The following is a 1,020,153-nucleotide window of genomic DNA, read 5'->3' on the forward strand; positions in this document are numbered from 1 at the left end:
ATCACTATTGAGTGGCATTGTAGGAAAATGTGTATGCATGGACATGATAAAATAGTCGTCTCCATTTAGTGTCTGGGCTCATACATAAAGAATGGTCACTTATAGTACCAGAGAGCTGTCTTTGCCCTTAGTACTATTCCCCAGCATGAGCCACTGCCTCAGGAAAGGAGGGTAGAAAATTGGAGAAAAAATGAGGCTGGGGAAATGATTGGGAAGAAGTAAGTACACATAAGGTCAGACCCTCTGAGAATAGTAGATGTAGTATTTAGCAGTGCAAATTTATGGAAAATAACATTGACAGAAGCCGTATGACAGAAACTGTACTTTTTTATTCTGTTAAGCTATTGATGGTGCAGTGGTGCAAGTGTCCTTATGTTATACCATGAATTAGTCGGATACAGGACACATCTGTCATTCACCATATGGAAAGTCTTCCCATCACTGGTGGACCATCTGGACGATGAGCCAGAGCTGAATTGCTTCTTTACAGGGAAGAAGGGAGGAACAAGTTGTAGGATGGTTCACCCTGTGCAATTTTTTCATATTTCTAAGCAGTGGGGTACACCCATCCTGATCACTTTCAAGTGACATTGTTGGAAAGTGTGTATGCCCATCTGGATTACTGCGTTCAGTATTGGGCACCAATAAATTATGAGGACAGGTTGCATAAACTTGGCTTGTATTCCCTTGACTTTGGAAGGTTGAGGGGTGATCTAATCGAGGTATATAAAAAGATTAAGAGATTCGATATGGTAGACTCAGCGAAACTACTTCCTCTGATGTAGGAATTCAGAACAAGAGGGCATCATTTTAAAATTAGAGATAGGCCATTTGGGAGTGAAATCAGGAAGCTCTTTTTCCACAGAGTAATGGAAATCTGGAACTAGCTCCCACAAAAGGCTGTGGATACTGGGTCAATTGAAATTTTCAAGACTGAGATCGATAGATTTTTGTCAGGAAATGGTATCAAGGGATATGGAGCAAAGGTGGGTAAAGTTGAGGTACAGATCTAATTCAATGGCAGAACAGGCTCGAGGGGCTCTATGTCCTATTCTTGTTCCAATGTTAGAGAGTGGCATAGCCTGGGAGTAGGTTGCTTACATGTTTTCTAGATGAGGGTGTGGGGGAAAAGGAGGATATCTAAAGAAGAACAACACAAATGACAGAAATACACATTCAGTACTCGGCATGATAACATAGTAATATATGGTATGTTATCGCTATGTTGCATGCTGTAAAATAAGTCTATTTCTTGCAGTATGTATTATGTATGCATCAACTTGGCTCAGTTGGTAATACTCTTGCCTCTGGGTCAGAAGATTGTGGGCTTTAGTGCCACACCAGGATTTGAGAGAATAATCTGGACTGACCAAGTGCTGCATTGTCAGAAGTGTGTCTTTCACTGAAGCAAAGTCTCATCTGGCTGCTCTGATAATTCAGGTGGACCTTAACGATACCACTGCATGGTTCGAAGAAGAGCTGAGGGTTCGCTCAGTTTTCTGGCCAACATTCCCCCTTCAACCAACATCACAACAACACATTAATTGGTCGTCCACCCCATTGCTTAATGCGGGACATTGCTGGAACAGAATGATTGCCACATTTGCCTGCATAATAAGGTGACTGTATTACATGTGAAGTGTATTGAGATGCTTAAACATTATAAGGTGCTATATAAATGAAAGTCGTGTTAGTATTCAATGTCACTTCAATTTCAGTCCTAGGAACGGGACTATTATTTTGCTACAGATTTGATTTAAAATGCTGATTCCACATTGATAAAGCTGTATACTTTAGGTATTGGTACAATTTTGTTTTTAATACAGTAACACAGCTTGGATTCAGGCAATGGTGATAAACCAAACTTATCTCCTTGGAGTTTGTAACATTATCTGAACCCCTCAAATGTGATTTCCCTTGTAACCCACATCAGCCTGTAAGTGGATAGTGATAACTGTGTAACAGCTACCTTCTCTGGATGTTTTCTAATAGGGTTTGAGGCTATTGACATTGGAGGTATTAGAAATGTTTTCTCAAGTGCTACTTGTGGGTATGAATTATGTCATTTAGTCTGTTCTTGCCCTGAAAATGGTTATAGAAATGGGGTCAGGTTGCAGTGATGCTGAATCCTACAATAGGTTTTATTTCTATGTTTGTGCAGTTTCAATTAAATTACAGAAGACCTGAGGTAATTCACAACTGTTCATTAAACTAACACATCTAGTCATAAGCAATCCAACTGACTTTTTTTGTGACTGAATGAACCTTGATAACAGACAATGATTTGATATTCATTTTTATTCTATGGGTGTATTTTGAAACTGGTTCTGGAATGTGTTTTGTAATATAGACCATGAAAAATAATCAACTTCAGTTGACTGTTTTAATCTTCATTACATTTATTGACTCTATGCCTGTGCAATGAGACAAAAAATCAATGTAACTAATTGATTACAAATAAGTATTTCCACTGTGTTGTTTTGGCAAGCAAACCCTGTAAGTAACAAAATCAAAAAGTATCTGAATCATGACAGCCACAGAAGTCATTGAATACTTTTCATGATATGAAATTCTTTTTCGTACATTTAACTTCCACATACCTTAAGGTAGGCGCATCATCAGCGCCATTGGTTTTCAAGTTTTATAGGGAAATAGACAGAATTAGAGTGCAATTGGCTATCTGGAATTTTTTGTTCAATGCCTGAATCACAGGGGAGTCTTGCAGGAGCAAGAGTGCGAGATGCTTTCTGTATATGTGCATTACTTACCCATCGCTCCCACTCTGTTGGGTGCCACCAATCCTGCTTTTGCTGTTGGCTGCCTGGTTATTGCTGCTGATGACTAGCATTTTGTTACTGACTGATGCTGGCACTGAATGGCTGGCTACTCCAGGTCTCCGTTCCAAATCTTGCTTTGGTTTCTTCAGCTCCTCTGATGATCAGGGGCTGTTAATATTTCTGTTAATCTGAAAAAATATAAAAATCTTGTAACCATTCCTACTGACCTTGTGCCACTTATTATTTTTATAGTTCCATATCAACTCATCATGGTTATGGTGGCTAGAAAGTAGCTTTTAAAAAATGCTGTTTCCAATTACTATGGTCCTTGTGGTACTTGGCAGTGTGTTATGGGTATTGCAATGCTAAACAAAGTCCGCAAGGGATATGGTCAGTAGGAACAACTAAAAAGCTGCAAAAAGTTTAAGGTGCAAGATTAATTTTCAACGTAATGGTAGAAGTCAGAACATTATTCCTAAAACACTGGGAGAATTCCTGGAATCCGATATAACAAAAACTGAATTTGATTTATTCAGTCACTGTAAACCCATGGCCCTGCTGGAGGTTTAACAATAGAACAGTTCTCCCCTCAGGAGTTTAATACTCTGATGTCATGTGATCTTCCCCTATTCCCAAACTGCATGAAAGCCTTGCCCGCTGACCAATCTTCAATTTATTTACACCTGGATTGGCAGGATTATCACATCTATTGTTGTCCCGGTAGAAAAATTATTAACCTTTGTGCTCTGGAATTGATGGATTCTCATTTATAAAGATTTGTTATCACATTATCTCATGGGTCCTGGAAAAACCATTGGAATTTTCAATGTTTGGACAATTAAAAATCATATTTATATTTGTTGTGAATATTTCTGTTTATCATGCATGTTACTTTGAGCATCCATTGTCAGCAACAAGCACTGCTAGATCAGGTATTGCACTGACCTATATTCCCTCAGCTCTGCCTCTTTTTACACTCTCAGTAAAATATCCACTACTGCACTGGTGTGAATTTTTCCAGTTTCCAGATCCAAGTTGTTATTATGGACTCTCTGAGATTGGCAGTCTGTCCACTTTGAACAGGGTTGAAACTGCTCAAACTCATTTCATAAAAATAATCGAAAGAAAGCACTTTCATCCCATTAATCTGAGTTGAATGATAGGACAGTGTGCTTAATTCCGGTATCATCAAGTCTTAAACATTACTATTTAACTTTGATAAGTCATTTCCTTTTCCCTGCAACCATAATCTACACTGTAGGTTTCCTTCATCAAACAAACTGAGGACTAATTTGTGGGAGGGGCTATACATGGTATTATAGATCACATGACTTTACAGAACATAACCTCCTGAGGGGAGTGATTATTTTTCCCCTCAGGTGGATGATGGGCTTATCCCAAGGAATAAGTTTCAAACTGGGGTCCTTGAGGTCATCAGATTCTGACCATCTGCCATGTAATGTGTCATGAGCACGCTGTCTTGAGAATTCTATATTTCTTACTATGTGTATTAACTTACGGGTCCATGATTTATAATTCTGTATATAAACTAATGAAAAAATATGTTTTTGCAATAACGCCATTTTCCTTTAGGTAGCTGATTCTCTCTTTTGGAAGTTGGGACTGGGATACCCCAAGAATGTGCCAATATTTGCAGCAAGGCTCTGGGAATGTGTCCATATTTGTACGGAAATCCCCCCATACGGAGAGGTTTGAAAACCTAAGTGGAGGAAGACTTCTACAAAAGGCAGGTCTTCTGTAGCCGGTAAATAATAGTTCTGCAAGCAGCAGTAATTTCAAGGAATATTACAACTCTCAATTGCCTGTGCACATGCTAACAGAAATGCAAGTTTTAGGAACTGAATTTCCAGAAAACATTTTTTAGAAATACGGTTTCTCCAAAATTCTTGAATGTTTCAATTTAAAAATGTAATCCAGATATCTTCAATCTTCCAGATGTTGTTTGCTCCAAAAGGAATTCCTAGCCATAAAGGAGAGTTTTAAAGTTTGGACAGTGAGAAACATATATCCTGTGATGGTTATAGTAAATCATATGGCTTTTAGATTGAAGATTAATAATGTTATGAGAATTTTACTGAGAGTATATAATACATTAAAACCCCCAGATCATTGAGGTGCATTGAAGTTTGGGGGAAAAAGTCCTTATTTATGAGCACTTAAAGTAAAAGAACACTGCAGGTATTATTCTGATAGCACTAAAGTATGTTAAAGACTTGGCCTCATAAAAGCGACAACAAAAAAATTACTTGGTTGTTTTGGAATTACCTGGAATTTTATAACACAGCAATAAATTGCTTAAAGGGAATTATTTCACTAGACAGAAAATAATGAAGAATAACATGAAGATATGGCTGAGGTAACTGAATGCTCTGCCACTAAAGAAGTGTAATGCACAAATTTTGAGTTGGAGGAATGATGGGTACGGGAAGGGATATAAGGCGAGAGGAAGTTGCAGGGCTGAGATTGTGGGGGGAGTGGAAGACAAAGATTGTAAATTTTGTTTTGGGGGAACTGGGAGCCAGTGTAGGTCAGCAAGGATTGGATAATGTGCAAGAAAAGTGCAGCTGAGTTTTGGATGAGTTTGTGTTAATAGAGGGTGAAAGATGGGAGGACATTGGGGAAATGGAGTCTAGGGGTGACAAAAACATGAATAATGGTTTTGGTGGAGGTGGGCAATGTTGTGGAGGTGGAAATAAGTGGTCATGTTGATGGATAAGAGATAGGGTTTGCAACTCAGCTCTGGGTCAAAGAGTGGCAAGGTTTCACAAAGTCTGGTTTAGCTTGAGAGTGCGCCCAGGGAGTGAATGGCTTGGTGGTAAAGAATGGAGTTTATAACTTACTGCTAATTATGAGAATTGTGCTGAATACTCATGTCCTTTGAGGTCTAGATTGATGCGTCCCAAAATCATCTGATGTAGGACAGCCATCAGAGAGAGGAAATGTTTACCCTATCTATATGGGAAGGTTTTGAACCAAGGTCCCTGAAGTCAAAGGTCAATGTTCTGTAGCTCTTCTGATAGATTAGTGTGCAAATGCATACATAAAAACAGTCTTTGTACCTTAAGGTAATACATTGCACTTTGAGGCATTTCTGAGAGATGTGATGAGGCACTATATAAATATAAATCTATTTACTTTATGCACAGTGTGGTTTCAAGTCGTACAGACCAAGATGACCCCAGTTCAATCTCTAGTATGTGCTGAGGTACCTGATCTCAAAAGGGATGGCAGTACAGGTGTGCCTTCATGCCTCTGCATTCCTGCGTTAAGCAGGTGGTGAAATTAACTCCTCCACACAATCCAGGTACTCCTGCTGGAAAGTGCACATGTGGGCTTTGGAGTTAGGATGGGATTTGGCTGTGCTCTGATGCCCTCCATTGTCACTGGGGAGCGTCATAATTGCTCGATTTATAAACGAGAAGCTTATAGCTGAGTTAGAAATTCGAAACCATTGTAGCGGTTCTGTTATAAATGAAGGGCAGTGGGTCTTCGTAAATGGGCGGTAACAATTGCTGTATTTATACATGAGGGAAATTAAAAATGATGCTGTTATAAATGAGGGACAGTAACAATTGCTGTTTACAAATGAGAAGCAGTAACAAGTCTTCCGTTCATAAATTAGAGGCAGTAGTAGTGGTTGCCCAGCATTCTGTCTGCAAGGTCCATTATTCCAGCCATTATCCTGGTTACACATGAGACCAGTAAACCAGACCAGCTCTTCCTGCAGCTTTGAGTTCATCGATCTACTCAGTGTTTATGCTGAGCTTGTAGTGTTTGGCCCTTCTGACTTCTACTCTAATTAGCATCAGGGCCCCACTGCTCACCATTTTAGCTCCAAAGCTGTATATATTATCCTGAATTGAGCACACAAACTTAAATACCAGCTTGTGCACAATTGGCTTTCCAGTGAGATTTGGTGCAGCGGTGCTGAAACATTCACATTAACTGCTGCTGGGTTTTCTTGCCCTTGAAATCTTCCTCTGGCAACACCAGTGGCTCTCCCAATGGAGGTTGGACCTTTATCATTGATCTGATCATTTTGTGTGCACAGCTGGCAGCATGCATGGAGTGACAGGTATAGGTTGAAACAGTCAAGATATTTAGGCTATTCCTTTGAAATCAGGACATTGCCTAAATAAGCTTGTTTCAGTTAAAACTTATCAATTTCTTTCCAAGTTGTCACAGGTGATATGAACAGGTACAATTGCTGAGTTAGAAATTAATTACTTGCCATGTAAAATTGCACTGTACAAGAAGACATTTACTGTACACCTCCACATGCCTGGATGGGTGCAGCTGCAATAACACTTCAGCTAGCCTAAACATCCACGCCTCCACCACTGGTGTACCGTGGCTGTAGTGTACACTATCTGCAGGATACACTGCAGCCACTTACCCAGCCGCCTTCAGCAGAAACACCCAAGCCTGCAAACTCCACCATGCAGCTGGTGCACTATCACTAACACCTCCAAACCCCTCTCCAATACCGTCCTGACTTGGAAATATATCACCATTCCTTCATCGTCACTGGGTCAAAATCCTGGAACTCCCTACCTAACAGCACTGTGTGAGTACCTTCACCACATGGACTGCAACAGTTCAAGAAGAAGGTTCCCATCACCTTCTCGATAGCGACCTGGGATGAACAATAAATGCCAGCCTTGCCAGCGATGCCCACATCGCAAGAATGAATAAAAAAATATTGTGTTTTCCCCCTCCCCGCCCCTTTGATATTCCCTCTGCTGAACAATAGGTGGAATTGCCTGCAGGCACTGTGGTCTTGCATCTGCAATTCTTTTTCTAAACACCTCCTGCACCTTGCTACATGTCCTTCTACCTTCAAAAGCTTCCTCAAAACCTGTCATCATATCTCCAGTCAGCTCCTCTAATTCTTCTCTTAATTCTTGCTCGGTCTTCATTCTCTCTTTCCTCCCCCCATGAAGCAACTTGGGACATTTCATTATGTTAAAAGCACTTCTTAAATGCAACTTCTTGTAGAAAAAGCAACAAGAGAGGATCCTATCTCTTGAGTCATAAATAAATAGCAATGAAGTATTATGGGGATCAGCACATTACATTCAGACAGGATTTTTATCATAAAGGGTAATTTTTAACTCGTCTGAGGAAAAAAAGTGTTTTGAAAGAACTCTCTCTTTTGCAGCACAGTAAGTGTAAAACCATTGAAAAACATTCAAAGAGATGGAAGTGAAACATGTTTTGGGTTTTTGAGTATTTTGCTATGCAAGGATCTTTTTAATAATGTTTCAATATAAATTATAACAAGTTAAATTTATCTCTCAAGGGGTTAAATTCACTGAGCAACCTAGTGTTGGGGGATCCATATTAGAACCAGATGAACCAGTTTGTAAAATAGTGCTTCTCACATAATATTTCAGTTTGAGACAATGGAAGTAGCTTCTATTTTCTGAGGGGGCTTGACAGGGTAGATGCTGATAGGCTGTTTCCCCTGGCTGGAGTCTAGAACTAGTGGGCATAATCTCAGGATAAGGGGTCAGCCATTTGAGATTGAGATGAGGAATTTCTTCACTCAAAGGGTTGTGAATCTTTGGAACACTCTACCCCTGAGGGCTGTGGATACTAAGTCGTCGAATATATTCAAGACTGGGATTGATAGATTTCTGGACTCTAAGGGGATAGGGCGGGAAAGTGGCGTTGAGGTCGAAGATCAGCCATGATCGTATTGAGTGGCGGAGCAGGCCCGAGGGGGGCGTATGGCCTACTCCTCCTATTTCTTATTTTCCTGTGGACTTATTGGGGGTGAAATTCGACTTGGGCGGTACCACAAAGGGCACCCCATCTTACTCTCCACCCAAATTTCTTTTCCATTGGTCCTATTGGCCAATCCCTGGGCATGGAGAGGTGGGAGAGGGTCATAGGTCAAGCTGCTGGCTTCCTGTCCAGCTAGGTAACAAAAGGACGGGCAAGCACATAGTCAGGGGCAGCTGAGAAGATCTGTTGAGGGAGATAGACAGGGAGTGAACTAATCCTTCTTAAGATAGAGTTGACCAGAGTCAGAGAAAGCACCGGTCAGAAAAGATATATTTAGCCCGCCAATAGGGACAGTGAAGCTAGGGTTTGTTACTTTTCTGTTACGAGAAGTGTTACTGAATTAGGTTGAAGCAAGGTGAGTTTTACTATCATTGTTATTTTGCTCATTCACTTACCAGCTGTAAAATAACCAATTTGTTGATTTATATTTGGCCTCATCTCATTAAAGTGTTAATCAATCTGCCTTTCAGAAGGTTGGAAAAGTGCATGTAATAACACATGTGAGATTATAGTATACAGTTCATATAACAAAGGGTTTAATTGTTATAACCCCCTGGGTCAGGCCATCGTATGACTAGATAAACTCCTGATTGTAAGGGACGCCAAACCTACTATGGGAGAGACTGGTGACACTGAACATGAGAAAATATCTACAACAGACCCAAAATTTGTAACAGTATTATTCAGGGAGCAATTTTTTTAACCCCCTAACAACACCTCAAAAGATTTAAGATGAATATGAACAAGTATCATTTTCTCATGCTCTCTCATCACAGAAAAAACACACAGGCATTATGAACTGTTAACACAGGCACTCTTAATATAACCAGTAAGTAATGTGGTCATTCTGGTCACTTAAAACAATGCCTTTTTCCCCCCAGATTAAAAATGACCCATTATGACAAAAATCCTTTCTGAATACATTCTGCCTGTATGAACAGTGGCAGTACTGAACTCAGATGTTTCTCTTTATGCCTCCTCCTCCTAAGTTCTCCATCTCGTTTCTTTAGGTTTTGAATTCATTATATTTGAATAACTTTTGGAACTTCAATGTTGAATCCTCTTAACCTGAACCATTGGTTCTAACAGCAAGCACCATGCTGTAAGTGGAGTCCTGCAGTTTGGATTGAAACTAAAGAACTTTAGTTAGTGTTGGTGGTAGATGCAGTGCTGGCATAGCTGGAGCTGAGGGACTCTAGACTAGCGCTCATATCGAATTCTTACCCGGGCTGATGGGAGAGTTCTTAGTAGAAGATTATAAGAAATGTTGCACTAGCTCCACTAAATTAGTGGATGAATATAATACATGGTGTGGTACTAAGCCATGTAGATCAGAAGCTCCGAGGTTCGATCCCTGATCAGTGCTGGGACAACAGTTGGGTGCCACAATTGGCTTGAGTGCCACTGAGCTAGCGAAAGGCAAAGTCAGACAGATCGCCCACCTTAGTGACCACTAAATAATGGAAATTGGACGTGCAAATTTTTGGTGAGGTCAGAATTGTGATTCCTGCGATAGATGAATAGACTGTTGGAACTGGCTACGTTCGCACATGAAGCATAGCCACTAGGTGAGGTACTGGGAAGGGGTGGGGCAGGGGGAGGGGCTACCGGCACCTATGGAACAATAGACCAGTTGTATGGGAGAAAGGGGAAGAAAATTGATTATGCTGAATCTGGTCGTCATGAAGGATAAGCCTGTAGAATTTGAGGTACGAATTTTCTGCTTTTTTGGTTTACATGCTCTGTCCAGATATTGGAAATACATCTGATTATCAACATATATACATATTTTATCCATAACCTAAGCAAGCCATGAAAAAAGGGGATTGTGCTGTTGCAATTAAAATAAAAACATTTTGAGAAATGTAACCTGGACACTGACGAAGGATTACAGCCAAAATGCTAACTTGTCCTTTCTCGTTACAGGTGCTGACTGATCTGCTGTGTATTTCTAGCATTTTCTATTTTTGTTTCACAATTACTTTATTTTGCTCAACTCAACATTTAATGTTGTCCAGAGGTGCTGTCTAAGTGTTTCTCACATTGATATTTCCACAGACTTGGGTAGAGGGGTGGGAATAGCATGCTATTTGTTCTTTTGAAATAGTTAACTCAGTATCTGTAATGAAATCAAAAGCACAGAAGCCCCCCAGGCAGCCTAACTCCCCTATTGTAGAGAACGCACAACATCTTTCCTCACCTGAGTAACGTTCGAATGAGGGCTAGCTAGCTGTTGTGATGCTGAAAAGGGCAACAACTTTCATTGCATTTTAGGCAAAAGGCAATTTTTCTTCTTAGAACCCCAGTACAAAGAAAAAGACAAAATGTACACACATCACAGTCCCTGCAATTCTGTTTGAACAGTTGTATTGATCATCTTGAGCCAACTGATGTGTAGTTTCTATTAAAATTTCTTAAGATGTTACTCCGAGTTCAAAGCTTCTGATTTTTAAAGGGCATTTTTAATTTGGGGCCGGATGGTGTATTATGTTGCAAAACGTGGTGTTAACAAAGTCATAATGTATAGATGCGTAGGTACATTTGCAAGGGATCTGAGAGCTGGCTACGCTGTGTACAAGCTGTTTTTGTTTTAGTTGCGTGTGCTGCCAAATGGTAGAGATGCTAAGATGAGGCAATTGGGGGAAGGGTATAAGCCTTCAAAGAATCGCCACCTGCTTCCTCTTTCACCTCTTAGTCTGGAGTTCGGCCAGGAACATTATTTTGAACTAGTTCTGAGTCTACAGCCTGCTAGAAGCTGGGTTTGCTGCCAGATTCAGAAACAACTTCAATGCACTGTTTTTGACGGGCAGCCTGTTCGCTTTCAAGCCTCTTCCTTGATACCTTTGATTGTATCATGACTGTTAATGGCAGAAAAACTCAAAGGTCTACACGGCACAGGTAACAAATGGATCATGGTCTCAATCAGATCTGCCACTACGTTTTTTTTAAATGACCTTTAAAGTTTCAATAGAGTTCAATACATGGCAACGTTTACTGTGCTGCATTTCTTGCTCCCTATTACACCATCTTGTATTTTTATGGTGTCCTTTTTAAGGTTGAGAAATGTCCCAAGGTGCTTCACAGAGACATAAGGAAAATGGATGCTGAGTCAAAGACAGACAGATTAGGAAGGGTGAAGGGAAAAAGCTTGGTCAAAGAGATGGCCTTTAAGGAGGAAAGGCAAAGAGGTTTAGGGAGTGAAATTCAGTGCATGAGCCTTATGCAGCTGAAAGCAGCCTCCAATGGTGAGGCAAAGGAAGGGGTGGTCACATGAGGCTGGAGTCAGAGGAATGGAGAGTTGCGGGGCTGGGAGAGATAAGGGGCTTGAGGAGGTTACGGAGATAGGGAGGGGCAAGGCCATGGAGAGATTTAAACACAGGATGAGCATTTTTAATCTGGGGTATTGGGGAGTAGGTTAGTTACAGACTAGCTGTGTATCTCTACCATTTTTTGTTTTAACCCAGGCATTGTCTTGCTGCAACTCAGCCTTTCAATTAGTGACCAAGCTGGCAAATGAGCAAATTCCCTATTGGTGTAGCTGAGTTTGAGTGCCAGGTAGCCTTGACTGCAAGGTCACCACTTTCTGGTGGACATCTACATTCTGATACACTCTGATTTAATGATTATCTCATATTAAATTCAATGACAATAAAGGCTTATTTCACCCATGACAACCAATTTGTCCGCATTTCATTGCTGAACTGAAAGGTAAGCCCATTTTAAATGAGTTGTACAGTCTTCCATAAAATGGCTTTAAAATGAAAATGGCAAAGGTCAGATTTGAGTCATTCAACATTCAGAGGCCAGAGAATTTACCCTAAATTGTGTAAAAATATTTTTGGTGCAAATTTTATCCTGTGAAAGTTTCTACCATGTAATAATGAAATGAACAGAAAGTCAATCCAATGCTTACCAAATATCTAATTGAAGAAACAGCTCCAGTTATTTTTAGAAACATGCTTAATTTTTTAACATCCAGATGACACTTTTTCTGAACTTAATACCGATAGAATAATTTTCTCAAGTTTCCATCAGTTGACAATGTTAAGTGATTCTGCATTTAATACTAGGTCACAAGGGGTCAATTGTACTGAATAGTGGTTTACCAGAAAATATACCATGTCTGGATATCAGGTCTACATTATACATAAGCCTTTGGACATTGGCAAGAGGTGCTTTTTCCAATAACTACTCACAACTTGTCCCAGTTTATACCACAACTTCTAATTAGTAAGTATTAGACTTCCCACAATGGCTGAAAGGGGGAATAATCCATTATTTAACCACTATCACGTGTTAGAAATATTTATTGTTAATCCTCAATCTACATCTCAACTGGATTGCATTAAACCTTTCAATTTTCCACTCTTGGACCTTTTGAATACCAAGATTGACAGCATCTGTATCGGGGCTTTACTATAGAATAGACTTTTGCAGCTCTTAGTATGATTAGATTCGATCATAGACCACAAAGAGAGGCAGTGTGTAACAGATTCGGAGGTGATACCAATTGGTAATCAATGTCTCACTTATTAATAGTCAAATCAAACATGTAAAGGTTTAAAATATTTAGACAGCAAAGGTCAAATAATATTTACCCCCGTTTGATCTCTGGGCAGAGGCCATAATTAAGTTGGCGATGTGGTCGTTTCAAGTTTTCCCACGGTGAGGTAGTCTTCTGATAGTTAGGTTTTCTTCAGACTGCGGTGTCCTCTTCGGACTGCGGTGCCCTCTTCGGACTGCGGTGCCCTCTTCGGACAGTTAAGTGTTCTTTCGACAGCTGGTGGTCTTCGCTGATTCCTCTGTCCTGAGCTCAAAAGAGGTTGGGTTTTTATGCCCCTCCCCCCCCCCCCCCCCCCCGGCCGGGGCAGGAAACTCACACCTTATATTGTAAATTGGAATCAAAGATTAGCAGGCAAAACTGCAATTGAACGTTGGGCGGCCTTTAAAGATTCGGGTACAGTCTAGGCACATTCCCACGAGGCAGAAAGGCAGGGCAAGTAAAGCCAAAGCTCCCTGGATGACAAAAGAGATAGAGAATAAGATGAAATGGAAAAAAGAGGTGTATTTCAGATGTCAGGTTGATGACATGAATGAGAACTAGGCAGAATATATAAAGTTCAGATGGGAAGTGAAAAAGGAAATAAGAGGGGCAAAGAGAGAGTATGAGAATAGACTGGCAGCCAACATAAAAGGGAATCCAAAAATCTTCTACAGGCATGTAAACAGTAAATGGGTAGTAAGAGGAGGGGTGGGGCCGATTAGGGACCATAAAGGAGATCTACTCATGGAGGCAGAGGGCATAGCCGAGGTACTAAATGAGTACTCTGTCTTTACCAAGGAAGAAGATGCTGCCAGAGTCTCAGTAAAGGAAGATATAGTTGAGATACTGGATAGGCTAAAAATTGATAAAGACGAGGTACTTGAAAGGCTAGCTGTACTTAAAGTAGATAAGTCACCCAGCATGGATGGGATGCATCCTAGATTGCTGAGGGAAGTAAAGGTGGAAATTGCGCAGGTACTGGCCATAATCTTCCAAATATCCGTAGATACGGGGGTGGTGCCAGAGGACTGGAGAATTGCAAAAGTTACACCCTTGTTCAAAAAAGGGTGTAAGGATAAACCCAGCAAATATAGGCCAGAGAGTTTAACCTCAGTGGTGGGGAAACTTTTAGAAACGATAATCCAGGACAGAATTAACAGTCACTTGGACAAGTGTGGATTGATTAGGGAAAGCCAGCACGGATTTGTTAAAGGCAAATCGTGTTTAACTAACTTGATTGAGTTTTTTGATGAGGTAACAGAGAAAGTAGATGAGGGCAATACAGTTGATGTGGTGTATATGGACTTCCAAAAGGCGTTTGATAAAGTGCCGCATGGGAGCCTTATCAAGATTGCGGCCCATGGAATAAAGGGGCAGTAGCAACATGGATACAGAATTGGCTAAGGGACAGGAAGCAGAGAGTAGTGGTGAACGGTTGTTTTTCGGACTGGAGGGAGGTGTACAGTGGTGTTCCCCAGGGGTCAGTGCTAGGACCACTGCTTTTCTTGATAGATATTAATAACTTGGGTGTACAGAGCACAATTTCAAAATTTGCAGATAACACAAAACTTGGAAGGGTGGTAAACAGTGAGGAGGATAGTGATAGACTTCAATAGGATAATGATAGGCTGGTGGCATGGCGTGGCAGATAAAATTTAACGCAGAAAAATGCGAAGTGATGCATTTCAGTAGGAAGAATGAGAAGAGGCAATATAAACCAGAGGGCACAACTCTAAAAGGGGTACAGGAACAGAGCGATCTGGGGGTATCTGTGCTCAAATCATTGAAGGTGGCAGGGCAGGTTGAGAAAGCGGTTCAAAAAAGCATACAGGATCCTGGGCTTTATAAATAGAGGCATAAGAGTACAAAAATATGGAAGTCATGATGAACCTTTATAAAATACTGGTTCATCCACAACTGGAGCATTGTGTCCAGTTCTGGGCACCGCACTTTAGGAAAGATGTGAAGGCCTTGGAGAGGGTGCAGAAGATATTTACTAGAATGATTCCAGGGATGAGATAGACTGGAGACGGGTTGTTCTCCTTGGAACAGGTCCGGTTGCGAGGAGATTTGATGGAGGTATTCAAAATCATGAAGGGACTAGACAGAGTAGATAGAGAGAAACTGTTCCCATTGGTTGAAGGGTCAAGGACCAGAGGACATAGATTTAAGGTGATTGGCAAAAGAACCAAAGATGACATGAGGAAAAACTTTTTTACACAGTGAATGGTTAGGATCTGGAATGCACTGCCCGAGGGTATGGTGGAGGCGGATTCAATCATGGCCTTCAAAAGGGAACTGGATAAGTACTTGAAAGCTAAAAATTTGCAGTGCTACGGGGGTAGGACGGGGGAGTGGGACTGGCTGGACTGCTCTTGCACAGAGCTGTCACTGACTCAATGGGCCAAATGGCCTCCTTCCGTGCTGTAACCTTTCTGATTCTATATATGGAACAACACTCATAAGACCCTTATAGATTAACAAAGTTGTTTTTCAAAGAATTCAAGATGGTCAGTTTGTTTAAACATTACTCATTTGACCAGAAGACCCTTTCAATGTAGCATTGTCTAGCTATCTAGCCATGGTCATGGTCTTATTGCTATCTTTGGATTATTATTCTGCTTTTTTGGGTCTTTGTTCCTCTTTTATTGTGTAGCTGTCATGTCTGGCAAGGAGGGTGACATGGGTCAGTCACTAGTCAAAGGTTAACAGTTTAAAATTCAGCAAAATAAGCCGCACACACAGCAAAATACGTAGCAGCCTGCAGAGCATGATAGTTCGTAGCTTTAAGAAAAAGATGTTACTTTTTCCCTATTTCCAATTTACAGATTCCACACCTTGAGGGGGAGAATCTAGTTCAATGGGGGAATGGTTTGGAATGACGCACATTCTGTTTTAACTCGGAGACCCACCTGCGGACCCAGCAGGTAGACACTATGAGGGTTATGGTAACAAGGACTTGTATGATCAGGAACTTTTAAGTTGCCCTGTCAGTTCTATGTAGCCCTGCCTCCATCTAATGTTCCTGATAGCACGTTTAAGTACTCTTTTGCGGCCAAGATTTACAACCACTCGTATGCTTTCTGTCTGGAGGGTAATGTTTACTTGCATTTTGTATAATTGTGGCCATAACAGACACCAATTTCTTGACCCCAATTTAGTAGTTCTGGTTCGTGTAAAGCAAGATATAAACCGCCAAACTGGACATATGGTGTTGCCTTATATGTAGTGCATCTTGTTAGTTGTAACGCAATACCTTCCTCTTTCCGAATAAACAACATTGGCCCTTTTCAAATTCAATTGTACAATTGGGGGATTCTTCATTCAGAGTGAAACCACAAGCTGGCAGTGCACTTTGTAAAATGTCGCATCTGCACAACCAGGATCCACTTTATTTTTGGAATAGCATGAAGTGTTTGATGTAATCCAGAACACTTCCCCTTTATTGATATCTTCAATCTTCAGATTATTTACAATTCCTTATGTATATCATTCTCCAACAGGCCCATCAATTCCACTTAAAATACTTTCATCGGTTTTACATCAGCAGATAGCAATGGTATTGCCACTATCACAGGGATCAGTTGTGAAATGTCACTCTGCTTGTAAAGCTTCCAGGCATAATACGCCAATCCAAGTCTTCACACCTCACACCAATCCATTTTTCCATCTGATTTCCAGATTTTCATTTGTTTGCCCAATATAAAATTTGGGATCCAATTGTTTTGTTTTTTTATAGCATTTTGAATCTGAACATTGTAAAAACCCTCCATGCATAATTGCTTTTTAGGTCGGTTGTTCCTTAGTCTTTGTTATTCTGAATGATTGCCAATATCCCTAACCTGTGTCTCTGCCAGTTGTTCTATTAAAACCAGGGACACTCCTTGTTCTGATATATCATCCCCCGTCTGCCTATTCATTCCTTTAGCTAATCCCTCTATTTTCTTGTGCATTGTTTTATTATGTTCCTATTATCTCCGTGAATTCACCTAAACCTCTTCCTGATTGTGCTTAGTAAAACTGTGTACCATTTCTCTTAGCATGATAAAAATCTACATACATTCAATTACATAAATCAGAAGACAAAAGATACAGAAGGAAAAATTTAACAGAGCAGGAATAATCTCTAACTGCAAATTGTAATAAGCTTCTTGTGTTTGCGTCACCATAAGTTCGTTCACACATCTTCTCCTGTGTCTCCCATTTTAAAGTTTTAGCCTCAATTTTAGATCATGTCTACACCGTCTGTACCCAGGCATGCAGCAGGGAAACATTCACATTGGTCTAGGTATCGGTTCCCCTGCTTGACGCAACAATCCCAATTGGGCACCTTCTATGACGCAGTTTTTCTGTCATACGCCATTAACTTAAGCGCGTTTACCCTTTATTATACACTTCTCCCTCTAAATATCCCACAGAATGTGGTTCTGTCAATTTGGTAAATTCTTGGGCCATAACATCCATGCTAGGTAAGGATAGGATAAAAAAATCAGGTTTATTCTTATCCCTAAGTTGGCCCATTGGGTGAATAGGAGCGTACCCCAGATTGCGGATTGTTGATATAGGTGGAACTTCAACCCTCACATTTGTTTTACCATTTCTCTTAGAATACTAACGGACAAAGTTGTAGTCCCTTAATGTATCCGGGACTTCAGATCACATCAAAAATCCCAGTGTTTGATCAATAAACAAAAGCACGTACAAACGGTTGCCCATCCTATTCCCTATGCTCACTCATTTCCCTTTTATATCATTCATTTATTTTATCCTGTGTCTGAGTGAAAAACTTGGCAATGTTATGCATGATTGATTGGTGCATTACCAGTTTGGTCCACGCATGTTCATAATGACACACATGCTTCTTTATAGTCTCAACATCTACCCGATTCCAAATTGACATTCCTGTTCAGAATAGCCCCGGTATCACACCTCTCCATCCCACAGCATCCGACTGTAATTGTCCTGTCCTGAAGATGCTCTCCTCTGTTCTAATTTCTACCCCCGTAATGTTATCTATCGCTGTCTACCTCTCATTCCCATTTTATCTGCATGTCTCTTGTGGACATTTACTACAGTACCATATATCAGATGTTATTCACTTATGGCACATTTTACAGTTTCTAAGTCCCCTATCATATTCTCCCCAATAATAAATGTAATTAATATCATATTGTCCATTTCACTTCATCTGTGGAGAAAGTAAAAAGAGTTATTTCTTCCACTCCAAGTCTCCAAAGATACTGGAGGTGGAACATTCTACACAATGTTGACCTGCTGTCTCAACTGTGGTCTTGGATGCTCTGTACTTTGCTATCGACTAACTTACCCCATTGGACGGCTGTAGACCCACAGCATCAAAGTTGTCCCAAATGTGGAACTCGCCCTGTGTGAGGCAACATGATTTTTAAACATTTTTTCCTTTAGTTGGGTTTGGTTTTTAGTCAACATAAAACATTGATTAATCACATTCTGGCTGGCTCAGATTTGTAACAGATTCGGAGGTGACACCAGTCGGTAATCACTGTCTCACTTATTGATAGTCAAATCAAACATGTAAAGATATAAAATATTTAGACAACAAAGGTCAAACAATATTACCCCATTTGATTTCTGGGCAGAGGTCGTAATCAAGTTGGCGATATGGTCGTTTCAAGTTTTCGCACAGTGAGGTAGTCTTCTGATAGTTTTAATGTTCTTCAGATTGCGGTGTCGTCTTCAGACAGCTAAGTGTTCTTTTGACAGCTGGTGGTCTTCACTGATTCCTCTGCCCTGAGCTCAAAAGACATTGGGTTTTTATGGTCCTTCTTGGACAGGAAACTCGCACCATATATGGAACAACACTCATAAGACCCTTATAGATTAACAAAGTTGTTTTTCAAAGAATTCAAGATGGTCAGCTTGTTTAAACATTACTCATTTAACCACTAGACCCTTTTCAGTGTAGCATTGTCTAGCTATATAGCCATGGTCCTGGTCTTATTGCTATCTTTGGATTATTGTTCCGCTTTTTTGGGTCTATTGTTCCTCTTTTATCACGTAGCTGCCATGTCTAGCAAGGAGGATAACACGGGTCAGTCACTAGTCAAAGGTTAACTAACAGTTTACAATTCAGCAAAATATGCATCACAGCCTGCAGAGCATGATGGTTAGTAGCTTTAAGAAAAAGATGTCAATTTTTCTCTATTTCCAATATTCTTACAAGTGCATACCATTTCCCCGACTTGCAGTAAGTATATATGTGTAATTGTGCTTTTTTTAAATGAGATTCACCATTAGTATCTTTTAAAAAAAAATAAAATGGTTACATCCTTGTTATATTCTTGGGTCTTTTCAACCCCTCTTTTTTTACTCTAGATCTGCAGCTCTCATATCTTGGATCACTCCCCAGGCTTTTTAAAGTGTCTTCACTAGCCTTATCGTCTAGGTAAACATTTGATAATACACCTAGGATAACAAACTGAAAACCATGCTGTTAATTATTTATAAGCTACTGGAATCATTCCTGTGCTTCTAGAGGATCTTGCTCCAGTCCTCAATAAGTGATAGAACATAATTTCAGAACTCATTCTAGTTTTAAACTTTTAAGAAAATGTATTCAACTAACAATAAACAAGCAAATGTGTAACAAAAGTAATATATATATATTTATAATAGAAATTCTATCTTCTATTCATTGAAAGGGAAACAATTAAAGGTCACAATCAATATGCTAAACTTTTTATTTTACAATTTTTCTTTTTACATTAGCAGCTTCCCTCCTAATCTTTATGAGCAGTGGGAACTAGCTAAATCTACCTTTGAATATTTCAATTTGTTCAATAGCTTAGCCCAATTCAATGAACTGTTCTCAGTTCACTGCTTTTTATACCCCTCGACCAGTTGCCAGTTGTTAGAAATTTAAAACTGCCAGCCTTATTCAAAAAAACAGGGTTATCTCCATAGCTCAACCTGTCAATGAAGTCTGTATATATTTGAAATTGTTTGTCAGACACCTTCTCACCCTCTCAAGCCTGTTCCCAGGGAAACAATAATGACGAACTTCACAACGCATCTAATGATGTATGTTAGAGCAGAACAGGTGTCTTTTAAACCCTCTTGTTTTTTGCCTAATGTAAAGGAACAGCTACCAGATAAAACAAGACAGACTGTTTTATATTTGTCACAAATCTCTTGTTTTTCTTCTGTTTTACCATTTTGTATGTGCCAGTTTAGGCAGTGAGCGTTGGCAGGCTAATCCAACAAATGAGCCCAAACCTGTCCTCACTTGACAGCCATGTGTGCATTTTCCATGAGCTGTTACTGGATAGTGATCAGGAATAGGAACCCTGGCTTATTTATTTTCCTTATTCTTAGCTCAGGGACACTGTGACAGATTATAGCAAGCATAGACTTTGCTGCGGGATAAATGTAATGCATAGGGGAATTTCTAATCACCGATGAGAAACCAATTAATAATCCGCATACAATTCAGTTATTGAAGAGTTCATCTGACATACACGGAGAGAGCAAACTTCACTGGTTGATGACCGTCACGTCATCCAAATAGCAAGTTGATGTTACTGCTTACTTCTTGCTATTTGTTATTGTATACAAAACTAATATGGTTATAATGAAAAAAAGACCATTTGGGCCGTCAAGTCCATTCCTTCCAGTAGTTCATGTATATATTGAGTTGTCGTGGATTCTCCCCAATTTAATCTCATGGAGAAAATGAATTGCAGTACTTCTCCTAAACCTTAGTAGTTATGAAATTAAAACTCAAAATATACAATACACTGCCTTTTTAATGGACTTGATCAACAGAGCACTGACTTGCTACTACTCCAAGGGGTGAAGGAGAATAAATTCTTCGAATCTTGTTTGAGGGTTGCAAATTTTATGCACATGTCCCAATAAATTTCTGTTCTGTGATCAGAGTTTAAGTTAAATAAAGTGCTTATTATCTATGCTGGCAATAGCTTTCAGCATTCGAAAGAACGGATCACGTACTCTCTTTTCTTTTCTCCAATATAAATTTGTTTCTGTGGACCTCTTTTCGTAGCAACTGACTAGTGTGTAAATCTCTTAATTCTCTTTCTCACATCCCTGTCCCACACTCTGCCCATTCTGTTTTGTTACATTTTAATTGAATGTCTATGCAGATATACACAACATAAGCATGTACAGAATCCATACTGCAGCTGAGCAGCTAACCAATGAGATTTAGAATAAAAAGAAAACCGTCTCTGGAAATCTGAAATCAAAATAAAAAAATGCTAAAAATGCATAGCAGACTAATCAGCATTTGAAAGAGAAAGATGCTTCACAAATAATGCTTTATTCGGGTTCTAGTGAAGGTTTTACACCCGAACTGACTCCTTAAATCCTACAACTTTGTCACCTGTTCTAATATCTCCTCATGTGGCTCGGTGTCAAATTTTGTCTGATAACGGTCCTGTGAAGTGCCTTGGGATGTTTTACTATGTTAAAGGTGCTATATAAATGCAAGTAGTTGTTGTTGATGATGTGGACTTTCTCCCAAAACATTAACCTATCATTCCTTTTCAGTGCTAATTGATTTGTGCTCTTATAGCATTTTCTATTTTCATCACTGATTTTTATGTGTATTAAGTTTTATCATTTTTTATTTTACTTTCCCTAGTGCTAATTTTGCTGGTAAATTCTAGAAGTTGAAAATTGGATGTGAAAAGAGTTTAAATTTGTAACAGCAGTTTCAATGAGTGACGTGAAATTTTTTTTTTATTCGTTCATGGGATGTGGGCATTGCTGGCAAGGCCGGCATTTATTGCCCATTCCAAATTGCCCTTAAGAAGGTGGTGGTGGTGAGCCGCCTTCTTGAACTGCTGCAGTCCGTGTGGTGACGGTTCTCCCACAGTGCTGTTAGGAAGGGAGTTCCAGGATTGTGACCCAGCAACGATGAAGGAACGGCGATATATTTCCAAGTCGGGATGGTGTGTGACTTGGAGGGGAACGTGCAGGTGGTGTTGTTCCCATGTGTCTGCTGCTCTTGTCCTTCTAGGTGGTAGAGGTCGCGGGTTTGGGAGATGCTGTCGAAGAAGCCTTGGCGGGTTGCTGCAGTGCATCCTGTGGATGGTACACACTGCAGCCACTGTGCGCCAGTGGTGAAGGGAGTGAATGTTTAGGGTGGTGGATGGGGTGCCAATCAAGCGGGCTGCTTTAGCTTGGATGGTGTCGAGCTTCTTGAGTGTTGTTGGAGCTGCACTCATCCAAGCAAGTGGAGAGTATTCCATCACACTCCTGACTTGTGCCTTGTAGATGGTGGAAAGGCTTTGGGGAGTCAGGAGGTGAGTCACTCTCCACAGAATACCCAGCCTCTGACCTGCTCTCATAGCCCAGTATTTATATGGCTGGTCCAGTTAAGTTTCTGGTCAATGGTGACCCCCAGGATGTTGATGGTGGGGGATTCAGCGATGGTAATGCCGTTGACTGTCAAGGGGAGGTTGTTAGACTCTCTCTTGTTGGCGATGGTCATTGCCTGGCACCTATCTGGCGTGGATGTTACTTGCCACTTATGAGCCCAAGCCTGGATGTTGTCCAGGTCTTGCTGCATGCGGGCTCGGACTGCTTCATTATTTGAGGGGTTGCGAATGGAACTGAACATTGTGCAATCATCAGCGAACATCCCCATTTCTGGCCTTATGATGGAGGGAAGGTCTTTGATGAAGCAGCTGAAGATGGTTGGGCCGAGGACACTGCCCTGAGGAACTCCTGCAGCAATGTCCTGGGGCTGAGATGATTGGTCTCCAACAACCACTACCATCTTCCTTTGTGCTAGGTATGACTCCAGCCACTGGAGAGTTTTCCCCCTGATTCCCATTGACTTCAATTTTCGAAGGGCTCCTTGGTGCCACACTCGGTCACATGCTGCCTTGATGTCAAGGGCAGTCACTCTCACCTCACCTCTGGAATTCAGCTCTTTTGTCCATGTTTGGACCAAGGCTGTAATGAGGTCACATTACAAAGTACTGTAGAATGTCATGTTTTTTTTCAACTAATTACTGGGAAATGGATATATACTTAAATATTTGTTTTAAAAAAAAGAAAAAAAGCTAAATCGCTGGACTCCTGCAATAAAAATTGAAATTAATAACAATACACAGCAACTCAGCCATCACTTGTGAAGAGAGAAAAACAAGTTAACATTACAGGTGTAATCCTTGGTGAGAACTAAAAACCAATAGATTAGCAGACATTTTAGTATGGTTTGGGGGGTGAAACAACAGATACTCTGATCACGGAGAGGAAGTTAATAAGTTGAATAACTTGTAAACTGCTCAATAGAAAACTGATAGTTGACATAAGTGAGGCGATGGAGAGGCATTAAAGGAACAAAACAATGGGCATATAACTAAGATGGTTAAAGATGGTGCACACAAAGGAAATTGGAGAAAGAAAGAAAACCTGCAGATTTGGAAGGTCTGAAATGAAAATAGAAAAAAGAGCAAGTACAGACATCGAGCTCCTCACTGTTGTCGCATTTGCTTTGATGATTCCACTTTCTGCACCAGAGCTTTTGAAATGTGCTCATTTTTCATCAGCTGAGGTTTATCTCAACAATGGTCAACAGGACTTGTAGAACTGTAGAAGTTTAAAGCACAGGAGGCCATTGCCTTTATTTTTTTTTTTACAGATGCTGACTGATCTGTGTATTTCTAGCACTTTTTGTTTTTGTTAGTTTATCTGTGCAACATTTCATTCAACTATATAAGAAATAACAGCAACTATTCAAATTATACTCCAAACTCTGCAAGAATGGAGCTACAAATGAGTTTCGTTCTCCATCATCACTTTTTTGATAGCACTGTAAAGACTAATCATAGAATTGTAGAAAGGTAAGGAATCTTACAACACCAGGTTATAGTCCAACAAATTTATTTTAAAATCACAAGCTTTCGGAGATTATCCCCTTCGTCAGATGAAGGGGATAATCTCCGAAAGCTTGTGATTTTAAAATAAATTTGTTGGACTATAACCTGGTGTTGTAAGATTCCTTACATTTGTCCACCCCAGTCCATCACCGGCATCTCCACATCATGTAGAAAGGTTACAGCATGGAAGCAGGCCATTTAGCCCATCGAGTCCACACTGGCTCTATGCAAGAGCAATCCAACTAGTCCCACTCCCCTGCCCGATCCACATAGTCCTGCAAATTTTTTCCTTTCAAGTACTTATCCAGTTCCCTTTTGAAGGCCATGATTGAACCTGCCTCCACCAGCCCCTCGGGCAGTGCATTCCAGATCCTAACCACTCGCTGTGTAAAGAAGCTTTTCCTCATTTCACGTTTGGTTCTTTTGCCAATCACCTTAAATCTATGTCCTCTGGGTACCCAAGAAGTACTCAATCTCCCCAAATGTATATAGGTGCTTGTTCAGCAATTAAAAGGCCAATAATATGGTGTATCCTTAGGTTAATAACTTCCAGCTTTTTTTAAAAAATGGTTTAAAATTGTACATGGGGTCATTCTGAATTTCTGCTTTGCCCAGAATTTTTTTAATTACTTATAATTAATTTGTATTTATATTTAGTAAGTTATTCAAATTTCTATCACACATGATCTAATGTGCATCAGATTAGTTGTGATTGTTTAGTTTGTGACATTTTGCATATCGGGAAGCAAGCTGTATTCAAATTAAAATAGATTTCACGAGAGCGTTACGAAAATGTCTACTAATTTATGTATATTGTTGCTCGTAAGTTCCTCTGTTCGAGTGTTGGATATCAGTGCTGGAGAACAGAACACCTTTCCAATTCAGGTACACATGGGCCTGCATTGAGCACTCACAAGTCTAATTAGCAAAGCCAGGAGGAAAGTAAAGCTCTTTCTGCTCTGTCTTAGTATCAACCTAAAAAAAACCTCAGAGTGGTAAGAATGTGGAACCTGCTACCACAAGGAGTAGATGAGGCAAGTAGCATAGGGGAAGCTCGATAAGCACATGAGGGAGAAAGGAATAGAAGGATATGCTGATAGGGTTAGATGAAGTAGGGAGGGAGGAGGCTTGTGTAGAGCATAAACGCCGACATAGACTAGTTGGGCCGAATGGCCTGTTTCTGTGCTGTAGTTTCAATGTAACTCGATGTAACTTATATTGCATTCAAGAAGGAAGATTGAAAACTATATAAAAGCTAAGAGATGCAAAAAAAAATCTGTTAGGGAAAATTAGCAAAGCAAATTTCAACTGACATTATTAGAAAATAGCCTATGGTTAACTTAAAAAGGAAATGTATAATAAAGTTAGGGCTAATTCTAGAGAAAACCGTGAGGAAATATATGAAGTATATGTGATGAAAAGGGAGATTATAAGGGCAAAATGGAAATATGAAAAAAGATGAGCAAATGATATAAAAGGAAATAATAAGGGCTTTTTAATCGGAAAGGCAGCAATAATTAGGGAAGGCTGGAGTGCTCAGTAGTGGTGGAATTCAGATTGTGGAGATTGAATGAATGGGAAAGGTATTAAATATTTTGCACTGGTTTTTACAAATAATAGTTAAAGTGAGAACATAGATGTACTAAAGGATGATGTGGAACAATTGATAGAGATTACTGTAGAAAAGGAATTGGTTTGAAAAAAATTAGCATAGCTCAAAATGGATTATTCACTGTCCTGATGACCACCCTAAGCTGTTGAAAAGTCAGGGAGGAGATAGTAGAGGCTTTGGTCAATTTTTCAATATGCAAGTTGTGGTATAAGACTGGAGTAAAGCTAATGTAACACCTTTGTTCAAGAAGGGAGAGAAAGATAAACTGAGTAACTATAGACCAGTTAGTCTAACATCAGTTGTGAGCAAACTCTTAGAATCCATAATTCAAGATAACATAAGTGATCATTTAGAAATGGAAGGGTTAATCAAGGACAACCAGCATGGATTTATTAAGGGCAAGTCATATTTGATTAATTGAGTTTTTTGAAGAATTGACCAGTGGGATAAAAGCAATGCAGTAGATGTAATGTATATAGATTATCAGAATGTGTTTGATAAGGTGTCTCCCAAGAGCTTTGTTAGAAAAATTCAGGCATATGGTATAAGAGGAAATGTAGTAGCATGAATAAAGTTGGGTAAAGGAGTTTTGCTGGGATTGGAGAAGGGTTGCCATATTCCAGAGGCCAATGCTGGGTTCATTTGTTTTTGGTATATAGATGATTTGGACTTAAGCACAGGGCGCACAATCTTGAAACACGCTGGCAACACAAGAGTAGGGGATTTGGCAACCATGGGAAGGGCTGTAAAAGACTTCAGGATAACATAGGCTGGTTAGCAGAATGGGCAGCCAGGAGACAGAAGCTGTTTAATGTGGATAAGTCTGAAGTAATATTTTGGGAATAAAAGTGAGGAGTGGGAGTATACACTCGGTGGAATGACGTTGAAGGGTATGGATCAACAAAGAGAGCTGGGGATTCAAATCTATAATTCCCGAAAATGAAATTGCAGATAGATAAAGCCTTAAAAAAAAAGGCCAACTGCATTTTGGGTTTTATACATGGTGGCATACAATAAGGAAGTATTAAATTTGCACAAAACATTGGTTAGGTTAGCTAGAGTACTGTGTGCAGTTTTGGGCATCCTATTATCGAAAGGTCATTAAAGCCATAGAAAGTGTACAAAGTAGATTCACCAGGATGAGACCAGGGATTGGAAAGTATAGTTATGAGAGACACTGGAGATACAGAACTATTTCCACTGGAGAAAGTTAAGAGATTTAATGGAGGTTTTTAAAATTATGAAGGGTTTTGGGGGAGTAAATAGGGAAAGAATATTTGCTTATTGGGGAGTTAGTGATGAGGGGTCTTCAATATAAAATTGTCACTGAGAGTGAAAAGGGAGGTTCGAAGAAATTTGTTTATGCAGAAGATCGTTGGAACATCTTTTAACATTTGAAGCAGAGGAAGAAAGGGAGAGCCCAGATCAATGGGATTAGTACTAGATTGCTCTAGCACACAGCCAGCAGAGCCCTGATGGGCTGAAGTCGTCTTCTGTGCTGTAAATTTCTATAGCTACATTTATAGGTAATTAAGACTTAACGAGAAAGGAACTGAACCCCCATAGTGTGGTTTCAAGCCAATCACATCACCACTTTGTCACTTTCTTTATAAATAAGATTCTAGTGAAGCATATTACATTGCCTTGTCAGGGCAAAATCATGAGTTAAAATCTCACGCATCTTAAACTTAATAATGACCCATCACAATTAGGATTTCAAAATGCAGCCTCCCCAGTTAAGTGGGCCCCTGTAAGAATGAGAGCTGGAAGCTGACTCTGCAACCAAGTTTCCATTGTTTTTCACTATAGATGCCAGTAGTATTCTCCACAAAAATGAAGGGGACTGGTGGTGGTGGTGGTGGTGGTTTACAAGAATTTAAAACAAGAGAACTGGGCCATGTGACTTCTCACTAAATCAATCTTGGACTAAACATAATTTTAAGTATTTTCATTTTGGGAAGATGGAAGAGGAAGGGCAGCATGTGACCCAGGTGTAAATCACCAATTAAGTATATATGGTGGAGGTATATAAAGCCTTTTTGCCTTAGTGAACGTAGAATGCGACACAGGATGCTTAACAGTGCTCCAGAACTGGCTGCGCCTCTTGCCAAACTGTTCCAGTACAGCTACAACACTGGCATCCACCCGACAATGTGGAAAATTGCCCAGGTATGTCCTGTCCACAAAAAGCAGGACAAATCCAATCCGGCCAATTACCGCCCCATCAGTCTACTCTCAATCATCAGCAAAGTGATGGAAGGTGTCGGCGAAAGTACTATCGAGTGCTACTCACCAATAACCTGCTCACCGATGCTCAGTTTGGGTTCCGCCAGGACCACACGGCTCCAGACCTCATTACAGCCTTGGTCCAAACATGGACAAAGGAGCTGAATTCCAGAGGTAAGGTGAGAGTGACTGTCCTTGACATCAAGGCAGCATTTGACCGTGTGTGGCACCAAGGAGCTTAGTAAAATTGAAGTCAATGAGAACCAGGGGGAAAACTCTCCAGTGGCTGGAGTCATACCTAGCACAAAGGAAGATGGTATTGGTTGTTGGAGGCCAATCATCTCAGCCCCAGGACATTGCTGCAGGAGTTCCTCAGGGCAGTGTCCTAGGCCCAACCATCTTCAGCTGCTTCATCAATGACCTTCCCTCCATCATAAGGTCAGAAATGGAGATGTTCGCTGATGATTGCACAGTGTTCAGTTTCATTCGCAACCCCTCAGATAATGAAGCAGTCCATGCCCACATGCAGCAAGACCTGGACAATATCCAGGCTTGGGCTGATAAATGGCAAATAACATTTGCACCAGACAAGTGCCAGGCAATGACCATCTCCAAAAAGAGAGTCTAACCACTTCCCCTTGACAATCAACGGCATTACCATCACCAAATCCCCCACCATCAACATCCTGGGGGTCACCATTGACCAGAAACTTAACTGGACCAGCCATATAAATACTGTGGCTACAAAAGCAGGTCAGAGGCTGGGTATTCTGTGGCGAGTGACTCACCTCCTAACTCCCCAAAGCCTTTCCACCATCTACAAAGCACAAGTCAGGAGTGTGATGGAATACTCTCCCACTTGCCTGGATGAGTGCAGCTCCAACAACACTCAAGAAGTTTGACACCATCCAGGACTAAGCAGCCTACTTGATTGGCACCCCATCTACCACCCTAAACATTCACTCCTTTCACCAGCAGCGCACTGTGGCTGCAGTGTGTACCATCCACAGGATGCACTGCAGCAACTCACCAAGGCTTCTTCGACAGCACCTCCCACACCTCTACCACCTAGAAGGGCAAGGGCCGCAGGCACATGGGAACACCACCACCTGCATGTTCCCCTCCAAGGCACACTCCAGCCCGACTTGGAAATATATCGGCATTCATTCATCATCGCTGGGTTAAAATCCTGGAACTCCCTACCTAACAGCACTGTGGGAGAATCTTCACCACTGCAGCAGTTCAAGGCAGATCACCACCACCTTCTCAAGGGCAATTAAGGATGGCAATAAATTCTGGCTTCGCCAGTGATGCCCACATTTTTTGTGGACCCACCAGTGTATGACTTATTTTGATAGCTCTTTTAAACTAAAATCCCGAGCTTGAAACAGTTAAAAAGAATTACCTTAAAATTAAGACTTCATGATTGGTGAAATGGCAGATGAAGTTTAATGCAGAAAAGTATGAAGTGATGCATTTTGGAAGGAAGAATGAGAGGCACTATAAACTAACTGGTACAATTTTAAACGGGTTCAAGGAACAGAGAGACCTAGGGGTTCGCATACACAAATCTTTGAAGGTGGCAGGATAAGTTGTTACAGCTGTTAAAAAGCACACAGGATCCTAGGCTTTATAAATAGAAGCACAAGAGTACAAAAGCAGAAGATATGCTTAGCCTTTATAAATCACTGGTTGGGCCTCAGCTGGAGTCTTGTCCAATTCTAGCCTCCACATTTTAGGAACTATGTGAAGGCCTTGGAGAGGATACAGAGGAGATTTACTAGAATGGTACCAGGGATGAGGGACTGGAGAAGCTGGGGTTGTTCTCAGAGCAGAGAAGGTTAAGAGATTTGATAAAAGTGTTCAAAATCATGAACAGTTTTGATAAGAGTAAATGAGAAACTGTATCCAGTGGCAGGTAGGTTGATAACCAAGACACAGCTTTAGGATAATTAGCAAAAGAACCAAGGGCGAGATGAGAATTCTCTAAGCAGCACGTTGTTATAATCTGGAATACATTGCCTGAAAGCAGGTTCACTAGTAACTTTCAAAAGGGAATTGGATATATACTTGAAAAGGGAAAAATTTGCAGGGCTATGGGGAAAGAGCAGAGGCATAGGACTAATTGGATAGGTCTGTCAAAGAGCCAGTATATGCACAATGGGCTGAATGGCCTCCTCACATACTGTAAGAGTCTGAGATAATGACTGTGTAAAGGCCAGCAAAAAGCAGTTGAGGCTGAGATCATTAATTTAATAGATAAATATTAGTGGCTTATAGATAGGTGTTGATTGTGATTAAAAATACACCATGTCCTACAACAGTTTCTGGGCTGCGCGAGGGGAACAAATGGAGAATTTTGGCTGTTGAATAATGAAGATGTGATGAATAGATGATTAGTTTGGAGTTTTGCTCAATTACCTTTGAGGTTCAAATATTAGTTTTTTAATGCTGAACTCTACTTCAGGAACTCAAATGAGTAGAGATATTGTCAGTGGAAAAATGGCTTGATGGGCTGAACAAGCTGTTCTCATTTATATAGACTGTAAATTAACTAAAGCATCAAGAAAAAATAGTGGCAGCATTCCAAAAAAGAGGGATACAAGCTTGGCAGGAAAATCAGTTCAAAGATGAAAATAATCTGGGCAGATCCTGTTTTTTTTTTTGTTTCCCCATATCCTATATTCTGATCAGGCAGTAATGGTGTACATCAGCAATATTTGTAAAATTGTCTGCAACTAACAAGCTGTACAGCTGTGAAAATCAACTTCACTGTCAATGTATACAAATGCAAGGTCACTCTGTCCAATAACAATTTTAGAAAACTTCCTGCTTTGATTTTTATACTTGTATTGGTTATTTTTAAATTACAATTTTAAAAAAGTGGTTTACACACATTTACACATTGTTGGTAAAAAATTCAGTTTGAATTAGCTATTTCTATTATTGTAGGGTTTGCAAGTTTAAAAAAACTACTCACTAGAGGATCAACTTAAATCAACTCATGATGTTTCATATGGTTCAACTCATTAAGAGGCAGTTTCAGGAGCCAAATATTCCCAGGCACTATTAACTTGACTGGAAAAAAAGTCTGGAGTGTTTTCATTTTTACCACCAAAAAAAGCCAGAAACTGACTCTGAGGATTTGAATATTGTTGTGGCAGGTTCTTCATGGGTAAAAACAGCAGCCATTTTGTTTTAAAATAAAGAACTTGGGACAAGAACAATAATTGCAGGATACCGTCCAGAGAAGAAAAAACCAGGCTACATATTACCAAGTTGGTCAGTTCTGTATATCCTGTAGATGGAAGGGGTAAACTGAAAAATTTAAATACAAAGTGTGTAAGTTGCACATGTTTGGGTATATTAAATCTGTTATTCAAATATCACCAAATGGGTACAAAGTAATCAATCAGAAAAGTGGATCATTTCTCAACCTGATCATACAAAAGGCCCAATCAATCCTGCTAATGTGTAAGTACAAGAATCACAATGTTCCTGTAACTAAGAGCTGCCCCAGTGTTTAAAGGATATTGTTATCATGATACTGGCTTCCAAGCCACAAGTTCCTGGCTCCAAACAGCAGCCATTTTGGAGGATCAAAGATGGTGCCACAAATAGTAGCATGTTGCAATTTTTCAATTCCAGGATCATCATAGACAACAGGTTTATTTTTCCAGTCAAGATTACAAGTTTTAACAGTTACTTTGTTGAAGGAAAAAAGACTTGTGGTGCATACTGTGGTATTTGATTCTTTAAAACTTGCTGCTTTTGTATTGGAATTTCTGGCTTGTAAACTGAAACCTCCTGACAACAATGATCCAATATCTACTGGATGCCAAGAAATCCTTCCTTTAGAGCAAATGTGATAAAATAGCAAATCTTTAACACAGATTTTTCTTAAGTTTTATTTTATATATACAGTATATGAACAGCTAAAAATTCTTAAGTTGAGTTTCAACTAGCCTTTGCCATCTAAATTTGATTTAAGTTCCTTGTATTGGACATTACTCACTTTTTAAAAAAAAATTGCACAAATGATATGCATTTATAAATTACAAGAGTCATAAGAAGTAACTCATCTTCATTTAGACGTTACACACTTGGAACTCTTTAAAATATGAGCAGGAAACTTTGGAAAACATGTAGCCATAAAAATAAAGTGAAAAAACTCAGCCATTTACACAAAATGAAGAGATTTAAAAAAAACTGAAGAAGTAGGAAATAGAACATGGGGACACAGTATAATGATGTGATAAGGAAGAGTCAGTCGTGTACCACTAAAATTGGAAACTAAACCCAATGCGATCCTGTGTTCAGTAAAATGTATAGTAATTGTACAATCCAGAACAATGAACAGAACAGGAGATTGTGTTAAAGGATTTGAGTTAGTTTGTAGATGACTTTACAAACATCATTTTATAATTGCTTTTCAGGTCCTGCTTTTTAGCATCTGCAACTTCTGACTGATGCTCATCACCGCTGGATTTCACACTGTCTGAAGAATAATCCTTTGATTGACCTTTATTTTGAGAGTCATTCAAGCTATCAGCTGCTGAATCTCCAGAAGCACTGACTTGTTGCACTTCTGGTTCCTCCACCTCTGGCTGCAAAACAGGTAAAATATTTTGAGAGCTTTCTAATCAACAATTTAAAAAAATTATTGACTTGCTGAATATTGATTATCACTGCATGCTTACAGTCCAGGCCCAACCACAACCCAACCTTCATCAAGTATACCCTGCCATAATTGGTCCCTGCTAAGCACATGCACCATCCTGCTCCACATTAATCCTGACCACCCAGATAGCTCTTCAACGTGGATTCCCACCTAATACCTCCCCCCGATGGTGACTTCATGTCCTGGACCACCTCAAGTGCTTCGATCCATGCCCAGCCTGACTGGTCTGGCTCTGGAGCTTTGGTGGTTCTTTGACTTTGTGCTCTGTGAAGACGGCTGGGGCAGATAAAAAGGAACCTGGTTGTGGGGGCAAAGAAGGAAGAAAATGGGAAAAACACCTAGAAAATGTTGCAGAGAAACCACACCAAGAATAGATAAAGAGATGGTACTTAAAAGATTGGGAGTACCTAAAGTAGAAAAATCACCCGGTCCAGGTGAGTTATTGAGGGAAGGGTAGAAATTGCAGAGGCTCTGGCCACAATCTTCCAAAGATATGGGAATGGTGCCAGAGGACTGGAGGTTTGCAAACGTTACAACCCTGTTCAAAAAAGGGGAGAGGGATAAACCCGTCAATTACAGGCCAGTCAGCCTAATGTCAGTGGCGGGAAAACTTTGGGACAAAATTAATTGGCACTTGGAAAAGTATGGGCTTACAAATGAAAGTCAGCACAAATTTGTTAAAGGAAAATAATGTTTGACCAACTTGATTGAGTTCCTTGATGGAGAGGCAGTTGATGTGTATATGGACTTTCAAAAAGCATTTGATAAAGTACCGCATAATAGACTTGTTAGCAAAATTAATGCCCATGGGATTAAAAAGAGTGGCAGCGTGGATGCAAAATTGGATAAGTGACTGAGCGCACAGGAGTGGTGAACGGTTGTTTTTCAGACTGGAGGGAGGTATACAGCGATGTTCCCCAGGGGTCGCTATTAGGACCACTACTCTGATATATATTAAAGACCTGGACTTGGGTATAATTTCAAAGTTTGCAGATGACATCAAACTTGGAAATGTAGTCAACAATGTGGAGGGTATTGACAGACATACTGGTGAAATGGGCAGTCACATGGCAGATGAAATTTAACACAAGTGTTAAGTGATTCATTTTGGTAGGAAGAATGAGGAGAGGCAATGTAAACTAAATGGTACAATTTTAAAGGGGGTGCAGGAACAGAGACCTGAGGGTGTACGTACACACATCTTTGAAGGTGGTAAGATAAGTTGAGAAGGCTGTAAAGATATAGGATACTGGGCTTTATTAATAGAGGCATAGAGTACAAAAGCAAGGAAGTTATGCTAAACTTTATAGAAAACACTGGTTAGGCCTCAGCTAGAGTATCATGTTCAATTCTGGGCACCACACTTTAGGAAAATGTCAGCCTTAGAGGGTGCAAAAGAGATTTACTGGAATGGTACCAGGGATAATGGACTTCAGTTATATGGAGAGACTGGAGAAGCTGGGATTGTTCTCCTTAGAACAGACAGTTAAGGGGAGATTTGATGGAGTAAATAAGGAGAAACTGTTTCCAGTGGCAGAGGGTCAGTAACCAAAGGTCACAGATTTAAAATGATTGGCAAAAGAACCAAAGGCGACATGAGGAAACATTTTTTTTTTAAAAACACTGAGCTATTATGATCTGGAATGCACTGCCTGAAAGGGTGGTGGAAGCAGATTCAATAATAATTTTCAAAAGAGAATTGGATAAATACATGAAGGGAAATTTTTTTTATAGGGCTATGGGGAAAGAGCAGGGGAATGGGACTAATTGGATAGCTCTACTGAAGAGCCTCCTCCTCTGCTGTATGATACTATGATCCTCTGATCTCTAAGGCATCAACAAGTTCCTTCACCTTTCCCCAGGCAGTCATTCATGCAAGGCACCAAGACATTGTGATCTAATGAATCTGACTCCACAGGTCATGTCTCAGTAAGCAGTTCAGATCCTCCTTGGTTCATGAAGATCAGGCACAAGACCTTGAAGTTAGGCCAATAGACACTTGTAGCTGTTACTTATATAACTCCCAAGTATAATCTTAAAATACAAAAAAGGAACTTGCCTGCAAACTGCATAAGAAGTTTTCCTAAAGGACTCTGCTGCTTTTTAAAAAAAAATTCATAAGAATTCTGAAATGTTCATGAGGTGCTTATATCTGCAATAGTTATTGATGCCATTATTTTGCCAGTATAATTCTGTTTTTTGTCAGAGCCCAACCGTTGCATTTCTATATAAGCATAATCAATCCCTTGTGCCATGGTAGGGATAAACTCAGACATACTGTGTGAATGAAAGTAGAATGGAGCAGTTTTCTCTCCGCTCAAGGCACTGATACAGGCTGTTATGCTGTGCCCTTGAGCAGGCAGCTCTTTGGTACCTCATCCAAGAGCATTAGATCATGTAAGACACCAGAGCAAAGATCAGCTAACAGTGAAAACCGAAGGTCTTGATTCTATATGCTTCATAAGAACTTAAATAGGAGCAGAAGTAGGCCAAACGGCCCTTGAGCCTGCTCTGCCATTCAATAAGATAATGGCTGATCTTTGACCTCAACTCCACTTCTCAGCCTTGAATATACTCAACGACTGAGCATCCACTGCCCTCTGGGGTAAAGAATTCCAAAGATTCACAACCCTGAGTAAAGAAATTCCTCCTCATCTCAATCTGAAATGGCCGACCCCTTATCCTGAGACTATGCCCCCTTCAATAACATATCAGGAGCACATTCTACCCACTGAACCACGGAGAAACATTTTCTGTTTTTAAAAAAAGGCACCTTGGGGATACTTTTAACCCCACTACCACCATGTTTTCTCAGCATAAATGGAGTAATAGCGAAACAAAAAAAAGCCAACTGCGATTTTCGAGCAGGCCTCGATTTGGGCACCCAGTGCTCCTGCCAGAAACAGGCAGGAGTCTCATTATGCCACATAAATCGGGGTCCTGTGACAGTTAATATTCCAATGCCATTTTGATAAAGGACAGTGCAATGCCCACTGAGTGCTGGACCCACCCACTATATATAGCAGAAACCAATACAACTTAGAGATCGCTGAAAGCATGTCTGGTAAGGAAGAAAAAACACTTTATATGGCACTTTCTAGGCATCAGGAGTGTAATTGCTTTCCTGTTCCACGCTGACAATCGTCCCCCCCTTCAATAATTCTGTTGCCCCACGCAAATGGCCCAGCCCTCCCCTTTAATGTGGTGCTGCAGGCCCATGCTCTAGCCGGCCTGCCAGATTTCTGCCCCTCAAAATGGCAGCACGTCAATAAATTTAAAATGAGACCTGATCATCAAAACAGTTCAGCCCTCTTGCCAGCAGAATCAAGCAGGCTTTGCAATCACTGTGCCCACTACGCCCAATATATGCTGAAGTCCAACATCAGGGCCCATAAGTTCTGAGTTGAGAATTTCAAAACTGAATATCGCAGTCTGAACCACCATTTCAGATACTTACTGGTACACATACCAACCACTATAGCAGCAAGAGCCCCAGGGGTATACCATGTGCCCATGCATGCTACATCACTGAGGTTCAATGCTGTAATTTCACCAGGGAGCAGCCAACGAGGCCAGCCACTTCCCCACAGCAGAGGCAAACAAAGCTCAACCCAGATGTGGGTTCACCTCTCCTAATGGAAAATTATAGAATTTCACTCAATTATTAAATCATAAGAACAGGAGTAGACCTTTCAGCCTCTCAAGCCTACTCCTCCATTCAGTTAGATCATGGCTGATCTGCACCTCAACTCCATATCCCTTGATACCTTTACCTAACAAAATTCTATCTATCCACCTAAAATTGTCCTAGCATCCACAACCTTTTGGGGAGGGGAGGGAGTTCCAGGTTTCTACTACCCTTTGTGTGAAAAAGTGCTTCCTGATTTCACTTGAATGGCCTAGCTCTAATTTTAAGATTATGTCCCATTGTTTTTGATTTCCCCTGGGGGGGTGGGGGAGGAGCGAGGGAGGAGGAAAGAAAAAAAAAAGGTTTTGAAAACAAGTTAATGCTTCTGGGAACAGGATGCTCATTACCTCACTGAAGCCTAATCCACAGTGTCGTCTGTTCCTTCCCGACAGCTGACTGTCCAAACTCTGATGAAACTGATGCTCCAGCTCCTCATTTATTTTCTTATCTTCATCACCTAAAAAAACAAATACCTTCACTACACGTCTCCATATCAGCCATTCCTTGAACTAGTTTAGGAAGACCATTTTTATGGCAGAAATATTAAGACAGAATTCCAAGTAGTAAAAAAAAATCACTGCATTCTTGGTGTTGGCGCTCTCCCCTTTCTCCCCACCCGCCTCCTTCCAGGTAAGAGTCTTTTAAAACAAAGTACATTTCAATTGCACCTATGCCATTCATACATGCATTGTAAAAACTCATGTCATTAGTTTCAAAATAATTTGTATGATTCTTTAACAAGTCATGAATATCCAATATATAAAGCTCACCACTAAATCACAGACATTTTGAGTCACAATGCTAAGTCAACCTCCCGTCCTCAGTGAAAGCATGCATTTCCCCCACCAAATACAAGTCTGGAAATTTCTTAACTTTCATTTGAGCTGGGAGTAATAAAATATGACAGGTACGGTAGGTAAGGCAATCGAGTAGTGTAGCGATTAGGGTAAAGATAAGCAGAGTGTGACAAGAAGCAACAGTGTTTAACGATAATAGTGCATCAGCGAATAAGGTCAAATCAGGGAAAATGGTAAAAAAGTTAAAATTAAAGGCACTTTATCTGAATGCACAAAGCATTCATAACAAGATAGATGAATTGATGGCACAAATCAGAGCCAGAGTTTTAAAATAAGGGGTCTCTAAGACAGATGAGAATTTTTTTCTCAGACGGTCATGAGTCTGTGGAACTCCCTTCCCCAGAGAGCGGTGGAGGCAGGGTCATTGAATATTTAAGGCTGAGTTAGATAGATTCCTGATTAACAAGGGAGTCAAAGGTTATAGTAGGTAGATGGGAAAGTAGGGTTAAGGTCACAATCAGATCAGCCATGATCTTATCAAATGCCAGAGCAGGCTCGAGGGTTCGAATGGCCTACTCCTGCACTTAATTTGTATGTTCATACGTATGTTCATACATGGAGATAAATGGGTTTGATCTAATAGCCATTAGAGAGACATGGTTGCAAGGTGACCAAGGTTGGAAACTAAATATTCCAGGGTACTTGACGTTTCGAAAAGACAGATAAAATGGAAAAGGAGGGGGTGTAGCCCTGATAATAAAGGATGACATAAGGATAGTAGTCAGGAAGGATGTTGGCTTGGAAGATCAGGAAATAGAATCAGTGTGAGTGGAGATAAGAAATAACAAGGGGCAGAAAACACTGATGGGAGTAGTCTATAGGCCCCCGAACAGTAGTTATACTGTTGGACAGAGTATTAGTCAAGAAATAATAGGAGTTTATAACAAAGGTAAAACAATAATCGGGGTACTTTAATCTTCATATAGACTGAACAAATTAAATTGGCAAACGTAGTTTGGAGGACAAGTTCATGGAATGCATTAGAGAGAGTTTCCTAGAATATGTCATGGAACCAACCAGGGAACAGGCTAATTTAGATCTTGTCTTGTGTAATGAGACAGGGTTAATTAGTAATCTCATAGTAAGGGATCCTCTGGAGAAGAGTGATCACAATATGATAACATTTTGAGTTCAAGAGTGACGTACTTAAGTCTGAAACTTAAATAAAGCCAATTATATAGATATGAGGAGCAAGTTGGTCAAGGTAGATTGGGAAATTAGATTAAAAGGTATGATGATAGATAAGCATTTAAATAAATATTTCATCATTCTCAACAGATATACATTCCATTGAGAAATAAAAACTCCAGGGGAAAAATGATCCATCCGTTGCTAACTAAAGAAGTTAAGGATAGTATTAGATTAAAAGAAAAGGCTTATAATGTTGCCAAGATGATTAGTAAGCCTGAGGATTGGGAGAGTTTTAGAAACCAAAGGATGACCAAAAAATTGATAACGAAGGAGAAAACAGAGTAAATTAGCAAGAAATATAAGAACAGATTTAAGAGCTTCTACAAGTATATAAAAAGGAAAAGAGTAATGAAAGTACATGTGGGTCCCTTACAGGCTGAGACAGAAAAAATTATAATGGGGAATAAGGTAATGGCAAAGACATTAAACAAATATTTTGTATTTGTCTTCACAGTAGAAGACAAAAAAATACCAGAAACAGTGGGGAACCAAGGGTCTAATGAGAGTGAGGAATTTAATATAATTAAGGTCAGTAAAGAAAAAGTACTAGAGAAATTAATGGGACTAAAAGCCGACAAATCCCCTGGACCTGATGGCCTACATCCTGGGGTTCTAAAAGAGGTGGCTGCAGAGATAGTGGATGCATTGGCTGTGATCTTCCAAAATTCCCTAGCTTCTAGAACAGTCCCAGTGGATTGGAAGGTAAGTAAATGTAACACCGCTGAGAGAAAACAGGGAACTACAGGCCAGTTAGCTTGAGATCAGTCGTTGGGAAATGCTGGAACCCATTATTAAGGAAGTGGTAACAGGGCATTTAGAAAATCATAGTATGATTAGGCAGAATCAACATGGTTTTATGAAAGGGAAATAGTGTTTGACAAATTTATTAGAGTATTTTTTGAAGATGTAACTAGCAGTGTAGTATATTTGGATTTTCAAAAGGCATTTGATAAGATGTCACACAAAAGGTTGTTACACAAGTTAACGGCTCATGGGGATAACATATTAGCATGGTTAGAGGATTGGTTAACGGACAGAAGAGAGTAGGAATAAACAAACAAATAAACAGTCAGTCAATTTCAGGTTGGCAGGCTGTAACTAGTTGGGTGCTGCAAGGATCAGTTCTTGGGCCTCAGCTAGCTACAATCTATATTAATGACTTAGGTGAAGGGACCATGTGTAATGTATCCAAGTTTGGTAATGACACAAAGCTAGATGGGAAAGTAAGCTGTGAAGAGGACACAGTCTGCAAAGGGATATGAACAGATTAAGTGAGTGGGCAAGAAGGTAGCAGATGGAGTAGAATGTGGGGAAATGTGAGGTTATTCACTTTGGTAGTAAGAATAGAAAAACAGAATATTTTTAAATGGTGAGAAACTATTAAATGTTGGTGTGGAGAGATTTGGGTGTCCTTGTACACAAAACACAGTTAACATGCAAGTACAGCAATCAATTAGGAAGGCAATTGGTATGTTGGCCTTTATTTCAAGGGGTTGGAGCACAAGAATAAGGCAGTCTTGCTACAATTGTACAAGGCTTTGGTGAGACCACACCTGGAGTAGTGTGTACAGTTTTGGTCTCCTTACCTATGGAAGGATATACTTGCCTTAGAGGCAATGAAACGAAGGTTCAGTAGATTAATTCTTGGGATGAGAGGGTTGTCCTATGAGGAGAGTGAGTAAAATGGGCCTATATTCTAACGAGTTTCGACGATTGAGAGGCGATCTCATTGAAATGTATAAAATTCTTAGAGGGCTTGACAGGGTAGATGCTGAGAGGCTGTTTCCCCTGGCTGGAGAGTCTCAGGATAAGGGGTCTACCATTTAGGACTGAGATGAGAGGGAATTCTTCAGAGGGTTGTGAATGCTCATTGAGTACATTCAAGACCGAGATCGATAGATTTCTGGACTCGAGGAATCAAGGGATATGGGGGAATCGGGCAGGAAAGTGGAGAGATGAGGTCGAAGATCAGCCATGATCTTACTGAATGGCAGAGCAAGCTCGAGGGGCCATATGGCCTACTCCTGCTCATATTTTTTATGTTCTCATATAGCCTCATGATTATGGTACTGGACTAGCAACCTAGAGGTAGTGAGTTCAAATCCCACCATGGCAAGCAGTGAAGCAGAACAAACCAATTTTTAAAAAAAACATTGAAAACATTTAACTATTTCTTCTGAAATGGGTCCTTTAAAATTAAATTACCTGCATCAAGACATATGGGGACAGATCAGATTAGCATCAACACTCCAGTTCCAAACACTGCACAAATCAGAAATGACAAGACCACTGCACGGTGACTCTCACTACCAGACAGAACAGCCAACAACTGCATTGTTCCCCATCACATCATTTCATATATGGGTTATATGCATCCAAAAGTAAGGGTTGCTTTCTTAAGGTTTTTTTTTGCATAACTGTTTATACAAAGGCAGATTCACAGTTCTAAGCGTTTAAACAAATTTTGGGAGACTGGAAGGTCATTTGTCTGGTTCTAGTGTGAAAAGCACCATCAAACTTTTTTTTTTTAATACAGGTGAGGTGCCTGAAGATTGGAGGGTAGCAAATGTTGTGCCTTTGTTTAAGAAGGGCGGCAGGGAAAAGCCTGGGAACTACAGACCGGTGAGCCTGACATCTGAAGTGGGTAAGTTGTTAGAGGGTATTCTGAGAGACAGGATCTACGGGCATTTGGAGAGGCAGGGACTGATTAGAAACAGTCAGCATGGTTTTGAGAGAGGAAAATCATGTCTCACGAATTTGATTGAGTTTTTTGAAGGGGTAACCAAGAAGATAGATGAGGGCTGTGCAGTAAACGTGGTCTACATGGACTTTAGCAAAGCCTTTGACAAGGTAGGTTGTTACATAAGGTTAGATCTCACGGGATCCAAGGTGAGGTAGCCAATTGGATACAAAATTGGATTGACGACAGAAGACAGAGGGTGGTTGTAGAGGGTTGTTTTTCAAACTGGAGGCCTGTGACCAGCGGTGTGCCTCAGGGATCGGTGCTGGGTCCGCTGTTATTTGTTATTTATATTAATGATTTGGATGAGAATTTAGGAGGCATGGTTAGTAAGTTTGCAGATGACACCAAGATTGGTGGCATTGTGGACAGTGAAGAAGGTTATCTAGGATTGCAACAGGATCTTGATAAATTGGGCCAGTGGGCCGACGAATGGCAGATGGAGTTTAATTTAGATAAATGTGAGGTGATGCATTTTGGTAGATCGAATCAGGCCAGGACCTACTCCGTTAATGGTAGGGCGTTGGGGAGAGTTATAGAACAAAGATCTAGGAGTACAGGTTCATAGCTCCTTGAAAGTGGAGTCACAGGTGGATAGGGTGGTGAAGAAGGCATTCGGCATGCTTGCTTTCATTGGTCAGAACATTGAATACAGGAGTTGGGATGTCTTGTTGAAGTTGTACAAGACATTAGTAAGGCCACACTTGGAATACTGTGTACAGTTCTGGTCACCCTATTATAGAAAGGATATTGTTAAACTAGAAAGAGTGCAGAAAAGATTTACTAGGATGCTACCGGGACTTGATGGTTTGACTTATAGGGAGAGGTTGGATAGACTGAGACTTTTTTCCCTGGAGAGTAGGAGGTTTAGGGGTGATCTTATAGAAGTCTATAAAATAATGAGGGGCATAGATAAGGTAGATAGTCAAAATCTTTTCCCAAAGGTAGGGGAGTCTATAACGAGGGGGCATAGATTTAAGGAGAGGGGAGTGATACAAAAGGGTCCAGAGGGGCAATTTTTTCACTCAAAGGGTGGTGAGTGTCTGGAACGAGCTGCCAGAGGCAGTAGTAGAGGCGGGTACAATTTTGTCTTTTAAAAAGCATTTGGACAGTTACATGGGTAAGATGGGTATAGAGGGATATGGGCCAAGTGCAGGAAATTGGGACTAGCTTAGTGGTATAAACTGGGCGACATGGACATGTTGGGCCGAAGGGCCTGTTTCCATGTTGTAAACTTCTATGATTCTATGAATAAAAAAAATGTACTTTAGATTATGCCTTGAGGAATCAAGTGGTGGTGTGTGGAGAAGAAAGGCAGAATCGAGAAAGTAGCCGTAGGAATTGTGTGTGGGAGGGGGTGGAAAGGCAAGACTATGTTAGAACAAGGCAGTAATTCAATAAAATGCCCTTCTTTCGCTCACCTGTCCTGAAGAGCGAGGTTGATTTGTGGTCTCCTGGATGTGGGCGTCCAGTGTGATCTTTCTGAAGAGATAAAATTGACATTGCATTTTATGTCAAAAAGAATTTGGCAAAATAGCTCAGAAAAATTTTAGCATTGTACAGACTAACCTATAAAGCAGGGTCAGATTTTATTATGCAAGTTATGAATGAAACCCATTTCTCAACCACAGAAAACTATGAAACAATCTGTCAGACATCACAAGCCAATTCCTCCTCAGAAAAGTGCACCTAAATTGCTGAACTCGTACTCTATCCTCATGGTAAAATTACCAATTATTGCAATTGAGAACAAATTTGAACTGTATACCAATTCCATTTGGAATGGCAGTGTTTTTTAAAACAAATTGCTATAGGGAAAGTCACTTTATACACAGTCTTAACCTGGTTTCTACTGGGATCAGGAGTGAAAAACTGAGTTTATTAGATGCAATTAAAGCTGTTACTGATAGTTGTGGTCTTGTATATTACTCAGCTAAGACTTCAGAGAAAGATTCCCAGATGAGTTCAAAATATAACTTTTGTAAGCTGAATTCAATGACTACGTGTCTGAAATATTATGGTAATTGATTTTAATGAAAACTTCGCATTAAATATTGTACTAGATTACTATTGCCAGATTGCAAATGAAGGCTACAGGTGACTTAAATCAATTAGTTACAAATGACATTTCAGAAACTACTTACAGCAGCTGTACGATCTGCTTTAATACCAGCAGTTACTTTTTTTAAAAAAAACTTCTGGTCGTTAAGCTTTCCTTTCAACTCTATATTAAAGAGCTTTTCTTTCCCAGTTTATGCCCATCTCCCCTTTGGATTGTTCTGTCTCCTGATGTTCCTTGCACTTAGTGATTGGCTGCATCCAGTCAGATGGTGTGCAGGCAAAGATGGCTACAATCATCAGGGAGTCAAAGCCTCTATAATGACTGGATAAGTTCTCAAGGAAAGTCACTATCAAACTACTGGGGTAGGGAGTAGCTCTAAACTATAACCTTTAAGGAACTGAAGTAACATGAATAAATCTCCTGCCTTAAGGCATTTCCACAATAGCATATCAGCATTAATTTATATATAATTTGTATTCAATATAAACCTTATTTCCCTATGATACACCTTTAATACAACCAAAGAGGCAATATCTCAAGCTTAGGTATTGCATTCTGAAGTGAACATGGTTCTTTGACCCAAGCATTGATTGAGATTTTTCTCCTTAAACTTGGATCTCTCCTGAAATGTTTGTTTGAAACCCATCGAGGAGAACACTGACCAGAAGGCCTTGTTCTCATGAAAAGCATTCTGCTTATGCAGAGCCTCCACTCAGATTTGGTCCTAAAAGCAACTGGAACAGCCCCCAGTTTCCCTGATTGATAAAAAAAAACCTGAAAGAAACCTGACAACCAAGGTTTGGGTTTCTGAGAACAAAAGGGAAACACATAGCTAAGCAAGATAATAGGGAAACTGAATTCCCAAATCACTACTCTCAGCCAGCATCTGCACAAGCCAAGTCTGCTTTGAATTGAGGCTGCTAATAGTTTACCAAATATGCCTTACCAACAATTTGAGCTTGCCTACTACCCTTAAAGGTATATTTTGCATCCGACTGAGCTTTTCTTCACCAAGTATACAGGTTATAAGAGCCCTGAGACTTCCAGATGTGAGACTGTTCTAGGGAGATAGTTTAAAATTTGGGATTTGAATTGATCCCAGATTAGCAAGTACCGAAGGCTACGCCAAGGAGTGCAACAACCACTGGCCATATTTACCAATATCAAGTTAGTGGTCTTAGACTGGTAGAGTAAAATGTGTAGTTGGCAGATCCAGGTTAGCCCCAAAAGAGCCATGAGCATGCATGCTTGGACTTGTCCAGAGCTCTCTCTTCCCCAGTAGGCTCATTTACAATGTTAGAAAATTGCAGGCCAGAGTGTTTGCTTTCTCTGAACATTGAAAAGCTTATCAAGTGCCCAGCACTCCTGTGCCTTTGCTTGAAGTATTCAACACCCAGTGTGAACTCAAACCCATATGGATTGGCTTCCTGGAGGGCATCATAGTATAATTTTGATGTGGAGATTCCGGTGATGGACTGGGGTTGACAATTGTAAACAATTTTACAACACCAAGTTATAGTCCAACAATTTTTATTTGAAATCTACAAGCTTTCGGAGGCTTCCTCCTTCCTCAGGTAAATGTAGATTTCAAATAAAAATTGTTGGACTATAACTTCAAATAAAAATTGTTGGACTATAACTTAGTATAACTTTAGCAGACTCAGGCAATCAGACAGGGAGTGACCAAGTTGTACTGTCACTTCACATTGATATGCAAATTAATTCTCTGCATTGATGTGAAAACAGCATTAAAACACACCAAGCAACTAGGATTCCATGCAAAATCTTGACTGAGCTCAGGGGGCTGAACATTACATTAACTTGCTCCATCAGGGATTGTCACATGTTGACAGAGGCTGCTTCTACCCTGTTCCAGAATGGGATGATTGGCCTGCATCAGAGAAGTAACCTGCTAGTCCTTTACCCAATACAAGAGTCCTTTCTCTAATGAGACCACAATTGTTACCCAACTCTAAGGACTGGAAAGGAGTTGCTTCTATGTGGAGCGACAGCTGGAATCACTGGCACCAAGGTAGTCAGTAGCATGTGCATCAATAATAGGCTCAGATGATCTGACCCTTGTATTGATTGAAACGGATAATTCATATAACCAGTGTATATTTTAAACTGTCCCCTTGACAGGCACTAGGTTTTGGACTTTGATGGAGTGGGTAAGCAGGGCACCAAGTCAGCAGGAACTGATCAACCGTTCAGTGGTCTGGAACAGCAGAGTCAGAACAAGTAGCTCACTTACTTCTGGCAATGTAGGAACTAGCCTTAAAATAATGGTGGATTTTTTGTTCTATTGTCTTTCCAAGCAATTTTTTTTCTCCCCATCTTCAGGTGCCATTGGACCACAGCCCATTCCCCAGCTGAAATAGTCAGGTAAACAGTCTAATTGTAGGTCTCTACTGAACTATATCCATTGGCTGAGACATGAGAAGGTCTTAAGCTGCCTTGGCCATCAAGGTTTCTTCCCAGAAGAAAATGTTTTACAGCTGGCTCAGCCAAGATAAGGAACGTAAAATGTGGTGAATCAAGAATATCCTACCTCTAAGATTCCTTGCTCACCCATCCCCTCTGCTCTGACCTACATTGGGCCTTGGTCCCCCAATGCTTCAAATTTAAAATTCTCACCCCCTGTGTTTAAATCCCCTTATGGCCTCACCCCATCCTATGTATGTAACCTTCTCCAGCCCAACAACTCTGAGAACTCTGTGTTCCTCCAAGTCCAGCCTTCTGTGCATGCCCCAGCACTGGCAGCTGGTGCTTTCAGCCATTGAGGTCCTACAGGCTGGAATCCCTCCCTAAACTTCTGCCTTTCCGCCTCCCACTCGTCCTTTATCACTTATCTTTGACCAAGCTTTTAGTCACCCCTCCTCATATCTTCTCCTTTTGGCTTGGTGTCAACTTTTGTCTGATTGCACTTCTGAGAAAAATGTCCCAAGGCATGTCAATGTTAAAGGTGCTATATAAATGCAAGTTATTGCTGTCAGCAATATTTCACATGATAAACAACCAAACCAAACTCAGTTTTATTTGTATAAATATTGGATGTTAATCCCATCAAGCTGAAGGATGGAAAGTTTTGTAATTTTTGCACATGTTAAACAGCAACACAAGTCACAAGTTAGGTGGAGGGTAAAGAATGGACAAACTTACAGTTATGTAGTACCTCATCACATCCTCAGGATGTTCCAAAGCACTTTACAGTCAATTAATTACTTCTGAGATGCATTCACTGTTATGATGTAGGCAAACATGGCAGCCAATGTGCACACAGCAAGGTCACACAAACGGCAAATTAATGACCAATTAAGCTGCTTTTGGTGGTATTGTTTAATGGAGGAATGTTGGCCAGGACACCAGGAGAACTATCCTCCTCCTCTTCAAGTTGTACCATGGAACCTTTACCTATCACCTGTAAAAGCAGAATGGGCCTTGATTTAACATCTCATCTAAAGAACTGCACCTCTGACAATGCAGCACTTCAATACTTCAAGTGCTGGAATAGGGCTCAAACCCACAACCTTCTGACCCAGAGGCAAATAAGTGCTATCAACTAAGCCAAGCTAACTCCAAAAGCTCTTTACACAACCTCAAACTCACTGCACTTGTGTATTATTTGCACACCAGCCATTCTTATGGTTCCTGAATGTAAATTAGTGTGAATTGATTTATTTTAGTAGGAAGAATGAGGAGAGGCAATATAAACTAAATGGTACAATTTTAAAGGGGTGTAGGAACAGAGACCTGGGGCTATATGTGCACAACACTTTGAAGGTGGCAGGACAGGTTGAGGCCTTTAAAAAAGGCATACAGGATGCTTGGCTTTATAAATAGAGCCATATGGTACAAAAGCAAGGAAGTTATACTAAACCTTTATAAAACACTGGTTAGGCCCCAGCTAGAGTAATGTGGCCAATTCTGGGCACCACACTTTAGGGAAATCCCAAGGCCTTAGAGAGGATGTTTACTAGAATGGTACCAGGAATGAAAGACTTCAGTTACGTGGAGAGACTAGAGAAACTGGGGTTGTTCCTCTTAGAGCAGAGACAGTTAAGGGGAGATTTGATAGGGGTGTTCTAAATCATGAAGGGTTTTGATTGAGTAAATAAGGAGAAACTGTTTCCAGTGGCAGGAGTGTCAGTAACCAGAGGCAACATGAAGGAAAAAAAAATTTACACTGCAAGTTATGATCTGGAATGTGCTGCCTTAAAGGGTGGTAGAAGCAGATTCAATAATAACTTTCAAGGGGAATTGGATAAATACTTGAATGGGAAAAATGTGCAGGGCCAAGAGCAGGGGAGTGGGACTAATTCGATAGCTCTTTCAAAGAGGCGGCACAGACACGATGGGCCGAATGGCCTCAGTCAGTGCTGTATAATTCTATGATTCTAAGAAATGAACAAATTCTGAGCAGTTGCGTGCTGTAGACCTACCCCCATCAAGAATCCAGTTGAACCTACCCAGACTTAGTTCACGTATCATCTAGTTTTGCTTTTATTTTGCACGAAACATCAATCTAACCACAAAGATTCCAGATGGCCAAGTAATTTTATCGCTGCCCACTTTATTGGTAGTCTTTTGAGTCAGGAACAAAATACTGTGATGGCTTTGGAAAGAGTACATTTTAAATGATAATTTCTCTCCTTCCTTTCCCATCCCCCATTAAAATCTAGTACAGAATGCAACTTGCAGTTTACCTTCCCAGCTCCCATTAGCCTTAGGAATTTTAGCTTCCGCTCATCATCACCCAAATCAGCCGATTCCCAGGTAGTACTACATCCTTTATCCTGCAAAGGGAAAGAGGGGGATTATCTTTGGAACAGAAAAAGAAAATGAACTTCTTCACTCAGATATATCAGTAATTCTTATATTTGCTGTTAACAGGTACCAGTCAAAAGATACAATTCTTCTTTGTGCCAAATTATGCATTTTATTTCATTAAAAAAAAATTGATGTCCTACAGTTAGAGCAAGTTTCAGATAAATGAGCTATGTATCCAGCGTGTGGAATCGGCATCTAAAATGGTGACTTATTCCACTTTGCAGCTAGGCAATTCCAAGTCCAGAATACTTCCCCTAGGTGCAGTTGACAAAGGCTTACTGAGGACAACAACAACTTGCTTTTATAGGACACTTTTAACACAGAAAAATGCCCCAAGGCACTTCATTTAAGAAAATCAGTGTGTCTTCATTCATTTCCAGTCTGCATATCACACTTCCTGTGACACTTAATCACAATTTCATTCATCTTCTGGCACCATTTATTCTACCCAATTACCAGACATTATGATACAAAGCAATAATCTCGGGAAAAAAATACATTTTTCTTAATGCTGGTTAATTCTGACCTGGAGCCAAGATTGACTAACATTTTATAAACTGCAAACAGAAGCTTCAGTTACTTAAGAGTTCAACTGTTAGTATTTAAGGGCATGAAGTCTATTTTTAAAATAAGAAATCCAGCTTTCAAGAATTCAGTTATTATAGGTGTAGCCTTAAAGAAACACACCTGTACTTTAGTAGCACTGTGCACTACATTATAGAAATCTCCTGCCCTTATAAACTAGTACCTCTGTGACTTACTAGGAGTAACACCATAGGAAATTCCTTGTATTTAAAACACATGTTGCAAGAATTGATCAGAAAGGTTTCATTGTTGAATTAGTTGATGGCACTGACATCAAACAATATGGCCAAAAGAACACTACAATTTTAGTTGTGTCCCAAGTTGTGGGTGGAGTGGGAGGGAGGAGGGCACAGTGCTTACTTCCAATTGCTACCCAGTGAAGCATGCTCAAAAATGCACAAAAAAGTGTGTATATCAGGGTGAAGTTCAGTTGTGTGGTCAAATAACTTATGAACACCTAATATCAGCAAGTGCTAGCAGGCTATAGGACACAAAAAATTGAGACATGGGGCAAAATAGTGGAGGGTTGCTAGTGTCCATGGAACCTTATCCCAACACTGGTGCAGGTGGCGAGGAGGGCAGTAGGAACACATGGGTTTTAAAATCTCATTGTACCGCTCTTACAAGCATCACTCCCACCACTGACAGCTGAGCCCAAAAAAAAAACACACAACCCTTCCCCCAATCTATAAAAACATTGCAGGGGAAGGGGGAGGAGAGGAGAGGAGGGAAATCAGCACCCACTTAAACCGGAATTGCCACCAGTCCCTTCTCTGGAATGGAAAGTTTAATTTGGTCAAAGTTTGTGAGGAGCCACCGCAGATCGGTGCACGTGGTCTCTGGCGGCCCCGGCCGCAGGTCCTTCCCTCCCTCCCCTTCACCTCACGTTTGTTTCTGGTAAAAAAAAGAGGTGGAAAAACCCTCCCCCAAGATCAGGGGAGGGAGACTCTTGGGCCACAGCCTTAACTCCCGAGGCCGCAGAAAGAGACCGAAGCTTCCCCTCTCCACCCACTGACTGACTGGGAATGGGCCGCCTCCACACAAAGGGACGGTGAGCGTTCCCCCCACTCCCTAAAACAGGAGCACCATGTCTGGAGGAGGGGGGGAAACCCTCTTCCACCCTCCCTCGGCCGGCCGGCCCGGGGAATTTACCCCACGGTCCGAGCTTGAAATCACAGGCCGCTGGCTCCCAGTTGGAGCCCGGCCTCATCTGAAGCTCGCGAGTAAGGTAAAGGGTTGAATTACATTGGGTGAAGCGGGCCTCTTAGCGCCGTGCTCCCTCCGCTCATCTCCCGAGCTCATGGCGGCTCCGTCTCCTCCTCCAGCGGGCTGTTCCCGGACCCCCCGCCGCCGCCGCTGCCGCCGCCTCTCCTCCTCCTCCTCCGCTTTAATCCCCCCGGGGCTCTCGCTCTCGCTCCGCTCGCTCGCGCTCTCTCTCTCCCTGCGTCCTCCGCGCGCCCCTCGCCGTGCACCCTGGGAATTGTAGTTCCGCTCGCCGCCCCGCGCTCCGCCCGCGCCCGCGCCGCGCCGCTCCCGCACTACAACCCCCAGCCTGCACCCGCGGCAGGGTCAGCCGCATGGCAAAGTGGCATCGGCTGCGGTTCAGAGTCCAGCGCGGCTCTGCTGTTGGGGGAAGTCGGTTCCCACGCTGAACCCACGTTCTTTTTTTTCCAAAAAAAATATACATTAGTCATAAAATTTGCAGCAAAAACATATTGTCATGTCACATTCCAAACGTGCGCAATACAGATTATACAATTTGCAGGTTGCATCAAGTGCCAATGAACACATTGTACATGATTACAGTTGGTGACACTCTGGGGTGCCTCATTGCATTATACTCAATACAGATTATTGATTACAGATTCATTACAGGTACATTACAGCAATTTGAATTTTACATTCTGCCTGGGGTGGGGGGGGTTTACTCTGATTGCAGCCCCTTGGTATACAATGGCGGGAAGGCTCTAAATGGTTGCGCACATTGCCTATTTTAATTAAACCAATGGAGGTGACGCTGGATTGCTCCAGTGTCACTAACAAATAGGCAACTGCACAAGTGTCCCCTCAAAGTCAGGAGGCACCACTAATGTAATTAAGCATAAAATCTAACTAAACTACAATAAACTTACAATTTAAATCACGACGTTATTGGTGACACTCTTGTGCCTTGCGGTGCCCGCCGATCGCAGAAGGCCCCGAGCGTACCAGTGGACACCGCGTGTTGTGACCCAGATTGTAAAGCCATTTACCCCTGTGCTTGCTGACCTGCATTTGTTCCCAGTCCAGCAACACCTCAATTTTAAAATTCTCTTACTGGCATTCAGATCCCTCCATGGCCTCGCCCCTCTCTATCTCTGTAACTTCCTCCACCCCTACAACCCTTCAAGATCTCTGCGCTCCTCCAATTCTGGCTTCTTGCGCATCTCCGATTTCCTTCGCTCCACCATTGGTGGCTGAGCCTTCAGCTGCCTAGGCCTTAAGGTCTGTAATTCCCTCCCTAACCGCGCCGCCTCTCTATCTCCTTTAAGTTGTTTCTTAAAACCTACTGCTTTGACCAAGCTTTGACCAATGTGTCTTTATGTGACTTGGTGTCAAATTTTGTCTGATAACACTCCTGTGAAGCACCTTTTGACGTTTTACTACGATAAAGCTGCGATATAAATGCAAGTTGTTCTTGTTTATTTTGTCAAAAATAACACGTAAAACTGATTGAAAGCAAAAAATGCTTATTTTAGAAATCTGAAAGAAAAACAAAAGGTGATGCCTTTAATTCTGAGGATTTTAGCTTAGAAAAACAGGATGTAGAATCAGTATGGGTGGAGCTAAGAAATAACAAGGAACAGAAAACACTTATAGGCTCCCTAACAGTAATTACAGCATTGGACAGAGTATAAATCAGGAAATTAGAGGTGCATGTAACAAGGGTAATGCAATAATTGTGGGGGACTTTAATCTTCATATGGACTGGGCAAACCAAATTGGTAAAAGTAGTTTGGAGGACGATTTCATGGAATGCATTTGTGACAGTTTTCTAGAACAATATGTCAAGGAACCAACTAGGGAACAGACTATTTCAGATCTAGTATTGTGTAATAAGATAGGGTTAATTAGTAATCTTATAGTTAAGGATCCTCAGGGGCAGAATGTTCATGACATGATAGAATTTCATATTGCGTTTGAGAGTGATGTAGTTAAGTCCGATACTAGGGAGTTAAATTTAACCAAAGCCAATTATGTGGGTATGAGGAGTGAGTTGGCGAAGGTAGATTGTGAGATTAGATTAAATGATACGACGGTAGATGAGCAATGGTGAACATTTAAAGAAATCATTCATAATGCTCAACGAATATACATTCCCTTGAGGAATAAACACTCCACAGGAAAAGCAATCCAACCATGGCCTACTAGAAAAGTTAAGGATAGTATTAGATTAAAGGAAGATGCTTACAATGTTGCCAAAAAGAGTAGCCTGAGGATTGGGAGGGTTTTAGAAATTAGCAAAGGATGACCAAGTAAATGATAAAGAGGGAGAAAATTGAATATGATAGTAAACTAGCAAGAAATATAAAAACAGATTGTAAGAGCTTTTACAAGTATGTAAAAAAGAAGAAATTCGTGAAAGTAAACGTGTATCCCTAAGGGGCAGAGACAGGAGAAATTAGAATGGGGAATAAGGAAATGGCAAATGACGTTAAACAAATATTTTGTATCTGTCTTCACAGTAGAAGATGCAATAAACTTAATGGAAATAGTGGAGAACCAAGGGTCTCATGAAAGTGAGGAACTTAAAGTAATTAATATTAGTAAAGAAAAAGTACTGGAGAAATTAATGGGACTAAAAGCCAACAAATTCCCTGGACTTGATGGCCTACATCCTAGGGTTTTAAAAGAGGTGGCTGCAGAGATAATAGATGCATCAGTTTTGATCTTCCAGAATTCCCTAGATTCTAGAACGGTCCCCGTGGATTGGAAGGTAGCAAATGTAACCCCGATATTCAAGAAAGGAGGGAGAGAGAAAACAGGGAACTATAGGCCAGTTAGCCTGATATCAGTAGTAGGGAAAATGCTAGAATCTATTATTAAGGACGTAGTAGCAGGACACTTAGAAAATCATAATATGATTAAGCAGAATCAATACAATTTTATGAAAGGGAAATCGTGTTTAAGAAATCTTTTAGAGTTTTTTGAAGATGTAACTAGCAGGGTAGATAAAGGGGAACCAGTGGATGTAGTATATTTGGATTTTCAAAAGGCATTTGATGACGTGCCACACGAGAGGTTTTTACACAAGATTAGGGCTCATGGGCTTGGGAGCAATATATTAGCATGGATTAAGGATTAGTTAATGGACAGAAAACAGAGAGTAGGAATAAACGGGTCATTTTTGGGTTGGCAGGTTGTAACTAGGGGTGCCACAGGGATCAATGTTTGGGCCTCAGCTATTTACAATCAATATCAATGACTTTGATGAGGGGACCAAGTGTAATGTATCCAAGTTTGCCGATGATACAAAGCTAGGTGGGAAAGTAAGCTGTGAGAAGGATGCAAAGAGGCTGCAAACGGATATGGACAGGTTAAGTGAGTGGGTGAGAAGGTGGCAGATGGGGTATAGTGTGGGGAAATGTGAAATTATCCACTTTGGTCGGAAGAATAGAAAAGCAGAATACTTTTTAAAAGGTGAGAGACTAAGAAAGGTTGGTATTCAGAGGGATTGGGTATACTTGTACACGTATCATAGAAAGTTACCATGCAAGCAATTAGGAAGGCAAATGGTATGAAAGCCTTTATTGTAAGGGGGTTGGAATATAAGAGCAAGGAGGTCATGCTGCAATTATATAGGGCTCTGGTGAGACGACACCTGGAGTACTGAATAAAGTTTTGGTCTCCTTGCCTAAGGAAGGATATACTTGACTTAGATGGGGTGCAACAAAGATTCACTAGATTGATTCCTGGGATGAGAGGGTTGTCCTATGAGGAGAGGTTGAGTATAATATTCTCTGGAGTTTAGAAGAATGAGGGATGATCACATTGAAACGTATAAAATTCTTAGAGGGCTTGAGAGGGTAGATGCTGAGAGGCTGTTTCCCTTGGCTGGAGAGTCTAGAACTAGGGGGCATAGTCTCAAGATAAGAGGTCAGCCATTTAGGACTGAGATCAGGAAAAATTTCTTCACTCGGAAGGTTGTGAATCTTTGGAACTCTTCGAGGTCTGTGGGTGCTCAGTCGTTGAGTATATTCAAAATTGAGATTGATAGATTTTTGGATACTAAGGAAATCAAGGGATAAGGGGATAGGGCAGGAAAGTGGAGTTGAGGTCGAAGATCAACCAGGATCTTTTTGAATGGTGGAGCAGGCCCGAGAGGCCTACTCCTGCTTCTATTTCTTATGTTCTGAGAGTTTCAATCTGAATCATTAACATCTTTTTTTCAACCTGTGTGCACCATTATTTTGTTTTTATTGCACATGGAGCTGTGTGTTATTTTTTAAGAGTAACATATTTCATAGAATTACATAGAATGTACAGCACAGAAACATGCCATTCGGCCCCTCAGGTGCATGTTGGTGTTTATGCTCCACACGAGCCTTCTCCCTCCCTGCTCCATCTAACCCTATCAGCATATTCTTTTATTCCTTTCTCCCTCATATATTTATCCAGTTTCACCTTAAATGCATCTATGCTAGTCACCTCATCTACTCCTTATGGTACCGAGTTCCATATTCTAATCACTCTTTGGATAAAGAAGTTTCTCCTGCGCCGGACACCTTATTAGTGACTATCTTATATTTATGGCCCCTGGTTCTGGTCTCCCCCACAAGTGGAAACATCGTCTCTACGTCTACCCTATCAAACCCTTTCATAATCTTTAAGACCTCTATTAGGTCACTCCTCAGTCTTTTTTGTAGAGAAAAGAGCCCCAGCCTGCTCAATCTTTCCTGATAGGGATAACCTCTTAGCTCTGGTAACATCCTATTAAATCTTTTTTGCACCTTCTCCAGTGCCTCTATATCCTTTTTATAATATGGAGACCAGAACTACTCACAGTACTCCAAGTGTGGTCTAACCAAGGTTCTGTACAAGTTTAACATAACTTCTCTACTTTTCAATTCTATCCCTCTAGAAATGAACCCCAGTGCTTGGTTTGCCTTTTCAATTGCCTTATTAACCTGCGTCGCTACTTTTAGTGATTTGTGTATTGTACCCCCAGATCTCTCTGCTCCTCTACCCCATTTGGATACTTAGGGCGCTAAATTGGGCCGTGTAGCGCCATTGTTTCCAGTGTGACGTGCACCGGACACCATCTTGGTATAGGAGTTAGCGCAGGCACAGATAATGAATGCTGGGATCATGTAAAGTAGGGAGAAAATGGTTTCAATCAGTTTGCAACGCTGATTAAAAGTGATAGACACCATTTTGGGACTTAATGCTCAATTCAATGCACAGTTTTAACCCCAACCATCTGAACGTGTCTTAGAGTGCCTGGAGGACCCCCCCATCAGTGCTATTTAAAGGGACCATGCAGGATTTACAGGTTAATGGCTGGATTATTGCTTCTGGCTGCCGAGACATTTATAACTGCTTTTGGAGGTCTCTTAGACTTGAATACTAGGACATGGGGACATAGCCTAACATTTAGAGCCAGGACGTGCAGGAATGAAGTTAGGAAATGCTTCTACATGCAAAGGGTGGGAGACGGCAGTTGATGCTAGTTCACTTGTGAATGTTTAATCTAAGATAGATAGATTTCTGTGAACCAAGGGTATTAAGGTATATGGGGCTAAGACGGGTATATGGAGTTAGGTCACAGGTCCACCATGATCTCACTGAATGGTGAAACAGGCTCGAGGGGCTAAATGCCACTGTCACTTGCTGCCTCTTGATATGCGCCACCTTCTCCTGCAAGAAAGCGGGACGTGTATCTGGGTGATGTATCTGTCATGGTTGAAAAGCTGCCAGTGTGTGTGGCCTGTGAGTTGTGGGTGGGCGGCTTGCAACAGTGGTAATGTGTAAGGGTGAGAGGAAGCATCTGGTTGGAAGAGTTGAGTACTGATGGAAAGGGTTTATTGGTATGTGGGGGGATGGGGGGTTTAGTGCGTGGAGCAGTTGGTAGGAGACACCACTTGACAGTTGACCTCATTCACCTTGACCACTCATGTTAAAGCATTGAACTTCTTCCTGCACTGTATCCATGATCATGACGCTGTGCGCCTGGCATTGATTTTGTCCCCCGCTGCCTCCCACAGCCTTTTGGATATATGTCTGGAGGGCCTCTTGTTCCCCCCTCCCACCCCCACTGCAGATATAGGATGTCCCTCCTTCTGTCCACCTCTTGCACCCAGGTCTCTAGTGCATCAGCAGAGAACCTTGGTGCATGCACTCTCGCAGACCTGGTGCCAACACAGATCGGCAAAATTGGTGAGGTATGGCATGCAGATTGGAGGATGTGGGATTTAGTAGTGCGCAACCCCTATTCAATGTTTTACCATAACTCATCAGTTTGTAAACATAGGGATGGGACCTGCATCTGTGTTTTACATGTGCGATGTCTGATCTCCGTTCAGACTCCGTGCAGACAGTAGACTGTTATTTTCAGCAAATAAAAGGTACCAGCTACCTTTAAGAGAATTCTCAGAAACATCCTCCCTTTAAGAGATTGAGCCCCCCCCTGGTGGTGGAAAGTACGAATTGCATTGATTCCGGGCGCAAGGCCTGGAATGGAACGCTGATTGCAGGTGAGTCCTTGGGCTGGCTGAAACTTGCATCCTACCTGCGCAGGGGTCATTGGGCGTGGTGTACTAGCACATCACGCTACCTACACCCAAAAATGGCTCCATCCAATTTTCCCCCTTATTATCCAAGCAGTATATGGCCCCCTTATTCTTCCTACCAAAATGTAATACCTCATACTTATCTATATTGAAATTCATTTGCCAATTACATGCCCACTCTGCAAGTTTATTAATGTTTTCCTGTATTCCATCGTAGTCCTTCTTGTTATTAATTATATCCCCCAATTTGGTGTCATCCACAAATTTTGAAATTGTACTTCCGAATCCTGAGTCCAAATTGTTTATGTAAATGGTGAACAACAGTGGTCCCACCACCGATCCTTATGGAATACCACTTCCCACCTTTTGCCAGTCTGAATAACTACCTTTAACCTCTAATCTCTGTTTTCTGTTTTGTAGCCAGCTTACTATCCATTTTGCTACTTGTCCTGAGTCCATATGCTCTGATCATAGTCATGAATCTACTATGCGGTAACCCCTTATCGAAGGCCTTTTGAAAATCCAAATATATTACATCTACTACACTATCCTTGTCTACCCTTTCCGTTACTTCTTCAAAGAATTCAATAAGGTTGGTCAAGTATGATCTTCCCTTTTGAAATCGGTGCTGACTATTCTTTATTATATTTTTGGTTTCTAGATGTTTTTCTATTATATCTTTGAGCAAGGATTCCATTATCTTTCCTACCACTGACATTAAACTAATTGGTCTTTAGTTCCCAGGATTGGTTTGATCTCCCTTTTTAAATATAGGAATCATATTAGCTTTCCGCCAGTCCCCTGGCACTAATCCATTTTCTAATGAATTTTTATATATACGTAATAGTGCCTCTGCTATCTCTTCCCTAACTTCTTTTAATATGCGCAGAAGCAATCCATCCGGACCAGGAGTTTTATCCTCTCTAAGTTTGATTGGTTTATCAATTATCTCCCCCCTTTCTATCTTAAATGTCTTTGTGTTTTTTTTGATCTCTTCTTCTAATGTCATTCCCACCATGTTAGTCTCCCTGGTAAATTCTGTGGCAAAGTAATTATTTAATAATTCTGCCATTTCGCTGTCATTACCCGTAAGTTTATCTTGTGCATCCAGGGATATTGACAGGTTAAGCGAATGTGCAAACATTTGGCAGATGGAATATAATGTGGGAAAATGTGAAGTCATCCACTTTGGGAGGAAAAATAAAAAAGCAAAATATTATTTGAATGGAGAAATACTACAAAATGCTGCGGTACAGAGGGATCTGGGTGTCCTCGTACATGAAACACAAAAAGTCAACATCCAGGTGCTGCAGGTAATCCGGAAGGCAAACAGAATATTTGCCTTTATTTCTAGGGGGATAGAGTATAAAAGCAGGGAAGTCATGCTACAACTGTACAGGGTGCTGGTGAGACCACATCTGGAGTACTGCGTACAGTTCTGGTGCCCTTATTTAAGGAAGGATGTACTTGCATTGGAGGCAGTTCAGAGAAGGTTCACTAGGTTGATTCCGGAATGGAAGGGTTGTCTTATGAGGAAAGATTGAACAGGTTGGGTCTATACTCATTGGAGTTTCGAAGAAGAGAGGAGATCTTATTGAAACATACAAGATCCTGAGGGGACTCGATAGGGTAGATGCTGAGAAGATGTTACCCCTCATGGGGGAATCTAAAACTCGGGGGCATAGTCTCAGAATAAGGGGTCGCCCGTTTAAGACGGAAATGAGGAGGAATTTCTTCTCCCAGAGGGTCGTGAATCTTTGGAATTCTTTACCCCAAAAAGCTGTGGAGGCTGAGTCACTGAATACATTCAAGGCTGAATTAGACAAATTTTTGATCAGCAAGGGAGTCAAAGGATATGGGGAAAGAGCGGGAAAGTGGAGTTGAGGTAAAAATCAGATCAGCCATGATCTCATTAAATGGCGGAGCAGGCTCGAGGGGCCGAATGGCCTACTCCTGCTCCTATCTCTTATGGTCTTATGGTCTTATGCATCCCCTTAGTGACCCTATCCCTATACTGATTGTTCTTTTGTTATTTATGTGTCTGTAGAACACTTTACTATTTCTTTTTATATTTCTTGATAATTTAATTTCATGGTTTCTCTTTGCCCTCCTAATTGTTTTTTTTAACTTCTTTCCTAACCTTTTTATATTCCCTTTTGTAATCCTCTCATTTGTTGTCTATGTACTTAGTGTATGCCTCTTTTTTAGTTTCAATTTTGCCCTTATTTTTTTATTCACCCATAATGTATCATTACTGGCTAATTTGTTATTGCTTTTGAGTGGGATATATTTTTCCTGGACTCTATTGATCACCGTTTTAAATGTTTCCCACTGCTGTTCTATTTCTTTGTTTATTAGTAAATTTTTCCAGTTTATTTTCCCTAATTCCATTCTCATCTGAAAATCAGCTTTTTCCAATTTATTACTTTGGTCTTTGTCTTACTTATCTCCTTCTTAATCTTTACCTTAAACTTTATTATGTTATGATCACTATTGCCCAGATGTTCCCCTATGCTTACTTCTGTTATCTGTTCTGGTTCATATCCCATTACTATATCAGAAATGGGTTGTATTTTTCCTTTGAATTTTTCCCATCCTGAGCCGAAGGTACTAATTCTTGTTGATGTACCGTTTCACAAGCGCCTTGCATTTTTAAACCAAAATTAGTGATGTGTCACTCCCCAGTGATAAATATTTTTGCTTGGAAAAACTTATTTTGAACTGATAGAATTTTCTATGTGTATGAATTACATAACTAGTTGAACAAGACAATTCACGTTAGTTTTAGATTTTGCAACCATGTTTGTTCTTGGTAGGATAGTATTGTCTTTCACAAAAATCTAGTCATAAGATTGCATTTAGATAGAATTTACTAAGAATATCAATAAAGTCAAGGATGAGAAAAGCAATTCATTTAATCAAATCTACTCCCTCAAGTAAATTAACTCTCTTATTGTGATATCTAATTGTATTTGAATAGCTCCAATCTTTTTACCCATATTAATATTACCCAGATTAATAAGCAGGACCTCAAAGGTAATAATCTCTGGATTACTCCCAGTGCCACGTGCTAGTGAGTATCGAAATAGAAGGATACAGCGGACGAATGTGTGGCTGGAGAGATGGTGTAGGAGGGAGGGCTTTAGATTCCTGGGGCACTGGGACCAGTTCTAGGGGAGGTGGAACCTGTACAAGCGGATTGATTGGACCTCAATGGGGCTAGGACCAATGTCCTGTCAGGGAGGTTCGCTGGTGCTGTTGGGGGGGGGCTTTGAACTAATTTGGCAGGGGGGTGGGCTCAAGGATGTAGCATTGGAAAGGAGAAACAAGGTGCACAAAGGATTGGGAGAGAAAGATAGCACCAGAGCAAGAAATAGTACAGTAGTAGATGGGACCAGACTAAGAGAGAGTACAAGAAAGTCTAAGATAGGTTTACAGTGCATGTGTGCAAACGCATAAAGCGTGTTAAACAAGGTTGGAGAGCTGCAGTTGCAATTAGCCACATGGGAGTATGATGTTGTGGCGATAATGGAATCCTGGCTCAAAAAAGGGCAGGATTGGATACTAAATATTCCAGAATACAAGGTGTTTAAGAAAGATAGGGAAGGGAAGAAAGGGGGGGGCAGTATTGATTAAGGAGAATATTGCAGTGCTGGAGATAGAGGATGTCCTGGAGGGGTCAAGGACAGAATCTATTTGGTTAGAGTTAAGAAACAATAGAGGTGCCATTACACTACTGGGTGTATTCTATAGGCCTCCAACTAGTGGGAAGGAGATGGAGGAGCAAATTTGCAGGGAAATTACAGAGAGGTGCAAAAGCCTTAGAGTAGTGATAACGGGGGACTTCAGTTATCCTAATATGGACTGGGATAGTAATAATATAAGGGGCAAAGAGGGGGAGGAATTTTTGAAGTGTGTCCAGGAGAACTTTCTTGACCAATAAGTTTCCAGCTTAATGATGAAGGAGGTATTGCTGGATCTGGTTCTGGGGAATGAGACGGGCCAAGTGGAGCAAGTGTCAGTGGGGGAACATTTAGAGAACAGCGATCATAGTATCATAAGGTTTAAAATAGCTATGGAAATGGACACGGACCACCCTAAAGTGGTCTTTAAAGAGGAGGTGGTCCAGGTACAGTCTAGGTGCATTCCCACGAGGGAGAACGGTACGGCAACTAAAGCCAGAACTCCCTGGATGGCAAAAGAGATAGAGGGTAAGATGAAGCAGAAAAAGGGTCGTATGACAGATGGCAGGTTGATAACACAAGTGTGAACCAGGCTGAATGTAGAAAGTTCAGAGGGGAAGTGAAAAAGGAAGTCAAAAGGGACAAAGAGAGACTACGAGAATAGACTAGTGGCAAACATAAAAAGGAATCCAATAGTCTTCTACAGGCATGTAAACAGTAAATGGGTAGTAAGAGGAGGGGTGGGGCTGATTAGGGGCCATAAAGGAGATCTACTCATGGAGGCAGAGGGCATGGCCGAGGTACTAAATGAGTACTTTGCATCTGTCTTTACCAAGGAAGAAGATGCTGCCAGAGTCTCAGTAAAGGAAGATGTAGTTGAGATACTGGATGGGCTAAAAATTAACGAAGGGGAGGTACTAAAAAACTTAAAGTAGATAAGTCACCCAATCCGGATGGGATGCATCCTAGATTGCTGAGGGAAGTAAGGGTGGAAATTGCGGAGGTGCTGGCCATAATCTTCCAAACATCCTTAGATACGGGGGTGGTGCCAGAGGACTGGAGAATTGCAAATGTTGCACTCTTGTACAAAAAAGGGTGTAAGGATAAACCCAGCAACTACAGGCCAGTCAGTTTAACCTCGGTGATAGGGAAACTTTTCGAAACAACAATCCGAGACAGAATTAGCTGCCACTTGGACAAGTGTGGATTGATTAGGGAAAGCCAACACGAATTTGTTAAACGCAAAGCGTGTTTAACTAACTTGATTTTTGATGAGGTAGCAGGGTTGATGAGGGCAATGCAGTTGATGTTGTGTATATGGACTTTCAAAAGATGTTTGATAAAGTGCATGGATAATAGGCTTGTCATCAAGATTGAAGCCCATGGAATAAAGGTAGCAGTAGCAGCATGGATACAAAATTCCTAAGTAACAGGAAGCAGAGAGTAGTGGTGAACGTTTGTTTTTCGGACTGGAGGGAGGTGTACAGGTGTTCCCCAGGGGCCGGTACTAGGACCACTGCTTTTATTGATATATATTAATGACTTGGACTTGCTTCCCATGACACAAAACTTGGAAGTGTAGTAAACAGTGAGGAGGATAGTGATAGACTTCAAGAGGATATAGACAGGCTGGTGAAATGGGCGGACACGTGGCAGATGAAATTTAACGCAGAAAATGCAAAGTGATACATTTCGGTAGGAAGAACGATGAGAGACAATATAAACTAGAGGGCACAATTCTAAAAGGGGTAAAGGATCAGAGAGATCGGGGGGTATATGTGCACAAATCGTTGAAGGTGGCAGGGCAGATTGAGAAAGTGGTTAAAAAAGCATACGGGATCCTGGGCTTTATAAATAGAGGCATAGAGTACAAAAGCAAGGAAGTCATGATGAAGCTTTATAAAACACTGGTTTGACCACAACTGGAGTATTGTGTCCAGTTCTGGGCACCGCACTTTAGGAAAGATGTGATGGCCTTAGAGAGGGTGCAGAAAAGATTTACTAGAATGATTCCAGGGTTGAAGGACTTTAGTTACGTGGATAGACTGGAGAAACTGGGGTTGTTCTCCTTGGAACAGAGAAGGTTGAGAGGAGATTTGATAGAGGTATTTAAAATCATGAAGGGTCTACACAGAATAGATAGAGAGAAACTGTTCCCATTGGTAGAAAGGTCAAGAACCAGAGGACATAGATTTAAGGTGATTGACAAAAGAACCAAAGGTGACACGAGGAAAAACTTTTTTTACGCAGCGAGTGGTTCAGAACTGTAATGCACTGCCCGAGGGGGTGGTGGAGGCAGATTAAGTCCTGGCTTTCAAAAGGGAACTGGATAAGTACTTGAAAGGAAAAAATTTGCAGGGCTACGGGGATAGGGCGGGGGTGTGGGACTAGCTGGATTGCTCTTGCATTGAGCCGGCACGGACTTGATGGGCTGAATGGCCTCCTTCCGTGCTGTAACCTTTCTATGATTCTATGATTCTATTTTGTCGGCTCGAAAGATTATTCCAAATATTCATCATTATTGGAGTAAAGAACCTTTACCTGATACTTTATTCAAAAATTTACTTTCAAAATTTCTTTTAATAATATCAATGTGACAAATCCTTTATGTCAGTGGGCTAAAAAATGTAGCCAATTGAGGATCCAATTAAATTTAGTGACGTGGTATTTTTGAAATTGTTATATACCAAAATAGCATCTAGAGATATATTGTACTTGGACTAGTACTTAACTTTACATGGATAATGGAAATTGTAAACAATTTTACAACACCAAGTTATAGTCCAGCAATTTTATTTTAAATTCACAAGCTTTCGGAGGCTTCCTCCTTCGTCAGGTGAACGATGTGAAAATGACATCGTTCACATGACGAAGGAGGAAGCCTCCGAAAGCTTGTGAATTTAAAATAAAATTGCTGGACTATAACTTGGTGTTGTAAAATTGTTTACAATTGTCAACCCCAGTCCATCACCGGCATCTCCACATCATGGATAATGGAAGACAGTTCTCACCATTATGCAGAATGTAATGTTGAAAATGATGGACCACACAATACTTAATGTGGAGTCATCATTCATCTATACACATCAGTGTACACTGCATTACAGTGCACGAGCCTTCTTTGTGGTGTATTATTTTGAAAAAGCGCAATAAAAATGGATAAACATGCAATAAGTACTGGGCTTTTATAATTAACACCAGACAGGACACTGTCAATATAATGTCATCAAGGTTCCCAAAGGAAAAGAGCACCAAATCAATCTCAACATTCCCAAAAGAGTTAATTCCACCCAGGGGAGTGAATGGCTATCGAAGTAAAGGGGCCATTCAACATACGAGGTGAGTTGGAAATGTTGCCTTGGAGCACTGTAATAAACATCATTATCTCACAGGTCTTCATTGGAAATTGTTTGCATGTATTTGAGATTGTCTCAACCTTGCTGACTAATGCGTCCATAGTTGATCACGTCATGAGCCTTCCTGTCTCCATTTTCTATTTCATGTTTATGAGATCATGGCATGGAAAACCATTAGTTTTCTGTTTCTGTATTGTTGTGGAATGTGCAGAAGTCAGCAGATTGATGCTTGGCTTGGGAGACAGTGAGATTGATTGATGTCCAGGCCCAAAAGGGAGGAGGAACGGCTCAAGGTCCTGTAAGAACTAATGAGTGGTTATAACGTATATAAATCGAGACTTATAGCGTACTAGTTAGAATATTCTCGGAGCGAAGACTGGGCCGCTCAATATCTTATCACGGGCTTTCGGGACTCATCAACCCGGGAACATTGTCGGTGTAAAACTTTGCCAGATTGTATCCCAGTGTACCTTGTCCTATTGTATTTTAACATCTTTTATGGCTTATCTTTATCTTCTTAATAAAACCTTTATGCTTCGGAACAAAACATACTCCTTGTCTTTTTGATTAAAGACTGAACCGGAAACAAATTACTTACAAGCACAAAAGAAGACACTGAAGATGTCATTGAGAAGAAAAGTATCTTTTACCTCAACAAATATCACAGAAAATAAAATATTGGTATTGAGTCAAAAAGTAATATGCACTTATTTATAATTATATCCATTCTAATCCTTTCCTCACCCTCTTCCTCCTTCCTACTTCTCCTCTCCCTCTGTACAATGTCTATCATAGTAATTCTGTGCAAGGGTATGTTCAAAAAATCACCTGACATCTTTCCCCTCCCCTCCTTCTCTTCCCTCTCCCCTCCACTTTGTTGCCTTCCCTCTAACCCTCTGCCACCCTCCTCCTCCCTCTCCTCCCCATCCTTCTCCTTCCCATTTCTCCTCTTTCCCCTCCTCTCCTCCCCTTTCCTTTCCTCTTCTCCATTCCTCTGCCTCTCACCCTGTCCCCAGTTCCCCTCCTCATTTTCATCCTCTGCCCTCCTCTCCCTCTCTGTCCTCTCCTCACCACTTCACCCTGTCCACACCATCTCTCCCTTTCTGTCCTCCCTTTTCCGCCTCTCTGCACTTTTTCTCTCTGGCTCTTTTCTTCCCCCTCTCCATCTCACTCTATCCCCAGTCTCTCTCCCCTTCTTTCTTCCTCTCTATCCTCTCCTCTGCCCTGCCTCCACCTTTCTTCATCTCCTCCCCTCTCTTTCCCTCTCCCCTTCCTCTCTTTCCTCTCCCATTCCCTCCTCCTCACCTTCTCCCTCTCTGCCTTCCCCTTGTCCTTTCTTCTTTTCCTTCCTCCCTCTCCCATCTGCCTACTTCACCCCCACTTTGTTCAGTAATATCTCTTGATCTTGACTCCCCATGTGCAACACAACAGCAGATAAACAACAGTTTTAAAAAAAACTAGTTGAACATTCCGTCCTTTTTCTCCACAAGTCCAAGAGGGAGTGCAACCTGTTACCCAGATGATGCTGTAAAACAAATCAATGGGGAGCGTATCCCAGAAAATGAGTCACCTTCTCGGAGAGTGTATGGGCTCAGTTTGTCACTCCTTCCCCATAACATGTTACAGATTGGGAAATCAGTGGACTATTTTAGAAATCACTATCCTACCTCTGAGACACAGCATCAACATATTCTAATTTGCTGCAAGTCATTTTTGAATGACAGTTTAAACATTCAGCTGACAGTGTAGCACATATCTATTTGAACAGTGGTGGTTCCTAAATGATAACAGTAATCTTACAATACATGGCAATCCATCAGAGCCACACTTGGGACTGATGATGAATAAGGCTTTCAGTGATGAATGATGATATAATAAGACTTCAGATGGTACAATGTCTCTGCCAGTGGTTTAAATCTGTCCCCATATTTTAAGCACTATGATTGCATTTAGGAACCTCTTCAAATTGAGACATCACTCAACCTCAGGCCATGACCATGGCACCAGTAAAATCGTGCTCTCCCCTGCTCTGAAGGCCTCTGTCAGTGCTTCGACTATGGCAAGGTGTATCTCCATGTCGCTGCTCACTCAACAGCCGGGCCCACTGAGACTCTGCAGCTTGCCGTCGATCTTCTCCCCACTTTTGCAGAACTCCCAGCTCTTGTGGTGGAAGGCCAGTGTGTCCCCAACCACTCACAGCACCATGGCCACCAGATACCGCTGCAGCAAGGCAGGAGCTAACGACTGCACCACTGCCATACTTTCCTCAAGCCAATGATGCAAGTGCCTAGGGTGATTGTTTTTTCAAAAAAAAGGTTCCCTACAGAGCTCTGCTGGTGCTCAGGAAAAGCGAAGCTGATGTATATTAAGAAAAACATTCCCCATGGGTCTCCGAGGCACTCAGAAGCGGGCCCGATATACCTTTATAAATATTTTAAAAAAAATCTTTGCCAAAGAGCTCTGAAGTGTGCTGACATAAAAATAATCGTTCTTTCTGTGACGTATCCAGGTGTCAGTGGTGTTGCGGTCAGTGTACTATTATGTAGAAGACCCGCAAAAGAAAACTCCAAAAGCGCTAAAACAAACCATCCAGTAGAATGACAGGCTACTTTATGTGGATTTAGAAATCTGTTTTAATCACACTTTAATACAAAATTTTATCTTTCAGCCTTAAAAGTTTGAACCTACCAGTTCAATCACACCTACTGTGTGGGACACTAGGCTGGGTGCATCTGTGATAGGCAAAGTTTGACACCGTTAACACCATTGGGCCAAAGGCTCAGAACAAGACAGCAACCTGAGTCTCTCTCATGAATATTTACAAGTATCAGCACAGTTACACATATATAGAAAGAAAGACTTGCATTTATATAGCGCCTTTCATGACCTCAGAACATCCCAAAGCAATTTACATTCTATGAAGTACCTTCTGAAGTGTAGCCACTGTTGTAATGTAGGAAAGGCGGCAGCCAACTTGCACACAGCAAGCTCCCACAAACAGCAATGTAATAATGACCAGATAATCTGTTTTAGTGATGTTAGTCAAGGGACTGATGTTGGCCAGGACACCAGGGATAATTCCCCTGCTCTTCTTTGAAATAGTGCCATGGGATCTTTTATGTCCACCTGAGAGGGCAGACAGGACCTTGGTTTAATGTCTCATCTGAAAGACGGCACCTCTGACAGTGCAGCACTCCCTCAGTACTACATTGGAGTATCAGCCTGGATTTTGAGCTCAAGTCTCCAGAATAGGACTTAAACCCACAACCTTTTGACTCAGAGGCGAGAGTGCTACCAACTGAGGCACCACTGAGCTATCTCAGAAGATGCAAATAACTAGCTTGAGGAGGTAGAATCATTTGAATCCTAGTGCACCTACAAGTGGCAGTTGCAGGAGTGGAGCAGGAGCCTGCCACCTGGATCACCACAAGTTGTGATAAGTGACCCACTGTACTTTCTCAAATGTAGCAGTGTAGTGAATTTGAGCAGTTGTATCATGCTCCAGTTGCGCTTTAAGCGGGAAAGGATATAAATGTCCTGACTGTGCTGATGAATGCATTAGTCACCTGTTTGATATACGTACAGCCAACTGAGTAGTAAGTGCCAGCCTGGAATAAGCCGGAAACAGAAAAGTTGAGGGCGATGGTGACCTTGACTGCCACTGGCAGTGCCGTGCCGATGTTACAGATCGGCTGCAGGTGTCCTGTTAACAAATGGCAAAGCTCTGCAACTGGCCCGCAAGCTCTACTGACCAGAGATACTTGTCCTTGATTATTGACATGCAAGTGTGTCATGTAAGTGTGCCAAGGCCTTCAAACGTGGTTAATGGTATAATTCAAACGTGGCCAGTGTAGCTCAGCTATTTGTTGATTCTCCTGGCATACCTCCTTTCATCTTGTCCCACTTTATTCACGCAACACTGTACTTGGGGCATATCAGAACCTACCTATGAACTTTCACTTGCCACCTGCCACAGCAGCTTTTACCTACATGCCTTGTAGCTCCCTGAGCTCCAATGTAAGTTGGTATTGGAAAGCTCCGCTTCATGTGCCTTTACTTATAGTCTGCATTCTGGCGACTTAGGGGACAATGATTTTATCCAGGACATCTGAAAACAAACTTACCATAATCAAATAAAAAGTAAATAAACATTTCCCTCAAAAGATAGTTCTAAAAATATATATTATTAATAAAAATGTCAGAAATATTGAAAAAGATCTCTTATAAAAACAACACAGTACTAAAAAGACACTGTAAACCTTGCAACAATAAAAAGCATACAGAGCTCCTTTCAGAGTTGCATTGCACGTGAAGCTTCCCCTGCACCCTTTCAAAATAGGCTTTGAAGGTAAAAAGCGCAGCCCCAGTGCAGAAGCTGGGAACTTATGCCAGGTACTTATTTAAATATTTTTTGTATGCATTCTGAGGCCTTAATGAGGTTATAGCATGAACTGTGCGCAAGGACTTTGGCACAGAAAACGCAGCCAGCTGGATAATGGAGAACAGAAGGAATTGGACGCAAAACATGCATACACTGCACCCCAATTTTCTGATCCCCTTGTGCCCATTCTCGACCTGCACAACCAGCACAGCTGATTGGTAAATCTACCCTTATATGTGGTTCAGTGTATATAAAATAGAGGTGGCGAGTGATAAGTAGCGAGTTCCACATAGTGGCTTATGACTGCCCAAGAGGTTGATTCCGCTGAACGGTTTTGCTTTTTACTGTTGTTGCCTGTTGCAGCTGTGTTGGTATATAGTGGATCTTTTTGGCCGCGTTGCCAATTTTGATGCGTAGTTGCTGCCAATATGCACCTCCAAGCAAACATCTCCAGAGCAGCACAGACTGACCTGTGACTGTGATATCTGCCCCTTTTGGCCAAGGAATGGCATAGGGGAACCTAAAGAACAAGTGAAAATAATTTAAAGAGGCAGGTTAGCAAAAAAATAATAGTTTAGTGTAGTCACAATGGTTCTCTGTGAAACGTTAATCCTGTTTCTCTCTCTACAGATGCTGCCTGACCTGCTGAGTGTTTCTAGCGTTTTCTGTTTTTAATATTTGTATTTATTACAAATGTTAATGGTAGTGCAGTAAGTCACTATCTGGCTGTGGTGAGGGGTTATTCTAGTTAGGTAGAATTCAAAACAAAAAGGACTCTGGCCTAATGACACTATTGCACCCAACTTTTCTGATATCATAATTATGCACTATGCAGGCAAATGTTAATTTGTCAATTAAAAATATTCCAGGAGCTCCTGCAGTGGCTTGAGTGGTAAATGTGCTGTGAACTATGGAACAGAACCAATAGGGTCCCAGATTGGATCCTTTGTTAGTATCGAGTTAAGTGATCTCAGCCAGGGTAGCAGTAGAGGCTACAGTTGGCCTCAGTGTCCCTGGGCTGGGGACAAAACAAAACAACCAGGATTCCTAATCCTGATCGCTGCTCAGTGATTCCTGCTAGAAGTTACGAAGACCCTGGTCAAAGTCAGCCGTAGGCTTCACTCTGTAGGATTCCTCTTCTGATCCAACAGCCTGCTGACACAGTATGAGTTAGTTGCATGAATGGCTGAGCAGGCTCAGGGGGCTGAATGGCCTACTCCTGTTCCCAAGTTCCTATGAAGAATGGCCATTTGGCTGAGGTGCTGAAGGGTGGCCATTGCCCGTGGATCTAAACCCCAGCACAGATTGGTGCTTTCAGAAAAGGAGGGGGAGAAAATTGTGGGAGAAGGAGAAACATTGCAGGTATCAAGTAAGGGCCCTTGGCATCTGGCTGTTTCTTTTCCAGGGTATCAGGGCCATTTGATGGATGATAGTGGAGAGGCAGGAAGGAAGGTATATTCCTTGTGCTTTGGTCAACATTCCTTCCCTCTGTTATCCATCAGAATAGGTGGCAGGATGCAGAAGGTGGTGATGCTTACCGCAACATATTTGCAAATTGATTTCTGTGCTCCAAGGCACATGAACATTAATAGCGTGAGGCTGGCATCACCAGAATTTACGATTGTAAAACTGAACATCAAGCATGTTAAGGTTTAAGCTTTTTTCAATTAGTTAACAGATTTTCCCTATAAAATTTTAACCAAATGTAAAAGGTTTTCATAATGACCAATTAAGGATGACTATGCCAGAATATTTCAGTGATTACAACTAAACTTATTAGCTAAATACTTTGTCAGAGCTTGCAAACAGATTTGCAGGTCCCATGCCACCATTCATAATGTACTTTACCCTCATTATAACAAATTGCAGCTGTAATTATCATGGCATTCACAGGAAATGTGGAACGTGCCATGAAAATTTCCCAGCCCCAGTATTCTGAAGTAAACGAATAAAATCAGGAGAGAAGCTCAAACTTCAGTACGAAATACTTCTTCGAAGCCCTCGAATATATAACAAGGAAGTGAGAATAACATTTTTTTTGTGTGACAATCTTATAGTTGCAGCTACCAGTCTGAGACTACAGTAACTGTAGTCCAGGTTTCATCCAGCCAGTTCATCCTACTTACATTGCCTGAATGAAACTTGAATTCCACTGCCCGGGAAACATCTCTGTATCTGCATGTTTACAAGCATATGCAAAGGCCTCTCCCAGTTAAAATTTTAATGTTTAGATTGTACGGCCAGGAGTGTCTGCACCCTCTTTTCATTTAAATTAATTGCAGTTAGGTTTAAAAAGTGATCACCACTTTTTAAATCTGGTTTGACACCTGGATGGATTTCCTCCTCCAGGGAATTTTACTTTGCTTCTCTCCAGAATCAGGTAAGAGCCTGACTTGGAATTTGTATTGCAACGTTAGCGTCAGTGAGAAGCGGAAAGCACTTCATACCAACACTAAAGTTGTAATGTTACTGTACCCAGAAATACAAGAATTACTGGATTACAATACTGTAACTACCATTCCCATTTAAGAATGCAAATGTGAAGATCCTCTGATAGCTCAGTGGACAAATGGATCTTGTTCTGCGGCAGACGCATATCAAACATCTGACATTTAATCCCCAATCTGAGCTGAGTTAACTAATCATAGCCAGGATGCTAGAATTAGCCTTGACAGCCCTGAGTTTAATAGGAGGAAAAAATATATATCAATTAGGGTTCCCATCTTGATTGCTATTCAGTGATCCCCAGATGGAAAGTGTACTTAACAACTGAGCCACCAGGGGAGCCATGCGGAAGAAGATCTTTGAAACAGGTTGGCTTCCTGACCCAGAACGCAAAAACAAGATCGGCAACAACTGCGAGCACTGCGGATTTGCATTTAATTATCCCAATGAGAAACCAATTGACTATTTATGTATTAATCCCACTATACTTCTTCTACATTTCTATTTGGGAGTTCAGGCATTTAAGATTGGCCAACCCATGTATATAGGGTAATGGAGAAGTAGGATTGACAGAAGCTGGCATGATAAGATAGACCATTGACACTCCAACATTGTACCTTGGAGTAGTATTTGGCTTTAGCTTGTTTGAGTTGCAGCAAAACTAATTTGTTTTCAAATTTATCCTTTTGAGAACTGTTGCAGCCAGCAGTCTTTAAAAATATAATCAGTACTAGATACTGATTCACACACGTCACATCATGGTGTGGGGCAGGCTTGATGGACCAGCTGGTCTTTCCCTGCCTATCAATTTTATATGTTTGCATGTCGAATCGTTTCCTATTTGTTCTTGGAAAATTTTCCATCTGGTAGTGCAGAGCATTGTAGGTGATATAAACTGCCTGAAACAATCTCAGAAGTGCCTCTCTGGTTGTCAATCATGGAGCAGGATTGGTGGCAACCATTCATAAATCTCCCATCCAAAATACATACCCTCCCAGCTGAAGGATGCCCTGTGGGATTATGTAGCAAAATTAAGCTTTAACTAGTTTACTACAGCAACTTCATTTATAATAATGAATTCTGAAGCAGGGTCTTACACCTGAAATATTGTGTTGTCCTTTCTTTTCACAGATGCTGACTGACCTGCTGCATACTCTCAGCGTTTTCTATTTTTAATTTCAGATTTCCAATATTTGCAAATATTTTCCTTTTTATTTGTAATGGTGACCTTTGAGAACTGTTGGTGATTTTGATACTTTTGTTTTGAAGTGCAGTCACTGTTGTAATGTCGGGAAATGTCAATTTGTGTACAGCAAGATCCCACAAACAGCAATAAAATAAATGACCAGATCATCTGTTTTAGGTGTTGGTTGAAGGATAAACATTGACCAGGACATCGGGAGAAAGTGAACCCTGGATCCGCTGGGGATCTGCCCATGTTTTGCTCTGTTAAGTTTTCTGAGGTGGCTGGATTAAAATGTGTGCATGCTCAACTGTGTGCATCCATGCAAATAATGGGTTTGGGAGGGAATGTTATCACCCATCCTGAATCCTGTTAGTTCCACCTGTGAGTCCACCCACATAAGGAACCCTGTTATATAACAGGTGTTTCTGCCAAGACCTGATGACATGGCTGGAAGTAACTTCATGAAGGATGTGAAATTGACAGAATTTTTTTGTACGATAATCTTAGGGTATTTTTACACTGTAAAACACCTGTGTGCATTTCCAGCATATTCTGTTTTACTTTCAGATTTCCAGTGTTTTACACTTTGCTTTGGTGTTTCTGGAAACTTTTTCAAGGCTGCACCTTGGAGCTTCAAGCTTCATAATGCAGTATTTTGGGAGACACCATTTCCACAGTGCAGATTTTGGAGGAATATCATCCAATGGGCATTCGTTTGTATATACTCAATACGGTGGAAGAGCAAGAGGCTGTAATGGAAGCAAGGAGAATCAGGCAGCACTGGAGAATAGCCAGACTCTTGTGTTTTGCCCCAAGTCCCTGCAGCTTTGAGCTTAACTAGTAGCCTTCCTTGTGGAACCTTATCAAAGGCCTTTTGGAGGTCTCAGTACCCAACATCACAGGGTTTACCACAGTTGACTTGGATTGTCACTTCCTCAAAGAAATCAAGAAGGTTGATCAGGCAGGATCTTCCCGGTTTAAAGTCACATTGATTGCTGTTTACTAGGTTGTTGTTGTACAGATCATCCTCAAGTTTAATCCTGATAATCAATTCCATTATTTTACATGAAATTGAAGTAAGTCTAATAGGCCATTAGTTGTCTGTGTCTGTTACGTTTATCTGTCTGTTTCGTACAATTGCTGAGTGACCTGTGTGCATTTCCAGCATATTCTGTTTTACTTTCAGATTTCCAGCATTTGTGGTTCTTCTTTTAACCCAACTTCGCAAAGAATTATCCATCTTGAGTGACTCAGAAAACATTAAAATGGGAATAAAACATTATGCCTTTATTTTAAAAGGAAATATTTAAAAATTACTTCGGGGTCAGTACGGTGTACTGACATGCTTTTGGAAAACTAATAATATCTTACCAATAAGACACATTCTATGACATTCCTTAAACTGTCGAAGTATGTATGCGTGGTTATACAGTCATGTAGTAAGTAATAAGACAGTGTTGGCTGCAGTTGACATTGCCTAAACTAGCCCTAAAGGTTGGGTGTGGTATGCTGTTGTCCTATCATCAGCACAGCAAAATCTAACCACATGCCACTTCCCATTTATTTAAATGGGATATTGAGCTATACAAAAAGAATTGTGTCTGTGTTTCCTGTATTTGTATAGACTCCAGAGAGTCTGTGAACCAAAAGCTATGTGAAATAATTAGTGGAAGATAGCAAATGCATTTAGCCATTTGAATGAGGTTTCAACATCAAAATTGCTGTGTAGATACATTAAGAGTTCTATAGTACAACATAGAAGTCCAAGAGGTGACTGCATGTAATTGAAACACTTACTTTTCTGAATTTTTTTCCAGGTACTTCCCTTTACTCCCTTCCTCTCCTTAAGGCAATGAGTCTGCTACAGCTCCATAGGTGCTGGCAGTAGAGTTGCCAACCCTTCAGGATTAGTGATAAAAATATTGGACGAGTAAAAAGGCTGTTTGGGAGGGCGGGGCGGTTGGAGACTGGAGGTCATGTGATGAAACCTCCAGGAATACATCTGACCAGAGTTGGCAGCCCCAGCTGGCAGCCCTCTGGTCTCTTCCCCGAATGCCTGTACTTCATGTGTGAGCCTTGACAGTGAGTGTTGGCAGGCTGTGTGACTCTGTGTGTGTGTGTTGGGGGAAGGATGTGTGGCATCAAAGCCAAGCCCAATGTCCATACATAAGCACTTCCCAGCAGGATCACTAAATAGGGGAGCGCTAGCTGATTTTTTATAAACCAATTCCAGCAACCCTGCCACCTCCCTGGCTGAGATCAGCTAACTCAGCGCAGACCAGGGATTAAACCTAAGAATTCAACAGTTTAGCAATTCAATTTGTGAATTGCTGCACTCATATCTATTACAGGTCTGTCTCTGAACTAAATCCATAGATTAAAAGAAATGTGAAAAGAATTACAAAAATGCAAACTGACATTGTGCAGCACTTCATGGTTGAAAGAAAATATGTGCTTGACTCCTGAATACCAAAATATCTGATTATTAACTCGGCTCTGAACTCACTTTTGGGCTATGTGATTGGTTCAGTCATATTCAATATTCCACCGACATACAGCCCTTTTTGTTTAGTTTTTTAAAAGTGGGTGAAATTTGTCTTTTAATGAAAGATGGGAGAATGCCTAATTTTCTTCATAATTAATGACCCACTAACTAAATCACATTTTCAGAAAGCGCATGTGTTAAAGCTGTAAGTTTCTACAATTTTATTAACAGCTTGTTAATTATGGGAAAAAGATATTCTCCTATTTCTCATTAGAAGGAATTTTGGGCTTATTTATTGTTGTTATATTTTCCTTACATTTCTCCACACTCATCCTCACTGAGAGACAGACATGATTTTCCTCTCTGGGCACCCAATAGGTGTGAGTAGGTAGCTGCACACAATTTTCCTCCCCCTAGTCATGTTAATTTCCTGGGGAACTGCAGGTACAGACTTGCCTCCTGGCTGGGCCTTTTGCCTAATAAAATGGTGGCAATTTCTACAAGTAGTTGTTGGTCACTCAGGCCTATATCTGTATATAAAGCCTCTGAGATCAGCGTTCTTCTGTTGATGGAGGTCAGCAGCTAGAAGGCCCTGAATGGCTCAATTTTTCTTGAGGGTGCGGGCTTATTAAAATTACAAATGAAGACTTACCCGCCTATCTTGGGAGCCACGCAGATCCTCCAGTTAGCAGAGGTCTGTGGGCTGGCCATAGCGCTGGTGGTGCCCCTGTGCAATCTACCCTTCACCCATCAACAGCCACTTGGCCATGCACATGAGCACATAGATTGCATTAATCCCTCTGATTTCTTCCCCTCTTTCTCAAAGGAAATGCCTCATTTCTGCTTGCTGCCTCCGTGGATAGCCTGCCCAGCTGAGGTTATGAATTCACCATGTGAGAATAGAACCCTGTAGTAGTACACTAATGTGTTCTCTCAGTAGGTTCGATTGGCTTCTCTCTCTCTCTGCTGGGATTCTGTAGGACGATTTTGAAATCCTATGACATTTCCAGTAAGAATAATCTTAAATATGACAACAGTGCCGCTGTACTATTCCATCTGAAAGGTTATAAAGACAGTGCAAAACATCTTTAGAAGTTGGGCTCATTTTGTTCCATGCTTCATGAGAAAAGTTCATTCTGCTCCACCAATGACTCTGTTTGAAAGTGCACAGCCTAATGTGGAATTGAGCCATTTGAACAAGTAGGTCCCAGGTTTACTTTGTAGTCTGTGCTGAGCTAGTTGATGTCAGGGCTGCAGGTGGGGTGGGACAATTGGTCTCAATGGCAATGCGCTAAGGAATGGAAAAAATATTAGCCAGGGTTCGCACATGTTCGCGCACGGAGGATGTTCCCAATGGCTGGGGAGTCCAGAACCAGGGGTCACAGTCTCAGGATATGGGGTATGCCATTTAGAACCGAGATGAGGAGAAATTTCTTCACTCAGAGGGTGGTGAACCTGTGGAATTCTCTACTACAGAAGGCAGTGGAGGCTAAGTCATTAGATGCATGCAAGAAGGAGATAGATATATTTCTTAATGCTAAAGGGATCAAGGGATATGGGGAAAAAGCAGGAACAGGGTACTGAGTTCGACGATCAGCCATGGTCATTTTGAATGGCGGAGCAGGCCCCAAGGGCCGAATGGCCTACTTTTGCTCCAATTTCTATGTTTCTATGCTCTCTATCCTGTGACTCCTGCATGACTGTATCAGGTTCAGCCGTGATGCCACCTGCAACCCTACAACTTTCTGAGATCTCTGTGCTCCTCCAATTCTGGCCTCTTGCGCATCCCCCGATTTTAATCGTTCCAACATTGACGACCATGCCTTCAGCTGCCTAGGCCCTAAGCTCTGAAATTCCCTCCCTAAACCTCTCCACCTCTCTATCTCCCTCTCCTCCATTAAGACGCTCCTCAAAACCTACCTTTTGGTCACCTGTCCTAATATCTCCTTATGTGGCTCGGTGTCAAATTTTGTTCCATAACATTCCTGTGAAGTGCCTTGGAATGTTTTACTGCATTAAAGGTGCTATATAATTGCAATTCGTTATTGTTGTTGCAGCCAAATGACTTGCTGATGCTCACTTTGTGGCCATGATAAACAGCTACTTGATGAGGTCCCAGTAGGTAGAACCTTACCTTAGCATGAGTCAGCATATTCAGGAGGGCAGTGGAGTAAAAAGAGTTATTTTTTAATGTTTCTGAACTAAAGATGAGGCAGAACGTGGAAAACGGATATCAGCTTTCATTTTTCTGTACAGTTTTTTTGAATTTGATCTGAAGTCACTGGACCTGAGCAAATTGAACAGGACCTAATTGATTAAAAATTTACAGCCCCCTTAAGCTCTAGTAAGCATTTTCAAGCAGATCTGGCTATAAAAGTACTTTTCAAACCAAATTTATATTCCTGAAATGTGTGCTATAGACACCACACTCTCCACTAACATAAGCACCAAAAGGGAAGGAAAATTGCCTGTGGCATTTACTGCTGTCTGGTAATTTCTTTTATATTCCAAACATCAGAGAAGCTCTGTTTTTTTTTAAATAAAGGAAGGTCTTTAATTCCTACAGAAAATGTTTATTCAACCAGACTCCCCTCGTGCTTGCGTTGCATGCTGCCAGATCTTACTTATTAGAAATAACAGCTATATATCTTGATCCTATCTATTTTAACAATGTGTAAAGTTTGAGGCATTCACTTCACTCTGTGTACATTTGTATATGGAAATATATATATATATATATTTTCCAAAATGTGATACTTATGACAGACCTATTTTACCTGATAGAGTGCAGAGTTGGACTCTTAACATTTTGATAGTGTGTGACAGTTCATTAGGTAAATGAATAACTACTCCTTTGGCCCAGACAATGAGCTGAGTGCACTCACTAAAGTTTATTGCATATAGTAATTTAAATGAGTGATAGATAGAATATTAATTTTTAAAAAAAATTCTCACTGCTCTCCTTGAGGCGTTGACTCTTCTTGGCATACAGTTCCCCAGGAGCTGGCTGCTTTCCGGGACTTCACCCGAGTGGCCATTCTTCATGTTGTGAGCTTGGACAGTGAGACCTTGAAAATCTACCATGGACGATAAGTGTCAGGACTCACCCATCAGGAACCTCCGATGTTCACACTGACAGACTTCCTGGGGCCAGGAGGAGGTTCTTTAATTTTATTGATCCACTGGGTACCGTGCCACTAGGGTGTGCCAGTCAGGGGCAGCTGATAATTCTGGCAGAATGTGCTCATTTTTCGGTGGGGGGTTGCTGGGAACCCTCCCCCCACCGTAACATGCTGGAAGTTTGCCCATATAAAGGGGCCTAAAAAATCATGGGCCCATTTCCACCAGTTGACAGGCTGTCTGCCTCTTCTCAATGGGCATATTGGCCTGCTGAGGGATTCCAGGCTGAGGCCAAGGAAGTTCCTGGCCTGGAAGTCACCTCCCCTTGGCCATGCTCCTCTGGTGTGGGTGATCTTGTTTTGGGAGATGGAGGTTTTGTCTCAAACAAGGCCCCCCAGAAACTGGCAGGGAAGGCCAAGACCTGGTGTATCCAGGTCTTGGATTAATTTTCGGCCCTTCTGCTGCACTTTTACTGGACTTATGGGGGCAAATTTTAACATGCCGGTGGGAACTCAACAGGGGGGTCAATATGCACGTGGGAAACCCGGAAAAAATTAGCGTGCATCCTCTCGAGCAATCGCGATTCAATTGAAGGCCCTTAATGTGACTTCCGGGTTTCGCGTCACCAAACTGCACAGTGGGTGCACTGCGCTACCAAATGACATGCTAGGAGCTGGACTATTTAAAGAGCCATTGCAACCATAGATTTTGAGGGAGAAAGGAGTAATTTACTGAGATGGAGCGACAAAGGACGAGGCCAGCACCTCACCTGTTCAGTGACTCTTCTCTTGAGTTGCTACTAGCAGGTATGAGGAGCAGGAGAGACACACTGGACCCAGCTGATAGGAGGAAGCACCCTGCCTCTGCCACCAAGAAGGCCTGACTTGAGGTGGCAGAAGAGCTGAGCAGCAGGACCACCGTTGCAAGGAAGTGGGTGCAATTTAGGAAGCGCTTTAATGACCGAACCAGGTCAGGAAAAGTGAGTACAGTTACTGATTCACGTACATCCTGTGGTGCACATTACCCCCCCCCCCCCCCACTCTCACTCTGTCCTGCCAAGACTACTCCATCATATCATTCCTCACACCCACCTAAGGCTCATTATCAACTTATCTTCACTTTCTGTGCACTTCCTCACCTCCCCATTTGTGAATGCACCACTCCCATTCACCCGAATCCTGATGGAGTGACATCAATCTGTCTGATACTCACTCTCCGATGTATCACTTTCATGGGGGGACTCACCCAAAGCAATACATCACCTTCAGTCACTCACAGATTTGTTCTTTCTCCCCTTGTAGGAAAAGAGAGCGTAAAATTCACAGGAGAGGGGTAGGACTGGTGAGGGGCCACCACGAATAGTGGCCCTGACAGAGACGGAGGAGGAGGCCTTGGAGCTGAGCCACATCACCATCTGTGGCAAGCATGGCATGCAGTTCTGGGAGTTGCAGGTACACAAGACAGAGATGCACCACAAGGACCTGCAGAAGAGCCGAGAGGAAACCAATGGAGGGGCCGACGTTGCAGGATGTACTACCCACGTGAGAGGGTCTCCAGGCAGAGGCGGAGCTTCCTGGACCTCTGTGAGGAGCAGTGCCTATGCAGGCTCAGATTGAGTTGCCTGGTGGTCGCAGACATCTGCAGACTCAATTCATGCAGAGCTGTTGCCGGCTCAGCCTGGTGGCCACACATTGTCCGACGCAGTTAAAGTCACCACTGCCCTCAATTTCTTCACCTCTGGATCCTTCCAGGGCGCCAGTGGTGACACCACCAGGATCTCTCAGTCATCTGCACATAAGTGTATATGACAGGTCACAGATGGCATGTTTACCAGGGCATCCGACTACGTCAACTTCCCCTGCTGGGCCATCAGACAGACTGAGAAGGCAGTGGGTTTCCACTCTCTGGCTGGCTTCCCACGGGTACAGGACGCACTTGATTGCACACACATGTAGCAATCCAAGGACCTGCACACAAGCCGGGCTGTTCATCAACCGAAAAGGCTATCACTCTCTCAATGCGCAGCTGGTTTGTGACCACTGGAAGAGGTTTCCACAGGTGTTTGCCAAATTCTTTGGCAGCTCCCATGATTCCTTCATTCTGCGTGAATCCAACATCCAGGCTCTCTTCCACATACAAAACAGACTTAAGGGCTGGCTCCTTGGAGACAAGGGATATCCCTACAGATGTGGCTCATGACACCTGTGAGAAATCTCACCAATAAGGCACAGCAGCGGTACAATGACAGTCTCATCACCACCAGGTCTGTCATTGAACCTACCAGTTTGAGGTGGTCCAAAATGTAGGTAAATATGTCTGAACACGAGAATTCTGAATGTGAATCAAGAAATCTCAGTCTAAACACAAAGAACTCCCAGCCAAAGGTTTGTCCGAGAGAACTGCTCGGCATGCTGCAAAAACTCCCCTTTTCTTCAAAAGTGTCAATCACTGGTTTAAAGGTCCAAATGAGGGTCGGCTGCAACTCGCCTTAGTTTCCATGACGTGTTTCAGAGGCCACGGGAGACACATTCAGGAGCAGTTAAAATGCCTCGTGTAGGTCAATACACAAAAAGTTAAACAGATTTAAGTACTTTAAGTACCTCAATTGGCCCTTTAAATATCATCCCGTCTGCTTTAAGTGCCAGCAGGACTTCCGGGTTTCAGAAGCACGCATGCACCCAAACACATCTGGGTCAAAGCCAGAAGTAGGCGTGTTGGAACCGGGATGTGGTCCCGCTCCGTAAACGGAGAATTCTTATTCCCTGCCCACCCCCAACCCACCCGTTCATGTATGCTGTATCAGGCAGGAAGATACAGAACTTTAAAATTTTAATTCATTCTCGGGATGTGGTCATTGCTAGCAAGGCCAGCATTTATTGCCCATGTCTAGTTGCCCTTGAGAAGGTGGTGATGAGCCTTCTTCTTGAACCGTTGCAGTCCATGAAGGTACTCCCACAATGCTGTTAGGTAGGGACTTTCAGGATATTGATTCAGCGACGATGAAGGAATAGCTATATATGTATGGAGGGGATCCTGGAGGTGTTGGTATTCCCATGCACCTTGTCCTTCTAGGTGATGGAGGTCGTGGGTTTGGGAAGTGGCTATGGGCTTCTGTAGAACTGAAATTGATGTCATTCCATGATAAGTCACTGGATGAGAAACAAAAACTGATGAAATTTGTTTCTGCAGGATGCCCAGCTGGTGAGAATTTTTACCTGGTGCCAAGCTGGTAGACCATAGCCTTGGGTCTCAACTACAGGTCAGAAGAAAGCAAAGGAAGAATTAGTATAATCAGCTGAATGCTCGTTCACCGACCAGAAAACAGAAGTACAAGCTCCAGTGTACCTGCCACTCCACGCTGCCTGTTGACAAGGCTCACTGGATATAAAGGATAGAAGAGGAGGATCAATACTATCTACCTTACCTCACTTGAATAGTGCCTCCTGCTGGCTAATCATGGAGCAGCATTGATGGTTGTCATGGGGGGCAGTTAAAGAGAGAACCAGATTGCAGCTGTAAGAGGGTACACCCCAAAAATAGAAGAGAAACAAAGGGGAAGATAATAAAATCCAAGTTAATGTATTAATTTCTCCATAAAAGGTTGTGGAAAATGATTCCACAGCTGGAACACTTTTACTTACCAGACTTGTTGTTTGTTGGTAAGAAGACTTATTTTACAACAGTTTAATTATAGAAAGAAAATAGGTGACATTTTTAGTCCTTTGAAGACTACAGTCACCATTCTGCACCGTAAATTCAGGATTGGGTGGTGCAGTGAATTGGTGTACTGAGAGTGAGTGGTGAGCTATGGCTTTGTTCTATTGGTATTCATATTACAGCCATTTTCCTCCCCTCCATGCTCAGCAGACTTGTTGTACATGTGTCTCTGAGCATCCATTCATGCTCTGCCCAGCTGTGGGAAGTTGACTGAACTAGGATTCAGTGCTGTTCCATCTCCTTTTCTTGCTGACCACCAAAAGAATGCTAGAAATAGGTAGGGCCATTCTAGATTACATAAAGCAAGTGAAAATAGAACTTTTGATCTTATAGTTTTCATTTTTTTTCTTTCTTGTTCTGTGGGAAAGTGTGTGGCCTCTACTCGGAAATAGCCCACAATGGCATGATTGAAATCAGGAACTCATCTTGTGGGGGGGATAGTCACAGATACAGATCTGTTTCCCATTACTCAGTGGCAAAGCATGTTGCAGCATCCCTGAGAGTGGCCCTCGAGATTGGAATTGTGGCTTTCAACAAACTGTTAATGAGTAACACTGGGATTCTTCTTGCAGTGTGCGCCCCAGATCTTAAACAGACTCTCACACATCACCTGGTGGACAATTGTAGCATTGGCAGAGATTTGGGAGCAGGTTGGCTGCCAGCCTTTTGGTGAGGAATCATGTGGTGAAAGAGGTGTGAAAATTAAAACTGAATGGAGAAAAAAATTGGTTACTTTTTAAAAATCTGAATTTTCTTTCACAAACTGTGCCATGAACAAGAGAATTGTTCTACGAGCCTGGGCTTTATTTTTACTGTAGTTATAAGACTTACCCAGGACATGATTTCAGAAAACTCTATGTTACTAAAAATCATTGATTTTCTAGATACAGAAAGTCTTGGAGACCTGAAAGGGTCAATAATATGCTGGGATAACAACACAATATTTATAACAACCAATTTAATTCATGTTCCTAGGTTTAGACCTGTTGACTTTAATCTTATTTCCAAATGTATATTCCTTCCATTTCATACATTCCGCAATATGGATGCAAACCAATGAGCACTTCTATGCCCATTGGAAAATGTGTTTTTAATTTTATTTCTTAAGTTTTCTGTACTTTAATACATTTGCAGTAATTTAACACCAAACATTGACAATTATTAACATTATTTGGAAAAATGTGGTTAAACAAATTTTAATACAGTTGCACCATGGACAATCCAAGAAGCTCCACCCATCCCACCCACCAGCACTAGCACTGAGGGCCAGAATCTGGCTGGGTCAGCTTTTTGATAGATGTGTCACCGTTCGTTTTTTTTCTTTCCTCAATAAACAGAGCAATAAACAGAGCAAGCTCTGACTCTTGGCATGTTGGTATTTTATTATGTTAAGATGATGAATTATAAAAATAGTAGGATGTCTGTTGTATTCCTTTTCACAGGCTAGTCCATTATGAGAGTTGAACCTCGCCTTGTGATAAGCTTCCATTCATATATACTGCCTTTACCACTTGGGCATAAAGCATTGGCTTGGCAGATCACAGATTGGACTGGTTAGACCGCACCTGGAGTACTGTGAGCAGTTCTGGGCACCGCACCTTCGGAAGGACATAATGGCCTTGGAGGGAGTGCAGCGTAGGTTTACTAGAATGATACCCGGACTTCAAGGGTTAAGTTACGAGGAGAGATTACACAAATTGGGGTTGTATTCTCTAGAGTTTCGAAGGTTAAGGGGTGATCTGATCGAAGTTTATAAGATATTAAGGGGAACAGATAAGGTGGATAGAGATAAACTATTTCCGCTGGTTGGGGATTTTAGGAGTAGGGGGCACAGTCTAAAAATTAGAGCCAGACCTTTCAGGAGTGAGATTAGAAAACATTTCTACACACAAAGGGTTGTCGAAGTTTGGAACTCTCTTCCGCAAACGGCAATTGATACTAGCTCAATTGCTAAATTTAAATCTGAGATAGATAGCTTTTTGGCAACCAAAGGTATTAAGGGATATGGGCCAAAGGCAGGTATATGGAGTTAGATCACAGATCAGCCATGATCTTATCAAATGGCGGAGCAGGCACGAGGGGCTGAATGGCCTACTCCTGTTCCTATGTTCCAATGTTCCTAGGACACTCTGGAGGGGAGATTTTTTTTTTATTCGTTCACAGGATGTGGGCATCGCTGGCGAGGCCAGCATTTATTGCCCATCCCTAATTGCCCACGAGAAGGTGGTGGTGAGCCGCCTTCTTGAACCGCTGCAGTCCGTGTGGTGACGGTTCTCCCACAGTGCTGTTAGGAAGGGAGTTCCAGGATTTTGACCCAGCGACGATGAAGGAAATGCGATATATTTCCAAGTCGGGATGGTGTGTGACTTGGAGGGGAACGTGCAGGTGGTGTTGTTCCCATGTGCCTGCTGCTCTTGTCCTTCTAGGTGGTAGAGGTCGCGGGTTTGGGAGGTGCTGTCGAAGAAGCTTTGGCGAGTTGCTGCAGTGCATCCTGTGGATGGTACACACTGCAGCCACAGTGCGTCGGTGGTGAAGGGAGTGAATGTTTAGGGTGGTGGATGGGGTGCCAATCAAGCAGGCTGCTTTATCTTGGATGGTGTCAAGCTTCTTGAGTGTTGTTGGAGCTGCACTCATCCAAGCAAGTGGAGAGTATTCCATCACACTCCTGACTTGTGCCTTGTAGATGGTGGAAAGGCTTTGGGGAGTCAGGAGGTGAGTCACTCGCCGCAGAATACCCAGCCTCTGACCTTCTCTCGTAGCCATAGTATTTATATGGCTGGTCCAGTTAAGTTTCTGGTCAATGGTGACCCCCAGGATGTTGAAGGTGAGGGATTCGGCGATGGTAATGCCGTTGAATGTCAAGGGGAGGTGGTTAGACTCTCTCTTGTTGGAGATGGTCATTGCCTGGCACTTATCTGGCGCGAATGTTACTTGCCACTTATGAGCCCAAGCCTGGATGTTGTCCAGGTCTTGCTGCATGTGGGCTCGGACTGCTTCGTTATTTGAGGGGTTGCGAATGGAATTGAACACTGTGCAGTCATCAGCGAACATCCCCATTTCTGACCTTATGATGGAGGGAAGGTCATTGATGAAGCAGCTGAAGATGGTTGTGCCTAGGACACTGCCCTGAGGAACTCCTGCAGCAATGTCCTGGGGCTGAGATGATTGGCCTCCAACAACCACTACCATCTTCCTTTGTGCTAGGTATGACTCCAGACACTGGAGTGTTTTCCCCCTGATTCCCATTGACTTCAATTTTACTCGGGCTCCTTGGTGCCACACTCGGTCAAATGCTGGCTTGATGTCAAGGGCAGTCACTCTCACCTCACCTCTGGAATTCAGCTCTTTTGACCATGTTTGGACCAAGGCTGTAATGAGTTCTGGAGCCGTTTGCAGAACCTGCTGGATTTTCTATCCATTAGTAACAATGGTAGTGTGCAATCTTCCACATTTGATTTTCCTATCCTTTCTGTGCACAACTGAGATGATGCTTAACATTCAGGTGGTAAAGGCAAAAATCTACCTCCATGTAGTGCCCACTTAGCCTCCATTCTTCTGATATTATGCCTGAATCCAGCGAGTTTTGGAAGATTATAACTAATGCATCCCCAATTTCCTTGTCTGTTTCTTTTAATAGCTCAAGTTAGAAACTATATGGGCCTGCAGCTTTGCCTGGCTTCAACCCTATTAGTTGATCCATTACTGTTTTTCTCTTTGTATTAATCTCTGTAAATGTTTTCCCTTCACTAATCTCTTGTCTTCCCTATACTGCTGGTAGAGTATTCTCCTTTTTTGCTGCAAAGACCGAAGCAAAATATTCATTTAGCATTTCAGGAATGCCCTTATCCTCTACCATCAAATGTAAATCTATTTTTGATGATCCCATCTCCTCTTTTACCACTTTATTTTTTTAACATACTTATAAAAGCCTTGGTATTACTCTTGATACCATCTGCAAGTTTCTTTCATACTCTACCTTTGCCCTCCTTCTTACTTTCTTGGTCTCTTTTTGCTGCTTTCCATAACCTCCCAGTATCATTCTTGCCACTTTTCTTTGCCCTTATAGAATCCTTCTCCTTCTGTTTAACACTGGCCTTAACCACAATTGCATACCCAGAAATTCCTTCTTTGCCCTTCAATTTCTAATTACCTACTTGCATAAACTCATTCTGGATCTGTCAATTTAATAGCTATCAATTTCTCCAGTCCTATTGTAGTTAATCACTTCCTCATCCATTCAGTGGTGGCTTTAAATCCTAAAGCTTGGCCTGTAGCCCTCTTTTCTTCCCATCTTACTGATCTCTGTGACTGCTACCACATCATACCCTTCTAGCGGGATTTGTGCTTAAAGCTCCTTTATATTATTTGTAATATCTCTGGCATTGGTATATAATGGTTGACTGCTTTACCCCTCTCAGTTCACCCATCTATTTGTCTCTTTGCCTCTGTCAATTTACAATCTTGCTTAACTTGTGTGAAACTTTGTGCCTCCCCTAACCCCAACCTTCTCCCTCTCCCATGATATCTATTTTAAAGTCTTGATTCCCTGCTCCCCCCCCTCTCCATTTTACTAGTTTAAAATATTCCCCATTCCATTAGGTACCCTTTTACAATGGTATTAGTACCATTGGATTTAGGTGAAGTCCATCCTATCTGTGCAGCTTTGCCCCTGCATCAGAACTCATCCTAATTCCCTAGGAATCAGAAACTCTTCCATCTCCACCATTTTGATGTGTTTGGTCTGCTTCTTCTGAAAAGCATTTTTATATTGACACTGGTTCATCACCTTCTCAAGGGTAATTAGGGATGGGCAATAAATGCTGGCCTTGAACGAATAAAAAATTATGCCGGCTCCCTACACTTGTATTATTAAAACCAGCTCCCTTATTCCAGTGGCAGAAGCGTCCAGCCATGAAAACCTAGGTCTTCAGTTCTGCTGATGGGATAAGGGAATCAGTTTTAGCAATGTAAATGAAGGGAGCTGCTGTATAGACATTGCACTCCTGTGATCCAAATTAAACAAACAGCCAAACAAGTTGGCTAGTCCTTGAAAGATCTCGATTGCATTTTTAAAATGTGTTTGGTTTCCAAGTTAGGCTGTTCTCCCTCTTTTTCCTGAAGCTTTTCTACTTTTTTACTCTCTTATCCTGGCTCTTGCGAGGCAACACACCATTCAGGATTCCCAGTCAAAATGACAGAAAAGGCTACTTATCCTTCTAGCTACAGACTCACTCTCGGCTATGTTCTTGTGAGTATATTTAATTTTTCCCTCATGGGTAACCACTTGTTTCATGGTGCCGTTGTGTTGCTTGTGATTATCCTTGTTGTGTCATGGTCCTTGTCCACATCACAGACATCCATCTCTGTATTGCCACTGGACAATTTCAGACTTACAGGATCTCTGAACCTGCTCCTTTGGTCTCCTCCCCACTGCTCAATGGATGGTCAACAATTGCCTGTCCTCTGCCTCACTCTTCCTCTCTAATTGTGGGGTGACCATCTTCTGGATCGTACATTTCAGAAACCTTCCCACATTGTTGCTCATGTTCATTGATTTTGAATTCGAGTGAGCCTGCTTGGAGATATATTTCTTGCTTTCGTGGCTATCCAAGATACTCTTGGCTTCCATGAATTCCCACACTATGCAAGTTCTGCACAAAAATGACCTTCCCTTCCCTGTTTTGCCTTAGTGATGAGATAAGGTAGGTGACGACTATCTCTTACCTGACCTGGTGTGATGGATCACCCCTCTCTCAGCATCAACCTCCTGCTCAGATCAATGTTGTTCTTCAGGTCAATCTCACTCTTTGCTCTCATAACCAGTGTAACCTTTCTCTAACTTACATATTTACTTGCTTTTAGGGTTTAGCAAAATAACTCAGCTCTAAGAACCTCACCACAATGTTAGTCAGCAGATATAACACAATACCTAGCATCCAGCCACTCAGTGCCAATTTCAGCACATGCAGTTGCTGGTTCTTGCCAGTCCCTTTCTGTTTCTTAGCAACCTATAAGGTAATTTTTTTTTAATATTCACCCACTGAACTTCGTTAAAATTAATTTTTTCTTTAGATCAATATCACTCTGTTGGTCCTCATTCTGTTGCTCTGGCAGCTCTTTCCCCTTTGTTGTTAATGTAGCATTACTTAGTCTGTGTAGAGCTACATTCAATATCAGTGCCCTGTTTATAAATCTATTGCTTCCTTTAGTTCACAGCTACTGTAAAAGACCATAATATTATTGGAAGAGACGTTGGCCTCTATTTTGTTGCAGTTTCCTTGTACTATGGTGTGACTGACGAAATCACGCCACAATGGTTATTGCGAATAGTTGAACATAGTTACATTTTAATCTGTGTTCATTATTTTGGCTATGTGGTCCGATATTTCTGTGTGATTGCTGAGCCATGGACCAAACAGTAGCTTTTGACACCTGGATATAATTGTCTGCGGTATTCAATGAGAAAGGTGTAATTGGGCAATATATGTCACAACAAGTATGGGGCGGTTTAGTAGAGTTTTCTTTTCCTCACGTTTTGGACTTCCAACGTTTTCAGACTGGTTACTAACCCCTTCTGCAGCTGCTGACAAATTTGGCGTAAGTCCTTAATTGATGGGTGGAGGCTTTAATCTTTCTCCTCATTGTGGTTTGCTTTTATCATGTAATAGTTTTATGTCAGAGATGAGTGAGTATTCCAGCTGTGACTTGGAAAATTGGAATTTAGGAAATCTTGATCTGAATCTGAACCACAAATCATAGATTCATAGAAATTTATGGCACAGATGGAGGCCATTCAGCCCATCGTCTCTGTCCTGGCCGAAAAAGAACTATCCAGCCTAATCATCCCGTTTTCCAGCGCTTGGTCCACAGCCTTGTAGGTTACGGCATTTCAAGTGCCTATCCAAGTACTTTTTAAATCCGATGAGGCTTTCTGCCTCTACCATCCTCTCGGGCAATGAGTTCCAGACCCCCACCACACTCTGGGTGAGAAAACTTATCCTCGGCTCCCCTCTAATTCTTCTACCAATTATTTGAAATCTATGCCCCTGGTTATTGACCTCTGCTATGGGAAATAGGTCCTTCCTATCCACTCTCTCTCGGCCCCTCATAATTTTATATGCCTCAATTAAATGTCCCTTCAGCCTCCTCTGTTCCAAAGAAAACAACACCAGCCTATCCAATCTTTCATCATAGCTAAAATTCTCCAGTCCTGGCAACATCCTTGTAAATCTCCTCCATATCCTCTCTAGTGCAATCACATCTTTCCTGTAATGTGGTGACCAGAACTGTACGCAGTACTCTAGCTGTGGCCTAACTAGTGTTTTATACTGTTTTAGCATATACTCTCTGCTCTTCTATTCTATGCCTCAGCTAATAAAGGAAAGTATCCCGTATGCCTTCTTAATCGCCTTATCTACCTGTCCTGCCATCTTCAGGAATCTGTGGAAATGCACTCCAAGGTCCCTCTGTTCCTCTACATGTCTCAGTATCCTCCCATTTATTGTGTATTCCCATGCCTTGTTTGTCTTCCCCAAATGCATTACCTCACACTTCTCCGGATTGAATTCCATTTGCCAATTTTCTGCCCACCTGACCAGTCCATTGAGATCTTCCTGCAGTCTACAACTTTCCTCCTCACTAGCAACCACATGGCCAATTTTTGTATCATCTGCAAACTTCTTAATCATGCCCCCTACATTTAAGTCTAAATCATTGATATACACCACAAAAAGCAAGGGACCTAGTACTGAGCTCTGCAGAACCCTACTGGAAACAGCCTTCCAGTCACAAAAACACATCTCCACCATTACCCTTTGCTTTCTGCCACTGAGCCAATTTTGGATCCAACTTGCCACTCACCCTTGCATCCCATGGGCTTTCACTTTCCTGACCAGTCTGCCATGTGGGACCTTGCCAAAAGCCTTGCTAAAATCCATGTAGCCTACATCAAACGCACTACCCTCATCAACCCTTCTTGTTACCTGCTCAAAATATTCAATCAAATTAGTTAGTCACAACCTTCCCTTAACAAATCCATGCTAACTGTCCTAGATTAATCCAAGCCTTTCTAAATGACGATTTATACTGTCCCTCAGAATTGTTTCCAATAATTTGCCCACCACTGAGGTTAAGCTGACTGGTCTGTAATTACTCGATCTATCCCTTTCTACCTTTTTAAACAATGGTACGACGTTAGCAGTCCTCCAGTCCTCTTGCACCATGCCTGTAGCCAGAGAGGATTGGAAAATAATGGTCAGAGCCTCCGTTATTTCCTCCCTTGCTTCTGTTAACAGCCTGGGATATATTTCATCTGGGCCTGGTGATTTATCTACTTTCAAAGATGCTAATCCCCTTAATACTTCCTCCCTCACTATGTTTATCCCATCCAATATTTCACACTCCTTCTCTTTAACTACAATGTCTGCATCGTCCCCCTCTTTTGTGAAGACAGATGCAAAGTACTCATAAAGAACTATACCCACGTCTTCCACCTCCACACACAGGTTACCCTTTTGATCTCTAATCGGCCCTACTCGTTCCTTAGTTATCCTCTTACTCTTTATGTATTTATAAAACATTATTGGGTTTTCCTTGATTTTACTTGTCAGTACTTTTTCATGTCCTCTCTTTGCTTTCCTAATTTCCTTTTTAATTTCACCCCTGCACTTTCTATACTCCTCTAGGCTTTCTGCAGTATTGAGTTCTCGATGTTTGACATAGGCTTCACTTTTTTGCCTTATCCTTCCCTTTTTTCCCCCTGACATCCAGGGAGCTCTAGATTTGGGAGTCCCACCTTTTTTCTTTGTGAGAACATATTTGCTCTGAACCCTCACTATCTTCTCCTTGAATGCCTCCCTCTGGTCTGACACTGATTTACCTTCAAGTAGCTTGTTTTCAGTCCACTTTTGTCAAATCACATCTCAGCTTAGTAAAATTGGCCTTTCCCCAATTTGGAACTTTTACTCCTGTTCTATCTTTGTCCTTTTCCATAACTACGCTAAATCTAACTGAATTATGATCACTACCACCAAAATGCTCTCCCACAGATACTCCCACTATGGATACTCCCACTGATACAAAGGGGACACCTTTTTTAAAAATACACTAGTCGATCTCCTGCAGTGTTTATTTATAGTTAAATAGCAAACCTTACGGCAATTTGGGAAGCAGAGAATTAGAGTTGGTTGGAGCCTAGCAGTTTCTGTGCAGAACAGACGAAGGAGCTGGGAAATGTCAAACTGAGGTGTTGCAGTACCACCACTGGTGGGATGGTGTAACTATAATGTGACAGTGAGTCCATTACCTCTATCTCCATTTTTTTTCTCTTGGTCCCTCTTAGGCCCTTCTCTCCTGTAACCTCATCATGCCACCTTTAATTTTTTCACCTCTCAGGTACTTTGCCCCCGAATTCATACCCACCTCATCACTACTCCTTTGTTGTCCTCCTCTCCTTGAACACGTAGTTGCCTCTCAAATCCTTGTCCATCTTTCCCATAATCCGATGTTTGAGTCTCTCCAACCAGGTTTTCGCCCCCGCTAGAGCACTGAAATGGCCCCAATCAAAGTCACAAATGACATCCTCTGTGAGTATGACCATAGTCCATTTTCCCTCTTTGAACTCTCTATAGCCTATGACACAGTCGACCACAATATCCTCCTCCAATGCCATTTCTCCATTGTCCAGATCAGTAGGGTTGCCCTTACTTGCTTCCGTTCTTACCAATTCAATCATAGCCAGATCATCTTCAGCAACGACTTTACTTCTCACCCCAACACCGTTACCTCTGGACTCCTCCAACGATCGATCCATGGCCCTTTTCTTCCTCATCTACATGCTGCCCCTTGTCAACATCATCTGAAGATGAAGGATCAACTTCCACATGTACACCGATGATGCCCAGCTCCACCTCTCCACCACCTGTCTCGACCCCTCCTCTGTCTCTGCTTGTCTGATATCCAGTCTTGGATGAGCTACAATTTTTTTCAGTTAAACATTGTAAAGACTGAAGCCATTTTCTTTGGCCCCCACCACAAACTATATTCCCTTGCTACCGATTCTATCCCTCTCTATGGGCACTGTCTCTCTGCTGGAATCAGACTCTTTGCAACCTCAGTGTTCTATTCAACCCTAAGCTGAGCTTCTGACCTCATTATCCTCCCCATTACAAAGACCGCTTACTTCCATTTCCAGAACATTGGCAGCCTGTGCCCCTGCCTTAGCTCATCTGCTGCTGAAACTCTCATCTATGCCTTTGTCATCTCCAGACTTGATTATTCCAATGTTCTTCTGGCTGGTCCCCCATCCTCCATGCTTTATAAACTTCAGCGCATCCAAAACTCTGCTACCCATTGCTTATTCCGCACCAAGTCCTGCTCACCCTTCACTATTGACCTTGCTAACATATGTTGGTGCCTGGTCGTCCAATGTCTATAACTTTAAATTCTCATCCTCATGTTTAAATTTCTTCATGGCCTTGTCCCTCCCTACCTCTGTAACTACTTCCAGCCTTACAAACCCCCCTCCCCCCCCCAGTGCTCTCTGTTCCTTTGATTCTGGCATCTTGTGCAGCCCCCTTTCTTCACCCTGCCATTGATGACTGTGTCTTCAGCTGTCTAGATCCCACATTCTGGAGATCTCTCCCTAAACTTCTCCACCTCCCTCTCTTCCTTTATGACCCTCCTTAAAACCCATCTCTTTGACCCCTCCTAATAACTCCTTCTTTGGCTTGGGGTCCATTTTTGTCTGATTACATCTTTGTGAGGCGCCTTAGGATGTTTATCTACGTTAAAGGCATTATATAAATGTACGTTGTTGTTGTTGACAAGCTTACATAGGCAGTTTCCATTATAACTGTCAACACAGGAATTTATAATGGAAAAAGGTTGACACAAAAGTGTGGCAAAAATGTGACAACAGGTTGTAAGGTTTTCTTAGACAGGAAATGCATGAAGACACAAGATTTCTAATATAGTATAATTTTCAACCCTGGTGTATATTGGATTATGTGTTTCACATTCATACAAATGCGATCACAGTTGCTCTTTGTAAGGGGGCCAATGTTAGGGTTATTGGGGCCCCTCGAAGGAAGCTTAAATGGGCCCCTCTTCCAATATATCCTGCACATGTGGATGAAAAGGATAAATTGTTCAAAAAAAGCCAGGGTGCACATGAGTATAGAATCATATGTAATTTCCAGCTATGTCTTTTGATTTAACTGTGCAGCTATGTGCTAATGATTTTATCTCTTTCCCTGAGGGGAAACTTGATGCCTCTCTTCACTAATTTTTATTTTTGCCTTAATTCTCGAGACTTTTGGTGCAATACACAGCCTGAAACCACCCTTGCTATTTAGAGATCCTCTGGGCTATTTTCAGCATAAAGATTTTAGTTTCAGCAGCACCTGACATGGAGATTCAAAAATGCAATCAATTGATTCATTTGCAAACTGATAGACTTGTTACTTCCTTCTCACTTTACAAACTTCAAAAATTTCCCTAATAGTTCAGTTGAAAAGAAAAGAAAGACTTGCATTTATATAGCACCTTTCAAGATCTCAGAATGTTCCAAAGCAGCCAGTGATGTACTTTGAAGTGTAGTCACTGTTGTAATGTAGGAAACGGGGCAGCCAATTTGCACATAGCAAGGTCCCACAAATAGCAATCAGATAATGACCAGATCATCGGTTTATTAGTGATTGTTGGTTGATGTTTAGTTGCTGAAAGCCTGAAAAAACTGACCAGAGAAGAGGTAAGTTTTTCTTTTCTCACTTACGTTGATGTGGACCCAGGAGGAGCAGGAGTGCTTCTCCTGGCTCGACAGCAATACAGCAGGCCATTGCTGGCCTGCACTTGCATCCCTCCCATTCACCTCCCTGCCCCCAGGACTTGCCTACGGGCTGGTTCCATCTTTGGTCAAGTGTTCTGGATGCATTGCCAGTTTTGCGCCTGTTCCTGGCGATTACCGAGTTTCTCAGCCAATAATTTTAAATCAACACCAATTTTTCTTCCTAATTTGAAGTGACTGAAACACTGGTATTAATTTTAGGGAATCAACAGAGTTTGATACTTATTTTAATTTTTAAAGATTTTTTTCTCCCTCCACTTTTCCCTGCTCCTATCATGAAAGTGCTGACTCATTCTGGAGTCCTCTGGTACTTTGTCCAAGTGTGCATTCTTAATTTGTGAGCCTACACAATGAGGCCTAGGTTTTCCGCCCTCCTCTCATTTGTTTTCTGGTGGATCTGATGTGCATGGAGCTGGAACTGTGCTCAGAGACATGCTCTTTCACATCCTCACCTCCCCTCTTTTTCCAGAGGGCAGCCTGGTGACATAACACAACTCACATTAAAGTGAGGGAGACACAGGCTCTGTCATCTTTCCCACAATTTGCACTGTTCAAACACTGGGCGGCCTGTTGGGTCCAGACATCCAGTATTCAGTGGGTAGCAGAAGGGAAGCCAAAATGTCTACATGCAGCCACAATCTATGCAAGCTCTCAGGGAGCGCTGCCTTGCATAGACCCAAGGGGGAGGGTGAAAATGTTGTAAGAAAAAAATACCACTTTGTTGATAGTATAGAGACTGCCTGCATCTTGATGCTGCAACAGGCCCAGCATCAAAACTTTGCCGACTGACCATGAAGCCTCACTTCTAATATTATAATGTCCCTGAGGCTAGAAGGTACGACAGATAGAAGTCCAACCCCCCTAAAGGTCTTCCCTTTTTAGGGAGGGGGTGAAAAGTCTAGGCACGAGTGTCGAGTGGGTATCTGGGTATCTTACTAGGGAGGCACTGCAAGTGAGCCTGACAGTCACACACACACATACATGCACGAGGCAGTCACAGGACAATAATCAGGAACAGGAACAGTGGCCAATTCCCCCTCCCCCTCCTCCCCTTCCCCCACTCCTTGATCAAAGAAGTAGGTTTTAAGGAGCATCTATAAGGAGGAGAGGGAGGTAGAGAGGCGGAGAGGTTTAAGGAGGGAATTCCAGAGCTCGGGGCCTAGGCAGCTGAAGGTACGTCCGCCAATGGTGGAGCGATGAAGATCAGGGATGTGGAAGAGGCCAGAATTGGAGGAGCACAGAGATCTCGGAATAATATAGGGCTGAAGGAGGATAGAGATAGATAGGGGCAAGGGATTTGAAAACAAGATGTTTAACAAGAAATGGCATGTGCTACCAAGCTCTGCTATACTGTCTATCTGCGAATGCTAGCTAATTGACATCATTTTAACTTTTCCTATTTAATATTTTCAAGAGAAACTAAGGTGAAAGCCCATGGCCCACCATGGAGGACATGGTGGGCCATGAAGGCTGAAAATAGTAGAAGAGAGGACCAAGTGAGGAACAGCTGCGATAAATTGATTGGAAATGTGACCCACCACCTGAAGGTGGAGAGCATCATGGAGAGGGTGGAATCTTGGTCAATCCAGGTGAGGATCAATAGCATTGCAGTGTAGAGACCATTGTGGTGAATCTACACTGAGAGTGGTGGTGAATCCCAGTGAGCATGGACAGTATTGTGGTGAATCTCCATGAAAATAGACAGCATTGTGGTTGGTCGTCATGAAGCTGGTGTCCATCAAGGTGAATCCTGGTGAGGGTGGAGTGCATTGCGGTGAATTCTGGTAAAAGTGGAGAGAATTGTAGTGAATCCTGGTGAAGGAGAGAATAGCACAGTGAATTATAGTGGGAATGAACAGGGAAAATCCCCTGCTGAGAATGGAGATCATTGGGGTTAATGTTGGAGAGCGTCACATTGAATCTTTGTGAGGGTGGAGACCATTTCAGTGAATCACCTTGATTATGTAATAGCATTTTAGAAAATTTCCAGAGACCTCGATTTTTGCAGGGGGCTGGAAGGGTGCGTGGGAGCCCGGTAGCGGGCGATGAACCCGGCAAGATCGGTGTCGTGGATGCACTGCCGATCTTACCGGCAGAGCCTCATTTGAATAAATATTTCCAGAGTCCTGCCCGACACTCGGCCAGATTGACTACCTGGTTGGCGGGTGGGAATGGGCATCTGGCAGCAGGAGACCGCAGCTGGGGAACCGTGAGAACGGTACGTGCCAGTCAGTAGGTGGAGGGGATTCACGGTGGGAAGGGAATGCTGGGGTTTCCTCTTAATGTGAGATGGGTGAATGCCAATTTTAAAAACCTTGCAGATCTTTCTAAAATCATTCATTCTTGTACCAGATCATTTGAGCATTGCTGGAACTACATTTATCCTCTTTCTGGGCCAAATACATAGTATGTCCCCATTATCCCAGTTCAAACAAACATGCCATTGTCATTTTTAAAAATTAGGCAATATTTCGCTGTTTTAACAATTTTATATTTTTCTGCAGGGCTTTAGTGCAAGTTAATACTGGTGGAAATGGTTGTTCTTGTGAGGCTTTGATCACCATCAGTGTGGATGCTGCTGGAAATGCCCCCTGAAGTATTACAAGTTGCTACAAATAGTGGGGAGATAACATTTAGCTAAAATGTCACGAAACAACAGATTTTTATGTCCCTTCCCCCATTTTCCCTGACAATTTTACAGTGGTTTACATGTCTGTGCAGCTGTTATACATATCTATAATTTTCAGGAACCTAACATTGGTACAATGGGTCTGTTGGCATAACTGTAGCTATTGGTATAGTCATCATAGAATTTGTTTAGATAGCAGAATAGTAGAGCTGGAGTGTGTTAGATACTTGTATAGTTGTTTTAGTGTATTTTGATGCTGATAGATAGTGTCATGGAGTGATTAGATACCAGTAGTAGTGTTAGAGAGTGTTTAGATGCTGGTACATTAGTGTGAGGATGTGTTTGCACTTCAGTTCTGAGAATGTTAACTATAAATTGGTTCCACCTGGGCAGTACTTTGCTTATGCAGCTTTGCCCTGTCTGGCTCTGATTGAAATTTTCACAGGCAGGAGAGAGCTCTGCACATGCACCTGCTTTCTCAAAACATTTAAAATAGCTCTAAGTTTCTGGAGGCCCAATAGACCCCTCTGCACCAGGTTTGACACTACACTGATGTCATACTCCATGCAGCGTCAAACTCAAACAATGAGACTGCCTCCTCCAGGCCTCTCTCACTAATCAATTCCACATTCAGGTCACAGCATGGCTGCGTGGCACTATTGTGTCAATGCAAATGGAAACCACTTCAAATGGCAGAAAAGTGCAATATTGCTGCATCTTCACACACATCTGGATCAGTGTACTTATTTATGGTTGCTGTGTGGGGACGGGGGTAACCTGGGCTGTTATGCACAGGCACTGTCCTACCTTGTCATTGATGCCATCTGTAGAATGTTATCTTATGATGCCTGATATATTGCCACCTTTGCTCTTGTAACAGCCTACACCTCCCTCTGAGAATGATACTGCGAAGATGGTGATTGGGGTCTTATTGTCTGTGCCTCCAATATAGGGGTCCAGACTGTTGATAGTCATCCTCAAAGACTTCTATACATGCATCTCTGCTCCCTGACCCCCTCCCCCACCTTTTTCATATACTTCTTTGTGCCTTATAAAGATCACTACAGTCAATCCCCTGCTGAGATATACCGAGAAGGTTCTGCTTTGTGACTGGATGTGAGGGATTACTGGAGATCAGTGTTGGGTGACTCACAAGCCAATTTCCCATCCTTCGCTACTGCTTTGTATCATAGTTGGTTGCAATGCCAACACATAGTGCTGCCTCCAAACCATTAACAATTTGAAACATAACCTCTTGTTTCAAAAAGTGAAATGTTTTGAACACTTAATAAAAAGTAGAAATGAACTCCAAAATAAATCCGTCAGTACAAAATATTCCTGAAGCTCCACTGAAGGGAAGGTTGCTTGTTGCTCCATTATATTGGATACTATTCCTCTGTAATATTCAGTGAAATGGAACCCAGTATCAAATCAGATTTAGGTTCAAATTGTGTATAGCTCGCTGCGGCCATGCTAATGAGGCCCGTACCTCCAAAATGTCTCGGCTGGCCCAACGGCAGGGTAGCTGTGTACTCCGCCAGCTGACCACCCCAAGGCCAAAATCGGGCCCAAACAGACAAGCTCTTCTGCATTGTGACTTTCTGAGCCTGTCCTTTCTGCTTCAGCAGCTTCTCTGTTGCAAAAGCAAGACTGTCTTTTTTGGTGTCTATATTTCTGCTTTATTCCTCACTGTTCAGTCAGAAAGAGATCAAAAACCCTCCAACACAATAGGTGTGAGATGTTTATCGAAACAAACTACCCATTTTCTTATTTTCAATATATGAGGAAGCAGCATTAAAGTTAGATCATTAGCATCTAACTACCTGCCGTCTCAGACCTCCTTTTTGTTTTATTTGTTGGAATGCCATATACCTTTTAAAACACAATGGGCTGGAAATTGCTTTTAAAATAACAGTGAGCCTAACAGCGCTCACCATTACTAGTGGCGAAATCGAAGACCAAGTTCCGGCAACTGCACCTGCACAGTCAAAAGTGGAAATCTGGAACTTGCTCTTCCTATTTCACCGATGATCTGTCAGTTTCGCGTTAAAGGGATTTCGCGGCTGCAATCAATGGACCAGCGCCAACTTGTTGCACTTCCCAGATGGAAACAAACTAATCTCGCCACAAAACAGCTACACCGTGTCTAGGTCTAAACTAAGTTTTAACAGCATGGTAAGTATTAACGACTGCCAAAACAACCTCTTTGGCACTAAAAATTAACTTTTTAAAATGTGGTGTCTCAATTCTCCTGATTTTAATAGATTTGGACGTTTAAAAAAAATCTAAAATAAAAATTGAAATTTATTTTTTACTTTTTCTTTCTGTCTCTTATCTGAGTCTTTTAATCTTACCCTCTCTTTATTTAGTTTTCTCTGTCATTTTATAATACATTATCAGGCAATCCGGGTTTTTAGTCTGCGCTGTTTGTCTATGAACTGCACTTCCTGGTTCTCACAGCGTGGCTTGTTTCAAGCTGTTTGGTTGAGGGGCCTTAGAGATCCTTTCACCACTCACACAGCCCGGGAAAGAACGCTGATGTTTTTTGAATTCACAGTTCAAGGAAGTTGCCGCCAAAAAGAATGCCGTAACTTAGTGGGTGAATTTTTTTAAAAATTAGTTCACGGGATGTGGGCGTCACTGGTGAGGTCAGCATTTATTGCCCATCCCTAATTGCCCACGAGAAGGTGGTGTTGAGCCGCCTTCTTGAACCGCTGCAGTCCATGTGGTAAAGGTTCTCCCACAGTGCTGTTAGGAAGGGAGTCCAGGATTTTGGCCCACCGACGATGAAGGAATGGCGATATATTTCCAAGTCAGGATGGTGTGTGACTTGGAGGGGAACGTGCAGGTGGTGTTGTTCCCATGTGCCTGCTGGCCTTGTCTTTCTAGATGGTAGAGGTGGCGGGTTTGGGAGGAGCTGTCGAAGAAGCCTTGGCGAGTTGCTGCAGTGCAACCTGTGGATGGTACACACTACAGCCACAGTGCGCCGGTGGTAAAGGGAGTGAATGTTTAGGGTGGTGGATGGGGTGCCAATCAATCGGGCTGCTTTGTCCTGGATGGTGTCGAGCTTCTTGAGTGTTATTGGAGCTGCACTCATCCAGGCAAGCGGAGAGTATTCCATCACACTCCTGACTTGTGCCTTGTAAATGGTGGAAAGACTTTGGGGAGTCAGGAGGTGAGTCACTTGCCACAGAATACCCAGCCTCTGACCTGCTCTTGCAGCCACAGTAGTTACATGACTGGTCCTGTTAAGTTTCTGGTCAATGGTGACCCCGAGGATGTTGATGGTGGGGGATTCGGCGATGGTAATGCCATTGGATGTCACGGGAAGGTGGTCAGACTCTCTTGTTGGAGATGGTCAGACTCTCTCTTGTTGGAGATGGTCATTGCCTGGCACTTGTCTGGCACGAATGTTACTTGCCACTTATCAGCCCAAGCCTGGATGTTGTCCAGGTCTTGCTGCATGCGGGCTCGGACCGCTTCATTATCTGAGGGGTTGCGAATGGAACTGAACACTGTGCAATCATCAGCAAACATCCCCACTTCTGACCTTATGATGGAGGGAAGGTCATTGATGAAGCAGCTGAAGATGGTTGGGCCTAGGACACTGCCCTGAGGAACTCCTGCAGCAATATCCTGGGGCTGAGATGATTGGCCTCCAACAACCACCACCATCTTCCTTTGTGCTTGGTATGACTCCAGCCACTGGAGAGTTTTCTCCCTCATTCCCATCACTCCAATTTTACTAGGGCTCCTTGGTGCCACTCTCGTCAAATGCTGCCTTGATGTCAAGAGCAGTCACTCTCACCTCACCTCCGGAATTCAGCTCTTTTGTCCATATTTGGACCAAGGCTGTAATGAGGTCTGGAGCAGAGTGGTCCTAGCTGAACCCAAACTGAGCATCGGTGAGCAGGTTATTGGTGAGTAAGTGCCACTTGATAGCACTGTCGACGACATTGACGATCCGGATTCTTTCCCCTCAGTCTGGTTCAGTAAAAACTGAAGTCGAGTACATTTTAAAGTTCAACACAACTTTAATAGCAGGGTTCTTAGTCTGCAGCATTGATTTGGACTCCTGCTGGCAGAGCAAGAACAAAAACATACAGAAATCCACACGTTTTTATACAAATCAATAGGGTTGGAACATACTTAACGAGGGTCAACACCAATCATAAGCCGGGCATAGGTTGCCATGCGAGGTTACATTATTTCCGGCCAATCATAGATCGTCCATGTGCTGATCATGCTGCTGTTAGACATCAAAGGGCATACTTCCTCACCTTCCAACTTGAAATGTTCTTCCCTGTTCCTTCTGTTCCTTATCTCCCAACCTGGAATGTCTTTCAACTTTGGCTAAGCTCGTTACCTATATTGATCTGCCATAAACATGGAGACATTCAGACCAGTCCTTGAATCACATCAAAGACTCTCCATTGATAAGACCATGCAAACCTGCTGACTACGCAAACATATGTCCCAGCAGGAGGCCAGGCCACCTGTACCAATCTCAGTTACTAACTAATTAACCCTTTCTATCCATTTTGCATTCTGCTTCTTTGCCACGTAGACATTTTAATATTTTACGGAAAACTGACCACGTAGGGATTCTCAACATCTTCCATCACTTTGCTGATGATTGAGAGTAGACTGATGGGGCGGTAATTGGCCGGATTGGATTTGTCCTGCTTTTTGTGGACAGGACATACCTGGGCAATTATCCACATTGTCCGTCCGGTAGATGCCAGTGTTTTAGCTGCATTGGAACAGTTTGGCTAGAGGCGCGGCTAGTTCTGAAGCACAAGTCTTCAGCACTATAACCGGGATGTTGTCGGGGCCCATAGCCTTTGCTGTATTCAGTGCAATGAGACGTTTCTGGATATCACGTGGAGTGAATCGAATTGGCTGAAGACTGGCTTCTGTGATGGTGGGGATATCGGGAGGAGGCCGAGATGGATCATCCACTCGGCACTTCTGGCTGGAGATGGTTGCAAACGCTTCAGCCATGTCTTTTGCACTCACATGCTGGACTCTGCCATCACTGAGGATGGGGATGTTTACAGAGCCTCCTCCTCCAGTTAGTTGTTTAATTGTCCACCACCATTCCTGTGGAATGTTGACGACTGGATGTGGCAGGACTGCAGAGCTTTGATCTGATCCGTTGGTTGTGGAATCGCTTAGCTCTGTCTATAGCATGTTGTTTCCGCTGTTTAGCATGCATGTAGTCCTGAGTTGTAGCTTCACCAGGTTGGCACCTCATTTTGAGGTACGCCTGGTGCTGCTCCTGGCATGCTCTTCTACACTCCTCATTGAATTTAAATTTAATGAGCGGTGAGCACTGCTGGTTCGCAGCTCGGAGAAATTTCCGGCCCAATATTTAAAGGTGCTCTCTATTGCCCCTCTTTCTGTGGAAAAGTGGTCTAAGGATCCCGGAGTATAACAAGTATCCATGGGTAGTTGAAATTTACAACTAGGAGATAAGACCAGAGATGCTTACATGCAGAACAACACAGCCGAATAGTATAAAGAAGGGAATACTCCCTCCCAAAGGTTAGAGCTCTCGAGAGGACAGTTGGAAGTCCACTCCCTATGGCAGCCATGGAGGTCAGATCTGAACAATCTGAGTCCGCGGGCAAACCGGGTTGTATTGAATGCTTGTCATTTAATGAATTCTGAAGACAGTTGTATTGTAATTATTACACTGTTGTTAGTCAATACATTAAAGCTTGGTAATTAATAACCACTTGGGCCCGAATCACAACAGAAGTTATTGTTGAAGGATTAACAACTCTTTGTTGTAACAGTAAAGGAAATATCCGCTCACATGCTGTTAAGTGATTAAACTAAGATAGATGATTTAACAGGCATTACTATTTTGGTATGTTTCAGTGGCATTGTCAAGCACTATGATGTTTTCCCACTCATCTTAATAGAGCCCTCCAAGATATGTGAAAAACTTTGCTTTGTTGGGCAGGAGGAGCAGGAGTGCTTCTCCAAGCCCCACAAGGAAAATCACAGCCTCCCCTGCCATGGACATGCAAGCTTTATTATAGACACAAGAACTACATTCTAACGCAGCTATACTAAACAACAAGTATTTATATAACAACGTTCTCATACAGTTACATCAAATAAGCAAGTATTGTACAACCTGCTGTCCCTCGGAGACGTCAGGCTAATCAGACCTGGACCTCTGCTGTCATGGGAAGCTTCTAACTTTTAGTGGGACAATGCTCTAGTTCTTATATTTTTCTGCAGCATATTTGCTTCTAGTAGCTTAATGACATTAGCCCCATGATGTCATCTGTCCTGGACATCTGCCCCCCCCCCCCACGCTGCCCATTGTTCCAGATATCTTTCAGATATTGATTCTATGGTAATAACTGTTGTTGGGCACATTTTCTATGGGGTTAACTGTTGTCAATTCTATCTAGTTTATGGGGGAGGAGAATGCTCTTATCTTTCTGTGTAGGCATGCCCATGCACGTCCTGTTTTTGCTCCACTGTCTTAATTTGTAAGGAATCTTACAACACCAGATTATAGTCCAATTGTTTTATTTGAAAATCACAAGCTTTCGGAGGCTTTCTCCTTCGTCAGGTGAGTGTGGGATTGATCCCACACTCACCTGACGAAGGAGAAAGCCTCCGAAAGCTTGTGATTTTCAAATAAAACAGTTGGACTATAACCTGGTGTTGTAAGATTCCATACATTTGTCAACCCCAGTCCATCACCGGCATCTCCACATCATGTCTTAATTTGGATGTTCGGATGCAGACATTTAAGATGTCTCATCCTCTGTGTGCCAATCATGGAGATTACCGAATTATCTGAAGAAAGCCCCTGCAATTAACATAACAGGATTAGTCTGTGTCGAAGTGCTGAGCCTTTGATTATGCCTTGGGACTTCTGTTATCTGTTTCCGACAATTGGTCTTCAATGTATCTGTTTCACGCTTCTATTGTCTCTGCAATCTTCTTAATCACTTTGCTTGATGTCAGACTTAATCTTGTCAGACCTAACTGCCTCAGCAATATCAATGTTACCATTTCCTGTGGCCTGTTGCCTCCCTTTGTCTTACAGACACAGGGTCTGCGCTTCCCACGGCATTGCATTTTAGCCAAGCGGCTGAAGCTTTGCATCATGGGATACCAGTTTGGAGCTTAAAGTTGATTTTGAAGTTACCACTAATTATGTCTTCAACCCAACTGTTTTTATCTTCCACTGCTCCTATTTTCAACAGAGAACTAATACACAGTTCATTTAGAGATACTGCAGGTGAAATTGGTCAATGCCAACAGCACAAAATGGGCTGATAGTGAATCGGCAACCCGTGTACACATTTCAAATTGGGGTGCCATGTAAAATGGGCTGCTGGTTCGCTATCGGCCCGTTGTGCACTACTGGCATTGACCAATTTCAGCTCACTTCCTCTTCATAGAATCATAGAATGGTTACAGCACCGATGGAAGCCATTCAGCCCATCGTGCCTATGCCGGTTCTTTGTAAGAGCAATCCAGTTAGTCCCATTCCCCCGCTCTTTCCCCGTAGCCCTGCAAATTTTTTTCCCTTCAAGTATTTATCCAATTCCTTTTTGATAGCCATGATTGAATCTGCTTCCACCACCCTTTCAGGCAGCAATCATTCATTTTCTAGATCATGCACCGTTTTTTCTTTCTTTTGTTTGAATAGCATACATTTACAAAATATCTATTTTGCCCACACTTGTGACATTTAGCATTTATGGCTGGGCAGGGCAGTTCAGTTCACCTTACTATGCGGAGTGATTTACATCTGTTACACTTGCTGGACTTATTACAATTCTCCTTGCAAGCTTGTCTGTGTGCTTGATTGCATCTACAGATACTGTGGTAATTGCAACACTTCCTTTGAGCAATAACTCATGTTGTTTTCCTGCTTTCTGACTAATCTACATCACTGCCACCTCTAACGCAGATTACTAATTGCGGCCATTCACTCAAAGCCTCATCCAGTATTCCTATTAGTGGTTTGTCCGTCTTCTTTGGACACAACTTTTCTACACTCAAAGCATTCTGCTAGTCTGTAAACTTCATTTATGAATGCTTCTGCAGGATTTCTGTGTGATTTTCTTTTATAGACCGTAACTTTTTCATAAGTGGACATTACTCCAACAAGAAAGATGTCCATCGAACTTTCCCATCACTGTGTCATGCCTTTTATTTTCATCATCTGTCAAGTTGGCTGATGCAAGAATATCCTCTGCTTTATCACCCATACATTAAATCAGTGTATTTACTCTTAATTTCCACTCTATCTGCCAGAACTGATGCAACACGACAGTATTCCCAATGCATTTTCCAGGCTTGGAAAAATTAAATTCCACTGGAGGAGCTATAGCAATATCCATTTTGTCCAAGTTAGTTTTGCTCGACAGTTAACTCACATTTTGAAAGATCTTAACAGTAGCTTATCTGCAAACTACTAATTCCCTGGCTTGATTCTTGCATTGGCTTGTGATTTTTTTTCCTTTTGTTTACTGAGAATACTTCAGCAGCTTAGACTAATGACTTTCTTTTGCTTCCAAAAAGTTATAATCCTACTTCTGACAAGATGTAAGGTTTTCATTTTTGAATGATCCACAGACTCATTCCACATGGCATCATAACAGGAAGTGTCTCACTTTATTTGCAAGGAAAACAAATCAATCACAGAGACAGGTAAAACCAATGGATCATAGACACACCTTCATGCTGATAGATCCATTTCACCTCCCTTCTTTATTCGAGTTTGATTCATTGAGGAGGAACACAAGCAGTAAGATCAAAGGAGCAATGACCATAGTATTATTGATAAAATAAAGGTAAGGGTGGAGAGAGAATGGAGACTAGAGATATGAAATGGATCACCTATTAGTTAAGAAGTGTTTTAATGTATCTTGACCAGGAGGAGAGTGAGTTGTGGGAGGTACCTCCTCACATACAGGAATTGTCTTTCTTTTCACATTCACAGAAAACTAATTGCTGACTGATATCATGAATAGTTTTCTTTCTTGGTATGTCACCTTCTAGTGAGGGCAAGGGTCCTCTATTTTCCCCGTCCCCTCACAAGTTTTACTTGGGCCTTGTTGCACATGGAGGGGACAGAGAGGGTGGTCTGCTGTCATCTTTCTGTGTAGGCATGCCCATGCACGTCCTGTTTTTGCTCCACTGTCTTAATTTGTAAGGAATCTTACAACACCAGATTATAGTCCAATTGTTTTATTTGAAAATCACAAGCTTTCGGAGGCTTTCTCCTTCATCAGGTGAGTCTGCAAAAAAACCCTATACAACATAACTAATTATATTCACTCATGGATAATAGAAATAATTGATATTGGATATATTATGGAAGTGTGTGTGCAGTATTGATCTGATATAAACAGGATTACCTCACTAACTAATGGGAAATAACTGAGCCTCTCATAAGACCTTTGCTTTTCTTTCTCAAGTTGAAACTGAACAGTGCAGCTTTTACATCCTTCTTGCACAGTTCTTCAGAAATGAAAAGCATATGAATTCTTCATGGTCATGTCATTTTAGTTAACAGTAGCATATGAAAATAAGTCTAATTCTTGAATTGAGGCCTATGTTCCTTTAGGAGGAATGCGACAAAATACAAGAGGACATTAATAAACTTGCAGAATGGGTGTGTAATTGGCAAATGAATTTCAATATAGATAAGTGTGAGATGGTGCATTTTGGTAGGAAGAATAGCGAGGCCACATACTGCTTGGATAATAAGAGTCTAAATGGGGTAGAGGAGCAAAGGGATCCAGGGGTACAGATACACAGGTTAATAAGGCCATTAAAAAAAAGGCAAACCAAGCACTCGGGTTCATTTCTGGAGGGATAGAGTTGAAAAGCAAAGAAGTTATGTTAAACTTGTATCGACCTTGGTTAGACCACACTTGGAGTACTGTGCACAGTTCTGGTCTCCATATTATAAAAAGGATATAGAGGCATTGGAGAAGGTATAAAAAGGATTCACAAGGATGATACCAGAACTGAGAGGATATACTTATCAGGAAAGGCTCAGCAGACTCGGGCTCTTTTCTCTCGAAAATAGAAGGCCGATGGGTGACCTGATCGAGGTCTTTAAGATAATGATTGGGTTTGATAGGTAGATGTGGGGAAAATGGGCTCGATTTTGAAACAAAAGTGCGGGTGCGATGGGGGCGGGGGAGCAAAGAAAATTGCGATTTCCAGGAGCGGGCAGATATCCTGGCTCCAACATGCCTAAGAACACGCATGACCCAGAGCTTCAATCGCTGCTTTAAATATCACCCTGCTGGCAACTAAAGCCGGCGGGTCAATATTTAACGCAGCAATTGAAGTATTTAAACTAGTTAAAAAATCCAAAAATGCAATTAGCCATGAAGGCGATTTCAATGCTGCCTCAGCGTGTTTCCCGTGCTGTGTGAAACACGCCATGGGAAACGAGTCATGTTTCAGCAGGCAGCCATTTGGACATTTAAATCCCTGTTTGACAGATGGGGATAAAAGGTGAGTTATTGCAGCAGGGCACTCAGTTCTCTCAGACAAATTTTTGCTGAGAGATCTTTGTGTTTAGACTGAGAATTCTTGGTTTCCACTCAGAATTGTTTGCACATATTTACTAACTTTTTGAACCCCCCTCAAACTGACACCATCAGGATGCGGGCGTGATGGCTGCATTCACCAGTACATCCGAGGATGAGGAACATCACCATCCTGGCCAGGCACAGCGTGCACTCCCGCCACTTGGAGATCCACAACACAGTGCTGCGCCACAGGCACCTGCACAAAAACAGAGAGGGGAACAACAGAGGGAGTGACGGCGCAGGATGCGGGTCAGAGGGTCTACAGACTGAGGCTCAGCTTCCTGGACCTCTCCGAGGAGCAGTGCGTACGGAGGCTGCGAGTGAGTCACCAGGTAGTCGCAGACATCTGCAGCCTCTTTCGTGCCGAGCTGCTCCTGGCGGCATCTCATTACCTGTCGCCGTTAAAGTGACCACTGCCTTCAACTTCTTCACCTCCTGATCATTCCAGGGTGCCACCGGGGACATCGCCGGGGTCTCTCAGTCGTCTGCACACAAGTGCATAAGGCAGGTCACCGACGGTTTGTTTTGCAGAGCCTCATAGTACGTCAACTTCCCCATGGACGACCTCAGCCAGACGGAGAGGGCAGTGGGACTCCACTCTGTGGCTGGCTCCCCACGTGTACAGGGCGCAATCGATTGCACGCATAAAGCAATCCGAGCACCTCCATACGAGCCAGGACTGTTCATCAACAGAAAGGGTTATCACTCTATCAACACTCAGCTCATTTGTGACCACCGCAAAAGATTTCTTCACGTGTGCGCCAGATTCCCTGGCAGCTGTCATGATTCGTTCATTCTGAGGGAATCCAACATCCTGGGCCTCTTCCACGCGCTGAACAGCCTTAAGGGCTGGCTCCGTGGGGACAAGGGATACCCCTTGCACACGTGGCTCATGACACCTCAGAGGAACCCCCATCAGTGAGCAACAGCTTCGATACAATGATAGCCACATTGCCACCAGGTCTATAATTGAACATGCGATAGGACTGCTGAAGATGCAATTTCGGTGCCTTGATCATTCTGGGGGAGCGCTTCAATACGCACCAGCGAGATTGGGTCGCATTATAATAATGTGTTGTGTCCTGCACAACATGGTGCAACAGAGAGGGGTACTGGTTGATGAGGCCCCATGCCCTCATCCAGCATCCACATCTGCGATCAACATTGAGGAGGAGCAGGATGAACCCATGGGCAGAGCAGCGGCTCATCCGGCTGCTCATGAGGCCAGGGAGTCACTCATATGTGAATGGTTCTCGAAACATCAGAAAGTGAGGAAAGTCCAGTCCTCACACCAACTGGAAAGAGCAGCACCACCCCCAGACCCCCTCCCCCACCCTGCCCCTGAACAAAACAGTCCTGCAACTACACATAAACCCATTGTAAAGTCACCCACTGGGTGGCATCAAGTGTCGCCGTTCATGATGAAGCACATGAAAGGGCCCCATCACAAAAGCCAGTCAAGAATGGGCAAGATGTGGCAGTAGCAGTGAGAATGATAACATTTAACGTGACTTTAACAAAAACCAAATTTAAATGAAAAACATGACAGTCTGTCAGACACCCTTATGCATACCCTTCGTGATCACAAATCCTTAGCCTTTCTCTTCCTACCACTTCTACGTGGTGCATTTACTGTGGCTGCAGCAGAGGTAGTGGCAGATTGCTCATGTCCATGGCTGGACTGCTTAGATGCTCTCGGCCTACGCCCTCTGGGTTTTGAAGCCTGTGAGGGCCCCGCCAAAAACTGCTCCACTTGCACCTGTGCAGGGGCAGACTTAGCCGCCTGGAGAGGAGGCAGCGTTACGGGTACTGGTTGAGAGGGGGGCAACGGGTGAGATGTGGGAGTACTTTGAGTGGCGTCCCCACTTCCATATCCCCTTTCGCCGTCATCCCTCTCCTGGATCAGGCTCACATCACTCCTTCCACCCTGCTGGAGAACGGTTTGAAGGACATGTATGATGACTTGTAAAGTTTCTGTCTGCCTGTTTAATGCGGCAGAATGTTATTCACAGTGATTCTGAATGGCCGTTGTCAGGGCCTGAATAGACTCATTTGTGAGCTGTGCTTGAAAAGTCAACGGAGGTTAGCCTTCTCTCCATCGCAGATATTCCCCCGCTTACCTGCGACACTATCTCAGACATTTCCGCAGTTACCTGTGACACTATCGCAGACAATTCCTCATGTCCCTGCGACACTCTTAGAGATTCCCAGTTGAGGATGAGCCTTAAGTGGGTGTGAGGAGTGATGTGATGGAGTAGTCTTGGCAGTGCAGAATGAGTTGGGTCGGTGATGTGGGACACGGAATGCAGGAGAATCAATAAGTGTACTCACTTTTGCTGACCTAGTTAGGTCATTGAAACACTTCCTGCACTGGACCCAAGTGCGGCAGATGTTGATACTGCTGGTGACCTCCTCTGCCACCTCAAGCCGGGCCTTCTTGGTGGCAGAGGCAGGGCGCTTCCTCTTGTCAGCCGGGTAAAATAGTTCCCTCCTCCTCCTCATCCTGGCCAGTAGCTGAACCTTGGAGTGGCCTTGCCCCTGTGCTGCTTCATTGGGTCTTCTGGCTCTTCACTCCAGCAAAATCCACTGGAGCAATGGCCTTTTAAATCTAGATGCTCCAGCTGACAGCCCGTCACGAGGGTGCGCAGTCCGCCCACTGTGCAGCTTTCGGACAGCTAACCCGGAAACAAGGTTAAGGGGCACCAATGAAGTCGCGATTGTGTGGGGAATGGTAAGGTTTCATCATCTGGGTTTGCTGCGCGCCTATTGACCTGCCCCCCACCCCCGCTGCCATCCTGCCGCCCTTTTAAAATCGAGCCCAATGTTTCCACTTGTGGGGGAGTCCAAAACTAGAGGCATAAATATAAAATAGTCACTAATAAATCCAATAGGGAATTCAGGAGAAATTCCTTTACCCAGAGTGGTAAGAATGTGGAAATTGCTACCACAAGGAGTAGTTGAGGGGTCAGAGGAGGCTCGTGTGGAGCATAAACCAGTTGTGCCGAATGGCCTGTTTCTGTGCTGCAGACTCGATGTAACGTGATGGTGATGTTGGCTACAAAATTGGATTGTGTATAATGTACAATTTCTCCTTTAAAATTTTTTTAAAATATGTAAATATAAAATAAGTATATGTACAAAAATCACTTCAATGTGCTTTCTGTAAAAAAAATGAATACTATTTTCTAAGTCTCACACCTGGGTTCAGGCCAATTTTCAGTGCAACAGGATGCATGTTGTGCACAAAGAATTACAGGATATCAATATTAAACTCTTCCCGTAGCACAGACATTGAAACAAATAGCTTGAAATCTATTACATGATGTCAGATCACCAGACATTCTCTCGGCATTAACTTCTGTCTTTGGAAGAGCAGTTTTCACACCGTGAAATGACAAAATTCTGACCTAAAACATTGCAAAATTTATCTTTTCAATTTCTTCCATTCAGGAACCTGATGTTAAAAAAAAAAGTCATTCTCATCCTCCATTATTCAACCAAAGCTGCAGAGATGGCATGAACCCTTGCTGGTGATGTCAAAGGTCAAATGTCAGGTCTGTTTTAAAGAGGCCATTTTAATTATGGGGGTGTGGGGGGGAATTACTAATACACAAAATTCATTTTTACAATTTCAAATTTTTGTTTTCAAGTCGCTTCACGTCGCGACTGTTTGCCAGTGATGTTCCACCTCCGCATGATTTTTCTCCTGAAACAATAGTTTCAAATGATTTTTTCTGAGCTATAACCTTACACGAGGACAATCAACACCTCTGGTATTATATGCCAGCAAGAGTCAGTAGTTTCAGACGAGAAGGGGAGAAAATACGAGCAGATGATTACAGGCAATGTGCTTTTCTGCTAGTTTTCTGGGAGTTTCCTTTTAATGTGATTCTGCGAGTTTGACCTTGTGCAGTTGTGAACCGTCAGGCACTGCAGACACTTAGAAAAGACAAGTTATCAAAAAGTAGTTTACCCTTGCCTTTCTTAGCCATTGTTCCATCACCCGGTATCAACAAGTAATAAATATGTTTTTCCACCAACAGAAGATAAACTTAAAAAAAAAATACAATTTCAGCCACAGGACCATGGCTGAAATGATGAGGTTTTATTATTATCATACTTTGCGTGGAGGTAACTAAGGCCAAACGGCCTACCTAACTTGTCATGTTCCTTGGATTTGAAGAGGAAAAATTAAATTCTGGGCTCAAGAAGCCATTTTCAGACAGCAGTTTAGTGGACAGCTGCTTGGGCTAAAAATAGCCCCTCACCCCCCCTCCCCCCTCCCCACAGAAAAATCTTGAAAATGAAAAGAGAAATAGGATTGTAGAAAGCAACTGAATGACCTCAAAAGTGCAGCAACAATTAAAATGTCCCACGTTAAATGTGCTTTTAAAAAAACTCCATCCTCCTATTTTATGTTTCCAGCTACCCGCCAAGTATATAGCTCAGCCCATCAGCAGCTGAAAAGATGTGGTGATGTCCCTTTGCTGGACAAGAATGTATAATGGACATCAGGTTGCAATCATCTTGGATACCTAGACAAGCCTGCACTGCATCCCACCTCTGACCCTGCCCTTCCTCCTGCAGAATTATCAGATAGAAAAGGATGGCCGGGGAGACTCATAAGTCCTATCTAGGTAAAGCTCAGTTACAATTCTCTCAGTAACTCCCATAGCTGACAAATGGAGTATTGCTTTAAAAAGATATGACTAGGTGCAATAGTAAAACACAAAGACACCATGAATTATACAATGAAATTGTTGGATCAATAAGCAACTACTCATTACAACTATCAAGCAGATTCTCCTTTAAGGAATATGAACCAACATGGTTGGAAGGAGCCAACCACCCAGCACCCATTTTATATGAACACTAAGCTTCAGTAATGCTGTCAAGCACTGAGATCACACAATAGGGCCAGAACCTCATTAACATTTTTTGAGGTCATAATGAGCTTATTACATATCTGGTGCACTAGCTCTTAGTGATATAGACACTTCCCTACCACAGTATACTGCACTGTCTGCTGTCGACACACATCGGGTATCAAGTTTCAGCACCAGATAATGCGGTTCATCTGCATCTAATGTGCAGCAGCACTGTGATGCTGACCAACGCACTATTGGCTTCTGTGCCTTTTCTCTCTCCTCCCTTGGGGAAGTGCTTTCTCTACTTGGCTGCTCATATGGCAAAATGGCCACGGCCAGAGATTCGCCATCGGGGGAATTGAGGAGAACTCAAAATTGTCACGGTCACACTATCCCTGGTGGTTTGTGTAAAAAGTTATTTTTATTTATTTATATTATTCCATCATAGGCCAGGTTGGAGAGAAGAAACTCAATAAGCCAATTCAATTCAGTTTGAGCAATTTTTTAAAAATCCAATTGTGATGGATTTTCATGTTTCTGGGATGTAAATACAGAAATTGCAGTGTAGACGCGGCCTTTTAGTTAAGAAATAGTTGGCAAAGTTTGTTTCCTCTGAGAAAGCTGGCAATTCCTAGTTAAATGCTATGCCTGATGTGGAGAACATTTTGGTTCTGCAACTATTTCTATCCACATTCCTAACCATGGTTTACTGTACGTGCCTAGATTATGCTGTCTGACCTGCTGAGTGTTACTAGCATTTTCTGTTTTTATATTATATAATTACATATGTATTCATCAGAGGTACGTTAGTTTCCAAGGGAATGTTGTCTTTTATTTGGTAAGCTTCTGATTGGAAGATAAGGTATCAACAAGATGGCTGATGCATTAGCCTCCATAAAAACAGTGACTGCACTTCAAAAATAATCCACTGGTTATAAAGCACTTTGGGATGTCCTGAGGTTGTGATAAGGTGCTAAACACATGCAAGTTCTTTCTTTACTGAATAAAGATATAGAGTGATCTTGTAAAGGGAGTGATTTATTTTGAACTGCATTCAAATCCACAATACTTGGCTTCGCACTCAAGGCACTCATTGTCTTAGATCTCATTGTCATAGTGCCTGTCCGCCACTAGTGTCTGGATGAGTACATTATAGTACCCCTGAAATGTTATATATAGCTAGTGGCTCTCCCGTGGCACTGCAAATGGGATGTCAAAGAATACATAAACTTGCTTTGCACAGTAGCGCGAGAAGGCAGTAGCGAATCGGCAGCCCATTTTGCACTCCGCCCAAATTTCTTTACCTTTCCCTATTTTAATAGATGCCAGGTTCTATGATGCTCCCTGTAAAATTCTGAGGTTGTTTACCCACTGGCCAATCAATCAAAAATACACATGCTATATTATTGAAGAAGAAGCCACCTTAAATATGATCAGATTGGAGATAGTGAGAATCAAATTAAGTCATTAACTCTTTGGAATGACGACTTTCAAGTTGCTCTTCCTGATCACTCTCCATACTGGTTACAGTGATGAAGCTGCTGCTCTTTAAATTTGAGCTTCAATGGGTTCGACTGGTGGCTCAGTTGGTTAATGCACAGCCTTGTGTGGTAGCCATACAGACCGGAAAGGACCAAGTTTGAATCCCAATCTCTGATGAGTAAGCTGATTTTCTGGGGGATAGCAGTAGGGGTGCCACAGTGTGCTTCAGTATCTCCAAGCTAAGGGGAAAAAAAACACCTTGGATTTCTGCCGTGATACTTACGTTTAATCCCTGTTGGAAAATGCATTTACGTGGACTTCAAATGAGGACAGAATCAGGTTTGGCTGTGATTGCCTCCCACAGGTAAATGGTCTACCGACACTCACTGCCTAGATTCATGCAAAGCCTATACCCCAGAATGAATTTGCACCTTCAGAACAGAAGAGGAAGGGAGGAAACTGGAGAGAAAAAAGTAAGCTTCTAATATACAATAACACACCATTAGCAGGACTTTGTATCATGACTTCACTGGAGAGCAGTGAGTGAGCTCTGTTGCATTCAATCTTCCCATGTGGCTAACCTCAGTCAGAGACTTCTGCACACTGTAATTATTTATATTGTCCTCCACATGTGTACTTAATACAGAAACATAAACCTGATCCTTCCATACAGGATGATGTCGCAATGCCTGACTTACATTGTGCTGGCAAAAAGAAAGGCTTATCCTGGCTTGGTTTCATATAAATGCAGCTTTAGATCTGTTTCTTATTGCTTTTTGTTCCGATATACAGAATGAATAGGACATTATACATCAGCCACTGGAATTCAGATTCTGTTTCACTAATAAGAGAGTTCCAAAAGATTTTCCCCAGGCATTAACTTGCAAACTGTACTACACAAAACGAAATGTATCCTTGATTCCATCGAGTGTCAATTGCTTTATCACTCTCAGAAAATGGGGTTACATTTTTATTTCAGAGGCCTTCAAAGTAGTCTGGGAAAACCCAAGTTTTGAATTTGGCTCGAAACAAACTTGTACGGTACTTAAAATAATACCAGTGGAATACCACTAACCCTATAATCTACCATAGACAGACCAACATCGGATCCCATATATTTGATGAGTACAAGGATCAGCTATCTGCAGTTAGATCCTTACCCATTATAAAACACCCTCTGTATTAACTTTATAAAATGCGCCCTATTGTAATTTTTCTTAATTCACTGTGTCCACTGAATTAAAAAAATACTTTTTTTGTTATAGAAATGCCTTAGGGTGTTCATGTAGGCAAGACGATAATTTTAAAAGGGTTTTTGTTTTGCAGTTGTGGCTAAATATCATGTTGCTTGCAGCACTACAGTATTTTGATGTGTAACCGGACTGTACCAAGGACTGATTGGGCATATTACTCTTAATTTGCCACTCAGTGAGTTTCTGATCTCAGACAGACCATTGGAGGAGCTGCTGAGAGCATCACAGTGCATTAATTGGAGGACTAGATTTTGGATAAGGCACGCTAGATGTTCTTGAGCACTTCCGAGTGGATGAATCAGGAGAAGCACTGATAGAGTTCCAGGAGAAGGTTGGCCTGCCACCCTCTCAGTTGGAGTAGATGCCTCACATAGATGAGAAAACATAACCAAGTTGTGTTACTATACATAAGTATAAATACCATATATTCCATCAATGATTCACCTTACAGTAATTCTGTAATTTTGTGCATTTGTAACTGTAGGGTGAATCATCGTGAACACCAGTACGAACGATAACATTGCTGCTCTGTTCCTTTCTTGGTATAGTTCCTAACAGGGACGGCAATACTGTGGCAGCTAGACCTTATGAAGTAAAAGCTGTTATGTTCATTGCTCTTGAAGAGATAGCTGAGGAGCTCTCTAGATGCCAGAAAGGTCATAGGTTCAATTGTTGGTCCATGTTCGAGTTAGCTAATCTCAGTGGGGACAGCAGTAGAGGTGCCAAACTACCTGATCAATGAGGAAAGATTTGAAAAGCTTAGGTTCTTCAGCCCTGAAAGAAGAAAAAGAAGATGGCCTCTTATGGAGTTATTTGATAATAAGTGAAATAGAAAAGGTTAATCATGAATCCTTCAGATGAGATGTTAAAGATCGATGGCACTCTTCAAAGAAGAGCAGGGAGTCCTCCCGGTGTGCTGCTCAACATTCCTTCCACAACCAGTATCACCAAATACAGATTCACTTGTTATATCAGGGATTTTGCTGTGCGTAAAATGGCTGTGGACATTTGCTTACATAACAACAACAACTGCACTTCAAAGTACTTCAGCAGTGAAATGGTTGGGACTTCTGAGAGATGTGATAATGCACTTCTTCCTTTCTTATTTCAAATTAAAGAACTACGGCAGGACATATGCACAAATTGGTACAGGCAAGTTCAGAGCTGATGTCAGGAGCACTTCTTCATTCAAAGAGTGATCAATACCTGGAATAGTCTTCCAGGTAGGGAGTGGAGACGAAACCTTGAGTCATTCAAGAGGCAAATAGATGCTGTGATGGGGGAGGGATTTGATTTTCTTTAGAAGGACATCTAGAAAGGTGACACGATCTCCCTTATCTGCATTTATCTATGTGATTTGTTTTCACTTTTTTGCCCACCTCTCCTGAAGCTGCCAACTCTTATTGACATACAGTTCCATAGGTGCCAGTGGCCTTCCAGTACCTCACTCAACGTGCATATTTGTCATTTGTCTCAGGGGGATGGGAGACAGAGGAGGGGGAAACAAGGATAGAAACAAAAGAAGGAAAGGGAAGAAGCAATAGTGGAAGGCAGAGAAAACAAGGGCGAAAAACAAATAGGGCCATAGTGCAAAATAAAACTAAGATGACTAGCAATCTTAAAAATACAAGTCTAAAGGCATTGTGTCTTAATGTGCGGAGCATTCGCAATAAGGTAGATGAATTAACAGCGCAGATAGATATGAACAGTTATGATATAGTTGCGATTACAGAGACATGGCTGCAGGGTGACCAAGGATGGGAACTGAACATCCAGGGGTGTTCAATATTTAGGAAGGACAGGCAAAAAGGGAAAGGAGGTGGGGTAGCGTTGTTAATAAAGGAGGAAATCAATGCAATAGTGAGGAAGGATATTGGCTCGGAAAATCACAATGTGGAATCTGTATGGGTGGAGCTAAGAAACACCAAAGAAAACGTTGGTGGGGGTTGTCCAGAGGCCCCCAAACAGTAGTGGAGATGTAGGGGAGGGCATTAAACAGGAAATTAGAGAAGCATGCAAGAAGGGTACAACTATAATCAGGGGTGACTTTAATTTACATAAAGATTGGTCAAATCAAATTAGCAATAATATTGTGGGGGAGGAATTCCTGGAGTGTGTACGTGATGGATTTCTAGACCAATATGTTGAGGAACCAACTAGAGAACAGGTGATCCTAGACTGGGTATTGTGCAATGAGAAAGGATTAATTAACAATCTTGTTGTGCGGGGTCCCTTAGGGAAGAGCGGCCATAACATGATAGAATCCTCATTAAGATGGAGAGTGAAGTAGTTGAATCCGAAACTAGGGTCCTTAATTTAAGTAAAGGAAATTACGAAAGTATGAGGTGCGAGTTGGCTATGATAGATTGGGGAACTTTACTAAAAGGGATGACGGTGGATGCAGTGGCTAATGTTTAAAGAACGTGTGCAGGAATTACAACAATTATTCATTCCTGTCTGGCGCAAAAAGAAAACAGGAAAGGTGGCTCAACTGTGGCTTAGATCCAAAGAGGAGACATATAAAATTGCCAGAAAAAGCGGCAAGCCTGAGGATTGGGAGCAGTTCAGAATTCAGCAAAGGAGGACAAAGAGATTGATTAAAAAGGAAAAGTAGAGTATGAGAGTAAACTAGCAGGGAACATAAAAACTGACTGTAAAAGCTTCTATAAATATGTCAAGAGAAAAAGATTAGTGAAGACAAATGTAGGTCCCTTACAGTCAGAAACGGGGGAAATTATAATGGGGAACAAAGAAATGGCAGAACAATTAAACACATACTTTGGTTCTGTCTTCACAAAGAAGGACACAAATAACCTCTCAGAAATATTAGGGAACCAAGGGTCTAGTGAGAGGGAGGAACTGAAGGAAACCAGTATTAGTAAAAAAAAATAGTGCTAGGGAAATTAATGGGGCTAAAGGCTGACAAATCCCCAGGGCCTGATAATCTACATCCCAGAGTACTAAAGCAAGTGGCCCTGGAAATAGTGGATGCATTGGTGATCATCTTCCAAAATTCTTTAGACTCTGAAGATTGGAGGGTGGCAAATGTAACCCCACTATTTAAAAAAGGAGGAAGAGAAAAAATGGGGAATTACAGACGAGTTAGCCTAACACCAGTAGTGGGGAAAATGCTAGAGTCTATTATAAATGATAACAGAACACTTGGAGGGCATTAAGGGGATTGGACAAAGTCAGCATAGGTTTATGAAAGTTTTTTGAGGCTGTAACTAGTAGGATAGGGGAGAACCAGTGGATGTGGTGTATTTGGATTTTCAGAAGGCCTTTGATAAGGTCCCACACAAGAGGTTAGTGTGAAAAGTTAAAGCACATGGGATTGGGGGGAATATACTGGCATGGATTGAGAATTGGTTGACAGACAGGAAACAGAGAGTAGGAATAAACGGGTCTTTTTCTGGGTGGCAGGCAGTGACTAGTGGGGTACCGCAGGGATCAGTGCTTGGGCTCCAGCTATTCACAATATATATCAATGATTTGGATGAGGGAACTAAATGTAACATTTCCAAGTTTGCAGACGACACAAAGCTGGGGTGGAATGTGAGCTTTGAGGAGGATGCAAAAAGGCTCCAATGTGATTTAGAAAAGTTGGGTGATGGCAGATGCAGTATAATGTGGATAAATGTGAGGTTATCCACTTTGGTTGTAAAAACAGAAAGGCAGATTATTATCTGATTGGCGATAGATTGGGAAAAGGGGAGTTGCAACGAGACCTGGGTGACCTTGTACACCAGTCGCTGAAAGCGAGCATTCAGGTACAGCAAGCAGTTAGGAAGGCGAATGGTATGTTGGCCTTCATTGCAAGAGGATTTGAGTACAGGGCCTTGGTGAGACCACATTTGGAGTATTGTGTGCAGTTTTGGTCTCCTTATCTGAGGAAGGATGTCCTTGCCATGGAGGGAGTGCAACGAAGGTTTACCAGACTGATTCCTGGGATGGCAGGACTGACGTATGAGGAGAAATTGGGTCGACTAGGCCTATATTCACTAGAGTTTAGAAGAATGAGAGGTGATCTCATCGAAACATATAAAATTCTAACAGGACTAGACAGACTAGATGCAGGGAGGATGTTCCCGATGTCTGGGGAGTCCAGAACCAGGGGTCACAGTCTCAGGATATGGGGTATGCCATTTAGAACCGAGATGAGGAGAAATTTCTTTACTCAGAGGGTGGTGAACCTGTGGAATTCTCTACCACAGAAGGCAGTGAAGGCCAAGTCATTAGATGTATTCAAGAAGGAGATAGATATATTTCTTAATGCTAAAGGGATCAAGGGATATGGGGAAAAAGCGGGAACAGAGTTAGATGATCAGCCATGATCATTTTGAATGGTGGAGTAGGCCCGAAGGACCGAATGGCCTACTTTTGCTCCTATTTGTGTGTTTCTATGTTTCTATGAGCCCAAATAAGGAGTGTTGCTATTAAACCATGAAGTAAATCACTATAGAGTCTGATCCTGTCTGTAGATGCATTCTTTTCAGTCAAGGTCATTGGGTAACAGTTAGAAGTGGGAAATGGGGTAATTTTTTTCCTCCCTCCCTCCCTCGCCCGGAGGTACTGAGGCCAATTTATCACCACCCTGACTAAAGAATGTACTGTGTGTTTTGCCTGTAGACGTTTGTTTCCACAAATACCATTCAGCAGTTATATGGAGACCTGTCAAGTGAAGTGGAGAACGTGTTCTTTGAAAATCCAGACATTAATCTTATAATTTAAGAATTATTGGATGAAACGTGGTACATTCATGTTGCACTACTTGCTACATTGGACTTGTGAAAGAAATTAAAGGAGTAAGCTTCCTAATGCTAAATGTAATAGTCATCCAATTCATCCATAATGAATAGGCAACATACTTAGAACAAGGCATTTATGTAGTCTGAGTGATGCTATTTAATAGTGGCAGATTGTAACAGGCTTGGACACTATTTTCTATATCTAGGAAGAAAAAAGAAAATTAGTTTATTTTCCCCCCCAAACAAAATGGACCATTGCCTGGCTATAGTATAATTCTAGGTAGTATTGCAGACTTCTGCTCCATGGGTAGAGTTTAATTATGTACAGTGTGCATATATTGCTTATGCTGAAGTCTTAACTACAGTGCAGTGACTTATTTAATTGAATGCTGTTGTTTAAAAATATACATAAAAATGTATTTTACTGATGACTGACCTAAAATGCAACAAAGAATTCATTTCTGCATTGGGCAGACAACTCATCAAATTTTGTTCCTGTATCTGAGTTTTATGGTTGTAATCTAGACATGTACAGAAAGGTGACAGGGCAGTGTGGCCAAGTCCTAGCAAACAAAGAACTACATTTCCTATGATTAACATTTCAATAAAGTGTAGCTTATAAAAAGCCACAGCCTGAACAATCATTTGTTAACAATTCAGTCTTAAACAGGAAGTATAGACTATTACATTTCCCGATAATCCCAAGTGTTATAAAGGAAGATATCTGCACATTTAACAATATCTCTCAGTCACCCCTGGTTAGTCTATTTTACACTGTAGAACTGCTGGCTAAAGGCAATTTCGGAGTGAGTATTTTGTGTATTGCCCCTGCTGTGGCATCATAAAGTTTGGCCCCAGTGACATCATGAACAAATAGTGCTGTCCATAATTCCTTGCACCCGCCCCTCCATTCATAATGAGAATGGGAAATGGGAGAGTAAAAGAAATACATAATCTTATCATATCCTTAAGATGTCCCAAAGCAGCTTACATCCAATGAATTAACATATTCAGTATCTAGGGTATGGTAGCATAGTGGTTATGTTACTGGATTAGTAATCCAGAGGCCTGGACTAATAATCTGGAGTCATAAGTTCAAATTCTGCCACGGCAGCTGGGGAAATTAAATTCAATTAATTAAATAAAATTTGGAATTAAAATACTAGTATCAGTAATGGTGGCCATGAAACTACTGGATTGGTTCACTAATGCCCTCTAGGGAAGGAAACTTGCCGTCCTTGCCTGGTCTGGCCCATATATGACTCCAGACCCACAGCAATGTGGTTGATTCTTAATTGCCCTCTGAAATGGCCTAGCAAGCCACTCAGTTGTACAATCTCGCTAAAAAAAGTCACAATAAGAATAAAACCGGACGGACCACTAGGCACCGGACACGACAAAGGCAAACCAAGCCCAGTCGACCCTGCAAAGTCCTCCTCACTAACATCTGGGGACTTGTGCCGAAATTGGGAGAGCTGTCCCACAGACTAGTCAAGCAACAGCCTGACATAGCCAGACTCACAGAATCATACCTTTCAGCCAACGTCCCAGACTCTTCCATCACCATCCCTGGCAGGACAGACCCACCAGAGATAAACTGTAAGTCCTCAACATTGACTCCGCACCCCATGAAATCTCATGGTATCAGCCCAAACATGGGCAAGGAAACCTCCTGCTGATTACCACCTACCTCCCTCCCTCAGCTGATGAATCAGTCCTCCTCCATGTTGAACACCACTTGGAGGAAGCACTGAGGGTAGCAAGGGCACAGAATGTACTCTGGGTGGGGGACTTCAATGTCCATCACCAAGAGTGGCTTGGTAGTACCACTACTGACCGAGCTGGCCGCGGCTTGAAGGACATAGCAGCCAGACTGGGCCTGCAGCAAGTGGTGAGCAAACCGACATGAGGGAGACACTTACTTGACCTCGTCCTCACCAATCTACCTGTCGCAAATGCATCTGTCCATGACAGTATTGGTAGGAGTGACCACCGCACAGTCCTCGTGGAGACAAAGTCCCGTCCTCGCACTTGAGGACACCATCCAACGTGTTGTGTAGTACTACCACCATGCTAACCGGGATGGATACAGAACAGATCTAGCAGCTCAAAACTGGGCATCCATGAGGTGCTGTGGGCCATCAGCAGCAGCAGAATTGTATTCCAGCACAATCTGTAACCTCATGGCCTGGCATATTCCTCACTCTACCATTACCAACAAGCCAGGGGATCAACCCTGGCTCAATTAGGTGTGTAGAAGAGCATGCCAGGAGCAGCACCAGGCGTACCTAAAAATGAAGTGCCAAACTGGTGAAGCTACAACTCAGGACCACATGCATGCTAAACAGCGGAAGCAACATGCTATAGACAGAGCTAAGCGATTCCACAATCAACGGATCAGGTCAAAACTCTGCAGTCCTGCCACATCCAGTCGTGAATGGTGGTGGACAATTAAACAACTAACGGGAGGAGGAGGCTCTGCAAACATCCCCATTCTCAATGATGGCGGAGTCCAGCACGTGAGTGCAAAAGACAAGGCTGAAGCGTTTGCAACCATCTTCAGCCAGAAGTGCCGAGTGGATGATCCATCTTGGCCTCCTCCCGATATCCCCACCATCACAGAAGCCAGTCTTCAGCCAATTCGATTCACTCCACGTGATATCAAGAAATGGCTGAGTGCACTGGATACAGCAAAGGCTATGGGCCCCGACAACATCCTGGCTGTAGTGCTGAAGACTTGTGCTCCAGAACTAGCTGCGCCACGAGCCAAGCTGTTCCAGTACAGCTACAACACTGGCATCGACCCGACAATGTGGAAAATTGCCCAGGAATGTCCTGTCCACAAAAAGCAGGACAAATCCAATCTGACCAATTACCGCCCCATCAGTCTACTCTCAATCATCGGCAAAGTGATGGAAGGTGTCGTCGCCAGTGCTATCAAGCGGCACTTACTCACCAATAACCTGCTCACCGATGCTCAGTTTGGGTTCTGCCAAGACCACTCGGCTCCAGAACTCATTACAGCCTTGGTCCAAACATGGACAAAAGAGCTGAATTCCAGAGGTGAGGTGAGAGTGAGTGCCCTTGACATCAAGGCAGCATTTGACCGAGTGTGGCACCAAGGAGCCCTCGTAAAATTGAAGTCAATGAGAATCATGGTGAAAACTTTCCAGTGGCTGGAGTCATACCTAGCACAAAGGAAGATGGTAGTGGTTGTTGGAGGCCAATCATCTCAGCCCCAGGGCATTGCTGCAGGAGTTCCTCAGGGCAGTGTCCTAGGCCCAACCATCTTCAGCTGCTTCATCAATGACCTTCCCTCCATCAAAAGGTCAGAAATGGGGATGTTTGCTGATGATTGCACAGTGTTCATTTGCATTCGCAACCCCTCAAATAATGAAGCAGTCCGAGCCCGCATGCAGCAAGACCTGGACAACATCCAGGCTTAGGCTGATGAGTGGCAAGTAACATTCGCACCAGACAAGTGACAGGCAAAGACAATCTCCAACAAGAGAGTGTCTAACCACCTCCCCTTGACATTCAACGGCATTACCATCGCCGAATTCCCCACCATCAACATCCTGGGGGTCACCATTGACCAGAAACTTAACTGGACCAGCCATATAAATACTGTAGCTACAAGAGCAGGTCAGAGGCTGGGTATTCTGCGGTGAGTGACTCACCTCCTGACTCCCCAGAGCCTTTCCACCATCTACAAGGTACAAGTCAGGAGTGTGATGGAATACTCTCCACTTGCCTGGATGAGTGCAGCTCCAACAACACTCAAGAAGCTCGACACCATCCAGGACAAAGTAGCCCGATGATTGGCACCCCATCCACCACCCTAAACATTCACTCCCTTCATCACCGGCACACAGTGGCTGCAGTGTGTACCATCCACAGGATACACTGCAGCAACTTGCCAAGGCTTCTTCGACGGCACCTCCCAAACCCGCGACCTCTACCACCTAGAAGGACAAGAGCAGCAGGTACATGGGAACAACACCACCTGCACGTTCCCCTCCAAGTCACACACCATCCCGACCTGGAAATATATCACCGTTCCTTCATCGTCGCTCGGTCAAAATTCTGGTACTCCCTTCCTAACAGCACTGTGGGAGAACCATCACCACATGGATTGCAGCAGTTCAAGAAGGCGGCTCACCACCACCTTCTCAAGGGCAATTAGGGATGGGTAATAAATGCCGGCTTCGCCAGCGACGCCCACATCCCATGAATGATTTAACAAAAAAAGTGCAGTCACTGTTAAGTTTCCAAACTGAAGAGCAACTTCATGATATCACAGCAGGGGGAGTTCTACAAGGGTAGCTGCAGTGTAAATTGTACTGTTTTATGAGAAAAATCATGAAGTGAGATTGCTTGAGGACAAACTACGATGATGAACACTTTTCAATTAATTTCTAGTTTGTCGACTTTCAAAATCTCATAGTCTTACCTATTTGCTCTTAACCAGCCTGTGTTATAAATATATTATCAAACTGTAGTCAGGATGTGATTCTACATTGGTAGTAAAGTTTAATTTGTAACCATGCTTAATCTGTTTTCCTGTCATTCATGCCTGTATCAGTTTTAGAAACCTGTACTGTTTAATTACCTGTGCAATTTAACACCAATATATTCGATCAAAAATGTTTAGATCATTACTTTAATTTTTTTTAAAAACTGAAATGTGAAAGATACTGCTGAATTATCATGTGATGTGAAGTAAGATCACCAGCACAGTCAGAGTTTTAACTGCAAATATCTGGAACTAATCAGATATCTGGCATCTGGTGTCAGCCTGTAGACTGTCTTTGTAAGGATATTTATGGGTGAGCCACACTCCTCCCAGAGGTTATTGGAGGGGGCTAGGATACTCCCACTGTCAGTCTGCAGACCCAAACTTGCAAACTGAGACGATAGAGGTGTGACGCCAATTCTTTTACATATTAGAAGTGTGTTCTTAGGTGAATAATCCTTTGAGGACTGCAGTTGAATTTTTGCACCATGTTCAAAAATAATACAAGATTAAAATTTTCCATTTCATTCAGATTTTCCTATGTACAGATGCATAATCCATGTGTACATTTTTTGTTCTCTGGGGAAAAAACCATATGTTACTCTGAAGAAATGAAGGACCTATTTTTCTAAATTTTCTAATTTTAGTGAAAATGTAGATGAATAAAAAGTGTAAAGTCGTTAGAAAGTGTGAATGAACTACTCATCTGTGTTTAACGCCACTATGAGAATTCCGACTCCCTCTGAAAATGGATCAACAGACATTAGCATAAAGTGATTGAGAAGAAAGCTTTTTTTGCTTGTTACGACCTTGTAAAAGATCATTAATGATGAATTCAGTCAGCATTATGCAACTGCACCATCAAATTGAAAAGCAAGTATTTTACTCCAGGTCAGACCTGGAGTTAGTGAGTTTCACAAATGGGACAATTTCCAAAGCATCACCACTACAGTGAAAGAGGGAAATAGTACACAGAAGTTATTTTCTAAGAGAATGGGTGCAGCAACCATTAGTGGTGCATAGCATTGTAACAGGAAAAGGGGATGGCCCAGAAGCATAGCGGGCATTAGGAGATCCATGACTTGCAGCAGGGAACACACCAGACAGCAGGTGTATGACTCCAGATTCAGCTACCTGAGCATGGTGCAGCATAAGGATGCTCAGCCTCACCAGGATGGCTGGGCCTTGAAGACTTGCAGGGTAGTCAATCATCTGCCATGCTGTTGAGATAGGGTTCCAATTTTGTGGTTACTCAGTCCTTGGTTACTCTTCAATAATTCACTTGATACTCCCAATTGGGTATAGCAAGGCTTTATTATAACATCAGCAGAATCATCAATGCACACGGTATTTAAGCGACAGCAACAGAATACAAGATTGGTATTACCTGGTTCCAAATCCCCTGGACAGCAGCGCAGCATGGTAGATCTTGTTCTGTGCTGTGTTTAGATCTTTTTTTGCTTTTTAATTTATACCTTTCCTTCTACATTTGGCTACGCCTACTTTTCGCATTAGCTGAAACTCATCTAATATGCACAGACTGAGTGTCTTTGCTCGATTTGGCTTGTTTCTTATAAAGATTGCTGTATCTTTGTTTGCCTCAATTAGGTGTGAATTTCCTCCCATCCACTGATCTTCTGCAGATTACTTGTCCTTGTTTGGAGTGAAGTGTGACTTCCCTGTACTTGATTGTCTTTGTTTGTTGTTTATCAAGTAACAAGGTCAAAGGCCCCTGAAGTAGTTTAACAGTTAACGGGATTATCTTTATTTCCTTTGATAAGACAGAGCTGGTCAAACTTCTTATCTCATACTTTTTCCTGGGCAAACATGTGGTCTCAAGTGACACCATTTGCATCTACACAATAGAAAGTCAATTGCTAGGCATGGACATGTTTTGACTTCTTTGATTTGACAATTACCTTGTACAGGATATACATTGCTGACAATTGCTTTGTACAGACTGACCGTCTCGGCGACATCTGTTCCCTGATCAATAGGGATCTCTTATCAGCAGAGCTGCCAGTTCTTGTTTTTTACATTCCATTCTTCTATTTGACCCTTTGTGTGCTGGGCACTTTTTAATATAAGCTAGCTAACTTTTATTCTTTTACATTTTTAACTTACAGTTCCCACTTTGAGGGCGAAAAACGATGTTTTTTAAGCCTTTTAAGCATACGCTTTAAACAGCACATCACAATATAATACACGACATCAACAGTCACTTGCAACACCACTAAGACATGTGATGCGATTCTGACCCTGGTGTGAGTGGCAATATCACTTAAACTATCCCACCATTGAATTTTGGGAGTCAAGTTCCTTATGTCTGTGGATAGCTCCTGATTCCATTGCTGCAACCGGTATAGGGGTTTGACAGAATTATTAAGCATCCTAATTAATTCTATAAAGTTTTCCTGAATTGAAGGCATATCATGTCCAAACTGGGCAACGTAACTGTGAAGTTCAGGTTTTATGGTGTCTGAGACGGTAATATTAACCTGAGTGTGGGTTTTGACATTAAGCAAGGTTTGTCCATTGATAGTGGCAGGGAGGTGCGGGGTAAAGCAAAAGGTGGTCTGGCTGATTCGACAGGTCTGGTCACCCATACTGATATGAGGTAGCTGTAGTGGTGAGGCAATAATCTCCTTTACCCCGATAACTATGAGTAAGAGGATAATGCTAACTGGGTTGTGCTGACATAGTACAATTAATGTCTCTGTAGTCCTAGCCGAACCCACAGAATGGTACATAGTGATCAGTAACATCATAAGGGCAGGGCCATGTATCATCCTTAAAGTTGCACCCTGATAGATCCGGCGTGACCCAGGTATAATTATTGATGACAGTCACTAGGGTGGGTGCATGCTCATATCCCATAAGCATTCCCCTCGGAATGACTCCAATGTTCTCTACTCTGAAAACTGGGCTGGGGTCAGCATGTGGTAAGATAGGGAGTCTTAATATGAGCCCTATATATGCCTCATTATGGATGGCAATATTGGGTCCCGTTGTGTTGTGTTGCCAATCTTTGGTCTGTTAGCAACTGTGCGGTATGACAATCATTTTTGTCAACCTATGAACCTGATATAACTGCCCTGTTACAAGTTGGATAGCCCAGTGGTGAAAGAGAGAATACTAGAGCCTGGCCTTCAGTTGCTTCCAAGCCTTTATTCACAAAGCCCCACATTACACACACCACACCCTAGATAAGCTCTTATATGTGGATACAAGAGAGCCCCAATTGCTACACACCACCTGAATACAATTAACACTAATTCATATAAATCACATTGATACAATTAACATACCCCGTTATATGCCTGGCATTCCATTCTAAAAGCTGGTCATTCATGACCCATCGAGACATGGTTCTGTAAATCAAGCATAGTTCGTGTTACTATCTCAGTTTAAAACATAATTTTTAACACGCTATGTTACGTTGGTTAATATGATACCATCTGCTTCCCAGTACTCTGAATCAGGTATACTGATGGGTTAGCTTTATTGATTTATGGGGAATGGTCCCTTCCACCTAGTTGTAAAGGGGTGTTCCTTTTTTCCTAAATCTATTACCATTCCTGGGTTGCTGTCCTGATGTTCATAAAGTTGTATCTTTTTGTCAAAGTACCTTTTCACCTGTTTTTTTGATTTGCCCAATTGTTTAGCCACGTACATGTTTGTGGTCCTGATTGATTCTTTCATGAACTGCTCCCTGCAACATTGGTGTAATTTTTGGGGTTAACAAGTGACCAGGTGTCCTCTTCAACCTTCCGGTCATAGCCTGGTATGGTAATATGCCAGTTGTAGAATGTGGGGTGGCTGTCATAGCCATTAAACACGTAGGAAACATATTTGCCCATTGCGCAGGGTGATCTGCACAAAATTTTCTGAGCATTGTTTTTAGGGTTCGGTTACCCCTTTCCACTATCCCTGAGAATTGTGGGTGATGGGAAATGTCTAATTTCTGTTTGATTCCTGTTATTGCCTGTAACTCGGCGAAATTTTTTCCTGTGAAAAGTAACCCCTGATCACTGTCCACATGTATTGGTACTCCCCACCTGCAGATCACCTCGTGCAGTAACATGCGAGCTGCGGTCAAAGCTGTGTTGGTGCGAATCGCGAAAGCCTCTATCTATTTAGTAAATTTATCCAAAATGACTCGACAGTGAACAAAACCACCCGGCGCTTGTGGTAGTGGGCCAATAAAACCAATTTGAATGTGGGTCCAAGACCGTCTGGTGGAGGTGCCGGTCTTAAAAATGCTCTATTAACACTAGCACCTGGGTTGTGCTGCAAACAAATTAAACATGGACTAACTCTGTGAACAATATCGGATTCAAGGGAGGGCCATCTTTAATTTTAGAGATGGTAGTTTCCGATGATGCATGACTGCCCATAGGTAATGAGTGAAAGGGTTGAAAGATGTCCTCTGTGTAACTGGGTGCACACACACATCTGGGAATTGACACCTGTGCCCTTCATACATGAGGACCGAATGTGACTAGTGGATCAGGAGAGTCATACTTTGGGCATAAGGCATGGGTCATGGAAGAGGTTTCCCTTGGTCGTGTCACTTGCGAATCTGGCAGTAGGGCTCATACTCATTCTTAAGGTGTGCAGGTCAACGGTGGGGGGGGGGGGCGGGGGGAGGGGGTTGGAGAGTTCACCACTGACACCTGCTGCATGGGAGTAGGTTCCCATGGCACCCCGTGCTGTGCTGCCACATCAGCATGTTGATCAGCCAGCAAGTTTCCGTGGGTATGTGGGGACACCATTTTGCTATGAGCCCTGACTTTCCCGAGGTAAATAGGCGCCTTCCTGTCTTGTAGCGCTACCCAAAGTTGGAAGAGCGGTTTCCGGTCTGCAGTACAGAAGTTATTCCGGTAGTATAGTGGCGACAATAGTATTGTGTTGACTACATAGGCACTGTCTGAATAGGTGTTGGTAGCCACATCAGATGTGATGTGAACGGCCGTTAGGAAAGCTGCCAATTCAGCATACTGTGCAGAGTACGAGTTGCATTTATACTGGTACACCTGCTCAGGGGTAACCACCGCCAATCCAGTACGTGGTTTCCCATTTATGTGGTAGGATGAGCCGTCAATGTAGACACTTTGCACATCGTCTATTGGGGTCTTCAGGACTGGGTGGTGATCAAACTGTAAGATGGGTAAGGGATACTTGTGTGTCTCCCCTTGGTATAATAAAAGATGCAGAATGAGCATTGTCTTTTGAGGTCACGTTCTATCAGCAGCAATATCCAGTGGTTCAGTCGTTGCGATGAGACCAACGTGTTACTAGGCTTCAATAGCAAGTTCAGAGGTGTGTGGAGTGAATGCAACACTAAAGTCTGTAGCCCAGTGATATAAGTAAAATGCCCAGAAGGTTGCTCGAAGGTGTCACTCACATGGGTCGAACGTCTTCTCAACTCCCGTCGGGATGCGGGATGCATAAGTGATTGGTGTCAATCGACTGTGCATCTCCTGGCATAATATGGCTGCTAGGCTTTCGGATGTGGCCTCCATTTTCAGGTGAAATGGCTGATTTGGGTCTGGAGAGATCAAGTATGTAATCTGCACAACCGCTTGCTTCAGCTCAGTTACTACATCGTCCAATCCTGCCGATGGTCCGTCCAATCCTGCTGAATGGAATCATCATTTCCCTTGAGTAAGTTGTTCAATGGCGAGTTCTGCAAATTGTGGAATGAATAATTGTTGGTACCCCACCAGCCCTAAAACTATCGGAGAGCTGTCTTTGACTCTGGCAATGGTAGCCTCTGTATAATCTCCACTTCGTGGGGGTCAGGCATCTTTCTGTTGTGCGATTAAAAAAAGATCCTCAAAAAAGATACTTCTGATTGTAGTAACTGAGCTTTCTTGGGAATAATCTTTAGACCGGCTGTCCTTAGCCTGCCCAGAACATCCCAAAGTACTATCAGATGTTGTTCTTGCATCCTGGTGGCAATCAAAATATCATCCACGTATTGTAGAACCGACTGTGAGTGAGAACATCCCTTCAGTATAGACGCCACCCACTTGTGGAAGATTGTAGGGGAGTTAGGGAACCCCTGTGGCAAACATGTCCAGGTATATTGTTGGTTGTTGAAAGTAAAGGTGAACTTATACTGATCCTTCGGGTGAACTGGAACACTCCAGAATCCATTGGAGATATCAAGGGTCGAAAAGATCTTGGCCGTCCTTGGAATCTGTGCCAGCAACGTGGGTGAATCACTCACAACAGGTGCGCACGAAGGTGTGACTGAGTTCAATTTCCTGTAATCAATTGTTAATCGCCAACTGCCGTCTAGTTTCTTTACTGGCCAAATTGGTAAATTCACCGTGAATGATCCCTGACAGATCACATTTTGCTCTAACAGAGGGTCAATTGCAGCCTGTACATAAGGATAGCTCTCAGTGGGAATCAAATATTGTTTACACTTACCGTGTGGTGGGCTGTTAACCCTTAGTTCCTTGTCTAGCCTACCAAGATCATATTTATGCGTAGCTGTCAGCCCATCCATCTGGTCCAAGATTACTTGAACGCCTGGGTCAGAATGAGCGAGGGGAGGGTACGGTTCAGGTTTCTGAATTGCATACATGGCAAAAACATCAGATATAGTCGCGGAAGACTGCGCTGTTGTCCCGTTACATCTTTTATCCACAAACATTAGTTAGTATATTCAATCAATATCCTGTACCAGGTTAATACATCAGATCCCAATAGTCCCCTATTCATTGGCATAGTCATCGTGACCAGATCAGGTATTCGCATCTGAATGCCGTTCATATTCAGCTCAACATGAGTCAATTGCATGTTCCTGTAAAGAGCTGTTAAAGCCTCGTGGTGAATGAATAGCCCCTGTGGCTCCTGCAAAGTCAGAGGGGTGTAAGGTATGTAAGACAGTGACATTAGAACCAGCATTCACTAATAACGTTTGCTGTGGGCCCACTTTCATCACAGCAGTAACGAAAGGCCGATTGTCCTGTGTCCTCCAGAAGCTTACTACCGGATAATTATGGGGGCCAGAATCCCGTCATTGTGAGTCCGGATGAGTTGGCTTCCCCTCCAACGCTGGCGCTGAGACCTGGACTGAACGGACCTGAGGGAGGCCGCTCCCAGTTAATTGCTGAGTAGCTAATAATGCAATTAATTTGTCCAATCTTTGATCTGTGGGGGATGGATGTGGGGGATCATAGGGAGGAGGGCGGTTGGACCTCGGTCCTGGATCTCCGCTACTCCCGGATCGAGCTGGTGCGCTTCGGCAATCTCTCGCCCAGTGTCCCAGTTTACCACAATTAAAACATCCTTCCTCACCAGGGCGATTTCTGTTCCCTGGTCCAGCACCAGAGCCCTATTGTCTACTCTGACCCATGCCACGCCAACTAGCCCCTTTAGGGTACGAACCCTCAACCATATGGACCTCAGACTTCGCCCTGGGCTTTGCTAGAATATTATTATTATCCCCTAGCCCAAAGGCACATACATTCTGATATGCCTGAAGTACAGGGGCCATGATTGGGGCCCAAGTATTGTTTCCATTCATTACTTCCCCCAGGGCTATTTTAACTTTCGGAGTCAACTTTAAGAGAAACAGCTTCTTATATCCCTCCTGATTGCGATGATTGGTCCCTGTGGGGGCCAGCAGCTGGGACATAACATATAGCTCATGCAGTCTTTGCTCGAACACCTGTGGGTCCCTGATTACATTTACTGATCGCATCATAAACATCGATCTGATTTCTAACGCTGTAAGAATAGAAATTTTGACAGCTTGAGAATTAGTAGCGGCGGTAAAGACCACTGAGTCCAACTGTGCCTTGAGGTCCGTATTCAAGCCATACAACAATATACGCTTAAGATCCGGATCGCCAAGTTCAGGATGACCCTGGATGAAGACCCCAAACATCTGAGCAAGCTCTAATGGGCCCCTTCCTTCTTTAATTGGACCTATCCCTTGCACCATTGCCTGCTGCTATACGTAGGTGATTGGGCAATCCTCCTCATAATTACTTGTTACTCGACCCACTGGATTGTCCGGTACACCACCTCCCTGTGCACCCTTAGGAGGATCACTATAGTAATGATACGCCACATCCTCCAACTCTCCCTCATTAATCTCACCACCGTTATCACTTCCAAAACCACAACGTCCCTGGATCACTGCTTCCACCATTGCTGTTGTCTGCCCTAACTGACTCCTGAGTGCTTGTTTCTGCTTCTGACACTGTCTGTGGTCAGGTTTATCCATCTCCTTATTCCTTTCTGACTCTTCCCTCAGCGCTCCTCTTGCATCCTCTAACTGCTGTTTTAACTTTCCTACTTTTTTTAGCTTCTTTCTCTCACACGCCTGTGCTGCTTGTTCCAACCCTTGCGCAACTTTTAAGTTCACTAGCACTGATTGGTTTCCTAAGAACATAAGAACATAAGAAATAGGAGCAGGAGCAGGCCATCCGGTCCCTCGAGCCAGCTCCACCACCCAACAAGATCGTGGCTGATCTTCTACCTGAATGTCACTTTCCTGCACCATCCCCATATCCCTTGATGCCTTTAATATCTAGAAATCTATCCATGATGTGGAGATGCCGGTGATGGACTGGGGTTGACAATTGTAAACAATTTTACAACACCAAGTTATAGTCCAGCAATTTTATTTTAAATTCACAAGCTTTCATTCACCTGAGGAAGGAGGAAGCCTCCGAAAACTTGTGAATTTCAAATAAAATTGCTGGACTATAACTTGGTGTTGTAAAATTGTTTACAATTAGAAATCTATCGATCTCTGTTTTGAATGCACTCAATGACTGAGCCTCCACAGCCCTCTGGGGTAGAGAATTCCAAAGATTCACCACCCTCTGAGTGAAGAAATTTCTTCTCATCTCAGTCCTAAATGGCCGACCCTTTATTCTGAGACTATGACCCCTGGTTTTAGATTCCCCAGCCAGGGGAAACATCCTCCTTGCATCTACCCTGTCGAGCCCTGTAAGAATTTTGTATGTTTCAATGTAGCACTTAACTCAGTGATTCACAAGCGAAAGCTCTCAATTGACTGCTTAGTTCCCTTTTCTCACAGTCGCTCTGGCACTTCTGCTCCATCATTTCCTCCTTTCCTCCTTTAAACTTTTCACCCTATCTTCATTTTTAATTACGCAGAATCACATAGCATATCTGCAGAAATGCTCTGCTTGCTTGCCTGGCTTCATTTCCTTAGCCCCGACCTGTTCTCGCATCCAGGCACATGCCTCTTTGAACAGTTCATCCCCTTTGGACATAACCAGGATTATTGCCTTAACTAATTTTACTACAACACCTTTTACTTTCTCCTCATATTGGTGGATGCAGTCCCATTCCCCTTCATTACTCATGCTGCCTAATTGTCAGAGGGTAGTGCACCGCCCTCACTTCTAGTCTCTTCAACTAGTTTCCTCCCCCAGCAATTAGGTTATGACCCTTTACAACCTGAAGGGATTCTGCTTCTGTTACATTTGCCTCGTTATGTGCCAAGTCCCACCGGAGTTGCCAATTTGTTGAGATAGGGTTCCTGTTTTGTGGGCACTCAGCCCTAGGTTACCCTTCCAATAATTCACTTGACAGTCCCAATTGGCTATAACAAGGCTTTATTGTAACATCAGCAGAATCATCAATACACACAGTATTTAAGCGGCTACAACAGAGTACAAGGTTGATATTACCCGGTTCCAAGATCCCTGGACAGCAGCGCAGCATGGTAGATCTTGTTCTCTGTTGTGTTTAGATTTTTTTGCTTTTTAATTTATACCTTTCCTTGTTGGATACGCCTACTTTTTGCATTAGCTGAAACTCATATAATATGCACAGACTGAGTGTCTTTGCTCGATTTGGCTTCAAACGTTCTGTTTCTTATGGATACCTGACACTTTCTGACACTTTCTGCACAACTAAAGAATGACAGACGACAACATATGTCTTTGTTGCCTCATTTAGGTGTGAATTTCCTCTCATCCTTATCTTATGCAGATTACTGTGTCCTTGTATAGAGTGAAGTGTGACTTCCCTGTACTTGATTGATCTTTCCCAGACTGATTGTCTTTGTTTGTTGTTTATCAAGTAACAAGGTCAAAGGCCCCTAAAGAAGTTTAACAGTTAACAGGATTATCTTTATTTGATAATCAGAGCTGGTTAAACTTCTTATCTTTTACTTTTTCTTGGGCAAACATGTGGTCTCAAGTGAAATCATTTGCATCTACAGAATAGAAAGTCAATTGCCAGACACAGACATGTTTTGACTTCTTTGATTTGACAATTACCTTGTACAGGACATACATTGCTGACAATTGCTTTGTACAGACTGACCATCTCGGCGACATCTGTTCCCTGATCAATAGGGATCTCTTATCAGCAGAGCTGCCAGTTCTTGTTTTTTACATTCCAGTCTTCTATTTGACCCTTTGTGCGCTGGGCACTTTTTAGTACAAGCTAGCTAACTTTTATTCTTTTACATTTTTATCTTACATTGCAGTGGTGATAATGTGGGCCGCTACAGGCCTCAACTTAAATGTCACGAGGCCCTTCTGGGAATCCTCAGGAGTTGGATATTTGGTTTATTTGTGGCATTTGGATATCTGACACTTTCTGCACAACTACAGAATGACAGACTGCAACATATATTAGAAATTAATATTTTACTTAGTGTTTCTGTGATCTTGGTGATTTGCTGCTAGATTTTCCTTTTATGTGGTATGAACTTCTCTTTAATGGCTTGTGGATGTGCTCTACTATTATGTGCTCCCCTAGATGAGGAAGTAGCACTAGTGGATGGCTGCATAGCCAAGTCATGAGCTGAATGGGTTACAGAAGCCCTGTTACCGGCATCTTGAACTAACTATAATGGACCTGCATCAGTGCCAGGGCTGTCTTGCGCTAACTGTAATGGAGCTGTATAAAGCCAGGTCTCTCCTTTTCTGGAGGCACTGTGGACCAAAGCCTTACAAAGGTGGTGCTTACTTTCACTCATGCAGGGCTACCTGATGGCACTGAATTGCTGCTGACATTTGTACTAACTGACTGCTCCTGTGTTACTCTTTGCATGCTGCTGCTGGAGGGTATCTCCTCACAATAACTATTGGCCTGAATGAATAAAGAACACTGGACATTTATGAAGTCTCAGAATCCCTCCTTCAAGGTTACCTCCAAGCAAGTTAAAGACAACCATAGCTGCATCTTGGAGTGTTGAAGCCATAGCTTCCATTGTAGCAGTAGGGGTATTTATGAGAGATGCTCCTACTGTACATAGAGCCTGAGTAACTAAGATACCCACTGCAGATGCCATTGGTGTTGCCATACACTCAATGGCAGACAATAGTACAGACTATTGTTCCAACCTAACCATACCACCTTCCATTATTGTGTGTATGGAGGCAAGTGACTGTACAACATAGACTTTGTGTTGTAACAGGCTCCATTGAAAAACAGGCATACTATTGACTACATTCTCTGCACTACTGAGAAAGGGTAATCAACATACTATATCATTGCCCTGTAACAGCTGGCCAGTCATCAACCTCTATCACAACGTCCTTTCACCACTCGTATTTGGTGCCATGCCCTGTGCTTCATCCTCCACACTTTCATCTTCTTCCATTGTATATGTATTGGTGCTGGTGCTTGCTTCAAGTTCGGGTGTTGAGAGTTGGTGCTCAGGTGAGTACTGCTGTTTGCATGTGTCTGGTAAACCATTGGATTCTCTTTCGTCTGTGAAGAGAGCAGATGGGAGATTATGAGTAGATTAGCACAGTGTACTTTCATATATTTGGGTACAGTTTTGTTATTTCAGTGTCTATATGATGTACGTATGATGTAATGTATTCTGCAAATCATAGCATATATTATTAATGTGATATGTCCTAGTAGTTCTGTGCACCCCTCCAATATTAGTGATCCCAATAACACCTGGAATCTCCCTTCTGAATAAATCAACCCTTAGTCATATGGTGTCAGCATTAGCTCAGTGGTAGCACTCTTGCCTCTGAATCAGAAGGTTGTGGGTTTACGCCCCACCCTACAAATTTGAGCGAACACTTCAGCGCAATATTGAGGAAGTGTTGGATGAGATATTAGACCAACACCTCTCAGGTGGACATAAAAGATCCCATGGCACTTTTTGAAGAAGAACAGGGGAGTTCTCCTGGTGTCCAGGCCAATATTGATCCCTCAACTAACATGACTGAAACAGATTATCTGATTATTTATCTCATTGCTGCTTGTGGGATCTTGCTGTGTGCAAACTGGCTGCTGCATATTTGTTACATCATTGCTAATATTCCTCAATACAGCATTTGTGTGTGTGTACTTCTAAGTACTGTTACTTTCCTCCATACCCATATTTGTCCTGTGCTACTGCTTTACAGTAATACTTATGCTTAACTTTGGTGCCCTTCTTTAAGTCGCACAGCTTCTTCCAGACCTCCTGTCAGTTCCTTTGAGTTATTCACAATGTTCCGTTGCAGAGAATACCAGTGCAAGGAGGACTTGGTCTGTAATGAGCACTTTTCTCAATAATTATTGAACCGCTATCCACAAATATTATGCAATCACAGCTATATTACCAAACTTTTATATCAAGCTGCTCATTGGCTGCTTGAGCAGCCTTAGAGGATCATTATTGCAGATGCGTTGTATTGATAGCTATTTTTATCATTATATTTTAAAACCGTGTGTTCCAGTCATTTTGTTAACGGGTTGTAAATTACCATGAAAAAGAAGCATTTCTCCTGTTCTTCAAAAAAAAGAAAGGGTTGCTCCTTTGTCTCACCGATTGGTTTCAACTTTTACTTCTAATTGTCAAGAATAGAATAACCAAGCTACGGCAACCCTTGCAGGTTTAGAAAGATTTGCCAAAGAGGTTATCCAATTCAGGAAGCTCATGTTCTTTTAATTACTCTGTTAAATTTTTGGGGTGTTTATCATCATCTTCTCTCTCAATGATCTTTCAGTGGTACGTGTAGCAAAGCTTGTTTTCTAGGATCTGGAAGCCATAGCTTTTCTATACTCTGTCCTCCCAAACTTACACACTGAGTACTTAAAGTTACTGCACTTCCAGCAACCTGCTTACTGGATTGAATATCATCTCATGCCATGGCAGATATTACCATACAATCCAGAGGTTTTCAGACTAAAGCAACTAATATCTCTATTTACAAATTAGCCTGGACTAATGATCCGGAGTCATGAATTCAAATCCCGCCACGGCAGCTGGGGAATTTAAATTCAATTAATTAAAAAAAAACTAGTATCAGTAATGGTGGCCATGAAACTACTGGATTGTCGTAAAAACCCATCTGGTTCACTAATGTCCTTTGGGGAAGGAAACCTGCCGTCCTTACCTGGCCTGGCCTAAATATGACTCCAGACCCACAGCAATGTGGTTGATTCTTAATTGCCATCTGAAATGGCCTAGCAAGCCACTCAGTTGTAAAATTTCGCTAAAAATAGTCATAATAACAATGAAACCAGACGGACCACCCGGCATCGGACCACTAGGCACCGGACACGACAAAGGCAAACCATACCCAGTCGACCCTGCAAAGGCCTCCTCACGAACGTCCGGGGGCTTGCGCCAGACTCACAGAATCATACCTTTCAGCCAACATCCCAGACTCTTCCATCACCATCCCTGGGTGTGTCCCACCGGCAGGACAGACCCACCAGAGATGGCAGTACAGTGATATCAGGAGGGAGTGGCCCTGGGAGTCCTCAACACTGACTCTGGACCCCATGAAATCTCATGGCATCAGGTCAAACAAGGGCAAGGAAACCTCCTGCTGATTAGCACCTACCGTCCTCCCTCAGCTGATGAATCAGTCCTTCTCCATGTTGAGCACCACTTGGAGGAAGCACTGAGGGTAGCAAGGGCACAGAATGTATTCTGGGTGGGGGACTTCAATGTCCATCACTAAGAGTGGCTCGGTAGCACCACTACTGATCGAGCTGGCCGAGTCCTGAAGGACATAGCTGCCAGACTGGGCATACGGCAGGTGGTGAGCGAACCAACACGAGGGAAAAACCTACTTGACCTCATCCTCACCAATCTACCTGTCGTAGATGCATCTGTCCATGACAGTATTGGTAGGAGTGACCACCGCACAGTCCTTGTGGAGATGAAGTCCCGTCTTCACACCAAGGACACCATCCAATGTGTTGTGTGGCACTATCACCGTGCTAAATGGGATAAATTCAGAACAGATTTAGCAGCTCAAAACTGGGCATCCATGAGGCGCTGTGGACCATCAGCAGCAGCAGAATTGTCTTCGAGCACAATCTGTAACCTCATGGCCTGGCATATTTCTCTCTCTACCATTACCAACAAGCCAGGGGATCAACCCTGGTTCAATGAGGAGTGTAGAAGAGCATGCCAGGGGCAGCACCAGGCGTACCTAAAAATGAGGTGCCAACCTGGTGAAGCTACAACTCAGGACTATGTGCATGCTAAACAGCGGAAGCAACATGCTATAGACAGAGCTAAGCGATTCCACAACCAACGGATCAGATCAAAGATCTGCAGTCCTGCCACATCCAGTCATGAATGTTGGTGGACAATTAAACAACTAACGGGAGGAGGAGGCTCTGTAAACATCCCTATTCTCAATGATGGCGGAGTCCAGCACGTGAGTGCAAAAGACAAGGCTGAAGCATTTGCAACCATCTTCAGCCAGAAGTGCAGAGTGGAAGATCCATCTCGGCCTCCTCCTGATATCCCCACCATCACAGAAGCCAGTCTTTAGCCAATTCGATTCACTCCACCGAATATCAAGAACAGCTGAGCACACTGGATACAGCAAAGGCTATGGGCCCGACAACATCCTGGCTGTAGTGCTGAAAACTTGTGCTCCAGAACTAGCTGCGCCTCTAGCCAAGCTGTTCCAGTACAGCTACAACACTGGCATCTACCCGACAATGTGGATAATTGCCCAGGTATGTCCTGTCCACAAAAAGCAGGACAAATCCAATCTGGCCAATTACCGCCCCATCAGGGTACTCCCAATCATCAGCAAAGTGATGGAAGGTGTCGTCGACAGTGCTATCAAGCGGCACTTACTCACCAATAACCTGCTCACTGATGCTCAGTTTGGGTTCCGCCAGTACCACTCAGCTCCAGACCTCATTACAGCCTTGGTCCAAAGAGCTGAATTCCGGAGGTGAGGTGAGAGTGAGTGCCCTTGACATCAAGGCAGCATTTGACCGAGTGTGGCACCAAGGAGCCCTCGTAAAATTGAAGTCAATGAGAATCAGGGGGAAAACTCTCCAGTGGCTGGAGTCATACCTAGCACAAAGGAAGATGGTAATGGTTGTCGAAGGCCAATCATCTCAGCCCCAGGACATTGCTGCAGGAGTTCCTCAGGGCAGTGTCCTAGGCCCAACCATCTTCAGCTGCTTCATCAATGACCTTTCCTCCATCATAAGGTCAGAAATGGGGATGTTCGCTGATAATTGCACAGTGTTCAGTTCCATTTGCAACCCCTCAGATAATGAAGCAGTCCGTGCCCGCATGCAGCAAGACCTGGACAACATCCAGGCTTGGGCTGATAAGTGGCAAGTAACATTCGCGCCAGCCAAATGACAGGCAATGACCATCTCCAACAAGAGAGAGTCTCACCACCTCCCCTTGACATTCAACGGCATTACCATCGCTGAATCCCCCACCATCAATATCCTGGGGGTCACCATTGACCAGAAACGTAACTGGACCAGCTACAAGAGCAGGTCAGAGGCTGGGTAATCTGTGGCGAGTGACTCACCTCCTGACTCCCCAAAGCCTTTCCACCATCTACAAGGCACAAGTCAGGAGTGTGATGGAATACTCTCCACTTGCTCGGATGAGTGCAGCTCCAACAACACTCAAGAAGCTCAACACCATCCAGGACAAAGCAGCGCTTGATTGGCACCCCATCCACCACCCTAAACATTCACTCCCTTCACCACCGGCGCACTGTGGCTGCAGTGTGTACCATCCACAGGATGCACTGCAGCAACTCGCCAAGGCTTCTTCGACAGCACCTCCCAAACCCGCGACCTCTACCACCTAGAAGGACAAGGGCAGCAGACATATGGAAACAACACCACCTGCACGTTCCCCTCCAAGTCACACACCATCCCGACTTGGAAATATATCGCAGTTCCTTCATCGTCGCCTGGAACTCCCTTCCTAATAGCAATGTGGGAGAACCTTCACCACATGGACTGCTGCGGTTCAAGAATGTGGCTCACCACCACCTTCTCAAGGGCAATTAGGGATGGGCAATAAATGCTGGCCTTGCCAGCGACGCCCACGTCCCATGAACGAATAAATAAATAGCAATATGAAGAATAAATTTGGCAAATAGTAAAGATGTAATACATCCAAACACATATACATACAATGGCTGAATGAGTCTTCTAAGACCAGCCTCTGATTGAATTCAACTCCCCATGCCCCAGAGAAGATAGCCAAAATAATGATGGTGTGATGTATGCCCCATAATATCGTAATTGAGAAAAGACATCAGCCAGCAGGATTGCAATGAGCTGCAGCCTACAGGGAATTAGCAGGACAAGAGGGACTCAAGAATGTGACTGATATGGATGAGGCATTACTGCCAGGCAGCCAGCAGCAACTCATTGCCACATTCTTCAGCTGAGCTTCGACACTGTCACTGTGGAACTGCCATGCGGGTATTAATGACTGTTCCTTCCATTTGTTCTTTGCAGTGCCGATGCTGTTCTGCAGCTTACAGGCTGGTCCTTCACTTAGAATCATAGAAATGTTACAGCATGGAAGGAGGCCATTCGGCCCAATTGAGTCCGTGCTGGCTCTACGCAAGATCAATCCAGCTAGTGCCACTCCCCTGGCCTATCCCCGTAGTCCTGCAAATTTTTTCCTTTCAAGTACTTATCCGGTTCCCTTTTGAAAGCCACAATTGAATCTGCCTCCATCACCGCTCAGGCAGTGCATTCCAGATCATAACCACTCACTGCATAAAAAAAGTTTTTCCTCATGTCACCTTTGGTTCTTTTGCCAATCACCCGAAATCTATGCCCTCTGGTTCTTGACCCTTCCGCCAATGGGAACAGTTTCTCTCTATCTATTCTGTGTAGACCCTTCATGATTTTAAATACCTCTATCAAATCTCCTCTCAACATTCTCTGTTCCAAGGAGGACAACCCCAGCTTATCTAGTCTATCCAAGTAACTAAAGTCCCTCATCCTTGGAATCATTCTAGTAAATCTTTTCTGCACCCTCTCTAACGCCTTCACATCTTTCCTAAAGTGCGGTGCCCAGAACTGGACACAATGCTCCAGTTGTGGTCGAACCAGTGTTTTATAAAGCTTCATCATGACTTCCTTGCTTTTGTACTGTATGCCTCTATTTATAAAGCCCAGGATCCCATATGCTTTTTTAACCGTTTTCTCAATCTGCCTTGCCACTTTCAATGATTTGTGCACATATACCCCCAGACCTCCCTGTTCCTGTACCCCTTTTAGAGTTGTGCCCTCTAGCTTTCATTGCCTCTCCTCGTTCTTTCTATCGAAATGTATCACTTCGCATTTTCGTGTGTTAAATTTCATCTGCCACGTGTCTGTCCATTTCACCAGCCTGTCCATATCCTCTTGAAGTTTATCACTATCCTCCTCACTGTTCACTACACTTCCAGGTTTGGAGACTTTTCCACCTTGGTTTGGAGACTTTTAACCATGTGATTGGTTTTTATTCCTGTCAAACACCCAGCTGCCCAAAAAATAAAGGCAGCATGGGAGACTTGGCAGCTGAAGTGACATCCTGTACTGCTCTGCAAATTATTGAACAGGGCACAGACAGTACTTGGATCTTTGTCTGTAGGGACCTTTGCAGTTGCACAAGCTCCTACATTCCTCCCTGAGGCATCCTATTCTTTCCCCCAAAAGTTGAAGCCAGCCTTGACAGCTTCATGCACTTTGATACCAAATACATCCAGAGCACTGGTGTTTGCATGAGCTAGCTTGCATAAGCTGTAAATATGTCATTAGAGATTAAGGATGCAAGTTGCGCCATGTCAATATGCATCTAGGAGAACCCCTGCTCCATGGTTCTAGCTAGTTGCCTTATATTGGTGGACATCTGGATCATGCACTCTTGCATAATACTAGGATTTGCACTCAAACTGTGCTCCATGGAGCCAAGTGTCCATTCTGTTCTGGCAACTTGTTCCAGCTTCCTCCATTCCAAAGGATCTGCACAGTGGTCTACATCATCAGACAGAAGTGATATGAGGTAACATGGACCTCCACAAACAGCTTGCTGCACTTAAGAAAGATTGCTCTGGGTCCACTCTGAGCTTATGCTGTGCTACCATCAGTGTGCTGTTGCTGAGAAAATAAGGTGCTAGTGCTCCTAGGACAATAGGAAATGCTCAATGAAAGTGTGGATGACTGTGGGTGTATGGATATGTCTGCCTGGTCACTTTCAGCCTCCTGTGGCATGCATGGCACTATGTAAGTGCAATCATAGCAATACCACTGATTTAGAGGAGGTGGGGGCTTGCATGCTTCCAAAGACTAGACATACCATCCTCTTATCAGAAACAATTGTGACATAAACACATACCTGTGGTGACTGTGGGCCCACACATCTGGAGGGCCAACTCCAGTAACCGTTGCAAGTTCAATAAAGTCTAACATGCACTATTTGCAGGGGTGCAAAGCTTTCACAAGGAAATAGCCACCACAAGTTCCTAGCTTTGTATACAACCTTGGCCTGCAATAGGCAGTACTATGGTAAGATCACATATTAAGGCACACAGATGACATTTTGCACATATATTTAGTAACATGTCTCCTGCTTTGTCTAACTATCCTGCAATTGTTCATATGGTTTTTTTTTGCCATTTACAATTATGCAAATACCATACAGAATTGAAAAGATTATGCTGACCTTGAGCAATTTTATAATTTCATTGGCTTTCTACATATACAGCGAGCGCTCAGCTCTTTCATTCTGCAGGTTTCCAGAGCTTATTGGCTCATTCATTCTTAAATGCTGTATCTGTCTGTTTATATGGTGACTTCAAGATGATAGTTTCACTCATTTTTCCATTATGACCTACCATATTTGTCAGCTGTGACCATAGCTATAAAATTCTCCAAATTGTGGTCTAATACATATATGAACAAAATATGATATTTTATAGTGTGGAAGTTCCCAGACCAACTTAATATTACTTCATACATACATCCAATTAACAAGAGGGAACAGATATCACAAATACAATGACATATATTCATTTTGATGTATCAAATGTGCAAATCGTCACAATGGAACAAACCAGTTCTTTCAATCAAAGGGATGTTACTGCTAAGTAAATTAAGGAAACAAACCAATTTGATCTTTAACTGAAGGAAACATTTCAAACTCTGCTACATTCTTCTAAAGTCAGATTTTTATATGTTACTTAAAAAACCTATTTTGCCTTCCAGTAGGTCTTCCACTCAAGTTTTTTCTGCCAGTCTATAAGACTAAGTAACACAATCTTTATCTCTTCCTATCATTACCTCAATCCCAGAGAATATATGATTTCTGAAGACTTAGAAAATATAGGTCTATCAGATTAAGAGGCTAGAATAGAGAGAGTATAAGCATTCTGGTTTGCTTTCTATTCTTTCACTTGTGGCCTGCAGTGTCCAGTTATAGATGAAGAACTCTGCCCAATGAACAGGAAGTCATCCAACCTTCATGATAATCTGTTAAATTGATAAAACTAATTTTTATTGGCATGTAGTAATGGAATTTTCACCTTAAAGATCATTGTATGCAAAAGACTTTGTAGCAAATGCCCTCCTTGCAGATGTGTTATTGAGTGACCAGTTCACCATCAGTTCATCCTTCTGCACTGACCTTGGTCTTCCAGGATGCTTATTACCTTATTTGTTATATAGTCTCTCAAGATCTGGATCTCCTCAAAAACATTCTTCCAGCAATGGAAATAACATAAGGGTCACCATTTTTTTTTATTCGTTCATGGGATGTGGGCGTCGCTGGCAAGGCCAGCATTTATTGCCCATCCCTAATTGCCGTTGAGAAGGTGGTGGTGAGCCGTCGCCTTGAAACGCTGCAGTCCATGTGGTGAAGGTTCTCCCACAGTGCTGTTAGGGAGGGAGTTCCAGGATTTTGACCCAGTGACAATGAAGGAACGGCGACATATTTCCAAGTCGGGATGGTGTGTGACTTGGAGGGGAACGTGCAGGTGGTGTTGCTCTCATATGCCTACTGCCCTGTCCTTCTAGGTGGTAGAGGTCGCGGGTTTGGGAAGTGCTGTCGAAGAAGCCTTGGTAAGTTGCTGCAGTGCATCCTGTGGATGGTACACACTGCAGCCACAGTGCGCCGGTGGTGAAGGGAGTGAATGTTTAGGGTGGTGGATGGGGTGCCAATCAAGCGGGCTGCTTTGTCCTGGATGATGTCGAGCTTCGTGAGTGTTGTTGGAGCTGCCCTCATCCAGGCAAGTGGAGAGTATTCCATCACACTCCTGACTTGTGCCTTGTAGATGGTGGAAAGGCTTTGGGGAGTCAGGGGGTGAGTCACTTGCTGCAGAATACCCAGCCTCTGACTGGCTCTTGTAGCCACTGTATTTATGTGGCTGGTCCAGTTAAGTTTCTGGTCAATGGTGACCCCCAGGATGTTGATGGGGGATTCGGCGCTGGTAATGCCGTTGAATGTCAAGGGGAGGTGGTTAGACTCTCTCTTGTTGGAGATGGTCATTGCCTAGCACTTGTCCATTGAACAGAAGCTTAACTGGACCATCAATATCAACACCATGCCTACAAAAGAAAGGCAGAGGCTGGGTACTCTGTGACAAGTGGTTTACCCTCTGACCCTTCAAAGCCTCTCCACCATCTAGAAAGCTCAAGTCAGGAGTATGACGGAATACTCACCACTTGTCTAGATGGGTGCAGTCGCATCAATACTCAAGAAGCTCAACACTATCCAGGAGAGAGTAGTCCATTTGATCGGTGTCCCTGACACAATACTCAATATCTATTTTCTCCACCATTTGCGCACTGTGGCTGTAGTATTTCCTATCTCCTACTATCACCCTAACCCTAATGCACTTTCCAGTTAAGTCTGGGTAAAGTGCTGCTATTGAGACTAATATTGAATGAAACTGTCTTAATCAAAAGCCTACCTATAACCAATGTTATCCAACAGCAACAAGTATTAAGGTGATTATTAATGACTTATTATTGAAATATGGGATATCCTCTATGTCACTTTTTCTGACGATTTAATTGGCTTATAGAGCTTACCAAAGGAAAAGACTGCTTTTATATAATGTCTTATCATGTCTCACAGAAATCTCTCAATGCACTTCGTACACAATTAAGTACTTTGAAGTACAATGACTGACATTACCTAAAAAAGCATCCATTTTATGCACAGCAAGATCCCACAAGATTCCACAATTAATAAAATGAATGACCAGTTAATATGTTTTTGGTCATGACCTTGTTGGTCAGGACACCAGAGGGACTGATTTCTCTTCTTCATGCCAAGCATTAAACTGGCAGGTGGATGCTTTTTATTAGATCTTGCATTACCATCAAGAAAATAAATGGTCTTCCGGGTTTCTAAGACGCACCTTTCGAACGGTACCTATTCGCACTTTGTTGTTTGTTTTCCATTACCAGAAGTCCATGCTCCAACCTCTCATTATTTATTCGATACTTCTACCTCGCCGTTTCGAATTGGAACGCTTTCACCAGCGATGAGAAATTTAGGACGAATTTTACCATTATGAATGGGAAAAGAAATACCTCGCTAAATCCACTTTTAGAATGAATCAACAGCCTCCCCGGTTCTAGGTGGTATAGCTCCACTTAAAATGCAGCTTATCTATAACTATACAGGTTCTACACTACTTCGCGTTTATGCTGATTGTTCCAACATTCAAGTAAGTTTTATTACAGAATAAAAAGAAAAATATAGGAAGGATAGGTAGTAAAAAATGCAATAAAGTGGGTCTATAATTAGAAGTTATTTAGTAGGTGGCGTCAGTGGGGCAGTAAAGGAGGTTGAATATATAATAAAAATATATATTGGACCTTGAAAACAGCTTCTATTGCAATGGAGCCGGGATACTACAGATGTAACTGCTGTGCAATGAGTTGCAGACCTCCCCAGTAGCGTATATTCAGCACTGAGCGCTCACTTTGTATGAATAAATTATAAATACAAACAACCCCCTCGTAACGAGTTTTCATGTGTATAGTACGGGATGGGGGGAGGGGGCGTTTTTTCATAGGCGGTCAGGAACTCCGGAAGGTGAAGTTTACATATATGTTTGTGCAATGTATAATATTTAGACAGAATTTTATGCAATGGGAGTCTCGGGGGTTGTTTACAAGACACTTGTTTTAAACAATAAATTAATGGCAGTAAATACGTTTTCTAAGTAGAAATTGAAATCACCGAGAATGCATAATGTATTTTAGGATCAAAAGAAAATAAAGTTCTAATTAGAGGCTAATGCACATTATCAGAAACCTTTAAAAGATGAGAAGGCGAGATGCAAAGACAACGGAGACGAAGCAGACATTCTTTCAGAGGATTATTACTGAATAACAAAGTAGTACAAAATGTTCTTGTTTCTTTTCATAAATTGGTTTCATGGGTCTTTTTCTTACTAAATAAATATTTTGTGAATTAATAAAATTCACAATTAGCTATGAAGTGGGCTTTCAGCAATAAGAACTAGAACGCTGAGATCGAATATTAACGCCAAATAAAAGCGTAGGAAATGTACCTTAAAATTATCAGCGAGTTTTTAGTAGCTATAGAGAGCCGATGGGTTTGTAAGATGGCACAATGTCTTGTCGTTTATCTTTTTTTTTCTGGCGGCAAAAAGTAAGCTCTGAAGTGAACAAAGTGTTTTGTGTTCATTTTTTATTCCATAATTGCATTTTGGCTACACTTCTGTTTATTGTGGATTATTATTATACATATTTCCAGCAGTAAATATTACTGTATCGATAATATTTTGTATTTTGCACAAGTGCACTTAGCTGTATAACAAAGCAGAGATATTGTTCAAAACAAAACCCGTTGTTTTGAGTCGCTTTTATTTTGTTTTTGCTGCAAGGGGACTATCGATGTCAGAGGAAGAAGTTTGCACTGGGGTGGATAGGTTGCAATACCCAATATGAACAATTGGTGGCGTATGAGGCACATAGACCGGCTTGTCGTTCAATTCTGTTCAATGCAAGCATTGAATACCTGTGTGTACTCTCGTGTGTGTGCGGAGATTCCGACTTAAATATATCCTAGCAGAATCATCCTGCAAACACGTTTTCGAGTTTTAATTTGTTGTCTAAATATCTATTAAGTTCTAAGAATGAAAAAAAATTGCAAAGTGACTGAAAAGTTTTTTTTTAGCTTGGTTAAAGTATAACAGCTATTAAAACTGCAACGTTTAACCTTATATACTTGCTATAGTGGACACAAGAAAATCAGCAATAAGCGACAGTGAGAAACTAAGCAGCTTCCGTTTAAAATGAACAAACCGGTTGCTTCGATGTGGGCTTTGGAGCTTTTATACTTCAGCATTCGGGGAAGCTTTCCGCAAGTCTACTAAAGTTTTTTTTGACATGTAAACTTGTACACGTGTACTATACACATTGCGAGATGGAACGAACTAAATTATTAAGCTATTATTTTTGGGTACCGTGAACGATCTATATTCCTTGAATTATAAAGCTGTTGGGGAATATTAACTTCTATTCCGAAACACAACTTTAAAAAAAATATATAATTTATCTAAATTGAAATAAAATGTGGCCTGCTGAAAGGACACACACTGTTAATTTCCCTAGAAAGGAGATTTGTTAACGCCCCGCTGATTTAAGCGATGTGCATTTTTCCTTTGCTAGGTTTGCCTGTAACTGTCCCTACAAGCTTTCCACAGTCAAAGGGGGCTCAACCTTGTCCAAGGAGTTACGAGCTACGAATAGTTATTGTCTTTTATATAATTGTCGAAATGTTTGTCAGGATCACGACACAGCCATTTCCAGATCCGATAGAAATGCCAGATATATATATATCTGATTTAATATAAACTGCTGCTATTCTTAGTGATATCCAAACACTCTGCCTTCAACGCGTACAATGTAATATATCCCAGCGTTTCACTGACCTGTTACGAGTTTCAGTCACAGATTTGCTACAACTACTGTTCTAGTGCACAGACGAGAGCTGCACATTTAAAAGTTAATTCAAACTCCACAGATGGGCTAATATGCGATTTATTGCGTTGTAATCACCATTTATTACATCTGGAATTCTAGTACATGATAATATTTACAGCGAGTTTCGCAATTCCTAATACAATCTGTAAATATTTTTACACAAATGGTAAATCACTCCTTTTAAACATTTCCTCTGAGGAGACATTAAAGACTGCTGTTTGGTTTCCTTGTGCGCACCAATACTTCTTAGACTTTAGACACTGTTCACTTGCAAAGATCTGCGAGTGCTTTGCTTAATATTTTATCTATGTGAAGATCTTCAATAACTTCCGAAATAATCGTTAATTTCAGATCATTTCCTCTGACAGAAGTTGGAACTAATTGTTCTACTCTGCTTATCAATTGCGTAACAACCAAGCAGCGAATCCCTCCAACACATCTGTCTGCACGATAAGGCAAGCATTGGACCTATCCCGACTTTTTTTTTCAAAATTAACCATATTTTACAGGATGGAATGAATTTACTGTCCGTACTCTCCCAATTGCCTTGCTTTATTTCTCAGGATCACCGTGTGAGATGCTGATGCATTGCTACATTTGTGGATTTGAAGCTATGATCCGACTTGTGGCGTCTTCCCATTCATTCCTTTCATAGAATCTGTAATAACAATTCGGTGAAATCAACAGTCCCAGTGTTCTTATAAACTGCCTGATGATGTATCTGTAGTGCCTTTATCCTGTATTTTGTCGCTAAGTAAACTGGATTTAATTCTCATTTCCTGCATTTTAAACTAGTTAAGAGGATACAGCTATTCCATATGGATACTGGGGGTGAAACTGACAATCAGGCTTTCTTTAAAAAGATAGTTTTAAAAAAGTCTTCCAACAGTAATTGAAACGACTTTATTTGATATTTTCTGGATTTTTTTTTCATTTAGTATTTCCCACTTTATTTCACAGACACATATATTCCAGAAAGCTCTTCAAGTTAGTAACTTTTTTTCTCTCTCCTGTTATTGTTGCAAATCCCGGTGTCTGTTTAATTTCACTTCTAACAGTTCTGTCTTGTCAGTAAAAGTGAACCCGCCTGAGATCACATCTATTTTCCACCTTCAGAAACCATCCTGTGCAACTCCAATTCCGGTGAATTAGTTCAGTGAAAGTAACAATCAGTCTTCCTTTTTCACGACCCGTTTTTTTTGATTCATTCTCCATCAGTTTTTTTTAAAAAAGAACTATTATTGGCCTGGAGTTTGCCGGTAAGTGAAATGGGTTGAATGCCTTGCAGCCGATGCAGAGTTTGATTTAATTATTCATTTTTTGGTGCAGAATGGTGACGCGTGTGTTATAGAACAAAGGGAATGTGAAAATGAAAGGCAGAGGCTGGGGGGGGGGGGGGGGGTCGGTGGGGGGAGGGGGAGCTGACGCTGAAGAATCAGCTGGTAAAGGTAAACCTCCAGCCTGTCAGTGCCACTCCTCTCACACCGGCCTGGATGACTCTTCCATTAGCACAAACTGCTTTTCCAACAGCATCCAGCCCTCATTCCTTGTAAGTACAGCCATCCTATTATTAGCATGCCAATGTTATTTACAGTACTGTGTAGACGTGTGCCTAGTGCCATCGTGCTCACACCAGTACCGAAGAGGGCAACGATGCAACTTTTATTTTCACTTATTGAACCTTGTACCATATATATAAAAGTAAGATTCTTCTAAGTCTGTTTTATGGATAGGTAACGTTTGCATTCCATGGAAAATCTTATATTGCGCGCTGTTTCTAAAAAAAAAATCCTTTGTGTTTCTCTTATTTTGTAATGAGCTTGCGGTCAGAGGCTTACAGAAATAGTTGTGTTTGAACTGTTGAATTGTATATAATTTCAGCATTTTTTTGTCTTGCTGATTAACTTTTGCTTCCCGTTGCACTTGCACTCACTGGGGTTGCATTGGGGTTGTTGTCAAGTTGTAAAAATGCAAATAATGGTTTATAAACAGGACCCTCGCCGTTTAAACTGTTAACCTGAGCGCTCACTTTACCTGAGCGCCCCGCCAATACATCAGAGGCCGAATACATTTAATGAACACTTCTAGGTAAGTTTGTTTAACTTAAATATATACTGCTTCTTAGTTATCCGAATTTTATTTGCTTATTTCAGTTCTTTTAAGATCACCAACAACTCTCCTGGTAACTTTCACTTACAGCTTTCCTCTTCTTGTACATTCCTTCACACGCCCCATCTTCTGACCAGGACTTCCCACCTTTACGCATCCCAGTTGAGCCAAGCAAGCTTTGATCGTTCTTACCGTGGGATTTTTAAAAAAAAAAATGTTTTTAATAAATGTGATGAGGTGGGAGGTCAGATGTTAATGTATAGTTGTGTGCGGAAGGGGGAGGGGGAACCGTATCGATTTCACCCAATTTATCGGTGACAACAGCGCATACTTGCATGGTGAGTAAAAGTTGGTCACAATTTACAAGCCAACCGTAAAAAAAAAGTCAATAACACGGTACCTCTCTACGGACAGGGATCGGATTGTTTTTTCCCCTCGGTCTTGCAGGTAGAATAGGAATACATTAGGTGATCTGTACTGAATCGGACTTACCTTTCCGCAAGTACGTGCAAAGGAGGTATCCGCATGTCTGTCTAAGCACCGAATTTACAACCGATTTAAACTGCCTGCCTGATAGGGAGCTGTTACGGCAGTCATTTACCAAAAGGACATGGTTGTCATTTTGGTAAAGTTTGAACGTCAAACCGAGCAGCCGTTCATTCTCTTGCGCGCACCGGCTCGAAGCTGCACACACACACACACACACTCATATACAAACACAACCACTCGTGTATACAAACACACACTTGCACACTCGCGTACCTGCAAACACACAGCCTGAATCAAATGCCAGGGACACGTGGATGACCCTGGATTTAGTGAAACTGACATCGAGATGTCAGTTTCAAGAGTAATGCCGCGGAGTAAAAGTTTATTTAAAAACGTCCAGACACATCAAACTGCCTTTAGCACGAGCTGAGCAACAGAGTGGGTCGGAGCTGCTCGGGATTGGCGAGTGTCGAGCACACAGTATGTAATTCAGGAAACTTCACTTTACCCAACTAAAACAGTACTTTTGATATGGGAGGGTGGCAATCACTGACTTTTGACTAAATCAATAATCGATCAATAATCTGATCACTCCGGGTTTTTTTGTTTAGAGCATTTTGCTGCGCTCCCTGGTTCTGTTCATTCTTCATCTATTCCTAAATCCTGCACGATAGTGTTAACACATGTACCGCCTTGTAGTGTTCGGGAGACGCCACAAATCGACCATTACTGCGGACTTAGCTGATTTTATCCACTTTCTCAGGTGGTAGCTGGTTGCTTTATTTAAACAAAAAAGTTATGAGATTAATGGTTGAAAGAGAAAGACTGAGACTGTTGCCCCCTCGAACACTCAACCCACACCTCCGTATAATACCGCTTTATTCCACTCCCATTCTGCCCCCAAACAGGGTTATCGTATCGACCTGACCCGAAGTGACAGCCGCTTTATTGGCCCGAATGCTGGGGTTCAATTATTTACAAACTGCACTTCTGACACAGATTGATTGTACATAGTAAAACCTATTGTTTATATTTCCTTTCCTGATAATAAGATGAATTAGTAGGAAAGGAGATTCCTCTCTAACCCACACTGACCAATGTCAGAAAGTCCTTGCATCTCCCGTTACTAGTCTTATATTTTTAAACAAATCAGTAGAATCCCTCCACACGTAAATCAGATCGTTCCGTAATCGTTGCGTTTGATTATAACTCTCCTTCAACACTTTAGACCCAGGGTATTTAATTTAGGAACTTCATGCTAACTGCATCAAAACGTAAAATAACTAGCAGGAAAATTACATATTTTTATAATATTCATCAGGCTCCCAGTTGCGATATTAAATCTAGTTATGTTTTTATATTAAGTTGGATAAATCTTTTTTCCTCTCTGAGCTTGCTTCCAGCTTGTGTGTGTGTTTGATGGTCTGGACGATGCACTCATAGGAGCGGGTTTGAGAGCAATTGCTCTGATCTGATATCGTGGGGATGGGTGGCAGTATGTACGAACAGAATGTCCAAGTCGGAGTTAATTTGATTGACGAGTTTGTACTGAAACTGTACAAATATATAAATCGGAATTAAGAAGGGACCCGTGTGCCCAGGCTTGTCTCCCGAAATGCGTGCGATCCCGTCATATTTCATTACAGGTTGGATCCATGCTCAGCGCTCGAGCTCGATAAATATTAATATGAAAATATTATCGGTCAGGGGAAAAATCAGAACATGTCTGGCTGTCAAAACACTTATTTAATTACTTATTTGAGGTTTAACATTTCAATGAAGCTCCCAGAATAAGTAAAAATGTTGCTCTACAAAGATTCCTTTAAGGTCGAGACAACATTAAACTTTATTATAAAATAAAGCCCTTCCTCGGTATGTAGTGATAAAGCTGGTGTGTATGAGCCCGAGCACAGCAGCCTGCATGCGTCTATGCCTGGTTAAGATTACGATCAAGATACCGATATGTTAAATAGTTATCTTTGATATAGGCAGCCTGCTGAGCGATTCGCGCAGTGTTAGATTTTAATCAATCCAATACTAATACACGTTAATGTGCTATATACAGAAACTTGGATATAAAGATCTAATAATGTCTATTGCATTGTATGTGTGTGTATAATATTTTAATTATTAAATCTGGAATAAGTAGATTACTGATCCGCGCAGTAGTTTTTGTGTCCGTACCTGTTACGCGTTATCTAGTTTCCTTTCAAGTGCAGTTTGCCTGATATTAAAAGCTACTTCAGTGCATACATATAGACAGCGGTAAATAATGAAGGTTTTGCTATTCGGCATCATTCTGACAGAGAGCGAGGAATTTATCTGTATTAATAACAGTTGCCAGAGCAGGGGTAGCCGGGGTCATTTTGTTGCGTTTCACAAGGACCAACACAAATACGGTTTGCCATATGTGTCTGAAATCAACGCATTGTTACTCGCAGTGTGATTTCAAGGTTGGGGGACTGGACGTACATATAACCTGTGCACCCTTTTGGTTGCTGCACTGAAATGTAATCCAGATTTATTACATTACTAGTTAGGTGTCAGTTTCATTGATGTGGTCGTTGTATGCAGGTACAGCGATCTGTTACATTATACATCATCTTGATACCGGCTGACATTAATAGGTTTAACTTCAGTTACATTACCAGAATGGGCACTGAAGTTTCAGATCCTTAAAAAAAAACATAAGGTTTTAGATGTGGTACGTACTGGTGGCCATAAATTCAATAATATCAATAGAATGTGTGTAACCGAGAGTCGTTTTGTAGCACTAAACTGGGAGACTAGAGTATCTGGTGCTAATTGTTTTTCCCCTTAAATGTAATTAATGTTAGTTTCAGTGAGAGAAAGAGAGAGATCATTGACTTCCAATGGACCGATAGAAAATCCCCTAAAGGTGGCAGATATAGGGTTAATGTGTAACTCTATCAGATTTCCGAGTTGCACAGTATCAGTAAAAATGTTATACACCAGATGATCGGCGCGTATTTCTCAGTGTTAGCTTTCTCAGGCGTGCTCCGCGATGCGAATAGCAGCTCGGCAAACGCCGGTTCCGCGATAAGTTAAATCAATATTCTCAGGGCTGTTATCACAGCCGCGGAGATCGACCCCGTGGCTTCATCTCTAATGGTTATCACTATCCGTATAACGATAGGTATCTGGAGATCAGTGCGTATTCCCGAAGGCCGGCGTGTTTATAATGTGTTAGTTTTTTATTTTAAAAAAAGAGCTAATTTTTTTTTCAAAATTCTGGAATATCGACTCGGAAATTGACAGATTTTCTAAACTGAATGCGATCAGTAGACGACAGAGAGGCAGAGATCTGTGTGCGGATCAGAGAGAGAGGAGGGAAGTTGAGTTCTCTTTCAGTTTTGATGCGTTACATTAGTTCGCGTTTGCGAAGTTCAGCAATCTCTCTGGCCAGCGTGTGTATGTTAGTAGCTGGCTGCGTTGTGTGTGTGTGTGTGTGTATGTAGCATGAGTTGGCCCAGTGGCTGGCGGATCTCTTCCCCTCTCGTCTCAATCCCTCTCTCTCTCTCTCTCTTGTATGTGTATCTCTCTTTCTCTCTCTCTCTCTCTCTTGCGCTGGTCCTGGGAGCAGCAAACATCAAGGCTGGTTGCGAGGGGGGAGCCGTAAGATCAATGCCCTGGCCATTCACTTTCTGATGTTGCACGACGGGAAATGCTTTGAATACTTGCGACATGGCCGCTGGAATTGATCGCCAAGATTGACAGCACTAACCATCGCCTTCACTTGTTTCACAGAGAATAGCAATATTTTTTTTTTCGGCAGCCCATCGGCAACTTCTGCCAGCGATCCGGACCCCCACCCCCCCACCAGCCCCTCTCCATGGCCCGGGGAAGCTCCAGCTGACTTTAAGCTCTTCGTTTCAGCTCTTTTGTTTTTTTTTCAATATATAAAAATTGTTTAAAAATTGTAAAAAAAAAAATTGATACACGTCTAACGACACGGGATAGCAAGGAGCTGCTTCTCGCCAGCCTGGCTACTAAGGTAACCGGGCAAAACCCCTTGTGTTTTTGTTTCTCTCTGTGTTGCTTGTTGTGTCTAGCGTCCTTTGCTCGTGTACATTTCTACGGGTTTCTACTTAAGGGTTGTGCTGTGGCTGGAAGCTGATTTTTTTTCTCTCTGTTGTTGTTGCGATCTGGTTAGGGTCAGTTTGTGCGGAAAGGACAGCGCGCCTAGAGGTGGCTCCGCTTTCCCACTCCCTATTTAATCATCTATAATGTTTAAAAAAAAGCCATGGGAGTTATTGCAGATTAGAGTCTTTCTGCTATACATACATGCACGAAAGAAGTCTCCCCCCCCCCCCACCCCTCTCCACCACCCTCTATTCTTTCCGTCCGCGATCTACTCTTCATGCCAAGCCGCACGCTTTAGAAGACGATCATGCCCGTACGCTGGGAATCACAGAGTTTGCCCTGCATTCTGGGGTGGGAGGGAGGAATCCAGACTCGTTTCCAAACACAAGTGGAAAATACGATTTTCGGAAAAGCTGTGATTTTTTCTTCCAAATGATAAAGTACTGTATCACCTTGAATTAATAACATGAAGTTTTAGTTGATGTTCAACTGGCCATCTGTGCTGTCTTTAAACATTTAGCAACAGTTCCATGGTATGGGCGGCAATTTCGACTCTGTCCACACAGCGGTACTAGATGTTAAGTAGCGTCGGTGGAAAGGTTCAGAGTACAGAATTATAAAGTTGCAATCTGGACTTTTAAAACGCTGTCTGATGTTCATATTAAACCAGTAAGATTATTATTTTTTTAAAAAAAAGTTTATAGCGTCGCCACTCTTGCGGTTTTAACCATTCCCGCCTTCGTCTGAGATAATCTCTTTTTTAGTTACTTCTGTCGGGGAGGGTCATGCAAATTGACCTGAGAAGAATGCACAAGCACGTAAATTAAAATAAAACAGGCATCCAGTGACCGACCCATAAGGAGACAATACCCAACCTTTCCATATAGCAGGCTTCCTTGGCGCGATCACCCACTTCTGTCAACTACAGGGGCCAAACGTGAGTCGTAAAATTTACTTTGAAACAACACTGATAAAATTGTTTTCGTACAGCAGATGCAGTACAGGACACCAAGATTTTTGTCAAACCTTAGGGATAGCGATTAGAAGGCAATAATTATGTATTGTTTAGAAAGTTTTATACAGTCTTACACTTTTGAACACACTTTCCTTATTAAAAAAATCAGAATATTTAATTTATTTATATTTTGTTTGGCTTGTATCTTATCTTTAATTCTGGGTTTTAGCTTTAATATTACATGCACTGGCATAAATTTTTAAAACTTTACGCACTTCATTAATACTAATCTGGGCTCTCTCTGTGGGTCCCGTCAGATGACGTCGTTGTTTGTAATGCGATTAAAGTACCTTTTTTCCTTTGAAATATTTAAAATGACCTATTGCAATGACCGTTTCGCGCATTAAGTGAAAGGAGAAGGAAAGCGTTAACTGGTATCTCTAAATGGGACATTGCCTGTTTAACAGTCAGAAGCTCTGATGTTATCGATCTGATAGCTGACCTTCCTTTATTCACACTTTTTTTGGTTGGAGAAAGGGAACGAAAGGGACATTTGAAAAGACAATTAGTGTTGTGTCTGTTTTCTCTTGGTGACCGGGGGGGGGGGGGGGGAGAGTTGGAGAAGAGAGTGAATGTGAAAGTTGTCTGGGGAGAAGAGATTAGCTCTTTCTGACTCTTGGGTCAGGGGTGTTTCCCAAAATACTGAGTCAAAACTTTCACCAGAAATAAAAAAGAGCTTGCACGTTGAGCACAGATAAGCAGCTTGTTTAACCACATCACATCTGTTTATTGTAAGGTTTTAGAAGTCATCGGCAATATTACATCTCTCCCATTAATACAACATAATGCACACACCGCTTTCAGAATTAATGCTAATATACTTAACAATTGTCATCTTCGAGTTATTTTAAAGTATAACAATGGAAACGGCCATAGTGACACAGCTATACAACATTTCTGTACATGTTTTAAATGTACCTTTTTCTCTTTGTGATGTGCATTTGTGATTCATAAATAGAGGTTGTTAAATAGTACACCCAAAAGTAAACATCTCGCTGAGACTATATTGTTGAATTGTTAGATGCATTAAAACTATATATTAGTAATTCCAGCAGTTACAAAAGTTAAGATTAATATATATTATATATAATACTTCAGTATTTGTATCTGCTGAAATCACTATTTGAGAATTTATTCGAAATAAGTAACCCTTGTATTATGAGAGTCTCGCAGGAAAACATTTGCATGGTGCATGTAATAAACAATCCCCTTATGTTTAACAACAGTCTTTAAAAACCATGTTTAGTCATGTTTGTTTTCATGTGATTTCTCTGCACAGCAAACAATTATGAAGATAGATTTTATTGACCGTTTTCCTAAATTGTTTAGGCGCACTTCATTTAATAACCATTCTTCCTTATACATAATGCAAGTAAGTCTGTAAGGCTGTTTGTAAAACAATACCCTAGCTAGTCCCAGTGTTAAGGAAAAGTTGATCTGGTAATGGCATTTTGTTTTGAACAGCTGTCTGACTTGTTGCTTGCTGTTAAAGTAACTTCCCTCATAAGGTATGGTGGCACTGAAGCTGAAAGGAGGTCCAAATGGCACATTTATAATTAGATTGCAAATTCAGCAGATTGTGCCCATACTACAGGGCTAAACTGCAATGTCTGGGATCTCAATAGAGGCGTCTTAAAATGAGACTCCACTCAGTCTTGGGTAATTCTCTTTTCACATTCTTCAACCTCTGCAGCCAAACGCCGTGAACAGCAGGGACACTTGATTAAGGCAGTATATATTTCACATAATAAACACCTACCGAGGAGCTACGAGGCTAAAGTTTGGAGTCAACAGCAGGAGTGTGATATTTAAATTGTTGACTGATATAGACTGTGCAACTGCGATATGCCATTAGTTCAGTCCATATTCTATATAGTATAATACATTGTAATGAGGAGTGCAACTTTAAATTATAGTTTCATTTATTTTGAATTTGAGCAAGTTTTCACAAAGGTTTGGAAATTTGTCTTCATATAGATTAGTTCTTTTGGTGCAATTATATTAGCTTTATATAATCTGAAGTTTTATGGTGCGACAGGCGAGATACATGCTTGATATTAGAATAACTAATAAAAATTGCAGACAAAGTTAGACATTAATAGTAAAGGAAATCCAGAAATAGCTACAAAACTAAAACAAATAGTGAACAATTTTGAAATGATTTTACTTCTCCCAATGGACGGTTCAGTTGTATTGATTACTGCTGGCTACCGTCCTGTTCAATCAAGGCAAATGCATTTTTAAAGCAATAATCTGGTTTCGCATATCATTTAACAGGAGTTTCTTCAGATTTGTTATTTGAACTCTGATCATTTGCAGATCAATCTAGATTTCAAAATCTCTTACATTTCAACCCTCAGCCAAACTACAGTATATAAATATTGTTAAAATGAGCACAGTGCACCCATTTTGAATTAGTTAAACTGCAACAACATCATTACTGTTTGTCCAAGAAACGTATCTAATTTAAAGCACAAATTGAACATAATGAGAATACGAATCAAAGGCAAAATTGGAGAGGGACCATCAGCAAGATGCAGTTTAACATTCTCGTCATATTTTACATGAAATAAAATGCTGAATAATTTAAAGGTAATGGGAATTAAAAGGGCAGTAGCCTTTTGAAGTCTTAAAGTAAAAACAAGATTCTAAAGGCATTTATTATTAACTAGCAGGACATAAACTAAAGCCCCTTTGTTTTTGATTTCTGTAAGTACATCGACTTAATCATGTTCGAAAGTCTATTGCTTATAGATCAGACCAATTGCGCAGAGATCCTGGATTAATTGGGGTTGAAAATGTGCATTTACTATAAACTGCGATTTAAAAACGACTTGCCCTAGCTTTGCGGGGTTGTACCGCTCCAACTAACAATTTGAATAGTTATTACGATTGAAAGTGAATACTTTTACTGACAGTCACTCGGCGAGAGTTGCACTTGGTTAAAATAAGATACGTATAAAATAATTAGTCATCCGATGGGGCCCGGATAGATGTCAAATTTATAAGTTAAAAGATACAAATTACACTTTTATTTTTTTTTGGGTGGGGGGTGGAGAACTATTTGTTCAAAACTGAAGAAAGCTTCGTCCAAGTGTGATTCAAATGTCACTGCTGAGCTAAACATTTAATTTCCCTGATGTACGCCAGCGTTTGTAGGGTTAATCGTCTTTCTGCACCGCTAGAAAATAAACCGGGACGGACATAATCCAAGCTATTGTAGGTTCATTTTACTCCAGTTATTTCAGGTCAGACTGGTAGGTTTGCAAGTTGTTTTTGCGGTGTTTACTTTTAAAATATTTTTATAGTTTGAAATATTTTACCTGAGGTGTACAATCGGAGTCTATAGTTATTTCCCCCCCCCCCCCAACCCCCTCCTCTTCCCAGATTCCATTCAGAGCCGGGATGGATTCCCCCTTGGAAAACGCCTGAAGCTACAGATATCACAGTACTCTGCTTTAGGAATTGCAGGTACTGCACAACCAATTTATTTTCCTTTGACGGGAAATTGGGCCCCACCTCTGTGCATCCTGAAGCGCCTTTATTTGCTGCGTCCATTCAAAGAGCGGTCGCTCCTATCGTTACCTTTATGACTGGACAGTGATGACGGTACAGCGAAGAAGAGGGGTACAGGCTCAGCGATTTATTAGCTCAATAAAGGGTGGGGGGATGGAGAGGAAGAAAAGTGGAAAGCAGCATATTGATGAACAAAAGGAAACATAGGGAGGAAAAATAACCCGAGAACAAATGTACAAGAAAATGTTTAAAAAAGCAGAATTAAGATGAATTTAATTAAAATAACAGAGAGGAACATATAAAATATCAAATGTACCACGGAGAAAGAAAATGGTCCAAAAAGCACATCTACTTGAGAGAAATACAAATGAAATTGTAATAAAAAATGAAAATATGATCAGATTAAAAGGGAATAGAGAGCGAGCGGGGTAATAGAGTGGGCTGTTAGGCGGGGATAGGGTCGGAGCTCCCTGACAGAGGCTCACACTTCCTATCACAGCGGGTACAAGTCAAAGCAGCAGAGCGAGTGGGTCTGAAAGGACAGTGTGGTGCCGGGGCTGTTCAATCCAACCTCACGCAGTTCACTGCAATTTAGCACCGCAACATCCGAAATCTAAACACCCAACACAAATCTTGGGCAATCCATGTGCCCACCACATTTAAACAGTACTTGCAAAAATATATGAAACACTGACGGAATACAAAGTTGCAACCTAAGTTTCCCCCCACTCTAGAGAAATAAATGAAAATACTCTATTTGAGAACCGATTGGTTTTTTTTAACAGGCACTGTTGTGTAGTGCTCTCTTGTGTGTAATTTTGTTCAGGGAGCAGCTCAGAGTTAGTGAATCTTTGGCGATTTCACCACCTGGGCTTGCCGAACGTCCAGGAGGAGGGTGCATGTTACTTTTGCAAGATTCAGTCGTCTGCATACGATAAAAGCCACAGATCCGTTCATTCTGCAGGCTCAGGAGACTGAGGGATCATCAGCAGCAGAAGCAGTGCATCAGTAGCTGGCAGCATAGACGTGGAACGCACTCCAACTGGCCCTGCAGTGTTAGGGAAAGAGTCAAGGGGCAGGCACTGCTGGCTTCTCCAGAACAGGTCATAAAGTTTGGAAAAGTACACTTATACCGTATTGACATGAATTCAAGCTAACCCCATCGAAAATGCATACATTTTGGAGTTTGCAACAATTTATTTCAAAATGTGTACCCAGTAGATACTAATTAAAAACCCCAATGTTATTGGGAAACATACAGAGTAGATTAATTGTCTTTAAAGATATATCGAAATTCATTCAATTTTAAATACAGTATTAGTATATATTGCGGGAAAATAGGAAACAGGCGCAAGTTCTGAGCATTTTCTTAGAATTTCCTATCTTATGGGGCAGAAAGTGTTCTGATGCCTAACGACATGATCAAGCCTACAAGAATTATTCCTAGAATGTAATCAAAAGCAATCATCACTTATATGCAAACCAAGTTGCTTCTATTCTATTTAATGGTTTGACTTTTTTTGTTAAACAGTTGAAATAAAATTGAAGCAACATTGAAGCAACCTTGACTTCATTAACATGTGGAAGGAGTTATTTGCTGACAAATCATATTTCTTATTAAACATGCAAAGCTCAAGTTTGTAACAGAAGACTAATCATAAGCAAAAACATTAGGTATGCAAACGGAATAATGTTTAATTATTTACACTCTAGGGAGAAAGTGCCCATTCCTGAAGATGATTTTATATATCTGTGTGTATTCTTGACATGATGCAAATACGCTTCCATAATCCTCGGAGAGTTCAATAGTAATTAACAGACAGATCCCAAGGCAGCACCTTGTGCACACAGTCATACAGCTGCATTTAAAAAAAAATTCTGCAGTGTTTAGGTAGCACTTAACTCTTATGCCTTATTTAACCTGTAATTCAATAGAATATATTGAGTTCATGGAGAAGCATGATATATATTATCCAGATATTGACTGCATTTGAGGGCTATAGCAGTAAACTATTGACCCAAGGGTTGTAGAGTGATTAAGAGTGTGTTATAATATCCAAAGTCGAAGGCTGAGAGTATTATTGCACACCTGATGTCAATTGTGTGACCCAAGGGGCAAAGGTTCAGTTTATGGACTGAAAGTTGCGGTCACTATTAACTGGACTGAATGTTTATTTGAAGTTGGGAATCCTTTTCATTGGTAAAGGCTCCACCCTATGCCAGTTCTGTGACTTATAGCAATGAGTAGCCACTGTTCTTTAGACCATGGAAGTCACCCACTGCAGACTGATGCCTGCTGATGTTAATTAATAGGCAGTAGTGAAAAAGATTTTATTTCTGAGAAGTAATAAATCTTCCCCAGCCCTTATGAGGGTTTTAATCAAAGGGTCAGTTGAATGAAATGTAGTGACCAGTGCTGTCACTGGAATTTCAGTAAAGTGTAATGGTGGCTATGGAGGATTTTTCACGGTATTTCTGTTTGAACTGTGAAGAACCCTTGGTGGTACAATAATTATCAATTTTGCCCTTCTGAGCACGGGTTACATTTGGAAAGAAAAACAATTAGCTGTATAACTCTAGGGTGAAGTACTGGTGGTTACAGATCTGTTACTGGAGGTGAGGAATTAAGTGCATCATACAAAAAGTGTACTGGCACAACATTAAATTATTTTGGATTAAGTCTGGTTTATCTTCTTGCACATTGGCACCAAATAAACGGGTGACAACACAGTGGTGATGTTATATACAAGGTCCGTTTCGTGCCTGATAACTCTCCTGTCATTGGAGAGCTATTTCTAGGGCAGCCTACCTTGGTATGTCATCCACGGATTGTGATTTGTATCCCGCATATGGCTAGCCTTGATAATGCATAAAGCAACAAAGTCATGGGTGAATTATGGTCACTGCCTTGAGTGAGGTATAGATTGTACCTCATGGCACATTCACTTGTGTTCTGTTTAAAGCTCATCAGTTGAGTGACTACATTTTTGTCCAATATTCTCTCCTCCTCTCCCACAGACCACTCCTGATGGAGTATGATTTTACAGATGATGGCCACTCTCCATCATCTCACCAAATATGTGAGTGGTGGCAGGCAGTTTGATCATGAAGAGCATCACAGCTGAACATGATCCTGTCTTCATACAGTGTCCAGATGTGCATTGTCCATCAGGGGTCACTGGATCAGAAGTGAGTAATGAGAGCTCCTCCCCACCCTTTACGCCCCAGCCCAGGGCACAGAGTCGTTTGTAGCATCTCTCCTACTGCCCCAACTGAGATCAGCTAAATCAGCACAAACCAGGGATTGGACCTGGGACTTACCTTGTCTTGTTTGCCTCAATCGGGCATTAGGTAGTGCATTTACCCTCAGGCATTAGGAAGCTGAAAATTACTTCTTAATAAACTTGTCATAATGATGTCACAATGATTAATCACCCAATGTGAACATCATCATGGATTAATGATATGGAGAGATTGACAGCTAGAAATCTCAGATTGAATAAGAATACTGTTGAACATTACAGTAGATGTAAGTCATGAAAATAACAGGTACACAGGAATGATTTGAAGGCAGCAGTCTGGGTTCTAAATATGGTTATAAACTGCAACACAGATTACAGCATTATCTGAATGCCTAGATTAAATGACTGTCTTGCAATTGGTCACAGGTACTGCACTATTAAGCCATCATGGCTCTGCACTTTGGAATTCTCTTTTTAACCCCCCCCCCCCTACCTTGCTATAACTCTCCCTACTTTCAAAAGTGTCATCAAAACTTATCTCTTCAACCATGCCTTCAAGCACCTTCCTAACCTTTCTCTCAGTTCCTCCTTACTTCCGAATTTCCCCTTTGTGAAACATCTTGGGATATTTCTTTCATTTAAAAGTGCTGAGTTAGGACAAATTATAGTTATGGCGGATAACGTTCCAACTGAAAATAATTGTAACCATGTTTTTTGAGCTCAGCCTGTACAGACTGAGATTATTGGGATCTGTCAAATTTGAATTAACCAATGGACTTGATGTAATCATCCCCACAGTACTGTAAATCAATGGCTTCACATATGTTGATGTATTAAAAAAAAATCCCCTTCTATTTCCAACAGATTGACTGTGCCTGGTAGGTAATAATCATATGGGAAGTTGTTGTGACAAGGCTGACAGGACTTGGTTAAGGCCTTGCCCTTGTCATTCACATTAGCATGTAATAAGTGCCCTATTAATGGGCTATTTATCGTTACTTAAACACTCATGGTGACTTCATGACCAGTGTGATCCCACCCATATAATGTCACATCTTGCGAATCCACAAAAATGCTTGAAACCTTACCATTAATGTGCGTCAAACGACATCATTACAGTGCATCAGATATTGCTCTACTCAGTAAAAGAGAATATCTGGACCAGCATTTAAAAAATTAATCTGTCATTTAAAAATTCTGTTACTTGTAATGATAGGACTGATATTTCTGTGCAATTCCATTGTACAGACAGTACCCCACGTGTGACACAATACTTCTACACATATTCAGGCCATTTTGCAGTCAGGCTCACAGGTTGCGTAAATATCTTGTCCCATCAACAGCTTAGGTTATCCTTTAAAAGAGAATAAACCTCACTGAGCCAGTTAAAATGTGCTTGCAATAAAGTTCCTGGCTTCAGCTGTGCAAAGAGTGCAAAAAGTATTGTAAATAGTGAACATGAATTAATCTGCTCCTGGTCTTCACTTCACCGAAAGGCTTAACACTCTGACCAAACTCTCAGTCATTTCGATGCAAAACTGTAAAGTATTGAAGTATAACGATAAGCCTAAAACTTATGTTGTGTGAGGTTAGCTTGTGAATCCTTTGCGCATTCGTATGAAATTCCTTTTTCTTCTATTTTAATGGAGGCATTAAGCTGCTTTGAACATTACATGAGCACTAATGTACACTAAGATCGCACCATATAATTTCTATGCTATCATTTTATTCACAGTGAGGTAGGGATTTGTTATGATCATCTAAAACCATCATCATTTATAATATAATGTTTAATACAATGTAATTTTTAAAAAAGATATTAATACTTCAAGCCATTTCCTTAAAGCCTTCATCGGAGTCTAGAAAAGAGAAAACTGAGGAGTGACCTGATAGAGGTCTTTAGGATTATGAAAGGGTTTGATAGGGTAGATGTAGAGAAAATGTTTCCACTTGCACGGGGTGGTGGGAACAGAAGTAGGGGCCATAAATATAAGATAGTCACTAATAAATCCAATAGGGAATTCAGGAGAAACTTATTTACCCGAAGAGTGGTAAGAATGTGGAACACACTACCACAAGGAGTAGTTGAGGCAAATAACATAGATGCATTTAAGGGGAAGCTAGACAAGCACATGAGGGAGAAAGGAATGGAAGGATATGCTGATAGGGTTAAATGAAGTAGGGAGGGAGGAGGCTCGTGCAGAGCATAAACACCGGCATGGACCTGTTGGGCCAAAAGGCCTGTTTCTGTACTGTACATTCTATGTAATTCTTTGTAGTCTCGAGAAGGTGCTACCAGGCATTTGAACATTGTTACATGGAATAGCAGTGTGGTCCTTATATTAAACACATCTGGAGCACTACAATAGAATTAGTCGTTTGAATGGTAAAGGGTGCAGTTATATTTTCATTTCTGTAACCGTTTTCACTAAAGTTACAGTATAATTCTGGAGTCAGGCCCTGATCTGTTTCTGCATTACAACACTGAGACCCTTTCAGGAGGTCACCTAGAAACACTTGGGCTTGACATTGAATGGAGCATAACACCAGTGCAGTGACAAGGCAGATTTAAAAAGTGCCCAGGCAGTCAGTCAGACCTCCAGGCACTTGACAAACTTATTGCAGAGTCGTTTTAACATGTATGTTGAGATTGTGGATGTTCCCATCCACAGTATGAAAACATTTAAAATTTAACATTTAGGAGCCGAGCACTGTGCATAAATGTAAGCACACAAAGTACTATCACTTCAGTTAGAATAAAGTGACATTCAACCTATTATCTCTTTAGGCAGTAGCTGATTCTTGCTTGTTCTGCAGTTAGCTCCTACCCAATAACTAACCCCTTAGCCAGCTCTCCATCACTGTGACTTCAACAAATTTTATAGGCCCGCTATATTGTCCTACATCTTTTGTGTTGATGTGAAGCCCATTGGACCACCTGAGGATGTTTTGAAAGTAATGAAGGTGTCTGCCTTGACTCAGTGGTAGCACTCTCGCCCTGAGTTAGAGGATCTGGGCTCAAGCCCCACTCCAGAGACTTGCGCACATAATCCAGACTGACATTTCAGTGCAGTACTAAGGGAGCGCTGTGCTGTTGGAGGTGTTGTCTTTCAGATGAGATATCAAACCGAGGCCTCGTATTTCCTCTCAGGTGGACGTAAAAGATCCCATGGCACTATTCAAAGAAGAGCCGATGAGTTCTCCTAAGTGTCCTGGCCAATATTTATCCCTCAACCAACATGTCTTTAAAAAAAACAGATTATTTGGTAATTATCTCATTGCTATTTGTGGGACCTTACTGTGTACAAATTGGCTGCTGCGTTTCCTACATTACAACAGTGCCTGCACTTCAAAAAAGTACATAATTCTGTAAAGCGCTTTGGGGCGACCTGAGGTCATGAAAGGCCCTATATAAATGCAAGTTCTTTTTCTTTTTAAATTTAACCATTTCAATTTTAGTAGAGCAGACTCTCCCACTGGCTTTCCCTAACATTAAAGTGTGATCAGCTTATGGATGCAGAGGAGTGGAGTTCTCCATGCAGGCAGAGAGCTGTGTTCAGTTTTTTCTGACTAGAGAACAATGTGAAACTGGCAGTATAACTCATGGCTGTTGACCTCTCATTATTCAATGCAGGTATTGGTCTCAAACTGGTAGCTGTAATTTAAAAAAATAATAATCTTGTATATAAAATCTAACACAAAGGGATGTTTTCAAGTATGTAACATTGCAAAAAAAAATCATTTTGTGTGTTGAGTTGACAAACTGACATGTGAACTGAATTGGAGCACAGAATTGTGTAAAGACTTGGAGTGTGTTTTCAGTTCAGGTCTCAATATGGTGTCGCCTACATAATTTGCCTCTGGCAGCACCTAGGTTGTACTCTTGCCACTGCTGACAATGTAAAGAATGTAAACTGCATGCCTCTTTTGGAGTCTGGGAACCAAATTCCCAAGTGCCACCAGAGCTGCCATCAGGGGCAGTGCAAAAGTTGGGGTTCCATCCCTATTGGACCACCAAATAAGTAGCACAGTGAGAGCCCAAACAGGGAGAGCAGTGCTAATTGGTCTCGGGTCTCTTGTTTGAGCACAACTTTCATGTCAACTTTAAGCACGCCATAAAAACAGCATTACTAAGCTGTCCTAGAGTGCAACCACAAGTGTAAACAGAGGGCGAAGGCTAACAGACATTGTTCTAAGTACCAACGCTGAATCTGTCAGTGATTTATTTCACAGCTACATTTTTCTAAAGCTAACACTGTTCCACGGAGGCAGACCTTGCCTTTTTGGCATTACTGGGGCTCAATTTATCAATACACAATTCAGCTGTTAAATAAAGTTTAAATGTTTCCATGTATTACAGCAACGGCCCAGCTTTGGGTCTAGAATTCCACCCAATGGAAACACTATTCTCTTTTTTATTATTTTCACTCTTTCTCCTTTTACCTGTTGTGAGTTGTAATTTTGGGAATCCACTGAAGGTATTTGGCGATAGTTATTACAGCTGAGTTCTGATAAACACAGAGCCAATTTGCTAAGGCATTGTGAGCTGGATTCTAATGTTACTAGAGCAGTGATTTGGTGCCCTGGTATTCTGTGCTTGCATCAGGTATGTGTTTATCTGCAGTTGACTGTGCTATGTATCAGTTTGCATAGTTTTAAAAATTTAATGTTTAGGTCTGGAATGTTAAAAACTGTGCAGAGCAACACTTCACACCTTAAAAAGGCAAAACCTGGCTGCGGTATTTTATCCTGTAGCTGCTTTTTGAAAGGAATAGCATTCAGCATTTGGAGGCATTGGAATGCCATTTGCTTTATCAAATTTAACGTAAGAGCTAGCTCTAATGCTAAAATAATAAAAACAGACCCATTTTTCTCGTAAATCCTATCTAAAAATATAATTGTGCCTGTTGGAGTTTTGTGCCACGTGACTAAGTGATATACTGTATCTAATCTACATATCTCTGTATGTCTGGAAGCTAATAAATTCCTTCAGCAATAAGGTTTTTTTTAATAGTGTAAAATGCACTTTCCTTCTTCATAAGCATTCCACCCAGCATAGTGTTAAATAATTCTATTAGCAGATAGTTTATTACAATAATAGGACTGTGCTGGGAGCCCTGTATTGATAGAGTCCTGCGTTCTAAAAGCTCAAGTATGCTTTGGTACTTTTGATCCGTTCTCAATCCCCCAGCGTCACCATAGGGTCTGCATATTCTTTCCGCAATCCCCCAAGTAAAGGTTCAACATCGCGTCATTGAAACATTTAAATTTTGTTCAATTAAGTATTTATTGATTTAAAAAAAAAATTCTCCCAGCTAATTTTTTTAAAAGAAGTATTCAAACCTGTTTTCAAAGATTTTGCGTGTTTTTTTCATTTGCAGATTTAAAATAAATAAAACTTTGATATATTTCTCATGCGTGTGAGCCATACCGTATATAAATACTGCATGTACTTTTTCAAAGAAAAACAGTTTTACAAAAAAACAAATCCATAGGGTCAGTCCTTGTGTAGACTTTTGTGAAGAGGCAATTGTCTCTGAACATTAGAAAGAGAAGAATGGAGGAAATATATTGTAGCAGTTAACATTTCAGAACATCAAATCAGGCAGAGGCAGACACAAGAGATGATATTACACAGATACGGTATTGAGAGATTATTCGTATCTCATTGGTTTAAGGCTGAGACGGATAATGTGGCTGAGAACCCTGATCTATTTGAACATAACACTCTTAAAACAAAATTAGGCCTTTAACATGTGCACATTTGAGTGATTGAAATGGGGCTGTTACCTGGGCTTTATTTCAGTATTACCAGGAAGAGAATTTCGGCATTTGATGTCAGCATGTCCAGAGCTTCAAATAATTTAGTTTAAAACTACAGTTTAAATGCTACAAAATAATCTGATATGCCTTGCTTTTTAAAAAGTAGCTAAATAAACTAAAAAAAAAATTTCATATCTTCAGCTGAATGCTGGAAGCTTTTTTATGGCATGATAATTTGCATTTATATTGTATTATATATAACCTAATACATATTTGTCTTCATAATTCCATAATGCAGATTTTTGTTTTAAGTTCATCACATAATAAATACATTAAGTGCTAACACTGCTTTATTGAGGCTTTGCAAAGTCTATTTTAAATCCAATCTATTTAGGTTGCAACTAAAGCTGGGCTAAATTTTCACCTTTCATTTTCAGCGATGCTGGTTTCTAATGCAAAAAAAAAGAGCAAATGACTTGGATCTCGCTGGGAAGGAAAATTCTATTTTTGTCCTTGGTGCTAGCCACAGTTTTTCAATTATATTGTGCAGAAGGAGAGCTTTTGATAAATTTGATATATTTCATTTAAAGGTGTTCATCAATGGGATGAGTGATTTTTTTTTCTCTTCTACCACTGAATTAGTTATTTCTACTTTTTGGGATTCTTTTATTTCATCATGGGTTAGAGGTCAGCATTTGTCTTTTTTCCCTCAAATTTTAAAATAATTTACTTTGTGCCAACATTATATCGTCTGTCATCTCCTCCTAACAGGCAGCTTGAAAAAAAGAGAGAGGGGGTAAAAAAAAATCAGATGACTGAAAGAGAAGCCAAGCATCCCACTCCTGACTGACATTCCCCCACCCACACATACCTGCAACACTAACTTCCTAGTGTCTGGACAGGAAGGGTTGAAAATGCCTCCGCCACAGCTGCTGGTGCAGAATCTGCACTTGTGTCAGCAATCGGGTCAAACTGCGTTGGCGCAAACAGTGTTAGTGTTGTTGTGCCAAGTCAAATATTTTGCCCACTGGGTCTTCAAGTGAAATGAGAAGTTTTAGTCGAAACGAAGATTTTTTTTTTCCAAGCCAAATTTTTGTGTGGTGGTTTAATGACTAGTAGATAATTAAGAGCATATATTCTTGGTTAACCCCTCCAAGACTAGTGCAACTGACTTTCCTGAGAACCTAACAAAAGCAAAGGCTTTTTATTTAAGCACAAATGAATGGAAATCGAAACAGCTTCACCCCCTCCCCATTTTCTCCCACCCTTTGTTGTTGGTGGTAACTCACATTTGAGTACAGATCCAAGCACAAGCAGTCTTCTGGTTCCTTGTCCATATTTGATGTATAAGCCCAGACAGTGGGGCCAATTTTAACTTTCAGCGTGGGTGAACCAACAGGTGGCTGTGGATTGGTCGTTTACTATACGCTCCGCTTGGTTTAACTTCAATGGACATCAAAATCTGGCGGGGTGTATAACGGGCAGCCGATCCACAACTGCCCATCTCCACCCCCCACCCCCGCCAAAAATTAAAATGATCCCCAATGAGTGTTAGCAGGCTATTTGATAATAACAGTTTCATAGCTGAACTCAATGCAGTTGTTACCTGAAATCCATAGAGTTCACTTTCCAGCAGGAGTCACTAGATAGCAATCAAGAGTATCTTTAACTTGGAGTTGGGTATGGGAGCCTTATGGTACTGGGCGAGAAACCTAAATGTTATTAGTTAATTTCCCATCCAGGTAAGTTATGAAACTGATTTCAGTAAATCTGGTAATTTGTGGGTTAGCACCAGAACAAACGTCCACGAAAGCTGCTGAAATCACTAATGCCTTCAGGGAAGGGAACCTGCCACCCCTATCTGGTTTGGCCTACACGTGACTCCAGTCGCAAAGATGGTTGACTTTTAATTCCCTCAGAGCAACTTATGGTGTTGCCCACATACCAAGAACAAATTTAAAAAAGGCTCAGAGGCCGATTGTGGAACCTCCACTGCTGCTCTAGTTGACATTAACCACTGTCATGGACCAGGGATCTAAGCTAGGATCTTTCTGTTTTGTACCACATCATGAAGTGCACTAACACACTGAGCCATCAGAACAGCCTCAGTCCAAAATATAACCACCTTAAGTGGCTTTGTTACCATGGTCAAGATCACTATGTTTGAAGGAGGGTCCAATGACGTGATTGCCGACTTGATGACATCATTGCTTTGCTACTTCCATCTGTTGCAAATTGTTTTTTTTTAATCACAGCTTTAAGTTGCAAACAATGCTACAGGTGGGGCAGAGTGGAAGAAGTTTCCCTCAGCATTTGGCTGATTTATACCTGATATGGGAGCATTTTATGCTTACACTGGGTGCCTGAAATGTTTAAAGTGCAAAATGTTCCATTCCCCAGCATTGATATAATCTGAGAGTCGCATTGTAAATGTTTGTGCTGCAGCTGATATAATGTCTGTTACACCTCAGACTTACCCTGCTGTCCAAGAGGACAATAGAGGTTTCAGACTGGGCTCCAATTGTAGATGTTGCAAGAACTGAGGCTCCGTGAATCCCTAAATCAATAACATAGCTCCTCCATCATTCAAAAGTACCAAGCTTCATACACATTTGTATGACGGAACCATGACCGAGGCACCTTGTTGCCGAATCTGCCTGTTTTGATTGCAAGGTGGATTTGGCAACACCAGATCCCTGTGCACACATGGTATTTACACGTGGACAGTTGGTGCAAAAATGCATTTGCACCTTGCACGTTCCAGCTGGTGCCTTCCTTGATGTTGGTAAGTATGAGCCAGTAATTGCTGTTCTGTATGGGGTTACTGCATGTCAGCTAGGCACAAGATGGTGGGCCTGTCATGTGATGTGGCAACAGTTACTTATCTTAGCTGCTGCTAGCGCAAAGCCATTGAATGGGATGCTCCTTCTGAGGTACCTATGATGGCACTTGGGGTTGCTTTATTTCTTGCCATTGGAGGTAACCCTGTAAAAAATGAATTGGTTGTCAAACAGGTTTTCAGTATGTGACCCCAAACCCATTTAAAAACTGATCTCTGTCTGTACTACCAGTTGCACGCACACAGAAGCAAATATTGACCTCTGAGCCAGCACAGAAACTGAATGAAGGGACTCAACTCCTCTGTAGAAACATGTCAAAATAAGAAAAAAAAATCCATCAAAGACCACCAAAGCAAAAGTAATTGTCAGGGAATGAGAGAAAAAAGTAAAACCACCTGGTTTATTGAAAGAAAATACAGATACAGTACTTGTCATGGACATGAAACACTCAACAGGTTTGGCTATTAGCTGGTGGCCTTAATGAGTAAGGACACTTTCTGCACTTCAATAAAGTTCCATGCTTGGTGACCAGGTGTTGAGACACAATTCCGGTTTATCTTTTATGAAGCAGATAAGGATTACTGTACCTAAAGCTGTGTGAGTGGACTGTTCGGGATGGAGAGCATTTCCATATCAAAGGGCTGCATGTGCAAGTCAGTACAGTAATTAAAATGCAGTGGTTTGGGCTCTCTGTACTGGCATTGAGGCAGAGTGTTGTTGAAAGTGAGTGCAGTGTGCAGGCGGTTACCCTGCTGCATTTTTCTCCAAATACACTTATAATTTTCTACAAACATTAATGCCAGTCCACGCTCTCCTGTGGCTGGCTTGCTTACAATCCAAAACCATTCAGAGTTGAAAGTATTTTTTTCTATCAACCCTCTCATTGTGGGTTTGTGCATTGACTATTTTTATTCTGCTTGTTTGTATTTCCTTTAGCTAAAATGAAAATGAGACCGTTTTCTGTTTGTGTTGAAAGAGTTGTTTCTTTTTCACTTGATTAATTCCCCCTCCCCATTTAGAAAGTAGCCAGCGTGTTATCCAATTACTGTTACTGGTGTGATATCATTCCTATTATAAACAGTCTGTGTCAGACACACTGGATGAAGGAAATCAATTCTTGGTTACTTCTTGAAGAGAGGATCTAAATGTTGTGTTTAGTGGCATGAAGTACATCTGTTTGAAGGGCACTAACTGTGCAAGATTTAAAAATAAATAAACACTACATATCTTAATATATAAATATAGTTTTCTGCTTTTATCCAGATACTTTATTTTCATTTAAGTTTTTTTTAAATTTTAAGGCAATGAATGTCTCTTAATACTAAAAAAACGAATTCACTGTGATGAATTCATCAAATTGTATTTAAAACTTACAAAGTGATTTTTTTCTAAATGCCTAATGGAAGCTCATTGTTATAAATTATTACCCTGAGTCTCTTGTTATAACAAAGTGATTCCCAGCTGAATCTCTGTTATAGTCAGCAGGGGAGTTTAGCCTATGACAAAACTGGTCTGTATAGTTCCCGCAGTCTGTGATCATGAGGTCCGGCTGCATTTTCTATGTGGGGGATGTGTTATCAAATTAGTTTTAGGATTCTTGTCTTCACCTTCAAATACTTCCATGGACTTGATCCACCCTACCTCAATGACTTCTCCATCCATAGGTTGAAGTTACTCCTCGTCCTCACTCCCTCTGCTCCATCATTGGCGGCCATTCTTTCAACCATTATGCCCTTTGGCACTCCTTCCTGTAATCCCATCACCTTGCCACCTCCCTGCTTTCAAAACCTCCTAGAACCTCTTTTAGTTTGTGCTTTTATCCCACTCCCCAGTTCAATGTTCCCTCTTTTTTTTCTCCTGCTTGTGTCCATCATTTGTCTTCTGCCCGGTAAAGCTCTCTGAAATGTTTTAACATGAGGAGTGCTAAGAAATGTGAGTTGTTGTTAGTCAGTGTGATTTTCGTTAACTCTAATAATAACTAACTCTAATAAAATTGTAAATAAGTAAGAAATATTTTTTGTTAACTAAAATTATTTTTTTAACTAAACCTAAATAAATAAAATGACATATAAAAAAGATTAATAAGTACAACTAAAATTGTTGTGAGGAGCTATAACTACATCAATGACCGTCACTAAAGTGAACGACATGGAAAATCCAAAAAGAGGTTTAGCATAAACTAGGGAACAAATAAAAGTTACTCAATCCAGCAATGGAATGATATGTGCAGAGGGTATAAACATAGTGCAGTGGTTTATTCTTCATCTATACCTGAACTAAGAGTGCTTGATGCTGGCAGTGGTGCCTTAAATGGAAGAATCATAGAAAATTTAAGGCACAGAAGGAGGCTATTCGGCCCACCATGTCCGTGCTGGCTGAAAATGAGCCACTCAGCCTAATCCCACTTTCCAGCACTTGGTCTATAGCCTTGTAGGTCACGGCACTTCAGAATGTTCTACTCCAGCATTAGCATCCACGTGAGCACAAAATTCAGGAAAACAAATCCAATTAACTCTCCTGTATAGACCTTCCCACTAAATGTGGGAGCACTTTGACTCTGGCCATGGTTGGAGTGTGTAGTGATAATTGTAACATAATGCTCCCTGCAAGAGATAACTCTTTTCCAGAATGTTTTATAAATGTTATTTCTTGAACTCATTCCAACTCCTTGACATAGAATGATTTAATAAAAAGTAACATTTTTATAATATTGTGTCACTGTAACTTGCAATGGTAAATACTGTAGGATCCTCAGTACAATCATATGTCTGCAGCTGAGGTGCTTATTTGCATGACCAATGTGGCCTGTTGAAAGAGGCACATGGACTTTCTTACCTGGGTTTAATGAGCTTTTTGATTCTCTTTAGGGGGGCATTACTCAATTTGACCCTGCCATCTGTGTGTATGACTGTACCCAGTTAATTCTTTGAGCAGTAGTGGTGCCAGAGATGGGGGAGGGAAGGTGTTTGTTAACCTGATATCTCATTTTCTTGTCTGTGAAGAGGAGGCAGAGTTATTTCTAGCACAACAACAATACCTTAAGGTTAAATATCATTTTTAACATAGTAAACACACGCCTTACTGAGGAGAAATGGATGGCAAGTAGTAAAAGAAGAATTAGGAGAGTTAACTGAAAGCATGGTTGAAGAGTTAGGTTTTAATGGTGGAAAGAGTGTAGAGCGGTGAAGGGATATTGGTGGGGGGCGGGGGGTACATAACGTAGGGCAAAGATACTTGAAGGTCCTGCTATCAAAGCTGGAACAGAGGGAGGGAGCATGCACGGGAGGCTGGAGTCAGAAGAATCGCAGGGCACGAGCTGGGATGCAGAAACAGAGGAGGTTGCAAAGATAAAGTACCCTGAGGCCTGGAGGAAATAATAAGTGACAATGAGGTTTTGAATGCCATGCCTTGGGAGACATGGGCTGTCAGTGGAGGCTGACAAGGATGTGGAGATGGGGGAAGCAGGACTTATGCAGAATACAGGTGGCAGAGTTCTTGATGAGTTGGAATTTATGTAAGGTGGAACTCCGTGGGCATTGCATTGGAGAAGTGGAGCCTGAAGGTAATGAAAGGGTGGATAAGGATTTCATTGGTAGTGGGGGTGAGGTAAGATCGGAGGGAATTAATTTTTGGAGGTGGAAGTAAACGGTCTTGGTGATGTATAGGATATGGAGTTTGAAACTCAGTTCAGGGTTGAGCACTGTGATTGTGAACAATTGGGTTCAGTTTGAGCGAGCTTTGAGGAGGAGGATGGGGTCAGTGACAAGGTTACAGAGTTTTTGGAAGAAGCCAAGCTGGATGGCTTCGGGTTTGCCAATGTTAATTTGGAGAAGATGCACAGTGATGGTTGATGTTGGTGGTGGAGAGAAGGAGCTTGGTGTTGTCAGTTTACAAATTGAAGTTGACCACACATCTACAGATAATATCGCCGAGAGGCAACATGTAAATGAGAAAAGGAGAGGCAAAGGTTTGAATCTGAGGGGTACTCCCAAGGTAATTGTCTGGGAGCAGTAGATCCAATTGCTGGAGACATGCTGGCAAAGTTAAGACAGGTAGGAGTGGCTCAAAGTAAGGATGGTCTATGGAGCTGGAAGAGAAGTGATGGATGTCGAAACTTCTAACCTTGGCTGCTTTTTGGACTGAGTGGTCTCACAGAGACATAATATTGTGATAATCGAAGAGTTAACAATTAGAGGAGTTTATCCAATGAAAGTGCTAAGTACACAGCTCATGTGAAACCAAGTGGAGCAGACCAGCAAGATCCCCCATTAAATTCCCTCTGTGGAATTGTACCCAGCAAAAGTCAACACCTTCAAGAGAGGAAGAGAGAAAACTGGCAGAAAAAAAAGTGGCCTAGGCATCTTACCCAACCCAGTGCTTGAACAGGCTGAGAAAGGTGAAGGGTAGCTCCTCACTGCTAAAACTTTAAACTTACACACCGACTGAAGCGGGTACTTAAGCCGCTAAAACCGCATTTCATTCAAGCCCTTTCACTTTGCATTGAAGTTCAGCAGCAACTACTGGTTTAAATAATTTGATATTTAAAAATCCCAGCATCAACCAATACAATTGGGATTAAAATCTTTATTTCTGCTCCCTTGCTCCCAAATCAATTGTAGGGTGTCGACAAAACCATCAGATTTTTGTCTGTCTGGGAATGGGCATACAGCAAGTCTTAAGAATTCTGTATTCTATATTTATGTATTTATTGACTTATTAGCATTTTCTTTCTGTTGCTGTTGACTAATAAAAACATCTTATGCAATGATAGCAATATTTTCCTTCGAGTAGGATGGGGCAGGCATTGTTAGTATTTGTAGGATGTCCGCTAAATGGAAAAGTTTGAAAATACTAGGTTTAAAGCCAGAGTTGCCCAAGCTTAACAGTATTGTACTTACATTATATGGCATAATCCTTACCACAAATATCCATACTCTGAGGGGCCATTTAGCAGTTACTGTGCAGCTGTTACACAACGTTTTAATTAACTCTTGCCCCTTTCCTGTAATATTGTGGTAAAACTGCCTGAAACGATCTGCATGTTACTTATCGCAGACACATCTGAATGACGTGGAGCTGCCCTTCACTAACAGCCTTGCAAATACATGGGGGAAACATTATTAATGGCACACTCTATAACTGGGATTAGGACTAATAATAAAAAAAAAGAAACATTTAAACACTTGTGTTCATGCCTCCTGAGAGTGTTTAAAATAATTAGCTTTTTTCCCCTCTTAAATAAGCATTTTTTTTCTAATGTTCTGTTAGCACTCTCAGCCCAGCTGCACCCACCTCCAGGTCAGATGTGACAGTGCACCTATCATATTTGTCATGGCAAGTTGTACTGTCTTGGAAATGGGGTTAGGCATGAGGTGGGTGGCAATTCACAGCTCTTGTTAGCATTGAAAATGGCCTTAGGAATAGGACTCCAGATAAGTCAAGTACCCGTCACCTTCTTTAAATGATGCATTAATCCTTTGAACACCGAGGCCATGAAATTCCGCTATGCAAATTTTAGTGTACAAAGCTTCTTTGTCTGTTATTTTAACAAAAGTGCTAACTTGTTTAAAATAAATAGCAAGGGTTCTGCACATATCTGCAAGCACGCATAAGTAGAGCTCTGCTTTGCCTGGCCAGAGAAAAATGTGGAGCTGTCAGTATAACTCCACGCTGCAGGCTTGCCATGGCAATGAAGTCAGGTACCTGCAGTATAACAGCACTGTAAGACATTACTGAGCGAGATCCCAATCTGTAGTTTATTGCTAAGTTTAACTGTATTTTCTTTGTGATTTTTAAAAATAATATATATCCTGAGTATTCCATTTATTGTTTAAACAATGTATTGATTATTTGATTGTCTGGGCAACACTTGGAAGAATTGCTCTGGTTGGTCTGAGTGGCAACACCCTAAGTGCGATCATGAACTTGTCCTTGGGTCAATACTTCCAGTGAAATTGCAAACATACTCTTGTTACTAGAAATACTGCCCAGAGGAAAATTTCATGAATGCATTTAAGTTGTCACTACACAAAGTGACCAGAACAATTCTTCCCTGTTTGTGTGTGCCAGTACTGGTTGACATTATAAAATCAAAATGTATTGTCTTTTACTTATTTAGTCTAGTGAGACATCTGACAGACTTTGTGTGGAGCTGTGTTTGGCCACTTTGAATAAGCACCACACTCTGTTTGGTCAAATAGATGAAACTCTTTTCCCTTTCCTGGAATCCTTGTAACTCATGGAAAAAATTTTAATAAGCAAAGAATATTGCTACTAAATTAGGATATTAAAAACAGCAAGATTTATGTCCAGAATCTGCTCAAAGCCAGAATTGCCCAGCTTAATACTATTGGATTTATACTATGTGGCAGCTTTGGTGAATTTCTTTCTTTTTTTGGCTTTACATTAAATATTGCTTTTTCAGTTCTTACACGACCAATGGGCAAAATCCCAGGTCGTTCTTTAACAACCCCCCACCCAGAAAAAAATAGTGTTTGACAGGAAATCATTAGAACAGCAGCTTGGCCCTGTAGAGAGCTGTGCAAAGCCCTGGCCTATTGCTTAAACTGGAGATACATGATGAATAGATCACCCTGCCTGGATATGTTGCTGTGTGTCATCTTAATCTTTTGCTATTTCGATGTTTAAAAATGATGGCCTTGAAATTATGCATGGCACGCTACTGTAGGGGATCTTAACTCGATCGTATGAAAGCCTCTCTCCGCTGTCTTAACAGAGGCGCTAACCCATTTAAAATATATGAATTGATGCCTCCGCTAAAATAGTGGGGGATGGAATTTTGCACGAAAGGGTGAAGCAGTTGTACGCAACTACCCCATGTGGAATTTCAAGGCCCGTGGCTGTGTTGATTGAGTTTTCACATTTAGCCACAAGCTGCATTTTAATAGTCATTGCTGTTTTTGAAAGTTATTAGGAAAATTTGATTGACATCATGACATCGCTCAGATTGGAAATCAGTCAGTAGGAAAGTATTGTCATGTTGCCTATGTCATAATGTACTACCCTTTCAGTCTCTTTCTCTTCTGCTGCAGGGGCAGAATCCTCTTTCACAACAGATGGCACATTGTGGAGTTTAGTCCAGCACCCAAGAAAACAAGTCACCCAAATATATGACCGATGAAGCCAAGAGGGATTGCACTTAGGCGTGTCTAAAATTAGGGTTCATCACCTTTTGCCAATTCCAAAATGGGACACGAGGCAGAATAAGGGAGAGAAGTTGTGAACGTGACTTAGGTTCTGATCCTTGTTTTGTCGCTGCTAAAAATTAATTCAAAATCAAAGAAGCCTTAATAACTTACACCTTCAAAGCATAATGGTAAGACAAAACTGGGGGTAAAAAAAAACCACAATTTCTATTTTAAAAATCAGGTTTTTGGTGCCTGGTTTCCATTTTAGAAATTTCTGGGCACACCACTCAGAAACTGGACTGTCCGGTCTGAAACCCTGATGGGGGCATACTCATCAGACACAGGAGAGCGACTGTGCTTGGATCATTTAGTGTCGTTTGTAATTCAGTGATCTGCAGTTTGTTGTTCTGTGAATTTGAATTTTCATTGATGTTTTCAATTACAGACAGAGCGGGATATATTCCAGTAATCAACAAGGCGCCACATTGTCATTGTGGTGAACAATTACAAGTGAAAGCAATTACATGCACAGTGGAATCCTCTTATGTGCAATAGGTCAGGGCCGACAAGGGGGAAAAAGTTGCAAGAAACCAGACTTGAATATTATGGGTCTGCCTAGATCGGTGCTGATTGTGTGATGAACAAATCTGACTGACATTTATATCAGTCAGGTTAATGCCAGAAATTGTCTTTGGTCAGGATTGTGCGCGTGTGTGTATATATGTATGTATTTGTGAGTCTGCACTTTAGGAAGGTTGAACTGTAATTGGCTTGCTGTAATTTCTCTATCAATATGTGCAAACAAACCAGGGTGAGGGAGGGGCTTTCTTTTCTTATTAAAAGGGGGTGTTGCCTTATTCTGTAGGTTTCTGGTGCTCCATTTCCAGGAACTGCCGACTCTTACACCTCCACAAAAAACATATTTAGTGCTGGCTAAAGCTTGCGTTGCAGTGGTGGGGGGGTTATATTCTGTGCTTAAATTTTGATCCAAATTATAATAAATAATTTGTACTGTGATTGGTAGTGATGTCATTGCACACTTCTCAAATCTTTTTATTTGTTGTTTTAAAATAAAAAGAGTAAAGCAAGCAAAACCCTTGATTTGCCCATCCAGGATCAACACTGATTGGATGTAGGGGATTTAATCAGTGTATACACACAGTGAATAGAAATGAATAGCATTGGGACTAATTTGTAACCTGGAGTTTCCATCTCTGGATGTTCTACAGTTATCTCTGAAGGAATTTCAAAAATGGAAATTAAATTCTCTCAAAGAGGTTAAAGATAGCTCCTATTGGTGAGACTCTTTTAAAAGGATCGCTGACAGTGCAATTCTTTCTTAAAGAAGCCTCCTGACCATGCAAATGCCTCTTTAACAGTGTATTTGAAAAAGTCCTGATGATGCGACTCCCTCTTCTCGAGGGCACTGATATTGCAAATCCCTCTTTGAAAAGCATGAGGAATTAAAAAGCAGAAAAATAATTCTAGGCCAGTCAATTTCATAAGAAATACTTCATTAAGAGTTCCATAGACAGTGACAGGAAGGGATGTGAAGAGTTATACAGTTGTAAGAATAACCTGGCTGTGAAGGATGCCTCATCAGAAACCAACCCCATCAATATTAAAATTAGGGTTTCAATCCAAAATGTTGGTTTGGTATAGGATGCCTCTTAAAGGGCCATATTCTCGGGCAAGCAAAACATTGCCCTTTTCCAATTGTTCCTTTTCTCGAATCGTATTAAAATAATATTCTAATCCTGATTGCTGTTAAGGTGCCCTATAAGTGCCCAGGACCATCAAAGTCAAAACTGAGGAGAAGCTTTGTTACCTGAGATGTTATAGTACATTAAAAGGTGTATGGTCTATAGAAACATAGAAAATAGGAGCAGGAGTAGGCCATTCGGCCCTTCGAGCCTGTTCTGCCATTCAATATGATCATGGCTGATCCTCTATCTCAATACCATATTCTCGCTCTCTCCCCATACCCCTGGATGCCTATCTTCATTATAACAGGATCCATGGGAGCCAAGCATTTTACATATTAGAGCAAGGTATGCACTGTAATGAGTGTCCCATTACACAGCAGCATGTTTAACACATAAAAGTCGGGAATCAAGTTGCAATTGTCTCAGAACAGAAAGAGCATTTCAACTGAAAATGCCTTCTAATGAGAATCTGATTTGTTGCTGACAAGTATGAAAATCCTCAAAGTGAACTAGTACAGTTCCATTTGTCTCTCCAATTTTCTCCCCACCTCTGCTCTCCTAAAGGGGCAGACTCGTGATAAGGTGCAATACCTCACCATTCTTCACGTGTGCATCCCTGTAGTGACTGTCTGCAGGCTATCTGGCAGTGCAGGGCACCAGTCCAAGGCCCGATTTTGATGTCCACACCTACACACTTTCCAGCAGGAGTCGCTGGATAGCAATCAGCAGCAGGAACCCTAGCTCATCTTTTGCCCTCTTAACCATGTTGTGCTGAGGCCAATTGTAACACTTACTGTCACCCCAGGTAAAAACAGCTAACTCAACATAGACCAGAGATCAAACTTGGCACCTTCCTAATCTGTATGGCTGAGTAGCACACTGGGCAGTGCATCAGCAACTGATCCACAACTATTTTTCTGAGTTGAAGACTCTGTAACGCAGCATTATTGCACCAATGCTCTATTTATTCAGTGGGTCAGATTTATTCAGTTGAATGGATTTATCCCAAAAGACGGTGGTAATATAAAAACAGATGTCTTATTGCTTATTTTATCCAGGAAGAAATACTTCTTTTTTTTGTCCACTGCAGATTTGGGAGTAAGTGACTGAGAGCACAACAAAGAACCTGGGAGTGAGTGGCAGAGAGAATAACAGAGCGAACTATGAGCACCTGAGAAGTGAGTGATAAAATGAATAACAGAGAGAATTATGAACACCAGAGAGAGTGACAGATAGAATGACAGAGAGTAAAGCGTACCTGGAGTGAGTGATGGAGAGAAAAACTGATGCCGAGGACTGAGTGACAAATAATAATGGATACGTGGAAGTGACAAAATAATAGACAGAATAGTAGGTACGCACAGTGCATATCAGTGAGTGATGGATTGTGATTCGATTGAGGATACCTGATGACATTATAACACACAAACACAAACCTTAAACCATTTATTGATGGCAGCAGAATCACCCCCTTTAACTCACCCCTAGGTAGTTATATAAGTCAGGCCCTTTTCAATATGGTTATGGGGTAGGTGACTTAGGACAAATGCATTATGACTGACAATGATGTTAGACTTGAAAGTTTACAGTACAACTGACAGCTTACATGGTGTTGTGAGATTTTAATTCTTGCACAGTGTTTATACATTGTTCTACTTCTATTTTATGAAATGGTTAGAATATGCTAAAACACAAGGCATTATTTTTCAGTTTCACAGTTATTTAGTGTTATGTGACAAGACCATACCTTTTACTTTCAGCAAGAAACATTGGTCTAGCGTCACAGTGCTAAAAAAATGTAATCTTTTTCTTCAGCGTAAAACTGTGTGAAAAAATTAAGCAACCACAGCAAAAGCTAGTTGCATGAACAGAAAATGTAACCTCCACCAACGAACCTCAAAGAGTAAAAATGTAGAACTTGTAAATGTCCTCCTACATATTGAATTTTAAAAAAATCAGAAAGATGTATCTCAGAGATTTCAAGGTACACTCAAGGGGTTCAGATAATGGGATAAACAGCACAAGTTTCCCAATCGCACTTGTGCCACCTAGCACCATGATTGTGTTGATAGCTGTGTGACACACTCCAAGCCATCTGTTATTCTCTATGGCCTGGAAATGACACAGTGCGATATTAGCATGTGCGTTTGTATGAAATTACTTTGTCTGCTATTTTGTTGGAGCCATTAACCTGGTTATTTTAAATGGGTTAACACCTCCATTATTATAATGGACAAAGTCATTTCATTTAAATGCATTAAGCATTCAGCAGCTATTATCAAACAGTGTAATTTTAAGCTTATGTGTTGTACAATGGAAAAGTGATGTGATAAAGAACGTATGAGACTAGTGTCTGGTTAATATTTCTGTACAGTGCTGAGAGCTGGACCCTGGTGTAGGCACCTGAGTGGAGGCTGGATACTTTTGGAACATATGATGTGGAGATGCCGGTGATGGACTGGGGTTGACAATTGTAAACAATTTTACAACACCAAGTTATAGTCCAGCAATTTTATTTTAAATTCATACTGTGGAACATACTGTGCGAAGAGGATGCTGGGTATTAGCTGGGAAGATTGAGCAATGAACACGGAAGTATTGAGAAGGAATGGCCTGTGTGCACTAACAGAACATATAGTAAGGAGGGTGCGACAGGCAAGATACATGTGTTGTACGGCTGAGGTGGTGGAATGAGCCCCATTGGGAAGAAACTTGTGTGGAAATCCAGTCCAAAGCTGAGATGGTAGGGACAGCCTATGAGAAGACCTGTTTGGAAGTATGATAATGGACAGATGACCACAGGAGCTGATAGAGGAATGAGCACAGTATCATGGTCTTGTAGCATCTGTGGCTAACATGGTTATTAGCGAATAATATATTGTCAAAACAATAATCATATTTTATTGTGACTTTCCTGACAATACCACATATAGAATCATAGAATCATACAGCACAGGATGAGACCATTTGGCCCATCAGGTTACAGGCGTGGTGCTGTAGGACTGCTAACCGTTGTACCATTGTTTAAAAAGGGAAAAAGGGATAGACCGAGTAATTACAGGCCAGTCAGCCTAACTTCGTTGGTGGGCAAATTATTGGAAAAAATTCTGAGGGACAGTATAAATCATCATTTAGAAAGGCATGGATTAATCAAGGACAGTCAGCATGGATTTGTTCAGGGAAGGTCCTGTCTGTTTAACTTGATTGAATTTTTTGAGCAGGTAACGATGAGGGTAGTGCATTTGATGTAGTCTACATGGATTTTAGCAAGGCTTTTGATAAGATCCCACATGACAGACAAATCAGAAAAGTAAAAGCCCCTGGGATCCAAGGGAAAGTGGCAAGTTGGATCCAAAATTGGCTCAGTGGCAGGAAGCAAAGGGTGATGGTCGACGGGTGTATTTGTGACTGGAAGGCTGTTTCCAGTGGGGTTCTGCAGGGCTCAGTACTAGGTCCCTTGCCTTTTGTGGTGTATATCAATGATTTAGACTTAAATGTAGGGGGCATGATTAAGAAGTTTGCAGACGATACAAAAATTGGCCGTGTGGTTGATAGTGAGGAAGAAAGCTGTAGACTGCAGGAAGATATCAATGGACTGGTCAGGTGGGCAGAAAAGTTGCAAATGGAATTCAATCCGGAGAAGTGTGAGGTAATGCATTTGGGGAGGGCAAACAAGGCAAGGGAATACGCAATAAATGGCAGGATACTGAGAAGAGTAGAGGAACAGAGGGATCTTGGAGTGCATGTCCACAGATCGCTGAAGGTAGCAGGACAGGTAGATAAAGTGTTAAGAAGGCATATGGGATACTTTCCTTTATTAGCCGAGGCAGATAATACAAGAGCAGGGAGGTTATAGAACTGTATAAATCACTAGTTAGGCCACAGCTAGAGTACTGCGTATAGTTCTGGTCACCACTTTACAGGAAAGATGTGATTGCACTAGAGAGGTTACAGAGGAGATTTACAAGGATGTTGCCAGGGCTGGAGAATCTTAGCTATGAGGAAAGATTAGATAGGCTGGGGTTGTTTTCTTTGGAACAGAGGAGGCTGAGGGGAGATTTAATTGAGGTGTATAAAATTATGAGGGGCCTGGATAGAGTGGATAGGAAGGACCTATTGCCCTTATCAGAGAGGTCAATTACCAGGGGGCATAGATTTCAAGTAATTGGTAGAAGGGTTAGAGGGGAGTTGAGGAGAATTTTTTTCCCACAGAAGATGGTGGGGGTCTGGAACTCACTGCCTGAAAGGGTGGTAGAGACAGAAACCCTCATCGCATTTAAAAAGTACTTGGATGTGCACTTGAAGTGCTGTAACCTACAAGGCTATGGACCAAGAGCTGGAAAGTGGGATTAGGCTGGATCGCCCTTTTTCGGCCGGTGCAGACACGATGGACCGAACGGCCTCCTTCTGTGCCATAAATTTCTATGACTCTGTCCCTGTGCTGGCACTTTGAAAGAGCTATCCAATTAGTCCCACTCCCCTGCTCTTTCGTTGTAGCCCTGCAAACTATCCTTTGCAGGGACAATGACCACACGTCCTAGTGGTAGGGTTATCCTAAGTTGTATGTACTTTATTTCCTTGGATGAATAACATTTGATTGCACACCTAGAGGAACTGACGGTCCCAGCACCACACACAGACCAGTGCTATCAGTCAGTGAGGTTGAAGTTTTCTGCACTTTTGTGACACTGATGAAGAAAATAAGAACCAGTTGCACTCATCACGGTGCTGGTTGCTGGAGTAGTGACAGCACCACTGCCCTGCCAGCCCTTGCTCTTGTCAGCTCCAGAGAGCAGCAGAGAAGCAGTTTGCTCCTGACAGCAGACAGCCCCTCTGCTGGGCCCTGGTTTCATGTTACATTAAGTATTAGTGCTGTTCTTTCAGGAGCCATCATGCTTTGACATCAAAGATCGACTTGCAGGGCAGTCCTAGGTTAGTCCTGATTTCTGCTCGAACTTTTCAGGCATGAAATGAAATATATATGATTAACCTAAGGCTGGGAGTGCGACAGAGTTTTATCCTGATTTTTTTTAAGAGTGGGTAATTTCCATTTAATTATATATATTTTAGAGAAATCCCAAGGAATATTTAGCACATAAATTGAGGTATTAGGGAATGAGGTGCTTTGTTTCTGAATCAGGTGGCGATGTCCTTAGAATGGAGTAAACTAAATCTGCATTTACATTACCAGTTTGTTGCTGATGACAGGCCCACCTATAGGTACTGCAAAGCACAAAATAAAGGCCGTTTCTGCAAGTGTGTCTGGTTTTGGCACAATCTCTCAACAAGTGCACAGCGGACTTGCTATTGGAGGCGGAAGTGGACATGTTTTTTTGGCCATGGTGGGCTGATCAGCAGAAGCACTCATGCCTTCCTTGTATTGGCCTGTATTTTTATGATCACAGGCCTGTACAGATTTTCTGCAACCATTGGGGAAGTTACTGAACCAGCAAAGCAGTGACCTTAAACCAACAGTACATATGCACAATCTTTCTAAAGCAGATATGGCACTGAAATAGGGAATCAGTAGTGCAGGACCATTTCCCATAACTGCGCTCCAGTTGGCCTATAGCTGTTGGGCCCTCCACCCTCCCAGGCCATTTCAGTTTCACTTCTACCATTGCTGCATTTTGCAGGTGATGGTAGACTATTGGATCTTTTGCATTATAATCCGGATCTTGGGAGAGCAGCATAAGTTGTTCTGCTGATCTCCCTGTGAGTCGATCACAAAGGACATGCATCTTCACAGGCTGGCTGTGATCCTATGCCCAGCATGTAATGCACAGAGTGTTGATGCTGCATTACAACATCAATATGAAGATAATAAATATGTCTGCGCTTGGTAACGTCATGATACACGTCATAGTGTCATCAAAAGGCAATGCTTCCACCACAGCAGTGCACTTACGAGCACCATTAAGTCCGGCAGCAGCCAGCAAAATCCAATGAAATATGGGTCTTCCTTGCTGCCAGTGTGAAACATTGCAACAGGTTTACCTTGATGTGGTTGGTGGCTGTGGAGGACCCAGGCTACAGTAGTTGGCACCCTGAGAGAAATGTAAAAGCTGATGATATTACTACATCAAAGACAGTATTTCATCACACTCTCTGTTCAGGACTTGTTGCATACATTTTTTTATTAATATTTTTAATGTCTATATCATGGTGATAAAAACGGCGATTATAGGGTGTGGGTTAGTCACAAGAACAATCATTTTGATTACACAGCTGCAGTGAATGAACGGCAAATTGGAGACTCCAGTTAAGGCTTTTATTTGTGAAATGTATAGTGTTGCTTCTGCAAGTATGTGGGACATGTGACATTGTTTCACATCAGTAAAGATGCAAGCACCTATCTTCTAATCTATACCTAGGAAGATGCCAAAAATACCAAATGCGTTTTTTAAAAGACAAGTTTGGAGCCAATGTTTTGATTTGATTCTTCATCAGACTGTGAGAACCTGCTGTTCTTAGAGCTGATTTGACACGCCCACTCCCCCTTCCTCCAATGATAAACTCAGTTGCCTCAGAACCAACTTGGAGTACAGTTTAAGCAGAGAGTCTATGGGTTTTGTTTGTTTTGGGATCATATCTGTAGGAACGAGCCCAATGGCTCAGTGAGTAAATACATTGTATGGTATGACCCTGCAAAGCAGGAAGGCACCAAGCTCAATGTCTGGTCTCTAATGAGTTAGCTGGAGGATAAGAGGTACTATTATTGGTCTCAATCACCCCTCACTAGGTAGGATAAAAATTAGCCTGGGTCTCATGTCCCTAGCTGAATAAAAGATTGTGTTGGGTGAGGATAGAATTGAGTATGGCTTTGGTGCTATATTTAGTTAAATAGCCTAATAACAGCTACGGTCTAGGAGATGAGGGGAGAACATTAAAAAAATATTGTACTTAGTTACTCTACAATTCAGTTTCATTGTTTTGGTACTCAGTTGAAAGGAGCTTGATTTCCAACCATAGACATAAGCTTTGGCAACATTTCCCATCATCATGATTCACCTGGCTCCATAGGGGGAATATTCTGGTCGATCTCAGCTAGACAGTCTCTGGATCACAGGGATCAAAGCAAGATGTTCATTTCAGGTAGTATGGGGGGAAAGAAACAGGGGATTGACATCATCCAGCCTGACAGAATGATAGTTGGTGGTCTTTGAGAAATCCATCGCTTGGGCCTTCCTGACTGGCAAGGTGGAAATCATAAAAATAAATTCCACTGGCATTGAACCTGCTAACCTGTGCACCTGCCTAATGACTAAGAGCTTTAACCTAATCAATATGATCATAAAAAATAAGGCAGTTCTGCAGGAGAGTGTCGGGGGAGAAGATCACACAACTCACATTTACCGTATTATAAAGCAGCACAAAAAAACAGGCACTAACCATAATACGATAAAGTTAGAGGAAATAAGGCACAGGACCTCACCCCCCCCCACCCCCCCCAGAGTGCGCCTGCTGTCCTGTTAATGAGTAGAAATGTATTAAAGTACTTGTCGTGCTAATCGTACGGAGCTCTGGTCCATTCTGCAGGGTTAGGGTCAAGCATTGCTGTAATATGTGTTAATGAGATTTGATTGGATCTCTGTGTTGGCCTATAAAAACAGTTTTAAAAATCAGTAAAAGTCAACCATGTCACATACTTTTTTTTAGTCCACCCCACCTACAAAATGCTTGTTATTTTTTTTCTATTTACAGGTAACAGGAACCTTTCTTGCATTGTTCAGTCCCCACCCCGCACCCCGAGCTTGAGAGAAATAACTCCCAATGGCAAATTTGTGGTGGAAATTTTGAAATTTTTTCTAGCAAGTTTGTTTTTTCAAAAACAGCTGGCGCGGGCTGGGGAATAAAAAAAAAGAAACCAAGTGACGTTTGTTTTAATTCCTTGATGTTGGGAACGTGTTGAATCCCGGAGCTGCATCGTAATCATTACTCGCTGGGAATGAATGGGGTGAAGTTGCTTTTATAGACTCTATCCCCCCTCCTTCCCCCACCCCTCTAAACTGTGGCGTCAGCTTTACCACAAATACTTTCTCAGTGAAATCAGCACCATTACAATAAAATGCTTTATTGTGCTTTTGGAAAGCGTCATGCACAGGAAATCACAAAAATAAATTCAGAATGCACAATTCAAGGCCTGTAGAGTGTATATCACTTAGACAGTCGTTAGTCAGGCCAAAAATGGAATTTGTTGTCTGGACTAGCTCTCTTTTATTTTGGAGCTTGTAACTCTTGGAATAATTGGTAACTGAAATTGTGTATTGGAACATTAATTATATCAGAATGGTGGTACAGTAGCTGTGATACATGCTTTTTTCTTTGTTAAAATCTCCAAAAAGAAAGGCTCTGGTAAGCTTGTATTCAAGGCGTCAGCTTTTTAAGCAAAATTAATATTTTACTAGTGGAGCCTTAAAATCATTAGTAAAACTTACTGACCTGTTAGCGAACTCCCACATTTAGTGTGACGACGCATAGTCCATTTGTGAGGCCATAAAATAATGAGACATTTCTATGTGACTACAGAACACAAGTTATTAAAGTTTAATTTACTTTTTCATGCCAGAGTACACAGCAATGCAACCTCTGCGTGCCATGTGTTTTATCGCTAAGACATTAAAGTAGCATCTCCAGAGCTCTACAAGGTACTGGCTCTAGCTGGTAGGTAATAATTATCGTAAATTTATCCAAAAAATGCGTAAATACTGAAAGAAAAAATTAATACGCAGAGAGGCAGAATGAGAGCGAAAAAGAAACTCAGAGTAATACAGGGATAGATAAATAGACAGCAAATAAGAAATGGGAAGAGATACAGGCAGTAAGACACAGAAAAAGAAACACAGAGAATAAGACAGGCAGAGAAATACAGTAGGACAAATAATGAGATAGATAGCGTAACACACAGAAAGATGGAATCAGACATTAAGAGTAAGACAGAGCTATAAAACAGAAAGAAGCAGAGAGTAATACAGGAAACGGGATTCGGAGAGAGACAAAAAAAATACCGGAAATAGATAATTATATAGACGGAGAGTAAGACTCAAACAGACAGAAAACAGACTAAGCCAGAGATAGTGAGATAGAGATTAGGAACAGAAAGAGACAGTGGTGGTGAGATAGAGAACAGTACATATTGTATTGTTGGCTCTACCTTGATCTTCAGAAATGGAATGTGTTCCATTATCAGCCCATATATGAAGTCAGCATTCATGTTGTTATCAGCACCATCCTCAGAATGTAGGCTCAAAACAAAAGTGTTGAGAATAAGTACTTAGTTCGCAGAGGGGTCATATCTTGGATTTGACTGCTATTGTAAAGTCAAGCTTAAAGTACAAAAGTGAGTCAACAATGATTGTCACATGGGATGTCTGGTTGACCATTATTAGGAGGCACTCAGGTCTGATCCACTATATAAAACTTGAATGTCCTGACTCTCCATTTACTTCAGATCTTCAAACCTTTTATCTCAGAATGTCCAACGGGGAAACACCTAGTTGTCCATTACATTTTTATGTTATTGAACAAATCTCACATGACATGCACGGCTAACCCCTCCTTCAATATATATTAGACCATCCTGAAGAAAGTCTCTTCTCTGTGCTGACTGTAAGTGTCCTCAGTGAAAGATATGGATAGTCTTAACCAAGTTTCCAGTGGACATGCACCTACAGCACTGAAGTATCCACAATTTTGCTCAGAGAGGCTGGCGTGGGAAATGGAAATGTCACACTCGTGCAGTCAAGATTACTTTCCTGAGGTTGGGGTTAAGGTATATTGCTTGGGTAGAGTAAACTTTGTATCTGGTGTGTGCATTCAATGGCAGCATTGAATACCAAAAATAGAAATGTATTCCATTCCTAGCACTGAAAGCCTCATTTTGATAAGCACAAATTCTACCCGAAAGTATCTTATTATGACTTTCCCTTCATTAGTAGTAGTCTTATCACTCAGAGCACTGTTGCCCATGGTAGTTATACTCATTTGTTTGCTTCAAGCAGTAAATTCCTTCCACAGAAAACAAATATACAGAGCATAGCCATGCACTCAGTTCTGCTTGTTGTGAAGTTTATGTTTAGATTTCCTCATCAATGCCAGACAAAACTATTAGATCAACGGGTGCAATTCAGACTTCTTTACAAGGGTATCTTTGAAATAACTGGGCACTCGTACAAAAGAGAGGAGGGGGAAGAGGATGTGTTTGAACCAGGAAATGATCAGGACCCCAAGAGATGGCTGCTCCAGACAACCACATAGGACCTCCAACCTCGGAATTTACAATCTAGTTTTCTTATATCACATTCTTCCATACACGGTGGTATCTATAAAATTTCCAGACTCGGTTTCTAAAAGTATTGAGCTCAGGGATAAGGTTAGGGCGGAAGGGATCCATGGCATAGAATTGCATCACTAAATATTTCTGTGGCAGAGAATTACCAGTGATTATTTTGAAGAGACCTTGAGGGTTTAAAAATGCTTTTGCAGAGTATCATTACTCTAGTGCATTCTCAGAATGGATTTCCCTTGCTCTTATTGCAGCACCAACACATTTCATTTTGTTGGATCCCCATACAGTTGAGTCTAATTGGGGTTAAGTAAACTCTATTAAGGACTTTGACTTGGATCAATCTTAACCTCACATTTGCTGATGCTAGAGTAATTGACTTACATATACTTTTCCATATCTCAACACACAGATCAATAGCAAGGTCCTTAGCCCATACCTGACAAAGTGCCTTTACACATGTGACGTTTCTTTCCCGATGAGAAATTTATAGAGCAGTGAAACAAAGTGCTCACCCTCCTGATTAGCTATGGATAGTTTTTATGATTTCCTCAAAATAGGTGGGCAATTTAAGTAACCCCCACCATACTATTTATATAGCAGCACTCAACCAGAGATATATGAATCTTTGATCATATAATTTAATTTTTGTCAGAAATGATTCAAGAGTGCAAATAAACTCTTCAATTAACCCAATTTCTGCCTATGCCCACTATTTTCAATTGACAGTCTTGCCCTGTGACAAAATTAAGATTGTCAAATTGGTATCTTAGAAACAATACCTCCAGGACTTGAGCACATAATCTAGGCAGATACTCTAGTGCAGTTTTGAGGGAGTGCTGTATTTTTGGAGATGCCTTCCTCTGGATGAAATTTTAAACTGAAGCCCTGTCTGCCTTTTCCAGTGATTCAAGATCCCATGAAACTAATTAAAGATAACAAGGACGTCCCAGTACCCTGGACAACATTCTTTCCTTGATAAGCATCTCCACAAAAAAAATTAACTGGTTAACCATTCATTGCTGTTAATAGCATCTTGGTGTAAGCAAAATGGCTGCCACATTTCCCTTCATGACAACAGTCAGTACTCATCAAAATAATTAATTGTATATAAAGTACATTGAGATATTTCTGAGAGATATATTAAGGTGCTATATAAATACAATGTTCTTTTTCCTTTTAAAAATGCCCACGGCTATAACCAATGATGTGACACGCTGCTCTGTACAGCCAACTGTGGCTTTTACCATTGGGATTGGTCAAGAGATGAATGATGCCATAGCGTAAAGAGGCCAAGCTTGGAACGTACACCAATTCATTTCTGTAAACAGTCAACCCCAATGTTGGGTGGGGGAGGACTTCAAAGAGATGTGATCATAACCAATGTGCAATATAGTGCTTATATATGTAGAGTAACCCCCTAAAATGGAAAGTTCTTTGCGTGCATTCACCACTATCAATTGAACATAGCAGGGAATACAAAAAGTTTAAAAAGCGTTTGAAAATTGAGCGCTGGCAAACCATTTCTATTATTATTTGTTAACATTACAAAACTGTTAAATAGGAACATATCACTTTTTATTACTTTTTTTTACTGTGCTCCTGAGAGCCATTTTCCAATTGCAGTGCAGACAACATGGCGGCCCAGCAGAGTAGATGCTCAGGGTATGCATGGCCATTATCATCACAATATCATTAAATATGGTTGCTGGCATGAGAGAGGAGAAGAGGGGAACACAGATTTTACACCTTATTTTAAAGCAGTTGCATTGCGTTTGCACAGAAAACATCAATAGCGCCATTTAAGGAAAAAAAAAAATTTCTCTGGTTGGAAGCCCAGTGTTCTAGCACTGTAGCTACTGAGCAACCTTGAAGTTTTCATGTTTACATGGAAAGAATCAGTCAAACTCAAATTTGGCCATATATCCTCAACAATGGCAAATACATTGACTTATGCGTGAACTAAGTTAGCAGATTGTCAAATGTGGAATGAAAAACCCTCAAAATGTTAGCCAAACAAAGCTGTGAGGTAGCAGCTGGCTCTTTGTCTAATGTCTAACAGCAAAGTACTGTAGTACATTTCCTTTGCAGCTTTCAAAATATGTACGTTCCCTATCAAATAACCTCTGCAAAAGTAACGCTTTGCAAACTGCTTTCAGTGAATGTTATGAAGTGGAGTTGTAATTTTGAACTGAACAGCAGAGCATCTCTTTATTGGCAGTATTCTGTGGAATAATCTAAAATGCTGTACCTCTGCTTTGAGATAGATTTTATGCCCCCCATAGGATTTTTTTTAAATGATATGTCTCAACAACAATAACAACAACAACTTGCATTTATATAGCGCCTTTAACGTAGTAAAACATAACAAGGCACTTCACATGAGCGTTATCAAACAAGATTTCACACCGAGCCACATAAGGAGGTATTAGGGCAGATGCCCAAAAGCTTGGTCAAAGGGGTAGGTTTTAAGGAGCATCTTAAAGGAGGAAAGAGAGGTAGAGAGGCGGAGAGGTTTAGGGAGGGAATTCCAGAGCTTAGGGGCTGGGCAGCTGAAGGCAGGGCCGCCTCTTCGCACAGTATGTTCCAAAATTGGGGTGCACAAGAGGCAAGAATTGGAGGAGCGCAGAGATCTCGGAGGGTTGTAGGGCTGGAGCATGTTACAGAGATAGGGAAGAGCGAGGCCATGGAGGGATTTGAAAATAAGGATGAGAATTTTAAAATCGAGGCGTTTCCGGACCGGTGCCAATGTAGGTCAGCGAGCACAGAGGTGATGAGAGAACGGGACTTGGTGCGAGTTGGGATACGGGCAGTAGAGTTTTGGATGAGCTCAAGCTTACGGAGGGTGGAAGATGGGAGGCCAGCCAGGAGACCATTGGAATAGCCCAGTCTGGAGGTAACAAAGGCATGGATGAGGATTTCAGCAGCAGATGAGCTGAGGCAGGGGCGGAGACCGGTGATGTTACGGAGGTGGAAGTAGGCGGTCTTGGTGATCGAACGGATATATGGTCGGAAGCTCATCTCAGGGTCAAATAGGACGCCAAGGTTGCGAACAGTCTGGTTCAGGTGCAGACAGTGGCCAGGGAGAGGGATGGAGTTGTTGGCTAGGGAATGGAGTTTGCAGCGGGGACCAAAGACAATGGCTTCAGTCTTTCCAATATTTAGTTGGAGGAAATTTTTTCTGATCCAGTAATGGATGTCGGACAAGCAATGTGACAAATGAGAGACAGTGGAGGGGTCGAGGGAGGTGGTTGTGAGGTAGAGCTGGGTATCATCAGCGTACATGTAGAATATGTCGTTGTGTTTTCGGATGATGTCGTCGAGGGGCGGCATGTCGATGAGAAATAGGAGGGGGCCAAGGATAGATCCTTGAGGGACTCCAGAGGTAATGGTGTGGGAGTGAGAAGAGAAGCCATTGCAGGTCGCATTGAGATTTAGCACTGCACTTTGCTAATATTGAGCATTCAGAATAGTTGAAGCTGAATTCTGACGTCTGAACTTCAGCTCTAGGCAGGCAAGGAGACCTCTCAAGTTTAAATTCAGGTTTGGCCCAGAATAAATTTCACTAAAAGCCAGATTGAAAATGTGTCATCAAAGATAAAGTTACAGCCTAATCCCCAGTACCCTTATTCAGACCTTGCCACAAGAAAAATTAACAGATACCACTCAATGAAAATAGAAGGTGATTAGAGACTTCAATGGAAATAGAAATCGGGAGAGATGTAAAACGGGCTGCCGATTCGCTATCAGCCGTTTTACACTATTGCACAAAGTCAAAATTCCCCTGTGGCACATTATTTGGAATGTACGGGATCAAGCTGATGCAAAATATATGTAAGTGTTCACATTGAGACATCAAGAGGTTTGTCAGACATTCTGCTGGTACCCTCCATGAGTGACAGGTAGAGATAGTTTAACAATTTAATGGCAGTACTGTAGCAATGCTAGAGTAAATGAAAAGACATCATCAGCACAGAAATGCGGCCGACCTTTCCTGCGCCCCCACCCAAATTTCTTAAAGGAACTGATTAAGTGACATGGATTAAATAGAAGAAGTCAATATGTAACATCAGGAGTGGAGTCATGAATTTGAAAAACAACAACAATTTGCATTTATATAGCGCCTATAACACAGTAAAACGTCCCAAGGTGCTTCGCAGGAGCATTATCAAACAAAATTTGACACCGAGCCACATAAGGAGATATTAGGACAGGTGACCAAAAGCTTGGTCAAAGAGGTAGGTTTTAAGGAGCGTCTTAAAGGAGGAGAGAGAGGTAGAGAGGCAGAGAGGTTTAGAGAGGGAATTCCAGAGCTTAGGGCCGAGGTAGCTGAAGGCACAGCCACCAATGGTGGAGCAATTAAAAATGAGGATGCGGAAGAGGCAAGAATTGGAGGAGCGCAGAGATCTTGGAGGGTTGTAGGGCTGGAGGAGGTTACAGAGATAGGAAGGGGCGAGGTCATGGAGGGATTTGAAAACAAGGATGAGAATTTTAAAATTGAGGTGTTCCCAGACTGGGAGCCAATGTAGGTCAACTATTCTTTGTCAAAACTGCTTAACTGCTTAGTCTTTCCTTCCTTATAGAATCTTCAGTCTTTTAAAACCCAAGCTTAGCACCACAAAGAGGGTCATTTGGTCCATCCTGGCTCATCTATCTAGAAAGACCCTGTTTCCCCCCCTCCCCCTGCCCCCCCCTCCCCCCCCATCACAGCATTCAATTCTATTTTAATTGATACTGGGGTTTTTGTCTCCACTAGCCCACCAGGAGGTCCATCCGAATACTGATCACTCTGGGTGAAGAATGTCCTGACGTCAGTCCTAAATTTTCTTTTTGGCACTTTGAACCTGAACCTCCTTGAGCTATTGCCATGGTTTAACTTGTAGCAATGTTCTGGATTTATCTTTTTTTATATTGCCTATTGTACTAATCACTATTTCTTAATTCATCTCAACTATTTACTTTTTTCAACCGTGGCGGTTTACTGCACTATATACATTGATCCTTCACCTAGGTTTTTCAATAAAACGTGGTAGGCCTCATTAGCCCAACTTAGAAACTAAAGACTTTTGGCTTTGTCAAAAGAAACAAGTAGCTTGTGGAGGTCTAGCTGCCTTGTTTAATGCTGCCTAACTGCTTCACACATGGTCATATTCCTGAGAACAGAAAAATAGCTGGAAAACAAGCTTCCCAAATAAAATCACAAAGCTGGGAAATATTAAGCTGAAATTGGAATCTCTACAAATCTATATGGAAAGTTATAACAAAAGGCAGAAAGCAAACATATTATTCATTACACTTTAGGATGTCAAGGCCTAAGAGAGGGTGCAGAAGAGATTTACTAGAATGGTGCCAGGGATGAGGGACTTCAGTGGAGAGACTGGAGAAGCTGGGCTTGTTCTCCTTAGAACAGAGAAGGTTAAGGGGAGATTTGATAGAGTTGTTCAAAATCATGAACGGTTTTGACAGAGTAAATAAGGAGAAACTGTTTCCAGTGGCAGAAAGGTCGGTAACCAAAGGACACAGATTTAAGGTGATCGGCAAAAGAGCCAGAGGCGACATGAGGAAACATTTTTTTACGCAGCGAGTTGTAATGATCTGGAATGCACTGCCTGAAAGGATGGTGGAAGCAGATTCAATAGTAACCTTCAAAAGGGAATTGGATAAATACTTGAAGGGAAAAAAATTACAGGGCCATAGGGAAAGAGCAGAGGAATGGGACTAATTGGATAGCTCTTTCAAATAGCTTTGGCATAGGCATGATGGGCCAAATGGCCTCCACCTGTGCTGTACCTACTATAATACTATGATGTCATCATGCATAACATGCCCAAAGTAATTAGGTAAAATGCTTCTCATTGATTCCGTTCTTGATCTACACACGGGGCAATTTTACCTCCTTTCTTCCCGTAGAGAAGGCCTGTGCTTCCTCCAATGGCAAGACTGCGGGAACTCACTGTATGGGGAGATCACAAGAGACCACAGTACGGCACTTTGGAGCATCAGGTATTTGTGCCACTGTGCCACCAATGGCTAGGACAAAATATTAATGAGCTAAAAAATTTGACTGACTGAGGATCTTTTCTCTAGAAAAGAGAAGGCTGAGGGGTGACCTGATGGAGGTCTTTACGATAATGAAAGAGTTTGATAGAGTAGACGTAGAGAAAATGTTTCCACTTGTGGGGGAATCCAAAACTAGAAATCATAAATATAAAATAGTCGCTAATGAATTCAATAGGGAATTCAGGAGAAACTTCTTTACCCAAAGAGTGGTAAGAACTTGGAACACGCTACCATAAGGAGTAGTTGAGGTAAATAGTATAGATGCATTTAAGGGGAAGCTAGATAAACACATGGGGGAGAAAGGAATATAAGGGTATCTTGATAGGGTTAGATGAAGTAGGGAGGGAGGAGGCTCGTGTGGAGCATAAATGCTGGCATCGACCAGTTGGGCCGAATGGCCTGTTTCTGTGCTGTAGCTTCGATGTAACTTGATGTGACTTGGCTGCCACTGGGGTTTAATGGGCTTGTACAGTTTAAATCCTGCCCAATTTCTTGACCTGTCAGGAAGTCCAAAACTGTACCAGATGGAAATGTTAGAGCCGCAGTAGCTGTATACTATCTATGCTATTGATTTTGGCTCAGAAATAAATCAGTGGTATGAGCCTAGTCACTTGATCAATTAGCTGGTGTCTGTAATGATTGTGAAAACTATTATTTGGGATTTTCAAGAGTTATTGTTGGACAGAAAGTAAAGTATTTTATAGAAAATGCACAGAATCATCGCCATATTATATCACAGAAGAAAATGATGGAGTTATACCACTACATTGTGCTATTGTGGGAGCCTAAGGATATACATACAGGGAATGTTATCTATGGATGGCAAAATGTGAGTGTATTTCTCATTTTAGGAACAGAAAGCTTTCTGCTAAGACACCTGTTGTGCCCAATTGCAGCTGAAACCTAAATGCACACTTTGTCCATCTTCCTTAAATGGCTGGTTACCTCAGGCTGGTGGCTCTTGAAGGGGCAAGTGCCTGATCTTATTAGGAATGGCACTTTCAAGGTCATATTTCTAATTATTGATAGAGAAAAAAACTCTGAATTTGCTTAAAATTGCTCCAGATCATTGTGTGCTAAGGAGCTACTGAGACTCTGCTGCTGCAACACATGGAGCTGCTCCATTAAGTGAATCATTAATGGATCCATGTGCCACAGCACGGTCTTTTTAAGCAGCTGCTTTATGCTTGGAAACATGCTGAATAAATACGTTGAAGTCCCAAATGTGCCCTTGTCAATGGGAGATCTAAATCAGTACAGCTAGAATGCTACTTTGTCGATCATTACATCCCACAAATAGGCAGAAAAAGGACCACAAATATTTACTTCAGATTGCCCAAAGCCCTGGCAATACACCTTGTTAGCACCAGCACAGTGACGCACATCAAAAAATACAGCAAAAATACAATTTGCAAATTATAGTCCTGTGCAGTCAGAGCACTTAAGAAAATGGAACATTTCATAAAATCTACACTTAGCAGTGAGACGATGAGAATAATCACAGTAACAGGACAAACCTTTTCTTGACTCATTTTACCCCCTCCCCCCCGCATGTCGCTAAAGATGGTTGAAGGTCAAAGGTTATGAATTTGGCTCATTCTCTGTAGGTGTTTTATTATCATTTAGTTTAAAATGTATATTCAAATGACCCTACCTGTATTTCTAATTCAGGTTGCTTACACAAAGATTTTTAATGACTTAAATTGACCTGGAACTATCCAGCAGTATGTAATAGGGATTTTATTTTACGGCAAAATTCATTCAAATCAGAGATTGCCAAATTTATTTTGAGAATTTTGGAGGTTTTCGCAATATTCCTCTTATCTGTCACCTTCTGTCCCCTTCTCCCACTCGTCTCGTTTTGCCTCTTCTCTTCACTCCCTTTTGTTTCTTTTCATCTTGCATTTTCTCTTTTTCAAATCATCTCTCTGTATTAAATTATGTAGGACGTCGAAAGCATTGAATGACAGCGACTTCAGAAGGCCCTCTCATCTTGCACCAGGTTGAAGCAATTATACAAGTAAATCTCAGCCCACAAATGTCACAAATTGTAAAATGTTGATCTTTAGCCAAAATGTTGCTTATCAAGAATGGGGGGTTATGTTTTAAAGTAGCGCCAGAAAGTCATAAAAACATCAGAACCTGATCAGGTTAAAACAAAAACTAGAAATAAGCAGATGTTTTAATGGGACTGAGTGGCCTACAGTTTATTGACTCCCTGCTACAGGTAATCTCATAAAGAAATACAAACATTTCAAGCTCCCCTCAACTGCCTGGTTGGTTAAAACAAAAATTGCTTGGTGTAGTACCAAGTTGTACAGACCAGAAGGCTCCAGCCAGGGTCGGTATTTGGCCTCAGTGCTAAATGAAAGATGAAAAAAAATAAAGCGAAGTGAAGGGAAGAGGCAAAATGAGATGAGTGGGAGAAGGGGGCAGAAGGTGACAGATTAGACGAATATTGCGTAAAATAAACTAGGATTCCCATTCCTGATCATTATCTGTCGATGTTTGCTGGAAAATGTGGGCATTGGGTGAGGAAAGTAGGGTCGCGCTCGGCAGCCATGCGTGACATGGCCAAATGGCCTGCTGGCGCTCACTGCCCATGCTCACAGATGAGAAATCAACACTTGGGAGAGGTACCTACTTGGGAAGGGTAATAATGGGCTGAAGCTGCTTATGCTGAAGTTGCTGTACCCCAGCAAAAGTATGTGCCTCCAGGCGTGGTGGGAAGACAAATGTTATACTAGTCTTGAGACTGATTAGCTGGATGTTTGTTAATGATGAATACCTTAGCAGTTAATGATATTGTCCAGTAGCAATCTCCCTGTTCAGTCTGAATAAAGAAGACTTGGCTTCATGCATGGTATTGAAATATTTGGTGAAAGTGCTGATTTCCCCAAAGGATTTCATTAATATTTAATATTGTTCTTTTAAGGATTCATTATTCATACATGATAATGCATATTCATGAAAATTTGCAAAATAATTTCTAATGTACCTCCAAGATTACTTTTAACTAAAACGGATGTTGCGAGCCACTCGCATATATTATATGAAATAGGCTGCATATTTGTAATCCTACATTATAATAATTTAGTACCAACCATATGGAGTTCTGAGTTGTTTGGCAGGATAAAACATAAATGAATTGTGTAGCATTATGATCGTGGGATGGGAAAAACTACTCTTGTCTCCAATGAGTGGTCAATTTGTAAATGTTCTGCCCAGTGTGAAGTTGAGCCATACAGGCCAGGAAGGCCCCAGATCTGATACCTGGTCAATACTGAGTTAGCTGATTTCAATCTGGTTGATGATATGCCTTCCCTACAATTGGCTTCAGTATCCATGGCTAGGGAGGGAATCATAGCCTGGGCTGCTGATCCAGTTTGCTATCCAGTGAAGCCTGCTGAAAAAGCATGCGTGTGAATACTGCATAAGGGAAGGTACCTTGTCCAAGTGGCTATTCATGTTTGAGTGTAAATTATTCGTAGGCTATTTGGCCATTTGAAGCATAGCAGCCAAGCCCAATTTTATCCTCACTCAATGTCTACAAATGCACACTTTCTAGCGTCACTGAATAGTGATCAGAAGTAGTTATCCTGGCTGATTTCTCTCCTCCTCCCTAATACAGAGGCACCCAGGCCAATTCGAGCAGCAAATATTTCAATTTGGCTCAGATTATTAAAGCAAAGATTACTTTTTTTAATATATTATTCATTTATACCTCCTAATAACCTTACACAATGATGGACCTTATTTTAAAAAGATAGAGAATTTATTCCATTCCAGTTTAAAAAGAAACTCATACCTTGTCATACACAGTGTCTGTGAGAGACACAGAAAATGGGCAGAGGCACCGTAAAGTGTTATAAACAAGAGTCAGGTACGTTCAGCCCATTTTACTGCCCCCGCACAATCTGTTTAAACATACTTTCATGTAATAATAGCTGGGATTTAACTGAGTTATTCTGTTATCGGCTTATCTAGAATTCCACAGCCAGTGTTGAGGCTGGAGTTAAAACAGCCTCACTGCCAGGGCCAGATATCATTTCATCTTTCCTTCCAAGTTCTTTATTTTTTTTTCTTTTTGTTACATCCTGGATTCCTGTATCCTCCACTCTACAAAGTCCTGCACTCCCATCATCCCATCCATTGGCTTCCTGTGCCCCAATGAATTGACTTCAAGATCTTTGACCTAATTTTTAAATCTTTCCATAGCCTTATTCTAACCTAGCTGAGCTCTCTTCTCCAGTCTTCCATCCCTATTCTCCTCACGCTGGATCACTGCTCGTTTCCACTCCCTTTATTCCATCAGTGGACGTTCTTTCAGTCATTACGCTGCTGCCCTCTAAAACCCTCTTTCAAAATCTCTTTGCTTTTTCATCCCCCTGACTACCTTCAAAAGACTCCTAGGGTACCCCTCAAATGTTTCTCTAAAAGATTCTAAATAATTTTTCCTCCTTTTTGCTTGCCCACACGTTTCTATCATATAAAGTTCTTTGAGGTGGTTTCTTTACGAGAGGAGTGCAATAGAAACACAAACTGTTGTTGGTTTGCAGTGGTGTTCAGTTGATTGGACATGCATCATCTATCCATGCAGCTGTAGCCAGTGCTTGGTATTTTTCTCTGGTAAAATATGCTATTTATCAAGTTTTAACAGGTCAATCAAAGCCTACACTCAAAGTTAAAAATAGTTTTCTAATACTGTAGCAGTTGATCAGTGTGATCCCCACTAAGGATCATTAAACCGATTCGCAGAACCGATCAAGATTTTTAAGAACAGGAAATGGCTATTAGCCCCAAGATGCATATCCCTTTTTGATTGATATTTCAACTCTGCCTGTGTACCTGCCATCTCACCATATCCCTCAATCCTTTCTCTCTCCAGAAACACATTTAGTTGCCTTTTGAACCTATTTATGTTATCCATTTCAATACCCCTCAGATACACAAAGTTATTACTCTTTGAGTTTAATTTCCTCTGGTAATGCACTGGTTAGCATGTTTGTATAAATTCCCCTGTGCACTATTTTAACACAGTCCTCAACACATTTCTAAATAAGTAGGTTAATGACTGCATTAAAATAGTGCACAAAGGAATTGATGTGAACGGGTTAGCCAGTGTGCTACCAAAGGAAGCTAAATCCCTTTGTGACTTAAAATTTTGTCTGACTTCTCTTCAAATTGCCAAAATCCTAATTTTTAATTTGACCCCTCTGCTATTTGAACTCTTCACCATAATAATTAATTTCCTTGGAATGAATTAGTGTAAATGAACCAATCAGTAGTTGCCATCATATCTGTTAGTGGAGTAATTTGATTGGTGTGATTAGCCATACATTGAGTGTTAAACCATGGTTATTAAGATTGCCATTTGATGTTGAACTGGTTAAGTACTCCACTATTGGACAACTTACATTAAAACAAATATTCTTTATACATGAGAAGTCCAATTAAAATTTATTCCACCTGTTCCATTGCAATTCATTTAATGCACTAGAACCAAGTTTTTTTTTAATGGAGGTTAAATGCAAAATAAATCTATGACTAAAATGCAGTGGACAGCAGCAACAGTAGAAATAAAATCCATCTTGGGTACAAAATGATTGCTCAGGTTTGTAGAATAATTAGGTTAGTGCGATCAGAATAGGACCCCCTGCTCATAGTAAAGAGGCATCTAGTGGAATTGGTAATGCACCTGCAGCGGAGGGAAGTGATTTTATTGCAAACTGTTGCAGAGCATGTGTGTGTGAACACAATGTGGTGGCTATTGACTACCCAAGTTCTCAATGAGTTGAGATCAGCAAAGGGAATGGCCTGATGCTCTGGAGTCAATTACTCAAGCATATCCGTACTTTTGCCTCCATGAAGACATCATTACACACACATGGAGTGGGTGTGTGTCTGGCGATGCAGTGTGAATTGCACACACTATAGAAAGGAATGAGTCATGGCAACAGCTAGGGAAACCAGCCAGTAAAAGTAAAATAACATTCAAAACACTTCCTCTGTCTGAGTCTTTTTCATTAATCGACTGAATAACCAACTATTTTGGTCTGAGGTGAAGTTGAACATTTGTGACAACATTAGACTGCTGAGAGTGGACTGAAGCTGTGAGAGGTCTCTAAAACACTGGCCGATATCAGCAAAGACTTTTATGGAGAATGTAGGCTTGTACACTTCTGGCACCTGGGTTCAAACCCCAGCCCAGATTGATAGGATACAATTTCTCCTAAGAGTCTTACAGGAAATGAGATTGGACAGACTTAGCCTAGTGGTGCAGATCCATAGCATGAAATGTCCCTAACTTGGTGCTGTTTAGCACTAAAATTGCCAATCTCATTCAAAGATGCTACAGAAGATTGAATGAAAAGAAATCGTCACAGTGGTGCTTCTGAGATTGGAGCTTAGGTACATTGTTGAGGGAGATTAGAAAGAGCTGGCTGTGCTGTACCTGATTTCGGAGAGCTTGATGTTGACACTGGATGTAAAAAGTTTCAGTATGGGAGTTCCATCAGTCTTGTGCAAAGACCTGCAGAACTCTGTAGTTCCAAAGATAGGATGGTACATTACAGCAATATGATAGTTTATAGGGTTTAAGTTTTGTTTCCCATAGCATCCTGAAGGATTTGCTCTGAATTTTTTATAAGGGAGCGTCTGAAAAATTCAGCCATCTACTCTAGTTGTGCTGATTTTATATGTCTGAAATCATCATGATAAATATGTACAGTATTGATAATAATACCTAGATTGGGACAAATGAAACAATGACACAATTCTAACAATTTATTATAATCAGCTAAAGCCCTTCCTCTCCTTTCTGTTGTAGCTTCCTTCTACCGTTCGATTTAGTATATCCTCGTCTACACCCCTATTAAACTTTTTTTTAACAAAGTTAATTTTGTTTGGAAAGAAGATGGTGGTGCAATAAAGCTGGGAGTGGTTATCAAACTGATGGTGCTACACATTTTGGCAAATAGTGTGAGATATCTTAAGAAGATAGTGTCACACATTAGGTTTGCACTAGCTTGCAGTAAAACTACTAATTTTAAAAAAAGTTTTTAAAACTTTGAAAAAGCATTGAAAAGTGAAACTGATATTTGGATGCCATTGAGTTAATCTGAGAATACATACAAATAAGCATTCGTAGAACTTTATTTGTCTCATTGGTGAACAATGTGGAGCTGGCAGTGTAGCTCAGTACTATTGGCTTAACATCATGCTGAGCAGGTACCAGTCTCAAGCTGTTACTTGCGGTAAAATAGCACCAGTGGACAACACTGTGGGATTTCTGAGTAGACTAGGGCATTGTGATCAGGGCAGTGACATGCTGACAGTTCAGTGATGGTTATTACTATGTTGTTGAGTCAACAATTTGTATGCACAATTTGGTGACTCTGTAGGTGTATTCCTCAGTACTTGGTATGTGGCATCTATATTCACTTTGAACATTTTTAAATGTCTATTCTGTGAACTTCTTAACAATGACAGCTCTGAAGCACATCTGCAAAGGGTTGCCACCTGAATGAAACTGTGTGTCTAACACATGAATTTTTACAGTAGTTCTTCAGCAATCATATCTTTCCTTTAGCTCTGCCTGTAATCTAATATATAAGAGACAGCATTGAGAGAATTTCCTTACAGGCTATAGCTGCTTGGAATTAGTGAGCTAAGCACAAAGTGTACAGAGCATATCTGTACAGTTAGGACCGGCTCTTAGAATAGGTCCTATTTCTACGTGCCAAGGGCATTAGACTAATGCTTTATCTGGAAAGTTTCTGGCATCAGATATAAACAGGGAATATTGCAGGCTACCAATGTAAATCAAAGCAAAACTAGAGAACTGTTTCCTGACACAAATGCAAGTTTTAAATTCTCGCTTGGCATAGAATGCAAGCAGGGCAAGTGACATAAGTCTCAAGATTTCACTCAGAGTTTCTGTCTTGTTTATTCACTGACTCATTTGACGTCTGTTTTAATCTCCTTCATTTTCTTTCTGCTTTTTCTTCCTGCCTTTCTAAATTATTTTATTTTAATTTTTGTTTCAATTTTCTCTCCTCCTCTCCAGAAGGTGGTGACTCATGCTGAGGTACAGCTCCACTGGCACTAGCAGCCCTCCAATATTTTGCCTGCGTTGCTTTTCTTCATGTGTGAGTTTGGACAGTATTGGTGGACTATTTGACCATGGATCGTGGGGAGGGGGGACTGCAGCATCACTGCCAAACCTGATCTTGTCCTCACCCATCATTATATTTGCCAGTAGGAGCGACTGGATAGCAATCAATAGCAGGAAACCTGGCTGAATTTTCCCCTCCCAGCCCAGGGGAGTTATAAGCCAATTGTAGTGTTCCAAATGCCATATAGCTGAGCTCAGCCTGCTTAGTACTAACAGAGGATTGAACTGCGAACCTTTCCTGATCTGTGTATCTCAATATCACATAGGTATTGAACCATCAGGAGAACTCCTTAACTATGTCTTGTTACATTAATATTAGGACCTGCAAAGCTTTCTCGGCTGAGTGTCTGAAATATTCTGCTGAAGTGAGCCCCGATTTATAATCTTACTGGTAGCTATTACTGAGTAATGTTATTTTCTCAAAACACTGCTCTTGTTTGACTTGAAAATAATGAAAACCTTGTGTCTAGTCCTGTGAGCCAAATTGTAGTGACCTTTCATGTGACCCACCTGTCGTGTTCTCACAAATGATAATAGTTACCTCATGCTACCATGATCTGAAGTGTACCATAGTGCCTGCTACTTAGAAAAGATTATTCTTTCCCATTCCTGTAGCAATCTGCTGTAACAGATAGGCCAATGTAATGCCTACTGTACATACAACTTAAACCCTGCTAATAGTTTTATATGGTGCAGCGTGAAAGCTGTGGATGCTGAGTCATTGAGTATATTCAAGGCTGAGATAGATACATTTTTGGATTCTAGGGGTATCAAGGGATATGGGGATCGGGCAGGAAAGTGGAATTGAGGTTGAAGATCAGCCATGATCTGATTGAATGGCGGATCAGGCTCGAGGGGCCGTATGGCCTACTCCTCCAATTTCTTATGTTCTTATAAGAAATAGGAGCAGGAGTAAGCCATAAGGCTCCTTGAGCCTGATGTGCCATTCAAAAAGATCATGGTTGATCTTTTACCTCAACTCCACGTTCCTGTCCTATCCCCATATCCCTTTATTCCATTAGTGTCCAAATATCCATCTCAGTCTTGAAAATGCTCAATGGTTGAACATCCACAGCCCTCTGGGGTAGAGAATTCCAAAGATTTACAACCCTCTGAATGAAGAAATTTTTCCTCCTCTCGGTCCTAAATGGCCGGCCCCTTATCTTGAGACTACAACCCCCAGTTCTAGATGCTCCAGCTATGGGAACTATGCTGTCAAGCCCTCTAAGAATTTTATACATTTCAAAGAGATCACCTCTCATTCTTCTAAACTCCAGAGAGTATAGGCCATTCTACTCAATCTCTCCTCATAGGACAACCCTCTCATCTCAGGAATCAATCAAGTGAACCTTTGTTGCACCCCCTCTAAGGCAAGTATATCCTTCCTTTGGTAAGGAGACCAAAATTATACACAGTACTCCAGGTGTGATCTCACCAGAGCTCTATATAATTGCAGCAAGACCTTCTTACTCTTATACTCCAACACTCTTGCAATTGGCTAACATACCATTTGCCTTCCTAATTGCTTGCTGTACCTGCATGTTAAAATTCTGTGATTCGCTTACAAGGACACCCAAATCACTCTGACTACCAACATTTCTTAGTCTGTCACCTTTTAAAAAAATATTCTGCTTTTCTATTCTTCCTACCAAAGTGGATAATTCCACATTTCCCCACTTTCTCGTCCACTCACATAATCTGTCTACATCCCTTTGCAGCCTCTTTGCATCCTCCTCACAGCTTACTTTCCCACCTAGCTTGGTATCATCAGCAAACTTGGATACATTACACTCGGTCCCCTCATCTAAATCATTGATATAGATTTTTAAACAGCTGAAGCCCAAGCACTGAAGCCTTGCAGCACCCCACTAGCTACAACCTACCAACCAGAAAATGACCCATTGGGCTTCTGGGTTGCAGCCGGCTGCATGAGACTGCACGTTGCGGGCTGGACACCACAAGCATGGATCTTGTGCAATATAAAAGAAGTTACAGTTGCATAAAACATCTTTATGCCATCTGGACATAGTTGTTGGGATCCAGATGTAGCTATGTGCCATTGAAAAGGTAATAGGGAAGGGAAGTATCCCTTTTTATACACAAATGATTTTGAAGTATCTTAGAAGATTTTGAAGTCAACATGGTAAGAGATACTTGATAAATTAAAGGGGCTGAAGACTAACAAAGACAATCACCTATGCCGGATGGGCTATACCCTGGGATTCTTAAGAAGACAAGAAAGGAAATTTGCAGGACTCTGCCTACTATCATGAAGGGGTCCATGGGCACTGGTGAGGACCTGCAGAATGAGGGGTCACACTCTCAGGATAAGGGGTAGGACATTTAGGACTGAGATGAGGAGAAATTTCTTCACTCAGAGGGTGGTAAACCTGCAGAATTCTCTACCACAGAAGGCTGTGGAGGCCAAGTCACTGAATATATTTAAGAAGGAGCTATATAGATTTCTCAACATAAAAGGCATCAAGGGGTATAGGAAGAGAGCCATGATCATATTGAATGGTGGAGCAGGCTCGAAGGGCCGAATGGCCTACTCCTGCTCCTATTTCTATGTTTCTATGATTGGCAGCAACCAATCTTACTGTACTTTCCTGTAAATGAGGACATTGTCATTGTTATGGTCCCTGCGAATATAAATTTATTGCCTTTTAATCCTGATCAAACTTACTACAGAGAGCTGATTGAATTTCTGGTACAGCAAATTGTAAACTCCTTTTATATCGATTACATCGAGTCTACACCACAGAAACAGGCCATTCAGTCCAACTAGTCTATGTCGGCGTTTATGCTCTACACAAGCCTCCTCCCTCCCTACTTCATCTAACCTTATCCGCAAATCCTTCTATTCCTTTCTCCCTCATGTGCTTATCTAGCTTCCCCTTAAATGCATCTATGCTATTCGCCTCAACTACTCCTTGTGGTAGCGGGTTCCATATTTTTGTTCTTCAGTTCTGTATGAAGTGCAAATTTACCTTATATGGGTTGCGTACCTAGTCTGATCTGCTCCTATTGTGCTGTACGAGGTGGGAAATGCTATAGTGCAGAAACAGTTTTTGCACATGAATCAAATATCTCTTAGAAAGTATCTCTCAAAATGGCTCAGTGAAATTAATTTTGTGTGAAAGTGGTTGCACAAAGTATTCTTCGTCCTAATATTTCCCACTTTACACCATCATTAATAAGGACATCAAATTGGATACAGACAGCTACAGACCCATTAGGCTAACATCAATAACAGGCAAAACAATAGAAACTATTCCAAGGGGTAGGATGGAGTGGTACCTGTATAGCAATAACTTAATAGGAAACTAGTAGTATGGATTTAGAAGGGGAAGATCATGAGGACATTACAGATAAAGTCGACAGTGGAACTCTCTGTGATATGGTTTATTTAGGCATTCAGAAACTTTTGACAAAAGTTACACATGCAAGGCTTCTAATGAAACTAAAAACCTCAGAAATCCAGAGTAGAATGGATAAGATATCTGGATAAAAATTAAGAATTAAGGGAATAGTCATGAGGGGGGTCATTTTGACTTTTGGCGATAATATAAGACGGACGATATCAAATTGGCCACCTCTCCCGATTTTTGTTTCCATTGAAGTCAATAGAAATGAAAACTGGGAGAGGTGTACAATGGATATCACCCATTTTACATTACCCCCGAGAATTGTAATGTCAGACTGGGGGAAGTGTTTGGACCCATGTTGCTTCTAATGCACACTAACAACATGGATATCAAATCCAAATATAAACTTGTCAAATTTGCTGAAGGCACTAACTTAAGGAGAGCATGGAAAAAGATGATGTAGCAAAAGATTTGCAGAAGGATTTAGATCAGTTATGCAATCAGGCAGACAAATGTAAAATGAAATTTAACACTGAGAAATGTAGGGTATTCTACATTGGTTGAGAACATGTGCATCATAAGTATGCAATGAATGAAACTGAATTATCAGAGGAAAACTTAGAAAGGCACCTGGGAGTAAAAGAAGATATGTCACTTTCAATGTCTAGATAATGAAACGACGCAATAAAAAAAAACTAATAGAAGGCTGGGATATAGGAACAGGAGTAGGCCATTCAGCCCTGCAAGCTTGCTTCGCTATTCAGTTAGCTCATGGCCGATCTGTACCTCAGTTCCATTTACTGACTCTGGAGCTCAGCAGTTTGACACCCTCTAGAGCAGGCAGTCTCACATCGCTTGGGTTTGACACCGCATGTTGTCAAAATGGGTCTGTTCTCAGCACGAGAACTGCAGCTGGAGCCAGGCAGTATAAAGGAGGTATTGCCCAGCTGGAACTGACACTAGAACTACCGGCCTCAGTATTGTACTGCTGCAGTATAAATGTACTTTTAATTTATTCATATAGGTAGGTATATAGGGCTAGGTTTTCTGCCTGTTCATTCTCAATGGGCAGATAGTTGAGCCCATAATTTATTGTTAAATCTTTGAAAAACGTCTGTGGATAATATACAGAGTAAGCCTTTAGTGAGCATTTCTGGAGTAAAAATAAGCACAGTTGTTCTTGTTTTTGAGTTTCTAATGATCCCACATGTTCTGGCGTAGACCAGCGGGCTACTGATTCCAAAAAGGAATAAAAATAAAAAACCTCAAGTGGTATAAACAGAAGACAACTTGGGAGGAGTGGTATACAGGAAAATAAATCATGTGACAAGGACTTCATGGTAGCTCACTCATGCCAGCAGCTCTCATGTACTTATTGGCCCCAATGTCATTCAGTGCAGTATTTTTCCAAACACCACTTCTTCTCACTAACTGGGATTTATTTATCTGGATTGTTTCTTATTATGCCTGTAACTAATACTCTTATCGAGGTAATTTATTTACCGGTGGTCCCCAAAGTTAATTCGAGCTAAGTAACACAGAGATTACGCCTCATTCAGAGATCATTGGTTGATTTTTGAATTCCGGAAATTGACCTGTAATTGACACGTTCCTTGTTTGGAAAAACGATAGCCCTGGCTCTAAAAGTCAGGTCACAGGAAGATGCAAGAAGATTTCCTGTGAAGTCAGGCTTGTTGGGTTGCGCTCTTTAACCTGTGGATCACATGTAAAGCATTAAGGGTTGAGCATAACAGCACTGCAGTGGCAAAGCACTCTAAGATTCTGCTGCATGGAAACAAGATTATTAGTCCTGGTCAGCAATCTTTGTTCTTCTAATTATATGGATGGGGATTTTTCATGTTTTAAAGAAAAACAACTCTTGACATTTTTGTTTTGTGGTTGTGAGTCGTAATTTCACTAAGGATCCGATCTATGTGCTGCATTCTGGAACAAATTTACCAGAATTCTGCTCAATAAGGCAAAAACATAAAAACGCATCAACTTCTGGAAGCTGATGCCTAAAAACAGGTTCCCTACATTCCGTTCTTCTTACCTTTCCCCTTCCTATTGAACAGATATAAATGAAGGTCCATTAAGCAACATTCATCTTTTAGGTGTGATGTTCCTTTGTGTAGCATCCTACACATGATGTTATTCTCCCAGATTGCATCACTATTGGTTGAATGTCCCCTTCCTCATTCTGTTGTTTTTTTCTGATTCTACCTTGGAAAAGGACCATAACCCCATAATGATATAATGAAATCATCATTTAAGATCCAACTGCATTACAGTACGGGTACTGGATTTAACCACAAATCGGTGCCTCAGGTTTGGCATAAAAAGTGTGTAGCTAAGTGAATAAATGCACAGCTTGGTGAGATACTGAGCCACATAGACCTAGAAGGTCCCAGGATTTGATCCCTGCTCTGTGCTGAATTAGCTAATCTTGGCTGGAGTGGCGGTAAGGGTGGGATAATTGATCTCGGTGCCCCTGGCCTAGGGAGGGAAAAGGAGAATCAGCCAGGATTCGTACTCCCGATTGTTCCCTGCTGTAAAGTATGCATGTGGGGATATTGGGTGAGGAAAAAGAGTAGGCTCGGTTATGGTGTCCCTGCCCCACCTCATGGTTTAATAGTCTTCCAATGTTCACTGTCTAAGTTTGCACATGAAGAATGGTTACTTGGGTGAGGTACCAGAGAAATGCCAGCACCTACATGAATGAATGCTGTCAGGAGGGGGGTAGAACATTGATTTGAAAAACAGTGTTGCTGTCACATACAAGCTCGAATTTTCAGTGTGTGGTGAAGCTGTACCAGTAATGTATCCCAGGATAGTGAGGAGAGAGCAATCTGTGTTTGGTAATCAGATTTACTTCTAACAGGTCCTGGCAGCTTCTTCTACCTTCTCAACATATTGATTGCCTGATTGGAGAGGTAATTTGACCTCTGCAATTCCAAGAGCACAGTTTTTGGAAGAGAGCGTTAAACTCAATTATGTCAGTGCACAGTGAGCGGACCCTGCATTTGTTTCCTATAAAGAAGCAGCTTGGCAGCAAACAGAACCATTCAGATATAGCAGCTGTTAAACGGTAAAGACAATTGAGTCAAATATTTAACTAAGGGCTTTCAATTGCCATTAAAGCCAAAGGTTGAGAGTTCCCATTTATGTTTTTGCCTCTGATACAAAAGCATGCCGAGAAAATGTAATCTTTGAAGCCCTTGCTGTATCCGTAAGTGCTGCAGTATGTTCGAAGCACCCAAGCATTCTTATCCAAGATTTTGGAGGCCTGGGCATACATGGTGCTATGTTAGTCTTTTATTGTTTGTAAGATAACACAGAGAACTGAAAGCAAAAGACTGCGGATGCTGGAAATCTGAAATAAAAACAGAAAATGCTGGAGAAGTTCAACAAGTCAGGCAGCATCTGTGGAGAAAGAAATCGAGTTAACTTTTCAGAGAAGCTACATTATTTGGCTGTGTGAACTATGCTGGTTCCTGAACTATTGGGACTATAAAGATATCATGCCAAGGAAGGCAACTAGTCTAGGATATGTAATGTAGGAGTTATGTTTAGATGTCTATTATGGAGTTTTGGTTGATTTACCTCTGTGGGATAGTGAGGAACTTTGCAGAACCTTTCCTCAGCAGATAAAATGGCTTGGGTAGTGTCTCTGATAAAGTGCATGGTCTGTGGAAAGAAAATGCTTGATGGGCTGAATGCCGTTTCTTCATCCATGATTTACATAGGAACATAGGAACAGAGGTAGGCCATTCAGCCCCTCAAGCCTATTCCGCCATTCTATTAGATCATGGCTGATCTGTATCTTAACTCCATTTTGTTATGTTTTCATTATTTGATCATGGCTGATGGGTGGTACTTTTGACTTTGGGTGATAATGTAAAACGTGCGATTTCAATTCAGCTGCCCGTTATACATCTCGCCTGATTTTCACTTCCATTGAATTGAATTGATACTGCCCGTTTTACACTATCACCCAAAGTCTAAATTACTCCCATTGTGTTGAGTTAAAGATTCCATCAGTGGGGATGACATTGGGACAAACTTTGATTTTAGAATTCCCAAACTTCAGATGGCTTCAGTCTGAAGTGCAAATAAAATCAGGGCGGTAACATTTAAATGAGAGGAAGCGAGGCAGTTGGGAGACTTTTTAGGGGGGCATGGGATCATAGTGGAGGGGATCATAGTACCCCCTATCCAATATCAGTTGCTTCCAAGATATCCCCAATGGAACTCTTATCTGTACAGTGCATTTAAAATCCATCCTCATGTTATGCGGGCTTAATATGTTTTTTAAAAATCCATTCTTCAAATCAAAACATTTAGCTTAGGCCAATACCAATCCTATGCTATTGATTCCCTGTAATGACCTGTACAGCCTTGACACTGAAGAGCATACTTTATAGGAGTACTTGTGTGAGGTTCTGCTTCCGGTGTGGAATTTTGCTCGATGGAAATGCAGGTCAGAGATAGGTTTAAGATATTATAGGGACAAGTCCCAACCAGCGAGGCGCCAAGCCAGGAGTGAAGTCTTGCAAAATTGCCCATTCATTTCTGCTCCTCTTAAGAGCATGTTTCTGATATTTGTCTTACACTTAACTGGCATTTGAGCCTCGATATCTGTAGAACCTAATGGTGAAACTGGAGCCAATTAAATCCTTTGTTTATAGCCTAGAGGTTTACGTAGGCTGACTAAGATAATTTTCTCACATCAGACTTGAAAATGCTGAATTCCCTGAACTTGCTTTGGTGCACATAATTTCAGTCATTTTTGTTAGAAAAATGCAATATTATTCATGACAAACGAGCTGAAAAGATACTTTGGCCTTCTTAGCAGGAAGGGATCAACCACCTACACAGTCCACACAAACTTGCCATCAAGGCCTTTTTAGTCTAGTGTGTTGGGAAAGAATGACACTGTTGCTCCAGAAATCCTTTGCTGAGGAGTCTATTTATATCTTTTGGATGGTATTTGGACAATTTATGATTTTTTTTGCTGATTTAATTTGCTGTTCTTTCATTTAAAGTCCAAGTAAACTATAAGAATACGACACACTGGGTGATGTTCAAGTGTGTTTGTTTCCAGCTTTACTCCAGTTTCCATCGTGTTGAAACAAAATCACATATTTTCCACAAGCAAAGTGTTCTTGAAGGAACTGCGCAAAATGAAGCATTGTGGGAGAGAGTCCTCATGTTTTAAAGGATGTGAATCCACCGTTTTAAAATGCATTGCTGATGGGTGAGTTTGAAACAGACAGGAAATACTAAACGTTAAGACGGAAATAACTTCACAGAATCTGCACATAATTACGGTGGAACCAGTAGCCCTAGGACAAACAGGAGCAACAGTAGCTGCACATTCATTGAAAGATAACTGTTTGTGTTAGGCTAACTATCTGAGGTGTATGTGCACTCAAGTAGCCTGTCGCTTCCAGGGTATCAGGAAATCCATCTCATGCATGAAACTCCAGATTTATTCCAGATCAGCCATGATCTCATTGAATGGCGGAACAGGCTCAAGGGGCTGAATGGCCTACTACTGTTCCTATGTTCCCATGTTCTTGTCACTAGTTTATAGAACAGCTAATAAGCAGCTTTCCTGACTGGTGCAGAAATTACCTGACTGAAACATTCAGATGCATGTGAAAATGACCAATAGGAATTTAGTTTCTTATCTCCGCCTCTACCACCACCACCACCACCACCACCCATGACAAATACGAAAAAACCCAGACTGAAAATACCACTAGCTGTAAATCATCTCTGCAAGGCATCGTTTATGAGGACAAATGCAGAAGATGTAACCATCTTTGAAGATTTTCAAATCTTTTGTAAATTAGGCCCATACATGTAGTCACTAGAGACTTTCCTTTTTCTCCCCCCACCCCCCAACTCCCTTGAATGTGCTGACTTGAGCTGGGTACAAATTCACAGGCACTGGTTACCCTCTGGTACCTCCCCTAAATGACCATTCTTCATCCGTGGGTTTAGAAAGTGAGTGTTAGCAGGATAATTGATGGAGAGGGGTGGAAGTATATCACAGCTGAATTTCCCGTGTCCTCGCCTGATGTCCATACATGCATGCTTTACAGCAAAAGTCACTGGTGATCAAGAGCAGGAGCCCTAGCTAACTTCCTCAGTGCTTAGATCAGGGTCACTGAGGCCAATTGTTATGTTATGTACCTACTGCTATCCTGGCTGTGATCAGCTAACTCAACATGGATTGGAATAGAACCTGGGAATTTCCTGGTCTGTATGACTCAGTTCCACAACAGGCACCAGGAGAGCTCACCGAGGAGACTTTCAAAATACAGGGAAAGGGGAAAGCTTGCTCTACAAAACCCAAAGATCACTCATTTTTCTTTCCATAGCGTCTTCCACATAAAAAAAAATATAAACCTCCAGTTGCCCAGAAGGGGACAGAAGTTCTTAATGCTTCAGCCTGTGGGTTTCAATTATTCACATTCTAGTTTTCAAACGTTCTACTCAGTTTAGAAAGGCAGTTTGTTGAAGACAAATGAAAGTGTCACCCTTAGCAGAGACTGCCTTTCAAGAATCAATTGAATTCTGATAGTTGGCAGCAGCAGCAAAGATTATGAACAACAGGAGTATAATATTACTGTTTGAATAGAGGACAATAATAATTTTTGTGGAGACTGATGGGGCTCACTCTAACCTGATCATTCATGGATCAATTGGTTCTATTCTAGTTTAATTTACCATATGATTTACTCGCAGTTCTGCATTGTAGGAAAATATCCACACAGCAATTTAGCTGCTGGCTTGAAATAGCAAGCCATCTCATTCAAATACTGAAGCGATGTAATTAGAACCTTTCTAAGATGGGCAAAAGTTTGAACAATTGAGGCCAACTCATGTTCTCTGTTTTATATATGCTATTGGTGCCACAATGTCCTCCGGGTGAAATTCTTATTGTTGTGACGGCACCTTGTTTTTTTTCTTCTCTCCGTTGGCATCACGAACGATAGGAAAGTACAACATAAAGATTTGCAACTTACCACCATCACTGAGATGCAAAACAGTACCCGCCACATCCACAGCTTCTTCTTCACTCCTTAACTTGCACTTCTGCAGCATTTGTGGCATCTTCTCAAATCTCGATTCTATCCATTTCCATTTCCATTGTCAGTCATCCTGCCTTCTTTCGTTTATCATTAAAACCCAAGTTTCATTCCCTTCTGACTCGACTGCTTCTAATTCCCTTCCTTCACCCTCTGATCCAAAGGGGGGTTAATGTTCTTATGTTCACTCTGATGTCCCTGCTGTTTTAGCTCTTAGCTCCTTTCAATCATCTAACGTCTAGCTTCCATAGCTAAAAATATCTCTCCCTCACCTCACTAATTTTATATGTTTCCTCTATCACTCTCCTGATCTTGATAACTCTCTCAAATCTTTCAACTCTTTGTCAAGCAGAATCAAATCTATCAACGCTTAACTCGCCCTCTGTTGAAAACGCCATTCTTTCTGACTTTAGTTTTCACTAGCAGTAATGGCTCTGCATGTCCTCGTCTCTGATCAAGCTGGCACTAATTCTGAGTCCTTTGTCATCCTGAATGACCTTGAGTAACTTATCAATCAGCCTATACCCATACCTCTGATCCACTGAGCTCTTGACCACTTGCCAAATCTACCTCTTGATGGAAACAAATCACACTCTGTAAACCAGTTCCATTTTGTTTGGCACTACAGATCAAGTGACTGTGGCAGTCTTTGAGAATTCCTTGCTGCCTTTTTCTGGTCCAACAGCTGCTTTCACTCTTCTGTCCCTACTATCTGTGCCAGCGAAGTAACTGATGTTATTCTAGCTGGCATGGAAGGTCTCATAGCTCGCTCTTCCCCTTCTGTCATATCTAGTATTGCATTTCAGTTCAGTCATGTCTGTCGTTTTACTGCCTCTTATAAAACAAAAATCTGCATATCTTATCTGGCATCTTGATCAGTCTGAAACATCCTGAGCCAACTTATCTTTGCTAGTAACTTCTGTATTACCACCATCTGAGCTGTTAAACACAACTTTATTGAAAAGTGTCAACTGGTAGTCTTTTGTCCTTTCAGCAGCCGCACCTTCTTGTCCATTATCAAAGCTGTCTCTTGTAACCTTTGTGAATCCTCCATTAAGATTCTTCATATCAATGACCGTCTCCACTGTTATGACCTCTTATCCACTCTTTTGCTGATGATTCTACTCCATTAGCTTCCTTCAGATCACACACTGTCAGTCCTCTCACGGTGCAATTAGCTGACCCTCTTGTCCGTCAGTGGGTCAGTGAAAATCTTGTTTCTTTCAATTCATCAAAGACACATTTTATTCATTTATCTCACAAGTTTGACCAATAGGTACCACCTGTGATGGCTCCACTTAATCTTTCTTCATCTATCATATTCATGGTCTCACTATCTCCTCTGATTTGAAATGGAAGTCCCACATCTCCTCCATTGCTAAAGTTGCCCCCAAGAACCTTGATTTCTGCTGTGATGCCAAATACTTCTTTTCTCTTGAATAATTCTGTATATAAAGCTCTAGTCTGTCTAAATCAGGAAGCTGTTTTAAACTTTTTCACGTTTTGGACAGGATGCAAGAAAAACCTTGGTTGTCTGATAGGCAATATCTCTAGCCTCCAAACTTTCTCTATCCCTGTCACAGACTTTCTTCTATTTTCTTTATTTATTCAAAAATGCTATGGTGTTTCTTTGAACTTTTGTTCCTTCTAAGGTCCGAATACATTGTCCTACATGCTGATCCTTTTTCCTCCATCCCACGGTATTGAAATCAAGATTCACTGAACAGTCTCCTACTTTAACTGATTCTTTCCAAAGATCTCAAAGCTGTGCAGCTCCTTATCTCCCTCAGCCTTTCTCCCCTCCTACATTCTTTAGGCTTTTAAAACCAAAGCTTGGCAATACATAATCAATACTTTCTGCTTTACCTCATCTCTTTCGATCTTTTCAACGTTAGTGGTATCCTGGACTACAGGCCTTGACTCTCCACCTTGGTTTTACTTTTTTTTTAAAAATTAGGTTACGTTGATTGACGATACACTGTTTCCACCATTTTGCTAGGAATGTTGGCGACGAATAACCAATATCATGGTATGTTATAGGATAATTTCTCTCTCTTCTTTAGAGACTCTGTGTTAACTCTTTTATTTTTATTATTTTTAAATTATTCGAATAAGTAGAATATGGGTGACAGGAATCTTGTCCCTTCAGGGATTTTTTTCCCATGCCCCATCTACACCCTGACTCTCCTGGCAGTGCATCAGAAGATATTAGAGATTGATCTAGGCCTTTTCTAAGCTGTATGGCTCAATATCGTACCTGTGACACAGTAGGCTGCCTGAAAAGCCACCAAAATTTTTTTTTTGTATCAGCCTCTGCCTGCTCCTCTCCAAAAAGTTTTAAATCTAGACTGAATAATGTTTTGTGGGTGACAAGATGGGATTTGAGGGCTCTGCAGATTAATTTCTTTTGCCTTTCGACACCAGTAGATCCTGGGATGAGCTTGTATTCACTTAACTGGACTCATTTTTAATATTATACTGCATGCATCACACTTGACAATGCTCCAATTTAGAAAATACAGTTATGCCACTTCCTCCACACTATCGCTGCTGCAAACCATCGACACTTATGAAACATTGTTAAATTAAATAACATGGTGATATGCTTTCTTCCTAATAACACTGCTTATCTTTGTAACATTGTGACTCCTTGCGTGCCCAATAGTCTCTTCAGCTGAAATTCATAATACCCATATAATTAAGTTATGATACAAGCATCGTGAGTCTTTATTATTTCAAAAGCCTCAGAGTGTTGAACACATTTGTGGCTTCCAGCACACACATTGCGTTTTAGCACATGATATCATTAAAACTACACTTGGTAAAATTATTATTGTAGCCAATTCCTGTTCACATCTAATAACCCATTTGCCACAACATTTTATTCAATTTTTTTGAAACATTCAATTAGCTGCACTAAGCCCTGTTAGTGTGTCCTATAATTCTATAGAGCAGTGAGAGGATTCAGACTTAATGAAAGAAAGACTTACATTTATATAGTGTCTTATTTGATCTCTCAGAAACATCTCAAAGTATTTCATATACAATGGATAGCATTGTGTTGCAATCGTTGTTGTTACGTAAGTAATTGCAGCAGCCATTTACGCACAGCACAATCCCACAACTAGCAATGAGATGAATGGTAGTCTGTTCTTCATGTTGTTGACTGATGGAGGAATGTTGACCAGGAGATTGGGAGAACTTCATGGGGCAGATTTTTAACTTGCTCTGCTTGGCATAAACTGGGCGGTAGTGGCCTCAAAATTGCAGCGCTGACCTTACAACCCCAATCATACTCCCGAACCCCCGCTGCCATCGTGTAGGGTTTTGAGAAGGGCCGCCCAGGTGCCTGCTTCTTTCCAGCAGGAGCCTCATTGCAGTATGCAAATTGGCATCCTGTGATGTAAATAGGACCCCAATGCATTTTTAAAGGGACGTTCACCTGAAAATGTTTGGATCAGGGCATCTATGTGTCTTGATTCAGTGTCAGGATTTTCTGTGGAGCAGATCTTTTCTTTACTTGCAACAGTTTAGGAGGCTCATAGATCTCATAATACTCTGAAAAATGGGAGTGGTTTTGGCAACTTGCTGCTGGTTTCAGGAGGAGGAAGATCTGTGGCAGCAGCTGGAGAGACCACAGGCAGCTGCAGTGGAACCACAGAGGAGACCACCAAGGATGGGGATAGCACAAAGGCATCCATACCCAGCATGTGGGGTGTACCGAATGAGGTACCTACAGTTTAATGAGGAGCAGTATTTGAGAAGGCTGCATGTCATCAGAGAGGCTCTGACTGCCATGTTCCAACTGCTCCAGCAGGACCTCCTTCGATGCTTCCTGGGTGCCCTTACATGTGCCATCTCTCACAGAACCTCACCAAAAAAAAAGACACCTTGCTTTGATAGATGCAACCTTGCTTTAAAGAAGGACCGGGCCCACCAGAAACCCGCCCTCCTAATAGGCGAGCTGCCCGTCAACACTGGAAAATGCGTCAACAGCTCGCCATAAAGATTCAAATGAGGCCTGACCATCAAAATAGTTCACCCTCTCACTGAATCCATTGAGAGGAAGGGCTGCCCATCAGACTCCCAAACAGCGCTAGAAAACTGACCTGCCTCCTCCCCCAACTTTCCAGCATGAGACAGCACTTTCAGATGGGGAAGAAAATTAAAGGAAAAATAAACCACATACCAAAATCATTTCAACCCCCATATCCCTTCTATTATTATACATTTTTATAGACATTTTACACCTTTATAAGTATTTATTTTCTTTTTTATGTTAAGCGAAAAACGGAATTCAACACCAAAAAGCATTGGATAGTATTGTTCTTTTTATAATTGTATTCATGATAGATAATGAGTTAAATGGCTGATTGTATCAATTCTAGATTGAGGTAGAAGGTTACTATTGGTAGTTAACCCAGAGAATAAGACAAGGAGTATTTAATTGAATGATGGACGGAGACTGCTAGTCAGATAATAGGCTTAACTATGTAGGGAAAATGTGATGATTAAACAAGTGAGTACATCAGTGATATGGCTGGAGACCTTTGTTTGAAAATAAAATGCTGGAATGCCAATTGTGTTTTCTTGTAAAGAAAGAAAGAATTTGCATGTGTCGAGTGCCTCTCACATCCTCAGGATGTCCCAAACTATTTCACAGCCAATGAAACAGTGTTGTTATTTAGAGAAACATGGCAGCCAATTAAAACACAGCAAGGTCCCACTGACAACAATGATTAGAATGACCAGTTAATCTGTGTTGGTGGTTTTGGTTGAAAGGAATTTTACAACACCAAGTTATAGTCCAACAATTTTATTTTAAAATCCACAAGCTTTCGGAGGCTTCCTCCTTCCTTAGGTGAATGTTCACCTGAGGAAGGAGGAAGCCTCCGAAAGCTTGTGGATTTTAAAATAAAATTGTTGGACTATAACTTGGTGTTGTAAAATTGTTTACAATTGTCAACCCCAGTCCATCACCGGCATCTCCACATCTTGGTTGAAAGGACACTGGGAGAACTCCCTTGCTCTTCTTTGAATAGTGCCATTGGATATTTTATGTCCATCTGAACAAGCAGTCAGGGCCTCAGTTTAACATCTCATCGGAAAAACAGCACCTCTGACAGATCAGCACTCCCTCAATAGTGCACTGGAGTGTCAGCCAAAATTAGGTGCTCCAATCTTGCAATAGGGCTTGAACCCACAACCTTCTCACTCAGAGGATCCTCATCTCGGGATTCTGCCGACATTCCGCCAAAGTTACGGCGGCTGATCAGGAGAAGCTTCAAGGAAATTGGCAGCATTGGCGTTTTACCAAAAACTTTTTCAGCTGGAACAATAGCTCCACTGATTGGAGTTTGGGGTTTGTTTTCTCCAGGAGTGTGATAGGCACCACACGCTACAGCAGACCGAGAATGTACCAGAAGGCAGACAATAGTTCCTCTCCTGATTTTCTTTCTTTTCTGTTACTGGTGTGTTTTGCCATTTCTTCAGTTTGGAGGCCTTGATCCCAGCGGGCAGTGGCATTTCGAGATGGGATTTTACACAAACACATGTTTAACTATTTAACACATAGCGCTGTCTTAAAGGGAAGCCTGTGTTCAATTTATACTACTCCACGGCCAGTAATTAACTTCATAGGGGAGGCTGTGGGAGAGCATTTTCAAATTGCGGGAGCTTAATTTTTTACATCTTGGATTCAAGTTCCTTTACTGGCTTCTTGTTTTTTTGTAAATGTAATTTCTGTACCTCCTGTTTGTTTTAAAACGCTTTTTATTTCTTATGAATTTTCAATATAAAGTGAACATAGCACAACAAAATAACCAACCACAGACTATACAGGGACACACGACCATTATAAATAAAAGAATATTAAATGTATTAAAATGAGCAAACAACAGCAGAAAAATTCAAGCTGGAAAGAGGCCTGAGGACGGGAGAATGGCCCAATAAATGAAGCTCAAAGGAAACCAAGCACGTCATTTTTTTTGAAATAGTATTTCTCTCAGGTTTAATTCCAAGTCACCCCTGCCCCATGCACTGCTCCCTGGGTGAGAGGGCAAGTTGGCAACCCTACACCAGCCTCTGCCAAGGCCAGTAGAGGAGTCACACAGAGGTCAGGGGAGGCAGCCTCTTTATAGACCTCTAAAGTCTATAACTAACTGCTTCTTCTACCCACGACTCCTCCACTGGCTGGAAATAGTGCAACAAGTTATTTATGTTGAAAAAGTGAAAGCTGCATTTGCCTTCTCCTGGCTGCTTCTTGCTGTGTGTATCTGAATGGGGGCGGGTGTTTTGCAAAGATCTGTCATCAAATCGAATTCATGTTGCTAATGTTTATGTGCATTTGGAAGAAAGCACAGAGCATACTGCCTGTGTAATTGGTATTTCAGTTAAGTAATGCTGACTCTGGGAGCTGTGCACCATTCATAAGAGGTTGCTTATAATGATTTTCAAATAATGAAGGAGCCATGCGCAATGGATGTTACCTCAGAGAGGCTGAGGCATCACCGAGTAACAGAGAGAGGGAGGGTGAGAGATTGTTTTGTAACAGAGAGGGTGAGAGATCACTCTGGAGTAGAGAGGGTGAGAGATCACTCTGGAGTAGAGAGGATGGGAGATCACTCTGGAGTAGAGAGGATGGGAGATCACTCTGGAGTAGAGAGGGTGGGAGATCACTCTGGAGTAGAGAGGGTGAGAGATCACTCTGGAGTAGAGAGGGTGGGAGATCACTCTGGAGTAGAGAGGGTGAGAGATCACTCTGGAGTAGAGAGGGTGGGAGATCACTCTGGAGTAGAGAGGGTGAGAGATCACTCTGGAGTAGAGAGGGTGAGAGATCACTCTGGAGTAGAGAGGGTGGGAGATCACTCTGGAGTAGAGAGGGTGGGAGATCACTCTGGAGTAGAGAGGGTGAGAGATCACTCTGGAGTAGAGAGGGTGAGAGATCACTCTGGAGTAGAGAGGGTGAGAGATCACTCTGCAGTAGAGAGGGTGAGAGATCACTCTGCAGTAGAGAGGGTGAGAGATCACTCTGCAGTAGAGAGGGTGAGAGATCACTCTGCAGTAGAGAGGGTGAGAGATCACTCTGCAGTAGAGAGGGTGAGAGATCACTCTGCAGTAGAGAGGGTGAGAGATCACTCTGGAGTAGAGAGGGTGGGAGATCACTCTGGAGTAGAGAGGGTGGGAGATCACTCTGGAGTAGAGAGGGTGGGAGATCACTCTGGAGTAGAGAGGGTGGGAGATCACTCTGGAGTAGAGAGGGTGGGAGATCACTCTGGAGTAGAGAGGGTGGGAGATCACTCTGGGGTAGAGAGGGTGGGAGATCACTCTGGGGTAGAGAGGGTGGGAGATCATTCTGGAGTAGAGAGGGTGGGAGATCACTCTGGAGTAGAGAGAGTGGGAGATCACTCTGGAGTAGAGAGAGTGGGAGATCACTCTGGAGTAGAGAGAGTGGGAGATCACTCTGGAGTAGAGAGAGTGGGAGATCACTCTGGAGTAGAGAGGGTGAGAGATCACTCTGGGGTAGAGAGGGTGGGAGATCACTCTGGAGTAGAGAGGGTGAGAGATCACTCTAGAGTAGAGAGGGTGGGAGATCACTCTGGAGTAGAGAGGGTGGGAGATCACTCGAGTAGAGAGGGTGAGAGATCACTCTGGGGTAGTGAGGGTGGGAGATCACTCTGGAGTAGAGAGGGTGAGAGATCACTCTGGAGTAGAGAGGGTGGGAGATCACTCTGGAGTAGAGAGGGTGGGAGATCACTCTGGAGTAGAGAGGGTGGGAGATCACTCTGGAGTAGAGAGGGTGAGAGATCACTCTGCAGTAGAGAGGGTGAGAGATCACTCTGCAGTAGAGAGGGTGAGAGATCACTCTGCAGTAGAGAGGGTGAGAGATCACTCTGCAGTAGAGAGGGTGAGAGATCACTCTGCAGTAGAGAGGGTGAGAGATCACTCTGCAGTAGAGAGGGTGAGAGATCACTCTGCAGTAGAGAGGGTGAGAGAACACTCTGCAGTAGAGAGGGTGAGAGGTTGTTTTGTAACAGAGAGGGTGAGAGAACACTCTGCAGTAGAGAGGGTGAGAGATTGTTTTGTAACAGAGAGGGTGAGAGATCACTCTGCAGTAGAGAGGGTGAGAGGTTGTTTTGTAACAGAGAGGGTAAGAGATCCCCAGCAAACACATCTGCAGTAAGTGTCTGCAGCTTGAGGAGCTTCAGCTCAGAGTTGTTGAGCTGGAGTCCAGTTGCAGACATTGCGATGCATCTGGAAGGGGGAGAGTTACCTGGACACTTTGATCCAGGAGGCAGTCACACCCCTTAGATTAGGTAGTAGTTTAGATTCGTTCAGTGTTCGGGGAGACAGGTGTGACTGCGAGTCAGGCAGGTAAGGGGCCCCAGGATCTAGTGATGGAGGAGCCTCAGCCCTTGACCTTGTCCAACAGATATGAGGTACTTGCTACCTGTATGGATGAGAGCAAGGACTGCAGGGAGGATGGGCAAACTGACCACAGCACTGTGGTACAGGAGGCCATTCAAGCGGCGGGAGTAAAAAGGAAGGGATAGTATAGTCAAGGGGACAGATACTGTTCTCTGCAGTCACGATCGAGAGTCCCGAAGGATGTGTTGCCTGCCTGGTGCCAGGGTCAAGGACATTTCCTCGCAGCTAGAAAAGAAATTAAAAACACAAAAACATAGAAAATAGGAGCAGGAGTAGGCCCTTCGAGCCTGCTCCGCCATTTAATATGATCATGGCTGATCCTCTATCTCAATACCATATTCCCGCTCTCTCCCCATACCCCTTGATGCCTTTTGTGTCTAGAAATCTATCTAGCTCCTTCTTAAATATATTCAGTGACTTGGCCTCCACAGCCTTCTATGGTAGAGAATTCCACAGGTTCACCACCCTCTGAGTGAAGAAATTTCTCCTCATCTCAGTCCGAAATGTCTTGCCCGGAACCTGAGACTGTGACCCCTTGTTCTGGACCCTCCCAGCTAGGGGAAACATCCTCTAGTCTGTCTAGCCCTGTCAGAATTTTATATGTTTCAATGAGATCCCCTCTCATTCTTCTAAACTCGAGTGAGAACAGGCCAAGTTGACCCAATCTCTCCTCATACGGCAGTCCTGCCATCCCAGGAATCAGTCTGGTGAACCTTCACTGCACTCCCTCCATGGCAAGTATATCCTTTCTTAGGTAAGGAGACCAAAACTGCACACAATACTCCAGGAGTGGTCCCATAAAGGCCCTGCATAACTGCAGTAAGACATCCTTGCTCCTGTACTCAAATCCTCTTGCAATGAAGGCCAACATACCATTTGCCTTCCTAATTGATTGCTGCACCTGCATGTTTGCTTTCAGTGACTGGTGTACAAGGACGCCCAGGTCTCTTTGTACATCAACATTTCCCAATCTATTACCATTAAATAATACACTGCCTTTCTGTTTTTCCTTCCGAAGTGGATACTTCACATTTATCCACATTATACTGCATCTGCCATGTATTTGCCCACTCACTCAACTTGTCTAAATCACCTTGAAGCCTCTTTGCATCCTCCTCACAACTCACAATCCCACCTAGTTTTGTGTCATCAGCAAACTTGGAAATATTACATTTGGTTCCCTCATCCAAATCATTGATATATACTGTGAATAGCTGGGGTCCAAGCACTGATCCCTGTGGTACCCCACTGATCACCGCCTGCCACCCCGAAAAAGACCCATTTATTCCTACTCTCCGTTTCCTGTCTGTTAACCAATTTTTAATCCATGCGAGTATATTGCCACCAATTTTGCACACTAACCTGTTATGTGGGACTTTATCAAAGGCCTTCTGAAAATCCAAATAAACCACATACATTGGTTCTCCCTTATCTGTTCTACCAATTACATCCTCAATAAACTCCAGTAGGTTTGTCAAACACGATTTCCCTTTCATAAATCCATGTTGACTTTGTCTAATCCCGTTGATATTTTCTAAGTGTTCTGTTATCACATCCTTTATAATAGACTCTAGCATTTTCCCTACTACTGATGTTAGGCTAACCGGTCTGTAGTTCCCTGTTTTCTCTCTCCCTTTTTTTAAATAGTGGGGTTACATTTGCCACCCTCCAATCTGCAGGAACTGTTCCATAATCTATAGAATTTTGGAAGATGACAACCAATGCATCCATTATTTCCATCGCTACCTCTTTTAGTACTCTGGGATGCAGATTATCAGGCCCTGGGGATTGATCGGCTTTCAGTCCCATTAATTTCTCCAGCACTATTTTTTTTACTAATACTAATTTCCTTTAATTCCTCCTTCTCACTAGTCCCTTGGTTCCCTAGCATTTCTGGGAAGTTATTTGTGTCCTCTTCTGTGAAGACAGAACCAAAGTATTTGTTTAATTGCTCTGCCATTTCCCTGTTCCTCATTATAAATTTCTCCCGTTTCTGAATGTAAGGGACCTACATTTGTCTTCACTAATCTTTTTCTTTTTACATACTTGTAGAAGCTTTTACAGTCCACTTTTATGTTCCTTGCAAGTTTACTTTTATACTCTATTTTTCCCCTCTTAATCAATCTCTTGGTCCTTTTTTTGCTGAATTCCAAACTGCTCCCAATCCTCAGGTTTGCTACTTTTTCTGGAGCATAAGGAGGAGGATCCAGTTGTTGTGGTCCACGTAGGAACCAACAACATAGGTAGAACTAAGAATGAGCTTCTGCTGAGACAGTTTGTGGAGCTAGGATCTAAATTAATAAGCAGAACCTCAAAGGTAATAATCTCTGGATTACTACCTGAGCCACGTGCAAGTTGGCATAGGGACAAACAGATCAGAGAGATAAATGTGTGGCTCAAAGAGTGGTGTGGGAGGAAGGGGTTTCCATTCATGGGGCACTGACACCAGTACTGGGGAAAGAGGGAGCTGTTCCGTTGGGACGGGCTCCACTTAAACCGGGCTGGGGCCAGTGTCCTGGCGAATCGAATAACTAGGGCTGTGGATAGGGCTTTAAACTAAAAAGGGGGCGGAGGGGTCAGGTGAGGGGAAATTTAGAAATCTAATGAGAAAAGTTAAGACAATAGAGCAGTGTAGTGAATTGGGTAAAGATAAGCAGAGTGCGGCAGGAAGGGACAAGAGAGTTTACCAATAATAGTGCAACAACAAATAAGGGGTCAAAGCAGGAAAAAATGGTAAAAAGTCAAAATTAAAGGCTCTTTATCTGAATGCATGGAGCATTCGTAACAAGGTAGATCAATTAATTGCACAAATAGAGATAAATGGGTTTGACCTAATAGCCATTACAGAGATATGGTTGCAAAATGACCAAGGTTGGGAGCTAAATATTCCGGGGTATTTGACATTTAGAAGAGACAGAATGGAAAAGGAGGGGATGTAGCCCTAATAATAAAGAATGACATAAGGACAGTGGTGAGAAAGGATCTTGGCTTGGAAGATCAGGAAGTAGAATCAATATGGGAGGAAATTAGAAATAACAAGGGGCAGAAAACACTGGTGGGGGTAGTTTATAGGCCCCCTAATAGTGGCAATACCATTGGACAGAGTATTAATCATGAAATAATTCTGGGGAATAGTGATCATAATATGATAGAATTTCACATTGAGTTTGAAAGTAATGTAAGTCAGAAACTAGAGTCTTAAACTTAAATAAAGCCAATTACATAGGTATGAGGGGCGAGTTGTCAAAGGTAGATTGGGAAATTAAATTAAAGGGTTTGACAGTTGAAAAACAATAGCAAACATTTAAAGAAATATTTCAATATTCTCAACAAGTATACATTCCATTGAGAAATAAAAACTCCACGGGAAAAGTGATCCACCTGTGGCTAACCAAGGAAGTTAAGGAGAGTATTAGATTGAAAGAAGAGGCCTATAATGTTGCCAAGAAGAGTAATAAGCCTGGGGATTGGGAGATTTTTAGAAACCAACAAAGGACAACCAAAAAATTGATAAAAAGGGAGAAAATAGAATATGAAAGTAAACTAGCAAGAAATATAAAAACAGCTCGTAAGGGCTTCTACAAGTATGTAAAAATGAAGAAAGTAGCAAAAGTAAACATTGGTCCCTTAGAGGCTGAGACAGGAGAAATTATAATGGGGAATCAGGAAATGGGAAATGCTTTAAACAAATATTTTATATCTGTCTTCACAGTAGAAGACACAAAAAGCATACCAAAAATAATGGCGAACCGTGGGGTAAATGAGAGTGAGGAACTTAAAACCATTAATATCATCATAAAAAAAGTACTGGACAAACTAATGGGACCAAAAGCTGACAAATCCCCTGGACCTGATGGGCTACATCCTAGGGTTCTAAAAGAGGTGGCTGCAGAGATAGTGGAGGCATTGGTTGTGATCTTCCAAAATTCTCTAGATTCTGGAACAGTCCCAGTGGACTGGAAGGTAGCAAATGTTATCCCGCTAGTCAAGAAGGGAGGGAGAGAGAAAACAAGGAATTACAGGCCAGTTACCCTGACATCGGTCATCGGGAAAACGCTGGAATCCATTATTAAAGAAGTGGTAACAGAGCACTTAGAAAATCATAATATGATTAGACAGAATCAACATGGTTTTATGAAAGGGAATCCATGCTTGACAAATTTCTTAGAGTTTTTTGAGGATGTAACTAACAGGGTAGATAAAGTGGATGTAGTATATTTGGATTTTCAAAAGGCATTCGATAAGGTGCCACATAAAAAGTTGCTACACAAGGTAAGGGCTCATGAGGTTGGGGGTGATATATTAGCATGGATAGAGGATTGATTAAAGGACAGAAAACAGAGAGTAGGGTTAAACAGGTCATTCTCAGGTTGGCAGGCTGTAACTAGGGTACCGCAAGGATCGGTGCTTGGGCCTCAGCTATTTACAATCTATATTAATGACTTAGATGAAGGGACTGAGTGTAATGTATCCAAGTTTGCTGATGATACAAAGCTAGGTGGGAAAGTAAGCTGTGAGGAAGACACAAAGCATCTGCAAAGGGATATAGACAGATTATCTGAATGGGCAAGAAGGTGCCTGATGGATATAATGTGGGGAAACGTGAGGTTATTCACTTAGGTAGGAAGAATAGAAAAACAGAATATTTTTTAAATGGTGAGAAACTATTAAATGTTGGTATTCAGAGAGACTTGGGTGTCCTCACACAAGAAACACAAAAAGTTAGAATGCAGGTACAGCAGGCAAAGCAAATGGCATGTTGGCCTTTATTGCAAGGGGGTTGGAATATAAGAGTAAGCAAGTCTTACTACAGTTGTACAGGGCTTTAGTGAGACCTCACCTGGAGTACTGTGTACAGTTTTGTCCTCCTTATCTAAGGAAAGATATACTTGCCTTGGAGGTGGTGCAACGAAGGTTCACTAGATTAATTCCTGGGTTGAGAGGGTTGTCCTATGAAGAGAGATTGAGTAGCATGGGCCTGTACTCTCTGGAGTGTAGAAGAATGAGAGGTGATCTCATTAAAACATATAAGATTATGAGGGGGCTTGACAGGGTAGATGCTGAGAGATTGTTGCCCCTGGCTGGAGAGTCTAGAACTAGGGGTCATAGTTGCAGGATAAGGGGTCGGCCATTCAAGACTCAGATGAGGAAGAATTTCTTCACGTAGAGGGTTGTGAATCTTTGGAATTCTCTACCCTAGAGGGCTGTGGATGCTGCTTCATTGTCAATATTCAAGGCTGAGATGGATAGATTTTTGGACTCTAGGGGAATCAAGGGATATGGGGATTGGGCAGGAAAGTGGAGTTGAGGTTGAGGATCAGCCATGATCTGATTGAATGGCGGAGCAGGCTCGAGGGGCCGTATGGCCTACTCCTGCTCCTATTTCTCATGTTCTTATGTTCTTATTACTGTGTAATAGAGAGGGTGATAGATTGTTTTGTTACAGAAAGGGTGAGAGATCATTGTTTCTCTAACAGAGTAAGAGATTGCTATATGTCAGAGAACCAGAGATTGTTGCATATCACAGCAATGAGGTTGCTGCATATTGGAGATTAAGCGGTCACTGAATCACTGACAACGTGAGTGATCAGTCTGTACTGGACAGAATGAGAGATTGCTATATATCTGAGAGAAAAAGACATCAGACTATATTGGGGAGATCACTATATTAGACAGAATGATAGATCACACTATACATCTGAGAGATTGCTGCATGTGCTATTCCTGTATATCCAACAGAATGAAAGATTGTTGTTATTGGAGAGAAACTTTTATATAAACATATATCAGAAAAATTACTGTACATCACAGAGATTGCTGTCTACCAGAGAGGAAGCTGTAGATAAATATGACTACAGGAGTTCCGCAGGGAAGTATTCTCAGCCCAACCATCTTCAGCTGTTTCATCCATAACCTTCCCTCCATCATAAGACCAGGAATGGGGCTGTTTGTTGATGATTCCAGTGTTCAGCTCCATTCACAGTTCCTCCAATAATGAAGCAGCCCATGTCAACCTACAACAGGACCTGGACAACATCCAGGCTTAGACTGAGAAGTAGCAGGTAACCTTTATTTCATATATGTGCTGGGGAATAACTATCTCCAGCAAGAAGAAACACAACCAGCTCCTCTGACCTTCAATGGCACCGCCTGCACTGTGGTTCCAGTATTTACTATCTACAGCATGCACTGTAGCAACTTACCAAGCTTACTTCGATTGCACCTCCCAGCGTCATGATCTATACCATCAAGAAGGACAAGAGCATCAAGATCGTGAGAACGCTATTACCTCAAAGTTCTCCTCCAATTTACCCACCATCCTGATTTGGACACATAACCACATTCCTTCATTGTTGCTGAGTCAAAATCCTGGAATCCCTTACTTAACACTATTGTGGAAGAACCTTCACCACATAGACTGCAACAGTTTGATAGAAGGCCCACCATCACCTTTTCAAGGCAACTAGGTACAGGTAATAAAGTGGCTTTGCTAGCATCACCCACATCCTACAAATAAATAAAAATAAACATAAGAATATGTATCAAAGAGAGTTCTGGATATCATCAATAGCTATTTATATTTAGCGTAAAAAATGTCCCATGTGCTTCACAAATAGATGTAATAAAAACAGATGCTGAGCTAAGAAGGAAAAGATTGAAAGGGTAACTTAAAGGTTGGTCAAAGAAATGGTTTCTGAAGAGGTTTTAAGGAAGGAGAGAGAAAAGCAGAAATGGAGGTTTAGAGAATAGAACTGAGACAACTGAAGGCTCTGCCACCAATAGTGGATGAAGGAGAGGGGAAAGCATAACAAGCCAGAGTCAGAGGGAGGTAATATTCAGGAGGGGATATAGGGCTGGAGGAGATTGCAGAGATAGGGTGGGCAAGGCCATAAGGACAAAGATTTTGAATTAAATGCATTGGGAGACAAGTAGCCAGTGTAGGTCAGTGAGAATGGGATGATGGGTGAGCAGAACTTAGTGCAGGACAAGATATGGTCAGCAGAGTTTTGGTCAAGTTGGAGTTTATAGAAGGTGGAGAATGACAAGCTGGCATGAGTAGCATAGACTGGAGATGACAAAGATGTACACAAGGGTCTCAGTGGCAGAGCAGCTGAAGTAGGGTGGAGGAAGGTAGTGTTGCAGAGGTGGAAGTAAATGGTCTTGGTGATGGAGAGGATATGGGATTTAAAACTCAGCTGAGGATCAAAAAGGACACCAAGATTACGAATGGCCGATTCACCCTGAGAGTGTGGCTAGGGAGGGAGATGGAGTCTTTAGCAAAGAAGCGAAGTCATGGCGCTGAAGATGATGGCTTCAAATGACCCAATATTGTATTTGTGGAAGTTGGGACTCATCCAAGATTTGATTGTGAGCAAGCAGCCTGACACAACGGTGGCAGTTGAGGGGTCAGGAGAAGTATTGGGTATCATCATGTCAAACCCGAGCCTGTATCTGCAGATGATATTGCTGAGAGGCAGCAAACAGATTAAAAATATGAGGAGGACAAGGTTAGATCCTTGGGAACCTGGAGGTGACACAATCAGGGAGGGAAAAGAAGCCATTGCTGGTAGATATTGAAAAAGGTGTATGTAAGAACATATATTGAAACGATAACTCTAAATTGTAGAGATTGCTGTATATCACAGATTATTGTATATTCAGAGAGAATTGTGTATCACATAAATTGCTGTATGCCAGAGGAAATACTATATATCACAAATATTCTGTATATGAGAGAAAGCTATATATAAAAGAGATTACTGTATATCAGAAGGAAAGAACATAAGAAATAGGAGCAGGAGTAGGCCATACAGTCCCTCGAGCCTGCTCTGCCATTCAATCAGATCATGGCTGATCTTCGACCTAAACTCCACTTTCCTGCCCGATCCCCATATCCCTTGATTCCCTTAGAGTCCAAAAATCTATCTATCTCAGCCTTGAATATATTCAACGACTCAGCATCCACAGCCCTCTGGGGTAGAGAATTCCAAAAATTCACAACCCTCTGTGTGAAGAAATTCCTCCTCGTCTTAAATGTCCGACTCCTTATCCTGAGACTATGCCCCCTAGTTCTAGACTCTCCAGCCAGGGGAAACAACCTTTCAGCATTTACCCTGTCAAGCCGAATGCTGTATATCACAGAGGTAACTATATCATAGAGGTTATTATATATATCAGAGAGCATGCTATATATCACCGAGGTTGTTGTGCATCACAGAGATGCCATATCGTGGAGAGATTGCTATATGTTGTAGAGATTGCTGCATATCAAACAGAATACTGTGTACCAGAGAGGTTGCTGTGTATCAAAGAGAATGATGTGTACCAGAGAAGTTGCTATATATCAGAGAAAATGCTGTATATTGGAGAGCAAATTGTATATCACAGAGATTTCTGTGTATCATGGAGAATGCAATATATCAGTGGGAATGCTGTGTATCAGAGAAATTATTGTATACCACAGAGAATGCTGTGTGTTGCAGATTGGTGTGTTTCACAGAGAATGCTGTATATCAGAGATTGCTGTGTATTTGGCGAATTTTGTATACCACTTAGATTGTTGCATACAACCAAAATTACTGTACATCACAGGTGCCGTATTTCATCTATATTTCTGCATATCACAAAGATTAATATATATTGCAGAGAATCCGGTATACCAGAGAGAATGCAGTATATCAGAATGATTGCTATATATTAGAGAAAGCTGTATATCATACAGACTGCTGTACATCACAGGGTAAACTATATATAAAGAACATATCCTGGAGAAAATTCTGTATATCGGAGGGAACACTGTATATCAAAGAGGTTGTTGTATGTCAGAGAAAATGCTCTATATTGGAGAGATTGCCATATGTGGGAAAGGTCCCTGTATATCAATGAGATTTCAGTACATCATAGGTCTTGGTGTACTCTCACAGTACTTTATACTTTTTGGAAGGTAATATTATTGGGTCAGGGAAGTTGTTTCCTGCAGTTCCACTGGAATTCAAAACAGTGGATCCTGAGACTTTTCTATAGAAAACCCAATGAAAGTGTTTGGAGATGCCTGTTGCAGGAATACTGGAGAGGAGATCCGAATGTTCCTATAGTTGAAGTTCAGGACAGAGTGCAGCTATCAATCCTGGGGGGCAGGGAGGGAGAGGGGGGGAGGGGGGGGAGGGAGGGGGGTGCGGAGCAGGGAGGGTTAGTGAGTGAATGGAGATCTATTCACTGCCTGACACTGAGTGTACCTCAGCAGATTCCAGTGGGGTTTTTCATAACAATGGTTCAAAATGTAAACGGATTCATTTTTGTCGCTGTACACTTTGAAATTGTTTTGAATCACTTCTCCCTGCATGTACTTATGCACACAACAGAGTGCTGAATTTTTTTTAACCAGTCTATTTTGAATTTTTATGCCATGTAAATTTAAAATACAGTTTAAATCGCACTAATGCTGTTGAGAATATTGGTTACCTGTGGTAATGCTGCTTTCAGATGCAGCTCTCAGATGTACATCTTATAACTGAATCAGATCTGAATCAAGGGAAGTTTAGTTCTCCCCTGCCCTGAACTCCTCCAACCACTCTATCGTGATATCACCACCCCCCTCCACCACCTCCTCCGGGAATCCCAGCCCCACAATTATCCGAGTGCCAGCCGGTGGCCAAGGGCTGCCGAATTTCTTTAGGCCGGCAGCTACTGCCCGTCCACTTCCCTCCTTTTCCAGGTGAAAAGTTAGCTAGCAGCATGATAAAGTGGCCTAGTGGTTGAAATGACCGTGGCCTCATTCTGCCATGGGTAGTTCCTGCAAGAAACCCACTGGCTGTTAAAATCGCCCCCCCCCCCCTCCCACCCCCGTCAACTTTCTATTTGGGATTCCTGCATTAGACAAAATGTCACTGATGCAATGTATTTGGAATACTCAATAATCTAGCAATGTATTGTCCTCTCTCTTCAATAAAATGCTGCTTCTGCCAGTCATGTGATGGTGTAACTGGATTTTTTTAACACCATGAAGGATTGCAATACCCTTCTCATTGATGAACAGCACATTGTGAGAATATTAAGTCAAAAAAAATTGCAGTTACCACAAGCTATTGCAAAGAACTGAGCCAGCAGAGGGAGTTGAGGGCTGTCACACATTCTTGGGGGTTCAAGTAATGTTTATAAACCACTCGTGCTGTGAAGTTGTGCCTTAAGGCATCATCTGAACTCTTGATTGTATTCCAGCATTAGATCTCTTTTAGGTGTTTATAGAAATACATGCTGATAACATTATTTGCTGGAAACCAGCTCTTAGTTGATGGCTAATAAACTTCAATGCTCGTGTCTCAAATATTGCAGTCCCATAATGTGCGGTCAGCTCATTATAATATTAAAATGTTTTTTTTCGGTGCATAGAGCATGATGCATTGAGTGTGTGCCAAGTTCACAGGATGATACTTCAGGTGGCAGTGACATCTAAGAAGCTGAAAAACTGGAGTGCTGCTCGAGGTCTCTAGCCTCCTTTGGGGGAACAGCCTTAATTCACTGTTGATGTTCAGGCTCCTGTTGATCACTCACAGATATCTATTGCTCACTCTTTACTGAGATTAGACTGTTACAGTTTGACAAATTTACTATTTCTACTTCGACATCCTATGTGTGTGAATGGTTCATCAGTAAGATGTATTATCGAGGCATGCTGTGCATTGGCCAGCCAGGTATACCTCAGCAGATTCCAGTGGGGTTTTTCATAACAAATAGTTCAAAATGAAAACTGATTCATTTTTGTCACTGTATCGTTTTGAATCACTTCTCCCTGCATCGGGTGTGGATTAGGCCTCAGTCCTGATAATATGGAAGTCCAATACTTGAAGCAGTGGACACCAGGAATTGCATTATGGTCCCTTTATCATTGTCAGCTGCATAGACCATCCTGACCAACATCTGCCATGATAGCTGCTGGCAGCAGATACTAAAACACACCTCACAAATGGAAGGGGTTTTACAGTCATAATCTCATATTGGAGGTCAGGTGACACCTATAAAATGTTTGACATTGAAACTCAGTGAGATTCCTGTCTGTTGATCACTCACAGATATCTATTGCTCACTCTTTACTGAGATTAGACTGTTACAGTTTGACAAATTTACTATTTCTACTTCGACATCCTATGTTTGTGAATGGTTCATCAGTAAGATGTATTATCGAGACATTAAAGCCAGTCCAATGTTTTAAATGTTTCAACTGGGTGCCCAATGTGAAAGAAATTTATCTCAAACTTAACTCCAAGCCTAACCCTAATACTAAGCCCAACCTTACCCTAACTCTCAGCCAAAACTCTAACCCTCAGCCTTAGCCCACACCTTGACCCTCAATCAAGCCCTAACCCTCAGCTCAAAACCTAGCTCAGTACAATTCATAAAACTCAGCCCAAACCTAGTTCCTATCCAAGTCCCCCCACCCTAACCTGGAAAGATTTTATTCAGGGGCAGATTACAAAACTGTTAGGAGCAGCAGCAAAGCAGGAGGCAGCAACAGCAAGATGTCAGATAACAGCAGCAAGGTGCAATGGTTCAACAATTAATTCAAAGATAAATTTACCTGCATTAGTAAAGGGGTTCACCAGAGGTATGCACCAGGAAGTCTGTAGAAACTGGTGTGATAAAGTCTTTTCATAATTTTGTGACATCCATCAGTTAAGGAAAAGCCAGATTTGAAAACCTCATAAGAATGTGAAGAACCAGTACAATAAGCAGCAGCGAGTAAATTACTAGACCATCACGGCCCCTGGTATTAAGGCCAACTATAGCACCACCACCATCTGCTTGGTTGAGATCAGTATAGTCCAGAAACCTGGGATCTTACTGGAGTGTAGGACTCAGTTCCATTCTCAGCTTTGTACTTATGACCCAGTTCCATATTGAGCAGGGTATTTACCAGATGATGCATTGTAGTAAAGATTCTGGAGCTGGCCTGTTCAGGATTGAGGTGAAAATGCCCTTTTAAAAAGAATAGACTGTCATTGAATGCTGTTATTAAACAGTAGTATTCTGCTGAGTAGTCCCTGAAAAGAAACCTCTTTGAGTATTAAGGGTAAAACCGCCTTCTCTCCCAGCAGGAGAGCTGCATTAAATTAGTGCATATTGTATTGTTGCCTCTTTCAATTAACACAATCAGTATTATTTAATTTGCTGTTCTCTCTGTCTTTAAATGTATCCAATTGATTTTGATTTTTCTTGAAAGCAGTAGGGTAATTTGCTTGTACACTTGTGCTTTATTCTTTCCTTTTTTGGTTTGATTTATTTCTATAAGAGGTCACTTCACAGAGACAGTCAGAAAAAGATTTTGTGTCCATACTAGGTTAGAGGCTGCTCTGACACTTGTCCTAGATGAACAAAATGCCAGACTTTGATATAAATGCCACTGGCTTCCATGAAGTTGGGTCAGAGCTGGCTTTGAAGTGCAATCCTTTCACAGAGTCTATGTCTGACTATGATAGACCCTGTCATGTCTACCGAGTGATTTTGTTGGCCTATTTCAGGCTGCTGAAAATGGTTTAAAAATAAAGTTTGGATGTAATGTCTCACTTTCTTTTATCTTAAAATATTTCATGTAGTTCTGTTCAAACATCTAAAATGTGCCCATTTTACAGGGGAAAGAGAAGTTACTGTAAATACAACTATGTTCAACTTTCTGCAATTTTAAAAAGAAATTCTGACCACCGTTTTTAATTAACTTTTGTTTCATACCATGAACCATTTTCCAGCCCAGACAGTAGGTAAGCCGCCTACTCAAATTCATTGGTCATCTTCAAACAGAAGAGTAGGGGGTTAAAAACAGAGAGTAGGGGTTAAAGATCGCTACTCAGACTGGCAAAAGGTGGGAACTGGTGTTCCACAGGAATTGGTACTGGGACTACTGTTGTTCACAATTTACATTAACGATTTGGACTCTGGAATCAGAAGTACAATTTCAACTTTTGCAGACTACACCAAATTGGGGGTATAGTTAATACAGTGGAAGAATGTGTCAAAATAGAAGATGACATTAATAAACTTGCAGAATGGGCGTGTAATTGGCAAATGAATTTCAATATAGATAAGGGTGAGGTGCATTTTGGTAGGAAGAATAAGGAGGCCACATACTACTTGGATAATAAGAGTCGAAATAAGGTAGAGGAGCAAAGGGATCTCGGGATACACAAATTACTAAAAGTAGTGACGCAGGTTAGTAAAGGCCATAAAAAAGGTGAACCATGCATTCTGGTTCATTTCTGGAGGGATAGAATTGAAAAGCAGAGAAGTTATGTTAAACTTGTATAGAACCTTGGTTAGACCTCACTTGGAGAACTGTGCACAGTTCTGGTCTCCATATTATAAAAAGGATATAGAGGCATTGGAGAAGGTGCAAAAAAGATTCACAAGGATGATACCAGATCTGAGAGAATATACTTATCAGGAAAGGCTAAACAGGCTGGGACTCTTTTCTCTAGACAAGAGAAGGCTGAGGGATGACCTGATAGAGGTCTTTAAGATAACGAAAGAATTTGATAGGGTAGACATGGAGAAAATGTTTTCACTTGTGCGGGAGTTCAAAACTAGATGTCATAAATATAAGATAGTCACTAATAAATCCAATAGGGAATTCAGGAGAAACTTCTTTACTCAGAGAGTGGTAAGAATGTGGAACGCGCTACCACAAGAAATAGTTGAGGCATGTGGAATAGATGCATTTAAAATGAAGCTAGTTAAGCACATGAGGGAGAAAGGAATAGTAAGGTGTGTTGATAGGGTAAGATGAAGTAGGGAGGCAGCTCGCATGGAGCATAAACGCAGGTATAGTCCAGTTGGGCTGAATGGCCTGTGTCCGTGCTGTTGACTCAATGTAGCTGGTCACTGATGATCCATGAGAATGAGCCTGTGGTGAATCATCTGCTCACCAACATCCCCCCCGCCGCCCCCTGCTCCTCGCCCCAGCCCTAGGAGAAGAGACTAGCCTTTGCTCAATATCTTTCTCCCAATAGTATTGTAAACAATTTTACAACACCAAGTTATAGTCCAGCAATTTTATTTTAAATTCACAAGCTTTCGGAGGCTTCCTCCTTCCTCAGGTGAACGAAATGAAATCCTCGAAATGAAATCGCATTTATAATTCACAGAACAATGCTTGGTGATTACAGACAGTTTTTTCAACTGCCCGTTGCCAAGGCAATCAGTGTGCAGACAGACAGGTGTTACCTGCAAGGTCTCAGAATATACAAATCACCAAAAAAAAACAACAAACAAAAAAAAACAGAGATAGAGAGGTAGAAACATAGAAAAGACAGCAACTGACCCGTTATATTAAAAACAGATAACATTTGTTCGCTGGTGGGGTAACGTGTAGCGTGACATGAACCCAAGATCCCGGTTGAGGCCGTCCTCATGGGTGCGGAACTTGGCTATCAATTTCTGCTCGACGATTTTGCGTTGTCGTGTGTCTCGAAGGCTGCCTTGGAGTACGCTTACCCGAAGGTCGGTGGATGAATGTCCATGACTGCTGAAGTGTTCCCCGGCTGGGAGGGAACCCTCCTGTTTGGTGATTGTTGCGCGGTGTCCGTTCATCCGTTGTCGCAGCGTCTGCATGGTCTCGCCAATGTACCATGCTCTGGGGCATCCTTTCCTGCAACGTATGAGGTAGACAACGTTGGCCGAGTCACAGGAGTATGAACCATGCACCTGGTGGGTGGTGTCCTCTGTTTTTTTTGTTTCTTGTTTTTTTTTGGTGATTTGTATATTCTGAGACCTTGCAGGTAACACCTGTCTGTCTGCACACTGATTGCCTTGGCAACGGGCAGTTGAAAAAACTGTCTGTAATCACCAAGCATTGTTCTGTGAATTATAAATGCGATTTCATTTCGAGGATTTCATTTCGTTCACCTGAGGAAGGAGGAAGCCTCCGAAAGCTTGTGAATTTAAAATAAAATTGCTGGACTATAACTTGGTGTTGTAAAATTGTTTACAATTGTCAACCCCAGTCCATCACCGGCATCTCCACATCATCCCAATAGTATGATTGGGAGCATGAGTAATCCTGGCTGCAAATGAATGGTCTATCACTCCTTGGCACAATGCACTGGAACACCAGTGTGTTTCCCAATAAAAATTAAAGCTGCATGGACCTGCTTCCCACTCATCTAGCAGGAGGTGGAGTACATATACCGTTTTATAGAGTACACATTTTTGACATCTGACATTTGTCAGGACCATGTTCTTTAAGAAAAGGCTGCTATGCTGCCTTTTGACACATTCTCAATTTAAAGTGTATTGCAGGCAATGGTGAATGCTGGCAGTACTGTGAGGCTGAGTGAGTGTATATGGGTGTGATCAACTTTTACCTGGGCATGTAAGATTTGAGATTAGGGTTAATCTCATCATCGCTAGTTTGTCATTCACTGATATCAACAAACTGACTTCTTTCTGCCTGTGGCAAAAATGATCAATTCATCAGCACTACAGGAAACACAAGGGAGTCAGCTCAACTGTACACCAGGTAACCAGCCAGCACCAATGTTTGCACAACACTGCAGCACATACTTTGCATTGTTATAAAGCACGCTGAGAGCTGGTTACTATCACTAAATGAACTGACCTTTCGATCTGTGAAATACTTACAGTATGTGGAGACGAATGATATGTAACGTGAGGCATTTCTATTTTCTTTGGAGTGAAAAGGAAGATTGTTTCATCGTCTGGGTTAAATGATCTTGTTTTGGTATTTTGAGCCTGTCCTGTGGTGATTAGTCATTCCAAGTCATTACTGAATCGTGTCATTTTTACAAATGCAATTCAGTCTTTCCCTTCCAATCTGGATGCTTTTTAAAAACGAAGCTTAACACCACCTAATCATTACTTTCTTATTGCTGTTGTGCCATTTTCAAACTTGGTGTCCTATACAATGGACAAACATGCTTCGGTTTGATTTCCAAATTTAAAAAATACAGAGTGCTCCTGGATTAGGGTGGGGGTGGGGGGGAGGTTGCAGGGGGAATTGGTCCTGCTGTTGATTGCCATCGAGTGACGCTTACTATTTGTGGACATTCGGTGAGGGCAAGATTGAGCTCAGCCGTGATGTGCCCAAAGTGCCTGACAGCACTCGCTGTCAAAGTTCATAATGTGAATATTGGTCATTTTGGGTGTGGTATCAAGGGCAACTGGTAGCCCAGAAAGGAGTTAATGCCTCATTAGAAGATAACGTCAGGAAAGAGGACACAGTGGGCAAAAACAACAGTACACCCCAACACCACTACCACGCCTTGAAATAAGCTCTATAACCCAAGTCATTGTATACTATAAATGTAATGTAATAAATAATAATACTTTTTTATAAAGCATCTCATTACTTGGCCATCTCAAGGTGCATTCCACCGCAAATTAGTTTTTGAAGTGCAGTGACTATTATATAGGGATACATAAATATAATATATGACAATATATCGTAAGCAAAGAAGAATTGCAATATAAAAGATACTTTCTGGGATTGAACTGTTCAGTGGAATCTGGCCATGGGACTGGGTTTGAAATACCGACCAGGAATCACGTATCTACTGGCATTGAAATAATAGTTGGGAATTACTTTTTGGGAATTGAAGATTCCAGATGTATCTCTACATTTATTTTCCGATTCTAATTCAGAACATTCAGCAATAGAAGTTACAGAGAAGTATTTTATTGCTGAGGTTATACAATGAAAATGCCACAGTTTGGAAAGTCTGCTCGGGCTGTTCCTAAGACCATCGGTTTAAGTGAGCTTGAACACTTCGATCAAAACCCAAACAGAAAGATCCATGGAGCTGCTCCAGTTCACTATCTTCCTTCCTTTAGACTTTCTTTCTGTTTTGTTCCTTTCTCCCCCTTCCCCTCCAACCTTCTGCAGTGCGGCCTGCTGCAGAGCGTCGGATCGAAGGTGTTATCTGTATGACAGCAGGACAGAATTTGTTCAGTCGTTCAGGGTCAGTGGGCGTGGTTATCCCTGTTTGTCTTCTCACTTGTTTTGTCACTTCTGGGCATCAAGGTCACCACAGTGTACTCTCCCTCTCAATCCCTCTCCCCAAGTCAGTTATATCATGAAAGCTTTTTGCTTATTTTTTCTCGTGAACTTTAAACTCAAGCTTTTGTTTTCTCGAGCCTGTTATAATGCCTCCGCCCTCAATTGTTTGCTCAACTTTAATAAGGCTGTTTTGTCAGCTGAGACAGGCTGCTTCTCACTCAGTGTGTACTAAGCAGCATATTTAATGATTCCGATCAATTTGCCATGACCTCAAGAGCCTTGGCCTTTGTTTAATTTGTGGCACGGAAACAGATTAATGGCATAAATCAACTGCTAATGAGATTCAGACTCGTTGCAGAAATATATAATAATTGTCATGTTAATATTGAGAAGAATCACCGATGAATGTGTGTTGTGTATGCACCCATGCACATGCGCAAGAGAGGGTGATTTTCAAAACAAGACTTGACAAATCCCCAGTACATGCTAGCTTTTGCCAGTAAATAATTGCTAGATAATAGCATCCCTTTAAGCTGCTCTGAGTAGACCACATGTCAAAACTATTAAGTCAAAAGCCTCGTTTACAAAGCAGTCATGGAATTTCACTGATCCACCTCTCTCTCTTTCACTACTCGAGATTCTTATCTTTCACACTGAACCTGCTGCTCTGCTGTACCTGAGGTGTGCTAGGCTTTTGAGCTCTGACTTTACACTGGGGAGGGTCCTGATTCTGTCTTGCACCTGAGGTACAAAGCACACAACAGTGCAGTCCTTTGAGACATCTGTACTCCATAATTGGATCTCAACCCTGCTAAGCAGCTAAGCATTATGGGTAGGAGACAGGTCAGGTTACCGGGCCAAACCCAAATTAAGGCCATTGACATGAAAGGAGAGTTTAAATTTCTACTGGTGTAAATCGCCATAGTGTCATCTTTCTACCCAGATAAAAATAAAGTGAAGTACACAATCATATCAAATCTGCATGATCAGTGGAATGGTATTAGCCTCTATTTGGAGAATAGACTTTTGAATTTTTCTTTTCTTTCATTCCACCTTTCTGACCTGCTTTCTTGACCGATGCTGCACTATGGTCCCGTGGTCACCAGCAGTCCTCCAAGAGTCCATCCGATTGACCATTCTTCATGTATGAGTCCAGAGAGTGAATGCTGACAGGTTATTTGCCCACTGAACCAGATCCCATCCTCACTCGATGTTCATACACATGCGCTTTCCAGCATGGATGACTGGAATTATGACTGGAACTCTGCTTCATTTATTTTTCCTCCTCCCTATCTCAGATGAACTGAAGCCAGTTATAGTGACCCTACTACTGCTTTAGCAGAGATCAGCTAACTCATCATAGATGAGGTTACCCAGTGAGTCATCAAGGGTACCTCCTCTTGGTTTTTGTTTTGAGTTTATTGTGCACCTGGAGACAACAGAGCTCAGCAATTAAACATTTGCCAACCTTGTACTCAGTATCTGCATCAGACATTCTCAGTTGAGATACAGTACAAATCCTTTCCAGAGTAGCTCCATATTATTCCTACAATAGAGACTTTAAGACACTCGTTCACAAGGAACAGAAGCGGGGAATGGTTATGTGGGTGTAGCTTGTAGCTAGTGTTCTCCACATTTTGCATCGTAAACATTAGGGAATACCTGCTCATGTGATGTGTTAGGTTGCCACTTGTCTCAATTGAAAACATGCACATGGAACTTATCCTCTCCTTTTCTGTGTTGTAACTGACATTCTTAATTCTAATCTGTCCAAACAAAATCTCTAAAAGACCACTGCCCATTATACTGGTGTAACTATTCTAGTGTCTATCCTAAAAGGCCTCTCTGAATGTGACTGGTCAACCACTGTTAACCTAAGCTATTATCCTCTTCCAAGTCCAAAACCAGACAAGGACAGTACAAGGAGAGGCCGCTGGGTGAGATCATGGCTGGCGTTCTGATACTTGCTTTGCTACTGATGAAAATTCACTAAAAGCCACAATAACCTTAAAAATTAATATTTCCACATCACAAGCCAAAGTAATAAATGGAAAAAATAAACTACACTTTTGAAACTATAGTCTGGTCCAAAAATGGATGGGCAGCATCCCTATGCTAAAAGTGCTGAAATTAACAGTTGTTTGTTGTGGACGTATGTCCACTAGAAAAGCATCTCACATGGGGCTCTTAACAGTCACCAAAGAGGGAGGATGGAAGGGAGGGAGGGAGGGAGAGAGAGAGAGAGAGAGAAAGGCATTTGTCTTATTCATCTTGGACTGGACTGTGTTCTGACAAAGATAAAAAGACAGGAGACTTTCATCCCGTGTCTGATCTGGATTCATAGCCAAACTCCCAAAGATGATGGGACAAGATTCTAACCCACCACTCCAGTATACTGCCAAAAAGAGATAGAGGAGGCTTTTACTTCATCAGTTTGCTCGATTTGAATCTAGACTCCGAAGGTAACTGGGCAGTGTTACAACCATTGCACCACCTATAACAAAACCAGAGCAATAGCAATCGGAGGAGCTTAGGCCATTCCTATATCTTAGTGACGCATATGCAAGAATTTCATCTGTTCTGCACTGTGCTTACACATAACTTTCTTTATGAGTGGCTCCTAGGCGACAGTAGCAAGCATACCTTGGAATAAATTATATCTGAGTCACTTCTTATACCAAGTGTAACTGGGATATAATTTACTGCAGGTACTGGCTTGATGATGTTCAGGTCTTGCAGTGACTTGCATCATGTTTTATGTTCTCTTGGCTTCATTTAATGTTTGAGTACGTTTGGTTTTATAACAAATTATAATCAAGAAGATAATTATTCTATGATTCAACCTCGCAAAGTATTTAAAGTGACTGTCTGGGTCTACCTAAGGCTGCAGGCCAAAACTGTCAAACGTGTTTAACAATGGAGTGGACAAAATGGCTTCTGTCTCTTTAATCGACACAAACTCCACGTTAGTTTACAATGAAGATGCGCACAAAGAGTGATTCAAAAGGTCTTTACTGAGATAAACCTGCTCACTTCAGTTTACCTGCTAATAGAAACATTTTAAAAACAACCACTTGTAGATACCCACAATACTTGAAGAGCTCTTCAGAATTGGGACCTAGTCGAGCTTCAGGGAAACCATTATTATAATTGTTGTATCCGATCACTGAAGGCTTGATGAACCTGCAAAATTCTTCTACGTTGGAAGATAGTTAAAAAAATCCTAATAGTCTATCTCCTGAGAAGCTTTAATCTTCGACTTCTATTTATTTTTTTGTATGCCAAATGAAAGGTAGAGAGTTCAAAGGAAAGAGAGCCTAGTTTTATAGCATAAAGACCTGTACACTTTTTAATAATGTATTAATTTCAAATCATAACAATGTAGCTTGTCAGCCCCGCTACCCAAATTAAAATGTTGAACAACAGACAGCCCACCCTTTTTGAAGTGTAAAATGGGTCTGCACCTGTCTGTCTTTGAACATTCTGCTTGATGCTAGTGTTAAGAGAAAGGCATCCACTGATAGGTGCTTATGTAGCTTCATTGAACCTTGTATTGGCTCTTATAAAGGTGTTAAATGGAGGGGGTAGGTGCTCCTAGATTATGTTGGTCCTAGACCTAAATCATAATGATTTTACTTAATGTGACCTAGTAGAGCAGCAGCTGTCATTTACAGCTTGGATTTAATATTTAAGGTTTGCTGTTACCCCTTAATAATCTGTATTCAAATTTCTGAAAAAAATAGCAAATATTGGCATTTGAATTTGTATCTCTCCATGATCAATTTCCATTTAAACATTTAGTTCAGCTTTATTGTAGTGATGTTTCCACAGTCAACCCCACTTATCAATCACACATAAAAGAAAAAGAAAGACTTGTATTTATATAGCACCTTATCACATCTTTTGGAAATGTCTCAAGGGCCTTTAATAATGTGGGGAGAGCGGCCGAAGAGCAGTGCTCTTCAAATTTAATTTCAAATCGTGCCACTCGTCTCCCTATGAACTGGCAAATGACGTATAGCACATGCATGGAGTTGCCATGACAAATTACACGCACGATGTAATTATGTCATTACATCATCAACTAGTGATAGAATTATGCCAAAATGTACGTGGGACTGAGGCACATATGTGATGACATCACCAAGGGGGAGGTGTGCCACAATCAGACTGCTTCGGGCGCAACAGTTTTAAAAGACAAAGCAACAGGTGCTAAGAGCAGGGAAGATCACAGCTACTTGGCTGCCCACCTAACAAAATCTAATAGTTTTAGTTTAACCTGGCTGCTGACTGTGGGATATCTAGGCTACAGGAGCTGGTGGGTGAAGTACGATATAAAAGCAGCTTCAGAGGACTTCATGTGTAACAAATTGCTTTGAAATGCCGTGGCTGATGTTGTGTAGGTAAAGGCAATGATTGCCTGCTTTCAATAATATGAAACTGATCTGTAGTTAGCATACCTGACCATTTTGTGGCAAATGCTTGGCATGACTGTGTGGTGGGATTAATCTAACGAGTAGATGCAGGATTGTACTGTGACCAAGAAGTTTCAAATGTTGAACCCATTACCTGAATATTCCCTAAATCAGGGGTGGCCGAGCTCTTTGTGTGCATGGGCCACATAGTTGCATATCATGGCATCTCGAGAGACATATATAAAATTTACTGAAAGAACAAACTTGCATTTATAGAGCATCTTTCACATCACTAGGATGCCCCAAATCACTTCACAGCCCATGAAGTACTTTTCAATTCTATTTCCTATTGTAATGTAGGGAAATGTGGCAGCCAATATAAGGTCCCACAAACAGCAAGAGATAAATGACCAGATACAATTCATTCTCTTCAATTCTATAGCCACCCAAAGGTTGTTCAGGTGCTGTGCACTACCAAGCAGCCATCTTTACTCAGATCTATGTTTTCACAAGATGCCAAAATGGTTTGGATGAAGAAGCATCTTAAATTCATTTGATTTAATCTTTCCAGAATACCAGCCCTAATGCCTTCCTGAGATTGACTATATAAAGTGTTATAGCTTTAATAACCAACTAATCAGGCAGCAAGGGCCTTGGTTTAATGTCTCATCCAAATACATCACCTTCAACAATACAACACACTCTCAGGACTGCAATGGAATGTCAGCCTACATCATCTGCTGAAATTCAAGTGTGGGGCTTGAACCTAAAATATTCTGACATAGAAATGAAAGTGCAAGCAAGGGAACTAATCTGATACACATTACAAAAATCTTAGTTCTACATTAAGCACTTTATGAAGCTCCTGATTGTTGAAATTTATTAGGTAGGGAAGTATGTCTTTGAGTAAAAGCAATCATTTAATGCATAAAGTCACAATCCATTAATTGTTCCAATTAGAAGCAGCAACTAGGTAGGAGATGAGTAAAGGCTTCTTGTCCTTGAGAAAAATGATGCTGGGAAGCTCATCAGTGATCATATAATATTACAAATATTATATACTCATTGACCTGTAGTCTCCACCTAGGACTTCTGGCTATGCTTGCCTTAAGACTGCAATATCAATCCTACAATGCAACAATGCTTTGCACCATTAACTGGAGCACTTGTCCCTGTTTGGCCAAGCACTCAGACCTTGCTGATCTGATCAGTTTTGTTGGATTATAGAGTCTGTTGGATCAAAAAGGTTGATAAGTTATTTATGTTAACACTAATTGTACAGGGTTATAGATTCATAGAACTTTGCAACAGGAGGCCATTTGGCCCACTGTGCCTGTTCTGCTCCCTGAAAGAGCTGTCCACTTAGTCCCTTTCCCCAAACCCTTTCATTTTTTCTATTTCAGATGTTTATCCACCTCCCTTTTAAAAGCTATTATTGATTCTGCTTCCATCACTGTTTCTGGTAGGGTATTCCACATCCTAACAACCCTTTATATGAAACATTTTTTCCGAACCTCTCTCTTTGTTCTTTTGGTGATCTTAAATTTTGCCATCTAGTTACCAACTGACCGACCGGTGGAAATAGCTTTTCCTGATTTACTTCATTGAAACCTCATAATTCTGAATACCTCTATTGGAACTTCATTGTTCTAATGATAAGGGTTTAGTTTTTTCTCATCTCTCCTCATAATTAAAGCCGCTTATCTCTGGTATCAACTTTATCCTTCTCCTCTCTACCTCCTCCATGGCCTTGACATCCTTCTTAAAATAGGGAACGTAAGACTGGACTCAATATTCTAACTGCGGCCTAACCACTGATTTGCATGGGTTTAGCACTATCTCTTAGCTTTTGTACTCTATGTACTCTATACCTCTATTTATAAAACCTAGGATGCCATTTGCTTGTGGACACAGTTCTGTTCGACATGGCGATGTCAGAAAAACAGCAGTGAGTAGTCTGCCTTTTACATAAAATATCCAATCAATCAGCTTTCTTTTCAGTGTTACATTGAAACAAACATTTTGGCCCAACAGGTCTATGCTGGTATTTAGGCTACACACGAGCCTCCTCCCACCCCTCTTCTTCTAACTCTACCAGCATATCCTTCTATTCCTTTCTCCCTTATGTGTTTATCTAGTTTCCATTAAAAGCATCTATGCTATTTGCCTCAACTACTCCTTGTGGTAGTAAGTTCCACATTTAACTACTCTCTGGGTAAAGAAGTTTCTCCAGAATTCCCCCATTGGATTTATTAGTGACTACCTTATATTTATGGTCCCTAGTTTTGGTCTCGCCTACAAGTGGAAACATCTTCTCTACATCTACTCCAACAAATTCTTTCCTAATCTTGAGATTAAGTTTGTAAATCTGAATATCCAATGACATGACCAGATTATCATACACCTGCCGCTGGATTAAATTGCTTCAGGATATGTAGACAGTGGAACTTGCTTTCATTGCGAGTCTTGTAGAAGAATGCATAGTAATAAACTTATGGGAGAGGCGCAGAGAGATCAGTTCTGAACATGAAAACATTTAAAGAGATTGTCAGAATGACAGGCTGTGCAGAAAGGTTCGTCAGATACTCTGGTGTTTTGATATATCATCTTTGGGGAATCAAAGAGTATTTTATATAAAACTTTCCCTCAGGAAGTTATGGGGCTGATGTTAAGGTACATGGTCTATGTTTGTCACACCAAATGACTTTTCTTATTCCATGCTTTCTTATGTTCTTGAGGCCTTATATATGCCTATTTAATATATGTTGTTGTAATGCTCTGAAAGAGATACTTTGGGTGTTATCCCATAACTTGTTGTACAATATACATGTACTGTATGTGAAAAAAAACTCAACCTAAATCTGAGCAATAAAAAAAAAGTTGAAAAAATCCCTCCAGGTTAAGACCTTGCCTTTTTAAAGAGTGAAAGGGCTCTCAATTGACCACTGAACCATGCTCTGCGAGCTTGACTGTTTCCTAGAAAAGTCTAATTCATGAATCATTTCATCTTTCTTGAATGGGGCCTGATTATTTGGCTGTTTGCAGGTTTCAAGCCTTTTCAGATTGTAAAAAAAGAAGGATGTTAATGTGAACAGAGTGTTAAAAATAGCCCGGGCTGGCCATTGTACTTCCTGCTTCTCTAAGTATGGCTAATAGGTGCTGTGTGGATTCAGACAATGAAAATAAACAGCATTGTTAGTGCTTGAAGGTTCTGCAGAGATGTAACCATGGATATCGTGAAGTAAAAAAAAATGAGTCAGTGTTTGCATTAGACAAAAAGGAATTTTATCAGGCAAACTTCATGGGTTAGAATTGAGCGTGCCACCTTTTTAAAATGCTTTTTATTTTCACAGTAGAGCAGAAATACAGTTTGCTTTTACCACATGTTGATACATAGATGCACACACATATACACGCAGGCCCTCTAATCTTAACTTTCACTGGGCTTTTATTCCTCATCATTAGAAAGTATATATTTTTTTATTCAGTGATCCTTCTCTGCTTCTTAACCATGAGCGTCTTCTGTCTGCCAGCCCACATGCTCCACTCACAACTTGTAAAGTGAACATTTTTACCTTAATTGACTACTCTTTGCTCAGATTACACAGCTCGCTGGATTTACAACTTAAATTACACACAGGCCCATCCTGCACGATGTTCTACATGCTTGTTGTTATAAGTATCCATTAACTTTCCACCAAAAAATCATCACGTTTAAACATACTTGTTTAGTGGAACTATTTCCTCTTTTGGGCTACATAATGCCTCATGTTGAGTACATAAGCGAGCACTGGTTGCTATGACGTTTTGGAGCAGTTTCTGGTAGTGAGCTGTGAGTTTACAAGTAATAAAACAGAATGTATTTGACAGTGAAATGCTTTCTGGCAAAATAATTCATATTAAATAATAGGGATATACAGACTGATAGTGATCACTTGGACATAACTTAAAATGAGAAGTCCTGATCAGTATTTACCTTTTATTTTTTCATCCTTTTTATCCCCTATTCTTATGAAAAGGTAGAGTAGGTTCCACTAGTGCTAGTGATTGCTAAAATGACCATTCTTGGGCCAAGTGATTTGGCGTGATACAATATCCCACAATAGATCCCCACATTTAGAAAGAAAGAATTTGCATTTATATGGCATCTTATCACGTCTTCAGGACATTGCAAAGCAATTTATAATTGATGAATTACTTTTGAAGTGCCATCACTGTTGTTATGCAGGTAAATGTAGTAGCCAATCTGCACACAGCAAGATCCCACAAACAACAGAAGAGGTGAATGACTAATTAATCTGTTTTTGGTGGTTGAGAGAGGTAAAATCCTTGCTCTTCTTTAAATAATACAATGGGCAGGCAGATGAGGCCTTGGTTTAACATCTCATCTAAAAGGCAGCACCTTCAGCAATAGAGTACTCCCTCAGAAATGAGGATTCCGTGCTCAATTCCTGGACTGAAGCTTGAACTCACAGGCTGATACTTTTCTTTAAAATGAATGGCGGTGGAATTGTGGGCAGGCAAGCGTAGAAGTGAAAAATACCGGCCATGACCTTCTGAATTAGAAGTAAGAGTGCTACCTCTGAGCCAAACTGACATTTGTACACCACAGTTGAATGTCTTTACTTGCCGAGTGTGGCTTGATTTTTTTTCCCCCCAAGTATAAAAATTTTGCATAAAAATACAGGTGAACGGCAAAGCCCCCTGACCTTGGCAGCGTGAGGCCGGGGTGATTTTAACTCCCGGGCCTCATCAAAACTGATGGGAAGCATCAGCTGGCCGGCAGGCAGCAGCGGAATGTCAGGTGACAGGAGGTCATTGGCGGGGACCAAAGGAACAGTCCCAGGCACTCTTGTAAATCACGGGGGGTGGGTTTCGGGAGGACCTTGTGATCGATTGGTGCAGCGGAGGGGAGCCCGGGGCAGGGGTGGCCTGATCCTCCTCGTCCCATGAGGAAAGGAAAAAAAAGTGAAATAATGATACAAAGCACAAAAATTTGACATATTAAAAACACAATGAAAACATACAGTGAGAAAGTCTGTAATGGGTCAATTATCTTTTCATAAGAATGATGTCTGAAGGAATATAACATAATCATGGTTTCTGACATGGTGAATTCAGTAGGTTTTGTCTTCTCGTACCACTGGCATGTTATATCGTAACATAATGTAAAGCCTCCAGCAGAGCATGAAATGGAGTCCTGATCACATACCAAAATTTTAGAAATTATTCTTGTACCAAAGCAAACTTTAGCTTTTAGCTTCTTAGAGCTTAAGCCTCAATACTTCTGCTATTATTGGAGTGAAGTTTTGAGCCAGACCTAAAGATATTGTATTCATATATAAATAAACAATGCTACATATGAATAAATACATTATATAAGAATGGAGTTAGACAGAATCACACTATATAGCGATCTAAACATAATTAACAAGTCCTCATCAATCAATGAATTAAACCACTTTGATCTTTGGATCAAAAAGCTCCGTCTGCTCTTTAATTAAAAATGCAACAAGTAATTCAAAAATTCATGACTAAAAGTGTAAGGGAAGAAACTCAGAGGAAAAAATAATGAAGAAAGAAAAATGTGCTCTTAAATTTTAATATAAGTGAGAGAGTGAGGTACAGAGTAACACTACTCACCTCACTCTCCCACTTTCAGTCATATAGGGTTGATTAGTCATCTTATTTCATGGATCATAGTTTCTGGAAAGATACCAAAACACTGAATGTGACAGAAGAGAGGGCAATCTTTTCTGGTTAGACTTATCTCTGCTATTTTCTAGTGCCTGCATGGAACAAAGGTTTTTACAAAGGAGGTAGAGTGGTAACCTTTTTGTAATAATTTTGGAACAGTGCTTAATATAAAGATACGCTGGAGTTTTTAGACTGTCTTGATCTTATGGGTGTGGTCAGTTCAGTGGTCATACCCAATAATTCACTGCATTTCACTCATGAAACACTTCTTATATGTAACGAAATATGAGCCAATCAACCCTTTCAGTGTGCTACTAATAATGGAGAGTTCTCTGCTACTGTTTGAGCTTGGTCAGTGATAGTTGAACGCCACAAAAGACCAAACGCAGCCCAAACAGTAGCAGGAGCTGAACTCTAACCTTCCTCACTATATGTACGCATAACCGTTGAAAGATAGTAGATGACATAAACTATATTGAACTGGGAAGTGTCATCCAATTAGTGATAGATGCCAGCAGAGCACATGGTCAGTATCAATGTGGACAGGGGATTAGTAGCTGAAGCAGCACTAGTGTCCATGTGGTGCTGTATATGTGCTGATTTGTGCAATACTCTGTGGTGTATTGCACAGTCCTTCTGTGCTATGCTGAACTGTGTGTTGCTAATTTAGGTCTTACACCAGGATATGGAATCACATCAGTTAAAGTAACAAACTGATTTGTGTTACAAATGATTAAGTCCAATGCTATCCCTAAACACAGTGATGCAAACGGCAGACAAAATGGATGTGCCCCATAGATCCCAAATTCATTCCATCTTGATGATATGTAATTCTCCCTCTACTGAGTCAGGAGATACAGAACCTTGGTGTAATTTTTGACTTCAAGCTTAGTTTCCTCCGCCCCCATATTTGCTTAGTTACCAAGACTGCTTTTCTTCTATCTCCGTAACATCGCCTTCTCTGCGCCTATCTTTTGCTGACTGCCGCTGAAACCATCATCCATTCCTTCATCACCTTGAGGCTTGGCTTCTTTAAAGCTCTCTCAGCTGGCCTCCCTGTCTCAACCCTCCACAAATTAAACCTCATTCAGAATGGACAGCCTGCGTCCTGACCTGCACAAAATCCCATACTCCCATCATCCCAGCATTCAAGCCTCACTGACTTCCCCCTGTCCCAGCGAGTCAACTTTAAAATTCTTGTTCTCCCTTTCAAATTCCTACTTGGCCTTGTTCCCAATCAGCTTAGTGAACTCCATCCTTATGTCCCTGCATGCATACCCCACTGCTCTAACACCTGGCTTCCCTTTGTCTCCCTCTGGTCCACCAGTCCTTCAGCCAAAATACTCTTGTCCTCTGGAAGTCACTACCTAGTTCCCTCCACCTTAGATCCCTCCCTTCATACTTTCAGAAACCTATATTGTTATACAGCTCCACAGGTATTGGTGCCTTTTGGTACCCACCCCAGAGATTATTCTTCAGGGTTGAGCCTAGACAGGCAATGGGAGGCAGGGGGTGGGACGAATCATAGGCAATCCTCATCGCATTCTTACCAAATATCCATTCATGCTTATTTTCCAGCAGGGGTCACTGTACAGCAATTAGGAATGGGATTTTTTTCCTCATCCCGGGCTTGAGGACAATTTTTAGCCTCCCCTATTGCTACCCTGGCTGAGATTGGCCGGGTATGGAGCCTGTTCTGTACAGCTCAATAACACGTTAGCTGTGCAATTGTCAACCGAGGGAAAGAGGCTTCATTTTTGAATCTGGTTTCCTTTCGGAGGTACTTGGAATAAATCTTTCTAGATCCCATTGAAGAAGCTGCCATTTTGACAGATCGCCAGGCTATTTTCCCCTTTGGTCAGGACCTTCAATGAAGTGGGAGCCTTTTTCTTGCTGTCAGCGAGAGGAAATGGTTAACAGCAAGTATAATTCTATCAGAACAATCTCAGCCCTCTGCAATTTTCCTCATAAGGGCAGCGTATTATCTACAGTGCTGGATACCATATACTTCAGGTAAAGACAAGTAAATACAGTTGACAAAGTTCAGTTTAAATTCATCTTCATTGGAAAATGTCACAAAGACATCCCTTCATCAAAAAAGGGACATTTTATTTTAATATGGCATAAAAAAAATCCCATTACAGTTTGCATAATCAACGAGCAATGTGATGAAAAGGGGCTTTGCGTCACGGTGGCTCTGATAATTTCACCGTGTGATTTACTCTATAGAGTCAATGTTAAATACTTTTTTCCAGGACAGTGGCACTGGTTCAGTTTTCATTAAAATGAGACCTTTTATTGTTTGTTTAAAAGACAGGAAAGGGCTATATAATAATGTCACATATCACATAGAGGTAGTTTCTATATAACATACACTTAAGCAACTAGTTTTACAGTTTTCATCAATTTAATACATCTATTAACCTTTGTGACGTTCATCTGAAAAGGCCATGTTTATCAGATAACTTTCCATCGCTCTGCAACCCAAAAACCTTTTGGAACTGTTTGCTGGACTCAACTGTATTACAGGAACCATAGAGTATTTCTTTCACTGGTTTTATGGGCAGGGTCCTGAGTTCAGAGAATGCTGTAGCAGAGGTTCTGTGAATGGCAAAACACCAGAAGACAGGCAAATTAAAAGCAAAACACTGCAACTACTGGAAATCTGAAACCAAACCAGAAAATGCTGGAAACGCACAGCAGGCCATTCAGCATCTGTGGAGTGAACAGACAAGTTAACATTTGAGTTGTAGACCTTCATTAGAATTGGGGGGAAAAGCAGGTGGACTTGTTGCCTGACCCATCATAGAACACGTGCATGCATTGCATACGGACACACACACACACAGAATGGCCTCCTGTCATTTCTTTAATCTGGAGTTAAATGCACAGCTTAGTTGGTGAATGCACTGTCCAGAGCGGGAGTGAGCAACTAACCCCTGATCAATGCTGAGTTAGCTGTTCTCCTTTGGAATGGAATTCACCTCAGTGTCTTTGAGTAGGGCGGAGAAAAGTCAATCAAAGTATCTCCCTCCTGATTGCTATTCAGTGATTCTTGCAGGAAGGTGTACGTATGTAGACCACGTTGTTCTTGGCTGTGTTGTCCCCCGCAGGTGAATAGCCTGCTGACATCTCGGGCCCGATATTAGGAGGGCGGCGGGTTCATAGCGGGGGGTCGACTGGGCACGTGGGTAACGCGCCCAGTGAAATCGGGGTGCTCCGCACGGAATCGCAGGCTGATTGGAGCTACTTACCTGTGCTTCCGGGTTTCGTGCTGGAAAGCTGTGCGGCGGGCGGACTGCGCATGTGCAGTAAGGTCTGTCAGCTGGAGGAGCCCTATTTAAAGGGGCAGTCCTCCACTGACTGATGCTGCAGGAAATAGAAAAAATTACAGCATGAAGCAGCCCAGGGGGATGGCTGCTCCCAGGTTTAATGATGCCTCACTCCAGGTATTATTGGATGGGGTGAGGAGGAGTGGGAGGACAGAGATCATCCCCCCGGCGGGCGGGAGAAAGCGGCCTGCCTCTGCCACCGAGAAGGCCTGGCTCGAGGTGGCAGAGGAGGTCACCTGCACCACCAACATATCGCGCTCCTGCATACAGTGCAGGAGGCGCTTCAATGACCTAAGTAGGTCAGCCAAAGTGAGTACACTTACTCATTCCCCTACACTCCGTCTGCCACATCACTGCCCCCACCCCACATCTCCTTCTGCACTGCCAACACTACTCTATCACATCACTCCTCACACCCACTCAAACCTCATCCTCATCTTACCTGCACTTACTCACCTTGCCAGTACTCATCCCACCACTACCACTCAACCCAATCCTCATACAATCTCATGGCTCTATCTCATACTCACCCTCTCATGCATCTCTTTCACGGTCAGCCTCACTCAACCTGCCACTACCTGTGCTGCAGCCACAGGGCATGCATCACACATGTGCAGTAGGAAGCGTAAGGCAAACGTGTCGTGAGCATGAAGGGGATGCACAAGGGTGTTTGAGGGTTTGTCATGGTTTTTACCTATATTTAATTTCTGATCAACTCACATAACATATTGTATTGTCACGACTACTGCCACGTCTTTGCGAATCTTGTCTGGTTTGTGCAATAATGCCCTTTCCTGAGGATCACTATGAAGACCCACACCTGATGCCACCAAATGGTGTAGGTGTATTTGCAGGGCTCTTTTATGCAGTCGACTGAGAGACGTCGGCGATGTCCCCGGTGGCACCCTGGAAGGATGCGGAGGAGAAGTTGTTGAGGGCAGTGCTGACTTTGACAGCGACTGGTAAGAAGATGGTGCTCGGGCCAGCCGGGAGCAGCTCGGCATGAAGGAGGTTGCAGATGTCCACAACTACATGTCGAGTAACTCTGAGCCTCCGTGTGCACTGCTGCTCAGAGAGGTCCAGGAAGCTGAGCCTCGGTCTGTGGACCCTGTGGCGAGGGTAGTGCCTTCTGCGACGCATCTCTTTCTGCGGTTGCCCTCCCTCCTGCTGTGCAGGTGGATGTGTCACAACACTGTGTTGTGGGGCTCCACGTGTCAGAGGTGGACAGCGTGGCCGGCGAGGCTGATGATGCTGTTCGTCCTCCGAGGAGGTCATGACTGCAGCTACAGCAGCCCCCATCCGGAAGATGTACATTTGAGGAGGTCCGCAAGGTAGGTACATGTGTCTGGACACCGGGGTAAGTGTGCATGTTGGTGAATTTTATTGTTCGGAGGAGGGTGGTGGAGGCCAAACTTTGTCCAAAGCGACAGAATGGCCTCCTGCAATGATTGAGGGTCTCCCCCCCCACCACCTGTCAAATGGACCTTTGCAGCTGCCACAAGCTGATGGCTGCAACACGTCCATTTGAACTGGGAGTGTTTCCCCCAGTACGGGAAACAGTCCCAGTTGTTTGCAAAATCCCACCCCTCCTAAAATGTCACGTTAATCGGGTCTCTAAACGACCTGAAATACCTTCATGATTAGTTTAAGTGGCACTCCGCCAGCTTTAATTGCCGGCGGGAGTCCCACATGCGGGGGCTGCGTGCGCATGTCAGTGCATCACTGGGGAACCCGGAAGTGGGCGGGTTGGAGCTGGGCTCCAGACCCGGCCCGGGAATCTCCGATTTTCGCAGCCCCCCGCCACGAACGCATCGGCTCGGGGGTGCAAAAATCGAGCCCCTAGTCTTATACATGAAGAATGAGCACTCAGGCAAGGCATTAGGGAACCATATCCCAGCATGTTTCTGTGATTTCAGGAAAGAAGGGGAGGAAAATATCAAAAAGTAAAGGAATCTAGATTATCATAATTCATGATGGATCACAAAAATCACTATAATTGTCGCAAATCCAGAGGAAATTTATTTCTGATCCCAGATAGCAAGTCTGTAAACAGAAATATCTGTCATTGGAACAGACCAACGTGTACTTTTTTATTGAGAATCCTAGGTGAAGGACAGTAAGGCTGGAAAGCCCAGCATAGATAAGATAGGTACTAACAACAACAACAATATTTATATAGCAAAATTTCAACATAGAAAATGTCTCGTGGCACTTTACAGAGGGAGGAGGAAAAATAAATAAAATTGACAGAGGAAGGGAGAGTGAGCCAAGAAGCGAGAATTAAGAGAGGCGACCAAAAGCTGGTTCGAAAAGATGGGTATTGAGAAAGTTTTTAATTGTGGAGAGAGAAGTGGAGAGATGGAGGGATTTAGTGAGGGAGTTTGAGGGAGTGAAGCCAAGGAAGGTGAAGGCTCCGCCACCAATGGCGGCACCAAAGGAGGATGGGATGCACAAAAGGTCCGTGTCAGAGGACTGAAGAACCTGGGTGGGGTGGGGTGGGGTGGGGGAGGGGTGTACGACTGATGGAGGTTGTGGAGTTTAGGTGGGTTGGGGCTATGGAGGGATTTGAGAACAAAGATGAGGATTTCAAACACAGTAGCCTTGATTTTAACCCCTTTCCATGCTCGATGAGAATGGGGCCTACTGGTGGTTGAAATTGTTCGTGCCATGTTGTACTTGCACTCTGAGTTAAAATCGACATTAATGTGTTGAACAGGGAGCCAATGTAGGTTATTGAGGATTAAGTGATGGGCCAATGGAACTTAGTGCAGCACAGGATACAGGCAGCTAAGCTTTGGACAAGTTGGAGTTCATCATTAAACTGGTCATTTATCTCATTGCTGTTTATGGGGCTTGCTTTGTGCTACTTGGTTGCTGAATTTCACAACATTACAACAGTGACTACACTTCAAAAGGAATTCTTTGGCTGTGAAGTGCTTTGGGATGTCCTGAGGACTTGATAGGCACCATATCAATGCACGTTCTTTTTTCTTTCTTTCTATGGAGGGTGGAGAATTGGAGGTCAGCAAGGAGGACGTTGGAGAAATCGAGTCTAGAGGTGACCAAAACATGGCTAAGCTTCCCAACGGCAGTGGCCTGAGGTAGGGGCAGAGCCAAGCAATGTTGCAGAAGTTTAAGTAAGTGGACCCAATGAAGGATAGATAAAGTAAGAAATGGTAGTTAGATGATGCCAGGCTTGGATTTTTCAAAACCTGTCGATGGTAGAAAGAAGGGAAGATTTAGCAAGGTAAAGTGTCTCACAGTTCTGAGGTCATGAGAAAGAATGCATTGGAGTTGGTGATAGCATGATGACTGTTTATTTGAACAGTGAGGATGCAAGTAAGAGGAAGATGGAGTATGTGGAATTTAGGAGGAAAAATTTAACAAAGTTCAGAATAGCACTAACCAAAGTAGAATTAAAAATAGAGAACAACAAGAATGTTTTTGAATGGAGGGAGAAGCTGGAGGTTAGAGGTGAGAGAAGAATGAGACAAAAGATGAGCAGTATTTTCTAGTATCCTGTCTAGAAGTACAAGAAGCGCTAGGGCAGCTTCTCCAGATATGGGTACAATATTCATGCTTTGGACTGAATTGGGTTTTATAGAGAGGTAACAGTTCTTGAAGAGAATTAAAAGTTATAGCATAACTGTCAGTGTGTCTGTAAGAATATCTTAACTTCCATATTAGAGTCGTCAGGAAAAAGGTTGCTAGGAATCTTCGTTATGCTTTTGGTTGAGCACAATGATGCATTTGGAGAGTCAATATCCTACTTATTTACAATTTCTATTACAATAGGAAGGTCAGACAGTGCTAAATAGAGCTATCCTTCCTTTAGTTATCTTTAGAGAGTTGGTAAAAATGTGAAAAATCCAGGAGGTTTCATCTTTCGCACTAGAGAGGCCAGGAGGAGAAGCCAACGTGCTAAAGACTGCTCCACCATAGAGCTGAAGAGCTGGTGAGTATAGAGAGGTATAAAACAACTTCAGCAAATAAGTAGCAGGACAGAAGTTTGTTCTTTCACATTCTAGGCATGCACATTTATGCTAATGAGGCCTTTTTCAGTCTAGATTAGAGAATGAATGGAGCAACACCTGCCTCTCACAGGGAGGAGAGGGGGAGGGGAGAGGAAGAGCCATTGACTGCCAGTTATAAAGTGTCCCTGGAAGCAGCAGCCTCCCTTTTCGTTCAATAGCTTTTTGCAAATCTTACCAGGAAGTGAGAGACTTTTCTAGTGACAAATGGAATCATATTCACTGTGATGTAAGTTTAATAGAAGCAAATTCTTGATGTAATCAAGCCTTTACTTGTGCACAAAGTGTAGTTGGTCCTGGTATTCAGTCTAGATTAGGGAATGAAGGCAGCAACACTTGCTCCTCACCAGTTCCTTCTTGTCAGTGCAAATTTCCACTTCTTGACAGAGAAAGAGGACCTGCTGTCCAGCCTTTGAACAAGGCGATCACTAGTGGCATCTAAGGAATTGATTGGGGTGACGGCTCAGTAATATTTCCTCCTTCCCCGCAACCCCCCCCCCCCCCCCACTTCCTGGAGAGAAATGACTAACTTCTTCCCACCTCCCATCCCAGCAGCACAGCCAAGATTAGGAACTTGCTTAGAGAATCAAGTTAGTGACCTCTCCCCCAATGGTTCATAACCTTGTAGTATAGAGTACTTCATAATCAATAGATTTTTAATCTAAAAAAGTGACATTTGAATTTTCGATTGACCAATCAAAGCATCATGTTCCCAAAAGCTATCTCAACAGTTATTCTCCTACATCCAACTCCTGTGCTCCGAATTACAGAGACACTCTACCCAGTTCACAATGAAACTCTCTCCTCTCACAACCTTTTTAGTTTATGTTGGGACTCCTCTTCCCCTTCCTCTCCTCAATTCAACATTGCACCTATTTCCCCCTCCAACCCAGTTCAAAGTGGCACAAAGCCCTCCTCCCATTCAACTTAACAGTTTTCTTTCCCCCACCCCATTCAAGCTGGCACTTTCAGCCTTTCCCTGTCCTCTCCCCTTTCCTCGCTCCTTCACTTACCCTTTCCCTGTCCCTTTCACGTTCCCCATCACCATTTCTCTTCCCTCTCCCTTAAACTTCCTTTCCTATCCTTTTCACTTCCTCTCTTCCGTCTTCCATCAACACTGCTCCTACCTAAGTCCAACTGCTTCTTGAAGCTGATTTAGCTGCTACAAATTATTTCGCAAGGACTTGGGTAGAAGTGGTTTTGAGGGGAGAGAATCCTAGTCCGTGCTGATGTCTGTCCACGAACATGGACACATTGACTGGACCTCCAAAATGGATCATTCATGTCAAACTTTGGACAGGTTTTGTTTCTGCATATGGAGTTGGTAAGTCCATTTTCCAATGTTGAACAGAGTTATACGGACCAGGAACCTCAGATTCAATACCCAATCTGTGCTGAGCTAGCTGACCTCAGCCAGGGTAGTGGTAGGGGTACTATTAACCTCAGTGCCTCCGAGATAGGGAAGGAAAATAATCAACTAGTTCCTGATCACTATCCATTGATCCATGGTAGAAAGTGCAAGGGTGTGAGCATTCGGTGAGGACAGGCTAATCGGTGGTGTTACCCCTCATGGTTGAATATGCCAATGGCACTCACTGTCTATGCTTGCATAGGAAGAATGACCCCTTGGGTGAGGTATCGGAGGGCAGCTGGCACCTGTGGGACTGTACCCTTGCATGAATCAGCACCTTCAGGAGTGAAGGAGAGAGAATTGGGAGGAAACAAAAAAACAATCACTCAGAATGTCCATTGTGTGCGCTAGTACTGGACAAATACCAAAATTCAAGCTGATCCGGTTTGAATTCCAAACTGCATTTCTGAAATACAATGGGCAGCTTGTCTGCGGTACAAACACGGGCTTGTTTGGAGTCGCTTTGTGAGCTCCCTCTCAGCGACATCTTACCTGATGGTTATCTCCTTCAGAAAACAGTAACTTGTAGCACAGATACGCTTGATATGTGGTAGTGTTGGATTTTTAAATTCTCAATGTGCATCAGAGAAAATGCCAGTACTATTGCTCTACGGCAGGCGCAACAACCTAATTTGACATTTAAATGCTTATTAAACCACTAAGCTCCTATATCAACTTTGGCCTACATGGTAAATCAAGGCTGGATCTCTCAGCTGGAAAGTGTAAGTGATTCACTGAACCTGGGGATGACTTTTAAGGTCTCTGAGACATAAATTAGAGCGAGTAAGCGTGCTTAACCCTTTGAGAACAAGCTCTCTTTCTTACTCTCAAAGTTAACAGGGACAATGATTTTATGAAACTTTTGTATCGTAGTATGAAACAATGCTGTGAAAATATGTATTACTATGTTCTCCGAATAAACAGAATTGATATTGTTTGTGTAATTGCATGGAAGCATACTATTAAGTTATACCGGGCAATAAAAAAAGATCTTCAGTTATTACTATAATCCAAAATTAGGCCCAGGACATGTAAGATAACATAACATTTGGTTCTTCTGTGAACTGAAATGTAGGTTAGCCAGAGACTGGATATGACAGAAACCATGGGTGCTGAATCCATTGGCTCATCGCACTGGATCGCACTCCACCCCGTCTTACGATTAGGCTTCGATTCAAATAATTTTAAGTATGTGAAAGCTGGGGGGAAATGAGAGGTAATGTAATAATAATATTGGTAAAAATAAACCAATATAATCCCAATATCCAGCTCCTACCGGTTTGAATACCAGACATAATCGACTTAGAATCTGACCTTCACAGCCCACTCGTAACTTTGCCACTTATTAGGTAGGAGCTCTCGGTGCTACTGGAGTACGTTGGGGATTCAAAAAAATAGGAGGAGGATAAATATCAACTGTGTCTTTGAGTTCACATGAAACATTACTTATATCTTCCAGTTAACCAGGAAGGAAAATTCACTGAACCAAACATAATGCATTATAATATGTAGTGGCACCATAATTCTTTATAGATATATAGTGGCTGTATTATTTTATATGAAATCTATTGTGGCTATGTTCTTCCCTGTAGAATACATAATGTTGGTGTAATTCCACATGAAATATATGTGGTTATGGTATTGTGTGGCATATAAAATGTATAATGATGTGTTGTATATAAAATATACAGTGACAGCACTATTCTATATAGAATATATGGTTGGTATGTTATTCTACATAGAATATATTGCATTTGCATTACTCTTTGTGTAATATAGAGTAGCCATGTTATTTTATATGGACTATATAGTGGCCATGTTACCTTTTGTTGAATATATATTGGCAGCATTATTCCCTGTCGACAGTGTTAGATAGGGCTATCCACAGAATTGTTGTTGAATCTCTTCATTCTATTCATACCATAACAATCACCAATGTGGTTGTGAGACTGCTACAGAAGACAATGAAGAAATACAAGAAATAATTCAAGTGTAAGAATAATCCAATAATTAATAATTTAACTACTGAAGTCCTCCCCCCGCCCTGTGAATTCATTTTTATCGTTTAATTGGCTATTAAAGTAGGATAGTGTACAGGCACATATTTGTTGAAGGTACTGCACATATGTTAAAGCAGGATATTGTACAGCAGTTGTGTAACAGGTACTCTATATGTACATGTTTTTTGAATCATAGATATTTTGGTACAGAAGGAGGCCATTTGGCACATTGTCCTGTTACCCATCCCAGCCCTTTAACTACAGATATCTCCTCTAATCTGCCTCAGTAGCCATGTGGTGAAGCATCCCATTATAGGATCTACTATTCCTGTAATAGTGTTTTAATAATCCACTGTTTCGTGTTTGGGCTCAGATTGAGGGGTAATCCAATCGAGATGTTAAAAATGAAAAAAGGATTTGCTGGGGTTGATAAAGACAAACTATTTCCTCTGGTGGGGGAATCCAGAACAAGAGGGCATTATCTTAAAATTAGAGCCAGACCATTCAGGAGTGAAATCAGGAAGCACTTCTTCATACAGAGGGCAGTAGGAATCTAGAACTCTCTCTCCCAAAAGGCTGTGGATGCTGGATCAATTGAAGCTGTAAAGACTGAGATTGATAGATTTTTGTTAGGTAAGGGTATCAAGGGATATGGAGCAAAGATGGGTAAATGGGTTTGAAGCACAGATCAGCCAAGATCTAATAGAATGGTGGATCAGGCTCAAGGGGCTGAATGACTTACTTATGTTCCTATGAACCTACATAACCCTTTTCCATTTTGTCCAGAAACCTTAGTCTTATCCTGGTCCATCTCAGGACAGTTAAAATCCCCCATTATTACAGCTACTGCTCTTTGATTTGTTCCCCATTATTAGATGGTCTATAGCATATTCCCAATGTACTACCAGATTCCTTATTATTTTTAACCCAGTCTGAGCACCACCATCAATAACAACTTTCCTTTCTATGGCTTTGACTGTGTCCTTGATTTTTTTTCCTTCTCTTTGTCAAGGCTACAACATCATGTTCCTCCATTATAATCAATGCTTCTAGTTCTCTGACTTTATTTCTAATGCTTTGTACATTCGCATATAAACACCGCAACCGTGACTCAATCATACTCCTCAGTACCTTTTTCCCTTCTTTTTTTTCTTATTCTTTCCTTCACTATCTCTCTTCTTAACTCCCCAAAGTACATCTTTGAACTTACTATTTTAGACTGGTTTGCCCCTTTACGCTACATATTCTTAACACTTCCCTCGTGGTCTAAGGTAAATTTTTCCTTACCCCCTGAGATTACTAATTCAAACTCACACCCACAGCTCTACCCATTCTTGATGTTGATTCACTTCAGTTCAGGTGGAGTCAGTCCCTTTGCACAGCTATCTCCAGTTCCAAAACTTCCAATATCCCACACATTTGAAATGCTCATACCTACACCACTCTTCTAACAACCATTCAGCCTCCTAATCTTTTTTTCTGCCTGTTTGGCTTAGTGTGTAGCACTGGTAGCATTATTGAGAATACTAGTTGTGATGTCTTGCTTTTTAGATTTCTTTTCCTAGCTCCTCATATTCTTTGCTTAAGATCCCTTCTGCAGTCCTACCAACAATGTTAGTTCCCTCATGAATATGGCAACTGGACACTCACCTAACACTCCCAAAAGTTTGCATGTTCTTTGACATCTTTCACCTTGTTAAACATTTTAACATTTACTTCATTATCTTGGAGTAGATCTTCCACAAACATCTTTGAAAATCCTTACAGCTGCCATATTGCTTTCTCACGCACTTCTTGCTTATAAAACAGTACATTCTCCCAACTCTTTGTTACCCCTTGTGTATGTGTGTATATATATATATATATATATATAAAATATGATTTAGTGCTCATCTAAGGCCATTACCTTAAAAAGTTAGAAAGTTACAAATTGATTTTCTTGCGTTCTCAGTTCTTGAGTGATAGATACTGATGGCTTTTACTCACAAAGTTTTAGAGTTAGTTGCATATGTTATTTGAAAGCTGTCAAACCATGTTAAACATGACTGCACAGCCAAAAGCCCAGGCGGCCCTGATTCAACATGTATCCATGTCTAGAATGCATGTTTATAAAGTTCCAGGGAGCATCCAATTCCCACTTCACTTATATCAGCAAGACTTAACTCACTCATTAATCTAAATTCTTTTGCAACTTTAATCTACATGTTTAATTAATCATAAAATGAGGCGGTAAGTAATTTCAGCAATGTGTGGCTTGTTATCAGATGCATTTAATCACTCCACTGTGAGCTCATTTGGAAACACCTGAAGATGTCTAGAGTGGTTTGAATAAGCATAAATTATTCTTTGTCAGCGTACTTCAGTCCACTAGTAAAGACAGCATCAGCTAGGATTACACTTAATTCCACAAATATTGCTGAATGTCCGCAAACAATAAATGGAATGTCTATACATCTTCTTTTGTTTCTTTTAAATTGTCTTTTATTTCAGCAAGTTATGGGTTCAATCCACTATGGGCTTGAGCACATAATCCAGGCTGACACTTCAGTGCGGTACTGAGGGAGTGCTGCATTGTTGAGGATGCCGTCTTTTAGATGAGATGTTAAATCAAGGCTCTCTCTGAGGCTATACAAATGCAAGTTCTTTAATTGAATGTTTTGTTGCTTTGTTTCTTTGTCCCTCCAATTATCTCTTCTCCTTGCCTGAAGGTGCTGATTCAATGCTGGAGTACAGTTCCATGGACACTGGCTATCCATTGATACTTCACTTAAGTCACCATTCTTGTATAAGCCTACACAGAGGGGCATCACAGCCAAGCCCCATCCTGTTCTTACCTGATTGACATACACACACATTTCAGCAAAATTCACTGCATACTAGACAGAGAACTCCAGCTATTTCTATCCTCCCACATCCTTGTCTAGGGTTCTGTGGGCAATTGCACTGCCACCTTGGCTGAAATCAGCCAACTCAGTTCAGAGTAGGAATTGAACCCTTATCAACTGAACCATTGAAGAGCTTTCTTTTTAATCGTTTTCTATTTTAGTTGAATATTTGTCAGGTTGAAGTTCACGTTTCATACAGTGAACCATTTTCAAGTCGCTATTTGTATCTATAAATAACTTGAATGTTCTGTATTGGTGTTAGGTGAATTTGGGTCAGTGCAGGTTGAGTTGAACTGGTTCCAGTTCCTTTATCAGTTATAAATAAAAAGGTGAATTAATCACAGGCTTACAGGTAGAGTCACAGTAGTTCAATTTTTTTCCATGTTTCACTGTAGATATGAGAGGACCAGAAAATAAAATCCCTACCTGTTCCTTTTAATGATTCTGGGCAATGTTTACATATGCCATGTCCCTGTCCATTACACCACAAACCCTCTGCAATTATAGAATCATAGAAAGGTTACAGCATAGAAGGAGGCCATTTGGCCCATCGAGTCCATGCCGGCTCTATGCAAGAGCAATCCAGCTAGTCGCACTCCCCTGCCCTATCCCTGTAGCCCTGCAAATTTATAGAATTAATGATAAGTATAGAAGACCCAACCTAATAACGCTTAGCTCTAATAATGCCTTTGCACATTCGTACTGTTTGATCTTTGAATAACTGGGAACAAATGGACATTCTTTCCCTTCTGCCTCCCTCATACTTTTTTCTTCCAACTTTCTCTCCTGCCCACCTTCTCTCCTAGGTGCATTTGCCTAGAAATTGGGATTGCCTTCCGAATCGGGGGACAGTCCTAGTGCAGTGCATGCGTCTGATGAGACCGGCAGCAGGATCAGGCCAAATTGATCTGCTGGCCTCATTGGGATAGTACTGGCAAGCCTTGGGTGGTAGACACAGCCCCAGAGCTCACCGGTCGCAGAGGGGGAATGAATTCTGCCGGCTCAGACACCTGCCGATGGCCTCGTGAGTCCGGGAGTGGGCGGAGGCAATCAGGAGAGGGTGTGTGCGAACAGTAACTGGTAATGCTCTACGGTTTTAATGTGGAGCTGGGAGGAGAACTCCTGCCAGAAATGTGCACACGCTTTCTGCCTGCCATGTTGGGGCCTTAGTCGTCCGAGTAGCGCCCGAAGAACGGACCAGTTTCTAGGCCACTATCTGCCATAATCTCCTTATGTGGTGAGTTCTGTATCTCAGTTGTGCTGTCACAAGGAACTGTTGAACAAAGACTAGGCATCGTTAAGGAGGGTTGCCACCAAACTCTCACACACCCCCTAGTGGTAGCACACAGCGAGGCACTAATGGATACTTTGGAACAAGTTGCCCATGGTCATGGCTTGGTGTGAAAACAGGGACAAAATTATTTTTTTTAATGGAAAAAATCATTAGCTTCTGCCCTAATCAGAAAGAGGTTTCTATATTCTGGGACAGGAGCAGACTGTTGCTCAACAGAGTTTGAGCTGCCAGTAGTCAAATTGGTTAATGCTGTTGGGCAGCTTCCTTTGGCTGCATTTCTACTTACCACATTAGCCAACTGACTTTTGTGTCGGTTTAAGCATTAATACATACAGATGTCTGGGGAAGTGGGAGGGGAGTGAGTTGTGGCTCAGAAATTAGAGTTTGCCTAATTTTTTTTCTTGAAAATTAGCCACAATTTACTCTGTCCAGTGACCCAATAATTGCTGCTTTACTAATCCAATAGAGTGGTAGTTCCTCCCCTTTAAAATAATTAATTAAATAAAAATTAATTCCATGTTAATCATTTTGTTTTTATTCCTTCTGAATATTTAATACAACTGACATTTGAAATTTAAAAAAATCTTGTTAACATTTGTAAAAATGGGGCCAATAAGTGATTATGAATCACAATTGAATTGTCTAATTAATTTTTAATTATGTCTTACTTGAGTATGTAAGAGATACCAATCAATTAGTTTCTGAATGGTTTGAGATATATGTGAAAGGTACTTTGTGATTCTTATTGCTGCTGTGCTTAGATTCCATCCCCCAATCCCACCCTCCCCCAATTTTCTCCCCATCTTTCCTGAAGGCACTCACTACTGCTGGATATGATTCTATGGGCAGCTGCAGGCATCTGACTGTTGTATGTGTGGTGCTGAGCAGATACTTTAGAACTCGTAACAATGGTGATGTATCAGACAAAAAATGTGCTTAATTTATCTTCCAATTGGCTTATTCCTGTTACATTACTAAATGTATCACTACAGCGTTGTGAGGGTCAGACTTGATAAACAGCAGTGTAACAAGCCTGAAAGCGGACAAGCTAGACGTCACTGCTGTGTGACACTACTCACTCTCGCATCTAACTGTACCTCTCAGCTGTCCAATGAACACTCCAGAATCCAATTACCAGTGAAAGAATGCTAACTGTCCTAACTGGACACTGTGGTATTATAATATAGGTGGTGAAATTCCTCCCATCAATAATTTGACTGAAAAAGTCGCTGAGAGAACAAAATTAGTAAAATTATCAAAAGAAGAAATTTAATCGCCCCAATTGTTGAGGGGAATTTATTTAAATGTTGGTACCATGCCAATGGAGGAACCTTACCACTACCACTAAGTCACCAGCACCTTCAGTAAATGTAGTTTGGAAACCTATTAAAGACATCTAGGGGATGATCATCATCACTGCATTGACTTTTTCTTGCAATTTGACTTTGAGAATTCGGCATGAGAGTCCAAAATCAGAACACTCACAGTGATCTCCAGAAAGATGGTGAGCAAGTGTACTCAGAGCTAGCTTGATTTTTCACATGGCCCATAAGCGTTGGTTTGAAGGTAATGTTTACAGAAGCAAAGCAGCACAGATTGTATCTCTTCTCAGGAACAGCCCTTTGACAGGATTTCATAGGGTAGTGTCATTCCCTGTTTTATAGCAGCATTTCTGCTATGCTTTTTTACCATTAACACAGTTTAAAGGGCCACTGCCATCAGCAAATTCTAACTTGCAAGCCAAAAAAACCTGTTATAATCTGTACCATCTAGCTTATAAAGTAATAAAACATTGTTGAGATAAACCTCATGATAATTAGGTCATGCTGTATACTTTCAGGTCCTATGTTAGCAATCAGCAGTGATGCACTGGGCATGATGGTGGAAGAGCTCAGAGGGGTGGGGGGACATGGACAACAAGGGAGGACCTTGGAGAAGATCGGCTAGCCCGGCATCACGGGGAGGGAGGGTCCAGCACCAGAGGGGTGTCCAGCATCCGGGGGGATCCATCGTCGGAGGGGGGGTTCCAACATCGGGGGAGAGGGGGTCCAACATCGGGGAGGTGTCCATCATTGGGGTGGGGGGGGTGGGTTGGCCGATCGCAGGGGTCCTGTCACGCCAGGTGATCTTGTTGAGCATGGACGAAGCATTCCTGCTCCTCCTGGCCCACAAGCACTGCAATAAAGGCACTCACCTCATGGATCCAGCCATTCTCACCTGCTTTCACCTGACGTGAATGGGAAGCGATAGGAAACCCGAACAGGTAAGATTAAATTTGATTTACATTCGTAATACACAAAAAATGTAGTGCCTCAACGATTGCAATGAGGTACATTGCCCCTTTGAGTGTTGGCTTGTCGGCTTTAAGTGGGGACGGGACTTATGGGTTTCTGTTGCGCATGCGCATCCTAAACCGCCTGGGTTAAACCCGGAAGTGGATGTGTTGAAGCCAGGATATGGCCCCACTCCAAAAGTCTACTATATTTACTGCCCTCCTGCCCCCAACCCACCCGTTCTTGGGGGTTAAAATTACCCCCTCTGTATCTGATAGGTCCTATGTCAATCTGTGTCAATCCCAAAATTGATGGCTTGGTGCCTCACTTTATAATGACAAAAAAAACCCGGCATATGACAAATTTAAATTGTGCAAACTAATAAGTATCAGAGGGCTGCTGAAGCCTCACTTGGTAAAGCTATTTATTGCCCAGCGTGGTACTGAACAATACAGACCAGTAATCGCTGGTTCAACCACTGGTCTGTGCTGAGGTAGCTGATTTCAGCCAATGTGGCAGCAGCTGTGTTACAATTGCCCCTGGATTAGGGAAGAGGAAAATCAAAATTGCTGGAAGTCCATAGCATAGTTTAGCGTTTTGGGTATCAGCCCTCTGATAGACAAAGGGCCTACACTGAAACATTAGCCTGTTGTTCCTCTTTTCAGATGATGAAAGACCTGCAGTATATTTTCAGCATTCACAGCTTTTTCTTTTTATCTTGAGGGGAGAAATCAGCCAGGACCCCAGTTCCCGATTGCTGTTCAGTGACTCCTATAGGAAAGTATCCATGCGTGGATGTTGAGTAAGGACAGTTTCGAGCTCAGATGTGCTGCCTTCCCTGCTAGAATAGCATGCCAGTGCTCTCTTTAAGCTAACACATTACGAATAACCATTAGATGAGATACTGGAGGGTGGTGGTTACCTGTGGAGTCCTACCTTAGTGTGGGCCAGTGCCCTCAAAATTAAGTTACGAAATGGGGTCCAAAGCAAAGCAGGGGACAAAATGTTTGCAAAAAAAAGGATCCCACAGCAATGGCTCAGTGCAATTTCAGATTCACTTATCTCAACCGTTCACTTAAGCAAAATGTATCGAACAATCTCTGCAGAGATTTCTATCCAGTCTGCTTTTACTTCTGAAAATGAGAAAATATCCTCCCAGCCGTGAATTTAATAATAATAATAGCCGAGAAACTACTAATTACTCTCTGTACCTCCACAGCTGCTTAATGCAATGCATCACTTAAATTAATTAATAATTTCAATCATGAACTTTTTGAAAAATGTTACGATTCCTCTCATGTCTGAGATGCATTGACCTGGGAGTGTGAAATCTGTATTATGTAGCAAGTAACCAATTAATTGATTCGCAAATTATTTAAAGTTTGTTATGCCCAAGGGAGCACTCAGGCTAACGACAGGAGTTTTTTTTCTTCCTCTGATTTTTTTTAAAAAAACCATCAGTTTTTAGTTGGGCACAGACTGTCTCGGCACTTAACAAGCCCTTTTGAATAGTGCCTGTGAGCCGAGCCCAGGTACTGGCAGATCCCAGGGTTGCTGTCAAACGTTTGGTTTAAGTATCGGATAAGTGGCTGTTTCTGTTTCCTGGTATCAGGCAGCCTAATCTCAGCCCCCATTAGCAATTGCTGTCATTCAGACACACAGTGTCTGGCTGATTTAAATAAAATGAAATGAAGATAGTTGTTTCTGGTCCCTTGGCTTCAGTCATTGCCATAAACATATGCTCCGCGTCCTGCTTCTTTCCATCTTATTTATGACTTTAATTTGTTGTGTGGGCTGCGTTAGAAATTAAATTTAATACAATTCTCCGAGGGACCCTGTCATATAATAACATGGTAATTTCTGTGTATCCTTTTGAAAAATGAGGAAATTAATTCTTCTTGACATGTTCTAATTATTCCAGTGTGAATGGCAAACCTACTTTCCAGGCCCCTGAAGTGTTATAGGCAAATGGCTGCGTTGCAGCACTGAGGTGCTAATGCTGACCAGCAGTGCGTTTAATTTGAAACATGAGTAGACACCTTTCAACACACCTTAGTAATATGGGAGTGCTTTACAAAAATTAATTCACAACTTATTTAGCGGCTTAGCCTCGGGGTTAGTTTTTTTTTCTCCCAGTCTGGTGTTGGCTGCTCGAGAGGAATTTTTATTGCTGTATTTTATTTTTTTAACCTACTGTTTTTCATTAATTGCACAAACACAGCTCAAATACTTTAAGATTTTAACAAATAGTGTTATATTTTCTTCAGTCAATTTTAGAAACTAAGCAGTAACCTACCCCGAACTATTCGTTTTCAATTTTTTTCCCTTCCTTATTAGACTTGGAGGGGGGCAGAGAGAAACAAGATAAACCAGCTGACCTCGCCAATCTCAGAAGCAAGCCCCCTATAGGACCAAAACAGAATAACATGTGTAGTGAAAATGTAGTAATCCAATGGCAATTGCATCCAATCCAGTTAAAGAAGGAAATATGCCAATGGGGGAATAGTGGGGTTTGTCAGGGGAGAAGAAGGAAAATTGGACATTGGGAGCCATTTAATAGGAGCTCCAATTTGGTTCGGTGGGCATATACTCCATGTGGTGTTGCACTGAGGACTGGTTTGTGCTAAGTTTGATGATTTCAGCTGGGATAGCGGTGAAGGCTTACAATTGGCTTCAGTGCTGCCAGGCTAGAGAAGGGGGAAAAGAATCAGCTATAGCCAAAAGTCTAACTACACTCACTCTCAAAGCTCACAAATGAATAAAGGACACTTGGGGGAGGCATTGGAGGTTGGCTGTTGCCCACAAAATCATAACTCAGCAAGTTATCACCTGCTTTGAGGAGGGAGGGGGGTGAAAGGGTTTCACAAATGTATAACTGAATTCTTTTTACAAAAAAGAAATGAGGATATATATTAACAATTAGTGTTGATGACAGCAAAGGCATAAAGTTCTTCTGCAAGATACTGGAAATATAAGCAAATAATGCAGCTTCACACGACAGGTATGAGAGAATTACAAGATCGCAGTGTATTACTGGACAAAACCAAATATCAAGTTTGTGTTTCTCTTATCAGTATATAAGAATGTACAAAATATCATCTTAGCAGCACAAGCCTCAATGTGAATTCTCTTTTTTTCTTGGATGCAAGAGAAAAGGTGAAGGTGTCTGGTGCAATTACAGTTCTGTAGATTAATTGGCCTCTGCTTTACAAAGCATTTTAAACTTAAGGATTTACAGGGCGTTGTTATGTTACAACTATTTGGAATTAATCCACTGGAAATAAAGTGCTCTTCTTCTAACTTCTCAACACACAAGCGCTCTAACATGATGCTACTCTTTGACAAGCATTAACACGGGAGTTAAGCTGTATGTTATGAACCAGATCCCTCAGAATTTCATTGATTTTTAACTTGATTGAATGCACAAAAATAATAAAGGGTCCTGCAATTCGAGTAAGTTATTGCTTCCTGTGGGGAGGGAATTGAATCTAAATTTGACTTCAAACTCCTGTATAGACTGATTCTTGGTAACAACACAAAACTTAGCAGGATTAAGTGTTTATCATGTATATTATGTTAAAGGCTGTTTGCCTGAACTCCGTCAATGGTTCAGTGAGTAAATGCAATGCCTGATGCAATACTGAGCCATGCATATCAGGAGGTTCCAGGTTCTTTCTCTGTTAGATGATCCCCACTGAGGCAATGATAGAGGTGTTATAGTTGTCCTTAATGTCCTCAGGTTATAGAAATTTAAAAAATCATTTGGAAATCGGACTCCTGATCTTAATCCAGCCACCCCTGCTTAAAAGTGGTTGTGTATGTGTGCGCGCTTATGCATGCACATTTGCATGTGAGTGTGAATATATGTGTGTATGAATATATGGGGTAGATTTTAACTATTGGCAGGCCAATTGGCAGAGCTTGCCAACTGGCCGTCCAATAGCGCTGGTGGGAGACCTGGTCCATTTCGAGGGTTGGGCCTCATTAAGATATATGTTGCAGGCCATGGGTGCCAATTGGGGATCCTGATGTAGCTCACCAGCCGTTGCAATGTTGGCTGGCCAGGAGTCCGATCCGGCTGGAAAATAGGTAGGTCCAAAAGGGTTACAATTACGGTGGGCAAATGTCGTAGGACCCCGATTTTCATAGATTAATGAGGCTCCTGCCGCATTCAGGCAGGGGCCTCGGCCACCCAGTGGAAGGTCTGGGGAAATATAGCGTCAAAACGGGAACAGGGCGATATTTTAGCTCTGCTACTACCCTGTTTCCACTGAGTGAAGGGAGTTAAAATCTCCCCCTATGTGCACGTCAAAATAAACTGTGACATCAGGACAAAGGATACATACTTAAGATAATAAAGGACTAATATAAGACTCATGCTTCACAGAGTGTGCCTCCTGTCCACCCGATATCACCAGCAAGGGGGCTAATCAATCGTTAATGTTGGACCTCATTACCATTCCATTGGCGAGGTGTTTGTGCATTTTGAGCAGCTGGCCGATTAGAGGGGCCAACGCCATCGCTGATCTGCTAACTCAGAAGAGACTGGGGATTGAACCTGGGATGTGTCCTGGTCTGCACAACTGAATTCCACATTTACTGACTCAGCCATTGTGGCAACCTCTAAATATCTAATGATATTCCAGTGGAGCTCATTGGCCTAGAGGTAGCTGTCTAGCTAAGTATGAACCATACCAGACATGCCTCTGCAAATGAGCATCACATTGCACAGACAAATTCATAATCCCAGCAAAGCACACCACAACCTTTACTCTGAATGTTTCATGATTCTCTGTATCTCAAGGACCCTGCGCCTCCTCAGGCCAGTGCCAGTTACTGCACCCAGCTGGAGATCTACTCTATTTCAATGGCCCAAGGACACTGCGTTCTCTCTGCTCCTCCTTTCTTTCTGTATTTTTAGTAAGTAACATTGATGCAGGAATTAGATCAGGCTACGTGTAATATCATGTTTCCTGTCACATGCATTGTGAAATGTAGAGTCAGGTTTCACTTGTCTCTTTGCACCAGTGAAATCCAAGGAGAAATTGGTTTTAAAGCAGACTCAGGCTGGTGGTGGAGATCATAGAGACAATAACAAACTAATACCATATAGAGCAGAGATCAGTGACAGAATAATACTGTATAGGAGTGGAGATCAGTAATAAATCAATATTGAATGGAGACAAATATCTCTATGTCAGTAACTGGCCAATACTGTATTGGGACAGAGATTACTAACAGACCAATATTATACAGGAGCAGAAATCAGTAACAGATCAATATCATATAGGAGCAGAGATCAGTCACAGACCAGCACTGTACAGAGCAAGGATCAGTAATAGGCTACTAATTTATAGGAGCAGAGTCCAATAACAGACCAGTACCATATAAAATAGAGATCAGTAACAGACCAATAATGTATAGGAGCAGAGATCAGTGAGAAAAATGACAGGTCTATGTACAGTTAATCTCTTAATGGGAGGTTCTCAGCTGGTGTTTGAAAGTTGAGTGTGCAGAGATCAGAGGGTTCATGAGATATACCCACTGTACTCATTTACAATTATTAACCTGTTAACTGCTGCCTCTTGATAGTATGTGGAGAGCTGTAAGAGAAAGTGCCATTTGATCCCTTCTCATTCCTTGAAAGTTTTGCTATTTTTGTTGGCAGTTGAATCAGAAAAGTATTTGTTTGTAACAGAGCATGTGGAGGAGGAAACAAACACTTTCACAATGTCACTTCAGTGGGACTTGGCCAGCTGGCGTATACCAGACTTGCGGGGAAAAGTTTCATTTGGATGCAGTTATCAGTTCCATTACAACTTAGAACAGTTTGTTTCTTAATGAGCTGTATGGCGGGGTGAGACCAGGGAGCATTGACTGCGCTGCCTATGTGCATGTGGATGGAGAGGGAGGGAAGGGAAGAGACCGGCAAGTACTGCCCCTAATCTGCTATATCTGAATGAACTCAGAGGGGTGAGGCTTGTGACCAGAGAGTATACCTATGCACAAGGTGGGATGCCAGGAGGCAGTATTTACCCCACTGCTGCATCTGAATTAACTGGACTAAGAGCAGGGAATGTATATTCTACTCTCATGCAGAAATAGTTTTTCAAATGACTGTTCCTTCTGTTTTTAACATAGTTCCATCATTTTGCTTTGCACGGTGTAACTCTTATGTAGAAAGTAACTCACTGTAGAAAGTTTTAAATGTAATATGATATTGGTATTAAGCTTACAATGATTAGATTTCTATATATTTTAGTGATAAGCACTCAATTGTAATACTAACTTCAAAAAATGTAATTCAAAGCCAACCAACAGAGCATCCTTGAAATCATACCTGTGAGAGAGGTCCAAACAAAATTAACCAATTGCAAAATAACATTCCCACTTTTTGCTCTCCGGTGAAGTAGAAGTAGCATTATCGACAAAGCTAAGTTTCTTATAAGCAAATAACAATGGTACTATCTCTGAATCTGAGTGTTCAGAGGGCAGCCTGAGTCTGCACCTGTTGTTATCTGGGCGATAATAGGAGTTGTGGCAGAGGGCACTGGATGCATTAGTCAGACATTGATGCCAGGCTGCTGAGACATCTGCCCACTTCTGTTGCCTTACCCTGTGCGCAGAGGACTGCGGGAAGTGGAACAGCCATGAGATTTGTTATTGAGTGAATCCAAAGTCCTTGGATTCTTTTGCACTGAAGTCATTTAGAGGCAAGTGCTTCCCAGTGCACAGTACATGAGAGGCTTATATTACCATATGTATAAGTATGCTCATGGACAGGCATCTATTGTCTGCAGTGCACTTTTTAACCAGGAGCATTATTTATTAGGTCAATTACATGCAGTATAATTTGGGATTGAAGTCATGAAGTCATCGTGATTAGTTACTGCAAATAATGTGAGGTTGCCTTGAGGAGATAATTTGGCATCACTTTGGCTTTGATCTGGCTGCGGTACAACTGCAGTTGAAGTGAAGCAAACTTTAAAAAAAAAGATTTTCTTCTGCCCTTTTCTCCTGAAGGTGTTGATTCTTTGTTGGGATATGGTTCCATGGGCACTGGCCACCTTCCTGTTCCTCACTATTATTCGTGTGTGAGCATTGGCAGGGAGGTGTTGGGGGGATTGGGGCATTTCATCTGAGCCCAATTCTATAGTAACCCGACAACCACACATATGCACTTCTAGCAAGGGTTGGCTTTTTTGTGAAAGTGACAACCCATGTGAGCCCTACAATGTGGTGTACCTTGAATTCCAAACAGCAGTTGACAAAATTTCATGCAAAAAGCTACTAGTTAAGCTTAAAGTGAGGATTCGGAGTAAAAGTTGAGAATGGATAAGAAATTCACTGAAGGGTAGGAAGTAGCAGATACTTAATAGAGTAATTATTCTGATGGGGGGTCCCATGTTCGATGTTGAGATTCCAACTGTTTCAAAGGTCTTGGATTTAGAAACTCAATGCAAATTGGTCAGACTTGCAGTTGATACCAAAGTAGGAGAGGCAGCTAAATCTGAGAAGGCAGAGAAATTCAGAGTGAGCTAGACAAAATATGTAAGTGAATGGAACAATGACAGATGAAATTTAATAGAGATTTAAGTATAAAGTACAGCACTTTAGGAAGAAGAAATAGGCAAACTAAATACCCCACGAATTATGTCAAAATAGCTAAGGATGAAGTTGAAAGAGATCTGAGTATTAATAGACATGACACTCAAAATGCCTAAATACTGCAGAGCAGCAATCAGCAAAGCAATTAGAATGCTCCACTGTATAATCACAACAGTGGAGTACAAAATCCAGGAAGTCATGATCAAACATCATAGTGTTCTGGTAAGACCACACCTTGAGTATTGTGTCTAGTACTGGCCACTGAGTCATGAGGGAGGCTTCAAGTTCTGAAGGCGATTCAGAGAAGAGTCACAAGACTGATCCCCAACATAGGAGGACTGAGTTATGTGGAAAGGCTGGAGAAACTTGGCTTTTCAGCCACAAAAGGAAGTGACTGAGAAGTGATCTCTTAGAGATATATAAAATAGAGAAAAATAAGCTGGTAACAGTATATAAAAAAATACAACTGGAGCACCACGTCAAAATAAACTGTGACATCAGGACAAAGGATACATACTTAAGATAATAAAGGACTAATATAAGACTCATGCTTCACATAAAGTGTGATCAACACATGGAATGGACTTCTGAGGGTACAGTGGTGGTGACAAAACCCTTGGAATTATTTAGGAAACTGTGGAATGCCATGGTTGTGGGACTATAGGGTTTTTCTGCATGTGTCAGTTAAGATGGCCAGAATAGCGCTCCTCATCTGTATGTAACTTGTGACTTTGTGATTGCAATCAGGAGCAGGAACCTGACCGATTTTCCCTTCTCTAAGCTGGGGGAGAAGTGAGGCCATTTGTACTACCACTATTACCAACCCAGCTGAGATCAGCTAGCTCAGCAGTGATTGGAGATCAAACCTAGGACTTCCCAGTCCATATACTTCAGCTACTCGGTCAGCCATGAGGGAAGTCTGTGAAGCAAACTTTAGTACTGTATTTCCCGGATTATCCAAGTTAAGAATGTAACCAGCATTTGAACACATCTATGTCTGCTAAACTCTATTTTGTCTGAGCAGAGAGCAATGCATATCTGATCATTTAATTTAGCACTACTGGTTCCACCTGATTCTAAGCAAGTATCAGTCTCAAGCATCGGTATCTGCAGTTTTACAGCACCATAAAAAGCTGATCCATTGCTTTGAAAAAAATGTGAACCCAAAATATGAATTGAAGGCTTCTCAAACCTCAGGCTACCACCAGCATCTGTCACTTGTCTCAACCTTGATGGAAAGTTCAAACTATTTTAAACAAATTAATCAAATCTGATGTCAGCTGGACTTGAGAATTGAGCTGTAGTATTTATTTCAGAGACTGTACAATTCTCATCAAATGCTAGAACATGACACTCTTCAAAGAAACTACAGTTCATGTGGGAGGGCTGGAATATGAAAAGGAAAACAAAACTTGCATTTATTTAGCACCTTATTACGGGGGTTAAATTGGATAAAGCCTGAATCCGGGTGTAGGCATCGCGGTGTACGATTAGCCCGCGCCCAGTGGTTCTGACGCAGGCAGCACGTTAAATTCGTGCTGCCTCCTCATTTACCTTATTGTCACGCGGCATGGAGGCCTAGCTGCAATGTTCTCTCCAGCTTCGGCACTTCTCACCAGCAGGGGGGCCCAAATCTAATGTGAGCTGCTCACACCTCTTAAAGGCAGCCTGCACCATATATATAAGTGCAAAGTATAAGATACAGGTCTGCTCGGAGCCTGAACGGAGATCAGACACTGCACGTGTAAAACACAGATGCAGGTCCCGTCCTTATGTTTACAAACTGTTGAGTATACTGAAAAAAGGTTGCGCACTACTAAATCCCACGTCCTCCAATCTACATGTCAGACCTCACCAATCTGCCGATCTGAGTTTGTACCAAGCCTGCGAGAGAGCATGCACCAAGGTTCTCTGATGATGCACTGGAGACCTTGTTGCAGGAGGTGGACAGAAGGAGGGGGGGCATCCTATATCTGCGGGGGGGGGGGGGGGGGGGGGCAAGAGGCCCTCCAGACATATGTTCAAGAGGCAGTAGGGGACAAAGTCAATGCCAGGCGCATAGCACCACCAACATGGATGCAGTGCAGGAAGAAGTTCAATGTTTTGACACAAGTGGTCAAGGTGAGTGAGATCAACTGTCAAATCATGTCTCCTAACACCTGCACCACTAGCCACATCCACTGCTCCACACACTACATCCCCCCATCACCCACATACCAACAAACTCTTTCAATCGGTACTCAACTCTTCCAATCAGATGCGTCTTCTCACCCTCACATATTACCACTGTTTCAAGCCGCACACCGACAACTCACAGGTCACACACACTGGCAGCTATTCAACCATGACAGGCACATCATCCAAACATCCTGCAGGACATTCACTGACACTCATCTCGCTTTCTCGCAGGAGAAGGTGGCGCATAACAGGAAGCAGCAAGTGGCAGTGGCATTTAGCCCCTTGAGCCTGTTCCGCCATGGTTGATCTGTGACCTAATCCATATACCTGCCTTAGCCCCATATCCCTTAATACCCTTGGTTAACAAAAATCTATCGCTCTCAGACTTAATATTAACAATTGAGCAAGCACTGACTACCGTTTGTGGAAGAGCATTTCAAACTTCTCGCACCCGTTGCGTGTAGAAGCATTTCCTAACTTCACTCCTGCAAGTCCTGGCTCTAAATGTTAGGCTATGTCCCCTAGTCCTGGTAATCAAGTATAGGAGACCTCCAAAAACAGGTACAAATGCATCAGCAGCCAGAAGCAATAATCCAGCAAAAAAACTGTAAATCCTGCATGGCCCCTTTAAATAGCACTGGTGGGGGTCCTCCAGATCGTCTAAGACTTGTTCAGATGGTCGTGGTTAAGACAGCGTGTTAGCTGCAGCATTAAGTGCCAAAATGGTGTCTATCCCTTTAAATCAGCTTTGCACACTGATCTAACGCATAGTCTCCTTAGTTTGCATGCAGCCGGTGTTCGTTGACTGCGCCTGCGTGAGCCCCTTTACCAAGATGGCATCCGGTGCACGTCCCGCTAGAAGCATGTGTGCGCATTCCGGACGCCATTTTGGAATTTCGGGAGACTACATAGCGCCTATACAACAGATGCTACATGGCCAAATTTCTAGCCCTACATCTCTTAGAAACATCTCCAAGTACGTCAGTTACAGTGAAGTAATTTTTAAAAGTGACTGTTGTTATTTGGCCAAATGCAACAGCCATTTTGCACATAGCAAGATTCCATAAACAGCAATGAGATGAATGGCCAGTTAATCTGTTTTTGTTGGTGTTGCTTGAGGGAGGAATGTTGACCAGGACACCAGAAAACTCCCTGCTCGACTTCGAATCCCTTTACCATCCAATGGAACCATCAGAACAGGCAGGTAAGGTCTAGTTTTAGCACCTCATCTGAAAGATGGCACCTCTAACAATACAACACCCTTTGTATTGCACTGCAGTGCCAATAATTTATATTGTACATTGTATAGATCTTTTAAACAAAAATCTAAGCAGACTAAATAGGTACATACCTCTTTAAAGAAAAGCTTGGGAAATGTGAGGCCATGGTGAGATTTCACGTTTTGTGATTGTGTGGCAATTGAAAAGGTTCCATGGGATGAACTGCTATTGACTGAGTGAATTTGCATTGTGGTTTATGGTATTAATAACTGAAGAAGTCACATCGGCCTGCGGTTCCTGTTTGCTGCCATCTCGCCTGTCATTGCCCTTCATTTCAATCCCTTGAATATGACTGCTAAGGAGACTAGGAGACGTTGTCCACCACCGTCAATGCTACCCCCCCCCCCCCCTCACCCCTCTTCCCCTAAAACGAAAGGAGGAAGCTGCACTCTATGTTAATTTTAACCAGCAATAGCTCAAGAGAGAGATGACTAAAACAGATACATGTTGTAATGTTTAAAATTAGAATACTGTGCTAGTAACAAAGTCAGTTGGAACATGTTGACTGAGATTTGATAAATACATTTCCCGCTTCTTCTTTCATTATATTTGTAAATTATTTGCATTAAAAATAAACAGATTAGGGGAAGGGGGAAAGATAGGGTGCACTGCAACACAAAACTTTAGAAAAAAATTCATTGACAAAAAAAAATAGTTTGACGATGTTGCAGAAAAATATTTTTCTGTATGAATCAGTGTTTGCAACAGAAAGGCACCAGGATGATAAGTCCCTGCCAAGAGCTACCATCCAAAGGTTTGAACACTATTACACTCCATTCACTGTTACTGTACATTCTGAACTATTATTTACTGCTATCAGTCTGGTGACAGATAAGCGCGCAATGATCTTGCATGGCTAGCTTGTTTTCTAATCATTTTAAACATTGATTGGGTGTACTCAAAATAGTCTTTTTTTAAACAAACAGGTTTTATATCATGAAGTACAATGTGCTTTAAGTAAACAAAACAAAACAGAAACTTTGCCATGAATTATCATTCTCATAGTTGTGCAAAAAGGAAGGTTGGAGTTCAAAAGGAGAAGTGCGAAGTCTGTGAAGGTTTAGTGTATAGATACTGGTGAGTCTACAGGAATGTTATATTGATTCACTGTTGTATACAAATATAGATTAGGATCATAAGAGCATAGTTTGCTTCGTAGGTATAGGTTAGTCTGTAAGAGCAGGGCTGCCTTATTAGGTAGTGTTTGGTTTATATACAATTTAGTGCTTTATAAGAGTAGGGCTAGATTCATAGGTAGGTGTTGGTGTATCGGAGTAGTTGGCTTCATGGGTAGGGGTTAGTCTATAGGAGTAGGATCAGCTTCATGGGGGAGCTTAAAAAGGATTGTCTTTTAAAAGACATAGAAATAATGTCCGATGCACAAGAAGCTGGCCTGTAGCAATAGGCTCAGCTCAAGTTGAAGGCTTGACCCCTAATCTGTCACTCAGATTTGATTTCCTCCGTCAGTCCTCAGGTGGGCTTCTAGTTTGAGCACCATCAAGAGATGGGGAGATAAAGGGAAAAGCCTAACATCAACCAGCTTCCCACTAGCCCTATTCGAATCTCACTGCTGCCCAATTTATAAATCACAGCAAGTGACAGTCATGGAGACTTCCATAGACCAGATTGTTTCTGCAGCCCAGACCATTCTCGTAGTTCAATCTGTTCCTGCAGCCCAGACCATCCTCATAGTTCAATCAGCTCCTGCAGCCCAGACCATCCTCATAGTACAATCAGCTCCTGCAGCCCAGACCATTCTCATAGTTCAATCCATTCCTGCAGCCCAGACCATCCTCATAGTTCAATCAGCTCCTGCAGCCCAGACCATTCTCATAGTTCAATCCGTTCCTGCTGCCCAGACCATTCTCATAGTTCAATCAGCTCCTGCAGCCCAGACCATCCTCATAGTTCAATCAGCTCCTGCAGCCCAGACCATCCTCATAGTTCAATCCGTTCCTGCTGCCCAGACCATTCTCATAGTTCAATCCGTTCCTGCAGCCCAGACCATTCTCATAGTTCAATCCGTTCCTGCTGCCCAGACCATCCTCATAGTTCAATCAGCTCCTGCAGCCCAGACCATTCTCGTAGTTCAATCAGCTCCTGCAACCCAGACCATCCTCATAGTTCAATCAGCTCCTGCAGCCCAGACCATTCTCGTAGTTCAATCATCTCCTGCAGCCCAGACCATCCTCATAGTTCAATCAGCTCCTGCAGCCCAGACCATTCTCGTAGTTCAATCATCTCCTGCAGCCCAGACCATTCTCGTAGTTCAATCATCTCCTGCAGCCCAGACCATTCTCATAGTTCAATCAGCTCCTGCAACCCAGACCATCCTCATAGTTCAATCAGCTCCTGCAGCCCAGACCATTCTCGTAGTTCAATCATCTCCTGCAGCCCAGACCATTCTCATAGTTCAATCAGCTCCTGCAGCCCAGACCATTCTCATAGTTCAATCAGCTCCTGCTGCCCAGACCATTCTCATAGTTCAATCCATTCCTGCAGCCCAGACCATCCTCATAGTTCAATCCGTTCCTGCAGCCCAGACCATTCTCGTAGTTCAATCCATTCCTGCTGCCCAGACCATTCTCATAGTTCAATCCGTTCCTGCAGCCCAGACCATTCTCGTAGTTCAATCAGCTCCTGCAGCCCAGACCATTCTCATAGTTCAATCCGTTCCTGCAGCCCAGACCATTCTCGTAGTTCAATCAGCTCCTGCAGCCCAGACCATTCTCATAGTTCAATCAGCTCCTGCAGCCCAGACCATTCTCATAGTTCAATCCGTTCCTGCAGCCCAGACCATTCTCATAGTTCAATTAGCTCCTGCAGCCCAGACCATTCTCATAGTTCAATCCGTTCCTGCTGCCCAGACCATTCTCATAGTTCAATCAGCTCCTGCTGCCCAGACCATTCTCGTAGTTCAATCAGCTCCTGCTGCCCAGACCATTCTCATAGTTCAATCCGTTCCTGCAGCCCAGACCATTCTCATAGTTCAATCCGTTCCTGCAGCCCAGACCATTCTCATAGTTCAATCAGCTCCTGCTGCCCAGACCATTCTCATAGTTCAATCAACTCCTGCAGCCCAGACCATTCTCATAGTTCAATCCGTTCCTGCAGCCCAGACCATTCTCATAGTTCAATCCGTTCCTGCAGCCCAGACCATTCTCATAGTTCAATCAGCTCCTGCTGCCCAGACCATTCTCATAGTTCAATCAGCTCCTGCTGCCCAGACCATTCTCATAGTTCAATCAGCTCCTGCTGCCCAGACCATTCTCATAGTTTAGACCGATCCCTCATTCCAGAGTATCCCTGCAGCCCAGACCATTCCCACTTCCCATGTAGAGGAGAATATGTGAAAGCGAGTGGCCTGTGATGAAGGGAAAAAGTGCAGAAAAAAATCTTAAAATGTCAGGGATGTGAAAAATTTAGGGAAAATCTAGATTTGTTTTTAGACAAAATATAATGAGGGAATATATAAATGTAGAGAGAGAGATTTTAATATAATTTCAGTATCATAATTTGACAGAACTGAATGCAGGCTCTGGGGAAAGGTTTCAAGAAAAAACAAAAAATAATCTATGAATTTAGATTATTTTGATTTGAAACAGAAACGTTTGCCTAGTGCTTCATCTCTAGCTGGCATGGGGCGGGAGGTGGGAGGGGGGGGGGGTTTGAGGCTGAGATGAGTGAAAGCTGCCAGGTTGCAGGCACCACAGTATGGAATGAATTCAGCAGCCGAATTTACTGAAAAGTCAAAAATCTGTGCTGTATTAGTGGAACGCGCAGAAGCTGTGTTAATTGCTAGCTTGCATTCCATATGGTTCTATTTTAACAGAGCACATTCAGTGCAGATGGTCGGAAAGTGAGTTGGACAGCTTCTAAACTGCCTCTGACTGATTCATACTGTGAATTTACTAAACTTTAATGTTTAACAGTGCTGTTTGTGAAATTCTTTTATGTGCAGTTCTTTTAGCCCTGAAGTGGGAGCGCAGTGCTGCCTAGTTAGCCTCCTTTGTTTAAACTTGGACTCAGTGAAAAGCAAATATTATGATATATGCGGTCATCCTTCTCCTTCTCTCTCTATTTTTTCTCTCTCCCACTCACTCCCTCGCAAACACACACACACAATACAGATTCAAACCACACCCTTAATCTGAAAGCAAAAGAAAGAGGGGACCTTTCTTTAAACAGTGTTTCAAAGTAATCCCTGTCTTCATAGGGCTTTTGTGAGCTTGTTTAGTTGAGGTAATGAAGCCTAGCCAGGAGCTCTCGAAGGAACTGAAGAGCAGTGCACAAACAGTTCAGGGCTGGTATTGTTCATGCTTCAGTACCTTCACCTCTTCATTTGTGCGCCCCTGAATCGAGCCCATCCAGAGCCTCTGGAATAATTATAAACAAAGATCCTGGAACTATAGAGATCTTGAGCCCACTGCATGGTTTTACAGGGGTTATCAATATGATCGATTCTGCGAGTATTTGATAATGTATCATTCCCAAAGTTATGTCGCATTTGCACCCTGCCACAGTTTGGGTCACGATGAGGAGAGAATGGATACTGGCAGAGAATTACAGTATTGTCGCCAACTATCCAGGTCATTGCCATCGTCTAAAGATTGTCACCACTCAGCTAGCAGCAATATTAAAAAAAAATTTTAAACAGTCTTTTTTTCCCGGTTTTTCCACCTCCTCCTTTGAAAACAATTTTACAACACCAAGTTATAGTCCAGCAATTTTATTTTAAATTCACAAGCTTTCGGAGGCTACCTCCTTCCTCAGGTGAACGATGTGGAAAAAATCCACATCGTTCACCTGAGGAAGGAGGTAGCCTCCGAAAGCTTGTGAATTTAAAATAAAATTGCTGTCCTCCTTTGAAGGCAGGGACTTAAGTTGGGGGACAGTTTCACAGGTGCTGGCAGCTCTCCAATACCTCACCCAAGTGTCCTCTTCTTCTGTGAGTTTGGACAGTGAGAGGGAGTGAATTTCCACTTTGCTGCCTGAGCAGTAATCTGGCAGGGTGAATCGCCCGTCCGTTGTAGAACCCACCCGATTTTTGTTCCGTTGGTTTTATATTACTGGCCAGACAGCGAAGTTGAAAATCACCTTCTGAGTGTCAACATACTATTCTGTTGGAAGCCACCACAACAGAGCCTGATCCTGTCCTCACCCAAAATCTAAATGTCCATTCTTAACAGCACAGGTTGTTGGATGCCTATCAGGAGCAGGAACCCTGGCTGATTGCAATTTCCCCTTCTCAGGCCAGGAGTGCTGAGGCCAATTGGTGACTCCCTACTACTGTCCTCAATGTGAGCAACTATCTCAGAACAGATGAGGGGTTGAATGTAGGACATTCTTGGTCTCTGCAGCTCAGTTTCATGCTGGATGGTGCAGTTATGCATTGAGCCAAGGGGGCAGGGGAGGGAGTAAAGGCCTTTTCTGTGGGCCACTCACTAGCTCAGCTGACAGTAACAGGATGGCCCAAGTTCAAGTTCGGGGGTGTAGCTTGGACTGGCTGTCCCCATCTTGAGGTACCTCATGCAGAAGCAAACAGTTCAGTCAGAAGAACGTCAGGGAAGTCTGACTCACTCCACTTGAATCGTGTCTTCGGCTGTTTGGTCATAAGACCATAAGAGACCATAAGAAATAGGAGCAGGAGCAGGCCATTCGGCCCCTCGAGCCTGCTCGAGGGGCCGAGATCATGGCTGATCTGATTTTTACCTCAACTCCACTTTCCCGCCTTTTCTCCATATCCTTTAACTCCCTTGCTGATCAAAAATTTGTCTAACTCAGCCTTGAATGTATTCAATGACTCAGCTTCCACAGCTTTTTGGGGTAAAGAATTCCAAAGATTCACGACCCTCTGGGAGAAGAAATTCCTCCTCATTTCCATCTTAAACGGGCGACCCCTTATTCTGAGACTATGCCCCCTAGTTTTAGATTCCCCCATGAGGGGTAACATCCTTTCAGCAGCTACCCTATCGAGCCCCCTTGAGTCAGGCAGCAGCTCTCTGGGGTTAATTAAAAAATTAATGCCTGGAGCATTAAAACCACTGTATATAGACAGTATGGAAGATGCTTCAAAAGTGCAAGATGGCTGCAAAGCTCTCCAGTTGTGCAATCCTCAGCAGGAGGTGAGTGCGCTTTCAAACTCCTTGGTGAGGTAGCATTATAATGGAAATTGTATCCAAGGTTATGCATCCATAAGTGTCATAATTTTCACGAGTACTGATGGGGGCTGGATGAGGAGGAGAGACAAATTCATGCCCCAGTGACACATGCCCATAATATAATCACAGTGGACTCTTGGTGCGGAAGATTTTGTTGGACTTTGGATTATACCTGATGGTTTCTGCACACATCAGTAATAAATGATCAATTTTCATTGTTTTGCATTATGCTTTCACTTGGAGGAGGTAAACAGAAGATACAATTTTGCACTCTTGTATAAAAAAATGACAGTTAGCAATAGTCCCTAACTGGATTCCAAGTATTGGGTTTCAACATTTTTAAATCTGCTTTTGAGGAGTGGGATGGAGGAGAGGAGATGAGTGAGAAAAATAAAGCTTTACTCATACAGTTGCAAAATTGAATGTACTGGAAAGCCCTACTAGGAAAGGCTCCGGGCTTTAGCTGTGTTTGTTGAATCAATGTGTTGCTCCCTCTTGTTCCTGCAGTGTCAGGTTCTAGCCTAAACTAGGAGTGAGAGCGATCAAGCCTCCGCCCAGCCTGTGCCCACTTCTCACATCCCAGTCACACAGAAATGGGAAAATTTGACTAAATTTCTTTTGTTCTGCCAAAATTCTACAAAAAAATAGCTAGAGTGAGTGTGACATCATTCTGACTTATGTAATGTATAGTCACTGCAACACGTGTGGAATATTTTCCCTGATCTCTTGAACCCTGTGCCAGAACTTTCAGAGCATTTTGCCAATGGAACATTTTGCCTTATAATAAATGATTACCCATAGTTGTGCTTTTGTCTTCCCTCACTCCATGCTGCCTTGCATGCCCCTCCCCTTCGCCTTCTAATTGTCCGACAGACTCTAAATCCTGACAGCTATTCTGTTGAAAAAAAATCACAGAATCACACTCTTAAGGAAAAGACGGAGTCACATGAATACGAATGAAATTAGTGTTTTGGTAACAACAATGATAAGGGTGGAACAAAAGGATGGAATCACAACAAAATGATGTATCAGATATACATGCATTGGATGAATACATCATTAGCAATACTAGTGATTCTCAAAGGGAGTCCCAGCACTATGTCCAAGCAGAAGTAGTATGGAATTAGAGCTGAAAGATTCATTAAAGCAGCCTTAGAATTCAAGCTCAGCTGGTTAAAAGTGAATCCAGAAAAGATGTCATCACATAAAGGGTTGTGAGAATGTAGAATGCACTGCCTCAGAAGGCAATAGACATGGAATCCATTGGCATTTTTAAAAGGGAGATAGATATTTAATTGGAGAGTAAGGGTATTAAAGGGATATGGGGGCCAATCATGTGGTTTTGGTGCATTGGTGATGGGACCACTGCTCCTCGGGTGCTGCAAGTGCCAGCAGTTAAATGAGCTAACCTCGCACTATAATGCAGGGTTTAGCTCATTAAATGTTAGTGTGGTCCTCTGAGAGCACGGTGCATGGAGAGCACAGGAGGGTCAGGGTTGGTATTTCAGGGCTCCTCTCTCTTAAAGCTGTCCTGCAAATAAAGAAGGGAGAATATGACAAAGGAGAAGCACTGGGCAACACCACTGTGAACGCATCTGTGTCATCCATCAAAATGTGTGATCCCTGATACAGTACTGTGTGCTGATAGCTCTTTTGCATTGAGGCAGATTAGGATAGTTGGTGAGAAATGGTGCTATATGCAGAGATTTTGATGTAAGGCTGAAGGCAATGGAGATGATGCTTCATTTGACAAGGTTATTGGAATTGACTGTTGTTCTTGGGCCGTGTCATACAGTTAACTGAAAGTGTCTTTTTTAACAGACTGATGTATCAAACTGGCTCATTGGCTGGTTGTTTGGGCAGACAAGTATTCTGGCTCTTGGTCGGGGTCATCGTCTGTCACTGGTTGATTCTGCAGGCCTTCTGCAGCCTGCCCACAGGAAGGTCCCTTTGCATGGTTAAGTTGTGTAACACGCAGCATGCTATAATACTTTTGGGCACTTTGTTAGGCAGTATTGCAGCACTTGCTGAATTGATCCAAGTATCTGAAACTTTGCTTCAGGATGCCTTGGAAAAATCATGTGCCTCATTATATCACTCTTCCCCTCTTGTTCTTGGGTTCTTCAGTTGTAATGAGCAGGCATGGCTACAGTGGATAGCCTTGCTCCCCCAACAGCCATTCATCTAGTCTTCCAGGGCCCTTCAAATAATGGCAGAACACGTGGATTACCATAAAATGAATGAATCATGACAACTGCTAGGGTAGCGGGCATAAAAGTGCATGATTCACTATCTGTCGTCACAGACCAGAGTCACTTTGATGGAGTGAAACCCCCTTCATGTTTGTGAAAGGAGTGACTTTATAGCCATGCATTTTGGGGATTCCAATCAGCTGGTAAAAATGGAGGGCCCCCTTGTGTTGCTGCCTGTTTTCCATGGGGAAATTGATGAGTTGAGAAGTCCAGCCAAACAAGGCATTTGTGACCTGCATGTTGCAACTGTGCACTGCAGGTTAGGAGATTTGGCAGCTATCTCCTGCTTTGCTTCAAACTACCTTGTAGCATAAAAGTTCAAGGCCGTGGTCACTGTGACTGTGACTGACAGAGTCAACTCTGTCATTGAAGTGGTTTGGACGTCTGGTTGCAGGAGTATGCAAAGTTCCATTATGGCCTCCTTGGGGAATTGTTTGCAGATCTTGCCTGACATGTCCATGTACGAATGTTTGGGCCTGTAAACATGGCTGACAGTGTAAGGGTGATTCCTCATTGATCTCCTGAGGTGCAATCACACCTGACTGGCAGGCCTCCTGTGATCTTCCTCCTCCAGCACCTGCAAATAGTGAATGCTTGGAGCAATACCCAAGCTCTTCTTAAAACAGCACACAATGACCAGTCCCTGGGGAAATAGACATATACGACAGATGTGGTGCAGCTTTAAGACACTCTTAACAAAGCTCCAAACTATTTCACTAATCTGCTCTCTTCCAAAACAACAATATAGCACAGAAGCAGTGAATGTTGAAGAGCTGCATAGAAAGCATCAAAATAACAATACACCATTAACCTTTACACCCTTAGGTATCAGCTTGGCTCAGTAGGAGCATTCTTGCTTCTGAGTCATAAAATCATGGGTTTAAGTCCCATTCCAGGGCATGAGTGCATAATCTAAGCTCACACTTCAGTGCATTCTTGGGGAGAGCTGTATTGTTGGATGCCGTCTTTTGGATGAGATGTTAAACCAAGGCCTCATCTGCCTGTTTAAGATGAATAGAAAAGATCACATGGTGCTATTCGAAGAAGAGCAGTAGAGGTGTCCTGGCCAACATTCGTCCCACAACCAACACCACTAAAACAGATTAACTGGTCATTATTCATTGTCTTTTGTGGGACCTTGCTGTGCACAAATTGGTTGCCATGTTTGTTTGCACAGCAACAGTGACTACACTTCAAAATAAATCTGTTTTCTGTGAAGCGCTTGGGATGCCCTGAGGTTGTGAAAGGCAGTATATAAATTTTCTTTCTTAACAACAAAGTCCCAGCTTGGTAAAAGAAGCCTTCCATGCAGCAGCTGCTTTATGTGAGTGCTGACTATTTGGAACGCTGTTCAGATGTCTTGACTACATTGTAGGGCCTATTTAAATTTTTTGGGCTTTAATCAGTCTAGTGCACAACAGGTGCAAAGGCTCTGAGTGTCACAGGTGCTTGTGCGATGTATTATTGCACCCTATATGCATGGAGAGCTGAGCAGGTCCCAAGCCTCAGCGATCTGTAATATGAGGAACAGGTACCTGTAGTGCTACAGGTACTAAAGATCACATCATTGGCCCCCATGGAGAAAGGGCATAAGAAGAGGGATTGAAAAGATAGAGTTACCATGGCTAACAAAATGGAATTGGGGTTGAAGAGCCAAATGGCCTATTCCTGTTGCTATGTCTCTATGTTCAGCGATACCTCAAGACTCTCTGTTGGATGCTACTTTGGGGTTCCTTTGAATATTGTGACATTGCGAATAAAGTACCTAGCTAGAGACTGACTGATCACATGCAGTGCTGAAGAAGCCAACATAGCCATCATCCCCCCCAGTACGCTGTACAGGGGAAGATGAAAATTGCTCCCAGCTCTTCGCAAGCCCGTAGCAGAGCCAATCATGGGAAAAAATTGGAGTGCGGGAAAATCATCAACCCTTGGAGAGAAGGACAAAGGTACAGCTCCTCAGTGTCAAAGCTCTTCCGTGCTCCAGTCCTAGTGTTCCCAGAGAGTATCTGTGAGGTGTGACAAAGCTAACAGAGAGCTCCAGCAATCCTCATCTGTTAAAGAGCAGACAGCAGATTATTCATATTGTGATGTTACTTGATAGTGTTCAGTTTTACTTTTAGATAGTAGCAAATGTTGCTTATGTGCGAAACCACAAAAAGTACGAATGCCTCTGTCTTTTGTTTGGTGGTAGCTAAGTGAAGGGGAGATACGGTTCAGTGATTTTCGCTCTTTTTATAAAATCATTTTTCCTGTTATTTTTGCACATTGTTACTGAGGTACACTCTGCTATCTGCACTGGACATCTGCTGTCTGACTTTAGTCTTTTTTTTACCTGATTGTGTGAAAAGTCTTGCTTTAAGCCATCTGGGCCTTAAAGTAAGTCGGCTTAGCGTTGTGCGGCCTGAGAGGTGTGAAAGCCCTGGGTGTTTTTTTTTGCAGGTCTCCTTCTGTTTCTCACCTTTCTTCGCACAGTTTAGCTAAATAGTTAAAATGTCGTTTTAATGTGAAGCAAAATGAAGGCCCACTGGAAAGTAACCAGTTAGACAGCTTTATCTTGTCAAAAAAAAACACACAAGCTTTGCCCAGCTTGTCTAGCAACCCTCTCACTGCACTGTGAGGGACGCTCTTCAATGTAGAACCCTACAGGGAGTTCAAACCTCTCATCAGCCAGATTGGGACAAGGAAATGCGATGTGGAAATCTTAATCCTCTGAAGCCTACAGAAATACTTTCACACCATTTCTGCACTAAATGCAATGCTGCTGACACAACTTTTGATTGGAGAATTCAGTCGATTACTGGTAAGTGTGCAATCTGTTCACCACAGACTTTAGCAAACTCACTTGTCACTCTCAGCCAAGGGGTGTGTGTTGGTTGGGGGTTTTCTAACAGTTGATTCAGCTTGCTATTTTTCCCCAACTTTCCACTTGCCATTTCTGAAGGCTGTGACTCTTGCTGGGCTGCACTGGCAGCAGCTGCCAGGTGGCCATTCTTCATGTGTGAGGTAGTGAGTATCAACATGCTATTTGACTGTTGAGGGCATCACAGCCAAACTTGATCCTGTCCTTGCCCAGTGTCCACATTCATGCATTTCCCAAAACTGGTAATTGGGTAGCAATGAGGGCTGAGAACTCTGGCTGAATTTACCTCTCCCTAGCATTTTAAAAACATATAAAGGAATACATATATATTTTAAGTGTTACAGGAGGGGAAGGAGTGAAGCTGATACATGCTGTAAATGTTACTGGAGGGCAATTGCTGATGTATATTGTAAATATTACTGGGAGGGTACTGTTCTGATGCATCACTCAGTCTTGCTGAACTGCCCCCATTCAGCATTGCTTATGAAAGTATACTGACTGTGGGGGTAATTTTAACCTAAACTGACGGGATTGGATTGGTCGCCTGTTTTACACCGCGCCTGATTTTACTTTCCATCATTGGTGAATTCAGTTAACTTTACCTTGTGATTCTGGTAGGTGGTGCAAGTTGTTCTAAATTGTTTCTCATACAGCAGTACCTCTATCTCCCATGAGTTGGTAGAACGCTTTTTAACAGAAAGCTATGAAACGTATCATAGAATCATACACAGCACAGAAGGAGGCCATTCGGCCCATTGTGCATGTTTCGGCTCTTTGGTAGAGCTATCCAATTAGTCCCACTTCCCTGCTCTTTCCCCGTAGCCCTGTAAATTTTTTCTCTTCAAGTATTTATCCAATTCCCTTTTGAAAGTTACAATTGATTCTGCTTCCACCACCCTTTCAGGCAGTGCATTCCAGATCATAATTACTTGCTGCATAAAAAGTTTTTTCCTCATGCCTCCTCTGGTTCTTTTGCCAATCACCTTAAATCTGTGTCCTCTGGCTACTGGCTCTTCTGCTGCTGGAAATAGTTTCTCCTTAATTACTCCATCAAAACCCTTCATGATTTTGAACACTGCTCCACTTAACCTTCTCCTCTGTTCTAAGGAAAACAATCTCAGCTTCTCCAGTCTCTCCACATAACCAAAGTCCCTCATCCCTGGTAGTATTCTAGTAAATCTCCTCTGCACCCTCTCTAAGGCCTTGACATCCTTCCTAAAGTGTGGTGCCCAGAAATGAACACAGTACTCCAGCTGAGGCCAAACCAGTGTTTTACAAAGGTTTAGCATAACTTCCTTGATTTTGTACTCTATGCCTCTATTAATAAAGCCAAGGCTCCCATATGTTTTTTTAACAGCCATCTCAACTTGTCTTACCTTCTTCAAAGATTTGTGTACATACACCCCCAGGTCTCTCTGTTCCTGCACCTCCTTTAAAATTGTACACTGTGTCTAAACATCCACATTTGCACACTTCCAGAAGCTTCACCAGCTATTGATCAGGAGTGGAGAATCTAGCCGATTTTTCACCCTCCATCCAAGGAGCATTGAGGTCAATTGCAGAACCAAAACCACAGTCCGACTGAGATAAACTCAATTATCACAGACTGTGGATTGAACCTGGTATGATCCTGGTTAACATGAATCAGCTACCTACTGAATAAATCTGATAGACTTGCAGGGTAACTGATATGAAACACGTTAAGCGCTCTTTTCATTTTAACCTCTTGTGTTTCAATGGAAGTGGGGGGGGGGGAAGAAAACAAAATCTGTCCTGCAGGCATGCGGTTTAATATTGTGTGGGGTGTGTGCAGTACTTTGAGTTTAACCCCTTCAGCACAAACCTGTAGATATGAATGGTATGTATAACATTAACCTATAGATTGGAACGTCACAAGCTATGAAACAGTATGTACACTCCAGAATGGGATGCAATCTAGAACTGTAACTACTGCTGTATAGGGTCAAAACTCCAAAACAGTATTGGCAAATACAGATACTTCAGTCAATTTAAATTGATTGAATTATACAATAATTTGGCTGAGGCAATGTAATTAACACAGCAATGTGAAAATTCAATGCTTAAAATGTGAATTCTCAGTTGTTGGAAGAAGGAAAGAAAATATATATATACATATATGTTGTTCCAGAGTAACAGTACAGAATAGCAACTGTACTAACAGAAACTTATCAGGCCTGTGACTTGGTTAAGCATGTAAAACAGGTAATGCAGGAAGAGGATATTGTGGGTGTAATTATTCACAACAGAAATATTTAGTTATCAGATATCTGCTGAAGTGGAATCAATTGTGCTGTTTACACAGCAATATTGTGTTATTTTTAGTTACTTCTATGTTGAGGACAGTGATACAGTCCGGCTTTTATTTTATGAAAGAGTAAAGTAAAAATCATGCACACCAACTCTTCACAATTTTTCTTTTTCCAACTGTGTTTCAATGTGCTCCTTGCCTATATCCTCTCCTTTTCTCCCACTTGCACAGGGAGAGTGCAATGGTGTAGACTGTACCCTTCTCCACACTGTCATCAGTGATCACTGACAGGATGCGCAATCCAAGTAAGCTGAGCCTCGCCAATGCGGCTTCTTCTGTCAAGAAGGAACAAGCTTGCAGAAACAGAAATGTATAGATGGTCTATATATAAACTAGGCTTTCTGTAAGTTCCCTGCCAGTCGTATGTTTTTCCTGGAATGGCAATGCAGGCTGAAGCTCAGTGACTGAGAAGTGAATACCCAGATTTGATTGGATCGATCACGCCTGGGACATAGATGCATTTTAACTGTCTCAGTTGGAACTCATTGCACCAGCATCCAAGACAAGGTGCCCCATGACCCTGGCTGGCAGCTTCGGTATTTTGGGTGCAACTCTGAGTTCAAGGGCAATATGGTCATCTCAGGTCAAACCCAACACAAAATCAGAACCAAGTTCAATTGGGTGAAATTCTATAGAACAGCCTTAAGCTAGGCTTTGGTGGAAGTAGGCAGCTAATGACAGCCAGTGATGCAGGAGTTAAAGTGCAGAGCTGTCTATAATGTGAAACCTCCAACTCACTCTCGACTGGAAGTCAGTCTGGCATGCAGTTCCTTCTGAATATTAATGACAAAGGGTTTTGTATGACTGGAATTTATTAAGGCTGTGGTAACCTATGGTTAAAAATGGTGTGAGGGCCAGTTTGAATGCACTGTTTGCTGGCACTAACACGTATGTTCTGACGGAATATGCATTGTGCACCTGCTGCAAAATGGGAAAGGGTTTAGAGGAAATGCTTGCGAGAAATTACTTTAATTATCCTTCACCTGGTGGGGCATGGGAACCAGCAGCGCAGGATGTTTGAGGGGACACTGGGCAGAACTAGGGTACAATGACACACCAGGAACCTCTGCTACTTTGTTAAGTGCTCTTTGGGTGCAATATAAACATTTCAAACTCAGGTGCCACCATGGTAAAGTGTTCTAAATGTAACATACTGTGTTACATTTGGAAACACAATGTGATCATGTGTCACTGTATAATTTTATACTTTAATAAAATCCATGATAAAAATATGAAAGTTGCACATTGAAAAGGGTTTCCCTGCAGCATATGTAGTGTCTGCTACAAGGTGAATGCATCCACAAAGGTAACAGCATTTTTATAATTGGCTGTTTGAGGAAATGAGTACCCCTGGCCCAAATTTTCTATTATGGCTTCACTGTCCCTTTAAGGTTGAAAACATTTAAAGAAGAATCACTGGTGCCACAGGGATAGGAGCCAAGGGCCATGAGTAAGTGCAAACGAAAGTTTAAATGTGCAGTTTTTTTTGAGGGGGTGAGGGGGTGGATAGGTTAGGAAGAGAGAGATAATGAAGTTGATGCCATCAGATACACCTCCCACAGGGTAACAGGTTGCACGCAATTTGCTTGTGACTTCAGCACTGTTGTATTATATGTTCTGTCTGACCCAAGATTTTTGTAACATGTTCGTGCCCAATATTGCACTTCTGCAGGTATTCTTTAAAATCGGGCCTGTACTTTCAACAACTTATACATAGGTAGTACCTTTCATGCAGTGGAACCCCTCGCCACCCCAGTTATTTCATAGGGGAGGGAGTAATTTGGTATTTGGACAACAAGCAGGAATTGGGAGAAGATGTGGAGGAAGTAACCAATGGTAAGGTTGAAAAGGTAGGTTTCGAGGAACCTTCTGAAGGTTGGGAGAGATGTAGCGAGGCTAAGGGATTAGGAAGAGAATTCTAGAGAATAAAGCTTTGATCACATCATCACAAGATAAATATGGATCAGGAAGGTCATTTGTTCAGAAAGATCCTACAGTCCCACCCACCAAACCCCACCCTCCACCCTCCCTCATTGCAGCATCTGATTTTTTCTTCAATTATTTGTCTCCACTATTCTACCTGGAAATCTATTCCGAGCATTGATTATTCTTGATTATTCTAGAACTTCTTGATACCAGTCCTCAATATACCTTTCACTAATTTGAGCCTGTGCCCCCTTGTCATTTACTGTAAGGTAATAGTCCAGATTTATGGGTGCCACAAACCTGCAGGCCGACGTGTCTGAGTAAGTGCCAGGATGTGCCTGTCAGGAACCTCTGCTGTTGACCCTGACACTAGCGATTAATCTCATGGCTCGTCTCTACAATGCCTCTAGTGTTTGAATGTCTCTATTGTGTCTCAGAGACCAGAATTGGACAGTTTGATCATGACTTTGTTCTGACTTGTGTTCTCTTATTTTGGCTATATAGTTAACAATCTACTGGCATTGTTGCTGCTCTGACGTGATAGGACACGTGAATGTCGAATCTACTAAGACACTTAGATGTTTTTCAACATCATCCTTAGCTACGTCAACTTCATTTATGGAGTACTGGCTGAAAGCTCTGCCACTAGTGGTGGAGTAGAAGAGGATGTGATGCTTAATATTTCAAATGTGGAAGAGTGGGGAGTGATAGCCGGGGTATAGGGGTGGGGGGCCTTGTTTAGAATAAGATAAAACCAATCTGTCAGATTTAAAAGTGCAATCAGTTGTAAAGGTCCTATCATTTTAAATGTGCCCTGGCCTATATTTATCCCTCAAACAGCACCTAAAACAGATTATCTGGTCATTATCACATTGTTGTTTGTGGGACTTAACTGTACGTAAATTGGCTGGCGCCTTTTCTACATTACAACAGTGACTACACTTCAAAAAGTACTTCATTGGCTATAAAACGCTTTGGGGCGTCCTGAGGCTGTGAAAGGTGCTATATAAATATAAGTTATTTCTTTCTTTCTAAATAGAGCCTGTTCAATTATGCTATGGGTTCTGGGAGAACCCTGTGTCCAAATAGTATTCCCGTAGTTTCTTTCATTGGTGAACAAGACAAGGAATGAGAGAAGCCCTATTAGAACCCCAGCACCAGCAACAGGCTAGACCGCCTTTGACCAGAAAGGAAAACAGAATGAAAGGAGAGAAAGTGAGTATCTTAGCCGAGTCTAATCCAGACTTCTTGGTCTGTACGGCTCAGTATCACACCAGACAGTGTATCTATCTCACTAGGCCACTGGAGAGTGTGTTTTGTTTATTTTCATATTAATTTTGGTTTCAGGACCACTAAATTGGAGGGAGTTCAAATTCAACATTAAGTCAAACTTCTGCGATGGTTCTAAGACTCTGGGATGGAAGAACTGTTATTGCTCTCAGTTACACACCAACATACACTCACTCACACATTGTAATGAGTCACTTCAAAGCTCATAAAAGAAAAAATAGAATAATGAACTGCACTGATGAGCTGTGGACTTGTGTGGTACTTGCATTTGATATAGGACCTTATCATGTCACGAAGGACGTCACAAAACACTTCACATGCAATGAATTACTTTTTGAAGCAGTCACTGTTGTTATGTAGGCAAACGGGGGAGCTATTTTGCACATTGCAATATCCTACGAACAGTAATGGGATGAATGACCAGTTAATATATTTTTGATGTTGTTGGTTAAGGACAGAATGTTGGCCAGGACCCCAGGAGAATTCTCTGCTTTTTGAATCGTGCAACTGAACAGGAGGGGAATAAAAACAGAAAATGCTGGAAATACTCAGCAAGTGAGGCAGCATCTGTGGAGAAAGAAACAGAGTTAACGTTTCAGGTCGATGACCTTTCGTCAGAACTGCAAGAAGTGAAGATTTAACGGTTTTTAAGCAAGTACAGAGCCAGGGAAAGGGGATAGGAGGAAAGAACAAGAGGGAAGGTCTGTGATAGGGCGGAGGGCAGGGGTGATTAAATGACAAAAGGGATGATGGTGCAAGGCAAGGAGGGTGGTAATGGGACAAGCAAAGAAACAAAAGATGGGTCTAGAGGAGCTGTAAATGGCAACCCGCTGACTGATAAAATGGGAGCAATGATAAGATCTGAAGTTATTGAAATCAGTGTTGAGTCCGGAAGGGTGTAAAGTGCCTAATCGAAAGATGTGGTGCTGTTCCTCGAGCTTCCATTGAGCTTCATTGGAACAGTGTAGGAGGCCGAGGACAGAGAGGTCAGAGTGGGAGTGGGCCTAGTGGGAATAGTGCAACTGAACATGAGAGGCCTCAGTTTAATATCTCATCTAAAGAATGGCAACTCCAACAATGCAGCACTCCCACAGTACTACACTAGAGTGTTAGCCTAGATTATGTGTTCCAATCCTGGAGTGGGGTTTGAACCCATAATCTTCTGATTCAGAAGCAAGGTTGCTGCTGCCTCAATCAAGCTGACACTCATATAGACCAGAAAGAGCCCATTTTTATGTCCAGCTGATTTAGCTGATAGTAGCTAGGGCAGCAGCCTGGATGCTAAAATTTGGCTTAATGCTTTTGGGCTAGGAAGGAGAGACAGGAGCCAGAGTTGCCATTCCTAATTGCTACCTAGTGACCCCTGCTGGAGAGTGTGCAGGTGGAGCTGTTAAACGAGAATAGGATTGGCTGGGCTGTGATTCCCTTTGTGTAGCCTGCCAATGCTCACGATCCAGATTCATACATGAAGAACGGCCACTAGGCTGGTGACCGGAGGGCATCTGGCACCTGTGAAACCAAACCCCATTAAGCACTTGCACTTTAGGGGTAAGATAGGAGAAAATTAGTAATATGCAACACTACCATTGAAACACAGCAAGACATTTTTGTACTTGAGTACAAAATACAAACTTAATAGAAGAAAATTAATTTCTAACATTAAATCTTCCATGCACCAAAAATAAATGCAGATCTAGGAATCTAGGGGGCAGTGAGCTGAAAGAAGACATCCAATGGCTTTTATGTTGTAATTGTGGTTTGTAAAATTATCATTTATGTTATGAAAAAGCCGGGAGGGAGAAAATAAAAATAATACATGGTACATCATTAATAGTGCCTCCTGTTAAACTGAAAAAAAGTCAGACTAACTGTATAGACTAAATGCAACCATATATCACTTGAGGAGTTGGAGTGCTAATTTATGAAAGACAGGCGCAAAAGATGTGAAAAGTTGCATTCTAACCACATCCTTTTTGTGGGCTTTGAGTTCTCATCTCCACCCCCCACCCCCCCAACCACCCCAGACAGTTTGCAAAGAATGGATTGAGAGCCCTGTGGAAGGTCCCTGGGCACAGCAGACTGACCTGGCTGCACATGTTGCCCAGCTGGACATGCTTCTGCTGTTTAAAGAAACGGGGGGGGGGGGGGGGGGGGGCGGGGGTGGGGGAGGGTGCCTAGCTTAAATGGGAAGAAAAAGGAGGGGGGAAGAAAAAGGCGTTTGTTTTCCTGCACAGCAACACAAATATTTCACTAGACAAGGCCTGACAATGAAGGGCATTATGGAAGTAGGAGCTGCCTCGTGAAAAATGTCATGTTTCAGTTTATGTTTGAAAGGAGTCTTACGCAGGTTTAACTGTTTCAGTGACAAATGCAATATGTGTGTCATGCAGCTACTATGGAGGGCTCATTAAAAAGTTTCAACACCACTATTGATTTTACTCATATACAGGATAGCCCTTACCAAACTATTCTATAGAACTTTGAAAGATCCTTGCTTATATTTTTTACAGCTATTCAACTGGGGATTTTACAATGGTTTGAGAACTCTAACTGATCCGATAGGATAGCCCATGAGTGCTATATCTTTTACTGTCATACGATTACACGGGTAAAAAAATGATTAATCCTTTTTTTTTAGTTTTGGCAAGAGCACGATGCTAATACAAATAATGTGCTGCTTTCTGTGTATACCGAACAGCAGACTCTGGATAGTGGTCATTGCGGTATTGGAGATAAATTTAATGTGATTTGAAATAGCCAATTCTTATATGTGTGCGAATGAATTATGTGAGTGTATGTGCATGCATATGAGGTGTAGTGGACTGTGTGTATATGTTTCTGTGTGTTCCGTACATGTGAGTGTTAATGTGTGTATGTAAGTGAAGATGTAAGTGAATGTACGTGATCTGAGGGTTGTGTGGAAGTGTGTGGTGGGACCACAATTGGTGCAGTGCAAATTTGTGTGTGAAAATGATGTAGATTGTATGTTAATATTAGTAAAGGTGTGAGGTGAATGATTGTGTGGAAAAATGTGATGTCAATGCTTATGTGTAGATTTGTGTGTGGATATTTCTAAGAAATTCAACATTTTAGTTATACCAATACAGAGAGTCTTTTACTTGCACCCTCTCCCTCCACCCCCAAGGAATCACAGACACAATGGTAGATTTTACTGGGGGTATTCTCACATTTGCCACCTGGGCAGTGAACTGGTGGAACAGATCACCCACCCATTACCTGCCAATTTTATTTTCAGTGGAAATGAGAATAAGGCGGGTTCTATAACAGGCGAGTGATCCACTCAGCAAATTTACTGTCCAAGTGGTAAAGGTGAAAATTATCCCCAATACGTCTGTTAGAATGGATCACCCTCTGAGTGTGTGTGTGTGTGTGTGTGTGTGTGCATCTAACAGCCTGCAGCAATAATCATAGGAGATTTCATATAAAGAGAGAGTCCCATGGTTAAATCTTTGCAAAATATGTAACCAGTTTGACACAAAGAGAATGACTAATGATATGATCCTCAATGCAATCACATACTTGCATTGCCAATTACATCTTTCACAGCAAATTTAATATTTTTTAAACATAAAGACTATATTGGGGGTAAAATTTAACTTCAGTGGGGGTGCAAAATAGGCAGTAGTGGGTTGGCCACCCGTTATACTTACACCCTGTTTGTATAATGGGCAGCCAGTCTGCTGCAGCCCATTTTACAACCCAGCTGAAGTTGAATTTTACCCCCATTGTGTCTGTCGCAGTGCCGGCTAGATACAGGCACAATATAGCGCTGGGTGCTGTGGAGTTTTCGGAGCAATGACTGAACTTGCCAGTAGCTCCCCAGTAAGATGACACTGCTTGTCAATACATTGCTCTATATGTTGTGATATCTTTGGCTTAGCAATAAAGATTAGCCTATTGTGACATTGCTGCATTAAACATAGCACCAAAGAATTTCCTATTGTGACATCAATGACTGCAACAAGGAATTGCCTAATGTGATGTCACTGAAACGGTAACAATTAACGGCCTAATGTGATGTCACTGACATGGTAACAAGAAATGGCCTGTTGTGATGTCACTGACATGGTAACAAGAAATGGCCTGTTGTGATGTCACTGACATGGTAAGAAATGGTCTGTTGTGATGTCACTGACATGGTAACAAGAAATGGCCTGTTGTGATGTCACTGACATGGTAACAAGAAATGGCCTGTTGTGATGTCACTGACATGGTAACAAGAAATGGCCTGTTGTGATGTCACTGACATGGTAACAAGAAATGGCCTGTTGTGATGTCACTGACATGGTAAGAAATGGTCTGTTGTGATGTCACTGACATGGTAACAAGAAATGGCCTGTTGTGATGTCACTGACAGGGTAACAAGAAATGGCCTGTTGTGATGTCACTGACATGGTAACAAGAAATGGCCTGTTGTGATGTCACTGACATGGTAACAAGAAATGGCCTGTTGTGATGTCACTGACATGGTAACAAGAAATGGCCTGTTGTGATGTCACTGACATGGTAACAAGAAATGGCCTGTTGTGATGTCACTGACATGGTAACAAGAAATGGCCTGTTGTGATGTCAATGACATGGTAAGAAATGGCCTGTTGTGATGTCACTGACATGGTAACAAGAAATGGCCTGTTGTGATGTCACTGACATGGTAAGAAATGGCCTGTTGTGATGTCACTGACATGGTAACAAGAAATGGCCTGTTGTGATGTCACTGACATGGTAACAAGAAATGGCCTGTTGTGATGTCACTGACATGGTAACAAGAAATGGCCTGTTGTGATGTCACTGACATGGTAAGAAATGGTCTGTTGTGATGTCACTGACATGGTAACAAGAAATGGCCTGTTGTGATGTCACTGACATGGTAACAAGAAATGGCCTGTTGTGATGTCACTGACATGGTAACAAGAAATGGCCTGTTGTGATGTCACTGACATGGTAACAAGAAATGGCCTGTTGTGATGTCACTGACATGGTAAGAAATGGTCTGTTGTGATGTCACTGACATGGTAACAAGAAATGGCCTGTTGTGATGTCACTGACAGGGTAACAAGAAATGGCCTGTTGTGATGTCACTGACATGGTAACAAGAAATGGCCTGTTGTGATGTCACTGACATGGTAACAAGAAATGGCCTGTTGTGATGTCACTGACATGGTAACAAGAAATGGCCTGTTGTGATGTCACTGACATGGTAACAAGAAATGGCCTGTTGTGATGTCACTGACATGGTAACAAGAAATGGCCTGTTGTGATGTCAATGACATGGTAAGAAATGGCCTGTTGTGATGTCACTGACATGGTAACAAGAAATGGCCTGTTGTGATGTCACTGACATGGTAAGAAATGGCCTGTTGTGATGTCACTGACATGGTAACAAGAAATGGCCTGTTGTGATGTCACTGACATGGTAACAAGAAATGGCCTGTTGTGATGTCACTGACATGGTAACAAGAAATGGCCTGTTGTGATGTCACTGACATGGTAAGAAATGGCCTGTTGTGATGTCACTGACATGGTAACAAGAAATGGCCTGTTGTGATGTCACTGACATGGTAAGAAATGGCCTGTTGTGATGTCACTGACATGGTAACAAGAAATGGCCTGTTGTGATGTCACTGACATGGTAACAAGAAATGGCCTGTTGTGATGTCACTGACATGGTAACAAGAAATGGCCTGTTGTGATGTCACTGACATGGTAAGAAATGGCCTGTTGTGATGTCACTGACATGGTAACAAGAAATGGCCTGTTGTGATGTCACTGACATGGTAACAAGAAATGGCCTGTTGTGATGTCACTGACATGGTAACAAGAAATGGCCTGTTGTGATGTCACTGACATGGTAACAAGAAATGGCCTGTTGTGATGTCACTGACATGGTAACAAGAAATGGCCTGTTGTGATGTCACTGACATGGTAACAAGAAATGGCCTGTTGTGATGTCACTGACATGGTAACAAGAAATGGCCTGTTGTGATGTCACTGACATGGTAACAAGAAATGGCCTGTTGTGATGTCACTGACATGGTAACAAGAAATGGCCTGTTGTGATGTCAATGACATGGTAAGAAATGGCCTGTTGTGATGTCACTGACATGGTAAGAAATGGTCTGTTGTGATGTCACTGACATGGTAACAAGAAATGGCCTGTTGTGATGTCACTGACATGGTAAGAAATGGCCTGTTGTGATGTCACTGACATGGTAAGAAATGGCCTGTTGTGATGTCACTGACATGGTAACAAGAAATGGTCTGTTGTGATGTCACTGACATGGTAAGAAATGGCCTGTTGTGATGTCACTGACATGGTAAGAAATGGCCTGTTGTGATGTCACTGACATGGTAAGAAATGGCCTGTTGTGATGTCACTGACATGGTAACAAGAAATGGCCTGTTGTGATGTCACTGACATGGTAACAAGAAATGGTCTGTTGTGATGTCACTGACATGGTAAGAAATGGCCTATTATGACATCACAAACGTAGCGACAAGAAATGGTTTATAGTGACATAGCAACACAAAATAGCTTACAGTGACATCACTGGCTTGGCTTAGCAACAAGGAATGGCCTATTGTGACATGGTTAATTTAGCACATTGATTGGCCTGTTATGGAATTAGTAGCTTAGCAACCACACAGTCCTCACTATGGTCTGGCACTTGACCAGCTTTTATTATGTTCCTTTCTTTAGCCAATGTATAATTGCATTTTCCAAGTGTACCGAGGTTTAACTACCTCTGACTATTGAACAAGTGAGGCTGTGGATTGTTTTAAAAAAAACATGAAGTGAGTCCCTTTTAGACAGAACTGATTTGTACAACACACTGACGTACTTTGAGAGGGAAGGTTTAAATATGTATAACCAATATTTCCACTACTCAAATGTTCAATGTGCACACTTGAATACTTTGAATGGATGATGAGAGAAAATACAAAGCTTCTATTGCAAAGAGTATTGCTTTACATGGCTGAACTGGGTGAGGTTTGTTTCATTATTCCCCCATCGATTGTGTTCTCCCTTGTAATAGTCTTGTTTCCCTTAATGGGACATGTGATATGCTTATGGATCCCTCTTGTCTCTGCCACTATTAGCAAGAATTGTCTTATGGGTACTGACAAAATTTTCCTTTTTTGTTGAACAATAAAGGGGAGCATTGTATTACAAAGGCAGCTTTATGCTGGATTTGCTTTAGGTATAGCTTTCCCCTGCTTTCATTTTAGGGTGTAATTAGATCAATTTTGTGGTACACTACAAACACTCGTAACTACTAGTTTAAATCATCTGCATCCTCTGCAGTAAAACGCTGCTGTATGTAGAGTACACTTGTTTGAAGATCTTGCCTAATTTTATTATTAAAGAGACAGTACTGTCATTCTCTTTTTGGTCTTTATAGTCAGAATACTGTGCATCAGACCTACCCAACATTCTCTTTTGCTTACCTCATACTTGTCACACAGTCCTCTCTGTGTTTCAAGTGGATTCGATTGAAGATGATGACATTGGTACTGCAGAATTCAGCAGCGTTCTTTATTCACAAGTGTATTGGACCTCCCTTGTACAATCCTTCAAACTGAATCTCTATCTCTGTTAACCCATTCAACACCGAAAGATCTTTCTCAGCTTTCAGAACATGCAGTCCTGTCAGTTAACTGCACATCAAGTACCAAAGGACTTTAGTATCCAGACTCAATCTGATCTTCAGAACATGTCCCCGCTCCTCCAACTCAGACAGTGGTTTTAAAGGAAAACTAAGCCTTGTTTTTTAAAAAAATATAAGAATATATTGTACTTTATGTTGTTCCCTTTCAACTTGAAGGTGCTGACTCATGCTGGGATATGGTTCCATGAGGACTGGCAGTCCTCCAGTACCTTGGTCAAGTGGACATTATTCATGTATGATCCAGACAGTGAGTGTTTGCGGCATGTTTGATTGGCAGGATTGCCAACTCTGGCTGGACGTACTCCTGGAGGTTTCATCACATGACCTCACGCCTCCAAACGCCCTGCCCAGTTCAACAGCACATTTTCCCCATCTCCAATATTTGTATAACTCATCAACAAATGTGTTGAAAGAAAATGAAAAAACACACAATTTTTTTAATGCCCCTATGATTTTTCTCCCAGGTTGTTCGCAGTAGTGTCCAGGAGATCAATCTTTAATTCTTGGAGATTCCAGGACAATCCTGGAGGGTTTGCAATCCCATTGATGAGGGGTGGGGGGGGAATTGGTAGCACCACAAACAAGCCTAATCTTATCCTCATGTGACATGCACATATATGAGCTTTCCAGCTTGGGAAGCACTGCATAGTGATCAGAAATAGAACCTAGGCAGCTTTGTCCTCTCCCTAGCACCAGGAGACTTGGGCCAATTATAGTGCCCTTGATGTTACCCTGGTTGAGTCAGCCAACTGAACACAGACCAGGAATTGAACATGAAACTTTCTGATTTGTATGGGTCAGCAATACAATCAATATATTTAACTATTGGGGTCGATTTTCATCCATTAAATAAATTTAAAACAGAAATAGACAGTTTCCTAGAAGTAAAGGGAATTAGGGGTTACGGGGAGCGGGCAGGAAATTGGACATGAATTTAGATTTGAGGTTAGGATCAGATCAGCCATGATCTTATTGAATGGCAGAGCAGGCTCGAGGGGCCGATTGGCCTACTCCTGCTCCTATTTCTTATGTTCTTATGTACTCTCCCGGTGGAAACAGGGCAGGTGGGCAGTTAAAAACGATCAAGTTACTTACCCATTCAGGTCTCAACCATTGTTAACCTGCAGGCGGACGCCTTATAAATTTATGTAAATCGTAGTCTTATTATGTCAATAGAGCCCTGATGCAATTTTAACTGGGGCCTGGGTGGGGAAGCTGCTGTAACTTTCCCACTAGGCAGAAGCAGGTCAGAAGACAGAAGTAGTCCTTCTGGTAAGTCTAAAATTTTCTTTATGGTGCCTGGAGGAGCCCTCCGGGCCCCACAAAGAAAGTCGCAGCCTCCCCTGCCCCGGGCTCTTCCCCCCACTCACCTCGAGACCATCCTGAAACCCCCTCCCCACTACTTACCTGCAAGCTGGTGGGCGGTCATGGCCACCCGATCTTCACTCGCCGGTTACCGCTCTGTGGCCTCTTCATGCCTGTTCCAGGCAGGAGATGGACCGGAGACATTTAAATGAGGCCTGGCAGTTTAAATCGCTTTGGCCTGCTGTGACCTCTGTAGGGTGGAACATCTACTCGCTGGAGCGGTTTTGCGCTGGAAACCCACTCCGAGTTAAAATTCACCCCAATGAGACATTTGTGAAGACTATCTTGTACACTAATCCTTCTGGTACTTCATTTATTTCTATATTTCGCCAAAATACATATTTAAAATACCAAATGTGAAACAATTCAAATTTTAGAAATATTTACATCGAGTTACATCGAGTGTATAGCGCAGAAACAGGCCATTTGGCTCAACTGGTCTATACTGGAGTTTATGCTCCACCTGAGCCCTCCTCCCTCCCTACTTCATCTAACCCTATCAGCATATCCTTCTATTCCTTTCTCCCTCATGTGTTTATCTGGCTTCCCCGTTAATGCATCTATACTATTTGCCTCAACTATTCCTTGTGGTAGCACATTCCAAATTCTTACCACTCTTTGGGTAAAGAAGTTTTTCCTGAATTCCCATTTGGATTTATTAGTGATTATCTTATATTTATGACCTCTAGTTTTGGACTCCCGCAAAAGTGGAAACATTTTCTCTACGTCTATCCTATCAAACCCTTTCATTATCTTTAAGCCCTCTATCAGTCATCCCTCAGCCTTCTCTTTTCTAGAGAAAAGAGCCCGAGCCTGCTCAGCCTTTCCTGATAAATATATTCTCTCAGTTCTGGTGTCATCCTTGTGAATCTTTTTTGCACTTTCTCCAATGCCTCTATATCATTTTTATAATATGGAGACCAGAACTGTGCACAATCCTCCAAGTGTGGTCTAACTGAGGTTCGATACAAGTTTAACATAACTTCTCTATAATAAATCTTAAACCATAATAAAAATATGAAGACATTAAGCAACAGGATTTTTTTCCATTTTTGACTTCCGGTAAGTGAATACCATTTAGTGGCTAACTGGTTACTCATTAACAAGTGTTTATTTGAACTCTGACTCTTGCTGATACCTGTAGGGGTTGAGGGGGGGGGCAGGGTGGGAGAGGGTATGTCTGTGTTACCAGATGATTGATAGAGGCTCTTGCAGCAGGCTGTTAATGGGGTGGTCTTCAGTTTTGTGAGATTATTGGTTTATCAGTGGGTAACATACATGCCAACCTGGAAAATTAACGAAGGCTGACCAACAGCTTTAAAGAAGCTGACACTGCCCACCAATGAAGCTGTCAACTCAAGAATGGCCCTGATGATAAACCGGTGACATGTGAAAACAAGTAGTTACACGGTCTTGTAATGTAAGCTGCAGACACACCCAGCATTCCAGCACTTATATTGGAGGGAAAAGAAAACATAAGTACATGGAAGCCTGAAGGGGAAATACAAATGTTGATGGTGAAAATTGGTTCATTTTTAGGGGTTTCAGAGGCATAAGTCCATTGAATTTTTACATTATAAATTCTTTAACATTAAGCACTTTTATACTACATAGTGGATAGATTTTTAATCTTAATAAAAGAAAAACAAATGACTCCAAAAGGCTGCCAAGTGCGATCCTGGCGGTTAGTCCAATTTTTTTTCTCAAGAAACCCCTAGTTTGACCTGTTTCTCAGGGATCCAATCCACCTCCCTTTGGATTCTGACCCTGGTGGTGCCCAGTTTTGCCCTTTTGGAATCTGGTATGCCTCATCTCTCTTGCCATGGTTTGATCCCTGGTCTGTGCTGAGCTAGCTGATCTCAACCGAGATAGTAGCAGGGGCAGTACAGTTGGCCCCAGATTCTTGGGTTAAGGGAGAGTGAAAAATCAGCCAGGGTTCCCGTTCCTCTATGCTGAGCCTTCAGAGATTTTAGGGACTAAGATTGAAAGTATGTTGAGATGCTGCCAACCAAGGACTAGGCTATGGGTCTCTCCAAACTACAAGCTCTGTAAATTCAAGCACCAAGTGGACAGACATGGTGCAGATTAACAAAGAAGGAAAAAAATGATATTGCCTCTTTAAATGACAAATATCGGACATTTCAAAATCAAACGTGAAGCAGACATGCCCTTTTCATAACAATATTCTGCTAACAGACCCAGCATAAGCCTGACATTGTAATTTTGGCAGTCAATAATATGAATCACGTCTTTTTATCCACAGACTGGAAAATAAGCTTTTTTAAAAAAAAATTCTCATGAAGACTGGTTGCGCTCAGTCTATCTTGACCGTTTCCTTGCTTTTTTTTTTGAAGGTTACGTGTGTGGTAAGTTTTAATTCAATTGGTGTTTGTGCATGAGCTCAGGTGGGGTCTCGTTCTGAGTGGGTAAAGACAACATGCAGAAAATGATGACATTGTTGAGTTTCTCTCGCTATGTAAAGCTTTTTTGGGGGGGTTAATTCCACCTCTTCCTTTTCGCAAATCATAATAAACAATAGTTTCCTTCATCCTTTAAACACTGCCAACCTATTGTAGCTTTTAGGTGCAATGCTGTGCTCCATTTGTCACTGAAAATAGTGCCTATGCAAAATTCTCTTTAACTCTGAATTAGGAACTGAGCAATAATACCAATGCCGATATAAGCAGATGTTTTCCATTATTCTAGGACTGGGTGATCATTGGTCCCTTATTATTTAGGCCTTGTATCGATTGAGGAGTGAATCGGTTTATTATTATTCTCCGATTTTTTTAAATTTCAAAATATACTTTATTTCATAGAATTTAAAGGCACACAGAGTTCAATGTAAATATCACCATTCCAAACCAGTACAATTCAAACCAAAACACTACAGATTGTACACACATTATTACAATTCAAACACAGTATTTCTTATGACTCATGGTGTACAATACAAGGTGGGGTGGCCTTCCTCACCATTCTCCAATAAAATGAGTTCAGCCAACGACTGCAACTGTCCTAGGGTGGCGATGAAAATTGTGGTGGTGGGGGGAAGAGGAGAGCAAAAACTGTCAAACTGATAGCCTGGTGCTTTACCAGAGGAAAAATCTGAGGATCCTTATGGGGCAAATTGATCTCAGTAATATTCGCAATGAACATGTTACTACATAGGTATGAAATTCCTTTGTGTGCTATTTTGATGCATTCATTAACCCATTTAAAGGAGATGGGTTAACACATGCTTTACAATAACATACGAAGGAATTTCCTATGAACACAGTAACATACTTGTTCGAAATATAACAGAATAATTCCATCCCCTTAGGCTGCTCATGCACTGCCGATGGAGTGATAGTAAAATAAATGCCTGGGAATTAGGAGAAACTAGAGGAGGAGAAGAAAAATATCTTAGGAAAAAGGGGTAGAAATCTTGAGAACATAACCGCCAACATATTCCCATTAGCTTCACTTGGTACAGATTGTGCTTTCATCTTTTGTATCGACAGAAGCTCGCTGCTCATTGATACGCCAGAGAATTCATAGGAATTATTTTTTAATATTTTTGTTTTGGTAAGAGCTCTTCCCACCCCCTGTTTTTATGTTCATCAGGACTATAGTGGTATTGGTTCTGTGACTTTTAGAATATTCACAAGCAGTGGAATGGTCACAAAAGTGAAATAAGAGAAACAAACAACATACTGTAACTGCAACAATGTTAAAATATGGTTCATCTACATAATTAGCAGTTTGCTCTCAATGAAAGAAATCTTCTCCCTTCTGTTACCCACTGATAAACTGATTTTAAATACCCCTGTCAAATGTACTCGCAACCTTCTCTGTTCCAAGAAGAACAACCCCAGCTTCTCCAGTTTATCCACGTAACTAAAGGCCCTCATCCCTGGAATCACTCTAGTAAATCTCTTCTGCACCCTCTCTAAGGCCTTCACATCTTTCCTAAAGTGCGGTGCCCAGAACTGGACGCAATACTCCAGTTGTGGCCGAACCAGTGTTTTATAAAGGTTCATCATGACTTCCATACTTTTGTATTCTATGCCTCCATTTATAAAGCCCAGGATCCCGTATGTTTTTTTAACCACTTTCTCAACCTGCCCTGCCACCTTCAATGATTTGTACACATATACCCCCAGATCTCTCTGTTCCTATACCCCTTTTAGAGTTGTGCCCTCTGATTTATATTGCCTCTCCTCGTTCTTCCTATCGAAATGTATCACTTTGTATTTTTCTATGTGTCCGCCCATGCCACCAGCCTGTCTATATCCTCTTTAAGTCTATCACTCTCCTCCTTGCTGTTTACTGCCCTTCCAAGTTTTGTGTTATCTGTGCCCTGTACACCCAAGTCCAAGTCATTAATATATATCAAGAAAAGCAGTGGTCCCAGCACTGACCCCTGGGGAACACCACTGTACCCCTCCCTCCAGTCCGAAAAACAACTGTTCACCACTACTCTCTGTTTCCTGTCACTTAGCCAATTCTGTATCCATGTTGCTACTGCCCCCTTTATTCCATGGGCTGCAATCTTGATGATAAGCCTACCATGCGGCACTTTATCAAACACCTTTTGAAATACCGTTTTATGTTTTATTTTAGATTCAAGGGGGGTAATTTTGACTTTGGGTGAGAGTGTAAAACGGGGGAGATCGAATCAGTCACCCGTTATACATCTCTCCCGATTTTCATTTCAATCGGCTAAAGTCAAAATTACCCCTAGGATATTTTCAGAAATAAGATAATTAACCACAACAAGGCTCCTACAATGTTTAAAATCCAACCCCTCACCAGTTTGGGAATACATTCTTGATCAAAGTCATTAGTTTCCTAAGATGTGGCTGTATTCTCTGACCCAGGGTGGTATTTTCACCATGTTAGATTCACCACAGTGTAACTCGAAAATAACGTGCCATACACACAAAGCAATGCCGTAGCTGCATTGTATCCAGGGCCAAGTGATGGCTTGTTCATTTCAAACCAGCATGGTGCCATGTTTCAAACAGCAGAGAGTCACAAAGTGACACACGGCAAACTCAAACTGACATCATTAGGAGCTGATTGCTGGGGTTAGATCACTCACAAAGACATTGTGCATGATTTCATCACCTGTCAGTTATGGGTGTTTCACACTCGTAAAATAAAAGCACCGTAATTAACCTTTACCGTTGTGTAATTAACCTTTACCAATGTGTAATTAACCTTTACCGTAGAACACTGCCCAATTTCTTTCTTATTTACATTTATTACTAGTGATAGAAGATGAAATAGAATGGTGGCAGTGTGCGGGGCAGGAGGGTTGGGGGGGTGGGGGGAGAATGTGGGCTGCTTGGTGTCCCTTGTGTATATATTGACACAGAACAGAATTTGTTTTAAGCTGCACTGTTACTTTTCTAAGCATGTGCCAATTTTGTATATATCAATTTCAAGTCAGTTTCTTAGATTCAGCTTCCAACTGTTACTTCAGCGTACGTATGCTCATTTTCACTTTAAAAAAAAACAAACAAAACCAATGATTATGGCAGCTCAGTGACTGACAGGATGTGAAGTGGCAGCCATCATTTCTCACAGGTGAGCTCCTGATCTCGGGTGGTGTGGTCGGGTGGTGAGGAAATGTTTGTGTTGAATTAAGAATGACATTTCTAGAGGCCTCAAACTTGGTTGCTTGCCTGCACTCTCAGTCAGGAGGATGACTTGTGACATTGGTCAGAAGGGAAAGGAGCCAAAAGAAGGAAAACAAAAACTGTAAGTGTAACCCTTAAAGGGACAGACCAGCTTAAAACACAGCGGAATACATTGTGTGTGACATGGTATAATACATCTGTCATTCTAAACTGCGTATCATCCAATTTACCATTCCTAATACCACAGGAGATCCACTAGTAATATATTAAAAACAGTATAGCAGTGTGTACCAAGTGTCACACTTTGTTACAGATGCAATCTTAAATCAATCTTAAAAGAAGAGAAAAAACACCAGTTACTAAATGCTGGGCACTTCTGACCTGGGCCGAAAGCTGACAGGCACTTTACAATTTGTAAATTTCCTGACCAAACAACAATTAAACTCTAAGTGATCTGAGCTTGTGTTTACTTAACAACAATAAGACTTTGTTGCCTTAAAGAGACAAGGGCTCTCCTTTAGCAGAATATTACGTTGTGTATTGCAAGGTATAAAACTGTTCTCATAATGTAGCACCTCATCTGCCTTGCTGCGAGCAACACCTTGGGAGACCTGCTAATAATATATTGAAAATGGCACTGCAATATGCATAGACATCATGTGCCAGAGGTCACACTTCAGACATGACACTCCAGACGTCACACTCCAGACATCCTCACACTCCAGACCCCTCATTCACTCCAGACATCATGGTCCAGCTGACACACTCCAGACATCAAACTTCAGATGTCATATATTGTTACAGATGCAAAGTAATCTTAAAAAGCTAGGTACTTCTGATATGTACTTCTCACACAAAGTCTGAAATTGACAAGCACAATATAACTTGCAAAGTTTCCTGGACAAACACAACACCAATTAAAGTCTGAATAACCTGTGTCTCTGTTTACTTAACAATAATTAGTCTCTGTGGCCTTAAAAGGCCTCTGTTGCACCATAACAGAATAATACCTTGTGCATTGCATGGTATAACACTTCTACCCTTGTAAAACAGTTTAGCACTTTATTTGGAAAGCACTGCCTGAAAGGGAGGTGGAAGCAGATTCAATAGTAACTTTCAAAAGGGAATTGGATAAATACTTGAAGGGAAAAAATTACAGGGCTATGGGAAAAGAGCAGGTGGGTGGGACTAATTGGATAGCTCTTTCAAAGAGCCAGCACAGGCACAACGGGCCAAATGGCTTCCCCCTGTGCTGTACCTACTATGATACAATGATTTACTTGAGCAACGTCATGGGAGATCTACTAGTATATTAAAAACAATCCTGATACATTCTTTATGTATATCCATTCACTTCTTTACTCTTAATTCCTCTCATGGAGGTGCTGACTTATGCTGGTGTACAATTTCATGGGCGCTGGCTGGCTGGAAGAATTTTTCATAAATGGGCACTTTCTCTGAATGAGCCCAGAGATTGACTGTCGTCAGGTTATTCAACCATTGGGGCCTATCGTGGGATGGCCTGATCCTGTGGTCATCTGGTGTCCACACTTATGCACTTTACAGTAGTGGACAATGGCCGGGAGTGGGAATCCTGGCAGACTTTTGCTGCCTTAGGAGAGGGGCACTGAAGCCAATTGTAGCACTCGTACAACTGTCCTGACTGAGATCGACTGACTCAGCACAGACCAGGAAACGAACCTGCTCCATATGGTTCAGTACCATGCTGGGTGGTGCACTTCTAAAGGCATCGGCTACCCGAATGGTATTCATATTGAATTGTAGACGTGTGCAGTTTCTTTGCCACAAGTAGTGGAAACAAAGAGAGCAGCCAGCTGCCACAATGCATTTCAGCAGTTGCAGTTTTCACCCTGATGTGATTCAACTTTTAGAAAAAGAAATTCAATATAAAATGGAGTTACATCCTATCATAAATATCTTGCCAGCTTTACTGAGCCAATTGTTCTTCTCTGTGTCCTTTTATTGAGATTCTGCCCAGCCCTTTTCCCCAATTCTACCATGCCTGCTCCCTCTCTTTTCTGTCTTCCCATCACAACTTTGCTTCCTCTCCTACCTTGACCCTGCCTGTCCTCCTGTTTCCCCTCTAAATATAACCTTTCTCCATCCTCCCCCTTATCTTAACCTTGCCCAAATTCCTCTCTTTCCCTCCAGCTAGAACTGCTCCCCTGTCCCCTAACACAACTCCTTCTGCCAACCTGCCCCCCACCCGAGGCCCAGCCCTCTGTCCAGACTCCCCCTGGGCTTCCTCCTTTCTCCCCATTAAGATGATCCTTTGCATCATCTTACTGCTTTCCTGTTCCTTTCCCTCCCCCACCCTTTAATGTACCCATCCTCTAAATCGACTTGGCCTCCCATCCCTCCCCATGAACGTGACCCTTCACCTTTGCCTTGATTCCACCTGGTCTCTTTTCCCCTCCGCCCTCCGTTTTTTTTTTGGACTCTTAAATGTTGGTTAGTATGATTAGGGAGGGAAAATAAAAGGGCAGAAACAAGTGGAAAAAGTGACATCTTTTGAAGTGTTCAGCTTGGTTCAGAGGCTTCCCTTTTTAACACACAGAGCGTAATGGTCACCTGGCAGCAAGTCATTAGCATTTCCCTCAGCCCCTCTCTCCTCACAAAAAAAAACCGCGCCACATGCTAATTAGAGGTTTTGAAACTAAGCAACCTGTGTAAAATCAGACATTTTAATTTGCAGGTTTAATGGCTGTATTATGATAACTGGCTTTGAAATGCGCTTCTCGTGTTCCATCAGTGTAGACCAGATTAACAGTGGCTGACAAAATTAAAAACCTTACAATGTGACCTTTGCCTGGGATAAAAGGCTGTTTCATAACAATTTCCTTTTGTTCTTTGTTTGAGCTATTACTCCAAAAGGAGACTCCGTTTAATCTAAGTAAATGCATCATTACAGGCCTAATCCATGTCCTTCTGTCAATGTCTGCTTTAATTAAATGAGAAATGCCGGCAGAAAGATCTCACACACAAGGCTATGATTGGAGTGGGAAAGGCTGGATGATCAGACCTAGATTAAACCGAGATTTCACTTAATTGTTGTTTTTTTTTGTGTCCTCTCGTTTGGCTGAACTGTTAATTTAGCACGTAAAAGGCTCTCGGGTTCTAGCTACTTCAACTGCGGTCAAAGAATGGCTATTTAATTTATTTTTGTTGCTTTTTTCCCTGCATACACGTGATGAATATAATTGGGTGGGAGTGTGTTATGAGACTGCAACCCAATCAAGAGTTTCAGATTATGTCGTGAACTGCGGTCACTGTCTGAAGACCAATATCTCTGAAGTTCTGCAACAGGCTACAGCCTGAAACACAGCTGCAGTGTTTGTAATAAGATACATGTGGTCCTTGTGGGCAACTGGAAAAGGTGGTTTTATAGAAAAGTAATCCATGATGTTTTACCAGGACGTTGACTGTCCCCTATATATTTAACTTAAAGTCTACAAATGAACACAGTCTGAATATGTTTAATAACGACGATACTTCAGTGGTTTGAAGCCTTAAAGCAGTGGTTTTCAAAACTTTCGCTGTGGATAACTCCTGTTGTTATTGCCACACTGCTGAGGAACCCCTGTAAATATTAACTAGTTCCCAGAGAGGCCCTGAAAACACCAACAAACTACTGGGACTCCCTGCTAATATCGACAGGCTCCTGGGGGCCTTCTGAAAATATCGGGACCAATCCTAGGGACACTCTGTAAATGTTACCGTTTTCCCAGCAATCCTTGAAAAACCTGACACACTCCCAGGGACCCACTGCGAATATCGATACACTCTTGAGCACTTTCTGAAAATATTGGTGCACTTTCAGCGACCCCCCCCCTCCCCCCCCGAGAATATTAGCACACTCTCAAGGACCCTATTAAAAGATTGACACATTCCTAGGCAGGAGTGCCCCCCATCCCCTCCCCCAGGTGTCCAGGTGTTTGAAGAGTCCCCTCTTCTCTGAGCTAATTTAGCCCCCCACTTTCCTATTTTATTTGCCTCTTTCTCAATTAAGTTATGTAAATAAAACAAAAAAATTATCCCCCCCAAAAGGTCATGGAAGAGCTGCTCCTAGTGACTCCACAAATAATGACTCCCTCTGCGGATCCACTCTTCCAGATCTGTGTCCTAATTACCGAAAGTTGTTTCGGGCGATGGGTAACAGTGTGAGTTAAAAACTGCTCCGCAGCTCCAGAAATGAGGCCTGGGGTATTTTAACTCCCACGCCTCACTTAAATCCCGTGGGCCGACTTCCCACCTGGAATAGGCGGGAAGCAAAAGGACGTTGCATGGCCCAGAGGCCGCCCGCTGACAGCAGGTAGGTGGCGGGATAGGCTGTAGGGGTCGTCTCTTGGACATCTCGTCTTTGGGATAGGGGAGTGAGTTTGTGGCAGGGAGGCCTAGGCTTCGATGTCTTTGAAGGTGGCAGGACAAGTTGAGAAGGCTGTTAAAAAAGCACATGGGATCCTAGGCTTTATTAATAGAGGCATAGTGTACAAAAGCAAGGAAGTTATGCTAAACCTTTATAAAACACTGGTTAGGCCTCAGATGGAGTATTGTGTCCAATTCTGGGCACCACACTTTAGGAAGGATGTCACGGCCCCAGAGAGGGTCCAGAAGAGATTTAATAGAATGGTACCAAGGATGAGGGACTTCAGTTGTATGGAGAGACTGGAGAAGCTGGGGTTGTTCGCCTTAGAACAGAGAAGGTTAAGGGGAGATTTGATAGAGGTGTTCAAAATCATGAACGGTTTTGATAGATTGAATAAGGAGGAACTGTTTCCAGTGGCAGAAGGGTCGGTAACCAGAGGACACAGATTTAAAGTGATTGGCAAAAGAACCAGAGACGACATGAGGAAACATTTTTTGACACAGAGATTTGTCATGATCTGGAATGCACTGCCTGAAAGGGTGGTGGAAGCAGATTCAATAGTAACTTTCAAAAAGGAATTGGTTAAATACTTGAAGGGGAAAAAAATTACAGGGCTATGGGGAAAGAATAGGGGAATGGGACTAATTGGATAGCTCTTTCAAAGAGCTGGCACAGGCAAAATGGGCTGAATGGCCTGCTTCTGTGCTGTAACACACTATGATACTATTAAACCCCCCCCCCCCCCCCCAATGATGGGCGTGAGAGTGTGGAGGGGGGGTTGAAAAGTGAAATACGTGCAACGCGGCCCCAACCCACTGCACATGCGCCTATCGCCTTTTTTATGGCGACGGATATCGGGGCGTCTCAGCGTCCCTGCCGCACATTAACATATTTAAATCGGGGCGTCTCAGCGTCCCTGCCGCATATTAACATATTTAAATCGGGGCGTCTCAGCGTCCCTGCCGCATATTAACATATTTAAATCGGGGCGTCTCAGCGTCCCTGCCGCACATTAACATATTTAAATCGGGCTTCTACAGTGCAATTCGGAGCTCGACTAGAAATTTTCTGCTGCTGCACGGGTTTCCCAGGGGTTGGGAGACTCGGCAGTGAAATGGAGGTGGGAGGTGCTGGCTCCCCAAGGTAAGGGGCTCTTTCAGCATTCCTTGTGGGCCAGGAGGATCAGGAGTACTCCCCCCCCCCCCCCCCCCCTCCCCCTCCCCCGGTCCATCAGGCAAGCCTACAGCCTCCCCCTGTTCTGATCGCCAGCCTCCTCCCCAAGTCCCAATCGCCGACCCCTCCCCCTCAGCCCTGATTGCCAACCTCCACCCAGCCCTCCCGATCCCGGGGCTTCCCCCTCCCTCCCAATTGCCGGGGACCATCCCCAAGGGTCTCTGGCTGATGCGGGTGTTCCCTCCCGTCCACCAGCCAGACTGTCCATTTGGCCATCTGCCGGGCGGGAGACGGACATACAAAATGTTACAACGATCCTGCCATTAAGATCAGCAGGACCTCTGCGACCCTGGCCTTGCTGGTTGCTTCGGCCGTCTTCGGCCTCACCATACCCACCCCCGGCCTTCCCGTAAATATTGGGGCCCTGATCTTACCTCCTGGGGCCCTCGGTTTAACGTCTCATTCCGTCTTTTCGATGAAACCTTAAACCGAAGCCCCGTCCGCCCTCTTAGGTGGACGTGAAAGATTCCACGGCACCATTTCGAAGAAGAGCCACTAGAGTTCTCCCTGGCATCCTGGCCAATATTTATCACTCCATCAATATAAAAAAACAGATGATCTACTCATTATCATATCGCTGTTTGTGGGACCTTGCTATGTGCAAATTGGCTGCCACGTTTCCTACATTACAAAGTGACTACATTTCAAAAAAGTACTTCATTGGCTGTAAAGCGCTTTGGGAAGTCCTAAAGTCATGAAAGGCGCTGTATAAATGCAAGTCTTTTCTTGCATTTCTTTCTTTTTCTAAATGTGCATTCACATTGGAGTCAGGAAAATAGCATTGATAAATTCAGCAGTTTGATAGAACTATTTGTCATTGTCAGTCGCTCCTTATTTACCAAATATACACTGAGGGTGAATTGGGCACATGTGTGGAATATCCTTTAACATAGTTGGATATATAAATAAATGCACACGACATTTCCTTTTCTCTGGTAACCCTGGATTTAAATATCACCGTGATAGAGATGCAAGTATGATGGCCTCAGCTGGTGGAGCAGTGGGGATGCTGGAACAATTTTTTGTGTCACCAGATGATGGAAGGAAAAGAATTGGCCAACATTCCCACTTCTGATTGCTAACCATTGACCTTTACTGGAAGCGCATGCAGATGCTGTTCGCGGACAGGATTGAGTTTGGCTGCGATGCTTCTCACAATAGAATAGCCCTCCACTCATTTTTTAGGCGTACATTAGAAAGAATGACCATATGAGCAACTTACTGGAGGGCCACCAGGCCTATGGAACTATACCTTGGCACCGACCTTCAGGAGATGAAGGGTCAGGAGAGCCGAAGGGTGAGGGTGGGGAATCTTTTTAAAACTGAGCATTGTGCTCTTTGTAACCATTGGAGTGATTTTCAAAATGCACAAACCTCATTTCCACCACTTAATAATTAAAACTAAATATAGAGGAGAATGGTAATTAATTTAAGGATACATTTTTTATTAATATGGAAAAATGCAATCCTTGTCATAGGTGTCATATCTTCAGATATGGTATAAAAATACTTAAGACAGGATATCTATTTTGCAGGTAGATGCTGAATAAATCTCGGCAGCAAGAGGTTTTCTTACTTCTCTCATTCCCTTCAAGATATCTGACATTATTTGATGTAGCGAAAAGGGCAAGTGTGTGACAGTCAGATTCTTAATTAATTTTGCTTAACTAGATGAAGATAAATGAAGCACATTGAGGACTTATGACAACAAGGGAGGTCCACTTAATACTTTCTGCCTCTTTATACCTCGTTCCCCCTTTCCCTCTCTGTATCCCTCTACTTCTGCCTCTTTCTTGGCATTTTATATGGTAATTAGTGGTCCTGGAACATAGTCCTCAAACAGAGATCGGTGACATCTGTGCACCGCTCTCTCCTATTTAACTTATTTCCTGCTCTCTCCAGTCAAGGCCTAATGGAAGTTTCAATTCCCATAGCTAAAAGAGAAGGAATCTAGCCTATGTATTTAGTTGTATGAGGAGATCCAACGACAGATCACGAAAGCCACAAAAATCTGCGTCTCAAAATGCTGTGAGTTCTCTGTGGCTCCGGTTCTCTACGTTAAAAAGTGTCATCAACGGTGGGAATATACAGCATATCCCATTGGTAACACTCTGATACAAAAAGCTGTTACCCCCTCCCTCCCCCTCTCACTTTCTCTCTCTCCCTTTCCATCTTTTTTCTTCTCTACTAGCCGTTTCTGAACAATTATAAAAAAAAACAAACAAAGGCTTGTTTTAGCAGCTCCCAGACATTGCTGTTTAAATTACCTTTTCTGACAAAAAAGTGACTGTCTGTGGAGAGATTCTGTAATAGCCCCTGTTGACAGTTCTGGATGGTGCATGTATGGTAGCACAGACTGATCATTATGGCATCCATTCTCCAATCGTTTATTTTTTCAACTGTTAAACAATAGGTTGTTGATTGTGTGGACAAGGCCAGAACAATTAAGTTCTGTGTTTAATGGTAGACCAGCATTTTAATGCCCTCTCTTAATAATGGTCTCATTATTGTTTTTTTTCTCTCTCCTTAGACTGGGCCTCGGGAGGAGGAATATTTTGCGGAGGTACGTCATTATTTTGCAAATTTCGATTAGCCCATCATGTTGTATGTGTTACACACAAAAAAATCACAGCTAATTAAAGCATCCACCAGATAGGCCACCGGTATTCAAGCACATAATTTAAAAGGTAGCGTACTTGATTGGCTGGCTAAAAGGTGGTAAAAAGAGGGGATTAGGCCAGTTGCTGTGGTAACCCCCACTTCCCATCTGCACAGAACAATACACTTGTGTTTCTCTCCCACCTTGGTGCAGAAATTGGTTTTGTTTTGAGAGGAAAGGGCTTTATGAGGAATTGGAATTCAGCCTAGCAGGATGGAGTTTTAGAGCTGTTAGAGGAGACCACTGGGGATAACAGAGATGAAAGGTCACGGCAGACTCCAAGGACACCAAAGGTCACTGCCTCTTACAACAATACTTTGTCTTCTATGATTTTCAGCTAAATGAAAGGTACTGACTCGTCAGGAAACAAATATCTCAGGTTTGCCAGGTGGAGTCATCCAAAGAGACTTTCAATTCACTGTTCAAAGAGGTTAAAGGGGTCTTTTTTAACTTGCTCTTTGTTGACATTTTATTTATCCCCCCCCCCACCTCCCTTCCACTATAAATGCTCACATCAACTTATCCTCTAGTTAAAAAGGCGAATAAGCCTCTTCTTGTGATTCCAGTGTGGATCTCTGCTCTGTGACAGAAAGCAGGCGTTGTGTACAGTCTGCTACCCTTTGCCAAGTCCAAAACTGGATTGAAGAGGCAGGATAGGAGTAAGGTTGTCAACCCTCCGAGATTGCCCGGGAGTCTCCCGGAATTGACGATTGATCTCTCCGGACACTGCTGCTTTGTATACGCAGTTTGCACCTGCGTGCCTTCGTGGCCTGTACTCTCAGTTCTCCCCCCATACCATCCTTGCTGTCTCCTCTGACGCTTTTCAGTTTCAGCAATGCCCCCGCTGGAATTTCCTCGTGGCTGGTTACCGCCCTGCCGCTGGAAATACCTCCGGCGAAGTTACGGCGGTGAGGCACCCGCGGCCACAGGGCTCTGCGGAAGGACAAACGGGTTAAAAAAAGAAAGCAGCTGACTTGTACCCGAATAAAACCCGCAGGAGTCCCTGGAAGGTAGGGCAAAACAACACCATGCACTGCATATAGCCCGAGGGCAAATACCTACCTGTCCTCTGTCTTTCATAATTTCACTCCTGAGCATACCCAGTAATAACTAACAATATGTTAACTGTATATTTGGGCCTATTTTTGAATTGGGCACAAGTGGCATTCACAATGTGTCAACAATGAGGTTCACGCCAGTGCTGAAGGGGAAGGGTGCAGGAAGGGGCACAATAAAGGTTTGAAGCAGGAGTGAGGAATTTTTACCTTAAAAAGTAGAGAAATGACAAAAAAAAAAGCAGTGAACCTACAATGGAAAAAAGGGCTTGCACGTGGATAACAAATTTTTGAAATGAATAAATGATCACACACAGGTGCTGCCAAAACAGTACAAGATGTGTTGAAGGACAGATCATCATTTTTACTAGACTAGAATTCATTGATGTGCTTTTTTAAAACGTTACATAGAAATTTCACTTAGTTCATTTTAAATAGACACAGTAAGAGTGAAAACTCTTTGGTTTGTTGAGGAAAGTTCTGAGATGCTGAAATGGTTCCTGCTTTTATAATAGCCGACTCCTGAGTCTGCTGCTTATACATAACTGTTGCTACAATTCTTTATTCTCCTAGCCAGCTGCAAGCTGCCCTGGAATAAACTGGTGTCTGGTGAAAACACAATGGCTCTCTGTAAAATCCAAATGACTTGTACATTGGCAACATAATAAACAACTGCTGCATGTGACAGTGCCCTACACTAATGTCCTTCACTGGGAGAGAAGACTGAGGACTTTAAATAACTTTATTAACTTTTGTTTCCTGTGTGGTGATGGCATTTCTATGATCTAAATATTAACATGCAGCACTACATTATATAATGGGACTCTATTTGCCTTAAGAGTCAGCCGTTGTTTGGAATATCGTGAAGTATATGGCTTTTTTTCCTCTCTAATTTTCTCCTCATCTCCCTTGAAGGCACTGGATTATGTTGAGGTATGGTGCTATCGCAGTGACTATTGGACCCCATCCAAGTTACTGGAGTTGCCCTTTTTAATTTGTGACTGTTGGCATTGTCACAATTCCTATGCAGTTCACACCTTGCACATTTCAACTGCAGGCAAAGTGTCCTGGATGTAAAATACATGGGAATTAAGGAACTGTGAAGCAGATATTGGATGATTAATGTCACCTGGCATCATTTGGACTCAGAACAGCAGGTACTGATACTGATATTGATCCACCAGGCATTGGCTCTTTTTCTCTCCCTAGACCAGAACATTGAGGTCAATTGTAGTACCCTTGCTCAGAAAAGACCAGGGTTTAAACCTGTGACCATCTGGGTTTGCATGGCTCAATACAGCTCCCGCCCACAAAGCCATCCTTTCAGCTTTTTGAAATAGAACTTAGATTTGTGTTTAGTAACGTTTTGTAAGACAAAAATATAAATTGTCAAAACTATTTGTATATATCTATATCTAAGTCCAGGCAAAGAGAAACTACAAAATTAAATTATCAAGGAATATAAAATGAAATAGTAAAGTATTCTGCAGACACATAAAATACAAAAGAAAAATCAGAATAGGGATAGGACCACTAAAGGAAGCACATGATAAACTCACAGGTAATGACAGCGAAATGACGGTAATATTAAATAATTACTTTGCCTCAGTATTTACCAGGGACACTAATATGGTGGGCATGACATTAGAAGAAGAGATCAAAAAAGATATAAAGATATTTGAGATCGAAAGGGAGGAGATAATTGATAAACTAATCAAACTTAAAGAGGATAAAACCCTTGATCCCGATGGATTGCATCCACGCATATTAAAAGAAGTTAGGGAAGAAATAGCACAGACACTATTACATATATATAAAAATACATTTAAAAAGGCAACAGTGCCAGAGGACTGGTGGACAGCTAGTGTGATTCCTATATTTAAAAAGGGAACTGTTGACTAATTAGCTTAACGTCGGTGGTAGGATAGATAATGGAATCCTTCCTCAAAGATATAATAGAAAAACATCTAGAAAACAAAAATATAATAAAGAATAGTCAGCACGGATTTCAGAAGGTAAGGTCATGCTTGATCAACCTACTGAATTCTTTGAAGAACTAACAGAAAGGGTAGACAAGAATGATATAGTAGATGTAACATATTTGGATTTTCAAAAGGCCTTCGATAAGGTACCGCATAGTAGGCTCATGACTGAGGTCAGAACATGTGGAGTCAGGGGACAGGTAGCAGAATGGATAGCAAGCTGGCTACAAAACAGAAAATAGAGAGTAGGGTCAAAGGTAGTTACTCAGACTGGCAAAAGGTGGGAAATGATGTTCCACAAGGATCGGTGCTGGAACCACTGTTGTTCACCATTTACATAAATGATTTGGACTCGGGAATCGGAAGTACAATTTCAAAATTTGCGGACGACACCAAATTGGGTGGTACAGTTAATACCGAGGAGGACTGTGATAAAATGCAGGAAGACATTAATAAACTTGCAGAATTGGCGTGTAATTGACATATGAATTTCAATATAGATAAGTGTGAGGTATTACATTTTGGTAGGTAGAATAAGGGGGCCACATACTGCTTGGAAAATAAGAGTCCAAATGGGGTGGAGGAGCAGAGGGATCTGGGGGTGCAGATACACAAATCACTAAAAGTAGCACCACAAGTTAATAAGGCCATAAAAAAGGCAAACCAAGCACTGGAGTTCATTTCTAGAGGGATAGAATTGAAAAGCAGAGAAGTTATGTTAAACTTGTATAGAACCTTGGTTAGATCACACTTGGAGTACTGTGATCAGTTCTGGTCTCCATATTATAAAAAGCAAATAGAGGTACTGGAGAAGGTGCAAAAAAGATTTACTAGGATGATACCAGAACTGAGAGGTTATACCTATCAGGAACGATTGAGCAGGCTGGGACTCTTTTCTCTACAAAAGAGAAGACTGAGGGGTGACCTCATGGAGGTCTTTTAGATTATGAAAGGGTTTGATAGGGTAGACGTAGAGAAGATGTTTCCACTTAGAATCATAGAATCATAGAAGAATCATAGAAGTTACAACATGGAAACAGGCCCTTCGGCCCAACATGTCCATGTCGCCCAGTTTATACCACTAAGCTAGTCCCAATTGCCTGCACTTGGCCCATATCCCTCGATACCCATCTTCCCCATGTAACTGTCCAAATGCTTTTTAAAAGACAAAATTATAGAATCATAGAAGTTTGTGGGGGAGACCAGAACTAGGGGCCATAAATATAAGATAGTCACTAATAAATCTAATAGGGAATTCAGGAGTAACTTTTATAACATAGGTAATTCTTAAAGTGTAACGGCAATGCTTGCTTCTATTGCTTTTAATAATTAACTCTGTAATGCCTGCTATTCAGTCCTCCTACAATTGGTGGTGCTGTGGCATGAGTTGTCCAGCTCTGTCCACCATTTTGGCCTATTACAGTAAACACAGCTAAAAAGGCATGCCATTTCCTTCAATTAACCATGAGCAAGGTCACGGGAGATTTACTAGTATTTAAAAAGAAATTCTGGTATACTTGGCTTATGAATATGAACAAACTGGGATGCTACTTTTGTGTATACAGGAGAGACAGAGACAAAAAAAACAGTTTTGCGGAAGCAGCATTGGATGTGTGAGGAGAATGGAGGCTCATGATTGACTCAGCTCAAGGATCTCAACACTAAGGGAATCACATTTTATTAACAAAAAGGCAGCTGTACGTTAGGGATATTACTTATAGGAGTGAAAGTACAATCACTTTATTTTTGGCGGGCTTTCCTTACACCAAATAAACTAGTATTGGAATTACTTTTAATTATGAGGAAACTTGGCTCAGAAGTCATTAAGTTTATTTATTGTGTTACCAAGAAATGCCTAAAATGTCAGGGAAGAGACTCACACAATAGGAACAGAGGGACAGGATTAGGCCATCCAGCCCTTTGGGCCTGTTCTGCCATTCAATTAGAACATGGCTGATCTGTAATTCAACTTCATTTGATCCCTTGGTACCCTTACCCAACAAAAACCTATCAATTTCAGTCTTGAAAATTTCAATTGACACAGCCTTTTGGGGGAGCGAGTTCCTGTTTCTACTATTCCTTGTGTGGAAAAAGTGTTTCCTGATTTCACTCCTGGCCTAGCTCTAATTTTAAGATTGTGCCCTTTTGTTTTGGATCTGCCCACCGCCCCCCCCCCCCCAACCAGAGGAAATTGTTTCTCTGTATCTACTTTATCAAATCCCTTTATCATTTTAAATGCCTCAATCACATTGTCCCTCAACCTTCTAAACGTAAGGGAATAGAAATCAAGTTTATGCACCTTGTCCACATAATTTTACACCCTAGTATCATTCTGGTGAATCCGCACTGTACCACTTATCACCAACATATCTTTCCTGAGGTTCGGTGCCCAAAACTGATTGCAGTACTCCAGATGAGGTCTGAACAAGGCTCTGTTCAACTGAAGCATCACTTCCTCACTTTTGAATTCCAACCCCCTTGAGATAAAGGTCAACATTTTATTAGCATTTTTGTTAACTTTTTGTACCTGTGCACTAGCTTTTAGTGATTTGTGTTCATGGACAGCTAACTCCTTTTGCTCCTCCATAGCTCCTAATCTCTCGCCAATAAGAAAATATTGCGATTTGTTTTTCTCAGATCCAAAGTGGATGACCTCACACTTCCCCACATTGAACTCCATCTGTCATAGTTTTGCCCACTCACTTAGTCATAGAGGCATGTTATTCCATTGGCAGCGTTACAGTGCTCTGGAATAAATGAGGATACCCAATTGGGAATATTGATATATATATAGAATACATGATGGGGAACAATGGGAGATACAGTCGGGGAACAGTAGGACACACAGAGTATGCTCTATGGGGAACAGTGAGACATGTGGAGTATCTCTGGGGGAGCAGCAGAATATGCAGAGGTTACCCAAGTGGGATAGCAGAAAATTTAGAGAATATTCAATAGGGAACAATGGAAAATATAAGGGATACTTGATGTGAAAAAGCTAGACAAGTAGAGGCTACTCGATGGGGAACAACGGGGCATGTGATTCCTAGTGGGGAGCTGTGGAACATGTAGATGATATCCAAAGGGGAACAGCAGGATATATAGGAAATACCTGAGGAGAATAACAGGACCTATAGATGATACTCGACAAGGAACAGCAGGAGATTTAGAGGCTATCCTAGGAAGAAAGGGATCTGTAGAGGCTATCTAATAGGGAACAGCAGGCATGTAGGGGGTAACTGTGATGGGGAACATTTTGAATAGTTTATTCTCTCAGTGAGGAAGAACTAATAAGCATTGGGAAGGACTAGTTAAAAGTTTTCATTTGATGGGTGACATTTGAAAATCCTGTTCATGTCACAAACATCCTTTAAGCTATCATCACACTTAATATTTTTATGAGAGAATTTATAATTGCAGGCACATTAGACCACGTAGGCACTTGTAATGAAAATGCATAACAAACTTTTCCTGGGACGATGTTAATGTGTAATGAGAGTTGACTTATACCAACTGGCCTTTCAGCTGTAAGTGAGAATTTATTTAATATTGATATGGCAGGTAAATCCCAGCATGCTGCAGTGTGCTTGTCACCCTATGCAGGTAATTTCTCCACTCTGATACATGTTGAATCTTATCAAATGTAATCCCAATGCCAGAAACAATTCTAAACATTTTCTTACATCTGTAAAATAAAACCATGACAACTAGATGGTTTTTGCAAATGAACTATATGGAGTTGAACGGAAGGATTTATTTACAATTTATTTGCTGACCTGGGAGTGCTTGATGCTGACAGTGGGTGTCTGAAATGGGAAGAGTTCCATTCCCAGCACTAACAGTCCTTATCTGGATGTGCACAAAGCAAATTTCTGCTCTCCTGAAGCTCGGTGAACTATGATTCCACCACCCTCCAGTTCTTGTATGAGGCTAAGCAGTGACTGACTTCAAGTTCATTTGACAGTGAGGGCACCACACCCAAGCCCGATCCTATCCTTACCTGACATCCATCCACCGCCTTTATCAGCAGAAGTCGCTGGATAATGATCAGGAATGGGAAACATGACTGGTTTCCTCCTTTCTCACCCCAGGGTACCAAGGCCAACTGTAGTGTCCCTACTGCTACTCAAGCTGAGATCAGTTAAATCAATGCAGATCTGGGGGGATCATTTTGAGCGATTGTTTGGAACTTTTCCTTCTGTATGGCTCAGTACAACACCAGGTAATGCATTAACACTTACACCATCATGGGAATTAACTCTCAGCCAATACTTAAATTGTTTTCTTTAAAGCCTGATTGCATTATGATGAGCCTTTTAAACGAATTAAAATTTTCTTCTTTTGACGGATGGGATTATATTGTTAAAATGTAAAAAAATAGATCAAACTTGATAAGGTAAAGCTACTGTGCACGTTTTGCACCTCTTTAGAAATAGCTGCTTCCGGTTCCAATTAGGAGATTATTGAGCTGACTAATTAAGATGTGTTTGCATTATTTTAATAAATGATCTCCTCTCAGGATTCTTCATACAACCTTGAGTGAGATTCAGATTTGTCGCATTGTTTTATGATCATCCTCCTGTTTTGTTATCTGTTAACTGGTGGATTGCAAAAGTCGACCTTTGTTAGCCTCCGGCTATTGTTTGTAGATTGGTTGCACATTCCGCAGGCTGTGAAAGGCACATCTGCCATGGTGTTCTGGAAAACCTTCACAGCAAAGGCTAAAGGGGAGTCTGATCAGGAGATAGAAACAGAATCTCTTTTGCTTTCCAAATATTTGCCCGGCCTTCACAAGCTATTTGCCTTTTACTGTTTACACTAGTTATTTAAGCATGCTTGAGCCAGATAGAGAGAGCAAGAGAAAAGCAGGGAGAGACGGGGGAATAATGCACTCTGCTGACACAACTCATATCACAGCTGATCACAGGTATTCAGGTCTAGAGTTTAAATGAATGCGGTTCAATTGAAAGGTGTTTACAGTGGAAAACAATTTGTGAGCATTTATGGGTATTGTCTCCTTTTTTTGGCCAACTTTAGCTGTAAATCCAAAGTTGATCCTTCTGATGTGGTTGAACATTCCACTCTAGCCCAGTACATGATGCTGAGCTTCCAGTAGCTGCCAGTACTGTTCTGTTCTGCTATTTATGAAGGGCATTAGCACATTGCCATATTGCATTTTTGTTTTGAGCCATAAACAATGGCCAACATCCATTTTTCAAACTTTATCTGCGATTTGCAGGTCTAGTGCCTGGAGAGAACTAGTCTAAAACTGGACAGATAGAGGCAGGATCACTGCTTGGGTTCTGTTGTTTGCTGATGGCAACTAATTTAAAAGCTTATTAACCCTAATAAGTAATACCTCCACGTCATAAGACAAAAAAGTGGAAAATGTATTCGGTTTATGTTTCAAAATTTCCAGAGAGCCACGCAACATCCAGACTATCCAGTTTAATGCCAGACAAGTAGCAATCCGAGAAAGAACATTTTTTTGGTGAGTTGAATGGGTCTACTATGGAAACCTGTGGTATGAAAATGATACAATGCATGGACCCAGTTGGTTGCAATTTGGATTTTCACCTGTTAAAAAGCTCCAAATGTCCACGGGCGTTCTTCTACTCAAAAGAAGGTTTAAATATTGCCATGCAATTTTACAGGGGCCATATATCAAGATGAAATTGACTTCTGCCACATTATTGCTTTTATGTTTCTTTTAAATTTCCTTGACTGTTACAACATGAACAGTATAATTGCAACAATGAACAGTGCACATGGTTTTGATTATTTTATGGTATCGAAGGGTTGTTGGAGCATACTTTAAGAGGCATAGTTTCGATTTGTTGGCTGCCCAGCATGAATTCTCCTTGTCTTTCTGTTCTGTCGAGAACAACCGGGGTCAATTCTGTGAGACATCGTCCCCTGTTATAGTTGTCTCCAATTCTACCCTGTTCTTATGCCACCTAATCATTGAAAAACAAAAATGACGTCGGGAGCAAACCAAGGGTATCCAAGATGGAAAACATTAAGAAAATTGATGTAGGTAAATAGTTTACTGTGGCGGAGGGTTCAAATACTAGGGGACAGAAGTTAAAAATGAGAAAGTTAGGAGAAAGAATTCCAATCGTTTTTATACAATCGTAAACTGGATTATGGAGGGAGATGGAAGAACTTTAAAGCAAACAGTGTAAATGGGTTCACGAGGCAACCAGATGTGCTTTAAAGGGTGAAGGATTTGAAGGATATGATGAAAAAGTTTGAGATTGGTGAAACAAATTGGACCTAATGAGCCTAATGGACTTTTCCGGTTTCAATAAGTTATTCTGAGTATTCTAAATGTAATTTTCCCAATAATTATGTTTTTGAATAGTTAAATTTGAAAAGATTTGATATGTTTGAATGATTTGAATAATATTATGAAAATGACTACAGACTCTGACTAGTATCATGATGGATACCCTCTAATTTGGCCCTGTGGAGTTTTTGTCTTGTAGTTCAACAAATCCCTTTAAATATCTAATCTATCTAAGCCAACAAAAGGAGTGTTTAGTATGGAGCATCAGTTTTATATCGCTCGACAAACATCATTACTGCAGATAATTGAGCATTCTATGTTCTGGCCAAGGGCTTGCTGTATGATATTACTGTGACGGGTAAGGAGATCCGTGCATTTCAAATCATAAGAAAAATCTTGCATTTTTAATATCTATTTCTGAAATGTGGAAGGACACTTTAAATTTGTTTTACTGCAGCCATAGTATCTCAGGGCTGGGATAGAATTCACACATTTTGTGTATGACTCGAAATTGTATTGTGGGAAAACTGTTCCACGGATTCTGGCAATCAAACTAGTCAGCCTTAATATGTTAATACTTTTTAATTGCAAAGCCGTTAGCATTGATCTCACTAGTAGCATTTCCCGCAAAGATCTCAGTCTATTGAATCTGGCAGATCATCAGTTTATCATCTTGTTTGATGGGGACAGCTTCTGGGAGTCCAGCCCTACATCTCTAAACTGTTGAGCGAGGGACAGCTGTACTTGCTTGTGTAAAAAAACACCTTTTTGATCTCCATTGTCTCAATCCGATCATAATATTTTAAAAAAATGGTGAAAGATAAGATTTTTTTTGAAGGGAGAGGTCTAAGATTCTTTCAAATCCATTTGACGGAGGCTATCACAGGAAGCTATCCTGTGTAGTCAGGAGCTGCTGATTCCGAGGATAAATGTGATAGCCTTCTCCGAGTTCATCAGTTCTTCTAAGCCCATCAAGATTGAGGCTAGACATTCCATGTTAGTAGACAAAACCTCACCTATAAGTTATGTTACAGATGTTTGCTAAGGAGTTACTGAAATGTTGCATACTTCCCAATTTTTTGTACCCAAGGAGGTATAAGTCATAAGTTCTATAATCAAGTGAAATTTGCTATATTGATTTTCCACTACTGTCTACTTTTTACTTACTACTGATTTGTAATTTATACCCTAATTCATACAGTCTGATGGAATGTTTTCTTGCTATGCAAAGATTAAGAGAATACAAGAAGGCTTATGTTCAGTAAGCTAATTGCAATAACGTGGGCTTTTGTTTGGTCCTTGGGCAATGCTACATCACCAGATATTGTCCATATGAAGTCATGCTCCAGTTCATAAGGAGGAAGGGCTCATTTACAGGAGTAGACGTTGCTACTGAGCACAACAAAAGTATCTGATGAAGTACCTGAAAATGTAACAACTACATTAGCTAGGTGATAAAGAGACAACACTGCAACTAAAGTAATGGATAATTCACCTGTAATTTTCTAATAAATTTATGCTTTATAGTGAAAACAAATAAAAATTCTTAAACATTCATAGTCAACCAATATAAACATGGGAAAATGCAGCATGAACTATAAAAAGCTTCAGATGCCATACTAATACTTCCACTCTCCATTACCTGTTTTGTTGTAAACTATTCTAGTGCATCCAGAGGCATTTGTTTCCTAAATTGCAAGGGTAAGCATTTTTTCCTTTATCTCCATGTAACAATCTTGATCAGGTTAAGTTGGTTTAAGATATTTAATGCACAGTTTAACTCAAAGCCACAGCCTTTTCGCATTGATATGATATCTGACAGTAGCAAGTAGTTTCTTGGCTCTTCTGCCTATGGTTGACTATAGTTGGCTCCCTATAAGCTATAGTGTTAAACAGTAATCTGTGCACATTCCAACATGGGTTCTTTCAGTATTCCCCTTCTTAAGCCTTTTTCAAATTAAACCTTTTACTCATTCTCAGTGATTAATAGGAGGAATATGGAATATTTTCCACAAAATAAATCAATTTTCTTCACTTTAATTATTTTTCTTAGAGGACGATCTATTAAATAGACCTATCAGTAATAGCTGCCCATGTCTATTATTTTGTTTCATATTGATTAAATTGTACATTACAAGACTTATGTCAACAAAGAATAGTAGTGCATAGGTGTGGTCTGCTTGGCTTTTGGATTCATTTATAAGTAAGGCTGCTTTTAGAGGTAGAGCAGCCAGTTCTATTTGGTTTGAACAAGTGATGTGTCAGTAGACTGTGGCAGTGACATTCCCTCTCCTCCAACCCTCTCTGTACTGCAAAGTGTTGACAGTTAATTCCAGCGATAACAGCGGTAAGGCCAAATGTCCATCCCTTGTTATTTTTAGTCAAATTAGATCAGTTTTCCAGAAGAACACAAGTAGGGGAGGGCCTTGCTGTAACTAATGAACTATTGTCCATTCTGTCATGAGCACAGAGCAGTTTAATCGAAGCAGCGTTCAAGGTAATTTCCTCAATTTGTCTCAGCAGAAATCTAATTAAGATTTGTGTACGAAAAGGGCACAAAAACGCTTTTCTTTGGTCTGCATGCTGAGAGTCCTTTTTTTTCTTCTTAAGCATGTATGCCTGAACCCAGTTCAGTCTCCCATTTTTGTTTTTAGAAAGGGATGCAGGGTTTGTGGAGGAACATTGGCTCACTTTGTCGAAGCATCCCAGATGTTTGAAGGGCAGTGGTACCAGCTCAAGTATCTGGCCTTCTCTTGCCAACAATGACTTCATGGTTAATCGATGAGCTCCAGTCTACAAAATAAGACACAGTGCTCCAAACAATGGCCACGGATGCTTACTTCCTTTTCATATTTCTCCATGCAATGATCTTCTGTGTCCATCTCCTTTCCGGTGGCTGGCTAAATTAGCTCATTTTAATTTGCAATTGTTTGCTTTTTTTTTGGCCCGTCTTTTAGAGTTTTTTCACAGTCCCTTTTCACCCTCTCCACTAATTGTGCCCTCGCTCAAACAGAGCAACTTGTGATTTTTTTTTTCCCCCTGTTCTTGGCATCGTCTGCTCTCTCTCCCTCTTCTTTTTTTTTGCTGGCCATTTTAATGTGGACTGTGGGAGATTTTACACTTGATTTGTTGAATTTGAGCTCTTTGCTGTAAACTCGCACCACACAGAAGAAACTATCTTTATAAATGACAGAATGGACCTGGCCTGAATGGCGCTTTGTTTACTGTTTTCCTAGAAGGGGCCCCTCTATATTTCATCTGTCAAAGTTGCTTTTCTTTCTTTCAACAATGCTTGATTGTTTTCACGAAAATTCAGGTTCCATAGACAGGAGAATTCTGTATTATATTTTCCTGCCAAATTCCGATCTCTGTTTTCCTTCCCCTGCGCTCACAAAGGGCTCATAACTTACTGTCAACTGTGAGGCAAACCACAAAGCTCCACTGTTGCTCAGCAAATAGGCTCTATTGGATGATGGCTCGATTGGCTGTAAAGTTTGCTTAACTAAGGCAGCAGTGGCAGAAGCCACGTTAGGCACTGACTCTTCCGAAAGACTTGCCACTTATTCTCCCTTAGATCAATTGTATCTTTCTTTTTTTTGGTGCAGGAGGAAGGGCTACTTTTTATTGATAAAAGGAGCCTTGAACAACTTTATCCACATTCCTCTTTTTGTCTTCCTTCCTGTGGATGAGCACAAGCAAAGGTTTGGGGTTTTTATTTCAATCAGCGATTCAAGCAGAGTTCGGTAACGGTGACAATGGCTCGCAGTGATTCATAAGGTAGGCGAGACGACCCTGAGGTGTTATGCCGTCAAGTTCTGAAGTTCTGGATGCTGCGATAGGCCAAAGTAGAAAAGGAAAGTGGAAGAACGACGACTCTATGTGAGTGAACCTTAGTTACTCAGTAGGCAGTCTCTCTGTTTGTCAGTCAGTCAGTCAGGCTAATCAGTCAGTCGCTAGTTAAAAGCTTTTTAAAAAAAAAAATTCCAAGTGAATTCTTGTCTTTTGAATACTAAATCTCAAAAATGTTGGCTTAGTTTAAATTGTTGAATAGTTCCAGAATATACTAAGATTGAGGGTTTTTTGATGTGTTGTGGGAAGACGTGACTGGTTCCGAGATGACTGACATTCATGAATGCAATCAGTTCTGAGCTGAACTTAGCCTGAGGTAATTTAATATCACGGTAACATTTACTGCCGCCTCTGTGATAGGCGTGTTGCTATGCTGTGTTTAAAGCTGTAATATGCCTTCCCCAATTATCACCATGTCATTTTGAGGTTTGGTTTTCAACAAAACAACAAAAAAAGTAACATATCAGAAAATCAGTCAACTCTTTTTTCTGACTGACTTCAAAAGAGGACCCTTTGACGAATGGATTATTAGAGAATGGCATGGAAATTTTTTTAAATGGGGACTGGTTACAATGGAATGATTCTTGAAATTCAAATGGAAAAAGAAAGTTTTCTTTTAAATAACGAACAACATCTAATTAGGAATCACTGCATAGTTACAATGGACCAAAAGAATTGGTATAGCAGATTTCAAAAAATTCAAAAAACCTTTTGCCAGCATTTGAACAATGATTTATCTGCGATTTTAACACTAAAAATAGACTATTTTTGTTTCACGTCATTGACGTTAGCCCATAATCTTTCTCTTGTTTAGAAATTCTTGTACCTCTTTAATTTAATAAAAACCGTGCTTCAGTTTTCTTACTTAAGTTATTGATTTTGTGTGAGCATGTTAATTCTTTTTTGGGTTATGTAACAATTACTATCCTTGCTGTATCATTTAAAAAGTTTCTCCAATAGACCATTAGCAAAATTCATCTTATCAGTAATAGGCCCCAGGACGGGGTTACGGCTCGAACTTATCTTTCGACAGGCGAAAAAAAAATTGAAGCGAGCCGTAAATCATGGAAAGTTAAACTATGGCAAGTGACTGTTTTTACACACCGCCTGTAAAAAGACTGTGTCTCAACTGTGTGCGAGCCACAGGTTTTCACTCAGGAAAATTTTGCTCGAAAGGGAACAACCTGTGCTTTCATACGCTGCGCTCAGCCCTCCAACCCCTGTCAATGTAAACATTGTTCCTCTGACAGCACACTATTGTACCCAACATTTTTCCACAGCATGAAAAGAAGTTCAAACCAAGATTATATTTTTAGACCCTACATTAACTTGGCCTTATGAATTCTCAGCTTGTCTCAACTTGTTTGTATTTCTGTTTTTATAATGATGGTTTTAACGGTCTCATTTTATATTGCTTGGCAATACACTGACATACAGTAACTCTTTTTTTCTTTTCTTTTTTTTCAAAAAGAAGTTCCAAAATAGGAAATTCATAAAGCTACTTTTTTCTGGTAATTTTGGGAATGTGTATTCCTGAATCTAGAATCTCAACAGATTGGTCATAAATCATCATTTAAAAATCCATAGAAAATGATCACTGCATTGCCCAAAGTGGGGTAAGTTCCCGAATACACTGGATGTACCAAGGTCAGATTAACAGATAAATGCTGAGGGGGTGGATGTAGAGGAGAGATTCAGTGGAAAAGATGTACTATAAATAGGGTTACATGTTATTAGTCCATTGGATGTGCAACCTCATATCCTGCACAGGTCAAAAGTTGGCAATAGAACTATTTGGTTATGTGGCACAGTCTCCCTTAGTAGAGCTGTTAGTTCAGGAGAAAATAATAGTTTTACAGAGGCTCTTTGTACCTCAAATTCAGTGGCAGTGATACAAGTGTTTTTACTTATTTCACATGAGCAGCCGTTTTATTGCTTCATAGTGTCGCACTTCATTTTCTTTGATGGCAACCTTCAATTAATGCTGATGTACTTTGCCTCATATTCATCCTTTAGTCTCCATCAGCAGATATAACATTACAATCCAGTGAAGAACATTCAAGTCTTGGTGATTATCAGTTTGCTAGGCAATGAACAAAAAAGATTTGCATTGATTAATATGCAAGTATGATTTTCAATGTTTTGTTTTCTTCAATTTCATTTTCAAAATTTCTATTGACCCGAGGGTAGAAAACAAATATTTAAAAGAAAGACTAGCAAGGAAAGAAAGATAAACCAAACAAAACTCAACCAAACAAGCCAAGATGCAGTACTTTGTACTACCAGTGCAGTGTGACATGATGCGGTAGGAATCAAGCCCACCGTGGCCAAAATGCCAAATTCTTGTTAGCGTTTGGGGACGATTCCACACTGTTGCACAAATTGATTACAGAAGGCCATTGGTAGTATTATAGGACTAACTAACATGTCCTTGGAAGAGTCCATAGAGGTGAAGCGCCAACCTAAAAAAGATGAGAATAGTAATTAAAAATAGAATAAAAAAGACAGCTAATGTCAGTTCAAGAGATCTACCGATTCTAAACCCTGTGTTCATGCCTCTTCTTCAAGTTTCTTGGCTTTAATCGAATAACTGTAATCATGAGTTTCCCTGACCCTTGTTTGCTGGGTACTAATTAAATAACTGTAATTATGACTTTACTCTTGAGCGTAAGCCTGGTTTGTCATTTTACTGAATCTTTTTTTGCACAGTGTTGATCAAAGATTGTACACTTTCACTATAGTGGGTGACAATTTGATTGCCCTCAATAGCAGAAACAAGTAATATTACAACAGCAAAGCTGTCAGGTAGCAGTAAATCACAAACCGGGGAGCCATTGGCAACATGGTTTGACACCTAATTCACTCTTTTCCTTCCTGCCTGTGCAACTTCAGTGAGTCAACATTACCTCATTGAGAGAAAGGGTGTAGGAAAACTTGACATCTTGCGTCTATAGTTGTTTCGTTCTGTGGTGGTGGTGGTTGTATATTTTGACCACATTTGCCAAAAGAAAATGCTGATGAATTAACAAGGCTGATGATGGATTCATGAGGCCGCTGATATAGACTAAAGGCTGCTGCATCGCAGAGCAGAGAAGGTGATTTGACAACTCTTGCACTTCCATAGAACAACGGTTCAAAAGCATAATTAATATTTGCCTCTTCTGATAAGTATTTCATCTAAATCACTTTTTGGAGGGGGTTATCAATAACTTCATTCCAATTTTGTTCTAGTTTGCTATTTTTCAGAAAGAAATAAGTTCCTAAATGAGACCAGTTCAATGAAAAGATAAGCTCCAGAATGGGAATTTCAAAGCTGCTGTTCATACTGTAGTCTGAGTCTAATACAAGAGGGGGATTTTAACCCTACCTGCCTGACAGAAACCGGGCGGGTGGGCAGTTAAAATGCCCCGGATGACTCATCCGCCGATTTCCCACCTGATTTGCACCAACTCTTCTCTACAGGCAGCAAAGGCACCCACCTGAAGCCAGCAGGGTCCGTCTTTACATTTTCAGACCGGGGTCCGATGACTTAATCAGGCCTTGACTGCATTTTAACTTGGGTCCGAGTGTGGAAGCTGCTGTGGCTGAAGCCAGTCAGAAAAGGAATGGGATATGAAGAGGCCATGAAAATTAGGTTTTTTACTTTTCTTTGTTGGGCCAGGAGGAGCAGGAGTCTTCTCTTCCCCAGATTTCCCCTCTTCCCTGCTATGAGATCCTCTTGGAACCCCCATCCCCACATCTATCCACACACACGCATAGGCCGCTTCATTTTCCAGAGGCTGGCAGCCACTTCCTGCCCGGTACCGTGGCATTTTAATGAATGAGGCCTGGGAGTTAAAACAGCCTGAGCCTGATTTCCACAGCAGCTGGTGAGTTTCCAACTCCACTCACCACCCACCCATCCAAAACCTGCCCGGAGTTGAAATGAGGGCCAAGGTGTTAAAAGGTCTAAGCTGGCCACAGGCGTTTTCTGAGTCTGCAGATTATGGTGTTCCTTGTTTTAAAACTGCTGGATTGAAAAGATGTTGGCTTGGTTGATAAACTCATTGCCCAGTGAGTTATACAAACTAAGAAGATTGCAGGTTTGATCCCCACTGTGTGCTGAGTGAACTGATCTCAGATAGTGCAGAGAAATTTCAGTCAGCATTCTCACTGCTGGCTGCCATCTGGTGATATCTGCTGGAAAGTGCACATGTGTGGACGATGGGTAAGAGCAGGATTCCCCCCTCCCCCCCCCATGTCCCAATAATCTACAGTCACTCACTGCCTAGGCTCACACCCATAGAATGTACACTGTAGCAGGAGCTACTGCCTCTAGGAGACAAGGGACGAATTGTTTTTTGGGGGGGATCAGCGTTGAGCAGTCCCGAGGATCTGATAGGAGTGATCAGCAAGTCAAATGGTTCATTTGTCAGGATTGGTGTGTAGCCCAAATGAGCCATTTTGGCTTCAACAAGTTATACTTAATTATATGTAAAAATATGTATAACAGGAAATCATTTTTTTACCAACTTTTTGGAATCTTTCCAGCTCAGTTGAGCTGGGAAACGGTTAATAGTATAGGCACAAAATGAAATGTCGTAAAGTCAGATAAAATTATTCTGTAGATTCCTACCTATTACTATAGTAGGTTTGAATGTGTCAAAAGCAATTAATGAGGAAAGGACACACAAAGCCAAATGGAATTCCGCTGCAGCCAGAGTGAAGTATAGAAAGTGGCAGCATTTTTGGAATGAAGGAATAGTGTAGAAACTCTACTATGACTCGTGTAAAGTACATATACTTTACAATATGTTTGAACAAAGCCTTGACAATCTGATTCTAAACGTAAGGAGGGAGGATATAAGTTCTCTAGTGGGGCAGAGTAATGCCAATGTAATACGTGCAGTTTCCACTACTTGTAACTCTTCCTGCCATGCTACTGCCCAGGGAGGGTGGAAGTTATTTTTACAATGGTTGGCACCTTCTAAATGCTAAGCTTCTTAAAGTACTTAACAATGATCAAGGAGGCTGCTGTGGTTATTGATGGCAGCCACTTTGAGATACAAGGCAGGTGTGATGGAATATTTAACATCATGCTTGTCAAACTCAGTGTGAAAGGCAGGAACTATTTAAAAATAATTAATCATCCAAGAGTGACATCATTAATTCAGCTTGGAGCAAGGTTAAGGTTCTTCAGTTTCAGTTTTTAACTGGTAAATCCCTAGATTTTCATTGAATCTTAATTAATTTTTAACCAAATAGTTCTCCTAGCCACATAATTTCTCCAAACCTGGTGAGCTTTGTTAGTCTGATGGGATTTGATTCTGTGGGCCTCTTTCAGCTGTGACGACAATGTTTGGTCTGGTCTTTTCTTTCATCTTTGTTCAGTGCACCGGGAAAAATATAAGCTGATTTGTAATATCAGAATTAATGCTGTGGGTGTGAAGCCAGGAATTACTTTTTTTGCTAAAATTAGTGAACAGAAAGAAATGTAACATTGAAAGAAATGAAATGGTACATTCACATTTTTCTAACACTATAATAGTAAATTTCATTTTGAAGGTGTAACATTCATTCTCTTCCTCCTCCAAGATTTTCACTTGGGCTTAAAGTATTTAAGTAAAATAGTCCTGGAAATTTTAACAACACCCCCCCCCCCACCACCGAAGGTGAAGATTCCTTCATATACCACAAAATAATATTGATCACATACAATATTTTATTTAAAACATGCTATTGTGTTTATTAATATAGAATTTAAGCAAGATTATGGCAATTTGAAATAGTAATGTACTGAAAAAAGTAGCATTTAATAAGTTGGGGTTTATAAAGGACCAAAGGTTTTTTTTTAGATGCAGTTACACTGTATCGCTGACTAGACCTCGAGCAATGGTTCCTGTATGTAGAACTTCATAAAGATATGACTTGTAGGTCTCCAGTCATGGGGAAAGTATAGTTCATCATTAAATTGGTATATGTAAATTGGGACTAACTAGCATAACAACAATAACTTGCATTTATATAGCATAGTTCATCAATATGATATTCTAAAGCCACGGTTATATATTCTTAGCTGTTGTAAAGTTAGGACCTAGGGTTTCTGATTTCTACAGGAATATCTCATTTTGAATTGTAATTTACATATCCAAAATTTGCCTCTTTGTTAGACACAGTAATTACGTGTTGTCTGTAGCAGTATACCAACATCATCTTCTAAGTTTCATGAAAAGTATGTACGTAAAAGATCCCATGGCACTATTTTGGAGACGAGCAGGGGAGTTCTCCTCTGTGTTCTGACCAATATTTATCCTTCAATCATTAAAACAGGTTGTCTGGTCATTATCTCATTGCTGTTTGTGGGACCTCTCTGTGCGCACATTGGCTGTCGCGTTTTCGTCCAGTATAACAGTACACTTCAAAAGTACATAATTGGCTGTAAAGTGCTTTGGTACGCCCTGAGATCGTGAAAGGCGCTATATAAATGCAAGTACTTTTTTTAGAATATGCTAACAATAGTAAATCTATTGGACTTGAATAAATAATGTATCTCGTGCTAGTAAACTTATTGGGGTGTAGATAATACTGGAATGCTACTAGACCGGTATGAGTATAGGTAATGCGCATAACACTGCTAAATGTATATAACACTATAAAAATGTATATAACGCTGCCTCGTCTATATTTATCCAGATTACGTGAAAAATCTTATATCTCCACATGCTTCTTGTCATAGTTTAAAAATTGCTATGTCTAGATTTATAATGGAAATTACCTAAGTAAATTTGTAACACTGAAATGACACTCTCCCACCAAGGAAGTATTGCAGCATCACAAATGGAAAAAATACAAAACTAAGGACAGAGTTTATGACTTTATGAGGTTATGGGGGAAAACTCTCCAGTGGCTAGAGTCATACATAGCACAAAGGAAGATGGTAGTGGTTGTTGGAGACCAATCATCTCAGCCACAGGACATTGCTGCAGGAGTTCCTCAGGGCAGTGTCCTAGGCCCAACCATCTTCAGCTGCTTCATCAATGACCTTCCCTCCATCATAAGGCCAGAAATGGGGAAGTTTGCTGATGATTGCACAGTTTTCAGTTGCGTTCACAACCCCTCAGATAATGAAGCAGTCCGTGCCCGCATGCAGCAAGACCTGGACAACATTCAGGCTTGGGCTGATAAGTGACAAGTAACATTTGCGCCAGACAAATGCCAGGCAATGACCATCTCCAACAAGAGAGAGTCTAACCACCTCCCCTTGACATTCAATGGCATTACCATCGCCGAATCCCCCACCATCAACATCCTGGGGGTCACCATTGACCAGAAACTTAACTGGACCAGCCACATTAATACTGTGGCTACATGAGCAGGTCAGAGGCTGGGTATTCTGTGGCGAGTGACTCACCTCCTGACTTCCTAAAGCCTTTCCACCATCCATAAGGCAGAAGTCAGGAGTGTGATGGAATACTCTCCACTTGCTTGGATGAGTGCAGCTCCAACAACACTCAAGAAGCTTGATACCATCCAGGACAAAGCAGCCCGCTTGATTGGCACCCCATCCACCACCCTAAACATTCACTCCCTTCACCACCGGCGCACTGTGGCTGCAGTGTGTACCATCCACAGGATGCACTGCAGCAACTCGCCAAGGCTTCTTCGACAGCACCTCCCCAACCTGCGACCTCTACCACCTAGAAGGAGAGGGGGAGCAGGCACATGGGAACAACACCACCTGCATGTTCCCCTCCAAGTCACACACCATCCTGACTTGGAGATATATCGCTGTTCCTTCATCATTGCTGGGTCAAAATCCTGGTACTCCCTACCTAACAGCACTGTGGGAGAACCTTCACCACAAGGACTGCAGTGGTTCAAGAATGCAGCTCACCACCACCTTCTCAAGGGCAATTAGGGATGGGCAATAAATGCTGGCCTTGCCAGCGATGCCCACATCCCATGAATGAATAAAAAAAAACTTTAAAGTGGAGACTGAATTATGTCTCAATTATCCTCTGGCCTCTAACCTCACTTTTCCTGAAAACTGCACAAGGGTCTTGACTCCCTCTGTGCAATGCCGGAGGAGATCAACTAATAATATATATTCAAACTCTTACATCTTATATTCAAAATCTTACATCTGCGCATAATTCCTGTATACAAAACCTTACTTCCGGTTGTCACTTCTTTGTCACACCAATCAACTCTACTTCTCTGCTTCCAAATTGCCCTACGTTTTGTTACTTAAATATAAACAAACTATATAGAATCAAAGTATTATTTAAATATAAGAACAGAAAGTATGGCTTTAAAATGGGGACTGAATTATATTTGTGCGCCCTGGTCCAATTAGCCCTATCCTTCTAATCCTGCACCTGAAAACTACACTTGGTCTTGTCCCATGAGAAATTTGCTAGTGGATGTAGAAAGGAAAAGCTTTTTTAATGTAAGCATCTTTTATGTCCTTGATGTCCCAAAGTGCTTCACAGCAAATGAATTACTTTTGAAGTGTAGTCATTGTTATTATGTAGGCAAGCATGGCAGCGAGTTCCTACAAACAGGAAGTGAGCTGAATGACAGTTAATGGTGGTGCTGGTTCTTTTAGTCGTGCCGTGGGATCTTTTACATCCACCTGAATAGGCAAAATGGGCCTCAGTTTAATATCTCATCCGAAAGATGGCACCTCCGAAATTGCCGCCCCCCTCAGTACTGTACTGAAGTGTCAGCCGAGATTATGTACTCATGTCTTGGAGTTGGGCTTGAGCCCACAATCTTCTGACTCAGAGGAGAAAATGCTACCACTGAGCCAAGCTGACACGAAAAAAAAAGGATGGGTGCAAATGATAATGCATATAACACCACTAAACCTGAGTGCATGTAGTTAAGGCATATAGCACTGCTAGACCCATATGGGTATTAAAAATGCATGTTGCATTGCTGGACCTAAATGGGTATAGATAATGCTTAGAGCGTTGCTAGATGCATATGCATTTAGATAAGGCATATAACTTTGCTAGACCTGTAGAGGTATAGATAATGCATGTAACACTGATAGACCTGCAGTGTAAAGATACAGCGTGTAACATTTCTAGCCCTGTTTCAGTATAGGTAATGCACACAACACCAATAGACCCATCTGGAGATAGATAATTTATATTTCTTTTTTACTGTACTATTATAGATAATACTGAAAACTCTATTGCCTGTATCCATAGTGAATCTAAATCAACAGCACAAACCTCCCAAATATGTCATCATCTTAATAGCCATTGTGACGGCAGCCCTACTCCCCCATGGTGTCATTCTTTTTTTGCTTGCTATATATTTTATACTGTTGCTCACTTCTCAGTCATAAACCCATTTGTTAGTCTCCTTTACAATCACATTGATGATTTGACAACACTTGTACAAAAATTGTCTGAGCAGATACTGTAGACAGTTCTTGGTACTGATGTATCAGTATTGAGCAACAATGACAAGCAGCAACAATCATTCAGGCAGATTGCGGAGAAGACCCCTTTTTAGCTGAAAATGGGCTTCTTGTTATGGGAACTGCTGCTTAACTTGAGTCATGCAGCTGAAATAATGGCCATGTATATGGTTTCCACGAAAATTTGACATGGTGCTTGCTTCTTATTGTTGGGTACATTCATTTTTCTATCTCTGAAAAGAGCTCATCCACATAAAATGTGTCAGCATGACATTTGGAGTGTTACAGTTGACTAATAAAGTATGATTGACAGCGTGTGGACAGTCTTTCCACTGGGTGAATGAAGCTACCAAGTAAATACTCTAAAGCCTGGCTGGGTAGGTTGCCAGAAAAATGTTTTACTTTTTACAATACAAAACAGGTGGCAGAGATTCAGTGCGAAATTATTTGATTTTTATGCAAGGAAGAGAGTATTACAAAAACAGCACAGTAATGTTGTGCCTCCTTAATCTCCAGGATCTTGGCAAAGAAAATGCATCTCTTGGTTTGAGCCAGTGGTGCCCCTGACAGTCGCTGCTGAATGGAGACTTTCCATTTTGGATGCTGTTGAACAATGAGGCACAGATGATAAAGAGAATGCTAAATGCATGTTGAGGCGAAAAGCATTTAAGGGGAAGCTAGATAAGTACACGAGGGAGAAAGGAATCGAAGAATATATTGATAGGGTGAAATTAATTAAGGTGGGAGGAAGCTCGTGTTCAGCGTAAACACCGGCACAGACCCGTTGGGCAGAATGGCCTGTTTCTGTGCTGTAAAATTCGATGTAATTCTATGTAAAACTCCTTCCTGCTATTTCAACATTGTTTTATTAAGAGCTTTTATACTGGCTGTCCTGATGGCTCAGTTAATAAACCCACTCCTGAAGGTGGAATTGAGCCACACAGATCGAGGAGGTCCCAGGTTTGATCCCTGGTCTCGCTAACCACAGCCAGGGTGGAGTATAAACTCTGCAGTTGGCTTAAGAGTCTTTGGGCCAGGAAGAGGGAAAAAAAAGTCATCTGGCGTTCCCACTCCTAATCATTATCTGGTCACGATTGCTGGGAAGCACGTGCCTGTAGACGTCAGGTGAGGACAGAATTGGGCTTGGCTGTGATGTCCCCTGTGGTCAAATAGCCAGTCAAAACTCACTGTCTATTTTCAGGCATGAAGAATGACCACTTAGGTGATGAACTGCTGGTACCTGTGGCACTGTACCCCCCGCCCCCAGCCTTTAGGAGAAGAAGGGTTAAAATTGGAAAGGAGAGAAACTGCACCCAATTTAGCGATGTTGTGACACCAATTGTAAACGAGTCATATCACTGGCTACACTAAAGGAACGTCTCCTGGCTCTAACCAGCTCGCAGCCAATTCAAAGCTGAATGTTGCCCCAGGGAGACAGGACGCTCAAATTCATGTTAACAGCAGTTACCCATTTATGTGTTAAAATGTCAGATTGTGTCAATTTTACTGGGTAAATGTTTTAGGCCGAAGTATGCCTGAAAGGAAAAGGACACAATCAAAGTGCAAAAGATACTGGTAATTGCATTTTTACCGTAAGCTACAAATAATTCTTTACTTAAGAAAATAAAAATAAGACTGGTTATATTGATATACATCAGGGCACTCCCTCCCATAAGATAGCCTGCAGTTCCAATCTCCCTGCAGGAATGTGACTTCTCAGCAGCTACTAATAGAGCCGGGAGGTAAGAGCCTCTCAATTCCTGTGACATGACTAATTGTTGTATAATGAATGGCCCAAGTAGGATTATAAGCTTTTACAGTATGTATGTATTAATCAATCACTGCGTGGTGATAAAAGCTTATCCTTTTTTCGTGTCATTGTGCTACGTAGCCTGAATTTCAAAACAATTAAAATTCAAATTAACTCACTGTAACTACTTCCATGCGTTTAGAGTTTTGTCACAAATTAAATTGTATTTATGAAGGAAATTAATGTTTTATCAAAGTACAGAATTTTCACATTATCTGGGAAGAGAACAGCATCTGCTTAACATTACAATTGGTATAAGTGCTGTTGAGAGTTTAAAATGTCAAAAAAGCTGCATGAAACATGCAGGGAATCTGACACTGTGCTTTAGTAAGGTTTCTGGATAAAACAATTTTATTTGTTTGAGTATTATTCCATTAAAGCCTTTCAAAAAGAGGCATCGGGTGGTTCAGTGGGGTAACGCAGTGCCCTTTTGCCTCTCAGAACTGTTTGGACTGTTGGAATGAAAGTTTCCTCTCTGCTGGGTGTACACATCCTATGTGAAATGAGTATTGGCAGTCTGGCTGGAAATATCACACAGTAATAGGGTTGAGGGTTAAGATACATTAACGAGCTGGGGTGGTGAGAGGTTTACTGAAATCTAAATCATGTCCGGGGAGTTCTAAATGCTGACACTAGAGGCACAAAAAACCTAAAATAATATGATGTTAAAAATTCACACTGGGTAAATGAAGTTTGCTAAACATTGAATAAACATTTATATTAGATGTGCTTTAAAAAAAATGGGTATCAAGGCATGAGAGAGACATAGGATGAAATTTCTCCTGCTGATAATTTTGGGAAAGAAATTGGCACAATGACGTTACCCATTTTGTATTAGTGATGGCTTTTTCTCTACAATAGTTGATAGGAGGAATTTTACTTCCCCCAGTGCATTTTCTACAAGTGCTTTTGTATTACAGGAGTGCAACTGATAGAAGATTCTCAGGTCTCCCTCTGTATAAATGCCCATTTACAGTAGATGTTTCAGAAACTGACAGCATCGCAGACCACATCATTGTGGATCTATAAATGTGCCATCTGGTTAAGGGAGATGGTTGCACTAATGTAAACACCAGGAGTCCTTTGCTGCATTTATGCTCTATTATGCAATTGGGTCTCCACATTGCACAACAGAACCCAGCATAACCAGTACCTGACAGAAAAGTGAAAGGTAGAGAGTAGTACACAGAGGATACTCTTGCTGCACTGGAACAGTGGGATATAGGAACTTTAAAAGTGTCTTATGAGTATGAGCTTGGCTGTGTGGATAGTTCCTCACCATTGTATTACTACAAGAACTTTTTATTAATGCTATCTAATGTTCAGATGCGTGAGATTTCCCCTCAATCACTGCAATTTGTTTACCATAGATTCATCAAATCGTATAGCACAGAAGGAGGCTATTTGTTGAAATGTCTTATTGGCGACTTGCTCCCCAACACAACAATACAGAAGGGAGTTGAAGGCTTCTTGAACTTTTTGCTTTTATAATTTGTTGTGACAAATATATATATAAAGTTGTGTTTGAATTTTAGTTATAATTTAGAGGTTCTCCTATTTTTGCTTTAATCAAAGGAGGAATGGAGGCTTGGGATTAAAATGTTAGAGAGCATCTTCTATATCTTGTTTGGAAGAAAGTTTGAATTGTTAATGGTTTTGAATAGACTTTCAGTGGTACAGTATTCTTATTTAAATAGCTTGGCTTTACAAGCAGTGCTTTTTGTTCTAATCAGTCGAGTGCAGTTCTTTGTGCCAGCTCTGTCACCCATGTGCCTGTATTTCATTGACACCTATGCAACTCCAAACGTGCTTTTTGGGAAGTATTTGTTGAATACTTAAAAGAAAAGAAAAGATACTTTACGTTTAAGAAGTAAAGTTCATTTTTGATTGTGATATTTTTGGCATATTCTAATAATTTTATAATTAAACAAAAATACTGTGGCTGACATCTGACCCAACACCATAAAGTATCACAAAGTGGGGTACAAATACTCCAATAACCCTGCAGGCCCTCCTGCCTGTCACCTCTAAAAACAAAGGAAGAAAAAATGTGCTCCCTATTCATATGGTTAACTTTGTTTTTGCACATTCAACTTGAAATAAATAATAAATTTGTAAAAAAAAAACACACACACAGTGGTTGCAGCCAGGCTAATGATTGTGTATGTGGTCAGTAGCCAGCAACATCACAGAGTGCTGTCACAGTGCGCGAGAAATGATATGCTGCTGTTATCATCAAGGAAGGTCTGTGACTTACAAGACGGAGCAGAAAAACCACAACTTAAACTCGGAAGAAATAGGATATCCGTTTTGATATGGAGAGACACTTGGCGCTGTTACTGAACTGTAAAGGCAGACAGCAGTAAGACCATAATGCTAACTAATTATACACAAGTAGTTGTTGAATGTAATGCTATCTGCAGGGACAATTCGCAAGTCAAAACATTCCATCACATCTGAGCTGTAGGCACAGAGTAGTCTTCGGCTGCTGAAACCCAGTGACAGAATCACCCAAGTTTAAATGCACCTCATTAAAAAGCTACCATGTTTGCGGGTTGTATGATAAAATAACCTTTCCAGACTTCATAGCTAGATTGTAGTCCTTCCAGCACATTTAGCTAGTTGTCATCAGCTTCAACATTTCTTTCGATCGTCTACTTTTTTTTATATATTTAGAAACATATCTTTGCAATTTGTTTGTAGCCTATTTTAATGAGTACACAGGCAGACTGTTTTGCCTAGGGACCATCCTATGGATGAGTAACCCTTGTATAAATATGGGGGATACGATGCCAAGACAGGGGCAAACAAAAAGAAAGAAATGTGAGTGACGAAGAGAGATAGAGGGAGAGGGAAGGAGATAAAAAAGAATCAAGAAATGCTGGGGAGAAATTGAGCTGGTAAAAATGACACAAGAGTAGAACCCCAATGGGACATTTAAATAAAGCAGAAGAAATTCAATTAAAGAGTGAGTCTTCTCATCTTCACACTTTTCAAAAGTTAGAAAGTTAAAAAGGAAAAGTTTTTTTTGACTCGTTTGTGTTTTATGGATATTTGTGTTTAAGCAGTGATCATTGAGAATGTTAGAAAGTTAAAAAGGAAAAGTTTTCTTTTGACTCGTTTGTGTTTTATGGATATTTGTGTTTAAGCAGTGATCATTGAGAATGTTAGAAAGTTAAAAAGGAAAAGTTTTCTTTTGACTCGTTTGTGTTTTATGGATATTTGTGTTTAAGCAGTGATCATTGAGAATGTTAGAAAGTTAAAAAGGAAAAGTTTTCTTTTGACTCGTTTGTGTTTTATGGATATTTGTGTTTAAGCAGTGATCATTGAGAATGTTAGTTGGGAACTGACTGGGTGGACCCTAACAGTATAACAGTGATGAATTAACTTACACAGATGCAAAGGAAAGATTGCTGGGTTAATGACAGTATTTGTGAATTTTATCTGCTCAGTAACTTATCCCAACCAATTCACCCTAATAATGTTACCAGCAGTCCTCATTTACCAGAACACTCTTACAATTCAGAAGTTTCAATTTCAGAAGCGATTTTAACAGACATCCTCCAAACTGCTCCACCACCTAGAACCTGCGAAATTTACAGCACTCGGCCCATCGTGTCTGTGCCAATTCGTTGCTGGAGCAATCCAAAACTAATCCCACTTGTCTTCTCTCTCCACATTTACGTTAACAGAGATTGATGGAAAAATCAGGGGCAACAGTCCTTGCTGTATGTCAGATTTTATCAGACATTTTCCGGGAATTTTAGACAGAATAACAGATCAAAAACGATTTGCTGTCTGTTTTGTGGAGTTGATTGGTGTACAGCTGAGCGATTCGGTCGGCAATGGATCCAAACTGCACACAGAACCACCCTGAGTTTTTTTTCGAAGGAAGGGTGTGGTATATTGGCTTCTTCTTCGGTTATGATTGTCCTACAGAGAGACATTTTAGTAGCTGGGACTAGGCAGCTAAGTCTGTCTGTTTTCTTTTCTGCCATAAATAAATTTCAAGATTATCTTTTGGAAAGTTTGGAGTGCAGATTAATTTTTTTTTCAAAATAGAATCTACTTTAGTTGTAAATTTCTTCTCTGTTTTAGCCCCTTACACAGCCAGTTGGAAACATGGAATGAGATAGACCTCCATGTTGATGACTTTGTCAGCATGACGTGTTTCATCCAACACTTTGAGCTGTACACCAGTGAAACTTGCTCATGGAACATAATCAAATTCCAATGTCAGTCGAAGCTGGGATTTGAATGAAAGCCATCTGAATGGGAGATCAGCACCTGAGCCATAAGAATTTGATTTCTGACAGGCTTTTAAACCCCCCAGTTTTCCCCTCTCTTCAGAGTGTGTTGACTCATTATCGCTGCTACCAGCACTAACTGCCATTTATTGCCTCGCTCAAGTGGCCATTCTTCATGTGCAAGCCTAGATATTGAATATAGTGTCCTCACTCCAAGCCTAGTGTTGTCTTCACCTGAAGTCTACACTATCCAGCAAGAGTCACCGGCGAGCAGTCATGGTTGGGAACCATGAATAACTTTTTTCCGAAGGGCACTGAAGTCAATTGTAGGACCATTACAGTGACCTAGCTGAGACCATCTAACTACACGTAGACTGAAGATTGAACATAGATCTGTATGGCTCAGTATTGCACTGGCAATAGTTTTACCAAATGACCCATTTGGTTCACTGTTAATACAGTAGATAAACAGAAAAGAGCTACTGTCTCTAAGAAAGCCTCATACTGATCATAATTCCTGCTACGTAAACTTAATAGTCAGACAGATTTTGCTTATACAACACCATATCACATTTCTTAAGACCACGTCAAACATACAATGAATTATTTAGAAGCGCAGTGAATGCTGTTATGTGAGCAAATGCAACAGCTATTTTGCAGACACCAAGATCCCACAAACCGCAATAAGATGAATTGCCAGTTACTCTGGTGTTGTTTGAGGAAGGAATGTTGGCCAGAACACATGAGAGCTCAATGATCTTCAAATAATTCAAATGATGGAATCTTTAATGTCCACCTTCATCACACTAGAACTTGATTTAACATCTTACCCAAAGCACGGCTCCTCTGACAATGCAGCACTCAGTACTGCATTAGAGCGTTAAAGAAGAAATAATTTGCATTGATATAGCTCCTTATCGTGTCCTCAGAACAGCCCAAAGTGCCTTACTACCAATGGATTACTTTTGAAGTGCAGTCACTGTTGTTATGTAGGAAAATGCGGCAGTCAATTCACACAAAGGCTATGGGCCCCGACAACATCCCAGCTGTAGTGCTGAAGACTTGTGCTCCAGAACTAGCTGCGCCTCTAGCCAAGCTGTTCCAGTACAGCTACAACACTGGCATCCATCCGACAATGTGGAAAATTGCCCAGGTATGTCCTGTCCACAAAAAGCAGGACAAATCCAATCCGGCCAATTACCGCCCCATCAGTCTACTCTCAATCATCAGCAAAGTGATGGAAGGTGTCGTCGACAGTGCTATCAAGCGGCACTTACTCACCAATAACCTGCTCACCGATGCTCAGTTTGGGTTCCGCCAGGACCACTCGGCTCCAGACCTCATTACAGCCTTGGTCCAAACATGGACAAAAGAGCTGAATTCCAGAGGTGAGGTGAGAGTGACTGCCCTTGACATCAAGGCAGCATTTGACCGAGTGTGGCACCAAGGAGCCCTAGTAAAATTGAAGTCAATGGGAATCAGGGGGAAAACTCTCCAGTGGCTGGAGTCATACCTAGCACAAAGGAAGATGGTAGTGGTTGTTGGAGGCCAATCATCTCAGCCCCAGGGCATTGCTGCAGGAGTTCCTCAGGGCAGTGTCCTAGGCCCAACCATCTTCAGCTGCTTCATCAATGACCTTCCCTCCATCATAAGGTCAGAAATGGGGATGTTCGCTGATGACTGCACAGTGTTCAGTTCCATTCGCAACCCCTCAGATAATGAAGCAGTCCGAGCCCGCATGCAGCAAGACCTGGACAACATCCAGGCTTGGGCTGATAAGTGGCAAGTAACATTCGCGCCAGATAAGTGCCAGGCAATGACCATCTCCAACAAGAGAGAGTCTAACCACCTCCCCTTGACATTCAACGGCATTACCATCGCCGAATCCCCCACCATCAACATCCTGGGGGTCACCATTGACCAGAAACTTAACTGGACCAGCCATATAAATACTGTGGCTACGAGAGCAGGTCAGAGGCTGGGTATTCTGCGGCGAGTGACTCACCTCCTGACTCCCCAAAGCCTTTCCACCATCTACAAGGCACAAGTCAGGAGTGTGATGGAATACTCTCCACTTGCCTGGATGCGTGCAGCTCCAACAACACTCAAGAAGCTCGACACCATCCAAGATAAAGCAGCCCGCTTGATTGGCACCCCATCCACCACCCTAAACATTCACTCCCTTCACCACCGGCGCACTGTGGCTGCAGTGTGCACCATCCACAGGATGCACTGCAGCAACTCGCCAAGGCTTCTTCAACAGCACCTCCCAAACCCGCGACCTCTACCACCTAGAAGGACAAGGGCAGCAGGCGCATGGGGACAACACCACCTGCATGTTCCCCTCCAAGTCACACACCATCCCGACTTGGAAATATATCACGGTTCCTTCATTGTCGCTGTGTCAAAATCCTGGAACTCCCTTCCTAACAGCACTGTGGGAGAACCGTCACCACACGGACTGCAGCGGTTCAAGAAGGCGGCTCACCACCACCTTCTCAAGGGCAATTAGGGATGGGCAATAAATGCCGGCCTTGCCAGCGACGCCCACATACCGTGAACGAATAAAAAAAAAACAAAGCAAGGTCTCATAAATAGCAAATGGAGGAATGACCAGCTAATCTGTTTTTGCTGGTGTTGGTTGAGGGACAAACGTTTGTCTATACATTAGTGAACTCCCCTGCTCTTCTTTGCATAGCACCACAGGATCTCAGCAGGCAGACAGGACCTCAGTTTGTTCACTTACCCAAAATACAGAACCTCTGACAATGCAGCATCCCCTCAGTGGTGCACTGATTATGTGCTGAGGGTCTGTTGGAGATTGACCCACCGGCTTCTGACTCAGAGATGACAACGCTGCCCTAGAGTTTAAACCTAGATTATAGAGTGGGGCTCACTGAGCAAAGATGATACACAAACTATCTCAGCCTGGGAATAAACTGTGTGTTTAAGTCTTCAGAAAAATAACATTAAGTGTGTCATTTAAAAAAAAACCTCTTCAGTGCCTGTCTTTGGATTTATTTTAAATTAATTCTTATATAAGTACTTTTCAGTTTAATTTGATTACAGGAAACAACTTTATTGGCTGAGTGAGAATGAGGGGACGTTATTTCTAAAGAAAACACCTCACAGCTCAATTTTTAAAAATTAAGTTATAGTTTTCCAGCAGACTATTTTCACAGCTGTGTTTGAGCATGTCATGCTTTAAGAACTTTAATATTTCTTTTATATACTCTGCGCTGGTAATTTGAAAGTTACTTACGGGAGGTGAAAGGCTTGTGTTATTGTTTCTCAATCTACCATCACTAATATCTGTACCAAATCCAGTCAGGTCCCCGTAAAATGAATAATCAATTCACCACAAAGCGCTGCTCATTTTATGAGTGGTAGTCAGCTAGAAATTCATAGCCGAGAGAATAAAACAACAAAAGTGTGTAGGCTGGGGTGTGAAAATGGAGCGAGTCCTGTCCACCTAGTCAAATCTTATTCAGAGCAAATTACTGATCTAATCTGGTTTCTTTCTCTCCTGTCCCACCCAACCCCCCCTTTTCCAACCTTTTAGTTCCAGTAGAGCTGCTTCTACTATATTCAGATTAAAAAAAGAATATGCTAGAAAATGCACAGTAGGTTGGTTAGTATCTGAAAGGATAAAAAGGTTTAGCATTATTTCAGGTGTGATACTGATGAAAGGTCCCACATGAAATAATAACCCATCTTTCTCTTTCAGATTCCGACTGACTTGCTGTGCATTTGCAGCACTTTCTTTTTTATTTCAGATTTCTCACATTGATGGTTTTCCTTGCCTTTTCCCATCTACTGTGGGTCAGAGAATATACAGAACATGAAGTTTTAACTCTGGGATGGTGAATTCTTGGTGACAACACTTATAGTACAGAGTACATGGATTAGACTGTGGAAAAATGTGTGAGCCCGGTGTATGTAAATTCAGTCTTTGCTGTGGTGGAATGGAATGAAAAATGACACATTATAGATATAAATGGGACTTAGATACAGTATTTCAAAAACAGATGTAGCATTTTAGAAGCTGTTGTTGTTCTGGGACTTGAAATTCTTTAGAGAACTGTGCGTTATCCCTTTGAGTACTGAATGTCCTTTGCAGCTTTCCAAATACACACATGTTTCCTGTAAGACCTACAAAACGAATTGTCTGTGAATCTCTAATGCTGAATATTATAATATAGAATTGGAACAATATGTATAATCGACCTGTCAATTCCATAGAACCTGAAATCTACCGTCTAATGACATCCATGTGTTCAGGATAATTAGAGAATTACATTGTCAGTAAATAGATCGCTGCAATGAAACTGGAGACAGAAAAAAAAGCCAAATGTTGGAAATCTGAAATCAAAACAGAAATGCATAGCAGATCAAATGGCATCTGAAGGGGAAAGACGGGTTAACATTTCAGGTGAGACCCTTCATTAGGGTCACACCTGAAATGTTAACCTAGTTTCCTGTCCCATTTTGGCATCTTTCTGACCATTTTTCCACAGAAAGGATTTTGAAAAAGAGTTACTTTTAACGTTGCATTTTCAAAGCAAAATGTATTCTCACAATTTTTTTAAAAGAACGGCACCTAGAAGAAAGCTGGTTAATGTGCTAATGAAGTTTTTTCTCCCAAAGACTGTAAACAATAAGCAATTCAAGAACTTGTCTCGGTATTCAATAAACACCTTACACCCATTGTGTTGGAAGGTCTTTTATCCCTTTCTGACTGTGAACAGTGAGAGATAAAACACCAAGATAGGGAAATGGGCAGGCAAGTTTTTAAAGAGAAAGCTGTGGGGACTTTCACAGAGACTGGAAATGCTTGTGGGCAGTTAGTAGTCATCTTGTTTTGAGTCAAGTAAAACAACCCAATGATGTGCGGAAGCATGGCGTGTTCCTTATTTTGTAGTTTTGTACAAAGCTAAGCTGTCCTGTTTGAAATAAGTGAATCCTATCATAACTGTTGCTCTGTATTTTCATGTGCTGTGAAATAAAGCAGCTTAACTCTTTGCATCAAACCTTGCCTTACCAAATGTTTGCTCAGTCCACCTTAGAGAGATTGAAGAAGCACATGTGTGAAAGACACAACTATCCAGTTCAGATCACAAAGGGACACTATTGTTAATCTATCATAAAATTAGATAAAGAGCAGTGTGCATCAATCTCCATAAAAGATACTTGGACTCCTTAAGGAAGTGACTAATGTCTCTGAATCCGAGAAGATATCTAAGACAAGACCCACTTTCGCATCACTTCCTCTTTCATATGCTGACTGATCTGTTGTGCATTTCCAGCATTTTCTGTTTTTAAAATTGGATTCAGTTAAAAATTGTATTTAGTTAAAAGAAGAAATAAATTATGTTAATTTAAATAGATTTCAACATGAATACATTGGAATCATATTACAGGTAATTGATATGGGTGGTCAAATTACCATCCAACATTACATTAGTGAATGCACTACTGTCAAACTATTAAAGATCTGTCAGTGGATATAATAAAGTGCAGATAAAGTCAATGTAATTGTTTGACAGGAAATAGTTGTAGTTGGTGATTGAGTGTTATGCTACTGAATATAATCAAATTGCTCATTAGTTTAAGAATTATTTAATTCCTAAGGTTAAAACATGGAGCTTTAGAAAAAATTTGAAATTTCATAAAAATCTCACATATCCTTTCTCTTATTATAGATTTTTTAAGGTGAAAGATTACCATTTTTTTTAGCCTGTTTTAATGAATGGTACATTTTTGGTCTTTGCATCTGTGACAGTGTTCTCTGGTTCACATAAGATGAGCTCAGTGCAGTGTAGACTATTCCATATCCTTTCCAAACAACGTACCTCAAAAAAAAGAATCTTCCATTGTTATTCCCCATACTGTAGCCTCTCTGAATGAGATTGCCTAATTAGTACCAATTGCTGGGGAAGTATGAGCAGTTTATGCTGTGGGCCTGTGCCTGCTAGATTTTGGATCAGACTGGCCACATTCGGTCTCCTTCAGACCCTTGAAATGGAGCTGAACTCAAGTTGGCAGTTGGCCTTTCATTTTTTGCTTCATTTTTTTCCCGTTGATTGGAACACTTGGAACAGGCATATTTAGCACACCAATGTTGCCATGACACCTTTATTTTTCATCTTTTCGACAAACTGAAGGCATAAAGTGTCTATGAGCACTGATATTTCCTGTACAGTCTTCTCTTTATGACATTATTTTCATTACTTGAGTATCAGTGATGTCAAGAGGAACCTCATTAATGCAGGTAAAAGGCTAGGTCTCGATGAGCACTGGGAAACCAAAGTCAACTGAACCTGAAGTTTGTACAATTATGAGAAGCTCAGCTTTGTGCTACTGATCAGCATCAGTTCTTGCTGCTGCACTTATGGAATCATAGAATCTTACAGCACAGAAGGAGGCCATTCGGCCCATTGTACCTGTGCCGGCTCTTTGAAAGAGCTATCCAATTAGCCATGCAATTCGCCTACCATACAGAAGGTGAAGTTGATCAGCAGTGGAGGGTCATGTGAGTGTACGGATCCAATCAGAAGCACTCCAGTGAGGTTGTCACATAGAGGTGTGATGCTTGTGGTCTTCATTCTTGCAGTTGATGACATATTGGAACTGCTGAATTGAAGTACTACTCTAACCCACTGCCAACCATCCACTCTCCAACATGCACTCTTCATCATCTAGAAATGTGAAATCTGTAAATTTTTAATATTAAATAGGAAGGAAAATTGATGAGTATTTCCTCATTATGAAAAACAGTTATCTTATTTGGCTCCAAAATGCTTCCACGGTGATTTCTCAGATGCAATTTTTAAATATTTATGTGATTTTCAAAATATTACATTTATTAAAAAAGTCCATAATAAGATTAGTGAATCTCATATTAATTTCTTAGCCTGTCTTATATTAATTTTTTCCCCTGGAAGACAGAATCACTGCACTGCCTCCATAAATTGTGAGAATTGTACCAATAGCCGTTAAATCCTCTTTGAAACATGGACTGCTTCATAAAACTCCTGTTTAAATTGGAATTAGCTTAATTATTTTATCTTGCACCTGATATATCAAGCACTTCCTTCACTGAAATATTCATGAAAACATGTGACAGATTTGTAAATTTTGTCTTTAACAGTTATACATTGCTTTATGAGCGTTTTAATCAGGATGTATTTGCTTGAAGAAACCATACGAGGAAGTTAATGATTTTGCTAATTTGAAAAATGCTGGTATGATTACCTAAGGTGAACTGATTTGTGCATTTTACAGGATACAGTAAGAAGTAAATTTACTCTGTGCGGCAAGCAATCAAAGAGAAAAATCTCTTATTTTATTATCTCGTTGCTTTTCCTCTTTTCTTCATTCCCCTCTTCCTCTTTCTTATTCCCCTCTTCCTTGTTCCTCTCTTTTTCTTTCTCATTTCTCCTTTTCCATTCCCCGTTCTCTTTTTTTATTCTCCTTTGTCTTTTTCTCATTCCTCCCTTTTTCATTCTCATCCTTCTTTTTCTTCTGGTTCCAGTGTTTTCATTAGCTGTGACAATTTTTTAAAAAGTCTTTCACAATACATCTGATGCCTCAACCCAGCCTAACATTCTTTAGTTAGGAGAACAAACTGTTGACCCTCTGTGTGCTTCAGCCAATAGTTTGTCTCAGAAGCATTATGTGTAATGGAAGAGGTCAGGTAGACTAGACAAGGTATCAGCTCTTCAGCAATGTAACACAACCCCAACTGGGACCTGGCAGAGTTCCTGTGCACATTGGATATTGTGATTCAATCAGTCCCAGCACTTGAAATGAAACCCACTGAGAGTGCGCACCTGGCAAGATTGAAGTGAGAAACAAGGAAGGGCTTTTGAAAATGTTTTCTAACTCATCTTGATGAGATTTGGGTCAATTTGTTACTATCTTAATTGTATCCAGGTCAAATCAAATTGGTCTTAGGACACAATTTCTGCCCATTCTGGACAAATGCAGCACTGTGTACTGTGACAAATAACATGTCAAACCATCTGAATAGATTATTAAACTGTTAAGAAAATTTGAGTCTGCTGCTACTGTGATGGTTCAATTGGTAAGTGCATTATCCCATGTAGTACTGAGCCACCCAAATCAGGCACAGATGCGGCAATTGACCTCACATAAATGCCATCCATCAATGTTTGACATGAACAATCAGTGAGCGTTTGTGGGCAAAAGCAGCTCCTCCCCTTAGCACTGACCCCCCCCCCCCAATAGTTCCCCCATTAGCGCCATGACTGGCTCCTCCCCTTAGCACCATACCTGGCTCGCATCTCAGTGGTACTCCCGGCTCCTCCTCTTAATACTCTTTCTGGTTCCCTCATTAGTGCTACACCTGGTTCCGCTCCTTAGCACTGTTCCTGGCACTCCCCTTGGTGCCACTCCTTGCTCCTCCCTTCAGCAATACTCTCAGATACTGCTCTTGGGGATTGAAAGCCATTGCATGTTGTAAGCAGGAGTTCTGAGAGGAAGGGGGAAGAAAAAGAATGCCAGCACGAAATTGGCATGGGAAAGAAGAGTTCCACCATGAACTGGGGGAAGGAACAGGAGCACAAGAATATCACTGAGCCGAGGGGAGAGAAGGAGAATACTAGCATTAACTGGGAGTCAGGATCTGAACAGCGCCAGCATGAACTGGGGTGGGGGAGAAGTATGGCTTCATGTCACTGAAAACTGTCTAGGCAAGTTAACAATCAGATTTAGCAACAGACAGTACCAATACATAGTCAAAATAGTCAGCAACGTCTGTGCAAGAAATGAGGGAAAATCTCTGCGATTTCGACCATAATTTTCTTCTATATGAACACATTCAGGAGAAGAGGAATGTTTGATTTACTGGCAGGTTAGGTTATTGTAAGCCTGTGTCTGATTGCGCTTTCAATTTAACCACATGTCATAGGACTACAATCAGGATGGTTTTGAGGTCACGTCAGCTGTTTTGAGGTTGCCGGTTAGCTTTTGCTAGTTTTCCAGAATGGAAAATTATGGTGTCAGTACCTATGGACTCATTAGGGTAAAAATCTTCAAAATGTCCTGCTATTGAATGTAGTCCAATGACCACTGCTGGAAAAAAAACATGAGTGTAGACAATGGGGAAGATCAGAATCAGGCTTGTCAGTGATGCACACATGGTCAAACAGCCTGCCAGCACTAAGTGTGATACATGGGCGAGAAAACTAAACCCAGCCTCTGAGGACTGCACAAGAGTCAGCACATTCAGGAGAAGAGGGCAGAAAAACATGAAAGCAAACATTAGGTTTGGGAGACAGAAAATAAAGTTACATTCCTAATCCCAGGTATAATTAAGTCCATAATATAATCCAAGTATATAATTTAATATGATATGCTTCCCCTGATTTATGTGGAAGCTAAGCTGGATCATTTCAATCACGGCATCTGAAACTTTTTCAGTCCGTTTCAAGACCCAAAGGAGCGAATGGTGGAATGGGTGTCGTTACTTAAATAAGTTACCCAGTTTCCCATTTAGATGAATATAATTTTTTGCAAATTGCAGCACACTGGTTGCTGGCCAATATCAGTAGCATTGAAAGATAATGAACATGTTTCAGGAAGTCAGGTTGTCTTATTGTAGATGCCTCTCCTGTATCCAGTGCTGAGACTATATATATATACTGGGGCTCAGGAGTGATTTGCAGAGGTATGTGTGGTTCAGAGCTGTTTTGGGCCCAATCTCTCTTTCTCTCTTTCACACACACACATGTTTGGACCCTGTATGCTGTAGTAATGCATTCTCCAGTTGGCCATTGTAGGTTAATACAGACCTTTAAATGCCTCCTTGCTTCAGTAAACTGCCTGTCAATTGAGTCTGTTGATTTGACTACAATTCCAGAACCACGTAAAGGTGAAAAAATATCAGGTAAATAATATGCATTGTATATTCTCATGTCAGAATGTACAAGGCTATATTTTTCAGAAACTAGAGGGCTATGTAACAGTGTGTGTATTATAACTGGTAATCAAATCCAGCCTTTCCCCATTAGAACTTTAAGTGATTGAGTCTCTGGTTTTCACTTTGCTGGTGCACCCTGCTGTTTTCTACCATTTTGAGGGAGTCATTTAATCCCTGGTGATTATATCACTAAGATCAAACAGCCGTTTGGAATATGACTTTCCATCACAGGCCACTGTATTTGCCCTGTGCACAACAGTAGGGAATGAACTGAGCCAAACACAACAGATCCACTAGTTTGCAGAGACTGACTCCAAAGATTATTGAAGAGCAAGTGCTGATGCATTTTTTGTCGACAGGACTTCTATTTTTTCTATTGGGTTAAAAATCTGGTTCACTTCACTCAGTGACTTTCTGTTTCGAACATTCCTTTGAGGTTGCAATTATATTGTGAAGAAATAATCTTCATTGGTGACATGATGCAATGACACTCTGATGTGTTATGTTATTGAATGGGACAATGTACAGTGCCCCACATAATGAGTTTCTCCCCCACCCCCAATTTCTTCCCATCCCGTCTTGACTTTATAGAATCATTGAACTTTATGCTGACTGAAGTTTTACAGGTGCTTGCGGGTCTTCCGAACTGTGTCTAAGTAGCCATTCTTCATGTGTGAGCCTAGACAGTAAGTGCCTTCAGGCTATTTGGACTATGGCGGAAAATCACAGTTAAGGCTGATCCAAGTCCTCATCTGACATTTATACATATACACTTTCCAAAAGAAGTCACTGGAAAGTGATCAGGAGTGGGAAATCTGACATTTTTTTCCCCTTTTCCCGAATAAAGGTTCATTGAGACCAATTCCAGATCCCCCACTGTTGCCTATACTGAGATGAGCTGACTCAAAGGATTGAACCTGGGACCACCCTGGTCTGTATGGCTCAGTCATACACCAGGTGGTGCATTTACCAACTGATGAGCTGGACAATCTATAGGTTAGCCCATGAGGAGAGACCAGGTCCTTCCTCACAGGGAGGGAGGGAAAGGAATTTGAAGGGTGAATCACTTTAAGCCAGCAAGTACACCTTCTAGCACCTAGCTAACATGAACATTGATAGATGTAGAGAACCACTTTGCCCACCCTCACAGCTGCCAAATGGTGTGTTGGGATGCGGGATGGATATTTGGTCAGCCTGTCATCTTTTGACTGTAATGCTGTACGAGGGCACTTCGATCCCTTGTGGAATTTGCACATGTTGCGCACACCCAAGCTCTTTGGAGTGGCTTTCACTGCGGAGCTGGCAAATTCTGTGGGATCCACAATTTTACCCTCTCTTTATAAGTTCTTCACCAATTTAGGGATGACTAGTATTGCTGCCAGAATCAAAGTGTTGCCAGATGGAAAGTGTAATAAGTTCCATTCTCCAGTAGTGAATTAACCCTCGCCCTGATGAGTGACAGATTATGTTGGCTCGCATACTCCTAACGTTCATTTTTGAACTACAGTTTTTTATCCCCTCAATTTTCTCTTCTGAAGGCATTGACTCATGCTGGGTTCCACAGGGATCAAAAGTGCTCAAGTACCTCACCCAAATGACCATTCTTCATATGTGAGCGTGTCCAGTGAGTGTTGGCAAGCTATTCTACTGTGAAGCCGTTGTGGCTAGGTTCAATCCTATCCTCACCCTATGTCCACACACAGACATTTTCCATTAAAGGTCACAGAATAATAATCAGGAGCAGGAAGCCTAGCTGATTTTTCATTCTCCTCTCTAGCCAGGGGTCCTCAGGCCTATTGTAGTGTTTCAACTGCTGCCCCATTTGAGATCAGCAAGAACGAGATCTTCTGGTTTGTGTTGCTTTTGAACTATACTGAAAGTGTGGATTCACATTAAGAATCCCTCCCCGTACTCCACCTCTGAAAATCTATTTGGGAGGGGCCCATTCTACCATATTGAGAAATAGCACAGTGGAGTGAGAACAGAAAAAGCGTGAAAATAGATCTAAAATTGAAAAAGCCTACATGCATATGATGACATTTATGGAGGGTTGGGGAACAATACATAATGAGTCACAACAGAATAATTATTAGTCCTGGAGCCAACTTGTGAAAACTGGCTAAATAAATGAAATTGTAGTGCCCCTCCCTTTGCAGAAACAAGACCTGTTTCTATAGGTACAGTAAGCCTATAATATTCCTTATGCCTTTCTTTATTACTTCTCAGTCTTAAACCTCTTCTGTATGGGGGATGCTACAAGTTCAAATTGATCCACTCCTGACTCCGGTGCTACATTATCCAGTTTGTTAAAGCCATTTACCTGTTCCTGCTTCAATTATATGTTTACCTGATACTGAAAAACGGATTTTGAATCTTCGTCTGATTGATAATTAGTTTTATTAGCGGATTTCCAATGGTATTGCTTATAGTAGGTTGGATGATAAAATGTTTCAAAATAGCCAGAGAATTATACCTTGTAATGTAGGTATTCTGCCTAAGATGGAATTGCATTTGGGGCCCATAAAGTTTAATTGCTGTAAATCCTGAGGTCAGCTAGAATAATTGCTATTGGTACGTGAAATTAGCAGATTAGGAGGTTCTTGTAAATTAACCAGGTCAAAAGAAACCACCATGAAATAACTAACTTTCTTTCTCTTTATTTATACTTTTGATGCTTGGGATTGTAATGGTTAAAATGTGAGAGATGCATAACACTTGTACATAGATATATATTTATGCCATACATTTGAATGGAAGGAACTTCATGGAAACTGTTTTCGAAAAGTCTTAATTAAGTTGACATAATACTAATTTGGCGATGCTATTTTGTAGTAGGCTGGTTAAAAACAAGGGTCACTTTGGGCAGTATTTGTTTGAAATAACTTGGTCTTTAAACCCACACAAGACAGTGCAGTGTAGGTGTGATTCAGAAGCTTTTTAAAGTGGTCCTGTCTTTGCTTTTAAAAGAGAAACAGCTCTCTAAAGCCCTTTGGGGACGCATTGGAGTCTCTGCATTGAGATCTAAATTGCAAGTGTTATTCTTAACTTCTGTACAGAGCCTGTAGCATGTTAAGAATTGCCTTATACATTGAGTTTTATATTTCTTCAACTCCTGCTCCTCCCGGCCCCACAAAAATAAATTAAAACTTATCAGCAGGGCTCCTCTTCGACCGGACTGCCAGCTGATGCTTGGGAAGTGCACCTGGGACCAGGGACTTGCCAACGCAATGGGTGTGAGGTGTTTTATCGATTACTGAGACAGGGTAACAATATGCTTTGCACATGCACCGCCTAGTACTGCCCTAATATGGCAGTAATGTACATCATAGGACACCAATTTGCATATTAAAAGGAATTACTGCCTGACTCAGGCTGGCACTCCAGGCATCCAAAGGTAGGCCCTGAGGAAAAGAGGGATGGTCACAATGTCAGCGGGAGTAGGGTAGCAAGTGATTTCCCAACATTTCCAGGGTGCTACCAATCCATTTCTGACAGGTAGGAGTCCTCAAAATCACCCATTCCCCCCTGTTGTGTGCGGAATCACAGAGCTGATCACATTTCCTACCTCAGAAATAGTAACTCTGTATTCAAAGTGTCATATATATTAGTAAATGTATGCATTTTGAAAGCTTCAAAGAGGAATAATTTTGTCAAGTTAGTAATATCCTCTTATTATTATCATTGAATCTGTGTCCTTCTTCTTTACCTTCAACAGCAGAATGTCTTCCAAGCAAGCCGCCTCTCCGTATGCTTCTGCTGCTGATGGAGAGGAAGCCATGGTCCAGGAACGATTGGTGCGGGAGAGGGAAAGGGAGGAGCTCAATGACCAGCATGCAGCCTCACACCTGCCCCTGCACACGTTAGTAATCAACAAACCTCACTCTGAGGAGCTACCACCTGTTGTCAGTAGCCTCCAACCTGACAGTGACTGGGAAAACATGGCTGCCACCCAGCATAGAGTGGTAAGTACATGGCCCAAACTGTCCTGAATTTAAGCATCTCTTTCACTTACAAAGATTAAATCATTATGTTTCTTAAGCTTTGACTTTCCACCTAGTCGTACTGTAGGTTCGGTCATGCAACCTATCAGCTAAATGGATATTATACCACGTGTGAGGGATAACACACAGTGGGGTGAATTTTCACTTTTACCGCCAGTGGGAAATGGGCGCTTGCAGATCGGCCTCTCACTTTAGACCCCGCCCAATTTTTACTTCCGTTAACGTCAATGGAAACAAAGATCGAGCGGGGTCGTAAAACGAGCTACCGATCCACTGCCGCCCATTTTCCGCCTAGCACTAAAAGCCAAAATTCATCCCTCTGTGTTGTCAAAATGGATTCTCTGATGCCAATAAGAAGGCTCCCCGCAATTTACTCCCTTCCACTCCTGAACATGCTGATCTGTTCTAGGGTACAGGTTCAAAGGGCGCCAGCAGCCTGGAGATACCTCACCCATGTGGTCATTTGTCACATGTGAGACTAGAAGGTGTTTCGACCACAGAGAAACATCAAACCAATCTTGTCCTCACTCAATATCCGCACACAAACACAGCACAGATCACTGGATAGTGATCAAAAATGGGAATTCTGGCTATGGTTTTCCCAAACTTAGTCCAGGGATGTTGAGGTCAATTGTTGTGCTTCTACTGCTACCTCAGCGAAGATCAGGGTTTGAATCCATGGTCGCCTGGGTTTCTATGAGACTATAGCACGCTCGATGAATTCACCCTCTGAACCATTAGGAAACCCCAAAAGAAGTTTAATCTTTAAAGTGTGTACGTATGCGATTAAAGGTACATTTTATTCTTAAACTGCCAAATAAATGCGGAATAAAAAATGGAACCGATCAGAAATTTTCAATATGATCTAGGGAAAGACCCCAACCTTTTTTCAGATGATGCACTTGAATGAGCTATTGGTGATGAATGTCCAGGAGATTTTGACTTCAGAGCTCTAGAACTTAGCTCTTCATGAAATGCAAATCCAAAGAGCAGGGATATTCCAGGAAACACAATGCTTCCCGGCTACTAGTGTGACAGGCGATGGATATTCCCTTTCTTCTCCACCCCAACCCACATCCCCCAACACCCCTCCCTTGCTGGACTACTAGGGATCAGCTACAAGGTCAGCAGGTAGCAAAATAAAATTTTAAGAAAACAATTTTTTTTTAAATGATCCTTTTTTAAAAATAAAAACCTACAGCTCCCCTGACTGCTCACTGTGGAAACGAGCTGCCCAGTGTGAAATTCAGTCATACGGACTGGCAAGGCCCCAGGTTAGGTCCCTCTGTGCTAGGTTAGCAGATCTCAGCTGGGGTGGCAGTACAGGGTGCTACAATTGGCCCCCCACCACCCCTGAGCTAGGGAAAGAAAAATCAGTAAAGGTTCCTGCTTGCTATTCCAGTGTCTCCATGTTGGAACGTGTGCCGATGTTTTAGTGAAAATGGGGTCAGGCTTGGTTGTGATTCTTTCATGGTTGAATACCCAACACAAGCCGTTAAAGCTCACATGTGAAGAATAATCGCTTGGGCAAAGGATCCCAATGCTTGTGAATCAGATCTGAGTGTGAATTAGTACCTTCAGGAAAGGTGGGGGGTTGGCAGGGGGGAAGAGAAAATTGAAAAAAGAACTCTCTTTGCTCAAGGCACAGATTCTAGGCCCCATGTTAAGACTTTGGTTGTGCAGGGACTATGTGCTTCAAGCAACAATATTTACTGCAATATAAGACAACGCTTATTTCTATTAAGCTGAAGCTGACAGCAAATAGAAGAGTGCCAGCAGTCAAAAATTCAGTGGTAACCGATTCGTGAAACCTGACAGGATAAGAAGACAACTCTAACGCATAATTAAAGAAAATAAAATCAGTGTATTTGCTTCTGTTTGCCGTGCACCAACTGGGACCTCGATTGCCTTTAATGTCTGAATCAAGGGCAGGGAATGAGGGACAGGAACTGAAATGGAAATTTCCAGTTACACTTCACATTCATTTTATCCATACAGAGCTCTTTGCACAGCTCGAAACACATAGCACCTCGATGATTAAATCTGAAAATGGTGCTGTGATTTTATTTACATATCAAAAAAATCATTAAGACTGAGTGTGACAGTTTATGCTTTAGACAGTTATCCAAAACTTGGCTTTCCATAGACATTAGACATACCTAGGTTATATTAAATTACCAAAGTTTGAAGTGTGTAACTCTACACTTTAGAAGAAGCCAAACCCTAGATTTTCTGATATTTATTGACTGCCTCCTTAATACTACAGTGAACAGAAGTCGTTATAAAATGAGTAGCACAGTTAGTTTTATGTATTTCATCACTTAACTCATAAATTAATCTTTCCCCACCTAGTGATTTAGTGAAACTGCTTCTCTGGCTCTGAATATACAGTGAGCTTGGTCCAATTCCTTTTACTAAGATAAAAAAATATAAAATGTATGTTGTATCTGTAAATGTAGCATTACAGTGTCGTAGTGTTCCAAAGTCCTTTCCCTTTCGCCAATCACATATCAGAACGTTAACCAATCAGATCCCAGAAATCTCTGCCCCCTTCAACCTGCCAGTTTAACAAATCAGTTGCCTAGAACCTGGGAGCCATCAGATCTCATGTCACCAGGAACCAATGAGATTCCAGAACCATCTCTGTGGTGTCATTTCTGATTGGTTCAGTCACAATAAGGGTTCACCAGACTGATTCCTGGGATGGTGGGATTGTCGTATGAGGAGAGATTGAGTAGACTAGGCCTGTAGATCTCATTGAAACATACAAAAGGAAAGGAGATCTCATTGACACATACAAAATTCTTACAGGGCTCGACAGGGTAGGTTCAGGGAGGATGTTTCCCCTGGCTGGGGAATCTAGTACCAAGGGTCACAGTCTCAGAATAAAGGGTAGGCCATTTAGGATTGAGATGAGGAGAAATTTCTTCACTCAGAGGGTGGTGAATCTTTGGAATTCTCTACCCCAGAGGGCTGTGGAGGCTTAGTCATTGAGTACATTCAAAACAGAGATTGATAGATTGATAGATATTAAAGGCATCAAGGGATATGGGGATGGGGCAGGAAAATGGTGTTCAGGTAGAAGATCAGTCATGATCTTGTTGAATGGCGGAGCAGGCTCAAAGGGCCGGGTAGCCTACTCCTGCTCCTATTTCTTATGTTCTTATGTTCTTAATAAACATCCATCAGATATTCTAGGCATTAATGAAAAAACATCAGTTTGATATAGTCGTCATCACACTTCCTCACTCACCCTACTGCATTTACCTAAAAATAAGCTTCATCATATAATTAACACATAAGAAGTTCAATTATTCGCAAAAGCATTACCAAATTTGGCCATGAACATCCCATCCCACCTTGAGAATGCTCTGACATCTCTCCAAGTCGTCCCTGAAAAATCAATAATACACACCGCCCTGCAAATGTCAGAGCTGACCACACCAGCTTACTCGAGCCACATCCGATCTTATTGAAACATATAAGATTGTGAAGGGGCTTAATCGGGTGGATGCGGTAAGGATGTTCCCAAGGATGGGTGAAACTAGAACTAGGGGGCATAATCTTAGAATAAGGGGCTGCTCTTTCAAAACTGAGATGAGGAGAAACTTCTTCACTCAGAGGGTAGTAGGTCTGTGGAATTTGCTGCCCCAGGAAGCTGTGGAAGCTACATCATTAAATAAATGTAAAACAGAAATAGACAGTTTCCTAGAAGTAAAGGGAATTAGGGTTTACGGGGAGCGGGCAGGAAATTGGACATGAATTTAGATTTGAGGTTAGGATCAGATCAGCCATGATCTTATTGAATGGCGGAGCAGGCTCGAGGGGCCGATTGGCCTACTCCTGCTCCTATTTCTTATGTTCTTATGTTCTTATCCCCTAATGTCAATTTGAAAAACACATTGCGTCGTTGATCAAAAGCATGCACGTAATCATGATTAAGTTCCTCCCCACCCTCCAGTGCTAGATGTGACTGCTCGTTGCTCTCTTTATCACTCCCTACACTTTCTCATCATGGAGTGTCAAATTTTGTTTGATAATTCCTCCTGTGAAGCGCCTTGGGATGTTTCACTGTGTTAAAGGCACTATATAAATGTAAGTTGTTGTTGTTGTTGCTATGACAATGGTCCTGGCTTCCACAGCTCCACAGCCTATCTCTATTTAACCAAGCTGAGAGAGACCACCTGTCGTGGTCAAAAAGATAGTGGTATTCAGATCCATGGGGATGTTTGGACCTGTTATTCTGCCCCAGACAATGTTAGTGAGAGATGAAACTGCACAAAAAATGTATAGATTGATGTCGATCAGAAAGTGCAAAAAGGGCAGATAATTTTGACATAGATTAGCAACTCCCAGAAATAAGAACAACTTCACTCTATTACAGCATGGTTTTTTTTCCCTCTGCCTTTTCCATTTATTTTATTAAAGGGCACTAAAGTTAGCCTTCGCATTTCTGCGCTGAGGAGTGGAAAATTAGCCAACGTCTTCAGAGATGAGAATGGGGGAAAGTGTATGTGAGCCATACTGAGATAGAGAAAAAGAAGGTGACAGAAAAAGTGGAAGACAAAAACAGAGTGAGGGTGACCGAATTAGTGTGTGTGACAGACAACCACAGAGACAGGGGAAAAGAAACATTTTTAAAAAACTTTTAGCCAAGAGCAGTGCTATGGGAGATGAATTGGTGATTATAAATTCTCCAAACCTTGGGTCTAAATAGCAGGTAGCAAGGTTGCAGTTTAGAATCACACCAAGTTGACATTGCCGAGCAATTAATGAACAAAGTCTTCATTTAAAAATGATACAAGAGTTTTGAGGTTACCCAAAATACTTTTGGTGAATTGCATTCTGCACATTTCAGTGTATCCTAACTAGAAAAGGATTAAATTGAGGACATTGTTCATTGTGGGTCGCACTGATTAGCATAATTATAATTTTTTATTTCAGTTATATTTTGGGAGAGTTTATGCTCATTATGGGAAGGATTTCACTGTTGGGGAATGGAACATTTTTCGAGCCATGTCAGTATTGAGCATTCCAAGGTTATCAGTTATTGCACGGTTAGATGGAGGAAAGAGCTCTTTACTCTACTGCATCAAGTACTCCCAGGTTGATTATAGCATCAACCAGATGCAGGACAAGACTCCATCTATGCTACTCCATTATGTACTTGTAGGCATGGCACAGATTAAATGCAGTGTAAAATCCCTTCATGCAATTGAGCATTCCCAAGTGAGACATTGCTTTGACTAAGTGAAATGAAAAGCTTCCTCTACACTTTGTTCCATCAATTGGATGTAGAGCAGAGCTGCCAATACACTGCCCCAACATTGCTATAATTGTGATTCAAAGGCCCACTGTCAGCAGCAGGTTTTTTTGGGCATTATTGCAGTTTTATCATTGTCACACCTTCCCAGCTTGGTCACATTATAGATGACATTGCTGCTGGGAGCAAACTGTTCCAGATATCACAAACCTAGCAGTTAAGACTGGGCTTTACCACAAAACGCATTAAACAGCAGCCTGAATCTTTTCTGAGCCATCCTGCAGGATTCAAGAAACTATATCCCAGTGACGTCCCTGTCAGCCGACCCTCCTGACATTTTATTCTAACTGATATTTATTTGGTATTGTTATACTGTACACCAATTCTAACAAATAATTGTTTTCTGTGCCAGTCAACAACATATTTGTGAGGAGAAATTTTCAAATAGAAGCTGAATATAACAACAGTATGAAGTTTGAATAGATGTAAATGAAACCAGACTATCAATAGGGACTTAAACCTGGAAATTACAGGGCATATTCAGCCTTACTAGATGGGAGTAAGAGTCAGAGATACGGCTAGAACAGTGCAGCCTTGCTCCTCCGACCCACTCCTAGAGCACAGCCTTGCTAGACAGGAATGCAAGTGGCGACAGGGCTGGAATGTTACAGCCTGATCCTCAGACCCTCTTCTGGAGCACAGCTTTGCTGGATGGGAGCATGTGTCGGGGATAGTGCTATAAACAAGCTTTACTGAATTTACCCTTAGATCACATAATTATTCTCTTTTACTGTCCAGATGATAAAGGATTGATTTTTAAAAAATGATGCATTGTATCCTCATCACTCTGGAATGTATTTTACTTTAAGGAAGGACTTCTTAAAATCTGTTACATTACATTTAAAAAAAACCTTGTCCTTCTTCTCCAAATTTCTTTCCTCCTGCCCATGACTGTCCTGGCATCAAAGCTAAAGCTACACCTGTCCTCACTGCCATTCACACTTTCCAGCAGGGGTCATTCCCCTACCTGGGGAGCTGAGGCCAATTGGAGCGTCCTCCTGTTGACTTGCTAGAGGTCAGCTAACTCAGCACAGACTGGGGAAATCGAACCATGGACCTTCCTTACTGGATGGTTTAGCTACTCCCAGAGTAGTGCTCCTATCAACTGAGCGATGAGGGTAGCTCAAGAATCCCCCCACTCCCACTCCAAATTCTATTTGTTGCAAATGTAATGTTGTTCTAATTGTACTTTTCAACCTAGCTAGTATCCTTGCTCCCCTTTCCATATCAGCAAATGTGGCAAACAGTATGAGGTAAGAATTCCTCTGGTCACTGTAAACTTTGCAAGAAGATTTCCCATATTTGCTATTTCTAGTGAAATTGTAAATGAATTCTAAAAGAATACATTCATGATTTCCCTAAAAATAACAATCGGGAACTTTTCCCCGATGGTGAACCTAACATGTCTGTCTCTGTATGTGGCCTGTGAGGTGGGTGAGGGTGCAGGTAAGTGGCACCCAGTGGGCAGCAAGAGTTCTGGCCCTCGCCTTGTTTTTAATTGACAGACTGTTGTTCTAAGGATTGCAGTATTAGCAATTCTACTAAGAACAACACCAACAAGGGAACAGCACTCCATTAACAGCTTTAAAAATAATCTGCAAAACTGACTTTTTTACGATTGTCAAAGATCTTTTCTGCATTGAATCTAATCAGTTTGGCTGACTTTTGACAGCAATATCTTTGAAACAGAATCATTTTTTAAGGATTGATTTATTGTGGTAAGCCTTGTTAAATTTTATATTATTAAAGCTTTGATTTGTGGAGAGGCGAGGCATCTTGCGACACCACTATCAGTTGAGCATACATGTCAAAGGGATATTGCCTCTTGATATATCCCAGCCTGAGTAACAAGCCCCAGTGTAAATAATTGAAATTTCCTATTTAAATTCTACTAAATATTATTTTATTTTCGTCAAGGCATCTGAAAACAGGATGACTGCTTCAAGAATAACCTCGTCTCCTTTAATTTAGTTTAATTCAAATAACATTCTAGAGGGTGGGGGAGAGAAAGAGAAGATCCTGAACTTCCATAAACATACTCAGCACAAGACATTTTGTGTCAGCGTGGCTTTGATGTATGTAAGTTGGTGCCAATTAGATTTTATGTATGGAACTGAACAAAGAAATGGCTCAGTATTGATGCTTTTAATCATAAATGTTAACTTTTATTTGAATTCATAAAATTCCTATACATTATTAGTATGAAAGATGTAAAGGTTTTACTGGACCTGATATATTTTTGGCAAGCTCTGTATTTCAAGTCACTCTGTGCAATGGGAACGGGTGAGTGCCATTCTATTTTGCTTCATGGTGTTATTTTGTTTCGCATTGAGAACTCCAAACATAGGGCCTATAATCCGGGTCATTGCCGAATTTGAACATTGGGGGAAAAGGCGAGTTGAACCAAGGAGCGGTGGTTAGATGATGCCAAGCTTGAGTTTTAAAAACCTGTAGATTGTAGGAGGAAGGGAAGATGGAGGGAAGTAAGGAGCTCCACGGTTTTGAGATGGGTGTTTTTCTGCGATTGGGGCGAGGGCATGTCATTGGGCTGTGTAGAAGGAATTTTTTCACTTGGGAGTGCTTGTGCTGACCCTAGATGCTCAAAAACAGAAAGCATTCCATTTCACAGCACAATCATCCCTAACATTCATGAGGAGAAAAGAAACACAGAACAAAGTTTAAAAATCTGAGATTTACAGAAGAAAGCTCCCCCTCTAGCCCTTAAACAAAGATGTAAATGTATAACTCATTCAGGAAATGTATTCCTATCTAGTTGCATAATTTCCATGTTCGTCTTCCACCAGTGTGGGTGAAATTGATGATCTGACTTCACGTGCCTCAGTCTCAATTGCATTATTAATGTCATAGAGATAAATAAAGGCAGCGAGGCTCAAGTGGTCCTCAGAGACACCGACTTACTGATCAAAGGCAAAACTGAAAGTCTCCCGCAGGTTCGGAAAACAAATGGCATTCACAGCCTAACAAAGTGTGCATTGTTGATTCTGAGGAGCTGTCATAGCGCAATCATCAATATGCAAGTATTCTCACTCTTGTCACTTACGTCTAAAATATACAACTTCACGGAGAACTTAACCACTTGCATCTTTAGAGCTCCCTCTGAACATGTTACTCCTTGTTTCATTCAGTTGTGCTTGAATTAAGGAAAAGAAAAAGCAAGGGCTGATTTCCTTTCATCCTTTGGATTTCTAACTCCATCCTATTTCCTTTGATATATTGTCGTCCAATCCTTGTGCCTGTGCCAGCGAGGAAGGTTGGAGTTCAGGGAAAGGGGAAAAATGTCTGTGACAAAGCCATCTTGACTGTTCTGCATAAAAATCTTACGTTGTAGGAGTAGTGATGAATTTTGATATTGTTAGATGATTTTAGGTGCATATAGGGGAGTCAGTTAGAAGTCAGTGGGCACATAATTGCTCAAGAAGGTGAGGTAGTCCAGGAAAGGAAAGACGTCTGTAAACAATGAGGGAAGAAAAGGATGTGGAAAAATATTTAACAGTTTAGACCCAGTAGAGCATGCAGATCTATTATACTTACAGCACAGTCCATTTCCTTGTAACCTATACTAGAATAAAACTCAAGAATGTGATTGCGGTTTAGGTTAGATAGTACAGACTACTATGTTTAGGTCAATTGGTATAATGTTAGTCATGTGGTACATTGCTGTAGTTCATTTATGCTATATAGTGTCACTGTAGTTCAGTCATATGGTAATGCTTCACAGTAGTTGAATGGTACAGTATTACAGTAATCCAGTCATTTGGTATAGTATCACAATGATTGTCATGTTGTGCAATATCACTGTAGTTCAGTCACGTGGTATAAAAGCAATGTAGTACAGTCATGCGGTATGATAGCAGTGTAGTACAGTCATGTGGTGCAATATCGCTGCAGTTCAGTCATGCGATATCGCTGTAGTTCAGTCATGTGGTGCGATATCGCTGTAGTTCAGTCATGTGGTATGATAGCAGTGTAGTACAGTCATGTGGTGCGATATCGCTGTAGTTCAGTCATGTGGTATGATAGCAGTGTAGTTCAGTCATGTAGTATGATAGCAGTGTAGTTCAGTCATGTGGTGCAATATCACTGTAGTTCAGTCATGTGGTGCGATATCACTGTAGTTCAGTCATATGGTGCAATATCACTGTAGTTCAGTCATGTGGTGCGATATCACTGTAGTTCAGTCATATGGTGCGATATCACTGTAGTTCAGTCATGTGGTGCGATATCACTGTAGTTCAGTCATGTGGTGCGATATCACTGTAGTTCAGTCATGTGGTGCGATATCACTGTAGTTCAGTCATGTGGTGCGATATCACTGTAGTTCAGTCATGTGGTGCGATATCACTGTAGTTCAGTCATATGGTGCGATATCACTGTAGTTCAGTCATATGGTGCGATATCACTGTAGTTCAGTCATGTGGTGCGATATCACTGTAGTCCAATCATGTGATATGGTATCACTGTAGTCCAATGAAGCAATACAGTATTACAATAGTTCAGTAATGTGGAATCGTCACTGTACTTTGGATCACATTATTGTCTGCCCTGCACTACTAATATTAGTAAATATCTACAGGTCAAGAACCATACAGTGGTAAGTTTTCTAACCAAAAGGGCTCAAAGACCTCAGCACCACTCTGTCGGCATAAGTGTGGTGATATTGGTACCGGTGACCCCTGTTACTGACCCCACTGGAGCATCCATAGTCTCACAATTAGCATTGATTGGGTGGTTGCCTGCATCACCTATGGATCCATCTTTGGCGGATGCCAGAGAAAGGGGGGGTAGGGGGGGTGGGGGGGGGAGTGGCAGGAAAAGCACTGCTGGAAAGCTGCTCATTCCACAGCTGGCGTCACTGGTTAAGAATATCTTTCAACTTCTTCCCAATTGGCCCCTTTCATAAGGGAGTCGAAAAGAACCATGATGTTGGAATTCTCAGATGGTCCTTGAGCAGGTCTGGATCACTTTTTAACACATTATAGTAAAATTCTCCACATACTACAGTGTTCCTTCATAGCATATAATATATCCAGACACTTTAAAAAGTTATATGCAGTTCAGTAAACCCTCTATATAATACCCCAGTTCCAGGCCTAGACTAGTAACCCCGTAATAGTTACTGATTTTAAGTACTGTCTGTCCGGCACAGTGGTGAATTGGTCTGGTTGTTAGCATCATGTTAAGCTGCTCACTAGCTTCTCCAACTCGGCTTTCTCATGGTTCCCTCTCCCGCTTTCTCTGGCTTGTTCTCTATCTCTCTCTGTGCACATGGTTATCGGTCACTCTTGCTGCTCTTGGGACTCTCTAGTTTGTCTCCGAGCACACTTTCTATCTACTCTTCCTTTCTGTTTGTCTGCTCTGGGCTCTTTCTCTCTAGAGTACCCTCTTTCTCTCCCTTTCTCTCTCTGTTCACATGGGTCTCTTTTTTTCTATCCTTTTCTGGTTGCTCTCAGGGCTCACTCTCTGTGGCTTTTAAGACTCTTTCCCACTTTGACTTTTCACAAGTTCTCTCTCTCTTGCTGTTCTCAAGGATCTATGTTGCTTTTGGCTCAGCTGATTTTCTTTTGAAAGTAATTATTGAATCTGCTTCCACCACCCTTTCAGGCAGTGCATTCCAGATCATAACAACATGCTGTGTAAAAAAATGTTTCCTCCTCTCGCCTCTGATTCTTTTGCCAATCACCTTAAATCCTGCAAAGGGCGGTGGAAGTTTGGAACTCTCTTCCGTGAACGACAGTGGATGCTAACTCAATTGTTCATTTTAAATCTGAGATTAATAGTTTTTTGTTAACCAAAGGTATTAAGGGATATGGGTCTAAGGTGGGTATATAGAGTTAGGTCACAGATCAGCCATGATCTCATTGAATGGCGGAACAGCCTCGAGGGGCTAAAAGGCCTACTTATGTTCCTATGTGCTCTGGTTACCAACCCTTCTGCCATTGGAAACAGTTTCTCCTTATTTACTCTGTCAAAACCATTCATGATCTTGAACACCTCTATCAAATTTCCTCTTAACCTTCTCTGCTCTAAAGAGAACAACCCCAGCTTCTCCATTCTCTCCACATAACTGAAGTCCCTTATACCTGGTATTATTCTAGTAAATCTCTTCTGCACCCTCTCTAAGGCCTCGACATCCTTCCTAAAGTGTGGTGCCCAGAATTGAGGCCCCACCAGTGTTTTATAAAGGTTTAGCATAACTTCCTTGCTTTGTACTCTATGCCTCTTAATGAAGCCCAGGATCCCAAATGCTTTTTTAACCGTCTTCTCAACTTGACCTGCCACCTGTCTCTGTTCCTGCACTCCCTTTAAAATTGTACCATTTAGTTTATATTACCTCTCCTCATTCTTCCTACCAAAATGTATCACTTCACACTTCTCTGTGATAAATTTAATTTGCCACAGGTCTGCCCATTTCACCAGACTGTCTATGTCCTCCTGAAGTCTGTTACTATCCTTCACATTGTTTACTACATTCCTGAGTTTCATGTCATCTGCAAGTTTTGAAATGATACCCTGTATACCCAAGTCCATTAATATATATCAAAAAGGACAGTGGTCCCAACACCGACCCCTAGGGAACACCACTATATACTTCCCTCCAGTCTGAAAAACAACCATTCACCACTACTCTCTGCTTAGCCAATTTTGTCCCTTAGCCAATTTCTGTCCCTTTCTGTCCCTTAGCCAATTTTGTATCCATGCTGCCACTGTCCCTTTAATCCCATGGGCTTTAATTTTGTTTGCAAGCTTATTATGTGGTACTTTATCAAATGCTTTTTGAAAATCCATATACACAACATCAACTACACTACCCTTATCAACCTCCTCCATTACTTCATCAAAGAACTCAATCAAGTTAGTCAAACATGATTTTCCTTTAACAAATCCGTGCTGACTTTCATTTATTAACCCATACTTTTCCAAGTGCCAATTAATTTTGTCCCAGATTATTGTCTCTAAAAGTTTCCCCACCACTGACATTAGGCTGACTGGCCTGTAATTGCCGAGTTTATCCCTCTCCCTTTTTTTGAACATCTGTGAAGGTTGTGGTTTCAAACCCCACACACGCACTTTAGAGCAATTGGTGGAGATCTGGATACAAGTTGTACAGGGAAACCCAACACTGGGAAAGGGAGAAGGTGCCTAATAAAGAGGGATCATCATCAAAAACTCAAGAAAAACTGGTGTAAAAAATAACAGAGGCTGAAGCGGATCTTAAGCTGTAACACAGTGCAGAGTTTAGCTGATGTTGATAAACTGCTTGAGTTCCGTTCTTGTGGTTAGTGACATCACCTGATGCTTTTGATGTGGTGGTGCCTTGTAACAGCTTTTGTATTAGGCTATACCTCATTACATGGACTGAGTACAATGTTCTAATCATAGATTAGCTCAACAGGTGAGTATCTTTTGTGTGATGGGGAGGGGTGGGGTGGGGTGAAGCTCGAGCTAAATGTAGTCCAAGCTATAGCCTCATGATTGATTGATTGTTTGGCAAGTTTCAGTGGAATTAACTTTTGGTTTCCCACAGTCAATCTCGCAGCACTGAACTTCAAACTGTTTAGGCTTATATAAGGAAGTTATTTTACATGAAATCAAACACGTTACAGAGAAGAAAATGGAAAATGCTGGAACTGTACTGCAGGTGGGCAGGATCATTCACTGGAATCCAAAACATTATTAACCTGTCTTTCTCTTTCAAATCTTAACTGACCTACCACATATTTCCAATATTTTCCATTATTTTAGATGGTCGGCATTTGTGTGTTTTTTATTTCTATGTGTGGAGTTAGGGTTAGGGTTAGGCTTGTGAAATATAGCACTCTTGCATATAAGGGTCGTGAACTAAGTTTTACGCCTTGAGGTTACACTTAGATAGTAACCCATGAATTTTTAATGTATTTACATAAAATTCCTTTATGTGCTTTTTTAATTGTTTATTTTAAATGGGTTAACACTCTACTCAATTATCAGACACAGGAATTTCTCATGGATGTGATAAGTGTTCAGTCACTAATAACTCACAGTGTAATTTCAAGGCCCTGGAATTTATTCAAAGAAAAAAGTGATGAAAAATTATCCCAGTGCTCACATCTCTTTTATCAAAGACCTTTAACCAATGTTCAGCGGAACAGTTTCAGGAATTGCTTTAGTTGTGTGAATCCATATATTTTGACAAGATACAAAAGGATTTTCAAAAAGGTTTAATTCACAGGTGTAGATGTTTGGGAGATGACATCATTGTGAGTTAGACTGAGGGATTTGACAGCATTTACTTTGAAGCGTTTATTTTTTTTAAAGAAGAGCAGAATGATTTTTCATGATGATGTCATGTGCTTTCTTTGCATTCCCTAACCTAGAATCATTCTGGGGCATCTATTGTTCTCAACACATCCTCATCACAAAATCAGAAGATAGTCACGAAAGAACCACAGCACAGAAAAAGGCCGTTCAGCCCATCATGTCTGTGCAGGCTTTTAGCTCGAGCAATCCAAAACTACTGCCACTGTCTTGCTTTCTCCACATAGTCTAGTAACTTCCTCTGCTTCAAATATTTATCCAATTTTCCCTTAAAAGGTGCAAGATGCCTGTGGCAAAGCATTTCATGGTCCAGTAACCCACTATATAAAGAAATTCCTCCTAATCTCTCTGCTCACTTTCTTAGTGAGAATTTTTAAATTGATGATCCTTCATCACTAAACTTCCTCAAAAAGAGGGAAATATTTTTTCCTTAATCACTGTATCAAAACCCTTAATAATGTCAAAAACATCTTTAAATCTCCTGTAGGCCTTCTCTGCCCCAGTGGAAATCTTCCTAGCATCTCAGATCTCTCCCAGTGACTATAATTTCCCATCCCTCGCATTATTCTGGGGAATCTACACTGTATAATCTCTATAGCTTTCATGTTTTTTTTATAATAGGCTAACCAAAACTGTTCACAGAACTCTTGCTATGGCCAAACCAATGGGGCAGAAATCGCTCCCGAAATAATGGAGAGCTCAACAGCGCTATCCGTTGTCAGTGGCGAAATGAAGGAGCAAGTTACGGCGTTTGCACATGTGCAGTGAAACACGGAAATCCAGAACTTGCTCCTAGTGGTTTGCTGGCGATATGACAGCTTCGAATTAAAGGGACATCGCATGCAGCAATCAAAGAAACTATTGAAAAAGTACAAACTTGCTTATCTGCCCAGGTGGAAAGTAATTAATTGTGCCACCAAACAGGTACACTTAAAAATACAGGTCTAAACTAAGTTTTAAGTCTTAGTGACTGTCAAACAACTAAAAATTAACTTTTAATAACGTGGAGTCACATTACTCCTTATTTTAATAGTTTTTGGTCATTAGAAATTTTTTAAAATTTTTTTTCACTTTTCCCTTCTGTCTCTTTTGTTTAATTCAATTATTTCTTACCCTCTCTTTTTTTGCTGTCTATAACTGTTTTTACATTGATTTAAAATGTTGTACCTTTCACTTTCTGGTTTAACATTCCAAGCCTGCAGAGTCAGTGAACGCAGCTTGTCTAAAATGCTGTGATCTGATTGTTCGAAGGGAGCGATCGATCCTTTCGCTTCTTCCAGGGTCCCAGCTTCGCTTAAACTGACGTTGGGCTCTTCTTTGCCTCCTATTCGAGGAAGCGGCCGCGAAAAGACTGCAGAAAGTTTGTGGGTTAGTATAAATCTATGGAGTGGTGAGCAGTGCTGGTTCGTGCTCCGAGTGATTTCTATCCCAGTGTTGTGTACAAATTTATCAAACTATTTTACTCTGGTACTCCATGTCCCTATTTCTAAGACCAAAATGATGTTGGCCCTTTTTATAGCTTTGTCTATGTACACTTACACTTTCATGGAATTGTGTGTTTGAACCCCAGGGTCTCTCTTGGCATCCACACCCTTTAACATCTTTCAATTGAATCCATTTTATTTTTTGTTTTTCCTTCCAAAATGTATTACCACACATTTATTCACATTAAATTAAATCATCCACCTATTTTCCTATTCTGATAGCCTGTCTATGTCTTCCTGAAGTCTTCTACAGTCCTTCTTTCTGTTTGCCAAACCTGCTTACTTTTGTGTTGTTAGAAAGTTTTGAGATTGTGCTCCCTATACCCAACTATCCTTTGCATTCCAATACAGTGCCAATCTGGCCTCCAGTACATCCTCTGCCTTCTACTCAGCACTTGTCACCAGCACACCCTCTTCCCACCACTCAACATCTGGGGGTCACCATTGACCAGAAACTTAACTGGACCAGACATATAAATACTGTGGCTACGAGAGCAGGTCAGAGGCTGGGAATTCTGCGGCGAGTGACTCACCTCCTGACTCCGCAAAGCATTTCCACCATCTACAGGCACAAGTCAGGAGTTTGATGGAATACTCTCCACTTGCTTTGATGAGTGCAGCTCCAACAACACTCAAGAAGCTCGACACCATCCAAGATAAAGCAGCCCACTTGATTGGCACCCCATCCACCACCCTAAACATTCACTCCCTTCACCACCGACGCACTGTGGCTGCAGTGTGTACCATCCACAGGATGCACTGCAGCAACTCGCCAAGGCTTCTTCAACAGCACCTCCCAAACCCACGACCTCTACCACCTAGAAGGACAAGAGCAGCAGGCACATGGGAATAACACCACCTGCACGTTCCCCTCCAAGTCACACACCATCCCGACTTGGAAATATATCGCCATTCCTTCATCGTCGTTGGGTCAAAATCCTGGAACTCCCTTCCTAACAGCACTGTGGGAGAACCGTCACCACACGGACTGCAGCGGTTCAAGAAGGCGGCTCACCACCACCTTCTCGAGGGCAATTAGGGATGGGCAATAAATGCCGGCCTCACCAGCGACGCCCACATCCCATGAACGAATAAAAAAATACATCTGCTCTATGCACCCTTCATTCCCCCAATTGTCATCTACCCCCAGAATATCCTCTGCCCTCTGTTTAGCATCTGCTCGCAATATCCCCCCTACTCACCAACTACACTCAGTACCTTGTCTCTCCTCCTGCATTTAGCATCTGCCACTGACAGAGATTTGTGCTTCACCATGATCCGGGGAAACTACAGAGGAGATTGCACATCCCAAAATACTCTAATAGCATGATACACAACAATAACCTGCCATGGTGACAGCAACATGAGAAACCACATCAAGCACCCACTCTGTAATATGATCTCTTGATGCACACTTCATAAAGTTCCCAAAAACTGTACTACTGAGAACCTGAGAGCTTCTATATCATTATACTTTTTATTGTTTGAGAAACCTAAACAGTTTTTAAAGGCCAGTAGGCTGTAGGAGGAAGAGTAGGTGAGGAATTCCACAGTTTTAAGGTTTAGATAGAGAATTAAATATATAGAAAGGAAATTGGAAGAATTCCTTTTTAAAGTTGGCTATTGGCTTGTTGGCCCTTTATTGATACTACAGTTCACCATTCTCCAACCATAACAAAATCAAGAACTTAAATTGATAAAGAGTAAAAATTGATTTTCGTTCTGCTTGCTGTCCTTTACCTGTCTCTGAGAGGGCTTTGCGACTAGTTTCCCATCCATTTAACAAAACCTCTGATCTCTGCAGATGCAAACAGTACCCAACTCGATACCAGGATTATAAAGCTTAACATATGTATTGTATCTGCAATGAAAGCTTAAGGTCCTTCAATATCCCATTTAATCTGTGTTAATATCTCCTGATAAGATTATGCAATATTGTGTCTCAGATTTGAATTTAGTCTTATTTGCAGTTGAAGGCTGAGCTTTGCTTGTGTCTGTTTTTCATTTTGCTCTGTGTGAGGGAGCAGCCTGAGCGACATTAATATAAATGCTGCCTGATTGCAGCCGTTTGCAAAAACAAACCACTTCAACATTCAGGATAGGGTAACTCTGCCTGAGAGGGATTGTGTTCCCAGCTAAATCTTAGTTTGAGTTGATGAATATGAGAGATAAATATTAGATTAACAATGCTAATAGCCTTAAAAAGGAAGAGATTTACATTTAAGATCCAACTGCTATTAGCTACTGGGACAATATCCTGGTAATTGAAATAATGTGTTGAGATTAAAAACACATTTTCCTGGGTTTTCCATTGGTTGGGTTGGCAAATGCACTGCCTAGGATGGTACTAAGCCATTCATGCCAGAAAGGTTCCAGGTTCAATCCTTGATCAATGCTTTGTTGGCTGGCCTCAGCTGGAGTGACGATAGGGGCCCTACAATTGACATCAGTGCTCTTAGGTGAGGGAAGTGGGGGGAAAAAGTAATTCCCTAATTACAAGCCAGTGGCATTGGCTGGTTTTGATTTTCCCATCCTTGTTTTCAAATGCCTCAATGGCCTTGCCCCTCCCTATCTCTGTAACCTCCTCCAGCCCTACAACCCTCCGAGATCTCTGTGCTCCTCTAATTCTTGCCTCTTGCGCAGCTCCGATTTTCACCGCTCCACCATTAGCGGCCGTGCCTTCAGCTGATTAGGCCCTAAGGACTGGAATTCCCTCCCTAAACCTTTCTGCCTCTCTACCTCTCTCTCCTCCTTTAAGATGCTCCTTAAAACCTACCTCTTTGACTAAGCTTTTGGTCACCTGTCCAAATATCTCCTTATGTGGCTCGATGTCAAATTTTCTTTGATAATTGCTCCTGTGAAACAGCTTGGGACATTTTACTATGTTAAAGGCGTTATATAAATGCAAGTTGTTGTTGTTGTGGATATTGGATGAGGAGAGTGATCTAGAAGTTACTGTGCGGCAATATTAATGGAAAAATGCTCAATACATTCCTTTGATTGCAGTTTTAGCCGAGGCATCAACTCTACAATAATCTACATTATTTGCAGGCATGGAGCAAGTTTTCATATGCATGCTGTGACACTCAGTTCTACCTTAACCCCACAACCAGCCCTATAACCCTAATTTACACTTCAGTCATCTTTAGGCTTGATTTTACCAATGTCCTCCTTGCTGGCCTCCCATCCTTTGCCCTCCATAAAACCCCAACTTATCCAAAAGTTCCCTATATTCTGTCCTGGACTAAGCTCTGCTTGCACATCATTCTGGTCCTCGATTATTTACTTTACCTCCTTGTCTCCTAATACAGTGAATTTAAAATCCTTGTCCTCATCTTCAAATACTTCCATGGTCTTGCCTCATCATATCTCTGTGACCTCCTCCAGCCTAACATCCTCTTCTATACCCTTTGGTTCTCCATCTCTAGCCTTTGCTGCATTCCCCTCTCCCTTTAGCCACCTTGGCTCTATTTGGCGGACAGTGATGGCTGATGGCCTTTTTGACAGATGAGGTACAACAATACATACCTAACCAAGCTGGTGTTACCATGGCACCAGGCTCTTCCTGTGGAATCCCACCACCAACTGTATAAGCTGTATATTATCTTTTGCTTACTGCAGTGTTCAGAAGTTGCTTTCTTGTAGACTTTTACACACAGGTTTGGACTTAAAAATAGGCAACTAAAACTAAAAACTATCTGGACTATCACCAGACTGTTTTGCAAAATGTTTCTGCTTGGGGTTGTCTAAAGTACAGTGACCAATAAATCCATCCTGGGAACTTTCCCATGGGATATCTTCCCTCACATTGCCTTTTAGTCAGGAAAAAGAAAATCAGGTGGGTCGGCAGGGTTTAAAATGGGCAGCTGATCCGTTACCACCCAATGGCTAAAATTGCATTTCATTTTGAATTTAATAGTGGGGCTGGTAACTTTCCAGTGGAACGTCCTACCTCACATTGCTGCGGGAAATCGGGGAAAGAAAACCAGGCAGGCGATAAATTTAAATATATCTAAATTTAAATACCTGTAACTTTCCGGCGTGAATCCTGTGTAGGGTTCCAGGGGAGGCAGTGCCTCACTTGGCTCACCTGATGAGCTGCCTCTGTTGGTGGAACTTCCTCCCTAAAGACCTCCACCTCTACACTTTTTTATGCACTTAAAATCCTTTTCAAAAGCACATCTTTTCGACCAAGGTTTTGGTCAGTCCCCTTAATCTTTCCTTCTGAGGCTAAGTGTCCATTCCTTTATCTATTTCTATTTATTTTTCCTCCTTTGTGAAGCTCCTTTGGATGTTTTCTACATTAATGGTACCATGTAAATGCAAGTTCTATGTTAAGAGGAAAGTTATACTAATGTGTTAAGCATTCATCTGCTAATATCACCCACAGTAATTTCTGGGCTAGTATCTGCTTTGTCTATAATGCCACATGAGTAAAATAGCCTGCCGTCACTCACTGTCTTGGTTCACACAAAGAGAATAGCCGCTTGGATGAAGTAACGGAGGGAATTTGGTGGTGATGGAGCATTATCCTAGTGCTTTCAGGAGAAGAGAGGAGAAAACTTGGTGGGAAGAAAAAATGAACAGTCTACCTTTAAGGCGCATTGGTTAATAACTAATGGGGCACTATTCTGGAAATTAAAATTAAGGGAAATGCTGAAAATATTTCCTCACATGTGCTTTGTTGTTTTAATGAAAAATAATGATTGTATTGTGAAGTCCCATTCAAGAATGGAAAGTGAAATAATAGACCATAGTCCTAAAGGGAGTTAGTTGAATGCTGTGGCCTGATTTCTACCATGTGTGCTATGTGAGAGATGACAAACATCTGGAGGAGAAGCCATCGGCATCCTCCTGATCAATCTGACATAGCCACAATTATGAAAAAAACTTTACGTGAAATCTTAGAGAAAAAGCCAGAACAAAATATCATATATGACAAATGATGCCCTATTTTAACCTCCTGTGTTAACTCTGTCAGTCTATCCCTCCTGGATTATCAGCTCAGCTCTATCTGTGTGCTGCAGGTCCCATCGTGTATCCTTATATCCCTTGGGCACAGCTATGCTATATAGAAAAAAGGTTCCCGAAATAAATATTAGGAGACTATGATTACAAGGCGTTAAATCACCATTTGCTAGCTCTCTGAATTTGGGCTAAAGCTCTCATTACAGTTCCGAGTTCTGGATGTTGGTAAAAGCCATTTGTTTCTTATTACACTAGGATACATTTTGTGAGGTGCAGAGTTTCATTCAACAGGAGTGTGAATCGGAGAATCAGGAGCAGAGGTCCTATTTTGACCTATTTGTGGCACTCCTGGCTAATGACTGGAAAATCGGGCATGATGTCCTGTGTGTCCAGTTCTTTGATCCCCTCTCCTGTACCCTTGCCTTGCAAAATTTACCCTTTTATTTGTTGTAGTCAAATCATTGTCAATTCTCGATTTATTGTCTTTTTCTCTTGCCACTTTTTCCCTCACCTCTCCTTCCTTGAAAGCGAACTTGCTGGGGTATGGTACCACGGGTGCCAGTCACCCACCAGTACCTCACTCAACTGGCCATTAATCATGCATCAATCTTGACAGCAAGTGTTTGTACACCATTCAAGCACAGGGCTATCGCAGACAAACCCGATCCTGTCCTGATCTGATCTTCTCGCATGTCAGCTTTCCAGCAGGGTTTGCTAGATAGCGATCAGGAGTGGGAAATCTGGCTGATATTCCTTTCTTGTTCCATGGTTTCTTGTGTAGTTATGCTCATTTAGCCACTAGCAATTCCCAGCTTCTAAAAGGCAGAAATTTCTCAATTTTGCATACAAGGTGATCCTGTTTATTGTAACAGGCACAGACCAAATGGTTGTATTTAACCAGAACTGCCTGTGACAGGAATGACTGTTCCATTGCTGACTACACATTGAACAAGACTGGGACTTCTAGACCACTTGCATATCATAGGAGTTTACTTCTATCAGTTTTCCTTATATTGATTTATCTGTGTTCAATAAGTAATAGATGAGAGGAAGTTAAAGGCAGAAATAGTCTTTGGCTTGAGATAAAGTGAGTGAGGCATTACATTTTCTCTTGTGATTCATGACAGTGTCTAAAGCTAAATCTAAAGATTGTGTTGCTACCTTGTAACTGTCTGTCCATTATTCTGTACGTAACGCTGTTAAAGCTTGGATTGAATCACCTTTCATTTGCTGTTCATTGACAGAAAGCATCACCTCAATTACAGTAAGATCTGAGAAATGTAGCTTTACAGTGTGAATCTCGCTTTCACTGAAAAATTTAGGATATTCTGCAGGAGAAGTGGCAGCTTCTTAATTTATCACATTTCTCCCAAAAGACAGATTTGGCAGGAATGGGACAGCATTTTTCAACTGTTTTTCAAATCTTATTGCACAGATGGAGTGGAATGTATTGTATACTCCTAACAATATGAGATGCATTAGGGAAGTCCGTATCTAATCAAAACATATTTAGTGCTTGTTATTTGACCTCTTCATGTTAGCTATGCGAGGAATCCAGTAATAATTTTATTATTGCACCCTTGGGCCAAGATCTTGAATCTGGTTGGCTACAATAAAAGTCAGATTGCAAATAATTGTTTTTTTACTCTTGGCTGGAGCAGAACTTCCAGTTTAGTGACATTGTCAGACAAGGGTCCCCGCGAACTTGAAATGCTAAGTGACTTACTTACACTTTGTAACCTTAGGCACTGTACTTGCATGTGAAGAATGAAGTGCAAGAAAGGAAAGAGAGAGAGACAAACATTCGAAAGAAATAACACAAAGGCTATGTTGCAACACAGAGTGGCAAGCCACGTAGATTGTACCCCAAATTTCCAATGGGAGGTGAAGAATTGCTCTTGTCCCTGTGTGTAACAAAATTGTAAATTCATTCAAAAAGACAACATTTATGATTTCATCACACATTGCAAACAGTGATCAGAGCAATTCTTCCCCTACGATGAGTTCCTGATCTCGGCTCAGTTGTCAAGGGATGAGGTGTCACCACTTGGGAGGGCAAATCAAATGAATCATTTTCTCATCTCTGCAGCCTTTGTCTATCACTATCTTCCTCTTTTTTTTCTATTTTATCAATGCTACTATGATAGCTATTGCTCCATTGGGCCTTTTTTGTTTCTCCTATGCTCTCCTAATTTTATGATCTGCATCAGGGAAATTATATTTTGTCAGTTGTTGATGTTAGCATGTGCAGAAGGCATCAACAAATCCATTATTGTATATACAGCCTATTGGAATATGATTGATTCATATGTTGTATTTTGCTTGGGAGTGAAAGGATCAGTTGGGGCTTTCTTGGCCTTGTTATATACTGCATCATTTCCAGTATCAGTGTGCCAAATGTACCTTGCAAATTTTCTCCCCCATTATGCAAAAGCAAAACTTTCTTTTGCATTTAATTGCTGATATTAAAACTTGCCATGACACATTCAAAGCATTCCACCCATTTCTCCCATCTCAAAGGGACTGAATTAAGGTGATTAAATTGAGGTATATGAAGTAATCCCTAGGCCACATTACCAGTAGAACTGTATTGGCATTCAGATGAAAACAGAAATGTAAAGGATACACTCTTTCCAGCAATACACCAGCCTACAGCTGAGCAAAGCCTGCATATGGAAGTTCATCATATTTGTACCTCCTTAACTCATCCTTAATTCTTTTTAAATTACTCATGAACCTCTCCTTAGTACTTTTGAATTATCTTTGTCAACAAAACATATTTTTTTTATAAACACATTATTTACTTGCGAAGGGATACCTTGGTCATTACAATTAATTCAATCACCGCATTGTCTTTGTTCCAACAGAAATCTCCTAGTTCCCCCTCTAGTGTTTGGATGAATATAATACAGGGCTTTGGCTCTTCACCTGGATTTCTCATAAAAAGAGAAAATCAGTAATTCTCCTACCTCCTAGTTGCCAGTTAGAGAAACACATTGGCAGAAGCTTGGGAGCAGACAGCAATCCAGACGCCACTGGCCTGGATATCTGCGAAAGAAATTTGATGTATTCCAACACCACTTTTAGCAAAATGAAAAATTAATTTGCGGTAATTAACTGTCAGAATCAACATTCAGAGGGAAACTGCCAAAAAGCCAGCGTGATGGCATTCTGTAAGTCTCAAATTGACCAGTGCTGGCTCGTGTTTGAGTTAATGGGGTAGAAATCGCTCGGAGTGGCAAACCAACACTCCTCGCCGCTCCATGGATTTATACTAACCCATTAACTTACCATGGTCTTTTTGTCGACCACTTCCTCTGATAGGAAGCGGAGAAGAGCCCAGCGTCAGTTCAAGCGAAGCTAGGACCTTGGGAGAAGCGAGAGGATCGATCTCTCCCCTTGACCAATCAGATTGCAGCATTTCTGAAAGCTGCGTTCACTGTCTCTGTAGGCTTCTAACGTTAAACCAGGAAGTGAAAGGTACAACATTTTAAACCCATGTAAAAACAATTAGAGACAATAATTGAATTAAATAAAAGAGACAGAAGGAAAAAGTAAAAGAAATTAAATATTTTAACTTTTAAAACTTTTTTTTAATGACCAAAAACTATTAAAATAAGGAGTAATGAGACTCCACATTTTTAAAGTTAATTTTTAGTTGTTTGGCAGTCATTAAGACTTACTAAACTGTTAAAACATAGTTTAGACCTGTACTTTTAAGCGTACCTGTTTGGTGGCATAAATAGTTACTTTCCAGCTGGGCAGATAAGCAAGTTTCACTTTTTCAATGATTTCTCTGATTGCAGTGTGAGATGTCCCTTTAATTCGAAGCTATCATATCGCCGATAAACCACTAGGAACAAGTTCCGGATTTCCGCGTTTCACTGCGCATGTGCGAATGCTGGAACTTGCTCCTCCATTTCGCCACCAACAACGGAGAGCGCTGTTGAGCTCTTTGTTATTTCGGGAGCGCGATTTCTGCCCCAATGTTTGAGAAGGAATAAATTGCACTGGCGGAGGGATGAAATGTTGAGAACATTGTCAGGAATAGAATGTGCACAATTTCACTGTCACTTTGCTTGTGATGTCACGGCAGCTTCCTTTTGACATTGTAACGCAACTCAATTATCCTCAGTGTTTAAAGCACAAATACCTAGAAATTACTGTTGGTGAACAGACTAATGCTCAACATGTTTGATTGACATTCCTTTGTCTGCTATTTTAGCGGAGGTGTTATCCAATTTAAGATGGAAGCGTTAACATCTGCATGCAACAGCAGACAAAGGAATGTTAAGTGAAGCTACTAAGGGCTCGATTTTACAATGGTAGTGGGCTGGCAGCGATGTGGGGGGGGGTGGGTGAAGGTGCGCATGGCAAGCCCGCATGAACAAAACTTACCATTTCCGACGCGATCGCATGTTGACTGCTGATGATTAACGTCCTCTCCAGGTTTCGCGCGTGGCAGCCAGCCTGATTGACATGCTGGCTGCATCAGGAGCTGCAACGGTGGGGGGGCGGAAGGTTGGGCGGGGGGGGGGGGGAGAAAGAGAGGGAGTGAGACGTCATCCGGCGCTGGACTGGAAGATCGGGGGGTGGGGGAGGGTGGAAGATCCGGCACTGGACTGGAAAACCGGGGTGCGGAGGGGGGGGTTGAGGGGAAGATCGGGGGGGAGAGGGGGAGGTGAAGAGGGGGACATCGAGGGGGGCGTGAAGAGGGGCCATCGGAGCAGGAAACATCGGACATCGGAGCAGGGTGTAAAGGTAGGTTCATTTAGTGTTTTCACTTCCGTCTATGGTTTTTTATTTAATTTATTTAGTTTCTTGTTCCCTGATCCAGCCCTTCACGCTGAATCGGAAGCTGTGGGCAAGCCGTCCAAGTAAGTTACAAATCATTACAATTACTTACTCTGTCACAGGTAAAGCGCCTTAAGTACCTCAGTGAGGTACATTTGACTCTTTAACTGTCATCCCGCCGGCTTTAATTGCCGGCAGCTCTTCCATTTTCGGGTCGCCCGCGCGCACACAGGTGGGTCCCTGGGAAACTCAGAAGTCAGCGGGTTGGAGCCGGCTTCCGAACCCAACGGGATTTCCATGAGTTTCGGAGCCCCCCCACCCCCAACGCACCCGCAATTGCCTCCTAAAATCACCCCCTAAATGTTTGTCTGCTTATATCACTAATGTAAGGAATCTTACAACACCAGGTTACAGTCCAACAGTTTTATTTGAAAATCACAAGCTTTCGGAGACTTTCTCCCTCGTCAGGTGTGTGTGGGATTCCATGAAGGTTACCGCACTCACCTGACGAAGGAGAAAGCCTCCGAAAGCTTGTGATTTTCAAATAAAACTGTTGGACTATAACCTGGTGTTGTAAGATTCCTTACATTTGTCAACCCCAGTCCATCACCGGCATCTCCACATTATATCACTTACGGTAGATTCCAACCTAAAATGTTAATATTGAAAAGAGAACGAAAGTTTAGAAGGAATACTTTGTATTCAATGTGCTCCTTTTTGAAAAAAAAATAGGAAGTTATAAATGTGCTGTCTTTAAATAGAAAACTTCAAATTTTCTGCCCAACAGAGACCTGACATTTTGAGGGTGATTTTAAACCCCAAGAACGGGTGTGTTGGGGGCGGGTGAGAGTTGAAAACTGTTGTTTTTTGGGTCGCGACCACAACCCGGCTTTATTTCCGGGTTTAACGTCGGCGCGGAAAAGTACAGGCTTCCCACTGGGAATGCCAAATCCAAAAATTTTGCGGTTGCGACCCAAAAAAACAACAATTTTCATCTTCCACCTGCCCCCAACCCACCCATTCTTGGGGTTTAAAATCACCCCCTTTGAATCTACGTCCCACCAGAGCTGCTCTGTTGCCATCGCTACTATTGACGGTTGCTCCATGCAATGGGGGATTGCAACCTGAGGCGAGCCTGCAATCAGATTTGGACTTGGAGAAAGCTTGTTACCAGCAAAGTATAGCGTTTACATAATTGGAACACAGGTGGTTCCTCTCGATCATTGATATCAACAGAGTGGCTTTTTTTTATTCGTTCATGGGATGTGGGCGTCGCTGGCGAGGCCGGCATTTATTGCCCATCCTTAATTGCCCTTGAGAAGGTGGTGGTGAGCCGCCTTCTTGAACTGCTGCAGTCCGTGTGGTGACGGTTCTCCCACAGTGCTTATTATGACTTTTCGTAGCGAGATTTTACAACTGAGTGGCTTGCTAGGCCATTTCAGAGGGCAATTAAGAATCAACCACATTGCTGTGGGTCTGGAGTCACATATAGGCCAGACCGGGTAAGGACGGCAGGTTTCCTTCCCTAAAGGACATTAGTGAACCAGATGGGTTTTTACGACAATCCGGTAGTTTCATGGCCACCATTACTGATACTAGTATTTTAATTCCACATTTTTTATTTAATTAATTGAATTTAAATTCCCCAGCTGCCATGGCTGGATTTGAACTCATGACTCTGGATTATTAGTCCAGGCCTCTGGATTACTAGTCCAGTAGAAGAACCAAATTAGGGGGCAAGAAATTAGATTTTTTTTTAAAAGGCAGTGCATATTTTTTTTGGTAACAGATAATGGGGAGATACTTTGAATGGATAGTACTTCCCTTGGACTTTCCATCCCTTTAAGAAAATTGCCATTGTAAACATTTGTGATATGGATACACTGTGCTATGTGTAATTATGGAATAGCCAATTCTATTTCACTAGCAAGGATCATCTTACACAATTCACATATGCTTTAGTTGTTTATGAATTATGAGGCCATTTTCAGCATTAAAATATAATTAGGTATTTTAACATTTTACTCTTTTTTAGAACAATGGAATGATTAAGCTGGCATACCTTGATCTAACAACATTGGAATTTTTCCCCTGGCAATGTACTTTCAACACTTGGGTGATTGTATTACCTATCGTGCATACAGTTAAGTAGCTGTAGCCCAATGGTATATTACAACATATAATGGCTTCAATTGTTCTGGCACCAGTGTTAAAATATTTTCCTCAAAGTACCCATCATTTCCATTGTGCCTGAGTGCTCTCATCAGTCATTATATTGACTGAGTTTTAAAATACTGACCTAAGATAATGCTTTGTTAAACACTTTAGATCATTTCTACAATGTAAAGAGCATTATTTCAGTATCTTCCATTGAAGACTATAGCAATGAGAATATGAGCATTTTTCCTCATTTCATGATGTATTACTGTCTGGTGAGTGCACACAGAATGTATTGGAAATCATTGATCATGAATGCTGATTTGAGACATTCTGACGTCAGATCATGATGCAGAATAAAGGAGCTTATTTATACCCCATAGCTTATATGAATATAGCTTACCCCTAAAGGCTAAATTTTCCTCTGTTTGCTAGTAATAGTTTTTAAAAAAGTAAACACAAGTATAAAATTAGTGCACAGAGGAAAGTCATGGATATTCCTACTGAGAGATTTTATCTTTCTTTATATGCATTTTGTGTACAGTCATTTTGCTATATCTCTACCACGATGAGTAAGTTCAGCAAGTGTTGGGACAATCTTTTCCGTGGCATTGGAAGTCAAGGCCATTTTATTGTGACAGCAATCATTGGGCAGGGCAGACATTTGTCATGTGACATTGGAGATCAGGAACATTTAATTGTTGCTGTCCTTGGGGTTATTGGCTTCTGTTCTGTTGATTTTACATGTTACTTCTGGAAAGCTTTGGGGAGTAAGTTTTCTGATGGTTGACTGCATGTTGCCAATTATCTGAACTTCTAGATGCCATTCCTTGTATAAAACATGCCACCAGTCACCACAGAGGCCTTTAGGACAATATGAATACAAGGAATGACTTAGGAGGTGCTGAACTGCACAGGTGCCTCAACTGCCTGGCTTCTTATCTGCATCACTGAGTACAGAAGATGCCTCAACACCTATTGTAAATAACAAAGAATGTAACTGTAGTTCTCTGGGCGAAATCCCAGATGGACTTCTATCCAGTGACTAAAGAGTACCCCGAATGTTAGTATTTGGATGTGTACATCATTTTGTAACTCCTTGCTGTACGGAAGTGATTAAATGATGATAATAGTTGGTAGTTGTGTAATATGTCTCTTCAAAGGCTTGCTGCCTGGACAAACCCATTGTAAACTGTACTTCCTTACTGGGGCAATGAGTCAGGTATACATGTTGATTGACAACTCTTGTCTCTGAACTTATGCGGTGGTGTGGGTTGCTTTTCTGAATGTCTGCCAATAGATTTGAAAAACAGTCCTTGACTATGTGCACACAATGCACAAGTATTTTTTTCCTGTTGGTGTTCACTTCATAATGCAACACAACAATAAAAGCCTCACATGTCACTTGCCTAGAGAAAACAATACCTTAATTCTCTCAATACTGAGACTGAGGGAGGGGCTGTATGGTTTGGGTGAAAGGATCTTCTGATTAGGATATGCACTGTGTGTAATATGAATCGTGCAGCAAATCAGCCAGCATTCACTTTAGGCTTACTGCATTCCTGCATGTTTATAAGGATTATCTGTCCTGGTTTACAGCCAAACCCTCTCCCCCTTTATTTAATTGGTCTTCTCAATGTTCAATTTTTTGTTAAGCCAATTCAAGTTCTTAAAGGCCCAGCAACAACAGGCTGGACATTTGTGGTGTTTGTGGAATCTATGCACCTACCTAATAATGTTACATCGCTTGCAACACATGGCTTTTAGGCACTGGAGTGCTTGGAAGGAACAATGATATTGCTTCATGATGACAACTTGGCGCCAGGCAGTTTATCAGTGGCACTTTTTGCTTTGCATGGGACAAAATCGTACTGAGACTGAGTCTTTAACAAGCCTGCTTAGGGTACGTATTGACACAACATTCTGGATGTTTTGAAGTTGAACTGTATGTTTGAATTGCATCTGTGTGTCATGTGTCCCCCTCTCAGAATGCTATACAGATGTGAAACATGGTTTTTCTTGCAAAAGTAAGCCAGCAGCAGCACAAACTAACATCTAGGTTTATGGTATTCCGGCCTAAATATAGGTTTATGCTGGTGGAGGGACATAAACCCCAGAGATTTTGTCAATGCATCGCAGTCATATAACCGAGCAACAACTATGATAGAACTCATGCTTCATGATGTAATTAATACTCTTTAATTAAAATATTTAAAATAAAGGTAATTAAAAGTTGTGTCTCCCTGTACCCATTGCCTCTGGTTAGAAATTATCCCAAGATGTCTGTACTTGTTTGTACTTTGAGACCCTGTGTAATATCTCTGTGGTTGCAAATGATAGGAGTGCTCAGTAGTAGAAGAGAAACCCACACCAATCTGGGTAGAAATAAGCTCTTTCTAATTAACTAAGTAATATTACACATGTGGAAGTGCGCTGCCTTGAGTTGAAGAAGCACTTGTTTGTACTGAACGAGAGCTAGCGGATCGCAAGTGCAATTAACCCTAGGACAACCGTGCTGCAATTGTCTTTGGGATTATATTGTCAAGTGGAGTAAGATTAGAATTTCCCCTGCTTATGTTACACAGTAATTGGAATAGGTTTGTTTCAAATATGGTGAGATGAGCAGAAAAGATGAGTTTCTCTGTTTAGATGAATGGTTCACTTCAAACTTTTGAGTATGAAGTTTTAACATTTGTTTTCAAAGAAGATTTCCATATTTCTTCATTGTCCTGTAAAAACACTAAAGGGTAATTCTTATGTAAGGGGTGCAAGTAATTTCAAAAAGAAAGACTTGCATTTATATAATGCCTGTCACAACTTCAGGGCACCTCAAAATGCTTTATACTCAATGAAGTACTTTCTGTTGTAATGTAGGAAATGCGGCAGCCAATTTACACACAGCAAGGTCCCACAAACAACAATGTGATAATAACAAGATAATCTGTTGTTTAGAGATGTTGGTTGAGGGATAAATATTGGCCAGGACATCGGGGAGAACTCCCCTGCTCATTCGAAATAGTGCCACGGGATCTTTAAAGCCCACCTGAGAGGGCAGATGGGGCCTTGGTTTAATGTCCCATCCGAAAGATGGTGCCTCCGACGGGGCAGCACTCCCTCAGTACTGCAGTGAAGTGTCAGCCTAGATTTTGTGCTCAGGTCTCTGGAGTGGGAGTTGAACCCACAACCTTCTGCCTCAAAGGCTAGAGTGCTACCCACTGGGCCATGTCTAACACCATAATATCAATTTCAATGGAAATAATTTAGTTTCCTCTTTCATGTCTCTTACAGGCTCATTTTATTCAACCAGCTCCTGGCTATAATGCACAATCTTATGTTAACTGGCTGCTCCACATATGTCAGCAGGCAAACACGCAGTGAGAACAGATGCGTTCTGTCGACATCATCGCCAGGTCTCGTCAAGGAGTGTGCCTACAGGGGAACAATAAAGTTCTGCATAGTTCCTATCTCAATAGGCCTCAAAACAAACAACCAACCAACAAAATGTATTCAAAATCAATAGTTTGGGATTTTATTTTGATGATTAGTAAAGTCTGTTTTGTAATACATCAAATTGCTCTGTAACTTGCTGCCATTCTTAAACATACTTCATATAGTGGAACTGGGTTGCACTTGCTACTTCTTGTGTTACTTCTTTTAACCTCACATGAAAGATGCAACATTTGGCTTGGTCTTAGTGTCAAAGAACACTATTGCTTCAATCTCTGTGTGGGTATACCAGCAGAAACATATGTATAGGGATTGGTTCTCACTTTAGGGGGGTGCTGAAAAAGTTGTTAATCTCAGAGGAAATATCAGAACTGTAGAAATTTAACCTTCCAGTTTTATCTAAAAGAAGATCTTTACTATAACTTGCCACAAAGAAAGCCTGCTCCTGTTGACTACCAATGTTTTTTCTTCTTTCACCTGATGTCCTAAAAATATTATCACAACCTTTTTGTCGTATTAAGGTAGCGAGAATCGCACTAATTTTGTTTGCAAAATCAATTTATTCAAGGCTTTAGGGGTGAAACCATCAGTACTGCATACCCCTGAGAATGTTACTGATATTTGTGTATGTTGTCATTATAAAAGGATCTTGCTGTCAGCATAGCTAGCCGTGATTACAGAGTCATTATGAATGGGGCAGTTTGGGGATGAAAACCTCCACCCAAGCAATATTCGCGTGATAGGTAACATCACTGGTTTTGAACTAACAACAAATTTGCCTGAATTATTGATCTGTTCACCATGCTGAATTTGCTTGAAATCTGTTGGAAGATTTCTTAAGTTATTACATGTGAAGAAAGCCAGAAGGAAAGATTGACTGCAGTATTTCCAACCCAATGTTAGATCTAGAAGTCTGAAACTGGACATCCTTCAGATTCTCATGCAAAATTTTCATGAGTCCAATGTTGGGTTCAATGAGTAAAAGTGGAAAAACATTGCTCCAGTGATGATGATCTGACCCTAGATACCTTTGATGTGATTAGTAAATGTGATAATTGATAGGTTTTACGAGATATGTTTGTTAAATCTATTGCAGATTGTCAATGCTGTACTGATCTTAATTTTTATCATAATAGTTGACAGCATGTCCAATTTGATGTTTCTCTTATGTCTAAATATCTGATAGACATTTATGATTTCATCTTACAGTGCTGCCTTTGTGACAAAACCAATCAAACCAGACACCACAATACCTGACTTGGTAGCTAACATAAGGGTTCAACTCCAGATAAAAAGACCTGTGTTGAATCCCAATCTCAACTGATATCTGGAATCATGTGTTTCCTAGATCTTCTGTTAGTCTTTTGTATGGGAAGGAAGGAAAACTTGCCCGTTGAAATCCCTTTGAACACCACACAAGTAATTAAGGAATGGGACTAATGATGTCCATGGAGGTATCATTTTACTGAACCATTTGGTCCTCTATGCTGAGGATAGCAGCAAGGGAAGGGGAATGAGAAAATAAGGGGGATGAGGGAAATGGAACATTGTAAAATGACATAATGGAAGATCCCCTGACTATTCCATTTCAATACTGATTGCGACTGTGCCAATATATATTTTTCCTCTTTTTAATAGGATGCTGAGAACAACAAAGTCTGCTCCCTATACTCCTTCCGCAATGCAACTACCTCACCACACAAGCCGGACGAAGGGGCCCGCGAACGCAGCGACATGATGACTGGTGCAGCCTTTGGAACACCTGAGCGCCGCAAAGGAAGCTTAGCCGACGTGGTGGACACACTGAAACAGAAGAAGCTCGAAGAAATGACAAAGACTGAACAAGACGGTATGCATGGGCTACGCTTTCCTCTTGAGTTCCACACGTGGTTAACAAAAATGTGTTGGGTAGGCAGCCAAAACAAATTTGTAGAATTGGCAGTGGTTAAAAAAGTTGTCCGATGGTCACTATGGCAACAGCACTTTGAGGCCCATTAGAGAGTTCAGCTAGTATCTCTTTCCTTGGTATCTTAAAATTGTGTAATAAAACCCACTATCTAACTTCCAAAAACAAAACAATTCAATGTTCTTCTTGTCTTGTACCTGAGTTACAAAGCATACTCCTTCTTCTTTATTTTAAGGGGTGGTATCACGATAATAAGACCCTTCTTATCTGTGGTTTGCGTTTTTGTGGCAGGAAAAGAGATGTTACACCACGTCATCCAGCTTTTAAGTATGTCTTTGATATGAGGGCTTCAGTCATTACACTTATTCACACTGACAAACAATAGAAACAACAAAGACTAATTGGGTTAGAAAACGAGAAGTTCAATCAAACCCCTCCCATAAGTCGGTCCCTTATCGTAAATGTACTTTTGGATGTTGGTTATGACATGGTATGCCTGAAATGAGACATTTTGAAAATGATGAGTCACTGTTGAAGGCAGGACAAGCTGAGATATATATATTTACTTAATAGCTGGCCTTTCCAACCTCCACATGAAAGACCTCTTGTTAGATTATAATTCTAGCCTTGTTTTCTTGGAAATTAAAAGAGACTTTTTATTGTTCTTTTCAATGTCTAATTAAAACATCCTACGCATTGGCTAACAACAAGAATATTTTGCTATAAGAATATTTGGTGCGTACTTCTTAGGAGAGGAATTGTGACCATCCAGTCTGGTAAAGAACAATGAATATCTTTAATTAAAAACCTCCATGCATGCTTTTTCTGCTCAGGTATGCAACTTGTTATTTACAAATGTGTGTGTGTAACAAATCAGTCGTTGGGAAAATGTTGGAATCCATTATTAAGGAAGTGGTAAAAGGGCACTTAGAAAATCATTATATGATTAGGCAGAGTCAGCATGGTTTTATGAAAGGGAAATCATATTTGACAAACCTATTAGAGTTTTTTGATGATGTAACCAGCAGGGTCGATAAGAGGGAACCAGTGGATGTCATATATTTGGATTTTCAAAAGGCTTTCAATAAGGTACCACATAAAAGGTTGTTACACATGATAAGGGGTCATGGGGTTGGGGATAACATATTAGCACAGATAGAAGATTGGTTAAAGGACAGAAAACAGAGAGTAGGGTTAAACAGGTCATTGTCAGGTTGGCAGGCTGTAACTAGTGGGGTGCCGCAAGGATCGGTGCTTGGGCCTCAACTGTTTACAATCTATATTAATGACTTAGATGAAGAGACTGAGTGTAATGTATCCAAGATTGCTGACAATACAAAGCTAGGTGGGAAAGTAAGCTGTGAGAAGGACACAAAGAGACTGCAAAGGGATATAGACAGATCAAGTGAGTGGGCAAGAAGATGGCAGATGGAGTATAATGTGGGGAAATGTGAGGTTATTCACTTTGGTAGGAAGAATAGAAAAACAGAATATTTTTTAAATGGTGAGAAACTATTAAATGTTGGTGTTCAGAGAGACTTGGGTGTCCTCGGTACAAGAAACACAAAAAGTTAGCATGCAGGTACAGCAAGCAATTCGGAAAGCAAATGGCATGTTGGTCTTTATGCAAGGGGGTTGGAGTACAAAAGTAAGGAAGTCTTACTACAATTATACAGAGCTTTGGTGAGACTTCACCTGGAGTACTGTGTACAGCTTTGGCCTCCTTATCTAAGGAAGAATATACTTGCCTTAGAGGGCGGTGCAGCGAAGGTTCACTAGATTAATTCCTCGGATGAGAGTATTGTCCTATGAGGCGAGGTTGAGTAGAATGGGCCTATACTCTCTGGAGTTTAGAAGACTGAGAGGTGATCTAATTGAAACATATAAGATTATGAGGGGGCTTGACAGGGTAGACGCTGAGAGGTTGTTTCCCATGGCTGGAGAGTCTAGAACTAGGGGGCATTGTCGCAGGATAACGGGTAAGGGGTCGACCATTTAAGGCTGAGATGAGGAGGAATTTCTTCACTCAGAGGGTTGTGAATCTTTGGAAATCTCTACCCCAGAGGGCTATGGATGCTGAGTCGTTGAATATATTCAAGGCTGAGATAGACAGATTTCTGGACTCTAGAGGAATCAAGGGATGGGGATCGGACAGGAAAGTGGAGTTGAGGTCGAAGATCAGCCATGATCTGATTGAATGGCGGAGCAGGCTCGAGGGGCCATGTGGCCTACTCCTGCTCCTGTTTCTTATATTCTTATGTTATTATCACTGGTGCTTCAGAGCAAGTGAGATACAAGCTATATTTTAATTTTGTTTTTCAATGTTTTGAATGAATTTCATATTCAACAAAGTGAGTGCAGGAGAATGTGCCATTTTGCCCAATATCAGCTGCAAGTACTCCTAGATCACATGCAGAGTAAATGTCCGTCTACACAGCCCAACAATGCACCTCAGCCCCAAACCAAAAATAGCATTTTGTACATCACTGGTGTAACACGTTGCACCATAAAGCTTCTTAGATTGACTCGTTATTAGACCAGAATGTTGTGGACTTGTAACATTAAGAATTTGTTTGAAGCAGTCCAGATTTAATTCACATAGGACCCTTAAAATTGATAAACCTGGCTAGCTCTATAGATAAAAAGGCATCACCAAGTCCCTGTACAAAGTGCTTTAAAATTCATAAAATGTATTAATCGTATGCTATTAATTAAAAATTATATATACACTTATTAAAACATTTGCTGAGTGAGGCATTTTGATGCTCCATACATATTTATCGGCCAGTCACTCCATTTATAATGCTAATGTCTCTTGTGCTCCTCTTCTTCAGTCTAATAATGGCATGCAACTAGTTTGGAGCTAGTCCTGTGATGATGGACTAGCAGTGAAGCAATATGGATGATGTTGCCAGCTTTAATTGTAAACCAGTACATTGGTGGCCCAGGACATTGGAAACTCTGTTGTTGCATTGATAACAATATTTGGTAACACTCTAAATGTCCAAATAGCCCTTTTTAGGAAGGGCTATTTGGACATTTAGAGTGTTACCAAATATTGTTATCAATTTTAGGAATTCACTGCTCATCCTGAGAGAGGTTAGAAAAGATGCCCTCGAAATTTCCCCCAGTTGCTTATCTCCCAAGCAGTTGAAAGAAATGAAAAATGAAGTCACTTTGTATCGTATCATGGAATGTTCAGATCCTGATGATTAGGTTAGCAGGCCTCTGACTACTCAGAGAGGCAGACTGTGATACTGGTTAGAAAACCTGCTTGGTGCAAGATTAACATCACTGTCCAAAGTAAAAACCAGAACCACTGACAAAGGTCACTTCCCCAATGTGAATATGTCTTCCTTGTAAAGGTAAGGCAGCAGAGGATATGTGTGACTTGGCATTGGGATTGCCATTTGTGTTCAACCTTGTTCCAAACTTGGGACTAGATTGGAAACACTGCTCGAGAGAATCATGGCTCATTTCATGGTGATGAAACTTCCCATAATATCCAGGCATCAAATTAAAATTGCTGACACCTAAGTGCCTACCAAGTGCTGCTGACAGTAAGGAGAAATTCTACAAGCTCCTGGATCAGACTATCGTCTTTGTTCTGAAAGAGAACAAACTCGTCCTTCTTGGAGACTTTAATGCCCTCATAGGCCAGGATCACAAATTGCAGAGGGCGGTCATCGGCAAGCAGGGAGTAGGATTAAGTAACAATCTGATCCTGCTGCCCAAATGTGCTGATTATCAGCTGGTGATGGCTTTCACTTTATTATGCCAGGCTGATAAATAGAAAACCATTTGGATGCACCCAATTCAATGCACTAGCATCTCCATAGCAATACAGGACATAGTGACATACAAGATATACACAGTACCCGTGCCAAGTGTGGAGGTGACTGTTGGATACACCGTCACTTAATCAGCCATCATAATTGTCGACAGCCTCAAAGAAAAAAATGAAAAAGCTGGATATGAGTCAGCTAAAATCACCCCTCCCTCCCATCATGATTTCTCAGAGACAGTCAGAGAGGCATTAAGTCAAATCAGGAGTGATCTCTGGAGTGGAAGCTGAATGGGAAAAATTCAAGGAGGCTGTCTACAAAATTTTAACCAAAATTGTAGGCTATACCAATCATCATCACCAGGACTGGTTTGATGAAACGAGGTAAAGATTCAAACTCTTGATGAGAAATGTACTGCCCTCCTTAGCTAGATAAATGACAAAAAAAATCATCCACAAAGAAACAATAGTTTACAAAGATCAAAAACAAACCACAGACTAAACTGACAGAAATGAACAACTTGTGATGGGAAAAGAAAGTGGAAGAAATGCAGTCATAGAAAGACAGTACAACCCAAAAATGTATATAATGCATGGCAGATTGTGTATGTACCAATAATCCTTTCAGGAGTACAATTGATCATATACTGATCAATTGTCATCTACTATGCCAATAAATTAAGCATTTCATCGAGCTCCTCAGTAGACTTCAGGCATATGTCTATAGTCAGAATTCCAGACCAGCGCAAACTGTCTGAAACCCCCCCCCATCTTTTTCAACAAAGTACACAAGACAATAATATCAGCAATAATATCATACTATCAACCAGAATGGCAAGACACAAGACTCAAATGGCTTTACAACTGAAATAAACAAGCTTGCGAGTTCAGCCATTACAAAATACCACTTCAGAATCTTCGAGCTGATTTGTTATGAAGAAGTGGTTCCAGCAGAGTTGAAGGATACATTTGTTGCCACACAGTACAAACCTGAGAAAGACTATTTTAAATGTGGAGACCAGTGTGATATCTTCTTCCTGCCTATTGTTGGAAGGTCCTTGCCTGGATTCTGTGGACCATCACAGACAATATTCTTCTTGAAACCCAGTGCAGAATTTGTTTCAAGAAAAACATTGGGCATGATTTTCATTGCAAGCTAATTTCAGGAGAAATGTAAAGAGCAAAGGAGGGACCTGTCTGTGGTCCTCATCTACCTGACACAAACTTTTGGTAGCATTAGCAGATTGGGACTGCAAAAGCTCCTAGCCAAGTTTGGCTGACAAGCTTATCAATGTGATTGAGTAGCTGTGAGATGGGATAAGTGATTATCATCATCAATGGAATCAAACAAGGCTATGTTTTGTTCCTAATCCCATTTGGCCTCATCATCTCCGCCATGCTTTAGGAAGTCATATCAAACCTCTGGGAGGAAGTCTACATCCAATTGGAGCAGATAGAAAACTGTTCAACTTATTCAGACCAAGTAAAGACCAAAATGAAAGAACCCATTTTTTTAGAACATTTGTTTGCAGATAACGGTGGCCCACAAATGGATTGTTGCTCCTCTCAAGATATATAAATGACCTGGACTTGGATATAGGGGGCACTTTATCAAAATTTGCAGATAGTGCAAAAATAGGGGGCATGGTTAACTGTGAAGAGACTGAAAGCACCTTCAGGAGAACATAGGCAGGTCAGTAGATTGTGCAGACGGATGCTGGATAAAACTTAAGGCTGAGAAACGTGAAGTGTTCCATTTTGGGAGGAAGTGTAAAGGGAGGTTATAAAGACTAAATGGTAAAACCTTTTTTTTAAAGTAGAGAAGCAAAGAGACTATGGGGTTCAGATACATAAAACTACTAAAGTGGGAGGACATGTTGATAAATTTATAAAAAATAAATATGGGATCCTAGGTTTTATAAACAGAATCATAGAATGCAAAATCAAAGAGGAAATACTAAACCTATACAAACCATTGGTTAGGCTGCAGTTAGAATATTGTGTCCAGTTTTGGGCACTCTACTTTACATAGGATATCAAGGCCATGGAGAGGGTACAGGAAATTTACCTGGATCTTACCAGCAATGAGAAGCTTTAATTATGAGGAGGGTCTAGAGAAACTGGGGCTCTTTTCACTAAAAGGAGAAGGCTGAGTAGATTTGTTAGAGGTGTTCAAAGTCATGAGGGGTTTTGATAAGGTAAATTGGGTAAAACTATTTCCATTGGTAGCTAAATCATACATTGAGGTCATACATTTAAGATCACCACTAAAAAAGCAAACAGAGAGGTTAGGAGAATTTTTTTACGCAGAGGGTTGATAGGATGTGAAATGCCCTACCAGAAACAGTGGCAAAAGCAGTATCCTTAATAGAAATAAAAAATAAAAGGGTATGGAGAAAAAGCAGAGCAATGGAACTAAATGGATCGCTCTTTCAGAGAGCCAGCACAAGTGTAACTAGTTAAACGATCGTGTTCTGTGCTGTAAATGTTTTAGACTTTCAGACCAAAATGAATCATTTTGCGCTCGCAGCCAAGAACTACAGTATCCATCAGTCTGAAGAAGATTGAGGCTATATTCCAGTCAGAACCTAGAACACAACCATCATTGTTCATTGAGGAAACACAACTGGGTTCAGTCCAGTAGTTTACCTCCCTGGGCAGATCACCATCATCAGATGAAGAAATGTTTCATCAAGTGAGGACGATCTGCTCTACTTTAGTTGCCTGAAGAAAAATGTGTGGGATGAACATGGACTGAAAATCAAGATCCAAGATTAAAGTGTTTAACGCAATGGCTGGTCACCTCTTCTCTATAGCTATCCAACTTGGACAGCTTATAGACACCACATCAAAGACTTTGAAAACTCTCACCTCCATAGCACTGTGATGAGCAAGCTGGCACAGCAAGACTGCAACATTGAGATCCTGGCTCATGCTGGCTAGCCAGGGATCATGCTGATCAAGGCTCAGCTGAGATGGTTTGATGACAGGCTGCCCAAGATTACCTTCATTTACCAGGTGAAAGAGGGCAAACATTTCCATAGAGGACAGTTTACACATTGTAAGGACACATTGGAAAGGAATCTAAAAAAAACAGTGGAATCATTTGAGCAGCCTTCTACACACCAAGTCAGGTGCCAGAATTCAATTGACGAAGGCTGGTGCCACTTTGAGAGATTGTCGGGTAGATTTTCATCTTCACCGTTTGGCCAGTAATCTGGAATGAAAATAAGGTGGGTTCTATAAAAGGCATGCTATCTGCCCTGCCAGATTACTGCTCGGGCATTGAGGCTGAAAATCTACCCCAGTGTGTTGAAGCTGAACAGGAGAAAAAGAGAAAAAGAATTGAAAGAGAAAGCAAAACTGTCGATCAGACTGCAAAAATCAATTCTGTAGTCACCTGTACTAAGGTGTGGTTGCATCTGTGTCTCGTGTCAGAATAGTGTACGATGCAAAAGCTTATGAGAGGATATACACCACCTCATTGCCCCAAGCAATACCTGATCAAGATGGCTGCAGCATTCCAGCAGACAACCAACCAGTGCTAATGTATGGAGTTCTAATTGATTCAGAAGGGTAAGGGTTAACATTAAATGGACATTTACTGCTTAGTGTCACTCCATTTAATACCACTTCCTGTTTATGCTCACTTGGCTATAAAGTCCTGATTCTTTTTATTAGCTGCTCCAGTTTTTAAAATCCCTCCACTCCATTTCACAATTGTAAGGAATCTTACAACACCAGGTTATAGTCCAACAGTTTTATTTGAAAATCACAAGCTTTCGGAGGCTTTCTCCTTCGTCAGGTGAGTGTGGGATTCCATGAAGGTTACCGCATTTATAGTCAGAGAACAATGCCTGGTGATTACAGATAATCTTTCTGACTGCCTGTTGTCAAGGCAATCAAAGTGTTCAGACAGAGAGACATTACATACAGGACTACTGAATATACAAACAGTCAGGACCCAAAGACAGAGAGAGAGAGAGAGAGAGAAACATCCGAAAGGAAGAGACAGAGAGAGAATGACCAGTTGTATTAAAAACAGATAACTCTTTTTTTGTTGGTGGGGTTACGTGTAGCATGACATGAACCCAAGATCCCGGTTGAGGCTGTCCTCATGGGTGTGGAACTTGGCTATCAATTTCTGCTCGACGATTTTGCGTTGTCGTGTGTCTCGAAGGCCGCCACTCAACCGGGATCTTGGGTTCATGTCACGCTACACGTAACCCCACCAGCGAAAAAATATATCTGTTTTTAATACAACTGGTCATTCTCTCTCTGTCTCTTCCTTTCGGATGTTTCTCTCTCTCTTTATCTCTCTGTCTTTGGGTCCTGACCATTTGTATATTCAGTAGTCCTGTATGTAATGCCTCTCTGTCTGAACACTTTGATTGCCTTGACAACGGGCAGTCGGAAAGATTATCTGTAATCACCAGGCATTGTTCTCTGACTATATGTGCGGTAACCTTCATGGAATCCCACACTCACCTGACGAAGGAGAAAGCCTCCGAAAGCTTGTGATTTTCAAATAAAACTGTTGGACTATAACCTGGTGTTGTAAGATTCCTTACATTTGTCCACCCCAGTCCATCACCGGCATCTCCACTCCATTTCACAATGTTTGGGTTCCCCCATGTCTCAATGATTCTCCAACTTAGAGAGCAGGTCAGAAGTTATGCTTCAAGGTCTCTGCTAATGCCACTCTTGAGCAAGCAGGCCAAGGTGACTTGCTCAGTGTTTTCCCTCTGCTTGGTGCCTCATTTCCGATGGGACAGACAAGACTAGAAACTTACTGTGTAGGAGCCTGCAGAATTGAACTGATGTTCTTGTTGACCAGCCCCATTCATTTTGGACCTTGTAGTATTAATTACCATTGTCACTCTCTTCACACACAATTCCTGTGCACGCGTTATTATGATTGTGTTTTCATGACTGTCAAAAGCAGACGATTGTTGCTCCCTCTGAAGAAGCAATCTAATCTGAGTCTTCTCCAAGCTGTAGGTCTGAAGCAGTAACTGGAAAAAGTGGCTGACTGACTTTATAGTGATTTTATTGTAAAATGGTTCATCTTAAATTATTCTCGGAGGAAAACTATATCATGTTGGAGTAAGACACTGTTATTGTCACTATCATGCTTCCTGTCATTTTTTTGGCTAAAAGAAGGTATATATTGATCCCATGCACTGTGATTAATTGGTTGCCTTGGGTAAGAGCATTTTCACACCAGTAAACATATTTTATAGCCAGAAAATATGCATCATATTGTTAAAGGCACACTGCTGTACAAAATCGTTACTATACAACAACAACTTATACATCACTCCTAAGAAATGTCCCAAAGCACTCCACGAAGGTGTAAGAAAAATAAAAGGGACACTGAGCCAAAGAAGGAGATATTAGGAGGGGTGACCAAAAGCTTGGTCAAAAAAGTGGCTTTTAAGGAGGGTCTTAAGGGTAGAGAGGAAGGAGGAAGGGCTTAGGGGGAGAATTCCAGAGTGTGGAGCCTAGGCGATTGAAGGCACGGCTGCCAATGATGGGCTGAAGGGAGAGGGGGAGTTGTGCAAGAAGCCAGGGGCAGAAGAATGGGGAGTTCAGAGAGGTTGTAACGCCGGAGGATGTTACAGAGATAGGGAGGGGCGAGTCCGTAGAGGGATTTCAACACAGGATGTGAATTTTAGAACATAAGAACATAAGAAATAGGAGCAGGAGTAGGCCAATCGGCCCCTCGAGCCTGCTCCGCCATTCAATAAGATCATGGCTGATCTGATCCTAACCTCAAATCTAAATTCATGTCCAATTTCCTGCCCGCTCCCCGTAACCCCTAATTCCCTTTACTTCTAGGAAACTGTTGATTTCTGTTTTAAATTTATTTAATGATGTAGCTTCCACAGCTTCCTGGGGCAGCAAATTCCACAGACCTACTACCCTCTGAGTGAAGAAGTTTCTCCTCATCTCAGTTTTGAAAGAGCAGCCCCTTATTCTAAGATTATGCCCCCTAGTTCTAGTTTCACCCATCCTTGGGAACATCCTTACCGCATCCACCCGATCAAGCCCCTTCACAATCTTATTTGTTTCAATAAGATCGCCTCTCATTCTTCTGAACTCCAATGAGTAGAGTCCCAATCTACTCAACCTCTCCTCATATGTCCGCCCCCTCATCCCCGGGATTAACCGAGTGAACCTTCTTTGTACTGCCTCGAGAGCAAGTATGTCTTTTCTTAAGTATTTTAAATTGGAGGCATTGGGGGGTTGGGAGCCCAGCGATTCTAACGGTAACAAAGCAGGCAATATGACAGTGTTTTTTCGTCTCCTCTGAATCATGCTAGTGTTGAGCCCACAGGTGGGGACTCTGCTTGATTTTCCCTTCCCCAGCTCAGGAGCTCTGAGCTAATTGTAGCACTTGTACTGCTACCCTGGCTGAGATCCAACTAATTCATCATAAGCTAAGAATTGAACCTGGGACCTTCTGGTCTCTGTGGTTGGCTCAGTCAAATAGTCAAGTAGTGACTTTTACCACTGATGCAACAGGGGAGCCTTGGCAGTTAGAGTTTTTAAAAAAAGAATTGTTTGTTTGCCTGTTTTCCCTACCTCACCAAAAATGCAGTAAGAGGAGTACAAGGCTATGGCTCCTTCAACAAGCTCACCATCTTGATGTTGCAAGTGTGCCTTTCCACTTACTTGCACCTTGCTGTCGTTTTTCTGACAGCACTTGGTACAGTGATGCAAACAGTACTGGATCTGTCATTGTCATTGTGGCTGGTAATTTGATCGTGCACTACTCTAAGAACATTTTATATCCAATTTCTTTCTAAAGGAAAGAAAACCTTGGAAGATAAACCTTGATGCACTTATTTAGTTGCCCTGATGGAGAGCTGGATCAGCTGAATTCAGTCTGTGTAAATGGGAGATGCAGTTCCCATTCGCTGCTGTTTTGGTAACTGGGACCTTTAGTGAGTCTGAAAGAGCCTTAAGTGCTTATGACCACAGTAATGAATGAAAATGGCTCCAGAGCACTCCATTAGTTTGAATTGTCACCTTAGCGATAAAGTGCTACTAGAAAAAGGGGGAGGAAGATCCTGTAAGTAAGGACTGTGTGCAGTATTTACTGTACAGCATTTATGCATTATTTATGAGGAGAGATCTAGCTGGAGCTTGTCCCAATTACAACCAAGAAAATAAGGTTTAAGTTTTAAAGCTACCATATTTTACAGGAAAAACATCAAGATGTTCTCAGTCCTCATTTAGGACATTATTTATTTTCTGCAGGTTGTGGATGTTTTTTCTTCCACGGTTCCCAAAGGCGATATTTCACACCAGTAACAACAAAACCATTTTATACACGTGCGAGGTATCACCTAATGGGCCACAGCATGCTCAGCGTTCCATGGAATCTGATTGTCCCTCTCCAAGATGATACTGGCCATAGAATAAAAGCAATGTTGCACTGCATGATAGTATGTTCCATGGACTGTTATTTTTTTAAATTGAGAAACGCAGGTGAAAATTAAGAAACATAGTGCAGGGCACCATCAAGGTTCCAAAGATTAGGAGACATTAAGAGGTAAGTCAAGAAGTAATGTTTGGGGATGGCAAGATAAGGTAGATTGCAAGAGGAAGTGAAGTAAGAAGTTCCATAGTTTTGAGATCTAGGAAAGAAAGAGTTTAGAGGAGAGGACAGTGCAATTGGTGAGTCTTTATTTCAGCACATTCAGGATGTAGGGAGGAGGAAAAATATATAGCACAGAGCTTAGGAGGAACAAGAGAAGAATGTTTTGAAGAGCAATAACCACTTGAAAGACTGCAATAGAGAGAGGGACTGAAATCTAGAGGTTTAATGCAGGAGATAGGCCTTCATAACTGAAGTAAAAGAACCTCTAGACTCCAATACCTCTCTCCGGTGTAGTCATTCTCAACTTTGTCTATTTTCTCATTAGATAAAATGCTAGCATTTTTTCATTGCTGATGACTCAGCCAAATAGCACCAAGTTTTGAGCGCAACGTAGAATCATCCATTTAGTGTGTAAAATTCATTTTCCATTCAATGAGCACAATGCAACCCCTGTTCCTCACTTAGCCTGGCCACATTGAGGCCAATTATAGCACCTGCACAGACAGCCTGGCTAACTTAGCACAGTTCAAGAATTGAGCCTGAGACCTTACAGTGTCAACACTCGCAGTGCTCTGAGCAATTTGAGAGCTTCCAAGTAGATATTGTGTACTTAAAATAGAGAAAGTGGAGCTTAGGGATAAACGCTTATAATTAGAGAGGCAGAGCAGCACCCAACAAAGTGCTGTAATGTGGCGAGAAAACTGCTTTCAATATTGGGGAGATTATCTGCAGCTCCACAAGATGTCCCACTGCCCTTGGTGAGTCTTTTTCATTGCATAAATTGATATTCCTTGCTCCTGGTTAGTGGTGGTGATGGAGGGGAGGGAAGAACATTTTATAGCTGAAATAATCTGGATTGAATTCTGTTTTGCAGAAACTTCTACTGTGGACAAAGGTTACAATAATACTGCAGGGAAAAGAAAACAATTGGAAACATTAGGCCAGATTTTACTGTGGCAGGGCATTGAACAGCCTCTGCCGTTAGCTAGACTTGTCCCTACACCCTTCAGCTCAAAACATTTGCTAGAATTGCGAGCTGATAATGGGGCAGTGAGGGAAACAGGGCATCTGGGACCTGAGTGAACAGGCAACCAACAAGTTATCTTCTTAACAAATGAGTTTTAAGGATTGGGAAATAAACACAGGAATAAACTGAGTAGAAGGGTGAACTAAAGGGGGTGAATTCAATGTCAAATCAGGTACAGAAAGATAAATAAAGAGAGGGAAAGAAAGATTGAATTAAGAGAAAGGAGACAGAAAGGAAAAGTTAAAACATTTTAAATTTGACATTTTTAAAAACTCCAAGAACAATTAATGCCTGAAGGAATATTTCCTTCATTGTAATAGTTAATTTCAATACCAAAGAGGTTGATTGGAAGCAATTAACAATTATCACGTCGTTAAAGGGTACTTACGCTTGTAATGATGAGACTTAACTTTCTGTGGCGAGTATAGTTTATATCTAGCGCAAAAATACAGCAACTGTATGCCATTCAAGGCATGTCAAATGTGAGGCAGACAGCGAAATGCCGTTTTTGCGAAGCTAATGGCGGAATGGCGCAACTCAGATAGAAATCTTTGGATATTTGCATTTAACTGCGCATCTGCCCCTCGCCTGAAATTGCTGTACCATTTCCGCATAAATAACAGCAAGCGTCATTAGTCTCACCGTTATTTTGACAGAAAATCTGGCCCATTGACTCCGGCACTGCCCTGAGGTACTGTAGTTGAACTGTCCCTATACTTCACCATATGCAGTGCTGTAGCTTGCTCAAGCCTGCAGGAATTGCCAGTCACGTTGGCTTAGGAACTGATGACTCTGAATTCTCTGGCTGATGTTGTAGACAGTTCAGATGCTGTCTTTAAATCCATATGTTGTTATTTTTACAAACTGTTTGCATTTTAACTAGGCTTAATTTGCAGTACTTACATTTTGGATAAACTAAAAAAAGACAACTGTTCTGATTGTAGAGAAATGCCAGGGAAGTGGATGCTTTTGCCTAATTGTGAATCTACTGATGATCAATCAAGTATAAAGGGGGTAATAGGTTTTAACATTCTAATTATTGTTACTCTCTATTGTTCAGTAGATTTCCCACCAAGCTGGAGGATGTCCTAGTTGATTTTTGTTTCATAGCCCATATTTATTGATGTTGATTTTACTCTAGACTCCAATCCCTCCCTCTCCATTGTAGTAGTTATCATCTTTGTCTATTTTATCATTAGGTATTCAATGTGGTAGCATTTTTTCATTGCTGATAACTCAATCAAAAAGCACCAAATGCTGACTGCAATGTTGAATCACCCACTTGTATTCACTGATCCCCATGAGGGGTTCAAATATGGTCCAAGGCCGGTTTTTGGGCGAGTTTGCCAGTCTTAACACTGTCACTGAAAGAGATTTTAGTTCTAGTGAATCCAATACACTATTTCCAATGGAAACAAGGCCAGTTACGGGTGACATTACACGGGGAGTGATGCCATATCCTGCCACATGAACGTCACAATGTGACAATGTGAGGGGAAACCATTGATGGAGGTTCCTGAGTATTGATCGCGCACAATCCTGTTGTGTTGTACTTGGTCCTCGTAATTGAAGGCTCCCTTCATCAAACTGCGCCAGATTTGATTTGGATGCAGATACGATCAAAGTCCACAGCCTGAAGACTGTCTGAAGAGAGTATAATTCAATCAGACCACATATAGTAGCTGGAGGTTTAACTGTAGAGTGAATTTGATGTGTTTCTATAAGGAGATTCTGAAGGGGATGGATTGGATTTTACTGCTGTTTGATGCTCAGGCACATCAACCATCATTTTTTATTGGTAGTCATACAGTTCAGTTGTTAATTGGATAATTGGTTTGACTACAACCTTAGTTTCAAAATTCTTCTTGAACATTTTTGGCCTCTATGTGAGAATTTCCTCTTTGTAGTTGGACGATCTGATCATTGTTAATGAATAATGTGAGACTAGGCTCTCAAAAATAGTACAAGTTTGAAAATAAATCTTTTGGAATTGGGTAGTTTTTTAAAACACAAGTAAAGCAATTGGTAAAATAAATGCTATCAAAAATATGGTGATCATCACTTGGAGCTTTTTGCATAAGCCTTCCTGGGTTAAATTCAGATTCACTCCAAAGTAGAAATTGCCTGAAAAGAAACGACCCCTCCCCCCACCCCTTCCTCCTGATTTATATAATGCTGTATATGATTTTGAACTTTACAATGATGTAGAGCAACATTAAACTGAATCCCTTTTGGATGCGATCTGCACCTTTAAGAGAAAACTTTTAAATTATACAACTTTATTAGACCATGGTTCTAACCCGTGGAACTGTGGTTGAAAAATCATATACCACAGATGAGTCTCTCGACCCACAATAAAAAAAGACTCATGGTATAAATAGAACAGATGGCTGCCAGCTGTGGAACATGACTTCTATAGCACTCGCGAACACGACCAATGTAACCAACAAGCAGTGCTCTGGTTCACGTGGTATAGAATCATATACCACAGCCGGCAGCCATGCATCCCTCGTTGGCCTTCTCAGTTTTTTTCTTCTTTTTAATTACTAGTGATGCTATTTTCAAAGTATGAGGAAAGGAGGGTACATCAAAGGTCTTTCCCTGTTGATTTTAAAGAGGAGGGCAATCCATGGCCTACTCATCCTTTGTCCACAGTTTTAAAAAGATTACAACTGGAAAATCACATCATTTGAGCTGTTCGGAATGGCTTTCTAAGAAACTGCCCAATGTGGAACTGAGTCATTCAGGCTAGGAAGGCCCCAGCTTCAATCCCTGATCTGTGCTGAGTTGTATGAGCTCATCTAGGGCTTGGCAGTAATGCCGTAATTAGCCCCATTGCCCCTGAGCTAGGGTGAAAAAAAGTCAGTCAAAGTTCCCACTTATGATTGCTATGCAGTGTTGGAAAATGCACATGTGAATGTGTGGTGAGGACAGGATTGGGTTTGACAGTGATGTCCTCAGTCAAGTAGCCTGCCAACACTTACCACCTAGGCTCATGCATAAAGAATGGCCATTTGAGAAAGTACCAAAGAGCTGCCAGCACCCATGAAACTATTCCAGAATGAGTCAGTACCTTCAGCAGGGAAGGAGGGAAAAGTGAAGAGAGTAGACTTTCCACATAAGTCTAAAACCAAATTCTAGTGGCATGTTACTATGATACAGCATAGCTTTCTCTACATGCTTATTGCATTTGAAGCAATAAAGTAGAGTTGGTGACACAACAGCTTTAACAAGCATTGCTGATTCACTGTGATACTGTACAATAGAAGGGTTTTCTTTGGTATTGTTTTGCTGTTAGGTTACATCAATTTCATTCTTTTCAATGCACTTCAAAAATTAAGTTGCGTCCTACATATATTATATAATGAAAAGAAATCTTACATCTAGGTAGAATTCCTGTTAACTTTTCCAATTGTAAATTCTAACACCCACATTTGTAATGGAAATATCTATGTAAATTTTTCATGCTGTGATTATACCCTCCGTCTAGTGGAGGCACATGCAATGCTGCCAGTGGGGAGAAGATGCCATTACAGCATGATGAGTTTACATAGACAGTTTTCATTATAAAGGTGGACATAGGAATTTATAATGGAAATATAAATATAAGGAAAGAATTTAGAACCTTAAAATGGGAACTGAGTTATGTCTGTGCACCCTGTTCCAATTATACCCTGATCTCTAACCATGCTTTACTTAACTTCCCGTGTACAATAATGTATATATGTACATAGGTATATATATTACATGTATGTATGTGTGTAAAGCCTGATAATTCTGAATTTAAAAAAAAGACATCAGATGTTCTGACGCCAAACAAATGAAGTACCAAATCACAAAGTTTTATAAATTCATCATCTGTAACTTTTAAACATGTCTGTATTTTAAAGGGAAATGATGTACTTGTAGAGGTGCCACAGTGGCTTAGTTGGTAAATTCGCTCCCCATTGTGTAGCTGAACCAGGAAAGTTCCAGTTTCAATCCCAAGTCTGTGCTGCCTTTAGCCAAGCTTTTTCAGGGGACCTATAGGGGCATTACAATTGGTCTTGGTGTTGGTGGGGTAGGGAGGGAAAATATCAGCCTGGATTCATGTTCTCAATCTGTATTCAATAACTCCTGCCAGAACAGGCAGGTGTAGATAGTACTGAAATAAAAACAGAAAATGCTGGAAACTCTCAGCAGGTCAGGCTTTTCTGTGGAGAAAGGAACAGAGTTAACCTTTCAGGTCGATGACCTTTCATCAGAACTGCCTAGTGCTAGATAGCATCGGCTGTGATCGTCTCAATGGTCGAATAGCCTGTGAACACTCACTGTTTCGATGCAGACATAAATAATGACCATTTAGGCAAGGTATCATAGAGTGGTGAGTCATACTCCAGCATGTGTCAGGGCCTTCACAAGAAGAGGAGGAAACATTGTAGGGGATGGGGGAGGAATTGTGGAAATCAGTGAAATAATACAGCAGTGTGAAGATTTCCATTTGCTGCGCTGTTACAGGCTAACCTATCTCAGCAAAGTACCGTGTACAGGTGCTAGAGTTTTGTCTGCTCCTTAGCTTTTGATAAACCAGCTCTGTCAGTCTAAATTGGCCCCAAAAGAAATGAAATGGCAATAACTTGTGTTTTATTGCAACTTGTTCTTTTCTCTCTGAATTCACACTATAATCGGGTTTTGAAAAGAAAGATCTACCCCAATGATCATATTAACCTCACTTAAAAGATTCGAGACAGTATTGTGTTCAACAAGGGGTTAGACTGTGTTTGCAACAGTGTAAAGTTTCCGTATGCCTTCAATCTCTGTTTGGTGCAGGAAGTATAAAATCTGAAACGGTGCCGCCTCTCAAAAAATCAGAGACATTTTTTCTCGTCCTCCATTTGAAGCGTATTTCACTCCCTTGCTCTCTGCCCTGCTCTGTCGTCATTTCATGCATTGTTCCCTGAAATTTACATTCATTGAAATCATTTTTATTTTAAATAAAATGCAGCAGACTCCTTTGACAACTCTCCAGTGCATTAGTCCTCCCTCCTGATACATTCACTGATAGGGAATCAATTTAAAAGAACCCTTAAAACACATAGGGGGCGAAATTGTGCCATGTAGCAACCGTTTTGTGGGCGCTACGTGGACCCCTAAGCCCTGAAAATGGTGTCTGAGATACGCATGCACACTTCCGACGTGCGGTGCGCAGTGCGCCATCTTGGTAAATGTAGTTACGCGCGCGCACCTAACAAACGCCGGCAGCATGTAGAGTAGGGAGATTATGACGCGAATCAGTGCAACGCTGATTTAAAGGGACCACTATTATTTTGGAACTCCACACTCCATCCAACGCACTGTCTTAACCTCGTGCAGCTGAACATGACTTAAAGGGCATGAAGGACTTCCCACCAGCGCTATTTGAAGGGATCATGCAGGAGCTGCTGGATTATTTATTCTGGCTGCTAGTGCAATTGTATGTGTCTTTGGGGAGTTTCCTATACTTGGATCAAGTTTCAATACTCTACAGGGAGTGGGTGGGCTGGCTGACAGGCAACAACAGGGGCACTGGTGGAGGGGTAGGGGTGGGAGCAGGAATGCTGTCATCCTGAGAGTGGACAGTAGGTTCATGTTCCAAGGAGCCACTGCCACTTGCTGCCTCCGGTTATGCGCCACCTTCTCCTGCAAGAAAGAGGGAAGTGTGTCAGCGAGTGTCCTGCAAGACGTTTGGGTGATATGGCTGTCATGGGTGAATAGCTGCCAGTGTGCATGAGACCTGTGAGTTGTGGGTGTGCAGCTTGCAACAGTGGTAATGTGTGAGGGTGAGATGCAGCATCTTGCGTATTAATTGAAAGAATCGGTTGGTAGGTGGGTGATGGGGGGTATAGTGCATGGAGCAGTGGATGAGGCTATTGGTGCAGTTGGTAGGAGATGCCACTTGACAGTTGAACTCGCTCGCCTTGACCATTCATGTCAAATTATTGAACTTCTTCCTGCACCGCGTCTATGTTCTCGGAACTGTGCTCTTGGCATTGACCTCGTCCGCTACTTCCTCCCACTGCCTCTTGAGCATATGTATGGAGGGTCTCTTGCCTCCCTGCAGGTATAGGATGCCCCTCCTTCTGTCCACCTTTTCCACCAGGGCCCTTAGTGCATCATCGAGAATTTTGGTGCACGCTGTCTCACAGGCGCAGCCATTCTTCAATATATTGCAGCACAGATTCACTTCACAATTGACTTCCACCACTTCCTGCAGCCACAGTGCGCCTCCCCTTTAAGAGGTGCAGGCTGTCTTCAAGTAGTGCTAGCCACTCCCGATATCGGGGTCCCCTGCTGATGCATGCAGCCATACAAGCACAGGTAGTGCTGGCCGCACGCAGCAATAGTTTAAATCATTAGGCAGCACGAATGTTATGTGCTGCTTGCATCTCAACCAAATCGCGCACCGCGATCCCAGCCCTCGTTTTCGGGTCATCCAATATAATCCCCATACTTTTCGAATTACTGCACTTTATGATTGCAAGGCATGTTTTTCCTTAATTCTGCTTCTTTATTATTTCATAGAATCATAGAATGGTTACAGCAAAGAAGAAGGCCATTCAGCCTATCGAGCCCATGCCGGCTCTTTGTAAGAGCAATCCAGTTAGTCCCATTCACCCACTCTTTGCCTGTAGGCCTGCAACTTTTTCCCTTCAAGTATTTATCCAATTACTTTTTGAAAGCCACAATTGAATCTGCTTCCACCACCCTTTCAGGCAGCACAGTCCAGATAATAACTACTCGCTGCGCAAAAAAGTTTTTTCTCATGATGCCTTTGGTTCTTTTGCCAATCACCTTAACTCTGTGCCCTTTGGTTCTTGACCCTTCCGCCAATTTCTCTTTATTTACTTTACCTAAACCCTTCATGATTTTGAACACTTCTATCAAATCTCCTCTTAACCTTCTCTGCTCTAAGGAGAACAACCCAACTTCTCCAGTCTATCCATGAATCTGAAGTTCATCATCCCAAGAACCATTCTAGTAAATCTTTTCTGCACTCTCTCTAAGGCCTTCACATCCTTCCTAAAGTGCGGTGCCCAAAATTGGACTTCAGCTGTTTTATAAAGGTTCAACATAACTTCCTTGCTTTTGTACTCTATGCCTCTATTTATAAAGCCCAGGATCCCGTATGCTTTTTTAACCGCGTTCTCAACCTGTCTTGCCACTGTTGAGTAGATTGGGACTCTACTCATTGGAGTTCAGAAGAATGAGAGGCGATCTTATTGAAACATATAAGATTGTGAAGGGTCTTGATCGGGTGGATGCAGTAAGGATGTTCCCAAAGATGGGTGAAACTAGAACTAGGGGGCATAATCTTAGAATAAGGGGCTACTCTTTCAAAACTGAGATGAGGAGAAACTTCTTCACTCAGAGGGTGGTAGGTCTGTGGAATTTGCTGCCCCAGGAAGCTGTGGAAGCTACATCATTAGATAAATTTAAAACAGAAATAGACAGTTTCCTAGAAGTAAAGGGAATTAGGGGTTATGGGGAGCGGGCAGGAAATTGGACATGAAGCTGAGTTCGGATCGGTCAATGCCCTGTGGGTGGCGGAGAGGGCCCAGGGGCTATGTGGCCGGGTCCTGCTCCGACTTCTTGTGTTCTTTAGATTTGTGGTTGGGATCAGATCAGCCATGATCTTATTGAATGGCGGAGCAGGCTCGAGGGGCCGATTGGCCTACTCCTGCTCCAATTTCTTATGTTCTTATGTTCTTATGTTCTTCAAAGATTTGTGCACATCTACCCCCAGGTCTCTCTGTTCCTGCACCCCCTTTAGAATTGCACCATTTAGTTTATATTGCCTCTCCTCATTCTTCCTGCCAAAATGATCACTTCGCACTTCTCTGCGTTAAATTTCATCTGCCATGTGTCCGCCCATTCCACCAGCTTGTCTATGTCCTCTTGAATTCTATTACTATCCTCTTCACTGTTTACTACATTTCCAAGTTTTGTGTCATCTGCAAATTTTGAAATTGTGCCTGTACACCCAAGTCCAAGTCATTAATGTATAGCAAAAATACATTTATTTTGACATTTACCTGAGGAAGGAGGAAGCCTCCGAAAGCTTGTAAATTTCAAATAAAATCGTTGGACTATAACTTGGTGTTGTAAAATTGTTTACAATATATCAAAAAAAGCAGTGATCCTAGTACCGACCCCTGGGGAACACCACTGTACACCTTCCTCCAGTCCAAAAAATAACCTTTCATCACTACTCTCTGTTTCCTGTCACTTAGCCAATTTTGTATCCATGTTGCCACTGCCCCTTTTATTCCATGGGCTTCAATTTTGCTGACAGGCCTATTCTGTGGCACTTTATCAAACGCCTTTTGAAAGTCCATATACACCACATCAATCGCATTGCTCTCATCAACCCTCTCTGTTACCTCATCAAAAAACTCAATCAAGTTAGTTAAACACAATTTGCCTTTAGCAAATCCATGCTGGCTTTCCTTTATTAATCCACACTTGTCCAAGTGACTGTTAATTTTGTCCCAGATTATCATTTCTAAAAGCTTCCCCACCACCGAGGTTAAACTGACTGGCCTGCAGTTGCCGGGTTTATCCTTACACCCTTTTTTGGAACAAGGATGTAGCATTTGCAATTCTCCAGTTCTCTGGCACCACCCCCATATCTAAGGAGGATTGGATGATTATGGCCAGCATCTCTGCAATTTCCTCCCTTACCTCCCTCAGCAACCTAGGATGCATCCCTTCCGGACCCGGTGACTTATCTACTTTAAGTACAGCCAGTCTTTCTAGTACTTCCTCTTTATCAATTTTTCGTCCATCCAGTATCTCAACTACCTCCTCTTTTACTGTGACTTTGGCAGTATCTTCTTCCTTGGTAAAGACAGATGCAAAGTACTCATTTAGTACCTCAGCCATGCCCTCTACCTCCATGCATAGATCTCCTTTTTGGTCCCTAATTGGCCCCACCCCTCCTCTTACTACCCATTTACTATTTATATGCCTGAGGAAGACTTTTGGATTCCCTTATATGTTCGCCACCAGTCTATTCTCATACTCTCTCTTTGCCCCTCTTATTTCCTTTTTCATTTCACCTCTGTACTTTCTATATTCTGCCTATAGATAGCTTTTTGCCAACCAAAGGTATTAAGGAATATGGGCCAAAGACAGGTATATGGAGTTAGATCACAGATCAGCCATGATCTTATCAAATGGTGGAGCGGGCTCGAGGGGCTGAATGGCCTACTCCTGTTCCTATGTTCCTATATTGCCTTTTGAGGCAAAATTAATTTTAATTTAGTCACAATCACACAAATACAACTGAACAAAAAATCTAAAGTAACAGAAGTTGGGTCAGTATTTGGAATTCATTACCTAACACAATTGTGGGGGTACCATCACCACAAGGATGGCAGTGGTTCAAGAAGGCGGCCCACCACCTTTTTACGATAAAGGGGATAGGCAAAAAATGAGGCCTTGCTAGCATCGCCCACATTCTGAGAACAAATAAAAAGAGGTGTTTGAGTATCAAGTTTATGGGTAGTACATTAGATTTAAAAATGTGAGTGCGATGCTGTTGTGTAATTTAGAAAAGATGTACCTGCCCAGTGTTGTTTGTACAGTCATTGATCTCACTGGCAGGAAGCAGAAAGACTATTGATCTGTCGAAGACTTGAAAACTACTCCCATATCTAGGAAGGCTCTTCTAACACTTCTCTCACACTCCTGGACAGGACACAAGAAAAAACCTGTCCTCTCTTTCTCTTCATTGCAATCTTTCTGATCATTATTTTGTTGATACTACTATGGTCATTACTCCTCTGAGCTTTGCTCCCTTGTTCCTCCTAAACATCCTTCACATTTGTCCTCCTCTGTGCCTCCTCACAATGTTGAAATTTGAAATCTGGACTTATTGCACCATCTTCAACTCTGACTCATTGTTCCTCGGGTCCTCAAAACTATGGAATTCCTCATGTTTCTCAGTGTTTCCTTTCTCTTACAATCCACAGCTTTTTGAAACTCAAACTTGTGTCATTTAATCACTAGTACTTGATTTACCTCATCTTCTCGTCCACTTTTTTCCACCATAGTAGTGTCGTGCACTTATGGGCGTTGGTCCTTCACCTGGATTTCTCAATATGTTAAAAAAGTGTGTTGTTAGTTTTAAATCTTAAACTACATTAGTTTGTGTGTGGAAAATATAATCTTAACTTATTGAATTCCAATAAATATCATATCCTATTTATTTGCTTGAAACATACAGCGTCACTCAGGTACGATATCCCTCAGGTGAAGCATACACTGAGATAATAGAACTTTACCTAGCCTATTTGTAAAAAAAATCACCTTTTACGTCACTAATATAAACGCTTCAGATTTTTATGGCAGATGACAGTCAATATGTGCTTTATGATGGTATATGGGTTCATAGGTCTTCAAAATCAGTATGACGTTGCACATTGCACACTGTATCATAAATACCAACGGTTCAGGGAAAACTTTTGAAACTGATAATAGCCGAGCCACTTCTTAAAAGTTTATTTGTGAATGGATGATCTTAGTATGAAAGATTCTCCAACTTGCTGTAGCAAGAATTGCTTGCATTTATATAATGCCTTATCACGTCTCTCAGAAACATTTCAAAGCATACAATGCACTACTTTGAAATGCAATGATAATAGGTCTGCAATTCATTTGTAGTTTGATACACTTTCACATAAAAGTGGAACACCACTCAAGTATGACACTGAAGTAACAAGTGCTTTGTTTATAGAGAGACTTTCTCTCAGGAGTGGCACAGGAGAAAAATAGATAGACCAATCTAAACAGCATAAGAAAATTTAATGTTGCTTTCAATTGCCAATAAATCTGTGTGTCTAATTTGGCAAAGAATATCCATTAGATTGAGCATCTTTTTCGTGCATAAAATGGGCACAAAGTATACCAATTTAGCAGTGGGACGGCCTGCAAACAATCTGCTAAATTCGTGGAGCCCATTTTTTAGGCATGAAACCCCTTGACTATGCTAATGAGGGCCTAAAGCCTGTTGAAGGACTCCTTTTCAAAATTAGTTCCTGTTGAACAAGGCAGGTGTTGGGCCTGCACTGCCCTGGATTTTTCAGCGGCCCCCAGTTTGAGAATTTTAAAAAAAAAACCTCTTTATGTGGAGCCAGGAGGAGCAGGATTGCTCCCCTTACTTCACATGCATTGTGATCAGCCCTCCCCTTAACAGCCCACTCCAGCACCCCCCTCCCCTCCCCTCCCCCCATCCTGGAACTACCATTACCTTAGGTAAAGAAATATCTGTCATACATGCATGTCTTTTCTCTTCAACAAAACAAAATAAGAATCGCAGCAATAAAACTCTATGCAAGATTTGCCTGAGCTTTCTTGACTGTCAGTCTGCAGCTCCCTAGAGCAATTCAAACTGATTTAATATCACTCAGTTTCATTTTTTTCTCTTGTTTAATAATGTGCAGTTCACTCTGTTCAGCTTTGATTTAGACAACCTGCTTGTCTTGAAAAGACCGATTCATTTGATCAGAAGCTTTCCAGTGTTTTGCCCATTGTGTGAGATGAGAAGCAGAGTAGTGTAGTGGCCGGCCTGTCACTTTTGTCTGAATAGGTAATGTGGACTTGTTCATCTGAAGAGGCAGGAGCACGAATCGCTTGTTAGGCCACACGATCAAAAGTCACTCTCCTGCTTTCTCCCAATCAGTCCTCTCACTGCCCTACTAGGCAGACATGAAATATATTTTTCTTCTTCAATATAGGCACTGAGCCAGCTCAACATATGAAATGTTACAAAATTTACAAGGCACATTCCATTGCCAGGTGATTTGTTTAGCAGTATGCCTACGAGAAGGTGATTTCAAAAGCCCTAAAATATATTATTCAGAACAACCCTAAATAAAACTTTGATTGCCTGCAGCAATTCAGCTGGATTTTCTTGTTGCTGTTGTTATTGGTATTTTAGAGGGGCAGCGATACTTTTAGGTTTGACCCTTTATTTATTACCAATCCCAAAATCTTGTGTGCAGTATCTCGAAGCTGAATAAAGGTTAGTCTAACCCAAGAGTGACTTTACTAATGACCCCTTTGTGCTGTTGGTACCTCCTATAGAGCAGTACCAGTCAGCAGCACTGAGTTATACTGCCAGCTCTGCATCACTATCTGCTTAAGATGCCCAGAGCTCTGCACATTTGCACTTAAGCAATATATAATAGATATTACTAATTTTTAGCATTACAATAGAGGTCTGGGTCATCTTGATATTTTGATTACAAAAGGATTGAGTTTAGAAACTTCTGATAATACGATGTCGTCCCTGTAGTCTTATCTGCTTCCACACAGCCCACTTTAAAATACTGGGGTGCTCACCAGTAGGATTAACACCCCTCTAAAAAAGCATTTGAAAAGGAAACGGTTCATTCTCTTTAAAAACAGAAACAAGGCTGTCACTGTTATTAAACAAATGCCTCTTTCTGATTTATAAATTACTAGTGTGCTCTTCTTGAGTGAGGACACTGTGCCCAGTTTCTTTCTTTGTACTTTGGGTGACATCATTAAGATAGTGTCACTTTTGGAAGTGACCCAGGCTGTTCCAGACGTTGTGTAGCTTCAAATGGGCCTGTGGGACAATGTGAGTCCTTTTAAACATTATGATAAAATGTTTATTTGAAGAGAAAAGAAGATCTCTTAAAAACACAAAGTCTGTAAATTGAATGCAGGAATGCCTTAAAATGGAACAGTTCAGCTTTAAATAACTTTATACAATGGTTTCAAAGTTTGCAGCTGGTCCTTAGATAGGCTGTTCCTTTAGAACATGTCCATGTAAGCCTTCCACTGTCTCAAATTCTGTTTAGTTAACACTGGTGAATACTGCATGCCATTCCATTTTACACCCTCTCCTGCCGCACAGGGTCACCAACGTCTGATTGCCACACAACTTGTGCTCCTTATCCTTATCTATGTTATTGTAGTAGTTCTGCACGTGTGAAAGATTGGGAGTATAACACATTCATTGACCAAATACTTTAATAACAAAGAAAAGCAAACTTTCTTCACCTTCTAACTTGCATCTCTCCTTCGCTGAAAGCACTGGCACAGTTCCATGAGCCTTGGCCAGCCTCTGGTACCTTGCTCAAATGGCCATTCTTCATGCATGTCCCCTCTTCCTTTCCTGATCAGGAGCATTGAAGCCAATGGTAACATCCCAAATACAGTCCCGGGTGGGATTACCTGATTCACTGCAGACCACGGATTAAACCTGGGAAGTTCCTGAAGTGTATGCTTCAGTACCACATTGGGAATGCAGTTATCAATTGAATCCTTTGGAATGCTGGAAAACAAACTTAAAAAATAGAGATAAAAAAACTTGCTGCCAAGTTAAGGCCGACAGTTGCTGGTGGCTGAATGGAATTTCTATGCAATGTTGAATGTTGGGATTTAGAGTAGTGGTCTGACTATACTGTGGTTGTATCTCATCAATGATAGTTGATGTTTGGGACTAAAAAAAATAAAAGTAACTGGACTAAACACTGAGTATTGAGTCACTTCCCCATGTTGATACGGACACACACACACATACGCACACACCAGAATTAGAGGGCACACACTCTGTGGTAAATTTGAGCACAGGATAATAATTACAACATTCTATTTAAGTTGTGTTTAAATGTTGTCCTTTGTGGTGACTGTACAATCACAAACAGCAATTTAACGTCTGCATTTAAAAAAAATGGCAGCATGGTATATCCTGATCCGACTCTAAATATAGAAGTGTCTTATTAAAAAGGCTTATTTAATGCCTTAATATAGCACAAAGAATGCATATGTTTTAAATTCAGATGTAAAATTTCATACGTAATAACTTATTTAGTGACTGATTGTCTGTAAATGGTATAATGAATGATCCTGCATGCCTTGTTCTGATATAGGGGACTGAAAGCTGATTAAAGTATGAGGCAAAAGTGGAACACTTTAATTAGTTTGAAGTCCTTATTGCAACTTAACTCCTTCAATGTCATTTATTACCCGATCAGTAGGTGGGCCCACATGCACATGATAATGGCTTTTAATTCAAAATGCGTTCTGAGGAACCGACTTTAACCGATTGCACTCACACTTGCCAATCAGGTTTTCTGATTACTCTCTCCATTAATGCATTTTAATATGCATTGCTGTAAGTGAATTCTGCAGGACATACAGTAATGTTTGTATTGCTTTGTACTGTGTCAAAGGACTCACCCCCAACTGTCTTATTATTTTACTGGGAGTACAATGAAATCTGTCTCTTGTGACCACCATTGCATTAGAGAACTCCTAATTCTAGTTCACGTCTAAATCCAGCTAAGATCTCACTTAAAACTGTAACCTATCTTTCAGGTGCTGACTAACGTGGTGGGCACTTGCAGTATTTTCTGTTTTATTTCAGATTTCCTTCATTGGCAGTTTTTCTTTCTATCTCATGTCTGAATTACTGAGTTCCTATTGAGAATGGCAATGAGGGTCTCCTGATAAAGGTGGTCCTTATGACAGTTTTCATTGTACTTGCTATATTATTTTCCTAGAAACGGGAAATTATTTCTTAATTCTGACTAATTTTCTTCCACTTCTGAAGTTGTTTGTCCATGTTTCACCAGGCAGGGAAGGGGTGTAATACTCGAATCTCCTGCTTCTCCCTTCACCCTATCCCTCTCAAATTAAAAAGAGCTGTTTTTTTCTCATCTCTAAACATGGCAGACACTGGAACTGGAACTTTTGGCTGTTGTACGATGATGGTGCCAGTCGTGGTGTGTTTAGGGAGAGTCATTATCAGCAGCCATAGCTGTGCCTTCAGTGGAGCCTAGGACCAGTTTGTGCTGGTCAGTTGCTCCATAGATCTGTTCAAAAAACAGGCACACGCTTTTGAACTTCACTGTTCATCTAATGATTGCTGCCTTGTCTGCCCTTGGTAAAATTTCAGACTCCTTGTCTGCTCAAGACTGATTTTATGCTTGGAAAGTGAGCCCTATCTGAGCATGATAATCATCAGTATGGATACTGTATAGAGAGCGCTGACGATAGGAGCCAGTGTTATATTGAAGACCTTAAATCTGTCATTGTGCTATGGAGTCTGGTTCAGAAATAGCTAGGAATTTTTTTTTTGTAAGTGAAAAATCAGTGTGAACAAGAACAGATGTTGACGAGCTTAACTTTATCTGTTGCGATCCCATGTGCAGGGGTCAGGAAGGGCAAATGCTAGGAATTGTGCTTAACATGCCAATGACAAGATAGCCTTTGCAGCATTTCCCAGAGTTAGAGCTAAAAGAAATCTTCCCTTTAAAATACTTTCAGTGCTTAAGGACATTCCAGAGAGCCACAAGGTTTGCATGACAGATGTTTAAATGTCACATAACAGAACGGAAGGAAACAGTGTAGCCTCATGTACAGGATGGAAATTCTGGATGATACAAAATTGATTTTCCTATTTTTCTGCACCTTGATTAAGGGCTAAACCACCTTTCAGTTCTGTGTTGCTGGCTGGTGTTATTTCCTCATTTGTTCCCCTTCTCTCCTGACGGCATTAACTCACGTTGGGATTCAGTTGCATGGGTACTAAACATCCTCTGCATACCTCACCCAAGTGGGCATTCTTCATGCTTGAGCCTAGACATGGAGCATTGGCAGACTATTCAACCATAAGGGCAATCACAGCAGAGCTCAAACCTATTCTCATCTGCTGACCATGCACGCTTACTTTACAGCTGGAAAATAGTCACTGTATTTCGAACGTGATGTTTCTGGTCTCTATGGCGTAGAACAACACCAGATAGTGGCCTAGAAATCCCATGGGGAAGTTCTCTTGATGTAACTTGAGCAGGAGGCTGGTAAAACCCCGAACAGACACCGTAAACGGCTGGATGTTTGCAAAGTTTCTCTGGAAATTCCTTCGGTCTCGCACGGAAGTTACGGCAGGCGATTGGAATAGCGAGCCCCTGCGGAATTTCCAGACCACTGTATTTACCCACTAAGCCAATAGCTTAATGAACTCTTGAGCTGAATTACAGCATAACGTCCCAACGAGGCGCACTCAGACCCAGACTATCTGATGATTAGAAAATTCCCATATTTCAAGGTGGATTTGAATTTGTTTCAAAATTCAATTCATTTTGGATTCTGGCTGTGGCAAATTGACAATGCTGAATTTGTACCCATCAATGCATGCCACAATATACTGTGCCAAATGCTGTGTATAAAATACTCATTGACACATGATAATAAGTCTATAGTGAGTGATCCAGCAGGTTTTATGCTGGAATGGGACACAAAGAGCTAATTCAAGCATGAAGTGAGAGCTGCTGGATTCATTACCAGAGCCATTCATATATGGTGGGGGAGGACCCTCTTTTAACATTTATTTTACATAAACAGTTAAGAATTTTGAGTTTGTTTTTAAACCTTGCTAGTTTGTTCAGTTCCTTTATGCTGATCCCTTTAGGAATTCAGAATTTGTTCGACAAGTCAAATATCTTTTACAGGCATTGGGGACTACCGCCAGATAAATGAGAATATCAGCTTTTGCCCAATATGTAGTAATTAATCATTTACAAAAAGTGAAGCCAACACATTTTTAATTTTGATTCTGGTCTGTTTATAAAAAGAAAGACTATTCCTATGATCAAGTGGCCTGCCAACAGTCACTGCATAGGTTCACACATGAAGAATTACCGCTTGGGCAAAACTTCCATGGAGTTGTATCTCAGCTGTGCCTTCAGAAGATTAGAGCAGAAAAGTGGAAAATAACAAATAAGTCAGACAGCATTTCAAACAGGAAAAAAAAAATTAAACTTCACTCAAAATACAGATTCAGCAAAGGTGGGGAATTTTATGATTTTGATCCTTTTTAATGACCCTTTCATTGATTGTACAGTTCAGGAATTGTGAAGATCCAAACCCAACAATGCATGTAGACATCACTACATTAGGTGGTGATGCTGCTAACCTCTTCAGACCATTGATTGCTGAAAAATGTAGAACTGATTGTACACTCCAAGATGTTGTTTACAAGATGATGATTATCTGCATAAATAGGAAATGTTTTGAGAAAACCCAGGGGTCGATTTTAACCCAGAGTGGGTTTCGGGCGGGCGGAGTGCAAAACGTACTCACTGGCCTAAATTTCAGGCCTGGACTATTTTAACTACCAGGCCTTCTTTTCATGCCACAAGTCCACTTTCCACGAAGAACAGGTGTAAAGAGGGCAGCCCTTGGCCGCCCGATGGCTTTGACGTAATGGTAGGGAGAGGGTTACGGGATGTTCTCGCGGGAGGAAAGGGCAAGGGACTTCCAAGGCAGGGGAAGCTCTTGTGCAGCCCAGAGGAGCAATCCTGCTTCTCCTGGCCCCACAAAGGAAAGTTTTTTGACTTACCGGATGGGCTTCTTCTGTTTTCAGATCAGCTGCTGACCTGCTTCTGCCTAGCGAGAAAGTTACAGCGGCTTCTCCGCCCAGGTCCCGCTTAAAATTACATTGGCGTCCTATTGACATAATAGGACTCTGATTTGCATAAATTCATGTGGCTTTCACCGGCTATAGGCAGGCGCCTCATCCGCCTGTAAAACCCTGCAGGTTAATATTGGAAATTATGCGAATCTGAGCGGGTAAGTAATCCGCTTGTTTTTAACTGGCCACCTGCCTGGTTTCTACCGGGTGGGTAGGGTTAAAATTGACCCCACAATGTGAACCCCTATTTAAAATATAAACAGGAATGGTTCTCTTGATGGCTAAGTTAGTAAATATGGTGCCTTGTGTGGAACCGATCCATGATAACCAGAATGATCCCATGTTCAATCCCTAGTGTTGAATAAAGATTGGGGTGTAACAATTGGGTTCAGCACTCCTGAACAAAGGAGTGAAAAAAATCAGTCAAGGCTCCCACTCTTGATCACTATCCGGTGGCCTCTGCTAGAATGGATGTGAGAAGAGATTAAAGATTGAGCTTGACGGTGATGCCACCCATAGATGAATAGGCTGCCAACATTGACTGCCTGGAGTTATACATGAAGATGGCTACTTGGGTGAGGTGCTGTAAGGCAGTCAGAGCCACTGGAGTTGTACGCCAGTACCTTCACAGGAGAAAAGGAGACAATTAGAGTGGAAAAAAACTTTTAAGTCCATCTTTTAAGATATATGATTACAATTACTGTACAGCATTTCTTTTTCCTTGATGGTACTCTAATTTTTTATATGTATATTGTATTTATGTATAAATGCTGCAGCATAATCAATGGGTATAAATCAGAACATTATCTAGAGTTTGTTACGGTGAGTAGATTTCAAATCTATCGGAACAAGCACATAGAATACGATCTCTTTCAAAGTGGTGGGCTGCCAAATTGATATGTGGTTCCCCAATTGTTGTTGATATTTTGGTAATTCTGACGATTATTACAATACTGATAAATAGGCAAATAAAGGATACAAAATTAGACTGATAATAAACTCAATTTGGCATAACATAGTTCCATCCAAACTTAACTAAATACATCAAACCTAATCCTAACCTGATCTAATTAATGTGCTGCAGGTATTTACTGCTCCAGTGTTTCAGCTGTGAACCTGATCTTATCTAATTTAATGTGCTGCAGATAGTCACTGCTCCAGTGTATCAGTTGTGAACCTGACCTTATCTAAGTAACGTGCTGCAGGCATTTACTGCTCCAGTGTATCAGCTGTTCCCACAAAGAAAAAGGTGGGACACCCAAATCTAGAGCCCCCTGGATGTCAAGGAGCATATAGGATAGGATAAGGCAAAAAAGGGAAGCTTATGTCAGATACCGAGAGCTCAATACTGCAGAAAGCCTAGAGCAGTATAGAAAGTGCAGGGGTGAAATTAAAAAGGAGATTAGGAAAGCAAAAAGAGGGCATGAAAAAATATTGGCAAGTAAAATCAAGGAAATCCCAAAGATGTTTTATAAATACATAAAGAGCAAGAGGATAACAAAGGAAAGAGTAGGGCCTATTAGAGACCAAAAAGGTAACCTATATGTGGAGGCAGAAGATGTTGGTATGGTTCTTAATGAATACTTTGCGTCTGTCTTCACAAAAGAGGGGGAGATGAAGACATTGTAGTTAAGGAGGAGGAGTGTGAAATATTGGATGGGGTAAACATAGTGAGAGAGGAAATATTAAGGGGATTAGCATCTCTGAAAGTAGATAAATCACCAGGCCCAGATGAAATGTATCCCAGGCTGTTAAGAGAAGCAAGAGAAGAAATCGCAGAGGCTCTGACCATCATTTTCCACTCCTCCCTGGCTGCAGACATGGTGCCGGAGGAATGGAGGACTGCTAACATTGTACCGTTGTTTAACAAGGGAGAAAGGGATGGACCAAGTAATTACAGGCCAGTCAGCCAAACCTCGGTGGAACACGAAAATTATTGGAAAAAATTCCGAGTATTAATGGTCATTTAGAAAGGCACGGATTAATCAAGGACAGTCAGCAAGGGAAGGTTGTGACTGACTAACTTGATTGAATTTTTTGAGGAGGTAGCAAGGAGGGTTGATGAGGGTAGTACGTTTGATGTAGTCTACATGGATTTTAGCAAGACTTTTGACAAATTTGCACAAGGCAGACTGGTCAGAAAAGTAAAAGACCATTGGATCCATGGGAAAGTGGCAAGTTGGATCCAAAATTGGCTCAGTGGCAGGAAGCAAAGGATAATGGTCGACAGGTTTTTTTGTGACTGGATGGCTGTTTGCAGTGGGGTTCCGCAGGGCTCGGTACTAGGCCCCTTGCTTTCTGTGGTTTAGACTTAAATGTAGAGGGCACGATTAAGAAGTTTGTTGATAATACAAAAATTGGCCGTGTGGTTGATAGTGAGGAAGAAAGCTGTAGACTGCAAGTAGATATCAGTGGACTGGTCAGGTGGGCAAGTGGCAAATGGAACGGAATCCGGAGAAGTGTATGGTGATGCATTTGAGGAGGGCAAACAAGGCAAGGGAATACATAATAAATGGTAGAATACTGAGAAGTGTAGAGGAACAGAGGGACCTTGGAGTGCATGTCCACAGATCCCTGAAGGTAGAAGGACAGGTGCATAAGGTGGTTAAGAAGGCTTATGGGATATTTTCCTTTATTAGCCGAGGCATAGAATAGAAGAGCAGGGAGGTTATGCTAGAACTGTATAAAACACTAGTTAGGCCATAGCTAGAATACTGCGTACAGTTCTGGTCACCACATTACAGGAAAAATGTGATTGCACTAGAGAGGGTACAGAGGAGATTTACAAGGATGTTGCCAGGACTGGAGAATTTTAGCTATGAGGAAAGATTTGATAGGCTGGGGTTGTTTTCTTTGGAACAGAGGAAGCTGAGGGGAGATTTAATTGAGGTGTAGAAAATTATTTCCCTTAGCAGAGAGGTCAATTACCCGGGGGCATAGATTTCAAGTAATTGGTAGAAGGGTTAGAGGTGAGTTTTTTTTTATTCGTTCATGGGATGTGGGCGTCGCTGGCAAGGCCAGCATTTATTGCCCATCCCTAATTACCCTTGAGAAGGTGGTGGTGAGCCGCTTTCTTGAACCGCTGCAGTCCGTGAGGTGACGGTTCTCCCACAGTGCTGTTAGGAAGGGAGTTCCAGGATTTTGACCCAGCGATGATGAAGGAACGGCGATATATTTCCAAGTCAGGATGGTGTGTGACTTGGAGGGGAACATGCAGATGGTGTTGTTCCCATGTGCCTGCTGCTCTTGTCCTTCTAGGTGGTAGAGGTCACGGGTTTGGGAGGTGCTGTCGAAGAAGCCTTGGCGAGTTGCTGCAGTGCATCCTGTGGATGGTACACACTGCAGCCACAGTGCACCGGTGGTGAAGGGAGTGAATGTTTAGGGAGGTGAATGGGGTGCCAATCAAGTGGGCTGCTTTGTCCAGGCTGGTGTCAAACTTCTTGAGTGTTGTTGGAGCTGCATTCATCCAGGCAAGTGGAGAGTATTCCATCACACTCCTGACTTGTGCCTTGTAGTTGGTGGAAAGGCTTTCAGGAGTCAGGAGGTGAGTCACTCGCTGCAGAATACCCAGCCTCGGACCTGCTTTTGTAGCCACAGTATTTATGCGGTTGGTCCAGTTAAGTTTCTGGTCAATGGTGACCCCCCAGGATATTGATGGTGGAGGATTCGGTGATGGTAATGCCGTTGAATGTCAAGGGGAGGTGGTTAGACTCTCTCTTGTTGGAGATGGTCATTGCCTGGCACTTGTATGGCACGTATGTGACTTGCCACTTATCAGCCCAAGCCTGGATGTTGTCCAGGTTTTGCTGCATGCAGGCACGGACTGCTTCATTATCTGAGGGGTTGCGAATGGAATTGAACACTGTGCATTCATCAGCGAACATTCCCATTTCTGACCTTATGATGGAGGTAAGGTCATTGATGAAGCAGCTGAAGATGGTTGGGCCTAGGACACTGCCCTGAGGAACTCCTGCAGTAATGTCCTGGGGCTGAGATGAGTGTGGCACCAAGGAGCCCTTCAACAACCACTACCATCTTCCTTTGTGCTAGGTATGACTCCAGACACTGGAGAGTTTTCCCCCTGGTTCTCATTGACTTCAATTTTACTAGGGCTCCTTGGTGCCACACTCGGTCAAATGCTGCCTTGATGTCAAGGGCAGTCACTCTCACCTCACCTCTGGAATTCAGCTCTTTTGTCCATGTTTGGACCAAGGCTGTAATGAGGTCTGGAGCCGAGTGGTCCTGGTGGAACCCAAACTGAGCATCGGTGAGCAGGTTATTGGTGAGTAAGTGCCGCTTGATAGCACTGTTGACGACACCTTCCATCACTTTGTTGATGATTGAGAGTAGACTGATGGGGTGGTAATTGGTTGGATTGGATTTGTCCTGCTTTTTGTGGACAGGACATACCTGGGCAATTTTCCACATTGCCGAGTAGATGCCAGTGTTGTAGCTGTACTAGAACAGCTTGGCTAGAGGCGCAGCTAGTTCTGGAGCACAAGTCTTCATCACTACAGCTGGGATGATGTCTGGGCCCATAGCCTTTGCTGTATCCTGTTCGCTCACCACCTGCCGCAGGCCCATTCTGGCAGTTATGTCCTTGAGGACTCGGCCAGCTCGGTCAGTAGTGGTGCTACCGAGCCACTCTAGGCGATGGACGTTGAAGTCCCCCATCCAGAGTACATTCTGTGCCCTTGCTACCCTCAGTACTTCCTCCAAGTGGTGCTCAACCTGGAGGAGGACTGATTCATCAGCTGAGGGAGGGCATTAAGTGGTAATCAGCAGAAGGTTTCTTTGCCCATGTTTGACCTGATGCCATGAAATTTCATGGGGTACAGAGTCAATGTTGAGAACTCCCAGGGCCACTCCTCCTGACTCTATATCACTATACCGCCACCTCTGAGGAGAAATATTTTCAACCAGAGGGTAGTCGGGATCTGGAACTCACTGCCTGAATGGGCGGTAGAGGCAGAAACCCTATTTAAAAAGTACTTGGATATGCATTTTAAGTGCCGTAACCTACAAGGCTATGAACCAAGAGCAGGAAAGTGGGATTGGCTGGATAGCTCTTTTGCAGCTGGCATAGACATAAGAACTAAGAGCAGGAGAATGCTGTATGGCCCCTCGTGCCTGCTCCCCCCTTCAATCGGATCATGGCTGATCTTCAACCTCAACTCTACTTTCCTGCCCGATCCCCATGTCCCTTGATTCCCCTAGAGTCCAAAAATCTATCCATCTCAGCTTTGAATATATTCATTGACTCAGCATCCACAGCTCTCTGGGGTAGAGAATTCCAAAGATTCACAACCCTCTGCATGAAGAAATTCCTCCTCATCTCAGTCTTGAATGGCCGACCCCGTATCCTGTAACTATGCTCCCTGGTTCTAGACTCTCTAGCCAATGGAAACAATCTCTCAGCATCTACCCTGTCAAGCCCCCTCATAATCTTTTATGTTTTAATGAGATCACCTCTCATTTTTCTAAACTCCAGAGAGTATAGGCCCATTCTACTCAACCTCTCTTCATAGGACAACCCTCTCATCCCAGGAATTAATCTAGTGAACCTTCATTGCACCACCTCCAAGGCAAGATAAAGAGACCAAAACTGTATGCAGTACCCCAGGTGAGGTCTCACTAAAGCCCTGTACAACTGTAGCAAGACTTCCTTACTCTCGTATTCCTACCCCCTCGCAATAAAGGCCAACATGCCATTTGCTTTCCTAATTGCCTGCTGTACCTGCATACTAACTTTTTGTGTTTCTTGTACAAGGACACCCAAGTCCCTCTGAACTCCAACATTTAATAGTTTCTCACCATTCAAAAAATATTTTGTTTTCCTATTCTTCCTACCAAAGTGAATAATTTCCCCACATTATACTCCATGTGCCATATTCTTGCCCACTCACTTAATCTGTCTGTATCACTTTGCAGACTCTTTGTGTCCTCCTCACAGCTTACTTTCCCACCTAGCTTTGTATCATCAGCGAACCTGGAGACATTACACTCAGTCCCTTCATCCAAGTCATTAATATAGATTGTAAATAGCTGAGGCCCAAGCACCAATCCTTGCAGTATCCCACTAGTTACAGCCTGCCAACCTGACAATGACCTGTTTAACCCTACTCTCTGTTTTTTGTCCTTTAACCAATCTTCTATCTGTGCTAATATATTAGCCCCAACTCCATAACACCTTACCTTGTGTAACAACCTTTTATGTGGCACCTTATCGAATGCCTTTTGAAAATCCAAATATACAACATCCACTGGTTCCCCTTTTTCTACCATGCTAGTTACATCCTCAAAAAACTCTAATACATTTGTCAAAAACAATTTCCATTTCATAAAACCATGTTGACTCTGCCTAATCATATTATGATTTTCTAAGTGCCCTGTTACCACTTCCTTAATAATGGATTCCAGCATTTTCCTGACGACCGATGTCAGGCTAACTGGCCTGTAGTTCCCTGTTTTCTCTCTCCTTCCTTTCTTGAATAGCGGGGTAACATTTGCTTCCTTCCAGTCCACTGGGACTGTTCCAGAATCTAGAGAATTTTGGAAGATCATAACCAATGCCTCCACTATCTCTGCAGCCATCTCTTTTAGAACCCTAGGATGGGGACCATCAGCTACAGGGGATTTGTTGGCTTTTAGTCCTATTAGTTTGTCCAGTACTTTTTCTCTAGTGATATTAATTGTTTTAAGTTCCTCACTCTCATTTACCCCTTGGTTCCTCACTATTTTTGGTGTGCTTTTTGTGTCTTCTACTTTGAAGACAGATATAAAATACTTGCTTAACGCATCTCCCATTTCCTGATTCCCCATTATAATTTCTCCTGTCTCAGCCTTTAAGGGACCAACGTTTACTTTTGCTACTCTCTTCCTTTTTACATACTTGTAGAAGCTCTTACAATCCATTTTTATATTTCTTGCTAGTTTACTTTCATGTTCTATTTTCTCCCTTTTTATCAATTTTTTGGTTGTCCTTTGTTGGTTTCTAAAACTCTCCCAATCCCCAGGCTTATTACTCTTCTTGGCAACATTATAGGCCTCTTCTTTCAATCTAATACTCTCCTTAACATCCTTGGTTAGCCACGGGTGGATCACTTTTCCCATGGAGTTTTTGTTTCTCAATGGAATGTATACTTGTTGAGAATATTGAAATATTTCTTTAAATGTTTGCCATTGCTTTTCAACTGTCAAACCCTTTAATTTAATTTCCCAATCTACCTTTGACAACTCGCCCCTCATACTTATGTAATTGGCTTTATTTAAGTTTAAGACTCTAGTTTCTGACTTAAGTATGTTACTTTCGAACTCAATGTGAAATTCTATCATATTATGATCACTCTTCCCCAGAGGTTCTTTTACTGTGAGATTACTAATTAACCCTATCTCATTACATAATACAAGATCTAAAATAGCCTGTTCCCTGGTTGGTTCTGACATGATGGGCCGAATGGCCTCCTTCTCTGCCATAAATTTCTATGATTCTATTTGGCTTTATCTAATTAATGTGCTGTAGGTATTCACTGTTCCAGTGTATCAGCTGTGTACCTGGCCTTATCTAATTAACAAGTTGCAAGTATTCACTGTTCCAGTGTATCAGCTGTGTGCCTGACTTTATCTAATTAACGTGCTCCTGGTATTTACTGCTCTAGTATATCAATCCTGTACCTGGCCTTATCTAATTTAAGTGTTACAGTTAGTCGCTTCTCCAGAGTATCAACCCTGAGCCTGAATTGATCTAATTAAAATGCTACAACTATTCACTCCTCCAGTGCATCAATGCTGAACCTGATCTGATCTATTTAATGTACTGATAGTCACTTCTTCAGTCTATCATCCCTAGACTTGAACTTGACCTGGTCCAACTAAAGTGCTACACTTGGCCTGAAAACAATCAATATTCTAAATCTAACTCAATGACAACACTGAAAATTAGGTTCACTGTCAACATAAGTTTGTTTTCAATGTGTTCACGTCAGCACTGGAAAAACTACCCAGAAAACTGAGCATTTCAAAACCATACTGGCCAACTCTTGGGGAGGGAATGGGCAGACCTTCATAATATTCTTACTTTTCTCCTTTTGAACTCTGCCTAAAAACTCTACCAGGACAATAGCCTTCCATTTCCTTGACAACAGAGTGAGTTTTTTTTTCTAACATCTTTCAATGACGCAAAAAGAAAAAGGACAAAGGGCCAGAACTTCTTCAGTGTACTTATTTATGCATAGAATAGCTCAAACTCCTTCAAAGCAACATGCTTGAAAGTCCATTCTGCACAGAAAAAGCCACCTTTGGTTTGATGCGCTTTCTTACAATATGTTTCCTCAGTGCATTGTTAACCCACTCTGCTGTGGGTTGTATTCATCACTAATTGATGTTGGGATGGAAAGTTGGTTGTTTTACTAAACTAGGATGGCTGAAAATGTTTCAAAATTTTATTTTGACTTTTTCACATTGTAGTAGCATTTCTATCCCAAACAATATATATTTTAAATAATATAAATTAGGAAATGTCCTGATTTTATATTTTGCAATATTGAACATTGAAAATGTAGAGAATATTATATTTGTGCAAGTCATTTTAGCAATTCATATTTAATATTTTGAAGATCTTAGCTGTACTTGAAGAATTCTAAAACACTCTATATGAAGCATTTTCATACAAATATGATTACATAAAGAATGAGGGAACACAAGTTCTGGAGCACTGTGCTTCTCCATGGCCTCGCCCCTCCCTATCTCTGTAACCTCCTCCAGCCCTACAACCTTCCGAGAAATCTGCGTACCTCCAATTCTGGCCTCTTGTGCATCCCCGATTTCCTTTGCACCACCATTAGCGGCTGTGCCTTCGGCTGCCTAGGCCCTAAGCTTTGGAATTCCCTCCCTAAACCTCTCCGCCTCTCTACCTCTCTCTCTTCCTTAGGATGCTCCTTAAAACCTACTTCTTTGACCAAGCTTTTGGTCACCTGTCCTAATATCTCCTTATTTGGCTCGGTGTCAACTTTTGTCTGATAACACTCCTGTGAAGTGCCTTGAGACGTTCTACCACATTAAAACTATTATATAAATTCAAGTTGTTGTTCTGTCATGGATTGAGATTCAGGATTACCTGCTATGAGAGTCCTTGTCAGTTCTCAACTGGTCTGCTAGGTGGAGTATAACGCTCTGGCACAACACAACACTCAGGACTGGAGAAGGAGACACAGTCAGTTCAACCTGTCATAAAACTGTACTCCTGCCAGCTAATCACCACACAGTATTGAATGTGGTCATGGAGAAGATCATGAGTCAGACCATTCCATTCTACTAGCTGAAGAAGGAAGTCTGGAAAAAATTGGGGTTGCTTCTTATTAACTTGTAAAGGGTAAAACTATCAGGGAAAGAGTTAAAAAAAAAGCAAGAGTAGGTCACAGAGCCTTGTGCAAGGCAGACATTTACTTTAAGGAAGAAAAAACCTAACTGCTTTGTAAGCACTAAACTTGTTTAGTACTTAGAAGATGACCTTGCGGTGCATTGAAGTATGCCATCTTGGCACTTCACAGCTGCACACATGCCATCCATGAGGGCACAATCACGCAGAGCCCTAGCACTGGAGGCTGATACATATGTTGATTTTTATTTTATTCTTATGACATTAATCCTATTTGCCAGCTGTTCAGCCAGCTGCTATTCTCCAGCTCAGAGGAGATTGGAGTGACTGAGGTGGGGACAGTGAGGGTTAAGCCTTACAGCAATTTTTTCCATTCGACTTGCAGCCAGCTAGTGAAAGTTGAGCTCTGATTGGATTTCAGTTTCAGTTGGTTTGAGACATCCACTGACTACAATCAGTCCCTGCTTGTGATTGAGTTTCAAAATGGAGCATTGATTCATTAACCCCTCCAATGCCGAGGCTTTTCTACAAAAGAGATTCCTGAAAGTAATTATTTAGAGTACCTTTATTGACTTTCAAAATATTGTGCAAATAATGTGAATAACTTTATTTGTCTATTGTACTTTTAAAAAAAAAGTTTGTTAATGGCTCAGATAATTGCAGCATTGAGTTGAAATATTCATGTTGGAGAAATAGCACTTTGTGTGATAGCCTTTTCGTCTTTGCAGTCACTGGCTGGGAAATAGTTAATATAGTCTTAAGGTTTATAATCTTGTCCACTGTTGTAAGTCCAGAAACATGAGTGAAAACGTCATTGTGGTCAAGGGTCATGTAGTCAGCAGCACCAACTGCACCAGGACAGCACAATAGGATTAGCACCTGTGAGTAATGAAAAGGTGACACTAAGTCTGTTTAGTAGAGTACATGGATTTTAATTAACCTTGGTTGAGTTAAAGTATTGTGTCTGAAACCAACCATCTGGTATTAACCCTGACCCTGCTGAATTAATAGGAACTCCAGATGGTTAGCACAGCGAGTTCTGCTACTAATGCTTTAAGAGTTAGTTATTGCCTGCAAACTCTAAATTCCATGCACATATGGCTGAAAGGACAGATTATAAAATGTAAGAAAGATAAAACTTTATGGTACATTTAATATTGGTAAAGTAAATCTTTATGACACAAACTAAAAGTCCAATAAATTCTTAAAATATGTTTCATACAAAAGGACATTAAGGCCCCAGAAAGCATACTATGCCTTGTTCAGATATGATATTTGTACTAACGTTAAGTATAGTACAGATTGCACGGTTAATTCCAAATGCCACAGAATGCATCCCTTTTCATTTGATACCTTAAGTAAGCTCTTTAGTTCAGACTTCGGGTAGGTCGGGGCTTCAATAAGCAGTGGCATCTACTGCAGTTATGTAAAATTTTAAGTGACTCCTTACTTCTTACCAGTACCAGTTTTGGGGACAACATTGTGTTGGAACTGTGGAGGGAAATTTGTAAGTTTATTCATTTAGTCTCCTGTCTGGAGATCTAGGACGGCGACGTGTCAGAGTTATATTCTTAAATGAGAAGATACTAGTGCAAACTTAAGTAAAACCTGACAGTGAATCCTTCTCTTATCTCTAGCCCCAACCACTTTCTCTATAGCGCAATCTTTATTTTACTGCTACAACCCTGGCCATTCCATTCAGGATTTCCTCTCTTGTTTCTCTCAAGTTCCAAATTTGCCATTCTACATGCTCTTCCTCTTTGCATTCTTATTGAATCAAGACTTATTGCACTGTCTCCTACTCTAACTCATTCTTTCCCAGGATCATTAAAACTGTAAAACCTCTTCCATTGCTCATACAATCTACAGGCTTATAAAGCCCCAGCTTACCATTATTTAACCAATACAACTTGATGTATTTTTTCCCTCCTACTCTTTCCAATATTGATGGTGTCTTGCATGACAGGTCTAGGTCCTTCACTTGGATTTCTCTCAATTAAAAAAAAAAGCATAAATTTGACTAATTCCTGGTGGGTAAGTTTTAATTTCACACTTTGGGTCTTGTTCCATGCCCCTCAGAGTTTGATGGTGTGGAAATAGAAGTGCGCTGGAAGACTCTTTAGATACTTACAAATATTGGCCTGGAATTTACTCCATGGTCATAACCCGGAAGTTAGACCCGCGAATGCACCCATTCTGCCGATGTCAAATTATGCTCAAATTTCCTGCCAATCTCATTAGGATACACTTGAATGTAAAAATGAGTATAGATCAGTGGAAATAATCAAGGCCCAAGGAAAGCGTCAAACTTACACCTTAAAGTATGAAAATTAAACTTTCAACTCACACAACTATCATTCATACACATTAGACACACATGTCTAAGTACCTGCAATGGGGGAAGGATAACAATTTTTAATATGACTTTTACTTAAATCATAAAGAAGCATTAAAAGAAACAGAAAATACAGTGCAGGTCTCAATGAGAATAAATTTTAAAAAAACACTCAAAGTTGCAATAAAACACCAGAAAAATTATTTTGTTTCCTGCTGCGCCTGAAAATATGGTCGTAATTTGAAGAGAGCCTCTGAGCAAGCACAATTGCAGGAAACTAGTATTATGAGACTCTGTAACTTGGAGGTGTGACCACTTTTATGGGCGGAGATGCATTCGGGCAGAAGGATTGATAGGCGGCTGTAAAAAAAATAACTCAATTATGCCCAAAATTCCGCGATCTTTTAAGCTACGCAATTGATTTGCGTGCAGGTTACACGTGTCTCTGGGAGCAAACACGGAGGAAATTCAAGACCATTATGTTGTCAAGGAAACCGACTATTGCCTTTAATGTCGTGCAGTGTTGCCTAGACTGCAAGCTTACTTTCCCTAAGTCATGCATTGTAAAGACTAACTAGTTTTGAAAGTATTGTTGAAGCCTAAGGCCAGACTTTAATTTTTAAGCTTTTTTGAGGAAGTGTTTGATCAATGCTTAATTATCATTGGCCAAACACTCAACTGCTTTGCTTGAATAACATCTAATTCTAACCAGATTGATACTAGTATATCCTTAGCAGTTGTTAAAGTTTTGGGTCTTGCCTTTGATAGTCTCACATGTACTGTGGTACTTGTCACCCTCGTACGTGATCTGAATGTCTTATATTTTGGGATGTGCCTGTACTGTCCAATATCTGATGATACAATAGCATAACCAAGGGGTATAACAATAACATCTCCTTATAATCTGAAACAGATATTTGTGTCTTTCACGTGCGTTTCTTCAATAATTTTGTAGCTGGGCTGAAAGAACACTTGGAGAAAAGAGACCAGATATGAAGCAGTTAAGTTGATTTATTTTGAGCAAGTGAGCATACACAGCAACAGTTATGATCAGATTCACTTAGTTCAATCATCTTTGCATAATACTACAAAATAATGAGCACGCTATGCTTCCCCACATCATGAGTAGTCTTATTTGACTTAAACAAAATAACTAATAACTGCAATCTTGCATGCTAAACTTCTGCGCTCGTCTAAGGCTTGCCCTCATGATTTTCTGTTTTAAGACCTGACTGGTTGCTTGTGTCTCTGTCTCTTTTATCTTCGTCAAAGCTAAAAGGGAAGGTCTGCTAGACACCCCCTGCCACACACCCGGGACCAGAGACCTCCCAACACTGTGGGTGTGCAGTGTTTATCAATCACCAAGACTAGCTAACAAATTGTTTATTAGAAACATAGGAACAGGAGTAGACCATTCAGCCCCTCGAGCCTGCTCCGACATTCAATTAGATCATGGCTGATCTGCACCCCCAACTCCATTTACCCGCCTTAGCTCCATATCCCTTGACACTCTTACATAACAAAATTCTATCAATCTTAGTCTCAAAAGCTCCAATTGTCTCAGAATCCACAGCCTTTTGGGGAAGAGAATTCCAATTTTTTACTACCCTTTGTGTGGAAAAATGCTTCCTGATTTCCTTCCTAAATGGCCTAACTCTAATTTTAAGATTATGTCTCCTCATTTTTGATTTACCCATCAAAGGAAATAGTTTCTCTGTATCCACCCTATCAAGTCCTTTTAACATTTTAAACACCTCGATTAGATCACCACTCAATCTTCTCCACATCAAGGGAATACAAGCCAAGTTTAGGCAACCTGTCCTCATAATTTCACTCTCTCAGCCCCGTTTTCATTCTGATTGCTTATAATCTTTGGGAAAAAAAATCTCTATTAGCATATTAACCACTTTTCTGTCTAGACATATTTTCCTAAATTTATGTGACTAAACTTTGCTTTTAAAACACAATGTTTAAAAGTTACCCTTTGTCCAAATTCTTTCCATGGAAAAATGGTCAAAAAATTCCAAACCATTAAAGATCCATGCAGATATCCATGTCAGTGACATTTGATCCAAAAAGCAGATCTGTTTTTTTGGAAATTAACCAATTTATGGAACTTCTGTGCCATCTAAACAAAATGAATTTACACTTCACAAAATTTGATTTAAGATGACTGTATCATTCTGGTGACATTAGCTTGCAGCTCATAACGCAACTTGCAAAGGGTCTATTTCAGTAGAAATGGAATTTCTTTATTTTTCCCATCTGTTTTTGTCAGAATGATTCCAACCAGCACTCTTCACTTTTTTTAGTGTGGAGCATGATACAGGGTAGTTTCTTGGGTAGTATCTCACTATCTTGATCAATTTATCATTATTGATCTGAGTTATTTTTTACTGAGGATTGAGTGCCTAGAAGTCTGGTCTTCACTCCAATAAGAGTGCAATGCCATTTTAGAATGTATCTGGAGCTTTTCAGTTGAAACTCTCTAGCATCTAGACAGTAAAATCTAAGCACTTCTAATATCTAGTTTTTCAAGAGTTGGCAACCTCCCTCCCCAGCTCAAGTACCTGAAAAATGGCAACTAGCCAGCAGAACATCACAACCAGTTTTCAGGCAGTGGTAATTACTAAAACTCAACAATTTTATTGGTATGATGTATGAAATGTTATTATTCCTAACTGTTCAGTAAGGCTTTGTCCAACTCTGAACACTGGACCTCTTTAAGAGCGAACAAATAGCCTCCCATTAAGTTCAAACCAAATCTGAATGCTTAAAAGCTACAATTCCCTTCTCCACTTTAATGACAAGGGACAAACGGAGCTCAATTCCCAGTTTCTATCTCAATATTGAAAGAAAAAATCCACAAGCACATACCTAAGCAAAAGACATTTCTGCTAAAGAGCCCAAGTTCGAATAAGCCTGTATTTGTGCTCTGATCCATGTCTTTACATCTCCTGTCCTAACACTGACATCTTAAGCTGTTCCTGAAAGATCACATCATTATTGCACTCAAAATAAGGGCACCCTTGTGGAAGTGATTTATGCTAAAAAGTTCTTGTTATCATTGAGGATGAAATATATCATGTAAAATTATATGGCAGCCTTTATGAAAACCATCTGGTGTAAGTATAGGGCAGGCAGTATTGGAGCTACAGTCAACTCCACTTAAATGAATACCTGGTAAGTAAATATTTCTCTTAAGTCAATAGAAATTGAAAATTGCAAACTGTTTCTGTCTACATCCATTGTACTTACTCTTGTTAACTTTAACTGTAGGGTCTTTTTAGCTTAATATTACCTTACCTGTTATGTTATTGTTACCATCTATCAAACTACATTAAATGCTTCACATTCTGGAAAATATAGGAAATTGTGTGACAAAAATTCTTAGTAATGTTTCATTGTGAACTGTAGATGGGTTTTTTTTATTGACACTTGAAAAGGACTCAAGAATAGAACAATTTCTAAAGTACAGTTAAGCATTGTGTAGCTCTAAATTTGACTTACATCCTAGTGTCAAATTCACTCTACCATTACATATGATGGGTTTGCTATGTAATCCTTATCTATTTATAGGCAATATGCATAGTTGCTATTGGTGATCTGGGCACCACCTAAACGAAAACCTACAGGTGACTATTAGTTGTATTCATTAAGTGGAATAATGACGGATATTTGGCGTCATTGAAATCAGAATTCCCTGAGGTGCAGGTGCTCCACAAAGTACTGACACATGTCAAATAGTGCAGGCACTTCACCCATGCATATGAACCACATTTGCATATTAAAGAGGCCTGAAATTATTTAACTGAACTAAAGTCTTTTCAGAGATGATGGAGGTTATTAAAACTGTTGACAAGAAAAGGGTAATTGCCTGAAAATGAGAGATCAGATTCTGTTGTACAGAGAGAATTTTGTTTTCCTTGTATTGTGCTAAGCTGGCTGAGTCTAGCCTATTGCATTCAGATTGCTCCCTTGCAATTAGACCTTTTTGTCTTGCATTCAATTAGACTATGATTATGAGGGATTTGAAAACACTTGATGTATGTTCTATTCTCTATTGTGAAGTAACTTCATCATAGATGAGCAAATGTTGATTTTTTTTTCTCCCCCCACAGTGTTCTTTGAAAGTTTGAGACGATTAATGTAATTATTACTATTTTTGTTACAGTGTAGTTCAGCATTGGATAATACTTACAGGAGCTTGCCACTCTTCACAGCAGCTTTTCTAGCTGCTCAACTAATTATTTGAAATGGACAATGAGAGCCTTAAAAAAAAAGTCAATTGCATTTTGTTTGAAACTGTCCATACTGCGGGCCTCCATTTTCAAATTCTCTTATATTTTTACAAGTGAGCAATGGGCAAAGTAGCAATAAGTTTGCAAGGAGTAAAACAGCCAAGGGGTTCAGATGACATTGTAAAGAGCAAAGGCAAAGCTCAAGTGATTTGTATAAGTTACCTCAACCAAAAGATTATGTTACAGTCTTTAACTCTCTCCTATTTCATAGATTCTTTTTCAGTATTGCTTTATGTCTGCTCAATCTGTTTGGAAATTATCAGTAATTTACTGATAGGCTGAAAGGGTTCTTTAGAAAAACACTCTCAGACGCAATGTGTGAGTGTGGGTTACAAGCTATATGCCATAAGCAAATCCATCAGCCATATTATGATGATGTGGAGATGCCAGTGATGGACTGGGGTTGACAAATGTAAGGAATCTTACAACACCAGGTTATAGTCTAACAGTTTTATTTGAAAATCACAAGCTTTCGGAGGCTTTCTCCTTCGTCAGGTGAAAGAGAAGGAGAAAGCCTCCAAAAGCTTGTGATTTTCAAATAAAACTGTTGGACTATAACCTGGTGCTGTAAGATTCCATATTATGATGGAAGGGTATCCGAAGTTTGAAAGTTTTGCAATGAAATATAGGATTGTTTATTGCTTAGTAATTATTATTGTTATTCTTCATTCATAATAGTTTTATTAATTTGCTTGTGTGCCACTAACTGAGATGATATTATGCAGTGCATATTGGGAAACGTGTGTGCAGCTGAAAATGTATTTTGCTGAAATATCCCTCCCCCCACCCCATCTATCACCAGTAGACACTTAGAGGGTGATTTTAAACCCCAAGAACGGGTGGTTTGGGGCCGGATGGGAGTTGAAAATAGTTGTTTTTTTGGGTCGTAACTGCAAAATTTTCGGACTTTGCATTCCCAGTGGGAAGCCTGTACTTTTACGCGCCAAAGTTATACCCGGAAATAAAGCCGGGATGCGGTCGCAACCCAAAAAACAACTATTTTCAACTCCCACCCGCCCCCAACCCACCCGTTCTTGGAGTTTAAAATCACCCCCTTAGAGTTGGGCCTAAACAGGAAGCTTTTATAGTTATAGTCAGCATATGTCCTAAAATGCTATGATAAAAGCAACATGACACCACCCCAGTGAACTCTAAAGATACAAATTCAACTTCATTTCCTAATAACAACAATCAAAGCAAATGAAGTATAATTGGAAATAAGACTGAAAGGCAAGAGACCTTTATACTCGTAAAGAACTAATTCCACGGATGGTCTTATTTCCACTCACGAGAAGGTGCTTTCCTACTTATGATTAAATTTCGCCTATGGCAAAATTAAGCTCACATAATCAGTGTATGGGTACATGAGAGAACAACTGGGCAAAATTAAGGATTTTGTCCAAGATTGTTAGTCAATTGGGAAAAGTAGAAGTTGATTATTAAAATATTTATTCTTTTAAATTATATTTTCAAGAGTTTACGTCCACATTTTATGACACCATTGCACATTTTGATTGCGTGTTGTTTTCCGAAGGAGTGCACTGATACATTAAGGTTTCTTGACATGGTTGTCAAGAAATGGGAGCAATGCAGGTTTAAGGATTGAAGCAATTTGATTGTTCTTGGTCTTTGGAGTTCAACTGGTTTGGAGAACAAGGGGTCCAGTTTACATTTGCAATGTATCCAGATTATATATTGCTGGTTGGTTCACTACAAAAGTAGCAACCAATTAGTAGTCTCCTAGTTGCTCAATTGGTAAATACACTGCCCAATGTAGAACTCAGCCCTGCAGACCAAAAAAATCCAGGTTCAGTTCCCAGTCTATACTAAGCTGATCTCAGCTGGGGCAACAGTGGGAGTTGCTATTCTTGGTCTCAATGCTCCTTAAGGTAGACAAAAAAATAGATCAACCAGGGTTCCAGCTCCTGATGATGAACTGTTTTCTGCTGGATGCCAGGTGAGGACAGGATTAGGCTCAGGTGTGACACCAAGGAGGCCGTCTATGCTCACACATGATGGATAGTTTCTTGGGTGAAGTACTGGAGGGCATTGGTGCCCATGAAACTGTACCCCAACTTGAGTCAGCACCTCAGGCGCGACGGGAGAAAAATTACTCAAGTAGTAAACGCAACAAACATTACTTTGTTGTGTTGCAATACTTCCAAACTTTAGTTCAGGATAGCAATTTGACATTTGGAATCAGCTCATTTAGATTCTATTAGACCTACAATTTCACTGTAAAGTAGATTTATTTCAAGTACATGTTAGTCCTAGTTGTAACTTGTTAATCTGTTCATATTTATTGCAGTCAAATTCTGGTGAATCAAAGAAATAAACAAACAGACAAAAAGAAATGCATATAATGAGTACATTCTGTCAGATTATTGGAAGCTGCTTAAAGAAATTGGACTAAAATGTTGGTGCTGTATTGCAGCTGAGGACTGGACGTTGCTACATAATGTTTATTACAAAGAGACAAAGCTAGTCTGAGGGGAATTAGTTTCCCCTAGAAGGACACATGAAATTGCTAAGTCAAGTTCAGCATCAAACAGGACTTGGATGCTTTATTGCCTATTAAAATTTATGTTCACTGAAAAAATTTTGCTTCTAAAATGATTTGACATAGCTGCATCTGGAAGGTTAAACAAAGCCTTTTTATTTTGTTTATAAAAGTATGATTTTTATTCAGTCGCTGACAGTGACTATTGATTTACCATACTAAATCCTAACTGGATCATTTGATAGCTACCATTAAAATCATAATTTCAATTTTCTTACTTTTATTTCATTTCTTTTTGTTCCTTTTTCTTTCTCAAATTCTCTCTTTCTCTCATTCTCATCTTATCTTTCTCATTATCTGTCTCTTCCTCACATTCTCTCTGTGTCTCTAAAATTTCTCTCTTACATTCTCCTTCCCTTTCCTTTTTCTCTTTCTCACATTTTCTCTTTGCCTCATTCTTTTTCTCTCCCTGTGTATATTTCTTTCTTTTAGTGTTTATCTTTCTCTCTTACATTCTATCTTTTTCTCATTCTCTCTCACTATCTTGCATTCTCTCTTTGCTGGTTTTCTTTTTCTCAATCTTTCTCACATTCACTTCCTATGTTTATCTTTCTTTATCTAATTCTCTCTCTTACATTCTCTTTCTCATACATTCTCTCTTTATCTTTCTATAATTCCTTTTCTCACTCTTTTTTATTCTTTCTCTTTCTTAAATTCATCATCTTTATTTCTTTTTCCCATGTTCTATTTCCTCCCCTATTTCCCTCACTCACTGTCTTTTCATTCTGTACATTTAATTTCTCGTTTTTTTTCCTCATTCTCTTCTCTCATTCACTTTTTCTATTTTAATTCTTCCTCTCATTTATTCTTCCTTTTTCCTTCATGCCCCTTTTCCTTGTTTCTTCCTCTGCCATGTCAGAAAAAGGTCAGCAGCAACCTCACAAATACTGAATGGCTTTTCTTGATTGTAATGCACAAGAGACGTATTTTCATCACACGCTATTAAGATGGTCATTATGTGAATTATAAGAAAGAATATCGCTGTAGAGAAGTAGAATAAAAGTTCAGAATTGATTATTTCTTCACAGTACCCTCAGAACCCTGTCATCATTTTGGAATGTGCAAAATTTGTACCACACTTCAAAGTACCAAATATGTATTGCAGCTTGCGTGGTGGTAATGTCTTTCAGCCAGCTGAAGTACTGTTTAGAAATATGATCATGAATAATTATACTTGGAAGATTGCTTAATTAACAATATTCTAATAATAAACTGAAGATTGCTGACCTTGTCTTTGGATAGAATGGAAATGCTGCTGTATTATCTTACCGAACTACGCAGGTCTTTACTAAGACAGATTAAGAAACCAAAAGGCTCTCCTCACTCTCTTGTTTCTCTTAAAAAAGAAACATATCAGTTGTTTGTAAATTATCAAGCAGCTGCCCTACAGTTTTGTATGTCAAGAGCCTGTAGTCTATAATACATCTTCTGCCTGGGTCTTCAATATAGTATCTGAGTATCTCCAGTGCAGAAAGTCTCTGTTTATTTGATGTTTCATTTAAACCATGTCTTGCAGACAATAACAGGAACTGCAGAAACCTTTTCAGCAGAATTAAATAGCCTACTTATTAAGTGAGGAAGGAAGTGAGAAAACATCTTTTTTATTTGTTTAGCCTAAACTGCAGTTTTGCATAAATGTGCAAATTTGTTTTTTTTAGTTTAATAGAATTACTTTCCTTGGAATTGCAATATTTTATGGTAAAATAATATAAAAGGTCAGTTCTCATTAGTCCCCATTTTTATATAGTTTAATGCAACAAAAAGAGAGTATTTTTCAATTAGGATTGGCTTGTATTCCCTGAAGTGCCTTATCCCGGTTTAGTTTCCTAAGTGGTCAGTAAGAACACTTAAGGGTTGGCTGAGATGCCATTACTGCTGTAGGGTATGTACTCAAGGGCAGATGGTGATTAACGTTTTAGTTATATGCAACAGGAAATGGGATGAAATACCAAAGGAAAATTTTATAAATTTAATTAATATGATAAAACATGTACAGTATTATTCTACTTTTGCCACTAGATAAATAAATGAAGCAAACTTACAACAGCAGCAACAACAAAAAATGAAAGAAGGCTGAAATCTAAGGGATAAAATAGTAATGGGCATAAAGCAAAATTTAGGACATTTAAAGCTCTGTAATGTTAATGTTTGGGTCTGTGATGCTCAATAACCAATATCATTCTGCTGATAATAAAGGAAGATTTATTTAGTCCCCGCAATTACAAATTTAATCTATTTAAAAATCAGAAAATGAAGGGCCTTATTTGGATATTTTTTAGTGCATTCCCTCTTCGAGTAAAAGATGAGCATGCTCAGCCTTTCAAGGGCCATTGTTACGTGGAATTTCTGGCTTGCATGCCAAAAATTTTTGCATGTAAACAGAACTCAATTGACAGTGGCTTCAAAATAGCAGTAGCCATTCTCACAGTTTGGAGTAGTATGTTAACATCTTTAAAGTTATCTTTTCCACAAGTGTCAGTCTGTTGCTATTATTTCTGATTATCTATTCCCCAAAAAAAGATTACTCCAAAGTTTTTAATATAGAAATTAAAAATTTTCTCATCACAATGTTCTTTTGATATTTTTTCATATGTTGCATATAAGTCAGTAATTGGCCTATAGTCAAATTCTAGTAAAATCTTGTCACTGGGTACATATTGATATCCTATTAGGATATGGGAAAGTGATTAGATTCAACACATCACTTTAAGCTGCAAGTCCTTTCATCCGGCTCTGTTTCTTAACTTTATTTTATTTAAACATTTCACTTAATTTTATTCGAATTAAAATAAGTGATACTTTCGTTTTATTTTCTTCCATTTTTTTCTATTTCCACATGTGAGGATTAAAAGAGCAAATCAAACCTCCCATATAACTAAAACATATGGACAACTTGTATAAAAATAGATTAGTAGACCATACAGATGATGATAACATGTACCTAAAATAAGTTACTATAACATATAACCTTGAAATTGTGAGAATCCATGCAGGGAGTCCAAGACACCAACTGTAAGCAACCAATTCCAATACCCTGCCTACTTTGTCTACGCTGTGACATTAGTCACGGCCAGGAATTCGTCCAGCTCCCTTTTGATCACTTGCATTGAATCGCACTCACTCCATGAGCTGGCAACTTGTTCCAAAGGTTGGTGACTTTCTGCGAAAAGGAAAACCTCCTGATGTCTAACCTAGATCTATGCTTATGTAATTATGTCCCCTGGTTCTCCCTAATCTATCTAATTCAAATAATCTATCCACATGGACACAGTTTAGTCCCTTCATTATTTTAAAGACCTCAATCAAATCTCCCTGAAATCTGTTATTCTAGAGTAAAAAGGCCCACTCTCTAAACCTATCACTTGCACAAATCTTTGTATTAATCGTTAACTTATGGACAGTTGCCCCAACGCCTTCAGCCACACCATTAATAAAGATTGTGAAGAGCAATGGTCCTAATGTCAATCCCTGCAGACCCCCCGAGTGAAAATGTAACCTGTTATGAATAAGGGATCGATTCAGTATGCAATGTAACAAAAAGCTGTTGTAGAAAAATATACCCAAAGGGTTTAACAATACAATGTTTTCCCTCCAATGTTATCCCTTCCTTTCCTGCATGAGCACAGTTCCATGGGCATTGGCTGCCCTCTGATATCTTACCCTAATGGCCATACTTTATGTCTGAGCTTAGACTCTGAGCTTTCAGCAGCCAGCACAGCTCAGGTCAATCCTGTCCTTACTCAGCATTCACACATTTGCACTTTTCTGTAGGAATCAATGGATCAGGAGTGAGTTGAGAACATTTGCTGATTTTTTACCCTTGCCTAATTCTCCTCTTCTTAATCCAGGGGCACAACAATAGGGTCATTGTTAGAGTCTGTGTTGTATTTTGTTCGTCCTATATTTTAAAATAAAAAATATAATGAAGTTAATGAAGTCATGTGCAGATAAATATACATCTGATCCAGTGGACGAGAGCACTTCCTGTCAATCCCGTTGTACAGAATTCCTGATCCAAATGTAATATTAAAGAATTCCAGATCCAACCATAAAATGTTATCCAGCTATCCGGTTTGAAATGTCAGTCTCTCTAAATATAGTTAGTCCGCTGTAAACTTCATCAGGAGCCAGCAGCACAGTTTAGAAGTTGAATCAGATTTTTCTGTGTGTAAAATCTGTTTCTGTTGTTTTTGCCTAAATTGAAAAACTGAGTGAATGATTACACTGGGCTTTGGTACAAAGATCTACAAATTGGCCACCTTTATCCAGAGTCTGTAGAAAGCATGTAATTTCTTGGCAAATCACTTAAGGTATTTATCAAAATTCAACTGTATCTTCAGATGATAATGCCCCTGTTTGATTCCTGGGCAGTGGATCCACATTGTAGAGCTTACTGTGTAATGGTACAGGACGGTATAACATTAGAATGTGGGTCGATCTAATGAAGGGATTTATTCAGGCTGCAAACTGCCTGAACTCTGGGTGTAATTGCTTGTTCATTTACTCATATCGGAAGTATCCCAGCACTTTAGAAAATAAAAGGGCCCCATATTTGTTTCTAGGCTGCTGCTTGAATAAGCCATTGTTCCATGTTGGAAAATTTCAACATTGGCTTGTTCCTGTTGCATGGGATTACAATAACATACGGAATCTTATGACTCTGTCTGACAGTTGTGTTGGCGGCTTGCCATGGTGCGATGGGTGAGGCTTGTGAATGGCACATTATGGTTACAGCCACATGATGAGATTTCTAACAAATTTTGAAGTGAAAACCACTTCCTTTCCACAAATTTTTAGCCCTAAAAGTGAAAGTTATTCATCAGGTTAGTGAGGAATATATAACCTTGGAGGACACGGATCACACAGCTCTGAGCAATGGGAGTCTTTTGCACTGTTTGTGATTAAAAGTACTGTTTTTGTTTGTTTTCTCCCCTTTCCTCCCTTTCTCCCTGAAGGCAGTGACTCACGCTGGGGTACAGTTCCAAAGAAGCTGGCAGCCTGCCAATTTGTCACCCAAGTGGCCATTCTTCATGTGTGACCCGAGACAACAAGCACTGACAGGCAACTTAGCTCTGAGGGCCCACACAGCCGTGCCTGTGCCTGTCCTCATTTGATATCCAACCACAGGCACTTTCCAGCAGAAATCACTCTGATCGTCCGGTCAGATGAGAACTTTGATGTGGAGAGAGCCCCCGCAGGCGTCCCAATCAAGGCTCCCTTCAGATTGGCATAGACCTCGAGGTCGACCAAGAAACACTTGGATCCATGCAGTCACGCAGGACCTAAATAAAAAAGCTCAGTTTAGGCTTCCATGCTGCATGGCACTATGCGCAAGATAGAGAAGGCAGGAAATGTCGCACACGCACCTCCACGCTCCCATTGGTGGAGTTGGCGATCTGTAGTAGTGGTGAATCAGGAGCAAGAATCCTGGCTGAGGCCAATTATAGCATCCCCAGAGACACCCTGGATGAGATCAGCCAACTCAGCTTAGATCATGAATTGAGCCTGAGTCATCCTTGGGTTAGAAATTCCTCTGCATGCTACTTATAATGAATTGATTAATGTTTTAGATAAAATTCCTCTGTTTGCTATTTTAACAAAGATATTTAAAATAAAAGGATTAAGAACTATGTTAAAATAGCAAACAGAGACATTTTACCTGTACACATGAACCAATTCATAGCCAGTAGCGTATGGAGGAATTTCTACTCCCTGTTCTGTATGGTTCAGTACTGCTCTGTGTATTTACTCACTAAACTCTTGGGGGAGCTCTGTATTGGGCTCCTGAAACACTAAAAGTAGGTGATGGTTGAGGACATTATACTTGATACGTTATTTGGAAAAGGCGAGTGAATCGCAATAACATGCATATGAAAATGGGGATTTATTGTCTGGTATTGACGATGATTTCTTGATTTCATTAATTTATGCCAGTGAAAATAAAACTTGAAATCTGATTTGTTTAGTCTGTTCTGCTGAAATATGTGTGCAATATGTCATATTATTGGAATCTTTCAGATCTAATCACCCTTTGTAAAGTTATATGGTTCTTTAAAGCTTATCATTTGGAGAAAATTGTATTGTGCTTTCAAATGCAGAAGATTCATTAACTTATGGTAATTTGAAACTTAAAAATCCTTGGCAGGGGGGGCCTACAATATCTTCAGCTTGCCCTGGGGCTCCCAAATAGCCTCAGGTCCATGGGCATCTGGAGACGGACCCTTGTGCCGAGTTTCTTCAGGCGTCTCTGTTAGGGTGCCAAAGGTCGTGGAAGGAAGAAGATGAGAGGGGAGGCTGGGAACATCTCCTCCCGTCAATTTATAACAGCAGTGCTGGGACTGCACCTACTGAAGGCACAGGCCCAATTATTCCAGTGGAATAACATTAGAAAATCCCAGGGCAGTGCAATGGAGGTAGTGATCTGGATCTACGCCCCCTTTTCCTTTTCCTTGTGCCTGGGGAATGCCAATTCCACAGGTGCCGAGAAGAGGAAAATCTACCCTAGTGACTGATTTAATTTCAGATCCTGAAGATGACTGTAGTATATGGTTGAACATTGTCATTCTTTTAAACATAGTAATAAAAGCTTTTTCTAAATGTTTTTTAAAACCATGTAACAATGTAATTCATGATGAAAGATATCATCAATCTCCCCTGAGGCTCAGTGGTACATGTGCCACTTGGTGTAGTACTAATTCATGCAGACCAGAAATATCCCACGTCTCAGTCACCTGATCTCAGCCAGGATTGTGGTGGAACACTACAATTGGCTTCAGCATTGCAGAGTTAAAAAAAAAAATCAGCCACCGTTCCCACTCCTGATTGCCAGCCAATCACCCTCATTGGACAATGCACTGTGTAGGCATCAATTGACTGAGCTTGGCTGTGATATTTCCTATAGTTGAATGGGTTGCTGGCACTGCCTTGGTTCACACATGAAGAATAACTGGCTACTTGGGTGAGGTACTGAAGGGTTGCTGGCAGCCATGGAATCATGCTCCAGCAGGAGTCAGTTCGTTCAGGAGAGGCGGGGTGAACGTTGGTGGCTGGGGGAGGGTGGTGTGGCAGGAATCATCAGATGAATGAAAAATTCATCACGTTGTTTGCACAAAATGAGGTCACCACGATGCTGCAAAAATGGCAACAATTCCGCTTTCAGTTCTTTTTAAGGGCATTTGTTTTCAAACAACATTTAAGCTGCCACCTCTTCATGTCCTTCCTGTATCTAATTTGCACAGTAATTCCACTAATTAGAATAGGTGGACTGGGAATGCTAATAAAACAATAATGTACACATACAAATTATCACACGATAGTTTGTACTGCACAGAGTGTGCTGAAATGACTTCAGTTCGCTATAATAAACAGAACAAGTGCTGGTTTGCTATCAATATCTTTTTTCATTTGATGAAAAAGATCTAGACGCCACACACAAGCCTGTGGTGCTTGTAAGTTCTGGGGCTTTTACTGGCCCGACCCAGTATCCTATATGTTTACTAAGCATGACACTGAAATGTGCTGCAGTAATTCCAGCAAGTCAGGCTTAAGCAGGCAGGGCAGGACTGTGGAGCTGCTTCCAGCTGTGCTCTAGCCGTGCACTTCAGTTCCAATAGGCTTGAGTGGCCAGGAAGGCATTGCAGCATCCAGGCATACATCTTCATACTTTCTCATTGCAATGATTTCATAGCAGACCTGTGCAGATAACTAGCAAGCACCTCAAATAAAACCACAATCTGGAAAATATGGGCCAGAAACATCAATTTTTTTTGTTGCAAAAATGGTGTAATTTTGGCATAGGAGATTGGAATTTGGAGTGTAATTCAGATGCGCCAGATTTACTCCCATTCTAAAATACATATTAAATTCTGGTAGATTTGGCTACAGAAAGAGGATTCATCCACCCTAAATTGGCACAAGGATGCAAATAACAGGATAATGAAGGCCAAAGCTGCTGCTTGCCATTTAGAATCATAGAAAGTTATGGCACAGAAGGAGGCCATTCAGCCCATCGTGTCCATGCCGGAATTTACACCAGAGTTTCACCTGATTTAACTTAAGCCGGTAGAAAAGAGGGGTGAGTTACCTTCATGACTTCTCAAACCAGGATGTGAGTGAGCTGACAGGGTTTGAATATCCACAAACTTTGTTGGAAACATCAGCTTTGACTGAAGTAATAAGACAAACCTTTTCTCAACTGTCCAACTGAGAAAGAATTCTGCACACTGCCCTTTAGCAGTTTCAGTGCGGAAATCTTTTCTTCCCACCCTACTGTCATGGAGCCCGTACCATGGAATTCACTGTGGGTGTTCCTTTACATGTCCTGATGATGGAGGCAAAAAGTAGTAGGAGGAAGAGGAAATGAGAGAGGTACACAGGATAAGGCTATACAAAAGAAGAAGACTAAGTTGGAAGTACCCTTCCAGCAGAGGCGACAGACCATGCTGCTGTCACAGTGATGTCTCAGAAGAGGTCTGCAAGGAGGCAATGGTTCAATAAGAAGACATAGAAGGAACTCCATTTCCAGTTAAAACTGACCTCCAGACATCCGCTTAAACATAAAAATCAAAGAACAGACTTACTTTAGACACACTAGACTTCATATGACAAAGAATCAAATGCTTTTTATTACCACCACCCCTACCCCTGGTGCCTCTCTGTGTTGCGCTTAAACTATCCTGGTGGTACCTGAGGGCCAGGGATGCCAGTGGTGCTTGGCTGCGTTATGGTGTCATGAGCCTCCTGGGACAGAGGTGACTCTCATCTCAAAGATGGGGATGACTCTTCAGTAGCCTGTGTCACCACTGCAGGTACGTGGGCGGCCTGATCCTGTATCCTGATGCCTACATAAGCAGGCATCTGAGGATACTGACTGGAAAGGTCACATGAGCTGTAATTAGGAGAGAGGGTAGCATCATGAAGGTGGATTCTAGCCACGTCACTTGTGCTGGGTCTTGGATCTGACTGCACACTGATCAGTGAAAGGGTAGACCTGATGGTATCAGTTAGCAACAGTTTGGTTTTGCAGACCCTGAGAGATGCCGATCCAAAGTTCATGGAAACCACTTTTCATAGTTCTTTCCAAACGGTTCCTCAAGGCCTGATGGTTAGTGGTCAAAGCATCCGCCCTGGATGCACTGACTGGTCTGGATGCTTCTCTGTCAGGGAGTATGAAGGCAAATGTTCATGATGCTACCACCCACTCCAGGTAGCACTGCAATGCGTCAAATCCTTCTCGTTGGCACTGAGGATGGCAGTGGACTTCGCTGTGACTCGTGCTATCCGTCTCAGGTCCTCTGAATCTCCATGTGAGCATGTTACTCGTCCAGCATCCTTCTATTTAGGGCAAGCTCCAAGAAATCTGATATCACAGGCTTCAGAGCCAGGGGTTGACTTCTGCAAAGCCTCTGCTCCCTGCTGTCAGATCCCACTTTCATCTCTGACACCTCTAGCTCCATGAGGGTAATAAATGAAGGAGTGCCGCCCATATAAGGAGACTGCAAGGAAGGATCAGGGGAGCAGATATCTAACATTGTTTACTCTGCTAAGATTGTTAAACTTCTTCCAGACCCCGTCTCTTCATGACCCTTGCTCTATTTTCTATCCCACACCCCTGCTAGTGTATCTTAGGAGTTGCAGGATGTATTTTGACATAACTTGGGAGGAAATACAGTGATATAAATCTCTGCCCCATTCAATTGACATGGGTTCTATATTAGTAATTGGGAGATATATTTTGATAAGCCTGGATTTTCCAAAGAGTAACCTAATTTATGCCTGTGAATCAGGAGAAGTATCTGCTCCCAAGTTATGCTTCTATATGTTATGCAATTGATACACAGGGTGCAAACTTGTATTTAGGAGAGAAGGTAGTGCTAATTGTCTTTTTGCCACCAGCCCCATTACTGAAACCAGTGGCTCCCCAAAGAAAATTTCTCCTATCTGATCTTTTTGGAAGAAGAAAAGGAGGATCAACAGAAAGATGCCAGGCAGGTCAGGCTGCACCAGAGGTGTTTTTTCTTCACCTGCCTGACCCGCATATCCTTATCTGCAGACAGAGGTGCGTATACTTCATATTAGCAGAGGATTAGTGCATGTGGAGGCTCCTATTCCCAAAGGAAGCTGGGATAGCAGACTGGCTGGCAGAAATAAAACATTTGTGTGCCTGACTAATCTGAATGCTGGATACTTCCTCAGAAGTACCCCATTCACAACATGTCATGTCTGCACTGGTACTATGTGAAAGGAGCCATGCCAACCTCATCAACAGCTGGCATTGCCTGATTGTCCATATCTGCCAAGATACCTGCAACCATATGTGCAGTCACCCATCTGGCGATGACTGTGGGGAACAGTCATCAGATCAGCAGAGAGCAAGATGCAGAGCTGTGCCATCTGCCATTAGCACACCTGCAGTTACCATGCAACAGAGGACTCGCACAGTCAATGGCAGTACCTAGCTCCACCTCCTTGCAGGCATGCTGCAATGCTGACCTACAGGGATAGTGCTGTAGAGTGGCAAGCAGGGTCACTCTCCTCACAACCATCTCATGTAGTGATCAAACAGGTGGTCAAGTACTGAGCTGCTGCATAATTTTCTTGCAGACATTTGCCTGCACCTTGCATTTCCTTCCACTTCACTTTTACTTGTCACTTCTTCACCCTCCCCCTCAGCAGCCTTAGTATATGTTGTCAATGGTTGAGATGCCTTTTGAGTAAGGATGTTTGTACCCCTATTTTGACACTTCCCTTTAATTGTCTGCATCGAATTAGAGTGGCTTTTCCCTCAGTAGAATCCGGGGGTGCTGGTCGGCTGAATGCGCTAGCTGGTCGACTGATAGTCCCGCCGGGAGGCCTGCTCCATTTTGAAGACCGCACCTCATTAGCATTGGACCGGCGGGCTGCGGCTGGAAACCCAGTGTCCCGGGTCAGCCCACCAGTTCCGGATCGGCGGGCTGGAGGGTGATAGGTTCCTGGGGGGGGGGGGGAGCGCTGGAGCGGCAGCGGCCCAGGCTGGCTTTACTGTGGTGCTCCTTCCACCACCATACTGGGATCAGCTGATCAGCACAGATGAGAGATCAAACCTAGGACCTTGTTGGTCTTAGTTACCAACTAGGCCGGCAGGAAAGTCCAGACATTTTCAGTGGCTACAGCGGTGATGGGTTGTGTCAGTGGTTATGGCTGTGTATTTCAAAGTGTGTACTTAGTACCTAAATAGCATTGACTGACAGGTTGCAATTCACTTGATATTGAGTCACACAAAGAATATACAGTCACAAGGACAGTTAAAGTCCCACAGAAATCTCAAATAGCAGGAGTTTAACCTCTTCTGGTCTAGCTGGAAGGCATGTCAAAACACTGTAGCCACTGAACATGATCAGCTGCCCTGGCCCACATTATTGGAGCATATTTAAAAGTAGTAAGCTTGAAAGATACCTTTCCTTCCTTAAATAACACAGAACAGGTTAATATTTGGCATTTGCCATGAGTTCACGTTGTTTTATTTTCCTTTGAAATGTTGGCTGTTGAAAGAAACTTACAGAAATACCAGAAACCTAAAGAAAGAATGAAAACCTCAGAGTGATTTAAGCATGATGTGATTGTGCAGAAGTCCATTGGCATTTTGCTGTTTGTTGCACAGGCATGTGTAGTGGAGCTAATGATGACACTAACATTCAAACCAAACAAAGAGCTGGAATGGTTCATGGACAAACCATTTTTCCATCTGTTCGACAGTTCCTTCGGAAATGAGGGATTTACAGTGAATCATCCAGTCAGTTCCTTACTGTTTTATGAGGGATCACCCACTTCAGTCTGTTGCCAGTGTTGGCAAAGGTTCTCTTAGTACTAATGCTTTAACAAGCTGTAAAATTCACAGTGGTTCCTTTGGGATTCAACTTACCTGCCTATCTTTCAGGTTTGGGCAAGTACCAGTTGATTGGAATACACTATATGCAGAACAATTTAAATATGCAGACAAATTTATTCATTCGTGGAAATGTTTAAAAAAATGTTTGAGGCACCCCCAACCAAGAGATCTGTTAGCATATGCCATATTCTAAACAGCCTCTTCCTTTTAATGAGCCTGGTACAATCTCCTGGTGCACTACATCAAAGTATCTAACTAAGTACAGAAGCTTTTACTGATACTAAACACTTCTATTTAAGTTTACTACCAAAGGACTACTTACTGTTGACTTCTCTTCCACCATCTTGCAGGTACTTGATTTGCAGCTCAGTCAATATCTCATTGGCCAATTTGGCCATTTGACATGCTCTTAATTCTCTCCCAGGACTACTTCAACCTTCTGATGTGATTCTGCTTCCCTTCCAATCATCTTCAACCTATTTCCCAGACTGTTCAGCCTCCTAACTCAGATTGGTACCTCAACTAGCAGCCTTCTTGGGGTAAAGCATATCTTCAGAGCTATTCCATCTATTCTCCTGACCCCAGTTTTCAAATTAGATTTATTATTCTTATTAAATTAATGTTTCACCATTTTCTATAACATTCAAAATGTGTTAAATATCACACAAGGCTTGTAGTAAAGACTATCTCAGTGGTATTGTCCTATAGATGTACACCATTCTATACTTGAGCATTATCTTAGAACAGTAACTTAAAAACTATCAAGACACATCAGGCACATGTGAATTTTTTCAATTTATTTTGTTAAGAGTTCTGATTAAAGGGGCACCTTCTCTTTAAAAAGCATTTGGCAAACTTTTCCCATGTGTTGCCAAATATGCGACTCAAAGATACAAATCATGTCAAAGTGTATAATTGCACCACAAAAGTGTAATCTGGATGAAAATGATGAATGGCTGTTTCAATAAACTCCCTCCCGTGCCACAAAGACGGTGTGCCTTTAAAACTGCAACATTCTAAGAGTATCTTAACCAGTTCACTGCTGGATTCATTCTAACATTGTTATTTCCATGCTACAACTCCCATTAAGTGCACATTTTGATCAGAGTTGCTTTAAATGTGTTTGTTATGTGAAGCTATGAAGCATCACATACTGTTCTAGGTCAGTGAAATGAGAAATTTACACAGTTCACTTTCCCCCTCCCCCATTATGATAACAAGACATATATCATGTGTCCTGGCATCTTTTATAAATATTTACTTTATGTTTTATAATTTGTTGATCTGGGACAGTATGACCTGCTTTGTGCTATCACAAACAATATATTTAAAGGAGAACTGCACTCCAGTAGTGAGGAATTCCTTAAATTACTCTTCTAGCTTGTTAATTACTGTGGTATGGGTCCTAGTTTTTAAAAATTTCTCCTCAAATCTTTCTGTCATTTTTCTTCCCATACCCCACCTATCCTAAAGGTGGGTGACTTGTTTTGGGGTACAGTTTTTCAGCTGACGGTAACCCTCCAGAACCTCACCCAAGTGCTAAACTTATGGAAGTAATTTTAACCTAACCCTGCCTATCAGCAAATGGGCGGGTTTGGTTCAGCCTCCTGTTTTACACCCGCCATCTTTCCCCCCCCCCCCCCCCACCCCGAAGTCAATGGGGAGCCAAATCGAATGGCATGTAAAACTGAACCTGCCTGTTTCCGGTGTTCGGTTAAAATGACCCCCTATATGGTTGGACAATGAGTGATGGTGACATTGCACTCGGCCATGTTGGCACCAAGAGGCACTGGACAGCAAGTAGGGGTGAGAAATTCTTCCTAGCTTGCAGACAATTGGGCCACCCCCCACCAGCCTGCTTGTGACCTATACAGGTCAGGGGTAGAATTTGACACTTTCCTGGTTAGTAGCGCTCAGTGCTTTACCTGTTGAACATTAACTCACTGAGCCATTGAGGGAATCCTCATTTGCTGCTTGCTCAACTTGCCATAGATCTCTGAGGTCACTTATTTAAGGCGCCTGAATTATCATTGTATTTATTCCTGCTCAGTAGTGATAGCAACTGAACTAATCAAGGAATCAGAGACCTGCTGTAAAGCTTACCCTTTGTTATTAGTTTCATTACTTAAAATGAGAATTATATTGCAAAGTGGATATATTTCATGCCCAGTATATTTTGTTTGACCAGGGGCCCATGTAAATGCATGTTTAAGAGTCTCCGAACCAAACTGCTGGGAAATCCATATGAATATGATTTCTATTTGTGCGATATGGAGTGCATGCTCTTTCCCTGTAGCAACGCACCTCACTTATCTAAGTCCAGAGAATCTAGCTACTGATTGACAAGAGCCAAGGCTTAGGGACCCTTAGGGTGCTAGTGCTGAAGCTTAGCCAATTAAAACCATGCAACCTACCAGCACAGTTTCTGTTGCTTGTCCAGCTAGGCCATTGGCTTGCAGGATTACCTGAACTGCGAGGAAAGGATCCCAACTCCCAGTGACACACCTAACCCTCTAGCTCCCATTAATAAGCCGGGCTGGCTGGTTAAACATCATCTGTGCTGTGCAATACCGTGGACCTCAGGTATCAGATTACTGAATTTGCTACGGCGGGTTGACTTGGTTCCAATCTCAGATGTGTCACCTTGATGCCAAAGGCCCCATATAGCTCCTCCCCTCACCCTGTGTAGGATTGTCACTAGGCAACTGACAAGCATGGGTTTGAGCCCCTACTGGATGGGCGGAGATCCTCCCAATTGGCATTCTGAGCAACCCAATTCACCATTGCTACCTGACCACAACATGGGCATTGGCCATACACCCTCACATTAACTATTTGTATTGACAATACAAAAAAGTAAATGGAAGTGATTTGGGTGTTTTATACTGTGTATCTCCATTCTGCGTGTTGGTAAAATAAATAAAACACAGTAAAAAGCTTAGCAAGTATTTCCGCCTAATTGGCAAATAACACTAATGATAAAAAAAAATTTGTGGAACTGAAATGATGCACAAATATAGCAAAAATAACACTTTCTGTGAAAGGAAACAGTTTTATGGTATAATGGAGTAAGCTTTACACAGGGAGTGCAAGGCCCCAGTTACATCAATTGTCAATAATTCATAGCAGGAAAAAGATGTAAATAAGAGTTCTCTGATAGGTGCACTGAAAAACAGAAAAGAATGGTTTCCTCACCAGAATTTTGTTTCCCCATTGAAGAATATACGAATATCATGAATATTTGATTAAAACATTTTTTTTAAAAGAAAAGAATAAATTAAACCTTTAAAGGCTATAGTAGCCAAAAGATTAATTTCAGGTTTGTCATAAATCACAAATCACAGCGTGAAGTCCACAGCCAAGTGTTCACTCTAACCAGAGCAATGTCCTCACTAATAACTGACAGCTCACAGATTCTTGTCCCAAATCCAAATGTTATCCATTTTCCAAATGTACAAATGTTTAAACACACAGCTTTTCCAGTAGGTTACAAAAAAAAAGCATTACTTTATAGCTTCAGACTCTGTGCTAGACAAGTCTATTTTAATTAAAATACACAGGAAAACAGCTGCAATTTTCTGACGTTTCTGTGCAAAGTCTTTAAAAATAAAATCTGGCTAATTTTCTCCCAACAGGCTTTCTCCCCTTTCTCTGTCATCTGAAGGGGTTAACTCCTTGGTGATGTGAAATTCCACATGAGTCAGTTGCCTTCCTCCACCTTGAATATTATTCACATGAGTTTTTGAGAGTGAGCATCGTCATTCTGTTCAACTGTTATGGGCATAACTGTGTGCCCAGCCTTACCCACACCTGGTATCCATAAATATTCACTCTCCAGCAGGAGTCACAGGATAGTATTCAGGAGCAGCAATTTTGGCTATTTTCCCCCTCCCCAACCTAGGAGCACTAAGACCAAATGTAGTGCGTCCCCCCACCCCTCCGCAATTGAACCTGGGATCCTCCTGGTCTGTATGTCTTGGCTGTGCATTGAAAAAATGAGCTGATCCAACAGGGGAGCTCTCGATAAAGTCTTAATGAGTCAGATGAGTTGCTGTTTAGTTCTGGTGTATCATGTTGTGAACGTGGCAATGATGGATTAAAATGGATCATTGTAAATAATTATCTGTAACAGTCTGCTCTCTCTATCCTCTCTAAATACCGGCTAATGATGATTGAGTCCTGGGTATAATGTAGTCACAAAACCATTTGTTTCTTCCTTTTCTTCTGTGCTGCCAGTGGCAGTCTGGTGGGATATTGTAAAGTCTTGAATGCATTCCAAAAGCAGCCTTTTCCTTGGGCTTACCAGCTCCGAGCCAGGCCCTTTGAGGGACTGCATGGTATGCCATGAAGACCTTGGGAAAATGTAAATACTGACAAGGGATGAGCTATTGTTTTCATTCCACTCTTTTGCAGTTTTCAAGTTATTTGAAAGACATTCTTGTCTTCATTCTCCAGTGCACTCCCAGTGTTTGGATATAGTTCAGCTCATAAAGCTGAAGTTTAACCCTTTCAAGATGACAAAAGCAACAAAAATACTAAGACCAGTAGCTCCTTCAATAGCTCAGATAGTAAATACACTGCTTCCACAGAACTGAGCCTCTCAGAGGTTTGATCCCTGGGCTGTGCTGAGTTAGCTGAAATCAGCTAGGTGCTGATAGACATGCTATAGTTGGCCTCAATGTCTATGGATTTGCAAGGGCAGAAAGAACCTGTATTTATATAATTGCTTTCACATCCTCAAAATGTCCTAAAATGCTTCACAACCAATGAATTACTTATTAAAGTGTAGTTACTGTTGTTATGTAGAGATCATGCTCCTGATAGCTGTCCAGTGACTACTGCTGGTAAGTATTCATGTGTGGATTGTGGAAGAGGACAGAATTAACCATCTATTGTCAATCAGCCTCCTAGTTCTCTCTCTCTAGGTTCACACATAAAAACTAATCGCTTAAACAAGATACCAGAGAGTTACAATTTGGCTTTAGTCTCATTCTCGCTAGAAAAGGCAGCTTCCATAAGTGAGCCTGTGCTCTCTATGATCAGCAACTTAATCTTGTATGTTTGGTAAATGAGAAATAGGAGGTAATTTTAACTTTTATCGTCAGGCGAAAAGCCATTGACTTCAAGGGAAAAGAAAATTGGGCGGGGTGTTCAGCTGTATAGGCAGACTCCCACCGTAACTGAAGCAGGGGTCCAGCAGAACAGGCACAGTCTCTGTCAGGACAGGACATGACGGATCATGAACTTGCGATGGAGTTTCCTGTGAACTTCTTTGGTTGGGGGGGGGATGGGGGGAAGCCTCTGTCTGCCCCAAAAGACCACTGACACCCGTGGGGCAGGGCTGAAGGCAGCAACTCCCTACACTAGGAGTTTGTGTTTTCTTGACCTCAAAGGGATCAAGTGTAATTTTGGAGGTGGGTGCTCTGAGTGAGATGAGGCATACCGACCTCCTGATGGGCAGAAATGGGCCCCACCAGAGCGATCCGGGCCATGATCCTGGCCTGGACTCCTGAAGATCGGGGGCGGTGGGGGGGTGGTTTAAGAAAAGTTTTTTTAAAATTAAAGTGGCCTCTTGACACAGGAAGCTGCTGGGGACACAATCTGCAGTTTTCTATGGGAGGGACCCAGCCCCCCAACTCTTTCCGGGCCAGCTGCAGATGCGCCCCACACAACCGAAAATACATGCCCTGACTCCACGAAATTTGGGGTCAGCGGCAGATGCAATCCTATATCCCCGTGGATTTTCTGGGCCAGATGCCTCTTGACTCCCTGCCTTCAGCCTCAACCCCTCGGTGTTCACTGCCATCAAAGCTTCCCCACTTAACCTATTCCTCACGGAGGGATAACTCAGACTATTATAATAGGCAATTTATATTGGTGCCTTTTATTAAAGTTATACTGAACATGTATACTTAAGGAAACAATGAATGCAAAGACAATTTAACCAGAACAAGGGCTAAAAACTTATCTTGTAATAATGATCAGTTGACAGAATTGGTTTTAGACTTGTAGGTGCTAACTAAACAATGCAAAAATGAGAACAGAAGATCAGTTAAATCCAATATCATACCACATAACAATATAACTCCCAACATGATGGATGCCAAAGGGCTGATTTACAGTGCTGCCCATTAAAATTTGCTAGCAAGGCAAAGGTGGTGTCTAATTGACTTCAGGAATCTGCTAAGATTCCTTTTGGCACGAAATCATCAACTGCAGGGGTGAGTTTCTGTACCAGGTTTGAATTCGGAGTTGAACATGATGTGACTTGAACATAAATGTCACTCCACTGCCAATTCCCTACACTCCAAATTTGTGAGGTTTCCCCGATGCCTCAATTTTTAAAGGCACGACTGCGTTGAGCTGAGCCATTCAGTCCAGCAAAATTCTTAGGTTTTATTCCCAGTTTGTGCTGAGTTAGCTAATCTGATCTGGAGTGACAGAGGGGGTACCATTTGCTGCAGTACCCTTGGACTGGGGAGGGGACAATCCGTTAAGGTTCCCATTGATTCCTACTGGAAAGTGCATGAGTGAACATCGGGTGAGGGCAGGATTGGGCTTGGCCGTAATGTCTCCCACAGCTAAATTGCTTGGGATCATATATGAATACTGACCCCTAGGATGAGGTAATGGAGAATTGCCACTACCCATGAAACAGGATCCCAGCTTGAATTAGAGCCCTGTGGAGAAAAGTGGAGGGAAAAAAGTAGATCCGAATGAAAACTGTCTCCAAATACCTCACTGCATCTAGAATAGCCCTGGAGTTTGGAGGGTTAATTGTTTCTGGGCTTTGTTATGTTTGAGAAAAGCCATTCTAGGCATGCATCACTTGGCACACAATGCACTTCTTTTCCTGCAGTCTAAAGTCTTAGGTGTAGGGAGTGAAAAGTGAAAAATGAGGAGCAGGCCTGAAGCCACTCCCCAGGGGGAGTGTGGTGCACAAACTGAGCTGGCACCGGATTATCTTAAGCAGTTGGCGCATTCCTGGATGATCAAGTGCTTGCGAAAGCAGGGCTCCTTCTCATGGAGCATCTGTGTTGATGTTTATGTCAATAGCTTCTTATATGGGAAGAAATAAAATCGTTTATAGGAACCAAGAGGCAGGTCACCATGGCAGCAACCAGCTGCTTTTGGAGACATTTTATCCAAAGCATAAATCCCTATTATTAGAAAAATAAGCCTTAATGTCTAACAATTCAAGAGTTTAAGCCATTTAAAGTTAAATTATGTCTCTCAGGCAGTTCCTCGTATTTATACGTTCCTGTCATTTTTATTTATAAAACTATGAATTTAAATTTAGTAGTATAGCTTTGTTTGAATTAGGTACAGATGTAGACCTGAATTATGGACTGTAATTCTTTTTGACTCGAACCAATAAATCACAGGGGTGATGCCTTTAATGCTAAGAACTTACACTTTGTGTTTAGTTTTAATAGTTGGGATTCATTCAGCCACAACTGTCCACTGTAAATGTAACAGCATTAACCTATTCATCTTCTGTACAACCTAACATTTAAGGATTGTTTAAAAAAACTTGAAATATATAGATGTTTGCAAAGTAAAAGCATTAAGTTTAGTTTTAACCACATTGATCTTTTGAATGGAAAATATGGACTAAAATGCTTTAATATTTACATCCTGGACAGTTTTTTTTCTTCCAGTTTTCTCCCCATCTCCCTTCATTATAAAAGTGCAGATTGCTGTGTTAGGGTTCCCCAGGCATCAGATGCTCTCTTGTCCAAATGGTCATTCTTCATGTGTGAGCCGAGACAGTAAGTGTTGACAGGTTATTTGATTGTGGACAGTGTCCCAGCCAAGCCTAATCCTGTCCTTTCTCACATGCATTTTCCAACAGAGGTCACTGACTAGCAATCAGGAATGGGAACCCCCACCCTCCTCCTCCTCCTCCTCCTGCTCCCCCTCCCACCCAGAAGTGCTGAAGCCAATTATATCAGCCCTACTATCTGTCTCAACTAAAATCAGGTAATTCACAACAGACCAAGAATCAAATCTGGGACAGACCATACTTAGGGTTGCCAACTCTGGTTGGAAGCATTCCTGGAGGTTTGATCATGTGATGTTCTGACCATGTGATGCTTGATCATGTGAAGTCTGATCATGTGATTTTTGATTACATGACTTCAAAAATGTTATTGCATTTACCTTATAAAGGATTATATTAAGTAATACTGGTAACACTCAGATTCCCCGCATAACCAACAGTAATAAAATAACTAACTGATAGTCTATATATAACTGGTAGTAAGTAATAGGTGTAATGCCCCAGTATCCTACCTGTAACTAGCAGTAATTCTATAACCCGCTGATATTCACCCTGAAATCGTAGCCAGAAATCCCCGGCACTGCACAAGATGCGGTCAGGCTCCCTAGTTGATGCCAATTTTAATAGGCCCCATTCTCTCTCCATCTCCTGGGACTTTGGTTTGGACTCTGGTTCCATGTGAAGGCGACAACCCTGAACTGGGAATCTCACTCAGAGCTGATCTGTACTTGGACTTCACACGTCAAAACCGGCCGCTTTAGACTGACCTGAACCAAACCGAGAGACTGCAGTAGCCTCAGTGTTTGTGGGACTTCTCACAGGGCACATCGTCCTAAACTCAGTTCACGCCAACATTTCTAAACCACTCCCTGGGCTTAGTCTCAATAAAGGAGAAATTTCATGGAATTATAGAAATTACAGCACAGGAGGAGCCCATTCGGTCCCCGGTGCTGGTCCTCTCTCCTGTAACCCCATTCCTCCTTTTCAAATATTTATCCTCTTCAGGTTTAAATGAAGTTTTAGTCTCAAACTCAATAGCCACATGTGGCAAAGTATCCCACGGTCTAAAAGCCCTCATTTCAAGACCCATCCTCTTCCCATCTCCTTAGTTCTTCAAGTGAAAATCCTTGGTTTCAATTCCCTAGTTCCCCATTCACCCACCAATGGAAACAATCTTTCACTATTTACCCACAGTAAGGTCTCCAGGTTTCACACACCTCTTTACTGCCTTCTCCTCTCTCAGTGCCACTCCCACTCACCACCTTGCTGCTGCTGCTCCTGGCTCTGCATGAAATGCTGGTCCCCATGCCCATTTCCCCTCCCCCCCCCCCCTTGCTTGAGCCCCAATCCCCTGACCTAGTGTCCCCTTCTCTCCCCCATTCCTCATCTCTCCCCCCAACCTCCCATCCCCCGATCCCCCATCCTGTTTCCCTCCCTCCCCAAGCCCCCATTCCCCAGTCTCCAGCTCTCCCCGAGTCGCATTCTCCAATATCCATCTCTCCTCCTAAGCCCCCATTCCCCAGTCTCCACCTCCTCCCCACACTGAGTCCCCATTCTCCAGTCTCCATCTCTCCCCTCGAGTCCCCATTCCCCAGTCTCCCTTTCTCCCCATCCCCATTCTCCGATCTCCATCTCTCCCCCTGAGTCCCTATTCTCCAGTCTCCATCTCTTCCCCCGAGTCCCCATTCCCCAGTCTCCATCTCTCCCCCCGAGTCCCCATTCCCCAGTCTCCCTCCTTTCAGTCCACCCCACCGAACCCCCATTCCCCAGTTTCCGCTTTGACACCAATAGAGAGGAGACATGACCTACTTCAAAGCTTCTCTTGAGAAGTTAAAGACTCTTAGAAATAAAGAATCTTTATTTCTAAGATAATAGAAGTACATAATTCTTCTACTATCTCAGAAATAAAATAGAAAACGTTAATTATTGGATTTCAAATGCTCCTCGGCTATAATTTAAAGGTATGGGAAGCTCTGAATAGTCCATAATAAGAATTGGAAGAGGCACATGATGATTGCAAAAGCCCCCTGCCTCTGGAGATTTCGTTACCTTAATTGCGCTGGATATTAATTCCTCAGGTGAGAAGAGCCAATTCCCTAGTAACCGCCCCCCCCCACCCCCCCGGGTTCCAGACTCTCCAGCAGCCCCCTCATGACTGTTTCTGGCACACCAGCCAGTCGCAGCTCTCTGCTTTGGTGGTCAGGTGAGGTCATCGAGCCGGAGGCTTCACTAACAGCAGCCGGTGACGTCACGGAGCAGTGGGAGGAGTGGGGGGGGGCGCATTGCAGCCAGAAATGTAAAGAGCTGATCTCCCGGGCTGCTAGAGGCAGCGCTCGGGGGTGGAATCCCCCATATCGGAAACTCCGACCAAAAGCAGGAGGGTTGGAAAATCTAACCATACTGGTCTGTTCAGCTCAGTCCCACAATAAGGGCTTGGACCTAACCATCACTCTGATTAAAGGATAACCAAATTGAATAATGTGGATCTACTTTACAGTGAACTAAAGCTTTCCTTCTTGCCCCTCTCTCTCATCTTGATATGATGGTTGTTTTAAAATTATTCTTCTGGCTGTGTGTACCATATTAATGATTTGGTATCAAAACATAAAATATGGCAATGTAAACGTGAGCTTGGTCTGACACCAGAGTGAGCCTCTCCTTTATTTCCTGTATATCTCCCAGCAACAGGATTGTCCCTTTGGGGACTTGGAAATCAATGCAGTAGTGTCTAACTGAACATCTGCATAACCGGAGTGATACCTGGAGCCAATCGATACAATTCAGTAGTGGGCAGAAAAGCTTCCATGCTGGGTTAAGAATTTTCATTTTTCACAAACCATGGCCCAGGTAATATTATCTGGCAGAGTAACTGAGCTGTCTGAATTTTGTTCTTAACCACATCCTTTTGGGTAGATGAATTCAATCTATAGTTAGAACAGTTTCACTTCTGCTAAGAAACACAAAAGATTGGCTGGCATGGAGAAAGTATGTTCCAGCCTGAGCTTTGAGTCATTCAGGGCCTATCAAGCCTACTATGAGTCTGAGTCATGATGTATATCAGTGTGCTCTGAACATAGTAAGAAAATTGTAAACAATTTTACAACACCAAGTTATAGTCCACATCATAGTAAGAAAAGATAGTGAACCAGGATCCTTATAAGCAAATTCAATTTCAGCACATTTCTATACAGGTGTACTATATTGGTAAAAGTGTGTGTTCTCTGTTTGTTGACAAACACTCAGCAATGAGGTAAATTGTATCAAATTTCTTCATTACGTTACTGAGGAGTGATGTCAATGTGACAAAAATTGCTTCTCTATCTCCAAATAACAAAAGTTCTGGGATAATGCTAGAAACACTCAGCAGGTCAGGCAGCATCTGTGGAGAGAGAGAAATAGAGTTAACATTTCAGGTCATTGGTCTTTTCGTCAGAACGACAAGTACTTTTATCATGGAGATCACGACCCTTTATGTGTATAAGTGATTTTTCCACAAATTCTTTGACCATAATCCAGGGCGTGCAGACTAAAGATGCTTTTGCTTTTGTGACTTAACACTGAGTTCTGGGATTGTGGTTCAGGAGAGTGGTCTCCATGCTCTCCCACTTTGGGAAGGAGGCTCTGTAGGCCTGCTGGGCTCCATTGTTAATATGGAGACCCAGAGGGCAAGATGTGGGCCAGCTCTCCATGTTTTCTCTGTGAGGGAGCAGAATCATTTACCTACATTTTTATCTGCAGTTGGCTGCACTCTTGCAATGTAAAAACACTTTTAAAATAGCAGGTCAGTATAAGGTGCTTTCTGTAAAACAGAGTTATTCAGAAAAACTCTGAATAGCTCAGAAAATCATCAAGAACTCACAGGCATGACATTCAAGTTAGTGAATAATGAGGTGTTAAAGTGACCTGTTTAGAAACACAATTGACAGATTACCATTTACAAGAGGTAACAATAGAGCCATTAATCTACATAGGGCATTGTGTTTATGGCTGCAACTCATAGAGGAAGACGAAAATGACCCTTATTATAATGCACTTTACAGGACTCTCTGAACGGAACGAGGAACAATGGCACCTTTACACAAGCTATACACTTAAAGTGGAGTATACACAAAACAGACTATGCACTTTTCTTTTGTTGCCTTTATATATTTAAGTGGTTCTTTTTGTCCAGGCTGTTGGTATTGTAGGGTTTTGCTGTTTACACTGTAGGGTAGATTTCATAGCACATTGCAGTTGTTCAAAAGCTATGATTGTGACTTTTAATTCTGGCATCTGGACTTTTACCTATATTTGGGGAAGCTTTGTATAGATCAGTGATGTGAAAACTATTGCAGGTAGCAGTAGCTGTCCGTGTTGCTGGGCCAGCTGTGAGGGCTGCCTTTGGTGGTGCAGGTAAAAGTACCTCACAAGATGGTTGTCCAGGCTGCTGGCGGCAGCAGGCCCACCCGTTTATTATGGTGCTGCTGCTAGAGTTGCAGCTTCCGAGTCTAAATCTGGAAACGCTTCAAAGTCCTTTCTATTTCCCCTGTTGCTTTTCTAAAATAACCGATAAGGAGACACTGGGTTGCCCCAGTGTCATCAACTAAAAATCAAATAATAAGAAAACCTTAATTATAAAGGTAAAAGGAAACTTATCAAACTAAATAATAACAAGGTTCTGGACATCCACTATACACTCCAGTCCCTGTTGCAGGCTGGGTCCTTTCTCAATATAATCGTGTTAGTTGATTGCCCTTAGTTTGGTGTTAGCTTTTATAACTGGTGTGAAATAATGTTTAAAGTTTGCCCTTATTTGGTATTGAACAGAATTTTGTTGAAAAAATAAGTTAGTTACAATCTCAATTATAGTGCAGCCGTTTCATGCAGTCTTTCTTCTTTGAATGCTACACAGATGTGAACTGTTATTGATTGATAATGCATTATATCAATGCTGGCATACGATGCAGTTCAAGGCAGCCAGGAGTAAATCACTGGGAGCCAGTCACATGGTGTGCTTTTGTGATCTGGAGGCATCCTCTGATGTTGTGTGAAGTGTTCGATCTGTTGTCCCTTGGTACAAAACAATGGGTGATATTTGTAAAAACTGCCACAAGGTATGAAACAAAAGCAGAAAATGCGAGTAACAGTCAGGCAGCAGCTGTGGAGAGAACAGACAGTTAATGCTTTGGGTGCGGACTCTTCTTCAAAAGTATGGGTTGGCCAGGTGAGATGATGAGAACCGTGACCAGTGCCCAGTTCCCTGTGATGACCACATTTTGCCCAGTCCAACATCAGACAGGGATGGTCTTTAAAATTACTGTTTGCAGGCACATGTTTTGAATTTGAACGTACATGAGTGTGCTCGTTTGCATAAGCTGAAACACCAAGTGAGGCCACGTGTATATGTGGGAAAATGAATCAAACCTTGTTCGTGCATGCCTGCACCACTAGTTAAAGTGCAGCAAATGAAAACAAAACTTTTTCTGTCCAGATTTCAATTATTAAAATTACCAGATGGTCACCCCCTCAAAACTGTTATGCTACATTACAACAGTGACTACACTGGAAAAGTAACTCATTGGCTCATGAAAGGTGCTATATGCATGCAAGTTCTTTCTTGGACTGTCAAGTTCAAAAACAGATGGGTGGTTGCCCTGTATAACCTCCATTTATGTTTAAATTCCTTTAACCTATGGTATTGTTCACTGTTTACATTTCCACACAAAATAGGAGAGGTGTAAGCAGCAGTGTTTAATGGACCCTCTTAGTAGCATCAGCTTTTGGAACTCCTTAAAAAGCATGCTCTAGTATGGGGGTGTTGTAAAGAGAGCGTTATATGAACTCTCTTCAACTAGAAAATGGAAACATAGTGATATTAGAGGTTGCAGGATGTCAGAAAGTATAATAAAGGGAACATATTAGGTTGTCTAATACAAAGGGGACTGTAAATAATGTAAAATATCATTGCGCTATATTGTGATATAAATAGAATGTTTTCACTGATGGAGCTATTATATCATTAGAGAGTGTAGGCTATCAGAGAGTATTATACTATGGGGCTACTGTTGTAATTGCAGTAATAGTTGACACGCCCATGCTACAACACCACAATTAAGGTGGTTTTACGCTGTAAAAGTGCAGGTGACTCAATGTGCGTCATTCTTACACTGCTGGCTGCACTTAGAAACCTGCCGACTCAACTTACCTTGTTCTGGTGACATCAGAGACCCACCTTTTGGTGGGTGTTGGGATCTGCCACAGAATTGCCATCTTCCCCTTCAGATGCTACCTGATGGAGAATGGCACTGAGTGGAAAAGTAAACAAGAGAGCATGGCAGGAAGGCGGCCAGTATAGCTCCTAGTGACAGAAGCTGGTACAACAAAGATGAAAAATCATTTGAGGCATGCCTGTTTATTGTGGGATGGCCTGAAAATTCAAACTGCACATCAACCTCAATTGTGGGTCAAACAATTTGAAACATTTCCTGAAGTTTAGTCCATTGCATTCCTAAACTGATCAATTCAAATGTTGGAATCAGAACCCACTACTGCAGTTTGATAACTGTGTTACTGCTGAGATTCCATGGCTTTCAATACTATCTTCTCTTCAACCAAATAACAAGAGATCAGGAATAAATTGATGGCTGCATTTCCAAGGAGGACTGCAGAGTCCCATCTGTGGTTCCTGTGCCTGTGCCAGATCACATTTACAGCTCAAATTGTACACTGCTTTTCATGCATAATGCTCTGTATAGTTGCTGAAGTCCTGTGCACCTAGGTAAAGGCCACTATGTAATACTAGAATAGTTGCTGACCATTCACTGTCATTAAAAGTCCAGGGTGGCTAAGTCTAGGCATTCACTTGTTCACTCCTCTGCTTGCAGTTCTCTTATAGCTATGGTATACACAGCACTGACTGTTAGCAGTTGAAATGCGATGGATTTCCCTTTACCCAGCATAGATTGACCCCGAAATGACATGTTTGATGTTGGTGACTAATCCTGTAATCCTGTTTGCTGGTGCTTATGTAGTGATTACAAATTTTTGAGGTGCTGCCATGGATTTGACCTGTCCCCTTTACTTTGGGGTGTTTCACCTTCACTTTGGAAGGTCATCACAATCAATTTGAAACTAAAAGGATGGTGGCTGTCAAGGTCCACCTTGTAGAATGTCCTCATATCTGCCCATTATATCGAGGATTACATTTGTATGGGTTTTTGATTAGTGAGGAAGCCATAAACCGTTACACAAGAGGTCACAGGATATTGGAGTGAGGGTGATGTTACAGAGAGAGAGAGGCCTATGCTGAACTAGCGCCTAAAAATGTTTTGAGGTGTTGCCATCAATGTGACCCATTCTCTTTGCTGCCTTAATTCTGCTGCCGTTGGAAGTGCTGACACGCATCTGAAGAGAAACGAAGGAAATTAAAGATTTGCATTTATAAAGCACCTTAACATGTTGTGAAAATGTCTCAAAATGATGATTTGGATCATCTGCAGGCATGGGGTCAGCAATCACACGATAGTTTAGTTTTGGAGGGTAGTGAGAGTTGTTATGTAGCAAAGGTGGCATTTGGCGATGGCAAATGTCAGAATTATGTCATATCTACCCAATCTAGTGAGGGCTATTTTTATATTGGGTTCTTGATGTAAATTGTTACAGCAAAGATCCTCTGAATTTTCTGGTTTACCCCATTTTGTAAATGAAAGATTTTAATTATTTATTTGTGTTTTTGAGAATGGAGATGAAAAGCAAAGATTAGATATCTTTGTTCTCATGGCTGGTTTTGTAAAAGTATAAATTAAATGATCCTAAACAAAAATCCAACCCACTGCCATTACTTTCTCTAATTTCTGGAACAGCCCAATTCCTGCTGCTCAACATGGTTAGTGCTTTGCTTTGAACACTGTAACCTTTCATATCAAAATGTTGCAGGACAAATGCAGAGCGCAATTGTTCTCAGATACCGCTCTTTACAGATTTATAGGCCCAGGCTGCCTACCAGTGCCAGCCCACAGGGATAAAACTCAACGAGTCAATTTATTTATGCAATATTGCATGTATTTTTTAATGGAAGGCACACCAGCTTTGGTAAGTGTCCTTTGATCTTCTATCTTTAGTTTTCAATGTCTGGGTCCCTGCACTGATCTGTGCTGTCAAAAAAAAACACGTGAGACTCCACAAGAAAAAGTTCAACTTGATGAGAACAAGCTGACCCCCAGCTTCGAAGAAGACTTCAGAGCCCAGGGTCTGATAGTTAGCAACATGTTTTTTATCACAGTTCTTGCGACAGAAAGCGGAATTCCAGCAATTCCTGGCCTGATTCATCACAGCGGGAATAGATGTTAATTGTTTTCATTGCTGGGTGCTGATAGTGTGTACTTCATATCATCTTTTACCTAGTGCTTGCTTTTACGTTTACTTTGTAGTGTTGCTTATCAGTGCAGACAGTCTTCTGATCCACCTTTCTAAAGCTGTCAGCCTAAGATAACTCTTCTTCTTTGAATAAACTGCAAACTGCGTCAATAAGGCGGCAGAGACAGAATGTTCCAAACAATACTGTTTTTCTTCTTTCCCAATGATTGTGTTATTCCAGAATTGAAGGGTCAAATATTTTTATTATAAGACTATAATCACTGATATTATTTTTCTGTGAAATGCCTTCTCTGGTCACATGACATAAAAACTGCATAACAAAATCCAATGCCTACAATGATGTGGAAATGGGACTGGTTATGCAAAGACAAACTCATAAAGGAGAAACTGAAACAAGAAAATTTAACAGCATTTTAAAAATAGGTGTACCCAGATAGTTCAGTGGGTAAATGTACTACTTGATATGGTACTGAGTCATATAGACAAGAAGGTCCCAGATTTGATCCCTGGTCTGCAGTATTATCATCTGCAGACATGGGGTCAGCTTTCACATGTATGCTGATGACGCCCAGCTCTACCTCTCCACTACCTCTTATCAACCCCTCAACCATCTCTGTATTGTCAGACTGCTTGTCAGATATTCAGACTTGGATGAGTCGCAACTTCCTCTGGAAGACCAAAGCCATTGTCTTGGCCCCCCCCTCACCATAAACTCTGCTCCCTTGCCACCAATTCCTTCCTCACCTTCCTGGCCATTGCCTCAGGCAGAGCCACACTGTTTGTGTCCTATTTGGCCCTGAACTTAGATTCTGACCCCATATCCCTTCCACCACAAAAAATGTTTACTTCCAGCCCCCTCAACCTCTGCCCATCCATTGGTGACACCCTTTGTCACCCCCAGACTCAACTATTCAAAGTTCTTGTTGCTGGCCTCACAAAATTCAATTTATGCGAATCAATGACACATGCATCTTCCCACTCACCCATCACCCCGTCCTCGCCGACCTGCACTGCCTTCCTGTTCCCCAAAACATTACATTTAAAAACCTCATTTTCAAATCCCTGCATCCTATCTCTGCAACCTCCACCAGCCCTATATTCCCACAAAACTCTGTTCCTCAAATTTTGACCCTCTGCATTCCCTCACTCCCTTCATTCATCCATTGGTGGCACAGCCTTCAGTTGCCTGTGTCCTACTCTCTGGAATTCCCTCTCTAAATCTCTCCACCTTGAGCTTCTTTATCAAAAACCTTCTCAAACCCATCTCTTTGACCAAGCCTATGGTCACCACTCCAAACCTCTCCTTTACTGGCTCAGCATCTATTTTCCTTATGCCCAATTGTGAAGAGCTTTGGAACTTTTTTTTAATGTGAAAGGTGCTCTATAAATGCAAGTTGTTGTTAGCTGATCTCAGCTAGGGTGTAGGTAGGAACATTGCATTTGGCTTTGGTATAACTGGGTAGGGAAAGGAGGAAAAAATCAGTCAGGATTCCAACTCCTGATCACTTTCCAACGATCCTTGCTGGAATGTGCATGTGGATATTGGGTGCGAACAGGATTGGGTTCGACCTCATCACAGGTTGAATAGACTGCTAACACTTACTGTCTAGGTTTGTCTATGGGGAATGGACATTTGGGCAACATACTGCAAGGCTCCCAGCATGGAAGAAACTCGTACCTAGCAAGGATCAATGTTTTCAGGAGAGAAAATTGGGTAGGTTGGGGAGGTGGGTGGGGGGTGGAGAGTGAAGATGATTGTTTATTTGTGAACATTTTAAAAAGATGTATGGCAGTGGATTCCAAGATTCAGTTTTTTATATCATCCATCCTGATATTTGCCAAAGAGGCCACTGATAACCACTGCATCAAAAAATAAAACAAACGTCAAGAAGGAAAAACAAAAGCAAATGCAAACTTTCTCACGCACGAGAAATGCTGATGTTAATATCCGGTTTTCTGCACTTCAGAAAGGTTAAAGACCTAACTTTCTCAACATATTTTCCAAATGCTCCAGGCTTCTGGAACTTTTCTGGTTCCAAAGCATGGATGTCACTCCAGAGTGAATGAGTTACTCCAGAATCTATTCAAATCTGCTACATAATAAACCAGGGTTTTAACTTTCTAGTAATAATTACTATTGTACAAAAATAAATACACTCAAACCTTACATGGAGTAACAACAACCAAACAGAGAAATACAGTACTGGGCCTACAAATTAAGTGCAGCCCTTGAAGAGGTGCAAAGTTACCTTTGATTCGAAGTTCGACAATTCCATGGTGAAAACCCGCTGATCCTCATTAAAATGAGAAAAAAAAACTCATCTGCGACAAATAAATGGTGAGCCAGCAAACTCTTGATTGCGCCTTGCAAACTGTCAAAGAAAAAGAGAAATGGAGTGGATTAAAGAGGAAGTGAAACTAGGAAACAAAATAACAGAAGAAAAATTGATTTTATTTTTGGAAGAGATCCTTAAAAAAAAGTTGAAAGGAAGTATATCCCCTACAAGAAAAATAACAAGGTCAAGATCATTGCAGCTCACTGAGGAAGTCAAGAACAACCTAAAGGCCAATTATTTTAGAAAATATGGGAAACACATAGTTGGGGTGGGAGTTGGGGCATTACAAGTGGGCAGGAGATGGGAGAATCAGCCTAGAGTTCTTGCTGCTAATCTCTATCCTGCAAGGAAGTGTGTGCACCCGTGGATGTTGGGTCAGGATGGGATCAGGATCAGATGTGATGCCCTCGACTGTAGAATAGTCTGCTGGCACTCACCAACTAGGCTCATGCGTGAAGATTGAGATGCTGAAAGGTGACTGATACCTGTGCACCTATACCCCAGCATCAGTTGCTTCAGCAGAAGAGGAGAGGTTGGGACAGCAGAGATTACCAGAACGCAGAGTAGCGGGGAGTGACACAAAGTCATTTGAGGCTAATTAAAATGAATATTGGAGTGGGGAAGTGAACAGTCAGAATGAAAGCTATATGTAATCGGAGTAAGAAAGTGCCGATAGGGCCTTTAAGGGATACATTGGGTAGAAATATTATGGAGGCTCAGGAAATGACAGATGTGTTAAATTAATTCTTCATGTCCACTTTCGCAGATGAAGACTGTGGCCAAATTTCAGATCCAGTTATTTTGGCTCAGCAATTTGTAACATATGTAGATATTAGCAAAGCATGTGTAATAAAGAAACTTGAAGAATTAAATGCATACAAGGCACCTGTAGCAGATGGGATGCGCTCTGGAATCCTTAAGGAAATGAGTGAGGTTCTGGTTAATGTTTTTGCGAGCTCCATACATATATGTATATATAGGAGCTGTAGTTTAGCATGAGGGAATAGTAAATGTTAATTCCAATATTAAGAAAAAGAGCAAGAGATGAATCGGGGAGTTAACATCCATAATGGGGAAAATGCATGAGAGCATTTTATGAGATGCTATCAATGTTCACGTAAAGAATAAAGGAGCCATAAGGAATAGTCACCATGGATTTAGAGGCAATAGTTCATGCCTCACAAATTCACTGGAATTCTTCGAGCAGGTAACTAAATGAGAAGGTGCAGTTTACTTGGATTTTCAGAAGGCATTTTGATGAAGTTCTACACACAAAGCTTTCCAAAATTATCAAGGCTCGTAGAATTAACGGCAAATTAACTTGCTGGATTGAAAACTGACTTGACATAGGAAATAGAAAGTGATGATGAATGGATAAAACTCCTGTGGGATTTAATTTGCAGAATAATTCTGCTCCAACTAACAGCTCATAGGACAGTATTTTGTAATCAAGTATTTTGAATAACATGTCTCACTTTGGACCTTTCCATGATTAAACCATCAAACACTACAGCAAGAAGAGGTAATTTTTTGTGTGCTTGTTAAGGCGAGGGTTGTTAGTGCTGGGGAACGGAACATTTTCTATTTGGACGCCCAATGTCGGGGTCAAGTCCTTCCGGATCAGGTAAAACCCTTTCCACTCTGCCCCAAACAATGTGCTTCATACCAACCTCAGACAGTGTTCTGTTTCCCACACCAACTATTGTGTAACTGTCAATTTAGTGCAAATTAAAGGCTGCGTTGTGGTGTGGGCCCGTGAACCCATGGTTGCACGTGGCCAAATAGAATGAAAGTCTTGGCAATTACTGATGGAATTTGGGGAGTTACTGTTTAGTAACCAAGTGGTAATAAATGTTCATTATGTTAACATAACATGTGTGCTATTCATTAATTCAGATGTCGATCAAATGTCGTGCATATTCCTTAATGGGATCAACATATTTTGACTAGGCAGCAGTACTGTTTCTCCTTCATAATGTATTATGTTTTTTCTCCACAGAATCATCCTGCGTTGAGAAGTTTCTCTCTAAGGACTGGAAGGAGAAGATGGCTGGACTCAATACAGGGGAGATACTTGGTGAAATCAAAGGTACATTGTCATTTTGAATTGTTGCTTGATTCTCAGGAGAAAATAGTATTTTGAGGAAAAAATTCCAACACAAAAAGGGAACATCCAATTAATCTAGATATGATAATCTAATTCCATAGTAAGTAGAGGGGTGAGGCTAGAAATCCCTCAGAGAAATGTGTTGTGTATTGTTTGTAGGGAAGGACTTCACTTCTTTAGTCCAATACTTTAGACCACTCTACACAATGACAAGTGTGTTTTGTATGTAGTTATACCCCTTTCTTCCATCCATTATGATTTTGAATGGGAGAGTTACACAGTGACTCCACCTGAGTACGCAGCGCCATGATCTTTTTACCAGTTGGGTTGTCCCACTCAGAGTGCCTCATGTAGTACTGACTATAAATAACCAGTCTGTTGTATAGGTCAGCCATGCAGTGGAGAGTCAAACTGTATATACCACACAGCCATTATTCTGATAGGGCAAAGGTTTTCTGATTTTGATGCCCTAGACACATTTTGCATTAATTGTCATTTTGTCCAAACGTCTAAAAGCCCAATTTTAACACGGAGCGAGAATTGGACAGGTGGGAGCTGAAGCAAGTGCCAAACCCGCCTAACCTCAGCACAGCGAGGCTTGGGAGATTTTAACTCTTGGGCTTCATCTGCATGCACCCGGTCAGTTGCCCACCTGAAAAAGGCGGAAAGCGGCAGCTGGCTGATGGGCACGAGTGGATTTTCGGGCAACAAGAGGCCGCCAGCCAGGACCGAAGGGATGGTCCCCAGCGTAGGGGACGGGGTTTTGGGAGGGTCTCACGATCGGAAAGGTGGGAGTCCAGAGAAGGGGAGGCCTAAACTTTCCTTGTGGGGCCTAGTGGAGCACTCTTAGCCACACAAAAAAAGTTTTTAAAAAAACTTCCTCTGGTCCCGGCTCCTCTTCCCACTTTCTTTACCTGGAAGGTCACAATGGGCATTCCCACCCAGGCCACCAGTTGGGTCCCGATGACACCATCGGAGCCTGAACTGCATATTTAAAAGAGGACTCCACTGTTTTCAGGTGGAGCCCTTCTTTAAATATGCAAATCGGGTTAAAGAGTAGGTTAAAATTTCAGGATGCGGGAATATAGCAGAATGTTGGCGAGTAAATTTCCCGGCCGATTTTAACTGCCACCCACCCGGATGCTGCCGGCGGGCAGGGTTAAAATCACCCCTCAAGTCTAAGCGGTGAATGTTCTTAACAATGCTGCATAGCATACACAGAACTGCTTATTATGATATATAAAGTGGCTTCACCTGTGTTAAGGATTATTATTAAGAAGACCATTTGGAGTTGCACAAGGCACAGTTCTTAACATAAGTGAAACTACTTTATAAAAAGAGCAGGGGCCAGAAGTCTAAGATCAAGGACAATTTTGTCAAGCACCTTAAGCCTCATTGCAATAAGCAGAAACAAAGCCAGTGAACAGTAAGCGAACAATATCCAAAAAGCATTAGGGGATAACACTGGTGAAGTAGTTCAAAGGTGGAATTATGTCTTGGAATTACAAGTATATGTTTAGTACAAAGCTTTTTCCCAAAGCTTTAATATAGATACTGAGGGAGAATAAAGCCACAACATATCTCGTAGTGAAGTAAATAGAAATAGAACTTCTAATGATTGAAGTTGTCAGCCCTTTGAGGAATAATACCATGCTAAGATTGAACCAATCAGACACAGGATTCCAAAATAGTTTTCCAAGACCAGTGACCTTCCTGAATTCATTTATTTAAAAAAAACAGAATGTTTTTGACATTTTCCTTTATACATTTAGATTTAGTCCAGTGGCACCAGAATGATAATCAACTGGGAGACCAGTCCACAAGATGTGTTTATTAAAAGGTTTTAATTAGACAGGAATATAGTTATAAGCAAAATTGCAGGAGCCCTGAATAGGGGTTTGTCATGATTCCCAGGCCTCTTGGAGCCTTTGTGAGCAATGGCACTTTGCATAGTTGTTAGTGGGAGTTGTTTACTTTTGGAGGAAAGAGGCTGTGCAAGTGGAAGATAACCTGAGCTCGCTCTCCCTCTAGAACTGCCCAAGGTTTGTATTCTGTGGCAGCACCACTGTGGGAAGGAGCATCCCTGGGCAGCATGCCAGCAAGACAGCATTAATACCCTGCTGTCTCAACTGATAGCAGAATTCTTCCTGATGTGCTGTGTGGGGAGAGAGAGAGAGAGAGAGAGAGCTAGGCAACAAACAATAAAACACACTCAGCTTCTGTAAGCGAACAACCTGTTCAGCACAACATTTTATTTGCTTGTCAGGAGTGTTTAACAGGGATCCTCACGTTAAGTGTAGAATGTAACTGTATGTGACGTGGATTGTAAGCAGCATTGGTGGAGTGCAATGAAAAAAAGATAGCTCACCTAACCAGAATCCACAGTTTTGAAAAGTGGATACTAAAAGTGAGTGGGGTAGATTTTGACTTTGTACAAAAGTGTAAAACAGGTAATAGCGATTTCCAATGGAAATAAAAATCGGGAGAAATATAAATCAGGCTGCCGACTTAGTATCACCGTTTTACACTATTGCACAAAGTGAAGATCTACCCCAGTGTCTTCTATATTTATAGGTTTTTAATGTAACTGATTCCTTTAAAAATATAAAAGTAAAAGTCAGTCATTGCACAGACAGGGATTTAAGTGCTTTTTGACTGGAACTACTGTTTCCAAATTAAACAATGGCAAATAAGCGATCAGAATTTCACTATAATTTCACTATAAAAAGACATTATATCATTCAGTCACAAACTGCAAATAGAATTCTACATTTTCTTGAAATGTGTTCCATTGTGCAGGATGTGCATTTAGAGAACAGAGTTTTCAATGTCCTTTTGCTCCTTTGATCTTTGTTGTCTGTAAATGATTCCATTGTGTCTGCAGCTTTCAAAGCACAGGATTTTTCCTTTAATGGGAAACATAGGTTGAAGGGCCAGGACCCATAGGGCAGGATACCACCGAGGTTGAAAAGAATAGGACAGAAGGTGATGTAAATCAAGAAATTGTGGAAAAGTGATATCAAGCTTGGGTTTTAAAACCAGTGGATTGTAGAATGAAGGGAAGACTGAATGGTTTTTCATCACCATTATTTGCAAATATTATCATCCATATATGCCTAGCATTGAATTTTGGAGTGCAGAATGAGAACCATCCAGAGGCCTACACTGTCGTGGTGGGTAATATCTCCTGAAATAAATGTGAGCTGTGCTTTATGACACAGTATTTGGTGGTGGGCCAGGAAGGTCAAGATCAACCTCATGGGTCAGTAGCATGTCAGCACCTCAGATGATGTATCTTTATGGGGTGAGATGCAGATTTCATACTCAGCTTTGTTTTAGTGGTCCCTCAGATAATTTTATTGCCAGCCTCATTTCAGCTGTTTGGGGGGGAGGGGCGAGGAACACTACACAGGCCACAAATACTGTGCCTTGAATTTTAAAAGTTGCAACTTTTTATAAAAATGTTGCCACGATCAGAGAAGTTTAGAACCATCAAATTATGAAGATTACAACACTGAAGGAGGCCACTCGGTCCATCATGTTAGTGCTTGCTCTTTTCTGCAGCAAAGGGTTAATTGATTTTATAAAGTTGGTCTCTTTAGGCCTCTCCCACACTCAACTCTATGAAGACACTATATTCTCAGTTGTGAGATGGATAGTAGTAATTTTGTCTCCTCCAGACACAATTAAGGAGTTATTTTCTCAACTGTTCAGGCCCCCCCTTGTGACCCATTCTCTGACTGAGAGGATGTGTGAGGTATCTGGTCTTGAATCTCTGCCACTATTGAGCTGCTCATGAAAATACATGGAAACAGCTCAGATTGATTCTTCTTCCAGTTGCTCCCTTCCTTTCCCACCCCACCCAGTTCCTAACCTAAGAAAGGATATACTTGTCATAGAGGGAGTGCAACAAAGGTTCACCAGACTGATTCCTGGGATGGCGGGATTATCGTATGAGGAGAGATTGGGTAGACTAGGCCTGTATTCTCTGGAGTTTGGAAGGATGAGAGGTGATCTCATTGAAACATACAAAATTCTTACAGGGCTCGACTGGGTAGATGCAAGGAGGATGTTTCCCTGGCTGGGGAGTCTAGAACCAGGGGTCACAGTCTCAGAATAAGGGATAGGCCATTTAGGACTGAGATGAGGAGAATTTTTTTCATTCAGAGGGTGGTGAATCTTTGGAATTCTCTACCCCAGAGAGCTGTGGAGGCTCAGTCATTGAGAACATTCAAAACAGAGATCGATAGATTTCTAGATATTAAAGGCATCAAGGGATATGGGGATAGTGCAGGAAAATGGCATTGAGGTAGAAGATCAGCCATGATCTCATTGAATGGCAGAGCAGGCTCGAGGGGCCGGATGGCCTACTCCTGCTCCTATTTCTTATGTTCTTATGTTCAGACTCTGATGATCCATCTGAAGTTGAGAAATTGCGGTACCCTAAACCCTACGAGGAAGAATGGTAAACTGTCCCAGGGTACAGTTGCACAATACACCAATGCAATGTATCACCAGGCAACCTTACTCTATAGACAACTTTTTATGCACCCTGGAAGTTTTTTCCATAAGATGTGGACGGAATGTAGTCGTTTTACAAGTTGAAGATCAAGCACAATATGTTTTAGATTGAAAAATAAATTCTTCCTTTCATGTTTACCTTTCCACCAATTATACCCTTTTTCTCCTTTGATGTGAACCAGGTGAACTACCTCACCTGAGTTTGTCGCGCTTGATTTGATACCCGTCACTCAGGAGAATGATACGGGACAGATTTTGTTTTCTTTATTTTGGGTTAGAAATCCAGCAAAATAAGTATCAGTAAAACTACAGCAATATCACCAGACTTTAAGATCTGTGAAGACCTGCCAGGTTAGGGAAAACAAAGGTCTTCCTGATGTCTGTTTTCTTTATTCCTGCTTTTGTTCTTAGGTCGAAAGATCTTAGTGGGAACAAAGCATAAGGGAACCACAAGAGACAAATTGGGAACAGGCTATGATGTAGTACATTTTACTATCACACAGCCATGAGCTGGATGAGATTTTTTTTTAAATAATTTCAATTTATTTTAACCAAAATAGCATTTCCTTAGGAATTTTCTTTAAAATATTTACACAACACCTAGAATGCCAGTGCTTAATATGTATTTAGTTCAAACATCAATGAATCTTTTCTCTTTCTCTTTTTCCCAGTCCGAATAACTAATGTTATCAGTGTTCAAAATTCTACCAGTTGATCTCCTATGGTATTGCTCGCAGACAAGACTATTAAACATAATTTTAAAACATTAAACGGAATGCTTTATTACTACACTATTCCCTAATTATTTGGACTTTGTTTACTCTCTATATCCATTAGTTTTTATAATTTCTTCTTTATTTTCCACTATTTGGCTTTCAATCATCAATTTACTTTTGTATTCTGATGACGTTTGCTGATGACACCCAGCTCTACCTCTCTCGACCTGTCCACTGCCTCTTTGTTGTCAGACTGCTTGACCGACATCCAGTCTTGAATGAGCCGCACGTCCTTCAGTTAAACATTGGGAAGACCAAAACCTCAAGATCTGTCCCCTTACCTCTGATTCCATTCTCCTGCCTGGCCACTGTCTCAGATTCAAACAGATTGTTCCCATCCTCAGTGTCCTATTCAACTGAGTTGAGCTTCTGACCCTGTATCCTCTCCATCACTAAGATCACCTTCTTCCACCTCTGTAACATCACCTTCCTCTGTCCCTGCCTCAACCCTTCTGCTGCTGAAAACCTCACCCAAGCCTTTGTCACCTTCAGACTCGAATAATCCAATGCTTTCCTGGATGGCTTCCCATCATCTATAGCCTGTGACCTATCCCGCACCAAGTGCCAATCCCCTAAAGCCCCTGTCCTCACTGTTCTACATGGGCTCCCCTCCAATTTAAAATTCTCATCCCCATGTTTAAATTCCTTCATGTCCTTGTCCTTCCTTATCTCTGTAACCTCCTCTAGTCCTACCAGAACTCCATGTTCCTCCGACTCTGGCCTTTTGGCCATGTGGGTCCAGCCTTTTCTTTATTTAGGTACAGCACAGGAGGAGGCCATTCAGCCCATCGTTCCTGTGCCAGTTCTTTGAAAGAGCTATCCAATTAGTCCCGTTCCCCTGCTCTTTCCCCATAGCCCTGTATTTTTTTTCCCTTATCTAATTCCCTTTTGAAAGTTACCATTGAATCTGCTTCCACCACCCTTTCAGGCAGTGCATTCCAGATCATTACAACTCGCTGTGTAAAAAATTGTTTCCTCATGTCACCTCTGGCTCTTTTGTCGATCACCTTAAATCTGTGTCCTCTGGTTACCGACCTTTCTGCCACTGGAAACAGTTTCTCCTTATTTACTCAATCAAAACCGTTCATGATTTTGAACACCTTGATCAAATCTCCCCTTAACCTTCTCTGTTCTAAGGAGAACAACTTCAGTTTCTCTTCTCTTCCCACATAACTGAAGTCCCTCATCCCTGGTATCATTCTAGTAAATCTCTTCTGCACCCTCTCTAAGGCCTTGACATCCTTCCTAAAGTGTGGTGCCCAGAATTGAACACAGTACTCCAGCTGAGGCCTAACCAGTGATTTATAAAGGTTTAGCATAACTTCTTTGCTTTTGAACTCTATGCCTCTATTAATAAAGCCCAGGATCCCATTTGCTTTTTTAACAGCCTTCTCAACTTGTCCCACCATCTTCAAAGATTTGTGTATGTGCACCCCCAGGTCTCTGTTCCTGCACCCCCTTTAAAATTGTACCATTTAGTTTATATTGCCTCTCCTCATTCTTCCTACCAAAATGTATCACTTCACACTTCTCTGTGTTAAATTTCATCTGCCATGTGTCTGCCCATTTCACCAGTCTGTCTATATCTTCCTGAAGTCTGTTACTATCCTTCACATTGTTTACTCCATTTCCGAGTTTCGTGTCATCTGCAAACTTTGAAATTATACCCTCTATGCCCAAGTCCAGGTCATTAATATATATCAAAAAGAGCCCTGACCCCTGGGGAACACCACTGAACACTTCCCTCCAGTCTGAAAAACAACCGTTCACCACTACTCTCTGCTTTCTGTCCCTTAGTCAATTTTGTATCCACACTGCCACTGTCCCTTTAATCCACGGGCTTTAATTTTGCTAACAATTCTATTATGTGGTACTTTATCAAATGCCTTTTGAAAATCCATAGACACGACATCAACCGCACTACCCTCATCAACCCTCTCCGTTACTTCGTCAAAGAACTCAATCAAGCTAGTCAAACACAATTTCCTTTAACAAATCCATGCTGACTTTCATTTATTAGCCCATACTTTTCCAAGTGCCAATTAATTTTGACCCGGATTATTGTCTCTAAAAGTTTCTCCACTACCGACATTAGGCTGACTGGCCTGTAGTTGCCCGGTTTATCCCTCTTCCCCTTTTTTGAACAGGAGTGTAACATTCGCAATCCTCCAATACGCTACAGTTATGCTCTTTGCCCATGCAATGTGATGAAAGCTCAGCAATGTGGAGGCCCATGAAAAATTGAGAGCGTGGTTGTTTGGCTCAGGATGTTGGGCCTCAGTTTGGAGGCCTGGGCTGTGAAGTACTGAGAGAATGTAAACCCAAAGTTGAGAATGTTAATGAGGTTGTTGGGTGCCTGGGGCTTGCGTGGAGAAGGAGAGGGAATTGTTGGAGCAATTATGAAGTGGAATGGATAAGCTTATGTTTCGTTTCTCTGAATTGTTGATTTTTTTAATGTGTTTATGGTATTTAATTTTTAGGTTTACAGAGCGGAGGGTGAGTGCTTGTTCATTAGGAATTTTCTTTTGCTGCAGTATGATTTGGCAGAATCTTTTTTTTGCTGAAATATGATTGTGAGAAAGGCTTTGGATAATATGATTGGTGAATAATAAAAGTAGAAAATAACCAATTAGAAAGAAGAAAAATGCAGATATTTAACCAATGAGGGAGAAGAAAATTTACACTAACCAAATTCAATGGTCATGGTGTAAATGACAGACCCAATATAAACAAGACATAAGAAATTGTATTATGAAGATTAAGACTGTTTTTTTCAAATTGGATGTAATTAATTTGTACAGATATTCCTATTTATATATTTCCTTAATACCACTAAATAGTCTAATTGAAATGACCTTATGATTTTTTTTATAATTGTATCTTTCAATTTAATATTTCACTTTGTGGGATGCCTGTGGCAATGAGCAATTAACAGATTAAGTATGATTGATTTAACCTGTTAGTCCTTATACTTTGACTTACTGTTAACCACACCACTACAAATAGAGAAACTGCTGCTAGGGAGTCCAAGTTACTGTGTGAGCAAATTAACTCTACAAATTCAGAACATTTCAGCGTGCACAGTGTTGAAAAGACAATTAGAATTCTCATCATTTTTCCCTCAGATTTTCTCTCCTCTCTCCTGAAGGCACTTACTGTTGCTGGTTCAATGAGATTTGTTACTTTTGCCAAAGTGGCCGTTCTTCATGTGTGAGCCCAGACAATCATTATCAGCAGGCTATTTGACCGTGCAGTTATTTAATCTCAACTGGGGTGGCAGAAGTGGCAGTCTAATTAGGAACATAGGAACAGGAGTAGGCCATTCAGCCCCTCGAGCCTGTTCTACCATTGAGTGAATTGGCTTCAGTGCCCTTGGGTTAAGGAAAGGAAAACAATTAACAACAACAGCTTGCATTTATATAGCATCTTTAACAAAAAGAATGTCCCAAGGTGTTTCAGAGAGGAGGGAGAAAATAATATATAGGAATTGATAAAGGAATGGCTGCTGAACATTTCTGAAAGCATGGTTAAAAAGATGGTTTTGAATAAAGCAGTTAATGGGGTTTAGGCCAGGTGTTCTAGACAGTAGGAGTGAAGCAGCTGAAGGCTTTGTCATCAACGCTGGGGTGAAGGGCAGAGGATTGCACAAAAACTAGAGTTGGGGGATTGAAAGGTGTGGGAGGAGATATAAGGTTAGAGCAAGTTGCAAAGACAGGGTGAGAAGAAGTCATATAAGGAGTTGAAGACATATCTGAGAATTTTAAATTTAATATGTTGGGATAATGAGAGACAATGTAGATGAGTGAACACAGGAATGATGGATGAGCGGGACTTAATGTGGAACAGGATATGGGAGGCTCTGTTTTGGACCAGTTGGAGTTTGTGGTGGATGGGAAGTTGATGAGCAAGCTATTGGGGAAATTGAGCTTAGAGATGATAAGAACATGGATAATGGCTTCAGCAGCAGTGGCATAAAGTAGGAGTGAAGGCAAGTAATGCTGTAGAAGTGGAAATAAATGGTCTTGATGATGGATGCAGGGCTACAGGGAAAGGTCGGGGGAGCGGGACTAGCTGGATTGCTCTTGCATAGAGCTGGCACGGACTCGATGGGCTGAATGGCTTCCTTCCTTGCTGTAACCTTTCTATGATTCTATGGATAAGATAAGGGGTTGTAACTGAGCTTTGAGTCAAACAGGACGCCAAGGTTCACAAGTTCTAGTTCCTATTCACTATCCAATGACTGAGCCCTGCCGTGTGTAGATATTGGGTGCGGATAAGCTCTGGTTAAATATTCTGCCAACATTCATGGTCTATAACCACACATAAATAATAATCACTTGGGCAAGATACTAGAGAGCGAAGGGTCCATTGGAATCATGTCTCGCCAAGAATCAGCACCTTCAAGGGGGGGTGGGGGAAGGGCAGCAGGGAGAAAATTGGAGAAAGAAAGTATCAGAAAAGAAACATTATAGAACAAAAAATATTTGGGGAAAACAAGAAAGGAAACTTTATGGACATATGAAACTTCCAGTCTGTATCGCACCTGTTTGATTTGATCTGTCTCTATCATGTTCTCTCTGCTTTTGTTTCTGTCTGATTCTGCATGTCTCTATCTCTTGTGCTTTTCTGTTATGTTTATCCCTGGCTTTATTTCTCTATCTATTTTGACCCTTCCCTTCCTGAAGGCACTCACTCCTTTACTGGAATATGGTTACGCAAGTCTTCTATAATACCTTAAGCAAGTGGCCAGTATTCATGTGTGGGGTTTGTCAGCAAGTGCGGACAGACTCGGCCTAATGTTAAATCCATAGGATAGCTCCTCTGACATTGCAGTACTCCCTCAGTACTGCACTGCAGTGTCAGCCTGGGTAATGTGCTCAAACTTGGAGTTGGACTGCAACCCACAATCTCTGACTCAGAGGCATGAGTGGCATGTGTTATGAGTTGAGAGAGGCAAAGGAATTTATGGTTCCTTAATTTTACTCTTCCACCCCCCCCCACTCCTAAGTTTTCCCAATTGGTGTCCAAATGAAGAAACAGTGTGGAATTTCTATTTTCATTCGGCTTCACTTTTCATCTTCCACTCCTTTATTGATTACATTGACATGCCGAGGTATGATTCAAAGGGTACCAGCCACCCTCCTATAATTTCCTCACCCACAGGCCATTTCTTATGTGTGAACCTAGACGGTGTGTATTGGCAGACACTGGGCTACTGTACTTACCCAAGTCCATACTTATGCACTTTCCAGTAGAAGTTATTGTATAAAGATCAGGAGCAGAACCCTGGTTGATTTCAAATATCTAGTCCAAGAACACCAAGATCAATTATTGTCACCTGGGGTGAGATCACTCAACACAAGCCAGGGAGTGAACCTGGAACATTCCTGGTCTGTATGAATCAGTTCCACACTGGGTAGTGCACTAACTAGCAGTGCCACCAGAGAACGTTTATACAAAAGAGTTTAGGCGGAGGTTGAAGAAGTGACGGCACCATGGGGACTGTGGGTCCACAGCCATCATCCACCACTCAGTGAGTACCAGAGTATCAGTCATACAGGTATGGACAGGCACTGATTAAAGGCTAAGTGCTTTCCCATGGGGAATCTGGGAAATCCCAAGATGCTCTGCCAGGCCTCCTTACAGCCAATTATTCAACAGCATTATTAGAGACCTAGGAGGTAAGTTACCTGCTCATTTACCTTCTTGGCAGGTGTGTGGTTCAGGGGAGACCCAGGATAGGGGAAGTACCAGAAGAAAAAGGGGGAAAAAAAACAACTGTAAGTACAGCATTATCAGAAAAATTTGCAGCAAACTTGTAATCCCACTGCCAGTTCCGAACCAGCGGCTTGTACTTGCAAGCCAAAAATCCCTGGCAACAATTACAGTCAGAGATCAAGTCAACCCTACATTACATCGGAGCAGCTGCTGGCTCCTGGTTATAGAGCAGCACTGGTGAAGGCCTGGGAGGTGTGCTGCCAATTTGGCTAGGTCGCATGAGGTGGGGAGAGATGGGGGGATCTAATCTCGTCTATAGGATATGTTAAAAAAAAATCCTCTTCCTCTGTCAATTATTCGCCTAAAAGTGAGAGTTAGGATGCAGCAATTAAAGGGTGAAGTGTGTCTCTGTTGGTTGTAGTGTAGCTGAAGGTTTCTTTGCCAGAGACACACAACAGTCAGGTTAACTGTATGTTTTCATATCTGACTCTGTTTGTCAATCAAGAAGGGTGATGAATCAGGAGATAGTATCTCACATACAAAACCACAAAGCAAAAACGACACGATCTGGAAGTGCTCCAAGCCACGAAGCTAGAAGCAAACTAGAGCAAGGTGTGCACTGTTCAACCTCTTATTTTAAACACTGCTATAGCTTCTCTCCCAGGGTAAGACATTGGCTTCTGACATTAAAATCAAAACAAAAAATGCTATCTGAAAAGGACTCAGCACTGGGATAGTTGCCATAGATTTAATTATTAACTAACCCTGGATAGCTGTCTCTTACTTTAACAGGAGGGTCAAACAGAAGAGCAGTCAATGCACATATATTAAAAAAACAGGGCAATGATTTCCTTTGTGTGCTATTTGTAGCAAAATCACTTACAAAAAAATGTTTACACTGTCACCAGAAATAGTGATAGCGACATCCCCCCCCTCCCCGTGTGTGTGTGTGTGTGTGTGTATTGATTCCATGTTATTGCACAAAAAATGATAATTTTAAATAGATCATTAAAAATAATCACTAAACAACAGTGAATATACCCGACAGTTAATGCTAATAGGAATTGGAAATTAATCAATTAATGGTGATTTAATTATGCCAATGAGAAGTGCTGGAGGGCAGGCCATCTCAAATCCCATTGGAGTTCCAAGACGAGGCATTATGGTGGTGATGATGGCAGGGGATTGAGGTACAGAAGAGTATTTAAAAGAGCAGATTTGAGGATCGTTGGAGAACCTGAAGCACTCGGCTGTCAGTGGGGGTTTTAGTGTCTCTAACTGTCCTCCAAATTCAGCACAAGGGCTCTCAGTGGCGTTAGATTACAACCACTTTATTGGTTCATTTAAACGGTCATGTTGCTGGTGTTAAATTTCTGATCCAGTCTTTTAATTTTATTTTGAAGTTTCTGGAACTCCTTTTTCTCCCCCCCCCCCCGATTTTCTCCCCACCTTTCCTGAAGGCCCTGACTCTTGCCCCACGAGCAGCACCAACCTCGTCCAAGTGGCTGTTTTCAGATGTGGATCTTGATGATGAGTGTCAGCAGGCTGCTTGATCATGGAGGGCATTACAGCTGAACCTGATCCTGTCCTCACCTGACATCCTCACTCACACACTTTTCAACAGATGTCACCGGAGAACAATCAGGGGCAGAAAGCCTAGCTGAATATTTTTTTCCCTCTCTCGTCCAGGGGTCCAAAAGATATTACAATGAATGCCTTCAATTGTAACCGGTTGCAAGTATAAATTGTATTACTGTGCTAGACAGCAATCAGTAATTTAGGATGTGTTAGTTTGGAGCCATCCCCCTTCATTTTATTGCTGATAAATACTTGGGGGGGGGTATGATTTTGTCTGGTAATGCACTGGTTAACATGTTTGCATAAATTCCTGTGCATGCTACTTTAATGCAGTTTTTAACCGATTTCAAATAAATTTAATCCACTTCAAATAAATGGGGTAAGAACCGCATTAAAATAGCACATAATGAACATCACACAAATGCATTGACCAATCTGCAGGTGGGATTTGGATTGTTACTGTCCTAGAGAACATTCAGCAACAACAGCTATTACAGTGACCTTGGAAGCGCTGCCATTAAACAAGCTGTTTCTCTTCAATTTGACATTTTCTTTTGCTTGTTAAGCTTTGCCTTCTCAAATAAGGTTCTGGCTGTTTTGTTCAAGTGAAATTGGTTTTATGTTTTTCTCCCCCCCCGCCCCCAGCTCTTTGTTAGATGGCAGGAGGAAGGGGAGAGGAAAGGTTGCCCTCATTTGCAATGATTGTGTATTGTTTGAAGCTTGACAAGCAATTTCGGGGCACACCTTCTCTATACGACCAGCCCGCTTAAGTGGCCAGCCTGAACGCTTTGCACACTAGGCATGCCAGCTATTTCAACGCCTGCCATGCATCGCAATGAAGCACAATTGCAGCATTTATAAAATCTTAATTTACTGGGTATGGGGTAGCAGCGTATGGGAGCCCTGACAATAGCCAACTGATGCTGCAACAAAGGAATTCCAGTGTTCATTTCTTTTTTTAAAAAAGTCAATGAAATTAGTCATAATGGTTCAGCTGTCCCGACTAAAAGGAAGATAAGATAATACAGCTCTTTGTGATGTTTTTACACTCAAATCTTTTATCTTTATTATTCACTTGAGACTCTTCAAAGAGGAACGAAAGCTTTATTTTATAAATGATGTGCGTCCAACTCAGATTGGAACTAGGTGAAAAATAAGAGCAGCGGGAGGGGGGGTTGGGGTTGGGGGTGGGGGGAGGAAATAGGACCCTATTACCACTCGTCACAAAGAGGCTTTTATCTTGGCAGACTTTCGATTTGATCATCCCTTTCTTCAGTGCTTCCTGTTTATTTTTTTGACTTTTGCTGCCCTTCATAGATGCTACTTGTGGCATTTGAAAATAGACTGAATCAAAAACAAAGTAGCAGCAAAGCAAATGCAAAGGCCGACCAGGCTCCCTCTGAAGTGGAGACATCACAACTCATCAGATGTGTCGATCAGACACTGCTGTCTGTCACACTAGTATCACTGGGTCACCTCTGGCCAGCAGAGAGATCAAATGCACCTCTGTCACATCGACATTGTTAGTTCTCTCTTAAATAGAGAACCTCACATGGTGCCAAGAAATGGGCAAAGTGAAAATATGCAGCTGTTTAAAGGAATATTTATATTTACTGATATTTGCCAGCCTCTCTATTTGACAGAAGCTATAATGGTTGTCTTTTATACACAAAGGGGAAAAAAATCCTGAACGCTGTTTATTTGCATGTTTACCTCTAAATGGGGCTTTATCCATCTCTACTCTAAACCTCATATCATTTATCAGGCAAAGTCACTGAAGATGTTTTGTTTAATTTATTTTTTTAAACCGGTGTTAATTGTGATGAAATGTGTCAGTGCTGAGGAATGGCATTTTTTTTTCTATTCTTCACTATTTATATCAGATGTTCCCAGGTCAGGTACAGTACAGTTAGAGTCAAAGGAAAGGTAATTGTAGGCTACCTCAACAATGCACCTTAACCTCCAAGCTTCAAGGAGACCTCCTTTTGCACCATTGTGACATTTCTACTTCCCATTTAAGATAGGCATCGTTTTGGACACTCCCAATAAGTCCACCAATTTAATGCCAGTTAAAACTGAAACTATAATTTATTTTCCCCAAAGGAGCTTTAAAAGCCGAATGATCCTGAATTACTCAACATGGTGAGTTCTCAATGTCAGTTGGTGCTGTTGAGCAGGAAGTGCAGATTGGGAGGGGAGGGAACACTAGTTTCTTTTTCATTGATGGGATGTGGGCGTCGCTGGCGAGGCCAGCATTTATTGTCCATCCCTAATTGCCCTTGAGAAGGTGGTGGTGAGCCGCCTTCTTGAACCGCTGCAGTCCGTGTGGTGAAGGTTCTCCCACAGTGCTGTTAGGTAGGGAGTTCCATGATTTTGACCCAGTGATGAAGGAACGGCGATATATTTCCAAATCAGGATGGTTTGTGACTTGGAGGCGAATGTGCAGGTGGTGTTGTTCCCATGTGCCTGCTGCCCTTGTCCTGCTAGGTGGTAGAGGTCGTGGGTTTGGGAGCTGTTGTCGAAGAAGCCTTGGCGACTTGCTGCAGTGCATCCTGTGGACGGTACACATGGTGCACACCCAAGATGCGCCGTTGGTGAAGGGAGTGAATGTTTAGGGTGGTGGATGGGGTGCCAATCAAGCAGGCTGCTTTGTCCTGGATGGTGTCGAGCTTCTTGTGTGTTGTTGGAGGTGCACCCATCCAGGCAAGTGGAGAGTATTCCATTACACTCCTAACTTGTGCCTTGTAGATGGTGGAAAGGCTTTGGGGAGTTAGGAGGTGAGTCACTTGCCACAGAATACCCAGCCAATGACGTGCTTTTGTAGCCACAGTATTTATGTGGCTGGTCCAGTTAAGTTTCTGGTCAGTGGTGACCCCCAGGATGTTGATGGTGGGGGATTCGGCATTGGTAATGCCGTTGAATGTCAAGGGGAGGTGTTTAGACTCTCTCTTGTTGGAGATGGGCATTGTCTGGCACGAATGTTACTTGCCACTTATCAGTCCAAGCCTGGATGTTGTCCAGGTCTTGCTGCATGTGGGCACATACTGCTTCATTATCTGAGGGGTTGCGAATGGAACTGAACACTGTGCAGTCATCAGCGAACACTCCCAATTCTGACCTTATGTTGGAGGGAAGGTTATTGATGAAGCAGCTGTAGATGGTTGGGCCTAGGACACTGCCCTGAGGAACTCCTGCAGCGATGTCCTGGGGCTGAGATGATTGGCCTCCAACAACAACTACCATCTTCCTTTGTGCTAGGTATGACTCCAGCCACTGGAGAGTTTTCCCCCTTGTTCCCATTGACTTCAGTTTTACTAGGGCTCCTTGGTGCCACACTCGGTCAAATGCTGCCTTGATGTCAAGGGCAGTCACTCTCATCTCACCTCTGGAATTCAGCTCTTTTGTCTATGTTTGGATCAAGGCTGTAATGAGGTCTGGAGCAGAGTGGTCCCAGCGGAACCCACCTGAGCATTGGTGAGCAGGTTATTGGTCAGTAAGTGCCATTTGATAGCACTGTCGACGACACCTTCCATCACTTTGCTGATGATTGAGAGTAGACTGTTGGGGTGGTAATTGGCCAGATTGGATTTGTCCTGCTTTTTATGGACAGGACATACCTGGGCAATTTTCCACTTTGTCGGGTAGATGCCAGTGTTGTAGCTGTACTGGAATAGCTTGGCTAGAGACACGGCTAGTTCTGGAGCACACATCTTCAGCGCTTCAGCCGGGATGTTGTCAGGGCCCATATTCTTTGCTGTATCCAGTGCACTCAGTGATTTCTTGATATCACGTGGAGTGAATCGAATTGGCTGAAGACTGGCTTTTGTGATGGTGGTGATCTCGGGAGGAGGCTGAGATGGATCATCCAGTTGGCACTTCTGGCTGAAGCTGGCTACAAAAGCTTCAGCCTTGTCTTTTGCACTCAAGTTTGCTCCACAAAGGGAGGCAAAATCAGGTGGCAAATCAAATATAGGGAGCAGTGCTAAATTCTAGTTCCAGCAACATCTCATAGTCAAGTGAGATAAAGACCTAGAGACACACGGAGCAGCAAGTCTGCTGAGGGTCATAGGTGACAAGGAAGTGGGCCACAACTTTCCTCAGGATCATAATATGAATATCATTCCCATAGGGGAGCAATACTGAAAAATTTGCAATTTGCTGTAAGTCATAACTTCAGCCTATTGCAATCTTATCAGATTTTCACTATAATAATAATTACCTCTGCCAACAATTACCCTATGTCCGGTCTCACTGCTGCTTCTCACCACTTCAATTCTTACTTCAATTTAGATGGCAGGATTGGACAGTCCAGCCCTGTAATTCTCTTACTAAAGACCGATTCTTTGGGCAACCAACAATGTACTGTGCACGGATGCTGGTTAGTTTATACAGTTGCTATCTCGTAACCTGGCCAAGGCGTGCTGAAACTTGGCAAATTAAAGCAAGTGATTTTCAGTGTCTGTGAAGACTAAGATTTGAACTGTGACCCTTTGATTGAGAATCCTAGAGCTAGTGGACCATTTGCTGCCTTGCTTAGCTACAGCAGGGAAAAAACGCAGATGGATAAAGTTTGTCAGGGACGGAAAAAGAAAAGAGTTGCTTTTATACCAGAATGTTAGCATTAATGCCATATCCCTTGTGGGCACTAACCCAACACCAAAATTGCAGTATAAAACTAACTAATGTGCATCAGTATGACAGTAGTGAGGCCACCAAGAAGTGGGTGGACTCGCATCAGTAAAGTTGCACATTGAATAGAAGCAAAAGCTTTTTGTCTGGTAGCTGCCCCTATCTAGACTCTTACCTCCAATCTCAATCTTCTCTCTTTCTGTCTCTCTCTCTAACTCTCTGCCTCACACATAACCTTTCTTTGCTCACTCTGTTTTATGGATACTACAGTGGTCAATGCTCATCTGAACTTTCCTATCTGTTCCTCTTCAGTTCCATTCTTCCTCCACTTCATCCTTAATGTGCTGAAATCAAAACTCATCACACCATCTCTTTCTCTTAATTCATTCTTTCCCTCAAAACTGTGTAACTTCTTAACCCCTCAGTCTTCCCCTCTTCCTATAATCTATGGGCTATTAAAACCAAAGTTTGGCATCATCTGAGCATCGCTTCTTGATTGGACTTATTTTCTCTCCTACTCTTGAGTGTTGTCCTGTACAATAAAGCGCTAGGCTTTAAAAAAAATTCCTGATATTTGTAACTTTAAAAAAAAAACAAAACCAGAAATGTAGGGTTGAATGTTGCAGCTGTCAAATTGAAGGGGATGTTGGCATATGGGTCTCAAGTGCCCTTAATTGAGGTTATATCTACAGTAGTCAGCCAACCAGAGATTTGCATTTTTAAACATTATTTTTGAATGCTTTCTCATAGATGAGTGTTGGTGAGGATATTTTCAAGAAAGTGTTGTAAGTTGTAGCACAATTCCAATTCAGTTGACCTGTGTCTACATTAAAAAAAAGTAAACAGGGTGGTGGTGGTGGGGGGAAGGGGTGGTGGCAAGGGAGTAAGTACAGCACGAGTTCATTGGAGTAGTACTCAGAAGCATGAGACCTTTCACCCCTGGAATTCCTGCTTCAATTCAGGGCAGCAGGAGACAAAATGCTTAGTCCCAAAGTTAATGAGGAGTGTATTACATGAAAAGGGAATATAATTCACAACACAGAGGAATAAAGTCTGAGCCCAAGTTGCTGGGAATATGATAGTGAGAGGAACACCTTTGGTTATTTTCATGGCTGAGTTTGATAAGTAATTCTGTCTTTATACCGATTGTAAGTAAGTACATTGCAGTGAACTACTTTGCCAGAGTCTTGAATTTATCATGTTAAACTGCCAGGAATTCCCTTAAGTAACTATTAGTGTCAGCTTTAGGACTTTCTAAAACCTCAAACTTTTTTTTTGACTCCTGTTTATAATAATTTAATAAAAGAAAGACAGCAAAGTAATGCATATTATATTAGAGCTTATTGACAGGACATGGATTAATAACCGGGGTCAAGTTGGATGTGAGGACTGAGTGAAAGCGAATTTCCACAGTGGACCCCCGAGGTCTTAACCCCACACTGTCGATAATATATTTAGAACTTGCCCCATATTGTATTAGCACCGCCTCCACTTAACATAAAAAAAATAAATATTTTATCCTCATATTAGCTGTTTTACAAGTAGTGAGTGGACTCACCAGCATAGTCTAGTGACAGCCAGAGAGTGAATAACAGTGTGTAATAAAGTTTGCGACTGCTTAGTGTGTCAACGTGCTTCGAATACCATTGTTACCAATGGGTCAGCATTCCCTCGGTGGTGTTATATAGTGCTGTAAATAAAGTTATGTGCAAATAATTTAGTCCACAATCTGTTAATTTGGAATAAATTAACTATCTGGTTCGAAAAGAAAGATTATGTGTATTCCCACAGCATGACCCTTTCAGGTGCTTCAGTAAGGGTAAGTGCAGCCTTGCTTTCAGCAGCAGAGGCTGCCTGTAAATTGCTGTGAATAGACCCAGCAGCTGACAGGCAGTATTAAGACAAACTGCCCCTTCTCGTCAGACAGATAAAATAAATCAGGTGTTTAGTCAAATTAAAATACTTCTGCTGAACCAGGCTCTTGGGAGCACTGATCCACCTGACAAATCCAAAAGAAACTCAAGACAGATGTGCCGTGATATTTTTTTAAGGACCTGGAAAAAAACTTAACACTTTAAGTGCCATTTAAATCTTTATCTGTCCTCCCCCATAGTTTCCCACAGAGTGTATTTCTAAGAGAAGAGGGGTTTCCCCAGCTCTGCATTGCTTAGCGATGACCAGTCTGTACTGTCTTCATCTGTAGGAAGGTGTAGTTTGGCATTTCACATCTTGTTAATGTATAAAGTCAATTGCAAAAGTAACCAAAGGCTCCATGGATTCGCTGGGGCTGTCTGGTGTGGATCTGAGGCATACAGGGTAGAAGGTCCAGCTTCAATCCCTAGTCTGTGCTCAGTTAGGTGGTTCCAGCTGGTTCAATGATAGCTGAGCTACAATTAGTAGCTATGTACCTATGCCAGAAAGGGTCAAAATCAGCCAGAGGTCCCACACTTGAGGCCTATCCACTGACTTCTTCAAGAAATGTGGATGTCAGGTGAAGACAGGGTATGGTTTGGCTGTGATGCCCCCAAGATAGATTCACCTGCCAATGCTTTCTGGGCTCAAACATGAAGAATGGTAAGATACTGGCACCAATCAAACTGCCTTAGCGTATGTCAGCATCTTCAGGGGTATGGGGTGGAGGGTAAGAAATACAACTAATAATCTATATTGCATTTCTTTTTAACTAGGTGAATTATATTATCCCACCAACACTCAGTGATCTCTGTGCATGCAGCCGTTCCTCCCTCTGAAACACTGATTAGGTATCAAAATATCTTGTTCAGACACATTTGCTCGCTTTACATCTAACTGGGCTGACCGGTAGTACTCTTTGACAACAGCACAACCTGGATGTTGGGCAGCTCCCTACTCTGAGCAATAGTGCCGCCTCCCAGCAGCTTCTTAAGCTCCTTGTTGTTGTGGGGTTGTTCCCATATATTTCACCAACATCTAACACACCACAGCCTGTGGAATGTTCAGATATCACTTGAAGGTGACATAAGGAAATAATGCCCATTCCACCGTGAATCACGAATACTTCACACTCTTTTCATTAACATTCAAACAATTCTGAGCATGAAAAAAAATGCTATGGCAACTTGGGTTGGACCAAATAGGTGCACACAGGCTATGGGGAGTGAACAGCATCTGAGGAAACACATACAGCAGCTTTAAGGAGAGGACATTGAGTGAGCTAGAAGGCAATGACTTCACCAGTGGTGTTTTGTTCTCTTTATATTGACAGCATCTCCACTGTTATGTCAAAACCAGTTTGAAACAAAACAATTCCAGTGGTTTTTGTTTAATATACTTGTAACTTCTTCTGCATCCATGCAGGATGTACAGTACATCAACAAGTGACAGACTCACAGTGTGACTCCTGTGAGGGTTGTATCCTGCAAGAGTCAACAATTGCTGCTTGCAACCTACAATATTGCCTGTTGAGTTATTTATTTCAATCCCTATTTTATGAAGAATCAATGAAATAGATGAATAAAACAGTCTTAGTTTGAATGTTAATGAAAAGAGTGTGAAGTATTCCTGATTCATGGTGGAATAGGTACTATTACCTTGTGTCACCTTCAAGTAATATCTGTACATTCTCCACAGGCTGTGGTGTGTTAGATGATAATCTTCAGATTATATGTTGGTGAAATATATGGAAGCTACCCCTCAAATAATATGAAATGATTTAACTAGTGTGATATCATCACTGAGCAGCTCTTATTTAAAAAGCACCAACGTCAGCTTTAGGACTTTCTAAAACCTCAAATTTTTTTTTGACTCCATGATTATGATAATTTAATAAAAGAAAGACAGCAAAGTAATGTATATTATATTGGAGCTTATTGACAAGAAACAGATTAATAACCAGGGTCAAGTTGGGTGTGAGGACTAAGTAAAAGCGAATTCCCACAGTGCCCCCCTCCGAGGTCATAACCCCACACTGTCGATAATATATTTATAACTTGCCCCATATTGTATTAGTGCCTCCTCCACTTAACATAGGAAATAAATATTTTATCCTCATCTTAGATGTTTTACAAGTAGTAAGTCGACACACCAGCATACTCTGTGACAGCCAGAGAGTTGATTAAAGAGGTGTTTCCCTTAGCATATTTTGGCTTGCAAGACAGCAGTTCTTGGAAATGAGCAATTATCACTTCAGAGCACAGAAGACAGAAGCCCCCTATAATTTTTACAATAGAAATGATTTTTGGTCCTTTTAATGGTACAGTAAGTGTATAAAAACATTTCAGTGGAGGTCCAAGATCCATAGTGGTCTTTTATTTCACCCCTCACCCCCCCACCCCGATTCCAATTTTCTCCCTTTCTCTCTGACTCATACTAGGTTAAGGTTCTGTGGATGCCAGTAGCCCTCTGATACCTTGCCCAAATGCAAGGCTTTCTGTCTGAGCCTAGGCAGTGAGTTTTGGCAAGCTATTCAACCTCACAGCTGAGCCTGATCCTACTCTCAACCATGTACATTTTCCAACAGGAGTACTGGATAGCGATCAGCAGCAGGAACACTGCTTAATATTTGTACCCCTTTCTTTACCCCTGTGGCAGTTAGGCCACCCCAGCTAAAATCTCCTACAGTGCAGACAGAGAATCAAATCTGGGGCCTTCCTGGTTTGTGTGGTTCAGTTCTACACTGGACAGTGGCTTTGCCACTTGAGCCATCAGGGCAGCAGCTTCTAAAGTGTTTTTTAGTGTAAAGTCAGAAAGGTAGAAATTCTAGTGGCATAACAGTGCTGTCGGAAGCCTGGCAGAGCAGAACTTCTGCCTGCCCAACTTGCTTCGATGTGACCCTATCCCAAATCTGTGGATGGGGTCATTTAAAATTAGGGGTGTGCCTCCACATCAGTGCAAGTGCTACTGAGTGCCACAGACATATTGGGAGTTTGAAGTGATCCCTTGCTGCTCCGTCAGTGGGAGGGAGAGGAGGGGTGGGGGCTGAAGGTTTAAATGCTTCACATTGTATCTCCTGATGCTTCCTCGTTGGTGGGCACCATGTTCAAAAGGCATTAGATCTCTTTTGGACACAGATATAAAGTTGCCTTATACGGCAAGTCCACCTTGCTTCATGCAGGCATACTTACCGCTGACTGTATTAGAGGCATAACTGGCAAGATTTCTGTGGGAGCATGAGTTATCACCAGACATGCTCCCAAAAGTGAAGTTAGGATGGATGGGTAGTTGGAAGAAGTGACCATGATCCCCCCCGCCCCCCGCCCCCCCCCAGTCAGAAATTATTGTTGGAGCGAGTAAGAGTCCAAAACTGGACACAAACAAGTTCCACCCCAATTTCCTGCCCCACCAATCACAGTACGGCAGATTTCTGTCCCAAAGGAGTGCAATTTCTAGGCTACGGTTTGCGTTCTCTGATATCTTAAATTGACCACTATTTACACAGAAGCTGATAAATGCAAGTTGGGCAGTTTCTAGTGACAATGCTGCTTTAATAACCAATAAATGATTGTGAGTAATCTTTGTGGAGTTATTATAATTTAATTACACTAATAAAAAATTGATGGTAATTTTGTAAGCAAGCTGACACATCTGAAAGATTATGCAAAGCAGATCTGAATTTTGTAAGCAATGAATCATCAATGTAACAAAGTGGTGGCCCAGATATTGTCATTGATTCGTGTAGAATAATACATGATGTATAGAATACAGTGATTATGTAACATATTGTATATTTTCCTGTATTCAGTTATAAGAACAAAATAGAGCTATGGAATCAGTCACTTGATGCCATATATCCATCATTACTACACCACTGCTGTCCTTTTCACTTATATTGTGCCCTTTCTACCACATACCTGCAGAATAACAGTTAAAAGAAAAAAGCTATCAATATATCACAGGTAATGAAGGGAAAAACTACAAGTGCTGGAAATTTGAAATAAAAGGGAAAAATGTTGGAAACATGCAACGTATCAGTTGGAAAAGAAAGATATGTTCATGTTTTGGGTGGGAACTTTCATCAGATACTATTGAATTGCCCATACTATTGAATTGTCCAAATCTCAGCTAATAGACATTAAATTGCTGGCATTCATTAGCACTGATATCCCTCACCTTAATCAGCATAAAAATCACCCCTGCAAGTGTAAAAATGTGGAAATGCATGTCAAATCTTGGAACTGTCTGATGAAACACAATGTAATAAACAAAACAAAAGGACAAAACTTTAAAGGCTGCAGTGTGTCTTGTTCATTTTAGTACTCAATCTCACAAATTCATTATAGCAATCGTCTTGGGACCGTTGTACGTTTGTATAATTCCTTCCTTCCCTTGATTGCTGAGGGGAAGGAAAGAAGGATTCAGTAAAATACCTGGGGAGAAGTCAGAATTGCTGCATGCAATATGGAAAAAAAGTATTGGGATTATAGAATTACTTGCCTCTCCTCACAAAATGTTTGTCTTTGACAACATCAAAGAAAATAATTTATTTGGGTTTTCCTGGTAGACAAGATATCAGCTCTTTAAAGGGCACAGTAACCCTGATAGCCCCAGATCTCTCACTTTATGCATTCACCAAAAGAAAACCAGCAATAATAGACCACCCCGAGATAGAATAGCCTCTACTCCTTCTGTGCTAATCACAGGTTAATTATATCACAATCCTTTGGTATGTAAATCATTATATACATGTGTGTGTGTGTGTAATGAATAAATAACGGCTACACTGAAGTGGATTCAAGTCTCTCACAGGGATCGATTACTCTCTGCATAATATAAGCAACAAAGTGAAGAACCTTTGCCGTCTCCCTATATCTGTGTTACAACACCAAGTTATAGTCCAGCAATTTTATTTTAAATTCAATAAATTTAAAATAAAATTGCTGGACTATAACTTGGTGTTGTAAAATTGTTTACAATTGTCAACCCCAGTCCATCACCGGCATCTCCACATTATATCTGTGTTAGTCACATTGCCAGCTATTTGCCCTGATTTATACTGAGAAGCACAAACTTGTTCCTGCCTCAATATGATTGTTCCCAATGTGTAATAGTCACTTTTCAAGAGAGATCTGACTTCTGCTTTACCTCATTCCTCTACTACTTCCTACTGCTGAGCTTCTTTTGTCTGGTAGGTTAACATGGTTGAGAGGGATGAGTATTTCTGGAGTTATCACTGTACCTGGTCAGTTTGTATTTGGCGATAAGGGTGACATCCTGAAGATCTTTGGCCAAGAGCTGGATGAAAATCGACCACGGAAGGCAATCTAGAGTGGGACTGAATATTTAACCCCATTGGACAGGAGTCTACCCCTGCACTTCTTGGGCCATTAGACTATCCGAAAACAATCCTTTACCATAATAATTTTTAAAAATACTGTATAAAATATCAAATTGCAGTAACTGTCCTGATGGCCTCATGCTTATAGCCACCTGCAATGCAATACTATACTCTACAGAGCAGAAAATCCCAAGTTGAATTCATGGCCCATGCTGATTTGTGCTGATCTTACCTGGAGTAGGTGTAAGGGTGTTAAAATTGGCCTTAATACCCCCTGGACTAAGAAGGGTAAAGATCAGCGAGGGTTCCCATTCATGATCACTGTCTGGTGTGGAAATTTGTGTGTGTGTGTGTGTGTGTGTGTGTGTGTGTGTGTGTACTTGCATGTCTGCGTGTATATGGACAGGATTAGGCACAGCTACGATGCCTCTTGATTAGAATAGTCTGCCGAGACCCACAATTTAGGCCTACACCAGAATAATAGCTACTTGGATGAGGGCACCAAAGGGCAGCTGGTGCACTTGCATCCATACCTATCAAAAGTCATCACCTACAGGAGAGACAAAAAGAAAATTGTGACGATCACCACAATCTCAGGTTTCAGCCGATGTTGTGGCTTGTCTGCACTTTGATATCTAAGCTTCTGATATCTGAACCCTTTGTAACTGCTGTGCAACTCACCAACATCTATTATTATGCATATAATGTCTTTGTCGGACTAGACGAGTACACTTGCCAAAATTCAGCATCAGCCAAGAACACAATGTGCAAAAACATTTGGTGCAAATCCAGGTTTTCAAGACTGCCTCCAAAGAAAAAGCTAACGTTTGTCGACTGGAACAACTTAAAAATTGTGAAATGCTAATAGTGAGGATGTGTCAGTTTGTTTTGTGTGGAGAAAATGTTTCTACATTTTCTTCATTGTGTCTCATTAATATATCACCTGTGAGGCTTATTTCACTGTTAACAAAATGACGGAGGAATTGGGGAAAGGTGACAATACGTCTTCCAGCTGCTTTGTGCTAATAACTGAGAAATCTTTAGTCAGTCACTCTAATTCATATGAAAGAGCGGCTTCTTACTCATGGACTTTTTATTTTAGTTTTTTAACACACCATATGAATTGTACAAATGTTATAGCCGAACTCAGTTAATAGAATTACTCATATATGGGCCACTTCCTCCAGCTCTATTTGATTACCGTTATTATGAAAGCATTACTAGTGAGCGGAATTCCCTTCCACGAGGTCATGGGAGTTCAGTTCAAGTTGGGGAGATGCTATTATCTTTACTAGATTGCTAGGTTTACTAGGACCGCTTTATCTTTACTAGGTTGTTCCAGTTATCAGATTTTAATTTTTCTTGTGATATTGAGATATTTTCTCTATTTGCTAATGCTTGCATAAAAGTTGGTATGTACCCTACATGCATGCCAGTCATCTGTGTTTTACATAGATAATCAGCATTCTAGATCCAGGGTCCACATATCTAGAAATTTGCGGGATTTGACCATCTCGTTCTCCGCTGATATTGCTCCATGAGCCACCACAGTTCAGCTTTAATTCATTAATCCAATAATTTTCTGAATTGCAGAAGGGGTTCTGTACAAGTGAATAAAGCTGCTTATGCTTCCTGTTGCTCTGCTGTTTACAGGGACACATGTTACCTGTTGAGTCTGTGTTTAGCCTTGTGGAACAAGTGGCACTGCTTCTAGAGGTGCAACCAGAAACCAGCTCTATGTGCTGACCATTGCTTGTAGTTTTCATGGAACTGCGAACCATTATACTGTACACCATTCATGCCATATAGTCTTTTTCATCTAAATCTAATGATGAACAAGGAAATACAATCTACTTATAACTTGCAATTTTTTTTTTTTTTTTTGCTAAAACAGTTTGAATTATCCAATGATTTGAATTAAGCAATTTCAATAAAACACCACAGTAGATTTTTTTTGCATGATTTCAATTCAAATTAACGGATTAACAATAATAAATACAACTTGCATTTATATAACATCTTTAGTATAGAAAAACATCCTAAGGTAGTTTTTAGGAAAGGTGACCAAAAGCGTGGATAAAAAGGTAGGTTTTAAGGAGGGTCTTAAAGGAGCAGAGGGAGGGAGAGAGATGGAGAATTTTAAGGAGGCAATTCCAGAGTGTGGGGCCTAGGTGGCTGAAGGCACAGCTGTCAATGGTGAGGCAGAGGAGTGGAGAGTTTACATTGAGTTACATCGAAACTATAGCACAGAAACAGGCCGTTCGGCTCAACTGGTCTATGCCGGTGTTTATGCTCCAAATGAGCCTCTTCCCTCCCTACTTCATCTAACCCTATCAGGATACCCTCCTATTCCTTTCTCCCTCATGTGCTTATCTAGCTTCCCCTTAAATGCATCTATGCTATTTGTCTCAACTACTCCTCAGTTTATGGGATAAACTGAACGAAGAGGAGTGGACTCTTCATGGTTCAATGGTTCACATTGTGTAGTGGGATTGCCAGGACCTCTCAAGGTGTGGGATGAAGAAGTGCATTAAATAAACTAGTCTCTGTTTCCTGTTGATGTTTGAGGAGAGGAAGTGGAGGAGATATGGTTGAAGAGGCAGGGTTAGGTTCATGATCAAAATAAAAAGGCAAGAGAGAGATCAACACAACTGGGGAGAAAAGGATTCAGCTGGTCAAAGACTCAGTAGGAAGCATGAGGACAGGATTGCACATGAAGTGGGCTAGTTCCAGGAGACTGCATTCAAATAAATGCTAGCTGTGTGCCTTTTATGTGGACATCACTATTTTGGGCCCAGTGTTCACTTGTCCCTGTTGCCAATGAAAATCAGCAGATACTCAAATAAATAAATCTCACCTCTTGAACACTTGCATCTCATACTCTACGCAGGATGCCCCATGAATCATTGCATCAAAATAAACAAGGTTGCCGCATACAAACCTGCTGTCAGCTTCACCTGTTGAGTCAGTGGCAGATTGGTTGTAAATGGATAACTATTTACACTACTGTCGGGAGTTTTAATACAGGTGATCCTGTAGTAGGCTCAGAAATACTGGAAATGCACCAAATGAAATGTCAAAGTTCAATACTTTAGGGGGAAACATGCCCCCAGACACCCTATGGAAAACAAAATTCATGCCTCGAATACTTGAATTCCCTCTTCATGTACTTGAAATTATTTTCTCTCTAAAGTGACTGAAAGTTGGGTATATCTGAAGTTTAAGTTATGAGAATACTTTCAGTGTATCTGTGTGTCAGAGACCTATATTCAGAACTGTTCTGTTTTGAATTGCCAGTATTCTTAAAGCCCTTGGTTAGATTTTGCTCTTTTTTTGAAGTTGATCTTTATGACCCCTGTATATGTGATCTACCAATAGATGTTGAACGACATTATTGGAGCCTGTTGATCACTCGAAGGGGAAATGTAGTCTACTGCAGGTGTGTCCAACCTTTAAAAGTTCAAACATTTGAAAAAGAAATTGTATCCTGCCAAAATGTCACAAGTTTTAAATGCAGTATATGAGCATACTTACTGGTATTCTGAATATAACTACACCTAGTGCAAGAATATCAGGAGTGTCCAACCTGTGGTCCCCAAGCCTTAGTAATCCGACCCTCAAAACGTAAGCAACTCAGTCCTATTTGTGATTATATTTCTCATTTGCTGTTTTGACCTGTTTGAATTTCATGGGCCAGGAGATTTGGAAAGGGTTAATTTTAGCACTGTTGCCTCATTGGCCAATAAGTCAGAACAGCAAGATCTGTCAGCAACTTCAGATCTATGTAAATTAATGGGAACATGGATTTAAACTTTATAAGGGGCTCCCAAAACTCCATCATAACAGCAGAACTATTTCTCATTCACTGAATGGATGGGACACGCCCCCATCTGATATGGCGGGGCATTTGGGATAAAATGAATTAGTTGATATTGTGATGAATTCAAAATACAATTTAAATGGGCCTGAATGGAAAGAAGGCTGCCTGTTTTATTGTGGCTAACACAAATCTCTCACATTGGGATTGAATGGATGGGTAGGGATAAACAGCTGCACTTCAATTACTTAAGAGCACTCACTCAGGTGATGCAACTTGTCCATCCCTACTCTACTGCTTTGCCCTGTTATTTTAAATGTTGCAAAGGGAAATATATGTACACTTGCCAGTGTGCTTTATTCACCCCCTTCTCACCCTATTTTATGCTTTGGAATGACTGCCCAGAGGCAGCCTGGGACAAACATGTTAGGGCCAAAAAAAATGTCACTTGGCAGGGAGCCTCAACTAACGGCTGCACATTATGGAAAATTGTAGATGCGCTGCCCGCAACTGTCTGTCCATTAATTTTAATGGGTGCAAAATTGTGGACAGTGCGCCAGCCGTTTCCCGATATGTGGAGCTAGGGGCTGAGGCTCCATGTCAGTAACGCGCATTCGCAACATCAGCCCTGTTGTGTAGTAGTCCTCTCGCTGTGACATTATGAATGGGGATGGTAGATAATGGACACCATGCCTCATTCATGATGTCACTGGAGCTGAACTTATTGATTCACAGCAGGAAACTTGCTACATAAAATGTCAGTCTCCAACCAGCAGTTCTAGAGTATCAAACAGGGTAACAAGGGGGTGACTGAGAGACAGTAGTAAATTTAGAAATATCCCCTGTTATTTAGATTACAGGACAATTCAGAACTGCATACTTCACTATTAAGCCAAGTTTAGACTCTAGCTACTTAGAAACTTAATGAGCTGGCTTACCCATGTGACTGCATTAAGTTTGATGTTAACCTTGAGGAGCAGATCAGCCATGATCTAATTGAATGGCGGAGCAGGCCTGAGGGACTGAATGGCCCACTCCTGTACCTAATACTCCTATGTAACCTCTCTCTACCCAACCTATTACTATATATTGAGAAGTTCTGCCTCCCATTCTTGGTGTTGACCCTGATTGTCACTGTTCCTGTCCTCCAGGTACGCCAGAAAGCCTTGCAGAAAAGGAACGCCAGCTGTCTGCCATGATCAACCAGTTAATTAGTTTACGGGAGCAGCTCCTGGCAGCGCACGATGAGCAGAAGAAGCTCGCAGCATCGCAAATTGAAAAACAAAGGCAACAAATGGAGCTTGCCCGCCAGCAGCAGGAACAGGTGAGCTTAAGGCATGCCACCCAACTCCACCATATTTTAATTGGGCCTGTTTATTTCTACAGCCAAGTGACAAAAGGGTAACAGTATTTCAATGAAAAATTGGGAATTTGATGACAAAGATGTTTCTTTACGTCTTTCCTTTATTCTAGATGTCCCACCCCAGGTATTGTTACTTGGAGCTGATGGACAGCCAGGTGACGTGCTGATTTCTTCTGTAACCAACTATTCAGAAGTGCCCAGAATGGCTCGTGCTTCCTCTCTCTGGGGCAAAACACCAAGCTTCTGCTTGGCACCTCACTCTAGTGTCTGAGCTGAGATTAGCAACCTGTTTCCTTCCATTTTGTGCAGTCCCACTGCCCCTAAACTGTTCAGCCTGTCTTGGCCTATGTAAGAAAGCATGAAATGAAAATAAGCCATTCAGCCCATTGTGCCCATTCCTTCCAGAGACCACGTTCAACATATCCTATCCTCGACTCCAGAGGGAAAGTTCTGCATCAAAACTCTCTGATTCCTAAAGATAATCAATCAAAATTCCACAATATTCATCCCCAGTGTCCAATGATCAAGCTCAACCAGCTGTCCTCCACAGACATATTCTCCCCTTCCCTCCAGCACAGAAACAGTTGTGTTAATCATCTCATTCTATCAGGAATGTCCAAACGTTTTGTCTTAGTCATTTAGTCGGGTTCCATGTCGTTCCATGATATACATTGCAAAACACCCACCCACTATCACTACTAAATTAAAAATAATTTTTGAATAATTAATTTCACACAAAAGCACTCTCTACAACCTGTTAGAGATGGATTTATAATTTTCCTCCAGTGAGGGAGCAGCACTGAGAACAGACTTTTCTGAACTACCGGGCCTGCGAAATTCATATAAGTAAACCCAACAGAATAAGAAATGTAAGCACAAATTGGGGGTAACTTTAACTTTGGGCTATGGTGTAAATTGGGCGATATCGAATTAACCGCCCGTTATACACCACGTCCGATTTTCCTTACCATTGAAGTCAATGGAAGGGAAGATCATGCGTGGTGTAAATTGGGGAGATAATTCAATATTTTTTTTTATTCATTCAGGGGATGTGGGCGTCGCTGGCAAGGCCAGCATTTATTGCCCATCCGTAATTGCCCTTGAGAAGGTCATGGTGAGCCACCTTCTTGAACAACTGAGTGGCTTGCTAGGCCATTTCAGAGGGCGATTAAGAATCAACCATGTTGCTGTGGGTCTGGAGTCACATATAGACCAGACCAGGTAAGGACGGCAGGTTTCCTTCCCTAAAGGACATTAGTGAACCAGATAGGTTTTTACAACAACCGGTAGTTTCATGGCCACCATTACTGATTTTTTTATTTAATTAATTGAATTTTTAAATTCCCCAGCTGCCATGGTAGGATTTGAACTCATGACTCCGGATTATTAGTCTAGGCCTCCGGATTACTAGTCCAGTAACATAACCACTATGCTACTGTACCCATCGTTCATATCGTTCATTTTACACTATCGCCCAAAGTTAAAATAATCGCAATTGAAACTTTTTCAGCACTGTTTCACAGCCCACATAAACAGAACTCACACACCATAGCTGGAACATTCTGGGTCTACAGCTGTTCTGTTGCTTTGGAAGGAGTTAATTGTTTCAGCCTTAGTTGAAAACCATACTTATTATGTTGTATGAAACAATATGGTAGACTTTACAAATTCGCCCTCTCGATGTGGCGTTTCATGCTCCCAGTGTGACGTTTAGTGGTCCAGAAGTGCAGATCGGGAACATGGGGTGGGGATGGGCGGGGGGAGAGGTGTGGTGAGAGGGGTGGGGAAACCAGTTGGCTCAGCAAGATTTTCCATTCATTCATTATAACGGTTGGAAAATCCTACATGGCTCACTGACCTTCCTACCCAAATTCCCAACATATGCTCCCACAGTGTAAAACTCTTTGCCAGGGGTGAGAGCTTGTAAAATTCCATCTAATAGCTTTGCTGGGTGGAAAGTTTTGGTCAGGTCAACATCAAAATATTTCTCTCAGTGTAGTAAATGCCTCATATTCTTTAAGCTATCTATTTATTCATCTGTTTCTGGTCGAGTTTGATTAATTTGTTCAACTTGTTGATTTGCAAAATTTCAGCATGTAGGCGATATAAATAAACCACAAATCGAAAAATGTGAACTGCTGCAAGGAGGGGTAGTGGCTAGATAACGGGAGTGCTATGTGTGTACTCTTAGAAAGTTGCACCAGAGCCTTCATATTATTCTAATTGTTAAGCAGTAACTATATTAGCCTCCATTAATCCCATTGCTCTCCTGCAGAAGACCAAGTGGTGTTCATATAGATGGGTAAACACTTGGAGATGGAGATTAGTCTCCTGCCTTTAGCCAGTATCATTATCTCTTTGATATCTAGAACAATGCCATGCTGCTAATTTAATCCAGAAAATGTCGATCTTTAGGTCCTAATTATCAATGGGACAGCACCAGAATGTCTTAAAGAATATGAGCTATTTAAAAGGCGGGGGGAGGGAAATTTATTTCTTTTCTCTGTTTTTCTGCTTTCTGTTTTTTTCTATTTACCTTTTAAATTTATATTAAAGGGACTGCTTTTGTAAATTTTCTGTTGCCACTTGAGTTTCTTGATTTTGTGAATCTACTGACAACAAGGTGTGAAAATGTTTTTAAAAATCCATTAAAATGAATTACAAGTTGGGTAGCTGCACTGTCCGCCCCACCAGGACTACCATTGTGCACACCGACGGGTGAGCAGACAGCTGATGTGCATTACAGCCTGCTCGCCCGTTTGCCCCGCCTACTTCCTGGGACCAGCCAAATTAGGTAGTTAATTCCCTAACTTTTATTTTTTTACATTCTAATAATAGGGCTCTCAGCAGAATACTAAGCAATAAGATCTTCAGCTTCTTCAAATGATCTAATGTTTTTTTCTTTCCTTTTGTCATTCTTTAGTTTAATTTCTTCTCTTTCCAGCATTTTCTTCCACCTGTCATTTCACTTTTTGTTTTTCATTTTCCTATTGTTCTACCTGCTGTTTCACTCTTTTTTCCTCATACTTTTAATTAATTTACACTCTACCTCTGCTTTCCTTCCTCAGAATTTTATTTTTCTGACATTTAGGTTGTGCCTGTCTTTCTATTTTATCCCACAATCGGAAGCTCAAGTCTGGTTATGTGTGGTTGATTTGGAAGGCAGACCCGAGAATGACTGTGGTTAGCCAGTTTAGCCAGAATGGGTCTGGAGTTAACCTGCTCTTGGTTCAGGGAGTGTTGGGCCCTGAGTAATGCTCCTGTAGTTATTTTATGACTTGATTTTTCACAGCATTTTTTTTTCTTACCAATTTTCTTCCATTCCCTCCTTGACAGGTCATGGCTCTACAGACGCCTATATCTCACCCACGTGGCCATTATGCAACTGTGAGCCTTGACAGTGACTGTCAGCAAGCTAATTGCTGAAGGGGAGCATTACAACCAAGTCTGACTGTGTCCTCATCTGAAATTCATAGATGTGCACCTCCAGGACAGGGTTGTTAGATAGTTATCAGGAGCAGGAACTCTGTCCATTTTTTCTTTTCCCAGCACAGAGCCAATTGGAGTGTCCCAAACGATAGCCTCAATGAGATCAGCTAATTCATCGCATTCTGGGAGTCAAGCCTGGGGCCTTCCTGGTCTGTGTGGCTCAGCTACTCACTGGATAAACTTGTTGAGTCATCAGGAAGCTTTTTATGGCATTTTAAATGCAACTGTGAGACAGTTATTGTCCCTGACCAAATGTTTTAGCCCTTGTGTCTAGGACAGACAGGAATTGAAAACAATGGGAATAGGAAATATAAGATTGACACTTTCGCCTGCTACTGTTCTCAGAGTATCTGATTTTGTTCATACTAGGAATTCCTGACAGGTGCTGTCAAGCTTCTTAGCCAATTTCACCACTTCTGCCAGTCACCAGTTGTAGTCATTACAGTCCTGTGGTGATGTCAGTTACAGTATATCTGCCTCTCTGTGAAATTGTCCTCAGGGGGCCAGTCTCTGCTAAATGCAGAGGTGAGAATGAACAGCTTCTGGAAGATATAAGGGAACACATTAGTAGTCCAGGAGTCAAAGGGATTAAAAAAGAAAAGTAAGACTTGCATTTATATTGCGCCTTTTACGACCTCAGGACATCCCAAAGCACTTTACAGCCAATGAAGTACTTTTGAAGTGTAGTCACATTACTAGTTGTAACATAGGAAACGCAGCAGCCGATTTGCGCACAGCAAGGTCCCACCCCGCAAACAGTAAGGACTAGTTATAGTGATTTAGTGATGTTGGTTGAAGGATAAATATTGGCCAGGACACCGGGGAGAACTCCCCTGCTCTTCTTCGAATAGTGCCATGGGATCTTTAACAGCCACCTGAGAGGGTAGATGGGGCCTCGCTTTAACTTCTCATCCAAAAGACGGCACCTCAGACAGTACAGCACTCCCTCAGTACTGCACTGGAGTATTAGCCTAGATTTTGTGCTCAAGTCTCTTGAGTGGGGCTTGAACCCACAATCTTATGACTCAGAGGTGAGTGCTACCACTGAGCCACGGCTTTCACCACATCATCTCTCTGACCTGGACAGGGGAGGTGTGTGGGGGGTGGTGAGGTGGTGGAAGAACTGGCAGTCTGAGATGATGAAGAAATGGGTTCAGGACAATGAGAAAATGAATTGACAGCATCAAATGACCAAGTCAGGGAGAAGATATAGGAGAAAACGATCAGGATGAGTGCTCCAGGACGCTGAAAAAGAAGGGTATGGGGTGTCCAGAATATTATGGGAAGAAGTCTGAGGGCTATGAGAGGCTGAGGGAAAAGTGTTCTGGACCGAGGAGCCTGAGGGAAAAGGGTAAGGGGAGGGGATCTGGGAAATGTAGAAAAGATGGCCAGGGAAACAAGAGGCTGCGGATAAAGGAGAGAAGAGGGTTGAGGGGGGGCTGAGGCAGAGGGATGAGATAAGGGAGGGGGGCTCCCATTATTGCCCTCATTATTTCATATCGAAAGAGTGGAATATAATTTTTCCTCACTGCTTACAGTATTTTGAGGTATTCTTTAAAATAGTTATTTCTGTATTATTTTTACTTGGCTACTTGGGGGGAGGGGTATAGAGAGCATCTTGGTGAGGATTCACTGTGTTCACAAAATACACATGAAAAATCTGAACTAAAAAACAACAAAATAATTGTTTTAAAATGGAAGAGCTTTCTCACGAGAGAGTGAATCCACACCAGAGACATTGCAATTTTATTTTTCTACTATCTGTGGGCAAGAGCAACTGTGATGAGTTCTAGTCACCGTGACATAAAAGGGTCCAGGTTCTATGGGCAGTGCAGAGGAGAACAACAAAGCTGATCCTCATTGTTCAAGGGATAAGGAACTTATTGGATTCAAAAAGAGATGTCTCAGACAGGAGCTTGTAGAGGTGTATATATATATAAAAAAAACTTAACAAGACAAAGAAAGTGAACCTGAATCAATACTTTCAGATAAGCCAAGACAGCAGGACCAGAGATTCAGGATTCTGAAGGGAAAGTTTATGATTGACAACGGGCAGTAGTTCTTTACATGAGGGTAATCAGCAGCTGGAATGGTGGCCAGGAAGTGTGGTTGAGATCAAGACATTGGACTCGCTTAAGAACCAGCTCGATGCTTTAATAGGAAGGCGATAGGATGGGGAAGAATAAGATCAAATCTGTTGGGGGGTGGTGGGGGGGGGGCTTCTTTATCCAAAACTATCTTATAATCTTAACCTTTGGAGGAAAATTGCCATATTAGGACCGTAAAATTAGAGGACAGTTTTTTTGAGAATAAGGTCGCAGCCAAAAATGATCCTTATTAATGACTGGAATTAGTAATTACAATCGCAAGCTGATTGCAGCTGTGCTCCATAGTCTGGTCTCGCAATCTAAAGTCAGGCATCCCCAGTCGCATCTCAGTTCTTTAAGACACAATTGTACCCACTCCACAGTCACTCCAGAGTAAAGAATGCCTTTCTAAATGGGGCTTATTAGTGAAATCATATTGACAGTCCCACCATATTATTATAGAGAGCAGTGTATAATAGAGCTTGTACGTTGAGCGTGTTTTAATCAGCCTCAGATCACCAAGTTTTCCGTGTCCAAATATTTGCCCACATGCGAGCGTATACACTCGGCTTATAATGGGAAATAAGATACAAGAATACGTACAAAATAAGAAGTTAGGATGTCATTTAGATATGCAGACACGACACAGTAATTAACTGTTGACACTTGTGAATAAGCTAGCTCAAATTAATCTTGACACATTTGCAGACGAGTGATATCTTACAGTGAACACTTTGTAATTATATTTGAAAATGAAAATTAAATGACACTTAAAACTGGGTTGTCATGCTCAATGAAGCGGGAATGTAGTTAGATGGATGGGCGCAATAAAAACAACTTGTTTCTCCCTTGTTGGCAGCCTATTTGAAACAGCAAAAAAAAAGTTACGTTTTGATTTATTTTGTTTTTTTATAAAATATATATCTTTCCTCTTCTCCAGATTGCAAGACAACAGCAGCAACTATTGCAGCAGCAACACAAAATCAACCTTCTCCAACAGCAAATCCAGGTCAGTCGCTCTCTGCCTCTCCTGGTCCTCTCCATCTTGACTGAAGTGAGGGCTCAGGTTAGATTGATGTCACCCCGGGGTGAAAGTTTCCTGAGCTCAGCGTAGCTTTTCTAAATCTCTTGAAAATGGTGTTGAATGTCGTCAACAACTCGCATTTTGACTGCACTCCTCATATACAGAAAGATGTTTCAGGAGTATTTTACAGGTGGAAGGAAACAGTGGACGCTGAGGAGGAGAGGAAAGGGATGACGGAAAGGTTGTTGGGGGGAGGCTGAAGGCATGAAGGTTTTTTCAGAGGTATTTGAAAGTCAGGAAGGAGGGGACAAGATTTAGGGAGGGAATTCCAGAGGGCAGGGGCATAGTGGCTGAAAGAATGGTTGCTGATGGTGGAACAGAGGGAATAATGAACAAGGAATAATCTGATGCCAGAGAAGCAGAGGGTATGTGCGGAGATATGTGGCTGGAAGAGATTGCTAAGGTAGGATAGAGTGAGGCCATGGAGGAATTTGAAAGTGAGGACATGGATCTTGAAATGTCACATGGTTCAGAATCCTAAACCCAAATTAGGCACACTTAATTCTTGCAACCAATTCTTGCAAGGCCTCTAGCCCTTGTTGTAAAATGTTATGACTTCATCTCAAGTGTGCGTTTAGATCATTTAAAAATGTATATATTTTTAAGTAACATTGAAAAAATGTGACATTTTCAATAGGGTGATCGCAGTTAGATTCAGTATTCTGAGCTTGGAAAGTCACCCAAGTTTCCTGCTCCTGAATTCTATACAGCGACCCCTGATGGAAAATGCACGTCTGGTTGTTGGTTGAAAACAGGATTGGGCTTGGCTGTGCTTTCTATGGTTGAATAGCTTACTTGGGTAGGGTGGCGGAGGACTCGGGCAGCAGTGACACTTTGCACCACCGTGAACCAGTGCTTTTGAGAGTTGGAAAAGGAGCAATGCAAAACAAAAAATTATAATTCAAGCAGGGGAAAATTTCTAATAGCAAATATTCGGCATCTCTTACACCATCAGTTTTCACTAAGCAATCAATGTGCAGAGGTGTGGCAGTCCTCTGTGCCATGATAGAGACTTTGCAAAGGTTCTCCCTGGAATTGAATAAGCCCAAAAGCATCAGATGAAGCTCTGACGCACCCCTTCCAAATGTAACCAGCTACTTTGTAAATATATTCAAGTGGGAAGGATTCAGACATTACAGTCTGAATAATGTTTATGCACATACGTTTGTGAGAAAAAGTGTGGAGGACATTTTAGCCTTGAAATTACTCTGCACGATATCGTACGAATGCTTCGCAAGTTCATATCAACCTCCTCTGTCACTATTTTAACAGAGGTGTTAACTCGTTTAAAATCAATAGGTAAAATGGCGGACATATGAACACATTAAGATAATATCATACAACATAATTTCAAAGCTAATATGCACAGCAGATTGGAGGCTGCTGTTCCAGCACACAGTGTTACACACTCTGTACGTGATTATGTTACTGAACGATATGCCCCTGCTAAGTCTCTGATAGGAGGAGTGGCTGGGTAACTTACCTTTCTCATGTACGTCCTACTACTTTTCCATGCTTGTTGTCCAATAGTTTTATATTGATTCCACACACAACTGCTTATGTATACTACAACTGCTACAGTAAATGAATAAAGCTTGGAGGACTGAATACTGTTTCACTGAAGGTGAGGGGGACGTTGTATGGGTCGAATGATCTGCAGCTAGGGGAAGCATATGGATGGAGCAATGTAGTTTAAGTTCATATTGGCCCCGTGCCACAGACTAATTCATCTATATGCTTTCCCCATGCATCCATCTGAATCAAGCAGGCCATAGAATGGACAAGAATTGTATGATGTGGAGATGCCGGTGATGGACTGGGGTTGACAATTGTAAACAATTTTACAACACCAAGTTATAGTCCAACAAATTTATTTTAAATTTCACAAGCTTTCGGAGGCTTCCTCCTTCCTCAGATGAACCCACAACATTCACCTGAGGAAGGAGGAAGCCTCCGAAAGCTTGTGAAATTTAAAATAAATTTGTTGGACTATAACTTGGTGTTGTAAAATTGTTTACAAGAATTGTATGGAGAGAGCACTTTGCGGCACGGGGGACAGTATAGATGGAGCAATCTGCAGCTCACGGGTGTCTGTATGCGCAGAATTGTCCATGGCACAGAGAGAGGTGAACCATGTGGATGGAGCAGTCACTGCAATGGGGCGAACCAAATGGACAAATGAGTTCATGGAACAGTCATGATGTGGCGATGCCGGTGATGGACTGGGGTTGACAATTGTAAACAATTTTACAACACCAAGTTATAGTCCAGCAATTTTATTTTAAATTCACAAGCTTTCGGAGGCTACCTCCTTCCTCAGGTGAACGAGGCTACCTCCTTCCACGTCGTTCACCTGAGGAAGGAGGTAGCCTCCGAAAGCTTGTGAATTTAAAATAAAATTGCTGGACTATAACTTGGTGTTGTAAAATTGTTTACAATTCATGGAACCGGGGAGACTCTAAGGACAGAGCAGTCTTTGACAGGGGGAAGCATATGGAGGGATCAGTCTGCAGAACAAAGGGAGGTTTAGAATGCGTATTAAGTGAGGAAATCAGTGTATGAGTGAAGATCCTTCTAGATTAAGAACTGAATTAACAATGGACCAAGCAAAAAGTGAGATGAGTATTTCAGTGTTCTGATGGAAGCACTAAAGGTGGTGGTGTAAGGAAACTCAGCAGACATTTTTGCCTGAGCAGAAATGTTAAAATACTTAAAACTCTCTGACTGTGATTTATCTTTTTTTGCACAGCAAGATCTTTTGATTAGATGACTTGAAAAACTTCAGGCAAAGTCCCCAGCAGACAGAAAATTAAAATGCGCCGCTATCTTCTGCTTTGCTTTGCTTACCAGGTCTATGGCACATGTGCTGTTCAAATGACACGTTTTATTTTAAAACAAATTCTGCTCAGGTCCTTTTTAACAAATGAAAGAATCCAAATTTTCTGCAAATTACAACACTAATTATTTGTTCAGTTTTTGCATTACTTTCAGGAATGTGTGAGGCACTTTTCACACATACTGGATCTGTTGGGAGTTAGCAAACTAACACCTGTAAAACACATTTCTTAACAAATTCTTTGTGTATTTCAGTTCACGGTGAGTTACTCTAGTCTTGTTAAATAAAAGGACAGATGGATGTGTTATATGATTATTTTTTTATTTTAATTAGACCACACAAAAAAGTTGTCCTGACTCTTCTCTTGTCATGGGTCTGATTAGAAGTTAATATTGGAGACAAGCCTTGTCCCACCTGCAAAAGTTGACTTCATGAGAACCTGTTACACCACAAAGCTTGTGCTGCATGGAATTCGAAGCTCAGCTGGTAAAGGTTTATTTCTGTGTACAGTTTAGTCATCCATACCAGAAACGTCCCAGGTTTGACTCCCAATCTGTACGTAATTGGCTAATCTCAGCTGGGAGTAGCAGGGTTGCTACAGTTGGCTTCAGTGTTCTAGTGTTCAGGAAAAAAATCAGCCAGGGTTCCTGTTCCTGATCACTATCCAGTGAACATGTTGGTGAGGACAAGATCAGGTTTGATGTGGTGCCCTCTACAGCCAAGTTGACCCTCTACCTCTCACTCATGAAGAATAACCACTTGGGTGAGGTACAGAAGGGAAAAAGCAGCTAGGACATCCTATGTTGCCTGTGGGATCATACTCCGGCATTACCCCGCACTTTCAGGAGAGGTGGGGAGAAAACAACTCTCATAGCTCTCTGAGCATGGAATTCATTGAAGTTCCCACACACTGATGTGTAACATCTACTGGCTCATGAGTTACCAAGTTGTCCATATGTCTCCCTTCACTCGTCATTCCTTTTTTATATTCCGTTCATTGTTTTTGTTATTGATGTGTTGCTTTGTTAACCTGAGAGGTGAGACGCTAGAAAGAATAACATAAGAAAATATGAATGAGAAAAGGCCATTCAGCTCATCAGAGTGGATCCTACCACAGACCATTTAAAACCTATCTTAATTCTATCATGGATTTTAATGTCAAGGGAGAAAGCTCTATATAACTACTTCCGGTTCTCCAAAGGTTATCAAACAAAACAATATTCATCCACCCTCACAACATTCCCCTTCCCCACTGCCAGTAATGCAGGAACATCAAGTACCAGCATGCAAGTTGCATCACTCTTCTGATGGCTCAGCAAGTTTATCCAACGAGTAGCTGAGCCATAAGGACTAAGATAAGGTCCCAGGTTCAATCACTGGTTAATGATAAATTAGCTCCAAGACAGCTTTGGGGGTGTTACCACTGGCCTTAGTGTTTTTGCGTTTTGAAGAGGAAAATTGGCTGGGTTTCACCTTCTGTTTGCTGTCCTTTGGGCAAGGTAGAGAGAGATACTAGAATGGAAGTGAACCCCAGTAAGGAGTGAACGCTTCGAGGACAGAGGAGGAGGGGAAAAATTTAGCACACCTTAGCCTAACTTTAAACCGCAGCTCAACTCTAATCCTAACACTAACCCCCTAATTGTTTTGCGTTACCGATGGCAACAAGATTGGGAGCAGGATTAGAGAAGGTGGCACTAAGGCTGGCAGGAGCTGCAGTGAGGCTGGATGGAACTGCAACAAACCAGCGAAGGCAACAAGGTTGCCAGGGGTAGGACCAGACCAGCAGGAGCAGCGACAATGTTGGCAAGTCCGGCATTCAAGGTGGGAAGGTTCAGCAGCAAAGTCAACAGGAAGAGACAAAAAAACCTGATAAACTGTTAAAAAAGTAAACTTAACTGCACTCAAAACAAGAAATCACCGATCTGAGGGCTTGCGGCGGTGAGTTAGAAGAACTAGGAATGTGGTAGGCATGCAAAAGTCGTTTCTTTATCTGGTGAAATCCAATACCAATAGAAAGAAAGCCAACTTTGGAAATCTTGTGATAAAACCAAGAACAGGTACTTAAAGTAGCCAATGAAACAAGAACTGGACTGAAATTTGGGTTCATCCTGGCCCACTTTTAGCCCCTGTTATGGATGCTTAACAATGGTGGCATGGAGGATGGGGTTGTCAAGTAGAAGCAAGGCATTCTACCACAGAGAGGGCGGCAAAATCAGAAGGCACCTCACCTCAGGCCATTCTCACTCACCCTCTAGTAGCTGGATGAAAAGCAACAGCAGAGGCCTGGATGCAGGAAACCTGCATGGTGGAGGAGAATACTGCATGGTGGAGGAGAATACTGCATGGTGGAGGAGAATCCTGCATGGTAATGAAAGGAAGAGAAAGGAATGTATTAAGGGGAAGTTGAGAATTAAAAATGAATGGAATAATGTTTGCATCATATTTGTGTATCATATTATCAAAGATTCTAATTCCGAATAGATGTTTCTGGGCATCTGAAGGTGAAAAAGCATTTCGTTCAAATACATTGTCGTGCTAGTGAGTGAGGCTCTGGGTTTTACAGCGACTAATCTGATGGCTGCAAAAGAACAGGAATGTGGTTGCACCTCTCTGCAGAGTTCCTGCTTCATCTTACTATGCCTTCCTGGATCCATAGAATCTGCCTGTCTTACGCTATCTGTTGCCTCAGTAATCATTCCCCCCAGTCAATTGAAGTTCAGGTACGGAAATGAGTTATTGCAGGTGGGATGGCAAGACTATGGAGAGTAAGATGTAGGATGGTTTATTTTGTTTTGTGGTGCTTGATCATTAGGAAGCCCAGTTAAATCTCACTGTTGCGTACTTAATATACACTGTTGTGTCATTGAGCAGTGTCTGTGTACTGTGTTTGGCAGGGAAAGGGCAGCGCGAGAGTAATTATAATTATTCTCTTTGACTCTGGAGACCATTCCTTTTTTGTTATTTATCGTGTAAGTGATACCCTCCCTACGAGCTCAGTTAGGGAATGTACACGTTCCAAATCAACTCGGCTAAGGAAATCTGACACTTCTATTGGCACACTACAAGAGTCTGGTGTGTCTTTGAAAGAAGACAGAAGATCTAAACAGAACAAATAGGTTGGGCCCATTACACACCACAGTTGAGGTAAACGTCACAGACAAATTCATAACAGTAATTTAAAAAGAAAAAGACACACAGTTTCTCTTCTTTCACTGGATGTGTTTTTCCTCTCTGCCCTCCTTTGTTAACTCTAGGGAGACGTCCTTTTTAAAAAAAAAAGAAAATCCAATATTTAACTTTTATTTTTAACAGGCTACCCCTCATTAACCTAAAGGCAGCTAATTGAATAGAAGATGGCTTTTTCCCTTTGAAGTGCTGAATGGTCTTTGCAGCTGTCAGACTATGCCCACTGCGTCTGTAATTCAGCCTCTGTAAAATGATTTTCAACGTGTTTCTCCTTGGAATATCAAACTCTAGGTTAGATAAGTATGCCCTTAGGACATTTTGAATTCATTGTAACTAATTTTTCTGTTGTTCTAATAGTGGAAATATGTTCTGTCCTTGGCTCACCTGTGCAGCAGGACGAGTCTGGAGTGTGCTGGATACATTCTCCATCATTGGCATGGACCGATGGCCCTTTAAAGGAGCATCATCAACAGAATTTTGTAATGAGGACAGAAATTCTTTACTAAACAAATAGTGAAAACATTTCCATCTGCAGTGACAGTGGAGATGGAGTAAATGAGGTGCCCATGACAGGGTGGAAGTAGGAGAAATTAGCCAACCATAATAAAGAAAGCACTCACTCCTGATGGCGTGAACATAGGGAAATGTAAAAATAGGATAATGTAGTGGGGGAGAGTAACCATCTACTAGGGTGCTTGATTGTAAGTCTGTCACTATATTGAGTATGAAGATTTGAAAAGACTTCATGTCCTGCAGGTTGATCTCTGGGAGATTGAAATTATCAAGCCTTTATTGGCTATATGAGGGTGACATGGGCACTTATACTAGGGATGCACAAAGATGACCTTTTGGACTTTAGTAATTAATGCACTTGCATCAATCAGTTGGGTTAATATTGCTAATAATTCATGATTTATAATACTGGACATTAATCACTATTAGACACAATGTCAAAACAATTTATTGGCCTTGGTCTGCCAGTTGCTAAGAAATAGATCAGACAGACATGGATATCTATACGCATTACATCAGTCACTGATAATTAGATGGATATTGCAGATCAGCCAGAACTTGAACAATTAGCATTTATCATTAATAATCTTTTTCAAATGAAACGTGGGTTCTTTGGAAAATCTACGGTGTTCATGACATTCCTAGACCCAAGATAACTTGGGTGATGTATTGTTTGGGACTCTGGCCTAGAAAATTACTGTGATGTGGAGATGCCAGTGATGGACTGGGGTTGACAAATGTAAGGAATCTTACAACACCAGGTTATAGTCCAAACTGTTGGACTATAACCTGGTGTTGCAAGATTCCTTACATTAGAAAATTACTGTTGGTGATATTGGTCTACAAAAGCCTAACACATTTGGATAACATTCCTCTGTCCACTGTTTTAACACCTGCATTAACCTATTTATTTTAAATGGGTTAACACCTGTACTTAAAAGCAAACAGAGCAATGTCATATATTAAGCATTTGTCAGTTAATGTCGACAACTGTAATTTCTAGAATAATTTCTTGCATCGTAATATGTTTCATTTTTATATGTCTAGAGGTTAACTTGATAATTAAAAACTGAAGCTTTAATTTGTGGATTAAATCTTCAAATCTATTGCTGTTGAAAAGACCACACAGTACACTCACATCATTGATGCATATTGGTTTAATCATGAGTTTCTAGTTAGAAACCCTGACACCAGTGCAACTTTCACACATTAAAGAAAGAAAGAACTTGCATTTATATAGCATCTGCCACATCCTCGGGATGACCCAAAGCACTTTACAACCAATTGATTACTTTGGAATTGCAATCACTGTTGTTATGTATGCAAATACAGCAGCCAATTTGTTTAAGGGAGGAATGTTGGTCAGGGCACTGAGAGAACTAACTGCTCTTCTTCAAATGATGGCATGGGATCTTTTACATCTGCCTGCTCAGGCCTTGGTTTAACATCTTATCCAATACTACAGCACTGCACTGAAGTGTCAGCCTAGATTATGTGCTCAAGTCCTGTGGCGGGGCTTGAACCTACAACTTTCTGATTCAGAGGTCACTGAAACCTTGTTTCATTGAAATTATAAATTTAAAGCATCGAGAAGATGTATCTTTACATAAAAAGATCAGAGTTGAGTATTTGGGGGGTGGTGGTTGTGGCAGAGTCCAATATATTTGAACATAGGATCAATATAGGAACAATATAGGAACATACTCTATGTTCCTTTGATTTATTTCACTATTAAAATGGTTGCCACCCTAACTACTCAAAGTGCGAAGTGAGAATCTCTCCTAAGTCTCTGTATTCCAAGTACAATTCATCGCAGGGAGCAGATAGAAATGGTGGAAAAAGTATCTGTTGTCTTTACATGCAGGATCTGAATTAATTTGAAAGCATTAAAATCTTTGAGCAAATAAAGTGGAATTTTTTGAGAAGGCTGGAAGGTGTTTGAAAGACCGTTGTGTTAATTTAATTTTTATTGGCTTGAAAGTGCAGCTTACTTAGAGTGAAGAAAGAGTGTCTCTGTATTTAATAAGTTGCCATATGGCAATGGTGTGGTTCATTATAAGATAAAGTGTCACTAGTTTGAGCGTAACCAGTAGGGTGGGGTTAAGGTTCACTTAATCACTTGTACCATATCCTATTATGGTTTTCGAGGCTACATTCCAGATCATTTTAAAGTATTTCAGGGTTTACTTTGAACCACTCATTCATGGGTGGGACCTTTTACAGTGTAGTTTTTTGAAGGCCATCTAAAACAGGACCATGCTGATATTAATTTTTGAAGGCAAGACAATTTGCAGTGATTGATAAAATGCAATTTAAACACTGATGAATCCTGAGATCAAAAGGAAAACTGAAAATGCTAGAAAGCTGAAATAAAAATAGAAAAAATACACAGTCAGTTTGAAAGAGAAAGATGGGTTAACATTTTTTTGGAATGCTTTTTAAGAACTGGGGGAGAACGTCTTTGTAGGACTGACCCAAAACTAAAGTGAGGAGGAAAAAAAACAGAAGAAACTAAGATCTAGATATTACTGTTGGCGATATTAGTAGACGCAGTCCTTTATCTGCTTGTTTAGCAGGGGTGTTAACCCATTTAAAGTAAATAGAGAATTTCAGATAAATATGTTGAGCATTTTTCCGCTAATATGCCCAAAAGTAATTTCTTTCCTTTAAGATTAAAAAGTCAATTATATTTTATATCAAAGGCATTTTGAGAAGGAAAATTAGAGCCAAATTTGGGCGAGCCAGATCAATAGTTTTTTGCTTACCAACTGTACAAAAAGAAGTAGTGAGACACTTTGCCTGTGTGTTGCTGTGAGCAGTCTGAATCTGTCACATCAGCGCATTTCTGCACCCCTTATCCATGAAAAATCGCATTGGAATTGCTCTTTACCAGTTTGGGCAAGTTTTATCTACTTTCTTGTTTTTTGTTACTGGAAATTATAATGTACTTTTTCAGTCTCAGGCAAATAATGCTTCCCCGGCATTCCGAAAATCATGTCACTCCTTCAGATGGCTTTTCTAATTATAGTTCAGTAAATCTCAGAATAGCATGTGTTAGCAACATGAGGAGCAGTCTATGAAACGAGCTGTGAGTTCATAAAACGATCTTGTGGTGGTGTTGACCAAATGTTCATGCATGTGTTTCACAAAGTGATATTTCAGCAGGAGTCAGAAATGCCCATTATATCTGAGACTATTGTGAATTAAGCAATTGTTGGTGTTATTGTTTAAACAAAGTCCTTTTGGATATACAGTGGAACCTGTTCAAGATTATCTCTAATGAATAGCTTCCCTCTTATAGATATATACAAAGCCATTATTTAAATGCAGCCTTAGCTCTGATATAATTGCCTCATTATTAAGATCCAGTGGTTCTCTGTGGGATAAAATTCCCTGCATCCCAAATTTAGTTGTATACATTCAAACTGATCCTACTTATTTGGGTATAATGTACCCTTCTGGTCTCAGTACAGTTAAGGCTAAAAAAAAATGCCCTCCAATTTTCTCACATTGTTTCCTGAAGTCAATCGTACTGCGGTACAATTCCACCCTCCAGTATCTCACTCAAGTGACCATTCTTTGTATGTAATCTTAGACAAATGAGTGTCAGCAGGGCAACGTATCACAGCTGAGGCTGATTGTGTCTTTGACCAGCAGCCACATGTGTCCATTTTCCAAGAGGAGTCACTTGACAGCGATCAGGAGCAGGACCCTGGTTGATATTTTCCCTTCCTAGCTTGGGGCACTGATGCCTCTGTGGTCACTGAGCTGCCCAGATAAAATTTATTAACACAACGGGGTTGAATTTTATTCCCAGGCTTGAGAGCAGCCGGCCCTCCCGGGAACGGTAGCAGGGAGGCTCGGAAATTTTAACAGCTGGGCCTCGTTAGCATGCCACTTGCTGTCTGTCCAACCAAAACGGCCGGGAAGCTGATGGGAAGTGGCTACTGGCTGTTAGAATTGGTCGGCTCAGAGGCTGCCACTAGGGACCCGCGGGAACGTTCTCCGGCATAAAGTAAGTGGGTCAGCAGAGGAATTGCAGTTAGGGGAGGTGAAGGTAGAGCCCGGAGCATGGCAGGTCCAAATTTCTTTGTGGGGCCTGGAGAAGCACTCCTGCTCCTCCTGGCCCACAAGAAAACTTTAAAAACGTACATTACTGGGCCTCTTCTAGCTCTCGATGGATCTCCTGGAAGATTTGGCCTGGAAGGGAAGCCACCACTACTCCCCTACTCAAGCCTCAGGTAAAAATAGCAGTCGGGCCTCAATGACATCATCGGAGCCCAATCTGGATATGTAAAGCAAGTTGGTGTCCTTGCCACCTCCAATTTAAAATTGCAGTCGGCCAGATTAGGGCGGGAACGGATTGGGTAAACTCCCAACTCTTGTTTAACTGCACCCCCCACCGCCCCCCCCACAACTGACTTCCGCCGGGCGGGGTGGGGGGGGATTTAAAATTGACCCCATCAAGCCTACCTTTCCTGACACGTGCCGTAGAGATTTTCTTGTCTTTGCCTATAGGCTTGAAAGGAACAGCTGTTATGTTAAAGATACTCTGACACCAACTAGAAAATCTTGAGCTTCAGTGAAATACGTGTTGAAGAGATTGGATTGTTGTCAGCCTTAGAAAGTGAAATGTTTTACAGAGAGCTTCAGGATAATGGAACCTACTTATTGATGTACTCTGGTCCTCTCATATGAAAAAAGCATCTTAATGGTAAATATGTTGAAAAAAAAACTGACTTGAAAATTAGAATTTTTGAATTGAACATTAAGTGGAACTTCGATTATCTGACATAATACAGGGGACCCAGCTTCCCCCCCTCCTCCTAGTTGCTAATGGAAATTGGTGAGTATTGAGAGTCTACAATTTTGTATGGGATAGCAATGCCCCAAGCACAGGAACGAAGACCAGTGCAATACAAGTAACGGAAGCAACGTCACATAGTTTGGATGGTCATACGCAATTTTTTGTCCTGCAAAAATTCTGACAGATAATTTTTTGAGTAGGTAACTGAAGTTCCACTGCATGCAGAATATCTGGGAAGAGACGTTGGAATACAAGTGAGAATTTTTTTTAAAACTGTTTTTATTTTGGGATTCTGATCCAGGTTTGCTGTATGTTTATTCTGTTGCCACATTTCTGTTTGGCTCCCGTTTTTTCTACACAGCCAGGGAAGCTACTTTTTTCCGAGTCCAAAACCAAACAGGCACAGGAAAGGGAGTGAGATCGTGGCTTGATTTCTCATGTTTTCTTTGCTGCTGATGAATATTCACTGAAAATCTTAATAATTAGACGGCCTTTAACATCACTCAAACATTTGATTTGACATTAATCAGCTTTAATTTTTCCTCTTTCGGTGGATGCAAGCAAGCTGGCTTTAAATATGTGGGCAGGGGGAAATGAGAGTACTCTGCTGATAGTTGGTGGGCTGCGGGAACATGTGTACACCTCATGAGAACATTTTGTTTTCTTTTCTTCCTCACAAGTTGTCATTGAGTGTACTACAAAACAGCTATGATTTCAGATGAGACTCACTGAGTACACACTATTTACCATTAAAATACACTTTATTTTCCTAGTTTCAATTTATTCGGATAAAATGCCTTTTATGGTCATTCATTTTCAATATTTGTGCAAAAAAACAAAGTCCTCTGATCGATCTGTAGGAGTTTGAGAGTAACCTCTTGAAGCATTAATTCAATGTTTGAAATTTTCAACATCCCGCAGGACTGTGTTGTTCCCTTTGCTGTCAGTTATGATGAGCGTAATGGGGAGACTCCATCTTGATTTGATTCTGGTGTTGATTTTGTGTCCTTAATTCTTTATTGTAATGGTCTGTAGTTCAGCTTTTATGGGTTTGAGCCACTTCACCTGTAACAACAGAAAAGAAAATACCAAAAGCAGCCCACTGTGGTTAAACATTTTGTCCTAGCCCAAATGGATCCAATCACCCTGCGATCAGGAACGTAACAGGGTGCCAGAGAAGAGAGAAATCATTCATACCCGAAAGGAATAGATAAAACCAGAGAAACTTCACGGAAATCTGAATGAATCAGAGGGGAGAGAAGTCATGGATACCCATAGAGATTAGAGTGGAAAGAAATCACAGACACCCAGAGAGGTTGGAATGGAACAAACTCTCAGACGCTTGAGTAGATCAGAGTAGAGAGTTTCTGAATACCTAGTTGGGTTAAATTATTTTTTTGGAAACCACCTGTGAGTAAATAACTTTAAAACCGCAAGCTTTGCTACGTGCTTCATCGTGGTCTAAAAAGGCCTCGAAGTGTTAAACATAAACAAGGAAAGACGAATATTTAAAATTCCACCACCTGTTTGTGTCTGGAAGCAATGATTTATTCAGGCGATGGTTTAATTTTTTTTTACCAAGATTATTTTTGATTGACAGTTGCCTGAGTGGCTCTGGCAACAGTTGATGACCACATCAACGAGGTTGTACCAGCAACGCTACGGCAACAGCAAGTATGCTCATTCCTTAAATGAAATTCATAAAAAAGCATGGTCACAAACATTGTAGGAAAATGGAAAAAAAACAGGTGGTGCAAATAAAATCAATGACTTGGTAACAGCAGTAGCCAACACAGAAATAAATCAGCGCCTCATGATCACTGCGTATCCCACTTGTTCTGTAGGTATGCGATCCAATGTCTTGCAGTAGTTAATTTTTCCATTCAGTGCCTGCACTATTTATTCTATCCATTAACTTTTGTTTAATTTAACACACTTGAGGGAGGAAGAGGCCCTCTGCCTGCTGGTGTGACTTTGCTGAGTGATCCCACACTATATGAAAAGACAGGGAAACGGGTAGCATTCATGTGTGTGCGTATCTATCTATCTATCTATCTATCTATCTATATGTGTATATATGTGTGTGTATATATATATATATATATATGAGCCTTCTTTTCTTTCTCTCTCCCTGTGCCATTGATTTTAATGTAACAAGATGTGAAACTGTGGTGGTACCGCTCCTCTGCTAAATGCTTAGACTCTACTGTGTTCTCTGTTAATTGTAAGGGCTTGAACACAGATTCCTTGTGCAGATCTGGTTTTACTTATCAAACCCAGACCTGCTTCTCTTCTGCCTGCTGTGCAGGGAGAACACTGCACTGTACCAGCTTCTTTTTATTCCAGCTCTCCTTGTCGTGAGGATTCCAGCTGTCAGTGCAGGGAAAAAAAGTCTTCTCTTCTTATTCTCTGTGGCTTCTGATAAGAAGATAGAATTAAATACTAGCCGGAGCCATATGCTGATTCAAGTTGCCGCTGAATTAACAAGTAGCTCTGGTTCTACGGCCTTTCACCTCAAATTAAAACTAGTGGTTAAAGGCCTTTCAGGGGTGGGGGTGTTGGTGAATGAACAATTGGAGGAAAGACACAAACCTACAGACGTGCACACACACACACACACACACACACACACACTGGTGCTCACAAACCAGGAATAGAGAAGTACAGATGAAATGATTTATTGAATTTTATATAGAATACGTAAAGGGTAAGCATCGCTAACAGTGTGACTGGCAGCCTCGCCGCACTGAATAGGCCCCTGGGACAAGCCTTTGTTCCTCTGTACTTGACAGGCATGTGTCTCTGCTAAATGAGAGCTTAATTTCTCTCATATGTGTGCAATTTCCAAGCCCAACAAAGCAGCAGAGACTGCAGCTATTTAAAAGCTCCAGATCTGGAGGAAGCATTATTGAGAAGGTGATGCTGAAGGGCTAATTGGTTGCCGTGGTTTAGCAGCTGTTTTCAAGGAGAGTTCCAACACAGAGGGCTACCACACTCGATCTGCAAAGCCATATTCCACAAGGAGGAAAAGGCTTTGATAGTTCAATTTAGTAACAAAATCCAGCAATGCGTAGACTTAACTTCCCAGTGGCCTTTTAAATCAAGGATATCTTACGAGCGTTGTTGCATGAGGCAGGCTGTCTCATCAATGGGAAAGGCCTGCAGTTCACATGCACCAAAGGCCTTAGAGAATTACACTAGGTTTTCCTTTAGTGAGAGCATGGCAGCATTGCATGTCAATGGTATAATTCTCCATTTAGGTTTTGAGCACAGATTTGAAGATGTTCCAGAAAGCGCCTCTGTAGACATTTATGTGTGTTTTTAAGCTCATGGCAAGGAGCTACCAGGACATTGGCTGGTGATACTAGGCTGGCAATTACTGATGGTGATATTTGCACATCAATGTTAAATACATTCACATAACCTCTGCTATTTGAACAAAGGCATTTAAAACAAATGGGCAAACTTGCCCATCAAAATTACAGACAGAGAAAAATCAGACAAACATGTTAAATGTTTATCCGCTAATATCAGCAACAGCAATTTCTAGCCTTTTGTCACTCAAACAGGTGGAATAAAATAGTCTTAATTAAATATTTCAATAATTGCCCTGTTAGGTCTTCAAAAGTGTTTGTAACAGACACTGGGATATACTGAACATAAAATAAATTCTGTCAAATACTACCAAATCCCATTGGGCCAAATAGAATTAGGATGGTTTCAGAATCCAATTGGAACACTTGACTTATATGGTTTGCAGAGCATTTACACCATTCCTTATGAGAGTGCCTTTGGGAAGTTTCTGCACAAGGTTAGAAAACTGCCCTTTATTTTTGGAATCATAGTTTAAAGGGAAAGTGCCTTCATGAAAAAAATTTTGGAAAAGCCTTTTTGGCTGGAGAGAGTTTTTAGGAGAACCAGAACAGCCTGTAGCATTTGTGATCAAATGTTGTAGACTATTTATGAGTTCACAAGATAGATCAAAAATAACCCATAATGTCCAATCTGAGACAGCGTATCTGAGGGAGGTAAAAGGGGGGGGAAAAAAAATCATTGAGCTATTCAAATCTAAGCCACCCAGCAGCTGTTGCAGAATGCCGTTGCTCGGAGAATAGTGCCCAGGGAAAGGAAGTTTAAAAGTGAGAGAAAATCCTTTGCAAAAATGGATCGGAAAAAGTGTAAACAAATTTTTGCAGGAACCTATGCAGCTGTACTTTGTCTGACAGCTGGGATTTTAAAAAAAATTCTGATGTTGAATTACAAAAAAAACATACTGAACTGTAGAACATTTCTTAATACAGAAAATTTATTGGAAGAAATCATGTAGCACTCTATTTTTTCTCTTGAAACATTCATTCCACTTTCAAAATTGTTTTTGCAGTTTGCAAGCTGTTGTGTAGCCCTTCTTAGTGGACCACTGTTCAGGTACTCATACCTGCCCCTGGGTGTGCACAAAGAACTACCGAGGCTCCTGTATGTTTCTCGTTAATTGTAGTTGTTTGAAAAATTGACCAGGAATAAAATTCTGTGAAACAGCAAGTGACGCATTTGGAGGGTAATTTTAACCCCCAGGAATGGGTGGGTTGGATTTGGGCGGGAAGTTAAAATAATAGCTTTTTGGAGCGGGCCCACATCCCGGCTCCAACACTTAAAGCGGCGTGCTGATACTTAAAGGGGCAGTGTACCTCATTGAAATAGTTGAGGTACTTAAATTTTTGTGTATTAGAAAAGTCAAACAACTTTAACTTACCTGTTCGTGTTCCCCATCACTTCCGATTCACGTCAGATAAAAGCAGGTGGGAAGGGCCGAATCCATGAGGTGAGTGTCTTTATTGCACTTCTCGTGGGCCAGGAGGAACAGGTGTGCTTCATCCAGGCCCAACAAGCTCATCTGGCGTGATATGACCCAGCGATTGGCCGACCCCCCCCCACCCCAATACTGGATCCCCCGATCTTACGATGCTGGATTCCACCTCCCCTCCCCCCGATGCTGGACCCCCCGATCTTCCAATGCTGGACCCCCCGATCTTCCAATGCTGGATTCCACCCCCCCCAATGCTGGGCCCCCTGATCTTACGATGCTGGGCCCCCCGACCTTCCGATGCTGGACCCCCCCGACCTTCCGATGCTGGACCCCCCCGACCTTCCGATGCTGGACCCCCCCGACCTTCCGATGCTGGACCCCCCCGACCTTCCGATGCTGGACCCCCCCGACCTTCCGATGCTGGATCCCCCCCCCCCAATGCTGGACCCCCCGATCCCCCAACCTTCCGATGCTGGGCCCCCCGACCTTCCGATGCTGGGCCCCCCGACCTTCCGATGCTGGGCCCCCCGACCTTCCGATGCTGGATCCCCCCCCCCAATGCTGGACCCCCCGACCCCCCGACCTTCCGATGCTGGACCCCCCCGACCTTCCGATGCTGGACCCCCCCGACCTTCCGATGCTGGATCCCCCCCCCAATGCTGGACCCCCCGACCTTCCGATGCTGGGCCCCCCGACCTTCCGATGCTGGGCCCCCCGACCTTCCGATGCTGGATCCCCCCCCACCAATGCTGGACCCCCCGACCCCCCGACCTTCCGACGCTGGGCCCCCCGACCTTCCGACGCTGGGCCCCCCGACCTTCCGACGCTGGGCCCCCCCGACCTTCCGACGTTGGGCCCCCCGACCTTCCGACGCTGGGCCCCCCCGACCTTCCGACGCTGGGCCCCCCCGACCTTCCGACGTTGGGCCCCCCGACCTTCCGACGCTGGACCCCCCCGACCTACCGACGCTGGACCCCCCGACCTTCCGACGCTGGACCCCCCGACCTTCCGACGCTGGACCCCCCGACCTTCCGACGCTGGACCCCCCGACCTTCCGATGCTGGACCCCCCGACCTTCCGATGCTGGACCCCCCGACCTTCCGACGCTGGACCCCCCGACCTTCCGACGCTGGACCCCCCGACCTTCCGATGCTGGACCCCCCGACCTTCCGATGCTGGACCCCCCGACCTTCCGACGCTGGACCCCCCGACCTTCCGACGCTGGACCCCCCGACCTTCCGATGCTGGACCCCCCGACCTTCCGATGCTGGACCCCCCGACCTTCCGATGCTGGACCCCCCGACCTTCCGATGCTGGACCTCCTCCCCCGATGCTGGACAATCCCCGCCCTGATATTCAAGGCCCACCCGATGTCGTCCACGTCCCCTCACCTCCCCACCCCTCCGATTTATTTCAGGGCCCACGATCTATCTCTCCCCCCTCCCCCTCTCCGATTCACAGCTCCTTTCTCTTCCGACAAGCAGCCAGCCTGTCAATCATAGAATCATGGAAAGGTTGCAGCATGGAAGGAGGCCATTCATCCCATCGAGTCCACGCCGGCTCTATGCAAGAGCAATCCAGCTAGTCCCACTCCCCGCCCTATACCCGTACCCCTGCACATTTTTTCGTTTCAAGTACTTATCCAGTTCCCTTTTGAAGGCCATGATTGAATCTGCCTCCACCACTTCCTCAGGCAGTGCATTCCAGACCCCAACCACATGCTGTGTCAAAAAGTATTTCCTCATGTCACCAATCTGGCTGCCTGATGCATGGGAAACCTGGAAGCACTAATACTCACCTTCAATTGAGTTGCGATTGTAGATTGCAACGCAGTCATTTGGCTTCCGGGTTCCCCATGCAAATATCAAGGACGGGCTGGGTTCCCGGCTCCCAGTTAAAATCATGCCCCTGATGTCTGTCTCAGAGTTTAGGTTACACAAAGTGGATTTGGTTTTAAATATCCAGGAGCCTGGTGGTGCAGTGGACTGAATCCTTTGTTCACTACTTTGCAGCGAGATCATAGACACGTGAAATATTGCAAGGAGATGGAAGGGGAGTATGTCTTAAACCAGAGGTAAAATCGGCAGGAAGGTTCCCAGTCTGTAAAAGAGTGCCTCCTGTTGGCCAGTAGCAGCAGTTCACCAAGTACCAGTTGAAGAAGAGAATGAAATGGCAAAGTTGGCAGTGAGCAAGACTGAAGAGCAGAGGGAAGTGAAAGAAAAAATATATAAATTAATGTGCTTTTGAAATAGTTTCCAATTTAAAATATTGGAAAAATATAACAAATTTTAATTAGTTTTAAGTCCATTTTGATGAACCGAACAGATTGTGTACTGTCCCTATCTATTGCAGAGTTAGTCAATGTACTTATGCCTTAGTCTTTACTGAGTCTTATATTTGCATAATGAAGATCTGAGGCCCCAGTCCTTATTTCATTAGGTATCTGCAGAAGTGCCAGTATTTAGGTTCATTGAAATCTAGAGTTCAATACTAAATAGACTCAATTACTTTGTGTGATTGCCCATTGAGTTGGAGGGAGGCATTTGTGGTGAGAGGCAAGTGAGAGCACCTGGCCTCATAACAAAAAAAATAGCATGTTCAGAAAAAGGGGATTAAAGTGAACATTTGCGCCTCTTTCCCTTTTTTAATGGGGAACACCAGCTGTTTGAAAATGCCCACATTCTGTGGCTGGAACATTCTGAATTCTGAACATTTCTACGGCTTATTTCATGCACACATTGATCTCCAGAGTAAATCAAAGAGGATGTAGGCTCTGAGAGTCCATGATCAGTTTGTTCTCGTTATTTCAGTAACTTATTATGTGGGAGAGAAACCTTTCTAATGATGCATTAAAACGGACCTTTGAAAAGGTTTTCAGCTCCAAATCGTTAAAAGCACAAAGCATTGCTATAGTCGGACCCACTTAGAGAAAAAACATCAATTTGCTCACTTAGAACACGAATACCAGCAGAAATCAACATTATTATGAAGGAAGGAAGGTATTAAATTGTAATGGGCCGAGCACTGATTTTTGTTTTAAAAGATGTGATTTGCAAGAGTTGTATTAAACGAGGCTACTATCGGTCTACAAAATGATGTTAGTGAAAGCAGGCCCTGTCATTGCATCTTACACACGAGCATTGAACAAACAGGAATGGTAGTTAGTTAGAGACAGACGGTTAGAGAGGGGACAAGATGGATTGCAAGGCAGATGGATAGCAAGAGAGAGAAGGGGGAGAAAGATAGCAAGAGAAGGGTAGATAAAGAGCAAAAGCTGTATGTCAAAAGGAAGAGAGAGAGAGGGATTGGCCAGCCAATGAATGGAATGATGTACAGTTGGGTGATAAACCTAAATAAAAGCGATAGATAGATAGATAGATAGAGCTACAGAAGAGTGTTTGACAGGTACAAATACCAGACCTGTACTGGAGCCAGCACTGCATTTCCTGATCTTAATGCTGTACCAACAATTCAGAGCTTACTCATACAGCACCACTTTATCCCTTTGAGGACAGCAGTAGCATTTTTGCACCACTTCCAAAAATAATATGAGCTTAAAATGTTCTATTTTTTTTTCCAAATCTACTACTGTTTTACACTTTGCTCTCACAATGTTCTCTGATATTCAGTGTCAAAGTGGGGAGATTTTAATGAGAGAAAAAATGCATCAAGGCTATGCGTCTTCGAAAAAGTCTTATAACCGTTCAAACTAATGTTCCATTGACTGTGAACACAGTGGTCCCCATTTATTAAAACGTCACTATCCCTTTTCCAATTATTTGCTTTTCAATTTCAATTTAAAACCATCCAGCTGGTAATCGCTATCTACTCACTTAGATTTGGAACTGTTAGTAAGCAGATTACAGCAATAACATTTAAATAACTTTTGGGGGAAAATACTGATGAGGGTTTCCTCGTTTCAGAAATTCAGTGGGAATTGTACATTTTCAAGAGGATGCAGCAACTTTAAAAGAAAGAAATTTGCCACGACGTAATTGTTATTGATCATCTTGTGAAATTTTCTTATTTCAGATTAAGTGTTTAACAGAGGTAAATGGCTGAAACCACTGGGACTGGCACAGGAGTGTGCTGGCAGCACTGATCACTGATCGGTCAGCCATTATAGCTAGGCCCATTGTCTGCTTTTTCAGCAGTTAACCCATTTGTCACTCTTCCAATCATGTCTTCCTTTACACGGTCCCATCATTTCTGCTTTGGCTCACCATGTGGTCTTTTTCCAGCTGGAGCCCATTCCAGGACCTTTCAAGCCATTTAGTACTTGTGCCCTAGTTATAATCTCCATGCTGTAACCTGGTCTGTTACTTCATGCACACCACTCCTCATCATTTAGTGTTTTCACTCGGTCTCCCTGTACTTATTGCACAATGCGTAGCGAAAGCATCCAGCCTTTACTTCCACCCCTCTTCAAAGTTCAGCTCTCAGCAGAAGTATTGACTAAACCCTAACTTCATCCAATCTCTTTTTAACATCCAATCCAAATTGTTTCATCTTCCAGAATGGTTTTTATAGCACGTCAAAAATACCTCTACCTAAGCAATATGTGTCTTCAGTGTTTTCCTCACATCCCCCTTTGCCAACCAAGCAACTTCCCAGGTGGATTACATAGTGAGCTCACCATGGTCAACTCGGATGTGAGGTTATGCCTGGCCAGCTATGTAGCTAAATCATTGATCTGAACTTGGACAAAGCTGCTGAACTGAATGACAGTGTCAGCCAATAATTAGCAGGGAAGTGACACCACAGATTTGGACGTAGTTTGTGTGACATTTCACACCTGAAAGCAGCCTGTCTACTTATCTATTTCTGGACTGTCTTGTGCTATCAATTGCCAAATCAGTGACCCATCTCCCTTCCTATGGGCACAAGCCGGCCCATTCAACGTCTCTTGCCAGAACATGTGCCTTCATAAGAGCTAATCCACCCGAAGGGATCAGTGTGGCCAAATTAAGGCTGGCCTGGTTGCAAAACGCTGGTCCTCCCTGTATGACGGTGGCTATCTGCATCCATCAATAGCCGACTATTTTTGGAGTCAGTTGTAAGATGTGGGCAACACCACAGTTTGGGATTTGACCTGCCATTACTAAACAGCAGCAAAAAGGTTGCAGAAGCAGCCTGAATAGAGAAAAAAAAAAGAATTAGCAGCAAAGAATGGGCAGAGGGATGATATGTGCATTTTTTTCCCTATAGCCATCAGATAAAGGAAAGAAACACTGACCTAACTGATTAGCCTTTGATTTAATATATTGACACATGGGCAAAAATAATTCTGTTTAGTGGCTTTTCCCTCAAATGGATCAATTTAATTAGTTATAAAATTTGACTTCTTGTCAGGAGCCAGAAGAAATGCTGACTTAAAAAAAAAGTTGCATGCAATTTGAACAACAAAGCTATCGAGACTCAGTTAAAAGTTAATGATGCACAGAAATTGGCTTAATAGAGACAACTTCAGCAATGAAAGTGATGGTTGGGAAATTAAGCTAAGTGGATGGCTTTGGAATTGTAATGCTGCCTGTACTCTTAAACAAATTCATTAATTATTAATGCATTCGCTGTAAAGGGAAAGAGTAATGCACTGCTTTTTTAAAAACAAATTTTGCTTTTGTTACCTATAATTAGCGTATAGAGTGTCATGAGGATTGGGGAAAAAAAGCGTTCCTGTTTGAATATATCGCCCTGTGTCATGTTGAATCTTTTTCTTTTATAAAGTTCTTGGGTCATGTTTCTTGTTGTTGGTGTTGAGCAAACTGTTTTGTCTTTGCGTTGACTTACGTTGGCCGCAGCCTACACAGAGGGAACCGCAAAGAAAAAGGGGGTTATTAATACTTTCTTTCTGCTGTGCGCGGCCAGCCAGTAGTCAGACTGAGGCCCGTGTTTTCTTAGGGCTCGGGTGGCAAAGCAAAGCTTTCAGCCCTCAGCAGTCCAAAAAAGCGCCTTTTTGTTTTATGCCAGGAGAGTTGGAGTATTCCCCATGGAACACAATGAATGGACCATTTTGTCAGACACCATTTCAGAGACACTGAATTCTTGTTTTTGATAATTATACTTGTCCGTCACTGGGTGTGCACATGACATTTGAGCGTGTTTAAAGTCTTAACACACTCATGTGCCTGCAATAAAGTCACTTAAAACAAGGCGGGCTTTCTGCAGACAACAGAGCTGTGTCTGTTGTTTTCTCAGGCCTAAGCAGCTGGGAGGCAATTGTGAGGACAACAGCTTAGTCTCTGTGAAATATAGGATGAAGAGGAAAACAGACCCAGTCTTTTCCACATCATCTAAAACAATGAAAAATCTGTAATGTTACTGTTGACACATGTGAAGAAAAATTTGCTGGGGGGGGTGTGGAGAGAGGAAGCAGGAGGGAGGGAGAGAAAAAAATTGGATATCCAATATTAAATTTCTAATGCAATGAATGTTACGATATCCCTTTTTTTGCAATAATATTGCTTATCAAATTCAGTTCAGAAAAAAAATACTACTTGTCAATTTCAGGTTAATTTCATATGTTCAAAACTATTCAAGCAGTAATTTCTGTGCATTCAAGCTGATTCAAAGCAGGGTAGTCAGTAAATAAATTACCTTAATACGATTTTAAATAACATTTATGTGAAAATGATTGGGATGAAATATTTACATACATTGAAGGAAGGGGTGATGTACTTTAAGTAGTTATTTTATTATTTATTATTTTAGTTATTGGGCCATAATTTGCTGTAGCAGGGCATCTAACGGCATCTGCCGTTAGTTAGACTTGCCCTTGCATGTTTAGGTTTTTAATTTTTTTGCGTGGCACGTTGCTGAAAGTGTGAGTTGATAATGTCGCAGCAAGGGAAACAGGGTAAGTAACTGTGTATCTCCTTAACCAATCAGATTGAAGGATTGTGAAATTAACAGCGCAGGGACTGAGAAGGAGGGTGAATTAAAGGGGGCGAATTCAATGTCAAATCAGGTACAGAAAGAGAAATAAAGAGAGGGAAAGAAAGATTGGATTAAGAGAGAGAGAAAAGAGACAGAAAGGAAAAGTAAAAAAAGTTAAAATTTTAAATTTTACATTTTTAAATTTTCCAACAATTAATACCTGAAGGAATTAGACTCGACACTTGTAATGTTTTCCTCTTCATCCAATATAGTTAATTTTCAGTGCCAATGAGGTTGATTGGCAGTAATTAACACTTATCACGTTGTTAAAAGGGTACTTAGACTTGAAATGACTTGACTCAACTTTTTGTGGCGAGTTTAGTTTGTGTCTACTGCGCAAATACAGCAACTTCACGCCATTCAATGAATTTCAATGGTGAGGCAGACAACGAGATGCTATCTCCATGAAGTTGGCAGTGGAGTGGCACAACTCGGATAGCAAATTTTGGATTTTTGAGTTTAATCGCGCATCTGCCTCTCGCCGGAAGCTGCTGTATCATTTGCACATAAATAACGGCGAGTGGCATTAGCCTCACCGTTATTGTGACGGCAAAATCTGGGCCATTATGTCTGCCGTGCCTCAGTTGGTTGCACTCTCGCCTCTGAGTCAGAAGGTTGTGGGTTTAAGTCCCACTCCAGAGATTTGATCACAAAATCTAGGCTGACACTCCATTGCAGCACTGAGGCAGTGCTGCACTGTCTGCGATGCTGACTTTCAGATGAGACATTAAACCAAAGACCCATCTGCCTTCTCAGGTGGACATAAAAGATCCCATGGCACTATTTTGAAGAAGAGCAGGGAAGTTCTGCCTGGCCAATATTTATCCCTCAACCAACATCACTAAAACAGATTATCTGGTCATTATCACATTGTTGTTTGTGGGACACTGCTGTGTGCAAATTGACTGCCGCGTTTCCCTACATGCAACTGTGACTACACTTCAAAAAGTACTTCATTGGCTGTGAAGCGCTTTGGGACGTCCCGAGGTTGTGAAAAACGCTATATAAATGCAAGTTTGTTCTTTCTTTCTCTTAGACCATAGGGCAAAGGGGTACTGCAGTTTCAATTAATAGTGGCCAAGAAGCTGAATGCGCCAGTGTTGGGTGAATATATTTTTGATGTGAGCTCACCTGCTTATTCCCATTCATCTCCTGGGTAAATAACAGACACAAGTGCCCAAAGTGTTGTCCAGCCCAATAATATTAAGTGGAGATGATTCTTTCCTGTGTTAATTAGCCAAATTTCAGAGAGCTATTGCTGGTCCATTCAAAGCCCTGCCTAGGCTAGCATTCAGATATTAAAACCAAGCTTTACCACAAATTATTTGCTTGCCTTTTTTCTTCCTTCTTCACCTCCCAAACCCACTACCTCTACCACCTAGAAGGACAAGGGCAGCAGACACATGGGAACAACACCATCTGCACGTTCCCCTCCAAGTCACACACTATCCTGACTTGGAAATATATCGCCGTTCCTTCATCGTCGCAGGGTCAAAATCCTGGAACTCCCTTCCTAACAGCACTATGGGAGAACCTTCACCATACGGACTGCAGCGGTTCAAGAAGGTGGCTCACCACCACCTTCTCAAGGGCAATTAAGGATGGGAAATAAATGCTGGCCTTGCCAGTGATGCCCATATCCCACGAACGAATAAAAAAAAACTTTGGCAGAGGTTTATTGATATAAAAAGAGAGGTCTTAGATAACAGCAACTGGTCCAACCATAACAGGGTTTAGCTAAAGCCTTAGCCTCTCCCCATTTTCCATGCTGTTACAGAATTCCCACAGATTTATTGAAGCATAGTTTACTGTAAATCTTCCTTGTATTTTCTGTCATTACTTCCACTAATTTTTATTTTCCCATTTTTTTTCCCCTGAAATGTCTCATTGCTACAGCACTGCTTCTCAGAAATGATTCAGAAATGACTCCTAAACCTGGAGGTGAAACTTCCTCTTGGAAAAGGAATGAACCCACATCTTGGGCTCAAATCTAGGGGGTGGGGGAACTCCGAAAATCGCGGAAATCCCTTTTGGGTTCGGAAGCCGGCTCCAACCCGACTTCCGAGTTTCCCAGGGACCCACCTGTGTGCGTGCGGGCGACCCAAAAACGGAAGTCCCGCCGGCAATTAAAGCCGTGAGATGACAGTTAAAGAGCCAAATGTGCCTCATTGAGGTACTTAAGGCACTTTACCTGTGACAGAGTAAGTGATTAGAAAGATTTTTAACTTACCTGGGTGGCTTGCCCACCGCTCCTGATTCACGGAAGGGCCAGATCAGGGAAAAAGAAACTAAATAAATTACAGAAAACACCATAGAAGGAAGTTAAAACACAAAATGAACCTACCTTTGCACCCTGCTCCGATGTCCTCCCGATGACCCACGGTTCACCCCCTCGAGGTCCTCCCAATCTTCCCCTCTTCCCCCCCCCCCCGATCTTCCACTCTCCCCCCGGATCTTCCACTCTCCCTCCCAGGTCTTCCGTTCCAGCGCCGGATGACGTCTCGCTCACTCTCTTTCTTGCCTCCCCTCCTCCTCGCGTTGCAGCTCCTGACGGCAGCTCCTGTCAATCAGGCTGGCTGCCGGGTGTGAAACCCGGAGAGGACGTTAATCATCAGCAATCAACGTGCGATCGCGTCAGAAATGGTAAGTTTTGTTCATGCGGGTTTTCCACGCGTACCTTCACCCCCCCCCCCCCTGCTGCCAACCCGCCACCATTGTAAAATCAACCCCCTTTTCATTGATAATGGGATGTACTCGGGTGGTACCATATCACCATGGATATGGTCCCATCCAACATTGTTTTGAATTTTTTTTTACATTGAGAAACAAGGGCCTGAGGACTGGGGATACAGTGAGTTGGATACCAGCTTTTTTACATCTGGGACCTGGGTTCAAATCCAGCCCAGACTGATGGTATGAAAGTCTCTCCTATCTATTGGCTGTAAAGGTTCTTCATGAAAAATAAACATGCAGGGACTCACAGAACAGAACTATTCCTAATTTGGCACTAAGGGGTAGAAATTCATCTGGGCCTGTTTTTGAGCCCAGAATTGGCCAATGTGGTGTCGGACATTTTTCAGGCCTCCTTAGGGCACAGGGCATAGCCCTGTGAATCTGGTCATTTTAGTCCCCATTTTGTGTCTAGAAAAGGGTCACAATGTTAACCAATTTCTACACCTAAGTCGGCAATTTTACTCCGAGAAGCCACAGGATTGCATGTATGAGAAATGGAAAAATGTCACACTGGTACAGTAGAGGTGCTCTTCTGAGATTTGGGCATAGTTGATAGAACTTTACTCAACACCTAATTACATATTTGACCTGGGATTGCTTGATACTGGTATTGGCTGCCTGAAATAGATAGTGTTTCATATCCAAGCATTACCATCCCCTCAACTGATGGCCATATAATTCACAAGAAGAATAATTTTCATAGATGACAAATTTCAACTGAGCTTTTCTAATTCATCTTCATTTGTTTAAACTTATTCCCTGCCCATCCTAGTCTTTGGTCCTCACAGTGGCAATTTGGTGCACTTACCAAATCTGGATCATTGTGGTTTCCTTTGCAAATGACAAAAATTGAGGGGATATCTAATATGAATTTTAGATTGAAAAGCAAACCTTTTCCATTGCATCCTCACATAATTTCATTAACAGAGTGCAGACAGGAATAGCCAGAACAGCATTGCTCTTTTAACTACATTATTGAGTGTTTTCAAATGTGAACTGTTCCCTTCCCATTTGACCCTATCTTGGACGCTCCAAGAAGTGGGTTTCTTAATGGTAGTAAAATGCATTGATGTTTTCAGCTATTTTCAACAAGTCTTTCCTGATAGTGCAGCCTTTAACCCTTTGTGAGACTTGATTCATTTGCATTTCATAGCAGGATTGCTGTTTACACCCCTTTCAAGGGAAATGCACCTGACCTTGAACCAAATGCAGCAAGCACAAGCCGCTCAGATATTTTAAATTTTCTTCTTCAATGGAACCGCAATGATCCACCCTCCCATTATCCACGGTCATGTCTATCTTCCACATTTATCTTAGAGAGACAAAACTCTGTTTAAAGTGAAACAGAGACATTCAGAAAATTGATTTGGGAGGATATTGGAGGACTCTGGATTATCTTCCGGTTTCCATTGTCCTGTTCGGGTGGGGCCCATTATCCAATGGGGTGAAATGGAGGGAATTCCCTCATTTGGGGCAGATAGTTTCACCATGTAGACATTTTTTTCTTTTGCATTTATTAGATTCTATTTTACATTTTGCAACATTATAATTGTATTTTATTGAAGCAAAACGATCATTTAACATTTTCCTTGGCTGGGCGAGCTCCTTTTTAATGAGAATAGTCTGAGTGAAATTATATCTATTTGTTGATGAAGAAAAGTCTCAATCAATGCTAATTTTCCCCATGTGCTCTCATTTTATAGTGCTTACTTATTAGGGATCCTTGTGTCTACATCAAAGTTCCTGGAATATGGTTAATTATTTGAATGTCTGGATGCCCTGTGTCGTACTGTTGTGATAACAATGAGTGCAAGTACAGGAAATGCAAGACATCGATTGTATTATTGATACTACATCAGAGGAATTTAGTCACTTTTTAGGGGATTGAAAGTTGTATGATGCTAAGCTATTCCTCATTTTATTTTGTATTACATACAAAAATCATTTAGAAAAAGTTCTGGATGATTAGGGGTGAATGGGATGAATTCATAAACCGCCAGGGAGCTGCCAGATCAGGTTAGGGGTGTCATCTGAGCTGCCAGCTTGAATTACAGCCTCATACTCACTCCCTACCATTAACACATTTTTAAAATACCTAAAATCATCACAATAAAATGAAAACATTGGTAATAACACTTGAACGTATCACTGAGGTAACACTGATTGAAGTCTGTTAGGCAAATGTGATGTCATGGCTGCAGAATGATACTGTCACATGACACACAGAGGCATTATTAGTGAATTGTTTTTGTTGTTCTAAAGGAGAATTGTGAGGGAATTAATGGCCCAGTTAAATTTCAGGGTTTACATTGTATCTGTTGTAAAGAAAACTTTTTTTAAAAAAATCTCATTTTAAAACTTTTTGACATCAGTAAAATGCTGACGCTCCCTTCGGCTCATTACTAACACCGAAAATAGATGTAACGTCGAAAGATGGTGAGCAAAGCTCTGTACGTGCATGTAAATACCAGTAGCTTCAACACAAGCTGTGCGGAGATGGCAGTATAACTTAGCACTGCTGGTGTAATGGAAAATTTGTGGAGATTCTCCGTAAACGAAAAGCAAAAAAAAAAAAATTTGTCGGATGCTGGGAGTCTGAAGCAAAACCAAAAAATGCTGGAAACGCTCAGCAAGTCTGTCAGCGACTGTGGAGAGAAGAGGTAAGTTAACGTTTCAGGTTCTGATGGAAGGTCCACACCTGAAACATTAAGGCCCCGATTTTAGAATGAAGTAGCGGGTGCGTTGGGGGCAGGGGGGCTCCGAAAATCGGGGAAATCCTGAGCGGGTTCAGAACCCAGCTCCAACCAGCAGACTTCCGCACTGACGCGTCTGGATGCGCGCGCGCCTCATGAATGCGGAATTCCCACCGACAATTAAAGCCGGCGGGATGATACTTAAGAGACTTATTTAGATACTTGAAGTACTTAATTTTGTGCACAATGAGGCAGGGGTCTTATTTTCAAACATCCTCAGTGTGTTTCCCGTGCTGTGGGAAACATTCACTGTTACAAGAGATGTGTTTCAGCCGGCAGCTACTTGGACATTGAAATGCTTGTTTGACAGATGGAGATAAAAGGTGAGTTATTGCAGCAGGGCACTCAGTTCTTTCAGACAAACTTTTGGCTGGGAGACCTTTGTGTTTTCACTGAAAATTCTTAGTTTCCACTCAGAATTTTTCTGTTTACACATATTTACTGACTTTTCGTCCCCCCACAAACTGACACCATCAGGTTGGGGGCGCCATGGCTGCATTCACCACTACATCCGAGGACAAGCAACATCACCAGCCTCGCCAGGGACGGTGTGCACTTCAGCCACTTGGAGCTCCACAGCACAGTGCTGCACCACAGGCAACAGAGCACAGAAGGCAACAACAGAGGGAACGCCGTCGCAGGAGGCACTACCCTCGCCACAGGGTTGACAGGCCAAGGCTCAGCTTCCTGGACCTCTCTGAGGAGCAGTGCATACGGAGGCTCAGAGTGAGTCGCCAGGTGGTCGCAGATATCTGCAGCCTCCTTCATGCCGAGTTGCTCCCGGCTGGACTGAGCGGCATCTCATTACCCGTCACAGTTAAAGTCACCACTACCCTCAACTTCTTCGCCTCTGGATCATTCTAGGGTGCCACCGGGGACATCACCGGTTACCAACGGCTTGTTTCGCAGATCCTTGCAGTACATCAACTTCCCCGTGGACGACCTCAGCCAGACATAGAAGGCAGTGGGATTCCACTCTGTGGCTGGCTTCCCACAGGTGCAGGGTGCAATCGATTGCACACATGTAGCAATCCGAGCACCTCCACATGAGCCAGGACTGTTCATCAACAGAAAGGGATATCACTCCATCAACGCTCAGCTCATTTGTGACCACCGCAAAAGATTTCTTCACGTGAGTGCCAGATTCCCTGGCAGCTGCCACGATTCCTTCATTCTGAGGGAATCCAACATCCCGCCCCTCTTCAACGCACCAAACACCCTAAGGGCTAGCTCCTCGGTGATAAGGGAGACCCCCTGCACATGTGGCTCGTGACACCTCTGTGGAACCCCATCACCGAGCAACAGCGTTGATATAACGATGGCCACATCGCTACCAGGTCTATAATTGAACATGCTATAGGGCTGCTCAAGATGCAATTTAGGTGCCCCGATCATTCTGGGAGAGCGCTTCAATACGCACCAGACAGAGTGGGATGCATTATAGTAGTGTGTTGTGTCCTGCACAACATGGCACAACAGAGGGGGCTGCTGCTTTAGGAGGCCCCATCCACATCTGCCATCCATATTGAGGAGGAGGGGAGGAACCCATGGGCAGAGCAGTGGCTCACCTGGCTGCTTGTGAGGCCAGGTTGTCACTGATATATGAATGGTTTTCCTAACATCAGAAAGTGTGAAGAGTCCAGTCCTCAGACCACCTGGAAAGAGCAGCATCAAAACCAGCCCCTCCATCCCTCCCTGCACAAAACACTCCTGCAACTACACATACACCCACTGTAAAGTGACCCAATGGGTGGCATCAAGTGCGCCGTTCATGATGAAGCACATGAAAGGGCCCTATCACAAAAGCCAATCAAGAATGGGCAAGACGTGGCTCTAGTGGTGAGAATGATAACATTTAATGTGACTTTAACAAAAACCAAATTTAAATGAAAAACATGACCATCTGTCAGACACCCTAGTGCATACTCTTCGTGATCACAAATCCTTAGGCTTCCTCTTCCTACCGCTTCTACGTGGTGCAACCCCTGTGACTTCAGCAGAGGTAGTGGCAGGTTGCTCATGTTCATGCCCTGACTGCTTAGATGCTTTCGGCCTATGCCTTCTCGGTTTTGGAGCCCGTGAGGGCCCCTCCAAAGACTGCTCCACCTGCACCTGTGCAGGGGCAGACTCAGCCACCTGGAGAGGAGGCAACATTGCGGGTACAGGTTGAGAGGGGGGCAACGGGTGAGAGGTGGGAGCGCTTTGAGTGGCATCCCCACTTCCATGACCCCTTTTGCCATCATCCCTCTCCTGGACCAGGCCCACATCACTCCTACCACCCTGCTGGACAACAGTTTGGAGGACCTGTATGAGGCCTTGGAAACCCAGTTGTAAAGTATCTGCCTGCCTGTTTAAGGCGGCGGAATGTTGTTCACCCTGAGTTTGAATGACCGCTGTTAGGGCCTGAATGGATTCATCTGTGAGCCGTGCTTGAAGCTCAACGGAGGCTAGCCTTCTCACCATCGCAGACATACCCGCACTTACCCACGTCACTATCTCAGACACTTGCTCACGTCCCTGTGACACTATCTCAGACATTTCAGAAGTTACCTGAGACACTATCTTAGACAGTTGCTCACGTCCCTGTGACACTATCTCAGAGATTCCCTCCTGTACCTGTGCTACCATTCCACTCATGCAGGAGTTGGACTCCTCCATCCTCTCCACTATTGTGGAGAGTCCGCGTGGCACCTGTTCCAGCACCTCACAAATGTGCTGCTGTCCCTCGATCATTCTCCTTTTAAAGGATGGCCCCTGGGGTTCAGCATCTGCATCCAGCTGAGCAGAGCCTGGAGAGGAGTGCGGCCACCGACACGGACTCTCCAGAGCTGCCCCTGCCACCAGTGTCTGCTCATGCTCACTTGTGTATGGTGACTCACCAGCTGCCAACCCAACTAACTCACTACTAGGACCCACCAAGGTGTGAGTATCTGCGCTGGTGGATGGCTCACTAAGATGTGACGGAGCACCCTCAGATGCCAGCAGGTCCTCTGAGGAATCGCCCTCTGCCGTCACTGTGGTCGTTGAAGGGCCTGTAAGAAAACAGAAGGCAATATTAAGCATCATCACAGGTGTGTCATGTTGCGATGAGCATACTGAGGTGTTGAACATTCCAATCATTGTTAACATCAATTCGTATTGTGTGTGATGAATGTTAAAGTTGTGTCACCAGACATTTGTGGGGTGCCACTTTCACCGTCCCCAGTGGACAGGCACTCGAGGGTGCAGCTGATCTCCAGGGCCTCCTCCCCTGCCTCTGTGAGATCCACTACTTGTTGTGGCCCCTCTCCAGTCCTCGCCCTCTCTCGTGCATTTTGCGCTCTCTTCTCCTAGAGTGAGTGATGGTGAAGTGGCCAGCCGATGAATGCATTGCTTTGGGTGAGGCTGACCGTGAAAGAGGTGCATCAGAGGGTGAGTATGAGACAGCCATCACATTGGATGAGGATTGGGGTGACTAATGGGGAGGTGAGGAAGTGCAGGTAAGTTGAGGATGAGCCTTACGTGGTGTGAGGAGTGATGTGATGGAGTAGTATTTGCAGTGCAGAATGAGGTGGTGGGGGGTGGCGGGCAGTGATGTGGAACACGGAATGTAGGAGAATCAGTAAGTGTACTCACTTTTGCTGACCTAGTTGGGTCATTGAAGCGCTTCCTGCACTGGATCCAGGTGCGGGAGATGTTGCTGCTGCTGGTGACCTCCTCTGCCACCTCAAGCCAGGCTTTCTTGGTGGCAGAGGCAGGGCACTTCCTCCTGTCCGCGGGGTAAAAGACTTCCCTCCTCCTCCTCATCCCGTCCAGTAGCTACTGCAGCGTGGCATCACTGAACCTTGGAGCAGCCTTGCCCCTGTGCTGCTCCATTGTGATTTCTGGTCTTTGCTCCAGCAAAAGCCTTTGGAGCAATGGCCCTTTAAATAGAGCTCCTCCAGCTGACAGCCTGTGATGCGGGTGCGCAGTCCGCCCGCTGTGCAGCTTTCGGACGGCAAACCCGGAAGCCATGTTAAGTGGCCCCAATTCACTTATGATCGCGTGCGAAACGGACATATTTTATTTGTTGGATTACCCACGCGCCCATTCAACCCCACCTCCCCCCCACCAGCTGCCATCCCGCCTCCATTCTAAAATCTGGGCCTAAGTGTCTGTTATCTCTATAGATGCTAACTGGCTTGTTGAGTGTTTGCAGCATTTTCTGTTCTTGTTTGAGATTTCCTGCAAATTTGTCCTGCCACATTGGTTCCAAGTCGCTCTAAGAACGTATTAGTCTTAAACCATAAAACTCGTGTCATTAAAAAAAATCAGTATATTTTCCTGCTCTGTAAATGGAGGGGATGGTTAGTGTGCGACTTCAGAGGGGAAATATCCTGCTTTTTTAACCCTCAAGTTTAAAATCACAATGGCTTTATTCCAGTGGACCTGCACTGAGGGAATAAAGGATTAAAACATAAAAGTCAGCTATTATTCAGTCATTTCCCTCACCCCCTTTAGAAAGCTGGAGCCCTATGGCCTGTCTCAATTCCGCATTCTGAGAGAAGCTTGTGCTGTGTGGCAGAAATAATACAATAAATGGGTTTAACCACATTTGTCTCAGATAGACAGTCTCTTTGACAAAGATTGCTGGTACAACATAAACAAATTATGTGTTTGTGGGACTTTTCAAGTAAGCCTATCTAACAGAGTATAGATTGTGTTTCAGCAGCTGTAGATTTAATCTCCTACCTGTCAGTTAAACAGGCATTTCCTCCAGCAGATAAGCCTTGGCTACAAGGAGGGGGGGGGGGTGATGAGGGGGGGTGGGGGGAGAGAGTCAAAGCTGGACAAAAAGCCTTTGTTACTGGCTGATAATTTCTATGCAGATTTGCCATCTTTTTCCGTCTGAGCACTAAAGCTCTTGGGTATTTTTGTTTTGTGCATTTTTCTGGATTTTGTTTTTTTAAGAGAGTAAACCTGGTCTTTATTGCTGTGCAGTTGAGCAGAAAGCAGGAGGATTGAGCCAAGGCTTTTTTCTTTGACTCTGGATGATTGTCATCTGGAAGAGAATAACAAAGACTTTGGGAACAATGCTACAGTTCACCAGTGGCTAGTTCTCTTTTCTTGTTTTGCTGAAATTGATGTTTTAGCTCAGGCTGGGATGAAAGCTATTTTTAATCCCTTTTTTTTTCCAATTTTGTCTCCTTTTCTCTTCTCCTTTCCTGAAGGTCTGGAACACAGTTCCATTGGTGCTGCACATTCTCTGGCACCTTTCCCAAATGGCCATTCATGTATGCGAACTTAGAGAGTGAGTTTTGGCAGACTACTCCACTGCTAGCCCATTCCCATTAAACATCTACTCTCTCCGCCACTGGCGCACTGTGGCTGCAGTGTGCACCATCCACAGGATGCACTGCAGCAACTCACCAAGACTTCTTTGACAGCACCTCCCAAACCTGCAACCTCTACCACCTAGAAGGACAAGGGCAGCAGGTGCATGGGAATATCATCACTTCCAAGTTCCCCTCCAAGTCACACACCCTCCTGACTTGGGCATATATCACCGTTCCTTCATCATCGCTGGGTCAAAATCCTGGACTTCCCCACTTAACAGCATCGTGGGAGTACGTTCACCACATGGATTGTGGCAGTTCTTCCCTCCCCCTACCAAATATACACATTACACATTTAAAAAATAATAAAAGTATTTATGATGGTTCAGTAGCAATTTATAGATGATTAAACAATTAGCTTGCACTTTTTATTTATATTTGACAACATAGTAATTGTTCTGCAAAGTGCATAGCCTGAGTCATTATCAAATCACACTCTTCTCAAATGATACTGATATTTAATATTACAAATCAAACAATACATTCCATTTGATTGAGTTCTTCAGAACTTATTGCTCAGGGAGGAACATTTAAATCCACCTGGTGCATCATCTAAGAAGTTCAAGTAGTTCAGAGTAACGGGCAGACCAACTGGCTCACAACTGCTTATATTTTCTAGCCATCCACTGAAAGCCGCATCCTATTTTGTTTCTTTTTGTTAAACTTCCAGCTGAAGTCTTGGAGTTTTACTATAATGGTAAAAAGGTCATATTCAAATGTGCATACATTTTGAATGTTCCTGTTTATACATTCAACATTAAACACCTAGTAAATTTATCCATCTTTTCTTATAACTGCAGCATCATTCTCCTTATAACTGCAATATTACTCTCCTTATACGTGTAATATTACTCTCCTAGATATAACATCACTCCCCTTATAACAGTAATATAATAGCAGTACAATTACAATGACCTGTGAGCTTTAAACATTTGATCCATTTGTTGGCAATAAAATAAACCAACCAATAGGTCAAATCTTTTTAAATACATTTCTGTACCTTCTCTCTTATTTAAATTTTATTTCAATGTTCCAATCCTACAAATTAAATATACTTTCTACCCTTTCTTAAGCTACCCTCCCCTGTACACAAACAGAGTGTGTTGATGACCTGTTGTCCGATCGAAGCACTGATGTCCTGTAGATTGCTACAAGGATGTATATAAAAGCGGCCCTGGTGTCCCCTCATGGGATTTTCCCACTCGCTCTCCCTCCCCATCATCTTGCCAAAGTCTTTCCAAATCACAGCCCTTCGTCCCTACCAAAAGAATTAGACCTGCAAAAGCAGGACCCAGGTGCTCTGCGATTTAACAACAATAATAACGACTTGCATCTATATGTAATGTAGAAAAACGTCCCAAGGCATTTCACAGAGGTATAATCAAAAAAATGGATGCTGAGCCAAAGGAGATATTAGGAGGGGTGGCCAAAAGCTTGTTCAAAGAGATGGGTTTTGAGGAGGATCTTAAAAGGGGAAGGGACAGGTGGAGAGGCAAAAGGTTTTAGGGATGGGATTCCAGAGCATGGGGCTCAGTCACATAGATTGATGTCAGCTTCTGGGGAAATCACTACACAAAGGATCAAAGGACAAAGAATTACTGTTAAAGCCACTGAATGATGTTTTAAGGAACAAAACATTATTGCTGGCCGTCATGCGGCTAAGGATGAAAAGTCTTCTTTGGACAATCCCTTTTGAATGTCTTTAATTAAGACCCTGCTACTTACTGTAATTGTGAAGGCAGAAATCTAATGGAAGTTCTGTGAAGTAAAAAGGCCATAGAAAGGGCTACTGCTTAAAGGGACCAGGATATCCTTTCACTAATTCCTATTTATGGGAAAGATTGTTATAATATCTGACTTGTAAAGAGCAGATTTCTTCTGGTTGGTAAACTTATCTGTACAACCATTATAATTATATCTGTCATACCATCATGTTCATAGTACTTTATGCTGTTTTATCCAAAGAAAGTACCAAATGGAATTGTAGAATTGGTTATTGTTTTTAGCACCACAATTGGAGGGAAAGGATTTCCACCCACAGTCCCCCTTCCTTACACAGGATAAGTTCCCTATCACGCAGCGTTGCCACAGGAAGGTACTTTTTGCCACTCGCGGGCACTGCAGAGCATTGTCTGTCTTCTAAACATTGGCCCGAAAATTGCTCAAGCAGTAATGGCGAGGCTAAAAGGACTCATCGTTACTTCAGGGCAAGTGGAAGAGCAAGTTCTGGCGAGCGCACATGCGCAGTCAAACGCAGAAACCCAGAACTTGCTGTTCCTGAATCCCTGCTGATCTGACAGCTTTGCATTAAAGAGATATCAACGGCTGGAGTCAATGGACCAGTGCCAACTTGCTCTCCTGCCCAGCTGGAAACTAACTAATCTTGCCAGAAAAAAAGGTGCACTGAGTTATATCAGGTCTAAACTAACTTTTAACGGCATGGTAATTATTAATGACTGCCAAACAATCTCTCTGGCACTGAAAATTAACGTTAAAAAATGTGAAGCCTCATTACTCCTGATTGTAATAGTTATTGGACATTAAAAAAAGTAATTAAATTTTAAATTTTTCTTTTTTTCTTTTTCTTTCTGCCTCATTTATCTTAGTCATTTAATCTTACCCTTTCTTTATTTTGCTTTCTCTATCTGATTTTATAGCACATTTACTAATCTTATCTGACACTTCCTGGTTCTTAATCTGCGCAGTTTGTGAATAAGCTTCATTCCTGGTTCTCATCACATGGCTTGTATTCAAGCTGATTGGCGGAGGGGACACGGAGATCCTTCCTCCCCTCACAGCTCAGAGAAGCCCGGGAGCGACCGCTGCTCGTCTTGTAGCTCTCAGTTAAAGCAAGTTGGTGCCCAGAAACCCACATAAGGCTTGTGGGTGAGTTAGTTACTTACGAGCAGTGGGCAACATCCATTTGGCGCTCGCATCAATTTCCTGCGCAATGGGAATGAAATGACCATGTAATACTCCTGCGTGCACTATTAGCTGATTGGGCCATTTGTTTTATTTTAGTGTTGCCCTCCTCCTGGGATGGGGGGAAGGGGGCAAGCCCAATCTCACTGAGACAAATATCTCTATGATAGCCTTCCTATGGCCTTTTATAACATATTACACTGATGACACTCCATTGACCCAAACATGATAGACCCATGGGAAGGAACTGAATGAAGGCAAGGTGTTCTGCATAAGGAGGAAAGGAAAAGTAGATGAAGAGTTGTCCTCCCTCACCTTCAGAATGACAATGGCGTAGGCTTGACAGTGGGTTGTCATCTCTGGCAGATGCATGAACATTTGAAAGAAAATAAAATACCTCTAAAGAGGAAGTTTCACTCTTTTAAGAAATAGTGCACAGATGTCCCGTCAAAAGGAAACATTCTGCATTCAAACTGAAAGTAAAGGCACGTACTTTTCTTCTTTTGTGTTTTAATTAGTTTTGACGTTGTGTAAGGTGTCCTATGGCATTTGCGCACCAGTATATGATAACAATACAAATAGTTTAGATACTTCTAGCACAGAAGCTAAGGAAATCATGTCCTCTTTAATTAGGGTTTGAATAGTCATGTTCATGGGTTGTTTCAAATCATATCAACTATGAGAATATTTATACTACCAATTTGCATTAGGAAGAAGCGCTTTGATATATACTGTTTACAAATTAGAAAGGACCATCTCCAAATATGTTTATATGCAGAGAATGAGAAGAATGTATTCATTTGTGGCCATTTTTGTTTTCCTTTCCTGTCCCCTGGATGAGAGGACCAGCAGGTGACTGATTCTCAGGCTTCTACCCCGTACATCTCACTCTTTCATTTTAATCATGATGCCCTTACATTAAATGTGCTAATTCTACACATCGTGGTCATACCCCAATCGCTGGCTCAAATCCTACTCTTTTCAACATGTTGCTGGTTGAGAGGTATGTCTCTCAAAGACTTCTTGTAACTGACCCCTACGAGGTTCAAGGGAGCAGGCTGGATCTCCCTCAGTTTGGGGGAAGCTGTCACCTGCTGACATAACAAAATTAGGAGGGATCTGCTGGTGAGAGGCTATGGCACAGCGCCATCAACGTACCAATGACCATGCCAACACCCCATCATGTCTTTAACAAAAATAAAGCAGAAAGTGGGTGCATACAAAATCTAACTTTCTGAAACACTGCTGAGGTTTAAAGGCAGGCGACACCAACACACAGTGGGCCTGCACTGGTGGTGGGATTTCTATTCTTGCACTCCTATAAATAGTAATGAATTGCATATCCTATTATTACTCTTTGGTGTTAAACATGTTTCTGCAATATGCTGTCAATGATTTGCTTAATGTTGGCTTTGCTTTGCAGTGCCTCATCTGGACTGAATTTAAAAATAAAAGAAGAGAGAGAAAAAAAAAGCCCCACATCTTTCAGCTTTTTCTCATTAACCATAATGGGTCAGTGACTACTGACAGTGACAATTTGCATAATAGTCAACTCTTCACTTTTGTAGTGATGAGTGTTTGTTTCTGATTAAATTTAGGCTCACTTAGTTCTTCAGGCTTTTTTCAGAACTTGCAGATACAGAGCTTTTGCGTCTGGCTTGAACCAAACAAACGCACACTCGGGGATAACAATGTGCTGAGAATATGCATATTTTACTACTGATATCTCTGTAAAACACCTACAAATAGATCCTTCAGGAGTAATAAATACACAGTAATTTTCCTCGCCTGCACTTTATGTGGTTTTAACAAACTATTGCTTCTTAATAATAATATTTAATTGACAAGACTGTGATGGATTCAGCTATGATAATATTAAGTATTAATGTGGTTCTTTGCAATTTAATATTCTTGTAACTGTGTTGACTTTCTTAAAGTAATGATGCTGAGATGCAACTGAGAGGAAGCTCTACACTGTAGAGAATTGCCACCTGCGCCGTCCTGATGGTTTAGTGGGCAAATGTACCAGCTGGTGCAGCACTGAGCCTTACAAAAGAAGGAAGGTCCCTTCTTAGAGTTGCCAGCTCTACTTGGATGTAATCCTGGAGGTTTCATCACATGATCTCCCTCCTCCAACCGCCCCAGCCAGTCGAATAGCCTTTTTTCCGATCTCCAATATCTTTATAACTACTAAACGAAAGTGTTCAAAGAAATTTTTTTTTAAAACACAATTTGTTTTTATTGCCCCTATGACTTTTCTCCTGGCTTACTGACAACAGTGTCCAGGAGATTTCCCTTTATTTCTTGGAGACTTCAGGACAGTCCTGGAGGATTGTCAACCCTATCCCTTCTTCGATTCCTGGTTGTGCTGAGTTAGCGGATCGCACCCGGGGCAGCAGTCGAAGTGCCGCAATTAATCACCCATGGCTGAGGGAGAAGAATGATCAGCTGGAATTCCAGCTCCTGATCTCTATTTACTGATTCCTGCTCGATGATGTGGCTTTCGGGTGAGGACAGGATCAGGTTGGGCTGTGATCCCCCCCTCGATGATGTGGCTTTCGGGTGAGGACAGGATCAGGTTGGGCTGTGATCCCCCCCCTCGATGATGTGGCTTTCGGGTGAGGACAGGATCAGGTTGGGCTGTGATCCCCCTCCTCGATGATGTGGCTTTCGGGTGAGGACAGGATCAGGTTGGGCTGTGATCCCCTCCTCAGTCATAATCTTCTGATGCTCTATGTAGGTTCGTACCTGCAGAATGACCTTGTGGATGAGGTAATGAAGGGCTACCAGTGCCAGTGGGGCCATAGTCCAGCAAGAATCAGTGATGTCAGGAAAAAAGAGGAAACTGATGTTAAGAATTGCTACCTGCCCCACTTGCTATTGAGACCTCCAGACTGAGCAAGTTTTAAGAAACTAACAGTTTGCCTCTCTGTAGCTGGCATCCCTTTGTGTCTCGGTTGTCATTGCTTCTGAATATTCCCAATAAACTATTAATATTATGGGCTGGATTCAAACTCAGATTATGTTAACCACTCTGCCACCCAATCGCTTTCGATAAATTGCTTTAACACTTTTACACTGTTCTCAATATGTTTGTGTGCACGGGACCGCTCGGAACCATAAACCAATAAGGAACGACGAGAAAGATCTTGCATTTATAAAGCATCATCAACGTTCTCAGGACATCCTAAAGCACTTTGCAGCCAATTAATTACTTTTGAATTGCCTATATTGCTAAGTAGGCCAATGCAACAGTCAAATTGCACACAGCAAGGTCCCACAAATAGGAAGTGAGATCAATGACCAGATAATTTGTTTTGATGGCGTTGATTGAGGGATGAATGCTGGCCAGAACACTGGAAAAACTCCCTACCTTCAATCAAATAGTGTCATGTGATCCTTTACATTCACCTGAAGAAGCAGATAAGGCTTCGGTTTAGTATTTCATGTAAAAGACTGCACCTCTGATAAAGCAGCACTCCCTCAATACTGTACTGAAGAGGCAGTTTAGCTTATGTGCACAAATTCTGGGGGTGGGACTTGAACTCACCTGAGGACTCCTCCTCAATTCTGGCTTAGATGCAAGAGTACTACCACTGAGCTAGGCTGACATCCAGTAAATGAACTATTAGCAATAACTGGGTTACTAAACAAGTAAGTCTCACACAGTTTACATAAGAAATGAAACTTTGAGTCAGTGGCAAATATGCAATAAATGTTTGGAAGGGCTGGAGGGAGTGTGGTTGGCCTGTAACATTACCGAATGTTCTCCTCCCAGTGGCAAAGCTTCAGTCCCAAACTGGAGAAGCTAAGGACTGTATGGGTTGTGGGTGACATTGGCAAAGCCTCATTTATTGCCTGTCCTAGCTGCCTTGAGAAGGTAGTGGTGGGCACTCTTCTTGAACTTCTGCAATCCTTGTAGCGATGGTGCTCCCATGATGGTGTTTGGTGGGGAATTCCGGGATATTGACCCGTGTTGGAATATATTTCTAAAATACATGCTGCTTCCTTTTGCTTCCTTTCAGGGGCTCGCACACTACAATCTTGGTGGGAGTCTGTGAGATTCAGTAAAAATCTATTGTCTGAGATGACATCACTGATCTTACGACGGAACAATTTATTAAATCCTTGCAATGCTCTAAAACTCAATAACCAGAAGGAGTAAGTGGCAGAGTTGAAAAAGCAGCAGTATTAATACTGTTTTACTATTAAATCCTTAGACACTGAAGTCAATGGAAAAGAAAATTAGGCGCGGTGTAAAACTTGCTGTCAATTCGCTATGAGCCCGTTTCATGTTACTGGAGTAGACCAATTTCACCCCTTTGGTGTCTTACACAAGTCCCAACACTGTCAGGCTTTCCTTTATTGAAATCCTCACCTCACTTCGCTGACTCTGGGTTTCTCTGAATTCTGTAATAGGATTAGGAATGTGCCAGAAACGATCACTGCTGTTGATGTTGTATCAAATGCTGCAAAGAAAAGTCAGTGCAGTCAATTCCTCCCATTTACAGCTCTTATTGTCACCTCCTGCTTTTTTTTATTCGTTCATGGGATGTGGGCATCGCTGGCAAGGCCAGCATTTATTGCCCATCCCTAATTGCCCTTGAGAAGGTGGTGGTGAGCCGCTTTCTTGAACCGCTGCAGCCCGTGTGGTGAAGGTTCTCCCACAATGCTGTTAGGTAGGGAGTTCCAGGATTTTGACCCAGCGATGATGAAGGAAAGGCGATATATTTCCAAGTCGGGATGGTGTGTGACTTGGAGAGGAACATGCAGGTGGTGTTGTTCCCATGTGCCTGCTGCCCTTGTCCTTTTAGGTGGTAGAGGTATCAGGAAGTACACCTCCTGCTTATTAATCATTTATGGAGAATAAACAATGAGATGTTCCATTCCACTTTGATCGCTCATATCTAGAATTAAAGATTTTTTGAGTCACTCCAATCTCATCATCCTTCATTAAGTTATTGTTCCTGAAATTCCACGTGACCTTTTGTCCTGATGTTGCGTGGCTGGACTGTAAAGAGCAAGGCCACCTCATTTGTATATCTATTGGCATTGGCTGAGCGCAGCTGTCATGTAACATGGGAACACAGTACTGGGGTTGGAAATTTGAAGTGCAGGCTTTAAAAAGCATGCAATGGCCAAAGATATCAGGCTGGGGGAGTAGCAGATAAGTATTAAACTTTTCACAAAACTGAATTGACCGTCAGGTGGCTGTAATGGGTGGCTCATGTGAGATTTTATGGCACTCTTAAAGCACGTCTTCAAGTGGAGGAACAGGCAAGAGCACCCAAAAAAAGTAGGCCATTGGAAGAAGGCAGAAAAGAAGAGCCCACAATTTAAATGAGGCCGACCTTCAGACAGTCCAGGAAAAGATGCAGCAAAGGAGATAGAGACTGCAGGGTGCCCATGGGAGGAAACTTCAGAAAAGTGTTTTGCATGGCCTGTGGAGGGAACTGGCAGAGCTTTATTGCAATGAGTCCAGGCAGCATTGGCAGGGGGGAACACGGAAAGGTCCCAGACCTGATGGGAAATGGCAGTACAGACATTACAGCGCAGAAATGACATCTGCCCAATTTTCAGACCTCAAAGAATGAAATCTTCATTCTGACACCAACGATGCTCTGGAAATGATGTGCAAATTCAGGGCCATTGTTTTCTTTTTCCAATTTTTTCTCCTCCTCACCAAAAGGCACTAACTCATACTGGGCCAGAGTTTAAAAGGCACTGGCTCCGGTATATCATCCAAGTATGTATTTATCATGTGCAAGCCTTGACAGTAAGCCTTGACAGTAAGATTTGACTGACTATTTTACCATAGGGGGAATCATAACCTAGCCTAACTCAGTTCTAACATGCGTACTTGCCAACAGAAGTCATTATATAGCAATCAGGAGCAGAAACTCTGAATTATATTTTTCTCTTCCTTAGTTTAGACCAATTGAGACCAGTTGTAATGCCTCAATTGCTTCTCGAGCCGAGATCAGCTAAAGGTGCTTTAAAATTTCAGTGCCTGTTTGAGGCTGTTAAGGGTCTCCCTGCACCGTTCTCCCCCTATTACACTTCCACCTGACATCGACCTCTATCAGGCACTGGACAGAAATAGAGCTGGCAAATTTGGCAGCAGTTCTTAAAACCTGTGACAAATAGTTTTGCACTGCCAGCAGAACAAGATAAGTGACACTAACTACTGGCAGCAGTGAACAAAACACATATTTGTCATCAGCTGCGGTCTTTAAATGTAAAATTGCCTTAACCCAGCACAAACTGGATATCAATCTCTGGCCCCTTAAGGCTCAGGTCCACAGTAGGTAGTGCATTTACTATCTGAGCTACCTAAGCAGGCTAGAATAGGGAAAGATTTTTAGAGTCACTCAGGCCTGATAACCTTTCGCTCATTCGCACTTTACATGGGGAGGAAAAAACAAAGGGGATGGTCTGTGATAGGAGTAGGCAGGAGTGAATAAATGACAAAAGGGAGGATGGTGCAAGGCGTTCTTTGAGACACTGACATCTGAATAATTTCCTCTGGGAGCAGAATGCTGAACATGTTCACGTTAAATTCCTTCGTTCTCAAGTTTTACGCGGTCATCTATTTTAAATGGGATCTGCTGTTGAAAGTCTCTGACGTCCATATAAAAATGTTTTTTTTCCTCATACAAACTCTTCGCCATAACTTGCTTATGGCATTGTTTTGTAAAGTTGATCATACAAAGAGACGCTTTGGGGTAGATTTTCACCTTCACCTCCTGCGTGAAGTGCAGAAAGGTCGCACACCCCTTTCAGAACCCGCCGCATTCTTCTCCCATTCATTAAAATGGAAGGAAAATCAGGTGGCTGATGTGCAATCCTCCCTGCCAGATTTTCCTTTCTGCACTTCACCCAGGTGAGGTTTAACACCCAAGCAGTAAAGACGAAAATCTACTCCCTTGTGTTTGATCCTCCGTGGTATTCACCAATGTACATAACCCAGAATGCAAGAGAACAGGCATTATTTTACACTGTTTCATAGACAAATGCTAGCACCTAAAATCTAAATTGACTGGACTTTGGGCAGAAGAGACTTTCTGACAAGGATGAAAAAGACAGTTTAGCAGATTTTAGAAGTAAAATCGATTTTTTTTTCTCCCCCCCCTCTTCATAGGATTAACTTATTAGGGTGAGTACTGCTGAATTTCATATTTATTACAGTTCTTGATCTGAGAGAGAAACATGAGCTTTAATCACAAAGTCAGAACAAACCGAAACATCTCATGTAAGGTCATTTTTATTTGAGCTTAATACTCTGATATTAGAGCTTATGAATTGTGCTGTTATTTTCATGTCACGAATCCCCCTAGTCGGCTGCTCGAGAAGAGATGATATAAAGCCCCTTAAGAAAAATTTTAATTACTCTCCCGACCAGTTTATTTGCATTGCAGGCTTGATGACGAGTGTCACACAGAGCAGCACTCTGACTGACTGCTGCAGATGCTGAGTCTCAAGTACTCTGAGTCAGATCTTTACTACAAGTCTACTGGGACAAACAATAGCACCTGTTCCTCACAAGATATCAGACCAGTTAGTCCATTCATGTATCTTTAATGAAGCTCTGGGGCAGATGGCAAAAAAAGGGAGAAAAAAAATTGCATCATACACCACTTACTGCTGCCGAGACAAAGGAAAAAGAGCTGCCTGTGCAACAATGTGCTATTTTTACGAGCAGCGAAGAGACAGCGTAGAAGTGTTCCAATGGCATCTGTTACTCTTCTATCTTTCAGAGGGGTGTTGAAAGCATTTGTTCGAGCAATTAAAAATTTCTGGGCATGTAGCCGATTCCTCGGCTGAAACTGATTTAAGAAAAAAATATATATGCTTGGGAGAATGGATATGGGGGGGGGGGTCACGGGGCAGGGAGCCCCTTTTCTCCATTAGGGAAAGGAAGGGGGCGGGGGGTGAATTAGATCTGTCAAGGGAGACTATAACCCACTTGCTGTGAAGTACTTGTAGGCTTACCTCAGCTAAAAAAAAGGAAGAAACCAAGAAAAAACAGCAAGCAGAAGCTGGCTTATTTCATGCCCCAGTGATGTGGTGGTAATTGCACAAAAACTCTCTTTTTATTGCGTGCTGGTTTAATGGAGAAATTCATTCAGACAGAATTTGGTAAGGTATTTAATTTTTGTGCGCCCTTTATTAACCTCAGTTCCCAGAGCTTCCCTGAGTAGAAAAGGTTCACTGACAAGTTAAAGCCACACAGCCCTTTCTAAACATTTTATTTTATTCCCCCCCCTCCCCCACCACCCCCTCACCATCACCACCACCACCAGCACTACCAGAGGCTCAGGCTCAGGCTTAAGCATTATAGTTTGTCTCATTCATGACTAACCGTACGATCATTGATGCTACAGTGTGTAGACAGTGCAATCAGATATGGAGGGAATTAGACATGTTTCAATGGACCACACGGCAATTCCAATGAGGGCATAAAACACAACAGTAAAATAAAGCAGAGCGTCAAATTGGATCAGTACCTTCAATTAACTTTGAGTTTTGATTTTATTTTTCAGTGGCATTTGAATGTGAGTGTAATGTCATATGATGAATCAATTCTGTAATATAGAACCTAAAAATATAGTGACTCACATGATAGGCTATTTTTAACAATAGATTACAGGGAAATTCCCCATCTTGTAAATGTTATAAGAAGGTTACTTATAACTAAATATGAATAAGAAAAATGGTCACTGGCAGCCCTAGTACTGACTAACTCTTAAAGGGAAATTCCAGGCATCTTATCAAAATGTCCCCTCTAATGAGTTGGTATTTGTTAGCCAGTTCCAAGATAATCACCTCCTGAATTGAAAACTGGGAGAAATATTTAAATAGTTAAAAATTACAGAGCCATAAATGCTTTATGTTTTGTATTTCCCAGTGTGATTAGCAGGTTCATGAGTTGGCCTGCTATTTTAGACTGTGGTGGGAGTGGAGGGGGAGGGGTGGGGGGAAGGGAAAGACACTGAACAAGACAAAAGAATGGTTTTGTGAAACAGTACTGTGTATGTTTGAAGGAAGGATCAAGAGACTTCTGCTTGACCTAGCTATTGCAATTGAAATTGCAGATTAATCCTCTGCCAGTGTGGAGCAGCAGACTATAATATTATGCTGTAATATTATGCTTTTTAAGTTGAATTTTTTGTGCTATTTCTGAATGTCCTGCCTTCCTCACCTGATTCCATTTCAAATTAATTTGGATATTGCATGCCACCTTGGCCATGCAATGACAGGTGTCACAGCAGATGAGGCCGCTGATAAAACAAATTGTAACAATTTCTGATCCTGACTGTGCATCAGAGAATGATAGAAAATACAAAGACCGGTGCTCTGCAAAGCTATGGAGGGGAAATTGGAGGACATGTTTTCTTGGATCTCTTGCATGCAACACTAAAGGCCAGATGAAGAGAGATGTTGGCGGATACTTTGGAGGTCACCTTCCTTTCTTGTCAGCCTGGAGGAAATGATGCACGATTTATGGAGAACTAAAGAGAGGAGAAAAAATATTAGACATTTAAGAATGAGAAATTACAATTTCTCTTTATTAAGTCGTACCATTAAGAATTCTCAATTTCAAGTTTGGAGATCTGTAAGAGTGGAGCTTTAAATCCAAAGTTAAGAATTTGAAACCTAGGGATCTTGAGAGCAATTTTGTTACCCAGTACACCAAAATCTTACATTAAATCTTCTTTTGTATGTACTGTACATATAGGTTTTACTGAACACACTTTCAATCACATATGGCACTATTTATCAATGTGGGTGATGTAACATTAGTGGTAGAATCCAATTAAATGTTCTGAGCTATATTTGTCCTGTGATATCATTGCATTTGTGTGTTTTACATTGGATTGGTGACTTGAAACATGAAAGAAAGAACTTGCATTTATATCACACTTTTCATGTCCTCTGGACGTCTGAAAGCGCTTGACAGCCAATTAACTATTTTAGAGGTGTGGTCAGCATTGTAATGTGGGCAAATATGGCAGCCAATTTGCACAGAGCAGGATCCCAATAATAGCGATGAGATAAATGACCAGTTAATCTGTTTTACTGATGTTGATTGAGGGATAAATGTTGGCCAGGACAATGGGAAAACTCCCCTGTTCTTCAAATAGTGGCGTGGGATCTTTTTTGTCCATCTGAGAGGACTGATGGAGACTTGAACATCTCACCCCGAAAAACAACACCTCTGACAATGCCGCACTCCCTCAATACTGCATTGAATGTGTGCTCATGTCTCTGGAGTGGGGCTTGAACCTACAACCTTCTCACTCAGATGAGAGCACTACCACTAAGCCAAGGCTGACACCTTGTTTTCCTCTGTAATATAAAACTGTTTTCATTTCCCATGATATAAGATAACATGTTACAGTCAATCATATAGAAAGTAGACTACTTTTCCGAACTACAATGACATGATATTTCGTGGGGTTTGTTGAAATAACTGAGTCGGTTTCACTTATTGTATTCTGGAGGGGTGATTTTACTCCCAGTGGGAAATCACACCTTTTTGATTCCTACCATTTACCGTTACAAAATGGGGAGGTGATGCCCCTCTTTTAACACAAAGTAGGTGAATACCTGTTTCCTACGTAATTACTGACCCACTACCAAAATCATATTCTTAGAAATTGCACACTTCAAAACTGCAATTTTATTAGCAGTTCATTTAGTTATGCAGAAAACAGATCCTCTCTGTTTTGTATTAAAAGAGGAATTTCAAATCCATTTAAGAGATCAGTCAGCACGCAGCACTTTGTGACAGCAGAGATCAAAGTTGATTCTGGTGTGACATCACTCAGAGATCAAGGGGGTAATTTTAACCCCCAAGAATGGGTGGGTTGGTGGACGGGTGGGCAGCAAAAATAGTAAATTTTAGATGCAGGACCGTATCCCGGCTCCAACGCGCCCACTTCTGGGTTTGACCCAGGTGCGTTAGGATGTGCTCGCGCAGCAGATACCCAGAAGTCCCGCCGGCACTTAAAGGGCCAATTTAGGTGGTTGAAACACTTACGGTGACTATATTTTTGTGGGTTCTGCAACAGAATCGAATTTAACTTCTACTGAACGTGTCTCTCGTGGCTTCTGAAACACGCCATTGAAATGGAGGCGAGTTGCAGCCAAAGCTAATTTGGCCCTTTAAACCAATGATTGAAACTTCTGAATAAAAGGTGAGGTATTGCAACTGGGCACTCAGTTCACTCAGACAAGCCTTTGGCTGGGAGTTCTTTGTGTTTAGACTGAGATTTCTTTGTTGAGACTAAGTTTTTTTGTTTTCAGACAAATTTAAATACATTTTGGAGCCCCTTAAACTGACAAGATCAGGATTTGGGGGGAGGGCAATGGATGTATTTCACAGTATATCTGAGGAGGAGGCACATCACCATCCGCAGCAGGCACAGCGTGCAGTTCTGGAATCTGCAGGTGCACAAGACAGAGGTGCACAACAAGGATCAGGAGAAGAGCAGAGAGGTGACCAACAGGGGGGCCAAGGTCCCAGGGGGCACTACTCAAGTGAGAGGGTTTTTGGCAGAGGCTGAGCTACCTGGATCTCTCTCAGGAGCAGTGCCTACGTAGGCTCAGATTGAGTCGGCAGGCGGTTGCAGATATCTGCACCCTCCTTCATGCAGAGCTGCTCCCGGCTGGGCCTGGTGGCCACGGATTGCCCGTCACAGTTAAAGTCACCACTGCCCTCAATTTCTTCACCTTCGGATCCTTCCAGGGCACCACCGGTGACACCTCCAAGGAGAGTCTCAGTTTTCTGCGCATAGGTGTATGTGACAAGTCACGGATGGCTTGTTTGCCAGGGCATCTGACTACGTCAACTTCCCCCATGACGACATCTGTCAGACTGAGAGGGCAGTGGGTTTCAACTCTCTGGCTGACTTCCCACGGGTTTAGGGTGCAATTGATTGCACACACGTAGCAATCCAAGGGCTTCCACGTAAGCCAGGACTGTTCATCAACCGAAACGGATATCACCCCATCAATGCACAGCTGGTTTGCGACCAACGGAGGAGGTTTCTGCAGGTGTGTGTCAAATTCCCTGGCATCTGCCATGATTCCTTCATTTTGCGCGAGTCCAATATCCCGGCCCTTTTCCACGCACAAGACAGACTTAAGGGCTGGCTCCTTGGAGACAAGGGATACCCCCTGAAGACGTGGCTCATGACATCTGTGAGAAACCCCACCAACGAGACACAGCAGTGGTACAACCAGAGCCACATCGCCACCAGGTCTGTCAATGAACAAGCCATAGGAATGCTGAAGACGCACTTCAGATGCCTGGGTAGATCTGGAGCAGTCCTTCAGTACTCGTCAGTGAGGGTGTGCAGAATAATTGTTGTGCGTTACATCTTGCACAACATAGCTCAGCAGAGAGGGTTACAGGTGGAGGAGCTCGAATGCGCTCATGAAGCAGCCTCATGTGCTGGCAACATTGAAGAAGAGGATGAGGCATTCATGATGAAGCACATGAAAGGGCGATTTTACAAAAGGGACTCAAGAAAGGGCAAGACATAGCAGTGGTGGTTAGAATTATAACATTTAATGTTGCATGAACAAAAAAAGAATATAAATTAACAACATGACATACCGTCAAACACCTTTGTGCATACCCTTGGCGAATTACAAAACTTTCATCTTCCTCTTCCTAGTGCTTCTAGTGACAAGTTGCTCAGATTCATGCCCTGATTGCTGGGATGTTCTTGGCCTACAACCTCTGGGTTTTGGAGCCCGTTAGGGCCCCGCCAGAGACTGCTCCACCTGCACCTGTGCAGGGGCAGACAAGGCCATCGGGAGAGGAGGCAGCATTGTGGGTACCAGTTGAGGGGGGGAAGGGGGCAACGGGTGAGATGTGGTTGTGCTTTGAGTGGAGTCCCCACTTCCATGTACCCTTTTGCCATCATTCTTCTCCCGGGCCAGCGCAACATCACTTCCACCACTCTGCTGGCCAACAGAGTTCTAAGGCCACGGCTAAAGTATCTGTCTGCCAGTTTAAGGCAGCAGACATGTTGGCATCCAGATTCTGCATGGCCGTTGTCTTGGCCTGCATGGACTCATTTGAGAGCCGTGCTTGAAGCTGAATGGATACTGCCACTCTCTCCATCGAAGACATTCCTGTATTTACCTACGCCACCAATCCACTAGCGATAGAGTTGGACTCCTCCATCCTCTCTGCTTTTGTGGAGAGTGTATGTGACATGTTCTGCATTTCCTCGCAAAGGTGGAGCTGTACCTCTATCATTCTCACTCTCACGAGGGCCCCCTGGATTCAGCATCTGTGTCCAGCTGAGCAGAGCTTGGAGACGAGTGCGACCCCCGACATAGACTCTCCACAGCTGTCCCTGCCATCAGTGTCTGCCCATGCACTCTTGTGAGTGTTGAATCACCAGGTGACAACCCAACTATCTGGCTAACAGGTCCCACTGAAGTGCCAGTATCTGTGCTGGTGCATGGCTGGATGTCATGTGATGGTGCGTCCTCAGAAATATTGAGCTCCTCTGAGGAATCACCTTCTTCCATAATGGCTGACTCTTCATCAATCTGTGAAGGCCCTTGAAGACAACATAAACCAATATTAAGCATTCATCGGAGAAGTTACAATCTTTCCAATGATTATACTGAGGTGTGGAACAGTTCAATCATTGATAACATCAATACATCATGTGTTGTGAAGGATGTTAAAGTTCTGTCACCAGCCGTCTGTGGGTTGCCAGTCTCTCCATCTCTGACAGTCGTTCGACTGATGTCCATCGCCTCCTCCTCTGCATCTGTCAGGGCCACTATTTGTGGTGGCCTCCTCCAGTCCTACTCCTCTCCCGTGCATTTTACACTCTCTTCTCCTACAAGGGGAGAAAGAACAGAGTGACTGTAGGTGACGTGTTCACCCAATGGTTGCATTATTTTGGGTGAGGCTGACAATGAAACAGATGCATCAGAGGGTGACTATCAGACAGACTCATCACATTGCATCAGGATTGGGGTGAGTGGCACTGGTGGGTGCACAAATTGGGAGGTGAGAAAGTGCATAGAAAGTGAAGGTAAGTTGATGATGAGACTTAAGTGGGTGTCAGGAGTGATGTGATGGAGTAGGCTTGGCAAGACAGAGTGAGAGAAGGGGTGGGGGGACCGGGAGGTTCTTTGCACAGGAAATCACCAAATGTACTCACTTTTCCTGACCCGGTTAGGTCATTAAATCGCTTTCTGCATTGAACCCAGGACCTGGGCACCGTGCTTCTGTTGTTGAGCTCCTCTGCCACTTTCAGCCATGCCTTCTTAGTGGCAGAATCAGGTTGCTTCCTGCTGTCAGCTGGGTAGAGGACTTCCCTCCTGCTTCTCACACCGGCCAGTAGCAACTCAAGGGAAGCGTCGCTGAACCGGGGTGCTGTCTTGGCTCTGTGCTGCTGCATTTTCGATGCTCCTCCTTTCTTCTTCAAAATCCATTTTTACACTGGCCCTTTAAATACTCCAGTAAACAGCATGTCATTCGGGTGCGCAGTATACTCTCTGCGCAGCTTGGAGACGCGAAACCCGGAAGTAAAATTAAGGACCTTCAATTCAGTCGCGAATTTTCTGGGTTTCCCACCCGACTAATCGCCCACCTGCTGACTTCCTGCCGTCATTCTAAAATCATGCCCCAATAGTCTGATATTAGACATTAGAAATATAATTGATATAGAATCATAGAAGTCACAGCACACCTGTAATGCTGTTAGCTCTTCAACTCTAATTCCATTTCTTTGCCTTTTCCCTGTATCTCTTTATATTCTTCCTTTTCAAATACTTATCCAATTCCCTTTGAGAGGACTTTATAGTACTGCCTCAATAGCCACTTGTGAAAAGGCATTCCATGTTCTAATAGCCCTCAGTGTGAAATAAATCCTTCTGACATCCCCCTTCGTGCTTCTGGTGATAATCCTGAAACTAAGCTCCCTTGTTACTGATTCGCTGACCAGTGGAATCAACCTTTCACTGTTTACCCTCTTAAAACCTTTCTTAATTTTGAAAACCTCTATTAGATCCCCGTTTATCTTCTGTGTTTAAGTGAAGAGAAACCCAATTTTTTGAGTGTACCTTCTCAACTATAACCTCTCATTCTGATATAATTCTCGTGAATCTTAGCTGTGCCCTTTCTGTGGCTCTAATATCCTTTCCTATAAAGGGGTGTCCAGAATTGTACACAATCCTCCAACTGTGGCCTAATCAATTTCTTGTACAAATTCAACATTGTTTCTTTGCTTTTATATTCAATGCCCCTATATGTAAAACCAAGAATTCCATTTGCATTTTTATTGCCTTTTCTCCCTGCACTCCCACCATTAAAGATCTCTCTGTGCCTCTCTTTACTACTTAGGGTATACTCCCTTTCATTGTTCTTTTCACCAAAATGTACAACTTCACCTCTCTGCATTGAATCCTACAAACCTACCTGTGGCCTCCTGCAATCTTCTGCATTCATCCTCACAGTTTGCCATGCTCCTAATTTTGTATCAAAAACAAGTGTTGATATCGTTCCCCTTATATGTGTGTTGAAATCATTTATATAACAAAAGAGGTCTTTGCACACGTTCCAGAGGCACAGCACTACCCATATTCTGCCAATTCAAAAAAAAAATCTATCCATCCATGCCCCTGATTTCTGTCCCTTTGCCACACTCTGTCCATTTTTTACATGCCCTTGAATACCATGTGCCCTAATTTTCACAAGTCTCTTATGCGGCACCTAATCAAGCACCTTCTGAAAATCTATATATACAACAACATCACTTTTGCTTTGTCTACACACTCTGTTTAATTTTTACAATTAAATTAGTCAAGCATGACCTGCCCTTTACAAACCTATGCTGCCTGTCCCTGATGATTTTGTAAGTGTTCTGAATGCGTAAGTGTTCTATATTTATAAGGAAGGCAATGAGATGGACAGATTCTGTATTATATATTGCTGATGGAATTATATCTTGATCCTGATGATAATTTGATCAGTATGCCATGTGCATACTCCACACTGTAAATAGGATGACATAATTTGGAAGGTTGGGTCTGTTCTTGTTTTGATGATGTGAGGTGTAATGGAAAAGTAAAAATGACATAAAAACCTTCCAAACCTCTCATGTTTTTCCATTTTGAAGACTTCACTTTGAAGACTAAGGAGGGTAATTTTACAATTGCTTTTTGAAACAGACTACTGCTGTTACTCCTGGAATCATAGAATGATGCAACACGGAAGGAGGCCACTCAGACCATCATGCCTGTGCTGGCTCTTTGAAAGAGCTATCTCTTTTATCTATGTCTCTTAATTCAATCTTTCTTACCCTCTCTTTATTTTGCTTATTGTATCTGATTTGATATTGAATTCATTATTCTAACTGACACTTCCTGGTTCTGACTCTGCGCTGTTATTAATAATTTTTTTTTTATTTGTTCATGGGATGTGGGCGTCGCTGGCGAGGCCGGCATTAATTGCCCATCCCTAATTGCCCTTGAGAAGGTGGTGGTGAGCCGCCTTCTTGAACCGCTGTAGTCCGTGTGGTGACGGTTCTCCCACAGTGCTGTTAGGAAGGGAGTTCCAGGATTTTGACCCAGCGACGATGAAGGAACGGCGATATATTTCCAAGTCGGGATGGTGTGTGACTTGGAGGGGAACGTGCAGGTGGTGTTGTTCCCATGTACCTGCTGCTCTTGTCCTTCTAGGTGGTAGAGGTCGTGGGTTTGGGAGGTGCTGTCGAAGACGCCTTGGTGAGTTGCTGCAGTACATCCTGTGGATGGTACACACTGCAGCCACTGTGCGCCGGTGGTGAAGGGAGTGAATGTTTAGGGTGGTGGATGGGGTGCCAATCAAACGGGCTGCTTTATCTTGGATGGTGTCGAGCTTCTTGAGTGTTGTTGGAGCTGCACTCGTCCAAGCAAGTGGAGATTATTCCATCACAGTCCTGACTTGTGCCTGTAGATGGTGGAAAGGCTTTGGGGAGTCAGGAGGTGAGTCACTCGGCGCAGAATACCCAGCCTCTGACCTGCTCTCTTAGCCACAGTATTTATATGGCTGGTCCAGTTAAGTTTCTGGTCAATGGTGACCCCCAGGATGTTGATGGTGGGGGATTCAGCGATGATAATGCCGTTGAATGTCAAGGGGAGGTGGTTAGACTCTCTCTTGTAGGAGATGGTCATTGCCTGGCACTTATCTGTCGCGAATGTTACTTGCCACTTATGAGTCCAAGCCTGGATGTTGTCCAGGTCTTGCTGCATGCGGGCACAGACTGCTTCATTATCTGAGGGGCTGCGAATGGAACTGAACAATAATACTTCAATCTGATTGGTTAAGGAGATGCACCTCTGCTTGCCCTGTTCACACAGGTCCCAGATGCCCTGTAGAGGGAGCCATGCTTTTTTGCTCTCTAATTTCCAGGAACTTGCCGTGCAAAAGCTCATTGAGAGTCTATGGACAAGCACAAGTCTAATGAATGGCTGGAGCCGATTGTTCGCTGCTCACAGCAAAATCCAGCCCGTTATTTAACTTTCCACCACCCCCCTCCCCGCTCCCCCCCCCCCCCCCCCCCCACCGCAAACCCTGTTTATTGGGGTTAAAATACACCCCTATGTGTTTCTGCAGAGACACCATCCTGGAATCCCTTCAATGCTCCTCTGCTCTTCTTTCAGGAAGCTAAGACAAGGGGTATCCCCAATGTGAAACCCGTCATTCCCTGTCTGAAATTGGAAAGTGGATGGGGAGAGGAGTGTCACCTCCAAATAACATAAAGGCATATGACAAAGTAGAATGGAAAAAGCAACAAAAAAATCTACTGACAAACAAGCTTTTAATTGCTCTTGTTAACATTGAATCTAAGCCCTTTAAGTTCTCATTCACCTTTTTCTTGGCTTCTAACAACCCTGGATGTCCGTATAAATTTGATGTGAATATACCAGTTTAAATGTGTTGGAAATGACAGAAAATGGAGTATGTGATATCACCACATAATTACTGCATCATTTGCATCTGTCTGCCCAACACACGATGGGCTCTTCCTCTAGCTTCTAGAAAAAAAGCCAGATAATGGGACGGGCACTAAAGTGCGTTGAGATTCAGCAATACAGATCTCTGTCCCATTTCCCACTGCCATCTACCCGATTACTGTTACAAAACTCTTTTAAAATCAGACAGCTACTAAAAGCTATGAGTAACCTTAAACTCCTTTTGTTTGCATGATGAGTCCTGATTACATTAAAGGAAGTGGTTTGTAGGAGTTACCAAGCCCAGCGGTATGAGACAGCTAGACTAATACGTGTAAAGTCCATATTGAAGTACCTAGGTTAATGATTATAATTGCCCTGTTTTTAATTCAAGTTTCCTCACACTGTTGAGCTTAGTAACTCCAGCCACTTACCTTGATAATGTCAGTTTGAAGAAAAATATTCAAAACATCAGCAGGCACAGGCAAAAATAAACAAAAAGATGATAAAGGTCACTCTGATTCTTTGCAACTATTTGGTTGTTGGAAAAGAAAGTTGTGTGGGTCTGATTAATAGATGCTTGCAATTACATTAGTGCACTAAAAGACAGACAGGAGCTTTTTCCCTTTTCCAGGTAGAAAGACCTACATACGCCTCTTTAATGAAGCTGCCCAGTGGCACAAATGGTAGAAAATCTGCTGACACTGCTACTTAACGTTTAGATGCATACTGGCTCGGGTTCTAGAACAGATCAACACTTGAGTGATATAATTGGATCAATGTTCAGCAATGAATAGATGCAGTCTAGTCTTTGATGTAACTGGGTTGGTACTTGGCAGTACTCAAAATTGGTTGTAGTTGGGCTGATGCTCATTGTTGGTTCAGTTCATGATATCATTGCACTCGTACTCGATAAAATTCTATCTATGACATAATAGGATGAGCACTCAGTGGAGGTCTAGTCCAAGATATAATTGGATCCATACGCTGCAGAACTCCGACAAACTTGCTTGTGATATTGTATTGTTACTTAGCAATAATCTGAGTTGGTTTGATAGAATCAGGTCACTGGTCCATGTTAACATTACAGTTCAAAGTACAGCTATGTTCCATCGTGCACTATAATCATATAATGCAATCAACTCCAAGTTGTTAGACCACTTCTCAATTTGAGGTGAGTTTTGGGAAAGAGGACTCAGAGAAAAGATGCCAGGACACCAGATGCTGTACAGGACACTTCAGTGAATTAACTCCTAGCTTCTCTCTCACCACCCACGGTGTTTGGCTTCTTCAGATAATTACTTTTGGCAAAGGGATGTAGAGGATATGTCACAGCCAGAACTGTGATAGATATGATAAACATCACCAGATAAATTACGAGTGGGGTTGTGGTCAGGCTTGTTGGTGGAAATCTTTATCATGTCATAGTGCTGGCCATGATGTATTCTGTTTATAACATCTGTGGTATGTATTTAACTAACAATAATAACTTTTAATAAGTATTTTTATAGTCCAAGAAAATCAGATAAGACTGCTTTCTAATATTGCTTTGTCATACCTCTGGAAATATGATTTCTGTTCTCCTTGGATTCTACAGAGGAAGTGGCATGGGAAGCCACAAAGCAGTGAGAGAGAAGACCTCTAGGCTGGTCATGTACATGGACGCACCACCTTTAACCTATCTTGTTATTCCTCTGGCATTCATATTCATAAATGCACATTAAACACTGAAATATGTTCCCGTGCAGGATATAAGTGTGAATATTCCAACGGCAGGAACATATTTTGCATGCTTGTATTGGGAATTTGGATGCTATCCACTGAGGTTTGTGAGAGAGATTTGAGACAGGCCAGCAGCAATCTTGTTACCAGTCCATTTCAATGACAATTACTGGATTGACATTCACAGGATATGATGACAGGTATCTGATAACTTTAATTCATTTAAATACATGCACACACTCCGTGCCAACTATTTGCGACAACGTTGTACAGCACCAAATCCAAGTGGGCGTAAATATTTACAGTGATATCGTATTGCAGCTAAACACTGTGATGTATAACAGATATCACTGTATCTAAAGCACATGTATGTGCTGGGAGGCTGGCCAATCCCATTGATTTAATAGAAACATGAAACAGATTCCAGGTATGGATGAATGGAGAAGCTACCTTGATATTGGAGTTGACTTATTCCTGGACATGCCAGTGTACCTAACATACCTTAGTTGCAGTATCAGTCGAGCTCACCATCCATTTTTATTCTCGACATACCCAATCTGGGTGTACTAAAGTTGACATGGTGCCAAATCTAGTGAAGGTCTAAAGCCACACCAGCTGAATCTGCACAGACCAGGGCAACCCCGATAGCTCATTTGTGGGTTTGTCGCTGTGTGTGGCACTAAACTATACAGACTAGGAAGGTCCCTCATTGTCCAGCTATACTGAGTTAGCTGATCACACCCAAAGTTGCAGTAGAAGCCTTACCATTGGTTTCAGCAGCTGGACAGAGGGGAGTGGGGGGCAGAGGAGGGGTGGGGGGACGATGGGAGAAACAATCAGGGATCCTACTCCTGATTGTTATTCAGTGAGTGGATATTGGATAATGACAGAAATTGGGCTTGACCGTGATGCCCCCTATGATAGAATAGGCACTGTCCGTGTGCACCTATGAAGAAAAATGGCACTTCAGTGAGGCACAGGAAGCAGTGGATGTCCATGGAACCACACTCCAGCATTGAGTTTACGCTATCAAGAAAAGAAGTAAGAAAATTCAAATGACTTAAAAAGAACCCTGCACAAACTGAATATATTTGTGACCCTTGGCAGCCATTTGTTTCAAGAAACATCTTTGTCTTTTCCCTGGGCTGACATGTTGAGATCAGTTTGCCTGTTTTTGAGAATCACTACCCTACCAGTGCAAAATCAGTCCATCAAACTGTGAACTGAGTTTCTAAACTCACCAGGAAGAGACAGGCTGTACAAATTCACAATCCCCAGTGAACATGCAGTGTGTTAACAGGAAATTGGATTTAAATGGTTTATGAAACGCTGTCTATTCAGTGTTTGCACAGAGGAGTCCTGACAAATGAAAGTATGGGAAATTTTACCTCAAGAAATGCAAGACAAAACGCTTTCAACAAGAATCCTGCACTCTTGACACAAAAGGGAAAACAATGTAGCCTGAGGGCCTTTGATGTGATGATGTGAAATTGGTAGCGATTAATAGGTTAAGGGAGAGCATAGTGGGACTCTGTGAGCACACGTACACTATCACTGATGTATAATACTTGTCAAGATGCATTTGTTCTGTGTGTGATCAGAGCTCTTGTTGTCTTTAGCAGGTTCAGGGTCACATGCCTCCGCTCATGATCCCAATTTTTCCACACGACCAACGGACATTGGCAGCGGCTGCCGCAGCCCAGCAGGGATTCCTGTTCCCCCCAGGAATAACATACAAACCAGGTAAGCTTTTTAACAATGAATTGCTTAACATTGTGGAAGGGAAAGCAAATTATTAGGCAGTTATTTCTTTAAAAATTGTACAGAAGGCTGACAGCTTATCTGATATAGAAAATTATTTTAACAGCTCTTAAGAACAGTGCATTTTGTTTATTTTTTTTATTTTCTTCCCTTATTCCTTACCCCTTCTCTCTTGAAGGAGGCAAATCATCCTGTTATATCGTGTTACATGGTTCCATTGGGTTCCAGTGGCTTTTCTGTGTTTGTGAGCCTATGTCGGGCTATATGAGTGAGTGAGCTATCACACATATTCCTTTCCGAATGAATCCTTTTGTCAATAAGCTTGGTTCTGAATTTCAGTGGGCTCTTTTGGCTCGCTCTCTGCACAAGTCTGCTAGGAGTGCAGCGGAAGACCTCGGAATTAGGCTGGTACCTGGATATGCTGGGTCCGACATGTGCTTCAAATTTACGGGGGGCCTATTTTGGGCAGAACCTCGGTCATCCCCAAACATGGCCCCCTACATCAGACAGCATGTGAACAGAGGGAGGGAATTCCCAGGCCAGGAATTTCCTTTGCCCCGGCCTGAATTGTGCTGCGCAGCCAATACTCCAAGAGGGGGGAGGAGTACTGGCTTTCCAACACAACGTAATTGGGGGGACTGCTTGGGTCTTAATTTCTGGACTTTCATCTTCTCCCTTGTAAAGGGAGCTGATGAGCCCATCATAACAACATTTCCAGCCAGTGACCCTGGAATGAGAATCCTTCAAGACCTCGTTAGAACCCATCTCTTTGATCAAGCATTTAGTTACCACCCCTAATATCTCCTTCATTGGCTCAGCATCAACTTTTGTCTGATTACACCTCTGTGAAGCGCCTTCAAACTTTATCTACATTAAAGGCACTGTATAAATGCAAGTTGTTGTTATGGTATAATTATCCTTCAAAATTCTTCAATATTGAATATAAATAAACTGACCAGTGATTTTTGCACACCAGTTACTGATATCTTGTTTGCAACGCAACTGGTGTTCAAAGATAACTGGTCAGTTGACTCTGAAATTGAAACTGATTGGAAATTGATGATGTCCCGTTGGGTGTGGTACTACAGTCAGTGTTGACCAGTCCTGTTATAGATTGGTGCTAGCACTGTCCTGGCTGAACTTGAAGTAAGGTTTGGCAAAGCCCAATACTGATTCTATGTCAAAGCAGATTTTATTGCTCTGTGTCTGTTATGCTACTATTTTTTAAGAATGCACTTGAAGGCTCATTTCCCTGAAAATAAACATTATCTCTGCTGATTGCGCAGTTGGTAAAAACACTATCCATTGTGGAACTGAGGGGGTAGTAATAAAATGGGAGAATGGACATAAAAGTGGCAGATGGAATTCAATGTCAGTAAGTGCGAGGTGGTACATTTTGGTTGAAAAAAAAAGCAATGATTATGCTGTGAATGAGGGAATGCTACATGATGTGGAGGAGCAGAGGGATTTGGGGGTTCAGGTTCACAAGATCTGAAAAGCAGCACCCAAGTGGATAAGGCCATAAAAATAGTTAATGGAATACTGAGTTTATGGCAAGAGGTATAGAATATAAAAGTCGAGATGTAATGGTGAATCTATATAAAACCTTAGTAAGACCACATTTGGAGTACTGAGTGCAATTTTGAGATCCACGTTATAGAAAGGATGATGAGGCGATAGAGAGGGTACAGCCCAGTTTCACTAGCATGCTGCCTGGGTATGAAGAAATGCAAATACAAAGAAAGACTTGGAAAATTAGGGCAGTTTTCGTTCAGAGGTGATTATAGGGTGATTTGATAGAGGTGTTTAAAATTATGAAGGGACGGGACAGAGTAGACGGAAACAGCTGTTTTCAGTGATTGAGGAGTCTAGAATGAGAGGACATAGATGTAAGAGATTTAGGACAGAAAGCATAGAGTTAGAGTTATGAGGCTGTGGAATGCACTACCAGAATCAATGATTGAAACAAGGACCATGTGAACATTTAAGAATCTGTTAGATAGATGGTTGAAGGAAAAGGCAATGCAGGGATATTAGGATAGGCTTGGCTCATGGGATTAGGGCTACTACTCATGTGGAGGATAAACACAAACACGAACTGTTTGGGCCAAATGGCCTGTTTCTGTGTTGTAATTTCTATGTAATTCTATGTAATACAGAGCAGGATGATCCAAGGCTAGCTTTGTACTGAGCTAGGCAATGTCAGCTGGTGTACAAGTAGAAGCATTAAAATCGGCCTAAGCACTCCAGGCCAGGGAGGGGAAAAATCAGATGGGATTTTGCCCTCCAGTGACCCTCACTGAAAAGTGGGTGTGCTTAGACTTTGGGGTGAGGACAGTATTACAATTGGCTGTGATAGCCCCATATTTAAATAGCCTGCTGACAGTCAGTGTTTAAGCTCACACGTGAAGAATGGCGACTTGGTTGAAGTACCAGTGTTGTGCAGCCCCAGTGGAGCCATATCATAAGTCATTGGGCAAAAAAAAAGGGAAAAAAAACATACATTGTACACATGCGTACTGTGAAATATGTCTGGGTTTCATTATTTAGGCTCACACCTCTTACTGCATTCTGCTTAACATTGAGTCTTCCATAGTATTGTAGTGCCCCAGCAGACAGAGAATGTGAACACAACCAACCACAGTCATGGGCTGCCAATCTGCACTGTTACAGTGATGCTGCAATCAGTCTTCTGTCATTCCTACAGTATGTTTAGCTCACTGCAACATTTTTTTTCCATGTCTTAATTATTTTCATATCTGGTTTGGCATGTCACTTGATGTTAAACCACTTTGTGTGGCAAACAGTTTAAGGGCGCAGACATGCTATTGACTCAACAACTTTCAGATCTGAATGGTGTGAGTCCCTGTCTTTTTAATTAATTTGTTAATTAGGATGAATATCAAAAGTTGAGAGTAATAACTAACTATGAATGTAACTGGTTTTACTTTATCAAATCTGCTCAGGAGATTACCATTCTGAAGTCCTAGTGGCGGTTAATATTCCAACTCACCTAGTGACGTAGTAGTTAGTTGAACATCTTCTATTGTGATGATATACAAAATGCAGGAGCTTTGGAAGGAGCTGGAGATTGGGAAGATTTAAATCCTCTAAATTGTAAAACAAAAATATTTAAATTTTGTTTGAAAGAACAGACTATTCTGCATGTAGTGCTTTCAATGAAATGCAAATGCAAATGCTTCTCCTCGTTCTTCCTACCAAAATGTATCACTTCGCGCATCTCTGCATTAAATTTCATCTTTTCACGTATCCGCCCATTCCACCATCCTGTCTATGTCCTCTTGAAGTCTATCACTATCCTAGGGTACAATTCCAAATGTACCAGCCTAGACAGTCAATGTTGGCAGGGAGTTACAGTTGGGCCTGCTTTGAACCTCATTACCTAAACAGACCATTTCTTATGTTCTTATCCGGGTACTTGGTATAAAAACTGGATACTGTTTTGGATACTGTTGTGGGAGATGGCTCACCAGGGGAAGGTGGCAGCGGCCAGGTTCATGGCACCATGGCTGGCTCTGCTGCACAGGAGGGCAGGAAAAAGAGTGGCCGAGCTATAGTGATAGGGGACTCGATTGTAAGGGGAATAGACAGGCGTTTCTGCGGACGCAACCGAGACTCCAGGATGGTATGTTGCCTCCCTGGTACAAGGGTCAGGGATGTCTCGGAGCGGCTGCAGGGCATTCTTGAGGGGGAGGGTGAACAGCCAGTTGTCGTGGTGCATATAGGTACCAACGATATAGGTAAAAAACGGGATGAGGTCCTACAAGATGAATTTAGGGAGTTAGGAGTTAAACTAAAAAGTAGGACCTCAAAGGTAGTAATCTCAGGATTGCTACCAGTGCCACGGGCTAGTCAGAGTAGGAATGACAGGATAGCTAGGATGAATACGTGGCTTGAGAGATGGTGCCAGAGGGAGGGATTCAAATTCCTGGGACATTGGAACCGGTTCTGGGGGAGGTGGAACCAGTACAAATTGGACGGTCTGCATCTGGGCAGGACTGGAACCAATGTCCTAGGGGGAGTGTTTGCTAGTGCTGTTGGGGAGGGTTTAAACTAAAGTGGCAGGGGGATGGGAACCGATGCAGGAAGTCAGTGGGAAGTAAAGTGGTGACAGAAACAAAAGGCAGTAAGGGAGAGTGTACAAAACATGACCGGACAGATGGTCTGAGAAAGCAGGGCAAAGACCAAGGGAAGTCTAGATTAAACTGCATTTATTTCAATGCAAGAAGTCTGATGGGGAAGGCAGATGAACTCAGGGCATGGACGGGTACATGGGACTGGGATGTTATAGCTATTACTGAAACATGGCTAAGGGAGGGGCAGGACTGGCAGCTCAATGTTCCAGGGTACAGATGCTATAGGAAAGATAGAGCAGGAGGTAAGAGAGGAGGGGGAGTTGCGTTCTTGATTAGGGAGAACATCACGGCAGTAGTGAGAGAGGATATATCTGAGGGTTCGCCCACTGAGTCTATATGGGTAGAACTGAAAAATAAGAAGGGAGAGATCACTTTGATAGGATTGTACTACAGACCCCCAAATAGTCAACGGGAAATTGAGGAGCAAATATGTAAGGAGATTACAGACAGCTGCAAGAAAAATAGGGTGGTAATAGTAGGGGACTTTAACTTTCCCAACATTGACTGGGACAGCCATAGCATTAGGGGCTTGGATGGAGAGAAATTTGTTGAGTGTATTCAGGAGGAATTTCTCATTCAGTATGTGGATGGCCCGACTAGAGAGGGGGCAAAACTTGACCTCCTCTTGGGAAATAAAGAAGGGCAGGTGACAGAAGTGTTAGTGAGGGATCACTTTGGGACCAGTGATCATAATTCCATTAGTTTTAAGATAGCTATGGAGAATGATAGGTCTGGCCTAAAAGTTAAAATTCTAAATTGGGGAAAGGCCAATTTTGATGGTATCAGACAGGAACTTTCAGAAGTTGATTGGGAGAGTCTGTTGGCAGGCAAAGGGACGTCTGGTAAGTGGGAGGCTTTCAAAAGTGTGTTAACCAGGGTTCAGGGTAAGCACATTCCTTATAAAGTGAAGGGCAAGGCTGGTAGAAGTAGGGAACCTTGGATGACTCGGGAGATTGAGGCCCAAGTCAGAAAGAAGAAGGAGGCATATGACATGCATAGGCAGCTGGGATCAAGTGGATCCCTTGAAGAGTATAGAGATTGCCGGAGTAGAGTTAAGAGAGAAATCAGGAGGGCAAAAAGGGGACATGAGATTGCTTTGGCAGATAAGGCAAAGGAGAATCCAAAGAGCTTCTACAAATACATAAAGGGCAAAAGAGTAACTATGGAGAGAGTAGGGCCTCTTAAGGATCAACAAGGTCATCTATGTGCGGAACCACAAGAGATGGGTGAGATCCTAAATGAATATTTCGCATCGGTATTTACGGTTGAGAAAGGCATGGATGTTAGGGAACTTGGGGAAATAAATAGTGATGTCTTGAGGAGTGTACATATTACAGAGAGGGAGGTGCTGGAAGTCTTAACGCGCATCAAGGTAGATAAATCTCCGGGACCTGATGAAATGTATCCCAGGATGTTATGGGAGGTTAGGGAGGAAATTGCGGGTCCCCTAGCAGAGATATTTGAATCATCGACAGCTACAGGTGAGGTGCCTGAAGATTGGAGGGTAGCAAATGTTGTGCCTTTGTTTAAGAAGGGAGGCAGGGAAAAGCCTGGGAACTACAGACCAGTGAGCCTGACATCTGTAGTGGGTAAGTTGTTAGAGGGTATTCTGAGAGAAAGGATCTACGGGCATTTGGAGAGGCAGGGACTGATTAGGAATAGTCAGCACGGTTTTGTGAGAGGAAAATCATGTCTCACAAATTTGATTGAGTTTTTTGAAGGGGTAACCAAGAAGGTAGATGAGGGCTGTGCCGTAGACGTGGTCTACATGGACTTTAGCAAAGCCTTTGACAAGGTACCGCATGGTAGGTTGTTACATAAGGTTAAATCTCACGGGATCCAAGGTGAGGTAGCCAATTGGATACAAAATTGGATTGACGACAGAAGACAGAGGGTGGTTGTAGAGGGTTGTTTTTCAAACTGGAGGTCTGTGACCAGCGGTGTGCCTCAGGGATCGGTGCTGGGTCCGCTGTTATTTGTTATTTATATTAATGATTTGGATGAGAATTTAGGAGGCATGGTTAGTAAGTTTGCAGATGACACCAAGATTGGTGGCATTGTGGACAGTGAAGAAGGTTATCTAGGATTGCAACGGGATCTTGATAAATTGGGCCAGTGGGCCGATGAATGGCAGATGGAGTTTAATTTAGATAAATGTGAGGTGATGCATTTTGGTAGATCGAATCGGGCCAGGACCTACTCCGTTAATGGTAGGGCGTTGGGGAGAGTTATAGAACAAAGAGATCTAGGAGTACAGGTTCATAGCTCCTTGAAAGTGGAGTCACAGGTGGATAGGGTGGTGAAGAAGGCATTCAGCATGCTTGGTTTCATTGGTCAGAACATTAAATACAGGAGTTGGGATGTCTTGTTGAAGTTGTACAAGACATTAGTAAGGCCACACTTGGAATACTGTGTACAGTTCTGGTCACCCTTTTATCGAAAGGATATTATTAAACTAGAAAGAGTGCAGAAAAGATTTACTAGGATGCTACCGGGACTTGATGGTTTGACTTATAGGGAGAGGTTGGATAGACTGAGACTTTTTTCCCTGGAGAGTAGGAGGTTTAGGGTTGATCTTATACAAGTCTATAAAATAATGAGGGGCATAGATAAGGTCGATAGTCAAAATCTTTTCCCAAAGGTGGGGGAGTCTATGACGAGGGGGCATAGATTTAAGGTGAGAGGGGAGAGATACAAAGGGGTCCAGAGGGGCAATTTTTTCACTCAAAGGGTGGTGAGTGTCTGGAACGAGCTGCCAGAGGCAGTAGTAGAGGCGGGTACAATGTTGTCTTTTAAAAAGCATTTGGACAGTTACATGGGTAAGATGGGTATAGAGGGATATGGGCCAAGTGCAGGCAATTGGGACTAGCTTAGTGGTATAAACTGGGCGACATGGACATGTTGGGCCGAAGGGCCTGTTTCCATGTTGTAAACTTCTATGATTCTATAAGCAATATAAGCTAAAGGGTACAATTCTAAAGGGGTGCAGGAACAGAGAGACCTGGGGTTATATGTGCGCAGGTTGTTGAAGGTGGCAGGACAGGTTGAGAAAGTGGTTAAAAAAGCATACGGGATCCTGGGCTTTATAAATAGCGCATAGAGTACAAAGGCAAGGAGGTTATGATGAACCTTTATAAAACACTGGTTTGGCCACAACTGGAGAATTGGGAGTATTGCATCCAATTCTGGGCATTGCACTTTTGGAAGGATGTGAAGGCCTTAGAGAGGGTGCAGAAATGATTTACCAGAATGGTTCCAGGGATGAGGGACTTTAGTTACGTGGATAGACTAGAGAAGCTGGGGTTGCTCTCCTTAGAGCAGAGAAGGTTGAGCGGAGATTTGATAGAGGTGTTCAAAACCATGAGGGGTCTAGACAGAGTAGATAGATAGAGATTCTTCGCATTGGTAGAAGGGTCAAGAACCAGAGGACACATATTTAAGGTGATTGGCAAAAGAACTAAAGGCGACATAAGGAAAAACTTTTTTTATGCGGTAAGTGGTTATGATCTGGAATGCACTGCCTGAGGGAGTGGTGGAGGCAGATTCAATTGTGGCTTTCAAAAGGGAATTGGATAAGTACTTAAAGGGAAAAAATTTGCAGGACTACGTGGAAAAGGCGGGTGAGAGGGACTAACTGAATTGCTCTTGCAGAGAGCTGGCACGGGCTCGACGGGCCGAATGGCCTCCTTTTGTGCTGTAACCATTCTATGATTCTAGGTTCTAAGAATCCAGCCCTTAGCACGAGTTGTGCAATTTTTACAAACATGTATCCAATCATATATATGTGTATATATATATATACAAAATACTGATAGTGTATCCTAGAAATAGGCAATGCAGCAGGAGTGAGTGATAAAACACTTGAAACTGTGTAACACACTATTGTATGTCTTGGAAATGCTGGCAGTGGTTTCCCACGGTGAGGGAGCAGAAATATGGAAGCTTGTTAGGACATGCTTACTGTTCTTCAAATAAATTAAATAAAAATTGTTCCTCACGCAAGCATTCTTAATCCAAAGAGCAAATTTGAAAAAGATTGCTACAGCATGTCCATTGACTCCATGCCAAGGAGTGTCAGAGTAGAAGGGGATTTAAAAGCAAACAAACAATCTTTAACAATGATTATTAAAGCAGTACAAGCAATGCACTTTGCAGTTTGGTTGATAAATGCATTGACCAGTGCAGAAGCTGAGCCATACAGACCAGGACATTCCTCAGTCTATGCTGAAACAGCTGATCTCAGCCAAAGCTAATAAAAATGACGTAGAAGGCTCGATGGGCCGAATGCCCTAATCTTATTCCTATTTTCCTAAAACAACAGTTGGAATGCCACAGTTGGCCTTAGTGCTCCTGAACTAAGGGGAAAAATCAGCCAGGATTCCCATTCATGAATGTGATTCAGTGATCCCATACTTTAAAGGATGTGTGTGGGAATGTCGGATGAGCAAAGTATCCAGTGTAGCCATACTGACCTCCACTATGTCGTAGCTTGCCTGTAGTCATTGTCTAAGCTTGTAAATGAAGAATGAGCAATTAGGTGGGGTCCCAGAGGACACCCAGAATTCGTGGAACCATACACCAGCATCTTCAGGAGAGGAGGAAAGTAAATCAGAGGCAATGAAAAAGAATAAAGTTCTTTCTTTAAAGCTTTCTTCTGTACTTGAAAATTGAAGGATTTCCATGACCCAGCAAGGTCGCATGCCTCTGTATATTTACTGCTTGGAGTAAATGAAGGGCACACACTGGAGGTTCCATTTCTCCCCCCTCCCCCGACAGTACTGGTGGAAAAGAATTAATTACAAGGCCAAATCATTTGAACACAAAACAGACAAAAATGCTTTTTTAAAAAAAATTAACTTGGCTCCAGGTAACTGCATCTACAATTTGTTTTACAACGAATCTTTTAAAATATGAATAAAAATAACACTTCTGAGCAGCTGAGGGAAATAAATGTTCCAGCCTCAGGTGAGTTTCTAAACACAAAAAGGGTGTGGCATGCAGGAGTGCGCTAGTAAGAGACAGGCCAGGCCAACAACAGCAGGAATTCAGCTGATTCTAAGTGCAGTAGCACAACCGCTGTAAAGTGCTGCTGCAGGGGATTTTCAGATGATGATTTTAATTAGTTTGACATGAAAAAATATTTCACTACATGTAAAGCAGTGTCTGTTGAGTTCCCCCTCCTCTTACCCCCCCCCACCCAAGAAAAACACACACTCCGTATCCTTTCTGCCGATTTAAATGAATATTTGTTAAAAAAAAGTTCAAACAAACAATCCTGGCTGATCATTTTATATTGTTGTTTTATCATTTAAATTGTCCTAAGAGAAAAACAAATCTTCTAAAGTACGAGACCACAGGACACCAAGGCGAGGTAGTATTAGGAAATAGAGCGTAGCAGAGCTTTGAGAGCAGCCAGGAGAGAGATCTTTATGAAGCATGTATGTTCTCACTGTGGTGCATGGATTGATGAGGTACAGATTTTTTTTTGTATGTGTTTGATTCATTGGGTCACGGAGACGATTTAAAATGCATGTGTGAGGAAAGCAGTGTCCAACTTGCAGATGATTTTCTTTTTCCCTTTTGTCCCACTTTAAAATATTTTTGATTCCATTTTTGCCGAGTTACAGACCTTAATATTGCATCTTACTGCATGTCCACAAGTAACAATAATAAGTATTAATACAACTTGATGAAAATTAGTATAAAATATAGAACATGGATAATGATTTGTTCCATGAGATTTTTTTGGTTTCAAATATTCTTCTGAATATTAAGTTTTAACAAAAAGTTCTAATGACAATTGCCCTTTTTAATGGGTGCTCCATTATGGCTACCACTTTGCCCCTATCTTATTAGGCTGGGCAAACAACCTAGATTTTCCTTCCTGATATCCATGATATTCTATCTGGTAAGTCCCCCTTTGCCAGACAAAGTATAGATCCTTTCTCAAAATAAGTGTTTGATGGAATTCATCACTAACTGGCTGGGGTGGGAGTGAGAAATGCCAATCAATGCTTTGCTATTAGATTACTAATGTTAACTAAGTTTCCTTGTATTAAGCTACAGTATCCTTCCATAATACATTGTTTTAAAACCACTGACAACTTGCTGTTTGCACTTAAACAAAACAATTCACTAATTTTCAACAGCTTTAATCTTGTTTTATTTCTTATACCATCTTTTTGTGAGTGTGCTTCTTTCATAGTGGAATAATTTAAAGGAGAACATGCACAGTCACTGCTCTCAGACATCTCCCCCTCCCCTCCCCCAATCCCCATACCCCAGTTAGTTATACCTTATTTGATTGAGTAGATAGGTTGGTCCAGTCCTTAGGACATCTCTATTAGCATTGACAAACATCATGAGACACACGAGTGAAGTCATCAGTTCTTGATCAATTTTGGCTTTGCCAAATGATTCAGCTAAAACTGGCAAAACTCATCCCTCGAGCATCAATTGAGACTGAGATTTCAACTTGGTCTCCTTTCTGAGAATCCAATACTTTGCAGTGGTATCTACAGAGCAATCATACTCCATATAGCCAGATTCTTTGAAGTGTTTGTGAAATCCAACCTAGCATCAAACTTGGGTTGGTGATTTTCAATTTAGCACCACTTTTAAATGGATTATTCGGCTGTCAACCTCAAGCCTGTGTTGCTCATACCTTGGAATCAACTTAATGCCCTCTTTTATTGTCAGTTTTGACCTTTTGTCATTTTTTTCCCCCCGAAGTTTGATTTTGTATCAGTAGATGTTTGTTCATTGTTGATTTGTTGATGTTGTCATTCAGTTGTCAATTCTTATCATTATCACTTCCTATTACTGTCACTTCAAGCTTCCACTTGTAATTTGTATTTTCTTGTTACGGCAACTTAATCAGACAATAGTTTGGAAAGGACGTTGAAGGCACATTCACTTCTCTCCCCCGCAGAATCTTCAGTTCTATTTGTCATTGAATGTTTGTCCTAGTTTGTTGTTTTGAGATGCTCACAAAGAAGCGCAAAAGCAGGAACCAATGGATCACATGACTAAAACAGTAGCCTTGACCTGAGCATGCAATGTACCTTTCCTTGAGGTACCCTAGTAGTTTATTTGTGATGTGCTCACATATAAGTCTGCTTGCCAACTTGAAGAGCTCATTCAAAAGTGACAGACAGACAGAATCTCTGCAGAAGCAACTACGCTAGCAGCTCAACAAATTTATATTTCATAACGATTGTTAGCATTTTGCCTCCCCTTCAATAAAATAACACTGTGTTGGATAGAAGTTCTATTATTGTTCCATTTTGACCTGGAAAATGTCCATAAAAGCATCCCACTATATACACAATGTATTTTAAAAAAGACTAGTGTTTATTAATTTAAAAGTTTGATTGACATCTATTTATTCTGACGTGCCAGAATACTGACTGTCACCCTGAGGTGGGTAATGATTCAGGTTGAAACTGGTCAATATAGTTTAGAGCTGCTTATGAGACTTGTTTCAGTAACTAAGACCTAGTTGTATGAATTGAAACACACTGACAAGAGCCTTTTGATGTAACTAATTTTTGTGTGTGTGTGTATCTTTTTTTTTACTCTGAAAATGAAAAGAACAGACCCTTCCCATTTTTTTTCTTTTTTTTGCCAGTTTGCCTACGAGCCATCTGTTAACAAAAGTTCCGAGTCTGCACTGCATGTTTCTGCCCAGCTGAGGCTTTTGTTTGGGCAGATGTTCGGGCTCAGTGCAGCGCCGTGTTGCAAAGGCAGCGGCAGAGGCTCTGTTGGCACATGTTCGGTGCTATTCTTCGCTCATTGTCTGAACCTGTGTGCATTGTTCTTCATCGACAGGTGATAGCTACCCTGTGCAGCTCATTCCGTCGACAATGGCAGCTGCAGCTGCGTCTGGACTCAGCCCATTACAGCTCCAGGTATGTGCCACAACAAAGAATTCTGGGAGAGGAGCCAAAATATAACGCTGAATGCCAGTCTGAGCACTTGAGATTTTTTTTCTTTCCACAGTCAAGCAAACTTAACACTTTAAGTCCTGAATAAGTAGCAACATAGAAAATAGGTTTTCTGGGTATTACATTGTACAACATGGTAAAATCTCCTTAGCGCAGCCTTATGGGGTTTTACATTGTGGCTCAGTGTAGTCCAGCTCCTGGCGTCACTCCCACAGTTTTACATTTGAGATCTGCTGCTGGTCTCTTGCAGGTTGATTGAATGCATAGAGGAGGTATTTCCAACAGCAGATCCTACGGAACAAAATAAGTTGGGCAGTTTACACAGGGGATTGTCATAGGCTGCACAAAACTGCCGCATTGGGAGATGATGGCAATACAGTAATGTAAAAGTCCCAGCAACACATGCATTTTTGTATGCGTACAGCTGCGTATTAGTTTGTAGCTATGGGTGTGATTGTATCCATATGCAGTACTGAAGGAGTGCTGCATGGTTAGAGGTGCCGTCTTTCAGATGAGATGTTAAAGCAAGTCTTCCTGCTCGGGTGGAAGTAAAAGGTCCCAAGGCACTGTTCTCCTAGTGTGCTGGACAACATTTATCCCTCAACTGACATCACTAAAGCAGATTATTTGATCGTTAATCTGTTTGTGGGACCTTGCTGTGTACAAATTGGCTGCCATGGTTGTTTACAAAGCAACAGTGACTACACTTGAAAAGTACATAATTGACTGTGAAACGGTTCGGGATGCCCTGAGGATGTGAAAAGCACTATATAAATGCAAGTTATTTCTTGCTTCTTTTTATATTTGCGTGTGTACGTGTGCTGAGTGTTTGTTGAACATGTAAGGGGCGATTTTCCGAGTTAGTGCTGTCAGCGGGAAGTCTTGCCCACAAGCTGCACGTTATCGGGATATTGCAGGCACGTTGTCCATGATTTCTCACCCAGTTAGATTGAACACAGGCAATGGCATTATTAAAGCAGCACATTCCCCCCCACAGTTTTTTGCCTCCTCTAATATGGTCGTGATTATATTGGGTACATTCCATGGTTACCGGTTGTTCTCAAATACCTAACCCAAAAGGCCATTCTTCAGGAGTGAGCCTAAGACAGTGAGTGTTTGTAGGCTGTTTGTGTGTGGGAGGCTGTCACAGTCTCTCAGTCACTTGTTTCTGTCTTTACCCAACAGCCACACACACACCTTCCAGCAAGGGTCACTGGTTAACAATAAAGCGAAAGAGTCGTAGTTGATCTTTTTCTTCTCTAGCCCAGGGACCTCAGGCCAACTGTAGATCTGACAGCCTTGCTGAGATCGACTAACACTGCACCAACTGCTTTGATGTTGGGGTTCAGTGGGGCACTACGGTCGTCTAGTCCCAAGACACAGGTCTTGTGCAGGCAACGGTAACCCAAAAGTAAATTTGTCAGATTTGCTGAGACCAACAGCTGGAAATATCCATTTGTACCTGTGACTTCCTGACTTCTATGGCTCAGCACCACAACCCACCGAGTCAATTAGAGCACCAATCAATTGTGTGTTTTTTTTTAACCCAATCTAACTGTAAACTCTTTGGCTGCTTTTATATTGCTGCCGTTTTAATTGGGATTCTGGGAGAATGGCATCCTTGAGCCAGCTAAATCCTGCCCTTGTATCCCAGTGTCAGACTCGCAAGCCCATAAAAAAACTGGGTCTATAAGTCTGCCACGGGGGTAAGTGACCCAGATATAAACAATGGGAGCCAGCTCACAGATGCTGGTCTCCTAGAATCCGAATTATAAATAACGCCAATATAAAAGCAGCTTTTGTGCAGTATTTATGTTCTGAGTCACTATATTCCTAAGAGAGGCTGTTACATCGCAGGCTCTCCTGATAAGCAGTATAGAGTCCACAAGTCCTATTGTCATGCTTGTTAATGAGATTTGACTCTACGATTTTTGCCACAATATTACAAAGAGAGGGGATGAGTGCATTCACTGGCTGCCTTGCCTACCATTGTTAATTAAAAGCTTTCACCTCACATTTAGCCCTTGGGTAGTGAACTGTTAATGTGGGAGTAAGAAGACTGAACGCTGCCTATTTTCAACAAGGCCGATAGCGACAGATAACGTTTAAGCATTAAACTTTAAATGGCTTAGAATTGTTACCAAACAAAGCAAATACTTTATGAAAAATGTGACATGTAACTTTTTTCCAGATACAGTAGTGTAATTTGTCCTTCACTGCTTATCGCTTAGAGCTTTAATGAGCCTTGGCAAGTCCTAACAATGCATGCAGCTGCAATACAAGCACCAACAGTTCCACCATCAGATCGGAATTCATGTACAGTATTCGAACAGAGAGAAACAAATAGGGAAAAAAAAAAAGAATGAAAAAGGAATGCACAGATGCTGGTTAAAGAGTCTTCTTCTTAACTGTAAACAAAGTATACTTTGGATAATGACCTTTTGTGGTAATGTCGGGTGCGGGTCCAAAGCAGTACTGAAGCATTTCTCAACACGCCTCAGGGGCAAAATAATGGTAGAGCGAAGGCCAAAGAATTCTATTTTTAGTGGAACAGCACAGCAGATGGAGTCATGAATAGTCATATATCTGAAGGAAGGCCGAGAGGCTTTAAACATTAATTTGGATAATGTATTTATTTAACCCTGGGAACAATTCAAAAACTATAACTCTGAGGGCATCGAGTGCATTTGACCTTTCAAATGAAGGGGGAGGCGACTGAGAAGAATTTTACAGTATTTTACTTATAGTTGGTTTTAGTGTTTTCTCATTTTTTCAAAAAGTTACAGATGAGTCCAAATACAAATCGCATTTCAGGATCTTATTCCGCCACTTCCTGATTCAGCAACAGCCGTGAAAAGTTAGTGGTGTTGTTCCAGTAGGAGCTTTTTGCTGCATTAGTTTAGTGTAGTCATCGACAGCTGACAGCCCAGAGCAACAGAGGCTGGTCAATGAATCCTAATGGGCAGCAGCAGCAACAAACAACAGCAAAGTTGCTCGATTGGCCAGTTCAAGGTCAAGTGTACAGACACTGCTGTGCGTAAAGAAAGAAAAACAGCAGAGGTGAAGGTAAAACAATTAATTTAAATCCTGAGACCTTTCGGATCATTTATTAAAAAGCCTAAGAGACAGCCAATTCCCTGCCGGACTTTTGATTTTAATGATTTGACATAGCAAGGCAAAGCGATATAAGGTGCTTATAAAACACAAGCAATTGTAACATTTTGGAGTCTTTTACTAAAACATTATTTAATATACTGTGATCTGTGATATACCACACATTTCCTTTTTAGTAGAGAGTGATATAAAATGCCATTTATAAGGATGACTGCTAGTGTTAATATATTTATTATGAGATTGCCAAAAGAGGCTTTTAGAAAGGGTCAGTGTGTATATTAATTCCAAATCTTATAACACCAGTGGCTAATGGAACAAATCATTTTACAATGCAAACTCAAATTGGTACTTTCTTGCTGAAAACCTGTTTGGCCAGGCGTTTTTCGATTTATTTTCGACACATCGATGCAAATTGTTTTGAATATGTTGCGTCACGTTCATGTCATGCCCTCGTGATGAAAATATCACATGGATCTTCTGTCTCTCCTCACTTCCCGAGCAAGATTTCCCAAATACTTTTGATGAAGGCAATTCCCCTTTAAAAAAATGATTTTATCCCCATTCATTCATTGAAATAAGAGAAAAACCTGATCAGATCCCAATTCAATCCTGTCCTGACAGCACAAGGTTCATGTTTTATCATTCACTGCCTAAGTCTTTCAGAAATATTAGCCTAACAAGTTCATGAGCTGAATTAATGTTGTTCTATATTTTTGAAATGTGACCTTGCCCCGACCTAAACCTCCTCCTATCAGCTTACAATTTAAGTACTTCCTGAAGATAGAAATTACGCAACACAAAAAAATTGGTGGTCATTGAGGTCTTATTAACTCGATGACATAACATTAGTAGCCTGTATCTTTAGATTCCTTTCATGATAAACTCTCCAAATGTCCCGGACTATTAGTATGGAATTCAGCTTCCTATTAGTTTAATCCTATTTTTGTGCGTGAGAGGGGAGGGAAGGGAGTTGACTGTATTTTGCTGTCTTCCACTGTTACTTAGGGGAGGGGGCACGTAAGGAATCGACAACTTTTTTTAATGCAGTCAGCATTACATCAATTTTAAATTACTCTGGAGTCACCACCCCATATCGTGCCAACCAAACCTACTAAAACACACCAGGTTTGAACTTTGCTTTGTCAATCCTTCCTGCTGTGAATTTTATTGCAAAATAACATTACTTTTTAAGGTATGTATCATATGTACATTAAGTCTGCAGAGGTACCACAGTTACATCCAACTCACACAAAATATCTCGCTCAAAACGGCTGTCAGTCAATATTCGAGCTACTTGCTGAAATTTGTGTACAACTTACTATTGTCGTGAAGGTATCAGGGAGCGAGCATGGGTGAGATTCTACAGAACTGGAACATACAAATATGCTACTTATTTTTAAAAAGGTTTGACTTAGGCAACTACAGATACATCCGTCTAACATCAATAACAGGTAAAATAATGGAAGCTATTCTAAGGGGTAGGCTGGAGCTGTACCTGTATAGTAGTAATTTGATTAGAAAGAGGCAGAATAAATTTAGAAGGGGAAGATCCCCTGGGGATGTTACAGACCAAATTCCAGACGAAAGACTTCTAATTCAACTTAAAGCCACAGAAATCCTGGGTAGAACATGGAACTGGATAAGAAATTTGTTAAAAAACTGGAAAACAGAGAGCATTCATGAGAGGTATAATGTCAAACTGGGGGAGATGGTGAATGGAGTCCCTTAAGGATGACACTAAAATGGAGACAGCCATAAGGAATGTGGGGATTTAAAAAAAAGTTTTAAATATTTTTGCAGTTGACTGGAGCCTATAACCTTGCCCTACCCTGTCTTTGTGAGTGTTGTTCTTAACACAAAGACCCAGGAACCTTTACACAAGCCTATTTTACAGGTTTCAGATGGCTGCACTCAAGGTCTAGTGTATTTGTCAATCCAAACTATTTCTTTGGAGATCACCATTGCCAAAAAATAATATTTTCCATAAATCGGTTTTGTTGATATTAATTGGTATAAAAAAAATCTTATTGTATATTTTAACCTAGGTATGATAGAATGCTTAGTTTCTGTCTCAATCCAGTTCAGTTCATAGCAAACACAGGTTCATAGCACAAAACTACTCAATTTTAGGCCCACCAACTAAAGCAGGAGACCATGAGCCCTCTCGTGTCCTGCTAATACCCAGCGTTTCTCTTGTTTTTTCACTCTTCATGGTCATAGTGAGAGTCCGATAAGTAAAATTTGCCTTTCCTTCCTCTTCCGCAAGATAAACCACTTGTAAATTCTATATCAAGAATAAAATGAATGTTTTGTTCTGTAGAATCAACATTCCTACCTTGATGAGAACAAATTCTTCCCCCACCCCCACAAAAAAAGAACCTACTCTCTCAAAGGCATCGGGTGTTGTTGGATGTGGGTGTCACATTGTGCAAGTGACCATTCTTCATGTTTAATCCATGGACATTGAGGGGTATGTTTTTAACTTGCGACCTGGGTGCCCATGATAGAAATTGCCTGATTTTTCATTTCCATTAAAATCAATGGGATGAAAATTGAACTATGCCAGGTTAGCGCCCAGTTGGTGAGGTTGAAAATTACCCCCGAGTGTCCGCAGGCTATTTGACCTGGGAGGGGGCATCACAGCTGAGTCCAGCCCCGTCCTCACCTGATGTTCATACAAGTACTTTCCAATAGGGGCCAATGGATAGTCCTAACTCAATCGTATGGAGGCCGATTGTCATGCTTCTACTGCCACCCTGGCTGAGATCACAGACTAAGAACTGAAAACTTTTTACAACAATCCAAGCGAGGAGTGCAAGCTATGTGTGGACTGGACATGATCTGTGTCTGAAAGCACTCGTGGACACTTCCTGGGCAGAATGTTCCAGATCCACACTCACATCACTCCCTCTGATATTATTTTCAACAGATGAAAATCAAATTTGTCAAACGTATATTCTGAGCCAACATTAAATTGGAAATTGATGTAAGCATATTCGGACCAAGCGCACTGGGAATGTTTTATTTTAAATCGCTTATTTTGTTTTAGAAACAGTCTCCTTTGATTGTGAGGCTAAATATACAAATCTTATCAGAATTTTCTTATTTAAGAAATTAATTTCTGAAACAGCATTTCAGTAATTTGTGCGCTCATGCAGTCAGTTGCTGGCAAGGCTGCCAGTCACACTGCCAGACAGATACAATTTGATGATGTTATCTGTCATAACATGCAGGCAGTCATGGCCTAACACTTTCTTATGTGTAAAACCACATTTTAGGAAGTGACAAAAGGGGCTGTGGACCTAACAGTGAAAAACAAGCAGAGCATTTTCAATTCTAGTGGGACACACTGTCATTTGTCTGTCAGGATAAAGGTGGGGTCAATAGTCTGAGTGATTGATTGTCAGTTGCCTTTGCTGCACACGATCATTTTGGTCAGCGTGTAATGAATTGTAGCAAAAATTAAAAAGAAAAGCCGAGAAAAGCAACAGTAGGGACAGCCTCAGAGCAACTAGACTATTTGCTGCTCTGAGGGCAACTGGTTAACTAGATGCGAACAGTGAAAGGGTGAAACATGTAGTGCAATCTCTATATTCTGGTTCTGAATACAGACACTGTTTGGCCATTGTTCATGACCGGGACGATCATGGCTATCTGCCATATTCACTTCAGAGCAACAGGAAGTTAGAGTGCCCTGTGAAGGTCAAAGGTAACGTTAATAGGCCATTTTACATCATATTTTGGGTTGACGTGAAGCGGTTTCAGCTTTGGTTGACATAAAGGCCTGGAATGTTCTCAGATGGAATAACCACCAAATTACCGCAAAATTTCTGTTGGTTTCTATGCTGATCTTGCCAGCTGATGCTTCAGCCGAAATTTCCTGAGATACTCATTAGCATACCCCAGCACCAGTGGAAAACACCGTAAGCAATCAGGTCCTGAGGAAAGCGCGTAACTTATGCCATATTCCTTCTTCAGGTCCCTCTTTATGAAAATTAAATTTAGAGCTATAAAACCATCATTTATGCACATTAGGCACAGCATGTTTAAGAAAATGCAATCGTGGAATTTTTTCAATTTTTAAGGTAACTCATTCTGGTGCCATAAAAATGATATACAACGATACAGAGACTACAGTGCGGGTCATAGTGAGGAGAATTTTTTTAAAAACTGGCATAAAGCTCCAGAAGTATGACTTTGGGTCCTGCCGCAGCTAAAATTTTGGACATAAATTTACAGCCCATTCAGAATTGGCGTAAATGCAGGAAACTCACTTTCTCTGTTCTTTTGCATGGGGAGGCGGGGCTTTGTTAATGAGCAGCAGAGGTTTTGCTGAATTGGCACAAAAGATTGAGGAAACTCGGGCGCGGCAGAAAAAAATGGTGTAAGTCACTTATGCGCGAATTTCCTCGATCCTCTGCACTGAAAATTGGTATTGCGCCGTACTTACCCCGTTGCTTTAGGAAATTCCAGGTCAAAACGTGTAGTACAGACTCCAGTAGGATGGCACCTAAAACACATTCAGGTGAACAATACGAAAAATCACCTCAAGGAGGTGGTATCACACCAGTATGGTTCCCTGCATTACTGCAACCGGTACAAAACTAACGTTAAAATGCTCCCAGAGAGCAAAGCTGACTGCCTGGGAACATTTTCAATTTCAATATTCACCTTTTTAGTTTTAGTTCAGAGCTGTTCCATTACATTAAAATATAACCACTGTTCAGACACCAGTGAGCCGAGCATTGGTTTCCCTGGTTGGAGAGTGGTGAAGGGGTGGCAGTATGGTAAAGTGACAGCAGTAAGAGCTGTGCATGGACTCACCACTAACCCTCACCTATCCCATGAGAAGATCTTCTCCGGAGGGCCAGGCATAAAAAAATAAGAACATGTAAAAAAAAATTACTTCATAAAAATACAACATTCTTTCTTTTTCTTGTTTTCTCTGCATGTCACTCTCAATATTTATTTATGGGTCTTTAATTCCTCACCAACTTTCTCCCTTCTTCTCTTGAATGGGTTGACTCATTGCTGGGGTACTGCTCTCAGACATGCCCGTATGCCATGGTACTTTGCCCAAGAAACCCACCTCTTCAACCAGGTTTTTAATCAACCCTCCTTATCTTTCTCTCCCTGGGTTGGCACTCGTTTTCTTTACTCCTAAGCGGCTTTGGACGTTTCTTTAGGGTCGACTTTAATTCTGCTTGCCCGGCGGAAACCGACAGACGAGCAGTTAAAATGGCGCGTGGGACTTACTTCACCTGACCTTACTGATCCTGCTGTCTTCTTGCTGGTTCACATCTCATTCTGCTCTTTCTGAACAGGTGAGAGGGACATCTGCCGGAAGTCAGTGGGGCCTTTCTTTAAATATGCAGATTCGACTCCAATGACGTCATCGGGACCCGACTGCCATTTTAGCCAGAGGGTGTTGCGGAAGTCATAAAAACTAAAAAGACTCGCCTTATTGGGCATCTTCTGGCCCCGACTCCCCTCTCCGCTAAATTGGTCAGGCGTCATAACGGCTTCCCCGGGCAGGCCTCTGGTTAAAATAGCAGCCGGGCTTCAATGATGTCACATTTAAAGTAGTCATCCCCACCTGTTTCTAAGGGGGGGGGGGCCCTCCTGCCTGCTCAGAAGAGCAGCTTAAGATCGGAACCCGTAGGATCGGTGTGTGGCATCGGTGGGCAAGCCCCTCGGGCGGTTTCAGCTGCTCCAGTGAGCGGGCAGGCTCAAAATCGCCCTGGGTTAAAATTGTCCCTGTGGTTTATTCCCTGGGTGTCCAGCCCCTAGTCGAATGAAATACGATCTTTAATTGAATTCTGAAAGGATGTACCCTGCTGCCAACTGTTAAGTGTTATTTCACACATGTGAGTAATCATTTCTGATTATCACACTGTGAAATATCAGTCCTGTGGGCAGTGAAATTACCATACACGCCCATAGAATAAAATGTACTATAAAACTCGGGCAGTAAAACTTGAGGTGACTGCTGGAGGCCAATCTGTGGGCAGCTTGTTGATATTAACCAAGGTTTTGACCTTGTTACTCTTCGTTTTCGGTGAGATTCACAAAATTGAGAAATTTTGCCTGTCACTCTGTTTTGGTATAAAAACCATTGTAACGGAACTGAGGTGCATTAAAAGAATGAGATTTCATTTTAGTGAAACATTAAGAAAGACATGAGGCGAGCATCCTTTTCAGGGCTTATATTTTATATCCTCTTCAAAAATTCACCTGCTTCGATTTTTCCCCATTTTTTTAGCCCACTTTCCCCCAAACAATGCAATTTTCATTCTGGGCTATAGTTCCGCAGGCACCAGCCGCACTCTGCTACCTCGTCCAAGTGATCATTTTTCATATGTGAACCCAAATAGTGAGTAACAGTCAACTATTCCACCATGGGGGCAGCTCAGCTGAGCTTGATCTTGAACTGACATCAACGCACAAACACTTCATCCAGAGGGAGTTGCTGGATAAAAATCAGGAACAGGAACCCTGGTTGATTCTCCTCTCTCCTAGGATGCAGAGTTGGTTGTGGGATGAGTGTTGACCAGAACACTGGGCAAACTCCTAGCTCTTCTTTGGGTAAAGTGCCATAGGATATTTTACATCCACCTATACGAAGCAGATGGGACCTCGGTTTAACGTCTCCTCCAAAAGACAGCAACTCCAGCAGCGCAGCACTCCCTCAGTGCTGCATTGAAATACCAGCCTAGATTGCGTGCTCAAGTCCTGATGTGAGACTTGTACCCACAACATCTAAATCGGAGGCGAGAGTGCTATTTCAATTGATTTTATAAATCTATTGTACTAGCAACGTTCTTCTAGCCTATCCTGCAAAGAGGGGACTCGGGATTGGATTGTTATAGTGACTGAAAAAGACCTTAACCCAGACCTACCGTAATGAGGGAGAGATTGATGGTAGAAGTGGGATTTTGCTGGCCACAGCATTTATTTCTGAAGTGTCAAGGGTCAATCCAGCAGGTTGCATGCCAGCAGATGAAACAGCTGTCGGAACATACTGGAAAGGATTAGTGCATTGCAGCAGGAGCTGGATTTCCCCCTCCCCCCCATCTGACATCTGGGCAACAGTAGGTCAGAAAGCCTACCACAGGCCCTACAGCTACCATCGTGTGGTGAAGAGCATGGGCCTCTCACTGCTGTTTAAGCGATTAGTGCTCTGAAGCAGCAATAATGCTGAATTAATGCTTGGGTGCTTGCTGCAAAAAATCATGGTGGAAAGTGGACAACAAAAAAAACGCTGAGAAACTACAATTTGTTGTTGCCATTTGAGCTCACCATGTCCAAAAGGGTCGTATTTAATTAATACCAGCTAAAGGCCTGACCTTCGAGGTGACTTGAAGTGATTGGACTGCATTTTCAAATCGACTGGGAGCACAAAACCAAAATTAAAAGGCATCTGGTAACTCGCCTCTCCCTAACTAAGCTGGGCTTCAATGGGCCATTAAATGCTCAGTTGGACAAAGGGTATTAGTCCAGCCATTCAATTGTATCGTGCTTCCTTTTCAAAATATATTACAAAAAAAACACATTTCAGAGTCGTACAAGAGAAAGAGCTTAACATCATAGTCTCAGCAGATTTACCTCAGTCTGTAGGAGAGAGAGAGAGAAAAAAAAGAAAATGAAATCAAGTGAGGCAAAACAGTGGAGTCAGTGTGGATTTGCTGTTCCCCCTCCAGTCAGCCACTTCACCAGGGGAATAGCTGTTTGCAGCTTTGAGCTCTAGTGCACGCACAAGAAAAAGGGCTCTTTTCATCACTGTTGCTTTGTTCCTTGTGGTCAGCCTTTGGCCTTGCCTTTGTTCGGAACTGACATGGTGAAAACAGTGGTATTTCCCAAGGGGAGTGGGGCAGTACCTACAGACTGTCTCAAATTTTAAAAAGAAACAACAGATATAAAAATATCCAGCACAAACATGTGCATGTGTGTAGTTTTCATTTTTCCATCCTGCCTTTTATAATCATTCTCTGCATGTGATTTCAGTTAAGATTCAATTAAGGAATGTGCAAACATTGTTAATCTGGCCAGCAGTACTGGAGAAAACTGTCCAGGATGCTTTAATTCAGTGCACTTACTCATGTTTCGCCCCCCCCACCCCCCACACTTCTTTTCATGCTGGAGACCTGGCCATGCAATAATAATGTTGAAAGGGGGTGTTGTTTCCGTACTGAGGAAGTTCTGGGCAGGTGTGATTCTCAGAACAGCCGCGCTCTGAAAACGTCATTGACTGTCCACCATGTTTTCTGTGGTGGGCGGATCTGTTCTGTACCAGATGCTACATTTCCTGCAGCGTGAATTTCCATTATGTCTTTTTTAAGCACAGTTTGATGTTCGGTTATAAAATTAAAATTGTAGATGGCTGATAAAATATCAGTGGCAGATGTGTCCAATGGTTTGATGATGTCATCACTTTGCTATTCCCACCACATAGTCTTTACTTTACAAAGCTGATGAACTGTCTCACTAGAAACTTTGCCAGACAACAATGCATCTTTATTGTATAATTACAGCCTTAATAGTATACAATGAGGCAAATCAGTGTACTAGATAACATCGGGTCATTTTAATGAGTCTTCCCCCCTCATCCGACAGCACAAGTCAACAAATATTAGGCATGCAAAAATGTCAAAAGGACATCAGCAAATCTGACTGGAAAATTCTATTCTTACGTTATTAGTATTGCTTGTTAATTGAACCGTGCATGGGAAAAAAAATACAACTGCAGTTACCCGCTCTGTGATACTTGGCGGCTGTGTGCGGTCAGGGTTCTTTACAACCATAAGAGTTAATTTGCATCGTGCTAATACTTCCTGAGTGTAGTGTGTCTCCAAAGTGACCGTGCAAAATATTTTCAAAGATCACCTCGTTGTATCACGTACATGCATTTGGTTCAAGTCAAAATTCAGCACCTGCATAGCTACTTTTGATGCCTTGATCTCCGACTCAGGCATCCTAGTATGGCATTTTGTACTGAGTACTTGTACCAATTGTAAAGCTGATCAGCATCACCAGTCAAACATAATTGCATTGGATGTCCATATCACGCATCAAAAAGGCACCAACTCCAGTTGTTGTGCAGCAGTATAGCGAGCTCATAGCGTGTTCTTACATTCCATCCACTGTGAACTTGATTCCACCACAGAAATATTGGAGATGTGTTTTTTTCCCTAAAGGGATAGTGGGGGTGAAATTTGACCTTGGGTGGTAGTGTAAAATAGGCACTAGTGAATTGGCAGCCCTACTTTACACTGCACCCAATGTTCTTTTCCATTGAAGCCAATGGAAAATTTATCGGGCTGCCGATTCGCTATGGGCCATTTCACACTACCGCTGAAGTTCTATATCTCTACCAACACTCTTTCTTACCATGTATTCTTGAATATGCCAGCAATGTTTCAAAACATTTTTATGTTACTGCGGAGACTGCTGGGAGAGCAGCACTCAAGCCATTACACATTCAGCCATTTTCGGTGTTTCTGGAATCAAATGAAACAACAGAAAGTACTGGCTTTTAAGGCTTTAAGTCACCAATTGTAATGCTATATCACTTCCTGAATCCCCGTTTGACTTAACTTGAGTTTTAAAAAAAAAAATTTGGTTGGATTAGGTCCAAAGCAAAGAATAAAAAAGAAACATTTTTCAGGCAAATGTTTTGACACCACATTCATCATATTGAGCTGTGCAGGGGTTTGTGTTTGTTAAAGCAGACACCCGGCCACCATGTATATAACAAGTTACACTGACAAAATAAGTCTCAAGTTGTATTGTGGATAATAAACCTATTTTTCTGTTGGCTTTCAAGATGATTTTTCAAGAAGTTATCTAGTTTGGTATATAAACTTGGTTGGCTCTTGTTGGCTGGAATTTTAAAGGAAATATTCATGCATGGTCCAGTACGGTGGGGCAGTCAGAGCAGGAGATTTTATATTATTCCTCGTTAACTCTTCCCATGTCAATCTTCTCCCAGTTGCTTGCTTGAAGGTGCAACAGTTGATAGATGTTGAATTTACCTTCTCTCTCTTGGCATCTGGTGTCTTCCTCTCGGAAGATCAAATGGTACTGTATGCCTCCAGTAGACCATCTGAAATATTCCAGAAAAATCCAATAGAAGCCTGTTAGCAAAAATCACAAAATGCTGAGCGCCGAGTCTGAAGATTGTAGATTTGAGCCCAAATAGAAGTGAGGCGTTCTCTATTGTAAGAAGGAAAAACATTGCCATCATGACCTCAGGAGATCCCAAAGTGCTTTACAGTCAATTAAGTACTTTTGAAATGTATTCACTTTTGTAATGTAGAAAACATAGCAGCCAGTTTGCACACAGCAAGATCCCACAAACAACAATGTGATAATGACCAGATAAATTGTTTTAGTGATGTTGGTTGAGGGATAAATATTGGCCAGGACAGATGGCATTGACAGTGGCTGTGAAGATATCTGTGGACTTACTACACAGGGCAGAAAAATGGAAAAGGCGGAGGTGGCTGTGAATACACGGTCATTACTGAAAGAAAAGAGACCTGGAGTGACTCCCTCAGTTTGCATTTAGCTGTAGACCACTCTTGAATGTGACAATTCAAAATGCCAGGGTAACAGCACATCAGTATATTGGCATCCAAGCTATGTGGCCTGAAAGGGCCATTTATAAGTCCGCTTATTGTTTACATAGAAGCAAAGTGAAGTTAATGCAGTCATATGAGACAGGCGGAGTTCTCAAGTCCTGCCGGAAACCACTTAGGTGCTGCATGTGTATGGAGGTCTGCCTGATAGGTATGTCATCACAAGTACCAGTATCTCTTCGAACTGCTTAGCTTTATAAATGAAGGCTACCTGCTGGCCAATTCTCAGGGATGAGGATGATAAACAAAAATGCAGAGAAGGTTTTAGTTTGGTTTGTTTTTCTAGAAAATGAGCTGCTAGGAAAAGGGATATGCCCACACATAAAGGGACTTGTGCATTCAAATACATGTTTATTCGATGCAAAAACCTGAATCTATGTGCATGGAATCTAGTTCGTGAGGGACTCCAGAAAGGAAAACTGTCTCTTTAAATGTTAATTTTTATGTCCGTTTCAGTTGAGAACAAAAGTATTTCTTTCCATCACTCCCCATCGAGGTCAAGATCCCTCGCTGTAGTCGATGACTTTTTTAAATAGACCTTAGCCACATCTGTCCAGCAGAGCATGCTGGCTGCTGCGAGGGTAAGGACCTTTAATGGACCCTAAACTCAGTCAGCAGCATTATCTTGCCCAGCTGTGAGTGAGCTGAAATTTTCCAGAATGTGACAATCATTAGCGGATGTCATCTAAAAAGATGCCTTTTGGTGGCTTGGAGGAAAAAAAAGAAAAAAATTACAATGCTGTTTTTACAGTCACAAACAATTAGCAATCTGTTGAAAAGAAGGCAGCTATTAAATTAAAAAGGAAGGACTATTCATATCTGTGTGGGAACTTAATCAGGCTCTCATTTCCAATGCTGATGACTCCACAATTGCCCGAGGTACAGTGGAAGAAAGCCCCTTTTGTGTCTTGATAATGTGGAAGTGATAAAGTTTCCTATAGCAGACATATGTGTTTACATCACAAGATGTGTTGTTTGACAAAATGCTTTGTTCTGTATGTGTGTGTTCCCCCCCCCCTCTCTCTCTCTCTCGCTCTCTTTCTTTCTTCTATAGCGTTCCATGCAGGATTCTTTGCCTGGAAGCACTTTAATCAGCTGCAGGATTTTTTTTCCACCCTCCCGAAAATAGTTGCTTTTGTTAACTGGAATTTGATGCAACTCTTTCAGTGACGGTCTGTGTGCATTAGAGCTATGAAACAGGCGAGATTTATTTAAGGCAGTGCTTTTCACTATTTGTTGAGAGCCACAACCCTAAACAGCATCTTGCTCAAGGGCCATTTTCGAGAATGCTTCAACACATTGCACTATGGTGTGATGAGAAGTGGGTCTGTGTCTGCAGTTCTCCACACAGCGGGCTCCTGATTTCAAATGTGTCATCCTGAACTGTTGTCAAGTGAAAGCCAAGTACTTAACCATAAGAAAGGAGGAGGAGGGGGGCGGGGGTGGTTGGGGGGGAAGTACTGATATTTCCATTAAAACTTATCTATGCATGTTGGCATAGTCCCACATCCAAACCTTTGCTTTCTCTCACTGGGCAGCAAGCGAAGGGGAGGGTAACATCCCACAGTGGTGACTGGAGGCCCTGAGACTTATGAAGCAGCAAGTCTAATGAGGACCGCATGTGAACGGTTGGTAGGATATAAGTTGTCACTGGGCTGTATTATGAGTTCCATTGATTTGGGAATCAGAAAGGTGGCACTGCTAAAACTGATAGGCAGGTAAGTTCTGACAACTTGCCCCAAGAAGTAACCATGAAAAAAACAGAACAAAGACCCTTTAGCTTTTGATTACCTTGATTACGAACAACAACTCTGAGTTCTACCATCTGCAGGGATGATTTTCTTGAAGGCATTACTGAGAAGTGAATAATTTAAGTAATTAGCTTCTGAAGATGAAAAAAATCATGACTTTTGTTTTAGTTCTGACCCCTAACAAACTGCATTGAACAATTTATATTTGATTTAAACTTACCTCAATTTGGATCATTGTTGCTAAGGAAAGCCAACTTGATATTGTTAATACAGAGGCTGCAATTTTTTTTAGTGAAATCCACTAAAATTTCTCGTAGTTTCTCCAAGTTCCAAAAGCTCTGAATTTTGGAAACTCAGTGAAAATGCAAGAACATTCATAAAACTGGACTGTTACTGGAGAAGGTTGGAGTCTCTGCCAAGTTGCCACCTCTACTGCCATAGTAATTGTTTTGGAGAAGAAGGAATGTCTGTGAAGGGGAGGTGCGACAAGGCATTAATGGGTTTAGGATGGATTTTTACCTCTTTGGATCCAGTCAGATAATTGTATGAATTCCTCCAGTACACTGGGGCTGTCCTCTGACTGGAAGCTTAGAGAGGTATTACAAACTGTGCCAGAGTAGCACTCTATGGGTCTGGAGATCGCTGGGGGTCTGCGTTTGGGGTCCAGGAGACCAGCAGGAGTTTATTTGCCAGTATTTTTTTCAGGAATACATATATCTAATTTTTAAAACAGAAAAATGTGAATCTTATGAGGACGTGCTGGGAATTTGATTAGGTAATGCAGATATACCAATCAGAAACCAAAAACTCACTGGCTTGGATGTCAATTTGTGCCCGTTTATGGCCTAAACTGAGGGGACCACGAGCTAATGGTCCTCCTCCGTCATCAAGATCTGACCAATACGTCAGGCATCAGTCGTGCCCCAAGAGGCAGTTCACGTTTACGGGGAGGAGCAAGAGTGGCTGGGGCTGGGATGACAGTTAAAGGCCTATGGGAAGTGTGGCTGAGGGGGAGGGGGGTGGGACTCGGGAGGGAGGTGTGCTTTAATGTGAAGCCAGGAGGAGCACTTAGGTAGGTTTTAAACCTACCTTTGTATTTCTTACACAGTCTCCTGTGGTCGTTTTAAGGACTGCTAAACAAAAGAAACCTGTCAGAGTTGCATATTTAAATTGGGCCAGCAGTGCTTTCAAGTGACTGTCAGGGTGCCTAGATGTGGAGATGCGCGGTGATGGACTGGGGTTGACAAATGTAAACAATCTTACAACACCAGGTTATAGTCCAACAATTTTATTTGAAAATCACAAGCTTTCAGAGGCTTCCTCCTTCGTCAGGTGAATGTCAGGAAATCCTTGAACCTTTCACATTTATATTCAGAGAACAATACCTGGTGATTACAGATAATCATTCCAACTGCCCGTTGTCAAGGCAATCAAAGTGTTCAGACAGAGAGGTGTTACCTACAGGACCACCGAATATACAAACGGCCAGAACACAAAACAGAGAGAGAGAGGGAGAAACATCCGAAAGGAGGCAGTGCTGTCCAATATGGCAGCGGTCACGTCACTGCATATCGGGCACAGGACCTTGTGCCCAGAAACTGATATATGTTGTCATGTTTTATGCCCACCAAAGGGGTGAAACCCATGCCACTTTCTACCCCACTGCGTAAGACTAAGCTCATCCACCTTTTGATGGCATTTCCTCCATTAAGGGTCCCAATACCCTCCTCTAGGCACTCATCCGCCCAAAGCCATTGGCACTTTTCGGCGGTGGCCAGATTACTTAACCGCTGCCCGTCATCCGGCATTGACCAGTCACAGCTAGTACCGTGCACTTTCATTACGGTAACCGGTTTTAACACCTGATCTGACTCTCCGAGTTAATTAGTTTACTATAAGTAGAGTTAATCAGTTATTATAAGTATCTGTGTACAAGCACTCCAGGTACGCTGATCTAGAGTGAACACAGCAAAGTGAACAAGCCCAAAAGTAAACTTGTAAGCTCTTTTCATTTATTTACACCTGCAGTTTCACTGGCTGGCGGTTAGTTATAAAAAAAAACAAGTATTCTGCTGTATTTTCACTACCTACTCCCCGGCTGTCATAGGAACCCAATGCCCCTAAATTTAATAAATTTAGAATGCATTGACAAGAAGGTTTTAAAAAAAAATCCTCCTGAGAAATGTTTACAATCATTAAGTGGAGAAACTAAATTGAGATTTATTTCCCTTATAAGAAAATAGTCTACATTCTACAAATAATTTTATTGCCGGGGTGCTCAAAGTTTTGGTTCAACACGCACAGAATATTTGAGTTTTCTTTCCTTTTTTAGTAAACATTTCCTGGTAAGTGAATACATTTTTTTGGCAATGAGTTGCTCACTTAAAAATGAATTTATTGCACACACAACAAGTTAATAAGTTTATATCAGAAAGAGAAGCAAAAGGAAAAGCAATAACATGAAGCTGAAAATGTGCAAAGTGAACAGGTTTTTGCAGAAAGAGTTAAAGAACGATGACGGGGTTTAGTGGCATGGTTATAATGTGGAATCACAACCTGACACCCTGAACTTCTGCCAATTACATTGTGCATCCTTGTTTTCAAATCCCTCCATGGCCTCGCCCCTCCCTGTCTCTGTAACCTCCTCCAGCACTACAACCTTCCGAGATCTCTGCGCCCCTTCAATTCTGGCCTCTTGCACATCCCCGATTTTCATTGCTCCATCATTTGCGGCCCTGCCTTCAGCCATCTAGGCCCTAAGCTCTGGAATTCCCTCCTTAAACCTCTCTACCTCTCGCGCCTCCCTTAAGAAGCTCCTTAAAACCTACCTCTTTGAACTTTGGCCACCTGTCCTAATATCTCCTTATGTGGCTCGGTGTCAAATATTGTTTGATAGCATTCCTGTGAAGCACTTTGGGATGTTTTACAATGCTAAAGGCGCTATATAAATGCGAGTTGGTGTTGTTTAAAGCACCGGTGGTAATGCACAGGATCGTGCTTACACTGTTGCTCAAACGTTTCTATATTGCCTTCCCAGCGCTGTAAAGTAGACAGCCCTAGGTCCTCTAGAGGCCCACCTCAGTAATATAAACATGACACTAGATGTGCAGTATGTGACTAGGAGCAGCTCGAGATGCTGTTTGTTTAGTAAAGTAGCAAGCCTCAATTACATAAAGTGTAAAGAAGGAAAGCAGAGTGTCCAATTGCATAATAAATGTCTGCACTGTCTGTTGAGGCAAAAAAGAAAGCAATACTGGTGGCTTTGGATGTAGCAAGTTGCTGAAGGAGGCGGAAACTGGCTGAGCTATCTCCTGGTTTTAAATCAATAGCTGCCCAGGTCTAACTAGAACGTCAGAAGTCTACAGGGATCTGCCCTGTCCCCGAGGATCATGCAGTCAGCAGGACACTATTGTAATAGTCCTGAGACAAAGAAACTGAGGTTATTTATGTTGCCGTTAAAGCGTATCATGTGCTGATCGCGAACAATACCCAATTGTGAGTGAAAGGAGATTTTAAAAACGTATTAGATGGCCCATGAATGTTTCTGAGTCTGCAAAATCTTGCTTTTGGCTCAAACGCAGCTAATATATTTAACTTAAAAATGTGAAAACCACTTGTATTTTAAAACATATTTTTGGGCAAAAGGCTCTGTTGGAGCCTCCCTCAAAAAACTATTGAGCCTTTGCATTTCCCTCATGATTTGCTTATTTCTGTTTCCTTATCAACCTTTACATACACTGATCCCATCAGAATAAAGACTCCCAACATGACATCTGGATGTCTGTGGGGCAGAATACTCGGTTGCAGTAGAAATACCGCAGACACTGTATGTTGAGGGTGGCTGAAGTTAATGCTGGCTTATATTAACTAGGTCATATGTGACGGGGAGGAGGATTTGCAGCATCAGAAATTAAAATAGTATTGGTACAATTAAGCAGCCTTTCAAAAATGAATTAAATGAATAACTTAGAAAAACTCAGTATGTTACAGGACAACTGGGAGGAGGGATGACGACTGTACTCTGCATTTCATAAATACCACATTCATAAATCCTACACTGTATTATGACGGTATGCATTTTGAATACATACAGTATTTACTTGCCTGAAAATGTATCCTCCCCCCATTCTCTCCCCTGCTTTTCGAAAGAATGCTGATCCTTTCTGAGGTATTGTTCCATAGGTGCCAAAAGCGTATCGGTACCTCCTCCAAATGGCCATTCTTCACGAATGAACCCACACAGTAATGATTGTCAGGCTATTCCACCATAGAGGGCGTCACAGCAGGAGTCACGAGCTAGCAATCAGGAAAAGGAACTCTGCTGATTTTAAGGGCGGTGAGGCCAGTAACGTTCCTAAAGCCACCTTCATTGGCATAGGTTTGAGATGTCTCCACCTATCTTGATAACGACACCCACAGGGTGTCTTCTGTTTCTTTGTTGTACAGAGTAGGCTTATTTCAAAGAACGAAACTGACGTGGTAGAAATTGATGCACTGCCAACATGATGAGTTGGCAATTACACTTTGGGCAGGAAGTCACCGCATTCTGCTCTTGGACACCTCCCAGCAGCTGAGTCTAAGTGCCTTGGGATGTTTTATCACGTTAAAGGCGCTGTATAAATGCACGCTGTTGTTGAGTCAGAGTGGCGGTGTCAGAATTCACAGAAGGTAATTGCACAAATCCCACCTCCAAGATCAGGGAATGATATCGTGGGGGAGAGATGGGAACCAAAAACAAAATAACAAGGATGGGTGGTAGGGGAACTCATAAAAACGTACAGTTAGGAACGAGAGAGAAGCATCCAATGCATCTGACTTGTCCATGTTTGTCTCATTAGGAGCATTTACACTTTCCCCCTGCCTCAGAGGCAAACCCACATCGCTATGAAAACGAGACATCGTGTGACTGATGACATGTTTTGGTTCGCATTAGCAGCGAAGCAGAGCTACTTGCAGTCATGTCGGTCCATAGAGATTCCTTTTGCTTTTGTTGTTGAAAAGTCCCCTGCATGTGAGAGATTAAATAACAGCAACTGTGGTGAGATAAATCTCAAGAATAAGCTAATACTGCAGCTCACTGGAGCTGTGCAGTTCCCCACTGGATGCAAATCCAGTGCACAAAGCTCTTAATTCAGCTCTAATTGCGCAATGCCACTCAGCACGGCTTTCATGTCCGAGAGGTGGTTCTTTTTGACACTTAGGTTGTAGGGTAAGAGTAGAGCAATGGTTTTCAAACTTTTCTTTGAAGGGGACCCCCTGAAAATATTGACCCGTTCATGGGGCCTCCCAGCAAATATTTAACATATTCTTGGGGAGGCTCTGCAAATATTGACACATGCCTGGAAACCTTCTGCAAATATTGTCACGCTCCCAGAAACCCCCATCCTAACTCCTGAAACACAGCATCAGCTACCCAAAGGAAAACAGCGCTATCATTGCAGAAAACATATTTTTATTAGTATTTATGCAGCAACAGAAATAATGTGCGAGTAAGTCAACACGTGCAGAAATCTGATAACAGACAGAAATCTGATGATCTCAGGAAACCCTTAGGATCCCTTTGTGGATCCCAGGTGAAGGTCTGTGCATTATGGCGTCAGCTGCGGCTCAGTGGGTAGTAAGTATTCTTGACTCTGAGTTCGAAGGTCGTGGGTTCAAGTCCCACTCCAAAGACTTGAGCACAAAATCTAAGCTGACACTTCAGTGTAGTACTGAGGGACTGCTGCAATGTCAGAGATGCCATCTTTTGGATGAGACGTTAAGTCGAGGCCCTGTCTGCCCTCTCAGATGGATGCAAAAGATCCCATGGTACTATTCGAAGAAGTGCAAAGGAGTTCGCCCTGGTGTCCTGACCAATATCGATCCCTCAACATCACTAAAACAGATTATCTGGTCATTATCACATTGCTGTTTGTGAGATCTTGCTGTACACATATTTGGCTCTGGGTTTCCTACATTACAATAGTGACTATATTTCAAAAGTAATTCGTTGGCTGTAAAGTGCTTTGGGACGTCCTGAGGTCATAAAAGGTGCTATATAAATGCAATGCTTTCTTTCGAGACCTGACCTGGAGAAGGTGTGATTTGTCAACAGCAGCGGCTTGCGTTTACATATGCTACTTGCCTTCAGGAAGATGTCTCAGAGCAGTACACAAAAAGGAGAAAAGAGACACAGTGGAATCTGAGGGTGGGGAGTGGAAAGAGAAATGGAGAGACTAGGATGAGCAGTCAAAGAGGCAGATTTTGAGAAGGTTTTCAAAAACAGGGAGGAAGGTATCAATGCAGAGGAGACTGGGTAGAGAATTCCAGAGGACAGGAGCGCAGTGGCTGGACAAGTAGCCAGCAGTGGTGAAGTGGAAGAGTTTCAGTGAGTGCAAAGAGGAAACATAATCTATTCATCGGCACTGCCATCTCTCACCTTGACAACAGAAAATCATTAATGGAAATAAAGCAACAATTCATGGTAAATGAGATAAGGGACGTGAGGCAAATCTCAGAATGCAAATAATGCTGTCAGCTCGTGGAACTATGAGCTTCAGGTTTATGTCATCTGACCCATGGAATAACAAATTGCCTTGTAACTCATCAGCCAACTATATAAGTAAATGCACATACCTTGTATGCACATACCTTGTAGTCAGTATGCAACTTTTAAGCTTCTTTCTAATGTGTAGGGTTTGCTGCTGAGTGTAATCACTCTACAAATGTCCATCTATGAGAGTAAGCTGTCTTTGAATAAACAGCCTGCTACGGTGCCCATTGATTTTAAAGGGACTGTCATTCTGTTCCACTGTCATGTTGCATATGTGTACAAGTTTCTGAGACTCCTTCAGCAGGCTATAGATGAGTAAAGAATGCTGATACTCATGAGGTATGTTCTCTCTCTGTCTCAGCAGCTGTATGCAGCACAGCTGGCCAGTATGCAGGCATCGCCTGGTGCTAAGATCCCATCCACTCAACAACCACCGAACCCGGCAGGCGCACTCTCACCAACAGCTCTGAAAAATGAAAAGCACGGGACCAGCCCTGTAGCTCACAACAAGGTAGGTTTTACATGTCTATACTGTAGTTCTACAGAGTATTTCTATTACACAGCAGAAAATTTACCTGCTTAAATTGGTGTTAATTCATTGTTAGAAACTTTGCTGTGTGAGTTATTAAATATTAATAGCACTAGCTGATCTCCCGTGGCATTGCACACGGGTAGTCTGAGGTGGAGCACGAGTGTGATTTTTAGCTGTTAAGATGGAACTACATTTAACCTGAATTGTCCCGTTACACTGTTCAGGTCCTCCTTGTGAGAAAGTGGTCTAATTAGCCTCATCCTAAACTCAATAGGGGCTAAATGTGAAATAAGTTCCTGTAGATTGACAGCTGCTTGTAAAATCCTGGCTTCTGTCCCTTGATCAGGTTATCAAGAGCAGAAATACTGGAACAAAGTATGATACCCGAAATGTGATGGATGATGATAGATACTTAACTTTGAGAAAGAGAGAGAGAGAGACATGCTTTTATCTATGTATTTGGAAAGCTTGCTCTTTTATTTTACTTAGTGAGGGACCAATAATTTTTCAGTAGTACAGTAATTTATGATCTTGTCACTAGTGTGATTTCCCCCCCCCCATAACCACACCTCCCCTAATTGTTAGTATTTGTTTTTCAAATTCACCAGGCAGGATTCTGAGTTAAGAGGGGGCATTTCACCAAGGTGGATACAAGAGCTCAATGCTCATCTGGTTTCCATAGATGATATTTCCTTGGTCCCAGAAGCATCGAGACCATCACCAATGATTCCCCAGAATGTAGAACTTGCTACCACAAGGAGTAGTTGAGGTGAATAGAATAGATGCATTTAAGAGGAAGCTAGATAAACAGTATAAAGTAGGGAATCATACTCTGCCACCCTCCTCGTTACATAAAATAATAAAAATGCCTCTAGCTTTTTTCTGAATGTAGACTTTCAACAGAAGTTTACTTGTTGTCGCTTCAATGTGGCCGAGTTTCCTTGTTGAAGTGGCACAAACTTAAACACCAAACTCTGGCTGCTGGCTGTGAAGCTGACATTGACTGTAGATTCTCCCCACAGATATGTGATTCAAATCCTTTTGAAGTTATACTGAAACAAAAGATAATATTTGACTGCATCTTTCATTATTAAATTAGATCAACAGCCATTCACAGAAGGCTGCGTTTCTCTTGTCAGTATTGAATGGATATCCAATCTTTGATGATGGCAAAGATGTCTGATTAAATCCGATGGCATGGCCATTTACACAATTCACACCGTAGATATCCGATTGTGTTATCCTTCAAAATTTGCACGTGTGAAGTCACTTGTAGGACATCACTTTGTAGGTTGACAAATCTAGAAATGCAAAATTAAATCCAGTTGGAGGGTTTGGAGTCTGTCGAATGCTCACTTATATTGAGTAGAATGGGCCTATACTCTGGAGTTTAGAAGAATGAGAGGCGATTTCATTGAAACATATAAGATTCTGAGAGAGCTTCACAGGGTAGATGCTGAGAGGCCATTTCCCCTGGCTGGAGGGTCTAGAACTAGGGGCATAGTCTCAGGATAACGGGTCAGCCATTTAGGACTGAGATGAGGAGAAATTTCTTCACTCAGAGGGGGGTTGTGAATCTTTGGAATTCTCTACCCTAGAGGGCTGTGGATGCTCAGTCGTTGAGTATATTCAAGGCTGAGACTCTAAGGGACTCAAGAGATATGGAGATCAGGCGGGAAAGTGGAGTTGAGGTCAAAGATCAGCTATGATCTTATTGAATGGCGGAGCAGGCTCGAGGGGCCGTATGGCCAACTCCTGCTCCTATTTCTTATGTTCTTAAATAAACACATGAGGGAGAAAGGAATAGAAGGATATGCTGATAGGGTTAAATGAAGAGGGGTGGGATGAGGCTCATGTGGAGCATAAACACCAGCATGGACCAGTTGGGCTGAATGGCCTGTTTCTATGTGCTGTGCATTCTATGTATTTCTATGCAATTCAGAGAGAAAGGCAAGGGAAAAATCTGCCATCTGCAGTCAGCTGATTATACAGCTTCTTTAGAAGAAGGTACGGGTTGTCTATGGGCTGAGCCATTGTACCGTCATAGGCAGCGGAAACTGAGGACCTTACGAGGGTAGATACGAAATATTTGGGGAGATATGATGAAAGTGGCGGGTAAGGATAATATTCATATGAGAGCTACAAAAAAGCGTGCATTTAAGACGCCCCAAAGCACTTCACAGCCAGTGAAATACTTTTGAAATGTAGTTTCTGTTGTTGTGTAGGGAAACAAGGCAGTTAATTTGCACACAGCAAGGTCCCACAAACAGCACTGAGATAAATGACCAAATAACCTGTTATTTTAGTGATTTTGGCTGAAGGATAAATGTTGGCCAGGACACCTGGAACATTCCTCTGCTCTTCTTTGAATACTGCCGTGGGATCTTTTATGTCCACCTGAGAGGACAGACAGGACTTCAGTTTAATGTCACATCCAAAAAACAGCAGTGCACTGAAATATCAGCTTAGATTATGTGCTCAAGTAACTTGAGTGGGCTTGAACCTACATCCTTCTGATTCAGAGGTGAGAGGACTACCAATTAGCTGACACCTAAGAACAAAAGAAAGCATGCAACAGAATGAAGCCCATGGAATAAAAGGGGCAATGGCAGCATGGATATGAAATTGGCTAAGTGACAGGAAACAGAGAGTATTGATGAACGGTTGTTTTTCGGACTGCAGGAAGGTATACAGTGGTGTTCCCCAGGGGTCGATACTAGGAATCATAGAATGGTTACAGCACGAAAGGAGGCCATTCGGCCCAACGAGTCTGTGCCGGCTCTCTGCAAGAGCAATCCAGCAAGTCCCACTTCCCTGCCCTATCCCCGTAGCCCTGCAAATTTTTTCCCTTCCAGTACTTATCCCATTCCCTTTTGAAAGCCACAATTGAATCTTCCTCCACCACCCTCTCAGGCAGCACAATCCAGATCATAACCACTCGCTGTGTAAAAAGGTTGTTCCTCATGTCACCTTTGGTTCTTTTGCCATTCACCTTAAATTTATGTCCACTGGTACTTGACCCTTCTGCCAGTGGGAACAGTTTCTTTCTATCTACTCTGTCTAGACACTTCATGATTTTCAATACCTCTATCAAACCTCCTCTCAACCTTCTCTGCTCTAAGGAGAACAACCCAGCTTCTCCAGTCTATCCATGTAACTGAAGTCTCTCATCCCTGGAATCATTCTAGTGAATCTCTTCTGCACCCTCTCTAAGGCCTTGACATCCTTCCTAAAGTTTGGTGCCCAGAACAGGACATAATACTTCAGTTGTGGCTAAACCAGTGTTTTATAAAGGTTCATCATAACCTCCTTGCTTTTGTACTCTATGCCTCTATTTATAAAGCCCAGGATCCTGTAGGCTTTCTTAACCGCTTTCTCAACCTGCCCTGCCACCTTCAACGATTTTTGTATATATACCCCCTGATCTCTCTGTTCCTGTACCCCTTTTAGAATCGTGTCCTCTAGTTTATATTGCCTCTCCTCGTTCTTCCTACCAAAATGCAACACTTCACACTTTTCTGCATTAAATTTCATCTGCTACGTGTCCGCCCATTCCACCAGCCTGTCTATGTCCTCTTGAAGTCTATCACTATCCTCCTCACTGTTCACTACACTTCCAAGTTTTGTGTCATCCACACATTTTGAAGTTGTGCCCTGTACACCCAAGCCTAAGTCATTAATAGATATTAAGAAAAGCAGTGGTCCTAGTATCAACCCTGGGGAACACCACTGTATACCTCCCTCCAGTCCGAAAAACAACCGTTCACCACTACTCTCTGTTTCCTGTAACTTAGCCAATTTCGTATCCATGCTGCCACTGCCCCTTTTATTCCATGGGCTTCAACTTTGATGACAAATTATGTTGCACTTTATCAAACGCCTTTTGGAAGTCCATATACACCACATCAAACGCATTGCCCTCATCAACCCCCTCTGTCACCTCATCAAAAAACTCAATCAAGTTAGTTAAACACGACTTGCCTTTAACAAATCCGTGCTGGCTTTCCTTAATTAATCCACACGTGTACAAGTGACTGCTAATTCTGTCCCAGATTCTCATTTCTAAAAGTTTCCCCACTACCGTGGTTAAACTGACTGGCCTGTAGTTGCTGGGTTTATCCTTACACCCTTTATTGAATAAGGGTGTAACATTTGCAACTCTCCAGTCCTCTGGCACCACCCCCATATCTACGGATGTTTGGAAGATTATGGCCAGCACCTCTGCAATTTCCACCCTTACTTCCCTCAGCAACCTAAGATGCATCCCATCTGGACCGGGTGACTTACCTACTTTAAGTACAGCTAGCCTTTCTAATACCTCCTCTTTATTAATTTTTAGCCCATCTAGTATCTCAACCACTGCTTTTTATGATATATAGTAATGACTTGGGTGTACAGGGCACAATTTCAAAATTTGCAGATGCCACAAAACTTGAAAATGTAGTTGACAGTGAGGAGGATAGTGATAGACTTCAAGAGGACATAGACATGCTGGTGGAATGGGCAGACACATGACAGATTAAATTTAACGCAGAGAAGTGCGAAGAGATACATTTTGGCAGGAAGAATGAGGAGAAGCAATAAAAACTAAACGGTACAATTCTAAAAGGGGTGCAGGAACAGAGATACCTGGGGGTATATGTGCACAAATCTTTGAAGGTGGCAGGACAGGTTGACAAAGCGGTTAAAAAAAGCATATGGGATCCTGGACTTCATAAATAGAGGCATAGAACACAAAAGCAAGGAAGTTCTGTTGAACCTTTATAAAATACTGGTTTGGCCACAACTGGAGTATTGTGTCCAATTCTGAGCACCGCACATTAGGAAGGATGTGAAGGCCTTAGAAAGGGTGCAGAAAAGAATCACTAGAATGGTTCCAGGGATGAGGGACTTCAGTTACGTGGATACACTGGAGAAGCTAGGGTTGTTCTCCTTAGAGCAGAGAAGGTTGAGGGTTGATTTGATAGAAGCGTTCAAAATCATGAAGGGTTTAGATAAATTAAAAAAGAGAAACTGTTCCCATTGATGGATGGGTCGAGAACCAGAGGACATGGATTTAAGGTGATTGGCAAAAGAACCAAAGGCGACACGAGGAACAACTTTTTTACACAGCGAGTATTTATGATCTGGAATGCACTGCCTGAAAGGGTGATGGAAGCAGATTCAATTGTGGCTTTCAAAAAGGAATTGGATAAACACTTGAAGGGAAAAAATTTGCAGGGCTATGGGGAAAGAGCGGGAGAATGGGACTAATTGGATTGCTCTTACAAAGAGCCGGCATGAGCTCGATGGGCCGAATGGCCTCCTTCTTTGCTGTAACCATTCTATGATACTATAATTCATCCCATCAAGCACACATCTTTGACAGATTATGTACAATTTACCAAACATGGTCCCTATCACATTTATTTCGTATCCTGCGGGAACATTTTGCATAATATCAAAAGGGTAATCAAATGAAACTGCAGAACATGTAGCATATCTTTCCTTTTCAACCTTGGCCCATTTCTTTTTGTAATTGACATTTCCTTGAACCCAGAAGTACAGAAACCTTCATGGTTTGCACAGTATCCTTGGTTTATAATAGACCACTAATGCGCAGTTTATTGGCAGAAAGCAGAGATCTCACAATATTAGGTGTGCCTATTGTTAAGGCAATTGAGCACTTAACTGCTGATCAGAATCCCTGGCTGCCGTTTTTGCCAGAATGAGTTCATCACTTCTTAATTGAGCCTCTAGATGGAGTGCTGTGCAATGTTGAAGTAATCAGTGTGAAGGAACAGCAAAAGAAAAGACAGGATCCAAGTGCCTGTTCTTCGTCTACATAACAACAGTGACTGCACTTCAAAATAATTCATTGATCTGAAGCACTTTGGGATGTCCTGAGGACATGAAAGGTAGTATATAAATGCAAGTTCTTAAATGTTGTAACAACATTGACAACTGCCATAGAAAACCCAGAACATGTTGCAATTCCCACTGCACAAAGTATGTGGCATTTGTGGAAATAGGAAAGGAAGGTAGATAGAATTATTTTAAACAAATTTGAAGTGATTTCATTTTACAAATTTCAACAAAGCTCATGTGATTGACTATTATGTAGTTGATGCACAAGTGCATGTTAAATGGATTGATGTACCAGTTCAGAGTAACTTTATGTCCATTCGGTTCTATTGCAATAGCACTATATTGTTTAGACATTTAACAGTTGCTTAAAGTGAATTTAAAACAGCAGCCTCCAAGTACAAGCACAGTCCTGAAATTAACTTAAGTAGAAAAGGCCAACAACGCCCAATATGCTTATAATTGAAGCGGGAAAGACAAACATTTCGAGCGTAAACACTTCTATAGCCAGCTGAAGACTCACACAGAATCTACTCCCCTCGTGAGTTACCAGAGAGAGAAAGAGAGAGAGAGAGAGAAAGAGAGAGAAAAACAAATTCAGATCAGAGCAGAATGGATATAAAGAAGTTAAAGCTAAATGAGACTTTGGAGCTAGCTTATTGATCAGAGTTGGGCTTGTTTGCTTGTTGGGCCAATTGTTTAAGGGGTGTAAAATTCAACTTTGGCATTGGCGTAGAACGGGCGCCCTTTATACACCCATCCAATTTTCTTTTCCATTGAAGTAATTTTACCCCAAACAGTCCAGAATGAGGGTAGGGGATTAGTACAGTGGGAGTAACACACCATTCTATTTTCTCTGAAAACTGAGTTTGAATTCAGCTAATAGTGATAGGATGGTAAAGATCCAATCAATCTGGATAAATGTTTCTCCAGTTCTCAGTGGGCATGGGTCTACAGCACAAAACTGTCCCCAGTTCAGGTCTGAAAATGGAAACAGGAAAAGCTGGCAAAGTGGCTGAAGTTAAGGTGTGAAGTTATTAATGTCAGTATTAAGGTCTTATTCCTCACTTTGTTGAGCATAAAGCTAAAGAATATTGAATATAAAGAAATATTGAAATAATGCCCAAAAGCTTCAGGCATTTAGAGATTTATGATGCAATTATAAAGAGCATTCCACAAGGTGAGCAATTACATTTTGAAGATTTTTGTTAACATTTTTGCAGCAAATAGTTAACTGTTAAGAATACAAATATTTTGTTTATTCAGAAAATGTTGTAAAGGAAATGTAAACTGGGATCCTAAGTGTTGCCCTAAAACTTAGAAGTCTAGATCACTCAGTGATTAACTCCGTTCTGACTGAACTCTTTAATTCTTATCTTGCCCTAAACCCTCCATTTCAACATTCTGCTGTGTTGCAATGACCCTTACTGCAGTACCTAATTTTGAGACCTTTCTTTTCATTGTCCTTCTTGCCCTCCCTTGTCCCACCTTGTTCCCTAAACACATGACTCATGTTGGGATGTGCCAGCATTCCTCCAGTGCCTTGCCCAAGTAAGAATTCTTCATGTATGAACCTTGACAGTGAGTGCTCACTTGATCATGAGGGACATCGGAGTCTTCTTTTTGTCCACATCTACACGGGTACACCTTCCAGCAGAAGCCACTGGGTAGTAATCAGTGTCCAACATTTAGACAGCACCCCTCACATCAAGGAAATTGTCTCAGAACACTTTATAAAGGAGAAAGGTGGAAAAAGAATAAAAGTTTAGATAGGGAGGGGGAAGAGAGACCAAAAGCATAGTCAAAGAGAAGAGCTTTAGGAGCTATTAAAGGCAGGAAAATAAGTAGCAATGTAGAGTTATTTTTGGGAGAGGAATTTTGCAGGAAAGTGGCATAAAAATGGAAAAATCAGCCTCTGATGTGGAAGGAGCAAGGACCAAATGTTAATCAGGTTGGTTGAGGGAGAAATGTTGAATAGGATAATGGGAGAACTCCCTGCTTTTCTTCATATAGTGCTATAGGATATCTATCGTCCATCTGAACCACTGAAACAGATAGCTAGGATCTTGGTTTAATGTCTAATCTGAAGAACGGCACCTCTAACAATGCAGGACTCCCTCATTACTACACTGAGTGTCAACCTAAGTTATGTGCTCAAGCCTTTGAGTTGAACTATGACCCACATCTTCTGACCCAGAGGTGTGAGTCCTATGAGTCCTACAGTAAATGGTTAAATTAGACATATACATGGAAAGATAAATTCAGCTTTGAACACGGGAAAATGCACAGGAATACACAACTGGATATTTAGCTTTCCCTAGTTAGAATACATTTCAGATTTACATTGAGTGGAGAGTTAGAACTGCAAAGTGTATTAGTTCCAAATTACATTTGTCAACATGAGTAAACACTGACATTACAATAATAAAATTACTGTGTTTATGTAAATAAAGGCAAGTACAGAGAGAGACTAATGAGCCTTCCTTTAGTTAAATCTTTTAGGAATTGGCTAATTAGCTTCTTATTTGAATGTTACAGGAGAGAACCATTTCTGTCCCTGAGGTAAAAAGTACCATCCAACCAAGTGATCAGATGTTGTATTCAGTCTTTGTTATTCAGTATTTTCCAATTAACTATGCAATGTGCCATAGTTAATACCTCAGCTTTTTGAAACTATCAAAGGAGCAATTTGCTGTTCTTGTTGCAGATATATAAACACAAAATCTCAAATGAGAGAGTTTAAAATATATATATATATATACACACACACACATCAATTACTGCTCCCTCCCCCGTTTTCTCCTGTCCTCTCCTGAAGGTTCTAACTTATACTGGAGTAGAGTTCCATGGGCACAGGACAACATCTAGTACCTCGCCCAACTGGCCATTCTTCATGTATGAGCCCAGATAGCGAGTGTCAGCAGACTGTTCTACCACGCCAGGACACTGTAGCTGAAACTGATCCTGTTCCCCTCTGCCATTCGCACCCATGTGTTTTCCAGCAGGGAAATAGTGATCAAGAGCAGAAATCTTGATTCATTTCTCCCTCCCTTCTCCCCCCCCCCCCCCCCGCTTCCATAACCCCAGAAGCACTGGAGGAAACCCTGGGGCTTTTCTGGTCTGAATGACTAAGTTCCGCATTTCCCAACTGAGCCAGCGGAGCAGCCATCAATTCAATTATTTATTTTAAATGATACTTTCAGCTGGGAGATTGAGTGGCACCTGGGTGGGACACTGCATTTTCACCTGTAGGATCTTAGGTTTGAATTCAGCATATACTGATGTAATGAAAGTCTCCTCTGGCTGTAAGGGTCCCTGGCGAAATGGGTTTGGGACAGTCTTAACCCAGTTCTCAATGGACCCAGGCCCACAGCATAAAACTGCCAATATTTTTCTTCCAAATTGACTATCTGCCTCAGTAACGAAGGTGTGGGAAATGGAAATGTCACAGTGATGCTGTAGGTGGTGCTCTTGTGAGGCCCTGGGTTAAGGCATGTTCGGACAGAGCAGCCTGAGTTCACTTTGCATTGGACCGTTATTGTACTTGACCTGCGAGAGCTTGACAGTGGGGGTAGATTTTAACTTTCTCCACCTGGCGGAAAACTTGAAGTCAATGGAAAGGAAAGTCATGTGGGATGTATAACGAGAAGCCGATCCGCCACCACCTGTTTTCCGCTCAGCGATGAAAGTTAAAATCTACCTCTTGATGTTTCTATTAAAATAGGCAGTGTTCTGTACCCCAACACTGAAGCCCCTCTGAATATGTACAACATTAAAATATAGGTTGTGTATATCAACGTAAATATACATTGAAATATTTCTAAATTGCTCCAGTGGTAGTTTCTGTCAGTATATCTCTGATAATTTAAAGTTTACATTTTAAAGAAGCAATTAGCTTTACAATGTACGAGAAAGCTCACAGACAGTTCCAGTAAATAACTGCTTACCATTGCTCTCTGTTATATTGCGGTCACTGCTGTAATGTGAGTAATGAATGGCTTTCTCTAGCGGTGTGTGTAGTTAAGTTTCTCTTTCCTACAACACTCCCTTCCCTATAATGCGGTTTGTATGGATCCTGAGGGATGTGTTTTAATAAGAGGTTACTACATCTTACAAACTACCAAGCCATTGTCGACCATTACGTCATTGAGTAACACATGACAAGGAAAGCAGTTCTGCCATTTAACAAAGCTCTTCTTTTTGGTGTCTTATTAAATGATCTAATTTTAAAACCAAGATTATCAAGCCATGTAACTCCTTGGCTGCTTTAATAGACTCAACTGTTTCTCTCCATTTTAGTATCATCTGCAAATCTTACCAACTTGAATTGTATTTCTGAATGCAAGTCCTATATATAAATTAAAAACATTGGCACCCAGCACAAACACCAGGGCACTCCACTGTGTACATCTCCCCAGTCTGAAATCACTCCTCAATTATCCGCTTCTTCCTCTCTTTCAGCTAATTTTCACCTGGTTTCACTTAGGATACACCAGGTGCAGCAACCTTTCTTGTCGAACTTAATGAAACACTTTTTGGAACTCTAGGTACATTACCTGATGGGGCTTTCCAACATCCATTTAGGATGTCAGTTCCTCAAAAAACAGTCTGGGAAGTTGATCAGGCAGGACCTCTTCCTTCTCAAACTGTATTGCTTGCCACTTACCACATTATTTTTGTAATATGAAGTACAACCATTACTTACAGATGAAATGCATGTGTTAAACGTAAATGCCAACTGTTAAGAATCTTTTCTATCTGTAGTAATCACAATGCTGGATTCATTCAATCGGGTTTAAGTTAATCAGATTAAAGTGAATAAGGTTAATGCCAAAAATTATCTCTGTGATTTAAGGAAAAAAAATCCAATGGAATCCCATTTGTGTGCAAATAGACTTAGAAATAACAAGGAATGGTGCAGTTGTACTATTATTGCACAAACCAGAATCAAAATGGCACCTGATTAAAATGGGTCTGCCACCAATTGCCTCAAATGTGCACATGTCAGTTTGGATTAGATTCCAATGATTGGAAGATCACATCATTGTCATGTGATCTTCAATGTGCTAAAGCGTGCTTGTTTATGGTTAATTCGCAGGATGAAGCAGCTCAGCCACTCAATCTGTCAGCCAGACCCAAGACTTCAGAGCCTGTCCGGTCTCCCACATCACCCACCCAGAGCCTCTTCCATACAAATAAATCCAGTCCAGTCAACCTGCCCAACAAAAGCAGCATCCCCAGCCCTGTGAGTGGTACACCAGGAAGAGGATCATCTTTAGGTAAGTGCACAATGAGAATGAAGAAGTATCTTTATACCTTTAACATTATGAGAGAAGAGTTGCTCTGGATGCTACACCTAGTGATATTGTAATTGCATTTATGAGGATTTCATGTGGTTGGTATTTCTATTGAAATTAAACGTGTTCTTTTTGGTATTGCTAGTTGACCATTTTTCTACCGATCAAATGTGAATAACATTGTACAAGTCAGAAGATTCTGCAGTCTAGGGTGAGCTCTTTGGGAAATTTGTTACAAGCTTTGTGCTATGAGAGAGCATACTGGGAATTTGGACCTGCCGGTCATCGGGCCCTGTACAATTTTCCATTAATTAGCCAAGAGTACTAATTCATAAAATCTAGCCATATATTTCTAGATGCTTCAGGCGCTGAAGAAAAAATATCTGGCATTGGAACCAATTGGACCCAATCTTGTTAATATTCTCAAATCACCTTCACTCTTACCGGTGCAGCACAGTATAGATTTTCCTACCACCACCGACTTAGCACACAATTAGATGAGCTGCAAGTCTCACGTGAGGATGTTTATTACATAAAGCATTGGTGAGACTCCTGTTACTTCAATTAAACAGGTTTATTGACAATTCAAGAGCATATGTGAAATCATTCTGTCTCTTCCCCCCCCCCTGCCCCATACACGTTTCCACTTCCTGAGTTCAAAGAGAGGTTCTGATGTTTTCTTAAACTAGCAACTAATATTACATTTATCATATCCTACTGTTGGCGATGACATATCCTTTATATCCATGCTGAAGCAGGGCCAGTTGGATGAGTTCCAGAATACTTTTATCAAAAAACTGTGCATATACTCAAGTTTCTCTAATACAAATGCAAGCTTGGCCATTGATTCCCTTTAGTGTAAGACACAGGTTGTGTAAAACGTGACCATAACCAGCAATGTATTTTAGTAGATAGATTATATCCTGCAGAAGGCCGATGGACATAAAAATGAAAGTGCATTATTGTTTGTTCTTGTCTCTTATTTCCAAAAGCTATGGAAATTTAGAAATCCATAGCCAATCCATGTAACGCTCAATTGTCATATTTTCTGACATGTACATTGGATTCTGATTTGATTGGTGAATAATTATCCAATCACCAAATATCAATTGGCGACTCAGTTTATGCTTCGATTACTCACAATAACACAGTTGCTGATTTTGAACTAATCTATAACCTGGCCTTTAGTGGTGATCCATTCTTCCTGCTACATCAGAGCGTGTGGCTACATTGTGCCCTCCGCAGGGTCAGCCTATATCAGTAAGACAGGGACCGCCTCACACCCAACCTACTCCTCACCTACGAGTCTCAGCAGATCTGCTGCCCCAAGAGTCTCTGGGCCTTGTTACACAGCTCGCTGCTTCTCAGGTGATATTGCAGCCATAATACATGAGCGGATGGGGATAGAGAGAGAGAAAAGAAAAAGGGTTTTAAAAACGTCGAAATGGTGTTGCTTTAGAGGAGGTCTATGAGAGTGGCCTCAATCGAGCCACTTCTCAGGATTGTGGCCCTCCACAAAAAGTTAGGCCTAGTTCCAGAATCTCTGACTCCTGCGACCTGCACTCACTAGGGCTACAGTGTCGAGTGAAGCTTCCCACTGGAAGTACGGGATCAAGGGACTATCCCTAGTGAATACTTCTTGTCTATACTATAGACTGAATAGTTATATTTGCATGAATCACAGTATTGCAAAAAAAGTTGCCTACCCGTAAGTTTTGTTGTTCTGTTTCTAGAATGTACTAAACTTGGAAAGCTTGTAAAGTTTTTTCTCCCCCCTCCAACAAATGACCCACCTTTAGCATTGTGCTTTGCTGTGTGTCAAAAGAGGGCAAGAACTAATGAGCAAAATCTAAATGCTTTCTTTTTTTGGTCCTCATTTGGAATACAGAGTTCAAAATAATTTGTAGCTTTGATTAACGCAGTGGCGCCGAACATAATTGAAAAGTGCTTAGTGGTTTTGGGTGGTGAGCAGCGGAAAGTCTGACTGATGCGACTGAAGAGAGGGTCCAGAGGGAAATATTATTCATTACCAAAAAGTCCCATATCCCCACACAGATCACTGCACTTCAGTAATTCACATCTTTAAAAAAAATGGTTATTTTAAAACCATTTGAAAAGAGGTGATGTACATAAAAAATCAAGAATGAAAAATAACAGCACCAGGGAAAGTAGTTTTAACTGCTCTCTCAGCTTTGCCTACACTACTATTACCTGAATTGGGTCAGTGATACAGGGTCTAATACATCTAGTTAAGAAGTGCGAATCCATTTGCAAGAGTCGGGTTGTAGCAGTGTGGAGCACATTCTTAGGAATCAATGTTCCAGATAATGTACTGAAAGGAATAGCTTCATTAATAATTAACAGCTTTGGAAGATTCTCGTCTGAATCCAAATTTGCTTCAATTTTAATGAGTGTTTTTCTTTCAAAAAATAAATAATGTTGACAGTAGGATAAAGTACACTTTTCATATTGAATATTTTGAATTTGACAACAGATTGGCCAGATGGTTTAGAAAGGAATCTGCTGTAGACAGACTAGTTTATTACACAAGGGGGAAGTTGTATTGGAAAAAGAGGACCTCTATGGGTCAGAATGATATTTATTTTGTTGTAATCTACAGTTTGTTATAAGCCAGCCTGTTTCCTTCTTAGGGAATTTCATGACTACTTATTCTCCCTACCCTAGACATCCTCTCCACTCTGAATTCAACAGCGTTCCTGGGTGATCAGGACGCAGTGATGAAGGCAATCCAGGAAGCACGGAAAATGAGAGAACAGCTGCAACGGGAGCAGCAGTTGCAGCAGTCTGGGCTTGAAGGGAAGATGTCGTCCATGAATAGCCTGGGAATTAACTGCACGGGTAATAAGGTGAGTGTTTGTTGTAACACCCAGAAAGGTGCTTACCAGCAGAAAAAAGTCAGAGTACTCTCGTCTATTGTTTTATTGGCTTCTATAGCAGGGGATGAACATTTAGCTTTGTTCCGTCTTTTAGCTCAGCCTTCAAAGTTAAGGTTTTTTCAATTAGGAGTCTTCGGTCTGAAAACCAAGGCTGGTGTGCAAGTGGGGATGAAAACTCTCTTAGGTAATTGAGGAACTCCCGATTGCCTTACCAGGCCTCCAGGGAACTTGCAACACAATAAATTGCCAATCGCACATGAGACCACTAAATGGACAAAAAGTTCACATTACACCAAGGAACTAGATTTAGACTCCATGTTATCAGTGGAGAATTGGACACAAACTAAATACCAAACTTAGTCAGTAAAGTTGCATCCTTACACTTTGCACCAATGATAGATGAGGACTTGGTTGCAAATCTGCCACTATTCCTCCAAGGGATCAGAAGTTAATCGATCATCAGCGATTGGACATGAAAGCTAGAGCACCGACACTAGCTTAATGAATATATCTCAATATATCTTATATCTTATAAAAGTTAATTCCGCTCCCTCGTACAATTAGACTTGGTGGGTTAGATGTTCATCCTGTAAAAGTGGCATTGCGGGCTGGCTACCCGTTATACAAACCGCCCGATTTTCATTTCCATTCAGTTCAATCAGGCAGTTTCTATAACGAGCAGCCGATCTACAATGCCACTTTTACAACCGGGCGGCAAGTTGCAAATCTACCCCGGTAACTCGAAGCGAGTAGCTCTGATGGTGCAATCAAGGCACCGTTTGAACAAAACTATTCAAAAATAAATAGAAATGGACAGGACAAAGCAAAAGAATGTTAACGATAATCAAAATTCTTTTGTTTGTTTTCTCAGAAGGGTTGTTATGGTGATGATCCCTCTTAATGACTTGCAGTTAATAACTTGTTCAAAGATAACTTGGTATAGACTTATCTGCGCTTCAAAGAGTGAATGTTTCTTGTGAATGTGCTTTTCAATTTTCAATGCTTCGTTGCTAACTGGGTTGCACTATTAAGATCTATACAATTTAAAATGAGTATAAATAAGCAAAGCTCTTTAGTGTGAAACAAGTCTGTACTATGGTTTCTTTGAACTTGTTGTGACCTGTTATTTCAAGGAAAGGAAAAATGAAATTTCCAAGCCTATGGTGAACCCTACCTGGTCCTCCTGTTTCAGTTGAACAATAGATAGAAGAGTATTTGTCAATGATTCTTCAACAGAAATTGTTTGAGGGCAAGAGAAATATTATGGCCTAACCTTGAAGAGCATTCATTACAGCCGATTACATGTTTACAGGGGAATTGTGGGTAACAGTCGAGGATTTCTTGGGGGTCCATCAGTTGACCCATCCATCACATTTCCCGTTACAGTGCACATACTTGTATTTAATAATTTGATCAGATCCGCAAAATGTTTCAGCAACTGATGGCTGAGGTGAATCTGGCATAGTTCTGTATGTTTATAAATAGCACTGGCTTGACCGCACAGGTGGTCTGTCTCTCCAGGGCATGTTCAGTTAAATGAAGGTGTTTTCAGTCAGGTAGGGAAAGAACGGTCAAGCGATAACTCAGAATTTAGGATTGTACACAGGTATGAACGCCTGAGTAATGAGCACATGTTCTGTAATGCTCAGAACTGACTTTCCACTACTTCAGTTTCCATTACCAGAGTAATTCAGAGGATGAAACCCAATAACACTCATCCATTCTATTGCCCCTTCACTCCCAGTGGAATGTGACTCGTGTAAACTCACTTTGTCTTCAATTTCATTCCCACAGGTAGAAATCTCACAGGAAAAGACTATTTATTTTGATATTTGATTTATAACCTGTGAAGCATGTAATATATTTTAATGGAATTTCCTGAGATGTAAATATATTCCTGTTAAGAAATGGCCTGTATAAAATGAGCATTCTGACAAACTCCACTGTCTCAGTTAAACGCAAGGTTTGGGAATGCATTCCTGAAGTATTGTCCACCAATGATGTTAAAAAATGTTGCAGCATGTTTTATACTGCAATAGGAGAACTTGGGATAGAAATTGGTCCTAGCTGCACCCGTTTTACAGGTATAAAATGGGTGCAAAAAAGACCAATTTGGGGACATCCCAAGGACGCCTGAAAAACGACCGACCTGAAATTAGGTCGGGCTATTTGGCCGCCTAGAACAGGTGTTGGCGCCTTAAATGTGCTAATGAGGAGCCTAATGCTTGTTTAAGTAGCCGTACAAGAAATTGGGCCACCCTGAGCAGAGCAGGCCTTGGGCCTGCACTGCTCAGGTTTTTGGGATGTGGATGCAGCCTAGCCAGGGGCCACCGCTGACAAGGTACGAGAATTTTTTCTTTTAAATTTCGGTGGAGCCAGGAGGATCAGGACTGCTACTCCCGGCTCCACAGTATTTCTGCTGGCTGCTATCATCCTCTTTTTTTCCATGGAAGGTTACCGCATTTATATTGTATTGTTCTCTGAATATAAATGCGGTAACCTTCCATGGAATCCCACACTCGCTCACCTGACGAAGGAGAAAGCCTCCGAAAGCTTGTGATTTTTAAATAAAACAGTTGGATTATAACCTGGTGTTGTAAGATTCCTTACATTTATTTTAACAAGATCACAAGATAATTATGGATAAAGAAGGCCATTCAGTCCATCTTTATTTATCCATCCAAAAAGACCCTAGAATTCCCCCGCTGAGGCAGCCAATCGATTCTTAAATGATTCCAGGAATTTCACCTCCACTACTCTATCCAGGTGTCCGTTCCAAGTATTGATCTCTCTTTGTGTGAAGGAGAACTTCCTGACATCAGTCCTAAATTTGCCTTTTACTAGTTTGAGCCTGTAATCCCTTGTCATAGTCACAATTTAGTTTAAAGTAATTTTCTGGATTTATCTTTTCCATACCATTTACTATGTTATATAACCTCTTCTGATCATATTGGTAGAGAGATTTCTGAAAACAAATGAACCAGTTGGCAGAGAGCCATTTATAAAATAATTGATTTCCTCAAACGAGTAGATACAACGTGATCTCGCTTACCGTCCTTTTATTTTAACCCTCCCAATTATTTTATTATTATCCCCTCTCCTATTAGAGCCCATAGAAACCCCTAAAGTTTCAAACAACAGTAAAAAAATAAAATGCCCTTTGGCTGGAATCAAAATCCTTGACTGTATTGTCACTTAGTCAAATTCATGCCATCTCTCCTGCAAATCCCTATTTGATTCTCCATTCAGGTTTCTGCCCCTTCCACCACACTGAAATAGTCCTAATCAAAATGATGAATGGAATTCTCTGTGAGTGTGGCTGTGGTAAATTGTCCCTCTTCATCCTTTTCGACCTCTCCGCAGTCTTTGACACGGTCAACCACACCATCCTCCTCTAATGCCTCTCCTCTGTTGTCCAGTGGGACTGGCCTTGCTTGGTTCCACTCTTATTTACCAATCACAGCGAAAGCATCTCTGCCATTGGCTTTTGTTCCCACCTCCACACTGTCATTTCAGAAGTCCCCCAAAAATCCATCCTTGGTCCCCCTCCTCCTCCTCAAGTACATGCTGCCTCTTGGCAATATCATCCGTAAACATGGGGTCAACTTTCACAAGAACACTGATCACGCTCATCTCCACCACCTCTACTTCTCCACCACTACCCCTCCACAACCTCTCTCAACCCCCCGCCACTGCATTTTTATTGACCGACATCCAGTCTTGCTTGAGCAGCAATTCTCTCCAGCTAAACATTGAGAAGACTGAAGCAATTGTTTTCGGCCCCTGCCACAAACTCCATACCCTCACTGCTGACTCCGCCCCAGCCATTGTCTCAGGCTGTACCGGACTGTTTGCAACCTCGGTGTCCTATTCAACCGGAAGTTGAGCTTTTGACTTTGTATCCTCTCCGTCACAAAGACCACCTACTTCCACCTCCATAACAACACCCACCCCTGCCCCACCTCAAATTCTTAATATCTCCTTCTTTGGCTCAGCGTTCGTCTTCTCCTTACACCAGCGCCCATAGAACCCTATCTCAGTTTAAGTCACTGCCTTCAGCGGAGGAGGGAAGAAAAAGAAAGCAATCTGAGCAGGAAGGTATGAATGTCCATGCACCTTTTAAAATTAAAAATTAATGCAAGTGAAAGACATAAATAGTAATGGAAGAGTTCAAGTACACAGAACTAAAATTTAAAAGATTACAGGGCTGAAATTTCTCAGAAGGTTCCACTGGACTCCCATCATAACTCTGGCGGGATATCAGGGGAGCCCTGTGGAATTTCAGCCCCTACGTGTGTAACTTACTGCTTTGTAACCCACAGAGTGCAATCTGAGCATAAATACTGCAATGTGCTTTGAGCCCATGTAAAACTCAACTGCATTTACCAAATAGATAGTCCATTTTCTAATAGCTCTGCTGGAATTTGCTTTTGTACATTACATTGCTCTCAGAACAACTTAAATGGGATCAAGAACAGGTTAAAATAATCAATAGGGGATTCTTACCAGAGATATTAATTATTGATTTTACTGAGAGTGGTGACATGAGGAGGGAGGGGGCAAACTCCTGGTCTCACAATGCAAACATAAAGAAATCTATCTATCCCTACTAGACAGTCAGCAACTCATTCAATGCAAGGTCTTATTAAGAGGCACATAATCTAAATGATTGATTGAAAACTCAGTCAAATTAAACATTTTTTTTTCTCTGCACAATACTAATTGTCACTTTCATCATTGACTTTTAACTCCTGTGCACATCATTTTGGAATGTCTCATTATTCCATTACCTGCCTTGGACACAAGTGCTGGATCAGTGACAAAGTCAAAGCATTTCCACTTACAGCAACATATCCTACTGGAGTCAAAGGTTAGCTGCAGAGTGCTGAAACTAAATCACACTGGTCATAGCCTCACTTGATCTATTTCCCCTCATTGCATTCACCGAACGATCAGAGTTAGACAGAAACTCAATTAAATATATATTTATTTAAACTAAAATGAGTTGTGAGTAAATATTTCATATACCAGGAACATGCTGTTTTCCCCAGTTGCTGTCAATAGGAATAAGATATTTGTTGAATCCCATCAACTCTCATGACATTGTGTTGTGATGACACTGTGCTGAAATCTTCCTTCTCTGTAACTGTTTCCCTGTTCTCACATAAATCCATTTCACAGCTTGCTCCTGGATCTCGCATGTGGGCTGAAGGAAGAACTTCCATTGCATATCTAGTTGTTCTGAACCATGAAGGAGAACTGTTTAGATATGCCTTGTATTCCATAGTGTTAACCTGCACTGGGACTTTGATATCGTTGAAGAGAGATGAAAAAGACCAGAATGCTCTTAACTCCTTCTGAGCCCAGTCCTGAAGAAGTTAAAGTTGGTATCCATCAAAACCCCATGTACTCATATTTATCAACAATTTGACCAGGCGTCCTTGATTCACTCAGTGCATGTTTTCGAGATTCCCTCTTATACATATGAAAAGAAGGGTGAGGAAATCCCATCAGGCCTATCAATGCTCACCCTATCTGTTAGATAGTGTAACCTCATGTACCACCCTCCCAAATCGTATTTATGCTAACTGGGGAGGAAGTCATCATTTGATTGGCAACTTACTCCCCTCCCTCTATATTACAATGTCCTTAGGAACATAGAACTGTATGGAACTAGAAAAGAGCATTTGTATTCAAGGTTACAAACTTCCTTCTCTGCCTTATCTCTCATAATCTTCTGTAGCCGTATCTGTCAAAGATTTATCAATCTCCGTTTTGAAATTCATAACATCCTCTGCTTCCACTCCCTTCATAGTTGTCTATTCCACAGACCTCTGCACGAAGAAGTTATATCATAACTGTGTAGTCATTCACTTTTTCTCATCTAGACTTGAATCCATGTCCCTTTATCCTAAAGTTTGTATTAATATTGAACATCTCTGTGGGATCTAGTTGATCTATTCCCTTGAAGATGTTAAATACCTCAATAAGCTCACTTATAAGCTGCCTTTTTTCCAATGTAAACGTCCCTGATACTTATAGTCTTTCTTTGCAACACCAATGCTCGATTCCATTTCTCAACTTAGTTAACCTTCTTTGAACTTCCTCTAAGACAAGCATGTCTCTCCGGTGGTAAGGTGCCCAGAACGGCACACAATACTCAATGTGGAGTGAACTGGTATGTTGCGCAAACTAATTCCCTCGAGCAATACAACCTGTGGCTGGTAGAGTCTGTATCTGACAGAGGGGGTTTCTATCATGCAGAAGCCCTGCTTTCCAGCAGGCAGTGTTCACCTAGGTGTTAAGGACACAGACTGCAATGACTTACCACACGCATGCACTGTGCATGGCTGATCTACCGGATCTTCTGGAATTGTCTTTACTTACATATTCATACCGAACCTCTGGCCTGGATTAGGCCTCTTGCTGGGAACTTGCATTGTTGGAGACTGCAGTGACCTAACCTGTCCCACCTTTTAGTGATTTTTAACAGACTGGTCTCTCTGAGCGTAAAAAAAATTTGATTGCGTATCCTTGCCGAGATTTAATTGCTTCTTTTTTGGTGATGCCTGATGTTCAACAGTGATGATTATTACTGAAGATTGCACTGCAGGATTCAATTTAGCCATGTGGCTCCATGCACCAATCCTCAGTAGGAAGAATCAGAGAAACAGTAATGTTCAATACATTTGTTTATGATTAGAAATTAAAGTAGTGGTTAGAGCTGCACACTATTCATAACTACTAGGATGCTGCAGAAAATTATAAATAGCATTCAATCAGCACAAACATATTCATTTGATTATATGCACAAAATGAATGAGGTTTTCATTCTGTTGAGTGTTTTTGGGTATACATGGGGATAGAAATTCCTCTGTGTACTATTTTTAACAAATTGGTTAATGTGTTCGGGTGAAGTTCTTCTGTTCGCTATTTTAATAAAGACGCTAACTCGTTTATTTTTTATTGGGTTAACTACTTTATTAAAATAGTGATCAAAGCAATTACTATCCTAAGATCACAAAGGAAAAAAAATACAGGAAAGAATTTTATTCGGTTTAAAATTCAAAGGCTTCAATAATCTAACGTCAGTTGAGAGCAAACACGTAGACATCATAATTCTAGATTAAATGAGTAAACACGTAGAATGTATGGCTTAGGATCATAGAATCATAGAAAGTTACGACACGGAAGGAGGTAATTTGGCCCGTCATGTCTGTGCCGGCCAAAAAAGAGCTTTCTGGCTTAATCCCACTTTCCAGCACTTGGTCCGTAGCCCAGTAGCTTCCTGCACTTGGACATCCAAGTACCTTTTAAATGAGTTGAGGGTTTCTGCCTCTACCACCCTTTCAGGCAGTGAGTTCCAGACCCCCACTGCCCTCTGGGTGAAAAAATTTCTCCTCAGCTCCTCTCTAATCCTTCTACCAATTACTTTAAATCTATGCCCCCTGGTCACTGACACCTCTACTAAGGGAAATACATCCTCCCTATCCACTCTATCTAGTCCCATGATAATTTTATATACCTCAGTTAAATCTCCCCTCAGCCTCCTTTGTTCCAAAGAAAACAACCCCAGCCGATCCAATCTTTGCTCATAGCTAAAATTCTCCAGTCCTGGCAACATCCTCGTAAATCTCCTTTGCATCCTCTCTAGTCAATCACATCTTTCCTGTAATGTGGTGACCAGAACTTTATGCAGTACTCAAGCTGTGGCCTAACCAATGTTTTATATAGTTCTAGCATAAAATCCCTGCTCTTATATTCTATGCCTCGGCTAATAAAGGCAAGTATCCTGTATGCCTTTTTAACCACCTTATCTACCTGTCCTGCTACCTTCAGGGATGTGTGGACATGTACTCCAAGGTCCCTTTGTTCCTCTACACCCCTCAGTATCCTCCCATTTATTGTGTACTCTCTTGCCTTGTTTGCCCTCCCCAAATGCAGTACCTCACATTTTTCTAGATTGAATTCCATTTGCCACTTTTCTGCCCACCTGACCAGTCCGTTAGTCACAGACAGCTAGCATGGATTTGTTGCAGGCAAGTTGTGTTTGACAAATTTTAATAAGAGTTTTTTGAAGAAGTGATCAATGTATGGATAAAGGGAGTAGATGTGATATATATGGATTTTTAGAAAATGTTCGATAAAATGTCTCTCATGAGACGTATTACAAAATTTCAGGGATATGGTATAAAAGGAAATGTAGCATCATAGATAGAAAGTTAGTTGATGGAAACAAAGAGGGTAAATGGGCGTTTCTCAGACTGGAGAAGGATTTGGAGTAGGGCCCAGGGCTCAGTGCTGGAAGCACTTTTATTCTCAGCATATATAGAAGATTTGGACTTGGGCATAGGGAACACAATTTCAATATTTGCTGACAGCACAAAAGTAACAGGGTGAACAACGAGCGAGCTAGATTGTAGAAGAAGGCAGACTAGTCAGACAAATGGCTGACGCAAATTAATGTCGAGAATTATGAGATAATACATATTGGAAAGAAAAGCAAATTGCAGTGCGAACAATTTCTTTCCCTTTATCTGTGGATACTTCTTTGTTTGTTGCTTTTCTTGTGCTCTAGATCATATTCCAGTGTCCTTTCCAGTGGGTGGAGTGACTGTGATGACAGGCTGTTGATGTTAGTGGGAGCCTCTTGGGATTGAGGTGGCTTTGTAACTCTTTGTGCTTGGTCATGAGATTATCCTGCAACTGCTTCTGCCCACATCCAATGCTATGGTGGCTGTCTAGGCCTGCCCACTTTCCAGCACGTCTTCTGTTACTTGTACAGAGTGGGGTGAGGGTGGGAAATAGGTCAGATATAATGTTGTCCTGAGGGACAGCATCCTCACCTATGCTTATGCCAGTCGTGTCCCTTTTGCCCTCAGCATATCCACTGATTTGTGTGGGATTGACTTGAGGGCAGCAAAGAGGTTTGTGAAGTCCTGCATACTGACTCTCTCAATTTGTTCTCCTGCTGCCCTGCCTCCCCCCCGGACAAAAGAGAGACTCTCCCAATGTGCAATGGACCTCTATCACTAAGCTGGAGATGTCTGTGCAGTTGCCATGTACTCCATGATGCTGTTCTGATAAGGTGCTATGCATGACTGTACACATGCAGCTAGTGGACTCCTCCACACTCACTGTCAGGGCATTTTTCACCATCTAAGAAGACAATCATGGTCTTGCATATATAAGAAAGTTGCTATCTGTGCACGATCCCTGGGATCTGCAGCTGTAGAAGAATATGAACTAGGCCTGTGACCAACAGGTTCCTGCTCCTCCACTATCACCGCCACCACATCCTCCTCCTCACTCCTGCTCTGCAAATCAACTGATGGTTCTTCCTCAAACTGCCTTTCCGGATCTAGCTAGAGTGATTGTACCTCTGCAGATGCTGATGAAAGGTGGAGTGAGTGATACAGGGTGATTTGAAATACTAGCTTCTTTGCTTTCACTGAGAGCTACAGCTGGTTTTTGTGGAAATGGGAACCTATAGAGATACAAGAGCAACATGAGTTAAAAACCACTTCAAGCATACTTACATGGAAATGCACTGTGTGTCATGGTGTTGTGTTGAGTGTATGCCAATGAGGATTGAGTGAAAAGGGGGAGAAAGAATAACAGGATAAGAATGGTACTGACCTGAACTAGAGGCGCACCTCCAACATCACCCTGCCCCACTCTCTCTATGCTCTCAGTCACTTTAACGTCCAGCATTCCCTCTTTGAAGAGGTTAAAGGGCTTGAAATTATTGGGCCCTTCTCTTGCACAGCTTGCCCCTTCCTGTTATGTTCTACCTTTTCTTGCAAGTGGAGAAGTAATGTTGAGATGTTAGAAGGTTGAAAAGCACACACAGTGATACCCAAATGCCCATCCTGCATCCCAACATGTCTGTGAGTAAATAAACATGCAATATGCACTTGGGTTTTCTTGGAAATTTGGTTGCTGAGCATACTATAAGTGTGACAATAGTTCCAGTTTTTGTTGCAGCTAGCAACTATACCATACAACAGTATGGGATTATATGTTACGGTACAAAAGAATAGTAAGGTTATCTGAGCACCGTACATGTGACTGCAGTCAAGGTGTTACAGGTTGAGAGAAAATACTTCATGCCATGCATATTTTGCCTAACTGCTTGGTATAATGAAACTTTGATAGATTTTCTCAGGTTGGCACAATTCTTTCTCATCTGTTCCCAGGTCCTCTGGGTATTAGACAAAGCATTCACCTTTTTTGCTACATCATCCCACTCAGGCTAAATTGTAATCCCATGGTGCTGAACCTTTTGTTTGCCCACTTCCTAGCTCCACAGCCACATTAATGAAATGGATATTCCTGGCTGCTGCTATTTTATAGGTCTAACATAGAAGATTTCCAGGATCAGTAGAATTCCTTATGGGCAAAAACCCAACCCCTTTAAATGGCTACTGCAAAGCCGTAAGAGCTGCAACAGTGCCAGCAATTCTCCACCTCCCCTCTCTCTTCCCCCCCCCCCCCCCCACCCCGACTCCCAACTCCCAACAAGACATCTAATCCAGGCCAGAGGTTTGGTACGATTAAGGCCAATTCGAGAAGATCCAGTGGACCAGCCATGCACAGTGTGTACGTCTGTTAAATCTGTCCACTATCTGGCTGAAAGAATGCAGACATTCAGATATCAGCCCTTATATTTAATCCAGTAAAGAAGTTATTGTGTATCGATTATCTATTACTCCTCAGGCCTCAAACATCTGCAAAGGCAGATTATTGATAAAAACACAGTTTCCAGATTATAGGGACATGGTCCATTTATAGGAACTGCTGTTAATCCATTGAGAAGGAAAATGTTTCTATAAAACTCAAAATGGTAACAGATGTACTCTAACCAGTACAGACTGCAGCATTTTAAAAAAGGGCAATGAATGGTATTCGTCAACTTCAATTTTTCTTAGTTGTGCTTACATCGTAATTAGGTGGAAGAATAAATATAAACGATTGTATGGTTGTACTTTGTAGCTTGAAAAATGGTATTGATGCTTTAAAACTGCAGTTACCGCATAAATCAAGTGGCACTGGTTTAAGGTTAATAATTAAAAGTCTGTATCACCCAAAATGCCTTAAAATAAAATCTGTTCCAGAACTAATCCTTTTTCCTCTGGGTGAGATTGAGCAGTCTATAATGTGCAGTATTTACAAATAATGTGGATATTGATGCTGGAAGTGTAAACATAAGTTGATATAATCTGCACCTTCACAGGGGAAAAAAAAGGCTTTTCTGTGATAAGAGTATAGTGAAATCTTTAACTAAATCAGCGCTGTTATTAATTAACTTTACAGCAATGTTGGTTGCCAGTGAGTGTCGTTGCAGCTTCAGACTAGAAGAATCATTGCAGAAAGATAACTGAGCTTCATGAATAGAAATGTGACATTTACAGCATAAAACTAACTTTCAGTAGATTTTCTAAATTTCTCCAACCTAATACATGAGAATTTTATTTTAATTCCTTTATTTTGTCTCCCATACTTTTGTGACCAAGATGACTGCCCAGTCATCTCCAGAGACACTGCCATTGCTGCTCATTGTCGGGCATTTAGGTAATGCTGTGATGAGGTTTGGCTCACTCCTGTTGGGATACTTTTTTACTTCCATCCACCTTGCTCAGTGCTGTGTTTGTCGACATAGCTGAAATCATTAACTTATTGTATAGGGAAAGCAGAAGACCTAATACAAATGCTAGCTGAAGTAGAAATTCAAATTCACATCTGCCAGCGCATAACCCTGTGTGTTAATGCTTCACAAATCTGCCTTGAAATGGGAATTCCGATGAGTGTCCCACATGAACTGGATATGTGATTTATAATATATTGCAATATGTGCTGGACCTGAAATTTCTCAGTAATCAACTGCAGATTATTCCTTGATAAACCTTCAGTGATGATATTGCAAGTGTTAAACTCTTAGTCTGAAAATCATTGCACATCAGTGACATGGAGTATACTGATGGCTAACAACTGTGCTGACACCAGCATAAAAACAGAGGGGGTCATATTGACTTTGGATGATATCGAAATGGCAGCCCGTTTTACATCTTGAAATCAGGAGAGATGTATAACGGGCATATCGATATCGCTCATTTTACACTATCCACAAAGTCAAAATTACCCCCCTCCCCGGACTTAGAACTAATTGAAACTCTTTGCAGGGGCAGCTATGGGTCCACTACAATTGGCCTCGATGCCCTAGGCTACACAGGGGTAGGGGGGAGGGGGGGGATCAGGCAGGATTTCCACTCCTAATTGTTACTCAATAACTCCTATTTGTGTGTAGGATAGGGTATGGATTGGCTATGATGTCCCTGATGTTAAATAGCTTGCTGAGGTTTATCATCTGGGCCCACATAAGAAGAATAGCTACTTGAGTAAAGAGTGTGGGTGGGGATGCCCCTGGAATCATAAACCAGCACACCACAGTGTTTTCAGGAGAAGAGAAAATTGGAAGGGGGGAAAAAACAAAATAAAACAACCGCGCAAAAGTAAAATGAATTAAATAACAGATGCCAGAAAGTGATTTTCAGGACTGTGATCTAATGTCAAGCTTTGGTTTTACATTTTATGATAACTTGTGAACCTTCTGATTAGATTCTTAGCCTGTAATCAATCTCATTCATCCACTCTCTCTTTAACCCATTCAGGATTGCTCTGACATTTCTACACCAAGATTTAAATCTAAGTGGATCAATACATTCCTATTTATGGGAGGTGTGTTGTGAATTATGGAATGTTCTGTAATCTTGGACTTTGCTCTAATTCTGCTTTTGTGATCATTTGAAATTTAGAAAGCCGTATATTATTCTATTCACATTATTGGAAAACGTGTGATGGTTAGCTCCTAGAGGAATTTCACTCCTTCCTCTAAAATGCCCTCGATGAGAGGGGAAAAAGTTTCACCATCAGTATATTGTTTAAAAATCGGTGACGATGAACGATGATGAACTTTGGCATCGATTTATTATTCTCTCTCATTTATGTTTGATTATTTTTATTTTAACAATGGTGATGACCTCATTGGGGAGCTGTCTTGGAGGGGTTACTGAGCCCTACATGTACAACAGCAGAATCAACGTCAGTCGAGACACTGCCATTCACTCCGAGTGCTTCAGCTATCTTATATCTTAAATCACACTATATGGCTAAGAAATTCTTCTAAATTAGTTCTGCCAATGTTTTTTTTTCTTGGTTTCCCTCCCTTCTTCTCCTGAAAGCATTGGTCCCTTGCTTGTGTATGGTTCCACAGGTTCCAGCAAACCTTTGAAACTTTACACAAGCAGCCACCCTTCATCCTTTGCGGTGAGTATCAGCAGGCCACTTTACATGGAGGGTATCACAGCTGGACCAGATCTTGTCCATACATGCACATAGTTTCAACAGGATTCACTGGGTCGTTTCAGAGAGTGAGAACCCTGGCTGATCTTTCCCCTCCCTAGGCCAAAGGCACTGAAGGAAATTGTAGCACCCTTCAACTGCTACTCTGGCTGAGATCAACTAGCTCAACGTAGACCAGGGATCAGGCCCCGATGTTCTAATCTGTATAGCTTAGTACAATATGGGCAGTATGTTTACCTACTGGGCCTGCAGGGGACCTCTGATTTATTTTTTTGAGATCCAGAAAATGAGACTCCGATTTTAATATTGCCAAAATACTGAAATTATGAGATTTTTAATGATAGCCAATTCTGCATTGTGGTGACCACACTGTAGGCATAGTAGAAATTATCTGTCTTTAGGAAATAGAATTGTGGAGTTTAACCCCCATTCCCCCTCAAACCAATAATATTTCTTTCTTGTGAATGTTCATGTGGCTTCCATTTAACACCTGGTTGTTCTCATCTTCAAAAGACTGCTAATTATTAAAGAGTTTGACAGTATTTGGTGCTCACTCTGTGTGGATCACTAGGCGAGACAGGAGAGGTATCAGCAGGTTTGAGTCATAGTAGCAGTGTGGGGATAAAGTGTGCACCATCCAGATACCATCAAAGTTTGCTGGCCGGAAATATTCACAACATTTTTCCAGTCAGATAACTTGAAAATATCGTGTGAACGTCTATGCGGTTTGCGGAACCCATCCAGTTATTTCCTTTGCATTCTGCTCATACAGAAGAAAGTGCACCATTGTGCCATTAAAATGCTCGGCTCTGTGCCTTTGGTCACTGTTAGTAATAATCTAACAGTCCATCAATCATCACTATTGCTGCTCTTTCATTAACAGCGATAATTCTCAAATATGATTGATGCTGCTGATGCAGTCCTTGGAACATTTAACATTGCCTGGGCTTTAACAAGCCCTTCATCATCTCAGTCTCTTCATCCAATACATAAGCACTATCTTGTTTATCATAATCTAAAGATACTTAAAGCATGCAACCGGCAACTTCCTAACACAGTGGTTCAATTGCTGCAAAAGAAATCTCCATTAGACCCTGACTGGTAATGACTGATGAAGCATGGGAAGATGTATTTATTTACGTTGGTTAAATGATGTATTAACATTTGCCTTTCTTGAAACTCCAGACCAGAAGGTTCATTTTTCTTTATTGCACCTTTTAAATGACGGTGCCCCTTTCCTTATGGTCTGTTTGTCAATTTCAGGTCAATTTCACAATTTCAAAGCCCAACCAGCCAGTGAATCTATTATGTGCTCAGAGTTGACCTGGTAACAGAATTATCAGTAAATGAATTAATGCAATGAAACTTCACTGACTTTAAACAGCAAAAAAAATTTGATTTAAAAATCATGAGCAAAACTGAAGCTGAGCACAAAGTACACATGTTTCAGTAAATTCTAAAGGAGCAGTATTATTTAAAAATGTATTTTTGAAATAAGAAGCATCAACTTGCCCTCATCCCACCATAGGGGCTCTCTTGCTTTTGATTGTGATCCAAGAGTAAGACCTTATGGGGAAAGATTTCCTCTGTGCACTAGGTTCCGCAAAATGAGGTTTATAATTTCGCTACACCTAGCACACAAAGGAAACCTTTTTCTTATGTAGTGTAAAAGAATACAGAGAAAGAGGAAGCTTTCACAGCAATTAATATATCAGGTCGAGACAGTGTATGATGTGTTCACCTGGTATCACAAGATAATTCAAATATCATGCATTGGTACTTGGAGTTTATTGATCAAACTTTCTTCAGTTTACAGTGCAGGAGAAAACCCTAGCCCCTGCATGTACAAGGCGTACATTCTTTCTAATTGTTTTCCCATTATTATGGAGTTAATTTTGCATAATTCTATTGCTTTGAGTTGAAACTACATGAAAATGCACGTGGCACCCACTTTCTATGTCAATAGTTCAGTTCTTTAATTGTCCTTTTTTTTGTTTGCTTTGTAGCCTATCCCAGTTATTTTAATCCGTTTAATAATTTTAAGTTTAGACAGGCTTAGGAAAAGCAGTGCTTGAACAATATTTTTTTAAAGTATGCAAATATTTCAGCCATCTCAACTAAATCATGATGTTCAGGATTTTTTAGATAGATTTACTCAAGTAATAGCACAGTTGTACTTCAGAGCCAACTCATCTTTATGTATGAGATTCTCCTACTGTTAAATTGCAGCATCAGTTAGGCTGAGAGAAAGGGCTTCTGTCTCTTCATCCTTTGTACTGTGCTGTGTGAGAGTGTTACCGTTAGCATGTGCTGTGCAGCAGGTCTTGTTATCAGACAGATTGTGTAAAATGATACTTTTTGTCAGACTGACCTTTCTCCAGTACACAGAAGCTTACAAAACCTCGGAGGCCTCCTCTGCATTTTATAAAGTGGTTGACTTGTTATTGATGTTTTTCAGCACCTCGTGTAAAATAGACTGGAACCTATTCTTCTGATCACTTGTGTTAACCACCTACCCTTACCCCTTAATTACAACAATGAGACTCTCCATCTCCAGTATTAACATTTCATTATGGGTGTTGTGCACGTAAAGCCAATGCAAAGTTCATGTCCAATAGCCTGCATCTTATGATTTGTGTTACAGCCAGAGTTAAAATAATAAAAATCAGAAATTCTAGGCTAGTAAGTAAATGTGCCCCATTTTATGGTACAATTTCTCAGATGCGAATATTTGCCCTGTTTATTTATTTGGAAGCCTGTTTTGTTACGTGTATAGGAAGGGGAATGTGTTTATATGTTTTTAATGTCCATGCACATTTAATCACTTAACAGCTAAGTTTATTGTGTTCATTACCTTTTGCTGTAAAAATATATATTCCTGAAGTGTAAATTTAAAATATGTTGTTTGAAGTATCATACAATGCAACATACTATTCTAGATCAATATGATATTATGAAACTCAACATACAGTTCCAATCGGTGATAAACCACAAAGCAAATCATACTGTTTAAAACCAATGAAGTACCAGGCTGTGTAACCTAGTATTCTAAATCAGTATGTTCACCGTGCAGTGTAACTTATTGTTCTAGATCAGTGCAATACTATACAATGCAAATATATATTTTAGATCAATGTGTTCTCCTTCCTGTGTAACTTACAGTTCAGAATCAGTAAGATACCATGCAGTGCACCTTATAGTATTAGATTAATGTGTTCACTCTACAGTGTAACATAACAGTTCTAGATCAGTGAGATATCAGGTTATGTAACCTATGCTTCCAGATGAATGAATTCATTGTGTAATGTAACTTACTGTTCAAAATGAATGAAATACAATGCAGTGCAATATATGAATATGTTCATCCTGCAATATAATGTACACTTCTAAATCAATGGGACAACATGCAGTGTAACTTGCTGTTCTAGATCAATGTGACACTACAGCATAGCATACACTTCTAGATTAATTGATGCCATTTTGTATAACATACTGTTCTAGATCAATCTGACACCATGCAATATAACATACATTTCTAGATCAATGACATGCCATGCAGTGTGACATACTGTTCTAGACCAGTGAGATACAATGTAGCATACAGTCTTCAAGCAGTTCCAAGCTATCCTATTATTGTAAGTATGATATTACATTTTTCTAAATAAATTTGATACTGCAGTGAGCTTTATGTGTGCTCTTATTAAGTTGTGCCCCTGTTAAATGTGGGAATCAGAAAAAGGAAATCTCCTGGATATCAAAATTTTACACCATTCTAACCCTGCGTCTCTTGCCAACTGAAAGGCTGCTTAGAACTTCATGTAATTGGTGAAATATCCTTTGGAGCGCACAATGGGTCCCAGTAAAATGTTGCGTGAGTTTATAAGTGATTGTGTGGCACTGTACGCTGCTGACAACTGTTGAGAATGAACATCCACTGCAATGAAGGAATAAGACATGGCCTTGTGCTTGTGAGTTCCCATATGGCCCAATGTCAGCTGTGTCACTGGGTGAGCTACAAGCAGAGGCAAGGTGCTTCACCACAGTGGACAAGGAACATTGCTGGACACTCACATGCCTCTTAGCAGCTGGTTCAAGAGCACACTGGCAAAGGCCTGGAAATTTCAATTAAAAGTGTGTGTAAGGGAATAGGAGAAACCATTTGTTGAACTAAATCTGTTGGACATGCACTTCAGAAAGAATGCCATTGATTGTCTGGAGTTAAGGAAGCAGTGCAGACTGAATTGGAGCAGTGTGTCATTCAAGAGCCAGGATGGTCAAAATCCGTTTCATATTGATGAAAGGTTTTGAAATGTCTTTCAGAAAGAGTGAGAGACTGAAAGAAGTTGCTGTGCACTGAGTACAGGGGAGTGAAGTTAAGCTGGAATTGTTATTCTGGTCAAGATATATTATGTAATTATAGGAGGGGGTATTTTCCTCTGTTTCCTATTGTTAACAAAAAAATCATGGTGCACACTAATAAGAAAATTCACACATTGTGTGACACACAGAAGGAAATGGATCAGGTTACAGATACTGTGTGCCATGGTGAGATAGAACTCTTCTTTCATCTCGGGGACCTTGCATGTATCTAGCCTTTGCTCTAGTCCAGGCAGAAGTGACTAGAGTAATTGATAAGAGTTTTAAGTGAACTAGTTAAGGCACTCTCTATTTAGTTCCTTAATGGACAGGCATCAACAACATAATACCTATCCATAACTTGGCACTAATTAGGTACTCTGGCTATGAGAGACCATAAACACTGCATTACCAAATTGGAAAACCATCAGTTATATAGAATTACATTGAGTCCACAGCACAGAAACAGGTCATTTGGCCCAACTGGTCTATGCCAACGTTTATGCTCCACATGAGCCTTCTCCCACCCCTCTTCATCAACCGTATCAACATATCCTTCTATTCCTTGCTCCGTTATCTTTCCTTATAGCTTCCCCTTAAACGCACCAATAGCATGAATGAATAGATGTAAAAAAATAAAAAGAGCTAAGGATTCCTTGTCATCCATTCCAGGTGAAGTTTCTTGACTCTGTCTCGACCAAACCCAATTAGTCTACCTACATTTCTATGTTTCTGATTTGCCTTTAATCTTCCAATTTTTAAAAAATTTAAGGCAGTATCCGCAAATTGTGTTAAGCAGTGCTCCTGTAGTAGGATGGAAATGGCTGGAAAGTTAGTCTGCCTTCAGATTTGACCAATGGTGACTTGATCACAGATGGACTCTGAGCTTGCTCCACAGGCAGTCTGAAGGAAGACTTTCATTGGTCTATATTTGGTTCCAGCTCTCAGTTATAGAGCCGGACAAAATCTTTACAAACTGGAAACTGGCCTTTCAGCCTGCCCTCCAGAACACACTGCCCACCACTCCATAGCCCGATCATAAAGGAGACCATAGTTTAGCCCAGGTATCTCTCCTAGTCTGTATTCTTGTGAAGGAGACAGTATGCATTTTTGCATTTGCATTTTGGCCTTTCAACAATAGTTTGAACAGCAGGCAACATTCTGGCCTTGTATAATACATAACCCACGGAAGAGAGAATCTGTTATCAAATTCTCAGCTACCCTGAGCTGCTACTTTGCTGCTCCAAAAGTAAGCAGATGTGACAGTTAATATTGTTTCATACTTATACAGGGCACATCGACAGGTTTTACTCGTGCTGAAATACTACAAGCTGTTATGTTATCTCATTTGAGTTTGAAACAGCAGGGTAAGAAGTAAAACACAAGTCAGGTTCCTTGGGGATAAAAAAAAAGATGGCTGAATAACTGGTAAAGGTTGGATGTCGATCCAACAGCATTTAACTCTGCCAAGATTAACACAGTGACTGTCGCACAAGAAACTAACAGATTTCTCCATTCTTTCTGTGCAGGAACGGGTGCCCTTTGAGAATCTTGCACAACAGCTGACAGGAAAAACAGGGGAGGACGTGAAGGTTGGTCCAGGGGTCATTGACCTCACGAGGCCAGAGGACGCAGAAGGTGAGTGGGTGACCCTGAGATGTAACAAAAGTTTAACTCGTTCAATCAGTAGTCAAATAAAGTAAGTTAAATGTATGTTTTAATGTTGGCACTTTTACATCAGCTTCACTGTTTTTTCCTTTCTTCTTTTCCTTATTCACTGTGTTTTTTCCTTGAGTATCATCAGCAGCCTACACATTGTAATGCAAATTAACACCATGCTTAATGCTGCCATTCGTTGCTTCACTGTATACATTTTGGAAAATCAAATAATATTGTGGATGGTAATCGCAGAGTCATTTCACATTTACAAATGTAACTTGAAATTATTTGATTCTATTCATGATATTTCCAGATGTGCCCAGATGAGTTCACACATGTGCCAGCTGATCTCAGACCAACACAACTTAAGAAACTTGAATGGGCACTCCTCAAGACATATCCCCAAAGCAGTTCTGAGATCTGGGGGGGACAAGCAGGCGGCAGGTAGAAGACTCTCCTGACACCCGACAGAAACCGGGCAAGTCTGGATTCTGCCCCAAATTATGCCCACCCTCCCCCAGGAGTGATCCACCTGCTTAAATCCTCCCCAGCCACTGGAATTTCATGCCCTGTGCATCCATTAGAATTCCCCAGCAGTTAAGAACCACTATAAGATTTTTAGTAGTTTAATGCTGGTGGAGATTACCGTGTCGGCGTTCCATTGAAGTCTTGTGTTGGGAATTTGTCAGAGAGGTCTAGTGGGGGAGGCAGAGTGTGAACTCCCTTAGGAGTTTTTGGGAATAATGTGTTCCCTCATTGTCTAGTGGATTAATCCTTCTAAATTCCCTGTACACCCCAAACTGCCCCAAAATGGGTGGAAATCTGGGCCCAAGAATAAAATGGCAATAACTTCCACATTTTTCATCAAATCCATCCAATTGAGCATAAATTATCCCAAAGAAAATTGCCAATAAGCCATCAATTGTAATATCGTCTCATTGGTGTATTTATTAATAACAAGTCAATCTCTCATGGTGATGCCAAGTGTAGTCTTCATGGAATCCAATTCCAGAGGGCAGGTATAATTGGACCAGGTTGCTCAGAGGTAATTTAGTCCCTATTTTAAAGACATAGGCCCCGATTTTAACTGGCAGGAATACCACGGGTGAGCAGTTAAAATTGTAACAATTGACCTCCTGCCCTGTTCTCGCCAATTGCCATTTTAACTCTGGAGCTGACTCAGACCAGAAACACACTCACTAGAAACAGGTGAGTGCCTCATGAGTAAGTTTAAATAGGGTCCGATGACCTAATTTGGACCCTGTCACAATTTTAACTGGGCGGGAGCGGCACCCGGCGGCCTCTCAGGATGTCATCACGTCTTCTTCCTCGCCACTTGCTCAACCAACGCCAACCATAGTAACAGAAAGCCAGCTGGACCTGACTGGCTTGACAGCAGCCAAATGCCGCAGGCTGCAGCCGAGCCCTCGGAAGCTCGATCTCCCAGAAGTCGCTGGCCACGAGCATCTCAGTGGTCCCCACGTGAACAACAGAAACAATCCACCAGCTCTGCTGAAGCCGCTGGGGAGAACGCAGTAGGAGTCGTTGAGTTAGTAAACCTTTTTTTAAGAAAAGCACTGGAGGGATCCCTGATTTCTGATGGTCGCAGCTCCAGCTCCGACAGCACCGTGAGATTGGGTGATCCTCCACCAGTGTTACTCTCTCTGGTGTTGTGCAGAGAGAAAGGGGTTTCTGCTTGTTGTGCAGATGCTGAGAGGGGAGAAGAAGCAAGAACTTCCCTCCTTACCCTATCATGGGATACAAATATGTAAAGCAAAATTCACCAAATCTAATGGTGTTACTTGGTAGAGGTAACAGAGGGTATGAACTCTAATGGACAAAAACACAACTATATAATGCAGTAGAAGCCATTTAATTGGGGCACCTCGGCGGAAGCTGCTCCTTTCTAATTAACCAATCATTGCTCCAAACAGAAGTCACAACTGACTAGTATTTCAGTCAGCTGCCATTTCAGTCTGTTTTGTATTCTGTTGGAACGGCTGAGTCTCGCAGCTGACTGCAAAGCCAACAGGGGAAGGAGATTGCTGAGTTGGCGAATTGCACAAAACTGAAAAATCAGCTGTGAGACTTGACTGTTCTACCAGCATGCAAACCAACTGAGTTGAATTTCTCAGCTGACTGAATAGCAATCATCCCACCTAACTGGACGGACTGAATTTGGCTAACCTGCTAAACCAGTGGATTGGACCATTAGAAATCATTGAGGAATATCGGTTTGCAGCAGGTCCTCCCTGAAAAGCGAATGTTCTGTTTATCTGGGCCCTGTTTAAATGGCTTGTTCTGTTTATAAAGCTTCCCAGCTCCACAATCTTCAAATAAAAATATGTTTGGAGTTCTAAGAGCATTGGAAAATTCTAACAACAGCACATTGCTTGAAATTGCCTCTCTGGCCCTCTAGTTTGAAGCTGCTGGCACTGTAAAACCGGTCTCTTTTAATATTATTAAGTGCATTCCACGGCACTGGAGTGGCACACAATCAGCTACACTTGAACTGTTGTTTTAAAGTCACAAATTGTGACTTCATATTCTGGCAGCTGGGCCTTCTGATTGATACAGATCAGTGAACGAGAAATCACATCACTGGTCCACATGGGCAGCCCGAGCGCTCGGCCCATGTGTGGCCAGAGAAGATAGCAGCCTCTCCCTCTGGCGGCAGCATTTATATTTGTGGCTGGAACATCTGCTTCCAGGGGTGCTAGCATAAACCACCTCCTTAGGTGGGTATCAGCACCTCGAGAGACCAAGACGCTACCTCATGTTCTTTACAATACTGACCCCAAAGCTAGGGCAGCCATTGTTGGCAGTGTTGTATAGTAAAGGCGGCATTTGATTGCGTCTATATCTGTGTCCTCATCTTTTTCTGCCTATCTGTTCTTTTTTGTCTGTATGGATGTCTCCCCGCACCTATTTGCATATCACTCTTTGTGTGAATGTACATGTGTTCTTACTTTTTGTGCACGTTTGCATCATTGTCTTGTTTGTGTGACTCTCTTTCCTTATGTATTTGCTTGTCATGCCTTGTACCTCTTTCTGTCTTGCACATGTCTCTCTTACACATCCCTGTCTTTGTGTGTCTCTCCCTCTGTCTCACTCACAAGGGGGTCATTTTGACTTTGGTCAGTAGTGTGAAACAGGTGATATCGTCTCACCCACCCGTTAAACACCTCTCCTGATTTTCATTTCCATTGACTTCGATATTGTGCGTTTTACACTTCCAACCAAAGTCAAAATTATCCCCAGAGTGTGAAGTTTGCAAACGTTTTTGACTAATTTTATACATTGTGCAGGCAATTCTTAAAAATATTCCCTGTAGATACGATCAGTGATGAAGTTTTGTAGAATTCTTAGCTCCTGAATCCATTGGATAGACAACTGAGTAAAAATGCTGCACATTTGGTTAGACTAAAGCAAGGCTGAAAACTATTCAGGGCCAACTCAAACTGTAATGTCACCTATTTAACCTCCTGCAACATTTAGGTGTAAACTGTGGGTAGTGCTTGCATGACAAAGCATCATCTACTTTTATGCTTCCCATCCCTAACTGCAAAAGAAAACAATCCCTCCTGCGCCAATATTTGTCATGCATAAATATTTGTAATAGTTACCATGGTAGTTTAGAAAGAAAAGGCAAGAAACAGTAAATGTTGAAAGTTATACCGGGAACATAGATAAATATTTCTGGAGAAGAATTTAAACTTTAGATAGCATGTAGGTGAAACTGTGGAACAGTTATCGCATGGAGTGACTTTGGTCAAAAGGGAAGGGTAAAATTTTCCTTTATTTTCAGTCAGCCGTGAGTCCCACGCATCAATTCACCCCGCAATCATTAGGTCTTGTTTTTAAATGCTCAGATGTAAAACATTAGCAGATACCACAAAGGCTTCAGTGAGGCCTTTTGTTCTCTCACATGTGGCAGGTTTGCAGTTCCTACGCTGCCCGGGTCGTGTGGTGGTTTTAGCTTACTTTGTCAGGAGGGGGTGGGGGCAAGAACACAAGACATCTAAGCAGGAAATGGACTAATCCGAACTCGGTTTGCAACAATATTAGACAAATTTAAAAAGGGTCTGATTATCCATTACGATAGAATTGACTCCAAATGGACTTGGCAATAATAAGTCTATTTTTTCCTCAGGTTTGAATTGATGGTTCAAATTTCCTGTGTCTAAGATGTCATATGGAGGGAATTCTTTAACATTCTCAATAACCACGGCTGTTGATTCCAGATTAGAAGGCAAACTTGTGAAACCAAAAGGTTTCTTTTTATCCTCTAAATATAACAATGAGGAAATATTATTGCACGGCATTCAACAAGTGCCTAGTTTTTCGAAAACAAAGCGTATTTTCTTTCTTGTCTAGCTATGTGGTATGGATAAAATATTACCTGACTTGCTTCATTACTATCTCATAATTGTTCTTTTTTTAAAAAAAATCCAAATTTAATCTCCTCCTCTCCGGTCCTGAAGGTGCTGACTCACACAGCTTTTACATGTGCAAACCGCCTTCTGGAATCTTTCTCAAGGTGGTGTATTACCATGAGTCTGAGTAATGAATGGTAGCAAGCTGTTCAATTATGAGAGCCATCAAATCCAATCCTGATTCAGCCCTCACCCTATAATTTTTATAAACACGCACACTTTCAAACAGGGGTCACTGGGCAACAATTAAGACTGGGAACTCTGGCTGATTTTGTTTTCTCCTTCTTCCCAATTATGATGACCTGGTACCACCCAGGTGGAGATCAAGTAACTCAGCACAGACCAAGGATCAAAAATGGAACTGTACTGTTCTCTATGGGTCAGTCTGACTTTGGGCAGTTCATTTACCAACTGAGCTTTCAACTCTACAATGTTAATAGGCTATTTAGACAGTGGAGTGACTCACAGGAACAGTGAATGGCAAAAATAGAGCCTAGTTAGCGATAACTTTTACTTAATCTAAAGATACCAAGTTAATTACTTAGGGAGCAATTAGCTACCCCTCAATTGCATGCAGACTGTTTGAGAATGGCACTGTTTATTAATCAATATTTTAATTCCTAATTACTGCTTTCTGTCATCTCTAAATGTTATATTATGATTCAAATTGAAGCTGATTAAGCATGTTTGTGTGGGATTTTTTTGAAGACTCCAATCTGAAAGCTTTTGTAAAATAAATCCTTAAATCAAAATATAAATAAATAACATAAATTGGACTTTGGCTTGAACGTAAAATTATACTGAAGCCTTGTAAATGATATATTGTCACTTAAAAGAAATGCTATTACTTTTATTGGCCCACAACAGCTATAATTTGAGATGGTTACAAATCAAATGTACACAACACATCGTTCAACATGAATCACCCTTAGGAGGAAAAAAAGGCTGTGCGTTGTGCTTTTTTTTAAAAAAGTGTTCAATACTGAAGTGGATGGAGGAGCATTATGCCACAGACATCGGACGATGATTCCGACTTTTACTAGCATTGGGACGTAACTTTAGCACTTGTGCTCTTTTGATGAACGAGATGCACAGCACTAAAAGAAAATCAAGGAATTGAACCTAATGCAGTGTGATGTGGTTTAAATAGACAGGTCATCAACTGCTGCTTTTTAAAAAAAAACGCTCTCCAGTGACTTCACGAGTAAGTGTATGGCTTGGCGTGATACCCAGCAGTAAGCACCAGGAAAGCCCTAGGTTCCATCGTCACTCTGTGCCGAGTTGGCTGATCACTGCTGGAGCAGCAATTTGGGCTCCACAACTAGTCACAGTGCCGTTGGGTTTGAGAAGGGAAAGTTAGGTAGGATTCCCCCTCTTGATTGCTATCCAGTGACTCACCGGCCATCCAAAGCTGTTTTTATACTGGTGACGTTTTAATTTGTATTCTGGGAGTCCAGTGAGCCAGCTCCAGGTGTTAACAGTGCATAACCTGGCTCCTTTATCCCAGCAGTAGACTTTAAGAAACCCAGTTCTTTGTGTGTCTGCAAACCTGTCACAAGGACAAAAGGAGTTGGATTTAGCAGTGCAAACACCAGGAGCCAGCTCATAGACACTGGTCACCCAGAACCCAAACAAACATGAGGCCAATAAATGCAGCTCAAGTCACTGTGGGCTAGATTTTCTAATCTGGCAGGAAGCCTGACAGATTGGTGGCGGGATTAGTCTTAATGCCCACACGATTCCCGGTTCTCTGACCCCGGCTGATTTTCTGGGGTCAGGTTCATTTAAATTTTGCAGTGGGCGCTTGGGGTCATTTTTACTGCTGCCGGGTTGCCCACCTTTGGTGGCAGGATGACCCTCGGGGTGCAGAAAAAGTGACTTCTTTAAAAAGCACACCTTGTCTGAGCAAGGTGGCCCTATAATTTTTAAAGACCCCCACCCCCACCCACCCCAGCTGCCTTAGCAACAGCAGACTGACACCCAGTATTGCACAAGTATTAATGACAGGAAGTACATTGTACCTTTGAATATGCCTGGTGGACTTACTCAACATCCACAGTCACTTCTAGTGGAAAATCCCAGGAATGATAGATGGTGCCGGGGAACGATTGGATTGGCTCCCTGCCACATTTTCTGCACCTGTCTGCCCCTGAAATTGAGCAGACAGGGTGCACAAAATCTAGCTTTGTGCCTCATAGTGCAGTTACAGTGCGGGATAAGTAGTTTAACTGCAGCCAAATTGGCATCGGTTTGGCATTTTGCATCAGGGTGAGCTTGGGTGTTTTTTTAAATTTGTTCTTGGGATGTGGTCAAGACAGTATTTATTGCCTATCTCCAGTTGCTCTAAGAGCATTAAGAGTCAACCACGTTGTCAGGGACTGGAGTCACGTGTAGGCCAGACAGAGTATGGCTGACAGGTTCCCTTCCCTGAAAGACATTAGTGAACTGGTAGGCTTCACCTCCTTCGGGTATGCTGCAGTGCTGACCTATGGCGATGGTGCTGTGGAGTGATATAGCAGGCAATCCTCCTCGCAGGTACCTCATGAGGCACCACCTCCACTACCCCAAAGGGTCAGGTGCTGGGCTGTTCCACCATTTGCCTGCAGTCTCGGGCCTACACCTTGGGTTTCCTTCCCCTTCATTTGTACGTATCACTTCTTAGTCTTGTCCCTCTCCCTCTTTGATAAAGGCTGCTAATGAGTTGAAAAGCCTTCTGAGTCTTTTCAAAGGGTTTCAAAATTTTGCCTCTCGCCCATGCACACCCCCCCCCCCCCTCTGATTTTAGCTCACCTCTTTAATTGTATCCTACTCTTTAAATTTTAATTACATCAGTTTTTGGCTCCCCACCACAAGTGTGCTACCTGTACCCACCCAAGTATGCTATAAAGCTATACATATTAACTAACTTCGGAAAATTAGGAGCCATTCGGGTCTAAATTACATCAATGGCAGATCTAGGCTCAAGCTTGAAAAGAGCCCCGGACCACATTAGATCTCTAATTTTAGAAAAGAAGTGACTGTCCTGTTGGTTCTTTTCTAAATGTTAGGAATTTCACTACTAATCAGAGGTCCAGAGCAAAGCTCTGCATATACATCTAAGTAGATTTATGCAGAACTTTGCTTTCTCCTGACACAGGGCAATGCAATATAATTCAATGCTGATAGCTTAAGCTATTTAAATGCACGTTCCAGTGTGAAACGACAGCAATGAAAAAAGGTCGCTTGTATTCCAAAACTCAGATTAAATAATTTTCTTCGATGTATATTTGTTTATATTCTTTAAATTTCCCTCTTCTCTCATTACATTGTTTCCTGAAGCTGAACAGACAATGTTTGCGTGAGTGCTAATTCTTTGCAGGAGCACATTTCACACAGTGGATTCCTTTGTGACAGCCTGTCTGCAGTGGCACAAAGACATAGTCAAAGATCAAGTGAAGAGGTTTGGTGCTTGGCTGCATATCTCAACTGCTACAAGTGCGGGCCTGCTTTAGACAGGTGTGATTAGGCACTACAGTTTTAAGGGCATTTATATTTATGGCCCCAGTGAGCAATTGTTCAAAAAAAAATTTGAACAGTGTTACCACAGTGTAAACACATGCTGTAAATCAAATTCTAAAGTAAATTATACTCGCAAAGACTTATCAAATGGATAATGTGCCTGTCAAGCATCCTTGTTTACATATATGCTTGAACTAAAAATCCCCATTACCTGACCCTAAGGTACTAGCAATTTGTACCTGTCAATGGATCACTCACTCGCTTGCAATTTATAAAAAGAACAAGAATATTCCTTTTAATCTCATCTATATTCATTCAAAACAAGTAATACAAACAGTTATCCTAAAGGTTATGACCCGATACTGTAAAATACGTGAGAGAGCTACTCTTGCACGATGAAAACTGGATAGGGTTTACGATTAATTTTCTGCAGGTTATTTCTCAATGGATATACAGTGGGTAACATCACAATCATTAATCCTCCTATGCAAATACTGTTGTTCATCAACAACACAGCACTGATCGAATGGAAGCAAATCAGTACACCATCAGAAAACAATTAATTTTAATATAGTAACAGTGATGGATACTTTGTGGTGATTTTAAGGTTGTAATGTAATTTCAGCATTCAAGTGAAAGTTATAAAACATGATGGTTAAAGTGGGTCATGATGCGGTGTAATTGTAATCCTTGAAACCATGCCAGAGTTTTCCGACCTACTTTAACCACCGGTTATAAAGCCATTGGGGTTGAAATTGAGTTGTACAATATTAGTCATGAATGCGTTGATATGTTTGTGTGAAACTCTCCTGTCCACTATTTTAATACTTTCATTAAAACAGAGGCCAAAGGAATTTCATGTAGCTGCATTGTTGTTTTTGTTCCTGCAATTGCACAGTATGATTTCGACTCTTATCGAGTTTTGACACTTATCGCACCATTTGAATCCCTCCATCAGATCACCGTGTTGCAGGTATCTGCTATTCTTGATTATTCAGGCAATATTGGGAAAGCAGTTTTTGAAGCTCTGTACATTTACCTCTCTGCGTTATTCAACATTAAATATTTAACGATAGAATCTCATTTTTGTAAAATGCTGTATTATGATGCTACTAAAGAAATACAGCAATCAAGAGGTTAAAACATTGTTTGAACAACTGGAGTCTGTTGGGCAATCACAAAATGATTGAATAGTTTTAGATATCACAGGCACGCATGTGACTTTAGATAATACAGACATGTCAGTACACACTGCAGGAGTGTGTAAAACCTACTTCATCAAATGTCTTTCTAGTGCTTGTTTAATCAAGGACAATATACCTAAATTCCTATAATAGCATTATCTATTTAAATTCAAATTAATTTTTGGTGAAACCTAAAAGGATCCATGGCCAATCTATCCGTAATTATCTGATGATCATTGTGTCTGCAATAGTCTTGAGTTGCTTGGTTGTTAACTATTACTTCAAAACACATCTCCATTTCCACACAACTATCAGGAAAGACTGATCGGGTTAGAGAAGACTGAGAGGTGACCTGATAAATGTCTTTAAAATTATGAAGGGATTTGATAGGGTAGACGTAAAGAGATGTTTCCACTAGTGGGGGAGTCCAAAACTAGGGGCCATAAATATAAGATAGTCACTAATAAATCCAATAAGTAATTCAGGAGAAACTTCTTTACTCAGAGTGGTGAGAATGTGGAACTCACTGCCACATGGAGTGGTTAAAGCGAACAGCTTGGATGCATTTAAGGGGGAAGCTCGATAAGTTCATGAGAGAGAAAGGAATAGAAGGCCATGGCAATAGGGTGAGATGAAGTACGGTGGGAGGAGGCTCGTGTGGAGCATAAACACCAGCACAGACCAGTTGGGCCATCTGGGCTGTAAATTTTATGTAATTTTGATTCATGATGCAAAATGAAATGTGATATTTCAGAGCCAGTTTAGTGAGTGCATACTCCCAGAGCAGAGCCTCGCTAAATAGGAATGCGAGTTTACATTGAAGTTACAACACAGAAACAGGCCATTTGGCCCAACCGGTCCACGTCAGTGTTTACCTTCCACGTGGTTTGGAGATAGGGCTAAGATACTATAGCCCCTACTCCCCAATATGTGCTCCCATCCAGCAAGGCATTGCTCCAGGATTCCAGTCCTGCTGAATTTGTCCTTTAAAGTACCGTAGAAACAGAAATTCCTGGAAATGCATAGCATCTTAGAAAGAAAGGCAGGTTTTCAGTATGACCCTTCCTCAGAGCTCATGAAATTCTCGTTCTTGCCAAAACTATTAAACCATCTTTTTGTTTCAGATAATAATGGACTTGCTGTGAATTTCTAGAAATTTCTGTTTTTATTTTAGATTTTTCATGCATTTTCATTTTGTCTCTTTTAAGTACGGCATTTTTTGTGGTAGTTCATCATTTGGAACCAGTTGAAATGAGGAGTAAAGTTTGAATGTATTTTTTTTCTGTAGTAGCAGTGGGAATAGCAGTAGGTGTTGAAGTGATAGTGATGGTGACTGAGTCAACACCTGCTGGTTGATGTTGGTAATCTTTGACTACAGACCATGCATATTTGGTGTATAATGGCCACAATTGAAATTGGGAGTTTGAGGAAGTGAAAATGTGGAGCTGCACTCCAATAAAATTAAAGAGAGCATGAGAAAAACGCAGGGAGAGAATGCATGAATGAATAGATCCAACCTAGAGACAGTACTATTAACTTAACCGATTGGATCCCGGAAAAGTGATGCCAAAAGAAGCTCACTGTACCATTCTCCTTTATTTATATTGTCATCTGGCACTGCTCTCCCAGTAAGGCCATTGGAAACTAAGTTGGAAATCAGAAACTAGCTCTGCAGACAATGCATAAAGCATCCCGTCATAACTTGCTACTGCAGACTTAAAAGTGGATTGTAGTGGCTTTGTTTACTAGCTGTCCTGTGCATGCAGAGTGAAAGTGTACATTGAAACGTCTTGCATGATGAAATTTTGTGTCATGGCTCACATAGTGGGTGTGGGAATTGACATGGAACTGCTTGCTTGCAACAGGACACAAGCATACGGATGAACATAACTGGTTCAGCACATTTAGCAGGCCTGAAGAGAAAGCATTTACTATAACGCCACATTGCAAGACCCCCGAAAGACTGGTTGGTTATTCAGGGGTCAGGTGGTTTATGTTTGCACATGCTCGGATGGCAGGAGAAACATGCATCCACCTTCAATGGCAACCTATCAAAGTATAAGTGCCTTGAGAAAGACCTTGGTACAGCCTGGTGCTTTGTAAATTGAAACTACCAGTGAATTTCAAATTCCTGACACTACCAGTGTTTCATATGTAGAATTCCATGTGAAGAATTTATGTGATACGTCACATATGGCTTTGCATGTTATGAGGCACAAGCTTACTCTCGGGGCTTTGTCGATATCATTAAAGTTTATAACCCCACTACCAACCATTTTATTCTTTATACGACATCCGTTCTCCCAATTTGTGCTTTCTTGTTCGAGTTTTGCTGTGGAAATTTATATTTTCCATTATGGTTGCATAATTTGCACTAACAACAGTTGGTATGATCACCAAAGTTTTTCCTTTGAGGTTTGTATCAAGTGTCAGGAAGGGTGGGGTTGACGAGACTGTCAAACACAGTAAGGAGTTTGGCTGGAAAATATATAATGTGGTTCTCCCTCCTGACAAGAAGTGAATGCTTCACTGAGAAAGAAGAGATTGGCTTAACTGAATTATATTACTTGTATCTATACTTATTGGGGTTGAATTTCTGCTGGGGATTCTCCCGATTGTCTGATGTAATTTTAGCAGAAGATCTGCAAATACCCAGAGAAATGGCGTAAATGCAAAATGCGAAAATTGCAAAAATACAGAGCAGGTTCGGAAGCCGGCTCCAACCCGCCGACTTCCGAGTTCCCCACAGAGGCACCTGTGTGCGTGCGCACTTCCCGAATCTGGAAGTCCCGCCATCAATTAAAGCCGGCGGGATGATAGTTGAAGAACCAAATGTACCTCAATGAGGTACTTAAGGTACTTGTGACATATTAGGTAGTTAGAACGATTTTTAACTTACCTGGACGGCTTTCGATTCATGCCTGGTGAAACCTGTGAAACCAGGTGTGAAGGGCTGGATCAGGCATAAATAAACAAAATAAATTAAATAAAAAAACCATTGCACAAAGTTAAAACACAAAATCAATCTACCTTTCCACTCTGCTCCAATGTCCAATGTCTCTCTCCGATCTCCCCCTCTCCCCACCCCCCCCCCCCCGATCTTCCCCACTTCCCCCCCGATCTTCCTCACTCCTCCCCCCTCCCCGATCTTCTGTTCCAGTGCCGGATGACGTCTCGCACTCTCTCTTTCTCTTACCCCCCCCCCTCCACCCCTCGGCGTTGCAGCACCTGTCGGCAGCCAGCCTGTCAATCAGGCTCGCTGCCGGGCGCAAAGCCCGGAAAGGGCTTTAATCACCATCAATTACATCGCAATTGCGTAGGAAAAGGTAAGTTTTTTTTATTCAGGTTTGCCACGCGCACCTTCACCCCCCTCCCTGCTGCCAACCCACCACCATTTCAAAATTGAGCCCACTGTTGTAGTTTGATCAGTTCTAAAATGCATTGTTCTTACTAATTTCTCCTATACACAGCTTTAAGTGTCACTTCCTTCCACATCACATCATCATCATTATGTGTACTGTCGTTCAAAGTAAAATGGGAGCAATGGGCTCAGACAAATTTTTATTGAGTTCTTCTGCAACATACCTGTTGAAGTTATAAGTGCTGCCTTAAAGGGTGATTTTCTGAGTGTGTGCTTCTGGCGTGGAGCTTGACCTGCTGGGAGTGTGTATTGGGACCTCTGGCATGTGCTCCCCATGACTTTCTGTCCATTAAAATTATCGGATGGAAAATTATGGGGACCATGTGTCTGACATTCCTGGTGTGCTCTGCCAGCAGGTGAGGGTCCAAAAGAGGAGCGCAAATTCATAAAACTACCCCTTAAGTGCAGAATTTATTTGGAGATGTGACCATCTTCAGAATTTGTTATGTCCTATCGTCTCCGTGCTGTTTATAGTTTTTTTTATATAGAATTCAGTTAATCTTTTAAACTGAGTGATGAATGAAGACTGAATGATGGATCATAATCGCATATTGAATTATTACATTTAAAAATTATGGATTTGAAAATAGAATAATGGAGGCAATATAATTCTAAGACAGAAACCAGTTGATAGCTGAGAAACTGATTCCCTGTTTAGTGCTTTATAGCACAAGGTTATATAAGGACATTGCAGCAGAACCCTCTTATAGTGAACAGAGATTTAATGAGAATACGCTGGCATTCAAAATATTTAAGTGATACAATTCACTTATCAAGTAAGGTAATAAAAAAAGCCCATATAAAAAGACCCCCTTGCCCTCATTCTGGCAACCCCACAGCGGGAGGGGCAGAATGACTTGAGTGGAAAGTTAGGAGCAGCAAGAATGGTGAGCCAATGCAGTACAGCCCCGAGACAAGATTCATTAACTCATGCTCTTAATCAAACGTATTAAAAATTTTCATTCCAGCTTAGCTTAAGAAAGCTGTCCTAGTATTGCAATCTTTGCTTGTGAAACATGGTTAGGCTTACAAACCTGAAGCAGCGCCTTCATTAGATTAGAGAGCCTTTGAATTAGTGTCAAGAATGCAGCAATTTCACATTGAGCTGAACCTGAACTTACAGCTTTCTCCAGCTCATCAAACTGTCAGTCAGTAATACTCAGTCCTGACACAATGAACAATGTTTTGGTGCCAAATGAGATCTGAGTGCTCACTCTCCCAGGGCCCCACTGCACAAGGAACAGTGTGGTTATCTACCTAAAGGTGGCGGGAACCTGATGACTCAACATATTATGATATGGAAGAATAAAGCTTGCACATTTATGTATGCACACAAGCATATTTATTCTGCTAAAAGAGTGTCAATCAGAAAGCAATGACACTGGGGGCATCATAAATTTCTGAGGAACAGACACTAGCTGTCATGTCTGAACCAGCATTTCACTGCTGGGGTAATGGATGCCTTCATCTGGCCCAGCAGTCAGCAGATTGCCCTGTGTTGATGGATACTGTCAGCTGAATGCTACACTAGATTTTGCCGCACAATAAACACGGCTCTCCGAGCCCATGCAAAGTGAAATCAATTTATCCTGTATGCTCGGTGCATGCTAAATGAAATTAATGTACTGTGTTGCTCTCTTTTCTTCCTGCTCCGGTGTTTCAGGGAGTAAGGCAATGAATGCGTCACCAGCTAAACTACAGCAGTATTATTGTTGGCCAACAGGAAGCACTACGGTGACGGAGGCACGGGTTTACAGAGAGACCAGGGGTCGCAGCAACAACGAGCCACATATCAAACGACCAATGAATGCTTTCATGGTGTGGGCAAAGGACGAACGCAGGAAGATACTGCAGGCATTTCCAGATATGCATAACTCAAACATCAGCAAGATTTTGGGTGAGTAGCTGAAAGAAATGTTTCAACCAACACCATGGATACCGTTTAATACCTTCCCCTGACAGTGTGCTGCCCAACTTATAGAAATCATTATTGTTACGCTGCATAGCTGTATGGAGTCAGGAGTGTGGAGTAAAAGCTGCACCAGAATTGAACCGCAATAGATAACCGTTAGAAAATGACTTCCAAGAGTGCATTAAATTAATTAGTTAACTCACATTTATGAATAGCTATTTAGAATTTTAATATACATTTTGCACTTAGTAATAATGACACCCTATTGCTGTCAATCAAGGCAGGTATTCTGTCAACCCCACAACGATATACTTACACTGGAAACCATGCCAACATTTTCAAAGTGCCAAGATATTGTCTTGCAAGTACTATGGGGTTGGAATTCCACAGGGGTTCTCTCAATCGTCTGCCATAAGAACCACTGAAACCATGGAGAAACATGACAAAACTGACTTCAGTTCTTCATAAAATATATATATATATATATAATATATTTTTTCTGAATTAAGGTAATAAAACAGAAAGAAAAGGATAAGAAGATGGATCAGAAGTGTAAAGGGGGATGAGCTATGTGAAACACAATCTTTACAGTCTGGAAAGAAGGTGCTTAAAGGGAACATCATCAAAGTATATAAAATATTAAATGGTATAGATTAACCAGTTTATTTCTTCAAAGTAAGTCAAGATAGAAGGATCAGTACCAAATAAGTTTTTAGACTAGATAGCAGGAAGAACATTTTAACTTAAGGTGTGAGAAAGGTTTGGAATAATCTACCAAGCAAGATAATTAAAGTGGGCAAGGTGTGTTTTTCTTGACCATTCATATTTCAGTTTGTTGTGGAGTGACATCTGTGAGCCAGTAGGAGGCAGCTGGGGTGTGAATGACTTTATAGGCAGAATGATGTTACTTGCATTATGCTGAGGGAGAAAAGAATGGAATGTACTTGTCTTAGATCTCAGTTTTGCAAAATAAGTCTCAATGTTGATTACATCAGTACACCCTGGTATTGTCCTTTCTCCAGTGTCCTTCTACGTCTCACCCAACAAATCCCAGTGGCAGATAGGAATTGGAACCCTATTTTAACTCAACAGCAGGATTAAAAACATCAACTGGTTATTGCACATTGAACAGTGTCCTCCATTCACTTGCACTTTAAACAGCTGATGAGAGCAAGGATAAGAACATTTTTTTAGTAATTTTGGAGCTATATATTTTCAGTACAGTGATAAAGCCTACATTTTACTTTTTATTTAGAACAGCTTTATTTTTTTACTGCGATCAGCCTCAGTTTCTTGTCCTGCTAAACAAAAAGCCACCAGTTTAGCTCGCTGCCAGTGGCTAGGTGCAACTTCAGGTAAGAGTGCTGTTCAGTTTAACAAGCTGAGAAAAAAGGGAATTAAGGGATTGATATTGTGAATAGCATTTAGATTCAGAAATACAGACTTGCGAATTATCAAGTACACTTACAATGGAGAATGGTTTTCTATGATCACTAATCAATCAGATCTCCAGATGCTGGGGGTCTATCCAGTCTCAGACAAAACTCTTCTCATTCCAAATAGTCTTGTTGCGGAATCAGGTATTGTGGATTGCTGAGACAGGTCCCAACTGAAGCAGAAGGGAGCACTGTGGGGAGCGGGAGCCACATGTTAGTCCAGTGTAGTGTCCAGCTGACAAAGCTGGTAGCATTGCTTGTGATTTTTTTCTTTAATTCCCCATGAGCCCACTGGCAGATCAGCTGCTTATATCAGTGAAGGGGATCAAAAGGCAGAGCTCCGAGGTACAGAAAACATTGAGAAGCGGGCGGATCTGTCTGCCAGGCTGCCGGTTGGACACCACTAGCGTGGAATTTATAATATCTCTCTTTTAATAATTTAACGTACAGTTCTTATATTTTTCCCATTCAGCAGCTTAATTTACTCTGTAATGAAATGAGCTATTCCTCTCAGAGAAGTGCTGATTGGTATTTGTGCAACATTGATACGATTTAATCGAATACTAATTGATCAACACCCTCACCACGCCTCAGTTGACAGCAACAGGGAGTCATGATTACGTAATCCATAAAATGGAGAATTAAATATAACATCATAAATATCAATTTGTACTGTAATTATAAATGTAAAATGAGCTCTATAATTTTTAATAAGGAATCATTTCTAATTTGAAGGAGTGTTTTGTTTATTTATCTTTTGATACATATTTACTGAGAATTATATATTTCCTGCTCTCACTTTTAACGTTGATTGTATGAACCAATTTATATAAAGAATACATTCATTTATATTTTCAAATCCCTCCATATTTCTGGATTGAAGTTGTTTTGAAATATTTATTGGAAATATGTCAATCTATTGAATTCAATTAGTTATTATGTTATCAAATGGTGTATCTCAATATTTTATTTTCTAACATTTTTTAATAATGTAATTTTGCCGCAAAATAGGGGATCATACCACATGGGAAAGTTAACTCTTTCTGCGCCTAAGGTAAATTGTTTTAACATGCAGATTGGCTGCGATATAACTGCCTCAGAAATGAATTCTCTGCCTATTTCTACTGAATAATAGATCTGTGCCATGAAATTATGTTGTGGAATGTTGGAGCATGAATACTCCTATCAAATTCCTTCTTCTGCTATTTTAAAATTAGCATTTAATGTCTCTGTTAAAGTGAATGAGGAAGGAATTCCATAGAAACATGTAAAGCCCTTGTACACTAGGATCCCGTGCTGTCATTTTAAGGTCTGATTTTTATTGCAGTATAGATGTGGGAGAAAGATGAATATGTTCATGGTGAATAACTACAGTAATTGCACAAAAAATATGAAACTGTAATAACTGTGGTTTCTCTGCTAGAAATCTGATAAATATTGTTTGATTACACTCAAACTTACAGGTAACAATTGGTTTCAAATGGTTGCTATGTCCAAGTTTTGTCTTTATTTATTTTTTCCTTTTCAATGGAGGGTTCATCACAAAGTTATCTTTTCAAATAATTTCACAAATTATGAAATTACCAAAAATTATTTTTTATTTTATATAGCTGCTTGAAGACTGGAATCAGATAAACAAATTCTTGATCCATCCCAACAGACCAAACCCACTTCCATTCACTCAAATTGTACAGAACTTCTGATCTATTAAACATGGAAATACAAATTCACAACACAAGTAGAAAATATTCTGCAGCTTCCCAGTGCACGTTAAAAGTCCATTCTGACGTCTAAGTTTATGAAGTATCCACATGGTTCATTGTTTGCTGGTTTTGTTTAGGCTGAGCTGCTGAGTGAATGATGAAGTGGGTTAGGAGACAGAGATTTGCCAGTTTGCTATTTTTATTCACAGTTTATAGAATCCTTAATCCAAGCATAACATTTAATGGCAAAATCAGTTGTGTGTGTTTCTCAGAACTCAATTGGATCACAGGATATTTACTCTTATCACCAGTGATGTGGTGAGGTTTTGGTGCCATCCAGTGCAATAAAATTAGTGAAGAACACTTTATAGGAGCAGGTATTGTTTTTTCCTCATTTTCCCTCACGGAGCTAAAGGTACTGAATGGTCCGGGTTGGGAGTGCTCCTGTCAATGGCAGTACACAAAGAGGCCACAGAAGATTTGCTGAGAGAAGAGTGCAGCATGCGTAGCAGGATGATCAGCATCTGGAAGAAGGTGTGAGTTTAACATTTTCAATCACGGCCCCTTATCAACAGATTTGCTTCTGTGGGAAGTATTGCCAATGTTACTGACACCACCCCAATCCCCAGAATGGTTGGAGCTGGAATCCTTTGATGTTCCAGCTGGTGTGTTTGGGGAAAACTGAGAACAAGTGATACTAAATTGTGATTAAGGCTAGTTTTTAAACCAAGCCATCGCACAACCCAATTAGAAACCATTACACATTCCAACACTATAGAGCTGATAACATTAAATGAGATTTTTACTTTGTTCTTTTTATCGACCTCTTTTATATATTTTATACTCCTCGAGGTGAGGGATGTCGATCCTGGGGAGCAGAACACTTATTGCACCGAATGTTGGCATAAATCACTCAAGTCAGTTAGAACATGGGCTAGATCCAGCATAAAGACCCATGTGCTCTGTCCACTAATGTGCCTTAAACCTAACATACACAATGTAGCATTTCCATTTCCCACACCAGCCATCTTTGTGCTCTCTCTGAGTGAGACTGCCTGTTATATGGAATGATATACACGTTTATGGGACTATACTTCATTATGGCTTTCAAGTGGGAGTGAGAGGAGACTTTTATGCTGTTAAATAAATCTGCGTTTAAAAAAATGAAATAATGTCGTTTTTCTGTTGAATGAACTGGAACTCATAGTAACTGGTGCTTCAAAGGTTCCATTCAAAAGTTAGGTCAAAAATAGTCTGCTGAGCCTTACTTTTCTGAAGCCTTAGCCATACTAACGTCTGATGAGAGTTACACTTGGATGGAAACAATTAATAAAAATATTGCGCACTTTAGCAGCAAAATGCTCGCACCTCTGTGACCAGAGACCCGTGGCATATATATTATGATTCAAGTGGGAGTGTGCACTGGCCCTGTGTGCTCCTTCCCAACAATTAAATCCCCAGTCATCTAAATGGAAAGCTTTTCCTGTTTCAAGTACATCGAATGATGGCATTTGCTTCTGGAATGTTTCTCAGTGATGGGTTTTTAAACTCACACAGGGTTGGCATGATGGCACAACAAACGGGGGCTTCACGGTTTGTGCCAGGGAATGGTAGCACATGAATTTCATTCCACCAGTGCCGTATTCCTACAGCCTAAAAAAAAAACTCTTTTTGAGTGTTGGGTAGCATTCGTAGTTTAAAAATTTAAATTTCCTCTGATATAACATTTTAAATGTTGAGGTGATAGACAGACTTGGGATCATATAAGGGTTTTTATAGCAGCCTTTGTGAATACGTTTAAAGAGTGCAAATTCTTTGAAATCTGACTTGAATTAAAGTAAGCCTACTTTTTCGGTTTATATTCAGGGAAGTTAGAAGTGATACAGAACAGGGTGGGTGGCAGGACGAGTTATGTTTTCAACCCTTCTCCCCTTCCCTGAGGCAAATCTTGCACCACCTAAAGGCTCAAAAAGAACTACTGAAAATGCAATCCAGATGTTTCGGGCAGGTTTGAGTGACGTGCAGCCCAGGACGTTGAACCTACAGCCGGCAATTTAGGAAGCCAGTACAGGACTGAGTTGCCTCATTACCGAACATTTTTTGATTCACACTGGACATAAACAGTGGAGGTTCAAAGCAAGAAAGGTGGATCTTTTCTCGTGTTCTGAATATACAATGTGAAAAGTCAAATCATTTCACATTCTAAGAGGGAGGAATATTTTTGGCAGCAGCCTCGGACCTCATGGACAGACTACTGCAGAAGTTCTTTATGGCGTGAGAGAGCTGTGATGGCGACCGATACATGCCCCAAAATAGCTGTGTAGATATGACACCGAGCAGCTCTGTTTACTAAAAAAAAAGTGCAATGTGGAGAATAGTGGAGAGAGTTAAAAAGTTAGTTACAGTCATTCCCAATTATATCAATTGATAGGCAGGTGGGTGGGGGGGGGGGGGGAGAAAATATACTCATAAGATGACTGAGAGCAAAAATTAAGATCATCCTCTTTGTGTCTCAGTTAACTCTCTTGATTTGCCAGTGTGACCATTGTGATCCTCTGTCCACTTCTCAGATATAAAAGAAGCAACATTCAGTGCACATTCCACAGGGCCAGGCCATTTTTTAAAATGTGAAACTTAACGCCAATGGAAGAGGGCACCTCACAAGCTTGATAAGAATAGATGGGAAGATGAGGTAAGTCATGAAGCAATGATTAGGTGACACTAAACTTGGGTTTTAAAAGCCTACAGTTTTAAGCTCCTGCAAAAGAATGCTGTGAGTCTTCATTTCAACACAGTGAAGATGCAGCAAAGAAGAAGAGTGAGAATGATGTAAGGCCTGGAGGAGATGACAGAGGTTGGATTGGATGACACCAAGAAGGAAGTTAAAGTCAAGGGTGAGGATGTATTCGAGGATGAGCACATAATGTAGGCCAGCAAGGACACATTTGAGGACTTTAGAGAGGAACGGGTGTGTGGTGATGTGGTAACAGTTGGCAATCACCTATTAGGTAAGTTTTTCTCTTGTTTCCTGTCAGAAGAGTCTGAGATTAAAAGGATATATTGTCAAAGCGTCACCGACGTGAGCTGCCATTCCAAAAAGATTTAAAAGCCCCTTTCTACTTGATAGAGCTCTTGCACATAGAGAGGACTATGGCTCCTAGTGTGTGAAATCATAAAAGACCCCAAAGCAAGACCAAAGCACAGTAATCATAAATAATGGAAAAAAAGATCTATGGTCCTTCCGAATGAAGCTGATTCCATCTTTGATATTCATGAAAGGAAAAGAATGTTCTTACCACAACAATTGCTCCACAAAATCTGTTTCTTGTTAAACTATTTGTTGTTGTTCCATTTCCTCCGCAGTGAAATAATCTGTTGGAAATCAATGCCCCTTCATATAATATCTATCCTACCATTTCAAGCAAGAGGCTCTACCTGCTGTACTTTTAAAAGATGGGGGAATTGTTGTGTCACAATTTTAAATTGTATATCTATGGATAGTGTTTGTAAGTTGTATATAAAATCTAGGGCAATTTTACTGTTGGCAGCAGTGGTGTGTCTGTCAGTTCTAAACTGCTGTGTAGATTGAGTGTCAACATCAGGTCTGTCTTTAGCAATGCTCTGACCAAGGCCTTGTCAGAAAGTACCAACTGTTCTTAATTACAATCAGTATGTTTATAATCACTGTAACTACTTTATTGCAGTAATATCCTGAGCAATATAGAAAAAAACAAGATTTGTTACAATGCGTCTCTCCCCAAAACAAGGAAATCTCCATATCAAGCTGTTTCCATTATATGAGATAAGTAGTACTCAGAAGCCTTATTTTACTTTGTACAATGTTCAAAGCCCAAGGAGCAGTAAGTGGCTGCAATAATGAAACCTAACAATGATTGGAGGGCTTGCACGGGAAAGTGTAGACATTGTATTGAAAACCTCATATCACCGCATCGGACCATTGTAAATGTTGAAGAGGAAGGAACTGCAGTCAGAACTGCAACAAAAAATTCCACATCGCTTTTCGTTTTTCTTTCTCTTTTGCTTGCTACTGTGCTCTGCAAGAAGTTGTCCCCAGGAGAATTGTTAGTGTATAGTGGGGTTAAGCCTTTACATCCTTAAATTAATGGTTTCAACATTTTTCCTTGGCAGTCTGCTCAAAAAGGAAGACTTTAATGATAAAATGAAACATACGGTAGCCACTTAACTACATAAGTTTGTGCCTAACTTTTACGCACATTTTCTTTAAAATCGGAAAGTTACAGTGTAAGCATATCATCATGAATGCATTGACTCTGTTTTCAAGAATGGCTTTCAGTGACAAATAAATCATTTAGAACTTGCAGAACAAAAAGAAGCTGCAGTAGTGTTCTGCCTGTTACTAAGGGAATAGAAATATTGTAAATTGTTAACAAGCAGTTTGTATTTAGCAACAAAAGTGATCATGTAGGTTGCATATAGTGAAAATTGGTTGAGCAGTCACAGATCTTACTTACAGCACACTTGCAACTGTAGTATGAGCTTTGCTGGTTGAATATTAATTTCAGCCAAATCAAATGCTTATGCTGGGAACTTTGCAAGAAAGTAAAATTATTCACAGTAACACTATTCAGAACAGGGTGAGTGGGGAGCTAACCAAATAGCTAAACAATGGTTCAGGTGGGTAAATGCACCAGATGGTATGTTACTGAGACATACAACTCAAAGTTCCCTGGCCCGTGGGACAATCTGAGGCCATTGGCTTCAGTGCCCATGGACTAAGGAGGGGAAAAATATCAGCCAAGGCGTCCCCTCCTGATCACTATCCAATGACTCCTGCTGGTATATATGCCTATTTGGACATCCAGTGAGGATAGGGTCAGGCTTAGCTGTGATGTCCCACATGGTCAAATAGTCTGCTATTACTCACATGGAGAGTGGCCATTTGCCTGATCAGAGGACTTGGCACCACTTGTGAACACTCATTATGGACAATGGATCTTTGTGATCCCTTCCTCAATCATTTTTAACAGCAATCTAAATTTAGCGTTAAAACTGAACTAGCACCTTGATTACATCATCACGTAACCCATGTTCTCGGACTTGTTACTCTGATGAGAGCTGCCTTTTAATCGGTGTCTGTTTATCTTGTACAGGATCTCGTTGGAAATCAATGTCCAACCAAGAGAAGCAGCCATATTACGAGGAGCAGGCCAGGCTCAGCAAGATGCATTTAGAGAAATACCCCAACTACAAGTACAAGCCCAGACCAAAGCGCACTTGCATTGTGGATGGCAAGAAGCTGCGTATTGGCGAATACAAGCAGTTGATGAGAAACCGAAGGCAGGAGATGCGGCAGTTCTTCACTGTGGGGTACATGTTACCGATTTATAAATAGAAAAGATTTTCTATCTTATGATTCTGAAAGGCTGTTTTGGAAAGGGCTGTTGTTCGAGAGAAACAACAAACAGTTTATATAACAGACACCACCCGGATCTCTGCAGGCCAGCAGCCACTCCCCACCCATTTTAGGTGGGAAGTTGGCCGGTGGCATGTTAATGAGTCTTGGGGGTTAAAATCTAACAAACCAGTGGGAATCCCACCTGCCGTTATAACTTTTTAAACCTCTTTATTCTGTTTTTTTCAAATAATTCTGCAACCTGTTCTGTAAAGCCTCTTTTTGATGTTTCTCTTCAACAATTTTCTATGTTATGATATGCAAATAAATTAACTGAACCTACAAATACACAACTTATCAATAAGCATTGAAAATCTGCACATCTATGCAGTACTCAAATGTTTATGTATTTGAAGTTCCAATCTAAAGATTCCCAAAGGTGTACTTACATATGTTCATACTGTGCCTCAGCTATTGATCCATCACTATGGAAGTGACTGTTTATAGAGACGGAAACAATGGCCCGGAAATTCCGAAGGATCCTCTCTGCCGGAGTAAATGTGGTGGAGTAGAACTCTCACCTACCCTAGTTCCAGGCTGGAGACCCTGTCCTAAATCTCGGGGGTGGGACTGTTTTCATATCTGGGCCAGAGCAGATGCCTGCAAAGATGCATAATAGCCATCCAGGACAAAGCAGCCCGCTTGATTGGCACCCCATCCACCACCTTAAACATTCACTCCCTTCACCACCGGCGCACCGTGGCTGCAGTGTGTACAAGATGCACTGCAGCAACTCGCCAAGGCTTCTTCAACAGCGCCTCCCAAACCCACACTCTCTATCACCTCGAAGGACAAGGGAGAGGTTAGACAGACTGGGACTTTATTCCCTGGAGAGTAGGAGGTTAAGGGGTGATCTTATAGAAGTCTATAAAATAATGAGGGGCATAGATAAGGTCGATAGTCAAAATCTTTTCCCAAAGGTAGGGGAGTCTATAACGAGGGGGCACAGATTTAAGGTGAGAGGGGAGAGATACAAAAGGATCCAGAGGGGCAATTTTTTCACTCAAAGGGTGGTGAGTGTCTGGAACGAGCTGCCAGAGGCAGTAGTAGAGGCGGGTACAATTTTGTCTTTTAAAAAGCATTTGGACAGTTACATGGGGAAGATGGGTATCGAGGGATATGGGCCAAGTGCAGGCAATTGGGACTAGCTTAGTGGTATAAACTGGGCGACATGGACATGTTGGGCCGAAGGGCCTGTTTCCATGTTGTAACTTCTATGATTCTATGATTCTATCACCCGCATGTCCCCCTTCAAGTCACACATCATCCCGACTTGGAAATATATCACTGTTCCTTCATTGTCGCTGGGTCAAAATCCTGGAACTCCCTACCTAACAGCACTATGGGAGAACCTTCACCACATGGACTGCAGCGGTTCAAGAAGGAGGATCACTACCTCCTTCTCAAGGGCAATTAGGAATGGGCGATAAATGCTGGCCTTGCCGGTGGCACCCACATCCTATGAATGAATTTTTAAAAAGTGACGTCCGCCCTGGCCCAAGCCAATTCTAAAGCAGAAGTTGTTGCTCCACCTGAGGTCCCCCAAGGACCAAATGGGCTGAAGAGAACAATTTTTCTTTAAATTCTTCAGCTTCTACTGAAGCTACTCCGGCGTTAGATTACCTCCGGGATTGATGACTCTTACTCTAGTAAAGGTTTGGGGCTTTCAGATGGCTTCAAAGGAACACCTGCCAAGTCTCAAATGTTGTGAGTTCCTCTGAAGGCTTTCAAGCGTATAAAGTGAGGAATTCCTAGTTAAGCCCATGAACTCCCACTGACAGGCTCCCTTGATGTAGGGGAATGGGTGGAAAATCTATCTACGGCCGCTTCAACTAGAATTTATAGGTTCAGTCTAAAGGGGGCAGAATCCCAGCAAGGCCAGGTTCCATCCCATATTCTGGACCCCCTGGGTGGAAACGGGAGTTATGCCTTCTCTCAACCCAGGGATTTCAGGGCCAGTATTTTTAAAAATGCATTTTTGAATCTATGCCCCAATGTTGTTCCTCATCGTTGCCAATTAGAGATCAAGCATTGGTGGAAAAATGTGTCTGTTAGGGAGGTATGGTGCAAGAGATTAACTGGAGAAATGGGTGGGAGTGTGCAAGATGTGACTGTCTTTTAGTGTGACATCAACACCTATCAACTTCATGGACTGCCTTGGTGTCTATGTTTGCAGCTGTTGCTGACAGAATAAATGAAACGAGAGCATAATAAAACTGCATCTACCAATTTTACAGTAGACCTATAGCTATCTAGCTATACACGGATATATATACACGTGCTAGCAGATCTCCCATGGCCTGGTCATGTTCCATTGGCAAAATGTAATGGGAAAGTGTTGCAAGAAGTCAGTGCAAGACTTGCAGGAAGTACATACTTTTCACAAAATTTTTAATATAGCATATAGATACATATAAAATAAATAAAATGTGCATCTTGCACAAGCCCATCACATTGCAGACTTTACACACCAAAAGTGACGTACAAAGTGTCACAATTTGATACAGATGCAAACCAATCTTAGGGGGAAAAAAGAGAAAGAAAAAGAGTCATTCACATGGAGCCTGAAATTTAGAAACATTTTACTTGCCTCTAATTGACCTCAGCTACAATTAGTTACAATTACCTGGATTCCACCAATATTTATTGAACAATGGTTTTAAAAGAATAGGCCAGGTTAACAGCTAAACATTGTAACTGTGTTCCATAACTCCAGTTGGTTTGTAGGCAACATCATGAGAGATCAACTAGTAATAAAATGGATACCCAGGTGTGATAGCAAGTCAGTAATTACCAACAGGGTTCAGACAATGGTTATAGGCATGAGTTTCGTGAAGAGTGAATGGACCTGTCTATTAATAGTTCCTATGTGCATTACTGCCTGAGAAACTCTGACAAAGTAAGCAATCCTTTAATCTCTTATCACATGCATTTTCGCAGTTCCCTTCCCACTTTTTCACTTTTCATTGTCTGAGGGATGTTAGTGGTGGCAAAAGAGGATTTTCCATTATGAACATCAGGCATTTCCAGATCAGGTACAGTGTGGTTAGAGCTGAGTAAATCTTCTCCTTCTCTTCCTCTACAATATGCCTCAGACCCAATCCCAAAAAGAATGCCTCCAACTGAATCAGTGTGACATTTTTCTACTTTTTACATCATCCATACTTATGGCTTTTCTGAATAAGATTGCCAATTTAGGATAAGACATTGTGCTGTGAACCAATGTCTACGGGGAACTGCGTTGAGGGAGTTGAAACTCATTTCATGTTGGACTCTTGTACCCCAAAGGGAGAATGAGACTTAAATCACATCAGCCTGGGTTGTACTCAGACCCCAGAAGTTAAAGGATACTAGCCCCACTGCAACAAAACCAGAATAACAACCCTATCCAAATTCACAACCCTTCTAGACCGGCTAGGCCCATTGTTCTTTGTATTAAAAAGTTGCTTAACCCAGACCCTGCTGAACAAATGGAAACTGGATAATAGCTTTGATTTAAAGAAGTCAGTCTGATTTTTATTTAATGTTTTATTTTTATGCTGCAACCCAGTGAGGGAATTTGGTCTTGTTATTTGATTTGTGTGTGAGTTTGGTGGAGCACACCATATACTTGACGTCTGCACAAACATTTCACTTACACATACACACACTCTTACCACTGTCTGAAATATTCTTTTGTACTAACAATCTTATTGGACAGTTTCACTGATATAGAACAGAACTGATTTCTGGCTGAAATAGGAATAGAGTTATGATGATAATTATGGCAGACCTCCAATCATACATTTGCCCTTTCCCAAAGATTTTGGCAGAATGATGCATGCTACTTTCAAAGTAACCAAAATTTCCATTTATACTCTTATGGTATTGTCCCATGATGTGTAGGGAAGCTTGGCTTTTGGTAAAGTTCCACACAAAAGACAATTAATTAAACTCAAAGCTCTTGGGATTCAGGATAAATCTAGTGAGTGGAAAAGTTCTGATTAAATAGAAACATAGAAAATAGGAGCAGGAATAGGCCATTCGGCTCTTTGAGCCTGCTCCGCCATTCAGTATGATCATGGCTGATCCTCTATCTCAATACCATATTCCCGCTCTCTCCCCATACCCCTTGATGCCTTCTGTGTCTAGAAATCTATCTATCTCCTTCTTAAATATATTCACAGGCTTCCACAGCCTCCTGTGGTTGGGAATTCCACAGGTTCACCACTCTCTGAGTGAAGAAATTTCTCCTCATCTCAGTCCTATATGTACTACCCTGTATCCTGAGACTGTGACCCCTCGTTCTGGACCCCCCAGCCAGGGGAAACATCCTCCCTGCATCCGATCTGTCTAGCCCTGTCAGAATTTTATATGTTTCAATGAGATCCCCTCTCATTCTTATAAACTCAAGTGAATACAGGCCGAGTCGACCCAATCTCTCCTCATGCGACAGTCCTGCCATCCCAGGAATCAGTCTGGTGAACCTTCGCTGCACTCCCTCTATGGCAAGTATACCCTTTCTTAGCTAAGGAGACCAAAACTGCACACAATACTCCAGGTGTGGTCTCACCAAGGCCCTGTATAACTGCAGTAAGACATCCTTGCTCCTGTACACAAATCCCCTTGCAATGAAGGCCAACATACCATTTGCCTTCCTAACTGCTTGCTGCACCTGCATGTTTGATTTCAGTGACTGGTGTACAAGGACACCCAAGTCCCTTTGTACATCAACATTTCCCAATCTATCACTATTTAAATAATACACTGCCTTTCTGTTTTTCCTTCCGAAGTGGATAACTTCATATTTATCCACATTATACTGCATCTGGCATGTATTTGTCCACTCACTCAACTTGTCTAAATCGCCTTGAAGCCTCTTTGCATCCTCCTCACAATTCATGATCCAACCTAGTATTGTGTTGTCCGCAAACTTGGAAATATTACATTTGGTTCCCTCATCCAAATCATTGATATTTATTGTGAATAGCTGGGGCCTAAGCACCGATCACCCCACTAGTCACTGCCTGCCACCCCAAAAAAGACCCATTTATTCCTACTCTCTGTTTCCTGTCTGTTAACCAATTTTCAATCCATGCCAGTATATTACCACCAATCCCATGTGCTTTAATTTTGCACACTAACCTCTTATGTGGGACTTTATCAAAGGCCTTCTGAAAATCCAAATAAACCACATCCACTGGTTCTCCCTTATCTGTTCTACCAGTTACATCCTCAAGAAACTCCAATAGGTTTGTCAAACATGATTTCCCTTTCAAAAATCCATGCTGACTTTGTCTAATCCCGTTGATATTTTCTAAGTGTCCTGTTATCACATCCTTTATGATAGACTCTAGCATTTTCCCTACTACTGATGTTAGGCTAACCGGTCTGTAGTTCCCTGTTTTCTCTCTCCCTTTTTTTAAATAGTGGGGTTACATTTGCCACCCTCCAATCTGCAGGAACTGTTCCATAATCTATAGAATTTTGGAAGATGACAACCAATGCATCCACTATTTCCATGGCTACCTCTTTTAGTACTCTGGGATGCACATTATCAGGCCCTGGGGATTTATCGGCTTTCAGTCCCATTAATTTCTCCAGCACTATTTTTTTTACTAATACTAATTTCCTTTAATTCCTCCTTCTCACTAGACCCTTGGTTCCCTAGCATTTCTGGGAAGTTATTTGTGTCCTCTTCAGTGAAGACAGAACCAAAGTATTTGTTTAATTGCTCTGCCATTTCCCTGTTCCCCATTATAAATTCTCCTGTTTCTGACTGTAAGGGACTTACATTTGCCTTCACTAATCTTTTTCTTTTTACAAACTTGTTGAAGCTTTTACAGTCCACTTTTATGCTCCTTGCAAGTTTACTCTCATACTCTATTTTTCCCCTCTTAATCAATCTCTTGGTCCTTTTTAGCTGAATTCTAAACTGCTCCCAATCCTCAGGCTTGCTACTTTTTCTGGCAACTTTATATGACTCCTCTTTGGATCTAATAATATCCTTAATTTCTTTTGTTAGCCATGGTTGGGCCACTTTTCCTTTTGTGTTTTTGTGCCAGAAAGGAATGTATAATTGTTGCAATTCATGCTTTCGTTATCATAGAATCATAGGTCACAGCACAGAAGGAGGCCATTCGGCCCATCGAGTCCGTGCTGGCTCTATGCAAGAGCAATCCAGCTAGTCCCACTCCCCCGCCCTATCCCCATAGCCCTGCAAATTTTTTCCTTTCAAGTACCTATCCAGTTCCCTTGTGAAGACTAAAAGAGATTAAAACTAATTAAAACGATGAAGTCTTGTATATAAACAAAACATTCCTTACCAGTGATAGAAAACCAACATCCAGGTCCGGAAAAGCTCATTAGTGGGATATAAATAAGTCATGCCTTATCTGTATCTGTGCAATACCCTTTGTTTGAGAAAGATTCCTTAAACGTTAGCCATTGCCTATCCACTGTCATGCCTTTTAATGAAGCTTCCCAATTTATCATAGCCAACTCACTCCTCATACCTTCGTAGTTTCCTTTGTTTAGATTTAGGACCCTAATTGATGAACTAGAAGTACAAAGTAGGGTGTGTCAGGGTTGGTGTTGGAACCAGTGCTGTTTCTAATTTACATCAATAACCTGGATTCAGAAACTCAATGCAAAGCAGTTAGATTTGGAGACGGTACCAAACTAGGGGTGGCAGTGGAATTGGAGTGGCAGCTCAGAAATTACAGATCGAGTTGAACAAAGTAGATAATTGGGCAGAACAATGGCAGATGATATTTAATGCAGATAAGTGTAAAGTGCTAGACATAGGAAAGAAAAATAGGTGACTCATGTACTCCATGACTGGTGTTGAAATAGCAAAGGATGAAGCTGAAAGAGATGTAAGAGTCCCTTATGTAGATGTACACATGAGGTTCAATATGAGGAGGTTGTGATCAAACTGTACAATGGTCTGGTCAGACCACTCCTTGAATATTGCGCCCAGTTCTGGTATCAGGGATCTGAGTTAAGAGGAAAGACTGGAAAGACTTCAGCCTAGAAGGAAGGTGTATAAGAAATGATCTACTCGAAGTATATAAGATTGTTAAGGGAATGAAAAAAGTAAACCCAGAATATCAATTGAAACTAAATTGCAAGAGTAGAACAAGAGGACACAGGCTAAAACTAGTCATTTTAGGATTCATATCAGGAAATTCGGTGGCACACAAAGAGTCATCAGCTTATGGAATAGACTTCCAGATAGAGTAGTGGAGGTAAAAATCCTGGAATCATTTAAGAAACAATTAGATGTTGCAATGGTGGTGGTTGCGGGGGAGGGGGAGGGAGGGGGGAGTGTAGGATGGAAGGACTAAGATTGGGCCAAGTGACCTTCCTCATCCGTAATTATTTTATGATCTTGTGAAGCTAGTGATGCGGAAAGTACAGTGTCGGTCTGTGTTGGCGGGCTGAATGTTGAGCCCACCAGCAGTCATAAAAGTTGATGGTTGGCAGTGTGGTGAACTGATGTCTGAGTTGGGTTCAAGCTCGTCCACACGCAGTGGTGTTGCTCATTATCGTTACAGCACTGCTGCCAATGGCAATGCTGCTAGGTAGATCCTGCATGAGCCATGTTCTCTAGCATTTTGGTTTCTTAAAAAAAAATGTATTTGTTGATTTCAGTTGCTAACAAACATGTTCATCTGTGCATAGGCAACAGCCTCAGATTCCAATCACCACGGCAGCAGGCGTAGTGTATCCCGGTGCTATCTCCATGGCAACCACAGCAGCATCACCACAGCTGACGTCCGAGTGTTCCAGTGCATCCGGCAGTCCAGAACCAAGCATCCCAGTCATCCAGAGCACTTACAGCATGAAGGGAGAAAGCGGCAACCTGGGCGTGAACGAAATGATGAATGGCGAAGACGAGATAGAAATGTACGAGGACTATGAGGATGATCAGAAATCAGACTATAGCAGTGACAATGAGAATCAGGAGGCCATCAGTGCCAACTGAAGAGCAACTGCAATCAGACTGTTATTTTGAACAAAAAAAAAGTTATTGAGCCTGCATGTGTGGCTCGAACAGATTCATCAGCAATGGTCTTAAATGTTTCTTAATGTGTGAAGCATTCTGATTGTTTTTTTATTTTTACAAAGTATCATGGACATTTTACATTACTGGCTACAGCCTGAAAACAAAAAAAATTAAAACGTCAGGACTTGAAAGCTGTTGCTTAATATAAATTCACAGCTATCTGGCAGTCTTAAAAGTTTTTTTTTCCTTTCTCTTTTTTGAACTTGTTTTAAAATGCTTTAGTTACTGTTTCTTAAGGGTTGGGGGGTTATAATCTCACTCAGGTATGCTGTGCCAACCAGCAACTTGTGAATGTGTTTTTAATCTGAACTATTTAAAATAACTTAAATTTCATAGTTTTAAAAAGAAAGGGGGAATAAACCAAAATAAAAATGGCAGCACGTGCACAAAAAAGCACAGCATAAAGCAGAACAACAAAGAGCTGAGCCCTGACTGGCTTTCCTTTCTTTTCTTTTATTCTTTCCCTTTTTTTGAGTTGCATATTGTACAGTTTGAATTAAGAAAGTGCCAAACTTCTAATAACATTTTAATCTTAACACTCTGAAAAGTCTTATTTGGGAGACGCTGCAAAAGTCTTAGACAATCGTCTGTCATCTTAATGAGGAAAAAAAAATAAATATAACTACACTTACAAAATGGTTCTTTCCAGACAACAGTGAAGTTACTCAGGAATATGGACAAAGGATTTTTTTTGAGATAGAGGAGGAGCTTGCCAGAGTGCATGTGTCCAATTACTTTTTTTAGCCACTTGATGTGCCACAATAGAGTGTTCAACAGTTATTTGTCACTGCAGGCCATACGACTGGCAGCTGCCCCACTTGTCTCCTAAGCATGGTTTCTAGCCCTTTACCTCATTATGTTGGTTTCCGTTGAGAGTATCTTAGTCATTCCAGAGATCCATGGGGCCAATAATCTAGGATTATTGAATTAAATGAAAAACACCAGGGGAAATTTTTTTTAAAAATCTGGGTGTAAAATCAATGACCGTAAGTTTCTGGGCGTTCTGTTCAGATGGGAAACGTTTTATCAAATCAACTTAGTATGTAGAGCTCGAGCAGGAATAACTCCATTAGTTTGAATCTGCCCCTTGCAATTGGCACTAACTCGTTCAGAGACACCACTTTCCTCGACCCCCCCCACCCCCACCAAGTGTTAGGAAGGTTAGACTGGCTATTCTTATTTCAGCCTTGTCAGAACATTGCTGAGGTAATGGAGGGACAGAGAAAAAGAGAGAGAGAGAGAGAGAGAGGCTCTATGTTGCATTTGACTTACATCCCAACTGACCCGAGGAGTCCTACCTGCTGTTCGATGGTGTTAAGCGACTTTACTTAAACAAAAAAATTCCATTACTCTGCACAGTCAGCTATCACCTTGATGAGCACAAATGGGGTAAGGATTCGGAGAGAGGAAATTGAATACTAATGACTTAACCTTCTACTTAATTTCACAATGTCTTAATTCAGCTACTGCATTGCTGTGAAAACTATACATTGTACGGTCTTAAACTTAAATGAGATTTGATGTGCAGGAAGTAGGTGAGGTTTATCAAAGATACAAACAGCACAGATGAATTCAACAATATGCTGTGCATCTCTATCAACTCACCATGCGTACTCAAATTTCCCGTCTTAAATATTTAATTGGTGCTGCAAAATATAAACAGCCACTATTAAGTTAAAAAGGTGCTGTTGATGGCTATTTGCATTTGAGGGGATTTTTTTTAAATTGGGGGGAAAAACCAGACTATTGCTGAGGAGTGAGGCAGAATTCTGCTTCTTATTTAAAACCCCACTGAATAATGAAGCTCCATTATTTAATCTTGGACTAGTTTGGTTTAGACTGTGATGATCTAGTTGGAATGCCTTGCAATGAACATAACTGATGAACACTCTGTTTCTTTCGCAAATTATTCAAGGTACTGAGAAAAATTCTTTCATTCAGAGAAAAAAAGGATTTGACCTTTATATCTGGCTTCGATGGGAGGGAGGGAGGAGTGAGGGGATGGTCCCTATTTCTTGCATAATTATAATTTATTAAAGTTCTTGTAACCTCTTACTAATAATAATCAGCTCCCCTCAACTGTTTTTATTTTTAAATTCAGTTTTACTTAGGACAGTGTATGGCTTGTAGTTTGAGAGTACATTTTGTAGTTTATTTTTCATTGCACACAAACATTTAGTCGTTTTAGATGTTTTGTTGCCATGCCAATATGATATAATGCAGGCTGGTGGGAAAACAAAGGACTGTTTTTTGGGACTGAAACTTGATAATGCTTGTAGAGTGTGTATGTATGTATTTTTTATATATATATATAATATATTTTATACATATATATTATATATATATTTTATCACATACACACATGGACACACACATTACATACACGCTCACTCACACATGTACACACAGGATGTTTTAAAGTGTTATGAGCACTGGATATAAATGATATTTTTTATCACTTCTGACTAATGTGAAACTGTTGTAAGAGATACTACATGAACAAAAAGTCGCCTGTTCCGACTCGTGTGGGCCTGCCTCACAGTTGCCAGATTTGAGTCATTTTATGTCTAGTAATTTTATTTATGCAAAAAAAAGAAAATGTTATGTATGAATACTTTGTTTTAGCTCCACCCCAGCCTCCCTTTCTCCCTCACCTCTGTTATCCTTCCCTATCCCCATTTCTTTCTCTTCCTCCTCTCTTTACCCCCCCCGCCTCCAAAGTTCTTCATTTTCTATATGACCACATGCTCTCCAAGCTGATCGGCTAAACAGACATCACCAAACTCCAAACTCATGATTTTCTTTTTTAAATGGTCATAGTTATTTCTTTGTAAATTGTATTTGAAGGTTGACTAGATCAAATAAATGTTTGTGTAATATTTATTAGCCAAAATCAGGCTCTAAAATATCACTGCAGAATTATTCAACCAAGACAATCAAAAAAGGAAATAGTACAAATTTACTTAAATTGGAGCTTAAAACAAAGTTACAACAAAAAAAATCCACCATCTCATTTTAGATTTTTTTTAAAATTGTAAATATAACATAGGAAATAGAATTCTATTTTTGTTCATGAATACATAGTGAAATATAAGTTATGTATTTACTGTTTTGTTATACATCATTGTATGTTGGTCCACATTTTTAAATGCTGACAAGTCGCTGTACCTCATGTAGATGCTGAACTCACACCCGCAATGATATAGCAGTATTGGACCTGTAGCTGAGGTGTTCAGACACCTCGCGCGTGGTCAATTTCTCATGTTTTTGTATTGTAATTATTATTATTAAGGATATATATAGCGTTACAGTTAGTAATGTGCGGAGTAGGGAAATAATTTTATTTAAAGAGGAAAACACTTTTTGAATCATTTGTACTGTGCCCATTTCATGGTAGGAAAAAAAACAATCAGACAAAATTTGTAATTTCTTTTTATGAATTCACATTTTCCGTCTGTGTAAGACTAAGCCTCTCAACCTGGGGGTGATGAGTGGGAGGGGGGATTTGCAGAAATCAAAATTTTTATAATCGCTCTGGGTTACTTTGCAGAGTGAGTTGTGTTTATGGGAATGGTGTAGCTGGCAGCTCCTGTTTAACTATTTCTCAGTGGCATGACGGTGTCGATGAATTAGCGCGTCCTGGCATGATGACAGGTATGTGCCAACAGAGTCAGGAATATAACAACGAGCACCAGATGATAATGAAATGCAAGGTAAACAGAGAACTTGACAAATAAGAAAGCTTGATGCCACTGGTTCAAATCAGTTAAGTATATTTTACCTTGGTTGTATTTAAATAATCATTGGCCTCAACATTCATAACTTTTGTGACACGAGTAAATTATTATGGATTATTGCAAGTGGCTGCAGCCATGAATCAAATTGCCTTTGCAATTTTAGATGATTGCTTGCAAATATCATGCAAGGATGGGCATGTCAGCAAACCTAGTCTCATTGTTATTCAAAAGGATACTTAAAAAAAAGCTCCCTTAATTAGCTCAGCAGAAGACACAGAAGAGGGATAATGATCATGTGAAAGGGGCAATGCCTTCTTTAAGAGTATTTGACAAACCTTAATTTGGAAAGGGGAAATACAAAGAGCTGTGCGTCATTTTTCAACATGTGCAATTGACATTTTTGATTTTCTTCATTGTGTTATGTGTTACATTAAATGAAAAAAAAGTTTGCCAAACACTTTTTTCATAAATTTGGGTGATTATTAAGTCTGATTATTTTATACAACAGTAAAGCAGATGGGATCTGAATAGAACAGGCAGTTGTGCCTGTAGCAAACTCACCCAAATCTGGCAGAAGTACTTAAGTATAGGTTTAAGATATGTGTATAAGAGACTCAGGAGATTGTCCTGACTCCTAGATAAGTAGCTGCACTTTTTGTGATGCCACATGTAGTAGGGTGGAGTAAGCAATGAGGCAAAGATGTTGTGTATTGGGAGTTACACCCTTCCTGGAGGCTACCCTTTACGATAATTCATGTTGTGATAAAAATGTTTTATTCCCAGGCTGTGGCATAAATTATTATTTTTTAAAATCTTGTGTTGCATTAGCTGTTCTGTTTTACAAAACATACCCAATAACTTGGTCTGCCATATGCATTAACCTCAAATTTGACCCCCTGTGTCAAAATGTATTGAACATTTTTTTCTAAGATTAATGCAGTATTGAAAATTTGTGGTCCTTGCAGCAAACCAACAGTACGGCTAACTTTGGAGCGACAAAGTGCATTTACTTTTTTTTGGTGAATGCAATTAGGGCTCATTCCTAAATTTCACCCTCCCTCCTTCCCCTATTATTGTCACAAGCCAGCAAAGATGCAAGTGAGGTGTTTGCCGCTCTTGGGAGTATGGGGAAACGTGCAAATAACAAATTCGTTTTTGTATCCTGCACACTGCAGCCTTGCTATGTGCATCTGCTGTTGTCTTCCTTTGTCACTTGTGTTTTTGTGCTAGAGCGTGCGATTTTATAAAATAGCCCGTCCTCGGCTTTTGTTGAGAAAAGTAGCAGGAGTTTTATAGCATTTTCGTTCATTCATTAAGTATTTGCCATGTTTTATGTTGTTGTTGAAAAAATACATTAAGACACGCTTATAAGCTGTTACTACATAGCTTCTTACTGTAACTTTATCTTCCACCATTGGAAGTTTTTTTTTTCGTTGTGATGTATATTGTGATGTTGTTCTCCATGTTAATTTAATCAGCACAATTCACTGACTTGCTGGACTGACATGCTAGCTGCTGATAAAAGTGTAAAGGTTTCGTTAGGTTTTATTTGTTTTAGTGCGCGCGTGTGACTGACAACCAGGACTCTTGTTGCCATGGTACTATGCTTTTGTCCCTATAGCAACACTGGGTGTGGCTCTTGAGAAACAAAGGGCTGCTCCACACGTGTCTTGTACAGCAGAATTTAATAATTTTTAAAAATGGGGGAAATAAAAAGTTCAACTTCTCCACATTTTGAATATATAACAATGCAGGTACCTGGGCCCACAGCAGGTAAATGTTTGGGTGTTTAGAGAAATAGTGTCTGCTGCTGCTGCTTTGAAAATGTTAAAGTCTGATAAAATGTAAATAATTTATCAAAAAAAGAAAAAAAAGACTTGTACAGTCTAGTGTAAAGTTTGTAATTGAACATAAAAAATTCTCCATCACATGTTCCTCATATTCTGCTCTTTATACAGTACAAAAGACAACTTGTTTGCTAAGGATGATGTAAAACCTTTTTGATTATGTTGGATGTCCTACTGTCATTTTTTCCCCGCTTGGCATTATTCATAATGTAAACCAGCCTTTTTTTTCTGCAGTATTGACGTGAGGTAAAGAAAAACATTAATTAGGGTTAAATTTATTTTAGCGGTACTAGTAGTCTGACCTCCTCTGCCTCCATTATATTTGAAATAATAAAAAAACAAATGATGAAAACACCAGTCAAAAGACACGAACCTGTTATTTTCTGGCGTTTACAGGCACCTTATCATTGTGTACAATTTCAAAAAAAAAGCCTTTTGCACAAGATGGTATTGCAGACTCTGGGTATTAATGCCATCTTTTTATTGTTACAAATAATGGATATGGTAAGACAGGGATTTGGGGCCTTATGGGGAGTGTCTCTGAGACTGCCTGAGCTCATTTTACCTCAAGACTGTCCTCTGTCTCTCTCTCTCTTTCTCTATATATATACATATATATATATATATGTGTGTATGTGTGTATATATATATATATATATATATTCACCATCACTCCATCTTTTGTACTGCTGTTGACACTTAATTAAAGATAAATTTTGTTTTATGATGCTTGTGTTTCTTCTATGATTTATCAAGTGATTAAAATTTATGTTTGTTCATTTGAATTTAAAAGTAAACTTTAGTAATAGAGTAAGTTAACTTGATAGTTTATTTACTTAGAATTTTCAAATTAGTTTGCAAATTGCTTCAATTTAAATATGAAAATATGTTCATTTGCAAAACAAAAAATCCATGAAATTACAGTCATTTTTGAAGCAATTTTAAACTTGTCGATTGCAGCTTTCTCTAATTTTTCTATCTGAGGTATTAAATGAGAAGGGTATCGTTTCTTGACTCACTGACTGTAAAGGATGAATCTAAGGCCTAGTCCAGTTTTTGAGTGTTTTCTAAAATTTTGAAATAACAGTAACTTGCATTTGTACAGCACGCCTTGTAAAAAAAATAAATGACTTTTAGCACTTAGCAAGGAGGAAAGCGGTTGACATTTAGGAGGCTTTTAAAGAGAGTGAGGGAGGTGGCAAGGCAAAGTGGTTGAGAGAGGATTGTAAAGGGAAGGATCATAGTGACTGAAAGATTGGTTTCCAGTAATGGAGTGGATGGAACAGAGAACAAGCAAGGATACATGGCTTGAGATCATCACTCAAATAGGGCAGACAAGATATAAAATAGACACCACGGGGGTAACTTTAACCTAACCTGCCTGGCGGGAAACTGACAGGATCAGATCGGCCGCCCATTTTACACCCCATCCAATTTTACTTTCCATTAACTTCAATGAAATATAAAGTCAGGCAGTGTGTAAACAGTTGGCCGATCCGATTCTGTTGGTTTCCCGCCAGGCAGGTTAAAGTAAAATTCCCCCCACCACCCCCACACACACACACCACCCGCCAATAGTCTAATTTCTAAATCAGAAGTCCATTTTTATACTTGCTTCTATGTTTTATGTTGTGAAGAGATTAGATGATCAGGTTTTCATTATATTTTATCAGCAGCAAATAAACCCCTTAGAATTCCACCATGGTCCCACCTCCTCCCCTGCTGCTGTTCTGTCCCCTGTATGGTTTTGGACTTGGTGGGTGAAAGGATTCTACAAGTATTACAAATGGGACAATAGAATCATGGAATCTTGCAGCACAGAAGGAGGCCATTTGGCCCGTCGTGCCCGTGCCAGCTCTTTGAAAGAGCTGTCTAGTTTAGTCCCACACCCCAGCTTTTTCCCCATAACCCTGTGAATTAGTCCTCTTCAATTGCATGTCCAATTGCCTTTTGAAAGTTTCTATGGAATCTGCTTCCACCATTTTTTCAGATAGTGTATTCCAGATCTTAACAACCCTCTGTGTGAAAAAATATCTCCTCATTTCCCCTCTAGTTCTTTTGTCAATTATTTTAAATCTATGACCTCTGGTTACTGACCCATTTGCCAGAGGAAACAGTTTCTCTCTATTTGCTCTATCAAAACCCCTCGTTATTTTGAATACCTCTATTAAGTCTCCCCTTAACTTTTGTATAGTAACTGAGTATATTCACAGTGTTTATAACAAAACATTTTGACTATAATACTGTGAAATGGGGACATTTCCAACTCCTGTAAAAGAACAATAGGAGGGTCAAGGGTGACAAAAAGGCCTTTCAGCCCCTGAAGCAAATGCTTTGCTCAGGCTAGCTTTTAGCTGCATTTTGAACAACCCTAAATTTAGTGTTGCCATTGCCCTGCCCAGCAGATAATTCCAGACATTTATCACCCTTTGTGTGAAAATATTCTTCCAGATGTGTCTGATTTAAATTTACTTGTCACTAGTTTTGTGTTTATGACATCCTGTCCTACTACCCTGCTTTATTTTACAGTATTTAACTTATAAAAACCATTTAATAATTCATATACTTTAGTCATCCTATAGAGATTATGCTTTTTTGAAAATAAATCCCTCACAACTCACCTCACTTGGAAACATTGTTGCTTTCTTTAAAAAAGCTACAGTAACACAAATAGAAAGATCTTAGATTCATCACTTACTTTTTCTCTTTTGTATTGAAGAAAACAATGTCTGTGAAGAATAAAAAGGCTTTCAGCAGCCTGGTGTCCATGTGCCTGAATAAAAAAGACAAATAAAATTAGATAAAATTAGATAAGAAAGCACACTGGCCCGCAAATTGCTCCGAGCACTGGTCACCGCTCATTAGATTTAAATTCACCCACTAAGCTGCCGCATTCTTTTTGGCTTGAACTGCGAGTTCAAAAAACATCAGCGTTCTTTCCTGGGCTGTGTGAGTGGTGAAAGGATCTCTAAGGCCCCTCAACCAATCAGCTTGAAACAAGCCACGCTGTGAGAACCAGGAAGTGCAGTTCAGAGACAAACAGCGCAGACTAAAAACTCGGATGTGCCCGATAATGTATTATAAAATGACATAGAGAAAGCGAAATAAATAGAGGGTAAGATTAAAAGACACAGATAAAAGAGACAGAAGGAAAAAGTTAAAATAAAAGTTTTAATTTTTTAAACTTTTTTTTAAATGTCCAAAAGCTATTAAAATCAGGAGTAACGAGACTCCACATTTTTAAAAGTTATTTTTTAGTGCTAGAGAGGTTGTTTTGCAGTCATTAAGACTTACCACACTGTTAAAAACTTAGCCTAGACTTAAAAAAAACTGAGTGTACCTTTTTGATGGCAAGATTAGTTAGTTTCCAGTTGGGCAGGAGAGCAAGTTGGCGCTGGTCCGTTGATTCCATTGATCGCAGCTGGCGTTATCCCTTTAAGGTGAAGCTGTCAGATTGCCGGCAAACGAGGAAGAGCAAGTTCCTGATTTCCGCATTTAACTGCACATGTGCGGTCGCCAAAACTTGCTCTTTGATTTTGCCGCGAATAAAGTTGAGCGCTGTTAAGCTCATTGTTATCTTAAAAGCAATTTCTGCACCAAAGGTCCAAACAGAATATCACAATATATATTTATGTAAGATTGAAAAAATAAAATAGGAACAACTTTTACCTGTTGCAAGTAAACAAGATGTCAAAACTATCCGTATAAATCAGTGGGTTTTTTCTGTCTTACTCTACAATTAATGGACTTTGAGTTTCCTGTACATAGGAGCATAGAAATTTCAGCGTAAAAGGAGGCATTTTGGCTCATTACACCCATACCACTGCTAGTGCTTCTACTGGAGCTATCTACTCCAATCTCATTTCCCTAACATTTTTCTGTATCATGTTACATTCTTCCTTATGAAGCATTTTTCTGACTCTCATTTAAATGATGATTTCATCTCTGCCTTATTGGCCACCAGCTGTAAAGCATTCCACATTTTAATATCTCTCCGTGTGAAAAAAAATTATCCCAGCTTCCCCTTTTGTTTTTGTGGTGATAATTCTGACTCTCTACAGATTTGCCATTAAATGGAAATAATCGTTCACTAGTTACGCTCTCATGTTTGCCAGTCATAGGTGATTCCTCAGCTGGCAGTGAAAACATCAGAACTTTTTTATCTGTTTTGTAATCATCCCCACACATCAGTGACTTGAATTGTACTGTTAACCACTGCGGACCCAAATACAGACATCCCCACACAGAAACAAAACACAAGCCCCTTCCTCCTTGCCCATCACACCGAAACCAACTCTCAGAAAGAGAAAGAAGACCAACACAAATGGGGAACTATGCCAACTAGTGGTTAAAATGGAATTTGCTAAGAAAAAGTACCCAATTCCTCGTGTCACCCATCCCCACCATTTGTGTACTTTTAATTTCCCCCTGCAACCTTTGACTTTGGGGAGTAGCAGTAGCATGACCAGCAATGTGGCAGCAGCAAGGTAGGCAAGGTAGCATCAAGGCCAGTGTCATGCAACATATCAGCCCCCGTAACAGATCTCTTCCCCCCCTCCCCCCGCCCCTGGTCCTGGCAAATCCTGCACGGAACCTTCCCCCTCAAGGAAACACTTTCCTCCAATGAAATAAAGTTGTGCCTTAAAATAAATTCACCCTAATCCTAGGCCCAACCCTAACTCTACACTAATGCCAGCCTTAACTGCAAACCGATGAATAAAAACTTGATATCTCACCGCACAATGAAGAATTGATGCTAGGAGTACTAAGTGAGACAAGTACCAGAAACATATGCCAGACCATCAGAGCCAACTTTAATCCCAGCAGCCAACAACAGAGATCTGCCCAGGTCTCCTTCGATGGATCAGCTGCTAAAGGCAGTCTATAACTGAGCCATACAAACCTAACTTCGACTCCTTGTCTGTGTTGAATTAATGGGTCTCAGCGAGGGCAGTGGTAGGAGGTGCTAAAAGTGGCCTCATAGAAAATAGGAGCAGGAGTAGGCCATTCGGCCCTTCGAGCCTGCTCCACCATTCAATATAATCATGGCTGATCCTCCACCTCAATACCATATTCCTGCTCTCTCCCCATACCCCTTGATGCCTTTTGAGTCTAGAAATCTATCTAGCTCCTTCTTAAATATATTCAGTGACTTGGCCTCCACAGCCTTCTGTGGTAGAGAATTCCACAGGTTCACCACCCTCTGAGTGAAGAAATTTCTCCTCATCTCAGTCCTAAATGGCCTACCCCGTATCCTGAGACTGTGACCCCTCGTTCTGGGCCCCCCAGCCAGGGGAAACATCCTCCCTGCATCTGTCTAGCCTCATTGCTCCTGGGCTTGGAAGGGAAAATTTCTATGGTTTCTGCTCTTGATTGTTATCTACTGACATCTGCTAGAAAGTGTGAATGTGTGGACATCAGACAAGGGGAGGATTGTGCTTGACTGTGCCACCTTCTGAATTGAATCACTTGTGGGGCAACTCACTGTCAAGGATTACAGATGAAGAATGGCCATTTTGGTAAGGTACTGGAAGGTCGCCAATGCAATGGAACTGTACAACGGCAAGGAGTTAATGTGGGTAATGAGTGTTAGGCCCATTGCCCATGCAAATGGAGGGCTTAACAGCATTTCAGGCCCCTCTGGGAAATTGGACCGCAACTGATTGCACCAAGCGCCATGCAAGCTGCAGTCAGTTTGCTCGGACCTAAAGCAGCCAAACCTTAAAGGGACTGCTGGAGGCTGCCATCAAAAAGGTAAGTAAAAAACTGTGGAGCCAGGAGTATCTCTATCACAGTGCCCGTGTTTACTCCTTTAGCAGCCATGTTCTAACTTGTCGATCCTCTACCTCTCAGCCAGAAACTTACCAAGTAAATGGCAGCATTATCTCCAGGACATGGCTCCAATTATATTGTATAGTGAGAAACACCACAGGGTAGCATGACGTGTGCCGGATGGCACTTTAGTAAAAGTGTTTGCGCATGCGCAGATAACGAACACCGGCTTCATGTAAAGTTTGGAGAATATGTGTTGGATGAGTGTGCAACGCTGATTTAAAGGAATAGGCACCAATTTGGCACGCAATGCTCCAGCCAACTAACTTTTTTAACCACGAACAGCTGAATATGTCTTAGATGGCCTGGAGGATCCCCCACCTGTGCTATTTAAAGGGATCATGCAGATGTTGCAGGTTAGTGGCTGGATTACTGCTTCTGGCCGCTGGTACAATTGTACGTGTTTGTTGAAGTTTACTATACTCGGATAGAGTTGCTATAGTATATAAAGAGTATATAAAGTTTGGCAGGTCCTGAATTACTGTTGGTGTCATTTACAACAGTGTGCTGAACAAGATTCCTGGCAACCATGGGTGACCTGCTAGGGCTCCCGCAAGGCATAGAACATGACTGGGAGCATGCAGAGAGGCCACGCAGAGCAGGTCAAGCTGCAAGGGGAGGGAGGAAGAGGAGGAGGAGGCGCAGGGCACTGAGCAGGAGACCATATCCCATGAGGGCCTTCAGGGAAAAATACCATTACCTCAATGCGAGTGAAGATCAGTGTATCCGACAGCTGCGGTTCACCAAAGAGGTTGTGATGGAGATATGTCAACTGCTGTAGCCACGACTGCAGCCTCAGAGTGGGGCAACAACAGTATTGCCTGTGGCTGTCAAGGTAACCATGACGCTGAACTTTTACGGCTCTGGATCCTTTCAGGCCTCTGCTGGCGAGTTGTGCAACATCTCGCAGTTTGCAGTGCGCTACTGCATTAGGGAGGTCAATGGAGGCACTATACGAGCTGCGCAACAGGTTCATCACGTTGCCTCTTGACAGAGAGAAGCAGAATGAGCAAGCACGAGGGTTTGCTTGTATTGCTGGCTTCCCCCATGGTGCAGGGCGCCGTTGACTGCACGCATATTGCCATGCGTGCTCCACATCTCAACTCGACCGTCTTAATGAACAGAAAAGGGTTCCACTCTCTCAATGTGCAGCTGGTGTGCGACCGCGCACAGCGCATCGTGCAGGCCAATGCCCACTACCTTGGCAGCAGTCACGTTGCCTTCATTATGTGGCTGATAAAACGTCCCAACTCTCTTTGCACTGGCCCGGCAAGTCGAAGGGTGGCTATTGGGTGACAAGGGCTATCCCCTCATGAGGTGGCTCACGACTCCGGTCAGGCGCGCACGCACGCGTGCACAGCAGGCATACAACGAGAGCCATATGGCCACACGGAATGTCATTGAGCACACCACAGGCCGCCAAAAGCAGCCCTTCTGCTGCCTGGGCCATTCTGAAGGTGTCCTGCAGTACTCCGCTGAGCAGGTGTCAAGGTTCGTCGTGATATGCTGCATGCTGCACAACCCCGCCCTGATGAGGGAACAGCCCTCGCCACCGCCTATCCACCAATTCACTGAGCCAGAGGTAGAGGAGGAAGAGGAAGAGGAGGAGGAGGAGGAGGAGAAGGAGACAGAGGAGGAAGTGGAGGAAGACGCAGGGAGGCAATAAAATGCACAGGCCCTGTCTGCCAGGGCTCTGCGTGCTCACCTTATTTGTGAGCGATATCACTAACCTCAACGACACCTCCCAAGTCAACAACAGTCCTACACTCCCCACCTGTCCTCTCCCACATGACCATCAAATCGTCCTCCTTTTGATTACACATTGCCTCCTTCTGCAGCTCATTGCATAAATAAAAACCAGCACAACTGCGACTTCAAATCCAAATTTATAACGTAACACATTTGCTGTAGTATCAAACATTAGACTATTCATCCTTGTGCATTCCCTCAGTGCCTGTTGTTTGCGTGCCTTTACCTATCCTAGTGCTCCTATGAGGTGCATTCCCAATGGCTGGAGCATGGATGGTGGAAGGCTGCTGGCCTTCAATGAAGGAGTATGCAGACGGCCGTGGAGTACGACCTCGAGCAGCTCTGGGCCGGGAGGGCCCGGCTTCAGACTGCACCATCTCAGCCTGGGCTGCAGCAGTCTGGTCTGGCTGGCTGATAGGCAACAGCAAGGGCACTGGCGGAGTGGCAGGGTTGGGAGCAGGGATGCTGTTGTCCGGAGAGAGGACAGCAGGTTTGACTGCCACGGCACCACTGCCACTCGCACGGGGTGGGGCCTCAGCACTCCCGGTGATCAGCTGGAGAACGAATTGCTGGAGTGCTGTGACGCCCTGGAAGCCCCGTTCCATGAAGGTACCCAAAGCCACAATAGCAGCAGTCTATGCTTCCAAAGCAGCAGTCTGAGCTTCACCTTAAGCATGCAGACCTTTGATGACATCGGTTTGTGCTGCAATGGGAACCGTCACATCGGTCATCAGATGCTGCATCATGGTGGGTCCCACAGGTGTGCTGATAGAGGTGACCTCCCATTCCATGAGGGTAAGGATGGGCTCCAAGCTCTGCACAATGCCCTGCGCCAAGTTCGAGGTGGACTCCTCCATGCCTCTTGACATTGTGTGCAGGCTTTCTGGCAGGCTTTCCAGTGCAACAAACATCTGGTGGTGCACGCCCATCAGCCGCCTTCTGTAGTCCTTGGCAGCAGAACCATTGTGCGACCTCGCCCTCTGGCGAGCTGGCTCCGGTGCTATTCATTTCCCCCCGCCCCGGCTCCTGCGCACTTGTGCTCGGTGTCTCACCATGTGCAGATCCCTCCTCTATCCTATCCTCTAAAGTACACGCAGTGTCAGTCTCTGAGCTGGTGGATGTGAGTGTCAGATCGAGTGACGGTGCGGCTTCATTATCACTGTCTTCCTCCTCCTCCTCGGACAGTGCTGGCTCCAGTTCTTGGGCACCTGCAATGACAAAGGGAGACGGGTTGAGTTGTGGAGTGGGAATAGGAGTGAGTAAGGCATGCGTGCTGACACCATCTGCAGCACGTGAGTCAGAAAAGATTGTGGGATGAGGGTATTGTGAGAAACGAGAAGGAGGATTAGGTATGCAGAGACCCCCTTCGTCAGGACCTCCAGTCTGTGAGTGTCCTCTAATGTGTTTGGGTGATGTGCCTGCCATGGTCGAATAGCTGCCAGTGTGTTTGACCTGTGAGTGGTAGGTATGTGGATTGCAAGTGTGCTACTATTTAAGGGTGAGATGCAGCATGCCAAGTGCAGGGTTGCATAGAGATGGGCAGTGTTTGTTTGTGGGTGGGTGAGGGAGAGGGGTGTGATGCATGGAGCAGTGCTGCAGTTGGTAGGATGTGCCACTTGACACTTGCATTCACTCACCGTGACCACTCGTGTCAAATCATTGAACTTTTTCTGGCACTGTACCCATGTGCGTGGCGCTTTACTCCTGTCATTCACCTCCACGGCCACTTTCTCCCACTGCCTCTGCAGTTGGTGTCTGGAGGGTCTCCTGCCGCCCTACGGTTACAGGATGGCTCTCCATTCCTGCACTACCTCCACTAAGGCCTCCAGTGCACTGTTGGAGAACCTCGGGGCACGCTCTCTTGCCGCTCCAGCCATTCTGCCCGTTATCCTGCACTGCTTCTATTGACAGTGCACCTCCCCTTTAAGGGTGCAGGCTGCCTTTACCTGGTGCTGGCCACGTCCCATATTCGGTCTCCTGCCGGTGCGTTCAGCCACTCAACGGCCTGGGAAGTGCTGGATGCACATGGGAATCATGATAATGAGGATGCAGCAAGAAGAATTTCACGTGCTGCCTGCATCGCTAACACCCCGCACCCGGTTTCAAGCCTTATCGAATTTAACCCCCTACAACTCTAACTTGGGTCTACTCCAGATTGGCCCAGATCAATTTTTACCCCCAGTACCCAGCTCCAATCGAAAAGTAATTTTGTGTGGAAGTGTGGGTAAATAGCCAACTACTCCATGATACAGTGAAGTAGTGTATCACAAGATAATTACAGATGAGAAAGGACATTCAGCCCATTTTAGTTTATTCATCTAGAAAGAACCTAAAGTCTCACCATTGCAGCATCCACTACTCTATCCTGTAGTTATTCCTTGCATTTCTTGCTCTTATCTGAAGAAGAACTTCCTGATATCAGTCTTAAATTCGCCTTTTATTAGTTTGAACCTGTGTCGTCTTGCCCTTTAGTTGCAATTAAAGTAAATTTACTAGATTCACCTTTTCCACCCCAATTAATATCTTATACGCCTCTATAAGAGCACTTCCATTCAAGGGTGAAAAGCCCAAGTTTCTCCAGTCTTCCCACATAACTCGGATATTTGGCACCAGGGATTTGCTTCATGCCTCTTTCAATGCTTAAATGCCTCCTCTGTGTTTTGATGACCAAAAGGTGTGGCCTTATCAATGTTTCAGCATTCTACTTTGTTGAGTGATGCGCTGTATTGGTTGGACATGTGAATGTCAGGTCAGCTTCATCCTTAGCGATTTCAATCCAATTTATGCTTATTAATTTCTCATTTTCAACTTTAGCACTGAACCCCAAATCTACCTTTGCAAATCCAGAAGACCAGCTCCAGTCCGACACCCATTGTGACAGGTAAAATACATTTCAAACTTACGGAATACATAAATTTCAAACTTGTGGAGCCAACAGAACATCAACTATGTAATTAAATCAGTATCAAGATAAGCTCTCGTCATAGCTATGGTTAGTTTAATGAAGTTTAACTGAAAAAAATATCTTAAGTGAGTGTAATAAGAAATTTTTCTATGGAGTAGTATTTTTTGTTGTGTACATTATACAGATTCTAGTAGAATAAGCATGTGCCATATACAGCCTACAATAACTGTTGAAGCAGATACTTCTACTCTGTACATCCTACAGTATCTATATTTTTCCTCTTATCAGTATCTAGTGCAGCAGATAGTTCTACTGTGTACATCCTACAGTATTGATTGGAGCAGCTAATTCTACCCTATACATCCAACAATATCTATTGGAGCAGTTAGTTCTGCCATGTACATCCTACAGTATCTTTTGGAGCAAGCACCTCTGTCGTGTACATCCCACAATATCTGTTGGAGCGGGTACCTCTACTGTGTACAATCTACAGTGTCTATTTTTTTTTTCTCTCATGCTCTTTTTTCTCCTCTCTCGAAGGCATTGGGGGTAATTTTCAATTTCAGCATGGGCGGAGAACTGGCCGGCCCCTACACATCTCGCCCCATTATCCTTTCCATTGAAGTCAGTGGAATGGAAAATCAGGCAAGGTGTATAATGGGTGGCCGATCTGCTATCGGCAGTTTTACATTATAACACTAAGCCAAAATTACCCCTGTTGAATCTGCAAAGACTCCGCATTCTCTTACAGGTTTATCCTTAGCTATTTCAATACCATCCGTGTATTATGGAAATCACTCATTTTTTCTTCCTATGTGATTAAATTTCATCTCCCATTGTTCAGCCCACACAGATATTTTGTATAACTCATTTTGTAATTTCTGGGTTACCTCCTTCGATTCCAGTGCCCTTCCCAGTTTGCTGTCATCTGCAAATTTGACCACTTTGCATTGAATTCTGAATCCAAGTCATTGATGTAAATTTGAAACAATAGTGGTCCCATCTCTAAGCATTGGGGCACCCCACTCTGTATTACCCCCCCCCCCCCCCCCCATTTTGACATGACTGCTCTAACCAGTACCTCTTGTTTTCCACCCATCAGCCAATTTCATATCCTTTTACAAGTTTTACATTGAGTTGTCACAGCTTTGAACTTAACTAGGAACCTTTCTTGTGGAAATTTATCAAATGCCTTTTGGAAGTCTGAGTGAACAATGTCGTACAGTTTATCACAATCATTTCCTCAAAGAAATCCAAGAGGTTCATTGTGCAGGATCGTCCCCTTCTAAAGTCATGCAGTTGTTCAGGTCATCCTCAATTTTACTCCTGATAATCAGTTCTATTATTTTGCATAGAATTGAATTAAGACTAATAGATCTATAGTTGGCTATATCTGTTTTGTCACCCTTTTTGTCAGCTTGGCTACAGTGGTAGCACTCTTACCTCTGAGTCAGAAAGTTATGGATTCAAGTCCCACTCCAGGATTTGAGCATGCTGACAGTACAATAGTTGAAGGAGTGCTGCATTTTTTCTCTCATGCTCTTTTTTCTTTGGATGTGATGTTAAACCAAGACCTTGCCTGTCTATTCAGGTTGATGTGTAAGATTCCTATTCAACCACTATTCAAATAAGTGTAGGGTGGTTCTTAGAATCGTAGAACCATAGAATGGTTCCAGCACAGAAGGAGGCCATTCGGCCCATTGAGCCCATGCCAGTTCTTAGTAAGAGGAATCCAGTTAGTCACATTCCCCCGCTCTTTCCCCGTAGCCCTGCAATTTTTTTCCCTTCAAGTATTTATCCAATTCCTTTTTGAAAGCCATGATTGAATCTGCTTCCACCGCCCTTTCAGGCAACGTATTCCAGATCATAACTACTCGCTGCATAAAAAAGTTGTTCCTCATGTCACATTTGGTTCTTTTGCCAATCACCTTAAATCTGTGTCCTCTGGTTCTCGACGCATCCATCAATGGGAACAGCTTCTCTTTATTTACTTTATCTAAACCCTTCATGATTTTGAACACTTCTATCAAATCAACTCTGAACCTTCTCTGCTCTAAGGAGAACAACCCCAGCTTCTCCAGTCTATCCACATAACTGAAGCCCCTCATCCCTGGAACCATTCTATTAAATCTTTTCTGCACCCTCTCTAAGGCCTTCACATCCTTCCTAAAGTGCGGTGCCCAGAATTGGACACAATACTCCAGTTGTGGCCTAACCTATGTTTTATAAAGGTTCATCAAAACTTCCTTGCTTTAGTACCCTATGCCTCTAGTTATAAAGCCGAGAATCCTGTATGCTTTTTTAACCGCTTTGTCAACCTGTCCTGCCACTTTCAAGGATTTGTGCAGATATGCCCCCAGGTCTCTTTGTTCCTGCACTCCCTTTAGATTTGTACCATTTAATTTAAATTGCCTCTCCTCATTCTTCCTGCCAAAATGTATCACTTCGCACTTCTCTGCGTTAAATTTCATCTGCCATGTGTCTATCCATTCCACCAGCCTGTTTATGTCCTCTTGAAGTCTATTACTATCCTCCTCACTATTTACTACACTTTCAAGTTTTGTGTCATCTGCAAATTTGGCAATTGTGTCCTGTACACCCAAGTCCAAGTCATTAATATATATCAAAAAAAGCAGTGGTACCTAGTACCGACCCCTGGGGAACACCACTGTACACCTTCCTCCAGTCCAAAAAATAACTGTTCACCATTACTCTTTGTTTCCTGTCACTTAGCCAATTTTGTATCCATGCTGCCACTGCCCCTTTTATTCCATGTGCTTCAATTTTGCTGACAAGCCCATTATGTGGCACCTTATCAAACGCCTTTTGAAAGTCCATATTTACAATATCATTGCCCTCATCAACCCTCTCTGTTACCTCATCAAACACTCAATCAAATTAGTTAAACACAATTTGCCTTTAACAAATCTGTGCTGGGTTTACTTTATTAATCCACAATTGTCCAAGTGGCTATTAATTTTGTCCCGGATTATAATTTCTAAAAGCTTCCCCACCACTGAGGTTAAACTGACTGGCCGATAGTTGCTGGGTTTATCCTTACACCCTTTTTTGAACAAGGGTGTAACGTTTGCAATTCTCCAATTCTCTGGCACCACCCCCATATCTAAGGAGGATTGGAAGATTATGGCCAGTACCTCTGCAATTTCCACCCTTTCTCATTTGTCTCATTTGCTATTTGTTGCAATTTTGTTATGTGCAAATTCGATGCTACACTTACCTACATAACAATAGTGACTACACTTCAAGAATGTTGGGTTGTACTGAAGACATGAAAGGCGATATAGAAATGCAAGTTATTTCGTTTTACCATTATCAGTTCAATTTCTGTTCATCAGTAACAATTTCTTTACAACAAAACATGTCTTCAGTTCAATAATCACGCATTACATAAAAGGACAGATATTTTCAATACCCTATTTCTTTGAACCATTGACAAACTTTTAATGTAATCTGAAGAAATGGTTGGTTTTGGGTGCTTTTGTTCAATAAGAAGTTACAATAAATGGTTGTTCACACATTCAACAACGGATTCTTCACATATCCAAAGAATGAGCTGCATTATTATCTGACCTTGGTAAGTTGACAATACAGCAGAGGCTGACAGCAGGTGCTGAACATGATGTGCAGTGGCAGTCACTCTAATACTTTAATGATTTAAGAGACTCATGCAGACAGAGTGGAGTAACTTGTCTGACCTATTAAATAAATACCCAAGTGGATTGCACCAACCTGCCAGTGTGATGGTCTCCATCCCTGTGTGAGAATTCCCTCTGCTGTGGAGAATGTTGTGGGGGTGGACGGGTCACCAACCTTTGGAGATCCGAAATTCCACGGGCTCATTTACACCACTGTTGCACCCCTGAGTGCCACTGATACCCTAGTACTGACTCCATTTTAAATCCTGTGTTAAAACGAGAGTGGGGGACGTTTGGAAATTAGAGTGCAACCTTTAAAAAGCCAAGAATAGTTAAAGATTGCAACAGCAAGCTGGGGACCAGGTAAGTGGGAGTGCGTTTTGCTCAGTGAGTTGACTGTCAGGTAACTGTAATGCATGGCTCATGTATGATCTTGTGCCACTTTCAAAGCTTGACATCAAGTGAAGGATCTGGCAGAGGAACCCAAAGAAGGGAGTAGGGCATAATAAAGAGGCAGAAAAGGAGAGCACACAATTTTAATGGGACTGACCTATAGACTTTACTGAATGAAATACGGCAAGGAAGAGAAAGACTAATGGGTGCCCATATGGTATCCCTTAACTACAGTACTACCTGAAAGTGAATGTGCATCTATTGTGCATCTAGCGGTTGTAGTCAGAATCCAAGTCAAATAAAGTAAATAAATACATAATTAAAGAGACATCAGTCTAAGCTGGAGGGGGTAACAAGCCAACAATGCCACCCAGCTGTGCCAGGCAAAGTGATCAACCGCAAAAGGCTAGTGTAGACATGACCTCTTGCTTATCTCTAGCCCAACCGTCCCCAAGCATGAAGACTAAACTAATTGCTGCACTCCTTAAGTGTACATTGCACCCAGTGTAAGCACAGCCATGGTAATAAACCTTCTGCAAGCACCGTACAATTAAGATGCACAGTCCTATCAACTGAGAGGATATATTTATCAGGAAAGGCTGAACTGGCTGGGGCTCTTTTCTCTAGAAAAGAGAAGGCTGAGGAGTGACCTGATAGAGGTCTTCAAGATAATGAAAGGGTTTGATAGGGTAGATGTAGAGAAAATGTTTCCACTTGTGGGGGAGTCCAAAAGTAGAGGACATAAATATAAAATAGTCGCTAATAAATCCAATAGGGAATTCAGGAGAAACTTATTTACCCGAAGAGTGGTAAGAATGTGGAACACGCTACCACAAGGAGAGTTGAGGCAAATAGCATAGATGCATTTAAGGGGAAGCTAGACAAGCACATGAGGGAGAAAGGAATGGAAGGGTATCCTGATAGGGTTAAATGAAGTAGGGAGGGAGGAGGCTCGAATGGAACATAAATGGCGACAAAGACCAGTTGGGCCGAATGGCCTGCTTCTGTGCTGTAGTTTTGATGTTACTCAATGTAACAAAGTAGCCTGAAAAATAACTATCTTTATATAAATTCGTAGAGGTTTAATTTCTTCTAGTAGTGCACTAGTTAACACATTTGCATTAAATTCCGTTGCTTGTTATTTTAATCTAGTCGTTAACCTGTTTATTAAAATGGGTTCAAAACCGTGTTCCTATAGTGAATAAAGGAATTTGACATGTACCCATTAATCAGTGCACTACTAGAGCAATTTAAACACTTTCAAGACTTAATTTAAAATTTCATAATTAAAAACTACAGCCAAATTACCTGTGTTGTGGAATTGACTGTGTCCTGATTTTTGTATTCTGTTTTCTTTATAACAAAAGATTTTTCACATGACTCTTCCAAACTCCTCTGCATAACTGCTGTAGATACAGAATCAGTGCGAGTAATGAGAATGAAGGATACACCTACAACAATTTATAAAATGAGGCAAAGGCGTTAGGTCGTTCGTTTTAAGTAGGTTAAAATAGAAAGAAAGACTTGCATTTATATAGTACCTTTCACGACCTCAGGATGTCCCAAAGCGCTTTGCAGCCAATGAAGTACTTTTGAAGCGTATTCAGTGTTGCAATGTAGGAAACGCGGCAGCCAATTTGCGTACAGCAAATTCTCACAAACAGCAATGAGATAATGACCAGATAATCTGCTTTTAGGCGTTGGCTGAGGGATAATATTGGTCAGGACACTGGGGGGAGCACCCTTTGAAATAGTGCCATGGGATCGTTTACATCCACCTGAGAGGTTTACTGTCTCATCAGCAATGAAATAATGACCAGATAATTTTAGTGATGTTGGTTGGGGGACAAATACTGTCCAGGACACCGGGGAGAACTCCCCGGCTCTTCTTTGAAATAATGCCATCGGATCTTTTACATCCACCTGAGAGGGCAGATGGGGCCTCGGTTTAACGTCTGACAGTGCAGCACTCCCTCAGTTCTGCACTGGAGTGTCAGCCTGGATTATGTACTCAAGTCTCTGGAGTGGTACTTGAACCCACAATCTTCTGACTCAGAGGCGAGAGTGCTACCAAATGAGCCATGCTACCAAATAACACCTTGCATCTGCTGGTGTAGTGGAGAGAGGAATTTCATATGTCCGTTAGAATCCCATATTTTCAATAACTGTCTTCACCACTTGTGGTGTTAATTCCTGTAAAACCGTGATGGAGAAATACTTTCTCATTTAGCGTTGCACAATCAGGTTTATTCAGAATGGTCAGCGTTGGAGCAAGTGAAAACAGACCAGGGTAGGAAAAGAAAACACTTGGGGCTATAAATTGGGCCGCGTAGTGTCTGTTTTGTAGGCGCTACGCGGCCTCCTCAGGACCCAAAATGGTGCCCGGAATGCGTGCGCACACCTTTACCGGACGCCGTCTTGGTAAAGGCGTTTGCGTATGTGCAGATAACGGACGCCGGCAGCCTGTAAAGTAGGGAGAATATGAGGTAGATCATTTTGCAACGCTGATTTAAAGGGACAGATGCGATTTTGGAACTCAACGCTCCAGCCAACGTATTGACTTAACCTCGCACAGCTGAACAGGTCATAAACAGCATGGAGGACCCCCCCACCAGCGCTATCTAAAGGGACCATGCAGGAGTTACAGGTTAGTTGCTGGATTATTGCTTCTGGCTGATGCATTTGTATCTGTTTTTGGAGGTTTTCTATACTTGAATACTAGGACTTTTTTTTTATTCGTTCATGGGATGTGGGTGTCGCTGGCGAGGCCAGCATTTATTGCCCATCCCTAATTGCCCTTGAGAAGGTGGTGGTGAGCCGCCTTCTTGAACCGCTGCAGTCTGTGACTAGGGGACATAGCCTAAAATTAGAGCCAGGACTTGCAGGAGTGAAGTTCGGAAAAGCTTCTACTCTCAAGGGGTGGTAGAAGTTTGGATTGCTCTTCTGCAAAAGGCAGTTGATGTTAGCTCAATAGTTAGTTTTAAATCTGTGATTGATAGATTTTTGTTAACCAGAGGTATTAAGGGATATGGGGCTAAGGGCTATGATCTCATTGAATGGCGGAACAGGCTTGAGGGGCTAAGTGGCCTACTCCTGTTCCTATCTTTCTGTGCTCCTATAATAAAGTTTCAATACTCTACAGGGAGTGGGCTGGCTAGCTGACAGGCAACAGCAAGGGCACTGGTGGAGTGGCAGGGGTGGGACAGGAATGCTGTCATCCACAGAGAGGACAGCAGGTTCATGTTCCATGGAGACACTGCCACTTGCTGCCTCCTGTTATGCGCTAACTTCTGCTGCAAGAAAGCGGGACATGTGTCGGTGAGTGTCCTGCAAGGTGTTTGGGTGGTGTGCCTGTCATGGTTGAATAGCTGCCAGCGTGTGTGACCTGTGATTTGTGGGTGTGCAGCTTGCAACAGTGGTCTGAGGGTGAGAGGAAGCATCTGATTGGAAGAGTTGAGTACTGATTGAAAGAGTTTGTTGGTATGTGGGTGATGGGGGTGTAGTGTGTGGTGCAGTGGATGCGGCTAGTGGTGCAGTTGGTGGGATTTGCCACTTGACTATTGACCTCATTCACCTTGACCACTTGTGTCAAAGCTTTGAACTTCTTCCTGCACTGCATCCATGTTTGTGGTGCTATGCTATTGACATTGACTTTGTCCCCTATTGCCTCCCACTGCCTCAGGAGCATATGTCTGGAGGGCCTCTTGCCTCCCTGTGGATGGATATAAGATGCCTCTCCTTCTGTCCACCTCTTGCACCAAGGCCTCTAGTGCATCATCAGAGAACCTTGGTGGATGCTCTCTCGCAGGCCTGGTACAAACTCAGATCGGCAGATTGGTGAGGTCTGGCGTGCAGTTTGGAAGATTAGCACCCCACGCACCACTCTAAACATTCACTCCCTTCACCACCGGTGCACCGTGGCTGCGGTGTGTACCATCCACAGGATGAACTGCAGCAACTCGCCAAGGCTTCTACGACAGCACCTCCCAAACCTGCAACCTCTACCATCTAGAAGGACAAGGGCATCAGGCACATGGGAACAACACCACATGCACATTCCCCTCCAAGTCACACACCATCCCAACTTTGAAATATATCGCCGTTCCTTCATTGTCACTGGGTCAAAATCCTGGAACTCTCTACCTAACAGCACTGTGGGAGAACCTTCACCACACGGACTGCAGCGGTTCAAGAAGGCGACTCACCACCACCTTCTCAAGTGCAATTAGGGATGGGCAATAAATGCTGGCCACAACCCATGAACGAATAAAAAAGATGTGGGATTTAATAGTGCATGACCTTTATTCAATGTTTTAATGTAACTCAACAGTTTGTAAACATAGGGACAGGACCTGTGTTTTAATCGTACGATGTCTGATCACCATTCAGACTCCGTGCGGATCTGTATCTTATATTTTGAAATAAGAGGTGCAGGCTGCCTTCAAGTGGTCTTAGCCACTCGCGATATCAGGGCCCGCTGCTGGTGAGCAGCCACTCAACAGCGCAGGTAGGCCTGGCTGCTCGCAGCAATCATGTAAAACAGCAGGCAGCAGGAATGTTACGTGCTGCCTGCATCTCAACGACTAGCCGCGGGTTAATCGCGCACCGCGCCAAGGAGGAGATGAAAGAGGTTAACCTCTGGGGAGTAAGCGGGGCTGGGCGGATTCTAGGAATTTGAGCTGGGCAGTGGGACTAGTTTTGGATTGCACTAGCAAAGAGCCGACATGTACATGATGGGCCGAATGGTCTTTTTCTGTGCTGTAAACCTCTGTGGTTCTATGGAATAGCATCGAATGGGGTGGGAGACTGAGACAGACATGTTGCCCACAGTGGAGTTCCATCCCCGGAGCAGCAGCAGAATCAAATCAGAGCCAGGAGCGGCGCTGAGGGTTAGAGCTGGGAGCTATGATAATTTTTGCCACCCTAGGATATTAAAAAAGGTATGTGTTTCTATACACTGGGTATACCTAGCTATGGCCCTGCTTAGAATTAATATTTTATATCCGGGAATAATCAGCAACACAAAGATTTACAGCAAAACCTTCTTAAAATTCTCTCCTGCTCTGCACTTCCCAAGGACCTGACTGTTGCTGGGGTAAAGTTCCATGGGACTGATACCTTCTTGGTGGCCATTTTTCATATATGAGCCTGGACAGTGAATGTCAACAGGTTAATTCATCATTGAGGGCATTACACCTGACTCTGGTCCTCTCTCGGATCCATATACACACTGACTTTCCAGAAGGAGTCACTGTATAGCGATCAGTAGTGGGAACCCTGGCAGATTTTTTCCCTCTTCGTTAGGCTAGAGGACCTAAGGCCAGTGTAGCACCCCAAATGCCGTCCTGCCAACGATCCGCTTACTCACCCAGAACAGGAATTGAATCTGAAACCTTCTGGACTGTGTGACTTAGTGTTGCAATGAGTAAAAGCACTTTAATAATTCTATAAGTTACACAGTAATTCTAACCATAAATGAGTAAAGTCTAAGGACTCTTATTGATTATCATTAAAAGAGCTATCTGCATTCATTTGACACCGCTGGTGCTAGAATCACTAACATTGAGATTCTACCATCAACAAGCTGACAGATAAAAGTGACTAACGTAAAAGTGACTTGAAATTACTAAGACCACCATTTTGCAACGGAGCAAACCATGCCCATGTTTCCACTCACATGCAACATTTGGTATTGTAATACAGATGTAATACTAAACCATCCAGTAAACTAAAATATAAAATAAAAACACTTTTAAAAAAGAACTTACGTGAAACTTGGTTGACTGCTTTCTGGGACTCGTACTGGCGACCCCCATGGATCGACCACCTTAAACAGCATCTGTTGTGTGCTGCACATTGTTGCATTTGGGGCACAAAGTGCCAGATGGTGCTGCTTTCATAACCCATCTGTATCCAGATGCCCTGGAAAATAGCCCAGATAGATAAAATCATTTGTAGATGCCAACTTACCCGGGTGAAGTTTTTCCATACTTGGCATCCATTTTTGAAATAATGTTACTGGAGAATTGCCAGACATCCTTGACCATGGAGAAAGCTTTGGTATCTTTCTGCCCTCCCCCTCCCCAAGAGACCCCAGGTAAGCCTCCCTGTATTCTCACCTCCTGTTCCAATTTTTAATAAGTTGTTTTCTAACAACTTGACTGATTCTTCTATCTATTCAAACCAGAAGATGCTTTGTTGCTAATATTCAGTACTGTCCCCTTAGGACCGTGTATACTCAGCCGGTACTCTGCCTAGCACTGACTCTGGAGCCCAGCCAAAACTGTCCTCTCTCTTTGTCATCTACCTCCATTATAGGACTAACACTGTGTTGCTTAGTTCTTGATGAGTTATTGCCATTTTCATTATTATGGCTCATTGGATAAAAGTGCAAACAAAGGAGTCTAACATTCCTTGGTATGTAGAAACAAACACCAAAATTACAGTAATAAAGCTATTGAAATGTCATTAGAGCCTTATAACAGAATTATGCCCAAAATATTAATTTTGAAGTACTTGAATTCTGATCACCCTTTCCCTATTCTTTCAAACTTTAGTTTTCTTATTTACTTCTGAGTCTAACCTAGCCATCTTTTTCTAACATATTTAACTTTTGTTTCAAAAAAACTAATTTTAACATGTTTTACTGTTTTTCTGTTTCTTCTTGGGTATCAACATTCATTTTGAAGAACTGTTTAAAAATCAGTTGGATTTTGATTGACTCCAAAAAACATCTTATTAGCTAATCAAAAGCCAAAAGATGGAAAATTGACATAGTCACAAAAGTCTACTCATTGGCGATGGCCCATAAAGAAAGAAGGCACAAACAAGTAAACTCGTCCATGGTGAGCTGAGGGTTAATTTACATTAACCCTCCTTTGTGTGCTGCAAAGATCTTTGGACCAATGAACAAATTTTTAAACAGTCCAAATATAAAAAGAGGCATAAAAATAATTTTGTAAGAATAGACTGTACCTTGAGGTCAACCAGAAAAGTTAGAACAATAATGTTTGATAAAGTTTAAATTGGACAGGCTATGCATTCAAGCAGGGATTCATAGCTAAGCCCAATTCTGTCCTTACTTCGACTCTCATTCATGTGCTCTTCGAGCAGGTATCACAGAATAGCGATCAAGAACTTAACTCAGGTCTGCAGCTGAAGGTTGTGGGTCACTCTCTATGTTATGTTAACAAATCTCAGGTCGGAAAGGAGTTGAGTTTAGGGGGAGAAAAAAATCAGCCTCGACGCAGATACTCAGAGGTCAAGTTTAACTCTCCCCGATCGGCGGGAAAGGAGCAGGGGACCAGTTAAAATCAAGTGACTCCATTTCCTGCTCCGTTCTCACCAATCCGTGATTTTAATGCTGCTGTTTTTGACGGCTGATGAGGCTCCTAGCAGAATACGGCGTGACCTTCGTTAACAAATGCAAATCGGGTACCATAAAGTACATGGGATCCTGATGGAATTTTAACCCCCCTAGTGAAGCATTTTGGAAGGAAGAATGAGGGGAGGCAATATAAGCTAAAAGATACAATTTCAAAGGGGTGCAGGAACAGAGAGACCTGGGGTTTTACATGCACAAATCTTTGAAGGTGGCAAGATAAGTTGATAAGGCTGTTAAAAAAAAATGCATATGGGATCCTGGGGTTTATAAATAGAGGCAAGAGTACAAAAGCAAGGTAATTATACTAAACCTTTTTAAATCACTGGCCTCAGCTGGAGTATTGTGTCCAATTCTAGGCACTACACTTTATGAAGGATGTCAATGCCTTGGAGAGGGGGCAAGGAGATTTACTAGAATAATAACAGGGATGAGAGACTTCAGTTATGTGGAGAGACAAGAGAAGCTGGGATTGTTCACTTTAGAGCATGTAAACTTACACGGAGATATAATAGAGGTGTTCAAAATTATGAGGAGTTTTGACAAGATAGATAGGGAGAAACTGTCACCACTGGCAGGAAGATTGATAACCAGAGATAAACAGATTCAAGGTAATTGACACAAGAATCAAGGGGGGGATGAGGAGAATTATTTTTAACATAGCAAGTTGTTATGATCTGGAATGCACTGCTTGAAAGGGTGGAGGAAGCAGATTCAATAGTAGCTTTCAAAAGGGAATTGGATGTATACATAAAAAGGGAAAATTTGCAGGTCTATGGGGAAAGAGCAAGGATGTGGGACTAATTGGATAGCTCTTTCAAAGAGCCAGCACAGGCATGATGGGCTGAATAGCCTCCTTCTGTGCTGTAAGATTCTAGGGTTCTATGAGTCACTCTTGAGCGGGGCATCCGCCGCTGCACTACTGCTCCTTTGGGGCCCACAAGGAAAGTCCGAGCCTCCACCCTCCCGGGCATTCCCCCCTACCCCAGCCATGAGACTCTTGCAACACCACCCACCGCTCCCCCCTGCCCCCCGCCATCCTAGACTTAGCTGCCAGCCTTCAGTTGGTGCTGGCGGGCATCCTCCAGGCTGCCTGATCTTTGTCCTCCTTTGCCAGCCAGCTGGCACTTTCTGGTGAAAAGGGCCAAGTGGCTGACTGGCAGCATTCAAATGAGGCTTGGTAGTTAACATCTGCTGGGCTTCCGATTCACACTCCCATGCGGGATTGCCAGCTTCCCGCAGGGAGTTAAAATCGTTCCTTCATTGTTTAGGGTCATACACGAAGAATACCCACTTAGCCAAGTTACTGGGGGGGCTATTAGTGCCGGTCAAACCTTACCAAGGGTCACCTCTTTTAGGAGGAGAGAGGACAAGGGTGATAACTAGCAAAAGAAATTGTCTGTGCCTGGGCCTTGTATTAATAGATGATGTCATTGCCGTGGACACAATGGCTCTGATATTAACGGGGAGTCGGGAGGGCTTGGGAGGGGAGGTTGGCGATCAGGTGGGCTGGGGAAGGAGGCTGGGGGAGGCCGAAGGCGTCCATGAAGGGCCTGGGGGGGAGTACTCCTGCTCCTCCTGGCCCACAAAGAGTGCTAAAAGAGCCAGGTACCTTGTAGAGGCAGCAGCTCCCGTCTCAGATCAGCTGCTGGGAAACCTACAGGTAGGGCAACCCCTCACTTACTATTAAATTTAAGTGGCGTCACCGATTATGTCATCAGGCCGCGACCTTAGTATGTTAATTAGGCCCTTGCCTGCCTTTTGCGAAAGCTTCGTCCGTGGCCTAATTTCTGCACTTTCAAATTTAAAGCGGCGGGAACGGAGTCAAGTTGTGGTCGGGTTGCCCGCTCCTGATATTATGACCCCTATCCGACCCTTTCCTGCCCATTGGGGGTTAAAATCAAGGCCAATAAATGAGTTCAAGCCGTAATTAGTTTGTGTCCAATCCTGTCCTCATCTCATTTGTTGGGTTATTCACTATAACCTGAACATGATTGAGTTCCTCCAGTTGCACAAAGAATTGGGAATCTTTTCCACAACTACAGCAATGCTTTTCCAATATGTTGCATTCATAAAAGAATTTTTGCTGTGACCAAACACAAACCACTTAATTTCAGGACACAATGTTTTCATAGAACCAATGCTATTCATCTTCCCTACCCAAGGAATCCAGTTCTAATCGGATCAGCAACAGAACAGGAATTTCAAATTCTTACAAGCATATTTTAAGCCCTTTTTTTAAAAAAAAAGACCTTACAAACATCAGTAAATGTCCTTCTCATTCTGATTTAATTTTGCATTTTACAAATGCCAGCTGCTATGGCACATTACAAAAGAAACACATACCTGGCTGACTGACTGCCAATAATTTGAAGAAAAAGTCAGTCACTTTACCAAACAAGAACAAAGCCGAGTCTGATGATTTCAAATCCATCTTGAAAAGCAACTTCACAGCATTACTGTATACGAGGACTTCTCTCTTAGCCCCAATCAGTTTAGAAATAAAGGCCTTGGAATAACAACCTTGGGATATTAGTGTATGAATTGCTAACACATTCACAGGAAGTTCTTTTATCTGTTATTTTAGCAGAGGCATTAGCCTGTTTATTTTAAACAGGATAACGCCTCTATTAAAATGGCGGGTAAAGGAATTTCATACGATAGGCTCATCTGCCACAGTTTTACTTCATTATTTCTCATTGGGTAAACCTGGTTAATAGTTAAAGGTTAATATAGATTGATACAGGGTGAAAAGTTACTTTTGCGGCTGTGTCAGCTTTTTTGAAGCTGTTTTGAGGTTTGTAGTTTGGCCTATATGATTAAGACCGGGACAAATTTGTAGTACAGCAAAGAAAATGTTAATTAGACACATGGGGATGAAAGTCCTCGTGGGTTCCACTCGCCTCCTCCCATATCTCCATCAGGAGACCGATGGAACCCTCAGGGAAACTGTGGAAATAGTTATTTTTGCCATTTTATTGGGGGTTCCGCTGGAGTTACATCCAATTTCAGTCCCATCGAGTTTAACCTTCCATGCCGTGACACTTGAATATTTATTTTTTTGTTAAAAGTTTAGTCAGAACCTGATGACAGCACAGAATATAATCGGGATCTGATGGAATCCAACTGGTAAAAGATGAATTGCTATGTTGAAACAGCTAACAACTAGTTTCGCCCTACATTTCAAGAACAGCACCAGGCTGAGCTATGGGGCTGGATTTCCAACCTCCAACCAGAGGAGGGTTGGAGCGGGACGTGTGCCTGCTGCCACAACCCCTCCATGACCCTGACCCACCTTGCTAGGTCAGGGCTTATTACTCATGTAAGGAGACTCCCAACAGGATCTCCATCACCAAAAGTCGGCCTGCTGCTGCCAATGAGGAAAATAGAGGCAGTCCTGTGTTGGGACGACAACTGTAGCTCCAGAAGAGAAGATCATATTTAAAGGAGGCAAAGAGTTCTGAAGATCTGCAGATTACTATTTTCTTAGACCTCGAAGCCAAGGCCTAAAAACAAGTAAGCTTTTGGGCCTGCAGAGAGGGACAGGTGCCAGCTACTGGGCCCGCTCCCCACAAAAGGGACATCAGCTGATCTTTCACCAATTCACCAAAGACTTTGGCCACCCCGATCATGGCAGCCTTTATAATTGGCAGTGTCAGCTGTGAAAGGCAGGGAAGTCAACTGGTGGAGGAGCGATAAATGGATGGCTGGCACCCTTCCCTGCTAGAGCAGGGGGATAAAATCCAGGCCAGGCGGGGATGCAGCGGAGGCTTCCCTGTCTGAGCTTCCTTGATTTTCCTCCACCAGACCACTTGACTTTGTACAGTACAGCGGAGAAAATCCAGCCCATAATCTGTACCTTTGTGTGTATACAGCACAGTCCTTGTGGAGCAAAAAGCAGTAAGACAGCAAGCGGTGATATTGCATATGGAAACACAGTCTTTGACTGGTCCTTAATATAAAGAACCAGAGAGTTAAAACACCCTGCACCCGCAAATGCCATTGGTAGCTTGACAAACTGGGATGCAAGGCATGGAAACCTGCAGGGAAACTTTAGCAATTTAAAAAAAAATCTATTTCTTTCAGTCACTCTTTCTATTGAAAGCACTTTGTCATCTGGAATTGTTAACCTCTCAAACAACAATTAATAATAGGAGAAATCAAGGCCAGAAGTCAAGCCACAACTTGGTCTTCAACACAAAATTCACCAAAAAATAAAAGTTTTTAAAAGTCCAAGGCACTTTAAGGTCCTACATCGTAACACTGGTTCTTTTCAACTGACATTTGCCTGCAATTTGCAGAAAAGCACTGGTTAAAAAAACAGAAGTGACTATCTTACAAACGTATAATAAAAAAAGCTCTCTGTGAATTTAAGGTACTAATGTTATTTTGGGGTTTAGACGATGCTCAATGGAACTTTGATTTTGTGATAACATCCTGCTGTTACCTTAACTGATCTCAATTGGATTAATGCCTAGTAATTTACCAAGGCTGCAATTACACTGTAGCTATCTATCTGAAACCAGTAGCTATAGAATCGACTCCAGTCCCATGGTATCTTGCTTATACTGGCTGGTTCTGAATTGAACTCTAAGGGCCAGGAGAGAACATGCATGCTGATGATACATGCACTGAGCTGCACTCCCGCATGGTACATTTTTAATATTTTAACAGTATGGCCAGAAGTGTCCACACCCTCAAAACATTTAAAACAACAGAGTTTTTAAAGTGCCAGTGAATGTACTCCATGCAGTGTCAACCCTAAGTGGTGTGAAATGGTATTCTCCAGGGTCTCATAGTGCTCTGCTGTGCTCTGGGATTCGATCGGGATCTGACTCCAGAGTTCTGCCGTCACGTTTGCGGAGCACTGAAGGGGAAACAACTGTGCAAAGAAACAAAACTGCGAGTATAACTGTACCGAGGCTTATTTGTTGTCGTCTGTTTATTATAAACACGCAGTATTAGCAGGGAGTTCTCTAAAGGTATAAAACTTTACTAAAGCAGGGTATACAGAAGTTTGGTTAGTGTCTATTATTTGTCACCTTATGATAGATATGAGGGGAGATGGTCTTTCTTTAAAATGCTCCTTATTGTTTAAATTTGTTAAAAGTCTCCGGATGCTGATGAATAATTACTATAGTTTAGAACATTGGTTCTAAGCAGACATTTCAGAACGTTAGTATAACAAAATAGCTCATCTCAACATTTTTTGTATTTTATTTATGGCTGATGCACTAACCTAACTTAACATAAGCATTAAGGCTGTTTGTGCATTTAGGAGACTACAGGAACAGCAGTTACTTCAAAACCTATGCTAGTCTCATCAAACTGAAGTTTTCTACAGTAGATAGAAAAATGAGACATAAAAGCACACAATAAATCTCATTGTGCTCCAGCAAACGGCCATCCCCATTCGCAAGGCTTCAGACATGTGTCTCATACGTGTGACGCGGTCATTTTCCTTTTTTTTACAAACCTCATAAAAGAGTTTAATTTACTTTACATTGCAAAAACTTTAAACTAATGCCAGCTGGAAATGAAATTACCTTGTAAGATCTGAGAATAATGATGTAGTTTTAAGTGTTGTGTTTAGATATACTGCCAGAATGTTTGTACGAACTAGTAGGTGTTTGTGCAGTAGATTATAACTAATGTGCTGGTGGTCAGACTGGGCCATTTTTGTGTTATTATTGTATGGATATTATGACTAAACATTGGGCCCAAGCACCATGGAACAATAATAATATTTTACTGTTCTGGAACACTGTATTGTCACAACTGAGATATGCTGCCAAGATCTAAGGAATCAATCATGGGTGCTGCCTTTGTAAACTACTGTTCTTTTTCTCAATTCTATTAAGCCATAATAAAGTATACCTGAGAGATTGTGTGCTGCTTTCAAACCATCTGCTGGTTCAGTGCAAACAAGGACTGTGGGTCCTGCTTTTACATGCTAACTGCTGGAAGCAATCTTTCAAATGTACTAAGCCAAGTTTTGCTCATTCCTATTACACAGCCTTCAAATGTATTAAACCAAGTTCTGTCCATTTCAAATGTCTTAAACCACATATGACTCACATGCCTATTACATGGAACTTCTATGAACCAAATTGCTGTGCGTTCACTTCAACTATGTAGAATTCCTGATTCAAGCAAAATTTCCTAAAGAATGAATGTTACCATGGTGGCCCTATTTAAAAACTGAACATTTCCAAGGAACTATCATCAACTTCCGTTGTTTTCTTTCCTGTATGAATGGTGAATATTGATGACATCACTAGAGGAACTGGCTTGAAGGTGTTAACTCTTAACGTCAGCAGACGGGATGATGAATTCACTTCCTTACAGATCAGGGTGCTTTCAGCTTGTGTGTGTTAATGCAGCTTGGCCACAGTAACTACAATCTTCAGTGCCAGATATCACAGAGACACACCATCAGCACTCAGTTTAAAAAAATATATTCACACTGCCTGCAGTGGTACTGAGCCATAAAGCCAGGTTCAATTTCTGCTCTGTACTGATTTAGCTGATCTCAGCTGGAGATGGTGGTGAGGCCATTACAACTGACTACAGTGTCCAGACTAAAGAGGAGCAAAATCAGTCAGGGTCCCCATTACTATCCAGTGACTTGTGCTGGAAAGTCTATGTATGTGAATGCTGGGTGAGGACAAAATTAGACTTGGATGTACTACCTCCATAGTGACTCACATTATCTAGGTACACCCATGAAAATGACCAGTTGGCTAAGGTACGGTGGATTGTTAACACTCCTGGAATTATACCCCAGCGTGAGTCACCAACTTTAGGAGAGGAGGAGAAAAAATACATGTTCAAAAAAAAAACACGAATAGAAATGAACAAAAGTAAATGAAAAATGAATCTTTTGGTAGGTATCTCTTTAAATTGTGCTACTCACTCTTACAATACTGGTCCAAGCAGATGATTCCTCCTTTTTGCTTACATAACAATCGTCAGTATGTCCCAATAGAATTTCAGAGTATGCTTTAAAGTAATGCTTTAAGATGCTTTGATATATTTTGTTATATGAATACGTGTACCTTTATCTTTTATCTTTCTGACGGTCAGTATATTGCGTGAATACAGCTCTCTGCCCTACATGGAAGCAGCAGCCTGTTTTAGCAGTCCAATCTATTGGTATAAAATATGTTTCTTATTAAACATTTTCTGCTTTTTTTGTTTAGTTGAATTGCTGAATGAATGACTGAATGGTCTGTGGTACAAAGAGTCACCAATCAGCTATTTTCTCTGCAATTTCTAGAGGTTGCCCTGATCCAAGTACAGTCCTGTTCCAGGCAAAACAATCCTTGGCAGACTGGTTATTCATTTATCAGCAATCAACTGTGAATACACATTTGAATATATATTTAAACCATCAAATCTAATCTGTTGAATCTCATTACCTTCCAACAGAATTTCAGGGGCATATAGCATGTTAAGAAATTAGAAAAGTTTAAGGAACAAAGTCAGGTGGATTTCCCCCTCCCCCCCCCCAAAGAGTAATAGATTTGTGGAATAAATTAACAGTGAAATGTGATTGAAGGAGACAATATAAATGGATTCAATTACATGTGTTACTGGAGGGAGACGGATTGAAGGATACGGTAAATAGGTGGGCTGATCTATGAAAAAAGAACAGGTTTCTTGGGCCGAATGGTCTTTTCCTGAAAGTTCTTATGTTTAGGAAATTATGCATTAAGTTACATAATGCATACACATACAAGCAGTTTTTTTTTAAAAGAAACTTTCAAGTAAATGGGAATGACTTGATTCCATTTCCTGAAATCAAAGAGGAGGTAGTGGTCACCTGTTAGTGCGGTGGTCTCTTGGCAACTCTTGGGTTCGTCTGTCATTGTAATCCACCTGTTTGATTTGCATGGATCATTCATTTTCACTCAGCGAGATACTTATCTTACCTCACTCCTGACTGCAAGTTCTGGAGAAATTGCTGCTTTAACTGTTTCACAATCAATACTGACAGAGGCTGCATGAAAACAACAAGGAAAAGACAAGGATGAAAACAAGGAAGGGACATGAATTTAAAAATGGAAATTTGGACTGCTTCCACACACTGTTTTTCAGTTTACTTTCTGTTCAGAACAACGATTATTTCCTCTCACTAGCATGATCTAATGCATAACCCTTTAAACCATGGTAAATATATTTTCAAATTACTAAATCCTTAGGGGGTGAACTTTGTCTTGGGAGGTAGTGCAAAACAGGCCATAGCGAATCGGCAGCCCAGTTTAATTTCTGCCTAATCTACTTTTCTCTTAACTTCAGTGGAAAAGAAAATTGGGCAGAATGTAAACCGGGCTGCGATTCACTATCGTCCGCTGTGCGCTACCTCGCAAGACAAAGTCCACCCCCCGAATGTTTATAGAAATGATCTAACTAGGCCTTACACATCTCAGCTGTGCATTAAAATAGTCTATTAAAATATGCATTAAGAACCCCTTCAGCTGATGGAATTGCATAAATTCTCCATAATACAAAGCAGAAAATGCTTAACAGATCAAATCAGCATTTGAAAGAGGAAGAGAGATTCATGTTTCAGATGGGGCCCTTCATCAGAACCACTGAAGGATCAATTCTGATGGAGGGTGCCACCGAAACAGTAACTTGTGTTTTTCTGTTAAATCGCTTTAAGTTGACTCTTGTTTACGTTAAATCCGTGAACACCAGACTTGTGAGCCAGCTCCCCGTTTTTATACTACTAAATCCAGTTCTGTTGTCCCAGCAGCAGAATTGTAGACCCAGTTTGTCGAGGAAGGAGGAGTCAGATTTAATAAATGCCGGAATCTGGTGCCCAGACACTGATTTTCTGGAATCCGACCTAAAGAAAACAGTAGCATAACAGCAGCGTTTGATAGTTTGAATATTCTAGTCTGGGAACTTGATCAGTGTAGTCCAGAACATCTTGATTAATTCAGAATATTACAGAATATTAACACTTAATTCTTCACCATTTAAGCATCCTGCACATGTTGTTGGAACTTGTCCAATCTTGATTTGGTTCTAGAGAATTAAGTTTTTTTTGTCTGATCTGATTAGGACTATCACCCTCGTGATCCCCTGCTCCTGCCTTGTACAAAGGCCCTGGACCTGCACAATAGCTCAGTTCTTTTTTAACTCTGTTTTGAGAAGGCTCTTTAAGTTTCCAGTGTCGCTATTATTCGACTTTCAGAGCCAGGCGCTGCAGTTTTTGGTAAGTTTTAGGCAAGTTAAGTGCAGTTTTTTGTTTAGATCTGCTAAGTGTTCAGTTGTTAAACTAATATCTATGTTATCTGTTTCTCTTCCAGTTGACTCCTTCTGTGTGAGCTCACAAAGGGCCATCTCTTCCATGCTTTAACTCCAGGATGCCAGCCTTTATTAACAAAACCAGTAAAATTGCAAATTTTGAACACAAATTTCACTGTTCTCAAAGTTCCTGATACTACAATGTTCTCCTGCCATCAGCAGGACTAATCTGTAGAGCAATAGATAACTGGGATTCTCAAGGAATTCAGAGCAGCTTTTTGTTGCACCAAGTGACAACACCAGTGTAGCTTCTCACTCTTTAAGTAAAAACTGTCTGGCTCGGTAGGGCTTCTTGCCCCCCCCACTCCCCCCCCAACATAAAACTCAGTACCTTGTCTTCTCCCGTGGACCCAGCCCTCAGTGACACAACATTTAGAGCCTGAATCAGGGAGCCCAGTCTCTAGGACAAGAATGCTGTATAATTAGAGCAGGAGACCTTGGATTCTTTCTGTTGTTGGGCTTAAGACATTGGCAAAAGAAAAGCGTTATCTGGGTGAGGTCTTTTTAATAGAATTACAGAACTTTACATCACAGAAGGAAGTTATTCATCCCATCATCTCTCTGCCACCCCTCTGAAAGAGCCATCCACTTAGTCCCGTTTCCCTGCCCTTTCCGCATATGAGTTTAAATTTTTCTTATTCAATATTGATCCATTTCTTTTTTAAAGGCTTTTATAGATCACCACTGCTTCTGGTTAGGCATGAATGCCCCAATAACTGTGTAAAAAATTTGCTCCTAACATCTCCCTTCTTTCATTTGGTGATGATCTTAAAGTTACAACCACTATCAACTCACTGAGCACTGAAAATAGTTTTTCCTGATTTACTTTATCAAGGCCTCTTAGAATTTTGAACACCTCTATCAGATCTCTTCTTCATCTTTGTTCTAATGTAAAGAGTCCCTGTTTCTGTAGTCTCGCCTCATAACTAAAACCTCTCATCCTTGGTATTATCTTAGTAAATCTGTTCTACACCCTCTCCATGACCTTGATATCCTTCCTATAGGAAGGTGCCCAAATCTGGACACAATATTCTAACTGTGACCTAACCAATGATTTGTTTTATTGTTCAGACCTGAACCACTAAACAATGCATTTGAGTAGCCTGCAAAAAATGGGAAGATTGCTTACACCATGCTAATGCAGGAGGATGTACAAGTCCTTTCATTCAGCCACATTCTGAATGTCAGGCAAGTGGTCAAATAAAATAAATTAAATTAAACAAGAATGTATTGCATGTAGATGTAGAGTAACATGAATTAGCAATATTATTACAACAATTTACATTTATATAGCACTTTTAGCATAGTAAACATACCAAGGCACTTCACATGTAGGAGAAACAGTTGGCAAGCAGTAAAAGAAGAAGTGAAAGAGATAACTGGAAGTATAGTTTTGAAGGCACAAGTCAGGAGTGTGATGGAATACTCTCCACTTGCCTGGATGAGTGCAGCTCCAACAACACTCAAGAAGCTCGACACCATCCAGGACAAAGCAGCCCGCTTGATTGGCACCCCATCCACCACCCTAAACATTCACTCCCTTCACCACCGGTGCACTGTGGCTGCAGTGTGTACCATCCACAGGATGCACTGCAGCAACTTGCCAAGGCTTCTTCGACAGCACCTCTCAAACCCGCGACCTCTACCACCTAGAAGCACAAGAGCAGCAGGCACATGGGAGAAACACCACCTGTACGTTCCCCTCCAAGTCACACACCATCCCAACTTGGAAATATATTGCCGTTCCTTCATCGTCGCTGGGTCAAAATCCTGGAACTCCCTTCCTAACAGCACTGTGGGAGAACCGTCACCACACAGACTGCAGCGATTCAAGAAGGCGGCTCACCACCACCTTCTCAAGGGAAATTAGGGATAGGCAATAAATGCCGGCCTCGCCAGCGATGCCGACATCCCATGAACGAATAAAAAAAAAGTCATTTAAAGGTGGGAGAGGCAAAAGTAGTAAGGTGGAAGAATCTGGGGAGAGTTTCAGGCAGTAAGGATGGCGTGCTGACAGCTCTGCCACCACTAGTGGAGTGGAGGGAGGGGGCCTGTGCAGAGTTTTAAGATCCAAGGGAATGGGTTGGGTCCATAGGGCTGCAGGAGGTTGCAGAGGTAGGGTGGGGCGAGGTCATGGGGGGAATTGGAAATGAGAATGAGGATTTTGAATTCAGTATGTTTGGAACAGGGAGAGAAAGGAGGTAGGTAAAGATCGAGCTAATGGGTGAATGGGCTGCACAGTTTTTGATAAATTGGAGTTTGTGCATGGTGGAGATTGTCGGTCGAGCACGGAGATAAAGAGGAGTCGAGTCTGGAGATAACAAGAGTGTAGATAAAAGTTTTAGTGGTGGTATGGGTGAAGTAAGGAGAGAGGCATGTGTTGTGAAATAAATGTTCTTTGTCATGATAGGATATGGGGTTTGTAGCTCAGCTCAGAGTCAAGGCACTGTCTGGTTCAGCCTAAGTGAGCAGTTGGGGAGGTGCGCAGAATTGGGGGCAAAGGTACCAAGTTTTTCTTCGGAGTCAAATGAGATGGTTTTGGTTTTTATGATGATGAATTGGAGGAAGTTTTGACCATTCCATGACTTCATGTCTGACAACACAGATGTGATTTTGGAGTTAAGGGTGGTCTTAGAGAGGTAGAGGTAGGTGTCGTTAGCGTACGTATGAAAAATGATACAATGCCTATGAATAATATTGCTGAAGTGCAATATGTAAACAAGGAAAAAGAGAAGGATAAGGATGGAACTTTGTGGTAACTCTGGAGGTGACTGGGAGCTGAAGAAGAAATTATTGCTGGAGATATGCTGTGACAGGTGGAACTAATGGAGGGCAGTCCTGTTGAGGTGAAACACAGAGAAGAGATATCAAAGGAGGATGGACTTGTTGATTAAATCGAATGATGTACTCAAGGCACGGTGGACAAAGGGGGATAACACATTACTGTTGTGGTCACAAAGAGTGCAATTGGTGACTTTGACGAGGCAGCCTCAGTTCTATGAGCAGGGTGGAAGCCACACTGAAGGGTTTAGAACAGGAAAATGTGGAGAAGTGAGCACAGAGTTGGGTGGTGATGATGTGCTAAAGGACAACCCCTGCCCTCACTGACTTCCATTCGATTCCTCATCTTAATGCACTGAAATCAAGGACATTCAAGAGGAAAGGGGATGGTTACAGATGGTGTGGTAATTGGAGAGTGCAGAGGGTGCAAAGGTGAGTTTTTGAAATCAGCAATGATGGCTGTTTAGAAGGAGAAGAGAATGTGACAATACAAAGGGAATGATTAACTTTGCCAAGGAGCAAAAGGGCAAAGAAAATTAGGTGAGTGGTCAGGAGTTGGGTGGGAAGTAATTACAGGCACAGAGGAGATGAGCCTGGTGAGGGGTGGGCAGAGATGGCGAAGAAATTAGAATGATATGGCATCAGTGCTGAGGTGAAGGAGAAACTGGATTGTAGCGAGGAGTAGAAAGAAAGCAGCAGCTGAAGCAACCATGTAGATAACATTGTTCAAATTGTGTTTCCCCAACTCATGATCTGTCTAATTGCCAAATTTGTATTGTCTTGCTTTGTCAGACTTATCAGCATGTGTTGAACAAAATGGAAGACCTATGACAAAGTTAAAGCTCAAAAAAGCATTGTAATGAACTATGAAGGTTGAGGGTGAAATGTATTATAATGAGGGTGGGGTTCATCTGGATGAAATGGATTAGTTATATGAGTAGATAAAATGCAAACTGGGTTTACATGTAAAATCCCATTTTCATTTCTCTTTGACTCATTGTAGTCTTTTTAAAAATAATCAATTTGCTTTTCATGGCCTCTGAGCCTGGCGAGCTGTGGTGTCTTGAATTCAGAATTAGTCCCTTTCCATTCCTTGCTGTCCAAGAGGCGCAGAGTGCTGGAGAGTTATTGATGATTACCCTCGAGTGAGGCACTGATTGGGCTTGTGATCCTTGAGAAAACATTTGTCTAGACTTACACGTGAAGAATGACTGGTTGGGAGGGTTACTGGAGACCCACCAGGATCCATAGAATTGGGATCCTAGCATGAGAAACTACCTTCAGAAAAGGAGGGGAGAAAATTAGGGAAGAAAAAAAGTGTAATTCTTTTGTATGAGTGTTCTGAGTCCTCGGGGACACTAAGTACTATGATTCTGTGTCCAATACTGACAACCGCTGCTGGCACAGAGACTGACCAAAAACAGAGTAAAACCCCCACATAAAATGAAATCAGTACATATTATAAGTAAGAACAGATACCAGGCAGTGATCTCAAGACTGTAATCTAGTCTTGTGGTTCAGCTGAAGGCTCTAAACTACTCGAGCTACGCACATGCGGTTTACAACGTCATCTGAATGCCTTGATCAGACCAGTGCCTTGTAATCACTCCCAGGTATTCGTTATTCTGTGTGTTATATGTGCTGCTAAGCTTCATTCCTGCTATTTAGTGAGGATTACTTTGCCTGTTAATTAACAGCAGCTTTTCTGCTTATGATATTTTTTAATAAAAACACATTTCTGTGTAAGTCCTGGTTGAAATATCTTTGCTTCTGTCCCAATATATTATTTTCAGCCCCAGACTGTAAATGATCTGGGATGTACAGAAGCCATCAATATAAATTAGTTCAAGGGTCTTCATTACATATAAACAAAGACACACAAGAACCAACTTGTGAACTCCGCATTATACTCCTTCAGCTAATAGCAACTGTGCTTCAACTAATTTCAAAATATTTAAAATATTTTTTCCCCAAAATAGAAACTTTAATCAAAGTATTTCATGTGTCTGGTTTATTTAGGTTTTTTTCGTGTGAATATCAAGATGAGAGCTGCCAGTGTAGGGAAAGGAACACTTTCCCATATCAAGAACTGTACATGAGAATGAACCATTCCTAGGTCAGGTAGAGCACAGTCAACTGCAGAGTAAAACTTTCTGTACTTGGCCCCAACAATGTGCCATTGTCTTTATTGCAATTCAGGATTTTCTCCAGGACTTTGTCTTGTGCTCATGGGAAAAAGTCAGTTTCTATAAGTAGACCAAGTCTTCTGTTAAGCAATACCTTTGACGTAATTAATTGTGTAGGAAATGCATTTGAAAAGGATAGTTTAATTCTGTGAGTGGGATAACATGCCATTCGATTAACAATTACACCCTAATTATGGTATATAGTGCACCAGGGATCATGTGGGTTGGCCACCATGTGCCCCTTTCTTCTCTTAAAAGTGATAAATACCAAATTAATCCAATGCATATAGGTTAAAACTAAAAGATTTATTTACAAGTAAGGTAATATACAGAGCAGTAAACAAGCAAAAAAACAGTAGTATAGTGCTTGAAACAATAAAGATAAAATCAGTCCACAAGGAGTTAAACTATCCTTTTCAAATGCATTTCCTACACAATTAATTATTTGATAAAGCTTTTGAATGAAGCAGTCGTAGCCCTTCAGGATGCGACGTACATGGATGATGTAATCCTGGTGAACTGCAGTGTCCAGATGTCAGCTCAGAACTTAGGAACATAGGAACAGGAGGAGGCCATTCAGCCCCTCGTGCCTGCTCTGCCACTTGATAAGATCATGGCTGATCTGTGATCTAACTCCATATACCTGTCTTTGGCCCATATCCCTTAATACCTTTGGTTGCCAAAAAGCTATCTATCTCAGATTTAAATTTAGCAATTGAGCTTGTATCAATTGCCGTTTGCGGAAGTGAGTTCCAAACTTCTACCACCCTTTGTGTGTAGAAATGTTTTCTAATCTCACTCCTGAAAGGTCTGGCTCTAATTTTTAGACTGTGCCCCCAACTCCTAGAATCCCCAACCAGCGGAAATAGTTTCTCTCTATCCACCCTATCTGTTCCCCTTAATGTCTTAAACTTTGATCAGATCACCCCTTAACCTACGAAACTCTAGAGAATACAACCCCAATTTGTGTAATCTCTCCTCGTAACTTAACCCTTGAAGTCTGGGTATCATTCTAGTAAACCTACGCTGCACTCCCTCCAAGGCCAATATGTCCTTCCGAAGGTGCGGTGCCCAGAACTGCTCACAGTACTCCAGGTGCGGTTTAACCAGGGTTTTGTATAGCTACAGCATAACTTCTGCCCCCTTGTACTCTAGTCCTCTAGATATAAAGGCCAGCATTCCATTAGCCTTCTTGATTATTTTCTGCACCTGTTCATGACACTTCAATGATCTATGTACCTGAACCCTTAAGTCCCTTTGAACATCCACTGTTTTTAACTTTTTACCATTTAGAAAGTACCCTGTTCTATCCTTTTTTGATCCAAAGTGGATGACCTCACATTTGTCTACATTGAATTCCATTTGCCACAGTTTTGCCCATTCACCTAATCTATCAATAGCACTTTGTAATTTTATGTTTTCATCTACACTGCTTACAATGCCACCAATCTTTGTGTCATCGGCAAACTTAGATATGAGACTTTCTATGCCTTCATCTAAGTCGTGAATAAATATTGTGAATAATTGAGGCCCCAAGACAGATCCCTGCGGGACTCCACCAGTCACATCCTGCCAATGTGAGTAAACTAAACTAAACTATATTAAGAGAAGTCTCAGGAATATATTTCAGACTGAAGGTAACAATTTAAAAGGAATAGAAGGGCAAAGAGACTTAGGGGATCAGTCACAAAAAATTACATAGAATTTTACACACCGAAACAGGCCATTCGGCCCAACAGGTCTATGCTGGTGTTAATGCTCCAAATAAGTCTCCTGCCACCATAATTCATCTCACTCTATCAACATAACCTTCTTTTCCTTTCTCCCTCATACACTTAAGGAAGAACAAGTAAGAAAAAGCATGTGGTAACCCAAGTTTTATAAATAAGAGCATAGATTACAAAAGGAATGATGTAGGGTGTAACTTTCAACTTCAGCAGTGTATAAAATGGGTGACATTGGATTGGTCGCCCCTTATACACTCTGCTCGATTTTGCTTTCCAGTGACCTGGATGGGAAGGAAAATTGGATGGGTCATGTAACGGGCGGCCAATCCAATACCACCTGGCTTATACCCGCACTGAAGCTGAAAGTTCCAGAGGTAATGTTAAACCTAGACAAATGATTGGTTCAAGTGCAGTTTAAATATCGTATCCAATTTCAATTTTCCTTCTTTAGGAAGGATGTCAAGGCCATGAAGGTATAGAATAGATTTTCTAAGCTGATACCAGAGATGAAAGGTTTTAGTTATGAGCTGAGACTAGAAGAAACTGGGTTTTTTTTCACTAGAAGAGAGAAAATTAAGAGAGCTGATAGATGTATTAAAACATTAAGAGAGGCTTTGAATTATTAGAGATAACTGTAGAGAAGGCATTAGTTTCAAAAAAATTAGCAGAACTCACGCTAGACATGTCTCTGGGCCCTGATGGCATGTACCCCAGGTTGTTAAAGAGAAGATAGCAGAGGTTCTGCTAGATATATAAATTGGACCAGGGGACTGGAGAGTAGCAAATGTAACACATCTGTTCAAGAAGGAGGGAAGATAAATCGGGTAACTATAGACCAGTTAGTCTAAGATCAACTGTGGACAAACTCTTAGAATTTATAAAACAAGATCAAATTAATAAGCATTTAGAAATGCATGAGATAATCAAGGATGCCAGCACGGACTTGTTGATGGTCAGTCATGCTGGACAAATTTAATAGAGTTTTTGAAGAAGTGACCAATTTAATAAATAAAGAGAATCCAGTAGATGTGACATATATGGATTTTCAGAAAGTTTTTATTAGGTGCCTTGTTACAAAAATCCCGGCATATGGTATGAGAAAAAATATAGTAACGTGGATAGAAAGACATGGATATGAAACGAAGGGTTAGCATTAATGGGTTAATTTAAGTGGATGGAAAATGGGATGTTTAATCGCTGCCCCAACCATTGCCAAAAACAACTAAAGTTACTTCCTGAAGGATACTTTGTATCTTAAAGTAATTTGTCCCCCACAGGAGTCAGCCTCACAGTAGATCCCCTGAAGCAGGAAGTCTACTCTTCCTCCTTTCATCTCCTGCAATCTCTTACCCCAGTCTGTACCTGGTCAATCACTGTTAGCACACACCCTTAAGCAAACAACCCAAAGAGTCATGGATTTAAAACAAAACAAAAAATCATTCATTGGTGATGCTATAGATTCCACCAACCAACTATGCTGCTCCACCTCCTGCCTTCACCTTTGCTGCTGACAATATCCTTTCTCTATGATAACTGACCAGCAAGTGCTAGTTTCTCATGTCAGACATTATGGGGTAGATTTTCAACTCAAATCAATAGAAATGAAAATCAGGCGGTTTCCATAATGGGCGGCAGATCCACAATGCCATTTTTAGCGCCCAGGTGGCAAGTTGAAATTTTACCACTATACATCACCTAGTATAGCTTCAATTACTCTACCCTCCCTAGGGATTAATCCTTCAGCAACTGCAGGCTAAAAATCATTTAAAGAAAAGATCATTCTTTTTTTAAAAGTTTACAAATAAAGGATACTGCTCACTGGTTACTGGTTTTATTTCACCTATAAGGCCGATTGTAATGACTGCACCTTATAAGTTACATACTGAATGAAAGAAGTTTTAATTTGCTACACGTTCACTATCTGCTAATTATTGGACAATGGACCCTAAGGATTGAGTTTAACGATATGTTTAGATTTCATACAGTAACATTTTATATTGGGATAAGAACATTTCAACAAACCCAAAGCCTCATGAACCAGATTAGAAAAATTGAGAAATTGGGCTGTACATTTCCCCATTTTTAAGATTACACATTCTAAGCCAGATAAGAAATGCTGCTGTACACTTTGTGCATGGATAATTATATGTGCTTAACTTTTTTTACTTAAGCTGTTTGTAAAGGCTTTTCAATCAATAGGGGTATAACCACACAAGACACATACACACAAACACATACAAGCATCTCAGCTGAGCCTTGGTGGGCAAGCTGCAAATTCCAGAGGACATTTCATTTTGCATTTGGAAAATTTTGAGATGTCTTAAAGCTCCATTTTGTTACAATGTTTATCATGTCATATTCTGCATTCACAATCTAATCTAACTGGGACATTGTAACATTTTTAATGATTCTATTCTTTGCCGCACTTTGTTTCCTGTAAGTCTGTGGCAGTGGGCACCGAATAATAGTGTATGCTAGATGTATAACAGATAGCCAGCAAAATCCCAATAGGGGTTCTAACCTGTTTTTAATGTATTATAGATTATTATACTTATCATAGATTATCACACTGCGCTGCGTATGGTACAGTACAGTACAATTAATGGCACATTCATTTAAAGGGTACACTTGTGCAACTACGAGTTCTTTCACCAAACATTCAGCATTGTCTGTTTAAAGGGGAGCCTTACTTTATGTGCAAATACAAGGAATGATACCTAATTACCCTTACGAGTAAGGATTTATATAGAAGTAAGTAGAGATTATGCCTAATAGGGGCATGAAGTAGGTACTGACATAATAATGTCATTCTTTACCCCCACACTTAAAAATTTCCCTTAAATGAGGGAACTGCGACTCAGTGAGTAAATGTACGTTTAGCAGTGTGGTACTGAACCTTAAAGACCAGAAAAACCCTAGGTTTGATTCCGTGATCTGTACTTAATTAGTTCATCTTAGCAGGGGCGCCACAACTGGCTCCAGCACAGAATGAGGGGATGTACCTCTGAGTACATTGAGGAGCTCTTGATATCAAATGTGCCACTCTGGGCAACTGCCTAGTTGAGGCCAAGCGCAGAAAGAGAAAAAATAAACGCACAACTGATATTTCTACTAAAGTTATAGGACCTACCATTTTAATGGAGCCCTTTCATTTGCTTTATGACTGTGATTGCACTATGTTATTCCTTCTTGTTGTGCTTGTTCTCTCCATAGTGTTTGATGTTGTTGACCACGCATTCTTCCTCCATCACCTTTTCTACATTGTCTCGATCTGTGGGACTGCCTTTGTGTGATTCTACTCCCACTTGGCCAAGCGCAGCCAGCTCATCTTCTGCCGTGGCTCCTTCCCCTTCCCCTACCCCACACCATCACCCCAGAGTCTCCCAAAGATCTATCCTTGGGCCCCTTGTTCTTCCTCAAATAAATGCTTCCTCTTGGTGACATCATCCAGTGGCAGAGGGCGAGCTTCATACCTTTCCACCACTTCCCTTTTTTGAACTGGGAATGGGTTGTCCATAAATTTCTAAAGATCTCAGCCTTGGCTTTAGTGGTGGCCTTTATTGGCTCTGAGTCAAAAGGTTGTGGGTTCAGGCCCCACTCTAGCGACTTGAGCACATAATGTGGCTGACACTGCAGTGCAGTACAGTGTTGAGGGAATGCTCCAATATCACAGGTGTCATCTTTCAGGTGAGACATTAAACCGAGGCCCCCGTCTGTCCTCTCAGGTGGCTGTGGAAGTTTCAATGGCATTTTTCAAAGAAAAGCAAGAGAGTTCTCCTGGTCTCTTGGCCAAAATTTATTCCTCAACCAACATCACTAAAACAGATTACCCAGTTATTTATCTCAGTGCTATACAAATGCAAATTATTATTTTTCTTCGCCCTCATGACATCTCTGTGCTGTCAAACAACATGACTGACATTGTGGATGAATCAAAGTTTCCCCAACTTAACATTGGGAACTAACACCTCAGGCATGATTTTAACATGGTGGCGGAAAGTCAGCGGGCGGGTGTGTAGTGGCATGGGAAGCCCAGAAAAATTTTCTGCGTGTCAGTTTAAGCAATCGCGACTGAATTGGAGGCCCTTAATTTTACTTCCGGATTTCGAGTCTCCAAGCTGCACAGCGGACATTCTGCACACCCGGATGACATGCTGTGAACTGGAGTATATAAAGGGCCTGTGCAAAAATGGATTTTGAAGGAGAGAGGAGCATCCAAAATGCAGCATCACTTTCTTTGCACTTGCTCACCTCCCCATTTGTGAACCCATCACTCCCACTCACCCCAATCCTGATACAATGTGATGAGTCTGTCTGATAGTCACCCTCTGATCTATCTGCTTCTTTGTCAGCCTCACCCAAAGCAATGCATTCAATGGGTGAACATGTCACCTTCACTCACTCACACATCTGTTCTTTCTCCCCTTGTAGGAGACGAGAGCGCAAAATGCACGGTAGAGGAGTCGGACTGGAGGGGGTCACCACAAATAGTGCCCTTGACAGATGCGGAGAAGGAAGCGATGGACGTAAATCGCACGGTTGAATGCCTGGCCGTCAGCGTTGACGAGACTGGCAATCCACAGACGACTGGTGACAGAACTTTAAAATCCTTCACACACAGCTGCAGCTACTGGCTAACCGGCTTTCGGAGCTGGAGCTGCGGGTGGACTCACTGTGGAGCATCCGCGATGCTGAGACTATCGTGGATAGCACGTTCAGTGAGGTGGTCACGCCGCAGGTAAGGATTACGCAGGCAGAAAGGAAATGGGTGACCGCCAGGCAGAGTAAAAGGACTAGGCAGGTAGGGCAGGAGTCCCCTGGGGCTATCTCCCTCTCAAACAGATATTCTGCTTTAGATACTGTTGGGGGAGATGGCTTATCAGGGGAATGCAGCAAGAGCCAGGTTCGGGGCACCACGGGTGGCTCTGCTGCACAGGAGGGGAGGAAGAAGAGTGGCAGGGCTATAGTGATAGGGGAACAGATAGGCGTTTCTGTGGCCGCAAACGTGACTCCAGGATGGTATGTTGCCTCCCTGGTGCTAGGGTCAAGGATTTCACGGAGCGGCTGCAGGGCATTCTGGAGGGAGAGGGTGAACAGCCAGTAGTTGTGGTCCATATTGGTACCAACAACATAGGTTTTTAAAAAAAGGGATGAGGTCCTGCAAGGCAAATTTAAGGAGTTAGGAGATAAATTAAACAGCAGGACTTCAAAGGTAGTGATCTCAGGATTACTACCGGTGCCACGTGCTAGTGAGTATAGGAACAGGAGAATAGACAGGATGAATGCGTGGCTGCAGGGATGGTGTAGGAGGGAGGGATTTAGATTCCTGGGACATTGGGACCGGTTCTGGGGAAGGTGGGACCTATACAAGCGTGACGGGTTACACCCGAGCAGAACCGGGACCAATGTCCTCGCGGGGGTGTTTGCTAGTGCTGTTGGGGAAGGTTTAAACTAGAGTGGCAGGGGGATGGGAACCTGAGCGGGGAGTCAGAAGGGAATAAAATTGAGAGCAGCAAGAGAGGGCAAGACCCAGGGGAAATCTATAATACAAATAGTACAAACAGTTGTTCAAGAACAAGTGAAAGGGAAAAGCGTAGAGCAGCGGAAAGAAAATGTACTTTAGGCACGACAGAAAAAATAAAAACTAGAAGGCGTAAGGCGATTAACCCAGCATCAAAGCTGTGGCAGGGGGTTGGGAACCTGAGCAGGGAGACAGAGGAAAGCGTGTCAGGAAGGGACAGAAGGTATGGAGTAAAAGGTAAAGTGTTAAAAAAGGAAAAAGCAGGAACTAAGTGTCACAAAACATATTTGAAAGTTCTTTATCTGAATGCACGTAGCATTCGTAACAAAATGGACGAGTTAACGGCACAAATAACTACGTATGGGTATGATCTTGTGGCCATTACAGAAACATGGCTACAGGATGACAACGACTGGGAATTAAATATGCCAGGGTATTTAACAATCAGGAAGGACAGGCAGGAAGGAAGGGGAGGTGGGGTGGCTATGTTAATAAACGAAGGAATCACTGTAATACAGAGAAATGATATTGGGACAAAGGATCAGGATAATGAAACAGTTTGGGTAGAGATAAGGAATAATAAGGGGAAAAAAACATTAGTGGGTGTAGTATATAGGCCTCCTAATAGTTGCAACTCTGCTGGAAGAAGTATTAATCAGGAAATAGTCAGGGCATGTAATAAGGGAACAGCTATAATTATGGGGGATTTTAACTATCATTTTGACTGGACAAATCAAATTGGGCAGGGCAGCCTTGAGGACGAGTTTATTGAGTGCATTAGGGATGGATTTCTTGAGCAGTATGTAACTGATCCTACAAGGGGGCAAGCAACCTTTGACCTGGTCCTGTGTAATGAGCCAGGATTAATTAATAATGTCCTAGTTAAGGATCCCCTTGGAATGAGTGACCATAACATGGTTACATTCCATATCCATAAGAAGGTTGGTTCTCAAACAAGCGTACTGAGCTTGAATAAAGGAGACTATGCTGGTATGAGAGCAGAATTGATTAAAGTGGACTGGGAAAATAGATTAAAGGATAAGACGGTACATGAGCAGTGGTGTTCATTCAAGGAGTTATTTTACAACTTTCAAAAAATATATATTCCACTGAGCAAAAAAGGGTGTAAAATAAATGACAGCCATCCGTGGCTAAGTAAAGAAATTAAGGACAGTATCCCACTAAAAACAAGGACATATAAGGTAGCCAAACTTAGTGGGAGGATAGAAGATTGGGAAGTCTTCAAAAGACAGCAAAAAGTAACTAAAGGATTGATTAAGAAAGGGAAGATAGATTATGAAAATAAATTAGCAAAAAATATAAAAACAGATAGCAAGAGTTTCTATAGTTATATAAAAAGAAAAAGGGTGACTAAGGCAAACATAGGTCCCTTAGAGGATGAGACCGGGAAATTAATGGTGGGAAACATGGAAATGGCAAAAATGCTGAACAAATATTTTGTTTCAGTCTTTACGGTAGAGTATATCCCAACACTGGACAAACAGTGGGCTGCAGGGGGGAGGAGCTAAATACGATTAAAATCACTAAGGAATTGGTACTCAGTAAAATAATGGGACTCAAGGCAGATAAATCCCCTGGACCTGATGGCTTACATCCAAGGGTCTTGAGGGAAGTGGCAGTCGGGATTGTGGATGCTTTGGTAATAATTTTCGGAAATTCTCTGGATTCGGCAAAGGTCCCGGCAGATTGGAAAACTGCTAATGTAACACCCTTATTTAAAAAGGGTAGTAGGCAGAAGGCGGGAAATTATAGACCAGTTAGCCTAACATCTGTGGTGGGTAAAATTTTGGAATCTATTATTAAGGAGACAGTAGCGGAACATTTGGATAAACATAATTTAATAGGACAAAGTCAGCATGGCTTTACGAAGGGGAAGTAATGTCTGACAAATTTGCTTGATTTCTTTGAGGACATAACGTGCAGGGTGGATAAAGGGGAACCAGTGGACGTAGTGTATTTAGACTTCCAGAAGGCATTCGACAAGGTGCCACATAAAAGATTATTGCTCAAGATAAAGAATCACTGGACTGGGGGTAATATTCTGGCATGGGTGGAGGATTGGTTATCTAACAGGAAGCAGAGAGTTGGGATAAATGGTTCATTCTCGAACTGGCAACCAGTAGCCAGTGATGTTCCGCAGGGGTCGGTGCTGGGTCCCCAACTCTTTACAATCTATATTAACGATTTGGAGGAGGGGACCAAGTGTAACATATCAAAGTTTGCAGATGATACAAAGATGGGAGGGAAAGTGGAGAGTGAGGAGGACATAAAAAACCTGCAGGGGGATATAGACAGGCTGGGTGAGTGGGCGGAGATTTGGCAGATGCAATACAATATTGGAAAATGTGAGGTTATGCACTTTGGCAGGAAAAATCAGAGAGCAAGTTATTATCTTAAAGGCGAGAAACTGGAAAGTACTGCAGTACAAAGGGATCTGGGGGTCCTCGTGCAAGAAGATCAAAAAGTTAGTATGCAGGTGCAGCAGGTGATCAAGAAGGCCAACGGAATGTTGGCTTTTATTGCTCGGGGGATAGGATATAAAAACAGGGAGGTATTGCTGCAGTTATATAAGGTATTGGTGAGACCGCACCTGGAATACTGCATACAGTTTTGGTGTCCATACTTAAGAAAAGACATACTTGCTCTCGAGGCAGTACAAAGAAGGTTCACTCGGTTAATCCCGGGGATGAGGGGGTGGACATTTGAGGAGAGGTTGAGTAGATTGGGACTCTACTCATTGGAGTTCAGAAGAATGAGAGGCGATCTTATTGAAACATATAAGATTGTGAAGGGGCTTGATCGGGTGGATGCGGTAAGGATGTTCCCAAGGATGGGTGAAACTAGAACTAGGGGGCATAATCTTAGAATAAGGGGCTGCTCTTTCAAAACTGAGATGAGGAGAAACTTCTTCACTCAGAGGGTAGTAGGGCTGTGGAATTTGCTGCCCCAGGAAGCTGTGGAAGCTACATCATTAAATAAATTTAAAACAGAAATCGACAGTTTCCTAGAAGTAAAGGGAATTAGGGGTTACGGGGAGCGGGCAGGAAATTGGACATGAATTTAGATTTGAGATCAGGATCAGATCAGCCATGATCTTATTGAATGGCGGAGCAGGCTCGAGGGGCCGATTGGCCTACTCCTGCTCCTATTTCTTATGTTCTTATCATGAATTGATGTTATCAATGATTGACCTGTTCCACACCTCAGTATGCTCATTGGAAAGATTGTAACTTCTCCGATGATTTTTTAATGTGTTCTCTTCCAGGACTTCATGGATTGATGAGGAGGCAGGCGCCATGAAAGAAGGCAATTCCTCGGAGGAGCTCAATTCCTCTGACGGCGCACCATTACATCACATCCAGCCATCCACCAGTGCAGATACTCGCACTGCGGTGGGTCTTGTTAGCCAGATAGTTAGATTGTCATCTGGTGATTCAACACTCACAAGTGAGCATGAGCAGACACTGGTGGCAGAGGCAGCTGTGCAGAGTCTGCATTGACGGGGGGCGCACACTTCTCCAAGCTCTGCTCAGCAGGACACAGATGCTGAACCCTGGGGGACGTCATTGAGAGTGAGAATGTTTGAGGTACAGCTCCACCTTTGTGAGGGAATGGAAAAGGTGTCATGCACACTCTCCGCAATAGTGGATAGGATGGAGGAGTCCAACTCCATTGCTAATGGATTGGTGGTGCAGGTAAGTGCGGGAATGTCTTCGATGGAGAGAGTAGCAGCCTCCATTGAGCTTCAAGCACAGCTCTCAAACGAGTCTATGCAGGCCATGAAAACGGCCGTTTGGACTCTGGATGCCAACATGTCTGCCGCCTTAAACGGGCAGGCAGAAATTTCATCCATGGCCTTAGAAAACACCACATCTCCTTATCAGTCTGCTGTCCAGCAGAGTGGTGGGAGTGATGTTGCACTGGCCCGGGAGAGGGATGATGGCAAAAGGGGACATGGAAATGGGGGCTCCACTCAAAGCACTCCCACAACTCACCCATTGTCCCTTCCTCAATGCTGCCTCCTCCCATGACATTCGAGTCAGGCCCTGCACAGGTGCAGATGGAGCAGTCTTTGGCGGGGCCCTCATGGGCTCCAAAAACCAGAGGCCATAGGCTGAAAACATCTCAGCAGTCAGGGTATGGATCTGAGCAATCTGCCACTACCTCTGCTGAAGCCACAGGCAATGCACCACGTGGAAGCGCTGGGAAGAGAAAGGCTAAGGTTTTGTTATCACCAAGGGTATGCGCAAGGGTGTCTGATGGAATGTCATGTTTTTCATTTATATTTGGTTTTTGTTAACTGTACATTAAATGTTATAATTCTCAACACCACCGCCATGCCCTGCCACCTTCGCCTCGCCATTGGTCACCTCTCTGCTCTTCTCCAGGTCTTTGTGGCGCACCTCTGTCTTGAGCCACCTGCAGATCCCAGAACTGCACGCTGTGCCTGCCATGGATGGTGATGTGCCTTCTCCTCAGATGTACTGTGGAATCATAGAAAAATTTCCGACACGGAAGGTGGCCATTCAGCCCATTGTGTCCGTGCCGGCCGAAAATGAGCCACCCAACCTAATCCCACTTTCCAGCGCTTGGTCCGTAGCCTTGTAGGTCACAGCACTTCCGGTCCACATCCAGATACTTTTTAAATGAGTTGAGGGTTTCTACCTCTACCAACCTTTCAGGCAATGAGTTCCAAACCCCTACCACCCTCGCGGTGAAAAAATTTTTCCTCAGCTCCTCTCTAATCCTTCTACCAATCACTTTAAATCTATGCCCCCTGGTTATTGACCTCTCTGCAAAGGGAAATAGGTACTTCCTATCCACTCTATCGAGGCCCCTCATAATTTTGTACACCTCAATTAAATCACTCCTCAGCCTCCTCTGTTCCAAGGAGAACAACCCCAGCCTATCCAATCTTTCCGCATAGCTAAAATTCTCCAGTCCTGGCAACATCCTTGTAAATCTCCTCTGTACCCCCTTTAGTTCAATTACATCCTTCCTGTAATGTGGTGACCAGAACTGTACACAGTACTCAAACTGTGGCCTAACCAGTGTTTTATACAGTTCCAGCATAACCTCCCTGCTCTTATATTCTATGCCTCGGCTAATAAAGGAGAGTATTCTATGTGCCTTCTTAACCACCTTATCTACCTGTCTGCTACCTTCAGGGATCTCTGGACATGCACTCCAAGGTCCCTCACTTCCTCTACACCTTTCAGTATCCTCCCATTTATTGTGTACTCCCTTGCCTTGTTTGCCCTCCCCAAATGCATTACATCACACTTCTCCGGATTGAATTCCATTTGCCACTTATCTGCCCATCTGACCAGTCCATTGATATCTTCCTGCAGTCTACAGCTTTCCTCCTCACTATCAACCACACAGCCAATTTTTGTATCATCTGCAAACTTCTTAAATGTAGGGGGCATGATTAAGTCCAAATCATTAATATATATCACAAAAAGCAAGGGACCTAGTACTGAGCCCTGCAGAACCCCACTGGAAACAGTTTTCCAGTCACAAAAACACCTATCGACCATTTCCTTTGCTTCCTGCCACTGAGCCAATTTTGGATCCAACTTGCCACTTTCCCTTGGATCCTGGGCTTTTACTTTTTTGACCAGTCTGCCATGTTGAAAACCTTGCTAAAATCCATGTACACTACATCAAATGCGTTACCCTCATCGACCCTCCTTGTTACTTCCTCAAAACATTAAATCAACTTAGTCAGACATGACCTTCCCTTAACAAATCTATGCTGACTGTCCTTGATTACTCTGTGCCTTTCTAAATGACAGTTTATCCTGTCCCTCAGAATTGATTCCAATAATTTGCCCACCACCGAGGTTAGACTGTAATTACTCGGTCTATCCCTTGCTCCCTTTTTAAACAACAGTACAATGTTAGCAGTCCTCCAATCCTCCGACACCACACCTGTATCCAGTGAGGATTGAAAAATGATGGCCAGAGCCTCCGTTATTTCCTTCCTTGCTTCTTTTAACAGCCTGGGATACATTTTATTCAGCCCTGGTGATTTATCTACTTTCAAAGATGCTAATCCCCTCAATACTTCCTCTCTCACTAAGTTTATCCCATCCAATTCACACACCTCCTCCTTAACTACAATATCTGCATCTTCCCTCTGTTTTTTGAAGACAGATGCAAAGTATTCATTAAGAACCATACCTACATCTTCCGCCTCCACACACAGGTTACCTTTTTGGTCTCTAATCGGCCCTACCCTTTCCTTAGGAATAGATCCATTGTGCCCACCATCCTGAAGTTGTCAGTTTGAGAATAAATGTAGGTAAATTTGTCTGAACACAAGAATTCTCAGCCTCAACAAAGAAATCTCAGTCAAAACACAAAGAACTCCCAGCCAAAGGTTTGTCTGAGAGAACGGGGTACCCTGCTGGAAAAACTCACCTTTTCTTTCCGTGTGTCAATCACTGGTTTAAAGGTCCAAATGAAGGTCCATTGCAACTTGCATCCATTTCAATGGCATGTTTCAGAGGCTCAGTATAAGTTGAAATCATTTGTTTGGCTGAAAAAAATTTAATCCTCTTAAGTGCTTTAACAGTGTTAATTGGACCTTTAAATATTGGCCCACTGGCTTTCAGTGTGGGCAGGACTCCCGGGTGTCTGTTGCGTGTGCGCATCCAAACCTGCCTGGGTTAAACCCAGAAGTGGGCGCGTTGGAGCCGGGATGCGGTCCCGCTCCAAAAAGCTGTTATTTTCACCTCCCAGCCGACCCCAACCCATCCGTTCTTGGGGGTTAAAATTACCCCCCTCTAAAACAGATGAACTGGCCATTTATCTCATTGCTGTTTGCGGGACCCTGCTATGCACAAATTGGCTGACACATTTGACTACAAAACAACAGTGACTACGATTCAATATTCATTCATTGGGCTGTAAAGTATTTGGGACATCCTGAAGTCATGGCAGGCAAAATATAAATGTACGGTCTTTCTTTCTTTGGAATCCAATCCTGGTGTCTTATTGCTGCAGAAATCTCCTGGACTGCCACTTACACCAAATGTTTTGCATGCCTTGACAATGTGGACATTGTGTTGTAGATGCAAGATGTGGACTCCTCCAACTTATCTGCAATTCATGAAAGGAGACCGTCTCCCTTGCCTGCACATGAGATCTATGCTCCTGAATCATACATCTTTTAAGATCTGGGCTCCTCAGTTGAGGCCAATCATTTCTACCTCCCCTGGGAAGAGATGGCTAGTTCCTCATCATCCCCTCCCAGCTCCTCCGCACTGGTGTTTTGTGTTTCACCCTGTGATATACCCTCTGTCTTACTAGCTACATCCTCTCGAGTGGGTGTATCTGGTATGATGATTGAATAAATAATGTGCCATGACTGAATCTGGTGCAGGAATGTGTTCTCTGGAGCTGCCCGGCTGCTTATCAGGTCTTTCGTTCTGTAAAAACCCAGCACTTGTTAGAGATACAAAGGTCATTCACTTTAGGAGGGCACACTCTCATTTGTGATTCAGTACCATTGCCTGAGCAATGATAGGAGGCCTTTCAATTGCTCAGAATGTTTGAAGAATGCAATCACTCACAGTACTGCAAGCGAGCCAACCCATTACGAACCTGAACCTCACAGTTCTCCTCCAACTTCTCCATCTCCCCCTGCCTCCCTGATGTGTCTGCCCAGGAGTTGCAGAGATTCCTCCTCATTTCTACTTAAGGGTCTGATGGTTTCCCTTCCTCCACATGTGGCACTTCATTGCTGCTGACTATGGGTGACCTTTTCCTTTGCAAAAAACATGAAGATATACAAAGGCTAGGGATTAATTCAAAATTGAATGTCACCAAACAATTCCATTGTGATCATGCTTTCAGGTGCAGGCTATGCAGCAATCTCTTCATTTTTCACTCAAACACTACCGCCTTTGCTCTCAAAGTGGGATAAAGAACAGTGAAATAACAGTAGGGGAATGTGTGGCTGTGAGGGGGGATGTTGGTGAGGTATCTGATGCAGATCAACTGTCTCGTTCATGTTAAAATTGGGTAGCCATGTGGTGAAGGATAGAATACTAGAGCCTGGACTTTAGTTGCTTCCAAGCCTTTATTCACAAAGATTCCCCTTACACACACCCCACACCCGAGATAAGCTCGCCTATAAAAAGGATACAAGAGAGTCCCCAATTGATACCCACCACCTGAATACTATTAACACTTCATCTCTTTATTTACACTGTTGGACATGGGTGGTGTGAAGGTGAAGCATGTGGGGAATTTTAACCCCTCCCCCCACCCCACAGCCCAGCAGAAACTTGGGGCAAGGATACCTGCTCGAAGCTGATGGGGTCCTTCTTTAATAATGCAGATTGGGCTCCGATGACATCAATATTAACCTGATGACATCCGACTGCAATATTAACCTGAGGCCCGAGTGGGAGAGTAGTGGTGGCCTCCCCACCAGGCCAAAGCTGTTGAGAAGCAGATGTTCGGCCAGAAGAGGCCGAGAAAGATAAGTTTTTATAAAAATATTTAAGTTTCCTTGTTGGCCAGGAGGAGCAGGAGCACAAGGAAACCGTGGACCTCCCTTGCCCCAGGTTCCCTTCCGTCTCCCCTGACCATGATCCTTGGCGGACACCCCTCCTCACCAATTACTTTAGTGTCAGGGATTGTTCTCCCTAGTCCCTAGTGGCAGCATTTTGCTGCCTGATTTTAATGCTTCTGGTCGGACGGCCAGCCAGCGGCATACTATTCAAGCCCGTTAAAATCAACTGGCCCACCCTGCATGGTTGATGTGGTACTGACTGCCCATACTGCTTGCACCAACATCTTTTGGGGTTTCCTGTCTTGGGTTCCAAATAGTATTACCTTCCTTGCCCTTATCTCTACCACTTGACACTTTGACCGCAGCAGACACCGCCGATGCTGGTGTACCTTCTGCCATTTTCCACTCACTGTGCTTATGCTTGGTCTCTTCCCCCTTAATACTTGGATTGCCCTTTAGGTTGCCGCAGCCTTTTATCTGCTGCAGTTAAACTGGAATTCCCTCCTTCCAACAGTCAAGAATCACTCAACAGTAGAATTCCACCTTTAACCCATCCTGCATAACAAATTGGGGTGCCCCAGAAAAATGTAGTTGGATGCTGGTGGGATCACAAGGGAAGGTGGAAGTCCCACCCTGCCGTCTTTCCAACAGGCCCATCTCTGCAACCTCTTCCACTCTGATATCCCTGCCCACATTCTTCCAGCACTGGGCTCTTGTCCATTCCCTTCCCTTAGTTCCACCACTCGTGTCAAAACCATTAGCCGCTTTGATTCTTTCCTTTGGAAGTCCCTCTCGAGACCTCCCCATCTCTTCACTTTCTCTTCACCTTTAAAAACCTTGTCAAAACCCAGCTTTTCAACCAAGCTTTTGGATCACATCCCCTAACTCAAATAGCATAGCTTGATATCCACTCCCTTATTCCGTTTATCTATCTTCCCCCCCTCCCCCCCACCCCCCAATCCCCTGTAAAGCAGCTTTGGACGTTTTCTATGTTAAAGATGCTAGATAAACGCAAGTTATTGTAATTTCTCTCAATGGACAAGAGAGGAAGAAGAAAAAAACACTGAATCCCACAGCAAAGCAGGCTGTGAATGGAGACACATGGGGCAGTAGGTCTGCTGAGGGTTACAAAAGACCCTCTACATAATTAAAATGACCTTCTTGAATCAGAAAGAAGATCTCTTTAATGAAATGAAAAAAAAATGGTATTAATTTAAGAAAGTGTTGAGGAGGGAAGGACCAGAGACCTAAAGCAATGGAGTTTGACTGTTTAATTTGAACTCAGCCAAGCCCATTGAACCCAAACACGGCCCAACCCAACAGATTGTAGTTTCCTCAACCAAGCCAGGTCTAATTCAAACTTCTTTTCACATTGTCACTGGAGGCAAAAAAAGTTTTATCCATTTTAAAACTCAAGATATGCCTTTTGCTTAGTTCAACCATACCAGACCAGTTTGGTGTATGGTGGACAGAGAGGTTTGATATTCCATTATAGATCTTGCTCTACCCTCAGGCCTAATCTTATGGTCTCTGGTGAACCAAACACTAAGGGGGTAATTTCAATCTAACCTGCCTGGTGGGAAACTGACGGGTTCAGATCGGCTTCCTGTTTTCCACCCCTCCCCCAATTTCTGTTGAAGTCAATGGGGTGTAAAATGGGCGGGTTAGGTTAAAATTACCCTCTAAGACAAAACCAAGTAAGATATAACTGATCTGATTTATCATTAAACCCTTTGTAATTAAAACCTTGTCACACATGCTACGAATGCTTCTCAGTGAACAGACAGGGGTTCTTTAAAAATGACGACCAGTTCATAACTGCAAACCCCTCATTATTAAGCTTATCTTACCAGTGGTCCTGGATGGGAATGGAAAAATGGTTCACCTTTACAGTGTACATATATGAATACATGTTTAGCATCACTAAACTAAAACCAAATATACAACTTTTAAAGCTCAGGTAAAGGTTCGGCATAGCTCCCCTGTTGGCTTTGTGGGTTAATGTACTGAGAATATGATGCTTAGTCATTCTGATCAAAAAGGTTCCAGGTATGAATCCTGGTTTATGCTGAGTTAGCTGATACACGAAGCATTACAATTACCCTCATAATGCCTGGGCTCGGGAGGGGAAGGAATTTGGGCGGGGTTCCTAATTCGATTTCTGTCTGCTGACAACCCTACTGGAAAGTACATGTGTATGTATATCATGTTAGGGCAGGAATGGGCAGGGCTGTAATGCCCTCAATGCTTGACTAGCCTGTCGACACTCATTGTCTCGGTTCACACATGGAAGAATGCCCATTTGTGCAAGGTATCAGAGGGCCATGGAATTGTATGTCGGCCTGCACTTTCAAGAGAGGAGGGGGGAAAACTGGAGGTGAAAAATGCAATTCATCAGTGATCCTGGATGTGAACAGACTATTTACTTTTGCCGAATTTATTAGAACACCTGTTTAGCATCTGTACTCCAGAAACATGTATCTATTTTTCCAGAGCTCAACTAAAAAGATTGACATTTCAATGAACTGATGATAATTACCAACACTTTGATATGCAGAGTTCTACAATGGCTGTTGCTACACACCAGCTGGTGGCTTTTTAAAAAAAAATAATTTGCTGCTTCTGGGTGATCTTTGTTCTAAAGAAGCTGATCCTCCGGGCACAATTTACTTTTATTTCAAATATGATTTTTTAGCAGCAAATTTTCCTTAAGTTCAAGGGAATTGGAAATCATTTTTACACAGCAAGACACTTCAAACATTTTGTAAAGCTTTCAGCGCACTCAGCATCAGAGGCAATCCTGCAATTCATGATTGTAACACTGGCATCCATCCATTCATTAGTACTTTAAAGATTTCTGCCTTCGTATTATTAACATGCCTCTTAACTTACAAGAAGGTTTCTACTTAATTAAAATATTTTTCTTGAACCAGTAAGGAGGTATATTTAACACAGTAAATAAAATAACTGATATTAGTTTATGAAAGACACACGCCAGTACTCCTTTTAGAACATTTAGAGCGCTTTAATCATTAAGACAAAGATTGGAATTTCAGCTTTTGCTTTATGTGCTACAGTACCTTGTACCTTATGTACTGCAGTACTTGTGTTGTACCAAATGCCTCTCTATAATGGCATCCTCACCCCCTGCTATCAATTCATTAGAATGGATTCCTTCCCATCTCATTTGCCTTGTTACACCATAGCCCAATCTATGAAACCAATGACCCAATCTATTTATCTTCCATTATCACATTATAACACAACTGTCAACGCTCAGCAATATTTTGCATGTTTGTTCCGTCATTCATAATGGCTGCAGTGTCGAAAGTAGCAACAGCAGTAAGGCAGATTGGGTCTGCTGCAGTAGGAGGGGGTGGGGTGAATGTCCATAAAGTGCCGATAATGTTGCACGTACACATTAAGTACTTCAGCACCTGGAGAGTGGAAAAAAAAAGCAGAACTTTTTCAGAATTTTCTATTTTTATTTCAGCATTTGCGTTTTTTCCTTTTTTTTCTCTTCTTCGCATCGTCCTTGTTAAAGCACAAATATGATGGATTCCCGGTGAACACTGTATAATCTGCAAGGGAAATGGGCAAATTTTAAACAAGTGTTCCAATAAAATATTGATATATATTAATGACTTGGACTTGGGTTTACAATTTCAAAATTTACAGACACAAAACTTGGAAAGTGTAGTAAACAGTAAGGAGGATAGTAATAGATGTCAAGAGGACATAGACAGGCTGGTGGAATGGGCGGACACATGGCAGATGAAATTTAACACAGAGAAGTGCAAAGTGATACATTTTGGCAGGAAGAATGAGGAGAGGCAATATAAACTAAATGGTACAATTCTTAAGGGGGTGTAGGAATAGAGACACCTGGGGGTAGGTGTGCACAAATCTTTGAAGGTGGCAGGACAGGTTGAGAAAGTGGTTAAAAAAGCATATGGGATCCTGGGCTTTATAAATAGAGGTATAGAGTACAAAAGCAAGGAAGTTATGCTGAACCTTTATAAAGCACAGGTTTGTCCACAGCTGGAGTTTTGTTTCCGGTTTTGGGCACCGCACTTTAGGAAGAATGTGAAGGCCTTAGAAAGGGTGCAGAAAAGATTTACGAGAATGGTTCCAGAGAGGAGGGGCTTCAGTTATGTGAATAGACTGGATAAATACTTGAAGGGAAAAAATTTGCAGGGTTATGAGGAAAGAGCGGGGTAATGGGACTAACTGGATTGCTCTTACAAAGAGCTGACATGGGCTCAATGGGCCGAATGGCTCCCTTCTGTGCTGTAACCATTCTATGATTTTATGATATTCAATAAGGGTAAATATTACAAATTTGCACTCTGGCACAGATCTTTGCCTGCCAAGATCACTTATTAGGAGTTCAGGTGTGGACGTCAACAAGCTCCACAGGATTTTCCATTAATTAATCCTGCTGACCTCTGCACCCAAATTCCTATGGAGCTATGTGCTCCTGACTGGCAAAGCATTGTGCCAGGAGTCCCAATTCATCAAATTATCCCTATAAGTATATCTATGATATAAGCATATCTATGACGCTTTTTCTTTTTAACATATGTAAATGAATGCTAAATACATTTATACAAACAAGATAGCATCATAATGTCCCCCATAGTGTCTTGGGCTCACATTCAGAGTCATTTGAACTCAATTATCCATTGTCAACTGGTTTCATTGATTTCTTCAATGTCTTCACCTTCGATAACCAGTTCTTTACCCAAACACACGGAACAGCCATGGGGACCAAATTCGCACCCCAATACGCCAACATTTTCATGCACAAGTTCGAGCAGGACTTCTTCACTGCACAAGACCTCCAACCAACACTATACACCAGATACATCGACGACATTTTCTTTCTATGGACCCACGGCAAGGAATCACTAAAGAGACTACACGATAACATCAACAAGTTCCATCCCACCATCAAGCTCACCATGGACTACTCCTCAGAATCAGTTTCTTTCTTGGACACACGAATCTCCATCAAAGACGGGCACCTCAGCACCTCACTCTACCGCAAGCCCACGGACAACCTCACGATGCTCCACTTTTCCAGCTTCCACCCTAACCACGTCAAAGAGGCCATCCCCTATGGACAGGCCCTGCGAATACACAGGGTCTGCTCAGACGAGGAGGAACGCGATGGACACCTACAGACGCTGAAAGACGCCCTAGTAAGAACGGGATATGACGCTCGACTCATCGATCGACAGTTCCGACGGGCCACAGCAAAAAATCGCATAGACCTCCTCAGGAGACTAACACGGGACGCAACCAACAGAGTACCCTTTGTCGTCCAGTACTTCCCCGGAGCGGAGAAACTACGCCATGTTCTCCGCAGCCTTCAACATGTCATCAATGAGGACAAACACCTCGCTATGGCCATCCCCACACCTCCACTACTCGCCTTTAAACAGCCACCCAACCTCAAACAGACCATCGTTCGCAGCAAACTACCTAGCTTTCAAGAGAACAGCGTCCACGACGCCACACAACCCTGCCACGGTAACCTCTGCAAGACATGCCAGATCATCGACACAGATACCACCATCACACGAGATGACACCACCCACCAGGTGCATGGTTCATACTCCTGTGACTCAGCCAACGTTGTCTACCTCATACGTTGCAGGAAAGGATGCCCCAGAGCATGGTACATTGGCGAGACCATGCAGACGCTGCGACAACGGATGAACGGACACCGCGCAACAATCGCCAAACAGGAGGGTTCCCTCCCAGTCGGGGAACACTTCAGCAGTCATGGACATTCATCCACCGACCTTCGGGTAAGCGTACTCCAAGGCGGCCTTCGAGACACACGACAACGCAAAATCGTCGAGCAGAAATTGATAGCCAAGTTCCGCACCCATGAGGACGGCCTCAACCGGGATCTTGGGTTCATGTCACGCTACACGTTACCCCACCAGCGAACAAATGTTATCTGTTTTTAATATAATGGGTCATTTGCTGGCTCTCTCTGCCTTCCGGATGTTTCTGCCTCTCTCTGTGTTTTTTTTTCTCTGTTTTTTTTCCCTGTTTGTTTTTTTGTTGAATGTGTATTCGGAGGTTCTGCAGGTAACACCTCTCTGTCTGAACACGGTGATTGCCTTGGCAACGGGCAGTTGCAGGGGCAGTCTGTAAACACCATGTATTGTTCAATATGTATAAATGCGTAGGCTTCAAGGAGATCTTGAAACATTTGCCTGAGGAAGGAGAAAATCTCCGAAAGCTTGTGAATTTAAAATAAAATTGCTGGACTATAACTTGGTGTTGTAAAATTGTTTACAATTGTCAACCCCAGTCCATCACCGGCATCTCCACATCACGGTTTCATTGATGCTCAGCCAGCCTGCTAGAGGGAAAGCTTTTTTAAAAAATCATTATAAAAAAATGATTTTTTTTAATAATCATAAAAGGTGAAGAGCTCAAGGCCTAGATTACAGGATAGGGTTGCCAACTCTGGTTGGATGTATTCCTGGAGGCTCAATCACGTGATATTTGATCATGTGACATTGGAGGCTCACATATGAATAATGGCTACTTGGCGCAGCTCATAGCTGTAGAACCGTACCACAGTGAGAATCAGTGCCAGGAGAACCCTATCACAATGAGCGTCAGTGCCAGGAGTAATGCATCACAGTGAGAGTCAGTGCCAGGAGTAATGCATTACAGTGAGAGTCAGTGCCAGGAGTAATGTATCACAATGAGAGTCAGTGCCAGGAGAACCGTACCCAGTGAGAGTCAGTGCCAGGAGTAATGTATCACAATGAGAGTCAGTGCCAGGAAAACCGTACCACAGCGAGAGTCAGTGCCAGGAGAACCATAGCCCAACGAGAGTTGTTGTCAGGGGATACATACCTCAGCGAGACTCCATGGAGAAAAAATTGGAGAAAAGAACCAAAAAAATCAAACGAGAAAGCTTTTGTGAAGAGGAATATTATGTTGGGGAAGAGAAATTCTCCTTTAAATTCTGGGCTATGTACACATACACAGTCCCTTTAAGAGGCGTTGTGTTACTGACTGTTGTGACATGTGGTCCAAAGTGTTCATATTGTTTGTCAGATGTTGAAAGTCGCTGATACGGATTCATTCTTCCCTCATATAGATTGAGTAGGTCTGTTTAAATTTCAGGTGAAAGGCCAGACCCAGAAATTCCCTCTTGTCTCTGAGCCATAGGGAAGTCAGCACCACCTAGGTGGGGTTATAGAATAGAATCATAGAAGTTTACAACATGGAAACAGGCCCTTCAGCCCAACATGTCCATGTCGCCCAGTTTATACCACTAAGCTAGTCCCAATTGCCTGCACTTGGCCCATATCCCTCTATACCCATCTTACCCATGTAACTGTCCAAATGCTTTTTAAAAGACAAAATTGTACCCGCCTCTACTACTGCCTCTGGCAGCTCATTCCAGACACTCACCACCCTTTAAGTGAAAAAATTGCCCCTCTGGACCCTTTTGTATCTCGCCCCTCTCACCTTAAATCTATGCCCCCTCGTTATAGACTCCCCTACCTTTGGGAAAAGATTTTGACTATCTACCTTATCTATGCCCCTCATTATTTTATAGACTTCTATAAGGTCACCCCTAAACCTCCTACTCTCCAGGGAAAAAAGTCTCAGTCTATCCAACCTCTCCATATAAGTCAAACCATCAAGTCCCGGTAGCATCCTAGTAAATCTTTTCTGCACTCTTTCCAGTTTAATAATATCCTTTCTATAGTAGGGTGACCAGAACTGTACACAGTATTCCAAGTGTGGCCTTACTAATGTCTTGTACAACTTCAACAAGACATCCCAACTCCTGTATTCAATGTTCTGACCAATGAAACCAAGCATGCTGAATGCCTTCTTCACCACCCTATCCACCTGTGACTCCACTTTCAAGGAGCTATGAACCTGTACTCCCAGATCTCTTTGTTCTATAACTCTCCCCAACGCCCTACCATTAACGGAGTAGGTCCTGGCCCGATTCGATCTACCAAAATGCATCACCTCACATTTATCTAAATTAAACTCCATCTGCCATTCATCGGCCCACTGGCCCAATTTATCAAGATCCCGTTGCAATCCTAGATAACCTTCTTCACTGTCCACAATGCCACCAATCTTGGTGTCATCTGCAAACTTACTAACCATGCCTCCTAAATTCTCATCCAAATCATTAATATAAATAACAAATAACAGCGGACTCAGCACCGATCCCTGAGGCACACTGCTGGTCACAGGCCTCCAGTTTGAAAAACAACCCTCAACAACCACCCTCTGTCTTCTGTCATCAATCCAATTTTGTATCCAATTGGCTACCTCACCTTGGATCCCGTGAGATTTAACTTTATGTAACAACCTACCATGCGGTACCTTGTCAAAGGCTTTGCTAAAGTCCATGTAGACCACGTCTACTGCACAGCCCTCATCTATCTTCTTGGTTGCCCCTTCAAAAAACTCAATCAAATTCGTGAGACATGATTTTCCTCTCACAAAACCATGCTGACTGTTCCTAATCAGTCCCTGCCTCTCCAAATGCCTGTAGATCCTGTCTCTCAGAATACCCTCTAACAACTTACCCACTACAGATGTCAGGCTCACCGGTCTGTAGTTCCCAGGCTTTTCCCTGCTGCCCTTCTTAAACAAAGGCACAACATTTGCTACCCTCCAATCTTCAGGCACCTCACCTGTAGCTGTCGATGATTCAAATATCTCTGCGAGGGGACCCGCAATCCAGGTTCAGGAATGGCCTGTTCATGCACAAGCCATTGGTTAGGTTGACCCACACCAGCTGCACCTACTTGGTGATGAAGTAGTGGTACGCCCTGTCGTTGGCGTGCAGCATAGCCACCATGTTCTGACTTCCTGCAGGCAAAGCTCGAGGCAGCTCGAGGAGAGAAAGTGTGGAGGCGCGAAGTGCGAACGTGAAGCAATTTTCTCCAGGGTTGCTAGCAGCAGTGCCCGGGAAATCAATCTTCCATTGCAGGAGACTTCCAGGCAACTCGGGAGGGTTGGCAAAACTAATACTGGACTCAATCAAGATTAAAAGGAATAGTAGACAAGCAGAGATAAATCAAGAATTATAGAATCTTACCGCACAGAAAAAGGCCATTTAGGCCTTCAAGTCTAAGCCATTTTTTTCTACATATGAGCCACCTCGTCTAATCCTGCTTGCTCGTCATGCCCTTCAAAATGCTCTCTTTCAAGCACTTATCTAATTCCTTTTAAAAAGATTTTTGGATTTTGCTTCATAGCAGTTTGTGGCAGAGAATCACACATTTTAGCCACCCTGTGAGAAGATTTTTTTTCAACTTTCCCTCTAACCCTTTTTGTGATTATCTTAAACTTGTGCCCTCTTGTTACCAGCTTGCCAACCAGTGGAAACAATCGTTCACTATTTGCCTTACCATAACCCTTCACAATCTTGAAGGCCTCTGTCGGTTCACCCCTTAACCTTCTCAATTAGAGTGAAAAAAGCCCTAATCCCTGATGTTAACCTGGGACGAGTTTGGGGTGCGGGGCAGGCAGGAATCCTGTACGGACTCCTTGGCGTGAGATCCAGGCCATTTTAACTCCCAGGCTTCATTGAAATTTGTCTGGACTGTCTCCTATCTGAAGTCGGCAGGAATGATGTAAGAGGCGGCAGGTGGGAGTAGGAAATTGGGCGGGAGAGCGTCGCCACCTGGGACCCAAGGGAACGTTCCCTGGCATAAGGTTAGTTCTGGATGGGAGGTCTCTAAAGAGCTGCTGGTGGTGGGAAGGAGAGGGAAGGCTGAGGCTGGGGAGGCCCGAGGAATCCATACGGGGCCCAGTGGAGCATTCCTGCTCCTTCTGGCTCTCAAGCAATCCTCACAAAAATTTGAAATATCAAACTTACCTTGGCCTCTTCTGGCCACACTGCTGCCTCTTGCCAGGTTTTGCTGACGGGTTCGGCGCCATGCAGGCCTCCCGAAATTTTTAGTTAAAATGGGGTCGCGCCGCCGGTGATGTCATTTGGCCGCGACGTTTACATTTAAAGTAGGCCCCTGCCTGCCTGGGGTGGTTGGCCCTCCCGTGCCCGATCTGAGATCAGTTAAAATGGTGGTCACGTGGGAATGTGTCAGGAATGTGACGTGACTTTGCCAACTTAACCCCACCCCCCACACCTTTCTTGCTGGGCGGACAGGGATAAAATTGACCCTCTAACTTCTCTACTTTTTCATCCTCATTGCAATCCTCTTGTTCCTAGTAATGATATCAATGCTGTGAAATGAAACACTATTGCTCTGCTTCCCCAACCCCCCAAGTGTCAGCAAGCATTCCTCCACAAGGTATAGCATGGGTCAGATACAAACCTAAAATACTGCCTCCTCTTTCCCAACAATATGCTTTCATAAGAAACTCAGCAAACTTCCTGCCAGTGTAATATTGTGACATTTCCATTTTCCACACCAGCCATACTGATGGAGTGTCTAAATATGGGTTCTGAATTATCAACAGTTTTCTGCTGTGAACTTGCAGCCACATGGGAAATGGTTTGAGGCTGACCCAACACATTGCACATGGGACTGTAACAACAAACCAGACTCAAGACCACATATGAATCTAATTCATCCTCTGACACTTTATTGTCTCATATCGTAACTATTGGAATCTTTTCCCCTTCATTTCCATTCCTGCGAAATGGCTGATGCAGCATTGCAGTGAGTGAACTGCAAAAATTAGGAGGGTTAGCAAAAGAATTAAGCTATTAATATATCTCTCATTATATGCCCCTTCCTGTAATTACAATAAAAATGAATGTGCTTTTCCCCCTATTATCTGATAACTTATTTAAAATCTTTAATTTGTGTAAATTTTTGAGTCATGGGGGAAAGTCTATTTAGTACTATCTATTTACAAATTGGTATTGGATATGCAATTTAGATTTAATTTGCATATTAATTCATATATTATATCATTAACACTGGCCCACGTTTGGTGAAGCTAGGGCTTCCATCTTTTGAGTTAATGTGGAAAGTCTATTTCTAATTAAACTAGTCTGCATATGTAAATTAAGCATAATTAGCATTATTAATGTATTATCTCTAATAGCATAATGGTCATACCCAAACATTGTAAAGATAGGAGTTTCCTCAGTTATGGTGAAAAGTCTATATTCCAATTAACTATTCAGAGTATGCAAATTATATCCAATTAGCTTAACTGATTAATATGGGTCCTATGCTGCATGAGGAAAGGGAATTATCATCTTGAGGACTGCAGGCAAAGATTGTAGTGTTGTGAAGACGGATAACTATTCTGTAGTTTTGCTCAATTGACTTTAGGGATCAGGAGTATTTATGCAGAACTTTCCCCAAGGAGATTATGTGGGTGGGTTAGCGTTCATGATAAGATGGGTTCTACTGTCTGTGGAAGAAGCAGGCTGAATGGACTGAATGACCTCTTCATGCTTCATTCTTCCTTATGTTATTAAAACTAAAGCTTGAACACTTTCAATTGACCATGAAAGCTACCTGGGTACTACCAATGTTATTTGTCTGGCCACAGCACATAGTATTGCTGGGCACAATTCCTGCTCCAGGGATATTAGTATCTAATGAAAGCCTTACTTTATTTTTAAAGGATTGACTCTCACAAAACACATTCACAGAATAAATGATACACATGATAGGCAACTGTAAAAGGCAGAGCTTCCACAATCACAAACCATGACATAACCTATTGACAATTTTGTTGTATGTGGGTTTTGTGATAGCATCACAAGGTAAATTTTGTGAGGCCTCGTTTGACGGGAGTACAGATTGGGTGTTGGCAGTCAGGGCATCCAATGTGCGTCACTTCTGATTTTCTGACTATTAATGACTAGAGCTGTGAACCAATAGTGGCGACCTGCAGCATCAATTCTTAAATCTGTGTGCCTGCTGAGTGAAGCTCCGCCCACTGGGAGCAGAGCCTTGCAACAATTAACCTACTACCCTTTTCACCTCTGGGGTCTAGTTCAAACCCAGCGCTGTTGCATGAGATGAATACATTCTTTCTCTGCTGGCCGTGAAAGACAGAGTAATACAAATTTGTGAAATCTCAACCTACTTCCTAGTGATGATGTGGAGATGCCGGTGATGGACTGGGGTTGACAAATGTAAACAATCTTACAACACCAAGTTATAGTCCAACAATTTTATTTGAAAATCACAAGCTTTCGGAGGCTTGCTCCTTCGTCAGGTGAATGTGACATTCACCTGACTAAGGAGGAAGCCTCCGAAAGCTTGTGATTTTCAAATAAAATTGTTGGACTATAACTTGGTGTTGTAAGATTATTTACATACTTCCTAGTGGGCATGGACCCATGGCATAAACCTGCCTCTAATTAGGAATGAAATTGCCAATCTCACTCAGAAATGCCATGAAGATGGTTGATATGTGAAATGGAAATGTCTCCAGTTCATGTGAGGTTTTGCCTGGATCATATTGACGTAAAGTAGAATGAGCCTTACTTTGCATTCAGCCCATGCTATATGTGAACTGGTAGTGCATGATGCTGACACTGGATGCCTGAAATTTGAAAGTGTTCCATTTCTCTGGGTTAGCAACCCTCAATTTTAAAAAAGGAAAGGCTTATGTTTTTTTTTGATTCAATAAAGAAAACATGAAACGTGTCCCATCAGCACCTCATTCCCCTCCTGGGCTTAGGCTTCGCCTTTCACACAGGAAAAGTCAAAATTATATGTTACAAACTAAGTATGAAGCAACATTGGAAAAGTTCCAGGATACATGTAACAGTAAAAAAATTTTGGCTCAGATAGTTGGCAGCACAAGCTTACTTGTAAAAAGGTAAGAAGCTAGAAAAACAATGATTGAGAGCTTTGGATTGGTCCTTGCCTCTGGAGGGGAGCTTCGAATAGTCCTGCAGGCAAAGTGGAGTTCATTGTTGCTAAAGCTCAATCTGAATTTCAGACATCTTGATTGAGTGCTCTCTGAACACTAAACTTTAGAAACGTGCTGAAACATGATGGACACCTGAACGTGCATCCAAAGAAACATTGCATCGGCTCGAGTTCACATCAGACCTGTGAAAATCTCTTCACAGGTTGACAGGGGAGTTATTTTCCAGTTCAGTCCAGAACAGTGGATTTACTTTGCAAGTGAAGGCTTCATATCAGCGACAGGCTTAGATGCACAAGGTGCAACAGATACAAAAGGATTCAAATTTGAGTCTTTCACAATCTACCCTCCCTTTTCCTCATTTGATTCTGATCATCTCTTCCTTGCCAGGACTTTCGATATAGCTTACCTGCCAGTTCCAATCTCACCTAAGTTTCCCTTTCTATAGATTTCCTGTCACCTCCTATTCTCCCCCATTCTGTTACTACCCCTTTCTTATCAGATATAATAATTCTCCCAGTACTTCCATGTATTTCTCAGTGCCTCTGATAAAGAAAACTGAAGTTGGGAGGAGAGAAAAGGGAGATATGGGAGGGGAAAAAGTATGCAAGATGGAAGCAAGACAGAAGAAAATGAAAGACAAAAACAACAAAAGCACTATTGTACCCTGCAATTTATTTTTTCCCCCAAAATTGTACCAATGATGGTGTAGGAAGCCTTTTGTAGGAACATACCTACTGGTGATAGTACAGGACGAACTCTGGTCAATAAAAAGTTCATTTGAGAGAAAGTCCAACTTTCTAGAAGGTGGACATGGGCAGGAATAAAGGTTAGAAATTATTGTTGGCAATATTAGAAGATGAATAATTAAGCCTGATTTTAACCTATCTGGCCCAGTGAGAACGGGGCGGGTTCAGGTAGGACGCCCAATTTACACGTTGCCCGATCTTTGGCTCCATTGAACTCAGTGGAGTGTAAAACGGGGTGGGGCATAAATCGGGGCTTTAAGGTGTGTTTGCATGATATTCCCCCATCTGCTATTTTAACAGAAACATTAACCCACTGAAAGTAAATATATATGACACCATCTACAGTACCTTCCAGGTGTACACCAACTTACACAGATCTCATTTATGCCACCTCATTAAACCCTCTGCCAAACTAACATCTGCATGAAAAATAATTTTAGTGCAACTGTAATTTGAATCAAGACCCATTAGTGTGTGTGCGCGTGTGCCTGTGTGCATGTAAGTACACACTTAATGCTATTTGCCAATGTAATTCCCCTTAACCCTAATCTGGTATCCTTCCCAGGTACTATGAGTGTCTGGAGAGCTGAGGTGGTTGTTTGCTGTGCATCAGTATGAGTCTCCAGGGATTAAGGTGGCCTTTGCTTCATAGCAATTAAATCCTGAGATGATGTACTGCAGGCTACAGTTCTTATGCCGCCGCCAGGGCGACCTGGTCTTGCCTCCTTTACACCTTATGTGCAGGCATTGGAGAGGATTGATGGAAGGGCACACATGTGCTTCTTTCCTGAGAGGCAGCAGCATCTGAGCCCATTCATCTCATGACACTAGTTCTGAGCACTGCATAGTCAATGATTATAGGAAAGCAGAGCAATACCAATGAACTATGTGAAGCCTTGAAATACTCGTATGTATCCCAGTTCTAATCACTTTGATGTCAGAAAAGACAGCTCGCTCCAATCTGGTACCCCAGGTCTCAATGACAGAGCCATGGAAGAATCACAAACTATCCTTAGGCCTGTTGTGAGGAGGGCTCCATGCATATGTCTTTGAAGCTGCCACACACTCCAGAGTAGATGCAGTGCTGGAAATCCATTCATTGGGCCACCATAGGTCATTAAGGATCCCTTGGTATTATTTTGAAGATAAGCAGGGAGGTGTCCTGGCCAATATCCCTCCTTCAACCAACATACCAAAAGAAAACACAGATTATCTGGTCATTCATCCCATTGCTATTTATAGCATCTTATTATGCACAAAATGGCTGTCGCATTTACCAACATAACAACAGTCACTGGACTTCATGTGAAGTGTACCGGGACATTTCTAAGAGTCATTATAAGACACTATATAAATGCAAGTCTTTCCTTTTCCCTTGGATCATTTGAATTCACAGCATCTGTGTTGGGTTAGTGACTCAAGCTAATGCCTGAACAGAGGGTGGTGAAAATCTATAACATATAATACTTGATATGATAACATGCAACAGAAATACAAAAAACAAGTCTTTATTTATTATTTATTGATAGAAGAATAATTTATGAAGTATATCAATAATAACACTATGAATATTTTTGTACATTTTGAAATGCTCCAAATATGTATAGATTATTCCATTAAAATAAACTGGCAATTGAATGCTCTGGTTAAAGGAACAGAAATGGGAAAGCAAAAATCATTCTTATTAACTGAATATCTTTGACTATAAATTCTATCATGCATACCACTCTTTTAAGCACAGAGTTCACATTTGATCTTCTGTAGGACCTAAATTACAGACATTCGCACACAGTTGCTATGGTTGGCATTTCGTTAAATTTGCAGCAACGTGCAGGAAGCAAAAAATAAAGATTACAGCATTTTCTTTTTATGTGTATAGAATAAACCTTTAACTGGAGTTGAAAGCAAGTCAGCAATTTACTGCAGAACACACAAACGAGTGTTTCAGCGAGAACCCCTACGAAATGATTTTTCCTGATAAATCAGTAAACATTTTTCAATAAATGTCGTATTCACCTAATGGAAATAGAACGTACATAAAAAGGTTATAAATTTACTTTGTATTTTGTTTCGAAGGTGTGCATTAGCTGTGAGGCTTTAGCAAAACACTGGCTGCTGGCCAATGACAACAAAATGTAACAAAGGGAGGATAGGCAAACAACAATAAAACGCTTTAGTCACTGGATCAACTGAATCACCTTTGACATTTGGAATTTATTAAAGGTTGTGCCATTAATATTAGAAAAAGCCAGACGAAGATAGTCAGACTTTAGTAAATAGGTTAATTGAAAGAGGTGCAAGTGAGACTCAGTCCAGTGACTGATGAAACCTAAAGCTGACATTCTTTTCCTATGCATGTGACCTGTGATGAACCACAATCTCGGTAATTTTGGCACCTTTAAGTTTTTTAAATTGAACCTGTTAGTACACCTAGAACAAGCACAGCTCTAAAGATACAATCCTGCCAGATTTTTCCATTCCCCCTTTAGCTATGATAAATCAAATGGAAACAAGCCTTTCACACCTCCAGGTCACTGCTCTACAACAACAGTGCAACTTTCTCCGACAGGAATGTAAAGTAATTCCAAGCAACAACGAGATCGTTCCATAGTCTGAAATTAGACCGTGAACTCTCTCGCTTGTCACTTTGCTTTTAATATATCAATTTTCATGTGACATGCCCCTAATATATTAGCAATCTATAGGTGGTTAGAATGTATATACTAATTAATCATAATTTCAAATAATAGACAGCACTCAAATTACAACTTTAAAGAATTAAATACCAAAACATCAGAAAGAGAGAAAAAGTAATTGTAAATATATTGTGAAGTGTATTACTACCAATTCCTGTACTTATTTCATTCTTATATTCATTTACTGATCTCTTCTGATTTTTAAAAAAAATACTGGTTGAATTGTATAGCCAGCTTCCTTTCGGTGGGTTAATTACAACTTGATATTTTGTTCTAATTTCAAATTTTAAAATTTGTATGCAAGTGGCCTTTGATTTATCCCTAACCAATGACTCACCCCTTAACTTGCAGGCCAGGTTGGAGGATACCGACAGTGTGGAGTGACTGTGGGTCAATAAACAAAGAAAAGGTTAAACAGGCATCAAGGACCTGGTGGAAATAAGTGGAAGTGGGCAACTAAGAAGAGAAAAAGCACACCACAAGGCAATTCATTTCAGGGATGCAGAGGTGCAGCATCTGGCTGAAGAAGTACTCAAATAGCTCAAATCAGAACCCCGACAGAGCACAAAACTGCCTGGAGGGGCATTGCAAATACAATGCGAGTAGTGTCCCCAGTGAAACAGGATCGGAAAGACCGTAGGAAACATCTGAATGATGTTAAGTAAACAGAAAGGGAAGTGTCACAGCAAAGAAAATGCCCCAGGAGGCCAGCAAGGCTAGGCTGTGCTGTCTGTCTGATGGGGAGGGTTATAGTCACTGTTATGTACGGAAAGAAATAAACATGCACATGGTACCAACAATGAAAAAGGAGTCATGCAAGTGCTTTCAAACAGCTGCATACCGGAGGATATGACAATGCAGCTAGCAATAATTTAAATGCTTCACCATGACCACCTGTAGAAGTGAAATACCATATAAATATTGTGAAAACACATCCCACTGGTTTGTAATATCCACCAAAAGTTGCATGGAGTTTCAAAGTGTGGCACCCACTTATGATCAAAGCAAAAGTACAGATGCTGTTCCTCGGCTGTCTACGAATGCAGCTGACCTGTCAGGGTTTTCTGAAAGATTTCTCACTCCCACCAAAATAAAGGTATATAAAGGTCTTGATCATGGAGACCAAGGGTACTGGGAGGAAATCTGCATCACCATAGACAATTTTTGACTGTGATTAAGGAATAGGTGATCCAACACAAGGGCGCAACAAATACTTACAACAGGAGAGCAGATTTCACTGCGACAAGAGACACGCTACAAGAGCAGCAAACATTGAGGAAGGAGCTCGAAGTTAAAGAATTTCTCTACCATATAGGTCTGGAATGAATCCTAATATTTTTGCTTAATTTCAAGAGCACAGGCTCATATTTTTCACAAGTAATGTCTCTCCCATAACAGAACCCCAAAATATTTGGTTCCACCTTATTTAGTATTGCTGACGGACATGAAATTTGCACTGTTCATGAACTGAGTCTGCCTGCAAGGTTTCTGTCAAAGTGATTACACTCCTTTTAGATGTTTTTTAAGCAGCCACCATTTTGTTCTCTGTGGACTGGCCAAATCTTAACGCCCAATGCTGTCTCAAATTGGGAAGCTGAGTCCATGGGAAATGAAATGATGGCCAGCTCTAGTCAACAGTCCATTGGTCACCTGCCTGATGCAACTGTGGACAGCTGATTGTAAATTGTTGCAGAGCTCCCCTGCACTTGACTGGAAGAATCCTGATGCATAAAATGTCAGTGCTGTGGATACACCCACTTCTATGGACAGAGCAGTTGCATTCTGTGAAGGTGATTTCAGGTCTAGTTCCAATATTCTGCATAACTCATGAAGCGCTTGCTTCAGAAATCTCCTCAAAGATTACTGCTCAGACAGTTGAAGCTGAGAATTGTATGCTCTGTATAATCTGGTAGCTAGGTAACTCTTGGCCTCTTCTGTCTCCTCTTATTGGACCCTCATCCAGTCCCTTTGTTCCTTCTCCTCAACAGCATCAGAAAGTCAATTAGAGAAAAATGTCCAGACGTAATGTCAACCTCACTGGCAACTCAAGGGGAATTTCCCTTTAATGTATAGCTGTGAGCCCTTTAAAGTCATCAAATAAACCTGGGAAAAGAGGAGAGGGACAGGGTAAGCATGTAATGGGTATGGTAAGCAGTAGCAGAAGTGTGGCATCGCAATGCAGCACAAGGTTGACATGCTGCCCATTTGTGCTATTGTTTGAGGAAAGAGAAAAGGTAAGGGAAATAGCTAAGCACTTTGCTGCAATTGGCTTCCAACCTCGCCATCTCCAATGCTTTGTGTCATCCCTCTGTCAACAATCTCCTCCATTGGACTGAGGACTTGGATGGTGGCTGGACCTTCCCTGGTTCTGGTCCTCTCTCTTGTGTTGCTCACCAACTTGCCCTGCAAGAAGAGCGGGAGTCATTTAGTGTGTAGTTCTTTCAAAGAGTTGTGCAGATGTGTGATGGCAGCTTCACATAGTGGGCATGCTGAGAGGGAGAAGCAGTGAGATGTGAGCACAATGGGGAGGTAGTTATGTGCAAGGAACTGGCTCTAGTTTGAAACGTGAAAGAGTTAGCAGAACATTGAAATGCATTCCAGTTGTCACCAGGTAAAAGCAGAATGCTGTTTGTGCCTGTTCTAAGGGCAGCAGATGGCAAGTGTGTGATTATAATTAGAAGGAGGGTTAGAGCAGCATCCCGTTGTGATTGGAAGAGAAGCGGGGGAGGGAAAGATTGGGAGAGCTGGGGTGGGAGTGGGGGAAGGGGAGCATGGTGTGGCAAATCATCATTCTGAGAAAAAGACACACGAAAAAGAATCATTCTCACCTTTGCTGTCTGGGTAAGGTCATTAAACTTTTTCGGCACTGCAACCAGGTCCTTGGGATTATGCTGCAGGCATTGACATTCTCTGCTATCTCTTTCCAAGCCTGCCTGGGCACTCATCTGCCATCTGATGGCTACAGGACCTCTCGCTTACCTGCTTCGCTAATACATCCACCGCAGCATCGCTGAAACAGGCTGCCCTGGCAGTAGACATTCTCCCCCACAAATTCAAAAATAGCACCAGGAAGACTTCTGAAAATGAAAAGACTCCTCTGCTTTTAAGAGGTGTAAGCTCACATCAAATATGCGTCAGGGAACCAGACACCCAAATGGTGAGTTGCCAATCAGCACTAGAAACATGCGGGCAACTCGCCCGTCAAATTTAAATGAAGCCCGATCGTCAAAATGGCATTGGGCCTTTTGCTGCTAACATCGCGTGGGTGTCCTGATCGCTGTGCCCGCTCGATGTGCACCACAGTTGAAAATCAATCCCAGGGTAGCTGCTATTCCCCAGCATTGCACCTCAACCACTGACCTCAGTAGAGCAGCTCAGTTGCTGTGTGAGATTTGTCTGTTGTTTTCTAGTGCCCTGTAATTCAATTTATATTTTGAACAATTTTTTGAAAGCCTGGTCTAGTTAGTTTTAAATATTACGACAGGGATTAAAGAGTAAATATCCATCTTCGCAACCAACATGAAATACATATTAGAAAAGTCAAAAAAATTCTGACACTTTGGAATTGAAATCCCGCTGTGTAATATTAGTAACACAGATTCTAAGGTGTTCATCTGAAATTCCTCCACTAATTTTTTTAACAAAGGAACTTATCCATTTATATTTTAAAATAAGGTTTAATGAATTTTATGTGAATGCATTAACACGTTAGTTACTAATATCATGATTTCAAACCCCTTATGTTTCTAAATTTCAGCTCTGCCTCAACCAAACAAAATACTGCAATTAGAAATTGTTCAATTTTTTTGTATAGGTCTGTGGAAAAAACAAATTTGAGCTAAACAAAAAAAAATTATGTTCCTAACACTCCAAGAGTTCTGAAATTTTAGCTTAATCTCACTGCATGTTCGCAACACGGTGTGACATGGCAACATTAAAAGAGTTGTTTTCACATCACTCTGTAAATGTGGCGGATCTAACTGTTCCTCACAAACAGCAGCATTTGTCACAAACCAAACATCTGAAACATGCATTTAAAAAAAACACAAGTAATGAAACTTTAAAATGAGCAAATTAAGAAAATAACCAAACTCCCCCCGGACTGGCATGGAATTCTTCTGGAATGTCAGTAAGGAAGGCATGTTTAGGAGATTAACTTTTTTGATTGTCCTAAATTGCATCCAGGGTTGATAAACAAATGGATGCTGTTTCTTTTAAGAAACTGACACACTTTATGAAATTTAAAGCAGCAACATCATTTTAAATTTCAACCATATTTCTGGAAAATATCAACTCCCAAAGTTATGATTTTATACCTTTTAAAATCCATGATTTTGGCAGAACCAAATAAGATTAATTTTAAGGTAAAAGCTGTATTATTTTTACATGTTTTTGTTTCCAGAAGCCAATAGAATTTAAAATATATAAAAGAAGTCATTTAAACGTCTCCGGCCTTATTCCCTGCCACTTCGCCCATATAGATTCATCTCTTGGCTCTCCAACCCCCCCCCCCTCCCCTTTCATCAGAATCCTGATGACAAAAGGTCATTAACCTGAATCTTTAACCCTATGTTCCTCTCTCCACAGATGCTGCCAGTGCTGCTGAGTGTTTGCAGCATCTTCTATAATTATCCACCGGTGTTTTGCTGACAGTTGGAAAAGGTAATTACGAATTTAGTCGAAGAAACCCTGTCCTTGGTATTTGCCCCCTCCTCCCTCTGCCAACTATTAAAAAACAACTGCGGGTGGAGTTGTGGGGGAATTGTGTCCCTCAATAGCTCCCTTCCTATCCCTGTCCCTAATCACTTGTGCTTCTCCCTCCTTTTTGATCCCACCATGCCCCCTACCCCTTCACCTTTCTATTACCCATTCCTCTTCTAACCACTCCCTCCCTGCTCCTACTTCTGCCCCTTTGACATACCCACTCAAACTCTGTATCCTGCCTTTCCCCTTGCGCTGCTGTTACTCACTCATCCTTAATCTTCCATCCACTTTCCCTCACTCCCATTCACTTTCCCAAGGGTCTGTGTCAAGAGGCCAGAGTCACCCTCACCGTCAACCAATTTCCCTCTTCCCCTTTTTCTCTCCCTTCCCATCTACTTTCAAAATTAGACTTACTTTAAAATAAAAATCAAATTAGAATGAGAAAAGAAACTTTCTGTCTGCCTTTTTTTCTATCTATATGTCTGCCTATCTCTTTCTCTCTCTCTTTGCCTCATAGCTGTTAGAATTAGGATCTCTGCCACATGGGTGTAAGGAATTAGTAATTACCTTTTCCAACTGTCAGCAAAACACCGGTGGATAATTATAGAAGATGCTGCAAACACTCAGCAGCGCTGGCAGCATCTGTGGAGAGAGGAACATAGGGTTAACGTTTCAGATTAATGACCTTTTGTCATCAGGGTTTTGATGAAAGGTCATCTACCTGAAATGTTAACCCTACCTTCCTCTCTCCACGGATGCTGCCAGCCTGCTATGCGTTTTCAGCATTTTCTGTTTTTATTTCAGATTTCCAACATCTGCAGCATTTTGCTTTTTGTTTTACTGGTGGATAATTAGTTGCTTTTAGCAGGTGCTTTCTTTTTGAAAATTGAACTGGCATTAACATGATGGCTCTGTCTGTCTCTACACTCCCTCTCTCTCAATCCCAGCCCCAGTCTCTCTCGCTCTCTCTCACACCTCCCCTCCCCACTCCTCAGCTTAATGCACTTTTTGAAGTTATACAACATAAAACAAAAAAAAACAGGTATGCAGTCAGAAAAGTACTTTTCTCACACATGGATACAGATAGACAGACACACATCCTTTCTAATTCTTTTTATTACTAAATCACTCAATTTAAATTTTACCTCAATTAAGCTTTTGCAATTTGTTCCTTTGTTTTTCAAAAGTACTGAGTAGAAAGTGCTAGAAGCTGATAAAAAAAATTCCATCAGTGTGGCTGGCTGAACGGTACTAATGAATCCTGGGAAATTAGGTACACTGCACATGCTCAGACAGCACAATCCAAATTTGGAAGAGGCTAAAGGTTTCAGGTTAAATCTTTAATGAAAGCATTGAATGACTAGTCAATGGATACATTTAATCAGTTTATTGCAGTGTGCCCAGTACGTTAACCCCTAGTGAATATGATGAATTGGGAATCCAGATGTGGCGAATTACACTTCTCAGTAGTAAATAAAAAATGAGTAATAGACATCGTAGTTGGGCATGTGATCTCAATACTCATATTTGGACAGCATATGCATGTGTACTTTAATCTTCTTGTGCATTTTTTGGTAAAATGGTAAGACAAAGAGCAGTGTGTGTCAGCCAGGAGACCACTGGAGTAATTGGAATAGAAATTTATATCCATTGTAAATGTTTTTTTACATGAAAAACAGCCACTTGATATCACCCCAGCACGAGCTAGGAGAGTAAAGGGTCAAAATCAGGAGGAAATAAAAATCTTAGCTGTAGAATGGTTACCGAATTTAACAACATTGTCCTTTTATAGTGTCATTACTCATGAACAACTTGCTCAAGATAAGATGTGGGAACAACTTGCTCAAGATAAGAAAGCATGGAGAAAAACTATCCATGAAGGTACCTGCTATATGAGGGCTGTCATACTGCTGATGCTGAATGTAAACGCCAGCTGAGGAAGTCTCACTTGAAAAATCAAGATTCCCAACCTGGTGTATCCAGGATCCAAAGTTCAATCTGCAGATGCTCATTCCAAGCAAAAAGTGGTTCACACCAGTCACCAAAGAACTCAATGTAAAAAAATGAGATGATATTCTGGCTGCCTTCTTTGATATTGAAGGACGAACGACAACTCATGAACAGAGTTCATTTCCATTCAGCTTATCACAATGTGAATGTTGCAAAATCACAGTGTTTTATTTCACAGTTTGCAGTCCATCAACTACCTGCACATGTTCTAAATAAATATGTTTAATTGAAAATATTGAGTCCATTTCATTTAAAGCAGAGGCACTATTCAAAGGGAATATAGCCATGATCGGATAAACGGCTAACTGTTCACGCACAGGATTCCAATGGACCGCACTATGTTCCATGAACTCCAATTTCACAGAATTCCCAATCCGTGTGGAAAATCTACACAACCATCTAGTTTTTAATGTTCAGTGTAACAAATTAATCAATCCACTGTTACAGAGAACTAACACCCCATTTCTGAAATCCAATTACTCCTGACTAAGACATATATAAAAGTGTTTTCTGCTATTGTTTCAATTGAATTACAGTGATTAAAGGGGCTACGCTACAAAGATTTGTAAATTGCCCATTTTTATCTGTAGATTATAAAAACTCGATTCAAGTGTTATATTTCTTGTCAAAGTAAGTTGCACGTTGCTTGGAATACAGCCGTTTATTTCTAGTCATAATAATGAGCCTTGGTCTACAGCTATCATAATCTGTTAAAAAAAACTCAACTGCTAGAAAGAAAATTTAAATTTCTTTTGTAGAAATGAACATTTCAAAAGGACACTGATAGACTGAAATCATACTGAGTGACATTAGTAATAGATGTACCTGTATGTTGTTTTTAACCAACCTTTGTTAAAATAGTGGACAGAGGAATTTCATACAAATGAGTTCAAGTGTCCATCACGAATATCGCACAGCATCACTTCAGCCCATGAAGCATTTCAGTTCATAAATGGGTTAAAAACTTATTTTAAAAAGTTAGCTGTTGATTGGCTCTAGAATTTAATAGCATTATCCTTTTATAGACCCATTATTCATTTAGAGATATCAAAATTCCTCTGTGCGCTATTTTTAGTGCACCGATTAACAGATTCACATTAAACTTTTGTGTGTCTTACTTCAACATTGTCATTAACCTATTTATTTTAAATGAGTTAACAACTTCTCTGAAAGTAGAGAACACAGGAATTTCAACCCCGAACACAACTCACATCCGTTCAGCTTTACAAAGTGAAAATGCTGTAGTCACAGTACATTATTTTACACTTTGCAGTCCTGGTGGTGATGTGCAGGTTATAAATATCTTTCATTGCAAATATTGAGTCAGCTTCATTTTTCAGCTTTTAATATTTTCATTCTGTTAACCTGAACGGAAGTGAGCTCGATTAGCGAGTAATAGTTCTATAAAAGGGAATGGTTTTACATTCTGTGGCCAATCCTAACTTACAGCTAAGTTTTCTTCAACATTTATTTTTTAACCCCTTCAATAACTTAAATACTTCAGTGTCCTTGTGGATTTGACTGATAACCCATTCAAAAATCTTGAAAGAACCCAGAACATTTCAGGGATTATATTTTTTTGGGCAATACGAACACTTTGAGTTGTTTTAATATAAGAGCACAAAATTTGCTTGAGTCCAGTGCACTTTCAGCTCAAATAATGCTTTTTAGTCTGACTAAAGCTAAAATTCTTTAAATGAATCAATACCAGTGATAGTGCCACAATACACAATAGTCTTTCCATAGCTAAATTTAGCAAAATTATTGCAGCATTTATGAACAGAATTAGGTACGTCACAGAGCTAAAGAGTGGAATAGTGAATAATTAACCGCATCTATCATTTTACGGCTTGCTGTAGCATTTCTGTGTCAAATTCAAAACTATAGCCAGATAGGATATTACAAAAATCAACAGAAAATTCTAGAAATGTACATCATCTGAAAGACAGGCTAATGTTTTGGGTAGGATCCTAATGGAAGATCTGATGAAACATTCATCTAGCTTTCTCTTTCAGGTGCTGAGTGACTTTCAGTGCATTTCCAGTTTTCAGTTCAGGTTTCCAGAATTAGCATTTTAAAAAATATTTCTAGGACATCAGAAATTGAGCTTTTTGTGCACTTTTAAATCCTCATTTATAAAAGCCATAAAAAATGATGGCTGCAGAGCTTTAATGAAGGAAAAGATGAGCATGGTTTGAACTGGATTCTTACCTACAACCAGAGGGCTAAACATAACAGTTAACAACATTCCAACAATTATTTCAAATTGCCAATCACAAAGCTCTTGTTTGAAAACAACACAAAACTTGTCAACTGAAATATTTGCCTCAAATGTACAATATCAGTACATAAATGAGAAATGTGAATGAAACAATAATCTGTAGCATTAATGATTATCTTACTGATCCACTTCTAGTCATTTTCATTGTCTTGATTATGACTAACTATGCAAAGGAAATCTCACTGTCCAGTTATGAGGCCAGTAATGTTTGTTGCATTCCAACTGGTACATTAAAATTTTGGTAATTTTCATCTAGCACCTTTAACTGGTGCCTTGGTTCCAACTTGCTCCAGCTTTCCCATAGCAATGAATGAGAATTCAGCTGTTCTCAGGCATCAACAAGGAAGCTGCAAGGCCAGGATTTCATCCTTCTTCTTGAAGTACTGTTTGAAGCGTTCTCTGGCCAACCTGTTCATTACAAAATCGTACATCATTAACCAATAGTTTTCTTTCTCTTATGATCTATTTGTTCAGGGTATATAGGCAAAGATGTAAATAAGAAGTTGCATTGCTTACACTGAGATGTTGTATTTAAAGTATTGTAAAACCCTTTATGTCTTCTGTTGTTCCACATCAGTATTTAGCACCCTGCAACAGCATCCCCTCTCCCTTCTCCTTAGTCACAACCAAAAAGGCCTGAGAGTATTATTAAAAGCCCATTCCATAGCGTCAGTAACACATGGTGCGTTAGCTGCATCCAGTGTCCCATTTGGAAAGCTAATATTATGTTTTTGGGTCTTTTCCAATCTTCTCTGCCTAGACTATTTCTGTATCTTAGAGCACTTTCATAGACGAGTCCCAACTCCCTATACCTTGGACAGCCTCCATTCTTGCCTTAAGATCTGGGTAAACTATTGATAACAAGCCAGGAAATGAACAATAAATCCTGTCTGGTAATTACTTTTAGCTACTGGGCTTATCCTATGCCTCCAAGAGATCGCATCTCTTTCCGCAGTTTAAAACCGATCAGATCCCTCACTGATATTTTTAAATAGTCTCCCTCATTTGAACAGAACAGATATTTTTAAATCTCGGAGAAGAGTGACTAGATTTTGAATACCCCGCCACTTAAATTTCAAAATGAACTGTCAGTAACATACAAACAGAACAAATCATATACATTGTTTAAAGTTGAATTAATCCTCTCTCCAGTCTGTAATCCACAAAATTTACAACATCCTATCAAAGTAAGCCTTTTAAGCTGCTTATGAAGGGCTACTGAAACAAAACTAGAGAAAATATTTAATTTTATGTCACAATCACCAATCCATTGGGTCTGCCCCGAGCAAGCCTTTTCCCTAATGGCTCAATGGAGAAGTAGATGACCCAGTGTGCTGTTGAGTGACAGGGACCATGAAAGTCCCATGTTTGGTCTTTGGTGGGCCTGTCTCCAGCTGGCTGCTCTAGAGCATTGCAGAAATCTACATCGCTCTCAAGCATGGATGCTGATCATGGTAAGTAAATGTAATATTTCCAGCTCGTACTGAACACGAGGCTAATGGTGCGGAGCCTCACTGGGGGAAAGCACAGGTTGCATTTTGTGATGAAGAAAATTCCTCGCATTTTCAGCACTATACATCGTAATTTGAAGTTACTTTGTCCCTCGCTGGATCTTGTGACTTTCTTGCAAATTTCTCACCGGCCGCAATGCCCTTCCATTTGAAAACAGGCGCAGCTTGGAGTTTGGCCCCGTGCCTCCTCACAGGTAAGTTGCACTATTGTCCTCTAGGAAGGGTGAGGACACCGCAGTGTGTAGACAGCCTGGTCTGTAGGAGCGGGCTTCGTAAAGGTGAAGTACATTTTTACATTTTTGGTTGACAAGTTCGATTTTCTTTTTGTGATTATTATATTTCTTTATCTGCACTTTTAATGGCTCATTAAATTTTGTTGCTGTTTAGGCCTGATTTTTCCATTGTGTAACTTTTATTCCCAACTCTTTTGCTTACAATCGTCTTGCTTCCAGCTACAATTTCCCTTGCAGAAAAGTGGACAGGAAGTCAATTTCTTTGGAGGTTCCTTTGGAGGAAGACAAGCAGTACTTGAGGGAACAAGAAAGGCAGATGTGACTGTACCTCATAAATTTTGTATCTTATCCCAAGCCCTGCATTTATTAGCTCAGTCAGTTTGTTCTGCACGTCAGAGGACGAAAGGTCATCGGACTGAAACATTCGGCTCGATATTACCAGGGCGGCGGGTTCACGGCGGGGGGGGCGATTGGGCGCGTGGGTAACGCGCCCGGTGAAATCAGTCTGCTCCGCACGCAATCGCTGCTGAGCTGCACGGCGGGCGGACTGCGCATGCACAGTAAGGTCTGTCAGCTGGAGGAGCTCTATTTAAAGGGGCAGTCCTCCACTGACTGATGCTGCAAGAAATAGGAAAAATTACAGCATGGAGCAGCCCAGGGGGAAGGCTGCTCCCAGGTTTAATGATGCCTCACTCCAGGTATCATTAGATGGGGTGAGGAGGACAGGGAGGACAGAGACCATCCCCCGGCGGGCGGGAGGAAACGGCCTGCCTCTGCCACCAAGAAGGCCTGGCTCGAGGTGGCAGAGGAGGTCACCTGCACCACCAACATATCGCCCACCTGCATACAGTGCAGGAGGTGCTGCAATGACATAAGTAGGTCAGTCAAAGTGAGTACACTTACTCATTCCCCTACACTCCATCTGCCACATCACCGCCCCCACCCCACATCTCCTTCTGCACTGCCAACACTACTCTGTCACATCACCCCTCATACCCACTCAAACCTCATCCTCATCTGACCTGCACTTACTCACCTCGCCAGTACTCATCCCGCCACTACCACTCAACCCAATCCTCATACAATCTCATGGCTCTATCTCATACTCACCCTCTCATGCATCTCTTTCACAGTCAGCCTCACTCAACCTGCCACCACCTGTGCTGCAGCCACAGGGCATGCATCACATATGTGCAGTAGGAAGCGTAAGGCAAACGTGTCATGAGCATGAAGGGGATGCACAAGGGTGTTTGAGGGTTTGTCATGGTTTTTACTTATATTTAATTTCTGATCAACTCACATTACATATTATATGGGCACCACTACTGCCACGTCTTTGCGAATCTTGTCTGGTTTGTGCAATAATGCCCTTTCCTGAGGATCACAATGAAGACCCACAACTGATGACACCCATTGTGTCACTGCAGAGTGGGTGTAGGTGTATTTGCAGGGCTCTTTTGTGCAGATGACTGAATGAAGGAGGTTGCAGATGTCCACAACGACATGTCGAGTGACTCTGAGCCTCCGTGTGCACTGCTGCTCAGAGAGGTCCAGGAAGCTGAGCCTCGGTCTGTGGACCCTGTGGCGAGGGTAGTCCCCTCTGCGACGCATCTCTCTCTGTGGTTGCCCTCCCTCCTGCTATGCAGATGGATGTGTCACAGCACTGTGTTGTAGAGCTCCACGTGTCAGAGGTGGACAGCGTGGCCGGCGAGGCTGGTGATGCTGTTCGCCCTCCGAGGAGGTCATGACTGCAGCTACGGCGGCCCCCATCCGGAAGATGTACATCTGAGGGGGTCCGCAAGGTAGGTACATGTGTCTGGACACCGGGGTAAGTATGCAAGTTGGTGAATTTTATTGTTTGGAGGAGGGTGGTGGAGGCCGAACTCTGTCCAAAGTGACAGAGTGGCCTCCTGCAATGAGTGAGGGTCTCCCCCCGCCCCGGTCAAATGGACCTTTGCAGCTGCCACAGGCCGATGGCTGCAACATGTCCATTTGAACTGGGAGTGTTTCCCCCAGTACGGGAAACAGTCCCAGTTGTTTGTAAAATCCCAACCCTCCTAAAATATCTCATTAATCAGGTCTGTAAACGACCTGAAATACCAAAATAAATAGCTTAAGTGGCACCCCACCGGCTTTAATTGCTGGCGGGAGTCCCACATGCGGGGGCTGCATGCGCATGTCAGCACGTCTGTGGGAAACCCGGAAGTGGGCGGGTTGGAGCCGGGCTCCCCATCCGTCCCGGGAATCCCCGATTTTCGGAGCCCCCCCCCACCCCGCCAGGAACGCACCCGATCACGGGTGCTAAAATAGTGCCCATTAACTCTGTTTCTCTCTCCACAGATGCTGCCTGACCTGCTGAGTATTGCCAGCATTTTCTGTTTTTATTCCAGAGAAGATTATCTTCAGCACCTCCACTTCACGAAGGGAGCTGCCATATATCTATGCCATTTCCTGGAGGAAAATCTGTAGACAACTTGTGCCTCAGGATGGCTCATCCCATGGGTGTTACAGTCACTATTGCGTTTGGCTTTTTTCCAAGCCACCACTATTGATGTATGTTAATCAGTTGGCTGTCCACAGATGCATCAAGAATGTGACAGAAGCCCTATTCGTGAGTGGTGGCACGTTCATTACTTCTCATGTGGAAAGGAGAGATCAGCTCTACAGAGCAAGGAGCTTCGCTTGGATGGCAAGGTTCCCAAGAATGGAGAGCATCATAGATGGCATCCATTTACTGATGGACTATGGAGCGAGACCTGCGCCTCCTCACAGGTAAGTTGCACTGTTGTTCTCTGGGAAGGGCTGAAGCACCAAATAGAGCAATGCTCCTTGCGCTCAGCTCATGCAGCAGTGTGTCCACTTTGCCAGCTATCAAAGAGGGCAATGGGTACTGTGCTGCTCCTTCACTTGTACATTGACTCTTTATTTGTGCCTCCACATTGGATTTCCTTTCATTTTATTTTCCAGAGTTTTGGCAAAGGCTGACAAATATTTTGAATTCTTTTGCATCTTAATAATGACTTGAAACCACATTCGTCCCCATGTGCATCTTTAAGTGGCCACATCCCTTTAATTTTGAGCTGCCAGCCATACTTTCCACCTGCCCTATTAGGCCAACTACTGGCACAAGGACAAAGCTTAGTTTAATTATTGAAATGACCTGACCTTTGCAAGATTGTGCATAGTCAGCATAGCAAGTTGCGGATTAGCTTGGCCTTTGCAGCCAGCCATGCCTAGCACATGTTTTGCAGGGCCCGCTAAATCTGGACTGATGTGACCATAGGGGTCTCCTTGTCCTTATTTTAACAACAGCTAAAATATTTGCTTTTAAGGAGGATGCATTCTCGAAATCATCTCCTCTGCATTGCTTCCAGTGCTTGAATGTCTCTCTTATTTCTTGGTGATCAGGACTGGACACAGGTGCGATCTAACCAGAGCACTATAAAGTTTGGTCATTACTTCTCTGACTATATTGTACTGTTTCGACTACTAAATTCAAAATGTTTGTTGATTGCTGCTCTGCATTGGTTGGACATGTGAATCTAGAGTCTACTAGATCGCTTTCAACTTCATCCTCAGCTACTTTAACACCATTCATGAAGTATGTATGTCATTTACTTTTTCTATGTTCAGCATGTGCATACTTTACACTTTGCATTAAATTTAATCGATGTCATGAGATTTATGTGTTTTGAGCCCATTTCTAGGACTTTTATCTTATTTGTTACAAAATGATTGATTTCATTTGAGTTATCTTTATTTGGAGAGCAGTACTAGGTTCCAACAAAATGCAACATATTGAATGTTCAGACAGTGCACTGTATCTTAATATGTACAAATGTCACAGTGCTGAAGAATAACACTCAATGAAGACTTCATAATGTGGGCCTCCTGAACAAAATGGAAGATGTTTTAATTTTTATAGCTTTATTTTCTTAGTTATGAAGACAAGATAAATGGAAAGTTGAATTTTTAAAGAGAAGAATCTAAGAGCTTGAAATTTTGGAGCAGTTTATTCTACTTCCTGAAAAGGAAATTTTAACTGAAGCTAGCTAGTTGCTTCTTGGCCCCACCCAAGTATTGGCAACAGCTCGAGACTAGCTCCAGGTTTAATTTACTCTGGTAGCACAATGGCTAATGTATTTGCATAAAATATCTTTGCTTTTTAATACACTTGTTAACCCGATTACATTTAACATGTTAATAACTGTGTTAAAGTAACAGACAATAGGATTATAGGCATTATGCATTAACTGGAGTGCTACCACAGGAAATTAAACCCTTTGGAGTCAAATTATAAGAGGTGGAGTCACTGCTCAATCAGCCTTGATCAAGGCATTTGAGACTATCTCAATAATTCGTAAAGTTTTTTTGGCTAACATTTCAGAGAAGGCCTAACAGGAAAATCCCACAGGAATATGGAATTGATGTTTCACCAGTGAGCCAAACTGCTTAGTCAAATGGTCCCGGTTAACTTGTGTACTTATATGAACATAGATTGTAGAGCTGCCCAGTTGCTCATACAATTTTTCCACACACTTCAGTGATGCTGCCTGCCAGGCTTCATGAAATAGTTAGATAAACATTAGAGAGAAAAGTTAGAGATTTCTCCATTTTATTTAGTCAAAAATGTACATTATTATAGGTTCAAATGTATTTTCGATTAATTTTTGTGCTCGTTAAAGGTGAAGATGTCAGTGCTGGGGAATGGAATATCTGAACCCAGTGCCAGCATCAAGCCTTCTCAGATCATGAATATCATGGCCAGATGACAAGTACTGCACCCTCTATTATACCCTAACAAATTTTTTATTTCCAACTCCACAGAAGACATATTGATTGCAGCATTAGAGGGACCTGGTTAAACTTTGACATCTTTCTCAACATGTCCTTCACAAGCACAAAATGTTCAAGGAGATAACTCGTCAGTGTTCTGGTAGCGGGTGGACCAAATTGAGTTATCTCAATGGTGATAATCTACACTTGAAGTTTTTTAGTTTAGACAGAAAAGCTGCATCCGTATTAGTTACTGCATGGTGAGTACCATGTATAAGTTTATTTGTTGAGTATGAACCATCCCTACATACTGAGTGTGTAACAAACATACATAATCTGGACATGCAGAAAACATATGAACTCATCTCATCACCACTTCAGATTATTAGTATTGGAATTTTGAATGCACTGGTCCACCTCTCAATTATTGCATTGCAGTCTCAAAGGTTTAGCGTGGGTAACAATACTTAAAAGGCACAGTGACTTTGATACAAGTGAACTAAAGACTAACTCAGAAAAGCTCTTAAGTTTTGAGCTTCAGGTTATCTGGTGGCTCAGTTAATAAGTACACTGTTCAGTGTGGAACTGAGCTATACAGACTAGGAAGGCTGCAGGTCTGATCCGTGATTTGTGCTGAATTGCCTGATCTGCGTCAGGATGATGGTAGGGGTACTGCAACTGACATCAGCGGAAGGGAAAAATCAGCCAGAACTTCTGCTGATTGTTACTTAGTGCTGATTTGTCCTGTGTGGAAGTTGGGTGAGAACAGCATTGGGATCAGCTGTGATCAAATAGACAGCTGACACTTGGGAGGTAAATTTTAACCCCCAAGAACGGGTGGGTTAGGGGCGGGTGAGCAGTGAAAATAATAAATTTTCGGAGCGGGACCGCATCCCAGCTCAAACGCACCCACTTCCACAACCAGAAGTCCGTCCAGCACGTAAAGCCGGCAGGCCTATATTTAAAGGGCCAATTTAGGCATTTAAACCACTTAAGGGGATTAACGTTTTGTGTATTGAGTTACACAAACCATTTTAACTTTACCTGAACGTGTCTCCCGTAGCCTCTAAAACACACCTTTAAACCAGTGATTGGTAACATGTGAATAAAAGGTGAGTTATTGCAGCAGGGCACTCAATTCTCTCAGACAAACCTTTGGCTGGGAGTTCTTTGTGTTTAGATTGAGATTTCTTTGTTCACACTGAGAATTCTTGTGTTCAGACAAATTTACCAACATTTTGGATCCCCTCAAACTGACAACATCAGGATGGGGGGGGGAGGGTGTAATGGATTTATTCAGCACTACATCTGAGGAGGAGGCACATCACCATCCATGGCAGGCACGGTGTGCAGTTCTGGGAGTTGCAGGTGCACAAGACAGAGGTGAGCCACAAGGACCTGGAGAAGAGCAGAGTGGGGACCAATGGAGGGGCTGTGGTCGCAGGCGGCACTACCCACGTGAGAGGGTCTATGGGCAGAGGCTGAGCTTCCTGGAACCCTCTGAGCAGCAGTGTCAACGCAGGCTCAGATTGAGTCGCCAGGTGGTCGCAGACGTCTGCACGCTCCTTCATGCAGAGCTGCTCCCGGCTGGACCTGGAGGCCATGCATTGCCCATCGCAGTTAAATTCACCACGACCCACAATTTCTTCAACTCCAGATCCTTCCAGGGCGCCACTGGTGACATCTCCAGGGTCTCTCAGTTGTCTGCACATAAGTGCATATGACAGATCACGGATGGCTTGTTTGCCAGGCCATCCAACTACGTCAACTTCCCCTGTGAGGGCATCAGCCAGGCTGAGAGGGCAGTGGGTTTCAACTCTCTGGCTGGCTTCCCACGGGTGCAGGGTGCAATTGCGCACATGTAGCCGTCCGAGGACCTCCACACGAGCCAGGACTGTTCACCAACCGAAAAGGATATCACTCCGTCAATGCGCAGCTGGTTTGCGACCAACGGAGGAGGTTTCTGCAGGTGTGTGTCAAATCCCCTGCCAGCTGCCATGATTCCTTCATTTTGCACGAGTCCAACATCCCAGCCCTCTTCCATGCACAAGACAGACTTAAGGGCTGGCTCCTTGGAGATAAGGGATACCCCCTGCAGATGTGGCTCATGACACCTGTGAGAAACCCCACCAACGAGGCACAGCAGCACTACAACGACAGTCACATCACCACCAGGTCTGCCACTGAACAAGCCATAGGATTGCTGAAGATGCACTTCAGGTACCTGGATCGATCTGGGGGATCCCTTCAGTACTCACCAGTGAGGGTGTGTAGAATAATAGTCGTGTGCTGTGTCTTGTACAACATCGCTCAACAGAGAGGGTTACAGGTGGAGCTCCAATGCGCTCATGAAGCATCTTCATGTGCTGGCAACATTGAAGAAGAGGATGAGGAGGAGGAGCTGGATGAGGGTGAGGAGGAGGATGAGGGTGAGGAGGAGGATGAGGATGAGGAGGGGGAGGAGGATAAGGACGACGGCGACGAAGGTGGGCAACCCATCACCAGAGTAACGGCGCACACGGCTGCTTGCGATGCCAGAGATTCACTTGTACCTAACAGGTTCTCATAATGAGAACTGCAAAGTGAAGATAGCGAACTACTCAGACCACCTGGAAGAAACACCACCACCAACCCATTCCGTTTGCACATAACAGTCCTTCAACCACTCATACATCCATTGTACATGTGCACAATGGGTGGCATCAAGTTTTGGCATTCATGATGAAGCACATGAAAGGGCGCTTTCACAAAAGGGATTCAAGAATGGGCAAGACGTGACAGTGGTGGTGAGAATTACAACATTTAACGTGCATTTAACAAAAAACAAGTATAAATGAAAAATATGACATTCTGCCAGACACCCTTGTGCATACCCTTGGTGATTACAAAACCTTAGCCTTCCACTTCCTAGTGCTTCTAAGTGGTGCATTCCCTGTGGCTTCAGCAGAGGTATTGGTAGGTTGCTCAGATTCATACCCTGACTGCTTAGATGCTTCCGCCCTACGACCTCTGGGTTTTGAAGCCCATGAGGGCTACCTGCACTTGTGCAGGGGCAGACTTGGCCGTTGGGAGAGGAGGCAACATTGCGGGTACAGGTTGAGGGGGGGCAATGGGTGAGACGTGGGAGCGCTTTGATTGGAGTCCCCACTTCCATGTCCACGTTTGCCTTTATACCTCTCCAGAGCCATGGCCACATCACTCCTACCACTCTGCTGGACAACAGCTTGGAGGACATCTGTGATGCCTTGTAAGGCTACTGCTAAAGCATCTGTCTGCCTGCTTAAGGCGGCAGAATATTGGTCACCCTGAGTGCGCACGGCCATTATCATGGTCTGCATGGACTCATTTGAGAGTCGTGCTTGAAGCTCAATGGAGGCGGCCATTCTCTCCATTGCATACATTCCCACACTAACCTGCGCCACCAATCCACTAGCGATGGAATTGGACTCCTTCATCCTCTGCGCTATTGTGGAGAGTGTGCATGACACCTTTTCCATTCCCTCACAAAGGTGGAGCAGTACCTCAATCATTCTCACTCTCAATGACGTCCCCCAGGGTTCAGCATCTGTGTTCAGCTGAGCAGAGCTTGGAGAGCAATGTGCCCCCCAGCACAGACTCTCCAGTGTCTGCTTGTGCATACTTGTGAGTAGTGAATCAAAAGGTGACAACCCAACTATCTGGCTAACAGGTCCCACCGAAGTGCGAGTATCTGCGTTGGTACATGGCTGGATGTCATGTGACGGTGCGCCCTCAGTGGAATTGAGTCCTCTGAGGAATCGCCTTCTTCCATGGTGCCTGCCTCCTCATCAATCTGTGAAGGCCCTGGAAGAGAACATAAAGCAATATTAAGAATCATCATAGACATTAGTTTGCAATGAGCAAACTGAGGTGCACAACAGGTCAATCACTGATAACATCAATTCACGATGTGTGTAAAGGATGTTAAAGTTCTGTCACCAGCCGTTTGCAGGTTGTTAGTCTCGCCATCTCCAGGCATACAACCGTGCGACTGATGTCCATTGCTTCCTCCTCCACATCTGTCAGGGGCACTATTTGTGGTGGGCCCCCTCCAGTCCTACTCTTCTCCCGTGCATTTTGGGCTCTCTTCTCCTACAAGGGGAGAAAGAACAGACGTGCAAGTGAGTGAAGGTGAAGCGGTCACCTGATGGATGCATTGCTTTGGGTGAGGCTGCCAATGAAACAGATGCATCAGAAGGTGACTGTCAGACAGATTCATCACTTTGCATCAGGATGAGTGGGAGTGATGGGTTCACAAATGGGGAGGTGAGGAAGTGCACAGAAAGTGAAGTTAAATTGATAATGAGACAAGTGGGTGTGAGGAGTGACATGATGGAGTACACTTGGTAAGACAGAGTGAAAGAGGGGCTAATGTACATCACAGGATGTAGCTGAATCAGTAACTGCACTCATTTTTCTCGACCTGGTTAGGTCATTAAAGCGCTTCCTGCATTGTATCTGCGACCTTGCCACTGTGCTCCTGCTTCTCAGCTCCTCCGCCACCTCCAGCCAGGCCTTCTTGGTGACAGAGGCAGGGCTCTTCCTCCAATCAGCTGGGTATAGTATCTCCCTCCTGCTCCTCACACCAGCCAGTAGAAACTCAAGAGAGGAGTCGCTAAACCGGAGTGCTGCCTTACTCCTGTGAATTGTAAACAATTTTACAACACCAAGTTATAGTCCAGCAATTTTATTTTAAATTCACAAGCTTTCGGAGGCTTCCTCCTTCGTCAGGTGAACGATGTGAAAGAGGAAGGAGGAAGCCTCCGAAAGCTTGTGAATTTAAAATAAAATTGCTGGACTATAACTTGGTGTTGTAAAATTGTTTACAATTGTCAACCCCAGTCCATCACCGGCATCTCCACATCATTACTCCTGTGATGCTGCATCTCTGAACATTCCTCCTTTCTCCCTCAAAATCCATGCTTGAAATGGCCCTTTAAATACTCCAGTGCACAGCACGTCATTCGGGTGCGCAGTACAGAGACGCGAAACCCGGAAGTAACATTATGGGCGTTCAATTTAGTTGCGATCACTCGAGCCGACCCACAGAAAATATTTCTGGGTTTCTCACACAACTATTCGCGCTTCTGCTGAGATCCCACTGCCATGTTAAAATTATGCCCTCTCTCTCCAGAGTCCCAATGAACACTTGGGTAAAATACTAGAGCAGGGACAGCACCTGTGCAATCACATCCCAGCATTAGTCCTTCAAGAAAAAAGGAAATTGGAGTGGAAAAAAAGAAACTAAAATGTTAAATGTTTGCATGAAAGATGTGTAATCTCCCATCTGCATTCTATTTCAAACAAAATTCTATGTGACATAGATCAGCATTGTAGTTTTGCAATTGTGCGTTTTTGTTACTGAAGACTTTATGCCTTGACATTTAAACATTTGCTTTTCAGTGTCAGACTCCAGCACTGTGATAAGCAGTGCCAATCTCAGTTCAGTTTCCTAGAACAATACGTCATAGAAGCAACCAGGGAAAGGCTATTTTGGATCATGCCTTGTATAATGAGACAGAATTAATTAGTGATCTCATAGCAAGGGATCCTCTGGGGAAGAGCGATTATAATATAATAGAATTTAATATTGAGTTCGAGAGTGACGTACTTAAGTCCGAAACTAGAGTCTTAAACTTAAACAAAGCCAATTACATAGGTATGAGGGGCCAGTTGGCTAAGGTTGATTGGGAAATTAGATTAAAAGACATGGGGCTCGATTTTACCGTCGGGTTTCCTGTGGGTTTCCAGCGGGGGGGCCCCGAAAATCCCGATATCCAGTCACGTGACCGGATCGCGCCACGATCCCGACCACTTCCGGCTACCACGATGACGTGCGGGGCTGCATGCGCGGCCCCCGCTGGTGGGAATCCCGCAGGCAATTAAAGCCAGCGGGGTTCCACTTGAGTGTACTTACCTTGCTTGTTGAGGTCATTAAATGAGCTGAATCAGCTGTCAAAACAGCAAGTGTGGGATTTTACCTTCAACGCAGAGTGTTTCACACACTGGGGGAAACAGTCTCCCTCCAACCAGGCGTGTTGCAGCCAGCAGCCTGTGGCAGCTGCCAAGGTGCACTCCACGGGGGTGGGGGGAGAGCCCTCACCCACGCAGGAGGCCACCGCGTCACATAGGGCAACCCCTGCCCCCCACCACCCCCCGCCAAGCCAGAGGACAGACCGACGCGAAACCGCAGCCCCAGTCCGAGGACGCACCCACCTACCCTGCACAACCCCTCAGACCAACACCTGCCAGATGGGTGGTGCGTGGACACCCTCGGAGGATGAACAGCATGACCAGCCCCAGCAGCCTCGCAGTCCACGCCGTCCGCAGCAGAGACGTGGAGCCCCCCAACACGGTGCTGTTGCACGCCCACCTGCACAGCAGGAGGGAGGGCAACCGCAGAGAGAGATGCGTCGCAGAGGGCACTACCCTCGCCACAGGGTCCACAGACCGAGGCGCAGCTCCCCGGACCTCTCCGAGCAGCAGTGCACACGGAGGTGCAGATTCACTTGACATGTAGTCGTGGAGATCTGCAGGCTCTTTCATGCCGAGCTGCTCCTGGCTGGCCCCAGCACCATCTGCTTACCTGTCACTGCCCTCCACAACTTCTCCTCCGCATCCTTCCAGGGTGCAGCCGGGTACACCGCCGATGTCTCTCAGTCGTCTGCGCGGAAGAGCCCTGCAAATACACCTGCACCTACTCTGCAGTGACACACTGGGTGGCATCAGTGGTGGGTCCTCATAGTGATACCCAGGAGCGGGCATTATTGCACACAACAGACAGGATTCGCGGAGACATGGCAGTGGTGGTGCCAATATAATGTGTGATGTTTGTTGCTCTGAAATTCAATATAGGTAACACCCATGACAAACCCTCAGACACCCTTGTGCATCCCCTTCATGCTCACGACACGTTTGCCTTACGCTGCCTACTGCACATATGTGATGCATGCCCTGTGGCTGCAGCACAGGTGGTGGCAGGTTGAGTGAGGCTGGCCATGAGGGAGATGCACGAGAGGGTGCGTATGGGATAGAGCCATGAGATTGTATGAGGATTGGGTTGCGTGTTAGTGGCGGGGTGAGTACTGGCGAGGTGAGTAGGTGCAGGTAAGATGAGGATGGGGTTTGAGTGGGTATGAGGGGTGATGTGACAGAGTAGTGTTGGCGGTGCCGAAGGAGATGTGGGGTGGGGGCAGTGTTGTGGCAGACGGAGTGTAGGGGAAAGACTACGTGTTCTCACTGTGGCTGACCTACTGCGGTCATTGGAACGCCTCCTGAACTGTATGCAGGTGGGCGATATGTTGGTGGTGCAGGTGACCCCCTCTGCCACCTCGAGCCAGGCCTTCTTGGTGGCAGAGGCAGGCCGCTTCCTCCCGCCCGCCGGGTGGAAGATCTCTGTCCTCCCCCTCCTCCTCACCCCATCTGATGATACCTGGGGTGAGGCATCATTAAACTGGGAGCAGCCTTCCCCCTGGGCTGCTCCATGCTGTAATTTGTTCCATTGGTTGCAGCATCTGTCAGTGGAGGACTGCCCCTTTAACTAGAGAGCCTCCAGCTGACAGATCGTACTGCGCATGCGCAGCCCGCCCGACACGCAGACCTGCAGCGCGGAACCTGGAGGAGCAGGTAATTGGATCCCATTAGTGGTTTGCCTGCTACGATCGCGCGGGCAACCCACTAATTTCACCGGGCGCGGAGGCCACGCACCCGAAACCCAACCCGCCGGAAACCTGCAGGCCTGCTAAAATCAGGCCCATGATGGTAGATAAGCAATGGCGAACATTTAAAGAAATATTTCATCATTCTCAACAAATGTACATTCATTGAGAATTAAAAACTCCACAGGAAAAGTGGTCCATCCGTAGCTAACTAAAGAAATTAAGGATAGTATTAGATTAAAAGAAAAGGCTTATAATGTTGCGAAAAAGAGTAGTAAGCCTGAGGATTGGGAGAGTTTTACAAACCAGCAAAGGATGACCAAAAAATTGATAGAGGGAGAAAATAGAATATGGGAGTAAACTAGCAAGAAATATAAAAACAGATTTTAAGAGCTTCTACAATTGTGTAAAAAGGAAGAGAGTAGCGAAAGTAAACGTGGGTCCCTTAGAGGCTGAGACAGGAGAAATTATAATGGGGAATAAGGAAATGGCAGAGACGTTAAACAAGTATTTTGTATTTGTCTTCACAGTAGAAGACACAATAAACATACTAGAAATAGTGGGGAACCAAGGGTCTAAAGAGAGTGAGGAACTTAAAGTAATTAATATTATTAAAGAAAAAGTACTGGAGAAATTAATGGGTCTAAAAGCCGACAAATCTCTTGGAACTGAAGGCCTACATCCTAGGGTTCTAAAAGAGGTGGCTGCAGAGACAGTTGGTTGTGATCTTCCAAAATTCCCTAGATTCTAGATTGGGTCCCAGTGGATTGGAAGGTAGCAAAAGTAACCCCACTATTCAAGAAAGGAGGGAGAGAGAAACTCGGGAATTATATGTCAGTTAGCCTGACATCAGTCGTCAGGAAAATGCTGGAATCCATTATTAAGGAAGTGGTAACAGAGCACATAGAAAATCATAATATGATTAGGCAGAGTCAACATGGTTTTATGAAAGGGAAATTGTGTTTGACAAATCTATTCGAGTTTTTTGAGGATGTAACTAATGGGGTAGGTAAAGGGGAAGCAGTGGATGTTGTATATTTGAATTTTCAAAAAGCATTTGATAAGGTGCCACACGAAAGATTGTTACACATGATAAGGGATCATGCAGTTGGGGGTAATACATTAGCATGGATAGAGGATTGGTTAATGGACAGAAAACAGAGAGTAGGGATAAACGGGTCATTTTTACGTTGGCAGGCTGTTACTAGTGGGGTGCTGCAAGGATCGGTGCTTGGGCCTCAGCTATTTACAATCTATATTAATGACTTAGGTAAAGGGACCAAGTGTAATGTATCCAAGTTTGCTGACGATACAAAGCTAGGTGAGAAAGTAAGCTGTGAGGAGGAAGCAAAGAGCCTGCAAAAGGATATTTACAGGCTAAATGAGTGTGCAAGAAGATGGCAGATGGAGTATAATTGTGGGGAAATGTGAGGTTATAGAGTTTTGTAGGAAGAATAGAAAAACAGAATATTTTTTAAATGGTGGAAACTATTAAATGTTGGAGTTCAGAGAGATTTGTACACCAAACACAGAAAGTTAACATGCAGGTACAGCAAGCAATTAGGTAGGCAAATGGTATGTTGGCTGTTTTTGCAAGGGGGTTGGAGTACAAGAGTAAGGAAGTTTTGCTGCAATTGTACAGAGCTTTGGTGAGACCACACTGGAGTACTGTGTACAGTTTTGGTCTCCTTATCTAAGGAAAGATATACTTGCCATAGAGGCGGTGCAACAAAAGTTCACTAGATTGATTCCTGAGATGAGAGGGTTGTCCTATGAGGAGAGGTTGAGTAGAATGGGCCTATACTCTCTGGAGTTTAGAAGGATGAGAGGTGATCTCATTGAAACATATAAGATTCTGAGAGGGCTTGACAGGGTAGATGCCGAAGGGCTGTTTCCCCTGGCTGGAGAGTCTAGAACTAGGGGGCATAGGCTCAGGATAAGGGGTCGGCGATTTAGGATTGAGATAAGGAGAAATTTCTTCACTCAGGGTTGTGAATCTTTGGAATTCTCTACCCCAGAGGGCTGAGGATGCTCAGTCGTTGAGTATATTCAAGGCTGAGATTGATAGATTTTTTGACTCTAGGGGAATCACTGGATATGGGGATCAGGCGGGGAAGTGGAGTGGAGGTCGAAGATCAGCCATGATCTAATTGAATGGCGGAGCAGGCTCGAGGGGCCATATGGCCTACTCTTGCTCCTATTTCTTATGTTCTTATGTTAACCTGAAGTGATGAGACTGTGCTCGTCAGTCGAGCAAGGTGGTTATGTGATTGAGAGCTAGCAAAGAAGAAACCTGTTACAATTTTATTGAGGCGGAAACGATATCTGGTCTATTCAAAATTGGTTTCAACACAAATTTGAAGATTAAGGTGGGATTAAGTGAAACCCTAGTGATGAAAGAACAGCTAAATCTAAGCAAAGCTAAGGCAACAATGAAAGTACTTCAAGGAAACAGAAGGGCACACCCAAAATGCTGTTTGAATTTTCGTCTTACTACAGTGATTACCATTAAAAATAATCTGGAATAGGATACTTCTTAATAAAGATAGTAATTAGCATAAAACAACTCTGTTGCTCGGTTTGCCATATAGGCCAGCTTTAGTCCCAGGTCTGTGCTGAATTAGCTGTTCTCAGCTGGGATATCTGTAGAAGTGCTACAACTGGCCTTCGTGCCTCTGGGCTTGGGAGAGGAAAAATTAGCCAAGTTTTTCACTCCTGATTTCTATTGTGGATGTTGGGCGAGGGCAGGTTCAGGCTCTGATCATTTGTGATATGTCTCAATGTTCAATAACCTGCTGAAACGCATTGTCAAGACTCACATATAAAATTGTTACTGGAGCAAGTACTGAAGGACTCTGACACTTGTGGAGCCTGAGTCAGTGCCTTCAGGAAAGGAGATGAGAAAATTGGAGGTGGAAGGGAAAATAGAGCTTGCAGAAATATTTTGAGGGGTTCTTTGTTTTTTTCCTCCCGGGCTTTTATCTCCCAATCCGTTTACCTGCCATGGGCAGAGAAATGGCTGCTCCCACACCTCCACCATTGCTGCTCTGACCCCGTTGCTAGGACACACATCACGGCACACTGAGGCATTTCCAAATCAAGAACTGGGGGAGTGGAGGCCAGAGACTTCCCCATGATAAGAGAGGGAAAGGAAAACCAGAAGAGTTATGACTGACCTACTCTTGTACACGTGCTAATGGCTAGTTCATATCGGCATTGATGGAGGTCTGGAATAGGTTGTCCGGGTGACTGTTTGATTGCAGTTCATGAACACCCCCCTTCCCCTCCTTCAAGAGTACTAAGGAATGGCAAGAACATACTTGAGCAATAATTTTAAGAAATCTGCAGTGTGAAAATCATAAAGCAATGACAGCATCAGCATTGAGACCTGCAGCTCACAAGAAACCAAAACTTCCACATCAGGATCTCAAAGAGAGCTACAAACTGCTTGAACTTTGCTCTCCAGAGTCAGTTGCTACCTGACCCACTCGATTAGATCACTGGCTTTTGTTATATGGAGTACAGTGTACCCTTGCATAATTCACCAATCAAGGTAACCCAGTGATGCCCTAGGGCAGACATCAAAGCAAAGTTAGAAATGCTGGTGCTAAAAAATGACTTCAAACAAAAAAACAAATTTGCGAAACTTTCTCTATTTATTACATATCAAAACTGTTGTGTGGGTCACAACATTCCATTTCAAAATACTTTGAAAAGTTCTGTGTCTGTCTCAATCGGAAAAAAGACACTGTCCCAGATTTTGCTGTAGCAGGGCATTAAAGGTGTCTGCCGTTAGTTAGACTTGTTCGTGCACGGTTAGGCTTTAAAGTTTTTTGCGTCGTAAATTGCTGGAAGTGTGAGCTGATAATGTCACAGCAAGGGAAACAGGGCAAGCAACTGTTTATCTCCTCAACCAATCAGATTGAAGGTTTGAGAAATAAACAGAGGAAGGACGGAGAAGGAAGTGTAAATTAGAGTGGGTGAATTCAATGTCAAATCAGGTACGGAAAGAGAAATAAAGAGAGGGAAAAAAAGATTGGATTAAGGGAGAGAGAAAAAAGAGACAGCAAGGAAAAGTACATTTTTAAAAAATAATATTTTAAATTTGACATTTTTAAAATCTCCAACATTAATTAATATCTGAAGGAATGAGACTCCACACTTGTAATTGTTAATTTTCTGTGCCAGAGAGGTTGATTGGCTGTAATTAACAATTATCACGTTGTTGAAAAGGTCCTTATGCTTGTAATGACAAGACTTTACTTCCGGTGGCTAGTTTAGTTCGTATTGTGCAAATACAGTGACGTCATGCCATTCAATGCGTTGGCAGACTGTGAGATGCCATTTTCACAAAGCTAATGGTGGAGCGACGCAACTTGGAAAGCAACTTTTGGATATTGGCATTTAACCACACATCTGCTCCTCGCCTGAAATTGCTGTACCATTTATGCATAAATAACGGTGAGTGCCATTAGTCTCACTGTTATTTTGATAGCAAAATCTAGCCCATTATAAAAGTATCAATATTTACTTGCAGTACTTGTAGGTAGTCTAGCGATTGGCATTTATAATGGTAACAGACCTAGCTTAACTCCAGTCTTCCTCTTCGAGTCTGTGTTAGCATGCAGCTCTATAACAATTCCATGGAGTGGCATTCCCCCCCAAAAACTGATGTATAAAAGTCTCCCTCAGTGGCTTTAAAAATCAAACCTTGACAACTTCAGGAACCCATTCCCCAAGAGTTGGTCCTTGAGCCCACACCTGCCCCAAAAGAGTTGCGGCCCTTCCAACAATGAACAGTAAGTTGTTGTCTTGCCATCTAATTTGGACCTGATCGCATTTGTGTGCCAGGCGAGGATTACTGCTGCAACTGGACAATTGACGGCCCTGCAGCCTCTCCACCACCATCTGAAGGTTGAAGCAGGAACTAACCTGAGGCCCCACTGCGTCTTCTCACCAGCAGACATACTATAGTACCATAACCCCACCCCGTCAAATGTAATTTTGGAGTGGCAGCTTCTAACCCCCCAACATACACCATTAGTGGGATGGTCAAAGCCCCCCTAACTCCAAGACCCCCTTCCCTCTCTGAAGGATATTTTGGGGCTGACAAACTAACCCTTCACCAACACCTCCTCCACCCCCTCTGTTCCATTCCCCATATCCCTGCCTGCTCCCCATAACCTCTGCCCCCCCAATCCCCCTTTGTGCATCCTCCTGCTTGCCCTCTTTCCCTGTCCCCCTTCTCATATCTTGTTTCACACTTCTCCTTTTCATTTCCCTCCCCTTCCTCTCACTGCTCTTCTTCCCACGTTCCTCTTCCCTCGTGTTCTCCTCTTTTCTCCCTATCCCTTTCTCTTTTTTTCCCTCCTCTCACCCCTCCATTTTCTGCTTCCTTTTCCCCTCCATCCTCTTCTGTCATCCCCTCCTTCCCGTTCATCCTATCCTTCCCGTTCATCTCCTCCCTTTCTACCATTCCACCACCACTCCTCTATTCCCATTCCTTCTTCCATCTCTCTCGTTCCCCTCCCCATTTTTCCCTCTCTCATTCCTCCTGCCCCCTCTTGGGTCCTGTCTTCCTCTTCTCCCTTTCCTTGGTCCAGTCATTTCCCCGCCCTCTAACCCTCCATGTGCAACATCTCAGGAGATCTGCTAGTATAATACAAATATAGTTTGTGTACTAGAAGGCACTCAGTGAATTACAGCCAGTCGCAGGGTTCAATTGATTAACAAACCAAATGGCCTTTGCCCTTGTGGTTTAACACCATCATGTGAACACCTTGATCGGGTTACTGTTATGTAACATGCTGATAGCAGTCCAGTGTCTTTTGTGTATTCGTTTCTAGTTTTTCATTATCTCTATTTAACCACTTCAGCTCTGATTTAAATTGCACTTTAAAAATTATTTATTACACCCTTGGACTACCCCTGCTAAACATGATTAACTAAAGAGTCGTCATGGATTAGAAAAACAGTTTTTAACTATTAACTGCTACTGCAGCAGTCAACGGAGTTCTGTGAGCAATATTAATGGATAATCAAAGAAAAATGATTGCTCACTGAGGTCACAAACTGCAGGTGTGCTTGGATTTTGTGCTCATTAAAGTGAGGGATGTCAGAGCTAAACAGTGGGGCATCATGCATTCCCAGGTCAGGGTTTGCATGGATTAGATTTAGAATGAAGCACCCCGAGTTCTGTGACTGGAAGTTCACCTGCGACTGGAGCAGTGGTGACACTTCAATCTCCCACACTTGCAAACCATGTGACCTCAAATTAAACTTTCCTTACTTCATTATTTAAAAAAAAAGTCTTTATATCCTTTCCGATGTACAAAGGGACCTGGGTGTCCTTGTACACCAGTCACTGAAAGCAAACATGCAGGTGCAGCAAGTAGTTAGGAAGGCAAATGGCCTTCCTTGCAAGAGGATCTGAGTACAGGAGCAAGGATGTCTTACTGCAGTTATACAGGGCCTTGGGGAGACTACACTTGGAGTATTGTGTGCAGTTTTGGTCTCCTTACCTAAGAAAGGATATACTTGTCATAGAGGGAGTGCAGCGAAGGTTCACCAGACTGATTCCTGGGATGGCAGGACTGTCGTATGAGGAGAGATTGGGTCGACGCGGCCTGTATTCACTAGATTTTAGAAGAATGAGAGGGGATCTCATTGAAACATATAAAATTCTGACAGGGCTAAACAGACTAGATGCAGGGAGGATTTTCCCGATGGCTGGGGGTCCAGAACGAGGGGTCACAGTCTCAGGATATGGGGTAGGACATTTAGGACTGAGATGAGGAGAAATTTCTTCGCTCAGAGGGTGGTGAACCTGTGGAATTCTCTTCCACCGAAGGCTGTGGAGGCCAAGTCACTAAATATATTTAAGAAGGAGACAGATAGATTTCAAGACACAAAAGGCATCAAGGGGTATGGGGAGAGAGTAGGAATATGGTATAAAGATAAAGGATCAGCCATGATCATATTGGATACTGAAGGATTGAATAGCCTATTCCTGCTCCTATTTTCTATGTTTCTGAGAGAGAGTGTGCCATGTTATATCAATTACATCATCGAGTTACATCAAAACTACAGCACAGAAACAGGCCAATTGGTCCAAATGGTCTATGCCGGCGTTCGTGCTATACACGAGCCTCCTCCCTCCCTACTTCATCTAACCCTATGAGCATACCTTTCTATTCCTTTCTCCCCCATGTGCTTGTCTAGCTTCCCCTCAAATGCATCTACACTATTTGCCTCAACTATTCCTTGTGGTAGCACGTTCCACATTCAACCACTCTTTGAGTAAAGAAGTTTCTCCGGAATACCCTATTGGATTTATTAGTGGCTATTTTGTATTTATGGCCTCTAGTTTTGGACTCCCCCTCTACGTCTATCCTATCAGACCCTATCATTATCTTAAAGACCTCTATCAGGTCACCCCTCAACCTTCTCTTTTCTAGAGAAAATTACTGCCAACCAAGAATTAAGTAAAGACTATCCGACATTACCCTATCTTTCTATCTCAGAAGCTGACCAACCTGCTGTGCATTTGCAGCATTTTCTGTTTCTATTTGAGACTATTTAAATTAAAATCAGGACATTTGCAGGCAGCAAAGAGGAGAGATCCTTCATCCCAAATTCCAGGGTTAAATTTGAACCTATATTGCAAAGGTTAAAGGACAGTGTTTTGACCCAATACATGACCACAGGGCTAGGAACTACTCTGGCTGTTACGTGCAGTGACATCATAATGCAATGCTAACAGCACTGTGGGAGAACCTTCACCAGACGGACTGCAGCGATTCAAGAAGGCGGCTCACCACCACCTTCTCAAGGGCAATTAGGAATGGGCAAGAAATGCTGGCCTTGCCAGCAGTGCCCACACCCCATGAACGAATAAAAAAAAAATTTCCTGATTGGTGTTTTCAGCAAAGTTGTAAACATGCTCTTTCGGATCGTGCTCACAATATAGCTGGAAATACCAAACTGAGGAAACGATCACAACTCATAGGGACAGAGGAATTTTTACCCCTAGCATTCTTTTAACATTTCCTAATTCTTCAAATTAAACTCAACCCAAGGGCATTGTAAATGAGACAGTGACTATAATCTTTCGGCAACAGTTGTACTGTGGGTTACAAAGTGGCTGTACATTAATGCTTTCAGCCTTTAGTTTCAAGCACTGTAACACATTCTTTGTTTTTGTAATACTAAGGGTATTAGTTTAATGATATAGCCGCACAATAGCCCTGAACTGCCGTCAATAGCATATAATTATTTTAATTTAGAGTACAGTTCTCTCCCACTCCCTTTAAGGCTCTTCTCTACAATGCAGTCTTATTTGTAATACACCTGATAGTTAAATCCCATTCATCCTTTGATCTTTATCTATGTATTTTATAGCAGAACTGGGATTTTTTAAGATGCAAAATCAACTAAAGTTGTTTTGGCATAGAGTTGCTTGTAGCAGTACTTTTCCTATATACAATAGGGAACACTAGCCCATCAATCTTTGTCTTCAGATGTTTGTGAGAAGAGATTTAACTCTAGAATATATTGATTATGCTAACTATTGAGTTATTAGCAGGGATTAGCAGGAGTAGGGCAGGTTAAAAACATATTGTAGACATTAAAGGATGGTGATTGTTCCTTTCCAACAGACTGTATCAAGTTCTGTCTTGTGTATCTTGGTTGCCATTCTGCTCCCTTGCACCTACCCCATGTACAATGCCAGTGTTTAAGGTTCAAAGCTGTACTGCCTCAAGTTAAAAAAAGATTAAATGTGGCATGCAAGAGGTTGAGTTCAAATGGAAAAACAGGCATGGAGTAGGGAATATAAGTCAGGGCTTGGTGAAAAGACCAAGGGGTTTAATAGTTCCAGGAGAAAATACTAATCATGAGTAATAGGAGGCATGTGAAATGACAAGATCAGTAGACGAGGCAGGCTAGCATGTACAAAGCACAGCAAAAGAGAGATAGGTCATGGAGTAGGACGATTAAGAGACAAGCAATGAGGTACTAAAGATGTTGGGGCCAAAGACAGAAGTACAGGTCAAGAGGCCTGAACAATGCAGAAGGGCATTTTTTTTTGACTGGGATAATTTGATGTGAACAAATAACCAGAGGACAAATCAGCCTGCACATTTCTTGCTGACTGATTCAAGATAACCAAATGAGAACAAGTTATTTTTCTGCTGCCCTGATCTATACATGGTGTGGGGATGGAAGGGACTCCTAATACAATAGGGAGAAATGGGTTAATGGCCTTCCTTATTTGTATGTCATATGATTTGAAAATATATTCGGAGAGATTTTCCTCTTCGTTGTGCCTGAGAATTACAAAGATCCAAAGTACAGTGAAGAGGAAACGGGAGCGGTGACCCAATACAAAATGAAAAAAAGGAATGTTGTTTTGAAAATGTACATGATGAGTTGTTGGACTTAAGGGTTTCATTACTTCTGGTAGGGCCTGGTTAACATTTAAACAGGTTAATGACAGTGTTAAAATAATGCACAAAAGAATTTTATGCAATTACATTTACCAGTGTGCTACCAGAGAAAATTAAACTCCTAAGTGAGTAGCCCTCAGGAGCTCCATTCCTAAATTAGTTAAAAAGTTGATTTGATACTTCTTAAAGCTCATAAAATGTCCTCTGGCGTATCTAGTGGTAGAGAACAGATACTGCATGAACTATATCGAACTGGGCCCTTTCAGGGTCCTCGCTGGGCCTCTGACAGATGCACTGCGCCTGTGAGAGGAGACATGCCTACAATTTTCCTGGCCCAGGCCATTTGCATGGCCAGGCACACTCCTACCGCAGACCCACTCCCTAGCAGGGCCTTCCGCTGGGATTGGTGGGTGGAATTCAGAGTGCAGTAGCGAGCCTGAGAAGCCTTGAGGCCCAAAGGTCATCTCGGCACAGCCTTACCACCAGGTTTCTATGGGTATCCCTCCACTTGGACAGAGGTGAGGTAGAAGGCTGAGACCACCACCTCCTGGCTCGGTTGGATGCTTATGCTGGGGCTGCATCTAATGCAGATCCAGGTGCAGTTACATTTAGTTGGAGAAGCCCCAGCAATCCCAGGGTAGCGTAGTGGAGGTAGAGACCTGACACTTTGGGTCACCGCCCCCGTTTCCTCTTCACTGTACTTTGGATCTTTGTAATTCTCAGGCACAACGAAGAGGAAAATCTCTCCTAATATATTTTCAAATCACATGACATACAAATAAGGAAGGCCATTAACCTATTTCAACTCATCTATCTACAGTTCCCCATCACAATATGCAGCTGTTTCTTAAAGAATTTATTTGTCACTGTTACTACACCACACCAATCAAGTTGTTGAAATGATGCATATAAAGAATCACTACTTCGGCAGCACCTCCCAAACCCACGACCTCCACCACCTCGATGGACAAGGGACGCAGGTTCATGGGAATACCATCGCCTCAAAGTTCCCCACCATCCTGACTTGGACATATATCGCTGTTCCTTCATTGTTGCTGGGTCGAAATCCTGGAATTCCCCACCTAGCAGCATTGTGGAAGTACCTTCACTACCTGGACTGCAGCAGTTGAAGAAGAAGGCTCACCATCACCTTCTCAAGGGCAACCAGGGATGGGCAATAAATGTCGGCCTTGCCAGCGTCACCCACATCCCAAGAATGAATTTTTTTAAATGCCTTAACCTGTCCATCCAGGAATATGCCTGTAAATGAAGGCTGACAGCAGAGAAAATAGTTCACCTATATATATATATATATGTTGGCAAAGTGACAGAGTAGTTGTTACGGTGGGCAGAACAGTCTGTAACAGTTACTGTGATTATGATGAAGCACATACCAATCTTACTATAATCTGCCAGCAGTCTAACTAATTTTGGCATGTAACACTAAACCTGCATGCAATATTGAGAGAATGCATAAAATGTTTGCATAACATTTTAGTGGTACTGCTGATTATTTTAGTTCTAATTTACCACAGGGATATTAAGGCTAGTTAGACTAAAATATTCAGACTGAAAAATATATCTACATTCTATTTGTAGCATGTAACCTATATGCTGATCAATCGGCACCTACACCTCATTCTATTCTCTAATAGATGCCTGTCACAATGGAGTTGGCACTTTCTGGCTGTCCATTTACCGACAGAACTTGACAATAAGCAACAAGTCGTATAATGTCATGTTTACCTTACAATGCTTTATTCAGTGGCAGCCTCAACTCTGGTGGCAGCAGTGTAATATAAACAAAGTGGCGGTAATTCCTAGAGATAGCTTCTCTTTCAATGCCAGAGGTGCAGTACGATTAGCGGAAAATGTAAACGAATGTTGCGAGGCCACCTACTGCCATTTTGGCCAACTCTCAGATTCTGTTAATACCGTCGTAGACTAGTTTTATCGACCAAAGTCAAGGATTAGAAAATTTGTGTTCGGTTGCTCAGTGGCACAACTTGGAATTACACGTCCAACGTGGTATGAAGCGGTAGGCGACAGTATAGTTAGGGGGATAGACAATGTTCTCTGCAGCCAGGAGCATGAGTCCCGAAGGCTATGTTGCCTACCCGGTACCAGGGTTAAGGACATCTCCTCTGGGCTGGAGAAGAACTTGGAGTGGGAGAGGGAGGATCCAACTGTCGTGGTCCATGTAGGTATCAACAACATAGGTAGGACTAAGAAAGAGGTTCTGCTGGGACTAAATTAAAAAGGGGCTAAATTAAAAAGCAGAACCACAAAGATAATAATCTCTGGATTATTACCTGAGCCACAAGCAAATTGGCACAGGGTCAATAGGATCAGGGAGATGAATGTGGCTCAAAGATTGGTGTGGGAGAAGTGGGTTTCGATACGTGGGGCACTGGTACCAGTACTGGGGAAAGAGGGAGCTGTTCCGTTGGGACGGACTACACCTGAACCATGCTGGGACCAGAGTTCGAGCAAATCGAATAACTAGGGGGGTAGATAGGCCTTTAAACTTGGGGGGGGGGGGTGTCCCAGTGGATAGAAATCTAGTATGCTAAAGAGAAAAGGCAAGGAAGCAGTGCAGGAAAGTGATTAGGGTAAGGATAACCAGATTGTGTCAGGAAGGGACAGAGCGTAAAAAACAAAAGAGTACACTAACAAATAGGGTACGGGTTAAGAAAAATGGTAATAAGACAAATAGGGTGATAGTACAAAAAAATGTTAAGATGTCTTAAAATGTTAAAATTACAAATCTAAAGGTACTGTCTCTGAATGCACGAAGCATTCGTAATAAGGTAGATGAATTAACAGCGCAAATAGATGTAAACAGATATGATATAATAGCAATTACAGAGGCATGACTGCTGGGTGACCATGACTGGGAGCTGAATATCCAAGGGTATTCGATATTTAGGAAGGACAGGCAAAAAGGAAAAGGAGGTGGGGTGGCATTGTTAATAAAGGATGAAATCGGAGCAATAGTGAGAAAGGATAATGGCTCGGAAAATTAAGATGTAGAATCAGTCTGGTTGGAGTTAAGAAGCACCAAGGGGCAGAAAACATTGGTGGGAGTTGTCTATAGGCCTCCAAACAGTAGTGGTAATGTAGTGGATGGTATCAAACAAGAAATTAGAGATGCATGTTACAAGGGTACTACAGTAATTATGGGTGACTTTAATCTCCATACAGACTGGCCAAACCAAATTAGCAATAATACTGTGGAGGATGAATTCCTGGAGTGTGTACTAGATGTTTTTTTAGACCAGTACATTGAGGAGCGAACTGGGAACAGACTATCCTAGATTGGGTATTGTGCAGTGAGAAGGGGTTAATTAATAATCTTGTTGTGGGGTTCCTTTAGGGAAGAGTGACCATAATATGATAGAATTCTTCATTAAGATGGAAAGTGAAGTAGGGTCCTAAATCTAAACAAAGGAAACTACGAAGGTATGAGGAGTGAGTTGGCTATGATAGATTGGGGAGCTTCATTAAAAGGCATGATGGTGGATAGGCGATGGCTAACATTTAAGGAATGAATGCATGAATTGCAACAGTTATACATTCCTTTCTGGTGCAAAAACACAAATGGAAAAGTGGCCCAACCATGGCTAACAAAAGAAATTAAGGATAGTATTAGATCCAAAGAGGAGTCATATAAAGTTGCCAGAAAAAGTAGCAACCTGAGGATTGGGAGCAGTTTAGAATTCAGCAAAAAAGGACCAAGAGATTGATTAAGAGGGGAAAAATAGAGTATGAGAGTAAACTTGCAAGGAACATAAAAGCGGACTGTAAAAGCTTCAACTAGTTTGTAAAAAGAAAAAGATTAGTGAAGACAAATGTAGGTCCCTTACAGTCAGAAACAGGAGAATTTATAATGGGGAACAGGGAAATGGCAGAGCAATTAAACAAATACTTTGGTTCTGTCTTCACTGAAGAGGACACAAATAACTTCCCAGAAATGCTAGGGAACCAAGGGACTAGTGAGAAGGAGGAATTAAAGGAAATTAGTATTAGTAAAAAAATAGTGCTGGAGAAATTAATGGGACTGAAAGCTGATAAATCCCCAAGGTCTGATAATCTGCATCCCAGAGTACTAAAATAGGTAGCCATGGAAATAGTGGATGCATTGGTTGTCATCTTCTAAAATTCTATAGTTTACGGAACAGACCCTGAAGATTGGAGGGTGGCAAATGTAACCCCACTATTTAAAAAAGGAGGGAGAGAAAACAGGGAACTACAGATAGGTTAGCCTAACATCAGTAGTAGGCCAATGCTACAGTCTATTATAAAGGATGTGATAACAGAACATTTAGAAAATATCAACGGGATTAGACAAAGTCAACATGGATTTATGAAAGAGAAATCGTGTTTGACAAACCTACTGGAGTTTTTTGAGGATGTAACTGGTAGAATAGATAAGGGAGAACCAGTGTATGTGGTGTATTTGGACTTTCAGAAGGCCTTTGATAAAGTCCCGCATAAGAGGTTAGTGTGCAAAATTAAAGCACATGCGATTGGTGGTAATATACTGGCATGGATTGAAAATTGGTTAACAGACAGGAAACAAAGAGTAGGAATAGATCATTCTTTTTCAGGGTGGCAGGCAGTGACTAGTGGGGTACCGCAGCGATCAGTGCTTGGCCCCAGTTATTCATAATATATATTAATGATTTGGATGAGGGAACCAAATGTAATATTTCCAAGTTTGCTGATAACACAAAACTAGGTGGGATTGTGAGGAGGATGCAAAGAGGCTTCAAGGCGATTTAGACAAGTTGAGTGAGTGGGCAAACACATGGCAGATGCAGTATAATGTGGATAAATGTGAAGTTACCCACTTTGGAAGGAAAAACAGCAAGGCAGAGTATTATTTAAATGGTGATAGATTGGGAAATGTTGATGTACAAAGGGACCTGGGTGTCCTTGTACACCAGTCACTGAAAGCAAACATGCAGGTGCAGCAAGCAGTTAGGAAGGCAAGTGGTATGTTGGCCTTCATTGCAAGAGGATTTGAGTACAGGAGCAAGGATGTCTTACTGCAGTTATACAGGGCCTTGGTGAGACCACACCTGGAGTATTGTGTGCAGTTTTGGTCTCCTTAGCTAAGAAAGGATATACTTGCCATAGAGGGAGTGCAGCGAACGTTCACCAGACTGATTCCTCGGATGGTAAGACTGTCGTATGAGGAGAGATTGGGTCGACTAGGCCTGTATTCACTAGAATTTAGAAGAATGAGAGGGGATCTCAATGAAACGTATAAAATTCTGACAGGGCTAGACAGACTGGATGTAGGGGGGATGTTTCCCCTGGCCGGGCGTCTAGAATGAGGGGTCACAGTCTCAGGATACGGGGTAGGACATTTAGGACAGAGATGAGGAGAAATTTCTTCACTGAGGGTGGTGAACCTGTGGAATTCTCTACCACAGGAGGCTGTGGAGGCCAAGTCACTGAATATATTTAAGAAGGAAATAGATAGATTTCTAGACCCAGAAGGCATCAAGGGGTATGGGGAGAGAGCAGGAATATAGTGTTAAGGTAGAGGATCAGCCATGATTATACTGAATGGTGGAGCAGGCTCGAAGGGCCGAATGGCCTACTCCTGCTCCTATTTTCTGTTTCTATATTTCTAGTACAGAGCAGGAAGTTCTCATGTTCAATGTTTGGTCTGTGCTGAGTTAGCTGATCTCAGTCCTGTAGGGCAGCAGAGGTGTTACAATTGGCCTCCAAGATCGTCTGCCAAAGAGGGAAAAAATCTCAGCCAGACTCTGCAAAACTCTGCTATCAAGTTCACCTGTGTACAGGCCAGCAAAGCTCTTTTTGAATTCCTAAGGTTCACTGGGGACAGTTTGCTGCCAGGAAATTGAAGTCGTGAATGGGCCATTTCAACAACTGCACGTGTTTAACCTGAGTAAATTAACAGCGCTGACACCTGGCACATATTGCAGAATTGCAATATATATGTAGCATAAATGGCACTCCTGTTGATTGCCATGCGCTCGCAGGGTGATGCCTCTTTAAATTTTATTGGACGTTATGCTGAGGTATACCTGATGACATCCTTACAACCAAAAGACCAGGTGCAGTAAGTCTGTGGTGTTACTGCAGATCAACCATTTCCTTTATTTTTCCTCTTCATTTTCTTTCCTTCTTTTCTGAATGCACTGGGTTATGTTCTGTAGATGGTGGCGGCTTTGTGGAACCTCAGCCGTTATTCACATGTGAGTCTAGATAATGAGGGTTGGCAGGCCATTTGGCGATGGGGGCCAGCACAAGAGTCTAATCCTGTCCTCATCTGATGCTCACACAAGTGAACTTGATAGCAGGAATCCTGGCTGTTTCTTTTCCCCTCTCTTTGGCAGAGGATTTTGAAGGCCAATTGTAACACTTCTACTGCCCTACATGATTGAGATCAGCTAACTCAGCGCAGGTCAGAGATCGAATGCAAAATCATCCTCGTCTGTACTGCTTCATACCATGTTGGACAGTGTAATGATAAGTTGTGCCACTGAGCAACCAAACATACATTTTCTAATCATAGAATCTTACAGCACAGAAGGAGGGTCATCGTGCCTGTGCAGGCTCTTTGAAAGAGCTATCCAATTAGTCCCACTCCTCTGTTCTTTCCCCATAGTCCTGCAAATTTTTCTTTTTCAAGTATTTATCCGATTCCTCTTTGAAAGTTACTATTGAATCTGCTTCCAGCACCCTTTCAGGTAGTGCATTCCAGATCATAACAACTCGCTGCGTAAAAAAAAAAATCTCCTCATCTCCCCCCTTTACTTTGGTAGCTAAAAGTAGTCCACAATGGTATTAACATAACCTGAGAGTTGTCCACATTCTTGCTCCAAGGTCCTTTCCTTACCAATAAGTAATCCACACCACAGGACCATCTGCAAGTGTATTTTCCTCTGATTGCAAATGTAAAAGAAAATACCAGAGTGCATATAAAACAGGGGAACAAAGTTTATAATGCATGCCATTTTCCCTCACACTGGCAACTGAAGGAGGTATACCTTTTAGAGTTTAACTGCATGAAGCAAACTATAACCAGTTGCTCCAGCTTAAAGTATCTGACTGATTATCTTTAGCTAGATTTCAAACAATTCTAATGGTGAATTTCAAAATAATTTTAAAAAGGTTCATTTCCTGAATACGTGCTCCGATATAGAGTCTCGCCTGCTGAGGAGGCATATCGAGAAATCATAGGTGCACTTCACATTATTTTCTTTCCAATTGCAGGCTCACTACCGATGATTTTCTACCCACCTTTTTAATGGACGCAATATCAAGGAGACCGCGCCTATGATTGGACAGAAAAATCATCTTTTCGGAAATTTGGCTTTTCAAAAGATTAGCCAGAATAACCACATTTTCAGAAGCATGTTTAATCATATGTTAAGTCTGAAATGCAAAATGTTGATACTTCTTAATCCTGCAAGGATACTCGTTTTCTGGAAGTAGATTACATGCAGCAATCCAATCAAGGGGTTCAGATTACATTCTAAACCACACTCCAGTGGTTTGTTCATCAACTGAACCAAGAAACTGGATCACAGCCTTAATCCTCTGCCACCCATCCACTGTTCTATTTATTATATGGAGTAAAACATTTTTTTAAAACCGCTGCTTCTTTTGATGTCCCAATTAGGGCCATGATTCAGGACCTCACAGGATGTTGAGTTATGACCCAAACCTCACAGGATAGCCCAGCATGCAGGGCCAGTATTTGCTGTCATGTAGAATCATATAGGATATTGAATGTGACATAGGACCGAGCCGGTATTGAATCGTTAAGCATGGCCTTGCAGCATATAGTTTCATGATGCAGGGCCATGCAAGACGCAGGCCCATGGCAAATGCTGGATTGAGTGGCAGGGGCACCCAGTACATTGGACCATGCTGCAATGCTATGCAGCTGATTGCCCTGCAACGCAATGCAACACCATGCAGGTCATTGGTCCATGTTGCAGAGTACAGTACTAATTATATAATGAATTATGGAACAATTTATCATCATCCATTCTTAACTGAGATTTCTTTATATAGGCCTGGAACTCCGTGGGGGTTCGCAAAGCCTCCGGAAAAATGTCGTAAATGGCTAAAAAACGTCCTTGAAGGTACGGTGGGAGATCAGGAGGCCCCTCCTCCCTCACAGCCCCATGGAAATCAAGTGGCCAGGAGACTACTGTTCACATCTTATCTACTTAGTTGTTAAAAATGGTTAATTTCTTAATCAGCTGACTACTCAGAAGAAATTTTTCAATCGTAATTTAGATTGTTCTAATACCAAAGTAAAGACAGACATAATCGAGCAGCATCTCCGTGGTGATCCTTTCCCTGCTTTACATTACTGATATCAAGAGGGGCTTTGTATGGTCATAATGTTGGACCGTTCAGTCAAAAGCTACTGAAAAGAACTACAAGGATTTTGGATTCTTTTTGTTTTGAAACAGTTTATTTATTGTGAAAGGCAAGCATTGTACTATTAGTTCCTGCAGTGTATTTCTGGTTCTGTGCAATTATCTTACTCGGAAATAAATTTGACTATTATTGTTGGGTGAGCATAATACCCTGACAATATGGTATTTACCACCTTTCAGAACACACAAGAGAACACAGTGGGCATCCCACGTGATCTTCAGTGTGTTGTATCATAATTAAGGGGTAATTGTTAGTCCTGTGACATGCCACCTGATACACAGCATGCATAAGGGTGCAGGTTTCGATTCACAGGAGACTTGACCTGCTTACAGAAAGAAAGAACTTGCATTTATAGAGTGCCTTTCACCACCTCAAGATGTCCCAAAGCGCTTTACAGTCAATGAAGTACTTTTGAAGTGTTGTCACTGTTGTAATTTAGGAAATGCGGCACAGCAAGCTCCCACAAACAGCAATGTGATAACGACCAGATAACCTGTTTTCTTTAAGTGATGTTGATTGAGGGATAAATATTGGCCAGGACACCGGGAGAGCTTCCCTGTTCTTCTTCGAATATTGTCATGGGATCTTTTACGTCCACCTGAGAGGGCAGACGGAGCCTCGGTTTACTGTCTCATCCAAAAGACTGCACCTCTGACGGCCCAGCCCTTCCTCAGTACTGCACTAAAATGTCAGCCTAGATTATGTGCTCAAGTCTCTGGAGTGGGGCGAACCCACAACTTTCTGACTCAGCCACGGCTGACACCTTTATGGAACCTGTCTCTCTGTCATGACTGCAAGGTAAAATTCTTAGGAGAAAGTCCAAACCATAACAAGTACACTTTCCTATGCTGCTTGCAAGCTGGCATCTGTCCATTTTACCTGTACAGAGTGATACAATGTCAAGGCAGAAACTTGCTTCCCTGTTTGGAAGGAAGTGGCTCTTAGTGTAGTCAGCTTCATTTTAATTGTTTTTGTTCCTAGGTGCCATTTTCCATGGTCGTATAACTGGCACACATCCAGGTACATCACACTTCCACAGCGGGGCACCTAGTAAACAGCAATCAACATGGCTTCAAAGGGGAAGATCCTGCCTGACTTACCTCTTTGAGGAAGTGACAACCCAAGTGCACTGTGGAAATCCTACAATATGCAGTGTAGCTCAACCTCAAAAAGGCATTTAACAAAGTTCCACATGAAAGGCTACTAATTAAGCTCAAAGCTGTAGGGATTCAAAATAAATCTTGGGAACAGATAAGGCATTGGCTAAAGATGAGAAAACAAGATGGGTATTTGTTAGAAGGATTGATGATTGAACTGTTTACATAAGTGTAAATTAGAAATGGTAGTGGTTTCAGAAACTCAATGCAAATTAGTCAAATTTTCAGATGATATCAAACTAGAAGGAGCAGTAGAATCGAAGGAAACAGTTCAGAAATTAAAGAACGAGTTGGATAAAATATGTAAGTGGGCCGAACAATAGCAGATAAAATTTAATGTAGACAAGTGGAAAGTACTGCACATAGGAAGGAAAAATGATCAACATGGGCATGCCAAAAGTGTAGTTGAAATAGTTAAGGATGAAATTTAAAGAGAACTAGGAGACTCAATAGACTCGATGCTTAAGATGTCCATTAATGCAGAGCAGGACTGAAAAAAAACAACAGAACGTTCAACTACAGAGCCAAAACAATAGAATGCAAGTCAGAGGAATTGATGATCAAACTGTACAGTGCTCTGGTCAGGGTGCATCTTGAGAAAAAATGCAGACATTCAAAGGGCTAAAGGCCATGAAGAAGAGGCAGGCACGAGGCTGATCCCTAATGCCAAAGGACTGAGTTATGAAGAAAGACTGGAGAAACTTCAGCTCTTCATCCTGGAAAGGAGCCATCTGAGAGGTGATCTTACAGAATTTACAAGAGAGATAAATCCAAAATATTACATTAAATTAAATTACAAGAATAAGATAGAAGAGGATATAGATTCATACCAGTTAAAGGTGAATCGAAGACAGATATCAGGAAGTTCTTCACACAAAAAGTGATCAACGCATGAAATGAACTTCCAGACAGAACAAGGGAGGGGGAAAGCCTGGAATCAATTAAGAAACAATTAGATGCTGCCAATGGCAGGACTGAGGGATATTTCTGGATGGATGAATTAGGATGGTTCGAATGGCTTTCCTTGTCCATGATCATCTTGAGACCCACACTTTTAATCAGATGTCCGATTCTGATCTGTTGAATTCTGAGAGACTGGAATCCAAACTTCAAATAAATCCAAGCGATCACGTTTAAGGTTTGTTAGCTCCCTTAACTTATTCTAATGAAAGGAAATGTCAGTAACTCTTCAGAAATAAGCTATTATTTTACTTGTGGGCACCTTCAAGAATGTTCTATGGTTTTACTTAAACTGATTTTTTTTTCTGAATCCAGACACAAGTATTGAAATCTAGCACTGTTAGGCTAACAAAAGACACACTGTTTCTTTACACCACAATATATACTCGTGCATTTGGAACATTTTTTCCCAATTGTATTCTCTGGCAGGTTATTTATTATTTGAATATACCTTTTCTTTAGTTTAATGGGATACTTCATACAGGAGCATTGGAGACTTTAAAAGTGATGACCACATTGTCCTTACTTTTTTACTAAAGTCTGGCTCGGCTTATTTAAGGCCCAAATCAAAGCCAGGAACAAAGAACAAAATTGCCACATACAGTCGTAAAGTAATTCATCAGCAACTCTAAATCAGTACCAAGACACAAGCACACAAATCCCTGCTGGGTTTGAACCCTGTCTGATTAAATAATCCGTGACAGAATATCCTATCATAATTTTAAATGAATCACAATAGGGTCATTCGAATCTAAAATGTAACTGCATACCCACCAATGTTAAGAAACTCTGCAACTTGTAATGGTCCTGATGGTGGGTAAGTGCTAGTAGAAATGCCAGGAGAGTTTTTCCTTGGTCTGTGCATGCCTGCAAAGGAAGCCACTCTATTTTCCTCCCATTTCAATTAATGGAAGGAAGATTGGGCGCATTCTGTTATGAATTGCCTGATTTTCTGATATTCATTGCACCCAGACAAAAAAAACCCTCCCCCATCATATCTGGAGATTGTTATGTTGCCCCCCCTTCCTTCTATATATGAAAGCTAACTTGTCACCTCAGTGTTTTGCAGCTCGCACATTCTCTGCTGTTACGTATTCCCCACTTTGATACACATCACTGTTGAATGATTCTGAAGTTTTCATATTTGTTGTTGCAGGTAGTAATGTTGAACATTTGTGCGAGTCAATCTTGCTATCTACCAAAAGGCAATATTGACTGAGAAAGCCTGCGTATAATCAAGAACTTTACCACACCTGGGATTGCTTTGGCCAGAAGTAAGCTGAACACTGAAGCAATTGTTGTTGTGCTAAAGCCCCAATATATACATACCTTAGGTTAATTACTGCCATCAGCAATATTCTTCATCAGATCCTGTTATATAGTTATTTTACAATAAATAAGTTGAAGCTAAAACTAAAGATGTAAGATAGCCAGTCACGCTAGCACTTAGAAGAAGAGTTGAGCAGAGAAGTTGATAGAAGTAAATGTGGATAGTGGGCCTGCCTGCGATGTTACAATACTGTAATGGGCCAGCAATATGTTTTGGGGTTTCTTAACACCATTCGTAGAGCACTTGTTGCCCAATTTTCCTTCTTCTGTGCAGCACTTTACACTTGTCCATATTAAATTACACCTGCCATTTCTCTGCCCACTTGCATATTTTGTTCAACTCATTCTGTCATTTCTGAGCTGCATTCCCCCGAGGTGTCAGGTGAGGACAGAATCGGATTAGGCAGTGATGCCCCTACAGCTAAATACCTTGCCTACAATCACTAGTCCTACACAAGAGGAATGTTCACTTGGTATGGTGCCAGGAGGCTAGTGGCAACCACGGAACCATGCCCCATTACCATGACAATCCCAGGTTTGATCCCTGCCACCAATCAGTGTCTACAGGGAAGGAAACCAAAAAGAATAAAATGGCAGGCCGGGAACTTTCTTGTCATTTTTCTGTTTGGCCTTGTGTATGTAATCTTCTCCAGCCCTACAAACCCTCGTAAACTTTCTGACACCTAGGCGCAGCGGTAGAATTGGAGGAGGCAGCTCAGAAATTACAGAATGAGTTGGACAAAACATGTAAGTGGGCAGAATAACGGCAGTTGAAATTTAATGTAGACAATTGTAAAGTACTGAGCATGGGAAGGAAAAATAGGGCAATACACACACTCCATGGATGGAGCTGAAATAACTAAGGATGAAGCTGAAAGAGACCTAGGATTCTTAGTAGACTTGACGCTAAATATGTCCAACCAATGTAGAGCAGCAAACAACAAAGCTGGTAGAATGTTGAACTACTTAACCAAAATACAAGGCAGAGGAAGTCACGATTGAACTGCACTATGCTCTGGTCAGACTGCACCTTGAATATTGTGTCCAGCTCTGTTTGCTGAGACAATTAAGCACTAAAGGCAGTGCAGAGAAGAGTTACAGGGCTGATCTCTAAGGTGAAAGGTCAGAGTTATGAGGAAATACTGGAAAGGGGTCGTCTGAAAGGTGATCTTATGGAGGTATGCAAGATAGTTACAGGAATGGAAAGGTATATTAAGGGAACAGATTAAAGTTTACAGACAGATTGAGACACAAACTGAAAGTGCCATGGGATTAAAAACAACAGCCCCTAACAATATCATTAGAAAATAAAAATGTAATTTTTTTTGCAAATGTAAAACATGTAAGGTATTACCACAATATTGCAGGGGACAGAATTTTGTTAAGGAGTCAATCCTCAGCTCCTTCAATTTTAATGCAGAAACATATATTGAGAGAGTTGAAAGAGACCATTTGAATGGCTCAGTGTGTTTGATAGAACCATTTATTATTTTGCTTGTGCATAATAGTTCATGTATTCACAAAAGTAAAATCAAACAATGGTTACATTTCTAATTAAATATTAATTTGCCACATGAATTAAAGGAATTGTCAAGAGGCAAGTACTTTTAAAGTGACATAATAAACTGTAAATGGCAACAATTATGAGGGGCATAGCCACATTTCTTAATGTTGAGGGAGCACTACATTAGTGCCAAACCTTGTGCACTTACTAACCATATTTCATGCCTCCGGCGTAAGTACCACTTTAGAGTTATATTGGTACACCTAATCTTTTAAAAGAATTGATGAATTGAGAACCGTACAAGATAAAATAAAAGGGAAATAGTAAAAACATTTACATGCTTTAAAGTTTCGAATAAAGTTTTACAGTAGCCAAACTGAATGTCGAACTTTGCAGCATCTTTCGCTATACACAGCTGAAACATTAATAAAATGTATATACTTACTGCAGGGTAGGTTTGACAGTACACTACATTCATCCAATAAAAATGTTTGAGATATCTGATAGTCTAAGTACCCATTTAGCCCTGTCATTATTAATGGTTTGGCACACACGCATCCAAACTACAAGTGAATTATCAGTTCCTCCCTTAAGTGTAGTAAGTATAGTGGGTTTATTTTTATAAAAGAAATAAAGTGATCTAATGGAGAATTTTCCATGCTTCTCCATGATCGTTCTATTGTCACGTGCATGTGGATTTCATTATGAACTAGCCCCAGGCGCCTTTCGTCTTGTACCTAAGCCAACAGTAATTCGGTTTATGGAGATCATATGGCAGTGAAACAGAGCTTGAAAGACAGAACTCCAAGAACCATATTTGATGAATTTCCTATGACTTGAGTCTGGGTTTATTCTTTCCTGTTGTGGATCAGACACCCTACAGCACACGCGCCGAACTTGGATGAGCGACAGTAAGAGCCAATTAAACTACAATATACGCACTGTTTTCGCACATCTCATATTGCATTTCCTATCAGGAAAAAGACCCTGTAAATGATCCAAATGTGGGCAGGAAACCACACAGAGTGAAGGTTGCCTTTGTCATTAACAATTAATGTAACCATCAAAGCTGGAAAGAACTACTGGAACAGTACTGTGCGTTGAGTGGTTAAGTTAAAAAAGGATGAGTTATGAGCAAGGCAAAACACGAAATGAACTGCAAAAATAAATCAAATAGGTCGGTTGGAATTATTAAGGTTTTTTTTGTTGAGTTTTTAATCAAAGTATTTAAATATTCAAATCACATTTTAAAAGTTTTCTAATGTATTCCTAGAAAGGGGGTTGGGTATAGAGAGGGAAACACACCAGAGTATTTCAATCTTTTGATTGATTTGTCTTAATCGGTATAAATGCCAGTTTTCATTAACGTGACCAAAATGTCATCAAGTAGTTTAAAGTGCTTTAATGCTGCTTTATCGTTTACATTTTTGGAGCAGGGTGGAAATGAATCCCATCTGTGGGTTACAAAACATTAAAGAAAACATGACAGACTATTTAGACGTGCTGCTTCCAATTGCATTAGAGTTCATATTGTCAGCAACAATGAGCCAGACACAGGCTAGATTTTGTTTTCTTTCACTTTGTCTAAAAAAAGCAGGGCACTTACCTCAGGAAATCAAAGTCAATGGTGGAATATCTGGCCTGGAGAACTGCCCAGAGGCCCCAGGAAAAGTGTGAAGCCTAAACACAGAAGAAAATGATTCAGGCAAAAAAAAAATCAAGCTTCAAAAAAAAATGATAAATATTACACTACAGGTTTATAAAAAAAATAACGTACACCTTTAAATCAGAAACTGTGAGTCAGCAAAATATTTTTCTTTCGATAACATGCATCTTGGTCAGCTATGACAATGCAAATGCAGTGATTGTCGAATTTTATACCATATTGTAAAAAGATTAAACTCCTGTTGTTGCAGCCTGACTTGGCAAAACATTTACTGTCTCCCTACTGGGTAAACCCAGACATTGTTACAATATGACATTTCCTTTCTTTTGCCACCCCTTAGATTTATTTCCTACTTTAAAAATGATAACAACTCTGGTTATCAGGAGGAGTAGAGCTGTGATTCCCGGCTCAAACAAACTTGACCCAAAAGGCTAAGAAAATAAATATGTAAGTAAACCTGAATTCTCACCCATCGAGTAATGGAGGTAACTTCTAAATAGGTGGACTACAAAATATTCATATGTTTTCTTTGCACACGTAGGCATCTGACCAATTACAAATAGCCACCACTGAGAGACCTTCTAATGAGCTACCTACAGTCGGAGCTAATGTCGGAGGTACCATCTTTTAGATGGGATGTTGAACCGAGGCCCTGTCTGCCCTTTCAGGTGGACGTAAAAGAGCCCATGGCATTATTTCGGGAAAAAGCAGGGGAGTTCTCCCCTGGCCAACATGTATCCCTCAACCAACATCACTCAAAAACAGGTTAGCTGGTCATTATCACATTGCCGTTTGTGGGAGCTTGCTGTGTTAAAATTGGCTGCCGTGTTTCCTACATTACAACAGTGACTACACTTTAAAAAAGCTTAAGCGCTTTCGCACGTCCTGAGGTTATGAAAGGCACTATATAAATGCAAGTCTTTCTTTCTTTCTACAATAACCAGGGATATAAGTAAAGGATGTAAGAAAGGGTACAGTAGTGTTGTGGTTATTTTACCGGACTAGTAATCCAGAGCTTGGACTAATAATCCAGAGAATGTGAGTTCAAATCCCAGCAAGGCAGTTTGAGAATTTGAATTCAGTTTAAAAAAAATCTAGAGATAAAAAGCTGGTGTCAGTAAAAGTGACCATGAAGTCGTAAAAGCCCAACAGGTTCACTGATGTCCTTTAGGGAAGGAAGTTTGTTGTTCTTATCCTGTCTGGCCCACACGTGACTCCAATCCCACACCAATGTGGTTGACTCTTAACTGCCCTCTGAAATGGCCTAGAGATTGCAGTGGTTCAAGTTGAAGGGCATCTAGAGATAGGCAATAAATGCTGACCTTGCCAGCAACACCCACATCCAAGAATGATTTAAAAAGGTAAGTGTAAATCAGTGAAGAAACAAAGCTAGACAAAATAATAACTAACGAGTGAGGAAATTGGCCAAAGCTAGAATGACAATGATGAGATTCAGTATGAATTATCTACTACTCCTCAATATAGTGCTTGCTCCAATTGGAGCAAGGGAAAATGGGAGGCCAATGTTAGGTTTTTAGGGGAGCAGATAAATTAACTCCAGTTAAACTCCATAGTTCAATCAATGAAATCAGACTACAAGAGTTTTGACTGAGGCATCAACGACTTGGTAAGAACATTTTTTTTTAAGGTTAATGCAGTTTTTTTAACTGAAACTATTATTTTGTCCAAAATTGATCTGTGACAAGCATTTCCAGACCATTTATAAATTTGCCCTTTTGCAAAATAATTAAAAGTAGCTTTACATTTTTTATACTTCTTATACAGAGATGAAATCTGTATAAGAGGAGTAAAGAAAAATTTTCATCTAAAATAAATACAATCTTTAATTATAACATTCAGGTTTTATCCAGCGCATATCAACAACAGCAACTTGCATTTATATAGCACCTTTACTGTAGTAAAATGTCCCAGGGTGCATCACAGGAGCATTATCAAACAATATTTAACACCAAGCCACATAAAGAGACAATAGGTCAGACGACCAAAAGCTTGAACAAGGAGGCAGGTTTTAATTTTCTTTTTTTTTGGTAGGGAAGGGTTTGTGAAGAAACATTAAGGGAAAATTGCATGGTGAAATGTTCAAAGTGTTGATGGTTTCCATCCCAGGGTTTTAAAGGAAGTAGGTGAGCACATTGCAGATGCCCTAACTATAATCTTTCAAAGTTCTCTAGATTCAGGAACTGTCCCTCTAGATTGGAAAATTGCACATGTCACTCCGCTTTTTAAGAAAGGAGAGAGAGGGAAACCAGGGAATTATAGACCAGTTAGCCTAACATCTGTTGTGGGGAAATTACTGGAGTCTATAATTAAGGATAGGGTTACTGAACACCTCGAGAATTTTCAGTTAATCAGAGAGATCCAGCATGGATTTGTGAAAGGTAGGTCGTGCCTGACAAACCTGATTGAGCCTTTTGAAGAGGTGACTAAAAAGTAGTGGACAGGGGAATGTCAATGGATGTTATTTATATGGACTTCCAGAAGGCATTTGATAAGGTCCCACATAAGAGAATGTTACCTAAGATAGAAGTCCATGGAATTGAGGGAAAAGTACGGACTTGGTTAGGAAGTTGGCCAAGTGAAAGGCGACAGAGAGTAGAGATAATGGGTAGGTACTCACATTGGCAGGATGTGACTAGTGGAGTCCCGCAGGGATATGTCTTGGGGCCTCAATTATTCACAATATTTATTAACGACTTAGATGAAGGCATAGAAAGTTTCATATCTAAGTTTGCCGATGACACAAAGATTGGTGGCATTGCAAGCAGTGTAGATGAAAACATAAAATTACAAAGTGATATTGATAGATTAGGTGAATGGGCAAAACTGTGGCAAATCGAATTCAATGTAGACAAATGTGAGGTCATCCACTTTGGATCAAAAAAGGATAGAACAGGGTGCTTTCTAAATGGTAAAAAGTTAAAAATAGTGGATGTCCAAAGGGATCTAGGTGTTCAGGTACATAGATCATTGAAGTGTCATGAACAGGTGCAGAAAATAATCAAGAAGGCTAATGGAATGCTGGCCTTTATATCTAAAGGACTAGAGTACAAGGGGGCAGAAGTTATGCTGTAGCTATACAAAACCCTGGTTAGACCGCACCTGGAGTACTGTGAGCAGTTCTGGTCACCACACCTTCGGAAGGACATATTGGCCTTGGAGGGAGTGCAGCGTAGGTTTGCTAGAATGATACCCGGACTTCAAGGGTTAAGTTACGAGGAGAGATTACACAAATTGGGGTTGTATTCTCTGGAGTTTCGTACGTTAAGGGGTGATCTAATCGAAGTGTATAAGATATTAAAGGGAACGGATAGGGTGGATAGAGAGAAACTATTTCCGCTGGTTGGGGATTTTAGGAGTAGGGGGCACAGTCTAAAAATTAGAGCCAGACCTTTCAGGAGCGAGATTACAAAACATTTCTACACACAAAGGGTGGTAGAAGTTTGGAACTCTCTTCCGCAAACAGCAATTGATACTAGCTCAATTGCTAAATTTAAATCTGAGATTGATAGCTTTTTAGCAATCAAAGGTATTAAGGGATATGGGCCAAAGGCGGGTATATGGAGTTAGATCACAGATCAGCCATTATCTTATCAAATGGCGGAGCAGGCACGAGGGGCTGAATGGCCTACTCCTGTTCCTATGTTCTTATATGCCCCACCCTCCCGTCTTTACCTCTGGCATTCAGGAATAATTTCCCAATGTCATTGTTGGAAAGTTAATAATGTTGTTTTTTCTTTAAAAAAACATGCTGAGATTCTCTTAATGGCTTCTCTTCCCGCTCCCACATTGTTGCCTCTGGAGTCCCCCAAGGATCTATCCTTGGCCCCCTCCTATTTCTCATCTAGGTGCTGTCCCTAGGCAACATCATTCGAAAACACATCAGGTTCCACATGTACACTGATGACATCCAGCTCTACCTCACCACCACCTCTCTCAACCCCTCCACTGTCTCTCATTTGTCACACTGCTTGTCCGACATCCAGTGCTGGATGAGCAAAAATTTCCTCCGACTAAATTTTGGGAAGACCGAAGCCATTGACTTTGGTCCCTGCCACAAACTCCGTTCCCTAGTCACCGACTCCACCCCTCTCCCTGGCCACTGTCTGAAGCTGAACCAGACTGTTTGCAACCTTGACATCCTATTTGACCCTGAGATGAGCTTCCGATCATGTATCTGCTCCATCACCAAGACCGCCTACTTCCACTTCCGTAACATCACGTGTCTCCGCCCCTGCCTCAGCTCATCTGCTGCTGAAACCCTCATTCATACCTTTGTTACCTCTAGACTTGACTATTCCAATGCTCTCCTGGCCGGTCTCCCATCTTCCACCCTCCATAAACTTGAGCTCATCCAAAACTCTGCTGTCGTATCCTAAGTCGCACCAAGTCCTGTTCTTCCATCACTCCTGTGCTCGCTGACCACATTAACTCCCAGTCTGGGAATGCCTCGATTTTAAAATTCTCATCCTTGTTTTCAAATCCCTCCATAGCCTCGCCCCTCCCTATCTCTGTAACCTCCCCCAGCCATGCACCTTCCGAGATCTCTGCGCTTCTCCAATTCTTGCCTCTTGCGCATCCCTGATTTTAATTGCTCCACCGTTGGCAGCCGTGCCTTCAGCTGCCTAGGCTCTAAGCTCTGGAATTCCCTCCTTAAACCTCTCCACCTCTCTCTCCTCCTTTAAGACGCTCCTTAAAACCTACCTTTTTGACCAAGCTTTTGGTCACCTGTCCTTATATTTCCTTTTGTGGTTCGTGTCAAATTTTGTTTGATGACACTCCTGTGAAGCACCTTGGGATGTTTTACTATGTTAAAGGCGCTATATAAACGTAAGTAGTTGTTGTTAAAGCACAGTTGTTAAGTGTGCTGACAGGGGCATTCATGAGTCAACCATACACACTGAGAAGGCTCCCTGTCTCAATCTCTGGTATGTGCTGAGTTAGCTAATCTGATCTAGGTAGGTGGTGCAAGGTGGTCCAATTGACCTCAGTGCCCCTGGGCCAGAGAGGGTTAAAATTCGCCGGAGTTCCTGTTCCTGATTGTTGTTCAGTGATTCTTGCTGGGAAGTGCTCGAGTGTGAACATCAGATGAGGACAGGATTGGGGTTAGCTGCCAAATAGCCTGCTGACACTCACTATCTAGGCTTGCACGTGAAAAATGGCCTCTTGTGCAAGGCAGTGGAGATTTGCCAGCATCCATGGAATTGTATACAAAACAGATTTGGTGCCTTCAGGAGGGGAGAAGAGAAAATGGGAGGAAAAAATTGAGATAAAGTACCATTGGTTTCTAAACTGGACGTAATCAGCCCATTATCTTGCCACAAAAAAACTATTTGTGTTCTTGCACCAAGGCGACAAACAAACAGAATGAAAAACAAAGCACCATGGCATCCGTAATGCTGAAGCAGTTTAAAATTTCAACTAAAATCCCAACTTATCAACATGTTATCAATTACTGAATAAAACCGCAACCAAAGAAGAAATATTAGATGGCAATGAAATAACAAAGTTCCTGAGTACTTTTGGCTCACGCACTTGGTTAAAAAAAACAGTACCCTTAAAGGGATAGTGAGAACTAGTTTTGGGCAGAACAAACAAAGCTTCTCATTGCTCAGTAAGGAAATGTCAGCGCAGTGTTCAGAAATCAATCTGTTATCCGCAGATGGTATAATAGAAACAAAGACAATGGGAGAATTTTCAAAACACTTGGCCTAGTGCAAAGAATTTTTTTTGATTGTTTATTTTGATATAAGGGCTGATTTTAACTCCCTCCATCCGGCAGAAACTGGGCAGTCGTGGAATGAAAATCGTAGCGGTCGACTTATCGCCTCGCTTCACGTCTATCGTCATATTCCCTCCCATGTTTTCATGGGCGGCCGAAGCCACCGAAAGCCTTAGTTAATAATCTAACAGTTTTCATGATTTAATCGAATTCAATGTTAGGCTTGAAAAGGAGAATCGTAACACAGTTACTAAGATTCTAGATTTTGGTAAGGCTAACTTTAACAGGATGAGACAGAGACTAACGACAGCAAACTGGTCAAAACTGTTAACAGGTAAAACTACTGATGAACCGTGGGAGATGTTCAAAAAATAATTCAGCTTAATACAGGACCAGTATATACCCCTAAGGGGCAAGGGCTCTACTTAGCAAATAAAACAGCCATTGTCGACAAAAGAAGTGAGAGATAACATAAAACTAAAGGAAAGAGCATACAAAGTGCAAATAGTGTAGGTAGGGGACTGGCAGAGATATTGGGCAGAATTTTGCTGTGAGCGGCGAACGAACGGCCCAAGCTGTTTGTGAGACTTGCACTTGCCCATAGACTTGCTATGAGCTTGGGCATGGCAAGTTCCTGTGAGTTAGAGAGCCATTTAGCTCAGCGCCCTCTACAGGGCATTTAAGACCTGTGTGAACAGGGCAAGCAGCTGTGCATCTTCTTAACCAATCAGATTGAAGAATTGTTAATAAGCAGCACAGAATCTGAACCAGTAAGTGTAAGTTGGAATAATGAATCCAATGTCAAATCAGGTACAGAGTGTGAAATAAAGAGAGGGTAAGAAAGATTGGATTAAGAGACAGAGATAAAAGAGACAGAAAGAAAAAATAAGAACAACATTTTTTAATTTAAATGTCTAACAATAATTAAAAGCTGATGGAATAAGACTCCACACTAGTAAAAGTTAACTTTCAGTGCCACAGAGGTTGTTTGGCAGTAATTAAGACAGCCATGCCATTAAAAGGGTACTTACACTGGAATGGACAAGTCCTAACTTTTTCTGGTGAGTTTAGTCCATATCTACGACATCAGTACAGGAACTTGACGCTGTTCAATTAATTTGAATGGGGAGCCAGATGGCGAGATGCCGTTTTCGTGCAGCTTACGGTGGGGTAACGCATCTTGGACAGCCACTTCCCGATTTCTGCATTTAGCTGCGCACGTGCGCTCGCTGGAAGTTGCTGCTTTTGCACATGAATAATGGTGAGTGCTGTTAGCCTCACTGTTATTTATTCAGCAAAATCCGGCCCATAAAGAACAGCAAAGGAAGACAAAAAAAATAGTAAGAGCTGCAAAAAGTGAGTATGAAAAGAAACTTGTGAGAGATATCAAGATTAACACAAAAAGTTTTTACAATTATATTAGAAGATAAAGGGTAGTCAAGGGTAATGTGGGCCCTTTAAAAACATATGCGGGTAATATTGCAAATGAAAATAAGGAAATGGCAGACTTGTTGAATAATTACCATGTGTCAGTCTTCACAGTAGAGGAAGAGGATAATATACGTGATATTCCAGGGAAATTAATAATGAATCAAGGGCTGGAACTCACTGAAGTTAAAGTAGGCAAGAAAACAGTATTTGAAAAAATAATGGCACTAAAAATTGACAAATCCCCAAGACCTGATGGCTTTTGCCCTAGGGTTTTAAAGGAAATCTTCCAAAGCTCAGGAATTGTCTCTTTAGATTGGAACATTGCAAATGTAACTTCATTATTTAAGAATGGTGAAGGACAGAGTGACTGAGCACTTAGAGAAATCTGAGCTGATTAGTGGGAGCCAACATGGATTTGTAAATGGTAGAATCTGTCCAATGAATCTAATTGCATTTTTAGAGGAAGTAACTAAAGTAATAGACAGAGGAATGTCTATGGAGGTAGTTTATATGGACTTCCAGAAGACATTTGATAAGGTTCCACGTAAGACCATTAGCTAAAATTAAAGCTCATGGAATTGAAGACAAATTATTGACTAGGTTAGGAGATTGGTTAGGCGATAGAAGACAGAGAGTAGGGATAATAGATGTGCACTCGAATTGGAAGCAAGTGACTAATGGTGTCCCACAAGGATCTATGCTGGGGCCTTAACTATTCACTACATTTATTAATGACTTAGGTCACACAATAGAGAGCCATATATCCAAGTTTGCTGATGACACAAAGATTGGTGGCATAGTAAGTAATGTAGATGGGAGCATGAAATTACAAAGAGACATTGATAGATTAAGTGAGTGAGCAAAACTGTGGCAGATGGATTTCAACGCAGGTATGTGTGAGATCATCCATTTTGGACCAAAAAAGGATAGATCCGATATTTTTTAAATGGTGAAAAGTTAGGAACAGTGGAGGTCTAAAGAGATTTAGGGGTCCATGTACACAGATCACTAAAATGTAGTGGTCACGAACAAAAATTAATCAAAGAGGCTAATGAAATGTTAGGCTACAATATAAAATGGATGAAGTTTTGCTACAGCTATACAAAGCCCTGGTTAGACCACATCTGGAGAACTGTGTACAGTTCTGGGCACCACACCTTAGAAATGATATATTGGCCTTGGAAGGAGTGCAGCATAGATTCACCAGAATGTTACCAGGGCTCCAAGAGTTAAATTATGAGGAACGATTACATAAACTAGTCTTTTATTCCCTGGAATATAGAAAGTTAAGGTGTGATTTAATTGATGTTATTAGGATTTTGAAAGGAATTGATAGGGTAGATGGAGAGAAACTTTTTCTGCTGATGGGGGAGTCTAGGACAAGGGGACATAACCTTAAAATCAGAGCCAGGCCATTCAGGAGAGAAGTTATGAAACACTTCTTCACGCAAAGGATGGTAGAAGTGTGGAACTCTCCCCACAAAAAGCAGTAGATGCTAGCTCAATTAATAATTTTAAATCTGAGATCGATAGATTTTTGCTAGCCAAGAGTATTAAGGGATATGGAGCCAAGGCAGGTAAACGGGGTTAGGGTACAGATCAGCCATGATCTCACTGAATGGTGGAACAGACTCGAGGGGCTGAATGGCCTACTCCTGTTCCTATGTTGAACCTTTCCTCTCTAAGGTCTTTGAAGATGTCGTAATCTCCCAACTCCATGCCCATCATTCCCAAAAATCCCTATTCAAATCCCTTCAATCTGGCTTCCACCATGCGCTCTGTACCAAGGCCACTTGGCCAAAGTTACAAATGAAATCGTCTGCCGTGAACTTTCCATCCTTTTTCCATGTTGACTCTAAAGGATTGGAGTCTAATGGTTTTAGCCACCAGATAATCAAGCTCACAAGAAGTTAGTTTAATAATGCAGACAAAGTATAGTTGCACAGTGCAGAGAACAGAAGTGCAGTGGGTTTGGAGCTCCCTTCTTAGGTTTGTTCTAACAAGCTGAGGCTCTGCTAACTATATCTATATTTAACTCGTTTACTGCATTTGTGATCTAGCCTCATTCAACTATGACACACAGTTATCACACACAGTTAGCATACCTTGCAGACCATCTATTTACACATCCCCTTTCTGCACAATATCGACAGTAGCACATAAAATCTTGATCTTTCTCATTGTTATGTTCAATACACATTTTCATAGACAGATGCAAACATAAGATCTAAGAAAGCATAATTGGGTTCGCAAGTGATAAATTTTAAAGGAGCATTCCTTCATGATTGGCTTCCAGATATTATGATCACAACTAGAATTATTAGTAAACAAGTTTTCAGCATAATTCATTAGTTTCTTTCTCATTGCTGCAACTACTATATGTATAATATAGAACTGCTACATATTTAAACCAAAGTTAATCACCTGCTGGTAAAAGCAGTTGAGGCTGAGGTAAATGCCTCCTTTAAAAAGATAGATAAATGGAATGAGATTGGTGGTTATTGCCATTGGAATAGTCGAAGATGATGACATGCTCCATGGGATACTAAGGGGCAGGAGGAGAATGTTGCCTAGAGTTTAGTGGTGGAGATGTGAATGGATATTCTGGAGCTTCACTAGTGGATCAGGCAGTATTCATGCAAAATGTTCCCTTTGGAGAGTAAATGGGTGGGGATAGAATCCCTAAAAGGGTAGATTATGGTCTCTGAAATGAAAAGGCTTGATGGGTTGAATAGCCATGTTTTCTTATGTTTTATGTAAGAATATCTGTCAATTTATGCAGACCACTAACGTCGAACAGATTCCATGCATTGCGAGTACAGAACTCACACAGACCCAATCCACTGCTACCCTGCACTGTGTCTGAAATATTCAAAATGGCATATCCAGGTTTAATTCATAAATTTGGGGTGCACGGCAGAAAAACATTTAAAAAAAAACTTTTCAAGGATTAAGACCATATTCAGTTTCCTGTGTAAAGCCTCTTAAAGGGGAGGGGGAAATTGTATATTCTATTGGGATCAGGAGGAATGTTCTTCCATTGGATTGAGACAGCCTGTGATGCATACTCTCAGATTCAGACTTTCAAGTTTTATTGCTTATTATATTCATCTGAAATTATAAACGCGTACGGTTTCAGAAAGCTAGAGTGCCAGGCATTAGGACATAGGAGCAGAAATGTGCATAGGACCGAGTGTGGTCGACCCTCCATGGTGTCTCTGGAAAAGCCAAAAATAATGTGGCTGCCACCATAACCAGAATAATGCATTTACCCACCAACAATGGGTAATAACAAGAACAATTCATATAGGATTACTTTATATAGGATCTCATATATATCTATATATATATATATATATATATATACTTTCATATAGGATGCTTCACATCCCATAATTTTCATTATTTTTGAAACAGTAATAACTGCTTTTTTCAAAAAAAGTTATGTTTGAATAATTTTTAACAATAAAGAGAAATGTTGAACACAACAAAGCTCAGCTTTTTCTGCGTTAGGAGAGCTGATTGAGGAGAGAAAACGGGTCACCCTTCAATGTATAAACACATTAAGGGGTGGAAATCAGTCTGGGCCCGTTTACTTGCTTCAGCGTGACAGGAGCAAAAGGCCCGAGGATTGATTGAGATTGTCCACCCACTCGGGGCGAGCTGCCAGCGCTGGCCGCGCCTCCATGGGAGAAACCAATTTCGGCCATCAGGTAAGGGGTGGTAGTGGGGGGAGACGATTGCAATCCCTCCTTCTCCTGGCTCCATAGGAAGGTGTTTTTGAAAATAAATTTTCAAAAGCTTACCTTTGGTTATCAGCTGCTGAAGAATCCTGAGTGGGGCAGGCCAGACGTGTATTAATGTCTACCCCTTTGTGTCCTTATATTAAATTTGCCTCCAATCTAGGCGTCTCCGTCTAAGCTTGGATTTCGTATTATTTTAGACCTTCAAAACTGAATCAGAACCTATTGCAGCTTTCTTCTTTTTATTCCAGAATGTCATCATTGCTAATCAGTTCCCCTGAGCATAACAGATTTTATTTTAAAATGCATCTCATAAAAACCTAACACTAAGGGAAACTTTTCATTGGAATGTTGCTTCGAAAGGTTGATGAGCTGCAGGCACAAGTTGCCACATGGGATTATGATATAGTGGCTATAATGCAGACCTGTCTTAAACAATGGGCAGGATTGGGAATTAAACATTCCTGGCTACAATATATTCATAGGAACATAAGAACGTAAGAAATAGGAGCAGGAGTAGGCCATACGGCCCCTCGAGCCTGCTCCGCCATTCAATAAGATCATGGCTGATCTTGTAGCTCACTCCACTTTCCTGCCCTTTCCCCATATCCCTTGATTCCCTTAGTGCCCAAATGTCCATTGATCTCAGTCTTGAATACACTCAAGGACTGAGCATCCACAGCCCTCTGGGGTGCAGAATTCCAAAGATTCACAACCCTCTGAGTGAAGAAATTTTTCCTCACCTCAGTCCAAAATGGCCCACCCTTATCCTGAGACTATGCCCCCTAGTTCTAGACTCTCCAGCTCGAGGAAACAGCCTCTCAGCATCTACCCTGTCAAGCCCTCTAAGAATTTTATACGTTTCAATGAGATCACCTCTCATTCTTCTAAACTCCAGAGAATATAGGCCCATTCTACTCAATCTCTCATCATAGGACAATCTTCTCATTCCAGGAATCAATCTAGTGAACCTTCATTGCACCCCCTCTAAGGCAAGTATATCCTTCCTTAGGTAAGGAGATCAAAACTGTACACAGTACTCCAGATGTAGTCTCACCTCAGCCCTATATAATTGCAGCAAGACCTCCTTACACTTATACTCCAAACCCCTTGCATTACAGGCTAATATACCATTTGCCGTCTTAATTGCTTGCTCTACCTGCATGTTAACTTTCTGTGATTCATGCACAAGGGCATACAAATCGTTCTGAATACCAAGATTTCTTAGTCTCTCACCTTTTAAAAAATATTCTGCTTTTCTGTTTTTCCTACCAAAATGGATAATTTCAAATTTCCCACATTTCCCACATCTGCCACCTTCTCACCCACTCACTTAATCTGTCTATATCTCTTTGCTGCCTCTTTGCATCCTCCTCATAGCTTACTTTCCCATCAGCAAACTTGGATACACTACACTCGGTCCCCTCTTCTAAGTCATTGATACATATTGTAAACAGCTGAGGCCCAAGCACTGATCCTTGCGGCACCCCACTAGTTACAACCTGCCAAACTGAAAATGACCCATGTATTCCTACTCTCTGTTTTCTGTCTGTTAACCAATCCTTAATCCATGCTAATATATTACCCCCAAGCCCATGAGCCCTAATCTTGTGTAACAACCTCTTGTGTGGCACCTTATTGAATGCCGGAAGGGATAGGGAAGAAAAAAAGGTGAGGCGGTGGCAGTATTGATCAAGGATAATATTACAGTTCTACAGAGGGACGATATTCTAGAGCGTTCACAGACTGAAACTATTTGGTTAGAGTTAATGAACAGAAAAGGAGCTGTTACATTGTTGGATGTTGACTACTGACCTCCAAATAGTGAGAAGGAGATAGAGGAGCAAATCTGCAGGTAAATTTCAGAGAAATGCAAAAATAATAGAGCAGTAATAGTAGGGGACTTCAATTAACTTAATATAGACTTGGAAAAAAAACAGGGTAAAGGGCAAGGAAGGTGAAGAATTCCTAAAATATGTGCAGGAGAACTTTCTTAATCAATATGTTTCTAGCCCAATGAGGAACGAAGCAGTGCTCGATCTAGTTCTAGGGAATGAAGTAGAGCAAGTGGAGTGTGTTTCATTGGGAGAACATCTGGGTAATAGTGATCATAATATAATTAGGTTTCATGTAGTTATGGAAAGGGACAAAGAAAAATAAAAGGTGAAAATACCCAAATGGAAAAGAGCCAATTTCAGTGATTTGAGAAGGGATCTAGCACAGGTGGACTTGAAACTAAGACTGGCCAAGAAAGCAGTCCTTCAAGGTAGAGATAGTTCAGGTACAAACCAAGCATATTCCCATATGGAGAAAAGATTGGGCATTCAAAGCTATAACTCCCTGGATGACAAAGGAAATAGAAGTTAAAATAAAACAGATAAAGGAGGTTTATGACAAATGTCAGTTACAGAATATAGAAGAAAACCAGGCAGGATACAAAGAGTGCAGGGGCAAATTGAAAATAAATAAATAAATAAATACATTTAAAAAAAACTAGAAATGGCCGTGCAGGCTATGTGTCGGGACTGTGATATGTGGGAGTTTGTGGACAGTGAGACTGTCCTGGATTGCCACGTCTGCAGGAAATGTCTCTGCCTTGAGCTTGCAGTCCTTGAGCTGGAGTGCGAGTTAGAGACAGTCTGACATAAAAGGGAGGGGGAGGAATTTTTGGATAGTACAGTTACACCTCAGAGGAAAGCACAGGTACAGGAAGGGGAGAGGGTCAGTCAGAAGGGTAGGGAGAACCGAGGGGAGATAGGGGAGGAGGTCCCGCAGACATTGGGCCTGTCCAACAGGTACAATGTACTTGATACCTGTGAGGATAAGGATGCAGGCTGCAAGGCGGACACCCAGAATGCTAAATGTGGCACCATGGAGCAGGAGGCAATTCAAGAGGGGTGGGGGTGGGGGGAGGAAAGAGCAGAATAGAAAGGTTGTAGTCATAGGGGATTCGATAATTAGGGGGATAGATAGCATCCTCTGCAGTCACAACCGAGAGTCCAGAAGGGTGTGTTGCCTGCCTGGTGCAAAGGTAAAGGATATCTCGGAGCAACTGGAGAGGAACTTGGAAAGGGAGGGGAAGGGTCCAGTTGTCATGGTCTATGTTGGGACCAAGGACGTAGGAAAGAAAAGGGAGGAGGTCCTGTTAAGGGAATATCAGAAGTTAGGAACTAAATTAAAAAACAGAAACTAACAAGTGGTAATCTCGGGATTACTCCCCGAGCCACATGCTAATTGGCATAGGGATAGGTGGATCAAGGTGGTGAATGCGTGGCTGAAAGGCTGGTATGAGAAGGAGGGGGTTCCATTTCATGGGACACTGGCACCAGTACTGGGACAGGCTCCACCTGAACCAGTTAGGTGAGGATAGGGAAGGAAGGGGGGTGGGGGGGGGTGGAGTAGCTGTACTAATTGGAGACAACACAATGGCAATAGAAAAAAGAGATATAAATAACATTAAGATAGAAACAGAATCCATATGGATTGAGATAAAGGATAAAAAGGGATCGATCATGTTAATAGACATATTCCACAGATCACCTAATAGTGGAAGGGAAGTGGGCTAAGAAATATGGAGGCAGCCTATGAAATGAATAAAAAACATCAAATAATAATCATGGGAGATTTCAACTACCCCCAAATAAACTGTCAAGAAGAGGTTGGGAAAGGGGAATGGGGAATGGAGTTCTTACTATGTGTACCCAGTATGCAAGAAGCCCAACAAGAGAGGAATCACTGCTGAATCAAATAATGGGAAATGAACCGGAGCACATAATAGAAGTAAGGAACATCTAGGCAATAGTGATCATAACATAATAATGTTTCAAATAATGTGTGAGAAAGACAAAATAAGATAAAGGCCAAAGTAATAGATTGGAAAAAAGCTAACTTTGAGGGGATGAGAATGGAACTAGGGAAGGTAAACTGGAAACAAACATTGACAAACAGATAGAACAGCAGTGGGAAATATTTAAAACGATGATCAATGGAGTTCAGGAAAAATAAAAAAAACAATAATGAAACACTATGGATGAATAAAGAGATAAGGGTAAAGCTGAAACTAACAAAAAAGGCATGCTCTAAGTACATAGACAATAAAGGAGAGGATGACAAAAGGGAATATGAAGAGGTTAGGAAGGATATCAAAAAAAACAATTAGAAAAACAAAGAGGAACTACAAAGTTAAATTATCTAGGAATAAAGAAAGAAATAGTAAAGTATTTTACAGACACATAAGTAACAAAAGAAAAATCAGGATAGGGATAGGGCCACTAAGGGATGCACAAGATAAACTCACAGGTAATGACAGTGAAATGGCAGAAATATGGAATAGTTACTTTGCCTCAGTATTTACCAGGGAGACTAACAAGGTGGGCATAATATTAGAAGAAGAGATCCAAAAAGGTATAAAGACATTTAAGATAGAAAGGGAGGGGGAGATAATTGATAACTGATCAAACTTTGAGAGGATAAAACTCCTGATCCAGATGGATTGCATCAGTGCGAGAAGAAGTTAGGGAAGAGATAACAGAGACACTATTACATATATATAAAAATTCATTAGAAAAGGGAATAGTGCCAGAGGACTGGGATGGTTCAAGAAGGTGGCTCATCACCACCTTCTCAAGGGCAATTAGGGATGGGAAATAAAATGCCGGCCTCGCCAGCGACGCCCACATCCCATGAACGAATAAAAAAAAATTCCTATATTTCTAAAAGGAGCTAGAACAAGTCCAGGGATCTATAGACCAGTTAGCTTAACATCGGTGGTAGGAAAGATAATGGAATCTTTACTCGAAGGTGCATTAGAAAAACATCTAGAAAACGAAACTATAATAAAGAGTAGTCAGCGTGGATTTCAGAAGGGAATGACATGCTTGACCAACATTATTGAATTCTTTGAAGAAGTAACAGAAAGGGTGGACAAGGGTAATGCGATAGATCATAAAATAGAATCATAGAAATGTTACAGCACGGAAGGAGGCCATTCGGCCCATTAAGTCCGCGCCAGCTCTATGCAAGAGCAATCCAGCTAGTCCCACTCACTCGCCCTATCCCCATTGCCCTGCAATTTTTTTTTCTTTTCAAGTACTTATCCAGTTCCCTTTTGAAGGCCATGATTGAATCTGCTTCCACCACCCCCTCAGGCAGTGCATTCCAGATCCTAACCACTCGCTGTGTAAAAAAAGATTTTCCTCATGTCACCTTTGGTTCCTTTGCCAATCACCTTCAATTTATGTCCTCTGGTTCTTGACCCTTCCACCAGTGGGAACAGTTTCTCTCTGTCTATTCTGACTAGACCCTTCATGATTTTAAATACCTCTATCAAATCTCCTCGCAGCCATCTCTGTTCCAAGGAGAACAAACCCAGCTTCTCTAGTCTATCCACATAACTAAAGTCTCTCATCCCTGGAATCATTCTAGTAAATCTCTTTTGCACCCTAAGGCCTTCACATCTTTCCTAAAGTGCGGTGCCCAGAACTGGACACAATACTCCAGCTGTGGCCGAACAAGTGTTTTATAAAGGTTCTTCATGAATTCCTTGCTTTTGTACTCTATACCTCTATTTATAAAGCCTAGGATTCCGTATGCTTTTTTAACCGCTTTCTCAACCTGCCCTGCCACCTTCAACGATCTGTGCACATATACCCCCAGATCTCTCTGTTCCTGTACCCCTTTTAGAGTTGTGCCCTCTAGTTTATATTGCCTCTCCTCGTTCTTCCTACCGAAATATATCACTTTGTAGTTTACTGCGTAAAATTTCATCTGCCTCGTGTCCTCCCATGTTACCAGCCTGTCTATATCATCTTGAAGTCTATCACGATCCTCCTCACTGTTCACTATCCTTCCAATTTTGTGTCATCTGCAAATTTGGAAATTGTGCCCTGTACACCCAAGTCCAAGTCATTAACATATATCAAGAAAAGCAATGGTCCCAGCACCAACCCCTGGGGAACACTACTGTACACCTCCCTCCAGTCCAATAAACAACCGTTCACCACTACTCTCTGTTTCCTGTCCCTTAGCCAATTCTGTATCCATGTTGCTACTGTCCCCTTTATTCCATGGGCCGCAATTTGATGATGAGTCTATCATGCGGCACTTTATCAAATGCCTTTTGAAAGTCCATATGCACCACATCAACTGCATTGCCCTCATCTACCCTCTCTGTTACCTCATCAAAAAACTCTATCAAGTTAATTAAACACGATTTGCCTTTAACAAATCCATGCTGGCTTTCCCTAATCAATCCACACTCGTCCAAGTGACTGCTAATTCTGTCCCGGATTATCGTTTCCAGAAGTTTCCCACAGGTTAAACTGACTGGCATATAGTTGCTGGGTTTATCCTTACACCCTTTTTTGAACAAGGGTGTAAAATTTGCAATTCTCCAGTCCTCTGGCACCACCCCCATATCTACGGATGTTTGGAAGATTATGGCCAGTACCTGCGCAATTTCCACCCTTTCTTCCCTCAGCAACCTAGGGTGCATCCCATCTGGACCAGGTGACTTATCTACTTTAAGTACAGCTAGCCTTTCTAGTACCTCTTCTTTATCAATTTTTAGCCCATCCAGTATCTCAACTATATCTTCCTTTACTGAGACTCTGACAGCATCTTCTTCCTCGTAAAGACAGATGCCCTCTGCCTCCATGAGTAGATCTCCTTTATGGTCTGTAATCGGCCCCACCCCTCCTATTACTACCCGTTTACTGTTTACATGCCTGTAGAAGACTTTTGGTTCCTTTTTATGTTTGCCACTAGTCTATCCTCATAGTCTTTCTTTGCCCCTTTTAGTTCCTTTTTCACTTCTCCTCTGAACTTTCTATATTCTGCCTGGTTCTCACGTTTGTTATCAACCTCACATCTGTCATATGCCCCTTTTTTCCATTTCATCTTACTCATTATCTCTTTTGTCATCCAGGGAGCTCTGGCTTTAGTTGCCCTGCCTTTCTGCCTCGTGGGAATGTGCCTAGACTGTACCCGAACCATTTCTTCTTTAAAGGCTGATCACTGTTCAATTATTGTTTTGCCTGCCAATCTTTGATTCCAATTTACCCGGGCCAGATCTGTTCTCATCCTATTGAAATTGGCCCTCCTCCAATTGAGTATACTTTTACTTTAGGGTGGTCTGTGTCCTTTTCCACAGCTTTTCTAAACCTTATGATACTATGATCGCTGCTCCCTAAATGCTCCCCCACTGACACTTGCTCCACTTGGCCCATCTCATTCCCTAGAACCAAATCCAGCAATGCCTCCTTCCTCGTTGAGCCGGAAACGTACTGGTCAAGAAAGTTATCCTGAACACATTTCAAAAATTCCTCCCTCTCTTTGTCCCTTATATTATTATTGTTATCCAGTCTATATTAGGATAGTTGAAGTCCCCCGTTATCACTACTCTATGGCTTTTGCACCTCTCTGTGTAATTTCCCTGCAATTTGCTCCTCCATATGCTTCCTACTAGTTGGTAGCCTATAGAATACACCCAGTGGTGTAATGGCACCTCTTTTATTTCTTAACTCTCACCAAATAGATTCTGTCCTTGACCCCTCTAGCACATTCTCTCTCTCCAGTACTGAAACATTCTCCTTAATTAATACTGCCACCCCCTCCTTCCTTTCCTTCCTTATCTTTCCTGAACACCTTGTATCCAGGAATATTTAGTACCTAATCCTGCCCTTTTTTGAGCCAGGTCTCCATTATCACCACTACATCATATTCCCATGCGGCTATTTGCACCTGCAGCTCACCAACCTTGTTTACCACGCTTCGTGCGTTTACACACATGCACTTCAAACCAGTCCCAGACTTTCTTGTACTTTCTCTTAGTCTGATCCCACCTAATACTGTACTATTACTTGCTCTAGTGCTACCTTTCTCCTTGGATCCTTTGTGCCCTTTGTTTCTCCTTTCCATTGCTACATCCTGATGCCCATCCCCCTGCCAAATTAGTTTAACCCCCCTCCCCCCCCCCCCCCCCACAGCATTAGTGAACCTCCCCGCGAGGACATTGGTCCCAGGTCCGTTGAGGTGCAACCCGTCTGGCCTGTACAGGTCCCACCTTCCCCAGAACTGGTCCCAATGCTCCAGGTAACTAAAGTCCTCCCTCCTGCACAATCTCTCCATGCAATATATTTGGATTTTCAAAAGGCCTTCGGTAAGGCACCATATTGTAGATTCATGACTAAGGTCAGAGCATGTGGAGTCAGGGGAAAGGTAGCAGAATAGATAGCAAGCTGGCTACAAAAAAGAAAAGAGAGAATAGGGATGAAGAGTAGCTACTCAGGTTGGCAAAAGGTGGGAAGTGGTGTTCCACAGGGATCGGTGCTGGGACCACTGTTGATCACAATTTACATTAACAATTTGGATTCGGAATCAGATGTAAAATTTCAAAATTTGCAGATGACACCAAATTGTGGGGTGTAGTTAATACAAAGGAAGAATGCGTCAGAATGCAAGAAGACATTAATAAACTTGCAGAATGGGTGTGTAATTGGCAAATGAATTTCAATATAGATAAATGTGAGGTGGGGCATTTTGGTAGGAAGAATAAGGAAGCCATATATAGCTTGGATAATAAGAGGCTAAATGGGGTAGAGGAATCAAGGGACCTAGGGGTACAGAGGCACAAATCACTAAAAGTAGTGATGCAGGTTAATAAGGCCATAAAAAAGGCAAACCAAGCACTGAGGTTCATTTCTAGAGGGATAGAATTGAAAAGCAGAGAAATTATGTTAAACTTGTATAGAACCTTGGTTGGACCACACTTGGAGTACTGTGCACAGTTCTGGTTCCCATATTATAAAAAGGATATAAAGGCATTGGAGAAGGTACAAAAAAGCTTCACAAGGATGATATCAGAACTGAGAGGATATAATTTTCAGGAAAGACTAAACAGGCTTGGGCTCCTTTCTCTAGAAAAGAGAAGGCTGAGGGGTGACCTGATCGAGGTCTTTAAGATAATGAAAGGTTTGATAAGGTAGTCATAGAGAAAATGTTTCCACTTGTGGGGGAGTCTAAAACTAGAGATCATAAATATAAAATAGTCACTAATAAATAAAATAGGGAATTCAGGAGAAACTTCTTTAACCAAAGAGTGGTAAGAATGTGGAATGCAATACCACAAGGAGTAGTTGAGGCAAATAGTGTAGATGCATTTAAGGGGAAGCTAGACAAGTACATGAGGGAGAAAGGAATGGAAGGGTATCCTGATAGGGTTAGATGAAGTAGGAAGGGAGGGGGCTCATGTGGAGCATAAACGCTGACATTGACCAGTTGGGCCAATTGGCCTCTTCCTGTGCTGTAGACTCAATGTAACCCGATGTAACGCAATATAAAAGGTAAAAGGACAGTTGAAGGAATGGGTGGGGCCAATTAGGGACAAAGAAGGAAATCATCTTGTGGAGTCAGAGGGCATGACTGAGGCACTGAATGAGTACTTTGTATCTGTCTTCATAAAAGAAGAGGATGAAGTTAATGTCGCAGTAGAGGAGGAGGGAGTAGAGATATTGGATAGGATAAAAATAGATAGTAAGGAGGTGCTAAATAGGTCAGCATCACTCAAAGTTAACAAGTCACCCAGTCCAGATGGGATGCATCCTAGGTTGCTGAGGGAAGCAAGGGTGGAGATAGCAGAAGCTCTGACCATAATCTTTCAATTCTCCTTGGATATGAGAGTGGTGCAAAGAACTGGAGGATTGCAAATGTTACACCCCTATTCAAAAAAGGGGAGAGGGATAAACTTGGTAACTACAGGCCAGTCAGTCCAACATCAGTGGTGGGAAAACTACTAGAGACCATTGTCAAGGACAATATTATTTCTCACTTGATAAAGCATGGGTTAAAAAGGGACTGCCAGCACGAATTTGTTACAGGCAAATCATGTCTGACTAACTTGATTGAGTTATTTGATGAAGTATCAGAAAGGGTTGATGAAGGTAGTGCAGTGGATGTTGTATGTATGACTTTCAAAAGGCATTTAATAAAATAGAACATAACAGACTTATTTCAGAAAATAGAAGCACATGCAGTTAAAGGGATGGTGGTAACTTGGGTACATAATTGGCTAAGGGGGATAGGAGGCAGAGAGTAGAGGTGGACGGATGGTTTTCTGACTGGAGAAAAGTCTGAAGTGGGGTCTCCCAGGGATTGGTATCAGGACCGTTGCTTTTCTTGTTATATATAAATGACCTGGACTTGGGTATAGGGAGTACAATTTTGAAGTTTGCGGATGATATGAAACTTGGCAACATAGTAAATAGTGAGGAGGATAGTAGCAGACTTCAGGAGAACACACAGACTGGTGAAATGAGCAGACACGTGGCAGATGTAATTTAATGCGGATAAGTGTGAAGCGATGCACTTTGGGAGGAACACGGAGAGGCAGTATAATTTAAATGGAACTATTTTGAGGGAACATATGAACATAGGAACAGGAGCAGGGAATTTAGCCCCTCGAGCCTGTTCCACCATTCAATGAGATTATGGCTGATCTGTGACCTAACTCCATATATCCGCCTTAGCCTCATATCCCTTAATACCTTTGGTTAACAAAAATCTATCAATCTCAGATTTAAAATGAACAATTGAGCTAGCATCAACCGCCATTTGCAGAAGAGAGTTCCAAATTTCTACCACCCTTTGCGTGTAGAAGTGTTTCCTAACTTCACTCCTGAAAGTCCTGGCTTTAATTTTTATGTTATGTCCCCTAGTCCTAGACACCCCAACCAGCGGAAATAGTTTCTCTCTATCTACCCTATCAGTTCCCCTTAATATCTTGGAAACTTCGATCAAATCACCCCTTAATCTTCTAAATTCCAAGGAATACAACCCTAGTTTGTGTAATCTCTCCTTGTAATTTAACCCTTGGAGTCCAGGGCCCCGATATTAGCGGGGAGGTAGGATGGCAGTGGGGGGGGGGGGTGCGATTGGGCGCGTGGGTGACCCACCCAATAAAATCTGTCCGTTCCCCACGCGATCACGGGTAAATTGGAGCCACTTAACGTGGCTTCCGGGTTTGCCGTCCGAAAGCTACACAGCGGGCAGAATGCTAACCCACATCACAGGCTGGCAGCTGGAGGAGCTCTATTTAAAGGGGCTGTCCTCCAATGGCTGCTCCTGAAGCAAAAACCCAAACAGCACAATGGAGCAGCACAGGGGAAAGGCTGCTCCTAGATTTAGTGATGCCTCACTCCAGGTGCTACTGGATGGGGTGAGGAGGAGGAGGGCTGTCTTCAACCCGGCGAACGGGAGGAAGTGGCCTGCCTCTGGCATCAAGAAGGCCAGGCTCAAGGTGGCAGAGGAGGTCACCAGCAGCAGCAACATCTCCCGCACCTGGATCCAGTGCAGGAAGCACTTCAATGACCTAACTAGGTCAGCAAAAGTGAGTTCACTTACTCATTCTCCTACATTCCGCCTGCCACATCACCGCCCCCACCCACCAACTCATTCTGCACTGCCAACACCAATCTATCACATCACTCCTCACACCCACTCAAAGCTCATCCTCAACTTACCTGCACTTCCTCACCTCCCCATTACTCACCCCACCACTACCACTCAACCCAATCCTCATCCAATGTCATGGTTCTGTCTCATACTCACCCTCTGATGCATCTCTTTCACGGTTAGCCGCAAGCAAACCAATGCATTAATCGGTTGGCCACGTCACCATCACTCACTCACACGTCTGTACTTTCTCCCCTTATAGGAGAAGAGAGCCCAGAATGCACGGGAGAGGGCGAGGACCGGAGGGGGGCCGCAACAGATCATCGTCCTCACAGACGCGGAGCAGGAGGCGCTGGAGCTGAGCCGTACCCTCGAGTGTATGTCTGTTGGAGACGCCGAGACTGACACCCGACAAACGTCTGGTGACACAACTTTAACATTCAGCACACACAATATGAATTGATGTTAACATGCTTTGCCATCTTCAGCACCACAGTATGTTCGTCGCAACATGACACATCTGTCATCATGCTTAATATTGCCTTCTGTTCTCTTACAGGGCCTCCAGCGACCGCTGTGATGGCAGAGGATGATTCCTCAGAGGAATCGCCATCTGAGCAAGCCATCCATCAGTGCAGATACACACTCCTTGGTGGGTCCCAGTCCGCAGTTAGTTGGGGTCGCACATGGTGAGTTACCACACACGTGAGCACGAGCAGATACTGGTGGCAGGGGCAGCTGTGGAGAGTCAGCGTCAGTGGGAGCACTCCTCTCCAGGCTCTGCTCAGCTGGACACAGATGCTGAATCCTGGAGGCCATCCTTTAAAAGGAGAATGATCGGGGGAAGCAGCACATTTGCGAGGTGCTGGAACAGGTGCCACGCGCACTCTCCACAATAGCGCAGAGGAGGGAGGAACCAACTCCTGCATACGTTGAATGGTGGCACAGGTACGGGAGGGAAACTCTGAGATACTGTTACAGGGACGTGAGGGCATCTCTGAGATAGTGTCGGGGGTAAGTGCAGGAATGTCTGCGATGGAGGGAAGGCTAGCCTCCATGGAGCTTCAAGCAGGGCTCACAAATGAGTCTATTCAGGCCCTGACAACAGCTGTTCGGACTCAGGGTAAACAATATTCTGCCGCCTTAAACAGGCAGGCAGATACACTAGCACTGGCCTTACAAGGCTTCACACATGTCCTCCAAACTGTCGTCCAGCAGCAGGTAGGAGTGGTGTGGGCCTGGCCCAGGGGAGGGATGATGGCGAAAGGGATCAAGGAAGTGGGGATGCCACTCATCGCGCCCCCACGTTTCACCCGTTGCCCCCCTCTCAACCAGTACCCACAATGCTGCCTCCTCTCCAGGCGGTCATCTGCCCCTGCACAGGTGCAGGTAGAGCAGTCTTTGGAGGGGTCCTCATGGGCACCAAAATCCAAAGGGCATAGGCTGAAAGCATCTAATCGGTCAGGGCATGAACAAGAGTAACCTGTCACTACCTCTGCTGCAGCCACAGGGGATGCACCACGTAGAAGTAGTCGGAAGCGAAAGGCGAAGCTTTTGTAAGCACGAAGGGGATGGACAAGGGTGTTTGACAGTTGGTCATGTTTTTTGTTTATGTTTGCTTTTTGTTAAACTCACATTAAATATTGTTATTGTCACCACTACTGCCACGTCTTGGCCATTCTTGACTGGCTTCTGTAATAAGGCTCTTTCATGAGGTTCACCATGAACGTCGACACTTGATGCCACCCATTGGGTCACTCTACAGTGGGTGTATGTGTAGTTGCTGGACTGTTTTGTGCAGGGGCGGGGGGCTGGTGTGGTCGCCGCTCCATTCAGGTGGTGTGAGGACTGGACTCTTCACATTGTCTGATGTTAGGAGAACCGTTCACATATCAGTGACTCCCTGGCCTCACGAGCAGCCAGGTGAGCCGCTGTTCTGCCCATGGATTGCTCCTCCTCCTCAATGTGGGTGGCAGATGTGGATGGGGCCTCCTTAAGTGGCACATCCCTCCATTGTGCCATGTTGTGCAGGGCACAACACACGACTATAATGTATCCCACTCTGTCTGGTGCGTATTGAAGCGCTCCCCCAGAATGATCAAGGCACCTGAAGCGCATTTTTAGCAGCCCTAAAGTATGCTCAATTGCAGACCTGGTAGCGATGTGGCTGTCGTTACCGACACTATTGCTCGGTGATGGGATTCCTCAGAAGTGTCATGAGCCACATGTGCAGGGGGTATCCCTTGTCCCCGAGGAGCCGGCCCTTACGGGTGTTCGGTGCGTGGAAGAGGGGCGGGATGTTGGATTCCCTGAGGATGAAGGAATCGTGGCAGCTGCCAGGTTATCTGGCGCACACATGAAGGAATCTCTAGCGGTGGTCACAAAAGAGCTGAGTGTTAATGGAGTGATAGCCCTTCCTGTTGATGAACAGTCCTAGCTCATGTGGAGGTGCTCGTATTGCTATATGGGTGCAATCGATTACACCGTGCACCCGTGGGAAGCCAGCCACAGCGTGGAATCCCACTGCCCTCTCCGTCTGGCTGAGGTTGTCCATGGGGAAGTTGAGGTTATGCGAAGCCCTGCAAAACAAGCCGTCGGTGACCTGCCTTACGCACTTATGTGCAGACGACTGAGAGACCCCAGCGATGTCCCCAGTGGCACCCTGGAATGATCCGGAGGCGAAGAAGTTGAGGGCAGTGGTGACTTTAACAGCGACAGGTAAGGAGATGCTGCTCGGGCCAGCCGGGAGCAGCTCGGCATGAAGGGGCTGCAGATGTCTGCGACCACCTGGCGATTCACTCTGAGCTTCCGTATGCACTGCTCCTCATAGAGGTCCAGGAAGCTGAGCCTCGGTCTGTAGACCCTGTTGCGAGGGTAGTGCCTCCTGCAACATCGCTGTCTCTGTTGTTGCCCGCCGTGCTCTTGTGCAGGCGCGTGTGGCACAGCACTGTGTTGTGGAGTTCCAAATGGCGGAGGTGGACGCCATGCCTTGCGAGGCTGGTGATGTTGCTCGTCCTCGGATGAAGTGGTGAATGCAGCCATGGCGCCCCCCATCCTGACGGTGTGAGTTTGAGGGGGACCGCAAAGTATTTAAATATGTTTGCACAGCAGAGTTTTGGCTGGAAAGTAAGAAATTTGAGTGAAAACACAAAGGTCTTGCAGCCAAAACTTTGTCTGAAGTGACAGAGTGCCCTGCAGCAATAAATGACATTTTCTCCCCACCTGTCAAATAAGTGTCTGCATCTCCCACTGGCTGCTGGCTGAAACACGTCTGTTGCAACAGGGAGTGTTTCCCACAGCACGGGAAACATGCTGAGGATCCTTCAAAATCACACCCCTGCCAAAATGTCTAGTCAATCAAGTAGTTCAAGTACCTCAAATATCGGAGAAACCATGCAAATTATCATCCCGCCGGCTTTAATTGCTGATGGGACGCCCGCATTCGGATTTTAGCAATTTTCGGAGCCTCCCCGCCTCCAACGCACCCGCTCCGAAAATAATTAAAATAATTATTTAAAATAATTGGCAAAAAAACTAGAGGGGAAATGAGGAGAAATTTTTTCACACAGAGGGTTGTTAAGATCTGGAACGCACGACCTGAAAGGGTGGTGGAAGCAGATTCCATGGGAACTTTCAAAAGGCAATTGGACATGTACTTGAAGAGGACTAACTTACAGGTTCATGGGGAAAAAGCTGGGGTGTGGGACTAAATTGGACAGCTCTTTCAAAGAACTTGTACAGGCACGACGGGCCAAATGGCCTCCTTCTGTGCTATAAGAGTCTATGATTCTGTACATTTCTGTGCTTTAAAAACATAAAATGCTGGAAATGGAGTGACTCAAAGAAAAAGATAGATTAACATTTTGGGTGGGACCATTCATCAGAACTCACGCACTCAAAACATGAAGTCAACTTTCTTTTTTCAAACACTGATCAACCTGCTATGCAATACCAGCATTTTCTGTTTTAATTTCAAATTTTCAGCAATTGTGGTTTGCTTTTTACTTCTACATTTTTTTTTGTGCACAGACTTGGCCAAATGTGATTTTCTCTTTATGTCACAGTTAAGCTGCTTGTCTAAATGCAAGCACTGTGCTGCTCCTCATGGGCTGGCCTGACATTCAAGCAAAAAAGGAAACAGGCCATCTGCTAATGGCAACAATCAAGAGCATTCCTGTGTGTGAGTTTTGGAGAGTTATATATGTACTGCAGTTGTATTTGACAGGAGATCCCAGGTACGAATCTACCTCCAAAATGAACAAGGAAACAAACTGACTAACAACACTATAAATGAAAACATATTTAACACCACTGAATCTTCCATGATATGGAAACTTGCATAACTTTGCCCAAAACAATCTTCAGCCAAATTATAATGGTGCATATTTTGCATACTACAAAAACAGAGATACAGATCACGCATATTGTGTACTGTGGGAATCTAAATAAAGAACTGAAAATTGCGTCTTGTTGAGTCTTTTTGGCACGATGTAAACTTGTCACCAGAGAGTAAGTGAAGGTTAATCTGTTCAAAGTATTTAAATCCTCCCACAGACAGTATGTTCCACACTTATTGAAGAAGCAGCAAGAGTCTAGGGCTGCTTTTATCTTGTTCTTTTTTAAAATTTGAATTCTGGGAGTCTGATACCTGTGAATCTGCTGTTAATGCCATTAAGTCAATTTACTGCAGCCTGCCCAGTGGACTCGTAGACCCAGTCAATCATTTAGTCTGCCACGGGCAATGGAAAATGGAAAGCATAAATGCTGGGAACCGGCTCCTGGATACAGGCGTCTCCACATCTTAATGACCAGAACAGCGTGAAGACGGCTTAGCGTTTTCTGATATTATTTATATTGAATGTTTACAAAACCTTCAACTTAGCAACATTTGAAATCCTTACTCATTAAGAAGAAAGATAAGAAAAAGAAAGACTTGCATTTATATAGCACCTTTTATGACCTTCAGGACATCCCAAAGCGCTTTGCAGCCAATGTACTTTTGACATGTAGTCACTGTTGTAATGTAGGGACACAAGGCAGCCAATTTGCACACAGCAAGGTCCCACAAAAAGCAATGAGATAATGACCAGATAATTTTAGTGATGTTGGTTGTGGGACAAATATTGGCCAGGACACCAGGAAGAACTCGCCAGCTCTTCTTTGAAACAGTGCCATGGGATCTTTTGCATCTGCCTGAGGGGGCAGATGGGGCCTTGCCTTAATGTCTCACCTGAAAGACGGCACACTCTGACAGTGCAGCACTCCCTCAGTACTGCACTGGATTGTCAGGCTAGATTTTATGCACAAGTCTCTAGAACGGGACTTAAACCCACAACCTTCTCACTCAGAGGCAAGATTGCTACCACTGAGCCACAGCTAACACCATAAATAAAAAATGTATTTACCGTTGCAAACTCAAAGGCCATCAAATGACATGGTGGGATAATAGTAAATGAACACTTACCATGTTGGTCTGAAATTCCTTAGTTGAGGCAGTAGCCCATTTATTTTAAATGGGTTTAATATCTTTGCTACAATAGGAGAAAAAGGAATTCAGACGAATGTGGTAAGTGTTCGAAAAATAATTTTGGGACCCAAATATTTTGAGGTAAAGTTGAATGCAAGCAGCAAAAGTTTGACAAACAGTCTTGAGAACATTTTGTAGCTTTCAGGCAGTTCCTAAAAAAAGAAATATTTTCTGAAACAAAAACAAAAATCAATTTGATTCCTTGCTTTGAGCATTTTTGCAAATTCTGGAAAAAATGAATTTGCCACCACAATATAAATCTGTAAAAAATTATTGCATGTGGAGTGTTCCATCTGGGCTGCTCATGGTGGTTTTGTTGCATATGGGCTGTTTTAAAAAGCACTTCATCATCATTTACTTGTAATTTAAGGCAACTGGATTGAAATTCAAGGGGGGTCCACAAGACAATTCAATACATTGTACACTTGGTGAAGAAGGGAAAAAACGCTCTTTGGAATGGAACAAACCATGACACAGGATTCCAAAAAAGGAAAATCGTTCTTCAGACCAGATTATTACTTGTGGGTGATTTGAACTTTCAGCACTGCATTTCCTATGTGCTTTCGTGGGACCAAAATGTTTTTAAAGAGAAGCATGGTATTTTTGCAGAAACATTCAATTAAACTAGCATAAAGGCTAAAAGCTACACTTCACCTATTAACTAACTTCCAGCACATGTATGACATTTCATTCACTGCAGGAAATTAAGTTCTTAATGCAGCTGAAGACTTCTAATTGGGATTCTTTTGTGGGAATGAAATTGACTCAATTCATCATATTGCCCCTATTAAGAAAACCCCACGAGCACTGAATCAAACACGTTGGGCTATAAATTGGGACGCGTGGCGCCCATTTTGTCAGCGCTACGTGGTCTCCTATGGACCCAAAATGGCATCCGGAATGCGCGCGCACACCTCCAGCGTGATGTGCGCTGGATGCCGTCTTGGTAAAGGCATTTGCGCGCGTGCAGTTAACGAGCACCGGAAGCATGTAAAGTAGGGAGAATATGCAGTAGATCAGTGTGCAACACTGATTTAAAGGGACAGATGCGATTTTGGAACTCTACGCTCCAGCCAACGCGCTGTCTTAACCTCACACAGCTGAACAAGTCGTAAACAGCATGGAGGACTCCCCACCAGCGCTCTTTAAAGGGATCACATAGGATTTACAGGTTAGTTGCTGGATTATTGCTTCTGGCTGCTGGTGCATTTGTACCTGTTTTTGGAGGTTTCCTATACTTGAATACTAGGACTAGGGGACATAGTCTAAAAATTAGGATTTGCAGGGGTGAAGTTAGGAAACGCTTCTACACGCAAAGGGTGGTAGAAGTTTGGAATGTTGTTCTGCAAACGATAGTTGATGTTAGCTCAATTGGTAATTTTAAATCTGAGATTGATAGATTTTTGTTAACCAAAAGCATTAAGGGATATGGGGCTAAGGCGGGTATATGGAATTAGGTCACAGATCAACCATGATCTCATTGAATGGCAGAACAGGCTTGAGGGGCTAAATGGCCTACTCCTGTTCCTACCTTCCTATGCTCCTATAATTAAGTTTCAATACTCTACAGGGAGTGGGCTGGCTAGCTGACAGGCAACAGCAAGGGCACTGGCGGAGTGGCAGGGGTGGGACAGGAATGCTGTCATCCACAGAGAGGACAGCAGGTTCATGTTCCAAGGAGCCACTGTCACTTGCTGCCTCCTGTTATGCACCATCTTCTCTTGCAAGAAAACGGGAAGTGTGTCGGTGAGTGTCCTGCAAGGTTTTTGGGTGATGTGCCTGTCATGGTTGAATAGCTGCCAGTGTGTGTGACCCATGAGTTATGGGTGTGCGGCTTGCAACAGTGGTATTGTGTGAGGGTGAGAGGAAGCATCTGATTGGAAGAGTTGAGTACTGATGAAAGAGTTTGTTGGTATGTGGGTAATGGGGGATGTAGTGCATGGAGCAGTGGATGCGGCTAGTGGTGCAGTTGTTCGGAGATGCCACTTGACAGTTGACCTCACTCTCCTTGACCATTCATGTCAAAGCATTGAACTTCTTCCTGCACTGCATCCATGTTCGTGGTGCTATGCACCTGGCTCTAACTTCATCCCCTATTGCCTCTTCAGCATATGTCTGGAGAGGCTCTTGCCTCCCTGTGGATATAGGATGCCTCTTCTTCTGTCCACTTCTTGCACCAAGGCCTCTAGTGCATCACCAGAGAACCTTGGTGCACGGACTCTCGCAGGCCTGGTACAAACTCAGATCAGCTTATTGGTGAGGTCTGACGTGCCGATTGGAGGATGTGGGATTTAGTAGTGCACAACCTTTATTCAATATTTTAACACAACTCAACAGTTTGTAAACACAGGAACGGGTCTTGCATCTGCGTTTTACGTGTGCAATGTCTGATCTCCTTTCAGACTCCATGCAGACCCGTATCTTATATATTGCAAATAATAGGTGCAGGCTGCCTTTAAGAAGTGCAGGCTGCCTTTACGAGATGCTAGCCAGTCGTGCGATATTGGGGTCCCCCTGCTGGTGAGCAGCCACTCAATAGCGCAGCTAGGCTTGGTTGCTTGCCGCAATCATGTAAATCACCAAGCAGCATGAATGTTATGAGCTATCTGCATCTCAACAACCGGGCGCGTGTTAATTGCGCACTGCGATTCCTGCGCCCGGTTTTGAGGGTTATCCAATTTAACCCCCACTGTGTAAGAAAAACAGAAAACACTGCAAATAGACAGTAGATCCATCAGCATCTTAAAAGCCAAAGACAGGTCAATGTTTTGATGGAGAAGAGACTTGTCTGGTTCAGGAGGTTCACAAGGACGAAACATTTTGATGGAGACCCTTCTTTAGAACAGACAAACAATGTCTACCTGATATGTTAACCTCTCTTTCTTGTTCAAGATGCTGAGGGGCTCACTATCCATCTCCAAGGATTTTCTGTTATTATTTCAGATTGGGTATACACAAATCGCTCTTAAAGACATTTTTTATAAGTAAATATAGAATCTGATAGCAGTCATTTATCAATCTCAATAATAATCTAATAAAACATTATTAAATCAGTGAGAGGGGACTAGTCTGATACAGGAGGATCACGTGGACATAACAATGTTAAAAACAGCATAAAATACAAACCTCCAAAAAGGTTTTTTTTAACAACAGTTTTAATGGAAGATTCTAAATTATATATGGGTGAAAAAAAATTAATTTGCTAGGATAAGAGTACAGGCTCTGACATCATTATTCCCTCAGGTACTGAGGTCACAGATTAGTGTTGAAGGATTCAGTGTTTATGGACGCACAGTTGGGTGCACTGATTGGTTGCAGCAGCCTTGCTTTTGAAAGTTACCAACTAATCCTGGATAGAACAGACAGACAAACCCATATCATAATCCCTCCCACCACATTGCTTTCAGTGATTGTGGAGAACTAAAGTGTTTCGTGCACATTTTCCAAGCCAAATGTTTTTTCTTAAACAAAAAATGCACTTTATTCCCCTCAGTCAAACTTTTCTCATCCTCTTCTCAAAGGGCTCAGTCTTGCTGGGGTGAGATTTAATGAGCAGGAGTCCTTCGGCACCTCACCCAAGTACCCATTCTTTATGAGCGCAGACTTTGAGTATTGGCAGACCATTCAATCATGGGGAACATTACAACCAAGTCACTCATGCACACTTTGAATAAGATGTCACTATAGGGCAAGCAGACCATGAATAATCAGCTGTAATGGTTTCTCTGATCAAATAATCCACCAGCATTCACTGGCACGAGGGTCACACATGAATAATGGCCAGATGGGCAAGATAATGTAGATCGTTCGGCACCCTTGGAAATGTACCACAGCAAGGAGTCAGTGCCTTGAGGAGAAGAGGAGCGGAAAGAAAATTGGTGAGAAAAAAAGTATCATTTTATAATTAAACAGTCCCCGTGCAAATCCTGGATACAAATTGTTGGTAATCTCTCAGAGCCTGGAGTGAGATATCTACCCCTTAAGTTTTATTGGTGGTGTGATAGAAAATTTGTTTTGTACGAGTATATCAAGGGAATTCTGTTCTATTTAAAATATGATAAATGTCTGTGGTCCATTTGTGGATGCAGTACTCTATCCAGTGTACTGTACTAATTGTTCAGTTTTTAATATTACATTTGGGGACACCATTGCTGCTTCTTCATTTAACAACCACAACAACTTGCATTTATATAGCGCCTTTAACGTAGTAAAATGTCCCAAAGTGCTTCACAGGAGCATTATCAAACAAAATTTGATAATGAGCCACATTAAGAGATATTAGGACAGACGACAAAAGCTTGGTCAAAGAGGTAAGTTTTAAGGAGCATCTTAAAGGAGGAGAGAGGGGTAGAGAGGCGGAGAGGTTTAGGGAGGGAATTCCAAAGCTTAGGACCTAGGCAGCTGAAGGCATGGCCGCTAATGGTGGAGCGATTAAAATCGGGGATGCGCAAGAGACAAAAATTGGAGGAATGCACAGATCTCAGAGGGTTGTAGGTTAGTAGGAGGTTACAGAGATAGGGAGAGGAGAAGCCATGGAGGGATTTGAAAACAAGGTGAAAATTTTAAAATTGAGTTAGGATACGGGCAGCAGAGTTTTAGATGAGCTCAAGTTTATGGAGGGTGGAAGATGGGAGACCGGCCAGAAGAGTATTAGAATAGTCAAGTCTGGAAATAACAAAGGCATGGATAAGGGTTTGAGCCACAGATGAGCTGAGGCAGTTGAGGAGACGCGCTATGTTACAGAGGTGGAAGTAGGCAGGCTTGGTGATGGAGCGGATATGTAGTCGGAATCTCATCTCAGGGCCAAATAGGAAGCCAAGGTTGCGAACAGTATAGTTAAGCCTCAGACAGCAGCCAGGGAGAAGGATAGAGTCGGTGGCTAGAGAACGGAGTTTGCAGCGGGGACCAAAGACAATGGCTTCAGTCTTCCCAATATTTAGTTGGAGGAAATTTTTGCTCATCCAGTACTGGATGTCGGACAAGCAGTGGGACAATCAGAGACAGTGGAGGGGTCGAGGGAGGCGGTGGTGAGGTAGAGTTGATGTCGTCAGCATACATGTGGAACCTGACACTGTATTTTCGGATGATGTCACTGAGTGGTAGCATGTAGATGAGAAATAGGAGCGGGCCAAGGAGAGATCCTCGGGGGACTCCAGAAGTAACGATGCAGGAGTGGGAAGTGAAGCCATTGCAGGTGATTTCCACGCTACAACTGGATAGATAAGAATGGAACCAGGTGAGCACAGTCTCACCCAGCTGGACGATGGAGGAGAGGTGCTGGAGGAGGATGGTGTAGTTAACCATGTCAAAGGTTGCAGACAGGTCAAGAAGGATGAGGAGGGGTAGCTTACCACAGTCACAGTCACATAAGATGTCATTGGTGACTTTGATAAGGGCCATAGAAAAACATCCTAAAGGTGCATCACTGAGGCATAATCAGACAAAATGGGCACCAAAACAAAGAAGAAGATATTAGGAGAGGTGTCTAAAAGTTTAGTCAAAGAGGTGGGTTTTATGGAGAGCCTTAAAGAAGGAGAGGGAGGTGGAGAGGAAGAGGGGTTTAAGGAGGGAATTCCAGAGCATGAGGCCCAGACATCCGAAGACATGGTGGAGTGAAGGGAGTGGGGGGTGCACGAGAGTCTGGAGGTGACAAAGGCATGGACGAGGGTTTCAACAGTAGATGGGCAGAGGTGAGAAATGTTATGGAAGTGAAAGTAGGCAGTCTTTATGATGAAGAATATATGTGGTTGGAAGCTCAGCTGAGGGATGATAAGGATGCTGCGATTGCAAGAAGTCTAGTTCAGCCTGAGACAGTGGCCGGGGAGGGGCAAGAAATCGGTGGCAGAGACCAAAAGCGATGGCTTCAGTAATTCACAATGGTCAAATGTTGAAAATCCAAAATAAAAACAGACAAGCTGATATTGCAGGTGTGGGCCCACACCAGCAACATTAACTTGCCTGGCATTTTTGCATTGGTGCTTGTTTCGTTTGAATGGTGGGACAGCCGTATATGTGAATTGGCTATTTACATTGGCAAAACTTGCACACACGCGAAAATGTGAGATTACGATGTTGCTGCCAGGTTAAGGGAGCCAGTTGTAGCAGTGTAGATGCAGGGAGTTGATGCATGCATCTCGCTGCCCGGCAATCTGAACCAACCAAGCGCAAAGGTAAATATGCCTTAAGAGTTAAGAGCAAATGAAGTTTACGACAACAAACTCTGTTCTTGACTTCCAATGTTCTGAGCATTTCACTTTTCCTGTATTACTAATTGATCTGAAGACTAGTACTTAGGTGTAAATTGTCTTTAAGTGACTTTCTCATTAGCAGAGTCATTTGTCCAAGGTAAAACAGAATTAGGAAAAAAAAAGCTTTATTTGAAAGCTCACAGTTAGTTGCCTAATTGAAGGAAAAAACATTGTGTGCCACTGACATAAGCTGCCAGAACGGTTCCTTCTCACCTTTTAAGAATAGCGATAAACAAGGCTTGAGTCTGGATGATTAATGTAGCAGCCAAAAGGAATAAGGTCCCTTGATAATCGGAGTTAGTAGGCAAAACATAATTGGTTAAGAACTGGAAGATGGAAGATCATCAGTCTGTATTATCTCCCGCCAAACCTTGTATAACTGACTTAAAAGTAATTGTGGAAGGTTGTATTACTCCACAGGAATGCAGTCAATTACAGGTGCGCAGGTCTTCCTCCATTGGCTGACTTCCATACTGCAAATAAGCTCAGGTTCCAGAAACTTACAGCATCATAGAGTTACTACATGAGGGAGAAAGGAATGGAAGGATATGCTAATGGGGTTAGATGAAGTAGAGTGGGAGGAGGTTCATGTGGAGCGTAAACACTGCCATAGACCAATTGGGCCAAATGGCCTATTTCTATGCTGCAAATTCTGTGCAATACTAAAATGTGGGTTTCGGCACTAAACACCAGCCCAGCATGCCTACGGGGACTAGCTCCAGACTTTAAGTTTAAAAGCAGTGGGTGTTGCATGGATATCGTTGTCCTAGGGTTAAATAAAAATGCCTTGGGATTTTCTTGATGGCAAATGCAACAAACATATATATGCCGTGTGCCTCTTAAGTGCTACATTCAACTTGAGAAGCAAAAGTCACATTGGTCTCTTGGCAAAGATTGGGCTTTCTCACAAGGTTATGGATGCAAGATTTCCTGGGACTAGCAATCTGCTGTTGAAATAAGGGCCTTCATTTTTGCCTCACTAAATGCACTGAGTTGGTTCTGTGTGCTTGGGTCATGGGGCACCGAACTGGCTCCGCCTCAATTTCCAGACCTGATGTAATTTTTTCTAACTTTGGTTCCCAGAGTTTCCCTCCCGCCCTGACTCAGCATTTGGCCATTTCTGCAGTAAAAAAATCTTGCCATGTGATGCTCTGTGCATAAAATAGTTCTCCATATTTCGCATTGCAGCATATCAGGCCTACTGAGTCCAGTACCTGACGACAAAGACAAAGGAAGAAGAATGGCACATGGAACAAAAAAATGGTCAAGTAAAAGTGCCTTCAGATGTTAAATTTAAAGGGGTAATTGCAGGCTTCTATAAGGAATAAGTATTTATGTATTTTCCCAATCGGCCAAACTTAGATGGTTTGCATTCTGATACATTTGCCCCTTTAAGTAAATAGTGTTGCTTACAGTCACAGTACAGCCAGTTTTTGGCTGTTTTGCTTTACTTTCTGCTAAAGGCGTTTGGTGGCTGTTGACGACTGTAAGTGGGCAGTTCAGAGCTGCCATTTATAAATAAAACTCAATGAAGGACTACAGTGACTACAGTCCCACACTACATGATTGACTCTTAGTGCCCTTTAAATGTCCTAGTAAGCCACTAAGTTATACAAACAATCACAACAAAACAGAAGGCCCAGCAACTTCATCTCACTTGAAGAGCTTCTCAGGCAACTAGGGATGGGGCAATAAATGCTGCCTTCACAGCATCTGCAACATCCTAAGGACAAATAAATGTAACATTATTAGGAAAAAAACTTTTGGTTTATTTTAAAAATGAAAAAAAAAATGTCAATCTACTGGTGTTTTCATTCACCATTGATGGCAGAAGCATCGGCTGTCATGGCCCCACTCTCTGGGACTCCCTCCCTAAACCTCTCTGCCCCTCCACCTCTTTCTCCACCTTTCAAAACCTTCTTTTCCAACAAGCTTTCGGCCACCCTTCTTCGTCTCTCCCAAGATCTCCAAGACTTGGCATCAATTTCCTTACTCTCTCTGAACGGCCTTGAGGCACACTCTACATTACAGGTGCTACTTGAATGAAAGTTGTTTTGTTTTCCATGGTCGGATGTCCCATGGTCCAATGGCTGCTGTTTGGTTTCCTCAGTCTTTCAGTTTAATTCCCTGACAATCTAGTGGGGGAATTTGTCTGACTTCTTGGGTGGTCTAGTGGATACATTCAATCCTCGTTCTCTTCATACAACCTTTGGATTTAGTGGTAAGGCAATTGGAACTAAAATCCAGTTGAATCCAAATACCCATCCCTAGCTTCAACTGTGGGCTTCGCCAGTTACAAGATCGGACACATTTTATGTGGAAAATATGGAAAGCACCAGAAAGAACTATATGTTCTTGTGTCAACTCCTCACTGTCTATTCGACAAGAGCTTTGAGAATTCATCAATACTTAATCAAATAAAGGTAAAATAAAACAGGGCTACTAAGAATTGGTATTAATGAGTGACCTGTTGGTTATAATACTAGACTTCTAGGCTCCTGAAAAATAGATCCAAGTTCAAATTACAGTACTGACTAACATCCATGCTTAGCTAATTCCTTTGGGAAAAGTTTTGCCTGTCTCAGTTTAACGAAGAAAGGGAGCCAATTCTTGGTCTGATTAATTGGACCTGCTGGTGGCTCAATCTGTAAATGGCAGCATCTGAAACGATGCCTACAGGATGAACCATAACCAAGCCCAGTTCTTCAACTCGCATCCAGACACCCAAACTTCCAGCTGGGGCAAACAGAAGCAGGATCCCTGGTCGATGTTTTTACCCTCTCCCGATCCCAAGGATGCTGAGGTCAATTCTAACACCCCCTGCTGCTGTCCTGGTTGAGATCTGAACCATGATAAATTTAAAAACCCATAGACTACATGAGAGTTAAGATAGATTCAGCACTGACCACCAATCAAAAACAGGACCTTCCTCGTCCAAACTGCTCAGTACTACACCAGGTAGTGTTTTAACCATTGAGCAATCACGGACGTGAACAAACATAATTTTTAATAAGATATAAAATAAGAAATAATGCAGTTGTAGCTATATTATAATTTATATAAGTTCTGCTTATATTTATTTATATAACTTACAGCAACAAAACATCCCCTCAAAAATGATGAATAATAATGCTTTCATTATTAATGTACCATACAATGCAAAACATTGTTCTACATTTCGATTAGCTATGACATTCAGTTGAATAAATAGCTTTTTAAATTAAGCATGAACCAGTAAACGAGCGGCTGATTTACTTTCAGAATTTTTCTTTGCAACGTTCAAATGAACTTGTTAGTGTGAAGAGATTCTATCTCAACTCACATCTAGTCTATGGTTTTTAAATTTATCATGGGTTCTTGAATACTTTGCTCTGATGACTCAAAAGAAACTCACAATTTTTACATTGTTCAGATCTTTCAGAATTTTAGACCCCTGATTTTCTTTCCCCTCCTCTCCCGGCTGCCCTCCAGAAGCTCCCCAAAGTGGCCATTCTCTACATGTACCCCTAGACAGTGAGTGTTAGCAGGCTAATTGGCCGTAGCAGGAGTCACAACCAAACCCAATCCTGTGCTCACCCCATCATCCACAACCCAACAGGGTCATTGGATAGCAGTCTGGAGTGGGAACCTTGGTTGACTTTCCTTTGCCCAGCCTGAGGTGCTGAGGCCCTACAACATCCCCCACCTGAGATCAGCTAACTCAACACACAGTGGACATCAAACCTAATTGGGGGGGGGGGGGGGTTAAAAATTCCAAAATAGGAAACCCGACCCCAACCCGCCCTCCAACGCATCCACTTCCGGTTTTATTGGAGGCTGGTTGGGGGGTGGGCGACTAACCTGCTCTCCAGAGACCGGTCGGTTGTTTAAATATTTTAATCAGGCTGCGTACCTCAAATCTTAAGACACTTTTAAATTTAATGGATGTGGGCTGGGTTTCCCACGGCTTGGAAAATCCGGCAGCTGAAGGGAGGCGAGAACGGCCGGATCCAACCAGGCAAGTAGCTTTCTGGCACTGCTTGTGGGCCAGAAGCAGGAGGAGTTCTCTCCTCGCCCCCCCCCCCAAGCAAACCTGCTTCCATCCCTGCGATCAGACCCCAGCGATCAGACTTCCCTGTGGTCGGAAACCCCCATCCCACGATGTCCTCTCCAGCAATCCCCCACCCACTCCCCCAAATATATCCATGGCCCGCGATCTTCTCCCCGGCCTCTCTATCCGATCTGTCCACAGTCCCCCCGCCCCCCAACCAATGTCCCCGCCGACCCAGGATCTCTCCTTCCCTCCCTCCCTCCCTCCTTTCCCCGCCTGTAGCCTGGTGCAGCAGGCCTTCCCGCCCGCCAGCCAGCCAGTCTCTCAATCTAGCTGGCTGCTGCCAGGAAACGGAGTTGAAAAGTTTAAATGAGGTCCTGCCGTTAAATTCGGCAAGATCTCCAGAAAACCCGCATTTCCGGGTTTCCTGGCTGGTACACCTCCCCACTCCACCCCCACCCCCCGCCTCCCTGTAAATATCGGGGCCGATGTGTCTCAATTCCACACTGAGCAATGCACTCAGCAACTGAGCCACTGAGGGAATCCTAAAATTCATGGTGAGATTTACTTTGAGCCTGCACCTTTCTTCTCCTGGTAACCTAGTAATCTACATCGTAGATTGTGCAATGAAGTCCTGGGCCTAAATTTTAACCCACGAGCAGGTGGGAAGGTAAAAATTGTAAAAAACTAAAACCCGATCCCAACTCGCCTCCAACCCGCCCACTTCCGGTTTTAATGGTCAAGGGGCGGGCCACCAACCCGCTCTCAGGAGGCGGGTCGGTCAGTGAAAACTTTTAAGGAGGCTGCAGGCCTCCATTTTCACAGGTTTTTTATTTTTAACTCCTGGGGGCCAGGATTCCCCGGCCTTCTACTTCACGCCATGTAAGAGGCGGCGAGAAGGCCCGGCTCAGCAGATAAGTGCATTTAATGCATAGCTTGTAGGCCCGGAGGAGCGGGAGTATTTCCACCAGGCCCAACAAGCCTACCTGCAACGATCCCACACACGCGATCGACCAACACCCTCCCCCATCTCCGATTCCCTCCCCACAATCTCCGACGCCCCACGATCTCTGACCCACCCCACCTCCACCGGCGATCTCCGAACTCCTCGCGATCTCCGACCCCTCCCTCATGATCTTTGACCACCCCCTCATGATCTTCGACCCCCACCCTCCTGGTGATTCCTAACCCTAATGACCGACACCCGCCCCCCCCCCCCCGATGACCACCCATCCCCCTCCCGATGACTCCCCCCAATGATCGACGCCTGATGACCCCAACTTCCCCGATGACCCATGACTGACCCCCCCAATGACCCCCAACCTCTCGATGACCAACCCTCCTGATGACCCATGACCGACCCCCCCGATGACTCCCGACGACCCCCTCCCCCCCGATGACTCCCAACCGCCTGATGACTGACCCCCCCCACAAAACCTACCTGCTTGTATCCACTTCCTGGCTCTTCTCCGTCCGCCCCGCCTGTCACTCAGGCTGGCCTGTCGGGCGGGAAAGCAACAAAAAAAAATTAAAAGACGTCCTTACGTCAAAATCGTAAGGACATCTGGGAAACCTGTACATCCGGGTTTCCCATCAGGAATTCCTCCCCCCCCCCCCCGCCACTTCCTGGCTCCGGGTTAAAATTCACCCACTGGCGTGGGGCTGAGACTCACACTCTGACCAGACCTGAGAGTGTGATCAACTAAGTGAAGCTGACACACAGGCACGGTACAGTAAACGTTACTGTAGTACAGTTTTGCCAAATATTTTGCACGGCAGGCAAGTGTAAACTCATATATTCAGCATATTTATGAGCTCTTGTGTTTCCTTACTCTACACTCAAGAGAGAATGCGTTTAAAAGAGCTAATTAATTGTACCAATAAGATGAAATGTCAAAAGCTACGACACTGTTTTCAGCAGTGAAATTACAAAGAGTACAGCTGTGCATTTTTAAAAAATGTTTTAAAAATAAAACACCTCAGGGTCCTTGCTGACAGGGAAATGGTCCAGAGAGTAAATAAATGAGATACTAAGGCATACATTGCATTGTTCAATGCATCTGTTCCAGCCTGCAGCTAGATTCCAAGGTATCAGATAATACTGTGTCAGCTTCTTGATGGAATTGCCAACACAAAAGAATTAGTGCTCAGGGAGTATGCTAAATGCAACGTGCCAAAGTAGGGCCCTCCGTGCTTCCTAATAGCTTCAGACATACGCACAAATACCCATTCAGTGTTAGTTGATGCAGTTTATTTATGACACCAATTGAGATACTGACATTTGCATAATAAAATGAAATAACAATTAAATGCTGCAAGTTTCCCAAAAGCATGTTCTTAATATAGCCTGTTCTTCATATGGACAGGAGTAGGCCATTCAGCCCCTTGAGCCTGTTCCGCCATTCAATTAGATCATGGCTGATCTGCATATTAGCTCCATTTACCTGCCTTGGTTCCATATCCCTTAATATTCTTACCCAACAAAATCTGTTAGGTAACTGTGCCCTGCATAATATGATAACATTCCAGTAGGTCAATGATTATTAAACGCAGCTCTGTTTAATTAATGGCGCTGTTTGTGGCAGTTAGCTGTTTTAAAGTGGCGCAACCCAGTGGCACTGAGTTATACTACCATTTTCACTTTGCTTTCTAGCCAGGCAAAACTGTTTATTTTATTAATTCACAAAGCTCCATTCACCAGTGTCCAAATGCCGGCTAAATTTTTAATGTTACAAAAGAGCCGGTGGAGCATTTGATTCTTTACTAAATAATGAAGAGCCCTGATTTTCCACTTCTGGGGTGCAACTCTGATGTGGCAGAACTTCTGCCTGCTACAAAGATGTGACCCTGACCCCAGTCAATTGTCTTGCCTTGTGGGTCATCTCCACATCTTCCACCGGGGGTTGCGCCTGTAGTGGGGATGGAGAATGACTGTGGTAGTGTTGCCGGCAGCATCTAACGATTCCACGGTGTTTGGCTCCATTCACAACTCCCTCGATAATGAAGCAGCCCATGGCAGCCTACAACAGGACCTGGATAATATCCAGGCTTGGGTTGACAAGTTGTTGGCAGCATTCACTTTATAGAAATGCTAAGTGGTGACCAGCTAGAACAAGAGAAAGACCAGCCATCTCCCCTTGATATTCCACGGCATCATCTTCACCGAGTCTCCTGTCATCAATGTCATTGGGGTCACCATTGACCAGAAGCTTAACTGGACCAGCCATATCAACATTCCGACTACAAATGCAGGGCATTCTGCAACGAGTGACTCACCTCCTGATCTCTCAAAGCCTATCCACCATCTACAAGGTTCAAGTCACCACTTACCACTTACCTGGATGAGAGCAACCCCTGCCAATAGACACATTACCAATCACTGACGCACTGTGCTGCAGCAACTCACTAAGTTTACTTTGACAACACATCCCACCCCTAAGACCTCTATCACCAACGACAAGAGCAGCAAAGTTGTGGGAATACCCCATTTATATATAATACACCTTCAAGGTCCCCTCCAAGTCACACACCGTCCTGACTTAGATATATGTCGCTGTTCCTTCATCATCATTGGATCAATATCCTGGAATTTCCAACCCAGCACCATTGTGGGAGCACTATCACCATAAAGCCTGCAGTGGCTCAAGTAGAAGGCCCATCACCACCTTCTTAGGGCCACTTGGGGTGGGCAATAAATGTGGCCTTTCCTGTATTGAGAGGCATCCCGAGAACAAGTATTTAAAAGATTGATCACTACCTTTAAATTTGAAATGCTCCTGTGGTGCTAATAGCGACACTCGACAGCAGAGACCAGCAAGAGCCTTTATATCTGGCACTGCTATGCTGAAAATGATGGAAAATATGTCATATGAAGTAATTCTGACTTATATTTACAACACACCCACTCATAAATGGACAGGCATATTGACCAAAGGTCCTGCCTGTGGGAAGTCGGGGGAATATAAAAATGGGCGGGGACGCAGTCGATCACACTCTCGACCCAGGTCCTGCCTCCACCTGGTCCAATTGCATGTAAGCTCAGAGAGGGCAGAAATCCCTGTCAATAAGTTTAGCAATAAAGTTTATAAGTATTGATTAGTTTATGTATTGCTTTGATAAAAATAATATAACTTTCAAATTTATATATAATACACCCAAACTTTAAAAGGAGTATAGAGTATTTAAAAAAAATTGCCCCATTTTTTTTAGACTATAGAGAAGATCTTAAGAAATCGTGCTCCCGGTGCAGAGCCTACCTGCTGGGATCACGTATCATGAATTCAGGTACGTGCTCACTATGATTCTCCATCCATTAACATTCATAATATCAGCCCTTATATGCAAGCTGCTCTTCTGCTTGGCTTTTGATATTTTCTCCTGCTGAGTAACCTTGTGTGTATAAATTTTTGCAAAATGACTGATTTCACTTTTCACACTCTAAAGGGGAATGAAAAATTACACCAAGCACATAGTACAAACCATCTATTATGCTCCCCAGGCATGGAACAACGGCAAGCAGGCAATCTGCTCCTCAGTCTTCGGAAATGCTACTCTGGATTGGCCTCGAACGGATTTTTTTCTTCTTTGCCAAGCTTCTGTACCCCTACCCCTTTTCTTCTGAAATCGTGGATTCTTTGCTGGGGGAGAGTTTTCTAGGTGCCGATTGTTCTTTGACTTTGGTCAAGTGGCCATTATTCACATGTGAGTCTCAACAGTGAGTGTTGGCAGGCTATTCGACTGTTGGGAGCACCACAGTCGAGCCTAATCCTGTCCACACCAACGTCCACACGCGTATCGCACAGCAGGTGCACTAGACGGTAAACAGCCAGCAGAGCCCTGACCAATTTCCCCTCCCTAACCAATTGAAGACCTCTGTACCTCTTAATCAAGATGGCTCTTACTTTTCACTGATTTAAGAATGACATCAGGTATCATTTCAGGAAACCTGTTTAATATACATGTTTTTAAAATCGGTTTCAATTCTAAAGCTTAGCAATTACTGTTGCTGACAGTAAGGGACAAACATTGCATGCATATTTACGGCATTCCTCTGTCTGCTTTTTTAATGGAGGTGTTTATTTTAAATGGATTAATGCCTCTGTTAAACAGCCGGCAGAGGAATGTCCCACGAGTACTTTAAGCACTTGTCCTCTAATATCGCTGGTTGTTAATTCCGGGTCTTTAGTCTTTCTCGCCCACCTCCCTTATCTGTTATTTTCCATGGGAATGACTTGCCACTTTGAATCCTTCCATCAGTAGGGAGGGCAAAATGGTCCGTGCCAGCCGCATCTCCATGATGCAAGTAAATGCACCCCTGTCAAACGCTGATAGTCAGTGTGCTTACAGGTTACACAATATTTTCCTTCCCCTTTCGCCCTGTCACAGATGGCACATCCCACCATAGCCACATACTCCACCTACTGGCCTGACAAAGAACTTTTAAAGACAATCCCAGATGTAAACAATTTTACAACACCAAGTTATAGTCCAGCAATTTAATTTTAAATTCACAAGCTTTCGGAGGCTTCCTCCTTCGTCAGGTGAACGATGTGAAGCTCCGGGACTAGAGCCCACAAATAAATGGTTTGGTATGTAATTATTCTGTGTCTGAGCTACTGAACTAACTAACTATATATCAGTGACCTCTGTTATAAATAGGATTTTCGTGGTTATTGAACTGCCTACTTATTTGCTGGAAATCTCGGATCACCGGTTACACTCTTACCTGATATTTAGACCTTCAGGGATATTGAAAGGTTTACAAAACAAAACAAGTAGTTTTACAGGAACATTTCCAAAGCAGCATTCAGGACAGAAAATGGTGGAACTATACAGCAGGCCAATCAGCCTCTGAAAGACCCTCCAGTTCCATTACATTCCTTGTGGATGCCATTGAAGTATCACCTATTTATCTTTTGGGACCACTGATATCTGTTGTATTTAATGCTGTTCTGGCAACTGCTTCTGTTGTGGATCCTTATTCTTTCAGATGTTAACTTGCCTGCTATGCATTTCCCCCCCAATTTCTGTTTTAATTTTGGATTTCCAACATTTGTGGTTATTCTTTCTCATCTCTGAAATTATAAGGGGCAATTTTAACTCTCTCCGCCCAGCAGAAACCAGGCGGAGCGGGAGTTAAAATCCAAGCAGTAGACTTACCGCCCCGCGGCCATTTTGACACCGTTGTTTTCATGGGCGGTTGAGGCACCCGTCTTACTCAGGCAGGAGGCTCATCAATACATTTAAATCAAGGTCCTATGATGTACGTAGGACTCCGGCGCTATTTTAACGACCTACTGGGTGGAGAGTCCTCCGCGGAGACTCCGCTCAATAAAACCCGGTGGGCAGGAAGCAGAGGCCTCGACAGGTGAGTGTAAAAATTATTTTTGTTGGCCCAGAAGGTGCAGAAATGCCCCACAAAGAAAGTATGAACTGCTGCCATGCCTGGCTCCATGCCTTCCATGTTTGTGAATCTCTCATGCACAGCCCCCAGCCCCCTCCCACCTTCCCAACAACTTCCCCGAGTGTTGGTCTGGGCGGCGCATTTGTCGGTCAGAACTGGGCGAGTTGCCTCTGGAGGGCAGTTTATGGGCAGGCAGCTTGCTGCCTCTGTGTTTATGAAGCCCAGCTGTTAAAATGGACCAGGCCTCTTAATCTTAAAAGCTTTACTTGCAGCACCAAAAACATCGAGCTAAAAGCTTTATATTGTAATCTATCAAGAACATGCGATTCCCATTTTAGCATATGACCCTTTTTGCCCACTTTCTTTGGAGAAAGAAACTGATAGAATTTTACTTGACATTTGTTTCTTCTGAGTGAGTGGCCATTTTCTACAGACATGCAGCAGGACACCTCCCCTGTGCTTTCAACTTCACAACTGTATTTGCAAGAGATGTAAGTTTACGAGGCGGTTTGCTCCATAGTTTGGTAAATTTTAACAGCACACATTCTCTTGAAGCGTGAACTGTTGGTCAGAACTAAAATGCCAAGTTCAAAATGTAAACCCCCCACTAACCCCCACTTAAATAATAACAACAATAAAAATAAGCAAGTTCCCCTGATGACTCAGTGGGGGTAATTTTGACTTTGACGATAGTGTTAAACCCATGTTTCCCTGGAAACGAAAATTAGGAGAGGTGTTTGAAGGGCGGCTGAGCTGATAACGCACGTTTTACACTATCGTCAAAAGTCATAATTACCCCCAGTGGGTAAACGCACCTTGTGTGAAACTGAGCCAAATAGACCAAGAAGTTCCCAAGCTTGGTTCCTAGTCAGCACTAAGTTAGCTGATCTCAGTCGTGATGACAGCAAGTGCAGTGCAAATTTGCCTCAGCACCCCCGGATAAGGGAGGGGAAAATCGGTCAGGCTTCTTGCTCCTCATCACTATCAAGCGTCTCTTGCTGGAAAGTGCAGGACGGAATCAGGGTGAATTGCGATGTCCACATGGTTGAATAACCTATGGATATTCACTGTCTGGACTCACACATGAAGAATAGCCACTTGGGCAAGGTAACAGAGAGCTGCTGTACTCACAGAATCATACCCCAGCAAAAGTTAATGCCTTCAGGAGGTAGGGAGTGAAATCAGTCAATTACAACTTAAAGAAACTTCAGAGCAGAAGAAAATGGGATCAAATTAAAAGAAAAGTCCAGGTTCAGAACAAAGAAAGAAAAAATTAACTTGCATTTATATAACGCCTTTCATGACCTCAGGACGTCCCAAAGCGCTGTACAACCAATGAAGTATTTTTGAAGAGGAGTCTCTGTTGTAATGTAGGGAATTGTAAACGATTTTACAACACCAAGTTATAGTCCAGCAAGAGAACAGCGTCCACGACACCACACAACCCTGCCACGGTAACCTCTGCAAGACATGCCAGATCATCGACACAGATACCACCATCACACGAGAGGACACCACCCACCAGGTGCATGGTTCATACTCCTGTGACTCGGCCAACGTTGTCTACCTCATACGTTGCAGGAAAGGATGCCCCAGAGCATGGTACATTGGCGAGACCATGCAGACGCTGCGACAACGGATGAACGGACACCGCGCAACAATCGCCAAACAGGAGGGTTCCCTCCCAGTCGGGGAACACTTCAGCAGTCATGGACATTCATCCACCGACCTTCGGGTAAGCGTTCTCCAAGGCGGCCTTCGAGACACACGACAACGCAAAATCGTCGAGCAGAAATTGATAGCCAAGTTCCGCACCCATGAGGACGGCCTCAACCGGGATCTTGGGTTCATGTCACGCTACACGTTACCCCACCAGCGAACAAATGTTATCTGTTTTTAATATAACGGGTCAGTTGCTGTCTTTTCTATGTTTCTACCTCTCTATCTCTTTTTTTTTTGTTTGTTGTTTTTTTTTTGGTGATTTGTATATTCTGTGAGACCTGGCAGGTAACACCTGTCTGTCTGCACACTGATTGCCTTGGCAACGGGCAGTTGAAAAAACTGTCTGTACTCACCAAGCATTGTTCTGTGAATTATAAATGCGATTTCATTTCGAGGATTTCATTTCACATCGTTCACCTGACGAAGGGGGAAGCCTCCGAAAGCTTGTGAATTTAAAATAAAATTGCTGGACTATAACTTGGTGTTGTAAAATTGTTTACAATTGTCAACCCCAGTCCATCACCGGCATCTCCACGTAATGTCGGGAAGCACAGCAGTCAATATGCGCACAGCAAGGTCCCACAAACAGCAATGAAATAAATAACCAGATAATCTGTTTTAGGTGTTGGTTCAAGGAGAAATATTGGCCAGGACATTGGAGAGAATGCCCATGCTTTTCTTCAAATAGTGCCATGGGATCTTACATTCACCTGAGAGGGCAGACAGGGCCTTGGTTTAACGTCTCATCTGAAAGAAGGCACATCCGACAGTGCAGCACTCCTCCCAGTACTGCACAAGTGTCAGCCTAGATAAGTGCTCAAATTGTATTTAATCCTCTGAAGCCTAGTTGTCAATGATGGTTCATTTTTGTGCTTTCATCTCACAGTGAAAACAGAAGCTGATTTATCATTTACCTGTTAGCAGCTATTAACTGCTTTGTTTAAACATGTTTAGATGAATCAATTCAAATGAGTTCCCCCTAGGAGATAGACATCGAAAAAGTATTCCGTGAATTAAGGGCAAGGTGTTACGAACCTGATTTTTAATAAAAAATTAATTTGCCCAGAAGAAAATTACAGCAGAATTTGCTCCATGCAAACAGAAACAAAAATAAACTGACTTCTGTAATTGCCATCTCATCTAAATCAAGTAATGCCACAATAAAGGGTTAACTCACTTAAAATAAACAGGTTAACAATGGAATTCAAATAATGCAGACAAGATTTTAACAAACTCATTAACCAGTGTATTAAAAATAGCACACAAAGGAAATTCGTGTATAATGCTGAATGAATTAGCATGAAATTCCTTTGTCTTCTATTTTAATAAAAGCTTAAAGAGAGGCTGAAATGACACAATGGGATATTGGAGTACAAATGCTTTAAGTGCTCGTACACTTATATTTCACAGCATAATTTCACACTTTATAGTAGACATCACAAATAGGTGTAATCACCATTGTTCTTGGATTAAAAGGGGCCAACACACCTCTGAGTTAGCTCCACCAATGGTTCATGCACACGGGAAGTTGTGCACCTTTTCAATAAAAAGCTTTGAAGAAACAACTTCAAAACTGTTCAGTACCTTGCACCGTATATAAAGGCCTTTAAATCTGTATAGCATCATTTCAACTTTGACCTACAAGTGCAAACCACCCTGGGAGGAAGAGCTGTTTGAGTCCAAAAGGGGAGGAAGGAACGAATAATATGTAGAGGAGATGGTTTATCTGAAGACAGATGGTTACTGGTGATTAACCTTTCCTTTTGTTTTCACTTCAGGGTCTCCCCCACAGACCTGCGGGTCATTCAGTACCAAAATACTACCAAAGTCAATGGAAGGAACCATATTTTTTAACTCCTCTTGCACTGCGGACTAATGAGAAACTGTGGACAGGATTGTGTTGCTGAATTTGTCTTGATTTTGATATGTACGGGTGGCAGTAATTTGTGACAGCATGCCTGATACTTTGAAAAAACTGCTGTCTCAATTATAATGATCAGGGTCGAACAAAAATTTGACCAAGCAGAGGGAGTGCTTTTCACCTCTTGAGTACTGCCGGAGTTCAAGCCCCACTGAGATCAGTTAAGTCAGTATAGATCGAACTAGATTCCTTCCATTTATGTACAGCCCAGTTCCACACCACATAGGCAATTAATTCCTACCAACTGAAGGGCCGACTGGAGAAAAATCATAAGATTTTGTGTCTGTGTGTCTACATATATATATATATAAATAAATATACATCCATATATTATATAAATATCTATAATATATATTGTATACTATCTATATATTATTTATATATCTATCTATCTTTATATATATATATATATATATATCTCTCAATATCTACCTGTGTGTGTGTGCCTGTGTAGTGATGAGTGAACTAAGGAGGCACATCCCATTATAAGTTATTTTACCTTAATTAAAACCTTGTGAAGCAGCCTATAATATTTCAGTCCGTGAGTAACTTCTTTGTTTTTTTTTGTCTTATGAAGGAATATATGTATCTGTTTACACCCTTCCAAAAAAGGATGATTTGTAAAACTTAAGTTGCCCTTAGGAAAAACATTTTCCCACTTAACACCAAGTTTCACTGTTGCCATGTCAGCAGTTTCATTATTGCTGCAAAAAAATCATAAAAAAATAACACCGCACCTGTTCTTTATTAAGCAAAACAAACTTTCCAAGTCCCCACGCGGAGCAGAGCAATGCAAACTATTCATCTTGAGAACAAGTTCTCAGCCTCCTCTATGTCAAGGAAATGAGCCAAGTTCTGAATGAAATAAAGCAATGATAACAAAGCATATATACTTTAATACAAATTATCAGAAGTCCATTCTCTTGGGTTTTATTTCGTTAATCGATTGTATCTTTAGTCACTGTGGGTGGAAATCCTTGTGAATGAACAATGGGGGGAATGCCTTGTTTTCTCTATAATTAAAGACCCACCAATGAATTCACAGTTCACATTTAAAAGCTGCACATTCCTGTAATTGTTAATTACAGAGGAAAGCAAGCAATCTCCTGTTTTTCGCTGAATGAGGAATTTTAGGCCCTATGACTTTTCCTTATTAAAATTAAAGCTTGTGTGTTTTCTTGCGAAGGTGGGGAGATCTTCTCGGATCACATCATAAGATTACTGATGTGAAAATAGGAAAATTTCCTCTGGTGACTATTTCTAGCAAAATCATGTATAAAATTTTAATATGTTTACAATGTCACTAGCACATGGTGACTAGAGGAGATCTTTGCCTATGATGGCTTCAATATATACACCACAATTTCAATTCAAATTGCCATGATTTGGTATTAGTACAACTTAGTAGGTTTAATAAAGAATACCAATGATCAGCAGCTGCTGTTGCAAGCTGCCAGTAGAATTATGTGAGAAATGAGTTTGAAAATATAGATCCTGTGCAAAAATAAATGATAAACTTTTATTACCACGAATAAACACATTTTATTCCTACCCCGCACAGAAGTCAAATATACTTATAGTTGCAATGAAAACAGAAAATGCTAGAGAAGCTCAGCAAGTCAGGCAGCATCTGTGGAGAAAGAAACAGAGTTAACGTTTCAGGCCGAAAACCCCTAAAACGTTTAACTCTGTTTCTTTCTCCACAGATGCTGCCTGACTTGCTGAGCTTCTCCAGCATTTTCTGTTTTTATTTCAGATTTCCAGCATCCACAGTATTTTGCTTTTGATATACTTATAATTGACTGTCTAACTGTATGAAAGAACTGACAATATTGTTTCTCTGGTTAAAATGTTTGATGTTTTGAGAATATTTACTTATTTCATCCATTTCCCAGGCTCCCAAATCATTCTGTTCATTAACATCCATAAAAACTGATGCTACTTTCAGGTCACTTCATAACCCAATGGTCTTGACCCACGTAAATTAAGAATGTCAGGTTACGTCACTGGAAAATACTAAACATCGGCCATCTCAAGTTGGATGTGAGGATTTTAATTGTCCTTGTGTAAAATAGGGTTAAAATATATAAAAGCCATATGTTATATATTTTGTTGTCATAATATATATATAAATATATATATATACACACATACACATCATGCAGTGACTCTAAATTCAGGAATGGGATTATGGAATATACAGATGTAAAATCAACTCCCAGATGGGAATTACAGGAAAACCATTCACCATGGAAACTTATCTTTATTGAAAAATTGTTTTAACATTAAGAGCTTTGCCTGCTGGCGACAATTTATTTTACCAGAGTTGGAAAGCTCATCACTCAAAACTACAACTGTGTCAACTGATTACTTTTCGAACTGATTATTATTATCTCTAAATATTAAAATGATCATTTAGCACTTGTTACTGGATTTTGTTCAGAATGACACATTATGCAGAGTGTACAGTAAAACAGAGAGTGGTACAAATGGGCCACTGGTCCTTGGAATACAGTCCCCACTGCTTATAGCGGGCGTGCTGGTGATAACATGATTTGCCCTCTATACCCGTTGGATGGTTTGCCCCTCCATCTGCAACACTTATGATGTTTAGAAGAAAGAGCTGAACCAGCAATATCAATAATGATGCCAAAATGGCGACAGCAATGTATAAAAAATTTCATTTATCAAGATTCAGCTATTTCTTTGTAGAAGTACGTGAGGATTTTGGATATTTTAGAATATTCCTTTGATGGATCTAGTCAGAAAGCTGAAAAATAAATGAAGCAGCACAGTTGTGGCGGTCGTTCTACGGTAGAGATGAAAGATTATCTGCTGGCTACTTTGTACTTTCAACCTTAACGAGGTGCTATTTACTTTGTTACTGCAGTCAGTGCTGACCAGTGTAAACTGTAACCTGACACCAGTTGGAGGTGATTAAGTATACAAGGTAATTGCACCTTAATGAGGTGTGAACTACAGAGTAAGCACCTGATGGACTGGGGTGGACAAATGTAAGGAATCTTACAACACCAGGTTATAGTCCAACAGTTTTATTTGAAAATCACAAGCTTTCGGAGGCTTTCTCCTTCGTCAGGTGAGTGTGTGATTCCTTGAAGTTACCGCATATATAGTCAGGCATTGTTCTCTGACTATATATGCGGTAACCTTCAAGGAATCACACACTCACCTGACGAGGGAGAAAGCCTCCGAAAGTTTGTGATTCTCAAATAAAACTGTTGGACTATAACCTGGTGTTGTAAGATTCCTTACTTCTTATGGTAAGGGGCAGAGTTAAGGTGCTCCCACAGGGAGGAAGAATTCCCTGGCTGATCCAGTACAACGTCCAGCAGGCGGAGGTCTGGAAGCAGGCTGAGTATGGTACAGGCAGAGGTGCCAAGAAAAGGTAAAGGGTAATACTTATTCTGAAAGCAAACGCACAAAATATTTGCCAGTCTTAACAGAATTATTGTTTAGACGGAAAGCTGGCATCCATGAAATTATACCAAAGTGCACGATGGAAATATGGATTTTGATCCATGTACCAAAAAGAGCAAGCTCTGAAGGATAAAGATAAGCAGTTGAATTGTACCCATCCAGCATAATCCATCTTAATCTTGGACATCAGGCCTATCCCCTGAAAGTCCTTAAATTTTCACCCATTGAATCTACATCATAAAGGATAAGATAAGCATAGTTATAAAAGTGACACAAAGAAGCAAAATGCTGATTTTCCAATGTGGTAGGATGCAGTTTCATGCTCATGAATTCCCATATCTAAGATGTAGCACCCTCCACGCCCCCCCCCAAAAAAAGCAATACTTGTGTCCAAAAGTAAAAAGGATAATTGATCACAGGATAGAACATTTCAGTCATCTAATGTGAAACATAACCCTAGGCCATCTGTTCTGACACAAGTATCAGCAGCACAATGCCACAGATTTCACTGAGAAGATGGAAAGCATATGTGAACAATCTCCAGATCAGTGAATGCCAAAAATGAGAAAGCATCAGACGCAGCTCACATCTCACTCAAACGTCATAAAACAAGAAGTGATGCCATTGTGATGAACATGCAAATTTCTATCTTTATTTTATATGATTTTAAAAATAGCTATGGTTAGGATGAAAGGTGCACTCTCTTCCACTCATTTTCAAAACAGAAGGCAGGAGACTACCTTTAAAGAAATGGAAAAATGCCTTTTGTTCAGAAATCAATTAAGATAAAGATTGTTCATAGCCTAGCAACAGGCTTAAAAGGTGTTACTGCATACAGATTTGCAAATGGAAACACAATCTGAATGGTATTGTCGCATTGTGTAATTGCTGGATGCAGATGGTCCTAGGTTCCGTGAGTACTATACAATTGGTGATCCATTGGAAAGTTTGATTTAGGATTGCGGTCATTATCACAGGGCAAGACACCATTGTTGCTTTGAAGCCTAATGCAATCCAAATGGATTTCATCTTCAGAAAATGTGCTGGAACTTCAAAGGAAAAGGCATCCTTATAATCCAGGGACCCTCCTTTTATTTGGCTAGCTTCTTCAGAGTAGAGGGAATAGGAACTCCACAAGAAATTAATCTTGCGTATGTACTTTTACAGATTGGGTTTCTAAGAACATGTTGAGCGGAGCTGCAAGAATTTTGGATGCTGTATTTGTTTTTAAACAGTTTGTGTAAATTATATGTTTGATTATTGTAATGGTAGCATATGCTGATTTTCCTGCTTCTGTATATTATTTTATCTTAAATTTATCTGGACAAGTAGTTTGGCCTTGATGCAGTGGTTGGCAGTGTGCTATTTCTCCACCTTCTGATGGAGGAGATTTATGTCACATTGACAATCACTATGCGGGAAACAGGCTAGCATGGTACCTATATTCAAAATGGATGACAAATCAGACACAGGCAACTACAGACCCATTGATCTTACTTTAATCCCTTATAAAATAATGGAATCGATTATCAACCTATACAACAATAACTTAGTTAACAGCGGTCAACATAGATTCACAAGGAGACGAGCCCGCCTGACCAACCTCCTTGACCTCTTTAAGGAACTGACATCCCAAGCGACTATGGTAAACTTTAAGAGGTGTTGTACCTAGACTTCCAAAAAAGGTTTGACAAAGTTCCACATGTAAGACTCAAAAGCTATGAATATTCAGGATAAATCTTGGGTATGAATAAGAAATTGGCTGAAGGATATAAAACAATGGGTACTTGTTAGAGGAGTTACATCAGAATGGAGCTAAATACTGAGTGGGGTACCCTGGAGATGGGTGTTGGGACCATTATTTCTAATTTACATCAACGACTTGGATTCAGAAAGTCAATACAAATTGGTCAAAGTACAGATGATAATAAACTAGGAGGGGCAGGGGAATTGGAGGAGGCAGCTCAGAGATTGCAGAATGAAGTGAACAAAATATGGAAGTGGGTGAAAAAATGGCAGATGAAATTACTGTAGATAAGTATAAAATAGGAAGAAAAAAATTGACATTACACACATTTCAGGAATGGTGTTGAAATAGCTGAGGATGAAGTTCAAAAAGATCCAGGAGTCTTAGTAGATGTAATGATCAACGTATTCAACCAATGCAGAGCAGCAATCAACAGAGCCAATCGAATGTTGAATTATATAGCCAAAACAATTCAGTACCAGTCGGACAATGTCATGATCAAACTGTACAGTGCTCTAGTCTAATCACAGCTCGACTACTGCGTCCAATACAGAGATACAAGGGAGACATTTAAATGTTGGAGGCAGCGCATGGAAGATCCATGAGGTTCATCACCAGTTTTAGAGATCTCAGTTACGAGGAAAGACTGAAGTAACTTGGGTTTTTCAGCCTGAAGAGGAAGCATTTGAGAGGTGACCTTATAGAAGTGCATAAGGTGGTGTAGAGTATGGAAAAGGTCAATTTGGAAAATTACTTTAAATTAAATTGTGAGAGCGGGACAAGGGGCCACAGGCTCAAATTACTAAAAGACAAATTTAGGACTGATATCAGGAAGTGCTTCTTGACACAGCGTGGTTAACAGTTGAAATGGTTTCCTCGATAGAGTAGTGGAGAGAAAATCCCTGGAATCATTTAAGAACCAACTGGATTCTGCAATGTTGGGACTTTAGGGTCATTCTGGATGGTCTTCCTCAACCGTAATTATCTAGTGATCAAACGTTGGCTGCTGTCACTTTAAGGGCACTGCACAACATAGTGAACGTGTGATGGAAGACCACGGTGGGCATCCCATGTATTTTCCACCAAGCAATTTATTGTGATTTGAATTTGTTGTTAGATTTGGGTGATACTAACCCATACTCTACCCCAAAGGGCTGTGGATGCAGAGTCATTGAGTATATTCAAGGCTGAGATGGATAGATTTTGGACTCTAGGGGAATCAAGGGATATGGGGATCGGGCTGGAAAGTGGAGTTGAGATCGAAGATCAGCCATGATCTGATTGAATGGCAGAGCAGGCTTGAGGGGTCGTATGGCTTACTCCTGCTCCTATTTCTTATGTTCTTGCACATGGCAGAGAATAAAGATGCAGTTGTCAGTTTGTAAGAGGCTTCAACTGCTTGTGGAAACTGCTGTCTGCTTGTGAACACCCAAATGGTGTTGGAAAAAAACCCAAACATAAATAGTCTTCATTAACTTTTTTTGCAAATAATTATTATCCACAGGATCAATCAGTGATAAACTTCAAAGTGAAATTGTGAAGTTTTCTGTCTTTTTTCACAATTAGGCTTCATGGCAGGACATCAGGGCCAGTGGATAAGCAAGTGTGCTTCAGACTCCTCAAAAATATTAGGGCCCTTTCTGATGAGCGTCAAAGCAACCACATTCCAACCTACAGCAATGTTTTTGATTCTTAAGCCAACCTTCAAATTTGGTGAGTCCTGAAAAACATTGCTGTGTATTCAACGTCTCAGAGTGTCAGCTCACTACTGCACAGTCTCACTGCTTTAACAACCATGACGAAACCAAAATTACCAGTGAAGAAATATTTCATGAATTCTACCAAACTAATCAGATAGATTGTGCAAATTCAATCGTGCTACTTTGGTCATGCCTCGAGCAGGAAGAGTGATAGATTATCAAGGGATTACTGTTGGCAAAAGGAAAGAGGGCTGACCCAGGATTTCCTGGATTTCAAACATCAAAACTGTGACTGGAAAGTTTTGTGATGAATGAAAAAGTTTGGTTTAAGACCACCCAGTTTGAAAAGGCCATGATAAAGACACTCTTAAACAGATCAGTATAATTGAGAGCCACAAGAATTGACTAGGGGGTACGGGCTTCATACAGAAAAATGCTTTACTCCTCCCATCTTAAAAATGGCCCCTATTTTATCTGAGATGAGTTGGCAGGGCAGGGAGAGAGTTGGCTGGTAACAAAGCACAAAGAGGTCAGCGGAGCAACAGAAGTCTGATCTATGAAGTAGAAAATTACAGTCAAGCCGATCTGCATATTATATGTAAGAGCTGTAAATCAAAGATATAATTTTCAAAAAATGCAGAGTTAATGTAAAAGAAAACATATTTAGTAGAATATTCTGCCAACTGCAATCTCTGAATAACACACTGATCTAATGTACAAGATATTATGTTCTCCAAGAGAAGTTTAAAGCAAAAAAAAAATCCATTTTTAGATATTAATTACACAGCATGGACAGACTATAAGTTATTTCATTATGTATAGTACAAGTATACCTTGCTACAAAATGAAATAATAGGTCTCTAGGCTATAATTAAACTGAATTGAGATTTAACAATGAAGCCTTAATAATGTAATTGAAATGTAGCTAACATAGCCATGTACTTACGTTAAGAAGTGTGATCACATCTCCCAATGTAACTATATTTTAGCATTAGGTACTATTCGTCTTTGCATGTATAGTGACAAACTGTTGCCACCAAAGCTCAGTTTGGCATATGTTTCCTTGTCTGGTGGCACTGTGCCATAAATGATGAAAACTACAGTAATGCCACTTTTATTGGACTCTGGTGATTTGTTATTGAGTCAATCATGACAGTACTTAGGAAAAAGAGTTTGGTTTTCCACCTTATTAGATATAACGAATATGGTAGCGCATTCGATCAATAGCTGCGGACCTGAAATATTTTTAAATGCCCACAGCAACCCCAATAGCTTAATGAGGTAACATGCTGAATGTTTTAGTACTAAAGCCCTGTGGACCAGGATATCTCAGACTATGTGGTGAGATAAACAGAGAAGTACTATAGTTCACCCCTGGACTTGAGAGGGGGACGAAAAGCAGCAGACTGGCCCCTTCTGATTGCTATTCAATGGTCTTTGCTGGAACTCTGTAGTTTTCATCACTTATAGTACAGTGCCACCCGACAAGGAAACATATGCATGTGTGCCTATCAAGTGAAGCCAGAATAATGTTTTCCTGTGATTTCCTCCACAGTCGAATAGCCTGCTAACATTTGAGCTGCCAGAATGCAAATGGCTGCTGCGGAACAATACTCCAGCAAGAATCAGCATCTGGAAAGAACATATCCCTTACACTTCAGCTATTAATGACCCAATGCTAAATTTACTGAAGTTGGTCGTAGTTTTAAATCCTGCTCTTGTAATGAGTCAATTGAAATAGTTGAAAATCTCTCACTCAATTAGAAATAGCAATTGTATAACAACCAAAAGCAGGGTACTGAGGAGGAGGTCCAAGCATAGTTCCTGAAACCCACAGCGTGCTTATTCCCCAGTGGTGCTGGAACTGAGAACTTAAAATCCGACTGGCTTGATAGTTAAACGGATGTGTGTATTTTTTTGTTTCAAAACGTTTCTGAGGCAAAAAGCAAAACTTTACCAGAACAGAACTTTTATTTTTAAAACCATAAATTTATGCATCGTCTGAGAATCTTATCAGCCTGTGACGGATAGGGCAAGTGTTGATTTGCTGCAGCAAGTGAGTTATTAAGGCTCAGGTCCATCGGAAACCCTCATTTTCAGCGTCTCTGTCACTTCTTGTGCAAAATTGTAGCCATCAGGCAGAGAATCACGCTACACACAATAAGAATAGAAGTTTCCAAGATTTGTCATAACATATTGTGCAGCACCAATCACTTTCCTCCATGATGAACGATAGTAAAACAAGATATCCCAGTGAATAGATCAGCAGCATCTGCTGGTAAACAAAGATACTCAAGTGTTACTGGGCTTTTCTCAGAGTAAAAGGAATCTTTCAAAGCTGTTTTCGAGGTGTAAAATGATTTTGTTTCACCTGACGTGAATCGGAAGCGATGGGAAACCCGAACAGGTAAGAGCCCACATCTGGGTTTAACCCAGGCAGGTTTGGATGCGTGCTCACAACAGACACCAGGAAGTCCCGCCTCCACTTAAAGCCGGCGGCTCATTGAAATACTTGAGGTACTTAATTCTTTGCATATTGGAAAACTTAAATTAATTTAACCTTACCTGTTTGGGATGCAGAGGATTACAGCGATGGATGATAAAATTTGTCCCACCATATCCGTGCTGCTCTTTGCTAGAGTAATACAAAACTAATCCTACCACCCCACACTCTCCCCATAGCTTTGTAGCTTTCTCTGCTTCAAATATTTATCCAATTTTTCCTTAAAAGAAGCAACAGTCTCTGTCTCAACCATTCCCTGTGATAAAGCATTCCATGCTCTCTACACATGAAGAAATTTCTCCTAACCTCTCTCCTCAGTATCAGTTCTAATTCTAATTGATGCCTTTCCATTGAGCTTATACTCCCATTCCTTGTTTTTTCTCCCAAAATGTATTATTTCACACTTATCCACATTAAACTGCATCTGCCACCTGTCTGCCCATTCTTCCTGAAGTCTTTTCTGGCCTTCCTCACTGTTTGCCAAACCTCCCACTTTTGTCTTGTCAGCACCAACCATTCTAGAGTCTGACCAACATCCATTTACCCTAACTCTTTTGGGGTAATTTTAACCCCCAAGAACGGGTGGGTTGGAGGTGGGTGGGAAGTTAAAATAACAGGTTTTTGGAGCGGGACTGCATCCCGGCTCAAACGAGCCCACTTCTGGGTTTAACCCAGGCAGGTTTGGATGCGTGCTCACAACAGACACCAGGAAATCCCACCCCCACTTAAAGCCGGAGGGTCGATAATTAAAGGGGCAGTGTACCTCATTGAAATACTTGAGGTACTTAATTCTTTGCATATTGGAAAACTTAAATTAATTTAACCTTACCTGTTCGGGTTTCCCATTGCTTCCATTCACGTCAGGTGAAAGTAGGCCGGAAGGACAGGATCCATGAGGTGAGTGCCTTTATTGTACTGCTTGTGGGCCTGGAGGAGCAGGAGTGCTTCATCTAGGCCCAACAAGCTCACCTGGCCGACAGGACACCCCGCGATTGGCCAACCCACTCCCCCCCCCACAATTGGGGGACCCCTCCCCCTGATGGTCAAACACCCCTCCGATACTGGATTCCCCCCCAGATGGTGGACCCCCCAGATGGTGGACCCCCGCCTACCTCCGATTCTTCACCCGACCTCTAGCGACTTCCGATCTCCAAGTCCCGGCATCAGACCCCCTGATCTGCAACTCCCAATGTCCTCCCCAGTTCTCAGTGTCCTCCCTGGCCCCCCGATCTCCACCTCCTGGCCCTCTGATCTCCACCTTCCAGCCCCCCAATCTTCTCCCTGGCCCATCCGATGTCCTCCCCGACCCATGATCCCTCCCTCCCTCTGATCCCCAGCTGTGGCCTGCTACCGCAGGCCTTCCTGCCCGACAGCCAGCCAGCCTGTCAATCAGGGCACGAAGCCCAGAAGTAAAGTTTGTTGATCCCATTAAGGTCTTAATCGCAGATCACGATCCGTCAACTTACCTTTCGGGTTTCGCACCCGAAAATCTTCCCCCCGCTCCCCTCCCCCCCCCCCCCCCCGCCCCGCTCCCTTCCCGGCTCGAGGTCAAAATCATGCCCTTTGATTCCTGTCCATCAACCAATTTTCTATCCATGCTGCTATATTTCCTCTTATATAACTCTGAATTTTTCGAACAAGTCTCTTTTGAGACATCTTATCAAATGTCTTCTGAAAATCTATATATACTACTTTATATATCCACTCATTCACTTCTTCAAAAAACTTAACAAGCCTCCAACAAGTCAATGCAGGCTGTCTTTGACTAACACATTCATTTCTAAATGCTAACTAATTTTATCTCAAATTATGGATTCAAAGAGCTTGTCCACAGCTGATGTTAGACTTGGTTTATAGTTAATAAAAACAGAAAATGCTGGAAACACTCAGCATCTGTGGAGAGAGAAATAGTTAATGTTTCAGGTTGAATGTTAACTCTGTTTCTCTCTCCGCAGATGCTGCCTCACTTGCTGAGTGTTTCCAGCATTTTCTGTTCCTATTTCAGATTTCCAGCATCCGCAGTATTTTGCTGTTGTTCTCGTGGTTTATAGTTAGTGGTTTATAGTTACGCGATTTACTATTCTTTTCCTTCCTGAACAAGGTTGTTATATCAGCCAATCTCTTCGTGTTTAAGGAGGATTGAAAAATTGCAGCCAGAACCTATGGTATCTCTTCTCCGTCCTCTTTCAATAGCCTAGAGTTCATGCCAACAGAGCCTGGTGACTTATCCACATTGAGTTCTGCTAATTATTTTAGAATTATTTTCAAAATTTAATTATCCATATCCTATTCTAGTGCCTCTAGTACATTAAGCGTCAGCCGTTGCTCAGTAGTAGCACACTTGCCTTTGAGTCAGAACGTTGTGGGTTCAAGTTCCACTCTCGAGAATTGAGTACAAAATCCAGGCCTGACACTCCAATACAGTAATAAGGGAGTGCTGCACTATCGGAGGTGCTGTCTTTCCTCAGGTGGAGGGATTGAAACGTACGATGTGAGGGGACGGGGGTGGGTGGGCGCGATCACGACTCCCATTGAATCAGGGAGCACTCCTGCTCCTCCTGGCTCCACAGGAAGGGTTTTTTCAAAAAAATATTTCGACGCATACCTTTCATTGGCGGCCGCAGGGTCGCTGAAGAATTCTGAGTGGGGTAGGCCTGACCCTTGCCCCATTGCTGACAAATTTTGAAAAGGGGTCTGTAGCACCAGCGTTCTGGCCATTTTTATGAATCATATTTTAAATCCAATACCCCCAAGAAAGAACTGTACTGTTTGGCAAGCTTGTGGGAGCGGCTTAGAGAACAGGATTGACTGGCAGGAGTTTCGAGCCAGGCTAACCTGACTAAGGTGCATTCACACTGACAGGCTGGGTGGAAGGGAACCCAGGCCGATTGACGTCATCACCATTTAACATGATTACTGGAAACAATACTCCGAGAGGTAACTCGGAGACACTCAGTCTCCTGGTGGAAGGCAGGAGATGGCCGGGCCATTGTCTTCCAGGAGAGAAGCCAGTTAAGCAAGATCAGTTTGAGATCGAAACCCATTACATTCTAAAGGGGGCCATCAACTCAGGAAACAACAGACACCCAGTAATCAGCACCCATTGTCTCTCCAGGTACAAGGTCTGGGAGCAGGAAAACGAAATAGCATTTTTCACAAAGATTTCAAAGGTTATGAGTCACTCCAGGCCACAGGGAGGGGGTGGGTCCAGACAGATCACCTGAGTCAATACATCGGGCAGTATAGGATCTGCAGGGCTCTGTTCTCTGGGCTTTTCTCTCTGCTCCTCGGCTTCAATCTACAGCGAGTCTCCCGAGTGGGGCTCTGCTCGATTCAACGGAACACCGCCAGAAGCTGAGCGCTGCTCTTCAGCCCTCATCAACGGACCTCGACTCAAACTGGAACTTGGATACTGAGTCGGCGGTACGGAACCAGGAGCGAGACATGCAGGAAGAAGCTGCAAGCAAGACAACGGGCAATCGGGGTGAGCATATTGCCTGCGCCTACACATCCATGAGACCACTTAGCTGTGTGAGGGGGTGATTGTAAGTCCTAACCAAACCTTAGAGAATTTTAGTGTTGGAGAGAGGGGGGGGGGGGGTCCTGTGCTAGTTTATTTCTTATTAGGCCGTGGTAGGGCTAATTGGACAAGCCAGGATTGTACTGTTTGTACTGTTTACTAGTGTCATTGTTAATCTTATTAAACACAATACGGTTGAGCCCGAAAACGTGTGTCCGAGTCTGATCTGTCCTTATAATCCCTATCGTTCCAGAACTCATAGTAAGAGGTGTGTTTTCGGTATGCCTGAGAAAACCACTTACAGGTCCTTTAACAGGCATTAGGCCCCAGGTGTCTGCCCAGGATGCCTAAAAAGCGGGCCCTACAAATTTAGCCGTTCCACCGCTAAATAGATATGCTTTGCACCTATCTTACGACCTAAAAACGGGTGCATTGCATACCAATTTCTAGCCCTTTGACTTCTTGCTAAGGTAAGGTTTCACCAGGTGGCCATCGGCCCCTGATACCAACCTTAATGACCATCTATGACCCTTGACCACGAGAGTTGGCAGGCCGTTCCGTTGTGGAGGGCATCAGAGCCAAGTCTGATCTCGTCCTCATCCAACAAACGCACATGGAGTAGGATTTTGACTCGGAGCTGGGAAGGGGGCGGGGAGTGTCAAATCGCAGACGGGAAACCCGGAAGTATGGATTTCCTGGACGCTCTTACGATTTTGACGTAAGGACGTCTTTTTTTTTTGTCGGTTTCCCATCCGACAGGCCAGCCTGATTGACAGGCTCGTCTCAGTCGGATGGGAGCAGGGCAAGGAAGATGACGTGAAAAGGTAAGTGTTCAAGTAAGTCTTAGATTGGATGGTTTGGGGCGGGGGGGGGGGGGCGGGGAGTACATGGGTGGGCACGGGGGCATGGGTGGGCATGGGGGTCACAGGGGAGGGTCAGTCATCATGCGGGGGGGGGGATTGGGGGGCATGGGGAGGGCGATTGGATGTCAGTCACCGGGGGGGGTCAGTCACCGAGAGGGAAGGTGGTCAGGACCGGGGGTCATCACGGGGGTCCGCAATCGTTAGGGGTGAGGGCGCGTTGGTGACCGTGGTAGGGGGGTGGGGTCACTGCAGGTAGGCTTGTTGGGCCTGGGGGAAGCACTCCTACCATCTGGGCCCACAAGCTGTGCCAGAAAGGCACTTACCCGCAGTTTCAGGCCTTCTCGCCTCCTCTCACGCGGCGTGAAGGAGAAGGCCCGGGAATCCTGGCCCCCAGGGGTTGAAATCGCAAAACCATTCAAAATGGAGGCCTGCAGCCTCCTTGAAAGGTTTCAGTGACCAACTCGCCTCCTGAGAGCAGGTTGGTTGCCCGCCCCAGTAAAAACCGGAAATGGGTCAGTTGGAGGTGGTTTGGAGGCGGGTCTGAAATTGTTGCAATTTTCAATGCCTCCCGCCCCAAAAGCACCTGTTTTTCCCTGTTAAAATCCTGCCCATGATCTTTCAGCGAGGGTTACTGACTAACAAGTGGGAGTAAGAACATTAGATAATTTTCTTCATCTTAAACTAGGGCTGCTGAGAGCAGCTGTAGCAACCCTAACTCAGCACAGATTGGGGATCAAACTGACACCAGCCTGGGACAGTATGTATAGCTCAGCTACTCACTGGATAAACTCTTTCAGCCATCGAGGGAGTCCAAAGATTCCTCATGTTATTTATTTCTCACTTAAATGGAAACAGACTACATACAGAACGTACATCCTGCTGTCCTTCATATATTGTAAACAATTTTTCAACACCAAGTTATAGTCCAACGATTTTTATTTGAAATCTACAAGCTTTCGGAGGCTTCCTCCTTCCTCAGGTAAATGTCAGGAGCTCCTTGACATTTACCTGAGGAAGGAGGAAGCCTCCGAAAGCTTGTAGATTTCAAATAAAAATCGTTGGACTATAACTTGGTGTTGAAAAATTGTTTACAATTGTCAACCCCAGTCCATCACCGGCATCTCCACATTCTTCATATATTGTACAAGGCATGATATTTATACACAATTACAATTGATTTGAAGTTAATTCTCAGGAGGAACATACCAGTTTTGTAAAGATGTGAAACATGTTGGTTTAACACAATTCTATTAAATATACTTGTAGAAATGGAAATAAAAGCATAAAAGTAAAAGATCTGTGACACAGAGCAGCAAAAAAATCCCATTGTGTCATTCACTATAAAGAAGAGTCTTAAGTGAACATCACATTTAATATCCTGGTCCACTGCAGCCATAACTGCATCAATTTCTGATAAGAGATAATGGAGCACCTTTATATTTGGTCACCATTCAACTTAACAAGCCCTGGGCAAGACACACTTTGGTCAGGAAGAGACAAAGTAACAACAGCCAACCTGATGAATTAAGCGTTGATAGGGTTTGAGGTCACTGCCAGCACAAAAACCCTTTTGTACCAGCTTCCTTTGTTACGAAAGGTAAAAAGCAAGTTGCTTAGCAACTTTTCCAATAAATGAAAAGCGTTTTACACACAGCGTACATTGCTTTCCTCTTTATATATTTTTAAATCCAAACTACTGCTCTCAGAGTTGCTTCCACGCATTTCAAGAATCTGTAAAACCATTGTAAACACGACAATGTCAAACTGCAGAACCTTATCCTGCAACCTTATTTTTTTCCCTTGGGTACAGACTATCAGCACCTGTACATAGTGGTTTTGGCTCCTGTTCCAGGTGTTAATAGATGCTTTGCGCCTGCGGGCATAGGCTTTTCCGACTCTAACTGGCATTGTCACTGGGAAGCCACTGCTGTTGCATCAGGGAAGAATTAGGCTGGAGGAATTTATGAATGGTTTGACATGCAATTTTCTCCTATAGGCATGGTCAAAACATAGGGGGGGGCGGGGGGGGGGGGGGGAAGTCCACGGACTCACCTTTCCTAGTGGCAAAGAGGGTGCATGACCTATTGTTAATTTGGTCATTAACAATAAAAATTGTACAAAATACATGTTAAAACCAGAAAAGTAATATTAAAAACTGCCTTCTGAGTTCCACCACCTCTTCTTGTCTCATTAGTTTACATAAGTCTTACTGCAATAAATACAGCAGGTGGGTGGGCAGCACTGGCACTCGTTGTACCATAGAACAAGCAACAGATGCAGGCTTCCTAGTTCAGTGCCTGATCTGAGCTGTGTCTAACAAAGAGACTATACCCTTGGTGATTGCAGCGAGGCAAGTGGCTCAAAATACGTTTTTGGAGATGAGCAAGCCGCCAGAGACTGACGCCGGCATCTTGCCCAAATTACTGAAACGAGGCCCCGGGCCCAATTTCGGGCAGTTTGATGTAAATTACGATAAAGTTCCACGTTAATTTCACGGACGCAGCAGCAAGAGTGCAAGATTTCCATATTTACCAAGAAATTTATGTTTTAAAAAAAAAACGTATCGTGCAAATCTCTTCCACTCCTTCTGGGTCTCTAGCTGCTGATTCTGTCTCATCCACAGCAAGGAAGATATCTGTGAGGTAGGTGACTGAGGCAAGTGTATGCTGATGTTCACGGCTACCAAAATGTCAGCATACATTCGCCTTCAAAATTTAAAGTGAATATATGCAGTTTCTATCCTTCACTACACCCCTGCCTATAAGGAGTTCTAAGTAGTTGGGGGTGTTCGTGCAAAATTAAATTCAGTACAGATGAAAATGATAGCAATCAGGATATCTAGGATTCATTGACAAGGAGTACAATCAGTCACAGCTGAATAAAGGAAGGAGGCAATCACAGTAAAATGGTACATTTCTCACAATGGGTTACTCTGCACATCAGGGGGGTAATTTTAACCCCAAAGAACGGGTGGGCTGGGGGCGGGTGAGAGTCAAATTTGTAGATTTCAGCAGCGGGACCACAACCCGGTTCTAATGTGCCCACTTCTGGGTTTAACCCAGGCGCGTTTGGATGCGCGCACGCAGCTGAAACCTGAAAGTCCCATCCCCGCTTAAAGCTGGTGGGTGGATTGTTAAAGGGGCAATGTACCTCACTGAAATAGCTTTTTTTGTTGATTCTAATTCTGAAATTAATTCAACCTCACCTGCACGTGAATCTCATCCTGTGAAAGGAGGCGAGAAAGGCCGGTTCCATGAGATAAATGCCTATATAGCGCTGCTTGTGGGCCAGGAGGAGCAGGAGTGATCCCTCCTGGCCCAACGAGCATCGTGCCACAATCGGACCTCTGCAGTCGTCCAACCCAGCCCCCCAATGTCCGAGACCCCCCCCCACCGATGGCAGACCCCCCCTCCCCGTAGGGAGACAACCACCATATCCGAGATCCCCCCCCACCAATGGGAGACCCCCCAATGTTCAAGACCCTCTCCATTGGTAGACCCATCTAATAGGAGACCCCCCTCCCGATGGCTAAGACCCTCCTCCCTACCTCCGACTCTTCTGATGACTCCCGACCTCCGATTTTCCCGATGACTCCGGACCTCCGACTCTTCCGATGACCCATGACCTCCGACTCTTCCGATGACACCCGATCTCTGACTCTTCCGATGACTCCATCACCTCCCAGCCCCCGATATAAGAGCCTCCACCCATGGTATGCTCCATGGCCCACAATCTCTCCCCCATCGCACTCCTCTCCGATTCCTGGCTCCTTTCCCTCCCGACAGGCAGCCAGCCTGTCAATGGGGCTGGCTGTTGTGTGGGAAACCCAGAAGCAAAAATAATTGCCTTCAATTGAGTTCCGATGCACTCAACTGAATTCCGACTTTCCCATGCAAATATATACCCACCCGCTCAGTTCCTGCAGCCAGGTCAAAATCATACCCCAGATCACTGTACACAAGTAAATGATGTGGAGATGCCGGTGATGGACTGGGGTTGACAATTGTAAACAATTTTACAACACCAAGTTATAGTCCAGCAATTTTATTTTAAATTCACAAGCTTTCGGAGACTTCCTCCTTCCTCAGGTAAATGAGGAAGGAGGAAGTCTACATTTACCTGAGGAAGGAGGAAGTCTCTGAAAGCTTGTGAATTTAAAATAAAATTGCTGGACTATAACTTGGTGTTGTAAAATTGTTTACACAAGTAAATGCAAATTTTGACCGAATGAGTGAATTGGCTGAGCTCTGTATTCATTACATTTCTTCTATCATTATTGAAACAGGTGGGAATTTATACAGGAGTCACTCTGTCCAGTTATAAAAGTTATTTCATTTGGATCTTCTTGTTGGCAGCAGTGAAGTTTAGCTTGGAGCTCTGAATTGAAGTCAAAAGGATCATTTTGGGTGGCCTCTTTATTAGAATGATAAAATCATACAGGTGAAGGTGTTTTTTGAGGTAGGACAGATCACACCTGAATTAATCCACTCTAGTGCCTTCTTACCCTAGTGACAAGCAGAGGTAACTGTGCCTATGATTTTACAGGACTCTCAGAAGTCTAGAGTCTCTCTGAACAAAAGATGGGATATGTTTACACAGTCAACCATGGCAGTGTCTCAGTCCAGCCTAACATCCATTCAGTTTGTCGACAAGTGAAATGCCTTTGTCTGTAGTCGGTTAACCTGGTGTTGCAGCTATACCTACCTCCTCCAAACCTACAACCCTCCGAGATCTCTGCACTCCTCCAAGTCTGGCCTCTTGCGCAGCCCCGATTTTAATTGCACCACCGTTGGCGGCCGAGCCTTCAGCTGCCTTGGCCCTAAACTCTGGAATTCCCTCACCTATTCCTCTCCACCTCTCAACCTCTCTCTCCTCCTTTAAGATGCTCCTTAAAATCTTCCTCTTTGACCAAGCTTTTGGTCCTAATATCACCTTATGTAGCTCGGTGTCAAATTTTGTCTGATAACACTCCTGTGAAGCAACTTGGGATGTTTTACCACGTTAAAGGCGCTATATAAATGCAAGTTATTCTTGTTGTATGTGCAAACTATTTCATTCGGGTTTCGGCTGCACGCACGCATCCAAATGCGCCTGGGCATAACCCAGAAGTGGATGCGTTGGAGCCGGGTTGTGGTCCCGCTGCTGAAATCTACAAATTTGACTCCCACCTGCCCCCAGCCCACCAGTCAGAATGTCAGCATTCTGAGTGCAGACCAAACCCCTCTCCTCTAGTGCTACCTTCCCCAAGTCTGGCTGTTAATATAATGAACCAGGTTGCTCTCTGTTCTCTGTGCCATGTCTAACCCTAGGCTGGGAATATCTGTATGCTGTAAGCAAAAATTCTGATGCGAGCAGGTGTTCCAGTCAACTGCATACAGAGACCCAGCAGTCCCTGCCCTGGGGTTAGCAGTGGCACTGAGCAGAGAGATGGACCCAATCCTATACTTTAGCAGCTGGACTCAGGTGGGAATAGGACCTGGAGAGGAATGGAATAGATGACAATGAAAAGGCAAATGGATGGAAATTAGAGGGGGTAAATGGATGGCAATGAAAGGGGCAAATGACTGACAATTGAAAGGCAAATAGATGGCAGTAAAATGGGAAATATGGATGAGCATTGACGGATGGCAATTGAAAGAGGGTAATGGATGGCAATGAAGGGGTGAGGGGAAGGAAGCAATGGAGGGACTGGTAATGAGGAAATGAAGGGGTGAAAGAAAGGAGAAATGGATGGTAATGAAGGGGAGAAGGAAGGGGCAGAAGATGTAAGTAGCACTTTGAGAGGCAAGAAGAGTGAAGCTTGGATTGGGGAAGAAGGAAAATATCAACCAACAGTGGGAGTGGGGAGGGAGAGTGCCAGCATGAAATGGGAGGGAGGAAAAGAGTGCTGACTTGAACTGAGGATATGGAGGAGTACCAGTTTAAGCAGGAGGAGGAGAAGAGTACTAGGTTGAATTGATAAATTTGGGAAGGTTGTCGAACAACAATTCAGTCTAAGACAAGTGGAACACCCTTACAGGCATAATGCTGAGCATACACACATTCCCAAAATCAACACGCTAGAATAACATGATCCTAACTGGATTAACAAACAAATTAGAAGTGAGATAAAGTGGAAAAGTGGCCTATACAAATCCTGCGGGGAGAAAGGGGAAAGGGCTCACTGTGATCAATGTAAGAACATGCATTAACATGTTAAAAGGGTGGTCAGAGGAGTTAAAAGAGGCCTGGGAAAAGGCACAGTAGCTAAGGCTAAGCATAACAATAAAAAAATTCTTCCAGCATCACAACGATAAGAGAGCAGCCAGAGAACAGATGAAAACCATAAAAGATACAAATAATCTTGAAACTGAGGATGAACACAAATCAGTAAATATTTTGAATGACTATTTCCTCCAAGAATTTACAATTAAAGTCTTGAGCAACGTGCCCAATGCAAATAAAGATATCCCAAGTCTAATCAATGACCTCCCCATATATGGGATGGAAGTTCTAAACAAGCTAAATGGGCTCAGATCAAAAAATCCTGAGGGACAGATGAGGTAAATGCACAAAAGGATTCACATTTCCTGTGAAAGAGGCCCAATTGTCCCCAAAGCTCTTTTTACAACTTACAAATAAACTCAGAAGATCAGATACTAACATGCGACTAGTACTCTAGCTCTTAGCGAGGCCTTCAATAGATAATTTTCAAGATACATGTACACTTTGAAGTGCCAAAGGTTGGGATTTGGCGCTGGCACAGAGAAGTACCCTCACAAGCAACTGCTTAGGACCTGATTGAAAATTTACATATATCCTGTTTTGCCTACAAATAGCCAAGGCAATTTGATCTCATTTAAAAAGCATCACAGGTAAAAATAAAGATCTCTTATTATTAAATGAATGTTAGTTTCTGAGAATGATTTTGAAATGACAAATGTTCCATAATGTGAGTCTTTGCCAGAATTGGAAGTTGTGTCAGAAATGCTAGTTTTCCTCTGTTACATTAGCTGTATTCTCAACTTTTACAGGTCATTAAAACTCTTTGGCTATGCATACGGAGAGATGTTACAGACTGTTCACTATTCTTTTTCTTTGCACATATGTATTGGAGTAAATTGATTGGAAAAGTTAAAAATAAGAAATTTTAGGATTGCGTTACCGTGTGCAGTAAATCTTCACAGCCTGTGAGAGACAGGTTTTAAAGACGGCTGAGAGGTACTTTAACCCATGGAAATATGCACAAGATCACACTTGCTAATCTCTGGAAGAAGGTGTGCATGACCGTTAATGGGACTTGCTTGACAGACTATAATAATTTAACTCCTGCTGTTCAGAAAGGGGCAATTACAGAGCCAATGTGATTGCAGAAGGCAACTCCATCTGAAAGGGGAGAGGAGGAGCTAGGTGAAGGTCCACTACCTGTTGGCTCGGTTGGATTTGGTTTGATTATCAAAGCGCAATCATGAGCTTTAACTAAAAATGCAACCCTGGGGACACTCCCTCTCCTTTTCTCTTCCCTTCACTGAGCCACAGTTTCAGTTTCTCTTTCCCCCTTTCTAGTAGCAGAGGTCACAAAGGAACACATACTGGTAGGAAATTAATCTAAATATTTTACTGTATGTGAACACAAGAATGCAAGTATTTTTAGGAACAGGAAAGGGTTAATAGGGTCAACTAGCCTGAAACTTTTTAATAGAAAATTTGAGTGTTTGGGGGTAATTTTAACTTTTGGCGATAGTGTAAAACGGGTGATATCGGATCGGCCGCCCGTTATACATCTCTCCTGAATTTCCTCCATTGAGGTCAATTTCCCCCTTTGTCTCCAGTTTTCTTGGTGATTATTTCACTTTACTTAAGCTTTGCTGTAAGTAGAGCAGAACCGCTGGTCTGTTTGGTTTACCTGCTGTGCTGTGTGTTAATAAAGTGCTTCTATCCTATTCAACCATAGGCAGAACTCCATCTGAACCAGCTGATGTGCATGGAAAGCATGGCTGGGCAATGAAACTGGGTCCCCATTATACATACCCAGAATTTTCATATAAGTCTACAAATTACATCGTGCGATAGTATCATATGAACATCTAGCACATAATTTGTAAGCAATTACTTCATCTGCTATTTTATTGGCGACGTTAACCTATGTATTTTAGTGACATTGAGCTTATTGAAAGAAAAAATCAAACTTAAAAATAACTTGAAAATGAACCTTACATATATCTTAATTCTAGTCAAATGGATTTGACTGAATGACATAACGTCAGTGATTAAACCTTGCAACAGTGTGCAATGGCTGTCACAGCAAACATTATAAATTCCCTGTTGCCAAATTTAAAGAAGAAAATTCTGTGTTTTATTATGAAAAACAATAAAAATCTTAAATGAAAAGGGACTGTTAGGCCTTTATGAGCTCTTAAGGAGCTCTGTGGAAATGAAGAGTGTATTTACATCTAAGAGTATCTCCGGCACCCATGAGTTCATTGTGATTTCCGCACATTTGTTGACAGACAAAGGCAACCTTCTATAGCACTCTCGGGGAGAAGGAGTGCCCAGCTGTGGAGGTCCAAACACAATGGAGTCATTGTGTGCTCTGGCAGAATTGAGAAGGGCCTCTCGGAGACTATATTGCATCAAGGCTAGATTTCTATATTTACAGCTGTTTCTCCTAGAGTAATAGATTTTCACTTGGCAATTAAAGAAGGAGCTTAGCCCTGAATTCCCAGCGCTCACATCAGGACTCTTACCTCTTTTAAAAGGATGATGGCAAAAAAAACAAGGTATTGTTCTAGTCTGATGAGAGGCTAATATTGTGTACACTACGTTTGAGACACAAACTAATTGTTACAGTGTTCTCAAAATATGTGCCCTCAAGATACTGGGGGAATCAGACTAATTATTAGATAGATAAAACCAAGTACTTCACCTAAGGATTACCAAACAATTCATGATACACAAGCTCACAAGAAAGATACAGATGACTAAGGCTATACAGCTCATCCTAACTCATCCATCCAGATAAAACCTACAGCTCCCCCATCACAGCATCCAACTGTTTCTTAAATGATTCCAATGTTGTGCTGTTATTACCCTCCCAAACAGTCTATTTCAAGTGTTCATCACTCTTTGTATGGAAAAACGTCTGACATCAGTCCTAAATTTGTCTTGCACCAAGAATTGCCTCCCATGCTCTCAATGCCCAGATGCAGTTCAGTACTGTTGCTTACCAAGAAGTTTGACTTGACATCATTCTATCCGCCACCTCATTAATCTTTGGCAGAGGAATTTCGCTAACAAGCAAATCTGTTAATTCACTACCCTCAGTGTAAGCCTTATTGCTTAAACATTGTTTCTTCATCTCAAGATGGCAGACTTGTCCAATGTGGCTTTGATGAGACAATTCATGTGATGAGTATATTATATAGGTTATTATCCCCCACGAGTAAGGTGGAAAAGAGATCTGCCTTAGGAGTTTTCAACTTGTTCCGAGAACTCTTCATGGAGCAAAGAGGTTTCAAGGTAGGAAAATATAAAATAAAACCTTCTCTAGATTTGGAAGGAGGTGACACATGAATGCTTCAGCCATATATTCTATTAGTGAACTAAAAGCCATTGCACCATCAAAGGTATGACTATCCAGTCAGGAGTGTCCCTAATGCAGTCTGAATGTGGGACTGGTATCTCCTATGCCCACTGAAATAAAACTGCTTCTCATGCAGTATAGAACCTTGGACCTGAATTGCGTTGTTATAAGTAGTTCTGTTACTTTCATGGAGGAAACATGGATATGGGCCTTCTATGTGACCAGCTGTGGACAGGTTGAATAGGAGGCACTGCAAAATAGTGAGGAAAAAGCATGAGTGTTCGAGGGTCAGAATCAATTAACAATACTTTCTGGATGATCAACTGACAGAGCAGCATGCTGCAATTGATCTATTAATGATACAAAGACAGCATAAAATGGTTTGGAATCATTGGAAGAGCACTCTCTTTAAGAACATTTTCAGATCCATTCAGGCCCCTACACCCATATCATTTTAGTAGACATTTAATAGTGCCTTCGGACCTCGAGGAAGACTCGATGGTGTTTAACTATGCTTTATTACCAAAACTGCAATTTGTGGTCCAGTTCTAATTTGCCAAAATCCAAATTTGACATAAATAGAATTGCATATGAATCCAAATGAACTAATGTAACTTCCTTCACACTGTACTTGTTTAAGATATTTCTGCAGATGCACAATATCATTTGTAATTGAAGCGAAGGTTTGGCACTTTCCACATGTCCATGGCCAGTTAGCTGAGAGTGACTACAAAATATTGTTCCGTTTGTTATCCATATTTTATGATATCATAACCATTAACAGTCACTCACCAGCAAGTTACTAAAATACGATATAGGGTCTTGGTGGAATCTTAGCTTACATGTAGCCTGAGGCGATTTGTCGCCTGGTCCTATTTTAGGAACACACAGAGAATGTTGGATTAATCCTTCTGTGCTCAGACAGAAAACAGCGAAACCCCATGGACTTTTCCTAGACTACAAGCAAATTCCAACACCTGTCCCCCTAAGTCAACCAAGAATTTGAATGCATAATTTCTCTCCTCTCCCCCCCACCTCCAACACACACACACACACACACACACATGTTATATTAGACCACGAAGGAAATTGGATTCAACTGTGAGAATTTAGCTGCATCCCCCTCAAGACCAACAGAATTGGCAAGGAAATAAGATGTTTCCACCTCCCAATTTTCTGGGATAAACTATGGGGTTTGTAGCCAATTTCCAGGTAGCCCACTCTATGCCTGGAGGAGAGAGGGTGGTGCATCTTAATTTCCTTAGTCTAGTCCACTGTTTTAGATGCATTAGAATTCTTTATTGCTCTATGGAGACTCCTTCCATCTTGCAAGCTGGCCTTGGTTTCTTGAATTTCAATTCAGGAAACTCATATTTTGGCAACTCCAAATCCAGATCCAAAGTTCAAATTGATGCCAATGCTCATCTGTACCTTACAGCATTAAAGCCTTTGTAAAGAAAAGAGAACTGATGAAATTGACTTAGAAAAGCACGGGAGTTCAAAGAAATGTGGTAAATGTGACAATGGGAGAAGTTAAATTGAATATTAATATGGGAGGCAAGGTTATATTTGACACATGAGAAGGAAATGAATGTCCCTGTGGGTTAGATGACATGTTGAAAAAATGTTTAACTGAAAACACACGCATACTCCCATTTCCAGTCTGCTGATGTGATGACCCATCGACGTGTGAAGGAAGCCAGTGAATAGGAGAAAACAACTCAATCACTGTAAACTGCAGGACCTGTTACAAATGGATATAGTAATACTGTAATTCAATGTTGTAATGTGATTGAGACTGCAACTTAAAATTTTTAACCTCTCGGGAACAAGTTACAAATCCAATCTCATGGAAAGGATGATTGTTAAAAGTCATAAGTAAACTTAAAAAAAACCTTTTTTCTAAAGTGCAAAACTGCCCTGAAGTCAACACCTCATTTATCAGTCTTAGTTGTAACAACATTAGGAATGAGTTCATTGTTAAATAAATGTCATCCAGTACAGTAAAGCGCACATACTGGTGTATCATCAGGACATTGTGGAAAGCCAAGTGATACCAGATACCTGTCCAGGGAGTCTTTCCAGTGTTCTGCTCAACATTTCTTCAATCAATACCACCAAAGTAAATTCAGCTCATTGCTGCTTGCAGGATGTTGTTGTGCAGAATGGCTGTTGCATTTGCCAACATAACAATAGCCACTGTACTTAAATCATACATGATTTGTCAAAATTATAATTTTTATATTAAAATGGTTCAACAGCCAGAAACAAATATACGAGAAATACATAAATTCTAAAGATTAATTCAATTGCTTTTTACTTATTAGGAGTTCAATTAGTTTTAAGGAAGGCTATGTTGATAGGGTTAGATGAAGAGGGGTGGGAGGAGGCTCGTGTGGAGCATAAACACCGGCATGGACCAATTGGGCCGAATGGCCTGTTTCTGTGCTGTACATTCTATGTAATACTATGTAAACTCTGATGTTGCAAGACTGTACTCACTTGCACTGTGGGCAACTCACTCAGAGGTGGGTTGGTCTTGCTGAATTTTGCGAGGACGGAGGTGGCAGACATTCTTCCGTATCTGGAGAAGGGCCAAGATAAATGTACCCTTGTTTGTAGATATGCTTGCTTTTCCACCATGAAAGGCATGGCCCCATTGGACATGTTTCTCTCCTGACCCTCAGGGAACAACATGCATAGAACATGTACTCCTTTTCATTGTACTCTTGCATACAACTGAAATGTGAAGGATGTAATTGCAGCGGGGCACAATAATACCTTCCCATGGCAGTTCAAAGTTCTGCTGACACTGAATACTGGCAGCAGAAATACCATGCCAGTCTGGACCCCAGGAGGAAGGTCGTCTGAGCCTATGGGTGTTGAGAGGCATCCTATCATCTGTTAATGTGTTCTGTTTACCAGTCAGCTGCACACTATCAGGGGAAGACCAGGACAGCAGGGGAGCCCCAAGGCAGTTAGGGAACAAATGCAGAATAGCATTCTCTCACATCCACTGTGACTGGTACTATTGAGATCTTGGGCATCCAGTTACATGAGTACATCATCGGTGCATTATTTGGCATGGCAGATCACTTGGGAATAACAGTGTCAGCTGGCTTTGCCCACATTGGACACACCCTCTCAACAGCTCTCATGGAGATCCTGGCCTGCAGCTGTTGCCAGCGGGCAACATGGAAACAAGTATTTTGCAAGTATGAAACATGCAATCAAATTGGGTTGCCTGAAGCCGGCAATTTTTTTATGTACTGAAAGAGTCACTTTGTAGGCAATTAATTTAGTTGACTTAAGCAAGAACAATTACTTGTCAACAATTACTCTCCAAGTGTTCTCACGTATGAAAGAAAGTACTTCCATTTGTATGCAAGCATGATAATGTGCTATATAAATATGAATGTTTTCTTTCTTATATATTTAACAACTTATCACGTCCTCAGGATGTCCCAAAGCACTTCACCACTAATGAATTACTTTTGAAGTGCAGTCCTTGTTGTTATTTAGGCAAATGTAAACACGTAATGTGATTTAAAAGGAATGGATAATGTAAGCTTTCAAGGAATATGAATGCTAATATCCTTCTTATGCATCTTCATACTGAGCAGTGACCAAAGTTTACGTATCCATGCAGCACACATATACTACTGCCAACACCAACAGCACCTAACAATGCAAAGGAGGAGAACCTGGCATCTCTGATAGTGACCAGGACCCAACATTTTGTAGGTCCTGAGCACTGTTGTTTGTCATTCTCACACTGCCCCAATCTACAACATAAAAATGTCACTAAGCACTTGTTACTCACCAACGTAAATTTATTCACTTGCACATAGAGATTCTGCACTTCCAGATCAATCGCCACTGGCTCACAGCCAGTACATTCTTTATATACCTCCAGGTAGGCCTCGAGCCACTCTAACTGCATTTCCCGAGGTGGGTACATGCTGAAGTCCAATTCACTCACACCTAAATGGAAGCAAAACTTGATTTTTAACCCTAAAGCATGTTAATCACAGAACACCGAAACGAGACAGTCATGAAAATCAATAATTATGCCTGGAAGAATCTGGAATTTAGGAGCGAAATTTATAACTGAATCATATAAAGCAGCATTGCTTTGACTGCAGGAGCCAGCTATAACTTGTTCCACCAACCAAGTTCCTATTTCAGGGCCCAATGTGTCCATTTTCATATTTTTCCCACATTAGGTGGTTTATAATGCTACTGGAACCCTTCCATAATTTATTATCTTATACCACAGACCCACCATTGTGACATCTAACATATGCACACTTCTATAACTGTCATGTTTTTTTCTGTCACAGTCACATTTTATTCATTACTTCAAAGTAAAACAGCAGCAAATTTGAACTGAAGAGGTAGGGGACGGATGAATCAATAGCGAGTAGAAAACAGCCAATGAGAAACTACTAAGGACTTATGAAAACAACCAATCCTGAATGACCAATCAGGAGTGCCCACCAATAATAAAAAGAAGAGAAAAAAATTGAACCAATGGAATCATTCAACGCGCCTTGTGAAAAAAAACATCCGCCATTTTTTTTCTGAGTAACTGAAATTTCTAACATCCAAAATAAAATTTTAAACGAATTATAAACAACAAAAAAAATAATATTTCACAATAACATGATTATATATCCACAATTAATTGTCTTAGTGTTTTACTTCAGGGCATCAGCCTATCTCAAAAGCCTACTGAATATTTTCTTGCAGCATGAAGTTAATGGTAATCACCAACCACATTCATGCACTCTGAAAATGTGCAGCTTGCAGAATTTCCCAGCATATAATCTGTGCATCCTGATCATAAGCAGTTTGCATGCATCAGTAGATTCCTGAGTTGAAGCAGGAGGAATGTATCCACTCCTCTTGTGAGAATGTGTAAGTTTCTTTGCATTGTCCAAAAAAGAAATTCAAAACAAACTGGAGTATGAGTTCTCAGAGCCTTATTTCGTGGAAGTTTCACATTTAAAATATTAATAACAGCTCCCTTTCTATTACAAACTGCTCATTTTTAGCTTCGAGAGAGTTACACAACACATGGGGTTAACAGCTCCTGCAGTTTCTTTTGCTGCTACTTAGAAAGTAAAACTAAGATTGTTAATCAACCATGGGTTTATTTTTCTCAGTGGAAAGTTACTTTCTCCAAGTATTTAAAACTAGCCGGAAGATAAAGCTGAATGAATGGGTTCCTCCTCGTTGGCCAATATCTGTGGGAAGCATTGCAAGCCCCTCTGATCTTTGTTTTGGGACCTAATTCAGTTGAAAAATCTTTCTCTTCTGAAAAAAGTAATTTTTTTCTGGTGTGAAAACTTGGAAATTGTTAAAATAATGAACTTTTAAACATTTTATGAGGGAAGTTTTGTTTGTTTATGGAAATTTGTGTTTATTAAAAACTTTAAACTCAGGGGTCAGTATTGGGACCACTGCTCTTTTTGAGATATATTAATGACCAGGACTTGGGTGTGGAGGGTATATTTTCAATGTTTGCAGATGACACGCAACTCAGAAATGCAGTAAACAATGTGGGGAATAGTAACAGACTTCAGGAGGACATAGACTGGTGAAATGGGCAGATACATGCCAGATGAAATTTAACGCAGTGGTGTGAAGTGATGCATTCTGGTAGGAAGAATGAGGAGAGCCAATATAAACTAAATGATACAATTTTAAAGGGGGTCCAGGAGCAGAGAGACCTGGGGTGCACATACACAAATCTTTGAAGGTGGCAAGACAAGTTGAGACGGCTGTTAAAAAAAGCATATGGGATCCTGAGCTTTATTAATAGGGGCATAGAGTTCAAAAGCAAGGAAGTTATGCAAAACCTTTATAAACCACTGGTTAGGCCTCAGCTAGAATATTGTGTTCAATTCTGGGCACCAGACTTTTGGAAGTATGTCAAGGCATTAGAGAGGCTGCAGAAGAGATTTACTAGAATGGTACCAGGGTGAGATACTTCAGTTTTGTGGAGAGACTGTTAATCTGGGGTTGTTCTCCTTAAAACAGAGACGGTTAAGGGGAGATTTGATAGAGGTGTTCAAAATCATAAACGATTTTAACAAAGTAAATAAGGAGAAACTGTTTCCAGTGGCAGAAGGGCTGGCAACCAGAGGACACAGATTTAAAGTGATTGGCAAAAGAGCCAGAGGCGACACGAGGAAACATTTTTTTACGCAGTGAGTTGTAATGATCTGGAATGCACTGCCTGAAAGGATGGTGGAAGCAGATTCCATAGTAACTTTCAAAAGGGAATTGGATAAATACTTGAAGGGAAAAAAATTACAGGGCTACAGGGAAAGAGCAGGGGAGTGGGACTAATTGGATAGCTCTTTCATAGAGCCGGCACAGGCATGATGGGCTGAATGGCCTCCTCCTTTGCTGTACCTACTATGATACAATGATAACAATACCTTAGATGATTTAAGACAGGAACTAGCTGACAACAGAGAAGCGTTTGAAGGGGTGGGTGGCCTAAAATTAAAGCCAGAGTTCGGTCCCACCAATGCTCCTACACCTTCTGGACTCCACAGCCTTCTTCCTTAGGACTTTCTTCCCCTACTTCTGGATCCCAAGACTCTCTCTCCGTGCTCACAAATTCATAGACTGTCCTCCAAGGGATTCCAGACCCCAGAGCCATAAAAATTCTTCCAGACCCCAGGACATTGCTCCCAGATCACACAACTCCTGCCCGTGATGGCAGATCCAAGTATCTGACCCAATGTTACCAGAACTTTTGTATTCAGTGATTTTAAACTCCAATGTCTGCCTCTCAGTGCTCTCAGACCCAAAGACCCCTCTCAAAATATTGTTTGATCTTCAGACCCCATCCCAGTACTGCTATTGGTGGTCCCATTTTCCAATGCCCTCAAATTCCAGGGATGCCCCAATGCTGGTAAACCAATGTCCTTAATAATACTACTTGGTTCTTACAAAACTTCTGATTCACTGTGAGCAATGCCAGATATCTGCATATGCATATAGTTAGGTTTAGCGCTCAGGCCTTAGTGTTTAAATGATAAAGGGAAAGAGCTTTTACCTGTGTTATATTTAGGTAAGTTACTAGAGCTTAAGGTAGTCCTGCAGAAAAACGTGGCAATAAAATACTTATTTCACCTAGATATCATTTATCTTTGTAAACAGTTGCAGGGATACAGAAGTTTGGCAATCTGCCATTCCAGAATCAGTAATCCTGAGGTGGGAGCTAACTTGATGTCAAGATACCAGTGCTGAGAACACCTTTTATCACGTGATCTTGACTTTCTAAATGTTTAACATGTATTTTTCCTCATCACTGTCTGAGTTTTGTATTGTGACAAATATAAATGAATGTGTGATACAATGTAATATTAATGACAGGTGGATCCTTACTTTTTTCATAAAATATACTTTATTCATAAAATTTGCAGCAATATATACAATACAGTTGTTCATATCACATTCCAAATATACACAATACAGATTATACAATTTGCAGGTTACATCAAGTGCAGTTCAATGAACACATTGTACATAATTACAGTTCATGACACTCTAGGGTGCCTCATTGCATTACACTCAATACAGATTATTGATTACAGATTCATTACAGGTACATCACAGGTACATTACCTCAATTTGAATGTTACATTCTACCCGGGTTTTTTTTCCCTGATTGCAGCCCCTCGGTATACAATGGCGGGAAGGCTCTAAACGGTTGCCTTTCCCCACAGAGCCTTTGCGGCGGCCGCATCCTGCCTCAGTGCGTCCCTGAGCACATAGTCCTGGACCTTGGAATGTGCCAGTCTGCAACACTCAGCCAAGGACAGCTCCTTCCACTGGAAAACCAGCAAGTTTCGGGCAGACCAAAGGGCGTCTTTCACCGAGTTGATGGTCTTCCAGCAGCAGCTGATGTCCGTCTCAGTGTGCGTCCCCGGGAACAGCCCGTAGAGCACAGAATCCTGTGTTACGGAACTGCTCGGGACGAACCTGGACAGATACCACTGCATCTCTCTCCAGACCTTCCTCACAAAGGCACATTCCAGAAGGAGATGGGTGACGGTCTCGTCTCCACCGCAGCCTCCTCGGGGACAGCGCGCGGAGGTGCTGAGAGTCCGGGAGTACATGAAGGATCTGACAGGAAGAGCCCTTCTCAAAACCAGCCAAGCTATGTCTTGGTGCTTGTTTGAAAGCTCTGGCGATGAGGCGTTCTGCCAAATGACATTGACAGTCTGCTCGGGGAACCAACCGACAGGATCCACTATCTCCTTTTCCTGCAGGGTCTCGAGGACGTTACGTGCGGACCACTTACTGATCACCTTGTGGTCAAAGGTGTTTTTTTTGCTCAATTAAGATTGTATTAAAATAACAATACATAAGACATATTACAACATTTTTATGCATTCGATAAGGTGCCACATAAAAGGTTGTCACACAAGTTAAGGGCTCGTGGGGTTGGGGGTAATATATTATCATTGGTAGAGAATTTGTTAAAGTACAGGAAACAGAGAGTCGGGATAAACGGGTCATTCTCAGGTTGGCAGGCTGCAACTAGTGAGGTGCAGCAAGGATCGGTGTTTGGGCCTCAGCTATTTATATAATCTATATTAATGACTTAGATGAAGGGGTTGAGAGTAATGTATCCAAGTTTGCTGACGATACAAAGCTTATTGGGAAAGTAAGCTGTGAGGAGGACACAAAGGGCTCAATTTTAATATGGTGGCTGGTTGGCAGCGGGGGTGGGGGGAGAACGGTGAAGGCGCACATGGCAAACCCAGATTAAAAAAAACTTACCTTTTCTGACGCGATCACGATGGAATTGATGGTGATTAAAGTTGTTTCCGGGTTTTGCGCCCGGCAGCCAGCCTGATTGATAGGCTGGCTAGTGACAGGAGCTGCAACGCCGAGGGTGGTGGAGGGGGAAGAATGAGAGAAAGAGGCGTCATCCAGTGCTGGAACAGAGAGTGGAGGACGCTGAAGATTGGGGGAGGGAGAAGGGAAGATCGGGGGAGAGGGGATGATCGGGGGAGAGGGGATGATCGGGGGTGGGGAGAGGGGAAGATCAGGGTGGGGCAAGGGGAAGATCGGGGTGGGGGAGAGGGGAAGATCGGGGTGGGGGAAAGGGAAAGATCGGGGTGGGGGAAAGGGGAAGATCAGGGGTGGGGGAGAAGGGAAGATAGGGGCGGAGGGGAAGATTGAGAGAGGGGAAGATCGGGGGGAGGGGAAGATTGGGGGAGGGGAAGATCGGGGGAGAGGGGATGATCGGAGGTGGGGAGAGGGGAAGATTGGGGTGGGGAGAGGGGAAGATCGGGGTAGGGAGAGGGGAAGATCGGGGCGGAAGGGAAGATTGAGAGAGGGGAAGATTGGGGGAGGGGAAGATTGGGGGAGGGGAAGATCGGGGGAGAGGTGATGCTCGGGGGTGGGGAGAGGGGAAGATCGGGGTGGGGAGAGGGGAAGATCGGGGTGGGAAGAGGGGAAGATCGGGGTCGGGAGAGGGGAAGATCGGGGGTGGGGGAGAAGGGAAGATAGGCGCGGAGGGGAAGATTGAGAGAGGGGAAGATCGGGGGGAGGGGAAGATTGGGGGAGGGGAAGATCGGGGGAGAGGTGATGATCGGGGGTGGGGAGAGGGGAAGATCGGGGTGGGGAGAGGGGAAGATCGGGGGGGGGAGAGGGGACGATCGGGGTGGGGGAGAAGGGAAGATCGGGGGGGAGAGGGGACGATAGGGGGTGGGGGAGAGGGGAAGATCGGGGGACGGGAAGATTGGGGGAGGGGGGACGATCGGGGTGGGGAGAGGGGAAGATCGGAGTGGGGAGAGGGGAAGATCGGGGGTGGGGGAGAAGGGAAGATCGGGGCGGAGGGTAAGATTGGGGGAGGGGAAGATCGGGGAGAGGGGATGATTGGGGGTGGGGAGAGGGGACGATCGGGGTGGGGAGAGGGGAAGATCGGGGTGGGGGAGAGGGGAAGATCGGGGTGGGGGAGAGGGGAAGATCGGGGTGGGGGAGAGGGGAAGATCGGGGTGGGGGAGAGGGGAAGATCGGGGTGGGGGAGAGGGGAAGATCGGGGTGGGGAGAGAGCAAGATCGGGGGGAGAGGAGACGATCGGGGGTGGGGAGAGGGGAAGATCGGGGTGGGGAGAGGGGAAGATCGGGGTGGGGAGAGGGGAAGATCGGGGTGGGGGAGAGGGGGAGATCGGAGTGGGGGAGAGGGGGAGATCGGGGAGGGGAGAGGGGAAGATCGGGGTGGGGGAGAGGGGGAGATCGGGGGGGGGAGAAGGGACGATCGGGATGGGGGAGGGGGGAAGATCGGGGTGGGGAGGGGGGAAGATCGGGGTGGGGGAGAAGGGTTGATCGGGGTGGGGGAGAAGGGTTGATCGGGGTGGGGGAGAGGGGACGATCAGGGGGGAGAGGGGAAGCTCGGGGTGGGGGAGGGGGGAAGATCGGGGTGGGGGAGGGGGGAAGATCGGGGTGGGGGAGAAGGGTTGATCGGGGTGGGTGAGAGGGGATGATCGGGGTGGGGGAGAGGGGAAGATCGGGGTGGGGGAGAGGGGAAGATCGGGGTGGGGGAGAGGGGAAGATCGGGGTGGGAGAGAGGGGGAGATCGGGATGGGGGAGAGGGGGAGATCGGGGTGGGGAGAGAGGAAGATTGGGGTGGGGAGAGGGGAAGATCGGGGTGGGGAGAGGGGAAGATCGGGGTGGGGGAGAGGGGAAGATCGGGGTGGGGGAGAGGGGACGATCAGGGGGGAGAGGGGAAGCTCGGGGTGGGGGAGGGGGGAAGATCGGGGTGGGGGAGGGGGGAAGATCGGGGTGGGGGAGGGGGGAAGATCGGGGTGGGGGAGAAGGGTTGATCGGGGTGGGTGAGAGGGGATGATCGGGGTGGGGGAGAGGGGAAGATCGGGGTGGGGGAGAGGGGAAGATCGGGGTGGGGGAGAGGGGAAGATCGGGGTGGGAGAGAGGGGAAGATCAGGGTGGGAGAGAGGGGGAGATCGGGATGGGGGAGAGGGGGAGATCGGGGTGGGGAGAGAGGAAGATCGGGGTGGGGAGAGGGGAAGATCGGGGTGGGGGAGAGGGGAAGATCGGGGTGGGGAGAGGGGAAGATCGGGGTGGGGAGAGGGGAAGATCGGGGTGGGGAGAGGGGAAGATCGGGGTGGGGAGAGGGGAAGATCGGGGTGGGGGAGAGGGGAAGATCGGGGTGGGGGAGAGGGGAAGATCGGGGTGGGGGAGAGGGGAAGATCGGGGTGGGAGAGAGGGGGAGATCGGGATGGGGGAGAGGGGGAGATCGGGGTGGGGAGAGAGGAAGATCGGGGTGGGGAGAGGGGAAGATCGGGGTGTGGAGAGGGGAAGATCGGTGTGGGGGAGAGGGGAAGATCGGGGTGGGGAGAGGGGAAGATCGGGGTGGGGGAGAGGGGGAGATCGGGGGGGGAGAAGGGACGATCGGGATGGGGGAGAGGGGGAGATCGGGGGGGGAGAGGGGACGATCTGGGTTGGGGAGAGGGGAATATCGGGGGTGGGGGGGAGGGGACGATCGGGGGGGAGAGGGGAAGCTCGGGGTGTGGGCGGGAAGATCGGGGTGGGGGAGGGGGGAAGATCTGGGTGGGGGAGAGGGGATGATCGGGGTGGGGGAGAGGGGAAGATCGGGTTGGGGGAGAGGGGAAGATCGGGGTGGGGGAGAGGGGAAGTTCGGGGTGGGGGAGAGGGGAAGATCGGGGTGGGGGAGAGGGGAAGATCGGGGTAGGAGAGAGGGGAAGATCGGGGTCAGGGAGAGGGGAAGATCGGGGTGGGGGAGAGGGGAAGGTCGGGGTGGGGGAGAGGGGAAGATCGGGGTGGGGGAGAAGGGAAGATCGGGGTGGGGGAGAGGGGAAGATCGGGGTGGGGGAGGAGGGGAGATCGGGGTGGGGGAGAGGGGGAGATCGGGGTGGGGGAGAGGGGGAGATCGGGGTGGGGGAGAGGGGGAGATCGGGGTGGGGGAGAGGGGAAGATCGGGGTGGGGAGAGGGGAAGATCGGGGTGGGGGAGAGGGGAAGATCGGGGTGGGGGAGAGGGGAAGATCGGGGTGGGGGAGAGAGGAAGATCGTGGTGGGGGAGAGGGGAAGATCGGGGTGGGGGAGTGGGGAAGATCGGGGGGGAGTGGGGAAGATCGGGGTGGGGGAGCGGGAAAGATCGGGGTGGGGGAGAGGGGAGGATCGGGGTGGGGAGAGGGGGAGATTGGGGTGGGGGAGAGGGGGAGATTGGAGCAGGGTGGAAAGGTAGGTTTATTTTGTTTTTTTTAAACTTTGTGCAATGGTTATTTATTTAATTTATTTCATTTATTTTTGCCTGATCTGGCCCTCCATGTCTGGTTTCACCAGGCGTGAATCGGAAGCCATGGGAAAGCCACCCAGATAAGTTTAAAATTGGTTTAACGATCTACTATGTCAGAAATAGAGTACCATAAGTACCTCAATGAGGTACATTTGGGTCTTTAACTATGCCAGCGGGACTTCTGCATTCAGGAAGCGTGCGCATACACAGGCGCATCTGTGGAAACCTGGTAGTCAGTGGGTTGGGGCCGACTTCCTCACCTGCTCGGGATTTTCCCGATTTTCGCAGTCCCCCTGCCCCCAACGCTCTCACAATTTTCATTTGAAAATTGGGGCAAAGGATCTGCAGAGGGATATAGACAGGTTAAGTGAATGGGTAAGAAGGTGGCAGATGGAGTATAATATGGGGAAATGTGAGGTTATTCACTTTGGTAGGAAGAATAGAAAAACAGAATATTTATTGAATGGTGAGAAACTATTAAATGTTGGTGTTCAGAGAGACTTGGGTGTCCTCTTACAAGAAACACAAAAAGTTAGTATGCAGGTACAGCAGGCAATTAGCAAAGCAAATGGCACGTTGGCCTTTATTGCAAGGGGGTTGGAGTACAAGAGTAGGGAAGTCTTACTACAGTTGTACAGGGCTTTAGTGAGACCTCACCTGGAGTACTGTGTACAGTTTTGGTCTCCTTATGTAAGGAAGGATATACTTGCCTTGGAGGCGGTGCAACAAAGGTTCACTAGATTAATTCCTGGGATGAGAGGGTTGTCCTATGAAGAGAGGTTGAATAGAATGGGCCTATATTCTCTGGAATTTAGAAGAATGAGAGGTGATCTCATTCAAACATATAAGATCATGAGGGAGCTTGACAGGGTAGATGCTGGGAGATTGTTTCCCCTGGCTGGAGAGTCTAGAACTAGGGGGCATATTCGCAGGATAAGGGGTCGGCCATTCAAGACTGAGATGAGGAGGAATTTATTCACACAGAGGGTTGTGAATCTTTGGAATTCTCTACCCCAGAGAGCTGTTGATGATGAGTCATTGAATAAGCCACATCTTATTAAGTTGTCATCAGGACCTCACTGTAACACTTGTTCTTTTCTTTGTTGAGGTGTACCACATGAAGATGTGGCAAGGGCCAAGGACCTACATGAAATTTCTATCTCACTGTATGCACTATCTCTCAACTTAATTCCTCAAAACAGCAGTACAAGTATATCCATCCTGGGGGAGTTTGAGATTGAGGTTGAGGAGAGTGCACTGGATGATACACACAACACAGCACGGTCAAGGAGGAGCAGTTGACAGTGGCAGGGGAGGGGCAAGAATCTGCTGTCTGGAGGGCTAGCTGACGTCCATCCTCAGCTGGTGAGGACAGGATTTTGGACCTCTGGGGGCCTGCTTTGAAAAGAAGGATCCTTTCTGAGTATCAAAGATTGTTGCAGTCAATGAAGTCTGTGCCTAGCAAATTTCAGCATTGGTCAGTTAGTGCGAAGGAGTCCACAACAAACATGTGCATTGGATTGATGCATGAAATCTGTACATTGCATTCCACCGTATAGTACGTGGCATCTCCAGACACATGTGCACTGGAGCCCCTCATGGACAAGGCCCTGAGTTTATCCCTCTTGAATGCTCAAACCTGGGGCAAGGATATGGAGTTGCTTGCTCTAACAAATAATGCATGTCACTTGCTTAATTCATTTGCAGACTGCAGATTGACTGATATCACTGATGTCGCCTGTGGCAGCCTGTAAATGAGCCTGAGACGATAAAGTTCAGGCCTAAAGCGAACTTGACAGCCACTGGTAGTATCATGCTTGCCCTGGAGTTTGACTCCAGGTCAGTTTGCAGCCACATGACAACAGACTCTGCATAGATTGTTTATATGTGCAGTTGAGAGAGTAATGTGGATACGTACATTCCTCCTTTCATGCAATCCAGCTTGCTTTGCAACCCTCCTCCTCATTTTCTTTGTCCAAGTCGTGCAAGTAAAGAGGGATTCAAATAGGGACAGCCATTAACACAAGGGGTAGATTGCCTTTAAAATAAGTGCACCAAAAGCCTGCCTACAAACTTCTTCACCAACAGAGTTGACCACACAAAAAAAACAAGATCAGCAAAAGTAAAAAAAAACTATTTTAAATAATCCTAAAAGTTGCTGGCTGTCCCTTTAAATACCCTTTTTTATTGAAAGGGACAGCTTAATGACCCTGTACACTGAATTTATATGGGCAAGATTAAATTGTGCCCTTCCAGCAGAAAAGATGGAAATGGTGTCGACCACTAAATGATGTCACTTCCCTCCCATTAAAATCTAATAATGAAGCCCCCAACTATTTCTGGCAGGAGCTTCCGGTGCCTGAGCTGGAAGTGCGTCATTTGCAAAATGACCAGAGATCTAGCATCACCAATCTCTGTCCATTATCAACTCCATTATTCTGTGTGCACACACTTGTTTATAGGAGATAATGGACACAAAAATTGGGGCCATTTTAAACTAAAAATATGATTGCGATGTTTGGAGCATGATCTCTGTATTCTGTGTTGTTTGTAATTCAGTGTTCTCTTTTACTAATACAAATGCCATGTTCACTCTTGTTGCTCCTAACCTGCAAATATTTCATTGTATATGCTGTTCCTGGCTGTTCTTTTTTTGGAGATGAGGTAAGGAAAATTCCTTACCTTGCTCAATCACCCCTTCATTCTACCTGCTTTTAAAACCTACAGTTGGCATTACCTAACCACTGTTTCTTGTTTTCTCTCCTATTCTTTTCAACCATGGTAAAGTCCTGCACTATGACCCTAGGCCCTTCACCTTCATTTCTCAACAAAAAAAAATGAATGCCAGCATCATTTTATCAACAAAGAGCAAAAATGGATTACAATATTTGCACCAAAGGAAGGAATTTATTTTCCTATAGTAAACCACTAATTAGTGATGAATTCTGTTTACACCAAGAGAACTATTTGCCATTAAAAGTCCTGTCAGGGTTGAGATTACTTCAGACTTAACAAGATCCCACTGTGAGCATTGATTTGTCTGAATCATACAATTGACAAGATACCAGCTGATCATAAACCACCAGTCTAGGGACCACACATGTGGTACATAAACGTAGTTATCAACAGGCCCACTTTATCATATTTTTTAAACAAATCGCATTGCATTTGTCTGTAGAGGTGGCAGTTTTGCACTCTCTATCCCCAATTGTTGTTTTACAAAGCAGTCTGGTTTCTTTTTGTTGAAAGCAAGTAGACTGCTGAGGCCAAATGGTTAATAACACTAAAAAAAAATCAGAACTCTAGCAATCACTGTCACTATTCATAAAGCTCAGCTATCATACATACTTATAATAATTAAAAATAAAATAGAAGATAATGACTGCATGATTAATGATTCATGATTAATTACAGGAGGCAACTTCTGGATGTCACGTCAGTGAATTGTATGTCATAACAATGCTGTCTTCATTCATTATATCTTCCATAAATTATGATGTTAGTCATAAAAAGAGTGGAGGGGGAAACAATGCCGTTAGATGGACAACCGTGGCATAATTTCATTTGAGGTCATATTCATTATCATGTTAAAAACAATGACTGAATGATTCACTGTGTCACCCATTACTGTCCATTAAAAATCTATCCATGTTCAATCATGTAACAATATCGTAGGTATGTCAAAGATATGCATAGCTTCCCTTAGATTAGATTCAAAAATCTGCTTGAACCTTAGCCTCTCTCTTAGCTGGACAGGCAGAAGTTTCCTACTTTGCACATTCTGTCTCTTTGTTTCTCCCATGTGCTGTGGTACAGTTCCTCAGAGAATGGCAACCCTCCGTAACTGTGCCCATCCTACATGTACACACTGCATCACCTACATACATGGGGCAGAAACCTCGCTGATCCAGGTTTCAGCTCAAATTGCTCCCCCTAAGTGTGTGCCAAGCATTCTGCAAAGTCTGGGGTCAACCTCACAGAGGTCCACTCCCGTATTTGTGCAGTGATGACTGACCACCATGGAGAGAATGGCCAATCAAGGCTCATCTGCATTGGAAATCATAATGATAGAAGTCCTAAATCCAAGTGAAGTTTCTCTAATAAATGTGCTGGCTGGCACTATAGATATCTTAGATTCCAATAAACAGTGGTCTCTCTTGTCCAGTTTCAACATGCTGGGGGATAGGACTGGGAGAGCTATAATGCAGGGCTTCAACAATCTAATTTCCGCCCAGCAGTCTGTTCCCACACACATTCTGACGTAATGTTCAGTATCAAGGGAAAGGGAGGAATTGCCATATATCTTGAAGCTGTCTCTCAGGGCTGGCATTGTACCAGATAATGTGTAGGACCAGACTGCGACAGCAATATTAGATGTGCCACAAGCAGTTGCAGGGTTAGCTCATGACCCAGAACAGGAAGTTAATGGACCATTTTGACCTCAAGAAACCGTTCAACCAGGACCCTAGTGCCCACGTTCCTCAGGACACTGCGGAGGATTCCCCTGCTCTTCTTCAAAATAGTGCCGTGGGATCTTTTAAGTCCACCTGAGAGGGCAGACAGGACCTCGGTTTAATGTCTCATCCAAAAGACAGCACCTTTGGCAGAGCAGCACTCCCTCGGTAATGCACTAAAGTGTCAGCTTAGCCTTTGTGCTTAAGTCTCTGGAGTGAAACTTGAACCCACAAACCTTTTGATTCAGAGGCGAGAATGCTACCAACTGAGCCATGGCTGACAGCCAAAAAGCACTGCAGTAAAAACATGATTGCCCTCTTCTCTCAAAATGCAGTATGGCCACAGAATAGTACTCTTTGTGTATCGGGCGTGAAGCAAGCCTAAGGTTTGCCCGCCTGATCCTCACCGGTACTACAGTTGTACTACCCACATAATTGGCCCTCAATTAACTAAGAACAGACCAAAATCGAACCAGAAACCCAACTGATCTGTATGACTCAGTGCCACACCACATTTAGTCAGTCATTGGGATTCCTCCTCCCCTGCTATACATGTCCACACCCTCTGTTCGACATTTGAGCTTCTGACCAACGCTAACAAATCAATGTTGTTGCCAAACTGACAATGTTTTGTTCTCTGGACACATCCGCAAGAAGCCAGATCAATCCTTTGAAAACTCCTTTCATATAGGCTACATAACAGCCCAACTAGGTACCCATTCTACCAGTAGTTCCATTCCATGGATGGTAGTGATTCAGAATTTATAATGCAACAAACGTTTTACTATTTAGTAATAAACGGGCAGCAATAAAGACAGTCATAAAACTTGGCACAATAAATTTTGTCCATCAGAGATTATTAAATTTATTTAAGTGATAAAGTCTGTTATGGGACAGGGTACGAGATAATAAAAGTTGATTTCCACTAATCAAAGAAGTAAATAGTTAATAAAACAACAACATTTTAAAATAAAAATAGAAAAGACAACAGCGGCAATGCCAAGTGAGCTAAGTTTTTCCAATCCTGGTTTTAGTGTTAAATCCTGACTGAGTTATTATGTTGTAATGGCCGCTGAACCTATCACAAGACTAACGATACACAATATGCTCGCAAGTTGAATTTTACAGGATCTCTTCCAGTTAACTGTTTACAATTTCTGGAGCAAATGAAAGGAAATCATGCAACCTATTTCATGAGTTGTGAATGACTGATTTGCATGTATGTGCAACTTTAGAACAAATGTACTATCCTGCTATTCTCTGCAACACTTGGAATTGAATTTCCCCTTCACTGCATGTTTTGGGAAATTATAGGTAAACAGCCAAGGTTATTTATTTTGCCATAGGAGATAAAATTGGAACATTATAATGGTACATTGCGAAGTGATACATTGCGGTAGGAAGAACGAGGAGAGGCAATATAATCTAGAGGGCACAATTCTAAATGGGGTGAAGGAACAGAGAGATCTGGGGGTATATGTGTACAAATCATTGAAAGTGGCAGGGCAGGTTGAGAAAGCGGTTAAAAAAGCATACGGGATCCTGGGCTTTATAAATAGAGGCGTGGAGTACAAAAGCAAGGAAGACATGATGAACCTTTATAAACAACTGGTTCGACCACAACTGGAGTATTGTGTCCAGTTCTGGGCACCGCACTTTAGGAAAGAAGTGAAGGCCTCAGAGAGGGTGCAGAAAAGATTTACGAGAATGATTCCAGGGATGAGGGGCTTTAGTTACATGGATAGAATGGAGAAGCTGGGGTTGTTCTCCTTGGAACAGAGAAGGTTGAGAGGAGATTTAATAGAGATATTTAAAATCATGAAGGTTCTAGACAGAATAGATAGAATGAAACTGCTCCCATTGGCAGAAGGGTCAAGAACCAGAGGGCATAGATTTAAGATGATTGGCAAAAGAACCAAAGGTGACATGAGGAAAAACTTTTTTATGCAGCGAATGGTTAGGATCTGGAATGCACTGCCTGAGGGGGTGATGGAGGCAGATTCAATCATGGCTTTCAAAAAGGAACTGGATAAGTACTTGAAAGGAAAAAATTGGCAGGGCTACGGGGATAGGGCGGGGGAGTGGGACTAGCTGGAATGCTCTTTCATAGAGCCGGCATGGACTCAATGGGCCATATGGCCTGCTTCCATGCTGTAACCTTTCTATGATTCTATGATATGTAAATTAAATGCTTGGTGGCCATCTTTGGTCTGTGAATGGGAGAAGAGCTAAGCATCTGACTTATCATCGCTTTTTAAAGCATTTTAGGGTGTCTAAGGTGCTAAAGTTGGTCTCACTGCCCCTGTCCCTGTCCAAGAGAGCGAAAAAACAACCAAGTTTCCCACATTTAACTGTGACCCAGTGACTCCTGCTGGAAAGTGCGTATATGTGGAAGTAGAATGAGGGTAGGATCCAGGTTGGTTGTGAAGCCCTTCACAGTCTAACAATCTACCAGAATCCATTGTCTGGGTTCGCACATGGCCACTTGGCCAAGCTACCAGAGGGCTGCTTTCTCCCATGGAACCAACAAAAACAGCAACTTGCATTCATATAGCGTCTTTAACATAGTTATAAACATCCCAAGGAGCTTCACAGGAGCGTTATCGGGCAAAAATTTGATACCAAGCCACATAAAGAGATATTAGCACAACTGAGGTAGGTTTAAGGAGTGACTTAAAGGAGGAGAGAGAGATAGAGAGGGTCGAAGAGGTTTAGAGAGGGAATTCCAGAGCTTAGGGTCTCGGCAGCTGAAGGCATGGCTGCTCATGCTGGGGTGAAGGAAATCAGGGATGTGTAAGAGGCCAGAATTAGAGGAGTGCAGAGATCTCGTACAGTTGTAGGAGGTTAGAAAGATAGAGATAACCATACGTGGACATGAGTTACTGTCCTCAGGAGAGGTGAGAAAAAAGCTAAAATTAGTACTGGAGTAAATGAAATAAACGCTACATCACCAATGAACATTTTATATTTTATCAAATACCCAACAGGGACTGAGAAGGAGAATGTTGGTGGGGGGAGGATTGCCTGGGAACAGTGTTAAAAAAACAAAAGAACCCCACATTCTCACTACACTGGAATCATGCTGATACATCTGCTCCCTGGAAATCAGGGGTGGTGCATACATGGGTGCTCAAGGGCCACATGGAAAGCTTCAATTCATGTACCTCAAGTTGCTGATGCCAACAGATCTTGGTGCTGTGATTGAGATTTATTCACCAATGAGGCAAGTGTGCTAAAAACAGCCTTTTTCAAACCTTCAGGTCCACTGAATTCCTCACATCATATCAGCAAATTAAAAACTATAAGTAAAATGGGATTGAGTTGTCTAGGCTTTGGGCCTGATTGCCAGGGCGTGTGGCACTAAGGTCGCAGTTTACACATGCCTGCTGTAAATGATATGATTATTCCTTATTCATTATATTTTTATATTGATATATTTTTAATGATATTAAAAAGCAACTGTGATACAGCACTGGACTTATCTCAGTGCATCATTCACTGTGCTTATAACAACCCTAAATTCCCCATTTAAATTGGGCTTTTCTGTAACAATTCTCTTGCTTCTTTTCTGGATTTCTATTCTCACCTTAGTTATTTTTTGGCTCCTTTCTGTTCCATTGAAATAATGTCTATTTTGGCTTTTTAAACACAAATGGAGAGTGAACCCGGATCTTTCTGCGATAGTCTGAGTGCAGGAGAGAGACGTAGCATTCAGTTGAAGCAAGGTGCAGTGTCAGTCACGTATCCTCTCAAATATAGTCAACTGACTTGCATGCGTTACCTATGCCCTTGAGTAAAAGTAGGGAAAAGAAATAGGTTGCAGTGTGCACAAGTCCTATGATATTGGCGCATGAGAACGGTTGGGATATTGTCCTGTATCTATGTAAAATTCCACTTGACCCATTTCTCAGGGCATCAGCAAACCCCAGTTTAAAACGATAGCTCTATTCAAATTGGTAATCTGTATCTTACCTGCAAATTCATTAAAATGGTTTCCGATGTCATATGCTTGGTAGTTGTAACCAGCATATTCATAATCAATGAACTTTACAACTCCTAAGAAAGAGTGAAAATTTATCAGTTATTATTTAATCGATGAATATGCAATGAAACTTTCATCAACACTGCATTCGTTTTTGCCGCCTAACAACTTGCATCAACTCTTCAATGCGATTAAGTTTTTTTTTCAACCTTCTCCCCATTTTCTTATCCATTTGTTGTCTCTAGCTGGGGTACGGGTTCCATGGTGCTGGTAGCCTTTTGGTACCTCAGTCAAGAGGCTACCGTTCATATGTGAGCTTAGACAGTGAACATCTGCAAGCATTGGAGAGTGATCATGTCCTTCTCTATATACTTTTCCATCATAGTGATCAGTGGTGGAAACCTTGGCTGATTTTTTTCCCCCTCCTTAGCCAAGGGGCATTAAAGTCAATTGTAGCACCCCAACTGCTGCCCTGGGTGAGATTAGCTAACTCACTAAAAACTGCCCCGAAATTCCTGTGCCCCCAACTTGGCAGCTTAAGTGAGTCAGGATGGGATTTCTACCCATGGACATCCTAGGAGGTGGGCCTCATCAGAAATTCCGGGGTCAGCTAAATTTCCTAATGCTGGTAGGACACTGCCTGTCCCATGTCCCTCCCAGGACTGAGGGGCCCTGAGAGAAGTGCCACCTCCATCTGAAAAGGGTCCTAATATTTTGAAGCAGAATCTCAAACCCCAGACCCTCAGATGGAAGAAATGTTTGAATCGGGCAGAGAAAAGCTTGCACGGTCACAGGCGATGTGCACGGTGAAAAAACAAACAAGTAATGTTTTTGTAAATAGTTGCAATAAATCATTAGAATATTTGATATAAGGACTACTTGGAGTTTGGTTCTTTCGTATGACAATGGGGAACAGGTAATGTGCTGATGTTGAGGCTTAGGATTGGGATTGGGATGTGACAGCTAGCTGTGAGGAGCATGGAGTTTACTTAGACCATAGAAAGGTTGGTGAAAGGGGCAGATATTTGATGGCCGGAGACTTCCAAAAAATATCCAGCAATCTAAAGAATGTATGGCCCTCTCATTCATTTGTCCGGGACCACTGTCAGAATCTGTAAACTGAGCTGCCCAGGCAAATACGGCACTGGTGACTTCCCTTAAAGGAGAATTTATAGCAAATTGGCTGACCTGGCAAAAGTTCCCTGTGGTTCGCTGGATCGAGGCTGTCACATAAAGGTTGAGTGAGATTTGTGGACACTTTCTCTGCCACGGTCAGAGCTGTAACTGCTGCAGATCTTGGTGGCAGATCTGGCTGTAGCAATGAACAGAGCTCCTCCTTTGTGACTGAAACACAGCCTCCTCAGATAGAGCCCCTGGGAAAGTTCTTGGAAAGTGCACCTGGGCTGATAAACCCTGTTGCGTGAGTAGTGCAGGGATGGTATGGCTCGCCTCTTTGCGGCCTCTTGCTATTCCTCTTCCTCTATAATGCATAATCACGTAAAGTGGGATTCCCCGTGGGAAGCCAGTTGTGCAACCTTCAGATACTAATTCCCTTTAAAATACAATACTCTCCGAGGATAATGCAGGATGTAGGCAAAGTTTTCCCAAGTTCAACAGAGAAAATAAATTTCCAATAGCTGCAGTCAATCCCAAGATATGGCCAAAAGTCTCCACAAGCAATCTCACTTCAACAGTTTCCTTTTAGTTAATAGACTGAGACATATAGAAACTGACATGCATGATTCACAGGGCAATATGTAATATATGGGTCAAGAAACAGAGAGGGAAACATAATCCCTTAATAGCCGATTATGATGGGAATTTAAATACACGAGTAACCTATCTTTCCAGTCAATGTACAAGCTGTGTTCCTTGTTACATTACTGTCCGTTCAGATAAAATATTGTGCATAAACAAAGGCTGGGAATGCACAGGCTAAGCTGCTAACTAGTCAGATCACTTTGGGATAGATTCCTTGAACAGTGATGATATGCAGACCATATGAACAGCTCATTGTATAAGGCACAGTTTCCTGTTCAGCACTGAGGTGTAAGAGCTTGGCAGGGTGGAAGGGCTTATTGCAAATTTAGGCACAAGTTGCTCCGGATTATCCATTCATTAGAATTAAGATGCTGACTTGGCTCTGTGATAGCATTCTCCCCAGAGTTAGAAGATTGTGGGTTCAAAGCTCTCCTTCAGGATTTAGGTACATAATCAAGACTGATACTTCAGTACAGAACTGTACAGTACTGAGGAAGTGCTGCATTGTTGGAAGTGCTATCTCTCAGGTGAAAAGCTATACCCAGGCCCTGTCTACCTGTCGAGCTGGATGTAAAAGATTCAATGGTTTCCTTTTCAAAGAGGAGCAAGAGAAATTCAAAGAATTTCCCCAATGTTGAAGCCAATATTTGTCCCTCAACCAACACTACCTAAAACAGATTAACTGCTCATTGCTGTTTGTGCCGCTCCTTGCTGTGCGTAAATTAGCTGCTGCGTTTACCTAAAAAACTACACTTCAAAGGTAATTCATTGGCTGCGAAGTGCTTCAGCTCATCCTGAGGATATGAAAAGTGCTATTTATATGTAAGTCCTTATCTCTTTCTTTATTGTCACTCAATACTGCCAACTTTCAGTTTAAGTCGCCTTGGTGTTTATCTGAGTTAAATATGAATCCTCTGGACTGATATGCTAGTCTTGCTACCCTTTATATGAAGCGTGTCTAGAAACTTGTATGCATGGGTTGGGGGACTGGGTTGCAACAACCTCTTTCTCCCCTCCCCATCCCCAGGCCGTCATGACTTGGACAAAGACCAACACAGTAGTCAAATGTCGGCATCTCTTTTAAAGCTGTAACAAATTCTTATTAACTTCAGAAGGTTTCTGTCTACATAAAGAAATGTTTGCAAATGCGAAAAGTTTACCAATGTGATAATGCAATGCTGTGTTTTGATGCCATTTACATAATTTCTATGCAACACCTTTATGATGAAAATGACACATGATGAAAATGACACATGGCTTATCTACACAGGAGACTAATTCAATTTAGAAAGTTAATGCCAGATGAAGGGGATTGATGGTAAAGCACTTTATAATGTATGTAATCGGGTCCCTTCTGCTATGGTTGTCTTCTGCTTCAATTAATCCTCATTCGATGGAACTGTTTGATTGTGAGACTTCCTTTTTAACCGGAGACAACCTACAGGCTTTTAAAACAAGCTTCGCATCCGCCACTTTATCTCTGTTCCCATTCCTTACAACCTGGTGGTGTTCTGCACCAGAGATGTCAGCCCTTCACCTGGGTTTCTCAATAATGAAATGTTCCAGGGGCTACAATTACCGTACTGATTAAAAAGAACATTGGTATAATCCCAGGTTCAAAAATATCTGAAATGTTGCACCATAATTCCTTTGCTTTTTTATAACTACCTCTAGGCCCCGATTTTAACACCAGGTGGGTTTTGGGCAAGTGAATGCTGAGGTGATTTGGAAACTCACCCACTGTTGCAGAAATCAGGCTCAGGCCATTTTAACTCCCGGGCCTCATCAACATGCCGCTGGAACAGGCAGGAAGTGGGCGGGAAGTGGCTGCCGGCCTCAGAAAATCAGGTGGGTTTTGGGGAAGGAGGTTCCGGAAGGTCCCTGCGGGAGGGAATGGGGTGAATCTAGAGCAAAGGAGGCTTAAACATTTCTTGTGGGGTCAGGAGGAGCAGGAGTGCTTCTCCTGGCACCACAAAAGAAAGTAAAAAGGCGTACCTGTAAGGCCCTCTCTTCAGCCTGGAGTGGCTTGCTGCGCAGGCCTGAGTTAAAATTGCAGTCAGGGCTCAATGTTGTAATCGAATCCTAATCTGCATATTTAAAGAAAAACCCCACCCAAACCTGCACAAAAATCACAGTCTGCGGGACTGTGTAGCTCAAAGGCGGGTAAGTAACCTGGGCAAAATTTTAACTCCCCACCTTCTCGTTTCCACAGGGCGAGTACGGATAAAATTGCCCCCCAAATGTCAGTTAGCTCATTTGGTAACACTGAACCCCACTTGAAGAATTTGATGTACCAACCTAAGCTGATACTTCAGTGCAGGGCTGAGAGAATCCCTCAGTAACAAAGGAATGGTGTACCGTTCTTTGGGTAAGGCATTAAACTGAAGCCCAGTCCATCTGTTCCAACATTTCAGGTGATGTTAAAGATCTGATGGCACCATTCGAAGAGCAGGGAGCTCTCCCAGTGTCTTGGCCAACAGTCCTCCCTCAACCAACACCACCAAATACAGATTAACCAGTCATTTTGGAAGGAAGAATGCGGGGAGGCAATACAAACTAAATGGTACAATTTTAAAGGGAGTGCAGGAACAGAGAGACCTGGGGGTTTACAAACTGAAATCTTTGAAGGCGGCAGGACAAGTTGATAAGGCTGTTAAAAAAGCGTACGAGATCCTTGACTTTATAAATAGGGGCCGAGGGGAGAATTTTAACCCCCCAGGATGGGCAGGAGAGGGGTGGGAGGGACTTAAATTCTTAAAAATGTGAAACCCAACCCTAACTGGCCACGAGCACACCTACCTCCTGTTTAACCGGGGCGGGTTGGCGGGGGGGGGCGAGTAACCTGCTGTCGAGGCGGGTCAGTAATTTTATTATGTTAATGAGGCTGCGTGCCTCAGATTTTAACAGCCAATTAGATTTAACGGCTGCAGGCCGGGTTTGCCAGGACTTGGGAAACCCGGCAGCTAAAGAGAGGCGAGAACTGCCTAATCCAGCCGGTAAGTGATTTTCCAGCCCTGCTTGTGGGCCAGGAGGTGCAAGTGTGCTTCCCCCTGGCCCCTCAAGCTAACCTGCTTCCCTCCCCGTGATCAGCCGACCCCCTCCTGTGATCTCTTCCCCTTCCCCGCAATCCCTCACCTTCCACCCCCCCCTTCCCGCTCCCGTGATCTCCCCCCAGTGATCTCACCATCCCTCCCTCCCTCCTCTCCGGTCCGGTCCCCTTCTACGGCCTCTACTGCAGACCTTCCCGCTCAACAGCCAGCCAGCCTCTCAATCTGGCCGGCTGCCAGGTGGGAAACGGAGAAAAAACATTCAAATGAGGCCCTGCCATTAAATTTGGCAGGGCCTCCGTATTTCCGGGCTTCCCGGCCGCTGGCAGTCGCCCTGGTTCCCTCCACACCTCCCTGTAAATATCGGGGCCATTATGTCCAATGCTGGATACTTTAGGAATGATGTTAAGGCCTTGGAGAGGGGGGAGAAGAGATTTACTAGAACTGGTACCAGGGATGAGGAACTTCAGTTATGTGGAGAGACTGGAGAAGCTGGGGTGTTCTCCTTAGAACAGAGAAGGTTAAGGGGAGATTTAATAGAGGCATTCAAAATCGTGAAGGGATTTGATAGAGTAAATAAAGAGAAACTGTTTCCAGTGGCAGAAGGGTCGGTAACCAGAGGACACAGATTTAAGGCAGTTGGCAAAGTGAGTTGTTATGATCTGGAATGCACTGCCTAAAAGGGTGGTGGAAGCAGATCCAATAGTAACTTTCAAAAGGGAATTGAATAAATACTTGAAGGGGAGAAAATTGGGGAAAGAGCAGGGGAATGGGACTAATTGGATAGCTCTTTCAAAGAGCCGGCACAAGTACGATGGGCCGAATGACCTCTTTCTGTGCTGTAAGATTCTATGTTTCTATGATTTATCTCATAACTATTTGTGGGATTTCGCTGTGTACAAAATGGCTGTCATGTTTCCCAATATAACAACAGCTTCTGTACTTTGACGTTGTCTGTGAAACACTTTCAGACATTTCTGAGAGATGTGATAAGCATTATATAAATGAATATCTCTCCTTTCTCTTTCCATAACAGTACCCATGTTCAGCTATTACTATTTCAGGTATTAATTGGTAAAAGTAAAACTTAAAAAATGTCAAATCTAGTTTTAACATTATTTTCTGTAATAGTCACTGCACTTCAAAAATAATTCATTACGTGTAGCGCTTTGAGACAGTTTGATATAATAAAGCACTTTATTAATGCAAGTGTTATTATTTTTACTTAATAATTTTAAACATACCTTTTGCTTCAGTGTAGATTATATTCTTACACAGTAGATCATTATGGCACAGGACCACTGGGGATTTAATTTGGGAAAGGTGTTCTTTGAGTCCTTCAATTTCACTGACAAGAATGTCAAGACTTGGCACATCATTCACTTCCATGGAACTGGAGATAAAATATATATATAGTCATGCGCAAAAAAAAATCAAACAACTCGAGAATGATAGTTGCTGGTGTATTTTACAGCTTTGCATAAAACATTTAAGAAATATTACCTAACTTACATTTTCCAGTCAGAAGTGAACAGTGTTGGAACCATATATTCATTGGCAAGCAGAAAACAACAAATACACAGTGAGTTTTGACTGTTTTCATTTTATAAATGCCAACTCTTGACTTTACCATGGTTACAAGGTGCCATAGTCCAGCATAGAAGGAACTGGATTTAATTTCATTTCATCTGCTTCAGTCAGCTTAATGGTCAATTTTCTCCTTTTTCTTAGTTACAAAGTATGGTGCCTGTATTTTTTGTTATTGTAATTGTTCCTCAGTTGCAACACAGTCATACATCCATTCATACATGTGGCAGCTATATTATCCTCTATATGAAATATATCTGTGGTTCTGTCTATTTAATACTGTACAGTGACTGCATAATAGTCTACATAATTTACAATATCTGTGTTATTTTTTCCATAACATACTGGCAAACATATTCTTGAATCACTGACCCTTCCTGTCATGTCATGTGATGTATCTCATGCCCCACTTATATTACAAGTTTGCTGTCAACAGCACTGCTAAAATCAGCAGCAAATCCATAGCATCAACCCAGCATTGTGGTAGAAGTTGGATAGTGCAGTTTTGCAGTTGCAGTTCTGGAGAAACGATCCCACAAAATATCGGAAGCCTGCTCAGCTGTTAGTTAGCAACAGAGGCCGTGTGGAAACATGGCCGCACGCTGCTTATCCATAGTGTTTCAAAGCAGCAAGGAAAACCAGTCGGGTGCAGCGAAGGTCCCAAGTGTCAGTTCCCACCATCAGCTGGATATATATAAATGCATTATCAGGTTTCTGCCATAGCTTGTGCTCGACCCTGTCATCCTGTAACATAATAATGTTGCACCCATTACTGTCTTAACATGATTGATATAGAAGATCATTGCTGGCAATGGCTCACTCCATAGCACCATAACTATAACCAGTGAGATAATCACAATATAGAAGGCAAAATAATGACTGTGAAGTAAAGAGCGCATCGGAATTTTGAGATTCATATGATGTCAATAACGGGTCGAGCTTTGCAGTCATGGATGTTACCTGAACCTCTCCATTGCATAACAGCCCTTGAAATATACTCCAATCTTCCAGTTATTTCAGGTATAGTTCCTCTGAACAAAATGTTACAATTACAACAGTAACTGCGATCAGAAAAAACAGCAATGCAAAATGAACGTTACCAGAGTGGTGGTGTTTAAACTTTTTCCTCAGGAATCATGGAGTGGAGATATATTGGACAGATAGGCTATCAGTAAAGTGTTGGTGTTTTTACTGTTTCCAGATAAATCATATCGGCAAAGAAACAAATGTTCTGGACTGATTAAATTGTTTAGGACTGACTGCACCAGGAAGGCATTACTGTAAAATAATATTTTATTTAAATGGTTTGGTTCATAGCAAAGGTACGACTATAGCCAAGCTATAAGCACACATAATAATTGCCTGCACAGTGAGCACGCACTTTTTTTGGGGTCCGTCCAATTTTGTCCCCTCCACTCCTGAAGGCACTGACTCATGCTGGGTTGGTTCCACGGACACAGATTGCCCTCCAGTCCCTCGCCCAAGTGGCTGTTCTTCACATGTGAGCCCAGACAATAAAAGGCGGGGGGGGGGGGGGGGAATTTTAACCTTACTCGCCTGGTGGAAACCGGGCACTTGGGCAGTTAAAATGCCACCTGGATCCCACCATGTCTGATTTTAACCTGTTCTTCCCAGCTGCCTGAAGCCAGCGGGGTCCTTCTTTAAATTTGCTCATTGGGGTCTGATGATGTCAGGCGGACCCCGACATCATTTGAACTCAGGCCTGAGCAGGGAAGCCGCTGTGACTTCCCACCAGGCTATCAGCAGGTCCTGAAAGTTGAGTTTTTTTTATTTTCCTTTGTAGGGCCAGGAGGAGGAAGGAAAGTTTAGGCCTCCCACGTCTCGGACTCCCCACCCAGTTCCCTCCCAAGAGGTCCTCCCGGGACCCTTTCCCCACACCGACCTGCTTGTCACGGACGGCTATGGGCCACCCAATTTCCACGAGGTCGGCAGCTGTTTCCTGCCCGTTCCGGGTTGAGAGTGGACCAGCAGGATGATAATGAGGTCTCCAGCGGTTAAACTCGTCCTGTCCTCAGGTTACCAAAGGCAGGCGGGAAACTAACTGACTCCCGCAGTTTCCCTGGAAACTTGTTGGGAATTAAAATCGACCCCCAATTATCAGTAAGCTATTCAACCATGGGGAAGGAGGGCGCCATAGCTGAGCTCAATCCTGTCCTTATTTCACATGTACACCCACACACACTTCCCGCATGAGTCACTCAATAGCAAATGGAAACTCTAGCAAATTCCTACCCTTTCTAGGCCCAAGAGTACTGAAGCCTTACTGCTGCCCCAGCTGAGATCAGCAAACTCAATGCCAATCTGGGACCAAACCACTGACCTTCCTGGTCTGTATGGAACAGCAGCATGCACATGACAACCATTACTTAAAATGTGGATGCTACTACTATCTGTATCATTGTACACTGGTCAATAAAAACGAACTGTGCCTTTGTCGATTTCACGATAACTCTTCGGATTAAGCAGCAAACAGTATTCTTTTCAGTCTGTACCTAGTCCGAGGAAATTCAAGAGTTCTGCTTCAGTGGTGCTCGACAAATTTATTTTTGTTTATTTCCCCAACTATATAACAAGTAGTTGAAGGTGCTGGTTTGTAAATCACCTACACTTGCTAATCAGAGAAAATGTTGAGAAATCAATTCTGAGGCAGCAGCGTTTTAGGGGTAACTATAAACACAAGTTCTTTTTTGTCCCTTCAGATGATCAGCCTTTGAAAGAGAAAGGTTAACATTTCGGATGTGTGAGTTATGCTGAAGGTTTGTTTTAGAAACACTGTACTCTTTTTATCTTTCGAAGGCGGACTGACCTGCCCTGCATTGCTAACAATATTTATTCCAGGATTTCCAGCGTTCACATACTTTTTATTTTAAGAATATTAGGAATTGAGAAGGTTTCGCGCTCTTCTAAATTCTCATTTATAAAAGCCATTGTCATAAATTGTAACAAAACGATTTCTGCAGATCTATAATGAAAGAAAAGATGAGCATAGTTTGACCTCTCTTACAATCCAGAAAACAAAGAAAAGAACAAACTTGAATTTATATAATGCCTTTCATGACCTCAGGACATCCCAAAATGCTTCACAGCCAATGGAGTACTTTTGAAGTATAGTCATTGTTGTAATATTGGAAAAGATGGCAGCCAATTCGCACACAGCAAGGTCACCCAATCGTCAATGGGATAAATGACCAAATAATCTGTTTTAATGATGTTGGTTGAGTGATAAATGTTGGCTAAGACACTTGGACAATGTCCTTGCTCTTCTTCCAATAGTGCCATGGGATATTTTACGCCCACCTGAGAGAGAAGACAAGGCCTCAGTTTAACATCTCACCAGAAAGACAGCACCTCTGACAGTGCAGCACTACCTTAGATCTGCACTGGAGTGTCAGTCTAGATTATGTGCTTAAAGTCCTGGAGTAGGGCTTGAACCCATAACCTCCTGACTCAGAGGTGAGTGCTACCACTGAGTCAAGGGTTAAACAACATTCCAAAATTTATTTCAAATTGACAATCGCAAAATATTGGTTCAAATTTTCAACTCGTCAGGTGAAGTATTTTCTTCAAAAAGTATCAATCAGTGCAATGTCAGTATATAAATGTGCTGCGCAAAGGAAATGTCTTTTCTTTTTTAATGATCACATTCTGGCTCTATTCTCTTCCCTGTTCTAAAATGCTGTACCCAAGTCAGAAGCTGGAACTGTTGCTTGTTATGATCAAAGTAACACAGAGATAATTGTGGTTGAGGGTGGCCATTTGATCCATATAACTTATTCTTTCAAAGAAAGCTGCTAACTTTCTTATGAAAGTCAAGAGTTTCTGCCTGCACTGTCCTACCTAGAAAACCATTGCAGTTATCAACCCATCTTTGTGTAAACAAGTGTTTCCTGATACCCATCATGTTTCTACTTAGATCCTCTTGTCCTGCAGTCATAGCTTAACTTAAAACAGTGCTTTGGATTTACCTGTTTAGTTCAATATGAATTTAATTTTGTGCAGTGTGGAAACACGGAAGATTTTTTCTAACCATAAGGCTAACTTGTAGCATGCTAAAATAGATCAGTGAAGTATTTTAGCAAAGCTTCCTAACATAATATCAACAGTGTCAGGCTGCTTATGAAAATTGTTTCATACATGTATTATTTCCTTTTAAAATTCATGTTATAACTTGTATATAACATCAAGTTGGTTTAAAAAACAGAAAAGTAAAACTAAAGAAATGAAAGTCATGGGATTGATGTTCACAGGTAGCTCTTTCAGGGTGACAGAAAAGAGCTGACATTTTGCAACCAATTACATGGTTGTTTGCTTCCAATATATATTTTGTGAAACTTATTTTAGGAATTTTTGGATGAAACTGCTATTGCATTAAAAAAGGAATAGCAACATACACAGGAATCACTGACTAAACAAGAAATCGGACTCTCGCTAACAATGTCGGTCACATATTCCCAAATAAATTAAAGGCATACAAACCAAGATGGTGCCAAGTTCTATCACTGGTTTGTGCTGAGTTAGTTGTAGCTTGTGCTACAACTCGTCTCAATACCAATGGGTTAGGGAGGGAAGAAAAAAACATTCAGCTAGTGTTCCCGTTCCTCATCACTATCCAGCGATGTCTGTTGGTTGAGGGGTGAGGAGAGTATCGTGCTTGGCTGTGATCTCCTCCACTGTTGTATGGTCTACTCACACTTCTTCAAAACCCATATATGTCTGTGGAACCATACATGGATAAAACGTCAGTGGGGGTCATTTTCACCTTCACTGCTTGAGTGGTAAACGGGAGGGGGGGGTGGGGCGGAATGGCCCGCTCGTTATAGAAACCACCTGGTTTTCATTTCCTTTCAAATCAACACAAATGAAAGTCGGGCCGGTTTCTGTCATGGGCAGTCGATCCGCCCGATCTCCTTACCGCTCAAGCAGTGATGACGAAAATTGTCTCCAGAGTAGGGAGAAGAAAACTAAATGCAAAGAAAAAGGCGGAAAGGGTGGAATTACCCGGTTTCACCCAGAAACACCTGAGCGTTACAAGTGCAGCCCAAGATATCGCAGTACCTTAAACGAACGCAATAAAAAAGAAGCAAGTCTTTCAAAAAATGTAACATGTAATTTTTAATTCTATTAAACTTATTTACAAGACAACATGCTAACATGCTTCCCGGATATGCCAGACTGGCAGTTTATTACAACACAGCCAGGTTTACAATAATTTTACTGTCCTTATATAAGTTTAATTTTTTTTCCAATGGCAATTGAATCAAAGGATCATACCAGTGTTATAGGTTCACTTTTAAGACACCATAAAATATGCCCTGCTGTGTTAGCATTGTTCCCTGGCCTTGTTATCCTCATTACTTTTTATGCCTTTCCCCTTTAAGCAAAAATATCAGACAGCAATTTAAACCTTTAAATGCTTTCAATATTTATATTTGGAACAAATATTTTAAAAAGTATTATATACAGATGTCTGAATAACGTCAACCAAAGTCACTAGGCGGAAAAAAAATCTTGCACGTTCTGCCGATTTTATAGAGATTATACACGCAACCCTTCGAGTTGAAATAAAACTGTAAGTTTGATATATGGTATGAAATTGAATCTTCAGGCCAAAAAACAGAATTTGCAGGAGAATTCAAAACCTTCATTTTAACTGGTGAAACTAGGAAGCCAGCTCTCCAAGCTCTGTTTTAATACTTGCGTAGTGAAACAAGGGATATTGAAAACCTACTATGTGTTTCAGCATCATCAAACTGTGATTTAGCATACTTCGAAACTTACGTACATATGCTTGACATGTTCTAATACAATTCCTTGATTTATTTAATGCAGGCTTTAACTTGTTTGAGATAAATTACTCAACGCCTCTGTTAACATAGCAGGCAAAGGAATTTCATACTATCATAGAATCATAAAATCATAGAATGATACAGAGGGAGGCCATTCGGCCCGTCCTGCCTTTGGTAGAGCTATCCAATGAGTCACATGTTAAACATTCGTATGGTAATCTTTACAAAGCTTCATTTTAAGGCCACCGGAACAAAATGAGTGTCACTCGTTGAAGTCATGGGAGACGTTAATCGTCATTTTTGATGAAAGTTGTTTGGATAATTACTTCAGTCACAGAATGTTCAAGAAGATTCTGGCAGGAAATGAGGAAACTTTATGGAAGTTTCTCAATAAATTCTATCTGAATGCAGTCCCAGGTTTGGTTATTCCAGTGCAACAATTGTTCCACAAAACCCGATTAAGTGTCAGAACCACAAGTGCTTATATACTGAAAGTCTTTTTTATTCCAGTATTCCCTTAAGTGACTTAAGGGAATAATTGTGGGATGTATGTGATCTATGAACATACTTTTGTGATTGTAAGCATGATTAAATACTGGAAAATGCCCCCTAATAAAAGTTTTGAGTTTATAGTTTTTTATAATCCACAATAAAAATAATGAGGAATTGGCTGCAATGTCGATATCGGCGACAGGTGCCATAAGTTAGATGCTGTGCACCCCGATCCTCCGGTGGTGAATTCACGCCATAATTTGCTGGAGAAATAATGAAAAGTGAGCTTATCAGTGGATCGGGAGCAGCACGGCCAATGTCTGATACACATCCAAGGGAACAGGGCCCGACACAGAACAGAAAAACGCGTTATGGGGCAAAGGATCCAATCTGATAACGTGGGGATGGGTCACATTCTGTACAGACAGAATGTCGAGGGCGGCTTCAATTTGATTGATGAGTTTGGACTGAAACTATAAAAATATATAAATCGGAGTTATGAAGGGACCCATGTCAATAGGCTTGTCTCCCGAACTGCGTGCGATACCTAGCCATATACCATTACAGGTTGGATCCATGCTTAGTGCACGGGCTCAATAAATATTCATATAAAAATAGTATTAGTCAGGAGAAATTCTGAAAATGGCCAGCTGTCAAAACACTTATTACTTAATTGAGGTTTAAGATTTCAATGAAGTTCCTCGAACAAGTCAGTAAAATGTTGCCCTCAGGCAACCTGCTGAGCGATTGAATATGTTACTGATTCTGAGCTCTCCTGCGCCGTTCTGTAAAGGTCTAAGTGGCTGTGGCGATCACAGTGACGTTAATTCAGCAAACTCGATCTTGCCATTGATGCAGGGGCGGAGCTGTGATAATTAGCTGTTCAACTTTTTTGGCAAGGGTCTCTATGGAGCAGTGCAAACGTCCCAGCAAATTATGGTGTGGCATAAATAATGGCGTCATGCCATAATTTCCTGCACCATATTAATAGCGTACAACATGCGCAAGTTTTCAGCAAATTCAGGCCCAATAATCATCTTATAACTTAAAGCACAGGTCTGGTTTTCCTTTGTGGAACTCAGGACTCAAAGCAGCAATGCATTTTTTTTACTTTAACAAATTCTAACAAACATCACATTATAAAAACACCACTTTAATTGCACTTTACAGCAAAAGTAATATCAGACTATTTTTAATTACAATGTCCAGTCAGCAGGAAATAACACCCAAGGTAGTCAGCTAGATAAGTAAGCAGGTGACTAGGCTTTTTAAATTAATGAAACATGTCAATCTGGGAATTTATTGCCTATTTGGGTGGAGGGTAGTTAAAGAAGAGCTTTTTGGAGTCTGAGCATCAAAAACAAAGCTTTCTCTTTCTTCTTTTTTGATGAATTTGAGATGAGAGATTGGTGTGGAAAGCTTTTCGTTTTAGCACCCAGTGTCCATACCAAGCACTTCCAGGTCAGAGGTCAGACGCAGGCTGAGGTTCGTTCTTGGCTGCCACAGAAATGTGCCTCAGCTGCAACCCTCTTCCGAGTAACATTTTCATTTCCCAAGCTTGGGCATGACTGGGATTTAGTACCAACTAGTGCCAAGCTACAGTCACTTTGATTCTGTGCCCAGGAGAAAATAAATGGAAAATGTAGTGTCCCAACTCACTTCATGTGGAGTCACTGGGCCCGATATTAGGAGGGAGGCGGGTCGGCAGCAGGGGGGGTCGACTGGGTGCGTGTGTAACGCGCCCAGTGAAATTGGGGTGCTCCGCATGCGATCGCAGCCTAATTGAAGGTACTTACGCGTGCTTCCGGGTTTCTCGTTCCAGACCTGCGCAGCGGGCGCACTGCGCACCCGCATCACAGGCTGACAGCAGAAGGATCCCTATTTAAAGGGGCAGTCCTCCAATGCTCCTCCTGCAGCAAAGAACCATTTTGGGAGCATGGAGCAGGCCAGAGGCAAGGCTGCTCCAAGGCTCTCTGACTCCTCACTCCAGGTGCTGCTCTTTGGGGTCAGGAGTAGGAGGAATTTTTTTTTTCCATCTGATGGGAGGAGGTGGCCTCCCTCGGCCACCATGAAGGCCTGGCTGGAGGTGGCCGAGGAGGTCAGCAGCAGCAGCAATGTGTGCCGAACCTGGGTCCAGTGCAGGAAGCGCTTTAATGACCTAACCAGGTCAGCCAAAGTGAGTATACTTACGCATTCTCCCACACTCCGTCTTCCACATCACCTCCACCACCACACAACTCCTTCTGCACTGCCACCACAACGCTCTCGCATCACTCCTCACATCCACTCAACCATCATCCTCACCTTGCCTGCACTTACTCACCGTCCCAGTTTCCATTCGAACACTACCACGCAACCCAATCCTCATACAATCTCATGGCTATGTCTCACAGGCACCCTCCCATGCATCTCCCTCACGGTCACCCCCACCCACACCAATGCACGTAGCGGGTTACTATGCAACCATCACTCAATCACTCCTCTCTGTATTTTGCCTTGATAGGAGAAGAGATGCCAGAATGCCCGGGAGAGGGCAAGGACCGGAGGGGGCCCGCCACACCAGGTGGTCCTAACGGACGCGGAGCAGCAGGCATTGCAAGTAAGCAGGACGCTGGAGTGCCTGTCCGTGGCGGACGCCGAGGCTGGGATTGCACAAGCAACTAGTGACAGAAAGCTAACACTCAGAACTCATGATAGCGAATGATCTTAGCATCACTTGGCATCTGCAGCACCTCAACATCTGTCCACATGCCTAATATTGCTTTCTGATCTCTTGCAGGGCCATCTGCGACCACCGTGACTGTGGAGGGCGATTCCTCAGAGGACCTGCCGGCCTCTGAGGGGGCATCTTCACATCGGAGCCAGCCATCCACCAGCGCAGATACTCACACCTCGGTGGGTCCCCGTCCTCAGTTAGTTGAGGTTGCACATGGTGAGTCACCACGCATGTAAGCACGAGCAGACCCTGGTGGCGGGGCAGCCGTGGAGAGTCCGCGTCGGTGGGAGCACTCTTCTCCAGGCTCTGCTCAGCTGGACCCAGATGCTGAACCCTGGGGGCCAGCCATGAAAAGGAGAGTCATCGAGGGCCAGCAGCACATTGCTGAGGTACTGGAACAGGTGCCACGCGCACTCTCCACAATCATGCAGAGGATGGAGGAGTCCAACTCCTGCATGAGTGGAATGGTGGCACAGATACAGGAGGGTAGCTCCGAGATACTGTCACAGGGACGTGAAGGCGCCTCTGAGATAGTGTCGCGGGTAGGTGCGGGAATGTCTGCGATGGAGGAAAGGCTAGCTTCCATCGAGCTCCAAGCACAGCTCAACAATGAGTCCATTCAGGCCCTGACAATGGCCGTTCGGATTCAGGGTGAGCAACATTCTGCCGCCTTGAACAGGCTGACAGAAACTTTACAACTGGCCTCCCAAGGCTTCACACAAGTCCTCCAAACTGTCGTCCAGCAGGGTGGAAGGAGTGATGTGGGCCTGGGCCTGGAGAAGGATGATTGTGAAAGGGGACATGGAAGTGGGGAAGCCACTCAAAGCACTCCCACGTCTCACCCGTTGCCCCCCTCTCAACCAGTACCCGCAATGGTGCCTCCTCTCCAGGTGGCCGAGTCTGCCCCTGCACAGGTGCAGGTGGAGCAGTCTTTGGAGGGGCCCTCACAGACACCGAAACCCAGAGGGCATCTGCACAAAGCATCTCATCGGTCAGGGCATGGACAAGAGCAACCTGCCACTACAGGGGTAGCACCACGTAAGGGTTCCGTAAATGTAAGGCTAAGGTTTTGTGAGCACAAAGGGGATGCACAAGGATGTATGACAGAATGTCATGTTTTTGAATTTTTACAAAGCACATTAAAATTTGTTATCACCACTACTGCTACGTCTTTGCAAATCTTGTCTGGTTTGTGCAATAATTCCCTTTCCTGAGGATCACCATGAAGACCCACACTTGATGCCACCCATTGTGTCACTGCAGAGTGGGTGTAGGTGTATTTGCAGGGCTCTTTTGTGCAGACGACTGAGAGACGTCGGCAATGTCCCCGATGGCACCCTGGAAGGATGCGGAGGAGAAGTTGTTGAGGGCAGTGGTGACTTTGACAGCGACAGGTAAGAAGATGGTGCTCGGGCCAACCGGGAGCAGCTCGGCATGAAGGAGGCTGCAGATGTCCACGACTACATGTCGAATGACTCTGAGCCTCTGTGTGCACTGCTCCTCAGAGGTCAAGGAAGCTGAGCCTCGGTCTGTAGACCCTGTGGCGAGGGTAGTGCCTCCTGCGACGCAGCTCTCTGTGCGGTTGCCCTCCCTCCTGGTGTGCAGGTGGATGTGTCACAGCACCGTGTTGTGGAGCTCCACGTGTCAGAGGTGGACGGCGTGGCTGGCGAGGCTGGTGATGCTGTTCGTCCTCCGAGGAGGTCATGACTGCAGCTATGGTGGCCCCCATCCGGAAGATGTACGTTTGAGGGGGTCCACAAGGTAGGTACATGTGTCTGCACATCGGGGTTGAGGTTCCAAGTTGGTGAATTTGATTGTTAGAAGGAGGGTGGTGGAGGCCAAACTTTGTCCAAAGTGACAGAGTGACCTCCTGCAATGAGTGAGGGTCTCCCCACCCCCCCCCACAACTTGTCAAATGGACCTTTGTAGCTCCCACAGGCTGGTGGCTGCAACACGTCCATTTCAACTGGGAGTGTTTCCCCCAGTACGGGAAACATGCTCAGTTGACCTGAAACTCCCACCCCTCCTGAAATATCCTCTCAATCAGGTCTGCAAGCGACCTAAACTATCAAAATAATTGCTTTAATTGCCAGTGGGAGTCCCGCATGCAGGGGCTGCGCGTGCATCTAAGCGCGTCACTGGGGAACTCGGAAGCGGGCGGGTTGGAGCCGGGCTCCGGACCCGCCCTGGGAATCCCGAATTTTTGGAGCCCCCCCCCGTCACGAACCCACCCGCTCGGCCATCCTAAAATCGACTCCACTATCTCCCCAATTTCTTTGAAATGCTCCCTGGAGTCACACTTGATTTTTAAAGAAATAAAGTAGTAGTCACCTCCGTGTAGTTAGTTTTAACCCTTTTTTGTAGATCCACTTTTGTTAGTATACTTTGCCTACCTCAGATAGATGCCTTTCCCAGTAAACTATTAGGGAATCAGGACAGACGAGGGATTGGTGCCTTTGCCCATAGAACAAGGACATTAAAAAAATAACAACTTCTGTTGGATTTGTGAGCCTGTTTTACGGATTGATTTAGTGTTTGATGAGGTAATCGATGCAGTGAAGTTTTGCACCTGTGGACAGCCAGTTGATTGATTAGATATTGTAACATTTTGTTATAACATTAAGGTGCCGAGGGTTCTCTGATCCATCTGATACAAGGCGCCTGGAATAAGGTTCTATGTTTACAACCAGGACATGTCTCTTCTAATCTCTGCCATGCCTATGTAACCCATTACTTCTACCTCCCTTTCTTTTTCTCTTGGCCCCTCTCGGGCTCTTCTCTCCTATCTCTTCCTCTTCCTGTCACCCTGTCATGCCACATTTGCCCCCTAATCACTATAACAATCCACCGCTACTCATCCTTGAATGTGTTGTCACCTCCCAAATCCGTCCCCATCTTTCCTGCAACTCCATGTTTGAATCAGGTTTCTGGCCCTGCCTCATCACAGAAATGGACCTAATCGAACTCACAAATGACCTCCTCTGTGACTGTGACCGTGGTGCATTATTCCTCTTCATCCTCTCTGCTGGCCTTTTCACAGTCGGCCACACCAACCTTCTCCAACGCATCTCCCTCAGGGAGACTGCCCCCGCTTGGTTCTACTCTTACCTATCCAATCGTAGCCAAAGTCTCTCCAGAAGGCAGTTCTCTTTATATGGCTGCTCCTTTCACACTTTGGGCTTTGAGTAGAGAAATCCAGACAGACACACGCTCAAAAATGATTTTCTAGTTTGAACACAAAGTTGGAGTGCACTCGTTAACTCTATACCAGGTTCCTCCACTAGGTCCGCAGGGATTACAACTGAGATCAAGGGCTCAATTTTAAAATCAATTTGTGGGAGCTTTGGGGGCGAGGGGGGGGGGGGGCTGCGAAAATGGCGAAAATCCTGAGTGGATTCGGAAACTGGCTCCAACCCGCCGACTTCCGGGTTCCCCACAGACGCTCGCGAGACTCTATAATCCAGAAGTCCCGCCAGCATGATAGTTAAAGAACCAAATGTACCTCATTGAGGTACTTAAGATACTTTATTTCTGACGTAGTAGAGAGTTGAAATGATTTTAAACTTACCTGGACAGCCTTCCCATGACTTCCGATTCACGCCTGGTAAAACCAGACAAAAATAAATGAAATAAATTAAATTAAAAAATCATTGCACAAAGTTAAAAAACAAAATAAACCTACCTTTCCACCCTGCTCCGATGTCCAATGTCCCTATCTCCGATGACCGCCTTCGTCCCCTTGATGTCCCCCTCTCTGATGTCCCCCCTCCCCCCCCCGATGTCCCTCTCGGATCTCCCCCTCTTCCCCCTCGATGTCTCTCTCCGAATCTCCACCTCTACCATCCCGACGTCCCTCTCCAATCCCCCCTCCCCCCCCGATCTCCCCCCGATGTCTCCCACTCCAATCCCCCCCTCCCCCCCCCTGATCTTCCCCTCTCCCCCACCGATCCTCAGCACTCTCCACTCTCTGTTCCAGCACCAGATGACGTCTCGCTCTCTCTCTTTCTCTCCCCCCCCCCCCCCCACCACCTCGCCGTTGCAGCTCCTGCTGGCAGTCAGCCTGTCAATCAGGCTGGCTGCCGGGCGCGAAACCCGGAAGTACTTTAATCACCATCAATTACATCGCGATTGTGTCAGAAAACGTTAGTTGTTTCTATTCGAGTTTGCCACGCGCACCTTCACCGCACCACCTCCCGCCCCTCCACCCCCCCCCCCCCACCCCCACTACCAACCCGTCACCATTTCAAAATTGAGCCCCAAGCCTTCTTCCGTTTTTAAAAAGAAGCCAAATTGCTCCCTTTACAATCGGGCAACTTTTATTGCAAGAATGACGTTCTCTTCATATCATTGGATTAGAGGTGAGCAAGCATCCTAAAAATACGAGCTGTGCACCTGCCCCTTCAGATGTTACTCTCCAAATCATTTCTGCGATATTTCATATCTGCCTCCCATTCTGTATTTGATTAGTGCTCTGTGCCAGACTGATTAAATACAGTCCTGTGCTAATTCTGAATGTCAATTCATCAAAATCAACAAAACACTAAAGTTATGATAGAACAGGTATGTAGCCCGATCCTCAAATAACTAGTAAGAAAACAAAATGATTTGCACCTGTATCCAAACAGCTACCTCTCTTAAATGAAGCTGAAAGCCTGTGTATTTCACATATTATAGATCTATATATTTAAACTTGAGGTAAGAGTTGTATGTCACTTTGTAATGTGAGTAGCAAAAAGAACACAATGAAGAAGGCATGCCTTATCTGGAGTATTGGTTAGTTTACTAACTAGAAACCCTGCATAACATCTGTTACCAGTTACTCCACTCCCTCAGTCTCAACTGTCCAGCAGCTTTGAAGGAGAGGAGAGTAGGATGTAGGTATGTGTAGGAGATCTACACATAGATAATGAGGATTAATCTATGCAGGATAAGCAATCTATCTTTCTACTTCATTGTCTGGTCTCCTCCACATACCAAGGGTTACCTATAATAAAGCAGTGTCTCGTCAGGAGCAGGGCACATTTATCTTTGTTAAAGTGCCTGGCCTGGAAGGTCATGGAAGACAAAACAGTTCTAGCACATTCCAAGTCCCTAGAGAAAGAGAGATTGAGACAGTGATACAACATACATAGCTCCAGGAAGTAGCTCTGCAAATGTGTCCAGGATGGACTGCTTTGGAACCCATCAAATGGTCACAGACCTGATGGAGCTCTATTTGTTAACTGATAACAATGAAGAATACATTCAACCATCCCTGGCAAATCGTCGTTTAGAAAGGAGACATCCAAAGCTGTTTGGCTTTCTTCAGTGTAATCTGTCCTCTGACACACAGATACACATCAACACAGCACAAACTTCTGCTTCCAACTTATGAGAGGCAGAAAAGAATGATACAACAGTAGTGTCCTGCACCAGATGTAACAGAGAGGTGTCCATCATTTACTGCAAAGAAGGCTTGGGTTTGCTAGGGTGCCTCCTTTGTGAGTGATCAAAACTCTTGCACTTGAGGCACTTCAATTCCTGTGTAGTATTTTAGCCTTCCATCCCTATTCATCCATCATTCAAATGCAAAGAGGGGCGTGGAGTTCTCCTTTTGGCCGCAAAAATCTTCTTCCCCCAACCAGAACATCTGAAACATCATAGCCTGTTCTTTCTTTTTATAGATGCTGTCTGACCTACTGTGTATTTCCAGCATTTTCTGCTGTGACTGGAATGTTCCGTTACACGTTCAGATTTAGGCACGGAACAAATCAATTTTCTCTCAGTGACCTGTGGAAATGTTTTAGTGCAGCAGCCAGTGCGAACCTTGAAGCTGCTGTTCAGCATTCAAAGACACAGTCCCAACCTGGGCCCAAAAAGTCGAAAAACTCGCAAAAAATTTTGCTTGCTGGCAGCTTGTGCTGTGTTCAGAAAATTTATACATGAAACTGTAAAGTAATAAAAGGAGTTGGGCTAGTTGGTCTGTAGTGAAGTGAATTTCCTCAAGTCCTGTTTACGTAATCCCTCTCTTCATTTTGTGTGCCCCTTTCTCTCTGTAATTCCATAGGACATTAAACCATTAAAATGATCTACATTATGGGTGGAAATTACACTGTGTAATATTAGTACTGAGCACATTAGTATGGAATTGTTTTGAGTCGTATTTTAAAAAAGATTAGGCTGTTCCCCTATTAAATTAGCAGACAAACAAATTGCATACAAACGTATTAAGTGTTACACGAATTACATCGAGTTTACAGCACAGAAACGGACCAATCGGCCTATGCCGACGTTCATGCACCACTCAAGCTTCCTCCCTCCCTACTTCATCTAACCCTATCAGCATATCCTTCTGTTCCTTTCTCCCCCATGTGCTCTATAGTTCCCTGCACTCGTTCTCCCTTTTTAAATATAGGAATAACATTAGCTGTCTGCCAGTTCTCTGGCACTATTCCCCTTTCTAATGAATTTTTATATGTATGTAATAGTGCTTCTGCTATCTTCTTCTCAAATTCTTTTAATATTCATGGAAGCAATCCATTAGGACCAGGGGTTTTATCCTCTCTAAGTTTGATTTGTTTATCAATTAGATCCCCCCTTTCCATCCAAGCACTGTTCACATGCTAATATTTGTAGAGTGTATTTTGAAGGCATTCATTATTAAATGCATACACAACATTTCAGCCTCATGCTGTAGATAAATATACACAGTCATCACTATTTTGTGTTTTATAGATAGCATTTTTCACCAGGCAATACGCAATCCATTGTGAACCCACACAGTAGTTTCCCATTCTGAATGCCTAAAATTGACATTTGTGCTGCTGTCTAAACCTGAACAGATTTTAATGCACTCAGAAGACATCACTTTGGGGTAGATTTTAACTCCAGGCCGGCAGGAGGCCTGATTCATTGCGAGGGCTAGGCCTCGTTACCACGCCGTCGGTGAACTTCACTGCTCTGAACTGGTGTCCCACTGTAGCTTGCCGGCTCTGGGCCAGCACAATATTACACTGTCGGGAGGTCAAGCTGAGGTGGGTGGGGGAGCGCGGGGGAAGCCCGGGGCAGCAGCGGCCCACAGCATTCTTGTGAAGACCGGAAAAGGACTACTGCTCCTCATAGCCCCATGAGAATAATTCTGTACATAACGTTTTGGGCCTTTTTTTTTGCTTCTTTACCAAGTACAACCGGGCGAAGCATACACGGCGCGTGCTCCGCCCAGTTGTCCCTCAAATTTACATTGGGCGTTCAACGTACATCATAGCACCCCAATTTACAAGCAGACATGAGGCTCCTGCCTGATTCAGCTGGCGCCTGAACCGCCCTGCAGAAGGCACCGGGAAATCTGAGTGGGAAGGGGCCAGTATGTGCAGCACAGCTATTTTAGGGCTGCTTCTGCCCCATTTCCGTACGGGCAGTCCAGGTGTTTCTATTTTAATTGCCATTTAACAAGACCCATTTTATCCTTATCCACTTCTGTGCAAGGAGACAGAACTAATAAAGTTGCATTTTGCTTTGCATAACAAATTAATCTGACCCCAAAAATGTGAACATAACAAAATTTTCACTTAAATTGCTATTCTGCCACAGGCAATAAGAACATATTTAGCAACATGTTTAAGTTTGGCATACTGGTTTCTTTTAAGCACTCTATAATAATTTTTTTGATACTTGGGAAGCCTTGTCAGCTCTGAATAAATCAAGCCATGTACAGTAAGCTGCCTCTCTGTGATGACTAAAGCCCTTGTATTTGCAATACAAAAGCTTCATTTTCTTGAGTTGCCCATAGTTACTGCAGTGTAAACAAAAAACAAAAGAACGGAAATTTTTCCAAGTCAAACAAAATGTCAGATTGCTAACGGACTGACTTAGTTACTTGAATAGCAGTTAATAACGGTTTAGTTCGTCAGTAAAATAATACCAGTTAAGAAATCACAAACTCAGTGATGTTAGTATGCAATAAATATTGCACTCCTAAAACTCAGTTAATGCAATTGGTTAGTCTATCTGAAATTCTTTTTAAAAGCTTTGTTTTAATCAGATTTCAAATCATAAATGGAAAAGAAAATCCTGGGATTATGCTTGTATGGCTAGAATATAAAGCTGGGACACATTAACCTGGAAATTACAATGTGCAATATTATTATATGAATGCATGTTCATATCAAATTCCTCTATTCGCTATTTTAACAAAGTTTAACTTGTTAATTGTAATGCATCCATTAAAATAGTGCACATTTTAACTACGTGCCTAGAATTTCCTATAGGAAGGTGTTCAGGAAGGTATGCCCGATTTTATTCCCATTCACATGCCAATTTTGCTGAGAGCAATTTACGGCGGAATTTCTTGCACATTTAGTTAGACTACGCCCAAGTGTAAAAAAACAGCCTGATTACAACATAACATAAAAATGCCCTTTAGCGTTGTTCCGATCTGCTCTGGTCTTCTACAGCATTCCCTTTCCCCTAATGACCAACCAGTCTATATCAAAAGGGAGAGTTTATGCCTTTTTATGATTTATTTCTCTGGTTAATACTCACCAGAGAAAATATAATTTAGTCAAGTTCCAACTCACCAAACAGAAAGTAAAGTGTTCTCCAAAAAGTGCTTTAAACAATTAATAGCAATGCTGACAACTATGTTGAATTAGAAAGGTCTATCGCTAGCTCCAAACACTATTAACTTCAATTCAACACACTTCAATCAAACTAACTGAAATAGAAAGGGGAATATAGGTTTTGAAAAAAATCTTGGTCATTCAGCACAAAAGCCTCAGTCATCCTTCTTGATTTGTGAAATCTATGCAAAATGGTCTCTCAGAAAAAATCTGTTCCCTAGTTTCCTTATTTCATTACAACAGTCCCCTGAGATTTACAATGGCAGCCATACATTCCATAGTCTTCAGCAAGGATTCTGACGATCAGTGTATTTCAGCATCCAAAGCCCGGAGCAAAGAGCGAATGGATAACCATGCCTCCTAAGGAAATCTTACACTGCGTTCTTACCCACTTCCTCTTCAACATATTGGGCTACTAATATGAAGATCGCTTGCTGACCCTTACATTCCTTTTGCTTCTGATTTCTTTATAAACATTTCTTATTTTTGTAAAGAGATCAGCAGCAGAGTGTAAGGGCAGGCAAGTGATCTTCATAGTAATAGCCCAATATGTTGAGGAGGTAGTGGGTAAGAATTGTTTCCCATTATGAAAGGGCATCTGCTCTGATCGATTTTGCCATATTTCCCATTATGAAAGGGTATCTGCTCTGATCAAAATACTTCGCATTTTATATAACACTGAACTATTATACTGACAATCACACCCAGTTCTCAGTAAGCGTAAATTCAAAGGAGGCCTGTGCGCCTAAATATTTTAGTACAAATTTACACCTGTCCTGAACTTGCATAAATGCAGGAAATTTGCGCTGTACGTTGACTCAGATGGGGCAAGGCTATGTTGATGAGCAGTAGAGTGTCTGGGAGAAGGTTTCCAAGAATTAACATAAAAGATCGAGGAAATTCATGCGCAGTGTAAGAATGGGTATAAGGCACCCACATACGGATTTCCCTTTGAACCGGAAATTGGCACTGCGCTGTGATTCTGTCGTTTTTTGGGCACAAATTGACAGGAATTTCCAGGCCATTCGATATGTTCACCGGCAATGTGAACTGGGAGTTTTCTCACCCTATTCTTTTCAAGGTGATGCCAGAGGCAGGTGACTTATTCTGGTAATTGACCACGTAAGAAATAGAGGACAAGCAACCAGCCATTCTTAAATCTTCTATCCAGAATGATGTTATTATTTAAAACCAGCATCACCAGGGTGTCAATGGCCTATTTCTTACAGTGTATGGCTGCGATGCCTTGAAATCTATTTTGGTTACCAGTTTTGGTTAATTGTGAAGTTCCTTTATCTTTAACCTGTCACTTGTACTAGCCTGACTTTAAAGAGAAAGGAAGAGTATAATTGGCAGGTGAGGCAGCATCTGTGGAGAGAGAAAGGTAGGGTTAATGTTTCACATCTTATGACGAACAATAGGTTTTGATTCATTGAGGTAAAACCTCATTCTAGTGTTGTAGTTCCCACTGCAGTGACGCTGCGCAATGGCATGAAAGAATGTTCCTCATAATTAACGTCAAGGAGGGCTGCTAGATGGCACTAAAAAAAATGTAAAGTTCAAAGAAATTTCTGGTAAGCATAATATTTCATTCTACAAAAATGGGAGTACTTTGAACAAAAAGTAGTTCTCCTAGACTTCCCTTCCCCATTAATATTGAGTTTTAATTATATTTGGGGGCCTGGCTGAAATTTCATGAAGCTTTACCTTGTCGAAAATTAATTGGTGGTTGGATGCTTCTTTCAAGAGATTGAGTGGATGATGTACAATACATGATGGGGCAGCTTGCACAGGGTTTGTTCAGGGAATGGCCTACAGGGTGAACGGCTGTTTCTCTTTCCATACTTCCGCTTACTATTTTCAGGTGGAACTGGATCTTTTCAATGGCTGAGAGAAGTTGGGTCTCAAATAAAACTGATGTGAAGCAAAATTTCATTGTTGCATTATTGTCAAAGAGCAAAAAGCCTCTCGCATTACAAAGCAAACTGAAAGAGTTGGGGAGGAGTTGGAGGAAATGATAAGTTTTTTTTTAATATCCAAAATGGCTGATATTATTCGACTGTTAACAGATATTTTAACTTTTTATGAATAAAATTATCATGTAGCAGTCAAGAAAAATACTCTTCCCCTCCCCCATTTTCTTTTTGCTGCCTCTCACCAATTTTCTTGATGACACAATACATGCTGCAAAAGCAGATCTTACCTCACATGGACTTTAACAACCCTTTGTTACGTTCTACATTATAAAGAGTCAGAACTTCAAGCAAATACATTTAGTGGAATGAGTTCTAAAGGTTGGAAACTACACTTTTTATTTAAAAAACTATATGAATAATTCTAGCAATTTTATCAAGTCCATGAAATGCAGGAACATAACATTTAAATCCAAATATAACTTATTAAACACTGGGGGTGGGGAGTATTAGTTTTTTCTGTATTCCCTACTTTTAGCAGACCGGTAAGCAGGTTCATATAAGTTACTGTCATCACTACTTTAACACAGATGTTAGTTTAAAGGAAACTGGTAAACGCTTGTGTTACAATAGCGCAGACAGCAAATATATTAATGAATGTATTAAAAATAGCACAGAGAGGAAATGAAACCCAAAACATGCTAACCAATGGTGAATTATAGACATATATACAACCCCCTCCTTCATTTTCTGTTTGTATGAACCTAGATTGAGAAAAGTCACTGGCCGATTGGACCTCCTCCTTCCAAAATAGACTGTACAAACCCATAGACTCTCCTTTATTTAATCTCTTGAGGGAGACAAGTAGGCAAACATAAAACTTCCATGAAACAAAAAAAAATCCTCCAACCCCCAAAAGGTGAAAACTGAGGGATATGAATCTAACACTGTCCTGTATATTATTTAACCCTGACTGCTCCCGTACTAGGCCTAAGCCAATTCAGGACTGCATTCACATTTATAACTCACCCACGAGCAGTCCTTACTCTCTATGTACAAACAAGGATACCTGTGCTTTCTGTAAATAACATTGGCCTCAGAAATCCAAAAAGAGTTTTCTACTACAGGGGAGCGGGACTAGCTGGATTGCTCTTGCATTGAGCCAGCGCGGACTCGATGGGTCGAATGGTCTCCTCCCGGGCTGTAACCTTTCAATGATTCTACTTTATTCTCTTTTACAATAATCAGGTGTTTTCCTTCAGAATATTACTTCACAATGTATGTTAGATAGGGAAGGCTGTAGGAAACATGAAATCCAGTAATGGGGAGAAGGGGAAGAATAAAAATCTCTTGTAAAGCAGACAGTGCATATTTTCATTACCCTCCCTATGAGCTCTTACTAAAGTCCTTATTTGTAAACCCAAATATAGCATTACATTGTCTATACCCACATGCTGCTGGGTATAGGTTGTCCCTTGCTCCCTCGCCTGAATGCTTTGGAAATAAAGCCTGCTGTTCTGCTTGCCTTTTCAATACTATCTCGGTGGCACAGAACATACTGGCTGCACGCTATTCCCACACCCACTAGAACAGCCCTGGGGATAAGCACAGCACAATTGATAGAAAGTGTATTCTTTTCCATAGGTTCCCACCAGCATGTAGCTAGCAATTTCCTGGGTTTTATCTGAGGACAAATACCTTTGAAAACTGAAAACAAGACGTCCAGCTACATTGTTATATTGAGTAGATTAGCATCCAGTTACATTGTTACATTCACTGAATTAATCTGTGTTTTCCATCACTTCAGAAATACAGCCTACTTAATGGGGCTGCGAACAACTGTTTCACAGGATGCATAAGCTTATCGATAAATATATTTCAGCCCTTTTAATAAAATAGAATCTTATAGACTTTTTTAAAAAATATTTAATTTGTTTTATTGTGCTGGATATTATTAACCCGCGCTTTCCCACACAGACAGGAAGTTGCCTGGTTACTGTAACTAAGGTTCTCAAATCGGAGTCTCAGGACCCTAAACAGACTGCAATGATCCATGATATCTCCAAAGTCATCAGACTTCTATATTTTTTTGATATTGATTTACTAGCATTGTTGTTTCTGTTGCTAGACACTAATAAAGACATTTTTTGTCATCTGTTTTCCATTGTGTAGCTGGCATTGTCTTTTGAAAGTAAGGACTTTCAAATGACAACAGCGGAGTATCCATATTTATAGGGAGTCCCAGGGGAGTGTCGCTAATTATGGGGAGTTGCAGGAGATTGTCTATATTTATGGGGGGGGTGGTGGCCCTCGGGTGAGTGTTTATAATTATGGGGCGTCACAAGGGAGCGTCCATATTTATGTGGAGTCCCAGGAGAGTGCCCATATTTATGGGGAGTCCCGGGGGAGTGTCTATATTTATGGGGTGTCCCGGGGGAGTGTCTATATTTATGGGGAGTCCCGGGGGAGTGTCTATATTTATGGGGAGTGTCTATATTTATGGGGTGTCCCGGGGGAGTGTCTATATTTATGGGGAGTCCCGGGGGAGTGTCTATATTTATGGGGAGTACCGGGGGAGTGTCTATATTTATGGGGAGTCCCGGGGGAGTGTCTATATTTATGGGGAGTACCGGGGGAGTGTCTATATTTATGGGGAGTCCCAGGGGAGTGTCTATATTTATGGGGAGTCCCAGGGGAGTGTCTATATTTATGGGGAGTCCCAGGGGAGTGTCTATATTTATGGGGAGTCCCGGGGGAGTGTCTATATTTATGGGGAGTCACAGGGGAGTGTCTATATTTATGGGGCATCCCTGGGGAGTGTCTATATTTATGGGGAGTCCCGGGGGAGTGTCTATATTTATAGGGAGTCCCAGGGGAGTGTCTATATTTATGGGGAGTCCTGGGGGAGTGTCTATATTTATGGAGCATCCCAGGGGAGTGTCTATATTTATGGGGAGTCCCAGGGGAGTGTCTATATTTATGGGGAGTCCCGGGGGAGTGTCTATATTTATGGGGAGTCCTGGGGGAGTGTCTATATTTATGGGGCATCCCAGGGGAGTGTCTATATTTATGGGGCATCCCTGGGGAGTGTCTATATTTATGGGGAGTCCCGGGGGAGTGTCTATATTTATGGGGCATCCCAGGGGAGTGTCTATATTTATGGGGCATCCCAGGGGAGTGTCTATATTTATGGGGCATCCCAGGGGAGTGTCTATATTTATGGGGAGTCCCGGGGGAGTGTCTATATTTATGGGGAGTCCCGGGGGAGTGTCTATATTTATGGGGCATCCCAGGGGAGTGTCTATATTTATGGGGAGTCCCAGGGGAGTGTCTATATTTATGGGGCATCCCTGGGGAGTGTCTATATTTATGGGGAGTGCCGGGGGAGTGTCTATATTTATGGGGCATCCCAGGGGAGTGTCTATATTTATGGGGAGTCCCAGGGGAGTGTCTATATTAATGGGGCATCCCTGGGGAGTGTCTATATTTATGGGGAGTGCCGGGGGAGTGTCTATATTTATGGGGAGTGCCGGGGGAGTGTCTATATTTATGGGGAGTCTCAGGGGAGTGTCTATATTTATGGGGAGTCCCAGGGGAGTGTCTATATTTATGCGGAGTCCATTGGGAGTGTCTATATTTATGGGGAGTACCGGGGGAGTGTCTATATTTATGGGGCATCCCAGGGGAGTGTCTATATTGATAGGGAGTCCCGGGGGAGTGTCTATATTTATGGGGAGTCCTGGGGGGAGTGTCTATATTTATGGGGCATCCCAGGAGAGTGTCCATATTTATTTGGGGGGGGGTCTCAGGTGTGTCTATATTTATGGGGGGTTCTCTGGAGAATATCTATATTTATGGGGGTCTCAGGAGAGTGTCTATATTCAATGGGGGTTCCCAGGAGAGTGTCTATATTTATGGGTGGGTCTCAGGAGGGAGTCTATATTTATGGGGGGGTCCTCTAGAGAATGTCTATATTTAAGGGGGGAGGGAATGTGTATTTATGGGGGGTCTCTGGCAATTCTATTTATTTATAAGTGGATCTTAGGAGACTGTCTATAATTATGAGGGGGTTCTCTGGAGAATATCTATATTTATGGGGGTCTCAGGAGAGTGTCTATATTCATTGGAGGGGGGGGGGTTCTCAGGAGAGTGTCTATATTTATGGGGGGAGTCTCTGGAGAATATCTATATTTATGGGGGTCTCAGGAGAGTGTCTATATTTATGGGGGGGTCTCAGGAGAGTGTCTATATTCATGGGGGATCTCAGGAGAGTGTCTATATTTATGGGGGGAGTCTCTGGAGATTATCTATATTTATGGGGTTCTCAGGAGAGTGTCTATATTTATGGGTGGGTCTCAGGAGAGTGTTTATATTCATGGGGGGGTCTCAGGAGATTGTCTATATTTATGGGTGGGTCTCAGGAGAGCGTCTATATTCATGGGGTGGTTCTCAGGAGAGTGTCTATATTTATGGGGGGTCTCAGGAGAGTGTCTATATTCATGGGGGTCTCAGGAGATTGTCTATATTTATGGGGGGGTCTCAGGAGTGTGTCTATATTCATGGGGGGGATCTCAGGAGAGTGTCTATATTTATGGGTGAGTCTCAGGAAAGTGTCTATATTTATTGGGTGGGTCTCAGGAGATTGTCTATATTTATGGGTGGGTCTCAGGAGAGCGTCTATATTCATGGGGTGGTTCTCAGGAGAGTGTCTATATTTATGGGGGGTCTCAGGAGAGTGTCTATATTCATGGGGGGTCTCAGGAGATTGTCTATATTTATGGGGGGGTCTCAGGAGTGTGTCTATATTCATGGGGGGGGATCTCAGGAGAGTGTCTATATTTATGGGTGAGTCTCAGGAAAGTGTCTATATTTATTGGGTGGGTCTCAGAAGAGTGTCTATATTTATGGGGGGGGGGGGGGTCTCCAGAGAATATCTATATTTATGGGGAGGTCTTAGGAGAGTGTCTATATTAATGGGGGGGGGGGTTTCTCAGGGGAGTGTCTATAATTATGAGAGTGTCTATAATTATGGGGGTGGGTTCTCAGGAGTTAATGTGTATGTATGGGGGGGGGGGTCTCTGGCAAGTGTATATATTTATTGGGTGGGTCTCAGGAGGGAGTCTATATTTATGGGGGGGGGGGTGTCTCTGGAGAGAGTCCATGTTGATGGGGAGTCCCAGGAGAGTGACTATATTTGCTGGTGTGGGGCTTCCTTCACTCAGAAAATGTTAAAAATCATTGCCTTATGCATGCTGGACAGTAAAGTTCAGTAATTAAGCAATCAAATATCCTTATGCCTAGACAATGCAACAAAGCCAAGGTAAGAATTTATATCCGCACAAAGTCTGGTTTCAAACTTGGCTTTTGTATCTTGGCAAAACAATTGCTGTAGGAATGTTGTAAATTCACTTAAGATTAAGGTTTACAGTTATATCAAACAGAGTAATTCTTTATCCTTCCCCCACCCATTGAGTGTATAGCAATGAGTGAGTTAGTTTTAAAAAGTAAAATTCTTCAAAATTATATACAAAAAAGATATGAGTATGTTTCAACTTTTAAAAATACTTTATAGTTACATGAGATTATATTTTAGTTTTCAGTACACAGTAAGCCTGTGAGAGGTTCAGTTAAAGAAACATAGTGGGTGAAGTTTGTCTTCAGTGGTCTCACAAAATGAGCAAAAGCAAACCTTTCCCATGGAAAAGAAAATAGGACAGGTTGTATAAGAGGCTGCCGATTCCCTCTTGCCTGTTATGTGATACCGCTGAAGACCAATTTCATCCCACACAGTTTTAGTTTTTCTACTGGAAAATAACCAGGGTAGAAACTGAACAGAATTGAGAAAAAAGATTTTGGGCAATTCCTACCAAGAACCCTCCTTATATGTCATCATAGGAAGTAGACAGCAGTGATATAAATTTATCTGCCTTTTTCAGGTTATGAAATCCCTCTACTGTCTGGGTTCGACAGGCAGCCTGATCCCAGTCCTCCAGTGCCTCTCTCTTATACGTTGTCTGTTGGCAGATGTTCTGGTCTTCCTCTGTGACAAGGTACCCAAACCCCACTTAGCAGCTCAATTCCGATTAGAACCTCGATACACATGCGGTGGGAAACACTGAACTAATATTCTCCTCTGGCAAGGTTCAAGTATCGAAATGAGTTGCACCTTTAATTTTCTTGTATTGCTAAAACATATTTACCACAGTATATGAAACGCATTTTCTTTAATTCCAATATTTCCCGTCCTCAAGCATTGTACAGTTCCATGGATAATGGACATCCTCTGGTACTACGATCAAGGGGCCATTACTCATGTACAAGTGTGGAGGATCTCATACCAGAGTTGAATTCTGTCCTACCATGATGTCCACACATGAGCACTTCAAGTAGTGTCATTAGATAATGAGCAAGGACGAGAATACGGACCAATTTTCGTCCTTCCAAAGCCAATGGCACTGTGGCCAATTCTACCATCCTGACCGCTGCCTCGCCTGAGCTCAGCTAACTCAGCACTGACCAGCGACTGAACCTGGAACTTTCCCGTCATGAGAAGCATTAATAAATGCTCACCATGTTACCCTGGTGAATACTGTAGGAGATGCTAAGAAAACATCTCCAAATGCATAGTGTAAATTCGATCAGCCTAATCGGTTCTATTTTTGTCCACAACTTGTCTTCTTGAACCAGAGTTAGAATACATTTATTACCAATGCAGTACCAGCATTAACAGTATGACATGTCGTGGTACTTCACAGCATACAAAAGAAATCCCCCTCCTTCCCATCAGCAGTAGAGGAAGTTATCCACACCATGTTGCTGTGGCAAGTGGACAGAAATGGACAATTGTCCAGAATTGTTGAAGAATTTAGTAGCTACACAGGCTTTGGGATTACTAATGGGATTACTATCAATCTCACAACAAGTGTGAAAGAACAAAAATAGTCAAGACATTATGGGCCATAACCCTGAAGGAGAGGCATTCCAAACAATCTTTCACACTTGGTGCTGGTGGTGGTCGGGCTGTTTGGGGCAGGGGGCAAGGTTGATGATGCTTTAATGTCTGATGTAATTTCCTATTCCTTCCTGGCACTGGAGCCAAACTAAAATGTTGAATATTTATGTAACACCACAAAAAAATGGTACAATAAATTAAACTCATTTTAGTGTTAGGATGTAGCAAATTCCTTTTAGTGCCTGAAAACAGTTGAACTAAAGTTAGCTCAATCTCTTTAAACAAGCAAAACTGTCAAAATCTAGTGTATTGCACTTCAAAATGACACATTTCAGGAAATACAATACCCTACTTACAGAAGAAGAAACCGACAAGTCTTTTGGTATTTGTACAAATTGCCCAATTCTTTTTAGGCTGCAAAGTGTCAGAGAAATTTAAATTTTTGCAAAATAAATTACATCATACAAATGGAGTGTTTTAGCTTACAACAGAGACCCTTAGTCACTGAGTTGCAAATCTGTCTTCTTCCACTCAGACATGATGTCAGTCACATCATAACAATGTTCTTGTCATAATATTTTAACAGGCCTATGATCACACACTCCAAAACTCAATAAAAGATTTACATCCATCTGCTGCTTGAAAATAATTCTGAAAACAGAAATCAAAGATGTTTGATTTTTGTAGCAATGGACCTGCAGTCTTAGAGAAGGAGGCAAGGAAGTATTTTTTTTTATTCGTTCATGGGATGTGGGCATCGCTGGCAAGGCCAGCATTTATTGCCCATCCCTTGAGAAGGTGGTGGTGAGCTGTCTTCTTGAACTACTGCAGTCCGTGTGATGAAGGTTCTCCCACAGTGCTGTTAGGTAGGGAGTTCCAGGATTTTGACCCAGCGATGATGAAGGAACGGCGATATATTTCCAAGTCGGGATGGTGTGTGACTTGAAGGGGAACGTGCAGGTGGTGTTGTTCCCATGTGCCTGCTGTTCTTGTCCTTCTAGGTGGTAGAGGTTGTGGGTTTGGGAGGTGCTGTCGAAGAAGCCTTGGCGAATTGCTGCAGTGTATCCTGTAGATGGTACACACTGCAGCCACTGTGCGCCGGTGGTGAAGGGAGTGAATGTTTAGGGTGATGGATGGGGTGCCAATCAAGCGGGCTGCTTTGTCCTGGATTGTGTCGAGCTTCTTGAGTGTTGTTGGAGCTGCACTCATCCAGGCAAGTGGAGAGTATTCCATCACACTCCTGACCTGTGCCTTGTAGATGGTGGAAAGGCTTTGGGGAATTAGGAGGTGAGTCACTCACCGCAGAATACCCAGCCTCTGACCTCCTCTTGTAGCCACAGTATTTATGTGGCTGGTCCAGTTAAGTTTCTGGTCAATGGTGACCCCCAGGATGTTGATGGTGGGGGATTCGGCGATGGTAATGCTGTTGAATGCCAACGGCATTACCATCTCCAAATCCCCCACCATTTTATATACTAACAATATATAAAAATGTTTGTAAACTCTCCAACAGCAAATGCATGAATTGCAAACTGATCAAAGAAGAGGCTGCAAACACAATAGTGAAGATGTTCCGGTCTTGGTATTAAAGCAGCTAGACTGAAAGTTCAGCGGCCTTTATGCTCCCAGACATAAAGCCAGAGGCTTACCTCAAGCTATGGCCTTGTACCATCCTGTTCTTATATCTTGCCCATCTTCTCATTTATTCCCATACAGATATGCACATAAACCACATACAAAGTTAGTACCGACATTTTACTATGGTAAAGGTGCACATTGTTGTTGTAGTTGTTGTAATATGAGCAGGACATTGGTCGATACTGCAGGTGATGCCTATACTAGTGTGGAAGAAGGCAAAGCCAGAAGAGCTGAGTGTGCTAGAGCCCCAGACCTCCCACTCCTGGATTTCCCCTACTTCCAGATTCTAAAACTTCCCTCCCAGAGCTCGCAAACCCCTACAGAATCTTGTAGTACTCCCAGGTAGTAGGACTATCCCCAGTGATCTCAGATACCAGAACCTTCCCTCCCCAATGCTCCCACATTGTGGGGGCTCTCTCCCAGAGATCACAGATAGTGGGACCTATCCCAATGTTCCCAGAATCCATCTTCACAGCGCATCTATACCCTGTCCCCCTCCCCAGTGTTTCCAGATCACAGGCCCCCCTCATAGTACTGCTGGACCCTTCGGTCCCATTCCAGTACTGATAGACCCTTCGGTCCCATTCCAGTACTGCTAGACCCTTCGGTCCCATTCCAGTACTGCTAGACCCTTCGGTCCCATTCCAGTACTGCTAGACCCTTCGGTCCCATTCCAGTACTGCTAGACCCTTCGGTCCCATTCCAGTACTGCTAGACCCTTCAATCCCATTCCAGTACTGCTAGACCCTTCTGTCCCATTCCAGTACTGCTAGACCCTTCGGTCCCATTCCAGTACTGCTAGACCCTTCGGTCCCATTCCAGTACTGCTAGACCCTTCAGTCCCATTCCAGTACTGCGAGACCCTTTGGTCCCATTCCAGTACTGCTAGACCCTTCAGTCCCATTCCAGTACTGTTAGACCCTTCTGTCCCATTCCAGTACTGCTAGACCCTTCGGTCCCATTCCAGTACTGATAGACCCTTCGGTCCCATTCCAGTACTGATAGACCCTTCTGTCCCATTCCAGTACTGCTAGACCCTTCGGTCCCATTCCAGTACTGATAGACCCTTCGGTCCCATTCCAGTACTGTTAGACCCTTCTGTCCCATTCCAGTACTGCTAGACCCTTCGGTCCCATTCCAGTACTGCTAGGCCCTTCTGTCCCATTCCAGTACTGTTAGACCCTTCGGTCCCATTCCAGTACTGTTAGACCCTTCGGTCCCATTCCAGTACTGATAGACCCTTCGGTCCCATTCCAGTACTGCTAGACCCTTCGGTCCCATTCCAGTACTGTTAGACCCTTCGGTCCCATTCCAGTACTGTTAGACCCTTCGGTCCCATTCCAGTACTGATAGACCCTTCGGTCCCATTCCAGTACTGTTAGACCCTTCGGTCCCATTCCAGTACTGATAGACCCTTCGGTCCCATTCCAGTACTGATAGACCCTTCTGTCCCATTCCAGTACTGTTAGACCCTTCGGTCCCATTCCAGTACTGTTAGACCCTTCGGTCCCATTCCAGTACTGATAGACCCTTCGGTCCCATTCCAGTACTGCTAGACCCTTCGGTCCCATTCCAGTACTGTTAGACCCTTCGGTCCCATTCCAGTACTGTTAGACCCTTCGGTCCCATTCCAGTACTGATAGACCCTTCGGTCCCATTCCAGTACTGTTAGACCCTTCGGTCCCATTCCAGTACTGATAGACCCTTCGGTCCCATTCCAGTACTGATAGACCCTTCTGTCCCATTCCAGTACTGTTAGACCCTTCTGTCCCATTCCAGTACTGTTAGACCCTTCGGTCCCATTCCAGTACTGTTAGACCCTTCGGTCCCATTCCAGTACTGCTAGACCCTTCGGTCCCATTCCAGGACTGATAGACCCTTCGGTCCCATTCCAGTACTGCTCGACCCTTCGGTCCCATTCCAGGACTGATAGACCCTTCTGTCCCATTCCAGGACTGATAGACCCTTCGGTCCCATTCCAGTACTGCTAGATCCTTCAGTCCCATTCCAGTACTGCTAGACCCTTTGGTCCCATTCCAGGACTGATAGACCCTTTGGTCCCATTCCAGGACTGATAGATCCTTCGGTCCCATTCCAGGACTGATAGACCCTTCGGTCCCATTCCAGTACTGATAGACCCTTCGGTCCCATTCCAGTACCGTTAGACCCTTCGGTCGCATTCCAGGACTGATAGACCCTTCGGTCCCATTCCAGGACTGATAGACCCTTCGGTCCCATTCCAGTACCATTAGACCCTTTGGTCCCATTCCAGGACTGATAGACCCTTCGGTCCCATTCCAGTACCATTAGACCCTTCGGTCCCATTCCAGGACTGATAGACCCTTCGGTCCCATTCCAGTACTGTCGGACCCCAGGCCCCCTTTCCAGTGCTCCCAGATTCCAGGTCTGTTCTTGATGCTCATAAATCCTCAAAAATACTACTTTGCATGATATCCCTGTTCTATTAAAACTCCAACTCATTGTAAGCAATTCCATGAGAGTATATATAAAAGCAGTTACTGCATTTCAAAAGTAATTAATTGGATGAAACACTTTGAGTTTTTTTGACATGATAAGATGATTTTATATATATATATATAGATCACTAACAGTAAGTACTGCTTAGGGTAGCAATATAACCTCAATGTTCAAGCTTCACTCTTGTGGTTTAGAACATGATGTGAACTTCTTATCTGGACTACTGTTATGTTGCTAAGCAGGGGATATCCATTTTCCTCCATACATTTTAGTTAAACATATTTAAGGTGGCTGAGTATGGAAACAATGCAGCAAGCCATGTAAAGGGAGAACATATTTAGAACAGAACAACATGGGCAGTTCAACAACTATCGGTCTTCAATAAAATAACAACTACATCAGTCCTGTAAACTAACAACTAACTACTAGGATCTTCTGAGGACCAAATCTCATTGTTAGCTTTCAGAACAATTTTCTCCACGATTTCGGTATGTTTGAAATTCTTATTATGCATTTATGAACACGAGAATAAATGAAATTGACGCAACCTTGGTCCTTTTTTAAAGCTCATTTGCTACAGTTTAAACTACAAAGTTCTTCAGATCCTGAAGTCTTATGCTGTGGGTTACATTCTTTCAGATGCTGGATTTCGTATAGAATAAATGTACTTTTTAGTGCCATGCTGACACTGATGTGCTTTGAAGTGCTCTTGCTAAAAACCTATTTGCTCAACATTTTCTGAAATTCAGTACTTTTTCCTCGGTACAAGTATTGTAATTTATTTTTTTTAAAAGGTTAAACGTTCATTTTTGGTGCCATTACATTGCAGAGACCAGTTCGAAATTGCTACCTATTTAGAGTGGCAAAGATCTGATTTGTACTGCTGACTCTCTCACCATTAAATACAAGTTAAATTTTCACATTATTAGAGAGTTGGCTGTCCTGTCAGCTCCGTGCTAACGTTAAAAGGATTACTAAGTGATCCCACCTGGGGAACTTCTTAAACTTTATTTCATACTGTTATGATGCAGCGTGCGTGAAGCTGAAATGATGTGAGATTAATCTCTTGAGATAGTTATACCACTATCCCAATTTGGATTCAGGCAACTTGACACCTGGATTAGACTCGACAATTTGCGTTGATGCAAAGGTGAAAGCTGCCTCCCATTGATGGAAACTATGTCGTATAGCTCTCCTGTATGATTGTGATCAATGGTGCAGGTTTGTGTACCACGGTCAACTACAAACCAATTGGTTCTGAGGAAAAAGATTGCTCTGGACAAATAGCGATTTAATGAAGGTGACCAAAAGGACAGTCGTTGCTTTAATTGAGAGTACAACGGCAGAGCCAAAAGGGGAATGAAATTCAGAGCAAAATCTTTTTGAATTAATCTGATGTTGTTTCAGAGAAAGAGGTGTCAGTATGCCACTGAAGGAAATTAGAATGTCCAAGTATTATGAACCTCACCCAATGAGCTGCAATGAATTCAGTGATGGAGTGTTTAAACACTGGCACGTTATCTGTTCAGCATGGAGTTTGCTGTAATATTGGAGTAACTGGTTCAGTGTCAGCACTGGCGAGAGAGGTCTTCTGAGAAGCAGACTCCACCACAGATTAAGCGCTCCCACTACCCACTGACTGTTCAGGAAACAGTTTAAAAATCCCAATGCACTGTCCAGCTGCATATTTAATTTTCCCTCATGAAATAAGTTTTTTATGTCATTCAAAGTTGCCAGTGTGATATCAGCACCACTAATCAATCCGTAGTTCATAGGTGTATCAAGCAGGAGTTTTAATGGTGACATCCTGTGCGCAGGTACGACTCTGAAACCAGAGGACAGGAACTTGGACAGTGCTTGGCTCTGCATTAGCAATTACCTTTATGGCTGCACCAGCTCTTGCATTCACTCCCTGCAGCTCTCCCCCATTTCCCCCAAAGAGTCAAAGATGGTCTTGACATCTTCATGTACTGTGACATGCAATGGATCAAGCACAGCTGTTGTGCAGATCCTAAACTTGCACATCCTGTAGCTGTGCTCTTGTAGAGTAACGGCATAAAGTGCATCACGTCAGCTTGCATCTGAGATTCTGCTGCGTGGTTCAGGCCAGTTGGCTTGTATTGGCGGGCATCTGAATCATGCACTCCTACACAGCACCCAGATGTTCACACTATGCTCCATGGAATTGAAAGACCTTTACTAACTTGCAATATGTTTCACCATCCTTTGTTCCAAGAGACCTTCACTGAGCCCTGCATCCCTTAACAATCCAGGTGTAGAAACAGGCAACATGGACTTCTGCAAAGAGCCTACTCCCGTCTCTGAAGCCTGCCTTGGATGCACCTCCTGTCTGATGCAGTGCTACCATCACTGGTTGAAGACTTGTTGTTTGGAAAATGAGGCACTGTAGCGACTAAGGGAAGGACTCAGTGAAAGACATTGTGGAGTGAGTTGTTCAGTGGATGAGTCCAGCTCTTCAATCACAAAACTCTGTGGCACTGTCATAGGGGGAAAAATAAGGAATTGCATACATACCGCAGTAACTTGGGGGAGGGTGCCAGGATGCTCTAGTGGACCCTGGCCCCCTTCTCCTGAACAAAGAGGCCGATCCAGTGACTTTTTTTAAACAAGAACAAATTCAGGTTTTCAGGATTCCAGGTCACATATACCCGAATGTAAGCCAGCATGCCTCCACTCACTCGGTATACAGGCCAACACAGAAACACTGGATCACACCAGAGCCTGAGGAGTGGCAACGCCTAACTTAGCGAGTCCCCATCCCACCTGCCATTTGCCTTGTAAATGGTGGACAGAAGTTCAATCCCATACAAGGCATTGAGGAAACTCACGGAAATGGTGGAAACCCAGCGTAACCAGATCCCTGCCGTTTTCCTCGTAACTTTGCTGGAGATATGGCAAGAGACCAGCAGAACCCATCCTGGAATTTTAGAGCCAATGCATTTATATGATCTAAAATAGTCCAGAATAGAAGTTTACATTAAATGCCTTTTGATGACCTTTTTGTTGTCAGCGGATTTCTTCTGGCCTCCTCAACTCTCCTTTTGGTTTGTGACAGTTTTCTTCGGTAGGTCACCTCCTCCCACACTTGCAGTCAGCAAGTCTTGGTGGATGTGTTACCCTCTGACCCAAAGATAATCTGCTGTTGAGCCAGCACTTTATCCACAAGCACTTTTTGCAGCAGTGCCCCTGAAGTGGGCTTTCATCCTGGATTCAGCCACAATCTATATCAATGATTTGGATGAGGGGACCAAATGTAATATTTCCAAGTTTGCTGATGACACAAAACTAGGTGGGAATGTGAGTTGTGAGAAGGATGCAAAGAAGCTTCAAGGGGATATAGACGGGCTAAGTGATTGGGCAAGAACATGGCAGCTGGAATATAATGTGGAAAAATGTGAAGTTATCCACTTTGGTAGGAAAAACAGAAATGCAGAGTATTTTTTAAATGGTAAGAGATTGGGAAATGTTGATGTCCAAAGGGACCTGGGTGTCCTTGTACATAGTAACATAGGAACATAGGAATTATAGGAACAGGAGTAGGCCATTCAGCCCCTCGTGCCTGCTCCACCATTTGATAAGATCATGACTGATCTGCGATCTAACTCCATATACCTGCCTTTGGCCCATATCCCTTAATACCTTTGGTTGCCAAAAAGCTATCTATCTCAGATTTAAATTTAGCAATTGAGCTAGTATCATTTGCCGTTTGCGGAAGAGAGTTCCAAACTTGTACCACTCTTTGTGTGTAGAAATGTTTTCCAATCTCACTCCCGAAAGGTCTGGCTCTAATTTTTAGACTGTGCCCCCTGCTCCTAGAATCCCCAAACAGTGGAAATAGTTTCTCTCTATCTACCCTATCTGTTCCCCTTAATATCTTATAAACTTCGATCAAATCACCCCTTAACCTTCTAAACTCTAGAGAATACAACCCCAATTTGTGCAATCTCTCCTCGTAACTTAACCCTTGAAGTCCGGGTATCATTCTAGTAAACTTACGCTGCACTCCCTCCAAGGCCAATATGTCATTCCGAAGGTGCGGTGCCCAGAACTGCTCACAGTACTCCAGGTGCGGTCTAACCAGGGTTTTGTATAGCTGCAGCATAACTTCTGCCCCCTTGTACTCTAGTCCTCTAGATATAAAGGCCAACATTCCATTTGCCTTCTTGATTATTTTCTGCACCTGTTCATGACACTTCAATGATTTATGTACCTGAACCCCTAATTCACTTTGGACATCCACTGTTTTTAACTTTTTACCATTTAGAAAGTACCCTGTTCTATCCTTTTTTGATCCAAAGTGGATGACCTCACATTTGCCTACACTGAATTCCATTTGCCACAGTTTTGCCCATTCACCTAATCTATCAATCTCCCTTTGTAATTTTATGTTTTCATCTACACTGCTTACAATGCCACCAATCTTTGTGTCATTGGCAAACTTAGGAATGAGATTTTCTATGCCTTCATCTAAGTCGTTAATAAATATTGTGAATAATTGAGGCCCCAAGACAGATCCCTGCGGGACTCCACTAGTCACATCCTACCCATTATCCCTACTCTCTGTCGCCTTTCACTCAGCCACTTCCTAACCAAGTCTGTACTTTTCCCTCGATTCCATGGGCTTCTATCTTAGTTAACAGTATCTTATGTGGGACTTTTATCAAATGCCTTCTGGAAGTCCATATAAATAACATCCATTGACATTCCCCTGTCCACTACTTTAGTCACCTCTTCAAAAAATTCAATCAGGTTTGTCAGGCACGACCTACCTTTCACAAATCCATGCTGGGTCTCTCTGATTAACTGAAAATTCTTGAGGTGTTCAGTCACCCTATCCTTAATTATAGACTCCAGCATTTTCCCCACAACAGATGTTAGGCTCACTGGTCTATAATTCCCTGGTTTCCCTCTCTCTCCTTTCTTAAAAAGCATGAGTCACTGAAAGCTAACATGCAGGTGCAGCAAGCAATTAGGAAGACAAATGGTATGTTGGCCTTTATTACAAGAGGATTTGAGTGCAGGAGCAAAGATGTCTTACTGCAATTATACTGCCTTGGTGAGATTGCACCTGGAGTATTGTGTACAATTTTGGTCTCCTTACCTAAGAAAGGATATACTTGCCATAGAGGGAGTGCAACAAAGGTTCACCAGACTGATTCCTGGGATGGCGGGATTGTCGTATGAGGAGAGATTGAGTGGACTAGGCCTGTATTTTCTGGAGTTTAGAAGAATGAGAGGTGATCTCATTGAAACATACAAAATTCTTACAGGGCTCGACAGGGTAGATACAAGGTGGACGTTTCCCCTGCCTGGGGAATCTAGAACCAGGGGTCACAGTCTCAGAATGAAGGGTAGGCCATTTAGGACTGAGATGAGGAGAAATTTCTTCACTCAGAGCGTGATGAATCTTTGGAATTCTCTACCCCAGAGGGCTGTGGAGGCTCAGTCATTGAGAACACTCAAAACAGAGATTGATAGATTTCTAGATATTAAAGGCATCAAGGGATATGGGGATAGTGCAGGAAAATGGCATTGAGGTAGAAGATCAACCATGATCTTGTTGAATGGCCGAGCAGGCTCGAGGGGCCGGATGGCTTGCTCATGCTCCTATTTCTTATGTTCTTATGATGCCACTAACTCTGAAGTCTCTGCTTCTCACAGCTTTTTTCTGGCCACAGACACTTTAATTCGAATTATGAAGGGACTTAACAGATGCTCAACAACTGCTCTCTTGTTAACCATTTGCCACTAACACAAGTGACATGGTGTGTTATATGGTGCCAAAGCAGAGATCAGGGGCTCGATTTTAGGGTCGGGTTTCCGGCGGGTTTCCAGCGGGGGGGCCCCGAAAATCCCGATCTCCGATCACGTGACCGGATTCGGACGAAATCCCGGCCACTTCCGGGTACCGCGCTGACGTGCGGGGCTGCGCGCGCAAGCCCCGCTGGTGGGAATCCCGCAGGCAATTAAAGCCAGCGGGGTTCCACTTGAGAGCACTTAACTTGCTCGTTGTGGTCAGTTAATGAGCTGAAGCAGCTGTCAAAAGAGGAAGTGTGGGATTTTACGGTCAAAGCAGTCAGTTTCCCACACTGGGGGAAACAGGACCCTTCAAACCAGGCGTGTTGCAGCCAGCAGCCTGTGCCAGGTGCCAAGGTGCGCTCCACGGGGGAGCGCACTCACCCACGCAGGAGGCCACCGCGTCACATAGGGCAACCCCTGCCCTCCACCAACCCCCGCCAAGCCAGAGGACAGACCGACACGAAACCGCAGCCCCAGTCCGAGGACCCACCCACCTACCCTGCACAACCCCTCACACCAACACCTGCCAGATGGGTGGTGCGTTGACATCGTCGGAGGACGAACAGGATGACCAGCCCCAGCAGCCTCACAGTCCACGCCGTCCGCCTCGGAGAGGTGGGGCCCCCCAACACGGTGCTGCGGCACACCCACCTGCACAGCAGGAGGGAGGGCAACCGCAGAGAGAGATGCGTCGCAGGAGGCACTACCCTCCGCACAGGGTGTACAGAGCGAGGCTCAGCTTCATGGACCTCTCCGAGGAGCAGTGCATACGGAGGCTCAGAGTCAATCGCCAGGTAGTCGCCGACATCTGCAGCCTCCTTAACGACGAGCTGCTCCCTGATGGACCAAGCAGCATCTTCTTACCTGTCGCCGTCAAAGTCACCACTGCCCTCAACTTCTTCGCATCTGGTTCCTTCCAGGGTGCCACCGGGGACATCACCGGGGTCTGTCAGTCCTCTGCACACAAGTGCATAAGGCAGGTCACCGATGGGTTGTTCCGCAGGGCCTCCCACTACATCAACTTCGCCATGGACGAGCGCAGCCAGATGGAGAGGGCGGTTGGATTCCATGCCATGGCCGGCTTCCCACGGGTGCAGGGTGTAATCGACTGCACCCACATCGCAATACGGGCACCTCCGCATGAGCCAGGGCTGTTCATCAACAGGAAGGGGTATCACTCCATGAACGCCCAGCTCATCTGTGACCACCGCCAGAGATTCCTACACGTGTGCGCCAGATACCCCGGCAGCTGCCACGATGCCTTCGTCCTCAGGGAGTCCGCCGTCCCGCCCATCCTGCAGGCACCCAACGCCGGCAACGGCTGGCTCCTCGGCGACAAGGGGTATCCCCTCCACACGTGGCTCATGACACCTCTGAGGAACCCCATCACCGAGCCGGAGCGTCGGTACAATGACAGCCACACTGCTACCAGGTCTACAATTGAGCAGACCATAGGGCTTCTCAAGATGCGCTTCAGGTGCCTTGATCGTTCTGGGGGAGCGCTCCAATACACACCATTCAGAGTGGGACGAATCATAGTTGTCTGCTGTGCCCTGCACAACATGGCCCAACAGAGAGGGGTGCCGCTGGAGGAGGCCCCATCCACACCCGCCACCCACATTGAGGAAGGCGAGGGCGAGGAGGAGGAGGAGGAGGAGGAGGAGGAGGAGGAGGCGGAGGAGGAGGAGGAGGACGCGCCCGAGGATGTTGGACGACCCATGCGCCGAGCCGCGACTCACCGGGATGGTCGCCGGGCCAGGGACGCACTCATACGTCAACGGTTCTCCTAGAGTCAGACACTGCGAGGCGCTCGCATCTCCTCACCTGCACATGCGAGCGGCCATACCAGCCCCCTCCACTGAAGAGTGCTGCCAGTAATCCTGCACCCACAGCAGTGTGCCCAATGGGTGGCAGCAGGTGTTCGCCGTCATGATGGCCTCCACGGAACGCAACTACTGCACAAGCCGCGGAAGAATGGACGAGAGGTGGCAGGAGTGGTGAGAATAGACTATTTAATATGTGGAATGTGACATCATTTAAGAAACAAAGTACAAAATAATAAACACCCTGGTGTATTCCCTTTGTGATTATAAGGCCTTTGGAATTCTTCTCCGGGAACCCCTACGTGGTGCTACCCCTGTGGCTCCAGCAGAGGTAGTGGCAGGTTGCTCGTCTTCTTGCCTTGACCGGGTAGATGCTTTTGGCGGACGGCCCCTGGGTTTCGGTGCCCGTGAGGGCACCTCCACAGACTGCTCCTCCTGCACCGGGGCAGGGGCAGACTCGGCCACCTGGAGAGGAGGCACCATTGCGGGTGCTGGTTGAGAGGTGGGCGACGGGTGGGACGTGGGGACGCCTTGAGAGGCGTCCCCGCTTCCATGTCCCCGGTCACCATCATCCCTCTCTTGGCCTCGGCCCACATCACCCCTTCCACCCTGCTGGACGGCAGTTTGGATGGCATGTGTGAGGCCTTGCAAGGCCACCCCTAGTGTATCCCTCAGCCTGTTGGTGGCGTCGGAATGTTGCTCACCCTGAATCCGTACAGACGTTGTGAGGGCCTGCAAGGACTCGAAGTGGAGCTGTGCGTGACGCTCGAGGGAGGCCAGCCTGTCCTCCACCGCAGACAGTCCCGCACCTACCCGCGACACTGTGTCGCCGGTACCCTCCTGTGCCTGCGCCACCAATGCCCACATGCAGGAGGTGGACTCCTCCATCGCCTGCGCTATTGTGGACAATGCGCGCGGCACCTCTGCCAGCACCTCAGCAATTAGCTGGTGGCCCTCGACGACTCTCCTTTTCTCTGGTGGCCCCCTGGGTTCAGCATCTGGGTCCGGCTGAGCAGAGCCTGGAGATGAGTGCTCCCTCCGTCGCGGACCCTCCGCGGCTGCCCCTGCCACCAGGGTCTGCTCATGCTCACTCGTGCGCAGTGACTCACCAAGTGCTACCCCAACTAGTTGGCGAGGGGGACCCACCGAGGTGCGTGTCTCTGCGCTGGTGGATGGTTGGCTCTGATGTGACGATGCACCCTCAGAGACCGCCATGTCCTCTGAGGAATCGCCCTCCATGCTCGCTTGATCCAAAGACGCACCTGCAAGAGAACAGAGGGCACTTTGAGGCATGTGGACCAACTTGACAGTGCGCCTGATGGCAGGTGATGATACGGTCACTCGCGATCATGGGTGTTGAGTGTCAGCTTTCCCTTACCGCCCATTTCGGCAGCGACACACTCGCCATCGGCCACCGACAGGCAATGTCGCGTGCGGGCGAGGTCGAGCGCCTCCACCTCTGCGTCGGTGAGCTCCACCACTTGCGGCGGCCCACCTCCGGTGCGTGCCCTTTCGCGGTTGTTCTTGCTCCTCTTCTCCTGTGAAGGCAAAACACAGATGTGTGAGTGGGTGCGTCTTGCATCGTGAGACGCATCGAGCATCGGTGTGGTTGGGTTGAGCGTGGCGCGGAACGGATGGGAGGAAGTGTGGGCCACGTGCCCATCCCATTGCATGGGGATTGGGGTGTGTGGTAGTGTTCGGGTGGGGTCAGGGACGGTGGGTACTTGCGTGCACGGCGAGGATGGTGAATGAGTGGCTGTGAGGATTGCTGATGGAGCGCAGTGGTGGCTGTGCAGGAGGGGGTTGTGATCTGCTTGGCGTGATGGTGGGGACGGGATGTGGGAGGGTGCGTTGGTGTACTCACCTTGCCAGACCTAGTCAGGTCATTGAAGCGCTTGCGGCACTGCTCCCAAGTCCTTGGGGTGTTGCCCCTGCTGCTCACCTCCGCCGCCACCTCTGCCCATGCCTTCCTGGTTGCGGCGGCAGGGAACTTGCGCCCATCCTCAGGGAAGAGTGTTTCCCTCCTCCTCCTCACGCCCTCCAGCATCAGCTGCAGTGCCAGATCTGAAAAACGGGGCGCAGCCTTTCCCCTTGGTTGAGCCATTCTCCCAGACCTCTTGCTTGCAGCAGGAGGGGCTTTGGGAGACTGCCCCTTTAACTGGAGCTCCTACATCGCGTCGACGGTACTGCGCATGCGCAGCCGGCCGGCACGCAGCTGGGGAGCGCAGAACCCGGAAGCAGGCCTTAATGGGTCCAATTATCCCGCGATCGCGTGGGGGACGCGAACAATTACCCGTCCGCGGTTTCGACGCTCCCGGAGGACCACCCGCTGGGAACCCGCAGGCCTGCTAAATTCGAGCCCCAGGAGTGGGAGCAGTTCCTGCTGGCCAGTGCTAAAAAAATGTTAATGGCGTCACGACCGCTGTTGTCTTTGCAAACAGTGAAATTAGCCCAGATCTCTGCATTTAACTCTCAAACACTGCAATACATTTTCCTCAATTCGCTAACATTAGCAAAAACTTTGGCAGGTTTGCATAAAGCTTGTTCAAGCAAAATATAAGTAAGTAAAATTAAATGTAACAGCTCATTGTTAATTGCACGGTAAAAGCTGAATCTTACATGTATGGTTATTTATATTTCAATGTAATACAAATGGCTACTGTTTGGGTGGGTGGAAACAAGTTTTGGTTTTGGTAAAATTACCCTAAACCCTGACTGTGATTGTCAAAGAGTGGATGTTGTTTACAAAGAAATTATAAATTTCCCAGATTGCTTCTTGCCATTTCTGATTGGCCTGACGGATTTATATCTGTTCAAGAAACAGACACCTTTGAGCTACATCTGTCCATCACTTCATAAGAAATCATTGTTTAATGTAAGATAAGGAGGGAGAAATTAGCCCTCATCGTGCTCGTTTTCTGGACGGAAAACGACGGCAAAAATGACCAATTTCAGAGCACAATGTCCCGTGCCCGATCATTAACTATGTTACAAGGGCTGCCATTTTGGTATAGGAAGGTTTCCTGGAGTCCTTGGCGGCTGTTTGAAACAGGTGTAAGCCCTCTGACTATATTAATGAGGTGACTAACACTTGTTTAAGGACCTTTCTCAGATATTTGTCAGTGTTTGGTTCCTAATGTGGCGTAGCCAGTTCTCCTTAAAGGGTTCGATGGAGGCCGCCATCAAAAAGCTAAGTTAAATTTTTGAAACCTACCTTTATGTGGAGACAAGAGAAGCAGGAGGGCTCCTCCCAGCTCCACAGCACTACTGCAGGCCGCTGCTGGCCCATGCTAGCCCTCCTTCCATTCTCTTCTTCCACCCTCCCAGGACTTGCCCGTGTGCTGCTGCCAGCCAGGCAGTCAGCCCAAATTGGTCCAGCAGCGACCGGCAAGCTGCCTCTAGAGGCACAACAGGTACCCGCAGCTTGCCACGATTATTAAGACACAGCCCGAAGTCCGATTTCATGCGAGCCTCAGGCCTCTGGAGTCTGGTACATGCTCAGAGCATGCTGCCTATTTGAAGCCTGAAAACAGGCCTACGCTAATTTCTAGCCCAAGGAGTAAACACTCCCCAAGGCCTCACATCATGAAAATAATTGATATATAGTGTTCCGGGGAGGAAATATAAATTTTTAAAGCAGTTTTTTTTTATTTTCAGATGAAGGGTGTAATTTTACGGGTCTGTGTTGCTGGGAGGGAATCTCATCCACCAGCAACCCATACTGGAAATTTGTAGCAGGGTGTATCCAAATTTCCAAAACATGCTGGTGGTGGGCAAGGCCCACATCTGATAGTGTGAATCGTAAAATTACACCTTAAATGCTGGAAATGCCCAACTTGGGATTTAATTTCCTCTGATTCACGTGTTCTTCTAATATTCCTTTGTGCATTATTTTAACAAAGGCATTAACCCGTCTGAAATAAACAGATTAATGAGCAAGTTAAAATAGTGGACAGTGGAATTTTAGGTAATAGTGTTGAGCAATGAACTACCAGAGAAAATTGAAGGCCCCGGTTGGTCAGTATTTGAAAGAAAAAAAAATCAAGTTATTGTCCAGGGTGTGAATTTCCAGCATTTTCCATTTTAATTCAAACTTTCAGCATTCATGGTTCTTTTGTTCCAATGTTCTCCCAATGTTCCAATGTTTTCTTTCTTACCCTACTTATGGCGAAGAAAGTTTGCTCAATTATTTTAGAAAACAATGAACAAGCAAGGAATAGAAAAACAAGGCCAAAAAAAAGGAAAAAACAACCACATTTATTCAGGAAAACAAAACTAAACAAAATGGGTGAAACTACAGACAGCCAAGGAGGTCGTCCATTCCTTCAAATGTCCTCTGTGACTCTCTAGTTATCATTAAAACTTTACATTTGTTGCTCAATAATTCTTCATATTAATTTACTTGGACTCTGGGTAGAGTTTTCCCAGTGTGATTTTCTTGGCAGTACAATAATCATTTAAAATATGGCCATAATCGCAGTTTCCACTGGAGTTTAAATTAAAGCCCATCGAATTAAAGCAGGTCTAAGACTTGTTTTTCCATATAATCTGGGGAAAGATTATATTTTACGTAGCAAAGACTTAATCGCAATGGTACTTCTAATCTTGTCTGCATTTAGTACGAGCGACATACATTATTTTCTATGTGCAATATACTTTGGCATTTTGACTTATGGTGGTTAATCTTCAACTTCGGATTATAGAAACCGCCCGATTTTTATTTCTATGACAGCCGGCCGATACGCAACGTTAGTTTTAAACCTGGGCGGCAAATTGAAAATTTATCCCACAGTCTTAATCTTTGACTTTTAATGGTTGGTGTTTTCCGTTTTCCTTTTCTCAAAAAGTCCTAAAAATCTGAGCAAGTATTTTAACTTTATTCACCTTGCTACACCGATTGTACTCATTCCAAACACTTATGGATTGACAACAATCAATTCAGGTGACCCAAACATTAATCTGGAATCAGAGTGAGTAAGATGGTCTCACAGGAAACATGCTCCTGTTAGGGAAAAGCAAAAAGTGGACTACAGAAAAGGAGAAAGGAGTCAAAGACCATTGACATTTTTATTTTTCACCTTTGCAACATTGCCGGTCTCTGCCTTTACTCTTCCCCTCCACTGTCGAAACCCTAATCCATACTTTTATCACTGTCGCTTGGACTACTCCATCACTGGCTGTGCCAGCCTCCCCACATCAACCGTTCATAAAGTACTAGTCATTCGGAATGATACAGACCATGTCCTCAACCACACTGTGGCCTGCATCCCCGTCACCCCTGTCCTCACCAAGCTCCAGTAGTTTCCCATCCCCACATTCAAATCTCTCCACTGTCTGTCCTTCCCTATTTCTGTGATCTCCTCCAGCCCCATGAAAACCCATTTATTTTTCATCTCTTTGTTAAAATAGCAGACTGAAGTACTGGAAAAGAAAAAGTACTGGAGAAATTAATGGGACTAAAAGCCAACAAATCCCCTCGACCTGATGGCCTACATCCTAGGGTTTTAAAAGAGGTGGCTGCAGAGACAGTGGATGCATTGGTTGTGATCTTCCAAAATTCCCTAGATTCTAGAACAGTCCCCATAGATTGGAAGATAGCAAATGTAACCCTGTTACTCAAGAAAGGAGGGAGAAAAAAACAGGGAACTATAGGCCAGTTAGCCTGACATAAGAATAGAAGAAATAGGAGCAGGAGTAGGCCACATGGCCCCTCGAGCCTGCTCCGCCATTCAATCAGATCATGGCTGATCTTCGACCTCAGCTCCACTTTCCTGTCTGATCCCCAACATAAGTAGTAAGGAAAATGTTAGAATCTATTATTAAGGATATAGTAACAGGGCACTTAGAAAATCATAATATGATTAGGCAGAGTCAACACAGTTTTATGAAAGGGAAATCGTGTTTGACAAATTTATTAGAGTTTTTTTAAAGATGTAACTAGCAGGGTAGTTAAGGGGGAACCAATGGATATAGTATATTTGGATTTTCACAGGCATTCGATAAGGTGCCAAAGAAGAGGTTGTTACACAAGATTAGGGCTCCTGGATTAGGGGTAATTATGTTAGCATGGATTGAGGACAGAAAAGAGAGTAGGAATAAACAGGTCATTTTCAGGTTGGCAGGTTGTAACTAGCAGAATACCGCAAGGATCAGTGCTTGGGCCTCAGCTGTTTACAGTATGTATCAATGACTTAGATGAGGGGACCGAGTGTAATGTATCCACGTTTGCTGACGATACAAAGTTAGATGGGAAAGTAAGCTGTGAGGAGGACGTGAAGAGGCTGCAAAGGGATATAGACAGGTTAAGTGAGCGGACAAGAAATTGGCAGATGGAGTTTAATGTGGGGAAATGTGAAATTATGCACTTTGGTAGGAAAAATAGAAAAGCAGAATTTTTTTTTTAAAAGTTAAGAGACTAAGAAATGTTGATGTTCAGAGGGATTTGGGTGTCCTGGTAGACGAATCACTGAAAGTTAACATGCAGGCACAGCAAGCAATTAGGAAGGCTAATGGTATTTAGCCTTAATTGCAAGGGGGCTGGAGTATAAGAATAAGGAGGTTTTGCTACAATTACATAGGGCTCTGGTAAGACCATGCCTGGAGTAATGTCTATAATTTTGGATTCCTTACCTAAGGAACGATATATTTGCCTTAGAGGCAGTGCAATGAAGGATCACTAGATTAATTCCTGGGATGAGAGGGCTGTCCTCTGACAAGAGATTGAGTAGAATGGGCCTATATTCTCTGGAGTTTAGAAGAATGAGAGGTTATCTCACTGAAACGTATAAAATTCTTAGAGGGCTTGACAGGGTAGATGCTGAGAGGTTGTTTTCCCTGGCTGGAGAGTCTAGAACTAGAGGGCGTAATCTCAAGATAAGGGATCGGCCATTTAGGACCGAAATGAGGAAACATTCCTTTACTCAGAGGGTTGTCAATCTTTGGAATTCTTTACTCCGGAGGGCTGTGGATGCTCAGTCGTTGGGTATAGTCAAGATTGAGATCGAAAGATTTTTGAACATGAAGGAAATCCAGGGATATGAGGATAGGGCAGGAAAATGGAGATAGAAGATCAGCCATGATCTTATTGCATGGGGGAGCAGGCTCGAGAGGCCGTATGGCCTACTCCTGCTCCTACTTCTTATGTTCTTATGCACCGGGAAGTCCTTGGGATTCTCCCGTTCGGCCACGGTAACTATGGTGGGAGATCAGAGGAAACCCCTGATACACAGTGCAAACAGTTCTTCTGTCAATCTTTGAAGCCATGGCAGCTGAACCGGAATCACCCCCAGCCCAGCCCCACCTCACCCCCACCTCCCACCAGGGATATTCCCGGCGATAATAATGTGTTGATATGCTAATATCGCATAAGCATGATTTCACCCCAATACAAATTTACTGAAGCCTCACTACAGATCAGCCATGATCTAATTGAATGGTGGAACAGGCTAGAGGGGCTGAATGGCCTACTCCTGTTCCTATGTTCCTACTAATATTTGGTATTCGATGTCAATTTTTACCTATTACCACTTTTTAATTTTACTTAAAAAATATAAATTTTTCATGTTCTTATATTTTACTGTTTTTTTTGTCACAGTCAGTTTCAATGTTTGTAGTTCACAGTTGAATGAATAACATAATCAAAATCTCCACCAGATTTTAGTCCCAGTCATGAGGAAAGCAACTTACTGACTACACACAGTAGTAAGCATTTTGATGGAATCACTTTAAACCCTTTTACTGACTGACACTTATTGTTACTTGCTCTGCTGGCAAACATAAAATGCCAATATCAGTAATACCCCTGTATAGTGGAGCATTGTTATAATCCCTACAAGAACAGACAGAATAAATGTGACATTTTATTATTATGATACCACCAGTTTCAAATGCACACTGCCCCCTCTATTTCTTGTGTATTGCACTGCAGTTATTTATTAAATAAATTGAAAGAATATGAGGCACATCTGTAACACAGAATCCTCTTTAGCAATGACCTTTAAACAGTCTTGTAAAATAATGATCTAATTATGTGGAATAATCTGAAAGTGAGCTAATAAATGAAAGCTCTACTGTGACCACTGGTTTGCCTATATTTACCTCATTAATGCAGTACAATCAGAGGGAAAAGGAAATGCCAAGTAATATTATAGGGAAGATAACAGTAATATAGCTATGTACATGAGTACAACATCACTAATTGCAGCATAGGTGATACATATTACAATAGGTCACGGGTAGTTATGTTGTCAAAATATACAATACAACTGAATGGCATGTAGTAAATTTGAAATTAAAGGAACGATTACTCACCAGAAGTTCTCTGAAGAGAAAGGGCTTCTCCACATACCACGGGTCACTGAATCCTATCAGTAATCATCACATGAGAAGATGCATGCTTGCACTTTTAGATTTGAGCATACCCAAATGCTCTCATGAGACCCTACTCAACCACACTCTGGTGAATGGATATAAATGCACACTCACCATTTTCAGTTAAACTCAACCAATGTAGGCAAGTTCACACAGGCTTGTTTAAATTGAAGTGTAAGGCCATAGGTTTTTAAAACTGGGATCCCTAGACTCCATGGGAACTTTTTAATCATTGGATTTCTGTGTTTTTATGTTTGTTAACTTAACATATTTGTTTCTGTTGCGGAGTATGAATAAAATAATTTCTGTATTGAAAGTACTATCTTTGTTTTGGATGGGTAACATATTTTGACTAGGTTAGCATGGGGGAGGGTGGGTGGGAGTGCAAGGTGTCTCCAGGAGTATGCCAATATTCTAATGGGGTCCCTCACACAAAAACATTTCAAAACCACTCTAGTCGGCTGTATTTAGACAAACTGAAAAATTCACTTGCCCAGAAGTTGCCATTAGGTGAAAAAGACCTCCATCTGAAGTGTCCACTGTTTTTGGGCAAAGACTTTTAACTTAAAGGTTATCTAACTGCAATTGTGCTGAACTCACACTACCAACAATTTTGCCCGTCTCCTTTCGGACAATGACTGATCTAGTGTGCATATTCTATAGAGATAAATAGCTGTTTGGACAGAGGGCACCTTACATGTATATTCAACCAGCGACAGGGTTGTACATTCTACTTCTGACTTGAATGATCAATGCAATCACAATCTTCTGAATCAAATGGAAGTTTGTAACCACCATGGGCTCCTACTTGACCCTGAGCCGAGCTTCCGACCCCATCTCCGCTCCATCACCAAGACCGCCTACTTCCACCTCTGTAACATCGCCCGCCTCAGCCCCTGCCTCAGCTCATCTGCTGCTGAAACCCTCATCCATGCCTTTGTTGCCTCTCGACTGGGCTATTCCAATGCTCTCCTGGCCAGCCTCCCATCTTCCACCCTCCGTAAACCTGCTGCTCATGTCCTAAATTGCACCAAGTCCCGTTCTCCCATCACCTCTGTGCTCGCTGACCTACATTAACTCCCAGTCTGGGAATGCCTTGATTTTAAAATTCTCATCCTTGTTTTCAAATCCCTCCATGTCCTCGCCCCTCCCTATCTCTGTAACCTCCTCTAGCCCTACAACACGCTGAGATCTCTGCACTCCTCCAATTCAGGCCTCTTGCACATCCCCTTCCCATTGGCCAACATGCCTTCAGCTGCCTAGGCTCTAAGATCTGGAATTCCCTCCATAAACTGCCTCTCTACCTCTCTCTCTTCTTTTATGATGCTCCTTAAAACCTATCTTTTTGACCAAGCTTTTTGTCATCTGTCCTAATATCTCCTTATGAGGCTTGGTGTCAAATTTTGTTTGATAACACTCCTGTGAAGTGCCTTACTGTGTTTTACTATGTTAAAGGTGTTATATAAATTCAAGTTGTTATTGTTGAAACCTAAAGCACTGCCACAGATGTAAACATCTGGGGCATCTGCTATAACAACATGTAGGAATCAGAGAGAGTCCTTGCCAAGACTAAAGCTGCTGGAGAAGTCATTTCTATGACTGGAACTTTATGTTGCATGTGGACACTGGCTTACATGTATCATAAATCTTTCCATTAAGAAGCTTTTGTCTCATGAAATTGCATCACATTTTAAACCGTCCACAAGCTGGGACTCAGGGAGTCTGTGCCCATGTGCTGCCATTTATTGGTAAATGAAAGACTGAAATAGCTGCCACTCTTAAAACGAAGTAGATTTAAGCTTTGATTCTGCTTGGCTTTCTCGATATTCTAGAACCACTAGGCACTTACACCTCGTTCAGTCAGCTCCATGGTTACAGCAGTAAAGGTCAAATCTCATCTTCATTGCATGTTGGGAGCTTACCTCATACCTACTAGCATGTCACTAACCACTGGGCACAGTCCTGGGATTCTCCCCTCTGTCCTTCCTCCTAAACTAAAGCAGAGGTTGTCCTGGTCTGGTAGAGAAATCAGCTGCTTGTTGAATAGGAAGAAACCAAGATGGCTTGCTCTGAGCATATGGGCAGTCAACCTTGCAAAGATACATCTAATAGAATATTATGTAGTATGAAGAAACCAAGAATAATGCCAATGTGCCACTGCTTCCAAAGTGACCCTATTTGTTTCACTGGAGTGTGTGTGTATCCAACTAAACTGTGTTCACCTTTTCATTTGTGGAGTTAATGCTACTTAGCCTTGGTAATAAAATTCTGCCCATTAGAAGGTCAAAGCTATTTGAAGAGGGATTGCCATCAGGACACCACTAAAACTCAAATAGTTACAAAGAATCCGAATTAATACAGATTTCCTTTACCTTTATCGATTCTTGTTCATTTTTCAAAAAAATGTTTTATTTAAACTGTGAATGTTGATTACGTCATGGCTTGAAAGAGTTACTAAGGCTGACAGATATGGAAATGAATCATAATTGGTAGAGATATAGTTATAAACCCAGGGATAGTTTATTATTAAATCAGGTACATTAATTCATCTCCTTGCACTGTCAGATTCAGTGCCACCAGCACTCCCAGCTTAAACAAAAATAATAAGATCAGAAAAAGTCAAGGATCTATTGGTCCATCGAGCACCTCCCTCTAGCATTTCAACTCACCCAATCTAACATCCAGAACTCCCCTAACATATTTTATTCCATTATTTTACCAGACAGGTTATTCCAAATGTTTATTACCCTTGCAGTAAAAAAATGTTTTCAACGATTTGTTTTAAATTCACTTTCACGAATTTAAGTTTATGTCCCCATGTCCTATCAGCTTGAGTAATCTTAAAGTGATATTCTGGGTTTGCTTTTTTTAGTACTTTATGTACCTCAATGAGATGTCTCCGTAACCTTCTTATATCTAGACTGGAGTATTTAAGCTTCTCTGATCTTTTCCATTGCTCATCCCCATTCTTGTTCCTTCTCTCTGCCTCTACCGAATGCATTGATGTCCCATTCAGGATAATTTTTAAAAATGATTGAATGAGACAGAATAATAGAAAGGATGTTAAGGTGGATCTGGGTCTCTTTGTAACATTTGATTTTTAAAACTTCTGCAAGGAGTTAAAGGAGGTGCAGAGAAGAAAACTGGCAAGAAAAGGGGAAAAAATGACACTATAACGTTCAAGGATGCTGGTGTATGTGAAAAGCAGTTTTAAAGTTTTTTTTTAATATTGTAACACATACATTTAAATATTACAGCATAGTAAACCATTCAAGAGAGAATTATAGTGTGGTTTAAGGTAACAAAATTTATATCAAATAAAACCACAAAAGAGAGGCTTAGATGTCATGATATGCAGCAGGATTAAGTTAAAGCCTCCACTGATAAACATCATCAAAGAGGAGCCAGTAAGAGATAAAAGACGATCAGGTATTTGTACTTCATTTAAATAGGACACGCTTACGATGTAGATCACTAAGGATTAACAGATGCATGATACTCTATATTACTCACAGATCACTAATCATCAAAAATATAATATGCTAGATTAAATAACATAACAATTCCTAAACCTTTTTTATTTTTGTTGTAGAGAAAGGGGCTTTCTTCAGATTCTCCTATAATTAGTACATTCATTTTATCCGCCCTCTAAATCCTTTCCTGTTTCTCATCTCTCCCAGTACTTTTTCTCCTTTAGTCCTATTCCCATTGTAACTACTACAGAGACAGACCAACAAACAGCCCTTTTGAAGAAAAAAAAGTAACCTTTTCACAATACAAAGCTTTATATGGCATGCTATGATTCTGCCATTTACACAGCCTTTCAGTGTGGGCGTGAGATATATTTCACATAGCACCATATATTGTTGCTGCTTTTGAAAATCGGAATAATTATGGCAACAAAAATATAGATAAGATTTCTTTAAACGCACAGTGCTATTCTTTCATTTTTTTTTTAAGTATTGCAGACGGGTCTGCCAGAAGCAAATGTGTTTTGCTTCACCTATTAAAGGTTTCTGATTTAATATATGTATACATTAAATATGTACACTACAAGAAATATTTATTTTTAAAGTAATATGTTTTACAACTACTGTAAAGCTTTATTCTTTTAAGCCTTTATTCAGCTCATTTGGATGATTTTGAAGCTCCAACAGATGGCACAACTTGTTTCTCGACCCTCCCACATTGGGAGTGGTTTCCAACTGCAACCATAACTAGGGCAAGTGAATTGGTGCAACATCCCACAAAATCCGACCGGATTTGTTACCCAAGCACTGCAATTATGTATAAGGAGTCCCAGGGACATTAAAAATGCCAGGGGATCAGAGCGATAACAAACCCCCTTCCCTTAATGATAGCCACTAACCTTATCTCATTGGTTCTTGGATGGGAAATATAGCAGATATTAAAAGTCACAAGGGAGAAAAAAATAAGTGAATTGATAAGGTCAACGGTTCAAAAACTTAAACACCATTTTCATTCTAACCCTTTTCCCACATACTTAAGCCAAATGATGATGGGCAACTAAAAAAGAAATAGCCTGCATGTGTTTGATGGTTTCTCCATTACACTACTGATTGTCACTGAAACTGCCCTCCTCCCCAGCACTGACTGCACCTATAAATAACACACATTTTAAATAAGTGTAGTGCACATTTTTGTAATCTATTCCCACACAATTTAAAAGTCTAAACACACTAAATCACTGGTAACTTTATCATAAGCATTGTTTTTAATTGCAAACAATCATCATTGGTTTCTTTGTGGCATGAGTGAATGATTACAAATTATTTCTGTCTCACCTTGGTCATTGAACCACATCACACAGAAACCTACAAAAGTGTCAGGATTAGAACCAGCTGTATCAGCAAAGAAATGACACAGGACTGAGTGGTATGCAACCAGGATCAGTGGAATTCACAGGGTAGCCCACTCATGGGAAGATCCAGTAACTTACGAGTAATGAAGTTGGAAGTCAGTCATGAAGATTTACGCACCATTGGAATATCCTCTTTATATCACTGTAAATTATTTTGATGCCACAAATACACCTATTGAAACTTTTGTTAAATTCAAATTTCAAGCTATATATTTTGTGGTGTCATTATGCTATTTTTAATGATTTTTAATTGTTTTTCGATTTACTCCATAAAATTCTTACATACATTTTGTGAAGTCTATGTACAGTTAAGTTACACTGTTCTTTCAGGAGATTACAATGACGCATTGAAGTTATTGATACCAATAAGATGGAGCTGGGAACCAAATGCTTTAGGATCACAGAGATTTCCAGTGTCCTGCCTTTATAGTGAGTCACTCAGGGCAGGGTCCCGGGCTTTCATGCTCTAGTCGAAAGGAGGGCAGCCCTTGACAGCTTGCAAATGTGCTCCCAGTTAAGCCATTCTCACCATCTTGTGGCGCAGTCTGGGTGTGTGGTGGGGATGTCTGGATAGAGATCATTTCCAGGAAAAGGTTCCACACTGCATGGTGCTTCCACAGTGCTTTTTGAGCAATGGCTGAAAGAAACTTTTGATACTCTTTATAATTTCAACTGTGATTCTGTTCACACCTCCCAACGGTTTAACTGCAATACTGAGCATCTCCTTTACAAGGAGTTTTACTTTAATTTATTTGAGATTATTTGCTTTGATGCTCATTTAAATATACCTAAGTGGTCGGGAAATTCCTCGGAGCTGCTCCTGTTACCCCATCACTACTTTGGAGGATGTGCAGTGGAAACCCTGTAAATGGCATTTTCCCCACACTTCCAGCGAAGTAACTGATGGAGCGGGAGCAGCTCTGAGGAATTTTGCAGTCAATAACTCCACTGGCAGCACCTTATTGTGACAGAGGAGACCTAAGCTCATCTTGAGAGGCCTGAAGGAGCATGTGGTCCATCCTTTTTAAATCTATTAAACTTTTTTCCAAATCCTTTCTGTGGAGAAAATCCTAAAATATGACAGGCCCAAATTTAAAATTCGCAATCTTGTGTTTAAGTCCCTCCATGGTCTCACCTCTTTTATCTCTGCAATATCCTCCAGCTCTACAACCCTCCCCTGAACTCTCTGTTTCTCAAACTCCTTTCTCTTGTGCATCCTTCCCCTCCTTTCACTAGATCATTGGCAGCCAAGCATTCAGCCATCAAGGCCTCATGCTCTAGATTTCCCTCCCTAAACCCCGCCAACTCTCTTACCTTCTTTAAGACCCCTCACCCCCTGCGCCCCTCTCCCGCCACCACCTTAAAACCCACCTCTTTGAACTAGCTTTTCGTCTTTCTTTCTTTGGCTCGGGGTCTGTTTTTCTTTACGCCTCTGAGAGCACCTTGGGATATTTTTCTACATTAAAGGTGCTATATAAATGCAATTTGTTATTGTTATAGGGTCACCAAGTTGGAGCACAGTAGTAGGCAGTAGAAGCATTATGCAAATATCACCTAATAAATTCGGAGCTCTTTATTTGGAGTGCTGGCCAGTGCATGTTAAGGTTCCAATTCACGATAAGGTAATGTGAGACGGCAGTTAGGTTACAGTAAATAGAAACATATAACATATTGGGGTACATTGTTGTCTTTATGACCTGGGCGGTAATGTGAAATTAATGGAATTACAATTAGGCAGGTTCTATAAAGGGCGGATGATCCACTCTGCCAGATTACTGCCCAGGTGGTGAAGATGAAAATCTACCCAATCGTTTCTGGGAACACAATGTTTCATTCGTCTACAATACTTATTCAATTGGCTGATCTAGAAATTACTAGAAGCAGTTATCTATGAGTGCCTGCTGTACCGATCTTCCAGGTTGCAACTCTACCTCCTCCATCTCTTCCTTCTCTTCATCTTCATCTTCCTCCACTGCTACTGCTGCACTAGGAGCCTCTGCTTTGTTATACTCTATAATGACTCATCTTTGAATTGCAAAGTTATGCAGCATCCAGTAAATGATGATTATCTTGGACATCTTTGCACAGCTATAGAGAAGCATTCTGCCTGAGCAGAATCTTTGCTTGAGCATGCTAATGATATGCTCTACAGTCATTCTGGTTGAGGCACGTGCCTGACTGTATTTCCATTCCCTGCTGTTTGGGGTCTCTCAGAGAGGTCATCAGCCAAGCCTATAGAGGATAGCCCTGGTCTCTCAGCAATCATCTGCGCAATCTATGTGAGCCTTGAAGTAATGCTGACAACGTTGACTACTGCATAATGAATGCATCATGGATGCTTCCTGGAAACAGGCATTGACTGACATTGTTTCTATGGTTAGACACGACTGTACAATATTAACTGGGATACTCAGAGTGTAAAAGGCTTAGAGGGTACAAAATTCTTAACGTGCATCCAGGAGAGCTTTTTGAGCCAGCATGTAGAAAGTCCTACAAGAGAGGGGGCGGTACTGGACCTAATTCTAGGGAATGTGGCCGGCCTAGTAGGTGAGCACTTTGGTGACAGTGACCATAATTCAGTGAGATTTAAGGTGGTCATGGAAAAGGACAGGGAGGGGCCGGAAATAAAGGTTCTAAATTGGGGGAAGGCCGATTTTAATAGGATAAGGCAGGATCTGGCCAAAATGGACTGGGATCAGCTGCTTGTAGGAAAATCCGCATCGGAGCAATGGGAGTCTTTCAGAAGGGAGATTGAGACCATACAATGGCAACATGTTCCCGTAAAGGTCAAGGGTGGTTCCAAGAACTCCAGGGAACCTTGGATGTCAGGGGATATACGAGAATGGATTAGGAAAAAAAGGAGGGCTTTTGGCAGATACAAAAGGCTAAAGACGGAGGAAGCCCTAGAGGAGTACAAAAAGTGCAGGGGGATACTTAAAAAAGAAATTAGGAGATCAAGGAGGGGCCATGAAATAACACTGGCGAGCAAAATAAAGGAAAATCCTAAGATGTTTTATAAGTATATTAAGGGTAAGAGGATGACTAGGGAAAAAATAGGGCCCATTAGGGACAAAAATGGCAATCTGTGTGTGGAGCCGGCAGATGTAGGAGGGGTTCTAAATGAATTTTTTGCATCTGTTTTCACTATGGAGAAGGACGATGTAGACATAGAAATACGGCAGGGGGACTGTGATATACTCAAACATATTAACATCGAGCGGGAGGAGGTATTGGCGGTTTTAGCAGGCCTAAAAATGGATAAATCCCCAGGCCCGGACGAAATGTATCCCAGGCTACTGTGTGAGGCAAAGGAGGAGATTGTGGGGGCTCTGACACATATATTCAGAACCTCTCTGGCCACACGGGATGTGCCAGAGGACTGGAGAACCGCTAATGTAATACCATTATTCAAGAAGGGGAGTAGGGAAAAACCGGGGAACTACAGGCCAGTGAGCCTAACATCAGTGGTAGGAAAATTATTGGAAAAAATTCTGAAGGACAAAATTAGTCTCCACTTGGAGAAGCAAGGATTAATCAGGGATAGTCAACATGGCTTTGTCAAGGGAAGATCATGTCTGACTAATTTGATTGAATTTTTTGAGGGGGTGACTAGGCGTGTGGATGAGGGTAACGCAGTGGATGTGGTATACATGGATTTCAGTAAGGCCTTCGATAAAGTCCCCCACAGGAGACTGGTCAAGAAGGTACGAGCCCATGGAATCCAGGGTGCCTTGGCACTTTGGATACAAAACTGGCTTAGTGGCAGAAGGCAGAGGGTGATGGTCGAAGGTTGTTTTTGTGACTGGAAGCCTGTGGCCAGTGGGGTACCACAGGGATCGGTGCTGGGTCCCTTGCTGTTTGTGGTCTACATTAATGACTTGGATATGAATGTAAAAGGTATGATCAGTAAGTTCGCTGATGATACAAAGATTGGTAGGGTGGTAAATAGTGAGGAGGATAGCCTCAGTCTGCAGGACGATATAGATGGGTTGGTCAGATGGGCGGAACAGTGGCAAATGGAATTTAACCCGGAAAAGTGCGAGGTGATGCACTTTGGAGGGACTAACGAGGCAAGGGAATACACAATGAATGGGAGGACCCTAGGCAAGACAGAGGGTCAGAGGGATCTTGGTGTGCAAGTTCACAGATCCCTGAAGGCGGCAGAACAGGTAGATAAGGTGGTAAAGAAGGCATATGGGATACTTGCCTTTATTAGCCGAGGCATAGAATATAAGAGCAAGGAGGTTATGATGGAGATGTATAAAACACTGGTTAGGCCACAGCTGGAGTACTGTGTGCAGTTCTGGTCGCCACACTACAGGAAGGATGTGATCGCTTTGGAGAGGGTGCAGAGGAGATTCACCAGGATGTTACCAGGGCTGGAGCGCTTCAGCTATGAAGAGAGACTGGGAAAATTGGGTTTGTTTTCCTTGGAGCAGAGGAGGCTGAGGGGGGACATGATTGAGGTGTACAAAATTATGAGGGGCACAGATAGGATGGATACTAAGGAGCTTTTTCCCTTCGTTGAGGGTTCTATAACAAGGGGACATAGATTCAAGGTAAAAGGCGGGAGGTTTAGAGGGGATTTGAGAAAGAACTTTTTCACCCAGAGGGTGGTTGGAGTCTGGAACTCACTGCCTGAAAGGGTTGTGGAGGCAGGAACCCTCACAACATTCAAGAAGCATTTGGATGAGCACTTGAAATGCCATAGCATACAAGGCTACGGACCAAATGCTGGAATATGGGATTAGAGTAGACAGGGCTGATGGCCGGCGCGGACACGATGGGCCAAAGGGCCTCTATCCGTGCTGTATGACTCTATGACTCTCTATGACTCTATGACTCTACATTAATTGGATGGAAGCTCTTTTTGTTCAGGCAGGCCACGAGGACAATAGGAGGATCCTGATGCTCATAAATGTCCTCTAGCCCCTAGCAAACATTGACCCTCATTTATGTGATATATCTACGGACCTGTATACTGGCTGATCTGCAGATGGCTTGGAAGGATTAAAGTTTATTGCTGTGGTAACCTACACAGCTACAGGAAGAGCTGTGCATGTTAATGGAACTGTCAGCCAAGATCAGATGACAGCGTTTGGTGACAACTTCTCTGGTAAAGCAGAGGCAGTGAAGACAGGTCTCCTGCAAGTTTCCTTTGCAGCATTAATAAGCATTACTATTGGTAAACAATGTTCAGTTGCCAAAATAGTGACTGCGCTGGTGAGTTAGTGAGTTAATTTCCTGCCCACCTGCGGCAAAATTATGTAAACAGCCGGGCCTCATTTAAATCCACCATCCTGGGGCAGGGGGGGGTGGGGGGGGGTCCTGCGATTGGGGTGAGGGGGCAGGAGACAAGATCACGACAGGGTAGATCCAGGGATAAATTTTAACCCCCAAGAACGGATGGGTTGGGGGTGGGTGGGGAGTAAAAATACTTCATTTTCAGAGCGGGATAGTATCCCGGCTCCAACACGCCTGCTTCTGGGTTTAACCCAGACAGGTTTGTCTGCGTGTGGAGAGCAGACACCAGGGGCTCGATTTTAGCAGGCCTGCGGGTTCCCAGCGGGTGGTCCTCCGGGAGCGTGGAAAACGCGGACGGCTAATTGCGTGCGTCCCCCGCGCGATCGCGGGATAATTGAACTGATTAAGCCCTGCTTCCGGGTTCTCCGCTCCCCAGCTGCGTGCCGGCCGGCTGCGCATGCGCAGTACCGTCGACGCGATGTAGGAGCTCCACTTAAAGGGGCAGTCTCCCAAAGCCCCTCCTGCTGCAATCAGTAGGCGAGAGATGATGGCTCACCCGAGGGGAAAGGCTGTGCCCCGTTTTTCGGACCTTGCGCTGCAGCTGATGCTGGAGGGCGTGAGGAGGAGGAGGGACACGCTCTTCCCTGCGGATGGACGCAAGTTCCCTGCCGCCGCCACCAGGAAGGCATGGGCAGAGGTGGCGGCGAAGGTCAGCAGCAGGGCCAACACCCCAAGGACATGGGAGCAGTGCCGCAAGCGGTTCAATGACCTCACGAGGTCCGGCAAGGTGAGTACACCGACGCACCCTCCCACAGCCCGTCCCCACCATCACGCCAAACAGATCACAACCCCTCCTGCAGAGCCACCACAGTGCTCCCGCAGCAATCCTCACAGCCACTCACTCACCATCCTCGCCGTGCCCGCAAGTACCCACCGTCCCTGTCCCCACCCGAACACTACCACACATCCCAATCCCCATGCAATGGGATGGGCATGTGGCACACGCATCCTCCCATCCATCTGCCCCACGCTCAACCCACCCACACCGATGCTCGATGCGTCTCACTATGCAATACGCACCCACTCACGCATCTGTGTTTTGCCTTGACAGGAGAAGAGAAACAAGAACAACAGGGAAAGGGCACGCACCAGAGGTGGCCCGCCGCACCTGGTAGACCTCACAGACGCAGAGGTGGAGGCGCTCGACCTCGCCCGCACGCCACATTGCCTGTCGGTCGCAGATGGCGAGTCTGTCGCTGCAGAAACGGCCGGTAAGGGAAAGCTGACACTCAACACCCATGATCGCGAGTGACCGTATCATCACCTGCCATCAGGCGCACCGTAACGTTGGTGCACATGCCTCATAGTGCCCTCTGTTCTCTTGCAGGGCCGTCTGCGAGCGCTGCGATCGAGGAGGGCGATTCCTCAGAGGACATGGCGGTCTCTGAGGGTGCATCGTCACATCTGAGCCAACCATCCACCAGCGCAGAGACACGCACCTCAGTGGGTCCCCCTCGCCAACTAGTTGGGGTTGCACTTGGTGATTCACCGCGCACGAGTGAACATGAGCAGACCCTGGTGGCAGGGGCAGCCGCGGAGGGTCCGCGTCGGTGGGAGCACTCATCTCCAGGCTCTGCTCAGCCGGACCCAGATGCTGAACCCGGGGGGCCACCAGTGAAAAGGAGAGTCGTCGAGGGGCACCAGCTAATTGCTGAGGTACTGGGAGAGGTGCCGCGCGCATTGTCCACAATTGCGCAGGCGATGGAGGAGTCCAACTCCTGCATGCGGGCATTGGTGGCGCAGGCACAGGAGGGTACCGGCGACATAGTGTCGCGGGTAGGTGCGGGACTGTCTGCGGTGGAGGACAGGCTGGCCTCCCTCGAGCGTCACGCACAGCTCCAGATCGAGTCCTTGCAGGCCCTGACAACGGCTGTACGGATTCAGGGTGAGCAACATTCCGCCGCCATCAACAGGCTGACGGATACACTAGGGGTGGCCTTGCAAGGCCTCACACATGCCATCCAAACTGCCGTCCAGCAGGGTGGAAGGGGTGATGTGGGCCGAGGCCACGAGAGGGATGATGGTGACCGGGGACATGGAAGCGGGGACGCTTCTCAAGGCGCCCCCACGTCCCACCCGTTGCCCCCCTCTCAACCAGTACCCGCAATGGTGCCTCCTCTCCAGGTGGCTGAGTCTGCCCCTGCCCCGGTGCAGGAGGAGCAGTCTGTGGAGGTGCCCTCACGGGCACCGAAACCCAGGGGCCGTCCGCCCAAAGCATCTACCCGGTCAGGGCGAGAACAGGAGCAACCTGCCACTACCTCTGCTGGAGCCACGGGGTAGCACCACGTAGGGGTACCCGCAAAAGAAATCCAAAGGCGTTATAAGCACAAAGGGAATGCACCAGGGTGTCTGTTAATTTGTACACTTTTTGTTTATATTATCTCACATTGTACATATTAAACACTATATTCTCACCACTCCTGCCACCTCTCGTCCATTCTTCCGCGGCCTGTGCAATAGGTGCGTTCCGTGCAGCCCATCATGACGGCGAACATCTGCTGCCGCCCATTGGGCACACTGCTGTGGGTGCAGGAGTACTGGCAACAGTCTTCAGTGGAGGGGGCTGGTATGGCCCCTCCCATGTGCAGGTGAGGAGATGCGAGCGCCTCGCACTGTCTGACTCTAGGAGAACCATTGACGTATGAGTGCCTCCCTGGCCCGGCGAGCATCCCGGTGAGTCGTGGTTCGGCGCATGGGTCGTCCACCATCCTCTGGCGCGTCCGCGTCCTCCTCCTCCTCCTCCTCCTCCTCATCGCCGTCCTCAATGTGGGTGGCGGGTGTGGATTGGGCCTCCTCCAGCGGCACCCCTCTCTGTAGTGCTATGTTATGCAGGGCAGAGCAGACAACTATGATTCGTCCCACTCTGAATGGTGTGTATTGGAGCGCTCCCCCAGAACGATCAAGGCACCTGAAGCGCATCTTGAGCAGCCCTATGGTCTGCTCAATTGTAGACCTGGTAGCAGTGTGGCTGTCATTGTACCGACGCTCCGGCTCGGTGATGGGGTTCCTCAGAGGCGTCATGAGCCACGTGTGTAGGGTTACCCCTTGTCGCCGAGGAGCCAGCCGTTGCCGGCGTTGGGTGCCTGGAGGATGGGCGGGACGGTGGACTCTCTGAGGACGAAGGCATCGTGGCAGCTGCCGGGGTATCTGGCGCACACGTGTAGGAATCTCTGGCGGTGGTCACAGATGAGCTGGGCTTTCATGGAGTGATACCCCTTCCTGTTGATGAACAGCCCTGGCTCATGCGGAGGTGCCCGTATTGCGATGTGGGTGCAGTCGATTACACCCTGTACCCGTGGGAAGCCAGCCACAGCATGGAATCCAACCGCCCTCTCCACCTGGCTGCGCTCGTCCATGGCGAAGTTGATGTAGTGCGAGGCCCTGCAGAACAACCCATCGGTGACCTGCCTTATGCACTTGTGTGCAGAGGACTGACAGACCCCGGTGATGTCCCCGGTGGCACCCTGGAAGGAACCGGATGCGAAGAAGTTGAGGGCAGTGGTGACTTTGACGGCGACAGGTAAGAAGATGCTGCTTGGTCCATCAGGGAGCAGCTCGTCGTTAAGGAGGCTGCAGATGTCGGCGACTACCTGGTGATTGACTCTGAGCCGACGTATGCACTGCTCCTCGGAGAGGTCCATGAAGCTGAGCCTCGGTCTGTACACCCTGTGCGGAGGGTAGTGCCTCCTGCGACGTATCTCTCTCTGTGGTTGCCCTCCCTCCTGCTGTGCAGGTGGGTGTGCCACAGCACCGTGTTGGGGGGCTCCACGTCTCCGAGGCGGACGGCGTGGACTGCGAGGCTGGTCATGCTGTTCGTCCTCCGAGGATGTCAACGCACCACCCATCTGGCAGGTGTTGGTCTGAGGGGTTGTGCAGGGTAGGTGGGTGGTTCCTCGCACTAGGGCTGCGGTTTCACGTCGGTCTGTCCTCTGGCTTGGCGGGGGGTGGTGGAGGGCAGGGGTTGCCCTACGTGACGCGGTGGCCTCCTGCGTGGGTGAGGGCTCTCCCACCCGCTGTGGAGTGCACCTTGGCAGCTGCCACAGGCTGCTGGCTGGAACACGACCCGTTGGAGAGAGACTGTTTCCCCCAGTGTGTGAAACACACTGCGTTGAAGCTAAAATCCCACACTTCCTGATTTGACAGCTGATTCAGCTCATTTAATGACCTCAACAAGCAAGGTAATGTACACTCAAGTGAAACCCCGCTGGCTTTAATTGCCTGCGGGATTCCCACCAGCGGGGCCTGCGCATGCAGCCCCGCACGTCAGCGCGGCACCCGGAAGTGGCCGGGATCTCGGCGCGATCCGCTCCCGCACGTGGAAATTGACATTTTGGAGCCCGCCCCGCCGATAATGCACAGGAAACCCGACGCTAAAATCGAGCCCCAGAAGTCCCACCCCCACTTAAAGCCAGTGGGCTGACACTTAAAAGGGCATTGTACCTCATTGAGATACTTGAGGCACTCAATATTTTGTGCATTGGAATAATAAAACAACTTTAACTGTACCTGTTTGGGTTTCCTATCACTTCCCATTCACATCAGGTGAAAGCATGCGGGAAGGGATGGGCCAGATCCATGAGGTGAGTGCCTTTGTTGCACTGCTTGTGGGCCCGGAGGAGCAGAAGTGCTTCATCCAGGCCCAACAAGCTCACTTGGCCAACAGGACCCCCGTGGTCAGCCGAACCCCCACCTACCTCCAACTCTTCAGCTGACCTCCAGCGACTTCCAATCTGTTCCTCCGCTCCCCCCCCCACCACCGATCTGTTCCTCGGCCCCTACCCCCGATTTGTTCCTCGGCCCCTACCCCCGATTTGTTCCTCGGTCCCCCCAACCTCCCGATCTATTCCTCGGCCCCTGATCTGTTCCTCAGCCCCTCCCCCTGATCTGTCTCTCAGTCCCCGATCTGTTCTTCGACCCCCCGATCTATTCGTCGGCCCCTTCCCCCAATCTGTTCGTCGGCCCCTTCCCCCGATTTGTTCCTTGGCCCCCCCTCCCAATCTGTTCCTCGCCCCCCCCACCCCCGATCCATTCCTCGGCCCCTCCCAATCTGTTCCTCGCCCCCCCCCCACCCCCGATCCATTCCTCGGCCCCTCCCCCTGATCTGTTCCTCGGCCCCCTCCCGATCTTCTCCCCGGCCCATGATCCCTCCCTCCGATCCCCGGCTGAGGCCTGTCAATCAAGCTGACTACCGGGCGCGAAACCCAGAAGTGCAATTGATTGGCCTCATTAAGGTCACGATCACAGATCATGGCCCGCCCACTTACCTTCCGGATTTTGCACCCGGAAATCTTCCCTCCCGTTCTCTTCCTGGCTCGTTGTTAAAATTTACCTCCTATTCTTTCCTTGTGGGGCCCATAGGAGGACTCCTGGCCCTCATGGCCTCATGAGGAAAGTTTTAAAAAATGTAAAAATGTATCTTTTTGGGCCTCTACTGGCCCTGATCCACTTTTCTCGCTGGGTTGGCATGCTGGGAAACTCACTGCCGCTTCCTGCTTAGGCCGCCCAGAAAAAATTACAGTTGGGTCCCGATGATGTCATTGAGACTGAACATGCATATGTAAAATAGGACACCGCCAGCCTTGCACAGGTGTCCTTACCACCTGCTCAACTAAACAGGTTAAAATTGCGATCATTCGATTCCCTGCAGCTTCGGTAACTTGGGCGATTTTAACTGCCCATTCTGCCGGCAGGGCAGAGTTAAAATCGCAATCCCCCCAGTTTCCTGCATAGCAAAAGGAACTAATGCAGGGAGTTACATACAACTAAATATCAATACTACGACAACTTTTGAATAAACTTTGGGAATGATAAATTAGATTTCAGAATCCAACTTCAGCATACCAGGCCAATGGATTAGTCAGGTGTCCCTTTTATATTGGGCAAGTTGAGCCCTTGGGGCAGGGCAGAACAAATTTTTGCATGGGACCTCATTATCTTCATCAGGAGGTTGATGCTGGCTAACACAACAACCTCTGTTTGGTTTCCTTTTTTGACAGCTGCAAATTATAGCATGCATGTTCATGAACACCTAAAATGATGAGCTGCACGCACCCACATCGATGCCCTGCATTGATAGCATAACACTGTCGTTTCAGGGCCGTAATTTCATAGGTTTCTTAGCACCTTTGTCAGTATTTATGCATTTGTACCTTGTTTTCAGATATTCTTCTTGCTTCATATTTGGCATTGATATTATGAGTGAAATATTATATTCAGATTTACCAAACAATTCAAACGCCTAGGTTTGGAAACTTTTAAAGGACTAACTACCAAATGTAAGCACTCTTATCTGAAGTTCTGGCACTCAAATACACAGTCTTCTGGCTGGAGGTCAAAGGCTTATTTATCAGAGCTACTGATTCAACATTTTTATTTTTATCAAAAAGAAAGACCGATCTTTTAAGAACTTCTATCTCTGTCTGTTCCACTGCTTCACTTAAATTTTGCTTTGCTTTCACTTGTCCTTCAGAATTTGTGACCCCTCCCTTCCCACCTCAGAGTCTGTTTGAATCAGAAGAGCAAAGCAGTTATCTTTTATGGCTTAGTCTGGTTTTCTCAAACACCCAATTCACATAAGGTAAACATCAAATCTTCAAAGGTGTTTTCAGTGATTGCAACAAGATCAAAAACATGGACTGTTTCTATGAATTCTTTTGTTGCTGCAGATTACACAAGGGCAGCCTGGTTTATAGCGATATAACCAGCAGCAGACCATTTATACTGTAACATTGGGGCAGAAATTACTCGTGAAATAACAGTGAGCTCAACAGCGCTCACCGTTTTTAGTGGTGAAATGGAGGAGCAAGTTCCGGTGTTCGTACATGCGCAGTGAAACACCGAAATCCAGAACTTGCTGCTCCTGGTTCGCCGCAATATAATCGCTTTGAATTAAAGGGATATCGCATGCTGCAATCAGGGAAATCATTAAAAAAGTGCAAACTTGCTTATCTGCCCAGCTGGAAAGTAACTAATAGCGCCACAAAACAGGTACACTTAAAAAATACCAGGTTTTAAGAGCGTGCGGTAAGTCTTAATGACTGCCAAACAACTAAAAATTAACTTTTAAAAATGTGGTGTTTCATTACTCCTTATTTTAATAGTTTATGGTCATTAAAAAAAGTTAATTAAAGGATTATTGTTTTTTTTACTTTTCCCTTCTGTCTCTTTTATTATTTCTTACCCTTTCTTTTGTCGCTGCCTATAACTGTTTTTACATTGATTTTAATGTTGTACCTTTCACTTTCTGGTTTAATGTACCAAGCCTGCAGAGACAGTGAAAAATGCTGCGCCCTGATCGGTCGAGGGGAGAGATCGATCCTCTCCCAGAGTGTTAGCTTCGCCTGAACCGACGCTGGGCTCTTCTCCGCTTCCTATTCGAGGAAGTGCCTGAAGAAAAGACCGTTGCAAGTTCGTGGGTTAGTACAAATCTATGGAGTGGTGAGCAGTGTTGGTTTGCCACTCCGAGTAATTTCTACACCAATGTTTCGCACTGCAGAGAGCAGCTCACTGGAGAATCTGACACTTCCCCAATTTTGTCTTTGGAACACTGCCTAACCAGTTTGTATAATTAATAAAAGATGCGACATTTTTAATTTCTAACAATGACTTATTTGCAGTCGTAAATTTCAAAACAAAAAATAACCTGTTTTAAGTAATGCAAAAAGCAAGTGATGCCAGCTTTAAAACTTAAACAGGTTGCATAATCTTTTGATGACCTGGAGACACTTGACTACCATAAATTACGCTTAAATCCAGACTCCTTTTTTGTCATTAAAACCTCAAACTGTCTGCATCTGAATTAGCATCAGGGTCAGTAATTCTGTCTCAGGAGTGGGATCTCATTCCCCAGACCCATTCAGATGCAGATGGCCTTGTTCTAGCATAAACTCACTTGTGGGATCCTAGCAGTTCTCACCCATCCACCCCAGTATTTTCCCATTTAATTACTGGCTCCGTTTCTCCTGCTTTTTTTAAAAAACATATTTTTTGTTTAGATTTTAAATTTACCCCGCTAATAGCAGAACTGGTAGACAAAGAACAAAACTGCCCAGTGGGAGGGGAGTAACAGTGGGAATATGCGTCACTATTTATTTTACTCTGGTTCACAGTTGCACTATATTAATAAAGCAGTTCCATAAAACAGGAGGCACCAACTTTGAAAGAGGAAACCTGACTTCAGATCCCATTTTTTTTGGGCTCTGGCCTGGCAATGTATAATTCACCCAACTTTATTAACTATAAGGGTGAACTTGAATCACAGGGGTACTGCCAATCAAAGAAAACAGACCTTACAAAAACCATATAAATCAAAAGTCTCTGCACTGAGATCGTTAAAATTAAAACCTACACTAGTGACCAAAGGAAATGTGGCATTTTTTGAGGCTGCAATAAAATGATTTGCAGTCCCATTAAAGGAAACCTACCACCTGGTATAAAGCAACGAACAGTGTATCACGTTGAATGGTAAGAAGTAATTGTAGTTTTAGAATTGTCTTTGATTGTAAAAGTTATATGAGGCTTACTGTTAAATATCAACAATTCTACAGATGTTTTCAGAGTGATTCAGGTAAACCTTCTGTAAACCAGGATTAGGAGCTGTAACCAGATGGCAGAGGGAAACCTCTCTGGGAAAAGTAGATTTGATACAAAGCAAGTAAATTCAAACCAACGAGACTGCTGTTGATAGTATGAAAGTGGCCTCCAACCACAATGATTTAACAAGTGGCCTCTAACCACACTAATTTGACAAATATAACCAAGCGCTGTGGATTTGTACAACATTAAGATGAGATAATTACATTTTTTGGAGAATATATTCAACAACCCAGAGGAGTCTGAATGCAATGCAGATCTCATGGGCAATCTCCACCCTGCAGGAAATGCTAAACATGCCGTCTCCTTTCCACCAAGTGATTTGGTTCAAAGGACCCTGGGAAATGAATGGATACTCTTACTCATGTTTAGACACTTTTCCTACAATTAAAAAAAATCTAATTAATCAAGCAAATGGATTTGGGCTCTTAAATGCCAACAAATTGTTCAATTATATGCAAACTTATGCAATTGTAAAATATACCTCCAGCCTTACATACACTGTGGTAATTTAATATTCTGCTCAATAGCATGGTTGTAATTTTTTCGTTTCTTTTTAATTTATGAAAATTCCTACAATGTGGGGGAAACAAAGCGCTGGCTTCAACTTTACAACTTTAGTTACAGTGACGCTTAGAAAAAGAATATTATGGCTATCCTTGGATGGACAACCTTCTGAGGACCACAAATATGTCTGATTCTAGTTCTTGGCTCACAATATTGCACAACACAAAACAGTAATCAGATTTGGCACTTACTGGCACTGTTTAGCAATCTTACTGACAGTGCTGTAATACTGGTTGAAATTAAGATAAATTAATCTATGAAAAGCAGCTTGTTGCATCTGTCTGTGCCAAATCTGTACTAATCCCAAGATATAACTGGATGTAAAGTCAAAAAAAATAAATGGTCCCATTCCTCGGAACTAATCAACAACAGAAATACACAAAATAAATGTAAACTGAGACTAGAGGTGAAAAGGCCTGGGTCATTGGTTAGAAGACATTTAAATTGGAAGCTAACAAGATCAGTCGAGCTTGGCATCGGCAGGTACGACACATTCTGTGCCAACCTGGACTGAGGCAAGGAACCCACATTTTGACACCGTGATGTGGACTGCATACCATAAGCACTGTTTTACCTCTGGTTACCCCTACCTCCACAGTGGATTTACAGTATTTGCTTAAGTACTTTATTATTCTTTATTCTTCCGCCATCCCTCCCAAAATCTTTCTTCTTTTTCTTTGTTAATGATTTTTTTCTCACTCTTACTTCCCACAGTCAATTCCTGGCTCTCGCTGAAGATATCATTGGCAGAATACTGCATTAGAGAAGTTTTCCCCATTGCCGAGTCTCCAATGGACAGCACCCTGAGCAGGTGATCAGTCACTACGTTCCGAGCCGGATTGATTGATTGACGGCAGCCACTATTTCTGAACTCAGCATCAAAGCAGCTGATAAACGTTCTCACTTACTTTGTGGTAATCATTTCTTTTCATCAGGATTGGTCCTTGGTGCCATTATTTAATTTGGCTATGTCATGATGATGTCTCCTATTATGAGGAAGTGAGTGCGAATTTCATCAATCTAACATAAAATTGTGTTAACAATCCACTATTTGTGTTGCTTTTAATGGGACTTTAACAGCTGATTGTAAGTGTGATGTTATTGCATTAGACAGGTAGGCTTCCCACTTTTCACAGCCATCATCATCACCACCATAGACATGCTCCTGACATTAAAAAACTAATTTATATACAGTCATTCTTTATAGTTGTAAAGACACAAAGTCTAATAATGAGATATTTAAACTGCTCATTTCCTACACATTTTTCCTTCTTGTTATTTGTCTGTTTTTCTCCCCACCAAAATGTAATATAGAAAATTCAATTTGTATTTTAAAATATAAATTATTTACTACATAAACTTTGCATGCTTTGTGTAATAATTGCTTCTGTGCTGTTTGACATAAAACAGTTCATCCTAAGATTTCTTTTTATTTCAAAATACAAAAATGTTTCCATTGTTTTTTAAAAAAAATCTTCAACAAGTTTAGTAAATGGTTTAACTAAGAACTTATAACATCATCTATCACAGACGAGTCACCTTCATCAGAAATGTTCCAGTCAAAAACTTGTCTTTCTGGGAATGGGAAAAAATTAAAGGCAAGTGTTAGGCACTGTTTTATTATGTCATATTTTTGTTATGGCTCCTGACAGAACTTTTGCACCTCAGAAGCTGATTCCATCTTATCCCCCTGGGGGCTCACTCAGTCTGAACCAATAGATGAGCAACACTGGTGTCATGTTTGATCCTGAATTTTGGACCACATATCTAGTTTATTGCCAAGACTGTAGTTCCAGCTCTGGGACAACGGTTGCTTATACCATTATCTCATCCCACCTGCCCTGAAAACTTCTCTTCATGATTTCAAAGCTCGATTTCCCTCATGCTCTTCTAGTCAGCTTCACCAGCTCCATCCTACACAACTCTAACGTATCCAGAACTTTGCCACCCATACCTTATCCAGCACAAAATCTCACTCATCAAATCTCTGTTCGTATCGACTCCGCTAGTAACAACCTCAAAATTCTCATCTTTGTCCTCAAATCCCCTGATGATCACACTCCATCCTACCTGTACAAATGTTTCTAGCCCGATGTGCCAGCTCACACCCTCTACTCTATTGTGCAACCCTGCAATCCACCATCAGCCGCCACCTCCCTGCACACTGAAATTCTCTTCCTAAACCTCTTCACCTTGCTACCTCTCTCGCCACCTTCAAAGGCCCCTCAGAACTTATCTCTTTCACCATTCTTAGTCAACAATGGCTACAGATCAGCAGAGAGATCTATATTCTAAAATCACAATTCTGAAAGCTAATAATATTAGATCCACTAAATCAACAAAAGTACAATTTTAGACCACATTGTTTTAAATAACATAGACTCTTTTTAAGATTGTCTTTGGGAAAATATATGCTATAAAGAAGACTTTTATAATCATCTCTCTGTGATAATAAGTCGATAAACATGCGGATAAGTTACCTATGGGACAAATGTCAGTGCTGCACAGCCTTCACCTAGAACTGAGAAAGTATCAAGCAGTCTGCCCACTCCCCACCACTCCCCCTGCCCCTTTCCCCTCTCACAGGGCTCACAACACCTCACTCCAGAGAGATGAACAGTTTAATGCTAAAAGGAGCAGGCAATGACTAGTTCCCAAAAAATACTCTTGTGCACCCGTGATGTCCCTGCTCCAGACCTGACCACCACCGATATTAAACTATTGTACAAAGATGTACAACTACGCTATCAATGTGCTTTCCAGTAAATGCCGTATTGAGAATATATACTACTATTATATCAATGTGAAAACCAATGTATGATTTTTCTCATTTGCAAAACAAAAGTAAAAAATGGTTCTTCCTTAACTGTTGATAGTTAAATATTTGACCGTTTCCTATTTCAATTTTTAATCTGTTTATTGTAATGATTGGCTCCATGAACTTAAATCTTTCATATAAAAAACACAAAGAAAGAAAAAAATCTTAACTGAGATGTCACAGTAGATCAGAGATTTATGGAGTGAGAGTGGTTAACCTTGTTTGCAAAACCTTAAAGCAATGGTTATTGAAGACCTGCCATCAAAATTTGAATGCTTTCTTGAAAAGAATACAGAGAAGGAAACACTTTATATCCAAATATATGTATGATCGTGACAGACTATACGAATAATTTCTCCAGCTCAACCAGTCAACAATGGCCAATTGATCTAGAGTAGACTTTAACCCGGGAAGATGGTGCCACATCTGCAAGTGTTACTGAAAATCTAAGATTTAAATTCATTCAGTTAAACATTTTCAAACAAATTCCATCTAACCCCGAGTAGGCTAAAGGAGATGAGTATTTTGGGCCACTCCTGGTGACGGATATACAAGGAATCTGAAGGCAACCTTTATCCACTCCCATTGGGAATACTCACTAAATCATAAAGTGGTTTCAGATCTTAAACAACTACTGCTTAACATGCTGGTGCAAAATAAAACAATGTTGCCTGGTCCAGATGGTGACTATAGTATTCCTTTTGCATTTCCTAGCTTCAAAGAAGTTCTCATTAAGCAGCTGGAAAAGCTAACATTCATTTCTCCTCTTGTTAGAGAACTGTGATGAATTGAGGTAGGGGTAAAGCTTAACCCAGAGAGATGATGCTACAGATGTGTTAGGCGTTTGGTTGGGCAAATGGTACAAGTAGCCTAATTGAAGAAACTGATTCATAAATTTGGTGCTGCTCCTGGGAGCATGAGAGGAATGTGTATAATCCTCTTATTAAGGCCATCATAGAGAAAACACTAAGAAACCCAGTGGCTGGGAGTTCAGGACTCAACTATAGAAGCCTTTAAACATTTCCCGGTACGATACTGAAGGAAAGTGTTTGTTCTTTACCTCTGCTGATCAAGGACACAGAAAATGGTTCTGATTTAATAAAATAGGGGCCTGGAAATTGGTTCCCACCAGTTTGGGCGAGGCTGAATTATGCCTGTAAATCGGGCGAGGCTGGTTTACACCTGTAAAATAGGTGAGACTGGTTTACACCTGTAAAATAGGTGAGACTGGTTTACACCTGTAAAATAGGTGAGACTGGTTTACGCCTGTAAAATAGGTGAGACTGGTTTACGCCTGTAAAATAGGTGAGACTGGTTTACGCCTGTAAAATAGGTGAGACTGGTTTACGCCTGTAAAATAGGTGAGACTGGTTTACACCTGTAAAATAGGTGAGACTGGTTTACACCTGTAAAATAGGTGAGACTGGTTTACACCTGTAAAATAGGTGAGACTGGTTTACACCTGTAAAATAGGTGAGACTGGTTTACGCCTGTAAAATAGGTGAGACTGGTTTACGCCTGTAAAATAGGTGAGACTGGTTTACACCTGTAAAATAGGTGAGACTGGTTTACGCCTGTAAATAGGTGAGACTGGTTTACACCTGTAAAATAGGTGAGACTGGTTTACGCCTGTAAAATAGGTGAGACTGGTTTACGCCTGTAAATCGGGTGAGACTGGTTTACGCCTGTAAAATAGGTGAGACTGGTTTACGCCTGTAAATCGGGTGAGACTGGTTTACGCCTGTAAAATAGGTGAGACTGGTTTACGCCTGTAAAATAGGTGAGACTGGTTTACGCCTGTAAAATAGGTGAGACTGGTTTACACCTGTAAAATAGGTGAGACTGGTTTACGCCTGTAAAATAGGTGAGAAAGGTTTACACCTGTAAAATAGGTGAGACTGGTTTACGCCTGTAAAATAGGTGAGAAAGGTTTACGCCTGTAAAATCGGTGAGACTGGTTTACGCCTGTAAAATAGGTGAGACTGGTTTACGCCTGTAAAATAGGTGAGACTGGTTTACGCCTGTAAAATAGGTGAGACTGGTTTACGCCTGTAAAATAGGTGAGACTGGTTTATGCCTGTAAAATAGGTGAGACTGGTTTACGCCTATAAAACGGGTCTGGTTTCAACCAATTTCTAGGCAATGTTCATTTTTCATTGTTTCCCCTTTTGTAACTTCAAATGATGCAATTATGCCTAACTCTGAAATGATGTGGAGATGCCGGTGATGGACTGGGGTTGACAATTGTAAACAATTTTACAACACCAAGTTATAGTCCAGCAATTTTATTTTAAATTCACAAGCTTTCGGAGGCTACCCCCTTCCTCAGGTGAACGATGTGGACTCTGAAATGGCAGCATGTAATTGGCTTGCATAGGCTTGCTAAAACAGAGGAACACCAGAACACCTGCTTAAAAGGGAACAATGTTTATTTGAATTGCTGCATATAATGCTGTAGATATGTACATTTACCAATGCCTCACAGTCCTCCTTGTTCTCATGTTTCAAGGTTTAAAACCTGTCAGAAGTAGCCTGGGAAGTGGAAAATGTGTGCAGCACTCCCCCCTGCAGTGATCCCATGACTGAGGTCGGCTGGCTGCAGGTAATGCTCCCATTGTGTAGTTGCTACAGGGGGAATCTAAAAATGTCTGTTACAAAGCTGAGTCTGACCAGCCTTGCCTCTGAATCAGAAGGTTGTGGGTTCAAGTCATGCTGCAGGAGCTGAATACAATTCAGACGGACATTCAGTACAGTAGTGTTGGAGGTGCCATTCTTTGGGTGAGACTATAAACTGAAGCCCTGTCTTTCTGTTCAAGTAGACATTAAAGACCCATGGCACTATTTGAAGATTATCAAGAAGTCCTCCTGGTCTCCTGGCCAATATTCCACTTTACAATGTACTAGCATCCAGAGATATGCCAGCTCCTGGCTGAGCTAGGCAAGCGAGAGCTTTTAGCGTGGGGAATCACCATCCCCGGCTCTGGCCCCTGACCAAATTTGCCTTGTAAGAGATGAGTGGAGGTTCTGGCCTTTAGAAGGAAATATCTCGGAAACTCCTGGAAACTGCGAAGGTCTGGCACAACCAGGTCTTAGCCAGTCTCTCACTGGAGTTACGGCAGGAGACCGGCAGAGTTTCTGCAGATTTTCGGAGCCTGTATGTCCTTTTTTCATAGTTTCCCATCAGAACTAAATGGGAATGTCAATTAATGCTGTAGGGCTATGCATAGCATTACACACCAGGTACGCACACATAAGTTTATTTTCACATGTTGCCTTTTCTAGCAAATTCCCAATCTCAATCACATTATTGGTGGAAGACAAGCATAAACCAAACAATCTCCCGTAGGAAAGAGAGAAGGGGCTAAAAAAAAAACAATTTTCACCCCAAGCTATTCTTATGCATCTCCATATGACTTGCTAAAATTCAACATTGATGCCGGTATTGGAACACAATGGGGAGTGCTAAAGAGGCAGTGCAAGGACTTAAAATGGTGAGCTAAAATTATTAAGAAATTGAAACATTCCTGTATAACCTCTCCAAAAGCCTCAAATCCCTGCCAATGCACAAGTGCACTTTGAACATCCCTTTAATCCTCTAAAATATGAAAGTTGAAGCTCTGGTAAAAAACAGACACTTCATTTTTTTTTACTTCCCATGACATTAGTGTTTCCAAGTAATCATTTGCATGAAAGATAGCTGGTGTTTTTCAAAAGAATCAAAGGATTATAAACAGCACAAACAAATGCAGCAACTAATGGCTTTTTCTTAATAATTGTCAAAGCTACAGACATATTGCAACATCACTTAAAACCATCTTACTTTGAACCTAATTCTTTAGAGGGGAAACAAAACAGACTTTGGGCAAGGAATCTCACCCAAAAGACAGAAAACTACACTATATTCTTCAAACAGTTTCAAAAATACCATTTCATCGAACGGAACTAAATAAAGCAACTTGGGAAGTCTTAATACAACAGCTACAGAAAACTAGCAAAAGGTGACCAACATCTTCAGAAAAACTGAAAGCTCAAAAACTGCCCTGATTAAAAGCTTATGACATATAAAAGCAAGTAATTACACTGAAAGTGCATTGGGACATGCGCTTGTAATGCAAGAACATACCCCAAATTCCTTTATTTTAAGTATATGAAAGCCAGAGAGTGGAAGGGACAAGATTTATTTTCTAGAGGGGACCTAGCATCGTGCCCCCCTCAGAAAATTTTGCTGTTGACACTTTATTTGCTGCATTTTCCAGTACTTTGTAATCTACAATGAAGAAAGACTTGCATTTATATAGCGCCTTTTATGATCTCAGGACATCCCAAAGCACTTTACAGCCAATGAAGAACTTTTGAAGTGTAATCACTGTTGTAATGTAGGAAAAGCGGCAGCCAATTTGCGTACAGCAAGGTCCCACAAACAGCAATGTGATAATGACCAGATAATCAGTTTTAGTGGTGTTGGTTAAGGGATAAATATTGGCCAGGACACCGGGGAGAACTCCCTGCTCTTCTTCAAAATAGTGCCGTGGGATCTTTTACGTCTGCCTGAGAGGGCAGACAGGACCTCGGTTTAACATCTCATCCAAAAGACTGCACCTCCGACAGTGCAGCACTCCTTCTGTACTGTACTGAAGTGTCTGGAGTGGGACTTGAACCCACAACCTTCTGACTTAGGCGTGGTGAACAAAGGCATTGCACTTTTTTCTAGTTGCCACTGTTGAAATTAATTCTTCATATTATAAAATTTATTTCTTCCAGTTGCAGCAGATGATCCATTTAAAAAAAAATACTGCTTAATACCAGGGCATTCCAACCCAGTCTTATTGACCGTAGGATCATTTCAGTCAGGGCTGTAGGCAGCAATTTTAGAATTCTAACAGTCCTTCTTGCTGCATTTCTCAGGTGGGGGGGAATGTCCAGGTTTGCTCCCCTGGAAAATTAAAACATTAAAAGTGGTGCCTTCTAGTTACACTGCACAACTGATAGCTTTTTAATCTTAAAAGAAGGAAGGGCAAAGACCTTTGGGTTTTCCATAAATCAACCTGACCCAGCTTTGTCAAGTGCTGATTCCAGTTTCCCTCCTCCCCAAAGCCCCTGCAACACATCCCTCCTCCTCACCAAGTGTTGTTGATTTTTCTTTCATCTCCCTCAAAGTGATGCCGATTGCTCTCTCTCCCCCCCAAATAATGCTGTCTTCTATCTCTCTCTCTTTCTTCAACACTCCCCTAAAAAAATACTGGCCCTGCCAATTTCTGCTCGGCCCCCAAAATGTGCTGCTCTCTCTTCCCCTCTCTTTTTCCAATCCCGATAATCACTTCTCCTTCCTCCGAAGGCTGGTCTGGAGTTCCTCCCTGCTCACACTGCTGGCTACACTGTGACTCCTGATCTGGTAAGGATTCCTGCCGCAGTATTCAGCATTATCAATGACAGCAGGAGCCTGTGTAGGGAGCTTGATCAGAAGCAGTGCTCAGGGGAGGGGCCCGGTCCACGCTGATTTTGGGCCACAAATGTGGGCACACAGAAAAACCACCTGGAAGGTTCCCGGTCTGCATCAAATGCGGACATTGGCATGAACGTGGCTCCAACATCACTCTGTTGAATTTTATCTAATCTTCCCTTTCTCCCTCCCCACAACCACCTTTTGGTTCCTAGCTTTTCATCACCTAATCACTATTGCCTGATTTACCTCATGTTCACTGAATCTTTCAGCACAGGATTAGTGAAGTTGAGTGCCTCCTATGGAGATTCCCGGACGGGCGGCCTACCCAGCTTCCTGCTCACAGTTAAAATTCCCCTTAAATGGCAACAATAGTCTAAACACTATTGAACGGTAAGCTCTAAATAATTGAAGCAATTGAGCAGTGCTTTTGGGGGAAAAAAGTACAACTGAAGTGCAATGCTGTGGTTGGAAATCAACAGCATTCAAATACCGTGTGCTTTGTACAACCACTATGGCAACTTCAGACCTGATACCATATTAACTGCTGCAGCCAATGAAACCATGTTATTTTAATTTTACCCATTTAATATGAACTAAAAGTCCCTTTACTGATGTTTTTGCCGTACCAGTTTTTATTATTATTAACTTGTTGTAATTTCTGTTGATAACCATGACAGAAGCATTCTTCAAAATTCCATTTGATCCTAATTCACTTATTTATGGTTTTTATATAGAACAGTGCAGGGATATTTATTGTGCCTACTAAAGACCTATCATAATCCAGTCTCCTGGGGATCGATTTTAGCACCCGCGATCGGGTGCGTTCGTGGCGGGGGGGGAGGCTACGAAAATCGGGGATTCCCGGGGCGGGTCAGGAGCCCGGCTCCAACCCACTCCATTTCCGGGTTCCCCAGTGACGCACTGACATGTGCGCGCGGCCCCCGCAAGTGGGACTCCCGCCGGCAATTAAAGCCAGCGGGATGACACTTAAAGTAATTGAACAGGTACTTCAGGTCGTTTACAGACCTGATTGACCTGTTATTTTAGCAGGGATGGGATTTTGCAACTGACTGAGACTGTTTCCCGTACTGGGGGAAACACTCCCAGTTCAAATGGACATGTTGCAGCTATCAGCCTGTGGCAGCTGCAAAGGTCCATTTGACAGGTGGGGAGGTGGGGGGGGGGGGGGGGGGGGGGGGAGACCCTCACTCATTGCAGGAGGCCACTCTGTCACTTTGGACAAAGTTTGGCCTCCACCACCCTCCTCCGAACAACAAAATTCACCAACTTGCACACTTACCCCGGTGTCCAGACACATGTACCTACCTTGCGGACCCCCTCAAATGTCCTTCTTCCGGATGGGGGCCGCCGTAGCTGCAGTCATGACCTCCTCGGAGGGCGAACAGCATCACCAGCCTCGCCGTCCACCTCTGACACGTGGAGCTCCACAACAGAGTGTTGTGACACATCCACCTGTACAGCAGGAGGGAGGGCTACCGCAGAGAGAGATGCGTCACAGAGGGCACTACCCTCGCCACAGGGTCCACAGACCGAGGCTCAGCTTCCTGGACCTCTCTGAGCAGCAGTGCACACGGAGTCTCAGAGTCACTCGACATGTAGTCATGGACATCTGCAGCCTCCTTCATGCCGAGCTGCTCCCGGCTGGCCCGAGCACCATCTTCTTACCTGTCGCTGTCAAAGTCACCACTGCCCTCAACAAATTCTCCTCCGCATCCTTCCAGGGTGCCACCGGGGACATCGCCGATGTCTCTCAGTCGTCTGCACAAAAGAGCCCTGCAAATACACCTACACCCACTCTGCAGTGACACAATGGGTGGCATCAGTTGTGGGTCTTCATTGTGATCCTCAGGAAAGGGCATTATTGCACAAACCAGACAAGATTCGCATAGACGTGGCAGTAGTGGTGCCAATATAATATGTAAGGTGAGTTGATCAGAAATTAAATATAAGTAAAAACCATGACAAACCCTCAAACACCCTTGTGCATCCCCTTTATGCTCACGACACGTTTGCCTTACGCTGCCTACTGCACATATGTGATGCATGCCCAGTGGCTGCAGCACAGGTAGTGGCAGGTTGAGTGAGGCTGACTGTGAAAGAGATGCACGAGAGGGTGAGTATGAGATAGAGCCATGAGATTGTATGAGGATTGGGTTGAGTGGTAGTGGCGGGATGAGTACTGGCGAGGTGAGTAAGTGCAGGTCAGATGAGGATGAGGTTTGAGTGGGTGTGAGGAGTGATATGACAGAGTAGTGTTGGCAGTGCAGAAGGAGATGTGGGGTGGGGGCGGTGATGTGGCAGACGGAGTGTAGGGGAATGAGTAAGTGTACTCACTTTGGCTGACCTCCTTAGGTCATTGCAGCGCCTCCTGCACTGTATGCAGGTGGGCGATATGTTGGTGGTGCAGGTGACCTCCTCTGCCACCTCGAGCCAGGCCTTCTTGGTGGCAGAGGCAGGCCACTTCCTCCCGCCCGCCGGGGGGGAAGATCTCTGTCCTCCCCCTCCTCCTCACCCCATCCAATAATACCTGGAGTGAGGCATCATTAAACCTGGGAGCAGCCTTCCCCCTGGGCTGCTCCATGCTGTAATTTTTCCTATTTCTTGCAGCATCAGTCAGTGGAGGACTGCCCCTTTAAATAGAGCTCCTCCAGCTGACAGACCTTACTGTGCGTGCGCAGTCGGCCCGCCGTGCAGCTCAGCAGCGGGGAACTCGGAACAAGAGGTAAGTGGATCCAATCAGCCGGCGATTGCGCGCGGGGCAGACTGATTTCACCGGGCGCGTTACCCACGCGCCCAATCGACCCCCCCACCGCGAACCCGCCGCCCTGGTAATATCGGGCCCCTGATGTTAGAATGATAAAATATATGCAGACTGGTTTGAATATTGTTTTAAAACTAGGGCTGGACATGATCAAATATTTCTTCACAATGCTTTACACAGTTATGATAACATTACATTCATATTTTAAACTAACACATCCCCTGTAGCGTTACTGGTGGTGACAGGTTCTGTCATTGTAAAGGGGGCTGCTGAGGAAGGATGAACATGGCTGTTAAAGGAGTGGTGCTCAGTAACAGCGAAGTGACTGCCTTTCAGTTACCTCACTGAGATGATCTTTTATATCATTTAATAGGTTCACAGCTCTATATTGAGCAGTTGGCTGGTCATTCAACCTGGTAACCCTGTCTCATGTGACTGGGGTATCTGTTGTATCTTTTCCTCCCCACTTTCCATTTTTTCTTCCTTCCACCCTACAAAGGAGCTGTCTTATCTTTCAGTCTTCAGTTCTGAAGGAGACCACGCTGTAAGCATTTCTTTTTGCAGGTGCTCACTGACCTATTGTTTATATCCAGAAATTTCTGTTTCTAATTCAGACTTCCAGCATTTGCCATTTTAATCAGCTTTGTAAGAAAGCAAGATGGCAGCCAATAAGATTTTCAAACACTGATTTGGGTGATTTCTTTGGTGTCTGTTCTCCTCCTTGCATTGTTTTATTGGTAACCATTTTCTTACTACTGATTTTGATTGGGTGTTTTCATAAGTTCTGATTGGTAGTTTTCATAAGCCATTAGCAGAATTTGATTGGTAGATTTGTTCTCATTTTTGATTGCTATATTCCTTACCTGTGTAGCTGTGATTTGTTGCTGTTTTTTGAATATTAAATTTGAGTCGATCAGATGCAAGTGCAACACAGAAATCAGTGTGATATTCAAAGTACAATCGACACTAGATGCAAGATGCTTTTACAAATAGACAAATGCTGCAATTTCTTTGTCAACCTTTATATAATGATAACCTGTCATCAATAGTTCTAATACTCATGCATTTGCAATATTCTAGGATTTCATTCCACTTGCATGGAAGCCCTTCAATAACTTGTTCAATTGGGCATTCTTCATGTGTGAGTCTAGAATCTAGATAGTGAATGCTGCCTGTCCATTTAACCATGGATAGCATCATAGTTGAGAATTGAGCCCAATCCTGTCGCATATGCTCACATTTTAGCAGGGATTACTGGATAGCTTTCAGGAGCAGGGACCCCAGTTGATTTTTCCCCAGCCTAATCCAGTTGCATTTAGATCTAGCTGAGATGAGCTAACTCAGTACAGACCAGGAATCAAACCGAAGCTTGGCTCAGTGGTAAAATTCTTGCCTCCAAGTCAGAAGGTGTGGGTTCAAGTCCATTCCAACACTTTAGCAGATAATCTGTCTGACACTTCACTGCAGTATTGAGGGAGTGTGCATTGCTGGACGTGCAGTCTTTTGGATGGGATGTTAAACTGACGTCTGCCTTTTCAGATGGATGTAAAAGATCTATGGAACTATTTGAAGAAAAGGGGAGTTCCTCTGTTGTCCTGGACAACATTTATCCCTCAATCAACACCTTGAAAAACAGATTGGGGATGAATTCCTGTGAGGATTCTCCCGCCAGTCTGTTGTAAGTTCACCGGAAGAACTGCGGATGCCTTTGAAAAACTGGAGTTTCCATGGCTTCTCCGCTGAAGTTATGACAGACGAGAGGGAGAATCCTCGTGGAAATCCACCCACATTATCTAGTAATTTATCTCATTGCTGTTTATGGGGCCTTGCCGTGTGTAAATTGGCTGCTGCGTTTTCCTATAAAACAACAGCAACTGCACTTCTAATGCAATTCTGTGGTTGTGAAGTACTTTGGAACAACCTGAGGATGTGAAAGGTACTATATAACTGCAGGATCTTTTTTCCCTGTATGTGTTAGAGCCACACCAGTACTGCCTTTGTCCATTAGTTCACTGAGGAGAGTTAGTATGATTCCCTACTTGGCTTACAGTTATTACACGTCACTGTTTTAAATCCATTGGTTTGGCATCCATTTCAGTCTTTAAGGTCACTTTTTGTCTCTTATTCTGTAAATAGTGACATTATAGCAAGTCAACAGTTAGAAAGAAAATGAGACTGTTAACACCCAATTACATTAACCAGCTCCACGTATAATAACTAAGGCTGTGCATCAGCATTTAATCGACAACTGCAACCAATAAGGTGGTTAAAATGTTCTCCATATTAACACAAAATGCATGTGGATCCAAAAGACAGAAATGGAGTTTGGATTTCTTACAAGAAAAGGGTAAATTATGAGCAGTGAACAGCCACGGTATTTGTCCCAATAATCACTGCACCGCACAATCTGTGATAGCTGAAGCACTGCAACATTAAAGATGAAAAGTTTGCCTATTGGATAGATGATTTTTAAATGTGAGGTTAGGGACATGTGGTGCCAAAGTGCATCGTTGTACCAAAACCGTGAGCTACAGAATGGTAAAACACAGTTTACAATTGCTATTCCTAAGTAATGAAATCACCTGGCCTGTAAGGAGAAGGTGACAAGTTGAGGCAAAACCAGCATATAAAGAAGGAGGGAAAATCAGAGCACGATTCTACCCAGGCTGCTTTCAGCTAGGGAGTGATGTATAGGCTGAATTAAAAAATTTAGGACAGGAAGTATGAGAGTGCTGAAGCTCAACCCCACAGAGCAGGATGGATGTATGCTCTAGCTCCATTTAGTTCCAGATCTAAGCCACATTGAGGGGGGGGAAGAGCAGAGACTACAGCGTCTCCCAATGAGAGAGGGAAGGAGGAGGGCAGAGTTATAGCTGGATGGTCCCCAGTATCATCTAAATGGCAATTATAGTGGGTTTTGATTGCAGCATTGGGGCAGGAAGTGTGAGATTTTAGGTCAGGCAGGTTAAGAATAAAGGAAAACAGTAAAAAAGGGGGAACTCACCCATAAAATGTCTTCTTGAAGATACAAATTAAAAAATGTCAGAATACATCTTCCCGCTTGTTTCCCCCACTAGACTGAAAATCCTCTGCACAGGAATTAAATACAGTTCAAAGATGAAGGTTGCACCTTTGAAAAAAGTATTGCGTCTGCCGATAGCCTCCAGAGGCAAAAAACATGCTAGTTTCCTGGCTCTGCTCATTTGCATTGCCATCGGTGCAGGCTGTGGTGTAAAAATCGGTGTAAGCAGCTGAACTACATGGGAGGTGAATTTCCTCGAAGCTGCTCCTGTTCCACCACCATAACTTCGACAGAAACCCTGGTTCTGGAGGAAATTCACCCTCGCCATGGAAACTTCTGTGCGGTCTTTAAAAAGACAGCTGCACGGTATCACTGTCTCTCAGGATAAGCAGCATGTGTCAGGCCCCCAGCCGTCGACACCATTGGAACATGGGCCAAGGGACAAGCTGACATGAGATGAGGACCCAGTCACATGAGCCTTCTGTAGCGCATGAGCAGTTAGTCACCTTGTGCGTTCCCAGCGCTCAGCTGGCACCTAGAAGAAGCATGAGATTAAATGCCCATAGGGAACGCCATGGGCTGCTCTCGGGAAGCCCTGACCGTGGGTAGGGGGTGGGGGGAGGATCGGAAAATCTGCTGGTTGCCTGACCCTGTGAGAAGCAGTCAGAAGCAAGTGTCTGTTGGCAGAACGGCAACAATATGTTTGCAGGTCATTCCCTGCAGAAATCTGAATTCAAAGACCTGCGGCCTGTTCTGTTTCAGGAACTCTTCACTTCTGCCTTGAACAGTTGATCCTGACAGCTGCAGCGCCTCATTGAGCCGTTTGTGAGTTACCCCGCATGGAGCAACTGTCCAAATCCAGGAAACTCCGAGCTTTGATATATTCGAATGAGGCCAGTGGAGACTCGGCGGGCGGATCACGAGAAAGCTACAGAAATGCGAGGAAAGTCGGGAGGAGCCATTTAAATGGCTTCCGCCTGAATTTCCTCGCAAAAAACATTGCCTACGCTGTTCCTGCATGATCAGTACATCAGATACATTGAGAATATTCACCCTCTTGGATCCACGACTGCAGAGCAGTAAATATTTTTATTGATTTTGTGTAAAAGAGTCAGTTCTACTTTTCAGAGTGCAATGTAGTCATTGTGTCAGAGCTCACAAATGTGAAACTGAATTTAATCAAAATATTTACTTTTTCTTTAAAATGCTATGTGGACAGATCTGAAAGTTTTCAGTATCTCTATGACCAGCAATAAAATCATCATAATCTTTTAATTTGCAGCATGCAACCCAAATTTTCCAAATAGGGGGCTTTCAAAATGGGAGGCAAGCACTTTTGCAGAGAGCATAAATTCCAAGCATCAGTGTTTGACATGGACAGTCAGTGCTTTAGGGGCCCAATCAGCATGTCGGCGTTTTCGGACAAAAATCAGTGCAGACTGGACCCCTGTTCCTCCATTACTGCCATTCAATCTTTCCCACTACCATGACTTCAACCCTCCACACCCTCCCCCACTCCTCGCTGGCTCTCAGGCTCTTGTCTAAGTCTAGCTGTTAATAGACTTGGACTGGGGCCTCTCCAAACAGCAGTGATCCTGTATAATGTAGATGAGAACTCTCGTGCGAACAGGAATTCCTACCTATGGTGTACAGAGTCTGCAACCACTGCCATTAAGAGAGGCGTTGATGAGAGAGGAGCCCTGGGCTACTCCATTTTTTGCTGAACTCAAGTAGGAGCTTCTGAGGGATGGGAGAATGGATGGTAACTAGGTGTAAATAAAGGGGTGATGTGGAGATGCCGGTGATGGACTGGGGTTGACAATTGTAAAGAATCTTACCTGGTGTTGTAAGATTCTAAATAAAGGGGGAAATTGATGATAATTAAGTGGAGAGGAGAGATGAAGGAAATAGGGAAGGGACAGAGAGCAAGAGTTGAGTTTAGGGGTGAGGAGGAAGGAGAATGCTCCCATTAAATGGAGATGGAAAAAGGGAAGATTGGCGGCTTAAATGGAGAGGGGAAAAACTTCTAGCATGAATGCGGGGGGGGTGGGGGAGAAAGATTGTCAATTCGAATGACACTTGTTTTTACAATAGGCCAGAAATCGCTCGGAGTAACAAGGCAATGGTCACTGCCGCTCCTGAGAATTAAATTAACAAAATTACTTACTGCGGGCTCTGTGGCATCAAATTGCTTGAGTTTGAACTTTAAAAAAATTGTGCGCTATCAACCCAACCTCTGAGCAGCGAGTGTTGCAGCGGTCACAAAATCTGTCAGGAAGAAAAGTCACGTCCACAGATTCAGCCTGCGTTGCTCAAACAGGCAAGCAGACTTCGTTCATTGAAAGTTAGTATTCTGTACGTAATTGTAAATAAAAATGTTAATTTTTTTTAATTAAAAGCCAAAGAAATAATTGAATTTAATAAAAGACAGAAGGGAAAAGTAAACAAAAAATTTACATTTTTTTTAATTTAATTTTTTTTTAATGACCAAAAACTATTAAAATAAGGAGTAATGAGATTCCACATTTTTAAAAGTTAATTTTTTAGTTGTTTGGCAGTCATTAAGACTTACTTTAAAAAAACTTGTTAAAACTTACTTTAGACCTGTATTTTTAAGCGTACCTATTTGATGGTATAATTAGTTACTTTCCAGCCGGGCAGATAAGTAAGTTGGCGCTTTTTCAATGATTTCTCTGATTACAGCGGGCGATGTCCCTTTAATTTGAAGCTGTTATATCGCCGGTGAACCAGGAGGAGCAAGTTTTGGATTTCCACGTTTCACTGCGCATGTGTAAACGCCAGAACTTGCTCCTTCAATTCGCCACTAACAACTGAGAGCGCTGTTGAGCTCCTCCGTTATTTTGGGAGCGATTTCTGCCCCATTTAAATCCGAAAACCCAAATGACACTTTTTTTTAAACAATACAATCTGTTAATTGTAAAATATTAAAGTAGTTAAAATGAATAAGAATGCATCATTTTTAATATAAAAATGCAACATTTTCTGGGGGAGCATGCTCTCAGCCGACCCCCCCCAAGAAACGCACCATCAATTTTGTGCCTTTAACATTTGAATTTTCCCTTCAAGCTTTAATTTACAATCTAATCTTCTTAATCGGAAATCACTTAATTGAAGTTAAGTTTTTTTTTTAGCACTTTGTTCCTTCTTTGCTGTGTTATTTTTGGATAATTCTATTTTTTGGCACAAATAATGAATCATCAGGAGAAAACTATACTTCTTTTTTGTTCCCTTCACTAAAAGTGGAGGAATGTTGGCTTACCTACAGCCTGAATGACTTATACCATGTAACTACTTGTTTTCACATGTCACAGGCTTATAATAACAGCCATTCTCGAGTTGTCAGTTATGTTGAAGCTGTTGGTTTGCTTTTGCTGATTTTCTCGATTGGCATATATGAAAGAGTTGAAAAAAGCTTTGTATTAGGACACTGTTAAATCAATCTATATTCATAATAATATCCACTAAAGTTAAATTGAAAAGTTCCCCCCTAATTTTATCCCCCAATTTTATCTACACGCACGCACCTGCCAACAGGAGTCACTGGATAGTGGGAACTCTGGCTGATTTTTTCCCTAACATAGCCAAACGGCCAATTTTAGTGCCACCGCTGCCACATAGTTGAAATCAATTCAATTCAGCTCAGGCCAGTAAACAAACCTAGGCGTTTCTTGGGCTGCATGGCTCACTATCACACTCAGCCTTAATTCCCTGAGCCATCGGGAAAGCTCTTTACAAGTTATGGTAAAAACAGAGCATTTGGATAGCCGCTCAATGCCCCTTTTATTCCAAGTCGCCCGATTTTCATTTCAATTGAAATCCACGGAAATGAAAAACGGGCGGTTTCTGCAACGGGCGGCAGGTCTGCAAAGTTTTACCCCCTGGCAGCAAGTTGAAAATTTACACCAATGTCTCTACAGTTATCTGTGCTCAGTTATCTTCCTCCTGAACAATCTGAATTCTGCAGTGGCGTCAACGCTGCACATCTCAGGTGGGTGGGTACCTGGTGTGAGCTCGGATCGGAGCAAGTGGAAACATTGTTATTTATGATGTGCATGACACGCTGCACTTTCACACAACTTCCACAAAGCCAGTGCCACCTGCTGCAATCCCAATGGTATTACAACTGAACTTGTTTTAAAGTTACAGAAGTTAATTTACATACAAACAAACTGGAAGTTCCAATGCAGATCCAATAAGTTTATGCAGTGATCAATTGAAGCCACAATCAGGGAGTGATTTTAAACTCCAAGAACGGGTGGGTTGGGGGTGGATGGGAGTTGAAAATTGTTGTTTTTTGGGTCGCAACCGCAAACCTTTCAGACTTTGCATTCCCAGTGGGAAGCCTGTACTTTTCCGTGCCGACATTAAACCCGGAAATAAAGCCGGGATGCGGTCACAACCCAAAAAACAACAAATTTCAACTCCCATCCGCCCCCAACCCATCCGTTCTTGGGGTTTAAATTCACCATCTCAGTGAACTGAAAGCTTTTATTTTCCATAAGTGATATTACACTAGTCAATTATTACTCGATTTTAAACAAATGACTGCCTCACAATCATTAATTCAGCTCAGTGAGATCTACCTGACTCAAAACATAATGGAACTACTCTCAATAAGCTTCACTGAAAATTACTTAAAATAGAATAGTTGTATGCAAATTACTTCAAGGCTGCAATCTCATTTTGGAATTCACATGTTGGTAAAATGCTTGAGCTTTGCTGTTGAAGTTTCTGATGTTCTCTGGACTGCCTTGCCTAGGTTGCTGCTTGGATCATCCTTGGAGTGCTACTTTAAGTTAAAGCATAACATAAGGATCCAGTACCATGAAAGTTTCTTGCCGTGTTAACCTTCACTTCATTGGGAAGAGCTCTCTCTCTCCCAGATGTTGTCTCTAGGTCATCCTGCAGCAGATGGCATAACTGTGTGACAGCCTATCTTGTGAAACATTGGGAGTAAAGACAGCTCTCCTCTGACCTGTTCAAATATAGGTAAATGCAACCTGCATTTGTTGGCTCGTTATGAACTACTGCTCCTCATCCAAAGCATCCAGCTTATTTGGAACACTGAAAGGAATGTCCATACTCAACAATTTGTACAGTGTGATTTAAATGGCAGCAGCCAAGAATAATGAAGGAAAGCACTGGCAGCAACAAAACACCAAAAATGCAAAAATAGCAGAGCTCCCAGCAAAGCCAACATGGAGCCAAATGCAGCAAAATGTAACAATATTGCTAAAACACTCCACTTAACAATAGTACAATAGTAACCTATCTTTAACTAGCAAATTTGAGCAAATACGCTCCATCTTATCCCCTCCATTTTGCCATTACAATACTGATATGTACGTAAATGGGATTTCCACTGCACTTCCCACCAAGTTACAGTGACAGCTCCAAGGAAATTCTGGGCCCAATGACATTTCACGATAGGATAATGTACTCTGGAATATCACCCTACAACAAGAACGTGCATTTAAACGGCCCGTTCCTCTGTGAAGCATGAGCAGACAAATTGTTCCAAGGTACTTCACAGATGCCGAGCTTTAGTGGGAGTTAGGAAAGGCGACTGAAAGCTCAGTTAAAGAGGTGAGTGTTTAGAAGGCTTATGAAGGTGAAGAGAAAAGGGTGAGAGATTCCGGGACATTTCCAGAGGGGAACTGAGATGGCCGAAGGCCCTGTGGATCAGGAAGAGGTGAGATGAATGGAAAGACCAGGGTGAGAGAAGCACAGGGACTGGATGTAAGGCTGGAAGTGTTTTTTTTTAATTTGTTCATGGGATTTGGGAGTCGCTGGCGAGGCCGGCATTTATTGGTGGTGAGCTGCCTTCTTGAACCGCTGCAGTCCGTGTGGTGAAGGTTCTCCCACAGTGCTGTTAGGAAGGGAGTTCCAGGATTTTGACCCAGCGACGATGAAGGAACGGCGATATATTTCCAAGTCGGGATGGTATGTGATTTGGAGGGGAACGTGCAGGTGGTGCTGTTCCCATGTACCTGCTGCTCTTGTCCTTCTAGGTGGTAGAGGTAGCGGGTTTGGGAGGTGCTGTCGAAGAAGCCTTGGCAAGTTGCTGCAGTGCATCCTGTGGATGGTACACACTGCAGCCACTGTGCGCCGGTGGTGAAGGGAGTAAATGTTTAGGGTGGTGGATGGGGTGCATTGGTTGAGCAGGATGAGGCTGTGGAGATATTCATTGATGAGAATGGGGATTTTAAGTTCAATGTGTTAGGAGATGGTGAGCCAGTGTAGGTCAGTGGGAATGAGAATAATGGGCGAGCAGGCCTTAGAGTGGGAGGGCGGCAGAGTGTTTTAGCCCAGTTGGAGTCTCAGGAGTCCTTGTTTTCAAATCCCTCCATTGCCTCAACCCTCCCTATCTCTGTAACTTCCTCCAGCCCTACAACCCTCTGAGATTTCTGCGGTCCTCCAATTTTGGCTTCGTGCACATCCCTGAATTTAATTGCTCCACCAATGGCAGCCATGCCTTCAGCTGCTTAGGCTCTAAGCTCTGGAATTCCCTCCCTAATCCTTTCTACCTCTCTCTCCCCCTTTACGATGCTCCTTTAAACCTACCTCTTTGACCAAGCTTTTGGTCACCTGTCCTAATATATCCATATGTGGCTCGGTGTCAAATTTAGTTTGATAACACTCCTGTGAAGCATCTTGGGATGTTTTACTACGTTAAAGATATATAAATATAAGTTACTGTTGCTGTTTTTGTTGGCAAGGAGGGCATTGGAGAAATTCTGGAACCATGGATTAAAGTTTCTGTGGCAGTGGGATGAGGTAGGGGTGGAGATGAGTGATGTTGTGAAGATTTGAAGTAAGTAGTCTTGGTGATTGATAGGTTATAGAGGTTGAAAGTTAATTCTGGTCCAACAGGACAATATGGCTGCATACAGCTTGGTTCAGCCTTAACAAGTATCCAGGAGCGGGATGGGGTCAGTTATCGAGCCTAATCACAATGTGACCCATACCATCTCCCCCCACAAAAAGACGGAATTTCTGTTTTGTGTTTTTTTCCTCCCCTCTTCAATTTTCTGTTCTCTCCTCCTCACCTCACCAAGGCTGTGTTTCCCGTCTGGTACCTCACCCACGTAGCCATTAATTATTCAGTGAGTACCGGAAATCTACTGGACTGCACAAAACAATCCTGTCCTCATCTAGGTCTCTACACAATTACTGTCTAGAGATCAGAAAGGGCCAAATTTTCCCTTTTCTAACTCAGGGATCTTGCAGTGAATTGTAGGATCCCTTTAAAACATGCCGCTGATTAAAATGATGGTGAGGGGAGAAGCTGACCGGACTGACCTATACCTACAATAATTACCTCCCATTTCCTTTGCAACTATCCTATACTTTTCAGCAATTTTGGCTGCAGCATATCACTTGAATACATATATTATCTGATGCCCAAGGTATATCACACTTGTTTCATCAGTACAATGTGGTCATTCTCACTGCACAGGCTTAAGATGTGTTATATAACATTAATGAACTGATATTTCTGCACAGTTTAACACTGGTTGGGACACCCATTAGAAAAAAATAGTCTTTCCACCTCAGCACTGTACTTTCACTGCAATATAATAGCAGCTGGTGTTAAGTTCATTTTTTAACACTGAGGTATCAAAATAATGGAGGTGGGCCACTTATACTAACGTTTAATTTTAATGACAGAAAATGAAAATTAGCTTTTAAAAATGTGAAGTCTCATTACTCCCGATTTTAATAGTTTGTGGACATTTAAAAAAAAATTAAAATTAAAAAATTTTTTTTTTTTTACTTTTCCTTTGTCTCTTTTATTTCAGTCTTTTAATCTTACCCTCTCTTTATTGCACTTTCTCTATCTGATTTTATAGTGCCTTTACTAATCTTATCTGACACTTCCTGGTTCTTAATCTGCACGGTTTGTGAATGAATGCCATTTCCTGGTTCTCACAGCGTGGCTTGCTTCAAACTGGTTGGTGGAGGGGACAGAGAGATCCTTTCCTCCTCTCACAGTTGAGAGAATCCCGGGAATGACCGCTGCTGTTCTTGAAGCTCTCAGTTAAAGCAAGTTGGTGCCATTTGTAGGAGAGTTGGTTAATTACGAGCGGCGAGTGACGTCCATTCACTGTTCGGTGCAATTTCCAGCCCATTGTGTCTGCATGCACTTCCTGGCTAGAAAACTTCAGTTCCTATTGTCAACTCTTCCCATTATAAATTTTTATTAAATGTCCACATTTAAAATGGAAAATGCCAATGTCTTGTCATGCTACACCCTATTGCCAGTGGTGTCTCAGTTTTGCATCTCCCAGCTCTTCAGCCTTTACTTTGGAAAGTCTCCTCTGCTCCAACAAACTCTACTTCTCTGTTTCCCAAATTGCCATCAGTTTTGCTGAATAATGACAAATTATAAAACAAAATCAAAATACCATGTAAAAATAAGGACAAAATGTACGGGGTCGATTTTCATCTTCGGTGTTCAATGGGCAGGCAATGGCCACAGTAATCAGAATGCTCGCCCAATGTCGTCAGTGACAAGACCGAACCATTTTGATGGTCGGGTTTCATTTGAATCCTATTGGCAAACTCCCTGCTCATTAGGCAGCTTACCGTTTTGGGAGAGCAGAAAATCTAATGGGGCAGCCACATAGCATGGGCCTGCAGCAATGGGTTAAATGGGAGGGCTGGGCTAATCAGGTGTGGGGGTATCGGACAGCTTTAAGAAGAGGGCAGAGGATTACGACCAGGGTGGATAATTATAGTACAGCTGAAGACACAAAACTGCCAAATACCTTAATTGTAAATGATGCCAGGACTGCTTCCAGTGATCACTTTAAGCAACAATGGACCTGACCGGGGATAGTGGGCAGGTCAGACTCGCAGCGGGCATTGCACTGAACACTACCAAAATGGCATAGGGGTCGTAACAACGCCATTGGATCCCGATTTACATGTTCTAATGATGTATAGATGTAATGTATTTGGAATTTCAAAAGGCCTTTGAAAAGGTACCACATAGTAGACCCATGACTAAGGTCAGAGCATGTGGAGACAGGGGACAAGTAGCAGAATGGATGGCAAGCTGGCTACAAAACAGAAAACAGAGATGGGTATTAAAGATAGTTACTCAGACTGGCAAAAGGTGGGAAGTGGTGTTCTACGAGGATCAGCGCCGGGACCACTGTTGTTCACCATTTATATAAACGATTTGGATTTGGAAGTACAATTTCAAAATTTGCGGACGATGCCAAACTGGGGGATATAGTTAATACTGAGGAGGACTGCTACAAAATATAGGAAGACATTCATAAATTTGCACAATGGGGGTGTGATTGGCAAATGAATTTCAATATAGATGAGTGTGAGGTGGTACATTTTGGTGAGAAGAATAAGGAAGCCACATACTCCTTGGAATGTAAGAGTCTAAATGGGGTAGAGGAGCAGAGGGACCTGGGGGTACAGATACACAAATCACTAAAAGCAGCGATGCAGGTTAATAAGGCCATAAAAAGGCAAACCAAGCACTAGGGTTCATTTTTAGAGGGATAGAATTGAAAAGCAGAGAAGTTATGTTAAGCTTGTATAGAACCTTGGTTAGACCACACTTGGAGTACTGTGAACCACATCTCCATATTATGAAAAGGATATAGAGGCACTGGAGAAGGTGCAAAAAATATTTACTAGGATGATACCAGAACTGAGAGGTTATACTTATCAGGAAAGATTGAGCGGGCTCTAGAAAAAAGAACCCTGAAGGGTGACCTGTTAGAGGTCTTTAAGATTGTGAAAGAGTTTGACAGGGTAGATGTAGGGAAGATGTTTCCACTTGCGGGGGAGACCAGAACTAGGGGCCATAAATATAAGATAGTCACTAATAAATCTAATAGGCAATACAGGAGAAACTTCTTTACCCAGAGAGTGGTTTGATTGTGGAACTCACAACCACAAGAAGTAGTTGAAGTGACATTTCAGGGGAAGCTAGATAAAGGATATGCTGATAGGGTTAGATGAAGTAGGGAGGGAGGAGGCTCGTGTGGAGCATACACACCGGTATGGACCTGTTGGGCCGAATGGCTTGTTTCTGCGCTGTCCATTCTATGTAATTTTATGTACTTAGGCTCACACCTTCTTTCTGGCAGGAGCACTGGCTGCATAAATTAAGTTTTGCTCGAAAATAGCAACAGGCCGGAAGTTGGAGGTAAGTGCTTATTGATATGTTCAATATTTGCAGGGAGTCCCTGGGAGTGTGTCAATATTTGCAGGGGGTCCCTTAGAATGTGTCAATATTTGCAGGGGGTCCCTTAGAATGTGTCAATATTTGCAGGCGGTCCCTGGGAATGTGTCAATATTTGCAGGAGGTCCCTGGGAACCTGTCAATATTTGCAGGAGGTCCCTGGGAACCTGTCAATATTTGCAGGCGGTCCCTGGGAATGTGTCAATATTTGCAGGAGGTCCCTGGGAACCTGTCAATATTTGCAGGAGGTCCCTGGGAACCTGTCAATATTTGCAGGAGGTCCCTGGGAACCTGTCAATATTTGCAGGAGGTCCCTGAGAATGTGTCAATATTTGCAGGGGGTCCCTGGGAACCTGTCAATATTTGCAGGCGGTCCCTGGGAATGTGTCAATATTTGCAGGAGGTCCCTGGGAACCTGTCAATATTTGCAGGAGGTCCCTGGGAATGTGTCAATATTTGCAGGGGGTCCCTGGGAATGTGTCAATATTTGCAGGAGGTCCCTGGGAATGTGTCAATATTTGCAGGAGGTCCCTGGGAATGTGTCAATATTTGCAGGAGGTCCCTGGGAATGTGTCAATATTTGCAGGGGGTCCCTGGGAACCTGTCAATATTTGCAGGAGGTCCCTGGGAACCTGTCAATATTTGCAGGAGGTCCCTGGGAATGTGTCAATATTTGCAGGGGGGTCCCTGGGAATGTGTCAATATTTGCAGGAGGTCCCTTAGAATGTGTCAATATTTGCAGGAGGTCCCTGGGAACCTGACAATATTTGCAGGGGGTCCCTGGGAACCTGTCAATATTTGCAGGGGGTCCCTTAGAATGTGTCAATATTTGCAGGAGGTCCCTGAGAATGTGTCAATATTTGCAGGGGGTCCCTGGGAATGTGTCAATATTTGCAGGAGGTCCCTGGGAACTTGTCAATATTTGCAGGAGGTCCCTGGGAACATGTCAATATTTGCAGGAGGTCCCTTACAATGTGTCAATATTTGCAGGAGGTCCCTGGGAACTTGTCAATATTTGCAGGAGGTCCCTGGGAATGTGTCAATATTTGCAGGGGGTCCCTGGGAATGTGTCAATATTTGCAGGAGGTCCCTGGGAACCTGTCAATATTTGCAGGGGGTCCCTGGGAACCTGTCAATATTTGCAGGAGGTCCCTGGGAACCTGTCAATATTTGCAGGGGGTTCCTGGGAACCTGTCAATATTTGCAGGAGGTCCCTGGGAACCTGTCAATATTTGCAGGAGGTCCCTGGGAACCTGTCAATATTTGCAGGTGGACCCTGGGAAACAGTCAATATTTGCAGGGGGTCCCTGGGAACCTGTCAATATTTGCAGGAGGTCCCTGGGAACCTGTCAATATTTGCAGGAGGTCCCTGGGAACCTGTCAATATTTGCAGGTGGACCCTGGGAAACAGTCAATATTTGCAGGGGGTCCCTGGGAACCTGTCAATATTTGCAGGGGGTCCCTGGGAAACTGTCAATATTTGCAGGAGGTCCCTGGGAACCTGTCAATATTTGCAGGAGGTCCCTGGGAACCTGTCAATATTTGCAGGGGGTCCCTGGGAACCTGTCAATATTTGCAGGAGGTCCCTGGGAACCTGTCAATATTTGCAGGGGGTCCCTGGGAACCTGTCAATATTTGCAGGGGGTCCCTGGGAACCTGTCAATATTTGCAGGAGGTCCCTGGGAACCTGTCAATATTTGCAGGGGGTCCCTGGGAACCTGTCAATATTTGCAGGGGGTCCCTGGGAACCTGTCAATATTTGCAGGAGGTCCCTGGGAATGTGTCAATATTTGCAGGGGGTCCCTGGGAATGTGTCAATATTTGCAGGAGGTCCCTGGGAACCTGTCAATATTTGCAGGAGGTCCCTGGGAACCTGTCAATATTTGCAGGAGGTCCCTGGGAACCTGTCAATATTTGCAGGAGGTCCCTGGGAACCTGTCAATATTTGCAGGAGGTCCCTGGGAACCTGTCAATATTTGCAGGAGGTCCCTGGGAACCTGTCAATATTTGCAGGGGGTCCCTGGGAACCTGTCAATATTTGCAGGGGGTCCCTGGGAACCTGTCAATATTTGCAGGGGGTCCCTGGGAACCTGTCAATATTTGCAGGAGGTCCCTGGGAATGTGTCAATATTTGCAGGAGGTCCCTGGGAACCTGTCAATATTTGCAGGGGGTCCCTGGGAATGTGTCAATATTTGCAGGAGGTCCCTGGGAACCTGTCAATATTTGCAGGAGGTCCCTGGGAACCTGTCAATATTTGGAGGAGGTCCCTGGGAATGTGTCAATTTTTGCAGGGGGTCACTGGGAATGTGTCAATATTTGCAGGAGGTCCCTGGGAATGTGTCAATATTTGCAGGAGGTCCCTGGGAACCTGTCAATATTAGCAGGGGGTCCCTGGGAACCTGTCAATATTTGCAGGGGGTCCCTTAGAATGTGTCAATATTTGCAGGAGGTCCCTGGGAATGTGTCAATATTTGCAGGAGGTCCCTGGGAACCTGTCAATATTTGCAGGAGGTCCCTTACAATGTGTCAATATTTGCAGGAGGTCCCTGGGAATGTGTCAATATTTGCAGGGGGTCCCTGGGAACGTGTCAATATTTGCAGGAGGTCCCTGGGAACCTGTCAATATTTGCAGGAGGTCCCTGGGAACCTGTCAATATTTGCAGGTGGTCCCTTACAATGTGTCAATATTTGCAGGAGGTCCCTGGGAATGTGTCAATATTTGCAGGAGGTCCCTGTGAACTTGTCAATATTTGCAGGAGGTCCCTGGGAATGTGTCAATATTTGCAGGGGGTCCCTGGGAATGTGTCAATATTTGCAGGAGGTCCCTGGGAACCTGTCTATATTTGCAGGGGGTCCCTGGGAATGTGTCAATATTTGCAGTGGGTCCATGGGAACCTGTCAATATTTGCAGGGGGTCCATGGGAACCTGTCAATATTTGCAGGGGGTCCCTGGGAACCTGTCAATATTTGCAGGGGGTCCCTGGGAACCTGTCAATATTTGCAGGGGGTCCCTGGGAACCTGTCAATATTTGCAGGGGGTCCCTGGGAATGTGTGAATATTTGCAGGGGGTCCCTGGGAACATATCAATATTTGCAGGGGGTCCCTGGGAACCTGTCAATATTTGCAGGGGGTCCCTGGGAATGTGTGAATATTTGCAGGAGGTCCCTGGGAATGTGTCAATATTTGCAGGAGGTCCCTGGGAACCTGTCAATATTTGCAGGAGGTCCCTGGGAACCTGTCAATATTTGCAGGGGGTCCCTGGGAACCTGTCAATATTTGCAGGAGGTCCCTGGGAACATGTCAATATTTGGAGGAGGTCCCTGGGAACCTGTCAATATTTGCAGGAGGTCCCTGGGAACCTGTCAATATTTGCAGGAGGTCCCTGGGTACCTGTCAATATTTGCAGGAGGTCCCTGGGAACCTGTCAATATTTGCAGGGGGTCCCTGGGAACATTTCAATATTTGGAGGGGGTCCCTGGGAACCTGTCAATATTTGCAGGGTGTCCCTGGGAACCTGTCAATATTTGCAGGAGGTCCCTGGGAACCTGTCAATATTTGCAGGGGGTCCCTGGGAACCTGTCAATATTTGCAGGAGGTCCCTGGGAACGTGTCAATATTTGCAGGAGGTCCCTGGGAACCTGTCAATATTTGCAGGAGGTCCCTGGGAATGTGTCAATATTTGCAGGAGGTCCCTGGGAACCTGTCAATATTTGCAGGGGGTCCCTGGGAACCTGTCAATATTTGCAGGAGGTCCCTGGGAACCTGTCAATATTTGCAGGAGGTCCCTGGGAACCTGTCAATATTTGCAGGAGGTCCCTGGGAACCTGTCAATATTTGCAGGGGGTCCCTGGGAACATGTCAATATTTGCAGGAGGTCCCTGCAAACATGTCGATATTTGCAGGGGGTCCCTAGGAACCTGTCAATATTTGCAGGGGGTCCCTGGGAACCTGTCAATATTTGCAGGAGGTCCCTGGGAACCTGTCAATATTTGCAGGAGGTCCCTGGGAACCTGTCAATATTTGCAGGGGGTCCCTGGGAACCTGTCAATATTTGCAGGAGGTCCCTGGGAACCTGTCAATATTTGCAGGAGGTCCCTGGGAACCTGTCAATATTTGCAGGAGGTCCCTGGGAACCTGTCAATATTTGCAGGAGGTCCCTGCGAACATAGGAACAGAAGTAGGCATACATCTTCTCGAGCCTGTTGCGCCATTCAATGAGATCATGGCTGATCTATATCCTAACTCCATTTATCCGCCCGGCTCCATATCCCTTAATACCCTTGGCTAGCAAAAATCTATCGACCTCAGATTTAAAATTATTAATTGAGCTAGCATTTACTGCTTTTTTGTGGGAGAGAGTCCCACACTTCTACCACCCTTTGAGTGAAGAAGTGTTTCCTAACTTCTCTCCTGAATGGCTCGGTTCTGATTTTAAGGTTATGTCTCCTTGTCCTAGACTTCCCCACCAGCGGAAAAAGTTTCTCTCTATCTACCCTATCAATTCCTTTCAAAATCCTAAAAACCTCAATCAAATCACCCCTTAACTTTCTATATTCCAGGGAATACAAGCCTAGTTTGCGTAATCTCTCCTCATAATTTAACCCTTGGAGCCCTGGTAACATTCTGGTGAATCTGCACTGCACTCCTTCTAAGGCTAATATATCCTTTCTAAGTGCGGTGCCCAGAACTGTACACAGTTCTCCAGATGTGGTCTAATCAGGGCTTTATATAACATTCCATTAGCCTTTTTGATTATTTTTTGTACCATTACATCGTAGTCATCTGTGTACATGAACCTCTAAATCTCTTTGGACCTCCACTGCTCCTAATTTTTCACCATTTAAAAAATACTCAGATCTCTCCTTTTTGGTCCAAAATGGATCACCTAACACTTACCTGAGTTGAAATCCATTTGCCACAGTTTTGCCCATTCAATCAATGTCTCTTTGTAATTTTATGCTCCCATCTAAACTACTTAATATGCCACCAATCTTTGTGTCATCAGCAAACTTGGATTATATGGCTCTTTATTGTGTTATCTAAGTCATTAATAAATATAGTGAATAGTTGAGGCCCCAGCACAGATCCTTGTGGGACACCCCTAGGCACTTCCTTCGAATTTGAGTACATACCCATTATCCCTACTCTCTGTCTTCTACCGCCTAACCAATCTCCTAACTAGGTCAATAATTTGCATTCAATTCCATGAGCTTTAATTTTAGCTAACAGTGTCTCAATATTTGCAGGAGGACCTAGTGTTAATTTTGAAGGCCATTGATATAGAATTACCACCCACAATACAATATGCACCAAGCACCACTATACTTCATTAAGCTAACGCTTCACTTTTTATCTCTATCTGTGTCAAAATGCCAATGTAATTATGGTACCAGTCGTTTCTCCATCCTTGGAATTTTCTAAAAAATTTACGGCTAACATACTGGGATAAAAAAAAGTCAACGGGAAAAGCATGTTTTCGTTTCCATTGTGGTTTCTAAAATTATTGTGTAGATTCAGTGCTGTTCACATTTTTTCATGCGACATTATCATGCAGCTGGTGATATGCAAAACAGACCTACTGTGATCCCGCAGCTCACATCATAGTCTATCTGCAAGACTATTAAATAGCTTCAACTTGGGCTTGAAATTGAATAAAAGCGTTTCTATGCCACTTCATCCATTTTTAGTAATGGTTAAAGACAGTTTTATCTTTGCAGAAAGCGACTCAAGAGATGTTTGATGGTTTCCCAGTTGACAACTTAATACACTGAATGACACAACGGCCACAACCCAGTAGGATAACAAAATATATAGCAATTTCAAAAAAATAAAATCCAGTTATGCAGACTGTTGGGGACTAAACGGACATAAAATCCAATTTGACAGTTATTGGTGTACAGCAGCCTAATGCAAACCTGCTGGCCCAGTCCTCCATTGAAACATCTGCTATTAATATTGTAGGTGCTGCTAACTGTACCTGTTAGTCTGTAACTGTACAGCTTTTGTGAATTTATTTTGTTAAGTATACGTTACCAGCTTTTAACTCTTTTAGAACAAGAACAAGTATAGAAATAGGCTGAGCTGCACTATGCCAAGGATTTCAAATACCAGGGAACACAAGACAAAAATAAGGAAGTTAAGAGTGCGGTTAAATTTTTTCACTCAAATCATAATAGTTATTGAATACGTTACGGGGAATGGCATTGAAGTGGACAGTATAAATGGGTCTGAGACACAATTAGAACTGTTTCTGGAGAGAGATAAGATGTGGTGAGAAGGTGGATAGGTGAGATTGATTTGACAGAAAAGGCTATTGATCACGGCTTTTACTGTTTTGAAGAATACTCACGTTGCTATGTACGGGACAGTCAGGTGAATGATGATATCAATAAAGCACAAACATTCAGATTTGTGCAGCTTCGTTGAACTCATTTGCTATTTATTTATCAATTATAATAAATATGTCTTGCACATGGTCCACACTTCTTGTACACATTACCCTTACTTCCTCTATCACGATTTTTGAGTAAGACTTTTATGACAATATTTATACTGAAGAAACTCGATGTCAACATGTGCTCATCCCATTGTAATATCAAGTCTCCAGTCACTAGTGGCTCCACACTCATGTCTCCACCTCCGCTACCTCTACTGCAATACAAACTTGCTCTTCCTCCCTCTGCCCAGCTCATGCCTCCTACCCCTGGACCTCCCCATTCTTTACTGGGGCACTTTAGACTCTTACTCCCTATTCTTCTTACAGTCTCTGCCTTCTCTCAGGCACTTTAAGCCTTATTCTTCCTTGTGTCTTGCCAGCTCCATTGCCCTCACCTGCATAAGGGCCACTTCCATTTCACCTCTAGCTGCTCCCATGCTGCATGTTGCTACTTTACATCTCATTTTCCTTCTTCCCCACTCGTAGCCATTCTTCCCCACTTTTGGCCATTTCCTATTCGCTCCTCAGCCATTTCCTACCCTGCTCCTGTATGCCAGTTATCATCATCTTCCTTTTCCCTGCTCCAAGGCCCCGCTCCCACTTCTTTGCCACTGATGACCGTTCTGCTGCACTGATCGCTGTGTACTCCCTTTTCCTCTTCATTGCCAAAATCTTTATTATTCCTACTGCTCCCCCTTTATCCTGCCCCACTCCTCTAAGCTGGCAAAAATCTTTAGTATTACTGACCTTCATCCACTACTGAGTCAGGATAATATACAGCCTCAGAGCTGAGTCTTAAACACGCTTTAACTAAGACACGCTCTAAGACTCATTTAAAATATTCAAAATGTGCTGCTACGTGTCAATAATAATGCCTGTTAGACATTTTCCAATTCTCCTTCCCCATTACATTTTCATATCTTAAACATTTTGTTCTTCACACTTTGTTTCCAAGATGGTTTTAACTTGATGTTTTCACTTATTTACAAAGGTAAGTAAATGAAACTTTTCAGTGTTTCTCACAAACAAGATATAAACTGATTTGTGAATGGTTCTTTAAAGAAAATATCCTACTGACCGCAATTGCATGTGAGAGGATGTGAACACTACAGGATTTTAAACTCAGTATGTATCACACAGTTTTATTGTCGAATGCATCTCACTGGAATCTAGGCTAAGGCCCATAGTGCTGAAAACAGTAGAGATAAGACAAAGTAAAAAGGATAATTTGAGAAAGGTAAAGAGTTTCATAATCTGAGGTTGTGAGAGAGATTGACTTTGGCAATATACAATTTAAACCTGTTAATTGGGATGGACATTTCCTTACTCAATTGAGAATCATTGGACATCACAGGCAGATGTAACATAGCGGCAACGAGTACATATGGAAGAAACAACAAATACGACTCAAATAACAGAGAGTCGCAAAAGAGCTGCTAAAGCCTGTAAGCTTCATTTTCCCCACACCCACCAGAAATGCAACCTGCAGCCCTCAACAGCTCTGTTCTCTTTCAGATCAGTAGATCAGTGCCAGTAACAGTTCAATGACCCAACCAGGGCAGACAAGATAACGGATCAGCCACTCTATCTTTTCTGCCTTGGGTATCAACACTGTTCGCCCTGTAAAATGAGGAGTGTCAGCTTCCCAGCAGAAGCAGCTGGCGAAAAGGCTGCCCTGGCTTTGGAATTGTGGGCCCTAAATCTCAGATGTGCTGACCTAAAAGGATGGATGATCGAGGAAGATCAGTCTCTGTGGGTGTACGGCAACTGGCACCTGTGACTCTAGAATCTACTGCCCTCATTTATGGGAACATCATGGGAAGTTTTTCTTCATTGCAGGCATCAATGGAGTATTGGAATCTTTGTCAGCCCCCCCCCACCTGACAAAGTGGCCTAGGACCAGTCAGTAAGCACAGCCTACTCCTCCTGTGGCACTTGGGGACAAATTAGACACCACATTGTGCACCAGCTTTCAGACACTTGTGGCTGGGATACAGGCAGCTGGTACCTGTGAAACTGTACCCCATGATTTTGCATCTTCAAGAGAGGAGGGCTGTGGTGCGCAATCATCCAGGTTCTTTGCTATAACAGGGTACAGTAAACCCATTGCTAAATGTTTTAATGATCTCAAAAGGTGGCTTTTTCCAGCAAAGAACGAGTACAATTGCAAACTATACCCATTAGTGCAGAGTTCAAAATACCCATGGTACCAATTTGAAATTTAAATTGCGTTCTAAGAAAGTGGAATTAGTCTCTGCTCATTAAGCGTGCGATCACTAGATTTTCAATATCTGCTAATCTGCAATGTTAATTGAGAAAGAAGCCAAGATCTTAACTCTTTCCAGCTCTGGTCCTACCTAACATGAAACTGGCATTATAGCAGTGATTTTCCAAATTCGCACTGCCAATGGAGTGGGTTGGCTGCCGGGAGCACAGATCAGAAATTTAGGTGCATGCTGTAGGTGAACTTCTGCTGAAAAATATCTTATTTGCACTCCTGGTTGGTAAGGCTTCCTGCTGGGAGCATGAATTTGGAAAATTACCTCTATGTGTACAAGTTCAGAGCTCTGCCCCAAAGGCCCAGTTGGTAAATGCATTGCCCAGTACCGAACTGAGTCATGCAGCCCAAGAAGGTCCTATTTTAATCCCCAGTTCATACTGATCTTGCTGATGTTATTTGAGGTGAAAGTAGGAACTCTACAATTAACCTCAGCATCCCGGGGCTACGAGGGGTAAAATTAAACAGGGTTCTTATTCTTGATTGTTAACCATTGACACCCATTAGAAAGGCCAATTAAGTGAAGGTAAGGTGAGGATGGATTCAGGCTTGGTAATGATGTCCCTCTCTCATTGTCAAATAGCTTATTGATAGTCACTGTGTCATGATATTCCAGCATGAATCAGCCCTTCAGGAGAGGATGGGGGTGGGAGGGGGCAAAATCAGGGAAAATAGTACAAAGATATGTAATGATGAATACAACGTCATATCTATAATTCACTAAAGATACTGGGTTGATTGTAGTCGCTGTGACTAATTGTGACTATATTGATAATACACTAGTTGAATCGGTCAGAGAATTACTAAGGTATTTGTCTTATAAAGGGGAACCAGTGGATGTAGTATATTTGGATTTTCAAAAGGCATTCGATAAGATGCCACATAAAAGGTTGTTACACAAGATAAGGGCTCATGGGGTTGGGGGTAATATATTAGTATGGATTGAGGTTTCATTAATGGACAGAAAACAGAGAGTAGGAATAAACGGGTTATTCTCAGGTTGGCAGGTTATAACTAGTGGGGGCCTTAAGGATCAGAGCTTGGGCCTCAGCTATTTACAATCTATATTAATTACTTAGATAAAGGGACTGAGTATAATGTATCCAAGGTTGCTGATGATACAAAGCTAGGTGGGAAAGTAAGCTGTGAAGAGGACACAAAGGGCATGATTTTGACACTGAGCCGAGGCGGTCAAATTGCAGACGGGAAACCCGGAAGTATGGGTTTCCCGGTTGTCCTTACAATTTTGACGTAAGGACATCTTTTTTTTTCTGTCGGTTTGCCGTCCGACTGGCCGGCCCGATTGAAAAGCTGGTGTCAGTCGAACGGGAGAGCAGCCAGGGAAGGGACATGTTCACGTAAGTCTTTGGGTAAGTCTTTGATTGTATGAATGGGGGGCGAGGGGGCATGGGGGTCGGGGGGTGGGACGTCAGTAATGGGGGGGTAGTGTCGGGATCGGGAGTCATCGCTTGGGTCAGCAATCGTTGGGGGGGCATCGGGGGTTATCGTGGGGGTCTGCGATCGATTGGGGGGGTCGAATTGGGGGCTTCCGTGATCGTGGGAGGGGGCGGAGATCGGGGGGGGGGGTCCGCGATCGTTGGGGGGGGTGGGTCATTGCAGGTAGGTTTGTTGGGCCTGGGGGAAGCACTCCTGCTCTTCCGGGCCCACAAGCTGTGCCAGAAAGGCACTTACCAGCAGTTTTGGGCCTCCTCGCCTCCTCTCACAAGGCGTGAAGGAGAAGGCCCAGGAATCATGGCCCTCAGGGGAGCGGCTGGGTCGCCCACCTCTCGTCCCGCCCCGGTGAAAACCGGAAATGGGCCGGTTAGGGGCGGGTCTGAAATTGTTGCAATTTTGAATGCCCCCCCCCTGGCCCCAATCCTCCCATTTTTCAATGTTCAAATCATGTCCGTGGAGTCTGCAAAGGGATATACACAGTTTAAGTGAATGGGCAAGATGGTGGCAGATAATATAATATTCACTTTGGTAGGAAGCATAGAAAAATAGAATATTTTTTAAATGATGAGAATCTATTAAATGTTGGTGTTCAGAGAGATGCAGAAATTGACATGCAGGTACAGCAAGGAATTAGGAAGGCAAATGGTATGTTGGCCTTTATTGCAAGGGGGTTGGAGTACAAGAGTAAGGAGGTCTTACTGCAATTGTACAGGGCTTTGGTGAGACCACACTGGAGTACTGTGTACAGTTTTGGTCTCCTTATTTAAGGAAGGATATACTTGCCTCAAAGGCGGTGCAACAAAGGATCACTAGATTAATTCCTGGGATGAGAGGGTTGTCCTATGAGGAGAGATTGAGTAGAATGGGCCTGTACTCTCTGGAGTTTAGAAGAATAAGAGGTGATCTCATTGAAACATAAGATTCTGAGGGAGCTTGACAGGGTAGATGCTGAAGGCTGTTTCCCCTGGCTAAAGAGTCTAGAACTGGGGGCATAGTCTCAGAATAAGGGGTCAGCCATTTAGGACTGAGATGAGAAGGAACCTCTTCACTCAGGAGATTGTGAATCTTTGGAATTCTCTACCCCAGAGGTCTGTGAGTGCTGAGTCGCTGAGTATATTCAAGGCTGAGATTGATACATTTTTGGACTCTAAGGGAATCAATGGATATGGGAATCGGGCGGGAAAATGGAGTTGAGGTTGAAGATCAGCCATGATCTGATTGAATGGCGGAGCAGGCTCGAGGGGCCGTATGGCCTACTGCTGCTCCTGTTTCTTATGTTCTTATAATTTCATGATGTGAGCATTGAGTTACTTACTATCATGTTGAGAAAATCTATTTCTCAAGGCTTCCTCTACTCTAAACTGTAAGGATGTTAACTGTGCCAGCATCTGTGCAGCAGCTGAGAGAAGGCACATTTAACTAGCAAGGAAAGCAAGTAACAGTGTGGGACTTGCTAAGCAAGTGCCCAGCGGGGGAAAGGCAGGATGTGGCATGGATGATGGAGGTGTCTCTCAGATCCTACCATTTCCCCACTTTGCATTTCCTTAGCATGCCACACAAAAGGTACTTGCTTTGCTTGCTGGGCAAAGCCACATTCATATCACCCATCTGCCCCACTCAAATGAGTACAGACGAGTTACATAGCATTCAGGCTCAGACACTCACTGTGGTGCCTGTAGAAGTGAACAAAATATCTTATTTACCTCAAGGAGGCTAAATTTGACAGGGAGTATTCAAAACATGATAAACTTTATATAGGTCACAAATTCCAACAAGCCACATTTTTAATATTGTGTTATTTTCTTAAACTTTTCCGTGCATTTCTATAAAACTAATCCATTGCTATTTAGAACGATAACAATGGACTTGAACAGCTTGCGTTAGTCATCATCTTTTATTTTCCATTAGTTTTTTATTTCATTTGTTTTCCCTTTCTTTCCTTCATTCAGTGTTCATTTCTATCTTTCACTTTCTGTTGACCTTCACTTTTGTTTCTGGATTTGTTCCTTTTTCAAGCTTTAATTATTTAAACAAAATGCTTCCATAGTCTTCCTTTCTTCTCATTTTCATTATTTCTAGGACCTGAGTGGACTACCTTTATCGTCTTGCTAACTGGATGTCTCTTTGCGGTGCCACTGAATGCGATTTTCAATTTTTCTCTGCCTACAGAAAGCAAGTAAACTCTGCTACACTATATTGAGGTTGCATATCACTATGCACTGTATCACTATCACTACACAGGTTGCATATCACTATGTACTATACCACTATCACTACACAGGTTGCATATCACTATGCACTATATCACTATCACTACACAGGTTGCATATCACTATGCACTATACCACTATCACTACACAGGTTGCATATCACTATGCACTATATCACTATCACTACACAGGTTGCATATCACTATGCACTATACCACTATCACTACACAGGTTGCATATCACTATGCACTATATCACTATCACCACACAGGTTGCATATCACTATGCACTATATCACTATCACTACACAGGTTGCATATCACTATGCACTATATCACTATCACTACACAGGTTGCATATCACTATGCACTATACCACTATCACTACACAGGTTGCATATTACTATGCACTATATCACTATCACTACACAGGTTGCATATCACTATGTACTATATCACTATCACTACACAGGTTGCATATCACTATGCACATGACATAATGTGACGATCAGAAGATTGCTTTGTAAAGTCAATATATGGTCAAATACCAAAATAACCCTATGTAAATCAATTCAAGTTCCTTCAGTCTACTGAAACAAAACAGACATAGTTACTGCTCAGTCTTGACTTTAATCAGATGTTGGCATGAATATTTCAAAGAAGCTGCTAACGTAAATAAAAGTGAATGTTTTAACTGATAAGGCTATCATCTGAGAAAGCCTTAGGAAATATTCATTTTGTGCTGTCGACAGGATCACTTCAGTTTTTGCCCCCTCCCAGAAATGAAAAAGTGACCCATAATTGCTCTTTATCCAAGATTGATGTCCACAACTGATTTTTTAATCTGCATTCTGTTTCATTTAACTTACCATTAGTTTTCAATTCCTGCAACAATTTTCTTTTCCTCTATATTTGACTTTTGTTAAGTAAAAATACTTTTTACTTGACATTTCAACAAAGTTTATACAATGTGTAAACATTTGTGCATTATTTGTATGAGAAATGGCTTGAAATTCATGGAATGCTTACCGTGTTTATGCAATTGCTTTGTTTGCTATTTCTACTGAGGCACTAACCCATTCAAAATGGGTTAATGCTTCTGTTAAAATAGCTGAAAAAGAAATTTGATATGAACGCATTAAATAGTATAGAATCATAGAATCATAGAAGTTTACAACATGGAAACAGGCCCTTCGGCTCAACATGTCCATGTCGCCCAGTTTATACCACTGAGCTAGTCCCAATTTCCTGCACTTGGCCCATATCCCTCGATACCCATCTTACCCATGTAACTGTCCAAATGCTTTTTAAAAGACAAAATTGTACCCGCCTCTACTACTGCCTCTGGCAGCTCGTTCCAGACACTCACCACCCTTTGAGTGAAAAAATTGCCCCTCTGGACCCTTTTGTATCTCTCCCCTCTCAGCTTAAATCTATGTCGCCTCGTTATAGACTCCCCCACCTTTGGGAAATGATTTTGACTATCTACCTTATCTATGCCCCTCATTATTTTATAGACATCTATAAGATCACCCCTAAACCTCCTACTCTCCAGGGAAAAAAGTCTCAGTCTATCTAACCTCTCCCTATAAGTTAAACCATCAAGTCCCGGTAGCATCCTAGTAAATCTTTTCTGCACTCTTTCTAGTATGTTAATATTTAAAGAGTTGCATTTCAAGGAAAAAAATATTGATTTTGCTCCTACCTCACATTCGCCATTGGCTTAGGATGGCTGCTATTAAGTAAAGTCAGATACATGGTGAGAGTCTTCCACAGGACAGGTTCCGGGGGATAGCCATTATCAGGTTGGACAGAATGAAATCGAGCCATTTCCTTTGCTACAAGTCTGTAGAGGAAAAAAAAAGAATACATGCATTATTAATTTATATATTATAAATTAGTGTATTATTAATATTGAAAATTATGTTTTGAGCTGCTAAATCTTTCATCCAACTATGACAAAATCAGTACTTATTCAGATTTTGTTACTAATGTAAAAGCTTTAAAGTGCTGCATGTTCAGGCCTCTCATACACACCTTTACTGTAAATCAAGAGGTAATGATGAGCCAATATAAAACCTTATTAAGACCTCAGTTAGACTATTGTGTGCTGTATTGGGCTCAACACTTCAGGATGGACTTCACACTTTAGGAAGGATATTAAGGCTTTAGAGAGGTTACGTCACAGATTTACTAGGACGCTGCCTGATACAAGGAAATACAAATGCGAAGAAAGACTTGGCTTTTTTCGTTGGTACAACTGTGGCTTTTTTCGTTGGTACAACGCAAAATATGGGGTTCTATGACCGAAGGGTTTAGAGTTATGAAAAGATGGGACACGGCAAATAGAAGCAGACAGTTCTTAGTAGTTATGGGGTCAAGAATAAGGGCTCGTAGATACAAGATTAAACATTAGAGATTTACAATACAGTGCAGGAGAAACTTCTTTACACAGGGAATTGTGAACCAGTGGAATTTACTTCTAGAGTTAGTGGTTGAGGCAGAAACTATGTCAACATTCAAGGTTAGATTGTATAGATGAATGAAGGAAAATGGGTTGAAGGGATATGGAAACAGGATGGGTAAATGTGATTAGAAGTATTTGCTTGCATTGTGGGTAAACGCTGACATGGATTGGTTGGACTGAATGGCCTGTTTCTGTGTTGTAGTTTCTGTGTACACCCCTGGAGTACACCACTTCCAATCCTTGTCCAAATCTTCTCCAATGAGAGCGATACGCATTAATCCTAAACCTTTTGTATCCTGTTTGTCAATCATCTTTTTATACACTTGATGTTAGTAGCAAGCCTCTTTTGGGACATCTTATCAAACGTCTTCTGAAAATACATCTACTGCATTTACTTTATCCATTCAACCACTTCTTCAAAAAAAATACACACCTTGATTAACTCATGGATCTTTAAATGCTAACAAAGTTTATGGATTCTAAGAGTTTGCTCACAGCTGACACTAGACTAACTGGTCTATAGTTACTTGGTTTATTCTTCCTTCCCTCTTGAACAGAGATGTGACATTAGGCACCCCCTCTGTCCACAGTACAATTTGCATAAGCAGGAAGATTGAAAAGTTGTGATCAGAGACTCTGCTATCTCCATGCTAACTTCCTTCAGTAGTCTAAGGTACATGTCATTAGGGCCCAGTGGCTTACCCACCTCGAGTTCTGCTAGACTTTTCAGAATTAATTCCTTTTCCACAATTATCTCTAACAATTGTTCCACCTTCTCCCCTTTCCTCCTCTCTGCTCCTGAAGGCGTAGGTTGAAATCAGCAGTATGATATTAATAATGAAAACACGTTCCAATGTAATTTCATTCTCCGCTATTTTGAAAAAAGCACTAAACTGCTCATTTTAAACCAATTAGTAGACAGACAAAGTTCACGTAAATGCATTATCAGGTTTGTTACCGCTATCGCATGAGCTGATTTCATCAAGTGACTCAGGCTGGGGTACAGTTACACAGGTAATAATTTCTCACCAATATCTCATTCAAGTGGTCATAGTTCATATGAAAGCATGGACAGCGAGTATCATCAGGCTACTTGGCTGCGGGGAGGATATCATAGCCGCACTCTCCAGCTTCTACCCAGTGTCAACACAAGCACACTTTCCATTTGGGTCATTAGATTGTGATAAGGACTCCAAGCTAAGATCAAGGGGGTAATTTTAACCTAACTCGCATGGGAGGACCCTGACATTGATCGGATAGGCCGCTCATTTTACAACCCAGCCCAATTTTACTTTCAATTGACTTCAAAGGCCAGTAAGATCGGCGGGTGTAAAACGGGTGGCTGATTTGATCCTGTCAGTTTCTTCTCGAGTGGGTTAGGTTAAAATTACTCCCCAACTGTTGTACCACTATGATCACCCCAGCTTAAATAATTGAACTAGACACAGATACCATGACCTTGTGATGCATTTACTCACTGAGCTATCAGTGGAGCTAATTTGATATTTTTAGTTGATGAATGGTGAGGTAGACCTATGCCTCTGTTGAGTGTAATACATTGCTAAATATCGACCTCTGGGAGCTGCATGCAGACCTGTTAAGTGTCACTCAATAGGAACAATGACTGTACATATTGGTTTGAAATCGCAACTTCGTTGTGATGCTATTATTAGATTTAACTTGTTCAACCAAACCAGTGCTACTGAAACTGTAATCCTAGTACCACATTATAAGAGGGCTAAATTTGCAAAGATGGCAGATGACTTGAGCAAGATTGATTGGGCTGTGCTGCTAGGCAGAGATAATAAGATAGACAAAAAATGGAATGCTTAAGCAGAAGGAAACCATGTTAGCCTCTGGGTTAAAAGAAGGGCACATAGTAAAACAAAACCAAATTGGCCAACTGGCCATGTCCAAAGACAAATTGGACTAAAGCGTAAATATTTCTACTTGTATAAGGAAAACAACTCAGGAGGACAAGGATAGGTATAAAATTCAACTGAGGGCAATGAAAGGTGCTACCGGAACAGTCAAAAGACACTGGAGAAGAGGATAGGTGTGGAAAAATAGTCTTTTTCAGCTATGTTAGGAGTCAGAGGGCCATTTAGAACTGTATATGTCTGTAGAAGGATTCCACAGAGCCAATTAAGGTGCAGTCCCAAGATATGGCTGAGGTTTTAAATGACTACTTTGCATCAGCCTTCACTACTAAAGATTATGCTGCGTTACCAATAACACAACATAGGATTGAAGCTATAATTCAACATGTTAAAGTAGGTGTGGATACAATCCTTGCTGGAATCAGTGATTTCAAAATGGATCGGGCCACTGGCCCTGATGGCATTCACCCTAGAGTGCTCAAAGAAATGGGGGCTGTGTTCTATGAGCCACTTGCTCATGTATTTAATAACTCGCTGGAGTCTGGGACTATTCCCATGGACTGGATAAAAGCCCATGTGGTAGTAATATTCAAAAAGAGCAATAAGTCAGAACCAGGAATCTATAGACCTATTAGTTTGACTTCAGTTAAAGGCAGGTTGCTAGACACGATCATTAGAAAAGCGCTGTATAATAACCTTGAAAGAGAAAGGGTTATTAGGGAGCTCAGGAACAGGAGTAGGCCATTGAGCCCCTCGAGCCTGTTCTGCTATTAAATAGATCATGGCTGATATATACCTCAACTCCATTTATCCGCCTTTGTTCCATATCCCTTACCTCCTAAAAATCTGTCAATCTCAGTCTTGAAAATTTCAATTGACCAAGCATTCACAGCCTTTTGTGGGAGAGAATTCCAGATTTCCACTACCCTTTGTGTGAAAAAAATGCTTCCTGATTTCAGTCCTGTGCAGCCTAGCTCTAATTTTAAGATTGTGCCCCCTTGTTCTGGATTCCCCCACCAGAGGAAATAGCTTCTCTCTATCTACCCTATAAAATCCTTTTTCATTTTAAACACCTCAAATAGATCAGCCCTCAACCTTCTAAACTCAAGGAAGTACAAACCAAGTTTATGCAACTTGTTCTCATAATGTAACACTTTAAGTTCTACTATCATTCTGGTCAATCTGCACTGCACCCCTCCAGAGCCAATATATCTTTCCTGAGGTGCAGTGCCCAAAACTGAACGCAGTGCTCCAGATGGGGTCTGATCATCTGATCAAGGCTCTGTACAACTGAAGTATCACTCCTCACTTTTGAATTCCAACCCTCTTGAGATAAAGGCCTACATTCCTTAGCCTGTGTGATTCCTTGTTGTGCCAGTGCTCGAGTGATTTTTAGTGATTTGTGTACATGGACACCCAAATCCCTTTGCATCAGCTGGTAGAAGGCAAGTCATCTTTCCTCCTGCTGATTGTGATTTATGCTGAACTCAATGACTTACAGTAGAAAACTTCAGTCACATCATAATAGCAGTGGTTCACTGCATAGCTACTGATTGTGGCCTCGTCTCCAGTGGGATGCTTAGCAGGTCTGGTGTCGAAGAAATTCAGAACAATGCTTGCCTTGACTTCAGCCAACAGTGTTGTTGCTCCTTGTCCACCTTGGCTGCAGATATTCCTGAACCAAGCTTCTTTTCTTGGCCTGACTCTCATGAGATTTGGTGTGTTATCAGTATGGTATATACCAAATTATTGGAGTATCCAAAGTCCCAAATTTGATACCCAGTCTGTATCAAGTTAGAGAACTCAGTCAGAATAACAATACAGATCCCACAATTGCTTGTTGCATCTGATGATAGAATGGGAAAAATATCAATGAGAGTTTCTGCTTCTGATCACTATCCAGTAATCCTTGCTGAAAAATGCGTATGTGCCGAGGTCAAGTCAAAACAGGATTGGGCATGGCTGTGAGGTCCCTCATGGTTGAATAGCCTGCTGGTGCTCACTGGCCAGGCTCACACATGAAGAATGTCCTCTTATTGTAGTATTGGAAGGCTGCTGGCACCCATGGAACCACAGGGCGGATTCTGCGCTCCCATGATTCCAGCTAATGGAAGGAAAGCCATGGACTTTGCACACATGACTGTCTGCCGTCCGCTCCCTGACTGCCTCGCTCCCTGCTGGAAGTTTGGGAGCGTTGAATTAGCCCTCATATTCTGGCAAAGAGTCATTGCCTCCGGACAGGAGGAGAGAAAATTGTGGGAGGAAGGAAAACAAGGCTAACTTTGTGCTGGAGAATCCTGTTGTCTTACTTTACACATAACTGGCCAAAAAAGTGCTTTTTTTTTATCTCCCCATCTCAAAAGAAGAATATAAGGAGTCTTAGATCCTAAGTGCGTACACTTTATATAGTAGCGTGAGTGGAAGATGGATAACGACCATAAGCACTTTTGACCTCTGGCCCTGCTTTCAAAGTAAACTTTTCAAGACCCCTTTTATAGCAATAACTTTTTTTTTTGAACAAAATACATTAAAAGTGTTCTGTTCTGTCTCATTGCAAGAATCCATGGTTTTACTGAATCTCTCAAAAATGTAAGAGCGCTCATAACCCCAGTCATTAGGTTTCCTTTCATTTTCAGAGCTTTTAGGGTTAGGAGGGTTTAAAGAAAACACATTAATAATGATTTTTGATTTACTGGAAAAGAATATTAACCGACCGTACTTATAACCTTTTAAGAATACCAGTAACATTATTGCACTGCAAAGAAAAAAATAGCAATTGGTGCTTCATCAATCATTAATATTTGAGGTAAAACATTGATTAATTAACAAGCATGCACTTTCTTGGGAATCGTGTTATAATAGAATGTTACATCTCCCCTGTCCCCGCACTCATATCAGCTGCAGTATCACTGCAAAATTAATTATATTCTAAACAGGCAAACACACCAACTGCAGTGTGAACTCCTCAGACACATGAACAAAACACCTTAAAACTTAGCAGGAATTTATTAACTTTCAATGCTTGTGCTGCATGTTTTCTCAAAAGTCTGATTTGTGTGATTTTTGTTAGTCTTTTTCAGGTAACATTACTCACATGCAACTATATTATTCATGACATCATCCTCAATCATTGTGAACTTTCCTCTCTTATTCTTCAAAAGTTCCAAATATGCCTTCTGACACTCTGCCTTATTTCTCATGTGGAGCATAAACACTGGCTTAGACCTGTTGTGCCAAGAACATAAGAAATAGAAGCAGGAGTAGGCCGCACAGCCCCTCGAGCCTGCTCCGCCATTCAATCAGATCATGGCTGATCTTCGACCTCAACTCCACTTTCCTGCCCGATCCCCATATCCCTTGATTTCCCAAGAGTCCAAAAATCCATCCATCACAGCCTTGAATATATTCAACGACTGAGCATCCACAGCCCTGTGGGGTGTGGAATTCCAAAGATTCACAACCATCTGAGTGAAGAAATTTCTCCTCATCTCAGTCTTAAATAGCCAGCCCCTTATCCTGAGACTATGCCCCCGAGTTCTAAACTCCCCAGCCAGGGGAAACAATGTCTCAGCATCTATCCTGTCAAGCCACCTCAGAATTTTATATGATTCAATGAGATCACCTCTCATTCTTCTAATCTCCAGAGAATATAAGCCCATTTTACTCAATCTCTCATCATTGGACATCCCAGGAATCAATCTTCGTTGCCCCGCCTCGAAGGCAAGTATATCCTTCCTTAGATAAGGAGACCAAAACTGTACAGAGTACTCCAGGTGAGGTCTCACCAAAGCCTGGTACAATTGCAGTAAGACTTCCTTACTCTTGTTCTCCAACCCCCTTGCAATAAAGGACAACATGCCATTTGCCTTCCTAATTGCTTGCTATACCTGCATGTTAACTTTCTATGTTTCTTGTGCGAGGACACCTTGATCTCTCTGAATACCAACATTTAATAGTTTCTCAACATTTAAAAAATAGGTTTTCTATTCTTCCTACCAAAGTGAATAACCTCACATTTCTCCACATTATACTCCATCTGCCACCTTCTTGCCCACTCATTTAACCTGTCTATATCCCTTTGCAGACTCTTTGTGTCCTCCTCACAGCTTACTTTCCCACCTACCTTTGTATCATCAGCAAACTTGGATACATTACACTCGGTCCCTTCATCTAAGTCATGAATATAGATTGTAAATAGCTGAGGCCCTAGCACTGATCCTTGCGGCATCCCACTAGTTACAGCTTGCCAACCTGAAAATGACCTGTTTATCCCTACTCTCTGTTTTCTGTTCATTAACTAATCCTCTATCCATGCTAATATATTACTCCCAACCCCATAAGCCCTTACCTTGCGTAACAACCTTTTACGTGGCACCCTATCGAATGCCTTTTGGAAATCCTTTTTTCCAACATCCACCGGTTCCCCTTTATCTATCCTGTTAGTTACATCCTCAAAGAACTCTAATAAATTTGTTAAACATGATTTCCCCTTCATAAAACCATGTTGACTCTGCCTAATCATATTATGACTTTCTAAGTGCCCTCTTATCATGTCCTTAATAATGGATTCCAGCATTTTCCCGATGACTGATGTCAGGCAAACTGGCCTGTAGTTCCCTGTTTTCTCTCTTCCTCCTTTCTTGAATAGTGGTGTTACATTTGTTACCTTCCAATCCGCTGGTGTTACATTTGTTACCTTCCAATCCGCTGGGACCGATCTAGAATCTAGGGAATTTTGCAAGATCACAACCAATGCATCCACTATCTCTGCATCCATTTCTTTCAGAACCCAAGATGAAGGCCATCAGGTCCAGGGGATTTGTTGGCTTTTAGTCCCATTAGTTTGTCTAGTACTTTTTCTCTTCTGATATTAATTGTTTTAAGTACCTCACTCTCATTAGCTCCTGGTTCCCCACTATTTCTGGTATGCTTTTTGTGTCTTCTACAGTGAAGACAGATACAAAATATTTGTATAATGTCTCTGCCATTTTCTTATTCCCAATTATAATTTCTCCCATCTCAGCCTCTAAGGTGTGGAGATGCCGGTGATGGACTGGGGTTGACAATTGTAAACAATTTTACAACACCAAGTTATAGTCCAGCAATTTTATTTTAAATTCACAAGCTTTCGGAGGCTTCCTCCTTCGTCAGGTAAATGTTCAGGAGCTCCTTGAAGCCTACGCATTTATACATATAGAACAATACATGGTGTTTACAGACTGCCCCTGCAACTGCCCGTTGCCAAGGCAATCACCGTGTTCAGACAGAGAGGTGTCACCTGCAGAACCCCCGAATACACATTCAACAAAAAAACAAACAGGAAATAAAAAACAGAGAGAGGCAGAGACATCCGGAAGGCAGAGAAAGCCAGCAAATGACCCATTATATTAAAAACAGATAACATTTGTTCGCTGGTGGGGTAACGTGTAGCGTGACATGAACCCAAGATCCCGGTTGAGGCCGTCCTCATGGGTGCGGAACTTGGCTATCAATTTCTGCTCGACAATTTTGCGTTGTCGTGTGTCTCGAAGGCCGCCTTGGAGTACGCTTACCCGAAGGTCGGTGGATGAATGTCCATGACTGCTGAAGTGTTCCCCGACTGGGAGGGAACGCTCCTGTTTGGCGATTGTTGCGCGGTGTCCGTTCATCCGTTGTCGCAGCGTCTGCATGGTCTCGCCAATGTACCATGCTCTGGGGCATCCTTTCCTGCAACGTATGAGGTAGACAACGTTGGCCGAGTCACAGGAGTATGAACCATGCACCTGGTGGGTGGTGTCCTCTCGTGTGATGGTGGTATCTGTGTCGATGATCTGGCATGTCTTGCAGAGGTTACCGTGGCAGGGTTGTGTGGTGTCGTGGACGCTGTTCTCTTGAAAGCTAGGTAATTTACTGCGAACGATGGTCTGTTTGAGGTTGGGTGGCTGTTTAAAGGCGAGTAGTGGAGGTGTGGGGATGGCCATAGCGAGGTGTTTGTCCTCATTGATGACATGTTGAAGGCTGCGGAGAACATGACGTAGTTTCTCCGCTCCGGGGAAGTACTGGACGACAAAGGGTACTCTGTTGGTTGCGTCCCGTGTTAGTCTCCTGAGGAGGTCTATGCGATTTTTTGCTGTGGCCCGTCGGAACTGTCGATCGATGAGTCGAGCGTCATATCCCGTTCTTACTAGGGCGTCTTTCAGCGTCTGTAGGTGTCCATCGCGTTCCTCCTCGTCTGAGCAGACCCTGTGTATTCGCAGGGCCTGTCCATAGGGGATGGCCTCTTTGACGTGGTTAGGGTGGAAGCTGGAAAAGTGGAGCATCGTGAGGTTGTCCGTGGGCTTGCGGTAGAGTGAGGTGCTGAGGTGCCCGTCTTTGATGGAGATTCGTGTGTCCAAGAAAGAAACTGATTCTGAGGAGTAGTCCATGGTGAGCTTAATGGTGGGATGGAACTTGTTGATGTTATCGTGTAGTCTCTTTAGTGATTCCTTGCCGTGGGTCCATAGAAAGAAAATGTCGTCGATGTATCTGGTGTATAGTGTTGGTTGGAGGTCTTGTGCAGTGAAGAAGTCCTGCTTGAACTTGTGCATGAAAATGTTGGCGTATTGGGGTACGAATTTGGTCCCCAAGCCTCTAAGGGACCAACGTTCACTTTTGCTACTTTCTTCCTTTTTACATACTTGTAGAAGCTTTTACAATCTGTTTTTAAATTTCTTTCTAGTTTACTCTCATATTCTATTTTCTCACTTTTTATCAATTTTTTGGTCATCCTTTGCTGGTTTCTAAAACTCTCCCAATCCTCAGGCTTACTACTATTCTTCGCAACATTATAAGCCTCTTCTTTTAATCTACTATTACCCTTAACTTCTTTAGTTAGCCACGGATGGATCACTTTTCCCATGGAGTTTTTATTTCTCAATGGAATATATATTTGTTCAGAATTCTGAAATATTTCTTTAAATGTCTGCCACTGCTTATCTACTATCATACCTTTTAATCTAATTTGCCAATCTACCTTAGCCAACTCTCCCCTCATACCCATGTAATTGGCTTTATTTAAATTTAAGACTCTAGTTTTGGACTTAAGTATGTCACTCTCAAACTCAATGTGAAATTCATCATATTATGATCACTCTTCCCCAGAGGATCCTTTACTACGAGATTACTAACTAACCCTGTCTCATTACACAATACAAAATCTAAAATAGCCTGTTCCTTGGTTGGTTCCACAACATTGTCCTAGGAAACTGTCTCGAATGCATTCCATGAACCCGTCCTCCAGACTACCTTTGCCAAATTGATTTGTCCAATCTATATGAAGTGCCCATGATTATTGCATTACCTTTGTTACAAGCTCCTATTATTTCTTGATTAATACTCTGTCCAATGGTATGGCTACTGTTAGGTGGCCTATAAACTACTCCCCCCAATGTTTTCTGCTCCTTGTTACTTCTAATCTCCACCCATACTGATTCTACTTCCTGATCTTACGAGCCAAAATCCTTTCTCACTACTGTCCTTTATTATCAGGATTACCCCATTTTCCATTCTGCCTGTCTTTCCGAAATGTCAGGTACCCTGGAATATTTAGTTCCCAACCTTGGTCACCTTGCAACCACGACTCTGTAATGGCTATTAGATCAAACCTATTTATCTCTAGTTGTGCCACTAATTCATCTATCTTGTTACGAATGCTTCATGAATTCAGATAAAGAACCTTTAATGTTAACTTTTTACCATTATTCTCTGCTTTGACCTTATTCATTCATACATTATTTCCGTTAAACTCTCTAACCCCCCCTGTCACACTCTGCTTATCTTTACCCAAATCGCTCCACTCCTCAATTGCCTTGTCATTTCTCTTCAGATTTCTAAATTTCCCCTCACCTGACCCCTCCCGTTCGCCCCCCACCCCGTTTTTTAGTTTAAAGCCCTATCTACAGCCCTAGTTATTCGATTCGCCAGGACACTGGTCCCTGCCCGGTGTAAGTGGAGCCCGTCCCAATGGAACAGCTCCCTCTTTCCCCAGTACTGGTGTCAGTGCCCATGAATCGAAACCCCTTCCTCCCTTACCACTCTTGGAGCCGTGCATTTAACTCCCTGATCTGCATGATCCTATGCCAAACGGCATGTTTCTGTGCTGTAAATTCTATGCAATTTCTCACTACCCTAAAAACAACATCTATTCCATTGTCTAACTCATTCTTTCCCACGGTCTCAAAAACCTCTTAGCTCCCTCAGTTTTTGCTTTCTTCCACAATCTACTGGCTCTTAAAACAGTAACTTACCCTTAAACAGCACCTTTATATATAGCACTCGACGTATTGAAATGTCCCATGGTGTTTCAGTGAGGGGGGTGGGGCAACACTGAGCATGAATTGGGAGACGTGTTGGGGAAGAAATGTTACAAGACGATGAGGGTTTGGATGAGAGTTTCAATATGCATGGCCAGGTGGCTGAACAGTCTAGCCCCAATGTTGCAGCAGAGCAGGTGGATGGAAAGAGAGAACATGCACAATTTTGGACTCAGAATAGTAGAGGGTGCAAGCTAACATGTAGGTCTGGAGGAGGTTGCTGAGGTAGATGGAGTGAGGCCACAGAGGGATTCATAGAGAGCAATGATTTCAATGTGTTGGAGGATAGGAACTTACTGGAGGACTGGGGTGATGGGTGAGAAGATCTTAGTACGGAATAGGAGCGGACAGTAGAATTCTGAATGTGTTGGAATGTGGAACGTGGGAGGTCAGCGAGTGGAGCTGTAGAAGTGGAGCTGGGAACTGATGAAAACTCAAGCCTGGCATCACCTAATCACTAGATCCTGATTTATCTCATCTTCGCACCTACTGTTTTTAATTCTTGCGGTGTCCTGCACTGTAGGTCTTGATTCTTCATGCAGATTCATCAATTTAAAAAAAAGGTCAGACCATAGTTGTATGGTCCATGACAGTTTTGTTGAATTTAAGATGATTTCATTCAGGTTTTCAAAGTGCAGCACCTTTTAATCTTTCATTAATTTTGTGTACTGAATTCCAATGATCCCTTTCAGTTTTTAGGTCCTTCCACACTGCGTACTGCTTTCTAACTGACAAGACACTCAAACAACCAGCTTCCAGTTGCTGGAAGGTCTATTGGAATTCATTAGCTTGAACTCATTCTCCCAAGTTTCCTTCCTTAGCTATAAAGAACTATCTTTACTCCACAAGGTTGGGAACTCACCACATGGAACATAATGAACACAAGCCTGTATCCTCGCACTTCATGGCACAACACACTGATTCACTAGGTGCTATGCTATGAGTCATGTGCACTTTATTTCAGTAATGTCCCAAAGAAGCAAGAACAGACCTCTGACGTGATATGCTGCTTTTCATTCTTCTGTTTGTGTTAGATATTTCAACAGATACTTAATCAATTAACCCAAAGAACATAGAAGCCTCAAATTATTTTTGAGTTCTCAAAGCAAATTCTGTACAATTCCCTTTTGCAAGGCACTACACCTTAAAGACAGGCGCCTGGAATTTCCACTGGAGTTCTCCCGCTCTCCTGCTATAACACTAGTGGAAGATTGACAAAAACTTAATTTTCAAAGTTGCAAATTCGCAAAAAAAAATGTGAATATGTGTGAAGTTGCCCACTCTCGTTACAACTCCAACATCTCACATTATATGGTTCTTCTGACGCTTGATAAGAACATAAGAAATACAAGCAGGAGTAGCCCACATGGCCCATTGAGCCTGCTCTGCCATTCAATCAGATCATGGCTGATCTTCGACCTCAACTCCACTTTCCCGCTCGATCCCCATATCCCTTGATTCCCCTAGAGTCAAAAAATCTATCTATCTCAGCCTTGAATATACCCAATGACTGAGCATTCATAGCCCTCTGGGGTAGCGAATTCCAAAGATTCACAACCGCCCAAGTGAAAAAATTCCTCCTCACCTTAATCTTAAATGGCCGACCCCTTATCCTGCAACAATGCCCCCTAGTTCTAGACTCTCCAGCCATGAGAAACAGCCTCTCAGCATCTACCCTGTCAAGCCCCCTCAGAATCTTATATGTTTCAATGAGATCACCTCTCATTCTTCTAAACTCCAGAGAGTACAGGCCCATTCTACTCTACCTCTGTTCATAGGACAGCCCTTTCATCCCAGGAATTAATCTAGTGAACCTTCGTTGCACCACCTCTAAGGCAAATATATCCTTCCTTAGGTAAGGAGACCAAAACTGTATGCAGTACTCCAGGTGAGGTCTCAACAAAGCCCTGTACAATTGTTGTAAGACTTCCTTATTCTTGTATTCCAAACCCCTTGCAATAAAGCCAACATGCCATTTACTTTCCTAATTGCTTGCTGTACCTCCATGCTAACTTTTTGTGTTTCTTGTACGAGGACACCCAAGTCTCTCTGAACACCAACATTTAATAGTTTCTCACCATTTAAAAAATATTCTGCTTTTCTATTCCTCCTATCGTGATCTCCCTGTTAGATCAGCTGTTTGCTGCCTCTTGGGAGATATCCTTCACATGCTTGCCTTCATCTAATGCTGTTAGTAGTTTTCCAGGATTGGAACACAATGACCGAGGGATGCAGGCCACTGGTGGGGGTCCCCAGATATGAGAGCTCACTGATTTTGAGGAGTAGGCTATGGAGCTGTTGGGGAGACAATCCACCTTGGCAATTGGTGGAGATGAGTTCAGTGTGCCAGTTCCAGCTGCAGATGGGTGCAAAGCAGTACCTGCATCTGCGACAGCACTTTAAAGAACCAAGCTGCTAATGAACTCCAGTGCCTCACTACCTTCTCTGTGTGCTACACAACCATTCTTACCTTATTTCCTCTTCTTCCTCTGGTCTAGTATAGAAAGAGGAGGTAGATGAGGAGAATGAAGGAAAGAAATAACTATCTCTTGGACGATTTTGTTGATGATGGTGATGACGATGATGACCATCTCATCTCATCTACCACGGGCACCCTTGACCCATAGCCCCCAATTTCATCCCCTTCATTAACCACCTTATCTGTCCCACACACCAACTTAGAAACTTTCACCTCAAGGATCTAGATAGTGGGGATAAAGATATTGCACTGGGTGACTCAGTGAACACAAGAGAGCCGGAGGAGCAGGGAATGGTTGAGAACTTGGCTGTTCCCCAGTGGGGGCTGCAAAGATGTCTTCCCTTGGCTGTGGAGACTGCAGTCTCAGATCTGCAGTTCCTAAGGATAGCAATACATGACAGGGCTCCAGCCTAGCCCCTCAGCGACCAGCTGAAAGTGTACGTAGGAACCAGAGTCAGGCTGTCCAGGTAGTTGCACAAGAGATGCAGCCCACAGTGGGTCCATCCCAGGACTCAGCTATCTAGAGAAAAGAGCCAACTCAGTCCCAAGAGCCTCTTCTACAAATCCAGCAGCCAATTACCTTTCACAAAACTGCCTCTCAGATGGCACCTAGATGCAGCAGGAGAGATATTAATAAAGTACACCTAGGTACCCAGGACACACAGAGTGATATGAAGTAGGTTTGATCACTTATTGTTAAACAAACATTTTGTTGCACTTTGGTTTACCTCTTGGATATCTTCTTGGATTCAGTGGCATCAGTTCCTCCTGTAAGTGGTCTGAGCTTCTTACTTTATTTAAACCAATGTGAATTCACTTTGTTTTAAAACACAACACTTAAGCATACCTCAATCCCAAAACGAGTTCAGTAGCCCCGAGATTATAGTATTAGACCAGGAACCCAAACTTCATAAATTCAAATCCTACCATGGCAAGTTATGAAATTGAATTCAATAAATCTGGCCTATTCAGGACTGACTCCAGAAAACCTGACCATGCCATAAAAAATCTGGGCATCAAAAACAACTAGTTCATTAATGTCCTCCGTGAAGAACATAATGCTCAAAAATCCTGGCTACAGTGCTGAAGGGAAAATAACAAAAGTAGAGAAGGAAGAAAAATATAACCTGTGTTAAGGGATCTGACAACTTAGGTTTGCCAATATTTTGTTCAGCTGTTGACAAAACCCTCAGAATCCCTCTCCTAAATACAGCTGGATTTACTTCCTTTTTGTCTTTTCCACTTGCTAAGTGGCTCATTAGCTGCTTCAGAAGTGTGAAAGTGATCATCAGTGCAGGTGTGTGCTGATTGACCAGTTTTTCACAGGAAAGACTTACAACTTGGAGGCGCCAAAATAAAGCTGGGAGCATCCCATAGTCTGATTGACAAGGTTCTGACTTCTCCCAGAAATGGGGAAAATATTACCGAAAGACACACAAGTCTCTTTTCCTTTACGTTTTCTTTTTACATTTTAAACCAGAATATAAATCAGAAAGATATTTCCTCTGATTCTGTGGGTTCTAGAATCATTGAAATTCCAAACCAATTTGTGACTGTGTTTCAGACTTCTGTATTTTAACTTGTTTTCTTAAGTCTGTGATACAGGATTTGTGGAAAGTTGGCACACCAACATTTCTTGGCAACTGCTCCCATGCAAAACTGTAGCAAGATGTGGCAATCTTTGCAGTGGTTTGATCATTTATTGCAAAACATATGCGTAATAGAGAGAGTGCCATTTAACACCCGGATGACAATTTGCAGTTTTCAAAACACCATATTTTTATTTATCATAGATTTTATTCCATTTTCAGTGGTAAACCAAATGAATCCAACTCAATAGAAACTCTAGTATACTTATAAAGTGACCCAACATCAGATCATAGTTTCCAATATGCAATACACTGGAACAACTTCAGAATCAACGCTTAAAGCAAGAGTACGATAAATGCTCTTTTTGGCATAAAGGGCAAAAAAAATGAATAACTTCGCTTTTCTTTCCCCAGAGGTTAATTTGCTAACCAACAAATGCACACTTAAACCCAGGTCAGCAAAAGGATTTACTGGCCAACCAGCGACTAAAGCCTACATTTCTGTTGTACCTTTAAAAACCTCAACTTATTAGAGAAACTTATTATTTTAAGAATATATTGTCATTCATACTGCAATTTTGAAATGGAATCTCAGATTTCAATTCAAGGCAATGACAAAAAGTATATTTTAAAATCATACCCACAGAAGCAACAAAAATTACTCCATTACACTATCTAATTTTTTTATTCTACTACAACAGCGCTATATTACATTTCTTGGAGCATAGCAACATAATATTTTCATGCTTTTGAAAAGGTAAATATAACCTGACAGTGGGGAATTCATAAAATGATGTAATAAGCTCTTGGCTCCATTATAAAATTTAAAGTGTGTGTTTTATTGGGTATATGATTCTAAGTGTCACATGAAATGTCAGAACTGCAGGTAGTTAATGACAAATACCAAACAGCGTGGAATATGTAATGCGCAAAAAGCTTTTTGTAGCACACATTCTGATAACAACAGTAAATATGTACATACTTGTAGATTTTAGGGTAGACTTTCCAGTAGGTAAATTTCTAATTTCCAAGTGCAAAGCATTAATTTATGGAAAAGTGGGACTGGGGAGATAGAAGCAGTTTCCACTAGTTGAGGGGTCAAAAACAAGGGGCCATAGGTTCAAGATTTAGAACACAGGGCAGGAGAAACTTCTTCACACGGAGAGTTGCGAGACAGTATAATTCACTTCCCAGGTTAGTGGTTGAGGCAGAAACTGTGTCAACATTCAAGGTTAGATCGGATAGGTGGATGAAGGAAAGGGATTAAAGGGATACAGGAACAAGGAGGGTAAATGTGTTTAGAACTGTTTGCTTGCATGAAGGGTCAATGCCGACATGGATTGGTTTGGCCAAATAGCCTGTTCTGGAAAGAGACCATCCAATCAGCTGCCTCTGATGGTTTTGTCCTTCCCTTTGCCCACGAAGCCAAACCTTCCCCGAGGCTCCTCTTACCGAGCCTCGAACCTCCATCTCTCTCTCGAGCTTCTCTCCAAAGTCTCACTCTCCCCAGTCTCTCTCTCACTCTCCCCAGTCTCTCTCTCACTCTCCCCAGTCTCTCTCTCTCTCCCCCCAGTCTCTCTCTCTCTCTCTCCCCAGTCTCTCTCTCCCCCCAGTCTCTCTCTCCCCCAGACACTCTCTCTCTCACCCCCCCAGTCTATCTCTCTCCCTCCCCCCAGTCTCTCTCTCCCTCCCCCAGTCTCTCTCTCTCTCTCTCTCCCCCCAGTCTCTCTCTCTCTCCCTCCCCCCAGTCTCTCTCTCTCTCCCCCCAGTCTCTCTCTCTCTCCCCACAGTCTCTCTCTCTCTCTCTCCCCCCAGTCTCTCTCTCTCTCTCTCCCGCCAGTTTCTCTCTCCCCCCAGTCTCTCTCTCTCTCTCTCTCCCCCCAGTCTCTCTCACTCTCCCCCCAGTCTCTCTCTCTCTCTCCCCCCAGTCCCTCTCTCTCTCTCTCCCCTAGGTCTCTCTCTCTCTCCCCTAGGTCTCTCTCTCTCTCCCCCTCTCCTCCCCAGTCTCTCTCTCTCTCTCTCCCCCAGTCTCTCACTCTCTCTACCCCTCTCCCGCCAGTCTCTCTCTCTCTCTCTCCCTCTCCCCCAGTCTCTCCCTCTCTCTCTCCTCCCCAGTCTCTCTCTCTCCCTCCCCCCACAGTCTCCCTCTCTCCCCCCAGTCTTTCTCTCTCTCTCCCCCAGTCTTTCTCTCTTTCTCCCCCCAGTCTTTCTCTCTCTCTCCCCCAGTCTTTCACTGTCTCTCCCCCCAGTCTCTCTCTAGCTTCTCTCCCCAGTCTCTCTCCCAAGTCTCTTTCTCCAGCTTCTCTTTCCAGTATCTCTCTCTCTCGCTTCTCTCCCCCCAGTCCCTCTCCCCCAGTCTCTCTCCCCCCAGTCGCTCTGCCCCCAGTCGCTCTCCCCCCAGTCTCTCTCCCCCCAGTCTCTCTCTCTCTCTCTCCCCCCAGTCACTCTCTCACTCTCGCCCCAGTCACTCTCTCACTCTCCCCCGAGTATCTCCCTCTCTCTCCCCCCAGTCTCTCCCTCTCTCTCCCCCCAGTCTCTCCCTCTCTCTCCCCCCAGTCTCTCCCTCTCTCTCCCCCCAGTCTCTCTCTCTCTCTCCCCCCAGTCTCTCTCTCTCTCTCCCCCCCCAGTCTCTCTCTCTCTCTCCCCCCCCAGTCTCTCTCTCTCTCTCCCGCCAGTCTCTCTCTCTCTCTAACCACCCAGTCCCTCTCTCCCTACCCCCAGTCTCTCTCTCACTCTCTCTCCCCGCAGTCTCTCTCTCCCCCCAGTCTCTCTCTCTCTCCCCCATCTCTCTCTCTCTCTCTCTCTCCCCCGTCTCTCTCTCTCCCCCCAGTCTCCCTCTCTCTCTCCCCCCAGTCTCCCTCTCTCTCTCCCCCAGTCTCTCTCTCTCACTGCCCCCAGACTCTCTCTCTCACTCCCCCAGTCTCGCACACTCCCTCCCCCCAGTCTCTCTCTCTCTCCCCCCAGTCTCTCTCACTCTCCCCCCAGTCTCTCTCTCTCTCTCTCACCAGTCTCTCTCTCTCTCCCCCCAGTCTCTCTCTCTCTCTCCCCCAGTCTCTCTCTCTCTCTCCCCCCAGTCTCTCTCTCTCTCTCCCCCCAGTCTCTCTCTCTCTCTCCCCCAGTCTCTCTCTCTCTCTCCCCCAGTCTCTCTCTCTCTCTCCCCCCAGTCTCTCTCTCTCTCTCCCCCCAGTCTCTCTCTCTCTCTCCCCCAGTCTCTCTCTCTCTCTCCCCCAGTCTCTCTCTCTCTCTCCCCCCAGTCTCTCTCTCTCTCTCCCCCCAGTCTCTCTCTCTCTCTCCCCCCAGTCTCTCTCTCTCTCCCCCCAGTCTCTCTCTCTCTCTCCCCCCAGTCTCTCTCTCTCTCTCCCCCCAGTCTCTCTCTCTCTCTCCCCCAGTCTCTCTCTCTCTCTCCCCCCCAGTCTCTCTCTCTCTCTCTCTCTCTCTCTCCCCCCAGTCTCTCTCCCTCTCTCTCCACCCAGTCTCTCTCTCTCCCCCCAGTCTCTCTCCCTCTCTCTCCACCCAGTCTCTCTCTCTCCCCCCAGTCTCTCTCTCTCTCACTGCCCCCAGACTCTCTCTCTCACTCCCCCCAGTCTCGCACACTCCCTCACCCCAGTCTCTCTCTCTCTCACCAGTCTCTCTCTCTCTCCCCCCAGTCTCTCTCACTCTCTCCCCCCAGTCTCCCTCTCTCTCTCCCCCCAGTCTCCCTCTCTCTCTCCCCCAGTCTCTCTCTCTCTCCCCCCCAGTCTCTCTCTCTCTACTGCCACCAGTCTCTCTCTCTCACTCCCCCAGTCTCGCACACTCCCTCACCCCAGTCTCTCTCTCTCTCCCCCCAGTCTCTCTCTCTCTCTCTCTCTCCCCCCAGTCTCTCTCTCTCTCTCTCTCTCCCCCAGTCTCTCTCTCTCTCTCTCTCCCCCCAGTCTCTCTCCCTCTCTCCCCCCAGTCCCTCTCCCTCTCTCTCCCCCCAGTCTCTTTCTCTCTCTCCCCCAGTCTCTCTCTCTCTCTCTCCCTCCCCCAGTCTCTCTCTCTCTCCCCCCAGTCTCTCTCTCTCTCTCACCCTCTCCTCCCCAGTCTCTCTCTCTCTCTCTCCCCCCACAGTCTCCCTCTCTCCCCCCAGTCTTTCTCTCTCTCTCCCCCAGTCTCTCTCTCTCTCTCCCCACAGTCTCTCTCGCTCTCTCTCTCCCCCTCTCCCGCCAGTCTCTCTCTCTCTCTCTCTCCCTCTCCCCCAGTCTCTCTCTCTCGCTCCCCTCCCCAGTCTCTCTCTCTCCCTCCCCCCACAGTCTCCCTCTCTCCGTCCAGTCTTTCTACCTTTCTCCCCCCAATCTTTCTCTCTCTCTCTCCCCACAGTCTCTCTCTCTCTCTCCCCCAGTCTCTCTCTCTCTCTCTCTCCCCCCAGTCTTTCTCTCTCTCTCCCCACAGTCTCTCTCTCTCTCTCTCCCCCCCAGTCTCTCTCTCTCCCCACAGTCTCTCTCTCTCTCTCTCCCCCCAGTCTCTCTCTCTCTCTCTCTCCCCCAGTCTCTCTCTCTCTCTCTCTCTCCCCCCAGTCTCTCTCTCTCTCTCTCCCCCCAGTCTCTCTCTCTCTCTCTCCCCCCAGTCTCTCTCTCTCTCTCTCCCCCCAGTCTCTCTCTCTCTCTCTCTCTCTCCCCCCAGTCTCTCTCTCTCTCTCTCCCCCAGTCTCTCTCCCTCTCTCTCTCCCCCCAGTCTCTCTCTCTCTCTCTCCCCACAGTCTCTCTCGCTCTCTCTCCCCACAGTCTCTCTCGCTCTCTCTCTCCCCAGTCTCTCTCTCTCTCTCACCCAGTCTCTCTCTCTCTCACCCCCCAGTCTCTCTCTCTCTCTCCCCCCAGTCTCTCTCTAGCTTCTCTCCCCAGTCTCTCTCCCAAGTCTCTTTCTCCAGCTTCTCTTTCCAGTATCTCTCTCTCTCGCTTCTCTCCCCAGTCCCTCTCCCCCAGTCTCTCTCCCCCCAGTCGCTCTGCCCCCAGTCGCTCTCTCCCCCAGTCTCTCTCTCTCTCTCCCCCCAGTCACTCTCTCACTCTCCCCCGAGTCTCTCCTCTCTCTCCCCCCCAGTCTCTCACTCTCTCTCCCCCCAGTCTCTCCCTCTCTCTCCCCCCAGTCTCTCCCTCTCTCTCCCCCAGTCTCTCCCTCTCTCTCCCCCCAGTCTCTCCCTCTCTCTCCCCCCAGTCTCTCCTCTCTCTCCCCCAGTCTCTCCCTCTCCTCTCCCCTCCCAGTCTCTCTCTCTCTCTCCCCCCCAGTCTCTCTCTCTCTCTCCCGCCAGTCTCTCTCTCTCTCTAACCACCCAGTCCCTCTCTCCCTACCCCAGTCTCTCTCTCACTCTCTCTCCCCGCAGTCTCTCTCTCCCCCCAGTCTCTCTCTCTCTCCCCCATCTCTCTCTCTCTCCCCCATCTCTCTCTCTCTCCCCCATCTCTCTCTCTCTCCCCCATCTCTCTCTCTCTCCCCATCTCTCTCTCTCCCCCCATCTCTCCCCCGTCTCTCTCTCTCCCCCAGTCTCCCTCTCTCTCTCTCCCCCAGTCTCCCTCTCTCTCTCACCCCAGTCTCTCTCTCTCTCTCTCCCCAGTCTCTCTCTCTCACTGCCACCAGTCTCTCTCTCTCACTGCCCCCAGACTCTCTCTCTCACTCCCCCCAGTCTCGCACACTCCCTCACCCCAGTCTCTCTCTCTCTCACCAGTCTCTCTCTCTCTCTCACCAGTCTCTCTCTCTCTCCCCCAGTCTCTCTCACTCTCTCCCCCCAGTCTCTCTCTCTCTCTCCCCCCAGTCTCTCTCTCTCTCTCTCTCACCCCCCCCCAGTCTCTCTCTCTCCCTCCCCCCAGTCTCTCCTCTCTCTCCCCCCAGTCTCTCCCTCTCTCTCCCCCCAGTCTCTCTCTCTCTCCTCCCCCAGTCTCTCTCTCTCCCTCCCCCCAGTCTCTCTCTCTCCCTCCCCCCCAGTCTCTCTCTCTCTCTCTCCCCCCAGTCTCTCTCTCTCTCTCTCTCCCCCCAGTCTCTCTCTCTCTCTCTCTCTCTCTCTCTCCCCCCAGTCTCTCTCTCTCTCTCTCTCCCCCAGTCTCTCTCTCTCTCTCTCTCCCCCCAGTCTCTCTCTCTCTCCCCCCAGTCTCTCTCTCTCTCCCCCCAGTCTCTCTCTCTCTCCCCCCAGTCTCTCTCTCTCTCCCCCCCCAGTCTCTCTCTCTCTCCCCCAGTCTCTCTCTCTCTCCCCCAGTCTCTCTCTCTCTCTCTCTCTCCCCCCAGTCTCTCTCTCTCTCTCTCTCTCTCCCCCCAGTCTCCCTCTCTCCCCCAGTCTTTCTCTCTCTCTCCCCCAGTCTCTCTCTCTCTCTCCCCACAGTCTCTCTCGCTCTCTCTCTCCCCTCTCCCGCCAGTCTCTCTCTCTCTCTCTCTCTTCCCTCTCCCGCCAGTCTCTCTCTCTCTCTCTCTCCCTCTCCCCAGTCTCTCTCTCTCGCTCTCCTCCCCAGTCTCTCTCTCTCCCTCCCCCCACAGTCTCCCTCTCTCCGCCCAGTCTTTCTCTCTCTCTCTCCCCCCAGTCTCTCTCTCTCTCTCTCCCCCCAGTCTCTCTCTCTCTCTCTCCCCCCAGTCTCTCTCTCTCTCTCTCTCCCCCCAGTCTCTCTCTCTCTCTCCCCTCAGTCTCTCTCTCTCTCCCTCAGTCTCTCTCTCTCTCTCTCCCCCCAGTCTATCTCTCTCTCTCTCCCCCAGTCTATCTCTCTCTCTTTCTCCCCCCAGTCTCTCTCTCTCTCTCTCTCCCCCCAGTCTCTCTCTCTCTCTCTCTCTCTCCCCCCAGTCTCTCTCTCTCTCTCTCTCCCCCCAGTCTCTCTCTCACTCTCCCCCAGTCTCTCTCTCACTCTCCCCCCAGTCTCTCCCTCCCTCTCCCCCCAGTCTCTCCCTCTCTCTCCGCCCAGTCTCTCCCTCTCTCTCCCCCCAGTCTCTCCTCTCTCTGCCCCCAGTCTCTCCCTCTCTCTGCCCCCAGTCTCTCCCTTCTCTCTGCCCCCAGTCTCTCCCTCTCTCTGCCCCCAGTCTCTCCCTCTCTCTCCCCCCAGTCTCCTCTCTCTCTCCTCTCCCCCCAGTCTCTCTCTCTCTCTCCCCCTCTCTCCCCCAGTCTCTCTCTTTCTCTCCCCCATCTCTCTCTCTCTCCCCATCTCTCTCTCTCTCTCTCTCTCTCCCCCGTCTCTCTCTCTCCCCCCAGTCTCTCTCTCTCCCTCCCCCCAGTCTCTCTCTCTCTCCCCCCCAGTCTCTCCCTCTCTCTCCCCCCAGTCTCTCTCTCTCCCTCCCCCAGTCTCTCCTCTCTCCCTCCCCCCAGTCTCTCTCTCTCCCTCCCCCCAGTCTCTCTCTCTCTCTCTCCCCCCCAGTCTCTCTCTCTCTCTCTCTCCCCCCAGTCTCTCTCTCTCTCTCTCTCTCTCCCCCCAGTCTCTCTCTCTCTCTCTCCTCCCCCAGTCTCTCTCTCTCTCACCCCCAGTCTCTCTCTCTCTCCCCCCAGTCTCTCTCTCTCTCCCCCCAGTCTCTCTCTCTCTCCCCCCAGTCTCTCTCTCTCTCCCCCAGTCTCTCTCTCTCTCTCTCTCTCCCCCCAGTCTCTCTCTCTCTCTCTCTCTCTCTCCCCCAGTCTCTTCTCTCTCCTCTCCCCCAGTCTCTCTCTCTCTCTCTCTCCCCCAGTCTCTCTCTCTCTCTCTCTCTCTCCCCCCAGTCTCTCTCTCTCTCTCTCTCTCTCTCCCCCCAGTCTCCCTCTCTCCCCCCAGTCTTTCTCTCTCTCTCCCCCAGTCTCTCTCTCTCTCTCCCCACAGTCTCTCTCTCTCTCTCTCTCCCCCTCTCTCCGCCAGTCTCTCTCTCTCTCTCTCTCCCTCTCCCGCCAGTCTCTCCTCTCTCTCTCTCTCCCTCTCCCCCAGTCCTCTCTCTCTCGCTCTCCTCCCCAGTCTCTCTCTCTCCCTCCCCCCACAGTCTCCCTCTCTCCGCCCAGTCTTTCTCTCTCTCTCTCCCCCCAGTCTCTCTCTCTCTCTCTCCCCCCAGTCTCTCTCTCTCTCTCTCTCCCCCCAGTCTCTCTCTCTCTCTCTCTCCCCTCAGTCTCTCTCTCTCTCTCCCCTCAGTCTCTCTCTCTCTCTCTCCCCCCAGTCTCTCTCTCTCTCTCTCCCCCCAGTCTATCTCTCTCTCTCTCCCCCCAGTCTATCTCTCTCTCTCTCTCTCCCCCCAGTCTCTCTCTCTCTCTCTCTCCCCCCAGTCTCTCTCTCTCTCTCTCTCTCTCTCTCCCCCCAGTCTCTCTCTCTCTCTCTCTCTCTCCCCCCAGTCTCTCTCTCACTCTCCCCCCAGTCTCTCTCTCACTCTCCCCCCAGTCTCTCCCTCTCTCTCCCCCCAGTCTCTCTCTCTCTCCGCCCCAGTCTCTCCCTCTCTCTCCCCCCAGTCTCTCCCTCTCTCTGCCCCCAGTCTCTCCCTCTCTCTGCCCCCAGTCTCTCCCTCTCTCTGCCCCCAGTCTCTCCCTCTCTCTCCCCCAGTCTCTCTCTCTCTCTCTCCCCCCAGTCTCTCTCTCTCTCTCCCCTCTCTCCCCCCAGTCTCTCTCTCTCTCTCCCCCATCTCTCTTTCTCTCCCCCATCTCTCTCTCTCTCCCCCATCTCTCTCTCTCTCTCTCTCTCTCCCCCGTCTCTCTCTCTCCCCCCAGTCTCCGTCTCTCTCTCTCCCCCAGTCTCCCTCTCTCTCTCTCCCCCAGTCTCCCTCTCTCTCTCCCCCCAGTCTCTCTCTCTCTCTCTCCCCAGTCTCTCTCTCTCACTGCCACCAGTCTCTCTCTCTCACTGCCCCCAGACTCTCTCTCTCACTCCCCCAGTCTCGCTCTCTCTCACTCCCCCCAGTCTCGCACACTCCTCACCCCAGTCTCTCTCTCTCTCACCAGTCTCTCTCTCTCTCCCCCCAGTCTCTCTCACTCTCTCCCCCCAGTCTCTCTCTCTCTCTCCCCCCAGTCTCTCTCTCTCTCTCTCTCTCTCACCCCCCCCCCAGTCTCTCTCTCTCCCTCCCCCCAGTCTCTCTCTCTCTCCCCCCAGTCTCTCCCTCTCCCTCCCCCCAGTCTCTCTCTCTCCCTCCCCCCAGTCTCTCTCTCTCCCTCCCCCCAGTCTCTCTCTCTCTCTCTCCCCCCAGTCTCTCTCTCTCTCTCTCCCCCCAGTCTCTCTCTCTCTCTCTCCCCCAGTCTCTCTCTCTCTCTCTCTCTCTCCCCCAGTCTCTCTCTCTCTCTCTCTCCCCCCAGTCTCTCTCTCTCTCCCCCAGTCTCTCTCTCTCTCCCCCCCAGTCTCTCTCTCTCTCCCCCAGTCTCTCTCTCTCTCCCCCCAGTCTCTCTCTCTCTCTCTCTCTCTCTCCCCCCAGTCTCTCTCTCTCTCTCTCTCTCCCCCCCAGTCTCTTTCTCTCTCTCCCCCCAGTCTCTCTCTCTCTCTCTCCCCCAGTCTCTCTCTCTCTCTCTCTCCCCCAGTCTCTCTCTCTCTCTCTCTCTCTCCCCCAGTCTCGCTCGCTCCCCCCAGTCTTGCTCTCTCTCTCCCCCAGTCTCTCTCTCTCTCTCCCCACAGTCTCTCTCGCTCTCTCTCTCCCCCTCTCCCGCCAGTCTCTCTCTCTCTCTCTCTCTCCCTCTCCCGCCAGTCTCTCTCTCTCTCTCTCTCCCTCTCCCCCAGTCTCTCTCTCTCGCTCTCCTCCCCAGTCTCTCTCTCTCCCTCCCCCCACAGTCTCCCTCTCTCCGCCCAGTCTTTCTCTCTCTCTCTCCCCCCAGTCTCTCTCTCTCTCTCTCTCTCCCCCCAGTCTCTCTCTCTCTCTCTCCCCCAGTCTCTCTCTCTCTCTCTCCCCCAGTCTCTCTCTCTCTCTCTCCCCCCAGTCTCTCTCTCTCTCTCTCCCCCCAGTCTCTCTCTCTCTCTCTCCCCCAGTCTATCTCTCTCTCTCTCCCCCAGTCTATCTCTCTCTCTCTCGCCCCCAGTCTCTCTCTCTCTCTCTCTCCCCCCAGTCTCTCTCTCTCTCTCTCTCTCTCCCCCCAGTCTCTCTCTCTCTCTCTCCCCCAGTCTCTCTCTCACTCTCCCCCAGTCTCTCTCTCACTCTCCCCCAGTCTCTCCTCTCTCTCCCCCAGTCTCTCCCTCTCTCTCCGCCCCAGTCTCTCCCTCTCTCTCCCCCCAGTCTCTCCCTCTCTCTGCCCCAGTCTCTCCCTCTCTCTGCCCCCAGTCTCTCCCTCTCTCTGCCCCCAGTCTCTCCCTCTCTCTCCCCCAGTCTCTCTCTCTCTCTCTCCCCCAGTCTCTCTCTCTCTCTCTCCCCCCAGTCTCTCTCTCTCTCTCCCCTCTCTCCCCCCAGTCTCTCTCTCTCTCTCCCCCCAGTCTCTCTCTCTCTCTCCCCCCAGTCTCTCTCTAGCTTCTCTCCCCAGTCTCTCTCCCAAGTCTCTTTCTCCAGCTTCTCTTTCCAGTATCTCCTCTCTCGCTTCTCTCCCCCCAGTCCTCACCCTCAGTCTCTCTCTCCCAGTCTCTCTCTCTCTCCCCCCAGTCTCTCTCTCTCACTGCCCCCAGACTCTCTCTCTCCCTCACCCAGTCTCTCTCTCTCTCCCCAGTCTCTCTCTCTCTCCCCCAGTCTCTCTCACTCTCTCCCCCCAGTCTCTCTCACTCTCTCCCCCCAGTCTCTCTCTCTCTCTCTCTCTCCCCCCAGTCTCTCTCTCTCTCTCTCTCTCTCCCCCAGTCTCTCTCTCTCTCTCCCCCCAGTCTCTCTCTCTCTCTCCCCCCAGTCTCTCTCTCCCCAGACACTCTCTCTCTCACCCCCCCAGTCTCTCTCTCTCCCTCCCCCCAGTCTCTCTCTCTCTCCCCCCAGTCTCTCTCTCTCTCTCCCCCCAGTCTCTCTCTCTCTCTCCCCCAGTCTCTCTCTCTCTCTCTCCCCCCAGTCTCTCTCTCTCTCCCCCCAGTCTCTCTCTCTCTCTCCAGTCTCTCTCTCTCTCCCCCAGTCTCTCTCTCTCTCCCCCAGTCTCTCTCTCTCTCTCTCCAACCCCAGTCTATCTCTCTCTCTCTCCCCCCAGTCTATCTCTCTCTCTCTCCCCCCAGTCTATCTCTCTCTCTCTCCCCCCAGTCTATCTCTCTCTCTCCCCCCAGTCTCTCTCTCTCTCCCCCCAGTCTCTCTCTCTCTCCCCCAGTCTCTCTCTCTCTCTCTCTCTCCCCCAGTCTCTCTCTCTCTCTCTCCCCCCAGTCTCTCTCTCTCTCTCTCTCTCTCCCCCAGTCCCTCTCTCTCTCTCCCCCCAGTCTCTCTCTCTCTCTCCCCCAGTCTCTCTCTCTCTCAACCCACCCAGTCCCTCTCTCCCTCCCCCCAGTCCTCTCTCTCTCTCTCTCTCCCCGCAGTCTCTCACTCCCCCCAGTCTCTCTGTCTCTCCCTCAGCTCTCTCTCTCTCTCTCTCTCTCTCTCTCCCTCGTCTCTCTCTCTCTCTCTCCCCCAGACTCCCTCTCTCTCTCCCCCCAGTCTCCTCTCTCTCTCCCCCCAGTCTCCCTCTCTCTCTCCCCCCAGTCTCCCTCTCTCTCTCCCCCCCAGTCTCCCTCTCTCTCTCCCCCCCCAGTCTCTCTCTCTCTCTCCCCCCCCAGTCTCTCTCCTCTCTCTACCCAGTCTCTCTCTCTCACTGCCCCCAGTCTCTCTCTCTCACTCCCCCAGTCTCTCTCTCTCTCCCCCCAGTCTCTCTCTCTCACTCCCCCCAGTATCTCTCTCTCCCAGTCTCTCTCACTCTCTCCCCCCAGTCTCTCTCACTCTCTCCCCCCAGTCTCTCTCTCTCTCTCTCTCTCTCTCCCCCAGTCTCTCTGCCTCTCTCTCCACCCAGTCTCTCTCTCTCTCTCTCCCCCCAGTCTCTCTCTCCCCCAGACACTCTCTCTCTCCCCCCAGTCTCTCTCTCTCACTGCCCCCAGTCTCTCTCTCTCACTGCCCCCAGTCTCTCTCTCTCACTGCCCCAGTCTCTCTCTCTCACTGCCCCCAGTCTCTCTCTCTCACTGCCCCCAGTCTCTCTCTCTCACTGCCCCCAGTCTCTCTCTCTCACTGCCCCCAGTCTCTCTCTCTCACTGCCCCAGTCTCTCTCTCTCACTGCCCCCAGTCTCTCTCTCTCACTGCCCCCAGTCTCTCTCTCTCACTGCCCCCAGTCTCTCTCTCTCACTGCCCCCAGTCTCTCTCTCTCACTGCCCCCGTCTCTCTCTCTCACTGCCCCCAGTCTCTCTCTCTCACTGCCCCCAGTCTCTCTCTCTCACTGCCCCCAGTCTCTCTCTCTCCCTCCCCGCAGTCCCTCTCTCTCCTCCCCCAGTCTCTCTCTCTCTCTCCCCAGTCCCTCTCCCCCAGTCGCTCTGCCCCCAGTCTCTCTCTCTCTCCCCCAGTCTCTCTCTCTCACTCTCCCCCCAGTCTCTCTCTCACTCTCCCCCAGTCTCTCTCTCACTCTCCCCCCAGTCTCTCTCTCACTCTCCCCCCAGTCTCTCTCTCACTCTCCCCCCAGTCTCTCCCTCTCTCTCCCCCCAGTCTCTCCCTCTCTCTCCCCCCCAGTCTCTCCTCTCTCTCCCCCCAGTCTCTCCCTCTCTCTCCCCCCAGTCTCTCCCTCTCTCTGCCCCAGTCTCTCCCTCTCTCTGCCCCAGTCTCTCCCTCTCTCTGCCCCAGTCTCTCCCTCTCTCTCCCCCCAGTCTCTCTCTCTCTCTCTCCCCCCAGTCTCTCTCTCTCTCTCTCCCCCAGTCTCTCTCTCTCTCCCCCCCAGTCTCTCTCTCTCTCTCCCCCAGTCTCTCTCTCTCTCTCCCCCCAGTCTCTCTCTAGCTTCTCTCCCCAGTCTCTCTCCAAGTCTCTTTCTCCAGCTTCTCTTTCCAGTATCTCCCTCTCTCGCTTCTCTCCCCCCAGTCCCTCACCCTCAGTCTCTCTCTCCCCAGTCTCTCTCTCTCTCCCCCCAGTCTCTCTCTCTCACTGCCCCAGACTCTCTCTCTCCCTCACCCCAGTCTCTCTCTCTCTCCCCAGTCTCTCTCTCTCTCCCCCAGTCTCTCTCACTCTCTCCCCCCAGTCTCTCTCACTCTCTCCCCCCAGTCTCTCTCACTCTCTCCCCCAGTCCCTCACCCCCAGTCTCTCTCCCCCCAGTCTCTCTCTCTCACTCCCCCCAGACTCTCTCTCTCACTCCCCCCAGTCTCTCTCTCTCCCTCCCCCCAGTCTCTCTCTCTCCCTCCCCCCAGTCTCTCTCTCTCCCTCCCCCCAGTCTCTCTCTCTCCCTCCCCCCAGTCTCTCTCTCTCTCCCCCCAGTCTCTCTCTCTCTCTCCCCCCAGTCTCTCTCTCTCTCTCTCTCTCTCCCCTCAGTCTCTCTCTCTCTCCCCTCAGTCTCTCTCTCTCTCTCTCCCCTAATTCTATCTCTCTCTCTCTACCCCCAATCTATCTCTCTCTCTCTACCCCCAGTCTATCTCTCTCTCTCTACCCCCAGTCTATCTCTCTCTCTCTACCCCAGTCTATCTCTCTCTCTCCCCCCAGTCTCTCTCTCTCTACCCCAGTCTCTCTCTCTCTCTCCCCCCAGTCTCTCTCTCTCTCCCCCGAGTCTCTCTCA

The 1,020,153-nt window shown here is 42.5% G+C and overlaps 3 protein-coding genes across 13 annotated transcripts in view; 1 reads left to right on the top strand and 2 right to left on the bottom strand.

Moving 5' to 3' along the window:
• Nucleotides 1–29,284: 29,284 nt before the first annotated feature.
• Nucleotides 29,285–49,920, bottom strand: c12h11orf58 (chromosome 12 C11orf58 homolog). Its single transcript, XM_067993890.1, has 5 exons — nucleotides 49,738–49,920; nucleotides 47,784–47,873; nucleotides 42,437–42,497; nucleotides 36,575–36,684; nucleotides 29,285–32,465 (listed from the first exon to the last, which is right to left on the bottom strand). Exons 1-5 carry the CDS (start codon nucleotides 49,792–49,794, stop codon nucleotides 32,247–32,249), a joined length of 537 nt encoding a protein of 178 aa, XP_067849991.1. The 5' UTR covers nucleotides 49,795–49,920; the 3' UTR covers nucleotides 29,285–32,246.
• Nucleotides 49,921–153,881: 103,961 nt separating this feature from the next.
• sox6 (SRY-box transcription factor 6) lies at nucleotides 153,882–672,938 on the top strand. 11 transcript variants are annotated; one of them, XM_067993894.1, is made up of 19 exons: nucleotides 153,882–154,428; nucleotides 179,812–179,899; nucleotides 255,590–255,684; nucleotides 317,198–317,230; nucleotides 359,629–359,875; nucleotides 392,042–392,252; nucleotides 473,108–473,197; nucleotides 502,658–502,830; nucleotides 509,386–509,454; nucleotides 567,691–567,814; nucleotides 579,820–579,899; nucleotides 602,331–602,480; nucleotides 613,444–613,624; nucleotides 616,328–616,509; nucleotides 633,441–633,536; nucleotides 635,787–635,895; nucleotides 650,179–650,352; nucleotides 658,639–658,855; nucleotides 666,606–672,938. In XM_067993894.1, exons 3-19 carry the CDS (start codon nucleotides 255,653–255,655, stop codon nucleotides 666,907–666,909), a joined length of 2,472 nt encoding a protein of 823 aa, XP_067849995.1. In that variant the 5' UTR covers nucleotides 153,882–154,428; nucleotides 179,812–179,899; nucleotides 255,590–255,652; the 3' UTR covers nucleotides 666,910–672,938. The 11 variants fall into 11 exon arrangements, with proteins under 11 accessions (XP_067849995.1, XP_067849997.1, XP_067849992.1 ...); XM_067993896.1 differs by lacking the exon at nucleotides 255,590–255,684; XM_067993891.1 differs by lacking the exons at nucleotides 179,812–179,899; nucleotides 255,590–255,684 and adding an exon at nucleotides 330,258–330,531.
• A 77,175-nt stretch (nucleotides 672,939–750,113) lies between these two features.
• LOC137327705 (ethanolamine kinase 1-like) overlaps nucleotides 750,114–1,020,153 on the bottom strand; it is a 363,642-nt gene continuing 93,602 nt past the window's right edge. Inside the window, exons 3-8 of the mRNA XM_067993503.1 lie at nucleotides 991,610–991,750; nucleotides 886,932–887,080; nucleotides 880,870–880,953; nucleotides 863,957–864,117; nucleotides 788,528–788,601; nucleotides 750,114–750,301 (exon numbers count right to left, since the gene is read on the bottom strand). Of these exons, the coding sequence (XP_067849604.1) occupies nucleotides 750,229–750,301; nucleotides 788,528–788,601; nucleotides 863,957–864,117; nucleotides 880,870–880,953; nucleotides 886,932–887,080; nucleotides 991,610–991,750 (682 nt within the window). The 3' untranslated portion in view covers nucleotides 750,114–750,228. The remainder of the gene's footprint in view (nucleotides 750,302–788,527; nucleotides 788,602–863,956; nucleotides 864,118–880,869; nucleotides 880,954–886,931; nucleotides 887,081–991,609; nucleotides 991,751–1,020,153) is intronic.

Source organism: Heptranchias perlo, chromosome 12 (assembly GCF_035084215.1).
Source record: "Heptranchias perlo isolate sHepPer1 chromosome 12, sHepPer1.hap1, whole genome shotgun sequence".
Taxonomy (NCBI): Eukaryota; Metazoa; Chordata; class Chondrichthyes; order Hexanchiformes; family Hexanchidae; genus Heptranchias; species Heptranchias perlo.

Bases quoted from the DNA above. Each gene is read 5' to 3' on its own strand.
- sox6 (XM_067993891.1), top strand. From the start codon at position 330,455: ATGCCGTCAAGTTCTGAAGTTCTGGATGCTGCGATAGGCCAAAGTAGA. The intron at 602,481-613,443 runs GTAGGTTTTACA...GTTAATTCGCAG, and splicing joins GCCCTGTAGCTCACAACAAG to GATGAAGCAGCTCAGCCACT. The intron at 658,856-666,605 runs GTACATGTTACC...ATCTGTGCATAG, and splicing joins CGGCAGTTCTTCACTGTGGG to GCAACAGCCTCAGATTCCAA.
- c12h11orf58 (XM_067993890.1), bottom strand. From the start codon at position 49,794: ATGAGCTCGGGAGATGAGCGGAGGGAGCACGGCGCTAAGAGGCCCGCT. The intron at 42,498-47,783 runs GTAAACTGCAAG...TTATCTCTTCAG, and splicing joins GGCTAATGGGAGCTGGGAAG to AAAGATCACACTGGACGCCC. The intron at 36,685-42,436 runs GTGAGCGAAAGA...TTGTTTTTTTAG, and splicing joins AACCTCGCTCTTCAGGACAG to GTGATGAAGATAAGAAAATA.